Genomic DNA, 1,146,488 nt, shown 5'->3' with positions numbered 1-1,146,488 from the left:
AATTGTTAGCATTATATGGCCCAAAATATTATCATGAAGCGTTTTTATTTCGAAGACTAACCATTATCCTTGTGAAATAGCCTTCTCTGTTATAAACAGATATCAGGATCAACTAAGTGAAAACGAATCACATACTACCCAGAATGTCACCCCTACAGTTATAAGCAGTGCCAGTGTACAATGTCTTAGGACTAAACTTGATGTGCTGTCATTCTTTATAGAAGTGAAGCCAGATGTGCTTAGTCTATGTCAGCATTGGTTATCAGTGCAGGCAGCTAAGCACTACACCTGTATTGAATACTTAAACTTGCTAAGTGCATAGTATAAAACAAGTGCTTCTTTTACTGGTGTATCTATATATGGCATCAGAAAATTCAATCTTAAGGAAACTGATTTAAAACGCTACCATGTGGACCTAGGTTTAGCATTGGCCGCTTTGGAGTTTTAAGATCTTAATAAAATTGTTGTCTCAGTATGCCATTCTCCAAATGCAACTTCGAAAATTTTCTCAGTCAAATGGAATTTTGCCTGTGCTACTTAAGACACTTGAAATCTAAAATCGAATTGTGTGCTGATTTCAGTGTACACTTTGGTGAAGAGAGCACTAAGAAGAGATAATTCATGTATCTTGTAGCCAGCTATGGGCTATTTGTAGCAAACCATCTACCAACCAAAGGTGATGCCTGCCTTGACACTGTGATCACAAATGTAAAAACTTGGGACTATGAGATGAGTGTTGTTGACCCACTGATATCTCACCACTGTGCATTAAATATGAAATTATATACAAAAAGAGATAAAAATCAACCAACTGTTACCAGGAATTCTAATTATATATTCAAAAGGATCATAAATAAGGAAACGTTAAATGCCTTTCAGACAGCAGTATCTATCTAATTATGTACTAAAAGCGGTCATAAATACGGAAACTTTAAATGCCTTTCAGACAGCAGCATCTGCAGTAAAGTGGGAGCCTGGGCTGCAGTGAATGGCATCAAGAGATGCATTTAAACAGTCTTTCCGGATCATCAGAATCAAATTTGACTGTATCTATTCACAGAAGACCAAAAAATATCCTGCAAGCGTGTCACAACACAGTCGCAGTGTGAAAGAAAAATGTGGTATACTGAAAAAATTAAAATGCATCATGCTGCTATTAAATGATCACTACAAAACAGCAACACATCCCAGTGCAAAGGAAGTGTTCTACAGCAGATATTTACAAGCAAAAAGGCGTTATAGAAACGATTTAGAAGAAGCCAAAAAGAAAATCAGTTCATTGAAAGAGCTGACAACCCATGAAAGGCAGCCTGGGACCCAATCAATGAACACAAGAAGAAAACCACCTCTTTGTTCAGCTTGTGTAGTCCAGACGACTTTAATAGTTATTTTATTGACAGTGTGGAAAACACAACAAGAACAATCCCAGACCACAATATAAACGTTGCAGCTGCTGTAACAAATGGCAGAAGATGCACCATGATGAACGAGAGGGAATTACAAAAAATGAAATAATAAATATTGTAAAATCTTATAAACTTTCTGGTAGTTAGGGTATATAGGGGATGGCTAGTAATGTCCTCAAGAAGATTACCTATGAAATTGTTGAACCATTAACTATGGTAATTAATAACTGTTTTACAGCTGGTGAATTTCCAGACTTTCTGAAACTTGCATAGAGAATACCAGTTTATAAAAAGTCTGACACAGCCCTGACAGCAAGCTTCAGACCAATCTTAGTCACTTCAGTCTTCCCTAAAGTCATTGAAACTGCAATTAAAGACCAAATATTGTTGAAATCAATTAACTCTTCACAGATGCACGGCATGGTTCCCAGAAAGGCAAATCTGCAACAGTAGCAGCACCACATATGGTTACTGGGATAAAGCATAGTTTTGAGAAAAAAGAATCTGTAGCACTGACATTTTGCGACCTTAGTAAGGCGCTTGACTTCATTCCTTGTACGGTACTCCTAAATAAGCTCAGTAAATATGGAGTTGGAGGCACTGTTTTGGTAACCCTCAAATTTTATTTGGAAAACAGAAGACAGATCGTATCAGCCCAAAGAACTCCAACACTTGAACGGAAGTTGGTATACAGCATCCCACAGGGATTGATAATGGGCACCCTCGTGTTCTCAGTATTTGTAAATGATTTAAGCTCATATGGACAATACTTGCAGTTCATAAATGGTACACTCTCCACTCGAAAGGCATTGATGCCTGAAAGGCCCAAGAAAAAGTAGATGCTTTGTGTGATGCTACAAAGGAATGGTTTGTTATAAACAAGATGAAAATAAATGAAGGAAAAACATAAAAATTGGTATGTAGCTTCAGTGACAAAGAATGCCTAAAATGTGCAAGAACTGTGAAGCTTCTGGGTTCGTGGTGTATAGTATACTCATTTGGCAAGAACATACTGTAAATGTGTGTGACAAACTGTCATGAGTCAAATACCTCCTGAGGAAACTGAAGGATGTGATAACTTATCAGTATCTGCTGATGATATATTATTCGCTGTTATACAGCAATATCAGCTATGGCCTGTTACTATGGGGTCAGGCTACAGTCTGCAAGAGAATACTGCTACTACAAAAAAAGCAATACAGACCACAATGTCAAGCAGGAAACTGCACCACTGCAAACCCATCTTCACTCATATAGGAGTGATGACAATTTTCAGTCAAGATGTCTTCACCTGTCTCATGTATGTGAAAGAAAATTATGAAACATTCACCAAAAGGAGTGACATCCACAATTATAACATGTGCACCAAGAAAGACATTGGCATCCCAGGCTGTCAACTCTCCATGATACTGGACAGTTTTCCAATAGCAGCTATTTAAATGTTCAAGCAGCTACGTACTAAAATGCAGTCCCATGGCTTGGTGAAATTTAGAGGAAAGATGTCGCAAAATTTAAGCCAAAAACCACTGTACAGTTTAAATGAGCTCTTTGACAGTGAAACAGCAAACTGGATTCCCTAAACAATGGACTGCCATATGAAATGAAGTGAACATGTACCGATACTTGTTGAAAATTTCTTATTCTATAAGTCATACTTACACAATTTTTTCTATGTTATTATGCATACTTATGCTAATTTGTTTCTGTATTATAATGCTTGTGTAATCTTAACCTCGTAACGTTAACGCAACCAATACAGTCTTCAGTAGCAAATGATGTAGCTATGCTAATAAATGGTAATATATAAAGGTACACAAAAAACTGTCATGCATACTTACGTATTGTAGATCTCCAGTGGTACCTAGGTCTCTGTAGTGCTGCTGGGAGTGGTGGATGATGGACAGAATGCCACTATTGTTGAGACACAACATTATACATAATTATAAAAAAGATGACAAAAGCAGCTGACATCACATCACTCCAGTGTGCAGGCTTGTTTCCCAGAAAGAGACATTCACCATCGCACTAGCAAAACCTCAATACCTGCTGCTGAGTGCATGCTTTTGAGAGGTCGAGAAACATTCTCACAACGAGTGTGCAGCGTGCATATGGTATCAGGATAGCTGCTGCCGCGTTCACGCTACAGTTGGAGGAAGTCATGTCATTTGATATTCAGCACACACAGTACTCATGGCCGTATGAATACTATTCAGTAGTGCTTCACATACCAGTTCAACACCATGCTAGCACAGACTGAATAACACGTAACTACTGTTCATTATGCTCTCGAAATGTGCACGTTTTGTGCACATGGTATCAGGATAGTTGCTGCTGAGTTTTCGGTGTAGTTGAAGAAAGGCATATCATTTGAAGTACTCATGCTGGTGTGAATACTACTCAGCAGTGGTTCACATACCACACAGTGCATGTGCTGGCTTCACTACTGTGTGTAAATTGATGCAACTGGAGCAGCGGACCATATGTGGTCGAGAAGCTCCGCCATCGAAGCAGGATATGGAGCTGAGAAAGAAAACAGTTCATCAGTTCAAATATTGGATGATGTATTACTTTCCACTTGAGTTTATGCAATATATTACTTGTCTTTGAGCATACAAGAGAGAGGGAGAAAGGTCTGAAATCATACTTAAAGATTGTGCAATTCAATCAACCTCAACATATGACTCGAAACCCAATTGAGGCTAAATCATTCGATCATGCTAGTAGATTTTGTGAATGCTAATACATCCTGATTCTTTGAAGAAAACGAACTCCCATGTACACTACTGGCCAATAAAATTGCTACACCACGAAGATGAAGTGCTACAGACGCGAAGTTTAACTGACAGCAAGAAGATGCTGTGATATGCGAATGATTAGCTTTTCACACCATTCACACAAGGTTGGCGCCGGTGGCGATACCTACAACGGGCTAACATGAGGAAAATTTCCCACCGATTTCTCATACACAAACAGCAGTTGACCGGCGTTGCGTGGTGAAACGTTGTTGTGATGCCTCGTGTAAGGAGGAGAAATGCGTACCACCACGTTTCCGACTTTGATAAAGGTCGGATTGTAGCCTATCGCGATTGTGGTTTATTGTATCGCGACATTACTGCTCGCGTTGGTCGGGATCCAATGACTGTTAGCAGAATATGGAATCGGTGGGTTCAGGAGGGTAATACGGAATGCCGTGCTGGACCCCAATGGCCTCGTATCACTAGCAGTCGAGATGACAGGCATCTTATCTGCTTGGCTGTAGCGGATCGCGCAGCCACGTCTCGATCCCTGAGTCAACAGATGAGGACGTTTGCAAGGCAACAACCATCTACACGAACAGTTCGAAGACGTTTCCAGCAGCATGGACTATCAACTCGGAGACCATGGCTGCGGTTACCCTTGACGGTGCAACACAGACAGAAGCGCCTGCGATGGTGTACTCAACGACGAACCTGGGTGCACGAATGGCAAAACATCATTTTTTCGCATGAATCCAGGTTATGTTTACAGCATCATGATTGTCGCATCCGTGTTTGGCGACATCGCGATGAATGCACATTGGAAGCGTGTATTCGTCATCGCCATACTGGCATCTCACCCGACGTGATGGTATGGGGTGCCATTGGTTACATGTCTCGGTCACCTCTTGTTCGCATTGACGGTACTTTGAACATTGGACGTTACATTTCAGATGTGTTACAACTCGTGGCTCTACCCTTCATTTGATCCCTGCGAAAACCTACATTTCAGCAGGGTAATGCACGACAGCACGTTGCAGGTCCTGTACGGGCCATTCTGGATACAGAAAACGCTCGACTGCTGCCCTGGCCACCTCATTCTCCAGATCTCTCACCAATCGAAAACGTCTTGTCAATGGTGGCCGAGCAAATGGCTCGTCACAATACGCCAGTCACTACTCTTGGTGAACTATGGTATCGTTTTGAAGCTGCATGGGCAGCTGTACCTGTACACGCCACCCAAGCTCTGACTCAATGCCCAGGCATATCAAGGCCATTATTACAGCCAGAAGTGGTTGTTCTGGGTACTGATTTCTCAGGATCTATGGATCCAAATTACGTGAAAATGTAATCACATGTCAGTTCTATTATAATATATTTGCCCAATGAATACCCGTTTATCATCTACATTTCTTCTTGGTGTAGCAATTTTAATGGCCAGTAGTGTATAAACAAGTAGTAGCGTACTGTCTGTTCTATGCCACTTTGTTTATACTGGGCGCATACATTCAGGGGCAAACTTGACTGATTTATGATCCCCTGGCGATTAATTGATTTATGAACCCTGGGATTGACTTATGACCCCCTGGGGATGGTCTACCATTCTGAGAAACCCTCACACGCCTCCCTCTCAACCTTCCCCACCCCTCTGTGAAATACCCAACGCCACCCTCTTTGCCCTCACTGGTACAGGCACACTTTTGATATCAAATTAATTGGTAATTAATTAAGTCGATAAATTAACGAACCCCTCCCATTCTGGGAAATCTTCCAGCTCCCCTCCCCTGCCCCACCTGGAAATTGGTTGGAAAAACATTCCATTTGTGCTGGAGAGGAAGGATCTCACACCACGAAATTCAAATCATGTCTGGGAATGTAAGATGGACATGCTCTAGGTCACAGTCACTCAGTGGAAGAATCATGAAGTTTCAACAATAGCCGAGATCCCAATCTGTCTCTGCATTGCAGAAGAAGTGCAAAATTAAGTAATCACTACATGTCTATGATACTGTTATCTCACAAGCGGTTCTTCTTCTTCTTTGTCAAGTTCCCTTTCTTTGTTCAGCTCCATGTCATTGTATGTGGATGCTTATTGTTTCTTCTTCTTTGTTCAGGAGCTCCATCTTGCATGTCTTGACAGGTTGCGACATCCAGTGTGTCTGGACCAGCAGCAGCCACCATCAGCTTGTTGGGACTTGCGGTGAAATCGGGCACGTCGGGGCCAGCAGCAGTAGCAGCACCATGTTATCCTGTGGCACAGCTGACTGGCATGTCAGAGCAGGACAACGAGCTGCTATTATCCATCCCTCTCATTGATTTAGACACCCCACAAGTTCCCACCTCTCAGAAGAACTGTGTTGGGGGTTGGTCAGAACTGGTCACTGACATATGTACCATCTCAGAATATTCAGGTGTTACTGCAAGGACAGAGTGTTGATACAGTGGATGAGAATCTGCTGTTTCCTCTCAGTGCTCTACCACTTTACACGTGAACTATATTTAAAGCTAGCAGTTCAAACTGCTTAAATATTTGTATAAAGTGGACAGTGACTAGCGCGTTGTGTTAGAGACTGAAAATGCATCAGGAAGTGTTAAAGTGCGGTTTATGGAGTTGAAATGGGCTGAACTGTGTAATGTGGAACCCTATGTCAACCAACAGATGACCGCCGAGTATTCTCCATCTCCAAACATTTACTGTACTGGCCTGACGCTGTCTATAACATCATAACAGCATGACACTCATGGTGAGATTTGATCCATTTATCAGAAACACTCCACCATTAAAAAACTTGTTCATCCTATGGGTGGTGCTATCGCTTGTGCTGGAAAGACTGAACTGTGGGCTGCTGTGTGTTCAAACTGTGTATAAAGACATTGTGAACTATCTACGTACATATAGTGCACATGCAGACGTTTTAGAACACTGTATCAATACAGTGTCAAAAAAAGAAACTAAAGGAGCATCCATCAGCTTGAGAGAAATACACGCTGAATTCTGTGCATACAATGAGAGGCACCCACATGCCTTGCTCATACTGTGGCATCAAGCAATCAGGCCTGCAAGATGAGTGGTCTGCCAAGCGAGTCGATTCATTCTTATTTATCGAGTAACATGAGTTCTAGTACTCACAATTAATTTACAAATTATTCTCCTGTTTGAATATAATGCACTGGAAACGGATAACGCACATCTGACTATTAGTAATTTACACAACTCTGACTGTTCGCTACGCACTGGCAATACCACATTTTCTTCCTTACCCAGTGGCTTTCATCAACACATGGTCATCACACTGAACATGAATGGCGCACACATTATAAATTCTGGATACCATGACAACATACTATTCGAAGGAAAAGGCCACCAATCATTTTCTTTTCACTATCTTTTTTATTCCGATAAATTCTATAACCTAAACACACCATTACATTTTCTACAACAATTGCACATGAGAAACTCCGCCCAGTGGGCATGGCTTTACATTGGTGATTCTCTATCTTATGGTCTCGTAATTATCTAACACTACAGAGCACTTTCTGGATAGGATAGTGGTTCTTTTGCTATATCTCACACTTCGACTCTCACACCCATCATCACGAAAATTTCCTCCAGACCGAGTGGTACAAAAAGGAACATGCGTAACCGACTGCCTCTGAACCTGTCTTGCTACTCTCCCATCCAAACCACACATACTTAAATTACATGACATACACCATACTGGCAACATGGAATACAACACAAGGAATAGTCACAACGTTATAATTACATCACTTTCAGCTTTCCCACTTCAATTAGTATTCATCATAGTTTCACACGACGCTGCCCCACTTCGTAACTTTTCTTTCCTACTATGAACTCTGGAGGATATATGCACGTCTTCCTGTCCAATGCAAGCCAAGTGGCGTTGCTTGATAGACGGCTGACTCACCTTGCTTCACTCTCAGAGTATTATAGTTTGAATCAAGCGTCACACGGAAACATTACGCGCAAAGTAATATTAAGAACATATTCATCACACACACGAGTCCTCAACTGATACCAGGACGAGTACTTCTCCTTATCCTTTGTCTCATACACAGATTGAGACTCACACAGTACTCACCACGTGGAAGTACTCGTCTCTAATTTCCAGTCCTGCACACGCCATTTCTTAAATATTCCCAACTTATAGTACGCACGCCTGTAATTCAGCTTAACTTATGCACTCGGAAGTATTTCACCTTATTGCTACACGTGGTTTCATCGTGACCGTTGGTCACTTCCAAAGATTACTACGATCCCCTTAATATTACCTGCCTGACATTTAATTCTCCCCACAAAAGTTCCTGAAATAGAGAAATTATTATTCCAAACCACTCTAAAGTATTCCACATGCGTACCATTCTCTCCACTCTTCTGTCTTTATGGAGCACACATAAGAAAAGTCTTACCAACACAAGATCCAGCGACAGAGTGCTGAAACATGGCCGTTCTTCAGGTCATCTCGCATCTCCCGCAAGGTGGGGGACCACCATGCTACTGTATTGGCCAGACACATTTCAGGCACTCAAAGCTCAGGTAAATTTCATCTCTTTGGTTCCACCAAATGTGACCAAAGGACCGTCTCAAAGATGATCATATATTGCACATTCACTATCTGCAGTTAGTAGACGATCATACATTCATCCATTTCACAGATCTCACCAAATTGGATGTAGGGATTTATTTTGTGGGAGTGCACATGTGATCAATTAAATAAATAAATTGTCATTCTTTCCTGCACTGGTATCCGGCTTCGGTGTATTAAGTGAAATTGAGTTATTATTAGAAAAAATATGTTGTTCTGACAAGAATAACGAAGAATGTTGTACCTATTTTCAATGTTGGGCGGTACTCTACTCTTTCAACAAGACACATTTATTTGCAAAATATTGTACTGTTGTGAAGATTGAACCAGTAAATTCTTACTGGTGTATACCACAGCTGATGCATAAATAAAAAAATATTATCGCAAATCTTTGTTGTTTTTCTTCTTTAACTGCCCCATCATTATATAACATAAGGCGCACCCATCATAGCTCAGTCGGTAAGATGATTGTGCTATAGTGGATACAGAGACATTATAAAACCATTATTATTATTATTGTTATTATGATTATTATTATACAATCGATATAGCAGTGGTGATAGTATTGGCATTCAGGATAGAAGTGTCAGCAAGCAGTCCCCTCAGTATGTATACTATGATGACCCCAATGAGATAATAGATCAACTATGACTGCTCATGGCATCAGCTGCTGTGGGTAATACCACTCATCCAAATGAGGTTGTATCAGTAATTTCAGAGCTTAGAGACAGGGGTATAATCGAATAAGTATGGAGATGGTAGTCCAAGAGCTGCACAAACCAGCATGCAAAACGTACCCTCATAGGCATGTTATGATTAAAGGTTTGGACGACTTGTGGCAGGCTGATCTTGGAGATATGAGGGAGTACTCACATGAGAACAATGAATTCAAATATATTTTAATGGTTATTGACACATATTCCAAATTTGCCTGGGCATTACCTGTTAAAACAAAAATGGGGAGATGTGTTGCAAAGGTGTTTGAACATTTGGTGCAGACAAGGACGAATCGATGCCCTGACAACCTCCAAACCGATTACAGTGGAAAGTTTTACAAGACCATGATACAGTGGTATGGAATACATCACTACTCTCAACATTCACCCATTTGAAGGCAAGTTTTGTGGAACATCTGAATAGGAAATAAAAGGTCAAATGGAGATGCGTTTTAATCTTTGTAGCTCATACAAATGGACAGATATCATTCCATAAATAATTGCACGGTACAGAAAACCAAACATAGCACAATTAAAATGAGACCAACCCATGTTTGTGATAATGGACAAATGGATAAGGTGTACTATCATATTAAAATGCTGGATCCACATCAACAGAAATTTAAGGTGTGTGATTAGGTACATATCTCAAAAAACAATGTAGCATTTGAGATGTCATACCTCCCCAACTCATCAGATGAGATATTCATAGCCTCCAAGGTACAGAGAATAAATGCCAGAACTTACATCTTAAAAGATAGTAGTTGCACTGAGATTTCAGGGTGCTTTTACATCGAGGAAATGCAGAAGAGCTCAGAACAACATGTGTTTCTCATAGAGCATGTCATAACACATTGTGGGAATATAGCACTAGTTAAATGGCTTGGGTTCCCTGCAAAACAAAACAGCTAGATTGAAGCTGACGATTTACTATATAAATGGGGTGTACTGATCATAACCATCACAGTAGCATAGCATGCATGACAGGAGACACATTATAGGATATGGTGGTATTCTTGACAAACTTCTCACAGAATTGCATATTCTAGGGTATAATTACAGTAGACCTTAAACAAAGCTTCAAAAACGTTTGGCTCATGGTGATAAGGAGATTAACTTGCTTGACGAAGTGTGTTTGGAACACGAAATTGCATATGCACAATATGAAGAGCTCCGAGTACATCAAGCTGCAGACTGAATCTTAGCAGATAAAGCCTACTCAATATGTGCGAGAAAGGATACTGTTATAGGGCAGCGCACTGCAGCATTTATAGTTGATAAAACTATGCTTGGTAAAATTAAGTTGGGCTTGGGTGTGAATTTCTAGCAAGCTATGAACGCTGCCCATCGTGCACTCAAGAAGAAGAAGACAACGATGAAGAAGAAGCGGTTTTTAAATAACTGTATCCTGACAGCGACTTATGCAGTTAAAGGTGCCCTGAACCATAATGGACCGGTTAAAGCACCCAAGGTTCTACCCATACCCGAGGCATCAGGTGGAATTATTCTCTTCCTCATTCCTGCAGGTCTCTCAGCGACGGGTTCACTGGCTGGTGATGCTGCGGCTGTTGCAAGGACTGTAAGAATGGCCAGGACTCTCAGGGGCAGCTAGAGGAAGCAAGAAGACATAACTGCATGATGGAAGCAGCCGTCACTGGAAAAGGACTATACCTGAAACTATACAAGAAAGGACTAAGCCTCTTCATAATAAAAGCTTGGTAGCTACTCCACCGGATAGACTGCTTGCAAATACAGATTTGTTCAAGTTTGTTAGGAAAAAACTCAGCATTCCAAAATTCTGTGGTGTGTGTACGCTGTATATGTTACCAAAGACAATGTGGAAATCTGGAGAATGTGAAATTGTGAATTTAAATGTTGCTGGGGAAGAGGACACACTGGGTGGCGTATGTTAAGAAAAATACAGATAACGTCTACTATTTCGACTCATTTGGAGACCTGCAGCCTTCACTAACAGAAGACATGTGTTCTACAATTTTCATCGCTACCAAGGCTTCAAGACCCACTTATGTGGACGTCTGTGTATGAAGTTACTCCTAACATTTACAAAGAAGCATATATATAAGGAGGTGCATTAAGCATCCTCTCATCATTTGCGATTTACATGCAGTGCCATATACTCTGACTTTAAAAGAACGATCGTCAGTATTATTCACGAATTACTGCCCACCGATTGATTTAAACAATGGGGAGTGGAGTAATACGCTCACTGGAGTGGAGACATACAACAGCATTCTGAATATCACAGAGGCTAACAATAAGCTTCATCTGGAAATTAATGGTGGAAATATTATTGTGTAAATGGGACCTGGTACATACGATATTGGATTTAAACGAAGTTTTAAAACGGTCTAGTGCAAACACCAATATACTTAAATCTAAAATCAAGACAACAAGCGCACCAATTGACTTCAACCAGAAAGAATCAATAGGACGGCTACTGGATTTCACTATGGGAAGAAGAATGATTTTGAAGAAGGATCCTAATAAATTCTACATATCCCTGTCAGTACAATCCATGTCGACTGTAACACTGCAACAAACTCTCATCTCAACAATGTATTGATTAGTACCATTTATGGATTCTTCCCATCAGTGGGAACAGGGTATAAGATACTTGAGACTCCTACCAGTAACAGTTTAGGCAGTGGACTACCTGGAGCTGCGTATTGTGGACCAGGATAATCAACTTATCTACTTTCGCAAGGAGGAAATCATTGTACGGCCATATCTAAAGGGTAACCAGGACTGACCCTGAATGTGCACATACCGAGAAGCGCGGCGGCGGCCTTCAACCAGCCAGGAACTGTTGCAGGCAGAAGCGACGACTTTTAATTTGCCGAACCAGAAGCGTCGGTGGTGAGCTTCAATCAGTCAGGGTTCACAACAAGCCTGTATTGTCAATGAAGACAGCATGGGCGTAAGCTGTAAAACCAAAGTGTACAACACAGAGCGCGGCACTTAACAACAGAACAGCGAGGTGGTAACGTGTGCAAACTACGATTTTCTTAACTCAGTAGGTCTGAAGACACGCAGTGACGTCGTTCGGTATTCATTAGCCCATTTTTTAAATACTGTCGACCCCCTCCACGTCCACATCGGCATGATGGCTAACACAAAAGGTCTACAGCCATCTCTGCATGCTAGTTAGTTTTCACTAAGCGAAGTCTCACAGGATGTGGGTACTGCAATATCTACGTACTTCTGATTATGATTAACCATTAATATGAGCTCCTCTGGAGATAGATTGGGTCGAAAGCTGAACGAAGGGCAGAGGAAAAAAGAGCCAAGGGAAGAGCCAAGGTAAAATACCTCAGCGGTAGTTTTGGGTCAGGTTATAAGAGCAGCAGCCTGTGACAGATCATGCAAGGATAGGTTTGATTAGTAGTGGGCATCATGCAGGCGGATACCTTTGACGTTATGAAGTGGAGTTACTCATCAGTTGCAGCTGGGTACTGGCGTTGGATTTTCGACCAGCATCAGCATACCTGTAACAGTTTAGTTCGTTATCAATTAGCATCCGATACGTCATACATCAGAATCACGATGTAGGGTAGTGTTGGAGGTTTGTTTGTACGTTAGTGTATGAGCTTGGTGGGTTCCCTGCTGTAGCCTGTAGGTCGCCTGTGGTAGCAGCTAGCATATCCAGTTGATATTGCTCATGTGCAGGAGCTTGCCGAAGTTGGCGCTTGTGAGTGTGTATTAGCTCGCCATAGGTGGTTGTGCCCTAGCTAGCCATGTCTTTAGCTACTTATGCTTCCACCTATGGTTATGATGTATTATACACCAGGAATACTTCTCACATAAACCTTAAGCATCAACAACATTTAACAAGAAGAATGAAATTAGGACTGTCATACGACACCAAGACGCTATTTAACCTTCCCATGCAAGAGTTTCATGCATTTTGATGGATCATCTAAGAAAAGGGATGTTACTGCTACAGTGGCATCGAACCTCACACATAACGCTTTAGCGTTCCTGTCTCATGAGATACGATATGCACTCAATGGGGTGGAGATTGACCGTACACGGAATGTAGGACTAACATCAACTCTTAAAACGCATGTCTCTGCTTCTCCCTCGGATTTCAACGATTTAGACGAGCCAGGGGATAGAAAAGTAGAAGATTCGAAGAGATTTACTGCATGAACACCTTTAAAATGGATTATGGGATACTTTGAGGGCATGTGGCAAACTGTTCTGAATGCAATAAAGGAACTTATTCTGGTACAGAGTATGACAAATAACAACTCACAAATTCAAGGAGCTCAAGAGAAAAACGAGATCACCATCAATAAAATACTATGGAAAATGCAACACATTGTTGTATTGAATGAGCAGTGTTTGAAGATTTTAAAAGTTCTGACTGCCAGAGTATTTCTACTGTTACCATTCCATTCATGGGATGTTTGGGGGAATATAGCAAATGATTCCACCACATTTTATGATTATGGGTTGACTAATGTCAGAATCTGACTGAACCCCGAATTCTACCTGTATGATAATTTACGCCTGCAATGGGATGAAAATGTAGACAGTCTAGCATATGATATGTATGCAAGGTTCCGTACTTCATACTATGAAGAGGAGGGATGTCGACTCAGTCCATGGAAATTCAAGGAGCTGGCGCCAATCATTGTAATAGACTGCTCAAAGCAGAGCGAGATAGTTAAAGCTGGACCTATAGATGAACAAACTGAATTTGAGTCTTCTGAAAATTTCCCAGGATGCACTGCTGCATCTACTCTACTTCCACATGATTCTGTGATAAACTAGTACCCCCTCAGTGGTATTGCACAATGATTAAATGAAAATCATGTTATAGCCTACTACCAACCATGTTTAAGTTTATTAATTGAACAAGTGCTACATCATACCTAGAGCGTTCCACAATAGTATCTCAGGGTGTGAACATCATTAGAGACGCTCAGCCTTTCTATAATTATGAGTGGTAGACAGTTCATATTTAAAGCTATTGCATTCATACCATACACAGAAGATGCCAGAATAATGTGGACATTCTCAATAAACATTGCATCGCCGGGGTCTTTGAAGCATTCTCAGTATGTTAAAACATGGGGAAGTGATAAGTGGTTAACATATTTGTACCTTGGAATTCACTGTGATGATCCTGGCATACCCTATATAGATAGGATGACAACACTTCGATTGTTCGACCACACAATATACCATCATCTACATGAAGGGGAAGGAGAATATCACATTGATGTGTCTAATCTTGAAGTTTGCTGCTATTCCAGAACTGGAGTTCTGAAGGTGCCCTGCTCTCCATCAACTCACGAAGATGTTTGAATATTGTGTTGTGTCTGCTTACGAAAATGTAAAATTAAGTTGGATGAAAAATAATTTTTTTTTGCCTCACAATCTGTGTATGATTTCTCTTCACCCTGTTCCCACTTTAATAGTATACAGATTTACCTAGATACTGTATCTATGCTTTTCTTCAAGTACTGGTGATATAATTTTAGACATGTTCGCTACATGTCTTTGGAACTGGACATGGTCAAGCGCTTCTTCCTTCCATAAGCCAATTCGTGCTGCATGATAGGCGTAATCCCATGCAGTCTATGATAAACTTCACCTTCATGCCAGAAACTAATGTCATTTGTGTCCTCTTTATATATTCAGTTGGGATAGGTTTCTTGTAAGTAACAACAAAGACGTAAGGTAATGAATATTTTCATTTATTCAATGCTCACAGATAAAGTTCAGTTCTTGAGATTACAATTCAGTTCTTGAGATTACAATTTGAATTTTTTCACATAACACTTTCTTTAATGATAACAATCAAAAATTCACTGGTTGAAATATAAACAACTTTCAAATATGTATAAATCTTGTAAGTAGGCTGTTTAGGTTTTCTTATTGGTAACGCCACGTAGCGCTCTGTATGAAAAATCACTGGCTGTGCTGTGCGCAGTCTGTGGGTAGTTTGCATTGTTGTCTGCCATTGTAGTGTTGGGCGGCTGGATGTGAACAGCGCGTAGCATTGCGCAGTTGGAGGTGACCCGCCAGCAGTGGTGGATGTGGAGAGAGAAATGGCGGAGTTTTGATATTTGTACGAATGGATGTTACGAACTCCTATATATATTATGACTTTTGATGATATTAAGGTAAATACATTGTTTGTTCTCTGTTAATATCTTTCATTTGCTAACTATCCCTATCAGTAGTTAGTGCCTTCCGTAGTTTGAATCTTTTATTTAGCTGGCAGTAGTGGTGCTCGCTGTATTGCAGTAGTTCGAGTAACCAAGATTTTTGTGAGGTAAGTGATTTGTGAAACGTATAGGTTAATGTTAGTCAGGGCCATTCTTTTGTAGGGATTTTTGAAAGTCAGATTGCGTTGCGCTAAAAATATTGTATGTCAGTTTAAGCACAGTCATGTATAATTGTTCAAAAAGGGGACGTTTCAATCTATGCTAAAAACTAATGTGGTGGTACTTTTATTCTTACACTATAACAGTCCCAATAATACCAGTTACATGGATGAACAACAATAATTCTAATGGCTACATCTAATAGCTACAACACACTTAAAAACTAATCTGACTTGGACAGCTAATGGCAGGTGAAACTTAAAAATGGTTCAAATGGCTCAGAGCACTATGGGACTTAACTTCTGAGGTCATCAATCCATTAGAACTTAGAACTACTTAAACCTAACTAACCTAAGGACATCACACGCATCCATGCCCGAGGCAGGATTCGAACCTGAGACCGTAGCGCTCGCGCGGAAACTTAAAACCTATTCTATTTATATATGTACATCGCACACACACACACACACACACACACACACACACACACACACACACACACACACACACACACACACATGGTATGCAAGATACAAGATTTACATTCGTTATTCCTCATACATTTTTTAAATAATTGTATACAGTTTTTCCCTTCATCAGTACAAACATTGAGCAGTCCATACATACATTTTTAGTTGGCACACATGGTGTGCAAATATATTTAAATTGGTGTACATAGTACACACATAATGTGCATAAATAAGTATTCACATGACATGCACGCACCCACCCACCTAGCCACCCACCCACCTACCCCTCCCCACACACACACACACACACACACACACACACACACACACACACACACACACACACACACACGCACGCGCGCTGACACACAAACAGATACACTATCATAAAAGGGTCATTCTATTATCCAGCATTTACACTCAGTCTCATTCTCCCCCCCCCCCCCCACTCAATCAGAATCCCCCATCCCCTCTCTCTCAACAAATGAATCGTACAACAACAGGAGAGTTTCAATTCTGTCATCACAAATGAATTATTTTTCGTCATGAGACGACAGGTCAACTTTACACTGAAGCACAGTGTACACTTCGTGTCCTCTCGATTCAATACTACACACATCAAAGAAAGTTTTGCATCACCCCAGTTCCCAGAATTCCTGAAGATAGACGTTGACAGTGGATATTGTATCACAGATACAGTCCCTTTGACTGATCAGAGATGTCACTAATCCCGCCCAAAGATGTAAACAACCATGCATGAGCAGCACCTACTAGACCAGGCTGTTCCAGTTCGTCGGCTCCGTGGTGAGCCACAGAGCGCTCTCTGCTACAGGGAGCCGTTCGCTCGCTATGACCATTCAAGTGGCCCGGCACGCCGGCAAGTGGCACGGCTGGCTGAGACGTCCAATACGTTTCTGCGAGAAAGTCAAATACCTCAGTGTCTGGCTGGACCGGAAATTACTCTGGGGGGACCACATACAACACACGACCAACCGAGCTAGCGCGAGGCTCAAACAGCTCTATCCTATGCTCAACAGGCGTAGCACACTGAACAGAAGGGTGTCGAGGTCCATGCACATGACACTTATCAGACCCCTGATGACGTACGCAGCTTCTGTCTGGGGATACGCTGCGCCTACATGCCTGCGCCGTCTGCAGCTCATACAAAACAAAGTACTCAAAATCATAACAAATGCTCCACGATACACACGCATCGCGGACCTACACCGGGAATACCGACTTGAGACTCTCACGGAGGTAATCCACAAACTCACCACAAGACTATAGAGAAACTCCAGACATTCGCAGAACCCGTTTATTCTGAATCTGGGGAACTACGACCACAACCATAGATGGAAATATAAAAGACCAAAAGACATACTTGTAAGGACATAACATTTATGGCTAAGCATACGCAAACATAACGGCACAGGTGAGCCCCTGTTAATCAGACGCCATTACTGGATATCCAGCTGAAATACACTGCCGAATAACTGGCACCACACAGGGAAGCCGTACCGTACACTGCATGCAAACAAGCTCCACAAATCCCCCACATGGTGAGATGATCTATGGCCGATCTCCCACTACTGTATAACGATCTTGATTGTTCCAGGAATGTAGCAGCTGCAGCAACTGGGACACATCGCCATCGCTTGTCACGGTAATGATGCATGATACTTATACTAACAAATCCAACCTTGCATGAGCTATCGCGGCTAGTAAGCCACTACTGCTCTTACTACCCATCCCACTGTCGCAGAGGTTTTTTCCCCACGGCACGAGCCATGGCACTTTTTTCCCTCTGCTCTTCAAATCGCTACCCTCACTCGCGTTTCGTCCACTATCTATCACCTGATGAACCGTGTTAATGCGTAGTCTTACCCAGACTCACGGACAACATCACAGCCCAGCATCCTGTGATCCACTTACTAGATAACTAACATGTTTATGGAGGTGAGAGTACAACTTTTGGTTTGGTCACCACGTTGGTGCGGGCGTGGAGGGGCTCCATCTCTTTTTTTTTTTGTGCCAGCTGCGTCTTACAAGATCGACAACCTCATACTCTTAGCTGCTAAGACGTGGTGTCATGCTACACCAGGAAATACGATGTTCAGGAAATAAATAATAAACAACTGTTTTACAAGAAACGATAGTTCCTTACTTTTTTACTCTTTTCATTGCTGAGAAAAGCTGCTCACAACAATATGTAGATCCAAACGTGCACATGATTTGAGCGGCATTGTTGTGACACTTGGGAAATGTTTTTTTCTGGAATGAACGATACCATCGTGACAAATCCAACGTGTTGTAGTACCTCTCTTTCAACAAAGTTGAATGTTGCAAATGAATAATCTCCAATTGAAGTGACGACAAGTCATCGGGGGAAACTGAAAAATGAGTGCTGAACACCTTAAGTTCTGTTTCCAAACTAGTGGGGTCTCGGAATCGTGTTTCAAACGACGTGATGAGCTGCTTTAAGTTTGCTTGGTTATCGCCGAAAGTAGTACCTTCAGGTAGTTTTAAAGAAGCAAGACCATTGAAGAACGTTAAATGTCCATTACTCATCTGCCTCTCAAATAAACGTAACTTTTCCATGAACGCTTTGATCTAGTCGTGCATGTCAATGCCCTGCAATGACAGATTTAAATTATTCAGATGCATAGTTATGTCAGCTAGGAACGCCAGGTCTCATATCCATTTTATATCTTTCAGACAAAAAAGGGATATTTCCTCACGAATGGCAAAGAAAACATCAAGAGCTTTTCCCCGACTCAGCCCACGAACAGTAGTGTGGTAAGGTATATCCCCATACTCCGCTTCCATATCTTTCAGGAATCCTTTGAATTGGCGATGATTCATACCGTGACGCCGCTAAAATTCACACACTTCACGACATCTTTCATTACGACACCTAGCTCTACTGTTTCAGCACACAGTGCCTCTTGGTGAATAAAACAATGAAGGGTCAAAATGTCTTTCCCGAATTCGTCCCTGAGTTTATTGTCAAACGAGAAGCAAAACCTTTGTGACGCCCGATCATTTGTGGTGCACCGTCTGTCGCTACAGAATGGAGCTTATCCCACGGCAAAGTCATATTGTCCACTGATTCACAAACAGCTTCAAAAATGTCACGTCCTGTTGCGGTGTAATCGAGTGGTACCACATCCAACAGTTCTTCAGTTACTTGCAGCTCCATGTCGACACCACACGTAAAGACTGTAAGCTGAGCACAGTCCGATGTGTCGGTGCTTTCGTCAAGCGCTGGCGAAAATGCAACACAGCTCTCTGCCTTTAATCTGAGCTGTGTCTCTAAATCCGCTGCCATGTCCAGGATTCGACGAGACATTGTTTGCTTCGACAGGCAAACCCCTTCAATTGCCTGCACCTCACTTGCAAACAAACTGCTACCATGCACGATTTTACGAGTGGTCCCACCGAAAACGGCTTGCCACTCGTCGCAATGATGTGAGCGACCCTGTAGCTTGCTCGAATTGCAGATTCAGTAGTGTTTTTTCCGCTCTCATTCACCTGAATATTATAAACGCATTACAGAACACGAACTATGTTGTATGTTTTGATACCCTCCGTATTACGAAACCGTTTTTAATCTTACGTTTCCTGGTGTGTCGTTCTTAAGCCTGGCCACCAGTTCTCTGCGTGCAACGCCTTCTACCTGATCGTAGTACGCTGCGTGAAGACGTGTATAATGTTGTTGTATATTGTACCTCTTTGCAGAATTAAATACTTTATGACATACAAGACACTGAGGACGACCATCCCTCTCAATGAATAGAAAAGTATCCTCCAATAGAGGTACAGGGCTCCCGCGGCTGGTCATAGCTGTCATGAACACGGATTATTGCGTCAGTTGCGGCTGCATGCCTGTCGCAGTGAGCGCTCCGTCTCCCTGGAGCTCGGCTGGAACAGCCTGTACTAGACGGATGGGGTCTGACAGCCAATGAATTTGTCATTCTACCAGGAAGGAAGTACACGGCTTGTGTTGTCTGTAGTTCAACTATGCCTAGATGGTCAATATCGCGGTTCGATCGCGTCCACATTGTTACTTTGTGCCAGGAAGAGCTCTCAACAGGGGAAGTTCAAATGTTTCAAATGGCTCTGAGCACTATAGGACTTAACTTCCGAGGTCATCAGTCCTCTAGAACTTAGAACTACTTAAACCTAACTAACTTAAGGACATCACACGCATCCATGCCCGAGGTAGAATTCGAACCTGTGACCATAGAGGTCGCGCGGTTCCAGACTGTAGCGCCTAGAACCGCTCAGCCACTCCGGCTGGCCAACAAGGGAAGTGTCCAGGTGGCTCTGAGTGAACCAAAGCGATGTTGTTGAGACATGGAGGGGATACAGAGAGACAGGAGCTGTCGATGACATGCCTCGCTCAGGCCGCCCAGTGCCTACTACTGGAGTGGAAGACCACTACCTATGGATTATCACTCGAAGGAACCCTGACAGCAACGCCACTATGTTGAATAATGCTTTTCGTGCAGCCACAGGACATCGTGTTACGAGTCAAACTGTGTGCAACTTCACTCCCGACGTCAATGGCGAGGTCCATCTTTGCAACCATGGCACCATGCAGCGTGGTACAGATGGACCCAACAACATGCCGAATTGACCGCTCAGGATTGGCATCATGTTCTCTTCACCGCTGAGTGTCGCATATGCTTTCAACCAGACAATCGTTGGAGACGTGTTTGGAGGAAACCCGGTCAGGCTGAGCGCCTTAGACACACTGTGCAGCGAGTGCAGCAAGGTGGAGGTTCCCTGTTGTTTTGGGGTGGCATTATGTGGGCCGACGTACGCCACTGGTGGTCATGGAAGGCACCGTAACTGGTGTACCATACGTGAAAGCCATCCTCCGACCGACAGTGCAACTATATCGGCAGCATATTGGCAAGGCATTGGCCTTCATGGACGATAATTCGCGCCCCCATCGTGCACATCTTGTGAATGACTTCCTTCAGGATAACGACAGTGCTTGGCTAGAGTGGCCAGCACGTTCTCCAGATATGAACCCTATCGAACATGCCCAGGATAGATTGAAAAGGGCTGTTTGTGGACTATGTGACCCACCAACCACTCTGAGGAATCTACGCCGAATGGCCGTTGAGGAGTGGGTCAATGTGTACCAACAGTGCTTTAATGAACTTGTGGATAGTATGCCATGAGGAATACAGGCATGCATCAATGCAAGAGGACGTGCAACTGGGTGGCATGCCTATGGGCACATTGGCAAAGTCCGGCACAGATCCCTGGCTCAAAGCAAAGAAGCACATCAGGATCGATCAACAGTTCGATGCCCAATTAATTTCTTGAGCATAGCGTCTCAGAACAACCCAGAAGCTGTGTAATAAAAGGCAGAATCCAGAAAATATGTGGTCATGCATGGATTCCGGAATTTCTAGAAAACGTTGGCAGGCAAGCACACGTCTGTGTCCATTAAAGCTGTGCATACTGTCCTAAAGTGGAGATTTTGAATTCCCACCTGACATTCACAGCATGCTCATACTCTGCATCCATTATGGCATCCCTTGTAAGGTTGCTGGAGAATGCAGTTTTGTCGGGTAGTCTGGTTTGTTGAGTTATGCCATAGTATACAGGTACTTGTGTGGGAAGACCCCCTTCCTAGTCATACATTGAAACTTTTCCTTGTTAGGAAATGCAGCTCGACTTACATGCATATCCTCCCTGGGTATAGTTTCAACAAGTTTTTGTAGTGGTCTCTGCATAAAAAGTTACAAGTCAAGGAAGTGGAGCTAAATTCTGGGAATCGTTCCTTTGAAGAATTAGATATATTTCTCGACGCTCCCAGATAGGACACTGACCTGATTTTTCCCCTAGCCGAAATTGTTAGGACGATTTAAATTATTTGTTGTTTTCTCATTAACCCAAAATGGGTAAAACTAAGTACTTTCGTTTTGGTTCATGATTCATTAAGGAAATACTTCTTAATACATTTCTAAAACAACTGTTACCTAAGAACAATTAAAAAGAAAATCAAATTATCATTTTAGTTATTTCTAAATTTTGAATAGTATCAAAAATTTAAATATGTATGGGGTGTTTGGTTCACAACTTATTTGACCATCAAATTCAGAACTACATTTACAGGGAGGCAATAATAATAGTTACTCTATAGAAATGATCATTATGTTTAACAAATATTCCTTCAGCTAAATTAAAAGGCACATCAATTAATTCAAATGGAAATATTTTGATAATATATATAACAACAGATTTTTATTAGATTCAATAAGTTGATTATTAAATCATAAAGGTGACCTACATAATTTTCTTTATTGATAAAGAATTTTACATCACTATTGATAACAATTCTATTTAAAATTATATCTTCTTCAATATGAATATTTGGTTTTTAGAAATTTTTTAAATTTTCAAACTGTATTGATCAACAGGAATTTCTGTTCTTTCTCGATCACTGTTAGGTTATTATTTTGCGATGTAATATTAGGAGTTAAAAAATTGAATAAAACGGAACTAGTGAAACACTTTGATAAGTTTCTCTTATTGGATCTGCTAATCGTTTTTTAAGAACACAAAAATTATAACACAGTTGAAATAATCGACTCATGTATGTTAGTAGAAATTGTGTAAATAAATGATGGAAAGGGAACCAAAAATAAGAATTCCAGAAAAGAAATTAAGAAGCAAACACTAAAAAATTTTACCAAATTATATTCAGTGTGCAATTATAAGAACAAGTGGTTGTGGAAAAACAACACCAATGGTTCACAATTATATTTTGGGAGTGAGTTGGTTTTATTGGAAAAATTAGTCATGTGTATGTTTATTCAAAAAGTTTAGATCAAAATATCAGGAATAACAAAAGATCAAGAATATATAAAAAGATGTGAAAGAGGTTGTAGAGAACTTCATGGAGAGCATTAGGGAACGATTGGCAAGAATGGGGGAAAGAAATACAGTAGAAGAAGAATGGGTAGCTTTGAGAGATGAAATAGTGAAGGTAGCAGAGGATCAACTAGGTGAAAATACGAGGGCTAACAGATATCCTTGCGTAACTGAAGAGATATTAAAATTAATTGATGAAAGGAGAAAATATAAAAATGCAGTAAATGAAGCAGGCAAAAAGGAATACAAATGTCTCAAAAATGAGGTCGACAGGAAGTGCAAAATGGCTAAGCAGGGATGGCTTGAGGACAAATGTAAGGATGTAGATGCTTATCTCACCAGGGGTAAGATAGATACTGCCTACAGGAAAATTAAAGAGACCTTTGGAGAAAAGAGAACCACTTGTATGAATATCAAGAGCTCAGATGGAAACCCAGTCCTAAGCAAAGAAGGGAAAGCAGAAAGGTGGAAGGAGTGTATAGAGGATCTATACAAAGGCAATGTACTAGAGGACAATACTATGGAAATGGAAGAGGATGCAGATGAAGATTAAATGGGAGATGTGATACTGCATGAAGAGTTTGACAGAGCACTGAAAGAGCTTAGTCGAAACAAGGCCCCGGGAGTAGACAACATTCCATTAGAACTACTGACGGCCTTGGGAGAGCCAGCCATGACAGAACTCTACCATCTGGCGAGCAAGAAGTATGAGACAGGTAAAATACCCTCAGACTTCAAGAAGAATATAATAATTCCAATCCCAAAGAAAGCAGGTGTTTACAGATGTAAAAATTACCAAACTATCAGTTTAATAAGTCACAGCTGCGAGATACTTACGCGAATTCTTTATAGACGAATGGAAAAACTGGTAGAAGCCGACCTCGGGGAAGATCAGTTTGGATTCCATAGAAATGTTGGAACACGTGAGGCAATACTGACCCTACGACTTATCTTAGAAAAAAGATTAAGGAAAGGCAAACCTACATTTCTAGCATTTGTAAACTTAGAGAAAGATTTTGACAATGTTGGCTGGAATACTCTCTTTCAAGTTCTGAAGGTGGCAGGGGTAAAATACAGGGAGCGAAAGGCTATTTACAATTTGTACAGAAACCAGATGGCAGTTATAAGAGTCGAAGGGCATGAAAGGGAAGCAGTGGTTGTGAAGGGAGTGAGACAGTGTTGTAGCCCCTCCCCAATGTTATTCAATCTGTATATTGAGCAAGCAGTGAAGGAAACAAAAGAAAAATTTGGAGTAGGTATTAAAATCCATGGAGAAGAAATAAAAACTTTGAGGTTCGCTGATGACATTGTAATTCTGTGAGAGGCAGCATAGGACTTGGAAGAGCAGTTGAACAGAACGGACATTGTCTTGAAAGGAGGATATCAGATGGACATCAAACAAGAATAATGGAATGTAGTCAAATTGAGTTGGGTGATGTTGAGGGAATTGGAGGAGGAGGAGGAGGAGATTAGTGTTTAACATCCCGTCGATGACGAGGTCATTAGAGACGGAGAGCAGGCTCGGGTTAGAGAAGGATAGGGAAGGAAATCGGCCATGCCCTTTCAAAGGAACCGTCTCGGCTTTTGCCTGAAGCGTTTTAGGTAAATCACAGAACACCTAAATCAGGATCGCCGGAGACGGGATTGAACCGTCGTCCTCCCGAATGCAAGTCCAGTGTGCTAACCACTGCGCCACCTTGCTTGGTAGGGAATTGTATTAGGAAATGAGACACTTAAAGTAGTAAAGGGGTTTTGCTATTTGGGATGCAAAATAACTGATTATGGTCGAAGTAGAGAGGATATAAAATGTAGACTGGCAATGGCAAGGAACGCGTTCCTACAGAAGAGACATTTGTTAACATCGAGTATATATTTAAGTGTCAGGAAGTCGTTTCTGAAAGTATTCGTATGGAGTGTAGCCATGTATGGAAGTGAAATGTGGACGATAAATAGCTTAGACAAGAAGAGAATAGAAGCTTTCGAAATGTGGTGCTACAAAAGAATGCTGAAGATTAAATGGGTATATCACATAACTAATGAGGAAGTATTGAATAGAATTGGAGAGAAGAGAAATTTGTGGCACAACTTGACGAGAAGAAGGGATAGGTTTGTAGGGCATATTCTGAGGCATCAAGGGGTCACCAATTTGGTATTAGAGGGCAGCTTGGAGGGTAACAATCGTAGAGGGAGACCAAGAGATGATTACACTAAACAGATTCAGAAGGAGGTAGGATGCAGTAGGTACTGGGAGATGAAGAAGATTACACAGGATATAGTAGCATGGGGAGCTGCATCAAACCATTCTCTGGACTGAAGACCATAACATCAAGAATAGAAAAGTAAGTGTAACTGTTGGTTACAGTTCACTTCTTTAATTTTGTAATCATATTTACTTCTAAATTTACGACTTACAGCTTTTCTATAGTTCCAGTATTCCAAAATATCACAAATATTATAGCTTTAAACCAAGGATTAATTTTTTCATCAATGATTATTAAGACTTGTTTCTTTTTAAATATAAGTTTATTATTTTTTAGATCCACGATCGTTTCCATTTATGAATAAAATATGAAATGTATTTATTATTTTTCAATTTCAAGAAGCAGTTTTCCCTTATTAGTGAAACCAAAAATAAAATGATCGCTCAAGGGTGCAATAAAGCACAAGAAATTTATAAAAAAAATTGAAATATCATAACGGCATTTGTTTTTGAAATCAGGTTGTTATGATGGTAAAAGAAAGAAGTAAAAGGAACCTCTTCCACACTGCCATATTAAAATATTTATTTGTAAAAATGTGGCAAAGAAAAAAATTTTCTAATTCTATTCATAACTGGGATTATTCATCAGACAAGAAACTAGCTTTAAAATATGAAAATAATGATGTAAGAGATTATGAAGCAGTTGATTTTTTTTTTGTGGAGAATTTATTTGTAAGTTTTATTCGAAAAGACATCAAGCATTAGCATATCATGAAAGAAATTTAAAAACTAATAGTTTTGTTTGCTTTATTTAATCTGATATGCAACTGTTCAATTCTTGAAAAAATGATTTTTATCGTGTTTCATTTTATTCATATTTAATTTATATAGACCATATGTTAATGTATTAATTCCACTTTGTAATATCAAACGTTTATCATCATATGAAATTTATTCCATTCAACTGTTGATATTTCATGTTACAATGATCTGACAATATTCGTTTATCTTTATTGCTATATTTTGTTAGTTAAACATTTTTTATATTCGTCGAAAGTAATATCATTTTGCAGAACATATTTGTTATTTCATTTAGATTTTTCTTTTCTTTATCACCAACTTCATAAGGAGACATGTTTGCTCTTTAATTAACGTTTCAGATATGTTTTCCACAATTTTCATCTCTTATTTTACCTAAAAGTTTCAAATTTACTTGGAGAATTCTAAAAATATTATCTTTTGAATAATCACTTGTATCAAAACAATCAATCATTGATTCCATATCACTAGAGAAATCTTCAGTTCTTATATCAGAAATGGAAGAATTAGTTATCATATTACATAAATCAATTATTTCGGAATATTTTGATTTCATGACAGTATATTATAAATCCAATATTTTCATTTTTGAAACATCTAGAAAGCACATTCCAATATAAATTGGTTTATTCAACATTATTTTAATTTTGTTCATATGAAGTGCAAGTAAATTTATTGAAAATATGGCAACATGTTCATAATTTGGTATTGAAGCATGATTCATATATTTTCTTGGTTCTGTTATTATATATTATTTGGTTATTTCTATTACTTTCCATTGTTTTTCCGAAGACCTAATAATTCATTAAGTTGTAGAAATATCTTTCGAAATCGTTAGTTGTCTTTTTTTATTTGTGTATCAAAATCAATTCATTTCTCCAACCAATCTTATTGTTCAAGGAATAAGACCCATAAATTTTCTTTAATTTTATTCCATGATTAAATCATTCTTTAATGTTTCTCCAATGTAAAACATAATTTCTCTACTATTTAAATTTGCTGATAGTTTATATGCTCTTTCTGGTGCTAATGGTAAATCTGTATGTAAATAATGCAATTTCGTTTGTTCTAAGTCAACTTATAATATAAAACCAATTTATATTTATTTGTCATTTTAAGAATTTTTTTCAGAGGTAAAACCTTCTGGTTCTACCCAACTAAATATTTTAAATGGTACAAATTGATAATCCCCCAAATCATATTTATTGTTGGCATCTAAATATGCATGATTAGTTGTTGTTCTGTTGGTTTATATTTTTCGAATATTTGTTATTTGATTTTTCTTAACTTTTGATACTTTGACAAAGTCCACTTCTAAATCCTTTTTCTATAAATAAATCATATCATAATCATGTAATAAAATTTTTGAGTTTTGGTTATTTTTAACATAAAATCAAAATCAACACAAATGCAGTAAAATACCAAGATGGATAAAATTAATTAGATTTAATAGAATGTATCTCTTAAATTTCCAAAAAAATCTGTTAAAATAAAAACATCAAATTTATTAAATAATTTTGTATTTTCATTTAAATATTCAATATAGAATATTTTGCTGTTTTATACTCTTCGTTATATATTTTATCTTTATTAAATTTTGATAATAGCATTCTTATTTTGGTAATTCAGTTTCTAATAACTTTTCTTCGTAATAGATATGCTGATAAGGATAAACTCCGTTTCTAATTGTTAGATCAAATTTTTCAGCTTCAACATTTTTTTGCTGTTTCCCTATATTGTTCTTCTGTATGATTATCAGATACTTTATTATTACATGATGTCATAAATTGATATGAATCTAAAAATCTTAATGTTAATTCATCTTCAACATGCTTCTTAAGAGAAATGTATTATTGTCCATTATTTGGAACTGCATCAATATTTTTACTTTCTATTGCTAATTCTTTGACAAACAAATGAATATAGTAATTTGATAAATTATGAATTAAAACTGTAATAAATTTAGAATTTCAACAGTTAATTTGTACCCTTCAAGTGTAACTACACGATATTTTCATGTAAAATTGAGATCATCTTTTAATCTCATTTCACCAAAAGTAAATTCTTTTTCACAAATAAAGCATTTTTCTGAGTTTTTAATTGATTACTCCTTATTTAGCCACTGTCATTGGCATAGTAAGACTATATAATTTAGCAATTTCTCTTTATCCTTCTTTTAAAATTCCAATGGACTTTTTTCTGCATCTTTACCTGTATAAGTAACTTGATTTTTATAATTTCCATTAGAATATTGAACATAATGATTTAATGAAATTGGTAAATATTTTTGATATCTGTTAATATTTGATTGTTCATGATTTGTTTGACAAGTTTTAAAATCTTTCAATATCTAAATATTCAATATTCAATATCTAATAAATTTCGAAAGAAAATCTTAATGAATTATTATAATACTAAAATAAATTTTTTTACCTTTATCAGGCATATTTTTCAGTCCTTTATGGTCTTTCGAAAGTTTTCAAAAATGTCCTTTCCTGTGAATGAAAATATATTAGATTACGATCTCAAAGATACATGCTTCTATTGTGTTCACTTGTTTGTGAACTAATTGATCTAGATAAATTTTTTATCCAACATTCATGTGAATTATTTTTTCTCGAATAAAATCTAGGTTAACATGGGTTTCTTGTTTATTTTGTGTATAGTAAAGAGGATATACAACAATTTCTTTATTCATTCTTTCATACAGATAAACAATAATTGAAATATTTTATTTCATTTCAGATTTTTAAATACCTATTAACTGAACAGCAAATTTAATTTTCTGTTTTCATAATTTCATCTAGTTTTAATCTAGTATTTTACAGTTATTAATTCTTTTGGCATGATCAGTTGCTGGCAATTTAGGCGATTTCATTGAATAAAGAATACATTTTTGTTCTTTGTTGTTTATGATAACTACAACTTGAATGAGATTTTCACTCTACAGCGGAGTGTGCGTTGATATGAAAATTCCAGGCAGATTAAAACTGTGTGACACAGGAAGTTTCATAACTACAGCTTATTTATCTTGAAATACTTTTGGTAAATCGATATAACAAGAACAAAAATTAAGATTGTGTTCATTAAAATTTAATACCTAACTATCTATATGAAATAAAGACCAACCAATTTTTTCCTTTGCATTTCTTCACTTTTTGTAAATTGTGTATTTTTTGGTTTTTGATAATAATTATTCTAAATTCGTTGTTCTTAGTATAACTTGATCGACAATTTTAAAATTGGTTTCTTATATTCCTTCTTGTTTTAATTGGAATAAAATTTCGTATTAATCTTAATAAGTCTTCTTTGCATTAATATTTTTTTTAAATTTGACCAAAAATTTCTTGTATTTCAATAATGTTAACATTATTATTAATTCCACAAATTCTTATTCTTTATTTCAAAACTGAAACTTTTCTATAAATTTGGTTAGGAGATTTGAAAAAAAAGATTAATCATCTACAATACTGAAATCTGGTACAGTTTTCTGAAAATTTCTATATTTTTATCCACTATAAGTTTTTAAAAATTATTCTCATTATCGTTATGATTAATTTTTCTCAGATCTGTTAATAAGACTTTTTAGTTTTTGCTATTAAGCTTAGAATAGTATTTAAATTTTTTAGTTTTACAAATTTTACACATATCATTTAAAAAGGTTTTACTCTAATGGTTATGGTTATTGATTTTTTCTTTAGATTTCCTTATAAAATCGGGTAATTGACTTTTTCTAACTTAGAAAGAATTTTCTTCGTTTTACTGATTTGATGAAGTTCTTTTAAATGTGATTTATTGAATTCACTATCGAAATCATTGTTATTAATATTGACAACAGGATTGACAATAAGTTTGATTAATTTTTGATTATCAAGTTTGAAATTGATCAAGCTTCTTTCCAGATTTTAAATTTTAGTTCTTTTTTCTTCACTTCTTTCATCATTTTTTTTATTAAAATAATCAAGAAATTCCAATAGATTATTTCTAGTTACATTTGAAAACCGTTTTCTTTACAACAGTTTTCTAAATATCTATAACTCAATCTATAAATTCCTTTATGGTAATTTTCGAAGTTTTCAAATTATTTACCTTTTTTTACCATTTTATTTTGTTTATATTTATATAGAATGAAACTTGTTTATTGTTTTATTAAAATTGATTTTTTAAAATGTTCCTTTTGAGATTTTGAATTTAAATAGTAATCGATGATATAGATAGGCAAGGTTTAATGGTTCTTATTTATAATTAATAAAATTAAAATAAAATTTTTTAGACATGAAAATGTTTAAGTGAGAAAATGAGAATTTGGTTTTTTTAATATGGGCTAATAAGGTTGGATGGTTCTCATCTACATGGAATAAAATTTATTAGATTTGAAATATTTTTAAATGAAAATATGAGAATTTAGGCAAAGAGGTTTTTTGGTTGGGAAAAAAATCTGAAATTAGATTCTTGGTATTCAACCTGGAATTTTTACTCCAAAATGCTCTTTGATCTAAAACTCTCACCAATATACTACTAACAAGCTTTTTATCTTGCATAGTTTTCGTTTTGTAGTATACTTTTTGACCATCTAAGTTATTATGTAGTGGCGCATATGTATCTTTTGAACGTTTTGTACTTCCATTAATATAATAACATTAATGTATCCTAATGCTTTTAAGACCTGTGTAGCCTTTTATGATCAGATTACAAACCACACATTAACGTATATGTATTCAAGGTTCTAGAAGTGCATGCCATCAAAACGTCCATACAGAGCTTACAGTCTGTCACTATCGCACCTGCTATGGTGGTTGATGTGTCACTACATTGTGTCTCGTTAATGGTGCTGAAAGGTACTAAGTAATTTTCCTACAGCATTTATTTATGATTCGTTGGTACAAACGTTCTTGATGATGTCTTCCTGAATGTGTACATTGATTATAGTCAGTGTTACAGGCTTTCTTCTTCAGTTTCTAAACTGCCATGTCGGTCTTTACGTTACCATGACAACGGGGTCCTTTTCAGTACACAATTATATGATATCATGAATGCCACCTTGGACTTCACATTGCCTCGGCAACAGCATAGTTTTGAATTCTTACCAGATTTCACTGCTTTTACATATACAACAACGTGTGTATATTTTAATGGGTGTACCTTTTAATGTAATTTTACGTGCTATTATGTCTTTATGTAATGTCTGTATGTGGATATAATTATCACTCCATTCGTTTATCGATACAACATTAATAACAACGATGTGTTTTTGTTCCACACCAGTGTCTATAGATTACACTGCTTCTTCTGTTGCTTCGTATGTTTGCTTATTTTAACATAAATGACTTCTTGCCTGATGCTTTATAATGTTTTTACTTCTTATGTACTCACAAGTGTCTACAAGAACTTACTGGCAAATTTGATACAGCAACGCCTTTTTAGTTCGTGTGAAGCGTTTACGATTGGCTGGTGATAATGTAATCGAAAGTCGGCGCACAAACTGCACACTATTTAATCCATGGTTCCACAGCCTTCAGCCACAGTGTGTGATCGTGGTAACACAAGAAAACCAATGAGCCGCCAGCACCAGCCATAGGGATAAACACTACAACATTGTAACTTTGTAACTTTGCTGTTCCTACCCTTGCAGGACCAAACGTTCTGAAGATGGCTTTAACATAAGCCGATACCAGTAATAAACAAATATTATTGCGATATCGACTGTTGATTTTAATCTAAATAAGAGGGCATGTATAGTCAGAGCCACTGAAGATGTAGCTCAGTTAACACACATCACTGGATCCGTCTGGCCACCACACAACTGCTATAGGTGTCTATCAGAAAGAGCGGTTTTGTTGCCAACTGTGAGACGCCAGTGGGAGTGCTAACGATCAGTGAAACTACATAAAGGGTTGCAGCATGGTTATCTGAGGCAAGGCCACAGTCTGCCGCTGTCTTGCCCCCAATTTATCTGTCAAACAGCGCTGTCATATGCGCACCTGGACAGCAAGACCTTAACCGGCAGATAGCAAACACTCCATAACATCAGGACCTACTGAATTTTTTCATGAAATTATTTCATCGCCTCAAGCAAGGCAACAAGCTTGATTTGTAAATTGAGTGTTTATCAATGACTTAAAAAGTCTTATGCTCTGCTCTACGAGAAAACGTGCACAGTTCAGATATAAACATGACAAAATAGTAAAAACACAGCCTTCCGAATGCTGCATTTGCTGCTTTGTGTTCACTCCACTATATTATTAGGCACAGTGGTGTGTGTGGCCTTGACTTCCTCCCACCTCTGAAGCGACTTGTGCAGCCAGACAGAACGAAGCATACAGTTTAACATTTACTCCAAAACACGGTGCAATATGATTTTGTATTTTCCTTATTGTACAAAAAAAATCGTAGGAGCAATGGGTGACCGAGCATAAAACCCTGAGCATCGCGGTTTGCAACATTTAAATTATACATATTGGCTGATAGAAGTATTCTGCTGGCGCTTGTTTGAGGATCAACTTCCAGGAGCTACTGCTGCTGTTGTGGCTATGCTCCTGCATAGTAAAATAACAACATGCCTGACAGATCAGGAAGACATCCTGGCTGCTGTTACTACCACTACTGCTGTGGCTGTACAGGAAACGGCTGTGTGCCCTTGTCCATAATCGGATCAAGCACTGTAACAATAATAGAACAAAAGAAATAAGTATAATGCAGCATGCACATAATAATATTCATAATCATGTTTTTAATTATAGAGGAATGGACAAAGCACTTACTTACAGCCTTCTTCTTGTAACCAGTTGATCGCTGCTACTGACATTTCATCATTTTCTCAAATAGATATGCAGCATGTAAATGAGGATGTTCTTGTGGTTAAAGTATAGTTATTAATATTAGCCGATGGGTAGGGGGTTTATCTGATACGTGATGTCAGCACTACCCGACTCTGGAGTCACACCGACATGTCACATGTATCTCAAGTTATAAGTGTGTTAACGTCGACCTGTCACATGACCCATGCATCTTCACACCATTCTACTGTATGGCCATTATTTGTTGAATAATGTTCACCTTATGCCCTTCCATTGTCATATCTATCCATTCTTTGTGTAGAAGGCTATGAATGCAGTTCTCAGCTGTATGTTTACAGGTAATACAGTTATTAAAGCCATCTTTGCTTGACACAAGTGTCTCATCAATTTAGCACATTGTGTGTGTCCAACAAGATATAATTTTATTTACATGGCTTTAACAACACAGTCCATTCCACATACTGATGTCGCCTGGAAGTCACACAACTCATAATTACGTGACCTCTGTTCCAACATCCTTACATTTAACTCCACAGTCACAGGTTTGTTTTTACTGATACCCATTTCCACCCACAGTGCAGGAAGTGAGGACAACCCTTGTCCTCAAAATTATGCACGTCCTATTGGGGTAACAAATCTGTAATCCATGTGACTTTCTCCAACCCCTTCATGTAGACTCACGATTCAGGTGTGATAATTGAGCATGTACCATTCAGGGCCATATCCACATGCAGACCAGTTGGGCTGGTAGTAAGCCCGAGGTGAGTTTCCATTAACCACTTTGCCGAAAGTACATCCAGCTCATAGTAGGGCGTTGCCCACTGTAAAATGAAGTCAACAGGAGCAAGTACTATACTTTATGCACCACCAAACATCCGAAATGCTAATTCCTTCAGAATGAAAGAATTGTCTGTAGTGCAAAAGCCTTGGCAATCAACAAGCACATCGCACATGGTTCTTTCTGTAGATGACATGATGCACAGAGCTAGAAGTATGATTGCTGCCGACATGACTGCAGTGGACTCAGATGACGAAATTTGCATTATGCTAATGAAATAGAACTTGGATGCAATTGGCCCAAAGCCTTCAGCAGACCACTCAAAACGGTGTCCAGAGGGAGGGGGGAGGGATGCAGCGGTGCCAAGGGTGACAGTCGACCCTCCATGGCCACTGGACAATGACTGTGACATGATACTCACAGAAGATGCTGTCTCTCTGTTTCTCAGGCGCTACAGACGTTGTTTATAATACTGGCACAGAATTCTGCAAATAGACGTGACAATAAGGCGGCTGAAGTATCAGAATCCATCCGTATATCGATTCCAGCAGAGCGCTGGAGGACCGCCCTCTCCTCCCTCCTCCACATTATAATAATTCCGCGAATGTACATGCTGATAACAAGGCTGTAGTATCGTACATAATTCCGCGAATGGTCGTGATGATAACAAGGCCATGTTATCGCAATTCTGCAAATGTAAGTTCTCCATACGTTGCAGAAGTGCGTAATATGACACAGTATCAGGACACTGCAAATGGACGAGCTGATAAGGCGGCAGAAGTAACATAATCGCATAATTCCATGAACGAAAGTGTCGATAACAGCCATGTGTTGCACAGTTATGTAATATAATGCCTGACAATGATATCATAATTCCAAGAGCACACATGCCTTATCACTGTTACCTGTCTTATCAGTGCTGACATCAGCATTCTTTGGGTTTGTTGTCTCACTGCTGTCCTACTTATACCTGCTGGATGTGTGAGGGTTGTTATTGAATTTGGTGAGGTAATTATGTATACTGTCACAAGCCCTGGTGCATGTTGTATGGCACAGTGATTAGCAGTGCTGGTTGGCATGCTGTGGGCTGATACTCCAAATCCGACCACCATCAGTTTTTTTTTGTGTTATCATTTCTGGATTGTTCCCAAAATTTTTTATGTTTGTAATGCCTGTCTTTTCGAGAATAGTCTATGCTTGTATAAATAGCAGCACTCTCCATCCATGAGTTTTGTACTGTTCCGCCTGCACGTTGGTGTTCATAATAAACACTTTTTCAGTGCTAAATGCTGTACCTCATTGGCTAGCCTGTTTTCTGATTTTGATTCGAGTGTAGTTATGTTGAGACAATGACACAGCAGGCAGTTATCTTAGGAATCATATTTTTAAAGAACATTGGAATTAATTTAAGGTAAATTCCTTAAAGTGAAACAATACTGAAAGTTCTGAAGACACAGTTGTATGTGTAAATAATTTTACTTCCACTCATTAATCTAAAAATGTATTCCTATCTCTCGAAACTACTGAGGACAGCAGATGCAAAGCAATTAAATAAATACACTAATAAGGCTCCCACACAGAATACGAGGATGATAGTACCCTACACGGTATCACATTCCAAACTGCACATACAGTTTTGATTGATTACATAAACGAATGAAAAAGATATTTTACATGAAACACTTAATTGACGCTTACATACAAACAAATATTTATCATAACACTTCAGTTTAAAATATTCGTTCACATCACCTCATTGCAAATGCTATTGATATATATGTAGTACATGAATACAATTATTCATTATTATGTTATTGCAGGTATTTGTTTACCTTGTAATAGCAGTTGGTCATTAAAATTTTGAATGTTAATTCCTTAAATGAAGACTTTTTATCTGTTTTATCAGTGCCAGAAGTTGTTATGCAAAATAGTACCTTGAATGTTTGTTTGCTTTGTGCTAAAGCCTCCTTTACTCCCTTTATAGAGATGACAATGCATGTTCTTACGTTATAAGACTGCAGATCCAAGTTATTTTTGAAATTTTCACCATACATTTTATGCTAGTTACACTTGAGGCATGGTGCGGATAGAATATTTAACTGTTGGAAAATCTGCTTCAAGGGTGTTATCCTTGAACTGTTGGTAATTAATGTAACAGCTCATTTTTATAGTGTGAAGATGGTTTTTGGGTTTGTCTTATTGTTGTTAGAAACTAAATGACAGATGTCACATCATAGAGTGAGATCGCCAACTATAATACATGGCAAATACATAGTGCAACTTTGCGAATTTACAGTCCAGTTCCAGTAAAACAGAAATGTATTATAGCATTATGTTCGAATTTAAATCATTCCTATAATGTAGTACTGCAAATATTAAATTGCAGAATGTGGCACCATCCTATATTTTCGAAAATAACAAATATACCAGGGATATATTATGTATAATTTGTATAATTTTAAATGGATAAATTAAATTTTCATTTACAACTACCATAACAACTTTCCCAATTACTTCAAGAAAATAGTACTATCATCAATTAAAATCTTTTATTGAATAATAGCACCTCTGCACTAAGATGGAGATAATTTTTTCAGACTAATTCCTCTCTGTGGAAGTTTCTCTCTCTCAACTTGCTATAGATTTACACAGCCAGTTACTAGGGAGTCTAGGGAAGGGATACATGTAATTCTTTTTGTTCCTTGTATTGTATACATGTTGAAAATATTTGGGATTATTAAAGTACACAGTTCATAAACATATAGACAGGAAATATGTAAAAATCCTCAGATTTATATACAGCGATCGCAACAGATCACCAAGATTTGCATTCAACATGTTTCTATTAATTATCTTTGCACTTCAAAATAGTAACCTACTTACATATTCTCAGAAGGTAAATCTTATACATCACAGAAAAATCGATGTCAGTGTGGCTGCATACCTCTCTCGTGTCTATATCTGTATCACAGGACAATATTAGTGCTCCAAAAGCAAGCCTGTATAGATTTTAGTCATTTAATGTGAACATGAAGCCTGCAAAAGATTTATTTTCAAATCTACCCAAAAATATTTGTTGGAACTACAAGACCCTGTGATGATGAAGTGAAGTTCGTACCATTTCCTGATATAATGGACCTAGTGCTGCAGTGGGGCCCCATGAAGCTATCGTTTACAAAACTTCTGCACATGAAGAAGCGCTAATAACTTTCTGTTTTAGAAAAAAATCAGTAAGTAAAGAGGTTGCTGAACAACTAAATTATGTTGATAAGCTCACACAGTACAAAGATGTCAATACTTACTTTATTTAAAGAAAGCCATCATGGATTTATTCATGAAAAGACAAGAAAATAAGGAAAACTGAGTTGGCACAACATTTACCTGGAAAGTGTGGAGGAAAGTCTGAGGTGGTTATGGTTAAGGAAATAGGCGAAGTTATCTTTCTCTTGGGTCATCGACATAAGTTCCCACCACTTGAACTACTCAGATGAGTGATGACTCGACTCAAACAGTACAAAAAGAAAAGGCCAAAAGATCATTAACAGCACATGTATGCTCTGTGATCTATGCAAACTCATCTTACTGTTAATTTAACCGCCATGTTCTCTTAACCTGAGTTCTTACTGTCCAGCCACTCGTTAATGACTCTAAACGTCGTACTGCACGCTCTTTTTACCTCGACTGCCTTGATGATTACAGCTGCAGATGACGCAATGTTGCTGCAAGGCACGCTCTGTATGTTGCTAGGCTGCTACCCCAGTGTGGCGATATAAGTCATCGGCGCTGATATCAAAGTCCACCCACCATCCTCTACAGGATGGAAGAGTCAATCGCTAACCAAAACCCAATGATTCTGGACATGGAGGCCTGAATCAGCTAGCCACCTAATGATTCCTCTATGGAGACCCAAATCAACTCTCCACCTGAACTCAGAGCAGAGTGCTCTCTGTGCTCCCACAACTAGTCATGAGAGAGCATGATTTTCTTAGCAGGGTCTTCTGGCATCCCATGAGTCGGTGAAGTGTCACTGAAGGCTCAGTTATCTTACCCATAACATCACTGATCATTGTTGACCGTTCATTTCTAAAGACAAGGACTTCTCCAGCGAATCTGCAGCACACGTGCATTGCACCACAATCCCCTGCCGTTTCCAGACACAGGTAGATGTAAGTGCCATCAAACTCACCATGTGGCCTGGCTAGCTGACGCCAGCCACCTCATACCACATCCACCAAGTTGCCAAACCGGAAGACCGCCATAAGTTCCTATATCTCCACATCTCCACTGAAGTGGGGACACAGAACTTTTGGCGCAAGTCAGCCTGCCACTCACTGTATCCCATGCACCAATGTTACGCTTAGTGAAATCATAATGCAAGGAGATGAAGTGAAGTGAAGAATCTACTACACACGAACCCAGAAAACCCTCATTATCCATTTGCAAATTATTCTGACATCGAAATCAGAGCAAACTCAAGTAAAAGGTTTAGAGAATATTTGAGAGGATTTTCTTTCCTAGTTCAGAGAAGTTTTATTTTCACTACACAAAACTTTCTGCTGATCTGCTTCACTGCTTTCATTCTGCCTTGGGGAACAAATACATGTTTGAAGTGCTTCTTTACCTTTTCTGATATATCAAAATCTTTATCACATTGCATGTATGTATGACCAGGTCCAGAGACCTTAAGATGTATTTCATCAGTATGCTGTTTTTGCCTCACGACATACAAGCAGTATTTCAAAATAAGACATATTTAAATATGCCTTAAGTATTATGATAAGTACTCTTAAAAGCATATACATTAGGCGGTTACAGTGCCTTCAAAGAAATACATTCATGACCCTTCATTAAAGATAACAACAACTTTGCCTCTGCCTGCCATTTCACCTACACTAGTTATATTCTAAAAGCAGTTCAGGTATTGGCTTAGAGCTTAAACTTTATCATCACAGTATATGGCATTGTGAGAGAAATAGCTTCTAATTCTTTTAACTGAGAACAGATCCACACATTAGCTTTCCAAATGTGCATTTAAATCATTTTTGTGATATGTCATTACTTCTACTTATACTCTCAGCCTCTCCATTATTGGGGACTGGTTTTATAATATTACACTGCAACAGTTTTAATTGCTCTAGTGGACATCCAATCACACTCAGCTGCTTTTTTATTTTTGGTAAAAATATTTTGATTGAGTTTCACTTACATGAAATATGCTACACTTTGTTCACAGTGCCCACATCGTGATCCAAATCTAGATATTTATTTGTATTCACATCTCATTTTGATAATTTATTAATAATTTTTATAAATCTGATAATTTATTAATATTTGCAATGAACTGGCACCCAGACGAATTTTCGAAAATTCTTGACTGCCAGCTGTCGTGCCATGTAAAAGCTTTGCAACTGACAATATGATCTGTGGCGTATACTGATGATTCAGTATGAACTTTTTAAGTGTGATTTTTTACAACGACCTTTAGCAACTTTCTAAATATAATGTTACATCATACAACTTACCTTTATTTTAGTTCTTTGTGCGATTTGCAATTGAGTCTTCAATCTACATGTCATGTTACTAATGTAGATTTTATGTGGATATGTTTCACTGAAGCACACAATCGTTTTCTTGAAATGCATTATTATTTCCAAAGATTATTGGAATGCCTTACCGACCAGGTTACTTCTCTTAGAATAAGACAAAATAAGGTCATATTTTCGTTGATGAAGTTTCTTTTCATACAGATTTTTCTAAACTCTGGTTTACGAATTTCTGGCAATTCGATTGCAGGTAAATTTTCAATTGTAATCTTAACAATGTTTGCTATGCAGCTTCCTATCCTCCCATTTTCTTTAGTGAATTCAGAGAAGTTTAAGTCAGGGCAATAATCTGTTTCAACTCACTGTATTCAGTTTTCACAGACATATGAGAAACAGGTGGATATAGTAATTCTCATTTGTTTTTCTTCTCTTCATTTTCTGTGTGAGACCCACCAGCGTAACTACACTCCTGGAAATTGAAATAAGAACACCGTGAATTCATTGTCCCAGGAAGGGGAAACTTTATTGACACATTCCTGGGGTCAGATACATCACATGATCACACTGACAGAACCACAGGCACATAGACACAGGCAACAGAGCATGCACAATGTCGGCACTAGTACAGTGTATATCCACCTTTCGCAGCAATGCAGGCTGCTATTCTCCCATGGAGACGATCGTAGAGATGCTGGATGTAGTCCTGTGGAACGGCTTGCCATGCCATTTCCACCTGGCGCCTCAGTTGGACCAGCGTTCGTGCTGGACGTGCAGACCGCGTGAGACGACGCTTCATCCAGTCCCAAACATGCTCAATGGGGGACAGATCCGGAGATCTTGCTGGCCAGGGTAGTTGACTTACACCTTCTAGAGCACGTTGGGTGGCACGGGATACATGCGGACGTGCATTGTCCTGTTGGAACAGCAAGTTCCCTTGCCGGTCTAGGAATGGTAGAACGATGGGTTCGATGACGGTTTGGATGTACCGTGCACTATTCAGTGTCCCCTCGACGATCACCAGCGGTGTACGGCCAGTGTAGGAGATCACTCCCCACACCATGATGCCGGGTGTTGGCCCTGTGTGCCTCGGTCGTATGCAGTCCTGATTGTGGCGCTCACCTGCACGGCGCCAAACACGCATACGACCATCATTGGCACCAAGGCGGAAGCGACTCTCGTCGCTGAATACGACACATCTCCATTCGTCCCTCCATTCACGCCTGTCGCGACACCACTGGAGGCGGGCTGCACGATGTTGGGGCGTGAGCGGAAGACGGCCTAACGGTGTGCGGGACCGTAGCCTAGCTTCATGGAGACGGTTGCGAATGGTCCTCGCCGATACCCCAGGAGCAACAGTGTCCCTAATTTGCTGGGAAGTGGCGGTGCGGTCCCCTACGGTACTGCGTAGGATCCTACGGTCTTGGCGTTCATCCGTGCGTCGCTGCGGTCCGGTCCCAGGTCGACGGGCACATGCACCTTCCGCCGACCACTGGCGACAACATCGGTGTACTGTGGAGACCTCACGCCCCACGTGTTGAGCAATTCGGCGGTACGTCCACCCGGCCTCCCGCATGCCCACTATACGCCCTCGCTCAAAGTCCGTCAACTGCACATACGGTTCACGTCCACGCTGTCGTGGCATGCTACCAGTGTTAAAGACTGCGATGGAGCTCCGTATGCCACGGCAAACTGGCTGACACTGACGGCGGCGGTGCACAAATGCTGCGCAGCTAGCGCCATTCGACGGCCAACACCGCCGTTCCTGGTGTGTCCGCTGTGCCGTGCGTGTGATCATTGCTTGTACAGCCCTCTCGCAGTGTCCGGAGCAAGTATGGTGGGTCTGACACACCGGTGTCAATGTGTTCTTTTTTCCATTTCCAGGAGTGTAGTTCTGAGCCTGGATCCGTATGCTAAAATGAGTATGATATTTTCTTTCGTAAGTGCTACACAGGAACTATCGAACTAGACTCCCTCGTTTTAGGAAAGTGTGTTAACCTTTCACTTTCTCTGCTAATGAAGCATATAGCAACCTACACGAATTCTATTACTTTTACAAAACCTACTGCGTAAAATACTGTTATCTAATTTTTTTGAGTTTGTGATGCAACTTTTTCATTCTATGTGTGTTCAGTCAAGGGGAATTGATATATCGTATTTCTGATAAGAAACTTCTAGATAATTAAGCTTTTGCTTCCCTGCTTGCAGTTTATATTAGACTTAATGCATTTATGGTTAACTGCATTGTTATGAAGTGTGTTCCATCTTAGTATTTAAGTTATACTTTTGCAAGTAGGTTTTCATCCTCCTAACAATTATTCATTTGGAGTTTAATTTTTGAATGTGATCTATATTCAAAAACAGACATACTTTCACTATGTTGTCTGAATAACACAATCCAAGTCACAAGTACAGTGACAAGTTTTTAGATCTGAATCTGCAGTATACTGACTGAAACTGGACATTGTGATCTAGACTATTTTATCCACTTATTCACCCATACCAAAGTTGAATTTATCGCTTATTTGTGAAGGATGTTGTGCTTCGATTCTCTGTCTTTGTGCATGTTGTTGTCATTATGCTTGGCTTCTTCAAGTTCGTCTCTGAGGCAGATTGGTGTGCAGTTTGTAGTGTCTTATCATGGCTATCAGTATGTTTATCTTGTGCTAGAGACCCTCATTCTTTAATGTGATGCAGACTGTTTTATTATGAACAGCACTGCTGTTCCACTCTATAATACTTTCACCATTGTCACACTCTCAGATGATGTGGTATAGATCCCAATTTCTCTACATTCAAAGGTGCCTGTATTGTTCCTCTTATTGGCAAAATGTGTCACATTCTTTTTCTATCTGTCTTTTACATTGGGAGGAACTGGTATGTTCGTCTGCCTGTTGCAGATCTGCCTCAGGTTTTCTGCCATTCTCTATCACTGAATACTAATATCTCCTTCACTTTTTCTTATTCACTCTTTATAAGCCAATACTTTGCCCCTCTCTCGCATACTGCTATATATAGTGGTTGTATGGCGAGTATCAGCAGGAACACCTGGAGTGGACGGTGACAGCCTCGACGTGCCCGACTTCCCCAGTAGTGTTTCGATTTGATGAGAAGAAGATGAACGAAACACGAAGCCAATGTCACCCCCAAGCGATAGCCGGACGTACTCGTACCTTCTGGCCCTGCCAGATGCACTACTCGAAGGCTAGCAGAATGCAGCCCATCAAAAAACCAGGAACACCTCAGTCAAAGCGGTGATATATCTCCCTGCAAGGCATAAGAGTGTATAGGGCGTCCATAAGTTATCTTTACAAATTAAGACTTTAATAACTTTGAAACTATACTGAATGTTAACATATGGCTTTCAACAAGTGATAAGACAACTCATAGGCCAATCTGGAAAATGATTTCTGCATGTGCTGAAACCTCTTTCTTGTTGCCCTTGATTATTCCAGGAAATCAGTGCACTTATTTTCTCTTATCTGGATGGTTATTTATACTGATTGTGGAGTTTCTAGCTTTACATAATGCTCCATTTAGCAATAAATAAACTGATTTGTGTACTGTTGTAGTTACTTTGTTCTCTACACAACAATCCATTGGTGTTTTGATAAGCTGAATATATTTCCTTCTATTTTGCACTTATACTTGCAACAATTATTATTAGCAGACGGTCACATTTTCACATAAATCACCTGAGTACAAATAACAGTTCTGCCAATGCACTGCCATTTCATACCTTGTGTACCTGACGCTACCACCATTTGTATATGTGCATATCGATATATCATGACTTTTGTCACCTCATTTTATGTTTAAATACAGAAAAACAATGTGCCTGACATGCTGGATTTTTACATATTATATTTGTTCTCAGCACAGAAAAAACAAAGTACAAAAACTGTATATACAGGGTGGCCTAGATATGCTGTGGCAAATTTCTGGGGGAGGTGGGTCACATCATAAGGATTGAGAATTGCATAGAAACCCATGGCCACAACCATTGTCGTACACTGCTTGGTTGTGCTGTACACAAGAGTGCTGGAGGGGAGCGCCACTAGGTGTTGCTGCACATAAGAGTACTGGATTGGGATGTGAGGATTTCCTCATTTGAGCACTAGCCAGCATACAAGAAGCATGGAACATCATACAAATGGTGAGCTTGCAGACATTCACTTAAAGTCTGGAATAGCTGAGTGCAATGGATGAGCCACTGGGCACATTTATTGAGAACCCTTCTCTGACAGACATCTACTGCACCACTGAATGTTTACATGTCTGAATCGAAATTTGTGTGAGTAAGGATCATTAAGAAGTGGCAAGGCCAGTGAAGACAGTTCACAATTGGCGCATTTGGTCGTTACAGGAGAAAATGTGTTGGATATTGTGGAGAATAATCCAAGCACCAGCATATGTACCATGGCCTTTGACTTAAGAATGTGTCGCAGCAATGAGCGACGTGTTTTGAACTCCGAGTCCTTACACACCTTTCTTCTCCAAAGGGTGCAGTTAAGGCACCCCAATGACCAACCTGCACATATGTATTTTGTACTGTGGTTTCCGCAACGAAGTGGCCGAGATGTGCATTTCCTAACTTATGTGTTGTTCACTAATGAGGCCACATTCACTAGGGGTGGCCTGTTAGAACACCACAATGAGCATTTGTGGGCACCAAAACACCCTCACAGTGTGCGTCACCATGTAGTGCAACATTGCTTCATAGTTAATGAGTGAGCAGGTTTCGTAAATGACTGCATAGTCGACCCGAACGTTTTACCATCCTGCTTGACTACTGTGAAATATCAGACTTTTCTGGAACAGATTCTTCCCTGCTTGCTCAAAGATGTCACACAAATGTGAGGGGCAGCATGAGATTTTAACATGATTAGGCACCTGCTCATTTTGGATTGGCTGTTTGTAGACATTTAAACAGGTAATTCCCACATCGATGGATTGGTCGTTGTGGAGCGCTTCTGTGGCACTCACTTATCGAACCTTGATTTCTTTCAGTGGGGAGCCATGAAATCTCTCATGTATCGTGGTTCTGTGGAGATTGAAATGGATCTCGTCGCAAGAATAGGTTCCACAGCTGCTAAAATCAAAGAAACACCAGGTGTGTAAGAGCATGTCTGTCACTGAATGCTCTGTCAGTGTCAGGCAGGCGTGGCATCTCATGGTGAAAACTTCGACCATTTGTTGTTACATTAGAGGTGTATTTATGTCATACACTATATGTACTCATTATGTCCAATAAATGTTTCAGATTAATCATTCTTTTGTTTTCTTTCCGATTTTCGACCTCTGCTACCACTTACCCTTGACATTTCCAGACGTGGGTTGCTATGCAATTCTCAATCCTTATGATGTGGCCCATCTATCCTAGAAATTTAGTGCAACATTTATGGGGCACCCTGTATACAATTACAAAATATAATTCAGAAATAAATATATTCAGAGTATGCCCCAAAGGGTTTATTTTATATCTTTTGTTTCTACAGCTGATGCACTTTTCAACAGCTTGGAATACTCGCAGCACAGCTTACAAACAGTTGACACACTTTTATTCTTCCAGCAATTTGGAATATTCGTAACACAGTTGACGACTTATACATTTTAATTAGAGTTCATATGAAATTTTTATTTGCAGCTCCCTTGTGCAGCAGCTTGGAAAAGTCATAGCACAGTTGACAGACTTATCCATTTTAACTACACTTTCAATGGATATTTAGTTACAGTCCCTCCCTCCTCTCTGAGACATAACGCTAAACTAAAATGCGTTATCTTTTGGTATGGCCAGCAGCAGTGAAACTTAACCTACTGTACATAAAATAGACACATGGTGTACAAAAAACAATATAACTTGCACACATACACAGTACGCAATCACACACATCCATGCTTTCACACACACACACACACACACACACACACACACACACACATACACACACACACACACACACACACATATATATATATATATATATATATATAATGATAAGAGGGTCGTACTGTTCCACGTCCATGCACACATTTTTTCGCCATACATACAACGCACACACTCGCGTGCGTGTGCACATACACACACACAAACACACACACACACACACAAAAATGGTTCAAATGGCTCTGAGCACTATGGGACTTAACATCTATGGTCATCAGTCCCCTAGAACTTAGAACTACTTAAACCTAACTAATCTAAGGACATCACACACATCCATGCCCGAGGCAGGATTCGAACCTGCGACCGTAGCAGTCGCGCAGCTCCGGACTGAGCACCTAGAACCACACACACACACACACACACACACACACACACACACACACACACACATATGCACACTCTAGCTACCAAATGAAAAATGTATGTATCGTATGACTGAATACTGAACTGCTGCACCATATGCAGAGCGGGGGTGGAACACACCCAACAGCGCCGCTTGGGCACTTCAAGTAGTCTGCAACTGAAAGAACCATTAATGCACACCCTTTGCCCATCTAAGTGTGGCACCTCTTTTATTCTGTATGAGTACATTGTTGAGCAGAGACTTGCAAACTCTACAGTCACTGACCCACTCGCCTCGTCTTTCATCAGGGCGATAACCTTATTGTTCGTGGGAGTTATACCACAAGGATTATCAGACACATATCCAATTGTGTCGAATGAATCACGGTGACATCTTATTACTTCATATGGATCACAACACTTCACGCAATAGCTGACGGTGTCAGTATCAATATAAAGTGACTTTGGATTTGCGAAATGAGTTTTCGTCAAACCGTATTGAAACTAGTACATTTGGAGTTTGGATAGGTCTTATGTAAACATATCCACACAAATAGATTACGTGAACTCTACCGAAACCTTAGCCATTCCCAGAGCAACGAAATATTTGTTGAAGACTGTGGCCTATTTAAAGTTTGGTCAGGTGATATAGTCCACTGCTCCATAACGCTCCTTCTAACGGGTGACTACTTAAATTTCGCGATGCTCTGCGACATTTTGCATAGTTCTGCATAAAACTGCATTATTCGTAAGTTTATAAAAGTTTTTCTCAAATGTATATGTCACGAGCCCTCTTTTCAGTGTTTAAATCAATATATTCCTTAAATCAGGGACGCTGGATGACTCATTCCAGTTTCAACTTCAAAACCTCAACTTGAGACATTGCAGGAGATTATGATAATGTATTATATATCTTTTTCCCTTCTGCGTTGTAATCACCTTAGGATGGGAACCGTGTTCCAGATCTCAGTGCTCTGAAATAGTGACAAATCGGCTGTGCTCTTTATGCTGTCTAACAGGGTGCGTTAAATCTACCACTAGACAGCCACCTAAATCCTTCATCAAGTAAAGGTTGTTGCATGGGTTATCTGCATAAGTTGTTTACATCTAAGTGCATGATGTTACTTAAATCACCACATGCACTGAACTTTTCATGCATTGGCAGGTTGTTTGCCTTGGCATGCCTATGGACACATTGACAAAGCCTGCTGCGAATCCCACACTCATAAAACAACATGCAAACATAGGTCAAAGGTTCGGTGTAGGCAAGTGACTTTTTTAGCGTAGTGTCCCACGAAAGCCCTGGCGCAGTATTGTAGTATGTAGGATCCAATTCGTATGTGTCCAGGCATACACTCCGGAATCGTATGAAAATATCTGCAAGTAAGTGCACATCCGTGTCCACATAAAGTTTCACATATTCATTTAAATTAGGAATATCGAACTCCTACAATATACTCACCATATGCCCCTAGTTTGCATCCGATATGGCAGTGCCTGAAAATTTGCTAGAGAATGTGGTTGTGTCAGATAACGTGGATTCGTTGAGTTTCTCCCACAAATTCAGATATTTATTTGGGAAAACCCCATTCTTCGTTATGAACTGAAACTTAGCATCTTTTGTAAATGCAGCTCAAGTGAGATGTAAGTATTCCTGACACATCGTTTCAGCAAGTGATGCCTGCGTGAATCTCAGTGAGTTGAGGAATATCAGTGTTGCTTTCTTGACGATTCTCTAGGAAAACGAAGCGTAGCTCTCAGTGGTAGAACACTAACCTGTTCTCTTCTCTCTCCGTACTCAGCCAAGGGCTCGACTAGGAAATGAGCAACCCACACTTAAATTGTGGCTGAAAATGGGTATGTCTCCTGTGAATTGGTAATTCGAGTTTCATGCATTATGTTCAGTGTCGCCAAATTTGCCAGTTAGATGGCAGTGATCCTTGTGTGGTGTTTCCGTTTCTTTATCTAACAGCTACCCATAAACAAAACAATCAACTGCATTCTTGAGATCTTGGAGATTCGGGAATCCAGCCGAATGTTCGAGTCGTTCTCGCACGATATTTCAACAGCGTGCCTCTCTGTCTTCTTCAGGTGCTACCTGAGACTGGTCCTTGGGTCGATCGAGTCCAGTATTTATGACTGGAAGGAGCTGTGAGAACGACTCTAACATCCGGCTGGATTCCCGAACATCCAAGATGTCAACAGATCACCGGGAAAGCATGAAGAATTACATCAGAAGGCTCTACAGGGAGGAGATGTACCGCAACATCAAGAAGCTGGACAAAGGAAAGGGAGGATGCTGAGTTCTCTCAGTTTCCTGCTGAGATGCCGAGAGGGGGAGGTAGTTCCAGTTTTCGCCAGGATCAAGCATCACGTTAACTCCAGAGCGTCAAATAGGATCAAACACCGAGCTAGTCTCGGTCTGGTTAGAGAGAGAGTGTGCGACTTGAGCCACCGACCAGATGTGATGTCCAGGGATTTGCTGTATCTTCACCTAACTATAGCAGCTTCCGTGACCACTCAAGACTGGGACCAGGTTGACGGTGCCTCCTGGTCTCTAGCAGAATGCACCAGCAAGAAGTCAATGGTATGCCAACTAGCCAAGTTTGAGCGCCTCAACAACAGGGTGCAACAGACTGGGGACACTCTCATGGTGGTCAATGTAAGTGACAAGCAGCACGATGAGACCACCTTACAAGTACTTAATAAGGGCCTCAATTTCTCAGTGACCCCTAGAGAGCTCCGAAGAGTGGCCTGCAGGGCGCTCACCAAGACCAAGCCACCCAAATCCAACATTTCAGGTGATGAAAGGGTGGCACTGAGGCGACTATGGGAGGATTACAGCATTGTGGTGATGCCCGCAGACGAGGGGAACTCCACAGTCATCCTAATGAAAACAGAATATGACAGAAAGATGCAATAACTTCTCCTGCATACAGTTCAATAGGTAGCGACCCTTCAGAGAAAGTGGACAAAAAGACCAGGTCTCTGTTGAAGGAGACGGGCCTGCGTGAACAAGTCGTCAAGAATATGCGTCCCAAAGTGCCAGCACCACCTACACCGTATGGACTCCCCAAGGTTAACAATGATGGGGTTCGTCTGCGACCTATTGTCAGCAGTATTGGCGCAGCAACTTACCCTACTGCAAAATACCTGAAGAAGATATTGACACCACATGTGGGTAAATGTGCACATCACATCCGGTACTCAGAGGATTTCCTGCAACGGCTGAGCCAGCAACACATCACAGACACAGACATCATGGTTAGTTTCGATGTGGTGTCTCTCTTCACACGGGTACCACTGAAGGAGTCACTTGAGCTTATTGGAGAGAAGTTCAATGGGGCGCTCCATGTCCTATTCAGGCATGTACTGACCTTGATGTACTTCCTATATGGGGGTCAATTTTACGAACAAACAGAAGGGGTGGCGATGGGCAGCCCTCTATAACCAGTGGTGGCCAACCTATTTATGGAAAGGTTTGAAGAGGAGGCACTCTCTTCAGCCACATATCAACCCAAGTGCTTTTTTAGGTATGTGGATGATACCTTTGTCATCTGGCCCCATGGTAGGGAGAAGTTAGACGAATTCCGGCTACACCTGAACTCTTTCCATCCGAACATTCAGTTCACAATGACAGTGGAGAAGGATGGACTTCTTCCGTTCTTGGATGTTCTAGTGAAGAGAAAGGCACATGGCACATTTGGACACAGTGTGCACCGCAAACCTACGTACGCTGAGTTATACCTACAAGCCAGCAGTTGCCACCATCCAGCACAGAAGAACGGAGTGCTCAAAACACTGATCCACAGAGCACAAACTCTGTCAGATCCTGATAGTTTGGCCACTGCAATAGAACACTTACGATCAGTGTTCAGGGCTAATGGGTACTCCTCTAGAGATATCCAGAAGGCACTTCATCCTGCCAATCAGCCACAGGATCCAGAAGAAGAACCAGAAGAGGCAAAGAAGATGGCATACCTGCCATACACCGGACCTATCTCTGCCAAAATCAGCAGGATTCTCCAGAAATATGAGATCAAGAGCATATTTTGCCCACCCACCAAAATTGGGACTATGCTGGGGAATGTAAAAGATGACCTGGGGCTACGCAATCCAGGTATTTACAACATAGCATGCCAGTGTGGGATCTCATACATTGGCCGGACCACCAGACCTGTGGACATCAGGTGTAAAGAACACCAGAGACATACCAGACTCAGAGAGGCAACTAAATCAGCCATAGCAGAGCATTGACTGGAACTTGGTCATTCAATGGATTACAATGACACCAAGACTGTGACACAGACCTCAAGATTTTGGGAAAGTGTCATTAAAGAAGCCATTGAGATTAAGGTCACAGACAATCTAATCAACCGTGACTCGGGATACCAAATCAGCACCGCCTGGAATCCAGTGCTTGAGCTTGTGAAAACTCAACGCAGGACACTCCGGGATTCTACAAGAAATAGAAGAGGAGACCGAGAGAACAGTCGTGAGACAAGGTGTCGGACATTAGAGACCAGATTTGATACACTCCAGATGATGAACTCAGCTTCAGAAGACGGTCAGGCCGTGCGCGGACGGCGGTCGGAACGCCGGCGACCAGAGAGGGCCAATGTAGCCGCGTCTGGTGGACACGGACCGCAGACGGAACACACGACGCGGCGCGGACCGATTATGGAGCGCCCAGCACGAAACAGAAGTGGAAATCATAGTAACAGAGTACCCAACATCTCAGATGGGGTCTGACACACCTCAGATGACGACCACAACCATTGAGGACGGCAAAAATGGGCGCGGACGGCAGTCGGAACATCCGCGACTGGAGGTTCAAAACAATAGTTCAAATGGCTCTGAGCACTATGGGACTTAACATCTTAGGTCATCAGCCCCCTAGAACTTAGAACTACTTAAACCTAACTAACCTAAGGACATCACACACATCCATGCCCGAGGCAGGATTCGAATCTACGACGTAGCAGTCCCGCGATTCCGGACTGAAGCGCCTAGAACCGCACGGCCACCACGGCCGGCGCGACTGGAGGGGTCCATTGAAGCCGAGTCTGGCGGGCGCGGACCACAGACGGAACACTCGACTCAGCGCGGACCGATTAGGGAATGCCCAGCTCCTTCCAGGCATAAATACTGGACTCGATCGACCCAACGACCAGTCTCAGGTAGCACCTGAAGGAGACAGCGGGGCACGCTGTTGAAATATCGTGCGAGAACGACGCTAACATCTGGCTGGATTCCCGAATATCCAAGATGTCAACAGATCGCCAGGAAAGCATGAAGAATTATAACTGCATTCTTGTTTAAGACTTGAATCATATGTGCATACAACTTGATATGAAGTTAAAAATGTACATACTGTTCTGTGAGAATGGTACATGAAGCAGTAGGATCGCCCTCACTTCTCTGCTACAGGAGCGAGAAGACATTTAAAGTCGACATATACAGAAAGGGTACTTGCTCCTTGCAAAGAAAATTCTTAAACTTCAAAATCTTATTCTCCTCAGTAGGCACGACAACTAATACTGGATCCTTGTTAGAGCAATCCTCCAGATACTGTGTTAAGTGTTCACTCGTTATAAACGAGTTCACACACCTAGGGCAAAAATGCCGTTTTTTGACTGATTTTACTTGTTTGAAAGGATAGAAATTGGAACATGCGTTTGATCCAGCAGTAGTGTTTTTTCGCTCTTGGAGGTTGACAACGAACTGTGTGTGTCACAAATTGACCAGCGAATTTATAAAAGTAAAGATGGACCTACAACTATGTGTGTGACAACACCATCATCTATCTGACTTGTGTCCCAATAGTTCATATACATAAATAAATATATGGGGGTCCTGCCTCTGAAATTTACCAATATCCTGAGGGCTCCTGGGGAATTTAGCACCATTATATTTATAACATCCACTAATATTCGCAGGATACAATCTAAGACCAAAAAAAAAAAAAATCGCTACAAAGGAATTATCCAAATTGGACTGAAATCAGTGGATGTGATGTACATGTACAGACAAACAAGTGATTACAATTTCGGAAAAATTGAATGATTTATTCAAGAGAAAGAGCTTCACAAATTCAGCAAGTCAATAACATGTTTGGTCCATCTCTGACCCTTATGCAAGCAGTTATTCAGCTTGGCATAGATTGATAGAGTTGTTGGATGTCCTTCTGATGGATAACGTCCAAATGCTGTCCAACTGGCATGTCAGATCGTCGAAATCCCGAGACTGTTGGAGGGCCCAAACGATCTTAACTCTGGAGACATTCAGCAACCTTGCTGGCCGAGCTAGGGTTTGGCAAACATGAAGACAAGAAGTAGAAAGTCTCGTCATATGTGGGTGGGTATTATCTTACTCAAATGTAAACCTAGGTTGGCCTGCCATCAAAGGCAACAAAACCGATCACAGAATACCATGGATATACTACTGTGCTGTAAGGAGCCGTGGATGACGACCAAAGCGGTCATGATGTGAAAAGAAATGGCACCTCAGACCATCACTCCCATTTGTCAGGCTGTATGGCAGGCGACATTCAGTTTGTTATCCCACCACTGACTGGGGCATCTCCATACATATCTTCTCTGGACTTACGAAGCAGAACTGATCACTGAAGATAATTCTACGCCATTCACTGAGATTCCAAAATTAAGACGTGTCAGGAGCCAACAGCTGTGGGATAAAAACCAGACTGTCACCTGCCATACTGCCAAATAACCATTTCTTTTCATACAGGACTCGTGTGGTTGTCATCCATGACACCCTTACAGCACAGTGGTATGTTGCCGATATTCTACTCCATGTTTTGTTGTTTTTCATGGCAAGCACCTTTCCACACACCCTCAGGTGGCTTGCGGAGTATGGATGTAGATGTAGATGTAGAAGCCATGCTGGGCTACATTTCTGTCAAGATAATGCCCTCTCGCACATTATGAGGGTTTCTACTGCTTGTCTTCATGCTTTCCAAACCCTACCTTGACCAGCAAGGTTGCAAACTATCTCCCTAGCTGAAAACGTTTGTAGCACTACGAGCAATGTCCTCCAACTATGAAGTGTTTTTCAGGATCTAAAGCACAAATTGGACAGAATTTGACATGAAACCCCTCAGGAGGACATCCAACAACTCTTTCAGTTAATACCAAGCCGAATAACTGCTTGCATAAGGGACAGAGGTAGACCAATGCATTACTAACTTGCTCAATTTGTGAAGCTCTTTCTCTTGAGTAAATGATCAAATTTTTCTGAAATCATTTATTTGTCGTACATGTACATCACATCTAGCGATTTCCGTGCCATTCAGATAATTCCTCCATTGTGGTTTTTTTCTTAGAATAGTTTTTCGTGGAAGATATACGTTTTTCTTATAATTTTATTCACTAGCCGGAAATGAGCACAGAAAGCAGTACTGGTAGTTATTTTGGACATTAATAATGGCCTTTTTCAGCTATATCTTTGGAAGACGGATATGGGAGACTGGATCATACATATGTACATGAACTTCCAAATATAAAACTCTACAGAGAGCTTTACCCAAATCTCTTTGCTGGAACTAACTACTTAGCAATTGAGGTGTTCCTCAATATCTCGCCATTGTCTCCTCAGTTATGTGTGATGACATTCTTTGAGACATCCACTTGAAAAGTTCGCTTTCCAGAATAGACGTACTTCCATTCACGAAGAGAATTTGATTTTGGTACCTCACCGTATTACAGACGCGAATAAATAAGATCCTGTCCCTAAGTATGCCTGAAATCACTGAAAATGGTTACTCGTCCGCAGCTCGTGGTCGTGCGGTAGCGTTCTCGCTTCCCACGCCCGGGTTCCCGGGTTCGATTACCAGCGGGGTCAGGGATTTTCTCTGCCTCGTGATGACTGGGTGTTGTGTAATGTCCTTAGGTTAGTTAGGTTTAAGTAGTTGTAAGTTCTAGGGGACTGATGACCATAGATGTTAAGTCCCATAGTGCTCAGAGCCAATGGTTACTCAGCGTGTCATACCTGAACTTCCTCATCTTCACTGTCAGAATGGTTGGAGGGGCTGCTGCAGGCTGATAGTTGATCACCACTAATTTTATGGAGACCTCATCCCAATGGCCAAAGTGTCAGTGGCAGTGATACTGCTGCTGTTCGCAGGGATGGTGACACAGGCATTGATGGTGCTGATGCTGCTGCTCGTGACAATCCAGCTGTCAAAGTCCCATAATTGGCTTGCACAGAGTCACTGAAACTTAATTAAACACATGCCATGCTGTATCTGGCTCACTAGAACTATGACGTTTTGTTAACTGCACATAGAAGCAACAGCACTTGACACATCTGCACTGACATACATACAGAGGAAGGAGAGAAATATCGTTTACTATTAGTAAAGGTCTGGGATGACAGGGTCAACATCTGAATATGTTTACCCGCCAACCCTCAGATGTTTGCAGTGGTAAAAACCGCATATGTGTCAGAACATTACTTCATTCTGAAACAGCATGAAAGAAGTAGTAGGGCAACAGGGGTGCGAGGACAGTTTGTTAGTGCAGGTTGCATACATGCAGAGGCAAACCTATTGTTCTCTATTGATTAACAGGTTTTTAACCTGTTGTTCTGCTAAGAGGATTATGATCCTCTGAGGATAATCTGTCCTTTTGATTGATAGGTATTTAACCTATTCTTCAGTTAAGTGGTTTACTATGTCAACCCTATCCTTCCTCCTCGTCCTACCCCTCCCTCTCCTCCTTCAGCCCCCTCTGAGAACTCCCTTGCCTATATATGCATACTTTTGATATCAATTTAACTGACTAATTAATTAAATCGATCAATTAATTAACCTCTCCCCCTCTGGGAAACCCTCTTTCCTCTGCCTCCCCTCCCCCACTGGAAATTGGCGGGAAAAAGACTAAGTTGACTGGTCATTTGATGGGAAATCGATTGCAGTGTATGGAATACTGTTTATTTAAACAATTTGTGGGTGACAAGGCAGTATGGAATATTTAAACTATTGAGTGCTTTTTTATTTTGATTGTGAATGGAAATACTGAGTGGGCTTAGACACAGACACCCTCTTCCACCACAATGTGTCCATTACACATATTTGGTGAAAAAAAAACTAGCGATCATGAGGCATGCACCTGCAACACATGCACAGGCACAGACGTACAGGAAACAGAGCAAACGCACTGCAACTATAGAATATGTGCTTGGAGGTGATTGGTTGCCATCGAGTACAGTGTTACACTAGGCCATCCAACCAGAAGAAAGGTGCATTTGTGCTATGTGTTGACAGCTGCACTACATTTACAAGCAATTTTAGAATACATGGCAAGAAGTGATGTGATGATTTCATGGGCAGAACTGACATAAAATCGATAAAATAACGAAAAATACTTATAAATTGAGGGAAAATACGCTAAAATGTGGGGGAAATCGAGGCAGTACTGGTATGTCTTCTCCTTGGTTCTGGAAAATTCTCATACATTGGGACGAGTATGTGAAAGCAAGAGAAATACAAGAAAAAGTTAACATGGAAACACCAGGAACCAGGGAAGATTAACAAGAGAAGATTGGGATTGGGTAGACCCTGCCTCCTGGTCTTTAGCTGAGTGTGCTAGAAGGAATGCCTCATCTTGCCAATCTGCAAAGTTTGACCGCATGAGCAAGAAAGCACAGCAGATGGAAGAGACACGCACGGTGACGAATCTGAGTGGCATACAGTTTGATGATACAACCTTAAAGGTACTCAGCAAGGGTCTCAACTTTGCTACGACCCGTAGAAACGTACCCATTTCAGGTTTCGTCAGTGCAGTAGAGCAAGTTGCAGCCACACTTCCACCTAATGTGGCAGAGGAAGTCCGCCGAGAGACCTGCAGGGCCCTCACCAAGGCCAGGCCGCCGAAATCGAACATCACAACCGAGGAGAGGCTTGCACTCAAGAAACTACGGGAAGACAACAGCATTGTGGTACTGTCAGCAGACAAAGGGAACTCCACTGTCATCTTGCAGCGGGTGGATTATGATGAGAAAGTACGCCAACTTCTGGAGGACCCTGCATACAGAATTCTGGAGTGTGACCCCACGGACAAGGTGGCCAAGAAGACTAGTGCTCTCTTGAAGGAAACAGGGATGCCCGATAAGATCATCAGACAACTACGGGAAAAAGCGCCAGTGCCACCTAGACTGTATGGTCTGCCTAAAATACACAAGGAGGGCGTGCCCCTACGTCCTATTGTCAGTAATATTGGGGCACCTACGTACACAACAGCCAAGTACTTGAAAGGTCTCCTGGCTCCATATGCGGGGAAATGTATTCACCACATCCGCAACTCACAGGATTTCCTGCAACGCCTCAAGCAACTGCACATCACAGATTCGGACATCATGGTTAGTTTTGATGTGGTATCGCTGTTCACCAGGGTCCCACTGAAGGACTCACTAGAACTGATTGCAGAGAAATTTGATGGTGCTCTGTTGGACCTGTTCAGTCATACACTGACATCCACATATTTCCTGTACAGAAACCAATATTACGAGCAAACTGAAGGTGTAGCTATGGGCAGCCCACTGTCCCCTGTGGTTGCCAACATGTTTATGGAGAGTTTTGAGGAGAGGGCATTGGAGACAGCCACATTTAAACCCACATGCTTCTTTAGGTATGTGGATGACACCTTCGTGATCTGGCCACATGGGATGGACAGACTCAATGAGTTTCTTGAACATCTTAACTCATGCCACCCTAATATCAAGTTCACCATGGAACTGGAGAAGAATGGCCAGCTGTCATTTCTGGATGTACTAGTCCAGAGGAAAGCAGATGGATCAATTGGCCACAGTGTGTACCGAAAACCAACACACACTGATTTATATCTGCAGGCCAGCAGTTGTCACCACCCTGCACAGAAGAATGGGGTTCTGAAGACTTTGGTCCACAGAGCACGTGCCCTATCAGACCAAGAGAATCTACCCATAGAGATAGAACGTCTCAAAACAGTTTTCTCCAAGAATGGATACACGGACAGACAAATTGAGAGGGCACTCCGACCAGCCACTATACCACAGGTTCCTGAAGAAGACCAAGATGAAGCAAAGAAGGTGGCATATCTGCCCTATGCTGGCTCTATTTCTGCCAGAATCAGTAGGATCCTGCGTAAACACAATATCAAGTGTGTTTTCTGTCCCTCCAACAAGATCGGGGGACTGCTGGGGAGTGTCAAAGACGACCTGGGGTTACGAAAACCAGGGATTTACAATATACCTTGTCAATGTGGCATGTCCTACATTGGCCAGACGACAAGAACTGTGGAGATCAGGTGCAAAGAACATCAGAGGCACACTAGATTAAGACAGGTGACTAAGTCAGCCATTGCTGAACACTGTCTAGAACTAGATCATGCCATGAAGTATGAGGATACCAAGATTCTAGCACAAACACCCAGATTTTGGGACAGTGTTATAAGAGAATCGATTGAGAATAAAATGGCTGACGATCTTATGAATCGTGACACAGGGTACCAGCTAAGCAGAGCCTGGGATCCGGCTCTGGAATTGTTAAAGGAGCAACGGGGCCAGCTGCAACACTACACAAACAGAAGAACCAGAGACATGGAGATGGTAAACGAGCCCCTGACGGACTGCCAGGAGCACCAGACCGAAGATGGAACACCCAAAAGTGGGACTGGTGGGCGCGGACCGCAGAGGAAACATCCAGAGCCGCAGCAGACGAAAAACGGAGCGGCAACGCTCCAACAGGTCGTGGTGAGCGGGCGCGGACCGCAGGGGGAACGCCTGGTACTCCAGACCGTATATGAAACCCCCAGGAGCGGGTTTGGTGGGCGCGGACCGCAGAGGGAACACCTAGAACAGCAGCGGACGGAAAACGGAGCAGCAAAGCTCCAGCAGGTCACAGGGAATGGGCGTGGACCACAGAGGAAGCGCCTGCAGCCGTTGGTGGAGGGGGAAGGCCATAGGCATAAATACTGGACCAGGTCCACTCGAGGAGCAGTCTCAGGTCGCACCTGATGAAGGTCTCGAGCTACGTGACCGAAATATCGTACAAGTACGACGCTGATATCCGGCAGAACACCCGACAACCCAAGATGTCATTAGACCGCCGGGAAAGCCTGAAGAGTTACACTGTGCAGAACTGTTTAGGTGTTTTATAGTTTAACAGTCAGTATTTAAAATGTGCTTCTCTGTACTCTCCACCTATCACAACCATGCGATGTCAGCCAACAAATACCTTACAAACAGTAGTTGTATAGTTTTTTAACAGCAGTCTACTGTATGTCTATTTAGGTAATAGTGATATATGCAAGTTGACTGCTGTCTTTGACGCTTTCCTGGAAAAGAGACCCATCTGCCTCTAAACTGACATGGATCTGCGTTAAGGGATGATAGAAAGTAAATGGAGTAATCTTTTGCGATTGGTTGTAACGAGGTATGATTTAATGGTAGACAGATGATGCATTCTAGGGAGAGGGATATGTTGCTGCAGGTCTTTCATCACGTATTTAAAAAGTTTTTTCAGTTGTTCTTTTGGAGTGTATCAGTTGTGTGGTATACCCTACAATCGACTTGTACATGACTGCGTGTTCTGTGTGTGACTTAGAGCACTATCTACCTGCGATCATTACCAACAAACTTCCCCATACCACAGTCATCAGAGAACCTACAACTCAAGTGCAATAATGAAACATATCCATAGGTAGAAAACCTGTTTCAGTACCCTCTTCTAGACGAACGAACATGTGTGTGAGGCACTCCATTTCTCTGTCACATCTTGGACATAAATCGAGTCTTCAGTTTCATATAGATACAAAGTGGCTATTACTACATTTTCCGTGTTCGTCCTTTCCAAAATGCATGCCTGTGGTTCATCAGGGAGAAGGCAAGTCTTAGGATTTTTTAGTAGGTTGGTGCACAAGATGCGCGAATATTCTCCTAAATAATCAAACAGCACGTGGGTATGTCAGCAATATGACTGCGAAAAAATATTAAAAATGACATAAAATTTGAGGAAAACCTGGTATAATCACGAAAAATCGATGTGAGATACGTAAAAATTGAGGGAAATACGATGAAATATGTAAAATCGTGAAAATCTAGTAAACTTTAGTATGGAAATTGACTGAGAATACATAAAATTAGTGAAAAATACCATGAAATGAGTACTGAACAAAATCAATAAAATTGTGTGTTCTGCAGGAGGAGAGTAGATTGATGCTACATACACATACCATAATAGTGGAGAGAGGAGGCGTTCTAGAGACGCGGCGTCAAGGTGAAACAGCAATACTATCCTGCACATTAGGAGTACAACCTAACATCGGACCATGACTTCAGTGTGTTAGAGAAAGATTACTAGAGGCGATGCCAAACTGCGATAAGACTATTACATTTCCTCTGGCTACTGATTGTGGTGTTCATTTCCTCGTAATATGTCACTGTTTCTTCGTATGTGTTCTCGGCTGCTGACGATCATTTTATAGGACTGTTGTGAATATATCATAATTTCCAAATCGTAATCAGGCTTGAACTTCGTAAACAACAGTCGTCATACACCTTCAAAACCTATGTAGTGCTTGTGTTACAAAGAATTGATGTTTTCTTTGGCGTGCAAGGTAGTAGATTTATCACTTTTCAGTTTGTCACCATAGTTTATCTTAGTGAAACTTGCAGAGAGAATGTATTACATTACATTACATTGGAATATTAACAGTGTTGCATTCCACACGACTAATAAGTCAGAAATTGCACTGCTCTAGCATTATAGTGTGTTTTAAGTGAAGAACCGTGTAGCCTTAGGACTGCATGTGTTTCTGGTCCATGATCGTTTCTCTCTTACCAGTACCTTCTTGGTACTCACCCCAGACAGTAGAACAATACTTCAGAATTGATGCGACAGTTGATTCACGTAAAATGTTTCAAGCAACATCTGAGACAGAAATTGGGAAGCATGCCGTGGTGTCATTGGTAGGCGTTGAAATTACGGAAAAACTGGTAAAACTGTTAAAACTGAATGCACTATCAACCGTCATGCTTATTAGAGTACATTCTTCCAATATCAATGGTGTCTTCTCCATCCCACCCAGCAATTGGTACACTGTTGATTACCCCGTAATGATTGACTGACATCACTTGTTTGAGATGGAGAGAAAGTCTTGGTGGGAGCAGCACCTTCTGGGGATGACCTGCACTGAAACAATGATCGTAGACATGACTGCAATATGAGTAATAAAACGAAATGGGACACATAGACATCTGCTACCACCTCACTGAGGAGGAATCACCTTTGGGCAACTATTTAGGAACACCCCACAATGCCGCAAACTCTTCCAGTTTCCATATGTTGCGATGTCTTTCGCATTTATCTCAATAAGAAACACCGCCTCTGTCCTTTATTTCAGTCATCCTGTGTGTTGTGAGAGCAGCAGCATAGTTTACACTATGCAATGTCCACTTTTCTGTGAGATCCAATGGATCGACACATGTCAATGCTGGTTTACCACCTGAGATAGATCTCGAAGTTGGGGCGGAAAAACAAAATGTATGGGGGTGTACAAAATTGTAATCATACACTGTTATGACGTGTTACAGCAAAAAAGAAAAAAACACACACACAAATAAACAAACTGCTTATGAAAGAACAATGGAGGGACCCCCTCTTGCGACTGATAGTCTGTGGGATATGGTCCTCCTACAGTACGAGTGATGAAACTTTACGCTGGTCTGTGCAAGCGATTTCAGTCACTGGCCACCTGCTCCAGTAGACCAATACCTGTATATGTAATGGGACCACCACATATGCTCGATATCAGCACGCAGACAGTATTTCTTTCCCAGTATATGGGAAGATAGGGACACGGTAATACCTTATCGAGTTCTCTACAGGGTGACATTAGCAGGGTTTTTATAGTTCGTAGTTGCTCTGTTGGATAGAACAAAATAACGAGGATAGAGAGAGTGTTTGTGTGACGGTCATGAATGCACCCTTACATTTATGTAGTTTGGAGATGCATTGCAATGCAGTAGCGAAGTCCTAATCCTTCCTCCAGTTCTCGTATGATGTGGAGTCCTCCTAGTTTTCCCGATAAGAAACACCACCATAGCTGCTTGTACTGTCTTTTTCTACTACCTCATGTTGCAGAAGAAAGATTCATTTGGCGCTCGCCCTACACACTGTACAATGTTGTTGGTACTATTAGAAAATGTTCCCATTTCCACCGAGTCATCAAACATGATCCTGTCGCATTAATTCAGCTCACCCCATTTCTCAATGGATGCAGAAGGTGGTAGACATAGCGCTCTCCCACTTCTGCTTAGTTCAGAGTTTGAGGAACAATTACAAGGTGCAGAGGGACTGTCTAAATCCACATTGGAGTTTTTCTGTATGGGATCCTTAGCAGATAGGTTCGAAAAACAAAGGTGATTCGTTTCAATATATGAGAGTGTCACAAATATGAGTCACCAGTGGCTGTAATCATTAAAAGATACCTCCATAGGATCCAACACAAGTATGTGGTTGAATGGAGAGACTTGATTTCAAATCACAGACAACATTTCTACCAGAAAGCGTAACTCTATCAGCGACTTTTGTGTGTGCCTGTAGAACAAAGAGCGCTTTTTATGCAAGGTGACAATAACATAGGCATTGTGATCGTGTTTTTAATAGTGCAGTCCTTACGCAAAATATGTTTTGCCAGGGGTAGAATCCTTCTGTGGTCTGCTTCAAACGTCAATTCTCAATAGTGTTCTTCGAAAAGAACATCGTCTTCTCTCCAGGGGTTTCCATCTGAGCTAGCTGGTGAGTATAATCCGACTGCTGGAAAAAAAATTACTCGCCATACAGAGTGACTCTCATGATCAGTTTAATTAATTAGTCCATCAATTTGATATCAATGACGTGTCACATGGCGAGTGGAAGCGATGGCTAGGGTACAACAGATATCATTCTTGAGATGGAGAGGTAAGCAAAGGTTTTTTTCATTGTGACTATATCTTTTAACGAAATTTCAACCTCCCACCTATACAGGGAGAGATGACCGTCGTAATAAAATCAGATTTATTACCGAATTTATAAAGTACGTGCTATAAACCTGATATTTACAACTTCTCTGTGCCGTTTCCTTAAGAGACATTGTACGTGGAGAGGCATTTTGTTACTTTAAGGGCTTTCAAAACTGAGGAGGCGTCTTCTGATAGAGGTAGATCTTAGCACTCCATCAAGAGCCAAAAATGAGTTTAATATTCTAGCCCTGTAATGCATGACATAACAAATATTATGCTCATTATAATAGACTTTTTCTACCTAATGAGAAAATACTTAGAGGAAATGTAGCCTATTTTCACAACAACTAACAATACTTTACCGATGTGAAAAAGCATGTAAGCCTTGGTTTATTCTGTCTTCGAAAATAACTTGTATATAAGGGAGGAATCTACATTTCACAGGCGGTTAGGTACAAAGAATGCGCCTACCTGTCTGATATTTCCCATGGATACGGGGGGCCAGTGGAGTGATCAGTGTGTTGAGTGAGCAGGGGTGGAAGTGAAAGTGTATATTGCGTAAAAGAAGATTCAAAATGGCGGATGTTTGCACTGGATGTATGGATAACATCCGAATGTGGACATTGGCGCTGCATGTGGGTATCTGGAGATGAGCACAAGGGATGGGCGAGTGTTTCAGAATCTCCAATACCTAGCCATGGCAACTTTGCTATGGACTCGATCGTGGTTTAAGTGTGTCATGTTTGGTGTTTCTCAGTACCACAGTGGACTCTCTCTTGCAGTGGTATTTGCTGTTGTCTCTATCCTATCACGCAATAGCCTTTTCCTCCTTCCGAATGTAGGGGAGAGAATTTAGGAATTTTATAGCGCTTTAAAAAGCTTGTGATGGTGTCAAGTTCCCTATTGATAGTGACCTCTGACATCTAGCCATGACAACCTATTACTACAGACTGTCTCACAGTTTAAGTGTGTCGTGTTTAGTGCTTCTCAGTACATCACGATAGATTCTGCCTTGGAGAGGTATTTGTTGTTGTTACTATCCCATCACGTGGTAGACTCTTTCTCCTCCTGAATGTAGCAGAGAGGACCAGTTTAGGAATTCTATAATGCTTTAAAAACCCAGTCGCAACGTCAAATTCCCGATTTATCAATTTATTGTTTCCAATAATTGTACTGCAATCACGCATGTGTTCGGTACGGGCAGGCATGGCCTGCACGGGTGCTGGTCTCTCTCACGGCTGATGTGGACATTACTATTCTGTAGTCGGTGGACGGCGCACGCCTCTCGATCGCTAGATTGTGTGATCGATAGGATTTTTTTTCACCAGGTATGTTTAGTGGGAACGTTGTGGGAGAGGGTGTTTCTGCTCTCAAACGTCGATGCGTACAAGACCTCGGATATATTTAGTGTTACGATCTATTTGTTGTGGAAATTTCATTACTTGATTTGCACAATGTTTGTGTGTGATAGTCAAACGTTGTTATGAAGAAGGATCCTCGTAAGTTGGAAGTGATTGTTTTAAGCTATCTGTTCGACTCCTCTAAATTGTTAAACAGCTAATTTAATAAGTTAGTGCAAACGGATTATTTCACTCTACTGTTCGTATCGAAATTGCGTTAGCTCTCCATTTGTCTTCAGCATTAGCCAATAGGAACACTGTATCCTAAGGAGAGTTGAAAACATCTGTCTGCATGTTTCGAGACGTTGGTTCACACAGTCAAACAGGGGGTGGCCCAGGGGGGTGAAACTCATATAGGGATTTCCGCTAACACGACGTTGGTTTGGTCCCAGGCCACTTGGAGCGCTGCAAGTTTAGCAATTTATAATCTCGTGTTCCTATTGGATGACGTAATCTTCCATAATTGTTTTGGTATCGTAGCAACGTGATCGTGATTTTTCGTTTAAATTGCAGTGTAAGTATGTTGCTATTATTCTGCTTAATTTTTGGATGCATTCGTAGTATTTGATGGTGTGATGATTCAGTATTTACTTTTTTACTTTTGTTTCATATAAAACACGAGGTTGTATCATCACATTACGTTCTGTGGACTCTTGTATATTTGTTCCTGCAAAGAAATACAATTTCCGTTGCTCAGTTTACTTAAAGGGTAAGTATATTTCTTATTTCTGTTAATATTTCCTTTTATGTCATAGAGAATCCCATGCTAGCAGCTTTTGACATAGTTTGTATTCAACTTTCCGAACCCTGTAATGGAATATAATTCTGGCTTTGATTCATCTTCCTTTTTGCCACGAAGTACTCTTAGTGACATAATAAGTATCATTTATTGTGCCATTTACTACACACCAAATATTGGACATGTTACAATTGATTCGTAATGCCTTGAGTGTGTTCTATTTCCCGTTTTCGACAGTAAATATTCTGTACAGTACATAACACTCTATCCAGGTAAAAAGTGTTTGTTGCTGTTGTATCGACAAAGGTTGTGTTCTCACATAATAAGACATTTGTTTCGAAGTCACACAAAGCAGGTCCTTCAAGCAGTTGAACATTTACATGTATTATTGTGGCAATATCCAATGCAGTAGAAATCTTCTCGCACTTTACTGCTCAACACAATGTAATACAGATTTACAGCTGTAACTGTTACTGATAATGTACAGTTGAATTTGGTATCTACCATGGTATCTAGATGCTGAAATATACTGAAATGGTACAATAAGCAGTGTTTCTACCGCCTGATAGCACTGTTTAGCACTTTTTAACGAAGTAGTGTTGAATATAGAATATAGTGCAACTACGCTCACGCAGTTATATATAGAGTGATGTGCATATCCGTAGTAGAAATGAGAATTTGTTTCGTTTTTTCATTATTTTGTAGCAATAACACATCAGATTACAAGCCATGATAGCAGTTGTCAATACTTCAGTACAGGATAGCTGCATTTAGATAGAAGCTAATATGATTTTTGATAGTGAAATTAATTTCACATTGAGTTTTCTTTAACATTAATCAATGTAAACCATACCTGATCTTTTTTCTCGTTCCTAATTTTTGGTTTGAATAACATTTCAGACACATGAGGATGGATCATACAGGAAGAGAAGAATCCAGTTTGAGATTGAAATTGAAATACTCGTGCAAGTTTCCTGGATGCAGGAGTAGTTATTATGTAAAAATAAATTCCAAACACAAGAATAAACATTTCTATAAATTTCCAGCTGCATCGAAAAGCGAGACTTTAAAGAAGTGGAAATTGATCTGTAATATAGATGAAGGTGTCAACTTTAGTTATTATTTTGTGTGTGAGGATCATTTTTATGAAACAGATTTTGTGAACTTTACTAGACACAGGCTAAATCCTGGTGTTATACCAAAGCACATGGAATTGGTGTTGTATCATCCTCCCCCCACCCATCTGTGTTACACTGGTGGTAGTGGTGGTGGCGGTTTCACCACATCGGGTGCAAATATAAGCGTGCAAGAGACAGGTCACAATGCAAAATCTACAGTAATACAACGAAGCAGTCCCCCTTTACACAGCACAGATGATGGTGAGTACAGCTTTTTATCCTCACCTGTTTATGATGTTGAAAGTAGTGCAGGTGTAATGGGATCTGGCGTTTCTAAACGTGATTTAACTCCAAGAAAACACAAAATGTATAAATTGCATAGAATTACAGTTTCCAGAGTGTGTAAATTGAAAAAACAGCTACAGAATGAGAGGAATAAATTGAAAATTCTAAAAGAGTTGTATGATGACAGGAAATTTCAGTTAATTGAAGAAGCGTTGAATGATGTGACTAAAAGTTTTATTAATAGTCAGTTAAGAAATGCCAATATGCAGCCCACAGCAGTACGGTGGTCTATACAAGATAAGGCATTTGCTTTATCTATTTATAAGCGTAGTCCCCGGTTGTACAGATATTTGGCCACATACTTCTCCCTTCCATCTGTCAGGCTGATCAAGGGAGTGCTTTCCCACATACCATTTGATACAGGACTTAATCCAGCTTTATTAAACTTTTTAGCAAGGGAAGTAAGTAATATGCATGAAAATGACAAGTATTGTGCTCTACTTTTTGATGAAATGTCTCTGGATGATGCTATGTACTATGATGCACACAAACAGCTAATCTATGGGTATCAGGACTTGAGTCATTTAGGACGTTCACCTGTAGCTGCTAGTCAAGCATTGGTTTTTATGCTGAAAGGCATTCACAGAACTTGGAAACAAGTTCTGGCATATTACTTTACTGCAACCACTTTCCACTACACCCATTTGAAATCACTCATTGTTCACATCATAAGTGAACTACAGAATATTGGGTTAAAAGTGGTTTTTACTGTATGTGACCAGAATGCAACAAACCAAAAGGCCCTTAAGCAACTGTGTGAAGCAAATTTGTTGAAGCCCAGTATATTTCATTTTGTCGTCAATAATCAACCAATTGTTACCATTTATGATGTACCACATCTGCTCAAAAACACTAGAAATGCTTTGATAGATAATAAAATTCAATTTGAACCTCACAAAGCAGCAAAGTTTGAGTACATCAGTACAGTGTTCTTTTTGGATTAAAAAAAAACGGTTCAAAACTCTGCCCAAATTAAAAGCACAACACTTTAACTTTTCTGATTCCCATGTCAAAATGAAGGTAAAAGTTGCTGCTGCACAAATGAGCCATACTGTTGCAGCTGCAATTGAAACGTATGTTTCTACTCACACATTACCATCTGAAGCTATACACACAGCTGAGTTTGTGGAAAAGGTAGATAATCAATTTGATTCACTCAACAGTAATGAGCAATATCCCAGCGATGGAAAAGAATCTAGGTGTGCTTTATCAGAAAATTCGCCACATTTAGAAATGTGGTATAGCATATTGAGGGAAATAGGCAGCTGGCAAATAATAGATTTAAAAACGGGAAGAAACAAGACTAATATGTTTAGCTTCATAAAAGGTTGGCAGATTACATTACAGTCTATTATTTTCTTGTGGAAGACCTTGAAAGTGGTTGGCTTTAAGTACTTAAATTTAAAGGCGTTCAATCAAGATGCATTACAAAATTTATTTTGTTGTATAAAATAACATGGTATTGCTAATACAAACCCAACTTGTTTTCAGTTTGTACAAGCTCTGAAGACTTTTGTTGTCAATTATATGACTTGGCCTTTCAAGGCCATGAGTGTAAGTAACTGTGAAAATGATGATTACACTCCCTTGAGCAGTTTGTGTCACTTTTTGGCAGCTAGTGGTGGGAGTGAACATTTAAGTGAATGTGAGATGAAAGACACTGATACACCTGAGCAAATTTATTCTTACTCAGATGGTATCATCGAGTCTGTAGAAGATCAACAATCCTTAGCCTATGTAGCAGGCTATGTACTAAAAGCCATAGATGTACCAGATGATTGTGAAACATGTAATACCAGTCTATACTCCTCTGTTGTGACTGAAAATCATTTGTTTACCTCATTTAAAGAGAATAATGAGGAGCATTCTAATTTGAAATATGCAAGTGAAAGAGTCATGATTTTCCTAAGGATACTCCATGATCAGCTGTATGAGAATCTGAATAGTCATGGTCACACAACAAAACTACATGATAATTAAAAAAACATTTGTTCTGTCTCATACAACAATTTGTAATAAACATGATATTGAAGAGAGACTTCTGAAGACAAGTATTCCATTTATAATATACAAGTATGTGAAAGAAAAGAAATTTACAAACAAGAGGAAATTGTGTATGCAACAACTTAAAAAGAAGTTCAAATCATGTTAAAAGACTTTGTATTTTGTTTATTATGTGTACAATGAGAGTAAGCTCCCTATACATAAACAAATGTTCTTGTTTCAAAATCATGCCTTTGACTTGTTATGACAAAATCTGGTAATTCAGCAGGCACATAACTTAACACTTTCTAGATGTGATGATTGGATTCTAAAAGTATAATGAATAAAGTGCTGTCAAGGGGAATTTGTGTTAATTTTCAGTAGTGTACCAAACAGTGTTTTCAAAGAGGAAGTAAATAAATAAAAATGTTAAAATAAATGTTGTACCAGTGTCTTCTTTCATTATTTAAACATGATGGGTGTTGCCAAAATAACAGCCAAGTAGGGGAAAAAAGAAAAAAAAATGTTGTGTTGCAGTTCATTTTCTTTGTATGTCTCATTGGCAAAAACATTTTGGCTACATTCATGGAGTGTCTACCTGCTCTGCTCCCAATTTGTTTTTCAGTTTTGTAAAATAGTATTTTGTGTGTTTCATAAATTTATTTTAACTGTGCAGAAGTTCAATTTCAGATGACTGAATATCCATAAATAACAATCAACAGAAAAAGTAATAAATCGGGTTTTGTAGACTTTACAGTACATCCTTGGTTTGTAGCACAGATTTTTTTGTAAATGACCTCTTGGTTATCCATTTGCTGTGTAGTTATTTATTTGTGTAACCTACTATTCCACTTTCGATCATGCAAGTGGACATAATGTGCTTTAGGATATGTGGAAACGTAAAAATCATTTATATATGCATGCAATGTCAGATGATTTTTGTCTGCCATGTGCTAAAGCTCGTTTATTTCCACATGACAATGGCCACACGGCCAAAATCGCAATATTGAGTTTTACAAAAAAATTTCACAGTCAAAGGGTGACGTAATTTACGAAAATTTTCACAATGTAAACTGCAGCTACGAGTAGTTAATGCTTGTTTTTGATTGAGATTTCTTTTATATATTACTTTGCAAGATCTCAAAAACCTTTATTACTGCACTATGCGGCCCACATTCAAAGATTAAATGAAAAATACTGTCCCCTAATTCGCGTATTTAGAAATAAACATAAGAGATTTTCGCGCCATATTTTTTCGTATTGAAGTTCACAGCCAGGCCACAAGTAGCACTGGTATCATTCTGTGTTTCCGTATAATAATGTGGTCTTTGCACTTCTACTATATTGGTGTTCTGTGGGGAGGCCATTTGAGAGAGACAGGGACAGGAAGCGAGTATGGAATTTCCAGATCAACAGAATGCTGCCACTTGATGATTTGTTTGGGGGCCTCGAGGTTAAAGGCGGGCGATATGCGGTACGTGGTCGGTGGTATTTAGTAATGTGGTCTGTAATTAGAACTCTGGGAGGTTTTGACCTTCGTGGTGGTGCCCTGACGATAGACATAAGCGCGGGAGACCTCAAACTGTGGCTGCTATACCGCACTTCATTCTATTCATCATCTATAGACCACTTTTGCAGGGTTTAACTATATGACTGCTGTATGTTTCTCGACCTGCACAAGATAGTTTATCGCTGAGATTCTAGTCATTTGTCCATCTGCAGAAAGTGGCGTTGGTTTTCTAAATATGTCATTAACTTTTAGGTATATAATTGTTCTTATTTTCCCATCTGTGTTTCGATAAGTGAGGAAAATAAAAAATAAGAGCCTTAACATCCCTGATTCTGGAAGCAAATATAAATTAAGCCCACTCAGCATTTTCATGTGTGATGGGTATAAAAAAGCACTGCAGTTGTTTAAATATTCCATACTGCCATGTCACCCACAAATTGTTTAGATAAACAGTATTCCATACACTGAAATAGATTCCCCACCAAATGGCCAATCAACTGAGTCTTTTTCCCGCCAATTTCCGGGTGGGGAAGGGGAGGTTGAGGACTGGGGCTTTCCCAGAGGGGGAGGAGTGTAAACAATTTAATTAATTAGTCAATCAAATTGATATCAAAAGGATGCTTGTATTGGTGAGGGGAGTTTCCAGAGGTGAGTGGAGGAGGAGTGGGAAGGGGAGGGGTAGGGGTGACATGGGAAACCACTTAACCAAACTGTAGGTTAAGGAACTGTCAATCAAAAGGACAGATTATCCCCAGGGGGTCAAAATCCTCTTAGCAGAACAATGGGTTAAGGACCTTGAGAACAATTTATACTGGCCCCTGAATGTTTGAAACCCACATTAACAAATTGTCCTCGCACCTCTGTTGCCCTATTACACACACACACACACACACACACACACACACACACACACATGCACACACACACACTGTAAAAGTATATTATGTGAAAGCCCTACATTATCATCAACATTATCTTGCTGCTGTGACAGGATGGCTAGAATCTGAAAATACAGGGTGATGTTTATCTGCAAACCCTCAGATGCTGCTGATGCCAGAAACAGCATGGGAGCCATGCTGTTAAGTGATCCTGAAACAGCAAGAATGATACTAAGTATGTATGAAAAAAATTCAAACACTTGCACATGTACAGAGAGAGACATAACATCACCAGGATCCTGAGCTGCTACAGTCACATCAGGCTCCTGTGATGGCGCACCCACAGGGCTTGCCCTTAAAGTATTATCATTCAACAGCCCTAAAATAACAATGTAACTGTTAGTAAGTATCCAAAATACAGATACACATTCACATATAGAAATGATAACATAATGCAACTTCTATAGATTATTTGAATGCCGATTAGCAGTAGTATGATGAGGATGTCCTGTATGCTTTAAAGGAATTTTCATATTGTTATTGCTGTTTAATGCAGTTGAGTGACAAATTTATTTTTGGTGTATGTTTATTGCCTGTTTATCACATATATAAACAAAAATGTAAAAAAATTTGTGTAGGGATGAGAGAGTGTGAATTGTTTGTCATATTTCTGTTGTACTACAGTAATAACTCAGGAGGGAAACATTGCTTAGTTTGTGTCAGTTATTTGTTTTTGTGGGGATTTAGTCACTGGGTTAAAATATCTGTGGGATTTCTATTTTATTTTTCTTTAGGTTTTCAAAAAAATTATTTCTCATGTTTTGGAAAAACCATTCTACTGGGCTATCTTTGATGTCATAATGTGTCAAAATTGTACTCCTTACTTATTCCTGGCTTCTTGAAAAACTTGGAGCCATACATTGAAGTAGCATTGTCTTGCCACATAATGGCAGCAAGGACCCTGTGCTTGTGTTCATGTGCCATCATGGTGCGTGCAGCAGACTCAGTATTGGGCTGTTGCATGCAGTCACATCAAGAATAAGTTGCAATGAAATGTGGTAGAAAATGGAATTAACAGTTGAAAGTGATATCTCAGTTTGTAAAAGAAAAGTATTTCAGTAATTTAGTTATTTCACAGAAAGGAGATTGGTACTACTTAAGAGATTTAGGGCTGATATAGTATCGTGCCTCAAAATCAGTAACTTTTGTGAAGAAACATATTGACAGTAGGAATTAAATGAAAGGCTTCCTCGATCAGTGACTCTCTGTTTAATTAATAAGAATAAGCATAACTGTTAAACGAGGCTGGATGAGTGTTGGCATTGTTAGAGAAGTGTGTTATGTCCAAAATGAACAATAAACCAAAGTAATTTCACTTGTAATATCATTATTTCAGAGTGACATTTTTCATTCTTTAACTGAATGACTTCATTATTCGAAGTGTATAAGAGGCACGTATTCATATCAGGCATATTGTCAGGTTTATTTCACAACAAACCATGGTGTCTTTGTAAAGCTTACATACTTGAATGTGATAGTCCTATAGCCACAAGAATAAACAAGAAAAGACATTAAGAAGACAAACTAAGCGACATTTTATTCTGAGGACAGAGAGTTTGGCGACCAAACTCAACACTCTCTCTTAGAATCAGTGGACATATAATTACCACTTAAATCGATATCTACAGAATACTTAAACAATAACTTGTGAACATTAGATTCCAAACGTCTGTTCCAGCAGATGTATGTACTCTCTGCTATTAAATATTTTAATTGTTTCAGGGAAGTCCTCTGTCGTGACAACATGATCTCCATGCGTTACTGACAATGAGTGTACATTTCTGTGGAACAAAGCAGAAATATGGACTGACGCATCACATAGTCGATACCATTCATCGGCTGATAACATCATTTTAGCTTAACAAAGTTGTGGAGTTTCTAATACAACCACCTCATGGAACTCCTAGTCGGGTATCTTACTGACACTGATGAGTTTACAACCTGTGTTGCTTAAACTGTAGCTAACATTAAAAAATGTAATTACCACATCATGCTGCTTCTTCAGCTCATCTGCTGCTGCTGCTCTGCAACTCGACATCTTAGCCCTCTGCCGATTCTCTCACGACTGGATGAGATATTCACTGATTACTGTTTATCACATTATTTGCAGCAGTCTATGCAACTTAGAAAAGAAAGCTATAAAAGACGAAATGCTGGCCTCTACTACCAATTCATATATAGAATTAATGAGGAATTTATCGTTTGCAGACCGAATGTACTTGTCATTAACTCAAGTGAGGGCAGTGAGTGGATACTACAAGTCAGGTTTGCTGATGCGTCGACCATTACATCGCTGCTTCAGGACAACAGTGACTGCTCAGTTTTTATGTATTCAAGAAAACGACTTACCTTAGACGTTCTGAATATGTTATGATGGTTCAGCTGGAGGGTTATGGATTCCAAGATGACGACAAGTGAGTCATCACCGTCGTGTTCAAGTGACTGAAATCACGAAATATTTGTAAAATGCCTTTGCACATTCATAGGAAACTTACTGAAAGAAGTAAAAGTTTGAATGCTGCAAAACTTTTATCTCTTTCCACACAGCTTATTCTTCTGTATGTGATATTTAACATGTATTTAAGTTGCTGCCTCAAGTGTTTAAAAAAGATGTTTTTCTTTCTATGTTTGTGCCCCAATATAAACATTGTAATGTGAAAGCTGCATTGAAGGATCTCCTGCCGTTAAACTGCATTGTGTTGGTTGTAAAATGGAAAATAATAATATATGATTGTTTCCTATTCACTGTATTTTTAAATAGTAATAATATGTGTAGACTTTGTGGTTTATAAAATATTTAAGACAACACTGACTAAGCCATGGTGTCTACAACTTTTCACAAATTATTATTTCATAAGTGAATGAGACACACTTGAGGGATACGAACCAAATCATGGGTGGGCTCCGGTGGCCATTTATCAAGACCTGGTAAGCGCACCTTAAACACATGCTCCATGTCAGACAGTCACTCACACTTGTTTAAATAGTAAGAATGTGTGTGGATATCGCAGTTTAGCAAATATGTCAGATGCTACCAACTAAACCATGTCTCTACTGCTTTTCATGAATTATTATGTCATACTTGAATGAGACTCACTAGAGCATCACTCCACCTGCCCTTACTGAACAATGTGAACCACACCATGGGTGGGCACCAGCGCCCATTTATCGGCGACCTGATAAGCCACAGGTCTTTGACTGTCAGCACATGCTCCATGTCAGACAGTCACTCACGTCTGTTTGACTCAGCAGTGGCATCGGCAGCAGCAGCAGAGGTAGCACTGGTGGCGGCACCGGCAGTGCTGCGGGTGGCAATGGCTGTGGCATCAGCTGCAGTGGCTGTGGCAGCTGTGGTGTATGACTGCCCTGACTCCTGGTAAGAAGCTATATATTCTTTTAATAGGTAGTTGGATAGCACATAGGTGAGGCTATGTGTGAAAGGAAAAGACTCTGTAGGAGACACAAAGCGCTTTACTTATTATTTATCTATCTGTTTCATTGCACACTGGTAGTACAAAATTTTGAAAATATCTGCCATTTGTAGGCCTTAAACTTGGCCTGTGTGACATTCAAGTCAATAGGCGGCATTAACCACGTAGGAATTCCATTGGTGAACTCACCCTCTACAGTCTTGACTGGTTCTACAGTTACACACTTTGGTACAAGTGCTAACTCGAATTTATAAACTGTTCCCACCAGTTTGTTCATTGTAACACTATTTTTGCTCAAACATTCTACAAATTTGTAGTAAATTGCTCTTATATATCGCTGCAGCAACACAGTCTTTCTGTAATGATCGATATTTCACACTATGTACCATCTAATTTCACAGCACTTGATTGTTTTAGGTATATATTTGGGAGCCATGAAGTTAATGCTAACTTGGCTTTGCTGTATGTATCAACTGTGGCGACAATTTGTCCTTACACTTCAACATAAATTGGTGTATGGAATAGATCACATTCTTCTGTCAACTTATTCCCCATATAACCTATCACACTGCACATACAGGGTGTTACAAAAAGGTATGGCCAAACTTTCAGGAAACATTCCTCACACACAATAAAGAAAAGATGTTATGTGGACATGAGTCTGGAAACGCTTAATTTCCATGTTAGAGCTCACTTTAGTTTCGTCAGTATGTACTGTACTTCCTCGATTCACCGCCAGTTGGCCCAATTGAAGGAAGGTAATGTTGACTTCGGTGCTTGTGTTGAAATGTGACTCATTGCTCTACAGTACTAGCATCATAGTGTCCATCACGAACGTGGTTTTGCAGTCAGTGCAATGTTTACAAATGCGGAGTTGGCAGATGCCCATTTGATGTATGGATTAGCACGGGGCAGTAGCCGTGGCGCGGTACATTTGTATCGAGACAGATTTCCAGATCGAAGGTGTCCCGACAGGAAGACATTCGAAGCAAGTGATCGGCGTCTTAGGGAGCATGGAACATTCCAGCCTATGACTCGCGACTGGGGAAGACCTAGAACGACGAGGACACGTGCAATGGACGAGGCAATTCTTCGTGCAGTTGACGATAATCCTAATGTCAGCGTCAGAGAAGTTGCTGCTGTACAAGGTAGCGTTGACCTCGTCACTGTATGGAGAGTGCTACGGGAGAACCAGTTGTTTCCGTACCATGTACAGCGTGTGCAGGCATTATCAGCAGCTGATTGGCCTCCACGGGTACACTTCTGCGAATGGTTCATCCAACAATGTGTCAATCCTCATTTCAGTGCAAATGTTCTCTTTACGGATGAGGCTTCATTCCAACGTGATCAAATTGTAAATTTTCACAATCAAAATGTGTGGGCTGACGAGAATCCGCACGCAATTGTCCAATCACGTCATCAACACAGATTTTCTGTGAACGTTTGGGCAGGCATTGTTGGTGATGTCTTGATTGGGCCCCATGTTCTTCCATCTACGCTCAATGGAGGACGTTATCATGATTTCATACGGGATACTCTACCTGTGCCGCTAGAACATGTGCCTTACCAAATACGACACAACATGTGGTTCATGCAAAAAATGGTTCAAATGGCTCTGAGCACTATGGGACTCAACATCTGTGGTCATAAGTCCCCTAGAACTTAGAACTACTTAAACCTAACTAAACTAAGGACATCACACACATACATGCCTGAGGCAGGATTCGAATCTGCGACCGTAGCGGTCACGCGGTTCCAGACTGAAGCGCCTTTAACCGCACGGCCACACCGGCCGGCTTGGTTCATGCACGATGGAGCTCCTGCACATTTCAGTCGAAGTGTTCGTACGCTTCTCAACAACAGATTCGGTGACCGATGGATTGGTAGAGGCGGACCAATTCCATGGCCTCCACGCTCTCCTGACCTCAACGCTCTTGACTTTCATTTATGGGGGCACTTCAAAGCTCCTGTCTACACAACCCCGGTACCAAATGTAGAGACTCTTCGTGCTCGTATTGTGGACGGCTGTGATACAATACGCCATTCTCCAGGGCTGCATCAGCGCATCAGGGATTCCATGCGATGGAGTGTGGATGCATGTATCCTCGCTAACGGAGGACATTTTGAATATTTCCTGTAACAAAGTGTTTGAAGTCACGCTGGTACGTTTTGTTGCTGTGTGTTTCCATTCCATGATTAATGTGATTTGAAGAGAAGTAATAAAATGAGCTCTAACATGGAAAGTAAGCGTTTCCAGACACATGTCCACATAACATCTTTTCTTTCTTTGTGTGTGAGGAATGTTTCCTGAAAGTTTGGCCGTATCTTTTTGTAACACCCTGCATATTCTTTTAATAGGTAGTTGGATAGCACATGTGTGAGGCTATGTGTGAAAGGAAAAGACTCTGTAGGAGACACAAAGTGCTTTACTCATTATTTATCTATATATTTCATTGCATACTGGTAGCACAAAATTTTGAAAATATCTGCCATTTGTAGGTCTTACACTTGTCCTGTGTGGCATTCAAATCAATAGGCGGCATTACCCACGTAGGAATTCCATTGGTGAACTCACCCTCTACAGTCTTGACTGATTCTACAGTTACACAATTTGGTACAAGTGCTAACTCGTATTTATAAACAGTTCCCACAAGTTTGTTCATTGTAACACTATTTTTGCTCAAACAGTCTACAAATTCGTGATACGTTGCTCTTATATATCGCTGCAGCAACGCAGTCTTTCTGTAATGATCGATATTGCACACTATGTATCATTTAATTTCACAGCACTGAATGTTTTAGGTATATGTTTGGAAGCCATGAAGTTAATGCTAACTTAGCTTTGCTGTATGTATCAACTGTGGCGACAATTAGTCCTAACACTTGAACATAAATTGGTGTATGGAATAGATCACACTCTTCTGTCAACTTATTCTCCATATAACCTATCACACTGCACATATATTCCCACTAATACCATGAATACTGAACACATTTACTCGTTTAGATCCACATGCAATAACTATGCATTTGGAGGTGAACAGTAGTACCCTTCATCGGTGACTTGCCTGCAGTTCAGTGAGCTGTGGCAGCTCCAATGGTCATGGCTGATGCTCTCGTGGTAGTACAATATAGTGGAACGACAGTGGGTGCTGTGGCTGTGCCAGTAAAGGGTAGTTGATCTACACCAGGTCCAATAAATCAGGACGCCCATCTGTGGGCTGCTGTTGTGGCAGTGTGGCCAGTGATATGTTTGTGACCTTATCAGTCAGTTCTGTTACCACCGGTTCAGGGGTGCATTGCACTGCTGGAACAATAACATGACATAGGTATCTATTTGAGTATATATTTGTTAATAACAATATTAATAACAATCATATTATTATTAGATACTTAATTGCAAATCAACAGCCTTATTCCTCTTGTAACTGTGGGTGCTAGCTGTTTCCTGCTGCTGCTGCTAATGCTTCATCATTCTTTCACTGTGAATACTAAACCTCGAAAGATGGCAGCTTGGGCAACTGGATTCATAATATAAGAAACAGATGGTTGGAGAGACCTCATTTCATATTGGTTCAGCCTTACTATCGGTTCATAGGGAGAGGGAGGTGGAAGGTAGGAAAAGGGAATTACCCTTGGTGACCTTGAATATAACCCACACAATTGCCTAAGATGTGTGGGTTGTTCTCCTGTGTGACCTTGATCAATTCTTGGTGGTTCCCCAGGGACACAGGAGTTCTGATGGTCTTGAATATAAATCATCCAGGTTTGTAGCCTGAAACTAGATAAATAACTTGAAATAACCTTATCTTATGAGTGACCTTGAGATGAGATCATCATCTGTGCTTCAGCCAGCCTTGTAGCCCTGCTAATGCTTCCCTATAAATGTGTAAATGAGGATGTTGTAGTTTTAAGCAACGATGATGAGGAAAGACTGAGATTACAATCTGGTGTCGTTACAAAAAGCATCCAACACCACCAATCGACATCTATGAAAATTATTTAAAGTCTTGATTTTACGTAATTCGAAATGACAGCTTATTAACACAAAAAACTAAAAAACTACTTACTATGGCAATACATCCATGGACATAATGTGTCTTTAAACTCTCTTACCAAGTTTAATGTTCCCAACTTTAATTGTATATCGGATTTCAGTTTCATTTTAAACATTGATGAACTGCTAATAGCTCCCAAACCATTGCTTGTGAGGTTAAAAAAGCAAATATGAAATCCCTAGAGCAACAGGAATGCATGAAGATAGAAAAGGCCTAGCTGCCCAAGTACCATGTTGGACAATGGGTAATGTTGATCAACCCTCATGTTCCAAAAGGAAAGATAAAGAAATTAATTAATGAATACCAGGGGCCTTATTGGGTAATTAAAATGACCTCTCTTGTCAGTGTAAATCTACAACCTGCCACTCATACCACTGTTATGACTGTGGGATGAATCCACTCATTCCACAGCACCCCAGAAGCCCTGCTTTTATTACCAGTGCCTTCCTTTAAGGGGAGAATGGAAGAGGGAGAGAAGAAAGGTAAGACCCAGTGAAATGAACAAATTACCCGGTTACTCCCTACAGTTCCTCCAGCTTACCTCTACACCCTTAGGTCACGACGTTGCCTTGCAAGTTAACTGAGAAATTCTTCTTCCTCTAGAGCATGGTTTGGACCCAATCCAGGGTCAGTCATCAGTGGACAGCAGATGGCAGCACCTCTTCAGGCTGAGCAGGTCACAGTTTGTCCTGCGAAGCTGATATACGAGAACATGATCTCAAGCTCATGTGTGCTTAAAATGTTCCACACAGAGAAACCTATGAAAAGTGATTACGGGGAGAGGGGGAGGGGGTGAGCAAGAATGAATACTTCCAATGAAAGGCTCAAATTGTCGTTATTGTCTTTCTTTGGTGCCAGACCTGGTAATTGTCACGTGCACATGCTCTGGTTACAGCTACAAGGACGAGGGACAATAATCAGTGGCGTCCATTATAACAGTCTGCCCCTAGTTTTCAGCTACCTGCCTCCATTACTGTAACCATATTCTTGAGTACTCTACCTGCTCTACCTACCCACTTTTCCCTTCATAATTCTCCCTCTGGAAAGCCTGAGCTACCTGAGCACTACCATGGATTCGATTCTTCTTGCATCATTATACCAAATACTAGCCACCCCAGAATGGTCACATTTCGATGGAACAACTATTTCGACATATAAAGCAGAATCATAAAGATCATCAGATAGACTAATTATGTGATGAATCTCCATGTCAATCTCACTTCTAATTTTACTAACAATAGGCACCATCTATTGATATCTCTATCATATAGTTGCACAGATACCTCCCCTACCAACCTCCCACCTGCAGATTTTCCTAACAGTGTTGGCACCCACGAGGAAGAAGCTTACCTGCTGAAGAGTTGCAAAAGAACTCCTATAAAAGATGTGAGCCAAAGACCAAGTGAATATGTCTTACATAAACTGTGAAAAGTTAACTAGTTCAAGGTACAACAACAGAAAAAAAATCAAAAAGCCAAATTCTTTCAAGTGGGGAAGAATGTACTGGCAAGAGCCAAAGGCAAAAGAGTTCATTGGCTTACCCCTTAGAGTAGTACCAGGACATATGTGTCCTGCGATAGATTATCAGAGAAACATCTGGAATTTGTTGCATGTTATTGCTATTTATCGGTATCCCACTGATAAAGGGAAGCCTACAACGGTTAGCAGAATTCTCATAATTACAAACTGCACCTGTAGGTTGTGCTGCCCTCAAGCTTCATTGTTACACCTGCTCATTGTATTGTCACATCGAAGTAGTTCTCACTTACAAATAGCCAACCCAATTACCAGATTTGAAAAATGGGTTGTCTTCGTGCCTTCCTGGACAATGGCTTGCTCCCGCAAGTTGATGGTTGGCACATCTTAGATGAAGCAGATATTGAGCACTGATAGTATGAGTTACAAACTTGCGAGAGATACCCCGTTCACTGATGTGTGTCTGTTTTCAGTATGTTTTATAGGTTTTACACAGTTGTCTTCTGAAACCCTTGAGGTACTTATGAATAACCCTATTGTCCTAACCCCCCACCCAGTTTCCTTGGAAAACGAAATGGCGGGAAATATTCTTTTCATATTGTTACTTCTGACTAAAACGTTAATTAAAATAACCATACATTAACGTGTAATGAAATAACAAGTAACCAGTTGCATAAAGGAAATTTAATTACTGTACCGCTTTCAGGCACTTAGTGCCCTTCTTCAGAAGGTTATACCTATTGCATTGTTTACGAGTGTCAGCAATAAGGCGCATACAGCAAAATGCCATGGTCATGTGTTATATAGTGTCTGTACAAAATTACTATAAAGAAACGAAACAGTAAGTGCAGACATGATGCCATAAGAGGAGTTAATTAGCTAATTAGTTCCTGATCAGCTTTATACTAATTTTATACAGACACTACATACCACATGACATGGTATTTTGCTGTAAGCATCATATTGTTGACGCTCGCAAATAACAAGATAGGTATAACCGTCTGGAGAAGGACACTAAGTGCCCAAAACCGATAAAAAAATTAAATTTATTTTATGCAACTGGTTGCTTATTACACTACTGGCCATTAAAATTGCTACACCACGAAGATGACGTGCTACAGACGTGAAATTTAACAGACAGGAAGAAGATGCTGTGATATGCAAATGATTAGCTTTTCAGAGCATTCACACAAGGTTGGCACCAGTGGCGACACCTACAATGTGCTAACATGAGGAAAGTTTCCAACAGATTTCTCAGACACAAACAGCAGTTGACCGGCGTTGCCTGCTGAAACGTTGTTGTAGGCCCCTAGTGCCCCGTGCAAGGAGGAGAAATGCGTACCATCACGTTTCCGGCTTTGATAAAGGTCGGATTGTAGCCTACATCGATTGCGGTTTATCGTATCGCGACATTGCTGCTCGCATTGGTCGAGATCCAATGACTGTTAGCAGAATATGGAATCGGTGGGTTCAGGAGGATAATAGGAAACGCCGTGCTGGATCCCAACGGCTTCGTATCACTAGCAGTCGAGATGACAGGCATCTTATCACCATGGCTGTAACGGATCGTGCAGCCACGTCTCGATCCCTGAGTCAACATATGGGGGCCGGCCGCGGTGGACGAGCGGTTCTAGGCGCTTCAGTCCGGAACCGCGAGACTGCTACGGTCGCAGGTTCGAATCCTGCCTCGGGCATGGATGTGTGTGATGTCCTTAGGTTAGTTAGGTTTAAGTAGTTCTAAGTTCTAGTGGACTGGTGACCTCAGATGTTAAGTCCCATAGTGCTTAGAGCCATTCAACATATGGGGACGTTTGCAAGACAACAACCATCTGCACGAACAGCTCGACGACGTTTGCAGCAGGATGGACTATCAGCTCGGATACCATGGCTGCGGTTACCCTTGACGCTGCATCATAGACAGGAGCGCCAGCGATGGTGTACTCAACGACGAACCTGGGTGCACGAATGGCAAAACGTCATTTTTTCGGATGAATCCAGGTCCTGTTTACAGCATCAAGATGGTCGCATCCGTGTTTGGCGACATCACTGTGAACGCACATTGGAAGCGTGTATTCGTCATCGCCATACTGGCGTATCACCCGGCATGATGGTATGGGGTGCCATTGGTTACACGTCTCAGTCACCTCTTGTTCGCGTTGACGGTACTTTGAACAGTGGACGTTACATTTCAGATGTGTTACGACCCGTGGCTCTACCCTTCATTCGGTCCCTGCGAAACCCTACATTTCAGCAGGATAATGCACGACCGCATGTTGCAGGTCCTGTACGGGCCTTTCTGGATACCGAAAATGTTCGATTGCTGCCCTAGCCAGTACATTCTCCAGATCTCTCACCAAATAAAAACGTCTGGTCAATGGTGGCCGAGCAACTGGCTCGTCACAATACGCCAGTCACTACTCTTGATGAACTGTGGTATCGTGTTGAAGCTGCAGTGGCAGCTGTACCTGTACACGCCATCCAAGCTCTGTTTGACTCAATGCACAGACACATCAAGGCCTTTATTACGGCCAGAGGTGGTTGTTCTGGGTATTGATTTCTCAGGATCTATTCACCCAAATTGCGTGAAAATGTAATCACATGTCAGTTCTAGTATAATAGATTTGTCCAATGAATACCAGTTTATCATCTGCATTTCCTCTTAGTGTGGAAATTTTAATGGCCAGTAGTGTATTTCGTTATGTGGGACTACAGTTGCTGAGGATGGAGATAATATTATACATTAATGTTTATGAAATAAAAGGATTATTAGATACACTTGTTGTAATATACAGGTATAGCATTACATAATGGCTCCTGCCTTGGAGCTGCAGCCTGCCTGTCGGTCAGGACCAGCAAGTTACTGAAACCAGGGAAACCTCGGCATGTGCCATATATGATATTTTGTCGTTCTTAACACAGGATAGGGGGAAGACAGGAGCTCTGAGATCAGTCTGCAATTTCCGAGCGGTGAGGAGAAAATGCAGAAAGACAAATTCCCAGTGAAGACAGGTTGATGACTTGGATCAGCGCTAAACACAGTCACAGGGCACCTACGAGAGGGGCGGAAATTGGAACTCGACAGGCTGCTTGCAGCAGGAGACTCTTGGAATTCAAGGGTTTGATTAACACTATACAGGGTGGTCCATTGATTGTGACTGGGCCAAATATCTCACGAAATAAGCGTCAAACGAAAAAACTACAAAGAACGAAACTTGTCTAGCTTGAAGGGGGAAACCAGATGGCGCAATGGTTGGCCCGCTAGAAGGCGCTGCCATAGGTCCAACGGATATCAACTGCGTTTTTTTTAAAATAGGAATCCTCATTTTTATTACATATTCGTGTATTACGTAAAGAAATATGACTGTTTTAGTTGCAGCACTTCTTTCGCTTTGTGATAGATGGCGCTGTATTAGAGATAAACTATGCCTCGCAATTTTAGACGAACAGTTGGTAACAGGTAGTTTTTTTTAAAATTAAAATACAGAACGTAGGTATGGTTGAACATTTTACTTCGGTTGTTCCAATGTGATACATGTACCTCTGTGAACTTATCATTTCTGAGAACGCATGCTGTTACAGCGTGATTACCTGTAAATACCACATCAATGCAATAAATGCTCAAAATTATGTCCGTCAACCTCAATGCATTTGGCAATACGTGTAACGACATTCCTCTCAACAGCGAGTAGTTCGCCTTCTGTAATGTTCGCACATGCATTGACAATGCGCTGACGCATGTTGTCAGGCGTTGTCGGTGGATCACAGTAGCAAATATCCTTCAACTTTCCCCACAGAAAGAAATCCGGGGACGTCAGATCCGGTGAACGTGCTTCGACGACCACTCCACCTGTCATGAAATATGCTACTCAATACTGCTTCAACAGCACGTGAGCTATGTGCCGGACATCCATCATGTTGGAAGTACATCGCCATTCAGTCATACAGTGAAACATCTTGTAGTAACATCGGTAGAACATTACGTAGGAAATCAGCATACATTGCACCATATAGACTGCCATCGATAAAATGGGGGCCAATTATCCTTCCTGCCATAATGCCGCACCATACATTAACCCGCCAAGGTCGCTGATGTTCCACTTGTCGCAGCCATCGTGGATTTTCCGTTGCCCAATAGTGCATATTATGCCGGTTTACGTTACCGCTGTTGGTGAATGACGCTTCGTCGTTAAATAGAACACGTGCAAAAAATCTGTCATCGTCCCGTAATTTCTCTTGTGCCCAGTGGCAGAACTGTACACGACGTTCAAAGTCGTCGCCATGCAATTCCTGGTGCATAGAAATATGGCACAGGTGCAATCGATGTTGATGTAGCATTCTCAACACCGACGTTTTTGAGATTCCCGATTCTCGCGCAATTTGTCTGGTACTGATGTGCGGATTAGCCGCGACAGCAGCTAAAATACCTACTTGGGCATCATCATTTGTTGCAGGTCGTGGTTGACGTTTCACATTTGGCTGAACACTTCCTGTTTCATAAAATGGTTCAAATGGCTATGAGCACTATGGGACTTAACATCTGAGGTCATCAGTGCCCTAGAACTTAGAACTACTTAAACCTAACTAACCAAAGGACATCACAAACATCCGTGCCCGAGGCAGGATTCGAACATGCGACCATAGCGGTCGCTCGGTTCCAGACTGAAGCGCTTAGAACCACTCTGCCACAACGGTCGGCCTTCCTGTTTCCTTAAATAACGTAACCATCCGGCGAACGGTCCGGACACTTGGATGATGTCGTCCAGGATACCGAGCAGCATACATAGCACACGCCCGTTGGGCATTTTGATCACAATAGCCATACATCAACACGATATCAACCTTTTCCGCAATTGGTAAACGGTCCATTTTAACACGGGTAATGTAACACGAAGCAAATACCGTCTGCACTGGCGGAATGTTACGTGATACCACGTACTTATACGTTTTTGACTATTACAGCGCCATCCATCACAAAGCGAAAAAAGTGGTCCAACTAAAACATTCATCTTTCTTTACGTACTTCACGAATATGTAATAAAAATGAGGTTTCCTATTTAAAAAAACGCAATTGATATCCGTTTGACCTTTGGCAGCGCCATCTAGCGGGCCAACCATAGCGCCATCTGGTTTCCCCCTTCAAGCTAGACGAGTTTCGTTCTTTGTAGTTTTTTCGTTTCATGCTTATTTCGTGATGTATGTGGCCCGGTCACTATCAATGGACCACTCTGTATGTTAGAGATCAGACTAACTACTACACTGAAGGCTAATTCTAGACATTAGAAAAAGCCAAGCTGGCAATTGGTTGCACAACAGAAGTCATTGTCTGAATCCACGGAGGTGAGTGCTAACAGTAGTAGCGAACACTAGCAGTATGTAGTACAAACTTGAGAGCAGCACTCCAAGTGAGAAAAACAGACATGTCAGAACTTACCGAAACTGGCCATGAGCGACACGATCAGACTGAGAACTCTCTCTGAATACAAAAACAAGGGTTTTTAAAGACTAGAGGTGGCACACTATTTCTCCATTTCTACAGTTGACCCACAAATCTACCAACACTTAACAAGCTTCGGCCAATGTGATGAGTCACCCTCCTTAGCTTTAAACAGAAAACTGGACAAAATGAACATTATGTTATATGATAATGTTAATGCTATAAAAACTTAAATGCTTCGCACTCCAGATTTTACTTTTTGCTATACTTGAATGTTTATTATTCATGTAATAATAAAAATGTAAAAATATCTCCCAAAAAATTCAAAAAATTAAAATTACACAAGTACTTTTTAGATGTTTTATTTTCCTTCTCAGAGGTTTCCTTTGCACTTGCTGGAAATTTTTGTACAGATTTCAGGACAGATTAGCTTCTTATAACAATGGCAAAGATAAGATACCTTTTTCTTCTTTTTTGAATCATACATCGTTGAGCAAGTTTCGCGTTTTTCCAATCGTTCGACAACGTTTTGTACTCTTCGTTCCACTGCACCCAAAACACAGTGATGGATGCACGAAGTTCACATGGTATGTGATACTAGTTGTCTCGCTTTTTAAATGTGGTGTCACCAACGAGTTTACAAGCTTCTTCGACAGTTAACGCGGTTCACCTGAGTACCGTCTTTGTAGGAATTGTGAAGGACAAACATATTCATCCCACTTATGTCCAACATGCGGAAAAATAACAGCATTGGCCTTCCTTGGAAGAGTCTTTGACGGCCAAAGATATTTGTTTCCGCCTAATGTATTTCTAGCAGAAGCTTCAGCTAAACGTTCAGTCTCCACAATTCTGTGTTTATCTCTCTGATCATTTGCTTCATGCAAGGAATTCACAGGTGGCAAAACAAATTCGTCTTCACTTTCACCTTGTTCCTGCACTGTACTATGTTCACTTTCAACGTCGTTGTCGCTATCTGATCCAACATCACTTCCTAAACTGTCACCAAGCCATTTTTAAACAGCATTCTCAAAGTCAGGGTCGGTAACATGAACAATGGAAGTATACCTGGCTACTGAATCCGCAACATGAAGTCCCAAGTGCGGTCTCAGAGACTGTTAGCACAAAAGAAGCAGTAATAGTGTAGGTCTACGTCATATTCAAGTGGCTACTGTCAAAGGAAGCCACGATAGCTTCGGGAAAGAGCAACAACACAACACTGTAATCTCTTACCATACCATTACGCATTAGCTACAGAGTAACAATAACTATTAGCGGTGTGTGAGACCACACTTGGGAGATTAAGGGTTAGATTCCTCCCCTTCTCCTACTCGGTAGGTAGGTTTTCTTCTGGACTTTACATTTACAAACTCCAAGTTTGGTAGCAACAACGTTCAAATGAAAGCTAAAAGCCTCTGTCTCTTCAACTATGGCCAGAACCAACAGAGTTTTATGTCACTTGGATCCGCCCTCAGTCCTTTTGTGAGTGGGGACTAATGTAGAAGCACTCTAACCTGTGTAAACTCACTGACATTGCCGTTCTCTGGGGTAATCATCAAGCTTTCTGCCTTTGTTAAGATGTGTCTTCTCGTGGCCATCTTCTACTGTGACGCCTTACAACAGTGCCTAGACGTTGGATGGAGTTATCAGCTAATTCTCTGAAATGAAACTTCTCCTCTGGGACAGCTGCCCAGGGTGTCTGCAATTTGCAGGACTCTTAGTGTTACCATTTAGCTCTGGTAACCTAACTGCTACCACTTTTGCCTGCGCTCTACATTGCGTCTTTGCTTTCTTATCTTGGAGTGTCCTTGATGGCTCCCAACAGCCTTAAGCATAACAACATACAAGTCATTACGTTGTCAATATATGACAATTTGAGGGGAGTTGGAGCGCCCTATAATGACAATGTTTAATTTAGTGACTTAGGTTCCCTGTATTTCAGGAACCACTGTAGCCATTGACATGAAACTTTTACAGGACATTGAACTGCTTTCGGAAATACAATTTTTTTAAATGCATGGTTAAAATTTTGTGTACTTTCTTGTACGTTTATACTAAATAATTTTAATTATACATAACATAATGTTCTTCTTTTAGTTCAGTAGATTCAGGATATGTATGTTATTACTCCCTGAAAATTTGAATACTCTACTCGAAGTGGTTTCTGAAATTTAGAGAAAAATGCAACAGAAAGTGTAAATTTTCAGGAATGGCTTCTAAAGTTTCAGAAGACTGTAACTCAATATAAGCTTAATTTTTTTATTTTTAGTCACTCAGAAGCACCCTGCACCGTACTGTATCCTCTTGATCATTTTCCAAGTTTTTTCTCCTTTTCTTCTTTATGGTCTCCTTAGAGGCCAACTGTCCTCCATACTCTGCTTTATTAATGCTAACCTTGTCCATCCATTCAAGTTCTCTGATGCAGTTTGCTCCAGCATTAATTCCCATATACTGCAGCACTTTCACCCTACCAATGTTGCCATAATTGAAAGCAATAACAGCATCACTGACCACCCAGTTTACTGTCTTCATTCCAACAAAAACATTCTTTGGTAAGTGAGTACATATAAGATTATTGAACGACTCATTGGGATTTTGAGTTTTACCATACAGACACTTCTTCAGTAGAATGAGAATTTCACTCTGCAGCGGAGTGTGTGCTGACATGAAACTTCCTGCCAGATTAAAACTGTGTGCCGGATGGAGACTCGAACTCGGGACCTTTCTTTCAGGAGTGCTAGTTCTGCAATGTTCGCAGGAGAGCTTCTGTAAAGTTTGGAAGGTAGGAGACGAGGTACTGGCAGAATTAAAGCTGTGAGGACGGGGCGTGAGTCGTGCTTGGATAGCTCAGTTGGTAGAGCACTTGCCCATGAAAGGCAAAAGTCCCGAGCTCGAGTCTCGGTCTGGCACACAGTTTTAGTCTGCCAGGAAGTTTCACTTCTACAGTAATTCAGGATTTTCCAGGTCTCTGTAAATAGGTTTTATGATATCGATGACTGCTGCTGGGATGGAATGTTTATGGCTGTATGAACTGTTTGAGTACTGGGCATTGCGGGAACTGCACAATGAATCAGGTCCAGAAGGGCAAAGGTGGTGTACTGGTTTTTCACTAGTTGACAGTCTGTGGAAGAAGGTAGCCCATACTGCCTGCTTCATTTTCAACAAATCCTGAATATTATTTCTAATGGCCATCCCATGACACTGCTGTAGTTCATCAATGATTTGGTCTGCCTCTTTTGGGTTTACCATCAGAAAGTTTCTTGTCTCTCAAACTTTCTTTCAACTTCCTCAACCTGGTACAAATCCTCTTCTGGGCATGACCAATACATTCCAGTTTATAAGACAGCAATCCACAGCCTTCCATATAAAAAACTACAGATTTTATTAGGCCTTTAAGTAATGCATGTAAAAATTTTAACATTTTCAACTGGTGCAGATTATATTTAAAAAAATAAAATACAATACGTCCCATGTTAGTTTATAAGTGATACACACACACACACACACACACACACACACACACACACACACACACACACACATATATATATATATATATATATATATATATATATATATATATATATATATATAATTTTATTTGGAAAATTGCAACAAACCCACTAAGGTGGGTGTAAATACTTATTGTACGGCCAGACTGGTTGCTGAGTTGATGATTCGTCAAGTCGGTGTCTGCTGTAGTGTCGGCATTTGCTTAACTTTTGTACCGACAACACTTCCTATCAGGGAGTTCAACGGCAGCACTGACGGCCTGAGTGTCAAACTGAGGCCCTCCCAACCACTGAGCTACTGGGCATCCACTAGCACCAGACACCTCCAGCCAGGCGCAGGTCCAGTGTTCATACCTGCATGCCTGTGTAGACTTACACCACGCCAACTAGCGGCCAGCCAGCTGAGCCAGCACCATCGGCCGCCTGAGTGTGCTACATCTCCTCGCTGCCGTGCTGAGCTAGACGTAGCAATATTCAGCTGCGTCACCTCTATGCAACGTCCATTGCGATGGGTACAATGTCCACCACCCAGCGCCTTCCTGTTGGTAAAATCAAGGTTTCTGCTGTTAACGGGCTACTTTTGATTCCTCGCCAACTTCCACCAGAAGGATACCCGTTTAAAGGTGTTCAGAAATGTAAAATCTTGTGCTTCATAAAATGGGAAACATGGTATTCTATGACTACAGGATCAGTGAGTCACAACTGGAATCGGCCAACTAATGTCAGTACCTGGGTGTAGCAATTTTTATATGAAATGGGACTATCACATTAGCTCAGTCATAGGTAAATAAACTTTATTGGTAGAATAATAGGAAAATACAATTGGTGTGGAGAGGCGATTGCATGCAAGCACTCGTGCCGCCGGCCATAGAATATTATTCAAGTGTGTGTGACTTGTACGAGATGAGACTAACGGTGGATATTGAACGTATACAATGTTGGGCAGAACGATTAGTTACAGGTTTCTATGATCCATTGGAGAGTTTCAGGGAGATTCTGAAAGAATTGAACTATCAGACGCTTGAAGGCAGACGTTATACCTTGAAAGTCTTTAGACAGTTTCTAGTACCAACTATAAGTAAGTGATAAAGCTAGGAATATAGTACGATCCCCCACGCATTGCCTGCGTAGGGTTCGCGAAGACAAGATTTATTACAGCACGCACAGAGGCGTTTAAGCTATCATTTTTCCTGAGCTTCATAAGTGAATGGAAAGGGGAAAATCTGAAATAATTGGCGCCATGGAACGTATCCTCTATTATGCGCTTTACAATCGTTTGCAGAGTATAGCCGTAGAAGTAGATATGAAGATAAAATTGTACATCAAAAAATTATTGGATTGTGCTGTACATCTCGTCGGAAAAGGCATATGCATAGCGTCGATCGTAGCAGACAATCGATCGTAGTATCTGACAGAAGTCGACTGGCACGTAAACGCTAAACTTGTAGACATTTGTTTGAGTTTTGTTGCTTGTGTAGGTGAAACTTTGTAGTCGATGATTCTGCGTAAACTCCCTAGGTGTTTTGGACTTGGGTCAACATAAATCTAGTTTGTGCCTTTATTTATTGTATACACACAAATACCCATTGGGATTACTGTCATCTAAGTGCCAGGAGTAGTGAACAAGGTGGATATGTTTTGGAAATGTTCGACTGAATAACAGCGTCGCTTGCATATTGCCTCTGTTAATGTGTAAGTAATGCAAAAGTGTTGATATGATATATATGGAGCCAAAATAGTTATCAGTTGAAAATTCGGAAATGAAAACGCCGTCGTGCATTTTAAAGTTGCAATACTTTATTAGCCTATGTGTTTCACAACAAACGTTATTCACCCTCTGCAGTAGCCAATTACTGAAGGATTAAGGTGCATTTGCATCTCTTCTTAAACTATTTGGGACTCCATTAGATGGTAGTGCATGTGGCGAATGGTTTATGTTCAATGGGTAGTCAAAGCGTATAAAATATTACGGCCGTCAGCTCTTACACCATGAAGCTGCATTTGGGTTCAAGTTCATGTATGATTTAGGACAATGATAACCTACGCACTGACCCGTTAATAGCTTGAAAACTGTTGCACCAAAAACTCGAGACCTTTCTTTTGGTGTTATTTTACGTAAAATAACCGTAACTACGAAATGTTTGATGAATAATTTTGTTACAAAAAGGTTTTTATATTTTTCGAAGGTGACTATGCTATAGAAAAACCTTTAAAATCATTGGGAGAATAATCAGAAATTTCGTAGAATAATTTTCAATTTGAAAAGAAGTGACAACGGTAATTTCATTTCCTTGATTGTCAGTTTTTAGTGCAGGCCTTTATTTAATTTTTAAGTTATTAGAGTATATGAGTTATAGACAATGTTCTGGTTCTCTTATCACCATCCAAACCTGTCAGTAGACTAAATCATCTAGTACATGAAGTATTCTTCTCTTACCGTAAAACATTTTGCTGTGTAAAAGTGTGTGTTTAAATCTCGGGGACCCATTGAATCTGTTGATATCAACTTTCTTTGACTCATCAAAATCCAGAAGTGTAGGTAATTTCTTGACATTTTATTTGGTGGCTTTGCCAGCTCCCAAACAAATTGTCAATTTCCAACCTGACATTAAAGCGTTGAGCTTCACTGCAGGTCAGTCTGTTCCTTCGAACTACATTCCAAATCACAAAACAAGATAAATGAATATTCTTCATGTTCTATTCTATCCCTGTTAGTGAACATATGACAAAACAATATTGTTACCTTGAGAATTGAAGCAGTTGTCCGTTGTCTGTAGGGGTTCCACTGCTGAACACTGTTGTTAACTTGTTTGCTGCCCCTTTGTGAAGACTGTTTCAGTGACCCAAAGTTTAATTCATAGCATTGTCCTGCCATTGGAAGAGGTTCATTGAGAGATAAAGGTACGGTGATGAGATAAATGCCATTGGCCTCTTGTACCCCAGTAGTGTATAGTTGACCATATAGAGTTTAGTATTGTACAAGGATAAAATATTGTGCAAATACTGTACTGTAAATATGTTTAACCTCTCCAGTATTCACTTCAGATGCACAATACTATTAGGATGGTACATCCCACAACTGTCTCAGAGAAGGTAATTGTTCTTCATGACGTGATAAAATATTTCTTGGGAACTGTCAATATCATTGAGTTCATGCCACACAAATTTAAAGCAGAAGTCTATGTTGGTCACTGACTGTATTAGGGGACAGTAGTTATGATCACTTCACCTGTTTCTGAGCTATGCCACTGGTAGAAGTGTCTTTTCTCGTTATCAGTTGAAATGGCACAGTGGACAGCTACTATATTTGTATTAAGGAGGAAGGTGATTCAAATAACAGTATGGTCCAGATTTAGAATTCCAGTGATTTTCCCAAATTTCTTAAGTTGAATGCAAGGACAGTTCCTGTGAAAGAGCATGGCTCACTTTGTTCCCTTCCTTCCTCAATCTTAGCTTTTGCTATATTTCTAATGACCTCATCAAAGGGATGTTAAACCCTAATCATCTGTCCATCCTTGGATCAATTCAAAAATACTGATGTTTCAAATGAAGTTATACAGCAATATTAAATCTGTTGCCAACACACTAATTCTGCAGTTAAACTGCAAAATTTTTCAAGTTTACTCTCAAAATATGTATAAATGTGTGAGCACTTGCGAATACAGACGTTACTTGGGTGTCACTTGCTTCATTTCTTCCTTTGCAGGGCTGCTACAGAAGTCTGCTGCCTACTTTTAGGTAGCAAAAATGAAAAGGAAAACCAACCCCAGAAACACTCACATTAAAATATATACACTTTTTTCATGTGTATTTCATTTGAATATGTCTTGGTTTGTAATATGATTTCTAAATAGCCCACTGCACCATATAGTCAGGCTGAAATTAATCTCTTAATTTATTGCTTAAAAGAAAATGTGTTAATTTATTTCTGTTCATCTTTTTATGCCTTTTTTTCTGTGCGATGCTTCATAGTGCATATTGTATCCAGCACATATGGGATTCTTTTCAAGTAAATGAGGCCATTACCTTTTGAGGTAGTAATCACCCTGTTTTGAGTGTTGTTACTGTCTGGTGCAATAATTATAGTATTGAAAGTGATAGAGAAAAGAATTTCCTACTTCATGTGTGGAAGTATATTCTCATATTTATGCCAGAGTGATTTGATCATTATGTGTTTATAAAGTCACTTCATAATTGTTTTTCATTGGTGAATTTTATTTGGCTGCCATGTGCGAATTCTGTCACCCATCCCCATATGGGTATCATATGTAACAGCACAACTTTTGAAGTGGAGAGTATGCCAAAATTTTAAATAATTTGAAAATTTACTGGAATATGAGCATAAATTAAATGAGGCTTTTAAGTCTGTAGCAAACTTTAACAGTAAATTACTAAAATAATGTACCGAATATTTACAACTGGTATAGTTTTTGAATTAGGTGACTGTACTGGTCCAGATGTTGGAGAAAATGCAAACTGTGCTAGTGTGTTGTGTCTACACATCTTTCATCATTAGCACATGGTTGCTGTGCTACATAGTCTTTTATTTATTTTATTAATGATCCTCACTGATTATGAGGTTACTTGAGCTTAGAGCAGTGCAAGCATGTATTTTAAAAGTTAAACTGAGGGATTTGAGAACTAATTAATATTGAGCTCCCTGTTCTGCAAATGCTCAGACTAAATATCCTTAGAAATTCTGTACTTAGTTCTTTGTACTTATCTCCCTGTGATATCATAGCTGTTTAGTTACTGTTGAACATCAACTTATCAAAAGCTCGTCTCTCGTTAAGTCTTGATGGTGAGTGCATTGAAGTTTGTGATACTGTATTACCACTGTTTCCAGAGAAGTCACCATCGGCACAACCTTTTTTAAATAAAGGTTGTGGTGACAGGCTCATGGGTAATGTAGAACATTTAGGGCGCTAAGTGATAACTTTGTTCTGAATTTGTGGACACAGTGAATGTGTCATTACAAAAATTTACACATTGCAAACTTCGTACTTATGTTTTCGTCCCTCCTGAAAATTTCTATTTTCCAACTGGTTTGATATTTACAAGTTTTCAGTGTTTGAAGATATTAATAACAACAACAATGTATCTGCTCAAATTGCTTAAAATAAATGAGACTAATTGTCTGATGATGATATAGACTTAGTCCTGATCATATCCTTTATTTTAATCATTAGTGTAGTAATAGTCTGAACATCTTTGGCAGTTAAGGAAATTTAATCTAAAATGAGCATAAAGAAAGTTCCATAATTTCCTATTTTGGGTGCTGAGCTAAAGATATCAGCGGATTGCAGTAAATGTTGTTCCATGAACTTCATAAGAAGTTCCATTCCTGTACCGGTATGAAAGTCCTAGTTGACATATTAATCAGTAACTTCAATAACTACGCCATGCGGCTAATCACATGTTAAGTTTTCACAATTTGTGGGTGCTGGAGATTCTGTTGTACGAGGGCCACCCAGCAAGTAAAGAACATTTGCACATACAGTTTGCACACCTGTCTTGTGGCAGCCAGTCAGTGGTTTCTGGTGTTAATTGTGATGTGGAACAGCTACCTAATGTGGTTGTAACTGTTCACATGGTAAGTGCAGATACGACTGTGACAGTGACTGTGCTGGTTATGGGTCATGCAGACTGTGAGGAGGTGCAAGATCTTATAACGTTTCCTGCAGGCAGAAAGTGTTAGACCCTGTGACATTCACCACAGACTTTTTACTGTTTGTGGCGAAGGCGTAATGAATGCAACTAGTGTCCAAAAGTGGCACATAATGTTTACGAAAGGGGGAACATTTGTTAATGATGAAGGGGGGTCAGTGTGAAACTCCGTCATCACAGATGTGCGGAACCAAAAGGTGGATGACATCACTTGAGAGAATACATGATTATTGACATGCATGAACAATGTAAGGAAGTGTCTTGTTCAGGTATGCCTGACATTGTCTGTCAGCACATAGGGTAACAGAAAAACTGTGCACGGTGGGTGCCACACATGCTCACGGATAATCAGAAAGCTGGGAGAACAGGTGATGCATTAGTGTTCTTGGAATGTTACAAAAGGGATTTTTACTGACCATATGGTGACAAGATGAAACATTGGTGTATCATAATACCCCAACAATGAAGCAACAGTCTGTGGATTGGTGTCATCCTCAGTTGCCACAGAATGCATGCTTGTTCTAACAGAGTGCGTCAAGTCAAAAATTGATGGTGTCTGTAATCTGCGATGGGGAGGGGTCCTCCTTATGAATTTCATACCTCACAGCACAACAATCAGTTCTGATGCATACTGTGCTACCCCTGAACATCTTTGTTGTGCTATCCAGAACTGCCGAAGAGGCAAGCGCTTGTGTGGAATTGTTCTTCCACATGACAATGCACGTCCACTTTCTGACCAGCAGACAGAAGCGTTGCTGTGTGAGATTCCTGTGGGACATCTTTGAGTGTCCTCCCTACAATCCGGACCTGGTACCATTGGACTTTTCCTGTTTCCAAAACTGAAGGAATACACTATGTGATCAAAAGTATCCAGACACCTAGCTGAAAATGACTTAAAAGTTCATGGCACCCCCTCCATTGATAATGCTGGAATTAAATATGGTGTTAGCCCACCCTTAGCCTTGATGACAGCTTCCACTCTCACAGGCATATGTTCATTCAGGTGCTGGAAGGTTTCTTGGGAAATGGCAGCCCATTCTTCATGGAGTGCTGCACTGAGGAGAGGTATTGATGTCAGTCGGTGAGGTCTGGCATGAAGTCGATGTTCCAAAACATCCCAAAGGTGTTCTATAGGATTCAAGTCAGGACTCTGTGCAGGATAGTCCATTACAGGGATGTTATTGTCGTGTAACCACTCCACCACAGGCCGTGCATTGATGCTCGATTGTGTTGAAAGATGCACTCACCATCCCCAGATTGCTCTTCAATGGTGGGAAGCAAGAAGGTGCTTAAAACATCAATGTAGGCCTGTGTTGTGGTAGTGCCACACAAAACAACAAGGCGTCCAAGCCCTCTCCGTGAAAAACACGACCACACCGTAACACCACTGCCTCAGAATTTTACTGTTGTCACTACACTGGCAGATGACGTTCATCGGGCATTCGCCATACCCACACCCTGCCATCGGATTGCTACATTGTGTACTGTGCTTCGTCACTCCACACAACATTTTTCCATTGTTTAATCGTCCAATGTTTACGCTCCTTACACCAAGCAAGGCGTCATTTAGCATTTACTGGCATGATGTGTGGCTTATAAGCAGCCACATGAGATCAAAGTTTTCTCACCTCCTGCCTAACTGTCATAACGCTTGCAGTGGATCCTGATGCAGTTTGGAACTCCTGTGTGATGGTCTGGATAGATGTCTGCCTATTACACATTATGGCCCTCTTCAACTGTCCTCGGTCTCTGTCAGCCAACAGACAAGGTCGGCCTGTACGCTTTTGTGCTGTATGTGTCCCTTCACGTTTCCACTTCCGTATCACACCGGAAACAGTTGACCTAGGGATGTTTAAGGGTATGGAAATCTTGCGTACAGATGTATGACAAGTGACACCCAGTCACCTGACCAGTTTGAAGTCCATGAGTTCCACGGGGCACCCCATTCTGCTCTCTCACTATGTGTAATGACTACTGAGGTCGCTGATATCGGGTACCCGGTACCTGGCAGTAGGTGACAGCACAATGCACCTAACATGAAAAACGTATGTTATTGGGGGTGTCCCTTGCTGGTAAACATTTGGCAAATGAAGACACCTGAAGGACTCTGTAATGACCTTGTTGAATAGCCAGGAGGCCACATGGTATGAAGAGGGTATACACAAACTGGTGCCATGGTACGACAAATGCCTTAATGTCAAAGGCAGCTATTGGAAAAGTAGCCAAAGTACTTGCCAAAACAGGTATATTCAGTTTCGGTATTATTATTAAAGAGTGTCTCTCTGGATAGCCCATGTACATGGCACTATAATCCAAAATTGTCTCTCTGGAACTGTTTCATTCTGTGGTTTAATAAATGTTACTATTTCACCTGAGAGTTTAATCAGCATGGTCTTGTAGCTTTTTGTGTATTCTTTCCACTGCATATGTTTGTGTTACGGATAAGAGAAGGTATTCTCTTGGTATTTTTTTCTTCACTGATCTGAGATACTGTCAGTTTTGAATAAACTACGGCTGCAACTCGGGCTCTTTTGCACTGAGTCTGAAGTGATATACCACCACAAGTCTTACACTCACCACACCAGAGGTTGCTGGGGTACATTAACTGGATGCACATTGCTGAAAATAAAATGTAACACCCTCAAGAACAAAGCAATATTATTGACAAGTGAGGTGACGCTTAGTTCTTCATTGTAGAAGTACATGATCACAAATTCAGACCAAATGAAACACACATCAGTATAAAGGATGCCCATTACACAGTGTATCCATCTCCAGCAGCAACACAGATGGGTATTCTTGCTTGCAAATGATCATAAAGGTGCCAAATGGCATCCTGAAATAGACTGCCACAAGCATGTTGCACCTTTTTGTGTAATTTGACAATGATTCTTGCAAGCTCTGTAGAATAGGTTCCCACTTCATGTTCCACACATGTTCAATTAGTGAGAGATCTGGTGATCTTGTTGGCCAGGGCAGTTGTTGTACACTAAGAGTAGTATGTTGTGTCACAGCTGCTGTAAAACACCAAATGTGACCATGAACTGTAACTGATGGCTCACCATACCATGAACCCTATGGGTCATCATTGAATGCCCTCTGGAATATGCAGCTCAACAGGTCTATGCCATATACATGTACAGCATCACTCACATACAGACAGAACCTACTCTCATCACCAAAAACAACAAAGTGCCATTTCACTCTCCAATCAACTTTCACAACACCAGAGTAGCCATACTTGGTGGTGTCATGGTGTCAGTTGTAGCCACTAGCAAAAAAGGTACGTAGCTTCTGGAATACTTAACTTTAATCCATAAATGGTGAACATCGGTCTGACGGTACATGCATCACAAGATAAATAGCAAATGATAATGGCGCCTTGCTAGGTTGTAGCAAATGACATAGCTGAAGGCTATGCTAACTATCGTCTCGGCAAATGAGAGCGCAATTTGTCAGTGAACCATCGCTAGCAAAGTCGGCTGTACAACTGGGGCGAGTGCTAGGAAGACTCACCAGACCTGCCGTGTGGCGGCGCTCGGTCTGCAATCACCGACAGTGGCGACATGTGGGTCCGACGTATACTAGCGGACCGCGGCCGATTTAAAGGCTACCACCTAGCAAGTGTGGTGTCTGGCGGTGACACCACACATACTATACCCTGATGCCACTGGACACTCCTTAATGGTGTTACATTTTTCCAGCAGTGTATTCGTGATGGTATATCACATTACTAATAGTGTTAAACTGTTAGAAGATGAAGCTATAGTTGCTTTGAAATCAATAGTAAAAAAAAAAACACAGCTTTGTGGGAAATAATAGTAAGAGAATAGCCCTCTGCACAACCAATTTCCTGCACCATGAAAGCAACAACATTATGTACTTGGTATCAAATACTCATACAGAATGAGTGCCAATGGTTCATCTGATCTAATGAAGTTTGTAACTGTAACATGTTTTTCAATGCTGTGCACCACTTCCCATATATGCTAGAAACCTCAATGGAGTCGTTACCACATACATTAAATATTAAATAGTTGCAATTATGGTATGTGTGGCTCTAGAGTACCAGGACCCTGTGCTAGGCAAGGATAGACAGTTTTCTTTGCAGGGACTGCCTACAGAGTGACTTAGCCTGCTATTCATTGAGGGCTTGCTAATCTAACTGAATATCATTTCCATACTATTCACAATTTTATCACCAGAAGAAAAGAAGGGGTCTATATTTTACTAGCCTTTTTCAATTTTTAATCACATATGTTCCATAAAAATTGAAATTAACAAACAAAAATTTAATATTGGTTTGGGGAACTATTTTGATAGATGTAATCTGGTTGAATAAAATTCTCAAACTCTCAGGGGGCTCACAACGCTTTCATCACTAAGTGCTTGGAGAGCATGGGGCCCCCAAGCTATTGGAGCATCTTTTTCCTTTCCTTTCCTTTCCTATGCTGTAGTCTCTCGTCTCTGACTATCCTTCCTTTGTTTTCTCCCTTTCTCATGGTGGCAGCCTTTGATGTCTTTTCCAATATTCCATGGGCTCTGCTTTCCATTCTCGAAATATTCATTCATTCGTCACTTTTGGCTGAAGTAAATTTTGTTCTCCTTGTTTTGACCTTAATTTTCCAATTTTTTTCTGTAGTGTTGATTGATTTGGGAAGAACACACAAATTTGTATCTACTGCAAGCAGTGTTAAAGATCATCTGCACACAATACTTGTATAGGGTCTTCCATCCCCTTCAAACCAAACATGGTAGCCAATACGGTGTGCTGGGGTTATCGTTTACCCTTTCAGTTGCGCCCCATGACAAACAAGGATTACACTGTTGCTAGTTCCCCATGCACTCCAAGTAGTAGTTGCCCATCTTCTTGGGTCATTGAGACTCCCATCAGTGGCCGTTGTGCTAGATGGCTTTGGCTGTGTTGGGGTGGTTCCCGTGGGGGGGGACACCCAATGATCAGAGTAGATGGCATCAGGGTGGGTGTTTTGCACATGAAATGTATTAAATTACACTGAATCAATGACTGTTCTGATGCGGCAGTCTCGTCAGAAAGGTATAGAAATTCCATTGTGGACAGTTATAACCCTATTGCTTTCCCTAACCTGGTTCCCACATAGGAGGAGGGACAAGCAAGACATCTGGGAGCAAAACTATTTATCCAATACTTAGTATGTACTTGAACTGATGGAGATGTTTTTACTGTGACAAAGCAATTATTTTTTTGTGGAACCTACTGAAGATAAATTTGGAGAAATTGAGCCATTGGGAGAAATGCGCAATGGATCACTATTGATAAAAACCACTGACTGGTGCTGCACAACGTACAGCTCTTCACCCAAGTGAACAGCTGTGTGACCCTTGCCCCCCACACAAAACTTTGAATATGGTTGAAGGTATCATATTTCACAGAGACCTTACGCTTCAGTGGATGAGATATGGCCTAATCTTCAGTTGCAAGTTGTACATTTTGTCCAATGTGTCTGAAAAGATCCCAAGAAAAGCTGAACAGATACAGGCACCTGTATCTTAGCCTTCAAAGGAAATGTACTCCCAGAAAAAAATGGTCATTTTGTACAGGTGTGACGTGAAACCTTAAGTGTCACTGTCCATGAGGTACTTCTGATGCTCAAGCTTTCATTGAAAAAACTCCAGAAATTCAATTAGTAAATCAGTTTGGCTTGCTATCTGAAGTGGAGGAAGGGCCTCATCCAGATGTAATTGAAAGTAGGTTGAAGCAGAATATTAGCTTAAAGAAAAGAGACAGGTCGGAATCAAACCAGAATAGGAAAAGAGGAATTCTACTTTTAGGCAGCAGTCATGGGAGGGGTGTGGGCCAGCAGCTTCAGGAGAAATTAGGTGCAGGGTACCAGGTCACAAGTTTTGTGAAACCAAGTGCTAACCTTAGCCAGGTGACAGAAAGCTTAGGTCAGCTATGCAGGGATTTTGAGTAGGAAGATCAGGTAATTGTAGTTGGGGTAGTAGGAAACAGCCTGGCTACGAATCCAAGATACAGTATTAGGAGTGACCTGTATAAAATAGGAGCAGAAACTGAGCACACAGCTGTGGGGTTCGTGGAGGTCTTTCAGCGCCATGATCAGCCCTGGGTAAACACTGCTGTAAAGCATGTTAACACTGAGCTGAACAGGATGCTCCAGACACCAGCAAAATCTCACATAAGTGTTGTTCCAGTAAATGCTATTGGTAGGTGGGGATACGCTACACATGGCCTGCACCTGAATAGGATGGGGAAAAATAAGTTATCTTCTCTATTAGCAGAAACTGTAAGGGGGTCTACCGTCACACAAGGGGTGACCCCTGTGGTCAATGGGTCCAGGCAGACAGATTTTTTAGGTTAAAGCCAAAGGCCAGACATATGACAATCAAGATAAATAGAATGAAAGAAACTTCATGTACAGTAAATAGGGGTAGAGCTAAGGGCAGTATCAACTTACTTCATCAAAATATCAGGGGAATAAAAAAATAAAGTAGATGAGCTATTAGTGTGTTTAGATGATCTCAAAAATAAGAATGAGATTGATATACTCTGTCTGAACACCATGTAACTGTGGGCATGGATAGTGTCAGTATAAGTGGGTATAATTTAGCATCTTACACTTGTAGATCTAGGATGGATAAAGGAGGAGTTGCCATTTTCATAAAACAAGGGTATAAATGCAAAATTGTATAAGTAAGCAAATTTTGTGTTGATCAACACTTTGAGGTTTGTGCATGTGAACTTCAGCTAGATAATGTAGTTTTGATATTAGCAACAGTGTACAGGTCCCCATCAGGAGACTGGGAGCTATTCATAAAAAAAGTTTGACTCCCTATTATGCTGTCTGTCAGACAAAAAGTAGTAGTTGTTAATCTGTGGTGATTTCAATGTAAACTTTCTAAATAATTCTGAGAGGAAAGGTGGACTAGAAGTGTTATTAACAACATATAACTTAGAACAAGTGCTCAATTTCCCTACACGTATAGCTCAAGGCAGTAGCACGCTAATAGATAATGTATTTGTACAGCAAGAGGATGTAAAACAAACACATGCTTTCCCTGTGGTAAATGGATTGTCAGACCATGATGCACAACTGATTAACTTACAAAACCTAACAGGGTGTACAGTTCGGAAATGATTAAGTAAAAGTTTAAGGTCGCTCAACCCGGTATCTATAGAGCACTTCAAAGAAAGCTTAAGAAATGTTAATTGGGTGGATGTATATAATGAGCCAAATGCTAATGATAAATGCAACCTATTTCTTGATAAATTTATATCCCTTTTTGAACATTGTTTCCCAAAGAAAATTACTACATGTAACACCACACACTTTTCAAAGAAACCTTGGATTACTACAGGTATTAAAGTGTCTTCAGAAAGAAAAAGAAAACTTTATGAGACAGCAAGAATTAGTAAAGATCCAGAAGTAGTTTTACACTACAAAAATTATTGTAACATACTGAGAAAAGCTGGAAGGAAATCAAGAAATATGTATGTTAGAGAAGAAACTAACAACTCCAGCAATAAAATAAAATCACTGTGGGATGTTGTTAGAAGGGAGACAGGAAAAGTAACCACTGGGGTGGGTAGTATTACTATTAAGGAGAACGAGACCATCGTAACCAACAGTACATAAGTAGCTAATGTATTTAACAACCATTTCATAAGTGTAGGAGAAAAAATTGGTGGGAACAGTTCGAAAGAAAAAGCCAGGCAGTACATGAAAGAGTCAGTTTTGAAAAAATTTAGTCAGATTAAGTTTCACCTAACAACCTCTCGTGAAATAAGTAAAATTATTAAATCTTTGGAAAATAAATGTTCTGTTGGAGTAGATGACATCTCTAATAAGATATTAAAACAATGTTGAGCAATTACAGCTGATGTTTTGAGTCACATATGTAATGCATCATTAACTCAAGGTATTTTCCCAGACAGGTTAAAATATGCCATTTTCAGGCTGCTCTACAAAAAGGGGGACACCAAAGATGTCAATAATTACTGGCCAGTATCCTTGCTTACAGCATTTTCAAAAATCTTTGAGAAAGTAATGTACTCGAGCGGTTAGCCATCTCAACAGTAATGGGATACTTAGTAAATCACAGTTTGGATTTCAAAAATACTGTTCCACTGAGACAGCAATATTCAATTTCACTGTCCACATAATAGTCTTTAAATAATAAAATATCACCAATAGGAATTTTCTGTGACTTGTCCAAAGCATTTGATTGTGTAAACCATGACATTATGTTACAGAAGTCACAGTTCTATGGTATAAATGGAATAGCATGGTTTAAGTTGTACCTACAGAACAGGAAGCAAAAAGTTTCCTTATATGAATCAAGTGATTTAAATAAGTTTGCCACTTCATCTAACTGGGGTGAAATTACATTAGGTGTTCCACAGGGTTCAACCATGTGTCCCCTTCTGTTCTTGATATACAGAGTTATTACAAATGATTGAAGCTATTTCACAGCTCTACAATAACTTTATTATTTGAGATATTTTCACAATGCTTTGCACACACATACAAAAACTCAAAAAAATTTTTTTAGGCATTCACAAATGTTCGATATGTGCCCCTTTAGTGATTCGGCAGACATCAAGCCAATAATCAAGTTCCTCCCACACTCGGCGCAGCATGTCCCCATCAGTGAGTTCGAAAGCATCATTGATGCGAGCTTGCAGTTCTGGCACGTTTCTTGGTAGAGGAGGTTTAAACGCTGAATCTTTCACATAACCCCACAGAAAGAAATCGCATGGGGTTAAATCGGGAGAGCGTGGAGGCCATGACATGAATTGCTGATCATGATCTCCGCCACGACCGATCCATCGGTTTTCCAATCTCCTGTTTAAGAAATGCCAAACATCACGATGGAAGTGCGGTGGAGCACCATCCTATGGTACGTTTAGCTCCCTGCTTGCTTTATTCGTCGACTTCCGCGGGCTACGCGTGAAACTTGCCCGCACGCGTTCAACCGTTTCTTCGCTCACTGCAGGCCGACCCGTTGATTTCCCCTTACAGAGGCATCCAGAAGCTTTAAACTGCGCATACCATCGCCAAATGGAGTTAGCAGTTGGTGGATCTTTGTTGAACTTCGTCCTGTCGCCATTTTGTCTCACTGCGCTCTGGAGCGCTCTGGTGGCAGAAACCTGAAGTGCGGCTTCAGCTGAACAAAACTTTATGAGTTTTTCTAAGTATCTGTAGTGTGTCGTGACCATATGTCAATGAATGGAGCTACAGCGAATTTATGAAATCGCTTCAATCATTTGTAATAGCCCTGTATGTGAATGACCTCCCTTCCTATCTGAAACAGGAAGCTGAACTGACACTGTTTGGTGATGATACAAGCATCATTATTAATCCGGTAAAAGAAACTCCAATTGAAAATGATACAAATAAGGTCTTTGGAAAAGTCATTAATTGGTTTTCTGCAAATGGGCTTGCTCTAAACTTTGAAAAAACACAGTACATCCAATTTTCTGCTGCAAAAAAGTACAGTTCCTTCAATAAATATAACACACCAATAGAAGTTAGTAGACAGGGTAGAGCATAATAAGTTTTTGGGTGTACACATACATGAGAATCTTAATTGGAAAATTCATATTTTGGATCTTCGAAAGCGACTAGGCTCAGCAACTTTCGCAATCAGAATAATTGCCAATTTTGAGGATGTAGAAATTAGTAAGCTAACGTACTTTGCATACTTTCACTCTCTGATGTCATACAAAATAATATTTTGGGGTAACTCAACATTTAGGCAAAAAGTATTCACTGCTCAAAAGAAAGTGGTTAGAATAATATGTGGGGTTCATAGTCGCACATCTTGTAGGCATCTTTTTAAAAGATTGGAAATTCTTACAACAGCCTCACAGTACATTTACTCGCTAATGAAATTTGTTCTCAACAACATGGACCAGTTTAAAAACAACAGTGACATTCATGATTATAATACCAGAAAAAAGAAAGACTTACACTATCCTTTACTCAACCTAACTTTTGGCACAGAAAGGGGTAAAATATGCTGCTATAAAATTTTTTGACAAATTACCAGATGAAATAAAATGTCGGACAGACAGCAGTAATAGCTTCAAAAATAAGTTGAAATCATATCTCCTTGACAACTCCTTCTATATCGTAGGTTAATTCTTGAATAGGAATAAATAAATCTTTAAATATAGGATATGCATATTGTGCCATTTAAGGTAATGGGGTAAATAATATAAATATTTATCTTTAACTCTATTAAAAAAAAATCTTGTTTCATAAGTGCATTTATTGTGCACTTAACATGTTCCACATCATAACGGCTACCATACCTTGCGATTGATCAATGGAACACGCAACCAACTGACTAACTAATTGTATGTCATCCTGCTGCATGGGAGACCCAAAATGTAGTAACTGCAGAAGATCACTCCAAGAAGGTAGTTATTGTGAACAACCAGTTTTGTGTGTCAACTGCACAGGATGCCATCCTCCACAATCATCTGTTTGCCCAGTCTTCAAAAAGGAAAAGGATACACAGGAATAGAAATCTATTGACTTCATGTTGTACACTGAGGCAAGTGCTTGAATTTGGTTTGTGGTTTTGGACATTCGTTTTCTTCCCTTCCGTCATTACACAACTATTCATTCTTAGCTACATGGTCCTTATTGTTAGGTTTGACCTCTTATCTCTTTTCCAGATGCTACAGAAGTGTGGTTCATGAAGGGAGGTCACCCAACACAGCCTATATTCCAAATTTTGTTCCCTTCTCTCTGTGCGCCCTTCCATTCCTGCAAAATTATTATGCCAATAGACCTAGTGTGGTAGCCATTGTGTTGAAGTGAATTAAACTTTCTTCCTGTGGTGGCCACATGGCCCCATCAGTCTGTTCTGGAGGTAAAACTTATTGTAACACAGAGAGATATGACCCAACAATGTTTCCTTCTCTGGCTATGCAGTGGGAGGAACGTACAGCTCAGATACAAGGGGAGAAATACTTCTCCCAGTACTAAGTGTGTACTATGACCAATGGTGATTCCTTTTCAACTACAATACCACTAACCTTCATTCAACACCTTGAGGACAGATTTGAGGAAATAGCAGCACTTTCAAATATGAAAAGTGACTCGGTTTCGATTAATGTAGCCTTCCGTGCTCAGTCATGAGTGCTGCTCACCTGTAACACGCTGGGTGACATTCTTGTAACTATAACTCCCCCAGCCTCCACATGGTACAGGGCATCATTTTTCACCTTGATCTGCTTCTACATATGGATGACAAGTTTCATGCCAATTTGGAGTGATGTGGAGTGTATTTTGTCTGTCTTGTCCAACCAAGAGTAACAGGGGATTACTGGGGCTTTCATCTTGACCTTTGGAGGCAACTCGTTGCCTGAGATCAGGGTAAAGTATCGCTCTGATGTCAAGCCGTATGTTCCTCCTCCCATGCGGTGCTACAGGTGCGTGCAATTTAGACGTGTGCCTTCATGTTGCAACGCCAGGCCCGTCTTTAGGGATTGTGGATGTCCATTGCACACGAACACTCCTTGTGCCCCTCCCTCCAGTCTTTGTCAACTGTGGGCAGTACCATTCCTCCTGTTCACTGGACTTCACTGTTTTTCAATGAGAAAATAAAATCCAGGAATACAAAGTACTTGACTGACTCTTATATCAAGAGACCAAGAAGAAATGTGATTGCCTAGGGCACACTCGAATACACTCACTCCCCAGGTAGTTGGAGGGACCCTCCTCATACTGCTTCCCTCACATCCTCTTGGGAAGTGTTGACTCCCTACCCACCCGGGATGTCAGTTTCCAACCACTGGCCGGAAAAGCAATGCCTTTCTCTGGGGTCCCTTACTGGTAAGCTGTTCCTTGCAATGTCCCCTTCCCAGGACTATGCTGATATGCAGCTGGATACCAGCCAGTGGCTGAAGGAGCCACAAGTTGTGGGTCATATGACTTTACGTTCCGTCTCTATCCCAAAATAATTTTAAAACTGGGGCAACCTCAGCTAAAATAGCTATACATGATCGCTTGAAACTTCATATAGTGAACAGTTTTTTAAAGTACAGGTGTTAAAACTATTAAAATACAACTGAAATAAATGTCCAATTGTCTGCTGTAGCTGTATTTTTTTACGCCACTTGTAAGTGACGCACAACCGGGTTCTCACCTATTTGATTTGTATCTTCTGATGAAAATGTCTGTACAAAATAGTTTTCTTTAAATTAATGGAGTACAAAATAACAACACTCCATTCCTGATCTCCACAACAACTTGGAGGTACTACATAAGGAGACAAAGGGCACTGTTTTAAACATGCTTGAGGAAATATATATAACAAAGTCCAGAAGACAGTCTCCTGATAATACTCTCAGTAATCAAATGGAGTTAAGGCACCGAGCTTTATTGGCCAGTTTTGACTATTTAAATGTTTGAAGTTAGGCGTCTCAACATCTAATCAGTTGGTTAGCTTATTATAGCTTTTTTATGTTAACATTAGTGTTTACTCCCACTGCCAGTCCACATGGAGGTTATCTGCTCTGTTCAATGTCTACACTGTTGTAATAATTCAGAAGTAAGTTTTAATGATTTGAAATAAGTAGTTCACCTTAGCAACATTAGTATATTTAGTATTATTCAGGTTCAATTTTATGTAATACAAAGCTGAGTCTAATAGTTTGCATGGTGACCGTAAGTCCTCAACCGAGCACTAGTATCACTTTCTTTTTTTCCGTGTTACTTGTGTTAGTTCAATTTTTGTCACTGTCTCAGAATCAGGATGGCAGTCACAACACCCGGGATGCTCATAGCATATGTTGGCATGCTGAATTATATAATGAACCTTTCACTAATGGGGAATCGCTTCAGACTCTTGCCTCATCTCACAATACGGCCCCAGGCCGTGATTCCATTCACAATCTAACTGTTACACAATGGTTTGATCTCCTAAGGTTTTGAACCACATTTGGCTCGATGGTGTTTTCCCTTTGCAGTGGCGAAATAGTATCATTCCAATCTTTAAGCCAGGTAAAAATCATACAATTGTCGACAGTTACTGGCTGATAAGCCTCACCAGCATGCTCTGGAAGCAGCGTGAAAGAGTGGTTGCTTGCCGAATATGCTGGCAATCCAACTGGCCTTTTCTAAATGCCAGAACCTGATTGCAGTCTGTTTTGACCCACATAAGGCATCCACTAAGGTGACAATTCATGGGATATCGATATGTGCATATACATATGGTGGTAGTATTGCATACATTTGGTATAATAGGGCAGTGCATTGGTGGAACTGTCATTTGTATTCACGTGATTCGTGTAAAAAGGGTTATGACGCGATTCTGGCAGCACATTGGGTATTAACAGACTTTGAATGTGGAATGGTAGCTGGAGCTAGACAAGTAGGACATTCCATTTCAGAATTTGTTAGGGAATTCAGTATTCCGAGATCCTCTGAACCAAGAGTTTACCAAGCATACCAAATTACGGGCGTTACCTTTCACTACAGGCAACACAGTGGCTGATGACCATCGCTTCATGACCAAGAACAGCTGCATTCATGTAGTGTTGTCATTGGTAACAGACAAGCAACACTGTGTGAAATAACAGCAGAAATTAATGTTGCACATATGACAAACATATCTGTTATGATAGTGCTGCAAAATTTGATGTTAAAGGGTTATGGCAGCAGAACAACCAATGTGAGTGTCTTTGCTAACAGCGTGACATCACTTGCAGTGCCTCTCCTGGGCTCATGACCATATTGGTTGTGCCCTAGATGACTGGAAAATGGTGGCCTGTGTAGAAGAGCCCTGATTTCAGTTGGTAAGAGTCATGGGAGGGTCAGAGTGTGGCTCAGACCTCGCAGAGCCATGCCCTCAGGTTGCCAACAAGGCACTGTGCAAGGTGGTGACAGCTCCATAATGGTGCAGGCTATGTTTACATTGAATGGATTGGGTCCTTTGGTCCAACTGAACTGATCGTTAACTGGAAATTGTTATGTTTAACTACTTACAGATAATTTGCAGTCGTCTGTGGACTTCATGTTCCCAAACAACAAAGGAATTTTTATGGATGACAATGCGCCATGTCACTAGGCCAACTGTCCACAATTGGTTTGAAGAACATTCTGGACAATTTGAGTGAACGATTTGGCCACACAGATCGCCTGACACGATTCCCAACTAACATTTGTGGGACATGATTGAGACGTCAGTTCATGCACAAAATTCTGCACTGGCAACACTGTCATAGTTCTGGATGACTGTAGAGGCAGAACAAGCCCATTGTTTCTGCAGGGGACTTTCAACAACTTGTTGAGTCCATGCATGTTGAGCTGCTGCACTATGCCAGTCAAAAGAAGGTCCGACAAGATATTAGGAAGTATCCCATGATTTTTGTCACCTCAGTGTATTATACCACCTGATGGCATCAAATTTTACTTACCCTCCACGACTGGGGATTTTGAAGCTCACTATCAATTCTTATTTGTCAGTTTTATCCCACTGATTGCTTCGGGTGCAAGTTGACACTTCACTCAGCTCTCCCCAGGTCCAGGAGATCGATGTCCCACAGGACTGTGTCCTGAGTGTCACTGTCTTCCTCATCACTATCAATGGGCTAGTGATTTTGGACCACTAGTCACCCCTGCACTGTGTATATTGATGACTTTGCATTTGGTACAGCTCCTACTTAGGAGCCTTAACTCAATGCCAGTTTCAAGTTGCCATCTGATATGCCTCTGTGTGGAGCCTTTCCCATGGTTTCCAATTCTCTCTTGCAAAAATGTGGGTCATGAATGTCTGTCATCACGCCACAGTCCATCCTGACCCAGAGCTGTATTTGGGTACACAGCTCTCGAAATTTTTTGCACAGTCCCATTTCTTGGGCCTTCTTGTTGATAAAGGGCTGATTTTTCTGACCCATAGTCATCAACTAAAGACCAGTTGCATGCAGAAGCTTACTGCTATGCTTCCTTGACACATCTGTTACAAGTGTGGATTGTGCTACTCTTCTCTGTATTTACTGGGCCCTCGTCTCATCCTGACTGGACTGTGGTTGCCAAGTTTATGACCTGGCAGTACCTTTGTCTTTCAAATTGTTAGAACCAGTCCCACATCACAGAGTTCGTCTGGCCACTGGCGCCTTCCGGACTAGTCCTGTAGGCAGTCTCCCTGCTGAATCTGGAATCTTCCCTGTTAAGTTCCGATGGTACTAACATGTGATAGCCTTATGCAATCGTTTTTCAACAGTTGCCTGATCATCCAATTTATCCCATTCTTGTTGCATGAGCGACGTTGCCTTGATAACCATTCTTGAATGGGATTACCAGTTTGAATGTGTCTTGTAGCCCTCTGCCAGGACCTTTGCTCCTCCTTCCTGGAATCTACTCCCCATGTTTTCTCGCAGGCCCTCCTCCCCCCCCCCCTCCCCCCCCCCCCCCCACCACCACCACCTTTGGTTGGTGCACAAGGCAAGAATTAGCAGAAATTTATTTAGATGTCCTAAAGTCTGTTGCACCTGTGGTCTTTTGGCATTTGTTACGTTCAGTTCTTTAGAAGATTCGGAGTGCTGCTATTTTTTTTTACACATTTGGCTCTAAAACTGTGGATGAGATGGGATATGCTTTTACATCCCCTGTTGGTCTGGACCACCATTTGTTGACAGGAACATGTAGTGTTATTAAATGGGTCTTCTTTGAACACATTTTAATATGTAGTGATTCAGTGAGTAGTCTTCAGACCATTGACCAAATTTACTCTTGCACCCTGTATTCTGTTGTTCATAACCTTCTCACTGAGCTGAGACATACTGACAGCTCAGTTGTCTTTCTCTGGGTCCCAAGTCACGTGTGTATCTCAGGGATGAACTAGTTGATGATTCATCTAGAGGAGCATTTACTTGACCCCCCATTTGATTTTCCAGTCCCAGGTCCCCCCTGTGGGCCCGGGGGTTAGAATAGGCTCGAGGTATTCCTGCCTGTCGTAAGAGGTGACACCTTTTGGCCTTTATGTGATGGTCCCTTGTAGGGTTTGACCTCCATGTTTCCAAATTTTCCTGTAGAGCCAGCCAATTGGGGAAGGGCGCCTTGTATGGTGCATCGTGTCCGTCATGCATTGAAATCTTTAGCCCACTTTCTCATTGTGTCAGTGCAGTCATGCTCATCCTCCATCTCATGAGTGACGACACCTTCCTGGGTGTGTGTTCCTCCACCCACCATGCAGTGTCGTTTTATGCTTCCATGAGAACCATGGAATTCTCATGGATTCTCATATCCAGCACCATAGCCAGTCCATTGTGGTGGGGCAGCCATGTATCCCATGGGTTGTAGCCCTGACTACACAGGAATCGCTCTGCTGATGCCTGTGCCGTTAACTCACCCTGGGGCATCGGGACTCCCAAAATGGCCATCCTACCAGGTGGTCTTTGCTGTGGCTGGGTGGTACCCATGAGGAGGGCCCGTGGACGGAGTGGGTGGCATCAGGTGGATGACACGTGATGAAGCGTACCACCACATCACCAGCTGGTGATCAAACACCAGCAGTCTCTAAGCATTTCAAGTCTCAGTACAGTGCAAGGAAGTATGATCCTAAATCATTCCCCTCCCTGGCCACACCATGGGAGGAATGCCAGGCTAAGGATGGCAGCGAACCTTATTTGCCCTGGTACCTTGTATGTACGAGAGCTGATGGGGACTCCTTTGTCTCAATGAAGCTTCAGTTTTTTTGTGGAGCATTTAGAGGACAACTTTGGGGAGGTGGAGGGATTGTCCAAAATGCGGTCAGGGTCAGTCTTGATAAAAACGGCATCCTCTGCCCAGTCATGGGCATTACTTGCTTGTGACAAGCTGGGGGATATTTCCATTACCATCACGCCTCATAAGAGCTTAAATATGGTCCAGGGTATTATATTCCACAGGGACCTCCTTTTGCAGTCTGACAACGAGCTGCGCACCAACTTGAGCGATGAGGAGTTATTTCGTCCGGCGCGTCTATCAGGGTCTGAGGGATAATCAGGTTGCCACTGATGCCTTCATCTTGACCTTCAAGGGTGACACATTGCCTGAGAAGGTCAAGGTGATGATCTACCGCTGTGACATCAAGCCTATATCCCTCCCCCAATGTGGTGCTTTAAGTGCTGGAAGTTCGGCCATATGTCTTCCCGCTGTACTTCCAGCATCACATGTCGAGATTGTGGACATCCATCCTATCCCATTACTCCACATGCCCCACCTCCCATCTTTGTCAACTGCGGAGAGCATCATTCCCCTTGCTCACCAGACTGCAGGATTTTACATTGAGCAAGGAAAATCATGAAATGCAAGACCCTAGACCGACCGACCGACCTACACTGAGGCCAAGAGGAAATTTGAGCACCTACATCCTGTGACTGTGGCCACCTCTTACGCTGTCGCTACGAGCACAGTTGTAGCTCCATCAGTTCCGTGAGTTCCTGTTGACTCTCAGATCCAGGAGACTACACCTGCCCCTTTGACGGGTGGGGGGTGGGGGGGCACTTCTCTCCCTGTTGGTCCCCCACCACCTACCTGAGGAGCACTTTCCTCCCAACCATCGGGGACACCAGACCCCACTTCTCAGCCGGAGAAGTCTTCTTCCGTTCCTCTCGCAAGGAAGGAGTCCCTTGGGTCACTCTCTTCCCAGGTTCCTGCTAGTGGGAAAGATGACACCCGCCAGTGGCTGAAGTGTCCAAAGCAGCTGTACATAGGGGTTCATCCTCAGTCCTGGAGACTGAATCGGTGAAGCTCTCCTAGCCAGAGAAACCCAAGGATCAGCGAGAGAAATCCAGAAAGGAGACCCCCAAGACCAAGGGAATTGTGGTGGCACCCACACCACTGCTGCCTACAAGCTCTGCGTCTGAGGGTGAGGTGAAGATTCTGGGGCCTGCTGAGGACCTAGATCTCACCAGACCCTCAGACATAATGGATATAGCCTGTTCAGGAAATAAGTCGGTGGCAGCAAGTGACCCTGAGGTGTAGACTACCTCATTGAGTGTTTCATGCCTTCCCAGTCTCACGATCACGTCCTGAACTCGGTATGTAGTGAACCTGTGCCCCTTCAAACTCCTCTTAAAGCTGTGGCTGTCAGGATACGAGCATTACAGGAAATAACTATCTGCAAAGTATATCTCCCTCCAGATGGTGCGGTACCCCTGAATGTATTGGCTGCACTGACTGATCAACTGCCTAAACCTTTCCTACTTTTGGGAGATTTTAATGCCCATAACTGCTTGTGGGGTAGCACCATGCTTACTGGCCATGGCAGAGATGTTGAAAATTTACCATCCCAAGTTGACATCTGCCTCTTAAATACTGGGGCTGCCACACATTTCAGTGTGGCTCATTGTAGTTACTCAGCCATTGATTTATCCATTTGCAGCCCAGGACTCCTCCCATCTATCCACTGGAGAACAAATGATGACCTGTGTTGTAGTGACCACTTCCCCATCTTCCTGTCACTCTCTCGGCATCATGCCCACGGACATCTACCCAGATGGGCTTTAAAAAAGACAGACTGGGTAGTCTTCACATCTGCTGTCACCATTGAATCTCCCCCACGTGGTGCCACCGATGTTGTGATTGAGCAAATCACTACAACGATAATTTCTGTGGTGGAAAACGCGATCCCTTGTTTTCTAGGGTGCCACCAGCAAAAGACAGTCCCTTGGTGTTCACCGGAAGTCGCAGAGGCAGTTAAAGAGCATCAGTGAGCTCTACAGTTACAGAAGCGGCACCCTTCCCTAGAGCACCTAATAGCCTTTAAGCAGCTCCGTGCCCGCATTTGCCTGTTTACAAAATGACGGAAACAGGAGTGTTGGGAGAGGTACGTTTCGACCTTTGGGTACCATATGTCACCTTCCCAAGTCTGGACGAAGATCAGACGTCCTTTTGGGTACCAGACCCCAACAGGTGTCCCCGGCGTTAACATCAGTCGCGTGCTTTCTACTGATGCAAACACAATTGCCGAGCATTTTGCTGAGCACTATGCTCAAGCCTCTGCATCAGAGGACTACCCCCAAGCCTTTTGCATCCTCATACAGCCGATGGAAAGATAAAGTCCTCTTGTTCACGACATGCCACAGTGAAACCTATAATGCCCCATTTACAGAGTGGGAGCTCCTCAGCATCCTTGCACATTGCCCCGACACAGCTCCTGGACTGTATCCGATCCACAGTCTGATGATTAAACATCTCTTGTCTGACTACAAGCGATATCTCCTCGTCATCTTCAACAGGATCTGGTGCGATGGTGTCTTTCTATCGCAATGACAGGAGAGCACCATCATTCCAGTGCTAAAACCTGGTAAAAATCTGCTTGATGTGGACAGTTATCGGCCCATCAGCCTCACCAATGTTATCTGTAAGCTGTTGGAACATCTGGTGTGTCGGCAGTTGGGATGGATCCTGGAGTCATGTGGGCTACTGGCTCCATGTCAGGGTGGCTTCCACCAGGGTCGCTCTACCACTGATAATCTTGTGTCCCTCAAGTCTGCCATCCAAACAGCCTTTTCCAGATCTGGTTGCCATCTTTTTTGACTTGTGTAAATCATACAACACGACCTGGCAACATCATATCCTTGCCACATTGTATGAGTGGGGCCTCCAGGGCCCACTCCTGATTTTTATCCAAATCTTCCTGTTGCTCTGTACTTTCTGTGTCCAAGTTGGTTCCTCCCACAGTTCCCGCCATATCCATGAGAATGGGATCCTGCAGGGCTCTGTATTGAGTGTATCTCTTACTTTTAGTGGCCATTAATGGTCTAGCAGCAGCTGTCAGGCCGTTGGTCTCACCTTCTCTATATGCAGACGACTTCTGCATTTCCTACTGCTGCTCCAGTACTGGTGTTGCCTAGTGGCGCCTACAGGGAACCATCCCCAAGGGACAGTCATGGGCTCTAGTCCACGGCTTTCAGTATTCAGCCGCAAAGTCGTGTGTCGTGCACTTCTGTCGGCGTCGTACTGTTCATCCGGAACCTGAACTTTATTTTAATGACGATCCACTCACTGTAGTGGAGATGTATTGATTCTTAGGACTGGTTTTCAATGCCCAATTGACTTGTCTACTTCACCTTCATCAGCTTAAGTGGGAGTGCTGGCAGCACCTCAGTGCTCTCCGCTGCCTGAGCAACACAACTGGCATACAGATCACTGTACACTGCTGCAGTTCTACAGAGCCCTTGTTCAATCCCACCTTGACTATGGGAGTCTGGTTTACGGTTCGGTGGCGTCCTCAGTGTGTGTTTCCTTGACCCAGTGCATCACTGTGACAATCGCCAGTGTCCTGGTGAAGGCCGGAGTCCCTCCATTGCAGATCTGATGTGCATGACTGCTCACAAGTTATGTTGCACACGTTCGTAGTTCTCCTGAGCATCTGAATTGCCATCTCCTTTTACCACCCACGGCAGTTCATCTCTCGCCCAGGTCAGGGCTCATGATTGTGATCCCTTCTCTCCAAACCAGAGTCCTTCCCTTTACCATCTCTACTTCAGGTCCATTCATGTACACCTCCATGGTGTACACCTCGGCTGAAGCTTCATCTGGACCTCTTGCATGGCCCTAAGGACTCCGTTAACCCCGCCACTCTCCACTGTCTCTTTCTCTCGATTCTTGATGTGTTACAGGGCTCTGAAGTTGTTTACACTGATGACTTGATGGCTGATGGTAATGTTGGCTTTGCCTATGTCCACAGTGGCCATATTGAACAGCATTCCTTGCCCGCTGGCTGCAGTGTATTCACTGCAGACCATGTGGCCATATCTCGTGCACTTCAGTACATCTGTTCCTGTTCTGGTGAGTCATTTCTTCTCTTTTCTGACTCCCTGAGTGGCTTACAAGCGTGCTACTCTCGCCATCCTTTGGTAGTGAACATCCAGGAGTCTATCTCTGCCCTGGAATGGTCCATCCGTTCAGTGGTGTTTGTGTGGACACCAGGAGAAGTTGGAATCGCAGGCAACGAACTTGCCGACAGGCTGGCCAAACAGGCTACGCAGAAACCGCCTCTGGAGATGGGCATATGTGAAGTTGACCTATGTTCTGTCTTAGGCTGCAAGGATTTTCAGCTTTGGGAGACGGAGTGGCACAACAGTATGCACAACAAACTTTGTGTCATTAAGGAGACTGTGAATGTGTGGAAGTCTTCCCTGCGGGCTTCTTGCAGGGAATCAGTTGTCCTTTGTCGACTCCGCGTTGGCCGTATTTGGCTTACACATGGTACCTCCTCCGTCGTGAGGACCCACCTCAGTGCCACTGTGGCTCCCAAATAACAGTCGTCCACCTCTTGCTGGACTGCCCACTTTTAGTCGCTCTGCGGTGGACTTTTAACTTTCCCAGCACCCTACCTTCGGTGTTGGGCGACAATATCTCAACAGCAGCTTTAGTTTTACATTTTATTCATGAGGGTGGGTTTTATCATTTGATCTGAGTTTTAGCACATGTCCTTTGTCCCTTGTGTCCTCCACCCTAGGGCTTTTAGGATGGAGGTTTTAATGTGTTTTAATGTTTTAATGTGGCTTCTCCTTTTTTATTCTCATGGTCAGCTAGCCATGGTAATCTGCTTTCTTGTTTTTAATCTCCTCTCCCTGTTTCTTACGTCCCTCTGTGGTTTTCTTGTCCTGTTTTGTCCATTGTAGTGTTTGTTGTCCTTCTGTCGTTCTTCCTTTCTCGTGTTATTGTGTCATACGTCTTCTTTGTTTCCTTCTTTCCCTTGGGTAAGTGTTCTACTGGGAACAAGGGACCAATGACCTTGTTATTTGGTCCCATTCCCCCCTTTTTAAACCAACCAACAAACCAACCAACCAACTAACCAGTCCCAGGTCCATGTGCAAATAAGACCCCTGCTTACTTGGAGATGTAATGACAGCTGGTTGGCTATTGTCCCCTCGAACTCCACAGTGTCATGGAGACTACTTCTGTGTGGTTATCCTTTTGTTACTCCTGGAAGGAATTCTCTGCCCTATGTTGCCTCAGTATCGATTGTATCAAGCTAACCTATAGTTTTATTTAAATAACTAACCACCTCTACATTGTAGTTGTGGAACCTTACAGACAGTAGCTTATACCCTGATTGGATGCTTCCTTCTTTTGGCATCCTGAATTCTTTGCCTAAAATACTGACAAATGACTCTCAGTTGGTGGAACGGCTTCTCCATTTTCTCTGTGAAAGTGGTGTTTATTTTCAGATATAAGGTTTTAAGCTGTCTCCAGAGCAGTGGCAAGATGGTTGGTGTCATTGCATCTCCCAGTGTATGCAGGGTCTGGGGGACTCCAGACCCTACAACCTTGACCAGCTCTTGTAGCCCTATCTTGCTGTGTTTTAATTGCTTGTATTTGTGGTCATTTGTGGTTTGACTCCTTTTCTGCCACATCCTGTTTATGATTTTAGTGGTAGCACTGTGCTAAAAAGTGGGTACTCTTTAATGCCTTGACTACACTGGAGCAGCAGTGGGCCAGCTGTGGATGGAGCAACTCCTGTTACTTGCTGAGCTCTGGAGATGCCCAAATGCTGCCTTACCTTTTCCTCTCTTGTTTTTATCACTGACTGTCCAACTGATGTTCATTTCATCTTTAGTCTTTTCGGTTTTACTCTTTGGAATCTGCTAACTTGAAGACATTATTTTTCACACTCCATTGGGCTAGGGGGGCTTAGACATGGGGTAGGGCTGTTCTCGCTATTGGGTGAGCCATGTGGACCCCTCATCTGTTCTGACCTACATACTGGCCCAATCTATACAATCCTCCATAAATTCTTTCCGAGTTCTAGCATCAGTATTGCCTTCACTGCCTCAGCGTTACTGCTCCTACATACTTTCACGATCAGAACATGTACGTCGTGGATGTCACAGTCTAGATTGAGGAGCTGATGACCTTGCCGTTTACTCCTTTAGCCCTCCCATCAGCCAACCAGCCAATCTGCAGTGTGTTCCCATGATGTCCACTAGTTTGGTAAGGAGCTATTATGGTAGGCTGTTCAGTTCCTCCTCCAGCACAATTGACAGCCACTGTATGGTTGTTGGTGCATGTGGATGTGCTGCAGTTTGTCTCTCCGACACATCCCATATGTGCCTGATAGGATTTAAGTTGGGTGAATGGGCAGACCAGTTCATTTGCTGAATATCCTCTCATGGCTAGATCTGCTCCATCTGCGCAGTTCAATGTGGTCACATATTGTCATCCATAAAAATGCAGTCTGGGTCAAATATATCCCTGAAAAGGTGCACATGGGGAAGTAGTACAGTTTCACAATGACATTGATCAGTGCGTTCACAGTGTTCAAAGATTTTTAGGTCAGTATGTTCGTGCAACCTTATGCCTCATCACACCAAAACACCTTTACCACCAGTACGATAATTTTTTAGTGTTGGACCTGTTCCCACTTCTCGCCATATGAGGGTACATAATGTACGCAGGAACATTTTTGAACATAAATCGTTTTGGTGGGTGATGTGTTATGTTGTGGAGAGGCATAATGTTGTGTGGGTGTACTGACCTCCGAGCCTTTGAACATGGTACACACACTGGTCAGTGTTATTGTGACAACGTACTCCTTTGCCATGTGCATATTTTCAAGGATGCACTTAGGCCTGACTTCATTTTTATGGGTGATAATGTATGACTGAATCAAACTGCGCAGGTGGAGCAGCTCTTCAAGCAAAAACTATTCAGCAAATGGACTGACATGCCTATTCCCCTGACTCGTATCACATCGAGCATGTGGGGATATGCTTTGCAGCATGTTCACATGCACCAATGATCATCCTGCAGTGTCAGCCATGCTACTTTAGGACTGGTACGCCCTACCACAAGAACTATTTATCAGCCTTCTGGTGATAAAGGAGCATAGTGCAGAGCATGCACTGCCATCTGTGGCGATCAACCACCCTATTAAGAACAGGGTCCTGCCTTTTGTAATGTACAGGGTGGGAGATACACTAACCTAACTATTAGGATTAGGAGAATGGTGATTCAGTATTCCCATGACACATTGTAAGGAGTCATTGCAGCCCAATTGTTCAGTAACACTTAAAAAATTCACAAAGATTTTGTTAATGATCTTGTGGTTGCTTATGTGTACTGTCAGTATTTAAAATGATGTCTTCAGTTTTACAGGCACAGTTGGCAGCAGTCTCACTCCTGATTACCCCTATATCCCAGACTGTTTCAGTTTTATTTCAGGGCTGCTTGATTTTATTTCAGGATTGGTTGTTTCACTGCTAAAATAGGAACGTCATAGTTATTTGATTATTTTGCTTAATATTTTATAGTACTTTTTGTATTAATTTTTTGTGTAGATTTTGCCTGAATTTTTGGATGTAATGTTCATGTCTTGTTTTTGTTGGGAAGATATTTTTATCCCGTTTGTTTGCCATGACTTGTTCATGGATTTCTTGGGCTGATTTCTGCAATCTGTTCTGGGAAAGAAACCTTCAAATATTGTTGCAATTTCATTGCTGAACATATTGTATGTGGAATTGACATCTTTTTTGCAATAGATGTGCTTCTAATTTACATCTTGGAGGCATGATTTATAGGCTTTACTCATTTCTTCATTTATTAGTCTAACTACTTTTCAGTGGAGCTCAGTTTTATTCTGGCAAATATTTATAGCATTAATAGGGAGCCTCTGATCATCATGATCCAAGACACCATTCAATACATTACTGATAATGATTCTGCTCACTTTCCCTTGGTCTACAAAAATGTTTTCAATTATGGCGCTTGAATTTGGAGCTACTCTGGTGGGAGAATTGACTACTGGGACAAGGTTGTTAGGTGTGCATAAAATTTTCCAATCTGTCTGTCTTCCCACTATTCCACATTGAAATTCCTAGTACTACGATGTTCCTTTCACATTTAAACAAGTGCAGTCAAAGTGAGCAGCTGCTTCACAAAGATGCCAAGAGTCCGTGGTCAAAATAATTGACGAACAGTTCAGTGGCATATGCTTCAAAATGTTGCTCTAGACAAAAATTGTGTAAATAAATACCATTAAATTTGGCTCTATTCCTAACAAAAACAGCAACAATATCTCTTTCCCTTTGTTTTCTGCAGTGTGTCGGATGGTAAGTCTTTCAATACCACAGCAGATATGGTGCTCAGTGAAGAACAGTGTAAGCACATAGGCATGTCTGTACTTCCATGCATTACTGCTTTAGTGCTGCAATCACTAGAATTTTTAATTTTGTTAAATTGAGCTCTTCTTTTGTTCATTACAAATTGCTATAAAAACTAATTTTTCCTTATTGCTATACATCATTGCAACAAGGACAAAAATATATAGTGTGGGTCAAATGACTTATAGAAAAGTGTAGTTTATCTGTCATTTTTAGTGTTTTATGATTTTTCTGTTTTAGTGTTGACAAGTTTGAAATTGTAACCTTGACACCTCATCATAGTAAATTTACTCCCATATTAAATTTATATACAGCACCTACATAGCTGACACAATATCCATTTGGTGAGAATGTGACAAAGAAAAAATATTTAAAAAATATTGGTGTGTGTGTGTGTGTGTGTGTGTGTGTGTGTGTGTGTGTTTTATAATGTCTTAAATAAATGTTTTTACTCAATGTTGGGTCATGTTTAATCCAGCAGTTGTATTCTACCGATTACAGATGTCAGCAGATTATCAGCAGATATGTCATCAATGCTTGATGAGCTTCAACGAAATCTTACATTAGCTCGTGAAGAGGCTATGTTAGGGAAGTACGAGTCCTCAGATTTATATTATCAGTTTACACTTAGATTAATACCAAAAATTAAGGCAACTATAACAGATCAGTTCCAGAAGGACAGGTGGTCACAGGTATGTTCTTCAAAACCCGGAAACATATATTTAGATTTAATATTCGAAACACATTATTTATCTGAATTGGTGTCGAGTTCTTTTCATATGATTTTGTGTCTAGACTGCTACACAGAAATAATCAGAACACTACTCAATTTGTTATTCACATGTGTATATATTCTAAATGAGTTAAGTCTCTAGAACTTGTTCCAGTTATGAATCACACAGGTGTGAAAAATCTTGTTAAAACTACACTTAGTAATAGTTGGCATTCGGGATAAATTGAAAGCTATTTGCATTTTGAATTAATACAAGATGAGAAGGGTCCAAAAATAAAGTGCATACTGTTTGATAGTAAGCTATCTTCGAAACAAAATGAAATGCAGTTGTCATACATTGAAACAGACTCAGTTTCTACCATCAGCAAGTCAAGACTGGGAGACCATGGTGTACACTCAATACTAACTGTACAATGTATCCATCGAACGTGCTGAGCATGTGCCAAGACCTCGATTGTTATGAGGAAGAATGACCGTGTTGTAAGTAAATTCTCTAGTCTCCAAAAGCTCTTTAATTGCAGATACAACCATTATTTGAAACATATAGAAAGAAATATGTTGAGTTAAGATATTTTTAGAGAAAAACAGACTAATCAAACCACGTCATGCCAAATCGTGCATTAGAGTATGGTGGAGTCATTGCATTGTCTGTGTGAATGTGTGAAAGGGATACATTTTTTGTAAAGATGAGTTTGCACAAACTAACAAAGTCATACTTTGTGGTATTAGGCACTTTGAGATGTGTTACAGAACACTTTCAGGACAGTACAAGCTACCCTAGATTAATGAGTCTACTCCAGTCCAAGTCCAGTCCAAACACTATCAGAGTTCTGCCAGTAACAAACAGTCTGAACTACAATCGGTGTAAACAGAACCAACATGCTGATCGGCACACATTTCACTGATTGTGTTACAATTTACCCGAACTCTCTGTTGGCCAGCTTATGTGCAAGAGTCGTTTCTTGTCTCATCAGAGAGTGCACCTAATGCCAAGCAACATATGGATAGTGATGCCTCAGCAGTAAACAGTAATATTGCAAACCTTGCAGAACTAGCACTCCTGAAAGAAAGGATATTGCGGAGACATGGCTTAGCCACAGCCTGGGGGAGGCTTCTGTAAAGTTTGGAAGGTAGGAGACAAGGTACTGGCAGAAGTAAAGCTGTGAGGACGGGGTGTGAGTCGTGCTTGGGTAGCTCAGTTGGTAGAGCACTTGCCCGCGAAAGGCAAAGGTCCCGAGTTCGAGTCTCGGTCCGGCACACAGTTTTAATCTGCCAGGAAGTTTCATATCAGCGCACACTCCACTGCAGAGTGAAAATCTCATTCCCGTGTATTGATATGATGTGAAACAGTATGTACTCCCTCCCATGTGGTACTTCAAATGCATGAGATTACGGCACATGTCCTCACATTGTAATGCTAGCCCCATCTGTAGTGACTGTGGACGTCAGTTGTACATAAATGTACCTTGTGCCCCTCCCCCATTGGTGCCAGCTGTGGAGAGCACTGTGGCCCTGTTCACTGGGCTGCACCATCTTCCAACGAGAAAAGAAAATCCAAGAATACAAGACACTTGACCAACTGACATATCAAAAGGCCAAGGAGAAATATGATTCTTTGTATTGTGCATGTGTGGTAGTAATAATGATGATGATGTATGCTACAGTTACGATGACATCATCCTCTCTAGCAACTGTACCATAACCCCTTTTGCCTTCTACATGGGACTCTCAGAGCTGCTCAACTACAGCCCCTCCCATGGTTGTTTGGGTCCTTCTCTTACACCTTCCCCCACATCCATCTAGGGATCTTTGCTTCTCCATGCATCGGAGATGTCAACCCCCAGCTGGAGAAGGATCAACCTCCTCTGACATCTCTCACAAAGAAAGGGTCCCTCGGGACATTCCCCTCCCAGATTTCTGCTGATCTGCAACCAGATACCAGCCAGTGGCTGGACGACAACGACGACAAGTCGTAGTCCTCCCATAAGACAAGAGACTCAGGTGGCCCCATGCCACCAGACCCCACATGTTCTGCGGCTTTATCCAAGGTGGAGTTCTTGGTGGTCCCTGTGACACCAGACACCCCTCCTCCCCCCCCCCCCCACACACACACACACACACACACACACATACACACACCACATTTCAGAACCAATGTATATGGATGCCACATCCTTTCAACCGATGGCAGCAGGTAACTATATGGGCATGATATGTTGCCTTGGGTTCATCATGCTTGGACAGGTTACTGCTGATAGTGTGTGTCTCCAGTGGGACTGTAGCTGTCTCTTCTGCAACCTGGCTTGTGCTTTGACTTCTTGTATGTGTTTCCTCTGCTTTCTGCATTGTCCTTCAAGAACAATGGTTCCCATCAATGTGGGCCCCTACCCTCTTATTCAGCTGTTGATCTTTTCATTCACAGCCCTGATCATCTCCCTTCTATCTACTGGAAAATTCATGATGACCTGTGTGAGAACCATCACTCCTAGATTGACCTGTCCCTCCTTCAGCATGGCTCACCTGGGTGTCCATCCAGATGGGCTTTCAATAATGCTGACTGGGATACCTTCACTTCTGCCATCACCCTCAATACCATACCCCATGGAGATATCAGTGCGGCTATCCATAGTACAACCATAGCCATTCTCTCGACTGCAGAATTAATGATCCCCTATTCCTCAGGATGCCCCTGTCAGAAGGCAGGACCTTGGACCTCCGAAATCGCTATGTCCATTAAAGATTGCAGAAAGTCTCTCCAATGCTATAACAATATCCATTGATGGAGCACTTCTTTGCCTTCAAATGGCTCCGTGCCTGGGTAGGCCATGTCCTGAAATAACAAGAACAAGATTTCTGAGAATGGTATGCTACTACCACTGGACTTCACACCCCTCCTCCTCAGGTTTTAGTAAAGATTTGACAACCGTATGGTCACAAGTCACCCACAAGTGTACGCGATATTTCCCTGAATGGCGTTGTCCACTCTGAGCCAGACACTGTCACTGAACATTTTGCTCTGCGTTGTGCCTGAGTCTCTGCATCTTAGAATTATCAGCCTGCATTTCATGACCATTTGATCCCTTAGAAATTCACACACATTTGGACATTTCATGACCCTGGACAGCAGGTGCAGTGAATTCACTTGCCTTTCACTATACACCATTCAGTGAGTGGGAATTCCTCAGTGCCCTAGCCATTTGCCAGGACACAGCTCCAGGTCCAGACAACACCCATAGTCAACTGCTCAAACACCTATCAATGGATTTCCAATGTCACGTCCTAGATGTTTTTAACCATATCTGGAGAAAGGGTCAGTTCCCATTTCAATAGCAAGAAAGTGTTATTGTTCCAGTGCTGAAATGAGGTAAAAACACCCATGAAATGGACAGCTATAACCCAGTTAGTCTTACTATGTTCTTTGCAAGTTGCTCGAATGTATGGCCTGGCAGCTGTGTTGGTACCTCAAGTCTCAGGGCCTTTTGGCTCCGTCCCGGGACAGTTTTCACCAAGTCTGTTCTACTGCTGACTATTTGGTCGGCGTAAAGTGTGCTCTACATTCAGCTTTTGCCTGATGTCCACATCTTACCGCCGTCTTCTTTGACTTGCAAAAGGCTTACACACCACATGGTGTCATTATATTCTTGCTACCCTACGTGAATGGGGTCTCCGGAACCCACTCCTGATTTTTAAGTTGATACGTTCCACAGTAATTGCTATACAAAGTGAGTGGGGTCCCACAGAGATCCGTATTCAGTGTGCCACTTCTTTGTAGTGGCTATCAGTGGTCTAGCTGCAGCTGTTGGATCTAAAGTGTCACCCTCCTTGTATGATGAAGACTTTTGTTTTTACTATCACTCCTCAGCTATGAGTGTTCTTGAAATCCAACTGCAAGGAGCCATATGAAATGCTCAGCCCTTGCCTGTCACTCGTGGCTTTTGGTTTTCAGCTGCCAAGACATTTGTCATGCGCTTCTGTCACCACTGTACTGTTCATTTGCATCTACATCAACAATCAGTTGTTCAGTGTGGTGGAGTCTTAACACTTTTTGGGCTGGTTTTTGATGTACTGCTGTCGTGGCTTCCCCATCTTTGCCAACTTACGCGGAAGTGTTGGTCACACCTTAACACTCTTCACTGCCTCAGTAACACCAGCTTGGATGCAGGTTGCTCTTTGGCTCTGTAGCTTTACAAAGCTCTGATCCTCTCCCACCTTGATTATGAGAGCCTGTCATACCTTGTTATCACCTTTGCTGTTGTGTGTGCTGAACGTGATAGACCATTATGGGGTCTGACTTGTGACAAGTGCCTTTTGGATTAGCACTTTGATCAGCCCACTCATGGAGGGTGGGGCATCTCCACTACAGATCAGGTGCCTACAACTGCTGCTCAATTATGTGATATGCATTCTATGCTCCCCTAAGCATCTGAACTACCATGCCCTATTTCCTGGTAGGGAGACCCACCTTCCACAACAGAGGCCCAGGACTGGAGTCACGATCATAGTTTGCATGCAGTGTCTCTGCTCTGAACTCCAGTTTCACCCACCAGTTTTGCCTACATACATCCAAGGTGCTAAGCGGATGTAGTGTATTCTCTGCTCCCCCCAGGGGGCTCATGGTTCTTTTGTGAGTTCGTGCTTGGTGCCCATCCTTCCTTTCCAGGTTGCATTTCCTTCTCCGTGCCCCTCCCTTACCATCCTCGCTCCTTTCCCCCTTCTTCCTCCTTTCCCTCTCATGGTGTTCTTACTTATATTGATCTGGCTATCCACCTGGTTCCTGTATTCCTTGCAGTTTTGTTCCCCTTGCCATTTCTTTTTCATCCTTTCTTTTTTGCCCCCCTATGGGGTTTGATCTCCACTGCTAAATTTTTTCTCAGTAGTGTGAACCATTTGGGGAAGAACTCCTTCCCTAGTGCCTATGGTGTGGATTCCACTCCCCCTTCATTCCCCTCTTCCTTCCCCACCCTAGCCCTCCCCCCCTCCCTCTCTGCCCTACTAGGTCACCAGCATGAGTATCTGTGTTGTGGGGATGTTATGTACCCACCTGGCTGAGCCCCCTGACAACACTGGGATCACACTTCTGATACCTGTGCTGTTGCCTCCCCATGTATGCCTAGGAATGGTTTCTTGTCATTCTGGAGTGTCAGAACTTCTGGCAATGACCGCCATGCCAGACAGCCCATGCTGGGGCTGCATGGCACCCATGAGGAGAGGCCCTGATCAGAGTGGGTGGTATCAGGGCAGAAGCTTTGCGAATCAAGCTCCAAAAATCTGGCCATTCTTCTGTGGCCATTTGTTAGTATTTGGATCCCACTTTGTATGACATTGGAAGCAGTTGCCATCCAGGTCCACTTGGACTCTGTGGTCACAGTCTCCCTCCTGACAGGCCACCTACATCTTCTGCCATCCTTCAGCAACGAACCCAACTGTTCCTCCTCCTTGGGGATTTTAATGCCCCTCGCCCTTTGTGGAGCATTACTTTTATGTCTAGTCATTGACCAGTCTCTTGCAGACCACAACTGTGCCTTATTAATGATGCTTCCCCTACTCATTTTAGTGCACTCCCTCTCCCGTCCATGTGGTGGAGCTGCATTTGTCTAGCTGAGCACCCTGACATGACAGGGATCATACTGCTGGTACCTGCACTGTGAATGCCTCGTGATAGGCTCAGAGTGACTGCTTACCTATTTGGGGCATCGGAACTCCCAGCAACAACCATCATTCCAGGCAGCCATTGCTGTGGCTGGTTGGCATCCACGAGACAAGCCCCTAATCAGAGTGAGGGTTACCAGGGTGGACGTTTGACACATGAAATGTATTAAACTGTCTGGACTCTCTCCTGTGGCTGTGTCTCTTTCTAGGAATAGTTTTGTCTCAGTTTTTGTTTCTGCCTCCCCTGGCCTTTCCCCCCTTGGCTACCCCATGGCAGGAGGGCCAGGCCCACCAACTTGGGGTGAAACCCTTACTGCAGTTACTGATCTGCATCAGACTTTACTGCCACCAAAATCCCCTCTCCCCCCCCCCCCCCCCTCCATAGTACATGTTGAGGACAATTTCGGTGAAGTTGAGTCATTAAGCAAGATGAGATCTGGCTTCCTCCTAATAAAGACAACTTCTGCCAGTTGGTCGGCTCCTTCTGTCCCTGTGACCACTTAGGAGACATACAAGTGAATATCACTCCTCACAAGTCTTTCAGTATGACACAGGATGCAATTTTCCATAGGTATCTTCTCCTCCAGTCTGATGTTCAACTTAGGGCTGGTTGGAATAACATGGTGTTCATATCGTCGGATGTGTTCAGAGGCCCTAATGACAGTTGTGTAGACACTGGCATTTTCATGCTGGCCTTTGAGAGGGCCCCCGTCTGAGGAGGTCAAGGTGATGGCTGTGTCCTTCACATGTACTACAAAGAAATGCATGTCACATAAACACAAATTTATTTGCATGAGCATGAGAACGCCACTTAATGCTGTTCACAAAAGAAACATGCAGTGTCTCTATAAACATGAAATGTAACACAATTAACCTAATCACTGATGCTAACTTCACTCGGTCACTTATACTTTAACTATTGAAACTGACCGTCATTAGTTCAGAGCATCAACTATAGTGCTAATACTGGTGATGATGTATGCTGCTGCTTTTGTGAAACACTTAAATCTCATTTTTATATTCTGTTAGATGTGACACTGATTTATTTCTAAGTTGCTGAAGACCAAGGTATTTGAAACTTCTTAACAGATTTAACCCATGTGCAGGACCATAACACAAACCTGAGACCTTTGCCTTTCATGGCCAAGTGCTCCACTGAGTGAGTATCCAATCTCAACTTGCAACCCACACTCAGACCTACACTTCAGCAAGTACCTCTTCTCCTACCTTACAATATACATTCTTCCAAAACTGCTACTCCCTCAAGGTATGCAGCAGAACTTCTGTGAAATTTGAGAGGTAGGAGCAGTGGTATTTGTCTGAGATTGTCTTTTGATGGCACTATCTTCATAATCTTAAAGGGGCCAGTGTAGTATTTATGGAATTTTTTGATGTAGTAATTTTTCACCTACTTGAAATGGTATTTCTAGTATCCACACATTTTCAATGTAAACTGGATTTTACTCTCTTGTTGTGGCTTCTCTTTCTTTTTCGAATGCTGTTTGGAGCAGCTATTCATGTGATGTCTTGAAACACAGTGAGAGCTTTATACAATCATTGGAGGTGCTCTCTGCGTCCCACCCAAACAGTGCTGCACAAGGTGGTGCACTTACACTGTCATGTGCTAGAATGTTCGTGACTATTTTTGAAGTACAGCACTTTTCCTACCAACAAACATAGGAGCTTCTGCATGATTAAGTTTATTGGATTGGAAGGTTGTCTGCAACAGTGATCCAAATTTGTCTGATTCTATTATTTTGTTGGAGTCATTTCAGTAGTATCTGACATAATTGAGGCACAATGTGTGTCAAAATAAATTAATTTGATGGTTCTCACAAAATATGCCCATTCTAATTTCTCCAATGTAATTTTGCAAAAAGCTCCACAGCTTCCAAGACTGGGTGAAATTTCTCATCAGTCATAGAAATCTATTGGCACAGTTTCATCTAATTTTCCTGGGTGAAATTTCTCATCAGTCATAGAAATCTATTGGCACAGTTTCATCTAATTTTCCAGGTATATTGTGTTGTGTATCAGACTCCCAGCTACATCTGTAAAATGATTATCTACAACATTTACTAATTAAAGTACCTCATAAATATAACAACACCTCCTGTTATCAGACAGCTCTATTCTGAATTCAACAATTCGTATTTGCAGTGTAGGATTGAATATTTGAGGTGGGGGCACCTGTAGGCAACTTGTATAGGATACGCAGGCATAAAAAGAGAGCAATTAGAATAATTGCTAATACAAGCAAACAAGTGTTGTAGGTACTGTTTCATCAAGTAAAATTTACTGACTCTGTGCTCTTTATATATTCTTAAGACAGTTGTGCTTGTGAAAGAGAATATAAAAAAAGTATGATGAATATGCACAGCACACCAGCCGGCTATAGGAACCGGTATGGCACACTGCGTGCCTCATAGCTTGCACCAATATAATAGTATCTCTTGTGCTACTCTTCATATATATTCATTATATTTATGACATGATATTGTTTAGAATTTACAAAAATAATGATATGCTGAACTGTAAGTAATTATGGACAAATTATTGTTGTTGTAGTTGTTAATGCAAATAATTTTCAGTTGATTTTATTTCCCACATGTGTAAATTTAAAACTATTAATGAGAAACAAATATTTTTAATGACCAAACCATTGTTGCAGCATGAGCTTGAAATTATTGCTGAATATGACTATATCAAGAGCCTGGATAAAATACTGACACTCATCAAATATGGGACACAGGGTGACCACCCACTTTGTAAGTTACATAATCTATGCCAAAAGTCAGCAACTTAATTAATTTGTGTTATCATCTTTATGTAATTGTCTTACCAAGTAAATTGTGTTTGGTGTACTGTTATACATTTTAGTTTTTCATTTATGTTCAGCTATTCACCTTTTGCTGGAATAAGGATATGTTTGTTGAAAATGCTGCTAGCTTTACTGACTGTGATACTGTTTACATCTTACTTCTGATTAAGATGATAATGCTTGTACATTAAAATCTGAATTTGTTTTACCTGTGCAAGGAAAGAAGTAATCTTATATCTGTTATACAGGGGAATTGTAAGTAACAAAGAAAATTACATACTTTCTATACACAGAGCTGGAACTTAGCACTCTGAAGAGGGTGCAAAGCCTGCCCACTGACCCTTTGTTTGTATGAAATGACATGGGGATAAAGCAGTTATCTAGATCAGTTGAATTTTAATTAAGTGGGTGTGATATTTGTTTTAGATTAACAACGAAAAAAATTGTTTGGTGTTGGTGATTAGAAGGCTTTCAGAAATAGATGATACCAGTGTGCTTGTGGCTGTACCTTCTGTGTGTTCCCTTTGGTAGGCCAAACTGTTGGGTGTAAAATTAAGGCTAAGGACAGTTCATAACTCAGGCATTATCTATGGAAATGAAAATTATCGTAGTCATGGTGCAGAGAGACAGTGAAAGAGAGATCTCTCAAATGGATAACTTCTTTCACTTAATGCTTGAATGTATTTAGGTTGCACATGAAAATCTTAGAGTTCATAGGACAGGGAGTCCTGTATGTATAAAAGTACATAAAAGTACTTTTAACTGGACTGACATGCATCTGTATTAGAAGCCAACTCGCCCTGTAATGAGGATGATACTATACCTTATCACATTACTTGCATGTGCTTAGTTTGTAGACTATCAGCAATGTCTTGCTCCTCTCTACCCACCCACTCTCATTGCACTTAGTGAGGTGGTTTCCATGAACTTGTGGAAGTCCCTTGGTCACTTCTCCTTGTTGACAGGATTGATATTTTCATGAAGATTGTTTTTTTTTTTTGCCATTGCCCAGGAATTGGCATACTTGCAGTCCCATTCAGCAGTCATACACCATCCAGATATTGGTTGTTGTTGTTGTTGTTGTTGTTGTTGTTGTCATCTCTTTTAAAGAGTAGATCATATCTGTTGTGAGACACAGTGGAATCACAATTTGAAGGTTTAATTGCAGTTCATCTTGTTAGTACCAGTATTTCACATGGTGATAACAAATCCAGAAAATTATGGATAGAAAGATTGGGCCATACTAAGTATTACTGGATAACAAGGAATCATGCCATACAAAGCAAAAGAATGTAAAGACCCACCACAAACTTGTGTATGGGAAAGATACTATCATTGACAACTACAGCAGACAACAGTGTTCTTAAAACTTCAATAAACTTGACAATCACAGGTATATGTTCAAATTTGTCTGCAAACATGAAAAGTCATGATATAGTATCATTCTTGTCCTAAATGGATTGGGAGTCATGTGGGTGGCAGAATCTAGAACACAGAAAAGCAAAGACGCATACTTGTGTTTGGAAAGATGCCGGCTTTTACATAAAATTTTGATTACCAGTTTCAATTTCTCATTAGTCTCCTACAGCACTACAGCTGGATGTCAAGGAATTACTTTAAAAAATTGGAAATACAAGAATTAAAAATTTATTTTCCAAGCAGGCAGCTATAGTGTTGTATTATGCTAAATCTGGAAATACGGTACTTTCATTTACTACTATCATGTCTAGAAATCAACATAAGTTTGTTTATGTTCTAGCTATTAGACCACGCTATCTCCAGGATATGCTTTCTGCCAATGAATCAGAACCATATCTGTTGCGCTCTACTTCCGATGATGGACGAAACTGGCCACTTTCCTTGAGAAAGGATCCTGATGTGTGGCCACCACCACCACCAAGAGATCCTGATGTGTGGCCATCACCAACTCCTGTTGAGCATAAGTAAGGCATTATGGTTTTCATTAATTAAAGCATCTTATCTATCTGGTAGTTGATAAATGTGACTGTTTTGACATTACAGGTCTTACTTCAGAGAATGTTCATTTTTAATAGTGTTTGACGTTGGTAGATCCTTACTTTTTACATATTGTCTGTGAGTGTGTTTGTGTAGAGTTTCATATTAAACTAAAATTTCTATCTCTTATATGGCAGACTTTTTACCTTACTTGTAACGCATTTAGCATGGGAAACCTGTCTGACCAGAGTGATTTTTCATCTTTCATAGATTTGTATTTCCTAAAGTGTGCATTGGGGTGCCTCTTATTTTTCAAGTTTGATTTTTTACTTTGTAGAACCCATAGTTTGGGACTGCTGCATAGAAAAATTGTTTATGTGCAGTTCTGGCTCAAATATGAAAGGTGATGGTTGGGTGATAGGAAACGAAAAATCACATTAAACAATATTTAGTTTTATCTCAAAAGACTAGTGTGCAGAAGTAACTAATTAATCAACAACTTCATTTCTTTCAACTCGTTATTAATATTGCTGTATTAACTTTAATAATGAAATCTATAAGTCGAGTGTGTAAAATGTTTGAGGCTAATACAATAAAATCACACTTTTAAAAAAATCTTTGACGATATGTTTCTGTGTCATAGAAACTTCTAATGATACTCAGATACAATGTGAAGCACTTACTGTTTCTCATTTTTTTATTATTTATTTAAATTATTTATTGTATTTCTCCATTAGGTTGACAGCTTTCAACCCGATCATTTACAGCTCTCAGTTTAAGAATTATACATAGTGTGGAAGGTACCTCCCTGTGATTTCTTGTTTGCATTCAGCATCTCATTGTTGGAAGAACATTAAATTGCTGAAACTGGCTTTATGGTAATTTCTCCAGTAACATACACAACATAACCTTTGATTGATTTGACTTGTCCAACATTTATTGTCACATTTGATGATACTGTGACCATTTGCAGCCATAACATAAGATGTTATCACAGGCACACACTTCCAATATCCAAATTATCAGTATGACAATTCACTGTCCACATTTATAACATAGTTCTGGCAGAAAAATGCCACAACACTGGCTTCTGTGTACATACTTAACACAACAGATTTCCAAATATATGGCACCATTACACAGACATTCATAATGTTGACACAAAGATATGTGATCTGAATAAATGTTATCCACTGATTGACTCAAAGAAGTTAAAAGATAGTACAAGTAACCACAAACATGTTGATTGTAAGAATGTGAGTGTACATTGTCCCAGGGTGTTAGTCATGTCTGAACATGCCCAGGACTGAAAAGTTTTGGGTGGTGTAGGCTATTTAGACTTGCATATGAATATTTTTAAATTTTGGAAGCTACGTATTTATTTATAAAATCGTATGGTTGAAGTTCAATAAAGTGAATGAACTGTATGTTCATGAAATAAGTTGGTTTACGTAATGAATGGTCAGTTAAAGTACAAAAGAATGCAGTACTATTTTGTATGTGTACACAAGGAATTACCTATTTATGAGTACAGGTGACATATTTGAAATTATGATAAATGATGCAAATTCTTAATTAGTGACTTAATTGGTTAATGAAGAGAGTCATTTGGTTGAGAAAAGTTTGGGCAGTGAGAGTATAATGGTAAAGTTAGAAACTAATTAGGTATAATGACACAAAAGGCAACAGTAATTGTAAGTGAATGCAATCTTCAGTACTAATTGTTTTAAATTGATTAGTTTCAGAAAAATTACAACATGTTAAACGAAGTCTGGAGTCTTAACTTTCTAATAGTAGGTGTCAGTATTTCCAAAATTACTTATTAGCTCAGTCAAAGTATACAATTATCTGCTATGGTAATAATTTCAGTTATTAATTACTCTTACTCCAGAGAAAAACAAATGCATCATTGTAATCACTGTATTGAAAATTATCATATGAATATATGTGAAATAGGGCATGAACTATATCTAAACAGATTTTGACATGTATATGATGTGGATACCAAGAGTTAGATGAAAATTAAGAAAAAAATATAATTATTGTTATTAGGATTGCAGTAGGTGGAGATGGAAAGATTCCATCTTGATCTGTTGTAAGTGTTGATGAAATCTGTCTTAAAGAATGTGACACTCAAATCAAATCTGAAAAAAAATGTTATTTTAATTAGAAACAAACTCTTTTGTTCAGGTCTGCTTCAGTCATTTTAATATTTTCATCTGATGTTTATGCCTCATTATTTAATGAAGTACTCATTTTTTTTTGTTTTCAATTCAGAAGCCGTCAGGTGTTATTCAACCTTATATTTATAAAATGTTGAAATAATAATGAATTCTAAATACATTTTTTTGTATTCAGAAGGTGCATTGGGGCTTTAGGAGGAGTTAAATATAAAGAGAGAAGACAAAACACAAATTGCATTCTCTTCTTGTGAACATAATTCAGATTTATCACAAACATAAAAATGTTCAAGCAACAAATACTTTTCACCACCCACTCTGCATGATGAATATCTCCTAGAGTACAGAAAGGTACGGGACGAAATGGTCCTCTGACAAGAGATCTGAGTTAATTCTAAATCTTAACATTTCAGTGAGTGTTTCAGGTACAGTTTTTGCTTGGTCTTTCACACAGTAAGTTAAATGGCCAAAATGTGCATAAAATTACCTGCATTGAATGGTGGTAGATTTTCTTTTATTTTCGAATATTGTGTGATCCATATAAACCTAAACTATTTTAATGAGTCACAACACTTAAACCAATGATGGGGCACATTTGTAATTCAGGGAAATGATACTACATAAATGGGAGACTACATATAATACATACAAACATACATAGTCCTCACAGCAAATGTTGGAAGTGCCCTCCGCCAGCATCAATGCACAACTGTACTAGCTTCACCATATTCTATGACTTTCTGTCTTTACCAGTGTTGCTTATTTCATATGTAGTGGCCTCATGGAGTTGTCCAGTTGTCCATGGTCTATTCTTGTACACTCGGCTTTCAAGATACCCCCTCACAAGAAAAAATCTGAGAGGGAGGGGAGGGAGGAGGGGGTAGGTCATGGGGGCCACAATTTTATGAGACCATTCAGTCACCAAAGAAACTGGTAACAAGTTGCATGAAAGAATTAGAGTTGTGACACAGTGTTCCATCTCATTGGAAATAACCTACCAAAGATTGACGACATCCAGCTGGTCCACAAATGTATTGAAGATGCTCATATAAACTGTAGTGTCTACAGTTGTATCAGAGAAAATGGAGCCAACAACAATCCTGGAAGCTGCCACCATACACCACACTCCAACCTTTTCATCATGCAGTGGTGTTTTGTGGATGATATTGGGGGTTTACACCAGTGCAGAATGTGCTGTTTTGTGTGTTGATGTAACCGGACCTATAGAACCATACCTCAAATGGAAACTAGGTTATGGAGGAAATGTCTGGACAAGGATTTTTTTTTTTAACTCAGTGTCTGTTTATTGCAGTGCTTCCATCATGGACAATCTGTATGGTCACAGTGCCAATTTCCTCACAGCTCTCTGGCATGTGCCATACAAAATGCCAGTCTCCTGGCTTAGTCGATGCAATGATTTCCTTGAGAGTTCTCCAAGCATTGTCAAGCATTATCAATAACCTCTGCACTCAGTGATGGTATATGTTTTCCCCCGTCACTGTTTAGTACACCAGTTGTCTCCAATTTCCTTGCAACTGACAAAATTGTTGCCTTTGTTGGAACATCACACACACATTGAATTCATTCCAGAATGCCCATTGTGCTGTAACAAATGAGTCTGTCTTCCAGTATGTTTTCACAATAGAAACTTACTCTTAAAGTGTGTACTGCACGTTTGTGTCATCTAAAGATTGCGTACAAATCACTAATTTGCTTGTTATTGTCCCGTGGCCCAAAATACACCTTGAAGTAATTTTTTTATGTAGTCTTTTGCAGAACAATAAAATTTTAAAGTTTTTAATATTCAGCACATTTCCATCTAGGTAGAATGCTAAAACTAGAAGAACACAATCCCTAAATTTAGTAAGTTTCTCTAGTTTCTATCTAAGTGCCAACTGTTGACTGTTCATTTTTGGTTTCTTATTTCCATTACCAAAACAATCACATATTACTACTAGTTAAGATGTGGCAAACTTGTCCCTGAGAGAAAAGAAATTTGTACGAAACATACCATGCTATTCACCAATTACATTTATGTGTTAACAAAAACATAAATGTAATTGGTGAATAGCATGGTATGTTTCGTACAAATTTCTTTTCTCTCAGGGACAAGTTTGCTACATCTTAACTAATAGTAATATGTGATTGTTTTGGTAATGGAAATAAGAAACAAAAAATGAATAGTCAACAGTTGGCACTTAGATAGAAACTAGAGAAACTTACTAAATTTGGGGATTGTGTTCTTCTAGTTTTAGCATTCTACCTAGATGGAAATGTGCTCTTGTTGCGCACTTGTGTAAGCCCTAAAACTAGAAGAAGAGTAATGTTATTAAAATTGGTGTGATTTACTGTTCTTTAAGTGTGGTCATTTGCCACAATCATTTATCTGCTTGTGAGTGGCTGAACTTGGCAAATAGTCATGTGTTGATTAACTGTGTTCTGCACTGAGAATAGAATTAGCGTATCTGCTTTTGTCTGCAGGCCATGGCCAAACTATCAGGGTGTACTTCATGGATTAACTGAAAGCTTCATAAGGCTTTTTCCAATCTATTCCATACACCACAGAGACTTTCCTACTAACCTTGTAAGGCCCCAACCTTTGGCGAAAGGCTGTAGTGTAGAGAACAGTTCGTCTACAACTTTGAGTGGTATTCACGGCTGGTGCCAACAGGTGTGCCAGTAGGGATAGAGGTGTTGCATTAGGTCCATTAGTATTTCACTCTTTATGATTGTATATTATAGATAAATAGATTACAAAATGTGATAAAGAAAGTAATCAGAGTTTGGGTGTCAAAATAACTGATGATGTTTGAAGTAGGGTGCATATAAAATTCCGATGGTGACACCTAGAAAAGCATTTCTGAAAAATGGAAGTTTTTTGACATCACATATTAATATTATAAATGTGAAAATAACTATGCCTGTTATGTTATCACAAGCAAGCTGCTTAACTGATTTTTATGACATTTGAACCCTGAGGAAGAACATAGGGTACTAGAAAAATGGAAAGAAAAAAAATCAACCCCTAAGAGGGTGCAGTAATGATGCAGGCATGGAGGTCGGTGACTTGGGGAGTATGTAAAGGTGACCAGCTGTTACCCGTGGCTGTGATCACAAATCAGGGGAGTATGTATAGATTGCTAGCTGTTACCCATAGCTGTGCTCACAGATCAGTAGTTTTGTTATGATCATTGACAGGAGTAAGCTAGTCAAATGTAAATTGAAGTGTTAGGAGGGCCTCTCAGGAGGTATTTGTATGGAATATATCCTCATACAGAAGTGAAATGTTGATGATAAGCAGTTCAGATAAGGAGAAATTTTGAAATGAGGTGCTACAGAAGAATGTTGAAAATTAGGTAGGTAGATCAAATAACTAATGAGGAGCGGCTGACTGAAACTGAGAAAAAAAGAAACCCGTGGCACAGCTTGACTATAAGAAAGGTTCAGTTAATCCTGAGACATTAAGAAATTGTAAATTTGATAATGAAAGAAAGTATGGAGGTTAAAAATTGTTGAGGGAGACAAAGCCTTGAACACAGTCAGCAAGTCCAAATGGATGTTGAATGCAGAAGTTATTCAGAGATGAAGAGGCTTGCACAGGATAGACTGACAGGAAGAGCTGCATCAAACCAGGCTTCAGACTGAAGACCACAACAACAACCTGCTAGTAACATGTAAATGTATCAGGGATAAAATAGATGGGAAATTACAGTAGTATTGCTAAAGTTTTGGAAGTACTCAGGTCTATATGGGAAAAGGGTTGCAATTTCCCTCTTAGTAGGGAAAGTTTGATTATAGTTTACAGTGGTATGTCACCTACCAACACACAACATATGATGACAGCAGGTGATGGTCTCTATTCAGAAATATTGCTATGTTTACATATTTCCCAAAAGCTCTAAATATAACTGGGAAATGTTTCAAAGTAGTGTCCTCTTTTAGTTACTTGGGAGCCTTAATATCAAATAACAGCACTGGAAAGGCTATAAGGGAAAGAATACAAGTAGGGGACAGAGCTTACTTTGCAAATGTACAACTCTTCAGAAACAGCCTTGTTAAAAGAATAACAAAACTCCCAATATATGAGATTCATTCAAATTTAAACCTGGTTAGTGCATCTACCTTTGCCTTAGATGTAAGGTGGCACCACGTAACTGTGGATATGGTGGCGCCATCTATTGGCAGAGAGACTGATGCATGCGCACTGTTTGATGTTGCATAACACCCGTGTGGTTTCACGCTGAAGAGAAGATGGTCACACAAGTTATCGTCCACTACCGAACATGTAGGCGAGTAAGTGGGAACAGTAAGGATTGATTTGATTTTTGGCAGCAGAGGGAGTTGGAGGCCGTGAAATGTATCGACGGATGAGGGCTGTGTACGGTGAGTTGGAGGCCGTGAAATGTATCGACGGATGAAGGCTGTGTACGGTGAGTACAGTCTGAGTCATTCAAGTGTTGTGGAATGGCGCAAACTATTCCTTGAGGGGTGCAAGTCACTGGAAGATGATGCTCGTCCTGGACACGCTCATCGTGTCTTCACGCTAGAGATGATTGCAAAGGTGAATGCTTTAGTCTTGAACAATTGCAGAATCACTGTGGACGAGATCCATCGGTTACTGGGTATTATAATGGGCACCGCCTACACCATAATGCATCAACACTTGAACTTCTGAAAAATTTGTGCGCAGTGGGTTCCCCCCAACTGGCCACTGAACAGCGCAGTGCTCAAATGGTGCTGTCTTTGAGTCATCTGCAGTGTTACCATGAGGAGGAATACGGCTTTCTGTTGCGTATTGTCACAGTTGATGAAACATGGTGTCACCATTTTGAACTGGAAGGCAAGCATCAGAGCAAGCAGTGGAAATTCTTCACCACCGCCGTGCACACCAGTTCTGGTAAGGTCACGATGTCCTTCTATTTTGACCGAGCGAGGTGGCGCAGTGGCTAGCACACTGGACTCGCGTTCGGGAGGACAACGGTTCAATCCCGCGTCCGGCCATCCTGATTTAGGTTTTCCGTGATTTCCCTAAATCGCTCCAGGCAAATGCCGGGATGGTTCTTGTGAAAGGGCACGGCCGACTTCCTTCCCCAACCTTCCCTAATCCGATGAGACCGAAGACCTCGCTGTCTGGTCTCCTTCCCCATACAACCAACCAACCATCCTTCTATTTTGACCACAAGGGCCCACTGCTTGTCGAGTTCCTGGGACGGGGAACCACCATCAGTGCCCAGTGTTATCAAGCCACTTTACAGAACCTTAGATGAGCCATCAAGTCAAAACACCAAGGCATGTTTTCCAATGGCATTATCCTCCTGCATGATAATGCCCTCCCAAACACGGCCAATGCAGTGAAGACGACATTGCAGCAGTTTCGGTGGGAAATGCTGGAACATCCACCGTACAGTCCCGACCTTTCACTGTGTGACTTTGATATGTTTGGATCTCTAAAACAAATTATTCGCGGACATAGATTCGCAACGGACAACTAAGAGTGTGACTGGGTCAAGGCCTGGATCTGACAGCTTCTTCAGTAATGGAATCAACCGGCTAGTGTTGCTATGGGATAAATGTGCCAACAGTTTTGGTGACTATTTTTGAGTATGTGTACTGTGTATAACTACATTTTTGAGTTAATAAAATCGTTACCATTACTTTACACTAGTGACAGAGTTTCATTCGAATGCCCCTTATATAACTCCCTCGTTCAATCAGTCGTCACATATGGGTCAGAAATGCTGATGCTGGCAAGAGACTACACAAACATTCTAAGAACCTTTTAGTGAAAAGTACTAAATAAAATATATGGCGCAATAAAGGAGGAAGAAGGCTGAAGGATACGCTATACCCCATAGCTTTAGGCATTAATACAAGGAAGAGATATTGTCAAATTTGTTAAATCACAATTAATATGATGGCTAGAGAACATGTGGAGAGAATGGCAGAGCACAGGATACAAAAGAAAATAATAGAAGCTATGATACATGCTGCTAGACAGAAAGGGAGTCCTAGAAAAGGGTGGATTGATGATGTGTTAGATCATTTCACCAACATGGGTGTCCGGGAATGAAAAAAAAAAAGCTGAGACTCGTGGAGGAAAATATCTGATGGATCCAAGGCTCACCAACGGCTATAATGCTACAGAAGTAGTGACAGTAAGCAAGGTAGTCAAATATAAATTTAAGTGTTAGGAAGTCTTTTCTAAAGGTATTTATATGCCTTTTACAGAAATGAAATATGTATGATAAACAGTCTACATTTTCTAGAGAATAAATACAGCAAAATTCATCCTTACATAATATCCAAAATAATTTTCAGAATGCCACAGTCAACAAAAAATATCAGAAATGCAAAGAAAGACACTGGCCGACCTACAGCACGAAGTAGCAAAGCTAATATTAATACTGGCAGTAGTAGTACTTTGTCAAGAAAACCTGATACTAAAGGTGTGAAAAAAGATGAAAAAACGAAAGTGGGGAAGAAGGACGAAAAGAAAATCGAAAATAAGGTATGTGTTATGTGTAGATATGGTATTCATTGATTGTTTGTTTCACATATAATCAAAGAAATTTATTTTTGTTACAGGAAAAGGGTGATAATGAGAAGGAAGCACCAGTAGAAGAAGAAAGGAAGTTTGAAAGTAGTGGTTATGATAGAGATCTTGTGGAAATGCTTGGTATGATCTGTAAAAGAAATGTATAATTACTTATTCTTAGTTTCCACTGTGCAACTGGACTTTATCTGTAATTAACTGTTCTTTCAGAGCATGATATTTTGCAGAAAAATCCTAATATCCATTGGGATGATATCGCAGATCTTGCTGAAGCGAAAAGGTTATTAGAGGAAGCAGTAGTATTACCAATGTGGATGCCAGATTTTTTCAAGGTAGGTGTGTGTGCACTTGTGGGTACGTGTAAACGTTTGCTTGTATTTGGAGAAAGGTGTCGTGTTCCTGTGAGTACATGTAAGTAGACAGACTGAAGTGAAGTGTCAGCTGTAGGCAGCACGCAAGTAAATAGCCCGTGTATAAACAAATAAACACAGTGTTTTGAATTTAGAGAAATAGTTCAGCTTCATAGCATCAAATCTTGGGGATCATGAAACAATTTAAATTTGATTGATTAAGCACAATCTTTCAACCCCTGTAAGGAGAAAACAGTTTTAGAATTTTGAACTATTGTAGTAGGAGGAAAAACCCAAGTGATGTCTTCTGAATAGACCGTAAGAATAATGCAGCTGTCTGGTAATGAGGAAAGCAAAGTGCCATACTAAGCCTCGGCTCTAAATGATAGGAAAACAGCTCTGATCGTAAGTTCTTAACACACTTCAGATAAACACCGTCATAGTAAAGTTGTTGAATCACATGGAAAGATAACTAAGTTTGTTCAAAGTTCACAACACATGTAGGAAAATGGCAAAGTCAGATAGAAATTCTAAATCTAACGACACAATCCGGAGCAGTTAATCTACATTTCAAGCAAGCATGTTTTATGTCCCGCGAGACCGAACAGCAGGCAATCACAGAAATATTATGAAATCAAGAATCAGTCTTCCTGTAGGGGCCTAGTGGTGTAAAATGCCTTGGCATTTATGAATTTTAAATAGTAATTGATAAGCAGCACTTATAAAAAATTTTAAGATGATGTTTTGTATTCGAACAGGTGTTTTGCAACACCGCTTCTATAGTGGTTGGGCAACCAAATTGAAAAAGTTGCTTGGGAGTTGGCAAGAGTTATTAGGGGAAATAAATTGGACTGTAAACATAACTTTTTACATCTTTATGAGAGAAATTCTTGAGGTAGTGCATAATAAAAAAAGGAAAACAACACTCCAGTTTGAAAGTAATTTTTGAAATAAAATATAGTTTATACACTCATGCTCATAAACTAAGGATAATTGCAAAATGTGGTGCCACACAACGTGGCACTACACAAAACTGGCACTAATAGCATAGGCACATAGGGAACATACACGACACAGATCTGTAAGTCCACGGTATTAGTGATAAGCTGAGAAAACTGTTTTGAAACACATGTGCTACAAAACGCCACTGTCTCCAGGTTTCCTGTGACCAGGGGTCAGTGGAATGCACCTTGCAGGTCTCCAGGTGAATAAACCATGTCTGTTCAGTCGTCTGTAGACTGTGTGTCTGGAGACAGCTGTTCTAGTGCCTGCGGTAAGGTCCAGAGCAAGGCTACCTGCAGTACACTGTGGCCGTCTGCGGGCACTGATGGTGAGATATCGGTTTTCTTGTGGTGTTGTACACTATGGACGTCCTGTACTGTAGTGCCTGTACACGTTTCCTGTCTGCCGGAATTGTTGACATAATCTAGAGATCATACTTTGTGGCACACGGAGGGCCCGTGCTACGACCTGCTGTGTTTGACCAGCCTCCAGTTGCCCAAGTACTCTACCCCTCATAACGTCATCAATATGTGTTCTTTGAGCCATTTTCAACACACAGTCACTATTAGCACATCTAAAAATGTCTGCACACTTACTCGCTGAACCGTACTCTGACATGCACCAATACATCTCTGCGTATGTGGACTGCTGCCAGCGCCACCGTGCGACGACCACAGGTCAAATGAACAGCATGGTCGTACCCTGAGGTGATTTAAACCCACAAACTGCCCACCAGAGCATTGTTTCACCATGTATCAGCATTATCCGTAGTTTATGAGCATGAGTGTATTTAGTAACTAGTGTAGGTAGTATTTTTATTTATAGTATACTACTGCAAAAAATAAAAAATTGTTGTCAATCAGTTTCTTTATCTTCATAAGCTGAAGAAAAATCGTGATGTTCCCACTCTGCCTCCGATTCTCCTGAATCTGATTTTTCACCGACTACTGGGTACCTTTCCATTTTGTCTGCGTTTGGACAGTTAAGTATGGGTTTTTCCTTAGATAAACAGGCTTATGTCGTGTTACTGCTCCATTTATCAGCTTCCATTTATAGGAAAGGTAGATAAGTTTTGCATCTGTCTGATATGAGTTTTTTATACTGTGGATTCATCCAAAAGTGCTGAAGGAAAGCTCTGTATTAGCAGATGTAACTGATGTGCCCTGAATTTTAACAGCAACTTCTGCCGATTCATAAGTTCCTCTTAAACATCACCACCACAATAAAGGAATTTACATGATGATTTTTATCTTCCTGAGGGTTAGGACCTGCTCCTTCCCACAGAAATTATCTGGCCCAAATCCCATGTTCGTCCCTACTGTCAGCCAAGCTCTCTGTAACCTGAATAACATTTAATATGTGTTCTTTGCTGTGCCACAAACAAAGCTTATTGCATCAAGCATCTCCCTAGGCTTCAGGTTACTTACATGGTACTGCTGGATCAAGATGATTAGCTGCCAGGTGCGCATAGATTCCTTGTTAGTAATCCTTTTCATGTTAGTATTCTAATTTTATCCTTACAGCAGTGCCGTCATATGAAAGTAGATAAAGGAGCAGAACAGAAAACTGTAGTTTGCCTCAAACGTCACTACATCACACAATAAAGCTTACTTTTTAAGAATAAATTTATCATTAAGAAACACATGCCAGCTGTTCAATACATTCAGTTATAATTTTGTTATCAGTAATCATTCTTCAATAACATTCAGAGATTTTAGATGGATTCTAAAGCATGTTACATCACAAAGCAATGACCTAAGGACAGTGTGTGTGTGTGTGTGTGTGTGTGTGTGTGTGTAGTGCAACAGAGAGCGAAGAGTAGAACAGGTAGCATTATACTGAAGCACCAAAATAACTGATATAGGCATGCGTATTCAAATACAAAGATACGAAAACAGTCAGAATACGGCGCTGCAGTCGGCAGCACCTGTATAAGACAACAAGTGTCTGGCGCAGCTGTTAGATCAGTTACTGCTGCTACAATGGCAGGTTATCAAGATTTAAGTGAGTTTGAATGTGGTGTTGCTGTCAGTGCACGAGCGATGGGACGCAGTGTCTCCGAGATAGTGACGAAATGGGGATTTTCCCATACTACCATTTCATGAGTGTACCATGAATATTGGGAATCTGGTAAAACATCAAATCTCCGACATCACTGTGATCAGAAAATGGTCCTGCAAGAACAGGACCAATGAGAACTGAAGAGAATTGTTCAACATGACAGAAGTGCAACCCTTCCGCAAATTGCTGCACATTTCAATGTTGGGCCATCAAGTGCCAGCATGTGAACTATTCAATGAAACATCATCGATATGGGCTTTTGGAGTCGAAGGCCCACTCATGTACCCTTGATGACTGCACAACACAAAGCTTTATGCCTTGCCTGGGCCCGTCAACACCAACATTGGACTGTTGAGGACTGGAAACATGTTGCCTGGTTGGACAAGTCTCGTTTCAGATTGTATTGAGCAGGTGGACGTGTATGGATATGGAGACAACCTCATGACTCCATGGACACTGCATGTCAGCAGGGGACTGTTCAAGCTGGTGGAGGCTCTGTAATGGTGTGGGGCATGGCCAGTTGGAGTGATATGGGACCCTTGATACGACTAGATACCACTCTAAGAGATGACACACATGTAAGCATCCTGTCTGATCACCTGCATCCATTCATGTCCTTTGTTCATTTTGACAGACTTGGGCTCCATCTGGACAATGCGGCACCCCACACATCCAGAGTTACTGCAGAGTAGCTCCAGGAATATTCTTCTGAGTTTAAACACTGGTCACCAACCTCCCCAGACATGAAAATTATTGAGTATATCTGGGATGCCTTGCAGTGTGCTGTTCAGAAGACATCTCCATTCCCCTTTACTCTTACGGATTTCTGGACAGCCCTGCAGGATTCACGGTATCAGTTCCTTCCAGCACTACTTCAGACATTAGTAGAGTGCATGCCATTTCATGTTGTTTCACTTCTGTGTGCTCGCGGGGGCCCTACACGATATTAGGGAGGTGTACCAGTTCCTTTGGCTCTTCAGGGTAAATGGTAAGTAGCAGTCAGTGACACATGGCTTTCCTTGGTACAGCAAGTTGAAATGCTAGTAGAAAAAAAAAAAAAAAAAAAAAAAAAAAGAGATTCACTCTTCTTTCCTTGTATTCTTAGTAATAAAGGCAATGAATGACTACATGGGTTTAAGCATAAACATTTACTAACTTTTAGTACTGAGACTATCATTCCATCCTTTATTTTAATTGGTAAATTATACATTCTAGCAAAAAAACTTTAAAAAGTACTGTCCAGCTTTTGGGCATTTAAAACTGCTTTGGGCAAATTCCTGGGCAAATGCCCATTTATAAATGTTCTGCCCACTGGGCATTTGCCTGGTCCACATCACTATTCTGGCCACATCTTTTGTAGAGAGGCCACACTGCAGGATCCAGGGCAAGGATGTTGGCACAGACAGTGACTGCAGCATAGCAATGACTGGGGTGAGCTCCTGATTGTGAAAATGCAATAAGAATTTGGCACCTGGACAAGGTAGCTCGCTCGGTGGGTATTGCTACCCGGGGTCCCTGCACCACCATAAATACAGCCCTTGGCGCCAGGATACAGTCAGTTTTGCTTCGTCATGTGGCTGGCATAAGAAAGAGGTCTGTGGTGCTATCAACCTCTGTTAGCACTTTGGTCATGTCTTGATAGCGGAGGACTGAGCTGGGATCATATCCAAAACCTTTCAGTCTGTTGTCTGTACTACAGAGCCACCAAGCTACACTACAGAATCATAAGAATTAATTATGTATGTACCCAGTAAAGCTTATGTCAGCATTTACCACTCCATTTTATGGAAAACATTAAAGGAATTTGACATCCTACAGAAATACATCCAACTAATTGCAGATTGCTATTGTTGATCAACTTGTTAAGTAAGGTTTGGCAACCAACTATCACCACCATTGTGTTAAAAATGAATTGAGAAAAAAAAAAATCATTGGTGCCAATACCATTCAGCATGATCTTGGAAAAAGTAAGCCGTGACACTTGTAAAATCAAAGAAATGGTGATGCTGGGAGCACACACAATCCTGCCATTTGTTGATGATGTCATGGATATTGCCAACACCCTGGAGCAAGTATACAAAGATGCTCTCCGATTTCTCCACAGTGCAAAGAAAATTTGACTGATAGCGACTTACAATAAAACAGTATATCTCATTGTATTACACCATCAAGCTCTCCTTCCTTCCATATTTATTGATTGGCATATCTTTCAGCGAGTTCAAGAATTCAAGAACCTGGGATTCATACTGACTAATAAAAGTGAAGTAATGAAAGAAATGACTCAACGAATAATAAATGAAAATGAAGATCACACTTTGTTTGCCACGTTCACTGTATAGAAATTTTTATTGTTCCAAGATAACAACAATTGTAACAATAAAAGTCTCTATACTGCAGTCACGGAGTGCGAAGTGTACTCTTCATTTCTAACCATACAGATTGATCGACAGCACAACATGTGTACCTTACAGAATAATAAAAGCTAATAACATGTTCTTTAGTATGAACAGTTTATTGAAGTCTTGTCTGATGTCACAGAAGGATAAGATTCAGCTGAACATGACACTAGTACGACTGGTCCTTCTGTATATTTGTAAAACCTCAGTGTACTCTTCATTTCTAACCATACAGATTGATCGACAGCACAACATGTGTACCTTACAGAATAATAAAAGCTAATAACATGTTCTTTAGTATGAACAGTTTATTGAAGTCTTGTCTGATGTCACAGAAGGATAAGATTCAGCTGAACATGACACTAGTACGACTGGTCCTTCTGTATATTTGTAAAACCTCAGCAACAGCCAAAGAAGCGATCTGTGCCTTCGAGAGGGAGGTACTTGGGGATCTCTGTGTACCATACCATTGGAGGTAAATGGGAATAAAGAATGAAAGACCTATATCAGCAATTTTGAACATTCTCAACTTGCTGGAAAATGCTCAAGGGGATGTCCAAGGATAAAGTGGAAGGACTTAGTACTAACTATCCTAAAATTAGTCTGTTGCTTTTAGTTGTTCACAGTTGAGTTAAAACTTTGTTCACTCATTTTGTAGCACTAAAAACATGAGCAAATTGCTTAATTATATCAACAAGACACCTATATGTGGTAGTGAGAGCAGTCTTGGTACAGTGGAGAAAGGTGCTGCAGATTGAGTTTCTGTTGGCTGCATTCTCATGGCTGGCTGTTTACGTAGAGTACTTCTGCATGTTAGCAGGGGGAGGGGGAAGTACTGGCAAGTGCAGAGTCAGTTGAATTTTGTAACTGCTATGGCCTTCTGCCTATGAAGTACAGGATGTCCCACAAAAAATCAGTACACTTCACACCCGAGTTGAAGTAACAGTGAACTAACTAAAAAAGAATAGATAACAGTAATGTTAAAAACATATAGTTGCTTGTTTATAAGAGATGCTGGAGGTGGTGCCCATGGGCATTTGGAGATAGTGTTGCTATTTCACAAGCAATTCAACTAGAGATGATTAACTGGTTCGTGAGACATACCAGTTATATGTGGGATACCTCTATTTGTGTGTTGCATTTGTTCCACCGTAAAGCAAGTAAATCTGTGCACAATCCAAAGGTTGGTTTAAATACTGCACTGCTCTACAAGGCATGGAGGTGTGCCCTCTCTGAACTGATTTATACAGCCAGTTAGACAGGGACCTACATTTCAACATGAACTCCAAAACACAGAGCAACTGGACTTGGCTTTTTTCTTATTTTTAGAGATGAAAGAAACGATACATAACAGAAAAACTTATACAGTCAATGGGGTATCAGACCCAAAGCCTTTGGAGTTGTAGTCTGGAACTTAACCAACCGAGTCACCAACACTCACTTATGTACAGTCCATTAATAAGTTATTTGTCTGTTAGAAACAGCAGTGAGGCAGGGGAAGAAACACTAGTCATAGAATTTGGTACAAGAAGTAAACAAAGAAAATGCAGTGGCATTCTACGTTATTCATTAATTACAAATAATTTATGTATGAATAAAATTGTCTGAATGATCTACATTATTCATTAGTTACAAATAATTTATGTATGAATAAAATTGTTTGAATGATCTACTTGCTCGAATAATTGCCCAGATTGAAATTTATTCAAATAATGCCCATTTCTGCTTACCATTACACCTTGTGCTTCCTTCCTCTTCATGTTCATTGTAGTTAATATCTAAACCATAATGTGTCTTATTACTTCATTTCCTAGATTTATGCACGAGAGCCTATAGTATAGCTGCTTTGAAGTTTTTTGTTAATTATAGACGAAGTTGACAATTATAGTCTGTTGTCACACTCCTCAAAGTAATACTTTTCATTTGTTTGATCCTAAATGTGTGTCAGCGTTGGTGTGATTGTTGTAGCTGACTGAGTGTGAGCATTATTTCATCAGCCATTCTTTCAACTAAATTTACAGTTGTACAGCTAAATCAGTGCCCTTCAAAGCATGCAGTGTTCAATTACCTCTTTAATATTTGTTATACATAATCATACTCAATTGCTGTGGTAATGCCTAGTGAATTAAGGTATACAGCACACACTCTCCTTGTAGAAAACATATAAAATTTACAGTTATAAATAAATTCTAATTATAAAAGCATTTTAACACTTGGTGAGCCCATTAGTGCTGCTGTGTGATGATGAAGCTGCAAAGAGTCTGCTTCCTTAGCTGCGTAGCAGGGCCAGTCAATGAATACATGCGAGGTGATACAGTGTGTGGTACCTGCCGACCGCGTGCTTCTGCAACATGAGCAAAGCAAGTGACAGACAGTGAGAACTGCTCATGCAGTTCTGCCACGTGGTTTCAGTGCTCTGGAGTGAATCTCTTCATCTGTAGATCACTCCTACGTCCTACAGCCATTTGAACCTGCTGACTGTATTCAAGCCTTGGTCTCCTCTACAATCCTCCCTGCCCTCACACTTACTTCCATTATCAAACTGACAATTCATTAAAGTCTCAGGATATGTCCAATCAACTGAAGCTGTCTTATAGTCTTGATGTGTCACATTTCTTTTCCCTCATTTTGATTCAGTACCACCTCAGTTATTCAATCTACCTCTACATTCTCTTGTAGCACCACATTTCTAATGCTTCTATTCTGTTCTTGTCTTAACTGTTTATTGTCCACATTCATACAAGACAACACTAAATACTGATACTTTCTGAAAACACTTCCTAACACTTAAATTTGATATTTTGTTATAAATAACCACACAATGCTGCAAAGTTTTTGTTTGTTTCAACCTAGCGATCGTAATCTGACAGAACCTGAATACAGTATGCAAGAGCATACTTTTTTCTGATAGAAAAGACAGAACACAGTATGACAATCATGTAAACACAGAGCACTTATTTGTAAAATTTTTCATAGTGATGCCACTTTTTTATAATTTTGACTTGTAATCCATGATTACTTCTCACTGTGTGAATATGTTGTCCTATAAGTACGATAAGCATAAGACCATGGTGTTACATATAAAAACTACATTTCACGTTCAGTCATGATGTGCCTTGCACATGACACAACTGATTTAGGGGTCTATAATCTATTATGGGTCAAACAGGTCGTATTGCACTGTCAGTGTGTTTTAGATTGCAGTCAGTAAATACACTACATATTATATTACAATTTTATGGTAATTCTTTCTGAATGAGAAACAGGTTGTTATAACATTATCATTGCCATTTATATTTCTATTCAATGTTAACATTTTTTTCTTCCCCAGAAACTCTTTTATTGATGGTGCCAGTCTGTATTTTGTATCCTCTCTGCTTTGGGGATTGTCGTCCGCAGCTCGTGGTCTAGTGGCTAGCGTTGCTACCTCTGGATCACGGGGTCCCGGGATCAATTCCCGGCCGGGTTGGGGAGTTTCTCTGCGTGGGGACTGGGTGTTTGTGTTATCCTCATCATTCCATCATAATTCATGAAATTGGCTTGACTGGATTGTATACAGATTGGGAATGTGAGCAGGTGCCGATAACCACACAGTTGAGCACCGCGCAAACCAGTCACCCTAGTCTGACAACATTGCTTGATTTAACTTGACTACATTCCATTACCCTTGTTTTACTTTTCTCAGTATTCATCTTATTAACTTTCTTTCAAAACACTACCCATTCCATTCAACTGTTCTTACATGTCCTTTGTCATCTCGGACAGAATTACAGTGTTGTTGGCAAACCTCAAAGATTTAACTTCTTCTCCCTTAACTTTAATTACCTTTCCAAATTTCTCCTTTATTTCCTTTACTGCTTGTTCATTTTACAATTTGAATATTATCAGGGAGAGGCTACAATCCTATCATCTCAGTTCCTTCTCAATTACTGCTTCCCATTCGTGCCCCTTAATGCTTACAACTGATCTCTGCTTTCTGTAAACGTTGTAAATAATTTTTCACTGCCTGTATTTTACCCCTGCTATCCTCAGAATTTCTAACAATGTATTAAAGTCAACACTGGTGTAAGCGTTCTTTAAATCTATAATTGCTGTAAATGTTGGCTGCCATTTCTTTATTCTATCTTCTAAGATAAGTTGTATAGTCAGTATCGGCTTCTTTATTCCTACAGCTCTTGGGAAGCCAGATCATCCACATGGTCAGCTTCTACCAGTGACCTTTTTCTGTAAATAATAAATGTCAATATTTTGCAACCAGGACATCTTTTAACTAATGGTCTGGTAATATTCACACTTGTCAGCATCTACCATCTTTGCAATGGGAATTATTACTTTATTCTTGAAATCTGAGAGGATTTCACCTGTCTGAAATATTTTGCATAAAATTTGGAGTAGTATTGTCTTGTCTGACTCTCTCAATAATTCTGAGGGCATATCATCTACTCCAAGGGACTTGTTTCAACTTCAGTCTTTCAGAGCTCTGTCAAATTCTTCTTGCAGTATCATATCTCGTATTCATTTACTGCTTCTTCTCTTTCTGTAATATTGTATTCAAGTTTGTGTTCTATAGACTCTCAGTGTGTTTCTTCCACCTTTCAGCTTTCCTTTTCATAGTACGGGCTTGTCATCTGAGCTTTAATACTCATGCAGGTGCTTCTTTTTTCTCCAAAACTTCTTTAATTATGCTATAGGTGGCATATATCTTTCTCATAATCATGCAGGCTTCTACAGCCTTGCATTTCTTATCCAGCAAATCCAGCTTTGCCTGGTTGCACTTCTTGTCCATTTCATTTTTTAAGCATCTGTATGTTCTCCTTTGCCTGCTTCATATGCTGCACTTTATATTTCTCCATTCCTCAGTTAGATTCAAATTCTTCTATTAAGCCTTGTCTTTTTGTGTATTTGATCTTCTAGTGCCTTTACTGTCATCTATTGGGTTCCTTGCCTAATGTTCCCTTTTGAACTCTCCAGTTCTTTCAACTTATCTAGGTTCCATATCCTTAATTTCCTACCTCTCTGCTTTTTTCTGGTTTTATACTGCAGTTAATAATCAGTAAATTGGGGACCCCCCCCCCCCCACACACACACACCTACACCTACATAGTGCCAAGTAGACTGACAGTGCCAATGATATTTTGTTTTTGTAGCAGGTGGGCTGGTTGTGGTGGGGTAGTGTTGGGTGGTATGGGTAGAGGGAGATGGAGGTTGCAGGTAAGGAGAAGGACTGGGTATGGGTGGCTAGTGGGTCAAAGGGGGGCTGGTTTGACAGCCAGGAATGCAGGAGGGAGGGATGGCAGGTATAGTTGTGGTGGGCAGTGGGAAGCAGCACGCACTGAAGGGTATGTAGTGATGTGAATTGGGAGGGGGTGACAGGACAGAGGATGGGGAAACTGTTGGGTGGAGGGTGCAGGGACAGTGGGTTACCTAAGATTGAGACCACGACAGTTATGGAAGTGGAGAATGGGTTGCAAGGATAACTCCTATCTGCATTGTTTAGAGAAGCTGGTAACTGAGGGAAGGATCCAAATGGTTCATGTTGTGAAGCAGCCATTGAAATTGAGCATGCTGTGCTCAGCTGCATGTTGTGCCACCATGTGGTCAACTTTGTTCCTGACAACGGGTTGGTGGTGGCCATTCATTCTGGTGGACAGCTGGTTGGTAGTCATACCAACATAAAAGGCTGTGCAGTGTTTGCAGCAGAGTTGGTACATGAAATTGCTGCTTTCACAGGTGGCCCGGCTTCTGATGGCATAGGGTAATCCTGTGACAGGGCTGGAGTAGGAGGTACTGTGTGGGTGGATTGGGGAGGTCTTGCACCTTGGTGTGCCACAGTTTAGGAGGGGTGGGAAGGATCTTGGGTAAGATGTTACTCATCTTAAGGCAGGATGAGAGATAATCAAAGCCCTGGCAAGGAATATGGTTCAGTTGTTCCAGCCAAGGGTGATATAGGGTGACAAGGGTGGCACTTGTTTCTAACTGATTCTTAGTGGGTGGTGCGAGGATTGGGGGTATGTGAGGATATGGCACAGGACATCTGTTTGTGGACAAGGTGTAGGAGGGTATTGTCTGTCAGTGAAGCCCACTGGCCGCAAAATAGCATTGGCACTGACAGTCTGAGGATAACTTCAAAAACTGATAAGTTTTTCTTCTTTTGTGTGTGCTTGTCGACAACTCAATGCTTCTGCTTTTCAGTGAGCGGTCTCCTTTAATCCTAACGTATTCTAATATAAATCTGTACAGAGATCGGTTAAAATTGTTGTGTCGTGGGAGTGGTTCTAATTCTCATATTAACCATACTTTCTGCTGTATGTAAATAACCTTACAGATGGAAGTCATTTCAATGGAAATTGAGCCTTAATGTTGCAAAATGTTATATTTATTTAAACTTTCATTTCTTCCATTTCAGGGAATCAGACGGCCATGGAAAGGAGTTCTTATGGTTGGACCTCCTGGAACAGGCAAGACAATGCTAGCCAAAGCTGTTGCAACAGAATGTTGTACAACATTTTTCAATGTATCATCTTCAACTCTCACATCAAAATACAGAGGCGAATCAGAAAAACTAGTGCGACTCTTGTTTGAAATGGTATCTATTTTTTATTTGCTACTTGTGGCACAATGAATGTGTTTGAAAGCTTTCTAAAAGGTGGATTTTAAAAAATTTACAGGCTCGCTTTTATGCACCAAGCACAATATTTATAGATGAAATAGATTCATTGTGTTCAAGAAGGGGATCAGAATCAGAACATGAGGCATCACGCCGTGTGAAATCAGAACTTTTGGTGCAGATGGACGGCATAAGTTCAAACAGGCACGTGAACATGTTGTGTTATTAGATTTTTTAAATCTAGTTATTTGTTAAAGTGGATAATGGATTTTTTTTAACTGAGTATGTGTAAAAATGCTTTTGATTATTATGCTGTGTGTATTATCATTGGAGAATTGGTGAAAGTTCAGTAGATGTGTAAAGTGTACAACATGCTAGCAGTGTTCTGTCCCAGAAAAATGTCAGTCTGATTCCAATGATTTTTTTTTAAAGTGAATTTTGTGGAAATAGATCTTCCAAAAAGCTTCAAAAATTCAAACAATGCAAAATTCAGTGACAAACTGGTGTAGTCAAATATTAAAGTCAAAAAATTGTAGCCATTGCAATGCTGTGTCATTGGCCTGCTGTAGAGCATGAAGATCACTTGTGTTTTCTGTTGGGGCACCTCTCCATAAGACTGGTGAGTCAGATTTGTTACCTCGTAGGTTGTGAAGGTAGTTCTTTGAGGTTTGAGTTGTGTGGAAAATCTGCACTGGCTTTATGCTCTTTTTCATGTACTGTAAGTGCAGTCTTCCTATGCATATTGTACAAAACACATTTGTGGGTTCTTGCATGGCTACCACAGGCCTCCAGCCTTTGCAGCATCTTTTCCCTTACATGCTGCATATATATCCTGTTGCTATTCTTTTTCCCCCTCCTTTGGGGAATGTGTGGGATGTTTTTGGAAATATTTTCGGCATTTTCAGTAGCCGATATCAGAACAGTCTCTCCACTGTCTTTTTTTCCTTTCTTCTTTCTTCATTCCCCTTCTCCTGTCCTTCCTTCACTTTGGCATTTTAGGTCCTCTTTTTCTTCTTACTCCCTGTGCACTCCTGAAGGCCAGCACATGCACCTGATGCTGGGTAACGTGCAATTCCCAGCCCCAGGTCAACAACGAGGGTTCGCACGTACCTCCTATTACAGACCAGGCCCAGGGAGGGGTGATTGCCAGAACTGCTACCTTCCCAAATTGCTGATTGGTCCCTTTGTCGGGTGTTGGGAAGGTGTGAACAGTCGCCTCACGTGGGTTCAGTCCCCACTAAGGGAGGCTCCCAGTTGGAAGGAGCACGCCATCGGAGATGCTGGCAATCGTGAGGGATTTTGTTGCAATGAGCCAATCATCTTCTTCACAATCAATGTATACTAAACATAAATGAAATGAGGCTAATGATTCAAAGACCTTCCCAGCTGCACCACGGTTCCTCATGGTTGCATGTATTGAAGATGGTCAGTCCTTTGCTACAGTAAATCTGTTTATTATTTAGAAAGGTGTTGATGCAATTGCTAGTCCTGTGAAATTCTGCTCTCATTTACCCAACGGCACTTTGCTTTTGAGACTACTTCTGATTCTTAGACACAACTGCTTGCTGATTCGCTCCTCCATGGCTATCCTGTTTGTGTCGAGGCCCATTGAATGTTGAATTCTTCCCGTGACGTTATTCACACTTATGCTGCTCAATGGTCTGACTGAGGCAAAAATCCAAATGTACCTCTCTGGTCAGGGAGTCAATGCAGTCCATTTGGTAATGAAAAAGGTAGATGCATCCTTAGTGCCCACACACCTCTTTTCCTCACTTTTGATAGAGTGGAGCTTCCGTCAAAGATCAGAGCAGGCCATGAAGTTATCACAGTCTGACCATACATTTCAAACCAGTGTCATCGTTACAACAACAATCAAATGTCCTGTTGACACTTGGCCAAACGTTTAACCTGTGCTAAGGATGCTCCTCCTCCCCATTGTCTCCTCCAGCTGTGCAACAAGCCACCAAACTTTCGCCTCAAAGGGCGAAGTCACCTGCTACAAAACTGGCAGGCCAAAAAGGACAGAAGGAATACTCCCCTGAAGACTTCTTATGTCCCTCCAGCTGACAAACATCTGAGCCAACCAAAAAGGCTCCAAGAAGTCAAACAAAGGCAAACGGTCTTTTCCTTCACCAACTTGGAGATTCTCTTTGACGGTGTCGCCACGTGATACCCTCACCAGCCTGACCTCTGTGTTTCCAGTGTGCACCACCAACCTTTTTTTCCCTGCACTATGCAGACCGACAGAGCTAGAATTCTGACAACTCTGTCGATCACATGGACCAGAATCCCCCAGCCTCTGCGCCCTGTAGCAGTGAGTCTTTGAAGGCTGGGACTCGGCAACTGCCGAGGTGACATCCCTTCATTTTTTCTCTCCTCCCCTTTCCTTGTCATGACTCTCCTCCAAGGGTATGTTTGTGGCCTTACATCCCACAAAGAGGACTTACGGCTGCTCTTGGCATCACAGCGTTCGCTTGTTCTCTGCCTCCAGAAAACAAAATGTCCTCATGTCTGCTTTGTGCTCTCACATTTCTTTCTTGTCTGCTTTGACCTTCCCCCGAGGAGGGCAGCATTCCATCTCATGGGGGAGTCATGCTGCTCATCCAGGATGACGTTCATAGTCAAACCATCTCCCCGACTTCAAGCTGTTGCAGTCCGCATTTTCCTTCCTTACCTCACCTTTTCGCTTTGTACTGTTTACATCCCTCTGTCATTTGGTGTCAACAGGGCAGACTTTCTCCAACTTATTGGGCATCTCCCTCACCCATTTCTGCTGCTTGGTGATTTTAATGTGCACCATCCCCTTTGGGGCTCTCCCAGAACCTGTTGGGGAGGTGGCCTCTTAGCTGACCTCAGTCACCTTAACATCATCTGCCTTAACACGGAAGCACCCACGTTCCTTTCAGACTCCACGCACACCTATTCCCATTTGGACTTTTCCTTCTGCACTGCCCAACTTGCCCATCGTCTCAAGTGGTTCGTTCTCTCTGATGTGCACTTGAGTCACTATTTCCCCATGTGCTATCAGTTTGTTGACTCCTACCCCACATATGTGCACACCCAAATGGTAGCATTCTGAGGCCGACTGGAGGCTTTATCCTTCCCTGGTGACCTTTGACGAACAACATTTCCTGAGTTGTGATGACCAGGTAAAATGTCTTACAAACATTATACTTACCGCCGCAGAATGTTCCATTCCTCCCATTTCATCTTTACTGCCCCGTGTCCCAGTCTCTTGGTCGACTGAGGCATACCATCATGCAATTCACACAGGGAGACATGCGCATTTTTAACTGTCATTCTTATGATGGCAAACTGCATTTGCTATAAACAGTGGTGTTCACAGTATCGTCGTCGTGTTCTTTGGGATAGCAAAAAAGTTAGCTGGATTTCATTTACTAGCTCTTTTAACAGTTCCACTCCCTCTTCCGTTGTGTGGGCCAACCTCCGACAGCTCTCTGAGCTGAAGGTCCATCCCACAATTTCTGGCCTGACCATAGCAGATGATGTCATTGTGCACCCTATTTCTATCTCTAACACCTTGGGCCTCTTTTTTGTGGAGATTTCAAGCTCCATCCATTATCACCATCGGAAATGAGTGGAGGAGGCTCGGGTGATAACCTTCTTTTCACAAAAATGTGAATGCTACAATGTCGCCTTTACTGTGAAGGAGCTAGATCGTGCTCTCACTTCATACTGATCCTCCACCCCAGGGCTAGACAGTGTTCACAATCAGATGTTGCAGAACCTTTCTCTTGCAGGCAAGCCATTTCTCCTTCATATGTACAATTGCACCTAGGCAGAGGGCACATTTCCCAGACGTGGATTGAAACCACTGTCATACCCATACCTAAGCCCGGCAAGGACAGGCACCTTCCTCCTAGTTATCACTCCATTTCTCTCACCAACTGTGTTTGGAAGGTGATGGAACGTATGATTCATGACCAGCCCCCAGCTGGTATGGTGGCTAGAGTTTTGCAATTTACTAACCACTGCACAGTGTGGATATAAAGTGTGTCATTCTGCAGTTGACCATCTCGTCCCTATGCCAACCCATATCATGAATGGTTTTCTGGGGAAATAAGAGACTGTGGCCGTGTTTCTCGATTTGGAGAAAGCCTATGACACCTCCTGGAGGACTTCTATCCCCTGTACTTTCTACACCTGGGGCCTCTGTGACTGCATGCCCAGTTTCCTTCAGGAGTTTTTTTAAAAGACTTAATTTTCAAGGTATGTGTTGCTTCTGTCTTGTCAGACACCTTTATCCAGGAAAACAGTGTGTCTCAGGGTTCTGTCCTGAGCATCATCCTCTTTGCTAGCACCATTAACCCTATTATGGCCTGTCTCCCACCAGATTTCACCGGCTCCCTTTTCCGTGATGATTTTGCCATCTATTGCATTTCTCCACAGACTTATTTCTTCACCATTGTCTCGATGGTCGTTACTCATGGAGCATCGACAATGGCTTTTGTTTTTCCACTGACAAAACAGTTTGTGTGATTTTCTGGGGGCACAATTGGTTTCTTCGACCATCTTTACATCTTGGGCCTGTTGCTCTTACATTCATTAAAACTACGAAATTCCTGGGGGCTCATACTCAATAGGAAACTTTCTTGGTCCTCTCAGTGTCTTACCTGACCACCCACTGTATGTGATCCCTCAATGTCCTACGTGTCCTCTGCAGAACTTCCTGGGTAGTGGATGAAACGACCCTCCTCCGTTTGCCCTGGTCCCTTGTCCATTCAAAACTAGACTATGGGTGCTTCGTGTATGCATCTGCACGTCCGTCCCTCTTACGCCATCTCAATACTATCCACCTTCGTGGCATCCATTTGGCCACTGGTGCCTTTTACACTAGCCCGGTTGAGAGTCTCTATGCAGAAACTGTCAAACTACTGCTGTCATACTGCTGTGATTTTCTCCTCAGCAGGTATGCATGCTGCTTGTCTGCCATGCCTAGCCACCCATCTTGTGCCTGCTTCTTCGATGACTCCTTTGATTGCCAGTAAGAAGTGCGTCCCTCTTCTGTTACCTCCTGGAGTTGGCTTTTGGCTATTGCTCCTGCCGCTTGACTTCATGCTACATACCACTTTCCTAATGGGTGTGAACCCTTCACCACCTTGGCTTCGTGTGGTGGCCCATGTTCACCTTTGCCTTCATTCGCTTCCTAAGAAAACTGCTTCACCATTATTCTATCGCCATAAGTTTCTTGATCTTCGCACAGAACTTTGCTATTGTACCTTTGTGTACACTGATGACTCTCATACTGAGTGTGGTGTCTGGTGTGCCTTCGTCATTGGCTCGGACGTTTTTCGGTATCTACTTCCTGAACACTGTTCAGTGTTTACACCAGAGCTCTTTGCCCTGTATCAGGCCACGCAGTACATCCGATGACACAGGCTTTTCAATTGTGTCATCTGCTCCGACTCTCTGTGTGATTCAGAGCCTGTGTGTGCTGTACACCATCCATTCTTTAGTGTGACGGGTCCAGAAAAGCTGTCGTTTGCACACTCTTGGGAGCCACTGTGATGTTTATGTGAGTCGCTGGTCATGTCAGTGTAATGAGAAACAAGGCTGCTGATGCTGCTGCCAAGGCTGCAGTCCTCGTACTTCAGCCCCCTAGTTCTTCTATTCCCTCCAGTGATCTCTGTGTTGCCATATGTCAGCAGGTGGTGTCACTTTGGCATCACCACTGGTCCTCCAGGGAGTTAAACCTCTTCCAGCAGCTTACATGACCACCTCTCAGCCCTTTCGCCATGAGGAGATCATTTTAGCTAGGTTGCGTGTTGGGCACTGTCTTTTCAGCCATCACCATTTGTTAAGTGGTGCCCACCTGCTACTTTGTGCTCATTGCCTTCAACATTGGACGGTTCACCATTTCACGATGGAATGCCCTTTTTTTAACCACTAACATTCTCATTTATGTTTGCTGTCTGAGTTATCGGCCGTTTTAGAGAATGACACACAGGCTGTTGACTGTGCTCTACTTTTTATCCGTCGTAGCAGTATGGCGATGGACATTTAATCTTTAGTTCAGGACCTCTGTTTCTCTACGGTGTATTTTGTGGACTTTTCTTCAAGTCTCTGTTTTTAGCTGTCTTTCCTTCCGTTGATTGGGTTTAACATGTAGTCGTTTGAACTCCTTTTTTGTCATGTTCTACAGTTCTGACATGGGCGCATATAATGCTAGTTGTTTTTGCACTCTAAAACAAAATGAAACATTATAATATTCAACTCATGTTTAGTTTAGTTTTCCACCTTTAACAGTAGCGTATTTCATCTATATTTGTCATAATCTACATGAGCACTGGCTTCCAGACTGTTACAGGAGTCTGTTAGTGAGCATAACCTCAACCAGATGTCAAGACATAAAGTTATCTTCGAGGAATCTCTACATTTTATCTGAATTTTTTCTCTTTATTTGCAGAAACCACTTTCTTGAGTGTTATAGCTTAAAAAAGAACTTGAATTCTTTATAATGTGACAGGCCTGAAATTAAAACCGTATCAGTGAGGCTTATTTAAAGATTTTTTAAAAATGTAATGAACATTGCATCAGTCAGAATTCAGAACCACTATGAATGCTGTTTCTTATTTGGGATGAGTTAGTTGCCGTTCTTAAGCTGCTGGAATTTGCTCTACTTTCAAGCTATTAGAAGTTTGGTGTGGTTGGGCGAACTTCTGAGTGTCATGTTCCAGGGATACCAAAGGTACTTCAAGCACTATCATCTCCAGGGAATACTGTTTCCTCTGCTGGAAGTACAAGATGTATCACCACTCATCCACTTGATAGTGAGTGGCATGTCCGGGAGGTCTAGGGACCCTGCACAGGGGAGGCAGGAACCTGGTGGAACTAAAGTTATTGTACTCATTCACCAAAATCAAACAGTTTGATGTGCTTTCTTCCACTAAAACTATAACTGTCATAGTGAAACACACTTCAGCTGTTATGTGTCAGGGAGGATGGCTGCAGATGGGCCAGGGTCTATTAATGATTGCCAGTTCAAAGCTACAGCCATTACACAAATAGCAGATGGGGATGGGAAGGATCAACATGTGCATTCTGTGTGCCTGGAAGCCTTATTTTGCTTGTTGAAGAGGCTTTTCTGGCTGCCAGTGAGGGAGCAATGTGCAACCAACTGCAAATTGTGGTGCACCGTGGAATGAACAGAGCCTGTTATTATACATGGATCATTCCAGTGACTGGCAGACTAGGTTAAAAATACCATCCTTGCTCACAGTTTTTCAACGAAGCTCACAATTGGAAACATTGTCCCCAGTACTGATTGGGGCTCACTAGTTCCAAGCTGTGTAGAAGAAACTTAAACATATCTGTGACAAGTTAGGCTATGACTTTTTGGACTTGTGGCTTAGTGAATTGTAGAAACCCCTCCCCCCCTTCCAAATTGTTCAGGGGTACAGTATACTACCCATCAGAGATATAACTTGGGTGACCCCCTCAAATCCAGATAATAACTGTAGGAGACTCAAAGAGGAACTCAAAACAGTTAACTCTGGTCAGAAGCAAGTAGAGGAATTATGGTGAGCGTTTCGAAGAGTATTTGATGAAGCACTGGAATATATGTACCTAGTAGAAATTTTCATGATGGGAAGGATCCACACTGTAAAGAAACAGTGACTGCTGTATGGTATGTGTAAAACAAAGCATAGGGTTATAGACAAAGAGATAATGAATGAAATGCTTTTGGCTGTCAAGAGGGTAATGTGTCTAAAGCCTTCAGTGATTCTGTAGCAGCATTTTAGTGAATGATCTCCAAAGTGGAGGGAAACAAAGCAAAAGCAGGAACACTTACTTCCATTTTCAAATGTTCCTTTACTAAAGAAGATACAGAAGAGGGAATGATAACAATATTAGTGGCAGTGGTGTTGAGAAAAGGCTAAAATTAAATAAGGCTCCAGGGCCCAGTGGACTTCCAGTCAGATTCTATAAAGAATTTACACCTGATTTAGCTCCAATTGTAACCATTGTATATCACAGATCTGTGGGACGAAGAACTGTGCCCAGTGATAAAAAAAAAAAAAAAAAAGCACAGATCAAATCCGTCTACAGGAAAGACAGCAGATATGTTGCATAAAATTACCATCCAATTTCATTGACTTCCATCTGTTGGAGAACCCTAGAACATTTTCTGAGCTCAGACATAATGAAGTATTTGAACAGAAAGACCACCTCCAAGCCAATCAGCATCTATTCTGAAACCATCAATCGTGTGAAACCCAACTTGTGGTTTTCTCACATGACTTACTGAAAGCTATGGATCAAGGCAATTGTGTGGGTGTTACATTTCTTGCTTCTGAAAAGAATTTGGCTTGGTACCATAATAACATTTATTAATGAAAGTAAGCTTGTATGGAGTATCAAACAAAATTTGGGACTGGATTGAAGATTTCGTGGTAGGGGGAAGACAGCATGTTCCTTGGGATTAAGTCATCGAGAGAAGTAGAAATAATTGTTGTTCATGTTGTATATTAAAGGCCTGCATACAATATTAATAGTAACCTCAGACTTTTTGCAGATGATAGTTACCTTATAATGCAGTACTATGTGAAAAAAACTGAGCAAATGCAATTAGATTTTGATAAGATTTGAAAGTGGTGCAAAGATTGGAAACTTGTTTAACTGTTCACAGAAGTAAAATTGTGCACTTCAAAAAACTTGGAAAAATAGTATGCTGTGACTAAAATAAAAGCACTGGGTGCACCTGACTGCAAATTGTTGCTCATGTCGGCACCAATGACTCCTGCGGTCTGGGTTCAGAGGTCATCCTCAGTTCATACAGGTGGGTGGCGGAGTTGGTGAAGGCTATAGGCCTCGCTCGCGGGGTGGAATCTGAGCTAACTATTTGTAGTATCGTTCCCAGAACCGATCGCGGTCCTCTGGTTTGGAGCCAAGTGGAAGGCTTAAACCAGAGGCTCAGACTATTCTGCGGAGATCTGGAGTGCAAATTTCTTGACCTCCACTATCGGGTGGAGAAGTGTAGGGTCCCCCTGAATAGGTCAGGTGTGCACTACACGCAGGAAGCAGCTACAAGAGTAGTGGAGCACGTGTGGAGTGCACATGTGGGATTTTAGGTTCAAGAATTCCCTCCCTGGGCCCGACAAGTCACTTCCTGAGACGCGGCACGGCAGGAGTAGGCAAAATGCAACAGGGAATAACAATATTAATGTGGTAATAGTAAACTGCAGGTGCGTCTATAGAAAGGTCCCAGAACTGCTCTCATTAATAAACAGTCACAATGCCCACATAGTACCAGGGACAGAAAGTTGGCTGAAACCAGATGTAAACAGTAATGAAATTCTAAACTCAGATTGGAATGTATACCGCAGAGACAGGCTGGACAGTGAAGGGTGAGACGTGTTTGTAGCGATAAGAAGTGCAATAGTATCGAAGGAAATTGACGGAGATCCGAAATGTGAAATAATTTGGGTGAAGGTCATGGTTAAAGCAGGCTCAGACATGGTAGTTGGATGTCTCTGTAGGCCCCCTGGCTCAGCAGCTGTTGTGGCTGAACACCTGAAGGATAATTTGGAAAATATTTTGAGTCGATTTCCACACCATGTTATAGTTCTGGGTGGAGATTTTAATTCGCCAGATATAGACTGGGAGACTCAAACGTTCATAACGGGTGGCAGGGATAAAGAATCCAGTGAATTTTTGTAAGTGCTTTATCTGAAAACTACCTTGACCATTTAAACAGAGAACTGACTCGTGGTGATAACATATTAGACCTTCTGGTGACAAACAGACCCAAACTATTTGAAACAGTTAACGGAGAACATGGAATCAGCGATCATGAAGCGGTTACTGCATCGATGATTTCAGCCATAAATAGAAATATTAAAAAAGATAGCAAGATTTTTCTGTTTAGCAAAAGTGTCCAAAAGCAGATTTCAGAGTACCTAACGGCTCAACACAAAACTTTTGTTTTAAGTACAGATAGTGTTGAGGCTCAGTGGACAAAGTTCAAAACCATCGTACAATATGCGTTAAATGAGTATGTGCCAAACAAGATCATAAGAGATGGAAAAGAGCCACCGTGGTACAACAACTGAGTCAGAAAACTGCTGCGGGAGCAAAGGGAACTTCACAGCAAACATACACATAGCCAAAGCCTTGCAGACAAACAAAAATTACGCAACGCGAAATGTAGTGTGAGGAGGGCTATGCGAGAGGCGTTCAATGAATTCGAAAGTAAAGTTCTATGTACTGACTTGGCAGAAAATCCTGAGAAATTTTGGTCTTATGTCAAAGCGGTAGGTGGATCAAAACAAAATGTCCAGACACTCTGTGACCAAAATGGTACTGAAACAGAGGATGACAGACTAAAGGCCGAAATACTAAATGTATTTTTCCAAAGCTGTTTCACAGAGGAGGACAGCACTGTAGTTTGTTCTCTAGATTGTCGCACAGATGACGAAATGGTAGATATCGAACTAGACGACAGAGGGATAGAGAAACAATTAAAATCGCTCAAAAGAGGAAAGGCTGCTGGACCTGATGGGATACCAGTTCGATTTTACACAGAGTATGCGAAGGAACTTGCCCCCCTTCTTTCACTGGTGTACCATAGGTCTCTAGAAGAGCATAGCATTCCAAAGGATTGGAAAAGGGCACAGGTCATCCCCATTTTCAAGAAGGGACATCGAACAGATGCGCAGAACTATAGACCTATATCTCGAACGTCGATCAGTTGTAGAATTTTGGAACACGTATTATGTTTGGGTATAATGACTTTTCTGCAGACTAGAAATCTACTCTGTAGACGATCATGTGAAACGCAGCTCGCGCTATTCGTCCACAAGACTCAGAGGGCCATAGACACGGGTTCCCAGGTAGATGCCATGTTTCTTGACTTCCGCAAGGCATTCAATACAGTTCCCCACAGTCGTTTAATGAACAAAGTAAGAGCATATGGACTATCAGACCAATTGTGTGATTGGATTGAAGAGTTCCTAGATAACAGAACGCAGCATGTCATTCTCAATGGAGATAAGTCTTCCGAAGTAAGAGTGATTTCAGGTGCGCCACAGGGGAGTGTCATAGGACCGTTGCTATTCACAATATACATAAATGACCTTGTGGATGACATCGGAAGTTCACTGAGGCTTTTTGCGGAAGATGCTGTGGTATATCGAGAGGTTGTAACAATGGAAAATTGTATTGAAATGCAGGAGGATCTGCAGCGAATTGACGCATGGTGTAGGGAATGGCAATTGAATCTCAATGTATACAAGTGTAATGTGCTGTGAATACATAGAAAGAACGATCCCTTATCATTTAGCTACAATATAGCAGGTCAGCAACTGGAAGCACTTAATTCCATAAATTATTTGGGAGTACGCATTAGGAGTGACTTAAAATGGAATGATCATACAAAGTTGATTGTTGGTAAAGCAGATGCCAGACTGAGATTCATTGGAAGAATCCTAAGGAAATGCAATCCGAAAACAAAGGAAGTAGGTTACAGTGTGCTTGTTCGCCCACTGCTTGAATACTGCTCAGCAGTGTGGGATCCATACCAGATAGGGTTGATAGAAGAGATAGAGAAGATCCAACGGAGAGCAGCGCTCTTCGTTACAGGATCATTTAGTAATCGCGAAAGCGTTATGGAGATGATAGATAAACTCCAGTGGAAGACTCTGCAGGAGTGACGCTCAGTAGCTCGGTACGGGCTTTTGTTGAAGTTTTGAGAACAGACCTTCACCAAGGAGTCAAGCAGTATATTGCTCCCTCCTACGTATATCTCATTAAGAGACCATGAGGATAAACTCAGAGAGATTAGACCCCACACAGAGACATACCGACAATCCTTCTTTCCACGAACAATACGAGACTGGAATAGAAGGGAGAACCGATAGAGGTACTCACGGTACCCTCCGCCACGCACCTTCAGGTGGCTTGCAGAGTATGGGTGTAGATGTAGATGTAGATGACTCACAGTTGGAATCAGTCAACTCATCCAAACACCTGTGTGTAACGGTTTGTAGAGATGTGAAATGGAGTGGTCACATAGACTCAAAGATATGGTAGTGGCAGACTTCAGATCATTGGCAGGATACTGGGATAATGCAGTCAGTCTACAGTGGAGATTGGTTACAAATCACTTGTGCATTCCATCATAGAATATTGCCTAAACATGCTGAACCAATGCCAAATAAGCCAAATGGAGATATTTAACATATGAAAAGGAAAACCATACATATGGTCACAGGTTTGTTTGATTTGCAGCAGAGCATTGTGGAAATGCTGAAAAACCCTGAATTGGCAGATGCTTGTTGATAAACACCAGTTATTGTTCAGATGCCTTCTTACAAAATTTCAAGAACAAACATTAACTGAATAATCTGGACACGGTCTTCAGTCCTCTACGTATGGTATTGCTGTAAGGACCAAAAAGACAACATTAGACGGATTACTGTGCACACAAATGCATTTAATCAGCCATTCTTCTTACACTCCATACACAATTAGAATGCTAAAAGCCCCAACAAAAGTACTTAGGCTTTTTTTGCCAGTTTAATGGGAAAAATTGTGCTTTTGAATTCATTGAATACTTCTCACATTGCTATTATGAATTTTGTCAATATTCAACTTTTGTTTGTCAACAAGGTTTCATTTGTTTTAAAGCTTTGCTGAAACTCTTTGTCTTCACATCAACTGTCTTTCTAACATGCCTACTGAATTGTGGCAGGTGTTTTCAATCCCACTCACAACTTTGCTCATCACATACAAGAACAAAGGATGTTGTACAATATTTTTAAATTATATTTATTGATATTGTACATTTTGAGCCCCCAGGCGTAACTGGATGATGTTGACTGCTCTACATAATTTGCTGTCATTTTCCTGGCACACTTGCAAAGAAAAACCATTTTCCTACCTTTATTAAGATTCTTTTAAATGGGTATTCATTTATGCTATAACAGCTGTACTTTCATAGACTCCTTCCTCTACCTTTACTGAAGTGAAGGTTCTAGGTCTGTAACCAGTGATAAATGGAATTGTCGTAGACAGTTTCAAATCGTACAAATATCTCAGTCCATAGTTTGAATCTGAACATTCTTAGCACAAAAGTGAACAGAAGCTACAAAACTGGTTATAAAAATATAATTTGTGTAATTGCCAAGAAAATTTTAAGTTGTGCTCGTTTGAAAATAGTTGGAATTTCAAAAGTTTCACAAAATTCTTAATGACAGGTTTGAATGATTGCTTTATATTATGCAGATCTTAATTGACAGTATGTATTGTTACAACAGAAACTGTAATGATGTGGATGGTGTGATCTGATTAAACTACGGTTAGTAAATTATCAGACCACTTTAGCTACAAATGAACTTAGTATTTTGTGAAATATTATTTATATATACAACTTGTATGATTTAAGTGATTTTCAGTCTTGTTTTACTGATGCCCAGTGCTACAACTATACGTGATGCCAAGTCTTCTGAGACAAAGTTGCTTGCAGTTTGACATGGATACAAAAAGGATTTCTGAAATAAAAGAAACCTCAAGATTGAAACAATTATGAAGAAAAAAACATTTAAAAACTATTTAATTTTCAGTTATTGTTGTGCCTATAAACAACTAAAAGAAAATTACTTTCAGTCCTCGAGAGAGGGAAGTGTTTGAATAAATGAAGTACGAGAGTTATCAAGAACCCAGCATCATTTCTTAATTAATTTTTAAGCACTGTAGTTTCTTATAACTCATTCCTCTCACTTGCTTAATTCTATAGTTATCATCATTTATAGTGATTTCTCATTCCTCTCACTTGCTTAATTCTATAGTTATCATCATTTATAGTGATTTTAATCCTATCTACTGTGTTCTTTGTTTTGTAGTGATGAGCCAGGAAAAATAGTTATGGTACTTGCTGCCACAAATTTTCCGTGGGATATTGATGAAGCTCTAAGACGAAGACTTGAAAAACGTATTTACATTCCTTTACCTACACGTAAGTTAGACTTTTGTCTATAAGAATGAGATTAAATGTTTTCACTTTTTTGGGAAAAAGAAGATTGCTGTTTGGTAGTATGAACTTGTTTTTATACATCAGTTACCATTGTAGCCTTAACAAACACCATTTGCTTAAAGTGAAATCTTCCTCTGTAAAGAGAGAGAGGGAGAGAGATTGATTGATTGTGTGAGAATAGTGTATGGATATTATAAGCAAAAATTACATTTAATTTCAGAACTGCATCATTAAAGTGATAGAAAGATGACACACACAAGGGAAGGCCACAGCTCAGAAGTTCATGTGAGGTTTTAGGTGGGTGAATGATGTCACATTGGTACCAAATTGCATCACAATTCTGCCCATTGCCACTGTGGACATGTTACGCGACAGGAAGGTCATCACACCTTCCTCTTTGCAACATTTCACCTTTTCTCTCGACACCTCTGCAATGGAGGCTAGACTGCGATGCTGGGCATTGAATTCGTGATTTTCTTTTAGGTGGCCAAGGAAAACATTTCAGATACACCACCACTTGGCGTCAACACAAAAATGGATGCCTGTCATTCCAGTGCTTAGTGATCAGTGACTGTCCATCACTGTACAGTTACATTTTTAAAGTGCTCAACAAAGGTCTACAGGTGGTACTGAGGGTGTAGCCAATCTGGGGCGTCTTGGAGGCCCTCAGGGGCTCAGCATTGATTTGCTGAGTACTGGCTTGGCGACCCCGGGGTTCCTAAGATGGGGACTGGTAAGTGCCACCAGTTCCCCATCACCGTAAGCTCTGGGCATGCTTCAGCAACCGCGGCGTGGCAGCGGAATGTTGTGTGTCCCAGGGAATGGGGATCTTGCCTTGAGTTGCAAGGATGGTATAAACCTCTATAAAAAAACCTCAATCTCAAGGTGTGCTGCGCACTGATGGGATGCATACCTGTTGAGATGGAACAGTTGTTAGCGGGCAATCTCTGGGGAACCTTGTGTGCCTCAGTTGTATAAGGCTTACTCAGGCACGTGGGGCTCTGTCTGAGTGGACCCTTATTTCCCTAGCTACTCTTGGGACCAAGATGGAACCCTCAAAATCATCATCTTTTCCTCACAGTGGGAAGGGTGTACCACCTGGGAGCATTCACACCCATGCATCCAAAAGAATGAGAGAGACTAGTCCTGCTGATAATAAAACTACTTTGGACTGCAGTAACAGGGCTCATGGACTCATGAATAACAATGTGTTTCTTGTGAGGAAGAGGAAGGAGTGAACATCTGAAAAAGTGTCCCAGTTTTATATCCATAAGTTTTTCGAAGGCCTTGCTGGAACATTTAAAAACTATGAAACAATTGTGTAATGGCTCATTGTTGGTCAAAACTAACAGGTCAACACAGGTAGACCTTCTTAAGAAATCACAGGAACTACGTGACTATGATATCATTGTTGAGATGCACACCTCTCTCAACTCCAGTAAGGGAGTTGTCACATGCTGAGATATCATGGACATAAAATCCATTCATCATAAGAATAAACCTGATGTAAACATTGCACTATGTATTCTTCCGCATTTGCTGGAACCTCATTGGATTTCCGTTTCATGTGAGATTGCCGCCAAGCTGTCTCGAGTACTGTCAAGTATGATAATAGGGTATGTTTTGTGCTGTGCGTCATGCACACATTGACTTAGCGATAATACGGGACAACAGGTTTACTGGTGCATTTAACTTGGACAGCACTGGCCGGTCAGCTGTTAGAGCTAGCCTGCAGTGACGTGGTCAGCTGCAGTTCACACATAAAAAGAGATGACCAGAGAAGCAATACAGCTTCGAATGTCATTTAATTTTTAAGCAGAATGACATAATACACTGAAAATCTCCCACAACACGCTCCTTAGACGACTAGAAAAAAACTGCTACACGTTATCGCTTTTAGCTAATGTACTTTTGCAATTATAAACAAGGATGATGAAAATTCCTGACTTAACCACAGGGTAATTTTTTCTACATAAGCTGTGTGTAACATAAGAGAGCTCTGAAGGATTTCACCATATAGTTAAAAATACTGAAGCCACTGAAGGTATTACTTACAATCAGTCATCTGGTAGTCTCTTAGCTCCTTCCTTATCCGACTCCGAGAAATACATTTGAGTTCTGGAAGTGTCACCTGCTAAATTGATAATGAGCCTGTCAACAACAGAATCCATGAAGCCAACCAGGTGCAACATTTTCTCTTCTTCTTTTATGACGAGCCATTCTATATCCTGCCAGCGCTCGGCAGTGACGTGTGAAAAAGCTGTGCGCGTTAGTTCCAGTACATCTGGCAGCTTAACAGTCTTGTTACTTCTCAGGCCAAATACCACAGCTTGGCTCCATATCAATTCTCTTGGGTATATATTGTAATGGCACAGTAGCAAATGTAAAAATGCAGCAGTTTTATAATGTGCTCGATGCTGTGAAAATGATTGTTTTTCATGTTTCTATGATACTTATCTACCTCTGTAGTACAAAACGATGGACATAGGTCCAAATAAAGAGGATTTGGTTGTTCATTTTTGCCTTAAAAATTAAATTGTTATGTTTTCTTAATTTAAATAACTTTATGAACAGTCTTTCATAAGACATCGATAATTAAGAATTTGTATTTGAAATGGAAACAGGAATTTCGCATCCAGTATGTAATTAGAAACAAGAAGACGTGCATTATTCATTAAAAATGATGATGAGTTTTGTAATTAAGAGATGTAGGTATTTCATATTGAATGAGAAAAAAAAAGAAGATACTGGGATGATTAGAATCGACGCTCGAATAACCGCACATTACTCGGAGACCATTACGCTACCAACTGCGCTACACGTTCAACGTACATTTGTTTATCAACTGCAGTGTATACAATGCTGGGAAAACTTCAAAGCCGATTATCTACATAAATTTATGAGAAACATTAAGTGCAGCCTATTTCTCGACATTTTTTAACCATGTTCCACTATGGAACAGAAAGCAGCCTCAGCCATTTTTATACTTCGCATTAACAGCATGACAATCAGAGCACTGTGCTGCAGAGGCTGTGACTGTACACAATTTTTGAAATAAAAACTTCATAGCTGAAGCATGATTAAGAAAAATGTTGATGGCTGTTAATACATTTGAATATCTTAAAGTTTTATTTAACGTAACTTGGTAATAAAATACATAAGTAGGACCTACTTCCAAGAGCGTAACAACACCAGAATACATGTGTTATGGCTTCTGACCAATCATCGCACTTGTGTTTGTTTACATCAGGTTTATTCTTACGATGAATGGATTATAGCAGAACTGAAGCAAGACTGGTCATCCCAGGCAATAGTCAATGTGGAACAATGAACGTGCAGGAATAATGGAGCAACTGAAAACACTGCCACTTTCAATGTCACATTCAATTCTCTGACACTGCCTGAACATCTTATGGTGGAGTTCCTTCGACTTAATGTTCGGCCGTACATTCTAAACCCTATGTGGTGCTATAAATGTCAGTATTTCGCCCATACAACTATGAATTGTGGAGGTGAAGCGATCTGCGGGAACTACGGAAAAGCCGCTCATGACACTGGGATTGACTGCCTGTCTGTGGTGATCTTCATCAACTGCTCTGGGAATCACCCAGTCTGGAACCGAGATTGCCCTGTTTTTGCTGAAGATCGCAAAATACAGGAAATAAAAGTGACCAAGCGGATCTCCTATACTGAAGCCAAAAAAGAATATAAGGCGACAAAACCCCATCTTTACCACCTCATTCTTCACAGAGAAGTCCAGGTAGATGCACCAGGAAAGACCAACAACAGTTCCACAGCGAACATCCAGAAGGTACAAGAAAAGCAGAGTGTCTCTCAACGCCCCCTGCCCCCCTCCCCAATCCTCGAAGGGACAGTGTGCAGGGAAAGGCTTACGACGTTCAGGTCAAAAGCTGTCCAGAGTGCCATCAGACGTCATTCTTTCCCGTCTGACTGATGAGGAGGATATCATGGAGTTAGATGCCTTGGATCCAGGCAGCCCCTCCATTCCCCTCGCTCATCGAGTGCTTCACCTCCCCATTGCGAAGATGGCGGTAAATTTAAACCGCACCGATGACATGGCGTCCATACTATGATGGAAGATGAATGAATTCAGGACTCATGTGGAGAAACTGAAACTCATAGCACAGGCACAACCTTTGTGCTTTTGTTTACAAGAAATGCATTTTAAAGATACATATGTCCCTGTGCTATGGTGATATACGCTATACCAAAAGGATGACCTATTGGGGGAAAGGAGCAAGGGAGGTGTCGCAGTATTTGTCACTAACACGCATCACTCCTCTGTTCTCCCCTTGGATTCTGACCTGCAAGCAGTTGCTGTTCAAATTCATGTGTGTCGAAGGATCACTGTTTCCTCACTGTATTTACCTCCGCAAGATGAACTAGACTCTGAGGCTCTCATGGATCTTATCGCACAACTCCCACGATGATTTCTTCTCCTGGGAGACTTCAATACCCATCATGTCCTCTGGGGCTTGACCAATACTTGGCCCCGGGGGTCGGGTTTTGGAGGACCTCATCACGTCTCACGAGCTGTGCAACCTCACCACAGGTACTATTACACATTTCTCTTCTGCTACTGGGTCATTCTCAGCCATCGACCTCTCTGTTCTCCCGCCCTCACCGACTGTTCAGTGGGAGGTCATTGACAACCTTCACTCCAGTGACCACTTCCCAATCCGCCTTCACCTACTAAATGGCTCACCACCTGAAATTAAGCTCCCAAAATGGATGGTCAGCAGAGCTAACTGGATGTGTTTCAGCTAGCTGGCTGTGTTCGAACACTGCGACAGTGTCCAAGGAAGGGTGGATCACATCACATGAGTGATCCATCGTGCCGCTGGCTTCTCCATTCCGCAGTCCTTAGGTCGATGGATGAGTGCCACTCCACGATCCAGGAAAGGTGTGCAGCTCTTCGATATTTTAAATCCCGACCGACAGCAGACAACCTTAGGGCCTTTCGAGTCGCGAGGGCCAAAGCTCAACACGTCATTATGGAGAGTAAGAAATGGTCATGATGAGCGTTCCTGGACTCCATAAATCATTCCACGTCTTCTATAAAGGTATGGGAAGCCATCTGGAGGATTTTCGGTAAACGCAGTTGTTTACCGATAGCAGCAGTGCTGAAACAGGGATGCCTCCAAACAACACTGAGACATTGCTCAGATGGCATTTCATTGCTATCATATGACTGTAGAGAGAGAAAAGTTGGACTGCAAGTCCGACAGTTCTGAGGCCTACAACTCCCCTTTCTCCATGTGAGACATCGAACCAGCACTGACTGAGATTTTGACGGTGGCATAAAGGAAATCCTCCTCTAATGTTTTAATCTAATATGGCAGACGGGCAACTTCCCCAACTCATGGAGGGAGGAAATTCTGATCCCTCTCCTCAAACCAGGAAAGGACTGCACATGTCCCAGTAGTTATCAGAGTATTGCCGTAACAAGCTGTGGAGGAAAGACCCTGGAGCGAATGGTTAACTGTTGTCTGGTCTGGTTGTTAGAGACCATGCAACTCCTTAGCAGCTCTCAATGTGGATTCCGAAGATTTCGTTCCACTGTCAATGATCTGATCCTCCTAGAGGCGGCTATTCAGCAGACTTTTCTCAGTAAGCATCACTGTATCGGCATATTCTTCTATATAAGTAAGGCATATGATACTACTTGGAGACACTGTATTCTTGCACAACTGCATCAATGGGGCTTTCGTGGCCACCTCCCCATCCATCTTCATACAGTCTTTCCTGTCTCAGTGGTTTTTAGGACCCGAGTTGGTGACACACTGTCTGATCGATTTGAACAGGAGAATGGTGTTCCTCAGGACAGTGTTTTAAGTGTTACCCTCTTTGCCATAGCCATCAACACTACCACATCTATGGTAAGGAGTCCGGTACAGTGCTCCTTATTTGTAGACGATTTTGCTGTTTTCTGTTCCTCCTCCAGTGCTACAGTGGCGAGCCATCAGTTCCAACTTACAGTGCGGCAGTTAGAGGAGTGGGCTGGAAAGACAGGTTTTCAGTTTTCTGCAGATAAGCGTGTCTGTGTCACGGGAAAGTGCTAAACAGGAGGGCTGGAAAAGCATAAAGCACGAACACCCTTTGCTGCTTTGGATCACGTTCAGATTTCATCAAATGGTTTTGAACAGTCCTTAGTGGTTCCATCCTGTATACTAGTGCAAAAATTGCTGTCACGCTACAGTCTAAAGGAGTGCAATCACTTTGTCAGGTTGCAGGCTCACACTTTCCTTAGAGGAGGATTGAATCATTCAGGTATTGTCAGCAGTGTTAAAAGTTTTTAAGAGCATTGTCCTGTCGCTCATCACACTGCAGACTGTCATTTTTTATCATAAAATGTGTGAGAATCAGTGCCCAAGGGAAGAGCTGGTTTCATTGACACACTTTAAAGGCAACCCCCGAGTCCTTTTTGTGTCCATACTAAGCAACAGTGTGTCTGAAATGTTTTTTAGCTACCCATATGAAAACTGCGTGATGTCAGTGCTGGTCATTTCAGTGTGACCTCCATCTCGGAGGCATCAAAAGAAGGGGATGAAATGTGGGTAAGAGGGGGTATGACGACCTTCCCATCACGTGAGATGTCCACAGTGGCATTGGGCACAATTGTGGTGAAATTTGGTGCCAATGTGACACCATTAACACACCTTACACATCCCATAAACTCCAGGGCTGTGGCTTTTCTTACACACGTGTTGATAACTTGCCGAGCTCGAGGGTGCTATCATAGGGTTTTGTGCTTTTGCACCATTGCAGAGGAAGGTCAAAGGTGCCTTTGAGCCAAATTTCAAACTTCATCACAATGGGGGACAATTACAGGATTCTGAAAAAGTGAACTTTTAATTACGTTGCACAGTGTAGGTTAAGTTTTATGTGAATCCAACTAAATTATTTGTAGCAGAGATTGTGTTTTTTCTCCTTTATTGGTTGAAGACTAATAATTTCAGATTTATGGGAGATTTGCGCTATTATGCAAACAAAATCCATGTAAAAGTTTAATTTTAAGCCCCTGAGTATGTAATCGTTTGTAAATCAAAGGTAGGAGATAAGCGGTGACTGATGGGCACCAGTGCCCAGGAAAGCTTTCATTAAGATTGCCAGTGATCATAATGCAATGTGTGGGAACTACTACTTCTTGCAAGTATCTTCCAGCTCTTGTTGTTGAAGGGAAATGCTGGAAGTACTTGGCAATACGATTTGCAGCAACGGCAAATTCTGTGCTGTCTTAAGATGATTGTCGACAAGAGCTTTAACATTAAGCCCACCAGCGGCATCATAACTCTTTTGAACACAGAGCCTCCAGCTTTTGCTGTACTGTTTCCTCTCTCTAGAGTTCCTATGTACCTATAGCATCGACAACAGGACCGATTGGGGACCTTTGGTACTGTACTGAGTGGAGAGTCTGAATCAGAGCCTCAGACAGTTCTGCGACCATATAGTCTGTGCAGATTCCTCAGCTTGTGCTGTGGGGTGGTGGGGTATTAGGTCCTGCTTAATAGGCCAGGAGTCCACTACACAAAGAAAGTGGCTACACGGGTAGTGGGGACTGTGTGGAGTGGACTGAGCGATCTTTTAATTTAAAGGGTCTCGGGGAAATTACAGAAAGAGCATAAGACTAAAAGGGTGTAAGACAAGCAAAGGATGAGGGTAGACCTAGCAAAATAGGTATTGCAGTTGTAAACTGTCATAGCTGTGTTGAGAAAGAACCAGAGATCCAAGTGCTAATAGAAACCATTGAAGCTCAAATCGTTATAGGTACTGAAAACTGGATAAAGCCAGAGACAGATTCAGCCAAAACTTTTACAAAGGACCTAATGTGTTCAGAAAAGGTAGAGTAAGTACAATTGATGGTGGAGTGTTTATTGCTGTTAGTAATAGTAATTTACCTTGTAGCGAAATTAGTATTGATAGTTCTCGTGATTTATTATGGTAGAGGCCATACTTGACAACCACAATAAATTAATCATTGGTTCATTGTACTGACCCCCAATTGAGTCAATACAGATGCTGAACGGTTCAAAGTTAACTTATCTTATTTCAAATAGGTACCGCATTCATACAAATATAGTTGGTGGTGACTTTAGTCTACTCTCGATTTGTTGACACAAATGCACGTTCAAAGCTAGTGGTAGTGCTATAACCTTGTACATAATACTTGGATATGCACTGCAACACCAGCAACATTCTACCAACGGCGACTACGTGGGCTGGCCACTAGAGGTCGCATGTGGTGGGCCACATGACTTACGCACATGGCACAGCATATGCTGCCCCATCTACCAGAGCTGCCTGTTTATAAGCACAGTGCTGCAGGCATGTGCCTTCATATTGCGTTTATACTTATTGTTAGCAATTGCTTGTATCAGTACTGGGGTTTCTTCTATGTTTGTGACTGCATTCTCAACTCTTGTTCACTTGTATGTGGGAGAATAATTTGGTTGATTGTGGCCATGCTGTAGTTTGCCTCTTACAGTATGAAACAGTAGGCATAAAATATCATCCGAAATTGTACTGAATGCTTACTCCAAAAATTATGTTGAACATTTAGTTCATTAGCTCACTCAAAGTGTTAATGATTGTGAAAACATACTTAAATTCTAAGCAACACTATGACAGATACACTGATTAGTGGCTATAAGGTCAGTGCAGCAAGCCAGAATGCCATAACATCCAAATCCACCAGACATAAATGCAAAATATATCTTTTTAAAAAAGCAGATAAAAATTTGTTTGAGCCCTTCCTAAGAGAGAGTCTCCACTCCATCCAAACTGACTATGTAAGTGTTGTTTAGATGTGGCTTAATATCATAGAAATAGTATCACCAGCAATTGAGAGATATGTTCCAAATAATTTAATAAGAGTTGGTACTCACCCCCATGGTGCACAAAAGAGGTCAAAACGCTGTTGCAGGAGCAACAAAAAAAAGCAAGTAAAATTTAAAAGAAGGCAAAATTTCCACAGTTGGCGATGTTTTACTGAAGCTCAAAATTTAGCACGGACTTCAGTGGAAGATGCTTTTAATAGTTTCCACAATGAAACCGTCTTATAATCTGGTAGACGATTCAGAGATTGTGGTTGTTTGTGAAGTACACAAGCAGCAAGTCACGATTAATAAATTCGCTGCACTGTAACAATGATAATGTCGCCAATGAAAGTGTCTCTAAAGCAGAGTTACTAAACTTGGTTTCCAAAATTTCTTTACCAAAGAAGAGGAAGTAAATGTTCCAGAATTCAAATCGAGAACAGCTGCCAACATGAGTGACTCAGAAGTAGATGTTCTCGGTGTAGCGAAGTAGCTTAACTTTCTTAATGAGGACATGTCCTCTATTCCTGGCTGTTTACCAATTAGGCTCCTTTCAGAGTATGCTCATACAATAGTTCCATACTTAGCAATTATGTACAACCACTCACTCAATGAAAGATCTGCAGCTAAAGACTGGGAAAGTTGCACAGGTCACACCAGTACTCAAGAAAGGAAGTAGGAGTAATCTACTGAATTACAGGCCCATATCACTGACATCGATTTGCATTAGGATTATACTCTGTTTAAACATTATGACTTGCCTCAAAGAAAACAATTTATTGACAAATAGCCAGCATGAATTCAGAAAAAATTTTTCTTGTGAAGCACAACTAGCTCTTTATTGACATCAAGTAGTGAGTGCTATCGACAGAGAATCTCAAATTGTTCACAGATTTCCAGCAACTTCAAATCAAATTTCATGCCTACTAGAGGTCTGCAAATTGGTCATTTTGCCCACTCATACTTGCTTGAGTGCACTGTGCTCAGCCATGGCTCTCCCGAGCACAAAATGCTTGAAGAGGGCACTGTGGTCGAATTAGTCACGGTAGGGAGGTCATGGCAGAGGCCATCCAGGCTTGTGCACTTGTCACGATGCTCTTGTGACCGTTTTACTAGCAGCTTTGTGTGTCTGCAGGCTGGTGTCAGTTCTGACATATTCCCTCCAGCTGACGGAGCTATGCTCAGATTAATTTGGTTACGCTGTAGACCTATATTCCTGGGTGGTAGTGTCTAATCATGACATCATTGTGATCCACAAGAACAAATAGCTTGCTTTATGCAATAATGGAAATTTGGAAACAGAAAAATCACAGTGCTGTTTTTTATAACACCATCTGCTTTGATTCAAATGTATGTATGTGAACTTGATCACCTAAGAAATTGGAACTCTAAGAGGAACTAAATTGTCTCCAAATTGTTCCCCGTTGGTGTAAGAACAGTGAATCAACTTGTTTTGGATCAAGCTTGCTTAGTCCATTCGATATAAAGTTCCGTGCTGCTCTGAAATCTCTTTCGCTAGTCACGTTTGAGACTGGAACACTAGACACTTTTCTTGCTAAAATAGATAGCTCAGGAAAGAGACGGTGGTTACGCTTTCACTTCTCAACTCGATCATAGTCGTCATAACTATCCACTTGGGTTAAATACAATTGAATCTCATCAGTTGAGTATAACATGAACTGCAGTCTTGTTACTACAAAAACTGTGACTTCATATTTTTAGCTGCTGACATTCTCTCAACAGCCTGAAATAAATATTTACAGATATCAGAAAAACAGAGTGAGATATTATTGTCACGTTATAATTTTGTTATAGCTTATCAGGAACTGGCATTTCATCACACATTTGACACACAGTATTTAACATCTCATCTCTATCAGAAACAGACATTATTTTCAATAATTAAAGGAGAGACCACAAAAACGTTACTAGTCTGTGCAATGTCCAAATTTCGACTTTCTCATATGTGAGATGGAGACAGCGATCTTGCAGCACTTTTTAGTACCTACAGTCAATAGATGATAATATGATAGTTGTACTGTACTGCCAAAATACATGTGACACTGAAACCAGAGTTTTGCAATTGAGCACAATTTTCATTTACTGGACATGCAGTGTGTATGAAGAAAACTGGACTTGCAGTAATTTAAACATCCCTCTCTATCTTTGGGACGTGTATTACAGTGAGTATACCCATAACAAAATAAACTGAACTGTTGGAAAGTTTTTGCCTTCCAGCACTGCTATTGAATCAATAAATGACTCTAAAAATGTCAAGAGTTCTTTTGCAGTGTTGTTGTCATTACTGGTAAGTTTTACAGAGATGCCTCTCTCTCGAAGCATTTATATGACTTCATTGTTATGCCCAACTACAAACTGTAGCATTCTAAACAAGCTGTTCCACCTACTTTCTGTTTCTTGCTTCAAGCTCGTCTGCATCGAACTCACGTAATCAGTTTTCGTCATGAAAGGGATAGTATTTTTGGCAGCATAACTCTTGAAAAAAACCACTGCAACCCCATTTATCAAATAATCACCATTGAAAATTGTGTTACGGGACTGTGCCCAAAACCAGGTAATGCGTGCATAATGCTGAAAGGATTGCAATGCCTTGCCTATGTTAATGCTTCTTTCAGTGACAAAAAAATTAAAATTCTATGGATTTACTCCAAACAATTTGAATAAAGTTTCCAGAGTGTAGTTCTTAATAAATTCCTCATTTTTTTTTTTCTTCTCAGAAAAAATAAATTGTCACCAGTAACAAATTTTGCAGTCACTAATATTGATAAAGTGTGCAGTGATAGATAGGTAACGGATTTTCCGGTATGTATCAGTCCATATATCTGTTGTATATCCACCTGCATTCACGTCTATCTTGTGGATGATGCTGGGCATTACACTCACCTCTATTTCATTGGTTTGTTGTTCATCATTGCATGCTACTGTCATAGGATGAGGCAAAATGCTGGAGATGACAACATGCCCAATTCGGAACTAACATTTACATGCTCCTGACATAACAGGCAATATCCTACATTAATATTAATGTAAATGGATGAAGATCTCTGTCATGCATTTCTAGAGTTAAAAACTCTCTCTGCTGATAGTGCTGAAGTGGAGAGGATGGGAACTTACTTTTACGGTTCACTGAAAGATCAACAACTGGCAGAATGTGAAAATGCACAAGAAAATGTGACTCGATCATGACTGAATGCTGTTTGTTCACATTTGTCTATCATTTACACCTGAGAGAATTTTTGTTCACTGATGCTTGTTCATTGATATTCATTTGCTTATGTTCACTCCAGTGTAAACGAAGCTTCATAGGGATATATGAAGAAGCATATGATGCTATATGGAGGTGCAACATACTTGGCCAGAATCACAACTGAGGCCTTTGTGAGAGCTTACTAATTTTATTGAAATCTGGCCTCGCAGAGTGCAGCTCTTCATTACCAAATAGAAGACACACACTCAAGCAATTTTATAAAAGAAAATTGTGTTTTCAAGCGAGCATTTGAAGTGTCACCCTCTTTCCCATTGCTATAAATGACACAATTAACATAGTGAGTTGTCCAGTGAAGATCTTTCTGTTTGTAGGTGATTTTATTATTATTTACTACTACTCTTCCTGGATTGCATGCCTAATCTGTCCACCACAATTGACACTTCAGCGATTGGAAGATTTGGTACCAAAATAGGTTTATAATTTTCATCATGTACAACAGTGCACATTCATGTTAATCAGAACTCTTTAATGAACAAGAACAGTTTCAGGGGTATTTTTCTTAACTCTGTTTAGTCAGTTGGGGCCCTAATTCTCATACTTGGCTAAAAGATTGCATGGATACCACACTTGCAGAACTTTAATAAAAGTTTACTTGAAACTTTTGATATTTTGAAGTGTTTGAGTGGAAATGTTTGGGGTTCGGACAGGTCTCACGTATAACAATTCTGTAATAAATTCATTTAGACCCATAGACTTTTGTGTGTGTACCATTTATGGTTCAGCCTAACATAAAGAATTTGCAAGAAGGGTTTACAGAAAAAGTCTTATCCTTTAGCCTCTGTTCCAAAATAAATTACCCACCTTTTACTATGTGATGCTGACCATGACCCAGCTTTTAAAGCTAAATTACCTGGTTGTTTGTAGCAACCATCGTTGTTGCTCACCTTCCAGTAGAGCAGTTATTCTTGATTTTATTGTTAATGAACCACAAAGCCATTAGGGATCTGGATAAAATGACTTACAGCAGAGAACAACATAGTAGATACCATGAATTACGCGAAGCGAAATGTAGTGTGAGGAGGGCTATGCGAGAGGCATTCAATGAATTTGAAAGTAAAGTTCTGTGTACTGACTTGGCAGAAAATCCCAAGAAATTTTTGTCTTATGTCAAAGCAGTAGGTGGATCAAAACAAAATGTCCAGACACTCTGTGACCAAAATGGTACTGAAACAGAGGATGACAGACTAAAGGCCGAAATTCTAAATGTATTTTTCCAAAGCTGTTTCACAGAGGAAGACTGCACTGTAGTTCCTTCTCTAGATTGTTGCACAGATGACAAAATGGTAGATATCGAAATAGATGACAGAGTGATAGAGAAACAATTAAAATCGCTCAAAAGAGGAAAGGCCGCTGGGCCTGATGGGATACCAGTTAGATTTTACACAGAGTACGCGAAGGAACTTGCCCCCTTCTTGCAGCGGTGTACCATAGCTCTCTAGAAGAGCGTAGCATTCCAAAGGATTGGAAAAGGGCACAGGTCATCCCCGTTTTCAAGAAGGGACGTCGAACAGATGTGCAGAACTATAGACCTATATCTTGAACGTCGATCAGTTGTAGAATTTTGGAACACGTATTATGTTTGGGTATAATGACTTTTCTGCAGACTAGAAATCTACTCTGTAGACGATCGTGTGAAACCCAGCTCGCGCTATTCGTCCACAAGACTCAGAGGGCCATAGACACGGGTTCCCAGGTAGATGCCATGTTTCTTGACTTCCACAAGGCGTTCGATACAGTTCCCCACAGTCGTTTAATGAACAAAGTAAGAGCATATGGACTATCAGACCAATTGTGTGATTGGATTGAAGAGTTCCTAGATAACAGAACGCAGCATGTCATTCTCAATGGAGAGAAGTCTTCCGAAGTAAGAGCGATTTCAGGTGTGCCGCAGGGGAGTGTTATAGGACCGTTGCTATTCACAATATACATAAATGACCTTGTGGATGACATCGGAAGTTCACTGAGGCTTTTTGCAGATGATGCTGTGGTGTATTGAGAGGTTGTAACAATGGAAAATTGCACTGAAATGCAGGAGGATTTGCAGTGAATTGACGCATGGTGCAGGGAATGGCCATTGAATCTCAATGTATACAAGTGTAATGTGCTGTGAATACATAGAAAGATAGTTCCTTTATCATTTAGCTACAAAATAGCAGGTCAGCAACAGGAAGCAGTTAATTCCATAAATTATCTGGCAGTACGCATTAGGAGTGATTTAAAATGGAATGATCATATAAAGTTGATTGTTGGTAAAGCAGATGCCAGACTGAGATTCATTGCAAGAATCCTAAGGAAATGGAATCCGAAAACAAAGGAAGTAGGTTACAGTACGCTTGTTCACCCACTGCTGGAGTACTGCTCAACAATGTGGGATCCGTACCAGATAGGGTTGATAGATGAGATAGAGAAGATCCAACGGAGAGCAGCGCGCTTCGTTACAGGATCATTTAGTAATCGTGAGAGCATTATGGAGATGATAGATAAACTCCAGTGGAGGACTCTGCAGGAGAGACGCTCAGTAGCTCGGTACGGGCTTTTGTTAAAGTTTTGAAAACATACCTTCACCGAGGAGTCAAGCAGTATATTGCTCCCTCCTACGTATATCTCGCGAAGAGACCATGAGGATAAAATCAGAGAGATTAGAGCCTACACAAAGCATACCGACAATCCTCTTTCCACGAACAATACGAGACTGGAATAGAAGGGAGAACCGATAGAAGTACTCAGGGTACCCTCTGCCACACACCGTCAGGTGGCCCGCGGAGTATGGATGTAGATGTAGATGTAGATGATTCTCCCTCAGTGCCAGAGCAAGCAGCCACTTTGGCTCATAAAGAGAAGTGGGGTACATTTTTATTAATTGCCTCCTAGTTGAATATGACACATTTTATCTATTCAGTTACACCATAAATCACATGAATTTGAAGGTTGTTAATTAAACAACGGTTCCTTGTGGTCTCACACACTGAAGACGGTCAGTTCTTTACCACGGTAAATCTTTTTATTATTCAGAAAGGTATTGATGCAATTGCAGGCCCTGTGAAACCCTGCTCTCGTTTACAGAATGGCACTTTTGGAGACTACTTCTGATTCTCAAGCACAACAACTGCTTACTGCCTCACTTCTCCATGGCTACCCTGTTTGTGTGGAGGCCCATAGAACTTCGAATTCTTCCCATGGTGTAATTTACACCAGGCTGCTCAACGGTCTGACTGAGACCGAAATCCGGTCTTACCTCTCTGTGATCAGGGTGTCATTGCTGTCCATCATGTAACGAAAAAGGTAGATTCCTCCTTATTGCCCATCCACACTCTTTTTCTCACCTTTGATAGAGTGGTGTTCCCATCCAAGGTCAAAGCAGGCTATAAAATTATCACAGTCCAGTCGTACATTCTGAACCCAAAGCGCTGCTACCAGTGTCATCGTTTCAACCATACCAGAATATCTTGTTGACATCCAGCTAAATGTGTCACCTGTGGTAGGGGTACGCGCGAGGGCAATTGTCTGCCCCCTTCTCCCCGCTGTATTAACTGCAATGGTAGCCATGCTGCCGCCTCTCATGATTGCCCCATGTATCTGGATGAACAGGTAGTCCAAGAGATCAGGGTAAATGAAAAAGTGCCTTACCCAGTCGCTCACACATTACTGGCTAGTCGCAAACCTTGCATTCTCCCATGTGGCACCTATAATTCTCTCCTTGTTACCTCTCACTCCATAAAGGACATGGCCATGCAGACGTGCAACGTACAATTCGGGTCCGAGGTTGTGAAATTGCCCAGTGTCAAGGTAGCATCACCATCCCCCTGTTCAGCTTTGCAACAAATCATCAAACTCTCGCCTCAAGGGGTGAAGCCACCAGCTACACAACCGGTAGGACAGAAATAACAGAAGGAGTATTCCCGTGAAGACTTCCTCTGTCCCTCCAGCCAAACAACACTCGAGTCTTCCTGTGACTGGAAACGCTCAAAGAAGTCCACCAAAGGCAAACGGTCTTCTCCTTTGCCCACTCGAACCTCTTCAGTGGTTTCACCACATGATACCTTAGCCCGGCTTGCCTCCATGTTGCTGGTGTGCACCGCCAACTGTTTTTCAGCGTTGGGACTCCACAGACCTCCCGCACAAGCAAGCAGATGCTTCTGTGGACCCCATGGAGCAGGATTGCGCCCTCACAACCACTTTGAGCTCTACATTTCTTACCGATTCATTTTGACCTTCAACCTGAGGTCGACATTCCATCTCGTAGGGGCGTCATGCTACTCATACGGTATGACATTCATAGTCAACCCATCTCCCCGACTTCAAGCTTTTGTAGTCCGCATTTTCCTTCCTCACCTCACCTTTTCACTTTGTACTGTTTACGTCCCTCTGTCATCTGGTGTCACCAGGGCAGACTTCCTTCAGCTTATTGGACAGCTGCCTCCCCCATTTTTGCTACTCGGTGACTTTAATGCACATCATCCCCTTTGGGGTTCTCACAGGACCTGTCAGAGAGGTGCCCCCTTGGCTGACCTTCTTAACCTCCTTAACACTGAAGCACCCACTTTCCTTTCTGACTCCTCACATACCTATTCCCATTTGGACCCACCTTCTGCACTGCCCAGCTTACCCACTGTCTTGTGTGGTCCATTCTTTCTGACACCTACTCGAGCAACCCTTTCCTGTGTGCTATCTGTTTGCTGACTCCTACCTCATCTGCGTGCACGCCAAAATGGCAGTGTACTAAGGATGACTGGCAGCTTTACTCCTCCCTGGCGACCTTCGAAGAACAAGATTTCCCCATTTATGATGACCAGGTGGAATATCTCACAAACGTTACTGCTGCAGAACGTTCGATTCCTCACCACTTCCTCTTTACCACGTCATGTCCCAGTCCCTCGGTGGACTGAGGCATACCGCGATGCAATTCGCACACAGAGACGTGCTCTCCGCATTTTTAACCATCATCCTATGGGAACAAACTGCATTTATTATAAACAGATGCGTGCAAAGTGTCATCACATTCTTTGAGATAGCAAAAGAGCTAGCTGGATTTCATTCAGTATTTCTTTTAACAGTTCCACCCCTTCCTCTGTCATGTGGTCCAACCTCCGATGGCTCTCTGGGACCAAGATCCATTCCCCAATTTCCAGCCTGACAGTAGCAGACAATGTCATCGTGGACCCTCTTACTATCTCCAACACCTTGGGCCGCCATTTTGTGGAAGTTTCGAGTGCTTCGAACTATCACCCTGCCTTTCTCCATTAGAAATGAGCAGAGGAGGCTTGGGCAATACCCTTCTCTTCTGCGAATCGTGAGTGCTACAATGTCGCCTTTGCTATGAGGGAGTTAGATCATGCTGTCAGTTCATCCCGATCCTCCGTCCCAGGGCCAGACACCATCCACATTCAGATGTTACAGCACCTTTCTCTTGGGGGCAAGCACTTTCTGCTTAACACGTACAACTGCATCTGGGCAGAGGACACATTTCCCGGATGCTGGCGTGAAGCCACCGTCATACCCATATCTAAGCCCGGTAAGGACAAAAACCTTCCTTCTAGCTACCGCCCCATCTCTCTTACCATCTGCGTTCGCAAGGTGATGGAACGTATGATTCATGCCCGGCTGGTATGGTGGTTCGAGTCTCACAATTTACTGACGATTTCACAGTGTGGATTTCAAGCGTGGCGTTCTGCAGTTGACCATACGTTACTTTGTCCACCCATGTCATGAATGGTTTTCTGCGGAAATTCCAGACTGTGGCTGTGTTTTTTGATTTGGAGAAGGTCTACGACACCTGCTGGAGAACTGGTATCCTCCATACTCTGTACATGTGGGGCTTCCGTGGCCACCTGTCCTGTTTCCTTGAGGAGTTTTTAAAAGACCAAGTTTTCAAGTTGAGTGTGTGTACTGCCTTGTCGGACACCTTTATCCAGGAAAACGGTGTACTTCAGGGTTCTGCCCTGTGCGTCGTCCTCTTTGCTATCGCCATTAATGCTATAACGGCCTGTCTCCCGCTAGGCATCTCCGGCTCCCTTTTTGTTAATGATTTTGCCATCTATTGCAGTTCTCTGTGGACCTGTCTCACTGAGTCTTCATTGCTGTCTTGATCGTCTTTACTCCTGGAGTATCGAGAGTGGCTTTTGCTTTTCCACTGACAAAACCGTCTGTATGAATTTCTGACAACACAAATGGTTTCTCCCACCTTCTTTACATCTTGCACCTGCTGTCCTTCCATTCATTGAAACTGCAAAATTCCTGGGGCTCGTGCTCGATAGGAAACTCTCTTATTCCTCCCATGTGTCTCACCTGGCAGCCCACTGTATGCGGTTCCTCAATGTCCTACGTGTCCTCAATAGTACTTCCTCCATTTGTGCTGGTCCCTTGTCCATTCGAAACTTGACTGTGGGTGCTTTGTTTATGCATCTGCACGTCCATTGCTCTTATGCTGTCTCAACACTATCCACCATCGTGGCATCCAGTTGGCCACAGGCACCTTTTACACTAGCCCGGTTGAGTGTCTGTATGCGGAAGCTGCTGAACTACCACTCTCCTAGTGCCGTGACTTTCTCCTCAGGAGGTATGCATGCCATTTGTCTGCTACGTGTCGCCACCCATCCTATAACTCCTTCTTCGATGATTCCTTTGATCATCAGTGTGGGGTGCGTCCCTATTCTCTGTTACCGCGTGGAGTCCATTTTCGGCACTTGCTATGGCAGCTTAATTTCACGCTACCTGCAACTTTTCCAGTGGGTGTGAACCCTTCACCATCTAGGCTTCGTGAAGTGGCTAATGTTAACCTTGGCCTTCATTCGCTTCCTAAGGACACTACTCCAGCCTCGGTCTATCACCTTCAGTTTCACGACCTTCGCATGGAACTACGCTATAGTACCTTCATATACATTGATGGCTCACGGCCTGACCGTGAGGTCGGATGTACCTTCGTCATTGGCACCCTTGTCTTTTGGTATCGGCTTCCGGCACAATGCTCAGTATTTACAGCCGAGCTCTTCACACTGTATCATGCCATGGAGTACATCCAGCGACATAGCCTTTTCAATTGTCCTCTGCTCAGACTCACTCAGCACCCTTCAAAGTCTATGTGCACTGTACACCGCCCATCCCTTAGTGCAGCGGGTCCAGGAAAACTGTCACTTGCTCACTCTTGATGGAGCCAGTGTGGTGTTTCTGTGGGTTCCTGGTCATGTCGGTCTGCCAGGAAATGAGGCTGCTGATGCTGCTGCCAAGGCAGCAGCCCTCGTACCTCAGCCCGTGAGTTCCTATATTCCTTCCGATGATATCTGTGTTGCCGTCTGTCAGGAGGTGATGTCCCTTTGACATTTCCAACAATCCCACCTTCCCGGGAATAAGCTCCGGCTTATTAAGCCTCTCCCAGTGCCTTGGACTACCTCCTCTCGGCCTTCCCACATGGAGGAGGTCATTTTAACTAGGCTGCATATTGAGCAATGCCTTTTTAGCCATCATACAATAAGTGGTGCTATCCCACCACTTTGTACGCATTGTTCCCAAGTTTTAACTGTCCGCCACTTTCTGATGTACTGCCCATTTTTTAACTATTTATGTTCCTGTTTGGGTTTGCCATCTGAGTTATCGGCCGTTTTAGTGAATGACGCACAGGCTGTCGATTACAATTTACTTTTTATCCGCCAAAGCAGTATGGCGAAGCCCATTTAATTTTTTGTTTTGGACCTCCGTTTCTGTATGGTGTCTTTTTTTTAACCCTTTTTCCATGTGCCTGTCTTTAGCTGTCTTCTGTATGTCAGTTGGGACTGACGTATAGTCGGTTTTTAACTCCTCTCTGTCTTCGTGTTCTATAGATTTGACATGGGCTCATATGACCCCAGTTGTTTCTTGCACCCTAAAGTAAAACAAAACCAAAGTTAAAGCACAAACACTGATGAGCCCTAACCAAATAGTTGTATCGGGTGACAGAACTTTCAGACATAATTGCATATAGGCAAGCAAATGTAAGCATGAGAGAAGTGGAAATGTTGTACAGGACCAAATATCTGAGTAGAAGACATTTGGCTCACACTGTTTCTTGCAAAACTGTTCCAATTTTTAATTGTAACGGGGCGATTGGTATCACAGTAAAATGACCGAGGATGACGTCAAAGTATGTGGACTCTAAACTTATAAGATACAGTGCTTGCTGAAATGGATGAGGTGCCTGCAGTCAGCACTCGATCACTTGCACGCAAATTAATGTTTCGCAGATTACTGTGTGGCGAGTATTATGGGAAATGTAGCTACATCCCCTACCATCCACAAAAAATATGTTCTGACTTCAGACCTCATGTTGCGTTCAGTGCATGGTTCTTGCAGCATCTTACAATTAATCTTTACTTTCCTGCATATTGGCTTTTCATGAATGAAGCCTGTTTCAGAAGAGACTTAATGCTAAATAGTCTTAATAGTCATGTTTGGGCTGATGAGAAGAGCCATCAACACAGATATTCAGTCAACATTTGGGCTGACATAGTCAGTGATTACATACTAGGCCCTTTTCGTCTTCCTGCCCACTTAAATGCACCAGTTTACACAGTGTTAATCAGAAACATACTACGCAGCTTTCTACCCACTCGTTATTCATTGACTGATGTGGTTCCAACATGGAGCCCCACTTCACTTCGTACTGAGGGTTCATGAACACTTGGCTCAGATGGTCCCTGAAAAGTAGGTAGGCAGAGGAGGTCCTGTTTCATGGCCAGCACATTCACCTGATCTCACCCCACCTGATTTCTTCATGTGAGGCCTTGTGAAAAGTCTTGTGCAGAAGATGCCTGTCAAGGCTGAAGAGGATCTCCTGGCAAGAATTGTCTCTGCCCATGACAATGTTCAAATGACAGTGAGAAAATGAGAAAGGGTACAGATTATGACAGAACTTTGTGCAGTGATGCCATGCCTGCCATAACACTGGAGGATGCCACTTTGAACAACTGTTGTAAATGTTGTGGGTAAATTTAATTCATTATTACTGTACCATAGACATAGGACTTTTGGTTTCTATGACATTAAGTTATGTTTGGTGAGGGGATTGGGGAGTATTCAGCAGGAATTCTGTACGTCATGATCATATTTCAGAAGTTAGGCCCCTTGGTTTGAACGGTGTGCAAGCATGTTGTGGAACTTGAGTAGATTTTCACTTATATCTTACCACTCAGCCATTTTTGTACTACAGATTGACACATTAACTCTTCCCCATCATCTCTAAAAGCTGACTTCACCTCAAAAAGCTATCCCACCTTCTCCTAAACTACTTGAACAGTGGTATTTCCCTTCCTGTCTCTCTGCAGCTCCTAAACAGCCACACTATCAACCACCACTCCTCTCCTACAAACCAAGCTTGACCAACCTCCTTAACATCCCACAGCCTTTACTACACCTCCCAGACCAAGAATAACCCATAATCCCAAGAACCAGTCTCAACAGTACAGTGTCCTTAACCTCTCATGTAAAGCACTCTCCACCGAGCGAGGTGGCGCAGTGGTTAGCACACTGGACTCGCATTCGGGAGGACGACGGTTCAATCCCGCATCCGGCCATCCTGATTTAGGTTTTCTGTGATTTCCCTAAATCGCTCCAGGAAAATTCCGGGATGGTTCCTTTGAAAGGGCACGGCCGACTTCCTTCCCTGTCCTTCCATAATCCGATGAGACCGATGACCTCGCTGTTTGGTCTCTTCCCCCAAATAATCCAATCCAATCCTAAAGCACTCTCCCCTACTGAATTATCTGTACTATCTAAGGGTCTTGCTTTCAGCCCTAAACCTGCATTTGATGATGCTGATTTGGTGAAGGACCTCCTTTCCTTCACACATAATGTACATTGGAAATATGAATTTGCAACCCAAACCCAAAACCTTTCCAGCAGCAAACCTGACATTGAACCCTGTCTTGAACAATTCAGACCACAATCCCAACTTGATCCACCACCACTACCTCAAAATCATCCCTTACAAACCTTCCAATAATTCCTTACCTCCAGCATTGGCTTACAACCCTTCCTCAGATTCCTACAATGTGACCCTAACCTGTCCTCTGCAGAACTCCAGGCTCCATGTTCCCTAAAAGCTGATGACTCCATCATTATCCCCCCAGCAAACAAAGGATCTACCATTGTAGTATGTGACTGAAAGGCGTGCATTAATGAAGGTTTGTGCCAGCTGTCTGAAACCTCTACATACAGTGTCTGCCATCAGGATCCCATCCCTATGATTCAAACTGACCTGCTGTCCCTCCTTAAAAACCTCAGGCCCCTCACAAGGTTTAAGACCTCAATCCATAGAACTTCTCACCCCCACCCAAACCACGCACCCCCATCTTTTACCTTCTTCCTAAGCTCCACAAACCCAATCATCCTGGCCGTCCTACAGTTGCTGGCTTCAAAGCACCCACCGAATGTATATCTGCCTTAGTTGATCAAAACTTGGAACCCATAGTGCAAAAACTTCCCTCCCACATCAAAGATACCAATCATTACTCAGATCAACTGAAATCCATGCCCGTCCGACACCCACCACACACTTTGCTTGTCACCATTGATGCCACCACCCTCTATCCCAACATCGCTCATGTACATGGTCTGTCTGCTGCTGAACATTTCCTCAGTCAGTGCCCACCTGATCCCAAACCTATGACAACCTTCCTACTCACCTTAATGAAATTAATGCTCACCAACAACTACTTCACCTTTGAGGGACAGACATACAAACAGATCAGGGGTACGGCCACGGGAACCAGGATGGCTCCTTCGTATGCCAACCTTTTCATGGTTCGCTTGGAAGGGGCTTTCCTGGGATCCATAAGTCTTCAGCTTCTGGTTTGGTATAGATACATTGATGACATCTTTACCATATGGACTCATGGTGAGACTGACCTAAAATTCCTGGAATCTCTAAATACCTTCTCCCAATTAAATTTCACATGGTCCTATTCTGAATCCTGTGCCACTTTCCTTGATGTTGGTCTCGTCCTCACCGAAGGCCAGCTACACACTTCCATCCACATTAAACCTACCAACAAACAACAGTACGTACATTTTGACAGTTGCCATCCTTTCCATGTCAAACGTTCCCTCCCATACAGCCTTGGCATCTGAGGCAAACATATTTGTTTGAATGCACACTCTTTACTGTAATATACCACCATTCTCATCTCATCCTTCACTGCATGTAGTTACCCAACCACCCTAGTTGAAAAGCAGATTTCCCGGGCCATCACATCCAATCCTGGTGACTCAGTATTATCCTGGTCTGGAATGTGTTAATTGGCTACTTCGACAGGGCCAAGATTTCCTAAAATCGTGCCCTAAAATGAGATCCATTCTGTCTTAGATTTTGCCCACCACACCTAGGATAGCTTTCCTCCGCTCTCCCAATCTCCGCAGTATTCTTGTCAGACCCTATGCTCTTTCAGCAACCATCTTCCGACCCTATAGCTCCTACTTCTGTGACCGTCCCCGCTGCAAGACGTGCCCTATGCACCCTCCTACCACCACCTATAACAGCCCTGTAAGTGGCAAAACATATACCATCGAAGGGAGAGCCACCTGCAAAAAGACACATCATATACCAGCTATTATGTAAACACTGTTCAGCCTTCTGTATCACCAAATTATCAATTAGGATGAATAGGCATAGGCAGAGGGTATATACTTGCAACTCGCAATGTCCTGTTTCACCACATGCTCTATCTGGATTCTTCCCCAAGACACCAGTTTCTCAGAACTCCACAGGTGTGAACTAGCAATACTATATGTCCTTTGTTCTCGCCACCCACCTGGCCTTAATTTACATAACTACTCTTTGCTTCACTCCCTTTTAATTTCCTACATCTTTCATTGTCTTTTCCATCTATTTTTCACCGCCCCCTCCCACCTCTTTTACGTACAATACACTTAGCTTCTCACTCTTATTAACTCGTGCACAATGTTTTAGTAGTAATCTCTGTCTTGCGTATTACCCTGTCGTCCACCTTTAAGCTCTCAGGTTTCAAATCTCGTCTGATGCAATCCCCAACAATCAGTCTTTCCTTCTCATCCCATACGGTAAATCTCCCCTGACCTGCAGTTCTGGATTACTTTCCCAAAATCAACCCCTTTTCCTAGACCACTCCAGTCCTTTTCCTTCACCCTTCTTTCTTCCCTTTCAACCCTTCTGCCTGAAGGAGGAGCCACTAGCTCCAAAAGCTTGCCAATCACAACAGTCTTTTATATGTGTGTGTGTTCTGTCTCTGCTTGGTGAGTAAATTTTTTATCTATCCAGTTAAATAATCTCTGAATGTTTGTAACACAATTACGGAATGCTGTGTAGATTTAGATGTATTTTTGATGTTGATGTAAAAATTATCTGAATTTTGTGTTCTGTTTTCCTATTGTTTTAGACCAGCAGACATGGTAAAACGTCAAAGTTTTGTTATTGTATTAACAGTGGCCTCACAATCTCATTGGCAAGTTCTTTCAGCTAAGGTTGATGTGAACACATTTACATGTAATTGTCCTTATATAATGTCCATAATACTTGGGTAAGTGAATGATAACTGATCTTCGATGTGCACCAAAGTTCTCACTTTCTCATTGGGTTTCATCAGTTTCACTGTAATTCCCAAAAGAAATCCAACGAAATGGATGCTTTCAAGGCTGACTGGTCCCTGTATTGTCCAAAGGCTCTGTTGATATAGAGGAAGGTTTCAAGTGTTGATTGAGCTAGGAATATAATCCACCATGCTGTACTCAGTTGTCCAGCCAACTTAGAAGACAGCTTTTTACCGAGGTGGGACGAAGACTGTATCTCTACTATCATCATTGGGCATGTGATTCTGCAGAATTTAAAGTAAGAAATTACTGCAGAGAATCTTATAACATTTTGAGTAACAAGGGCAAAATTCCTTTGTACTAAGGAGGAAAAGTTGGAATTGTGACAGGAATTACTGAGTTCATGAATAACCCTGTGATTATATTGAAAATGTTGTAGGGTCCATGAAGATAATAGATAATAAAACGACATAGAAGATATTTCCTTTCTACAACAGTGAAGAACAAGAGTCCCCAGATCATTCCAAGAGACATAGCCTGGACAATAGAAGAGTATTTCAGTAGAACCACTCCTGCCACCAGTTTGAATCCAGTTTTCTGCTGTCAAAAGGTTGTGAGTGTGAGGGATATTTGAGGCTTCTGTGCCACCAGCTACTTTATCTAACTTTGATAGAAGTTCATAATATTTTTCTGTACATAGAAGAATGAAACATTTGTTGTGATGAAACAACATGAGAGTAAAGCAATAGTTTGAAAATTTCATGGTGTACATAGTAATAACTTAAACTGGAAACTGCATATAAAAATTCTTTACACAGAAGTTCAACAAATATTGCTCTATATATTGAGTGCTGATTTTGGTGAGCTATCAGAAAGTTATTACATGTACTTCGATATATTTAATAATGACGGGACAGTTTTACACCTAGATGCAAAGTACCTGTTGCACAGAAATGGGCAATATCCTTCTTAAGCAACTGGAAATGTTAACATATTCACAATAAATTTATTTCCTTGTGAAGTTAATCATTAGCAACCTAAAAAACTTAAAATCAGTTGAATTAATCAGTATATCACTAGGAATAAAAATTGCTTCCACTATTCGCTGCAGATTAAAGGGCTTGACTTCTCCTCCTATTTGATTGAGTAATTATTCAGTGGACAGTGTGCTTGCACACCTTCCCTCTCCCCCTTTTGGGGGGGGGGGGGGTGGCATTCCATTGTTATATTTTGCAATTTCATTTGGTTGCTGAATATAAACATAAAGGTCTGAAATGGTTCTGTTCTTCCAGTTGAAGGTCGTGAGGCATTATTGAGGATCAATTTGCGAGAAGTGAAACTTGACCCTGATGTGAATCTCAAGGAGATTGCTGATCAGCTTGATGGCTACTGTGGAGCAGATATTACAAATGTTTGCCGGTAAGTGTTACTGAAGGTTAAGTGCTTCTCTTGTCCTTAACTTGTGTAAGTATATGTTGTGCTGTACTTGATTTCTGTAATTTTTTTCCCCATAGCTTACTGTAGAAAATCCTGTGCATAGTAAGGATGAGCAGACATATTATACTGGATAACTAAATAATCATTTGGTTTCGCCAGTTGACAGTCAGGACTGCAGATATGACAGTGTACTGTGGAGAAATCTTTCAGACAGGAGGTCCTTCAACAGCGTATAAAAATTTGCTTGCTTCAAAAAACTTTTCCAATTTAAATTCACTATTGATAAATTTGTAAGATAATGAACTCATTACATAATAAACTGCTCACCTTGCATATCTAGGCTTATGATAGCATCTGTTGCCTGTGTGTATGGCATAGAATCCATGGCTGAGGAAGGGGGAGGGAGGAGTGTGGCAGGGCTAACTGCTGCTAGGGAGTATAGGCTAGAGTTTATTGCATCTAAGGAAGTGGTATAGTGTAGTGCCTGTATTTTACAGACTGTAGCATGGGGGACAGCTCAAAAGTTTCAGGATGGGAGAAGGGAGCGATTGCCTTTGAGATGCCAAAGATTGTACGATGAAGGACGAGCTGGATTTCATAGGTTTCTTACCATGTACTGAAAGAGTTTACTGGTACGCAGATAGGTGAAAACGATGAATCTATTTCATTTTAATTCTTGCCTGAGAATATCATTGTTCACAAAAGACTCAGTTAAGTTACAAAATATTCCCAGTGGTTAATAGTTTCTGATTTATTGATGGTACTTATTATTTTCGAGATAAATATTGCTTGGTCAGTTTAGTCATTTTTGAAATCCATTACTTTTGCTACAGAGAATGCTTTTTGTGGATTTCCAAAATTCTCTTTAAATGATTTTCTCACATTTTTGAAAAAATGCTGGCAATAATGAGAAGAGGCTGTAATTATTGACGATTGTTTCATCTTTGTGAAGTGGCTTGACAACAGCGTATTTAAGTCTGTCTGGGGAAATACCAATATGAAAATACGCATTACATAAGCAACTTAGATCATTAGGGAACTGCACTTACTCGTCTCCACAGGTTTCGGCAAAATTTATAGCATATGTAGGGCTTGGCAAGAAATGAAAAATGACTGAGGCACGAGTCATTTATGTTAATATAGTTTCCAGGCAGCGGTTAGGGCAGCAGAGAAGAATACACAATAGTAATCTGAGGATCATGGGTAGAGTCCCTGGATGAAAATGTATTTATTTCCAATTTTTTACATTACTCTGTAAGTAAACCAACATTACGCACAATATGTTGTGTTGGCTGAAGAGTCAACACCATGTTACTAGTGGAGGCCGAAATGCACGCGTTTTAGCTCACGCAGGCTGGCGTGTGGAGGGAAGGACTATACTGATGTGAGGTCTGGAATATGACAAGGAATTAGAATTCAGAAAGTGGACATAATTAGTTTGATACTTAACTTTAATCCATTAATGATTAATGTCGCTCTTGACGGTACATGATTCACAATATTATATGTTCAGAATACATTCATAGTAACTGAATATGGCGCCTTGCTAGGTCGTAGCAAATGACGTAGCTGAAGGCTATGCTAAACTGTCGTCTCTGCAAATGAGAGCATATGTAGACAGTGAACCATCCCTAGCAAAGTCAGCTGTCCAACTGGGGCGAGTGCTAGGGAGTCTCTCTAGACTAGACCTGCCGTGTGGCGGCGCTCGGTCTGCAATCCCTGATAGTGGCAACATGTGGGTCCGACATATACTAACGGACCACAGCCGATTTAAAGGCTACCACCTAGCAAGTGTGGTGTCTGGCGGTGACACCACACAATACATTGTGTCCATTAATATTTTCATAAAAGGTATGTAATGGAAAGACAAAGGAAAATTTGGGATTGCAAATAAATTCCCAGGAAGGTGTTGTAAGGTGTAAATCAGAATTTTGTATATATGGCATCAAAAGGAATGAAACCCATGATAGACCTTATAACTGTCTGAAGACGTTTCTCTAACTCCTTGTTGTACAACAATGTTCAACTTGGGCCATTCTTAATCCCTCAAAACAGGAACAAATTCATCTTTGGCAATAACCTGTAAAAATGTTATCTTTATTTGGTAATGCTCAATACTGTAGTCCTGATCCTTGTCAATACTGTTTGCTGCTCCATCCACTTGTCTAAGCAATGCACTAAGGCTCTGTTCTTACTTCCAGTGCTGTTGTATAAGGGACTTCCATTGTTGTTAGTTGCAATTATCATGATAACCCATTCTCTGGTGGCCAGGGTACTCTGATGATCCTGTTTTGATGTTGATATGATCAAGTCATTGAAATGCTGTTGCTTTTGAAAGAACAAATTCACAATGTGCTACTTTGAAGCTTTCGTGATAGATTTCTGTAGGTGGAAGAGAAAAAAATTCCAAACGTAACAGCAGTAGCTATTCCCACACAATGTCAAAATACTTAAAACAAATTATGTCTAATGCCAATCAGGATCTCACATTTCAATACAGATGAAATTAGCTGAGAGGATATGGTTAAACTTTGGCTCCAGTAACCCTGAAGAATATAACTGCCCTTTTTGGATGGAGGAGTCAGAGCATACGGTATTTGTGGCTCGCAATATAAAACCAGGACCAGACATAGTGCTCAGTGACATATTGCAGTATTTGAATACCAAGTTGGGAAACAACTTCCCCAGTTCTACACTGATTATTGGAGGGAAGCAATCATGATTCATGTCCTGAAACCCAGGAAAGATCGCATCTGCCCACGTAGTTATTACAGTCTTGCCCTTACTAACTGCAAAGGAAACACATTGGAATGAATGATCAACAGCCACTTGTTATGGGTTCTAGGATCCAGTAAACTCCTCAGTCACTTTCAGTGTGGTTTTCGTAGGTATTAATCTACAGTCTAATACTTCTTGAGGCAGCAGTAAAAGAGGCGTTTTTGTGTATACAGAACTTGATGGAAATATTTTTTGACATTGAAAAGGTATATGACATTACTTGGTGAGAGAAAATTGACCAACTACTATATGGATGGGGCTTCTGGGGTTGTCTTTCCATTTAGTGCAATCCTGCCATTTAGGATAAAATTTTAGGCTCAGAGTTGGCAGTGCACTCTCAGGAAAAATAGTCGGGAGAATGGTGCCCTTACCTCTACATCTACATGATTACAATTAATGCTTAGTGTTTCACAGAGGGTTCATAAAACCAGTTTGACTATTTCTTGACCATTACACTCTTCAAATAGATGTGAGGCTGGATGTTTGTGTTGTCATCATCATTTCATCATCATCATCATCATCATCATCATCATCATCATCACAGCTTCGTTTGTGACTGTGGCTAGATTGGACTGTGTAAAAAAATTGGACTGAGTAAAAATTGAGACTTTGTATGGGCATTGATGGCCATGCAGTTGAGTGCCCCACAAACCAAATATCACCACTACCACTCTCAAATAGCATGTGGGAAACGTGAACACTTAAATCTTCCTGTGAGATCAGATTTCCCTCATTTTATCATGATGGTCATTTCCCGCTATGTAGAAGGGAGTTAACCAAATGAATATTTTGGCATTTGGAAGTGGGAGTTACGAATTTCGAAGAAAGATCTTGCTGCAATGAAAAATGCCTTTGTTTTAATTATTGCCTTTCCAGCTCACCATGTCTGTGATATTCTATCCCCTGTTTTGTGATGATACTGCAAACTTTTTCTGTGTCTTCACCAATCCTATCAGGTTGCACCTGTTAAGTTTTCTGCCGATGAAATGCTGTCTTTTTCTCTGTCTTCCTTCTCCTGCACACAAAATGTTTTGTGATGGTTCCAATTTAAGTTGATCATAATTGTAATTCCTAAGCATTTAGTTGAATCAGTTACCTTAAAATCTGTTTGATATATTGTGCAACCAAAATTTAACAGAATTTTTATTCCTCACATGGAGGTTCCGACTATTTCAGAGTCATTTTATCACTTTTTATACTATGCTACCTCAGGGGAACATATTAAGTGTTGTCCTTTTTGCAATAATCATCAACAGCAATGTGTCAACTGGCAGAAGACCTGTATCGTGCTCTTTACATGAACAATTTTTCAATATGTTATTTGGCTTCCAGTCTCAAGAGAACTGGTCGACAACTTGCCTACTTACCACACTGTGAAGCATTTCAAAACAAGAGGTCTAAAGGCTCTAAACATTTTAAAAGTGCCTGAGTGGCAGAAGCTGGGTGGCATGCAGATCCTTCTTGTTCTATCAAGGCTGGACTGTGCCACAACCATCCTATTTAAAGACCTTTGACTCTAGTTCACTATGAGGGCATTAGATAGATGACAGTAATCTTCAGGACAAGTCCTATTCATTGCCTCTGTGTCAGGGATGGGCAACTGCCTCAAACCTTTTGGGCAGAAGTTCCTAATAGTGCAACATGTGTATAGTCTGTCCCCCCAGCTTTTAATCATCTTGTCATACCATCTTCAGAACAAATTTATGTATACCAAAGAAGAGCAACAAGACCATTTAGAATTAGAGCAAAGAAGCTGCTTTCAGAGCTCAGTTTAATGATGTGAATGTTTTTGCACAGGTTGGAGGTAGTATCCCCTCTGGCTAGTAATGAGGCCAAGGTTACATTTAAATTTGACATGGTGCAACAAATTTTGTTCAAAAAAAAGAAAAAAAAATCTGGTGTACAAGGCCTTTGTAAGATTTTAGAGGAGATCCAAAATTCATAGATATTTACATTGATGGGCCAAAGCAGTGACATACTGCTGAGTAGTTTCCCGTGGCAGTGCCCTTGGGATTAGAGTTCCAGAAAAATTTACTGTCTGGGTTAAATGAGGTGCAATCAACAGAATAATTTTATCTCTATGTCCACTACAAACGTGTCAGCAAGTGAGCAAGCTGACACAGCAGCAAGGAATGCTTGCAAGGAAAGTAATACTGTCCTGTTCTGTACCCTGGAGTGCTATTATCTTGTTGTTGGGATGGAGAGTTGTGTGTCAGTCAAATGGTTCAAATGGCTCTGAGCACTATGTGACTTAACTTCTGAGGTCATCAGTCACCTAGGACTTAGAACTAATTAAACCTAACTAACCTAAGGACATCACACACATCCATGCCCGAGGCAGGATTCGAACCTGCGACCGTAGCGGTCGCTCAGTTCCAGACTGCAGCGCCTAGAACCGCACGGCCACTCTGCCCGGCGTGTGTCAGTCAGAGAATGTGTTGCTGAAGGTACAAAATAATGAATTTAGGCTGGTGAAGTCTATAGTTTCCATGGCAAATGCCATTCATCACATAAATGGAAATGGCTTTAACACTACTGAGAACAAGCACTGTCCTCTGACACACAGGCACCTCATCAGGCTTGACCAGTGGTATGTGGTGATTGTGGTGTACCAGTGTCAGTGTGCCACATCTTCCTTGTTGCATTTTGTATTCTGACAAGAGGGTAATAATTTTTCTTGATAACTGTTTTTCCAATGTTTTAAGTAATAAGGAGAAAAGCGTAGTAAATATATTAAGATTTTGTGTGTTGTCAGGACTCCTGCTCAAATTGTTGGGTAGGTTAATTTAATGTATTTGACTTGCTGTTTCATACTTTAATCAGTAATCAAGCCATCCATGATTATCTGAAACATTTTTACAATTTGGACTGTATATCCATTTCTCATTCAATATAAATTAGTTTAGAAATAAAAATAACAACTCACCAAATAATAGAGGTGTTCAGTCATTGACAGCTCACAAACAAACAGACAGACAACTTTCAGACACACACTTCTTTTACAAAGGAGAAAGAAGAGAGAGAGCAAGAGCAAGCACACTCCCCCCCCCTCCCCCTCCCCCCCCTCCCCCCCACACACACACACTAAATTGTGCTGGGACTGCAGTGCTACAGGGGAAAGGGGTAAGGGGTACAACAAAAAAACCAGGCAAAATTGCAGATTTCACTTTTTTTATTCCCTCAGTGCCTAGTTTTGGGCTGGGACCCATTTTCAAATCATTGTAACAGATAGTCAAAAATGTATTTCTGAAAATGCAAAAACCATGTCAAAAATGTACATGTATTATGAAGTGCAAATGTACAGTCACAGTGCATATAGATAATCTGGTATTTCCAAAAATGCGAAAACCATATAAAAAATGTATATGTATTATGAAGTGCAAACGTACACAGTCACAGTGCATACAGGTTGTCTGTATGCACTGTGACTGTCCGTTTGCACTTAATAGTATGTATACATTTTTGACATGGTTTTTGCATTTTCAGAAATACCATTTTGACTATCTGTTTCAATGATTTGAAAATGGGTCTCAGCCCAAAACTAGTCATTGGGTGAATAAAAAAATGAAATTGGTGACTTTGACTTGTTTTTTGTTGTACTGATTAACAGAAGTTGCTGATCTAAAATAATTCCAGCATGCTGGAAGTTCATTAGGGGTGAGGGGTATTGTTGAATGGAGTGGACAGGGGCAGACAAGGGGGTTGGGGAAGTGTGTCTGATGGCTTTTAAGGAGGCAGAGCAGATGCATGGGATAGGAATTCAGGAGGGAGAAGCAACAGGTACACGGGATAGAATGTGACAGGGGCAGCAGCATTACCAAGTTTGTGCATCACGTGGTGGTGGTGGTGACATGGGCGAGTGGATTGCGAGGGGGTACATAATAGAGACTGGGGAGTCTGAGGAAGTGTGTCAGTGCAAAATGAGGGGAGGTTGGGCAGGGGGCTAGTGAAGATTGATGCAAGGAGGATTCTGGGGATGAAGGATGTCATTAAAGAACAGTTCCCATCTGCATAGTTCAGAGAAACTGGTGTTGGGAAGGGGGCCACAGGTTGTGAAGCAGTTACTGGAACTGAGCATATTATCTTCATCAGTATGTTCCGCCAATGGGTAGTCAACAGTCAACTCTATTCTTGGCCATAGTTTGGCTGTTGCCATTGATTTGGGTGAACATTTGTTTGGTGATTGCGCTCTTAACATGCTGTGCAGAAATTGCAGCAGAGCTGTTATGACATGACTGCATTCACAGGTGGCCCTGCATCCGAAGTATAGAATAAGCCTGTGATGAGGCTGGAGTAGGATGTCCTGGAGGGGGGAGGGGGGATTATTGATACGCCCTCCATCCCTGCAGTCATGCCCTCCATCCCTCCACTCACACCCTCTGTCCTCCAGTCTCACCTTGCTCTGTTCTGTCACCCAAATCCAATCTTCCACATTCATGGCATCATTATCGCCATGCCCTCAGGTGCCCAGCATTCGTTTGCTGGGTAGGGGCGTGACAGCCGTGGGGTTCTTGAGCAGGGAAATGGTAAGTGCTGCCAGTCCCCTGTCACCATAATCTCTAGGCATGCTTCAGCGACAACTGTACAGGGTGGCACTGGAACGTTGTGTGTCACATGGACCGGGGATCTTGGCTTAACCACCCGGATCATGAGGATGGTAAAAACATGTATTTAAAAAAAAAAAAAAAAAAACTCACTCTCAAGGTGTGCTGCATGCTGAAGAAATGCACGATTTTTGAGGAGGAACAGTCACTAGTGGGGCGACCTCTGGGGAACCTGGTGCACATCAAATGTATATGGTTTACCCGGGCTAGTGGGACTTCTTTCCCCAGCTGCTCATGGGAACTCCATGAAGCCTAACGTTTCTGCCTCAGCAGTTCAGATGGTCCTTTGTGCAGTATTAACATGCAAACTCCTAAGAGGCCTCATGTGGCTAGTCCAGCTGTGACATCTCTTAATTTCAGGGAAAGGATTAACAGTAATGGACCACATCTTGTGATGAAACATGAGCACGGTTCTTTTGAAAAATTGTTGCCTTTCTGTATCCATAAAGCTCTGGAGGGAGTTGCAGGGCAACTCAAATCTATTGAGGGGCTGTGCAATGATACTCCCTGTTGAGACTATGAAGGCTCCCCATGGACTCGCATTCTGGAGGATGACGGTTCAATCTCGCATCCGGCCATCCTGATTAGGTTTTCCGTGATTTCCCTAAATCGCTCCAGGCAAATGCCGGGATGGTTCCTTTGAAAGGTCATGGCCAACTTCCTTTCCTGTCCTTCCCTAATCCAATGAGACTGATGACCTCACAGTTTTGTCTCTTCCCCCAAACAACCCAACCCCAAGGCTCCCCATGTAAACAAGCTGTTGCATGCCAAGCTACTTGGAGAATATCCCATCAGTGGATATGGGTACAAAAGAACTGCAACAGTAACAGGAAAGTGCACGGGTGATTTAAGTCCAAAATGTTATGAAAAGGGTTGATGGTGATCTTCAGAATCAATGTCATTTATTCTACATTCAGGTTGCCAGGGTATATTGCAGCACACTTTTTTTGCCTCTGAGTTAGATCTTATGTCCCAATCCAATGCACTGCTTCAAGTATCAGTGCTCTGGACACACCACTGCAGGGTGTTCCAGTCAAGCTACATGTGGAAGATATGGTACCACGGCTCATGAATCGGGTTTTCAGTGCACTGCCCCACCCGTGTATGTTAATTGCTCCCAGGCCCATCCGGTTTGGGGTGGGGACTATCCTGTCTTCGCCGAAGGAAAGAAGATTCACTTGTGTCTCATACTCTGGCACAAATGAGGAACTGAAGGTCACTCAGCCACCAAGTTTTGTGAAGTCTTTTGCCTTGACATTGAAGCAGGCTGTCCAGATGATCAATGTTGGCACTCAGATTATGAAGGTTCATCAAGAAACATCTACCTGCAGCTGTAAATGCAGCTGCCAGCCTGTGCACAGTGACAGAATGTGCTTTGGGTATCTGCAACTACACTGAAGAGCCAAAGAAACTGGTACACCATCCTAATATAGTGTAGGGCACCCATGAGTACTCACAAGTGCCACAACACAATGTGGCATGGACTCAACTAATGTCTTAAGTAGTGCTGGAGGGAATTGACACCGTGAATCCTGCAGGGCTGTCCATAAATCCATGAGACTACGAGGGAGTTGAGATCTCTTCTGAAGAACACATTCCAAAGCATTCCAGATATGCTCAATAATGTTCATGTCTGGGGAGCTTGAAGCCATCTGAAGTGTTTAAACTTGGAAGAGTGTTCCCGGAGCCACTCTGTAGCAATTTTGGACATGTGAGTTATCGCATTGTCCTGCTTGAATTGCCCAAGTCCGTCAGAATGCACAATGGACATGAATGGATGCAGGTGATCAGGCAGGATGCTTACATAAATGTCACCTGTCAGAGTCATATCTAGACATATCATGGGTCCCATATCACTCCAGCTGCATACGTCCTACGCAATTACAGAGCCTCCACCAGCCTGAACAGTCCCATGCTGACATGCACGGTCCAAGGATTCATGAGGTTGTCTCCATCTGCTTGATGCAATTGACTTGGCTAACCAGGCAACATGTTTCCAGTCATCAGCAGTCCAATGTTGGTGTTGATGGGCCCAGGTGAGGCATAAAGCTTTGTGTCATGCGGTCATCATGGGTACACGAGTGGGCCTTCACCTCCGAAATCCCATATCAATGATGTTTTGTTGAATGGTCCCCACGTTGACACTTGCTGATGGCCCAGCATTGAAATCAGCAGCAATTTATGGAAGGGTTGCACTTCTGTCACCTTGAATGATTCTCTTCTGCCATCGTTGGTCACATTCTTGCAGGATCTTTTTCTGGCCACAGTGATGTCAGAGGTTTGATGTTTTACTAGATTACTGATATTCGTGGTAGACACGTGAAATTTTCATACAGGAAAATCCCCTCTTCATCACTACCTCAGAGATACTGTGTCCCGTCACTCGTGCCCTGATTATTACACCACGTTCAAACTCACTTAAATCTTGAAACCCTGGCATTGTAGCAGCAGCAGTATCCGTAACAACTGCGCCAGACACTTGTTGTCTTATGTAGGTGTTGCTGACTGCAGCGCCATATTCTGCCTGTTTACATATATCTGTAATTCAATATGCATGACTATACCAGTTTTTTGGTGCATCTTCCCCAGTGGTATTTCAATAGAGATGCTCCTCTTGTTGTTGTGTACAGATTTGATAAATATGGGGCTGAGTGCATGCTTCTGCACTGCAACAGTGTTGTACTCTCAGTACCTCACTTTGCTTTCTGGCCCTTGCGCACGATATTCAATGGGAAGTGGTCAAAGACTTGCAAGTCGGTGATCACTTTCTGATCTGGATCCACCAGGCAGATTGGTGCCCAACAGATAACAGCAATGGGCACTCAGTAGAGGATAATAGACACTTTACAGCAGCCTTGCAGAGTTTGAACTCTGAACAGTGTCCAGGAATGGGTGAACACCTATTAATGAAGTGACTGACCACACCGCTGAAGCATTGATTCAGCAGTTCCCTGGACAACTGTAAAGGCCACCTGTCCCTTGGTGGAGCAAGTACTGCCTCTCTGCAATCAGGCCCAGCTAGGCTGCTGTTCTGCTTAGGTTCAAGTGCCGCCAACTGCATAGAACCTCACTGCCTTTCGGGTGGCAAGGGCTGAATGCCACTGAATTACTTGAGAGAGCAAGAAGATATCATGACTATGGTTCCTGAACACCATTAGCCATTCCACAAAGAGTACCGTTTTATGGCAGACAATCAGGAGGATTTATGAGAGATCAGGGAAGTGCCCAGTGGCTGCCATACTTCGGAATGGCACTCTCCAAACCAGCCTGCGAGACATTTTCCAGACTGTGGCCGCCTATTTTGCCACTGTTATTGCCACTGCCAGTCATGATCCAACTTTCCAGTGCCACAGGCCACAGAGTGACTGCTGAGAGGGGCAGTTGGGACTTCTAGTCCACAACTGATGAAGAGTACAACTGTTCCTGGTCCATGTGGGAGCTGGAGTCTGTGTTGTCTGTGGCTCATGATACATCTGCTGATCATGATACAATCCATTATAGTATGCTACAGCACCTCACAGGGTGAAGCAAAGAAATTCTCCTTTTCCTTTTTAATGTCATTTGAGCATCAGGTTACCTTCCTGACTCGTGGAGAGAGGCAATTTTAATTCCTCTTTTAAGACCCGGGAAAGACAGCACATGCCTGAGTAGTTATTATAGTGTTGCCCTCACTAGCTGCATGGGGAAGACCTTGGAGTGGATGGTCAACCACCGCCTCATCTGAATCTTAGAATCCAGGCAGCTCCTTAGTCGCTTTCAGTGTGGGTCCAGGAGATACTGCTCCACCTATGATAACCTGTCCTTCTGGGAGGTGTCTGCACTACACACTTTCCTGCACCAGCATCACCTTCTGACTATATTTTTTGAAATTTAGAAGGCATATGATATTACTTGGAGGCATTGTATCTTTGGACAGCTCCACAAATGGGGTTTTTGTGAATGCCTTCCCATTTTTATTTGACCCTTCCTCTTGCCACACTATTTTTAATACCAAGTCTATCATGTCCTCTCTGCTTAATTTGAGCGGGAGAACGATGTCCCTCAAAGCTGTGTTTTAAATGTGACTGTCTTCGCCATAGCTATTAATAGTATTGTGTCAGTTAAATGTCCTGTCCAGTGTTCCTTGTTTGTGGGTGATTTCTGTCTTTTGTTCCTCTCCAAGCCTTTCAATGAAAATCTGTCATTTCCAAATAACTCTTTGTTGATTGGATGAATGGATGGAGGAGTGGGGTTTTAAGTTTTCAAATAAAAAATCTGTGTGCATTCTTTTTAACTATTTCCATTCTGTTTTAATCTTTCCTGAATTGAGGATGAGGGAAACTGTTCTTAATTTTAAAGACACAGTGATGTTTCTGGGCCTCATATTTGACTCGAAGCTTACATGTTAGCCACACCTTAAAGGCCTGAAAAGACAGTCCCTCAAAGTGCTGAGTATTTTAAAATGTCTGAGCCACAATTCATGGGGGGCAGACAGGACTTGTCTGCTCCAGTTTTACTGAGCCTTCATGTGATCTCAGCTTGATTTTGGGTGCACAGTGTATTGGTCTGCAAGACCTTCTTGTTAAAAGGTGTTGGACATGGTGCACCATGAAAGGATTCGGCTGGCCATTCAGGTGTTCCGAATAAGCCCCATCCCGAGCCTCTATGCTGATGCTACTGAACCACTGCTTAACATCTGGCGACGGGTGCTCATGGTGTGCCAGGCATATAAAATGGTGTCCATGCCATACATCTCTGCCATTGCTCGACCTCCAGTGGAAAGGTTTTTTCCTAATTGGCAGCCAGTGATGAGACCCTGTTCACATGAAGGATTGCTTTATAGAGATTTGTGGTTGGTTTTAATGTTTTACATTGGGGATGGAGCAGATTTCCATCTTGGCTCCTCCAGAGGCCCAGACTTGACGAATTGTATGAAAGATTGAACCCTAGATCTTACATTTCAATCTCTGTTTTCTACAGTTTTAGATAGGCAGTGTGATTTTACAATGGTGTACTCTGATGGATCCAAACAACAGGACCCCCTTGGCTGTTCCATAGTGTTCCTAAACTGTGTCATGAGGATTCACCTTCCTCACACCTATATCATTTTTTCAGCAGACTTGCATGTGATACTGAAATCGCTATAGCAGATGTGATGTGTTCAGGACACAAGGTTTCTCGTCTGCTCTCATTCCCTTAATGCACTGAATCATTGCAGAAATTTTATCCATCTGAGAAATTGTTGCACTGATATATGATCAACTGTATTTCCTTCAGTGGTGGGGGAAGCAGGAGTCATTTTTCTGGGCAGCAGGGCATGTGGGTATTCAATTTTGGAAGGAAGAATGAACAATAAGCTGTGGTCAATGAAGTCAAGTATTCCTCCAACCAGTGACTCGAGCAGGCTGAAGTGATCCTTAAATGCCTCTGGTCACTGTTGTCTTAAACATGGCTTCTTACAACAGCAAGAGCCCCCCGCGCCCCGCTGCCGCCCCAGTTTGTGATGCCTGTAGTGTGCAAATCACTGTACACCATATTTTAACTGAGTGCATTCTCTATCATAATGAGAGGGCAGAACTGAATCTTGGTGGGGATCTAACCTCTATTTTAGCTGATGACGAGGTGAGTGTGGTCAGAGTTTTAAGGTTTTGTGATGTTTCTGGACTCTGGCCTCAGCTTTTAGGCTGGAGGTTTTTGTGTGTTGCGGTGTGGCTGGCTCATCTTTTCTTCTTCCTGCAATCAGCCAGCCACGGCCAGCTGCTATGTTGCTTTAGCTCCTACCACTTCCTCCTGTTTTAGTGTTGATATGAGACCTTCTTTTCATACTTCAGTGTGGGTGCACATATGATTTGCCGCAGTTTTGTCACTTTCAATTTCCGTTGCTGTTTTTGATCTTGTTTGATGCATTTTGCTGCCACTGATCTTATTATTTTTGTCCAGGCATTAAAGACCTTGCAATCGTGCACACGAACCACTGTATCCATCATCATCCACCATGAACTGCACAAACTAAACGATGCCAGTTCCCATGTCACATTCTTATTCTGGGCACCTGCTGTCTTTCCCTCCCACGTTCCTATCCCGTGTACATGCTGCCTCACTTCCAGCCATCAGCCACCCTTCCACAACCCTGCCTTCTGCTGTCTGTTTCCTTTCTCCCCTCCCCCACTCTACCTGACAGAACTCTCACCCCCAATCGAGCTTGAGAATTGCAGTCATAGCACAGTGTTTCAACCAGCACAATGTAGCTATACATGTATACATATGTGGTGATTGTATGTGCGTATACTGTTACCCAACATTTACTTGTTCCCACAGTTGCTGACTATTTCTACGTTTTTATTAGTGTTTTAGCCAGCCACTTGTACCAGGGAATAACTTTAAAACTTTCTTCAGCTAATTTACCTTTTTATTTCATGACTATTTTGTAGTTTTATTTAAGCACAAGGAAAATGGATGAATTTACATGTGAATACACATGTTCCCATGTGTGACTATTAGCCATTTAAATATGTTGTTGTGCAACCACTGTCTCTACTGTCATTGCTAGACAGTCTTTAAATTGTCTAGTATGTGTCCATGGACTGTTGTCCCAAGAAGATTGTGTAAGAGGAAAGGCTTCTCAATAAGCATTTAGTTCATATTCTGCAAGGATCCTGATAAAACTATACCATTTAGCACCCTTAAACCACTGTCACAGTCATTAGCAAATAAAAATTTAAAAGCTGCATTCTTTTCATTTGGTATACAATTTATATTTTGCCAACCATATAGAAAAATGTTCTTCACACATTTCACCCTAATACATGCACTGCTTAAGACAAAAGAATTCATTTCACTAAGTGGATGTCCATGAAATTTTCAGCTCATTAACTGAATAGGGGCTTATTTATGGGCTGAATCGTTTCTGTACCAAATGTTCTCTCTTGTTACAGTGATGCATCAATGATGTCAATGAGACGCAAAATTGCAGGGTTACGGCCAGACCAAATTAAGCAATTGCCTAAAGAAGAACTAGACCTCCCTGTAACAATGCAAGATTTCCAGGAAGCATTAGCGAGATGTCATAAAAGTGTCTCCAAAGAAGATATTAAGAAGTTTGAGAAATGGATGGATGAGTTTGGTTCCACGTGATGGAAACTCATGTAACCTTGTTTGGCTACAGAATAATTGGTGATGTACATCTTCTGTAACATAACTATTCTGTCAATGGGTTTGAGTGCCAATTGCCAATATCTGAGAGGTGTTCTGCATTACTAGTTAAATGTAACCACATTAATAAAACAACTTAAGGATGCATCTGTTCCAACACATACAATAATGTTTCAGTAAATGTTAAATTTGTCAGCTGCAAAATTTGAAATAAATTTATTTTATGATTAATCAACTGTTTGTTTCTTGAAGTTTTCCCAGCAGATAGAATACTCCGTCAGCTTTCGGGCATGCATATTTGCATCAACTGATTGTAATTTAGTCTCCAACTCACTTTGAAGTGGCAGTCCAGTTATCATCTGAAATATCAGAAGAAATAATTTTGTCCTGGATGCATGCCCAAAAGATGAGGGAACAGCTATTTGTTAATTTAACACATTTGATACTAGAATAAATTATCAGTTAAACTTTCATGACTTGTGATAGGAAGAGCATTTTTTGTCTTGGAGTATTTACTTTTGTGTACCATGTACATAAATGGATATCATAGTAATACAACGTAGCCGATGTGATGAAGGTTGCCAAGTTCCCTATGTATGCAGAAAAGTTGCTTTTTTGTCATTAATTATAACAACACACATTAGTCTCTGGAATACTGCTTACCTCTCAAACATGTTTTTATTTCATCTTATCAGTGTATTTACATTGTGAATCATTAATTTTGACAATTCTTTTATATATTTGAAAACCCGAATAATGTTGACAGGTCTATACTCATCTAATTGTGCAGAAGGATTGTCCTGTTGTAAACAGAAATACTGGTTGATTATTACAGAAAACAGATTTCTTATTTTTCTGTATTTAAATTTTCATGTACTTCATGAAATCATATTTCTGTTAGCAAAAATACTGTTGTCTATTCACAGAACACTGATTTAAAAACACCACACTGAACTTGTGTTCTCTGTGGTTCATAAGTGGCATGCATTGCTATCTGTGACTTGGCTGAATATCTTGATGATGATGATGATGATGATGATGATGATGATGATTATAAATACTTAGAGAACCTTAAAGAACTGTATGCCCTTTCTTCAGAGAGGAAGGAGAGTTCAATTGGGGAAATTTAGAAGGGAGGGGAAGGTCACTCAGCTCCTATTTTGAGAGGAATCCAGCTGTTACAAGAAGGACCTTTCGACACCATCACACCAGGTAGGTTCCTTTTAGCTGAGGGCCTGAGTGCCCTGACAACAGATCATCACGCTACATTTCCTCAATAATTGCTCTTTCCTCACATAAGCCTATAATCTAGTTTGTTAATATTGGCACCTGCTGAAGGTAGGTACTATTTGGTCAGCCTTTCTCTCTCTCTTTGTAACAATTTTCCCACCTTAATTTTCCATGTGATACGTTAAATTCCTAAAGAATTTTTAAAAAGACATTTGATATCAGCTGTTATTCATTTTTTTATACTGATTATTAGTCCCAGAAGACACAATTGAACTGCTTAGTGCTGAAAGGCAACATGTCCAAGTTTCCTACTTTTACACAAGAGAGGGAAAAAAACAATTTAGTGCAGTTGATCTTTTGACATGTGTTTCTGTTTTTTGATGTAGGTATACTTGCTTATTATATTCATGTAAAAGTCACATATGACGTAAGGGGAAACGGGGTGGCTTTGTTGGTGTTGGACAGACCTGCTGAAGGCATATGATACCACCTGGTGACATCACATCCAATCTACACTGCATGAGTGGAGTTTCTGGGCAGTTTACCCATTTTCATCCAGAATTTCCTCTCTCTCTGACTTTTTCAGTTCCAGATAGGTTCGACTCTCAGCAACCAACATGAGCATGAAACTGGAGTGCCATAAGGATCGGTTCTAAGCATAACGCTGTTCGCTATCACCATCCATGGTATCTTAAATGCAGTGGGTCCCACAATCTCTCTGTCACTGTATGCGGATGAACTTTGCCTGATTATGCCTCTGCGTCACTTTGTACTGCTGAGGGCCAACTTTAGGGGGCTGTCTGGAGAGTTCATGACTGGGCCTTGAATCATGGCTATTAATTTTCTCCTGCAAAATCATGTTGTGCATTTTTCCTGACTTCAGACTGCACCCGCACTCAGAAATTTATCTTGGTGACCATGTACTTGAAGTCACCGACAGTCTTCAATTCTTAGGTATTTTATTTGATGACAAGCTAACTTGGCTGCCACATGTACACTTGCCTAAGGCAACTTGCTTGAAGAAGCTGAATGCTCTCAATTTTCTTATTACTACCTCCTGGGACACTGATTACATTGTCCTGAGGTTTTACAAGGTGCTGATGTTATCCGGCTTTGGACTATGGATGTGTTGCCTATAGGTCAGCAGCACCATCCATACTGAGCTTTGAGGGTGCTCTTCACCACACTGGCGTGCAGTTGGCAGCAGGGGTCTTCTGTATGAGCCCTGTTGACAGCCTACTAGTGAAAGTCAGTGGCCCACCACTGCGGTTTAGGTGACAGCAGCTTCTGGCAAATTATGCAGTTACAAGTCAGATGCATACTCACCCATGTTACTCAACTCTGTTCTCCAACCAACAGTTGAGACTGTGCATCACCCAAACTGAGTAGACCAGCTGGTGTCCAACTTGATACACTACTGAAGGACCTCCAACAGCCTCCTTTAGTCTGCATTTCTAGAGCTCCCTCTCAACACCCTTTGTGATCTGAGCCCTGTCCTGTGATATGGATGAACCTCTTTTGTGGCCCGAGGATGATGCTGATCCTACCCTTCTCCAGCACGTGTTTCATTCAGTCCTCCACGATTATTCAAATTTGGTATGCATCTACATGGATGGATCAAAGTCAACAACAGGGTTGGTTATGCTTTTTACTTATGCTGAGAATGTGCAGCTTATACACTGCTGAGGCTTCCACATCTTAGGCTTTGCGGTAAGTCAAATCCTTGGCCACAAAGAACTTTCTGATCTGTAGTGATTCCATAAGTTACTTAAAAAGCATATCCCTCTGCTATTCCAAAAATCTTCTGGTTGCCAATATCCAGGGTCTACTGGTTGACCTCTACAGCTCTGGAAAGTTGGTGACCTTCATCTGGACACCAAGCCACATAGGTATTCCAGGAAATGAACTTGCCAATCATCTAGCCAATGATTCAGCTTCAGAAGATCAACTTGACATCAGAATACCAGCACCAACTTATGATTACTACTTCAATCCAATATTTTAAGGCTCTGGGAATTGTAATGGCAGGATACTACAGCCTAAATTGAGAGGGATTAAAGGGTTCGCTGGGGTGTGGCTCACATCTTTCCAGGCCTCTCAGAAATATGCCATTGTGTTGCGCCACCTACACATTGGCCACAAGAGATTCCCCCATGAGTTCCTACTGCATCAGGGATATCTTCCTCAATGCAGCTGCGGTAGTCTACTGTTGATAGCACATGTTCTTGATGAGTGCGCCATGCTGGCTGATCTGTGGCATACTATCTTGCCTACCTCACTACCTCAGATGCTTGTGGATGATGAGACAACCACTACCAAAGTGTATTTTCTGAGGCAGAGCGGATTTCACAGTAAACTACAAGTATAATACTCCTCCACTTTCAGTCTTAGGGGTGTTTGTGGAGAGGGAGAGCCTCCCCATGCAACAGGTATGTCCCATGAGACCGCAGGTTACTTTCCTTCCCCCTCACCTTGTTGCGCTTTTAGGCCCTCTTGTGTTGGATGCTGCCTGGGTTCTCTCTATTTTCTTTTATCTATCACATTACAACTAGTTCACATTCTTTTTCAAATTCTTTGACTTGCTTATATAGTTGGAGCAGCCAATTCCCCACTTTTTTCACTTTTTACCTTTTTATTTGTTTCTCTAATTAAATGGAGGGATTGATGACCCAATAGTTCAGTCCCTTTAAACACACAATTATAATCATCTTCTTCTTCTTCATCATCACCATCATCATCATCATCCATATAAATGTCTCTTATTGTAATAAAAGTTATTTGTTATATATTTCTGAATAATAATTGACATTTTGCATGGTTGCGTTACTCTGTTATCTTCCTCTACATCTCAAGATTCAGCTGTTGTGAGCCATGATGTGACTGAATTCCAAAACTGCATCTTGTCTTGAGGGATATTGGCCAAATATTTCTTGATTTCATCAATTTTGTTGCTATTTATAGCCAGTACAGATATGTAGGCTTCCTTTAAAGGAAGTTCCAAAGATTGTACAACTTTTCTCAGCCTGAAAGTCTCCATCATCAAACCAGCAGTATTCATGTTGCACGTAACTCTATGCAGGTTTTCAGCTGAAAAGGGTGTCTCATGGTATTCTGAAATAGTGAGAATCCTTTTCAGGTGTCTAGGAACAATTTTACCATATGAATCATAGGTCGGCCAAATTCTTTTGTAGAATATAGGCTACCAGGAACTGTAGTTGATAAAAGAATCCACCTTCATTTGAACACTGAAAACATCATTTTTTTAGGAATGTTTTAAGAGTTAAATGTCATCATCCATTGTATAGTATATTTTGTCCTTCAGCTTCCTCCTAATTTCCCTGAAGTCCCTGTCATTTGGCATGAACAAGTGAATTCTGACGGGAAATATAACGTAAATATTATTGAATCTTTTAATCTCACCCAGCACCATCATCATCCCACCCAGAGTATTGTTTCTGTTCTGGCCCACATGTTTGTCCTGTAATAGATATAACATTTTTACATCTTTGTCAGTCTCATTTTCGATGTATCTCACACTGCATCTGAGACCTTTCCTCCCACACCTTCATTGAAGTTAGGCTATGTACACTGAAAACTTTCATGGTAAGTTGCCTCAGGTAGTAGGTGTACTATACAGGAATGCAAGATAGCATCCTTCACACGTTTGGCAGTGATTTGCTTAAAGGAGGCATAAAAGTTTTTGGCACTGCACTCGGGTACCAGAAGTTTGGCAATGGCCACTCATTTCACATTTTTCATTCAGGATTGAGCTTTTAATTTTTAAATTGAGCTCCTTCCATGTTACACAGGCATCCTTCACAGGTGGACCAAAATCTAGGATATAATTCTCATTGAAAAACTGCCAGAAATAATTGCAAGAAAATATATTCTCATGTCCTATGATTGTGACAAGAAAATCATGTTCTTTTTTTCATAAACATATCATACAAGATTTTTACATTAAGGTTAGCTGCAAAATACTTTCTTTCTTTACCAGTATAGTGATCACTTTTTATTGGAAAGCTTTCAATATGCACTCTCAAGTGAGTTAAGATGGATCTGGGTATTGCATTGCCAGATGTGTTCTTTCCTCTCATTTCCTTAGGTGTTTCATAGAGTTTTAAGAGGTGTGAAACGATATAACACTGATCCAAAGTTTACGCATACATTTTCATAAATGCTTTTTTACAGACATTTCTGTGTCCAACATTATACTGTGCTTAATACTTCACATTGACAGTTTGGCTTTGTTTTAGACGACTCTGATCTAGGCCTTTCTCTTTCTATTGGACAAACTTCCGTTGGAGTCTGGATATAAATGTCTTGTTTTGTGTTTTTTTTCCGTATTATTAAGTTTGAAAAACATGTCAGTCATGTCTTCTTCCGTGTAAATGTCCAAACAATTACAAACAACTTTCTGTGGAGGGCAACCACAGCTCAGAGACATTGTAAGTAACAATAACAACATTCAACAGTCAATAACTATTCAGATTATCATAAAAATTACGACAATTAAAAAGTCAATTGTGATGAGGTGTATGCAGGTTCTTTATTCACAACTCCTGGTTTCACATCAGTATAGATGCATCTTCAGCTTCATGTGTCAAAAATGTAAATCACTGCGTGAAAATTTTGAAATTGTAGAAATATAGAGCCATTGTGTTGACATTCAACAAGGAACAGTGATGAGTACTCACAGTGGTTATATTCCCATAACGTAGATGTATGATTACAGAGTCCCAGCTTTTGGGAAGTTATTCACGTTAAATGTCGAACATGGGTGTACACAATTTTTTTAATGAAATCCACCATTGTGGTTTGACCTTTAACTTGCATAACTTCCCGAAAGCTGGGACTCTGTAATTGTCCATGTACATTATGGAAATATAGCCATTGTGAGTACTTGTCACTGTTTCTTGTTGAATGTCAACACTACTGGTTTGTGTTTTCACTGTTTAAAAAATTTCACACACTGATTTGTATTTTTGATAGATATACCTAACTATATGGCTTTTGGAAACACCTCATCATTCTTGACTTTTTAATTGTTGTCATTTTTATGATAATTTGAATGGTTATTGAGTGTCATTATTGTTATTCATAATACACAAATAATTATTTTTGGAGCTGAACCAAAAAAAACAACAACAACATAAATTAGTCATAACTAAAAGTAAGTTACATAGGTTAAATTTTGTGAAAGGAAGTGGAAGTTGGGTTATGTTTGTGAAAATTAGTTTAGGTTAGATTAATTTGTGAAGGTGAGTAAGTTCATATAAGTTAGATTAGACTTGTATTTTATTGAAGGATTGTGACACTTCCAAGTATTACAGTGGGTAGCCTGATTTAGTAATTTGAATAAGTAAACTATTTCGGAATGAAACTAAAATATTTACCTGCAATCATCTGAGCCTGGTGTTTTAGTTGGTATCATTTTTCCTTCCTAGTTGACATGCTGATTTCCAGACACTATGGTTTCTTTAATTACATTCCTTCTGTAGAGTTCTTGGTTAATGGTTCATTTCCTTTTTTCTCTTCTGTCCTCTCATTCTCAGAGGTATTCATTGTATTAAATTATAGTACAATTAGAACATAACCTGTGACAAAAGTCAACACAAAGAGGTTGAGGCCAACTTTGTAAAACAACAAAGCATACTCCCACCACCAACAGGTACCAGACTAGTTCACTCTCTGCAGTAAGTAGAAAATTGCCAAACCTGTGTTATCATGCAAACTGGTTTCCTTTTTGTGGAAAAGAATGCATTTATCCACTCAGAACCACAATTTTTATATATATATATATATATATTATAAAAACAAAGATGAGGTGACTTACCGAACAAAAGCGCTGGCAGGTCGATAGACACACAAACAAACACAAACATACACACAAAATTCAAGCTTTCGCAACAAACTGTTGCCTCATCAGGAAAGAGGGAAGGAGAGGGGAAGACGAAAGGAAGTGGGTTTTAAAGGAGAGGGTAAGGAGTCATTCCAATCCCGGGAGCGGGAACATTCCCACGTGGAATGTTTCCTTCCATTATATATATATATATATATATAAACAAAGATGAGGTGACTTACCGAACGAAAGCGCTGGCAGGTCGATAGACACACAAACATACACACAAAATTCAAGCTTTCGCAACAAACTGTTGCCTCATCAGGAAAGAGGGAAGGAGAGGGAAAGACGAAAGGATGTGGGTTTTAAGGGAGAGGGTAAGGAGTCATTCCAATCCCGGGAGCGGAAAGACTTACCTTAGGGGGAAAAAAGGACAGGTATACACTCGCGCGCACACACACACACACATATCCATCCGCATATACACAGACACAAGCAGACATTTGTAAACAAATGTCTGCTTGTGTCTGTGTATATGCATGTGTTAATAATTGTGTAATTCTTATTTGCAAATTTCAGAGTTAAGGTTGTAAGTCTGGATGATCAATTTTTAAATTTTATAATCACACAATATTTTGAGATTTATTAAAAATCCATTTTCGAATTGTGGGCAATTTTTCATGATTCATTTTCATGGTATTCCTTTATAATGTCGATATCCACCTTTAATTTCCCAGTCTGACCCAGAGAGTGAACATTGTACGCCAAGAAAAAATGAAATTGGTGTAGGTTGAATTTTTTGGAGATTTTGCATGTGTGGTGGCTTACGGATTTTTAGACACTCCGGTCCATCATAATCTTCTGAGTCACACTCCACCAAGTCTGAATGCTTTCTTTTCTGCAGTCTATGGTTGCACTCTGTAAAATTCTTCAAAAGGCTTTCCATGGTCAACTATATAAGTTGTCACATTGAAATGAGAATAAATCCTCAGATTAAAATTCTTAAAGGTATTCAGAAATGGGGTGATAAAGAGATGAAGGGTGATGCTATGAAACTGTGAAGAAGACCAGAAACTGAACAACAGCCTCTGACCTCAAAACCTAATACCACTTTGGTCAAAGGAAATGAGAGTTGGCCAAGTGAGGCCGATAGGACAGCAGAAAGGAGTAGTCTGACACAGATAAGAGGAAGGAATTCTAGACTCAATGTGGGGCCCCATGGTTGCCATGTGTGTTCTCCAAAGATTGGAATCTCTGGAGTTGGAGGAGGGGAGAAGGGAAGTGGTGGTAGGGAGAGAAAAGCTTTAGTATACAGTCAAGGTATGGTTTGTGTTCCTTGAAGTTTTCACAGCAGATCGAATATTCCATCTTCTTTCGGGTGTTGTCCAGGGTATTGATAATTCTTGTTCCAATATTCTGACCGATAACCTGACAGCTGTTCTCAAGGTGAGCTGCTTGTAAGATTTTTAAATCACTTTACACAGTACTGTGGAGTAGACATGTGTGTCAGAGATAACAGTTTCGGTAATGAACATCACTCATAGATAAAAATTTATCCATCCAAGAGTAAAACAAAGCAAGTGCAGAGTCAACAAAGTGAGAGCACAGATATGAAGTGAGAAGTTTCAGAGTTGTTCAGCTGGAAATCCTATTTGCAGTTGAGCAAGTTGTGTGCTAATTGAATTTCCACAGCTTCCTTGACCACTGAATCCCAGTAAGATGAGGCCATGGCCAGCATCTTAACTATATCACAATCCATGGAATGGCCAATGGAAATACAGTGTTCAGCCATTGCAGATTTATTCGACTATAGAAGGTGAATGCATCACTGGTATTCCATTAAACATTCTTGTACAGCCCTCTTATTACCTGGGAATGGGCTGATAGCATAACTTGGGGAAAATATGACTAAACACATCCAAATTCTGTGGTAAGGCAAGTTGTGTAAAGCTTGACAGCTTGGCTACTTTGTCTCAGCAGTAAATGTCTTTTAAATGTTCTGTTTTTAATCTCATGATATGGACAACTCAATGATTGTTATTTTAGGAAAGGACTTGAGTTTTGTTCCTTTACCGAAGCCCCTGACATTAACATACTTTATCGGAGGAATTGAAGAATCCACTAAAATACTACCCCATGATGTCTCGGAAGAAATAAGACGTGAAGCGTACAAACCACAAACAAGAAACTGCCCTTTTTTTAAAAAAAAAAAAAAAAAAAAAAAAAAAAAAAAAAAAAAAAAAAAAAAAAAAAAAAAAAAAAAAAGATAACGCCCATCTGCACATGGTGAGAATTTCTATTGCTTGTCTTTGTGCTTCCCAAACCCTACCTTGGCCAGCAAGTTCACTACATCTCTCCCTAATTGAGGATGTTTGAAGCATTATGGGCAGGACACTCCAACCATCTCAGGATTTTGACAATGTAATGTACCAAGTGGATAGAATTTGGCGTGATACCCCTCAGGATGACGTCCGAGAACTCTACCAACCAGTGCTAAGTGAAATAACAGCTTGCATAAAGGCCAGAGGTGAACCAAAATGATAATGACTTGCTCAATTTGGAAAGCTCTTTCTCTTGAATAAATCATCCATTTTTTCTGAAATTGTGATCAGCTGTTTTTCTGTACATGTACATGACACCTACCAATTTATGTCCCATTAAAATAATTCCTTCATAGTGTGTTGCTTTTTTTTCTCTCGTAAAGAGTGTATCCGCGTATGTTACATGACTCATGAATGCAAACAGATACTCGTTATTCTTCCATGATAATTAAAAAAGGAAAACAAGAACACCAAAAACTACTACAAAGTAATGAGAACGACAATGCAATGCCCAAGACATGGTTGTCATGTCTCTCCCACAGTAGTAAGAGAATTAATGGAGTTTCCTATGTATGACTGAAAACCTCTTGTGACCTGACTGTCTCATCTCTATGAGTGTTGATATCAACCAATCAGAACCAACCAATCTCAATGCTGTAGTTCATGCAGATGGCACCTCACTTGCATTTTGTGTTAAAGGCACTAGGGAATGAGGATAAGTCAAATTTTGTTCAAAATTTCATTTGTTTAGAATTATAATCTAAATATCACATCTTGTTTGCTCTAGTGAGTTTTGAACTGCACAGAACTCAATATCAAATACAGTGATAAGGGCCAATTATACACTGAGCTGACAAAAGTTATGGGATACCTTCTGTAACTCGTGCTGGACCTCTTTTTGCCCAGCATAGTGCAGCAACTCGATGTGGCATTGACTCAACAAGTCGGTGGAAATCCCCTGCAAAGATACTGAGCCATGCTGTCCCTACAGCTTCCCATAATTGCAAAAGTGTTGCCGGTGCAGGTTTTTGTGCATGAACTGACCTCTCAATTATGTCCCATGAATATCTGATAGGATTCTTGTTAGGTGATCTAGATGGCCAAATCATTTGCTCGAATTGTCCAGTGTGTTCCTAAAACTGGTGACATGGGGCATTGTCATCTATAAAAAATTCCATCATTGTTTGGGAACGTGAAGTCCATTAATGGCTGCAAATGGTCGCCAAGTATCCGAATGTAACCATTTCCAATCAATGATCAGTTCATTTGGACCAGAGAACCCAGTCCATTCCATGTAAACACATCCCACACCATTATGGAGCCACCATCAGTTTGAACAGTGCCTTGTTGACAGCTTGGGTCTACAGCATCGTGGGGTATGCACCACACTCGAATCCTACCATCAGCTCATACCAACTGAAATTGTGACTCATCTGACTAGTTCACAGTTTTCCAGTCATCTAGGGTCCAACAGATATGTTCACAAACCTGGGAGAGGGGCTGCAAGTAATGTTGTGTTGTTAGCAAAGGCCCTCACATTGGTCATCTACTGCCACAGCCCATTAACACAAAGTTTTGCCACACTGTCCTCACGGATACATTTGTCATATGGTCCACATTGATGTCTGTGGTTATTTCATGCAGTGTTGCTTTTCTATTAGCGCAGACAACTCTATGCAAATGCCACTGCACTTGGTCATTAAGCAAAGGTCGTTGGCCACTGTGTTGTCCATGGTGAGAGGTAATGCCTGCAATTTGGTATTCTCAGCACACGCTTGATACTGTGGATCTCAGAATATTGAATCCCATAATGAATTTTGAAATGGAATGTCCCATGCATCTAGCACAACTACCATTCTGCATTCAAAGTCTGTCAATTCTTGTTGTGCAGCCATAATCATGTCAGAAATCTTTTCACATAAATTACGTGAGTACAGATCACAGCTCCACCAATGTACTACCCATTTATACCGTGTGTACATGGTAATAGGACAATCTGTATTTGGCACATTGTTATGCCATGACTTTGTCACCTGAGTGTGTAAGACCTCTAGAAACCCTTCCCACCTCTTATAAACTATTAAAGCACACAGCTATAATGTATTGCAGTTATAACAGTTTTCTCACCATTCTATCATTGTGACGCATTTATTTCTGTTGAAATCCTCCATCTCTCTCTCTGTATAAATTTGGTGTGTATATTCATACAGTTGCACATCAAAACAACAGTTGAAAAATGTTTTACGCAATTAAGTGTACGCAGCATACTCAGTTGAGATACTTTGTTTTCACCAATGATGCTGCATGGTGGGAACTGGAATCTCCACGAGAACAAGGAGTCAGTTCTTCAGTCTTTTCACTGGTTCTGAAGACTTAAATAGCTGCAAATATTGCAAGGATTGGGAGTCAAGTTATAATGGGCAAATAGCATACTTATTGTTACAAATAGTTTTAACATCCACTTTTTTTTAAAATGATGTAGACCAGGATGTTCAGTAAATATTAGCACCAAAGAGCAATAAGCATTAGAGTATGACAGGTGAAGGTCTAGTACTCATTTGGTGCAACAACAAAATAAGCAAGAAAATCAGGCATTATATAAAGGTTAGTGACATTAAATGATACATGCCAGAAATAAACTGACTGCGCACTTGCATGAGAGTAATGTGTAAAGAGTACAAATAGTGAAATACTATAACAGAACTACAATAATGTGACAGAATTTGTGGTATTAAGATAGTACAACTACAGTTAATTTAAGTTTCTAAAGATGCTTTCTGAGCAATGGCAAAATTGCCTTGTAATGTTTCATGTAATTTCAATTGCACTGGACTGCTTATCAACACCCAAACAATGTATAATATAATTACTTCAATGTATAAGAGGCCAAATGAATGACATTTATGATCTCCATGTAGTCCTGTATGGTATTGGCGCATACAAAGCAGCCACATGATAAGATTCATATTATACAGTTTGTCTTATAAATGCTGTGTGTGACATTTTCTTTTTTTATGCAGGGCTTTTTGATAACTATGTTGTAGAGTAGGGAGTGAGCACTGAGATACAATCAATCAGCCAATAACCACAGCAGAGTGTGTCAGGAGAACGATACTAGTGATTAACTGCAACTTTAAGTGTTGCACCCATTATCCCCACCACCACAAATCCAAAACATCTATACAGCAAAACAAAGGCCACTTGGCCATCAGACTCTGACAACAAGCTCCCCCACTATCACCATCAAATAGTAAGGGGAAGCCATTCCTGACAGCAGACCATTGCATATCAGCTGCCTCATTTGAAGGCGTTGCAACCAGGTGACATAGACAACATCAACTAACTGGGACCACCTAAACTATGACACACTCCAAAAAGATGCTAGACTAAACAGATTGAAAAATAGAGGCCTATTCCAAACTGCACAAAGCCTGGTATCATGATTAGTCCACTCACTGGGAAACATCTGCTGTTTGATAACACTACAGATGTATCAGATATTGCTTAGGTTCAAAAACTTACTAACTGATCCATGATCATTGTACAGCAAATAAACAATTTTTTTCAGCCTTCAGTTGCAAGGTAATTTTACTCGTTTACCTAGGTTTCGATTCCAGTAATGGAATCTTCTTCAGAACCTATAAATTAAACCACATATGGACATATATTACTCACTAAAATACATTATCTGTCTAATGATTGAATATTAAAGAAATTGTGATACTTACAAAAAATTAAATTATTTTGTGAGCCAAACACTGGCCATGTCACAGATTAAAAATTAAAACAATAAAGACACATAATCATAAGATTATGTCAGTCAAAATTAAAACCATTAAGGCGAACGTAGACGGAGCTACGCCGGCCAGAAATCAGGACCACACGTAAGCGGCTCGAAAACTAGGCGTTGTGAGCAGTTACGCGGCGAGGCTCGGCCGCGGCCAAGCGCATGCGCAAGCGCAGGGGCGAGAGACAAACTGTCTCAAAATTACTTAGAGCAAATATACATATAAACAAAATGTGACTAAAGCCGTCCTACAATTGGACAAACCTATCTATTGGTACAGCAACATTAAACAATTTACCTGAGAACAAGCTACAAAGCCAAGGTATATTTTTTTTTCCTTTAAATATTATAGTAAGAGGGCGTAGCCCCGCTACAGTAACTAAAAATTAGTGTCAAAACCATGCGTGGACATTATAGAAACCAATTTGCGATACTATAAAAAATTATCGGCCCCTGAGATCGATGAACTAATGGTTCTGTTACGCACCACCCTCAAGTACAATTATTTCTCTTTCAATAATAAATATATTCGCAACCCTGTGGTCTAGCTATGGGCAGCCCGTTAGCTGGTATCATGTCAGATATTTTTATAAACTCTATGGAGCAGATGTTTTTTCGGAATTATCCAGATTTGGCAAATAATATAATATTCTATGCGAGATATGTAGATGACTTGCTGTTTGTGTTTGAAGGTTCCCATGAAGAGCTAGAACTGTTATTTACCACTTTCAATAACCTACATGAAAAAATCAGTTTCACGCAAGAAAATCAGACAGCTGATAGGATCTTAAAGACTATCTCGATCTGACTCTATCCATTATTGGCAACAAAATAGATTTCAAAATTTTTCGGAAAGCAACCTATTCCGACATCATCATCCCAGCTGATTCCACCCATCCTCAGGCCCAAAAAATGGCCTTTTTTCACTCGAGTATCCATCGAGCTCTTTCCATTCCACTTTCGCCAGTCAACTTACAGAACGAATTAAAAGTCCTCGAAAACATCGCTCGGAATAATGGATATGATCCCAGTATAGTGAGACAGTTGTTCAATAAAAAAACACGAAAGAAGACTACCACCCTTTCCAGTTCAGATACTCACAATCAACACCAGGCAACGAAATACATATCAGTTCCCTTTATAGGTAACATATCCTATAAGGTAGGTCGTTTATTAAAAAACCTAGGGTGTAAAGTTTCATACTCTACCACCAACAACCTCAAAAAGAACTTAGTTCATTCCCTGGATAAAGGTAATGATAAATCATCGCTGTCAGGTGTGTATAAAATCACGTGTGCTGAATGTCCTTCTTATTACATTGGCCAGACAGGAAGGGCCCTGTCTGTTAGGTTTAAAGAGCATCTGCCGACAAAAAGCGGTGATGGAACTCGAGGATCTACATTTGCTGAACATCTGGTCCAAAAGGCGCATGCTCCCAAGCCTCTAAAAGACGCAGAGCTGTTGCATAATGAAGTAAAGGGATGTAGGCTAGACACCCTCGAAGAATTGCAAATTTTTAAACATCTTAGTATTGATAGAGACAACTTACTTAATGATCAGCTGCAATTAAAAAATGGAAGTTATTTCGAAGGATTTCAACCTTTACTCCAGTGGAGTTAACCAACAGTCCGCCTCGAATGGCCGATGCTGTTTCCATATCTGCTTTGTCCCTTTATTATAATGCGATTGTACATGTGTGTCTTTGTATTTTGTAATATGCTTGTTAATGACACATAGTTGCTAAGGCGTTTTTATGTTAAAGACATTTTATGCTTAGCACGCATGGTTTTGACACTAATTTTTAGTTACTGTAGCGGGGCTACGCCCTCTTACTATAATATTTAAAGGAAAAAAAATTATACCTTGGCTTTGTAGTTTGTTCTCAGGTAAATTGTTTAATGTTGCTGTACCAATAGATAGGTTTGTCCAATTGTAGGACGGCTTTAGTCACATTTTGTTTATATGTATATTTGCTCTAAGTAATTTTGAGACAGTTTGTCTCTCGCCCCTGCGCTTGCGCATGCGCTTGGCCGCGGCCGAGCCTCGCCGCGTAACTGCTCACAACGCCTAGTTTTCGAGCCGCTTACGTGTGGTCCTGATTTCTGGCCGGCGTAGCTCCGTCTACGTTCGCCTTAATGGTTTTAATTTTGACTGACATAATCTTATGATTATGTGTCTTTATTGTTTTAATTTTTAATCTGTGACATGGCCAGTGTTTGCCTCACAAAATAATTTAATTTTTTGTAAGTATCACAATTTCTTTAATATTCAATCATTAGACAGATAATGTATTTTAGTGAGTAATATATGTCCATATGTGGTTTAATTTATAGGTTCTGAAGAAGATTCCATTACTGGAATCGAAACCTAGGTAAACGAGTAAAATTACCTTGCAACTGAAGGCTGAAAAAAATTGTTTATTTGCTGTACATTTCACAGTTGCTGACATGCTGCAGTATGTTAAAGATTTGTAAATATGATCATTGTGACATTTTAGGCACAGTGTACACAAGGAAGTTGGTAAAGCTAAACTTTGGTCAAATATGTAAGGATTTGGTAAGAGCACATGGCAGGACACTTCAGTTATACCAAGTCAGCATCACAGTGTTATGTATTCACAATGTCCATAATTAACCTTTTGCAGCTGTGTGCAATAAGGGGCATCTTACCAAGCACTGAACTTGGCAGTGTTCAGAAGAAGTTGGTGTGGGTGTAATGTATCTTTAAGAGCCTTGGCACAAATGATGGGTAAGTAGTAGCCCCCCCCCCCCCCCCCCAACACACACACACACACACACACACACACACACACACACACACACACACACACACACACACACGTTACTAGAGGTCACCCAGCAATGAAGGAAAGTTCAGCTACCGTTTGCAAGAACATAGTGTGGACTACAGGTCCTCAGAATGCACCAACATCAACTTGATGATGAGAGGTATAGGTGTGCAGTACGATGTCAGCACTTAAGAAAGGATTTAATTTCGCACCCTCACCAAAGGACATTCCTCTCTGTGAAATAATATGTGGTTTCAAATAGGCAATCTGCAAGCTCCCAAATGAAACAGCAAATGAAATAGAGTGTGAAATGAATCATATTTTCATGAAAGAAAAGTTAGTGGCACATAACATGACCAGGGCTGAGCGCAATGTCCTGCGAGCAGTACGCAGTGATAAAAGGATTGTGGTCCTCCCTGCTGACAAGCAATGCAGCCATAATTATGGAATACATGGACTATGATATGAAGATCTGTGAGCTACTGGATGAAGATAGTTACCGGAAACTCCCATGTGACCCAACATCAAGAAAAATAACGAAGACATATGAACTTCTCAACCACTGTTGGGTGGAAGACAGTGTGGTCAAGAATCTTCGCCCACAGGTACCTGCTTATGGTTTAAAGTACTTGGCCAATCTCTTCGCTCTACATGTGGGATGCTGCGAACATCTTATTAAAAATTCAGCAGATTTTATCAGCCGTATTAACTGTCTTTGACTGAATGAGAGTGAAATTATGGTCAGTTCTTATGTGTTGGCCCTGTGTATGAATGTGCCTATCAAAAACTTGTTGGACCAAATATCACAGTTCTTTGTAACTGCTGTGGTCGAGCTATTTATATTATGTTCAGACAGAGGGCCTTGCTCCAGCTGTTGCAAACCTCTCCATGGATAATTTCGAGGATATTGCCTTAGATATGGTGCCATGGAAGCCTAGTTGTTTCTTTCAAATGTTGACAACATGTTAGTCATTTGACTCCATGGATGTGAGAAACTTGACAAGTTCTTGGAACATCTCGGCAACATTAACATTAAATCCAGCTCACCATGAAAGCAGAAAAAGACAATGCAGTGCCCTTCCTCGATGCCCTCATCTGCCACAAACAAAATGGATGCCTGGCCCACAGCATCTACAGAAAACCCACCAACACTAATCTGTACTTGAGCACCATCAGCCATTTTCACCCAGCACAAGCACACTGTTTTACGAATTTTGTTGCATCATGCAAGAATGATATTGGATGCTGATAACATGCTCTATGAGCTGTGCCTCCTTTGCAAGGTCTTCAGGAACAACTTCTATAACATTCATCAAATAAATGAAGTGATTTCAAGCCACAACCACAGTAAGACAACTGACGAGGACCAGAAAAAGAAACTTGCTCTCTTGCCGTTCTATGGCTCCATGTTGGGCAAGATAAGCTACGTGCTGAAAATACACAAGATCAAATCAATGTTCAAGCCTCCAACAAAAATCTATCAATGCCTGTGACTAGTTAAGGGTGGAGCAGGTCTCAGAACATCTGGCATCTTCAGGATACGTTGCGAGTGTGGCCAGTCTTATGTCGGACAAACAGTATGCAGTACCCAGCAATTGCATGGTTGACGTAGGTACATCAAACACTTAGTCAACATATGCTCATATATGGTGATGCCTTAGGCACCAGTGATGTCACAGATGGAAGCTAGTGTACATAACGGGCATACCAGCAGCCAGCTGGCAGTCATACCACTTGACAATGGCCAAGGCATTCTTAGCCGAAGCTCATGTAATTTGAGTCATTTAAAGTGGCTGGAAACCTGAGAACTTTTTATTCATTGTTATTGCTGTGAGACTCTGCATTCTTACAAGGTGGTGAATGCTAGACTGTACCAGATTGCAGGAGTGCAAAAATAAGTCTTAAAAGAGCAGATTGAGCAAATGCAGAAAGGTTATATAATTGTCAAAAATGTCAGATACCATCAAATATTGATGGACAAGAGGATAGAGAAAAAACTGTCTTCAGTTTGATTTAACAGCATTATGAGTAGAAGAGAATGCCAATGGGACTGAAAGGAGCACCAGGACACTTTCAATTGCTGATAAACACAATACTGGCAGATCTGCAAGTGGTAAAATGTTTTGTTTATCTAGACAACATAGTATGCTATGGAAGAAATAATGAGAAATTCCATGAAATCTTTGCTAGGCTGCAAGAACATAATTTAAAGCTGCAATTGGATAATTGTGAGTTCCTAACAAAAGAAGTGATCTTCTTGGACCCTTGTATTACAGACGAGGGAGTCTCACTGGACATGGTGAAGGTGCAAAATTCTTCCGTCAGCCAAGAACCACAAAATACCTAGAAGGGTTTGTTTGTGGCTTAAACAGTTACTATAGACAATTTATTGCAAAATTTAGCAAAATCACACAACCACTACACAAACTGCTAAAGAAAGAAGTGGAATAGGAATGGGACAAAAGACAAAACAATGCTTTTGGGGAGCTGAAGGAGAAACTGCTTAATCCACCACTACTTCAACATCCATACTTTGAGAAGACATTTTTATTGATGACAGATACAAGTAATGTAGCATTGGGGGCAGTTTTGTCACAAGGCAAGAAAACTGCTGAAGACTGACTTGTGGCATTTGCATCTAGGTCGCTGAACAAAGCAGGATTTGAGTTCAAAACTCCTGAAGTGGGGACTGAAGGTTGAAGAGTATGACTATGAGGTAATCCACAAACCAGGCAGGCTAAACTGTTATGTAGGTTCTCTGATCAGAATAGGGCCCAGAGTCCAGGAACAAATAGATGAGAAACACTTGGTTTGTGAAAATATTTATGTAGAGACAGAGGACAGCTCTGTAGTGGAAGCAAGTGGGAAAAGTAATCCCATGAGCATGTGAGAAGTGTGTGTAGCCCCAGAAGTGGAAATGGAAACAGATAGTGAAGAGGAGAATAAAATTGTATAAGCACTGGTGCAGAAAGAAGTGAGCTATTGTGGACTATGTACAATAGTCTCTGTCCTGTCAGAGAAATAGATACACAAGGTGAAAACATGAATGTGTTTAGAAATTCATGTTTCCATTTCAGGATGAATTTAATAAATTTACTTGATCAATGCCAATAGAAAGGCAAGATACAGACAAAGTAGCTGAAGCATTTGTCTAACATATAGTACTAATGTATCAGTTTCTGTCAGTTCTTTTAATGGACCAAAATTTGAATTTCATGAGTGAAGTTTTCAGAAGAGAGTGTAAATTTTTAAGGTTTAAGCAAATGCAGACTACAGCTTACCATCCAGAATCTTATGGCTTGCTGGAGAGAAGTCATTGTACTCTGGTTGAATGTCTAAGACATTTTGTAGCAGGCGATCAAAGTTGTTGGGACATATATACACCATACACAATTTTTGTGTTTAATACTACACCACACAGCAGTACAGGGTACACACTGTTCGAACTACTGTATGGAAGGAAAGAAAATATACCAGGAACACTGCAATAAGAGTCAACTCATGTAAGTTAGAATTATAATTCAAATGTGAATAGATTAAAGACAAGAATGTAAGAAGCATACAGAATGGCAAGAGAGTTAATAGTAAAGCATAAGAAAACTGTTAGGCAACAGTATGATAAGAAACAGAACCTGATGGGATTGGAAATAGGTGACAAGGTATTGCTATTCAATGAGTCAGTAAGATGTGGCGGATCTAGAAAGCTGGATTCACAGGGGTGAGGGCCATGAAAAAAAGAAAAGAGGTGGAGCCCCTCCACACCCACTCCAGCAAGATGGCCAGCTCAATAGGTCTACTGCCATCTCTGCATAAGGTTTAGTTTTCACTAATGTGATGTGTCACAGGATGTGGGTACTGCGATGTTTGCATATATCTGGCTAAGGTTAACCATTAATATGCGCTCATTTGGAGATAGATTGGATTGTAAGTCGAATGAAGGGTAGTGGTTTGAAAGGCAGTGGGAAAAAAGTGCTAAGGCAAGAGTCAAGGGGAAAAAAAACCTCTGTGATAGTTAGGTCAGGTAATAAGAGCATTAGCAGATGTCTTGCTGCCTGGGATAGATCATGCAAGGGTAGGCTTTGTTAGTAGTGGGTATCATGCATGTCAATACCTTTGACGTTGTGCAGTGCTGCGACTCAGCAGCTGCCGCTGGGTGCTGGTGTTGATCTCTCGGTCAGTGTCAGCATGCCTGTAGCAGTTAGGTTCATCATCGTTTTGTGTATGATAGGTCATATATCAGATACACAGTGTAGGGTGATGTTGGCAATTTGTTTATGCATTAGTGGGCGAGCTCATTGGTTTCCCTGCTGTAGCCTGTTTGTTGGCTTTAATGGCAGCTGGCATACCCAGTCAATGTTGCTGATATGCAGGGGCTTGCCAACGTTTGTCGCTTGTTGGTGTATGTTAGCTTGCCATAGGTGGTTATGCCTTAGCCAGTAGAGTCTTTGGCCGCTTATGCTTCCATCTATGGTTGTGATCACAGTTTCCCAGAGTAAGTATGAAAGGATTGTTCGAGTGTCTTGAGTTCCTGTATAGTCGTGTGGTGTGTTTTTTGAATACTTCTTTGAGGGATTCAAGGTGGTATTCATAGTGAAGATCCATGGTGCGTGTGTTGCGTGGAGTATTGCTAATGATGCATAGCACTTTGTTCTGTATGATCTGCAGGCGGCGCAGGCGTGTAGGAGCTGCATATCCCCAGATGGGGCTGCGTACATCATCAGAGGTCTATTCAGTGTCATGTATATGGACCTTGACACCCTCCTATTCAATATACTTTCCCTGTTGAGCATTGGGTAGGTTGTTTGAGCCTTGAGTGCGCTCTGTTGGCAACGTATTCGATGTGGTCCCCCCAAGTTAAGTTTCCAGTCCAGCCAGACACCAAGATATCTGACTTTCTCTTGGAAACGTATTGGGTGTGTATGTAGTGTTATCTGTCTGCAGTGTTGATGTTTGCACAGTAGTTTCGGTCTGCATGTGAACAGAACTGATTCGCATTTGTCGACATTTACATACTTCAATGAAGCTGTTGCTATGTATTATAAGGAACATGTAGAGACTATAGAAAGGAACTCAGAAGGACTCTTAAGGTTGACTAAGGAACAATTAATATTGTCTAGAGTCAACAGAACAGTAAGTGAAATAAAGGGAAATGAAAACACCTTCAAATCAGGAATGGAAGGATTGGAAAGATTCATGAAGTCATATGTTACGGATACAGATGTGCATTTAAAATGGTAGTAACAATATGTGAACAGAAATTGCAACTGTCAGATGTACTTGGGGCAATAGAAGCAGGATATGAACATTTGATAAATATACTTGTTAATACACAAAAGGGCATATTGCAGTATCACATAATAAATACCATTCAAATGGAAAATTTCTCAGTTTAATAAGAGTAGTGTTAAAAGATAAGACATTTCCTGTTGCTCTTGCTGAATCATCAGGATACCTCTTGTTAAATTTAACTAATACAACTATATTCATAGTTGGAAACACATTAGCTTATGTAATAACTGTTCACTTAGTTGATAATAATGTGTTTGGTTTGTATAAAATGTTTCCATTACCAAAAGAGATTCCTCAGACAGATGAAAGGCATATGTTTATTCAGCCTGAGAAAGAGTTTTTGCTAATTGATGAAGCAAAGAGATAGTATGCAAAGCTATCAGCTGAACAACTAAATTATTAGGAATTAGATGAGAACAGATCACTGTGCAGACAAATCTTTGCCTTGCTCTCATCTTTTGATCAGGAAGAGTGTGAAGCAAAACTACTTCAGCCAGTACATGAAATTCCAAATGACTATGTAAAAAGAAGAGTATCTTTAAATCATAGTATTTGGGCACAGCGGAAAGCAAGCTCCAAAGAATCTATCATTGAAAGTAGTTAAAGGTAAGTTTTCACAGTAAATGTAAATGGCATGGTACAAGTGTGTTCATACAGACAGATTGAATTATATACAGGGTGATCCAGCTGAAGTTTTGGATGAGATTATCTCGAAAACTATACGTTGGGTAAAAATAGTGGGTAAGACAAGTTTGTAAGCTCAAAGGGAGACATCAAATAATACTACACGTGACCTCCAGCCCCTGCCCCCTTGGGTGGGCTGGGGAGCAACTTTTAAATCTTAAATGGAAACACCCGTTTTTATTGCAGATTCGGATTCTCCATAAAAAAGTAATCAAGTTTTGTCTGAAACACTTTTTCACACCATTGACAGATGGCGCTGAAATCGAGAAAAATTAAAATTGGGGAAGAACTCTGATTTATTTAGAATTACCCAAGAAAGATGCATCAAATCAATAAAAAATGTGCACCAATTCTTTTGTTATGCCAAATTAAGCTATTTTTGTACAAAATGTACTGTATCCTACTTTTAGCGTTACCCAGGAACAACAACATGGACATAGTAAAATGATGTTCCCATGGGGTGCTTCATTGGTGAGAGTCCCCTTGCCCCTCACATGTTGGGATGCTTCATTAGTGTGAGTCCCCTTGCCTCTCACAATTTGGGGTGCTTAATTAATGAAATTAGCCATGAAGAAATTGTTCAAAATTATCCCCATTTGCTTCAATGCATAAAGTCAATCGCCTGCGAAAGTTGTGCACAGTTTTGAGCAGCACATCCCATGGTATGGCTGCACACGCTCTTTGAATGTGTTGCTCCATATCGTTTCGGGTTGTGGGCTGTCTTTCATAAACAATATTTTTTAAATAACCCCACAAGAAAAAATCAGGAGATGTTAGGTCTGGTGAACCTGGAGGCCACTGAATTGGTTCGCCGCATCCTATCCACTGACCAGGGTACCGTAAATATAAAACGTTCTCGGCATTTTTTAGCATAATGGGGAGCTGCTCCATCCTGTTGGAATCACATTCGGTGCCTAGTTTCTAAATCAACATCTTTCATTAGCTCCAAGAAATCACCGCGGAGAAGTTGTAAATAAGATTCCCCAGTAACATTTCGGTCAAAAAACTACGTTCCTTAAATTCCACACCAGACAATTAACGACCATTTGTGTTGATTGTCAATGGGTCTGTGCCAGTGTGGATTGACAGGGGACCAATAATGACAATCATGACAATTAAATTCGCCATTGTTTTTGAATGTGGCTTCATCGGGGAATATAACGTATCTAAAAAAAACTCATTGTCTCCTCTTATCATTTCCAAGGCCCACTGGCAGAAATGCACGTGTATTTGCATATATTTCAGCATTAATGTCTGTGTCAGTGTGATATGATATGCATGATTATTATGTGCCTTCAAAATCCTCAAAACAGTTGATTTTGGTATTCCAGTTTGTCTCTGAATTACACGACAACCAATTTTGTGATCCAGTTGACATAGGCAAGAATGGTAATGGTACGAGTGTCATTTTCATTGTATTCACGATGATGAGGTGGACGGTGCATGTATCCATTTCGAGCTCGTTGAGTACAATTTTGTATAATGTTTTCGCTTGGATGTCGTCTGTTTGGAAAACTATCATCATACAATTGTGCAGCTGCAGCATAATTGTTATGGCAGTCACCTAAAATTAACATCATATCAACAATCTCTGTGGGAGGATAGTGAGCCATGTTTCGCTAAAGAATAATTTACTTTTGTCAGTTGATGTTTATGGCTCACAATCTGAAAGTGAAGTGACATCTGATCTCATTGCACTGAACTTTATACTGAGCCATAGTTCACAGTTTGGCCATGGTAGCACCACAGTCGGGTGAGTAATGCAATTGTGTAATTTGGCATAATGAAAGAATTGGTGCACATTTTGTATCAATTTGATGTGTCCTTTGTGGATCATTTGAAATAAATCGGAGTTCTTCCCCAATTTTAATTTTTCTTGATTTCAGTGCCAAATGTCAATGGTTGAAAAATAGTTTCAGACAAAACTTGATTACTTTTTCATGGATAATCTGAATCTGCAATAAAAATTGGTGTTTCCATTTAAGATTTAAAAGTTGGCCCCCAACCCACCCAAGGAGGCGGGCGCCGGGGGTCACGTGTAGTATCATTTGATGTCCCCCTTTGAGCTTACGAATTTGTCTTACCCACTATTTTCACCAAATGTATTGTTTTTGAGATAATCTCATCTGAAACTTCAGATGGCCCACCCTGTATATTAATATGACTAAGAAAGATATGATACTGCAATCAAATTTGGAATTTGACTATTTTGTAATAAATAATGAAAAGACAAATATATCCTTGTTAAATATAGAATTACCTTTAGATGATGTTGTTATCCAGCTTGATGATTTGAAAGTTGTGAGCAAAAGGTTAGATGACCTGGAAACAGTTGTCCATGAACTGTAGGTGGAGATGACACTACAGACACTTAACACATTTTTCTGTCATGGTGTATGCAGGCATAACTCTTATTATATTGGTTATATTAACATTTTGATGCAGACAATGTAAACACTGCAGGGACTGTTTTAGAATTATATACAATTATTTTGATAATAATGATTGTTGTGAGAATTTTGTTGTTAGAAGTACTATAGAAAACCAAGGCACAAAAAAATGCAGTATCTCATCATTCGCTAAATAGAGGCACAAAAGAGATAGTAATCTATGAGAGAAATCCTAAAGACCATGATGTGACAGTAACTTTCAGAAATATCCATTAAAATTAAAGGAAAACGTATTGTAATCTATAAATTCTGAGATGCCAATGTGTTCTCTTTCAGAAAATAATGGCATGTGTGAATACAGTACAGCAATGTATTATTTTTAGAAAAATGATGTAATGTCTGAATATTGTAATACCGATGTATTCTTTTTTGTAAAAGATATTGTAATAACAGCAAGATTGGATAAAATCATGTATTATCTTTCAGAAAAGTACATTTGAGTGTCTTTATGGTACTGTTGTAATTATGCACAATATGAGAAAATAAAAACAAAAAACCAAAATAAGAATCCAAGAAATTGTTGCCACTCTGAAGAATGGAAGTTTTTGCACTAAACTGTTAGCTAGAAGACTTTCTTTTTGGCCAGGGGCTGATGACAAAATTTTCCATTTCATTACGACTTGTGAGCAGTGTGCCCGACAACAGGCAGCTCCCAGTGTGTCTCTGTCTCCCTGTCCCTATATCATTTCTACAACAACATCTGCGACACAACTATCAATAACTTCTTGTGCGTTCCTTGTAATACCTCTTTTAGTCAAGTTGTGCCACACATCACTTTTCTCCCTAAACGATGCAGTGCATCTTTATTAGCTACTTGATCGACCCATGTAATCTTCACTACTCTCCTGTAGCACCATATTACAAAAGCTTGAAATCTCTTGTCTGTCCTGTTTATCATCCCCATTTCACATCTGTCCAATGCATTGAACAATTATATTCAGAAAATACTTTCCTAATCTCATTTCCTCAGCAACTCCTGATTTAATTTGACTACACTCCATTACACTTCCATTGATGTTCATCTTAGACTCTCCTTTCAAGGCGCTATCCATTCCATTCAACAGATCTTGTAAGTACTTTGCAATCTCTGAAAGAATTAGAATTTCACTGGCAAACCTTTAATTTTTTATTTATTCTTGCTGAACTTCTGACTCTTTTTACAAATTTCTCCTTGGTTTTGTTTACTGCTCTTTTGCACATATGAAACCCTGTCTCAATTACTGCTTCCCATTCATGTCCTTTGACTCTGATAACTGCAGTCTGGTTCCTGCACAAGTTGTAGATTATCTTTTACTCCCTGTATAATACCCTTGATGTCTTCAGAACTCTGAAGAGTGTATTCAAATCAACATTTTTTTACATCATTTGAAATTATAGCTGCTGTTTGATGTACAAAATAACCCATTAGCTCCAACATTTCCTCCCTTGTATGAGCAAATTATGTTCTGTTTGATAACATCTTCAGAGGTTTTCTATTTCCTACACCTCAATGTTGGTACTGTGATGGGTAGTTGGAGGGTATTTAGAGCCACCTTCAGTCTGTGTGTGTTCCAGAGGTGGTGGCAAGGGGGAGGGGGGGGGCAGTGGGTGCATTTGGACCTGGAACCACAGGGCCCTGATTTTTATGATCTAAAATACCTGAGAAATTATCACTAAAATTGCCTGAAAATAGGGCTAAAATGATATAAAACATCATAAAGAAGTGAGTTATTTAATGAACTAGAATAACGCAAAACTTTCTAGGATGTTCAAATTGAAATTAAAAAGGATACTTAATTAAAATAACTATGTTTTTCTTTAAGAAAACTCATTCTTTGAAGACTTGCCAAAATTGTTGTGCATCCATCTTATACCTATTACAGTGTATGACAATCAGCATGCAGAGTTTTCTGAAAGTGAGTCTGTTGTCAGACAACACATGTTCATAGTTAAACAAAAACTTTCAACTTTTGCTGGAACAACTGGAGTGTGGACTCTGATATTTTCCTTTAGTCTCATACATTTTGCCTCAGGTACTGTAATGGACTAAAAATAAGAGATGGAAGAAAACAAAAAGTGTTGAGACAAGAAGGAAAGAAGGTTTCAAGGTCTACCTATTACAGTATGAGTGCGTAAAACATCTGTACCAAAATAGACTGAATCTTTGCATAATCCAGAATGATACAAATGATAGATTAGAAACTGAATGGCAAAATATAAAGCTATGTATTGAACATACTGCAAATGAGCCACTTGGAAAAATAAATAATAGAATAAATAAGAATGAACTATTAATATGGAATAAAGATAGAACTAAAACAGTTGAGTAAAATAAATGAACACACAAGATATATTTGCAGGTGAAAACAGAATAGGTGAAACAAGAATATAAAGAGAAAAGAAATAAAGTAAGGGAAACAAATGAACTTTTTTGAGCAGAATTGTACTCGATATCCCTAGAAGACAGTCCATAGCTTAAAAGTTGATAAAGTATTTAAATAAAACTGATAAAAGGACATTAAACCTAAATATAATACCAGAAGATTAATGGATAGCAAATCACACACATCTGTGGTGCAATGAAAACCAAGCATCAGAGGAGGATGCCCTGAAATGGATTAATGATATGATAGTTCTCTTATAATATTCCAAGAACTAAATGGGACCCTGGAAAAAAAAAAAAACTTCTTCATTTATACAATGTATGTTGGACAAGATGCCAAATCCCAGAACCACAGACAGTTGAAGACATCATATCAATCTTTAAAAAAGGTAAATGGAATGAACACAGTAATTATTGTGGTATAGCATTAGCAGACACACCATACAAGATTTAGACCAAATAACTAATCAATGTCTGCAGTTTGCTGAAAATCTGTTATCTGAAGAACAAAATGGTTTCAGAAAAGCAAGAGCCTGTATGGATAACATTTTCACACTATAAAAAACTTATAGGGAAACCAAGAGAGCTCAGAAGGAAAACATAAATTGAATTTATAGATTTAGAGAAAGCCTTTGCCCACATAGATAGGAAATTGTTATGAAACATATTAAAAAGGAAGGATAAGCTCAGACACTTGAAGACATATCAATCTTTAAAAAAGGTAAATGGAATGAACACAATAATTATTATGGTATAGCATTAGCAGACACACCATACAAGATTTAGACCAAATAACAAATCAACGTCTGCAGTTTGCCGAAAATCTGTTACCTGAAAAACAAAATGGTTTCAGAAAAGCAAGAGCCTGTATGGTGACAGAAAACCTAAATAGAGGTACAAAAATAAGAGTAAATACTAATTGCGGTATATCAGAAGACATACCTACAAACCAAGGGGTCCAACAAGGGTGTAGCTTATCACCCACACTTTTTAACATAAACATTGACGATATGATTGAGACATGGAAACAACAAATTGATCCAGTTTGAGATTATCACATGACCTTTTTTTTAATGCAGTGCATTTAGTTACCTGGGTTATATTGAACTCAGCATTGACAACAGACTTCAGAAATATCCAATGCTATCTAGAACAGTCAATAGAACATTGGGAAGTAAAGTTAGGGAAGATGCAAAGTCAAGTTTTGTAAGGAAATGGCTGCCTCCACATTGCTATTTGGAAATGAACCTTGGGCAAGTACTAAAAAGAAAGTAATTAGAATTCAAGCACCAGAAATGAAATTTCTAAGAGGAGTGAAGGGCTGCACAAGATTAGATTGTCTAAGAAATGAGGATATAAGATCAGAGCTTGGGAGATATGCTCTAAATGAGAAGCTCAACTCTAATCAACAAAGCTGTCTAGAACATCTACAATTAATGCCAGATTAGAGATTGCCACAAGAAGCCTTAACTTTCAGAGTTATAGGTACAAGATTTATAGGAACACCAAGATGAACATGGCTAGATTCTTAGACGATGGAATAATCCTATGGCTTGGACCATGTTGAATGAAGAAGAAGAAGAAGAAGAAGAAATCAGTGGCATAAAGAGGCAATTTTGATTAGCCTGGCACTCATTATATCCAAGGTTGATTTATTCTAAGGCAGTTAAAGATGCATTTTCTAAGTCGCGAGTGCTTTTCTGCCAATGTATAATGCATAGCAGACATCATGGTGCATTTATAAGCTGCCCATTCACGTATTTCAAAAAGTTTCACAAATCTGAAAAAATGCATATTAGTTTTGAATGTCATAAAGATGCAGGTGAAAAGCAAAGTAATTTTGGTAATGTTGTAACAAACAAAACTTAGAATATGGAAGAACTCATTGATGAGAATCTTGGAAAACTAATACAAATTAATCATGCTAAGTTGAAATCAGTTCTTTTCCTTGATTTTGCTACATACTGAAGACACTCACCACAGCAGTCCTCAAACACCCGACTATTTGTGCAGTTTCTGAAATGCTAATGCTGAGCCTCCATGCCATCACAATCTGCCCTCAGTCAAACTCAGACATATTTTGTGCCTTCCCCATTCTACAACACAGATAGCATGTTTACTGATACTATATGCACCATGTGTGTGTATGACTAGCAGTCATTCCTTGCCAGGTGACACTGCTGTCACCTGGATGCGCTTATATTGACAGTAGGTCAGTGCTCATAATGTTTTGGCTGATCAGTGTACGTCTTGCAAACTGGGTGGAAGAGTTTTGTCTGGCTCTTCCAAGACTGTCAGTAGTTCTGATGGAATATCGTCTGCTCCTGGGGCCTTGTTTTGACTTAGGTCTTTCAGTGCTCTGTCAGATTCTTCTTGCAGTCTTGTATCCCCCAACTTATCTACATCTACATCCTCTTCCATTTCTATAATATTGCTTTCAAGTACATCTCTCTTGTATACAACCTCCATATACTCCTTCCATTTTTCAGCTTTGCCTTTTTCGCATAAGACTGGTTTTCCATCTGAGTTCCTGATATTCATACAGCTGCTTCTATTTTCTCCAAAGGCCTCTTTAATTTTGCTGTAGGTAATATCCTCCTTTCCCCTAGCGATACATCCTTCTAAATCCTTACATTTGTCCTCTAGCCATTCCTGTTTAACTATTTTGCACTTCTTGTCAATCTCATTTTGTAGACATTTGTATTCCCTTTCACCTGCTTCATTTACTACATTTCTATCTTTTCTCCTTTCATAAGTTAAATTCAGTATCTCCTATGTTATCCAAGGATTTCTGATAGGTCTTATCTTTTTACCTAATTGATCATCTGCTGCCTTCACTATTTCATCTTTCAAAGCTACCCATTTGTCAATTACAGTATTCCTTTCCTCTGGTCCTGTCAATCACTGCCTAATGTTCCCTCTGAAACTCTCACTAACCTCTAATGTATCCAGGTCCTATCTCCTCAATTTCCTACCATTTTGCAATCTCCTCAATTTCCTACCATTTTGCAATTTCTTCACATTTAATCTACATTTCAGAACCAATAAATTATGGGTAATGTCAGCACCTGCCCTGGAAGTGTCTTACAATTTAAAATCTGGTTCCAAAATCTCAGTCTTACCATTATATAGTCAACCTGAAACCTACTGGTGTCTCCAGGTCATTTCCACATATACAACTTTCTTCCGCAATTCTGAAACCAATTGTTAGCAATGATTAAAATATGCTCCATGCAGAATTCTACCTGACGGCTCCCTCTTTCACGATTTTCCCTTAGTCTGTATTCTCCTACTATTTTTCCCTCTTTTTCTTTTCTTACAATTGAATTCCAGTTTCCCACCACTATGCAATTGTTGCCTCCCTTAGCTATAGGAATTATTTCTTTTATCTCATCATACATTCTTCAAAATCTTCATCATCTGCAGAGTAAGTTGGCTTATTAATTTGTACTACTATGGCGGGTCTGGGCTTCATGTCTATTGGTTATGATAATGCGTTCACTATGCTGTTCATTGTAGCTTACCTGCATTCCTATTTTCTTATTCATTATTAAACCTACTCCAGCATTACCCCTATTTGATTTTATATTTATAACCCTCTATTCACCTGACCTGAAGTCCTGTTCCTCCTGCCACTGAACTTCACCAATTCCCACTAAATGTAACTTGAAACTATCCATTTCCTTTTTTAAATTTTCCAGCCTGCTTGCCTGATTAAGGGATCTAACATAACATGTTCTGATCCATAGAACACCAGTTTTGTTTCTCCTGATGATGTCCTCCTGAGCAGACCACACCCAAAGATCCAAATGGTGAACTCTTTACATCCAGAACATTTTATCCAAGAGGATATCATCATCATTTAAACATACAGTAGAACTGAATGACCTTGTGAAAAATTATAGTTGTAGTTTCCCCTTGCCTTCAGCCATTTGCACTACCAGCGCAGCAGGGCCATTTTGGTTGATATTACAAGGACAGATCAGGCAATCATCCAGGTTGTTGCCCCTACAAATACTGAAAAGACTGCTGCCCCTCTTGTCTGGCCTCTCAACAGATACCCCAACATCACAGAACATTTGGGTAAGCAATTCTTTCTAATAAGACCACTGAATGACTTGATGTAGTAACTTATGAATAGCTGTCAGTCATTGAGTGTATAGAATGTGAAAATCAACTGGGTTTGACTGGTAAACTTCTGGCTGCTTACATGTGAAAACTTTATAGTAAAAGCAGTAACTAACTTGCAGCAACAACAGTTTAGGCAGTAAATACTGACTTGATACCCATTTACCACTTCTTTTGGAGGTAATAAATCCTAATTTAATTGGACTTTGAACCTTGTACGCAAGTTATTTAGAATCCCACATTTTGTGTCATCTCATAGTCTCTGTAGCCTTGTACCGTGGGAAGCAAGGAGAGGATGATGTTTGATGGCCAGTATCCTCCTGCTATAACACAAATGCACACATGTATTAACAGGGCTCCCTATTAACATAAACAGGAAGCTACTTAACTTAAGGTAGTCCAGGTGTTGTGGCACAAGCTCTCTGTAATAGCCCACATTAGCCTCACTGGTGGTGAATTAAAAAAAAAAAACATCCAAATGTGTGTGAAATCTTATGGCACTTAACTACTAAGGTCATCAGTCCCTAAGCTTACACACCACTTAATCTAAATTATCCTAAGGACAAACACACACACACCCATGCACGAGGGAGGACTCGAACCTCTGCCGGGATCTGCCGCACAGTCCATGACTGCAGCGCCTTAGACTGCTCGGCTAATCCCGCATGGCGGTGAATTAAAAGTCCACTACATACACTATTCTGGTCACTATCTGCTGCCTGAGACTGAGACTCTGATTGTGATTGCGGCTGTCTGCGAATGCAAGTGACTGGACTGTGAGTGATGACTCAACTTGTTGACTCACTGGATGACTGACTGACTGGGCCCTCCAGTCCATGACGGTGATTTAAATACTGACAGCCGAGAGGGCATTGACAGTGGATTTCTTGCGAGTCTCTATTTGGCCTTTCTCCTGATAGGCATGTTGCGTGCGCTTCTGTCGATCTTCCCGCAACCTCTTTGGCACCTTGTGTGCTGGCTGCAGCTTATTCCAGCACATCCCCTTCCCGCCAAAATGCTGCACGTTGTAGTGAGGTTGCAAACGACAACAGGGAGGGAGGCAGGACACTGGACATAGAGATGAGCTGGGAGCTATAGATGTGGAGGACAGCATACTCCTGACCGTACCCCACCATAAAACTGTTGCCAGGGCACACATCCAGGCCTGAGGGTGCATCATGGGGTGATGACAGTAATGGTGATGGCGACAGTGATGGTGGGTCGGCGAGCAGGGACGGTGGGGGTGAGGGTGCATCATCCATCCATGCCCTGGTAGCACCAGCAGGTGGCTGTGAAGGCCGCGTGGTCCCGTGAAGCCATGAATCTGGGGGAAGAAAAGCAGCAGAATCACGGGCCAAATGACATGCACAAATTTTGTTCTGGTTTTCAGCACACAAACCATCAGGTCCGTCAATCAAATATATAGAAGAGCCAATGCGTTCCTGGATCAAGACTCTTTCCCAACACCCACGGTTGCCACGAACCCCAAAAAGAACAAGATTGTGCAGCGCAAAGCGATACTTGTAGAACATTGGCGGTGCCAGGTGCTGCGATCGGTGTAGCAAGTGTAGCAGCATCTGATGGTGGCGGCCATGTAGAAGTTCAGGTGGTGATGGTCCGTCTCGTGGGTGGGAGCGATAGGAGGCGAGAAAGAGTTACAGCACCTGTTCCTGTGTGTGGGTGGTGCGAAGCTTGGCCATCTGTGAAATGGGGCACTTGTTAGATGATGAATGCCATTGCATTCACAATACTGTTCAAAATCACATGAAGTGAACTCTGGTCCATTGTCTGACACAAATACTTCTGGCAAACCTTCGATGCAAAATACTGAGGACAATTCTTGAAGCCGGCCGTTTTTGCTGTAACATATCGGTATAAACCGTGGCTACCCCGCCCCCTCCACCCACTGCCCCCACGCCTCAGCCACAGACGGCCAATATGATGGATCTGACACAAGTTTTTCAGTTTCAGAACCAACAAACTGCTGCCCTACTAACGACGGTACAACAACTACTGGCTGCACAAGCGGCGTCAGCCGCACAACAGACAGACCGACTAGCCCAACAAGTGCCGCCGACCAGCATACCAACGTTTCGGCGCCGGCCGCGGTGACCAAGTGGTTCTAGGCGCTTCAGTCCGGAAGCGTGCGACTGCTACGGTGGCAGGTTCGAATCCTGCCTCGGGCATGGATGTGTGTGATGTCCTTAGGTTAGTTAGGTTTAAGTAGTTCTAAGTTCTAGCGACTGATGACCTCAGATGTTAAGTCCCATAATGCTCAGAGCCATTTGAACCATTTGAAGCTAATTCTTGAATGGTGCTACGTGACATGGTAGAGTTCATAGGCACCACAAATGGAAACTTGCTAAAAGAGTCTACCAGTATGAGCAAACGAGTGTTCAAAAATGGTCCTATAAAGACTGTGTGCACTCATTGCCATGGAGATTGGCTCTTAGGCTAAGCTGAGAATGTCTGTGGTAGAGCGAACTGGTTCTCCGCACATGCCCAACACTGTGACGTCATCTGTTCAATATGAGTTTCCATGCCTTTCCAAGTACAGTGTACAGTGCTGTCACACTAATTGTTTAGGGCGAACAATTCCCCAATGTCCTTGGTGGAGTAATCACAACACATTCTTTGGAACACTTTGGATATATGCACATGCGATTATCCACAGTCATTTTGAACTACAAACACACCGTGTTGTACCGAAAGATTTTGCCAAAGAGCAAAGTATCAGCGCACAACTGTTCAATGAACGAGACCAAGACGCACAAATGTAATGCAACAAAATCTTGAGATCTGGGTTTGCTTCCGTGGGCTGTGAAATTTTTCTGTAGTTCAAGGGGAAAGATTCCAGCAATTGAGAGTCCTGCGCATCGATCTGGCAACAAGATGCAGTAGACGCATCAAAGTCAGAATCTGGGCCAATTGAAAGGCGAGATAAGGCGTCTGCATTGCCATGCTTTGCCGTAGGTCAGTACACAATTTCATACGATACTGAAAAAGCAACAAAGCCTAGCGTTGCAGTTTTTGAGCAGTGCATGTAGGAACCGGCTTTGGTGGATGAAATAAGGACTGCAAAGGCTTGTGATCTGTCTCTAAAAAAAAAAAGAATTTGCGACCATACAAATACTGACGGAATTTTGTCACACCATACACAATAGAGAAAGCCTCTTTTTCTATTGGAGAATAAATGCACTGAGTTTGAGTTGACAACTTTGAAGCAAAAGCAATAGGACTGTGTTGTGCACGAATTCTATGCGAAAGCACAACGCCGATTCCGTTGAAAGTGGCGTCGACTTGCAAAACTACCGGCACGGCAGGGTCAAGATGTACTAAACATCTGTCACTAAGCAAGGCATTTTTGAGTTTCTGAAATGCGTATTGACAGTGTTTAGTCCACACAAAAGGTACATTTTTGCGACGCAAGTGATGGAATGGAGCCGGAATCTGAGCAGTATTTGATACGTATAAACTGAATGTAATACGTCATCTTGCCTATTACTGACTGCAGTTCAAACACATTGCGAGGAGCAGGCAGGCCACGATTGCAAGCAAATGAGATTGGAGGAATTGTACACCCTGATTGTTTATCACATGACTTTAGCACTGTAGATCAGTTTGAAAAAAGTCACATTTTTCGAGACGACACTCGAGTCCTGCATCTGACAACACTCGAAAAAGGGATCCTCTGGTGCATGGCCTGAGACGACAATATCGACAAGGTAATTTGAACAAAATGGTACTTTTGCAGTCAGCTGTTCCAAGTAACGTTGAAAAATGGTGCGTGCAGAAGCACTGCTGAACTGCAAACGCAAATACCTGAGCAGTCCTAAGTGTGTATTTACAACAAACACTTTGTGTGATTTTTCATACAATTAAATTTGCAAGTAGGCATCACGAAAATCTATCTTAGGAAAGTAACGTCCTGCACCAAGTCTGTCCATGAGTCCCTCAGGGCGAGGTAATGGATAAGTGTCAACATCTGTCTGTGGGTTCACTGTAGACTTGAAGCCAACACAAATCCGAATTCGACCCACGAGCTTAGGCAAAAAACGAGAGGACTTGTCCATGGACTAGCTTGAGTGGGAGCAATTACACCATTATCTTGCAATTATTTCAAATCATTTGCTACTTTGTCTCTTAAAGCAATTGAAACAGTGTGCGCCTGAAGAGCTTGGCCTCCTCCGAGGGGGTGGCCACGGAGGGGAAGGCCGAAGGATCAGAAGAAGGAGTGGCACGTATGCTACCACTCTTAGAGACGGCCACAGAACCGTCAGGATGGTGAAGCTTTTGTCGCTTCATGCGTAAGGCGTCCACCCTAGTACCACCCACTCCAATCAGGGGTTCGGTCCGTGGGCGCTACCCAGCCACAGCATGGGCTGTCTGGCACGGCGGCCATTGCCGGGAGTTCTGGTGCCCCAAAGTGATGAGCATTAACTCCTGGGCATACACGAGGCATTAACAGCTCAGGTGCTAGCAGTGTGATCCCTGTGGTTTCAGGGGGTTCAGCCAAGTGGGGTACTTAACAGCCCCACCACACGGACTGGCTACCGTGCTGGTGACCTAGCTGGAGGGGGGCCAGGGTGCAAAGGGAAAGGGGAGGGGAGGGGGAGAGGAACCTGCACCATGGAAGCTAGGTAGGGAGTTCATCCCCAAATGGCTCATACTCAACGGAAAATTTTGGGAATGGAGGTCAAACCCCAAGGGGACCAAAAACACCGAAAAGGAAATGGAAACAGCAAACTAAACAATAGCACAGACCGAAACAAAGCCAGGAGGATAGCCAGGCCGACATAAAGAAGTCCATTAAGAGGGAAAAAGAGGGGGCAGGGACAAAGGAGTAAGGATAGGGAGGGAGAGGAACAGGGATGGTAATGCAGCCTGGAAAGAAAAGGAGACTGCAATAACTTGGGGCCCCATGTGCGCCACACACGTACCCACAAAAGGACTGTGGGCTCCCTGGGGGTGGTGAAAATGGAGAGACTGACTGTACATTGTTGTGAAAAATGTTCTCATTGTCTCTGGATTTCAACACAGTAAAATTCACTTACCTAGAGTGGGATTTGTAAGTGGCAGTCAAACTATGCTGTCCAAGCACTAGAATTTCCTGCCCATTGTAAGCAGTGAGGTGCTTGCTAGATTTACATACAAAGGTGTGGTAAGCCTAACTATTCGTACATGGCATGATTTAGCAAATTTACTGTGGCACCTGTTCTCACTAAAATTTCACACGACGGCCAGCATTTCGTAAGCAGACAAATAATTTGTTAGAACGTCGTTGCACATCACTGGGGCGCGAAGGAGTCACAAGCTTAATCGTACTTTTGTCAGACCCTGTTGTATATTTGGAAAATAGAACGTTCACTGCATGTGCACGAGCCTGTTTATTCTGGGATCAGGCAAAATTGGCGTTTTTGTGCCGTTGCAAACAAATTGCTTGGACATGGTCTTTTTTCCACATGTGTAACACGTTGCATTACGTGATGTGCAATTCTGTCTTTTATGGCGAACAAAACATTTAGGGCAAGACTTCGCTAAGTTCACAGGTCTGTTTACCTGTCTACGTGGCAGTCTGCACGGCTGTGTATTCACTCGTGCCTGCGATGGGACCCGACAAATCGTGGCCTGGTCAAACATATCGACTGCTGACACCTGATTCCTATCGCTCTAAGACTTGCTCTAAGACGTGCAACACTTGAGGAAGTGATGGATCAGAGTACTTTAGGATCTGTTCCCATACTCTACTATCGGGGGCACTGAACATTACTGCACCCCCAATAATTAAATCACCTTAAAAGTCACCACAACTAAACTTAAATTTACACGTTCTAGTCATGCCTGTTAGTTCTGTCTATCACTGACGGTACATCTGTTCTGGCTTTTTCTGCAAGCGAAAAAACTGATATCTGGCTGCTGTTACTTGGACTTGCTGGCCGTAGTACTTGGTTAATGCAGCAAGTACATCGTCGTAACTGAATTCGCCAGGAGACGCAGTTGGGAATGGTTTTTGTATTAACCTGAACACAGGGGACCCTGTAGTCGAAAAAAAAGTATTGTAGCTTTACAGTGCCTTCAACACGTTGAACTTCCTCTTCTGTGTCGTTAAATTGCCGAGACGTTGGTTCAAATGGCTCTGAGCACTATGGGACTTAACATCTGAGGTCATCAGTCCCCTAGAACTTAGAACTACTTAAACCTAACTTACCTAAGGACATCACACACATCCATGACCGAGGCAGGATTCGAACCTGCGACCGTAGCAGTCGCGCGCTTCCGTACTGAAGCGCCTAGAACCACTTGGTCACCGCGGCCGGCGCCGAAACGTTGGTATGCTGGTCGGCGGCACTTGTTGGGCTAGTCGGTCTGTCTGTTGTGCGGCTATTGTGCAGCCAGTAGTTGTTGTACCATCGTTAGTAGGGCAGCAGTTTGTTGGTTCTGAAACTGAAAAACTTGTGTCAGATCCATCATATTGGCCGTCTGTGGCTGAGGCGTGGGGGCAGTGGGTGGAGGGGGCGGGGTAGCCATGGTTTATACCGATATGTTACAGCAAAAAGCAACCAAAGCCTCTGAAAGAAATTTGATTAGTTCAGCGGCTCCCTTCCAGGAATACATGCAAGAACACAACAAAAAATTTAGCGATGAGAAATGAGCACCCCTGCAAGCTAGAACACAAGAGAAGCAAGCAAAATCGGCACTGAATTATCCTCGTCGCCAGTTATTGTGTCGTCTCGTTGTCACTGTAGGATTACACCATGGCAAGCAAGGAGAGGATGTTGTTTTGTGGCCGGTATCCTCTTTCTACAGGGTGTTACAAAAAGGTACGGCCAAACTTTCAGGAAACATTCCTCACACACAAATAAAGAAAAGATGTTATGTGGACCTGTGTCCGGAAACGCTTAATTTCCATGTTAGAGCTCATTTTACTTTCGTCAGTATGTACTGTACTTCCTCGATTCACCGCCAGTTGGCCCAATTGAAGGAAGGTATGTTGGCTTCGGTGCTTGTGTTGACATGCGACTCATTGCTCTACAGTACTAGCATCAAGCACATCAGTACGTAGCATCAACAGGTTAGTGTTCATCACGAACGAGGTTTTGCAGTCAGTGCAATGTTTACAAATGCGGAGTTGGCAGATGCCCATTTGATGTATGGATTAGCACGGGGCAATAGCCGTGGTGCGGTACGTTTGTATCGAGACAGATTTCCAGAACGAAGGTGTCCCGACAGGAAGACGTTCGAATCAATTGATCGGCGTCTTATTAGGGAGCACGGAACATTCCAGCCTATGACTCGCGACTGGGGAAGACCTAGAACGACGAGGACACCTGCAATGGACGAGACAATTCTTCGTGCAGTTGACGATAACCCTAATGTCAGCGTCAGAGAAGTTGCTGCTGTACAAGGTAACGTTGACCACGTCACTGTATGGAGAGTGCTACGGGAGAACCAGTTGTTTCCGTACCATGTACAGCGTATGCAGGCACTATCAGCAGCTGATTGGCCTCCACGGGTACACTTCTGCGAATGGTTCATCCAACAATGCGTCAATCCTCATTTCAGTGAAAATTTTCTCTTTACGGATGAGGCTTCATTCCAACGTGATCAAATTGTAAATTTTCACAATCAAAATGTGTGGGCTGACGAGAATCCGCACGCAATTGTGCAATCACGTCATCAACACAGATTTTCTGTGAACGTTTGGGCAGGCATTGTTGATGATGTCTTGATTGGGCCCCATGTTCTTCCACCTACGCTCAATGGAGCACGTTATCATGATTTCATACCGGATACTCTACCTGTGCTGCTAGAACATGTGCCTTTACAAGTACGACACAACATGTGGTTCATGCACGATGGAGCTCCTGCACATTTCAGTCGAAGTGTTCGTACGTTTCTCAACAACAGATTCGGTGACCGATGGATTGGTAGAGGTGGAGCAATGATGTGTGCGGTTGTGTTATACGGGGTGTTACAAAAAGGTACGGCCAAACTTTCAGGAAACATTCCTCACACACAAATAAAGAAAAGATGTTATGTGGACATGTGTCCGGAAACGCTTACTTTCCATGTCAGAGCTCATTTTATTACTTCTCTTCAAATCACATTAATCATTGAATGGAAACACACACAGCAACAGAACGTACCAGCGTGACTTCAAACACTTTGTTACAGGAAATGTTCAAAATGTCCTCCATTAGCGAGGATACATGCATCCACCCTCCGTCGCATGGAATCCGTGATGCGCTGATGCAGCCCTGGAGAATGGCGTATTGTATCACAGCCGTCCACAATACGAGCACGAAGAGTCTCTACATTTGGTACCGGGGTTGCGTAGACAAGAGCTTTCAAATGCCCCCAGTTTGATTTTGAGTTGCTTGATACATTAATTCTGAGTTTTTAATTCTCTGGGAAAGCACTTTCCACTTGGTTGCAGTACAGTTGATAGTTTGGAAGAATTTCTGACAAGCTTTGCCAGTCTCTTTAACCATTACTTGTGAGAGAGCCAGCACTCGCATTGAACAACTTGCATTAACAGTAACACAGAGCATCTTTTGTTCGACAATATGAAGACCATGTTTACTTAAATTTTCCGTTCTTTGAAAGACGGTGGAAGCAATGAAAACAGTAAAACACCTTCTTGTCTCGCTATCCACAGGAAATTTTTCGTTTATTTACTAATGTATTGCGGACCTTACCGAATTGCTCTTATCCTAAAATTATCATTTATACACTGAAGAGCCAAAGAAACTGGTACACCTGCATAATATCGTGTAGGGCCCACGAGCGAACGCCGAAGTGCAGCAACACGATGTGGCATAGTCTCTTCTAATCTCTGGATTAGTGCTGGAGTGAACTGACACCATGAATCCTGCAGGGATGTCCATAAGAACACGAGGGGGTGGAGACTCTTCTGAGCAGCACGTTGCAAGGCATCCCAGATATGCTCAATAATGTTCATGTCGGGGAAGCCTGGTGGATAGCGGAAGTGTTTAAACTCAGAGGAGTGTTTCTGGAGCCACTCTGTCCAAGTCCATCGGAATGAGTAATGGACATGGATACAGGTGATCAGACAGGATGCTTACGTACGTGTCACCTGTCAGAGTCGTATCTAGATGTATTAGGGGTCCCATATCACTCCAACACGCCCCACACCATTTACAGAGCCTCCACCAGCTTGAACAGTCCCCTGCCGACATGCAGGGTCCATGGATTGATTAGGTTGTCTCCATATCCGTACACGTCCATCCATTCAATACAACTTGAAACGAGACTCACCTGACCAGGCAACATGTTTCCAGTCATCAACAGTCCAACGTCGGTGTTGACGGGTCCAGGCGAGTCGCAAAGCTTTGTGTCGTGCAGTCATCAATGGAACACGAATGGGCTTTCGGCTCCTAAAGCCCATATCGATGATGTTTCGTTAAATGGTTCGCACGCGAACACTTGTTGATGACCCAGCACTGAAATCTGCAGCAATTTGTGGAAGGGTTGCACTTCTGTCACAGTGAACGATTTTCTTCAGTCGTCGTTAGTCCTATTCTTGCAGGATCTTTTACCGATCGCTGCGATGTCGGAGATTTGGTGTTTTACCGGCTTTCTGATATTCACAGTACACTTGTGAAATGGTCGTACGGAAAAATCCCCACTTCGTCGCTACCTCGGAGATGCTGTGTCCTATCGCACGTGTGCAGACTATATCACCACGTTCAAAGTCACTTAAATCTTGATAACCTGCCATTGTAGCAGTAGTAAGCGATCTAACAACTGCGCCAGACACTTGTTGTCTTATATAGGAGTTGCCAACCGCAGCACCGTATTCTTCCTCTTTACGTACAGGGTGTTTCAAAAATGACCGGTATATTTGAAACGGCAATAAAAACTAAACGAGCAGCGATAGAAATACACCGTTTGTTGCAATATGCTTGGGATTACAGTACATTTTCAGGCGGACAAACTTTCGAAATTACAGCAGTTACAATTTTCAACAACAGATGGCGCTGCAAGCGATGTGAAAGATATAGAAGACAACGCAGTCTGTGGGTGCGCCCTTCTGTACGTCGTCTTTCTGCTGTAAGCGTGTGCTGTTCACAACGTGCAAGTGTGCTGTAGACAACATGGTTTATTCCTTAGAACAGAGGATTTTTCTGGTGTTGGAATTCCACCGCCTAGAACACAGTGTTGTTGCAACAAGACGAAGTTTTCAATGGAGGTTTAATGTAACCAAAGGACCAAAAAGCGATACAATAAAGGATCTGTTTGAAAAATTTCAACGGACTGGGAACGTGACGGATGAACGTGCTGGAAAGGTAGGGCGACCGCATACGGCAACCACAGAGGGCAACGCGCAGCTAGTGCAGCAGGTGATCCAACAGCGGCCTCGGGTTTGCGTTCGCCGTGTTGCAGCTGCGGTCCAAATGACGCCAACGTCCACGTATCGTCTCATGCGCCAGAGTTTACACCTCTATCCATACAAAATTCAAACGTGGCAACCCGTCAGCGCCGCTACCATTGCTGCACGAGAGACATTCGCTAACGTTATAGTGCACAGAACTGATGATGGCAATATGCATGTGGGCAGCATTTGGTTTACTGACGAAGCTTATTTTTACCTGGACGGCTTCGTCAATAAACAGAACTGGCGCATATGGGGAACCGAAAAGCCCCATGTTGCAGTTCCATCGTCCCTGCATCCTCAAAAAGTACTGGTCTGGGCCGCCATTTCTTCCAAAGGAATCATTGGCCCATTTTTCAGATCCGAAACGATTACTACATCACGCTATCTGGACATTCTTCGTGAATTTGTGGCGGTACAAACTGCCTTAGACGACACTGCGAACACCTCGTGGTTTATGCAAGATGGTGCCCGGCCACATCGCACGGCCGACGTCTTTAATTTCCTGAATGAATATTTCGATGATCGTGTGATTGCTTTGGGCTATCCGAAACATACAGGAGGCGGCGTGGATTGGCCTCCCTATTCGCCAGACATGAACCCCTGTGACTTCTTTCTGTGGGGACACTTGAAAGACCAGGTGTACCGCCAGAATCCAGAAACAATTGAACAGCTGAAGCAGTACATCTCATCTGCATGTGAAGGCATTTCGCCAGACACGTTGTCAAAGGTTTCTGGTAATTTCATTCAGAGACTACGCCATATTATTGCTACGCATGGTGGATATGTGGAAAATATCGTACTATAGAGTTTCCCAGACCGCAGCGCCATCTGTTGTTGAAAATTGTAACTACTGTAATTTCGAAAGTTTGTCTGCCTGAAAATGTACTGTTGTCCCAAGCATATTGCAACAAACGGTGTATTTCTATCGCTGCTCGTTTAGTTTTTATTGCCGTTTCAAATATACCGGTCATTTTTGAAACACCCTGTATCTCTGTATGTGGATACGCATGCCTATACCCGTTTCTTCGGCGCTTCAGCGAAATATCCAGCCCAGTTGCCGGATCGCTAAGATCAGCAACTTGAAGGCCATTACCATCCGTAGACGGTTTTCTTTCATGTTTCTTCCACAGTCGTGCTTGGGTAGCTCAGATGGTAGAGCACTTGTCCGCGAAAGGCAAAGGTCCCGAGTTCGAGTCTCGGTCGGGCACACAGTTTTAATCTGCCATGAAGTTTCATATCAGCGCACACTCCGATGCAGAGCGAAAATCTCATTCTGGAAGCTTGATGCTATCAAACAAAAAGTAATCCTGTGGAAAAATCAGGTTCCAGTTCATGACCTGGAACATTTCTCGCAACTCCAGGCAATAATTTGTGGATCATACATAACTGACTACGTTTTGGAACATTTTATCATGAGTTCTCAAAGAGCCGAAATGACTCGGTTATGAAAGTCACGGACTATAAGTCCCAGGACAACCGGGATATACGCGAAAAACCCGGGAATTTTATAGAATTCCGGGAATTTTGCATTGTTTTAGTTCTCAGTCTAAATTTTTGTCCTTTTAACTGGTCAGAACTGACACTCGAAGGAAGAATGTTACATTAGCTCACTACTGAAGAATAGTATTGCAGTGGTAAAACATAAACGCGAGAATAAAACCAAAATAAAACATAAGTTGCGAGGAAAAAGTCCGCCTGTTACAGCAACAAAACACAGTGCACACACAAGCATCTGCCGACAGGAAAATGTGTCAAAGGCTTTAGGACTAAGATTACGCAATACTTCGTAACAAGAAACTGCATACGATGTGTGTGACGTGACAACTGTTTCACTACTCCGTTCATCGTAGGAGTAAACCTCATGTAAACATTACACTACGTAGTTTGCCGGGTTTGCTGGAACCTCGTTGGATATCGTTTCACGTGGAGCGAAAGCAAAGCTGTCTTGAGAACAGTCATGTACGATATTGAGGATACGGTTTATGCTGTGCTTTACGCGTACATTGACTCAGCGATAATACGGGGCAGCGGCTTAACCGGCGCGCTTAACTTTTACAGCACTAGCCAGGCAAGTGATCCAACTAACCTGCGGTGATGTGAACAGTTGCAGTAAAGAGGTAAACAGACACCAGCTGAGAAACAATATAGCTTTGAATGTCATTTAATTATTAAACAGAATGAAATAATATATGGAATAACTCAGCCGATACCCTTTTTCCATGACCTGACGGAAAACATAAAATGCTCTAGATGTTACAGTACTGTAATTAAAATCAGGAGTGATGAAAATTCCTGACTTTAACAAGAGTGATTTTTCTGCATGGCGTGGCTGTTGATTTCCCATGTAGTTAAGTACTGAAGCCGCTGAAGGAATTACAGTCCGTGATCTGGTAATATCTGAACTTCCATATCGGACTCCGAGGAATACATTTCACTATTGCTACGTTGATAACGAGGAGATCAGCAACAGAATCTTAGACCACCAAAAAATCCGCATTTCCTCCTCCACTTTTATGACGTGCTGTTCTGTATTTTGCCGTCTTTTGGCAATGACGTGCCGCAGAGCTTCGTGCATTAGTTCCACTACATTTGGCAGCTTAAATGTCTTGTTTCTCGCGGCAAATCCCTTAACTTGACTCCAGATCAATTCTGTTGGGTGTTAAGGTGACAGCTGTATAATTTCAGCCTTTGTACAGCGTGCTCGACGCCGTGAAAATTACTGTTTTCCAAGTTTCTACGACGCTTATCACTCTGGTTCGTGTGTGAGACCACACGGGCCCTACAAAACAATGGGCATATTCAAACAAAGAGTATTTGCTCAGTAAAATTTTTCTGGGTGAATGAATTCAGCAAGCAGTAAACAAAAACACAAAACACCCTGTAGGTCACTTGCAACACTGACCGGAACGTCGGTAGTTTTACATATTGACAATACGGTCACACACACACACACACACACACACATATATATATATATATATATATATATATATATATATATATATATATATATATATATAATATTGACTGTGACGTTGGCCGCAGGGAAGTCTACGTTTGTGTTTAAAGAGTATTTGATTTTTCATTTTTCTCTCAGAAATCTTTAACAATCTTTCATAAAATATCGATAGTTAAGAATGTGTATTTGCAATGAAAACTAGAAGTTTGTGTGGACTAAACACTGTTAAGACGCATTTCGGAAACTCAAAAATGTCTTGCTTAGTGACAGATGTTTAGTACGGTACATTTTGACACTGCCATGCCGGTAGTTTTGCAAGTCGACGCCACTTCCAAAAAAGTCTTAGTAATTAGTTCTCGGGTGCCAGCAAAGCTAAAACAACTCTGTGATATAAACGACGAAAATCTCAAGGAAAAAGGTACAAGTTTTTTCAAAAACACAAAGAGACGTATAAAGCCGCAGTGCCCAAATTGCATAAATTTGCAAAAACCGATCATGAAAACGCTACTGAAGCGACGTGGCTCCCATGTTACAGGATAGGCCGAACTGTAAAACCACATACAATTGCAAGGAACTTAGCTAAACCACACATGTTAGAAACAGCTGTATACCTGAAGAAGGCGCGGCAAATAAAGTTGCAGCAGTGCAATGTTCTAACAATGATGTGTTTGGTGGCAGTCAAAAAATATCCGAATACATTGAAGATGCACTCATCCGCAGATTGAATCCTGCCGATATGTTTGCAGCGCAGCTTTATGAAAGTACTGATGTAGCTAGTCTATCAATATCACTTGTATTCTTGAGATATACCTTCGGTACATCTATCGAAGAAAATTTACTGCTCCGCACACGTTTGGGAACCAACGCAGCTGAAGAAAAAATATTTGAGGTCATACATTGTTACATGAATAAACAGAGCATAAATTGGAAGGAATGTATTGACGTATGTAGAGACGGGGATCGCAGCAATGGTAAGAAAAATAAAAGTCACCTATCAAAAATTAAAAATATTACGTCGAGATGAATGTTGTATGTTAACTGGAGACCTAGAAACGACGGAGAGGCTCCGTCCCCGCCGCAGCCGCAGTGGTCCACAACCCCACGACGACTACCGCAGTTCACTTCACCCCTCCGGGGCCCCACACCGAACCCCGGGTTATTGTGCGGTTCGGCCCCCAGTAACTGTGAACTAACTGCAAAGCATGGAATTGTATCACTGGGAAAATGTTTTAGTTAAGGTTTTTGTATTAATTTTAAATTGCAGTGTCTTTCACTAGAGGTAGTACTAAATAAAACACGAAAAATTGTGGCTGAAGGCGTTTTTAATTCATACCTCCAGTGTACGTTTGAAGCTGCGAAATATGGATAAAATTAAGTTGCAATGTCTTTCATTTATAACAATTTGATGTGGCGTTCCATATGATAAAAGAGCATTGTTGAGTGCCATAACAGTTTAGGAACCGCTGCTTTGGTATATAGTCTTCACACACTGCTCGGAATAGCGTAGTAGTGGGGAGCTGGGGTACCCGCTGGGTAGACTGATTGCGCTCGCCGGTAGCGCAAATGTTGGCTGGACCTGCAATAGCTGGATGACGTAAGATAACCATTTCGAAAGCTACAATTTAATTATGTTTTATTCTGTGTGTGTTTTGGAGAGAGTGTATGGAGGACATACGTTAAGTGTAGATATTTTATTTTGTTAAAAATGTGGAAAATTTATGCGTGGGAAAGTTCTTGTGCAATCGTGAATCACGTGACGTGTATCCAGTATGTAAGCTTTTGTTTAAAAGCAGCCAGAAGAAGTGTTAGGTGTAAAATCAATTAGCAGTTCATTTCTGGAGATAATTCGGATTTTGTTTTATTTAAATTAAATATGATTTCGTAAATTCAGAGTTTCTTTTATAAACCGCTAGCAGAAATCTGTCGGATTACTTAGGAATTGCCGCGAGTATTAGAGTGCATTTTACACGTTTTGTGTAGTGTTTTATGCTACAGTTCTGTGTCTCGAACAGTCGCTCGAGATCCGTCTTGCCGTGAAGGTGAATGTGGAACTGCGCCACTGGTGAGATAAAGCAAGTCTTTTGTCAATTCCTTCATCGTAACTGTGAAGCGACAACAGTTTTAAATGTTTGAGTGAAAATTTTAAGTACCTGGAAGTTATTTGCGTGTGACCTTTCTTGTCATACTTCAAATCCGCGTGACGCATTTCGTGAACATCTCGAAACATTTGGACGAGCACTTCTTTCTTTTCTTACATGTGATAACATTGTAGTAAAAGCAGTAACTAACTTGCAACAATAGTAGTTTAGTCAGTATATACGGGCATGCTATTTACCATTTGTTTTGGAGGCTATAAAGCCTAATTAATTGAATTTTGAACTTTTTCACAAAAGTTATTTAGAATCCTGCACACCTGAAATTATTGCAAACTTACAGATGTTGCCCAAACTTGAGTTATGTGGCCTTTGCTTGGTAGGTACATAGTCGATTTTTCTTCAACGCTGCTTTTGTTGGCTGAACCACTACCTATCAACGCAGAGTAAAGGGGACACACTGCAAGAAGCCTCTCGGTGTAGGTGGAATAAGCTGTTGTAGCTATGAAAAACGAACCCGCCCTGCTGCAGTGGGGTTACTGAATCATCAACAAAGCTGCAACTCGGCCTTTACCTTGCTGGAGAAGAGAATGGGACGGGGGTGACAAAATGTAGGTACTGCCAACAACTTCATCAACTATCTCGAAGCTAAAAACAGATAAAGCATCAAATGCAAAAATATGTTGTGCCAAAGGTAAATTAACCACTAAGCTGCCGTTCCACAGTCTTATAATGCGCGGAGGCAGAGAATTGCCTCCTCAAAGGAACACACTGTTTACTATAAGATACAACTTGATATTGCAGTTGTTTCAATACCGGGCAACGCAAGACCTTGTATGTATGTAAGTTAATAAGGCTGATCACCACTCCCGTGTCTACTTTAAATTCGACCAGTTGTCTACCCACTACCAACATCAGCAAAATACATCGGGGTGACACGTGCGGGGTGTCCGACGACCGACCCATGACACACTAACTGCCATAAACAATTGTCATATGGCATACTAGGTGGCACACCCTACACGTGGCCTCCACATCTAAGCTGTCTGATTGAACATGCAACAAATAATGATTGGGGCAGCACAGCTGGCTTGTCCAATGAGCAGAAGGCGAGCAATGCTGAGGTTCCAAAAAACACATCAGGCAGGAGTTACGAAACTGCTGTTGACGCAAATCCATTGAGTGTGATGGAGGTGAACACTGGCAGCACCGCGACACCACTGTATCAAACTCATCAACGGTGGCGACACATGGCGAGAAACGGGTTGCCTGAGGAACCCAACAAGCCACTGGGGCTTGTTTATCATGCACACCTAATTGTGCCGTCTCGCACTTGTCAGAAATGATGTCTCTTGGCAACCCTGTAAGTTTGTGCAATTCCACAGTCTGGGCAGTATTGGCTAAAGACGGGTCAGACGAGGTAACACCCTAGTCTGAACCTCAGGATCAGGTGATAACTGGACAATCACACCCAGAATTAGCTAGTCAGCAGATGAGTTAGCATATTGGGGACAATCAAAATGACATTTGTGGGAGAGACACTGCAAATTGGCTATCCAGGTCACATATGACTGGCCAGGGTACTTGACGTGCTGATTAAACTGCAACCGAGCTACCGCTACCATGTGGGTTTGATGTCCAAAATACTGCATATGCAACAGGCATCGTTCACCAAATGGGCATATCTCAGGCTCAGTGGAGCTCTTCAAATTTTGGACAACTTTGTATAAACCCACATTGTTGGAGAACAACAAAGCAGCTTTATCAACTGGTTAACGATATGCCATACCTGGCTGTGCAGCAAAAATCAGTGCAGGCAATTTTCCCACCTTTCTTTTGACTCATTGAAACCGGCAAACGATGTTGGGGGTGAGGAAGAAAACTGGCCCACCATCTATATGGCATGGGAAAGAAGCAATCCTGCATTCTGGTTTATCAGTACCTGTATCTGCTCCCGCTGCTTTTGCTGCTGTTCCTTCTGCAGCCGCAACTGTTCATGCCACCATTGCACAGATGCTGGGTCCATGGGGGTCCAGAATTAACATTATGAAAAGGGAAGAAAAAAATAGAGACATCACATGAGGAAGAAATCCTTCATTGGCACTTTAGTATCTACACAGGTGTGACAATGTTGCTAAACAACACTGTAGCCACAAGGTACTGTACAGGCACATGGTGGCACAACAACAAGCTGGAGAACAGAACCCTGCAGGAGGAAATGAAAACTCACTATGAGAATCGATCTGCGTGTAAACAAAAATTCTGAAACCACTTAGAGGCATGAATGGGGATCAACACAACACATGGCCAGCACCGGTAGCTGATGACTGAGCACACTAAAATGGCACACAGCATGAAATACAAGGAGAGGTCAGCTGTGGCTGAACTCAGCATTAGAACTGTGTGACACCCAGCTTACTGCTTCCAGCCGGTAAACACTTCTGTCAGTGGGTTGCCCATATCATGCATTACCTGCACCCCCCCCCCCCCCCCCCCCCCCCCCCCCCCCCGTGGCAGCTGTCTGCATTATTCCGCCACAGTAACCACACCAGTTCATCCACCTTCATCACGATTCTCGTTGACGGGGATGCTAAAGAAAGCAGTTTGTTATTGGTATAAAAATATTCACTGGCAGGAAATTCTTTCAAGACTATTTCAAAAAAGTTCCCACTTGAATTTTATAAATTTCCTGGAAGTTTGTTATAAAATTTGGTCTGCATGTAAAAGGGGCTGTTATCAGCACTTTTTGTGTTACGTCTTTCCAGATGATAATCATAGTCCTTCCTAGTGATGTAAATGTGCACATATCTATTTTTAGACCATTGTACTGCTTGTATTTTAAAATTAGCTGAACAGTTTTGTAAACATATATTGATGGCAGTCTTAGTAGATTCTTACTTTTTCAATACCTTTGCTGGACTGATTATAACTAAACTTACACACAATCCCAACAGATGTTTTTTGAATGATGGATATCCTGTTTATATGTTTGGCAGTAGCACACCCCCATATTTCAATTCAATATATGAGCTGTGGATACACTACAGCATAGTAAATAGTACTCATTTGCTCATAATTAAGAACTTGTGACATTGTCCTCATTGGATAAATTGATTTTTTTTGTTTTGTTTTTGGCATAAAAGATCAACATTTTGCTCTCAAGAGAGATACCTGTCTACCTTTATGCCAATGAAAACAGTTTTATTATCCTGTTTTATTCTTGTGCCATCTTCAAATACAATATTTTATTGCACACCATCTGGTTGGTGGTGCATTTGAAAGTCCATTACTCTTGTTTTACTAATGTTTAAGCATAAGTGGTTGTTTTGGCAACAGTTCTTCACCCTTAGTAAGACACCAGAATAATTCTGGGCCAGGTCAATCTTGTTAGGTCCCCAGTTAAATTGTTGTGTCATCTGCATAGTTAAGCAGAGATGTGCAAAATAGTTTATTAAAAGTATTGAAGTGCAAAATGTAAATACTTGTTTTTTTATATATATTTAAAATGTAAATGCAAAATGGTTTTAAAAAATTATTTAAATACAAAATGCAAATACGTTTCCAAAATATCTTTCTTCAAATAAAATTCCTCTAGTTATTGAACATTTTACATCCCATTCATGTCACTGATTTTAACACCAATAATTGTTCAAATATTTCATCTTTCATGTTCCACCAGTATGGGCTCATTATCATTCCAGCAAAGGAAATTAGTCATTCAGCAGTAGCAGAACTTGGTGAACAAGTATTATATTGTAAAAAAAGTGTTTTTTACAGTTGAGTATCTGTTAAAGGAATGTAACCCGATTCTTTGTATATTGAGTTCTGAGTTTCTCATATTCTCCAAATAGATAGGCAGCCCTTTCCTCTGCAAAAATTAAAATTCATAGTTTATTATTTGAAGCATAGAATGGCGTAAATTATTATTAGTAATAATTAGAATCTGATTTTACCATTGAACGCTTAGTTTTGAGATAGAAATTACTTTGGTACCACAAAATAAAACAAATTAGGTATCCTTCTTACTGACCTTTAAATGATTCAAAAAGTTTAGTGTAGCATTAGAACGTCCTTTTAATATTTTCAACATTTTTTTGCAAAATCTAGATACATTTATGTCACTTCCAAGATCATTTTTGGTGGATTTGAAGAAGTGTTTTAATATTAATGCAACATTCTTGTTAGTCTTATTATTGTCACAGCAAAAAATATTATTTATTTTTATTCCTAAACTAGCTGGAGTATTCAGTGGTGCCCAGGTGTCTATAAATGAGATAATGAAGTACCTCAAGTGTATGATTTTTACAAAACAGTCTATGGATTAATTAAGACAATATTTGCCTTTTGTCTCGATTATTATGGATTCATAGTGAATATGTTTTGTGTTTCTCAGGAAAATGTGGAATTTGATTAAATATCATTACTGGCAATAAAGTAACTGTGAGAAAATTTAAATCAGGCAGTTGACCATCTTAAGACCATATCCCTGCTGGTCAGTGGATATCAGTGGCTTTAAACTTTCTGCGTAGAGCCTAGAATTCAGTTAAATAATGCTACTGCCCTTAAAGTAACAGGGAGTGAATTCAGATGAAGCAGCTGATAACATTAAGACTGTCTTTCTACTGGTTAGATCAAGCATTTAAAGTGCTTTAAGCCTTATCTGGAGAGAGCACAATTTAATTCGAAGTTGCTACTGGAAGGATAGTTACTAAGAGAATTTAGATGAGGCAGTTGGCAATCTTCAGGCAATATTTCTGTAGGTCAGATTGAGGTTTCTGGTGCCTTTATACCTTCTCTGGGCAATGTGGAAGTTTTTAATTAATATTTATGAATATTTATGGGTAAGATATCAACAAAAGCAGGCAAAAACCAATCCGAAGATACACCTCTGCCCACCTCTCTCACGATCAAATGTGCTGTTAAGCTTCTGACTTTCATATAGGCCTGTCCAGTGACCTTCCTCAGGTCAATACTGATTTCAGTGCAGCATTTTGTGGCAATCAGATGACTGGTACAGGCGTTAGCCATGGACAAACATACAAACTCAGATTGATTCTGCTTTATATGTAAAAAGATAAAAAACATAATAATTGTAAATTAAACAAAATACAATATACCAAATCTATTATATAAAGCAGAAACAATGTGGGTATGTATGTTTGTCCAGAAAACCATGTACACAAGTCATCCAATTGCAACAAAATTTGGCACTGAAATCAGTATGGACCTGCAGCAGGTCACAACATCTACAAAAGTCAGGAAGATTACTGGCCTTGCGACTTTAACTCAAAAAATTGCTAATTTGATGAGGAGGAGGTGGGTGGGGGTGTGTGTACCCTTGGACCAGTTTTTGCACTCTTGATAATATCTTTAGTTAGTGATAAATCACAACAATGTAGAATGAGCCATTTTATGTTCACATCACAAGTTAATTTGTAAATATGGTTATATGTTGAACATTTATAAGGCTTTTTGTAACATAGAGATGTTAATAATTCCTACCCCACCACATTTTATACATTACAGTAACAGAAATTTTTCTATGGAATACCAGGAGTTGTAAAGAGCAAAACTTTTTCAGTTTGGTTTCAAATTTTAATTTTCTGTATGTTAGACATTTTGTATCCAAGGGTAAGTGATCAAAAATTTTAGTTGCCTTGTGCACCCCTTTTTGTGATAAGACAACCATAATATGTAGTAATGAATGCCAATTTTCCTTCTGGTATTGTAATTGTGTTCATGATTATTCCTTTTGAACTGCGGTGGATTATTTACTACAAACTTCACAACGGAATAAAGATACTTTGAAGCAGTAGTCAGAATGCCCAACTCTTTAAACAGATGCCTACAAGATGATTGTGGATGAGCAGTACATATTATTCTTATAGCATATTTTTGAGTAATGAAGACTTTCTTCCTTAAAGATGAGTTACCCCAGAACATTATTCCATATAGGCCCTAACATTATTGAATAAAAATATGAAAAATATGTCAACTTACTGATTTCTCTCTATCTCCAAGATTTGTAATGATTCTAAGTGCAAATGTGGCTGAACTGAGTTATTTTAGGAGTTCTGAAATGTGCTTTTTCCAGTTTAAATTCTCATCAAAATGGACACCTAAAATTTTTGAAGTTTCCACCCCATTTATTATTTCCTCACCATGAACTGCACTTATCATCAGTGTAGTACCCATAGATGTACAAAAGTGAATGTGGTGTGTCATTTTAAAATTGAGAGTTACATGAGTCATAAAAAAACAGTAAATGAGACTTTTAAGAACATTGTTTACCATTTCTTCTGTTTCTGTATGTATTCTTGGATTGATTACATTATTAGTGTCATCTGCAAAATAAACTAATCCTGCTTGTTGTATATTAGACAGAAAAAGTTTTACTCAAATTTGCTAAATTTATAATTTTTGATCCATTTTATTAGGTCTGCCATTTTGAATTTTGTAATATTGACATTGGATTCCTAATCAGTGAGCCAAAGAATAGAACAAGAACAGAGTTTTGTAGGACATTATATCCATTAATCTATAATGTCTAGGTTCTGAAGTGAGTTGACCCCCTGCACAGCACTGTAATCTCTGAGTGCAGTCAGTCGGGACTTGTATAGGCTGCCAAAAAACTGGTCAGTTGGTCAGCCAATAAATTGGTGCATGCGTAGGGGGCCCTTATTTTTGTGAGAACACAAAATCTTGGATGTCTCACCTGGTGCAGGACTGCCAGCCATTTCTTGAAAATTATGCAGTGTCGGAAACACTCATGTACATTATGAAGTCTCTAAAAGTATTTATAAATCAATAAAATTAAAATTTGACAAGGCAAGTGACAGGTTTCACTAGCCTCAGAAATGATTCATTGTTTTACAAATGTGATTCCAAAATAGCACAATTTCACAGCCACCCCCAAAAGCCTTATGCTTTAAATCTACAGAAAAAAAGCTTAAAATCCACAGAAAAAACTTTAAATCTATAGAAAAATGTTTTGCACAGTCACCTGTATTATATTTTGTGTTCTGTGAAATTATTTTCAATACAGAATTTCGAAGAAAAGCATAATGAATTCAGGTGGGTTCTGTTTGCATTTGAGGAATTCACCTTAAATAATATATTTTAACTTGAATAAATTTCATTGCAGTGCTTTTGTTCTGGTTGTTCTTTGCTTCATATGCAACATAAAATGGTCATATCTCCCATGCACGAAAGACGTTACAGTGAGTCCAATCCGTAATGAACTTTTACTCAGTGGGACTTGCAGGGAGAGGGGAGACAGATGGTGTCTTCTGCAGAGGGACTTGCAGTGAGAGGAGTAGCAGCTTGTGCAACCTAGAAAACTTCGTTTTCAAGCCAATCATCTGCTATGATAGAAATATCACTTAGAACAAGTAGAAGGTTTTTCAAAAGTACATTTTGAAGTCACTCTTATTCAAATTGGGTTACAATATGGCAGCGGCAACAACAACACTCAGTTCACATGCAGTGCTTTGTACCATCACAAGAATTGGGTTGGTTGGTTGTTTGGGGGAAGAGACCAAACTGCGAGGTCATCGGTCTCATCGGATTGGGGAAGGATGGGGAAGGAAACCGGCCGTGCCCTGTCAAAGGAACCATCCCGGCATTTGCCTCGAGCAATTTAGGGAAATCACGGAAAACCTAAATCAGGATGGCCGGACGCAGGATTGAACTGTTGTCCTCCCGATCAACAAGAATTGGTTGCAGTGAGAGAGGACATGGTATACAGTGACTTCTGAATAGCAGAACTCAGCCCTGGAATCCACTTAAGGATTGGATAGACAGTACTTAATCTGCCACTGGAAAATTGTTTTCTCACATGCAGTCCAACGATTTCGTACATACAGAAGCTTTTAATTGTGTGTTCGAAATGGTGTTTGGCTTGTGTGTTGTGGGGGGGGGGGGGGGGGGAAGGAAGCAGGAAGAGTACCTTTTCACCAGGTGCCAGTGTATGGGGGACAGAGTGTCTATAGAGTGCAAGGATTGGCAGCAATACATGACATACAGTGGCAACTTTGAGTGAACTTCAGGATTTGAGCTCAATATGTATTACATTTTGTACATGAGAATAAGTCCACTCAGACTGATATGACACTACAGAGCGAAGGAATATGTTTACTTGTGTATTGCCATCTTAAGAGTATGCTTGCCTCCTACTGATCAACAGCTGTGGTAGACATTACACATGGAAGTAACATGTGTTCATGAAAGTGCATTATTCAACTGTTGTCTCCAAAAGCAGTTCTTATTTATAACACAGAGTGTAAAATTAAATTAAGGCTGTTGTAATATAACATGATGAGTAGAAGAAAAATTACTACTAAAGACTCACTACTGTCAGTTTGTTGACTTTACATCACTTGAAGACAGTTGACACAAAATGTTCTGAAGTGTGCCATCATGACACAACAAAAACCAGGGGCCCAGGCAATTTCTCGTCAGCCTCACAGAGATTACTGAATTTGGTAAGGCTGATAGTCAATCCACTGTCGATTGCTGCCACACACAATAATGGCAGTTTGCAGTCAGGAGGCTCCTAAAAGCTTTATAAACTGTGTTTTTCCTATAACATTGCTCACAATATACTAAAAATATATCAGCCTCCATAGCTATAGATGATAAAAAAGTGCCACAACATGTATTAAAGTAATGCTATTCTCTCTAATGTAGAGATATGTAGATGTGGAAGCTGTTGTGTTCTAAAATTTAGTGGATCACAACCAGACATAACGTTAGAGATTCTACCAATGAATGATGCTGGTTCAGCTGGAATATTTGCTTAGTATCAATCCCTTAACCACACTGTTCATGTTAGGACTTCCAATAAACAAAGCTTAAACAAAATGGATGTAAATATTATGAAGTATGGTACCTTAACATTGCAGTGGTACAACATGAGACTGCCAGTTTGCAAAGATGAAGATATCAGTGTCATAATGCATGGAAAATGGATAAAAAATAATGTGATTACATCAGCAATAGTGGTAGGGAATTACCAAAAATTCCCAAAGTGATGTAATTTTCTTCCATAACAGAGTAGATGAGAAGAAAGATACAACTCATTGTGTACATACCTAAACAACCTTGCACAGATATCAAACACACTTTCCACTATGTAATGGCCTCCAGCCTGGTAATACCATGTTCTTTAACCACAGAAGATATACAGATTTCCCATACTTACATGTCTGGACACTTTACAAAATCTGTAATGTGATTACAAATAACTTTGCTGACTGCTGGGCTTCTGATTTGACACACAAATATATAGTGTAGGTTTTATGCTAAAATTGGAAATTATCCTCATGTGTGTTACATACATAAAAGAAAGGAAAAATGGAAATGTAGGCTATCAAAGTAACATAGGGGGTTGCTACACTTTGAACTACCTAGTTTCAGCCACTTTTCAAAGACATACAACTACCCACATCTCACACACATAGATAATTGTAAATGGGAGACTATTAAGCATTTTGTCTGGGCACCAAATAAGAAAGCAAAATATATTCTGATTCTTACATGTACTTTCACACATAGAAAACAATGTGCACTTTATTTTTATTTGGTGTAGTTTTAATAACATCCAGCTTAATTTTTAATTTATAATTTAAATCTATATTTGACTCTTCTAATTCTTTCTCCTGCCAGTACTTTGACAGATACAAAGAAGGTGTATTCTCAAATTCCAGTACATATCTAAGTTTTTTCCTGTGAACTATCTCTGTTGTGGCTTTTACAATTGGTTCTGTTCCTTCCAGCATTTCTTCTATGTGAGAGCATTTGAGGATTTTAATTTTACCTCATATTTCCTTCATAACACTATTAACATTCCACATCTTCCAGGGTGTATGCTACAAGCTCTTTTGCAGCACATTCTTCTGGAAGTTCCATGTAGAACTGCATGATTACAACATTTGCAAATCAGTGCCCATTAAATGTTGTTATACTGTTGGTTTTAAGTCCTGCAAATAATTGTTCTGTTACTAGATGCACCATATCCAGTCCAGCATGTTTAGATGCAATGTAACCATCCTTTGTACGCAGACCCAGGTGGGAATGGAGCTTTATAAACAGATTTTTCATGTATACTTTAAAACTCCAGCATATGGCCATTTACCAGTGCTTTGCACCTTATCCTGTCCAGCACATTTAGATGCAATGTAACCATCTTTTGTATGCAGACCCAGGTGGGAATGGAGCTTCATAAACAGATTTTTCATGTGTCCTTTAAAACTCCAACATATGACCACTTGCCAGTGCTATTAATTGTAAATGCAGATTTTTATATTCCCAGTCATAGACGAATTTAACCATACACTTTGTTTAAAGCAGTATATAAGCCTTGCCTGTACATCTGCAGTAGATATTTGTTTTTCCAACTGTAGTTTGTATTCTTCCTTTATGGCAGTTGTCTTTGCCTTGTACTCCAGTTATCGTATTTTGGTATTGATCTCTTCCATTTTCAGTTTTCTTTTTTGTACCCACATCACAGTAATTGCACTTAAAGGTGTAATTTCTGTAATTGGGAATGGCTTAAGCCTGTGTGGTACATTGACTTTTTTTCTGGGGACTTGTGAGATAAAATTGTTTGTAGATACCAGTCCTAATTTAACAATATCTATATCTGATGGTATTGTGGAGAACGAGAGAAATATGTTACTATACCACTTCTGTGTAATACTTACATTGTCTTTGTTGGTGTCAGTGTTAAGAATCTCCACATTGTTTAAATGTAGATAATTAAAACTACATGCTGACAGAACATAATTTATAAGCTGTTCTCCTTCTTGGGTGTCAGGGAGGGTTATTTGTACACCTGTAAGTTTTCATGTTTTCTTATTACCCCAGTAGACGAACTGCAGAATTTTGTTAAACACCACACAACAGCTGTTTACAAGTTATTCATTAATTGACACCACATTGACTTGATTGCCACAAGAGTACAGTGGAGCACACAGTAAATATTTTTTGTTAGAGTTTAAACACTTGCATAGGTTCAAACAGATGACCCATTCTGTAGTAGTTGTATATGTAACCTACAACCTTATAATAGAATGTTCTTTAGGCAAAGTGGATGTAGAGTGGTTGCCAATAACTTTATTCACACCTGGGCTTGTAATTTGACATATAAATTTATTATATATCTTTGCTTTAGAATTTGAGGTAATCCTCTTGAAACAGTCAATCCCAACTGTCTTATCATTGTCCACAATCACACTGTCATTTCCTAGCAGTCTCCTTCCATGCATAAATCATGGTTTAATATTAGGTAGTCACTCACCTCTATTTTATAAGAAATTCTGCATTATGTACAAATCCAAAAGGGAATAGTCATCTACACAAAGCTGTTGCAATATTCCAGGCAACTCTGTCATTAGAATGTCCAGTTTAATGTTCGCTAATTCCACGTTATATGATATAACTATAGGATGTTTATATTTCCTTGAAATGATTTCCAGTGCTTCCTTGCCGTTTATTTCCAGTATTCCCCTTGCTGTCACAGTGACATTCCCATATAGGAGACACGATAGCTTCACCTTGACACAATGTCTCACAGTGACAAATTTGAAGAATTTACTGTGTAGATAATAGTCAAATAATTGACACATCTCTTTCTTAAACATTACAGACCACCCCTTCTCTAATTGCTCCTCACATTCCACATGATCACAGATTTAACAGCCATAATGTTATCAAAAGATGGTTCTGTAATGAGTGTAAGCAAACTTAAATTCTTCCAACTAATAAGTGTGTTATTTTTGGTGTTACTTGCACTGCCAATATCAGTAACAAAATTGTCCGGGTTCTCCAGTAATAACCACAAACCAGAGCATTCATAGGTTGGTCTTGTCTTCCACCCTAATTGCTAAGGGATGTTTAGCACATTGGAGGAATGTATGTTGCTACTTAACATTACCACAGAGGACTGCTCAATTGCGATTGTCAAGTCCACCTTTTTCACTCTGAAGATTAAAGATGGTAGCACTTCTGATCATGTGATCTTCCACTCATTGCTTCTGATTTACTTGTACTTCCAGTCTAATTGTAAACTCCTAGCTCAGTTGGACTATTGTGTGTGCATGTTTGTCAGTTTCTCGCAGGGTTGTCAGGTGTTGGGCACTGAGCATGAGGCATCAGGCATTGGGCGTCAGGTGTCAGGCATCGGCCATCAGCTGTTGGGTGTCAGGCGTCTGACATTAGGTATCAGGCAATCAACACACCCATTTGAATCTATGTCGTGTTAATGGTAGATAGTAAGCCAACATTTCATCCTGGTTTGCTGTACAACATCTTATAACCAGTGGTGCAGCAACATAGGCATAAAGTGGGCAGAGAAACCTACTCACAGGTAGGCAGAACCACAAAGTTAATGATCATGTGTTCATCATAGTAGTAGACACATTTCAGTTTGTAAGGCTCGAGATATAGATGCAGGCATCTATTTCTAACATATGTTTATATTACAATATCCATACAGTCTGTAGTTTTTTCAAGAAGTATAGAGGTGGGAGTGCTTTGACATTCCCTCCATCAGTGCTAGTGGCATTGTTGGGGGGGGGGGGCGGTGGAAGCGGGGGGGGGGGGGGGGGTGGCAGCCGCAGTGTAAGACCTAATGCAGGAAGATTCACCTTTCAGATGATACCCCACATCATACCTGGGTGGAACCACACTGAACATTGCATAGGGGTCCCATCCCGGGCATTATCCTGGGCTTTGCACAGGTGGTTCTGCCCCAAACGATATCCTCAGATGTGCTACATAGAGGATCCAGCCCAAACAATATTCTATGATATCCCTATTGATGGATATAGTATTAAAATTAGTGGATGCATACAGAGCATTATCCAAGAATTTTTTGTGTAGATAGATCCACCCAAGTATGATCCAAGGTACTGTCTGAAATGTGGATCCACCAGCACTATGTACGGGAATGTTGTTCAATCTGGATCCATCCTGTGGTTCATCTGGGGATATTTTTTGGGGGGTATCCACCTGCACAAAGTGTGGGGTACTGCTTGTGGGGGATCCATGTATGTATTATTTCTTGGATAGTGTTCATTATGGCTCTGCCCATGTATGATCCAGGGGAGAGTGCAAAAGGTAGATCTTCCTTTGTTACACTTGATTCTGCAGCCCCTGCTACTGTTACCACTGCCACTGACTCCAGTGATGCCTCTGGTTTGAGATAAGCCATTGCAAATGTGGAATGCTGGTACATTAATAAGTGGTGAAACTGTCAGAATGTTGAATGCAAGCATGCAAACGTGCATGCATTGTCTTGTACAGGTGCTGTATGTCAGTTTGTAGGACAGAGAACCATGCCTGTTGCACTTGGTCGGTCAATACAGGGACAGTTAATATTGTTAGTGGATGATGCTGAAGTTGTCATCTGATTATGTCCCATATGTGATCAATTGGAGACAGAGCTGGTGATTAAGTAGGCCAAAGCAACATGTTGATACTCTGGAGAGTATGTGGGATTACAACAGAAGTATGTGGATGAGCATTGTTATCCTACTGGAAAACACCCCCTGGAATGCTCTTCCTGAATGGCAGCACAGCTGGTTGAATCACCAGACTCGCATACGGGTTTGCAGTCAGGGTGTGTGGTACAATCATGAGAGAGCTCCTACTGTCATATGAATTCACATCCCAGACCATAATTCCAGGAGTATGTCCAGTGTGTCTAGCGTGCAGACAGGTTGGCTGGCTTCCTTCTAACCAACAGACAGCCATCACTGGCTCCAAAGCAGAACCAGCTTTCATCAGAAAACACAGCAGACATCCACACTGCCCTCCAATGATCTCTTGCATGACACTACTGAAGCTGTAAATAGTGGTGGTTAGGTGTCAGTGGAATGCATGCTACAGGGCGTCTGGCTTGGAGCTGTTCTTGAAGTAATCAATTTATAACAGTTCGTTGTGTCACTGTGGTACCAAATGCTGCACAAATTGCTGCTACAAAAGCATTACTGTGCTCCAGATACATACACTGAACACAACAGTCTTCCCTCTCGGTAGTGCCATGTGGCTGTCCGGAGCCCAATTTCTTGCGACCATACATTCTCGTGACCACTGCTGCCAGCAGTCATGTGCAGTGGCTGCATTCCTGCTAAGTCTTGCTGCAATATCACACAAGGAACAACGAGCTTCTCATAGCCCTATCACTTGACCTCATTGAAACTCGGTGAGTTGTTGATAATGGCATCTTTGTCACCTAAAAGGCATTCCTGACTAACATCATGTCCAATCTCAAAGGTAACTAATGCTCATGACCACTTCAGCATGTATTTAAAGTAAACTTGGCTTACATTCTCATACTGGTGCTACTAGTGCCACTCTAATGTGACTGACATGAAATTTATGTTGAAGCACACTTGCCAGCTTTCTTTTATGGTGCACAATTCTTTCTTGGCCCTGTGATTTCTTTCTGTCAGTGTATGTTACAGACAGATACTTGCATCTATATCTCAAGCCTTACAAACTGCAATGTATCTACTGTAGGTTGATCATGTGATTGTTGACTAATGTAATCTCGCAAAGCATTGGGTGGTTGGGTGACCCATACACATTAATATCTAGATGTGTAGCTGCTCTCCATGTCCTACTCATTGAGAAAACTGCAGACTGCATGGGTATTGTGGTCTAGACTTATGTTACAGATAGATGCCTGCATCTATATCTTGGGCCTTACAAAATGCAATGAATGTACTACTACAGTGATCACATGATAATCAACTTGAAATCCCCTAGGGGAATCTGCCTACGTGTGAGTGACACTGGATGCCTTGCTTCTCTGCCCACTTTACGCCTCTGTTGCTGCACCATTTGTTATAATGTGCTGTACCACAACACCAGGATGAGGTGTTGCCTTACTACCTACTATTAACAGAACATAGATTTGAATGGTTCTGCTGATTCCCTGATGCCTAATGTCTGATGCCTGACACCTGATGCCCAACACTCAATGCCCAACACTCAATGCCCAACACCTGATGCCTGTTCCTTGATACCCAGTGCCTAACATCTGACAGCTCTCTCTGAGAAACTGACACACACACACACACACACACACACACACACATACACACATATGTGTGTGACCTAGAAGTTTACAATTAGACTTCAAGAACAAGCAAATTTAGAAGGAATGAATGAAAGACCATGTGATCAAAAGTACTGCCATCTTTGATCTTGTTACTGATATTGGTAGTATAAGTCACACTAAAACTGGCATGCTTCTAAGCAGGGAGAATTTAAATGTGCTTACTCCATTACAGAACCATTTTGCGATAACATTATGGTTGTTAAAATCTGTTATCAAGTGGACCGTCAGGTCAATTAGATCAGGGGCAGTCTGTAATATTACAGAAGGTGACATATGGATCATTTAACTATTATCTATGTAGTAAATTCTCCAAGCTCATCACTGTGAGACATGGTGTCAAGATAAAGCTACATTTTCTCGTATATGGGAACGACAGTGTGGCAGCAAGAGGACGACTGGAAAAATATAAACATCCTATGGCTATACCATATAAAGTGGAATAAGCTGATGTCAAATTGGATGTTCTAATGACAGAGCTGCCTGGAATGTTGCAACAGCTTTGCATGGATGACATAATGCAAGATTTCACCAGAATTTTTAATAAAACAGAGATATGTGGGTACCTAATATCAGACCACAACATCTACATATAAGGAGACTGTCAGGGAAATGGCAATGTGATTATGGACAATGAGAAGATAATTGGGATTGATGTTTAATGTGGATAGCCTCCAGTTGTATGGTAAAATTACAGAATAAATTTATATGTCAAATGACAAGCCTAGGCCTAAAGAAAGTTATTGATAATCAACGTATACATTTTATAACACATTCAACAGGTGACTATGAGAAACTTTTACCTACACCTAGCTAAAGAACATTGTGTTATCAGACTGGAGACTACAATATACAACTACAGTTTGGATCATGTGTTTGACTCTGTGTAAGACTGTTTAAGTGTTTTAAACTCTGCTAAACAGTATTTACTGTGTGCTCCACTGTACTCTATCCCAATCAAGTCATCTGAATTAATGTGTCAATTAATGAAAACTCTGTTTATGCAACTCCATTCCCACCTGGGTCTGCATACAAAGGATGGTTACATTGCATCTAAATGTGCTGGACTGGATATGGTGCATCTAGTAACAGAAAAATCAATTGCACCACTAAAAACCAACAGTATAACAACATTTAGTGGGTACTGATTTGCAAATGTTGTAAACATGAAGTTCTACATGGAACTTCCAGAAGAATGTGCTGCAGAAGAAGTATGGTACCACAACATTGCAATGGGACAGCATGAGACTGCTGGATTGCAGATACAAATTTATCAGTGCCATAATGCATGGTAAACAGATGCAAAATAGAATGAGATTTTCACTCTGCAGCGGAGTGTGCGCTGATATGAAACTACCTGGCAGATTAAAACGGTGTGCCAGACCGAGACTCGAACTCGGGACCTTTGCCATTCGTGGGCAAGTGCTCTACCATCTGAGCTACCGAAGCACGACTCACGCTCGGTACCCACAGTTTTACTTCTACCAGTATCTCGTCTCCTACCTTCCAAACTTTACAGAAGCTCTCCTGCGAACCTTGCAGAACTAGCACTCCTGAAAGAAAGGATATTGCGGAGACATGGCTTAGCCACAGTCTGGGGGATGTTTCCAGAATGAGATTGTCACTCTGCAGCAGAGTGTGCGCTGATACGAAACTTCCTGGCAGATTAAAACTGTGTGCCCGACCGAGACTCGAACTCGGGACCTTTGCCTCTCGCGGGCAAGTGCTCTACCATCTGAGCTACCGAAGCATGACTCACGCCCCGGTACCCACAGCTTTACTTCTGCCAGTATCTCGTCTCCTACCTTCCAAACTTTACAGAAGCTCTCCTGTGAACCTGCAGAACCAGCACTCCTGAAAGAAAGGATATAGCGGAGACATGGCTTAGCCACAGCCTGGGGGATGTTTCCAGAATGAGATTTTCACTCTGCAGCGGAGTGTGCACTGATATGAAAAATGCAAAATAATGTAATTACATTATCAACAGTGGTGAGGAATTACCAAAAATTCCAAAGTGGTGAAATTATCTTCCATAACAGGGTAGATAAGAAGAAAGATACAACTCATCATGTACATACCTAAACAAACTTGCATAGGGATCACAGTATTCACTATGTAGTAGTCTCCAGCTGGTAATACAATGTTCTTTAACCACAGAAGACATACTAGTTTCCCATACTCACATGTCTGGACTCTTCACAAAATCTGTAATGTGGCTACCAATGTCTTTGCTCACTGCTGGGCTTATGATTTGACACACACACACACACACACACACACACACACACACACACATATATATATATATATATATATATATATATATATATATATATATATATATATATATATATATATATATATATATATATATATAGTACAGGTTTTATGCTACAATTGGAAATTATCCACTTGTATGTTACATACATAAAAGAAAGGAAATTTGGAAATGTAGGATATCAAAGTAACCTAGGGGGTTGTTACACTTTGAACTACCTAGTTTCAGCAACTTTTGACCCACATCCCACACACATAGGTCATTGTAAATGAGAGACTATTCAGGATTTTGTCTGGGCAGCAAATAAGAAAGCATAATATATTCTGAAATTTTATTAATTCTTGCATGTACTTTCAAATATAGAAAACAATGTGCACTTTATTTTTATTTGGTGTAGTTGTAAAAACATCCAGCTTAATTTTTAACTTATAATTTAAATCTATATTTGACCCTTTTAACTCTTTTCCCATCCAGTAATTTGACAGGTGCAAAGAAGGTATGTTCTCAAATTCCAGTACATATCTATGTTTTTTTTCCTGTGAACTATCTCGGTTGTGGCTTTTACAATTAGTTCTGTTCCTTCCAGCAGTTCTTCTATGTGAGAGCATTTGGGGATTTTAATTTTCCTCATATTTTCTTCAGAATACTATTAACATTCCACATATTCCAGGGTGTGAGCTACTCGGTCTTCTGCAGCACATTCTTCTGGAAGTTCCATGTAGAACTTCATGTTATATATATATATGTGTGTGTGTGTGTGTCTGTGTGTGTGTGTGTGTGTCTGTGTGTGTGTGTTTGTGTCAAATCATAAGCCCAGCAGTGAGCAAAGACATTGGTAGCCACATTACAGATTTTGTAAAGAGTCCAGACATGTGAGTATGGGAAACTAGTATGTCTTCTGTGGTTAAAGAACATTGTATTACCAGCTGGAGACTACTACATAGTGAATACTGTGATCCCTATGCAAGTTTGTTTAGGTATGTACATGATGAGTTGTATCTTTCTTCTTATCTACCCTGTTATGGAAGATAATTTCACCACTTTGGAATTTTTGGTAATTCCTCACCACTGTTGATAATGTAATTACATTATTTTGCATTTTTCATATCAGTGCACTCTCCGCTGCAGAGTGAAAATCTCATTCTGGAAACATCCCCCAGGCTGTGGCTAAGCCATGTCTCCGCTATATCCTTTCTTTCAGGAGTGCTGGTTCTGCAGGTTCACAGGAGAGCTTCTGTAAAGTTTGGAAGGTAGGAGACGAGATACTGGCAGAAGTAAAGCTGTGGGTACCGGGGCGTGAGTCATGCTTCAGTAGCTCAGATGGTAGAGCACTTGCCCGCGAGAGGCAAAGGTCCTGAGTTCGAGTCTCGGTCGGGCACACAGTTTTAATCTGCCAGGAAGTTTCGTATCAGCGCACACTCTGCTGCAGAGTGACAATCTCATTCTGGAAACATCCCTCAGACTGTGGCTAAGCCATGTCTCCACAATATCCTTTCTTTCAGGAGTGCTAGTTCTGCAAGGTTCGCAGGAGAGCTTCTGTAAAGTTTGGAAGGTAGGAGACGAGATACTGGTAGAAGTAAAACTGTGGGTACCGGGCGTGAGTCGTGCTTCGGTAGCTCAGATGGTAGAGCACTTGCCCACGAATGGCAAAGGTCCCGAGTTCGAGTCTCGGTCTGGCACACCGTTTTAATCTGCCAGGTAGTTTCATATCAGCGCACACTCCGCTGCAGAGTGAAAATCTCATTCTATTTTGCATCTGTTTACCATGCATTATGGCACTGATAAATTTGTATCTGCAATCCAGCAGTCTCATGCTGTCCCATTGCAATGTTGTGGTACCATACTTAGCAATATTTATAGCCAGTTTCTTTAAGTTTTGCTTATTGGAAGTCCTAATATGAACAAAGTGGATGAGGGCTTAACATTAAACATATACACTGAGGTAAAAAAAGTCATGTGATACTTCCTAATACAGTGTCGGACCTCTTTTTACGTGGCATAGTGTAGTAAGTCAATGCGGCTCGGACTCAACATTTCGTTGGAAGTCCACAGGAGAAATACGGAGCCATGCTGCCACTGTAGCCATCTGTAACTGTGAACGTGTTTCTGGTGCAGGAATTTATATACAAACTGTCCTCTTCATTATGTCCTGTAATTATTTATTGGTATTCAGGCTGGATGATAAGGGTGGCCAAATCATTCACTTGAATTGTGCAAAATATTCTTCAATTCAATAACAAACCATTGTGGCCTGGTGACATGGCACATTGTCATCCATAAAAATTCGGTTGTTGTCTGGGAACATGACATCTACAAGCAGCCGAACTTAACCATTTTCTGTCAGTAATCAGTTCAGTTGGACCAGAGGACCCAAGCCATTCTGTGTAGAGACAATCTGCATTATTATGTAGCTACCACCAGCTTGCACAGTCCCTTGTTGACAACTTGGGTGCATGACTTCGTTGGGTCTGCGCCATACTTGAACCCTACTACCACCGCTTATCATCTGAAATTGGGATTCATCTGACCATGCCACAGTTTTCCAGTCATGTAGGGTCCAACTGATATGGTCATGAGCGCAGGAGATGCACTGCAGGCAATGTGGTGCTGTTAGCAAAGACACTTGCGTTGGTCATCTGCTCCCATAGCTCATTAATGCCAAATTTCACCGCATTGTCCATTGGATATGTTCGTTGTATGTCCCACATTGATTTCTGTGGTAGTTTCACATGTTGTTGCTTGTCTGTTAGCATTGAAAACTCTATGCAAATGCCACTGCTCTTGGTCATTATGTGAAGACTGTGGGCCACTCCGTTGTCTGTGGTGAGAGGTATTGCCTGAAACTTGGTATTCTTGGCACACAGTTGACACTGTTGATCTCAGAAAATTAAATTCCCTAATGATTTCCAAAATGAAATGTCACATGCATGTAGCTCCAACTACCATTCCATGTTCAAAGTTTATTACTTCCCGTCATGCTGCTATAATCACATTGGAAATTTTTTCACATGAATCACCTGAGTAAAAATAACAGCTGTGCCAATGCACTGCCCTGTCAAACCTTGTGTATGTGATACTACTACGATCTGTATATGTGCATATTGCTATCCCATTACTTTTGCCACCTCATTGTATTTCAACTGAGATAGTATCATGAGTTGTTAGAATGTTTGACATCATGTGACCCACTAAATTTTAGAAGACAAAAACTTCCACATCTACTTCCACATCTACATCTACATTACAGAGAATAGCATTACTTTAATACATGCCATGGTATTTGTTTATAATTAATAGCACTGGAAGCTGGCATATTTTTAGAATATTGTGAGCGTATTATAAGAAACATACAATCTATAAAGATTTTAGCGAGCTTTCTGTTATGGCAGTAAAAAACATGATTTATTGGACATAGAACTTTGTAGAGCAAATGTAAGATAATAAAGTACAGGTTGTGTGTAGCACTGGACACACTGTATTGACAACAGTAACACAAGTTACAGAATATGCTGAGCACTCGTTTGTGATCACTTAAATAATACTGTTTCCTTGGCTGCTCACCAGAGTGTACCACAGGGCCAACCCGAGTGGCCTCTATAAGCAGGCCTGTATTCTATAAGCAGGCCAGTGAAGTGTATGGACATGTAATCTCTGATATCATGTGCCATGAGTGAAGATATATAACTCATCCCCTTTAGTGGGTGGGAAAATCACATACATACACAAAAACACTAAGCACAGAAAAACTGAAAAAGCACTGGAACGAAATAAGCACTTTTACTAAAAAAGCACTGGTACTGAAAAAGCACTGGTACCGTTAGAAAAAAATCACTGATCTCACAAGGCACTGAGACTACTATTCTCAGATAACACCAATGATGGTGCTGAAGTCCATTTCATCACCCGACTATAGTGGCTGCTGCAGCATGTGGTGGGCAGGCACTGACGAGTAGGGGTGGAGGTGATGAGGGGGGCAGTTTGGCAAGCCACCCCACCTCTCGTTAAGGGCCGTAGGGCTGGACCAGGGATGGCATCTCCATAGCAAAGTCCTCATTGAGGTCAGTGGTCAGCACCAGAGGTGTCAGCGGGCGCATCGGAGACAATGGCCACACAGAACCCAACAGTGGAGGCAATGACGGTGTCAGGTGCAGTAAGGGCTGCACCAGCAGTGACAGTCAAGGAGTGAGGGTGGAGGCATGGCCTCCAGAGAGCAATCTGCCAGGCAGTGACTCCGCCTGTGGCATAAACTTGACCATCTGTGACACAGGTATAAGCAGCAGGGACGGGGGAGGCAGTGGGCTCTACAGAACAGACCAATCTGTGCCAGCTGCAGCTGGTTGAAGTGTTGCAATGTCCACTCATCAGGAGTGCAGTCCATGCACAGGAGCTGGCCCCGGCAATGCTTGATGATGGCAGAAACCCAGTTCGGCCTGTGGCCAAAACCACGAGCCCAGATAGGTGCACTCAGTTGGAACCATTGTGAAGTTGGCAGATGTAGCGTTGGATGCAGCAGCCAAAGGAGACTCCATGGTTTGTGTCCATGTAGCAGCTCCACCGGACTCTTGTCCCCCACCAGAATGAAACACTACAAATTCAAAAAATGGTCTCAAGCAGCTTCAGGAAACCTGCTGAATGCATATCTCCGCATCTTGAGTTTTAAACGCCAAACCATGCATTCAGCTTCACCAGTAGACTGAGGATGAAATGGGGAGCTTTCAGATGGTGAACACCACTAGCCTGACAAAAAGATGTAAACTCTTGAGAGACAAATTGGAGGTTGTTATTGATAACCAAAATATGCGGAAGTCCCTCAGTTGCAAAAATCTTAGACGGGGCCAAAATAGTGGCCGTCATGACTGTGGATGGACAAAGCGCCATGTAAGGAAACTTCAGAACATGCGTCCACTACAGTGAGCCAATACTGATTTAGGAAGGGCCCAGTAAAATTGACGTGTAGATGCACCCTTGAGAACAGTGGCATTGCCCAGGGAGAGAAAGATGCTCACAGGGCCGCCTGTTGCTAAAGACAGTGAGTGCAAGTGGCAATATGCTGCGTAATGTCTCCATCTGTGCCCGGCCAATACAAATGCTAGTGGGCCAAAGCTTTGGTGCGAGAGGTCTCCGCCGGCCGCAGTGGTCGTGCGGTTCTAGGCGCTCCAGTCCGGAGCCGCGCTGCTGCTACGGTCGCAGGTTCGAATCCTGCCTCGGGCATGGATGTGTGTGATGTCCTTAGGTTAGTTAGTTTTAATAAGTTCTAGGGGACTGATGACCACAGCAGTTGAGTCCCATAGTGCTCAGAGCCATTTGAACCATTTTTGAGAGGTCTCCCAATGACCAGCATGCAGAAGCTGCAGTACAAATTCAGTGTAAGGAGGCAGGAATCACAACCTTTGGAGCAGCATCTTCCGTAGCTAACAAAATAACCCCATCAAACATGGAAGGGAGGTGCTGGAGGGAGAAGTAATCCTGCAAGGGATCCAAGGCATGGTGCGGGGATTTTTCTGGTCTCCTGTGTTGCACAAAAGAGAAGGCTCGACTTAAGTACAGTATCCATGGCAATGGCTGATGCTTTCATGACGTTAGTGACGGGAAAACCATCACCCGCATTCTGGTTATCAATATCTGAATAGAAGCAGAGCAAGTAGACCTGATCGAATACCAGGTCCACCCTGATCAGAAGGCGAGATAAGACATTGACGTTAGTGTGTTGCACTGTTGGCCGGTAATGGATCTGATAATGATAACGGGAGAGGAAGAGAGCCCACTGCTGCAAACAATGTGCTGCCTCATCCGTCACAGAAGCAAAAGGGTTAAAAGGAGCAACCAAGATTAAATGGAATTTAGAACCATATAATAAGACGTGAAATTTCTTGAGAGCGAACACAATCGCTAAAGCTTCCTTTTCAATCTGAGAATACTGTTGCTGAGCGGGAGTTAAAGCCTTAAAACTGTAAGCAATGTGTCGTTCAGACCAGTCTGTGTATTTGCGCGCCAACACCATGTCAGGACAATGGTGAAAGGCATCAGTAGCCAACACGAGATCCTAACCTGGCTGGAAAGTGGCCAGACACTGGCAGATTGATTTAAGTAAAGCAAATGCCCGGTCGGTCACGAGCTGGGGACCAGAAAGGCACATTTCTAAGCAAAAGCACGTGCAGGATGTGAACAACAGTAGACGTGTCTGGTAAAAACTTACGGATAGTACGCAACTTTACCTAGAAACATCTGCAGTTTCTCAACGGAGGTCGCCTGTGGCAAAACTGCGATTCTGACAACATGGAGATGCAATGGCTTGACTCCTGTACAAGAAACCTCGAAATCTAGGTACTCAATTGACGGCTGAAAAAATTGAGCTTTGGCAAGACTGCACTTGAGACCTACAGTCCGCAAAACAGAAAACAACGATCGGAGATTGCTAAGGTGGTCTTCGGTGGAAGAACCCAAAATAACAATGTCGTCGAGGTAACCGATGCAGCCTGGTACTGAAAACTTGCAGGCACGCTAGTGACGCCAAAAAGCAAGTATTGATATTGGTATAGGCCAAAAGGTGTATTGACAATGAGAATGCGCTTATTGGCCTTATCCACGGGGAGCTGGAGGTACACTTCTGACAAATCAATGTTGGAAAGTAGAGGCCGCCTGATAATTTTGTGAGCAACTCCTCAGGGCAGGCCAAAGTATATATGTCTATCACGGACTGAGCATCAATCATGGCAATGAAGTTACCGCAGAGGCATAGCTTAATGTTGGCTTCTTAAAGATAACCAGTGGTTTAGCCCATTCATTGGAGGAAATAGGCCGAATGACGTCAAGCGACGTCAAATGGTCTAATTTGGCCTCAGCAGAGTTGCACACTGCGACGGGCACCTGCCGCGCCAAAAAAAAAAAAAAAAAAAAAAAAAAAAACAGGCGGGGGACGGGGGCGGTGGTAATGTGGGCCTGAAAACCGATAGCACAACCAAGCCCTGGGGAAGACAGAGACGAAACCTCAGAGTGGAGGGGCTTCAGTTGCTGATACGGAATGTGATTTCACACGAAATTTACCTCATCGGCAATAGAGAAACCTAAAGCATTAAAAGCATTCTCCCGGCGGAGGTTCGAGTCCTCCCTCGGGCATGGGTGTGTTTGTCCTTAGGATAATTTAGGTTAAGTAGTGTGTAAGCTTAGGGACTGATGGCCTTAGCAGATAAGTCCCATAAGATTTCACACACATTTGAAAATTTTTTGATTAAAAGCATTCAACGCAAAAAGGTTGGCTGTATGGGAATGATCCACAACAAGAAAGGTGAGAGGAGGAACAAAAGATTTGTAAAATACAATAATGGAGAAGTGACCTACGATGAGAATCTGATGTTTATTGTAGCTAACCAACTACGGTGAAACCTGTGTGTGTGTGGGGGGGGGGGGGGGGGGGGGGGGGGGGAGGGCGGTGGGAGCCCAAGTCCACAGACGTTTATGTGTTTACTGAAGTCACTGCAGCTGCTGTGTCCACTTGCATTTTTAGCATTTATTAAACACATGCAAGTCAATAAACAATTTGTTCAGGTTCAAATGGCTCTAAGCACCATGGGACTTAACATCTGAGGTCATCAGTCCCCTAGACTTAGAACTACTTAAACCTAACTAACCTAAGGACATCACACACATCCATGCCCGAGGCAGGATTCGAACCTGCGACCGGAGCGGTCGCGCGGTTCCAGACTGTAGCGCCTAGAACCGCTCGGCCACACTGGCCGGCTAATTTGTTCAGGGCGACGGTCATTGCAGAGATACAGATTACGTCCTTCGGTACTACTGTATCTGCCACGTTTGAAGAGGAGCTACAGACTGATGCAATGTGGCCTTTCTTTCGATACTTGTTGCAAACAGCTCAACACTTAGAGCATGCAGACCCTTGTGTTGGACAAAGCAGTACGGGCAAGACTGGAAGAGGGGCACGTAGCTGCTGGTGTGACGCAGCTTGTTGCTACTGAGACTGTGACCGACACTGCCACATGCGACATTGAGTCGGAGGTTGCACTGCTGTAACAGCTTCCCTGTCGTCCCCAGTGTGCTTATTAGGGGTTGACTGAGCAACTTTCGATACTTTCCCCATGCAGCAATCCGATCGCCTGCAGCTCGTGAGACCTCAAAGGACTGACTGCGCTGTATTGAGCACATCTGTAAGCGTCGGGCCGGCCGGAGTGGCCGAGCGGTTCTAGGCGCTTCAGTCTGGAACCGCGCGACCGCTACGGTCGCAGGTTCGAATCCTGCCTCGGGCATGGATGTGTGTGATGTCCTAGGGTTAGTTAGGTTTAAGTAGTTCTAAGTTCTATGGGACTGATGACCTCTGCTGTTAAGTCCCATAGTGCTCAGAGCCATTTGAACCATTTTGTAAGCATCGGACTCTCACAATGAAGTGCTTTTACATGGACTTCCATATCCGGGGCCAGTGGAATAATAGCACACACGAATGTGATCTCAGCGTAGGACTCATGATGGGCACTAGTGACAAATTTACAACGATGGCTCAACCCGTGTGATTTTGCAGCCCAGGCTTTTTAAGATTGGTTTGGGCATTTCTGACAATGGTAAAATTCTACATGCACTGCAATGACTTGCTTTCTATCACAGTAATATGTTGAGAAAAACTTGCACATTTCATAAAATGATAAGCTGGGCGGTTCTTGCAAAGGCACGAGTTGGCACAACAAGTGGAACATGCGCGGTAAAAACCGGGAAAGAAAGAAAGTCCTACACAGGTTTGCATCGCCCAAGTGAAAAACCTGGAAATGTTGGTGTAACTGTGCCTCGCAGGAGTCCCAGTCTTCAACTGAGTCGTCATATGGCAAAACGGCCACGGTTGCACTGCCGGGAGAGTAACTTGCCTCGAACACACCGTGCCACTTAATTGAGAGTGGTGGTGGGAGTCTGTTGTTGTTCAGCGAAAGCTTGCTGCTGGCAATTATACGTTGGAGTGTTTCTTCCATCGAGATGTTTGTCGGGTGACTTAGCACTGACTCTAACACTCTCTGCCAGGATTGTTACAGCAAGAAACACATGATTTATGGAACTTTATAGAGCCAATGTAAGACAATGAAGCACAGGTTGCACGTAGTACTGAACACACTTACTGGACACAGGTTACAGAATCGGCTGAGCACTCGTTTGTGATTGCTTAAATAATACTATTTCTTTGGTGGCCACCAGAGTGTGCCAAGGGACCGACCCAGCAGGTGGCCTCTATAAGCGGGCATGTGAACTGTGTGGTCATGCGATCTCTGAAATCATGTACGTGAATGTACATCACTTTCTGATTGTAAATTGCTGTTATTGTGCATAGCCTTCAGTAGGCAGTTGTTATTTGTAGCCGGCCAGTGTGGCCGTGCGGTTCTAGGCGCTTCAGTCCGGAACCGCGTGACCGCTACGGTCGCAGGTTCGAATCCTGCCTCGGGCATGGATGTGTGTGATGTCAGTAGGTTAGTTAGGTTTACGTAGTTCTAAGTTCTAGGGGACTGATGACCACAGATGTTAAGTCCCATAGTGCTCAGAGCCATTTGTTGTTTGTAATAATAGCAATAACTGACAATGAATAGCATTGTTTATTTTCTGGTGAGTATTACAATGGATTATCTTTGTCCCTCCAAAAATGATGTTTGACAAAACAATTTAAATATGGGAATGTATAATTTGAATGTGTGTGGTGAGCCTCGTGATGACTGGGTGTTGTGTGATGTCCTTAGGTTAGTTAGGTTTAAGTAGTTCTAAGTGACTGATGACCATAGCTGTTAAGTCCCATAGTGCTCAGAGCCATTTTTTGTGTGTGGTGACTTATATGAATAGTAGGACTAATTAGTCGCATTCAGTCTGTCTGTTTGCCTGCTTAGCAACGCATATGTTTCTGGTGGTCAGGTTGGTTTCACAACATCGAATTATTAGGGCTGCATTCTCAAACGTCAATTGTTATTGGGCATTGAAATCGAGCATTCAGAGTACGTACTTTAGAATTTTGGGAACTAATCTGGCAAACATGAGTGACATTACAATGAAATGAACAACCTTAGCTGCTTACAGGCGTCGACATACGTCAACGAAGAGAGATGAAAACGTGTGCCCCGACCGGGACTCGAACCAGGGATCTCCTGCTTACATGGCAGACGCTCTATCCATCTGAGCCACCGAGGACACGGAGGATAGCGCGACTGCAGGGATTTATCTCTGGCACGCCTCCCGCAAACCCACATTCTCAACGTATTGTCCCGCACTACATTCGCAGTGCCCCCGCCCATTATACTCATTACTCGCGGCGCGTTGCCGGTTCCCGTAAGAGTTCGGGCACTGTTTGTGCATTCGCACAGAAGAAGAAGATGGTCAAGTGGCCGGTGAGCCTTAACTATATATATACTAAGATGGTATCTGTTCTCTCGGACAATACGTTGAGAATGTGGGTTTCGCGGGAGGCGTGCCAGAGATAAATCCCTGCAGTGGCGCTATCGTCTGTGTCCTCGGTGTCTCAGATGGACAGCCGGCACGGTAGCTCAGCGTGTTCGATCAGAGAGCCGGTTGACCTCTGTAATAACAAAACTGAGTGGAAGGATCAACCACCGAACTTAAACAGGACGTCTTGCGAAGTCCGCAACGACCAAACACAACGATCAATAACGAAAAAAAAAAGATGGATAGACCATCTGCCATGTAAGCAGGAGATCCCGGGTTCGAGTCGCGGTCGGGGCACACATTTTCATCTGTCCCCGTTGACGTATGTCAGCTCCTGTAAGCAGCATAAGTTGTTCATTTCATTGTAATGTCATTCTGAGTGAGTCTAAGTGGAAATTGACTCATACTTTCTTTTACATTGCAGACGTATTTCTGCAATATTGTGACATAACATTAATTGATTTGATTCTTGTAGCGTTTTTTTCAAGTATGAACCCCAACAAGCAGTGTAAACATCAGACTTCCGATGTATCTTGTAGACATTCTAGATTAATGTAGCATATTAGCAAGGGAAAATAGTTTACGACTCTGTTGTGTTTTTTTGCTGTAGTACTGTATGTTAGTAACAGTGAGAACTACATATTCATGGTACGACAAACGAACTAAGGACATCGTAGCAGTGGAGGCATCTATTGGTGTGATACAAAGATCGAACTACGCACCATTTTTCATTGCAGCCATCTGCGGGTGGCAGGAGGAACGAAGATGTGAAACAGCATTAAAACACATTATTCAACTCTTAATATGCATTCAATCTCGCGAGAGTTGCGAAAGTGTTATAAATATACGGAACGAAACTGAAGTTAAGATGAGCAAGTTAGGGATATTTACTAGCCTTCTGTTGAAGGTTACGTCCGTTACCGATCAGAGGGCAAATATGAAAAAGGCACTAGAAAACTATTGTCGCCTTCCATACAACAACGACTCCCTCAGCACTATTTTACATCACACGCTTGTGGATAAACGGTTGGAGGAATATTGTCCCAATGTTCGCTCGTCGTGAGAATCAACGAAAATTGCCGTAACTTACTTAAAAAGGAGTGACCATGTGAAAGACTCACAGTTGTAGTTAACCATAAAGCACCGCGATAAAATTTCAGTGGAATGTTTTGTGTGCCAATCTAAAATCCGTGTTTATACAGTATGAACAAATTGCTTAAGTTTTACATGAATTCGGAAAAACACAGCTTGCTTGGAAAGTGAAATTACCAGGTAGCTGACAAATTAATTCAGTTTCTCTATATATTTCAAGAGGCTACCAAGGTTATGGAAGCTGACAATGGTCCGACGCAGCAGTTGCTAGTGCTGTTGGCGTACGAGGTATAGGAGCACAGTGCAGAGAATGCAGCTGACAGTGAGCTAAGCACTCTCGTAAAACGACGCATCTACAAACTAACAAAGTTTATATTTTGGTTAAATATTTTAAACACCAATAACCAGATAAGATTTTGTATTTAAAGAAGACGGTGCGTCCCAATATTGTACGAGCTGTAAATAAATAGTTGCCACTATTAAAGTTCCAACCCTCGTATTTTATCTTCAATGTATGATTGTATAATAGTGAAAAGAGTCGACGCCTTCAAAACGTGAAAAGGGTGTCTTTGCACCCTGGGCAGAGGAAGAGGAAACTGGCAATGAAGTTTCCATGCACCTATTGATGAAAAACCAAATGAGAGAGTGATGGAAGCAGAACTCAAGAGCAACAACTTACCGCACATTGTCGCAAGTGGCACCAGAAGTTCTATGTACAGCTGCCTCTAGAGCTCTTGCATTTAGTGGAGTTGGGCTCGTCATTATGGATAAACGTAATGTAATATCGACGGAAAATATGAATGACGATGCTTATAGTACACTGAAGTACCACTGTAAGTTATCATAAATCTCTAACGTCTTAACAGCTTGTTTGAGGTATATATTCATCCAGAAGGTCGTTACAGCGTTATGATATTAAGAATATTTCTTGATTTACTTGTCTGTGGTTTCCTTTATTATTTTGCTTTTAGTTTTAACAAATACTTTGCACCAAATAGACAGATTAGTTGCTATATCGTACGAGCGTGATGTCATGTACATATTTTTGCTCGTACCAAAGAGCAGTGGTTCCTAAACTTTCTCGACTTGTGACCTCGTTTCACAAAAATCTTTATAAAAGAAAGAGGTACTTATTGTAACAGGGAAGTAATTGAATTCCAGGCAAATGGTTTAAGAACCCTGAGGCTTTTATATTACTTCACATTTCAGGTACACTATATTAAAAGTGCTGATGAAGACTTTTGCACAATGGGTTGGTGTAGCATGCAATATTAAAGTATTTTGCACTTTCCAGTTAAGCTACAAGTTTTCATTATAGAATTAACTAGCTCAGTCCTTGCTATTCGGAGATGAGCATCTACCTGCTTTGCATGTCGCATAACTTTAAAATAAGGAATCAGAGAGGTTTAACGCAGTCTCAGATACTTTAGTTGACAAGTTTATGTATTTATTTTTTATATAAATGTAAGAAGGAAAAGTTTTTCGCACAAATATGTGGACGAGACAGGTAAAAAATTTGTTACAGTTTTGTTTGCCAACATTGGAAATTCCTCCGTTAAGCTTAACTAGAAACTTATCAGTGACAAAGATTTATTATCTGTACCTTAGTATCTGGAAGTTTCGAGTAACCGTTCGTTTTAATGTTCACTTCATGTGTATTCCAAAATTATTGCCTCTTCCAAGCGATTGCGGATCCAATTGTTATTCCTAGTCAGAGCAGGGAAATAGTTTCTGAAAGCTTTTCCAAATTCCTTCAAGTGGTCCTTAATTATGTTCTCGACATTTCCGTGTGAAGGAAGATGAATTTCTACTAGGAAACAGTGAAAGGCATCGAAGCACACAGTCTGATTGGAATTTAAACACATTTCCCAAACTGTAAGGTTTTTAATGAACGATTCAATATGATCTTGCACACTACACAGTTTTGTGTGGTCCCTGAAATAATAAATTTAAACTGCTAATTTTTAATCAAATATCTGCTAAATAAGCCACAGTCTGAAGCCAGACTTTACTTTAGGAAAGGTGTACCTGGTGAGAAAGATATAAACTTCGTAGAAAATGAGAACAGTTCTGGCGTGATATAACCATCTAACTTCCGTGTGTCAATAAAAACTTTTAAATACTTTCCATTTCCTCAGACAGTATTTAAAAACTTCGATAATCAGAAGGGTGCCCTTTAATGAAATTAACTATTGTCACTGCGTCGTAAGGTACGGATTTTTTCCACACGCACATAACAATAAGTGGATTTAAAAATTATTGTAAACAACTGTGTAGATTTAAGTAACACTCGTGTTCCTCACCTTAAAGGCATAGGCTATTTTAATGTAACACAGTAAGTGAAGTACTGTGTCGGTAAATACTGGGCGAAGTAAAAAACGGGCCACAGAGATTTCGTACGACACACGCAACAGTGATGCCTGCTGCGGCGCGACTCGACGAGCGGCCGGGCTGACTATGACAGCGCAGCGCAAGAACTCACGACCCTCGACAAACACCATCAACAACCAGACAGCGACCTACCTGACAAAACTAGAAGACTGGATGCGACAATGGCGCATCAAACCCAACCCTACGAAAACCCAACTCATCCTATTCAAACACCGCAACATCCATAAAAAGACATACCAAAATCCCGACCACATCTCTCTCACGCTGTGGGGCACCCAGCTCCTCCCCTCCTCCAATGCAAAATACCTAGGCGTCCACCTAGAAAAGTACCTCAACCTGAGCAACCATATAAAGGAGACCCTGAGCAAAGTCCGTCAACGCCAACACCTCATACGACGTGTCCAAGGAAAATTTACAGGCTGCAATGATAAGACAGCTGTAAACACATACAAAACGTTCGTCCGCCCACTATTTGAATACCCGGCAGCGCCTCTCGCCTGCATCTCCAAAACCTGAGCAGAAAGAATCTTCCGCACCGAGAGACGAATACTACACAGCATCCTACGACTCCCACCCTCCACCCCCAGACAAGAGGTTTTTGAGGCAAAAGTCACCCCCGTTCAAACAAGACTAGCTATCCTGAGAGCCCACTATGGGAAAACCACCCTCACCTCCCGACCTGACCTACACACAATATACACCCACAGAACCAGACACAGAAACAAACCCAAACACAAATACACCTACCCACCAAGAACAATCATAAACAACACCCTCCACACCTTCCCTGACACAATACACCAACACGAACACGCAAGACAATTACACATACAGAACAACGACACTCCCCCCCCCCCCCCCCCCCCCCACCGCCAGGCGTTGAACCCCGACCACCCGCCACCATAAACCCGACCTAATCGATTGCAACAAAACGGCACATAAATCCGCCTCCACTGTCACCCCTATTTCCATTTCTAATTCTATTTCTACTTCTATTGCTTGAAAAATTGTAATTAGTCTTTAAGATAACAAAACAATTATATATTGCCAAACACTATTTTAGGAAAACTGTAATTAGTATGTAAGTTAGGAATAAGTACAAAATAAATAAAGAAAAGAAAAATGTAATACCCTCAACTCTGGCCCCAATAGAGCAACAAGCTCTCCAGCGGCCCATCCGCCTCCCTTTAGGAGCGGAAATGAATAGTTAAAAAAAAAAAAAAAAAATAAAAAAAGTCGAGGCTCGCCCAACAGCAACGGGAACGGTCCCGGGCGGGCAGCCCAGGCTCAATACACGCCTCTGACGAAGAATGCTTATGTAAATGATTCTGCAATAGAATGGTTACGACTTTGTAAGTTGCAAAAAATGTCGATGCACTATCTGATGTAATAGCTACAAGACTATTTTTTAGTACACCATATTTAATGTTATGCTTTTCAAAAGCTGCTAACAGTGTACTGAAAATACCGGGTGATCAAAAAGTCAGTATAAATTTCAAAACTGAATAAATCACGGAATAATGTAGATAGAGAGGTACAAATTGACACACATGCTTGGAATGACATGGGGTTTTATTAGAACCAAAAAAATGCAAACGTTCATAAAATGCCCGACAGATGGCGCTTCATCTGATCAGAATAGCAATAATTAGCATAATAAAGAAAGACAAAGCAAAGATGATGTTCTTTACAGGAAATGCTCAATATGTCCACCATCATTCCTCAACAATAGCTGTAGTCGAGGAATAATGTTGTGAACAGCATTGTCCATGTCCGGAGTTATGGTGAGGCATTGGCGTTGGATGTTGTCTTTCAGCATCCATAGAGATGTCGGTCGATCACGATACACTTGCGACTTCAGGTAACCCCAAAGCCAATAATCACACGGACTGAGGTCTGGGGACCTGGGAAGCCAAGCATGACGAAAGTGGCGGCTGAGCACACGATCATCACCAAACGACGCGCGCAAGAGATCTTTCACGCGTCTAGCAATACTTTGTTGTTGTTGTTTTTTTTTTTTTTTGGTTCTAATAAAACCCCACATCATTCCAGGCATGTGTGTCAATTTTTACATCTCTATCTACATTATTCCGTGGTTTATTAAGTTTTCAAATTTATACTGACTTTTTGATCACCCGGCTCCTGTCCCACTTACTAATTTGACAATATCGAAAAATAATTGCAAGTGGCTCCCTCAAAGGACAAATGTACATATACACTGGAGAGCCAAGAAACTGGTACACCTTCCTAATACTGTGTAGGGCCCCCGTGAGCACGCAGAGGTGCCGCAACACGACGTGGCATGGACTCGACTAATGTCTGAAGTAGTGCTGGAGGGAATTGACACCATGAATCCTGGAGGGTTCTCCATAAATCTGTAAGAGTATTAGGGATGGAGATCTCTTCTGAACAGCAGGTTGCAAGGCATCCCAGATATGCTCAATAATGTTCATGTCTGGGGAGTGCGGTGGCCAGAGGAAGTGTTTGAACTCAGAACAGTGTTCCTGGAGCCACTCTATAGCAATTCTGGTCGTTTGGGGTGTCGCATTGCCCTGCTGGAATTGCTCAAGTCCGTCGGAATGCACAATGGACATGAATGGATGCATGTGATCAGACATGATGCTTACGTACATGTCACCTGTCAGAGTCTTATCTAGAAGTATCAGGGGTCGCATATCAATCCAACTGCACACGCCCTGCACCATTACCATGCCTCCACCAACTTGAACAGTCCCCTGCTGACATGCAGGGTCCATTGATTCATGAGGGTTTCTCCATAACTGCACATGTCCATCCGCTCGATATGAAACGAGACTCGTCCGACCGGGCAACATGTTTCCAGTCACCAACAGTCCAATGTCTGTGTGGACGAGCCCAGGCGAGGTGTAAAGCTTTTTGTCGTACAGTCATCAAGGGTACACGAGTGGGTCTTCGGCTCCAAAAGCCCATATCGATGATGTTTCGTTGAATGGTTTGCATGCTGACACTTGTTCATGGCCCAGCATTGAAATCGGCAGCAATTTGTGGAAGGGTTGCACTTCTGTCACGTTGAAAGATTCTCTTCAGTCGTCGATGGTCCCGTTCTTGCAGGATCTTTTTCTGGCCGCGGTGATGTCAGAGATATGATTTCTTACCAGATTCCAGATATTCACGGTACACCCATGAAATAGTCGTATGGGAAAATTCCCACTTCATAACGACCTTGGAGATGCTGCATCCCATCGCTCGTGCGCGGACTATAACATCACATTCAAACTCACTTAAATCTTGATAAGCCACCTTTGTAGCAGCAGTAACCGATTTAACAACTGCGCCAGACAGTTGTCTTACATCGGCGTCGCCGACCGCAGCGCCATATTCTGCCTGTTTACATATCTCTGTAATTGAATACGCGTGCCTAAACCAGTTTCTTTGACGCTCCAGTGTATTATTGGCTCTGAGCACTATGGGACTTAACATCTATGGTCATCAGTCCCCTAGAACTTAGAACTACTTAAACCTAACTAACCTAAGGACATCACACAACACCCAGTCATCACGAGGCAGAGAAAATCCCTGACCCCGCCGGGAATCGAACCCGGGCGTGGGAAGCGAGAACGCTACCGCACGACCACGAGCTGCGGACCCAGTGTATTATTCAACAGGCTGTATTGCGAATCGTTGTTCTTACATCCATCATGATACCAAAGTTTGTAATCGATTTTATAAGGAAGTGAGCACGATTCTTTTTCATTTCTCTTCTTATAAACTTCATGATATTTCGGCATGCATGGTCAGAGTGAAGCACATTAGCAACTGATAAAAAATTGAAGTTTGGTAGTTTGATTAATGTGGGAAACGATCTGACTGACAATTTCTGTTTAGCTGTTAGACATGCAGATCCAACCAAGAAAGCAATTGTGAGTACTTTTTCTTACTGTTGCTTTTCCCACAACTTAAGACTTTCACTCGAGGATTTTTCTGTACTTCGCTTTTCTTTCCAACACATTTCATGTACGATTTCCATGTTGCATGGTCGCTGATCTCATCATTTAGTTTTTTGGCATTACCAAGTTTATGTCATTTACAGACAACCATAGCTCAGCCTTCTGCCGGTTTTGAAAATGTGATAAAGAATCATAATTTCCCACTATAATTTCGAGCCTAGTGTTACTCCCGTTCCTACCCCGAGAATTCTCCTTTTTCAGTCCCCAAAGATTTGTTATCTCGTTGTTAGCACCATCATTACCTTTTTCCCTTATAGATACACGGTCCATTTTAACTCTTTTTCACCACTGTGAGCATCCTGATTGTCAGTGTGGGCATACATTTCCGGTAATGCACTGTTATTAAGGAATGGCGAGATTTACTTTGTTTGAAAGACGTGCTGAAATTCCATAGTTCTCATATGCCTGCACGCACTCAGTTCACTAATAGTGCTACCTGCCTCGCAACTTCGCAAGTAACCAGTGCCGGAGCTTAGGTCAAAGCAACACTGACAGCACGAGAATGACGATTCAGTTTGAAATGTTTAAATGCATAACGGTTTTTCAAATTAATGCACAGACGAGTCAACGTTAAAATAGTAAAAGTGTATTAATACTTTGTGCATATAGCTCCACAAATTTAAATTAAATGTAGAGTTTGACATATGTAGTGAGTGAGAGATAAACATTCGTGATTGTTATGGGTAACTTAAAATCAAATGCGATAGTTTGATACAGAGCGGATGAAATTCCCCCAACCCCCAGCCCACACACACAGCCTGCAAACCGCACACTGCTGAGACGTGATTAGAACTGGTGCTCAGCTATAATTACGAGGGTCATTCAATAATTAGAGAGACAAAGTGGTATGTAGAAAAAAGCGTTTACTGTTACAAAACAATAATTTTTGTACTTTTCAACATAATCCGCTTGAACATTTATGCACTTGTTCCAACAGGCTACAAGCTTTTTTATTCATGCTGTAAAGAACTCTTTATCTTGATGTTTGAACCAATTTCCCACAAACCTTTTCACATCCTCGTTGTCCTGGAACATCTTCCTACGTAAAGCCTCCTTCAGTGCACCAAACAAATGGAAATCACTAGGTGCTAAATCAGTACTGTAAGGGGGATGAGGCAGTACTCTCCAGCTCATTTTGTCAATGGTTTCACAGGTTAGTTGCGCAATATGAGGACCTGCGTTGTCTTGCTAGAGAATCACATCTCTCCTCTGAGAACCACGACTCTCTCTCATGGCTGGCTTCATGTTGTTTAAAAGCTAATCCGAATAGTACTGGCTGTTAATTGTACGCTGCTCTTCGAGATAATCACAAAAACTGAACCTTCAGCATCCCAAAACACCGTCAACATGACTTTTCCAGCTGATGCTTGGGTTTTGAATTTTTTCTTGACAGGTGAGCTGGTGTGCTTCCACTCCATGCTTTGTCTTTTTGATTCTGACTCATAATAGTGAACTCAAGTTTCATCACAAGTTAAAATTTTGTTAAAGAAGTGCTCACCTTCTCTTTCGTAACGTTCCTTTAGCTCTGTGCACACTCTCAACCTTGTTTCCTTGTGTAGCTGCGTCAACTCCTTGGGACCCATCTTGCACATGTTTTGCGGTATTTCAGCTTGTTACAGATAATGTTATGAACTGTAGTAGTACTAACTTAAATCTTATCAACTATCATTTCCACAGTCACACGGCGGGTGGCACGAATAACGTCATCAGTTCGACTTTCAAGTGAGGAAGTTGAAACTGCAACTGGTCGGCCAGAAGGGTGTTCGTCAGTCACTGGGTGGGGGCCATTTTTGAACTGCTCTACCCGCTTGTAAAAATTTGGATGATTCTTAGATCCTTCACCATAAACTTTAGATATTCTACAGTATATATCCACTGGTTTCTCGCTTTCAGTAATTAAAAAACGAATAACAGAATGTTGTTCAACTAATATGGACATTTCAAGCGGATTCGCCATCTTGAAATGTATTTTTGAGGTTAAAACAAAACGATGTTGATACATGAGCTGATCAGGGCTCATCCCAGTGATGCCAACCCATAAAAGTACCAAACTTGCCCTACTAACATTTTTCTCCCCAGACCAATTTCGATCATTAATTATTGAATGACTCTCGTATTATAGAAGACAAACGGTCATCTCATAACCATAAACAATATTTTGCTATGTACCTTAAAGCAGCTGTTCTTGCCTGTTAGTACTAGCAGATGATGTTGCTTGCATTTTAAATCAGTTATTCTTGCCTGCTAGCACTAAGATATGACAGTGTGCATTCCTTAATGTGCAGCAATGAGTGATCACAGAGCAGTGCAGCAATCAGGATACAGGATGACCCAAACAATAGAAAAGTAGCATGAAGAGGTGTTAGCAGGCCACCAGTAGGATGCTGTAACACATTTCAATTTTTTATCTTATACTGAATAAATGTATACCTTTGAGCCTTTTACAGCTTAGAACTTGAAGTAGTAATCATTTCCGCAACTTCGGGAAGTCGTCGAAATTCGCGCCGATGTGGAGGAGAGAATTGCATTGGGACACATGGTGGGCCGAGCGGCAGGGAACGTGTTAAGTTTAGTCATTACCCAGCTAGAAACTTACACTGCGTGACAAGAACAGTAAAGCATCCAGAAGGGTAGGAGCAAATGGAATGAAACCTCGCAGGTTGAAAGGGAATGTGATGTTATTTCAGATTACACTCTCGAGTGAAATTTACAACGAACTTGGTAGAATAGGCTCACTACTAATCAGTGCGATGTTGCACCTTCTCTGTCCTGGACGCATGCACTGATCCGGTTGGGAAGAGTGTCATAAAGCCATTGTCTCCTCTCCTGAGGCAAGCTGGCCCACGAATGTTGTAATTGGTCTCTGATATCCTTGATACTGGCATTGTGACAGATTTGAAGTCCAAGCTGTTCCCACACATGTTCTATGAGGGACAGATTTAGGGATCGTGCTGGCCATGGGAGTACCTCAACATCATGCAGAGAAACTTCCTGGCAGATTAAAACTGTGTGCCGGACCGTGACTCGAACTCGGGACCTTTGCCTTTCGCGGGCAAGTGCTCTACCAACTGAGCTACCCAAGCACGACTCACGCCCCGTTTTCACAGCTTTACTTCTGCCAGTACCTCGTCTCCTACCTTCCAAACTTTGCAGAAGCTCTCCTGCGAACCTTGCAGAAATAGCACTTCTGAAAGAAAGGATATTGCGGAGACATGGCTTAGCCAAGCCTGGGGGATGTTTCCAGAATGAGATTTTCACTCTGCAGCGGATTGTGCGGTGATATGAAACTTCTTGGCAGATTAAAACTGTTTGGAAGGTAGAAGACGAGGTACTGGCAGAAGTAAAGCTGTGAGGACGGGGCGTGAGTCATGCTTGGGTAGCTCTGTTGGTAGAGCACTTGCCCGCGAAAGGCAAAGGTCCCGAGTTCGAGTCTCGGTCCGGCACACAGTTTTAATCTGCCAGGAAGTTTCATATCAGCGCACACTCCGCTGCAGAGTGAAAATCTCATCATGCAGAGAGTTCATAGAGACATGTGCCGTGCGTGTACGAGCGTTTTCCCACTGAAAATGGCGCACATGAGGATGCAGAATGGCAATGACATATCATTGTGCCATCATACGTCCTTCAATTACTATCAGTCATGACCTGAACTCATACCCAAATGCTCCACACATAAGCATAGAAACTGGAAAGGAGGGGACGAAGAGTCCAACGCCCCCTCACCCCTCCCCCCAAAAGCCATGAAGTCTTTTCCTTTTTTTTTTTTTTTTTTTAAAGTAGGTTTAAATGATTAAAGTCACTCACATTAAAGTACGGCAATTGTTAGTTTCAATGAATGTGAGATTAAATGTTGACTGGTGAACAGTTGCATTGACTGATAGATTGCAAAGTTTGACAGTAGCGAGAAGTGGGTCGATGTCTATGAGTTGTCGATGGTATGTTGAGCTTTGGCTCCCTACTTGTTATTGGTACATGTCGGTGCACTTCGTGTCGACTTCTTATGTTAAAACTGGAGAACAAATAATGTTCCAGTAACGACTGTGTTTGAACATGAAGAATTCTACGATATGTTGACATAACCTTGTACTTCCGGGTATAATTTACGAGTGTACCATAGTTGCTGATTATCTGCGTGCGCCCTTGCCTTAAGTTGCATCATTTTATAGGAGACAGACAACATTGCCCCTCGTACGTCGCCCGCATCTCGTGGTCGTGCGGTAGCGTTCTCGCTTCCCACGCCCGGGTTCCCGGGTTCGATTCCCGGCGGGGTCAGGGATTTTCTCTGCCTCATGATGGCTGGGTGTTGTGTGCTGTCCTTAGGTTAGTTAGGTTTAAGTAGTTCTAAGTTCTAGGGGACTGATGACCTCAGATGTTAAGTCCCATAGTGCTCAGAGCCATTTGAGCCATTTTGAGCCCTCGTACGTCCATCCTCAAAATGTCATCAAAGTTCTCCTTCCTGCTTTCTCCTTACCTCATGCTCCAATAAGGTCGAGTCATAACTTAGCACCAATAACTAATACTGGCCGTGCGGTCGTACGTAATACATAAGCTAGACCTAATTCCAATTGCGTAATGACACCCAATGGCTGTGTCCTAGGGTCACTGACCACTGAGTGTGTGTTTGTTTATATATATGGATGAGCGATGAATACATCTGTGGAAGTTTTAAAACGCTCCGTCACGCTGATAGCAAGAAAGAACTTCCAGTACTTAGCATGACTAAGATTGTGTCGTTTGACCAGTTCACCTGAAGTCATACTTCGTTAAGTTTCTTTATTTAGATTTTGGAAGACTGAAGTGTTATTAAATAACTGTGTTAATCACGCTAACCTCACACGTAAATAAATGTAACTTTTGTATCATCCATTTAATATTAAGGTTCAGTGGTTTGCATTTAAATAGATCATAAACATTGTGATTCGAGTGGCCTTCGATGCATTAAAAATATGGGTAATGCTCCATAAGACAGACCCGTTACAGAAAAAAAAACACTTGAAGAGTGGAAATGTGACTTCAGAAACCAGCAGTGCGTTTGAGGAAAGCTGTGGAAGCAGATGAAACACTACAAATGTACTGAAAAATCTGAGTTCTGATGCTACAAAAAATTTCAGGACCTTTTTTTAAGAGACCAATCCGAATTTTTAACAGCCGACATTTCCATCTTGGTTTCCTGGGAGGTTAACATGCAAAAGAACAGACTGAACTTGATGCAGGATCCTGGATAGTACTACCGAGGAGCGGATTTTATTTCATTTTTAGATTGTTTTAAGACAAATTTAAAGTTTACAGAACATAAGAAAGTGCTGTCTGGATTTTCTTCATTGTTCCCAGTTTCAGCCAGTACTGTGTTCTTAAATAGAGGAAAACGAAGGGACTTCAAGGCCTTAATTGAATTTTACATTGAAGGTATAGACCACAGTGTTCAAGATGTTCTTGCTGAATTACACTTATGGAGAACGAAATCTCTGAAAGGAGATTACAGATCTTCATAAGCAATGGAAGCACAGTAATTATACAACAAAGACACATATCCAAATATCAACAACCTGAAGACATTGGCCATACTTCCTGCAACTACAGCCACAGCATAGAACTCACCTCCACTCAAGACATAACTGCAAAAAACAAGAGGACAGGAAAGTTTTGAATTTTTTTCCTCACATTAAGTCGTATAACAATCATTAGATTAAAATTTGTTAGTATTTACAAATTTTCAAAATAAATAATGCATGCTTCTGTTTGAATTGAGTTGATAACTGTGTTTTATCCTTCCAGAGAAGTCTAAATGGATTAGCCCCCTTGCCCATTCATTATTCAATATCTAATACACCATTGGAGATGATATACAACCTCACGAAGAGAGAAAGAAAAATGGATATGTCGCTATAGGTAAGATGCTTATTATATCCAAGTACCTTTCTTTTAATTTTTTAAGCATGAATTTATTTATGTATTCATTTGTGTACTGAAGCGCAAAGAAACTGATATAGGCATGTGTATTCAAGTACAGATATGTAAACAGGTAGGATATGGCGCTGCAGTTGGCAAGAATCAGAATTTTTATTATCCCATAACATACAATGTCAAATCACAGATCTGATATACTGGGGACTCATCAACATTACATTTACATTTCAATTACAATTTATATATGCAATATTACAAAACCAATATATCAACACTCCAGTTTACATGTATTACAAAGTAATATACAACAGTGTGTACGTAGTGAACACATGTTTACAATCATTTATTTGACACAAAACTTAACACAAGCTTAATTTACAGGTGATGTTTCCTTACTCAGACTTCCACATCATCATTCATAAATTCTTCTACTGAGTAATAACATTTCTCCACTAATAACTTGTGCAGCTTTGGTTTCAGTTGCCCTAGCTTCATGCTGTTTATTTGTTTCTATTTTAGCATGTTGTAGATTTTCATGTCCATATATTCTGGGGTTTGTGCACATAACTTTAACCTGTGAGTAGGAAACATGAAGTTTGTATTATTCCTAGTGCTTAAAATTGTTGTCTGTGAATAACAAATGGTTGCTGTGTACAAAAACAATCAGGTCATAGATGTACAAACAGAGGGCACTTAATATTTTAAGATTTCTTAACAGTGGGTGACAAGATTCTTTTCGTCTTGCGTTACACATATTTCTAACAATTAATTTTTGTAATTTTAATATTCTAATGATTTTCCTTGTATTACCCCAAAAGATAATACCATACCCTATAACAGCTTCAAAATAGTTGTGATAAACTACTTTTCTTATCTCCATGCTAGTTGAATATGACAGAATCTTTATAGCAAAGGTCATGCTGTTTAACTTATTTGCTAAGTATTCTACACTCCTGGAAATTGAAATAAGAACACCGTGAATTCATTGTCCCAGGAAGGGGAAACCTTATTGACACATTCCTGGGGTCAGATACATCACATGATCACACTGACAGAACCACAGGCACATAGACACAGGCAACAGAGCATGCACAATGTCGGCACTAGTACAGTGTATATCCACCTTTCGCAGCAATGCAGGCTGCTATTCTCCCATGGAGACGATCGTAGAGATGCTGGATGTAGTCCTGTGGAACGGCTTGCCATGCCATTTCCACCTGGCGCCTCAGTTGGACCAGCGTTCGTGCTGGAGGTGCAGACCGCGTGAGACGACGCTTCATCCAGTCCCAAACATGCTCAATGGGGGACAGATCCGGAGATCTTGCTGGCCAGGGTAGTTGACTTACACCTTCTAGAGCACGTTGGGTGGCACGGGATACATGCGGACGTGCATTGTCCTGTTGGAACAGCAAGTTACCTTGCCGGTCTAGGAATGGTAGAACAATGGGTTCGATGACGGTTTGGATGTACCGTGCACTATTCAGTGTCCCCTCGACGATCACCAGTGGTGTACGGCCAGTGTAGGAGATCGCTCCCCACATCATGATGCCGGGTGTTGGCCCTGTGTGCCTCGGTCGTATGCAGTCCTGATTGTGGCGCTCTCCTGCACGGCGCCAAACACGCATACGACCATCATTGGCACCAAGGCAGAAGCGACTCTCATCGCTGAAGACGACACGTCTCCATTCGTCCCTCCATTCACGCCTGTCGCGACACCACTGGAGGCGGGCTGCACGATGTTGGGGCGTGAGCGGAAGACGGCCTAACGGTGTGCGGGACCGTAGCCCAGCTTCATGGAGACGGTTGCGAATGGTCCTCGCCGATACCCCAGGAGTAACAGTGTCCCTAATTTGCTGGGAAGTGGCGGTGCGGTCCCCTACGGCACTGCACCGAGCGAGGTGGCGTAGTGGTTAGACACTGGACTCGCATTCGGAAGGACGACGGTTCAATCCCGCGTCCGGCCATCCTGATTTAGGTTTTCCGTGATTTCCCTAAATCACTCCAGGCAAATGCCGGGATGGTTCCTCTGAAAGGGCACGGCCGACTTCCTTCCCCATCCTTCCCTAATCCGATGAGACCGATGACCACGCTGTCTGGTCTCCTTCCCCAAACCAACCAACCAACCAACCCTACGGCACTGCGTCGGATCCTACGGTCTTGGCGTGCATCCGTGCGTCGCTGCGGTCCGGTCCCAGATCGACGGGCACGTGCACCTTCCGCCGACCACTGGCGACAACATCGATGTACTGTGGAGACCTCACGCCCCACGTGTTGAGCAATTCGGCGGTACGTCCACCCGGCCTCCCGCATGCCCACTATACGCCCTCGCTCAAAGTCCGTCAACTGCACATACGGTTCACGTCCACGCTGTCGCGGCATGCTACCAGTGTTAAAGACTGCGATGGAGCTCCGTATGCCACGGCAAACTGGCTGACACTGACGGCGGCGGTGCACAAATGCAGCTAGCGCCATTCGACGGCCGACACCGCGGTTCCTGGTGTGTCCGCTGTGCCGTGCGTGTGATCATTGCTTGTACAGCCCTCTCGCAGTGTCCGGAGCAAGTATGGTGGGTCTGACACACCGGTGTCAATGTGTTCTTTTTTCCATTTCCAGGAGTGTATATGTGAAGTCTAGGATAAATTTTGGTCTAAATGCATTCCTAAAAATTTAACACAATCTGATTCTTTCAGTTTCTGGTTTCTGAAGGTAATATGAATTTCATTTATCTTAGAGTTTCTTAGATTTAAACTGTAGTTAATGTGTTTTCCCAATATTCAGTTTTAACCCATTTAGTTGGAAACAGTTTCCTAAACTGTCTAGTAAATTTGTGACAGTTGAGGGAATTTGTTCTGGGTGATTGCTTTCGATGAGGGCAGACGTATCATTAGCGAATAAAACCGAGTGTGAATTTATGTTTAGTGGCAAGTCACTTATGTGAAGTATGAATAAAATTGGATCCAGAATTGAGCTTTGTGGAACGCCTTGTGAAGTAATCATCCATTCAGAGAGGAAATTTCCCTTGCTTGATGATATAAATACTCTTTGTTTTCTCTTTGTGAGGTATGACCTGAACCACTCGAAAACACGACCTCCAATTCGGTATTTTTCCGTTTTATACGGGAGCAATTGTTGGTTTACACAATCAAATGCTTTTGTGAGATCACAGAACAATCCTGCAACTTTGCTAGACTTGCCTAAGGCAGAACAAATTTTTTCACAAATTCATATATGACATCTATTGTGTTTTTGCCTTTCTGAAAGCCGTAATGATTATCTGACAGTATGTTTGATTTTTCTATAAATTTTTTGATTCGCTTTACTACCACTTTTTCAAATATTTTTGAGAAAATTGGGAGAATAGAGATTGGGCGGTAGTTCCCCATATCTTCTCTTGAACCTTTTTTTGAACGAAGGTTTTACCTCTGCATGCTTTAGGGCGTCTGGAAACTGGCCTTCTCTGAGTGATTTATTGATTATTGAGCAAAGGGTGTGAGCTATTATCCTGGCAGCTGATTTAACTACTTTAGTAGGTATGGCATCCCACCCTGTGGAATTTATGTTTTTGAGCTGTAATATATTGTTCTCTACATCTTTGGCTGAAATTTTTTAAAACTTGTTAAATTTCCGCCTTCTGACCTAATTGTACTTTTTCGCTATAACCATTTACATCTGCAACTGAGTTTGATACATTTATAAAAATAGTTAAAAGATTCTGAAATCAGAGCAGGATTTGTTATAGTTTTATTTCCAACTTTAATTTTGTAGATAACTTTGTTGTTAGTTCTCATCCCCAGTTCTTATTTTACGACAGACCAGACTGCCTTTGATTTGTTTTCATGAGCCAAGATGTATTTATTATTTACCATTTCTTTTGCAGCTTTCACTACCCTTTTAAATAAGCCTTTATACCTTTGACATAATTTATGAAAACAGGGTATTTTTTGTATTTCAACTCCTTGTGCAGTTGTCTTTTCTTCCAACTGGATATTTTTATTCCAGCGGTGATCCAGTTTAGCTTATTTGACACTTTAGTGTGGAATACTCTAAGTGGAAATATTTCATTGAATACATGTAAAAAAATTTCTAGAAACCTGTTAAATTGTACAGAGATTGGAGTATCATCTTCAACTTGCCACGCCACCTCTTCTAATTTAGAGCAGAACTGTATTAAATTTTTAGCAGTAGAGTTTCTTGTGCTATAAGTATTTTTAGTGCTTGGTTCATTTGCATTTCCTATTTCAATGAATAGAGCAGAGTGGTCTGAGAGTCCTAATTCCACACATAACTTCTTTGCGTCATCAAATTTATAATTTGCTAAAATGTTATCAATACAGCTTCCTGTATTTTCGTTTTGTCTTGTGATTTCCACGAAGTTTACCTTGAAACCAAATTTTTGGGTTAAGTCCATAAATTTTATTCAGTCAGTTGCTTGATTTACAAATTTATATTGAAATCGGCTGCTATTAATACCTTTTTCTTTTTCTCATTGATGACTTTCTGTAAAAGATTTTTTAAGTTTGGCAAAAATAATTTTGTTATCTCTACACCTGGGATTCTATATATAGAAACAATAATAATATTTTGTGTTTCTAATTGAATTGAGCAGCTTTCAAATACTCCTTCTTCATTTAGAAAATTGAAATCGTCTTTTACTTTATACTTTACAGAGTTATTTACAAGTATGCACAAGCCCTCATCAGTACTATTTGTTCTACAAAAACTTGAGGCTACATTGAAATTTTTTAACTTATTTAAAATTATGGTACTGTCTTTTATAAGCCAATAATCGTTTAAACAACCAATTTTAATATTTTTACATTCTGAGAGTAAAATTTGTAGTTCATCAATTTTATTCATTCTTTGTTTCGTTGCCTAAGGTTTCACAAAGAGCTTTCTTTATAGTATTTTTACACTTCCTATTCTGTTTTTCGTTATTTACAGTTTTTGTTGGAAATGTTTGGGGACCAGTACAATCATGAGTAAAAACGTTTCTTACCTTTGTGTTTACCTTAGGCCCACTGGCACTAAAAAATCCTGTAAGTGGAAGGGTTGTTTGATTTTTCTATTTGGGAGCCGAGTGGTTGTTGCTGTCATACTGGCTGTTGGTGGTGGATTGATTTCTGTTGCTGGGCTGGCTGTTGATGGTGGGATGGTTTCTCCTGCTGCACCAGTATATAATATGTCTTCAAGTTGGTGAGAGTGATCCGCTTCTGCTAACAAGATTGTAGTTTTTGGTTTAAACCAATCCGTAATTCGTGTTTTTTTTTTGGCGATTTTTAAGCTTGGTGTATGTGTACTCATGACACAGGTATTAGTAATTAGTTTTTCTGCTAGAAGTTCTTTTCCTAATTTATTTAAATGGCGCCCATGAGATGCAAAAAACCTTCGACCTAAGCCATGTATGTCAATAACTTCTACATTCTGAAAGTCAGAACATATTTCAGAGATTTGCTTGTTAGCAGCACAAATTTCACGGTTTACACACGACCAGATAGGCAAGTCATAACGAGGTGGTATGTTTACAACGCGAATATTGGTGTGTATTAATTTTTTTTAACAGTTCTTCAGTTCTTTTATTAACTTGCACGTTTCGTTCCGATAAACATCGTTTGACACCTATATAAGACAAAAAGTGTCTGGCGCAGTTAGATCGGTTACTGCTGCTACAATAGCAGGATAGAAAAATGTAAGGGAAGTTAGAATGAGAATTTTTTTTTTTTCACATTCACATTTTTATCTCATTTTAGAATTTGCAGTTTTCCGAATAAAATTATATACAGGGTGAAAAGTATTTAAACTGACAAACTCTGGGAGGTTGTAGGGGACTTCAGAACAAATATTTTCCCCTAATGTCATTTTTTCCTATGAGGATTATTTAAACCGGAGGAGGCCGTATTATGCTCTTCAGTTGTTAGAGGGCATATTACGCTCCTCAGTTGTAGGCAGCTGCTGTCCACCAGTGTATTAGTGCATTGTCTCTGTTTACTAATAGAGCGATACACCTGGAGTGAGTACACTGATATGGTTTGTGCGTACTACGTAGCGCACCACAACGGACGAGCTGCACAGTGGGTTTATCAACAACAATATCCTAATCGCCGTTCCTGCATCATACGACCTGTGCTGCTGTGTACCAACGTCTGCATGAGACTGGGTCATTTAGCAGATTACCTGGACAGGGTCGCCGTCGCACGGTAAGAACGCTGCAATTTGAGGAAGCTATCTTGCAGCATGTGGAGCGGATCCTTCAATCAGCACTCGTGCAATTGCACGTTACATGGGGACGAATCAGACGAATGTACGAACAGTCCTTCGAGAGCAATTTTTAGGTCCATTTCACTTACAGCGTGTCCACAACTTGGAACCAGTTGGTTATCCACCCAGAGCACAGTTTTCGCAGTAATACCTGGAACAGTGTGAAATGCATCCTACATTTCCATCCTCTGAGTTGTTTACTGATGAAGCAACGTTCGGGCATGATGGAGTCTTCAACATGCACGATTCGCTTGTTTGGAGTGAGAATAACCCACATGCCACAGTTACAAGCGCTCGCTCATCAAGTGCTGTTCTTCATTAATGTGTGGGTCGGTGTTGTTGGGGACTGTTTAATTGGGCCGTATCTGCTACCTAGGCCATTAAATGGCAGGCACTATTACAATTTTCTCGCCAGAGCATTGCCAGAATTGCTGGAAGACGTACCGCTACCTACAAGACAACGCATGTGGTTTTAACATGACGGGGCGCTGGCGCATTTCAGTCGTCGTGTGCGTCGATTCCTGGACCGACGGTTCCCGGAAACGTGGATTGGCAGAGGTGGTCCTGTACCATGGCCTGCTCGATCCCCAGATATGTCCCCTCTGGACTTTTTTGTGTGGGGAGAGATGCGCAACCTTGTTTACGCAACTCCTGTCGCATCAGAAGAGGATCTGGTTGCCCGGATAGTAGCAGCAGCAGCAGGAACAATTCAAGATACTCCTGGGGTTTTTGCACGTGTCAGACGGAAATGATCCGACGGTGTGACCTATGTTTTCGTGTCAATGGAGGAATTTTTGAAAATCTACTGTAATTGTAATTGGGTTGTGTTAATGTGTTGTCTCTTGGCCATAAAAAAATGGTAAAGTGTTTGTTGGTTTAATTAATTTGCTGCCAGAGAAATCTTCCTCTACCGGTTTAAATACTCCTCATAGGAAAAAATGACATTAAGGAAAAATATTTGTTTTGATGTCCCCTACAACCTCCCAGAGTTTGTCGGTTTAAATACTTTTCACCATATATATATAATCACTTAAAAACTCATATGGGAAGTATTTTACTTTATTTTTTAAAATATAATCTACATCAGTTGAAAATATTAAAATTTTTACGTGCATTACTCCAAGATCTAATAAAATCGTTAATTTATTTATATAGAGGGCTGTAGATTGTTGTGTTATAAAGGTTAAATTACGTGTTTGTATTGGTAGCTCTATCAAAAACAGTATCGTATGATTGCATAGTATAAACACGCATTGTATGTCGAAGTGCTAACGTTTTTCCGAGGAAAAGTGACGAAGATATTGGTAAATCTCTGAAACAGTAAAGTATGACGCCAAGACGAAGTATTTTAAAGAAACGTGGGTTTCATGATAATAGGTTTTCGTATAAAGGAAAAGACTGTGTTCAACATGTGGCGTGTGAAGTTACAGGCAATGAAATACAGGCAAACTCGGCAGTACCTAGATAAAGACCCATTAGTGCTTCGAAGATTAAAATAAAAAATTGTGATACACAGTTTTCTCAAAACGAAAGTGATGTAAATGGAAGGTTAGGTTATATTCTGATACAGTTACACATCCTAACAAGGGTGTTAGGTGAATGTGTGTTGTAAAATATGTGGAGGGCCACTTAGTTTACACGAAGACATTGAGGTATCAAATGGACTAGTCAGGAAACTTTATCATTAATTGTGCCAGTTGTAAATGTACTCATCCGTTTTGGAATTCTGGTATGTGTAAAGATAATTATTTTGAAGTAAATGTTAGGTGGTTTTATGGACTGAGAGCTATTGCCAAAGGACACTCAGCAGCAGAAACAATGTGTGTCATGATGAATATGGCACGTGCACCTTGTAAAATCGACAAGCTTGCAAGATTTATTGGTGCTGCTGTGGAATCTGTTGCATGTGAGTCAATGAAGGGTGCTGCAACCGAAGCTCTTGAAATAAATGATGGTATGACTGACATGTTGTTGTTGTGGTCTTCAGTCCTGAGACTGGTTTGATGCAGCTCTCCATGCTACTCTATCCTGTGCAAGCTTTTTCATCTCCCAGTACCTACTGCAACCTACATCTTTCTGAATCTGCTTAGTGTATTCATCTCTTGGTCTCCCTCCACGATTTTTACCCTCCACGCTGCCCTCCAATACTAAATTGGTGATCCCTTGATGCCTCAGAACATGTCCTACCAACCGATCCCTTCTTCTGACCAAGTTGTGCCACAAACTTCTCTTCTCCCCAATCCTATTCAATACTTCCTCATTAGTTATGTGATCTACCCATCTAATCTTCAGCATTCTTCTGTAGCACCACATTTCGAAAGCTTCTATTCTCTTCTTGTCCAAACTATTTATCGTCCATGTTTCACTTCCATACATGGCTACACTCCATACGAATACTTTCAGAAATGACTTCCTGACACTTAAATCAATACTGGATGTTAACAAATTTCTCTTCTTCAGAAACGCTTTCCTTGCCATTGCCAGTCTACATTTTATATCCTCTCTACTTCGACCATCATCAGTTATTTTGCTCCCCAAATAGCAAAACTCCTTTACTACTTTAAGTGCCTCATTTCCTAATCTAATTCCCTCAGCATCACCCGACTTAATTAGACTACATTCCATTATCCTTGTTTTGCTTTTGTTGATGTTCATCTTATATCCTCCTTTCAAGACACTGTCCATTCCATTCAACTGCTCTTCCAAGTCCTTTGCTGTCTCTGACAGAATTACAATGTCATCGGCGAACCTCAAAGTTTTTATTTCTTCTCCATGAATTTTAATACCTACTCCGAATTTTTCTTTTGTTTCCTTTACTGCTTGCTCAATATACAGATTGAACAACATCGGGGAGAGGCTACAACCCTGTCTTACTCCCTTCCCAACCACTGCTTCCCTTTCATGTCCCTCGACTCTTATAACTGCCATCTGGTTTCTGTACAAATTGTAAATAGCCTTTCGCTCCCTGTATTTTACCCCTGCCACCTTTAGAATTTGAAAGAGAGTATTCCAGTCAACATACCATGACTGACATACCAGTAGCTTTTGATGGCATGCGGCAGAAGCGTGGCTACAGTTCTAAGAATTCTGTTGCTACAGTGACCAGCGCACATACTGGAAAGGTAATAGATTTCCAGATTTTAACCAAACATTATTATAAGTGTAAATCAGGGAATGAAGAAGGGCATATCTGTGGCAGAAATTATGAAGGAACAAGTGGTTGTATGGAGGCCTCTGCAGCTATTGAAATTTTTAGTCGATCTGTGGATGAAAGGGGAGTGTGTTACACTAAGTTCTCAGGTGGTGGAGACTTAAAAGCATATAACAGTGTCATAGCCACTCAGCCTTATCGTGAGAAGATTATCACAAAACTGGAATGTGTTGGTCATGTCCAGAAGAGGATGGGCACCAGGTTGAGGAAGTTGAAACAAAGTTTGAGAGACAAGAAACTTCCTGATGGTAAAACGATAAGAGGCAGAATGACAGACAAAATGACTGATGAACTACAGCAGTATTATTGGATGGCCACTAGAAATAGTACTGAGGATTTGTTGAAAATGAAGCAAGCAGTTTGTCTACTTCCTTCCACAGACTGTCAACGGATGAAAAACCAGTACACCACCTTTGCCCTCCTGGACCTGATTCATGGTGCAATTACTGCAATGCCCAGTACTCAAACAGTTCATACAGCCATAAACATTCCATCATAGCAGCAGTCATGGATATCATAAAACCTGTTTACAGAGACCTGGCAAATCCTGAATTACTGACGAAGTGCCTGCATGGTCAGACTCAAAATCCCAGCGAGTCATTCAGTAATCTTATATGGACTCGCTTACCAAAAAATGTTTTTGCTGGAATGAAGACACTAAATTCCGGGGGGGGGGGGGGTCATTGATGATGTTATTGCTTTTAATGATGGCAACATTAGTAGGGTGAAAGTGCTACAGCATATGGATATTAAACCTGGAGCAAACTGCATCAGAGGACTTGAACGGATGGACAAGGGGCGTATTGATAAAGCAGAGAATGCAGCACAGTTGGCCACTAAGGAGTCCAGAAAGAAGAAAAGAAGAAAAACCTCGGAAAATGATCAAGAGAATGATATACACTATGGTGCAGGGTGCTTCTGAGTGACTAAAAATAAAAAAAAATTAAGCATATATTAAGTGAGTTACATTCTTTTGAAACTTTAGAAGCCATTCCTGAAAATTTACGTTTTTTGTTGCATTTTCCCCTAAATCTCAGAAACCACTTTGAGTCGGTATAATCTTATATGGACTCGGTATAATCTTATATGGACTCGCTTACCAAAATATGTTTTTGCTGGTATGAAGACACTAAATTAGGGGGGTCATTGATGATGTTATTGCTTTTAATGATGGCAACATTAGTAGGGTAATAGTGCTACAGCATATGGGTGTTAAACCTGGAGAAAACTGCATCAGAGAACTTGGAACGGCTGGACAAGGTTTGCATTGATAAAGCAGAGTGTGCAGCACAGTTGGCCGCAAAGGAATCCAGAAAGAAGAAAAAACTTGAAAAAAGATCATGAGGATGATATACACTATGGTGCAGGGTGCTTCTGAGTGACTAAAAATAAAAAAAATTAAGCATATATTAAGTGAGTTACAGTCTTTTAAACTTTAGAAGCCGTTCCTGAAAATTTACATTTTCTGTTACATTTTCCCTAAATCTCAGAAAGTACTTCGAGTAGAGTATTCAAATTTTCAGGGAGTAATAACATACATATCCTGAATCTACTGAACTAAAAGAAGAACATAATGTTATGTATAATTAAAATTATTTAGTATAAACGTACAAAAAAGTACACAAAATTTTAACCATGTATTTAAAAAAATTGTATTTTCGAAAGCAGTGTCTGAAATGCAATTATTGTAGTTCAGTAGACTCAGAACATACAGTTTAATGTCCTGTAAAAGTTTAATGACTACATTGCTTCCTGAAATACATTGAAGCCAAGTCACTAAAATTAACATTGTCGGGATAGGGCGTTCTAACTCACCTTAAATGAGTTTGAATGTGGTGTTATAGTCGGCACATGAGTGATGGGACACAGTATCTCTGAGGTAGTGATGAAGTGAGAATTTTCCCGTACGACCATTACACGAGTGTACCTTGAATATCAAAAAGTCGGTAAAACATCAAATCTCCAACATCGCTGTGGCCATAAAAAGATCCTGCAAGAACGGGACCGATGACGACTGAAGAGAACTATTCAACGTGACAGAAGTGAAGCCTTTCTGCAAATTGCTGAAGATTTCAGTACTGGACCATCAAGTGTCAGCGTGCAAACCATTCAACGAAACATAATCAATAAGGGCTTTCGGAGCCGCAGGCCCACTTGTATACCCTCGATGACTGCACGACATGAAGCTTTATGCCTCACCTGGGCCTATCAACGACGACATTGGACTGTTGCTGACTGGAAACATGTTACCTGCTCAGACGAGCATCGTTTCGTCGAGTGGATGGACGGGTATGGGTATGGATGGAACATCATGAATCCATAGACTCTGCATGTCACCAGGGGACTGTTCAAGCTGATGGAGGCTCTGTAATTGTGTGAGGCATGTGCAGATGGAGTGATATTGGACCCAGATATGTCTAGATACGACTCTAACAGGTGACACGTATGTAAGCATTCTGTGTGATCAGCTGCTTTCATTCATGTCCATTGTGCGTTTTGACAGACTTGTGCAATTCCAGCAGGACAATGCGACACCCCACACTTCCATAATTGCTACACAGTGGTCCCAAGAGCACTCTTCTGAATTTAAACACTTCCTCTGGCCACCAAACTCCGCAGACATGAACATTGTTGAGCATATCTGCCATGCCTTCCAACTTGCTGTTCCGAAGAGACCTTTAACCTCTGGTAATCTCACGGATTTATGGACAGCCCTGCAGGATTTATGGTTTCAGTTCCCTCCAGCACTACTTCAGACATTAGTCGAGTCCATGCCATGCCGTGTTGCAGCACTTCTGCGTGCTTGCGGGGGCCCTATACGATATTAGGGAGTTGTACCAGTTTCTTCGCTCTCCAGTGTTTATGTACATTTGTCCTTTGGCGGAGTCGCTTGCAACAATTTCCGGATATTGCCAAATTAGTAAGTGGGACAGGAGACGATATTTTCAATACACTGTTAACAGCTTTTGAAAAGCGTAACATTAAATCGATGCACTAAAAAACAATCTTGTAGCTATTGCATCAAATGGTGCATCAACAATCCTTCCAACTTACAAAGTCTTAGCCGTTCTACTGCATAATCTTTTACATAAGCACTCTTCATCAGAGGCGTGAATTCTAGAGAGAGAGGGAGATGTCTCTGTTTTTCCAGGAAAGCATCAAAGACAGCAGCCAACTAATGTCTATCACTATTACCTCAATAGACATAAGATAGAATGCTGCCTTGATGAAAAAATGACTGTTTCGCTGATTTCCGATGCTTCAATGTCAACATTTTGTCATTTTCCTCTTGCTGTCGCATACTCGTTTCCAAGTACAAGAATTCTTCTGCATCAACCAGAAGACACGCAATTACATCCTCAATTTCCCCACATTTCGGTGTATTTACCGCCAATTTATATGTATTTTCCGTCATTTCTAGTAACTTTATCGATTTTATGTCACTTCTATCCATGCGATCATGACATGTTTCGTTCCGTGTCCTAAAATTGCTTGTAAATGTAGTACAGCTGCCAACACCTAGTGCAAATGCACTATTTTTCTGGTCGGGCGGCATAGTATAGCACTGTACCCGAATGCATCCAGTCACCCCCAACCACATAATCTACAGCTGCAGTGTGCTGGCTCTGTTTTCTGTATGTCTGTGTCTGTACATGTGTCGCGGGTGGCCCACAGGACCCACAGTAGACCTGTGTTAGCATTCGAGTGTGGGTCTGCCGTGCATTATGTATCCAGAGCGATGTTCAGAGGCGTATCCACCTTCAAACCCTGTCCCGGAAGTGGCATATTGTGGATCCACACGCGGGATGAAACGTGACTATCCTGTTTCAACACATTCCTCTACACGAACAAGGATTTATGTGATGTACTCCATTCCCCTGTCGCATCTTGGGTACAAAATCGAGACTTCAGTTTCATAACTAAGATGATTTGACTGGAATACTCTCTTTCAAATTTTAAAGGTGGCAGGGGTAAAATACAGGGAGCGAAAGACTATTTACAATTTGTACAGAAACCAGATAGCAGTTATAAGAGTAGAGGGAAATGAGAGGGAAGCAATGGTTGGGAAGGGAGTGAGACAGGATTGTAGCCTCTCCCCGATGTTATTCAATCTGTATATTGAGCAAGCAGTAAAGGAAACAAAAGAAAAATTCAGAGTAGGTATTAAAATCCAGGGAGAAGAAATAAAAACTTTGAGGTTCGCCGATGACATTGTAATTCTGTCAGAGACGGCAAAGGACTTGGAAGAGCAGTTGAACGGAATGGACAGTGTCTTGAAAGGAGGATATAAGATGAACATCAACAAAAGCAAAACGAGGATAATGGAATGTAGTAGAATTAAGTCGGGTGATGCTGAGGGAATTAGATTAGGAAATGAGACACTTAAAGTAGTAAAGGAGTTTTGCTATTTGGGGAGCAAAATAACTGATGATGGTCGAAGTAGAGAGGATATAAAATGTAGACTGGCAATGGCAAGGAAAGCGTTTCTGAAGAAGAGAAATTTGTTAACATCGAATATAGATTTAAGTGTGAGGAAGTCGTTTCTGAAAGTATTTGTATGGAGTGTAGCCATGTATGGAAGTAAAACATGGACGATAAATAGTTTGGACAAGAAGAGAATAGAAGCTTTCGAAATGTGGTGCTACAGAAGAATGTTGAAGATTAGATGGGTAGATCACGTAACTAATGAGGATGTATTGAATAGGATTGGGTAGAAGAGAAGTTTGTGGCACAACTTGACTAGAAGAAGGTATCGGTTGGTAGGACATGTTCTGAGGCATCAAGGGGTCACAAATTTAGCATTGGAGGGCAGCGTGGAGGGTAAAAATCGTAGAGGGAGACCAAGAGATGGATACACTAAGCAGATTCAGAAGGATGTAGGTTGCAGTAGGTACTGGGAGATGAAAAAGCTTGCACAGGACAGAGTAGCATGGAGAGCTGCATCAAACCAGTCTCAGGACTGAAGACCACAACAACAACAACTAAGATGATTCTAAGTTAGCAATAGGTGTTTGTGAGGCACTGCAATCCCCGTGTATTCATTTGCTTGACAGATGTCCTGTTTACAGAGTTAGTGGCGGCATGACGTGTAATTTCACACGTCAAACGCCGCTGCTATGCATTTATTTGTTTCCTTGTAAGAAATATTCTCCGTTATTAACCATTATTTTTATATAGGATTGATGCGGACGTAGTATAACTTCTGAACCATTATCAGATGTGAACAGTGGATGCTATACATATGTGGAAAGCAATATTGTGCATGTATCACGCAGAACCGATGTTTTACGGAAATAGTTTTTTCATTTTACGGTTTGTAACCAAAGTTTATCGTAGAGACACCTGCAAGAAGGATGTACGTCATGCGCTGGAAATGTATTTCTTACATTAGAATATTAACAGCATTGCGTTCCACACGACTAATTGGCCAGAAACTGAAGCGATCTAACATTATAGCCTGTTTTAAGTGCAGAACCATGTGTCCTTAGGAGTGCGTGTGTTTGTGTTCTCTCTAACCAGTACCCGCCTTGTTCTGATTCCAGACACTAGAACAATACTTTAGATTTGATAGAATTGATTAGCGGTCTGCTTCTGGTCAGGTGCAGATTAAATCAGTAACGGTGCTGCAGAGTGGGTTGGTGAAAGACAGTATGTGGTGATCTTTCAGTCTCTAACTTTATCCTAAGAATGCGAGAATGTCCTGTGACACCCATCCGCATTGAGACAGATCATAAATTACGCACTATGCTCAAGGCATTAGAAATATGTAAATATCTGTCTGTACACTTTGATGATGTGTACATTCGAGAATTAACAATGAATGGACATACTGCACAGACTTCTATCAACATTTGCAATGGTACTTGCAAAATGAAGGAGAGGCGATTTAGCGATGAGACTGAATTTCGGAAGCATGCCGTTGCATCATTGGTTGGTGTTGAAATTACTGTAAAATTGGTAAAATTGTTAAAATTGTTCGGACTATCGACTGTTATGCGTATTATTACAGTACATCGACAATGTCTTTTCCATCCCATCCATCCACTGGTACCCTGTTCATTACCACATTATGATTGACTGACGTAGCTTGTTTGAGATGGAGAAAGAGTCTTGGTGGAGGGACAACACTTCTGGGGCTGGCTACCACCGAAACAGTGATCGCATATATGACTGCAATATGAGGAATCAGTCAAAATGGAACACTGAGCCATCAGCTATTCTGTCACTGTGAAAGATAAATTTAAGTGTAGTGGCCGTCAGTCACCTTCAGACAGCAGTTTGGAAACGCTCCACAACACCACAAAACTCTTCCAGTGACTTTCTTTTATTTAAAATAATTTATTGCGCGCGCGCGTGTGTGTGTGTATGTATTTTGTGGTAGCAGAAGCGACGTCTACTTTTCTGTGAGAGGCAATGGATCAGAACATATTAATGTCAATTTACAACCTGACACAGACCTTGAAGTCATGTTGGAAAAACTAAATGTATGGCAGGCAGCGTACAAAGCGTGTTACAGGAGAAAAGAAAAACAATGTTTCAAACAATGACACAGGGTTACAGGGAGAGTCTCATGCAACGTACAGTATAGTCTATGGGATACGGTCATCCTCCTACAGCACAGGCAATGTAACTTTACACTGGTCTGTGCAATGGATCAATACCTGTATATTTAATAGGACCACCACATGTGCTTGATGTCGGCATGCAGACAGTCTTTGTTTTCAATATATGGGAAGAGAGAAATGCGGTAAAAATCATGTTGATTTCTCCATCGGATGCAGTTAGCAGAGCTTTTATACTTCGTAATTTTTCTCTGTTGAATGGTACGGAATAATGATGATAGAATGCTGCAGTGATAGACGTGATTGGACCCTGAGGGATACAGATCTGCTGCAGACTGCAGTACCTGTATGATGTTGTCTTCCTACTTTTCCTGATAAGAAATGGTTCAAATGGCTCTGAGCACTATGCGGCTTAACTTCTGAGGTCATCAGTCCCCTAGGACTTAGAACTAATTAAACCCAACTATCCTAAGGACATCACACACATCCATGCCTGAGGCAGGATTCGAACCTGCGATCGTAGTGGTCGCTCAGCTCCAGACTGTAGCGCCTAGAACCGCACGGCCACTCCGGCCGGCTCCTGATAAAAAACACCACCTAATTGTTCGTACTGTCTGTATACTACCTCGAGTTGCAGGAGCGGGTTACCATTCACGCTGATCTTACACATCATGTATTGTTATCGGAGCTACGACAACATGCTCCCATTTCTATCGAATGGTCAAAACATGGCCCTGTTGCGCTAACTCAGCTTAGCCTGTTTCTACATGGGCTGCATAATGTGGTAGACATAGCTCTCTCTGACTTCTGTGCTCAGTACCAACTTAAATTGGAATGATCACATGCACAAAGCTGCAGAGTGGCAGCACAGAGGCTGAGGGGTAGTTGCAAGATGCATAGGGACTATCTACAATTTTTCTGTAGCAGATAGGTTCGAAAAAGGTGACTCGTTTCGAGATATGAAAGAGCCAGAAATATGATTCACTTGTGGTTGTAATCATTAAAAGACTTCTCCACAGAATCCAATGCAGATATGTGGTTGAATGGAAAGACTTGATTCCAAGTTGCAGACAGCATTTGTACCGGAGGGTGTAACGGTAGAGATTTGAAAACCCTGTGTACATTTCTTTCGACCTCAATCAGCACAGCATCTACGGTATGTGATCTTTCTCAATTATCCATCACCTTTAACGCAGTGGATATATTGCGGAACCTCTGACATGGAATTGAGACAGAATGCGTTACAAATACTGGAGGAATAGCTAGCAGCAGCATGAGGGAGTTGCAAATACTGGCTTCATACCACGTTACTTAGCCAAATCACCTAAATTCGGTGGTTTTATTCAGAGGTTCCACCGTCAGTGACCTGTAACACCACTGTTAGTCTGATAATATGCATTCCGGCGATCACCATCTATATTCAGTGTCGCGGTATTTGTCTGGAAAAACTACTTCGTTCAGAGGTAATGCGATAACTCGATTTTTAAAGCCAGTATAGCTTTTAACATGGATACTTGCGTGCGCCGGTAGAACAAAGACTGATTGTGACAGTAACATGGTCGTTGCAGTCGTGTTTTTAACATCTAGCAGCTTGTAAGACGATTACGCCTCTCTTTTTAAGACACAGTGGTACCACTTGTAGGAAAAACTTACGAGATGTGTCCACCCATCGCTGACTTCAGTTCAGTATTGTTTCGTATGGCAAGCAATCAGTTATTGATGAAGTATTATATTTAGTAGTAGGGATGCATGATAGGTTCACTTTGATCATCAGGCTTATAAAGTGTGTGTGTGTGTGTGTGTGTGTGTGTGTGTGTGTGTGTGTGTGTGTGTGTGTGCTCTGACAATTGTAAAGAAAATAACTGTGTCCAGTCGTAAGGAAGGTAGGGATTTGATGTTGAATACGGCGATAGCATGCTTGGGAAAGTATGTCAAGTCATAAGAATGGTACAGATATCTCTATTTCCAGAGCCACTGCCATCAGCAGGGATTATTTCCGATATTTCGCTCATTGTCGTATGTCGTCCAATTGAGACCACTATCATAATATTTAATTGTAAGTACAGTGATCAAATATATATGTAGCCAGTTTCCTAGGACTATTCTGTCTAGGGGCGCATGACATGTGGGGGGCAGTGGCTTGTGGCGGCGGGAATGGTTCAAATGTCTCTGAGCACTATGGGACTTAACATCTATGGCCATCAGTCCCCTAGAACTTAGAACTACTTAAACCTAACTAACCTAAGGACAGCACACGACACCCAGTCATCACGAGGCAGAGAAAATCCCTGACCCCGCCGGGAATCGAACCCGAGAACCGGCGCGGGAAGCGAGAACGCTACCGCACGACCACGAGCTGCGGAGCGGCGGGAGTGATTCACGTTTCCGGCTAACAGCAGGAGCTGTCCGAATGGAAAGACCGGTTGGGGAACAGGAATGTAGTTGAGCTAACCATGTCGCCCTCTAGACGGCTGAATAGTGAACTTATACTCAGGACATGTTGAACAGCCTTTGTGATTGCGTGTGTTCTCAGTGAAAATTTGAGACGATTCAATATGGACGTGGGTTTGCACTGGACCATTATTCCCTCCCATGTAAATTGATCGATTGACTGCTTCTGCACATTTCCCACCTTTATTTGGGTGAGAGAACATCAGTTGTGGTATGCACATATAGCAGGTGAAAGATGGGTAGAAGCACTTTTGTTGGTTCTCTAAACTTGAGAAACACCTTAGTTGACTTTGAAAATAATATGGATGATTTGGAATCTGTTATATCACCGACATCGGTATTCACGAGTGGAAATATCAGATTCCTCTAATTTTTTTCGAGTTTTCACGTAAAGATTTTCGCAGACGGGATAAGTTTCTAGTTACTCAGTGGTTTACAGCACGCTGCACCTCGCAAAAAAATTGGGTTTCTAGAGAAATAATTTCCAGTCTATATCTTTGGAATTATACTGTGCAAGCGATACTGCTATGCAAACGATATTGCTATGTGCTTGATATCGAGAAGTATCGCGTAAATGGTATAATATTCTGGAAATCCATGTGAAAATACATGTGTTCTTATAATCCCAGAATTTAGAGATGGGTGTAGAAAGCAAGCAAGCACGCAGGGCAGGGCCAGTAACAGTGACGCGTTTGTGCCGAGGGGAACCATCCCAGCCTTTGTACAACAGTCTTCGTGGTATATGTATATGTGTCTGGTGGTCGCTACCTATATGCAGTATGCAGAAGTGATGATTTTTGTATGGTGCAGGATACAAATTGCGTGTTTACTATATCGATACTGTATGTGGTGATATATAGCCAGGTTGGAGATCGGTTTCACGCTGAAATATTCAACCTTCCATCGCCAGTGGCACAGCAGTGTAATTGAGGAAGTGTCTTCCCATATTTCACGATCTGTAGTCCACTTTTGCAAGGTTTAACTGTCAGTGCAATATGGCGATCTGTGCAAAATAGTTTTGCTGTTGAAAGTCTCATCTACAGAAAACAAAGACGGACAGTGCTCCCACACAGTCAGCAGCAGCAGTTTGGTGGCGGTATATTCAGTAAGAGCCAATCAGAATGCTCCATTCATTCACAAGACATCCCTTGTGCTGGTACATAGGAGCCACTACAGACCGTTTCGAACAAGATAGGGCAAGGTATCTACAGAAAGTTCTGAGAGTAACGTGCAAATCCTGTTTGCAATAATTGTTCTAATTTTACCGTCTGTGCTTAGACAGTGCTCTCTTTACAAACAACAAGACTGCTTTCATGATTAACGGTGTTTTAGCGAGCATGCACAAACATGATGAAGCCTTTTAGCGGTGAGAACAAGGGGGAATGATTACAGTTTCTGACACGTACATTGAAAGCAGGACGTTACGCGTGACAGATGGGCTGTCCCGTTAGGATCGCTAGGAAGAATGCATCCTGTGTTATTTGGGGAATCATTGCAACAGATTTCCGTAGCACGTCCAGAGGGAGACTTGGCTGTTTTTTACAAAAAAATGGTTCAAATGGCTCTGAGCACCATGGGACTTAGCATCTATGGTCATCAGTCCACTAGAACTTAGAACTACTTAAACCTAACTAACCTAAGGACATCACACAACACCCAGTCATCACGAGGCAGAGAAAATCACTGACCCCGCCGGGAATCGAACCCGGGAACCCGGGCGCGGGAAGCGAGAACGCTACCGCACGACCACGAGCTGCGGACGGCTGTTTTTTACATAGACATGTGACATCAGTATAGGACTTTTTAGCTCCTCCTGGGAGGGTGAGCCGCTAGGTAACCATCTCGCTTGAAGCGCAGGTACGAAAGCTATTCTAGGCGCTCAGACCGGAGCCGCGCGACTGCTACGGTCGCAGGTTCGAATCCTGCCTCGGGCATGGATGTGTGTGATGTCCTTAGGTTAGTTAGGTTTAAGTAGTTCTAAGTTCTAGGGGACTGATGACCATAGATGTTAAGTCCCATAGTGCTCAGAGCCATTTGAACCATTTTGAACGAAAGCTATGCATCATTGCTGCAGCAATGGTGCCTAGTTGAACACGTTTCGACAGGTATTGCTTGGGTGTCATGTATGAAAGGGATGTCACCGCCTCATCCTTGGTGAACCTTAACTGACACCTGCACGAGGTTCGGCAGCTGATAGCTACGTTGTCACTTCGCGGGGGCCGCCGGTGCCTCCCAACTCCCCGCAGCATGTGCGGTGGTGTTCTGATTGGTCCAGTGGACAGGGAATGGCGAGCGGTGTGTTCTTCAGGATCGAAAGGTTTTTAACTGTGTAATTACGTGTTCTGTGTGTTGCATGATGGTATTCCTTGCACAATTGGAATAAAAAGAAGGGCCATCGATTTAATTACTTCTTACAAGACCTGCATCTTTCCAAACAGCAGAGAATGATGAGCAAGAGAAATCCAACCCCTGCAAACTGATCCTTTTTGTAAATATACAATATACCCTTGAATTTCCGTTTGTAAGAGCCTTCCTCTTCACTGCAGAGCCACCAATTACCAGGTAGAGGAGGGGGGAGAGAGGGAGAGGGGGGGATGGGTGGTGGGGGGAACGGTTTCCTGAAAAATTCTTTAAATAAATAAATAAACTATATTCCATACACTGCCTCGAATCCCCTCAATTGCTCAAATAAACAATATTCCACACATTGTCAAAATTGTTTAAACAATATTTCATACTCTGCAATCGGTTTCCTGACAAATTCTTAAACTAAATAAATAGACAATATTCCATATACTGCCACAAATAATTAAACAATATTCCATACACTGCAATCGAATTCTATGCAAATGACCTCTGAGTCTTTTTCTCACCAATTTCCAGGAGGGGGTTCCCCAGAGGCGGAAGGGTTAATTAATTGGTCAATCAAACTGACAAGAGTGAGAGGGGTTATTCCAATAACTCAGACCTGAAAGTGTACCTGTAGCAGTGAGGGGGAGGGGGTGGGTTGGAGGTTTCCTGAGGGGTGGGGAGTGGGTGGGGGAACAATAGGTTAAGGACCTGTCAATCAAAAGGAAGAGTCCTGTTAGCAGAACAATAGGTTAAGGACCTGTCAATCAAAGGAGAACAATGGGTTAAATACTTGTCAATCAAAGAAGAACAATAGGTTTGCCCCTGAGTGCATACCTGCCCTGATTTAGGAAACCCGCACTAACAAAATGTGCCACAAAAATGTTTGCCCCACTACTGCCAATCACCAAAACACAAGTTTTCAAAGGGTCATGTCTTCGTTTCTATTGGTTACAGAAATAAGAGGTCAAGTGTTTTCGATAGCTCTTGGTCTAGCAATCATTTGTATACCCATCGGAAGAATGAGCATACTCTAGCTATACTACAGAACTGGGTCAAAATTTAAACATTACACACTTCTTCCAGCCCAGACAAATTGGGCAAACGGTTGGTCCTTTACCATTAGGTGTGGTCTAGGGTGGGTCTAAAGTGGCAGTTCCCAAGAAAATACGGGTAAACCATGACTTTTGGGTATGGAAAGTAGCAATTTTCGGAATTTCCACTTCTATAATTTCTGTACATGGCAGATGGTCGAAATTTTTGCCACATATTGTTAAGGTGATGTTTTCAGGGAACTTTGAAATGTTTTCGGTATCATTATTCGTTACTGAGATCCAGAAGTTCGAAGTTACTGAGCTTATGCAGAAAACCACAAAATTCGGCTTTTAGCCGTTTTAACACCGTGGGCTGCAATGATCTAAATAACTAACCATAACAAATGATTGAAACTGTAATTCTTTAAACATCATCTAGAAATGCCATTTTATGTTTTCGAAAATCTGTATCCGTCATCAAGATACACAAGAAAAACCATGATTTTTTACGTACCAAAAGTACCAGGCGCGGGGAAGGCCACTTCTATAATTTCCACTAACGATAAATCATCGAAATTTTTGCCATATCTTGTTAAGATGATGATCTGGGGAAACCCTTAAACTCTTTTCAGTATTATTATCCTTTACCGAGATCCAGAGGTTCAAAGTTACCATACTTATGCGCGTGACATATGCACGTAATATCCAGTCTGAGGCGTAAATGCAGTTTTAACTGACGTAATGAACACGTGGCAATGATTCTAGGGTCATCGCAAGCGACCTGAGATCGCCAAACTACGTTTTAATGAGCATTTTTCTCTAAAAAAACTTCATGATGTGCTGTCTCTGCATAAAGGTCATTTCACACTTATTCAAATATGCCCGAAGTGGTACTTTAGTGACAAAAAATGGGCTATAAAGGGTCTTAACACGCCTGAAAGGAATTTAAAATGACTGCAAAAATTATGTAAAACTGGAAATTCAGTAACATATTTCTAATAACATTTATACTCCTTTAAGATACAGAACGTAAGCTGGGCGTCTTCAGTGAATTGCAATCGACGTACAAAGTATTCAGAAAAAAATGTGAAACAAATGATTTTGTGTTGACCTTACATTATGCATAATTATTTGTTGTTTATATGTGTCAAAGTATATAAATAAACCATCAAAACTATATTGACCAGCAGAATTCCTTTTGTAGAAACTGCACACCCTGTTGCAGCAGGGAAAAGAAGAGAACCAGCAGAAAAATACTCCTATCGGAACACACAAAAGGCATATCTACATCTACATTTACATCCATACTCCGCAAGCCACCTGACGGTGTGTGGCGGAGGGTACCCTGAGTACCTCTATCGGTTCTCCCTTCTATTCCAGTCTCGTATTGTTCGTGGAAAGAAGGATTGTCGGTATGCTTCTGTGTGGGCTCTAATCTCTCTGATTTTATCCTCATGGTCTCTTCGCGAGATATACGTAGGAGGGAGCAACATATTGCTTGACTCTTCGGTGAAGGTATGTTCTCGAAACTTTAACAAAAGCCCGTACCGAGCTACTGAGCGTCTCTCCTGCAGACTCTTCCACTGGAGTTTATCTGTCACCTCCGTAACGCTTTCGCGATTACTAAATGATCATGTAACGAAGCGCGCTGCTCTCCGTTGGATCCTCTCTATCGCTTCTATCAACCCTATCTGGTACGGATCTCACACTGCTGAGCAGTATTCAAGCAGTGGGCGAACAAGCGTACTGTAACCTACTTCCTTTGTTTTCGGATTGCATTTCCTTAGGATTCTTGCAATGAATCTCAGTCTGGCATCTGCTTTACCGACGATCAACTTTATATGATCATTCCATTTTAAATCATTCCTAATGAGTACTCCCAGATAATTTATGGAATTAACTGCTTCCAGTTGCTAACCTGCTATTTTGTAGCTAAATGATAAGGGATCTATCTTTCTGTGTATTCGCAGCACATTACACTTGTCTACATTGAGATTCAACTGCCATTCCCTGCACCATGCGTCAATTCGCTGCAGATCCTCCTGCATTTCAGTACAATTTTCCATTGTTACAACCTTTCTATACACCACAGCATCATCTGCAAAAAGCCTCAGTGAACTTCCGATGCCATCCACAAGGTCATTTATGTATATTATGAATAGCAACGGTCCTATGACCCTGCGGCCCACCTGAAATCACTCTTACTTCGGAAGACTTCTCTCCATTGAGAATGACATGCTGCGTTCTGTTATCTAGGAACTCTTCAATCCAATCACACAATTGCTCTGATAGTCCATAGGTTCTTACTTTGTTCATTAAACGACTGTGGGGAATTGTATCGAACGCTTTACGGAAGTCAAGAAACACGGCATCTACCTATGAACCTGTGTCTGTGGCCCTCTGAGTCTCGTGGACGAATAGCGCTAGCTGTGTTTCACACGACCGTCTTTTTCGAAACCCATGCTGATTCCTACAGAGTAGATTTCTAGTCTCCAGAAAAGTCATTATACTCGACCATAATACGTGTTCCAAAATTCTACAACTGATCGACGTTAGAGATATAGGTCTATAGTTCTGCACATCTGTTCGACGTCCCTTCTTGCAAACGGGGATGATCTGTGCCCTTTTCCAATCCTTTGGAACGCTACGCTCTTCTAGAAACCTACGGTGCATGTATGTTCCTCTTTAAAAGACTCTGACAGAAAAGTGGGCATCCATCCTTATTCCACCTTCCTCACCAAAAATTTTGGCATCGGAACATACTGACACAGTCTTGTCCTGAAGGAGAATAGCACTACACATTTACGGTGGAAGAGAGGTGGATACCGCAACTGGAACGAAACAGAGAGGAGACAGTGATGGTGGGGGATAAAAATTTGTAGTGAAAGGGAAAGAGAGACGGATGAAGACAATAACTGTGGGGGCCCAAGAGAGAGGAGACATTGATGGTCAGTAAGAGACAGTGGCAGTGAAAGAGAGATGGATAGAGATAGAAGTAGTGGGAGCAAAAGAGAGAGGAGACAGTGGAAATGAAAAATATAGATGAGTGGTGACCATAGGGGGTCGGGGGGGGGGGGGGGGGGCGAGGTGAACCCTCCCAAACCAGTGAACTTTAACACATAGGTGTAGGGGAAGGTGCATTTTGAACCAAAACTTGTAACATGTGGTTATAGGGGAAAATATAAATTGGAGCCCCCTTCCCCCCAGAATTTCTGAGCTGCCGAGGTATGGTGGAGATGCCGAGGTATGGTGGAGATAGTGGCAGTGGGAAATAATTGAGAGAGGAGACAGTGGTAGTGGGATGTACTGTAAATCAATGGGAGAAAAAGGAGACAGTGGCAGTGAGAGGGAGATGCTGAGTTTGAGGGCTGGATTATAAAGAGAGACTGGGTGACAGGATATACAAAATAAAAATAATAGACAGCTGGTTCCACATTTTTCTGTCAGAGTTTTTTTTTAAAGAGGAACATATTCACCGTCCTTTCCTCCAACACGAGCATTTTTCCACTGGTTGTAACAGGTGACACAGAAAAACGGGAACATTTCCACAATCCAATAAAACTAGAAGTGATGAAGGAAAGAAATTGCATTCATAGTAATTGAAACCTTACAACTTTGCCATTTACGAAACATTGATGGCATTTATCACAAAATTACATCCTTTAGATGGCGCCCTCCTGTACGAACACATTCGTGAAATCTGCTGTTGGGATTCCTCATTGACCGCTGCAACATCTCAGCTGGGATACTGTGAATTGCATCCAGAATTCTCTGTTTTAACTCATCCAGGGTACTTTGTCGAGTCGTATAGGCTTTGCTCTTGAGGGGCTGGTAGCCCCACAAGAAAAAATTAAAAACGCATAAATCTGGCGATCTAGCGGGCCAGGGAATGTTACCGAATCCTGAGTTCACACGGTTGCCAAACAATTCTCGCACTAAATGCCACTGATTGCTGTGCAGTGTGTGATGTCGCTCCGTCCTGTTGAAACCAGGCTTCTTGAACGTTTGGGAAGTTGTTCAATGCAGGTGTAACGAAAGTTCGTGACATCTCCACGTAACAATCGGCGTTGCCAGTTATTGTGTCTCCCCGTTCATTTGCGAAAAAATACGGTCCGATAATACCATGTGATGAAACTCCACACCATACTGTCACTTTATTAGCGTGTAAAGGGCGCTCATGAACTTCACTAGGACTTGTGTTTGCCCAGTAACGGTAGTTCTGTTTATTCACGTAACCTGTGAGATAAATGTGCCTCATCTGACATCCACAACTTGTTCAGAAATTCATCCTCACTGTTTATTTTATCATCATTTGTTGACAGAATCCTAATCATAACCAGTTATCGTTGTCCTTCAGTTGTTGCACCATATGTAGTTTCTGCGGATGAAAGTTTAAATCAAGATGAAGAATTTTGCGAACAGTCTCCTGGAACATTGCAACTACTGCTGCTTGCTTACGAATTGAACGCCGTGGGCTCCGTTAAGACAGACTCACGTACAACATCAATGTTCGCTAAAGAATGCACACTTCTTGGTCGTCCTGTTGATTTCGTCTTGAGGGCATGTCCAGTCTCTGCAAAGTTATTAATCCGACATTTTATCACGTCTTTCGACGGAATGGCGTCATGACATCCTGAATTATAAAAACGTCGAAACTCCCTCTGCGGCATACCAAACTGTTATTGTTTTTATAAAACATTGTTATAGCTAACGTACGTAGTTGTCTATTCCACTGATCCATGATTACTGAAATGGCGGACTGTTTACTCGCAATGCTGCCACCTGCCCATGGCTGCCACTACTCATTTCGAACATACTCGTTACTCTGAGTCACCCTGTATTTTTGGCTCGCTAGGAACTTGTTGGATGTAAGGGGTACTCTGTTATGGCCATTCTATAAACTTCGCTATCGATTGTGTTCTTTAGCTGTACAAACTTTTTCTAATATTGACATCAGGACAGTTCCATGTCAACTTACGTTGCAATTTGAATGGCAGTATTTTTTTTAAGCCCACCTGTAATAACTGGTATCCATCGTTATTCCTGATGTTCTGAGTATCAAGTATCTTGGGCGGCCCTATACTGTGTTTCATAAAGGCTCTAGTGATTACTGTTCAGAGGTTTTTTTTTTTCTCGAAGGTTCTAATTGGATTTGAAATAATAATGCACATTATGTAATTGTTTTAAAAAGACAACTGTAAATGGCGCCATACATCTGAGATTTTCAAGGTATTTTAACTGTGGCATTCACAGTTGGCAACTGTGAGAATTCAGGTTGATACATTTCCGTATAAGTAATTCTGTTCTAAATTTTCTTTTAATAACCGTGTTTGAGGTCATTGTAAGTGTGCATTGAATTGTACGGTTAACAGCAAGGGGACCCTCTTGATTTTGATTTCTCATTTCAGATTTCATGTGATTAAAAAAACACTATATTGTTGCACACCTCTCAAGCTGCCATCACCACTGACCACCATAGTAACAGAATCTTCAGTAGACGTAACCTGTGTTCCAATTCTAAATGTTGAAACAGTTTATCACAGTTCAGCTACTTATATTTTGTGATACTAATCCGACTGAAGATCTTGTATTTGAACAGAGCTGCCACCTCCCCCAAAGAAAAAAACGATTTACACCCCTGGCTCCACGCACCAAAACACCAGAATTAACACTGCTGTGCACCTCCAGAACATTGAAAGGATGGTGGTCATCCTGGGTGGTGCAAAACTACAATTCATCGCAGCACACTATGCAACACCATCTGTCATCAATCCGTGCTCCCTCGTCATGGCACCACTCTACATGCAGCCTTTTGCGTTGTGGGTTTAACGACAGCCTACGCATGGAACAGTAATGCCTTGGTCTGACTGCTTCTGGTCTCTCACCAATGATGCAGTATGACACAGTCGTTTTCAGGGAATCTATTACTTTTTTTCATTGAGCAGCACACATGTGGAGGGGTTACGATGTGCTTGATGCACAATTCAGTCGTCCTCCCTTGTTATGGTCATATGTGGTTAACCATCCTCTTGACAACGAGTATGTTCACTAAACTGTGGAAAGACATATTATATGCAGTTCAGAACTTATGATAGGTTTTCCCCCAATATACAGGGGATAGGCAAAATAACGTGAACAGTGGTAGTAACAAGATGATTGTGTTTGACAGTCAATAATGCAGGTAAGGCACGTGTCGTGCTGGACTGTGAGTGTTCAGTAGGGACTAGGCATCGGTGCAGGTTGTTTAAAGGTAGTGCACAGTTTGTATTTGCAGTTAGAGGCCGAGGTCGACGTGCAATGAAACACCTGACAGAGTTCCAAGGAGCGAGGAGCATCAGTAACCAAGACAGCCAACTTATTCAATGTTTCAAGAGCAACTGTTTCAACAGTCATGACAGCCTACACAAAACATTGAAAGATATAATCGTGTAAACGTAATGATGGGTGCAAATCGAAACTAAATGACAGAGATAATCGTACGCTAACACGAATTGTGTCGAAACAACACAAAACTACAGCAGCTAAAGTGGCTGCAGAGCTCAATAGCCATCTTCGAGACCCCGTATCTATCAACACTGTCTGCCGAGAACTCCATGAAGCAAATATACGTGAATGAGCTGCTATACCTAAACCATTAGTGAGACAGCCAACGCAAACGAGCGTAAAGCATGGTACCAGGAGCATAAATCCTGGATGGCTGATCAGTGGAAACATGTCATATGGTCCGACGAGTCAACAGTTTCGTTATTTCCAACATAGGGCCGGGTTTACATCTGGAGAACGCTAAAAGAAGCCTACAATGATGATTGCTCGATTGCAGCGGTTAACAATGGAGGTGGAAGTGTGATGGTGTGTAGCCATATAGTGATATTCTGTCAGTCCCATCATTACTCTCAAGGCCGTGTTACAGGCAACGATTATGTGCGAATTTTAGGTGATCAGGTGCCCTCCATTATTCAAACATTGTTCCCCAACAATGATGCCATATTTCAGGACGATAATGCACCAATTAACACAGCCAGGATAGTAAAATCGTGGTTTGAGGAGTATGCAACTGAACTGCAGCGTCTTCCCAGGCCAGCACACTCCCTGGACTTCAACGTTATCGAACCCTTATGGGCGGTGCTGGAGCGCAGGAGGTTCTGATTGAAGAGTGGCATAACATTCCACTGGAGACTGTATAGTTATATCATTGTATGCCAGTATTCCAGGAAGGATCGCAGCTGCATTACAGGCAATGGGTCCAACCCTTTATCAAAAAACCATTCCCAAGTAAGTACAGGTGTTCACATTATTTTGCCTATCTCTTGTATGTCTAAAATAACAAGGAGATAGAAGAGGCTGACTGTTAAATTTCTGAGATTATAAATTCAGTTGGGAGAAGCATACTTCATCTACTTCCATTCCACGATCTCATATGGCATTGCTTTTTGGAGGTAATTCATCAATGAAATGTAAATTTTTGCGAGTCCAAAGGCGTGTAATATGAATTTTTTGAGTTGTGAACTCAAGAATGCCCTGAAGAGTCTGTTCAAAGAATTGGGATGCCAACTACTGCTCCCCAATATATTTATTTATTGAGAATGTGACGGCACTGCTGTATAAAACATTCTCGGATTGAGATTTTCACTCTGCAGCTGAGTGTGCGCTGATATGAAACTTCCTGGCAGATTAAAACTGTGTGCCGGACCGAGACTCGAACTCGGGACCTTTGCCTTTCGCAGGCAAGTGCTCTACCAACTGTGCTACCCAAGCAAGACTCACGCTCCGTCCTCACAGCTTTACTTCTGCCAGTACCCCGTCTCCTACCTTCCAAACTTTACAGAAGCTCTCCTGCGAACCTTGCAGAACTAGCACTCCTGAAAGAAACGATATTGCGGATACATGGCTTAGCCACAGCCTGGGGGGCGTTTCCAGAATGAGATTTTCACTCTGCAGCGGAGTGTGCGCTGATATGAAACTTCCTGGCAGATTAAAACTGTTTGGAAGGTAGAAGACGAGGTACTGGCAGAAGTAAATCTGTGAGGACAGGGCGTGAGTCGTGCTTGGGTAGCTCAGTTGGTAGAGCACTTGCGCGCGAAAGGTAAAGGTCCCGAGTTCGAGTCTCGGTCCGGCACACAGTTTTAATCTGCCAGGAAGTTTCATTCTCGGATTTCTTGCCACATCAGTTCAGCATTGTGCCTCAAACTTTCGATGATTACCTCCGTTGTCTTTGTCAGGAGCAATTGAATGTCAGAACTGCTGATAAGGGGACCATATATAGCCCATAGACGGTTTCTGATTTGTCGGTGATTACGTAATGCTGTCACAGATGGTGTCAACTTCTGCACTTTGTGGCGCCACCACTCCCATCGAGGTGTAAGTATTGTGATGAATATCGCTGCCTCTTCTCTCATGGAGAGCATGCTTCCATGTACCGTTAAGATTATATCTGCTGTCACAGTTGAAGTTCTTCTCGCACTTACTTATTTCTACAGCCCCTATAATTACAGACTCCCAGTATGTGGGATACAGGGAAAAAACTCGTTTCGTCAAGCATTATTTTGTGTTTGCTTGTGAGGTTGTGCTCAGCTACTGCAGACTTCCCCAATTCTTGTTTTTTAATATACCATTGCGTTGCACAGCGGTCGGAAACGGTGCAGATGGACTGACCGATGTAATTGATTCCGCACTCACATGGGATGTTATAAATCTCAGGGATCCTGAAGCCAAGACCGTCCGTAACATGGCGTAGCATCTCCTTTATCTTCACAGGAGGTCGGAAAATAGATCTTATACCTATTTTGCTAAATATAGCGCCACAGGAAGGACAAAATACAATCAGCGGCTCGTCACGTGAATGTTCAACATTTTCACGTTTGCTTTTCATGGAGAACTCTGACTTCATATCACGTGAACCATAGCTGTCCTTTCAGAACACATACGTCGGATAAATAATTTCAAAATCCACGTGGTCCTCATCAGAAACAGCTTTTGCTCTGTATGCCATAATATTTAAAACTGCTCTCTTCTGGACTGGATGATGACAACTCTGGGAGCTAAGATACAAATGAGTGTGCGTCGATTTGTGGAACACTGAATGGTCGAGACGTCCATCCGACTTTCGTTGCACCTAAACATCTAAAAATGGTAGCGTTCCTTCTCTCTCTGTCTTGACAGTGAACTGGATTTTTGGGAGCATACTGTTCATATGTTCAAGGAAGTGATCAAGAGCTTCTGTGCTATGTGGCCAGACCATAAACGTGTCATCAGCATAACGATAAAATGCCTAAAAGAGGACAAAAATCTGTCATACAACAACAACAACAAAAATGGTCGAGCCCCTGAAGAATTCTGATCTATGAGAGGATGTAATCAAAAATGTTAGACGACAAGCTCAACCACACCTCCAAGGCTGTATGGATTACGTAAAGTCCACGAGGAAGTAATTCTATTGAAGCTAATTGTTAGCGCTATCGATTCTCCTACCTACAGGCTGGCCAAATATTTAACTCATTTCGATAGTCGCCCGCTGCGAACATCACATCAAAAATCCTCAGACGTTCATTGAGAAAATTAAGCAGATTAGAGTTTGCCCAAACGATATTTTAGTCAGCCTGGATGCGGTCTCACTATTAACAAAAGTTTCTATGGAGGAAAAAATGAAACTGTTGGCAGAACATTTTCTTCCAGAAACGATAAAATTCTTCCGACATTTTATGATGACCACCTACATCTCGTATGGCGGTAAATTTTATGAAATGACAGGTTCAATGACTATGTGTTGCCCATTGTCTCCAGCAGTGGCCAACATTTTTGAGGAACAAGAATTAAATGTGGCATCCATTTGTCCATTTTACTGTTATGTTAATGATACATTTGTGGTCTGGCCACACAGTGTAGAAGCTCTTGAGCACTTCCTTGAACATATGAACAGTATGCACCCAAAAATCCAGTTTGCTGTCGAGATAGAGAAAGAAGGAAGGCTGCAATTTTTAGAGGTTTTCGTACAACAGAAGTCGGATGGACATCTTGGTCATTCTGTGTGCTGCAAGCCAATGTACTCTCATTTATATCTTGGCTCCCAGAGTTTTCATCATCCAGTCCAGAAGAGAGCAGTTTTAAATACAGTGTCACACAGAGCAAAAGCTGTTTCTGACGAGGACCACTTGGATTTCGAAATTAATCATCTGAACATGTGTTCCAAACGAATGGCTGTGGTTCATGTGATATGAAGTCAGCGGTCTCCATGAAAAGCAAATGTGAACATGTCGAACATTCACATGATGAGCCATCGACTGTATTCCTTCCTTTCTGCGACGCTACATCCAGCAAAATAGGCAGAGTCCTGGGAAGATGAGATATAAGACCTATTTCTCGACCTCCTAAGAAGATAAAGGAGATGCTGCGCCCTGTTAAGGACAATCTTGGCTTCTGGATCACTGGGATTTATAACATCCCTTGTGAGTGCAGAAACAATTGCACTGCTCAGTCTATCCATACCATTTACGACTGCTGTGCAGAATATCAACGGCGTATTAAAAATCGAGAACTGTAGAAAAGTGCAGTTGCTGAACACAGCCTAGGTGGTGGAGGGGGGAGGGCAATTTCAGAGGGCGCCAAATTAATATTATTGAAAAAAAAAAAGCAATCTTGTTTCACAAAGCGTCTAGCATCCAGTGCACGTTGGTCTATCGATTATTTATATGATTTTGAAACACATCACTGTTGGTTTTTGAACATTTTTGAACACATAGATTTCGGACGGATCTATAGTTGATTTTTGAATGTGTGGATAGTGTACGTCATGTTTCTGCAAAGGGAATCCCCATCGCACCTGGAAATAAAAGCTTTCCCACAGACAAAAGGGGACGGGGCTATTTGAGCTGAGCAGAATGAACCAGAATGAATGAATGCCAATCGTTGGTTGTTTATGTGGTTGATTGGGTGTGCGATTGGTAAGCGTTATTATAATTATTAGCGAAATCCATAGATTCAAACTACCAGAGCGAAAATTAACGACTGACAGGAATAATAGGCAAGAAAGATTACATATTATCTACCCGATGTATCCAAGAAAATGAAATTTGGACGAAAATTTTTTCCAGATCGCTATACTACTAAGGGCCAGTTGTACAGTCCCTGGTTAGCAGCCGCTTAAGTTCTTTTCTCGGAATAGCACGGAATATGTGTTGTGTAGGAGAAGAAACAGGGACATCTCACAAATTATATGGAAGAATATGACTATTCAAAATTTATGTGACCACTACTTCTCGGTCTCATGCTTGAGAAGCTGGAGCATATGAATGAAATGTGAAACTATTTCGTGGCTTAAATTTTTTTGCTTGTAGTAGGCCTAATAGACATTTGATATTGGTACTAGGGGAATACACACACATCAAAAAAAGTTTTGCATCACCCCGGTTCCCAGAACTCCTGAAGATAGACGTTGATTGTGGATGTTGTATCACAGACAGTGTCCCTTTGACTGTTCAAAGATGTCACTAAACCCTCCCAAAGATGTAAAAAAAACCATGCATGAGCAGCGCCTATTAGACGGAGAGGGTCCGACAACCGATCAGTTCCGGTCATCCCACCACGAAGGAGGTACACGGCTCTTGTTGTCTGTAGTTCAGCCATGCCTGTACGGTCAATACCGTGGTTCGATCGCGTCCGCATTGTTACTTTGCGCCAGGAAGGTCTCTCAACAAGGGAACTGTCCAGGCGTCTTGCATTAGATTAGTACTTGTTCCGTAGAACATGAATACGACACTTCGTAATGATGTTGAACGTGTCAGGTTAATAAAAGGTGTCTATACAAGATATTACATTAGACAAAATATTACATGACACTTAATATTTTTAATTTTTTTGTGGTCGTTGGGGAAATTACCCACTTACTATATCCAAAATTCATCTAATGAGTAGAAGGAGTTGCCATTAAGAAATTCTTTTAATTTCCTTTTAAATGCTATATGGCTATCTGTCAGACTTTTGATGCTATTAGGTAAGTGGCCAAAGACTCTTGTGGCAGCATAATTTACCCCCTTCTGAGCCAAAGTTAGATTTAACCTTGAGTAGTGAAGATCATCATTTCTCCTAGTGTTGTAGCCATGTACACTGCTATTACTTTTGAATTCGTTCGGATTGTTAATAACAAATTTCATAAGTGAATATATATATTGTGAGGCTACAGTGAAGATCTCTAGCTCTTTAAATAAGTGTCTGTAGGATGATCTTGGATGAGCTCCAGCAATTATTCTGATTACACGCTTTTGTGCAATGAACACTCTTTTACTCAATGATAAGTTACCCCAGAATATGATGCCATACAAAAGCAGAGAGTGAACCAAAGCGATGTTGTCAGGACATGGAGAAGATACAGGAAATGTGGATGACAGCCTCGCTAAGGCTTTTTTGATGTGTGTATTTTGTCATGTTTGTTATGTAAATAAGTATATAAAACTGATCATTTGTGTCAAAACAGTCTCACTTATTTGGCGTGCGTTACAATTGCTGCATTATTAGATATGCCTGTCCCGTTTTATCTAGCAGACAGTGACAAAATAAATGTAATCAAATCGAGAAACCAATCCAGCATTGGGAACTATTCATATTAACAGGTTTCTCAATATTAGACGATATTTTGATTTTTCGTGTAGCAAAAAGTTTGACAATTTTGATGAGGTAACAGATTCTTTCGCAGAAAGAAAAGCTCACTGTGTAAAGCTGCAGCAAAATTAGGGACAAAAAAATGCTGGGAACTAAGGACTGAAGAAGTGTGTACTCTTGCTTGTGTCTTGTCTTTACTGGTTTCATGTTTCCTGTATTTAAAATGGTTCAAATGGCTCTGAGCACTATGGGACTCAACTTCTGAGGTCATAAGTCCCCTAGAAAGAACTACTTAAACCTAACTAACCTAAGGACATCACACACATCGATGCCCGAGGCAGGATTTGAATCTGCTACCGTAGCGGTCGCGCAGTTCCAGACTGTAGCGCCTAGAACCGCTCGGCCACCTCAGCAGGCTCCTATATTTAATTTTATGTCACAGGAAAGATAAAGTTGTTAGCTAATAGGCAATACAGTGTGCAATTTTTCTGAAGAGTTTTTATTCTTCCGGTCACAAATAATCCTACCCAGTATTGATTGTGAGTGTTTCTTTTCTTATTCTTTTTTTAAGTGTAGGGTAGGCCGATTGGGATCAGAAGAGGCACCACAGGACATTTTGATTTCCACTCTTCTGAACATAGGTTTGATGGCTTCACAAAATATACATGTTTCAATTCCACAGAGCGAAATGCAGTGACGTGCGACAGAGGAATGCTGTGCGAAGAGTCGTGGCACTGCACTTTCGCATACACAAGACTAAATAACATGTCTTACATTTCCTCGAACATATATGTTTTATATATCAAACTCTTCAGAACAATGTGTGCTACAAAATTAACACATTTTTGAAAAATCAATTTATTTTTTAAAATTTTGGCGTTCTATTTCAAACGCTCGAGTGGTGAGGAGGGGGGTGGGGGGGTGGACACGCCACTATCAAGTGTTTGCTCCGGTTCGGAAATATCGTAGATCCTGGGCTGTCTCAGAAACACAAAATACTGTTTGACGAAACAGAAGTTTTATTCCTGGCTTCTACATACTGGGATTCTGTAATTAAGGATGCTGTTGAAATAAGAATGTGCAAAATCTTCAACTGCGGATATAATCTTACCTGTACACTGAAGTGAGCTCTCAGTACAGAGAAGAGCAGAGATCTTAATAGCAATGTTTACACTAAAATGGGGGTGGTGGTGCTACCAGTGCATCTGCAACAGCATTACGCAATTACTGACCAGCCAGAAGCCGTCTATTGTTTACATGCCACCATAGCAACCGTTTTGACAGTAGCGTGTACATGTTTCAGTGGCGTGCGTGAGTTGTTTGTAAGCAATTTTATCGTGTTTCAGCTACAGTACCGTAGTGTATTAACTGGAACTTGACGGTTGCGTTGCCCCGGCAGTTGATGTTTTATTTTCATCAAAGCTTTCACCTCAACATCTAGTTGATCCTGGCCTAGCCTGATCCAGGACGTTACCTATGGGACATGCACTCCAGAGTCCCATTCACGTTGGGGTTATCTGCGGGTGCACAGGCAAAAGTCAGTGGCTAGGATGCCCCCACTAGTGCATCCATTTTAACTTTAACTTTTCTTTTAGTTTTTCAGACATGAATCCAAATTCCATAACAGATTTTAACCTTTCTGACAATGACAAAAGTCCACAAGCTATGAATGCATCCAAACAACGGAATCAGGACTTACTTTTAAAATTATGACGACAAATGAATCTGAACTGACGACCAATCGACAGGCAAATGCCACTGCTGACGCCCTAGACCATGAGTTCGTTAAACCAACGGACTGCCCAGTGGCAGACAGCAGATTTCAATCCAAATCAAAGAAAAGACATAATGAAAAACAAAAAGCTGAATTAAAGAAGATTACCAACCGGAAAACTCAAGAAAATGCAGTGAAATCAGTGTGCGATTTGCAGGGGGGATGGGGTGGATTCCCCCCCCCCCTCTGCATCAGACCATCCCCTCCTCTGGTTTTAGTTTATGCATCCCAACCTGGGATAATTATTTCCCACGCACTGGAGTAAAAATTTACATACAATGTAAATTTGTGGAGCCGAACACTGAAAGTTTTTAATAAGTTTTACTATTAACACTATTAATATGTTTCAGTTTTCTATCATCAGAATAAGTACAACTTTTCACAAATATGCCTCTACGTTTTGAATTCCCCTCGTATATCTGTACTCGTATGTAGATGATTTTGTAAATAAGCTTTACCTATAATGTACTTTTAAAGATATAACAAGGGATGGCTTTTCTGATAATGCATTTGCGTCAATAGTGAGTTTCGGCATTAACATCTATTTATAAATAGCTGTTTAACCATGCGTAATGCCACGGTCGAAGCTAGTAACATATATAATTCTACTAACCCCCTAAGACATCCCCCCCACTGGTAGAAGCACAAATCACACCCTGAGTGAAATCAAAACAGACTTTGACAAAATCCAACGAAAAAGAAAATACTTTACTGTCAGTTGAAGAGCTGACAGACGAAGAGAATACTTCAACAACCAAAGCTGGAAAAAAGAGACTGTTTTCTACATAAGCAACCTGGAAAAAGAAAAAAAAAGAGAGAACTCTCGACCTGGAATTTAGGAAATTGGGAGTGTCAACTTTATTCATGCCTTTAACTTTCAGAGAGACAGATCCATGAAATTAATAAGTTATCATCCAGACATCTTAACTAGAATTAAAAAATTCTTACAAAACTGTCGGCCAGAAGCTAAAGTTACAAAAGTCACACTACCGAAAGTGCAACAGCCTCGCAGTCAAGATGAGGAAACCAAGAAATACTTGCCTGCTTTTAAAGAGCTCATTAAAACTGACCCTACAGAGATAGTGGAGGTTCTTAGAACTAACCCAAATTTGAACATATTAAATCTAGTTAACCAAGGAAGAGCAAAGAATGATATAGATCTTTACATGAGAACAAACTACAGCAGATTATCTACTCAAGAATCATTTCAAATTTGTGGGACAAATTCACAGAGGCAAACCTACAAACTGTCTCCTCCACAACACATGCAATGCACTAGATGGTCTGCATTTGATCACCAGACAGAAAAGTGCAAAAATAATGTCAAATGCAATAAATGTTCTGGTGACCATTTTTCTAGTAAATGTAGCTCCGAACTGAAACAATTTGTATGTGGAAATTGCCAGGGAAATCACCATTCAACAAATTTAAAATTTCCCAAGTATCACAAAGAGCCTGCAAACGCTGAAATTGCAGCTGTTATTAAATGTGTTCTCTCCAACGATCCCAGAGCCAGAAGCAAAACAGAAGACACATTCCCAAATACTGATTACTTACTATGTGCAATTACAACTTCTCTTATTAACATTTTCCCTTAGAAGAAGGAAAAGGTTGTTGCAGCCATGAACCAATTGCCATTAGCCCCTTCAACAGAAAAATTCATGGCATCCAGTCAGGTATATCAACGCACTATTACTAAAACAAAGTAAGTCTGAAACATCACCAAACTTTAGTATGCCAAAGACCAACATATAGTTCCACAGTATGGCCTGCACTCGCTTAAGAAAAAGCAACCTAACCATAAGTTTTGTTAATGCACATGACCATTGAAGCAAACAACTTATAAAGGAGTACATTGTTGGCAAAGAAAAAGCGAAAATTTTTGGTGTTACAGAAACAAGAGTAGATGACCTTCCTATTGCACTAAAAGACTTTGTATCTCATCAAAAAATAAATAAATAATAACTCTCAAAATCACACGAGGAATAGCAATCTTCCATAACAAAATTATACCAGCTAATAAGATTATGCCTTCTGAAGAATATATTGACAGCCAATCTCTTATCTTAAAGATAAGTAGGAAAAAAATCAACAATTTCTCTACTTGGCATTATTATATAATCCCCCAAGAGATCAAATAAATGCAGAACGTATAAAGTGTCAGGTAACAGTAAATCCATTGGTAATAATGAGAGAGTTTAATGCCAGATCTACACAATCTCAAATAGGAAGGGCCACTTGCTCAAAGAACTAATATGAGAAAATTACCTCTTCAGATTTGAAAATGATAAACCCACCTTGACTGGATTGATGAGTAGTTCCATACCTGACCATGTCATCTGCTCTGAAGACATCGGAAGCCAATGCAGTGAAATGTGGGTTGGTGATGGAACTGGAAGTGATCATCACCCAATCTTCTGTAACACCTCCTTGGTGACAGTTAGTACTCAACATGAAGAATTTAAGCATGTTCAAAGAACTATTCATGACTTCTGTAGGCTGGTCACATCAAAATTTAATCAAACATTAGCGGTGCTCCTTCAGGAGGTTGAAAAATCAATGAAAAAAGAATAAATGAATACAATGATAGAATTGTGAATGCCATGAGTAGTGCTATGGATGGCTGTTGTCCACAGATTAATATTATTCCAGGAAGACAGAGAATCCCCAGATATATCTTAAATAATGTAAAAATCAAACATTAAATGTATAAACTTTATAAACAGACAGCTAACCCAGCTTATAAGACAGAATGGTTCAAAATGGTTCAAATGGCTCCAAGCACTATGGGACTTAACATCTGAGATTGTCAGTCCCCTAGACTTAGAACTACTTAAACCTAACTAACCTAAGGACATCACACACATTCGAACCTGCGACTGGAGCAGCAGTGCGGTTCCAGACTGAAGCGCCTAGAACCGCTCGGCCACAGCAGCCGGTGAAGACAGAACAAAACAGACTAAATACATTGATCAGAAACTGGCTCAAAGAATTTTGATCACACAGATAGATAGAGGCAATACACAAACTGGATCACAAGAACTCATCCACCTTTTGGAAAACTGGTAAAAAATACCTGGCAACACCATGAAAGACAGCCTGCCCCATTACTACATGAGGCAGATATTGTGGATGATGACAGCGAAAAAGCTGAAATCTTTAGAAATGTATTAGAGAATATCCACCAATATCCAGAAGATGAATGTTTCAATTCATATTATGAGAAACAAGTCAATGAAGAACTGCAGATCCTGCTGTATGACGACTTCCAACTAGATGAAGTTCAGACATCACTATTAGCTGATGAAACAGAGCAAGAAATTATAAATGCCATCAATAATAGGAAAAGTAATTGCTCCAGGTACTGATGGAATAACCAGAAAAAACATTAAGACAAGCACCAACTGAACTAATACAATCCTAACCAAAGTTATTCAATTAGGTTATAAATCAACAGAAAACCACTCTATAATGGAAGACTGCAAAAGTCATAATGATTCTGAAGGCAGGAAAGCCATCAAATGATTCCAATTCATATCGCCCATTTAACTTTGCTGTCAGTTATAGCTAAAACATTCGATACAGTTCTAAGACCTGCAATTCAAAAGTTCATAGATAAAAAAGAACTACTAACATCGATACAAGCAGGCTTCCATAAAGGACACTCAACTATGGACCCAATATTCAGAATAGCCAGTAATGTCCCACAGGCCCTAAACTTTGGTGATTGTGCTCTAGCATTTATGTTGGACATAGAGCGAGCTTTTGATAAAGTGTGCCACATGGGGCTATATTATAAATTACTAAACATGGGATTTCCAAATAAATTAGTCAAATTGATATAAAACTGTCTGGATGATAGGCCAACAAGTGTCTATATAAATTATATTAACTGGCACCGTTTTTTCCAAAAGCGAGAGTAACACAAGGACCTATACTCTCACCAGTATTGTATTCTCTGTATACAGCAGATATACCAATGCCAGGCAAGTGGAATGAAGAACTCACTTTATATGCAGATGAAACTGTTTTAGTGTCATTCACCCAAGGCAGGAGAACTACACTGACTTACTTCTCATTACATTAATATCCTGGAACCTTGGCTAGCAAAATGGAGGATATGACCAAATGCAGAAAAAAGTCGGCTTATAGTCAAATGGTTCAAATGGCTCTCAGCACTATGGGACTTAACATCTGCGGTCATCAGTCCCCTAGTACTTAGAACTACTTAAACCTAACTAACCTAAGGACATCACACACATCCCTGCCTGAGGCAGGATTCGAACCTGCGACCGTAGAGGTTGCGCGGTTCCAGACTGAAGCACCTAGAACCACTCGACCACTCCGGCCGGCGGCTTATTGTCTTCCACCACAAAAATCTAACTCAATACAAATTACAAAAAAACAGAAGATCTACATATCAAATTGTGGAGAAAGCAAATAGCACCAAAAGATACGGCAAAGTACCTTGGATTAATTTTCGACTCCACCTTGACCTGCAGACTATCTATAAAGAAACTGTTATTGAAAGCAAGGAAACAATTAGGACTTCTCAACTTAATAAAACAGAAATTCAATGGAGCGACAACACTGCCATTAATATACACATTTTGTGGCTTCATAAGACCAACATTAGAGAATGAAGTATCAGTATAGCTAACATCAAAAGCACACACACCAAAAATGTTTAGTATGTAACAAAGAATACTACGGATAGCCTTAAGACATAATCCTCGCACTAGTAGTGAAGATCTTTACCAATTAGCCAATATTCATCCATTAGAGCAAAGACTGATACATTTAACAGTTAATTGTGGACTACCAAGAATTTCTACAGAAACTAAAACAACAGAACTTCTCAGACAGCCACCAATATATTTAAATTTTCCAAGAAACAAATACCCATATCCTCTAAGTGCTATCACTAGAGCCACATGAACAATATATCCAGGACTGCACAATTCTGAAGGAATTCAAAAAGAGGAAACATCTACAAGATCAAGATGAGCATGATGAACAATAAAGAATATAAAGTATACAGTATACATACTAAATTTACTGAGGCTTTTAGGGAGTTTTTCCCGCATTACGAAAGAAAATTTGAGGTCTTAATTATTTCATATCCCAGCCAAAATGGGATACTAACTTCAAATAAGCAGAATAAGCCCAACTCCAAAATTAAACAAATAAAGAGTGCTACCTCCGCAAAATGATTACCTTGGCTCAAACGAACCCAGTATGTTCAAAAATGAGTCCATTTCCATCAGGAATGGAATGAAATTTTTTTTTAAAAAAAGAAGTTGCTCCTGATATAGACGGTGGAGGTTATCGTCGAACGCTCAAGGTTTTACCATGAATTGATGCAGCAAGAAGTCCAAGAATGTTTTTGCAGCATATTTATTCCATAAAGAAACTTTTTCAAACCAACAGATTGGGACATGAAATCAATACTAGAAATAAGAGTAATTATCAAAAAGATTTAAAGTTCTTACTTTGGTCCAGAAAGATGTCTGTTATTCCTCAAAGGAGTTATTGGCAGCAACAATTTTTTTTTAAACAGGCTGATGTGTATATATTATTAATAATATCAAATAAATTATGTAGACTCTTATGTAGACCATCAGTGCAGTAATGGCTGGCATCTGAATGGGGTGGGGGGGGTGCATTTTTTCCCCTTCTGGAATCTGAAAAACACATTTTATTTATTACAGAGTTATCATTCAGTTCTAGAAATGATTGTCTATGATTCTACTAAACTGTAGATGTAGCATTGCCGTGGATCACTGAAAATATTGTAACTTTAGCAGTTGCTGTGTAATGTGTTTGTTTCTCTGACTTCCACAAAAATTATGCCATTTCCGAGGCACGAATTTGGTTTTGGTTCTGTCCTACGGTCAACTTGGATGCAGCCCTCTGTATAATGTTGCTAAAGTAGAGTCTACAATCTTTTCTCTGTCACTTCCTCATACAGTGATTAATGAGCTACCGAAAGGGGCTGTTCCAAACAACTGGCACACACATTCTGGTCCCAATTCATTGCACAAAATATCATAGCTACAGTACATTTCCCCAAATCCATCCCTAATTTTTTCATGTATTATCTAGAACAAAAAGTGTATCCTATCTAAATAGTTGTGTACTAATCAAATGATTCTGGTCTACATTGCGCTTCCACCTTTGACTCACTGACAGAACTGTATATGGATGTGGGGTTTCATGTTTTCAAATTCTTTACATTTAATTTCAGTTTCCCCACAACATGGCAACTAACAATCTCTTTCTTATGCTAAACTTTTCTGACAGAAAATAGTTACAAACACAAGTCATCTCAAATATGGTATCTGCCTCTACTGATTTGATGCTCTGACATCTATCATGCAGCGTTTCTTGTTAAGCCAGAGTACAAGACTGTATGAAACAATATTGCCTGAATACTCCAACTGAAATCACCTTTATATGTTATTGGCAGGCACAAAGTTGAAGGGGAAGTGCACAAGAAATATGCTGTGGGCTAAGAAGAGTGCTGTATTGCATTGGTATAATGATGTTGTGGCTGAAAGTATGCACATTCAATAAAACAGGTAACAGCCAACATTTAACTGTCCTGGGTTCTGATGGGCAGTAAATCTACATGTTTCTGCAGAACTGATCACCAAGTCAGTGACCGTGAAGAATCAGTGTTAAATGAAGACACATTGCAAGAAATGCAACAATTTTACTACACACAATGTATTACTTTACTTCAGCACTATATCTACACACAAAAAGAAAAAGACTGTTAGAGCTTAACATCTCACTGATGGCAAGGTCAGTGGAGATAATATATTATCTTAGACAGACAAAAATAGGGAAAGAAGTTCTCCGTGACCTTTTTTGAAGAACCCACCCTGGTATTGACCTATAATTATTGTAGCTAATGAAAACCTAGATCGGGATTGCTAGACAGCGGTTTTAACACCATTTCTTCGAAACATAAGGCCTATGTCTTAATTACTAGGTCATCTCAAATGTGTCTGTATAAGGTTATATGAGTATGTTGTTGATGTTTTTTGGTGACTTTAACAGTTTACTGAAACTGGGGAATCTGATAAGAAATAAGAAACACCTGCTATCAGATATATGCCATAATTTTCAGCAGAAATTCCTGATAAAATCTGTGCAGTTAGCAGCAACTCAGTTATGGATCACACATCAGTTTCACACATCTGTTTCAACTGGAATATATTGAAGTGTCACTTCAGTTTATTGCAATTGCAGCAATAAAGTTAATTTTATTATTATTATTATTTTTCTTTTTTGTCGCAGCACAATATGAGGTGCATTCAAGTTCTAAGGCCTCAGATTTTTTTTCTAATTAACTACTCACCCGAAATCGATGAAACTGGAGTTACTTCTCGACGTAATCGCCCTGCAGACGTACACATTTTTCTTAACGCTGACGCCATGATTCCATGGCAGTGGCGAAGGCTTCTTTAGGAGTCTGTTTTGACCACTGGAAAATCGCTGAGTCAATAGCAGCACGGCTAGTGAATGTGAGGCCACGGAGAATGTCTTTCATTGTTGGAAAAAGCCAGAAGTCACTAGGAGCCAGGTCAGGTGAGTAGGGAGCATGAGGAATCACTTCAAAAGTTGTTATCACGAAGAAACTGTTGCGTAACGTTAGCTCGATGTGCGGGTGCGTTGTCTTGGTGAAACAGCACACATGCAGCCCTTCCCGGATGTTTTTGTTGCAGTGCAGGAAGGAATTTGTTCTTCAAAACATTTTTGTAGGATGCACGTGTTACGATAGTGCCCTTTGGAATGCAATGGGTAAGGATTATGCCCTCGCTGTCCCAGAACACGGATACCATCATTTTTTCAGCACTGGCGGTTACCCGAAATTTTTTTGGTGGTGGTGAATCTGTGTGCTTCCATTGAGCTGACTTGCGCTTTGTTTCTGGATTGAAAAATGGCATCCACGTCTCATCCATTGTCACAACCGACGAAAAGAAAGTCCCATGCATGCTGTCATTGCGTGTCAACATTGCTTGGCAACATGCCACACGGGCAGCCATGTGGTCATCCATCAGCATTCGTGGCACCCACCTGGATGACACTTTTCGCATTTTCAGGTCGTCATGCAGGATTGTGTGCACAGAACCCACAGAAATGCCAACACTGGAGGCAATCTGTTCAACAGTCATTCGGCGATCCCTCAAAACAATTCTCTCCACTTTCTCGATCATGTCGTCAGACCGGCTTGTGCGAGCCCGAGGTTGTTTCGGTTTGTTGTCACACGATGTTCTGCCTTCATTAAACTGTCGCACCCACAAACGCACTTTCGACACATCCATAACTCCATCACCACATGTCTCCTTCAACTGTCGATGAATTTCAATTGGTTTCACACCATGCAAATTCAGAAAACGAATGATTGCACGCTGTTCATGTAAGGAAAACGTCGCCATTTTAAGTATTTAAAACAGTTCTCATTCTCGCCACTGGCAGTAAAATTCCATCTGCCGTACGGCGCTGCCATCTCTGGGACGTATTGACAATGAACGCGGCCTCATTTTAAAACAATGCGCATGTTTCTATCTCTTTCCAGTCCGGAGAAAAAAAATCGGAGGCCTTAGAACTTGAATGCACCTCGTACATTTCACGATTCAATCAAATTTTCAAGTGCTTTGAGAACTGTCAGTTCTTGAAAATGGTGGCTACATGCATGGTGGTCTGCATTTTAGTGTGTTTGCCTTTCATATTCATACTGCAGTTGATCTTGTGCCTCCTTACACAAAAATTTGCACAAATGCAACACATTATTCCCAAAGCTTTTTATAACAGTTGACAAAGGCAAGTTGTTAGAAACTCCTGAACAAAAGAACACACCTTAATTCAGACAAACCAATCAAAGATAAGACTATGTCTTTATGCTACAGCCACCACTTGAAAAATGTTCTTATTTGCTTATGTTACAACAGCTGAAGGTGAAAAAAATGATATGGTGTTTCTGAAATACAGTGATTAATATTCAAAATTCTGATAAAATTTAATCAGTTACCTTCAGTTTGCAGTAGAACCCTTGGTTACAAACACGTTACTCAGTTCTGATTTATAGGAAAGAAGACAATGCACCACAAACTGTCACACTTTCTAGGCAAGCACTAGAAAACATTGACCACTATGAACAATGTAATACTGTTAGTTTACCTCAGAATAAAAACCACTTTATAGTTGTCATTTTTATTTGTGCAGAAATAAGAGTGGGTCAGTAACACAATGAAGGAGGTTGCAAACTGTGATCCAGTTTTTTTTAATGTTTTAACAGCATCTGCGGTGCACCAGTAGAGTTTGTTTCCAGTACATTTTGGTCTGGTAATAGGTACCTGAGGTGAGTAATGTGTCAGAAGAAAGAAGGTAAGCAAATTTTACATTCTGAATGTTATCCTATCCGAGTGATGATGATTGTTAGTGTGTAGGATGATCTACATTAATGAATGTAGATCTACATTAATGAATGTAGATCATCCTACACAATAACAATCATCACCACTCACATTAATGAATGTAGATCATCCTACACACCAACAATCATCATCACTCGGATAGGATAACATTCAAAATGTAAAATTTGCTTACCTTCTTTCTTCTTTTGACAGTGTGTCAGTTAAAGATGAGAAAGGAAGTCTCAAGGTAAAAACTCTGATTCATAGTTGGTCATAGCATTCTGTATAGCACCTGAGCCAACTTCCTTACCTGATAATACACTGAGGTGACAAAAGTCATGGGATAGCAGCATGCACATATAGAGGGGGCAATAGTATTGTGTACACAAGGTAGAAAAGGGCAGTGCGTTGGCGGAGCTGTCATTTGTACTCGTGTGATTCCTGTGAAAAGGCTTTTGACATGATTATGGCCACACAAAGGGAATTAACAGACTTTGAATGCAGATTGGTAGTTGGAGCTAGACTTGTGGGACATTCCATTTTGGAAATCATTAGGGAATGCGGTATTCTGAAATGCACAGTGTCAAGAGTGTTCCGAGAATACGAAATTTCAGAAATTAACTCTCACCACAGAAATGCAGTTACTGACAGCTTTCACTTACTGACTGAGAGCAACGGCACTTGAGTAGAGTTGTCATTGCTAACAGACACACAACACTGCATGAAATAACCACAAAAATCAATGTGGGACATAAGATGAACATATCCCTCAGGAAAGTGCGCATTAATGTGCTATGGCAGCAGACGGCTGATCCAAATGCCTTTGCCAACACCACAATGTTACCTGCAGCTCCTCTGCTGGGCTCATGGCCAGAAAACTGTGGCTTGGTCAGATGAGTCCTGATTTCAGTTGGTAAGAGCTGATAGCAGGGTACAAGTTGGGTGCAGACCCCATGAAGCCATGGACCCAAGTTGTCAACAAGGCACTGTGCAAGCTGGTGATGGCTCCATAATGGTGTGAGTTGTCCTCTGGTCCAACTGAACCAATCATTGATTGGAAATAGTTATGTTTGGCTATTTGGAGACCATTTTCAGCAATTCATGAACTTCTTGTTCCCAAACAGCAACGGAATTTTTATGGAATGCAATGTGCCATGTCACCAAGCCAGAATTGTTCGGGATTGAAGAACATTCTGGACAATTCCAGCAAATGATTTTGCCACCCAGATCGCCTGACATGAATCCCATTGAACTGCCTGACATGAATCCCATTGAACATTTATGAGACATAATCAAGAGGTCAGTTCATGCATAAAAACCTGCAATTTTTCAACTATAGACAGCTATAGAGGCAGCATGGCTCAATATTTCTGCAGGAGACTTCCGACTTGTTTAGTCCACGCCACGAGTTGCTACACTACGCCAAGCAAGAGTAGGTCCAACATGATATTAAGAGGTATCCCATGACTTTTGTCACCTCATTGTATGCTCTGCATGTGAAAAACACTAGGTCACAGCATAGCATTGATACCATGATTCCACAAAATATATCTTCTTAATTAGTTGAATCAGATAGTTCTGAAACTGGAGAAGGGAAGGGTATTTCACCTCCCATACATTCATCTACAGGAAACTACTGCTGTGTTAAAAATCGTCCTCTGATTTGAGTACTGCTTTGATTTGTGCAAAGAGACAAAAGCTACAGCGGTCTTACCCCACTACTGCCCAGACTGAAATTGAGTTTACTGTGCAGTTTTGCTCCCTGTGATCCTAATAAAGCCAACCAGTGCCCTTGATTACTGCCTTAGTGTTTTCTTAAAATCCTCAAACAAGCAATTAAAGGGTGCTGTATATACACACATCAAAAAAAGTTTTATATCACACCGGTTCCCAGAACGCCTGAAGACAGATGTTGACTGTGAATATTGCATCACAGACACAGTCCCTTTGACTGTGGATATTGCATTACAGACACAGTCCCTTTGACTGTTCAAAGATGTCACTAAACCCACCCAAGGATGTAAACAACCATGCATGAGCGGTGCCCATTTTAGATGGAGGGGATCCGACAGCTGATCAGTTCCAGTCATTCCACCACGAAGAAGGTACACTGCTCGTGTTGTCTGTACTCCAACCATGCCTACACGGTCAATGCTTTGGTTCAATCGCATCCGCATTGTTACTTGGTGCCAGGAAGGGCTCTCAACATGGGAAGTGTCCAGGTGTCTCGGAGTGAACCAAAGCGATGTTGTTCGGAGATGGAGATACAGAGAGACAGGAACTGTTGATGACATGCCTCACTCAGGCTGCCCAAGAGCTACTACTGCAGTGGATGACTGCTACCTACGGATTATGGCTCGGAGGAACCGTGACAGCAACACCACCATGTTGAGTAATACATTTTGTGCAGCCACAGGACGTCATATTACAACTCAAACTGTGCGCAATAGGCTGCATGATACGCAACTTCAATCCTGACTTCCGTGAATGCTATCCTCTGACCAATAGTGAAACCATATCGGCAGCATATTGGCGAGGCATTCGTCTTCATGGATGACAATTCGCGCCTGCATCATGCACAACTTGTGAATGCCTTCCTTCAGGATAACGACAGTGCTCGACTAGAGTGGCCAGCATGTTCTCCAGACATGAACCCTATTGAACATGCCTGGGATAGATTGAAAAGGACTGTTTATGGACGATGTGATCCACCAACCACTCTGAGAGATCTACGCCAAATCGCTGTAGATCTGAACGAATAGTGTCTTGATGCAATGCAAGAGGACGTGCTACTCGGTATTAGAGGTACTGATGTGTACAGCAATCTGGACCACCACCTCTGAAGGTCTCGCTGTACGGTGGTACAACATGCAATGTGTGGTTTTCATGAGCAATAAAAAGGTCTCTATTCCAATTTTCTGTACAGGTTCCAGAACTCTTGGAACTGAGGTGATGAAAACCTTTCTCATGTGTGTAAAAAAATAATTGAAATAAAACATTACATTTTGATTTATCAATCAATACAGGGTGTATACATTGTCTTGCACATTTTAAGGATTTTATTCCGAATTTGTTACTCCTTAAAATGTTTAGTTTATTAATATTATTAATTCACGAAATGACTTTCCTAGCTAAGGTTTAAGAAAATAAAGCTTGTACATGGTTTATTAACCTGCATGCAATTTGTATCCTTTACTTATACCGAAACTTGGAATGAAGTCTTTAAGATGAGCGCCCGAAAGCTAAATTATTAAACTGATACATAATATTTAATTATGTTTCTTTGCTGCAACAGTGTTACTGCCATGCCATTCTTTTCACAGTGCTGACTTCCAAACATACACTTTTCATACTAGTTTGACATCGCATTCACTGAAACCGTTGTGTATATGCATAGAGGAAAATACTGACAATTTATCTTTAAACATTAAACGTACTTTTGATCCATGCAATATGTTGAACTATCAGCAAAAAACTCACATTTTTAATGTGACAGACGTGTACACAGTACCTCATAATTATATCCCCTCTTTTTTTCTGAGGATGTAAAGCATGATGTCCTGCCAACTTCAAGCTCTTTGGCATCAAGTGACTTCAGTGATAAAAGTATATAGTCTGGAAAAATAACATATTAGATGTTTCACTATAGGCTGTTAAGAGATGATTCTCTGGGACAAATGAACAGTGATTATAGTTTTACATATGGTCTGTAGTGAGTTTTGACCAAGATAGATAACCTCAAAGGAGATCACTTCAGATTTGTAACACAGTGATAAGTTGGAAACCACTTGTGATTAAGCTGCTATAAAATTGATATACAGACAAATAATCACATGATACAGCATCACAGAATTACTATTCTTAGTGCATTAATCAGAGGTTTGCACCAACAAACTACTTTGAACATTGTGACACAGACTGCATTCCAGTTTATAAGGCTTTTAGGAAGCAACACGCAAAAAGTAGTTAAAAAAGGTTGTGTCAGCAGTAATGTTCAAAGCAGTTTCTGGGTGCAATCTCTTGTTTAATGCAGCAATGTATCTTGTGATTGTCTGTATGCTGCTTTATGTTGCTTAATCACAAGCAGTTTCCAATTCATCATTGAATAATGCATTTCAAGTCACCACCATTAAACTCTGCCCACAGCTGCTGGTGGGCCCATTGGTATTGACTGACCATTGTGTCATCCCCCACCAATGGCATCATTGTATGTGGTAGGAGGGGTGTGGTGTCAGCACACTATGCTTCAGCTGTTGTCAGCTTTTGTGACCTGCAGCCACAACTAGTTTGGCAGGTAGTTCCTCAGTTGGCATCAGGAGGGTGAGTGCATCCCATTCCAGTCCTCCCACCACGGGAAAATCCCCAGCAGTACCAGGACTCAAACCCGGTCCACTGCAAGGCAGTCAGTCGTGATGACCAGTCGGACTCACTTGAGACCCTATTTATTTGTCACATGATTTCTGCTCATGGTAGGTTGGGTTATGATAATGAAACACCCTGTATGTATTTTTCACGACCTTGTCATTACAGATGGGGCTGTGCAAGAACATTTTAAATAGCCCTAATATCTATGTGACCAATTATATTTTCATTTGTTGCCTTCTTTCATATGTTGTAAACATGGGAAAGGATGTAGACCTGTAGTTTGCACAATACTTCTGAAAGAAAAGTTTTATTCTTGTTACATAGATTTTAAAGTGAGCAGAAATTACAGAGTTTACAACATTTCTCACATGAAGGAAAAAGGCTTAACAAAGTCAGATAACTATCAGTTACAGAAATTATACTAACCTAAACATACATTTTTAATACAACAGAAATGTTTTAGATGAGATGATACAGCAGCTCACATCTTGTGGTGGTGATTGGATATTAGAAAAAGAAAACCTTCATGACACACATTTTCCCTAAGAACATACAGATTTACTTGTGAATATTTCTTCATTTGCTGAGAAACATCAAATACATGCAAAACATATTATATTTAGCCAATATGGAAGTCACAACTAGAAGCTAAACATCAAGATACTTTTCTTTTAATAGTAAAACAGCATTTTTTAAACTACTGAGATATGATATCAGGGAGGAAAAATAAAAAAAATCTTACAAGGAGCAGTACTTGACAAAATAAACATGAGTATGTACAGGTAAAACTGTAAAACTTATCACAGCTAAGTACAATAGCACATCTAATGAATATCTTTAAAAACATACAATAGCATCAAAAAGGTGACAGAAGTAAATAACAATGAGCGAGGGGGTGTGGGGTGCGGGTGTTACATTATTACACACAAGATTCAGATTCAGTCATTGACTGTCACATTCTACACAGTGTGAACTGAGACAAGAAGACTATACTTATTCCTATTCACTAGTCTTGAATAAATAACCATTAAGTATGATTATATGAAGGGCCAGTTACATATAGGTACTGGAAAAAATTGTTATAGCTTATTAAAATGCAATGTTTTGTATTATAGCTGCAGCTTACTAAGTATCTACTGAGTTGAGATCTTTATATCACTTTCAGTGGAAAGTTTCTACAAATATTTATTAAGTCTATCCTATTGCATATTAACCCTTTCATTCCCAGTGTAGTTCCGAGACAACACCATAGTAAACGCTGTTATACATAGTATTGTGTGTGTTGATCCTTAAAATTGCCTTCTTGTTGATGGACAACATGCTTCTAATAAGAAATTTTGCCACTTGGTGGTCCATGTACCCATTTCAGGTGCATGAATTTTTTTGACTTGGAGTTCATGTTACACAACCGTTGGTAAGGTGTATTTATGTTCATTTTATTTTTATTTTACCAGTGAATTGTTATTTCTTTGGTACTATGGTGAAGATTATGCTTGTATTATTGCTCCAACAAAGTGACTATGAACAAAATGACATCTGAAGTAGTAATATATCTCGATACAGATGTATGAAGTCTAGGAAGAATGTTGGGAGTATAAGGTTAATAATTGTCAAGAAAAAGCAGTCGCCTATAGTTTGCTATTTGTATTAAGAAAGTGAGTGATAAATTGAGATATAATTATTGTAAATATTTCATTTGCTTTGTTTCAGGTTGTGCTGTGACTAGCATGCACGGTGGCCTTCGATTAGAGGCCAAAACTTAGAAAACTTGTATATATCGTAATTCCATTTTTCTGGTAGACTGAAATTAGACTATGACAGTGGAACATTCAGAAAAAATTATCACTGAGAAATCCATGAACTCGGTCCATGTATAAACAATGGCCATTTGTTAGAAATTTGTGATTTGTCTCATGATACTGATGATGATGATGATGACGATGATGATGACAATGATATTATATGATTATAATAATGCTGGTGATGAACTTTTCTGTTTATGTGACAAAATGTTTGTTACTGACAAAGCTCAGAATGTTGATTCCACCAGTGTAGTTCATTTAAAGCAGTCCCTTCCATCCATCCCTAAAGCAAATATTAGTAGCGTATCTGAAGTAAATTCATCTGTACCAGGGCCTAATATAACTTCACTTTTATCATGTAATTCACCTTTTTCCGAGACAAAACTATCTATCCAAAGAATCATAGTAATGAGTGTACATTCATGAAAATAAATTTTGAATCACCAAATATTATGTGGTGCAAGTACCTCCCATGCCCCGCAACAAATTTTAAAACTCCTCTCATGTATTTCAAAACGTTTATTACACGTGGTATTATAAAAGAAATCTGTATTCAAAGCAATTTGTTTGCTCATCAAAAAGATGGACAGGTACTCAGCTGTGTGGAAGTCGAAACTGAACAGTTTCTGGAAATTTTACTCCAAATAGGGCTTGTAAAAATGGTGGCTACCAAACTGTACTAATCTGTGATGTGTAGATACCCTCCTATTGCAGGTATAATGAGTTGAAATAGGTTCCGAAAAATTATGAAGTATTTTAGTACAGTGGATAACACCAATAAAAAACCAAGAACTGATCAAGACTATTTAAAATACAGACATTGCTCGACACACTTCTTTGCAGTATGAAAGTAATTCCAGTAGAATAATACAATTCTGTTGGCAAACAGGCTGCGCCATTCCAAGGCTGCAGTTACTTGAAACAGTACATTCAAAATAAACCCCACAAATGGGGTTTCAAACTTTTCATGTGGGTAGGTCCATTTGTAATTATGTACGAGTTTTGTCCTTATGTGGGTAAACGTACCTATGATGGTTTTGGACTTGGATTTTCTGGATGGTAGTGGCACTTTGTTAAGATTTACCTGAAGGACAAAAATTCTATGTATATTTTCATAATTGGTTCTCATCCTTGCAACTGGCAGTAGCACTAAAAGATAAAGGTACAATCTGTGTTGGCACCGTTAGACAGGATCTGTGTTGGCACTAGTAGGCAGGACAGAATGGGAAAAATCCTTTGCCAAATGAAAGAGATCTGAAGAAACTGGGGCATGTTAGCAAAAGCTCGAGAATTGAAACCAAGTCTAACCTGTCCCTTATATGTTGATTTGATAAGAAAACCATCAATCTCATATCATCATATGCTGCCAGAGCGCTGGAACTGAAATGGAAAATTTGGCGTGCTATAGAAAAAAGGACTGATAGACAGACCATTTGTTGCAAAAGAGTTCAGTACATTCATGGGAGGTGTTGATAAAGCTGACATGCCTCTGGAGCTGTATAGAATTGACATACTATCTAAGAAGTGGTGTATAAGACTGGTTTTCTGATCTCTGGGGTAGCAGTTGTAAACAGCTGGCTATTGCACAGGTGATGTCAAGGGCAACTGCAGAAAACCAATGAGTACTCACTGAAGCAATTTCAAGCTGATATATCAACAGGTTTGACAAAGAGTGGAAAAGCTGACACGAAAAGGGAAGGGAGACTGCACAGAAGTGAGAAACATTTAAAGAAAAGAAAGGTGCAGCTATCAACAGATCTAGGTACTGGTGTCAAATATGACAATATTGGACATTGCCCAGAGTATGATGTCAAGCAAGGACAGTGCAAACTATGCCCAAAAGGCTTTGCACATATCATGCGCAGAAAATATGGGGTACATTTCTGTTTGATGGCAAAAAAGAATTGTTTCAGAGACTATCACATGAAGTCGTGTGTATTTCGAGAAACTGCTGGTGTCTTTATTTCAGTTGTCAATTTCTATTTTTCATAAACTGTTACTTTTATTTCATTTTTGTACCTAGTAATGCTAACAGTTTCACCAAATAATGTGTTAATTGATTTCAGATTTATAATATTTTCCATCTGTTGGGTATATACTCAATTTTAGTTTCTCCAAAGCTGAATTCATAATGTGGGAATGAAAGGGTTAAAGATAAAGCAGTAGTAGTAAATTTCACATATAGACCATTTACTCTAACTACATCTACATTTTTCAGTAGTACTTTATTCTTCACTTGACCCACTTGGTGCGCTTAGTCTTTCCACCCGATATCGATTGTATGATCGATAGGGGGGACTGTTTGCATCATTAACTGTTACAACATGAGTTCTGTTTGGAACAAAACTCTCACCACGGCCCATTAACCAGTCTTCGCATGCCCTGTGCTGCATCTCTGAGACATTGGCTGCCACCCAACTGACATGCCAACGGCGGAATTTGAGCCCAAGTCTCAAAGATATGGAAGAATGTAACTGTAACAAACCAAACAGATAAAATACAAGCATAACTACACAAAAAATCTTAGTCATATATTTGTTAAAAGTAAATTCTAACTAACCAATTAGTCTCTCAATATAGTTCTCAGTTTAAGCACTTTCTTACAACAGCAGTCTGCAGGCAGGCATTAATCAGTATAATAAGATGTAGTCATATGAAAACAATACACTTTTGCAGGAAAGTATTATATGAAAAAGGTGTTATGAATTATTTCACATCAAATAACTAAAGTCATGCAATTATATGTTTTTTTAAGACATTATAAATAATGTGTGTAGTATTTTGGCTGCAAAAACTGGTACCGGTAACTGTAAATTATTGGGTGTGATCCTACATGAAAATATTTAGTGAGTACACCATATTAATTTTAAATCAGTATTGGCACATATCTCCTTAGCTAACTGTTAATGATAGCTAAAAATCTAACAACAGAAACTCCAGGTTGGAATATCAAACATATAAGGAAAAGATTGATTGCTACTCACAGTAAAGATGACACATTGAGTTGCAGATGGGCATAATGAAAATACACTTACACATTTGCTTTCAGCCAAAACCTTCAGAAAAGAAAATAAATATTCACACATTCATTCACACAAGCAAGCACATCTCATGCACACATAACTGAGAACTTCAGCAGTTTGAACTAGAATGCAGCTGTCAGATAGAATGGAAGCGGCAATCTGGAGGAAGCAAGCAAGGTAAGGTAATGGACAGCAGAATACAGGTGGTGGTGGGGAGGGGGGGGGGGGGGGGAGGGGGTGCAGGGACTAGACTGCCAACAGGTACATTGTTGGGTTGCTGTGGGCAGGGAGGTGGGAGGAGGAATGGGAGCAGAAAAAGATGAGAGTGAGGAAAGGGAAAGAAATGGCGGGTGCATTGGCAGAGGGTGGCACATAAAGACGGTGAGGGGGCGAGAATAGGGAGGAAGTGATAGGACGGGTGGGGGGGGGGGGGGGGGGAGGGGGAAGCTGTTGGGTGGAGGGTGTGGGGACAGTAGGTTAAGGCTGGGATAATTTTGGGAGTGTAGAATGTGTTGTAAAGATAACTCCCATCAGCATGGTTCAGAAAAGCTGGTGGTGGAGGGGAGGATCCAGATGGCTTGGGTAGTGAAGCAGCCATTGAAATCAAGCATATTATATTCCTCTACATGTTGTGTCACAAGGTAGCCTACTTTGTTTTGGCCACAGTTTTGCGATGGCCGTTCATCCTGGTGCACAGCTGGTTGTTAGTCATACCAGTACAAAACATGCCTGCTTTCCCAGGTGTCCCAGCTTCTGATGGAGTGGAGGAGATCAGTGGCCAGAAAATTGGCACACTGGGTTGAGGAGGGCAACATGAAGAAGATGGGAAGAAGGTGTTGAGGTTGTCAAGGAATAAGAGCATATCTGAGTCCAGGTTATGAAGATATCATCAATGAATCTGGACCAGACTAGGCTAGAGAGGTCTCCTCTAGATGCCCCGTAGACAGGTTGGCATTGTAGTGTGACATGCAGGTGTCCATGGCTGTGACATGGATTTGTTTGTATACCTTCCCTTTAAAGAGGAACTACCTTCCTGAACACTGACCTCTTCCTCTCTGATGGATCCATCAACACCTCTGTTGACATTAAATCCACCACCTACCAACAGTACCTGCATTTCGACAGCTGCCATACCTTCCACACCAAAAAATCCCTCCCGTACAGTCTGGCCACCCGGGGACAGTGTATCCGCAGTGACAACTCCCTTGCCCTGTATGCTGAGGGCCTCATGAAGGGGCTTCACAGGCAGGCACTAACCACAGATCTAGCCCGCAAATAGATCTCCCATGCCATTTCCCTACACACCACCAATCCTCCCACCACCACCCTCAAGAACCAGCTACAACGGAATGCCCCGTTGTCTCCCAGTACCACTCTGGACTGGAACAGCTGAACCACATCCTTTACCAGGGCTTTGATTACCTTTCATCATGCCCTGAAATGAGGGACAGCCTACTCAAGATCCTATCTATCCCTCCAAAAAGTGGTGTTCCATTCCCCTCCCAACTTTGACAACATCCTAGTCCTTCCCTATGCCACTCCCAATCCCAACCACTTGCCACAGGGGTCATATCCCTGTGGAAGACCCAGCTGCAAGACCTGCCCAATCCACCCACCCAGCACTTCCTATTCCAGTCCTGGCACATGATTAACCTACCCCATCAGAGGCCAGGCTACCTGTAAAGCATCTGTTGTCATACACCAGCTCTACTGCAATCATAGCACAGCTTTTTATACATGATTAGCAACTAGCTGTCCACCAGGATGAACAGCCACCGCAAAACTGTGGCCAAGAACACAGCAGACCGCCCAGTGGCACAACATGCAACTGAAAATAAGATACTTGATTTCAATGGCTGCTTCACTACCCAGACCATCTGGATCCTTCCCTCCACCACCAGCTTTTCTGAACTGCACAGAAGGGAGTTCTCTTTACAACACATTCTCCACTCCTGAAATCATCCCGGCCTCAACCTACATAGCCTACTGTCTCCATACCCTCCACCCAACAGTTTCCACTCCCCTCTCTTATCACCTACTATTCCCCCCCCCTCCCCAACTCCCTGCTCTACAGCCTCCTGACTCTGCACTCGTTGGCATTCTAGTCTCTGCATGCTCCGCCAGACAATGCTCTTTTCTCTCCCCCCCCCCCCCCCCCCCCCCCCAATACCCTGCTATCCCGTCCCCTTCCCGACACATTGCCTCCAGTTGCATTCCAATCTGAGTGGCTGGAGTTGGCAGTGATGTGTGCATGAAATGTGCTTTCTCGTGTGAATGAAAGTGTGTGTGTGTGTGTGTGTGTGTGTGTGTGTGTGTGTGTGTGTGTGTGTGTGTGTGACTTGCTGCAAAATTTCGGTGCAAGCAGAAATGCTTAACAATGTAATGTTCATTAACTACATTTTTGTGGGTCAACAAACTGAATAAAATCAGCGCAGTGATGTACAAGGTCACAATAATTGGATAAAATATAACTACCATTACATAAATCATTTTTGACAGAAAATTCTTCATTTCATTCAAAATAATTTTTAGTGAGAAATCTAACATTCACTGTTGTATTATGTAACACTTCTTGAGCTAAAAACCAATTTAAATAAGAATCAGTAGCATACGAACTATAATGCAAGAAATATAAATGAGATGCACACAGATTTCTTAATTGCAATAATATTAATTCTGACATTTAAAAAAAGCCTTCAGATCACTAACTGAATGAAAAACGTAAATAACCGAATTTCAATGGCTATATGTAATGCTAACCATTGTAGGATATGACAAAACAAACTCTTTGACATCGTTACACCTCAAGCCTCTCCCACACTAACAGTGTTTACTTGTTTAGTGGCCATGGCTCTGCTATAAATGAGACTAACTTGTTTACAAGATGAAGGAATCAGGAATGCTCTTGATTAAGAAGGTGGGAAGAATAGGTTTTAAAGACTCATCAGGGAAGAGGTCATTACAGACAGAGCAAAAGATTAGACTGGACAGTGATGAGGGGACAGAATCCCTCTGTCCTTTTCACAGATTTTCCAGTATTTACTTTATGTGAGTTACAGAAAACACACAAAAACACCAACCTTTATGGCCAGATAGGAACGTTCTTGGTTAAGATGCCATTATAGCCATTCACTTATGTGTTGAGTGGTTTCAGAAACTGCAAAACCTGATCAAGTATCAAGTTTGTGACTGGTGAAATATGGCCCAATGTGTTACATGATTGAAACTTTTTGTTCTGTTGGATCAATTCATACTTCATTCTGGTGAATATTCAGTCATATATTTTGTTTTGAGGAAAACAGCAGAATAAATATTACCAAATATTTTGTGTGTACATAATGCATCATAATGAAAGGCTTGATAAATTCCTGAAAAGAATAGGAGCAGTGTCACACAATCAAAGTTTCCAATCAAAATCAGCAGTCTGGTCACTCACTTTTCTGTACAGTAGATAAGTACACAAAGTCTGCGTGCAGTTTAGTTTTCTGCACTGTGTCTACTTAGTAAATGTTGTACACGTATTTCATGTAATGTAAAGCAAATGGCATCAGTGTTAAGTTCCTATACACTGGACAATGGGTTTACATGAAACTCACAAGCAACAGTACACACTGTTCTGTGTGAATTTTCTTGTTAAAATGTCCTATGTGAATGAGCATAGTTTATCTTAAGTATGATTTTTAAGAGCATAACAGAAATGGAAGTGTCTGCATCCACAGGGAAGTGTCTGCATCCACAGCTGAAGACTTAGTAAATCTAGACTGCCACACAGAAGACCCTTTCCTGACCCCTGCTACTGCCTAGGATTTTTCCTCTACCTGAAAGGACTGGAATGGAGTCCGCTCAGACCAAGGAGTTACCTGAGGGAGAAGTAGTGACTCATATTTCATGACATGACATAATTATTATAATATTGGTGTGTTAAATACGTGTTATTCCTACACTGACATCTGAGGCCTAATACAGGTGAGAAATAGCCATCAATTGGCACACCATCATGCATGAGATTTGTTTTACCCACTGCCACAGGTAAATTATCAGTAAGTCTAACTATTGCATAGAGGACCAGGATATTTAATCGATGTGACTGTGTCAAAAAACAAACCACTTATGTTGTATTTGAACATTACATGATTGTTTTCCCTACTCATCCACATTAACTTAAATTTTTCTACATTTAAAGCAAGCTGCCATTCATCACCCAAATTAGAAACTCTGTTCAAGTCATCCTGTATCCTCCAACAGTCACTCAATGATGACACGTTCCTGTACACCATAGTGTCATCAGCAAACACCCGTAAATTGCTGCTCACCCTGTGATGCTGACAAATGCACATGCAACTGTAGTGACTTCTACTTCTTTTAACACAAAAGTTCAGAAATTTTCTTCTTCTTGCAAGTGAGTAACACAAGCAGAAGCAAAGTACTTAGGTCCTAGAAAAGGGAAATGAGAGGGTTTAAGACTGTGGTCATCAAACGTTTTTGCTCAAGAGCCAAAACTGACAATGCCGAGTGACACCTTGGGCCACATATGCACCAAACTTACTATTAATTGGTAACCTATATAGATTTGTATATTATGAGTCCACAGTGGACTAGCTATAGCAAGGGTATGACAAGTTGGCTGCCTGCCCACAAATACTGGTCGTTAAAAGTTGGCACCATTCGGAACACTCAGTTTGACTGTTCTCTGATTCAGATTGCTGTCGTCCTCGGTGACCCCAAAGTTACGAAATTATAATTGCCTGATGAGGTGTTCTATTGTTGTCTGTGTGAGCGGATGATTAACTGATTAAGAACAGTAATTGTACTTATATTTCAATGCATCACAAATGTTTACTAAATGTTTTGGCTGTCAGTTTTCTTCTACTGAATGCATTGTATTATAACACAGTTAATGTAATGCCATATTTAATTTCTTATTTCCTGCTATGAATGTGTGCCGCATCTGAAGATGACAATCTCTATGATGGGCATTCATGAACCCATGTTACTTACGCTTGAAATTAAAAGCATAGCAGCTGATCGGTACGAGTTACACATGCTCATTTGTTGTCAGTACTGGAAGACTAACAATAAAACACACCCCTCTCTCATCGCCTAACCACGCAGAGGCAATGCTGCTTGCACTCTACCTCTGAGGTATGCGGCCAACTTTACTGGGCTCATGGCCGAATTCAGCAACGTTAATTAAAATTAAGCACATCTTAAAATTGTCTCTGTATGTATTTCTGTTTGTTACTGAGCAGGAAGACAACATTCTTCAGAAGCTCAGATCCATGGGTCACAATTATACTTGATGTGAGCCACTTGTGGCCTGTGGTGCATCAGTTGACGACCACAGGCTTAAGCTGTCCAACATATACAGAAGGGTTCAGCTTACTTATTGAGATGATGCCATTGGCAAGAGAAGTGTGCACAGATGGATAAAGTATTTTACAGAATGGGGAACTACCATCAAATGCACACTATGTTGAGTAACAACTTTTTATAGAGGAAGGGGCACTGACTACACATGCAATTTGAACAGTCTTTATTAATAAATAAAGAATTTATAACTAGTATTACACTTCTTTTAGTACAGTTTTCATATTCTATTAAATGAAGTTTTCCTGAAAGCTAAGACCAGTGAGTTTCCCTTTGTTATACATGCAAGAAATGTGCTCTAGTAAGGGTCACAGTAAGTGTTCAGTTTGTAACATCATCAATGAACAATTGCATACGCGTGCAGGCTAAATTTAAGGATGTAAGGAAAGTAGCGTACCTGATGTGCCCTGTGAAATGCTTTTCGTCTGTAAAGATAATTTTCTTGATTTACAACAAAAACCATGCGATACTGATTAATATTGAAGTTACAGAAAGTGCTATCAGCGGCTCTGACTTCTGTGGCATTCGTAAGCGTCTCCTCTTCTTGGTTGGTTGAAGAAACAATGTTTGTATCTTCTTCTTCTTCTTCTTCTTCTTCCTCTTCCTCTTCTTCTTCTTCTTCTTCTTCCTCATCTGAACTGCTGTAAATGAAGAGTGATCAAAAGTGAAATGAGTGCTCTAACATGACAAAAGTACTTAAGTCTGATATAATTTATGCCGTGTGTCTGTAAGCTGAACAGTGGAATGAGTAAAGGAAACCACTTATCACGCAGACATTGAGATCCTCAGCACATGCACACGTGCACCGCGCACACACGCACGCACACACACATGCACATTATTGTCTTGGAGTTGTGGCATGACTACCATTACTCATTGCTTGTTTGTATTCCACCCAGGATTATGTTTTGCCCAATGATTAAGATGGTGTGCAGATGTAGAATGTAGATTGGGCTAATCGCTCCTGCTTCAAATAACGTATGTGCACACACTATAGAAACTTGAATCAAAATGCAAACATACAAATTTAAGCTTTACTGTGATTTACCTGTAGACCAAACACAGATAACTGACAAAATAATGGAAATGCCTAAGTAAGGTTCATTAAAACGGAAAAAGAAAACAGTGTCATATCTCATGGCCAATTAGGTCATAAGATATGAAGAATGAGTATCACTGGAAAAGGATAGGAGAGGGAACCAACTACAGTTCTGTTTACAGACACATCTCGACATTCTCCTGCAACCGTTCTACAGGAAATCTAAATCTGAATGGCCAGACATGAACTTGAGCTCCTGTTACTTCCAAATAATATTCCTGCATCTTACCTATGGTGCCACCTTGTACAGACACAACTAAAATAACAATGGGCCAATACTAGTCTACCACACAGGGGCCAGTTGTTCAAAAATGGATGAATATAACTTGTGGACAGTTTCCAGAGGCCTTTTGTGCTATTGATCAAGCAGTGCAGTGTTGTACAGTGTCACTGATTATGAACACAGGAATTTGTACCATAACATTTGCCTGAAAACAGATTAAAGACTTTTGATAAATGCTAAATTTGACTTATTTTGTGGGCCCCAGGAGGTGTTGGAAATTCTCGTGTGCTCATTAAACCACAGATAAACAGAGGTATCAGTGTGAGGGCCTTTTTATATTGAAATACAATGCATTCATTGGGAAGCATCTGTAACTTATGATGCACTTTATTACATAAAACAGTGATGCAATTCTTGGCTACAGTTCATTCCTGCAGAGCATAAATGGGACTAATAAATTAAACTTCAGCCTACAACACCAAAGATTTAATAGCCAGAACAAGGTAGTTAAGCTGCTTTGAGAAATAATACATAAACTTCATCTGTTTTCCAAAACAATGTGAGGAATGATTATCATACCATTTTACTCTCACTGAATCATTTATGTTCCACATTACATTGTCATAACACAAATTATGTCATGGCACTGCGTTCTTAGAAATAACCACAGGATTAGAGATTACCACCCAGTTGCTGACATTCAGTTTGTTCACATCACATTGGATTGTGATGGCAGAAAGAGTGTGTTAAATGTTTGGACTGACTTCTGATGTGCCTCATGTCCAACTACTAGATCATTCTTAAAGCCAGCACATGAGCTGATTCCTGAGCGTAGTTGTTTCCATTAATTTTGAAATCATATATAATTTATACCTTGTTTGTGCATTATACTGCTAGTTTACAATTTTATTCTACTGAGCCAGAGCTCAAGAAGTAATATTTTATGCAAATGTATGCCAAAGTAATCTATGGTGAAACAAACAAATTCAATGGAAAAAGTTTAGACAGATCATAAGAACTGAATGTGGTGACCAGAGTGACTGAGTTGATGACGATGAAAGAGTTTTGAGTGCTTGACTCATTCAACACAGGAAATACATATATGCTTGACATACTCATGAGTAAGGAAACAGTGCAGTTGTTCATGCACATACAAAAATTCTGGAAAAGAATGTTATCTAATTTGAAAGCTTTTGAACTAACAGAAATGTTTTCAGAATGTTCTATTACTTTTGCTCTGTTTAAACCTATAAGATTGACCATCACTAATCCAACTGTAATTAATGAAGTTGTTTGTTACAACAGTCGGGTACATAGGTTAGTGCTCAAGCATAGCAATTCTGTTTGAGAATAAATAAATTAATGCAAAACTTAGCTTTTTCCCTATTACTTGAGATTTGTAAGATTCCAGGCATGAGATCAAGTTATCTTAATACTAATGGATTGATTTCCTTTAACCATGTTTCATATTATCTGGGTATACATTAAATGTAGAAACACACTTTTATTGGCCACAGTTTGATGCTACGCACTTTTTCCAATGAGGTGCCAATGTATTAATGTTGCTTTAGTACAAGCTTGCTTTCAGTTTAAAAAAAAAAAAACTCCTCAAAACTGGTTTTGACAGTTGTATCTGTGGTGAAGGTTATTTAGATAGCCTTGTCCTGTATAGATTATAAGTTGCTGGTTGCCGAAGAAACTGCCTCATCATATATTCCATATTCCTAGCACTTACTTCCTCCTTGGCAGGTACCTAGGGCACTTCTATTTCATTCACGTGAATGCTTCTACTGATACTAAAATTGTCAGTTCTGTGGTATAGCATGGCTTCTACACGACATCCTTTCAATTCACGCTGCTGCATATCACATGGGAGAATCTCTGGTTATAGTATTTGGAAATATCAGGACATCTACAAGCTTTGATGGGCTTATTTAAGACAACTGTTCCAGATATGCAGGAGGTCTGGATTTGTATTTATGCTTGACAATGATTTTCAGCAATATGAGTTCACCCCCCGCCTCGCCCCCCCCAACCCCGCCCGCCACACACACACACACACACACACACACACACACACACACACACACAGAGAGAGAGAGAGAGAGAGAGAGAGAGAGTTGGGGGAGGGAGCAATGGAAGGAGGAGGGTGGAATGTGGTTACCACACCATACATGTTTGCAATGATGAACACAACAATTGTTACAGAAATCACTTATTATATAATGGATTTACCTGCTGCAGTTTATTTTTCTACCCCCTGTGTAGATGGGTAAGAAACATACCCATACTGCATCAACTGTGTAGCACTGTTCTTGAGCCATCCATTAATTTAACACTATTGAAGCCTGCGGTATGCAGCAGATGACATACACAGTTGATGCCAGAAAGGAGTGGATATCATCATTAATTATGAATGGGAAATAGTTTGACACACACTGGAAGCTTTCTACTGGACACAATAACATTACAATGACAGTGGAAATGGTCAGAATAAAGGTAACATTTTGATGCTAGTAGAATAAGAATTTCATCAAGTTTGATCCAGTTATCCCTAAACTGCCTTTACTAATGACAGCATTGCCTATGTATGAGGATGTGCTAAAAAGTAATCCCTCTGATTTTCTTTATTTTTGTGAAAACTATTAAAGCTTTTTAAATAAAACAAATATTATTAACATTCTACATCTTTATTCTTCATGTCTATGTATTAGCAACCCTCTGCCAATACAGGGTTCCGAATTGTAGCATGTACTTTGATAATGTGTAACTTAATTATGACAGAGTGTGAGAAACAGTTTCTCATAATTGAGTTTCAAATTTGAAGAGTTTGTCCACACTTGAAGCACACTGCCAGACCACAAATGAGTGCTGCAACATCTGCAGTAACCAGATGCTTTTGGTTCACTGTCATCTATCAATCTCCATACAGTCCCAACTTGGCTCCAGCCGATTTTTGACTGTTTTTGAAACTTAATGAACACCTTTGAGGACTTCATTTTGATAGTGACGAAGCAGTGCAAGCAGAGGTGAGGTTGTGGCTCCTTCGACAAAGTCAATTGTTCCGCAGTGATGGTATCAACAAACTGGTCTCTCATTGGGAAAAATATGTTTGTCGCCAGGGTGACTATCTTGAAAGATAAATATGTAGACATGAAGAGTAAGGATTTAGAATGTTAGTAACCTTTGTTCTATTTAAAAATCTGGAAGAGTTTTCACATAAATTTTGAGGCATTACTTTCCAGCACGCCCTCATGGATGGATAATCTGCATATTCAATATTTTCTATTGCAGAGATACAGGCAATTGTTAAAGATTTGTTGTAAGGCCTGAAACAAGAAGTTATGTTAGTGCAGTATTGGAAAGATGCTTCAATGTGCAACATAACTGCCCAAGAGTAAACAGTGTACTTATCTATATGTGTAGACTTTTTATGTACACTGAATTAGATTACTAGAAAATGGGGAACTTTAACGTGCTTGAAAGGTTCCTATATTACTATTTTCTAATGCAAATAGTAAGTGCATTCCTCCTGTATTGGCTGTATATTATGGCGAATGCTGCTTTTTAATCCATTCCCAACATACTCTGACAATTTGAATTCACATGAATTGGTATTTGTGCAGGCTGTTCACAATCTAACACATTAATATCACAATATTAGTACTATTAGAAGCTCTATACCAAGTCAAGTTTAAGAAAAAATAAAATTTTGATGATTACTTACCTTTCACTGTTTTTTCTCTCAGAATCCTCCTGGTTTTCATCAATTTCCTGTTTGTCCTCCAATTCACATATATATTTTCTATCACCCATTCTATCTTCTGAATAATCTGTCAGCATACCCAAATGACCTGAACGTTGTCTCCACATACGAACATTTCTAGGTAAGAATACTGGCTTCCTTCTTTGTGCACTGCCAATTTCTGATTCCAGCTGGTACACAAAATTAAATCTGTGTTATGAACTCATTCTTATAGTGCTATATATGCAGTATGTCATACAGCAGAGGGAAAAAATAAAATCCAGTTTATTAATCTGTCTCCTATGATTTTTTTTCTATATCTGAGAAATATTAATAGTTTGGGGCTTGAACAATAACTGGAAGTAATGATAGATTAAACAACTTTATATAATATCTAATATACTGATGTGTTAGTACTGAAATGTATCCTAATGAATTACCAATTTGAAAAAAATAGGTCAAACAAGAGTAACACATACCAAACATGGAATATAAAACAGTAATCTACAAAAAAGTTACTTTTACATGGAGACATGTCATACAGATCACACAAAAGCATCTAAGCAACTAAGGATTTTACTAGTACCATTTTATGTTTTGTTGTGATTGAAACTTTTTGATTCAATTACCTTCCAGCTTATCAGTTAATAGATTCAGAGAAATTTTATTTAAAGATATGACACTAATCTATTTTTTTAAAGTGTACAACATCAAAATTTTGTAGGGATATTGCTGGCCATTGGCATGTGTGTCGAGAGTGAAGTTTGCAATTGTCATTCTATGTGGAACCCATGTCAGAAGATACTCATTCAAATGGTTGTTGTGCTTTACTGACTTCCAGAATGAATATACTCGAGTGTGAAGTTATAAATCGTGAAACTAAATACAAAAATGGTGCATTATGCTCCCTCTCTTAAGCAAAAGAAAGAAAAACTTTCTGCAATCTACAGGTTCCTGATGTATTTTATACAGGCTTTATTTCTGTATGAAATGCCACATGGAATCCTAATAATCACACTATATTTATCCTTAATATGCTGCAAAGATATTGTTGGTTGTTATGACTTCATATAGCAGAATGCTTGTGGACTAATTGATAAGAACCTCCACGTCAACATCAAATTAGAAAGGAAACTTGGAGGAAGGTCAATTAAATTTTCAGAACAGCCTCTGAAATGAGCCTACAATAAAAATTTTATAAATTGCTTTCTCTTAGTTTAAAGTTAACTGTAACTTCATCCACGTAAGCAATAAAAAATGGTTTTTACTGTATGTGTGGTGCACATGAATCCAGTTTGTATTATTGTAATATCAATGCCTATCCAGGTAAGAGAGAAGAAGAAATATTTAGTGAATTTCCTGTGACATCAAAATCTGCCTGAAGTAAGTTAAAGTCTTCATTTAAATACAGTAGGAAAGTTCCGGTAGAATGAAAATAATTTAGGAGTAAAGGAGACCATTCACCAAATAGCGCACACACACACACACACACACACACACACACACAGAGAGAGAGAGAGAGAGAGAGAGAGAGAGAGAGAGAGAGAGAACATAGTGCCGGCTAGATGTACAATGCAGGGATTACAGTTCGGCGGGCGGACTAGATAGGGGTGGGGTGGAATAGGTTATGTAGAGGGGACAGAGGTGGGAACCAGGAAGAGAGGTTGGGTGGGGGTGGTTAGCTGGTGGCTTGGAGGGGTGGCTGGTGCACTGGCTAGGCACATTATGTACAGATACCGGAGCCAGTGGAGAGTGGCGCATGATGACGGTGACGTAGAGACATGGACTGGGAAGAGGTGTGGGAACAATTGGTTAATGGAGGTTGAGGCCAGGGGTTATGGGAGCAAAAGATGTGTTGCAAGGGTTAATTCCCACCTGTGTAGTTCAGAAAAGCTGATGGTCATGGGAAGTATCCAGATGGTCCAGGTTGTGAAGCAGCCACTGAACTAGAGCATGTTGTGTTAAGCTGCATATTGTGCCATTGGATGGTCAGCTTCGTTCCTAGCCACAGTTTGGTGGAGATCATTCAATTTGGTGGACAGATGGTTGGCTGTCATACCGACCTGGAAAGCTGTGCAGTGACTGCAGCAGAGTTGGCTTACCACATGGCAGCTTTCACAGGTGGTTATGTCTCAGATGGGGTAGGATAAGCCTGTGACAGGACTGGAGTCAGAAGTGCTACTCCAGTCCTGTCACAGTCTTATCTTACCCTGTCAGAGACAGGGCCAGGTGTGGAATCTGTCATGTCATATATCAACTCTTCTGCAATTATTGCACAGATTTTTTGTCGGTCTGACAATCAACCAGCTGCCCAGTACAAAAAAACATGCAGCTGACTACAACATGCTTGATTACAATGGCTGCTTCACAACCAGGGCTATCTGGATCCTTCCGTCCACCACCAAGCCTTTCCAAACTACGCAGATTGGAATTATCCGTGCAACACATCCTTTGCTCCCATGACCATCCTGGCCTCAGTCTCCATTAACACACTGTCCTGATAACCTTGACACAACAGTTTCCTCTTCCTCTGTGTTGTCACTCCCCCTCCCCCCCCCCCCCTACCAATGCCCTGTCTTGACATCACCATCACCATGTGCCACTCTCCACTGGCTCTGGTACTTGTGCATCTGCCATACCTCTGTCCCATATTACTACCCAACAAACTAGCTGTCTTCTTCCAAGGCACTACCCACCCCCACCCCTCTTCCTGCTTCCCTCCTCTCCCCCCTTAGTCCACCTACTGATCTGCAATTGTGGCAGTATGAATCCACCCAGCAATGTACAAGGTTTCCCAGTGTGCGTGTGTGGAGTGGGGGAGGGGGGGGGGGGGTGCGGCGGCTTGCATGTTTTGTACTCTAGCTTGACAAAGGATTTATCCTGAAAGCTAGCAAGTTTTCTATTTGTTTTATGTGTTTCTGTTGATGATTCAACACTTCTGCCATTCAGTGAGTTGTGACTTTTAATCATAAATTATTTAATGACTTAGTTTCTAATTTACTTACTACATCCTTCAGCAAACACCGTGTCATAAAAAAGAATCATCATCTATTTTACTCTACATTTACTATGGCATTCATTGCTAGTAGGTAGACAGGAAGGTTATAACTTCACATCCTGTGTATATTAATGTCATTAGAAATGGAGAGTTGCTTAGCTGTGCCCCATCAAAGGAACAATCCAGTGTTCATGTGATGTGATTGTGTGATACAAAGAAAAACACAAATCAGAACAACCAGATGATAATTTTACTCCCCTCCACCAAAACAGGAGATAATGTAGTCACTTTCAATTACACTCATCCTCCTTATACTTGATGGTATCATTATTTGGTGTATGTGCAATTTATTAGCCACACTGCACTCTTATTACTGTGTTACATATTATGTATTCAAAATATATTTTACCTCACTTGGTAATTTCTTTATTTTGAATATGAAAATTAGTCAATATTCATCAATATCTATGTCAAAATGGTAATAAGCAATGAAATGTGTAAGTTGTTTTTTATTTTTTTTATTTTTTTTTTTTAAACAAAGAAGCTATCTATCAAGCATCAAGGAAAACGGAAAGCAAGTAAAGTATAAAATTACTTTCAAAGAGACTTGATGAAGTGAATGATAGATATGGTTCAAGTGATTTCTGACACATATTTCAGGCAAGAAATGAGTCCAGCAATTGCTCAATTTGCAACAAAAACATTGTTCAGCAATTTCTTACTGATATCACTAATTATCCAGAATTACGGACATCATAACAAATGGCAAACAGTGGGTGCAAGACTATGAAATCAAAACAAATAGCCAATCATAGCAATTAAGGCCATCTAAAGGAATAAGACTGAAACACATACTGAAGTTTATTTCTGATATTGAAGCCCCACTTATTGTTTTCTTTAATTACAAAATATCATAATGGATTCCTACAACTGGACAAAACATTTTTTGTGATTTTAGGCCTTTTGTGATACAATTTGGAGAAAATATCAGAATCATAAGTCACCAAATATATTATAATAATTATTCTGTTCAAACTTCACAGGTAATTCAATTTTAGCTCAAACAACATCACTTTGTGATGCTAGAGCCTAATATTTACTGAATATGACTTCTAGTGACAGTTTTTTCTTTGTGGCATGCATGAAGAAGACATTAAATATATATTTATATTATTACATAAGGGCTAAATTACAAACTGAGCTGAAGAGTACACATCAGTGTGCATGTCACAGATGTTTTTTGGAGTGCATTATAGTTACAAAAGTGTTAAAAACTCTCATCACTTCTTGATCACAAAATATAACCACAGAGGTTCTATTCAATGTATTCAGTGTGTGTGTGTGTGTGTGTGTGTGTGTGTGTGTGTGTGTGTGTGTGTGTGTGTGTGTGTGTGTGCGCGCGCACGTGTGTGTGTGGTACATATGAAAGGACAGTGCAGGTAAGCCTGAGAAATTGGAAGTTGTAGCCATGACAATCAACAAATCAGAGATAAGAGGAGAGAGCCTAAATAGGAGTAAAGAATCAAAGCAAAGAGGTTGACAGACATAAGTTGCGAAATAAATAATTCATGTGGAATCCAAAACAAAGTTTTCATCAGAGGTACATGACAGTACTTCTTATTTGATAGAAAAATATTTTTCACTTGTATCGGTCAAAACCAAAAGTTCTAGAATCAAACTCACCTCATGACCCAAAGTGAACCTGTATCAAAACAGTGGATGGTACTACTCAAATTCTATCTTCTAGTTAAATGTTATATTTCTCAAAAGGGAAATGAGCTTTTCATAAGTGCAAATTTGAAATACACCAGAATTACTCTGAAAGCAACTTGTATCTCCAATTAAAACATTTGAGAAAGACTGTTTATCTGTAACACATTTCCATCATCAAAAGTAAGAGAACTGAAAACAGATCAGTTACCAGAAAACTTTATAGTCATAATAGACTTAATAAAATGTTCAAATATATGCCAACTTATATTTTGCTATTAATAACTATGACATGCACTAACAAAAATGCGCACAACTATTGATGAAAAATGAAACTTGCAGGACCAAGTAAAATAGTTGGTTAAATTGGCACATGCGTCACTGATTCCCACAGCATATGACTGAAATGGTATTTTGAATTGTTTTGCCTAATAGAATAGAAGACATGGAGCAGCAGAATAGTTCAAGTTTTGCGAGAACCTTGCACCCCAAAGTATACAACAGAAAGAATTCATGTATTTGAGAGAGTTTAGAGTCATGTATACAGAATGATGACCTTTGTGGAAGTTTATTGGTTTGCATAAAGGACTAACTATTGGAAAATGCTATAAACTGAGAGAGAGAGAGAGAGAGAGAGAGAGAGAGAGAGAGAGAGAGAGAGAGAGAGAGAGACTGAATAGTTTCTAATGGCCAAGATGGTTCACTCTGGCTGTGGAGATTTGTTTCATAATGATAATTTGTAATTTGTATTGGTGAATAATTTATTAGATATCATGTCACTGCAAAAGGTAAAATAGTGCTGCAACAAAGGTGACAAATAACACAACTGATATCACCAGTGGGGACTGTCTTTACTAGAGAATTTAAAGCCAACAACGGGAGTGCGATAACTTACAGCAGTGGTGATAGGAGGACATGGTGATAGGCCATACATGAAAAGTTGTGCATATGGAAAGTTATGGGAAGAACTGTAGAGAAGTGTTGTGGAAATTGCTGCAGCCTTTTGTTAAGAAACTATCAAATCATTCATCCAAAGTGATTTGGGAGAAGAATATGAATCCTAAATCAGGCTACACTGATGAAGGTTTAACTCTTACTCTTCCTAAATATAAGATTAGTATTTTACAGACAATGCCCTCTTGCTTTATTCAATCAGACTAGGATATTGCCCATAGATGTCCAAATGAAACTGTGAGAAGGTTAGATAGAACTCAGAATAAAATCGTCTTCAGGACAACATAGAGCTGAAAAAGAGAGAGAGAGAGAGAGAGAGAGAGAGAGAGAGAGAGAGAGAGAGAGAGAGAGAATTTGTCAGTGTCCAAAAGCTTTGGGACTCTTGGAGTACAGCATAGACTACCTCAGTTTCTAAGATCAAATGACAGAGATCAATTGAGGTTTTGGAGAGACCTGTATAATACAAGAACAGAAAAGGACTGTAGGTACATGTGGAGTGTACATGGAAACCACAGCTGTATATAATACAGTCTCTTATGCACAGATGGTGGGAGCTGTCAATGTGTAGGCACTAGTGATGAATCATAATTTTGGTGTGTATTAAAGCAATAGTAGGAAAGTCCAGTACTGAAGGAAATGGATATAGAAGTCATGTTACCAAGAACCCTTCCTTAAAATGGTGACAAAAGACGAGAACCAATTCATAATATTTTCACTACAACAAATTAATACAACATTAGGACCTTGAGTCAAAAGCTATTTTTCAAGCAGCAGAATACATATCCTTTTAGAAGAAGTTAATGAAAAAATAAGCTCTCATGTTAAGAGATTGCTGCTTCTTTTCACTACCGATTTTGTGGCTGATTCGTGTGTCATATCAAAAGGCAAATGGAGCCACATAAAAGTGGCTTAAGCCCGTGACAAGTTCTGGTGGAATGGACTGTTCTAGTGAAGTGATTGTGACCATTTGCCAATTTTTATCATCATTTTATGTAGCAGGTCATGGAGTTTTACAAACACTGAAGGAAAGTGGGGACACAGTATTCAGTTTCCAAACTAAGAGAAAAGTGTATAATTTTAAGCACACAAGTGAACAATAATAACACCTTGTCTCTCTTGGCCTACCTAACTGGAAGATAAAACATGGGTACAGATATCATTCAGAGACACAGCACTATTTTCACAGTGTAAGAGGCCCCAAAAAATATTTTGCCTATACAACCAAATCAAATAGCTGATGAGATTTCCCCCTTCTGTTCTTCATCTTAACCATGTGACATTATTATTCATGAATATACAGCAAGACAAATAAATGCTAAGACACAAAATCAAAAGTTCTGAAGTTTTTTCGACTCATATTAGTAAAACTGGCTAAAGCTCTCGTCTGATCTAAAGCTTCTATACGAATCATGAAATTCTACATAGTTGACTGATTCCTTCACTTTTATATATGTCTGCATGAGATTTGTTTGGTACAAAGTAAAAATCTTAACAACAGGATCCCAATTTTTAATTCAAAATGAAATTGCATGAGCAGTTCAAATGTCACTCTAAATACAGTCTAGTAGCATTGCTTTGTGAAGTCATAACATACTGAGTGAAGATTGAGGACTTATAAAGGTTTTTATTATAAAGATGCTTATGACACTAATCACTATCAAGGATACAATGAGAAATTTTTTCAGTATACATTGCATGTGGCAGAAATGAAAGAAGTGACAATAATTAGATTAAAAAAAGAAACAATCAATAAAAGTACCTAACAATTTTCTGAAATGATAGGCTTGTTATTACACAGAAGTAAAGATTAATGAAACAGAAGAACAGACAAGTTAAGGGAGATGACGAATATCTAATATTTCATGACAAATTGAACTACTTACAATACAAAATCATAAAGTAATGGTATCGTAAGTAATATTTTGTGACAAATCTGTATATTCGAGGAATTGTACATTAGGACAAAAGCACTAGGCAATTTTTTATTGGAGGCAATTCCTCTCTCTCAAATCAGTGCATGAGAGTAAGCCTAACAATTTTCAACAATTCTGATATACTCCAAAATTTTGACATCTGTAAAGTCAATGTGAATACACTACAGCGTTTTCGGACCTAATAAACTGAACAAAAGCTCAAGGCCTAGAAACTTAGAAATCTCTTTATCAATCGCAATATTATTTCTCCTAAATACTTGAGTTAATAGTAGTGACAATATGGTCGTAACAAAGAGAAAAACTGACCATTGTTTGTAAAAAACAATTTAACACTGTTGCTGATACCTAAACACTAATTGCTCTTGGAGGGTTTATTTTTTTTACAAAATTGTATGGCTGATCAGTAACACAAGCAATAAGATCAGAAAAATCACTGCAATTAATCTGATTGGTTACAGTCCTTTTTATACAAATGCCTGGGAGACCTACACATGGAAAACAGAAAATGTGGCAGTACCTTATTTGGTAATACTCACAATGAAACCTTTAAAAAAAAAACTTTGAGCTCTGTCAAGTGCTGGACTGTAAACATGTGTGCAGTGTCAGATTCTTATTGTTGGTAAGAGACAATGCATTCATCTTGACCCTTCAGAGATTGGAAAGTTTTGCAACATACCACATGACAGATAAGCATGTTACAGTGAAAAACAATTATGCACTTCCACCACTGCTCTGTATTAGACAAATAGTCACACTGAAAATGCTTCCTACCACTTTGGCGACCACTGCCAAGGACAGAGATACAAAGGCAAAAGTAATACAAGTATGCACAATGAACACTGTATTATATGGATCATTTGTTTGAAACCTACTTCCTTGCTTATTGAGCATATGTGACATGTTCATCTGGTTCACATTTTCTCCAAGTTAACACTGAATAGCAACAACACATTTACTATTGACAGCATTTTGCAGGCTGGAAATTCTTTCAAATTGTCCCAATAAATTTCAGTCCCAGTGCAAATCCCAGTACTCTGTCTTTATAATGTTTCTATAGCCACTTCACAAACAATGGCAGACATTGTAAATCTTTAAAATGGTGTGCAAGTAAGAAGGCAGATGTATGATGTGTCCTGCACATAGGAGGTCAGAGCATACTTTGTGGCACCACCAGTGTCCTCTCTGCTTTGTCTCACACCACAGTCTCCAGCTGTTGCCTAACCTGGTATTTGGTGATCCTGAGGTAAGTGCCACTGTTCCTGCTTCTCCCTCTCCCCATATAAATTTATTAGCATGGCATGTTTTATACCTACAATGAACACTCAGTGGTTAAGTATTAACATCATACATAAACGAACATGAAAATTAATGGTAAACGTTCTGCAAATACCATAAAATGAATGCTAGAGTTATACACAACAGACTGATGCTATTGACTGGATCACCACATGGTACACTGTCCCTTGCTACCACACACTGTCACACCTCCCACCTCCTTAACATGCACACCACTACAACATGCAATGTTTTGATACTACCACATTAAGCTCAACAAAATATTAAACGTTCCACTAACATGACAAGGTATGTGCGTGAGTCTTCTCTCTCTCTCTCTCTCTCTCTCTCTCTCTCTCTCTCTCTCTCTCTCTCTCAGATGAAGAATAATTCAACTCTGATTCTTTAGACCTTTGTAAGTGGTTCTGACGAGTGAGAAAGTTGATGTAGATAGTTTAGCAATACTAAAATTATTGCATACCTCAGGACACACTCACATCCTTCTCATAAATATTGAGAATGCTTAGTCTAAGACCTACATGTGACTACATTTTTATGTAAATGCGCCAGGGTTGTAATTAGAGCTACTAAGCTTCCTCGTTCTCTATTATAAAAAATTTCCTAACACAAAGTGACGTAAATCAAATAATGAAAGTTTGTACTTTTCAGTTTCAATGTTTTTCTTCTATCAAATAAGTTGGATAAATGAATAATCCACCACCATGTACAGTAGTTGTGGAGTATTTATGTAGATGTAGAACAAGACTGTTTAATACAGATCTGCCCTGTAGATATGATTAAATTTTGGACTCTAAGGGGGTTTCGTGAAAAAGAAAGTATGAATTTACGTAGATATTGTTTACAATTTCTTTCCATTTAGTGCTTTCAGAAAGTAGTGAAATAAAGCCTTTGTGCTCCCAAGTGTGCAATATTCTTGGGATAGAAACTTTGCAGTAATTACCATAGTGATAATATTTTGCACCCTAGAAGAAACAGAGAAGTAACACAAGACACGAAGGACTTATTCCCCAAAACTAGAATTATTTAGTGATGAATTAAGTCACATGATGCGCAGGACTGAAGAACAGTAAGCATTACAAAAACTGGCTGTTTTGAGAAGAGGAAACAAATCAGCCAGAACAGCAGGGTTCATGGAGAAATACTATGAACAAACTGCACAGATTAAATATTATCTTTTGCAACTGTAATGAAAGTCTTATTAAGTCTTAATAAGACTTTCATTACAGTTGCAAAAGACAGTATTTAATCTCTACACCTTGTATATCTGAAACTGCAGAAAAAAAAGAGGCCAAAAAACAAAGAATACAACATGACTATATACACGAGCCGAGACAAACAGTGCCCCTGCCAACAAGTGTATATCTGAAGATAACAATGTCACTTGAAATGCAAAATAAATTAAATTAGGGTAAGTATGATTATTATTTTGCATCTGGTGCTGAATCAGTTATTTATGACTCCTTAATGTAATTTCCATCAAGCAGGCAAGATTATACATTTTATGTGACATGCAAAAGGGAAAAATGTATGCAACATTAACATAAAAGAGCAACATAATCTCGAGAAAACACTTTAAAACCTCTCTCTCTCTCTCTCTCTCTCTCTCTCTCATGTGCACGCACGCAGACACACAAATGCATGTACACCCCCCCCCCCCCCCCCACTGTATTAATCATGAGGCACTTCTTCAGGTGTTCATGTGACTGATTGCAAATGCTACACTTCATGATACATTAGACAGCATTAAGATACTTCAAAGATATTTTGCTTGCAAATCTGACAACTGGATCAATTTGTAACTACATAGTACATTTTTTTCAATAAATGAATACGAACATGTCATCGCATACAATATTTAGTTAATTAATTCTTCAACAACTTCTACAAAACATCAAAATCACATATGATTAACCTGCACCTGGATCAGGTGCAGCAGTGAAAAGATGTTTCCTTTCGCATGGTTAAACTGCAATACATGACCTAATATAAGCACCTTGTGTGTGTGTGTGTGTGTGTGTGTGTGTGTGTGTGAAGACAATTCTACTGGAGGCTAGGCAGTTAGTTGGTTTTGTGTGTGTGTGTGTGTGTGTGTGTGTGTGTGTGTGTGTGTGTGTGAAGACAATTCTACTGGAGGCTAGGCAGTTATGTGTTGCATACACAGAAACACACACATGCACATGTGAGCTCTGTGGCACACACATACATGCACACAAACAGCACACATATATGTACACAAAGAGTCAAACCACATTTGATGAACATAAAGTTTAAACAAATATAAATTAAGCCTGTAAAATTATATTAAAAGGACACTACAAAGAAATATTTTATGATAAATATGGTGTTTATTGTTACTTATGGAAGCACTGCATCTGACAAAATGCTCCTTTTCTACAGACAGACTTCATTCCTTTTACAATATAATCACTGTTGTTTAAATCTTGGCTGATGACAGGAATGACATACACATGTGACAGAATGCTCCGATTCTGTAGAAACTGGTATATAATGTATGCATAGGAATGGTAACAAAGAAAATGGATGCATTATGCAGAAATTAACAGTCTTTGTGACCAAACACATATATGAGAAAATAAAACAGAAGCTGGGCACTGCATGCAGATGGATAGTTATCATTTTAAAGCAGTGAAAATAACACTCATTGTGACATTAGCATTGGCTTTTGTCTGTATACACATTTCAACAATCACACATGCAAATGCAGGCTCTGTGTCATCATCAAGATCACCAAATTGATGAATTGGGAACATGTATTAACATAATGAAAGTAACAGCAGGATCAGTAGAATATGACATACAATGGAGCATCTAATGCAACATTCATCAAGAGATGACTACACAATGCTTTGCTATTCAAAGACAAGGAAAAATTACTAAACCAAGTTACAAAAAGACATTAAATATTAATTAAAATTACAGTCAATTTTGTGAACTGTACAACAATATTTTATTGATACTACTGTACAAAAATGAATTCCTATTACTGATCATTTTAGTTTGTTTGTTCTGCCTGCAGCATCAATGCAATAATCAGTAATATTACGGTGTGTAATAATGAAAACAAGGAATCTCTGCTTCACATCTACATTTTTACAGAACATCAACAATTCACAAATAAGTGTTCCTCAGCATCATATCTTTCAGCATCACAGTTATTAAAACAAGCCACCAGTCTACAGAGCCCCCTTACTATCTCTACGAAACAACTTTGCCAAAGTTGCAAGCAACATCAAAGCCTTTTAGGCACCCTCAGAAATTTAATTACAGATTTATTTTTAAACAGAAGCACAAATCAGAAGAAGAACCAATTTATTTTCAATTATCATTTACACAATTACATCAAAATTACAGTAACCCTGACAACTATGAGACAACCTCATCATTATCTTCTGCACTGAGGTCCATTCGGTCATCATCACGGTCACGAATTTCCGATGCTGTTACTGTTGCACTTGTCTGACTACCTCCAACTCCATCAGCAGCACTAGCACTATATCCCTCTCCAAATGCTGGCCACTTTTCATCTGGCTCTGCCTCAGATCGAGAATTTTCTTCGGTGTCCAACAGTTCTATTGTAAGTTGGCAATCGTGTTTGTACTGTAATAAAAGTTTATGGTCTATAGTTATTATTCAGAAAGCATTATAAAGATATTAGCATTTATACATACATTGCAAACAGGTGCCAATTATAAAAAAATATGTACTAAATCATTCACAATAATTTGCACACTATAACATTATCATTTAAGCACATTGCTACTTTCACGAAGTAACTATTACAGGAAAACATAAAATGAAATTTCAAATCTCTGTGGGTGGATAACATGAGTATATTTGTACACCCATTCATCATTACCTCTTTTTCAGAGGTGAAATGATGAAAATAGATAGTTCTCACAAATGTGTGTGTTATTGTAAGCAATCTGTGATAGGATTGAATGATAACAGGCATGTATTGAGGGTGAACACACTTTATATTTCACAGAAAGGTAGCACCAATAACTTGCAAAAAACATATCTCACAAAGTAGCTAATAATCTTGGGGTTCCAGACATCTTTGAACACAGAACATAGGGCATACACAACTTATCTAATTTAACTTCACCAGCAGATGAAAGGAGGCACAAACAGACAGACAGTGACATAAAATGTTTGCGAATGCATAATGGCATAAAACACTGGTTCTGTAATGGGTGGTAATGAAATGTGATATACTAAGCACTCAAATGTGACAAATACCAGTCTGGCGTTATATTTCAATGGCGAAGAACTGTGCCTCAGTTTGTGGGTATGCAACACATTGCACTTTATGTGTACCTGCAGGAAGACAGTGTTTCTGAATTTTACCAGGATGGTCTGAGGAAGATTTCACAGATGTGAGGATGCTCTTGGCAATGATGACAAAGAATTCATCAAAAGCTTGAGTTATCACTCAAACCTGATGTGGAAAGTATACTGAGATAATTTTATCCAGGATTAATCCGTTTCACTATACTTTTGTTTCAACACAAATTGTGAGAACAGCCTATTCACAGAAGCGAGATAATGTTCTACCTATGGACATTTCCCCCCATATAAACGTGAACTGCAATGAAGTCTCTGGCTCACAGCAGAAAAATCTGTGAGCTTGGTTGGGAACATAAGCCAGGCACTATTTGATGCAGCAGCCTTATGCCATCTTACTGGGTGGGCCTGTATGCCCATGAGGTAGCACTCTACTGGTCGACAGCAGAGACAATGTCTTGCAGCATTAATAACTTCTCCATCATCCAAATACAGCTTCCCACAGAGTGTATCCTTCATTACACTTTATATTCTTCTGTTAGACAGTGATGAACCCAGTGAGCACACAACTTTGAGTACCCCAACTGCTGTGCAGTGAGAAGTTTGACTGTAATCCGTCGGTCACTTTCAATGAGTGTGTCCACATGTTCCAACACTGCAGTAGTCACAGGCGCGTGCAGCTGCCCGGCACGCAGGAGATCACACATGTTTGCGTGACCTCACTGCGATGGTGACAGACACCTCGCCTGACAAGTCATCGTGCTTTTGTTCACTGCCAGGTCTCTGTACACATTCTGTAAGTACCTACAAATACCTGCAATGCTCTGGTCTTATGCTAAAAGAAACTCAATGACTGTTCTCTGCTTAGAATGCACTGCTGTTACAGACACCATTTTGAAGGCTACATATAGCACCGCCGCCAATCAGAACTTCGTGAAACTATAGGGGCTGAAACAGGAATATTCCATGATATACCACAGCAAATTCCACATTTTTTTCTGCTGAAATTCACTGATAAAAAAAAGTGTTGAATTATTTACTGAACGTCCTTCATAGAAAGATGAGATGAAATATTCTTGGCTTGGTAGTGTATGCTCAACTTCTTTTAGTTAGAAATGCAATTGTTTTTTGATGCAGTCCTCTTTCAGATCAAGATTTCCATTTCATCACTCAACACGAATGATTTCAGAATGCTGCACAGAGCACCGACACCAAATTAAATAATATTTATGTAATATTCGGTTGGAATTCAGAGGAACACAGACATATTAAAAACTTGAATATACGGTATTCATGTGCCACAATAATATTTATTTTATAGTTCATTATGCACTTGCTTATGGCTTTCTAGGCCATCATCAGATAACTTAATACTAAATAGATAATCCACACATCACCAGCGAGATTTCATAGCTATAAAAAGATTCTTTTTCAAAGATATGTGATATTTTACAACTATATCAGTATGAAAACACAAGCATAATGTAATTCACAAGTTATATTATTTTATACTCAAAGATTAAAGGTATAGGAATGTATAAGCCACAAATGTTGCGTGAGTAATGGCACAAACTGCTACATTTTATGTTCAAACAGGTGAATGTAATGAACGGGCCAAAAATGGGGTGGGGGAGGGCATAGGGGAGAACGGAGTCTATGGAATGTGGAACATCATTTACAACAAGTATGTTATCTATTGGACAGAAAAATATTAACTTGGTGCTGCTGCTTTAGTAAAGGTGAATAATGAAACTTTGTTTGGTGCTTAAAACTACACATAACACCAAAACAGGATTTTGAGTTCAAGAAGTAGCACAGAAGTGACCAAGAAATCTAGCAAAGTTGCCAAGAGAATTTAAGTGAATAAAGAAATGAAGAAGTGGTACATGGTATGTGATTACATTTATTTACGTCTGAGAGTTGTTCACATAGCAATTATGTCACCCCTCGCCCATATGAATTTGGCATATTTGATAACACAGCATGAGATACTTTGCTTGCCATAATAAACTTGATGTAACTCTGTCAGAAAGTTAAAATTGAACAGTATCTAAACAGAAACCAGCTCCAACATCCACTAAACATTAATACATCCCTGGAAATGGAAAAAAGAACACATTGACACCGGTGTGTCAGACCCACCATACTTGCTCCGGACACTGCGAGAGGGCTGTACAAGCAATGATCACACGCACGGCACAGCAGACACACCAGAAACCGCGGTGTTGGCCGTCGAATGGCGCTAGCTGCGCAGCATTTGTGCACCGCCGCCGTCAGTGTCAGCCAGTTTGCCGTGGCATACAGAGCTCCATCGCAGTCTTTAACACTGGTAGCATGCCGCGACAGCGTGGACGTGAACCGTATGTGCAGTTGACGGACTTTGAGCGAGGGCGTATAGTGGGCATGCGGGAGGCCGGGTGGACGTACCGCCGAATTGCTCAACACGTGGGGCATGAGGTCTCCACAATACATCGATGTTGTCGCCAGTGGTCGGCGGAAGGTGCACGTGCCCGTCGACCTGGGACCGGATCGCAGCGACGCACGGATGCACGCCAAGACCGTAGGATCCTACGCAGTGCCGTAGGGGACCGCACCGCCACTTCCCAGCAAATTAGGGACACTGTTGCTCCTGGGGTATCGGCGACGACCATTCGCAACCGTCTCCATGAAGCTGGGCTACGGTCCCGCACACCGTTAGGCCGTCTTCCGCTCACGCCCCAACATCGTGCAGCCCGCCTCCAGTGGTGTCGCGACAGGCGTGAATGGAGGGACGAATGGAGACGTGTCGTCTTCAGCGATGAGAGTCGCTTCTGCCTTGGTGCCAATGATGGTCGTTTGCGTGTTTGGCGCCGTGCAGGTGACCGCCACAATCAGGACTGCATACGACCGAGGCACACAGGGCCAACACCCGGCATCATGGTGTGGGGAGCGATCTCCTACACTGGCCGTACACCACTGGTGATCGTCGAGGGGACACTGAATAGTGCACGGTACATCCAAACCGTCATCGAACCCATCGTTCTACCATTCCTAGACCGGCAAGGGAACTTGCTGTTCCAACAGGACAATGCACGTCCGCATGTATCCCGTGCCACCCAACGTGCTCTAGAAGGCGTAAGTCAACTACCCTGGCCAGCAAGATCTCCGGATCTGTCCCCCATGGAGCATGTTTGGGACTGGGTGAAGCGTCATCTCACGCGGTCTGCACGTCCAGCACGAACGCTGGTCCAACTGAGGCGCCAGGTGGAAATGGCATGGCAAGCCGTTCCACAGGACTACATCCAGTATCTCTACGATCGTCTCCATGGGAGAATAGCAGCCTGCATTGCTGCAAAAAGTGGATATACACTGTACTAGTGCCGACATTGTGCATGCTCTGTTGCCTGTGTCTATGTGCCTGTGGTTCTGTCAGTGTGATCATGTGATGTATCTGACCCCAGGAATGTGTCAATAAAGTTTCCCCTTCCTGGGACAATGAATTCACGGTGTTCTTATTTCAACTTCCAGGAGTGTGTGTGTGTGTGTGTGTGTGTGTGTGTGTGTGTGTGTGTGTGTGTGTGTGTATATATATATATATATATATATATATATATAATTTTTTTTTTTTTTTTTTTTTTTTTTTTTTTTTTTTTTTTTTTGCGGATGATGTGACAATAAAACATTTGGTAGCACATGAATCAAAAGCTCTAAATAACAGATATGTTCAATGCTAGTTGTAGAGAGCAAAATGGAGCAAAAAGTGTGGATCACACTAAAGAAAAGACTGTCTTCTCAAGATATAATTGCTGTAAAGGCTGGCAAGGGAACAGTTAAATGTTACTTAATAAGTCAGAATATTGAAAAAGTGTTTACATTCCTCAGCCCTGCACATTTTTCTGTTACCTAATAATCTCACTATGAAATATGCTATGGAAAACCTTAAAACCTGCCAATTGATGCTCACTAATTGTGATCCCAAATACCTCACAAACGTACTACCAACAGCACCCATATCATATGGGTTACCTAGGCCTCACAAAGAAGACATTCCAGTGAGACCTGCAGTATTTTTAGTTTTCAGCACCTTGCCATAAATTAACCAAAAAGTTAAATTCACTAATTTTAATAGAAATGTTATATAAAACTAGAACAAATCCAGATGAGACAGAAGATATAAGATTGGCAACTGAGACATGTTTAAAGCAAAAGTACATATCTCCAATTTCAACAAACTCTGTACAGTCATTCAGATGGATTAGCAATGAAGTCCTCACCAAGCCCCTTATTAGCTGAAATGTTTATGGATAATTCTGAACAAACATTTTTAGATAAAGAACCCTAAAGTTCTAAAATACGATATTGGACAAGGTATGTGGATGAGGTCCTGTGCTTGTTGACAGGTACCACCAGATAATGAAATAAAGTTTTTAACATTTAAATTCACATTACAGTAAAATTAACTTTACAATGTGATTGGGAGGAGATACTACCAACATTTTAGACCTTACCTTTGACATCAGTAAGCAAAAGCATTTATTTAAAATATACATGAAAGTAACTTTTACAGACAAAGTAATACCTGCCTGTTCCCAGCATCCCATAAAACACAAATGCAGCCATCCACTCCATGATCTTGCAAATGAATTAAAAATAATAATTAGAAAAATAGCACACAGCACTGTTTATATCCTACCCTAACTGACAACATACTCACAAGGGGACCGCCAGAAGTGTAAATAACGGATTTTGATGGGTCTCGGATATGTTGTAGAGGGACATGCCCCGAGTATGAGGCTATCCACTTTTTAGCAACAGGCCTTGGGTTTCAAGAAAATTGATTTTGAAGTTCACTGCACACTGTAATATGTGCAACATTAGCCATGTTCCAACCAAGTGAGTGTATCGCAGCGGTTAAGGTCTACAGCTACCACAGTGTGTTCGGGTTCTTCCTGTGTTTTTGCTTCTTTTTAAATCAGAATTGTCCGACATTTTTCCATTTTATTTTACAGAATATCAACAAACAGTGTAAATTGTGTGAAATTATTAAGAAGTTTAAATTGTTTAGGCTTGGTCAAACAGAAAGCAGACTGTCCATGCGGACATCCTGTGCGAACTGTGTGTATTGTGACAGTGGATTCCCCTGGTCACTGCATTCTATTTGGCTACGAAGATATAATTTCATAATACACAGAGTTCCTCTGTGCATTATGAACATGTATCGCCATGGTCAAACGGTGGTGACTAAGCTCCTAAACAGCTAGTTTGCAACGTCCATTGCATGCAACTCGTTGTTAGTGCCACGCACGTTCAAAGAATACAGTGAAATGGATGGCCCAAGTGTGTCTACAGAAGTGCAGCCAGAAGAAAATACATCAGAGGTAGAGGAGTTGAATGAACAATCAAGAGGCGAAATCACAAACGCCATCAAATATGCTGAAAAGTTGTTTCGTGATTTAAATCTTCTAACAAGCATACCAGTCAGCACGATCTCTGCTAATTCAACTGCAATTGGCAATGAGATATGTATCACATAAAAGACCTGTTGGCTGAGAGACAGATCATCAATGGTGATGAATTAATGAACATCAATGAAGAAGATGAGATGCACAAATATGAGGCCATAAGTTTCACTTTGCCAACGGCCTTGCTGCAGTGGTAACACCAGTTCCCATCAGATCACCGAAGTTTAGTGCTGTCGGGCTGGGCTAGCACTTGGATGGGTGACCATCGGGTCTGCCGGGCGCTGTTGGCAAGCGGGGTGCACTCAGCCCTTGTGAGGCAAACTGAGGAGCTACTTGATTGAGAAGTAGCGGCTCCGGTCTTGGAAACCGACATATGGCCGGGAGAGTGGTGGGCTGACCACATGCCCCTCCATATCCGCATCCAGTGACGCCTATGGGCTGAGGATGACACGGCGGCCGCTCAGTACCGTTGGGCCTTCATGGCCTGTTCGGGAGGAGTTTAGTTTAGTTTAGTTTGGTTTTATAAGTTTGACTTTTGTGTGAATGTTCTCTTTCTTGCAGACGAATCAACATAATATAAAGCTATTTACTTTGCAGTATATGGGAGTAGAGGGCAATGGCGATTTCATTGCCAACAAATTCGCACATGAACCAGCAGATTATATGCCTCTATCCTACAAGGAACGAGCAGTCACTCTTGCAGTAGCCCACCCAAAATGGAGCCTAAACAGTTTGCCGTTCCACAGCATCTCTCGATTAAAACATAAAGCAATGCTATATCAATGGAAGGAGGATGTGAAACGAGGTGGAGCTCGTCGTGATAAATGAAACACTATCAATCATGAGATGTATGTATGGTTTGTCGGAGTGAGACAGAATTTGGAACAGGTAAATCATTTCAAAATACATATCAAACACATTGTAAGAAAGAGACTGGCTTGGTGAAAATAATATAATTTCTTCCCCAAGCAGGTGACAACCTGAAATTTACAGCAATGCGTGATGAACGCTGCTGTTCCACTTTTATTGGATACCTATAATTTCGCAGCCAGCTCGGCCTGGGTCGAACGATTTAATCAAAAGCATAAAATCAGGCAAAGGAAGGTTACAAAGTTCACCATTTCCAAAGAACGTGCAACGATGGAAGAAATATTAGTAGCCATGGAAGAATTCCACACATAAACAAAAATACTTATTGGTAATTTTAACCTCGACTATGTAATCAGCACTGATCAAACGGACTGTCAATATCAATCAACATACAATAGATGCCCTTGGAAAAAGGGGTGACAACCATTCTCATGCAGAGAAAAGATTTAAACAAGATGAGTCACTAGTACACAGCACAGTACACGCTAACTGCATCAAGAAAGGTGATCCCATACATTTTTTTATGTATACAGGAACTGTCGGGAAAATTTGGCCCTATTGTTAAAAAAAGAGTGGATGAATTAACCCTCAAATTTAAAAATGTAATTGTGTCCTGCACGAAATCAGAGGAGTTCACAAAAGTGATGCATGAAGACTTTTGAAAATCTGTAATTCTTCTGTACATGGGACAGGAAAATTTTTTATATATCATCGATACGCCGGGAAGGCAGACTGATCTGACCATATACGATCACATCTTCGTGGATGAAAGGAAAGTGTGCACCTGCACTGTAAAAGTCATCCCACCAAATTGTACTCCACTTTGCCAGGCTTGTGAAGTATATTTTTACTGACAGTTTAACATTTTCACAAAGCAAATTCAGAATGCTCCTGATTTGCTGAATACCAACAGAGCAATCACGTCCAGGAATGATTCCATAAAACTATACTCATTAATTTTGCATCAATTCAAGGGCTCCTGCATTTTTGAATGCAAACAAATACGCACGGTTCGCATCAAAGTTAACGGATGAAAGAGAAACCTTTTTGAATGTAGATGAACAATGTTTTCTGGTATCTCTCTGAAAAACTCCATGAGGCTGCAAGACAGTAGCTTTTATGACATATGCTTGGTGCTGTAAGACATTGTGTTTTGGTTGCTTTTACTATAAATATAATTTGGATTTCTGTTGTGGCATAGCTAGCGATGCAGGTGATACCGAGTAAATTTTGTAATAATAACGTGAAAATTAAATTACTATGGCAAAACTGAATATTTCTTATTAATTTCACACAATGTACACCATTTGTTGATATTCTGTAAAATAAAATGGAAAAATGTTGGACTATTCTGATTAAAAAATAAAATAAAATAAATAAAAAAAAGGCAAAAACATGGATAGGACCTGAACACAGTACCTCCAGCGTGGTAGCTGTAGACCTTAACCACTGCACCACGCTCACTTGGTTGGAATATGGCTAATGTTACGCGTATAATAGCACGCAGTGAACTTCAAAATCAATTTTCCCAAAAACCAAGGCCCATCACTAAAAAAGCGGATAGCCTCATACTCAGGGCATGTCCCTCTACAACATATCAGAGACCCATCAAAATACGTTATTTACACTTCTGATGGTCCCCTTGTCAGTAGAAAGAAGAGATAGAGGATAACAGCACTTCAGTATCCTCCTCAGAAAGCACTAAACCACACTGATAACAAATGGGCCCCCATGCCACATGTAGGTAGGACTTCACAGGTACTTACCAGAAAACTAAAATACAGGAACTATACTCTAGCGTTTTATTCTAGACCTACCATCATCCACATTTTGTTCAACAGTAAAGAGGAGAATCAACCTTTCGAACAGAGTGGAATTTATAGTAATTTCCTGTAATCTGTGTGGTAAATTATATGTATATCAATCAGATAGGGCTACAGGTACTAGACTGACTGAATATGAAAGGAGTTGGAGACTGAAAAAGAAAGATTCCGTCTTGGCTGAACATGCTCTGAATGAATAGCATTCTTATGATATTAAATGTGAGGTTCTCCACAGAGGAACTGACATTATTCGAAATTCTGGCTACTAATAAACACAAATCAAGGAATCCTGACCTGCTCCTTAATGACCAAACATAGTTTCAGGATCCACCGTTACTAAAGTAGCACCACTCAGGTGACATTTTTCTCACTATCAGATAAACGCTTGTTGTAACTATTCCTCATCCACTCCTTTCTCCCTTCTTCCTGCCCTTGTGTTTTTTCAGCCTGTTCATCACTTTCACCATCTTGCCCGTAACATATAGTAGTCTGAGCCATTAATCACTCATACAACATTTTTTGGCTTAAACATTCCTATACTTTTAATCTTTGATTATTAAGTAATATACGATCTAGTTGTTTATGGCTTCTTTATGAATTAAATTATGCATTCCAGCCTGAGATGCTGGAGCTGGTGATCATGTGCATGTGAGGTGCGCTTGGTTGTGTGTGTGAATGGTGTGGCTCTCTCTTGTACTGATAAAGGCTGTGGCTGAAAGCTTTATGTGTTTTTTAATTGTGACTATCCACAACTGGACATGTGTTCTTTACAGTAAGTAGCAATCTGTCTTTTCCTAAATTGCTGATATTCCTACCTGGATTTTCCTTTTTGATTACATTATGCGTGTGTTTTTGTATTGGTATAGAGTGGCAAAATGTCACATATGTTTGTACAGCTATGAATGCTCATTGATGTGTGGGAGAACTGTTTAGTATTAAGTTATCTGATGATGGTCTAGAGAGCTGATTCATAACGAATTATTAAATAAATACTATTGTGGAATATCAATGCTGTGCATTCAAGTTGTTAATAAGCCACACTAAATATCTTGATTTTGACAAATATACTCTCAGTTCTCAAACAGTCTGGGATGTCTCAGACAATGAAGTAGTTCAAGTGAGGTCATTACACCACACAGAAGTAAGGGTTTGTAGAGCACAGAGATTTCAGAAACAAGGGTGCCACCAAAGAGTTTTGTATAAAACTTTTGTATGGCAGTCAACCAGAATGTCCTAAAGTTCAGCACACATTCTTTTACTTGCAAGTGCAGACACAACATTAGAAAGACTGGCCTGCCGACCTCTAGTTTGCTATGTACTGATACCCCAACAGCATACATTTATATCAGTGGGAGTTATTGGGTTTGAACTGAATATCAATATACGGTCGTTCAAGCATCTAGATATGATAAAGTCCATTTTTGACAGATCTCTAGACGTCTGAATATATCAAATAAAGCTCAAATGCTCAACTTCATGAGGTTTTTTTCCCACAGAGTTACACATCTTCATCAACTACGTTCTTTGTAACATAAAATGTTTTATTATCCTGCCTAATGGTGGAGTTAATAATTTAAATCTGGATTTTTTTTTAACTTATCGTCCAGCACAGGACAGCAGAGCCACAACACTGCCAGCTTATATGTGATAACTTTACGTATGACTCACAATCAAATATTATAGTAATTACACAACACAATGTTGTACCCTTTCCTCACATACAAAATTTGCAAATGACTCAATGTTACTGTGTCTGATCAAAAAGCACAATGAAATAGATATTTAGAGCTAGTGTGTATTATTAACACCTCCCAAGAAAACACAGTAATTTTGATAATTGGTATGAATGACAACAGCAGAATTATAATCAATTAGAAAAATATTTACGCACGATGAGAGTTTAAACCTATGAATCAATGCAAATAATAATAATACTAATAATGAGATATTTTACAAATACAGACCTGCTGTGCTGAAATTACAAATATCTTCAAGGTGGGATGGGTAGATGGAGAGTGAGGTGGGATGCAGGAAGAGGAGTTGCAGTGAGTAGCTAGTGGCTCAGACAATGGTAGCCAGTTCACTGGCTAGGAATTCAGGGAGGGATGTGTGGCAGGTGTAAGGGTTAGGCATGTGATTCACAGGTGCTGGTGCTGACACTGGCAGGGATTGGCACATAATGAAGGTGATGTGGAGACTTCAACTGGAAAGGGGGTAATAGTACACAGGAAGAGGAAGAGTAAAATGTTGGGTGGAAAGATTGAGGCCAAAAGGGTTACTGGAGCAAAGAATGTTTTGCATGGATAACTTCCAGCTGCATACATACAAAGAACTGGCAGTAGAGGGAAGGATCCATGCAGCCTGTGTTGTGAAGCAGCCATTGAAATTAAGCCTGTTACGCTTTGGTGAGTGTTGTGCCATTGGGTGGTGAACTTTGTTTTTGGCCACAATTTTGTGATGGCCATTCATTCTGACGAGGAGCTGGTTGCTTGTCATAACAATATAAAACGCTATGCAGTGATTGCAACAGAGTTGGGATATGAAATGGCTGCTTTCACAGGTGGCCCTGCCTCTGAAGGGGTAAGGATAAGCCTGCAGCAGAACTGGAGCAGGTCTTACAACTGGGTCCTCCACATAGATATGATCCCTATGGCAATGGGGTGGGACTGGGAGTGGCATAGCACTGGACTAGAATGTCGCGTAGGTTGGGTGGGCAATGGAATACCACTTAAGCACAGGTGGGAAAGATCTTGGGTAGGTTGTACCTAATGCCATGGCATTATGGTAGATAAACAAAGCCCCGGCGAAGGATATGTTCAGTTGTTTCAGTCCAGGCTGGTATTGTTTGCGGACTAGGTTTGGCAGTTAGTGCCTGTCTGTTAATGTCCTCATGAGACCTTTGGCATACTGGGCAAGGAAGTTCTGATCACTACAAATGTGCCATCCACAGGTACCCAGGCTATGTTAGAGAGATTTTTTGATGTAGAAGTGATGACAGCTGTTGAAATGCAGGTACAGTTGGTGGTGGGTGGATTTAATATGGACAGTGGTGTGAAAGGAGCCATCAGAAAGGTGGAGGTCAACATCCAGGAAGTTGGCATGTGGATTAAGGAGGACCAAGTGAAGCAGATGGGAGAGTTATGGAGGTTATGGAGAAATGAAAATATGGGGTCTTGGCTCTGAGTCCAGATCATGAAGATATCAATGAACCTGATCAAGACAAGGGGTTTTATGAGGTATCACCATTTCCTGTAGAGGGCTCATTAAAAGGTTGGCATAGGATGCCTATGGTGCCCATGGGTGTGCTGTGGATCTGTTTATATACCTTCCCCCTCAAACAAGTTCATTTTTGGAACACAACCTATGACCAGCTTAGAGACAGAAATGATGACACTTTCTGCAGGACCTGACCATAATTTTGCAGGACAATGCTCAAGCACGTAAGAGTGCAAGCTGTTACTGATTTGTTTGACTGAGGAGGCTGCTAAATGCTATACCACCTGCTGCACTCCCCTGACTTAAGCCCTCGTGAGTCCAACTCGATTTCTAAACTGGAGGAAACACTTCACAGCATTCGCGTCAGAACTACTACAAATTCGTCAGGCAATAGACCGCACTGCTCAAACTGTCAACTGGCACCGGTAAGAGTACCCTACGGCTTCCACGTCGCTGGCAACGGGTTATACAGATTGTTGGTGACTGCTTTGAAGGTCAGTAAAACTTTGAAACACATATCTATTTTTTACGAGCTGTAAATAAATAGTTGCCACTATTAAAGTTCCAACCCTCGTAGGTAAGGCCTCTGTGTTATGTGGGGTTCATGAAGGGGTCACTGTGGGTAGGACAGGTGTTGCAGGGTGGTGATGCACCAAGGTTTAGAATGTCAAAAGATTTGAAAAATTAAAGAGGTGGTGTCTGGGATGCTCTTCCAGGTGGTGGAGGGCATGAGTTTCAATTTTGGAGTTGGGGTGTATGTAGTTAAGATGGAACAGTAACAGTATTTTGCAGAGGCGGTTCAGGGGTGCCTGTGCCAAGGATGTGTGTGTGTTTTCTCTAGTTGCAGGTAGGATTTATTTCTGAAACTAGCAAGCTTTCCTCCTCTTTTGTGTGCTTCTGTCAGTGACTAAATGCTTCCACTATTTGGGGAGAGGTGTCCTTTACTCTTAAATTATATAAAAATAAAATAAACATATGCATGTGGTAACCTGAATGATAACAAAATGGAAGAGCCAAATGCTACATGGAAGAGCCAAACGGTCAGTACCACACTAACATCTCCTTATCAGTTAAGCATGGTCTCCTGTAACTACATAGATTTTCAAAATTTGCACCATATTCACCATATCATCATTTAAAATAGAGGGCATAGATCCATGGAAATCTAGGGCACCCTCTCGCCAGTACGTAAAATGCATTCAGTTAATATGTGGTGAAATTAGTCTAGTATGTCACACACATTACAAACTGGCTGCTCCTGGTGCTGCAGAATGTAACAACGTGTTAAGATGCAGTGCACTATTCTCAGTCTTGTTAGGATTACTTCCTTGAACCTAATGTTTAGTAGTATGTACTCTCGAACACCGGATAGTCATTTGTATGATCCCTATCACTGACACCTGTAAGCATTACTTTGCATGCACATTTAAAGGTTCAGTTGACATTTAAAGCAGTATCACCCTGTGTCTGTGATGTGGTATGCACATTTTCAAGTCAAGTCAAATTACATATCATTCTCCAACCATCTGACAGAACAGACAACACTCAAATATAGAGTGTGACAGATCCATGTCATTTGCTTCTCTGTGGATGCAATAGTGTTGTCTGAACTCTAGGGGGTTAAGGGATGAGCAACGCTGTATTGCTGCATGCAATAAGCTGAGAATCGGGGTTGAATGAAAAGCATGTCCACGTGGCAGAGGTGGTTAAGGCAACCGTTCTAGAGTAGCTACTAGGCATCCTGATTTGAGGCCAGGTCTGGCACAAATTTTCGACTTGCATCACTGTATTACCACAATGCCCAGTGTGGCTGGAACTCATGAATTCCCATCCATCCTTTCCTTTGCATTCCCCATAATCTATTTCATATAAATAATTCTTTCTTTGTCTCACATCTTTATGTTGAAACACACTTCCTAAAATGAGGGCTATTGTGCAATTCTGCTACAACCAGATATTCTCTTATGTTCTTTTATGGCATAATTGCAATTCAGCTACAAGAGTTCTATTTTGATATCCCTCTAGTTAGTTTAGATATACAGAAAGAGCCTTTCTGGAAGTAAAATGATAACATTTCTTCAAGCGACTCCTCATCTCTCTTTATAACAGGGTACACGGTATACAAGCAGAGCCCAAAATATGTGAGCAAGTATAAAACAATTCAAGTGTGGCAGGTGGCTCAGAGGGGTTTCAATAGCCACCAACTCACTGACGTACAACATATCTTGAGGAGTAAGCTGTTCCCCCCCTCCCCACCCCTATTTTTTGTTTTTAGAACTTTCTACTACTTTTATGATTAAGCCACAAAAAGAAAAATTTTCACTCACAGCAACACATAGCACTGGACCATTACCACCAATAATGACCACTGATACTTGCTCAAAATTAACAGTGACAGAGGAATGACGACACTGGCTAACCTCTGGATTGAGAGTTTGCCATAAACTGGTCCCAGCTGCTGGTGGGAGACAGCTATAAGCTGCTTTCTATTAACTGTTATCTAGGGAACACACTTTTATGAAATCCCATGGATCCACCAAGCTTCTCATCCCCTTCCCCATGGACTGATTTGAAGTTTCACTTGGCACATGTTTCTCCATTTTTTCCCCCCAAATATGTATGATGCCGAGTTTTTGGAGTTGCCAAACTCTTCTATACTCTCTAGCTTGCTAGCCCCTGGGATAGCATTAGAACAATTGTAGCAAATTTAAGCTTTGAGTCAGTTCATATGGCATTTGGGTGCAGTACAACTCATACACGCTGCACAAAAATAGGTATCCAAATGTGAGACCTGATCCATCACACAGTTCTAATTTGCAATACACAACCATATTTGTGCCCAATGTTTTCAGTACTGGTACACATGATACTGCTCTGTCATAGAAAGAAACACAATTATCATGATTCTTATGCTCAACCACATCAACATGCCTACCAATACAAAACATACACCCAGCCATTATTTTCAAAATAATTCTAAAGAGAAACAAACAAATCAAAATAAATACTCACAATTACAACTTTAAAACAGTTTTCTTTTAATAGAAGTTTTTCAGCTTTCCGTTGGTAAGACTGCTCTGCTGGGATTCTTAAATAAGCAGTTTTACAGTCTCCGCCAGCCCCACCATGTTTCTTTTCTTGATGATACATATCAATACATTCTCGGCAAGTTTCATCAGTCACTAGGAACTGCAACTGAGATAAACCATTGCAATGTATAACTACTTACTTAGCTGTAATGCTGCATAAAATTCTTAAAATGGATAGGTGTTATCATAGCAAAGTTGTTGGGCCTTGATCAAACAACATTACAAAGTTATGATGCTCAATTTCATCTGAAACATGCTGTTTTAATGACAAGAACAGCCAGATTTCCTTTACAATATTACACACTGCAGGGAAGTCTAAGAGATGAAACATTTCCAAGTTTCTGGTAAGTGTAACTGCATTTGGAGAAGGTACATTAGGCTTTTGTATCAAAGGAAACAGTCACTCTGAACATCAAATCAATGACAGACACAAGGTAAGGAAAGTAAAACAAATTACACAATGAAGTGCCAACTACGAGAGTGATCAATACAATTCACCTTCAGTCACTTATTTTTTTAATTATTTTTTATTAATGCACAACAGCATATTATGACACTAATTTCTGGTTATTTGTGGAATGTTAACATTTGCAACTTCACTCTGGGTGTCTTTATTCAACCAGCACTTAAGGGAACATATTACTAATTAATGACTAACATTCCACTTTGTAGCATGCATATGATGGAAAAAGATTTATGTTTGATTAGTTAAACAAATACTTCTATGATATAAGTTGTTAATTACTTAACTAATTTTGGGTAAGGAAAACAGAAAAAATGGTAAGGAGAGAGAAGTAGGAATGATTTCTAACAAGTGAGATAAGAAAATACAGTAACCATCTCACTCAATGCCATGTAACAAGGACATGCCAGCAAGGCAGCACAACACAGAGCCACCCAGAAGGTAGCAGCAACCACTGGCTGCATTGAAAGTGTTGAGCCCTGACCACAGAGTCATTTGCCATCTGATGTTACATATGTTGTCATCCGGAAAGTGGATTATCATTTCTCATGTTCATATTTGTATTTAATGCCCTAAAAGCTAAATTTGATAGTACTTAAGACATGTTCTGTGAGAAAATTGCAAGAAAGACAGAAAAATACAAAACAAAAAAATCCTGGTACCCTCATAAAGCATTTAATATGAAATGAATGGTACATGTGGGTGTAAAACAGCTGCTTCAAATCTGCAACACAGCCCATTACAAAGAACATGTGTTACTGTTATAGTTAACAGAAAAGATGATTCTAACAGATCAGAAATTGAAGAGGTTACAAAGGTTTGTACCATCAGTTATACTGAAAAGGCCCATAATCCTACAAGACAGGCTATGATCTAATCAAAGAACATAAGACAAAGCCTGCTGCTTCTGTAAATTCTGGCATTTCTGATAAATTTAATGAGTACTTTGTGAGAATAGTTGAAAAAAACTGTAAAATGAGATTCCAGACATGGGTAAAGATCTCACAAGTATTATAATGTAAAACAGCTATTGTACACAGAGTGAGTTGAGGAACATGCATCCCAATGTTAGAAGCATTGTGGAAGTTTACGAGCATTCAGAATCCAAATGCCTGTGGTATGTCGTGTTGTCTGAAGAAAATTATTTTTGAAATTACAGAACCACTAGCCACAATAATAAATAAATACTTCTCCGCTGCCACTTTCACATGGTTTTTTAACACTCACTCTAACAGTACCAGTCAACATAAAGGTGACCCAACTGAAGTATCGAGCTAAAGATCAACATCTATAATTCCTGAAACTGTCTAATAATTTGGAATCTGAAATGAAAAATTAGCTTCTCAAAGACTTTTAAAATAGTAACATATGCAACACAGTGCACAACATTGATTTTGGAAATGGCAGTCCACCTCTATGGCATCATCTCCATTAGTAACAAAGATAATGAAGTAATGTGAAGAAGGAATTCATAACATTAACACTTCATGGTCATAGTAAGGCTTTTGACTGCATTGTTGAGTAGGCTGACATGCTATGGAGACAATCTTACAATCCTACCTAGAAACCAGGCTCCACTTGGTGAGCAATGTCATGGGCCTCAGATATCCACACTCGAGCCTCCCCATGTATAATATTTGTAAATTACTTGCACTGTGATGAACAGAGCTTATTGTTTACAGATAATATGACCTTATAGTCTAGCGGGAAATACCCTTTCACAACATTTATCTAGCAGACCTGTTATTCAGAATGACCAAAGAGTGGTTCATAGCAAATAAAATGAATACAAATGAAGATCAAATGCAGCAGATATTGTGTAATCTTGGTGGCACTGAGTTCTTGGATAATGTAGTTGCAAGTGAACCTTCTCAGTTTCATGAGGAAAATACTGACACCTGAGGAGAACTTTCACATGTAATATGCCTCTTAAGCTATATAACAAAACTACAGTATCAAAAATGCGTACCATGCACTCTTTCACAGGCACATCAAGGTGTGTGTGTGTGTGTGTGTGTGTGTGTGTGTGTGTGTGTGTGTGTGTGTGTGTGTGTGTGTAAAAATAAATAAATACATAAATAAATAGATAAATCAATGCACTCTTTCACAGGCAGATCAAGTACGGAAGTTGACCATTATAGACCTGTCCTCATTCAGCTAAGAGTTATGACAGTCTTCTGTCAATATGAATATCAATTGTGTAAAAGAAAAAAAAACTTTTAGTATTAGATATGAAATCTAAAGCTACAATATTTTTAAAATATATGACAGTTTTACAGTAAATTCAATATATCCAGTGTGGACGGCCAAATGCGACTGATTTAATTGGTAACTTACATGGGTATAATATGCAACCAGTCACTTTTTTGAATTTTGATTTGATTTTTTTTCTGTAGCATTAACTAGTTTTCAACCCACTGCAGGTTTTTCATTATATGGAAGTATTACAGGAATATTATCTGATCACGTGCAGCTAGACATTATGGTCATGCGGCTGGCAGAAATAACAGAAATGTTTAATGTAGTACTCCTCAAGTACAGCCCCTGCCATAGGAAAAGTTCAGAACAAAAATTCAGAATACTATAAGACTGTAACCAATGTATACAGCTAATGGACTTTGTTACACTGATGGTATGGGGTGGATGTGTGAAACGGGTTAGAGTGTGTAGGTAAACCTGATAGTCCAACCTCATTATGATTAATTTTATTATTCTTAATTTAACTTAGTAAACTGTTAAATATCTTTGTTCAATTTAAATTGTATATACAAACCTTACTTGTTTCATTACTGTTTATTCCAATTTGTTTCAAGCATATTACCAAATGTATATATTCCTGAATTGTAGGAGTGATGCAATCTGTCCAGTAATGACTGGTGAATGATAAAGACTTGGTATCAAAGGCAAAGATGCCTTTGGTCTTCTGAATGGTGGAGCAGCTTGTTACCTTTCTTACAGTTACTTTTTTATGGGATCTGACAATTAATTTCATGAGTTTATGTGAGAACAAAATATAACATATCTCCTCACTGGTTATCACTATTATCACCTTTCCAGTCCTCCATGGGACAAGTTATGAATCAATTCTTGCGCCTAGCCCAGATTTACAGCAATTTCAGAAAAAAATGAATCCTGGAATTCCATCACAGCTTATGTGCCATCCATGAAGTGCTAAATGTCATGTACACAACCTGACAAAAAAATGAAGTATTCAGAAGGAGAGGAGGAAACAAAATGAAACTTCGTGGCTGGAGAAGATATATGATGTTATTTCAGTTATTAAAATATCTGGTCAAACACACATAGAACTTAGCAGTGTCAACCCATTTATCAGTATGACTCTGTAAACCCTACAGCCTGGATGCATGCACTGATTCAGTTGGGAAGGATGTCATAAAGCCATTGTATCCTCTGCTGAGGCAAGCTGGCCCAGAGTGGATATCCAACCTGGTCCCACACTTTCTATAGAGGACAGATCTGGGGCTCTTGCCAGCCACAGGAATATCTCAAATCATTCATACAGTTCATAGAGACTTGTCAGGTGTAGATGTGCATTGTCCTGTTGACAAATAGTATCATGCATGAGAGGTAACACATGAGGATGCAGGATGTACATGACATACCGTTGTGCTGTCAGAGTTCCCTCAGTTACTGTCAGTTGCAACCTGAAGTCCTGCCCAGTAGCTCCCCACATGGTGACGCCGAGAGTAACATCACTGTGCTTTTCCTGATCACTGGAAGAATGGGAACTCTCCCCAGGTCACCGCTGTAATGATGGACAATGGCCATCTGGGCTAGGATAGAAATGCAATTCATTGCTGATCACAATGTGATGCCATTCATTAGCAGTCCCTGACCAATGGTGCAGGATGACACAGAATGGTGCTGGGAATCTATTGCTTGTTCTCCAATGGCAGAGACAGATATGAAAGGATTATGATGTGCTTGGTGCACAATATAGTGATCCTCCCTTGCAGTGGTCAGATGTGGTAGACCAGAACCTTGATGACGAATATGTCTGTCCTTGCTTACCTGTGCTGTCCAACATTGCGCCACTGTCATATCCAAATGCACCACAAATCTGAATATTGCTTAATTCAACTAACTGGCTAAATGAAGAGCCACAATGAGGTCCCTTTTGAAGTATGTAGGCTGCTGATAATGCTATTTCACCCCAGTATGCTGCATCCCTGACACTGTTCACCCCTTAAAAAACCTACCGGGCCTGGTTAATAAGACAAGACATGATCAACACTAATGCACTCTACTGTCTGTTCTACCTGTCACAGAGAATTGCAAATATAACCATTTATGTGCCCATCAATGGTGTGTATGTGTATGAAGTTACATTGACATCCAACAATTTGCTCTGCGTACTTGACTTCTTTGGTCAGGCTGTGTATATTGTTATCATTTCACAATATATGGATAAAGAGAAATATTGCAATGGATCTTCAACAACACACTTTAAAATATATGCATGACAATGGCAACACAACCAATCAGATTCTTCAAACAATATAGCTGGATGTACAATAGCTTTGCAGCTGCTAAAATCAAATTCTGAACCATAAGGCATAGTGACATTCTTTCTTTTACTAATAATCATTTCAATAGTGCCATTATTCAGGTAATCAAGTAGCATTTACAATATTTGTGGGCCAACTTGCCTCAGGAGAGGATACAGTGGCTTTATGACATCCTTCCCAACTGAATTGGTGCATGCATTCAGGCTGTAGGGCTACAGAAAACCCAAATCTAGATGGCCAGATGTGGGTTTGAACCACTGTCCACTCGAATGCGAGTTCAGTGCATTGACCACTGAGCTACCTCACTCAGTCATGAGGGAAGCAGTTCTATTGTGTTTATTTCTGCAGTGGCTAAATCTTTCTTATAGGCAGAAAGCGAAAACTGCAGGATGTAGAGGCAATACCGATAGAACTTCAGTGTCTCTGAATATTGCACTCTGCTAAAATTTCCATTTAACAAACATTAGAGTCATACTTTCACTACTGTAGGGATCATTATTTTCTTTTCTCTGTACTATCCCAATAATAAAACTCAATTTAAATAAAAATATCTGGACACAAATTATGACGTCCAAGTGCACAATGGGCTGTTTTTGTCATGTCTCAATATCAGAAAATATTTGTAAGAAGTGAGATGAAACTGCACACAGACTGGCACACACATATCAGACATGGGAAATGCATCCAAAAGTGAAACAAACAAATGGAAATTTCATAAGCTGTTAAATAAGTCTTATAATTTTAAATGCCAGTGATTCTCTCTGATGAATTTAAGACTGGATTTGTTTTTCACATCAATTGTGTTCCTATAAGTGAAATAATATCTAGTTTTCTCAAGAGATTTGAGCGATACATTTGAATTTACAGCATTGTACAATTTAATTTAAGTGCTGAGAATATGGAATAATCTGGGATGTCTGCTCGCTGATTTAATCACGGCTTAATTTTAAAACATTTTAGGCCACATGGCATAATTAAGCAGTCACTTGGTGAGTGGCAAACTCACTGAAGTGGATACTTCCTCATGAGGTTTTAAAAAAGTGCAAGGCATTGGATATCAGGACTTTGAGTACTTCAAACTTCACACAAACTCTCCTGAGTACCTTGCGGATCTACCACTGCTGGAAAAAAGGATACTGCAGAGACAAGGTCCCAGGTTCGAGTCCCAGTTCCGACACAGTTTTAATCTGCCAGGAAGTTTCAAATCAGTGCATACTCTGCTGCAGAGTGAAAGTTCATTCTGCAGATGAAGTGTATTTTTTTTAAAGTGCAACAAATTCGAGAACAAATACTAAACTTCCCAATTTTTAGAATAACTACAATACACACAGTCTTTTAACACATTTATGCAGATAAAATAATAATAAAAATAAGATAACAAACCTGTCTAACAGCAGATATAATAACTTTGTCAATTGTGAATGAGAGATAACCAAAGATTCCAAACATTTCACGTAAATGGTCCTCAAACGTGCTGTTATCCATATTTCCATCCAACACATTTTTTATCATGTCTAAGAAGGCTGGATAGTAGTCTTCCACCTCAATTTCACCTGAATAAAATAAACCAAACCAAATTTCAGTTTATCATATTCAACACAACTACATGTACAAAGTCACATACACATGAGCCCCTGCACATATTTCACAATCATCGAACAACATGGTTGTAGCAAAATCAATAAAGGAAATGCTTTGAGTGTTAAACAGATGTATTGAGATATATTACAAAATTTTTTCCTGTTACCTTCACTGTGATGCACAAACAGCAGTAGTTCAAAATGACTCATAAAGAAAATATTCATTGTACCGATTTCTGTTTACTTCAAACCCATTTTTGACTTATTAGGTCATCTTTAGGAAACAACTTACCAGCATCTAAAAAGTAAACTAGTTTTAGAACTAGTGTCCCTTTCAGACTCTAGTCAGTTCTTTCCTGAAGATGGACTAATAAGTAAAAAACTAGTGTGAAGTAAAAATCAGTATAACAAAATCAGTGTTCTTGTTATTCAACCTTATATATGGAGTTGTTCTACCAAGAAGTAACAGAATAATCGATAAATAATGATAAAGGAAGGTTTAATGGCATATCAGAACAAAGCTAATTAGAAACAGACCAATAGCTCAAATGGAGGAGGACAATTACAGGAATCTGGTAACGACATATTTGAAGGGAACATCCGAGCATTTGCTGGAAGTGGTTTTAGAGAAACCATTTAAACCCAAGTTATGTTGGCTGGATGGGGTTTAAATGCCCTTCCTCTGGTATGTGAATCCAGTGTTGTAGAAGAGTGCATAATAAGTTGCACTATGAATCTAAATCTACATCTACATCGGTACTCCACAAATCACACTTAAGCACCTGGCAGAGGGTTCATTGAACCATCTTCACAATAATTCTCTGTTATTCCACTCTCTAACAGTGCACGGAAAAAAATGAACACCTATATCTTTCCATGCGAGCTCTGATTTGTCTTATTTTATAATGATGATCATTTCTCCCAATGTAGGTCGGCATCAGTAAAGTATTTTTGCATTTGGAGGAGAAAGTTGGTGATTGAAATTTCCTGAGAAGACCCTGTCACAATGAGAAACGCCTTTGTTTTAACGATGTTCAACCCAAATCCTGTATCATGCCCATGACACTGTCTCTCCTATTTCTCAATAATATAAAACATGCTGTCCTCCTTTGAACTTTCTCAATGTATTCTGTTCACCCCATCTGGTAAGGATCACACATCGTGCAGCAGTACTCCAAAACAGGACAGACAAGTGTGGTGTAGGCACTCTCTTTAGTAGATCTATTGCATTTTCTAAGTGTTCTGCCAATAAATCGTAGTCTTTGGTTTGCCTTCCCCAAAACATTTTCTGTGTGTTCTTTCCAATTTAACTTGTTTATAATGATGGAACCTAGGATAACTATTACTGCCCAGTAATGAAATGGCAAAGAACAAGAGAGAAAATACAGACGCCACTATAATAAATGGAACTTTTCTGATTATGGTTCAACACAATGATGAAGCACTTATTTTTAAGTGACTGAAACACAACAGCACTAAAATGCTACACAATTTCCAGACAAAAACACTATAGGTGTAAGGATTTGTCCTTTAGGCCAAATTCAATTAGAAACATGAGGATGTATTTCTCAGTTGCAGGATCTGGGTATTGCAACAACTGTTGCCCTGCTTGGTTCTGGCAGTGTATCAATAGCCACAGATAAAGCATGCTGCAACTTTGCAATACTAATGGGATAGTTGTACTTGGAGTTGCTGGAGATAAAGTTAAACAAAGCCTTCTCCGCAGTTCTCACAAGGGGAGGGCGCAGGAGGAGCCTCATAAATTTAGCTCAAACTGTGCGCGTTAAGCAGATAGAATATCTCGCACGAGTGTGCCATGGGAAAGTATAAAATGTTCTCAAAAAATTTTCGAGTAGTGTATGAGAGATTTTTGAGCATTAATAGTTTAATCTGCAGTGTGGCACAATGGTCAACTGCCCGACTGATAAACCACTGGCTCGGTTCGATTCTCCCTGCTGTCTTTTTTTTCCCTTTTTATTTTATTCCTCACAATGATCAACTATTAATTATAAAATTTAAATATATTTAAACAGTTCAATTATACTATGAGAAGGACAGATTGCTACTTACTGTAAAGATGGCATGCTGTCTTGTAGACAGGTACAATGAAGAGACTGTTACACATTAAGCTTTCAGCCAAAGCCTTCTTCTGAAATGAAAGGAAACACGTGTGTGCACAACCCCCCCCCCCCCCCCCCCCCCCTACACACACACACACACACACACACACACACACACACACACACACACACACACACACACACACACACACACACACAGAGAGAGAGAGAGAGAGAGAGAGAGAGAGAGAGAGAGAGAGAGCGCTTCTGTACACATGACCACTATCTCTGCCTCAAATGGAAGTAGCAGTCCAGAGTGGGCAGTGGAGGGAGAGAGATAGCATGGCGCTAGTGGGGAGAGAGAAATGAGTGCAGCTTGGCATAGAGTGCAGGGACCAGACAGCGGCAAGACAAGGCTGCCAGGCACAACATTGGGAGATTGTAGCGGAGGGAAGATGGCGGGCGGGGGAAGTGGATAAGGAGATGAGCAGAGAAGCGGGAAAGATTGGTGCATGTGCTGGCAGAGAGTAGTTCACAATGAGGGTGAGGGGATGAGAATAAGGGGGAGGTGACAGGACAGAGAGAGAGTAGAAACTGTTGGGTGGTTACCACAGGTCGAGGCTGGAACAGTTTTGGGAGCAGAGAATGAATTGTAAGGGCACGCTATGTTCAGCTGCAGGTTGTGCCACAGGGTGGTCTACTTTGCTCTTGGCAACAGGTTGGAGGTGGCTGTTCATTCTGGTGGACAGCTGGTCGATAGATATACCAACATAAAAAACTGTGCAATGATTGCAGCAGAGCTGGAATATGGCATGACTGGTTTCACAGGTTGCCCAGTCTCTATTGGGGTAGGATTACCATTTGACAGGACTCAAATAGGAAGTGCTGATTGGGTGGATTGGACAGGTCTTTCACCTGGGTCTTCTACAGGCATACGATCCCTGTGCCAAGTGGTTAGGATTGGGAATGGCATAATGATGGACTAGCCTGGCCACTTGAGAACGGCATAATTACAGTGACAAGAACATCCTTGCCCAGTGTGCTAAAGGTCTCACAAAGTCCTTCACAGACAGGCACTATCTTCCAGACCTAGTCCGCAAACAGAATTACCATATAACCGCACACCTCCGATCCTCCACACCTAAGAATCTGCTAACAAAGGAGTGCCCCGTTTGTCACCAAATAGCACACCAGATGGGAAAAATTGACCACATACTTTGTCAGGGCTTTGATTATGCCCCGAAATGAGGGACATCTTATCAAAGATCCTTCCCACTACTGCTAAAATGGTGTTTCATTGTCCACCCAACCTCCACAACATCCTAGTCCATCCCTATCCCACTCCCAATTACCACCCCTTGTCACAATGATCATATCCTTGTGGAAGACCCAGGTGCAAGCTCTGCCCAACCTACCCATCCAGCACTTCCTATTCCAGTCCTGTCACAGGTTTATCCTACATCAGAGGCCAGGCCACCTGTGAAGGCAGCCATGTCACATATCAGCTCTGCTGCAATCATTGTACAGCTATTCATATTGGTTTTACTACCAACCAGCTGTCCACCAGGATGAGTGGCCACTGCCAAACTGTGACCAAGAGCAAACTGGACCACCGTGTGACACAACATATATGCAGGCTGAGCATAACAAGTTTGATTTCAATGGTTGCTTCACAATCCAGGCCATTTGGATCTTCCCCTCTACCACCAGCTTATCTAAAGAGGGTGGATGGGAGTTACTTTACAACACATTCTACACTCCCGAAATCGTCCCAGCGATAACCCACAGTAACCTACTGCCCCACACCCACCACCCAACAGTTTCTGCCCTCTATGTCCTATCAGCTCCTCATAATTCACGTTGCCTCACTCCCCATCGTTCACTGCTCTTTGTGAATGTGCCACCAGTCTTTTCCCGTTCTCTACTACTCTCCTTTTCTGCCCCCCCCCCCCCCCATTTTCCCTCCCTCACAGCCTCTCAACACTGTGCCTGGCAGTGTTGTCTTGCCAGCATCTAGTCATCTAGTCCCTGCATGCTCTACCAGGCAAGACGCACTTCTCTCCACCCACCTATATCCCGCTATCCCTCCTCTTCTCCTCCCCCCCTCCCCCTTCATGTGTGTTTTTCCTTTCCTTTCTGAAGAAGGCTTTGGCTGAGAGCTCAATGTGTAACAGTCTTTGCATTTTGCCTGTCCACAACTCAATGCATTGTCTTTATGGTGAGCAGCAATCTATTCTTTTCATAACATTGTCAATATTCCAACCTGGACTTTCCATTGTTTAAACAGTTCAATTCATATACATAAAATTAATATATTCAGTTTAGTTACAATTACTTTAATTTAATTAATTGATATATTTAAATAGGAATTGTTTTAAACAAGACATTTCTGTGATTCCAACAATTTTCTGACAATTTGTAATGGCCTCTACAGATGTGAACAATGTCTCACTATGCATCTGCGGTGATTTTCCATAAACACTTATTACTTTATGGGAAAATGAAAACCCAACAAGAATTTTCTACCAGTGAAGTGATTGGTGAAAAGATCAAAACTACAACTAATGATGAAGATTTTTTTTTCCTTTAATCGACCAGTTCTCTTCATTATGCTTCATCAATTTATAAAGAAAATCCTCTTGCCTCTGTGTGTGGGTCCTGTATCAAAAGCTATGTGTAAAGCAATTGCAGAGCATGTTATTGAAATTAGGAATAATAATTTCATAGTAACTGATAAAAATTTGATATTATACAACAAGCCTGACAACCAAAATCTTTATGAAGAGGTTTGTGGAGTCTCTCTCTCTCTCTCTCTCTCTCTCTCTCTCTCTCTCTCTCTCTCTGCTCATGCACGCTTTTACTATCTACAGTCCTATTTTATCTGTAAAAGGTTTGTTCTTCAAATACAGACATGTATGACGATGACTACGACCCTACTGAATATTCCTCTTGTACTTTAGTATCTTTGTCCGATAAAAATTAACTCATCAATTTTTGAGATGATTGTCCAAAATGAAAGTTTCCATAATTAAAATAACAATTTTCAATCTTCAGGGGGGGGGGACTTCAAACTTGGAAGAAAGAAATAGAACAAGGTAGCACTAGAAATCACAAAATTGCAATCATTAACTCCAAAACATTGGAAATATTTTAGGAGGCATTAGGCTGTTATGAACAAGTGACAAAGAGAATATTACGACAATCGGCAATGTTCGTCGCATTCCCATACTTGTCAGAAAAATTTCAGTTTACTACTAGTGATAACCAGATAAAAAGTTTCAAATGTAGACATTCAATAAGACAGTGTACCATCACCAAATTCATCAGCAAGAACAAGATTGCAACTTTGGAAGAAATAGTGGAAGCAGCACAGAAGTTCTGTCTACAGATGAGAGACATAATGTTAAGCTCCAACCTCATTTACATAATTAAGACTGACCAGACTGGATGCCAGTAGAATCAATGTATAACAAGACACTGGATTACAATGGTGCAAAGACTGGTGAAAAAATTCAATTTCTCCACAACAATTTACTCTGACACAATGTAATATAGTTTAACCACTCCAAGGAAACTGTTCCCCCTTGTGTGCAAGAGCCTGCATATAAACGTGGTCCTTGAATTGCTGGTACCATCAAGAAATTAGAAGATGAATATAAGACTGTTGCCATTCTTGATTATTACCCCACGTCATCAAGCTAACTAAAGAACCTTATGTAAAATTCTTGGAAAAAAAAAAAAACGTTAAAATCTTAAGTTGACTGCCATAAATTCCTTCTATTGGTGGATTCATGGGGAGGCCAAGTAGATTTGACACTTTATGGTAAGACATGAGGAAGGAAAAGTGACATGTACTTTGATGATCATTCCAACCAGATGTACTCCTTTTGCTCAACCCTGTAATGTATATTTTTATTGCCAAGTCAAAAATCTAATTAAAAGACTACAAAGTGCTCCACAATTGCTACAACAAAAGTGATAATTATCTTCATTAGAAGATGTAATTAAAATGCAGTCAATTGTGCAGCATCAATTCAGTGCTCTTGTTTTCACTCCAATGATTCGGAATACTTGGTAAGAATGAAAATTGACAGAGTAAAGGCCTTCATTTACAACATGAATGTAGCATGCTTTCCAGTGAAATGTATTTTGGAAAAATATTCTTGCTCAGAAAATGCTTTCATAAAATGTGCATGGTGTGACAAATGTCTATGTTTTAAATGTCTCTTTAATGATTATCACCCTAAAAAATGTAGTTTGACTAATAATAATAAATAAAAAGCAGTAATTAATTGCTAGAATTTTCAGAAATTTCACTTTCATTCAAAACTTCCCCCAATTATTTAAATTAATTGTTTGAATATTTCCATTAAAGTAATCATAACTAAACTGAATATATTAATTTTATGTATATAAGCTGAACTGTTTAAATATATTTAAATTTTATAATTAATAGTTTATCATTGTAAGAGAGGGAAAAAAAGGCAGCAGTGGATGATCAGATGACTGGATAAATCTGGTCACATCCTCCTTTTTATCTCTTTGTCCAGAGTCTGGGTGGATTTTTAAATTGCCCTCCTCTTTCACAAAGTTGAGTATAATAAAATTATATTTGCAATTATTCCCATTTTACTACTCTTTTCTTAAATAACTTATCCACAGACGGCAGCAGGATCATCAATTTTTCACTACTGATTGTGGATCGACACACAAGAGAGTGCACATAGAGATTATTTAAAATTTCTGTCCCATAATTTCAGTTCCGGACTCACATCATGTAAGCTTGGCATGAAAGGTTGCATGTTATGTACTCAGTACTCATGTGTGATTGTGATTTGCTGTTTATTGTCACCAAGTGAGTTTTATAAAATATCTGGCAAGGCCTAAACGCAAGTGTATATTCTCAGAAGTTCTTGCTTACAAATATCCTGCCTTCAAGAAAGGGACACCTGGATTTGAAGCAGAATGTAAAATATGTGGAGCTGGAACTTACATCTCAGTGGCCAATAAAGGTAAGAAATAGCTTGGCAGATTGTTTTATTGTCATGGCTTTATTTCAAAGTTTCTTAGTCATTCAATTTATTTATATTTGAAAAACTGAATGAGAAAAATTGGCAATAAAATTCTCCAGTTCTACATGGCATACATAAATATCATTTGATTTATATAAATATTATAAAAGGAAATGCATGTCACTGTGTCACTGAACTATTTTAAATTTCTTGCACTAGGTGACCAAGATCTGAAACATTATATTACCAGTCAGACGCATAAGAAGAATCTTCAGGTCTGCAGTTCAATGTCTAGGATACACACATTATTTCAGGAACAGCAATCTGCTTCTGCTTTAAGTCACACAGTTCTTGCTGGAGAAGGAAACTAGTATTGCATTATGTTAGACATCATTTTAGCTCTAGGTGAATGGTTTACATGCCTAAATTAAATAAAGCTATTTATTTTGATTCAGATGTCCCTAAAACAATTTTATCAGTCACAACAACAGCTCACAGCAATATAAACAATGCAATTGCTCATGCCTTGAATGTTTTATTTCAGTTTCTTGAGAATAGGTTAAGAGAAGCCATCATATAGCATTTGCATATGTTGATGTCTGCGTTCAATTCAAATATTCTGCAACTGCAAAAAGAAGACGATTCTGTGATTGAAATTTTATATTCTGTATGTAAGATGCTTGAGGACAGATTAAATGAAAAATTAATTTCCCTGAAGGTTACACAGAAGCTGGAAATTGCAACAGAGGGAGGCTTCAATAAAGAAGATTAACTTTTTTTGGAGAAAGTTACGTTGCTGTATCAATCGTGGCATGAATAGTTAAAATGATGACTCTATATGTCAGATGAGTTTTCCTGTTTCAAGTGGGTGTCTTTTACAAAATATGATACGTATAGTGATGTTGAAACACCCTTTTGTATTTACAACATAAATGTCGAGCTTTTCAAAACTGAAAATGTAAAATGTTTTGACCAATTCTGTAATTTTAGGCAACTTCTGAGACAGAACAGTAATGATCCTGAACTTAGTGGATTATCTTGTAGTTAAAAAAAGGCCAAGTATTTCTGTGAAAGTAAGTCTGTCGATTATCATTCAGAATTGTTAAAACTTGCCGAATACTTTTTCAGTATATCAGGGCACAATGCAAATGCAGAAAGAGTATTTTCGCACATTACAAACACAGTGGACTGATGGCAGGAATACGCTGTATCCTGAATCTGTTAAAGGTATTTTGCCTGAATCTGTTAAAGGTATGTTGATGGTCATGTATAATTTAAAAGAATTTTCCTGTGTATCTGCTAAGCAAGCCTGTACTTCTACATAAAACTGGGTCTTCAGAGAAGTACCAATAAAAGTTAAGGAATCTATGTTATGTCTATTAATTTATCCATTTATTAAATTTGAACACATGTTTCCAGGTGTCTTCTTTCTTCTATGTCCTCTTCTTTGAAGCTGTTTGTCCTCTGTTTTGTATGTTTTCACATGATCATCCTACGCAGCAGCAAGAATCACACCTGAGCCAGCAATTTATCAAACCGTGTGCTGCATAATCACTAAAAACTCAACTCTAAAATCTTTCAAGAGCATTTTGCTTTTTCTAGGGCCCACTCAGGTAAGATATTGTAAGAACTTGAAAGGGTCATCTGACTGCTTCTAGGAACACAGTTTGAGTCAAATGAGTGAGACCTGCCCCATGCTCTCCCCTTGTCAATCTGCTTTGGAATACGGGATTCAGAGTGCTGAATCAAATTTCTGGCACGCAGTCCCATAAATTACATTTTTTTCGTCTGATATTCTACCTGTGTACCATTTTGCCACCTTCAGAGTGAGCCAAAATACTGTCAATATAGCACTCACTCCGTTCTTTTAAAACCATGGACTGTACCACTGCGCATACAGTCACAGATGCACAAGTGCCAGAAACACTGATCACCAACAAAGAAGTGCACATGTGCATGAACTGAATCTGTGGTTATAGGGTTGATGCATGCTGGGAAGACAATGTATCATTGTGAGCTGCACTGTGGCCATGTCTTTGCAAGTTTATTTAAGAAAGTGCCAGATTCAATGACTTGACCAAGCTGAAATCCCAATATCTGTTAGTTAAATTCTTCAAGAAATGAATTTTAAATGCTTCTTTCACCTCAGAGTCCCAAAAACATGAAGCTGACACTAGAATTTTGGCATTTTCTGACAGCATAGAGTGATCAGTGTCAATGCAGTGCTCTGCCACAGCCAATTCGTTGGGCTGTAAGAGCTGAGTTTACCTACGATGTTCTGTGACCTTTCATGGACTGAAGAGTCATCTGTCCAATGTATGAAAGGCCATGCTTGTAGGGGATCTTGAAAACTCCAGCCTTCCGGAGCATCAAATCATATTTAACAGGACCCACGACTACTGCTGTGCCAGCCGCGGTGGTCTTGCGGTTCTAGGCGCGCAGTCCGGAACCGCGCGACTGCTACGGTCGCAGGTTCGAATCCTGACTCGGGCATGGATGTGTGTGATGTCCTTAGGTTAGTTAGGTTTAAGTAGTTCTCAGTTCTAGGGGACTGATGACCACAGCTGTTAAGTCCCATACTGCTCAGAGCCATTTGAACCATTTGAACTACTGCTGTTTTCAGTGGAGGGTGAAAAATCACTTTCACTTTGTGCTTGCTGAGAATCTGTCCAATTCTTGACAGTAAGCTTCCCACATAGGGTAGGAAAGCCATAACAGAAGACTCAGATTTAAATCTATGCTTGTAGATATAGATGATGTTTCAAAATTATGAGGTTAAAAATATGTTAATCATAAACAAAGTTGGAAATTTTTTTGCTCTTTGTCAAAAGTAATATTATTGACTACAAAACACAAAGTAAGTGAACTCCTTCCTACTGCATGAAGTTCTTCAGCATGTGAAATATGGGAAACTGGTCTATTGGAAAAGTCTCCATAGTGTGATGGCTTCCTGGGATCTTAACCCTTTCTGATTCACAGTTGGACTACATCAGACATTATGATGTTCCACTATTGCTTCGATGCTGGACAATGTCCAGCACATTCCCATTATTGTCATTTCCATTTGTTGGAATTCATGAAGCATATAGCAGCACTTAGTACAAAGATCTGACAACTAAAAGCATGTTGCATCTGCACATTTCTAGTGCGATAATGGCTGGTAGAAAATGTGTAAGTGCCAGATGGCTCACAGACAATTAGGACGAAGGAGAATTTAGTGATGAAAGTCACTGGGAAGAAACTTCCCGTCAGGTGCAGTGATACAATTTCTAGTGAATCAGAATCTACTTATGGAGTGGAAAGCGATGAAGTGACACTACCTGTAGAAAACACCTGGGAAGTTTATTGTGATGGCATGGTGATCTCAAGAAGTTCCCTTTTTTTGTCACGCAACAAGATTTTACCATTCCTCATGGAGTTCAATCAAAATCCGAACATGAATATTTGCAACTCTTTTTCATTGACAATCTTATTAGCAAAATGCTACAAATATGTATGCTAAGGAAAAGATACAGAAAGTCACTCCACTTACAAAATACTCAATATGACGCTCGTGAAGACAGTTTCATTAAAAGAACTGAAGGCTTTTCTTGGCGTAACACTTTTTTTTCAAATATTCTGAATGCTGCACTTAGTTCCACCAGTTACAGTTCAGGGGTGTCAATGTATGATAGGGAGAAAGCTGAAGAATGTTAATAAGTATATTGATAGTAAATGCAAAGAACTTTATGTACCAAAAAGAAATGTGGCCATAGATGAGAGCACAATAGTATTCAAAGGAAAAATTCAATTGAAACACTACAATCCAAAGGTGCCTATGAAGTGGGGTTAAAAGAGTTTTCAGTCTGTGTTATTCAGAAAACGGTTATGTTTTTTCTTACATTCCATATTATGGACAGACAACTACAGAAAGTCTAATTTGTCCTGACTTACCATTTGCAACCCAAATAGTGGTTCATTTGGCAGAGCAATTGCTAGCTTGTACAGGTATTTCAGGCTATCACACCTTTACTGACAGGTTATACACAAGCCCTCAACTTGTTCAGCAATTGTACAAAATGGAATTTCATTAACAGGCACAGTTATGCATTTTAGAACGGATTTTCCAATTGAGTTGCTGAATACGAGTTATGTGTGTTTCAGAGTGAGATAAAAATTATGTGCCTTTCATTCCGTGACAAGAGGTTAGCCGCTATGTTGAGTACATTCTTTGGTCCAATTGATCACTGGTTACAGGAAGAAAGAGTCTGTGCAGTTCCTGAAACCCACTGTTACTTTGGAACACAAGAAGTTTATGGGAGAAGTGGGCAGCACTGATCAATACTGTGGTTACTGTGGTTTTACAAGGCGGTCATACAAGTGGTGGTAAAAAATTATTATTCTGGCTGACTGAAGTTGCTTTAGTGAACAGCTATAGTCTTTACTCAATACACAAAACTAAATGTGGAGAACAACTGCAGACTCACCTTTCCTGCAGAAGAAATCTAATACAGCTAGTCAGCCAGGTGAGAAATACAGATTCAAAGAAAATAGGAAGACCACCACCATCTGACACCAAGGAGAGACTAAATGGGACCAGGCATCTTATAATGCAAAGTGAAAGACAAAAATCAATAATGCATTGCATGGTCTGCAACAAATTCAAGCAGAAAGGACAAAGAAGAAAAATAACTTTCTACTGTGAAACATGCAAGAGGAAGCCCGGGCTTCACAAGGATGAATTATAAACAAACCATAAAAAAACACCAATACAGTTTAAAAAACAAGTGTAAAAGAAAATAAAGTGGTCAAGTGACCTCACACAGCATTTTAGTTTTTTCAAAATGATAGTATTTATAACCTGTAATGCCTTACATCATTACAGGCATAAAACTAATAAAAGTTGGGGAGAATATGGTGAGTGGAAAAATTGGCCTTTAAATGCTGAATGAACTGTTTACATACGGTGAGTAAGAATCCTCTGCAATTCCTGGAGTTTATACTTCAATGATTCAAGTGTTCTACTAAATTCAGTGCCAAACAAGCATTTAATGCTAGTCACACAACATTCAACTGCTGATATGTGACAATGCCAAAGCAATACAAATTAGAGTCCATTGTGTTGCCAATGGCTCATGCTGACTTTGCCAAATCTAATATGTCAATTTTCGTATTATTACCCAATTAAAAAAAATTATTTAAAACACAATAAGTGAAAGTCTTTAGTGAGAGAATTGTCCCAAAAAGCAAATGGAAATGACAAACAAACAAAAAGACCCTCTTAAAAATTCCAAAACATGTTTACGTGTTTATCTTACCAGTGTAATCACTGGAATCTGGACTAAAAATAAATAATCTATCATCACAACACTGTACACAATACTGATTAATTTTTTACTTAGGAATCAGCTGCGAAAATTCAGCTTTGTATCTACGATGATAGAAAGTATGAGTGGCATACCAGTATTGGAAGGAATAAAGAAAATAGACCACCCTACAATTTAAACATTGGAATGGTCAATAAACACATCAACAAGACTCAAAACATTGTGAAGATTTCAGATAATGTCCTTCGGAGCTGACTGATACAGAAAAACACACACACACACACACACACACACACACAACAATGCTCGATCTGTGGCACTGGTACACTGTAGATGGTTGGGACAACGCAATTTTTGTGTGTGTGTGTGTGTGTGTGTGTGTGTGTGTGTGTGTGTGTGTGCGCGTGCTTGCACACATGTCATACATTTGTTACCTATGCTTCTCTGACATCAACTGTACACTACATTTGTCCACCACAATATACTGTGAATTACAGTTCTTCTAAGGAAAGGCAATAAATTTCCGTGCACGCAAAATGTTTTGAGCATCTCTGGCATCCAAAGTTACAAGAGGTTTAAGAGTATTTCATAACATTAGTTTCAAGTAGCACTCTAGCAGAAGCTGCAATGTTTAAGTATACTCCAAAGTTTATGTATTAAGTTTGTTAATACAAAACTGTAACCAACTTTCTATTTTATTTTTCACGTGTTATGCAACTTATTCCAAATTATGTTCTTATTCACCATCTGGGCAAAGATTGCTGTGCATGACACATTTTTCAGCATGAGTGAGTAGTTCATGCACATTTTCACTACTTATGAATTGTATTTATTTAATTGGAAAGATATATAATACTGAAAAACTTGTTCCACTGTGTGTATGTACTTCATGTCATTCTTAGGCAAGATACTTGAAAGGTGAACTAAGTTTATGCCGAAAGCTCAACACACAACCCGCCCAATGATCATCAGACACAATCAACGTTGATACAAGTATTTCTGAAATGATTTTGTACCTATTACACATTACAACACACAGTCATACACAATTTAGCTGAACTTTTAGATGTTGAATACTCACTCTTTGGTTTTAATCGCAATGCCACAGCAGTTGACTCCCTTCGATCTCTCCTGTACATGCATTCTTCTGCAGCAAGAAATCTTGCCCTTTCATACATCCTTGTAAGTCTTTCACAGAGAATTTGGTGAAGTCTCAGGAAAAGATACCAATAGTTATTAGCATAAAAGAGTGTATATGATTCCCCCTGTAATGTTTACAACAACAATTAGATGATATTAACCAAAATAAAGTTTCTATAATTTCAGGAATTGAGCTCAAAATATTAAAGAAACTAAATCAGTTTTAAACATTAGCCTTAGTTAAAAGAAACTACATGCAGGTACAGTTAATCAAAATAACAATAAAAAATAGAATTAATCACAGCTAATGAATGCAATATAAAAGACTTACAGGATGTGAAGATTTAGCATGGTGTGGTAGATTGACATCCGACTTTTTAATGTCAGGTACTTCTTGATCATTGAGATCTTCACTGCTGATATTTCTGCATGACTGGTCTGCATTACTGCTTGCATTTTCTTTACTGCCATCCGTCTTTTCGTCTGTAAATAAATGTTTAAGAACAAGTACGGGTAATGTATGCCAGAACAGAATAATAATTGTTAAAATGTCAATCATTTGGTAGATTGGATTGGATTAAATTACATGTACTTTTTTCCATAGATCCATAATGGGGAGATTCTCAAGTATGTAGGACACCACATAAAGCAAGACTGCATAATACACAATTTTTTATAAAAGCTATGCTAATGGTCCTTCTACAGAGCTTAAGTGGAGTTAGAACAGGAAAAAAAAATTAACACATTTTTGGATTTTTATCTCATAAAACTTGCAACTTTCTAAATACAAAATTGGTTATATATATATAACTTAGAAACTCACATGGGAAGTATTTTATTTTATTTTTTTTAAATATAATCTGCACCAGTTGAAAGTGTTAAAATTTTTATGTGCATTACTTCAAGATCTAATAAAATCAGTATTTTTTTATATATAGAAGCCTGTGGATTGCTGTGTTATAAAGGTTAAATGCTGGTCATGTCCAGAAAAGGATGGGCACCAGGTTGAGGAAGTTGAAACAAAGCTTGAGAGACAAGAAACTTTCTGATGGGAAAACCATAAGAGGCAGGCTGGCAGACAAAATGATTGATGAACTACAGCAGTATTATGGGATGGTCATTAAAAATAATACTGAGGATTTGTTGAAAATGAAGCAAGCAGTATGGACTACCTTCTTCCACAGACTATCAACTGATGAAAAACCAGTACACCACCTTTGCCCTCCTGGACCCGATTCATAGCGCAATTACTGCAGTGCCCAGTACTCAAACAGTTCATACAGCCATAAACATTCCATCCCAGCAGCAGTCATGGATATCATAAAATCTATTTACAGAGACGTGGCAAATCCTGAATTACTCAAGAAGTGTCTGCATGGTCAGACTCAAAATCCGAATGAGTTGTTCAATAATCTTATACGGACTTGCTTACCAAAAAATGTTTTTGTTGGAATGAAGACACTAGAGTGGGGGGAGGGAGGTCAGTGATGCTGTTATTGTGCGGAGAGGGGAGGGGGGGGGCGCAGTGATGCTGTTATTGCTTTTAACCCTTTAACTGCTGTGGACGTGTTAATGTGCGCCTTTGTGCCTGTCCCTGTGTTCTCTCAACGTATTTATGTGCACCACCAGTTCTTCTACCTGGTATTCTGACTGTGTTTATGCAAACAACCTTAGTGGCACCTGTGTGCTCGTGACGTGTTGAGATGTGCTACTACTTCTTCCCGTGGCCTCTGACCGTGTTAACGCGCCCAGCTTTATATTCGTGCCAAGCGCCTAGTAGCTGTTCAGCATTCCGCTGGCATGGTTGAAGTCTCGTGAGCGTTTGCTGCTGTGTTCTTGTGTTGCAGTTTTCGTCTGTGCATTTACTGACTGTTGATGCTGTAAACATTTTGAGAAGAAAATGATATGCCGTCGTGGTTGTACAGACGAATAAATCTTCAAAATTCTCGCTAGAAGCAGCAGTGAGAATGAAATTTTCAACTGAATCTCGAAGTAACAGTCCTGTGCCGTGTACTTCAGCTGGAACAACACATCTGTCAACAAGGGAGGGATATCATTCAGAATCTGATGGGTCTGAGAGTGATAGTGAAGTGCCATTGAAAAGAGCTCGCTTTAGCGACATGTTTGACTGGAAGGAAAGTGATTTTCGTCCATTTATGAACGAGTTCAATGCTTCAGCTTCTGGACACAACAGTGGTTTAGGGCCAGATTCAAATGTTTTATCATATTTCCCAGTATTTTTAACAGAAGAACTGATGAAATTTGTGGCAGATGAAACCAACAGATATTTTTGCATACGAAAGAAAATACACCAGAATCAGAGCATTCACGTTTGTCCAGATGGAAAGAAACAGGTTTCAAGGAACTGTATTCCTTCGCCGCTGTTTGTATGCTAATGGCTCGTGTGAAAAAGCTGAAAATCAGTGACTATTGGTCCACAGACATACTCTTGAACACTCCTGTTTTCGGTGAAATTATGGCCAGGGACCGTTTTCTGTTAATTTTAAGAATGCTTCACTTCAGTGACAACTCTGTCAGCAATGAAGGAGACAGGTTATTTACAATTAGGTATATTGTTGATAAAATTCACGCAACATTTTGCAGCGCATTTCATCCATATCAAAAGCTCTGCATTGACGGAAGCCTCTTGTTGTTCAAAGAGTGATTATTGTTCAAACAGTACATTTCCTCCAGAAGTAGGTTTGGAATAAAAACATTTGTGCTATGTGACTACCAGATGGGTTATATCCTGGATTTCATTGTCTACACAGGCACAAATACTGCAATTGACTTCCACATTCTGGGGAAAAGTGGCGACATAGTAGCAACATTGAATAAACCATTTTTAGGAAGGGGACATACGTTCTATGTCAATAATTGGTATTAAAGCCAAGACCTGTTCCTTTGGCTTCATAACCATGGAACAAACGTATGTGGTACTGTTCGCAAAAACAGACGCAATATGCCAAAATTAGAAAACAAACTAAAACGAGGAGAAATACAGTTTATGTCCACTGACACAATCCTTTCCATGAAATGGCGTGACAAAAGAGAAGTGTGGATGTTGACAACCGGTAATGCTGCAGAAATGGTTGAGATGGAAAAGACAAACAGAAAGACAGGTGAAAGATTAAGGAAACCACAATGTGTTGCTGCTGAGTTCAGTGCAATCAGTACGAAAGACTGTCAAGTGGTACAAAAAGTTCTTTTTCCACATACTGGATCTGTGCATTTTAAATGCCCATGCTTTCCACAGAGTAGTAACAGGACGATAAATGCAACTAGCAGAATTTCATTTGTGTCTGGTAAGAGAGCTTGTTGAAACTTATGCAAAAGAAAGGAGGAAAGCTGGCAGAGGAAGGTGCTCTGAAGACGAGAATCCTCTTAGATTTACTGGGAGGTATTTTAGACAGGTCATTGAAATGGAAAACTCGAAGAAACGTACGCCAATGCGTCGGTGTGCAGTATGCTCGAAGCAGAAAGTGCGCCGAGAAACGAGATACGAATGCAGAGCATGCAACATACCACTATGTGTAGTGCCATGTTTTGAGGTGAATCACACTAAACAAAACTATTAACCGTCTATAATACTCAGAAGAGAAGAAGTGACATTGATAGCTTTCTAAAAGTAAAGGACAACAAAAAGGAAATAAAAAATATAAAATAATACAAAAATTGTATAACACTTACGATTTCTGACTTTGAAGCCATTTTACAGAAGTGTTACTGCACTCTCAAAAACATGAACTGCATTTCTCAGATGCCATTAAATCTATTACATATGTTAAGCATAAAATTAAAACAAGCATAGTGCTCCATTGCTGATTTAAACAAACATCACGTTTGTTTGCATGGCCATCTTCCGCAGCAGCTCTAACAATTAATTATTGTTAGCTTTGCTGTCTTAATCTTACTGCAATTAATGAAGAAGAATTTCACACTAGACGCTTTTCGCTTTTATTTACAAAGCATCTTCTATGTTCACTGGTTTTCCTGTTTCATGTCAACCTCCGCTAATGAAGAGAGGGAAAGCAGTAGTGTGCAAAGGATGTAAACATGAAGCAGGAAAACCAGTGAACACTGAAGATGCTTTGTAAATAAAAGCGAAACGCGTCTGGCGTGAAATTATTTTTCATTAATTGCAGTAAACTTAAGATGACAAAGCTAATAATAATTAATTCTACATATCATTCATTATAGTGATTCTTAGCAGTTTCAATGCACATCATGTGTGTGCAGTAATTCGTCTGCAGATTCACAGCCATGGAAAAAGTATAGAGATACATCGTGTGTCAGTGATCAAACTCAGAAGGCAAGACAGCCACGGATGCCCTGGCTTGAGAAATATTCAGCACAGGCTGTGCTCAGCGAAGCGGCGAGCTGAGCCACAGGCAACGGTCCGTGGGGAAAGCCATTAGCACGGGTAACAGGATTACGCAGCCTCAACGGCGCGCTTGACCCTGCTAGATGGATGCACAGCTGCAGTAGCCACAGGGTTAATGATGGCAACATTGGTAGGGCGAAAGTGCTACAGCATATGGGAATTAATCCTGGAGCAAACTGCATTAGAGAACTTGATCGGACGGACAAGGTTTGCATTGATAAAGCACACACAGGAGCCACAAAGGAGTCCAGAAAGAAAAAAAAAAATCTTGGAAGAAGATCAAGAGGATGATATACAGTATGGTGCAGGGTGCTTCTGAGTGACTAAAAATAAAATAAAAAATTAAGCATATATTAAGTGAGTTACAGTCTTTTAAACTTTAGAAGCCATTCCTGAAAATTTACATTTTCTGTTGCATTTTTCCCTAAACCTCAGAAACCACTTTGAGTAGAGTATTCAAATTTTCATACATATCCTGAGTCTACTGAACTAAAAGAAGAACATTCTGTTATGTATTATTAAAATTATTTAGGATAACACACACAAAAAAAGTAAACACAATTTTAACCGTGTAATTAAAAAATTGTATTTACGAAAGCAGTCACTGAAATGCAATTATTGTACTTCAGCAGACTCAGAACATACAGTTTAATGTCCTGTAAAAGTTTCATGTAAATGGCTACAGTGGTTCCTGAAATACAGGGAAGCCAAGTCACTAAATTTAACATTGTCCGGATAGGACATTCCAACTCCCCTTAAGTGAAGTACTTCTCATGTAGAATAACTAAAAAAAATCTTAAAACATATTTTTATTTATGAATTGTTAACAAACTTTTCACAAAATATGTAAATGTACAATACACTGAGGTGCATATGATGATTTCCAGGCTAGCTATGCAGCATCAAAGAGAAAATCAGTTTAGAATAATTATTTGCATTGATCACATTACTGCACTGAAGACATACACGAGTCAGATTAAGTAGAACCTATCCCCAAACATGCTAAAGAATAACATAGAAACGCTGTAAGGTAAATGGAAAATCATGGAGATAGTTATCAAATGTAACTGTTACCAGAAATTTCTAGAAACAGTTTGTTACTAATCATTTTATCTATTAGTAATAAATTTAGTTTTTCAAACAATTACACTTGTAATGCCATATGTATGGTATGTTTGTTGCTTGTTACAATTTCTGCAACACACTTACACGGAACAAATTGTGATCTTTTATCTGAAGTGTCATCTAGCATTTAATAGACTGATAGTTTTACACGATTTTATAGATTGTCCATGAACCATGTTTCCACAGTAAAGTTATGAGAATTAAATTGAATGTCTCACAAACCAGAGTTTTATGATATATATGCTGGCCGCCTGCCATCAGGAGCTTAGTTCGTCAGCGCACCTGACAATGGTGACATGTCTGATCGCGAAAATATTGAGCCCGTTGGACACTATGGACCGGCAGTACACCCGTGGACTGTTCCAGCAAGAAATACACTGGGAGAAACTGAATAATCAACTCTGTCACTGTTGTAACATGTTGCCGGAACATTAATTACGAATTCCTTTCATTACTATCACTGTAGTAAAATTAACAATTAACTTTTCTTTTTCATCTCATTCAAGTATATGCGAACTCTGCTTCTTCTGTAAGGTTGAGAGATGCCTTTCAGTATTGTTGGCCAAAGCACTCTGCTCATAGCTCAGGTTAATGAAGAGGAGTGGTACGAATATGAAAAGTTTTACTTTCCAATGAGTCATATTCATCCACTACAGCAATGCGTGGGCAAGAGAGGGGACGCTGAAGAGGGTAAAAGTGGATGCAGTTGCAGACCATCCTGTTGCCAGGAGCAGAGAGCTTTTTGTATGGCACTTACAACTGCAGAGTAGTGGGAACAGAGAGTGCCAGTCGCCTACACAAAATGCCTCAATAACTTTTGCTTTGATCATGCACATGTCATTAAGGCCCGGATGTAAATGACCTAAAAAACAACAAAATATGCAAGTATTTATGACTGTAAAAATAAAGTATAACTTTATGTAAGTTCTTGTTGATTTTTTAATATACCATGTAATACAAGATTAACTTCTGAAGAAATTGTGAGTATAGTACTTACTTTTGCAGGGTTTGAAACTACTACCACTTATTTTTGAAATGTCTGCACGCGTCTGAAAAAACATTAAGTACAGTGAAAACAACAACAACAATTATCCAAAAAATAAAACCAGGCTTTTACTACTGCACATCACTTGTTCACAGCATTTCAAATTAGTTAACACGTCTTGTCAATCTTCAGTTTCTGCAAAGTGGCACAGGATCACGTGCATTTCCAGGTTTACGTCATAGATACAGTACTCACTGAGGATAGTTTTGTACTTGGAAAAGTACACATCTGAATGTGACAAAGTCATTGCATGCCAGTGTCAGTTCACTGTCTTGAAATGTTGCTACATTACCAAAACGACTGTCATTAATTTTGCACACTAGAACATCCAGAATTCTGCTGGAGAACACACTGCAGTTTACTGTTCACTTTGTCTGTCATATGACCATAAGCCTGACCCAGCAACTTTTCATATGTTGCACAATACCCAGGATGTCACACAGTTGAGTACCAGCAGCTTCCAGTGATGTGATGGCTTTTGATACCATGGAAAACTTGATGTTGATGTATGCCAAGTTTCCAGATGAGGTATTTGTAAAGACCTCTTTCACAGTTTTGGTAGCACTTGATTCAAGGTCACAAAAGACTGTCTTTATTTTGGTGTATTTGGTGCAGTAATTCTCAGCAGTATTAAGCCAAGAACCCCATTGTGTAAGAACAAGCTGAGGGTGGAGGCCTAGTGAACGTGTTTGTTCCTTGAATTTCTGCACCTGTAACAGAGCTTCCACACAGATTTGCTTGCCACAGGAAATCAATTTGTCCACATCAGGGTAATTTGATCACACCTCTTCTGCAACTCTGTGTAATGCATGTGCAAGGCCAGTGATGTACATCATACAAAAGTAGAGAATTTGAAGCCCCTTGGCTGCTGCAGCTGTGTATGGAAGCAACATCTGTTACTAGCAGCAAAATGTTCTCTCTGTTCACAACATCTGGCCACAGTAGCTCCACAGAGTTGTCAAACAAAATGGCAATTGTTGAGTTCCTTTTTCTCTTGAGAGCTCCACATGTTAGGAGGAATATTTCTACAGGCCCATCAACTTTTAGAACACCAACAACAGTTGCTACAAAACTCCCACCCACAGCAGTGGTTTCATCTATGGACACCCAGAACATTTGGTCAGCAATATTAAACTGTACTTTGTTGAACATCTGCTCATAGCACACAGATAAATAGTTCTTTTTCAAAGTAGAATCATCTGAAACTGCATGTGTTGTGTCCTCCAAGAACTGTCTAAAGTGTTTATTCTTCAGCTTCTCCAATGGTATACCATCATCTCACACAAGTCCTTGAAAAATGATTGCATGGTTGAAGTTGGACCTGTCTGCTCAAATAACAGTGTTTGCCTATTTTCACTTTTAGCACTTCTCTACACACAGCTGGCATATTTGGTGGTATTACAGTGATGTTGCACGTTAAATTAGTTTTATGCACTAGCTTTTACTTTGCATAGTTTACAAAACATTTCCCTGTTAGTACTGAAGAACTTCTCTTCAAAATCATGAAAAAATCTCACAACATCATGCTGTCGAAGCACTTTACCTTCGGCTCGGCTTGTTGAATCAGCATGAGCATTTACTCAAACCCGATGCCACTGATCCAGGTTCATTCACGTGTTCTCTTTCCTGCCTTATTTGCACAAAATAGTCCTGTTGAGAAGGGTCTGAACTGTTGTTGATAATGGGTAAGTTGGCAGATAAAATCATCTATTTCAATAAATAGACATTTCAACATTTAACCTAAAAGAAGAAGTAACAGATGACTTACAACTAGACTACTGCAGTTAATAATGAAGTCTAAAAGTTTTCAGGCTTTATAGCAGCAAGTTTAACAAGCACCCTCAAGCCCTCGCTAATAACTGCTGTTAGGTCACGCAAGTGAAGATCACAACTACACTAAAGCCAGAAATCCTCTTCCATGACACAGAGAGGACGGTGACTTACAGAACACAAATTCTACTCTTGTCTGAACATTCAAATTTACAAATAACACAAGAATCAGATCAGAGTGAGGTCTGTCCAATGACCACAACTTCACAGTGAACACTGCTCAACATCCTTTGTAAGGCATCCAACCTGCTTTTCAAAGTTGTTGTTACTGTGTTTTATCGGTAGTCGATAATGTTTCACCGAGCTCAACCACAGCAAAGAAGCCACATGTCCGAGCTGCATCACCAGCAGTGCCAATCCAGATGAGGCGAGAACCACACCTCCTGGAGCTGCCAGATGTCACCACAGTGCAACTGTTATGAAATAGGCTAGGAGAGATAGTTCTGTGTGACAGACAGTGGTGTTGTAACTGTATTCAGACTTCAAGATTTAGACTGGTCATTTTACACAGCTCTATACCTACAGCTGTTTCTTGCCTATCAAGAGTTGTATTTGTATATACTGTTCCATGTATGGAACAATATGTGACAGAGAATTTGTGGGGCAAAATGAAGACTTGGTGTAATGTGTGTCCCAGCTTAGAGGGCATTTCCAGTCTAGAACATAACAGGTAACCAATGCATTTTTCATTTTTGGTACATGGTAGGCATGAAAGTGTATTGTCTTCCTGTCAAGTTAATCCCATAGGTTCATCCTGATGAAGTGCCAGATGATGAGGTAGTTTCCAAACTGTCCAGTCACTTTGAATCAAAAGTGCATATTGCTGCTGCTAGGTACAAATTCTTTTGGCTGAAATAGCAGCCTAGGCAACCTTATAAACTGTGGGTAACAGTGCTCAGAGGACTCACACGATAGTGTCAAGTCAAATGTTCCAATGATTTAAGTCACAGAGCTGTGATGCTATAACTTAAAATGTTTCTAACACTCTCATTAGAGCCTCTATTCTAAAACTGCTGAACAAAGACTCGAAAACTGTGTTCTCTATCGATGAGTTTCATGACACAGTAGATATTACAGAAGTTGATATGTAAAGTATGTACAGGCATTTCTGTGGTGGGTGAAAAAGTGAGAAATTTCTGGAGTCAACCCCTCCCCTCTCCCTGCACAAACAGAACGTAGCCTAAGGTCTAAGTTCTACACTCATAAGTCCTGCTGTCACAGCAGCTTTGAAAACTGTGTTATTGATCATCGCGTTTCAAGGCATAGTAGACATTTCAGAAGTTGACATGCATAGTTCGGCCATTTCTGAATTGAAAAGTGAGAAACTTATGGGGTCATCCCCCCCCCCCCCCCCCAAACCACAAATTATAAGAATGTAGCCCGAGATCTCAATTCTGTGCTTATAAGTCCTGCCGTCAGCGCAAAGCACAGCCCGCACCAACCAGAAAGTCTTGCCTGTGTCGTTTCAATGTACATGACAGGGTACTGGGTCTGTGCCAGCAGACAAAATGTTTCGCCTGCGCCAAGGAAGGCCACATACAAACAATGTGCTGCCACGCCTGTGCACACAGACAATTTGGTAGTTCATAATTGTTGCCAAACCAAACAATAGTCAGTGATTAACAGGGAATCTAACAAACTTTTTGTACATTTGTGTACGGCAACTCAGTACGTGATTAGGCACTGAAACGATTGGTACACTGCTCCATCAAGTGACATAGGAATGCTTAGGCAGCCCCAGGTCCAGAAACTGCAAGCCACACTATCTGCCTTTTATCAACAAAACATTCCTGTTTTAGGTGTGGGTAGTTTACTTGCTACTTTTCGTGCTGCAACCAAATCAGTTCTTTTTCATATATTGTTGTCAAGAGACAGTCTGAACATTTTCGGTATGGATAGTATTGATTATCCATTCAAGGGAATGTTTGCAAGTCAATTCAGCTGTGCTGGAATGTTTGCAAGTCAATTCAGCTGTGCTGTTTGCTAGTGTCAATGCACTGTGTGATAAGTACAGTTCTTTGTTTGATGGTAGTCTAGGCAAGGCACTGGGATTTGAAGCCCATGTGACTTTAAAAGACAATGGAGAGTCAATTTTTTTTTTGAGCTTGGCCTCTCCCACATGCTCTTCAGGAAAAAGTCACAGCTGAATTGTGGCTTTGGTATGATTGTGATGTAATTAAACCCATGTTTGCAAGCCAGAGGGCATCTTCTTTGGTAGTTTTGTCAAAGCTGTCAGGTGGCCTATAACTTTGTGCAGACATCAGCCCACAGACTGTTGTTGATTCTTTTCCCTTACCCCACCCAGAGGATTTGATGAGACACCCTAGGTTTAGGTCCTTTTTACCTTCAAAAATTGACTTACACGAGGCATATCTAAACTGCCTTTGGACGAGGTATCCAAGAAGGTTTTTGTGGTGGATACCCATCAGGGTGTTTTTCAATTTCAGTGGTTCCCATTCTAGAGTGTGTCTGCTACAGCAATTTTTCAAATTACTTAGAACAGTTTGCTTCTCAGGTACCCTTCTGTGCTAATTATTTAGACAACATCATTGACTCTGACCATATGCCAGCAGAATATTTGCAGAATCTGAAAGCTTTGTTCAAAGTGTTACCAGAGTCGAGCTTGAAGCGTTCATCCAGCTTGTACCCATTTGAGCAGTGCCATTTATCACTTACCTGTTTCCACAAATGTGTTACAATTAGAAGTGGCAATGGGAAAATTCACACACTGCATTTGATTCATATATAACACCACACATGTCGCAGCTCCATTGAACTGCTTAAGCCGCACCAGCATCCCCTTCATTTGGTCCAAAGATAGTTTGTCCACTTTTCAGCACTTCAAGGATGCACTGTTAAGTGACCCATGTCTGGTACAGTTTGACCCCAACAAGCCTGTCATTCTTGTAGTGGACATCTCCTCCTAAAGTACTGGTGCAGCACTGTCACACCACATGGGCTCCACTGACAGGCTGACTGCTTTTGTGTCGAAGTCCTTGAATAAGGCTCAATACAATTACAGCCAATTTGAGAAAGAGGCTCTCGTAATCAATTATGGGGTTACTCACTACCACCAGTATTTGTTTGGATGGACCACAGGCCATCGACGGCCCTCTTGGGTTCCTCTCAGCCTGCCCCAGCCTGGACAACACAGTCACTGTAGCACTGGGTCTTAGTGTTGACCAGTTACCAGTATGAACTGATGTATCCGTCCTCCACCACCAATGTTGACTCAGGGATCGAGATGTGGCTGCACGATCCGTTACAGCCATGCGGATAAGATGCCTGTCATCTCGACTGCTAGTGATACGAGGCCGTTGGGATCCAGCACGGCGTTCCGTATTACCCTTCTGAACCCAACAAATCCATATTCTGCTAGCAATCATTGCATCTCAACCAACGCGAGCAGCAATGCCGTGATACGATAGACCGCAATCGCAATAGGCTACAATCCAACCTTTATCAAAGTCGGAAACGTGATGGTACGCATTTCTCCTCCTTACACGAGGCATCACAATAACGTTTCACCAGGCAATGCCTGTCAACTGCTGTTTGTGTATGAGAAATTGGTTGGAAACTTTCCTCATGTCAGCATGTTGTAGGTGTCGCCACCGGAGCCAACCTTGTGTGAATGCTCTGAAAAGCTAATCATTTGCATATCACAGCATCTTCTTCCTGTCGGTTAAATTTCGCGTCTGTAGCACATCATCCTCGTGGTGTAGCAATTTTAATGGCCAGTAGAGAGAGAGAGAGAGAGAGAGAGAGAGAGAGAGAGAGAGAGAGAGTGTGTGTGTGTGTGTGTGTGTGTGTGTGTGTGTGTGTGTGTGTATTTAAGGACTACCTAGAGTGATAGATAACAAGCCTCAGTTCACTTCACACGAGTTTGAACAATTCTGCAGTGACAAGGGTATCGATCATGTCCTCACAGTGCCTTTTAATACCAAGTGCAATGGAGAGACCGAACAGGTTTCTCTGATCCTTCAATGTACAGATAAACAAGTTACGGGCCACCCACTCCTTGGACCAGGCTCTCTAAGTGCTTTTGTCATCGTATCACTCCATGCCCCTGGGATGGCAAGTTGCCAATGGAACTATTGATGTCATCGTCACCGGACACTGCTCCACCCTCTGTGTCCACCTTGTAGAATCTACGTTCCACCGACAATGTTCAAGTTTCAACCCCAGCAATTAGTGTTGTGCAGAGTTTTCCGAAAAGGTCGCCAATGGAAATGCAGGGTAGTGTCTGAAATGTCGTCAAGATCCATCTACATCATTCCGAGTCTGACAGGGCTGCACTGGCAGCACCAAAACTATCTTTGGCCTGTTGTTTCTCATCATGTTGCCACCCCCTTTTTGTTTGCAGACCCAATTTGTCACCAGGGCCTGCAGCAGCCACCAGTGCAGGTGCCACCACCTCCTGCTGTGGGGTGGTTGTCCCCCCCCCCCCCCCCCCCATGCCCCATGGGGAATGGCAATGGAAGTCGGCCGGGAGCTGCCTGCAGCATCATAGTCATGCGTGCCATCCACGTCACGGCCTGAGGAGGGGTCGTGTCTGGTCACCCGACCACTTGCTCCTGAGGATCCCATGCTCTTTTTTGTCACCCCATCATCATCCACGTAAGTTTAACAGTTTTTGTACCCAGAACAGAGGTGTGCCCCCTGGGGTTGGTTTCCCAGTCTTCGATTGCAGCCCTGCTCAGGGCAAATGCAGGGATGTGGGTCAATGCTCAACACCAACTGTAGTCTCGACACCTGTCCCTGCATCTGCATCGGTGTCCCATTCTCCTCCTCTTCATCGTGTTCTGCAATCTTACCCGACACAGGCGAGGATGTCTTGTGGAGGGGGGTTGCTGTGTCATTGATAGTCAATAATATCGCACAAAGGTAGACCACCAGTGATGCTGCTTGGACATATGTTGCATGTCCAAGCAGCATCACTGGTGGTGCCAATCCGGACAAGGTGAGAGACATGCCTCCCAGAGTTTCAGGTGCCTCCACAGTGCACCAGTTATGAAATACAGCCACAAGGCCACGAGACACAGTTCTGTGTGAGCTCTGACTTGGGCTACATCTCTAGTGAGTGTTCTACTTCTGTCTCCAGAACACGGAGTCAATGTTTTCAGTCTGCCAAGCTATTCACAGACTTGTCTTTAGAGCAAATGTTAACTTCTGTCCCATGGACAAGTGGTGTTGTAATTGTATTCGGACGTTCAGCCTTCAAGATTTGGACAGGTCATTTTTTGGCAGCTCTGTGGCTATGGCTGTTTCTTGTCTATCAGGGATTATATTTGTATATACTTTTCCATGTGTGCCTACTCCAGTCACAGAAGTGGAGAGTGATAAAGGTAAGTTTCATTTTCTTCTAAATAAAGTGCCCGGTCTGAGCTGATGGACAGGGCAGTCATAGCATACTTGTGTGTGTGTGTGTGTGTGTGTGTGTGTGTGTGTGTGTGTGTGTGTGTGTGTGTTCCCTTTTCTGAAGAAGGCTTTGGCCAAAAGCTAAATGTGTAACAGTATTTTCATTGTGCAACTCAGCGTGTCTTCTATACTGTGATTGGCAATCGATCCTTTTCCTTCTATCATTGTAAATAAAGTGGTTTGTTATTTGACTGTTGATGTTACTAAATTGACTTTTCTCTGTGTTTACCTTCGTGTATAAATGCGGTATATAAAAGTTACCAGAAGAGAAACTGAGCTCTGTCAAATTCAGACATGAAATGTTAGAAGATTCAATATGAGATGGGGGAAACAAAAAAATTAGAAGAAGGGAGTGAAAAAGATAAAGTTAAACATGGCAGTGATTCGGAAAGTAAAACTGGAAAAGGGGGAAGACATCTGGTCATATATCAAGAATCAATATTGGACAGGAACTGGCAGGTAGCGTGAATAGAGAACATTTGTCTGGAAACTGTAAAACCCATAACATACATAAAGGGGGCGAAAATTTAACAGAAGTGTCAGACTAGACTACATATTACGGCAGAGAAAAGAAATGTGATTTTATGTGTAACATGAGCAAGGACAAATGATTGAAATGAGAGGAAAGAGTTTTGAACTATGCAGATGATATTGCCAAACCAAGATCTGAAATGAATAATAACATCTCTTTAAGTTCTAAGAGCAATGAAGCAGTATTCAGGCCACATCTGTCAGCTGCTGTAAGATGTCTAGTGTAGGCAAATACTGTTCACAGGTCTTGAGAAAAGAGGTTTTCTGATGACATTGCAATTCTGTAAGAGGCAGTAAAGGACTTGAAATATCAGTTGAATGAAGGGATCTAGTCTTGACAAGATTATAAGGTAAATATCAACAAAAGGAAAACACATATAATGTAATGTTGCCAAGTTAAATCAGGAAGTTTTCAGGGAATTAGATCCGGAAATGAGACACTAAAAGTATTTGATGAGTTTTGCTATTTGGGCAGGAAAAAAAAAAAAAAAAACTGATGATGGCCAAAGGGAGAGAGGACTGACTGGCAACAGCAAGAAAATTGTTACTGAAGAAATGAGTGTCTTGTACACTTCGGCTGCCAAAAGCCTGTCATGCTTGCAGTGGATGCCTCCTCTTATGATATTGGTGTTGTGTTGTCACACTGTATGGGCTCCACTGACATGCCAATTGCATTTGCATCAAAGACCTTTAACAAGGCTTAACACAATTACAGCCAATTCAAGAAAGAGGCTCTGACAATCATTTATGGTGTTACTCACTTCCACCACTATTTGTATGGATGCCGCTTTTACCAGTTACGGACCACATGCCACTGTTGGCCCTGTCTGGTTCCTCTCAGCCTGTCCCAGACAAACAACACAGAAGCTACATCAGTGGGCCTTAGTGTTGTCCAATTACCAGTACAAAAGGATGTATACATCCTCCACTACGCATTCCAATGCTTACCAGCTGCTGCAATTTCCAGTAGGATCAGTTGCACGGTTTGATTCATCAGAGGACTCCTGCTTCGTATTGATTCGCAGGATAAGCATGTGTTGGAAGACTTTCCTTTCACTTTTCGCCGTGTGATGAGTGTGACACAGCAGTGGACCCAGCACTGAGTGCGGTTGCAGGCATCCTCTTTTTTTTTTTTTTTTTTTTTTTTTTTTTTCACTGACACAGTTTCTCACCAGAGCCTGAAACAGCTGCCACTACAGGTGCCATCACCTCTTCCTGCAGGGCGGTCTCAGCCCCCCCCCCCCCCACCCCCCTCCCCACCCCTGCCCCACCCTCCGGGGACACCAGTGGAGGTCCAAGACAATTTGGAAATTGTTAAGTTTCACCAGAAAATTGCACATAAATTTTCTTGGAATAAAGTTATTCTTCACCAAACATCTTAGGACTTTCATTTGCCCAAATGTACAATTACTCCTTATTAACAATGTCTCAAAGTTGGAACTACACCTCATCTAGGAACAGTGTATCATTCAGAATAACTACATTTTCCTGATGACGGGCCTGATATCATCAACAACAGGCTCCTCTTTCTGTTATTTTAGTAGTTTTAATTCATGACACATGGGAAAACAGTATGTATGAAGCTCAGTATTCTTTCTTCTTTTACTTTCATTGACCCAGATAAGATCTATTTAGAAAGGACATCAGTCCAAGACTGTTAACGTTGCTCTGAACGATGTTATTCTTCAAGCTTCTCGCTGAAATATAACACATAGCTGAACTACAATAAAGAGTGTGCAGATGACAAAATATGTAATTTTTTTGTCAGTAATAAGTGTACACAAACATACCTCCAGCCAAAAATATTACACTGAGATCAGAGTGTGTCCTACACATTTAAGACCTCTGCTACCATCTGTCATGGATATTTCCTAACCAAATAATATCATCATCAGAGCAGGATGTATTGTCTAAAGTGGTGTTTAGTTCTCAAATTCACCCTAATTAATCCAAAAAGAGGCAAATACATCTTCTTGGTTCACCAGTAAGAGCACAAATCTCATGTCTTCAGCACCAAAATCCTGTATTGTGTATATCCTTATAACACAACTGTCAATTATCGAGTTAAACAACTTATTCATTTTTGTGTACTACGAGAAATTCACCAGAAAAAACTACAAAATTGCAAGGGGACACAGTGGTTCAAAAGAAGTAAAAGAGCACAAAAAACTACCCTACCTTTCGGAAATATTAGTTGGGGACAGTTGGAAAGATATATGAAAGTACAGAACTGCTTAGAAAGGTTTTCCCTTGAATGCACACAATTTTTGATAGTTTTATCTCAAAGCACGAAAGAACTCATGAAGTAATCAAATGACAATTATGAATTCTACCACAGGCACCTATTAATAATGAAACTTAAATACCAAAATTGCTACTAGTATAAAAGTTAATAGAACAGAAATATTAAAAAGTTATCAGATCAAAATAGATAATATCATGCATACCTTCTTCTCTCTCATCCTCACTCAGCTCTTGGCGTGGGTGGAAGAACATGTCAGGTACCAGCTGTCTGAGAAGTAATTTGATCTGATGTTTCTCTTCTTTGTGAATACCTGTTTGTCTCTTCACATGATGGATGAGCAAATTTGCAGTGTCATCCAATATACATTTGTTTTTATAGGGCAGAATCAAATGAGGTCCTGTCGAAACATCTACTGTTGTCTCTTCTGCTTGTTCATGCCGCTAGAAGAACAAATTATTATCATCAATAACGTACATAATCTAGGTTTAAAATATTGTCATCTGTAAAAGCTTGAAAATATTTTTGGAAGTACTGTGTGCCCAACTGCTTAGTAATGACATGACACATGAAAATTAAAATGTCTCTCCTGAAAAAAATCATCACATAGTATATATGATTCACCAACAACTTCAAAGAGATGAATGTATGAATTAGTGAGAAAAAGAAACCAATTTTAAATGATTTGTTTGCACTTCACACACAATCGTGTTACGTATAACACATGTAACTATTAGGAGCTATAATCTGTTATATCAAACACACCTTAGGACACACATCAATATTTCACCCTCTCTTCTGAAAATGTTCTACAGTCCAGTCCTATTTCCCTCGTTAAAAGCTTGGCAAGCCTAACTAGAAACTCACTCATATATTTAAAGCTCAATATCTAGATTGCACAGCCAATCCAAAGCAGAGGGTTTCACATATATAACCTCAGACACAGGTCTGGCGTATCTTCTTAAGGGGCATTCCTCAATAATATGGCGGACGTTCTGTTCTGGTGCTCCACAGTCACAGGCTGGTGAGTCACATAGACCCCACTTGTACTTATATGCATTGCATCTTGCATAGCCCATTCTGATACGGTTTAATTTAGTCCAGGTACATCTCTTCAGGTCAAAGCCCGGTAATTCCAGAGTAGGATCTTGGATACCTTGTTTATTAATTCCAGAATCATTCCAAAAGTGCCGCCATTGCTCCTTGACGTCAGGTTGATGTTCTTGTGTATTAACCCATATAGGCTTCCGTGACTTCAAGCGGGTCGATGGTATTTCATTCAAAACATCATGGTTTGGTAGATTCTGTGGGTAATCTGAGTCATGAATTTTCGACCACTCTCTTGCTGTTGCTTCTTGCCTTCTCAATTGTGGAGGTGGGATATTGCCTAGAGTATGCAGCCAAGGGACTGGGGTGGATTTAATAGTACCCGTTATTATCCTCATACACTCGTTCAACTGGACGTTGATTTTCATAGTATGAATGCTCGGATGCCAGACAGCAGTGCAATATTCGGCAACAGGGTATACCAGGGCTATTGGGGCAGTACATAAGGTGGATGCTTGAGCTCCCCAAGTCAAGCCAGCCAATTTTCTCAGGATGTTGTTGCGACTCTTTAGCTTTTGGCTTATATTTTCTAAATGTTTTTGTAAGTCAGGGAGCGGTCTAGTGTTATGCCAAGGTATTTGGGGTTGACGTTGTGTTTGACTCTTTTTTCACAGAAGTTCACATTCAGTTCCTGGTGGGCCATTTTATTGTTCAACTGGAAAGCAGACACCTCAGTCTTGGTTGGATCAGGGCAGAGTCGCCATTTTTTATAATAGGAATTCAAGGACTCCAGATCTTCTGTGAGTACGTTCACTCCTTTCCCAAATGTTTTAGTTTGTACAACTAGTGCCAAATCATCGGCGTAGCAAAATTTCCTGCTGACTGTATTTGGCAAGTCACTAATATACAAATTAAAAAGGGTTGGAGCCAACACAGATCCTTGAGGAAGCCCATTTTTTATTTTATACGATCTGCTGGTGTTGTGGCCTACGCTCACTTTGAAAGACCTGTTCGTCAGCTTGTTGTTCATTAAGGTTGCCAGTTTTAAACTAGGTATGTGTCTCTTAAACTTAAGCATAAGACCCTGGAGCCACACAGTGTCGCATGCCGACAACAGATCAACAAAAGCTACACTTGACTTCATCCTGTTCTGGAATCCGCTTTCTATATATGATGTTAGGGCTAAAACTTGTTCGCAACAGCTGCGCTTGTTTCTGAAACCTGCCTGATATGGAGGAGTTATTCCATCCACGATGTCCTGAATTCTATTAAGTATTAGGCGTTCCAACAACTTAAAGCATACACTCAAGAGGGCGACGGGGCGGTAGCTAGTTGGATCTTCTGGTAGCTTTCCAGGTTTAAGGATTGCTAGTGTGTGAGCTAGTTTAAATTGTAGTGGGGCTAGTCCAGTGTTTAAAATGTTGGTGTAAAAGTTTCTTAGCCACGCTTTTCCATTAGGTCCGAGGTATTTTATAAATTCTGGGAATATACCGTCCAATCCTGCCACTTTGCGTATTTTTAAGGTCTTTATCGCACCCTTGATTTCCTCTTCGCTAAATGGTGACGAAAGCAATGTATCGTCATTCAGAGTTTTATCAAGTTCTTGTAGTTCTTCTTTAGTTTCTGCTTCAGTTGTTGGATCACGAGGGGTTTTCTCAGCGCACACCTTTATGTGCAATGCCATCTCCGACGGTTTTATTTTAGGTTCCTGGTGGCGTGCTGAAGTGGAGTTACCAAGTTTCCTCAATAATGAGCAGGCTTTTCTGCTGGAATGTGTAAAATTCAGCTGGGACGTGACTTCCTGCCACTTGTGTTTTCTGTGTTTGTTTAGTCCCTCTAATATTTGTCCACCGATTTCAGGGTTTCCTGTTTCTTCGTATTTATCATAAAGTTTGTTAATATTATTGTCCCGGCAAGGAATATACTGTTATCTAACTCCGCGTGGTATATTCCTTTTGGCTGCAGCGATGACGACTCCAGTTAATCGTTTATAGTTTTCTTGCTTTGGGGTAATCCAGCGCAAATTTTTCGCTGTGGTGAGATCTTTTCATGAAATTTCAGTCTCCAACACTCTCCTCCGAATGCAAAAATGTTTGTTGACATCCACCTACATAGGGGGAAATGACCACTGTAATAAAATAAGAGATATCAGAGCTTGCACAGAAAGTGCACGTATAGTGTTTCACAGCTGTGGGATCTGCGCGGTGTCTGTTTTTAATTTGGAGGAACAGACACAATGCATTCAAATAATTTAAGTGTTCATTTTCACTACACACTGTTAGAGAGTGGAACGGTAGAGAAATAGTGTGAAAGTGGTTCAATGAAGTTTCTGCTTGGTACTTAAATGCGTAATGCAAAGTTGGTTGGTTGGTTCGTTTGTGAGACTGAAGCGACCAGACTGCGATGGTCATCGGTCCCGTAATGCAAAGTGGTCATATAGATGTAGATGTACACAGAGTATTATGTTATCATATAACTATGATTGTATTTATTCTTCCCGCATTTATTATTCATTATTTAATATTATTTGGAGTGACTGAATGTTGAGTATCAAAGTGGAACAGACTATTTCATCAACAAAACTACAATGCTGGTAAATTTAAATATTTATGCATCCCCAGGCACTGAAAAAAACTATAAGTTTCAAGAGAATAGTGATTCAGTGCTGTAGCACAGTTTTCGTACGAAGTTATTGTATAGATTGTTCAAGAAAGACAGTATGGAAAATCAGGACTGATTATTATTGAAATAGTAAATAATAAAGTAACTAGTTGTACCAAAAACATTAACAAATTTTAGTACTCAAAATAATTATGGTATTTAATAGAAATTTACATAATTTTAAAAGAATTGGATAAGGAAACAATGTCAAACATTTACTTATTTATTGTTAAACTTACTGACACATTCAAGTTTTTGTGGACATATAACTTCTAATTATAATTTTGAAAAAGTATGAATCCTAATAATGCATTTAATATACTGTATTATTATGTTTTTTATGCAAGGACCATTGCAAGTCCCAGCAAGCTGGACACAGTTATGGCAGTTGTTGTCACTATTTACATAAAGTAATTAGAATGTTTGTCATGGTGTTGCTGAGCAAATGTGCAGATGATTACTCATGTTGAAACAAATATATATATATTGTCTGATGTGGATATGACTCTGAATCTGGACCTCTCGAGGGGAAAAACAAAATAATACACTATACAATGATCATATTTCAGTAGATAAGTAATTTTTTTACCGCATTTGATATATTCCTCTTTTTGTAATAATAAATGCATAATATGTTCAGTTAAACTAAGGAGCTATTGTAGTCATATGTACAATTGTAGACAGGAATGAATTATAGTACTATCTCGGAGAGCAACACAGATTGCAGTACAGGAGGACATTAGTTGCTGTGGTTCTGGTAGGTGACGGTAATATCCACTGCAGTTCCATTAAATTATTTCATAATGGGAGTTCTGGTTAAGCACAAGGGGCCGAGAGATCACTGTCTGTCACTGGTGGAGTAGAACAACACTGACAAACATAGGCCCCAAGTCTGATAAGTGTGGGTGGATCTGCCTCCTCCACAGTTACCAGAGTAGTCTTCTCCAAAGATTTCTTCTTTTTCTCGTAAACTACTTTGGAGGATTAGGACTATTGAGATGGTTCATCTTCTGTGGGAGTAGGAACTGAAGAGGGGTGGGCAGCCCTGGGACCTGCAGTCTGTGGCTCCTTCAGCCAATGGTTGGCATCAGGCCACTGGTCTGTAAATTTCTAGGGAGAGGGCTCCCTAAAGGGAGTCCTGTCAGTGACGGACACCACAGGAGGATGCTGCTTCTCAACTGGGTGAGGGGATTTGAGGCCTATCTCCCCCATGGGCCTTTGCGTGACTATCTGAGGCTGATATCAAGGGAATGGAGGCATGGAGAGAGTAAGTATTCAAGGCACTGCCAATGTCTTGATGATAGTAGTGGCAAAATTTGATACTATTGGGATGAGATGTAAGCAATCATAATTTTTCCAGCCTTCAAAATATGAGAGGCAATTGGATTTTATATTTCTTAATTAAGGTATCACACTTTGGGGACTGGGAAAAATGATCGTCTCTACAACAGCCACAGAATGGTGCTTGCTCAATTGCTCACATGGTGAGTGTTCATGAAGCAGCTCACTAGAGTCTTCACAAATATGTCTCGTTTTGCAATAGGAAGACACCGCATTGGTGATGGGAAGTACAGCTTTATGTCACAATAGTAGACCAGGATTTTATCTTCCTCAGGAAGTAAACCACCCGCAAAAACAAAGATCAATGTTATGGTGTCAGCTTTATATAGTCTGGTGGGTCTGAATGTACAAGATATATAAAGGGGATTCCTCACTTCTAGCAGTTTTCATGACATTCCCTATCTGTCTTCAGCACTGAGTCTCACTGAAATATGAAACCTTGTACCCTGTTCAGGCTCTTAGGGCGAGTTATGATGAAAAGTACATATCTAAGTTTTTTGTAAAAGAGTAATGCACAGGGATAGGATTCACTACATTAATTAAGATGGAACCACTTAATAATTTGCTGAGGGAACAGAGAGCTCCAAATACACATTTAAATATTATCTACAAAGAACATAGGCTTAGTGGATAGAAAGAACTCTGCACTGAAGCATTCAGGTCTGCATGAAGAGACTGCTGGAGCCTCATAGCCATCAGATGACACCTTTACTCTTTTCACTGTGTATGATATCCAACGTGATGCGACTTTCTCTGAATGAGACTCTCCCCATGGGTGCTATCCAACCAGAGCAATGGCCACCTGTCATGTCTCTGGTGTCAATAGTGCATTCCCTGCATTGTCAAGGGCCTACAATTGTACAAGTATTTGACAGCCCCCGGACGGACTGGCTACCACATCGGTCGCTGAGTACTGTATGCCGCATGGCCTGCACTAATTTTGTAAAAAGTGAGGTCAGATAAGGACGAGGGAACCAAACACGAGTTAGCTGAAATAAGTGGTGCATAATAAACAAACAAGAAGGAAAAGCCATAATCAATGTCCTACAAACAAGTTATGTTATCAACAGGAAATCTGGTTGAGATTCCATGTCTGTGAAAAGATATAGTCAGAGAATAAGATTGCAGCACAGGAAAAGAAGAAGTAATGGAATTGTTCAGGGCCCCATGTTCACAGCACACACATTCACAACAGAGCTGTGATGACCCTGGAAAGATCTTGAAGTTTGGCGAGGGAAGAGGATGAAAGGAGAAAGACACATCAGTTGGGATACATTAAGATGAAATGACATGTCACTATAGCGATTTGTATTGCTGATGGAATACAAGCAGCAAACTGTGTATTTACTATTGCAGTCTACCAATACGACAGAGAGGTCGATGAAACAGATGTATGAGCAAGGAATATCACGACAAGGATCAAGGATGATTCAATAATAATGCCAACAGAAAAATTCAACACGGCTTAGAAACATCCCATCCGGAAAACACTCTAAATGTTCAGATAAGGTAGATCGTGAAATGATCACATGTCTGTACCACTAAGGTGTTTGGAAAGATTAATACTATCAGATCGTAGGCACATGCTGACTGAATAAAAGAAAGGAATTTAAGTTTGTGGATATACAGAGAAACCATTTCTTGGTTAAATAATATCAAAGAAAAACCGTTTATGCTTTATTTGTTGTTACAGAGGAAAAGTACGAAAGTGATATTTAAAAGGGACATCATTTATGTAATGTAAAGGCAGACTAGTTGATGATGAGGAGCAAAAGGTTATTCATAAATAAATGATGTAATTCTCAACTGTTTTCATGGAAAGATTAGATAGCACAATTTATTATTATGACAAATAGTGCAATAGTGCAGAGCTTACAATAGTATTATTACTTAATATGCCAGAAAAGTTTATGTAGTCTCATGCACTGAACTCCTTTCAGGTGCTACAAACAGTGTCTACATTCAGAAGATGATTAAATATTGACCCTTTGTACAGAGTATGATGACACCCCAGATTTATGTAACTAATTGAGTAATATATTTATACTGATAACATTAATATATGTTTGTGGCAATGAGCATGACAATCAATGTCACAGCATGCTACAATACGGCTTGCTTAAATAAAGGAAGGCTGGCAGAGCATCCTGTGGTGTGCACAAGTGCTTTTCTCAGTGGGACCACTCCTCCAAGTTACCTACCTGACACACTGACCAACAAGGTGCACAGCACTTAATGAAGGAAAATGAAAAAGATTACCTGATCAGGTTGTTCCAGCTCTCATACCCACCTACATGCAGCCGAGTGCTTGCTAACAGAGGTGGACAGGGTTGGGGAAAAAGCAGCCTGCGCAGGCAGTGAGACAGCCGGTTCATAACCTACACAACTTTACTGTCCAGGCTGATTGCCCATAAACACAGGTTGCCATACGTTTTGCCCAGGTGCAGAACAAGATGTGTACACAGTGCAAGAGAACTACCTGGCAGGTCACCTCTACTACTGCCTGCCTATGGGCGAGCTGATGGGTTCTCTCAGGCACCTGTGCCCTATAGGGCAGACTTGGAACAGGATGTGCTAGATTTATGACAAACTTACCATAACCTAGACTTTTAACAACAATGAATGTTTTTGGACTCTAACAAAAATAGGGAGACTTTAACTAAGAGCAATGATCATATGAGAGTAAAAATTTTGTTTTGTTTCAAGCTAGTCATATCACCAAAATACGTGACTCGAGTTGAAGATGGACACATGGTCAAACAGTACAGAACCAAACACAGAAATCCAGACTGCAGTAAACACAATGTATATAACAAATGCCACCTATTTGACAAAGTTATTACTGTCTGGACACATCACCCCTCCTGTCACCAAATCAATAGTACTGCATTTTTTCCTCAATAGAAAGTTCATTTCAAAAAATGGCATTGTGCTGCAACTGAGTCTTGAAATGTCTAGATCATTTCTTTTTTATTTTAAGGATGGTGATGAGAAACTAGTGTAGTGTTAGTGTGGATTGTCATAGTATTAGATATTTCCTTTTTTGTTAAGCTAAGGGACTGAATCAGTTCATGTCTCTCTCTCTCTCTCTCTCTCTCTCTCTCTCTCTCTCTCTCTCTCTCTCTCTCTTTTTTTTTTTTTATTTTTATTTTTAAAACCACTTCTGACCTTACTAATTATGATCGAATTTAAAGATGGGTGATTTCTAATTTCTGCAAACCAAGCCATGTCGCAGGTAATTAAATTTTCAAGTGATTCAAGTTAACCCTTTCAGACCCTCTGGCTACAATTGTGTACCTTAATTTTTAGAGACTATCAGCTGCAACAGAAATATTTTTCCTCAGTGGAAACTTCATGTGCACATCTGTGAATGTTCAATCTTTACATCATTGACAAGAGCTCCCACATGTTTGGCACCACTCTAAAACAATCAACAAGTGAATGTAGCAGTGCAGCAGCATCAGTAGGTTGTGACTGCCAGAATCCATAGAGTTTGTTGGTTAGTTATACTCCATTGTATAACTGAATATTATTATTTAACAATTAAAATAATCAATTATTGACAAAATTATTTAATACGATAGATAAAAAAATCCACTCACCAAGTGGTGGCAGAAAACACTCATAAAAGACAGTTGTAATTGGCAAGCTTTCGAAGCCACTGGATCCTTCTTCAGGCAGAAGGGTTGAAGGGTTCTGGGTGACTTTCCCGAAATCTACCCCTTTTCCTAGACCTCTCTAGTCCTTTTCCTTCACCCCTCTTCCTTCCCTTTCAATCCTCCTGCTGAAGAAGGAGCCACTGGCTCCAAAAGCTTGCCAATTACAACTGTCTTTTATGTGTGTGTTCTGCCGCTGCTTGGGGAGTAGATTATTACTATTATTATTATTATATTATTATTATTATTATTATTATTATTATTATTTATGGTAGTTATTGAATTATCAGTGTATTAATCACTACAGTGAATATTTTGAAACTAATTATTTTTGTCCATAAAATGAAGCCAAGTGTAGAAAGTTCATATTGGAAATGGGTACATATATTTGTATCAATCTTGAATCTAAAATCAATTAAAATTCACCTAAGAGCATCAGAGCATAAATAAAAATTTTTCTTCTGTCAAATCAGGTCTGAAAGGATTAAAAATATATTTAAGATTTTTCTCAACATTCTAAACAGTAATATCTAGTAACAGCTGAATGAGATACATAAATAATTGCTTGTCAGGTATTGAGTCTCTAATCATTTTTCCAAGTGTTTGATTGTATTTAATAACCTCCAGTTTTGAAAACATTCGATGGAAAGAATGCAAAACAAGGAAACATGCTGTTTCCTTATAAGGCAATACCATTTGTCTCAGCACACTGAAGGCATGCGAGTGCGAGAACAAGCCACTACCCATAATAATGCACCCTAAAGAAGCCTACCACTAAAATACAGTAGGTTAACTATTCTTGTTAATGTGTAGGGCTAATTAGCCATGAATGTTAAAATGTTCAAAAGAGGATTGGTTGTAATGCTCTTTCAGAACAGTGTAAAAGGTAAACTGCTACCAATCTGAGGACTGATTTCAACACTACTGTGTTTTCATAGGCACAATCCTATTGAAGGTAGTATGCCTTCATCCCACTCATAACTGACTTGTCCAAGCTGTTATAGGTTGACCTACAGCTTAATGTGGATACCAAACCACAGTGCGACTTCACATTTTTTCATGTAAGCAAATAAATATCCCAGGTAAAAGGAGCAAAATTCTATGACTGGCAGGGAGTCAATCCTTTGAAGTTAAGCATTACAGTCTGACACCCAGTAATCCATAGATCATCGTTATGTTAGCCTAAATATGTAGTGCTCTGACACATCTACAATCATACATACAATCAGAAAAATGCACTATGCCCTGTTCATGTAGAAAACTTTTGTTTTCACACTGAATTTTCAGCCAGTACCACAGCAGATTAGATTACAGGACACAAAAATAAAGCCTGGGCAAGTTTATGCTGTACATTCACTTGCACCAAATGTTGAACACTTTGACTAAGATGACTAATGTAAGAAATTTGAAGTTGACAAGACCAAAGTGTAAAATGTAACACAAATAAACTATTAAATGAAACTGAAAATGATAGTAATGTGAATCAAGATCACCTGACTGATAATCCTTCATCAAGCTTTGATTATCTATCATCAAGCCCTGAAATGAGAGATATCCTACCCAAGATTCTTCCCACACCTCCTAAAGTGGTGTTCCATTGCCGACCCAGCCTCAAAAACATCCTTGTCCATCCCTATACCATTCCGAATCCTAACCCCTTGCCATAGGGATCATATCCCTGTGGAAGACCCAGGAGCAATACCTGCCCAATCCAGCCACCCATCACTTCCTATTCCAGTCCTGTCACATACTTATCTTATCGCATCAAAGGCCAGGTTACCCATGAAAGCAGCCATGTTGTATACCAACTCTGCAGCAACCACTGTACAGTTTTTTATATTGGTATCATGACCAACCAGCTTTCCATCAGGATAAACTGCCACCACCAAACTATGGCCAAGAGCAACGTAGATTATCCTGGGGCACAACATGCAGCTGAACATAACACGCTTGATTTCAATGATTGCTTCACAACCCAGGCCATCTGGATTCTCCCCTCCACCAGCAGTTTTCTAAACTGTGCAGATGGGTGTAATCCTTACAACACATTCTCCACTCCCAAAAGTATCCCATCCACAAAGTACAGTAACCTACTGTCCCCACACCCTCCTCAAACAGTTTCCACCCCCTCTGTCCTATCTCCTCCTTCCGAACTCTGCAGTAGTATATCCTGGGATGCTTGTGGCCATTCCCTGCTTGAAATCACTAATTTCAGTTCAGTATACAAGTGTGATTTATGACTGCATTTGACTGACAAATTTAACTCTGCAAGTCATTATTCTTGTGTTGTTATTTTTAAACACAAGTTGTATGAGGTATTGTGACCATTTTAGACTATGAATTTAAAATTTATACATACTGGGTGGTTATAATTAAACTGATAGTGTTGTTCTGAGTGCTGCAGTCTGAGCTATATACATTGCAGGATGCTCAAACACTTCAGGTATGTTCACTGATCAGAGTACTTGTGGAGTATGCTCAAAAAAAAAAAAAAAAAAAAAGTTCCACTTTCTGTCACCAGGTGAAAATATAGCACTGTAAGCAGTCAGAATGTGGTGTGGATGCAGGAAAAGGAGAGGAACGATCAAACGCATGATAATGGTGGTTCTAGCACATTTATTAGGATACGGTCACAAGTTACAACAAGTGTTCAGTACGGTTTTCTTACTCAGCAACATGCTGGAAGCATAATGCGGCATGGCCGACGTTTGCCCACAGCATATCCAATGTAATCAGTGATAAGTCATCGTATGCAATCCTTCAGGTCAGACACAATCTTTCAGATATCCTCACAACCAGAAGTCATGCGGATTTTGGTCAGGGGACTTAGAAGGCTATACATCTTGAAATTGCTTACAAATGATGCAATAATCACCGAAGGTTTCTCGAAGTAAATCTTTCACGTCGCAAGCGACATGTGGTGTCCCCTCACCTTGCATGAATATAGTGGTGTGGTCGCAGTCGCATTCTTGGAAAGCTGGAATCACGTGCTGCACAAGGAGGTCCTTATAACGTGTACATGCCACTGTCCACCTAACAGACCCAGGAGGAGTCATCTCCTCAACGAAAAACAGACCAAAAATGATGGAACTTGTGAAACCACATTGCACAGTCACATTAGCTGGGTGCAGTGGTTATTCCTGCACAACACGTTACATACTAGAAGCCCATATGCTCAGTTCACGGCACCATGCAGATTAAAATGTGCCTCATCCATCCAAAGGATATTCCCCAGGCATATATCATCCATATCCATGTGTGCCAAAAAGTGAGGGGTAAGGTCATGGCATTGAAGCCTATCTTGGGGTCTCATTTAGTGCACATTCTGAATCTTGTAGGGACACCAGCATCAAATGTGCCACAAAATCTTTTTAACTGTTGACCATGGGAGAGACAATTCCTATGACACAACTCAAGCACTGGCTGCAAAATTTGAGGCATGTGCTGCATGGTCAGCTATAACACCAGCAACTTCTTCAACTGCCATGGGAATGGGCTGCTTCTCTCCCCCTGCTTCACCACCTAATTCACCTGTTTCTTCAAATTTCTTGGTCATATTCTTTAGCTCATATATCAACATGGAGCCTCTCCACAGCTGTATCTGTTGGCAATATTCCCACAATGCAGCACGGCCATTGCTGCCATTCTGATAGAACAACTTTATCTGTAGTGCAAAGTCTTTTTTTTCTCAATAGTCACTGGGTTTCTTACAGAAAACACTCATCCCTCTTAACCGTTTACAATAACAGTCACTTCACAAAAGAAATAAACATGCGTTGCCAAGTGACAAACAGCATACTAATATCAAAACAGGAAAACATTTCACATTATGAGTGCTTTCAATACCTTATTTACACCTGACGGCAGAAAGTGGAAATATTATCTTATTCAGCATACTCTGCCAGAGCACCAATTAATGAACCTACCTATGATGTTTCAGTGTCCCGCCATGTATACAACCCACATTGCAGCACTGGGAACACCATCAGTATAATTATAACCACCAGGTACAAATTAAAAATTGATTTTTTTTATAGTTTCTTCGTTCCTTTGTCTAAAGCAAAGCAAATCTTCCTCAGTTTTAGGATACTTCAAATTTTTAACACAAGGTAAAAGGCTTAAATTCACACACATAAAACATTAGCACTAAATAACTTGTGAAGTAAAATGCCAATAGACAGTATCTCACAAACTACTTCTTTATTGGGGTCAGAGCTTCATTTAGATAATACTTGTCATTAGCAATGTATGACATGTTGCAGCAATCTGCAAGAAAAGCTTTTATGACTAATATAATATTTTATGATTATTTTTTTTAATTTACTCTCAATCATTAAATGTGGTCCATTAAATTTCGAGCATGCAGCTGTGCAAATAAAATTTCCTCCACTGATATTTCAGCCGTGTATCATCTAGCCATGGCCGGACGATATGTGGCCGAAATATCAGTGGAGGAAATTTTATTTGCAGCGCTGCATGCCTGAAATTTAATGGACTACTCATTACGCCACGAGAAGTTGAAAATGCACATTAAAAGTGGTGCTAAATGCAAATATGTATTTTTGATACAGTACATTTTAAGATGTCACAATGCTAATTTTATATACTACGAGATGTAAATTTAGGCATCAGAAGGTGTGCACAGCTGCCTAAACTTGCTTGTGGTTGAAGGAAAAACAGGTTTTATTAACCGGTAATTGTTTGTGCTTTATTTCAGAGGACACAACAAATTTTGCAATTTTTTAAAAAAAAGGATTACTTGATGTGTTGCCAATTCCACAATTTATACTGTTTTATATGGTGGAGATAAAATAGGCAGTTAGGAGTTGTTATGCACATCTATTGAAAGAAAGAATGAAAAGGTGTGTGTGTGTGGGGGGGGGGGGGGGGGGTTGCTGTTGTTGTTGTTGTTGTTGTTGTTGTTAGCTCTGATGTAGGACATTGTCCAGAAATATTAATTACAAGTTCAATCTTTCTTATGTATCTGTCTGCTGCTTACTGCCTCAACTACATGGTAAGTACAGTAGTAGTTGTTATCCTTTCCACAGTTTGTGACTCACCCAGAATTTTTAAAAATCATGTTAATGGTGCCACTTAATCATCTACTATGTATGGTAAATTGTGGCTTACAGAATTTATTTATTGTCACATGACTGCACAGTCATAAACTGTCTTCAGATTGTCTTCGATACTGCATCAGGGTGTATACGTGGACAAGGCAAAAAAAAAAAATTCCTGGATTTTTCTTGGATTTCCCGTTTAAAAAATATACTTTCTCCCAGGTGAAAATGCACTTTTTCTGTGTTAAGTGGCAGTATACTTTCTCTCGGAATCAGCAAACTTATTAATCCTTTGAATGGTCAAGGTTTTATACACTCGTGTAGAACCTCCCGCCGCTTTAGGAAACGAACCCCAGAAAAAATGCTATTTCGAAACATATTCGATTTGCAGCAACACGTACGCTGCATATTTTCATATTACAAATGTATACAATCGAATTACAGAATGTTAGTTTCTGAAACATTGAAATCGAGATCGCGATGCACTTTTGTAATCCAATCATATCTCATGTCACATGATCTCACCAGCCGATGGTAGCAGATATTCATTGTGTTCATAAGGGGCAGACAAAACTGGATTTTGTAAACCGATATCCCAATGCCGCTTCTGGATGGTCATGTAAACACTTCAAAATCGATTCCGGAAAGCCACTCCTAGTTGCCAGTTTTCCAATTCTGCAATCGATTTTCACTCCCATATAAATGCAGCCGGTACTGAAACTTGCTTGGGCTGTCAGGTTTAGTCTTGTTTTTAAAAAATTCAGCTAATATTGACAGGGGGCTTTTTGTACAGTGAAGCATAAGCAGAAATATTTAGACTGAAGATGTTTATAATTCGTCTAATTTAAGAGAACTAGTGATTGTGCTGATTGAATCATAAACTACATCTGCTGTTTTCCAGGTGCTGCAGTTAACTGGGCTAGCAAATCTGCTCCAGACCTTAACGTACATGATAGCGAAAAACGGTTTTCGAAATTCAGTTTTTGTCTTTTAGAAGATGCGTTGCATGTAAATGTAGTGATTCAGAGCATAGAACACGTGATTTAGTCACCCTATAGCAATATCACTGTTAAGTACCGTGAACACACAAATAGGAAAAGTTTATGGTATAAATTTATGTACATAATGTAGCTACAAGAAAAGCTAAACTTTCTCATATAATATTTGTCTTTTTTGCATGTGTTACATGTTGATACATCACACAAATGTGCTAGTAAAATTTTAAGTAATGATGTAAATGTCTGGTCTCCTGGACACGAAATTCTTCTAAGTGGCTAGCCCTCAAAGTGTTAAGCTTTAAATGAGAATCAAACACTTTGTGATTTAAGAAATTCAAAGCACGTTCACACACACATAACATAACTCATATTGTGTAAAATTAAATGAACTTTGAAAGTAACGCTTTTCAAACCACCAATCGCAATATTTGCGCATGACCTATTAAAATTCGTTTCAGCAGTTGTCAGAAAGCACCAGGAAACGGCATTACTGTGCCTGCGCAGCTATGATGACATAGGTAGTCTGTATGTTCGTACGTATATAGCATTACGAGACCTTACATTACGTCATCAATGAAACAGAACATCAGAGGATAATCTAAGAGCATCGGAATTTTGTAAACCATAATTTAATTCATAATTCAACTTAAAGAGCACATTCGTATGTCCAGATTCACAAAGGCATAGGCCCCAAGCTGATACTAAACTTTTCAGTGTGGTTTTCGGGACGAAAATTTTCTTGGAGTACCAGTACTGTATTATCTCAAGTTTAGTTCTTTATTATGGCATAATGCTATACGTCCAAAAGGATAACAATGTGCACTTGAAATTCCACAAACATCTGACACTAGCCAATAGTGTTTCAAATAAATTGACTGCCTCTGTGGAAAAGATTAAGTAAAGCCAATTTTTTTTTTTTATCAAATCAACAAAAATAACTTCAGTGTTCTGCAAGGCAATTAGTAACAGACTGCCAAAAAACCTGGAAATAAAATAAAATCAGAAAACTGAAACTAATACCATATTTTAGCCCTCCATAATTATGTGAATGTATTTTAATTCACTTTATAGCTCCTGGTCACAGAAATCCGTATTGTATCCATTTGAGAGCTGTAAACCAAGAAGAAACAGCAAATTCACAAAATGTAAACACGGTTCACGTGGAGACTAGCCCTCATCCCACTACAACTCTTACTGCTCTGGGCATGTGAGAATCTGCAGCTTGGGCACGTAAGAAAAATGTTTCTGGGTTGTATCCGGCTCACTGTTGCTACTACTGACACAGCTCGTGTCTAGTTACCTTGGATACAGCTAGCAGCAGCACTTCAAGTAACCAGAAGCGGGAGAAGGTACTGCTCATACGCGACTCAACTGCGAATGTGCATAAGCCCGCTGGCAACTACTCAAATGAACCTAATGAAACTGTTGTGACATCACGCCCATCGGAAGCAGTTTGTTGTTATGAAGTATTGGATGTCTTCATCCTAAAGCCTTTGACACATTATGCTCTTGGCAGACGCTCATGTGAGGACTGTATTTTGTTGCTGTAAATGTCGCATTTCCTTTGCAACTTAGGTTTTATTTCCTTTCCTCATTTATGTTTTATTGCTGCAGCATTATGTTGCAGTGACGGGCTAAAGTAAAATTCTTTGTTAGAGTATCAGTTCTTACCAGTCAAAACTAAAACAACAAAAAGTTCCCAGAATTCTAAAAATTTCTCATGTTTCTCCCAGTTTCCTCCAGGATGAAAAAATTCCCAGGTTTTTCCCCGATTTCCTGGTTGTCCCGGAGCGTATACACCCTGTGCACAGAACTGTTGGAAACTCCAGAAAACTCTTTGCAAGCCATACGAACAACATTTGTAAGAATTAATAACAAAACATTAAATATTATAATTAAAAAAGGAACTGCTCTTACCTCATCAAAAATCACTTCTATATCATTGAAAAGACTTTTTGACCTTAGGGCCTTCAGATCATTCTGCTTGAAATTTATACCCTGGTGATCCAGTGACTTTAAGTAGTACTTTTCATTCTGTTCCCTCCACACTTTGTTGAAGCCCTGGATTTGAAACAAGAAGACACAAAAATTGACAAAAGGATACTTCAGACTCCAAATACATCAAAGGAAAATGTAAATTTATAACCTAATGAAATCATGCACTTAAAAGAATATTTGTAGTGAACTTTGAAATGTCATGACCATGCTTGTCACACACAAATTTGACACACATTTGTATAACAATATCTTATTTCCCTCCTACAGCAATTGTCAATTACCTGAATTATAAATCTGCCAAATTAATGGTTTTATCAATATACTCTCTCTCTCTAATTTGTCATGACATCCTTATTTTCTATGTTTACATATACAATTCATAGCCACAAATTTACGTTATTCTTCCATCTACAGCATTAATAATGTGTGAACTACATTGACACATGAATAATAGAAAAGAATGATAAAAAAGAGGTGAGCAAATTAAATTTAAACTTCAGTGACAAGTCAGGAAAAAGATAAATATAAGGCTGAGGGGGGTGAGGGGCGAAAGGGGGGGAGGAAGCTGGGAGGAAATGATTGGAATTGGGGAGAAGGAGTAGAGTGAGATAGTGAGAGTGAGAGACAGAGAAAAAGCTGCAAAGACATGCACAGTAAAAAAATGAATATAATCTCAGAGAACTTGCAGAGTAGTGTATCAGCAATAAGTGATTAATACTGTAAAGGGACAAGCCCATTCTTATATTATGGGAAAGTCAGTCAATGAAATTATACCAAACAAAGATGAAATGTGACAGCAAGTGCCAAAATTCCTTGATGATGTCAAAGGGTACATCAAAATGTGAGTCTGAACAGGGTATAATTCCTACAGTAGGTGTGGAGCTGTCTGCACTCTCCACCTCTACACATATATTTCATAAGCCTCCATACAGTGTGTGGCAGAACAACATATGTACCAATATATTAGTGATTTTCTGACCTACTTTATTCACATATTCAGTCAGGGAAAATTGACTGACCATTTACTGCATATGTACCATAATCTCTATTATCTTATTCTCACAGGCCGTATGTGAGATATACAATGATTGAAGCAGAATTATCACATGATCTTCCTCAAATACCAGTTCTCTAAATTTATCTAAAAGGATTACATGAGAACAACACTGCCTCTCTTCTAAGGATTCCTTTTCAGGATCTCTGAGCACCCCTGTTACACTTTGGCATGGGCTATGCTGATCTTTTACAATCCTAGTAGCTTTTCTCTGAATTCTTTTGATATCTGCTGTCATGCCTACTTGATAAGTATTTTTTATTTTGTGTATGTATTTATGCACTGTAAGACTTTGTGGTCTGCCATCTAGATACTATGACGGACCATACATTCCATTAATGGCTAAATGATAAGCACAGTTACAACAATAAAATCATATAAAATTAAGTACTCAGTCACAATTCATATACACAACGCAGTTTGAACGCACAACAGTATGAAGAATAACAATTCTAGTGGTGGTGAGGATGAATTTTCACAATGCTTATCTGCAACTTGCTGGCAGATCAAAACTTTGTGACAGGACTCAAACCTGGGATCTCTTCCTTTCACATGCAAGTGCTCTACTGACTAAGCCATCCAAGCACGACTTGCCCTCACAGCCTTACTTCCGTCAGTTTGGAAGGGAGGAGATGAGGTGCCAGCTCATTTAAGGCTGTTAGGTAGGTTATGAGTCTTGCTTGGATAGCTCAGTTGGTAAAGCACTTGCCCACAAAATGCAACAGTCCCAGGCTTCAGTCCAGGTTCAGCACACACTTTTAGTCTGCCAGTATCAGTTCTAGTAGTGGTCTGTGCAGCCTATCACTAATTAATGAAAAGAATATGAAATATGCAGCAAACTGAGAAAAATAACTACATCTAAATATATATTCCAAAAGCTACCATGGCAGAGAGTACCCTGTACTGCTGCTAGCCATTCTCTTTACTGCTCTACTCACAAATGAAATGAGGGAAAATCATTGTCTATATGCCTCCACATAAGCCCTAATTTCTCTTATCTTGTCTTTGCAATCTTTATGTGGGATTTATACAGTGGCAGTAGGATTTTTCTGTAGTAGGCCACAAATGGATGGAAAGTTTTCTGACAGACCGAGAGCAGTATGTCGCCCTGAATGGGGCGACTTCAACAGAAACACACATAACTTCAGGTGTGCCCAGGGCAGTGTAATAGGTCTGCTGCTTTTTACAATTTACATAAACGATATGGTTGATGGTATTGACAGCGGAATTAGACTGTTTGCCAATGACGCTGTAGTTTACAGGAAAGTAGTATCACACGAAAGTTGTGAACAAATCAATGAGGATCTGCAGAAAATAAATGCGTGGTGTAATGACTATCTCTCAGTAACCTACTGCGTATAACAAGGCAAAAATCCCCATTAATGTACAAGTACAAAATAAATGCCCAATTTTTGGAAGTGATAACTTCCGTCAAGTATCTGGGTGTGACTATTCGAAATGATCTCAAATTGAATGATCAGATTACACAAGTAACAGGCAAGGCAAACTCTATATTGCAGTTTATTGGTGGAATCCTGAAGCGATGCAGTCCTTCAACAAAGGAAATTGCTTACAATATGTTAGTTCACCCAGTCTTAGAGTATTGTTCGTCTGTTTGGGACCCTTACCAGTTGGGTCTGATTCAAGAGATTGAGAAGGTCCAAAGAAGAGCGGCAAGATTCTTGACTGGTACATTTAGCCATCGTGAAAGCGTTACAAATCTTGTAGAAAGTTTGAGATGGGATTTGCAGATAGATGATGCAGTACACGGAAGGGGCTGCTCACTAAATTCCGAAATCTGATCTTCGCCAAGGATGTAGAGCACATATTACCACCAACTTTCAAATCACACGATGATCACCATTGAAAGATAAGGGAAATTAGAGCTCGTACTGAGGCTTTCAGACAGTCGTTTTTCCCTCGAGCGATCTGCGAGTGGAATAGAGGGGGTGGAGGGGTGGTGGGGAATTATGACATTGGCGTGAATTGTGCCCTCTGCCACACACCGCTAGGTGGCTAGCGGAGTATATACGTAGATGTAGATGCTGGTTCTCTAAACTTTCTCATTAATGTTTTGTGAAAAGAATGTTGTCTTCCTTCCAGGTATTCCCATTTGAGTTTACAAAGCACTGTCATAATACTCACATGCTGACCGAACCTACTGGTAATAAATCTAGCAGCACACCTCCGAATTGCATTGATATCTTTATTTAATCTGACATGATGGGTTACCCAAACACTTGAGCACTGATCGAGAATGGGCCATGTTAAGTGCTCTACACACTATCTCCTTAACAAATGAGCAACACTTTCCAGTAATTTCCCCAAAACCCAAAGTCAACTATTTGCCTACCCTGATACCAACTTTATGTGTTTGTTCCATTTAACATCTCTTTGCAATGTTACACCTATATATTTAATTAAAAGACAGTAAGAGAAAAAAATTGATAGAAAACAGGAAGAAATATTGGTAAGTCTCCATTGTAGTCACTGGGAGTTGTGACCTCATTACATACAGGCTGGCACAAAATATGTGACAGGAAGTGTTAGGCTAATAGTATGTCGTAAATGATTCTCCTTGTGATACTGTTGTAATGTAGCTCACTCATCAAAGTCTCAATTCACTTTTCAGAATGTAAACATTAACACTGGAGCAGCATTTGTTTACTGTAGAAAAATTTTATGCAAATTCTGGATGTATAGCACTGCGGTGAGAGACGCATTCAACAGCACATTTGGTCCATGAATGGCACCATCTGGAATGACCATTTCTCAATCAGATTACAGTACAGAATGGAAGTACAATTCTGATGACTTTTTTCTTTTCAAATTGATGAAACATTTTTAAAAGACTAAATCCTTACATAATTCCAGGAAGAGCCACTCAGGATGATCAGCCTCAGTAGTAACCCTGGAGAATGTGATAGGAGTGAGAAACCTATTCACTGAGGAACCTGCTACCTCAACAAGACATGCAACACAGCAACTCAGGATGTCATGATGATCTTTTCAATGAATAATGAAAAGCAAACTTAACCTTTTCCCTTACAAAATTCAACTGTGCCAGCCTTTGAAGGACATGGATGTACAGTGGTGATATTCGTTTGCAAATGAGATTACTGAGGCCTTTGAAAATGGAACAGTTGAGAAGGATCAGATGCGGTTTAGTGATTAGGCACACTTTCATCTCCATTAGTACATCAACAAATAGAATTGGTGCCACTGGGGTGCTGTGAATCCATACACTCCAGGTGCTGCTCCACTTCATCCACAAAATATCACTGTTTGGTGAGCAAGCAGTCCACAATTCATTATTGGGCCCATTTTTATTGAGGAACTTGTCATGGGCGACAAGTACAGACAGGTACTGGAGCATGAATTCGTACTGGTTGCACACCACTACCGAAAACTAATGGTTCCTGCAGGATGGAGCACATACACACCATATTGCGGATTTCTTTGATTTCCTTCAGGGGATGTTCAGAGATTTGACAGTTGCCCTGCACACCTTAGTGTTCACTGGACACAGTGTGGAATTGCCCCCTTACAGATTCACTCTCAATCCGTGTGATTATTTACTATGTGGTTATGTGAAGAACAGTGCCTTTAAAGATGCACCGGCAACACTCCAGGATTTTCATACCACAATTTCCAGTGAGATTCGTTTAGTTGAAAATGTATTCTTCAGAAAATCATCACACAATTCAGTTCAATGCTCTACACACTCACTGCTGCAGCATGAAAGCACTTTGGAAAACTTCAGTATCAAATTTCAGATTGTCTGCTGCAGCACAAATACGGTAATCAGAATCTTTCACCCACATTACGTCATAGTAGATGAAGATTTTTGAACACCTATTTTATGCCATCTTGTACACAGAGTCTGCACCCCCACAGTTAGTAGTGGAGATGCTGAGTCACAGGTAGCCACAATGAAAAGACTGTCACAAGATAAGCTTTCGGCCAACAAGGCCTTTGTATAAAAAAACGCAAACTAAACACTCTCTCTCTCTCTCTCTCTCTCTCTCTCTCTCTCTCTCTCTCTCACACACACACACACACACACACACACACACACACACACACGAGCACAGTCTCTGGAAGCTGAAGCCAGAAGAGGGTAGGGCAGGGAGAGGGAGGGATCGCAGGGTAGGAGCGGAGGACAGTGAAGTGTTGCTGGGGAGCGTGCAGGGACGAGGTGGAGAGAAGGTAGGGCAGCTAGGTGCAGTCAGAGGTTATACGGAAGGCAGCGGAAAGAGGGTCTCAGCCTCCTCCTTACCCTTACCCATTTGCCTCCACCATGCACTGGTGCTGCTGTTCGTAGTCTGGCTTCAGCTACCAGAGACTGTGCTTGTGTGTGTGTGTGTGTGTGTGTGTGTGTGTGTGTGTGTGTGTGTATTTTCGACAAAGGCCTTGTCGGCTGAATGCTTACTTTGTGACAGACAGTCTCCTTGTTGTACCTATCTGGGACTCTGCATCTCCACTATATGGTGAGTAGCTACCATCCTTTTCATAATATTGTTACATTCCATCATGGATTTTCCATTGTTTAAATTATATCCTATGCAGTCCTGCAGATATGGCTCAGGTTTTGAAGACCTAGAATCTTTGTTGGTCTTACAAGGTTATTGTTAGTATTAACTAAGAAATTTTATGGTACATTTTAAGTTATAACACTATTTTGCATTGAGAATATCATATAGATATTGTTATTGTAGCTATAACATTAATTTAATGTTATAGTCCTATAATGTATAATGTATAGTCCTTCTACTTGTTTTTCACATGCAGCAGACTGGGAAAAACATGGTGATACCTATCCTTATATTCTTCTTAGGATTTTGTTGGCTATTTCATTATTTAGTCAACACATTTTGGGGTCTCTTACACCCATGTATAAAGTGGAGGTAAATGGTATATTCTGTCCAGAGGTGTTGAATAATGCACGGAAGAGGACAAAATGTTTTAGAGTTCCTATGCCTTCACACTTGCACATGTTGACCTGCCTGAGCTCGAGTAATTCAAGGCGAGTTGGATAAGGATGTCTCCTGTGAAACATGCATAATGTCCTGATTGGGAATGACCTGGAACTTTTGCACCCTGTTCAGGAAGAGAGAATAAAATCATTGTCCCTGATCAGAGTTGTCCCACTACCTCTGCCAGATATCGACTATCAAGTATTTTAATTGAAGTTTACTGGTAATAAGATAGTGAGCAGAAGAGAGGAAGTGTGCTGTCTTGCAGCACTTTAACAAAGGTAGCACAGGACAGGTGGTATTCCCATGAACTACAAGCAGCACTGTAGCTTAAGACTCAAGTTGGTAGAACTGATCTTTTATTGGATGGTGACTGCTGACATTGTCTGCACTTACTTGGTGATTTTACTTTTGGTGTTGTGTGTGAACATTGTGTCAGTGAAGGGTGTAGTGAGAAAGTAGTGTTATGACTTTCAGTTGCTTGTACTTAATAAGACAAAAAGAAGGAAAAAATGGAAAGAGAAAGTGAAGTTAAATATGTCTTTATACTTCCAAAAAATGAAATATTTTTTTATAAATGGGTGCAAAAAATTCCTTAAAAGGCAGAAATTAGAATCAAAATTATTTTGCATGTGTCACATGTCGCACAGGAACTTACAAATACAAGCACTTATCACAACGGTAAAAATTTGTAATTTTAAATGGAAGACAGTCTCTACAAGCAGGATCCATTCCTCATTTATTTACCAAGATATTGAAATATCTATCCAACATATGCAAAAAAGAAAATCATTGTAAAACATTGGCAAAACAAAAGCTTCTGACAGGGAAGATAGTAGCCCCTAAGAAGTTGTGATGTCAGCCAATGTTTCTTCTGTGCAAGAAAGTGTGCAGAATGAATTGGTAAAGAACCTAACAATAGTTTCTTTACAAAGATCACTGAAGTGTGAGAAACAAGAAGACGTCCATAAATGTAAATGTCCACTGACACCATACAAAAGACAAATGTGGACATTAGCAAGACATTTGGAGCACAATATCAATGTAGAGTACGCAGGGCTGGGTCCCTGCATACTCAGCCACTCCAGTTTCTGGCATGAAGTTTGCACCATGCAGGTTGCCAGCCTGAGGTCAGCACGTACTTCTCCTTTGGAGAATGTTTAGGTGCCTCGCTAGTACATTGCGTGTTTGGATTTAGGGCTGTTTACAAGATTAATGCTAGCAGGTGCCGCCAGGAACTACCATTATCACTCATAGACAGCCCATGCTGCAACTACGGTGGTGCTGCTATCAGGGGAGACTAGCCTGTGTCCGTGGATCACATGGTCAGCAACACTCCGTGGATAATCTCTGCCTGCGGCATACTTACGCCACCTCCACCAACTTCCAGCAGGCAGTTGCAGTTGTAGCTGCAGCTCTGCTCTAGGCCACTTTCGCTGGGTGCCTACGGCTTCCCATCCGTTGGAGCTTCAACTGAGTCTGCAGCACACATCACTCCGCTACGCCACGCCACCTAGCAGGTACCAGCAATCTTCCTGGAGACTCAATACTAATGTGTAGCCGTGTTACAGTGATTACTTGACCAATTTTTCTTTGGGCTTCGAGTTATACTTACCTCTGATCAATAACGATCATTTTGGTTATTACAGTCTTATGTGACACTTTTCTGTGGTAATGCTGCAATAAATTATATTGTCAGATTATCTGTAGTGTTGTTATCCTTCATCATACTGTTCACTGTCATCATACTGGGCCGTACCCAAAATCTGGATACACTACGGTGTTCGGACTTTACTCTTGGTTACGCTATGGATCTGCAATACTATGCTGAGATAGAATGTCGCTACTAACTTTGTACTGCCTTTGGCTGTCACTTCTTGTTACTGTATTCTGTGCCATCTTGGCTTTGGCTCAATAAACAAGTTAATTGTTCTTCATGCATTTGTATTGTGTGCTACAAGATTCACAACCCGAGTTTCGGAATCAGAATATACAATTAAGAAAACTCTGTATATTCCATATATTTCCACGGAAACTCAATCCAATTCACAACATATGCTGGAGATTCTTCTAACCAACTTAACAAAAGATTGTTTGATTTATCTTCTACCCTGTTACATGGTTTATCTACCACGAGGAATTATAAAATGCCCCAAGTGTCTGTCCCTTTCAAGTGGGAATTCATCTGTCATGTCATTTGCTTATGTTGACTAGGGACTACAACTCTACTACAGGAGAGTCATTGCCTGTATACCCATAATTCCATCAAAGAAAGAAATATTTGGAAGAAAGAGGCAGCTTCTGTTCAGATGCACCACAAGCAATTATTACTAAGTAACTACATAACCTCTACTCACTTTTTGAGCTTCTCTCCATTCTTCTTCTTTAGATTTGAGTCTTCTAAGTACTACTGGAACAGCTACAGTTGGATTCTTTTTCAAACCCTCAATAATATCAGGTGCCTTATCACCATATAACCTTTAAACAATAATAGAAAAGTACATGTAGTACAAGCATCTTACATGTAACTGATATGCAAGAAGTAAGGTAAAAGAAAACTGTCATGGCCTGTAAAAAAAATTAAATTAAATGATTAATTTATCCAACACAATCAACATGTTTTATACAAATCATTTCTGAAATGCACCTACCAACAGTACGTGTTCTCTGATACACCGTACTTAACGAGAAGTATATGGAAAGTTATGTTTCACTTTGCAGAAAAAAATAACTTATTTTTTAAAGATCTTATCAAATTTAAAATAGCAGAATCAACCTCATTTTGACTTTAGATAATTGTGAAAGCAGTAATAATTGTGAGGGCAGTAAATTGGCAACACTCATAAGAAAAATGGATTGTGACACCACTCTACAGACTTTGAAAAGTGCAGTATGGTACAGTTCATTCAATATACAGCAAAAAAGAATTTACTTGTTTTTGACAGGGATTTTTGCTTGTTGTGTAACGTGCCAATTCAAGTAGTTATTATGCTGCCTTTTCTCTGCATTATTGTTGTCTTATCTGAGACAAAGTACAATAAACGTCATTCATTTCAGTGAGCTACTTGCTGCTGTAAAGACTGCCTTTGTTCACAATTCACTGCTGCAAAATCTTTTTGCAAATGCTTCTTTGTTTACGATTCTATGATCCACACTAATTCTCTCTTTATTTATTTCTCATTAACTTTCTTTGGAATCTTTGGAATTGGTACAATACAACTAAACAAGATCAAAGATAAAATGCTCACATTGTTAAGAAATGAAGGAACATTATTTTAGATAAACAAAAGAAATAAAAAATACTGTATTTGAAGAGAAATAAATAAGAAGAAAATATGACAAACGTTTAGGAATTCAAAGCGAGATTAGATTACATGTACTGTTTCTTATGCGGACCCATTATTAGGAGATCCTCAAGCATATGGAACATGACAGAAAAATAAAAATATATAAAACATAAAGGAAAAGATCTTGAGTGAATGAGGGGACATCACATCGGACAAGCACAATATATAAACAATAGAAGAAGTTGCACAAGCATGTGCACATACAAATAGTAGCTGCTATAGCCTCTTGGTATGAGTTGATCAGTGCATCTGGTGATGACAACTTATTCTCTTGTTGAAATATTGTGCACGTCTGACACAATGATCAAGCCATTTGCCCAATAACTTTTCATTCATAATATAGGCAAGAAAACTGATGAAGTACATAAAATATACTTGCAAACAAACTAATTTTCGGAATCCCTTCTGCAGTTTCTAAATGATTTGGTTCTGAAGGAAGTGGCATAGGCCTAAGTGAAAAATTTTAAAACTTTTTTCAATTACAAATTATTGTAGAAAGTTGTCACAAACATGTAAATCCATTCATAAGATAAGAAAAACAGGAGCAGGGACGAGGTGCCAGTTAACAATAATTGCTTACACAGATTATATTACTGCACAGAAGGGTGTAGCAGTCAAATATTACTCAGAGCTCACATTATGTGATACTGTTAATAATATATACAATGACGAGCCAGAATATTATCACCACCTACCTAATAGCTGGTATGTCCACCTTTGGCATAGATAACTGCGGTGAGACCTTGTGGCTGGGAAGCAATGAGGCCCTGGCAGGTTGCTGGAAAGAGTTGGTACCTCATCTGCACACACAAGTCTCCTAATTCCTGTAAATTCTGGGGAGGGCGCCCACGATCTCTGATGCCACGTTCAGTCACATCCCAGATGTATTCAGTTAGGTTCAGATTTAGCGAGTGGGAGGGGGGGCACAGCACATCAACTTGCCCTGTGTTCCTCGAACCACTCCACCACCCTCTTGGCTTTGTGACAATGCGCATCATCTTGCTGAAAAATGCCACTGCCGTCGGGAAACACGATCGTCAAGAAGAGGTGCTTGTTATTTGCAACCAGTGTACGATGTTCCTTGGGTGTCACGGTGCCTTTCACAAGCTCCAGTGGACTCACGGATGCCCATGTAAATGTTCAGTAGAGCATAATGAAACTGCTGCCAGCTTGTCCCCATCCCGCAGTATGGATGTCAAGGAGCTGTTCCCCTGGAAGCTGGCAGATTTGCGTCCTTTTGGCATGATGAAGAAGGTATTGAGATTCATCAGACCATGCAATGCTCTGCCACTGTGCCAATGCAGAGTGCTGATACACACGTGCCCCTTTCAATCGTAGTTCCCAATGTCATGGTGTTAACATTGGCAAACGCACGGGTCGTCGGTTGCGAGGCACATCGTTAGGATTGTTCAGTGCACTGTGTGTTTAGGCACACTTGTACTCTGCCCAGCATTAAAGTCTGATGTTAGTTACCCCACAGTTCACCACTTGTCCTGTTTTACCAGTCTGCCCAGCCTACAACATCCGATACCTGTAATGAGAGGTGGCCACACAACCACATGACATATGGACATCATTTCACCTTGATAGTGCTGAAGACACTCACTACAGAACTCCTTGAACACCTAACAAGTCATAAAGTTTCCGAAATGCTTGTGCTGAGCCTCTGGGTCATCACAATGTACTCTCAGTCAAACTCAGATAGAACGTGCATCTTCTCCATTCTACACATGGACAGCACACTTACTGATACTACATGCATCGTGTGTGTGTCTGACTAGCAGTCATTCCTCGCCAGGTGACACTGCTATTGCCTGGATGGCTTTATATCGATAGTAGGTCAGTGGTCATAATGTTCCGGCTGATCAGTGTACATTAACTGGTTCTACTACGAATTACATAGCTGGAGTAGAAGGAATTGCCCATTGCAAAAAATTCATTAGCCTTCTCCTAAACTTAACATAATTAGCAACAAAACATTTCGTGGTTTTCAATGAGTTATTGAAAATGTGTCTTCCTGAGTAATGGGCACCTTTCTGGATCAAACAAGCAATTTTAGAATTTTACATAGATTGTTCTTATTCCTAGTATTCATTCTGTGAACTGATCTTTAGATGAAGAGATTATTTAACACAAATTTCTCTACGGAATAAATATACTGACGAACAGTAATTAGCACATCCTTTTCTCTTAACTGAGTTCTGATTGACACTTTAGCATTCACACTGCAAATGATTTCTATTACATACTTTTAGACATGGATGACATCGTGGAATGAATGCAAGGAAAGTTTGTAACCTTTTTTTTATTTTTACCTAGATCTGACAACATTTGCATGGGAGCTATTTTGCTTAGTTGTTTTGGAAGTTCTATGATATGCTCCTTCAAACTGAATTTATAATGAAGTCATAATTCCTTAGACACATTCATATTTACATGTCCTAATATATTATCCATATGTTGGGGAGAACTTGTTGCCATTTTTGAACTGCATATAATTAGCGTGTTGGAAGCTTAATCACAATAAATTAGAAATTCTTTATTAGTGTGCACAAACATTTCATTAAGAGCTCCTTCAAAAACTATACTTGAATTCCTATGTACTGCAATGTTAGTATCACCGACAAACAAAAGAAATTAAGCAGCTGGTAATGTTACTTGTGAAAGGTTATTAAGAAACAGAGGAAAAATTGAGGGCCCTACGATTGAACCTCGTGGGCACCATTTGTAACTAGTTCCCACACAGAAACCAAGTAACACAAACTCTGTGTTGGCGAGACGAATTAAATGCATCTTCGAATTCACTCATATGACTGATATTGAGAAATGTGGACTACATTTATGATTGCAGAAATTACATAAAAACACTGATAGCATTGCTGTGGACAAAAGTGTACAATTATGAAAAAGATCTAAATGGTGATTGGTAGGAGACAGTTGCAGTAGTGGCTGGTAGCAGTCACATATTTGTATCATGTCTAGTTTTGGCATGAAAGCCATTTTAACAAACATATATTTTAAGATTTGTAACACAAAAAAATCAAGAACCTGAATAATGTAATAGCATCTTATGTACAATAAAAAAAGAAATACCTGCGAACAGCCCTAAGGTGGATAGTAGGAGATGATCCTCCCAAGCAGTCATCCAATTTGAATCTTACTAATTCTTCATGTGACATCCGTGACATTTTTTTATTTACTCCTTCCAAGACTCTAATTGTTGCAGTGTTTGTTTCTATCACAAGATCCAGCTGAAATAAATAAGATAAAGTTGCAAATGAATTACTGTATTAAGATTAAGACCAATAGCATTTTTAATATTCCTATACATATGATGGAAAATAAATAAAGTTGAATCACAAAACAAATGACACTATTTAGAGCTTAAATGCAATAGACTCCAATGCAAGTGTTATATCTTATTAAAATATCAATGCATTATGCTTAAGGGTTCGATAATTCATGGTTAATAAAGGCATAAAAGTAAAATATACACATTGAAAATATAATATAATTGTAAACACTGGATAAATGACAATAGTCAAAACCCTAAATACAATAGTGACAGGGGTAACAAAGAAAAAATATTTAACACTTTAAATCTCAAACTTTTGAAACCAATGTTTCTTTTACTGGTAGCAGAGAAGAGTGACAGCAGGAGGCAGCTGTGTGTGAAAAAAAGTGAAAGTACATGACACGGCTTATAAATGATCATAGCGTACCCTACAATAAATTCAAACTTCAGATCGTAAAACATTAGATGACAGCAATGGACAGACCAAATACAAAAATGATGTAACCTACAACAACCAAATAAAAACTATGCAAATAACTGATTAGAAAAGAAAGATCTACAGAGAAAATGGAAGAAGAAAACAAAGAATAAATACAAATATCAAAATAGAAATAATGCAAGCACAGGAATCAAATGTTGGAAAGAAGCCAGTAATGTGTAGAGGAAAGTCAAAGAGAGTAAAGTAAAGCGGCACTCAAGTAGAACACTACTAAGACAGAAACTGCATATTTAATCATCAATAAGGAAATAAGCTTTTCGAAAACTTATGGTGTGATCTCTGTAGTTGATATCTAATTTTAAAGACTCTCTAAAATTCTGATTCAAACCAAGTTCACCAATAAATGACAGTTTTTGTATTTATGTAGCTTAGCTACTTTCGATATTAAATGCTCCCATCCATTCCACCCACAACTTTGTGGCAGGGATGTCTGTTTAGGTATAGGTACACCAACAGTTATGATACCACTCATGTAATTGCTTTCATTTCCAGTTATTATCTATTGCATCAAAAGATTACTCATATTACTTCAGCTCAATTGAGAACCATTAGAACTAAAGCACAACAAAACACAAGAGTTCATATTTAAATATTACACTATCCATGACTGGAATTCATTAACTAACTTCTACACAAAGACAGTGATTTTCTTATGTCAGTCTTGAAATGAGAGTCATACAGAGTAAAATTCTAGCAATCATTAACTTAACATCCACACTATATCTGTCAAGATATGTGACACCTCTACAATTAATTTTTTACCCAACTCATAAATGATGCATACCTCACTATAAAACTCACCCAATGCATCTACAATATGCATCTTTAACCCAGCTCCACCTCTGGTGCAACAAATGGAACAAAGGATAGACCCTATATGCATTTTATCAACTGATCAATAAATTCTGTTTAGTGTTACATGTTAGTACGAACACCTTTAAGGTCTCATTGTGCGTGAGCAGTCATAGTACGGACAGTCAGCAATGGGAATACCCAATACTGTGCTAGTGGATAAGGCAAGGACATTAGTACTTGTTTCACCAAATGAGTCAGTTGGAACATCAGTGCCTCTTCTCTGGCAATAGCAACTGGCATTCTGACAAAAATGTGACTTAGCTTCTGTTAATTTCTTATTCAACTTATTTCTTTTGAGCCTTTCCTTGTGCAGGGCAGGACAGTAAAAAAACATATTTCTCATACAGCTAGCATGTTAAAAGAGGACACGAGACAGCTGCTCTCAACCCTCCCCAGCAGCTATTAGTGCAAACATTGCCATTTTTGTACATACGGTACTACAGACTGTGCAGGACTATGTGAATAAAAAAACCTGTCAATGCACATGGAGAGTGTTTCTACCATTTGTCTTCATGTTTACAAAACCCTACCTTGGCCAGCAAGGTCGACAGGTCTCTTCCCAATTGAGAATGTTTAGAGCATTACGGGCAGGGCCACAAGCCATCTTGTGGTTTTGATGGTCCAACCCGCAAACTGGACGGAATTTCTCACTATATCCTTCAGGAAGACATTGAACAACTCTATCAATCAATGTCAAGCTCAATAACTGCTTTCTCAGAGTCTTTCACTAAATTCTTCTCAGTTTTCAAACCATGTCAATTCAAATCAAATACTGAGCTTTCGGCGGCTATCTCCACCATCACCTTGGGAGTAAAAACTACTGACTGCCGAGGCTGGCACTGTTTTCCACTTATAGAGGCACGATTGCAGCATCTGGCACCAGTAAGAGAGGGCCAAAAAAATGCATGCACAGAAGGTGAGTTGGGTAGTACATAGCAGCTCTGGCCCGCTACGTGACCGACTGGTGTCAAGTGGCGCAAGGGCCCGGCACCACATTTCAAACTGGTGTTCCTGCCTCCCTACAAGCACAAGCATCTGTCTTTACTTCCATTCAATATCCAAGGGCCACTCTGATGCCCTGACACCCTAACTAAGTGTGTACCTCTGGCCTCTGTTAAAATTATTGCTGTTTATTATAATCTCAGCCATCTCCTTTATTACAGAATCCAAAAATGTTGATAAATGAGCCAAGACTCTTGTCTTTTCAAACTGTATTTTGTGTCCATTTTCCTGTAAGTGCTCAGTTATGGCTGACCTGTCAAGCTCCCTTTGTTTAATATGTTGCTTGTGTTTGATACAGAGCTCCACAACTGTGCTTATTGTTTAACCTATATAGATGCTGCTGCATTTGCAAGGGACACCATACACACTGGTAATGTGAAGAGTCACGCTGTCTTTAACGGGGCACAGTGTAGCTCTTAACTTAGTAACCAGCCAGAACACTGGTCTCAATCCATGTCTCTGCAGCAAACATCCTAACTTGCTGTTCGTTGCTGCACAGTGTGGCAGGAAAGCAGCCGGCTTGGCCTCTTCTGCCAATTCGAAAGGCGTCCTTCTTTTGCTAGTACACAGACCAAATATTATATCTGATAAAAACCACCTACACTCTGAATTGAAGCATTTCAGAGACATGTTCACAGAGACTGGTAGAAGAGCTCAAGCCGATTGCTTTCCTGCCATACGGTGCGGCAATTAGCAGCAAGTTAGGATGTGTGCTGCAGTGACATGGACTGAGACCAGTGTTCGGGCCTGCCCCCAAAATACAAGATTCTGCACCCTGTTAAAACGCTATAGCTCTTCATGTGCCCAGTGTGTATGGTGTCTCTTGCAAATGCAGCAGCATCTATATAGAACAAATAATTCGCACAGTTGCAGAGCACTGCACCAAACTCAAGTGACAGAGTAGATAATAGGAGCTCGACAAGTCAGTCATAGCTGAGCATTGCCTGGAAAACAGACACAAAATATAGACTGAAAAGATGAGAGTCTTGGCTCATGAGCCAACATTTTGGGATTCTAGTTATAAAGGAGGTGGCTGAGATTAGAATGAACAGCAACAATTTTAATAGAGAAAAGGGGTGCACACTTAGTACGGCGTGGTGGCGGGCTTTGTATTTCGAAAGACAAGACAGACACTTGTAGGGAGATGGGAGCAGTAGTTCCAAACATTGCCCCAGCTCCTTGTGCCAACTGATATCACTTGGTCCCATGGCAGGCTGGAACTACTACGAGTTACCAAACTAATCTTCTACGCATGTGTCATTTTGCCCCCCTCTGATTGGTGCCAGATGCCGCAATAGTGCCTATAGAAGCAGAAAACACTGCCAGCCCCATGAGTCAGTGGCTTTTACTCTCAAGGACAATGGCGGAGATAGCCATCGAAAGCTAGAGAATTTTATTTGAATTGACAGCTAGAAAACTGGGAAGATTTTATTCAAATAACTGCCTTCACAAGGACCAGAGGTGGACCAAATAATTATCGACTTGCTCAATTAGTGAAGCTCTTTCTCTTGAATAAATAGTCCAGTTTCTTTTTTAAATGTAATTAATCATTTGTTTGTCTGTACAGGTATATCCTGTCCCCCAATTTCCGTACCATTCAGGTAACTGACCCCCCCCCCCCCTCCCTCCTCCTCCTTTGAGTATTTTTCTTACTGTATCACATGCCCACAATGCCACCAGGTGACATTTAGTCTTGTGGTGTGCGGTGGTAGTAATGCTGTGGTTCAAGATAGTATTGGAGGTTAAATATATGTGTTAAGTCATTACAATAATTCATGAGATAACAATTAGGAGAAGGCATCCATGACAAACCATCTAATAGCTCTTCATATTCCCATCTTATGCCATGTCTGTCCAGAACATTCTGAGACTGCTTTTATTCTTGAAGTATAAGTGATGTCAGCATAACAACTACAGTCACAGTTTGAACTAGCAACTGTAAACAACAGACGTGTATTCAACCAACCTGTTGTGAGCGGGCAGTGTTAAGCAGTGGCCATGTGGCCTCAGTGTATCAGTGTTCCCAAGTCACAAATCACAGTGGAGCAGCATCTCTCAAGTTGAATGTTCATAACTTTCTCCAGAATATTTTGAACAAGAGAAAAAGTGTGTGCAAACTTTTTCCTGCATTTCTTGCCTTCCAAACAAGAACAATGATGCACAGATGTCTGCCATGATTTGACTGAAATGCAAGATGTAGACAATACTTTTCTGGGAAAAAAAGTTATAGGTGATGAGACTTGGTATTATCAACTATTGCAGAACAATGAAATGCACAAATTCATATGAAGGGTCAATGTTTTGATGACATAACCAACATTCGAGCCAATGTGATGGCTTTTCTGACAGTGTCACATGGTCGTTTGAATGTTCTGTGTGTTGTAGACAAGTGAGGGGAGACTGTGTAGAACACACAGAGTATTAAAACCACAATCTTAACATTTTCTATTTCTTTATTAATTACAGTCTCAAAATTTTTTGGATTGACAGGGTATGCAAATACAAATTATACTGAGGACTAAACTGCAACACATTTCGTAACTCACACTCAATAAATGTTAGTGCTGAATGAATTATGCTTTTATTCTCTGCTGTGCAGTTTTGTCTGATATGCATGTGAATCTCTCCCAGTAGTTCTTTTCCTGTCCATATCCTGTTTACAATAGTTTTCTCATAATTCCTGCAAGTTTGATGGTTGTTTATACACACATCACACTAGACACCCAAAGGCCCATGATTGAAATACTTTTAAGTCTTCCATTTTTCCTGGCAGTCGAAGTGACTTGCACTTCAAGCAATGCATGTCTATCATATGTGACTGGGTTACAAATTTCTGAACAGAAAAAGAAGGAAAAAACGCAACTCCTTTGATAGGATCATTCCTGTTGAAGTACTGTTGTGTTAATACCAACTTCTGGCTTGACCACGGCATTTTTTTTAAACTAAGGTCACAGCATCTCCTTTCACATACCATTCTGTATGGAAAAAACGAGAGCTTTACAGCTATTTGTCATCCTATGTTTGCAACGTCTATTGCACCATTCCTAAAGCACTTTCCCTGAAATTCACATCTATGTATATATAATCTGCAAGCAGTTTACAGTGTGTGGCAAATAATTTAACCCCAAGCCAGTTTCTGGATATTTCACTCTTGATAAAAAAGCAACATTGGTGTTTAACATTCCATGGATGATTAGACAGAACAAAAGCTTATGCTGGTTAAGTATGGGGCAGGAATTTCAGCAAAAGTTGTTTTGAAGAAGCCATCCTGGCTTTAGGCTGAATAAATTTACAGTAGCTAGCAAGAACCTAAGGCAGGACAATTGGACAAGGATTTTAACATCACACCAAATTAACCTCGAGTGGGTGCGCCATTTTTTATAACACAAGTGGGCATGCAGTGTACTTTGTACACAGGTAAAGAATACCTGTCTATATGTTACCAAGGTAAGCATATATGGACAAAATTACAGCTTAATCTTAGTTAAATAAAACAAAGGTAAAATAAACTTACATTATATGAGCTAAATCACTGTTTAATTAAACAATAACAAAATAATCTTTCATTACATCACTCTTTTGTCACGTACAAGTTTTACCCCACATTAGAGTCGCACTCAAGGCATTAAACAGTGCAGTTGCATCAGATCCCAGCCAACCACTTATCTGATTGCTAATTACCTCCCAGTCAACTGCCTCACTGTGGGATTGTACTGCTAGCTTGGAATCTGTGTCATTTTCTTGCATGCATCATAAATTTCTTCTCACCTAGCTTACTGTTTATTTTATATTACTGCTGCTCACTTGGATGTATGAGAGCACAATGTAGCACTGTGCTAACTGAAGCAATAATGAAGGAACAGGTTTGGGCTTGCAACTATAAGACCACAATTGAACACTACAAAACAATGTTATTAGTGGTTTACGCCCTTTATACATCGGTGAACCCGCTCAAGGGTTAATAGATGTACAACATCTCCACCACTGTATAATCTTGCTTGGTACCTTTGACACAAATGAAAATGAATGTCACATACAGCCATGGCTACTAGATTGGTTTACTCCAACACCCTCTTCATGGGATGATTACATGAGTCATATCAGCTACTAGTGACAACAATCATTGCTGAGGGTTTGACTTCTTTGCTAACATTATAAATATATAAAACCCTTGACAACTTCTATTCCTATTTGTCCTTGTACTGTATTTCTGAAGCTGTCATTGTGAATCTAATTCACATGATGTACTCTCAAGCTGTGCACCTCCAACTCCACAAGTTTACAGCAAAGCATATGTGCAGACTGGAGATTCAAACAAATTAGCATATTTTCCTTTAGATGCTGTGCTTCCGCGATAATGTAATTTCCACTATGTTTTCTGTACTCAATCAGTAGAAACAGAACCCTTATAGGATCACTTTATTGTTCATCTGTTGAGACCCCTTTTTCTAACGGACACAAAAAGATATCAAGTTGGAATTCATGGCAAACACCAAAGTCTAAGGTGTCTTGTTATGTAAAGAATTTAATCTTCTATGTCAGTGCAATTAAAAAATACGGCCATTTTATGTCACATATTCTGATACACGAAAACTTACTCATTAATACCTATTGAGTGTGTCCCATTGACCTAGAATCCTGAAATTTGGCAAGAAGCAATGTTTTGCTGTACAAGTAAAGGAAAAAATCTGAAAATTGTTACTCTGCAATTATACCACATAAAAAAAAAATTTTTTTTAGCATTTGTTGACTGTCTGTCCATCTGTTAAGGCCCCTGTTTCTCAGGAAAGGGAAGAGGTCTCGCATTGAAATTTATGTTAAATACTAAGGTATAAGATCCATTGGTGGTGTAACATATTTAAGCTTCTAAGTCAATGCAATCAAAAGATACGGCCATTTATGCAAATATTTTCATTCTCGCAAACTCACTTATGAAAAACTACAAAGAACTGTCTACACAAATAATGATGTTTGTACAGAACCCTCAGAGTAGGAGTCCTACTTGTACTTGTCCAGCTTTTTATTTAGCCACAATTCTGATTATGAAAATTACGTCGTAAGAAATAGAGTGGCCAACACATGTAGTGTTGAGATGTCATTAATCCAACCATAACGTTGATATCACAGTCTCAACGTAAGAGTAAGAAAAATGAAGATACTAATAACAGTCATTTCTCAATGAAGGTACTACCATTTACTTTGAAGATTTGCCTATTCTGTACTAAGTGTTTTACAAAAATTTAAGTTCAGGGAACAACAGAAACTTTGCATTCAGCAACATTAGTGTACAATTAAGTTAGCATAGGTTTTATCAAACAATATGTTACCCATTGTTCAAAAGCTTAATTGTTCCTGAATGAAACATGAGCATACTAAAGCGAGAACCTTGAAAATTTAAATAACTTAACAGATCTGTACTGAAAACTGTATCACTTATATATCCAAGATAATCAACTCAACACAAATGATTAAAAATAAAATAAAAGTGACAAAGTATACACACCTCAAATCTCTCATCTTCACATCTGTAAATGAACTCCTCATATTGTGTCTTCCTTGATGTAACAAAAGTTGAATCTTCTGACCACGAGGGAAAAGAGACCCAAGTGTCATTCAGAACTTCTTTGCACAGAGGTGTCCTTCCAGAGCATTTTGGTTGCCTATAATTCTTTGGCAGAGCGCAATAACTAGCACCAAGTCTTTTGCATGTTGTATAATCTGAAAGAAGATACTGTAATGTATTCCACAGCCTGAAGTTATCAGTACTATGACAAACTCTGATTACAAGTGATAAACTGTACAAAAATAATTAAAATAAAATGCAAGCATCATAATATCTTACCTATCTCTTCCAATGACTCAATCATTCTGTCTGGGTGATGTCCATTGCTGTGTGAATTTTCTGATGCATTATTATGTGATGAACTAGGCAACTGGTACAAATTTCCACTACGGCCCATAAACCGCTTAAACCATTTGAACAGTTCTGGGAACTTTCCCAGAAATGGTGTGACGAGTTGAATTAACTCTGAACTGGACACAATTTCATTGTTGAATAGTGTAAGGCAACGCAAGAAATTTTCGTATGCCTCTGTGTTTTTCAAAGCTTTTCTCACCTACCAAAAAAAATGCAAGTGACTAATTTTAAACAGAGTATGATCATCATTTAAGAAACCTTTCCAATAATAAATACAAATTTTTAAAGTACTATGGCATTTAATGGTAGAGCAAAAGGCAATTTAGTATAATATATTCACAACTAACCTTATCAAAAAATGCGAAATCACTTAATGTTGAATATTTTCCTGCTTCAGTAATAGTTATATCCCTCAGTGTTGCCAATTTATGTTTTTTTGATTGTGTTCCGGAAACCCCGGACCCTGATACTGAGCTTGACAGTGATGAAGTGCGTTTTATTTGCCCACTGCTGTGGCCAAATTTACTGCTTCCCATTCCTGCTCGTTGATCCAGTGCTGAAAGTGAGGAATCTCTGCCACTGCAAGAGTTGCTGCTGTAGCCTGGCTTTGGTCCTGAAGACCTCTTAAGGACAGTTGAATGCTCACCGCTGCTCAGTCGTGCTCCCTGTTGGCAATAATTAGTATTAGCTGATATTCTTAAAATATGAAGTTTTTAGCAGCAAGACAAATCAATATGCCCGTATACAATGCCACATGACTGTGAAGTCCATATTTATGAATGTGAACACTCATCTGTATTGATGTAATCTGAACAGGAGAGAGAGAGAGAGAGAGAGAGAGAGAGAGAGAGAGAGAGAGAGAGAGAGAGAGAGATGGGGGGGGGGGGAGACAATATATGACAACTGAGTGGCAATGTGTATATGTGAATCAAATCACAAACTTGGTTGGGTGGTTGGAGGCTAAAGCACTAAACAGTGAGGTCATCAGACACTCAGTCAAGAAGTAGTCCATCTGGAGTTAGAAGTAATTTAAGGACAACTAGATGTACACGAGTTGGGCAGGTATGTAGGTCAGAGAAGATGAAGGGCCTCCCGAGGCTCATCTGAGGTGAGGGAAACCCCACCTGATTCCAACTCCCTGCAAACCAATGACAGGACAACCTGTTAACACCAGGATCATGGAACGTAAATGAAATTGCTGGCTGGTGCAAAAAGAAAAATAGGCCATCGCTTACTGCATATAAAGTGATGCGTACCACTGTAAAATATTCAGTATAACTCAAGTTCAACCCATGGAAAGGAATTACTGTATAAATTTGTTCTGAGAAGCCATCTAGATCTACAAACATGACAACAACTTCAACAAGGAAGAGCAAGTTCCATAAGCGTACAGTCAATACCGCTTATACTGACATCACTTTTAAGAATGTATTAACTATAACAGCATAATCTAATGGTCCTGTCTAAAACCTATATAAATGCTACATTTAAAAATCACTTAGCACAGCATTGCTTATTGTGATAAAATATGATGTAGTTTTATTACATTTTTGGAGACATATATCAGCCGTAATGTCCAATGTTCATTTTCCATTTGTTATGTTTTTGGTGATTACTAACAATAATGTAACAGTTATTTTCAAACCCTTGTTTTCTGTACAATGTTGGTTTCAAATCAGTATGTGTGCTAAACAGTCAAGGCAAGAATCACTTTAAAGATGCCACAAAACAGAGGAAAGTATTTAGTATTGAAGAAGAGTCAGACATAATATGACAATTAGAAAATACTGAAACACAAGTTACAATCGCAAAGGAATTGGCTGCCTCACACTCAAAGATTTCTGCAATCTGGAAGGACACAGAAGACAGACAGACTACTTTTGAACACAGTTCTTTAAAAATCAAGTATGTGAGATCATCTGAGCACAAAGGTATTGAAGAGGCTCCGCTTAAGTTGTTCAAGCAGCAAAGATAAAAAAATGTGCCAATCAATGGACCTAGTCTTGAAGCGAATGCCAACAAATTTGTGCGTCTGTTGTGAAATCAAAACTTCAATTGTGTTTTCATCTCGGATACACCATGATATTATCGCTGGGAAAATTTGTGAAGTTTCCAGTGTACCTGATGGCGTAACAGACAAGTGGTTATCTAAGAAGTGACCTACTTTGTGTGAAGGTTACAAGCTAAATGATATATTCAGTGCGGTTGAAAATGGCTTGTTTTACAACATTACCATGTATAAGACATGGAAATTTAAAGATGAAGAGTGTTTCGAAGGGCAAAAATGTATAAGACAAGAATTACAATTATGGTTGCTGCGGATAAAACAGGAGCATGTAAAGAAAAACTTTTGAGGTTTGGAAAATTAAGTAAACCTAGACGTTTTGAAAAAATTCACTCCCTATCAGTAGTGTATGGAAACAATGCAAAATATTGCATGACAGCTGACATTTTTGAAAAGTGATTACATAACTGGGACTCCCAGCTGAAATCAAAGAAATGGAAAATTATTCTTCTGGTCAACAACTGCCTTGCTCGACAAGTAGTCAACAATGTGCTGTGCATAAAGTTTGTGTTTTTATCTCCAAACGTCACTTCAGTTCCACAACCTATGAATTAGCAATTTATAAAATCTCTGAAAACGCAGTACAGGAAATTGTTACAAAAAATCAAAAAAGAAAAAGAAAACAGTTTTCACTGTTCTTGAGGCAATGGTAAAAGCGTTGGAAAGTGGCACTGAAAGGCAATTGCCAAGTGTTTAAACATGCAGAATTCAAAGATTTTTTTATCACCAATCGTTGGTGAAGGTGATTCTTTAACAGCAACAGCTGATGGTGCTGATGATGAAGGTGAGGATGACACACCTCTGGTGGAATTAGAGCAAGAATTATGTTCATTTTTACAACTTGTGAAATAGAGGATCTCATCCAGATAGACAGCAATCTTATCATGTATGCCTCAGCAAGTGAAGAGGAAAGTTTAACTGACATCCAAAGTATTGAGTATTGACAAACATAGTAATTAACAAGAAGAACAGTTTGTTGTGCCACCACTTAAAGAAACAGAGTTTAATACAAATAACAATAATAAGGCATTAAAATGAATGCATCATCAAATGAAAAATGTGTATGCACATCTTACTCGTAAATGCAAAAAGCAAACAAAGATAACTGATTACCTTAAGGAGGACAGTATACTGTAGTATGTGTCACTGTATTGCATTTTAAAATTAAAACAAGTAGTTAAAAAAAACTAAACAACATGTCTTTGCTGTGACTGTAGAAAACTCAAAAATTAAATTCCAATATGTGTTACTTATAGACCTAAGTATAGAAGTGGAATAATAGTGTATTTGTTACTGATGTTTTGTGGTTATGTGTGTTGGATATATTCAATGTGTTTGGTGCAGAACCTCACATTTGTAGCACATTTTAAAGAGAAACCTCATAAAAAGTGTAAGTATTCATGTGATTTAAGTGCAGAATACTGTCTTTTCATTTGGGTACTGCTGAATAATTTTTGCAATACGGTACCTGGAATGAAGTTGTGTCATTCAAGACATACTACACAGCAATTACAATAAGATTTAAATATGCTCAACTTTTTCTTTCTCTCATTATCCAAGACCGTGTTTGCCATTACTGAATGACTTACTCTGTTGCCACTCATCTCTTAACTTATTACAGATTTTTTTTTCATTTTGCTTGCATATCACTGCTGTATGTATTTCATAAACCTAAGAAAAATTTATCTTCAGTCCCTCTCCACAATTACTGTATTGTAAATACAGTAAGTGTACTGAATTTCTGTTACCTTTTGAAGTTTTAACTCTATGGTGGTCTAAAATTTACAGATACCAAATTTTTATTACAAAACAAAATAATAGACCGGTTTGTGTGACTATCAGGTATAAAGACCATAAACTGTTGGTCCCTTCAATGTTGTTATAAGAGGTTTCAATTGAATCATAGACAACTATCTCATGGAGAGCAACAATTGCAGGTAGCAAGTGGGAAGACATGCCAGTAATGAGCACAGAGAAGTCCTCGGGCAATTACACCATAAGTACACATAACCTTCACATGCAAATTCAACTTCAACACCCACTATGAGAAAAAGAGGATAGTTCTTTGAGAATGCCACAACCTGAAATAGACACCACCAGCCAATATCTCAAGAAATGGCTCTGAAAATCTCAAGTGATCACAAAACAAATTTCAGCAGTTTGTTTATGAGTCCAGGAAGTTTGTTCATTCTATCAAAGAGCTACGTTTAAGCACTGTTGCAAAGTTGTCTTGAGTCACAAAGATTTATACAAAATACGACGATGGCTGAATTAGTAGTAATGATAACAGGTTAGCACAGAGCACTAAGGTATTAAAAGAGTAGTACAAAATCTAGCCCTCTATTAGTGATTATTGTCGTATGCTACACTGTCCTCACATTATCTTTCCTGCCGCACAATTCTTACATATGTAAATGGCCCAGCTATACAACCTACCCCAGGGATCACTCGGTCATTAACATCACTAATGACTAATCAAATGGAGACCCATAGTGAAAGCAACAATATCTGAGTGCATCTACAAAAACTGAAAGGGTTTCAATTTTGGTAGAACAAACATATATTGTATGTAAGAACTGACACAGATAATCTGCCTGTATGAGTAGTCTGTAGTACCTTGTGATGCAGTATACGTTGCTCTGTGACTTACTGGTCTTACATGCTTGTTACATACCTGCATCTTTTATTCACTTTCACTAATTCTAGTGCAACTGAAATTTCCTCTCACTCCTAAACAGTCATCAATCAGTGTTAATGACAGCCCACTGGCCATCCTATTCCCCTCCAGTATCACTCAACAACCTTCCAACCCTTCTTGTGTTCACATATTTCCCAAACAAACATCCACTAATGATTCACTGGACAGAATTATAATATATGTTGCTGCAAGCAAGGATAGAGAATCAAGAGGAACCTTGAGGGCTTTCATGATTTTGAAATGCACAAGAAAAATATTAAGAAGCAAGAAGCCTACCAGTTTAATGTTCCATCAACATCAAGGTTACTAAAGATGAAGTACTTGTTCTGCTAAACAAGAGTGGGGAAAGAAATAAGCCACACCCTTGTTGTAGAAACCATTGTGTTAAGTCAAAATATGGGCAAATACTGTGAGGCAAGTTGAACACAGAACAAATAGAAACTAGAGAAGGGGCAAAACATGTCTCAGATGAGAGCATCTTTTTTATAGAATTTGCACCAAGTAAAACAATAATAAATACAGGGAGCATAGAAAAGTAAAGTTTAACATTGGTATAGTGACAAAAAGGCATAGGAAATGGAAACTGATTATGAAGTAAGCAATATAATTGGAGACAGGAATAAAAATCATTAAAATGGAAGATACTACATCATATCATAAGAGAAAGCAACTGGCATCTGTCCAGATAGCCACACGCATAAAGGCAACAACTCCCAGGACATGGGGAGCTGTGCCAATCCTGAATCGAATCCATCTCACAAATTAACGAAGGGACCACTGTGCTGGCCAGTCTGGATGTGGTTTTTATGCAGTTTTTCATATCTACCAAGGTAAATACAGACTGGTTGCAACATACTATCTCAGATTCAAGATGCACAAACATTTTGAAAAATGAAGTCACATTTGATCATGCTATTACACTAGATGTGAGACAGAGGGGTACATGCATTCTTCCTCAGATGAGAGTGGCAGTAGCTTTAAAGCCTTTAGGAGTGGTGACCCCATCATAATAATAGCCTACATATCAGTATGGTTGGTTCTCCACGAAACTGGACATTTACCATACTAGTGCTGACCTAGCACTGACTTAATTGAATCATATACTTTTCACAACCACATTCAATAGCTCTTGGAAAGACAACTGCAGCGACATCACACTTGTTAATACTGATGCTGAAACCTTTTGCAAAAGAATCTGAGAAATATACCAAAATCGGAAAGCAATCTGGCCAGAGCCGGTACTGCAGTGTAAACACCACCAAGCAGAACTCTCATGCAGCATACTGTCATATGCTCTAAGATACGTCCACACTACTAAGGTAAAACTTTAATTTCTATACAGCATATATACATGGTCAACTATAATTTTTGTATATGGAATCACAGCATACACTAGGTTCTAGTGTATCAGATGGGGTGTAGGAAAACTATTTCAAATGTGTGTACGTTTCCCAGGTTTTCGTGGCTACGACTACAATTTTTTCAAGCAGTATTACATTTAAATCTTCCCCATTGTCACTTCCTTGTTGAAGACGAACCAGAAACATTGGTCGTTCATACTTCATATTAATAAACAGCCCTATTTAAAAAAAAAGCCAACTGTATTAACCTTCTTAAAATGGGACCATGCCTACTTGTCATCACCGATTTTGGCCAGATTTATGGCATATCCAGGTCTCAGCCATAAATGAAAGTGATAGAAGTGGGAACACCAGATGGCCATGCATTTGGAAAAGACTGCATCAAAATACATCACAAGCTATCGACATAACTTTTGACGAAATGATGCATTATGCATGGTTTACTGTCACACTGTGCGACAAAGAAAACATTCTATGACTGTAAACCAAATTTTTTTGATTAGAATTAAAAAAAAAAAAAAAAATCACAAAATTGTAAAACTGCGGCATCATCATGTGTGCTAGATGACAAGAAAGTGACTACTTTCCCTATTTTTATGACGAATATTACCCTAGGATGAACTGTAAAATAATGAAAGTATCTAATTTTACATAAAAAGTTCTTGTGTATGTCTTAAAATCCCTTCCTCAAAATTTATTTGCAATTTCAAATTTCTCTTTTCATGCCTTTTATAAAAATATTAACAAATAAAATTTACTGAGCATTATCTAAATTTATTTGCAGTGTAAGTAATGTAAAAAATGAAGGAAAAAAAAGTTTCTGCATAGGGTCTTGATCCCACGAACTTCAGATTACCATTCTGTACTACCTCCACTTTGCCAATCACTGCCTGGAGACTGCGCTAACTTAAATGGCTTCTACCTCACCCAACCTATGCCAAAAATGCTATTTTCTCCAAATATTTGGCCATTTGGAGCTCCCACTTCTGTCACTTTCAGTTTTGGCGAAGACTAGCGTATACCATAACTTTGGACGAAATTGGTGATGACAAGTATGCACACTTGCCTTGTCAGATTTGAAATAAAATAACAATAAATAATAATACCTGGCCTGTCTTTTCCTGGAGACACGTGACTGCTTCTTAAAGGTAAAACACCAGCTGTCAGACAGTTTGTCTATAGGTTCTACTCAAAACTGTAATTAGATGGAATACAGTTTAAATAAACTCAACATTTCATTGAGAAAGACTGAAGACATGTTGCCCATAAAGTAAATACTTTTCTTAACAAAATGTAATTTTACCCTTTAGTTAAGCATGTGCTCAAACTGATTCACTATCTACTGCACAGCACATTTACAATTGCCATTAGAGAGAGAGAGAGAGAGAGAGAGAGAGAGAGAGAGAGAGAGAGAGAGAGAGAGATGAAAGTACAATGGATAATATGCAGTTACGAGTAGTTGCAAATCAACAGCGCTTATCATCTGGCACAGTTTGGGCTTCAAGGTACACTGCATCTTTCATAGCTCCCCAAAGAAAGAAATCAAGGGGAGTCAAAGCAGGGGACCTGGTCAGCCATTGTACTGCAGCATTCTGTCTTCCCCAATAGTCAGGAAACTATTCATTCAGTATTTGCATTGCAACATGACAAGAGTGAGCTGGGCAGCCATCATGTTGGAACCACATACATCCTTGCTTATCCAGTAGTACCTCTTCTAGAAGAACAGGTAGAATGTTCGTCAGAAAGTGTACATCTGTGTGGCCATTTAACACCCCTCATATAAAGTAAGATCTCACAATATAGTTTCCTATGATGCTGCATTGTTATAAACTCCACATTCATTAGTGTTATACCCGACAATGCCAGTATGGTTTTTCAGACACTTGGTAGTGCATGTTACGTAAACATACATTACCACTGTTCATAAACGCTGCTTCATCAGTAAAGAGCACACCTTGGAGAAAGACAGTGTAGTCAGCCAGGCAATGCAAAGCAAACCCATAACATTCTATAAAATGTCTAAAATCATGCCCTCTGAGTGCCTGATGTAGTGAAAGATAATTTATGTTGATGTAAGAAACACTTGTTTTGCTGATCCCACATTTCTTGGTAATATATCTTGCCTGAGGATTCTGGTTCCAAAATAAAACAATAGCCCACAAAGGAAAATGGTTTTCCTCATGCAGAGACTCTACAGCTTTTTCAGCAGTCTATGGTGGTGGTCTGAGTGAAGTGTACTATCAACCCCACACTCCAAAACTGTTGTGTGCTACTTTTTCAATTTCATTTTCATCAATTTTTATGAGTTCCTTGTGGAAAAGATGATTTTTGAATGGATAGGAGAGCATATGAGCTGACTTGTCCCTCTTTGGCAGCAGCTAGGACTAGGGCCTGTTTGTTGTGCCATTGATCTTTTACTTCAGTTCTAGAGCTGAGTTATATTGAAAGAGCAAATTTGCGTTAACTTCAAATAACACAGGAGAGGTATTTAGAAGTTTTAATGAAAGCTATTGTATTTGAAAGGAATACACACCTAAAGCATTCTGTAAACATTTGGCAGTATCAAAACATTTAATTCGTGCAGTAGCTAGCTGCTGTACTAGATCCATAGAAACTTTAAAAGAAGGCTTATTATTATCTCATACAAGCAGCAGCCAGTCAATGACTTAAGTTTTTAGCTCAGTATAGGTTAACCCATTTATCTATGAGGCCGCTGCTACTTGCAACGGCCAGATACTGCAGGAACCACTCTGTGCTACTGTTTTCATAAATTAATGTAACACCAACTTAAAACAGGCTCCTTTCTTTTGATGTATAGATATCTGTATGTCCAGCAGCTATGAACTTGCACAAGAGGGTGCTTTAAGTATGTGGGCAGCTGGAAGCTGATCTAGCAGTTATTTATGGGTTTTATGCATTTAATATGGGCTGTATCCACAAGGGAATGAAAATGGCTGTTTTATGATGTAAAAAACATATAATAGGTGTGATAATGCAGTTAACATTTCCATGACATACAGCTCAGACTTATCAGGAAACCAGTTGTCAGCTGAATGCAAGTGCAGCAAATGGTTGTGGAAATATATTTTTTTTTCGTATGACTTACAATGAATGGCCTAATATAACAACAAAAACAATCAATTTTTGACAAAATAAGGTAATTGGATAGATTAAAAAATCTACTCACCAAGCAGTCGCAGAACACACACACACATACCAGATGGGATGAGAAGGAAAGAAGAGTCTCTTAAGTCTTCCATGACCCACGATTCTAGGTGACTTCCTCGAAATTTACCCCTTTTCTTAGACCTCTCCAGCCCTTTCTTTCACTGCTCTTCCTTCCCCTTCAACCCTTCTGCCCGAAGAAGGAGCCACAGGCTTTGAAAGCCTGCCTTATTACAATCTTTTACATGTGTGTTGGTTGGTTGATTTATGGGAGGGGACCAAACAGCGAGGTCATCAGTCCCACCGGATTAAGAAAGGATAGAGAAAGAAGTTGGCCACGCCCTTTCACAGGAACCATCCCAGCATTTGCCTGAAGCGATTTAGGGAAATCATGGAAAACCTAAATCAGGATGGCCGGACACGGGTTTGAACCGTCGTCCTCCCGAATGCAAGTCCAGTGTGCTAACCACTGCGCTACCTCGCACAGTAATATGTGTGTCTTCTGCTGCTGCTTGGTGACTAGATTTTTTTAAAATCCATCCAATTACCTTATTTTACAATGAATGATGCAATTTGTTCAGAAGAAACTGAATATGGCAACAGACCAAAAGCCAACAACTGCTGGGCTGTCACACTGGTCTGAGTGACTGAAAATGAGCTAGGGAGACACCCCTTTCTAGTAAATGCAGTAACCTCTATCTCACCACATTCTTGGAAGCCATAAGGGCAAGTTGCAAGACAGTCCCTTGTAGGTATGTTATGTCCCTCTTAGAGAACAGCAACAAGGAAGGGAACAAAAGTCAGCTGGTGCCATATGTACATCCCATAAGAAACTGTCCAACAGTTGGAAGGTAATATCTTGAGAGGAACAAGGAGACCATGATGCAGCAAATTGCAAGACACCACCAACAACTTCTGCCATCTGGCATTTGAAATCAATATTTTATGGAGACTAACAGAAGTGTTAACGACAGTTAAGTTTCAAGTTCTGCCAGTACAGCTTCCTACTTGGAACTCTTCATTAACATAGGATCTTTGTTGTCTGTCTACAACCCAAGTGATGGGTCCTATCTGCTGGATATGTCAGTTTGATAACGTACGACATTGCAAATTTCTTGACTTGTACAATAGATGGTGGAGGGGACAAAAGGGCTGTTTTGGACAGGTTGGGTGTGAACTTCACAAGGGAAGTGGTGGTTATTCCATTGGAAAATATTTAAAGTGTTCATGAGTTCTTAAACATGTCACAAAGTCAAGGTGGAACTTTATTTGGTGTAGGGTATACAATTAAATCATCCTAAAAAGAGTAAAACTGTGTGTTGGGCTGGATCTTAAATACAGATCATATTTGAAACACTTTTTAAACCTGCCACAGGAAGACCCACAAATGGAAACTGTAGAACAAAGACAAGAAAGCAAAGTCAGTTGAGTAAAACAACAATACTGCTAGAATAGAACACAACCATAATGGAAATTAGGCATTCTTATAGCTGGTTTTAATTACAATTTGCTCAAACAGTGAATAGTGTCAAGCAACTGAAAGACAGCACAAATCAAGACAGAACCCAAAAAGTATGCACAATGTGCTCCAATAAGAGAAAAATTTTTACATTAATAATCATATATTTGAAGCAAAATTTTTAGATTCTGATTACACTCAAAAATATTATGGCTCCTCTTCCAGTTTTTTACCCTCTCTTGCAAACAGTTTTTATCTTACAGTATGTAATTTAGTTACTTTTTTTTTCATTGTTGGACTTAGAAAGAAATAACCATGACAGGCTAGTAGAAGGTGCAGGCAACCATTTAAATTAAAAGCCTACTTGAAACTCAACACTTTGCGTGACAAAATTCCTAGTAATAAAGAACAAATTATGTTGACAGTGTACAATTTCACAGAGTAAAATCCTCCTAATTTTGTCTTCACATTAAATCTCAACTGCCTTGTTTTCTTACTCTGACTTTTCGACAGTGGTCAATTAATTCAATTATTGCTTTTTTCTGGGTTGTACTGATAAAGTACAATTTATTGTTTGTGGTAATTTTTAGCAACAATTCACAATTACTTCAAGGTGGTCTTTCATTCCAAAGTGAACACTCAGGTAAAGCACAAGGAATTATCTTTACTGATGCACATTTAATCCACTAATATTAACTGAAGATCATTTATTGACTGTTCTGATATAAGGAAAAAATGTTCAGAAACAAATAGTCCAGGTGGTCAATGTCTTGAGTGAGCAATCAGTGTGAGGCATATGTTACTGACAGCTGATGATTCATGAAGTACTACTGCCTGCTACATCGATGTTCGTAGCACTCCTCTGAAAAACCATACAAAATTGCCTGTGATGAGTCTGCAGAAGCATTTAGCACTGTTTACAGTTCCCGACAGCTTGTCAAAAACAAAGCATTATTACTCATCTTGCTGGGGTTGGAAAGTACTGTTAACATTGACTTTTTTCTCTGTTTGTAAATTAAATCTGTGTTTTTTAACTAGGTCTTCTGCTCCCACCTGTGTGTCATCTTCCGCCAGTTTCAATTTATCTGAAATTACATTAACTATGTAAGTAGATTAATTAAGGTTGGCTTGCACTTACATCTTTTCATGATTTGACTGCACATATTCCATCCTTTTGAGCATCTTTGGGTTTGTGTTTTGCTTTCTGACTGTAATTATATACATTGTTTTTCACATCTTTTACACTTCTCCCTCATCTGGCATAACACATTTTCATAAACTGTTCTGTCACATCATCAGCAAACAGTCGTATACAACTAACCTTTCACTCCCATCCACACCCATCTCTAATGAGCACACTGTCAATAAGATGTTAAACTACAGTCTTCCTTCCTTCTTTCCCATTCACACCACCCTTTCCTCCAAACGGAGCTCCTACTGCCCATCCACTCCACACATTACAACACATCAGTTTAGCTGCAGTCCCAGTACAACATAATAGGTCAAGACAACCGGTAATCATGCAGGTTGTGTGTGTGTGTGTGTGTTCTGTTATCTCTGAAGGATTCAGCTGAAAACTTAGCAATATTATTAGTCTTGTTCATGTGCCTATCGATGAACCAATACCTCAGTTATAGAGTGAGGCAATTCACTTTTACTCATTCCATTAATTGTAGTAACAACATAATAACTGAAAAATCAGAGCTTAATTTAGTGCGCAGCTGGATGAATCTATATTTTACAACCCATATTAACAAATGAAGAATTAACTGATTTTCAACTTAGAGTAATTAATTATTATGAACAGCTTTTCTGTATTGGATATTTTATCACATAACTGGTAAAGTATTACACACATATGTACTGATATACAATTATGTGGCTCCTCAGGAATAAATCAACAATTAGTAATTCAGATTATTACAATGATGAATACTTACAAGAGCTGCCTGGTGACTAGTAGCATCTGGAAGGAACTGTCCAAACTCTGCAAGAAGATCATCTTGATGTTCAAACAATTTTGCAACTTGTGAATACACTTCTGCTTCTGTCAAATGTTTCCCAGGAGGCAGATGACCTTCTTTCATGTTACGTTGCTCTTTTTGATAGGTATGCAAAATCTCAAGAAATTTTTTGTATTTGTCTGGTTGACCTTGGAATCGATTCTGTGGATCACAAATTATACTTTAGATTTCAGACACATAGTAACAATGTAACTGGCATGTACCAATAGCCTAACTATTTTTTTTTTACAGTATCCTGTGCTCTCTCAGAGCATTTTAGCTCCAATTCAAAATAATGTTTTCTTGTTTTTCATTTCATGTGACATCTATGATGATATACTAACCAGTGGATTTGAAGTAATGAAATTAAATTAAATACTGAGACATTTTCATAATCAAGTACCGTTGTTCCCAATTAAATGTGCATGAATCCCTTGGTCTACAACTAATGAAAGTAGCATGACAGAAAACTTTACACAATGAATAAAATACTGATACACTGGTATTGTGTTGCACAAGAAACAACAAAAGATGTGGTGGAAACTGAAAACCCACATTACTTGCATAATTCTTCTTGAAATAATGTAATATACAAGGTGTATCAAAAAGAATCATTTGATTTTTAAAAAATCATAACCATTATGTTATTCCAAACAATGGAAAATCCAGGATGGAATGTAACAATATTATGAGAAGGAAAGTTGCTACTCGCCATATAGCGGAGCTGCTGAGTTGCAGATAGGCACAACGAAAGATTTTCATGCTTAAAGCTTTCAGCCAATGGCTTTAGTCAACAACACACACGAGCGCACTGAAACCAGTTGCCTAAGACTGCAGTCGTGTGTGTGTGTGTGTGTGTGTGTGTGTGTGTGTGTGTGTGTGTGTGTGTGTGTGTGCGCACGCGCACACACCTGTATGTGTGCCTTTGTTGCTTTAAGTGTGAAAATCTTTTTGTTGTGCCTATATGCGACTCAGTATCTTCGCTATATGGCGGGTAGCAACTTTCCTTCTCATAATACTATTATGTTATTTGTGATAAGTGTGTGAACAACATACTGTTGGAAAGAGTAAACTCTCAAGTTTTACACGATTCCCACAAGGTAGTAGCAGAGTGTGCCCACTTCAGTTCTAGTAAAAATGGTGTCGGGACAACAGAAAGCATTTTGTGTTCTACGTTTTGCGCAGTGAAGGTCAGTAATAACTGTTCAGTGTGACCTTCATACTAGGTATGGTGTGGATCCTGCTACAGCACAGAGCATTAGATGATGGCATGAGCAATTCTGAAAAGCAGATTGTTTGTGTAAATACAAGTCCCCGAGTGTCTGATACAGATAATGAACACATCTGCCATAGTTTCACAAGGAGTACACAAAAATCCATTCGCTGTACAGCTCAACATGCCCCCCTCGATGTCCGTCTGGTATGTATTGCATTGATGTTTACACATGAAACCATACAAAATTCAGCTACTGCAAGCTCTTCATGAAGGTGACAAAGAACAATGTGTGGAGTTCTGTAATTTTGTTCTTGGAAAGATGGAGAATGAGGTATTTCTTCCACATTTGGTGTTTAGCAATGAGGCAAAATTCCATTAAAACAGAAGGGTGAATAGTCTTAATATAAGAATATGGGGTATGGAACAATCACGTGAAGTTGTACAACATGAGAACATGAGAGGGACTCTCCAAAATTTAATGTGTTTTGTGCAGTTTCACGGGAAAAGGTGTATGGTCCATTTTTCTTTGCCGAGAACACTGTTACAGAAAGCACATATCTCAATATGCTTGAAATCTTTCTTTTCCCACAGTTGGAGACTGATTCAAATGACTTCATTTAACAACAGGATGAGGGGATTTTTAAATCAAAGGATTACTGAACGATGGATCGGTCGCACTGGACCTAATGATTCAGCCTTACATTACTGGCCTCCAAGGTCACTGACCTGACTGTATGTGATTATTTCTTGTGGGGGTTTATAAAAGTCTGTTTATGTGCCTCCATTATCAACAACAATGAATGAACTGAGACATCGCATAACATCAGTTGTGGAAGCTGTGTCTCAAGACATGCTACCTGCAGTATGGGAACAATTTGAATATCACACTGACATACGCTGTGCATCTCAAGGGAGACATATTTGTATTGAACACCTATGAAAATGTATAAAAAAGAAAAAACTTTTTGAGTTTACCATTCATCAAAAAACAAACTTCATTGTATATGTTTATTAGTTTCAGAAATATAGACGTGTCAAATCGTATGATTGTTTTTGATACACCATGTACAGTAAGGAAAAAATTACTTTTTACCATTACCATTCTTATGCCCGTTTCTATTAAAGTAATTACAATACTAAACAACGAACCTAAATATATGCCAGTACATAATATATGTACTATGAAATGCATAACACTAACTTCTTCTGCTCTGTCATATATGAACTCTTATAAAAGATTGTTCCAATCAAAGCCAGAATTTCTTTCAGTATGAGTGTAAAGCTTACAGTTTTCTTTTCATTCATTTTTCTCATTTTCTTTTCTAATCTATCCCCCCCCCCCCCCCCCCCCACACACACACACACGGCACATGGGAGCAGAAGATACATACAAAATAAAATTTACAAGATTCATTATCCCTCATGACTCGCAGTTTAAGTATCTTTACAACAGCTAACTGAAGGGAAGAAATACAGGTTAGGCTGGTTTACTGAAAAGTCTTGGGATTTATCCTGACCAATCTTTGGAAACCATAAAAAAACTGAAGCTAAATGGTCAGATGAGGTTTGAACATCACTTCTCTACATCAAGGCCTACACAGATACTCCACAAGCCACTGTACAGCTGTATATGAGTCATGACTTAACCATTGCTAGATCTTGCAAGACAGAATACCTGATGATGATGATGATGATGATGATGATGATGACGGTGACAATAAATCATGTTGATGAAAGTATATGAATATTTTGTAGATTTCAAACACAGACGAGTCACAGTTGAACCTTGCTTTCCTCTAATATGATCTGTGCCCTAACCATATTCCCATCTTGTTTGAGGCAATAGCTGTTGATGAAGGTATTTTGAGTTTCATCAGTGTCAAAGAAAGACAAAGCAAAGAAAACACATCAATAATATGCAAAAGGAAATATTTGATATGGTATATGGCTATGTGCAATCTTATCATCTTCAGTGTATTACTAAATGACATTGCACAGTCAAGCCAATATCAACATTAACAGCATTTTTATATGTCCAATTGCTGTACATTCTTTTAAAATGTTTCCATTATTAAAGTTTGAAAGACTGGGGCAGGGAGGAGGAAAAGTTAATTCATATTGTCCAAAACAGTTCACTTCAAATACGGTAATGCGATAAAATAACACAATAAAAAGAAGTTAGCCAACCAAAAAATGGTTCTAGCACAGACCAGAGGCATAAAACACTTTCTTTCAGGAAAGTATCACAACGGGAGTTCCCAAGCTGACTTTCCACTTGAACTGCAATGGTGAGTGAACACCAGCGTGATGTTTTCAGACTTTCTTCATACAGTAATTTACAAAATGAGATATGGTTTGCCGTCAGTACGTTTAAGGTGTTACGCTATCACCTATCACAGCAAAGCTTTGAAGGACTAGAAACATTTAGTAGAGATGTTCTTTCATAGCCTGTAAAAAGGTAAGATGGACATAAATTACTCGACTTGGATTGCTATCTTTAAGAGTTTATGTTGCATTCATTAATATACTGAGACTTCCTCTTTTAGTGAAGTCTTTAATTCAACATCAGACTGCGGAGTGAAGCAGAATTCTTTCCAGATGCAACAGTGCTGACTGGACTACGACTTAAATCCAGACTCATTCCTTTCACAAGCTACATTATTTCAAACTGTAGAAGAGAAATTGGTACAGACAGGATATTTCCACGAGTCTGGCAGATGTGCTGAGTACCTCAAGTAAAGAGCACTATGAGTATAAAGCTCAGATCTGGATCCAAATTGTGATGTCACAAAAGTACTAGTAATTTCTTCTGCTAGATTTCACATCATTCAGATTTGTGTGGAATAAATTATACTAATAAATAGAATTTTATAGCAAAAATATTCTACATTAAATTCTGGTTTTGATGTGAACAAGTTTTGTATTACTATTACTGATAAGTAATTTTAATTTGTGCAGTTTCTTTATGTTTTAATGATCCAAAGAACATCTCACCTTGATTTTATTAACGTAATTTATGGCATGATTGAATTCAACAGGCTGACCTTGCCCCTGAGGCATACAATGGTCAGCATGGCTTATAGAATGTGCTGGAGATGTATACCCTGCAGCAGCAGGTACTGGTGATGTTGAAGGCGCTATATGATGATGAGGAACCATAGGTGAAGGTGATGGAGTAGATGCAACAGCAGGTATTGATGTTGCAGCTGCCGTTACTGAAGCTACGTTGTGATAAACAGCAGAAGCAGATGCAACAGCAGCAGCTGAATGGTGGGTAGGGCTGTAAAGGAAGAGACAACAGGGATCTTTCAATAGTGATAGAACATTCCAAGTAGTAATAACATACAGAATCTTTAAAGCTATTTCACCAATTAATGCACATAAACTAGAATGTCTGATACAAAAAATTTTATAGTATGGGTCTAAATTTATGCTAGTACTTCCAAAATGTAACAAAAGTACCCAGTTCAAGTAAGCAGTGAAAAATATTCAATTCTAAACCTGTACACAACACAGCAGTGAAACAGAGCCACCATTAGAAAGCACAAAAAATAACAATATAGCAATGTTAGTGACTAAGCTACCATACACTTTGGGAACATTGCTCATAAGTTAAGACACAACGAATCACACAACTACAATGGAAAAATGTTGCAGCAAGATGCTGTAAGGGTGGATACATTTATTGCTTTGCTGGGAACTGTTTGTCTTTTGCTGATAAAATCTTGTAAAAAGATTCTCAATGTAAATAAAGGTATATAATCACATGCAACTAAATGTAGTTCCTTTTCAAAATTCTTTTCCTTAGTTTCAATAAATTTTTATGGGTATATGATCATATCGTTATACTGTGTTATTGGCTAAAATTTTGGTCACTGTTGAAATAAGATGTCATTAGAATAGTGTATTAGCTATTCAACTGGACAACATCTGTGGCAGCATGCCTCTCTTTCCTAAGTTTTAGGATCCAATTTTCCAATGCTCTCTGATTTTGAATGTCACCAGATTTCATTTACAGAGGTATGAATTAACAAGTCTTAAAAGTGATGTAGGTGCAGAAAAAAATTGTATTTTAGATACAGTACTGTGTTGAAATATCACATTGGAAACTTCTGAGTACTGCACAAAAATTTCTGAATCGATACAATGTATATGTATTCAAAATTATGCTGCAAGGTTTTCAGAGTCTGCCTACAAAATTTTTCTACCCAAAATTAAAAATATGACTGTCCCTACCAAAAGAAAGTATGATCTGTGTATTGTACACAGTCCTCTGCTATGTTCTTGACAGTTTCAGTAAGAGCAAAATGGTCAATGGATTGTCAAATAGTAGGGGAAAACATTTCAGATCTGTGAAGATACAAGGTGTGAGAATTTACTAGACACTACACACTACATGGACAAATTAGATGGCAAAACAGCATTATTAGTTATAACAATTCTTAGAATCACGAAACATTGTGGCAGTGGTGGGGTTGGGGAGGGGGGGAGGGGCACTGTGAGCACAACTTCAACATCTTCCTATTTTATTACAAGTTCTCATGAGTTTCTACATAAAGTGCTAACTATTATGTTACCAAATGGTTTTTTTTTTACTATAGATAAACTACTGAGAAATACAATCATTGGAATACTGATTTTAGGACTACTCATATCAGTCCATCAGCAGGCTTGATACTGTACTCCACTCTCTTCCTCTCTCCATGTCAACATGTGCAAAAACTTTAATTTGTATGCATAACCTTCAATAATCTGTGATACATATTTTTATATTAAGATTTATTAACTTGTCAATGTGAAGTTATTGGATGGGTATTTTAGCTTTGATATGAAGGAAAGAATTAAGTGGATATAGCCTTGCTATGGTTGTCATCCCAATGCTCTTGACAACAGACAAGAGACAGTCTGAAAGTAATGTCTCCTCTTTCTTTATCATATAAAGTATTAGAATAGCCTAGCAAATATGACTCTGGTGCCAATATCTTAACCTCCTATTCCATTATTTGGAAATACCATTATGTTTCCACAACAAGTGCATTATAGTGTTTGAGGAAATTACTGATAATGGCATGTGTATTACACAAAGTGCTACGAAAGAGTTTATGAATGCTGAAATCAAAAACCCAAACAACATTAATGGTAGTGTGAAAAATATTTTTAGGGTGCTATGGTGGATATTAGCACAATTAGATCCCGAGCTTGTCAGCTTATAAGAGATGCAGGACACAGGCCAGTGGCTAATCAGAAGCGTACTGGCCAACCCACCATTATAGAGGCCACTCACAACATCCAACGCATCATGTTGGTCATTTGCAGCCATCACCATCTAACAGCTAATAAAGTTTTACACAAACTATCCATTGTTAAAGAGTAGTTCATAAACATTATTGATAAACTAATTTACTCAATAGTTTGTGCAAAAAGGGTACAGTGAATCTTAGGTGACCAGAATGAAAAATCAGTGAAGATACAGATTCTTAGCAAGCATTCTTACAGTGGATGAGACACGGAATTATTTCTTTTGAGTTGAATCAAAAAAGTCGTTGATGGAATGGTGTCAGGAGGGGGAGGGGGCAACTGACCACTGGATAGTGATGGCAAGGGATTTCCCCTCCCCCAGGATGTTATGAATTCATGGCATTTTTGGAGAGTGGACAAATGTTAAATTCTATGCAATACATCAGTATCCAGGAGAATCTCAACAAACAACTCCACAAAAATTGCAGTACAATAAATTTGGTACCAGCACAAACACTGGGGCATAAAACCGGCCAAGATTGCTAAACTTGGATGTGAGAGCACAGAGCTAGTGAAAATAAGCTGCAGTTTTCTAATTGCCAAAGGAAGTTAATAAAAATGTTTAGATACAGGAGACTGCTACTGATGTCAGTTCATGAGTCAGTACAAGACACACAGATGATTAGCATCACTTAACAGTTCACAAAACTTTTATACTTTCCTATTTTCCTTTTTTAAAATCTTGCTTTGCCACAGTAATTTGGATTATGTCTTACTGAAAAACAAGAAATATCATACAAATTGCATGAGCATAGTCATTTTACAGAAGTCTATGCTCAGGCTGACTGTGAGAGGGAAAGAGGGATAATGGAGATCTGAATTTTGTTGAATTCTCCAAGAACTGATTTGACATAAGAATGTAAGCAGCTCTAACTCATGAATTTTGACCCAAGAACAATTGGAGAAACAATATGTTCTAATATTTTCCAATCATGATTAGTTTCAATATTGAGAGGAACAACAAAGAAATTTGTCATACAAATAAATATCAAACAACTTCTTTGATGTTGGTCAAGGCACTCTATTTGAATGCAGGATGTAGTATTATTATGAGCTGACCTACAAGTGAAATAGAATCATATCAGTAAAGTCTCTTTAAAGAAGCAAACTACCATGTATAAAACTGCTTCAAATGCTTGATTATTTTACAAATGAATTAATGTATTAAATACTTTACGTTATCATGTTAGTGAGAAAAAGTTTACAGGTGGTTTGAAATTATGCTTAAAGTTTGTTAGAAGTCGCTAAGTCCTCTCATTATGAAACTCTGGATGAATACAGTCTGGGTAATTTGCACTACATGTTACGTACAAGCAAGTTTTCACACATGTCAATGTTGTGATGTAATATCTCCTGAACTGTGTATCATACAATGACATAATTTGGGTGTACATTCAGTGATGTGACACCTACAGTGAAAATGTACTTAATTCATTAAATAACAAATTACAAGCAGCAGGTATTTTCTGTGATTTGTCAAAGGCATTTGATAGTGTGAACCACAACACCCTTCTAAATAAATTAGAATTCTATGGTGTCAAGGGCAGTGCTGCAAAATGGTTCAAGTCATACTTCACTAACAGGAAACAAAGGGTGTCAGTGCAAGGGACTAGTGAATTAAGTCATCAGTCATCATCAGAATAGGAAGAAATTACATGTGGTGTCCCACAAGGATCCATCTTAGGGCCACTGCTTTTTCTTGTGTACATTAATGATCTCTCATCAGTTGCACTGTCAGAAGCAGAGTTTGTTCTGTTTGCAGATGACACAAGTATTGCTATAAATAGTATGTCGAGTGTAGTTCTAGAAAGATCTGCTAATGATATTTTCATGGATATTAATAAATGGTTTAAAGCCAACTCACTAACATTAAACTTCGAAAAGACTCACTATATGCAATTCAGAACCTGTAAGAGGTTTCCACCCAGCATATGCATAAAGTATGAAGAAGAGCAGATAGAAGAGGTTGACAGTCTTAAATTCCTGGGATTACAACTTGATAATAAATTCAGTTGGGAGGAGCACACCACAGAACTGCAGAAACGCCTTAACAAATCTGTATTTGCAATTCGAGTGTTAGCAGACATAGGTGACATAAAAATGAAAAAGCTTGCATACTTTGCCTACTTTCATTCCATAATGTCATATGGTATAATATTTTGGGTTAACTCTTCAAGTCAAACAAAAGTTTTCAGAGTCCAAAAGCGTGTAATATGTATTATTTGTGGAGTAAATTCACAGACGTCCTGTAGAAACCTCTTCAAAGAACTGGGTATACTAACTACTGTCTCTCAGTATATTTACTCCTTAATGAAATGCGTCCTAAATAATATATCTCTTTTTCCAACAAACAGCTCAGTTCATACATACAATACCAGGAACAAAAATGATCTGCACAAGGACTTAAAAGCACTTACTTTAGTTCAAAAAGGGGCCCACTACTCAGGAATACTCATCTTCAATAATTTGCCAGCACACATAAAAAATTTAGTTACAAATAAAGATCAGTTTAAAAGGAGTCTGAAAGACTAGTGGCCAACTCCTTCTACTCCATTGACGAATTTTTTAATAGAAACAAATGATGTGTTGTATATACTCATATGACGTATTGTATATACCCATACAATTAGTACTGTTATTTCAACTTTAAAAAAAAAAAAAAAACATATGTTTCACATCAACGAGGATCTCCTCAGGACGGATCTATGGAACGAAAAACTAATCTAAATCTAGATACTGTCTGCAAATTGTGGGGTGAAAAGAGGTAGTAGTAATGAAATAATAAAGTAAAACTTCATGCCTGATGTTGAAATTTTACAACACGCCATTTTAAGCAGAAGCTAGTTTCCCACACATAGTAGTAAAGAAGAAATAAATTAATACACTCCTGGAAATGGAAAAAAGAACACATTGACACCGGTGTGTCAGACCCACCATACTTGCTCCGGACACTGCGAGAGGGCTGTACAAGCAATGATCACACGCACTGCACAGCGGACACACCAGGAACCGCGGTGTTGGCCGTCGAATGGCGCTAGCTGCGCAGCATTTGTGCACCGCCGCCGTCTGTGTCAGCCAGTTTGCCGTGGCATACGGAGCTCCATCGCAGACTTTAACACTGGTAGCATGCCGCGACAGCGTGGACGTGAACCGTATGTGCAGTTGACGGACTTTGAGCGAGGGCGTATAGTGGGCATGCGGGAGGCCGGGTGGACGTACCGCCGAATTGCTCAACACGTGGGGCGTGAGGTCTCCACAGTACATCGATGTTGTCGCCAGTGGTCGGCGGAAGGTGCACGTGCCCGTCGACCTGGGACCGGACCGCAGCGACGCACGGATGCACGCCAAGACCGTAGGATCCTACGCAGTGCCGTAGGGGACCGCACCGCCACTTCCCAGCAAATTAGGGACACTGTTGCTCCTGGGGTATCGGCGAGGACCATTCGCAACCGTCTCCATGAAGCTGGGCTACGGTCCCGCACACCGTTAGGCCGTCTTCCGCTCACGCCCCAACATCGTGCAGCCCGCCTCCAGTGGTGTCGCGACAGGCGTGAATGGAGGGACGAATGGAGACGTGTCGTCTTCAGCGATGAGAGTCGCTTCTGCCTTGGTGCCAATGATGGTCGTATGCGTGTTTGGCGCCGTGCAGGTGAGCGCCACAATCAGGACTGCATACGACCGAGGCACACAGGGCCAACACCCGGCATCATGGTGTGGGGAGCGATCTCCTACACTGGCGTACTCCACTGGTGATCGTCGAGGGGACACTGAATAGTGCACGGTACATCCAAACCGTCATCAAACCCATCGTTTTACCATTCCTAGACCGGCAAGGGAACTTGCTGTTCCAACAGGACAATGCACGTCCGCATGTATCTCGTGCCACCCAACGTGCTCTAGAAGGTGTAAGTCAACTACCCTGGCCAGCAAGATCTCCGGATCTGTCCCCCATTGAGCATGTTTGGGACTGGATGTAGCATCGTCTCACGCGGTCTGCACGTCCAGCACGAACGCTGGTCCAACTGAGGCGCCAGGTGGAAATGGCATGGCAAGCCGTTCCACAGGACTACATCCAGCATCTCTACGATCGTCTCCATGGGAGAATAGCAGCCTGCATTGCTGCGAAAGGTGGATATACACTGTACTAGTGCCGACATTGTGCATGCTCTGTTGCCTGTGTCTAGGTGCCTGTGGTTCTGTCAGTGTGATCATGTGATGTATCTGACCCCAGGAATGTGTCAATAAAGTTTCCCCTTCCTGGGACAATGAATTCACGGTGTTCTTATTTCAATTTCCAGGAGTGTATATCATGTCCAATGCTCAAGTTTTACTGCATGAACAGAAAAATGTAGTAAGCGATAACCTTTTTTTCCTTTCACCATTTTGTGGTGGGTGTCAATGAGAAAAAGTTTCATGGAGGTTTGAAATTATATGTAAAGTTTATTGGATGTTACTAAGCACTCTCATTCTCAAATACTGGATGAATAAAGTCCACATATTTGTATGCCATTAGTTACACTGCTAAGACATGAGGGAATGACTTCCATGGTACTAGAGGGAGCTGTAGAGGGCAAAAACTGTAGAGAAAGACAGAGATTGGAAGACGTCAAGCAAATAGTTGAGGACGTAGGTTGCAAGTGCTACTCTGAGATGAAGACGTTAGCACAGGATTGGAATTCAAGGCGGGCCACATCAAACCAGTCAGCAGACTGATGACAAAAAAAAAAAAAAAAAAAAAGTTACACTGATTTAAGATATATACATAGTTTCTACCTTACTTTCCTTATTGTGTTAAGATTGTAACATGTGATTATAACTCTTAATGAGTAGATAATGAAAGCATTTAAAATGTTTAAATTCAGTCAATAATTACCAAAAATATTGAAAATCAAATTTTTGCTGCCCCTGGAAGACATTAGATAAGCAACGTGCAACTGGTGCTGTGTACCAGGTTCTGGGATAGTTGCTTAGTAATACTAATTAGCTTTATTTTTCATAGATTCTGAGGGTCTTATCACTTTAGTGATGATAGCAGTGAGAAAATCAAGAATAGGTAAGTTGTGGAGCAGTACTGCCATGCTGGTGGGCTGTGCACCCCAACATAACATACCTCCCCTCCTCCCAATGCTGGCAGCCTGTACGTCATCCTGAAGGGTGTGATGACAGCAATGAGGATGCCAGTGTGGGGATGTATGAGTTGTGGGATGGATTATGGAGAACTATGAGCATTGTGGTTGACCATGTAATTTCTCTGCCAGGCTTGAGCCATCCTGCGGTATGGAGGGGTACGACACAAGTAACAAGGTAATTGCCTCTTCAAGACAGTGATGCTGGTGCAGCTTCGCCATCTGGATTTTAAATGCACGGACCTTTTGCGGAGCAAGCTAATGGAAGCCGGACAGAACAGTGCCATACAGACCAAAATGATACCGTTCCGTTCTATTCACAAAAGTGGTGAAATTCTGCAGATGTGAACTGAGGTGCCATATCTGCTACAACAGTTTCTGGACAGTGCCAATATGCATGGACCTCGTGATGCTTGATGCTTTTTGATCTGCCAGACTCCTCCAAAGCACAAACTGGATGATGTCATGGAGGACCAGATCCAATGGTGACTTGTGGGTGATGGTTGTGGCATCCACTCGCAAATCGGTGGCAGCGGCCTCGGCCTCTGTTTCTGTGTGGAAACAAATCTCCAGTGCAGCTCAAAGTCTGTGTCCTGTCCTACTGGGAGACGGAACAATGCATACAAGTTCACATAATGAACTGTGGAATGGTAATGGATGTCACAGTAATACCCTGAGAGGAACAGTGGCCACCAATGCACATACTGGGCAGTCCTGACAGGTATGTTATAGTGGACGTTAAACAATGTCAGTAGGGGTCTATGGTCTGTTAAAAGAATAAATCACCATCCATACACATAACCATGAAACTTTTTTAGCACAAAGATGATGACCAAGGCCTATTTTTCTATTTGACGGTAACTGCACTGTGCCAGGGTTGAAATTTTGGAAACAAATGCAGTCAGACCCTCAATGCCATTGATTTTGGGAGAAAGAATGGCTCCAAGGCCGTAGTCTTACGCAATTGCTGCAACAATCAGCAACTGAATAAGGTCATAAGCCAGGAGGCACGTCAGATGGAGCAATGCCTGTTCTAAGTCCTGAGAAGCCTTGTCGCAAAGCTGTTTAAATTTTTCTTAAGAAGCTGTTGGAGTAGTTCAGCAATGGCTACTGTGTGAGGAATGAATTTTTGGTAGTAGTTCAGCTGACCCAACACTGATTTTAGTTGTTTGGTGTCCCTTTGGACTGATAGTCTTTCTACGGCCTCTACATAATGTGGAGTGGGATGCATCCCTGTGGCATTTAAAACATGTCCTAAATGTTCAACTTATGGTGGGAAAAATAGACTTTGTCTTTGTTACACTTCAAGTTTACTTGTTGGAGCACATTGAATAAGGCATCCAAATTTGTTGCAAGATCTTTCATGTTTTTGACAGTGACAATGATTGGTAACTGGCCATGTCTCTAACTTCCTGTGTTGAGTGTTCCAAATGTCTTTAAAATATGGCTGGTATACTGGCTAAAAAATGCTGTTCATGTGTGTGATGTAGTTTGCCCATGATTCTATCTGCCTGTTAAATGCCAGGAATGGTGGTGTGAGCACCTGGATGCCTTTCACCATGCAGTCAGTGTAAGACAATCGATTGTAAACCTCAGATGATGTATTTATGGTTGGTTGGTTTAAAAGAGGGGGAAAGAGACCTAACTACGAGGTCATGGGTCCCTTGTTCCTAATAAAACAACGCCAAAAGTGTGAGAATAAAACAGATGAGACATATAACACAAAGAAAGGAAGACCACAAGAACAAAGGAAAGGCAACAAACACTAAAAGGAACAAAAGAGGACAAGAAAACAACAGAGTGATGCAAGAAACAGTTAGACAAGAGTACAACAAGGAAGCAGATTACAGTGGCTGACTGACTGCGGAAATAAAAAGGAAAAGCCAGCCATTCTGCAACACATTAAACCCTCCACCATAAAAGCACTATGGTGGAGGACACAGAGGGGCAAAGGACATGTGCTAAAACTCAGACTGAATGATAAAATCCATCCTCATGGATAAAATGTAAAACCAAGTCAGCTGATGAGGCATTGTCTGCTAAAATCAATGATAAAGAGTTCGGCAACTGAAGATGAAGTCACAGGGCAGCCAAAGAAGGACACAGCAGAGGATTACGGGCCACTGTCAACCGGACACCACATCGACACTGAGGTGGGTTTTCATGGTGCAGGAGGTAGCCGTGAGTTGCCCAGGCATGTCCAATGCGGAGCCGGCAGAGAACCATGGAGTCCCTGGGAGAGGCCCTCATCATGGACCCCTTAATGGTTCACAGTTTGTTGTGCATACTGAGATTTTGCCATTCCATCTACCAAAGCTGAAAAACCTTGCGGGGTAATAACGAGCGCAACTCAGTTGCAGGGATGCCCATCTCCAGAAGTGGTTTCCGCGTAGCCTGTTTGGCCAGCCTGTCAGCAAGTTCATTTCCTGGAATTCCGACATGACCAGGGGTCCACACGAACACCACTGAACAACTGGACCGTTCCAGGGCATACATGGACTCCTGGATGGATGCTACCAAAGGATGACGAGGGTAGCACTGGTCGATAGTTTTCAGGCTACTCAAGGAGTCAGTACATAAAAGAAAAGATTCCCCACGGCATGAACAGAGATACTGAAGTGCACGAGAAATGGCCACCAGCTCTGCAGTGAATACACTGCACCCATCGGGTAAGGAATGCTGTTCAACAGGGCCGCCGTGAACGTAGGCAAAACCAACACAACCATCAGCCAGCAAGCTGTCAGTGTAAAACACTTCAGGGCCCCAGAACATGTCAAGAATCGAGAGGAAGTGACAGCGGAGAGCTGCAGCGTTAACGGAGTCCTTAGGGTCACCTGAAAGGTCCAGACAAAGCTGTGGCCGAGGCGTACACCATGGAGGTGTACGTGAATGGACCACAAGGAGAGGTCATCAATTCAGAATTGGACAAGGGCTCTGTAGAGTCGCAGCAGCATAGAGCTATCTGCACCCCAATTGGTGTTGCTCAGGCAACGGAGGACACTGAGGTGCTGCCAGCACTTCTGCTTAAGCTGACAAAGATGAGCCCTGTCAGACTCCATTCTTCTGGATATGGATGGAACTATGGGACACGGAAAGTACGGACAGACAGGAAGTTTTGGATAAAAATCAGGAGCGGCCCTGGAGACCCCACTCATACAATGTGGCAAGGATATGATGTCGTCAGGTCATGTCATATGCTTTTCGTAAATCAAAAAAGACAGGAATCGGGTGTCGGTGTCTGGAAAAGGCTGTTCAGATGACAGATGGCAGACTCAAGGGACACAAGATTATCAGAGGTAGAGCGACCCTGGCGGAAGCCGCCCTGACATGGAGCCAGTAGGCCACATGACTCCAGGACCCAACCCAACTGCCGACATATCATATGTTCCAGCAGCTTACAAAGAATGTTGGTGAGGCTGATGGGCCGATAGCTATCCACATCAAGCAGGTTTTTACCGGGTTTGAGCACCAGAAAGATTGTGCTCTCCCGCCAGTGCGATGGAAAGACGCCATCACACCCGATCCGGTTGAAGATGATGATGAGATGTTGCTTGTAGTCAGATGAGAGATGTTTAATCATTTGGCTGTTTCTATGATCAGGCCCAGGAGCTGTGTCGGGGCAATGTGCAAGAGCACTGAGGAGCTCCCACTCTGTAAATGGGGCATTATAAGATTCACTGTGGCGTGTAGTGAATGAGAGGATGTTCCCTTCCAGGCCAGGGGGTAATTGCCCGTCGCAGAGGCTCGAGCATAGTGCTCAGCAAAGTGCTCGGCAATCGCGTTTGTGTCAGTAGATAACACGCCATTTATGGTAACACCGGGAACACCTGTTGGGGTCTGGTACCCGAAAACACGTTTGATCTTTGCCCAGACTTGGGAAGGTGATGTATGGCATCCAATGGTCGAGCCGTATCTCTCCCAACAATCCTACTTCTGTCATTTGATAAGTTGGCGAACGCAGGCATGGAGACGTTTAAAGGCTATGAGGCGCTCCAGGGAAGGGTGCCGCTTATGCCGCTGTAGGACTTGTCAACACACTTGAATTGCTTCAGTGACTTCCGGCGACCACCAAGGACAGCCTTACACCTCAGGCACCCTAAAGAGCGAGGGATCGCATTTTCTGCTGTAGAAACAATTGTGCTAGTCACCTGCACAACCATCACATCGATGTTACAGTGTGGGGGAAATTTTCCGCAGTGACAGCAGAGGTGACATATTCCCAGTCCGCTTTGTTCAAAGCCCATCTGGGCAGGTGTCCGTGGGCCTGACGCTGGGACAGTGACAGAAAATGGGGAAGTGGTCACTACCACACAGGTCATCATGTGCTCTCCAGTCGATAGATGGGAGAAGTCCTGGGCTGCAAAGTAATAAATCAATGGCCGAGTAACTACCATGAGCCACACTGAAATGTGTGGCGGCGCCAGTATTTAAAACGCAGAAGTCGAATTGAGATAGTAAAGTTTTGACATCTCTGTCTTCACCAGTAAGCATGGTGTCACCCTACAGGGGGTTATGGACGTTAAAATCTTCCAGAAGTAGGAAAGGTTTTGGGAGTTGATCAACCAGTGCAGCTAATACATTCAGGGGTACTGCACCATCTGGAGGAAGATATACATTGCAGACAGTTATTTCCTGCATCGTCCTTATTCTGACAGCCACAGCTTCAAGAGGGGTTTGAAGGGGCACAGGTTCACTACAGACTGAGTTTAGGATATAAATGCAAATTCCTCCTGACACTCAATTATAGTCACTACAGTTTCTGTAATATCCCTTATAGCCGTGGAGGGCAGGGGTCCACATTGGAGGGAACCAGATTTCCTGGAGGGCAATGCAGATCGCAGGTGTAAAGCTTAATAGTTGCCGTAGCTCAGCCAAGTGGTGGAAAACACTGCCGCAATTCCACTGGAGGATGGCGTCATCTTGAGACAAGGAAGGCATGGAACATTCAGTGAGGTAGTTTACGTTCAGAGTCACCTGCTGCCACCGACTTACTCCCGAGCAGTCTATAACCATTGTGTCTGAGGGTCTGGCGAGATCTAGGTCCTCAGCGGACGCCAAAATCTCCACCCCATCTTCAGCCACAGAGCTTGTACGTGGCAGTGGTGTGGGTGCCACGGTAATTTCATTGGTCTTAGGGGTTTTCTTTTTGGATTTCTCTCGCTGCTCCTTGGGTTTCCCTGGCTGGGAGGACTTCACTGGCTCAGTCTCTAGGACTGAGGATGAGCATGAAGCCCTACGGACCAGCTGCTTTTTGGCTCTTCAGCCGCTGGTGGGTGTCATCTTTCCCACTAGCAGAACCTGGGAAGGGAGTGACCCAAGGGACCCCTTCCTAGCAAGAGAAGCCGAAGAAGATTTACGCTTATCCAGCTAAGGAGTGGCGACAGACGTCCCCGATGGTTGGGAGGGGTGGGCGTGTTGTTGCTCCCTAAGTAGGTGGTGCAGGAGCAACAGGGAGGGAAATGGCCACCCCCCCCCCCCCACAAAAATCAAGAGGGGGCAGGTGTAGTCTTCTGGCTCTGAGAGATGACCTGGGTTGGCGGAGCTGATGGTGCCACAACTGTTGTAGCGGCAGCGTAAGACAATTTCATGCGCACAGGATGCAGGTGTTCAAATTTTCTCTTCATCTACATCTACACGATTACTCTGCAATTCACATTTAAGTGCTTGGCAGAGGGTTCATCGAACCATAATCATACTATCTCTCAACCATTCCACTCCCGAACAGCGCGTGGGAAAAACGAACACCTAAACCTTTCTGTTCGAGCTCTGATTTCTCTTATTTTATTTTGATGATCATTCCTACCTATGTAGGTTGGGCTCAACAAAATATTTTCGCATTCGGAAGAGAAAGTTGGTGACTGAAATTTCATAAATAGACCTCGCCGCGACAAAAAACATCTTTGCTTTAATGACTTCCATCCCAACTCGCGTATCATATCTGCCACACTCTCTCCCCTATTATGTGATAATACAAAACGAGTTGCCCCTTTTTGCACCCTTTCGATGTCCTCCGTCAATCCCACCTGGTAAGGATCCCACACCGCGCAGCAATATTCTAACAAAGGACGAACGAGTGTAGTGTAAGCTGTCTCTTTAGTGGACTTGTTGCATCTTCTAAGTGTCCTGCCAATGAAACGCAACCTTTGGCTCGCCTTCCCCACAATATTATCTATGTGGTCTTTCCAACTGAAGTTGTTCATAATTTTTATACCCAGGTACTTAGTTGAATTGACAGCCTTGAGAATTGTATTATTTATCGAGTAATCAAATTCCAACGGATTTCTTTTGAAACTCATGTGGATCACCTCACACTTTTCGTTATTTAGCATCAACTGCCACCTGCCACACCATACAGCAATCTTTTCTAAATCGCTTTGCAACTGATACTGGTCTTCGGATGACCTTACTAGACAGTAAATTACAGCATCATCTGCGAACAACCTAAGAGAACAGCTCAGCTTGTCACCCAGGTCATTTATATAGATCAGGAACAGCAGAGGTCCCAGGACGCATCCCTGGGGAACACCTGATATCACATCAGTTTTACTCGATGATTTGCTGTATATTTCAACAAACTGTGACCTTCCTTACAGGAAATCATGAATCCAGTCGCACAACTGAGATGATACCCCGTAGGCCCACAGCTTGATTAGAAGTCGCTTGTGAGGAATGGTGTCAAAAGCTTTCCGGAAATCTAGAAATACGGAATCAACTTGAGATCCCCTGTCGATAGCGGCCATTACTTCGTGTGAATAAAGAGCTAGCTGCGTTGCACAAGAACGATGTTTTCTGAAACCATGCTGATTACGTATCAATAGATCGTTCCCTTCGAGGTGATTCATAATGTTTGAATACAGTATATGCTCCAAAACCCTACTGCAAACCGATGTCAATGATATAGGTCTGTAGTTCAATGGATTACTCCTACTACCCTTCTTAAACACTGGTGCGACCTGCGCAATTTTCCAATAGGTAGGTACAGATCTATCGGTGAGCGAGCGGTTGTATATGATTGCTAAGTAGGGAGCTATTGTATCAGAGTAATCTGAAAGGAACCTAATCGGTATACAATCTGGACCTGAAGACTTTCCCGTATCAAGTGATTTGAGTTGCTTCGCAACCCCTAAGGTATCTACTTCTAAGAAACTCATGCTAGCAGCTGTTCGTGTTTTAAATTCTGGAATATTCCATTCGTCTTCCCTGGTGAAGGAATTTCGGAAAACTGCGTTCAATAACTCCGCTTTAGCGGCACAGTCGTCGGTAACAGTACCATCAGCACTGCGCAGCGAAGGTATTGACTGCGTCTTGCCGCTTGTGTACTTTACATACGACCAGAATTTCTTCAGATTTTCTACCAAATTTCGAGACAATGTTTCATTGTGGAACCTATTAAAGGCATCTCGCATTGAAGTCCATGCCAAATTTCGCGCATCTGTAAATTTTAGCCAATCTTCGGGATTTCGCGTTCTTCTGAACTTTGCATGCTTTTTCCGTTGCCTCTGCAACAGCGTTCGGACCTGTTTTGTGTACCATGAGGGATCAGTTCCACCTCTTACCAGTTTATGAGGTATGAATCTCTCAATTGCTGTTGCTACTATATCTTTGAATTTGAGCCACATCTCGTCTACATTTGTATAGTGAGTTCGGAAGGAATGGAGATTGTCTCTTAGGAAGGCTTCTAGTGACACTTTATCCGCTTTTTTAAATAAAATTATTTTGCGTTTGTTTCTGGTGGATTTGGAAGAAATGGTATTGAGCCTAGCTACAACGACCTTGTGAAAACTAATCCCTGTATCAGTCATGATGCTCTCTATCAGCTCTGGATTGTTTGTGGCTAAGAGGTCAAGTGTGTTTTCGCAACCATTTACAATTCGCGTGGGTTCGTGGACTAACTGCTCGAAATAATTTTCGGAGAAAGCATTTAGGACAACCTCGGAAGATGTTTTCTGCCTACCACCGGTTTTGAACAAGTATTTTTGCCAACATATCGAGGGAAGGTTGAAGTCCCCACCAACTATAACCGTATGAGTGGGGTATTTATTTGTTACGAGACTCAAATTTTCTCTGAACTGTTCAGCAACTATACCATCGGAGTCTGGGGGTCAGTAGAAGGAGCCAATTATTAACTTAGTTCGGCTGCTGTTAAGTATAACCTCCACCCATACCAATTTGCACGGAGTATCTACTTCGACTTCACTACAAGATAAACCACTACTGACAGACACACACTAACACTCCACCACCAATTCTATCTTTCCTGAACATCGTCTGAGACTTCGTAAAAATTTCTGCAGAACTTATTTCAGGCTTTAGCCAGCTTTATGTACCTATAACTATTTCAGCTTCTGTGCTTTCTATTAGCACTTGAAGCTCAGGGACTTTTCCAGCACAACTACAACAATTTACAACTACAACTCCGACTGTTCCTTGATCCAAGCACGTCCTGTATTTGCCATGCACCCTTTGAGATTGCAGCCCACCCTGTACTTTCCCGAGGCCTTCTAACCTAAAAAACCACCCAGTCCACGCCACACAGCCTCCGCTACCCGTGTAGCTGCCAGCTGAGTGTAGTGAACTCCTGACCTATTCAGCGGAAGACGAAACCTCACCACCCTATAGCGCAAGTCAAGGAATCTGCAGCCAACACGGTCGCAAAACTGTCTGAGCCTCTGATTCAGACCCTCCACCTGGCTCTGCACCAAAGGTCCGCAGTCGGTTCTGTCAACGATGCTGCAGATGGTGAGCTCTGCCTTCATCTCGTAAGCAAGACCGGCAGCCTTCACCAAATCAGATAGCCGCTGGAATCCAGAGAGAATTTCCTCAGATCCAAAGCGACACACGTCATTAGTGCCGACATGTGCCACCACCTGCAGCTGGCCGCACCCTGTGCTCTTCATGGCATCCGGAAGGACCCTTTCCACATCAGGAATGACTCCATCCGGAATGCACACTCGATTTCTTCCCCTCCTCAGCCGCCATATCCCTAAGGGGCCCCATTATGCGCCTAACATTGGAGCTCCCAACTACCAATAAACCCACCCTCTGCGATTGCCCGGACCTTGAAGGCTGAAAATCATCCTCTGAAACAGGGCAGGCAGCTGCATCTGGCTCAGCAAGAGACAGTACCTGAAACCTGTTTGTCAGACGCACCGGGGAGGCTTTCTGACCAGCCTCCGGGGACGTCTTTTGCTGCCTGCCACGCCTTGGAACGACCTCCCAATTAGCCTCAGTGTAGGTCAGTCAGTCCAAAATCTTTTACTCCATGATTTTCCTTTCTTTCTGGAGAATCCTGCAGTCTGGCAAGCAAGGCGAATGATACTCTCCACAGTTGACACAGATGGGAGATGAGGCACATGGAGTCTTGAGATGTGATTGGCACCCGCAATCTCGACATGTGATGCCGAAAGTACAGCGGGAAGACATATGGCCGAACTTCCAGCACTGAAAGCACCGCATTGGGGGAGGGATATAGGGCTTTACATCACAGCGGTAGCCCATCACCTTGACCTCCTCGGGCAATGTATCACCCTCAAAGGCCAAGGTGAAGGCACCGGTGGCAACCTGATTATCCCTCGGACCCCGGTGGACACGCCACACAAAATGTGCACCTCGTCGCACTAAATTGGTGTGCAGCTCATCATCACACTACAAAAGAAGGTCCCTGTGAAATATGATACCTTGGACCATTGTTAAGCTCTTTTGGGGCGAGATGCTTACAGAAACATCCCTCAGCTTGTCACAAGCGAGTAACACCCATGACTGGGCAGAGGATGCTGTTTTGATCAAGACTGACCCAGATCTCATTTTGGACAAGCCCTCCACCTCCCCAAACTTGTCCTCTAACAGCTCAACAAAAAACTGAGGCTTCATCGTCATGAAAGATTCCCCATCAGCTCTCGAACATACAAGGTACCATGCGAATAAGATCCGCTGCCATCCTTAGCCAGACGTTCCTGCCATTGTGTGGCCAGGGAGGGGAACCATTTGGGGTCATACTTCTGTGCGTTGAATTGAGCTCATGAACGCTTAGAGACTGCTGGTGTTTCACCACCAGCAAGAGATGATGGACTACGCTTCATAGCTTGTCATCTGCCCTAATGGCACCCACTCTGACCAGGGGCCCTCCCTACGGGCACCACCCAGCCGCAGCAAACGCCACCTGACAGGATGGCCTTTGCCAGGAGTCCCAATGCCCCAGGGGCATGGGCATCTACCCCTTGGCATATGAGGGGAGTTAACGGTGCAGGCATCAGCAGAGCGATCCCTGTGTGGTCAGGGGGCTACAACCAACAGGGTACATGGTGGCCACACCACAACGGACTGGCTACCGTGTTGGATATCAGGTGCAAAGAAGTCCATGTTCATCGTCGATGCAGAAAACAACACTGCATAGTGCATTGTGGAAAACGCACCCAGAAAGGTGACCTCGCCCAAGAGATGGAGAATGGGTGGGACTGCAATGCGACGATGAGAAAGTGGGCTAAAGATCTCATGCACCATGTAAGGCGCCCTTCCCCAACTGGCTCGCTCTTCAGGAAAATTTTGAAGAATCGAGGTCAAACCCTACAGGGGATCATCATATAAAGGCCGAAACGTGTGAAACTCCTTTTAGTTGCCTCTTACAACAGGCAGGAATACAACAGGCCTATTCTAATCCCCAGACTCACAGGGGGGGATGTAGTTATGGCTGCCATCTTCTCCAACACTAGTTCCTATGCCTGTAACATGTATTACAGAAGCAATAATGTGTGAGTAGTCATGTCCATATGGGCTGTGGACATACTGAAACAGAAATCTGACATTAGCACACCACATACGTGGAAAATGCACATAAAAGCACTGTCTAACTGGGGTGCAGCATGAGTTCAAACCAAATTGACAGAAAAACCTTGCCACCAATTGAAGTGACCAACACCAGGTTTGGTGTGTAAAACTAAAACCCATGTAAACAATGTACAAAAGGTGTGTTCCTAACAACATAAATTCACCCTCCTTCTCCTTGGAGCATAAATTCAGAAGAACATCAAAAATAGTTTATCAACGTCGGTCTTACTAAGCACCTCTGATAGTTTGACTTAAACTTTAAGTGTATTTAAGAATGGCTAAGCCACAAATGCTATTATCGAGTCAATGTCGACCAGTCAGTATGGGAACTGTCTCTCAACACTATCAGAATTACTAGCCGAGATACAAAAGTCCGAAAGGTCCCAGCGTTGCGAAGCCAAGTCTCTGCATAGGCAGGTGGAAGTCTGCTAGTACCTCCATATAGCTACAGAAGGTGATGATTCTTCGTTGGCTACAACTGCCAGATAAGAGTTGGGCAATGGCTCGAGTAGTGACATGTGGAAGAATTGCTCGTGAACTATTTGTGGGCACGTGTAGTGGTGGAAGCCAATAGGTCCGCACTAGCTGTGCCTGCTACGAGCGATGTCAATGCCACCTGTTGATGTGGCAAATGCCTAGAGTTGCAGTGATGGAATCCAGAGATGTATGGCCCCTGCACCCTCAGACATAGGGACTTCGTGGTGCAGTACTGTCTGCTTGTGGGCTATATGCCCTGACATAGCACATGCAATATCAAATTTGCCTTGCGGAGCTGAAGGAAGAGGATTTTATCTCAAATGAGTGGCTGGGAGGGAATACATCACAGCTGAGTACTTAACCAGTGACAGCTTATTGTTCATCACTCCCAGCCACCCTTCTTCCCATTGATATCAGATTCTACACATTGACACAAAAGTGACAGCATGTCATGCAGGCCTCATTCATGCTATATCTTCAACATCATTTCTCTAAATTACCATATGCCCTAACACCCAACAGAATTACACTACCTCCCACAGTCTTTGTAAGTGAAGAAAAGAGCCCTGGATGCTCTGAACTTTTTTTAAGCTGCTGGGCATGTCTGCTGCATAGAATGAGTTGTACTCTGAGCGTCAGAAGAGCCTAGGCATTTCACAACATGAATATATATCATTACTACATATAAAACTACATTAATTACTGCATAGCCATTTGGTAAATAGCTCTTGGAAATATACTGTTTGAAAATTGCAGAGTAGCTAAGAGTTCTGCTGCTTAGACCCATCCGTGAATATTGCCACACAGTTCTCATGTTCATCTAATATTTTGTAAAATGTACTGTTAAAAACTAACTCTCCTGTACCTCAATAAATCTCGGCTTGTTCAATAACAAAAACTGATACAACAGAAGGGCAAGCAAAGGTTTGGCATGATTCTGGAATACTGATGAATCTATGTAACACACACATCACAAGGTGCAGCCATTAGATGACAACTGACAGCTCCCCAGTCTCAGCTAGTAGCCCTGGTATAGGATTTGTCCTGTAGGCACCTACGGTCAACGTAGTTCTTTCACAGGAGACACCATAGATAAACTTGAGGTTCATTCATACACTGTGTACCCATAATCTAGCTAGGATCAAAGCCATTTAAACTGGAGCAAGCCTACTCCACAATATTTATGGCTAAGAAGTTTTAAAACTAGTGCTTTCAGGTCTCTTAGGTGTGGTAACCACAAGGATCTGGAATAAATGACACACACACACACACACACACACACACACACACACACACACGGATATCCTAATACCAGTTTATATTTCAACCACTTCATCCATGTTCTACATTCACAACCCATAAGTTGCTGTTGGAGGAGAAACAAAATATTGCAAAATCACCCATAAATAAGGATTGCTGCATTGGGCTTCTTACTGTGGATGTTATACTATTAACGAAAAGATTTTAACATTTAGAATAGTTCTTTTGAAGAAAACTGTTCTCCTGCTAGTACACACCGGACAGGATGCAACAAGCCAATAACTAAGAAACTATGGCAATGTGAAGGACCATATTATTATATGTAGATTATTTTGGAAGCTTCATCGATGAAGCTGAGCCACCATGTAGTGTTGTATGCCTTTTCAATACAGAAAAATATGCCAATTACATACTATCCTCATAAGAAAACCTATTGTGTACTTGTCTCCCGTGTAGATCCATTTGTTGACTGAGGATTAATACCTCTTCAACCCACACTGAGAGTAATGGAGTACCCCAGTCTGTAGTAATGAGGCTAGGTGATGGTTGGCCATTCGTTCCAAGAACTTACCAATAGTTTGTTAACGTAACATTTCTTTAACCACTATACTAAGTACAGTTCTTCCCTAGTTAGAGGATGAAAAATAAAGTTGCCTTACTCCATGAATTAGGAAGTTCTTCTGTCTACTTTATATTATTACACAGCCCAAAAGAATTTCCTTTGATTTCTCCACAGTGTTGCAGCATTATGTGGTTGATTCAGTTGTGACAGGACAAATAATCATGAGAGACTGTGCTTGCTGAATCTGGCTTCCACATGGAGATGTGGCAGTTACAGGACTCAGAATTACTGAATCTAAAGTCCAACCACCACCACACATAGCTTGTCTTTAAAATTTTGTGCTACCAAGACAAGACATCCAAACTACATACCCAAAAGGATATAATGCATTACCAGCACCAGCTAATGTTTTGTCTGGTTTACTTATATATGGTGAGATAGCTAAGACAGGTCAAGCAGAATATGTCCAGAACAATTAAATATATCAAGGTGCAGTTTTCAGTAAGGTTTGGTGTAGAATATGGTAAATTTTGTGACATACAGAAGAATTTTTGAAGTTACTGTTACTGAATTGTGGTACCAACTTTGATTTTTTTAAACTACATGCATTTTTCTGTGGAATTGGCAAGAGCTCTGAAGAGGACCTCAACAACATAACATATCTGGAACACAATAAAATAAGAAGGAGATAACAGCTCCACAAACCCCTGTCCTGCAGTAAGGAGAAGAGGTCCCACAAATGTCTGCTCTACTGTACCAAATGTAAGCAAACACATAACTCACGTATGGTTTGTGTGTCTATCATCAGACTGTCATATCAAATGTTCAAAATGTTGACCTGAACCATTGATACATTCTATAAAGTAATTCCACACAGACACTACTGCACATTGAATTTTATATGAACATACTGCAGCATTGGCCCATGGTATATGGCATTTCATGTCTTCAGGAGTTGTTAATGTTTCCTTGTGGACCTCTTGTTTTCATTTTACTCAAAGACAAAAGTCCAGAGGTGTAAGCATCCCTTGTTGCTTGTTTCCCTTCATATGAACTACTGATGGCACTGGGGTATGTAAACAGCGTTTTGCACTCTTTGCCACTTTATTTGACCATGGATATTGTGTCCACAGCGTTACAGGGTTATATATGTGGTATCTGCTCTTTTGAGAAAGTCCAAAAGAACAGACACCACACATATAATTAAGGAAATGATGGGGCCAACAATCCTTCATTGCAGATGCACACCAATCTCAAACTCCCACAGGAATCAGCAAGATGCCATGATGATAAGGATAATGAGTAGGGACAGTACAACAGTAGTGTGTGATACAAGCTGACAATTTGAGTCTGAAAGGAGGCATCCTAGGGTAGTCCATGTGGTTGTGGTGACCACTGTTTACAGGTGGTATAGTGGTCAGTGCATCTACCTAGTAAGCAGGCTACCCTGTCCAGCACAAATTTTAAACTTTCTCCATTGATATAAATCAATGCCCACTGGCAGCTAATGTCTTTTAATTCCTTTTTGTATTATCTATTTGTTCACTCAGTAAATTTTGCATAAATTTAGGAATCATTCAGAGACAGCAGGGTGGCATGACAGCATTGAGGAACACACGCAAGTGGAACTATTACAGAATTTAAATGGAAATGGACAAATAATGCGACAAGTACAAGCAATATGCAAATATTGTACCAAACTAAAAGAAATCATATACAATCTCAATGTAACTGTAATTCCACTGTATTTCTCAAGTGCTACTGATGGTAAAAACAGTCAGAGGCTTTAGAAAAGAATCACTGAAATACTAGATATATAAACAACAAGTACATGGTAAAAGTAGAGAGCAATACTATAGCATCTTCTGGGGACTGCAACAGAGGAGAGAAAAAGTTCTTGAAGTAAATGCTTCTCATTTAAAGTAGCAAATGGAACACCAACAAGCAAAACAAAAACACTACAAACTTATGCACCAACCTAATGTGTAACAGAACTGGAAGAAGGTAGAGTAGAGTAGAGTAGTCAGAAAACAACATTAGCAATTAAAACTCAACACTGCTAGTGCCTTACAAATACCTGAAGGAAAGGTAACTAACAATTTGCTTAAGAACAATAACCCGTCACAGAAATTCCTCTCTCAATCTTCTGTTTCAAAACGGGTTAATGATTGGAGGAAAAAAAGCACCTATAGTCTAAGTCTCTACAAGTCAATTTAAGGCTTGATATAACTGGCATAAAACTAGCAATCTTTTGTGACACAATAGAGGCATCATACAAATAGTAATGTACTGCTGGATAAATTCCATAAATTTAGAAGTAGATGCTTACCTCACAGGTCTGGTGAATGCAGCAGAACAACATGTAACAAACAGAAACACAACATGTTAGAAAGAAACAAAGACATAGTCATACTAACTAATTTTAACAAAAAGCTTCACAAAGAAGACTTGTTTAAAGATTTGTAACACATTTCTTAACTCACGATCCAAATAAACATATTAAATTATTGTTGGAAAAATTGGTAAATGTTATGCTTGTATGGACTAACCAGAACAGGACACTAGACGATACATTTTTGGCTGATGAGACAGTACATTTTGAGGGTAATGAAACCTTCAACCCAACTGGAAATACCAAAATGTATTTTCTACGGTCACTGACATTTAAATAACTGAACTATTCATTATAAATGGGAAAGACTGATGTTAATACTCTTCATTCGCAGCTGAAAAAAACTGCTAGGTTGTGGCTATTCCATTTCTCCACGACAGCCTTCCTTCCTGGACAACTAGTCAAAAAAGATATGCACGAAAACTTCTGTGAAGTTTGAAAAATAGAAGACAGGCACTGCCAGCATTGAAACTTGGAGGGCAGCTGCCTGGATAGCTCAGTCATTAAGAGGACTGAAATATTCCAGGTTTGAGTTCTGGACTTGAATACAGTTTTAATCTGTCAATAAGTTTAAAAGCAATGAACGATCTGCTACAGAGTTAAAGATTCATTGTGTAAAAGTGAAATATGTGTAGAATAACATTAACTGCCATTATTTCTCACAAATAAGACAATGGTTAAACATTATAAGTGATAATGGAATCAGTGTGTTACATATGACAAGAAATTCAGATGTCTTTGCATGATGCAAGGAAAAAAGCAAAGTCTCTGGCATCAACAAGTGAAGTGAAACAACAGACCACTATCTAAACAAAGCATCAAATCTTATCCACAGCAGTTTGAGAGAGTAAATTTTACACTATTTGCAGATACACATGTACAAAAGCACCAAAAGATAAAAAGTTGTATACACGTAACTGAACGAATTCTCACCAGGACACTAGATTTTTTGCTCGGAAAGAGATTACTGACGTAGAAACCGAGTTTATTTTTCAGAATGGAAGAAAGCACTCTAAAATACCACACCTGGGCCACAGATATGGTAGACACCAAGCATGGGAAACTTTTGGTAAACCACGGGCCAGATTTACGTACTATTTAAGCTCATGGGCCATGTCGTCACATGATGCAACAGCAGCACTTCTAACGCATAAAGTCAAAACCATAGCATCCGTAATGTTAAATATCTCTGAGGTAATACACTGATATGAAAGGCACCACTTTCCCAACATGTCACACCAACAAATTATGCCTCAAAACACACGTTTTTGAGAGTACTGTCATTTAATTTTCAATATTTTATATTCACTCAGAAATCAAGAGAGAAAGTATCTAAACAGCGGTAGACATTTCAAAGCAAAAGCACGATGAGAAATTCAGAATAAAAGTTTGTTCAATGTAGAAACTACTACCTCTAGAAGATAAAATGCAAACTTATTCCACAAAAGAATAAGAATGCTTACATTCAAAGAAATGCTTGAATTCAAAGAAATAGTATCAACAGCAATTGAGAGATTTATACCAAATAAACAAACAAACAACAGAGCTGATCCCCCCGGTACACAAAACTGGTCAGAACACTGTTGCAGAAACAACAAAAAAAAGCACGCCAAATTTAAAAGAATGCAAAATCTCCAAGACTGGTGATCTTCTACAGAAGCTTATAATTTAGCGATGACATCAATGCGAGATGCTTATAATAGTTTCCACAACAAAACCTTATCTCAAAGCCTGGTAGAAAATACAAACAGATTCTGGTCATATGGAAAGTATGCTAGCAGCAAGACACAGTCAATTCTTCTCTGCATGATAGTAGTGGAAATACTATCAACAACAGTGCTGTGAAAACAGAGTTACTAAACACAGCCTTTTGAAATTCCTTCACCAAAGAAGACACAGTAAATATCCCAGAATTCAAATCAATAACAGCTGCCAACATAAGTAACTTAGAAGTAGATATCCTCAGAGTAGTGGAGCAACTTAAATCAGTTAATAAAAGCAAGTCTTCTGGTCCAGACTGTGTACCAATTAGTTTCCTTTCAGAGTATGCTAATGCAATAACTTCATACTTAACAATCATATACTACTGCTCACTTGACGAAAGATCCGTACCCAAAGACTGGAAAGTTGCACAGGACACAACAATATTCATGAAAGGTAGCAGGAGTAATCCACTAAATTACAGACCCATATCATTAATGTCGATATGCAGCAGGATTTTGGAACATATATTGTGATCAAACACTACGAATCACCTCGAAGTGAACAGTCTATCGACATACAGTAAACACGGATGTAGAAAACATTGTTCTTGTTAAACACAACTAGCTCTTTATATAATCAAAGTGTTGACTGATACTGACAGGGGATTTCAAATTGATTCCATATTTCTAGATTTCCAAAAGGCTTTTGACACTCTACCACACAAGCGGCTTGTGGTGAAATTGTGTGTTTATAGAATATTGTCTCAGTAATGTGACTGGATTCATGATTTCATGTCATAAAGGTCACAGTTCATAGTAATTAACAGAAAGTCACTGAGTAAGACAGAAGTGATTCATGGAGTTCCCCATATAGTGTTAAAGGTCCTCTGCTGTTCCTTACCTATATAAACGATTTAGGAGACATTCTGAGCAGCTGTATTAAATTGTTTGTAGATGATTATGTTATTTATCGTCTAGTAAACTAATAAGAAGATCAAAACAAATCGCAAAATGATTTAGAAAAGATATCTGAATGGTGTGAAAATTTGCAATTCATCCTAATTAATGAAAAGTGTGAAGTCATCCACATGTGCGCTAAAAGGAAACTATTAAACTTCAGTTACACGATAAATCAGTCTAATCTAAAGGCCATAAATTCAACTAAATACCTAGGAATTACCACTGCGAACATAGAAAATGTTGTGTGGAAGGCAAACCAAAGTCTGCGTTTTATTGACAGGACACTTAGAAAACGTAACAGATCTACTAAAGAGACTGCCTACACTATGCCTGTTTGTCCTCTTTTGTAGTACTGCTGCACAGTCTGGTATCCTTACAAGATAGGATTGATGGAGTACATCGAAAAAGTACAACGAAGAGCAGCATGTTTTGTATTATCATGAAGTAGGAGAGAGAGTGTAATGGAGACGACACAGAATTTGAGATGGACACCATTAAAACAAAGGCATTTTTTGCTGTGGCGGAATCAATTTCAATCACCAACTTTCTCCTCTGAATACAAAAAATATTTTGTTCATGGCAATCTACATAGGGAGAAATGACCATTGTAATAAAATATGGGAAATCAGAGCTCACACGGAAAGATATAGGTGTTCATTTTTTCCGCGCGCTGTTCGACAGTGGAATAATGGAGAATTATTGTGAAGGTGGTTCCAAGAACCCTCTGCCAGGCACTTAAGTGTGATTTGCAGAATATCAATGTAAATGTAGATACATAAAAAATATAGCAAATTTATGATGCACACAAGAGTGTACTTACAAATTAGAAACAATTAATCTGAAGAACTAAATGGAATTGAGAGAGAATGCTCAGAACTTTTTTTAAAAAAAATTACAGAACTGAAACACAAGAAATATGAGTAGTAGATGCACGAAAGTGATGGAGTATAGTTTAAGTAGCTGGCAAATGATGAGCTTGAAACAGAAGAAAAATACAGGAAGGACAGCAGTATCTGCTGGAAATAAGTGTTTGAAAAGAATCAGCTTGTATGGTCCAAAAGGAAGGATGATTTTGGGTTCAAAATTCCACTGGAAGAACCAGAATTAAAAATCCCCTCTCTATTGTGAAAAAAATCTGATATTTTCAACAACTATGACACCTTGTACAATACTCATTAACAAGGGAGCTGTCCAATCTGACATGTTGAAATCTGTCCCAAAATGTTTTATATTGGAATAATATACTGAAAGGAACACAATGTCAAAACTTTAGCTGCTGAGGCACACTGTAAGTATATTATAAAAAAAAAAATTTGAAAATTGCCAAAATCATAGCATGTCAGGCAGCTGTAGCAGACAACACATGCACAACACAACAGCTGCATAGTGTTGGTTGACATCAATAATCAGATAACATGGCACAATGTGGTAGTAACTTGTAAAGTGAATTTCAGTTTTCACTGATAGTTCCTCTGACACAATACTTCACATGTTTCATTAGAAACTGTAGAAACATAATTCAGTCAGTTCCATCAATTGTGGTTCCAATCCTGAGTGTTGTGCTAATTGGTACTTTCCTATTCCACAGAAAATGTGCAGTACTAGCTTTCAGTGACAAAGAAAAGGCTGTAAAGTTTTTGTTTAAACAAAGGAGGCAGCACACGTATAAAGTTAAGCAGCATACAAAGGCAGTTTTGTTTCATAAAATGTGAACGTGAATTGTATGAATGGAAGAAAGATATACATGACGTACGAAATATATGCCAAAATGAAAGTGCAAAAGTGTTAATGACAAACTATTTGAAATATTTAGAACTGCTTGTGAGAGTCAATGCACCATTATCAAGGGCCCTTTGAATTGCAAGTCACATGAATGTTACAGATTTCCATGTTTCTTCGACTTGGTTAAACAGATTTGGGAAATTATATGGAAAGGAAGTAGCAAAATTACAAAGTTTATATCGAGTAAACGTGTACAGGATATGCCGTTAATAGGTTATGCTATAGAGAAATTTGTAGCTAACCTCAATACAAAGCTTCTTGTTATCCCCTAAAGTGCTGTGTGTACAGACAATCAATCAAATTCATGCAAGAACGGTGTGCAAACCGAACTTATCATTTCAAGTGAAAAAAGACAGAGTTGTTTGTGCAGTCGATGAATGTTATGACACATTCGTTTACCACAATGACAGTGATAAGCATCTGTGGATTAATGTTTCTGCAGCTTTATATCTATCTTCAGGAACCTCAAAGAAAATTAGGGCCAAAAATTAAAGAGAGGAATGGTTAGTTTCAATCTTTTAATTGGCACAAGAAAACCTGGAAAACTGCAGGAGAATAATTTTCAATATTACATCCGAAACATCATCTTACCAGCTGCAGAAAATAATTCAATGCTTTTGTTGCACTCTTGGTCTGGACATGAAAACACCTCTGTTTTTAGAATGGTGAAAAGACTGTTAATGTAATTCAGACTCCATCCAGAACTAGTAGTGTACTTCAACCTCTCAGTACAGAAATGTTTGCGACTGTGTAAAATATTTTTCAGAAAACTGTCGGAGAATATAATTTCCGGTAGCTTTTTGTCTTTCTAGTTTATTGGCGAAGCAGTACTGTTGAATTTCTGTCATTTGTGCATTGTCAGTTTGCATCACCACAGTCTCCAGATTTGATCAAGTACATTTGGTATGCAACACAAAATGTAGAACAATGACCATGACCATTTCTTATCTATGCCAACTCTGTTAAACAAAACTAGCAATTACCCTGAAATTCCTGAATGTTTTAATTTATCTTTTATCAGGTGTGCCTAGTGCAAGGAGAATGTTTATTTCATCATCCAATAGGCACTTCACATTTTTGTGATGGCTACAAAGAATGAATATGAAACTGTTTAATTGTTAGTAAAATATACATTATTCAACAATTATCATAAGACCTGTGCTACAGGAATTGGTATAAAATATTTCATGGCAACAAATTAAAAGTCTTACTAATGGTAGTCATCAGGAACGTAATGTCATAACTGCATTGATTTTCTTTCCTTTGCTACTCATATGCATAACAATTACTTCTGCAGTGGTTTAGCTGTCAATATTAACTACAAGTTATTCAAAAAATTAATGATTTGAGACATTTCTGGTACAGTTTAAAAGCTTAAAATTTTGGACTTCATGCTATGGGGTGCTATGTTCTTCTGTCGTGGCTGCGTCAGCTTATTTGCCAATTTGCACACTAGGCAGGAGTGTACAAACTGCTGCTATAAGCGGTTCTTCGTGCAGCAAGAATGAGTAACTTTAACAATCTTTTTAAATACTTGCAGTGCACCTTAGCAGCTAAACTTTTGACAGTGCATTCTGTTCAGTGTATTCTCCATGTGTGAAAAATTTCACAACAGGTTTAAACATGTCAGACTGAACCATTCCCTTTTACGATTAATTCTATTGTCTGTCCAGATTGCATATCTTTATAATTTTATGACCAGTTTCAGTGCCATCTTCTAATCTGTACAGATAAGAAAAATAAAATAACTAATCACTACACAAGATAGACAGCCCTCTGCTTTAACTATATCTCCAACAAACTGTACCAGAATGTACCCAAGTATGTTGCCTACAACAGTAACCCTTGAATTTCAACTAGCAATTTGCATGTTACGTTATAGAACAATACGATAGTGTGATAGCATTCACACTGTTAATACAAGTCCACTACGCAACTGCTATTTGGTGGCATCAGAGTTTAAAACCGAACTCCTGTATTTTGTCTGGTAGACATGTTACAAATAAATTATAAACACTTCCAAAACATTTCCTAAGAATACATTAAAATTTAAAATCTTGTGTTGAGGAAACCTATTATTATCAGAAAAAAACAGTTATTTAAAGAATCGAACATCCTCTGCATAAAATAGCTTCAAACATCTGATTACTTTACAAATGAGTTAGTGTATTAAGTATTTGACATTAAGTATGTAAGCAAGAAAAATTAATGAGAGGTTTGAAATTATGCTTAAAGTTTGTTGGAAGTCATTAAGTGCTCTCATTATGAAACACTGTTTAAATGTAGTCTAGGTAATTTGGCCACCATTTTATGCAAAAGCAAGTTCTTCCACTTATCTCAATGTTTATGCCATCATATTTCTTGAACAGTGTGTTGTACAATGACATAATTTCCCAAGTACATTCAATAGTATTTGTGGTACTGTCTGTAAGTTTAAAGAAGTTATATACTAAAAAAACATCTTGTCTGATGCTGAAGTTTTACTGCACAGGGTGTATACGTGGACAAGGGAAAAAAATTACCGGATTTCCCGGTTAAAAATACACTTTGTCCTGGATGAAAACACACTTTTTCCGTGTTATTAAGTGACAGTATATTTTCTTCTGAATTGTAAAACTTATCAATCCTTTGAATGGTTATATTTTTATACACGGGCGTAGAATTTCCCAGCACTTCAGAAAACGAAACTCATGGAAGAAAACTCCTTTTGAAAAGATTTTAAATGAGCAGCAACATGTACACTGCATATTTTCGCATTAAGAAAGTATAAATTCAAATTCAACCAAAACCCCGCATTTTACTTTCTGAACCACTGAAATCGAGATTGTGATGCGCTTTTGTAAGTCAGTCATAGCCCACGTCACGTGATCCACCAGCTGATGACAGCGGATATTCACAACATTGAACACGTGATGTGGTCAGCCAGTAGCAACATCACTGTTAAGTAGTGCGGATACACAAACAAGGAAAATTAATGTTTTAAATTAATATACAGTGTTGCTACAAGAAAAGCAAAGCTTTCACATATAATATTGGTCTCTAAGGTTAATAAGCTGCAACAGAAGTTAAGCTTTCATATATAATGTTGACATTTTTTGCGCGTGTTACACTTTAAGACATATCACACAAACGTGCCAGTAAAATTTTTAACAGAGTCCAGTGACTTGTCTTCAGAGTTTTCCACAAATAAATTAGCTACCACAGAGGAGAGAGAGCTTCCCATAGCACTACATCAATTTGCTCATAATAATGACATGAATGTCTGATCTTCTGGGCTCGAAATACTTCTAAATGGTTCATCATCAAATGCTCTGTGATTTAAGAAATTCATCGTACATTCTCGCATATAGTTCAACTTGCGTAAAAGGAAATTTACTTTGGAAGTAACGCTTCTCGAGCACGAGATCAAAAATGAGTAGTACGAGATTTTTATATAAATTTGGAATCGTCATATTCTTCACTAATTTGTGTGATGTCCCCGTTTCTTCTCCTTCCTCGTTCCAACAAACAGTCTTGTCATGACTAATTCTGGAACTATTCGTGCCTTTGTCAAAACTTATTCGCCGGTTAATTTCACTAACCCTGCCAGAATCACTGGTTTAGTTATTCCTGATTATTCTCCAGTTAGGCATTGTTATGTTCGTACAAACCATTTTCTGCGCTACTTCCAGAATAGAACTTAAGCGGCTGCTGGACGGGGACTGTACAACTGGCCCTTACTAGTGTAGCGGCCTGGCCAAAAAATTTCTAACAAAATTTCATTTTCCTGGTTACTCCGAGAAGATAATACATAATCTTTCTTAACCGTTATTCCTGTTAGTCATTTATTTCCACTCTGGTAGTCTGAATCTATGGGTTTCCCTAGTAATTATAACAACACTGATCATTCGCAAACCCAATCAACAACATAATCAGACAGCAATTGGCATTCACTCGTTCGGCTTTACTCCGCTCAGCTTGTATAGCCCGGTCCCCTTTTGCCTGCAGGAAAGTTTATTTCTAAATGTGACGACGATTCCCCTGACAGAGACATCACGAACGCTATGCACCCATTCAAAAATCAACATATCATTTTTTTTTATTTATTTAACTATGGGACCAAACTGCTGATGTCATCGGTCCCTAGGCTTACACACTACTTAAACTACCTTGAACCTGCGACAGAGGGAGCCGCGTGAACCGTGAAAAGTCGCCTCAGACCGCACAGCTACCCCACACGGTTTATGATTCATTCAGAAATCAACTTACCAGAGGGTGTTCAGAAACCGACAGGGATGCGCATCAAAATCATATGAGTAATCGATAGACCAATGTGCGCTGGATGCTAGGCGCTTTGGGAAAGAAGGTTTTTTTCTCCTCAAGAACATGAATTTGGCCCCCCCCCTCCCCCTCCCCTGCCTCCCCTCCCTCATACATCTGGCCTGTTGCGCATGCGTGAATCTGGCAGCTTGGGCGTGGCACTAAAACTTTTCCCGGATGCATCTAGCTGCTTGCTGCGACTGTTTACACAGCCAACAGCCCATTTCTGTAGCCAGAAACGGGAGAAGGTACTACTCATATGCCACTCAACTGCGCATGCGCATGAGCCCGCTCATAACTGCTAAAACGAATCTAAACAGTTGTGATGTAACGCTCATCGGAGGCAATTTGTTCTTGTGAAGCTTTGCATAGTCTTCCTAAAGCCTATGACACTTTTTGTTGTTGGCAACCGCTTGTATGAGCACTGTGTTTTGTTGTTGTATATGGCACATTTCCTTTGCGATTTATGTTTTATTTTCTTTTTTCTTCTCATTCACGTTTTATTGTTGCAGTATTACTCTGCAGTTGCAGCATACAGTAATATCCTTTGTTAGAGTATCCATTCATACCAGTAAAAACTACAAAAATTTAACTGAAAACTAAAACAATGAAAAATTCCGGAGTTTTTCCGGGTTTTCTCCCGGATGAAAAAATTCCCGTGTTTTTCCCGGATCTCCCGGTTGTCCCGGGCCGTATACACCCTGACTGCATGAACAACAAAAATGTAGTAAGTGATAAACTTCCTTCCTTTCATCATTTTACCAGGGGGGAGGGGGGTTAGTAAGCAAAAAGTTTGATAAAGGTTCAAAATTGTGCGTACACTTGTTTGGAAGTCATCAAGTGTTCTCATTCTCAAATATTGGATGATCTGATGAATAAAATCTGAGTATTTGTGTACCGTCAGTTACACCATCTCAAGACAAACACACAGATTCTAACAGTAATTCTTGTCTTATTGTGTTAAACTTTTAATGTAAGGTGATAACTCTTAATGTGTAGATTATGACAGCATTTTAAATTTTTAAATTTGGTCAATAATTAGGTGAAATATTGAAAATAAATTTTTGCTGCCCCAGAAGCTGTCAGATAGGCAGCTTGAATCTGGTACTGGGTTCCAGGGTAATTGCTCTGTAATATAGACGGCAAACATTATATATGTTTTTGTGCGCATTACATGCTTTAAGAATACTAAAAGGTGTATAACCATAAATAAAAATGTGGGTGATCAGAGGTTTAAGAAAGAGTCACAAAAGACAGAGTCACAAAAAGCTACAATAAGAACAGCATATGATGTCCAAACTGATGGTGTTGCTGTAAGCCATCACAGCTCACTCCCTCTGGGACCACTTCTTACATGCTGTGCTGTGAACAGTCACCATTAGCCACCGGCATGGGAGATGGCGTCACAGGAGACGGCCCCTCACAAATCCAAACACAGTAAATATGTTTCCTCTGTCACTTCATACCACCCCCCACCTCCCTCCCCCTCACAAATCAGTATGGAGATTCACAAGCAACCACCATTACCCTGATAAGTCTCTCACAACTATTGAAATAAGCTTTACAATATAATTCACTCTGTTAATTCAGTCTTAGTTCTGGATTTTGTTTTTAGTTACAGAAAATTTAGAGTTGTTCTAAGACATTCAGGAACTTTCCATTTTGCACTCTGTGTAAGATGTCCAAGTTATGACCAACGTTCAAGAAAGAGCACTTCTATGTTGCCACATGCATCACAAAAACGGTTTTATTTTAGGAGTACGTGTGCTCCCTGAATCAAGTTTTGAATATCAAAATCTATTTCTACTCTTACCAATTTTATGCAACAGCCTGAATTTTAGTACATTATTAGATCGGAAATCTATTTTACATTTGTTTTACAAAAGCATCTCTTAATTTTGCTGAAAGTTTTTCAACTATAGGTCACAGATACATATTTTTTATGTTTTTATTCTGCGTTGTGAGGTGATCTCTGCCTTTTGCTTTATTCCCTTTTTCTTTATCTTACTATACACTGAGGTGACAGAAGTCATAGGATACCTCCTAATACAGTACCAAACCTTCTTTTTCTGGGCATTGTGCAGCAACTCGATGTGGCATGGTCCCAACAAATTGTTGGAAGAAAATGCATAAATACTGAGCCATGCTGCCTCTATAGCTGTCCATAATTGCAAAAGCGTTGCCGGTGCAGGATTTTGCGCACGAACTGACCTCTCAAGTATGTCCCATAAATTTTCGATAGGACTCATGTCGGGAGCTCTGGGTGGCCAAAGCATTCGCTGAAAGTGACCAGAATGTTCTTCAAACCAATTGTGCCCTGGTGACACCATGCATTCTCACCCATAATAATTCCACCATAGTTTGGGAACGTGAAATACATGAATGGCTGCAAATGGACTCCAAAGAGCCAAACATAACCATTTTCAGTCAATGATCAGTCCATTCCATGTAAACACAGCCCATACCATTATGGAGACACCACCACCTTGCACAGTGCCTTGATGACAACTTGGGTCCATTGCTTCACGGGGTCTGCACCACACTCGAACCCTACCATCAGCTCTTCCCAATTGAAATTGGGACTCATATGACCAAGCTACGATTTTCCAGTCATCTAGGATCTAACCAATCAAGTCACAAGCCCAGAAGAGGTGCTGAATGTGATATCATGCTGTTAGCACAGGCACTCACATCAGTCGTCTGCTGCTACAGCCCATTAATGTCAATTTGTTCTTCGTACATCCCACATTGATTTCTGTGGTTATTTTACACAGTGCCGATTGTCTGTTTGCACTGACAACTCTACGTGAACACCGCTGCTCTCAGTCATTAAGTAAAGAGCATCTGCCAGTGTCCTCTGCGGTGAGAAGTAATGCCTGAAATTTGGTATTCTCAGCACACTCTTGACACTGTAGATCTCAAAATACTGAATTCCCTAATGATTTAAAAAAATTGAATGTCTCGTGCATCTAGCTCCAACTACCATTCTGCATTCAAAGCCTGCTAATTCCTGTTGCACGGCCACAATCACGCCATAAACATTTTCACATGAATCACTTCAGTACAAATGACAGCTCCGCCAATGCGTTGCCCTTTTATACCTTGTGTACATGATACTACTGCCATCTTTATATGTGCATTCCACTATCCCATGACTTTTGTCACCTCAGTGTAAAATTTTCATTATGTTATCATGGTTGTATTAATTCACTACGACCACTTGTTTTAAAATGTTCAGCAGAAACATGTGCTGTGCTTGGATAGGTGAGGGGGCTTCCCGCAAGGCACTCTGTCCATGAGGGTGACTTGCACATGTCTGTTTGCAGCACATCACAGAAGCGGCCAAGAGGGTGACTGCACACTGTCAGTGCCAGGACTAGGGCAATACCATTAGTTTACACATCGTTCCAACTATATGTTTCTGTGACAGTGTATTTCTTCCTTTCAGTCCTGATCAACCACATATTTTAATCATAGGCACACTTTTTAGAATCCTTAAAGCATGAAATGCATTAAAATGTGTATTATGTACAAGAACAGATTTGTCATGTTGAACAAGGAGGTTTCTGTTGGTTATTTGCATCTTTCTTGCATGACACTTCAACTGTGTGACTCGCAGCCTTCTTCAGGTGCTGTTCAGTACCGATTCCAGTGTGGAATGAGTCTGGCATTTATGCCTGTGTTGTACTAGACACACTGTCTGCGGTCCGCACCATGTCAGGTGCTCTGCCCGTGGTATGTGCTGACCATCAGCAACAACTATAGTGTTTTCTTCTATCAGTTGCTGTTCAAAATGCTGTGCACGTACTTTGTGGTTATTATCTGTTGTCAATCTTGTTGTATGAAATTGACATTAGGTCCAACAAACGCGACAACACACCAGACTGAGACTGGCAACCAAGCCAGTGTTTGCCAAGCATTGTTTAGAACTCAGTGATTCTATGGGCTCTAATGATGCCAAGATTCCAACACAAGCATCGAGATACTCGGGCAGTGACCTCAAAGAACCTATTGAGATTAAGGTCATGGAGAATCTAATTAACCATGACAATGGTTTCCAGCTGAGTTCTGCCTGGAACCCAGCACTTCATTTTCTGAAGACACAACAGAGGCAACATCCAGGCCCCACCGCACACAAGTATGAAGATGGAGCAAGAGAAAACAGCCCAGTGCATGTAACAAAGGATGCATGTGAAATGGTACCTCAGATGACAGACCAATACCTGAGGACATTGTACTGAGTTTCAAGCAGCAATCTGAACATCAGTGGCCTGAAAATAATACTGCAGCCACTCCTAGCAGGCACGGATCTCATAAAGAATGCCTGACATGGCACACCACAGTAACAAACAGTACGTCCTAGATCACAGGACGGCTTAAATGATGATAGTCAGATGATAAAATATCTAGTGCAACTTAGACATCACTCAGAACTTCATACAGCAAGATTGGCAATGGATAATAACCACAAAGTGTGTGCGCAGCATTTGGAACAGCTGCGGCTAGAAGGAAACATTACAGTCACTACTACTGGTCGGCGCATACCATGGACAGAGCACGACACGGTATGGACCACAGACAGAGCATCTAGCACAACACAGGCATAAATACCAGACTTATTCCACACTGGAATCAGTATCGAACAGCACCTGAAGAAGACTGCGAGTCACGCAGTTGAAATATTGTGCAAGAAAGATGCAAATAACCTGCAGAAACCTGATTGTTCAACATGACAACGCCTTACTGAAAAATCCAGAAGAATTATGTTAGGAGATTTTACAGGGAGGGAATGTGTCTGAATATAAGAAAGTTGGATAAGCTTTGACAAAGGAAGGTGAGAATGATCAGTCCTCTCTGTTTCCTGCTGAGATGCCAAGAAGAGGAGGTGGGTCCAGTATTTGCTAGAATTAAACATCACATCAATTCCAGAGCAGCCAAAAGAGTTAAACATTAAGTGAGCTTAACATTAGTCAGGGAGAGAGTACTTAACATGCACCGCCAAATTGCTGTGACATTCATTCAGAGAGTTGCTGTCTCTACACCTTTTCATAGTAAAATCTGTAACCAGACAATACTGGGACTGAATTGATGGCACAAGTTGATGGTACCTCCTGGTCCCTAGCAGAGTTCTTGAGGAATAAATAAGTGTCCTATCAACTAGTCAAGTTTGAACGTCTTAACAACAAGTCGCAGTATAACGAGAACGCTCACATGGTTGTCCACTTGAGCAAGAATATATTTGATGCAACCACCCTGAAAGTACTGGGCACAGGTCTTAATTCTGCAGTTAGCCAGAGCTATGTTCCTGTTGCAGCCTTCATCAGTGTAGTGGAGCAAATGTCTCTGAAACTTCCTGCCAGTGAGGCTGAACTAGTCAGATTAGAGACGTGTATGGTGCTCATCAAAACCAAGCTGCACAACTCAAATATCTCTGGTGAAGAGAGGTTGACCCTCAATCCACTCCAGGAAGATGACAGCATTGTGGTGTTACCAGCAGATAAGGGGAATGCTACCGTCGTCCTACAGAATGCAGATTATGATTGTAAGGTGTGACAGCTTCTGGATGATCCGGCATAAAGACCAGTAGAAAGGGACCCCACAGACAAGGTGGATAGGAAGATCAGGGCTCTTCTAAAGGATACCAGCCTTCCAGAAAAGACTGTTAAACAGCTAAGGGCAAAAGCACCGGTACCATCCACACTTTATTGCCTGCCTAAGGTGCACAAGGAATGGGTTCCTCTACATTAAATTGTCAGCAAAATTAGTGCATCTTACTGCTTACAAGATGCTCTCACCATATGTGGGGAAGTGTGCCCATCACATACGCAACTCACAGGATTTCCTACAACACCTAACCTCAGGCAGCTACAGATCACGGACTCTGACATCATGGTCAGTTTTGACATGGTCTCCCTGTTCACCAGCATACCACTGAACTATTCACTTAAGCTGATTCGGGAAAAGTTCGACGGTACTCTCCTGGATTTATTCAGACACATATCGACCTCAATTTACTTTCTATATGGGGGTCAATTCTACAAGCAAATGGGAGGCAAAGGGCAGCCCTCTCTCACTGGTGGTGACCAAACTCTTCATGGAGATATTTGAAGAAAAGGACTTACATTGGCCCCAGATCAACTGAACAGCTTTTTTAGGTATGTGGAAGACACCCACCAAGATTAACGCTCTACTAGAGAGTGAGAAGGATGACCTGGGTCTACAAAAACTGGGCATTTACCATATACCAAGTGAATGTGGTATGGCATACATCAGCCAGACGACTGGGACCGTTGACACCAACGGCATACTACAATGAGACAGGTAACAAAGTCAGTGATGGCCAAGCATTGTTTAGAACTCAGTCATTCTATGAACTATAATGATGCAAAGAGTCTAACACAAAGACTGAGATGCTGGGACAGCATCATCAAGGAATCTATTGAGATTAAGGTATAGAGAATTTCATAAACTGTGACACCAGCTTCCAGCTGAGCTCTGCCTGGAACCCGGCACTCAACCTTCTGAAGACGCAACAGAGGCAACATCAAGAGTCCAGTAAATAAACAAAGAACGAACTTGAAACGGTACCTCAGATGACAGACCCAATACCTGAGGACATCCTATCAAGTCTCGAGCAACGATTTGAACACCAGTGGCCTGAAAATAACACTACAGCTGCTGTTGGTGGGCACAGATCTTGTATGGAATGCCTAAAATGGCACACCACTGTAACAGGAGAGCTTAAATGACGACAATTGGAAGATAAAATTTCTAGCATGAATTGGGTGTCATTCAGAACTTTATACAGCAAGACTCACAGTGGATTATAACCACACAGTATGTGCACAGCATTCAGAACAGCCACAGCTAGAAGAAAACACTACAGTTACTGGTACTGGTTGGTGCATACCACAGACAGTGTGCCTATCGTGGTGTGGACCGCAGACGGAACATGTAGGACACCTTAGGCATAACTACCCGACTTGTTCCACACTGGAATCAGTATCAGACTGCAAGTTGCGCAGTTGAAATATCATGCAAAAAGACATGAATAACTGGCAGAATCTCGATTGCACAACATGATGTTGTCTCACTGGAAAAGCCTGAAGGAGGGCAGACTTGCTCAATGCAAGACCCTAAAATTTAATATACTCTCAAGAAATGTTAATTGATCAATTATGTATGGTAGTAATTATTATTTAAATGTAACAAACTTTAAATCTCATTTACTGTGCATCATGAAAAAAAGACATGAATAACTGGCAGAATCTCGATTGTACAACATGATGTTGTCTCACTGGAAAAGCCTGAAGGAGGGCAGACTTGCTCAATGCAAGACCCCAAAATTTAATATACTCTCAAGAAATGTTAATTGATCAATTATGTTGTAGTTGTTGTGATCTTCAGTCCTGAGACTGGTTTGATGCAGCTCTCGATGCTACTCTATCCTGCGCAAGCTTCTTCACCTCCCAGTATCTACTGCAACCTCCATCCTTCTGAATCTGCTTGGTGTATTCATCTCTTGGTCTCCCTCTACGATTTTTACCCTCCACGCTGCCCTCCAATACTAAATTGGTGATCCCTTGATGCCTCAGAACATGTCCTACCAACCGATCCCTTCTTCTAGTCAAGTTGTGCCACAAACTTCTCTTCTCCCCAATCCCATTCAACACCTCCTCATTAGTTATGTGATCTACCCATCTAATCTTCAGCAATCTTCTGTAGCACCACATTTCGAAAGCTTCTATTCTCTTCTTGTCCAAACTATTTATCGTCCATGTTTCACTTCCATACATGGCTACACTCCATACAAATACTTTCAGAAACGACTTCCTCACACTTAAATCTATACTCGATGTTAACAAATTTTTCTTCTTCAGAAACGCTTTCCTTCCCATTGCCAGTCTACATTTTATATCCTCTCTACTTCGACCATCATCAGTTATTTTGCTCCCCAAATAGCAAAACTCCTTTACTACTTTAAGTGTCTCATTTCCTAATCTAATACCCTCAACATCACCAGACTTAATTCGACTACATTCCATTATCCTCGTTTTGCTTTTGTTGAAGTTCATCTTACATCCTCCCTTCAAGACACTATCCATTCCGTTCAACTGCTCTTCCAAGTCCTTTGCTGTCTCTGACAGAATTACAATGTCATCGGCGAACCTCAAAGTTTTTATTTCTTCTCCATGGATTTTAATACCTACTCCAAATTTTTCTTTTGTTTCCTTCACTGCTTGCAAAATATACAGATTGAATAACATTGGGGAGAGGCTACAGCCCTGTCTCACTCCCTTCCCAACCACTGCTTCCCTTTCATGCCCCTCAACTCTTATAACTGCAATTTTGTTTCTATACAAATTGTAAATAGCCTTTCAGTCCCTGTATTTTACCCCTGTCACCTTTAGAATTTGAAAGAGAGTATTCCAGTCAACATTGTCAAAAGTTTTCTCTAAGTCTACAAATGCTAGAAACGTAGGTTTGCCTTTCCTTAATCTAGCTTCTAAGATAAGCCGTAGGGTCAGTATTGCCTCACGTGTTCCAACATTTCTACGGAATCCAAACTGATCTTCCCCAAGATCGGCTTCTACTAGTTTTTCCATTCATCTGTAAAGAATTCGCATTAGTATTTTGCAGCCATGACTTATTAAACTGATAGTTCGGTAATTTTCACATCTGTCAACACCTACTTTCTTTGGGATTGGAATTATTATATTCTTCTTGAAGTCTGAGGGTATTTCGCCTGTCTCATACATCTTGCTCATTTAAATAATAATTACTACCATCAATTATGTATGGTAGTAATTATTATTTAAATGTAACAAACTTTAAATCTCACTTACTGTGTATCATGAAAAGGAATCCATGGATACTGCCCTTTCCAGATGTGATCAAAATTATTTCCGCTCACCTTACTAGCTGGAAGGAGAAATACCATGGCCAGGTTATGGACTTCACTGACCACAGGTTGTTTTTCCTTACCACAGCCACTCTTTTCTCTAGCACATATTACTGTACCTCAACAGTGAAGCAGCTCAATGCATGGGGACAGCAGGTTTTACAAGAAGAAATCTTTGACTATTTCGCCTGTGGTCATATTCCCTGAATTCTTATTGACAATGTTTTATCTGAGTGTGTTACATATCTAATTTGGTCAAAATTTTCATCCACTCTTCACATTGTTTGTCATCATCTTCCTGTGTAATCATACAAATTTTTTTCTGGTCCTAAAATAATTACTTGTGTCACATAAAACATTTGATTTTTCCATATGACATTCACTATCCTTGCTTTAAAAGAAATACAGCTTCACTTACTTTTCTGTTCATTATTGTGTAAAATTTCATGTCAGTCTACTCACATAGATTTCAATAACTCATCTTCTATCAGGGGTTCAGAGCTGTGTTTGACTACTCTATTGGAAACAAGTTGACTGGCAAATGACATGCAGTTGAATACTTCAAAATAATGTACAAAGGCCAACAGGTGTTGCAAATCATATTCTATGACTTGAGTTTATGTCCATACTTTTTATCAGGGGTAAATATGACTATTTTCAAAGCCAAATCTGCCTAGTTCACTACACCCTATCCGAACTATTGTTTGCTGACAATGTTGTTATGCAGAGACTTGGATTATTAGGTCCATAATACAGGATGTGACAAGGTTGGAGTAAAAGAGAACTGAAGTAATCTGCATAGTGCACCAGCCCTCGGCAATGCACACTAATCATAGACTGTCACACTTAGCTTGTCCGGGGCTTGGTTTAGTTCCTTAATTACATGCCTTCATGTGGAATTAAACCGTAACTGTATTGGTGTCTGGTATGAAGATTTCTGGGCAGAGGCTGAATATGGAAATTGGCCATACAACTGTCCTTTTGTGCTTTAATAACAGAAATTAGTTACGGTTATCAATAAAACTACAACTGAGCAAGTACTAGCAATCTCACCTATAAGGACTGCTTTCAACTGTCTGCAACGTCCACACTTGCACAGTAAGAGGAATTATGCTTAAATGGGAGCTAGAATATCAGGTGAGTGATGGAATCCCCACATCAAATAGAAACTAGTTCTGGAAGAAAGCCCAATATGAGCTCAGTAAGTGTACTAGGGATTTTATCTGAGATGTGGTGGGGTTTTTGATAGCAGCTCACTGACTCACTGGGTGTAACAAGCTACAAGTTGTGGGTCATTTAGCATCAGTGATGCCACCATCTTGATCTAGCAAACCATCATCTGCTGCTTTTGGAAGCTAGTTGATGTAATGAAGACACCCACCATATCTCACTAGGTCTAAGAACAGCACATTTATGTCCCCACAACTGACTGTGACCTACTGACTTGGAGCATGGTAGAAAGCATAACACAGAGGCTCCATTGATTCTGTGACTATCTCAGGTCCACAGTTCTTGAGCTATGCTATCACATGGAGACTACATGTCCCCCTTCAGAGCAGACACGTGTTACACTCCAGACATACGACGGTAATCCCAAAAGTAAGGTCTCTCATTTTTTTTATAAGTACATAGACCTGTTTATTTTTACAATGGTTTACATCAGTTTACAGCTTGAGCGTTTAGCTATTTTTCGACATAATCACCATTTCTGTCAATGCATTTTTGTAGACACTGTGGCAGTTTTCGTATGCCCATGTCATACCAGCTCGCCGCCATGCTGTTCAGAAAGTTTTGAACCTCTTCTTTCACCTTGTTGTCGGAGCTGAATCGCTGGGACCACAATTAACGTTGACAGGTACTGTGAGACTCTGAAAAAACTCAAACAAGCAATTCAGAACCGAAGAAGAAGAATGTTGAGCAAGTGCATTCACATTCTCCATGACAACACTCGCCCACACATTGCTCGGCAAACCGTTGCTCTCCTGCAACAGTTTCAGTGGAACATAATCACCCACTCACCCACCCTATAGTCCTGACTTGGCACCCAGTGACTATCACCCGTTCCCTAGGTTAAAAGAACATTTGGCCGGAAAGCAATTCAGCTCCGACGAGGAGGTGAAAGAAGAGGTTCATAACTTTCTGAATAACATGGCGACGAGGTGGTATGACATGGACATATAAAAACTGCCACAGCGTCTACAAAAATGCATCGACAGAAATGGTGATTATGTTGAAAAATACCTAAATGTTCAAGCTGTAAACTGTTGTAAACCATTGTAGAAATAAACAGGTCTATGTAATTATAAAAAAATAGTAGACATTACTTTTGGGATTACCCTCGTAGCTACTTTGGTAACAGAGTATGTGTGGTGTGCACATGTGGTTTTTTTTTTTAAATATGAGAAAATTATCTGTAGTCCTGATGTGTTGTTATGAGTGGTGCACAGCAAACAGAAGAATCACCAGTAATGGCTATAATGGGGAATATGTATCACTGCAAGAAAATTTAAATCTATTATTAGTTAACTGCAGAAGTGTTCACTGTAAGACCCTATAACTACTCTTCACTCATTACCGGAACAATTTGCATGTAACATACCAATGTTGAAACCAGAAGTGAACACCACTGAAATATTAAGGTTTGCATTGTACATACCAAAATCATAAGTCGGACACCAATGGCAACACGATTTTAAATGTCATAAAAAACTCTGTAGTGCCTAATGAGATAAATTAAATACACTCACAATGTGACATAATCTAGTTGAAGAGGAGCATCCAAGCTGGGCACAAAATTATTACCTGGATCTTCCTACAGTACACCAAAATCGCCCATGAAAGTGGTGGAATGTTTCACAAAAATCTAAGAAAATAATACAAATAATACTAAAGTCAGACCACAGTGATAGAGGAACATTTAAATATGCCATCTATACTGATACGATTCATTCCCTTAAAATGAGACACAAGGATACTGAATACTGTGGTATCATACTAAACATGTTTCCCGAAAATTATCTTGAGCAGCTAGTGAGACAGTCCACCTGTGGCAGAAATGTACTGGATCTGTTGGCAACAAACACTCACAAAAAATTTTATTCAGCAAATGTATCCAGATATTCAGAGGACTGTACGTAGTGAAGTTCAAATTGATGCAATATTTGTTGACTTCTAGAAAACCTTCAATGTGGCTCTACACTTCTGTCAAGCAAATAAAATACATGTGTAGAGAACATACAGGGTTATCAACACAGGAGTATAATAGCACCAATATGCTGCTGCTGAAGACAGTGTTAAGAAGGTAGAAAGATATTTCTACTTAACAAGTTCAACTAGAAAATGATTAGAAACTAACAGGGCAGTCAACAGCAAACATTTTGCTCTCTGGAGGGAGACGTGGACGATACAGATTCCTACATACTACAGGCTATGTTCTAGATAAATCCGTGCCACAAAAGACAATATGGAAGGGAAGAAGTGATTGCAGTTCAATAACTATTTTGCAAAATTACTAAAAAGAAAAGCAGAAAGAAGAGCATTGCAGCTTCAGGTGAATCTTAATCCTTGCTGAAAAGAGAATCCTTTATGAAGTCAAATATGTGTCAGGACAACTAGGTGAGAAGTGTTCACTTGCTGATTTCATTGATACCAAAATGGAAGGTGATAAACAGGTGGCAGAAACTGCTTCACAATACAATTCCTACTTTTGGCTAACATGCTGTTGCAAAAGTGATGGCTGCACAAATAAGTGAGTGTGCACTTTACAGATCAGCTCAAGACACACAACTATGCAAAGGCCACTGGATCTAATGTGAAGCTCAATATATTCTGTACCAAATATGCAGAAGCTACTTAACTGTGGAAAGGTCACTGGATGTAACGTGAAACTAAATATATTCTTTATCAAATAAGCACTAACCCCTCCTACAGCAACAGTTTATTGTGTTTACTTTAACAACAACGCCAGGGAAGTAGATAACTTGTCTGAAAGTCAAGAAACTCCTCATTGGGCACATTCTTTCTGAGCACAAATTGTATGAAATAATGATTTCTCTGTTCATTCAAGATATCCAGAGGACAGCGAATGGTTAAGCTCGAACTGATGCAATGTTTTTTGATTGTTAGTGAATCTTCCAAGTTGTATGGTCATGGTCCATAAAACTGTAAAGTCTCTGACAATTCATTCAGAGCTGGGCTAAACACCTTCAGAGGTGCTTCCAGCTCCACTGAGACGCTCAACGCAGTTCTGGATGAAATGCCAGCAGTGAAACAGTTTAACAGACCATGACCATACAACCAGGAAGATCCACCATTAATTAATGTGTGTGAAAGCCTTCACTGCATGAAAGTTTTTTGTCTTCAAGAAAAACTTCAGTGTAGTTGTGCACTGTCATCAAGTAAACAAAATGCACATGCAAGGAACATTCAGGGTTATCAATATAAATCAAATAAAAGTAATGCAGGAGTAGGCCTAATAATGAATATAAAAATATGAGTGCTGATGAACTTCAATGAACAGCAATATGAATGTAGTCAAGATGGGCAAGACGTTAACACCCACCACTGCAATACACGTTTATATGCCTATTAACTCCACACATTATGTGGAGACAAACACTGTACAATGAAATGAGAGAAATTAATTCAGATTGTTTAGTGAGACAAAAATTTCAATGTGCTGTGGGACTGGAATTTGACAGTAGCAGAAAGAAAGAAAAAAAAAAAAAAAAGGAGAACATGGGCTGGAGAAAAGGAATGAAAGGGGAAGGTGCCTATTAAAATTTTGCACAGAGCACAATTTATTCATTGCTTAAGAAGCATGAAAGGAAGTTGTATATGTGGAAGAGAGCTGGAGACACTGCATGATTTCAGATGGATTATATAATGATATGACAGAGATACTGAAACATGATTTTAAACTGCAAAACCCCTTTCCAGTGTGAGATGTGGACTGACAACTATTTATTAGTTAGGAGTTGCAGATTAAAACTGAAGAAACTGGAGAAATCTATGATATGGAGATAGGACCTGGATAAATTAAAAGAAGCAGTGATTACTGAGAGACTCAAAGGGAGTGTTGGGCCATGATTCACTGAAAGGGGAGAGGAACACAAAGGAAGACAAATTGGTCATTTTGAAAGATTGTATAATGAAAGCAGCAGAGTAGTGAGGGCAGCAGAGAAACAACAAGGCAAAGAGACAAGGTTCTGTGAAAATCCTTGGATAACATGTAAGACACTGAATTTAACTGACAAAAGGTGAAAATATAAAATTGCAACACATGAAATAGGCAAAAGGGAATACAATGTTGAAAAATGATATTGCCAGAAAGTGAAAATTGCATGAATGGTTAAAAGAGAAATGTAAAGCTGTAGAAGGAAGCATGACTGTGAGGAAGATAGATGTTGCATATAAGAAACTGAAAGAAACCCTTGGAGGTAAACGAAGCAGCTATATGAAAATCATGAGCACAGATAGAAAGCCAGACTTATGCAAAGAATGAAAAGCTGTGAGATGGAAGGAATATACAGAAGGACTATACACAGGAAAAAACTGGAAGACAATACCATGGATAGGAAAGAGAAAGTACATGAATATGAGATGGAAAATATGATTGCACGAAAACAATTTACGCAGTACTGAAAAACCTAAGTCGAAACACAGTACATGGAGTAAATGACATTCCCTCAGAGTTACTGATATCCTTGAGAGAACATACCATGACAGAACTATTCCACCTGGTATACAAGATATATGAAACAGGCGAAATAGCCTCAGACTTCAATAAGAGTGTACTAATCCCAGTTCCATAGGAGGCTGGTGTCGATAGATGTGAAGACTGCAGAACCATCAGATTAATAGTCCATGGTTGCAAAATTATTTACAGAAGAATGGAAAGAAGCCTATCTCAGGGAACATCTGCCTGGGTTCTGAAGAAATGGAGGAACACAATAGGCAGTACTGACCCTATGACTTATCTTAAAGGAGCGAATGAAGAAATGCAATGTTACATATATGGCATTTGAAGATTTGCAGAAAGCCTTTGGCAATATTGACTGGAATACACTCTAATTATGAAGGTAGCAGGGATAAAATACAGAGAGCAAATGAGTTTTCACAATTTGCACAGAAACTAGACTGCAGTTATAAGAGACAAAGGGTGTGAAAGAGTATGAGTAGTTGAGAAATGAGTGAGACAATGTTGTAGCCTATCTTTAATGTCATTCTACTTTACATTGAGGAAGCAGTATAGGAAACAAAAGAGAAATTTGAACTCTTAAGATCTGTTAAATGGAAGGGATAATATCTTGGAAAGAGGTCATAAGATGGATATAAAAAAGTAACACAAGATAAATGCAATTTAGTTAAATTAAATCACACCGTGCAGAGGTAATTAGGTTAGCAAATGAGACACTCAAAGTAGTAGATGGGTTTTGCTGATTGGGCATCAAAATAACTGAAAACGAACAAAGTAGGAGAGATATAAAATGCAGACTGGCAGTTACAAAAAAGGTGTTTCTGACAAACAGAATGCTGAAGATTAGATTGGTACATTGGATAACCAATGAAGAGTTACTAAATGAAATTGTTGAGAAAAAAATTATATGTTTACATTTGGTGACAAACTTCAGTTTCAAATATTAACTGTAATAGTTATAAATGTACAACCTAAAGTAACAAATGAAAATTTGTGCCAGACAGGACTCAAACCCGTGTTTCCCACTTATCACGAGCGGAACACGAATCCGGATTTCCTGCTTATCGCGAGCCTTAAAACTTAGTTTCAATAACTGAAACTGTAGTTTGTTGCAAAATATAAACTGCTTGGCTGTTATTTCTAATCCAGGGAAGCTGTTGCATGCAAGGCGAAGATGGTCCTATGACAAAAATCACAAAAATAATCAGTGACTTCTCATTGCCATGATTCTAAAACCTGCATGGGAATCATAAGATGTGCGAGTGTGGTTAAATGAATTAATAATCTATGAGAAGAGATACACAGTGACATTTGGAAGTTTGGGTTTGTTCGGAGTGTGTGCTCAGATAGTCTAATTGGTAAGGTGACCACCCGTGGTAAGTAGGAAATCCAGGTTCAAGTCCTGGTGTGGCACAAATTTTGTATATCACTTAACGTAGTACATCTATACCTATTACAGTTCAGTTCACTATCAGCATAAATTAAAAAAAAAGACACAACTTGACTAAAAGAATCAATTAGACACATCTGAGGCAACAGGGAACTGCCAGTTTGGTGGAAAGGGCAGAGTGGCACAACAAAGGAGGGGGGGGGGGGGGGTGTCACAGCGGATACAAATTGAAGAGGAAGTCTACAGTTTGGGCAAAGTAAGCAGGTTCAGATAGATGTAGGCTGCAGTCATTATGCAGGGAAGAAAAGGTTTTCACAGTTTAGACTAGCATGGAGAGCAGCATCAAACCACTCTTTATACTGGAAGCTGCTGCTGCCACCACCGCTGCTGTCGCTGCCATCGCCACCGCCACCGCCACCGCCACCACCACCACCACAACGACATGTCCAGATATATATAGAATTGCATTGAAAACTTTTCAATGAACAGAGTAGTATGCCATTGTAAATTGGAAGGCATAACCAGAGGTGGAAGTTGCATCTGGACCGACTCATGATAGTGTGGTTGGACCACTAATGATTATTTTATGCACAATTACCTGCCATATAATGTTTATACCTCTACAAGGTGGTCTGAAAACTATACAGTTCTATGGAGGAAGGTGAGATCATTAGAAAATTGTTACAAAATACAGAGACTTGCTGGTGGCTAGTACATGGTGCCAATATATATCTACATGACTACTCAGCAATTCAAACTTAAATGCTTGACAGAGGGTTCACAAACCCACTTTTGGGCTATTTCTTGGTCATTTCACTCCCAAATAGCATGTGGTAAAAATTAACAATTTAAATCCTTCCATGCAAACTCTAATTTCTCTAATTTTATTACTATGGTAATTTCTCCCTATGTAGGCGGCAGTCAAAAAATACACTCCTGGAAATTGAAATAAGAACACCGTGAATTCATTGTCCCAGGAAGGGGAAACTTTATTGACACATTCCTGGGGTCAGATACATCACATGATCACACTGACAGAACCACAGGTACATAGACACAGGCAACAGAGCATGCACAATGTCGGCACTAGTACAGTGTATATCCACCTTTCGCAGCAATGCAGGCTGCTATTCTCCGATGGAGACGATCGTAGAGATGCTGGATGTAGTCCTGTGGAACGGCTTGCCATGCCATTTCCACCTGGCGCCTCAGTTGGACCAGCGTTCGTGCTGGACGTGCAGACCGCGTGAGACGACGCTTCATCCAGTCCCAAACATGCTCAATAGGGGACAGATCCGGAGATCTTGCTGGCCAGGGTAGTTGACTTACACCTTCTAGAGCACGTTGGGTGGCACGGGATACATGCGGACGTGCATTGTCCTGTTGGAACAGCAAGTTCCCTTGCCGGTCTAGGAATGGTAGAACGATGGGTTCGATGACGGTTTGGATGTACCGTGCACTATTCAGTGTACCCTCGACGATCACCAGTGGTGTACGGCCAGTGTAGGAGATCGCTCCCCACACCATGATGCCGGGTGTTGGCCCTGTGTGCCTCGGTCGTATGCAGTCCTGATTGTGGCGGTCACCTGCACGGCGCCAAACACGCATACGACCATCATTGGCACCAAGGTAGAAGCGACTCTCATCGCTGAAGACGACACGTCTCCATTCGTCCCTCCATTCACGCCTGTCGCGACACCACTGGAGGCGGGCTGCACGATGTTGGGGCGTGAGCGGAAGACGGCCTAACGGTGTGCGGGACCGTAGCCCAGCTTCATGGAGACAGTTGCGAATGGTCCTCGCCGATACCCCAGGAGCAAAAGTGTCCCTAATTTGCTGGGAAGTGGCGGTGCGGTCCCCTACGGCACTGCGTAGGATCCTACGGTCTTGGCGTGCATCCGTGCGTCGCTGCGGTCCGGTCCCAGGTCGACGGGCACGTGCACCTTCCGCCGACCACTGGTGACAACATCGATGTACTGTGGAGACCTCACGCCCCACGTGTTGAGCAATTCGGCGGTACATCCACCCGGCCTCCCGCATGCCCACTATACGCCCTCGCTCAAAGTCCGTCAACTGCACATACGGTTCACGTCCACGCTGTCACGGCATGCTACCAGTGTTAAAGACTGCGATGGAGCTCCGTATGCCACGGCAAACTGGCTGACACTGACGGCGGCGGTGCACAAATGCTGCGCAGCTAGCGCCATTCGACGGCCAACACCGCGGTTCCTGGTGTGTCCGCTGTGCCGTGCGTGTGATCATTGCTTGTACAGCCCTCTCGCAGTGTCCGGAGCAAGTATGGTGGGTCTGACACACCGGCGTCAATGTGTTCTTTTTTCCATTTCCAGGAGTGTAATTTGGCATTCGGAAGAGAAAGTTCGTGATTCAAATTTCATGAAAAGATCACACCACATGAAAAACACTTTTGTTTTAATTACCGCCATCCCAATGTGTGTACTATATTTGTGACACTCTCTGGACTATTTAATGATAAAACAACATGAGCTGCCCTTATATAGACTTTTTCAATGTCTTAAGCATTCAATACCATAAAGCAATAATCCAGAAGAGGGTGGACAAGTCTTGTGTTGGCAGTCTATTTAGTAGATCTGTTGCATCTTTTAAATGTTCTGGCAATACAACACAGTCTTTGGTTTGCCTTCCCCACATTTTCTATGTGATGATTCAAATTTAAGTTGTTCATAACTTTCACACCTATATATTTAATTGGATTGACAATCTTTAAATTCTTATGATTTATCATGTAACCAAAATTCAACAATTTTTTTTAGTACTGATATGAAAGACTTCACACTTTTTATTGTTTTGTGTCAAATGCCACGTTTGGACAAGATATTTGTGTCCTGCAAAATCATTTTGCTATTCATTTTGGTCTTCTGCTGACTAGTAGATCGTAAATTACAGCATCATCCGCAAACAATATACGAGGACTGCTCAGATTGTCTCCTACATTGTTCATATTGATTAGGAACAACAGAAAGCCTATAACACGCCCTTTAGGAATTCCAGATATCACTTCTGTTTCACTTGATGACATCCTGTCAATTACTATACACTGTGACCTTCTGACAAGAAATCACAAATCCAGTCATAACTTGTCAACAGTACTCGATACTTTGTGTGATTAAAGAGCCAGTTGCAATTCACAAGAGGAAATGGAACGGGAGGCAAGAGGAAATGGGGAGGGAGGGCAAGGCAAAGTGGGTTGGGTGTAGAAGGAAGAAGGGTGGGGGCAGAAGGAAGTGGGGGACAAGAGGAAGTTGGGGGGGGGGGGCGGCAGGAGCAAGAGGAAGTTGAGGGGGGGCGGCAGGAGGAAGCATGGGGGGGGGAGGAGGAAGTGGGGGGGGGGGGTGCAAGAGGAAACGCAGGGGGGGGGGCAAGAAGAAGTGGGGGGGGGGGGCAAGAGGAAGCGCGGGGGGGCGGAGCAAGAGGAAGTGCGGGAGGGTGGAGGAGGAGGATATTAGTGTTTAACGTCCCGTCGACAACGAGGTCATTAGAGACGGAGCACAAACTCGGGTGAGGGAAGGATGGGGAAGGAAATCGGCCATGCCCTTTCAAAGGAACCAACCCAGCATTTGCCTGAAGCGATTTAGGGAAATCACGGAAAACCTAAATCAGGATGGCCGGAGATGGGATTGAACCGTCATCCTCCCGAATGCGAGTCCAGTGTGCTAACCACTGCGCCACCTCGCTCGGTGCGGGAGGGTGGGGGGCCAGAGGAAGTGGGGGGGGGGGGGGGGAGGCAAGAGAAAGCGCGGGGGGGGGGGGGCAAGAGGAAGCGCAGGGGGGGGCAAGAGGAAGCGCAGGGGGGGGGGCAAGAGGAAGCGCAGGGGGGGGGGGGCAAGAGGAAGCGCAGGGGGGGGGGCAAGAGGAAGCGCAGGGGGGGGCAAGAGGAAGCGCGGGGGGGGGGGGCAAGAGGAAGCGCGGTGGGGGGGGCAAGAGGAAGCGCGGGGGGGGCAAGAGGAAGCGCGGGGGGGGGGCAAGAGGAAGCGCGGGGGGGGGGGGCAAGAGGAAGCGCGGGGGGGGGGGCAAGAGGAAGCGCGGGGGGGGGGGGGGCAAGAGGATGCGCAGGCCGAGTGGAAGTAGGGTGGGGGAGCAAGAGGAAGTGGCAAGAGAAAGTGTTGAAAAGGGGAGGTGGGGGGGGGAGCAAGGCGAGAAGGGGAAGGGGACAAGTGTGGTGTATAGGCTGCTTGCCCGGCAGCCCTGCAACCTCCCTCATACCTGTGGTATGCAAGCAGCCTAACCTGGAGGGGGTTACATCAACATATGACAGAGCTTCAATTACCCATGCTGACTAGGCCACCAGGTGCCAGTGCAAGGTCCACTAATAACTGCTGACCCGTCAGACCTGTTTGTTTCTGCATATCACATGATTGCAAATAGTCGCTCTAGTATCTCTAAAAGGCCTGGGTATTAAGGATGGCACAATGCCATTCCAAGTGAGTCTTACGTCAAGCTCCAGGCTGTGTGCTGACTGCACCTGTAGATCTTAAGTTTTGTTCAGAACACCGTTCTACTACCTAGTGATCTTTAGACTGTATCTTATTCTGTGACCAAGTGAATAGCAGACTCTGACTGTTCCATCATGAAGGCCTTCAGCCTAAGTTTGGACTTGTGCAAATTCAATGCTAATCACGTGCATACTTTCACAAACTATCATTAGTGGTTAACTTTTCTCCAAATAGGCATTTTTTGTTGATGCATTTATTAATGGGACTGTTCTACATCATTTACCTGCACTGTGTTTTCATTTCACCTAATTGGGGTAAGACATATCAGTTGATGAAGATTTTTTGGGTCCAAATGCCTGCATTGGCTCCAGTGCCACTGCCAAGTTTAGTCCCACATCAATCGGCAATATGGATTTTTCAAGCCCCTGTACGTCCATCAGCGCCAGTGCCAATTACCATCCAACAGCAAGTGATGACGAGATATTTTTCTGTGAACTTAAACTTTTATGCATGTTTTTCACCCTACGTAGACAATGTCTTTGTGAGAACGTGACTCCTATATCACAAAGACTTTGACAGTGACTTTTTGCACCAACATGTGTAGTTCCCAGTTGTCCATCCTCAACATGGAAGATATGACCCATGTTTTATCTTTGCTATCCAACATACAGCAGAAGCAGAGACACCTTATGAAACAGCTGGTCAGCATCTCCATGTCACTGGAGGTACCCAGCTTCTTCAAGGTCAACACCTCCGAACGTTAACTGCTACAGCTTCCTGTTTCTTACACGGCACCTAGAACCCTTGGCCAGCACCATTCAAACTCTGCCCGACCCTGGATAAGGCCCTTGACACTCCTCCAGCAGGGTAATTCAACACTGCAACAGTTTCCTCCCTATCAGACATCTGAACCTGCATCCACATCTGCCCTGACGCACAGTCCTTTCAACATCTCTTAGAACCACACCTCCTTCCCTCCCCCCTTAGCCCCTTCTTGTGCCTCATCCATGCAAAAAAATGTCTAATCCAGTCTTCCGTGTCTAATCTTAGCACACTTTTTGACTTTCCTTTTCAGGCATGATCACTGTACTCATTTTCCTATTTTACTGGTGCTTCCACAACGAACTATGCCTTCCAGCCCCAATCATTTTCCTTCCTCAGTGTTCCTGCACCTGTCTATGCTCTACAGGCACAATACCCTTCAATTTCAAGTGTTCCTGCATTCACCTCTGCCCTCGAGCCACACCCGTCTGCCTGTGGGCATAAAGATACATACCAAGTGCTACCAAATCCACAGCTAGCTTCCCAGTATCATCAGTTCCCATTTTCCAGGCTTCTGCACTCATTTATGTCCTCTGTCTGAACAGGTTAACTTTTCACTTGTCCCCACTCTCACTTCCACCCTCTGTACTCTGCAATTTTCCTTTCCAAGCACTCCTGCCTACACATCCACCTTCATATAGTTTTTCCATGTCCTTTTTAGAGTTGTTTTGCAGCAGTTTCAGCCATCTATGTCCCATATCCCTACTCCTATGTTTGGTCTCCTTACAGACACATTCCAGATGGCTCACTCCTCAACTGCCGCCAGCTGCTCAGGGTCTGCCCATGCCAGCCTTGCAATGTAGCCAGGCTCAGAGTCTAGGGACTAAGCTGCTGGAATTTCGGACACCTATGTTTCTTGTCACTGCCAGCACTGGGCGTCAGCTGTGGTTACCCTGTTCTTGGGTCTGGCCATGGGAGAAATGACACTGCATGCCAGATCCAGGTATCTCCAACTGTATGATCCATGGGGAATGTTGTGGCAAACACGGACACATCATTCCCAGAGGATTTCCATAATTATTTGTTCCAGACTTAGATTTTAGCCATCCCAGAGCCAGGTACAACACCAACCTGCCACAGCCTTAACAGGATTGCAGCCCACAGCTTCCAGGAACGCCAGCCCCACTTCTCTCCTGGTTCCCATGCTGATGGATGTAGCCCAGTGTCCTGAGTCACCAGTTCCAAGGAAGGCCACATCCTGGAGAGCGGGGGAGCCATGGAGAGTGAGGAGTTGAAGTTAAGTAGGGGTGGAGTGAGTGAGTGAGTGAGTGAGTGAGTGAGTGAGTGAGGGAGGGAGGGAGGGAGGGAGGGAGGGAGTGTTCAAATGTAGTAGAATAGTTTAGAAGAAAACACACTGTACAAACTGAAGATAAAACGCGTGCACGATGGGGCGCGTGATTGTGGCCCATTTCCCTTTTTTCTACTCTGGATGAAAAACCCCCTCCTCCCATTAAAGGCTTTTGTTTTTATCAGTAAATTGATGGATTTCTAACTGTGGAAACATGACAGTCAGAATTCAGTCCCTAGTACATCTAATAGTAACATTTATTTATCTTCTTTAAGTTTTGAATTTATTATTTTATGTTCACATTTGAGACTTTCAAATTTATCTTTGGTCTCTATATTTCATATATAAAAGCAATCTATATAGATTTACTGACCTATGAATTGGCTTCACAATCCCAGTAGCAACAGGACTTGATTGTGTAGCTGTAGCTGGTATTGCACCAGCTGCCACTGAGGTGTTGAGGTTTGCTGGGATTGACAAATGGTGTGTCACCATGCCAGCTGCCACATGTGTAGGTACTGCAGTCACTGAACTGGGACTAGGCATTGAAACTGATACTTGGAATGAATGCCCCTGAAATTCACCAAATTAGAATGTATGTGGCAAAAATGTGAAAAATGTTAAATTTACATATTCAGGCTTGGATATTTTCACTTCATAACCAAATTAAAAAAAAGAGTTTTTGATGTCACTGGCACAGCAGGGCAGATAGAATCACCTGCTACATAGTGTTGCGCAAGTAATTTTATGTAATTTATATCACAATATACTTGTTGCATTATTTACTTTATTATAATTCCAGTTGGATCACAATGTTTATCTGTAATCAGGTTATTAATTTTGGTCGGTAATTACCATCTTCAGACCTAGAAAATATAAGCACACAGAGGTAGCCTAATTTACAAAATACGTCAAACCATACAAAATTTAAAGCAAAAAACTATAAAACTATAAACAACTGGATGATATATCCATACCAGAGTAAAAATATGTTGCATTACACATCTCACACTATCACATGTGATGATGCAGTCAAAATCATAGCCTTTTGGCTTCGTCAAACAAATAAAATTATGGTATTTAAAGAGCATGACTGAAGCCTAAATATTGCACATGAAGTGACACTCAAGTTGTACCACACTGCAGTGTCAAGAACCCAAGCACACTAGATGGCGCTGCAGCATGTCAGTTTACATGACTTCAAATTAGTAAATTCCTCATACTGAAGTATATAAAAACTCAGTTCACATTTTATATAAGGAAATGTAGAAGATAAAATGGAAATGACTGTGCTTACATCTCATATAATACTTTTAGCGGGAAAGCCAGCTTTATTAAAATATGTCTGCTTGTGTCTGTATGTGTGGATGGATATGTGCGTGTGTGCGAGTGTATACCTGTCCTTTTTTCCCCCTAAGGTAAGTCTTTCCGCTCCCGGGATTGGAATGACTCCTTACCCTCTCCCTTAAAACCCACTTCCTTTCGTCTTCCCCTCTCCTTCCCTCTTTCCTGATGAGGCAACAGTTTGTTGGGAAAGCTTGAATTTTGTGTGTATGTTTGTGTTTGTTTGTGTGTCTATCGACCTGCCAGCGCTTTTGTTCGGTAAGTCACCTCATCTTTGTTTTTATATATAATTTTTCCCACGTGGAATGTTTCCTTCCATTATATATATATATATATATATATATATATATATATATATATATATATATATATATATATATATATATATATATATATCTTTTTAGACTGTATAATTTTATAACATCTATTTTACTGTATTGATACTTTATAATGATGGTTGTTGTATGGATGATGCATGGCAGAGATACTGTGGCATCCAATGACATTTTCATTCCCTTTTACTGTGGTTAAACTGTGAGCTCTTGTCTGGTGGGCATCTTGTGTGAGCACATTGTCCACATTTGATAATGTTTTCGCTGGTGAGCTGTAATTTTTTCTGTAATTAAATTGTTTCAGTTGTGTAAAGAGACTCCGTATTCTTCTAACAAAGATGTATGTTTTAATAAAGCATTCTTTCCCATTAAATTTATTCTATGACGTGACAGCACAATCATTTCATTTTATCTTCTGAATTTCCTTTCATAAAATGTGAACTAAGTTTTTATACACTTGATTATAAGGAATGTACTTCTGCAAAATCATGTAAACTGATGTGCAGCAGCATCTAGTGGGCTTGGATGGAGACATGTTACTTGTCGCAGCACAGCAGTATAACTGAGTCTATCTTCATGAGCAGTATTTATACTTCAATGATGCTCTTCAGATGCCATAATTTTATTTAACTAATCAAGCCAAATTGGCTAATGATTTTGACTACACCATCACATGGAACAGCATGATATGTGTAATGCAACACATTTTTACTCAGGCATCAATATGTTGTGTAGTTGCTTTATAGCTGTTCTCGGTTTTACATTTATGTGGTTAGGAGTTTGTTTTTTATTAGGCTACCTCTATGTGCTTATATCTTTTAGGTCTGAGTTTGATCATTATAGATCACAATTAATAACCTGACTGCAAACAAACATTGTCATCTGAAAGTGGAAGAAAAATAAAGCAAATACTTTCCTGGATCACTGGAAACTTTTTCATGACTATGCCACTACTTGCAGTAGTGCATTGTCATACTCTCTGTACACTCTAGTATTTTATGCGATAAAGCTAATACGTCATATTAAAATCTCCCAAGTGCATTTACATACCTGATCACTTGACTGAACTTCAATCTTGTATCCAGGTGGAAGGAATGTATTGAATCCTACAATAAGTTCAGGATGTCCTTTGAAGAGATTGGAAACACGCTGTATAACACCTGGGGTATCAATGCTGGAACAATAAGACCATTTCAAAATGCTGTGATGCAATACAATGCTATACAAGGAGCTCAAAGAACATCATAAGGTTCAAAATATCAGCTCTGAGCATTTTGTGCTTCTGGTTCAAAAGATTAATTCCTAAGTGTCTTACAAGTGGTATTTTTGGCACAAAAGGAATTTTATTGCTTGTTTGTGAATGCTGAGCAGTTCTCAGTTATCTTTATTACTCTACTGGATTGTTACTGTAAACAAACCTCAATACAGTTTTCATTAATTTTCATTCAGCCGAGTCACAGTATTAATGACACTGATCACCTACTATGTCGAAAAATAGTGAGAACTTGTTAAAGAAAAGCCTGAAATATCATTAATTATGATATTTTAAAAATGTCGAAGCAACAACAACAACAATAATAATCATAAACAACATGTCACATAACAATTACTTCAGTGCACAAATATTAATAATGGACAAAGTGTGGAGTTCAATTATCGTATCGATTAGTTATGGAATTTTTTTCTGTAATTTATCACTCCTTCCACCTCTGGCAATCATCTGTCTATATGAAAAATGCCAAGGTGCATCATGGTTTGGTTCCACATTAAATTATACAAACTCCTATAACAACCAGAGAAAAGCAAAGGATATACCACCTCCACTAAGGACCATGCATAATAAAACACTGCAGTATTAAAATCAATTTTTGGGTTAAGCCAAACTATAGTAACAACAGGCTAAGAAAATAGAATGTGTCAACAATGGCCTGCAAGTTGGGACAATCCCTACATTATCTTGAAATGATATGGACAATTCTGAAATACTCAGCTCGGGACAGACGGATTTGATTAACATGAATCATCTTCACAAGAACAGTTTTTATACTTTCCAAGATATTTTAGGGATTTTAAACAGTAATAATACACTGAAGTATACATGAATTACTCAAATCTGAATAATACAGTTGACTATTGAAATTCACTGCAGCCAATTACATTCATACAACTCGATTAAGTGGGCCTTAAGTATGTCTGCAGGGAAATGGAGTTTGTGAGGATAAAGTCAAATGGAGAGTTTGCCATTCCACTATTGTTGAAAAGTACATCAGAGAGCAGTGCATATTTTTTTGAATAGTAGTTGAAAATGTACTCAATACAGTACTTAACAATGTTCTCAAAACATAAAACTTGTTCCACTGTCTTGTGTTCACTGAACAGGTGTTGCTACTTCCTTTAAACAAATTCAAGTTGTAAACTTCATAAGTAAGTAGATAGATACTGCAATGATAGCGTAAGGATCCCTAGCGCATGAATTATCACTGTGTATGGTCAGGATTACTCAGTAAGGTACTAAATGTATTCTTTCTGCCTGTACTGAGTAGTTACAAAATAATATGCCACACACATCAAGGAATGAATGTAAATGAAGAACACAAGGTTTCCTTTAACATGATTGTAGACTGTGGACAATATTCTACACTAAATGTATCTTCATCTAGATTCAGCTGCAAATACTCCATGTGTTTCTTCCATGAGGGCATATTATATACCTCCAGTCCCCACAAATATGGTTCTTCTGCTTCACTACTTGCACCATCATCATAAGAGTGGTAATGTCAGTGCAAACAGAATTTTGTGCAAGGAACTGGATGTTCTATGGTTTTTGCCACTGAGAGTCAATCACAGTTATTTGTGCCTGTGGGTGCACACAGAGAATGCTGGTCAGCCCACCAGTCAAGACGCAGCAGTAACCATATGAAGAGAGGGCTGTGCACACGCTGGCTGCTCTGCACTCTTATCTCACACAATCTTAAAGAAACTACTAGACAAAAAAATTAGTCTTTCAAATTTTATAGGCTCATTTGTTAGCTCCATTATGAAGCAGCTATTTTTTTTTAATTAACGGTCATACTTATTGTAACATTTCAAAATTAAGTTTGAATAGCTTGTAATTAAAAATAGGAGTCACTATGAGTTTATGTTTTGTGCATTCTACATCATACATTGCTGGGTATGAAATGTGGCAAGTGTGAACTATTCATAACATCCATTGTATCTCATGAATAGTTCAAGATGTTGAGACGCGTTTTTGGCAAATCACAGCACTCCAAGAGGAGAGTATTTTGCCACATGGTTAACACGTAAAATTTTCTCATCTACCACAATATACAAGTAACTACAGATCTTACCATCATAATAATGTGAAATGAGAACTGGTGTGGGTTTGCAACAAATTATGTAAAGAAATTCCACTTCCCCCCCCCCCCCCCCCCCTCTAAAAAATACCGAGAAAGAGCTTCTTCCAAGTTATCGTTGTGTTGACCTGAGTTGCTTTTTTAATAACACAAATTTCATAATTCAGTTACAACTGCAATGTTCATATTCATCTAAAGTTTGGAACTTTCATTGCTTTCTTTATTGTGAAATTAACTATTCCTAACTGCATTACACTAAATCATAACGCCTAATCTTTTCTTGGTGATGTATCGTGTTCCCTTCAACTTTATTGCAAATCTCTGCACTTCAGTTTATGTCTTCAGTTCATTCAATTATAATTATCAACTGTATATGGTAACGCATTTCAAGTAATTTCCTCGTTCTCTGATTTTTACACTGTTCAAATTTCAGTTTCATGCAACATACTGTACATTATTTACATAATTTCATATATTTTTACTTAGTTTTAGAGTAAACATTTTACACCAACAGACTTCTCATGCAAACAGATGTATTTACATTACTACAATTTTTACCTACATCTACTACAATTCATAATTGTTATGTTTATTTTGAGAAAAAAGAGTAAGCTGTCCACCAACTGGAAGAAGAAGAAAGGGACAGCCCACTGACAACAATAGCAATAGAGGCGGAGATCTAGCTCACATTGAGGGAAGGATGTGGGACGATGTTGAATGTGTCTTTTTCAAAGTAGCCTTCCTGACATTCACCTCAAGTTATTTCAGCAAACCATTGAAATCCTAAATCTGGTTGGGCAGACAGGGATCTAAATTTCCATCTTCCTGAATATGAGTCCAATGTCTTACCACAGCACCACCTCACTTGGTCCCAATCTGAAAATTTGAACGCTCTGTGCTTTAATTGGCATGGTCCTATTCCCTTGCCTTCCTCTAACCTAGAAGCTAACTTACTCATCCAGTTATGGGGGACACACAGTTTAACCTGACCTCTGAACCATAGAGAAAAACTGACCAGGCACTGAAACACAGATATTTTGATATGTGGTCAGAAACTTATCCATCCGCATAAAACTACCATTTTTAAAATCATGTAAGTTCCATTCTTCAACAGCTATCAATCAAAAGTTAAAAACAGTTTATGTCAGCCCACACCACTAGCTCATAAACCTTTTGAAAAATTTAGAAAATAATTCCCAACACACAGTCCATATCAATTCAGGCTGGCAAAGAAAAAAAATCTTACCTTCATAATCTCAGATATCATTGAGTTTAACATACATTAAAACACAAGTCAATGTAAGAAACCCTTTTTTTTATTTTTAAGTGTCAAACCCATTTTTTTTTTCTTTTTATTTTGTTTTTGAACTGTTGATCAGTACTGTAAAGTACTATATTCCCTGAAAAAGAGAGTTTCCAATTTCCAATTTGACAGGTTTTATAAATGTCCAAAAATTGTGCCACACAACTAAACTATTTTTTATTACCACATTCTCACATATTGGTCTCATGAAAGAAATATCTAGTTTTATTTGGTAAGATATTTTAATTATTAAAAATAAGTCGCATACACAACTTTAAAATAAACTAGGAACAACCAAAATATATTTGGAAGTTGCAAAATATATAAGTTTCAAAGTATAGCACTTCCATGAAGACCGCTGAGAGCTGAAATTAGCAACTCAATAAACTAAATACATGATCAAATGCATAATTATTTTCATTTTATATTTCTGCAAAACACTGCAGACTGGAAGTGAGTGCTAGTGGTAGGGTCACTGCCTTGCAAATGGAAATCTACATCCAGCTGCTGGTCCATGTGGTATCATAAAGTTGAAAATGATTTCACTTAACTAACAACTCATATCTGTAACCTATGCAAATACACTAGTCACTCTCATACACATGACATAAATATCCTACTTAATGGATTGTGAATCTGAGTATAAAGTTGCTTTTTCTGAGATTTTCTGGGACAAAATGAAATTTCTTCTTCCTGCTGTTTGATGTTATGCAATGTAAGTTTGGTCATCATTTGAGTTCACACATGTGTCTTCTGAATTTCTTTCACACTGTTAATTTGTTTAGATCATTCTTCTGCCTTCTGATATTAGAATTCTACAACTTTGGGCAATCAGATGAAGCTTGTTGATGTGAACAATTTTACCATACTTCTAAAATCCTTAGCATTCTGAACTGCAACTGTACTGAAGCTGGACATATGTTTTGTACCACAGTGTTTCAATGGGGCCTCTTACACCATCCCGTGACCAATAACACTGTACACCCATTCCATTGGCACAAACAACTAAGTGAATTCAGATAGTTGGTAATGATTTTTGAAATGATTAGGGGCACCATCTGAAATAACACTGATTTACTCTGCTTGTGATTGTAGCAACTGAAGAATTTTACATACAACCAACAATGTATGTGCTGAGTCATGTCCTTTGTCATAACCTATAACTGCAACATTCGTGGTGGTTTTTAACTCTACATCACAGATCACTAATAACTTCATATGGCGTGTCATAAGTCGTGTCTTTAATGACGTTCTTCAAAGTTAGCATGAAAAGGTCAAAATTTGCACAATATACAGATAAGCACAAATCTCTATGTTCATTTGTGGGACTTTCCATTTATGAAGTAGTACATAAAATTTTGATCTTCCAATGTGGAATATCAAATGTTCCTTCTTTTACGCTGCAAAAAGTTCTTAAATGCGGATCATAAATTTTTTCACTTTCACCACTTCTGCTCCTGTTACTACTACACTGATAGTGCCTTTTCTGTTGGCACTCTGTCGAGAACAGCCTGGCTTATTTCCCAGATAAAACAACTGCACAATTTGAAGATAAGCTTTACTCATAGGAAAGCTTTATAAGGGTTCAGTTTTCCACACCTTTTGCAGCTCTCACATTTCTTACTTTGTCCACCATGTACTTTGATGCAGCTGGAATGCAGTATGAAATGTTCTTCTTTGAAAAGGATACTGGGACAATTGTTAGAACTTGCACATTTTCAATGAAGGATGCACACAATTCAAATGCAGGATTGATATTTTACAAAAGTTTTGACAAATTTCTCAAGCTACTTTTGATTTATTTTCCTCTGAAGAGGATTTTGTACTTTGAAGAAAGTGGTCAGTTTTGTTTTTGTGTAATTACACAGAGCTTCACTAAACTCACTGTGCATTCTTTATGGGTATACCTGATGACTTGCATAACTTAACCATGGTTTCTTAACAAGACTAACACCAACCACTACAGCTGCTTGATTAAGGGAATGGAACTCTTCCTCAGCAGATATAAAATCTACAAAAGTAACATTTTGGGAGCAATCATCTTGTTCACTTACTGTTATTGTTGATATGGTGTCTATCATTTCCAAAAAACTTCCTTTCAATATCTTGAACCATTTATGAAATGTAATGATTGTTATGACCGCACGGTTCCCCAAGTGCACAGATGGAACTGGTTGCACTGTGTGCTTCTATCTGCCAGATATAAAAACCACTATCTCAAGAATAAAATGAGGTACCACTGAGCTCTCACTTTTAAATGAAATTTTGATATCTTATTTGCATTTCATACACAGTAATTTATGGGCTAAAATCTACCATACACAAAATCTACATAATGCATTTTGCCTCTGCAAAGTCATAAAAAGTCATGCAATGTTTTATTCAATATAGCACAGTAACAACGACAAGTAATGAAATGAAGTTCTGTCCTATATTGAAGGAAGATATCAGACTGTAAGCTGTGCAAAAATCCAATTTTTTGACCAAATAGTTTTTTTTTAAATCTGAATGCTATCTCTCAGCACAGGCAGCAGCATTAAGGGAGCAATAACAGTGACAACAAAGCCACGCTCAGCACAGAATACAAATGGCACACCTGAAGCTGTTAAAGGGTTAATTTTTATCTTCAATTCCTTTTCTGCCTGCTATCCATACCAGTCTTCTGTGGCATCACTATTGTTGGTCATCATCAGCCCATCAATGGTATCACAGCACATCAAAATAAACGGGCATCCGGTCAGTTTTGCCCATATAGCCTACAACATCGTCTTTCAGTTTCCTTTGATGGATTATGTAAGGCTATTACACATGTAGTTTCTCATCAAATGCCTTGGGAAGTCACTGAGCTAGTCTTGTTCTTCATTGTAACATATGTCCCTCCCTCTTTATCAGCCTGATGCACCAGCCAGTACTTGATTTGAATTTCACGACGCATGCAGTTCAAAAATTCCTCTTTATCTCCAAAATCTTCATGAAGATAATTCCCTGAGTAATCGAAAAGCATTCACTGTGTTTCTCCTGCATGTACTGTACAACCTGATGTTGCAATTCATGAAATCTTCCCTGCTTCAGTCCCCAGAAAGTTTAGCGTGTAGAACTGGTATTCTTTAATTTATTCTTTATCTGGTGCAACCTACAAACATTTGCTTCTGTGACAGAAAATTTTCTTCCTCCTGTACAGTTTGTTGTATCGCCTGGAGGAACACACTGTAAAACACAGACTCGTAGATCCACATTTGTTAACAAAGTCACAGCTGCAATTTGCATCCATTGTCACTAGCTACGATTTACAGTTCTTAAAGTGCAACAATATAATCAAACTGAATGACAGCAAACAATTGTCCTCTCAGTTCCCTATGGCAGAAATTGCACCACTTCAGATTAACATTGTAGCTAACGTGGAAAATCAACAGTGCTGTACAGCAATAGCAGCCTTAGTACCGTTGTTGACACTCACGTTTCATTTGTTGTGCCACATTTCAGGTGTTGGGTGTGAACCTCTTTCGTTACCGGTAGTTTGCCTCCCATAGAAATGTATACTATTGTTGAGTATTTATTCAATTCTTTAAAAAATAGTTCTAATGGCTCTGAGCACTATGGGACTTAACATCTGAGGTCATCAGTCCCCTAGAACTTAGAACTACTTAAACCTAACTAACTTAAGGACATCACACACATCCATGCCCGAGGCAGGATTCGAACCTGCGACCGTAGCAGTCGTGCGGTTCCAGACTGAAGTGCCTAGAACCACTCGGCCAACGCGGCCGGCTCAGTTTTAAAAGTCAGTTCAATTCTAATAATATAGATTCGGCTGAAGTGCAGTTTAAACAAGGTAGATGGTCATAAAAAGACATGGAAAGTGGTATACATTTCCATGGTTGGCAGCACGATAAAATTTGCTGCCCACTTACCACTCCCCTCCCCACATTCAGTCTAGTTCTCAGCCAAGCTGATGTCTCTGTTCCCTCTCCAAACCTACCGAATTCTTCAAATTAAATCTGTGTGTCACCTCAATTGCCAAAGCTTCACCTGTAAATGTGATACAACTACTACATTAATCTATTACACAATGTAACAACATTGACCTCAGCAGCAATAGCTTAATTTGCGAATGTAAGAGGACTCTGTATTTTTCAAATATGGAATTTGTGAAGAAATCTCATCTCATAACAGGGTAAACACCCTATATGAACATTAAACAAAACCGATTACACTCATCTTCCCTGAATATCGGAAACAGTTTGGTGACAAATTTATATACCTTATTTTTCATTCATAAAACACTAGCAGTTTGGAGAAAGTGGAAGATGTTTAAAATACATTCTCTGGTGTAAAGTTCATACGAAGGACAACATCCATACATATTATAAAAATGTATGTATTTATGTGCCACACCTCCTCCTAAGCCCCACACGATTTCAACCAAATTTGGTACACATATTAGCTATGATCTGGAAAGAAATCCTGTGGGGGTAAGAACCATTAGTCTCATATTGGAATGAATGTGATAACATGGACAGAGAAGGGGGAGGAAGAGATGGCCATTCAGAAAGGGAGATGGAGGAGATAGACACGCAAAAAGAGGGATGAAGGAGATACACATGCAGAAAGAGGGATGGAGGAGATGCACATGCAGACAGATGGAAGCATAACATAGATAAAGGTAGCGGGAGGAAGAGATGGACAGAGAGAAGTGGAGGGGAAAATCGATAGAGAGACAGGACAGGTGGAGACAGGCAACAATAGGAGACAGGACGAGATGGTCAGGGAGAGGGAAGAGGAGAAGATGGACAGAGAGAGGGGTAGCAGGAGATGGACAGAGAGTGAGGTGGTGGTGGTGGTGGTGGTGGTGGTGGTAGTGGTGGTGGTGGGGTTGGCAGAGGGGGTCGAGGAGGGGGGGGGGGGGGAGGAGTTTGGAACAAATACCTACCTAGGTAACACTGGGCACTCGGCTAGTGTTTTTGCATATCAGACATTGAATACCATATAATATGAATCCATACATGTTATAAAAATGAATTTACACATACAGTATAACCCCACTTCTAAGTTCCCAGATTTAACATTTTCTCGCCATTTATGACATTTTTTATTGGTCTTGTCAAATTTCCTATGCCCGAAATGTTAATCTGTGCCTAGTTTTACATCACCATATTTATAATTTTCGCACAATTTATCCGTTAAGAAAAAATGTTTGTAGAGAAAAAAATGAACTGGTAAACATCTATAAGTCGGAAAAATTCGTGCCATATTTCCCATTGCTGCAAAGCTCTATTTGGCATAGTGGCTGATTTGAGTAACTAGGTTTGTTTGAATGAAGATATCGTGACCAATCACAACCATTTCCAAACTGTCTCTACTGTGCAAATGGAGTTTCGTGATTGTTGTGATCATTGTGACACCTTTGTCGAACCACATTTAGTGTGTTTCTGCGTATGGTCACTTGGGAGCACTAGTTGACACTGTCATTCATTTTTTGTTGCTCAAATGTTTTTAGTTTAAACACAGCACCGGTTATGTATTTTATTCACGATGAGAAAAACTTGTTTCGAGAATATATTCTCGTCGGCAAGTGCAGTATTAAAGTATGAATTTTTTGTGATGTTACACAATCAATCAATGTGAGTGGTAGTTCGTGTGCACTGTGCAATTTTCTACATAACTGATGAGCCACAGTACCTGATAACCTCAAACGGACGACTACAGTGCAAGAGACACAGAATAACACACATTAAACACCATACAAAATACTTATTTACATATTTGCACATGACAACAAGGGAAAAAAATCTTGAAACACCTTGTGCTAAGCATGAAAAAATACGTAACTAGTGCAGTATTTCATTGCTTAAACAATGAATGACAGCTGCAGGCTTTCAGAAACATTGATTATGACATGTAAAATTGAGTAAAATGTTCCTCCTTCCCAGACAGTTATCAGTTCGTTACTTGAAGTCCCTTGAAAAGTGTAAAAGAGCGGTTTCACTGTATATATGTATTTATGTTCCATCTCTCTTCGTAAACCACGGGAATGATTTCAACCAAACTTCGTGCACATATCACTTGCTGTCTGGAATGAATCACTGTTGGGGTAAGAACCATCTATCTGTGAAAGGGGTGGAGGGTAAAGTGCGATTTGTGGGGAGGGGGGGGTCGCAGTGTAGCCCGTGCCCTGCGAATACCCATAATTTGTTCATCCAGTATTTGAGAATAGGAACAAACTTTACACATAATTTCAAACATTTATGAAATTATTTCTTACTGCCAAACTGCACAAAATGAGGAATATAAAAATATTTTTTTTACTTACTACATTTTTGCTGTTCATGCAGTAAAACTGCAGCATGAAGCATGACATTTTAATGTATTACTTATGTACTAATAACTGTATTTGCAGCAAATTTTGCAGACAGTATTCACCACTGAATTTACCAGCAAAATTATATCATTGTATGACACACAGTTCAGAAAAAACTGCCACATTATACAAGATGTTTTCATTTATTATTTCTTTACTACTAATTCTATTCACAACACATTTTGTAGACAGTATCCACATATGCTGCTGAATGTACTTGGAAAAATATATCATTGCATGACACATAGTTCAGGAGATATGATGTCATGAACAGTGAGATGTGTATAAAACTGCTGCATTATGCATGACATTGTAATTTAATACTACTTTACTACTAATTCTATTCACAACACATTTCGCAGACACTAGCCACATATACCACTGGTGCACCTGCCAAATTATATCATCGTATGACACATACTTCAGGAGATACGACATCATAAACACTAAGCTGCGTGAAAGTGAAACTGCAGGGTGAGATTTGTTATAGATACAGGTGAAACATGTGTACAAGTACGTGTGAAATATGTTAAATATATTCGACATACGTGTATCCTGGAGAAGCTATAGGCAAAAAGTTCATCCTAAATCCATGGAATGCAAATTAGTTTCACATATTAGTTATGATTTAGAAGGAAATACTGTAGGGGGTAAGGACAGACAAAGAGTGGGAAAGGAGAGGTGAACAGAGTGAGGGGAGGGGGAATAGACAGAGTGGGAGGAGAGGAGGAGATGGACAGAGAGGGGGGGGGGGGGGAGAGGAGTAAATAGTCAGCGGGAGGGGGACAGAGGAGATGGACTAATAGAAGATTGGAATAAATACATGTCCAGACACCTAACTGTGTGTTGTACGATGATATAATTGCACAGGTACATTTAGTGTGTATGTGAATACTGTCTGCAAAATGTGTCACGCATATTGTTAGTAGTAAAGAAGTAATAAATTAAAATGTCATGCCTGATGCAGCAGTTTTACTGCATGAATAACTAAAATGTAGTAAGCAATAAATATTTTCCGTTTAATCATTTTGTGCGAGTGGTCAGAGAGAAAAAGTTTCATTAATGTTTGAAATTATGTGTGAAGTTTGTTGCAAGTCACTAAGTGCTTTCATTCTCAAATACTAAATATCGAAGGACTTGAAATTTTCCAGACCAATTTACTTCAGATATTTAAAAGATACCCCAATAAATGTTTGGAAGGACATAGGCTACATATTTTTTAAAATTTAACACACACACACACACACACACACACACACACACACACACACACACACACACACACACACACACACACAGAGAGAGAGAGAGAGAGAGAGAGAGAGAGAGAGAGAGAGAGAGGGGGGGGGGGGGGGGAGGGGGGGGGTTTAACAAAGGCCTGGGAAAGTTCTTAACCGATTTACTTAAAATTTTTACACAATACTCTAATAAATGTTTGGACACAATTAGGCTATATATTTTTTTAATACACACATCAAAAAAAGCTTTGCATCACCTCAGTTGCGAGAGTTCTGGAACCTGTACCAAAAATTGGAATAGAGATCAACAAAAACATCATTTCTGCCCTTTCTATTGCTCATGAGAACCACACGTTGCATGTTGTACCACCATACAGCGAGACCTTCAGATATGGTGGTCCAGATTGCTGTACATGAGAATTACCACCATTGAAGCTACTATCCTCAAAGATCCAGCAGCTGGAGAGGTATTCCCAACTGATTTACCCATTCATTTTAAGTTACTTCATTTTCGAATCAAGTTTTTGTTTACAATAACAATAAAAAGGCTCAAGGTCAGAGAGAGATGGGAAGAAGATATGAATGGAGTGGGGGAGGAAATTTCAAGAGAGAGGGGTGAGGAGGAGACGGAGAGAAGTTGAGAGGGAGGAAGGAGATCGACAGTGAGATAAGGGGGGAGGGGGGGAGGAGGCAGAGGAGGAGGGCAAAGAGAGATGTGACAGGGAAGGGGGAGGGGGAGGGGGAGGGGGAAGGGGAGGGGGAAGGGGAGAGGGAGGGGGAGGGGGGAGAGGGAGAGGGAGGGGGAGAGGGAGGGGGAGAGGGAGGGGAGAGGGAGGGGGAGGGGGAGAGGGAGGGGGAGATGGAGGGGGAGAGGGAGGGGAGGGGGAGGGAGGGGGAGAGGGAGGGGAGGGGGAGGGAGGGGGAGGGGAGGGAGGGGATAGGGAGGGGGAGGTGGGCAAAGAGAGAGGGGAAGATGGGTAGGGGAGGAGGTGGGCAAAGAGGGGTGGGGGAGGGGGAGGGGCAAGAGGAGGAGGGGGAGGGGGAGGAGGAGGATGAGTGGGGGAGGGTGAGGGGGGAGGAGGAGGGTGAGTGGGGGAGGGTGAGGGGGGGAGGGGGAGGGTGAGGGGGGGAGGAGGAGGGTGAGTGGGGGAGGGTGAGGGGGGAGGAGGAGGGTGAGTGGGGGAGGGTGTGGGGGAGGGTGAGGGGGGGGAGGGGGGGAGGAGGAGGAGGAGGAGGAGGAGGAGGAGGAGGAGGAGGAGGAGGAGGAGGAGGAGTAGGAAGTGGCCAAGAGAGGGGGGATGAAGGAGATTAGGATGTATATACAATTCCCATACATAATAGGCAATTGTGGAGTACTGCTGGGTTCACTAGTAGTTTTATAAAACACACATGTAGACCAAGAAATTGTCTATTAGTCTCCTCATAGAAAATATCAAATAAAATTTTTCGTCAAATAATCAACAAACATTATCACTTTTTACTGTACTATCTACAGAAACACATCAGTAATTTATTGATATTTCTGGTACAGTAATCTAAACCAAACCTCACATAAACAAATAAGAAATAAAGTTATTAGTATTACATGTATTCATAGTTGATACGTAACTAATAAAAAGGAATGTTCAAAATAGAAACTTTACCTCTGTGATTTGAATTCCTTCATAATGTCAAGAAAGTCATTGTAAACTTGTGGCTGATTACCAAACTTGAATTTGACTTGATCTAAGTACGATAATGCATCTTCAACTTTTAGTCGCTGAAACTGATGTGCTGTAGAGGTCACTGTGCTTGACACAACAGGTGATGCAGATGTGCTAAGGCAGCCATGTACCTAAATTCAAAATCTTTGTTGTAGAAAAGAATCACAAAGCGTGAATTCACATTCTACTCAACTAGTTTCACATAAAGAACATTCGTCTGAAAGATTATATTACAAGCACAGAGAAATATGATGATTATAATCAGCTGCAACTTCTGCACTAACAAAAGTAACATATTTAATGTTCTGCACAACAACTTGTATTACAATAAACTGATATAAACCACATACAAATTATAATAGTATCACTGATCCAAAAAGAAGGGTGAAAATGCAGGTAAAAAAAATCACCTCCATAGCATTCTTAGTTTGCCGCTGACTTGGCAAAATGCTATAATAACACAGGTATCAAAGAACTGTTTTGAAAACAATACAAATGGTTTAAAGACAAGCAGAAATTATTTTGAACATTAATGAAGTATCAACTAAAAACAAAATTTATTGTTTTATTGTTGTATTTCAATGATGATGAAATATTTTAGAGGCAATATATTAGGAGTTACAATTGACAGATTTATCAAAACTTGGTCACTGATATAACTGCATGGGGAATTCAAAACATAAGTTACACATTATCATGGTAGGTCAAGTAACTTTTATTGAATGCTGCACTACACTTCAAACTGAAAGAGTTACATGACACTACTTTTCAACACAGTCACAAACTCTCTGTTAACAATGGTCAGAACATTCTAGCAATCATTCACTTTTTCAATGCAAGAAATCCACTCCTCAGTCACGGACCATTCAAGAAATGATGTGTGAAAGTCTTCATCATTGTAAATCTCTCTGTCTCCTGGTCTAATAGAAAATTATTCATTAAGATATTTGATGAGAGGACAGCACACAGAGTACTAATGTATTTTTAAAATTGACATCAATAATTTGAGAGACTGATGATGACAGGGGAACATACTGATCTAACAATGATGACCTAAAATATTACCATTACAATGTCTCCAAAGACTCAATGGGATGGCTCCATGTGTTTGGCAACAGTGATTACTGATGGCCATATATACATACGTACATACACACCATATTTTATGGACTATAAGACACTGTTTTCTTTGAAAAATTACCTCCAAAATTGAGGTGTGTCTTACACTCAAAATTAATATAAAAATGTCCAGTGCTTGATTGGAAATTCCCGCCAGTCTTAAACACGGTCATATATTCGATGCTGTGGGAGACCTATCTCTATCTGGCAACACTGTATTCAACTGGCAGCAGCAGTGCACCGATGAGACGAACATGAATTGTGGGGATTCACAAGCTTGATAACACTGTCTCCCTCCCACCCCTCCACCACAAACCCAGAACACTGTCTAGCCTATGATGCATTATTGCAGTCTACAGTGAAAGTGAACTTGAATCCATAGTGATGTGTGTTACCAGTAACATAAAAATATTTCTGTTAATAGCTAGTTTTGTAATAGAAAAAAAATAAAAGATATTCATATGATGTGAGCTGTAAACTGAAAGTAATAGCACATGCAGAAGAACATGGAAACAGAAATGGATTCAAGGACACCATCAAACTGGCACACGAGTATCAAGAGAAAATATCATCTTTCCATTGCCTTATTATCCAATATTGAAAGTAAATCAAGTGTGGAACTAAGGAAAATAATGAATATGGATGAAACTCCTCTGACATTTGATGTGCTGAGCAACAGAGCTGTTGCCATGAAAGGTGCTAAAACTGTAACTATAAAAACACGTGGACATGAAAGAATGCACTATACTGTTGTCCTTTCATGTTGTGCTGACAGTACTAAACTTAATCCAATGATCATTTTCAAGTGCAAAACAATGCCAAAACCTTCTGAAATACTAACAGATGGTTTTGTTCATGCACACAGCAAGGGTTGGATGGACAAGGCTGGTATGAAATAATAAATTAACAGTGTGTGGGAGCATAGGAAAGGGGCTTTATTGAAGAAGAGTTATCTTTTTGTGGTAAATCCGTTTAGTAAATATTTGAAAAATTCTTGAAGTAGAAGCTGAGACAGGTAAATACAGAGCTTTCTGCTATTCCAGGAGGACTTACTTCACAATTGCAATGTCTCGGTGTCTCAATAAATAAACCATTTAAAGCGTATATGACAGAGGAATGGAACAAATGGACAATGGATGAAGGAAGTTTTAAAACAACCTACAATAAAATAAAATGTGTCAATAGATAAAGTAGTTGTGGTCTAGAGTGAGTAAAGATTTAACAATAATACCTTTCAATAAGTGCGGCATAAATAACACACTCAATGGCAGTGAAGCCTGTCTTCTATATGAAGAGGATAACAATGAGGATGAGGATGAGGAGGAGGAGGAGGAGGAGGAGGAAGAGGAAGAAGAAGAAGAATGTTCAGATGACAATTTTCTATGATTTTAAAGGTCAGTTTGGTATTATAAAGTAATTTTTTTTTTTAAATCTGGCTATGCAATCTAATGATAAAAACATTTTTTAAAAAGATTGCTGAAAAATTAAGGTGCGCCTCATAGTCCGTTAAAATACGGTAATGTTTGGCAGCTAAGTAATGCCTTAAAAACAATGGCATGAGCACAACCAAAGGTGACACTCCTCCTTCAATGTGGATTACAGAGTAAAGACAATAGTGATCTTTACATGTTTGTCTATGGAATAGCCTAACAGTCTGAGTTCATGGGTGCTTTTATCTCAACAACATTAGATAAACAACTTTAGAAGTATAACTTCAGTTTTGACACAGAAATAATCAAAGTAGAGTAATCTGCACATGCTATTAACTTCATTCCAAAATACCCATTCAGCTCTTCTTACTGAACTGGTGGATAGTAATAAGGAAGAAACATTCAGTTCCTTAGCATGTGCCAGACATTGTAAAAACCTTATCTCTGAAATCTGTTAGAACACTGTTAAACGTTCCAGTGACAATACGTTATCTTGGGTTACTTTGTTACACTAATAGATTTGCTATAAAATATTCATCCAATGACAAAGGCCTATCATTTTTTTCAGCTTATGTAAGTTAGGTCTTTTGTATGGAGTTATACTGAGTCTTTGTTTTGAAATCTGTGCAGTCTTTTCCAAATCTTCAATGTAATTCTGTCTTGTGTGTTATACCTGTATCATTCAAAATGATTTAGAGAAGCTCTGTGTTGTTGCCATTGTTAATGGCTGGTGGTGCCACAAGAAGGCAACACTCTGCAAACAGCATCACTTGAAAAGCAGATATTTTGAGTAGTTTTGTTGCCTTTAGACAACAATGGTGGTTGGTTAGTGAAAGATTTAGTTTGAATGGGTAGGTTTCTTTGCATCAACAGAACACAAAAATGTGATACTATTAGAGTCTTTCACAGTACTGACATGAAGGAAATAGGCACCAGTTTCCTGCAACACTAAAGAAACTCCAGTTGTTGACTTCCTTTCTTAAGGTGTGACAGCAACATTACTGGGCATCCGGAAGTGCAGGAAGGGAAACTGGGGCATGATAGCACTGCTTTTCAACACCACTCATTAATGCAGACACTTTTAACAGATCAACTCAGTAACCAAGTATTTTAGCAGCCTTGTGTAACCTGCTAAGACTTTTTTTTTTATTAAAGACAACAGGTATGTAATATCTTGCACAACACTACGTACGGGTGGTACTGTATTGCACAAAAAGTTGTTTCCAGGAAGCCATCTGGAACCTCTGAAGTTTATACATGATACTGGATGATGAGGGTGTGATTTTTTTTTTTTTTTTTTTTTTACAGTTGGCTCAATGGAGCAGTCGGAGTATTAGAGGATGTATGGGTATGGTACAGGAAATCCGTTTGCAGACCAGGATGGAAAAGGGGGCGGGTAATACCTGTTTTTGAATCCCTGAAGCCCATATTACACAAGGCACCTACTGTGTACAACTCTGCAGCAGTGCCCAAGTGTACTTGTTTGGAACTGTACACTGGTTCACATTTCCTGATTACACGATACATACAGGATACTTGTGGCGCGAATCCACACACGCACACTAGAAGGGAATAATGTATGAACTTAAAGGGGAATGTCTACTTGTACAACCATGAGGTTCCTATTTACTATGTAAATGTTTTTCTCTTTTGTAGAATTACAGTTCTGAGTTAAGAACTCAATTGTCTGTTTTATTTTATTACACTTGTTTGCACAACCACATATTTATCTAAAGTTACAGTTACACAGCATTTTGCAAACGGTTGGAGCTATTACCCTGACAGTGTCTGTAACTCCAAGTTTTAGTGCAGAACAACTATGATGATGATGACAAAGATGAATAGCCGGATGCCGACATGTTCGATACTGGCTGGGAAGTAGGGGCGGAGGCTGGGACATTTATTCCCTGTTAATGAAGGAACTAAGGCAGGATTTTCAGAACTTCACCAGTATGGACCTGTTTTGTTTCAACAAATTGCTGTCACCAATACAGGAAGGAATTCGCTCAAGTGAGAAAGTAACGTGGGAAGCAATTTCACTTAGTTGAGAGTAAAAATCAAATCATTTTTTAATACATTTTTGTGATTGGACTCTTTCACCAATTATGCCTGTTTCTGCTTCCTGACTTGCTGAAATAAAGCAAAATATGCACCCAAATTAAATGGGAATTTCTGTCGATTAAGGCACTATGTATACAAACTAAAAACCACACACATTTAGTTGCGTGCATATTTACTGATAAATAAATGACTGCAGTCATTAAGATCATACTAAAACCTTTCCTTGCCACACGCCTTGATTAGGAAGTTCACTGCTTGTCCGGTCAAAGAATGCTTTAAAAGTAACAGCCTGTATGCAAGAAAGTCTATGGACAAAAAATAATGCTTTTGTTTAATTACTGCAATTATGAAAATTTACTCACTGAAAAATGCGCAAAATCTCTAAAATGAAAACCTGAAGTTAGCTGCTGGCCACAAATGTCAATAACAACAAGAAACCATGAAGAATAAGTAACAGAAAGCATTTTTTTGAGTAACCCCCCCCCCCCTTTCCTGTGCAGGATTGCTCATCACTGCTGATGTGCCATCCATGAAGGATAGACTATACGAGACACTTTTTAGTGTGGAAGGGATGGCAGCTATAAAAATGAAGGTTTTGATATGGACAGAGTTTTTATGGAGCCATCAGAATGGTGGAGGTCACCATCTAGGAAGGTGGAATGCTGCACTGATGTGAGCCAGGTGAGGTAGACGGGAGAAGGAGTGGAGGAATGACTACAGAGAGTGTCTCAGCCCTGGGCCCACATCATGATGATATCATCAATGAACATGGACTGCACAAGGGGTTTGTGACTTTGGGTGCCTAGGAAAGTTTTCTCTAGATAGCCCATAAACAGGTTGGTATAGGGTAATGCCACATGGGTGCCTGTGTCTGTGTCACAGATTTGTTTGTATGTCTTCCCCTTAAAGGAAAAGTGGTTATGTGTAAGAATGCAGTTTGTCAGGTGTGTAAGGAATAATATGGTGGGTTTACAGTTGGCAGGATGTTGGAAGAGGAAGTGTTCAATAGTGGCTAGGCCGTTTGCATGGGGGATATGAGTGTATAGGGAACTGGCATCATCAGTGATGAGTGGAGAGCCAGGTGGTAATGAGATGGTGAAAGGTGAAAAATGGAGAAGGAAGTGGTGTGTGTGTTTGATATGGCAAGTTAGGCTGCATGCAACTGGGTGGAGGTATCAATCAACAAGAGCTAAGGTTCTTTCCTCAGGAGCACTGCAATTTGCTACAACTGGGCACCGAGGACAATCAGGTTTAGGGATTTTGGGAAGCATATAGAAGGTGACTTTGCAGAGGGTAGCTGGCGTGAGGAGAGACACAGATTTTTGGGAGAGCTTCCAAGATGGATCTAAGGATTTGAGTACAGATTAATGGTTATGCTGGACTACTGAGACAGGGCTTATAGATAATTGTCAGATATGTTCTGTCAGCTAATTGTTGCAGTACATAACAACAGTGGTACAGCCTTGGTCTGCTGGGGTGGTGATTACATTGGAATCTGTCTAATGACTGTGGGTGACTGTTCTTTCCTCCATCACAATGTTCACGTTATTTGGAAAGGACATACAAAAAAGAGGCTCAGTTGGATGTAGGAATTCCAGTAGTGGGTTAGGTGGGAGGGAGGAGGGGAGGGTCATTGTTGGACAGAGGCATGAACTGAGAGATGCAAGGTTTAATTTTGGATTTCAGTTGGCTGAGTGGAGGTGCTGATGGTTTAAAAAATGTTTACATTATAGGGATGTGGAGAAGGAGACTATGTTTCTGATGCGCCCAGCAGATTGAAGTTGGGTGTGGAGCTGGAGGTCTGGCCTTTGGATGTGACCAACATTTCGGTAAGACTGAGATTCTGACAACAGTGTGACAACTCAGAAATGTTCTGTCTTGTTTATGTACCTACGCTGACTTAACGCTTATATGGTAAACTGTTGCGTCAGATGAAATTCACATATTCAGGATGCTATGATCATTACGCAATTATTTGCAGGCACTGCACAGTCTCCATGTCTTTGTACCAAATGCACATCATAAGATAAAGTTTCTTGTATTTTATGATTTTACATATCTTACAGACACAATATCTTCTGTCTCCTCTAGAAACCTCAACATATTATTTGAGATGAGATAATGTTCTCAGCATGGCTGTAGTACATCAGTGTTAGGTAGGGACTGATGCCATTATCATCACCCTTGCCTTTCTTCCTCCAAATCTTGTTGGCAAGTCTTACTTCAGTTCTATATAACTTCCTCAACATCCCCCACCCCCCTCTTTCCAAAACCAAAACAAAAAACACAATTTTGCTGCTTTCAGTAACTTCTTTCCCTGTTTTTGTTCTGAAGAATTGGAGAACGGACATGTGATCAGGAAAGCAAGGCCTTCCTTAGGTACTATTTTATGAATTTCTATCATTTGTATTGTGTTTTGGTCTCCTGAAGGTATGTGCTTTCAAGACAATTTTTCTTTATGTGGAATAAAAAGAAAAAGAAATAAAACATTTCAGTATTTGATTTTCATTTAGTCAGCTGAAAAAAAATTTTCAGAGTGGTGGAATTTCTATCAGGTTCTACACAGAATATGTGGTTAAGTTACATAGCATCTCTTGTAATCATAATACACATTAAACAAAAAAACTGTGCCCAGTAGTTCGAAGGAAGTAAATATTGTACACATCTACAGAAAGAGTAGCAGAAGTGATGCACAAAACTAACATCCAATATCTTTGACATCCATATGTTACAGGATCTTAGAACATAGTCTGAGCTCAGACATAATGAAGTAGTTCGAGCAGTCTGATCTCCTCAATGCCAATCAGCATAGACTTGGTAAACACCATAATGCGAAACACAATTCCCACTTCTCTCACAAGACATCCTGAATGCCATAGCACAATGTAGTCAGATGGATGGTGTATTTACTGCCTTCCAAAAAGAATTTGATTCCACACCACAGCAACACTTATTAACATAAGTATCAAATTATATTTGTGACTAGATTGAAGATTTCTTGGTAGCAAGGAGGCAGCATGTTATCTTGAAAGTAGAGTCATAAACTGCCAAATAAACAACTGCATGCAGGGTCCAGAGACATGTCCTGCAAACCTTGTTTTTAATGTTGTATATTAATGGTGTGGTAGACAATATTTATAGAAACCTTAACCTTTACACAAATGATGCTGTTATGTACAATGAAGTACTGTCCGATAAAAGCTGCACAAATATTCAGTCACATCTTGATAAGATTGCAAAGTGGTGCTCAGAATTGTAAAATTTTGCATTTCAGAAAAAGCAAAACAATAGTAGTCTATTACTACAATAACAATAACTCTCAATGGGAATTGGTCACCTCATACAAATATCTGTGTATAACAAACTGTAGAGAAATGAAATTGAATGATCACACAGGCTTCGTTGTAGGTAAAGCAGGTAGCAGGCTTTGATTCATTTGTAGGATACTGGGAAAATGCTATCAGTCTACAAAGGAGATTGCTTAAAAAACACCCATGTGACTCCTTATAGAATACTCCTCAAGTGTGTGGGACTCATACGAAACAGGACTAAAATGGAATATTGAACAAATACGAGGAAGTGCAGCACAAATAGTCACAGGTTCCTTTGACCCCATGGGAGAGCATTATGGAGATGCTGAAAAACTTTAACTGGCAGACGTTTGATGGTAAGATGTCAACTATTCCACTAAAAGCCTACTTACAAAGTTTCAAGAACCAGCAGTAAGCAGCATTAAGTGAGGACTCTATGAATATACCATAAACCCCTATATATCATTCCCATATGGACCACAAATTCAACATTAGATTTATTACAGTGGGCACAGAAGCATTTAAGCAATCATTCTATCCACATTAGAATGCAAATGGGATCGAAAGAAGCATTAATGAGTGGTACAATGGGAAATATCCTCTGCTATGCACTTAACAGTGGTCTACATAGTATACAGTTAGATCTAGATCAGCGATTCCCAAAGTGGTCTATATTAAACCCCAGGGGTCAATTTCAACCTGGAAGAAGCCCATGACAGTGGAAAAAAAAATGGCAGGGTGCATTAGATGTAAATGGGGGCCTCGAGAGTGAGACCCATTTAGGCAGGTTGCAGCCGAAATGAGGGGATGGAACAACTTTTTTCTCTCTCCTGTTCACAACATTATTAATTCTTTTTTTAGTTCCCCTTGCCCCTCTCTGAGGAATGGAAAGAATATGTGGCACCACCCATGATGGATGAGGAACTGCTTCATTAGTTGTCACTCTTCAAGAGATTTATTAATGTGCGACACAGCGTAACAATCACTCTGCAATGGCTGCATATGCACAGTTCTATGTTACACTGCTGAAGTTGGCTGTGGCCAGACACAAAACATGAAGTCAACTGACCTCTGCTAATACAGAACTAGGGACCCCTCATTCATCTCAAGTTTTGTTTTTGTAGTTCCTTTGATTGCATAGAGATTTTCTGACCATGAACTGAGGTTGATAGGGTTAATTCTGATTCATATGTCTTATCATATTTGCCTAAATAGTTTAATTTTTGTCTACAGAAAAGTGATACTAAACATGGCCAAACCTAAAATGAAATGTAGGAAGTACATTGTCGATTATTTGAAGATGGGATTCATTATTCCACCATTGTCCAACAAACAATTATGTATGTGCCTTTTATGTAACAAAGTGTTAAGCAATGACACTATGAAACCATCCAAGCTGGAGGATCATTCGAGAAGGTGTCACCCTCATAAAACAGACAGAGATTCAAACTACTTTCAAATGCTTAAGGAAAAACTTGAAAAGCATGTTTGCTTCAAATTCAGAAAGAGATTACGATGGTTTGCGGGCATCTTCAAATATCCTGTTACTTCCAGCAAAAATCCGGAAAACCACATACAATTAATTTTGCCAGCCATTTAAGAGGTTTTAAAAACCTGTTCAACACAAATGTGCTTAAATGTACCCAAAAGAATTCCTTTGAGCAACAACACAGTTCAAAGACGTATTGATGAACTGAGTTGTGGTACTGAAAGCATGTTTTGTAGTTATCTGCAAGTGACGCATTTCTCCATACAAATGGACGAGTCAACTTTACCTGGTAATGAAGCGTTATTACTGGCATATGTTCGTTTTGTTATGAGCCAAGAAATCCACGAAGAACTGCTCTTCACGAGAACTGTGACAACAGACACTAAAGGTGAATCAATATTTAATGTTCGGAAAGATTATTTCAAGGGAAAAGTGATCCCTATATTAAACATAATATCAGCAGCAACAGCAGCAGCGAATGCAGCACCTGCCATGTTTGAGTGCTACCGTGGATTTATATGCCATTTAATATAATATATGCCTGAGGTGTTTGCAGTACATTGCATCATCCATCAGCAACATTTAGCTGTTAAAAAATCTGAGTGCTATGTTTCACCAATCTCTTCAATTTTTCATTAACAGAGTGAACAAAACTTGAAGCAACACACTGAACTCTACGTTATTTGCACAGTTACATGAAGAAAATGATGAGAACTGTGATCAATTACTCCTTCACACTGAAGTATGTCTATGTTTGACAAGTTTTTTCTCAATTTTTGAGACCATTTTAGAGTTATTTCATGTTAAAGATCTAAGTTCAAAAGAAAATTTAATCAAGCAGAAACCAGACACTGCTTATTTAACAGATTTGTTTGTTAAATTTAATTAATCTTGAAATTAAATGTGACACTCTAAATCTGATGAAAACATAGTCCATCATTTCAGCTTTTCTTGCCAGAATGAAACTAATAAAGGAAAACATGGGAAGGCGTAAATTTTCCCGGTTTCCCGATTTATCACCAACTGACAGGATGATGAAGTTTCAAACTAGTTCCAGCATTTAATGTCCTTTACACAGATTGTGAAACTAGGTTTGAGGATATTTTGATTATGCACATATCACAGTGGATTATTAATCTATATAGTGGTGTTAAAGAAACTTTACACTTCTCCAGTTAAACCTATCAAAGTGAGCATCACTGTAACAGCTGCCAAACACTCATTTGAAGTTGATCAATTTGTAAAAATGAAATGTATGAAAGGCAGAGTGTCAACACAAAAATATTGGCATGTGATCTATGGAACAAAAACGTTTGAGGACCTCTGATCAACATGAAGATTTTCATCAACATTTGTCATATATAACTTCATCTTTTTCAGATAATTTCCTCATGGTATGGTAGTTTTCCTATGTGGTAGCCTATGTATAGAAGAAAAACATCCAGAAATCAAACAGAAATTTATTCTTCCTCTCTTCACTTTTCTCCTCTCGTCCAGTTCAGATGACCACCAGACCTATTCACCAAGACCTTGGCAGCCATTGAAGAATGTGTGTTTTCTTTTACATATTTGACCATTTCACAAATATCAGGCTGAGTTATGAATGATTCAAGTCTTCCTTGTGTCAATTACCTTCATCAACATACCCACTCCTTTCTCCTTCAGATATCTAGAAAAACTAATTCTGCTTCTGAAACTTTGCATTTATGACCTCACATAAAAAATTATGTTTTTCAGAAGCTTATGTCAATCATAAATTTAAACTCCTCGTGTGTTACAAGTTAATACCTGGAATTTTACGGCACGAAAGATGTAGATATTGTCAGGCTTTTTGGAAAAAGATCACAAACATGTTTTCAGCAGAGTCATGTATCAATGCATAAGCATAACAAAAAATTTAACTGTCAGAACATGAAGATTCCAAAACTTTTGATCTTGTATAGAATTTGGCATACCATCATCCTGAGGAAGACCAAACATTAATAAAAGCAATTCTACGGCAGTTAATTCTCAGTATTTCATACAACATCATCATGTTCAAACTCATACCTTCACTGCTGTTGACACACAGCTTCCTGGAATGTTAGCACTATATGATGTGGAAGAATATTGAATGTTTCCCGTCAGATTTTCATTACGCTCAGTAGCCTTTGGTGGACCTGATGTATATGAAGAAACAGCACCATTTCCTGTGAAAACAATGCTGTGTGACACTATGTACCAAAACCATTAATGTTATATACAGTTACCTTCTCACAGAAAATAGAATGTATATTAGGAAAGTTTTTACTTTACATCACTAAAATTTGAGATAAAGTACCAATCTCTATTTGTTGTTTTTTGTACACAGTACTTTCTAATGCACATTATTGCAGTCAGCACACACTATTCAGAAAGATACAAAACTAAAGACAAATAAGCCATACATGTATTAAACTATGATGATTATTTCAAATGTGTCAATGCATGTACCGCAAAAAATCTTAACTTCCAGCAACATAACAGAGTATACCAAAATAAGAAATGTGGCAGATACAGAGACAAGTCTTGTATCTCACTATAAAGAAGAATTTATAACTGATCAGTAGGTGGTGACAGTTGTAGTGGTCTAATCTCTTCTAGCTTTCTTGCTTTTATTCATTCTCATTTTTGTCTAACTATGATACATTTCTAAATATCTTCTGAGGCAAAAGAGGTAATCTCTGAATTTTTTCCTTTCTTATGTGGAAGTTTTTAGTGATCAATCCATAGGGAGCTAATGAGAAGAACAACAGAAAGGCAGGGAGATAAGAATTTAACAGCTCATCAACAAAAAAAAAGGTCGTAAGAGAAACTGCTTTAGGACAGTGGAAGGAATCAACACCGTTACTATCACAAGTAACATTCAAGAATTTGACTTAAATGATTTAGGGACACACAGAAAATCTAAATCGAAATCTGGATTCCAACTATGCTTCTAGTATCCTGAAAAGTGTGACATTTGTCTCAGCTGAAAATAACAGGCACACACACAGCTACAGTGGAGAAACAGAACAGCAATAGCTCACTTTTTTCCTGAGACACATCATCATCATTATCATCATCATCAACTACCCAAATGAGGCAATGCAGTTCATAAGACTCTGGGCTCATACTCAAGAAGATGGAGATTGCTGTGTCTGGCCATCCTGATTTAGGTTTTCCTCAAACATTGCAGGCAAATGCCAGGATGGTTCCTTTGGCAAGGCCACAGCTGACCACCTGTCCTATCCTCATTAAAACATCATATATTCTGCGTGTCTCTATGTTTGAGCTATGTATTTTCTCATTAGTATGATGATAAACCCTATATCATTATCAAATGATACTTGGAGGAATAAATGAACAAATACAAATCAGCGAAGAATATCCCTCTGTCAAGTACGAGACTGTAATGAAATCAGGTTGACAATATCTGTAACAGGAACATTCCAAAATCAGAAGCCAAAAAAAGAGGAAAGTACAAAGGCTGTGCGAAAAACAGAAATGGTGAAACAACAAAAATATGTGCAACAGCACTACTATTCATATTCAGCAAGAAGGGAATGGTGACAAATCATTAATACTGGAAGAGGCAGCAATCATTAGCGGAAATACTGAGGGTGCAGGTAAGAGTAAACCATTAAAGAACAAAATTAGCAATGTTAGTCATTCACGTACGTCAATGGAAATTTTTGGTAGTGACTTTCATCTTTTAGTATGACGTCAATTAGATGGTCCAATACCATAGCATTAATGTTATGGTTAAATGTGGGCCACCAAAAATATACTGACTGAGATAACTAAACAATTATGTTGTTTTCCTGATAAGCTACACTGTAGAATAAAAGTGCAAGAAACATTCTAAGGTCAATTTTCAAGATACCTTTCACTGGCTCTAAGGCTGTTTTTCAGTTATAGAAGGTACCGAAACTGTGTACACCACTGTGCACATAGTGACACACTATCCAAAAACTAAGACGACACAGGTTTTACATTTATGTGATTTTTTGTCAATAACAACGGAATAAAATCATTTAATGATGATGATCAGCAACAAAAAAAAAAAAATAAATAAATAACTTTTTTACAGTTCCTTCATGTTTACAACAGATGCATATTTCAATATCTTTACTTTATGAGCTTTTTGCACAGTACCTACAGTTAACAGATCCTATTAGTAACAATTGTTACTGCAATAATGTAATACAGCCTTGTAATCATGACAGCATTACATTGTTACAATAACATCAGTGGCTAGTGGGAGGCGATATTATAGAGACTCTGAAAATAACTCTGAGATATTACTTGCACATGTCAGTTGTTTTCGATGGAAATCTGTACTGTTAGATATGGTACTCAAGCACTACGTGGAAATATAAGTTTAACTGTATCCATGTGCCACATGTCTTGAGGAATTTTCCACAGGAGTAAAACAGAACAATTATATTTCATTAAGAACAACAAAATTTAGCATTTAACAATAATCTTAGAATGCCAGACTGTGTGAAAACTATTGTTATTTTGGAGACACTACTTTGCATGTTGGAAATGTGGTGGAAGCAGCGCAAGTGTTGAGGGGCCCAGACACATGTCATCGGAGTCTTCTCCTTTGGGACAGAGCTGGAGTGTGAACTTGAACTCGAAATGGAATAAAGCAATGCTCGTCTATAAACTGTGATTTTTATTTGGCCCAACCAACTGCATATATTAAACAACTCATACTATAATGTTAAGACTGGCAAAGAATTGAGCAATAGTATCATCTCCTAGAGCGCTAGCAAGTAAACTACAACTCTGCCAAGATTTCCATAGTGACCAGGGCCAATTAGCCTTATAAAATGGGGTATCATCCTGGATGTCTGAATCACAGCAGATGACCCGAAGGCACTGTCGGCTGTGGCAAGAAGCAGGGAAAAGGGCTTTAATAATGATTTGGCACTTCAACAGAAGATCAGCAGCAGACAAAGCAGCAGGAACCGCGAGGGCTGCGGCAGTGCGTTTAAACAAATTTTACGCTCTCTTGTCAATAGCAGCAAAGTGTGCATGATGTTCAAAATAGTATGCAAGTTCAAGATGTGCAATTAAAAACCCAAGGGAACCAAAGGAATGAACAATTTTAAAAAGTTAAGAGTAGCAGGAGTGAAATAAAAAGGGAGATTGAGTCTGTGGAGGACTGATTAAATAAGGGGTTGTGAGAAATGGAAGGCAAACTAAGATTAGAAATAGAAATGAACAGGAATTTGTCAACTTAAATGCTGAAATAAGGGAGGAAATTGTTAAGCTGGATGAAGAATCTACAGCTGAAAATTCCAAAGTGAATGAAAGGATGAAAGGGGAATTGGAAAGGAGTCATGCTGGTATAATGAACAACGTTAGTGAATTAGATAGTAAAGTGAGTAAATTAAAAGTTTATGTCAGTACTGTGATATCAAAGAAAATTGAAAACATAGAGGCAAAGGTTGCTATGATGGAACATCGAAATTAAAGTATCCTATTGTGGGACAGTGCACACAGAAAAGAAGAAGGGGCTCAGGTAGCATTTAACAATGGAAGTTTATTTTTACAAGGAAGCAGGCAAGAAAACAAGAAAACAGATTCTCAATGAAAGGAATGTAAGAGATTGTTCTGATCTATGAGACGAATTGTCATTCTTTGAATATAGCTCCAGGAAGGTGCCAGAGAAAGCACACAGTCTGTCACCAAAGGTGACACTGATGTTGATGCTAATATAGAGGTTGAAATAAATGATACAGTGAAACTGAGTGTAATATAGATGTTAGTGGTGTAACGACAATATTGTAAAAAAGATGGATCACTATTCAACACATAGTGGAGATGCTGAGTCACACACATATACAAAAGGCTGGTAAATAAGTTAAGCTTTTGGCCAAAAGACCCAGTCTGTCCTCGGCAGCCAGACACAGTGGTTCTCTCTCTCTCTCTCTCTCTCTCTCTCTCTCTCTCTCTCTCTTTCTCTCTCCCTGTGTGTGTGTGTGTGTGTGTGTGTGTGTGTGTGTGTGTGTGTGTGTGTGTGTGTGTGTTTTGTCCAACTCAGAAGAAGGCATTTTGGCCGAGAGCTTAACTTGTTTAGCAGTCTTTGTTGTGCCTGTCTGTGACTCAGCATCTCCACTATGTGGTGAGTAGCAATCTGTTCTTTACACAATGTCATCATCATTCCATCCTGGATTCGTTTACTGTTATTGGTATAACTTTCTTCATGCACTGAAGATAAAGTTTATAGTGGAAAGGGGACACTAGCAGATGTATCTAATGCAAATGGTGCTTTAGAGGTAGCTGTCAGCAGGGATATGAGTGAAAATTGTAAAATTCCTTTTTCTGGGTACCAAAGTCAGGGCTAGATGAAATTAGTGTGGAATTTATAAATGTAGCCAGCAGTTTAGAACCACGAGAACAGAATTGACAGCCAGAGATACTAAAGCACAGCAGAGAAAATATTCATTGTGTGGAAAACAAAATATGGAACTATTGGCAACTACTGAGGAACCTCTTGATGAAACTGATCTGCTAGACAGCAATGTTTTTCAGTATGTCAGTACAGCAGTGGATACAAGCAGTAAAGATGTAATCATGGATGGGAAGTGCACTGAATTAAAATTTAATGTTGTTGCTGGAAGTAGCAATAGGGCAATGAAACATACAGAGGGAAATTTCAGTATTACAATTGTGGAAGGTGTTATACATGAATTTGAAAGCATTGAGAAAGATCTGCAGGATGTTTCTTTTGCAAGTAATAGCGTGGTAAAATTACAATTAAAAATTAAACTAAGTGTAGGGGAGGGGGTGGCTCAGACTGAAGCACTTCTGGATTCAAGAAGTGAGATTAGTGGAATCTCTGAAATGTTTTATGAAAATCAGAAATCTATCACACAAGTTGTGGAATTACCAGCCATTGGAATATGGATTAGAGGTGTAACTAACAGGTAAAAAATCATGTTAGGACACAGGCTGCATTTTAAGATACATGATACAGTGTTTTGTCACAACTGTATGATTATACCTGAGCTCTGTATGAATTTTATTATTAAAATGAATTGGATGAATGATGCAGGAGCTGTGCGAGATTGCAAAAGAAAGCAATCAAAAAGAGAAGAAATTGGGGCTAGTTTAGTCACATACTGTAACAAGGCATTGACTGGGAAAATGATGATAGCATCACTTTTAGTGACTAAAAAGATAACAAGAAAATAGTGAACAGTGGTGGAAAGCTATAGAGATTTCAAGAAGACAATGTCAGAAATTCAACACAAAATTGATACTACAGAAGGGTAAGTGAGAGACAAAGGGAGGAGCTACATGATCTGCTGTGTGAATATAATGATGTCTTTTCTTATGCGCCAGGAAGGGTGAAACACTTTGAATTTGTTATAAATAATAAGCCACTTGAACCATTCATAAGGAGCCAACACCATATAGCTACTGCAATAAGGAAGGCAGCTGAAACTGAACTGGAAAGAATGCTGCAAATAGGAATAATAGAGAGAAGCAGTAGTCAATACAACAATCCACTAGTTGTTGTTAAGAAGAGGGATAAATCGGTTATACTCTTGTTGGATTCAAGAAAGCTGAATACCACAATTTGTACGGAAACTGACCATCCAGAAAATATGGATGTTCTGCTCTATCAATTTCACCATGCTGAAATAACATCAAGTGCTGATCTGACATCCTGTTTCTGGAAAATTCTCCAAGCCAAGAAGAGATGGTAGTATACTCCTTTCTTGTATGGGAGCAGATGCTACCAATTTAAAGTAGTTTCATTTGGCCTGAACATTTCTGTTGCAATTTTTATAAAAGTGTTAGGTTATGTTTTATGTATGGAACTTACCAGCAAGCTAACAGTCTATGTTGATGATATATTGATGGCACCTGTTGACTGGGAAAGACACTGCCATTTACCAAGGAAGGGCAAGTGCTCTTAGAAAGGGTGACATGAAGTTAAAACTAGGCAAGCATAAGTTTGCGAGGAAAGAGATAGAATTCTTGGGACATATTATCACACACCCTGGAAGGATGCCAAAGAAAGACAGGATAGAGGCTATAGCTAAGTGCCCTATCCCTAATAACAAGAAGCAATTGAAGTCCTTTTTATGAATGTGTAACTTCTACCGAAAGAAACATGCAACTTGGATGTCGAAACAGTATTGTGTCAAACATTTTCAGGAAATAAAGGATAGTGTGAATAACAGTGGATTACTATATCACCCAGATCCAACCTTGCCTTACTGTTTGCACACCGACATCAGTGACTACGTTGGTGTGGTTTTTTTTTTTTTTAGGAGTATAGTTTTTGCATTGAGGAAATTTCACAAATACGAGCAGAGCTATGGCGTCACTGAAAGGGAATTTGCTAGGAGTTTTGGGGGCAGTCACCAAGTTCAAAAACTATCTACTGGGTCATGAAGTGATTGTTTTCATTGACCATAAAGCACTAAGCTATATACACAAATGTAAATTGGTGAACTGCAGACTAATGAGATGGGCTGTGTCCCTACAGGAATTTAACTACAGCACCCAACACACAAAGGGAATTTAGAATGTTGTGACTTAAGATTTCTCAAGATTACCAGTGAAAACAGACAGACACACATCAGGGAATTAGAGGAGAGGAAAATTTGAATAAATATTACAAAATGCATAAGGAATTTTGTTCAGAAGGGTAAACAAAAACAGTGATGAGTGGAAGTTATGTTTTCCAGAGGACTACGTCAATGATTTAATTCAGCATCTGCACTTGAGCTACCACTACTAAGCAGCTCAAAAATGCACTGAAATAATAAGGGAAAATGCTATGTTCAATCACATGGTCAGACGAGTATGGAAACTACTTGAGAGCTGTGAAATCTGTCAGTGAGTTAAGATCAGCCAGGCACACAGTCAGGGACACACACAATGTATAATACTGGGGGTCAAAGGTCAGAGATCTGCTAGCAACTGATCTTTTTGGGCCACTGTCAACTGGAAGATTTGTAATAGTGGATGTATTTAGTAAATATATCAAACTGTATGTGATCAACAAGCAACCACTAAGAGTCTCATCTCCAAGTTCACACAAGACCATTTTCCTATGAGTGGTGTGCAAAAAGCTATTTTAATTAACAGTATATCTCAATAGGATATTCGATTGTTTTTCTGAAAATCATCTTAAATGGTTAATTATGACACTGTATGCTCATAACATGATTTTTTCGCACTCTTGAATTTCAGTACCATATTTAAAAAGATGGAAATGAATTTCAAATAATTTGAAAGAGCACTGAAATGCTCCATTTGAGTTACGTGATGCCTGTGACATCACTGACCAGCTTGCTGTTCCTATTGTCATGAAGCTAATTCACAGTGATACATTGTTTCTGAAAATGAGTTACAAATGGTGTGTAGTACCACACTGCATAAATACACCTATAAAAGCTCCTGAAATACTGCTTTTGAATATTCCAAAGAATAAAAAGATGTGTGCCCGGTACCAGCAAAATGCCACAATGTCGATGCACAAATTTCCTTACTTAAGAATGTCTTGCACTCTGAAGTTCACATTAATTTACCTGTGACATACGCTTTCCCACTATTGCAAAAAGGGACAGCATCATTCAGTGAAATTAAACTAGCAGTGGTGATTGGGAGAATTGACTGGCATTATGTTCAATATTACACATATGCTTCAGTAGCTCATTTGGTAGATAGGTGGACAGTAATTGTTTATAAACTGTTATCTACTGGTCACTGGTTCAAAACCAGCCCAAAGAAAAACTTAACTTACTTGTAAACACCTCGACAGTCCTCTCCTAAGAAAACCAAATCACATTTACAGAACTTCACAAGATCAAACAGAGACATACAGAAGCAATGTTGAGTTTTCCCCATCATTCACATGCACTTACTTTTGCAATTGTTTTTCACCTAAATCGTTTTCAAGAAGATTTCTACTTAATGTGACCACACACTTTTTATTTTATTGGAAACAATCATTTTTTTATCTTTGTACTGTCCAACTAGGATCTTTATCATTTTAAGTCTGCTTCACTGCTTCAGACACTGATGTTAGTTTCCACTCACAAACATCCCACCCCTTACATTGGTGTTATCTGCATGTTGTACATGCTTTACATCTTTCCAAATACAAAACCTCTTTGCCTCACACCTTGTTGTACTGTGGGCATGTGGTGATACCTTCACCACTAGCAATGCTTTCCAAAAAAGTGAATTGTGTGTGCACACATTAAAATGCATTTATCCTCAGTTTTCCATTTATCAACTAAAATTAATAAAAAGCTATATATAATATATACCACCATCAAAACAGCTACCACACTGAGTGCCTGATAATGCTATTATCGTATTTCGTGTAACGCTTTTAAAATTTTACGACCATGCCAGGATTCAAACTTTTAAAAATTTATGGTGTCATCAGGATTTGAACCTGAGACCTTCTGATCAATTGTCAGACGTGTTACCCATTGTGCCAATGACACAGCCCATGCTGCATGACCTCTGCTGACTGTGTCGTATATGAATAAAACAACACTAAGATTTGCCAAGAATTTTATTGTGCTTTGGCTGGTAGTTCATAACTGCAGTGATAATGAACAATGGTACATTTTACAGGTTATGCTCATCTTAGTTTCTGAAAGTGTATTTCACATGACTCTGGTAATCGACAATTTAGATACAAAGATATGGATCCATTTTGTGCAAGTTTAATGATGTTGCAGAAATCAGGGAAAAGAATGCCCATCCTTGCACATATGGTCACTCTAGGAGGGTGGAGCGTAAATGCATTAACTTCCGGAAGGTTTCCACAACAATCAGCATTCACAAAATATCTTTCCACTGTTACTTAAAACGTGTTTTCTGTAACTAAATAGCTAAATTGTTTCCAGAAAAAGTATGGAAAAACTTAGTAACTTCGGCTAACACTCTTATAACACATGTATAGCTTTGTCTTACTCCTAGTCTTGCGTTGTCACCACAGCTTCGATCAATAATAGAGCATTTTCGATTATGTGACCAACTCTTGAAATTTAATTATTTTTAAGATTCAATTAAAAAATAACAATTTTTGTGACAATATTGACCAAAAATTCTATTTGAGTGTTATAATCACTCGGAATAACAACAATCCATACCACATTTTTATCACAGGAAAATAGACTATCCACTAGTAATGATTGGATTAAATTTAGAGACATTTCAGGGATAAAGCATATAAGAATCTCACGATATCATCCCTCAAGCAATCTGGCTGAATGATGCATGAGAGAATTGGAAAGGCTCTGCAGGACATACTGCAGCAATCAACATAGCTCTTTGGTGCAATATCTATAAGATTTTGAAACCATAAAAAACTGTGTACAGCAGCTCAATATGGTTTCACCATATGGGATGGAGTTTGGTACCAAATCTGATCTCAGAACATGTCGATTTCCTCCCAAATAAAGAGATGATAAGAGAAGAGTTGGAAACATCTGTAAGGTAGAACAGGGAAAGAAGAGCAACGAGAAGAAAGCAGGCGTCAAAGAAAGGTGAAGGTGACCGAAATAAGAGTTGGGGTTTCGGTGATGGTCAGAACAAAGGAGAAGTCAGGTGAGCACAACAAGGAGACAAAGAATTTTTTTAAAATTATATTATGGACCTTTTGAGGTAATGGCAATTCCGCATCCAAATGCGTACTGGTTGGTTTGTCCACAGACAAACAAAATACATGGGATGAGAAATATAAATTAGATAAAGTTGAATAAGGAATGAGGATCATGATAGAATATGGTGAAGTGAGTAACACTGTAGAGGGCAATGTGTGTGTGTGTGTGTGTGTGTGTGTGTGTGTGTGTGTGTGTGTGTGAGAGAGAGAGAGAGAGAGAGAGAGAGAGAGAGAGAGAGAGAGAGAGAGAGAATGTTATAGCATTTTGTGTGTGTCTGTCAAATGCATATTTCAAGATTTTGTTGTTGCTTAGATTTTAACTTTTCTCTAGTTGTTATACACACAGTGGGAGCATAAACTGAGTCATTTGATTTATATGAGGGATATAGGTGGTGAGATTAACAGACAGTTTCCTTGTGAGGAGTGTGGGTTGGAGTTTGTTTTATTGATACTGAGAGGACTGCAACAATACCACAGCTGGGAATTATTATGCATTTTTCATTTTACTTTGAGAACTGAATCCCAAACCAAAGGTCTGATTTGTGCATTCCATAAGCTTTGTTTTGTTTTCATTGATGCTTTATCATAGAAAGATTTCAGTGATTATTAGTTTTATTTGGATATCATAGCTTGTTTAATATTTGGAGGTCTAAGTAAGTGTATGAATAAGAATGCAGTAACATTTGCTCGTGGATGTAGAGGGAGATACTTTGAATGTCAGTGAAGTTGACATTGGTTTGGACATATTGACTCACCAATTGGAATAGTCCAGACTGATGAAACAGTGAGTGCTGAAAGTTTGTGCTTCGAATAGTGAAAGTGAAAGTAGGGTACACATAGGGGTGTAAATGTTTCATTCGTGTAATATTCATTTGTGTTTTACAGGGGCAAAGAAGAATTTATTTATGACATTGACACAAACATTTCTTGTTTTGAGAAATTGTCTGTGGCATACGAGTAAGTTCATTCTAAAGCCATTATTGTATTTAAAAAAAAAAACTTAAAACATTTTAAAAGGAAAATTTGCATTTTTCTGCATGTGGTTATTTAACATAGTACAGAAAGTAAGTTTAAGTATCTTCCACAACTTTGGCATATAGTTTACAATTATCTGTATATTTTGTAAATATTTTAGTTTCATTTACTTGTTACTTCATGTATTATGTATTATTTATAATTCATTTTTTTTATTGAAATGTCCACAGGGAAGACTTTTCATTCAATGGGGTTGTTTTATGTAAATGTTGTTTTAAGCCATTAACTCAAAGATATTATTTGCACATGTCAGTTGTTTCCATTTTACGTCTGTACTCTTAGATATGGTACTCATGCACCACATGGAAATATGCCACAAATATGTGCCACATGTATTGAAGAATTTTCCATAGGAGTGAAACAGAATAATTATACTTATATTTCATTACAAACAGAGGTTAGTTGGTTGTTTTGGGGAAGGGGAAGCAGCACAAGTAGTGAGCAGCCCAGACACATGTTGATCAGTGTCTTTTCCGTTGGGGCAGTGCTGGAGTGTGAACGCGAACTCAACACGAAAGAACCAGCTGTTTACATTAAACAAATCATAATGTAACACTAAGATTGGCAAAGAGCTGGGTAATTGTATCTCCTAGAGAGCCAATAAGTATACTGTAACTATGACAAGATTTTCGTATGACCTGGGCTGATCAGCATTCACTGTAACATACACAACTCTTTTCAAATTGTTATAAGGTCAGTATGATTCACACTTTCCACATTTTCTCCTCTTCGACTTACCCAAGCCAAATTAGCTTGCCAGCAAGGAGTTGTGTAATGTTCAGTGCAATTCCACGCACCATAGGCCTACAACATGGGTGCAAGTGAAGACATCACAGGGAAGACACCGAATCGGTAAAAGCTTTGAAATATTGTCGGGCACATTATGGGATATTGAATCTTACATGTAAAACATATTTGTGAGAAAGAAATTATTCCATAACCTGTGATGAAAATTGTCATGGAACAGAATCTTTCAGTGAGTGATTATATCAAACATTTTGGAAGTTCTTCCTTAGAATCATATAAAATTATGGTTTTACATAAACTTTTCATTATTCAAAAACTTCTGTGTGTGTCCACTGATCGTGTAGGAGACATGCAAGATAATAACTAAATAAAAGCTGAAATCTTTAATTCTGCATTCAAAAACTCGTTAAGGCAAGGACAACTTCCAACGCACAAACATTGAACTGCTTCAAATGCAGGAAAGTAGCACCTAAAGGTAAGCACTACTGGCTGAAGAATGACTAGTATTTGTGTAAGGGGATATCAGAACACACGTGATTAATTTAAATATTACATTGACTGAGTAATGGAGTCATATTCTGAGACACTTTGTACCATGATCTTTTGGAAAATCCAAAAGTTGAATGGAAGTAAGCACAAATTGTCCACATTCAAAAGAAGAATAACTACAAGTCACCATATGGACTATGGTAGATATGACATAGTGAATTACTATCAATTTTCCCTTTACTATCACATGTACATACGGCATGCAGGTAAAGAGGACTGTTGGTACACCTCTTAATTGGCATAAATTTTTCTCATTAGGCAAGACCCGAGTCAGAAGACATAATATGTTTTTTGACTTTTTTAGTGGCATGGACACATCAACTTTTGTGAACAAGGCTCTCTGTGATGCACACCATTTTTCTCGTAGCATGCCCAGCTGTATTTTGTTAAACATCTCTACGACACTCTCACAATGAACAAATCCTCTGGTGAATCATGCAAACACAAATGAAACAATTCCAGCAGCTTACAAAGAAAGTTGGTTAGGTTGATGGGCTGGTAGCTATCCACATCAAGTGGGTTTTGACCGGGTTTGGGCACCGGATTGATGGTGCTCTCCCGCAATTGTGGTGGAAAGATGCCATCGTACCAGATCCGGTTGGAGATGACATGGAAATGTCACTTTAGTCAGACAACAGATGTTGAATCATCTGACTGTGGATCCGATCCGAGCAAGGAGCTGTATCAGGGCAATGTGCAAGGGCACTGATGAGCTCCCACCCTGTAAATGGGGTGTTATAGGGTTCACTGTGGCGTGTAGTGAACAAGAGGACTTGCTTTTCCATCTGCCGTTTGAGGGTGCAAATGGCTGTGGGGTAGTTCTCTGACACAGAGGCTCGAGCATAGTGCTCAACAAAGTGCTCGGCAATCGCATTTGCGCCGGTAGATAACATGCCATTGATGTTCCTGCCAGGGACACCTGGCGTCTGATCTTCTTCCAGACTTTGGAAGGTGACACATGGTAACCAATGGTCGACATGTACCTCTCCCAACACTCCTGGTTCCGTTGTTTTATAAGCTGGCGAACACGAGCATGGAGTCGCTTAAAAGCTATTAGGTGCTCTAGGGAAGGATGTCGCTGTAGAGCTCGCTGATGCTCTTTTATTGCCTCAGTGACTTCCAGCGGCCACCAAAGGAACTGTCTTTCACTGGGGGCACGGTAAAGAACGAGGGATCATGTTTTCCACTGCAGAAATGACTGTTGTAATGACCTGCTCAATGACAACATTGATGGCACCATGTGTGGGAGATTCAGTGGTGACAGCAGAGGTGAAGGCTTACCAGTCTGCCTTGTTTGACACCGGGAGAGTGACAGGAAGATGGGGAAGTGGTCACTACCAAACAGGTTGTCATGTGCTCTCCAGTGGATAGATGGGAGAAGGCCAGGACTGCAAACAGAGAGATCAATGGCCGAATATGTGCCATATGCCACACTGAAATGTGTGGGGGCATCTGTATTTAAGAGGCAGAGGTCGAGTTGTGACAGTAAATTTTCGGCCTCCCTACCTCGGCCAGTAAGTATGGCACCACCCCACAAGGGGTTATGTGCGTTAAAATCTCCCAAAAGTAGGCAAGGTTTAGGGAATTGATCAATCAGTGTAGCCAATACGTTCAGGGCTGCTGCACCATCTGGAGGAAGATATACATTGTAGACAGTTGTTTCCTGTGTCGTCCTTATCCTGACAGCCACAGCTTCAAGATGGGTTTGAAGGGGTACAGGTTCACTACAACACTGAGTTCAGAACATAGACCCAAACTCCACCTGACACCCAATTATAGTCGCTATGGTTCCTTATAGCCGTGGAGCCGTATAGCCTTATAGCCGTGGAGGGCAGGGGGTCCGCATTACTGGGAACAAGGTTTCCTGGAGGGCAATGCAGAAAGCAGGTATAAAGCTTAACAGTTGCTGTAGCTCAGCCAGGTGGTGGAAAAAACCGCAGCAATTCCATGGGAGGACCTGGGAACGGAATGACCCAAGGGATCCCTTCCTGGCGAGAGGACCCGAAGAAGACTTAAACTTCTCCGGCTGAGAAGTGGAGACTGACATCCTCGACGGTTTGGGGGGGGGGGGGGGGGGAGGGGTTGCTCCTGAAGTAGGTTGTGCAGCAGTAGAAACAGGGAAGTAAGTGCCTGCCCCTCCCCATCAAGAGGGCAGAAGGAGTCTGGCGATTCTGAGAGCCAACTGTACACGGCGGAACGGAAGATGGCAGAACTGTTGTCATAGCGGCAGCATAGGTTGACGTCATATGCACAGGATGTAGCCTCTCATATTTTCTCTTAGCCTCAGTGTAGGTCAGTCGGTCTACGGTCTTGTATTCCATTATTTTTCTTTCTTTCTGGAGAATCCTACAGTCTGGCGAGCAAGGCGAATGGTGCTCTCCGCAGCTGACATGTGGGGCACGGGGAGCATTGGGATGTGAAGGACATCCACAATCCAAACAGGTGATGCTGGAAGTACAGTGGGAAGACATATGGCTGAACTTCCAGCACTTGCAGCACTGCATCAGGGGAGGGGAATATGGCGTTACGTCACAGTGGTAGACCATCATCTTGACCTTTTCGGGTAATGTGTCACCCTCGAAGGCCAAGATGAAGGCACCAGTGGCAACCTGATTATCCCTCAGATCCCGGTGGATGCAACAGACGAAATGGACACCTCGCCGCTCTAAATTGGTGCGCAGCTCATTGTCAGACTGCAAAAGAAGGTACCTGTGAAATATAATACCCTGGACCATATTTAAGCTCTTATGGGGTGTGATGGAAACAGAAACATCCCCCAGGTTGTCACAGGCAATTAGTGCCTGTGACTGGGCAGAGGACGCTGTTTTGATCAAGACCAACCCTGATCGCATTTTGGACAAGCACTCCATCTCCACAAACTTGTCCTCTAAATGCTCCAATAACGTAAGAAAGGTTCCCCATCAACTCTCGTAAATATGAGGTACTGGGGTGAATAAGTTTCATTGCCATCCTTTGCCTGGCGTTCCTCCTGTTGTGTGGCCGGGCGATGGGGGGGGGGGGGGGGGGGGGGATTTGGTGGTGTCGTATTCCTTAGCATTGAAGTTAGACCTTGACTGCTTAGAGACTGCTGGTGTTCGATAACCACCAAGAGATAACATACTACGCCTCATGGTGTGTCATCCGTCCTGATACCACCCACTCCGATCAGGGGATATGAAATCAAATGAGCATATGGCACAGTCATTGGTATGACAGGTGTCAGTTCAGTTCATTGACAGGGTATTGAGAAAATGTAACTGATGTACCTTTGCTAATGATGCACGTTATTCAGAGAGTCTGTGTCCATACAGTTCACTGGCCCGCTTATAGAGGCCGCCTGGGTCAGCCCCCTGATGTGCTCTGGTGAGCCACCACAGAAACAGCATTATTTAAGTGATTGCAAATGAGTGCTTGGCCTGTTCTTTGTGATGTATTGCTGTTGTCCAGTCAATGTGTTAGCTGATACACAAAACCTGTATCTTACGTGTTGCTCTATAAAGTACTATGTACCATACATCATGTTTGTTCTTGCTATAACAGACTTGGTGATGAGTGAGGGTTATGTTTCTCCATGTGTTAGTGTCAGTGTTAAGCCACCCGACAAATATCTCGATGGAAGAAATACTCCAACATCTCACTGCTCAGCAGCAAGCTTTGTGGAGCAACAGAAGGCTCACGCTATAACTCTCAATCAAGTGGCGTCTAAATGTTCGCAGCAGGTTACTCTCCCTTCACTGCAACTGTCACCCTTTGCAGTACATGATGAATGAGCTGAAGACTGGAACTTCAACAAGACACGATTGCGCCAACATTTCCATGTTTTTCAGGTGAGCAATGCAAACATGTGTACAGCTTTCTTTCTTTCCTGGCTTTCGCCATGCATGAATCATTTGTTGTGCCAGCTTGTGTCAGCCTGTACCTCTGCAAGAACCAGCCAGCTTATCATTTAATGAAATGTGCAAGCTTCTCTCAATCTGTTACTGTGACAGAATGTATGTCACTGCAAAACACGTAGAATTTTACCATTGTCAGAAATGCCCAAACCAATCTTACAAAGCCTGGGCTGCAGAATTACATGGGTTGAGTCGTCATTGTAAATTTGTCACTAGTACACATCGGGAATCTTACACTGATCACATGATGTGGGGTGATACTATTCATCTGGCCCTGGATAGTGAAGTCCGTAAGAAAGCAGTTCATTGTGAGAATCTGACACTTACAAACGTGCTCAATACAGCAGAGCCCTTTGAAGTCTCACAAGCTGCAGGCGATCAGATTGTTGGATGGGGAGAGGTATCAGAAGTTGCTCAATCAACCCTTGTTAGGCACACTGTAAGTGTTCAGGATGATGAGGAAACCATTGCAGCAGTAAAACTTTCGACTCAGCATCACATGGGGCAGCGTTGGTTACGGCCACAGCAGCAACAGGCTGTGTCACAGCAGCGGCTGGGTGTCCCCCCCCCCCCCCTTTCTGTCTTGCTCGTACTGCTTTGTCCAACACGAACATGCTGTGTGCCCTAAGCGTTGGGCAGTTTGCAACAATGTCAAAAGAAAGGCCACATTACATTAGTGTGTAACTCTTCTTCAAACACTGTGGACACAGCAGTACCAATGGATATAAACTATATCTCTACAATAGCTGTTTCCACAAACAAATTGTTTGACTTGCACATGTTTAATATACCACTAAAAATGCAAGTGGACACAGGAGCTGCAGTGACTTTAGTAAACCCACAAAACACATGGGCTTGGTCTCCCCTCCCCTCACACAGGTTTCATGGAAATTGGTTAGCTCCAATAAACAGTTCCCTGCTCTTGTATCTTACAAATCTGTTATTGGCCCTGTCATCTTCATTGTTGTAGACCATTCCCATCCAGCAGACCTGTTTGGGTTAGACGCATTTAATGCTTTCTGTTTCTCCATTGCTGTGGAGGTAAAGTTAGTGTCAGATCAAGTTCTGTCTCTGTATTCCCCTGGGCTAGATTGTGTTACCAGTTTTTGGGCCCACATTACCATGAAAGAGTAAGCCTGTCCTTGTTCTTTTTTTGGGCGCGACAGGTGCCTGTCACACTGCGCGGCTCTTTCACAGTCGAATTAGACCGTTTGATGTTGCTCAATGTCATTTGGCTTATTTCTTCCAGTGACTGGGCACACCACCAGTCATTAAGATGCTGATGGGTACACTTCATCTCTGCAATTAATGCACAGTCCGTGATAAATACATACTCTTTGCCCCACCTTGACAAGTTGCTCGCAAAATTGTCAGGTGGCCACTACTTACCCGACTGATTTGTTGGAAGCATAAATCCAGCTCCCCTTGGATGAGGTCACTAGGTGCCTTCTCGTTGTCAGCACACCCTTCCATCTATACCAATATCAATGGTTGCCTTTTGGCATTGCTAGCGCACCCACAAGTTTTCAGTTTTTTTTAGGACAGTTAACAGCTGCTGTACCCAGCTGCATCAATTACCTCAACAATATCTTTGTTTCGGTTTCTTTCACCAAAGACCACCTTAGCAATCTCTGATTGCCATTTTCTGGTTTACACTCTGTGGGTCTCAAGCACAATCTTGCCAAATCTCCATTTTTTCAGTCATCAGTTGAGTACCTAGGTTTTGAGGTTTCTCACACAGGGGTCAAGCCATTGCATCACCATGCTGATGCAACTGCAGCTTTGCCGCAGCCAACCTCCAATAAGGCACCTCAGGCATTTCTGGATAAAGTTGTGTACTACCGTAAGTTTTATCACACACATCTACTGCTGCTCTGCCACTGCACATGCTTTTGCACAAAAATGTGCCTTTTTTTCTGGTCCCCAAATTGTGACCGAGCATTTGCTTTGGTTAAATATAAGCTTCAATCTGCCCCAGGCATGGCCAATTTTCAGCCGGGTCAGCATCTCCTGTTGGCTACATATGTCTCTTGGTCGAGCCTTGCTGCAGTGCTGGCACACAAATAGATGCATGGATCTGAACAACCCACTTCTTAATCTTCTAAGACTAGCTCCCGCTCAGCAATGGTATTCTCAGATTGAAAAGGCGGCTTTAGCGATTCTGTTTGCCATCAAGAAATTTCACGTATTCTTGTATGGTTCTAAGTTCCATTTAATGATGGATCAGAAACCATTGGTTGCAATTTTTAACACTTTGTCTTTTGTGCTGGACAAGGCAGCGTATTGTTTGCAATGGTGGGCCCTCTTCCTCTCCCGTTATCTTTATCAGACCCATTACCAGCCAACAGCCCAACACGACAACGCTCACCTTCAAAACAGGTTGGACCCAGCATTCAATGAGGGTGAGTTGCTTTGTTGCTATTTAGATACTGAGAACCAGAATGTGATTGACAGTTTTCCCATCACTAGTGCCATGATAGCATCAGCCGTTGTCACAGATCCTGTACTTAGGCGGGTCCTCTGGTTTGTGCCGCAAAATTGGTCAGAAAAAAACCCGGGTTGTGCCTCGGATCCCTTGCTTAATTACTTCTTCATACAGCACTGCCTTTCTGTGTTTGACGGGGTTCTTTTGTTAGATAGGAGGACACTGCTCCCCAGGTTGCGATTGCTGCTTCCTTATGCTGTAATGTACTGCAGCTTCTGCATATTGGTCACTGGGGAACCTGTCGCACAAAAGCTTTGACCCTCTGGCATGTGTATTGGCCACGCATAGATGAGGACATTACATGACTTATCACCACTTGCACTCACTGTATTCAGCAACAGGTGGCTCTGTAGTCATCTTTTTCACCATGGCCAATGCCACAGTGCCCGTGGGAGCGTCTATATGTCCAATTTGCTGGGCCCTTCCTAAATCAGTATCAGCTCACTGTCCGTCCATGTCTGCAGCAGCCACTATTTCAGCCCTTTCTATGATTCTTTTTTTAAAAAAATAGGGGGGGGGGGGGGGGCAATGGCTCTAAGCACTACTACTTAAACCTAACTAACCTAAGGACATCACACACATCCGTGTCCAAGGCAGGATGCGAACCTGCTAACATGATTTTTGCAACTGAGGGACTCACGTATACCATGGTTACTGACAACAGCCCCCAGTTTGTTTCTCGAGAATTTGCATGTTTTTGTCAGGCTACTGGTGTTAACCATCTCACAGCTCCCCCGTTTCATCCCCAATGTAATGGTGAGGCTGAATGCATTGTGCAGACATTTAAAACTCAGATGTAGAAGTATGTATCTGGCAGGTCCCCTGAAGCTGCTTTAGACCAGTTTTTTAGTTCATACCATTTCACTAAGGTGGGGACAAGAGCCTGGCAGAACTGCTACATGGATGCCAACCATGGACACTCCTTCACCTCCTGCATGTGTCGCCGCGTCTGCAACTGTTCTGGCTGGGTGCGACTGTTTGGGTTTGTGGTTCTGGCCACCAGCCAAATTGGGTTCCTGTCATCATCGAGCATTGCCATGGCCAGTGTCTGTGCATCGTCCGCAGTCCTTATGGGTGGATGTTCCATCAATTCAATCAGCTGCAGCCTGTCTCTGTAAAAGTTTTGCTACATCTGCAGAAAAATTTCACAGGCACACTCACTGCTCTTTAAGCTGTTTTATTATCACTTTGCCATTAATTTGATGAACAGCTTGTGTACGTGCTCACTTCAGCAGCTGTAGCTTGACAACTGATGGTCACAGCAGAATGAAGCTAATGCAAGTTTTTTCTTTAAGCCTGCCAATAGGGGCACTCAGTAGCCGTAACAAGCTCCTTCTGCCGGTTGACATGCTATTTCAAAAGGTTGGTCTTTTTTAAAACAGTCCTCATATATCTCCTCTATTATTTTAATCTCTTGTCTTGTTATTACCAACAGCCTGTCATCATATGGTTCTCCGAATGGTGATTCACGGCATAATGAGGTTGTGCTGAGCTGTTCTTTCTCAATCAACACCATTCGTTATACAATATAATGTGTCTAATTAAAGCAAAAAACTGTGATTATTCATTTTGACAGATTTCAGTGGCAGTTAAAAACTCTTTGTACATTATTTACTTAATCACACTGTTAAAAACACATTGAATGTATTAGTATCGAACAGGCCTGGCCAATGTATGTGCTCCTGTAGCATGCTGACAATCCACGAGCACAGCAAGTCTGCTGAGCAATCTGGCTTCCCCCACCGCTGCGCTATTTCGAGCGGATGTGTGAGTGAGATGGATATATGTTGAAGGCTGCCTGCGCATGCGGGAGAGGAAGAATAGTTTGCAACATAATGGAACTACTTCTAAGAACAAAAACTGCAGCATATTTTTATAAGCAGGATTTTATCACATGTGTTTATTTTCAACTTTTTATTTTTCTGCCAAAGCAATAATTTTTATTACTTGATAAAAGAAGTGCATTAGATGGTGCTAATAGGATGAGCTGAACTTGAAAAGCTTTATGTATTTGCATTTAACATTAAGTTGTGATCTTTATAAACTTATACACATTTCAGTTTTATAATTTGTAGTATACCCAGAACTATAGTTCATGATACAGTCAAACCTATGGACTTACGCAGATTGAAATCGGTGAAACCTGAACATTGGTGCGGTGTTGTTGATTTCATAAAAGCAAGAAAATGTTCGCACACAAGTGGTGGATTGAACAGTGAAATAACTTTATTGCCTTGTCTCTGCAGTTGAGGATATTGCCCTTGGGGTGACATTTCATAAAGTCTTGTAAATACCTGGACTGGACAAACAGGTCATTGAACTGAGAGCTACACTAAACATCTATCAGCTCAAATAAATCAAAATTTGTCTTCAGTTGTGCAATGGCTTAGAATCTCCTAGAGAAATCATGATGAAATATTTCAGTTAATAAAATATAGACAGTCATGTGTGGTCCACAAATGACTGCCTTTACTTATGGCAAATGTTCCAGGTCATGAATCTGAAGCTGTGTTTTCTTCCCCCCCCCCCCCCCCCCCCCCCTCCTTGGACTACCTTCTGTATGATGGCATTAATCTTGTCTCCCATATGTTACCAAATGATTCTCCCCTTGCATTAAGACACTTAATGATTTCAAATAATATATGATGTTGACCACAAAAATTTTTTGTCACCACTCAACTCACCCTTAACTCAGTTTTTGGCCTAATGACTACCTTCAGTTCAGACAGCATTCACTGCCATTCGTAAGAAGCCAAGTGCATCATATGGTCTTTCTGGATGGTGTTGTAATGATGTCCCAGTATTTTTCCAGCCCATAATAGTGCGATGGCATATTTAGCACTTTACATGGCATTTCAATTATATGAAAATTAAGGAAATTCCCATTCGGCATTGAACAATGTGGCTTTTCCACTTTTTATTTTTTAGATAAGTGCCGTAATATTCCTTATGCAGAAAGTAAATGTGAGTTGCCAGCAAACTGCTTGGCGTCTGACAAGGCAAATGCTTTGCTCAAGTGGCATCCAGCTGCAGCCTTGCTTTTTCTCCTCCTCCTAAACCCTCAGTCCTACTCATCGCTGCGCTTGGAGTGCTAGGCAGGAGCACTCGCACTCGTGGAGCGCTGTTTAGCCAGGACCAGTATAGAAATACCTAACTTTTTCACTGCTGCTAACAAGAGCACTGTACAAATTACATAATCATTTTTCTTTCAATGTCTGTGAAGAATCCTACAGCCAAATTTCTCAGCTTTTACAATCAAACCTCATTTCAGTGTTTTGAGTAATGTAAGTAACATTTGTGGTATCCACAAACTTTAAAACTATTAATCATCAGTTTTTGCCAACAGTACACTTCAGTATGCAAGGAAACAAAATGCAGTATAACTAACACTAATATATAATAACATGTGAAAATATCTTTAGCAATTTTGTAAATTACTGCCAAGCAAAATATCAAAATCTCACTAATAAAGGGAATTACCAGAAAGTGAGGAAAGAATTCTTGCACTGGAGTGTGTTGCAAGTGCTGAAGGTGCAGAATCTCCCATAACAAAGCCACTGCCACTAGCACGAGAGCGGGGTTGTCCACAATAAACTCCCACCTGCACTTGTTCCTGTTTAACGGTGTCTTCTGCTCTCCGTTTCATTTCACATCACACTGATTTGAACTGAAAACAACACAAAATTTCATTAATTAGATAGCACAAATTTAGAAAGACATTTAAACATTTAACTGCCAAACTTAACAACTATTTTACTCGACTGCAATACATGTCGCCGGAATACGTGGTATATGAATGGCACAAAACAAAACTTTACTCTTTCAGTGTCTTGAAATTATGGCTCAAACAAAATGGATGAAAAATATCTCTCCCCTTCTTAATTCTGACGATTCATGTGGTTGACAGCACAGTACGCAGGATGGGGTACTACGGGGGTGACAGTTTGGAAACAAAGGAAAGACAAACAGCAAAAGTCTTTTGTGAATGAGAGTAACAGGAGAGCATTTTTGACTATGGCTGATTTTACACCTCTTTATGTGATAACAGATTTTATACAGACAGCAGGATTCTGTAGTGTTGTTCTTAAGGGAATTATAAATGAAAAGAGGCTGAATGGCCAGAGGAGAAAAAACTGACACAGCAACTTTATTCAAAATATATTGCTGTTCTTTTATGTATAAGGCCCACTGGTAACATTGGTTCACACCCAATCACCGAAGTTAAGCAACACTGGGTGCAGATAGTACTTTGATGGGTTACTGTTGAGGCAAAATTGGGTGCCATTGGTTTTAAGGACATGCAAGTTGGAGAAGTGGTGTCCAATTGAGAGACTTGCACCAGGTCATTGTGCCACACAAACTTTTTTTAATCTTAGAAAACTTGAATGTGTCAATTGGCAAGAAGAAAATATGACTGTCTCCAGTGAGCAGTGTGCAGTAGTATACACAGAACATCCAATACCATTAGTATAACTTCCTCACATTATAGTTGCTCTCTGTGGTGTACACATTCAGACTTGTACCAGTGAACTCCCGATTCTTTAAAGAGTCAGACTCTTATGTGGGAACAGCTTCAATCGTCTGATTACTTAGCGTTAAATATTTGCCATTAAGCATGTAATGGAAGTGAGAAAAAGTTTAGGAAAGGTTTGAAATTATGCTTAAAGTTCGTTGAAAGTCACTAAGAGCTCGCATTATGAGACATCAGATGAATATAAACTACATAATTTGTGCTTCATTTTAAGTAAAAGCTAGTTTTTCACACATGTAAATGTTTATGACTTCACATCTTCTGAAATGTGTGTTGTACAATGATATAATATTGTAGGTACATTCTGTAGTATACATGGATATTGTGTACAAACTATGATGCAAATAGAATTAGTAGTAAAGAGGTAATAAATTAAAACATCATGCCCGATGCTGCTGTTTTACTGCATGAACAGTGGAAAAGTGGTAAGCAATGAAATTTTTCCTTTCATTATTTTGTGGGAAGTGTCAGTGAGAAAAAAGTTTGAAAAGCTTTGAAATTGTGTGTAAACTTTCTTCGAAATCAGTAAGTTTCCTTATTCTCAAAGACTGAATGAATAGAGTTTGGGCATGTGCGCACCATCAGTTATGTTGCCTCGAGACAAACACACAGTTTCTAACTGTAATACTTGCTTCATTGTATTAAACTTTTAAAATAAGATTCTACCTCTTAATCAATAGATTATGACAGCAATTAATCTTTTTTAATTTGATCAAAAATTAATCAAATTTTATTGCCCCTGGCAGGCATTAGATAAGAATCCTGAAAATGGGTCTGGGTAGCACACCCAAGGTTGGTTGGTTGATTGGTTCAAAGGCGGGAGAAGGGACCACACTATGAGGTCATCGGTCCCTTGTTCCTAATAAAACAATCCCACAAATGTGAGAATAAAATGGACGAAACATATAACACAAAACGGAAAGAAAGGAAAAGCAAGAAGAACGAAGGGCCGGCAACGAACACTATAATGAACAAATGAGGGCAAGAAAACAACAGAGACGCTAGAAACAGAAGACAGTAAAACATGAAAGCAGGTTACAGTGGCTGGCCAACCACGAGGATAAAAAGGGAAAGACAGCCACTCTGCAATACATGAAAACCTCCATCCTAAAAGCACTAGGGTGGAGGACACAGAGAGACAAAGGTCATGCACTAAAACCTACATAGAAGTATAAATCCCACTCTCACAGATAAAACGTAAAACTAAATCTGCTGTGGATGCATTGTCGCCCAACACCGAAGGTAGGGTGCTAGGAAAACTAAAAGTTTGCCGCAGAGTGGATAAAAGTGGGCAGTCCAGCAAGAGGTGGACAACTGTCATTTGGGAGCCACGACGACACAGGTGGGTCCTCGCGACGGAGTAGGTATCCATGCATTAGTCACGTATGGCCAATGCGGAGCCGGCAGAGGACAACTGATTCCCTGCAAGAGGCCTGCATGGACGACTTCCACACATTCATAGTCTCCTTAATGACACGCAGTTTGTTGTGCATGCTGGTATGCCATTCCGTCTCCCAAAGCTGAAAAACCCTGCGGTGTAAGACAGCACACAGGTCAGCTTCGGAGATGCCTATCTCCGGAAGCAGTTCCTGTGGTGCCTGTTTGGCCACTCTGTCAGCAAGTTCGTTGTTGGGGATTCTGACATGTCCTGGGGTCCACACAAACACCAAGGAATGGCGGGACTGTTCCATGGCATAGATGGACTCCTGAATGGACGCTACCAGAGGGTGACAAGGGTAGCACTGGTCGACAGCTTGTAGGCTGCTCAATGAACCAGTACACAGGAGAAACGACTCGCCAGGGTATGAGCAGATGTACTCAAAAGCATGAGATATGGCCACCAGCTCTGCAGTGAAAACACTGCAGCCAACTTGCAAGGAGTGCTGCTCAATATGTACTCCATGAACATATGCAAAGCCTGCGTGACCATCAGCCATTGAGCCGTCGGTGTAAAACCACTTCAGAGCTACGGAACATGTCAAGAATCGAGAGGAAGTGACAGCGGAGAGAGGCGGGGTTAACAGAGTCCTTAGGGCCAAGCAAAAGGTCCAGAAGAAGCTGCAGCTGAGGCGTATACCATAGAGGCGTACATGACCGCAAGTAGAGGTGGTAAAGTGAAGGGCTCCAGTTTGGAAAGAAGGGACCACACACAAATGGCAATCGATAGCCCCGATCTGGGCCGCTGATGAGGGAGATGGACTGGCACGGGTGGGAAAACGAGACAGTAATTCGGATGCTCAATGGAACTATGAATGTGTGCGGTGTAACTGGTAAGCAGTTGAGCACGTCTGATCTACAGTGGAGGGACACCAGCCTTCACCAGTACGCCGGTCACTGGACTCGTCCTAAGAGCTCCTGTCGCTAATCGAACCCCACAATGGTGCACAGGGTTGAGTAAATGCAATTCTGAAGGCGCTGCCGAACCATAAACCACACACCCATAGTCAATTCGGGATTGGACAAGGGCTCTGTAGAGCTGCAGCAGCGTACAGCGATCTGCATTCCAATTGGTGTTGCTCAGGCAATGGAGGGGATTGAGGTGCTGCCAGCACTTCTGATTAAGTTGACAAAGGTGAGGGAGCCAACTCAGTTGAGCATTGAAAACCAGTCCTAGGAATTGATATGCCTCCACTACAGTGAGTAGATCGTCATTAAGGTAAAGTGTGGGTTCCGCATGAACGGTACGACGCCGACAGAAGTGCATGACATACGACTTTGCAGCTGAAAACTGGAAGCCGTGTGCTAGAGCCCATGATTGCGCCTTGTGGATGGCTCCCTGAAGGCGCCACTCAGCAACAACAGTACTGGAGCAGCAGTACGAAATGCAGAAGTTGTCTGCATACAGAGAAGGTGAAACAGAGGGCCCAACAACTGCTGCTAGAGTGTTAATGGCCACTAAAAATAGAGACACACTCAATACAGAGCCTTGCGGGACTCTATTCTCATGGATATTGATGAAACTATGGGAGTCACCAACATGGACACGGAAAGTACGGAGCAACAGGAAGTTTTGGATACAAATTGGGATTGGTCCCTGGAGACTCCACTCATACAATGTGGCAAGGATATGATGCTGCCAAGTCAAAAAAGATGGCAATCAGGTGTTGCCATCTGGAAAAGGCTGTTCGGATGGCAGACTCGATGGACACAAGATTATCAGCGGTAGAGCGACCCTGGCGGAAGCCGCCCTGACATGGAGAGAGCAAGCCACGTGACTCCAGGACCCGACCCAACCGTCGACATACCGTACATTCCAGCAGCTTACAAAGAACATTGGTGAGGGTGATGGGCCGATAGCTATCCACATCAAGCGGGTTTTTACCAGGTTTGAACACCGGAATGATGGTGCTCTCCCGCCAATGCGATGGAAAGATGCCATCGCACCAGATCCGGTTGAAGATGACGAGTCGATGTCGCTTGTAGTCAGATGAAGGATGTTTAATCATCTGACTGTGGATGCAATCAGGCCCAGGAGCTGTGTCGGGGCAATGTGCAAGGGCACTGAGGAGCTCCCAATCTGTAAATGGGGCGTTATAGGATTCACTGCTGCGTGTAGTGAATGAGAGAATGTTTCCTTCCAGCCTCTGTTTGAGTATGTGAAAGGCTGGGGGGGGAATTCTCCGACACAGAAGCTCAAGCAAAGTGCTTGGCAATTGCGTTTGTGTTGGTACATAACTCGCCATTTATGGTATCACCGGGGACAGCTGTTGGGGTCTGGTATCCAAAATGACATTTAATCTATGCCGGTACATAACTCGCCATTTATGGTATCACCGGGGACAGCTGTTGGGGTCTGGTATCCAAAATGACATTTAATCTATGCCCAGACTTGGGAAGGTGACGTATGGCACCCCATGGTCAAGATGTATCTCTACCAACACTCCTGCTTCCATTATTTGATAAGATAGTGAACACGGGTACGGAGCTGTTTAAAGGCTATGAAGTGCTCCAGGGAAGGGTGCCACTTATAGCACTGTAGAGCTCGCCAACCCTCCTTAATTGCTTCAGCGACTTCCGGTGACCATCAAGGGACTGCCTTACACCTCGGGCACCCTAAAGAACCAGGGATCACATTTTCTGCTGCTAGTCATCTGCACAACCATCACATTGATGTTGCCGTGTGGGAGAGATTCAATGGTGACAGCAGATGTGAAATATCCCCAGTCCGCCTTGTTCAAAGCCCATCTGGGCAGGCATCCATGAGCCTCATGCTGGGGCAGTGACAGGAAGATGGGGAAGTGGTCACTACCACACAGGTCGTCATGTGCTCTCCCGTGGATGGATGGGAAAAGTCCTGAGCTACAAATTGATAAATCAATGGCCAAGTAACTACAATGAGCCACACTGAAAAGTGTGGCGGCCCCAGTATTTAAGAGGCAGAGGTCGAACTGCGACAGTAAAGTTTTGACATCTCTGCATCGGCCAGTAAGCATGGTACCACCCCACAAGGGGTTATGAGCATTAAACTCTCCCAGAAGTAGGAAAGGTACATTCAGGGGTACTGCACCATCTGGAGGAAGATATACATTGCAGACAGTTATTTCTTGCATCATCCTTATTCTGAAAACCACAGCTTCAAGAGGGGTTTGAAGGGGCATGGGTTCACTACAGACTGAGTTTAGGACATAAATGCAAACTCCTCCTGACACTCTATTATAGTCACTAGAGTTCCTGTAATATCCCTTATAGGCGCGGAGGGCAGGGGTCCACATTGGGGGGAACCAGGTTTCCTGGAGGGAAATGCAGATCACAGGTGTAAAGCTCAACAGTTGCCGTGGCTCAGCCAACCAACGCAATTCCACTGGAGGATGACATCGTGAGACTGGGAAGGCATGGAACATTCAATGAGGCAGCTTACGCATCAGGAGTCACCTGCTGCCACCAATTTATTGGCTGAGCAGTCTATATCCATTGTGTCTGAGGGTCTGGCGAGATCCAGGTACTCAGCAGATGCCAAAATCTCCACCCCATCCTCAGCCGCAGAGCTTGTAGGTAGCGGTGGTGTGGGTGCCACTGCAATTTCCTTGGTCTTAGGGGTCTTCTTTTTGGGTTTCTATCGCTGCTTCTTGGGTTTCCTTGGCTGGGAGGGATTCACCTCCGGGGCTGAGGATGAGTGTGAAGCCCTACAACCAGCTACTTTTGGGCTCTTCAGCCACTGGCAGGTGTCGTCTACCCCACTAGAAGAAACCTGAGAAGGGAGTGACCCAAGGGACCCGTTCCTAGCGAGAGAAGCCAAAGAAGACTCGTGCTTCTCCGGCTTAGAAGTGGAGACGGACATCCCCGATGGTTGGGGGGTTGTTACTCCCAAAGTAGGTGGTGCAGAAGCAACAGAGAAGGACATGCCCCCCACCATCAAGGGGGCAGGTGTAGTCTTCCAGCTCTGAGAGGTGACCTGGGTTGGCGGAGCTGATGGTGTCAGAACTGTTGTAGCGGCATCGTAAGATGATGTCATACGCACAGGGTGCAGGTGTTCAAATTTTCTCTTAGCCTTAGTGTAGGTCAGTCAGTCCAGGGTCTTGTACTCCATGATTTTCCTTTCTTTCTGGAGAATCCTGCAGTCAGGTGAGCAAGGCAAATGGTGCTCTCCACAGTTGACACAGATGGGAGGCGGGGCACATGGAGTATTGGGATGTGATGGGCATCCGCAACCTCGGCATGTGATGCTGGAAGTACAGTGGGAAGACATATCGCCGAACTTCCAGCACTGAAAGCACCGCATCGGGGGAGGGATATAGGGGATTGGTAGTCCATATCCTTGACCTTTTCGGGTAATGTGTCACCCTCGAAGGCCAAGATGAAGGCACCGGTGGCAACCTGATTATCCTTTGGACCCTGTGGACACGTCGGATGAAATGTACACCTTGCCACTCTAAATTGGCGTGCAGCTCATCGTCGGACTACAAAAGAAGGTCTCTGTGAAATATGATACCCTGGACCATATTTAAGATCTTATGGGGCGTGATGGTTACAGAAACATCCCCCAGCTTGTCACAAACGAGTAACTCCTGTGACTGGGCAGAGGATGCTGTTTTGATCAAGACTGACCCAAATCTCATTTTGGACAAGCCCTCCAGCTCCCCAAAATTGTCCTCTAAATGCTCAACAAAAAGCTGAGGCTTCATCGTCATGAAAGATTCCCCATCAGCTCTCGAACATACAAGGTGCTGGGGCGAATAACATCTGCTGCCATCCTTAGCCTGACGTTCCTCCCATGGTGTGGCCAGGGAGGGGAACGATTTGAGGTCGTACTTTTGTGCATTGAATTGAGCTCGTGATCGCTTGGAGACTGCTGGTGTTTCACCACCAGCAAGAGATGATGGACTACGCTTCATTGTATGTTATCCGCCCTGATGCCACCCACTCCGACCAGGGGCCCTCCCCACGGGCGCCACCCAGCCACAGCAAAGGCCACCTGACAGGATGGCCATTGCTAGGAGTCCCGATGCCCCAGGGGGATGGGCATCTACCCCTTGGGATACGTGGGGAGTTAACGGCACAGGCATCAGCAGAGCGATCCCTGTGTGGTCAGGGGGCTACAATCAACAGGGTACATGGCGGCCCCACCACAACAGACTGGCTACTGTGCTGGATATCAGGTACAAAGAAGTCCATGGTCATCATCGACGCAGAAATACGCTAAAATATATTCCTTTGCTTAGAAATTTCGTTAATGCAAAACACAATTTAGAAATGAAATTATATACACTATGAAACAAATAATTAGTATCTTTGGCTGTTTAAGCACATCAACAATGACAAATTCATAATATTAAAAATGAGTATGCTGATTAAAACTGTCACTGTTATTGGAAAAAATGTCTTTGGCACAAGCTACTAAACCAGTAAATGAGGCAAATTAAATTATATGAAAAAGATAGCAGTCACATTAATTACTGTGAAACACTGTACATTAGAGAGAAATTTACTATGAAGGGTATGAAGGGTATTTGGTCTTCTGTAGTGCAATGCCGCTTATGATCAGCAGGACCTGATGTCAGTCCAGCAATAAATAAATAAAAGTAAGCTCTACTGGGCATCTTACATCATATAAATACACAGTGTCTCTCCTAAGGGTCATCAGGTACATTTTCTCTAATGTTCTGGCAGATATTCACAATTCTGTTTTTGCAAAGTGTAATTGCAGACAAATGCTGCTCATCACATATTTTGTTTGACACACTGCTACAAACAAAATTATTTTTGAAGTGCAATTTTACATGCCCATTCGACAGAGTGGTCCCAAATTAGTCTAGTATGATATTCGTCTTATTGATAGGTGTATTAACAGGGACAGTAAAACATTAAGAATAACCAGCACATCAGCAGTGACATCACAGCCCTGGCCCATGCTGACTGCTGCTGCTATGTTGCAGCACTGCTCAGTCACTGCTACAGTACTGGTTATTCTCCCTGTTAATACATGCTGGTAAAATGAATATCACACGAGACTAATTTGGGACTGCTGTATCGAATGAGCATATAAAATATTGAATTAAAACTAATTTTGTTTGTAACAAGAAACTAAGCAACACTTTCCATCGACACTGAGCATCGTATGAAAGATGTGATGAGCAGTATTTGTTTGGATTGATTCCTGTTATATACTGCAAAAACGAACTTGCAAATTTCTACCTGAACACCAGAAAAAATGCACCTCACACAGAGTATATACACAGGGTTTAACTAAATTCCCTTTACAGGTATTGAGGGCTTGTAGAGGGGACCAAGACAGTTAAGTTTAGCATAGGAACCCATGCCCAGAAACGTACCATTTTCACACAGATATTTGCAATTATATTTTTCCAAATGTGCAACACCACAACACACGTGCAAATCTCCAGCAATTTCAGCACCACTGACTAGGGTATTACATGTGTCATCCACAGATCACCTGATATCCCATGCCCACTACAAGTCTGTTTAAATGGCTCTGAGCACTACGGGACTCAACATCTGAGGTCATCAGTCCCCTAGAACTTAGAACTACTTAAACCTAACTAACCCAAGGACATCACACACATCCATGCCCGAGGCAGGATTCGAACCTGCGACCGTAGCAGTCGCGCGGTTCCAGACTGAAGCGCCTAGAATCGCTCGGCCACCACGGCCGGCCAACAAGTCTGTTTACATGCCACTGAGTTGAGTTTGTGACTTGCCCCCAGAGGCTTTTACCTGTTGCAGTGCTTGTGGTCTTTGTTCATACTGCACTACTGTACCCACCCAGAGCGGTTTGCATTTGCTGTTGTGCTTGTGGTTCTTGTTCATACTGCACTACTGTAGAGTAGTGATCATTCACAATAGTATAGAATCCAAGCTATAAGTACATTTCATTTTTAGTGTGTTGCTGGTGACCATGGTGGATCTAGACCAACAATTTAGCAAAAAGTTGACATGTTGTGGTGGTCTGATTGCTTCACCTGCATGTTCTCTCAACTTGGACCCACTGGACTACTACCTGTTGGATCACATGATTATGAGACCCCTTTGGCATCCAAGGAAGACCTGAATGTGTGGGTTATGGCTGCAGCAGATACTGGAGGACCAGGGGTTGGCGATCGTGTGTATCCAAACACAGTACGGAAGTGTCTTATCTGTGTTAACGTCGGTAGTTGTCACAATGAGACCTACATGTAAGTGGACCCAGATGACAAGCAGCAGGCGTCAGAGAGCAACATGTGTCGTGGGACTTTGCATGCAGCAGAAAAACGGTATATTTCCAGACATGAGTTCCTATGCTAAACTTAACTGTATTGGCCTCCACCGCAAGTCGTCCAATTCTGTAAAGGGAATTTGGTTACATCTTGCTTTACGTTATGAGGGAGGATCAGGAAGTAATGCACAATAATTTTTGCCTCCCCTGGTATTGCAGCTCAAATGTTGAAATTTTACAATGATCTACTTTGAAGTTTGAGCTATAGAGGGTATCTTGTTTCCATGTGCAGCTCTAGGGAGAGAAGCCCAAACTACGAAACACACATGGCGCACATGTTACTATCGCCAACATGTTAAGGCCAGTGTGAAGCTTAGCAATTCGCCACGCTACAGACAGCCAGTAATAGCTGCAACCCCGCAGAGTGTCGGAGCCACTGAAGCAGGCATTTTGAACGATCAGCATTTGCAATTGTGAATCTTATTGCAGCAGTTCATCATTTCCTATGGTGCAGTGTACGATGTTGTTCGTGACACGTTGAATTTTTGTGAAGTTAATGCTTCCTGGGTGTCTAAGAACCTGACAGACAGCCACAGGATGATGAGAAGCTTGAGTCACTTACTGCATTACACTGCAGAAGGGCATGACTTCCTGAAAGAGTGGAAATATGCTGGTTATCCAGTACAAAAAGAATTCAAAGTCACACAGTCTGCTAGTAAAGTGTTTGTGACACTCTTCTGGGGTATACATGGTGTGTTATTGGTGGAATTTGCTGAACATGGGACCACTGTGAATGCTGCAGCCAACATTGAAATTCTGGTTAAGATGTACTGTGTCCTTTGAGAAAAATGCCACAACACTCACAGTGTCAAACTAATTCATGACAACGCTCACTCCCATGTTGCAGCTCCTGTTCATGAGAAAATCACCAGGTTTGAGTAGGAGGTGCTAAAGCATCCACCTTACAGTCTGGACTATGCACTGTCGGACTTTCATCTGAATCATGGCTGGCCAACACTTACAAAAGATGTGGAAGCGAAATCAGCAGTCCACAGATGGTTATACTCCAGCCAATTGGACTTCTACAAACAAGGTATATTGAAAGTGGAGAAATGTGTTGAGCACATTGGTGAAAATGTAGAAAAGTAGATAAAAGTTATAAGTTCATTTGTGATTTTTTTTGTTACCTATTTAACTTTTTGGTAATAAAATTATTGTGAGTTACTTTCCAACCTTCCGTCATATCTGCCCAACGTTATTTAAGAAAACATAATGGCATCCGTATAAAGTTATTTAGGGAAATCACAGCTGAATGGTGGTTTGAAAACACCTTGGTGAGACCTTAACTCAGTTCAAAACAGTTCAATAAGAAATAGGGCCTTATCCAGGAATACACCAATTACACATCTGATTTAGTGCCACATGCTTCAGATGTAGTATTTCAACTGTAATGGTCATAAACAGCATTCAGATATTCTTGTCTATACCACTGATTAAGAGTATGAACTACACAAGTCTCTGACCATACCCACAAGATGTATTCTTTTTCCCATCAGACAAGATAATTAAATAAATTCAAACCTCATTACCGTTATGTTGTTCATGTGAGGATTGTGCAGCCAAACATAGTACGAAAGGATGATTAGTGTGTAATCTCCTGTTAAAGATGAGGTATGGAGGAAGATTATGGTTTAATGTCCCGTTGAGGAGGAGGTAATTAGAGATGGAGCACAAGCTTGGATTATAAAATAGTTTACCTACATTAAGCCATCTAAAGAAATCGTGGAGAACCTAAAGCTGAGTGACTAGACAAGGATTTGAACCCTAAACCTCCTTACTGCAAGATGAATTGAAATACCACAGAAAATCTTCTACAGCATTACCTGACATTGGCAAATATGAATGTTCAGAAAATAGAGATACCAATCATTTTTTTTAAAAAAATTCATTATAACTTAAACCGCCAAAAATTTTAGAACATGATGCTCTACATCTACATACATATACAGTGCATGGTGGGGAGTACCTTGTATGACTACTAGCCATCCCCTTTCCTGTTTCATCAGCAAATGAAGCGAGGGAAAAAAAAAAAGACTGCCTATTTGCCTCCATACAAGCCCAAATTTCTCTTATTTTGCCTATGCATTATATGATTATTTTCCCTACTTATCTGCTTAAGTTACATTTTATACATTTAAAGCAAGCTGCTATTCATCACATCAAAGATAAAACCTATCTGTGTCATCTCATGTATTCTTCCAATCACACAATGACAATACTTTCCCATACATTACAGCATTATCAACAACCACACACAGATTGCCACCCATCCTATAGAAACAACAGTGGTCTGTGCACACTTCCTTGGGGCACTCATGATGATACCCTTGTCTCTGATGAACAACTTGCTGTCCAGGGCAACGTACTCGGTTCTATTACTTAAGAAGTCTTTGAGACACTCACATATCTGAAAACTTATTCTATATGCTCGGACCTTGATTGACAGTCTGCTGTAGGCCACTATGCCAAATTATTTTCGGAAATCTAAAAATATGGACTCTGCCTGCTGCCCACCATCCATGGTTCATATGATATAATGTGAGAAAAGAACACGCTAAGTTTTGCATGAGGGATGCTTCCTGTATGCAAGCTGATTTGTGGATAGAAGCTGTTTTGTCTAATGGTGATTTGGTACATTCAAACTTAGAATATGCTCCAAGAATGCTTCTGGAAACTATTGTGAAGCATACCAATTTATCAAGGGTAACCTCACAATTCTTCACCACGGAACACAGATCCAGAAATCTGCAACCAAGACGGTAACAGAACTGATGGAGCATCTGGTTGTGATCTTCCTCTTGGCTGCATCTCAAAAAAGGATGACCGAGCAATTCAGAGTATAATACTGCAACTGCAAGTTCTGCTTACACTCCATGAGTGAGACCAGCACTCTTCACCACTTCTGTCACCACTCATACAAATTTAGAATGGCCTCAGAACCCATGTGACAGGCATCATTAGCTTTGTCATGAATCACAACTTGAAGATGGCTGCACTCTGCACCCCTGACAGCAGCAGGCATGGCCTCCTCCACATCTCAGCTGAAGCCCTCCGGCAGACATACTGTATGCACATTGGACTTCTTTCCCACCCTGGATACTGTTTCCCAAAGGAAGGAAGGAAAGAAAAAAGGAAGGAAGAAAGGAAGATTATGGTTGAACGTCTCATCGACAATGGGGCCATTTGCGATGGAGCACAAGTGAGGGTTTGGGAAGGATGGGGAAGGAAATCAGCCATGCCCTTTATAAAAGAACTATCCCAGAATTTGCTTTAAGCAATTTAGGGAAATTGTGGAAAAACTGAATCTGGATGGCCAGATGGGGATTTGAACCATTGCCCTTCTGAATGAGAGTCCAGCGTGCTAACCACTGCGCCACCTCACTTGGTATTGCCCTAAGGGGCTTCATAATATGCCTAACATCAGATCTCCTGATAACTAGAAATTTGAAACCAGTGTTCCTATAAAGAAATGCAAAGAGATTTGTAACAGTGTACTGGCTGCCATAACCAAATTATGATGTCTGTGTGTGAACACTTCACAAAACATGACCCAAACAGAAATAACTTTTGGTAAGAAAGAATTGCCTGTAAATATATTACATTCTGTGGTGTAGCAACTGACAGAAAGCATTCACACAGCTTATTTTCATCTTCACTGCCATCAAGAGAACATCTGAGATATTGGAGCACAAACATCTTAAAAAGACTCAGCTATGTTAAAAGGGCATAATTCGTATCACTTCAGGCAGGGGGGTTAACTTCATAGTCTCTGATGTTATTGAATTTAGCATATGTTAAAATTCAGGAGTAAGTAAGAAACACGTATTTTTTTGTTTTCTCCAAAAAAATTCCTGCCCCGAGACACAAGCCTCCAAAGATGACACTGTAAACACCATTTTGAACATATGAATTTCAGAAAAAAATTTTAAATTCTGTATCTCTGTAACAGTTCTAGATACTTTGTTAGGGTTTTTTATTTGAAAGATGATTGCTTTATGATTACAATGGTATCCTCCATTTGGACATATCTGTCAAAATTCTTTTACTGTCACTATTGAAATTTTTTTATAATTTACAAAAAACAATTTTTTTTTTTCAGAAATGCCAATCCAGAAAAGTTAGATTTTTTCCCTGTTGATTATTACCATGTAGTACTACATTCTCTGTAAAGGAGAGCATCCACTTTTACATTGGACAGGTTTTATTTTTTAAAAAAAAATTTTTTTTTTTTAACTTTCAAGGGTAACGTATGTCTTCACTGAAGTTGTTTGTTACTAATTTCTTTGTTACAATGTTTATTTCTATTGTCTTAGTTGCAGTTATTTCTTATCACTTTCTTCGTTGCAGTTCTTTCTTTTCACTTTTATTGTAGTAGATATTTCTTTTCACTTTGCTGCAGTTTCTTGGCCGTGGTTGTTCATTGCAGGTTTCTGTATTGTAGTTGTTCAGTGCTAATTTGTTTACTGAAGAGGCTGCTAAGAAATTTGAGACCATTCAGTGAGTTTTGTGCTTTCGTGAGGAATTTGCCAGTTGGCACAGTTGCATTGTGTTTTGTAAAAAGGACTGTTTGAATGTCATCTGACTGGGACCACAGGAGAGTGAAGTGTGCTGACTATTTGCATATCCGTAAAAGAGTGATATATAAGAAAAAAAAAAAAAAAACAGACTTTGTTCAGGTTGAGAATAAGTGTTCCCATTTGAAGTGTCTGTTTCACAGTGAAGATGTTTCCAGTGACGACTTTTTGTGTTCTAAATGTTTTGACAGAACAACAACAATGATAGTATCTGAACAAGTAGAAGCCTCTCATGGTGCAGATGATGCAGATTTAGCATCAATAGCGGAAGAATTAAATACCCTGAATCAGTCAACTACATAACTAGGTGTTAGTCCTGTTAAGAAACCGTGGTCAGTGAAGTCGAGTCATAAGCTCTATTCATCAAGAAAGCATGGATGAATACACTACAGCAAAACTGACCACACTCTTCAAAGTAAAAGCTAGGTGAATATCGGGCTGGTCCCCAGTTCCACCTCAGTTACACAGCTCACAGACATTTGAAAACGTTCACACTATTTCACGACTTACACTAGACACAGACAGCTGGGGTACACTACTTCCGTCCCGGGGGGGAGGGGGGGCGGGGCGGGGTCAGGAAGGGCATCTGGCCACCCTCTGCCATTAACACTGTCAAATCCGTACTAACAGAGCCGACCCCACATTGGAGCGGCACAAAGGTCCCGAGAAAGAAAGAAAGAGAAAGAAAGTGAAAGTTGTAACAATTCGTGCCGTATCTCCCACTGCTGCCCAACTCTACGTGGCGTGGTGGCTGATGGGAGTATATAACTAGGTTTGTTCGAATGAAGATATCATGGCCAACCACAACCATTTCCAAACGTCTCTACTGCGCAAATGCAGTTTCGTGATTGTTGTGATCATCGTGACAACTTTGTCAAACCAAATTTAGCATGTTTCGGCGTATGGCCACGAGGAGCGCTAGTTGACACTGTCATTCACTTTGTGTTGCTCAAATGTTTTTAGTGTAAACACAACACTGGTTTTGTATTGTATTCATGCTGAACAAAACGTGTTTCAAGAATTTATTCTCGTTGTCAAGTGGAGTATTTACGTATGTATTTTTTGTGATGTTAAAGAAACAATGTTCTTGTGAGTTTAGTACACTTCTAAGTTACTTGTGTAACAAGTCAATTATAACTGGGACATTTCCTGACTGGCTAAAATATGCAGATGTTAAGCCTCTATACAAGAAAGTGGATAAAGGGATACCATCAAACTATAGACCAATTTCACTTCTGCCAGCAGTCTCAAAAATTTTAGAAACAGTAATGTACAGGCAGCTTCTCAACCATCTGACCACAAATAAGATATTATCAAGAACACAGTTTGGATTTCTGAAGGGTTCTGATATCGAGAAGCCTATTTACACCTACAGTGAAAATGTACTTAATTCATTAAATAAAGAATTACAAGCAGCAGGCATTCTCAGTGATTTGTCAAAGGCATTTGACTGTGTGAACCACAACATCCTTTTAAATAAATTAGAATTCTATGGTGTCATGAGCAGTGCTGCAAAATGGTTCCAGTCATACCTCGCTAACAGGAAACAAAGGGTGTCAGTGCAAGGGACCAGTGAATTAAGTCATCAGTCATCATCAGAATGAGAAGAAATTACATGTGGTGTCCCACAAGGATCCATCTTAGGGCCATTGCTTTTTCTTGTGTACATTAATGATCTCTCATCAGTTGCACTGCTACAAGCAGAGTTCATTCTGTTTGCAGATGACACAAGTATTGCAATAAATAGTATGTCGGGTGTAGTTCTAGAAAGATCTGCTAATGGTATTTTCATGGATATTAATAAACGGTTTAAAGCCAACTCATTGACATTAAACTTCGAAAAGACTCACTGTATGCAATTCAGAACCTGTAAGAGGTTTCCACCCAGCATATGCATAAAGTATGAAGAAGAGCAGATAGAAGAGGTTGACAGTCTTAAATTCCTGGGTTCATACATACAATACCAGGAACAAAAATGATCTGCACAAGGACTTAAAAGCCCTTACTTTAGTTCAAAAAGGGGTCCACTACTCGGGAACACTCATCTTCAATAATCTGCCAGCAAACATAAAAAATTTTGTTACAAATAAAGATCAGTTTAAAAGGAGCCTGAAAGACTTAGTTGTGGCCAACTCCTTCTACCCCACTGATGAATTTTTTAATAGAAAGAAATGATGTATTGTATATATTCATACTATTAGTATTGTTATTTCAGCTAAAAAAAAAAAGAAAAAGAGAGATGTTCCACATCTATGAGGATCTCCTCAGCATGGATCTATGGAACAAAAAACTAATCTAACCTAATCGCAACAACTGCAATGCATTTCACATAAGTATCACTGTACCCAAATCCCCATCCACATGAATGGATATGGTTTGACTGTGTATACAAACAATTCCCAATACAGCTGCTCAATCTGCAAATACAAACAGGATATACAGAGTGAATTCTCTTCACCCATCCCTTCCACACAAATCCATCCCAGCAACATCAGTACCTTATCACTACTGGGACGGAAACTTCCTATTCAATGCAAAATTTCAGTATGAAACTAACCAAACGTCAATCTTCTTTAAGTCACTGTTAACCAGTAAATCCTCCAAGATTCTTGTTAAATAACTGTTCCATCTCCACATCCGGCGTTGCATCCTCTTCACCTCAGACCATAATATGGTCCATTAGTATTGTTCGTGATCATCACATTTTTCTACTCATTTGCTATGAGTCACACTATTTTAACCCCTTAACTTAAGACCATGAGAATACTTGGGATTTTAATTTTACAAAAACTTAAAAGCCCAAAAATACTCTCCTATCTTGTCAACATTGTTTCAGAAATTTAAATACTAGAGAAAATCGTTGCACAGTTACAAATGTGGCCACAACAGAGAACAAGAGAGGAAGACAATGCCACCTTGGTCAGTTTCAAAGCTACATGAAACCCTTTGTTGGTCAGCTGCAGTCACGGTTAGAGTGGAAAATATTCTAGACACTGCTTGCTCACAATCAGTAAGGATTACAATCTGGCTGGTTTTTCCCTTTAATGATATGGCGGTTGATGAAATGTTTGGTATGGAATTTAGTGGCTCCGAAAGAGACACTTCAGACACTGACAGTGTTAGTGAAGCAACAACAGATCAAAAAACTAATGTTAGTTTTTCTAGCATCAGAAAATTGTATAAAACAGACATGACTACAGAACTGTCTAGAACATTTCGCTCCACCAGAATGCATTAAGACTTCATGCAAAATGACTCTTCAAATGTGATGGAATATGTACGTAGAATAACTGATGATGAGTTGTAGTCACCGAGAAAAAAACATGATATAAGAACATTGCTGATTGGAAGAACACGAACAGTGATGAAATAAGAATCTTCTTTAGTCTAATACGGTTACAAAGTATTACAAAAAATAAAAAAAATAAAAACAGCACAACATAACGCACATTTCAATAATAAATTCAGAATTCTTTGTACCAAGAGAACAATGCCACCATAGATGAGAGTCATATGTTATATAATGGGAAATGAGGTTGGGTTCTGTATCTGTCACTGAAAAGTTTAAGATTTGGAATGGAGACATACATGTTGTGTGAGTCCAGGTCTGGCGACATATGGTCTATAATTATGTATACAGGTAAGCGCACAAAATTTGACAAGGAATACAAGGTATACCCAAGTCATCTCATATAGTACTGACCCTAATGAAACCCCTTGTTAACAAAGGCTACTACTGATTAATAGATGATAATTATTACACCTCTCTGAAACTAGCAGATCTACTTATTGCCAAAAAAACTGAAATATATGGCAATGAGCGACCTTCTAGAAAATGATTGGTACCAAACCTTCACAATAAGAAACTGATGATGGGAGATATTGCTGCTTTTCAAAGAGGTAAGGTTTCAGGAGTGTAAAGGGAAGACAAGCGTGCTGTGTCTATTTCAGGCATAAACCACAATGCAGAAATGAAAAATTTTAATAACACCAGAAGCAGTCAAATCACATAATCACACAATGGGAGGAGTAGACAAACTTGACCAGGTAGTTGCTAACAGCTCAGTAACACAGAAAAGAGTGTAAATATACTAAAAAACAATATTTTTCCATCCAACTGAACTGATTCTATGGTACTCATTCAACTTGTACAAGATATCTGGAGGATCAAAGAATGCTCTTAATTTTCATCTGGCAGTATTTGAGAAGATTACAGCCAAATATCACAAGAGATTCCTCTAACAAATCATCATTACCCATCCTTCATCCCTGTTACCGCAAAGAAGAAGAATCCTATCAGAATATTTAGGATGTACAGCCTACACCAGGATGCGAATGAAAAGAAAAATAGGAGAGAATTGCAATATATCTGTGAAGACTGTCATGAAGATCTATGTAATGTACCATGCTTCAGACCCTTTCACACAGCCACCAAAAAATTAAGGTGAATGTTGTGTGAAAGTGTATTACAGTAATTTTTATTATTTATCAAAAACACTACAAACAGTTTTCAAAAAGACTGAAATAAAATACTCTGTCCTAAGGTATTTTATTCTATGTGTAGTTATTTTTTAAAAGCAATGCGTATATGCAGGGTTTTAATGTAACCTTTTTCAACATTCTCTACTTTCTCTCTAAGTTAATAATTTTTCATGCTACTGTTTCAAATAGCCTATCATCATAGCAAAGTTTAAAATTCAGAAATAAAAAAGCTAAAATTTTTGTACACACTTTTACAGAAAAATTGATAATTTAACAGGTTAACAAAGGAATTCTTGTCAGGAGACTGTAACAAACTATGCAAAAGATGCAGGGTTCTTGCTCATATTTTAGTTACAAATTTTGTTACGTATTTACTAGTGATGATGGTGAGAACCAATGATTTCTGCAAATAATCCTAAAATTTTGGATTGTAAATTTCACAGTGGAACCATGCCAAATATGTGGTACCTTACATCCAATACTTTTCACACCAGTCATGGTTGTCTCCTGTTCTCTACTGCAACTCCGAAAGACTGCTGTTCAACCAATGAAATCTTCAATTTACATATTCTACTCCATGGTTTATACGTAAGCAAGCAAACCTGCTACACACCTTTCTGGATGCACACAGCAACCTATGTTAGTCACCCCAACCAGAGTACTCAGACCACAAAAAAGAGACCTGTTTAAATGAAGGCACATATTCATCAAGTCAACTGCAACAACTCCAGTGCCTTTCACATAAGTATCATTGCACCCAACTTCCCACTCATATGAATGAATATGGTCTGACTGTGTATACAAACAACTCCTGATAGAGCCACACCATAGGCACCTGTGAACAGGGCATATAGAGTGAACACTCCCTATCCGTCCATGCCATGCAAATCCTTCTTAGCAACATCAGTGCCTTGTAGCTCTTGGGGCGAAACTTCTTATTCGACATAAAATTTCTGCCTGAAACTAACTAGAATTCAATCTTCATTCATTCGCAGTTAACCACCAATCCTTCCAAGATTAACTTCTCATGGTCGGGGTTCACACGCATGTAGAATATTTTAAAGGATATCATATTCACCACTGACTGTAGAAATTATTTATTTCATATGTAAACAGTCTGCTACAACAGTTACTTGTAACAATTTAATTGAATAATGTTAACATTGTGAACATTTCACATAATTTACATCATTTCACAATGTACAGAGCTTTTCATACTTCTCATGTTACTGTAATTCTACAATGGAAATGAGTATTTTTGACTATAACATGAATAAATGTTGAAAGATTTTGAAGTTTGGCATGTGCTGAAGCAAAATCTTTTGCAATGCCACTTCAATACAACCCAAGGGCCGAAATTGCAATTGTGAAATAAATCATTTCTACAGTCAATTGGGAACATAATGACCCCCACCCCACCCTTTCCCCCTTAAAAAAAAAAAAAAAAAAAAAAAACACCCTTCCAAGATTCTTCTTATACAACTGTTCTACCTGTACACCCAGTGCTGCACCCTTTTCACCTCAGATCATAATATGGCTCTTTAGTATTATTGCTGATCATCACATTTTTCTACTCATTTGCTACCACTCACTCTATTTTAACTCTGTAACTGAAGACCCTGAGAATACACAGGATTTATATTTTTACAAAAACTTAATGGTCCAAGAATACTCTTCTGTCTTGACAATATTCTGCTTAGAAATTTATATGCTGGAAAAAACTTTTCCATCTTTAAGGCCACAACAGAGCACAAAAGAGCATGACAATGTTAGTTTGGTTGGTTTCACTCCTATTTGAGTCATCTCTTGGCCGGCTGCAGTCAAGGTGACAGGGCAACAGATTATAGATCCCACTTGCTCGTACTGTGTAAAGATACTATAATATGGCTGGTTTTTCCCTTTCTTTTTTCATTATGGAGTGTGGTGAAGAGTTTGATATGGAATTTAGTGGGTCAAAAAGTGACACTTCACACAATGACAGTATTAGCGAAGCAACAGCAGATCAAGAAACTTATGTTAATTTTCCCAACACCAGAAAATTGTATGAAATAGATTTGACTGGACTGCAGTATTGCCTCCTGCACCTCCAGCATTTGTCTTTACTGGAACATTTTCAGACTTCACATATATTTAGACAACAAATGTGGTGAAATATGGAAGTAAAATAACTGATGATCAGTTGTAGTCACTAAGATTAATAGATACGGTGGAGCTAAGGACATTGCTGATTGGAAGCACACAGGCAGAGATGAAACAAGAATCTTTTTCAGTACAATACTGTTCCAAAATAAAAAAAGCAAGCTACCATATGAATGGGTCTAAACATCCACTACCTGCAACTCCAATATTTTGCCAGTTAATTACCTACAAACCAGTTTTCATACTGAAGAAATGTCCTCCATTTTCACAAACCTCAAGATATGAGACTGCTAGCCATCCACAGACAAAACCAAACAAAATCTAACCCATTTTAAAACATCTCAATAACAAATTGGCCACACTTTGTACTCCAGAGAAGGATATCTCCACAGAGGAGAATCTTGAGTTATATAATGGGAGATTACATTGGGTTCAGCATCTACCACTAAAGAGGGAAAGCTTAGGAATACCGACCTACATGTTAAGGGCACAAAATTTGGTGAAGAATTGAAGGCCGATGTGAGTCATCTCATATAGTACTCACCGTAATGAAACCCTTTCTCAATGTAGGCTACTATTGGCTTACAACTTATAAGTTGTACACCTCTTCAAAACTAGAAGAGCTACTTATTGATACGAGAAATGAGATATAGGGCAATGAGCAACCATCTGGGAAAATATATGCCACCAAACTTTTACATTAAGAAATGGAAGAATGGAGATACTGTTGCTTTCCAGAGGGGTAAAGTTACAGTACTGAGGTGGGAAGACAAGCCTATCGTGTGTATTTTGAGCACAATCCATAATGCAGACATGAAAAATGTAAACAACACCAGTAGCATTCAAATCATATCACGACAAAATGGGAGGAGTGAATAAAGTTGACCGGCATCTAGCAAACAATCAAGTAACACAGAAAGAAGTGGGGGAAAAAAACATCTATTTTAACAGGCTCTCTGGAATTCATCCAGCTTGTACAAAAAATCTGGAAGATCAAATGATGCTCTTGATTTATGTCCGGCAGTGATTAAGAAGACAACAGAAAAATATCACAGGAAGGAATTGTCTTCAGAAGTACCTGGTCATCCAGCAATGAGTACTAATCCTATTCATCTAACCAACCATCACTTCCCCGTATTCATGCCAGCAAATGCAAAGAAGAAGAATCCTACCACAATATGTGGGATGTGCAGCCATGAGAATGGAAAGAAAAATAGGAGGGAATTGTGATATATGTGCAAAGACTGTGTTGCAGCTCTATGTACTGTATCAGAGCCTTTCACACAGCCACCAACATATAAAGATTAATGTTGTGCAACAGTGTATTATTGTAATTTTTAATGTTTATCATAAACAATACAGGCAGTTTTGATACAGATTAAACTAAAATATTCTATTATAAGATATATTACTGTACGTGGAGTTATTTTTTTAAAAGCACCGGTTATAAAAACAATTTTAATGTAACCTTTTTCAATAGTCTCTACTTTTCCTTTATGTTAATAATTTGTCATGCTATGACACAATGCAAAGAAGGAATGCAGTTGACTGGCATTTATCAACAATCCAGTAACACAGAAAAAGAGTGAAAAAAATACTAAAAAACAATATTTTTCCATCTACTTCAACTGGATCTATGGAATTCATTCTTCTTGTACAGGAAATTTGGAGGAACAAAGAATGCTCTTAATTTTTGCCTGGCAGTGATTGAGATGATGGCAGCCAAATATCAGAGGAAGGAATTTTCTTCAGAAGTAGCTCATCATTCAGCAATGAGTACTACTCCTATTCATCTAACCAACTGTCATTTCCCATTGTTTCTTCCCAGCTACTGCAAAGAAGAAGAATCTGAGAAGAATGTGTGGGATGTGCAGATGAGCTCAGGACGTGAATGGGAGAAAAATAGAAGGGAATTGAGGTATATGTGCGAAGACTGTGTTGTGGCTCTATGTAATGTGTCATGCTTCAGAGCCTTTCACACAGCAACCAACATTTGAAGATTAATGTTGTTCGAAAGTGTATTACTGAAATTTTTACAGCCAGTTTTGAAACAGATTAATCTAAAATATTCTGTCCTAAGATATTTTATCCTATGTGAGGTTATTTTTTAAAAGCAACGAGTATAAGCATGATTTTAATGTAACTTTTTTCAACAGTCTCTACTTTTCCTTCACGTTAATAATTTTTCCTGCTACTGTGTTGAATAAACTATAATCATAGTACAGTTTAAAATTCAGCATTAAAAAAGCTGAAATTTTTGTAAACACTTTTACAGAAAAAAGTTTTATGTTAATAGGTTAACACAGACAGTCTTGTCATGAGTCCGTAACACACTATGCAAGTGATACAATGTTTTTGCTCAAATTATACTTAAGATGCTTGTTACATGTTTACCAATGATGATGCCCAGGACTAAATATTTCTGCACATAATCCCATAATTTTGGAGTATATACTGCACAGTTCAAGTCTGTCCAATTTGTGGTACTTTATATCCAATACTTTTCACACCAGCCAGGGTTCTCTTTCGTTGTCTACAGGATCCTTGAAAGACCAATGTTCAACCAAGTAGATCTTTAATTTACTTTCTCTGCCCTATAGTTTATAAGTAGGTAAGCAAATCCACTACACATCTTTCAGGATGCATGCAGGAAACAGTGTTATGCACCCCATTTTAAATGCAGGCACATATTCATCAAGTCAGTTGCAACATCTGCATTGTCATTCACACAAGTATCATTGTAGCCAACTTCCCATCCATGTAAAGGGATGGTATGACTGTGTATGCAAACAACTCCAAATAGAGCCACACAACACGTACCTGCAAACAGGACACACAGAGTGAATGCTTCCTCTCCATTCTAAAGGCTGTTCCAGTAAACTTTGGAGGTGCAGGAAGCAAGTCTGTAGCCACATCGATTTGTTGCCATTTTCTGATGCTGGCAAAACTAAATCAGTTTCTTGATCTGGTGTTGCTTCACTAAGACTCTCAGTATCAGAAATGTCAGTTTCTGACCAAATAATTTCCATATCAAACTCTTCATCATTCTCCATAGCAAAAAAGGGAAGAGGGCAGCCAGTTTATAATATCATTACACAGCAGAAGGAAGTGGCATCTATAATCTCGTGCCCTCTCACCTACACTGCACCTGATCAATAAAGGGCTAAAATAGCTGTGAACTCAATGAAAGTATCATTGTCGTTCTCTCTTGTGCTCTGTTGTGGCCATATTAGTAACTAACTAGATGGAAAGAGTTTGTCCAGCATTTAAATTTCCAAACAGAATACTGTTAAGACAGCATAGTATTCTTGGACCATTAAGTTTTTGTAAAAATTAAAATCCCATGTATTCACAGGGTCTTAAGTTCAGGGGTTAATAGAGTGACCGGTAACAAATGAGTAGAAAAATGTAGTGATCAGCAATGATACAAAGGGCCATAATGTGATCTGAGGTGAAAAGGGTGCAACACTGGATGTACAGGAGGAACAGTTATATAAGAAGAAACTTGGAAGGACTTCTTAGAGGGCATTATATTCCCTGTTGAATATAGAAATTATTTATTTCACAATTGCAGTTTCGGCTTTTGGGCAATATTGAAGTGGTACTGCACAAGATTTTGCTTCATCATATGTCAGACTTCAAAATCCTTCAACACGTATTCATGTCACTTTCAAAAAATACTACTTTACACTGAAGAAATAAAATACTATCAGAAGTGTAAAAAGCTCTCTACATCGTGAAATTATGTAAATTACATGAAATGTTAACATCATCCAATTAAATTGTTACAAATAAATGTAGCAGACTGTTTCCGTGTGAAACAAACAATTTCTACAGTCAGTGGTGAACATGTATTAAGGCAGAAATTTTATGTCGAATAAGAAGTTTCCATCCCAAGAGTTACAATGCACAATGTTGCTAGGAAGGATTTGTGTGGCATGGATGGATAGGCAGTGTTCACTCTATATGTCCTGCTTGCAAGTGCATATTGTGTGGCTGTATTGGGAGTTGTTCGTACACACAGTCAGACCATATCCATCATATGAATAGGAAGTTGGGTGCAATGATACTTATGTGAAAGGCATTGGAGTTGTTGCAGGTGACTTGATGAATATGTGCCTGCATTTAAACAGGTCTCCTTTTGGTGGTCTGTGTCCTCTGGGTAGGGTGACTAACATAGGTTGCCGTGTACATCCAGAAAGGTGTGTCGTAGATTTGCATCCATACTTGTGAACCATAGGGTAGAGTCATTAAACTGATGCTTTCATTGGTTGAACAAGGGTATTTCACACCTCCTGCAGAGAACAGAAGATTACCATGGCTGGTGTGAAAAGTATTGGATGTAATGTACACACATTAGGTATGGTTCCACTGTAAAATTTACAATCCTAAATTTTAGAAGTATTTGCAGAAATCATTTGTTCTCACCATCATCACTGGTAAATACTAACAAAATTTTTTACTAAAATATGAGCAAGAACCCTGCATCAGTTGCACGTTACAGTCTCCTGATAAGAATTCCTTTGTTAACCTAACAATTTCTCTGTGAAAGTGGTACAAAAATTTCAGTTTTTTTATTTATCAATTTTAAACTTTGGTATGATAATACATTATTCAAAATGGTAGTGTGAAAAAGCAGTGCCATAAAGAGAAAGTAGAGAATGTTGAAAAAGATTACATTTGAACCCTGTATATTGTCATCACTTTCAAAAAATAACCCCACGTTGAATAAAATAATAAAATATCTTAGGACTAAGTATTTCAGTTCAGTCTCTTTCAAAACTGTTTGTAGTGTTTTTGATAAATAATAAAAATTACCATAATATGCTTTCACACAACATTCATCTTCATGTGCTGATGGTTGTCCGAAAGGCATTGGAAACATTGTACAGTACATAGAGCAACATCACAGTCTTTACAGATATATTGCAATATCCTCCTGTTTTTCTTTTCACTCACATCCTGATCTTGACTGTACATGATCATTATTCTCATAGGATTCTTCTTCTTTACAATAGCTGGGATAAAGGATTGGAAATGATGGTTTATTAGAGGAACAGGATTGTACACATTGCTGGATGACCAGCTGCTTCAAAGAGAATTTCTTCTTGTGATGTTTCGAAGTCATCTTCTCAAATACTGCCAGACAAAAATCAAGAGCTTTCTTTGTTCTTCCAGGTTGTTTATACGAGCTGAATGAATTCCATAGAGACACTTTAAGTAGATGGAAAAATATTCTTTTGCAGTAATTTCCCCCTTTTCTGTCTTACTGGATTTTTGCTAGATACTGGTCAACTTTATTCACTCCTCCCATTGTGTCATTATATGATTTGACTAATGCTGGTGTTATTTACATTTTTTACTTCTGCATTGTGGATTGTGCTCAAAATGGACACATCATACTTGCATTTCCATCTCATTGCTGTAACTTTACCCCTTTGAAAAGCAACAATATCTCCCTTCTTACATTTCTTAGAGTTAAACTTCAGTGGCATATCTATTCCAGAAGTTTGCACACTGTCATCCATGTCAGTTCTCGTAGCTATCAGTAGATCTGCTACTTTTAGAGAGATGTACAAATCATCATCTATCAAGTCAGTGGTAGCCTTTGAAATTTTCTGACCATGTAACACACACACACACACACACACACACACACACACACACACACACACACACACACACACACACACACACAGAACGTGTAGGTCTTTATTACAAACCTTACTCTCTGTAGTGGTAGATACTAAACCTGACTTAATCTCCCATTATACAACATCAGACTTATCTGTGGTGATATCCTTGTCCGAAGTACAAAGAATTCTCAATTTATTATTGAGATGTTCTAAAATGGCTTAGACTTTGTTTAGCTTTGGCTGTGAATGGCTAGCAGGGTCTTATCTTTAGTTGTCAGAAAAATAAGAGCATTTTTGTAGTATGAAAAATCATTTGTAGGTAACTAATCTACGAAATAGTGGAGTTGCCGGTAGTGAGTGTTTAGACCCGTACATATGGTAGCTTGTGGTTTTTTTTATTTTTTTTTAATGATATTGCCTTTACTGGTACACCTTCTGACTTCAAACAAATTGACTCTTCAAATGTGATGGAATATGTAAGTCAAATAACTGATGAGTTGTAGTCACTGAGACTAATAGATATGCTTGAAATAAGAATATTGCTGATTGGAAGAACTCAAACAGTGATGAAATAAGAAATTTCTGTAGTATAATAATGTTACAAAATATTATAATATTAATATAATATTATTATAATATTATAAAAAAATAAAAAATGGAAGCTACCAGATATGTGTGTCTAAACATCCATTACCTGCAAATCCAATAATTTGCCAGTTAATTCCTACAAACAGTTTTTCATACTAAAGGAATGTCCTCATTTTTCAAACAACTCCACATATGGCCCTGCTAGCCATCCACATCCAAAGCCAATTAAAATCTAACCCATTTTAAAATATCTCAATAATAAATTGAGCATTCTTTGTACTCCAGAGAATGATGTCACCATTGATGAGAGTCTTTCTTGAGTTATACAATGGTAGATTAGTTTGCGTTCCGTATCTATCAATAAAGATCGCAAGATTTGGAATAAGACCTACATGTTGTGAGAATCCCAAGTCTGGCTATATAGGGGTCATAATTATATATACTGTAAGGGCACAAAATTTGGTGAGGAATACAAGGTCTACACCAGTCATCTCACATAGTACTGACCCTAATAAAACCCCTTTTCAATTAAGGCTGCTACTGCCTTACAACTTATAAGTTGTACACCTCTCCAAAACTAGGAGATCTACTTATTGTTAAGAGAACGGAGATATATGGCAAATTGCGACCTTATGGAAAACGATATGCCACCAATCTTTCGCACTACAAAGTTGAAGAAGGGAGATACCGTTGCTTTCCAGAGGGGTAAATTTACAGTAATGAGCTGGAAAGACAAGCCTATTGTGTCTATTTTGAGCATAATCCATAATGCAGACATGAAAAATGTAAATAACACTACCAGCATTCAAATCATATGACGACACAATGGGAGGAGTGAATAAAGTTGACCAGCACCTAGCAAACATTCCAGTAACACAGAATGAAGTGGAAAATACTACAAAAAATATTGTACCCTATATTTAAACGGGCTCTCTGGAGTTCTATAAGCCAGTACACCAAAAATCCGGAAGAACAAACAATGCTCTTGATTTTTGTCTGTCAGTGTCTCAGAAGACAACAGCCATACATCACAGGAAGGAATTCTCTTTGAAAGTACCTGGTCATCCAGCAATGTGTACAAATCCAAATCCTTTAATCAACAATTATTTCTACTCCTTCATCCCAGCAACTGCAAAGAAGAAGAATCCTACCAGAATATTTAGGATGTGCTGCTTAGACCAGGATGCAAATGGAAAGAAAAATATATCTGTCAAGACTGTGATGTAACTCTATGTACTATACCACGCTTCAGAGTCTTTCACACAGCCGCCAATGTATGATGATGAATATTGTGTAAGAGGTGTCTTACTGTAATTTTTATTGTTTATCGAAAGCATTACAAACAGTTTTGAAAGAGATTAAACCAAAATATTCAGTCCTATGATATTTTATTTTATATGGAGTTATTTCGTTAAAGCAAGAAGTATAAGTGGAGTTTTAACAAAACCTTTTTTCAACATTCTCTATTCTCCCTTTATATGAATAATTTGTCATGCCACTGTCTCGTTAAACTATTATTGTAGCAAAGTTTTCAAATAGTTTTTATATACTTACCAATGATGATGGTATGGACTAATTATTTCTGCAAATATCCCTAAAATTTTGGATTGTATATTTCACAGTGCAACCATGCCCAATATGTGGTATTTTACACCCAATTCGTTTCACAACAACCATGGCTGTCTTCTGTCGTCTACTGGAAACCTGAAAGACCCCTGATCAACCAATGAAATCTTAAGTTTATTTCTGTACCGGTTTGTAAGTACAAAAGCAAATCTACTAGACACCTTTCAGGATGCACACAGCAATCTATGTTAATCACCCCACACAGACTACTCAGACCACAAAGAAAGAAACCATTTTAAACACAGGCACACATTCATCAAGACAAATGGAACAACTGCAAAGGCTTCCACGTAAATATCATTGCACCCAACTTCCCATCCATATGAATGGATATGGTGTGACTTTGTATACAAACAGCTCCCAATAAAGCTACATGCACACAGGACATACAGAGAGAATGCTCCCTATCCACCCATGCGGTGCACATCCTTCACAGCAACATCAGTGCCTTGTAACTCTTGGGATTGAAACTTCCTATTCCACATAAAATTTCTGCCTGAAACTAACTAGAGCTCAATCTCCATTAATTCCCACTTAACCACTAACCCTACAAAGATTTAGTTCTCATGGTCAAGATTAACACTCAGGTAGATTATTTTTGAAGGGCATGTACATCATTGACTAGAGAAATTATTTATTTCGCATGTAAACAGTCTGCTAGAATATTTATTTGTAAAATTTTTTTCTGGATGATGTTCACATTGGTAACGTTTCATGTAATTTACATCACTTCACAATGTACAAAGCTTCACACCCTTCTGATGTTACTGTATTTCTACAATGAAAAGGTCTATTTTTGACAATAACATGTATACATGTTGAAGGAATTTGAAGTCTTACAGCATGACAATGTTACTTTGTTTGGTTCACAGTTATTTGAGTCATCTCTTGGCTAGCTGCAGACAAGGTGAAAGGGCAAGAGGTTATAGATCCCACTTGCTCATACTCTATAAAGATACTATAATATGGCTGGTTTTTCCCTTTCTGTTTTCATTATGAAGTGTTAAGAAGAGTTTGATATGGAATTTAGTGCATCAAAAAGTGACACTTATGACAATCACAGTATTAATGAAGCAACAACAGATCAAGACACTTACGTTGGTTTTCCCCAACACCAGAAAATTTTATGAAATATACGTACCAGAATTGCCTCCTCCAACATTTCCCTTTACAGGAACATCTTAAGACTTAACACAAATTGACTCTTCAAATGTGATGGAATATGTAAGTAAAATAACCAATGAGGAGTTAGTGAATATTGTGGTCAATGAGGCTAATAGATATGCTCAAAATAAGAACATTGCTGAGTGGTAGGCTATAAACAGTGATTAAATAAGAATGTTCTTTGGTATAACATTGTTTCAAAATATTATAAAGAAAAACCAAGCAACTATATGCACGGGTCAAAACATCTACTACTTGCAACTACAATGTTTCACCTATTACTTAGCTACAAAGGATTTTTCAACTCAAGAAATGCCTTCATTTCTCAGGTAACTAAAGATATGAATCTGATAGCCATCCACAGCCAAAGCTAAACAAAATCTAGCTCATTTTAGAACATTCCAATAATCAATTGGTAGATGAAAGTCTTATGTTATATAATTGGAGATTAGGTTGGGTTTAGTATCTACCACTAAAGAGAGCAAGATCTGGAATAAAGACCTACATGTTGTGTGAGAGCAAGATATGTCTACATATGTTCAATGATTATATATACAGGTAAGGATACAAAATTTGACAAAGAATATAAAAATCTGCCCTAGACAATCCACATACTGCTGACCCTAACGAAACCCCTTGATAACAAAGGCACCTAATGACTTAATAGTTGCTCATTTGTACTACTCTCTGAAACTAGGTGATCTACTTATTGCTACGGGAACTGACATATATGACAATGTGCAACCTTCTGGAAAAGGCATGCCACTAAACTTTCACATGAAGATATGCACGAAGGGAGATATTGTTGCTTTTCAGAGGGTAAAGTTACAGCAATGAGCTGGAAAGACAATCATGATGTGTTTATTTTGAGCACAATCCACAATGCAGAAATGAAAAATGTAAATAACACCAGTAGCAGTCAAATTGTATAACAACACAATGGGAGGAGTGGATGAAGCTGACTGACACAGAGCAAATCTGGAAGAACGAAAAATGCTCTTGATTTCAGCCTGGTAGTATTTGATGCAATGATGGCCAAACAGGACAGGAAGGAATACTCTTCGAAAGTAGCTGGTCACACTGCAATGTCTACCAATCCAATTCCTCTAACCAAACAGTATTTTCCATCCCTCATCCTAGGTATCGCAAATACCAGAATTTGTGGGATGTGCAGAAAAGATTAGGACTCAAATGGAAAGAAAAATAGGAGGGAATCACAATATATATGTGAAGACTGTGATGTAGCTCTATGTACTGTACCATGCTTCAGTGCCTTTCACACAGTCACCAACAAATAAAGGTGAATGTTGCATGAATGTGTATTATTGTAATTTTTATTGTGTGTCAAAACTACTACAAAAAGTTTTGAAAGAGATTAAACTAAAATATTCTGTTCTGAGATATTTTATTCTATGTGGAGTTATTTTTTTAAATCAATGAGTATATGCAGCATATTAATGTAACCTTTTACAACATTCTCTACTTTCCCTTTATGTTAATAATTTTCCACACTACTGTTTCGAATAATCTATTATCACAGCAAAGTTTAATATTCAGAAATAAAAAAAATTAGAGAAATTTTTGTACAAACTTTTACAGAAAATTTGTAACAAAAGAAACCTTGCAGGAGTCTGTAACACACTATACAAGTATCCCAATATTCTTGCTCAAATTTTAATTAAAAATGTTGTTACACATTTAGCAATGATGCTTGTCAGGACTAATGATTTATACACATAATATTAAAATTTTGGAATGTAAATTGCACAGTTCAAGTGTGTTCAATGAATGAATGAATGAATGAAATTTTATTGTCGTTTAGCTATTACAGCAATTGACAAAGTCAAGTTACATATATACAAGTTATACGGCATATATACATGGGTTAAAGATCAATATGTGACATAGGTTTTACATAAAATACAATATTTAAAATGAAATAATATGAAAGCATTGCATCATAACTGATTCAGTTAAAGAAATTATGCTGCACTCTCCAAATCGGTATCACTATGATATTTTACAGTCGTAAAATTCCTGAAGTAAGTAGTATGGATTTGCAGCTAACCAACTGAACAATTTGTCTTTAAATAAATCAAATGGAGCTTCTACCCATTCTAGTGGCAAATTATTAAACATCTTCATACCCACCACTTCGTAGCAGTTCAATGACTTGGATAATCTGTAGTAAGGTATGTCAAGATTGCTACTATTTCTGGTTCCATGAGAGAGTACATCTCTTCTATGCTGGTATTCTGATAAGTTGCTCTTTATATGCAGTAGGGCAGTGTAAATATACATGTTTATCACAGTTAATATTTTTAAGTTGATAAACAGTGGTTTGCAGTGGGCCAGTTTATCACTGTTTGTGATAATTCGAATTACTTTCTTCTGAAGTACCAAAATGTCCTGAAGGTGTGAGCTACTGCCCCATATTAAAAGCCCATAAGATATAATACTTTGAAAAAAAGCAAAGTAGGCTGATCTTACATAGGCCGCAGGTACATGGTTTATTAAATTCTTTAACAAATACACCACTCTAGACAGCCTTGCACTAATGTATTTAATATGTGACTCCCAAGTCAGTTTAGTATCTATAACAATACCTAAGAACTTAACACTATTCTTGAAGTCTTCTGCTGGCGGATCTCTCAAACTAAATACAATCTTTTGAGTTTTACTCTCATTAAGCAGGGACCCATTAGCTCGGAACCAGACTGATGCCTGTGATATTGTGTCGTTTGCCACAGTTTGGAGCATATCAATGTCTGAGCTGATATTGAAAAAAGTGGTATCATCTGCATAGAGAATGGAGTGAGTATTTATGTAGAATGGTAGATCGTTTGTCATTAGGATAAATAGCAGAGGTCCTAATACTGAGCCTTGTGGCACACCGCACTTAACTTCAGCTAGCTGTGATCTCTGTTTACAAATACAAACAATTTGTCTACGGTTGCTGAGGAAAGATTCAAAAATGTTGTCAACTTCACTGTTTGTAATTCCGTAATAAACTAGTTTGTTGAGGAGTGAAATATGCTCCACAGAATCGAAGGCTTTGCTAAGATCACAAAAGGTAGCCTGAGCAAAATTTTTTCCTTCATAAGCATTAAGCACTTTTTTAATCAGGGAGTCAATGGCATGGACTGTGGATTTGCCCTTCCTAAAGCCAAATTGTACTGCAGTAATAATGTTATTACATGTCAGATAATCACACAACTGGGAGTTGATGATGGATTCCAAAACTTTAGATAAAATAAGTGTCAGGGATCTTGGGCGATAGCTAGATGGGCAATTTTTGTCTCCTTTCTTGTAAATGGGCACTACCCTAGATAATTTTAATACTTCTGGGAATACTCCTTCAATTAGACATCTATTTATACATTTAGTAAGACGATACACTATGTAGCCAATTATCTTTTTTAACATATTACAAGAAATACCATATATATCTTCACTATCAGAGGGTCTAAAGTTATTTACAAGAGTTAAAACAACATCTGGTGCGACCTCTGTTAAAAGGAATTTATCGTTCAGGGTGTAGTCTACATTATGGTATTTAATGTGATCAGCAACAGTCTCTTGTGGCCTCACAATGCTTTCCCTCATTTGGTTAACAGATTTTATACAGTAGTTATTAAATTTGTCTGCTGAAATTACTACCTCAACTTTCTGCTTCCTTTTGGCCACTGAATTTATTATAGTCCATGCTTTTCTGCATTTATTTTTTGATGACTCAATGCTGACTAGGTTATGTTGTTTTTTGGCTTCATTTAAAGCATACTTATATTCCTTTTGTGCTCTTCAGTACCTTTGTTTAGCCATATCAGTTTTCTGAAGTCTGTAAGAATCTCTATACAACAACTGCCTTCTTTTCATATTGGCTAGTTGAGTGGTATACCATGGACTCTTATCCCTATGTCTATTACTGTTACTTTTAGGGTTAACTTTACATTTGTATTGAGGGCAGTTGGTCTCGAATATATATACAGTACTTTACAAGTAATGCTTTTCACACAAGTCTCTGTTGTCTTCTGTTGTGTACTAGAACTTTCAAAGACCTGTTCAAATAATGAAAGCTTCATTTTATTTCTCTACTCTCTGGTTAATATGTGAGCAAGCAAATCTACTATACACCATTCTGGATGCACAGAGCAACCCATATTAGTAACACACCTAAAGTACTCAAACCACAACGACAAGAGACCTTTCCAATATTCAAGCAGGGGTGGCGATTTTCGTAACAGGTGTGGGTGCATGGCATACTTTGTACACAAGTAAAGACTAGCTGTCTTTATGTTACCAAGGTAAACATGTATGAGCAAAATCAGAATCAAATTAAACAATTATAAAATATACTTATATTATATGAGCTAAATCACTGTTAAATAAACATTAATAAAATAAATTTCCAGTGTACCACTCTGTTGCCACATACATGCTTTACCCCACAATAATGACCCACTCGGAGCATTAAACAGTCGAACACTTATATGATTACAAATTAGTCAACTGCCATAGTGTAGGATCATGCTGCTAGCTTGGAATCAGGGGGTATTTTCTTGCAATGATCGTAAATTGTTTTTCACCAAGCTTACTGTTTATTTTATATTAGCCTACTGCTGTTTACTTGAGCACACGAAAACACAACTTACCACTATGTTAGCTGAAACAATAATGAAGGAATACATATGGGTGTACAATTCAAAACAAGAAAAAACACTAGAATGGTACAAGACAATGTCATTTGTGGTGGGCACACTTTATACGTAGGTGTGCAAGCTCAAGGATTAAATACAGGCAGTTATTCATGAAGTCAATTGCAACAGCAGCACTACCTTTCACATAACTATCATTGCACCCAACCTCCCATCCATATGAGGATATGGTCTGACTGTGTATTAAAACACCACCCAACACAGCCACACAACATGGATATAGAGCGAATGTTCGAAATCCATCCATGATATGCAAACTCTTCCCAGCAGCATCACTGCCTTGTAACTCCAGGGATGGAAACTTCCTATTCAATGTAAAATTTTGGCATGAAACTGACTTGAGTTCACTATTCACAAAGTCCCTGTTACCCCTTGACCCTTCCAAGATTTTTGTTATGCAAGTGTTTCATGTCCACATCCAGTGTTGCACTCACTTTACCTCAGACCATAACATGGCCCTTTAGTATCGTTGCTGACTATCATATTTTTCCTACTCATTTGCTACCAGTCACAACGTTTTAACACCTCGCAAAAAATTGAAGTTCAAAAATACTCTTCTATCTTGACAATATTCTGATTAGAAATTTAAATGCTGTACAAAATTGTTCCATCTAGTTAGCTACTTGAAGACCTTCTTCACCAGGTCAGAAGGAAAAATATTCAATATGCCACTTGCTCACACTGTGTAAAGATATTATAATCTGACTTTTTTCCCCTGAAAGTGACACTTCATACACTGACAGTGTCAGTGGAGAGCCAACAGAGCAAGAAAGAGGTGTTAATTTCCTAGCATCAGAAAATGATATGATATAGATGGGACTGCAGAATTGCCCCACCCACCTCCAACATTTTCCTTCACTGGAAAACTTCAGACTTCACACAAAATGACTCTTCAAATGTGAAGAAATATCTAAGTAAAATAACTGAAAATGAGTTTTAGTCTCTGACACCAATAGACAGGCTCGAGATAAGAACATCGCTGATTGGAAGGACACAAAAGTGATGCAAATCTTGTTCACTATAACACTGTTACAAAATATTATTTTAAAAAATCAAAAATGAAGACACAAGCTACCCGATGTACAGTTCTGAACATCCACTACCTGCAAGTCCAATATTTTACCAGTTAATTACCTACAAACAATTTTTCATACTAAAGAAATGGCCTCATTTTTTCAAAAAAATCAAGATATGACCTTGATAGCTTTCCACAGACAAAGCTAAACAAAACCTAACCCATTTTAAAACATCTTGATAACACATTGAGAATTCTTTCTACTCTAGAGAAGGATGTCACCATAGATGAGGGACTCATGTTATACAAGGGGAGACTAGGTAGGGTTCAGTATCTACCACTAAAGAGATCAAGATATGGAATAAAGACGTACATGCTCTGAGAGTCCAAATCTGGCTACATATGGTCTCTAAGTATATATACAGATAGGGGCACAAAATCTGATGAGGAATATAAGAATAATGAAACCATTTCTCAACAAAGGCTACTAGTGCATTACAGATGATAATATACACACCTCTTTGAAGCTAGCAGATGACCTTAATGATAAGAAAACTGAAACATATTGCAATGTGAGACCTCCTAAAAATATATGCCACCAAACTTTTGCACTACTAACAATCTGAAGATGTGAGATATTGTTGCTTTTCAGAGGGGTAGAGTTACAGCTATGAAGTGAAAATGCAAGCATGACATGTCTATTTTGAGCACAATCCACGATGTAGAAATGAAAAATGTAAATAACACCAGCAGCAGTCAAATCATATGACGACACAATGGGAGGAGCGAATAAAGTTGATTGGCAACTAGCAAACAATACAGTAATACAGAAGAGAGTGAAAAAATACTCCAAACACTATTTTTCCATCTATCTGAACTTGTTCTCTAGAATTCATTCAGCTTGTACAAGAAATCTTGAGGAAGAAACAACACTCTTGATTTTTGTCTGGCAGTATTTGAGAAGATTACAGCCAAATATCACAGGAAATTCCTCTAATCAACCATCATTTCCTGTCTTTCACCCCAGCTACCACAAAGAAGAAGAATCCTACCAGATTATTTAGGATGTGCAGCCAAAATCAGGGTGTGAATGGAAAGAAAAATAGGAGTGAATCTGTGAAGACTGTGATGTACCTGTACCCCTATGTAATGTAACATGCTTCAGAGCCTTTCACACAGCCGCCACCAAATGAAGGTGAATGTTGTGTGAAAGTGTATTATGCTAATTTATATTATTTATCAAAAACACTACAAACAGTTTTCAAAGATATTAAACTAATACACTCTGTCCTAAGGTATTTTAATGTATGTGGGGTTATTTTTTTTAGAAGCAATGTGTATATGCAGGGTTTTAATGTAATCTTTTCAACATTCTCTACTTTCCTTTTACATTAATAATTTTCCACGCTACTGTTTTCAATAACCTGTATCATAGTAAAGATTAAAATTCAGAAATAAAAAAACTGAAATTTTTGTACACACTTATGCAGAAAAATGGCAAGTTAACAGGTCAACAAAGGAATTTTTGTCAGAAGACTGTAACACTTCTATGCAACTGATGCAGGATTCTTGCTCATATTTTAGTTGAAAATTTTGTTAGTATTTACCAGTGATGATGGTGAGAACAAATGATTTCTGCAAATACTCCTAAAATTTAGGATTGTAAATTTCACAGTGCAACCATGCCCAATATGTGTACTTTTCATCCAATACTTTTCACACCAACCATGGTTATCTTGTGTTGTCTGCTGGAGCTGTGAAACACCCTTGTTCAACCAATGAAAGCTTCAGTTTAATTAATCTACCCTATGGTTCACAAGTATGGATGCAAATCTACGACACACCTTTCTGGATGTACACGGCAACCTATGTTAGTCACCCTACCCAGAGGACACAGACCGCCAAAAGGAGACCTGTTTAAATGCAGGCACATATTCATCAAGTCACCTGCAACAACTCCAATGCCTTTCACATAAATATCATTGCACCCAACTTCCTATTCATATGATGGATATGGTCTGACTGTGTGTACGAACAACTCCGAATAGAGCCACACAATATGCACCTGCAAACAGGACATATAGAGTAAACTCTCCCTATCCATCTATGCCACGCAAATCCTTCCTAGCAACATCAGTGCTTTATAACTCCTGAGATGGAAACTTCCTATTCAACGGAAAATTTCTACCCGAAACTAAATTCCCCTGTTAACCACAAATCCTTCGAAGATTCTTGTTATGCAACTGTTTCACCCCCCCCCCCCCCACATCCAGTGATGCACCCTCTTCACCTCTGACTATAATATGGCCCTTTAGTTTTGTTGCATATCTTCACATTTTTCTACTTATTTTCAATGTTCCTTTTTACTTGTGTTTGTCTTTCTTTCCCATTTACTTCACTTTGTTTCCTTCTAGAGCATTCTCTTTTTTTCCCCTGTGGATCCACCCTTTACTGTTGTTAGCTACAGTTTGATTCTATTCAGAGTCCTTTTACATTCTTCATTTTACCTAAACAGTCTTCTTTCCTATATGCCATATATTTTCCTTTATTGACATTTTTGTCCCTTTGGGTACCACCTATAAATAAATACCATTGGCTACATTTTTTCTCTAATTTTTTTTTCCCTTTAATATTACTTATTTTAATTTGTTCCTTGATTTGCCACTTTCTTGTCCTATGCAGCTTCTGTATGGCCTACCTTTTCTCTTTCCTATATTCCAAAAGCAAACCCAACTTTTTTTCTATGGCAGTAAATAACACTCATTTCTTTTTTTCTGAACTTGAGATTCCACTCCTATTTAAAAAGTGTGCCTACCAGTACCAGAAGATTTCCAATAATAATTAATGTGTGTTAAGTTCCTTTCGAATGGATTTCTCAATTTTATTATCTTATCTTTAATTTTATATTCTTTGTGTATATGTTTGTTCAGTGACAAGAGCCAACATTATCATTTGATGAGCACCAATAATATCCCTTTACTTAATTTCTCTAATTTTTGCCAAGTTAGATGAAGCTTAAAAAATACATTAAAAATAAGGCCTAACAATCCGCAATCAGTTGTAAAAAAAGGAATTTTATTTCAGTAACTGGATTCAAGCACTTAGTGCCGTTCTTCAAACGTTATAACTATCACACGATCTGCGAGTGTCAGTAGTACGGTGCATGCATTATATTGCTGTGGTCATGTGGTTTATAGTGCCGGTACAAAAATAACGTTTTTGTCTAAAGTTTAAATTTCAAGAAGAAGGTAACAGTAAGGAAACCTCATTTTATTTTACAATTCAAGCACTGGTGTCAAATAATACAATGCACCAATTAGTAAATTAGATATTTGTCTGTTCTATGGATCATAATTGCAACCTTTCACTATTTTAGATCTTTTCAGTGGCAAATACAGCAACAAGCTGATGCTGTTCATTTTCTTCTTAAGTTTTCTTTAAATATTTTTACATCCATATGGCAATTTTTACTCTCTCTCTCTCTCTCTCTCTCTCTCTCTCTCTCTCACACACACACACACACACACACACACACACACACACACACACTTATACATTTGATTTAAGTTTGTGTTTAAAGTTAATTTTACTATTCCTTACATTTGTTGCATCAGCCTTGAATTTCATATCATTTGTTGAGGAAGGCACTCCAAAATTGTCTGTAAGCTGAAACTCGTTAGCTGAGTTCATAGGCATAATATGTAATAATGGGGGAGAGTCATCATCAGATGCAGAAGTAACTTCGTGTGTGCCCCAGATACATGTGTTGGGACCTTTCCTGTGGATGCCCTATTTTAATGACCCTATTGACAATGTTAATAGTAACCTCAGACTTTTTGCAAATGATACAGTTATCTATAATGAAGTACTATTTGAAAGAAGCTACATAAATATTCAGCCGGATCTTGATAAGATTTCAAAGTGGTGCAAAGTCTGGCAACTTGCTTTAAATGTTCAGATTTGTAAATTTATGCACTTCACAAAAGAAAAAAATTGTAGCATCCTATGACTGTCATATCAATGAGTCACAGCTGGAATTGGCCAACTCATACAAATACCTGGGTGTAACACTTTGGTAGGAGACTGAAAAAATGTTATCAGTCTGCAAAGGAGATTGCTTAAAAAACACCACTGTGACTCGTGGAATAGTGCTCAAGTTTGTAAGACTAATACTAAATAGAACTAACAGGGCATATTGAATGTATACACAGAAGGGCAGCATGAATGATCACAGTTTTATCTAGCCCATAGGAGAGTATTACAATGATGCTGAAGAAACTGAAGTGGCAGACTCTTAAAGATAGATGTCAACTATCAAAACAAAGGCTACTGACAAAATTTCAACAACTGGCTTTAAATAATGACTCTGGGGATATACTACAACCTCCTACCTATCACTCACATAGGGAACGTGAGGACAAGATTAGAGAGGCATTCAAACAATAATTCTTCACAAGCTCCATGTGTGAAAGGAACGGTAAGAAACCCTAATAACCAGTCCAGTCGAACGTACTCTCTACCATGCACTTCGTGGCAGTCTGTACAATATGGATTTAGATGTAATGAAGAAGAATCATACGACTTGAAGTGGTTTGCTTATGAGGATTTTCGGATTCTGAAAAACATGCTGAAAAAGAAGGAGGGCACAAGAAAATTCTCTCGTCACCCTATATGCAATGGGAATAGACAGTAGGTTGGAAACCCCTCCAGATATCATAAAAGTGAAGAGGAAGAAGAAAGTGTGTAGGGCATATGATAAAGCAGATACTGAATAAGATATTTTGCAACACCTTCAGAAGAAACAGAAGGGCACCTAATGTGAAGGAAAGTACATTTATTAAATGTTTTGGGTGATCAGGAGAAGCACTAGTTACATCTACGGTATTCATACCAAACATTTAAAAATGAGTATCAAATTATCTAATACTTCATCTGAAGTGTCCCTCTTAATTAAATTTGGATCCGATATCTTTAAAAACTTTGCTAAATGGAAAGTAAAATCTTCAGGAACTATAAAGAACAAAGAGGGCAAGGTACTATTTGGATATGACACGCTGAAGAGATGGCAAGAATACATTGAAGAGCTATATCAAGGAGACCCTCTAACAGATAATATGATAGAATTAAGCGAAGAAGTAGAGAAAGAAGAACTAGGGGACACAATTCTGAAAGATGAATTTGAAAAAGCACTAAAAGAACTACCAGATAAGAAAGCGGCAGGTGTTGATGATATACCTTCTGAACTAATTAAGAAATCAGGAGACAAAATGAAAGCTACATTACTGCAACTCATACAGAAAATATACAAAACAGGTGAAGTTCCTGAAGACTATCAGAAATGCATCATATTCCCCATACCTAAGAAAGCATCTACTATGGACTGTGAAAACCATCGAACACTCAGTCTCCTTTCACACGCATCAAAAATTCTAATAAGAATAATTTTGAAAAGAGTTGAAAACCAATTGAATAGCACTCTAAGTGAAGACCAATTCGGTTTTAGAAGCGGTGTAGGGACGAGGGAAGCAATCTTATCTTTAAGACTAATAATTGAGAAACAAATTTCCAAAAACAAACAAGTATTTATAGCCTTCGTAGACCTCGAAAAGGCATTTGACAATGTTGTATGGCCAGAAATGTTTAGAATTCTGAAGAAGGCTGGTCTGAAATACAATGATAGAAGGATAATCTTTAAAATATACCAAAATGAAACAGCCTTAGTTAAGAAGGAAAACAAAGAAGAAACAGCAAGAATAAGGAAAGGAGTGAGACAGGGATGCCCACTATCTCCAGTAATTTTCAACGCATATATCCAAGAAGCAATAGACAAAATAAGAGAGAATATTGAAGTAGGAATAAAACTTAACGGAATGAAAATAGATATGTTGCGATATGCAGATGATATCGCCATAATTACAGAAAGGAAAGAAGATTTAGAAGCCGCACTCAATGAAATGGAAAACACCTTAAAAGAACAGTATGGAATGAAAATAAATAAGAAAAAGACTAAAGTGATGGTGAGTGGCGCCCTGAACTACAATGAACCCATACGAATAACAATAAAGGGAGAGAAACTAGGGCAGGTTACAGAATTTAACTACTTAGGTAGCAAAATAACAGCAGATGGAAGGAGCAAAAGTGACATTAAAAACAGAATACAACTTGCCAAAATAGCATTCAATGGAAAAAGAAACTTACTGACGAGTAGAAATGTTAGTTTAGACGTAAGAAAGAGAGTCATGAAAACCTATGTGTGGAGTACAGCCCTTTACGGATGTGAAACTTGGACTAGTGGAAAAGAAGAAAAGAGAAGATTAGAGGCATTCGAAATGTGGTGCTACCGGAGAATGGAAAAAATCAGCTGGCGAGACAAGGCTACAAACGAAGATGTCCTCAGAAGAGTAAAAGAAAACAGATCTCTTTGGCGAAATATACAGAAAAGAAGAATAACCTTCATAGGTCACATTTTACGGCATAACAATTTCATTAAGAGAATATTAGAAGGAATCATTGAAGGAAGAACTCGCCGAGGACGACCTAGATTAAGCTACATTCAACAAGTAATAAATGACATCGGGTGCCAGACCTATGCAGATATGAAGAAGAAAGTTGACAAAAGAACGGAATGGCGTGCTGCTGCCAACCAACCTGTGGGTTGATAACCGAAGAAGAAGAAGATCTTTAAAAACGATAGGAACTACGGTATCTCCAGTTGTGCATCTATATATCAATGAAGAACGACTTATGATAAAAGTTTTGAACTCCATATGTGTGCTATGATGTGCCAAACAACTTCTGCCATTTACCTTAGCATATTTTCAGTTGCCACCAAAATCATCACTCTACCAGTATTTGATAACTAATCATCATACACCTCGCTTCAGAAAAGTGCTTAACACTGACCATGTAAATCTCACTCCTATGTTAAGGAAGAAAATTATTGAAAGACTTTTTACAGGTTCTTTACTACATGATTGCTAGCACACTAATATCTCTAAGCAGGTGACAATTTCCCTCCATTCTTCTGTATCAATGGCTCTGTATAATATCAGACACGTAAAGGTTCGACACAAAACACAAAAAAGTCTGCTAGAATATAAAATCTAGTTGATATCTTAGTTGCTTAGTAATCCTACAAGATGATTAACTTAAACTCGATGAGAAAACTAGCTAAAGCAGAAGTAAGGGAGATAAAAAAATTGGCGATGATATATTTTGTAACCTTCAAATAAGACGCAGCAACTTATCTTACACATGCAGCCAACATTAGTCATTTTTGTGTGGCAAAATTATTGAAACCGCCAATGAAAGAAAAAAATTGGTTAGACCTACTAAAGCAATTGGAACGTAATCTTATTCAAAACTAGAAATTTTAAAATTCAATTAAACCATAGTTAATAAGTAACGTAACTGAAAATATCAAAAAAGAAAAAAAACCCGGGTGATTAATTTTACGTGCTCCCGAAATTAATGGGCGAAAGTTGGGCGAATACCAGTACTTGTACTGAGTTCACAATAAAAACATAAAATTTGTATGGGGGGAAAAAATTACACTTACGGAAAAGTTCTGCGAGAAAAATCAGCTACAGAGACAAGCTGGTTACATTTCTGTGCTTAAAGTCGAGTTCTACATACGGCCACACCGCTCTTTGAGATTTTGAAACTATTATTTAATTTCTTTTACTCAACTATCAGCAAGTAATCTTTAACTCTAAAAGTACCTCACAAATCCAGTAAAAAGATGCCCCTTCTGGTGCTGCGACTGCAAAACAAAGTTCTAGTGTCCTCCTAGCAGACGACGCATATAATGATGGTTCTTTTCAGTCAATTCAGTAAATAGTTGTGTATATTGGGAAAAATGATAATCCTCGAATAAAAATTACGCTCCTACCACACCCGCTCTCTAGAATAACGCACACAAACAGCAAAACTCCCAATTGCAGCTATCCACAAACAAACTACTGTTTGATCATGGCCGATCAACACAACACTGCAGGTCGCAAAGGTTTTGTTGTTGTTTTTTTTTGGGCTATGGACTCTTCCTCAAGCTACTAATGAGTCATTGAATGTCTTAAATATGTAAACAACTTTTAAGTACAAATTAGAAAGAAATATGCTCCACTCAAATTTCATTCTAAGATTATTTAATTGCGAAATTTATATTCTTCTCCCAATAAAACATCGTATTTACAAGCGACGTTTGATATTTTGACAGACCCCGCCCACTTACATGCCATAGGCTCTTTTATATTTTAGTAAAAATAAAGGAAATAATTGAGTTTAAACTTTGTTTTCTTCTGTCAATTTGACTATACACACATCTTATCTTTAAATAGATGAATATATTGTCGTATCATTGGTATACAAAACTAAAATCAATACTTTTATGCTGCTTGTTTTCGTTTACTTTGACAGGAAACCGGAAGCTATATCTGTCAAACGACGAATAATGTTAAAACGAAAATAGAATAAATGCTCAACTTTTTTTACGTGCAACTGATAAATAATAAAATTACTGTGGTTGTACACAAGCAAGTATTGTAGTTAATGTGAAATAAATTAATGGGACGAAGCAGATTTGGTTTCTTTTCACTGAGGTTGTCGATCTGTATTATGAAAAGTTATCGATTGAACGTAGACGACGTTAGATTTTAATATTATTTACTTCTAAGGAGTTGAAAACTGTAAACTTTGACAATAATTTGCTTCTGACGAGATCATGATTACCGTAGACTATTAGTGTATAAGAAAGTATATTTCTTAGAGATGTGTTGGCTATGGTACAATGCCAGGTAACTTTTATCAGAACCAATCAGAGGTACGAAACGTGTATGTACGAATTTGAAGTCCACGCGGATCGCGTCAATTACGTGAATTGAGATATAAAGGGTCACCTAAACGCTTGACTCAGTATTTAGTAGTTCGTGTTCCTAAACGTGCATTATTGATTCCTACGCTGTATAACAGAAGTTTGGCAGGTATTTTTTATTCTGTGTAATTAATTGTGTTAACACATAATCCCGAAGGGAAAAAAAGAAACTGGAGCTATCAATAGGGTTTAGAATATTAAAAGATAGCATTATTTATTAAATATTCTGTCTTTGATAAAAACGAACTCGAGCACCTCGTGTATTCATGTTTTTTTCTGATTAAACATTACGGATAGTTCCGCATTGAGCTGTTGTTCCATACGGCAACAAATTATGATAGTGTCCGTCTCCGTAGCGCACCTGTAGCACTGCCGCCTACGACGCAAGGGGGCCCGGGTTCGATTCCCGCCAGGGAACTAGCTCTTGTGCGTTCAACATCATTGACACGCAAGTCGCCGAAGTGGCGCCAACAAAAAAGATTTTCAATACGGCGGCCGAACCCCGAAGGGGATATGCCAGACAATAAATGCCGTACGATCATTTCATTTATGATACAGAGTATGTATGTTTGAACTACAGAAATATTCCAATCATATTACACCTACCGCAGAACAACAACAACTACTACTACTACTACTACTGCTACTACAACATTAGATTTCCCATTCCACATTATTGACTGTCAAGTAAAAGTATTTGTAACAAGTTGTTGCTAATTACATTCACCATTAAGTTTTCACCAGGGAGTTTTAAATCCGAATTGATAAACATGAAAGGTATGTAACTGCTTAGACATTCCATGGACGAAGAACTAGTTACAAATTTCTAAAGCAGTTGCAAGTTATTTTTAAAAGATAAGAAAAGTAAATGGAGAAAGGCAAAATATATCTGTAGTATGCAACAATATTAAATTTAGTACTCCCTTTTCAGTGCCCACTTTGTTGCAAAGAAAAATTTCATTCTGGCATCAAGACAACAGGCACCATGAAATAACAAAATGTGGATCAAATTAGCATCAGTAAAAAATAAAATAAAAAAGGGGAGAGAGAAAAAAGAGAACTGCCTTCAAACAGGAGATTTAACCATTGAGAAGCTGCTGTATGACTTGATTTATTGAACAATTAGTCTTGTTGCTATTATAAACTCACACTGGCATGCTACGATGATCCAATGTTGTCATAAATCATGATATACCAGCTTGCTAAAAGTATCTGTATAGTTAGCATACTAGAGTAATCCATGTCTTCTTAATTATGTGATGCTTATAGATAATACTGTAGAGGATGAAAAAGAACAGTGAGGAAAGCTAAACAGTTATAAAATAAATGACCTTTTGGTTCAAACTATTTCATTTATTTCTTATGTTTTACATTTTAGAAAAGTAGAATGCAATAAAACAGCATGAAAACATTTTTATAGCTTTTAGGGGGTACATTGCAATGAAAGACAATATTCTTGGAAGTGGAAGGGTAAACACTTTTCAATTAGTGCTTCTTATGTTCAGTACATTGCCTAGTTATTATGAATGTACATTTTGTTTTGAACTGGAGGCCATGTGACATATTTCTCATTTTGGAAAGGCAACAATATTCCATGCAAGATGAAAGTGGATGCAAAAAAGGGAAAGTGATTTATTGATCATTGCCATCTAGCTTAATGTCGGCACAAAGAATTGACTGGGTGAGAGAGAACAACATGAGAGCCCTTTTCTCACTGAAGCAGAAATGTTTTACCTCACCAAAATAGGTAAATGTCCTCAAAAAATAGGTAATGCACACTAAGGTGCCCAATGATAAATTAAAAAAATTACAGTTGTTCTTATGGCAGAGAAATTCCAACCTCTTATTTATGGATTTTTCTGTCACTTCTTGGCAGAACAATTTCATATTTAAGGTTGAAATGCATACTGGGTTTTAGTTTTACAAATATTTGCTTACTTCAAACCAGTTTTTATATTATGTTGTGATATGGTATAACAAGCTGAAAACTGTTTTGTAATATACAGTACAAATATTAGTAGAACAAAAATTCAGTTTGTTTTTCAACCTCAACGTGAATTAAAAATTTAAATTACTCTGAAAAGACGCGTAATACGGCTAAATAGACTAGAAAAATGTTAGCTTTATATGCATCAAACTGATCTGGTCTCTTTGAAGGTCCAATAGACTAGGTCAAAATCATGATCAGCTGCTCTCATGTAGCAGCTAGCAACACTAGGACATACTCCACATGAAGACTCAATATATGCTTTCAGCCATCTCTTCAAACATTCACGCCCTATAAAAATTCAACACTGGGTGTTAACAAAACCTCTGTAACACACATGTTGGACATAATCATCAGAATGATTCTATTGGCTGATGTGTCACATTGTATGCTGCCTTTTCCTACTGTACATCAATTCACTATTCCATATTCAAACTACTATAAAACAAGAAGGAAAGCCAATACAGTGCGTAAACTGCATGAACAGTCAGTATTTTATGTTGAACTGCTAAAAATGTAAAGTATCTTGCAAGGTACATGTAGTGTGCTATATGAGCCTTGTAACTTGGCACTTCTTGCAGCCAGTGCTGGGAGCTGAGGAATCGGTAGATGTCAGCCAGTATTGACTTGCTTCTGGTTAGTATCAGCCTTGGTAATCGAACAATACAGTTCATAGTTGAAATGTATAGTAGTGTTTTGTTAATATGTAGTAATAAGAGTTCAGTTTTGACTATACAAAGTCACTGAGGGTATCATTTTTCTGTGTGTCCCCTCTGCTTTCATAAAAATGCAGAGCACATGTTTCATGTTAGTTTTATATGTTTCCTCCTCTTTGAGAGTGACCTATGTGCAAGTGCTAACACCTCTGCCAAGTGCCAAGTTACAGTTTTTATATGGGAGAACAAGTTTTTATGCATTAAATTTGATTTATGTCAATTACACATGAAGATACGACTACTTCATATCCAAAACTTTTACAAGGAAAAAAAAGAAGTATCAAAACATTGTAATATGAAATGGCAGTATGAAAATAATAATAATAATAGTCTTTCAGCATAAGAATTTAGTCGTTGTTGTAAAGCTTAATAACGGGCAAGATGTAGACGAAGTATAAGTCATGACGTGTTAGAAGAAACCATCCCATCATTTCCCTGAAATGATGTAAAAAAAACCCAAATTAAATTACTGTGTCAGGTAAATGAACTTGAATTCTACATTACTTACAGTTCACTAAACAAAAATTACTTAGAGGCAAATAAGTTGACCTAAAGCATCAGTGCAGAGTGTCTGAGTTTATCAAGGGAGAGTAATCTTTAACTGCATTTGAAAATGTACAACATGTCATTAACTGTGTTAAACTTTTGTGAAAACTGATTGGCTCACCACATACGTTGTTATTATAACCTTGTGGTCATGATGATATTTGTATCTAAATTGAGTTGCCCTTAAATATTATCCTGTATGACAACACACAATGAAAATTAAACAATTTTTAGTGCATTACTGGTGCTGAGTGAACATTGTTCTATTTAGAAAGGTGCCTGCATTCAGCTTCTGCAGGTATTCCTGAAAATGTGTCTGCCATAAGAGTTTCATCTATCATCATTCCTGTAAATCTCACGTCTTGTACTTTACTACTTACACTAGTATTGTTAGAGGGCTGCATGTCACCACAAGCAGAATTATGTACTCTTCTTTTCAGAGGGAGCTGTGAACCAAATGTTGCTTCTGGTATGTTGTTCAGATCCTGACCTGAAAATGTAACAATTATGCTTGTACCACCTGCAAACAAATCAGCTGTCAGGTATAGTTGTAGGCATGTCATTGATATTCACCGGGAAAAGAATTGTCCGTAGTAAGGGATCCCAAGTAACATACCTAATCACAGTAATCCACTTAGATTCTGGTTCATTTCTTGTTCACTCAAGAGTTTTACTGCTCAGATAATACTGAAACCATACAAAGCCTTGTCCATAATTCTGTAATGCTCTAATTTGTTTTGAGTTTTTAAATGTTATAAACCAGCTTCTAAACTGCACTGTGTCAGAACATTTCTTGCAGAATAGTCACATTGATAGTAATGACTTCAGTCTACATTCCCAAACTATTTCAAAAATCACTGCAATGTGGAAATGTCCAGAATTGAACTAAATAGAAGAGAAATGCCCTCACACACTTTACCACCAGAACTTAAATATTATATGAAGGTGTCAGTCTGACTGTACCAACATTTGAGTGTCTTGAGCATAATCATGTCATATCTGATATCTGCAATGCCTCGCAAACTATGAACATGCACCCTGCATGCACATATATGGCTGTAAGTTTCATAGAAAATATTTATAATGAATACTGAAATATTAATGCTTTGCAATGTACATTATATTACTGCTCCTGTGACGTGATTGTCTAAATTGTTTTATCACTTGTATAAAATGTACAAAATAGTTTTGAAAAATGTGGGTGTCAAGGCTACAACTTCAAAGGTCTGTCATTCAATCGTTGGTTGGTGGTAGGTTTTTTTGTATCACTTTTTACTTCTTTTACCTCTGGCAGTGATTTGTTAGTGTAAAATACGCAAAGTTGTTCCATGGTTCAGAGCCCACGATAAACTGTTGGTACCTGTACAGTTGGCTCGATAAGACTGTTCAAAAGTTGCAGGAAAGCAAAACCATACCACCTCTAATAAGACCATGCCTAGTAAAGCCTGTTGAAACTAGTATATTAATGGTTGTATCACAAACAGGACATGAAACTTTATATTTACAATCAATTATTAGTAGCTTTTGGCAGCAGGTTTGATAATTTGTATCTGTATTCAATTTTGTCTTGCAAATCCTCTCAACAAACAATGCATGTGGATATGTATGGAATTATCACATATTTTCAGTCATGGGTAAAGTGTGTGGAAGACAGTTGTTCATTGGCAAAATACTGATAAATGCAACTCGTTCAACAAAGAATTTGTTTACAAAACATTTGTGTATATGTTGGCTGTGTAGAAAAAAATCTGTTTTGGGTATAACGAACAGGACAGCAACCATATATAGAATTGGTTATGCCAATTGTCATTGATTTGTTTTTATTGTGCAAAGTCATTTGAAAGATAATATCTGCTTATTTAGTGAAAATTTCAAGGACTTGTTTTAAATGAGAAATATGGTATCATTTGAAGCAAAAAAACTCTAGAGAACATGAGTTCTATAATGCCTGCCTTAAGAGTTATAAGCATTTCTTCGGTAGAAGAGATGTGTTTCACAGTAGCAAAGATGAACAAGTGCTGATAGCTCTTAAGGTATGCATTTTAGATCCCATGTTTACTAGCCTTTTTTGCTTCAAGTGGTCATCCTTGTCATATCCCTGAATATTGACCATTTCTCCTGGGACACACTGTATGTGGTTCTGTGTCTGTGTCAAACAATAGTAGACTTGGAGTAAATTCTGTAGTTCCTCCATTTGACCAGCAAATGGTGCAGGATTTATTGCAAATCGTGGTTATGTCCATACAAGTAGACAATAATGATCAAGCAATGTACCATTAATTACAAATCAAGGAAGAGAGGGAAAAATTGGCTTTTCAAAAAAACATGGGACTTGAACTATTCTCAAGAGAAGTAGCAGGCCCCCAATAAATTCATCACCCAGCACTCTCTTGTCATTTCAGTGGAAAGTAGGGGAGGGGAGATAGAAGGAAGACTGTGGTTCATCATCCCATTGTACAGGGTGAAAAGTATTTAAACCGACAAACTCTGGGAGGTTGTAGGGGGCATCAAAACAAATGTTTTTCCCTAATGTCATTTTTTCCTATGAGGATTATTTAAACCGAGGCCGTATTACACTCTTCAGTTGTTAGAGGAAGTATTACGATCTTCAGTTGTGAGAGGGCGTATTACGCTCTTCAGTTGTAGGCAACTGTTGTCCACCAGTGTAGTAGTGCATTGTCTCTGTTTACTAATGGAGCAATACACCTGGGGTGAGTTCACTGATATGGTTCCTGCATACTATGTAGCGCACCACAACGGACGAGCTGCACAGCGGGTTTATCAACAACAATATCCTAATCGCCGTATCCTGCATCATACGACCTTTGCTGCTGTGTACCAATATCTGCACGAGACCAGGTCATTTAGCAGATTACCTGGACAGGGACGCCGTCACACAGTAAGAATGCTGCAATTTGAGGAATCTGTCTTGCAGCATATGGAGCGGGATCCTTTAGTCAGCACTTGTGCAATTGCACATAACATGGGGACGAATCAGACGAATGTACGAACAGTCCTTCGAGAGCAATTGTTACGTTCGTTTCACGTATTGCGTGTCCACAACCTGGAACCATTTGATTATCCACCCAGAGCACATTTTTGCTGTGGTACCAGGAGCAGCGTGAAATGAATCCTACATTTCCATCCTCTGTGTTGTTTACCGATGAAGCAACATTCGGGCGTGATGGAGTCTTCAACATGCACGATTCGCATGTTTGGAGTGAGGATAACCCATATGCCACAGTTACTAGCGCTTATCAAGTGCGGTTCATCACTAAAGTGTGGGTCGGTGTTGTTGGGACTGTTTAATTGTGCCGTATCTGCTATCTAGGCCATTAAATGGCAGGCACTATTGCAATTTTCTTGCCAGAATTTCTGGAAGACATCCTGCTCCCTACAAGACAATGCACGTGGTTCCAACACGACGGGGCACTGGCACGTTTCAGTTGTCATGTGCGTCGATTCCTGGACCGACGGTTCCCAGAAACTTGGATTGGCAGATGTGGTCTTGTACCATGGCCTGCTTGATCCCCCAATATGTCCCCTGTGGACTTTATTGTGTGGGGAGAGATGCACAACCTTGTTTATGCAACTTCTTTTGCATCAGAAGAGGATCTGATTGCCCGGATAGTAGCAGCAGGAACAATTCAGGATACTCCTGGGGTTTTTGCCCGTGTCAGACAGAACGTGATCCGATGGTATAACCTTTGTTTACATGTCAATGGAGGCATGTTTGAAAATCTACTGTAATTGAAATTGGGTTGTGTTAATGTGTTGTCTCTTGGTCATAAAAAGTGGAAAAGTGTTTGTTGGTTTAATTGATTTGCTGCCAGAGAAATCTTCCTCCACCTGTTTAAATACTCCTCATAGGAAAAAATTACATTAGGGGAAAATATTTGTTTAGATGTCCCCTACAACCTCCCAGAGTTTGTTGGTTTAAATACTTTTCACCCTGTATCATTAGAGGTGGAGCAAAAGCTCAAATTGGGAAAGGACTTCATTTTTTCAAAGGAACCATCTTGACATTTACCTTAAGTGATTCTGGAAAACCACAGAATCTGATGCTCTTGTGAAAGAACAACCCAAGTGGGAAGAGATCTAAGAATAGTAGTATCCATCTTTGTAAATGAGGCATTCTCCACCCCCCTCCCCACCTCACCTCTCACCCTCATAACTAACTTCAAAGCAGTTCGTGTATTGTTTCATAAGTACAATGCAGTAATGCTATCTGACCTTTATATAGTAAGGTTCTGAACTGTCCATTACACTGCTTTTATGTAGATCGCTTATTTGTAGCGATTTTAGAATACCATTTTCTTTGGGTCACTGCTTCATGGGGGACAAATTGTTGAGAGCCTAGTACTGTCAGAAGAATTAAGACTTGCATCATATGACAGAGAATGCCTGTCAACAGTGTTATATAGTCGTTACTCACAACTGGTCTTTTATTGTGCCCTCACAGACACTAATCAATGAGTAGGAGTTTAGTCACTTACTCTAAAGTCATGTCCCAGAATCTGGCTCCAATTGTTAAGCATCTCATTGCTTGAAAGTGAATTGCTTAAGTTGGTAGTGAGCAAGGTGAATTGAATGCTATACTGTCAACAGTCTGACCTAGCATTGCGGCAGCTCTCAAGATTGGGTGAATCCCACTTAAAAGGTGAATAAAAGTCAGCCGCAGGAGTCTTCCCACCCATTTGGACAGTGAGTGTGAAATGAAGGTGGTGAAGAGAATTGCAATTTTTTTACACACACACACACACACACACACACACACACACACACAGAGTGAGTGAGTGAGAGTGGGTGGGTGTGCGTGCGTGGGCGCTCGCGTGGGCGTGGGTGCGTGGGTGCTCACGTGCGTGTACTTATACTTGCACTTGTACTTGAGGTCATTAGATATTTCTTTTACTGTTGGATACAAGCTGTATAAGTATTAGTGTAATGATGTGTAAATATATCAGTAGGAATCTTCTTGGAGGAAATTTCTGCACAGTATTCAACTATTGGCACTGCATAATATTGTCACAGTCAATTTCTGTCAGATAAATACTTTGTATATTCTACTTATTGCCAATGTCAGAAGACAAAAGCAGGGAGAGAAGTGTCTTGCATCAATGAGACCAATGTTCATAGTTTTTTGGTTTCTCTGTCTTGCTCTCACAGTATGCTTGTGAGAAGGTATCACTTTACCCATAAAGTAATCAGGACTCACAGTAAATGTGTCGGAGACAGGTGATTTAACAGAGAAGTGTCAATGCAATTTAATGGTAATCTACTATTTTATGTACTCTGGAGTATCAAGTATGTGGCAGAAGAAGTCAGAATTGTGCAAAATACTTGCATCAGACTAGCTGCAATAAGCATTGGCTGTGTTGGACATTGTGGAACTCATGATATGTCTTTCCCTCTCTTGGTGTTTGCTGCTTCCTGCTGAGGAGTGCTCTGGGAAACTTGTACAGTGAAACCCCTATTTTATGTTTTCGTGCGGTCTGGATTGAAAAACAGCAAAACTGAGGAAAATGCAGAATTGAGGAAAACATTAAAACCCCCCAAAATATGAGTAAAAACACATGTAATCTGCATATATGATTAAAAATTTCAATCATCTCCAATACATTGTATAAAATATGTACAAGTGAAGGAAATTAAATGTACAATACCATGTTTGTACAATAATTTGTGGTAATGAATTTCATCAGTATGTAACAGCAAGTAGAAACTCATCAAAAATTGAAATTGATATCTGGTACAAGGTAATAGAACTATTTTCCAACATCCTGTGACCGTAAATTATACATAAAAAAATGAGTTTTTGTGAGATCTTTGCTTTGTGCTCACCTAGAAAAAAGCAAAAACTGATGAACGTGGTGAATTAAAATATAATGACAAAATTTGTCACAATTGCTGTTATTATTTAATGATTTTCTTACAAGCCACACTTTAGATGCTCACCACCATCAGAATGTTATTTTAGGCTTGATGAGAGAAACAGAGATGTGAAAAAATGAGTTTATTTCCCCAGCTGACATTATATCATTTAGAAGTCAGCACAGTGAATTTCTGTATATTGTGTGAAATGAAAATTTGAAAGAAAGCTCAGGTGCTACAGTTTTGCTTAATGTCCCCTATCACTGCTGCCAATCTTCAAGATCTGCAGTGTGTGGTGCAAAGTATACATGTGAATAGTGCAGTATACATGTGAATAGTCTATGTAGTTGTTGCAACTGTATTGCCAGATATGAAGACGAAAGACTTTAAAATGTGCTATTTCAAAACCCATGTTCTATTTCTGTGTGACGTATGTGCCATTACACATCATCTGCACGAAAAGTATATTTTCAGCACTTCATAAAATGCTTTCACCCCTTTCTGGACTCCCGTCATTAAAGGGTCACTCCCCTCTCCACACATACAGCAGGCGAGCTCATTTTGCATGTGTTAGTGTGGTGTCATGGGTACACTGGCTGTTGGGTTACTTAACAAGTCACTATCCAATAAAAGCTCACTAGCAGGAAATGGGCGACATTTCCTTGATTATGACCAAGCATATTCTGTGAGACAGCTGTTATTCTCACAGTGAAGAAAGATGCGACACTTTTGACCGTTGTCTATGATTTCCAGCTTGTACAGATGTATCAGAGTCTCAGCTCCTATTATGATGATGTATATATATTTTTCATTTCTTTGTTGTTTTTTTAGTAGTTCCTTACACTGACTGACCCAAGCCTGTTTTTGAGCTAGCTTTAAATTGAGCAGAATGTACCAGGAACAGATCTTTTTCACAGTTAAATTTTTGTTCAAAATCATAATTACATCAGTCTCCTACACTCCTAATGATGCTTATTTCTAGTGGTAAGCTACATTCCAGGCATAGTGAATTATGTTGCATACATCACCAATGTTTTTTGGAATGACACCCAAATACATTGCAGATGGAAGTGTCACCATGATTAAGTTCTGCAAACAGATTGCAAACACCCTTGTCTGAAGATGATTACCAAAAGTTGAACAAAGTGATTTGAGGCATTATTCTAGTGATAGACCTTCACAAAAAATCATGCAGTGAAAACTTTCACTTGAAGTTTTTATTTTTTCACGATACTGTTTCCTTAAACATTCACTGTAAAAAAAAAAAAAAAAAAAAAAAAAAAAAAAAAAAAAACCTACTGTGACAATATCTGAAGGTGACCCTCTTACAACTATAGCCAGGTGTGGAGGGTACAAACTTAAAAAAAAGAATTCAACACCAAGTTCTATTGTATGCTGATGGAGTGGGGCAGTTGTCATGATGGTGTGTGAATCACTCTTATATTGGATGTGCAGGACTTTGTCTAAGTATGTTTTGCAAACTGCTCATAGGGAAAAATAGATACTGTTAATTCAGACAGATGAACTCACAATGGTTTGAATGGACAGACAGGGAGCACTAAGGTCAGGGCATTGAGCCCTTATGATAACACTGTGACATAATCAAAGATATCTGTAGTAACAGAAAATGGCCTATTATACAAAATTGGTGTACGTAATAAAAAGGGTGGAAGTCATGTTTCATAAGCTACTCGCTTTTTATGACCATATAGTGCTTCAACAAAATATCTGTAGCACTGAAACTGCCAAAGGCTGTGAAATTGTACTTAATCACAAGAAAGAGCAATAGCTTTCCAAACATTGTGGTCAAGGAATGTTAGTAATCTAGCCAATATCCTGTTCTCTCTGAAAAGCAGAACACACAATTATTTTAAAGTTACAATCACATTTTGCAATATAATGACAGTAAATATCAATGAATTGAAAATAATTGACATGGTAAGGAGAAGTACAAATAAGTAACATATTGAAGCAAGTGAATCGAGATTAGAGAATAGACTGGCGTTCATACTAACATTTGATTTGCCAGGATTGCCAGATTATATTGAGATATATTTTTATAACAACTCTGTCCTAATCCAAGCATTGCTAAAAATTTCACACATATATTCACTTATGAAATTTTTTATTGACAACCCATCCCAGTTCAAAAATAATAGCAAAGTGCATAGCTACAACACTAGAAGAAAGGATGATCTACACTGTTCTGGGTTAAAACTGACTTCGGCACAGGAGGTGAATTATGCTGCCACAAAAATATTTGGTTATTTGCCAAATAGCATTAAAAGTCTGACAGACAGCCAACCAACATTTACAAACAAATTAAAAGAATTTCTGAATAACAACTTGTTCTACTCAATAGATGAATTTTGAGATATGAAGTAGTAACTCAAAAAAGCAAGTTATATTGTGTAAAGGAAACATATTAAATTGACACGTTCCACATAATTACAAAATGTCATATTCATGATCTATGGAACAAGTATTAATGCAATGTGAGCACATCATGCTCTGGAGTGAGATACTGGACTTGCATTTGGGAAGATAGTGATTCAAATCTGTGGTTTCCTTGATTCACTTAAGGCAAATGCCAGGATGCTTCTTTTGAAGTCAACAAAACCAATTTTTTTTCCCAGTCAGAGATTGTGTCTATCTCTAATTATCTTGTCATCAACAAGCCATTAACTTAAACTTTTCTGCTTAGGCATACCACTTTAGCATTAAGCATTAGATATCATGCAGAAAATGTGGCAACTCCACACATGAAAGTAGAATGGAATATACTTTGCCCATTTCCTTTCCATCAGACACCCAGAATATAATTACAAATGTCCCACTTACACTGCCGAATATGTATCATTCAAGGAATCAAAGTTACTACACGTGTTCCATTCACTGCAATACAAAAAGTATTTAAAACTTTGGAACTACCTTTCTTACCTACTTTCTTCACACCAATAGTTAAAAACTGGCACTAAATGTCAGTGTCTCAACACACACACACAGTCAAGTGACCAAGCTATCAACATCTGCAATTGCATATGGAAAAAAAAAACAGTTATGCTAAGTAATTAGTCACTTCCCAACAACCATCTGTGGTAGCTGAAGTGATGGTCGGATATGAACAGGTGAAAGTGATAGTGTCTGGCAATAAAATTAACTTGTAGATGTTGAACCTTTCTCAGGAGAACCCTCCTCCTGCCTCTCGTACAAGGCGACTAAAAGGACTTTCACACGTTTAGGCCTTTATGTGATGGTCCCCTGTAGGGTTTGACCTCCATCCTTCAAAATTTTCCCAAAGAGCGAGCCAATTGAGGAAGGGCGCCTTACAAGGTGCATCATGTCCATCGTGCATTGAGATCTTTAGCCCACTTTCTCATCGTCGCATTGCAGTCCTGCCTGTTCTAAATCTTTTGGATGAGGACACCTTCCTGGGTGCGTTTTTCACCATGCACTAGGCTGTGTCGATTTCTGTGTTGACGATGACCATGGACTTTTTTGCACCTGATATCTAGCGCAGTAGCCAGTCCATTGTGGTGGGGCCATCATGAACCCTGTTGGTTGTAGCCCCCTGACCACACAGGGATCGCTCTGCTGATGCCTACGCCATTAACTCCCCATGTATGCCATCGGGCCTATCCCCCTGGGGCATCGGGACTCCTAGCAATGGCCATCCTGCCAGGTGGCCTTTGCTGTGGCTGGGTGGCACACGTGGGGAGGGCCCCTGGTCGGTGTGTGTGTCATCAGGGTGGATGAGATGCGATGAGGCATAGTCCATCGTCTCTTGCTGGTGGTGAAACACCAGCTGTCTCTAAGCGATCACGAGCTCAATTCAACACACAGAAATACGACCCCAAACTCTGGTCGCACCATGGGAGGAACGTCAGGCTAAGGATGGCAGCGGAGCTTATTTGCCCTGGTACCTTGTATATTCAAGATCTGATGGGGAATCTTTCATGATGATGAAGCCTCAGTTTTTTGTTGATCATTTACAGGACAAGTTTGGGGAGGTGGAGGGCTTGTCCAAAATGAGATCTGGGTCAGTCTCGATCAAAACAGCATCCTTTGCCCAGTCACAGGAGTTACTCGCTTGTGACAAGCTGGGGGATGTCTCAGTAACCATCACACCCCATAAGAGCTTAAATATGGTCCAGGGTATCATATTTCACAGAGACCTGCTTTTGCAGTCCGACGATGAGCTGCAGGCCAATTTAGAGCGACAAGGTGTACATTTCGTCCAGCAGGTTCACCGGGGTCCAAAGGATAATCAGGTAGGCACCAGTGTCTTCATCTTGGCCTTTGAGAGTGATACATTGCCCGAGACGGTCAAGGTGATGGTCTACCGGTGTGATGTAAAGCCCTCTATCCCTCCCCCGATGCGGTGCTTTAAGTGCTGGAAGTTTGGCCATATGTCTTCCCGCTGTACTTCCAGCGTCACATGCCGAGATTGCGGGCACCCATCACATCCCAATACTCCATGTGCTCCGCCTCCCATCTCTGTCAACTGCGAAGAGCACCATTCGCCACCGGCCGTGGTGGCCTTTGCGGTTCGAGGCGCTACAGTCTGGAACCGCGTGACCGCTACGGTCGCAGGTTCGAATCCTGCCTCGGGCATGGATGTGTGTGATGTCCTTAGGTTAGTTAGGTTTAAGTAGTTCTAAGTTTTAGGGGACTGGTGACCTCAGAAGTTAAGTCCCATAGTGCTCAGACCCCCCTGCGGGTCCGGGGATTAGAATAGGCCCGAGGTATTCCTGCCTGTCGTAAGAGACGACTAAAAGGAGTCCCTCCCCCTCAAGGGGGTAGTTAGCGCCTGCGTCCAGAGACGGACGGTTTCACGACCTCTATTTGTGGTCATTTTGCTTTTTCACTTCTTCTCGTTTCTTCCTTCCTTTGGTTGGTTCCTTTCTTTGCTCTTCTCCATCTCACTGTCTTCCTTACTCTTTCCCTTGTCTTCTTCTCCTTGCCTTCTCATTGCCTTCTTCTCCTTGCCTTCTCTGGTCTCCGCCTCGGCGTTTGAGACAGTCTGTCCTCTCTCTCTCTTCTTTTTCCTCTTCTTCCTTCCTCCCTGTGCACGCCTGAAGGCCGACCCACGCGTTCGCACACGTAGCCGGTGACAGGGTAACGCGTAATTCCCCGCCCTGGGTAGACAAGTAAGGCACACACGTACCCCCTGGTAAAGGCCAGGCCCAGGGAGGGGTGATTGCCTGAGCTGATACCTTCTGACCATGCCGATTGGTCCCTCCGTCTGTTTCTCGGGAGGTGTGACCTGAGGTGTAAACATTCACCTAAGGCATGAGTGTCCTCTGAGAGGGTCCTCACAAGGAAGGAGTGCGCCATCGGAGACGCTGGCAGTCATGGGGGATTCCTCTGCAATGGATTTCTCTTCTTCTTCTCTCTCGACTTCTGCCCATAAACGGAAACTTGACCAGCCACCAGTGACAAAAGTACTACCGCCTGCCCCACAGTTCCTCGTAGTTTCTCGATCTGAGGACAGCAAGGATTTTTCCTCTGTCAACCTTTTTGTCATTTCAGAAGGGCGTAGATGCCATAGCCGGATCTGTCAAGTCATGTACCAGGTTGCGTAATGGTACCTTGTTACTAGAAACTGAGAGTGCCTTTCAGGCACAAAAACTGCTTCGGGCCACACTCCTGTACACGTTCCCTGTCCGGGTGGAGGCTCACCGCACTTTGAATTCGTCTCGTGGTGTGGTATATACTCGATCACTCGACGGATTGACTGACGAGGAGATTCAGTCTTTCCTCGCTGAGCAGGGCGTGACAGCTGTCCATAGGGTCATGAAAAAGGTCAACAATGACCTTGTACCGACCCGGACACTTTTCTTGACCTTTGACAGTGTTCAGCTGCCGTCTCGTATCAAAGCGGGCTACGAGGTTATTTCTGTTAGCCCCTAAGTCCCGACACCTACGCGCTGCTACCAGTGTCAGCGTTTTAATCACACTCGCAGTCTTGTTCCAATGCGGCTAAATGTGTCACTTGTGGCAGGGATGCTCATGAGGGTGACTGTCCACCTCCATCTCCTCATTGTGTGAACTGTCAGGGTGACCATGCAGCGTCCTCCCGCGACTGTCCCATCTACAAGGAAGAACGCTGTATCCAAGAAATTCGGGTCAAAGAGAAAGTGTCCACCTCGGCTGCTCGCAAGCTATTTGCTAGTAGGAAGCCCACACTGCTCCCAGCGGGAAAATACAGTACTGTCCTCGCCTCTCCTCTGACTACCAGGGAGGTGGCGACGCAGACATGCGATCTGACCTTCGGCACCACGGTCGTCCGTTCGGCCAGTGCTAAGATCGCGCGGTCGACGTCTCCTCTTCCTCCCGTCACCCCTCCAACACAAGCACCTTCATCAGCTTCTGCCAAGACAAAGACCCAGAAATCAGATGCACGGGCCTTCAAGAAGGAACCGTCCCATGCAGACTTCCTACGTACCTCGAACTCCCAGCTGTCGACCAGTACTTCCACTAAAAGACCTTCCAAGAAGACTCATAGGAAGCACAGTTCTCCTTCTCCGCCACAGCGCATTTCTTCTCCTGCGCCACCCAGCGGCTGCCGCCCCAGGCCGTCATCCGTTTCGCCTGGCCGCACTGCTGGTAGCCGAACATCTGGCTGTCCACCTGCGGAGGAAGCTCCTCCTCCCGGCCATCTTAACGAGATGGCCGATGAACCTATAGAACCAATGGACAATGACTGTCCGCCTACTGATTGCGGCGGCAGTACTCGCTCGAAGCCAGGCCCTCAGCGGCCTTCGAGGTGACCCCTTCTTTCATCTTCCTTTTCTTCTCACGATGGCACTTATTCACTGGAATATTCGCAGCATTCGCTCCAACCGAGAGGACTTGAAGTTGCTGCTCCGCTTGCACCGTCCGCTCGTCGTAGCCCTCCAGGAAACAAAGCTACACCCATGTGATCACATTGCCTTGGCACACTACACCTCTGTGCATTTTGACCTACCCCCTGTTGTAGGTATTCCGGCTCATGGAGGGATTATGTTGCTGGTCCGGGATGATATTTACTACGATCCCATCATATTGCACACCGGCCTGCAGGCAGTTGCCGTCCGAATTACTCTCCCCACTTTTACATTTTCTATTTGTATCGTTTACACTCCATCGTCGTCTGCTGTTACCAGGGCAGACATGATGCAACTTATTGCTCAGCTACCTGCACCATTTTTGTTAACTGGAGACATCAATGCCCACCATCCCCTTTGGGGCTCTCCAGCATCCTGCCCGAGGGGCTCCCTGTTAGCAGACCTTTTCAACCAGCTCAATCTTGTCTGCCTCAATACTGGCGCCCCTACTTTTCTTTCGGACACATCTCACACCTCTTCCCATTTAGACCTCTCTATATGTACTACCCAACTTGCACGCCGGTTTGAGTGGTATGCCCTTTCTGGTACATATTCGAGCGAACACTTCCCGTGTCATCCATCTCCTGCATCATACCCCCTCTCCGTGCTCAGCTAGTTGAAACATCTCCAAAGCAGACTGGCGGCTCTTCTCTTCCAGGACGACCTTTCAGGATCAAACCTTCACAAGCTGCAATAGTCAGGTCGCACACCTCACGGAAGTCATTCTCACTGCTGCTGAATATTCCATCCCTCACACTACTTCTTCTCCACGTCGCGTACCGGTTCCGTGGTGGACCACAGCATGTAGAGACGCTTTACGTGCTCGTCGACGTGCTTTACGCACCTTTAAACGCCACCCTACAGTGGTGAATTGTATCACTTACAAACGATTACGTGCGCAGTGCCGTCGTATTATTAAAGAAAGCAAGAAAGCCAGCTGGGCTGCTTTCACAAGCACCTTCAAAAGTTTTACTCCTTCTTCTGTTGTCTGGGGTAGCCTGCGCCGTCTATCTGGCACTAAGGTCCACTCACCAGTTTCTGGCTTGACGGTCGCGAATGACGTCCTTGTGGCCCCTGAGGATATCTCCAATGCCTTCGGCCGCTTTTTCGCAGAGGTTTCGAGCTCCGCTCATTACCACCCTGCCTTCCTCCCCCGAAAACAGGCAGAGGAGGCTAGGCCACCTAACTTCCGCTCCTCGAATCATGAAAGTTATAATGCCCCTTTCACCATGCGGGAACTCGAAAACGCACTTGCCCGGTCACGGTCCTCCGCTCCAGGGCCTGATTCTATTCATATTCAGATGCTGGAGAACCTTTCTCCTGCGGGTAAAGGTTTCCTTCTTCGTACTTATAATCGCATCTGGATTGAGGGACATGTTCCCGCATGCTGGCGCGAGTCTATTGTTGTACCGATTCCTAAGCCGGGGAAGGACAAGCACTTGCCTTCCAGTTATCGACCCATCTCGCTTACCAGCTGTGTCTGTAAGGTGATGGAGCGAATGGTTAACTCTCGTTTGGTTTGGCTGCTCGAATCTCGGCGCCTACTTACCAATGTACAATGTGGATTTCGTAGGCGCGGCTCTGCTGTTGACCATCTGGTTACCTTGTCGACCTTCATTATGAATAACTTCTTGCGGAAGCGCCCGACCGCGACTGTGTTCTTTGATTTGGAGAAGGCTTACGACACCTGTTGGAGGGCGGGCATTCTCCGCACCATGCATACATGGGGCCTTCGCGGTCTTTTTATTCGTTCCTTTTTAATGGATTGACAGTTCAGGGTACATGTGGGTTCTGTCCTGTCGGACACCTTTCGCCTGGAGAATAGGGTGCCACAGGGCTCAGTTTTGAGCGTCACTCTCTTCGCCATAGCGATCAATCCAATAATGCATTGCCTCCCAGCTGATGTATCAGGCTCCCTTTTCGTGGATGATTTTACCATCTATTGCAGCGTGCAGCGTACATGTTTCCTGGAGTGCTGTCTTCAGCGTTCTCTTGACCATCTTTACTCCTGGAGTGTCGCCAATGCCTTCCGTTTTTCTGCCGAGAAGACGGTCTGTATTAACTTTTGGCGCTACAAAGAGTTTCTCCCACTGTCCTTACGACTCGGTCCCGTTGCTCTCCCTTTCGTGGGGACAACAAAATTTTTAGGTCTTACATTTGACAGGAAACTTAGCTGGTCTCCACATGTGTCTTATTTGGCTGCTCGTTGTACCCGTTCTCTAAATGTCCTCCGTGTTCTCAGTGGTATGTCGTGGGGAGCGGATCGAACCGTCCTACTTCGCCTATATCGGTTGATCATCCGCTCAAAGCTGGATTATGGGAGCTTTGTATACTCCTCTGCACGGCCGTCCATCTTACGCCGCCTCAACTCCATACAACATCGGGGTTTACGTCTTGCGATCGGAGCATTTTATACTAGTCCCGTCGAGAGTCTTCATGCTGAAGCCGGTGAATTGGCACTGCCCTACCGGCGCGATATACTGCTTTGTAGGTATGCCTGTCGGCTACTGTCAATACCCGACCACCTGTCTTATTGTTCCTTTTTTGACGACTCTCTCGATCGTCAATACGGGTTGTATGTCTCTGCCCTGCTACCCCCTGGAGTTCGCTTTCGTCGCCTCCTTCAACACCTTGATTTTTCACTCCCTGCAACCTTTAGAGTGGGCGAGAGCCACACGCCACCTTGGCTCCAGGCTCAGGTTCGCGTTCACCTTGACCTCAGCTCGCTCCCAAAGGAGGTTACCCCCGGTTCGGTATACCGCTCCCGTTTTGTCGAACTTCATTCGAAGTTCATTAATATGACCGTCATTTATACAGATGGCTCTAAGACCAATGACGGGGTCAGTTGTTCTTTTATTGTCTGGGCACAAAGTTTCAAATACCGGCTCCATGGCCATTGTTCAGTCTTCACAGCTGAACTCTTTGCCCTCTACCAGGCTGTTCTTTACATCTGCCGCCACCGACATTCTGCTTATGTCATCTGCTCCGATTCCCTGAGAGCCATCCCGAGCCTCGGTGATCCGTATCCGGTTCACCCTTTCGTGCACCGGATCCAACGCTCTCTTCAGCAGCTGGTGGACGACGGTTCTCCGGTTAGCTTTATGTGGGTTCCTGGCCATGTCGGTATCCCTGGGAACGAAGCTGCAGATGCCGCGGCCAAGGCTGCAGTCCTCCAGCCTCGGACAGCTTCTTGTTGTGTCCCTTCATCAGATTGTAGCAGGGTCATTTGTCGACGCATTTTATTGCTGTGGCATGCTGATTGGGCTGCACTTACGGACAACTAGCTTCGGGCCTTGAAACCTCTTCCCGCGGCTTGGAGTCCTCCTCACGCCCCTCTCGGCGGGAGGAGGTAGTTTTGGCCCGGTTACGAATTGGACACTGCCGGTTCAGCCATCGCCATCTGCTGACGGCTGCGCCGGCGCCGTTCTGCCCATGTGGTCAATTGCTGACGGACCGCCACATTTTAACGTCCTATCCGGATTTTACTACACTGCGTCTTGATCTTGGCCTGCCATGTACTCTCGATGCCATTTTAGCGGATGACCCAGGAGCAGCTGCTCGCGTTCTTCGTTTTATCAAATTGACCAACCTGTCTAAGGACATATGATTATGCTGTTTTTTTAATCCTATGCCTGTCGATCTTTTATTGTGTTTTCCCTTTTAGTTGCTGTTTTAAACTTGTGCCTCGCGGTGCATTCCTAACGTAGTCTGGGCGCTAATGACCGTTGAAGTTGTGCGCCCTAAAACCACAAAAAAAAATAAAATAAAATAAAATAGTGCTCAGAGCCAGAGCCGAGCACCATTCGCCTTGCTCACTTGACTGCAGGATTCTCCAAAAAGAAAGGAAAATCATGGAGTACAAGACCCTGGACCAACCGACCTATACTGATGTTAAGTCAAAATTTGAATGCCTGCATTTTGTGCGTATGACATCACCACTACAACAGTTCTGGCACCATCAGCTCTTCCTAACAACGTCACCTCTCATAGCCCGAAGACTACACCTGCCACCTTGATGGTGACCCCCCTGCGGGTTTGGGGGTAAGAATAGGCCCGTGGTATTCCTGCCTGTCGTAAGAGGCGACTGAAAGGAGTCTCAAACTTTTTGGCCTTCTGTGATGGTCCCCTGTTGGGTTTGACCTCCATCTCTCAAAATTTTACCGAAGAGCGAGCTGATTGGGAAAGGGCGCCTTACTTGGTGCATTGTGTCCATCTTGTGATCAGACCTTTTGCCAGCTTATTCGCTGTTGACTTGCAGTCCTGCCCGCTCTCCATCTCTTGGGCATGACTACGTTCCTGCGTGCAGATTACACCTTGCACTGTGCAGTGCCTCTTTCTGCACTGACGGCGACCATGGAGCACATGTTACCTAACATCCAGCTTGGTAGCCAGTCCGTTGTGGTGGGGCCGCCATGTACCCTGTTGGTTGTAGCCCCCTGACAACACAGGGATCGCTCTACTGATGCCTGCGCCGTTAACTCCCCATGTATGCCAAGGAGTAGATGCCTATCATCCTGGGGTATCGGGACTCCCGGCAACGGCCATCCTGCCAGGTGGCCTTTGCTGTGGCTGGGTGGCGCCCGTGGGTAGGGCCCTTTGTCGGAGTAGGTGTCATGAGGGCGGATGACCCGCAATGAAGCGTGGTACATCGTCTCTCGCTGGTGACAAGCCGCCAGCAGTCTCTAAGCGTTCTCGGGCTCAATTTAACGCTCAGAAGTACGATCCGAAAACGTTCCCCTCCCTGGTCTCATCGTGGGAGGAACATAAATCTCAGGATGGCAGTAGCAGTTATTCGCCCCGATTCTTAGTTTGTACGAGAGCTGATGGGGAGTCTTTTCTATCCACAAAGCCTCAGTTCTTCGTCGAGCATTTAGAGGACAAGTTTGGGGAGGTGGAGGGTTTGTCCAAAATGCGCTCTGGGCCAGTACTGATACAAACGGCATCCTCCGCCCAGTCATGCAGGTTACTTGCTTGTGACAAGTTGGGGGATGTTAACGTTACCATTACACCACATAAGAGTTTAAATATGGTCCAGGGTGTTATTTTCCATAGGGACCTCCTTTTTCAGTCTGATGACGAGCTGCACGCCAACTTAGAGCGTAGAGTCCCCCCAGGGTGTCCACAACTCTTTTGTGGATACGTGCGTAGCAAGCACGGGACCCCGAGCTAATGTGGCCCTCCTTCCTTTCCGGGCTGCATGCTTTCCTTTTCCGCATCCTTCCCTCTCCCCCAACTTCGCCCCTCCTCCTCTCACCTCTGGTTCTTTCCTTCCCTTTCTCCCCCTCTGGGAGTATGGTTTATGCCTACGTCCGGAGACGGATGCTCGTAAATGTACCGCATTCTTCGCCTTCTCTGCTTGTATGTCTTCATCCTTCCTTTGTCCTTCTCTTTTCCTTACCTCTTCTCTTTACCCTTTTCTCCGCTGCGGCGTTTGAGACCTCTCCTCTTTCCTTTCCCTTTCTTTGTTTTTCCCTTTCTCTTTCTTCCTCCCTGTGCGTGTCTGAAGGCCGACCCACGCATTTTTGTGCGTAGCCGGTGATGGGGTAACGCGTAATTCCCCGCCCCGGGTAGACAGGTAGGACACGTACGTACCCCCTGGTAATGGCCAGGCCCAGGGAGGGGTGATTACCCGAGCTGATACCTTCCGAAAGTGCCGATTGGTCCCTCCATCCGTTTGTCGGGAGGTGTGACTTGAGGTGTGAACAACCACCTAAGGTGGGAGTGCCCTCAGAGAGGGCCCCCACAAGGGAGGAGCGCGCCATCGGAGACGCCGGTAATCATGGGGGATTCTTCCGCAATGGTTTCCTCATCTTCCACTATGTCTGCTCACAAGCGTAAGTTCACTGAGTCTCAGCCACAGACAGTTCTTCCATCGTTGCCACAGTTCCTTGTTGTTTCTCGGTCTGACGAAGGTCACGACTTCTCCACGGTCAACCCTTTCATTATTCAGAAAGGTGTCGACACAATTGCAGGTCCTGTAAAGTCTTGTTCCAGATTACGGAATGGCACCTTGTTGTTAGAAACAGTCAGTGCCCTCCAGGCACAAAAATTGCTGTGTACTTCACTGCTCCACACCTTCCCTGTCCGGGTTGAAGCGCACCGCACTTTAAATTCCTCGCGTGGAGTCGTTTATACACGCTCCCTCGATGGATTGTCTGACGAAGAAATTCAGCACTACCTGTCTGACCAGGGCGTAACGGCTGTTCATAGAGTTATGAAAAGGGTTGACACGAACATCATTCCAACCCGCACTGTCTTCTTGACATTTGACAAAGTTAAACTCCCATCGAAAATCAAAGCAGGCTATGAGATAATTTCCGTTCGCCCTTACATCCCAAACCCTACGCGTTGCTATCGGTGTCAGCGGTGCAATCACACCAGCCAGTCCTGTTCCAATCCGGCCAAATGTGTTATGTGTGGCAAGGATGCCCATGAGGGTGCTTGTCCACCTCCATCCCCTCGCTGCATCAACTGTATGGGTGACCACGCTGCTTCCTCTCGAGTTGGCCCCGTTTTTAAGGACGAAAAGCTCATCCAGGAAATCAGAGTGAAGAAAAAGGTGTCGACCTTTGCTGCTCGAAAATTATTCGCCAGTCGACAGCACACCGTGCCTCAGACAGGAAAATACAGAATTGTCCTTGCTTCTCCTCGGCCAACAAAGGAGGCGGCCACGCAGACTTGCGACCTCACCTTTAGTGCCACGGTCGTCAGATCAGCCAGCGCAAAGATCGCCCATTCAACCTCACCACTTTCGCCTGCCCACTCTATGGCTCACCCTTCATCGGGTTCTGCTAAATCTCGAGCCCAAAACTCAGACACCAAGACTTCGAAAAAAGACCATACTCGTGAAGATTTTTTACGTACCCCAACTTCACAACCATCGGTTCCTCCTCCATCTAAACATCATATTTCCAAGAAGGCTACAAAGAAACCCAGTTCATCTCCTTCTCCGCCAAGGCGTGTCCCATCTACAGCACCACCTGGTGGAAATCGCCCTCGGCCGTCTTCTGTGTCGCCGAGGTGCACTGCCGGTGGCCGATCAACCGGCCGATCGCTGGTGGCAGGAGCTGCTCCTGAACAACCTATGGATCAGGATCTTCTGCCTTCGGCTGAATGCCATTCCATGCTGTCGGTCGCAAGCTCTGAGCAGTCGTTGAGTTGATGGCAACCTTGGTCACATTCCTCCATTTTCTGTTCACCCTATGTCCATTATCCACTGGAATATCCACGGCATTCGAGCCAATCAGGATGAATTGTCGATTATCTTACGATCCTACTCGCCGGTCATCTTCTGTCTTCAGGAAACAAAGCTGCATCCCCATGACCGCTTTGTTCTCCCCTATTTTCAGTCCGGCCGATTTGATCTCCCCTCTGTTGAAGGCACTCCAGCCCAAGGAGGACTCATGATTCTTCTCCATGATACTCTCCATTATCACCCAATCCACTTAAACACTTCCTTCCAAGCCATCGCTGTCTGTCTTTCCCTTTCTGGATATACCTTTTCTCTTTGTATTGTATACATTCCATCGTCCACACTAATGGCACGAGCTGATCTTCTTCATCTTCTTGGTCAGCTTCCACCCCCCTATTTGCTGGTTGGGGACTTCAATGCCCACCACCCGCTTTGGGGATCTCCACATCCTTGTCCACGTGGCTCACTATTGCTAGACATCTTCCACCAAGCGGATCTAATTTGCCTCAACACTGGGGTCCCTACATTTTTGTCTGCCTCCACGACAAATTTCTCTCATTTGGACCTTGCGTTCGGCACTGTTCCGCTAGCTCGGCGCTTCGAATGGTTCGCCCTTGATGATACACACTCGAGTGATCACTTTCCATGTGTCCTTAGACTGCAGCCTCAACTGCCATATATGCGCCCGCACCACTGGAAGTTTGCCCAAGCCGATTGGACACTTTTTTCGTCTCTAGCGACATTCAATGACCGTCACTTTCCCAGCGTCGACGATGAGGTCACATATATTGCCGACGTTATTCTTACAGCTGCGGAACGTTCAATACCACGCACCTCCAAATTGCCCCGGCGCCCCCCAGTTCCTTGGTGGAACGAGGCATGCCGTGACGCAGTACGTGAGCGGCGACGTGCTCTTCGCGTTTTCCGCCACCATCCTACTTTGGCCAACTGTATCCGTTATAAGCAGTTCCGTGCGCGATGCCGTCGTGTCATTCGCGATAGCAAGAAGGCAAGCTGGAAATTCTTTATTAGCTCATTTAACACCTTCACTCCCTCCTCGGAAGTTTGGAGTCGGCTTCGACGGTTCTCAGGCGCGCCTAGTTTCTCCCCGGTCTCTGGGCTCACTGTCGCGCATGATACATTAGTGGACCCCATCGCAATTTCTAACTCATTGAGTCAGCACTTTGCTGAGATTTCAAGCTCTTCAAATTACCCGCCAGCGTTTCTCCCGAAGAAACGTGCAGCGGAAGTGTGACATCTTGCTTTCTCCTCTCAAAATCGCGAAAGCTACAATACTGTTTTCTCCATGCGGGAACTCCAACATGCACTCTTTTCTTCTCGCTCCTCTGCCCCAGGACCGGATGGTATCCACGTCCAAATGTTGCTGCATTTATCAACCCATAGTCTGCGTTACCTCCTTTGCCTTTATAATCGAATTTGGACCGACAGTACTTTTCCCAGACGATGGCGGGAAGCTATCGTCGTTCCTGTTCCGAAACCTGGAAAGGACAAACATCTCCCCTCTAGCTATCGCCCCATTTCTCTCATGGGTAGTGTCTGTAAGGTTTTGGAGCGTATGGTGAATTACCGTTTAGCTTGGTGGCTGGAATCCCGCAGTCTTTTAACACCTGCCCAATGCGGATTCTGAAAGCATCGTTCTGCAGTTGACCATCTTGTTGCTCTCCACTTATATCATGAACAATTTTCTCCGGAAACGCCAAACAGTAGCAATATTTTTTGATCTGGAGAGAGCATACGATACCTGTTGGAGGACAGGCATCCTCCGCACACTGTTCTCTTGGGGCTTTCGAGGTCGGCTGCCCCTTTTTCTTCGCGAATTTATGGCAGAGCCCACATTTAGGGTGCGGGTGAACACTACTCTCTCCCGTACTTTCTCCCAAGAAAACAGGGTACCCCAGGGCTCCGTGCTGCGTGTTGTACTGTTTGCCATTGCCATAAATCCAATTATGGATTGTCTCCTTCCTGATGTCTCGGGCTCCCTCTTTGTGGACGATTTTGTGATCTACTACAGCTCTCAACGGACCAGCCTTCTTGAACGATGTCTTCAAGGATGTCTCGATCGCCTCCACTCTTGGAGCATCGAAACCGGCTTCCGTTTTTCTCCCAGTAAGACCGTTTGTGTTAATTTTTGGCGACGTAAGGAGTTTCTTCCACCCTCCTTACATCTAGGACCTGTCAACCTTCCGTTTTCAGACGTCGCTAAATTCTTGGGTCTTATGTTTGACAGAAAACTGTGCTGGTCCTCCCACATTTCCTATCTTTCGGCTCACTGTCTGCGATCCCTCAACACTTTCCGTGTCCTGAATGGTACCTCCTGGGGAGCGGACCGAGTGGTCCTTCTCTGCCTCTATCGCGCCTTAGTGCGCTCGAAATTGGACTATGGAAGCATAGTCTACTCCTCTGCTCGGCCGTCTATTCTTCGGCGTCTCGACTCTATCCACCACCGTGGATTACGTTTAGTGTCTGGAGCTTTTTACACCAGCCCTGTGGACAGCCTTTATGCTGAGACTGCTGAACCTCCGCTGTCCAATCGGCGAGCAGTCCTTCTGAGTCGTTATGCTAGCCATCTGTCTTCCATGCCTGCTAATCCAGCCCATGACATTTTTTTCGACGCCTCCTTTGATGTAGGGTATGCAGGCCGCCCCTCCTCCCTACTACCACCGGGAGTCCGCTTCCGTCAACTGCTCCATTCTCTTTCCTTCCACTTTCCTAAAACCTTATTGAGAATTTGGGGTACAGCACCGCCTTGGCTCGGTCCCCGGATCTGCCTGCTCCGTGACCTTTGTCGATTTCCCAAGAAGGGTACCCCTTCACTTGTTTCTCGTCGGGCATTTGCTGCTCTATGTGCACAAATGACGGAAGCCATATTTATTTACACCGATGGCTCGAAAACATCGTTAGGTGTATGGAGTGCCTATATTGTTGGCGACACCCCAAATCACTTTCGGCTTCCCGACCAGTGTTCGGTTTATACTGCGGAGCTTTACGCTGTTCTCCAGGCTGTCCACTACATCCGCCGCCATCAGCGGATACAGTATGTTATCTGCTCAGATTCTCTCAGCTCTCTCCTCAGTCTCCAAGCTCTTTACCCTGTGCACCCTCTGGTCCACTGGATTCAGGACTGTCTGCGCTTGCTGCACCTGGGGGGCGTGTCGGTGGCGTTCCTCTGGCTCCCGGGACACGTTGGTATCTGTGGAAATGAGGCGGCCGATATAGCAGCCAAGGCTGCAGTCTCTCTTCTTCGGCCAGCTATTCAATCGATTCCCTTCGCCGATCTACGTAGCGTTTTATGTCGTCGTGTTGTTCTCTTATGGCACGCACATTGGTCGACACTTCCCCATAATAAATTGTGGGACGTGAAAGCTCCTCCTTGTGCTTGGACCTCTTCCTCCTGAACACGTCGTCGGGAGGAGGTAATTTTAACTAGACTCCAGATAGGGCACTGTCTTTTTAGCCATCGACATCTTTTAAGCGGCGATCCTCCCCCACTCTGTCCCCACTGCTCTCAGCTGTGGACGGTAAGACACCTTTTAATTGAGTGCCCCTATTTTACTCCGTTACGCGCCCGTCTACAGCTGTCGCCTGATATATCGTCAATTTTAGCAGATGACACGCGCTCGGCCGATTGCGTTCTCGAGTTTATTAGTGCCAGTGAAATGACGTCAGTCATTTGAAGTTTTTTTGGGGGACAACCAACCCCTTTCTGTAGCGGATTTTTAAGCCTTCCTTCTGCTTTTAGTTTCTCCAATTTTTTGAGTTTCGTTCCCATTGCTGCTGGTTTCCATTTTTGGTTTTTTTACTGTTTCCTAAGTCACGGACCGGGCGCTAATGACTATCGCAGTTTTGCGCCCTAAAACCAAAAAAAAAAAAAAAAAAAATTAGAGCGTAGAGGTGTTCATTTCGTCCGGCGCGTTCATCGGGGTCCGAGGGACAATCAGGTTGCTACCGGTGTCTTCATCTTGGCCTTCGAGGGTGATACATTACCAGAGAAGGTCAAGGTGATGGTCTACCATTGTGACGTCAAGCCCTATATCCCTCCCCCCGTGCGGTGCTTTAAGTGCTGGAAGTTCGGCTGCACTTCCAGCCTCACATGTCAAGATTGCGGACGCCCATCACATCCCAATACTCCATGTGCCCCGCCTCCCATCTGTGTCAACTGTGGAGAGCATCATTCACCTTGCTCGCCAGACTGCAAAGTCTTTCAGAAAAAGCGAAAAATCATGGAATATAAGACACTGGACCGACTGACCTATACTGAGGCCAAAAGAAAATATGACAGACTCCATCCTGTGAGAATGACATCTTCTTACGCAGCTGCTACAACAACTGTGCTAGCCCCATCAGTTTCGAGAATTCCAGCCAGCTCGATGAGCAGTACAACTCCTCCTGCCCCCTTGCCCATGGGGGTTCTACCCAACCGGTTGCTCCTGCACCACCTACCTCAGGAGCAACATCCTCCCACCCATCGGGGACGTCTGTCCTCGCTTCTCAGCTGGAGAAGCGTCTAACTTCTTCGGCTGCTCTCACCCGTAAGGGTTCCCTTGGGACCCTCCCTTCCCAGGCTTCCACCAGCGGGAAGGATGATGCCCGACAATGGCATAAGTCCCCACCAGCGGCTGGTCGTAGGGCTTCGCGATCCTCCTCCATCCCGGAGACTGATTCGGTGACGCCTTCCCAGCCGGTGAAACCCAAGGTTCAGCGAGAGAAGTCCAAGCGCAAGACCTCTAAGGCCAAAGAACTTGCGGTGGCACCGACCGCACCGCAGCCTTTGAGCTCTGCGTCTGAGTATGAGGTCGAGATTCTGGCGGCCGCTGAGGACCTTGATCTCGCTGGTCCCTCGGACGCCATGGATGTCACTCGCACGGGTACTGAATCGGTGGCAGCGAGTGAACAAGCGGCGTAAATTGCCTTCCCCGTCCCTTCACGCCTTTCTCAGCCATGGACAACACCATCCTCCAGTGGAACTGCAGCGGTTTCTTCCACCATCTAGCTGAGCTCTGCCAACTTATCAGCCTTCATCCTTTCCTCTGCATTGCTCTGCAGGAAACTTGGTTTCCAGCAATGCGAACCCCCGTCCTCCGTGGCTATCGGGGTTATTATAAGAACCGAGCAGCTTATGAAAGGGTGTCTGGTGGCGTCTGCATCTATGTCCTTCACTCTCTTCACAGCGAGTCTGTCCCTCTACAAACAGCTTTAGAGGCTGTCGCTGTTAGGGTGTGGACGCCACAGGCTATTACTGTCTGCAGTCTTTACCTTCCACCGCATGGTGATGTCGCGCAGCATGAGCTGGCTGCGCTGCTAGCCCAATTGCCGTCACCTTTCTTGTTACTGGACAACTTCAACGCCCATAACCCTCTGTGGGGTGGGTCAGTGGCAACAGGTCAAGGCGCCACCATTGAGCATTTATTGGCACAGCTCGATCTTTCACTTTTAAATGATGGTTCCTTCACACACTTCAGCGTGGCGCATGGCACGTACTCCGCCATCGACCTTTCGATCTGTAGCCCTCGCCTCTTCCTGTCTATCCAATGGAGTGTGCATGACGAGTTGTGTGGCAGTGACCACTTTCCGATCCTTCTGTCACTGCCACAACGTCACTCTTCTGGGCGCCCCAGCAGATGGGCTATTAATAAGGCTGACTGGGACTTGTTCTCCTCCATTGCTGCTATTGAGCCTCTCTCTAGTGACGACATTGACGCGTTGGTCCACTCAGTCACCACCGGCATCGTTACTGCTGCAGAATCTGCCTTTCCCAGTTCTTCTGGGTCCCCTCGGTGGCGGACTGTGCCTTGGTGGTCGCCTGAGATCGCTGAGGCGATTCAAGATTGCCGGTGGGCGCTACAGCGTCACAAGCGACATCCCTGCATTGAACACCTAATCACCTTCAAACGGCTGCGTGCACAGGCCTGCCGCCTTATCTGCCAAAGCAAGCAGGAGTGCTGGGAGCGGTATGTGTCCACCATTGGCCTCCATGTCTCTCCGTCGCAGATCTAGGCCAAGATCCGACACCTCTATGGCTATCGGACCCCTGTCAGCGTCCCTGCGCTCTCACTGAATGGAGCAGTTTGTTCATACTCCGACGAAATTGCCAACAGCTTGGCAGAGAATTTTGCTCTTAGTTCTACTTCTTCCAATTATCCACTGGCCTTCCGCTCTATTAAAAAGCGGATGGAACGTCGGAGCCTTTCTTTTCGCACCCACCATTCTGAATCCTACAATGCTCCATTCAGTGAGTGGGAATTTCACAGCGCCCTTGCCGCTTGCCTTGGTACCGCTCCTGGGCCAGATCGCATTCACTGTCAGATGCTGAAACACCTTTCAGTGGACTGCAAGCGACGCCTCCTCGACCTTTACAACCGTCTCTGGGTCAAGGGTGAGTTTCCGTCACAATGGCAGGAAAGCATTGTCATCCCCGTTTTGAAACCGGGCAAGAGCCCTTTGGAGGTGGACAGCTACCGCCCCATTAGACTCACCAACGTTCTTTGCAAGCTTCTCAAACGGATGGTGAGCTGGCGCTTGCATTGGGTACTGGAGTCTCGGGGCCTTCTGGCTCCATCTCAGGGTGCGTTTCGTAAAGGCCGCTCCACCACCGACAATCTGGTGAGCCTGGAGCCGGCCATCCGTACTGCCTTTGCCCGCCGTCAGCACCTGGTCGCTGTCTTTTTCGACATTCGGAAGGCGTACGATACGACATGGCGTCATCACATACTTTCTACCCTTCATGGATGGGGTCTTCGGGGCCCTCTGCCGATCTTTATCCAAAATTTTTTGTCGTATCGTACCTTCCGTGTGCAAGTCGCGGCCTCTCATAGTTCCTCCCGAGTCCAGGAGAACGGGGTACCACAGGGATCTGTCCTCAGTGTCTGCCTGTTTTTAATCGCAATAAACTGGCTCGCTGCAGCGGTGGGAAATTCTGTCTCCGCTTCCCTGTATGCTGACGACTTCTGCCTTTACTACAGCTCTACTGGCATTGCAGCTGTTGAACGTCAGCTACAGGGTGCTATCCACAAGACGCAGTCTTGGGCTGTAGCGCATGGTTTTCAGTTTTCAGCAGCCAAGATTCGAATTATGCATTTCTGCTGGCACCGAACAGTCCATCCTGAGCCGCAGCTTTATCTTGCCGATGAACTCCTTGCTGTGGTGGAGACCCACAGGTTTTTGGGTGTAGTTTTCGATGCCCGGCTGACTTGGCTGCCTCATATTCGGCAGCTTAAACAGGCGTGTTGGCAGCATCTAAATGCTCTGAGATGCTTGAGCCGCACCCGCTGGGGTGCTGACCGATCTACCCTATTACGGCTCTACCAGGCATTAATCCAGTCCCGTCTGGATTATGGGAGCCTGGCTTATGGCTCAGCATCCCCATCTGCGTTACGGGTGCTGGACCCAATCCTCCGCAGCGGGATACGCCTTGCCACTGGTGCTTTCCGTACCAGCCCTGTGGACAGCATACTAGTGGAGGCAGGTGTCCCTCCACTGCGGTTACGGCGCCAACGTTTGCTGGTCGCTTATGCTGCCCATGTTTTCAGCTTGCCCGGGCATCCTAACTATCGGCTCCTATTCCCACAGTCGCACGTCCATCTTCCAGAACGCAGGCCCAGAGCTGAATATACGATCGCGGTCCGCATCCGAGAGCTTCTCTCCGGGCTTGGGGCTTTACCTCTTCCGCCTCCTTGCCGGGCACCTCTGCATACACCCCCATGGTGTGTGCCTCGCCCTCGCCTTCAGCTGGCATTGGCACAGGGCCCGAAGGACTCAGTCCCTCCGGAGGCTTTCCGCCGCCGCTTTCTTTCCATCCTCGCAACATATCAGGGCTCTGGCATTGTTTACACTGACGGTCCGATGGTTGCTGGTCGTGTCGGTTATGCGCTAACTCTAGGGGACCATTCCAAACAACGTTCCTTGCCGGCTGGCTGCAGCGTTTACAGTGCTGAGCTGGTCGCCATCTTTCGTGCTCTAGAGTATATCCGCTCGTGCCCAGGTGAGTCCTTCATTATCTGTAGCGATTCCCTGAGCGGTTTACGAGCTCTCGACCAGTGTTTCCCACGTTCCCGTCTGGTGATGGTTATCCAGGAGTCCCTGCATACTCTTGCCTGTTGCGGCCGCTCTGTGGTCTTCGTGTGGACCCCGGGCCATGTTGGGATACCCGGCAATGAGAATGTTGACCGCCTGGCGAAAGAGGCCACCAGTACACCATCTCTAGACATTGGCCTCCCGGAGACAGGTTTGCGAGCATTCCTATGCAGCAAAATTCTAGACCTTTGGGACACTGAATGGCGCGCCCTGCCTTCACGAAACAAACTTCGGGCTATCAAGGAGGCTACCGGTGTGTGGCACTCCTCCTTGCGGGTCTCTCGCAAGGAGTCTGTTGTCCTCTGCCGGCTGCGCATTGCGCACACATGGATGACGCACGGCCACCTATTGCAACATGAGGACCCACCTTTATGTCACTGCGGCTCCGTTTTCACAGTGGTCCACATCAGTCGTTCGCACTGCCTGCCTTGCTCCCTGCCCTTTTAACGGATGACTCTGCTATGGCTGACTTAGTTTTACGTTTTATTCGGGCAGGGGTTTTTTATCATTTAATCTGAGTGTTTCTGTTTTATTTTATTGTTTTCTGTTGATTCTGGCCTTTGGCCTACGATTTTAAACTGATTTTTTAATGTGTTTCTAAGTGGTTGGCTTTTCCTTTTTTATTTCTATGGTCGGCCAACCACCGTCGCACGCTGTGTGATTTTAGTTCATTTTGTCTGGTCTTTGTCTAAGGTTCTCTTGTTCTGTGTCGTCTGTGTTCTATTCTGTTAATCGTTTTTATTCTCTGTGGGTGTTTTTAGTATTTGGAAAAAGGGACCGATGACCGTAGCAGTCTGGTCCCTTTACTCCCACAAACCAACCAACCCTTGATGGTGGGGTCATTTCCCTCCCTGTTTCTCCTGCACCACCTACTTCTGGAGTAACATCCCCGCCGCCCCCCCCCCCCCCCCCCAACCATCGAGGACATCCGTCCCCACTTCTGAGCCAGAGAAACTTAAGTCTTCTTCGGCTTCTCTTGCTAGAAGGGGTCCCTTGGGTCACTCCCTTCCCAGGTTTCTTCTAGTGGGAAAGGCGACACGTGCCAGTGGCTGAAGATCCCAAAAGCAGCTGGTCGTAGGGCTTCACGCTCATCCTCAGTCCCAGATACTGAGCCAGTGAAGTCCTCTCAGCCAGAGAAATCCAAGGAGCAGCGAGAGAAATCCAAAAAGAAAACCCCTAAGACCAAGGAAATTGCGGTGGCACCCACACCACCGCTACCTACAAGCTCTGCGGCTGAGGATGGGGTGGAGATTTTGGCATCTGCTGAGTACCTGGATCTCGCCAGACCCTCAGACACAATGGATATAGACTGTTCAGGCAATAAATCGGTGGCAGCAGGTGACTCTGAGGTGTAAACTGCCTCATTGAATGTTCCATGCCTTCCCAGTCTCACGATGTCATCCTCCTGAGGAATTGCGGTGGTTTTTTCCACCACCTGGCTGAGCTATGGCAACTGTTAAGCTTTACACCTGCCATCTGCATTACCCTCCAGAAAATCTGATTCCCAGCAATGCGAACCCCTGCCCTCCATGGCTATAAGGGATATTACAGGAACCCTAGCGACTATAATCTAGTGTCAGGTGAAGTTTGCGTTTATGTCCTAAACTGGGTCTGTAGTGAACATGTGCCCCTTCAAACCCCTCTTGATGCTGTGGCTGTCAGAATAAGGGCGACACAGGAAATAATTGTCTGCAATGTATATCTTCCTCCAGATTGTGCAATATCCCTGATTCTATTAGCTGCACTGTTTGATCAACTGCCTAAACCTTTCCTACTTCTGGGAGATTTTAATTCACATTACCCCTTGTGCGGTGGTACCATGCTTACTGGCCGAAGTAGAGATGTCGAAACTTTACTGTCGCAATTCGACATCTGCCTCTTAAATACTTGGGCTGCCACACATTTCAGTGTGGCTCATGGTAGTTACTCAGCCACTGATTTTTCAATTTGCAGCCCAGGACTTCTCCCATCTATCCACTGGAGAGCACATGACGACCTGTGTTGTAGTGACGACTTCCCTATCTTCCTGTCACTGCCCCAGCGTCAGGACCACGGACACCTGCCCAAATGGGCTTCAAACAAGGCTGACTGGGAAACTTTCACCTCTGCTGTCACTGTTGAGTTTCCCCCACAAGGTAAAATCAATCTGATAGTTGAGCAGGTGACTACAACAATTTTGTTTCTGCGGTAGAAAACACGGTCGCTCGCTCTTTAGGGTGCCCGATGTGTAAGGCAGTCCCTTGATGGTTGCCAGAAGTCGCTGAAGCAATTAAGGAGTCTCGATGAGTCATACAGCGTCATAAGTGGCATCCTTCCCTGGAGCACCTCAAAGCCTTTAAACGACTCCATGCCTGCATTCGTAAAATTATCAAACGACAGAAGTAGGAGTGTTGGGAGAGTTACAGCTTGAGCACTGGATGCCATACGTCACCTTCCCAAGTCTGGGCAAAGATCAAACGTGTTTTCGGGTACCAGACCCCAACAGGTGTTCCCGGTGTTACCATAAATGGCATGTTATCTACCGATGCACACACAATTGCCGAGCACTTTGCTTGAGCCTCTGCATCAGAGAATTAACAGCCTTTCGCACACTCAAATATCCTCTCATTCACTACACACTGCAGTGAATCCTATAATGCCACATTTACAGAGTGGGAGCCTCTCATTCACTACACACTGCAGTGAATCCTTTAATGCCACATTTACAGAGTGGGAGCCTCTCAGTGCCCCTGCACATTGCCCTGACACAGCTTCTGGGCCTGACCGCATGCACAGCCAGATGATAAACCTCTCACATCTGACTACAAGTGACATCATCTCGTCAACTTCAACCGGATCTGGTGAGGTGGCGTCTTTCCATCCCAATGGTGGGAGAGCACCATCATTCCGGTGCTCAATCCCGGTAAAAACCCGCTTGATGTATATAGCTATCAGCCCATCAGCCTCACCAATGTTCTTTCTAAGTTGCTGGAATGTATGGTATGTCGGCAGTTGGGTAGGGTCCTGGAGTCACATGGCTTGCTGGCTCCATGTCAGGGCGGCTTCCACCAGGGTCGCTCTACCGCTAATAATCTTGTGTCCATCAAGTCTGCCATCCAAACAGCCTTTTCCAGATGGCAACACCTGATTGCCGCCTTTTTTGACTTAACTAAAGCATACGACACGACTTGGCGACATCATATCCTTGCCACATTGTATGAGTGGAGTCTCCGGGGACCACTCCCGATTTGTATCCAAAACTTCCTGTTGCTCCGTACTTTCCACGTCCATGTTGGTAACTCCAATAGTTCTATCCATATCCAGGAGAATGGAGTCCCACAGGGCTCTGTATTGAGTGTGTGTCTATTTTTAGTGGTCATTAACGGTCTAGCAGCAGCTGTCGGGCCTTCCGTCTCACCTTCTCTGTATGCAGATGACTTCTGCTTTTCGTACTGCTGCTCCAGACTGTTGTTGCTGAGCGGTGCCTCCAGGGAGCCATCCATAAGGCACAGTCATGGGCTGAAGCCCATGGCTTCCAGTTTTCAGCCGCAAAGTCATGTGTCCTGCACTTCTGTTGGTGTCGTACCAATCATCAGGAACCTGCACTTTACCTTAATGATGATCCACTCACTGTAGTGGAGACATATATCAATTCCTAGGACTGGTTTTCGATGCTCAATTGACTTGGCTCCCTCATCTTTGGCAGCTTAAGCAGAAGTGGTGGCAGCACCTCAATTCCCTCCATTGCCTGAGCAACACCAATTGGGATGCAGATCACTGTACGCTGCTGCAGCTCTACAGAGCCCTTGTCCAATCCCGAATTGACTATGGAAGTGTGGTTTATGGTTCGGCATTGCCTTCAGCAGCACATTTACTCAACCCTGTGCACCACTATGGGGTTCAATTAGCGACAGGAGCTTTTAGGACGAGTCCGGTTGTCTGTAGAATCAGTGAGGAAAGATATACATGGAAAATACTGATAAGGAGAAGGATGGTAGGACATTTGTTAACACATCAGTGAATAACTGACATGGTACTAGAGGGAGCTGTAGAGGTTACAAACTCTAGAGGAACACAGAGATCAGATTGGCATACATCCAGAAAATAGTTGAAGACATAGGCTGCAAGTGCTATTCTGAGATGAAGAGTTTGGCACAGAGAGGAATTGGTGGTGGACCGCATCAAACAAGTCGTAGGACTGATAAAAAAAGTCTATCACAAATATTGTCACTGCAGCTCAATGTGAGAAATAAATTTAGCAAAAAATAAATAAATTTAGCAACTTGTAAAATCAGGGAGTATAGCAATGTTAATCCATCTTTTGAACTTCAAGTTTAAAAAGACCAGATATAATTTGATGTCTTATATACAGATGTGTTTGTGGGTCATTTCTGGTGATGGCCGAGATCATTATCTAGTTTTCAAGCATTACACGAAATCAAATAAATTCTGATTAGTGAGATGGCTGGAGAACAACAGGCGGATGCCATTTGGAGGGACTTTCAAAATGGAAATGATAAGTTTGACAATGTGACAGTCATCTAAGCATTAAAATTCTTGTCACTCAAGACAGAAATCATATATGCTTTGCAAATTCTGTGCAGCGTTCATATTTTGAGCATTCAGCCATGGAATTAGTCCAATACATTGCTATTTAATTAGCACAAGAATGTGATGCTTACATACAGGCTACTTTACATCCTAAATAAAACAAAAGCTAGTGATACAAAGTGTTGCAAAAACAGTTTTCCTGGATTTGCCATATCAGACCACCATAGTATTAATTTTCCAACCTCAGACAGCTCTCAAAAATACTGTGTGTTTCATAACTGTAGATTGGGAATCATTCCAGATCATACCAGAAGTGATTATGAAAACCTGTAAGACAAGTAAACAAGTCCAGTACCATTTGATTAGCAGCTCACTTTTCTAAAGGAATTGAGATTACAATAAATATAGCTGAAGAGAGTGAGAATATTATTGTGGAAAAAATTTATGTTGCCAAAAACTTTTCAGTCAGGAAATTTTTGACTAGGCATTTTTAAGTCTTGAAACCACACAGTTAAAATAAGTGGTGGGCACTAGTCAAAATTGTTCAGTCTGGAAAAGTATTGTTTCTGTGCCTTATGTTCATGGCATTGTTGCAATATATCTTTTTGAAAAGAGGAATCGATAGCAACAAAGTACGCACACACTGATAAATTCATTGACCATTTGTGTAATTGTCACTTGTCTCTTAACTGGAAATTTGTAACACTCATGAATTAATACCATAAATTGCTCTTGATGAATCTGTAGGGAATTAAAAATTCCTCTGTGTGTCTATTGCTTAGCTGCAGAGCTAGCTTACTATTTATTTATTTATCTTTATTCATCCAAGGATCATCTCACAATGATATAGGACTTGTCAAAGTAATACAGTGCAAGTCAGTAGTTTAAAATACACAACAGACAGCATATATAACATACTTTATGAGAATAGGACAGGTAGTCTATGAGGATAGGTCAGGTGATTGGCCGTGGCCTTCATTAAGGAACCATCCTAGTGTTTGCCTTACTGAGCTAGAAAATCCAAATCGGGATGGCTGGACAGAGCAACTCCATTCTCTGGAATATGAGGTCAGTCTCCTAACAGATGCACTCATTTGCCAAGCCTATCGGCAACTGAATGCTTCTGCTTTTCAGTGAGCAGTCACCTCTAATCCAAAAGTATTTATAGTTTACCAGAACTTTTCTACCACATTTCCTAGGCAAGTGTAATCCCAAATTTATTCTTGTTCCATTATTTTGTGTAGAACTATTAGTGAAGTATGTAATAATGTTTTCCCTGGTGTGCACCACGGGTTGCTAGATGTACTTGTAATCACTTGGTGCAGTAAGAATGCCTTTTTTAAGTAGCTCTTTACAATGCGCCTGACTACTATTTCCAGTTATTATTCTTATGACTCTTTTCTGCAGTTAAGACTGTGTCTCTGTTGTGTGCCTTCAATCACCAGAAAAGAATTCTGTCAAGAAAGTCATACGCATGTTATGCTCTTAGACTGTTAACACGTTTGTAACAGCCAATATCTTGTGAGGTACTATGCCTACATATACTCAATTTTTAGCTACAATATTGTGAAAAGGACTGATCACTGCTTACCATATAGAGGAGACATTGAATGACAAACAGGAACAATGAAAAGACTTCTGTACATATTAGCTTTCAGCCAAAACTGAAGGAGAAAACACACACCCATTCACACAAGCACAAATCACACACATGTGATGGCTGTCTCTGGTGACTGAGTGTCTGGCCATAGTGGGCAGAGGCATTGCTCATGTGTGTGTGATTTGTGAATGTGTGTTTCCATGTTTCCACTTTAGAAGAAGGCCTTTTGGCCCAAAGCTAAATCATATAGCAGCCTTTTCATTGTGCCCGCCTGTGACTAAACATCTCATCTACATAGTGCGTAGCAGCCTGCCCTTTTCACAACATTGTAGCTAAAAACTGAGTGTACATAGGCATAGTACATCACCACAAGACATTGGCTGTTGTGAACTGATGCTAACATCCTAAGAGCATAACATGCAGATGACATTCTTTTTGCCAGTATCTTTGTGTTCATTCCATGGCAGCTGACAATCAATATTCATCCTTAAAAACTTTGTGTTGATTACAAAATCTGTGGATTTATCACCTATGCTTCATTGACAGAGTTAATTCTCCTCTTTATGCTGAAATGCGCAATGTTTGTTTTCTTTATGTTCAACATTAACTTATTAGGTACTGCCTAATCATAGACATATGTGTTGATTTAATTTGGTTTTGCTTTCATCTCTGATAATGATTTTGCTGTCATTAGAAAAGCGAACTTTTTCTCCCTGTCTTACACTGTCTGGAAAGTCATTGATAAACCTACATTACGAACAGAATTTGACTCACTACACTACCCTGAGGAATACCTACATTTATATGTTTGTCTAACAGTTGTTTTAGTAAAAATTCATCATCAACACTGATTGATCAATCATATGAGAGTTAAATAATTTTCTGACAGAATGTGATGCTCAGTAGTTGCGTGTAGAAATTATACAATAAAATGAGTAACGTAAAAGCTCACCTTATAGCAGAAACTCTGGAGTGGCAGTCACAGGTTTGGAGCAATGTAATTGTTTGTTTTTTTGTGTGCTTTGAAAAAGAGTGCAAGACGATAAGCTGAGCTACTACATTCCAGTTCTTATTTCTCAATAAACATACACAGATTTTGCTGCTAGGGACATACTGAAATGTTCATTACTGACATCAGTTGGACCCTATCTCAGCATCTGCTATTCCCCTTTGTGAAATTTTTTTATTCTAGAGGGAAGGAGGGCATGAATAAGGACTAAGTTAATGTCCATTTGATGACAAAATTATTATAGACAAACATCTAATTCAGCTAGATAAGACCAGGAAAGGACATTAGTGCACTCTTGGCAAAACATTTACATGAAGTGATTTACCTAAATCACAAAGACAAGGACAATTTAATAACCAATCTTTGAATACAAGTGTTGTTGCTAACTAAAATTATTGTATTATCACATGCAGAATAATAATCAACACCGATTTATAAGCAGTCTAGATTTTGCAGCCATTTCAGTAAGTTGGGGTACTTGGTTTTAGGAGAGATGGGAAAAGTACAGTATCATTCAGTGATATGCATTTGCTTTGGAACGATGAAATGCGTGATGAGATAAAAGCCATATTGGATGCAGTTTATGGTGGCCTTTCCCCATCAGGGACAACAGTTACATAATGGTTCAATGATTTGTAACGTGCTGGAACATGTGAGTTTGCTAAGGAACACTCAGGATGCGAAATGTTGAGGCCATATGTTTATAGAGAAGAAAGACAATTAATGTTTTACATTACCTTTATAAGTTAGTAATGAAAAAATTGTTAGCCCAATACGTGCTGCAAATGCCGATGCTAAACAACACATGTTTGGCTTTCAACTTCAAAACTGTGTTTGGAAAAATTTAAGTATGGTCTGAAGGACTTTTTGCAACTTGTTGGCACTGGTGATGATATCTGCATATATTATTGTTCCCAGGATACCAAGCAACAATCAAAACAATGGGTTGCACCTAGTGAATCTGCCAAAGTGAGGACAATCCCATTGTCCAGAAAAAATTATTGTGATGATTTTTTCGAATATGAAGCAAAAGGAAAAATGACCAAAAGATACAAGACCCCATTTAATGAAGAAGAAAGTGCTATTTTATGAGGGTCGTCCACAAATTAAGTTCCATTTCTATTACTATCCACGGCAGTGCTACGATCACAGTTCTCAGCATGTGCTGCAGTTACTCTGACTGAAGCAGAAGACATGTAGGCTGCTGCCGATGTGTGCTTCGTAGTGCTTCTTTATAATGTCAGCTGTAATTGAAAATGCCACTGAGCGGCGCAATTTCTTAATGATCTCGTAGTAACCATGTGCATTGATTGTTTGGCCTCATGGTAAGAAATCAATCAGCAAAATGTCTTTTCTGTCCCAAAAAATGTTGCACATGACTTTTCAAGGTGTTGAGATTTGTTTAGGCTTAACTTTAGTTGGGGATGAAGTGTGCCTCCATTCCATTAATTGCCGTTGTGCTTCAGGGATGTCTTACAATACCCAAATTTCATCTCCCGTGACTGTCTGAGAAAGAAAACTGTCACCTTCTTCATTGTAGTGTGTCAAAAACTGAAGTGCACTGCCCATCTGTTGTTTTTTGTGTTGTTCAGTAAGAATTTTGGGTACCCAACGTGAGCAAAACGTCCCTGAAACAAATTCAAGGTAACCTTTCCTGTCCTTATCGTCTAAGGAGAAGAAGGACACTCCGGTGGCCACCACGCCACTGGACTCTTGGACTCTGCACGTACTCCTTCTGCGTCCAAGGTGGAGATCCTAGTGGCTCCTGAGGCACCATATTTCCGCAGGCAATGTGCCACAGAACCTATGTCAGTGACCGAGCGAGATGGTACAGTGGTTAGCACACTGGACTTGCAATTGGGAGGACGACGGTTCGAACCCGCATCCGGCCGTCCTGATTTAGGTTTTCCATTATTTCCCTAAATCACTTCAGGCAAATGCCAGGATGGTTCCGTTGAAAGGTCACAGCTGACTTCCTTCCCTACCCTTCCCTAACCCAATGAGACCGATGACCTCGCTGTTCGATCCCCTCCCCAAAATCAACCAACCAACCTACCTACCTATGTCAGTAGATCCCCTGATGTCTCAACTGGTGGCAGCACATGACCCTGGGTCATAACCTGCCTCCCTCCTCTACCCAAACCCATCCAGCCACTTCATGCCTCCACAGTATTCAGACAGTGTTATCTTCCAGTGGAATTGTACCGGATTTTTCCACTGCCTGGTTGAGCTACAGCAGCTTTTAAGCACTTTCCCTGCATTCTCTATTGCCTTCCAGGAAACGTGGTTTCCAGCAACTTTGATGACCCATTCCACGTGGGAAAAATATATCTAAAAACAAAGATGATGTGACTTACCAAACAAAAGCGCTGGCAGGTCGATAGACATACACACAAAACTCAAGCTTTCGCGACAAACTGTTGCCTCATCAGAAAAGAGGGAAGGAGAGGGAAAGACGAAAGGATGTGGGTTTTAAGGGAGAGGGTAAGGAGTCATTCCAATCCCGGGAGCGGAAAGACTTACCTTAGGGGGAAAAAAGGACGGGTATACACTCGCGCACACACACATATCCATCCACACATATACAGACACAAGCAGACATATTTGTGTCTGTATATGTGTGGATGGATATGTGTGTGTGTGCGAGTGTATACCCGTCCTTTTTTCCCCCTAAGGTAAGTCTTTCCGCTCCCGGGATTGGAATGACTCCTTACCCTCTCCCTTAAAACCCACATCCTTTTGTCTTTCCCTCTCCTTCCCTCTTTCCTGATGAGGCAACAGTTTGTTGCTATATATAGTGACCTTATGCCTCTTGATACACCTTCGTATGCTGTGGCTGTTTAGGTAAGGGTACATCAGGATTTTACCATCTGTAATGTTTATCTCTCTCCCAGTGATGTATCCCAGGATGTACTGTCTGCATTACTCTCTCAGCTCCCCCCGCATTTCTTAGTCTTGGGCAACTTCAACTCCCATAATCCTTTATGGTGTGGGACAGTGATCACTGGCCGTGGTAAAGACGTCAAAACTTTACTGGCACAGCTTGACCTTTGCCTCTTGAACTCTGGTGCACCCATACACTACAATGTGCCACAGAGAACTCATTCAGCCATAGATCTTTCCATTTGCAGCCCTGGTCTTCTATCATCTATCCACTGGAGAGTCCACGATGACCTGTGTTGTATCAACCACTTCCTGATTTTTCTCTCAGCATTGCTCCACTGGACACCCACCCAAATGGATTCTCCATAATGCTGACTGGAGTGGGTTCACCTTTGCTGTCATCCTTAGCTCCCCATTGTAAGGCATTATCAATGCAGCTGCTCTCCATCACAGGTATGGGCAAAGGTCACACACATGTACAGCTTACAATCCCTGCAGGAGTACAAAGTATTTCTTTAGTTGGTGCTGTTTATACTGGCCCAGATGCTGTCGCTGAATATTTTGCCGAGCATTATACTTGCGCATCTGCATCTGAGAACTACCACCCCATCTTTCATCTCATAAAGCAGCAGGTATATCAAATGCACTTATCTTTTACTACCCGCCACCTGGAGCAATATAATGCTCCATTCAATGAATAGGAATTCTCCAGCGCCCTAGCCCACTGCCCTGATGCGGTCCCTGCCACATTGCATCTACAGCCAAATGCTGAAACAAATGCTTTATTCAGATCTGGAACAAGGATGTGTTCCCATCTCAGTGGCAAGAAAGCATGATAGTTCTGGTACTGAAACCGTGTAAGAACCCCCTAGAGATGGACAGTTATTGCCCAATCAGCCTTACCAACACTCTCTTTAAGTTGATTGAACAGAGGATGAGCTAGTGGCTGCATTGGCTCCTTGAATCTCAGGGCCTTTTGGCTGCATCTCAGGGCATTTTTCACAAACGCCTCTCTGCTGCTGATAATTTGGTTCACATGGAGTCCACCATCCAGATGACCTTTGCACGTTGTCAGCACCTCATTGCTGTCTTCAACCTACAGGAGGTATACAGCACAACATGGCATTACCACATCCTTACTACATTACATGAGCGGGGTCTCCAGGGTCCACTCCCGATTTTTGTCAACAACTTCTTGTTGCACTGTAGGTTATGGGTTCAAGTGGATGCTTCACTCAGTATTCCCCATATTTAAGGGAATGGGGTCCCTCAGGACTCTGTACTGAGTGCCCCTCTCTTTCTGGTGGGCGTCCATGGTCTAGCGATGGCTGTGGATCCTTCAGTATTGCCTCCTTATATGCTGGTGATTTTTGCTTTTATTATTGCTCCTCTAATATGGGTGTTGCTGACTGTCACCTACAGAGCACTGTACGAAAGGCACAGTCATGGGCTCTCACCCATGGCTTTCGGTTTTCAGCTGCCAAGACTCATGTCGTGCAATTTTTCACTGTTGTACTGGCCACCCACACCCAGAGCTTTACCTAGATGATCAATATTACTTCTTGTAGTTCAGATGTACCAATTTTTGGAACTGGTCTTAGATTTCTGGCTGACGTGGCTTCCCCACCTTTGCCAACCTATGTGCAAGTGCTGGCAACATCTCAATACACTTAACTGCCTCAGTAACACTAGCTGGGATGTTGATTTACAAAGCCGGGTTTTGTCCCTTCTTACTTATGGGAGTCTTGCATATGGTTCAGCATCACCCTCAGCATTGTGGATACTGGACCCGATTCATCATTGTGGTGTCCAACTTGGGACAGGAACCTTCTGAACTAGCCCTGTGAACAGCCTACTAGTTGAGGCTGTGGTCCCTCCATTACCTATCAGATGCCAACAACAGCTGCTGAATTACACTATACACACTTGTAGCTACCCTGAACATCCCAACTTCCGTGTTCTTTTCCCTGGAAGGGAGCTCCACCTCGTACAACAACAACCCAGAACTGGGTTTGAAATTGCTGCACACCTCCAGTGTCTCTGTTTGGAACTACAACTTCTTCCACTGTCATGTCTGGTCAGGAAGAAATCACATCTGCTCCCAAGGCTTGTGCCCCGACCTCAGATTTGTCTCAAAGTTCCCTCTGGTCCAAAAGATTCCAGTGACCCCACGATTTTTCACCACCAATTCTTTGCTGTCCTTCAGACGTATACAGGTTTTGAAGTGGTATTGGTCGATTGCCCAACAGTCGATGGACGAACAGGCTTTCCATACACACATGCACAGTGCAGTTAGCTCCACTCTCTGCCAAACTGCTGCAGTATCTTCACTGCTGAATTGATGGCATTAAACTAGCCCTTATCCATGTTCATTCTTGCACTGGCAACAGTATCCTAATCTGTAGTGACTGCCTTAACAGCCTTCAGGCTATAGACGAGTGCTACCCTCCTCACCCACTGGTTACGGCTATCCAGGATCTTGTCTCTGACGTCCATCAATCTGGATGACCAGTTGATTTTGTTTGGACTTCCGGTCATATTGGGATTTTGGTAAATGAATGAGCTGACTGGTTGGCCAAGCTGATCACCAGGATACCGACTTTGGAAATGGGGTCCCGGAACCAGACCTTCAATCTTTTATACATCATCGATTGCTAAAAGTCTGGAGCCTACAATTGTCTGCACTGATCTCCCCAAACAAACCGAGAACAATTAAGGACACCATGACTATGTGGTAGTCTTACTTGCATGCTTCTCCCAAGGAATCCACTGTCCTTTATCAACTATGCATTGGCCACACTTGGCTGACCCATGGCCACATTCTCCAATGTGAGGATCCCCCTCACTGCCAATGTGGAGCCTGCCTGATGATAGCCTGTTTACTCGTCAACTGCCCTATTTTTTCTGCTGTGAGATGACATCTTAATCTTCCTGACACAGTATGTCTGGTACTAGCAGACAAAGCCAAAGCAGCAGACCTTATGTTATGTTTTGCCCGCGAAGGTGATTTATATACATCCCTGTAATGTCTGGCTGGGTTGGGGATTTTCTCTGCCTGGGGACTGGGTGTTTGTGTTGTCCTTATCATGTCATCATCATCTTCTTCTTCATCATCATTTGTGACAGTGTCTAGATTGGATTGTGAAAAAAATGGACTGTGTAAGAATTGGGACTTCATACGGGCACTGATGACTGTGCAGTTGAGCACCCCACAAACCAATAATCATCATCATCATCATCATCATCCCTGTAATGTAGGGCTTTTTGGCCTCATTGACTGCCTGAGGGGTTGGTGGGGCTCCCCTCTTCTGATCCTCTCCCATCGTTGCCCCTGCCATTGCCCCCCTGTCCCAGAGTCTCTTGGCGGCCCTTGCTCTGTGGTCCGGACTCTACCCTTTACACCTTTTTATTTCCTTTATTCTTTTTTATTTCTCAGTTTTAATGTCTTGTCATGAATGATCTTTTAGCCATTTGCCTATGCTGTCTTTTTCTGGGCTTTTATCTCTGTTTTTTTTATTGTGTTGGTTACATTTAGGCTTTCCAGGATTTGCCTTTCCCCTCCTCCCTTTGATGACCACTGCTGGTTCGCAACTTTATGGATGAATGGACTGATAACCTAGCAGTTTAGTCCTTTCACTCCGAACCAACCAATCAACCAACCAACTGAAATAAAGCATGGGCTATATCAAATTGCAAAGATAGCCTAAGATGTAGTCTATCAAATCAGTATAGAATTTTAATACTTTTCTGGAAGCACCAGGGAACCATAATACTTCCTTTTTTTATACCCACATCCAAACCTGAGATCACTAACTTGTGTTGATATAATGGTGCTATTTCAGTTGGCTCGTGAGCGAATGGATACAGCATCCCTGAGGTAGCTGTGAAGTGGGGATTTTCCCATGTGACCATTTCACAGGTGTACTGTGAATATCAGGAATCCAGTAAAACATCAAATCTCCAACATCGCTGGGACTGGAAAAGGATCCTGCAAGAACGGGACCAGCTATGACTGAAGAAAGTGTTCAGTGTGACAGAAGTGCAACCCTTCCACAAATTTCTCCATATTTCAATGCTGGGCCATCAGCAAGTGTCAGCATGCAAACCCTTCAATGAAACATCATCGATACGGGCTTTCAGAGCTGAAGGCCCACTCATGTACCCTTCATGGGCCCATCAATACAGACGCTGGACTGTTGATGACAAAATATGTTACGTGGTCAGACGAGTGTCATTTCAAATTCTATCAAGCATATGGATGTGTATGGGTATGGAGACAACCTCATGAATCCATGGACTCTGCATGTCAGCAGGGGACTGTTCAAGCTGGTGGAGGTTCTGTAACAGTGTAGGGTGTGTGTAGTTAGAGTGATACGGGACCACTGATACGTCTGATAGGTGACTTGTACATTAGCATCTTGTCTGATCACCTGCATTCATTCATGTCCATTGTGCATTCTGATGGATTTGGGCAATTCCAGCAGGACAGTGCAACACCCTATAAGTCCACAATTGTTACAGAGTGGCTCCAGGAACACTCTTCTGAGTTTAAACACTTCTGCTGGCCACCAACCTCCCCAGACGTGAACATTATTGAGCATATCTGGGAAACCTTGCAACATACTGTTCAGAAGAGATCTCCACTCCCTCGTACTCTTACGGATTTATGGACAGCCCTGCAGGATTCATGGTGTCGATTCCCTCCAACACTGCTTCAGACTTTAATCGAGTCCATGCTACATCATGTTGTGGCACTTCTGCATGCTCATGGGGGCTCTACACAATATTAGGGAGGTGTACCAGTTTCTTTGGCTCTTCAGTGTACTTTAGATTAAATGAACAATAACAGTACTGCTTGTAATGAAGTTTTAGTTCTCAATTGTAGTTAGTCATGAAAATTGAATTCTCTCATCCTGGGATACAAAACATTGATTCAAATTACTAACCACTTTTGTATTAGTTTATTCTTGCCAGTGTTAACAGGAACCTAGTATGTTGTATCTAGAAGGAATTAAATTTATCATCTTCAGTGACTACTTCATTGATGTCTTCTCACAGCTAGTCTTGTAAACTTTGTCCAAACATTTTGATAAAGTCATCATTCATGATTATCTTAGCACTACTTTTATTTTATTTATCTATGCCTCTTGTGGCTCAGTGGCCAAGTGTCACGCTACAGGTTCAAAGGTCCAGGGTTCAATCTCAGTCAGTGCCAAGGATTTTTTTATCACTTCATTCACCTCTAGCAATAATTTGTTTAAAGTCTGCATTAAAATGTAGGTCCCTTATGGCAGGGTTAGTTCAGAGGTTGAAGGAACACTATGCTTACACCCATTTTCTGCAAGCCACGTCATCCTGCTTCCTCCAATAGGACTGTGCTTAGTATAGCACAGTAGTGTTCAAACCAATCTTCTGGTTGATGATGACTTTATATTTTATCTAAATCTATTTGAACAGGACATTTTACCATAATGGTTATAACACACTGTTTCATTCGGTATCAAGTTCATTGAATATTAATGGATCTAAAAATAGTTAGACCGTGACTGTTTCATTATATTCTTTGTCATTGTTAGGAAGACAACCATGAAGAAGCAGATAGCATTAAACATTAAAAAGTTACAGTAATTACTCAGATACATTGCCAATGAAATTATTTCCATAAATTCTTACAAGTACCATCTAAAACTGTGTGATGAGATGTAAAACATTCTGAAGTAGTGGCCTGTACAATGTTGTTAATTTAACATTTTTCTTTGTGATCACTAATAAATACTTAATTTTAGTATTTTATCCATCCTCAGCAACTGTAGTCATATATAACGAAATAATAAACAACCAACTGTATAAAAGAAATTTAATTTCTTTATTGGTTTCGGGCTCTTAATGGCCTTCTTCAGAAGGTTATACCTATGGCATTATTTGCGAGTGTCAGCAATAAGAGGCATGCAGCAAAATGTCATGATCATATGGACTACAAGACAATGACGTTTTGTTATATGCCACTTATTGTTGATACTCACAAATAATGTGATAGATATAACCTTCTGAAGAAGGGCACTAAGTGCCCAAAACCAGTAAAGAATTTAAATTTGTTTTATGCAACTGTTTGCTTATCATTTTGTTATGTACATAATTTTTGGTTAAATAAACAATTACATGATTATTATAGGGCGAAAAACATTTCTGTTATAGTCAAAAGCTAGATTCAAAGAGTTCTCTCTTGAATTAGAGAGATGAGTATGGTTGATATGTTGAGGTTCTTTATTGGTGTCAGCTAGTAATTGTGTCCTTGTCAGGAAACTGCACTATAGCATTTCAGTATGACATTCTGTGGTGTCACCGCCAGACACCACACTTGTTAGGTGGTAGCCTTTAAATCAGCCACGGTCCGTTAGTATATGCCGGATCCGCGTGTCGCCACTATCAGTGATTGCAGACCGAGCGCCGCCACACGGCAGGTCTAGAGAGACTTCCTAGCACTCGCACCAGTTGTACAACCGACTTTGCTAGCAATGGTTCACTGACAAAATACGCTCTCATTTGCCGAGACGATAGTTTGCATAGCCTTCAGCTACGTCATTTGCTACAACCTAGCAAGGTGCCATGTTCAGTTACTATTGATATTGTGAATAATGTACAGTCAAGAGTGACGTTCACCATTTATGGATTAAAGTTAAGTATTCCACCAGCTACGTCTGTTTTTCTAAATTCTAATTTCCTTGTCCTGTTCCAGACCTCACGCCAGCCTGCGTGAGCTAAAACGCGTGCCTTTCGGCTTCCTCTAATAACACGGTGTTGGCTCTCCTGCCAACCCACAACACATTCATTTAAATATGAGAGCTCCTTAAGATAAATTCATATGAGTGTGGATAGAACTTTACACTCTCATAAAACTTTTAAATAATGCAATCTTCTTCCGAGTTTGTTCTATTTGTCTATTTTTATCTTATCACGACTTATCAGGATACAAGGGCAGATTGATAAGGCTGTGACTTTTACAAGAGATCATGCTCAAATTGCTGGTTTCTTTTTGGCACTGATGTCTCATATCTATTCTGTATCTAACTGGAGAAAGCCCATAACAATTTTTTTCCCATGTGGCCTTCCACATGAAACTGAGCAAATTGTACAGAACAAGAATCAGAGGGAAATTCTTCAACTGTTGTCTTATTTGTGCTCTTGCCTTACTTGACATGTTTGAGGAATCCAAAGATGATGATTTGATGCCTGACAATATAAAATACAAACACCATTACAGAGCCTCCACCAGATTTTTGGAAAATTATTCCTTTGTTATTCAAGATGAAGTACAAGGGCACCACTGGTTAAACAAACATACCACAGTTCATCCATTTGTATTCTATTATAAAGAAGAAGATAAACTAATGAGCCAAAGCTTTTCTGTCATAAGTGACTACCTTAAACACAACACTACAGTAGTGCACATTTTTTAACTAAAATTAACGAACTACATTTAACAGCACCACCCTTCCATAAAAAAACTGATTTACTTTTTGGATGGGGCAGCAAGTCAGTATAAAAACAAAAAAAAATTATTAACATTTACTTTCATAAAAAGATTTTGGGTTTGATGTAGACCTGCACTTCTTCACTTCATGCCATGGGAGGAATGCTTGTGATGGTGTCGGGGGTACAACACAGCGAGCTCTCACAAACGCAAGTCTGCAGCAGACCGATGACAATCGTATCATAACACCTCAAGAAATGATAGAATTCTGTAAAAAAAACATATCAGAGAAATTACCTATGTTTTTGTACAATGTGAGGAAATACAAGAAGTCTATGAAGTGTCTTGAAGGAAAGGTACAACACTTGTCAGAAGATTAAAGGCACTCTATCTTTTCATTGTTTTGCACCCCATTAACACAACTTACTGAAGTGTAAGATCACATCAACTTCACCTGGTAGTGAACTCCATCAGTGTGGAAAACTTGTACAACTGGTTCTTCAAAATAAAGACATAGTGGCTTGTGTTTATGATGAACAGTGGTGGATTGGCGAAGTTGATAATATTGACTGTCAAAACCAAGATGTACATGTTGTATTTTATCACCCTCCAGGACCAAGGACACCTTTCAAAAAAATTGAGAAGGATCAAGTTTGGATGCCACATAAAAATGTAATAAGGATACTGTCTCCCATGGAATTTACAACTGTGATTGGGCGAACTTATAATCTAACACCCAAACTGAGTGAACAAATTTCTCAAATGTTCAGTGAGTGATGTACTAAAAACAAATAACAATAGAACAATATAATGTAATTAGTAGCCTTATTTTCAATAAAAAAGGTAAGTAATCATAGATATGATTAAATTATATACGGTAACTGATATATTTTATTCCATAAGCCTAGATATCACAGATGTTAAAAAACATATTTTTGACTCGTGTTTGTAATTTTTTTCCATAACTTCCAATTGAACCTCAAAGTTGAAATTTATAGTGAAGTTTGATATCATAAAGGTCTATTAACTGTGAAATTTTCAGATTTTTATCTGGTCCAGCAACAAAGATATTGCAGGCCACAAAATGTAAAAATTAAAAAAAAATCCATTTTTTAAAAATAGTTTATTTTTTATGTTTATTCTGCTCACCATTGATACTCTATAAAAAGTAACTATACTATACAGTGTAATAGCAGAAAAAATATTAAAGCTGAGAAATTAATCTTTCTTTGGAAAACTACCGTTCAAAAATTGAGTTTTCCTAATTTCTAGCTGATAACTTTGAACTATTAAAAATATATTAAAGAATACATTCAGTTAAGTGATAATGATGTTAATTTGTAGCCCAGAGTGTGTTGAACTAAATGCATTTTCTATAAAAGGCTTAGAACAATCCACTACTGAATAATTGTAAAAAATGTAGATGCTTGCAAATACAAAAAAACGCATGCGGCACGGAACAATTACGGCCGCCATTTCAAAATAATAAACAATAAACTAAAAAAAAAATATTTATGTGACTACTAAACATTTGAGAATTCACCCAGCAAATATAAAATTTTTCTGAGTTTGTCAAGCAGCCAGTTATTTTTTCCTTGGACCACTTGGTATGGATTGACCCACACCTTTACAGAGGCTGCTGATGGAAGAGTAGATTGAGTTAACATATAGTGATGGAAAAAATGGGCATTCATTCAGTCGAAGAATATGGTGATTAGAGGAGGAGATTCAACTATGCATTATATAATCTATATAACAAACCAGACATTGAAACTTCCTGGTAGCTTAAAACTGTCTGCCAGACCGAGACTCGAACTCGGGGCACACTCCGCTGCAGAATGAAAATCTCATTCTGAAAACCAGACATTGTCAGCTACATTAAGACTACAAGGGCTGGAATGGGCAGGATGTCTACTGAGAGCTAGTGACAGAATGATTATGACAATATTCAGCCCAGTGCCTGAAGAAACCAGAAGAGTAGAAAGACAAAAGCTAAGATAAGACAAAGGTGTCAGAGAAGAATTCAGAACTGGAGGAGTTTGGGACTAAACAGGAAAGAATAATCATCTACAGAAGACCACAGCTTACAAAGGGCTGTCATGAGGGTGGTGGTCACAGAAATTTGCTGTCATCTATTTCTTAGAGCATTATTGAGAGTGTCTAAAAGTAGTAGCTATGTATTGCTTTTTGTTCTGATGAAACACTGTTTTTGCCTCGTAAGGTGATGGAAGTGGAAGAAAAGCTGAGAAAGTATTCTGGAGACTCAGCATCATCACATGGTATGATTCACAACAGTTCTTGTAATTTTGATGTGGCTGTACTAACATGAGAGATGCCAAGTTCACAGGATGATCGGTTGAGGTCGTAACAGAAGAAATAGTGAACAATGTTCAAGATATTATCATGTAAGACTACCAACTAAAAATCTACAACATGGGTTAAATCTTAAACATCTATCTCAAGTGAACAGGTAAATAATATTCTGCACTACTGGTTTGGTATGAGAAAGATGTCAGCAAGGTGGGTGTAGCAAGTGATAGCATCTGACAACAAGCAGAATCATATGACCATTTCACAAGAATGTTTGAACATTCTTAAATGCAATCCAAATTAATTTTTGCAATGCTACATTAAAGTTGATAAAACCTGGTTCTGTTATTTCCAGCCTGACGAAACAACAATCCAATCAGTAGATTTCCTCTGACAAATGTACGTCAAAGAAAGCAAAAGCAGTTTAATCAGTGCAAACAGTTATTGCAATGGTCTTTTGGAATTCTCTAAAGTGTCACATTTATATAGGAATTCTCAAGGTGTAACATCTATATACGACCTTGCTCATGGCAAAAAGATCAGAGGTTTATATTATGCCACATTACTGGATCAGTTTTGTGAAATAAATCACACCATTCCACAAAGAAAAAGATTCTCTTTCACTAGGACAGTGTGTTTGCTTACACATATGTCACTGACATCATAAAAGTTGTGGAGCTATGCAGTAAACTGCTACCTTACTCACCCTGTTCTCTACATTTGGCTCCAAGCATCTAGTTTGTCTTCACAAACCTGAAAAATTGTCTCTGTGAGAAGAAATTCATGTCATATGAAGACGTCATGGCAAGAACAAATTTGTATTTCGCAGACCTCGTAAAATTGCATTTTTTGGAAGAGTTAAAAAACTGGGGGAAAATTGAGTAAGGTGCATAAAGCTTAGAGGAGACTACGTTGAAGAACGAAGTTAATTTTTCGGAAAACAATGTTATTTTGTTTAAAGATTCATGGACTTATCAATACACCCTCATATCTAACACCTTAATAGCTGTGTAGAATTGTATAATAATTTCAGAAAATAGATTATTTGTATAATGTACAATAAAAAAGTTTCTGTTTAAAGGCCACATAGCCCAGAATTGGTTTGCCAGTCAGGCAAAATCACCACAAGCATTGAGGAAATCATTCTACTGACACACCAGGTTGAAGATATCCATTTGGTAAAACACTGTATCCTGCTGCATGAATAAGTCAGTAACTGCCTGCTCACATCCTTGTCCAGCAGAAATTGTCAACCCTTCAAGGCTTTTTTAAGAGACTGAAGGAATGATAACAACATGGGAAGAGATCAGGGCTATAGGATAGGTGTTTGAGTGTTGCCAAGTTGAGTTGGTGTAAGGTATGAGGCTGGATGCCCAGATCGACAGGCATCTTGAGTAGAATTGTGAGCAGCATAGAACTTGGTGCACCATTCCACATTGGTTGTTTTCAACAGACATGCTGCCTCGTACACATTTTTTATTCTCTGATGCACCTGTACCAGTGGTTGTCATTTTTCACATTTCTGCATTTATGGCATGCAGGTGAAAAATGTATGAATGCCTCACTAATCCCTTGTCTCCACCTTGGTGCTTGTTTACACACATCGGAGTCACGCTAAGTTGCATATACATTGCAGCAATTCCTTCACATGGAAACTTTTTGATCACCCCTTATTTATAGCCTTCCCTCTGACCAAATCTTGTTCAGTATATTGATAAAGCAACACAGTCCAGGCTGTTGCTGTTCTGTCATTAAATTTCTTACAATAAAAAAGAAAATAAATAAGTAATGCGTAGCTCCTACACTAGTTGAAGCTTTTCAGTTTGAGATTGCCTTGACAGTTTTCAGGTGACACAATAAAACAGTATCTCATTTGGCCTCATGAGGCTGGGTGGCCTTGTTTCAGACCTTCTCCTTTCAGAAAAACTGGATGTTTGTCACCAGGAACTGAACTCGAGAACACCATATCAGTAATGGGTGGTAACAATTACAGCAGAGAGGTGCTCATATTTCTTTCAGTTATTGTTTAGACATAGTTTTAGAAAGTACTATTAATACAATCATTTATGTATGTGTTTCTGTATCAGGATTATATGACTGATACTAATAACTGATATTTTTAAGTTATTTTACTTTCAGTGTTTTACTTTTAAACATTTTTCCAGGTCGGAGATGGCACAAATGAGATTTCTACTTATCGTGGTCTTTGCACTGGCTTGCTCAGCATCACATGATCCACATATTCTGCGATGTTTGGGTTTGTATTTTCTAACTTTTAATTTGAAAAACATCATTTTTGTTGTGACCAGACAAAACTGCAATTGTCCGGCCACAACTGCGGGTCCTTTGATTGCCTAATGAGGGGGCACATTAAACTAGAACACATGAACTATTACTTCACTTTATTACATAAACTAATAAAAGATTTACTTAACTGTGACACAGGTCTTTGCCACATGATTGCTTAATAAGTTACTATTGTTATTGACTATTAAATCGTCAGGTGATGCACAGATTAACAACTGTTCTGTTGCAGTGCAATGTTCCACATTTAAGTGAACAAGTCCATGAGAAACTTTAACTATCATGTTGGTCTTATACCATGGTGTTGACTGCTGTAGGTGATGTCTCATACACCCCCCCCCCCCCCCTCCCAACCTCTCCCCAAACCTCCACACCATTGTAATGTAGGGCAGGCGTGGATGACAATGTTGGGTGAAGGACTGAATGCGAATGCCTCCCTGCCCGCATCCCAGTATCCACCATGAGGGTGTTTGGGAACATCAGCTAAAAAATCACAGTGTGCATGCCTGCATCAAGAGATGCAGACACTGTGGTCGGCTGGGCAGTGATGGTACCCTATGGAGCAGCGTGATGGCCTTCCGGGGGTGGCTGACCCACAGACATTAGTACAAGCAGCTGGATGCCAGTGCTAGTGACATTAGTGGTGGCAAGATGTCGATCTCCATGAGCGCCACAGGGGAAGGTGCCTGCTGTGACTGGCAGAGAAATGGCTGCAACTGCAGAGAAGGACCCCAGAAATGTGCTGGGTCTGTGGACAAACAGTCTGCAGCAGAATCACTGGCACACTCTTGTGTGGCACAGCGGGTTTTTGTGGAGCTGCAGCAATCTATGAGGAGTATCTGATCATTATGGTAATGACCTTACAATCCCAACTCTGTTTATTGCCAAAGACTTTGTAAAAGTATTCAACCTGCAGCTTAAACTTTGTCCAACATCGTGGAATGAATGGTTGCCACAGCAGCTGCAGAAGATTGTTGTAATAATTCAGCCTGTGACTTCCTGTCACTTGGCAGGTAGGGGTTGGAGGGAAAAAAAATTTTCAGTGCTCGCTCCTGTGTTTGGGAGGAACAGAGTTTCTACACATGAGTTTTGAATGTTCTCATGAACCATTTGGTCTCATTGTTTTAATGTGGGTGAACAGATGCAGTGATCTCAGGGTGTGTGGCATTGTAAGCTCAAAGCAGTTGGAAATTGGCTGACATGAACTTTGGACCATTTCTGAGACACTGAGCTCTAGAAGACCTTCAAGACAGAAAATAGAAACAAAGCTGATACTGTACTCACAGTAGTAGTGGATGTTATGGGGATGACAAAAGGAAACTTACTGTAAGCATCTGCCACCAACAAACGTGTTCCAGAATGGGCCCGCGCAATCAATATGAATGTATTGCAATGGTTTGGTTGGATGTGGCCACTCAAAAAAGTGTTGGGGCGAAGCTGATTGATTCTCCCCACAAACTTTACAATGAGCAGTCATTTGCTCAATTTGAGCATCCATTCCCTGCCAAGTACAATGGCAGCAGGTGAGTTGCTTTGTGCAAACTACATCCTTATGACCTTGGTGCACTAAACACCTAACTTCCCACTGTAGGGATTGAAGAATCACGAGGAATCACAAACCGTGCATTGATGTTCTCTGTATGCAATGCCCCTGATCATGCAGAAAGCACATGGCTATGCATAGCTACCCATGGCACATATTTTGTAAAACAACCTGAATAGCTGCGTCAGAAGCAGTTGCTGCACTGACGCACTGAAAGTTGAGGGGAAATTCCTGAAGACATTCAATATTCTGAGAACTAATTTGAAAACATGACTATTCGTATAAATCAAATGATGGGTCAGTACGGACCAGTAACCAAGACAACACATCAATGTTCGCATGTTGGGCAGTGGGCCAGAACACCAACTCGTACTGATAATTAGACGATATCTGAGCCCAATACTACAATTTTTGTGCTGTCTAAGATTGGACTGGCTTAAGAAAGATTGAACATGGCTGTCAAAGGCCAATGATCTTCAGCAAATAAACTGTTAACCATACAAATACTGGTGGTATTTTGCAACACCATGTATAATTATGAGTGTCTCTTTTTCAAGCTGACTGTAGCTGCACTGCTCTGTGGTAAGAGTTTTCAAGGTGAAAGCAATAGGTCTGTCAGAAGAATCAATCTTGTGGGAGAGCACCGCTTTTATCCCATAAGAAGATGCATCCTCAGCTAACATGTGAGGCACAGCTGGGTCAAAGTGAATCAAACATCTACGACTTAATAATGACTCTTTGAATTGCTGAAATACATTCTGGAATTCTTTGAACCATGCAAAAGGAACATTTTTCTGGTGCAGCTGGTTAAGTGGAATAGTAATTTGTACAGTGTTAGGAATAAATTTTGCCAACGGCCTTGCCGCAGTGGTAACACCGGTTCCCGTCAGATCACCGAAGTTAAGCACTGTCTGGCTGGGCTAGCACTTGGATGGATGACTATCCAGTCTGCCGAGCGCTGTAGGCAAGCGGGGTGCACTCAGCCCTTGGGAGGCAAACTGAGGAGCTACTTGATTAAGAAGTAGCGGCTCCGGTCTCAGAAACTGACATAAGGCCGGGAGAGTGGTGTGCTGACCACATGCCCCTCCATATCCGCATCCAATGACGCCTGTAGGCTGAGGATGACACGGCGGGTGGTCGGTACCATTGGGCCTTCATGGCCTGTTCGGGAGGAGTTTATTTAAGTTGAGGAATAAATTTTATGTAATAGGTGAGCTTCCCCATGACTGGAGCTCCTTAATGTTAGAGGGCACCAGCAGATCTCTAGTTGCAGACAAGTGTGATATGATTTGATGTATACTCTGTGCATTTATTAAGTGGCCTATATAGCTCGGTTCTTTCTGGAAGAAGGAGCACTTGTCTTTATTGCACTTTAAGGCAGCTGCAGAAGGAGCTTGAAACAAGCAGTCTAAATTTACTAAATGTTCAGCATGTGTAAGACCTGCGATGACAATGTATCGAGATAGTTAGTTCAAGAAGGGACTTTCACTGTTAACTATTCCAGGAACCATCTTAAAAATTGCAGGTGCTGAAGCACTTCCAAATGGTTGGCTTTGAAACTGGAACAAACTTCAGTGTAGTGATTATCACAAAGTATTGCTTGAACTGTTCATCCAGTTGTATCTGTAGATATGCCTCTCGTAAATCTATCTTTGAGAAGTATCTGACCTGTCACAGTCTGTCCATCAATCCCTCTGGATGTGGAATAGGAAAAAAAATCCTCTACTGTTTGTGGATTTACTGTTACCTCAAAGTCTGCACACAAATGTAAACCAACTGAAGGCTTCTTCAGAATGACAAAGGGTGATGCCCATTGGCATAAAGAAACAGGTTTGATATCCCTTTGTCTTGCCATCTATGTAGTTCCTGAGCAACTTGCTCACGTATTGCATGGAGGACAGGTTGTGTGTGAAAAAATTGTGGCTGTGCACTGTCTTTCACAGTGATGTAATGCCACAGCTTAATGTAGTGTCCAGATAACTGACTGTGTTTGGAATGTTTTGATTTTAAAGTCACCGAAAACATGTAGGGAGCCGTTTGGTTTTTGTAACACCATTGCTGTTGTTCATTGACTGGGTGTGATGGGTGTGAGGCTCTCATGTTGCAGCAGATGATGTAATTGGTTCTTGAGAGCATCTTGCAATGTTGTTGCCACCAGCCTAGCTCTAAAGTGGTGAGGTACTGCAGAAGTTGAATATGGGCTACATAATTATTTTCACGCCCTATGCTTGGTGAAAATAGGTCTGAAAATTTGGTGCATAGTGAATCCAGATCATTAAATGGTACAACTACTGATACAATATTGATGTCATCTGCTATTTAAAAACCAATAGCTGAAAAATTGTCCATTACAAATATGTTTTGTGCCTGACATGACAACAAAGCTACAAAAGTAATCAGATGACTGTATAAAAGTGTACGGTGCTTTCTGCAGAGTTGTAACTTTTGGTATGATGGCTGAAGGTGTAAAGAACCAGTGTGAGCATAGGTGTCCTCATTTATAACAGAAACTCGTGAATTTTTACCAACAAGAAATTTTATAAATTGGTTGTACATCATTATAGAGAGAGAGAGGGAGAGAGAGAGAGAGAGAGAGAGAGAGAGAGAGAGAGAGAGAGAGAGAGAGAGAGAGAGCGCTTTTACTTTTTGATAGGATTTAACTACGGCTGTAACATGTTCATGCTGCTGCAGCATAGTTAGTGTAATGTGGTGCCACTTTTGAAAACTTTCACCACATATCCTTATTCACAGCATTGCACACAGTGCATTTCCCTGGGCACCAAATGCCTTTGTGTTTAGCAAAACAATCGAGGCATCCTGGATACTGCTTCCTGCTGTTGTTACAGTGTTTTTGGGTGGCAAAGGGACTATGCAAAAACTGTGAGTCAAATACATGCCACTGCTGATTTTTGTTTGGGCTTTGTCCATAAATATACATCAGGGTTTGAATCCAAGTAGGGTGATGAAGATGCACTTAATGAGATTTGAGTATGCTTGATATGGTGTGAATGGAAACGCCACTGTATGGAATTTACCTCAGTTTCACAAGAAAGTTGCTGTCTACAATTGATATTTTAGGCAGTTTTACAGAAGATAGTGCTTTCCTCGAAATGGTTATGTACTGCATCTGACATTTCAAAAGTTTTTTCTATTGTCAAAACTTCTTCAAGAGAAGGATTTGTTAATTTCAGTGCCTGTGCACAAACTTCTTCATTGGATGCATACGTAATTATTACATCAAGCACAAGGATTTATTACAGTTTTAACTTTCCACACAAAAATCAAAATTTATCGGTCAGCCCGTTGAGATCAACTGCGCATGTAGCACACAATTGATGTGACTTCTTCCACCAATGAAAAATTGTGAGCCTAGCTGCTACAACATGTGTTTGCTGCTCATAATATTTAGAGAGCAAATTGTGGATTTCAGATGAATCTAAGCACTCTGGCTTATTAAGAGGATACAATTTTTGTTGAAGAGACAGTATTTGAGCATTACTAGGTAGCAGGAAATCTCTGCTTAGCAGCATTTGTGATGTTCCTTCCTAGAAGTGGAAATGTAGCTGTCTGTACTATGAGTCCCAGCCTTCATCTTTTGTATGAAATAGTGTGATGGTGGTGGTAGTTGGTGTTCTGGCTTGATGAGCTGCTGTATTAGAAGCTGCTTCTGTTCCATAATTTGTGCTTGCTGTCTCTGTTGTTATTCCAGGATTGGAGTTTTTAGATGCTATTATATGCCTGCTGTTGCATTCAAATTTGCAGCTGTTGCTGCCAAAGTTTCATGAATTATGAATCCTTGATCATGGAACTTAGTCTGTTGTTCTCACACACATATTTAAGTCCTTGTAAACAATATTACACTTGCTGCAGTGCAACACCTCTTTCTTACATGGAACATATGGATACACTGTAATCACACCATAGTTCACAATTCCAGTCCACACTGGGTAGTCACAAATTGTAGAACACAGAAAGAATAATGCAGATAGTCCAAGGGTAGAGCCACTCGCTCAATAATATGTAGACCAGCAATCCAAAAAGAAGTCTAATTGAAATCTAGTAAACTGATACATCCTGAAAATACAGTGTAAGTGAGGTGGAGACTTTAGCACAGCATGATTCGAAATGTCTTCCAGCAGCACAGCAGCTAGGTGTTATCACCTGCTTGATGTCAGCAGCCAAACCCATGTGGTGACCCACTGGTGCTTCTTACTACCCATGAGAGAAATCACTGATAATTGCAGTGTATAAACCTTGCTGTTGGATACCAGAGATATGGCAGTGGTCTTTATGATTAAAATTCAAAGACAAATTATAACTACTTTGATGAAGAAATAATGAAAGGTAACAGGAAGTCCTTATATTATGGTATAAAGAGCTGCCAACCACTTTAAAAACATATGAGGGGAGTAGTTTCAAAACAAGAATAATACATTTCTGTGAAAAAAAAAAATGTTTTAATCTTACAAAGATTCTCAGTACAAGTCTAGTAGTTCATTATTATAACATAGAGTACACTGGTATTATGAACTGAAACATGTAAGGCAGAGTAGCCTCTGAACTGTAACACACTAGTTATGAAAACTAAATATATATTGAATGAGCTGTTCAATGACAGACTTCACTTTAAGTCTAATCATTTAAATGTTGTTGTTTAAAAGTAAGTTACCATGTTGACTGTTGTGATGGCTACAGTGCAGGATGGATGGCTGTGGGGAATTGAGGCAGGATTGCAGGCTGGTGGTGGCCTAGTGACAGTCAGCTATTGAAAACCATGCTTTATTTAACAAAACCCAGCCAGCAGCCTGCAACATGTTCACCCCTCTTTGCTGATGATAGTGGTTAGTTTGTGGCACATGAGATGGTTACCCGAGCTACACCCCAAGCACCCTGTGTCAGCAGCACTTGAAGACATTCATGATTCTTGCAGCGGTAGCCAGCTTTGTAGGGGATGACCACACTTCTGCAACCAATGGTTTGTGGTCTGGTGGTGCCCATACCATGATGGCAGAAAGTAGCTGCCATGCCTGGGATACCTGGGATACGAACCACAACCCATTACCCGCTGGACAGCAATCCTGTTCGCTGATGGAATGGGCATGGGATGGCCCTACTGTGCCATGGCACTGAGTCTGGACGGTGGTCTTGGTTCTGGAGGCAGATACTGTGATGAAGACCCAACCTCCTGAGTGCTCCTGACAGCTCCATGTCATTGCCTTGTCTGGTGTAGCCCTCATGTCCTGGTAGAACTGCTAGGCTGCAAATGACTCTGATATCAAAATGGCAACTATTTATACAAGATAGCAGGACACCTTTTATGCCAATGCAACATTTAGTCATGTTTTCAATAACACTACTGAAACCTGCCAGTAGAGAAATCCCTTTGCTTGCCTGCAAGAACCATGCCTTACCACTGTGCTAGCAAGTTTCACCAAGCCAAGCTAGGCCCACAATCCACGGCTCTGTCACACTCCAATTAAAATTACAGTGTGATTGACAGATAGCAGTGTTGGGGGCAGAGTTACTGGTTCACAAACAATATGCCACACGCTCATGAGAGCAATAGCTGCACATGCACCAAAAAAGAAACTTAGTCATCTGCTTACCAACCGTTGCCACCGTCCTTGTAGGTAGTGGTGAGGGGGCGAATGGCTGCTGCTGCTGCTATAGTGATGAGATGCTTTAAGGTGTCATACTCATATTTTATAGGCAAACAGCAGCAATAAGATGAGCATTCAGTCACAAACACATATTGCAAAGTAATAAATTATCCAAATATGGAGAGAAAATTGTAAGAGGTGGAAACAACTGAACTTTCGGCAACACTCTATACTACTGATGGAAGCACACCAGTTATATCTGACTCACTTTCACCATCATCTGTATAGTCACTACAATTAATTGTTTTTAGTATTTAATGATATAATTTTAAATATGTCTGCTTGTGTCTGTATGTGTGGATTGATATGTGTGTGTGTGCGAGTGTATACCTGTCCTTTTTTCCCCCTAAGGTAAGTCTTTCCGCTCCCGGGATTGGAATGACTCCTTACCCTCTCCCTTAAAACCCACATCCTTCCATCTTTCCCTCTCCTTCCCTCTTTCCTGATGAGGCAACCGTTGGTTGCGAAAGCTAGAATTTTGTGTGTATGTTTGTGTGGTTATCGACCTGCCAGTGCTTTCGTTCGGTAAGTCACCTCATCTTTGTTTTTATATATAATTTTTTCCCACGTGGAATGTTTCCCTCTATTACATTGACTATACATCTATATATGTACGTAACTTATTCTTCATCTTTTCAGGCACTCATCGCTGCTCAGTCTTTGTTCCACGCCACATCTATCTCGATCCAAAAACGTAACACTATTCTAGCGCTCAAGGCATCTCAGTCTAGCATTTACAAAAATGTCCAGCATGATCACTTCTTCATCCTAATGCTACTCTTCTGCTCAGTGTTGCTCAGTTTCTGTTTCCTTAGCTTACTGCATAATTTTTACAGATTATTTAGTTGTCTATGACGCAAAACACTCATCTCCTTAAAACAAACACCTCGTCATCATAACTATTCTGCACTTCATACTATTACCTCACTTTCTAGCTTCATTTCATTTATACTTAGGCCTCATTTAACCTTCTTAACCTAAACCACTCCATCATTATTCATACATCACTATCTCAGATTGTTGTTTCAAAGATTCTGGGTTAGCCAGAATTAGACCTAGTTTGTACTTCATCTCAGTTTCAGACATTTTCCTATATTTCAGACCTTTATCCTCCCTTAACTAACAGGGGTACTTTACTTTTCTAATGCTACGTTCCCAGCATTCTATATCCACATTTTTTTCACTTGGCATATTCTCTTGCCATGTCATTAACTTCATGGTAATATCTCACCTTTCTATGTCACACTAGAAAAAGAAAGAAAAAAGTATATTAAAGAAGAGAGGAAGTGAATAGAACAAGGAAATGAAGGATTGTTCTATACAGCTTAGGTGTGCACAGTTCCCCAAGCATGAAGCTTCCTAAACAGAGAAACCCCTCTGCTTTTTTTAACAAGACCCTTCTGCATATATCTTTTCTGGTCCATGACTTTCCTTAATCCAAAACCTGTTTGAGATATTGGTAGGAACAAGTGATGAGCTTAGGTATGTGGTGAACTCTTCACCAAGTGACATAATAGTAGAAACTTTTTGATTTCTTACGACACTTTCTTCAATTTCTCCAATACTAACTCACTTGGCTGAAAAGCAGTTTGCTTGAAGTTGTTAGCATACCATCTTTGCCTCTCCTTGGGCCTTTAAGACAGTCCTTCTTTGACAGACTTCTTGATCATGTCCCGTGTGAGACTCCGGCTCACAGTAAATTCCACATCTTCACCAATAACATTTATGGGTTTCTGCCAAACGTCAGTTTGCATAGTGTGAAACCCATATCTATGTGCCATAGATTGTTGATTACAACCGCAAATGATACAATAAAACTCATGCAGGTGATCTTATATCTGTGGCAGAAAGTACAGCACATCTTGGCACAGGCAGCAGCCTGAATAGATCCACAGTGATTAATTGCCTTTGTGTTTTCGCTTGAATGCTTTGATGAAAGCCCTGAATTGGTATAGAAATGGCTCAGACTTTTTGACACTGATTACATGTAGTGATTCACTTCTGCACCTATATCCACATGATCTCAAAAATCACTCTCTCTTGTAATTTACCTGTATGTTTGATGGCACAATTAGGTCAGTCAGGCCATCTACATGTTGAGTTGGAAAGTGCGATCTCCGGTCTTACTGATTTTTCTTTTTTCTGAGTCCAAAATATGTTTTACATATTTTAGTTGGTCGTCCATATTCTATTCCCTGCGGATTTCACAACAGATTCACTGAATTGTGGCTTCATTATGGGTTCCTTTCATAAACAAGACTTCTAGCCCCTCCAAACTTTTCCCCTGCTCCGCCTTCTCCTCATCTGCAGCTAAGGCAGGGTAATGCATCCGCCATGATATTATTGCTGCCTCTGATATACCTGATTTCCATGTCATCAAATTGCTGCAGGTACTTGCCCCACCTTGTTAATCGTAGGTGTCCAAGGCAGCACCTTTTCATAAAACTAAGCACCTTATTACCTGTCAGAACTATGGTATAGTTTCCCAGTAGGGAACTTTCAAGCTTCTGAAAACCACACTCTATAACCAGCACTACCTTTTTGGCCACACAGTAATTGTGCTCTGCCGCTGTCAACATGCTACTTCCAAATACCTCTTCAACTTTTCTGTGGTTGTCTGCATAATAGTTTGCAGCTGAAATCCACATTCCCCACCTCATTGAGACTGGTTCAGGTGGCAGAGGACAGTCGGGGTGAGCAGTCTTGAAAGCCTTGATGAAAACCTTCTTTGTTGAAGATATAAGTCTGTTGACCTCTGGCAATGTGGCTCTGACCTCTTCAGCGACTCGATGGCTACCATGAGCCAGACACGTGAGGTGAATAATTTTAGTGTAAAACACCTGGAGACACTCTGCGGCCTTCAGCATATATGCGGCACTATCCATAACAATGACCAAAACCTTGTTCTCCCCACGTTTCTGATCTTCACTTCTCCATAGCACACCTGAAAGAAAATCAAAAGATTTTATTATTGGCTCAGGACATGCTGTGAAAAACTAATTATTGGCTTGGTATAGCATGTGAAAAACTGCACTCTTATATTACCTATAATTTATTGTAAACTATTCAATATTGGTGAAACTTACACAATACTTCCTGCACTGCGTGTGCAATCAGGGCGTGTGTCATTCATCCCACTTCTTTGCACAGTATGAGGTGTCCTTGTCCAGCCTCGTCAACCGACGAGTGTTTTCCAACTATGACGTGCACTGTGTACCAACCGCAAGAATCAGTGGTTTCATCAATGGATAGCCAGACTGGAGAATCATCCATGTCTTTCCTAATATTCTCCAATGTCTGTAATAGAGAAACTAAATTAAAAAATACACTTAAACATGTGGACACTACGTAAGAGACATATGCACGAAAACAAACTATATCTGTTTTAGCACCTACCTATACTTTTTGCAGTGAATGTTTCAAGACAGACTGTCTCCTCCTCAAATTCTTTCTTCCTTTGTTGAAAAACTTCACTCACTTTAAATTTAGTTTTTTTTACATTCAAGTAACAATGTTCATTTTACAAAAATAAACATTCAAACATAATTTAAATTTATTTTTCGAGTATCTCTCTCTCTCTCTCTCTCTCTCTCTCTCTCTCTCTCTCTCTCTCTCTCACTCACTCACTCACTTTTTCCTAATTAAATGACTATTATTGTGGTTCATGTATATACCAAATTATATCCAATATCCATCGACTTTCGCATACCTAAATTCATAAAAATTACCAAAAAACCTTACCTTTTCATACAATGGGTTCACATAGTTCTTTCTGAGCATTGACTCATGATGAGTATCTTTTCTGTGTATTTTTTCAAGAAGGTCCTTAATCCTTCATTCTCCAGCTTATTAAAGGGGATGTTTGCTTTTATTAAAGCCTCGCAAAGATCTTCATTGAACACATTTTTGTTGTCCATATGCTTCGAAAATGAGATCAATGGTTGCTGTGAAATTTTTCACTGTGTCTTGGTTATGTTGTTCTGGTGCTGAGATGTCTTTTTATGCTGATCCAGTTGAAATTTTTTCTGAATCCTGACCTAAAGTGTAGGAGAGGTGAATAAATATCAACAAGTATGTACAATTGTACAAAAATGTAAGAGAACAACGTGTACCTGCAAGATGGTTACTAAAAGAAGTTAATTAAGGCTACAAATAAGTTTCTAAAAATTGGAAATTCGATCCCCTCACAACATTTAACTTTTTTTTTTTTTTAATTTGCAAGAATGCCGAAGGTAATTCCTAAAGGTTTTTCCCCCCCAATTGGTATAAAGAAAACATGCTCAAATTTACAAATTAACTTAATAATTGTTTTAATTTCTTGGAAAAATTATTGAAAAAGAAATAAACAAAATTAAACTTACCTCTTTTTCACATAGTTGGCAGAATATTATTTTTCCGTCCGTTGTGAAAGCACAATCACTCCCGATCCATTTCCGTAAATTATTGGATTTTGACCTGAGCATATTTGTAATTTGAAGAAGGTAGCAAAGAGTCGATGTGAACAGCACGGAAACACATGCAAGAATGATTCGTATTCCAAAATGCCAACAGTAACTAGTAGGGCATTGTTGGCACACTGCAGAGATCAGGTGAACGACCTGAACATGCATTAACTGCGGGCAACAAATACCGAAGCACATTTCTACTCCGATAATCCATCTTGCAACAATGAACCATCACAAGTCTTTAGCATCCTTATCCGAGAGACTACCTAAGTGGAAGAACAAGACTATGTCCATCCATAACAGAGGTGTGCGGTGACATATAATGGTAGGTATGCTGAAAAAAATATTTTGAACTTTGGGACAATTTACGGAAAGGATCAGAAATGAGATTCTATTACTCACACATAACACCATATTTATTGATACATGTACTTGACAAATTGCAATTAATGAACTAGATTTTATAATTATCTACATAACTGAATTAATGTTAATTTTTTTTTTATGTGAATTCCATTGTTCTTTCTTGCCTGGTGAACTTTGGTGTGATTGAATTCCTCTTAATGCAGAAAAATATCTTTCTATAGCTGCAGTTGTGCTTGGGTCAGTAACAACAAGTAAATCTAGTTTATACACTTCAGGTAGAGCTGTATCTAATTGTCTGGTCTTCAGTGATCTCACAAGTTCATATGGGTGATCATTACTAAAGTTTTCATATGCATATAACACAGATCGTTCATTTTTCAGTCGAACGGAATCAAACACATCCTTATGAGTTTGCCTCAGTTTTTCAAATGCAGATGTAGGGAAATTTGTTCTGTACATTTCATACATCTTTGGCTCCAACAAAGATATGAATTCAAGTTGATACAATAATTCAAACCTTTCTTCAATTTGCACAACTATATTGTCAACAATATCACAATAGGGGGACCTTCTTAAAATGGAGGGATGTACATCACAACGCTGCCATTTAGCAGGAGATTCATCTTCAGCATCAGCATTTTGTGCCCGAGTGTCACTCCACACCAAATCATCCTGGTTTCCAAGGTTCAGTATTTCCCTTTTCGTATCTTGGATCTTTTGTGATCAATACAGGATATCTAGGTGTTTAGACTGAAGAATATTTAAGAGTACATCTGTGAAACAAAAAATTCTGCTGAATGTCGGTAGCAAAAAGTTCTTTCAGTGCTAGTCAGAAATTTCAAAAATCCTTGAGCTGCAATTACTGTTTCATTGCCCCAGTTTGAGCTTTCATCCAGTATGTGTTCAAAGAATTCAACAAATGAGGTTCGCTGATCTTTCACAGTGTGAACCAAACGGGATGAAAAATTCCATCGTATTGGGATGTCTTGGCATTCTTTTCACTGTAAATTTGTGTACTTCATGCATTCTTTTTGAGGATTTGTGGAAAAATGACCCCAAACCTGTTAGCGTCTGAAAAAAATTCTGCATTCTTTTATGCAAGAAACTGACTGAGACTGAACTAGATTTAAGCTGTGGCTCAGACAATGAATAAATATGGCCTTTGGATATAGTTCTTGAACTTTAGCTCTTAGTCCACCCGAATGGCCGGTCATCACAGCAGCACTGTCAAATATTTGAGCAACCAACTGAGGACTTAAATCAAATTCTTCTACAATCTTGACCACATGCTGAAGCAACCCACTGGCTGTTCTATCTGCACTAGTATCAGGGCCATTCCGTGCCAAGTGGTCTAATATCGAGAAATGTTCCCACATGACCATCATGGATTTTGATGAAATTTTGTATGAACATTCACACATGTTCTCAATGAACACTGGTAAAGCTTCAGTTTCAGAAATTCAATACTTGCAGAGATATAGTCACTTGTTTGAAACCGTAGCACAGCTTCCGATAGTGCATCCTTGAATTTTCAGCAACTTTGAGACGAGATATCTCTGTAAGTATTTGCATGAAAGAAACAAAACTTGGCCATCTTATACAACTTTTAGATCTCTTTAAAGTAAAATATTAAGAAAAGGATTTCTGAGCAATTTTCATATAGATAATTTGAAGCAAAGTTGGGCGAAAAAATAGCTGTTTAAAAAAAATGCGAACTTTAGTTTCTTATATCTCCAAAAGTAATTGTGGGATGTACATGAAACTTTGCACACCATAACTCACCAACACAAGGTCTTAGAATATAAAATTCCATTCTCCTATTACTTTCCATTATTTCACAAATCTAGGATGAAGTTGACGATTTTTCAAAAAGTGCTAAAAATGGGTATTTTTAGTCAAATTTTTCAAAAAAGTGTTTTCTCCAAACTCTTCTAAACTATGGTCATTAGAAAGAGCATATTCTAAACTATCTAGAAAAGTGGATTTGGTTTTGCAATGCAAGCATATAAGGCCCTAAAAAGTAGCATCATCAAAGAGGCGCACTGGAAGTTCGAACACATTTTTCTGGCACTCAAATTATACCTGAAACCTTTTATTATGCCTAACAAATGCTTATTAGTGCCTTGAATAATTGAAATAAGATGATCTAGTAAATAGGCAATGAGACTGTCAGAAAAACTTCAAAACTATGAGAAGTAGCCCTTCTGCTTTTATCGTAAGTGTTCACCTGCATAAAACTCTTCTCATTTGTAAAAGAGAGAGAGAGAGAGAGAGAGAGAGAGAGAGAGAGAGAGAGAGAGAGAGATCATAAAGAATTCAATGAATAATAGCTTCATATTTTTTGTACTTCTCAAAATTGTAAATATTTACAAGTGGAAAATGAAGACCTAATTTTTGGATTCAATTATATAAAACATTTTTCCAAAAAAGAATCAGTTTGCTTGAATCATGCATCAAGTGATTTAAATTTTCCAATCAATATTGCAGAGATTTTAATACCTAGGTGTTGTAACCTGTGAATTTTTGTCTTAAAGTTATTAGGGAAACGTGTGAAATTGGTTGGTTAAACATCTAGGAGTTTTAATTTTGTATTTAATCACACTTAAATGTAGCCTGCTACCTTGGTAAATACGTAACCACTAGTTTCACAGAGAAAATTCACAAGATTCACTGTTTATAGAAAATATAATGGCAACAATTACTTTAACAATCAGATTGTTTCATTATTGTGAGCCTTGTTTGAACAATCAGTATTTCAGTGGTGTGTTTGCAGCATAGTGAGTGGGTTCTCTTGACTGAGTGTGGATTGTTCAGTGATTCGTAAGACCATCAAAGTTTGTAATCTCATTTACTAAAAACTGTTTTGATTGTGTCTTTTATAGCATATATCTCTTATTAGATTTTTTCATTGGTATTATACATTGTGTATAATTTCATTCAGTAGCAATTTGTCTGAAATTTAAGCAGATTATAATTTGCACGTAGAGGCCAAATACATTATTTAGTTACTGATTAAAGATGGATGCAGAAGGGAACAGCATACCTTCCTGCTCAATTGGGCAAGGAGATAGTGGAACAAAGTGTCATGTCTTTTTCTTTGCCAAAAAAGCTGCTTTAAATGGTTTGCGGATTTTAGTGATGAGGAAAAAGAGTTGTTGGTCCGACATTCTGAAGCAAAGCTGGACAATACCTCTCAAGTTTGCCTACACCATGAAGCCCTGTTATTGACACAATATGAGAGGTTACAAAAAAATGCTTCAATCCCTTTGGGAAGGTGAATCATAATGGTAAGGCAGGAATTCGCAATCTTGATACTGAAACAGCTAATAAGGCTTCTGATATGTTGAAGAAGCAGCTTGCTAATAACATAAAGCCAGGTCAGAAAATTTGTCCGGCTTGCAGGACTACCTTAAATAAACACTTGGACGAAGCTTTATCAGCCTCATCATCACATTCTGATGAGGACTTTACACCAAAAGAAGAATTAAATAGTAGCTTATTGTCTGTCACATCAAAAATTGAAATAGGTTTGAGGAAACAATCTAAGGAACCCAAGAGTGCCTTCTAATTTTACACAGAGCACTTAAATAATTTTACTATCAGGCTTGGGAACCTGTGTAAAGAAACCCTTATCAGGCTTGGGATCCTGTGGTAAAGAAACCCACCTGTGGCTGTTGCTGCTAAGCTATTGGGCGTGGCCCCTATGGCAATGGGAATGCTAGTTTTCTCAGGTGAAATGAAACTAGCAGTGGTTAAGCCACCATGGACCATAGCAACTCATTTATACACTTCTTTTCCATCAGTAAGCTGGTGTTGTTCATTAAACAGGCAACTAATAATTAGATGATTATGCAAATAAATTTTATGATTTACATTCATTCTTAATAATAATAGTGTGTGTGTGTGTGTGTGTGTGTGTGTGTGTGTGTGTGTGTGTGTGAGAGAGAGAGAGAGAGAGAGAGAGGAGAGAGAGAGAGAGAGAGAGAGATAGCTAGAGAGAGAGAGAGAGAGAGATAGCTAGAGAGAGAGAGAGAGAGATAGCTAGAGAGAGAGAGAGAGAGAGAGAGAGAGAGAGAGAGAGAGAGAGAGAGAGAGAGAGATAGCTAGAGAGAGAGGGGGGGGGGGGGGGGGTGACAATTAAGAAATAACATTGTTTCTATTTTTATTCTTTTGCTATTTGAACTTAAGCTGGGTCCTATTCATCAGGACTTCTTATTTCACTTATCCCAGACATTAATAAACATGTATAAGGCAAAATAAAAGACTTCAGGTATAATTTGAGTGCCAGAAAAATGTGTTCGAACTTCCAGTGCGCCTCTTTGATGATGCTACTTTTCACGGCCTTATATGTTTGCATTGCAAAACCAAATCCACTTTTCTAGATAGTTTAGAATATGCTCTTTCTAATGACCATAGTTTAGAAGAGTTTGGAGAAAACACTTTTTTGAAAAATTTGACTAAAAATACCCATTTTTAGCACTTTTTGAAAAATCGTCAAATTTACCCTAGATTTGTGAAATAATGGAAAGCAACAGGAGAATGAAATTTTATATTCTAAGACCTTGTGTTGGTGAGTTATGGTGTGCAAAGTTTCATGTACATCCCACAATTACTTTTGGAGATATAAAAAACTAAAGTTCACATTTTTTTTAAACAGCTATTTTTTTGCCCAACTTTGCTTCAAATTATCTATATGAAAATTACTCAGAAATCCTTTTCTTAATATTTTACTTTAAAGAGCTTTAGAAGTTGTATAAGATGGCCAAGTTTTGTTTCTTTCATGCAAATACTTACAGAGATATCTCATCTCAAAGTTGCTGAAAATTCAAGGACGGACTATAGAAAGCTGTACTATGGTCTTAAACGAGTGAATGTATCTCCGAAAGTATTGAATTTCTGTAACTGAAACTTTACCACTGTTCATTGAGAACATGTGTGAATGTTCATACAAAATTTCATCAAAATCCATGAGGGTCATGTGGGAGCCTCTAGACCACTTGGCATGGAATGACCCATCAGTAAATGAGATGAAGCTTTCATGAACTTCTCCAGTTTCAGAATTCACGTTTGCCTTAGTGTCATTAGGAGTTGAGAAGAATTCATCATATCTGATGTTTCATCTAATAACAAAGCAACAAATGTTGACTGTGTAATTTCTTCTTTAATTTTTTTTTTTTTTTTTAGAAGTACTTCACTGGCAGCAAGTATTATGTCATTTTGTATTCTGTTTGAAGTTCCATGAAATATTCTGGGCATCTGAAGATGATTACTTAATGTAGCATCATACTGAGATAGTAACTCAATGACACCCAAGTAAACACCGTTGTTCAGAGAATCTTCTCCCTATGATGTCCACGAAATGGAGGCTCGTGAACAGCAATAACACATACAGTGTCCATTAATCTTTTCAGCACTTCTCTAGTTTTCCTAACAGATTCATTATGATGTGCAATATCAGTCCGTAACTGTGTATCGAGCTAAATATCTATACTCGTAGTGCCAAAAGTTTTATGTTGCAGCACCGATAAAATGTGAGAGTGAGATTTCTCGTTGTTCTGTATGGCATTGTGCAAATTGTTGAGATTATTATATCCATTGTTTGACCATACAGTTTCTTCTTTTGCGAACAATAAAAATGGCCAGCAAAAAAGTTGGTTAAGCATCGAGCTCCCTGCGATCCCGTCTGTCCTGCTATATTGAGAAATTTGGAAATGTCGAACGTATTCTTCGCTTTTATCTTTACAAGCTGCCTTCAGATTAGGCAGTTCTGAGCAAGGTCTACCAGATTGCACAATTTCTTGTTTTTAGTTTAGACCCCTTAATGGAAATACAATGTCTTGTTTCCTCCTATTCTGCATTCTGTCTTGCACTTCAAGAAACACACTTCTGTGATGACCACTCTCCAACATTTTGTGGTTATTGGGCAGTCTCTCAGAACCATGCTGGCCCTGGGCTAGTGTCTGGCAGTGGTCTGCACTTTGGTTCACTTCAATGTCATTATTGACTGAATCCCCCTATGTACCAATTTGGAAGTGATAGTAGCTTGACTGCAAATGACTCAGACAATCGCCGTTTGCAATGTCTACCTCCCTGCAGGTAGGCCACTTCCTTATGTTGAACTGTCTACTTTAATTCAGCAACTCCCGCCCCCCTTTCTTCTCCTCAAGGACTTCAATGCCCACCGCCTACTGTAGGGAGGGGGGGGGGAGGGGAGGGGGTGACCTTTAAACGGGTAGGGGTACCCTAATTGTCTAGCTTATTACAGACTTTGGTTTGTGTCTCCTCAGTGACGGTTCCCCTACTCACTTCAGTGCCAGTCATTGGCACCTTTACTGCTATCAATCTCACGATCTCCTCCCCTGCTCTTGTGGCTTCCCTACATTGGTCATCCCATGATGATCTTTGTGACAGTGACCACTTTCTGGTGATACAATCATTCCCCTACTGCAGCCAGGCAGTCATGCCCCCACGTTGAGCATTCTGCAGGGCCAATTGGCCTCTATATATGTCTGCTGTGCTCTTAGATACTTCCCTCTCAAATTGCATTGATGCGATTGTGCAAGCCATCTCTGTCACTATTCTTCATGCTGCTGGCACTGCTGCTCCCTATCCACAGGTCCCCCTCATAGTTGACTGGTACTGTGGTGGACCAAGAATGTCACAGTCGTTGTCCAGTACCACCAATGTGCACTGCAGCAATTTAAATGAGACCCTTCACAGGCCAACCTCCTCACCTTTAAGCATCTCCATGCTAGGGCTCATTACCTTATTAAGCAGATTAAAAAAGAATGCTGGAAGCACTATGTTTCCTCCCTGGGGACGTATGCCTCTGCATCACAGGTTTGGTACTAGGTTCGTAGTCTTCTGGCCACCACTGACTGTCAACTGTCCAAGGTCTTAACTTGCAAGGTGTTCTGTACACTGATCCATTGGTCCTAGCAAAACACCTTGTGATACACTTTGTGATGGTATCGGTGTCCTGTTTCTATCCTGCTACTTTTCTCCAGCAGAAACGCCAAGTTGAACAAACCCCCTTCTGTTTCAGCCCGCACCATGCTGAACCCTATAATGACCCCTTCACTGAATGAGATTTCTTACAGGCTCTTACCTCTTCACGGGACACAGCCTCAGGCGCGGATTCCATCCACAACCAGATGATCCAACATTTAGATGTTACACAGAGGCAACATCTCTTCAGGGTATTCAACTGCATTAGGGTCACAGGTGCTTTCCCATCGCAATGGCAAGACGGTATAGTTATCCCTATTCTTAAGCCCAGGGAGAATCCAATGTCATTCGACAGCTACTGGCCTATTAGACTGATGAATGTACCTTTTATACTACTCGAGAGGATGTTTAGCTTCAGATTGTTGGGTCCTTGAATCTTGGGGTCTCTTGTCCCCATATCAGAGTGGCTTCTGGGATGGAATATCTCAAACTGACCATTTACTGAAATTAGAAACTGCAATCCAACAGGCTTTTACTAACTGCCAGCACTTTGTCATGGTCTTCTTTGACCTACAAAAGGCATACGACATGGCCTGGTGCCATCACATTTTAGTTACCCTCCATGACTGGGGCTTTTGCAGCCATCTTCCAATTTTTATTCACAAGTTTTTATCCCACCGACTCTTTCGGGTTCGAGTTGGCACTTCACTCAGCACCCCTTAGATTCAGGAGAATGGCATCTTACAGAGTTCCGTATTAAGTGTCGCACCCTTCCTCATAGCCATCAATGGGCTGGTAACTCTGTTAGGCCTCTGGTTACCCCAGCATTGTATGTCAATGATTATTGCATCTGGTGCAGCTCCCGCTTGGTAGTGCCTACTGAGCGCTGCCACCCATAGCTTTCAGATTTCTCTATCCAAAATGTGGGTTATGCATTTTTGTCAGCCCATAGCATACCCCAATCCAGAGCTTTATTTAGGTGACCAGCTCCTAGATGTTGTAGCACAGTCCCATTTCTTGGGCCTTATTTTTGATAAAAAGCTGGTGTGGCTGCCCCATATTCGCCACCTGAAGGCTACGTGCATGCAGAAGCTTAATGCTCTCTGCCTCCTGGCCCACACATCTTGGGGTGCAGACTACGCTGCCCTTCTCCATCTTTACCATGCTGTGGTCTTGTCCACTCTACGTTATGGAAGTCAAGTTTATGGCTCAGCGGCTCCTTCCACTTTGAAAATACTTGATCCTGTTCACCATTGTGGGGTGTGTCTGGTTGTTAGTGCCTCTTTCACTAGTCCCGTGGACAATCTCCTCACAGAAGCTGGTTTCTCAGGCCTCCCTCCACAGTCTTTTACGAGGTGCATTCAAGTTCTAAGGCCTCCGATTTTTTTTGTAATTAACTACTCACCCGAAATCAAAGCAACTGGCGTTACTTCTCGACGTAATCGCCCTGCAGACATACGCATTTTTCACAACGCTGACGCCATGATTCCATGGCAGCGGCGAAGGCTTCTTTAGGAGTCTGTTTTGACCACTGGAAAATCGCTGAGGCAATAGCAGCACGGCTGGTGAATGTGCGGCCACAGAGAGTGTCTTTCATTGTTGGAAAAAGCCTAAAGTCACTAGGAGCCAGGTCAGGTGAGTAGGGGCATGAGGAATCACTTCAAAGTTGTTATCACGAAGAAACTGTTGCGTAACGTTAGCTTGATGTACGGGTGCGTTGTCTTGGTGAAGCAGCACACGTGCAGCCCTTCCCGGACGTTTTTGTTGCAGTGCAGGAAGGAATTTGTTCTTCAAAACATTTTCGTAGGATGCACCTGTTACCGTAGTGCCCTTTGGAACGCAATGGGTAAGGATTACTCCCTCGCTGTCCCAGAACATGGACACCATCATTTTTTCAGCACTGGCGGTTACCCAAAATTTTTTTGGTGGCGGTGAATCTGTGTGCTTCCATTGAGCTGACTGGCGCTTTGTTTCTGGATTGAAAAATGGCATCCACGTCTCATCCATTGTCACAACCGACGAAAAGAAAGTCCAATTCATGCTGTCGTTGCACGTCAACATTGCTTGGCAACATGCCACACGGGCAGCCATGTGGTCATCCGTCAGCATTCGTGACACCCACCTGGATGACACTTTTCACATTTTCAGGTCGTCATGCAGGATTGTGTGCACAGAACCCACAGAAATGCCAACTCTGGAGGCGATCTGTTCAACAGTCATTCGGCGATCCCCCAAAACAATTCTCTCCACTTTCTCGATCATGTCGTCAGACCGGCTTGTGCGAGCCCGAGGTTGTTTCGGTTTGTTGTCACACGATGTTCTGCCTTCATTAAACTGTCGCACCCACGAACACACTTTCGACACATCCATAACTCCATCACCACGTGTCTTCTTCAACTGTCGATGAATTTCAATTGGTTTCACACCACGCAAATTCAGAAAACGAATGATTGCACGCTGTTAAAGTAAAGAAAACGTCGCCATTTTAAGTTTTTAAAACAGTTCTCATTCTCGCCGCTGGCGGTAAAATTCCATCTGCCATACGGTGCTGCCATCTCTGGGACGTATTGACAATGAACGCGGCCTCATTTTAAAACAATGCGCATGTTTCTATCTCTTTCCAGTCCGGAGAAAAAAAATCGGAGGCCTTAGAACTTGAATGCACCTCGTAATTTGTTCAGACTCCATGAGCAGCCTGCAGGCTATCAACTGATATTACTCTTGTCAACCTTTGGTCTCTTATGTCCGTGATCTTCTCTCCACCCTTGGCTGTGCCGCGTGCTCAGTTGTCTTTCTCTGGGTCCAAAGTCATGTGGGTACCCCAGGGAATGAACTGGCTAACAATCTGGCTAAAGAAGCTGATACTTACCCTCCATTCCCTTTCATCACTCCAGCTATGGACATGCATATCTGCGTCACTAGTCCCACGGACAATCTCCTCGCAGAAGCTGGTTTCTCTTTGCACAAAAGTGGAATGACATCTGGTATGATACTGCTCTCAGCAATAAATTCCTCACAATCAAGAAGACTACTGTGGTCTGGTGCTCTTCCTTCTGTGCCTCTCAGAAGGAGTCTTCTGTTTTATGCCGTCTATGCATTGGTCATACCAGGCTCACCCATTGTTTCCTCCTTTGTAATGAACCACCCCCACAATGTGGCTGTGGAGCCAGACTGACGGTATCCCACATATTGGTGGAATGTCCCTTTCTTTTGGCCCTTCATGCTAAGTATAGTCTTCCAGATTCCTTAAATTTAATACTAGCAGATGATTCACAGATGGTTGAATTGATCCCCAGTTTCCTTCATGAAAGTGGTTTTTATTTCCAGATATAAAGTTTTGCTTTACTCCTGTAATAAGGCTAGGTGGTTGTCGTAAGTGCCTCTCTTCATATTTTCTCAGTCTAGGACCCCATAACCACTCCCCCATGGAAAGCGTGCTCCTTTTTTTTCCAGTTTTTAGATTCAGTCTAACCTTTAATGCCTGTTACTGTGTGTATTTTAACTTCCTTGTTTTGTAGTTAGATGCCCCTGACTGGTTTTGTCCACTTTTAGCAGATCCTCTTTGTTTTGTGAGTAACTTTGGGATCGCGGGACTGATGACCTTGCTGATTGGTCCCATAAACCCTCTCAACCAATTAATCAAGAAATAACAAAAGTGTAAAAATGCTGAAAACAACAATAAAACTTGTCCAGAAATGAATCAGAAATATAGAAAAAATACAGAAAAATTGATGGAGGAAAAAGATATCTTGAGATAGGTACAAAATTGAAACAGGGTAACATAGGTGTTGCACACAAACACACTCATAAATAATCATTTTAGGGAACACAGAACAAGAAGCACAGTGATCAGTGATGGAGAAGGTGACTGAGTAATAGTAGCAGAAAAAAGGGAAGATGGAAACAATTTGGGCCACCTGAAAAGTAGACTATGATGCAAGAAGAAGATAGGATAGATTGAGTACATATATCTGAATTTCAATAAGCTTTATGTGAATTTGGAAGGAATAAATAAATTTTTAGACCCTTATGAAATACTAGGAGAACTTTTATGGACATCAGGCCAAAGCAATAGCTGAATAAGCCCGTAAATCAAATTTACGTAACTGGTGAAATGCTGTCATGTTTTGAGAAGAATGTAATTGTTAAACTTCAGATGAAAGCCATAATGGACATATATGTGAACTACTGTAGAAACATTTTAGTACCATGTGTATCAAAAATACTCACATGAGTGCATTCTTCAAAAAGTATGGAGATGGAAGAGTGGGAGTTGATTGAAAGAGGAGCAGTTTTGTTTTATGGGGAGCAGGGGCACTTGATAAGCAATTGTTGCTCTGCGGTTAATAATAGAGGGCAGATTAAGGAGAAGCACAGAAACATACAGTGCATTTTTAGATTTAAAGGAGGCAATTGATAATAGATGGCCCTGATAGAATGGTACTAAAGACCAAAAACAGGAAAGGCATACAGCAGGATTGCTCATATTCATGACTGATATTTAATTTGTTATTTGAAGAGGCAGTAAGAGAAGTAAAGGACTTTCTTGATGTGAGAGTTGTTTGTCATGGACAGAAAATGTGTATGATATTGTCTGCTGGTGAGATAAGAATAGCAGTGGTTGTTATAAGTGAACAGAAACTGAGTTGAGGCCTTAGTGAAGTGGAATTAATGTATTCTTATGGCTATAGTATGCACATAACCAAAAAGAAATTGAAGGTAATGGTGGGTGCAAAATATGGACATGCTGGATGGCTAAATAATTAACATGGACAAGTGATTTTGTCATCTTACAAGCGGAACATATAAAGAAGGAATACACAAAAAAAGACATAGTAGCAGGGTTTATAAAGGCAAAAGTATTTTCTATAAAAAGAAACAGCTTTTAACATCCAAAAACCTTAAGACCACAAAAAAGTGTCATGATAAGCTATGTTTGGAGCACAGCTCTGTATAGTTACAAAACATGGACAATGGGGACAACTGACATGAACACATTATAAGCTTTTTTGAAATGTAGTTTTACATGAGACTTTGGAAGATGGGATGGACTGATCAAATAAGGTCTGAAAATGGGTCTCACTGAGTCAATGAGGAGAAAAAGCTTAGTAAATAACATAACAAATCAAAGAGGGGGAATGGATGGGCACATAGTAAGATGTGAGTCATTGTTAGAAACTGTAGTTAAAAGGCTGATGGAAGGAAAGAATCACAGGGGCAGGCCTAGATATAAGACAGAGCAGTGATGATGTAGGATACAGCAGTTATGTTGAAATGAAGAGAATAGCTGGCATTCGAAAGGAACGGAGAACTGCACAGACCGTGCTTAAAGTAGATGACCGAAACAACGAAAAACAAACACTGTCCTAGCACTAGATACTGGTACATGCCATTAAAGCTTATGAACAATGGAGACTTATGGATATTAATGTAAGTAGTAACGGTAACACTGCGCTAAACAGCAGAGTCACTGAATCATCAAAAATCCCATAGAGAAGACGGAATTTGCTAACTATGAGAAGCATCATTTTCATTTCACATGTGACTCCTGTGCCCCCCCCCCATACACAGACAAAAACACCTATGTGGCTACATTCTGCTGCCACAGCAGCTCTGTAACTCAACTGAGGTGAGGAGCTGGGTTTGGGGGAAACAAGGAAGGAGGCATAGACAAGGAGGGAGGGTTGGAGTAGGATGGCTCAATTGCGTAGATGGATTTGCAGCCTCAGTCTCGCCCCTGCCCCCACACCCATCTCCACCACTGCCATAAGACCGCGCGCCCGCCCGCCCGCCCGCCCCCCCCCCCCCCCCCCCACACACACACACACACACACACACACACACACACACACACACACTCTCTCTCTCTCTCTCTCTCTCTCTTTTTTGCCCCCCCCCCCCCCCCCGCCCCCCCCCCCCTTGTCCCATACTCTTGGTTCCTATTTCTCATAGCTGTCAGCCACCCTTTCCCAACCTTCGCTCTTGCTCTTCACCTCTTTCCTCTCCTTGTCCAGTGTGTGTAAAGAATTTATCCAAAAGCCAGCAAGGTTTTTAGTCTTGTTTATGTGCATAGTAATAACTCAGTGTCTCTACTATTTGGTGAGTAGTTATCTTTGTCTTAAATTATTTACATAAAGATCCTTGTAAACCTATATCACAAATGCATTTTGTAGTACAGTTTTAACTTTACATTATGGCTGAAGTTGGAAAAGAGGAAAAGTAAGGAAGTAGGACAGTAATAAGAGAAAAACCATGAATATTGCTTTACTGTTGAATCTGGAGAGAGAGGACATTTTTGCTGTTATCACTGTGATGTTACAGAAATAATAATAGAAAGTGCTTCTCCTAGTGTTTAAGTTGGCATTGTGCTGAATTGCATGTAAGATATACTGGTGGAAGGTTCGTTCCCATATGTAGATTTTAGCTGTGGAAAAGTAAATTAAAAAAATGGTTACACGGAATGAGACATATCAGATCAATTATTATGAAATAACAGGTTTTTGATGCATAAGGTGAGTTACTGAGGTATGTCTAGCTTGAAAAACTAGTAAAGATGAGACAGTGTGTGGTAGATGACTTTGTTTATTGAATAGCTAGCATCCTTAGCAAGCATGAAATTGCATGTCATGATAGAACATAAACGTAAATTATTGATACATATGAGGAAACAGGAAAAAAACTAAGGACAGATCCTTAAGATACTTTGGGACTTTAAAGTCTACAATCAACTGTTACACATACAAAAATACCAATATGAAACCTCTTTTTGTCTACAAATTCCAAATAATCATTTGCGAGATGCAATGTACCTCAAATTGCTGAGTGACAGTTTTGAAATCTAAATTTTCTTTTCTTCATGACAAAGTTGCAGAGATGCTCTCCAATTCTGTGGAATATTACTTTCTTAACATCATTGGAGTATGCAGGTACAAGGTGGACAAGACAACAGTTTGTCCAGTCTGCTGTTTCCCTAGTTGTACTAGGGATATCAATTACAGTTATCATTTTTTCATTTATTTTATTAAAATAGCATGGTATTTGTGATATGTAAGTGTGCTTAATTGACTATCACAGCCTTGAAATAGTCTTCTGTTTTATCAAAGGAAAATTCATTGCAGAAAACTAGTCAATTATGAGACAGAATTGCTGGTCAGTGTTTCCCTTCAGGAGGCAAACTGTGTAATGCAGCTGAGAGACACATGTAAAAGTGAAAAATGACACACTGCCTAGAGTTTAGAACTAATAATTCCTAGTTTGGGGGTGAGAGGGGGATAGGTTGGGGAAGGTTAAAAAGAAAGGGTGGATTAATCGAACGCCAGGATGAGACAGGCCCACCAGTTGTGAGGATGGCTGTACGTCACTGCAGAGCGACTTGTCTGGTGTGTGAGTGACTGCCTTTCCTTTTTAATCTTCTCCAAACCACCCCTCTCTCTTCCTCAAGAAAAGAACTATAGTTCTGAAAGCAAAGTAATGTTACACTCTTACTTTCACATGTGCCTATCAGTGGCACTACACATTTCACCTCTTAAAGGGAATTACTAGCTTATAAATTGTTGCTTTTGAAAGAGTAACTGCTTTTATTTATTTTGTGAACTGTTTTGGCAGTCACATTTGTTTAGGTAAGGAACTGAAAGAAATGGTTTTGATTTCACCTGCTCCTTGACGAAAACAGTGGTACTCAAGTGACTAAAGCAGTGGAGCAATCGTAGTTTTTAGATATTTCCCGTACTCCTTCACAGACATTACAAAAATCAGAATAATTTGTATGGCTACATACTTACATTGCAAAAGCCTACCTCTCAGTTGTTTCTTGTCACTTAATAAGTGCAGAGGGAATTAATAAAATAATTAAATGTAGTCATATGTGATATTAATTTTGAATATTTTGATCTGCTTTTCAGTGTGTCAAAAGCTAGTTGAGGAAATCGAATTTGAAGTGCAAAAAGTAGACCCACGGAAGAAGGTCGATGTGGGCAGCTACAGAATTGATGCGAATGGAAATCAGGATCAGAGAGCAGTGTGTATATTAGATTTAGTGTAGTTTAGTTATTTGCATGTTCCATTGATCATAATTGTAACCTCTTGCTATGGTATCCGATGGGTCACTTATACAATTATAATACACATTCTCATGGAAAATTATTTACACAAATGTACGCACCCCCCCCCCCCCCACACACACACACACACACCATATTATTACATATTCAGAACTTTTTCTACAGTGTACAAGGAGTTGACATACAGATATGCTTCCAGTTTGTGTTTGAAGTTAATTTTATCCTCTATTAAGTTCTTTATATTTCTGGGTATGTGGTCAAAAATTTTTATGGCCAACTGCCTCACTTCTTTGTGGACCACCCTAAGGCTGAGTTATGGATAGTGTACGTCATTTCTGATCCCATTTATGAATGCTGCTGCTGTTTTCAAAGTATAGGTGATTGTCAACATCAAACTTCGTAAGGGAGTAAGTGTTCTATAAGGCTGTTGTCAGTATGTCCAACTGTTTAAATAGCTGTCTACAGTAGGCTCTATAGTGAACACAACATACTAGTCTTATATACACTTGCGTACAATACACACTTCTTCTCCAGTGATGAGTTATCTCAGAATATGATGCCATAAGATATATATTAATGAAAATAGGAAAAGTAAATCAATTTTTTGAAATTTTTTTCTCCAAAGTGTGGTATTGTCTTGCATTGTACAAAGATTGGAACTTTAATAGTGTCAACTATTTATTTACAGCTCGTACAAAATAGATACATGTTTCAAAGTTTTACTGACCTTCAAAGTAGTCACCATTATTGTGTATAAACCGTAGCCAGCAATGTGTAAGTCGTAGGATACTCTTAGCAGTGCCAGTTGTGTTGACAGTTCGAGCGGCGCGATCTATTGCCCGACGAATTTTTAGCAGTTCTGAAGCGAATGCCTTGAAGTGTTTCCTCCAGTTTAGAAATCGAGTTGAATTTGCGAGTGCAGTAGGTGGTATAGCACTCATCAGCCCCATCAGTCCAACAAATCAGTAACAACTTGCACTGTATGTGCTTGAGCATTGTCCTGCAAAATGGTGGTCAGGTCCTGCAGAAAGTATCATCACTTCTTTCTCTATGCTATTCATTTTTGGAATACACCCTACGATCAGCTTAGAGACAGAAGTGATGACATTTCCTGCAGGACCTGACCATCATTTTGCAGGACAATGCTCAATCATGTACAGTGCAAGCTGTTACTGATTTGTTTGACTGATGGGGCTGCTAAGTGCTATACCACCTACTGCACTCCCCCGACTTAAGCCCTCATGAGTTCATCTCGATTTCTAAACTGAAGGAAAGACTTCACGGCATTCGCTTCAGAACTGCTACAAATTCGTCGGGCAATAGACCGTGCCACTCAAACTGTCAACACAATTGGCACTGCTAAGAGTATCCTACAACTTCCACATCATTGGCAGCGGGTTATACACAATGTAGGTGACTACTTTGAAAATCAATAAAACTTTGAAACACATATCTATTTTGTATGAGCTGTAAATAAATAGTTGCCACTATTTAAGTTCCAACCCTCATATTTATTCGTCCATTGTCTACAAAAGCATCTTTTGCAAAGACATTGGACAAGTCAGGTTCTAAGTACGTGTCTGAAAGTGATTTGTAGACATACTTATTTATGTTTAGAATAATACACATTATACATTAAGTATTTATATAACACACTTCATAAATTTAAATATTCATAAGTGGAATAAAAGTTGATATTATCCATAACACAGAGTTGGACATTTGACATTTAACGAGACCTTTAACACGTGACTTCCAGTTATGGTTCTTTTTGATATGAGTGCCTGATAATTTAGAATATTCTGTTTCCTTTAATAATTTTACCCTTGTTGCATTATTTATAATGGTGTGATCAGGCCTACTGCAGTATAGAATTGCATATACTGTTTTTTAGCTAAGTTCAGTGAGTATCTATTTGCAGAAAATAAATTATTAACTTAATTGACATTTTGAAGTGTAGTACTTGCATCATCAGCAAAGAGAACTATTTCTGCTTTTTGGATATATGATAACAGATGATTTATAAACAATAAGAACAATAGTGGACTCAGTATTGATCTCTGGCACACCTGTAGTGATTATTCCTCATTCTGATGATCCTATTTCATTTTGTATACTTCCTGGAATTCTTAATGTTACCTTCTGCGTTGTTTTAGTTAGTTAGAAGTTGCCAGCAAGACCTCTGTTGCCATAATAGTTTAACTTCTCTGGTCACAGAATATTACCAATATTTAGTCATTTCAATTTTGTATAATATGATTTTTTAATTGAAGAATAACATTTTTGTGTGTGCATCCATATGAAATCCAAATTGAGACTGGCTCCTATGGTTCTTGCATACATAATCTTTTCCAGTACCTTTGAGGAGGAGGTAAGCAGTAAGACTAGTCAGTAGTTACTAATATTTGCCTTACTAACTTTTATTTTACAGACTCAGTCTGTTTAAACAGCCATTTTTGGTCAGAATGTCTGTGTTGTTACAAATAATACCAATAATGTCACCAAATCTCAACTACTGACATTTAAAACAGGCAGTTCTCATCACAACAATATGAATAGTGTACGTAATATCTCTTCAACAGAAAATGGTAACTGTAAATTCCTGGGTGTATATGTTGATGAAAATTTGCGGTGGACATACCACATTAATTTTGTATGCGGAAAAGTCAGTAGTGCCATATATCTCCTTAGCCAGCTCGCAAAGATAGTTCCTAGCCAAGCACTGAAATTAGTATATTATGGAACACTTCACCATTTTCTGAATTATGGAATTGAACTATGGGGTTGTGCAGCTGACGTACATTTAAAAAGAATACTACTGCTACAGAAAAGAGCAATAAGACTCCTCATGGTTTGTCAGGCATGTAAGTTATTTGCAGCTCCAACTTCACCTGCACGCCATACTGTTGCTCATCCACCTCTGGAACACCTTTTTTACAACCGTCCGTGAGCCACAGTGCCATTTAGGATCTGCATGGAGCATGTCCTGGAGTCACTCGGTGTGGACCCAGTACGACTCCAAACCCAGGGTTTTAACCAGCTGCCGCCCTGGTTACTGGAGAGGCCCAGAGTGATTTTAGATTTGGTGCAGTACAGGAGAGATAGCACTCCTGCTTCTGTTTTTAATGCGATATTCTCTAATATCTTATCTGAGTACCACAACCATGTAGCTGCTTTTTACAGTTAGGTGTAAGCAAAGGGACTCTGTTGGTTGCTCTATCATTTTCCAGGATTGTGTCCTCAAGGTCAGACTGCCTCAAGAATTTACTGTCTTTGACGTAGAATTATATGCGATCTTGCGAGCATTGGAGCAGATGAGATGTTCTCCTGGTGTTAGATTTCTCATCTGCTCAGATTCTCTGAGCCCCCTTTACTCTCTCCAACGTTTGTACCCAGCAGATACAGTAACCCAGAATATCTAGGATGCCTTCCTACAACTACAGCAACTGAGGAAGGAGGTGTCTTTCTGCTGGGTACCTGGGCACATTGGAATTACGGGGATTGAAAGGGCGGATAGAGTGGCCAAGGAGGCATGTCATGATCCTCTGCTATTTTGATGTGCTATCCCCCTGCATGCTATCACCTCGCTGTTGAGGTACAAAGTCACGTGTCAATGGGAAGACAAGTGGCTGGCAGTGACCGATAACAAGCTTCATGTCATCAAGCTCATCTCACGGCCGTGGAGTACTTCCTTCCAGCCATGTCGGCAGGACAAGGTCCTTCTTACTCATCTTTGCATAGACCAAAGCCCTATGACACGTGGATTCTTACTCCGGCGAGAGAACCCTCCAATGTGTGGTGCTTGTGGCATGCAGATCACAGTGCACCACATTTTATTGGGCTGCATTTTATTTGCCACCAAGCAGACTGCGGCAGGTTTGCCAGCAGATCAAACGAATGTGGTTAGGGTTTTAAAGTTTTGTGAATTGTCCAACATTTTTAATAAGATTTTAGGCAGGTGTTCTTAATGTTTCAAAGGGTGGCTGACACCCTAGATTTTTGTAAGTGGTCAGCCAGTCACATTCCCCTGTGCATTTCTTTTAGTTCTTCTGTGTTTTAATTTCTTGATTGGTTCTTTTCCCCCCTAATGGGTTTGAGTGCATGTGATACAGAGTGACTGTGTTGTCATTTCGGGTGCACTCGTGTACAACACTTTTAGTTCATCTACATACTTTTTTTTGTTTTTATAATTGTGAGGGTGCTGATGATGTTGCCATTGGGTGCCCATCAGATCCAAACACACACACACACACACACACACACACACACACACACAGAGAGGGGGAGAGAGAGAGAGAGAGAGAGAGAGAGAGAGAGAGAGCACATCTACAATTTCATATTACAGCTAAGGTGACAATAAAAGGTTGACACCTTCTGACATGAAGATTTGCATGCATGAATGAGAATTCATGGCATCTGACACTGTACAAAGCCAATAATAATATATTTAATTAATTAATTATTAGAAACACTGATTGCTATATTTATTCAGAAATCATTATATGTACTAAAGTTTTAAGAGTTCACAATCAATTTGTTACATCGATCAGACAGAGGCTCAGGGGGTGGATACATACACAGAAATCCAGGTCCAAAGCCAAATATCAAACATCAAGGTATCACAACCGGTTTATAAGATGATCAAAACGGAAACTGTGGTCTGGTAACCTAAAGTCATGGCATGAACAGAAGTCAAAAGAAAAAATCACAGCATTGGTGTGGCTTGGTGGTGCTTACCTGCCAGAGGTATTGCCAGCCACACCCTCCACTGGCTGTGGTGGCAGTAGTTGCTGGAGTTAGGCACTAGTGGCACTGAGACTTGGAGTGTTCATTCAATCTGCTCAATCTCCTAATTGTTATCAGCTAGGATTCAAGATCCCTCACCCATTTAACTGGTCCATAGGAATGGTAATGTCCAACTTAGAACTTGGACCAGCAGTGAGGGGGAGGTGCTGCAGAAGTCCCTGCCAGAAGGTTCTGTGGCACCCCTGTTGATGGAGTAGTCTCCAATTCTGGTCCTGGTCCCAGTGGTCAGAAGCTGCTACTGAAACCGTTGAGGCCTATGGAGGTGCCAGTTGAAGCTAGCATGGAATAACTGGCTCTGTTTCTGTTGGTGCCCAGGCCTATGCCCATGTGTCATCCAGCTTCTGTACAGCTGGCAGAATGGTATGTGGTTGTTGTGTGTCTTCTGGGCTCTCAGTGACAACCCTGTGCCTGAACTCTATTTCCAGTCTACTGAAAATTCTGTCAGATGGAATGAATGAGTCTCCAACAATGGGGAAACAATTTCAACAGGTTGAGATGAACTGCTATCTGTTCACAAGTACTAGCCAAAAAATTAAACAATACTATAACATCAAAATATGAAGAAGTCAGTTGTAATGACTTCAGAAGGTGTTTACTCAACATTCACTTTGTAAAAACTCACAAATAAAGCAATATATTATTTTGCACTGAAGAAAAAGTAGGAAAAACTTAAATTTATCATGTTAGCCAGTGTGACAGAGTCAAGTAAGCATGTAGTAAATTCTGGCTTATATGAAATCCACGTCGTCCTCTTCCATTATATCAAAATTGCTCTGATTGTCATTTAGTCCATCGTCATACATACAGTCTTCTGTCATAGCAACATCAGCAGCCAGGAGCAGTTTTGGAGAACTGCAGCTTTTTGTTTGCGTCCCAGTTTTTTCCAAAGTGGAGATAGAAAAGTCGCCTGATAGTATTCAGTTTTGGGTTCTTCAGTTGATACCCCTTTTCAGTATCTTCAGTGCAACTGTTCTGTCTGAAGTTTTTTCGCTTTTTGCACTGACTTTTTCGGTTCACCTATCTCACTGTTACAAAATGGATCACCATGAACTAAAGTCACCTTCTTGTTCGTGGTACACATTGTTATTACTGTTTTTTTCTGCTGGAGTTTGATAAGCCATTCTATTTGGGGATACCATCAGAAAGACAACAAATAACAGCAGGCATGAGTGGACAAGTTTATTCCACAACAAGAAAAAAAGCCAATAGAGAACAATACTATACACCAATGAATGATCTAGAGCAGCCACTGCGATGGCTGTCACCAGAGTCCATTTATAACACCAAGGTTGGAGTGCTGTGAAGCAGAATCCCTTGTGTAATCCACTTCCAGAGTGGGGTTGTAATCCTGATGATGGTGATCTGAATGGTGTGGCATCATGGCACCAGTGATAGCAAAGTCCAAGAAGAGACTACTGGAATGAAAGGCTGCATGTGCTTATAAAGCCCCAGGCAACATAGGAATATGACTGCTGTTGAGTCCACTGTTGCGTGGCTTAGTGTAATTGGCGCGGTACTGTCATGTAGCTATTTGATGTTGGCACACCAACTGGATGTTGCTATATTACCATGGATGTTGCTATGCGGATGGGCCATACTTGGGCTTTCCAGCTTGCCAGCACTGTGCCTGCGCTAATAACATCTGGCCGTGTGCTGTCTGAAGCGTGACCTGTGGTTACATGGCAGGCGGCACCATGGTGTAGGCATTGATGAGACCATACCTTCTCGAAATATGACCATGAATCATTTTTGCTACTTGAAGAAATTTAAATCTAGTTACCACTTTATGAGTTGGGTGGTGAAATTGTTTTTACCGTGTACGTGTGTTCTCATGTGACTCATGGCTCTACCAACTGGTTAAGTTTTTGAAGCAACTTATAAATTTGTGACTTAGGGGACAAAAAATAAGCACACTTCATCTCGGAATCTGAGATGCAACTTAACAAAAGTGAACCTGTAGACTTAATCTGATATGAGGTCCAGTTTTCCGTTGCAGCATCAAATGTTTGAAATTGTGGCACTGTCAGGGTTAGGTTCATTGCTGCAAGTAGCTATTTCATCATTTGCTGGTTTTGCTGCTGAAATTGCTAGTTTTATTGTTATTGTAGCCAACAAAATTCTTGAAACTACATTTGCTGATACAGTCGACTTTGCTGCCATAGTTTTACGAATTCTTGGTTCACACTCTTGTTTATGAACAAAACGCACATGTATCTGTTCGTAGATTGTCACCTTCATCGCCATTTTAGAGTTTGCACAAACTATACTTTATTATGGTGACATGGCACAAGCTCCAGGGAAGCAAATAGAAGTACAGATACACAAACCACCTCAGAAGTATGTGCCCATTGCCAAAGGTCAGGTAGCAGACACCAAAGTATCACAACCAATCAGAAGAACAGTCCAAACAAAAACCATTTTCCAATAAGGCAAGGCCACTGCTTATGTTGAAGTAGATGATGAGTGGGATTCGGAAGTACACACAGTATTGGTGTGGTTAGACAGTGCTGGCTCTCTTAATTCAGAGTTTTCGCCAGAGGTATCGTCCATCAAACCCATCACTGATGTTGCTGGTGTCAGCCATTGGTGGCACCGTCAACACTTAGTCTCAGAGTGTTGAGTCAATTTGCAGCATCCCATTATAGTTGTCTAATAATGATATAAAAACAGTGACGAAGTTTCATATAACATTCGTTATGAACATCATTTGGGTACACTGTTAATTATTTTTTTAATTATTTGAAATTTTTTTCCCCCTGGCTGCTGGTATTGGCCACTCTGTGCACCTTTGGCTTAAAATGCCAAAACATTCACAGCACAACACAGTTGTATGAATTAGTGTTGTGGCTTTCTGCTAATCCCAAAGTCCATCAATGCAAGTTCTCACAACTGCCTGGAACATATGAGGAATGGTTATCATAGCGGTGGCGGGTTGATGAACTGCGGCATGGTGTGGAGGAAGCACAATATGGTGCCACTGAGAGCCCCAGTGTACCTATTCACACTGCTGAGATAAATATGAAACTGGACGTGCGAGCAAAGATCAACGGCTGCAGAGCAAAACTTAGCCATAGTGCTCTGCTGTTCCCCTAGGATGCTGGACATCTTGTCAATAAAAATAATTTAGAGTTATCAATGTGTAGTGCTATTGTTATGATAACATTTACTTGATTAAATGATTCATGATCGTATCAATGTTTTTTTAGTGATATAAACCGTATGCAAATTGTGAATGGGAATGTGGTTAACAAGATTTACTGTATTGCTTTTAATGTTTTATTAGAGTGGTGACTCTTTTTAGTCTATGTTTTGTTATGAGATTTCATAAATATCACATTTTTTAAGAAGAAAAACAAAGAAACACTCTACACAGGTGGCACTCTTATCACTGGTGGCCACAATTTGCATCTATTTAGAGCTTGACATTGACCTTGTTGATTTAGTTTTTGACACACCTACTTGGGAAGCAAGCATCACAATTGTGTGTCAGGGAGAGAAAATATATTGTAAAAGTTTCTCACATTATTATTTTAAGTACATGCTGTGATTTTTTGATCGTAGGATTGCCCAAGGATGGTTATGTGTACCAAAACTGGTAGCCAGTAGACAAAATAAAAATTGTGACTATAGACTAAAGCAAATACTTTTTCTGTATGTGTTGGTTGCTGTTCCCACTGTCAGTATGTCAGGAATATGAAATCTAAATATTTGACTGACTTATTTTAGCTATTGACCTCACCCGTCTCTTGCTTTGACCCTTCACCCCCCCCCCCCCCCTTTTTTTCTCTCTGATTACATACAGACGTTTTACATTTTACAAATACACTAGGGTGTAGGAAGGCAGATATTGTTGTCTGTATTGGATGAAACTCAAAACGTGGGCATATGTGAATATTTAAATTTTGTGACTGTGACTCAAACCCAAAGCCTTGTCATTCATAGGAAATTCTGCCAACTGTGTAATACACACATCCCTTGCAACTCATCTTAAAGCTTTCTGTCTATGAAAACATTTCTCATACTTCCGAAATTCCACTGAAGGTCTCCTACATACCTTGTTTTTGCAGCACTCTTGGAAAAAATGTTTGCAGAAGTGTCTTTTTTAGTGTTTGGGAAATAGGTTGAAAGATACTAGCAGACTGAAGTTTTGAGCCAGACTATGAAGTGTGCCTGAATTCCTCAATTGTTAAAAGTTTGCTTGTCTGGGTTCGAATCCTCTTCCAGCATACTGTTTTAATCAGCCAGGAAATTTCTTTAAAGTTTACATGCCATTGCAGAGATATTTGCCAATAGGTTTTGGTCTTTTACTTCCATAAATATATTTTTATTTGAAGTGAATTAGTGTGTAAAGTAAAAGGATCAGCCAAACATCTCTCTCTTCTTGTCATTGTGAACTCTGCAGCTTTTCATGCACTTAAAGACTTCTGTCACGAAATAACATAGCACTTTAATGTTAAATCATTATAGGTACATTATGCAATAGTTTCAAGGGTATGTTACATATTAAAACTCTTAACTGTCTTGAGCATATGAGTGAACTCATTTGTGACTGTTCACAGATTTCAGTTTGTTTGTGTGTTCATGATACAATAGTATCCTAATGTGTACTTCTGTATTACCCCACAGTTATGACTTGCAGATACCCATACAATCAAGGATTGTACTATAGTTGAGAACTTAATTGATTTAAATTAGAAAATACCACATTGTTTTCCAATGTAAATAGAAGTCTTTTAATAAGATCTGAAAGTACATACAGTAGCTCATTCCCTTGTATGCAAGCTCTATATGCCTGTGCAATTCATTTGAAATTCTCCTTAAAGTAAATAACAGTTGCTAATATTATAGGTACCATATGCACGATCTGAACTCCATCTGACTGAAGTACTTGAAACAATATGTAACAAAATGGATGATTATGTTAGAGCCACCTACAAATCATCTGGAGAATTGACTGTACTTAAACTTATAACAAATGATGGCAAACTGAACGAAGACATGGGCAAAGTTGATGTTATTCAAGATTCTGATTTAAACAGAAGCCTTAAATTTTATGTAAGTATCTCTGTGGTTTCTCATTTCTCTTAAATCTGGTATGTCTTTGCATGAAATGTGGCTTGAGTCTACATTGTTCTAAATAATAAAGTTGATGTAGGAAGGGGTAAGTTAGAATTGTAAGATTCTTATACTTTCTGATTTACTGAACACCCACTGAACTGTCATGTAAAGTAATTATTGTCTGTACAACATGTCTTAATATGCAGATAAGATGTAAATTTATGTGATATAGGAACACGTTTTTTAAGACTTTACATGATGACGTTGGAGTACCAAGGCTTTACTTCTGGTTTGACTATTCTTTTGGTATACATAAATGTCTAGTTGTTATAATGATCAAATTATCTTCCAGGTTGCGCAAAATAGTAAACAAACTAGACAATCTCAGTGTTTGTATTATTATTATTATTATTATTATTATTATATTTGAGCTTATGTGTTGGATATAAGCTACTGAAAGGAAAATATAAAACTGGTCTTTTACAACTATAACAAAAGTCAGCAGAACTGCAGCTCCCATTTTCAGCTAGATGGAGCAACAGCAAACATCACTAGTGCAACCTTGTCATGTGTTCATGAGAAATATGGTATAATCTCCTGGTTTCTAAGTTCAATTGATTTTTTTCCCTATCATTTTTAACCAGGGTAAACTCTGTTCTGCTCAGATCCCCCCCTTCCATCTTTTTCATAAGCAAGAGGAGCAACAGATATTGGAAATGCTATTGCTGCCAGCCTCAGGCAGAGCTGCCATACAGAATACACAGTTAGACATAGAACACTATTATGAAAAGGAAAGTTGCTAATCACCATATAGTGACACACACACACACACACACACACACACGACAAAGGCCTTGTTGGCCAAAAGCTTGTATTGCGACAGTCTTTTTGTTGTGCCTATCAGCGACTCAGCATCTCCGCTATATCGTGAGCAGCAATTTCCCTTTTCGTAATATTGTTACATTCCATCCTGGATTTTCCACAGTTAAGATATATCACACACAGTGCAGCATTGATGTCAGTGGTGACCATTTCCGGCATATTCTCCAAAAAGCAACTCTCCTGCTATTAAATTGGATACCTTATTCCATGTGGTACTTTAAAACTGGCCTGGAAATATCTATATTAGGCCACACTTTCTGGTCCAATTTTAGTTTGACTACATTCCACAAGGACTTCAGGGTTTTGTATTGGAAACTATATGGCAGCTATATATCTTATAAGTGGAAGTGAGGTCTACATGTTTCATAGTGTCATTTGTGCATAGGTTAAAGAAGGGAAACATTATCTGGGACACAGATTATCAGAATACTGTGGCCTCCAATCAGTTGTTAATAGTATCCTTTCCTGCAGCCAAGATGCTAATAATTTCTTACATCACCTCTTCAAACATCCCCCATGTCCATGGATTATTACCTTCCACAGTGCTGTCCTGTATGAAACAGAATCTCTCCTTCTAAATGCTTCTGGACAACTGAGAAGCTAAGTCTAAAAACAAATCCATGAAACGGCCATGAGTGCCAGTGTGGCACCCACCATCCTTTGCTAACTTGTTTACTGGTCGTCTAAAGGGATCCTTCTTAGCCACTCAACACCTAAAACCCCAGGTCTGGTTTACATTCATTGATAGTCTCACATGAACTGAACCTGTGGCAAGGTCAGTTTGTTCTTTTCCGCAGGACCTCAACATCTACTCCTACATCAGATTTACCTGTTCCTTCTCAACTCAGTGAACTAACGCTATTTATATCCGAAATATTAACTACCTAAGGACCTCAATTTTGATAGATGTCACACATTCCAAATTAAAAAGTCCTTTCTCCAAGAGCCATAACACATATTGGTGATGCCAAATTATATACCACCTGTTCTATAATTACTGTGTAGCATTTTATGTGGGAATGACAATTAACCACCATGAATGACCACCAGAAAATTGTGGATAACAACAAGCTTGACCACTCAGTTATTAAATACATTGTACACACAACATTAATGATTTTAATAGCTACTTCAGTACCTATGATATTGGATCATCCTACAGCACTTGTTTGTCTGAACTATGTAAGTAGAATCTGCTGTCTCATATTTCCGTCAACCTTGCAATCTCTCTAGCCTAAAACCCACTGTTCCCCCTTTCACTACCGTACTCTTATAGTCATATATCCTCTCCTTATTTTCTACACCACTCCTCTGTTGTCCAGTCTAGTACTTACGATCGCTGTCTACATAAATATTACTAAATTTTATTAGATTTTCATATGTCCTCTTAGTGTGTATAAAACCAGTTTATTATCTGTTTTTATCACTAGAATAAGACACACATTCTCTTCTGTTATTTGTCTCTCATAAACCAAATCTTTCAGCAGTCCTTCTTTTTGGACCCTTTTATAATGCAGTATTGAACACTCCCATTAAGGTTGTTTTGTGTTTTTAGACACAATAGCTTTCTTAAAAATTTGTTTGGAGATAATATTTTGGACAAAAATCCAGAGCTCATGGCATGAAAAAATAACAAAAGACGTAACAAATGGTCTGAATTGTCAAGAAATGATAAGCACAATACAAAATAGGGAAGGGTGCTAGTGTGGTTGCGTTATAATGTATCAGCCTGAAAACAAATACTTCAACAAATTCTGTATAATGTGGCTAGTTAGTTGAGAAATCAGAGAGCAAGTTTTTGTTACAGCACTCACTAAATTTCACAGAGCACAATATCCCATACTTTGGTGTGCATTTGTGATACAGTGTGAATCTTCTTGCAGGAAATGGCATTCCAGTAGACATTACTGCTGCTGACATTCATTATACAAGTGGAAAGAACTGCCAAGGAATCAGTTTCTGGACAAATCATCCATTATTTATGTCCTTTCTCCCAAGAGTAATAGTTTACGTTATTAGCAGTGGAACATCTCTACTGTGTCACATACATTATGACAAACAATAATTAGATGACTGGAGGTTTGATTCATGCCATAAGAAATATTTCCTTATTTCAGTGAATGTGGTACAAATAACTATAGTCTGAGATACACTTATTAATATATCATCTAGTTTAACTCAATAAGCCATACATCAATTGTATTATGTTGCAATACTCTAGTATTCTTATGTCTGCCTGGAGAGTTATACCAGCAAGTCTCTGATATTTGGTTTTGTTTGCTTGATTTTAGTGTGAAGGCATCGTGGAGGAAAATGAAGAAGCTATTGTGCGCCTGTTCAGTCAAAAGGAAGATGATATAGACATAAAGTTGTGTACTGAATCTGCGAAACTTTGTTCAATAACTTTAGAAAAGGAACAAGAATTATCTGAAAATGATGAATTATGACGTGTGCCCTTAATGGGTTGACGTCCCTGTTTCTAAAGAAGAGAACTGGGAAAAGACTTGACATTTAGGCTCCTTTTGAGTTTTTATGAAGAACTATTCCATGTACAGTAATTATTTATGTAACTGACTGGTTGTTGTAGATATTGAGATAATACAGTAATTCTGGTTTTTGTTTTTGCTTGTCTTTTATTTTAATATGGATTTCGCTACACAACACATACTTTGTTTATATTATTAACTGTTGCTCACAGCGGACCTTTTTAATGAATTACTTTTTTGTTCTAGACTATTGAAGGCTAATTTTAGAAAATGAGTCTACTTTATGCAAATAACCAAAATTAATTACAAAATAATTATAATTACTAAATGAATTTCAGAATAAATAGTAGAAAAACTCGTTAACTATACTACAGCAGCGGGGAAGCAATATGGGTAAAGAAGAAGCAAAACTGTGTTTTGTACAAGGTAGATCTAATTTACAGAAATACTGATATGGAAATGATCGTATGGCGTCAGTGGCCGGGAGTGCCCAGGGGGAAGTTCAGCCACCAAGTGCAAGTCTTATTGAGTGCGATGTCACATTGGGCAACTTGTGCATTGACAATGGGGATGAGATGATGATGACAGCAAAACACCCAGCCCCTGAGGGGAGAAAATCTCCCACCCCAGCTGGGAATCGAACCCCGGCCCCCGTGCATGGCATTTCAACGCACTGGCCATTCAGCTATTGGGGTGGGCTACAATAACAGTTACTCAAGTAGACTGATTGTTATAATGTATCCATATTTGTACTGTTGTCTTTAAATGATTACAGTCCTGTTACTGCTGACATAAAATTGCTGCAGCATCCTCTGAGAAGTGTATAGGAGTAAAAGTTATGAGAAGGTGTCGGTCTTCATTATGGCATGAGTTTTATAACGTGAAGAACTGAAATATCGTACCACAAAACAACATCAAGTACATGTAATATATATTGTAAATGAAAATAACAATTGTGTGTCACCATCAAGAGAATGTACAGTTATGTGAAATTCTTGCGATGTGCACTATTTGTTAGATTGTTATCAGGAAGTTAAAGAAATTGCACAGAAGTGATGAGGGTATTATCGGGTAGCTGCTGATAATTCTGGGCTGGTGTAAATGAAAAATTTACTCACTCTGCACACTTTCATCACAGGCCTGAGGTCGATACAAAGTCTGCATTATATAATCTTTGGATGAAGTGTGATTAAAAGTAAATGTGTGAACCCAATGTTTCATAAACAAAATTTTAAGTGCACATTATGATGAAATTAATTACAAACCAACAGCCCAACATGTGAATGCAGAATTCTATTGAGACTTTCTATGGGCCCAGACACAGTGTTTGGTGCCATTTTAAAATGGGCGTGCAAATGCTGGAAAGTTTGGAGAACTTCCTGGTTATGGCACCCAAGCATGGTGACACTTTGGTAAGACTCTGGACTCACATTCAGGAGAATGGTGATTCAAAACTCTGTCTGGCCAGCCACTTTTAGGTTTTTCATGATATTCCTAAATCACTAAGGTACATGCTGGAGTGGTTCCATTGAAAGGACATGGCTAATTTCCTTCCCATCCTGTGTCTTTGACGCATCTCTAATCACCTCTCATTGTTGATGGGCCATTAAACTAATCTTCTTTCCAATTATGGTAGAATGTATAGCTGCCAGTCATCCAAGATGATGGCATTCTCAAACAAGTAGTTCACTGTGTGAAGAAGGTAGGCCCGAACATCAGCTGTCCAGAAAGGGGCATTTCCGTAGCTATTTCTTGATACACCACAGGCTCATAACAGTTAATAAAAGATTACGTGCCTAAGTATGAAAAGAGAGAAAACTGATAGAAAATCCAAAGAGATTCTGTTCGTATATGAAGTATACCAGTACCCAGACACAATCAATACCTTCCCTGCACAATACCAATTGTAATGTTACCAATGACAGTGCCACTAAAACAGAGCTGCTAATTTGGTTTTCTGAAATTCCTTCACCAAAGATGATGATGTAAATATTCCAGAATTTGAATCTAGAACAAATGCCAATGTGAGTAACTTAGGAGTAGATACTTCTGGTGTAGCGAAAGAACTTGTCTCTCAGTATAGGCAAGTCTACTAGTCCAGATTGTATTCAATTCCTTTCAGAGTATGCTGATGAAATTGCTCCATTTTTAGCAATCGTATAAAACCACTTGCTTGATGACAGATCTGCACCTAAGGACTGGAATGTTGCACAAGTCACCCCAATACACAAGAAAGGAAATAAAAGTAATGCACTGAATTACAGACTTGAATCATTGATATCAATTTGCTGTATGATTTTGGAACATACACTGTGTTTGAATATTAAGATATCTCAGAGAAAATGGTCTATTGACAAATAACCAGCATAGGTTCAGAAAATATAGTTCTTGTGAAACAACTAGCTCTTTATTCACAAGGAGTAATGAGCACTAATAACAGGATATCTAAGTTGAATCCATATTTCTAGATTTCCAGAATGCTTTTGACACCATTCCACATAAGCGGCTTACAATTAAATTGCACGCCCATAGAGTACAGGGTCAGCAGTGAGAATGGATCTCTCATTACCTCTCAGAAACAGCACAAGTCATAGTAATTGATGAGAAATAGAGTGAAACAGAAGTGATATCTGGAATTCCCCAAGGAAGTGTTTCTACTTTATAAGAATAATTTGGAAGACAATCTGAGCAGCGCTCTCGGGTTGTTTGCAGTCGATGCTGCTGTTTACTGTCTACGATTATCATCAGCTGATCAAAATGAACTGAAAAATGATTTAGACAGACCAAATATCTGTATGGTATGAAAAGGTGTTCTTCACATGAGTACTAAAGAAAAAAAATTCTATTATATTTTGGTTACATGATAAGTCTCACAGAGTTGAAGATTATACTGGATGGTTATAATTAAACTTTCCCTATTTAACAAGTTATAACAAGGAAACTAATTACCATACAAGTACCAAACTTGGTAGCATTAATGTCCAGAGTATTGGGTGCATGATTTTCATCCGTCACAGCACCACCGTCCAGTTCCAACTATGGCCACCAGGAGCCATAATCAGTGATTCAGTCTCAGACACCTGACCAGCTGCAGTGCATTTGTTAATATGTCAACACGAGCTTGGATAAAAGGAGCAGGGAATTATAAGTGAAGCTCTATTATCAAAACAACAATAATGCTGCAGTTCCACTTCAAGAATATTGCCGGCTGAAAGGATTAGGGAAGGGACACCTTTCTCCACGTGCTGTGCAGAGCATGATGAATTTCGAATCGACTGGATAACTGAGCATCGCTCCAGGAAGATGACGATGACCGATTGCACCACAGGTGGTTGATGAAACCGCTGTTGCTATGGCAGATAATGCTGCAAACAAATCCCGATTGTCAGGCAGTGTGCATGCTGTCACGACAGTTCAACATCCCGAAAGATGCTTCAAGCCATTCTCAAATGATATCCATACAAGATCCATATCATACAGCAGCTTGCACCACAGGACACACGACGTGTTGATTTCACTCTCCACTTTCTTGCAAGGATTGAAATTGACGACGGCTGGCCCTGGACCATCCTTTGGACAGACGAAGCTCATTTTTCTCTGACGGATGAGGTGAACACACAGAATTGCTGAATGTGGGGATCTTCACCTCCAGTTACTGTGCATGAAGTTCCTCTGTATGGTGAATGTGTCACCTTATGGTGTGGCTTCATGGATACATTCATCACTGGCCCATCCTTTTTGAACAGGTTGGCACTCAAGGACCAAAGATGAGCAGTGTGACACGCCAGTGTTACTGCGATATGCTTCACTAGCGTGTCATACCCAGCGTACAGGAGAGAGACGCATTAAACTCAACAGTTTTCATGCAAGATGGGTCCCCACCGCACATCTTTTGTGAAGTTCACCTGATTCTCCGAAATGCATTTGTAAATGATCGAATTATCCGCCGATCCTTTCCAACTACTTGGCCAGCACAATCACATGATCTCACTCCCTGTGATTTCTGGTTGTGGGGCTACCTAAAGGGTAGGGTTTACCAGAGGAACATTCACAAATGTGCTGATCTGAAGAACAGCATATCAATAGATCGCCAGCATACCTACAGACATACTTCATTCTGCCATGCAGAATACGATCCTGCACTTTCAGGCTCTTTTGGATACTGATTGGTGCCATATTGAGCCCCTTTTGTAGCAGTAATGGTACTAGTATGTAATTGTATGATGTACTATAGCAGCACATTAAAAGTGTTTCAGCTGAACCACTGGTAGTTAGGGATGACAATACGAATGACTTACATTGGGACCATAACACAGAAAATTTTGTGGAGAAGGTGAACTGAAGACTGCGTTTTACTGCCAGAGCACTTACAAGATGCAACATATCTACTAAAGGGTGTGCCTGCACTATGCCTGTCTGTCATCATCTGGGGTACTGTTGTGTGGTATTGTATCCCTACCACTTGGAACTAATGGAGGACATAAAAAAAGGTCTGTAGAAGGGCAGCTTATTTTGTGGTATTGTGAAATAGGGAAGTGTGTACCAGATATGATTTGTGAGTCTGTGTGATCATTGTGAGCAAGGCATTTTTCTTTGTGACAAGATCTTTCCACAAAATCACCACCTTTCTCCTCCTAACGCCAAAATATTTTGTTGACTCTTACCTACAGAGCAAGAAATGACCATCGTGGTAAAATAAGAAAGATTAGAGTTCACACGGAAAGAGTTAGGTGTTCATTTTTACCACACTCAACTAAAGAGCAGAACAGGTGAGATAGTATGAAAGTGGTTCTGTGAACCCACTGCAAAACATGTAAGTATAAATTGCAGAGTAGTCATGTAGGAGTACAGGAACAGCATGTCATAATCCCCCATTCCCTGTGAGCCAAAACAATGTTGCCCTTTACAGGGGGCACTGGAGAATAACAAAAATGAAATATCTTGGCCAATATTATGTGGATGTTGAATGAATGAATTGTTCATATGTGCAACGGGTGCCAAAGCAGCAGGCAGCTCCCCTGCAGGCATTTTCTCCATCACCTGCCCCCAAACAGATATTGTCAGCACCTTCTTTTAAATCCAATGTGGCTACTGGTGGTGGATGCTTCCTTGAAATACACATAGAATAAGAAACATGTGGTCGACCATTACAGAGTCTCCTTCGTGTGGCCACTAAAAAAAAAAATTAAAGGGCTGCCCCACACTATCTTCCTAAGTACCTACCAAACCCACTCAGAAGTTAGTCCAGCCAAGCTACTTCACATCCAGTAGACAAAGACTCACCTGCATCTGTTTCACATCACTCTGGAAGTAAAGCCAGCATCACAAAAGACCCAGTATAGCCCAGCCATTCCAGGACAGGCTCAAATGATCACCTGACAGCTGGAATAGATGCCAGCACAATTCTTGTGCCATGATGGCACTGTTTGTTCATTGTCGTATTGAAGGTACAGAGCTCTCAGAGCACCAATGCCCGCTGCAGGCACGATATAATGACAACCTCTAGCACAGCACCACATGCGGACCCTGCCTCCTTCAACAGAGCCGTTTGTTCATCGTTATACTGAAGGTACAGAATTCTCCCAGCATCAATGCTAGCTGCCAGTAATGACATAGTGACAACCACTAGCCTGAACCACAATGTCAGGTACAGACCCTGTCTCCTCTGACAGGGCAGATGTTGAAACCATCCCTGCACTTGATCCTGTCACCACTAATGCATTTGCCATTGTCTCACCAACCAACCAGATGACAACCACCGCACCTGCAGCCCTTATGACCCACACTACTCCTGCTCCTACTACTACTACTACTACTACTACTACTACTACTACTGCCACCACTACTACTACTGCCATCAGTATGTCTACAGTTGCCCCACCAACAATCTGTGCTGCCACTGGCACTCCTAAAGTTCCACAAATAACCTTATAGGTCGGGCAACCACAGCTAAAAAACCTTGTATATAATGTTAAGGGCAATTAAAAAATTTAAAACCAAAGATACTAAAATGGTCTACATTAAACTGAGTGAAATGTCCAAATCTGCAATAGCTTTGTATTGTTTTCACTGTCTGACAACTGGTTTCATACTCTGGAGGTGTGTCTTCTGGTCATATAAAGCTAATACTTCATGTGCCACAGCTTCCAAGGCCAAAATGTGCATGTTTTTGAGCATGCTTGTACCTTGGAAGATGTGGCACATGAAGTACTAGTTTTATATGACCTGAAGACATATCTCCAGGGTATGAAAATGGTTGTCACACAGTGAGAACACAAATAACAATTGCAGATTTGGACTTTCACTCCGTTTAATGTACACTATTTAACCATCTCCGATTTTAAACTATTTGATTGTCCTTAACATTATGTACTTTTAAAGTTGCCTCAATTGTGGCTGCCACTGCAGCCACTGTCACATATGCTGCTGGTACTAGATGATGTTTTGGGTCTGGTGGCACAGAGATACTCAGCAACACGTAGTTCTCTTCCTCACACTGCAGTCTTGACCTCACTGGATCATCTGTGCATACCAAATGAAAAGATGCAGATACTGTCAACTGACAGCTCCTAAGAGGTAGCTCCATCATTTGTCAGCACCACTGCTAGGTGCGTACTTCCACCCCTATGTACATGTGCCAGAAATCTGGCAGATCATTACCCAACTAGATGAAGAACTCAATGACAACAGCATGCAAGAAGGCTACATCCAGACATTACAACCCACACAGCATAGACATTTACATACGTGGGCCATTTAGAAACCTCAGTGCCGCAAACAACTGCTACAACAGTGCAGCCAATACAGCAGCGTTCAGGGGTCTCAACGGAGCCATTATCATCCAGTCACTGCCACCCCTCCCTTTGAGGGGGGGGGGGCGGGGGGGTGAGACAGCGTAAGATTGCTCTGCTACCATGATTGGATTTTCACAGCCACTCCATAGATAGAACTGACCAGCATCAACCATGGCTCTAGTATGTAAGCACCAGCATACCTTAGGGAAGATTTCTCTAGTATGTAAGCACCAGCATACCTTAGGGAAGATTTAAAAAGACTGAAACACTTGCAGATGGCCTTGTTGGCAATCTCTTCACATTGCATTAACATCTTTAATATATCTGGCCGTCTTACACTTATCCAAACACTGCCATTCCTTCTGGTTACAAATCTGGAGTGCACCTGTGTTCTGTTCACCATGTTGACAGGAGTTAAATTCCCATACAGATCTAACGGCTCTATAACTATTGGACAGACATATGAGCTATTCTTCTGGCTAATCCCAAAGTAATATAATTGACTATTTCAGGTCACATTCTGCAATTCCATGTTGTACAAAATAATTGTTGTAATAAAAATCTATACAACAGACCAATAAGATGAAGTCTACAAAATTGTTAAAGCTTTCTTGGCCACTTGTTGACAAACTGCCTATTGGCTTCTGTCTCGGGTTCTTCGGCCAACGTTCATCTAATGATTTTTCTGACGTTTCGCCAGCACGAGTGGCTGGCATTGTCAAAGCTTCACCCTCCATTGCCGGTGGTGAACTGGAGCCGAGCTCGTGGGCACAGACTATATGTACCTGGCGCGCCAACGTCCGAGGGCTTCTCCGCTGTCATTTCCGGTGCGGTTCTCCTCTTGCTACCTGCGACGGTCGTTAGCTGCAGTACGGGAAGCCAGGATCCGTTGACCTTAAGGCTTTCCTCTTTCTTGTTCAAACTGTTCGCGTGTTTTTGTATTTCTACAGCTTCTCTGAACAAGCGCGTGTGATAGTGCTTCTCTACAGCCAGAACTTCCGTGTCGGCGAATTTTATTACGTGGTTGGTCTCATTGAGTGCGTGCTCTGCCACGGCCGATTTCTCCACCTGCCCCAACCGACAATGTCGCTTATGCTCGTTGATCCTGGTGTTGATGGATTGTCCAGTCATTCCGACAAACTTTTCCGCATGTGCATGGTATACGGTATACTCCCAACATTGCAAGTGGGTCTCTTTTCTCCTTCGCCGATCTAAGACACTTTGATCTTCCTTGTCGGTTTGAAAATCGTCTTTACGCCATGTTTGCGCAATATACGGCCGATTCTGTCCGTCACTCTGGGAATGTATAGCAGAAAGGCCATACCCGACACTTCTTTTTCTGGTTCCTTACTTCGTCGAGTGTTTGGCTCTGTTACACTTCTAATATAATTTTTGGAGTACCCATTGCTCCTCAGGACAGTTTCCAGGTGTTGCATTTCTCGTTTGAGGTGTTGCGGCTCACATATTTGTCCTGCTCTCGTTACAAGCGTACGAATCATGCCTCTTTTCTGGCTCGGGTGGTGGTTTGACAGTTTGTGCAGGTATCGGTCCGTGTGTGTCGGTTTTCGATACACGCTGTGTCCCAGGTTTTCGCCGTCCCTTGTGACCAGCACATCTAGAAATGGCAGTTTCTTGTCCTTTTCTACTTCCATGGTAAATGTTATGTTGGCATGGAGGCTGTTCAAGTGTCTTAGGAAGTCACCGAGCTGTTCTTCACCATGGCTCCACACCACGAAAGTATCATCGACATACCTGTACCACACCTTAGGTTTGCAAGTCGCCGAGTCCAGTGCCTGTGCTTCGCATTGTTCCATGAAGAAGTTGGCCACCACTGAACTGAGAGGACTACCCATATTGCGCATATATTGCGCAAACATGGCGTAAAGACAATTTTCAAACCGGCAAGGAAGATCAAAGAGTGTCTTAGATCGGCGAAGGAGAAAAGAGACCCACTTGCAATGTTGGGAATATACCGTATACCATGCACATGCGAAAAAGTTTATGTCAGAATGACTGGATGATCCATCAACACCAGGATCAATGAGCATAAGCGACATTGTCGGTTGGGGCAGGTGGAGAAATCGGCCGTGGCAGAGCACGCACTCAATGAGACCAACCACGTAATAAAATTCGCCGACACGGAAGTTCTGGCTGTAGAGAAGCACTATCACACGCACTTGTTCAGAGAAGCTGTAGAAATACAAAAACACGCGAACAGTTTCAACAAGAAAGAGGAAAGCCTTAAGGTCAACGGATCCTGGCTTCCCGTACTGCAGCGAACGACCGTCGCAGGTAGCAAGAGGAGAACCGCACCGGAAATGACCGTGGAGAAGCCCTCGGACGTTGGCGCGCCAGGTACATATAGTCTGCGCCCGCGAGCTCAGCTCCAGTTCACAACCGGCAATGGAGGGTGAAGCTTTGACAATGCCAGCCACTCGTGCTGGCGAAACATCAGAAAAATCATTAGATGAACGTCGGCCGAAGAACCCGAGACAGAAGCCAATAGGCAGTTTGTCAACATGAAGTCTTCTCGGGTTATCATCCAAGTTGAGGCGTTGTTATGCGGCAACATTTTGACAAGTTTCCTACTTGTCATCTGCAGGGAAAATGTCAGGTTCACATCCACTTCATATCTTTATAGATGCTAGACTACAGGCTCATCTGCAATGGTTGGGCCCATTGCATGCTCCAGAAGGGGTGTTGCAGAGATGTTAAGGGTACCCACAGTGTATTGAAGGGTCCTGGTGTTGCTCGTCTATTCCATACGCTGCTTTGCCGCTTTCACATCAGAGCGCTCTCGACATATTCTTGCTAGTGCTACATCCCATGCAGAGCTCAGTTGGACATCACTATCCCAGTTGACAAGATCATCATGAACATATAGGCAGCATCACAACCCTCTAACACACTGGGAGTTCTATAATTTTTTTAGTTTGTTTACTTTTTTCAACTGATATGAAATGCTACATGACATTTATCATAATTAATTTTTAAGTATGTTTAAGTTTTATGATTAATGTACAAAATAGTTACTTCTTCATAATATGAAAGAAAATTCAAGGTGGTGTTATAATTATTAATCAAATAGATTATGACAGTTATTTTTTAAGTTTCACTCTGAGCAGACAACATTGCTAGTTCAATACAGTAACACTCAACAGTAGTTCTGTTCTTGGTGAGCAGAAGTCAATTGATTGCAACTAATATTGAAGTTTCATTGTTGATTATACACAGTGGACTGTCAAGTTACTAACAAAATAACCAGTTGAATTTGACCAGTCATATGTTCTGATCCACTAAGGTCGGTCAAAAATGGATGGACTGATGTCATTCATAGCATTTAATATCAATCTACCACCACTTTTGGTATATATAATTTTTGATAAATCAGCTTCTTATTAATTTAGTGCCACATTACCAGACACATAAGTGGAAATTCCCAACACTTTCTCATTTACATACTCAGCAAGGTCTATGGCCTGACAGTCCCTTGTACATCAAGCAAATGAATGACTTTTCCCAAATGTATACTGTCATTTACTTTACTGTCATTTATTGTTGAAAGCACACAGATCACAGTGAACTTCACATGCTTTATACCCTTAGCTTTCAGAAATCATCTTATTGACCATAACAGAAGTCCTCAGCTGTAAACAGTGCTAAGGAGCGTTCACCGAGAAACTGAGTTACTGCATGTAAAACATTTAATGGTACGTGCTTTATTCATATTGGTTCGGTGATCCATGACAAATGAGAAATGGCAACTCTGCCACAATGTGTGCATATAAACAGTGGTAAGCACCAAAAACATGATTGGTGGTGGTGGTGACAGTAACGTGCAGTTTTCATGCCAGGAAAATGCTTTTCAGGGATAATTTCAACAAATCTGGCAATGATAACAACTATGAGTCCGATAAAGATACTAAATATGGCCCTGAACGCAGATGTGCTTGCCAATCATGGAAATGTGAATAATTTTTTAAGCAGTTTAACAATGTTGTGTTCCTTACCATTGTTTACACGACAGTGTGATGACAGAAATGTTAAGGGACATTCTTAATATACAGGGTGTCCCAGCTATCTTGTCCACCCAAAATATCTCTGGAACAATAACAGCTATTGGAAAACGACTTTTACCGGTATCAATGTAGGGCTGGGGCCCATGAATGTACATATTTGGAAACATTCTAAAACGAAAGCATGTGTGTTTTTTAACGCAAACTTGTTTTTTTTAAATGGACCTCCTATATTTTTCTTCAGCAATCCATAGCATGACAAAGCAAATACACAATGGTGTTGATTGCATCGCAATATTCCCATTACATCCAGAGATATTAAGACGCGAAGTTGACGCTTTAAACACCCGACATGCGCTGCTAGCGCACATCCTGAGGCTCAGGCGTGAACCCCATGCTGCCCGTAATCGCAATGTGATCGACATGCATAATCACACTTCCATACTTATCAAGAGGTCCGAAACGAATAATACGGTCTGCTGCCATCCTGCATTAACATCGTACATTCCAGCAGGTATGGGGTTCACGCCTGAGCCTCAGGACGTGCGCTAGCAGCGCATGTCGGGTGTTTCAAGCGTCAATTTCGCATCTCAATATCTCGGGATGTAATGAGAATATTGCGATGCAATCAACGCCATTATGTATGTGCTTCGTCATGCTATGGATTGCTGAAGAAAAAATATAGGAGGTCCATTTAAAAAAACATAAGTTTGTGTTAAAAAACACACATGCTTTCGTTTTAGAATGTTTCCAAATATGTACATTCATGGGGCCCACCCCTACATTGATACCGGTGAAAGTCGTTTTCCAATAGCTGTTATTGTTCCATAGATATTTTGGGTGGACAAGATAGCTGGGACACCCTGTAGATTACTTTTTGAGGTGGTTGTTACACTTCATTATTTCAGAATGTGGTAATGCAAATATTAGTATTATAACCTGAAAAATTTGGACCTTGCAAATTTGTATTTTTGAGAGGTTTCACAATAATGTTTTTTTAACTCACCCAGCGTAAACAGTGGCTAGTCAGTGGTATATCATGTCAAATACACCCAGTTTGCAATTAAACAGTATTAAGTACCCAATGATGTATTTTTAAGAACATTTTGTATAGAATTTATGAAAGTTATTAGTGTAGAAATATTTGAGCACAACAACTTTTTTGAATAAAAAAATCACAGTGGATGTACTTGAAATTTCTATTTGTGAGACTTAATAATAACTTTACCATGTAATTTCTCAAAATAACCAAGTTATCCCTTAACATTGTTTACAGCCAAGGTCTTCAATTCACAAATGAGTTTCCTTTTCCCCCAGGCATTTTAAGTTGCTGTCGTGCAAAAAGAAAAACAAAAATAGTGTTGTGTGTCCTACTTATTTTTAACAAGTACCTCATTTTCATTCATTAAACAGCAACCGATAAACAGACCTTTTCAGTTACTCTTACATTAAGAGGACATTCCACTGGAAAGATCTAAAATGTTCGTACAATGTAAAAGAAGGGTGTTGCAGCAATTGGTAAGGAAAGTGAAAAACTTGTGTAGAAAACTTATCCACTGTTTATTCACACACACTTCAACAATGTTACAAAACCTCACAAATTAAACTATCATAAATACAACTTCAAATAAGTGAGTAAAGAATTTCAAACTGACAACAAATGCAGAACAGTTACTCAAATACAAACAATACAATAAACACACTTACACAAAGAAAATAACATAAAAATAATTTTTAAGAAACAACAGAAAAGCTAAGTTCACCAGCCACTTGGCATGACAAAAATAACAACAACATCAGGCAGCTACAAATAATGTAAATTGAGGTGAAACAAGAGTCAACTGCTTCCAGAGCGCAAAACAGCATTTGCCACAGGAATGTCTCTCTCATTTTACCATGTTTAACACAGGCCACAAAGTTGATGTGATATAGAGGAAAATTAATCTTCCTTGCACAAAACAACTACCCATAAAATATTTGCAAATCTAGTTATTATGGCGAGAGTCTTGGAAGTTGATGTCTCTCCATCAAGAACCTTGTGCAATTCAAGCCATGAATTTTAGCTGGCATTAAAGTGTCATTTGAAATTGTGTGTGTGTGTGTGTGTGTGTGTGTGTGTGTGTGTGTGTGTGTGTGTGTGTAGGGGGGGGGGGGGGGGGGAGAGGACCTAGCGTGGTGAACTTACATTCAACAAATGGTTCAAATGGCTCTGAGCACTATGGGACTCAACTGCTGTGGTCATAAGTCCCCTAGAACTTAGAACTACTTAAACCTAACTAACCTAAGGACATCACAAACATCCATGCCCGAGGCAGGATTCGAACCTGCGACCGTAGCGGTCGCGCGGTTCCAGACTGTAGCGCCTTTAACCGCTCGGCCACTCCGGCCGGCCATTCAACAAATAATGCAAACTGAATGAAAAGTAGAAAAAATTATCTTAGAGATATGTAATGCCCTACTTAACATAGTGCAAACCCTCATATCAATAAATGCTAATAAAGAAAGCAATGATTAAAGAGAAATACATAAGCTGAGAGGGCAGTTTCATTAAATTATGATTTTTGTTGAGCACACACAGAATGGATCAGACAATATGCTGCCACACATTTTTATACTCAAATCAATAGACATCTTAAAAATCAACTACTATCACTGACAGAGAACAACGAATTTTAAAACATGGGACTTCAGTAGCAGCTGCCATGAAATATTAAAATATTTTCGTTAAGTTTTGAAGACAGTCTTAATATCATGCTCATAAAGAGCAATTAAGAGCATGATTCCAACACCAACCAGCAGGCCGAGGAACTGCAGGAGGCACTGGCACAACGAGCCGCCCTCCTTCGAGTGGCCGCTAGTAAGCTCTGGAATCTGAAACATTAGTTAATACGTAAATAATTAAGTGTCTCAACAGGAAAGCTACAAGTAATCTGAAAGAATATTCTGGTTTAATCAGTCAACAGTGTAATCATTTTGACTATTTAAATACAATGACACTGCAAAAGCTTAAGTGTCAGAGTTGCGAAGGATGGTTAAATCACACATAAAACAGAAACTGTCATTAAGTAGCTGTTGAAAAACTTGACATCGGTGGTGTTCATCACTTATCCTTGCACGTCGCCACACACATCTGCAAATTCTAGGAACACTGTACACATATCTGCGAATTCTAGGAACACTGTATAAGTCTCTCATATATGCCAGAGTCAACTCTGTACCTTACCATAGACTCAGCACAGCACCAGCACGTGAGTGTGTGTGTGTGTGTGTGTGTGTGTGTGTGTGTGTGTGTGTGAGAGAGAGAGAGAGAGAGAGAGAGAGAGAGAGAGAGAGAGAGGAGAAAAAAGGCACGAAGAAGGAAGTATCCGAATGGGACAGAAAACGATAGATGTTGTGCACACATCAAATGATTATGATATCAGAAAAAAATGCATAATTTATTTAAGAGAAAGGGCTTCAGCAATTGAGCAAGTCAATAATGTGTTGGTCCACTTATGCAAGCAGTTATTCGGCTTGGCATTGATTGATAGAGCTGTTTGATGTCCTCCTGAGGTATATCGTGCCAAATTCTCTGTTCAATTGGCACATCAGATCATTAGAACTGTTAGTTGGTTGCAGCGCCCTGCCTATAATGCTCCAAATGTTCTCAATTGAGGGCAGTTCCAGTGACCTTGCTTGCCAAGGTAGGCAAACATCAAGAAAAGTATTAGAAACTCTCGCTGTGTGTGGGCGGGCATTATCTTGCTGAAATGTGAGCTCAGGATGGCCTGCTGTGAATGGCAATAATATTGGGTGTAGGGTATCATCTACGTACCACTGTGCTGTGCTGGTGCCACAGATAACAACTAAAGGGGTCCTGCTATGAAAAGAAATGGCACCCCAGAACATCAATCCTGGTTGTTGGACTTTACGGCACGCGACAGTCAGACTGGTGTCCTACCACTGTCTTCGGCCTAGAATCTCCGTGACTGGGGTAGAACTGTCTTCAGTAATGAGTTCCACTTTGAACTGGGCCCCAACAACCGGTAAAGATTTGTCTGGTGATGCACCGGACTGTAGTAAGATACCAACCTGACTATTGCCTACCAAATGACCCAACTAGGAGTGATGGTCTGGGGTGCCATTTCAATTCATTTCATAGCAGGATGCCTTTGATCATCATCTGCAGCATCCTCACAGTATCATGGTACGTCTACAATATTCTATGCCCCGTTTTGTTGCCCATATATTTCAACAATTTAATGCCTGCCCACATACGGCAAGAGTTTTTGCTCCTTGCATAATGGTGACAGGTGGACCAAGACATTACTGGCTTGCTCAATTTGTGAAGCTCTTTCTCTTGAATAAATCACCCAATTTTTCTGAAATTGTAATCACTTGTTTGTCTGTATATGTACATCACATCTGATTTCCATCACATTTTGATAATTCCTTTGTAGTGTGTCATTTTTCTTTTGTTTTAAAGTGTATTTCATAAAAGTGAGGTAGTTATCTTGCAACGCTAATACCAATAAAACATGCTAAATTCAAGATAATTATTCTCCTTAGCAGAGCTGGAAAGGACACCTAATATCTGCTTACATATAAAAATTTGAAACGCCATAATGATTAGAATGGAACACATAGCACTGTACAACATTTACGTGATTGCAGATGCAGAAAATACAAATTCCTACATTAGTACTGACATCTGGTAATACACTCCTGGAAATTGAAATAAGAACACCGTGAATTCATTGTCCCAGGAAGGGGAAACTTTATTGACACATTCCTGGGGTCAGATACATCACATGATCACACTGACAGAACCACAGGCACATAGACACAGGCAACAGAGCATGCACAATGTCGGCACTAGTACAGTGTATATCCACCTTTCGCAGCAATGCAGGCTGCTATTCTCCCATGGAGACGATCGTAGAGATGCTGTATGTAGTCCTGTGGAACGGCTTGCCATGCCATTTCCACCTGGCGCCTCAGTTGGACCAGCATTCGTGCTGGACGTGCAGACCGCGTGAGACGACGCTTCATCCAGTCCCAAACATGCTCAATGGGGGACAGATCCGGAGATCTTGCTGGCCAGGGTAGTTGACTTACACCTTCTAGAGCACGTTGGGTGGCACGGGATACATGCGGACGTGCATTGTCCTGTTGGAACAGCAAGTTCCCTTGCCGGTCTAGGAATGGTAGAACGATGGGTTCGATGACGGTTTGGATGTACCGTGCACTATTCAGTGTCCCCTCGACGATCACCAGTGGTGTACGGCCAGTGTAGGAGATCGCTCCCCACACCATGATGCCGGGTGTTGGCCCTGTGTGCCTCGGTCGTATGCAGTCCTGATTGTGGCGCTCACCTGCACGGCACCACACACGCATACGACCATCATTGGCACCAAGGCAGAAGCGACTCTCATCGCTGAAGACGACACGTCTCCATTCGTCCCTCCATTCACGCCTGTCGCGACACCACTGGAGGCGGGCTGCACGATGTTGGGGCGTGAGCGGAAGACGGCCTAACGGTGTGCGGGACCGTAGCCCAGCTTCAGCTTCATGGAGATGGTTGCGAATGGTCCTCGCTGATACCCCAGGAGCAACGGTGTCCCTAATTTGCTGGGAAGTGGCGGTGCGGTCCCCTACGGCACTGCGTAGGATCCTACGGTCTTGGCGTGCATCCGTGCGTCGCTGCGGTCCGGTCCCAGGTCGACGGGCACGTGCACCTTCCGCTGACCACTGGCGACAACATCGATGTACTGTGGAGACCTCACGCCCCACGTGTTGAGCAATTCGGCGGTACGTCCACCCGGCCTCCCACATGCCCACTATACGCCCTCGCTCAAAGTCTGTCAACTGCACATACGGTTCACGCCCACGCTGTCGCGGCATGCTACCTGTGTTAAAGACTGCGATGGAGCTCCGTATGCCACGGCAAACTGGCTGACACTGACGGCGGCGGTGCACAAATGCTGCGCAGCTAGCGCCATTCGACGGCCAACACCGCGGTTCCTGGTGTGTCCGCTGTGCCGTGCGTGTGATCATTGCTTGTACAGCCCTCTCGCAGTGTCCGGAGCAAGTATGGTGGGTCTGACACACTGGTGTCAATGTGTTCTTTTTTCCATTTCCAGGAGTGTATGTGGTATGCAGTGTTGCTATGGGGATAGAGAATTAATTTGTAATTGTTACAAGCTGAGAACTTCCCCCACAGGAATTGCAATGAGCTGCATGGTCAACAGGCACCCTCTTATGAGTTCAAAATAAAGATGAAGAACCATGAGAAGAAATTCTCCTGTTGCATGACTATTCATGAGAAACAGCACTCACAGAGCATGCACAGGGTACACTAAATATGCAACAGCTATATCAACGTTCAGTAGCTGGTATGAATTAAGTGTAAACTCTGACTGAAGCAGCCTCACAGGTAAAATGTCAAGTACGTCCTCAATTGACATTCCCATTCAGTATGGTGGTTTACAGAAGCTCCCACTGCAAGCAACCCACAGTTCTTGAACAAAACACACACTTTTGTTCCTGGAAAGTGATTGTATTCCTCTTAAAGAAAAAATATTTAATTTAATCACACAAAAACAGCATCATGTTCATGTAATTAGATTCGCGATTTTGAATGTTCATAGACATGAATGAATAAAGGTTTGAAAATACTGACACACAATAACTCTTTGAAAAGTGGCTGTCAGTACAAAATATCTGTGGTAATTTACCAGCTCAATGCCTCACTTTTCTTGAGGTTGCCTTTGACTGTGCTGAGGAGCAATTGTGTTTTTATTTGGGGGAGGGGAGGGGCAGGAAAAGTACTCATTGATATTGTCATTCTCTAAAATGTGGCCAGTTCTTCTTGATGTAGGAGCAAGGTGGCACATGGTTCTTCCTCTGGCTACTCAGCTGCTTGCCACTGCAGTCTTGGATCAAAACCACATCATATCTAGTAATGACTGTATCCATTCTTCCTGACTGTGTTCCTCTTCTCATGTTACACAGTTTCGTAGTAGGAAACACATGGACTATGTGAACAAAAATGTTGATTATACTGTTTTTTTTTCTGCAGCCTCACCCATTGTTGCACTATATTAAAAAGAATCCAACTGATTCTGGGTAGCAATTTGTTACTGAGGATGAGACACGGGTCCATGACTTCATTAAAATATAATCAAGCCCCAAATGATGCAAAACAGATTTCATCTGCTGGAAAGACTGAAACTGAAAAGGAGAAAGAAATAACTGGCAAATGGTATGAAAGTTCCTGAACTAACTTGAGAAAAAATAAGCAAATAGAGGATTACAAAAGATTAAATAGCATCTTTCTTCATGGCAATGTAGTTGCCCACAAACACAACTTCCACTTTTCGTGATGTAAATATCACACGAAGTGATGAATTTTGGAGCAATGAACGTTTTGACCACTTCCATACTGAATTAAATGGTTTGGTAGACAATAAGAGCGAGTGAGAGTACATGGACATGAAATTTCAGTCAATTAGTTTAAACACAAGTGATGTATGACGTGAATCACAAATGATCAGCATGTGGGCACATATACAATGAAAATTCTAAACATGTCAGCTTTGTAAACTTGTTGACACATTGTACATCATAGCAAGACATCACATACATGATTCATGGAACATGAACATAATTACAAAATCTTACTGAATAACAGATCATTTATAGAATAGAATCCAGTATTGGTAGTGCAATCAAGGTATAGCAGAAAAATCTCCTCCTCCATCCCTAAAATTCTACTAATCTTTTCAACCATGTCTACATGTATCTCTCATCCTTTGTCCCAGCCCACTCATCCACTTTCTAGCACATATTTACAATCATGAGGCATTCTTCATATTTATTTATGTAAATCAGTTATTTGTACACTAGATAAGTTGTCAGCTACAATGTTTTTTAATTGCAGTACAGTTAGGACTGATACTCTAATACGGCATATCCGGTGCAAACTGTTCTCTCCCTTTCTGACAACTCAGCTTACACACTACATTTCTTCTGTTGCCTTGGATCACTATAAAAAGTCAACTATCCCGTAAATCTAAACAACAGATTGTAATATCTGTTCCAAAGTTATTCACCAGCATGCTGTCATCTTTGATGACACTAGCCCATTACTTTCCAATGACAATCATTTAAGAGAAAACCTGTTAACAAGATAACTAAGTACTGTAGTTTCTATTTTTGTTAATATGATTCAAACAATTTACACTACCTCTGCTCCTCAGTTAAACCAGAATTTCACAGCACACTGACCATGGCATTATTTCTAATCTGCCATTCATTTTAGTTCACAAAAATGTATCTTCAAAAACCACAAACCTCAGGACATAGTCAGTAACAAAGAAGTGTCTTTTCAGGTAAGGAAAATCAAACAAACTGCAAATATTCTATAGTTGCTTCACTAAAATCATTGTAATAAATCTGTGTGTCACTTTAATATTTACTCGTTAGTACAATTTGTAGTTTGCTATAAAATCACAAAAATGTGTTTTACATGACACACAGTCTAGTATCAATGCAATCTATTTGACAACAGCGACCCTATAGGCAAATTTTACTCAAAAATCAAAATATAAAGTTCAAATTATTACCATGCAACATTAAGAAAGCGACAAGTTACTGAGCACATTGATTAATAGTGTACCTCACAACTTATGGTAGGTGATCTGATTCAGATACATATGTCTTCTGAAAACTGATAAAATTAGGAAGTGAGCACTTCACAAATTTATTTTATGATGCAACCTACCATGTCAACAAGGCCTATGTACAAAAAAAGTCCTCCTGCTAGTGCAAACACCCATGAGGTGGCTGACGAATTCTGGCCTAATACCAATCCAATCACCATCCCGAACAGACAGAGGATAGATGACAATAAATTGTAAAATACTGCTTGCTTTGGACTCATCCCTGCTTTCAGCAGCACAGCAAAATCACCTGCAAATATCAAACAGTGAACGAAACACCAAACAAAAATTGTTGCAATTATTAACATGAATGGAAATAAGTGTCCAATACAGAGATGTTCTGTAGCTATATGGTTTACACACTAACAGATATTCCAAAAATAAATGTTGAAACTCTAAGTGGTCAGTAACGCTCTAAACAGTCAGTAACTAGAAATGAACTTCCCAGATTACGATCTCTCGCGTGCGCGCGCACACACACACACACACACACACACACACACACACACACACACACACACACTAAAACTTATTTTTAAAAATAGGTTTGAGGAGAAAAATAATGGCATAAAATGAATGAAAGAAGTTTACAGATATATGTGGCTGACTGATAATGTAACATAAAATGGATTAACTATGTAGATTGTTCATTAGCATATTCCACTGAGACTTTCTTTTCTATGAGCTGTAATAAACCTGTACAAAAATGAATGGCAACTTATTGGTGAAATAGCATACAGACAGATTTTGGAGACTTTTTTTAATCTGTACCTAATTTTTCTTCACATAAAAACCATGTATCTTCAATAAATTACAATGTGTCAAGGAGCTGTTAATCAAGAACCGCTAGTTTACCTGATAACATTAGGAATTGCAATCTCTTCAATGTGCCTCGTGATTTCAACATACATAGCCACAGAATAACAAAATTATATGGAAATCTTTTTTATTATGGAAGTTAAATTAAAACCTATCCCGTCAAGTCCTGTCAAACAGTCTCTCTGCATGTGCAATATTAAGCTTTAAGCTTTCACTAATGTCACCAGACCTATAACTAGCTATCTCGCTCTATTCCTAGAATGGATATCTTACCAACCAAAATGCTACAGAATTCAATATTGCAGAGACATGGCTTAACCACAGCCATTTCTCAGCAATATCCTTCCTTCCAGGAGTGTTAGTCTTGCAAGTTTTGCAGGAGAACTTCTGTGAAGTTTAAAAGGTGTAAGAGGAGGTACTGGTGGGAGTAATGCTGTGAGGACAGATCGTGAGATGTGCTTGGGTAGCTCAGTCAGTAGAGCATTTGCCCGTGAAAGGGAAATGTCCTCAAGCTCGAGTCCTGGTCTGGCACACAGTTTTAATCTGCCATGAAGTTTCAAAGACAGTTATGTTATGACAGTGGGTGAGATTGGCAATAGTCTGGATAAAAATGGGGCAAAGATAACTTTTGAGAATCTTGGGGGCAACATGCATTTTGATGAGTTTTTTCAGTGTAATGCTACTGAATGGCAGAGCTTTCCAGAATTCAGTGACTGGAACTGGAGTTTAGCTTACTTCTGTGACAGATAGGACAGTTAGATATTAATGTTAGTTTGATCAACATGCATCTTTACTAGCATGATGTTTTTATGGTTCAAGTAGTTCACCCAGTGGTTACAAGAAAAGAAAACTTCACATCATAACAGGTATTCCATCACATCAGGGGGCAGCATGGGAAAGTCCACAGAGCATCGCCTTCAAAGTAGAGAGAGAGAGAGAGAGAGAGAGAGAGAGAGAGAGAGAGAGAGAGAGAGAGAGAGAGAGAGAGAGAGAGAGAGAGGGGGGGGGGGGGGGGGGAGATGTGTTGTTGCCAGTTGCCAGATGCATGTAGAGATCCTTCTGCGTACTCAAATCTTCTTCACAGGTTTCCTTTGTGCATGGGGAAATTGCTGTTTATGCCGCACGAAACATCTTTAACACAGATTGAGATCCCAAAAATTTTAGTAAAATTGTGTTAGAAAGCCTTACAGTAATGTTTTATTACCTGACAATGAAGATTTGAATATAATCAGTTTTTAAGTATTAGTTTTCCTCAACATACTTGACACTGTGTTACCTTCTACTTAGAAGAATAATACCACCTGGCCACCTCAATAACTTTTTAGGCAGTGCATGTAGAATAGTGACATACATTATTTTCTTTTTTTCATTTATTTTCAACAGCAACTTTCCCAACAAGAATGCAAGAAAGCAAGAGTACATTAATATATTAAACATTCAATTATGTCTCATTAGCTAGTATCTTCAGTGTAGTTCGATTGCTAATGGGTTATCGCACCATGAGGCACTACTCTTAATCTTGGGGAATATAAAGAAAGAAGTAAATGAGGATACAGAGTTCAAGACCTTTAGAGTCACTAACCACTTTTAATATATCCATTCATTCAACCCTTGCAGGATAATCAGTGGCAGACAGTGTCCAGCACAGCTCTACAATATATTCACAGAAGCAGATAAATGTTTACTATGTAATTGATGATGAGGTCATTACAAACAGAATATAAGGGTGGGAAACTAAATTTGTATTGACCTAATTAAAGGCACTACGATGCTGTTCACCTTACTCAATTTAAGAAAACCAAAATAAAATAGCTGAATGGGATTTTTGAATCAAGCTGCTTCGAAAAGCAATCATAAAAATTAACCACATTTCGTGAAAGCCGCTTTTCATTAAGGTACATAAAACACATTTCCAATAGTGTCAGACAGTCATTGTGGATAATGCAAGGCAAAAGAATGCAAGAGAATGGGATAATTGCACCAGAGATTAAGAGACAATCAAGAAACATCTGTAGTAGACAAAACTAAGGGTTATTATTATTATTATTATTATTATTGTTCTTTCTTTTCTCAGACGTTATGTCTGGTCAAAAATGGAAAGTGACACGGACCTTGATCAAGCGTCACTTCCTTTTAACTGTACGGTATATGTTACATTGCATTTAGGAACTTTCAGGTAATTGAACAAGTATCAATAATTGCAGATTTCTGTAGTTGTATATATAAGTTTGGATGTAGCTGTATTGCGTTGATGTACTGGTGGATGTTGTGTGGTATGACCCCTGTAGTTGACAGTATAATCGGTATAATGTCAACTTTATCCTAATGCCACATGTCCTTGACTTCCTCAGCCAGTTGAATGTATTTTTCAATTTTTTCTCCTGTTTTCTTCTGTATATTTGTTGTATTGGGTATGGATATTTTGATTAGTTGTGTTGGTGAGTATGATGTCATTATTATTATTATTATTATTATTATTATTATTATTATTATTATTATTAAATGCTTAGATCACAACTGGTTTCAGACTATTACACGTCTATCATCAGGTAAGAGTCTGGAAATAAACAAGACAAATGGTTCAAATGGGTCTGAGCACTATGGGACTTAACATCTGAGGTCATCAGTCACGTAGAACTTAGAACTACTTAAACCTAACTAACCTAAGGACATCACACACATCCATGCCTGAGGCAGGATTCGAACCTGTGTCCGTAGTGGTTGCGCGGTTCCAGACTGAAGCACCTAGAACTGCTCGACCACAGTGGCTAGCTAAACAAGACAGCAAAGCTACTAATACTACTAATTTTTACACACAGTAGTACACATGAGAAAACAAAAAAGAAGTACTATATAAGATTTTTAGAAAACAGTGGTTGAGCTAGGTGCAAGAACACCGGGATACTTACATTTTGTGCTGTGACCCCGTATGCCATGGTGGAGAGTATGGGATGCAGTGTACTACCACTGAGCACAAAGCACAGAGTAGCATACATGAAGGCAGAAGTAAACTTTGGTAAAGCAGATTGGCAAAAGTACTGCCATCTGTTGATGGGAAGAATAATGTGGGATCAACTAGCCCAGCAGTTCAAAGTTTGATTTACATGCAAAAGGAAATAATTACAAAAAAGCTGCATGACAAGTGTTAAGAGTACATAATGAGTGGTAAAGGAACATACTGAAACAGGGGCAGTACCATAGTCATGAGGTAAAAGAACATACACATATATCACTCCTGTTAAAAATCATCTTGCTACTTATCAAAACAGAAAGTAGTTAAACCGTGAAGTGCTCACTGTTAAAATACCATACAATTTAATAGCTAGTAGCAATAACAATAAAGGGACACTGAAAATAGGAGCAATACAGCAATGTAATAAAACAGCTAACTAAAAGCCGGTGACTCAACATAAGTTAAGATGTGACACAATTTAATTTTACATCATGAATGACAGGTAAATTTGAATTTAGTGAGGACTCAGATAATGATGCACAACAACGCACCATGGCCACTGGCTAAAAAACTAAAAATAAGCAAATTTCTATAGGAAATAGTCATATGCTGTTTAGTAGGTAACTCAAATTAAGGGCCATCAAAGCAATGACAAAAAGACTGGCCCTGTTAAGAAGAATACGTGTGTAACGTACAATAAACAGAAACCAGAAGGAGGAAGAAATGGGGTGGGATAGTGCTTCAAAAAAAAGAGACGTTTTTCAGAAGAGCCCATGAACAGATGGCAGTACTTTTGCCAATCTGGTTTACCAGTTTACTTCCTCCTTCATGTACGCTTCTCCACACTCTGCACTTGCTGGTGGTACACTGCGTCCTATACTCTCCGTTGTGGCACTCAAGGTCACAGCACAAAATGTAAATGTCCTAGTGTTCTTTCCATACTTCTTTACTCAGGCGTCATCTGTCATGTTGTCTGGAGTTGCTTTGGCACTGACTTATGACTTACTGCACCTAGCCCGACTGCTGTTTTCTAAAAATGTTACATGCTACTTCTTTTTTTGTTTTTTTTCTCATGTGTACTATTGTGTGTAAAAAATATTATTAGCTTTGGTCTCTTGTTTATTTTCAATATCACAACTGATGATGGGCATGTAATAGCCCGAAACGGGTCATGGTCTAAGCATTGAAAAATAAAAACATATCTTACATCTGAAGTGGTACTTTCAATATCTATTATAATGCTCAGTTGCGGATGTTCCTCATGAAGAATAATCTGCAGCAAGTTATTGCTTACATGGTGTGGACCATTTGAGTAGTTTCTTCTTCAGTTATTATCTCAGTGGACATGTCATTTATACACTAAAGCTTCCACATACCACCACATAAGTAAATCTTTCTCACCCAAATTTAACAATACCAATAACAACATTACCATTCTTACTTCTATAAAAAAGGCAATCATTGATCCTTAATGGCATAAAATGAAGGAATGAAAAGTAAGCTAAAAGTGATATAAGAATTAAATTATAATAGTGTCATGAAAGCAACAGAAGGTGCATATATATCAGTTCAATGAAATAGGACATTACATATATTAGACATTATCAGATTATATATCGTGTATTGTAGGTAGACTGAACACCAGCAATATATTTTTCTTGTAGAACATGTTTTTAAGAGAACACTGGAAATTAATAAAAAGAAAACTGTCTGACTAATTAAAATCTGTGATGCATAACGATCTGCATGGTTATGATCACTGTTGTATTATGTAACAAAATTGAAAACGTAATACATAAAAGGGTAGTTGCCCATTTCTTTGAACACAAGTTATTAACAAATTCACAGTTCTGTTATTGAAATTACTCTTCAGCTGACCAGGCAACAGATTCCTTTTGCAGAAGATAAAAGCTGTGGCCTTTGGGTGACTTTTACACTATTATCTCCCCTAGTGCTGTGTGGAGTCTACAGTTACATCCATTATCCAAATATAGAAAAGAAGAAAGAGTAGAATTTAATGTCCAGCTGACAGTGTGGTCATTAGAGATGGAGCACAAGCTCAGTTATGAAAGGATGGGGTAGGAAATCTGTTGTGCCCTTTTTAAATGAACCATCCCGGTATTAATGACACCCTGGCAGTGAAATTACTAATTTAATTTATTATTGAATGGTTGATGGTATGTTTTGTTTTGTGTGTAATTTCAGTGAAAGTTTTCTTATGTAATCACGCTTCTGATGCAGTGGTAATGTGTTTCACTAAGTAAAATGAAGTATTGTATTGGTCATTCAATACTACAGATTTAAAAATGGGACAATTTCATGGGGGAATTTTTAGTTCTTTCATCCTCAGAGATTACAATTTTTAAGTGATGTGTTTGGTAGCTACAAGTTCTCCAATTCTTGCAGTTTCTAATTCTTTTTCTGAACTGTTAGCCTTCTCTTTAATTTTCCATACACTACACATTTATCAGAAGTATTAGGAGATTTTTTTCTGAACCTTCTTGAGAAGTTAAGTTTGTTTTTATACTATTAATATTTATTGGAGAGTTGCATCAAACTAGTCTTCAGACTACTAGCAGCAGCAGCAGTAGGATTATGTGCCTTTAAAACTTAATACTTTTGTGTTATACTACTGGTGATGTTTGTATTCTGAAGATTCCTGATGTGTAACTAAAGTCTATAAAAGTGAAAACAGCTCTGGTATGAACTATAACCACTGAGGAGATACATAGGTATAAGTCTTGTGGTGTCAGTTAATCAAATGTATTACATTATGTATAAGGATGTTACATATTAAGTGTCCATAAAAGCAACTGTGGCAATGATGTCAATGTATACGAGGCTTAATAATGAGCCATTGGTGGCACAATGAGGGGCATTCATTTCTTGTATTGTGACACTGTGAAAAGCACCAATCTGACCATGGTCTTTGCTTGAACTGCATAAGAGAAAGTGTGTCCATTCAGATGCAAATTATGAATTGGAAGGAGCAATATGTTGTGTTTTTTGGTTTGCCCATAGAAGTTTAGAGAAACTTGAAATACACTGCTCTCAAGGTTGGACTTTACTACTTATGAACTGATATCTTATTGTAGAACAGCCACATGAAATTACATTGGACACTACAGCAATTTTTTTACCTGATCTTATTCTAAGAAATGTAAGCATATGTTACTGCTGTTCATGGTATGACATAACTAGATTAATGTTTATCATCTAGGTTTTATCCCTGTTTTTAAGGCATGCTCTAACATTTTTTAATTTTTATTTTTGTCCTTACCTCTGACGTAATTTATATTAATTATCAAATTTATTATGCCAAATGTCAGTCGCTAGATTACTTACTGCTTTATATCAGTTAAGGAAACACTAAAGGCAGAAGAGATCTATGCTTGGAAAAAAAGTTATTTTGTGTTTTATCTCGTATGAATTTCACGCACAAATATTATTCGAGGGTTGGAACTTTAATAGTGGCAACTATTTATTTACAGCTTGTACAAAATAGATACATGTTTCAAAGTTTTACTGACCTTCAAAGTAGTCATCAGCATTTTGTATAACCCGTTGCCAGTGGTATGTAAGTCGTAGGATACTCTTAGCAGTGCCAGTAGTGTTGACAGTTTGGGCGGCGCAGTCTATTGCCCGACGAATTTGTAGCAGTTTTGAAGTGAATGCCGTGAAGTGTTTCCTTCAGTTTAGAAATTAAGTTGAATTCAAGAGGGCTTAAGTCAGGGGAGTGCAGTAGGTGGTACAGCACATAGCAGCCCCATCAGTCAAACAAATCAGCAACAGCTTTCACTGTCAGTCTTTGAGCATTGTCCTGCAAAATGACGGTCAGGTCCTGCAGAAAATGACATCACTTCTGTCTCTAAGCTGGCCATAGGTTGTGTTCCAAAAATGAACAGCATAGAGACAGAAGTGATGACACTTTCTGCAGGACCTGACCATCATTTTGCAGGACAATGCTCAAGCACGTACAGTGCAAGTTGTTACTGATTTGTTTGACTGACGGGGCTGCTGAGTGCTATACCACCTCCTGCACTCCGCTGACTTAAGCCCTCAGAAACACTTCACAGCATTCGCTTCAGAACTGCTACAAATTCGTCGAGCAACAGACCGGGCCACTCGAACTGTCAACACAACTAGCACTGCTAAGAGTATCCTACGACTTACACATCACTGGCAACGGGTTCTACACAATGCTGCTGACTACTTTGAAGGTCAGTAAAACCTTGAAACACATATTTATTTTGTACGAGCTGTAAATAAATAGTTGCCACTATTAAAGTTCCAACCCCTGTACATTACTTCACATTGTGATCCAAATTGGAAACACTGCTTCCATTTAGAATTGTACTTCAATGTATTTTTCTTGTAGCATTTTAAATTAAGTCGTTAACAATGTGCCTTTCACTATGTGACTTTACAAATTATTTTACTGCAGACTGTAAACTTACTCCTAATTCTCTTAACATTTTCTTTCCTCATTTGTCCTTTTAAAGAAAAAGTCAAATTTTAGCATGACAGGTTGTTCCAGAGGTGCCTGTAGTTATTTTTTATTGCAGTTTAAAGCTTTGAAGTTTTCATTCACTGTAGTTCATTTCATGCTGCCTGCCTCCTCATGTTCCTCACTCGTGTGTCCTATGTATTTGTGTCTGAACTGACACCCACTTCAAGTTCCAGCCTTTGGCAGCGGTGATCCCATCACAATAATACCCTATACGTGGAGTTGGTTATCTTCAAAACAGGAGAAGTATCATACCATTGTGACCCTGGCACTGGCTGAATAAAGGGCAAGGGAAGGGAAGGGAAGAGAGTCCAGTCCATTTACATAAGTCCACTACAGACAATAGTGCAAAGTATTAAAGTTTGTCATTGGAGAGGTTAAAACAATGCATTACACAAGGTAACAGGAAACTCACAGAACAGAATTAAAACTATTTGCTCAGTTGTAAAGAATTTCAGAGTAGAATGTAAGTGCCTGATATAAAACATATCTTCTACGAGAGAATGATACTATTAATGATTCTTTGGAGTATTGCAGCTAACTAATAAATGGCAAGTTAAACCAAAATTTTATTGCTAAAAAGCAAGTACGCATAACTTTTTAAAACTGATGTTCTGAGACACTGTCACATACAGTTAATGAGAATAAGCAAGGAGGAAATTGAATCAATTAGTAAATCACTCACATGGGTTTGACTTCATGAAATATGAAGTAGATTTGTGTGTATCAGTAGGCCATACATCAGTTCTGTACTCAATCATCCGTTTCTCAGGTACAGTTAGTTTCCAGATAGATTAAAATAATAGTTAGCAAAACAACTTTTTAATGGAGGAGGAGATTATATACAATTACAGGCCAGTATCCTTCATCAGTATCCTTTTTGAGAAGGCAATGTGCAAGTATTGCAACACATCTTAGAATGCTTAATTTGTAGTAAGATTTGCAGTTAGGCTTCATGAAAGGAGCAGCAACAAGTAATGCAATTTAATCTTTCGTATGTGAGGCACTTGCAGAGCTAAATTATAAGTTCTGGGCAATAGTTATCATCATTTTCTTCTTCTTTTCTTTTTGTGTGGATCCAACTACACTTTTGCACAAGTTATAACGTTATAAAATTAGGAAAAAAAGTTGAACAATCGCTCATTTCATATCTAGGAAATACAAAAAAAGAACTCTGTTTTCCACTGTCAACAAACAGGCGACATATTTGTGGACTGGAATGTTGTAAAGTGAGGTAGTCTCAGATTCCCATTCTGGGTCCTTTAATATGGTAGGTGATTAAAAAAACTTCTATCCGCAAATGACACAAGTGCTACTGTAAGAAAAACTGAAATATAATGCAAGTGATTCAGTAATGGATAACATTACCTTATGACTTATAAGAAAGAGTGTGATGCTTAACTGCTACCAAACACAGTGCACACAGTATTTGACATGGAACTCTTGTAGAAATTAATGTTTACTGCCACTAGGTGATCAAATAATCGATGACTTTTAATACTTTAATTTCTTAAGACTGAATGTAGATGAATTCAAGATCTTGTGCAAATGTAGAATACTGCCATCTTTACTACAAAAATATGCTCCACTGTCCCCGATATTCAAATGCGAAAGATTATTTACTTTGCATACTTTCATTTTATTATATACTGTAGTATCATATTTTGGTGCTCTTACAATAGCCCAGAAAAAGGCAGTCAGAAAAATATTCAGTTTCAGTTAATGAACTCTGCATACTACACTGTTCAAGCATCTCAGAATTCTAGAGCTATGTCATCCTTGTAAATACAGTTCCTAACTGGATTGATGGACTCATTAAAAAGGAACCGTCACAGTCACTCGGTAAATATTTGACAAAGAAATAATTTGCACTTGGATAGCACATCTTCAACCACTGCAGAGCAAAATATGTACTATTCCACAGGTACCATTTTCATTAGGTTTGAAGCTGAATGGAAAAATTTCCATTATAAGTCACAGATTTTCGAAACTAGCTTGAAGGGCTTCCTTGTGGCGTACTCCATGTAGTCTGTACAGGATTTCTTCACTTTAATTTGAAGTCTTGCACTTTCACTACACCACCTTGGCATGTTTACAATTTTTTATAGCCTTCTTTATGGTTTCTAAAATTTTATTATCAACAGAATTATGTAATGATTTATGTCATGACCAAGCATCTTTGACCCATTTGGTCTCAAGGAACCTGATGCATTAAATTCTAAGCATGCAGTGCATTACTATGAAGCATGTTATGATACAGCCTATTTCAGTTATCTAAATAATAGGTTATAATTTTAAAAGACTATGTAAATAAATCAATACACAGAACCACGTGAGAATCAAACAACAGCACATTCAGGCTTCATTTTCAGAAGCAAAATGTAATGTATGTTCCTGCAAACAAGAATGTGAGTTTTTGTTTACCCACCCTCAAAATTAAACTTCATGATGGTGGCTAAATATAAAACAAAGCATGTTTAGATAACACCACACTATCATAATAGAAAACACATGTATAAATAAATCAATATTAACCAAATTATGAGTAATGTGTGGACTTTGACACTGAAAGTTAACACATGCCTGAACAAGGGACAGTGAGACAGGGTGATAATACATCTCACCTCAGTTTTTACATTACGACTCTAGAATACACCTGCTCTTTCTGGCAAACAAAACAATAGAAAATTTAAGCTGGTTTTCCTCAAATAAATTGAAAAATATAAGAATAAATGTTCATTTAAAAAGGTCTCATGTTTGTTGCCTTATCCAGTCATTATGACTTGGATTTTCCAAGGTTTCCTCAGCACAATCCAGGTGGATAGCAGGATGGTCCCTACTCAATGAACATGGTCTTCATTCTTTTTCGCCATAATTAAGCTTTGCAAATGAAGCAAATTCTTATAACAACAGTCTACTACAATAATCTTCATTCTGGCATTTTACAAATCAAAGTCTTGGTACTTTTAATTTTTTTGCTCTAAAGGATATGATATGCAAAGACACCTTCAATGATCATGTGCCATACATAAACATGTCCAATGGATTAAAAATAACTCAGTACTGCATATTTTTTCTAAAATACTGAAGATTGTAAGTAGCAATCTACCATTCTCTCAGTTTTTTCATTTTGTTTCAAGTTGTGGTAGTCATATTTCATTTTCATTAATCTTTTCTGTTAAGACTGAATAGGTATTACTATGTTTTAGATGGCTTGCTGATCAGAGTCTCATCCGCTGTTTGTTGTCGATTTCAGTACAATGACTGCGCTAATTTAAAATGTCCTTGCTCATTTTCAGATCATAAAAGCACATTTCTTAACATATTATCCAAACATTATCCTGTTGTACTCAATTTAGTGACCGCAAATCTCTTCTTGATGGAGTGAAAAGTAAAATCCCTTCAGACACCATTCTCAACTGTGCTTCTGATATGTAGCATCTGTGGTAGCAAGAAAGAACATTAGTTTGGGTACCAGCAAACCCATTTATTTCAGTTTGCTCCAGCAACCGAATTTCTTGAGCAGTTCAAAGCAAAGTGAGTTTCTCTCAGAGATTCCAGTATATAGACTCAATAACACGCCTTATACGAAAGTGTTTTACATTCATTAATAATAAATATTAGCATTAACTTAGCAACAGTTCATTTGTGTGTATGATTTTTGTTGTTCCCCTACTCCCCAACTCCCAGTAACAACTGTACAGCTTCAAAGCTGTTTAATGATTTGTACCACTCTTTTCCCTATGAAGAATAGTCAGATACCACTCTCTTTCAGAAACAGAAAACTCGTATCATCTATTTCATCCTGTAAAAGGTTACATGCAACAAAATTAACAACTTCACAATTTGTATGTTCCCTTTTGCCATCATTATACACTCATGCTCATAAATTAAGGATAATTGTAGAATGTGATGCCACACAACGTGGCACTACACAAAACTGACACTAATAGCGTAGGCACATAGGGAACACACACGACAGATCTGTAAGTCCACTGTATTGGTGATAAGTTGATAAAACCGTCCCAAAACACATGTGCTACAAAATGCCACTGTTTCCTGCGCATGTACCCCGACATCAGTATGGGATATGATCACCGTGCACACGTACACAGACCACACAACGGGTTGGCATACTCTGGATCAGGTGGTTGAGCAGCTGCTGGGGTATAGCTTCCCATTCTTGCACCAGTGCCTGTCGGAGCTCCTCAAATGTTGTAGGGGTTTGAATACGTGCAGCGATACATCGACGGAGAGCATCCCAGACGTGCTCAATGGGGTTTAGGTCTGGAGAACAAGCAGGCCACTCCATTTGCCTGATATCTTCTGCTTCAAGGTACTCCTCCATGATGGCAGCTCGGTGGGGCTGTGCGTTATCATCCATCAGGAGGAAGTTTCCTCTGTCAAAGACATGCAGGTGTGTACATGCACCAACCATAATCCCACCTCACACCATCAAACCACAACCTCCATACACGTCACTTTCAAGGACATTAAGGGATTGGTATCTGGTTCCTGGTTCACACCAGATGAAAACCTGGTGAAAAACACTGTTCAGACTATACCTGGACTCGTCCGTGAACATAACCTGGGACCACTGTTCCAATGACCATGTACTGTGTTCTTGACACTAGGCTTCACGGGCTCTCCTGTGACCAGGGGTCAGTAGAATGCACGTTTCAGGTCTCCAGGCAAATCAACCATGTCTGTTCAGTCATCTGTAGACTGTGAGTCTGGAGACAACTGTTCCAGTGGCTGTGGTAAGGTCCAGAGTACGGCTACCCACAGTACACTGTGGCCGTCTGTGGACGCTGATGGTGAGATATCGGTCTTGTACACTGTGGACGTACCGTACTGTAGCACCTGGACACGTTTCCTGTCTGCTGGAATTGTTGCCATAATCTTCAAATCACACTTTGTGGCACACGGAGGGCCCGTGCTATGACCTGCTGTGTTTGACCAGCCTCCGGTCGCCCTAGTATTCTACCCCTCATAACATCATCAATATGTGTTCTTTAAGCCATTTTCAACACACAGTCACCATTAGCACATTTGAAAACATCTGTACATTTACTCACTGCACCGCACTCTGACATGCACCCACACACCTCCACGTATGTGGACTGCTGCCAGTGCCACTGTGGTACGACCACAGGTCAAATGCACAGCATGGTCATACCCAGAGGTGATTTAAACCAGCAAACTGCCCACCAGAGCATTGTTTCACCATGCATCAGCATTATCCATAATTTATGAGCATGAGTGTATATTCAAAAGGAACAAAATTATGATCATTAAAACATAAGTGTACTAGTTTTAGAACAAAACCTGGTTAGTTCATAAAAGCGAGTCCATTGCCCTATGCCTGATATATTGTGGTCCCACAGAACAAAACCTCATAATGGACTTGTTAAAAATGGGGTTGGGAGAAGAAGAGAGAACTCTGTGCTTGTATTAATTAATATACTAATTAAAATTACTTATAGTATAGCTTTCTTGCTTCCTACTCTTAGATTTGTAAAGTCTAGGGAGTCACTAGTGAAGCATTTACTGTTTCATTACAATTTCACACAATATGAAGCACACTATGACGTACCTTTCTTAAGTAATCAAACTCTGTATTTCATGCATCATATGAATTCACTACGACACATACTATTTCATATACAGTACACAACATACACATATTCTATTTACTACTGCTCTCTATGTATCAATATAACTGTTCCTCCTACAGACAAAATTAGCACATCATTATTCTGAAGTAAGTATCTCATTCCTGGATTATGATGATGACTAAGCAGTGAAATCTTCACAAACTATTATAGTGCAATCTAACCAAGCCAATTATGCTTGAAAAATTGATACTTACTATCATCCATAAATAATCCCTTACCTAATTCATGAGGTAGCTCATGGCAGAAGACAGCGATGGCCGTTGAAAAGCCACCACCTATATTGGCAGCAAATGCAGCACCTATGGCTACACCATCTGTAAAATTGTGGAGGCCATCACCCATAACCACCATCCATACAACTGATGACATTGTCTTTGGTGGTGAATGTACATGTCCATGAGTATGTGAATGCCCATGGTGAGAATTCTGATGCTCTCTACAAATTCAATCAGTTAAAGAGAATGTCAGGAAGAATGTGCACAATAAGCAAATGTCAGGAAGAGTGCGAGCAACTGCAGTTGCTATCTACATAGAAAATCTTGTAATTAAGAATGAAAAAATTGCACAATTATTTTATTCATTAGGATGACTATTTTACTGCACCCTAAGTAAAGTTTAGTAACAAATTAAAACATTTCTCCAAAATCACAAAAGTTCAGCTGCTGTTACCCACAAGCATAAAAAAACAATTAACATATATCTGTCTGTTATGGCTTTTGTGTGTGTGGGGGGGGGGGGGGGGGGGGGAAGGGGGGGGGGCGCCTCCAGGTGGAGGGGGAGCTGATAATAGGATTTGGGAAAGAAACAGAATGCCTGACAAAAAAAAGTGAAGCACCAGAAATGGAAAAGGAAATGAAATTGACTTTTAGAAGTTGAAGCAGTATGTGATGTTAGTGCCGTGATTACAAATTTGAGTCATATTTATAAAGAACTTGGCAATGTGAGCCCATGTATGATGATGTACCCCTCCGACCTGGATGCATGCACTGATTAGTCTGGAAAGGCTGTCATAAAGCTGTTGTATCCTCTTCTGAGGCAAGCTGGCCTACAACCGTTTTAACTTGACCTTGATATCCAGAATACTAGCACTGGGATAGCATTACGTCTGAGATGATTCCACACATTCTCAACGGGGACAGATCTTGGGATTTTATTGAAGTATTTCTGTAATCAGTATCGGGCAGACATTTCACACAAGTGCCATGTATGAACAAGCATTGTCCTGTTGAGAAATTGTATCACGATACTGTCAAACAAGAAGTAACACATGAGGATGCAGGATGTCCATGACATACTTCTGGCCCATCAGAGTTCCCAGAATCACTATCACCTGTCACCTGAAGTCATACTTGATGGGTTCCAACACCATGACACCAGCAGTAACACTGATCTGGCTCTGCAAAAGATTGGGAGAAATAGACTTATCTCCATCTTAACATCACACTCGCCGACAATGCTCATTCTGTGTGGTACAGAAAAGCTCATTGCTGAACACAGTGAACCACCACTTATCAGCAGTCAACGCTTCTTGGTTGTGGCACCATTCCAAATGCAACCATTTGTGTTATGGTGTTAGCAGCAGCTTATGTATCAGGCAGTAATCCCTAGCCTGGGTGCTGCTGAACTCTGACAAAAGGTTCAGGACAACATTGAATTCAGTAGGAAATCCACTACTCGTTTTTGGATAGCAGGTGCAGATGTGAAGGTCTTACGATGTGCGATCCACCCTTGTGGTGGCCAGACTTCTTATTACTTTTCGGGATCAATGCCGTAGATTACTCTTTGCAAAACCGAATTGGAATTCCATCCGGACCTGGTGACTTATTTGCTTTGAAATCTGATGATGAAGGTTTGCGGGGCACTCAATGTCATGGTCATCAGCACCCATACAAGTTCCAAATCTTTCTAATTCCAATCTCGGCACTTCCCATATGATGATGAGATGATGAGGACAACACAAACACCCAGTTCCCAGGCAGAGAAAATCCCCAACAAGGCCAGGAATCAAACCCCGGACCCCGTGATCCAGAGGCAGAAACGCTAGCCATTAGACCACCAGCTGGACACTTTGAAATCTTTCAGTTGTTTCTCTATGCCAGGGATTAGACCACCAGCTAGACACTTTAAAATCTTTCAGTTGCTACTCTACACCAGGGATGCTTATGACTATGTTGATCACACGCAAGTCTGTTCCATGGTCAAATGAGGGTATGTTTTTACCATTCTCCTGTGTGAACGATTTCTTGAATGAGAAATTTACAACTTACACAGCACAATTGGGTGGCTGGTAAAAACATCTAACAATTAACCTGATTTCACCTACACCTGTTATATGCAGATAACAACTGTTGCACTCCACTTCGACCTCAATACAGACAACACTTTAGTCAACTACAATAATCACCGCCCCTCCTATCGCGTCCAATCTTTCTTTCCGATATATGTTCCATGACTCGCTAAATATCTCAGAGCTTTTCACTTTGGTTTTCAGCCAGCTCTTGATCCAAAGAATAATTTAAGCATGAGAGCTTCCCTGGAGGGCAGTAAATTAGGGAACTTTGTTACGGATACTTTGACACTTTTAAAAAAATTTAACAGTCACAGTGTCTTTACTCTGAAAACAGTTTTACCTCTCTTGCTGTATACTGACTGGCAAGTGTTCATCAGAGAATCTCAAACTACCATCCAGCCTAAAATACTGTCATGTGCACTCCACAAGTGCTCTGCTACCAGATTAGTTGCTTTCTTTGTGTAGTATAACCCTGACCTATCAAGAGGAGTTCTACAAATTCCCACCCGATAACACAGGTCTCGAAATCTGCACCCAAGACCATCGCCGAGCTTCCTGTGCTCCTTTGAGACAGATCCAAATACTCTGTTTTTACTTGCTAACTGTTGCACACCAGAAGACACATCCTGAAGCCTTCTGACCTAATTCCGCAACTCCCACACACATTAAACATCAGACTCAATGACCATTTATGACATGACAATACTATATCCTATTCCTGGAAAACAGGACTCATCTGTCCAAGTGATGATTCTCCAGTTCCCCTACTCTGCACGCAGAACTCTGCACTCACTCACAAACTTTCTATAATAATTTGCAAGTCCAGATTCTTTAGTTGTTTCAAGTACTGGAAAATCCTGCACTGCATGTACTAATCTCTGAACAGACCTTAAACCATCCTTACTGATGACAGGGCCTAAATAATTTACCTCTCCCAATGCAAAATGACATCTTTCGGAACTCAGTGTTAAATGGGCTGCCTGTAACCTTTTAAATGCTCCCCTTAATCACTGCCTATGTTCCTGCAAATCCACTGAAAAGATGATTATGTTATTGAGATACACCAAACACTGATGTGGTTTTAATCATTTCAGAAACCCATCTAATAACTGTTTGAATGTTGCCAGTGGCATCCTTCTATATTGATAGTGTCCCCATGGTGGCAAAAATCCAGTCTTTGGTCTACCTTCCTGAACAACTTCTAACTGGTGGTACTGAATTTGCAATTCCATCGTAGAGAAGTACCGGCATTTTCCGAGATTATACATTGTTTCAGCACTATTTGGAAACATACGCACCTGTTATGGTTTTGCTGTTGTAATATCGATAACGGCAACAAAAGCAATACTTTTCGAGCCATCTGTCGACTTCTTGGGCAGAATTGCAATTACTGTTTTCTTCTATTATTCCACCAGCCAATTCCTGATTTATAAATTCCTATGAGGCTGGATGCAGTGATCGAGGTATTCTGTAAAGTCTCTGATATAGTGGTGCTTCATACCGTATCAGAACCCTGTGCCGAGTTACTATCACTGCAGGCAACGGTCCATGTGGAAAAACACGTCTTTGAATTCCCATAATTAATCCTCATTTATGCTCTCTGTTCCTTTTAAATGCTTAAACTTCTCATGAAATGCAGTCATAGCAGCACCCTGTGACCTCTTATGGCCCACACCACCTGTATGGCAATGAGTGAGGTGGTGCAGTGGTTAGCACATTGACTTGCATTCAAGAGGACAACGGTTTAAACCTGCATCCAGCCATCTTGATGTAGGTTTTCCATGATTTTCCTAAATCGTTCAGGCAAATGGCAGGATGGCTCCTTTGAAAGAGTATGGCCAATCTGCTTCCCCATCCTTCCCTAGTATGAACTTGTGTTCCGTATCTAATGACCTCCTTTTTAACAGGACGTTATACACTAATCTCCTCCTCCTCCTCCTCCTCCCGTATGGCAAGCTTCTTCATCTGGAATTTGTAACGTGGTCAATGTTCCTTTCACTAACTTAACATTTTCGGCACTAAAATCATCTATGTTGACAGTTACTACTTTACTTCCTTCCATCTCTTGTATGTGTACAATACTTCATCACACTAAACAACATGCTGCATCCAAAACTTCACTATCTCTTAGTGGTCCCATTACACACAATACATTCACTGGTAAGTCTCGTTCCACAATCACCCATAACTACTTTCCAGTGCCATTAGATACACAATCGTGCCAATTAAGCCTTAATGGCATTATTCAATGTTCAGTTTGACTGCTCTATACAACAGATGCTCCTCGCAACAGATCAACACTGACAGCAGTCTCCTTCAGCCAGAATGTTTTCCCACTATGTTCCACTATGCATTATCGAAGATCAGTTATGGCATGATGTTGATGCAGAAAATCTAATTCTAAAATCATGCTGTAACCCTCACTTACATAAGACTTCCTCACACTGTTTAAACTTGGCTGTCCCCAATGAAAAATGCAGCCTCACTGACCCCAGTGGTTATACACTGAAGTGCCAAAAAATTTGGTACAGGCATGTGTATTCAAATACAGAGATACTTAAACAGGCAGAACACAGCACTGCATTCAGCAACACCTGTATAAGATAACAAGTGTCTGGCACAGTTGCTAGCCGTTACTGCCGCTACAAGGGTGGGTTATCAAGATTTAAGTGAACGTGGTGCTATAGTCTGCGCATGAGCAATGGGTCACAGCATCTCCAGGGTAGCGATGAAGTGGGAATTTTCCCCATAAGGCCCATTTCATGAGTGTGCTGTGAATATCAGGAATCCGATAAAACATCAAATCTCTGACATCACTGTGGCTGGAAAAAGATCCTGCAAGAATGGGACCAATGGTGACTGAAGGGAATCGTTCAACATGACAGAAGTGCAACCCTTCTGCAAATTGCTGCAGATATCAATGCTGGGCCATCAACAAGTGTCAGCATGTAAACCATTCAACTAAACACCATTGATATGGGATCCAGAGCTGAACACCCACTCTTTGATGACTGCACGACACAAAGCTTTACCCTCACCTGGGTCTCTCAACACCAACACTGGACTGTCGATAACTGGAAACATGTTGCCTGGTCAGATGAGTCTCATTATTTTTGTATCGAGCAGATGAACAGGTACAGGTATGGAGACAACTTCACAAATTCATGGACCCTGCATGTCAGCAGGGGACTGTTCAAGCTGGTGGAGGCTTTGTAATGGTGTGGGGCATGTACAGTTGGAGTGATATGCGACTCCTGATACGTCTAGATATGACTCTGACAGGTGACACATACGAGAAGCAAACTGTCTGATCACGTGCATCCAGTCATGTCCATTGTGCATTCCGACAGACTTGCGCAATTCCAGCAGAACAATGCAACACCCCACACATCCAAAATAGCTACACAGTGGCTCCAGGAACTCTATTCAAAGTTTAAACACTTCCACAACCCACAAAACTACCCGGACATGAACATTATTGAGCATATCTGGGATATCTTGCAAATGTGCTGTTCAAAAGAGATCTCCACCTCCTCATACTCTTATGGATTTGTGGACAGCACTAAAGGATTCATGGTGTCAATTCCCTCCAGCTCTACTTCAGACATTAGTCAAGTCCGTGCCACATCGTGTTGTGGCACTTCTGTGCACTCACGGGGGCCTTACACAATATTGGGCATATGTACCAGTTTCTTTGGCTCTGCAGTGTATATCAGTATCCCCTGTTCCACCCAACTTGTAACATGCCTCCTACCCAATAAGTCTCTTGAGGCCAGTGACGGAAGTTCCCCTGTGTCCAACAAAATCTTGTATTCCATGCTGTCGATCAAACCTATTATGGCACGTTCTGCCTTTGCATTCGATTGTACTGAATTCAACTTTGCATGAAATCCTGTTGGTGGCTCTGGGATTCCCTCTCAAGTTTAACAGACCTCTTTTAGCCCCCAGACCATGTCTACTATCACCCCTACATCCTCGTCCACAATCCATACCAGTCCCCCCCCCCTCCTCCTCCTCCTCCTCCTCCTCCTCCTCCTACCCCTACCACCACCACCACCACCACCACCACCACCACCACCACCACGTTCGCCTGTAGTCCAAATTATTCCCCTTATTCTTCCATGGTTGGTAACACTGCCTCTGCATATGCCCCGTACGACCACAATTACAATAGTTTACATTACAAGTGATCACATGCCTTTTATCCTTAATACCATAAATACACAACTGGCCATTAAAATTGCTACACCACAAAGATGACGTGCTACAGACATGAAATTTAACTGACAGGAAGATAATGATGTGATATGCAAATGATTAGCTTTTCAGAGCATTCACACAAGGTTGGCACCGGTAGCGACACCTACAACATGCTGACATGAGGAAAGTTTGCAACCGATTTCTCATACACAAACAGCAGTTTACCGGCGTTGCCCGGTGAAACATTGTTGTGATGCCTCCTGTAAGGAGGAGAAATGCGTACCATCACATTTCCGACTTTGATAGAGGTTGGATTGTAGCCTATCACGATTGCGGTTTATCGTATCGCGACACTGCTGCTCGCGTTGGCCGAGATCCAATGACTGTTGGCAGAATATGGAATCGGTGGGTTCAGGAGGGTAATACGGAACGCCGTGCTGGATCCCAACGGCCTCGTATCACTAGCAGTCGAGATGACAGGCATCTTATTCGCATGGCTGTAATGGATCGTGCAGCCACGTCTCGATTCCTGAGTCAACAGATGGGGACATTTGCAAGACAGCAACCATCTGCATGAACAGTTCGATGACGTTTGCAGCAACATGGACTATCAGCTCTGAGACCATGGCTGTGGTTACCCTTGATGCTGCATCACAGACAGAAGCACCTGCGATGGTGTTGGCCAGGCTCCAGCTTAAATATCCTGAGTTTGTGAGACTCATATCTAATGATAGGTAGTTCAGCTGATTGACGTGGTGATCCTCACTGAAGTGGCAATCCTCACTGAAATGGCAATCATCAGCATAAGCAGAAGCAGAATCATCATCATCATCATCATCATCATCATCATCATCATCATCGACTGCTAATAGCTGTACATAACTTAGAGAATGTTACAAAGCAGCAAGCATATAAACCCCTGTAAGTTAGGCACCCATGAGAAAATGATCTGTATAGTACACTCATGATCAGAAAAAAACAGAGCACTTCGAACGACTAGTTGGAAAATATCGGCCCGAGGGTTCAAGTCAACATTGATATTGTGATGCAACACCACCTACCAGTAAAATGTGCCTGTGGCTCTCGTCGTCACTATAAGCTGAAGGTAACAGATCAGTGTGACTTGAGGAGACATGCAAGATGCCTCGTAGTGAGTTTGAAATAGGGTGCATTATTGGCACGAGAGAATGCAGTTCATCCACATAGAAAATTGCTGTTTGTGTGGGATGAACTGTTTTGGCAATGAAATGGGTGTGTGCAGAATGGGTCACAGAAGGTTGTAGAACTCGACAAGACGGGCTAGGTCACACCACCCAGACACACCCTCCCTCCAAGATCAACACCTCATCCGAATGATTGCAGGACAGATCTGCATCCTCCTTGGCTCTGGTACAACAGTGTAACACATCATACACTATCAAGGGTGACAGTTCACTGCCCTTTATTACGGCATGGGTTATGTGTGCATCGATCAGTTCTCCGCCTGCATTTGACGGATGTAGAGAAATATGTTAGACGGCAATGGTGTACAGAACAATGTCACTGAGGCAGGAATGGCATCAGACAGAGTTTTTGGATGAATCTAGGTTCTGTCTGTCTGACAACGATGGCTGCATGTTGGTTCGCCGCAGACAGGGGGAGTGGCATCACAGTGACTGTTCACACAAGACATACAACACCAACTCAAGGCCTTATGGTGTTGGGTGCTATTTGGTGTGTGTCCAGGGCACTGTGACCTACACAAATGACATCCTGCGACCCATAGCCACACCCTTTCTGCACAACACCCCAGATGCTATTTTTCAGCACAACAATGCACGACCCTACATTGCTGCATGAACACATGCCTTCTTGGTGTCACAGGAAGTCAGCCTCTTTGCCTGGTATGTCAGATCACCAGACTTGTCACCAACTGAAATGTGTGGGATATAGTGAAACGATGGGAGCAGTGCTGTGAGCCGATGCCATCCACTGGAGATGAACTTTGGAACCAGTTGAATGCAGCATGGATGGCTATACCACAGGATACCATTCTACCTTATACGCATCAATGCCATCATGCATGGAACAAGTTATCAGGGCCCATGCCGGATCCTGTGCCTGCTAGGCAACAGGACACATGCTGAGCCAGGGTGACTGAAATGTTAATCATTTCTGCAGAAGATACTAATGTACATGTCCTGTTAATATTTCTGCAGAAGATACTAATGTACATGTCCTGTTAATATTTCTGCAGAAGATACTAATGTACATGTCCTGTTAATATCTCTAGTCATTCAAGGTGTTCGTTTTTTTCTTAAAGTGAATGTAAAATGAAAATATTCTAAGTTATCTGTATGAAGTTGACGCAAAGAGCAAACATTAGATGTTGCTAAGATGTCAATATGAAATACTACACTCACTGTGTAGGTGAATACAAAGTCTTAAATTGCACGGAAGAGAGGTACTTGCAACTGCTGATTTTCGAGTGGGACAAGTAGCACAATGGCCAGTGAGAATGGAGGAGACTGCAAGGCATGTGAGAAATAAAGACTACGTACAGTAACATAGTAACAATGAATAGTGGGTGGCAAGTGTACTGCAGCACATATGTTAAATGGACAAGCCCTATTCCCTATTCTAATCAATCCTATTCATTGCCCTGTATTCTTCCTTTCTGGCTCAAACTACTACTCTCTACATTTCAGGCGTTGAGACCCATATACTGGTTCCTTCATTTTCTTTTATGTATTTCACTTCTTATTTATCTACCTTTTCTTCCCACAGTCATCCCTTTTCTCTCACAGTCTTCAATTATGACATTATAAAACACTACTGTATGTAGCATGGGATTGAGTGCCATATCTGACACAAACACATTGATGTATGGTAAGATAATGAATGGGATAAGAAACCCACTAAATAGTGATGAACAATGCAAACAAAATATTTACATTCATCTCACCTTATTATTACAATATATTTCTCGTCTTCTTTGTTGTGAGAACTAAGTTGACCATCTCTGTTTACAGCTTCATTAGAAGCACTCGATGTGCTGGGACGGAGGGCCATCTCACCACTACAATTTACAGAACTCATTTGATGATCAAACTCCTCCTCTTCTTCTTCTTCCTCTTCATCTTCTCCATAAGTATGGCAGTGATTGTTCTGGTTCAGGTTTAAATCTCTATTTTTCTTCGAAATGTTATCAGGGTTGTTCATCTTTTTATGCGCTTCTGGAAATGACAAACAACTGTTCACAAACCACTTTTCATATTTGCTTAATTGTTTCAATATGTATTACAGAAGACAGGGTGCAAGGAAGAAAACGGATAGGGAGAAGGTAGTTTCCCCTCCCACATTTCCTGTCACTGAATTATCAATGTGTAGCAAGAAAGGTAACAATATAATTGCAGCAGGTATTCATTGGATGGAGGGCTGAAATTACACATATAACAAAGAAACCTTATTAAAAAGCAGTAATTACAATGATGTGCTATTACAGTGTTTCACAATGCCATCTGTGATAACCATATAGTAAAAGTATCCGTCTTCTCATCCATGTGCATGACCATCAAATAGTCTTATGTCTGTATGAAGTTTGTCAGCAATTTACAATGTACACTGTCTATTATACGTGTGATGTCACACAAGAAGCACATTTGCTGCTATAGATTTAATGTTTCTGTACTCACTGATTTTCCCAGTGTGTCATTAATGACTGTGATAATTAAGATGTTTTGACTGCAGTAGCACAAAAACATGGCAATGTCATTGCAATCATCTGTAGAACTCAGTACAACAAACCAATTTTATATATCATCTTCAGGTTGAATCTCTTCTATCCAAATTTGCTTACAAATATATCTGTTTATGGAGGGGGTTCGCCTTGAGCAAAACACAGTTTTACCTTTCTTCTATTTCCTAGACATGTTTTGCTGAAGTTTCAGCATCATCAGTGGACTTTTATTTTGTGTCTATTAAGCAGGAAAAATGCTCTTTACTGCTTTTACACATATTAGAGTTTTTAAGACAATATTCACAAATCAGAAAAAACAGACAAAGTTTTGTACATATGTCTTGTTATTACATGCTTTTTTTTCCTACAGTTTGTTATCTGCAACCATAAAGAACTTAATGTAGAATAGTTATTTACTTTGAAATTTTATGACTGGGAATGTTATAGTTAGACCTGACATTACCTATTTCATGTCAAAGATAGCGCTCTCTCTCTCTCTCTCTCTCTCTCTCTCTCTCTCTGTCTGTCTGTCTGTCTGTGTGTGTGTGTGTGTGTGTGTGTGTGTGTGTGTGTGTGTGTGTGTACACAGAGTTCCATTACAGAGAGCTGTGTAGTCATGTACTATTTATTTATCTTCAAACTATGGCTTTTTGAATTTGATAATTTCTTCAATTATTAGGTTTTGTGGGGGGCTGTTGCTGCACTTGAGAATTTCCCAATCAATGATGATGTCCGTTGGGCTGTGTTTAATGTCAATAAAGTGTCCAGCAGATGCAGAATAAAATGTTACTTTTTAATGATCTTCTGTGTTCTATGTATCTGGTATTAAAGTTTCTGCTTATCTGTCCTATATAATATGATTGCAGCCATGGCATGGCAGTTGGTAAATACCAGAAATGTTGTGTTTGTATTGGTTGCCTTTGTTTTCGGAACAGGGTACCAGGTCACAAGTATGGTGAAGCCAAGGTGACAAGAGGACATAGAAAATTTGTGCAAAGGTTTTGGTAAAGAAGATCAGGTTATTGTAGTGGGTAAACAGGGAACAGTCTGGCTAAGGACAGCATTACAGCATTAAGAGTGACCTCAATGAAATAAGAGTAGCAACTACATGCACAAACGTGAGTTCTGTGGAGGTCCTGCAGTGCCACGACCAGCCTTGGGTTAAAATGCTTTGAGCTGTGTGAACACTGAGTTGAACAGTCATTCTGACTGAAATGAAATCATATGAGTGCAGTGCCTGTTGCTACAACTGCGACATGGGGTTGTCGTAGACATGGCATACACCTGAATAGGGGATGGGAAGATAGGTTGGTTGATCTTATTGTAGATACCACACAGGGCAAAAGGGGGGGGGGGGGGGGGCACCATCACACATAGCAAGATCCGTGTGGTTATTGATGTTAGAGGCACATCTTTTTAGGTTAGAGTCAGCATTCAGGCACTCTGTTTTGAAAGAAATCAAAATAACAGAAGAGCCCCACAAAATTTCTAAGTATACACAGAAAAGTAAGGTTAGCTTATTTCATCAAAATATTAGAAGGCTGAATAATAAGACAGGAGGTTTCTTATGTGAATGTAGGCTTTCCCAGTGCATACTGCTGATGAAATCTTCTTGGGCTTCCATCCAGGTAGCTGCGTTGAAAATCCACGACGTTTCAATGAGTGTCATTCTCATCATCTTTTGGTGAAGTGTCGATGGACCACAGCCATCCTCTACATATAGCTGTTCAGCGGTGCGCGGCATCCGTCCCTCCCCATACCTCCTACCGGTGCTGGGCTGGTGGTGGTGGGGGGAAGATGCACGGGGCCGAGCGACGCCGGCCACCTGCCTTGTTAGTCTAGCTTAGCGTCGCGGAGACTTAGCAGCTGAGCATGGTCCTGGCATATAACTGATATTGCAGGTTTCCACGCTGAACTTAAATGGTAGCCCTCTTATTTCGAAAAAAGATTACATGACAATCTCGTCAACAGGGACAAGGGCTACCATTTAAGTTTGGCATGGAACCCTGCAATAGCAGCTATACGCCGGGACTGTGCTCAGCTGCTAATGCTCTGAGACTCTAAACTAGACTAACCGGCAGGCAACCGGCGTCACTCAGCCCCGCGCGGCCCAGGGCCGGTAGGAGGGGTGGGGAGGGACCGCCGCCACACACCGCTGACCAGCTATATATAGAGGATGGCCGTGGTCCATCGACACTTCGCCAGAAGATGATGAGAATGACTCATCGAAACATTGTGGATTTTTGACACAGCTACTCGGATGGAAGCCTGAGAAGATTTCATCAGAAGGTTTCTTGCCTGTTTGGAAAATTTTGAGAGCTGTGAACAGACAACATCATGTGCCTGTCTGAGCACCGCATAGCCACAGGGTTAGATAAGTTATATATAAAAGATTACACTACAGTAGCTTTCCCAAGCAGAACTAACATGGGAAAAAAGGAGTTGTTACATATATTAAGACAGAATCAAAACCACTGAGACAAGTAAAACTTGTAGTGATCAGTGCACAGGAGTGTGTGCTTGCGAATTAATACTGAAAAATAGTTTGCTTCCAATTGTAACTATACACAGATTCCCACTGGGGAGTTTTGAACTGTTTATAAATTATCTGGATTCCTTACTATGCTATGCTATCTGTCAAACAGCAGCAAGCGGTTCATAGTCTGTTGTGACTTCACTGTAGATTTTCTACTGCATACTGATAGGAAAAATGATCTGGAAGCCTTATTTGGATCCTACAATTTGATCTCACAAGAGGAGACCACGATGTTGAGATCACAGATGTACCGGGTGATCAAAAAGTCAGTATAAATTTGAAAACTGAATAAATCACAGAATAGTGTAGATAGAGAGGTACAAATTGACACACATGCTTGGAATGACATGGGGTTTTATTAGAACCAAAAAAATACAACAGTTCAAAAAATATCTGACAGATGACGCTTCATCTGATCAGAATAGCAATAATTAGCATAACAAAGTAAGAAAGCAGAGATGAAGTTCTTTACAGGAAATTCTCAATATGTCCACCATCATTCCTCAACAATAGCTGTAGTCGAGGAATAATGTTGCGAACAGCACTGTAAAGCATGTCCAGAGTTATGGTGAGGCATTGGCGTCGGATGTTGTCTTTCAGCATCCCTAGAGATGTCGGTCGATCACAATACACTTGCGACTTCAGGAAACCTCAAAGCCAATAATTGCACGGACTGAGGTCTGGGTACCTGGGAGGCCAAGCATGATGAAAGTGGCGGCTGAGCACACGATCACCACCAAACGACACGCGCAAGAGATCTGTCGGACATTTTGGGAACTTTTTCTTTTTTTTTTGGTTCTAATAAAACCCCATGTCATTCCAAGCACGTGTGTCAATTTTTACCTCTCTATCTACATTAATCCGTGGTTTATTAAGTTTTCAAATTTATACTGACTTTTTGATCACCCAGTACTTCAAACTTTGTACATCTTTAGTAGACCATTAAAACAATGCAATGTGCAAATAGTAAGGTGCACTACTCTGGCAATTCCAAGAAAATTGCAAGAGAAGTTTTACACGTCCATTATGTGGCTTATGTATGTGTGCGTAGATGCTGGATAAGTGGTGATCAAGTGATTAGCGTTCGAGCGTCATAAGACGTGTGTATGACCCAACAGTTCATCTACCACTTGAACTTAATTATTAATCTATTTTTTTCATCACTGGTCATATTATTGAATTTATATGCCATGTGAGAGGTAAAACAATGAAAAAAAAAAACCATGTGTGTTTGCATGAAATTTCAATTTCTGATTTCCATGTCTGTATGACAAATACTACACTGCAACGTGTGATGTCGAGATCACATCTGACGAGTAACTGTACATTACTTTTGTGGTCTGGCACATTGAGACTTAATATATTACTGATTGTGAATAACATCATTTGCATCATTATTTATCGAGGTTTGACTTGGGCTTTCCACGCCTTGCCCCCCTTCCTTGAAAAATTTAACTAGAAATAGTAAGTAGTCAAATATTAAATTCACTACAACTTAATGAAAATGCTTTTTTTCATTACATTAACTCTCAAATGTCATATAAATTAAACAATGTGACCAATTTAGCAAAAAATATAAATTAAAAAGTAAGTGGTAGTAGGTTTCGAACAGTTGCCTCACCCACAACGCTCTTGCAAAGCGCGGATGCTAAAAACTTGACCACAATGACTTCTTACAGCCAGCCCCTCCCCACAGATGCCCCAGTTACATAACAGATGCATGAAACTTCTTTTGCAATTTTCTAGGAATTGCCAGAGTAATGCACCTTACTACTTGCACATTGTGTTGTTGTAATGGTCTACTAAAGGTGTACAACGTTTGAAGAAATCCGTGAACCCAACGTTGTGGCCTCCCCTTGTCAGTAATTAACTTTCCAACACAGATGAATGAAACAGTAAGACTTTATTTTGATAATGTTTCCTTTGGGGAAGCTCAAAACAAGAATAGAACTGATTACTCAGTAACAAATGCTCTCTCTGATCGTGATGCACAGTTAGTTAGGATGAATAACATAGCACCTTACAGTACGGATACTCCTCAGTGGAAATCAGTTAGAATATTTGATACCACAAGCAAAAAAAAATTTTTAAGAATGTTTGCAAGATATCACCTGGGATGAAATTTACAATGAACAAAATGTTAACATAAAATTTAATCTGCTCCACTACAAATTCTTAACATCTGACAGTAGCTTTCCATATAAGGTAATCAGAAAGGACATTAAGCAGAAATGTAAAAAACCATGGATCACTTGAGGGATTAAAATACAAAAAAGGGAAATGCATATGCTGGCAAAAACAAATACAGATCTTGCAGAAGTAGAAAGCATAGGGACAAACAGCTCAAGAGAAAAATCACAGCAGTACGTGAAAAAAGTAACCCTCATAAAATTCTGTCATATGAATGTATCACTACCTTCTCCTTCTGAAATTAAGAACATTATACATTCTCACAAAAAATAAAAGTTTCTGTGGTTTTTATGGTGTTTTCAATAGAGTACTAAAGAACGTTCCCATACATTAACCCCAGACTTATCTGAAATACGTAAGGCATCACTAAATTAAGGTATTTTTCCAGAGAAACTGGAATATGCCATTGTTAACCCCTCTTTAAGAAAGGTGATAAGAGAGATGTCAACAAGTAATGATGTCTTCCACTGCTGACATCTTTTTCCAAAATCTTTGAGAATATGGTGTATTCTGGAGCAGCACTTCACCTTAGCAACCATAATATCCTCAGCAAATCACAATTTGGGTTTAAGAAGAGTTTCGCTACTGAGAATACCATTTACATGTTCACTCATGAAATTTTACAAGCATTAAATAATGAAACTGCACCAGTTGGTATTTTCTGCTACCTATCTAAGGCATTTGACTGTGTGAATCACAGTATTCTCCTAGATAAATTCAAGTTTTATGTGACCGACGGTAAAGCCAAACAATGGATAATGTCGCAGCTAACCAAAACAATGCAGAAAGTTGTACTTCGTAATTCCACCAATATAACACCGGGACTTAATTCTGACTGGGGAGAAATCATGTTCCCCAAGGCTCATTGTTAGGTCCACTATTGTTCCTCATAGATGTATCTTCTATCTAATACACAACAAGCAGAATTAGTTCTTTTTGCAGATGACACTAATATTCCAATCAATCCAAGTATATATACAGAAACAGAAGGAATGGTAAACAATGTTCTTGAAAGTATTATTGACTGATTTCCTGCAAATTGTCTCATCCTCAATTTTAAAAAGACACAACATATTCAGTTCTGCACATCTAGAGGTACTACACCAATGATAAGTGTAAAACATGATGAAGAAGTAAAAAAATGGGTGGAAGCTTCAAAATGCTTAGGTGTCTATCTTAATGAGAATTTAAACTGGAAAAAAATCACATTTTAGAACTCCTAAAATGTCTTGGTTCAGCCACATTTGCATTTAGAATCACTGCAAACTTCAGGAGAGAGAAATCAGTAAGTTGAGATATTCTGAATATTTGCATTCAATAATCTCTTATGGAATAATTTTCTGGGATAACTCATCTTTAAGAAAGAAAGACTTCATTGCTCAAAAACATGCTGTAAGAATAATATGTGGTGCTCACCACGATCATCTCGCAGACACCTGTTAAGGAGTTCGGCTTTCTGGCTACTGGTCCAGAGTGTATTTATCCCTTCGGTTTGTTGTAAATAATCCACTACAGTTAAAAAAAAACAATGATGTACATAATTCCAATACCAGAAGAAAAAATGACATTCATTTCTCCATGTTAAAGTTGTCTTTAGCACAAAAGGGGGTGCACAATGCTGCACCAAAACTTTTTATTACTTAGCTGGTGATATAAAATGTCCTACAGACAGCATGGTAAAATTTGAAAACAAACTGAAAAAAGTTTCTCTTTGAAAAATCCCTCTATTCCATTAACGAATTATTATTGAGCACATAGCCACATTTACAAATTAATTTGCAACGCAAATGTAAACTGACTCCTTCCACGTCATTATGATTTATCATGCAAAATGATCCAATGAACTTTAACTAATGAACTTCTCTGTATTGAGTTGTGTGTTCTGTAGACTGTTTTGAGCCCTGTTTTACTGAGTATGTCGCCTATTCTGTGGGCTGCCTTGTGTTGTAAGTGAGACTGTACCAGCTGCTTGTTGTACAGGTGTTTATTGTTCATATATATGAACAAACAAATGGCTCATCACCATTTCACAAAACAGAGACATGGAACACACACACACACACACACACACACACACACACACAGAGCCTGTCTGATATTTACCAACTGACTACCAGAACTGCAAATCAATTTACAATGGTCAGCTAGAACATTATGACCACCTACTTAATAGCTGGTATGTCCACCTTTGGCACAGATAACAGCAGCAACACATTGAAGTATGGAAGCAATTGGGCCTTGGTAGGTCGCTGGAGGGAGTTGGGACCACATCTGCACACACAAGTCATTAAATGTCATAAATTCTGGGGAGGGGGCAATGAGGTCTGGCGCCACGTTAAATCACATCCCAGATGTGTTCGACCAGATTCGGATTTGGCAAGTTTGGGGGCCAGCACATCAATTGGAACTTGCCACTGTGTTCCTCGAATCACTACATCACATTCCTGGCCTTGTGACATGGCACATTATCTTGTTGAAAAAATGCCACTGCCATAAGGAAACAAGATCTCATGAAGGGGTGCGCGTAATCTGCAAACAGTGTACGATACTCCTTGGTTGTCATGGTGCCTTATATGAGCTCCACTGGACCCATGGCTGCCCACATGAATCTTTCCCAGAGCATAATGGAGTCGCCGCCAGCTTGTCTCCGTCCTGCAGCACAGGTGTCCATGAGCTGTTCCCCTGGATGAAGAGGGATTTGCGCCCTCCCATCGGCATCATGAAGAAGGTATCAGAATTCATCAGACCATGCAGTGTTCTGCTACTGCACCAATGTCCAGTGCCAATGGTCACACATCCATTTCAGATATCATGGTGTTAACACTGGCACATGCACAGGTCGTTGGCTGCAGAGGCCCATCGTGTTTGGTGCACTGTGTGTTCAGACACATTTGTCCGCTTCCCAGCATTAAAGTGTGATGTTAGTTCCACCACAGTTGACAGCCTGTCCTGTTTTAATAGTCTGCCCAGCTTATGACATCTGACATCTGCAATGGACACGAGTTCACCTTTGTGTTGAATACACTCACCACAGCACACTTGTTGAACACCCGACAAGTCATGCAGTTTAAAAAATGCTCATGCTGAGCCTTCGGGTCATCACAATCTGCCCTTGGTCAAACTCACATCGATCACGTGCCTTCCTCATTCTACACATGGACAGCACACTGACTGATACTATATGCACCGTGCGTGTGTCTGGCTAGCAGTCATGCCCCACCAGGTTATGCTGCTAATCGCCTGGATGGGTTTATATCAATAGGAGGTCGGTGGTCATAATTCTCTGGCTGATCAGTGTATGTAGGACAGACACGCAGAAATTTTAATACCACATACACAAAGCACAGAAGAGCATTAAAAATTAACAGCTGTCATTATACGTGCTGAACACCATATGGCCCCATTAGACATCAACATTGACTTGAAAATTCTCAAATTCAGCAACAGCCGCCCCCCCTCCCCCCCCCCAACAAAAGCTAATAATAGAATAAAACTATCACATAAATAATGCCATAGTTGAAGGAAATAAAATAATAAATTAATACACAGCTGTCTGCAACAGAATTCTGTTCTCTGCCCTCTAAGAACTATCACACAACACCAACCCACAAAAATCCACCACGGTTTAATAAAAAAAATTCGGAAAACGAGGAAGCAAGGACTGTTGCACTCTTTCTTCATAAAGATTGCAGATATGTCGACAGGCAAAAGTTGCTAGAAATTCATGCATCTGTAAAAAGATTTATGTGCAAAATATACATCTTCCATTATCAACATTAGTGAAAGATGTTGCCGAGAATCCATGAACATTCTGGTCCGATGTAAATTAGCTAAGCAGATTCAAAGGCTTCTCTCCAGTCACTTGTTACCCAGTCTGCTGTGGCAATAGAAGAGAGCAAAAGGAAAGCTGAAGTTTTTAATTTTGTGTTTAAGAAATTATTCACACAGGAGGATCATAGAAACATACTGTTGTTTGAACACCACACAGACTCCCATATGGAGTACATAGTAATAGGCACCCCTGCTGTAGAGAAGCCCCTGCTGTAGAGAAGCCCCTGCCGTAGAGAAGCAACTGAAAGTGTTGGAAACAAATAAGTTGGCACACCTGAATGGAATCCCAATTCAGTTTTACAGACAGCACCCTACAGCATTGGCCCATTCCTTAGCATTCACTTATCACAAATCTCTCGCCATGCACAAACTCCTAAATGACTGGAAAAGAGTGCAGATGATTCTTTAACAATGGTGTCCTGCAGAGTTCTTTAACACATTCTCAGTTCAATTACAATAAATTTCCTTGAGATGGAAAAGCTTCTGTCCATTAGTCACGTGGCTTAAGAAAGCACCACTCATGTCCTTTACTTTCACGTTATCCTGCAAACCATGGATGAAGGGCAACAGGCAGGTTCAACAGCCCTACATTTACAGAAAGTCGTCAAGATGGTACCCTGCTGCGTGCTGTTGAAGATCCGTGTATACAGATTAGGTTCCCACATATGTGAGTGGCTCAAAGACTCCTTTAGTGACAGAAACCCAGTATGTTGCCCTCGACAGTGAGTGTTCGTTAGAGACTTGGATCTTGCCAGGATACTCCAGGGAAATGTGATACAACCACCCTGACGGACAGGGTGGGCAGCAATCTGGGCTGTTTGCTGATGACATTGGTTGCACAGGAAGGTGTTATCGTTGAACGACCGTGGGAGGATACAAGGTAACTGAAGACAAAATTTCTAGTAGTTGTGATGAATGGCAGCTTGGTCTAAATTCAGAAAAAAACGTAAGTTAAAGCAGATAAATAGGACAAACAATCCCATTACATTCAAATACAGCATTAGTAGTGTGCTGATTGACACAGTCACTTATATCAGATATCCAGGCATAATGTTGCAGAGTTATATGCAATGGAAAGAGCACATATGGACAGCAGTGGGGAAGGTGAATGGTTGCCTTAGGTTTATTGGGAGAATTTTAGGCAAGTGTAGCTCATCTATAAAGGAGAATATGTAATATAACAATAGTGCAACCCCCTCTTTGAATACTGCTCAAGTATTTGGGATCACCACCAGGTTATATTATTGGAAGACATCGAAGCATTTCTGAGGCATGGGGCTAGATTTGTTACCAGTGGATTCAATCAATATGCAAGTGAAACACTGTCGAAAAAATTTAGGGAACTGGCATCTGAAGTTGACTGCAGAACAACCGTACTGCAACCAATGTACATTTCACATAAGGACCACGAAGATAAGAGAAATTAGGGCTTGTACAGAGGCATATAGGTACTCATCTTTCCTCTTGTTCTATTTGCAAGTGGAATGGGCAAGGAAATTACTAGTAGTGGTACAAGGTATCCTCCACTATGCAGAGAGTGTGTGTGTGTGTGTGTGTGTGTGTGTGTGTGTGTGTGTGTGTGTGTATGTATGTATGTATGTAGATGTAATCAATGTAAACATAAGTCCCTCAAATACACATTAAATTAAAATTTTCACAGTGTGTTGTACCCTAATTTTCTGAATCACAGTATTCTTAAAAACTACTTGTACTACTTTCTCACCCTAGTTTTCTGAACCTATCATTTTACACTCTGTGCGAAAATCCCTGTCTTTAAAATGTAATATTAAAATCAGCAGCCAGGTGGTTAGGTAGGAGGCACTTTATCTGATTTAACAAAATTTATATAGAGACTGAACTGGCCATGGTCTTGTTGAAGTCATTTTGATTTTCTTTGTGCAATTCAAGTAAAATGAAGAAAATCTGCATGCCAATGACACAACCAGTTATTAAAACACTGATTTCATAATCAAGAGTAGTACAAAGTAAGATATTCTGACAGAGTTGTCATGGTTTCCCTAAATCAATTCAGTAAACTCTAAGAAATTAAGTAATGTTTCCTCAAAAAAGTAACACTTCATTTCTTTCCCCATCCTTGTCAGATTCAGTTACTGTGCTGTTTCTAATCATCTTGATGTCGACAACTGTGCCCTGCATGCGTGCCCATGTACACACACACACACACACACACACACACACACACACACACACACAAATGCAAGGTAGGAAGTTCTCAGTCAGGCACTGAGAGAAAGCAATTTTTTGGTTTTTGTTTTGATAGCCCACAACATGCAGTAACTTAAAGAGAAACGTCTACTTAATCTGCAGAATAGTTTTGTTCACATCAATTTGTAAATTAATTTTGCTGTCAGTGTGTTGAAAAAGTATGCAATTACAGCATGGCAAGATTGGTGGTAAAAAGCATTTGAAGAAATTATTGCCAAAGTGTTAGGAAGTGTTTTCTGAAGGTATTTGTCCGGAGTGTAGTCCTGCATAGAAGTGAAACATGGATAATAAGCAGTTCACATATGAAAAGAATAGAAGCTTTCAAAATGTGTTGCTACAGAAGAATGCTGAAGGCTTGGTGGGTAGATAGTTTAATTAATGAGGAGGTACTGAATAGAACTTGAGAGAAAAGAAATTTGTGGCTAACTTAAGTAAAAGAAGAGATTGGTTGATGGGACACATCAAGGAATCTTCTATTTAGTATTGGAGAGAGAGAGAGAGAGAGAGAGAGAGAGAGAGAGAGAGAGAGAGAGAGTGTGTGTGTGTGTGTGTGTGTGTGTGTGTGTTGTCTATTCCGTAGCCCAAGCTGTTTAGTGAGAATGAGAGAATGAGGAACATTATGTGATACTGGTGGGCAAGACTTGGGTGATTATCTGCATAGGTGAGCTATATCTTCTCAGAATTCTTCCAAAGAATCTGAGAGTGGCACTTCCACTACTTTATTTTTGTTGTCCTATCATGTACTTCACTCCTGATCATCATCGATAAATATTTCCACATTATAGCTTGTAAGAGTCATTTTCCCCACTATTATTTATACTGCACTGTCATTGCACCTGCTCTCAGGTCAGGCCATACCTACACCTATCTGTGTCGATAAACACACAAGAGCACTAGTATCATGAATTGCTATTTGATTAGAAATATAAATATATAACAAAACATTACCTGAACACTCATGCAAATAGAAATTTACCCCTTTAGTACTACCTATCTCAAAAATATTGCTCCTGCAGTGCTGAGTAAACTCCAAGCCCAACCAGTCTACTGCTACTGTATCTAAAGTACCATACACATAGTGTACCTGATAACAATAAAACTTTCAGAAATGATGTAGAAAGGAAAATGAATTAGTTTGAGGTAAGGAATGCTGGTCCAATGCTGACTGCACCAAAATTTATAACAAAAATTTAAAAAATTAAGTTTACCATTGGTCTGCTGACAGTGATGAATGTCCAAGCACAAAAAAAATTGTTTGTAATAATTTTAACAGTGAGCATAAATTTTTCAAGTTGCTAAAATCACAACAGTTACTCAAAGTGGCATACTCCAGCTACTATGCAGGCATGACATGGTGGCACAAAGTTCTGTTATACCAATTTGAACAATTCTGGAGTTGTTCAAACAATAGCATGGGCAGTTTGATGGTTGGTTGGTTGGTTAGTTTGGAGTGAAAGGGATTAAACTGCAGGGTCATCAGTCCCTTCATCCATTAAGTGGCAAACCAGAAGTCAGTCAGTCAGAATTCTTGCTGGAATATTTTCTTCAGCCCTGCCATGTCCCACAAGTATTCAATGAACGTTATTATTATTATTATTATTATTATTATTATTATTATTATTGAGTATTGTAACAATCTCAATATTTTTGATCCTTCTTCTGAGGCTGGGGCAGGGATGTGAGGGCCCTTGTGTTGTACCACTAGTGCTGCTGCTGTGGTGTCAGTACTGATGGTGTGGCATTTTCCAGGCGACTAATGAGATTTGCCCAATCAGATCAGGTGAGTTTTAGCCATAGCAGACCTGGGAGGAAGCTTGATCTCTGTTACTAGCCTTGGCACACATCTAATCAAATCCAGGACGGAATACAATGATATTACGAAAAGGAAAGTTACTACTCACCATATAGCAGAGATGCTGAGTCACAGATAGGCACAACAAGAAGACTGTCACAAATGAAGCTTTCAGCCAGTAAGGCCTTCGCCAAAAATAGATGACACACACACACACACACACACACACACACACACAGTTTCAGGCAACTGAAACCCCGCTGCAGTATGGTTTCAGTTGCCTGAGATTGCAGTTCTCTCTCTCTCTCTCTCTCTCTCTCTCTCTCTGTGTGTGTGTGTGTGTGTGTGTGTGTGTGTGTGTGTGTTCTATTTTAGACGAAGGCCTTACTGGCTGAAAGCTTCATTTGTGACAGTCTTTTTGTTGTGCCTATCTGCAACTCATCACCCCTGCTATATGGTGAGTAGCAACTTTCCTTTTCAAAATATTGTTACTTTCCACCCTGGAGACACTGAAGTTTTCTGCAATGCCTTCTGCTATGTAATACGTTTGTATCCCTTTTTTTCCAATAAATCACTTTGGTTTTCACTATGTGTTCTTCTCAGAACTCATAAATTCACAGCCTCTACACACTGGTGTCAGGAGTGGACTCTGACATGTAACCTTTGAGCCTAATTATGGCTATTAATAGACACCTAAAATAACACATTCATGTCGAACACACTATTTGCTTACAGGGCAAGGGTGTGCTGGACAGCCCCATTGTGCTATGCTTTCATTGTCTTCTGATCTCACCAAGTCATGAGTGCTGTGTGTGTGTGCTGAAGAAGTAGGTAGTTCTCATTTCTGCATGGCTGAGTGCTGTCTGACATGGTAACATGCTACTAACCATTTGAATTGTCCAGGTACGACACTATGTACAGGGGTGCATCAGGTGTAGGTATCTGACCACTTCTTCAGCAGCCTACCTGCCTGCTCGTTTGCCAGTGTGGAGGGTTGTTATGTCAGCTCCTGCTCCTGCTCTGCCACACACATTGTCAGCTGGCAGTTTTCCACCATGGCCGCCCCAACAGTGTCCTCCTCATGGCAGCCTGAAGATGCCAACTGTGATTGTTGAGCTGCTATTATTTTAGGCCACTATGGGGACTGCTGAGCCAGAAAATAGAAATCAGACCCAAGAATATCTATTTAAAAGGTATCTTTATTTACAGCTTAGCAGCAGCATGGAGTAAAGCCTGAATATCTCCGATTTCATAGAAACAGCATTTGCCTGATGAAATTAGCTAATTATAATAATAATAATAATTATTATTATTATTATTATTATTATTATTATTATTATTATTATTATTATTATTATTATTATTATTATTATTATTATTATTATTAATTTGTCACCTCACGTAATTGAAGTGTGGCCCTATGCTGTTTATTTTATTAATTTACTCAAAGAGTGAAAGTTTAAAATTTTTAGAATGTAGGTTGAGAAAAGTAATTGTTAGGACTGAAGACCAGGGAAATGATGCATGTAGCAGAAGTATTTCAACTGTAGAGGGAATTGTTAATAGTAACTGTGTTGGGAATGGAGTCAATATGGAGCAGTTTTCTGCAGCAAACAAACTATTATGTTGGAGAACTAACAACTACAGAAAGCTTCAATCAGGCAGTTGGAGCTGTAGCAGTAACTAGAGGGATTGAAAAAATGCAAACCAGTTCAAGTGTAGCAACTGTGTCAACCCCACAAGCCCCTGGAACTTCACTTCACCACCTGTAGCTGATCGTAGATATATCCTTCAATAATTTTACTCTGTCTTTATCTGGGAAGTTGAATGAAAATATGCACCCATTTCTACAGAACATTAAATATGTGGATTGTATGTGCACATTGCTGAGTGAGTTTCAACTGAATATTCTTCTTTTTCTTGTGCCTGTTTCCCACACCTGTGCAAGGTTGGCTGGGTTAGTAGCAGATTTGGCATGGTTAGTTTAAGGGGTGGCTGGATGCCCTTCCTGTTGCCATACCCCTACCCCTTCGGACACAATGTGTGGACCTCAAGTGTGTGTGTGTGTGTGTGTGTGTGTGTGTGTGTGTGTGTGGTGTTAGCTGTGTGAAAGTGTTTCTAAATGTTTCCGAATTGTGTAACTGAGGAGGGACTTCGGTAGCAGCCTGGTACTCACCTAGTCAGATGTGGGAAACTGTGTAAAACCATATCCAGGCAGGCTGGCACAACGGATTCGATCTGTGTCCTGTGCACCTTCCCATCATGGAAGTGTTACTTTAACGTGCACAGTTATCTGGGCAGGTGAGTTTCAGTAGAACATTATTCAACTTAAATTCTCTGGTGATGCAGGTAGTTATAATGAGTTATTAGATTCACTTAGAAAGGGTTCCTATTTTGAAACACTTGGGCGTGGGTTGGTGGTTTGTTTTGCAGTCAAAATGTGTGTTAGTATTTATCAGGATAAGTTAGCTATGATGAGAGGAAAAACCTGCTAAAGACTTATCATTTGCAGACAGAATCCAGGCTGTCTTTTTCCAGACATATGTGTTGAGAGAATGCCAAGAACATAACAATATCCTGCTTTGCGAGGCAGAGGGCAGCACAATACGTATCTACATTAAACAGATTGACCATAAAACGATGGGTGAGATCAACTTTGTGTCGCCTTCTACCTTCCAAGAAGCAGTTTGACTCACTTTATTAAGGGAAGAGACAAACTAATTTGTAGCAACTGCGAGCCACATGACTGATGTGCACCATGTCTTCATAACTAGTGTCCAGTGCAGCTGTTGCCAATGACCAGGACACCTTGTGGGTGAGTGCCAAAGGCCGTGTTGCGTGCATTGTAGAGAAATAGGTCATATGCAACAGGAATGCCCACGTGTATGGTACCAACAACAATAGGAATTTTCTGAGTGTTAGAGGTGGCCACAGAGGAAATAATAAGAGGCCAATATTCAAGAAGCACATGGGGAGCTGGAGTAGCCACTGTCCAGAGCTCCAATTGACTCAGATTAATCCACTGAGGAGCCAAGTATTTGAAAAGGTGGGAAATGTGACATTGATTGTAGAATTACAGTAAATAAAAAAAAAGTGAAGATACTTTTCGATACCAGATAGCGGATGGGTTTAATATTCACACTGCTTAGCATCACGCGCACCTTGCGGCAGCTTGTTGTCATCGTCCTAGTGTTTTAGGAAGTAAAATAATATGCCCTGTAGGCTCACAGGAGATTAATTTGAAGATTGGAATGGAAATATCTGTGCTGATGGTAGATGTACCATCATGGGGGAAATCTATAGATTTTGACATGCTTCTAGGAAGTAATTTCCTGCACTACATTCACAGTGCAGTTGATTTTGGGTTATAAACTGTCCGAATAGGTGAGAAGGGCAGGAAGGCATCCGTCCTCAGAAGATTGACACACTTCAGTGCTCAAGTCAACTGAATGTGAAACTAAATGTGGTGGAATAGGAAGGATTTCTGGGTTAAGGTCAATCTAAATTCCACCATGCACTCAGTTATTCTGGCGAATCCAATTCCCAAGAACGAGTTGCTAGATGAGATGTGATTGCACATGAAACAAGGTATATGTCAACCAGTTATACTGAATGAAGAAATATTTTTACCACTTAGTACCAATAACTTTAGCAAGACAGATGCCATGGCACCCACGAGAACTGTTTCAGCAAGTATACAAGAGTCGCCAGCAAATGAAATTGTGAAATGGGAAGACAAGGGAAAAAGAAGGAACAGGAGGAAACTAATATGTAAAAGAGAATATGTTATAATGTAAACATTACAATCCCCTTAAAACAGAAGTTTCAATAAACGTTGATGTATCTGCCCGAGAAGTTGTAATCACTACTTGAAAAATTTAGTACCTTTCTGAAGAATGACAGGATTTGCCTGCTGCAAATTTGGCACAGGAGATGCTTGGCCGATCAGTCACAAACCATACAGATTTTCATTTTATTTGCAACCTGTGGCTGACCGGAGCATCAGAGAACTGTTTGTAGTGGGGTTAATACAACTGTCATGCAGTTCCTGGTCTTTGTCTATTGTCATGCAGAGAAAAAGTATACAGAATATGCATCGACAAGAGAGTTTTGAATAAAGTAACAACTCTGGACTTGTATCCCCATCCAAGAACAGATTAAACATCGGACTATTTAGGCAACTGTCAATCTTTCAAAACACTAGACATGCATTTTGACTCTCAACAAGTATTGCTCACCCCAGCAGATCACGAGAAAACTGCATTTGTAGTTCCGTCAGTGCACGACGAGTATCTGAAGATGCCTTTTGGACTACAAAATGCACCTGCAAAGTTCCAACAGCCTGCAGATTTATTTATGAGGGAACTGTAACTTTCCATATGCCTAGTGTATTTACATGACAACACTGTGTTCTCCAGTCCCTGGAGGAACGTGCACAACAATTAAGATCTGTACTTTTTTGCATACGAAATGCAAATCTCAGTCTGAAATTGGAGAAAGTTAGTTATTAGGGGTACATAATTTCAGCCGAAGGGGTTCAACCCAATCCATAGTTAACTGAAGCAGTAAAACACTTTCCTTCCCCTCATAATGTGAAAGCATTAAAACCCTTTCTCAGTTTAGCCAACTATCATCGTTGTTTGGTTGTGGAAAACACCATTGTTCCTAAACCTCTTTCCAACTTGTTAAAGAAGGGATTAATATTTACATAGGACCCCCCTGAGTGTGAAACAGCATGACTCAAAAGAAATTTGAACAGTCAACTGTTTTGGTACACCCTGATTTTGAGACACCACTTAAGATGAGTGAATATGATAACTCAGGCACAAGCCAGGAAAGCTCCATCAAAATGTCGAACATTGAGTCAAAATGTTTGGTATATACATGCTGATGAAGTCCTGGTTGCTGAACTAGAGAAAAAACAGCAAGAGGACAAAGAATGCAAGCAATTTGCAGCATTCCCCGACATGATGGTTATTTATAAAATCCTTTATCATAAAGCACCCTAATGCAATTGGCTGCTTATCATGAAAATATTTTTTGCAGTCACATGATAGTATACAAGCATGCCACAATGGTAAGAATCCAACCAATGCACGAATAGCCTTGCAGTTCTGGTGGCCTACTTGTAAGGAAGACGCCAAAAGTTATGAATGGCCTTGCTTACCGTGTGCACAAACCGTACAATATGCAAAACCAACAATTCCTCTTCAAGCTCTTCCAGAAGCCACTAAACCATTTTGACTTGGCTGCCATTGGCACTGTGAGACTGTTCTTGGCTTCAGCTCAAAATAATAAATATCTCTGATCAATTACTGATTACTTAACCTGTTTTTAATTATGGTACCTCAAGCAGATATGACTGCACAAACAGTCATGCCCAAATCTTTTGTGACATATAATAGTTTACAGTATGGAAGCTCTGAAGCCATCATAACAGACCAATTTAGCAACTTTGTATCATACCTTTTTACAAAGGTCTGCAAGTTATTAAAAATCAAGAAGTAGCAAACTACCCTCTTCCATCTAAAATGTAATGACTGTGTAGGGCATGTCGATAAGTCTATTTTCAAACTGCCATTTTACTACTTGAATCACAGCCATACAGACTGGGATAGACTGCTCCCATTCATCGTGTTCTTGCATAATGTGAAAGTGCATCAATCGATTGACTGTACTCCATTCGAGGTGCTATATGCATGCAAGATGTGTTCACCATTTGAACTAGATAAGTTGACCTTTGATGTCAATGCAACAGCAGTGTAACAGCTCTTAAGATGCTTGAGAGCTGTCTGTAAACAAGTACAGAAAAACAATGCCGCTGCTATTGTTGTTAAATAAGTTGCAGGTAAAATGAATGTCCAAATCCCCAATTATTAGCCTCAACAACAGGTGTTGATCCGGAATTCAGCTATGAACATAGGCGAGACTAAAAAGTTCACACTTCTCTGAGAGGGCCCCTACCAAATAACACTCTTAACCTCACCATAAATGCAGATTTACAGCTACCACACCAAGGAGTCATAGGGCACTTTGATCAGCTGCAGTTTTACCAGGCATGACATTGACAGTGATTGGCAGTAATCAGCCTCACAGTACCCCAGGCATGTCAAGGCCAGCCACACATCCAGACACCACACCCTAGTTGGCAGTGTACTGTTACAAGCTAGTATAATCTATGACTAGCACCATGATATCAGCTTTGTTCTATGGACTGAGGAGCTATTATGTGTCATAGTAAACAGATTCATGGAAAACACGTACTATTTAAAAGATGCACCAAATCCACAATTTTGAAGATACAACGATGAAATTTTGTATCATGCTTTACATGAAATTAACATATTTACTGTTAAGTTGCTTGAATTATATATATTTAACTTTTATATGGCATTTAAAAATTTTATTTTCAAAAAATAATAATGTACCTTTTTCTCACAAACTATTCAAGAGATTTCTACAAAATTTTATCTGTTTAATCTCTTTGCATATAGTAAACCCCTCTCATGAGGTTTTCTGAATATATCAAATAGGAGAATCTTAATAATTTTTTAATTGTAATTCTGTAAGTATAATATTAAATTCACACAAAATTCCATGCAATTTGCCCCATAAATCAGCTTGCAGTCAGAATTTCAAAATTTATTCTTGAGACAACATTTATTAGGTTAATAGAAATAACTGTACAAAATTTCATAATTCTAGTCTTCATAGATTCTGAGAAAAAGGTACATAAACTGAGAAAAATATAATTTTCAGGATATGCTGTTCAAAGTTCAACCTAATGTTTTTTTTTTCTTAGTCACCTCTTTGGAAGGCCCCAGATTTGTACTCAGGGTCTTCTTTCCCTTCAAGGTTTCTCCTCTTGTTTTCTGCTTTTTTTTCTTTACCAGCTCCTCAAATGACTTTTCAGCAATGGACAGTTGTTGTATCAAGTGAAATTTCGTATCTTAAATACCATTCTCTCTTATACCTTCATCCTCCCTAAGTGATCATTAAATAAAAGAACTTCATCATTAGCTGCAAGTGTAGCAGATGAAAATATGGTTTTAGGGCATCATTTCCATATGAGTGAATTTAGAGATTCATTTCGATTCTGAGTTTTGCCAAGAACATACTTTTTTTTTTTTTACTAGAAGTTCAGGATCGACCAGAAACCAGTAAGTGGGCTTGAGAAGATCCAGGATACGATTTGGAAGCCTCTCTTTGTAAATGTAGGAATTGTTTTCCCTCTGAGCCCAGAAATATTTACACCAGCTAATGTGGCAGATGATGAATGGTATGTTAATCTGTTGATAATATGTGGAAACATGTAACCCATACTGCACTTTTCATGTCACTTACAGTGGATAGGTTCTGTCTAATAGCCTTGCCATCTCTGTCAGTAGCACAAGGCAAACAAGAAATGCTTTTTCATAAACAAAACTGCTGGTTTGTTACAGTTTCTAAGAAACACAACATTGTCACAGATGATCTACAAAACCAAAGAGCCTATAAAACAGCCTTCTGGATATATCCCATGCAAGTTTGCTTGAAAGTAATCCATGGAATCATTGTTGACTGAGCTAGTACTGAAGTGTTGCTTCAAAAAGTGGTCATGGCACGAATGTCATGTCACACAGGCACTTCAGATGCAATTTCATCATCAGGCACTTCAGATGCAATTCCATCACTGAAAATTTGGGAACTTATTGTCCACGAGATCTCCTACTAAATAAAAGATAAATTGAAAATTGACATTTTTGGTCAATTTCATAAATGAACATCCTCCCTTAAGACAGTTATATATATCCTTTGTTTTATGTGTTCTGAATGAAAAGTTACAAATGTGGTTGGTTCTACAGTACTTCCTGTAGGATTATAACACAGGGATTTGCAAATCACTACACTCACTTCTCCTAGACATACCTACCAGTACCAGGCTGGTGGCTACTCTGTCCTGGTGGCTACTCTTGTCCTGTCTGCTGCCTCCGTAATGCCTCCATGCAACAGCTACTGCTGATCACTATAGCAGTACATAAATGTTGTTGTTATTGTCATTTTCATGACTTTTGCAAATTGCATATTGTGAATGTAGCACCACTAAATTTTTCTTCCTCTTTAATCAACTCTCCATTAGTTATAAGCCCCCAATCAGAGCAAAATCACCATGTCACATGGTCCTTTGTGAAGGAAGGGTAATGTACAATGCATAATTACTCTTAAGTATTGTAACAGGCTTGATATTTTCAATCTTTCTTCCGAGACTGGAGCAGGGAGGCAAGGGCCCATGTTCTGTACTACCAGTACTGATGCTAGTGTGTCAGCACTGATGACACAGCAATTCCAGGTGGCCAATGAGCTTTCCCCAATCAGATCAGGTAAGTTTTAGCTATAGCAAACCTCAGAGCTTTCTTGCTCTCTATTACTGGCCTTGCAATGCACTGGATCAATCTTAGAGAGACTACAGTTTTCCGCAATGCCTTCCTCTATGTAGGATCTCTACAGCCCTTCTTTCCAATAAATCATTTAGGTGTCAATGGTGCCTTGATCTTCTTATCCCTGATTTCACAGCCTATCCTGTTGCCCACACTCCTAGCTTGATGTTTAGTACATAAAAACAACTCAACAGGTTATATTAGATAAATGAGCAGGCCATGAAGTAGTATCCCACATGATGTACTTTTATGTGTTGAGAGAGAATGCTTAAGACACAATATTAGAAACCACGTAAATAATAGAACTATTTATTACACCACACAAACAATTATCTGTAAGTTCTCATATTTCACTGACAGAGTTATACAACAACACATTTGTCATTATAATTTCGGACAGTCGTTTCTCGACCAGATTTCCTTACTTCACATTGTTACATTTGCCTTTCTCCATCATTTCTGGAACTTTCTGTCGCCATCATTGTAAACCCCTGTATTGACATTAACTAATACTAAAATATTGGTATATTATGTACTAATACTACCTCCTTCACACGATCAAACGTATCTGTATTGCGTGGACAATAAACTCAGACTACACATTTACAGTTATAGCTATTGTAAGATTGTTCTCATCAAGTATTATTATTATTATTATTATTATTATTATTATTATTATTATTATTATTTTGTGTAAGTTTAACACATTCAGGATACATAATGTTCTTGGAACTCCTTGATTCTTCCACTGTCACATCAACCCAAATCAGAATCTGCCTTAGTGTCTGAGGTACATAGTTGGAAAACAAATCATTTTTCATAGATTCTGTTATCTTTTATAGTTTTGGTGATTTCTATACTTCTTCGGAGTACTATTTGTTCCACATAAAAATCCATAATTTGAAGACCTTTGCTCAACATAATTATACTACAAAGTTTAAATGTCTCACCTTCCCTTTCTACCCCATCCCATAACATTTTAGTAACTAATAATAGCCTTTTAATTTACCCCATTTTTTTGGAACAACTGAGGACAATATCATATGCTTCAATCTCCATCTATTAATTACTATTTATGAACAGCATGCACACCTTTGGTATTGCATGCAGTAATACATGCTTTTGTTTAGAACTTGAAATAGAAATTTGTCCTGTATGCATTTGGTGAGTTTTGAAGAAAGCATGAGTGATACTCAAAACAGATTAGCCCAGTCAACGAAGATCAAATTAGATTGAGTTTGGGGAAAAAATTTGTGGATTCAGAAATTTTTGTACAGTGGTAGGAGGGAGTGCCATGAACAACATACTAAAAATCCTGACTTGTGGGGTGTGAGAATGGAGGTGGCTTTTAAAGGTCATTTTTTAAACGTTTTTCTCAAATAACTCAAAAACCATGGTTTCTAGTGAAAATGTTCCCAATAAAAAATTAAATTAAATTATATTTCCTACAAAAAAGAAAGGTCCGATTCATGTTTTTTTTTTTCTTTCACCCCCCCCCCCCCCCCAGGACTGATAGTTTCCACATTGCAGTAGATGGCAAAACCACAATCACAGATTTTAAGAAACAGTGTTTTAATGATATAAAATAATTATTTGTTTATTGTTAAATGAGGTGGGTTAAGAATAAATATTAAATGTATGCACCACATCCTAGTGTAGTGCATATGCATTAAGAGACAATTTTTATTCTGGGTTGTGTGATGGGCTAGTTGGGAAGGGGTGGGTGGGGCGGAAAGAGGTGCATTAAAGAAGATAGGTTGCCAAATTATGGTCATGCACTTCCCTCCTTCATAGATCTGTGATCTGAAGAGTGAGCATGCAAATCCCCACTCTCTCCATCCAATTATATCACAAAAAACTACGGGGTGTTTCATAAAGTTATATGGATGCTTCCATAAATTTACTGACCCTTATGCAGCTTACCTCGGAAATCATTAGATCGAAGCACCTGAGGGGTGTTTATTGATAGTGAAGTTAATGATGACACATTTAAAGTTTCCAGTAAATGCACACACACAACAACTGTGTGTTGCCAGTGTGCAGGCAACCATACTCGACAAGGCTTTGCATATAACCACAAACAGCCAACACAGTAAGCAAGTGGTTCTCGAGAAAGTTCACTTGGCTGGCTAATACCTCCTGACTCACTGAAATGAGTGCAAGTTTCATCAGTAAGTTGAGGGAGGGAGAGGGGGAGGGGGGGGGGCAATGAACAGTTTGACGGATCTTGTCACATGAGACATTTTATTTCACTACAATTTTCTTCAATATTTCATTTAACCACACACACATTCATGTAATGTTAATAGCTTTATATGACAAGCTGCTTAATCGGATCTCACACATACTGCATTAAATGGCAGGCACTATGCGCTCCATGCCATGTACCATGAAGAGCTATCACTTACATTAGTGGCAGGGAATTGTGGGAAGGGCAAGTCAAGACAGGTGCAGTATTTGCCAGTTACCGTGTTACCCTTCAGAAAGCAGCTAATAAGAACTATTTTTGCATTAAAAAAAATAATAATAATAATAATTCATAATTTTTCCAGCAGATGAGAGCTACTTCACCAGTTTTCATGCAGTTCCAGCGACTTACATTCACATTTTTGAATGTGGTTTTATTTTTGGTGTGAGGTGGTTTACCCATGTCTCATTAAAAGGAACAAACCAGTGGATAAAAGTGGTTAGACTACTTCTTTTTAAATGGCTTAATCAATCAGTTTTGCATTTGCTTTTGGTCAGCATTCAAAAACTGCAACATTCATCTTGTACAAAGCTTTCTCATAATTGTCTCTCTCTCCAGAATGTAATATTCTCCTACTCCTGATAAGACGATGATAGCTGTCTCATACACCTTTGATCACCAAAAATTTGCAGTATTACACAAACCGCTTATGTTTTCATTTGTGGTTGCAGTTCTGAGATGTCCTTCACACAGATTGTTGTTAGAAGAGAAATAACAGTAATATTGGAATTCAGCTCTCATTTATCAAATGTTGAAAATTCAGGACCAAATTGTGTTGGTTAATGATGAACTGAGGGGGGAAGGGGAAATATTCTAGTTGAATGATTTGAATGAAGCACATGTCTACATATTCACATGCCCATCCACATCTACAGTAACACCTACATAGGTGTAAGCACGTGAAGGTGTTCATGTGAGTATTCGTGCAGGTATGGGTGTGGGTGTTGGTGCCCACATGCTTCATTCATATGGGTGAAATAGAATATCTTCCTCCCCCCCCCCCCCTTCATCAATACTGGAAACTAATCCAATATAGCGAAAATTTATAAATATACACCACACACCGTTCTCTTAAAAAGAAGTATACACCAAACTGTTTCACATATAATGTTGGAACTTCGTACAATTACTGGAAAATGTGTAGCAGTGTGCGAGTGTGCATGCATTTGCAAAGTATAAGCTTTCTCAGCTAATATCACTTCTTTGTAAATCACGTAAAAGACATTATGTGTCAAGATTGACAATACACAAAAATGCAGTACACAATATAGAGAAGTTCACAATAATTCATCAACCATGACTGTCCTTTATGACTAACAAAGAACAAGACAGGAGGAAAAACAAAGATGTGGAGTAGTAACAGAAAGATTCGGAAATCAATTTAGGAGAACTGAGGGGCAAACAATTTGTAGAAGAATCACACGAATTTGCTAATAAAGTGTTAAAAACCTGACAAGCATTTTTATTTCATCATATTTTGGGTGTGCATCTGCGACGACAATACGAGGTGCATTCAAGTTCTAAGGCCTCCGATTTTTTTTCCAATTAACTACTCACCCGAAGTCGATGAAACTGGCGTTACTTCTCGACGTAATCGCCCTGCAGACGTACACATTTTTCACAACGCTGACGCCATGATTCCGTGGCAGCGGCGAAGGCTTCTTTAGGAGTCTGTTTTGACCACTGGAAAATCGCTGAGGCAATAGCAACACGGCTGGTGAATGTGCGGCCACGGAGAGTGTCTTTCATTGTTGGAAAAAGCCAAAAGTCACTAGGAGCCAGGTCAGATGTGTAGGGAGCATGAGGAATCACTTCAAAGTTGTTATCACGAAGAAACTGTTGCGTAACGTTATCTCGATGTGCGGGTGCGTTGTCTTGGTGAAACAGCACACGCGCAGCCCTTCCCGGACCTTTTTGTTGCAGTGCAGGAAGGAATTTGTTCTTCAAAACATTTTCGTAGGATGCACCTGTTACCGTAGTGCCCTTTGGAACGCAATGGGTAAGGATTACGCCCTCACTGTCCCAGAACATGGACACCGTCATTTTTTCACCACTGGCAGTTACTCGAAATTTTTTTGGTGGCGATGAATCTGTGTGCTTCAATTGAGCTGACTGGCGCTTTGTTTCTGAATTGAAAAATGGCATCCACGTCTCATCCATTGTCACAACCGACGAAAAGAAAGTCCCATTCATGCTGTCATTGCACGTCAACATTGCTTGGCAACATGCCACACGGGCAGCCATGTGGTCGTCCATCAGCATTCGTGGCACCCACCTGGATGACTCTTTTCACATTTTCAGGTCGTCATGCAGGATTGTGTGCACAGAACCCACAGAAATGCCAACTCTGGAGGCGATCTGTTCAACAGTCATTCAGCGATCCCCCAAAACAATTCTCTCCACTTTCTCGATCATGTCGATGAATTTCAATTGGTTTCACACCACGCAAATTCAGAAAAAGAATGATTGCACGCTGTTCAAGTAAGGAAAACGTCGCCATTTTAAGTATTTAAAACAGTTCTCATTCTCGCCGCTGGCGGAAAAATTCCATCTGCTGTACGGTGCTGCCATCTCTGGGACGTATTGACAATGAACGCGGCCTCATTTTAAAACAAATGCGCATGTTTCTATCTCTTTCCAGTCCGGAGAAAAAAAATCGGAGGCCTTAGAACTTGAATGCACCTCGTATTTTTGTTTCCGATATTTCAACTAAGAAACACACAGCTATTTTCAAAGTGAGTGAGTGACTGAATTAAAAGTAACTGACACATTAGCATTTTTGTTTGTCTAATGGAAAGAGTTCAGAGTTGATTATACTAGTTGTTACAGATAACAATACATTATAGTTTTGGGAACCTTGACAGAGATAACTTTATTTGCATTTGTGGTGATGATACTGTGTTACCAAAATCTACATAGGAGTAGAGAAAACTAGAAAAACATTTTCAGACTATGTGATCAGCAAACTTGAACTAGGGTGAGACATCAACACACTTTTCTTTTTTTATGTTAATGTTAAACTGCACTGTCAATATTAACATGAATTGCTAACATGTTTTTACACTGGAGGAAAAATCTCACCTCGCCTACCAAAATAAATATTACAAATTCAAATACAAATTGTTAACAACATACCTGACATTTCTGTAATTTCGTCATAGCAGTATGGTGATGAGCTATATTTATGTTTGCACAATTTCTCTCCAACAGAAGGTGTCCGTATTCCCTCACAATCTTGCACGACACGTACTGTTGGAGGTGCCTAAGAAGTGATATAATGAGGATGTAAGTCTACAAAATAAATAAATATTTATATGTACTTCATAACATAAAGGTGTGGAAACTTAGAAAAATGTTTGTTGCAGAGAGCATACAGATTCAATAAAGTTTATTGTCTGCAAGCACATAAAATAAACAGATTTATAATGACTGTGCAATAACTGAAAAATGGGTATCAAATCTCTAAAAAATAAAAGACTGATCCAGTGGTGAAAGTCAAAAAGATAGTGTCACAGCTTAATAATCAAATGTACATCAGAAAATACACAATAAATGGAAGCCAAATAAATATAAAAGTAGTAATTTTACTACCTGGCGAAGCAGAATGAAGACCTGATCAGGGTGGCGGCACCATCATCTTTACAGCAAAGAAGCAAGGAGGGAGGTAGTAATAGCATACATTCCAGTATTCTCACTAGCACAGCACTGTCGCTTACTACTTGTTTGTACACATAACTGAGCGAAGTGCCCATTTACAACAATGACAGAAACAGGACGTACAGTATATCCCAACTTTGCTGCTCACGACATGTCACTGGTAAAACCAACTTTCCTGGTGATACTGCTAACTCCCTTAGCTGTGCCTGTTGTATCATCATGTGCTATTTCAGTCACGGACTGTAATGTCAACTCTATGCTCAAATCCACACTGAGTGAGTGTACTTAATTCTCAATTTCCTCGTCTGTTACAATATTACTGCTCCAGTAGTCTTGACACTCTTCTTAGACTGACATACTACTTAGTTACAGCTTTCCAATGTTACCAAACGCTGTCACAGCAGCGTATGCAGTCTGCTGTTGTGGATGACAGGTCAGCCAAAGCTAGTGACGTGGAGGTCAGGTTCAACTCTCAATGAACATCTCAAATTTTTCTCCGAAAAGAGGTCAATTCAGCCTCGTGAAGCCCAATGTCAAGTTAATTGAAAACAAAAGCAGCAAAATTGATGTGTAAGTCACTGAAGAGGTGTCACATTAAAGGGCTTATACCAGGTTGGGCAACACACAATGTTGTTTATTACCAGTAAAAGCATCAAATGTTATTTTTGTCAGCTTTGAAAACAAGATGCTTGATGATTACTACTCCAGATATTATTCCTTGCAAGAGTTTAGACCAGTTCTATAGGATTTATGTACAGATGGTTTGGTGGCCATATGAGGGGACCCATTTTCTTCTAAAATATTGTCAATGGCATGAAATGGATAAGGTTTATTCTTCTGAATGCTGAAAGTTCAACTTTCTTTGTCTCTACCTATTTTTAAAACATTTTTTTTGTCCATTTATGTACAGTAATCTAAAATATAGGAGAGGTTTACAAGAAACTTACCTCCTATCACTGGCCTGCATCCCCAACAATGAGAAATTGATTGAGCCAGAATGAAATTTTCACTCTGCAGGGGAGTGTGTGCCGATATTAAACTTCCTGGCAGATTAAAACTGTGTGCCGGATCGAGACTAGAACTCGAGGCCTTTGCCTTTCGCAGGCAAGTGCTCTGCAAGGTAGGAGATGAGGTACTGGCAGACTTAATGCTGTGAGGATGGGTCCTGAGTCATGCTCGGGTAACTCAGATGGTAGAGCACTTAGCTGCAAAAGGCAAAGGTCCCAAGTTCCAGTCTCAGTTCGGCACACAGTTTTAATCTGCCAGGAAGTTTCAAATTGATTGATGTTTTTGTTTGACAATACTACATACAAAGGAAGGTTCTGCCAAAATGTAAATAATTTAGGAGTGAAGCAGTCCACTAACTATATAGCAAAAATGTTGAGTCATACACATTGTGCGGGCTGGATGCACTGCCAGGATTGTGTGTCCAGCCTGCACAGCGTAGATGACTCAACGCTTCTGCTACATGGTGAATGGTCTCCTTCGCTCCTAAATTATTTACATTTCACCACAACGTTCCTTACTACATAGTACTGCCAAAAAAAAAAAAAAAAACATCACTCCACTTCCCATTGTTGTGCATGCAGGCAAGTGATAGTTCCATGTACAAATATTTTGGACTGACATACAGAAAAGGGTAGAAAAGTGTTTTAAAAATATGTAGAGACAAAGGAAGCTGAATTTTAGGCAATAAGAAGCTTCAACCTTCTAGTCATATGAATCTATGTTTTCTCTACATAAATTACTGGCTCCTTCAATTCTGGTGATTAATTATTTTGTGAAATTTAACACAGCGTGGTCTTTTTGCAATATTGTCCTCTAGTTCATGCATGATGGCCAGCAACTTTGAGATCTAAATGTCATAGAAGGAACAGTTTTTACACAGTTTCTTTGGCAGTCGAAGTCCAGTTCTATGCGAAAAAAGCTGTGAAGTTTTTGCGAAGATGGTATTGCTGCCTAATAACACATTTACCCATATCATCACTGAAATATTTCCTGCATGCATTTTGATGCTTCTGCTTTGGGGCAGATAGGTTAATCCCGTTACACTCAGTATAACCTCCCTTTCATAATTTGCACATCACATCACTGACTTTCTTAGGTTTTTCTGCTGATCGACATTTATTTGCAAGTTCTGTTGCCTTCTCTGTCAGCACTATCACCTCCAACTCGTCAGTAAAATTAATGATGAACAGCAACCTCAAAGTTTTTATTTCTTCTCCATGGCTTTTAATACCTACTCAGAATTTTTCTTTTGTTTCCTTTACTGCTTGCTCAATATACAGATTGAATAACATCGGGGAGAGGCTACAACCCTGTCTCACTCCTTTCCCAACCACTGCTTCCCTTTCATGTCCCTCGACTCTTATAACTGCCATCTGGTTTCTGTACAAATTGTAAATAGCCTTTCGCTCCCTGTATTTTACCCCTGCCACCTTCAGAATTTGAAAGAGTATTCCAGTCAACATTGTCAAAAGCTTTCTCTAAGTCTACAAATGCTAGAAACGTAGGTTTGCCTTTCCTTAATCTAGCTTCTAAGATAAGTCGTAGGGTCAGTATTGCCTCACGTGTTCCAACATTTCTACGGAATTCAAACTGATCTTCCCCGAGGTCGGCTTCTACCAGTTTTTCTAGTCGTCTGTAAAGAATTAGTGTTAGTATTTTGCAGCCGTGACTTATTAAATGATAGTTCGGTAATTTTCATATCTGTCAGCACCTGCTTTCTTTGGGATTGGAATTATTATATTCTTCTTGAAGTCTGAGGGTATTTCGCCTGTCTCATACATCTTGCTCACCAGATGGTAGAGTTTTGTCAGGACTGGCTCTCCCAAGGCTGTCAGTAGTACCAATGGAATGTTGTCTACTCCCGGGGCCTTTTTTCGACTCAGGTCTTTCAGTGCTCTGTCAAACTCTTCACGCAGTATCATATCTCCCATTTCATCTTCATCTATATCCTCTTCCATTTCCATAATATTGTCCTCAAGTACATCGCCCTTGTATAGACCCTCTATATACTCCTTCCATCTTTCTGCTTTCCCTTCTTTGCTTATAACTGGGTTTCCATCCGAGCTCTTGATATTCATACAAGTGGTTCTCTTTTCTCCAAAGGTCCTCTTTAATTTTCCTGTAGGCAGTATCTATCTTACCCCTAGTGAGATAAGCCTCTACATCCTTACATTTGTCCTCTAGCCAACCCTGCTTAGCCATTTTGCACTTCCTGTCAATCTCATTTTTGAGACGTTTTTATTCCTTCTTGCCTGCATCATTTATGGCATTTTTATATTTTCTCCTTTCATCAAATAAATTCAATATTTCAAGCCCTCATCTTTTTACCTACTTGATCCTCTGCTGCCTTCACTACTTCATCCCTCAAAGCTACCCATTCTTCTTCTTCTGTATTTCTTTCCCCCATTCCTGTCAATCGTTCCCTAATGCTCTCCCTGAAGCTCTCTACAACCTCTGGTTCTTTCAGTTTATCCAGGTCCCATCTCCTTAAATTCCCACCTTTTTGCAGTTTCTTCAGTTTTAATCTACAGTTCATAACCAATAGATTGTGGTCATAGTCCACATCAGCCCATGGAAATGCCTTACAATTTAAAACCTGGTTCCTAAATCTCTGTCTGACCATTATATAATCTATCTGAAACCTGTCAGTATCTCCAGGCTTCTTCTATGTATACAACCTCCTTTTATGATTCTTGAATCAAGTGTTAGCTATGATTAAGTTGTGCTCTGTGCAAAATTCTACCAGGCAGCTTCCTCTTTCATTTCTTCCCCCCAATCCATATTCACCTACTACGTTTCCTTCTCTCCCTTTTCCTACTGCCGAATCCCAGCCACCCATGACTATTAAATTTTCGTCTCCCTTCACTATCTGGATAATATCTTTTATTTCATCATACATTTCTTCAATTTCTTCGTTATCTGCAGAGCTAGTTGGCATATAAACTTGTACTACTGTAGTAGGCGTGGGCTTCATGACTATCTTGGCCACAATAATGCGTTCACTATGCTGTTTGTTGTAGCTTACCCGGACTCCTATTTTTTTTATTCATTATTAAACCTATTCCTGCATTACCCCTATTTGATTTTGTATTTATATCCCTGTATTCACCTGACCAAAAGTCTTGTTTCTCCTGCCAGCGAACTTCACTAATTCCCACTATATCTAACTTTAACCTATCCATTTCCCTTTTTAAATTTTCTAACCTACCTCCCTGATTGAGGGATCTGACATTCCACGCTCCGATCCGTAGAACGTCAGTTTTCTTTCTCCTGATAACGACATCCTCTTCAGTAGTCCGCACCCGCAGATCCGAATGGGGGCTATTTTACCTCCGGAATATTTTACCCAAGAGGACGCCATCATCATTTAACCATACAGTAAAGCTGCATGCCCTCGGGAAAAATTATGGCTGTAGTTTCCCATTGCTTTCAGCCGTTCGCAGTACCAGCACAGCAAGGCCATTTTGGTTAGTGTGACAAGGCCAGATCAGTCACTATAAACAGTGAAATACAAAAGCAATGTTTGTGTAAAAATAACTATCCACAATATAAACAAATGATTATTTGCAAGATCTTTTCTAAAATGTATAAAATGCATATTTGAACATCAGCTGTTGTTATTTTAAACCCAAATATCAACCTGTTTCAGTCATGGACTATCTTCACTGATACTATCCAAAGATACAAATAATTATATGTAGTATATAAGAAATGTCAACAGTTCTTTTCAAAGAAGTACAAAGTATACATGAATACTTACAGGGTTAAAATGGTTTGAGCCACCACATTACATTTGCCATTGCTTAAATAATGTGTAGAGCATGTCATGAATACAATATACGACACAGGGCTTTTAGAAGCAGACATCCTAATACTAAGGGCAAAATATTGAGGAGTTGCTCAAAGATCTTTAAAAAAGTATTTTCATCATACAGTATAAAAATATCTCAATAACAAGTTACTTGTTAATGTAGAGGACTGGACTACCTTTAATAAACATCTTTGGTACAGTTTCATATGCAAACAGAAAACAAAGCTGCTATCTCCAAATGTCGATGTTACATTACAAGGTATAAAACACTATAAAACCCTAACGTTACACAGTATCATATTCATTACATACACTTGATGAAATGTATACAAACAAACATAAATTATATCATAAATGTAATGGAAATTGCTTCTGTACCATTGAAACTAGCTACAATAGTATTCTGATACGCGTTGAAATGTCACTTAGCATTCATATGCAACTAAGTTATAGTACTCAACAATTACTGTCAAAAATTGACTATATTTAAAGGAAAACATGTGTAAATAAAGTTTGATTACAGTGCATAATCAGAAGCCTAGTATGTCAGTAATGCTAGTTATCATACAGAAGAGAGGGGGATAAGTAATCACAGCATAACAAACCATGTGTGCAAATTTGACTTTCAGAAATATTGACAACACATGTATATAATAGTGGCAGTGATGAGTAGCATTCTTTAACCACTATAAAACGTTAGCAAATAATCATTTAAGGCTCAGCCATTAAGTATACAGGGTGGTCCATTGATGGTGACCGGGCCAAATATCTCACAAAATAAGCATCAAACAAAAAAACTACAAAGAATGAAACTCGTCTAGCTTGAAGGGGGAAACCAGATGGTGCTATGGTTGGCCCGCAAGATGGCGCTGCCATAGGTCAAACGGATATCAACTGCGTTTTTTTAAAAATAGGAACCACCATTTTTATTACATATTCGTGTAGTACGTACAGAAATATGAATGTTTTAGTGGGATCAGTTTTTTCACTTTGTGATAGATGGCGCTGTAATAGTCACAAACGTATAAGTACATGGTACCACGTAACATTCTGCCTGTGTGGACGGTATTTGCTTTGTGATACATTACCCGTGTTAAAATGGACCGTCTACCAATTGCGGAAAAGGTCGATATCGTGTTGGTGTATGGCTATTGTGATCAAAATGCCCAACGGCAGTGTGCTATGTATGCTGCTCGGTATCCTCGACGACATCATCCAAGTGTCCGGACCGTTCGCCGGATAGTTACATTATTTAAGGAAACAGGAAGTGTTCAGCCACATGTGAAATGTCAACAATGACCTGCAACAAATGACGATGCCCAAGTAGGTGTTTTAGCTGCTGTTGTGGCTAATCTGCACATCAGTAGCAGACAAATTGGGCGAGAATCAGGAATCTCAAAAACGTCAGTGTTGAGAATGCTACATCAACATCGACTGCACCCGTACCATATTTCTATGCACCAGGAATTGCATGGCGACAACTTTGAATGTCATGGACAGTTCTGCCACTGGGCAAAATAGAAATTTAGGGGTGAATGACAGATTTTTTGCACGCATTCTATTTTTTTAGCGACAAAGAGTCATTCACCAACAGCAGTAACGTAAACCGGCATAATATGCACTATTGGGCAACAGAAAATCCACGATGGCTACGACAAGTGGAACATCGGCGACCTTGGTGGGTTAATGTATGGTGTGGCAGTATGGGAAGAAGGATAATTGGCCTCCATTTTATCTATGGCAATCTAAATGGTGCAATTTATGCTGGTTTCCTAAGTAATGTTCTGCCGATGTTACTACTAGATGTTTCACTGCATGACAGAATGGCGATGTACTTCCGACATGATGGATATCCGGCACATAGCTCGCGCGCGGTTGAAGCAATACTGAATAGCATATTTGATGACAGGTGGATTGGTCATCGAAGCACCGTACCACGGGCCGCAGGTTCACTGGATCTGACGTCCCAGGATTTCTTTCTGAGGGGAAAGTTGAAGAATATGTGCTATCGAGATGCACCGACATCACCTGACAACATGCGTCAGCGCATTGTCAATGCATGTGCGAACATTACGGAAGGCGAACTACTCACTATTGAGAGGAATGTCGTTACACGTATTGCCAAATGCATTGAGGCTGAAAAACATCATTTTGGGCATTTATTGCATTAATGTGGTATTTACAGGTAATCGTGCTGTAACAGCATGTGTTCTCAGAAATGATAAGATCACAAAGGTATATGGATCACATTGGAACAAACGGAATAAAATGTTCGAACGTACCTACGTTCTGTATTTTAATTTAAAAAACCTACCTGATACCAATTGTTGATCTAAAATTGTGAGCCACATGTTTGCGACTACTACAGTGCCACCTATCACAAAGCGAAAAAAGTGGTCCAACTAAAACATTCAGATTTCTTTACGTACTACACGAATATGTAATAAAAATGGGGGTTCCTGTTTAAAAAAACACAGTTGATATCCGTTTGACATATGGCAGCGCCATCGAGCAGCCCAACCGTAACACCATCTGGTTTCCCCCTTCAAGATAGACAAGTTTTGTTCTTTGTAATTTTTTCGTTTGACACTTATTTTCATGAGATATTTGGCCTGGTTACGATCAATGGACCACCCTGTATATTTTGAGATGCATATAGAAAAAAATCTTCACATAATAAAGGCAAGTGATTGCTAAAGAAAATATGCACTTGCATATGTATACACTTAAAAACATTAAATGGAATGTAGACCTCAGGCTACAGGTGACTTATCTAATATATCAATACATGATGGTTATGTACATAACAGCATAGTACAATAAACAGTTTTAAATAAAAAAACAAATATATGACCTGTTGCTTATTAAAATGAGAACCTCATCTTGGGAATAAGAACATACGTCAGGAAGGCAACTTATTGACCAGAAGTCCATGTCAAATATAAAAAAAGTTAAACAGAATTGCAGAGTGTTTAATATGCTCAGTTTATAAGAACAGGAGAGAAGTTACAAACATTTTATAAATGTGTATGAATAACAACAGTAATACACAGGGTGTGGATAACAAACCATAACACAATCCACCTGTACGGCAGCTGCATAATGAAGAAACCTCACAGATGGTACAAGACAACTGTGTGCAATAAAAATGTCATTAGCATTACATGTTGACATTAAAACGCTAGAGAAAACTTTTAACACGTACATAAGGCAATGTCTTCATATCATAAAACTAAGCTATAAGGTTTATCATGAAGACAGCCCTAATGGGATGGGGACGGGGAAGGGGTGAGAGGAATAATGGTAGAATTCAATGAGACAAGTTATGGATTAGAATCAGGTAAGTGAAAGACATCAGAAAAATTCTCTAAGAAAGGTTTATTTTTCAAATCTTTTTGTTCACTGAGATCATCGCTGGGAGGTTTTTTTTTTATTTTTATTTTATTTTATTTTATTTATTTTTTCTTTCTCTTCAAAGTTACAAAAGATTTCAGTTTCCTCCAGATGGTTCACACTTAACACCTTTTTTTGCTTGATATACTATTTTCATATTCACATCAATGGTAACTATTGTGTGGTTACAAGCTTTAAGACGGAAGCCAAGAGCCGAAGTGTTATTTTATTGTGTGTGTTCAAGCTCCTTGTCTTTAGTCCCACTCCTCCAGTTTGGCCTATGTAAAACTTTTTGCATGGTTTACAGTTAATTTTGTAAACACCTGGTCTGTCATAGACTGACGTTTTTGCTCTGAGCACTATGGGACTTAACATCTGAGGTCATCAGCCCCCTAGAACTTAGAACTACTTAAACCTAACTAACCTAAGGACATCACACAAATCCATGCCTGAGACAGGATTCGAACCTGCGACCATAGCAGTCGCGTGGTTCCGGACTGAAGCGCCTAGAACCACTCGGCCACCGCGCCTGGTGACTTTTTTGCAGCTAAGTTTTTTTTGCAGTACTGTTGAAATACTGTTGTTGATTATGTTAAACACTCTGCAATTCTATTTTTAACTTTTATTATATTTGACATGGACTTCTGGTCAATACATTGCCTTCCTGACGTATGTTCTTAATCTCAAGATGAGGTTCTCATTTTAATGAGAAACAGATTATATATTTGTCTTTTACTTAAAACTGTTTATTGTCCTATGCTGTTATGTACATAACCATCACATATTGATATATTAGGTAAGTCACCTGTAGCCTGAGGTCTACATTCCATTCAACGTTTTTAAGTCTATACATATGCAAGTACATATTTTGTTTAGCAATCACTTGCCTTGGTTATGTGACGATTTTTTCTATATGCATCTCAAAATATATACTTAATGGCTGAGCCTTAAATAATTATTTGCTACAGTTTTACAGTAGTTAAAGAATATTACTCATCACTGCCACTATTATATACATGTGCTGTCAATATTTCTGAAACCCAAATTTGCGCACATGGTTTGTTATGCTATGATTACTTATCCCCCTCTCTTCTGTATGATAACTAGCATTACTGACATACTAGGCTTCTGATTATGCACTGTAATCAAACTTTATTTACACGTTTTCCTTTAAATATAGTCAATATTTGACAGTAATTGTTGAGTACTATAACTTAGTTGCATATGAATGCTAAGTGACATTTCAACGCGTATCAGAATACTATTGTAGCTAGTTTCAATGGTACAGAAGCAATTTCCATTACGTTTATGATATAATTTATGTTTGTTTATATACATTTCATCAAGTGTATGTAATGAATATGATACTGTGTAACGTTAGGGTTTTATAGTGTTTTATACCTTGTAATGTAACATCGACATTTGGAGATAGCAACTTTGTTTTCTGTTTACATATGAAACTGTACCAAAGATGTTTATTAAAGGTAGTCCAGTCCTCTACATTAACAAGTAACTTGTTATTGAGATATTTTTATACTGTATGATGAAAATACTTTGTAAAGGTCTTTGAGCAACTCCTCAATATTTTGCCCTAGTATTAGGATGTCTGCTTCGAAAAGCCCTGTGTCTTATATTGTATTCATGACATGCTTTACACATTATATAAGTAATGACAAATGCAATGTGGTGGCTTAAACCATTTTAACCCTGTAAGTATTCATGTATACTTTGTACTTCTTTGAAAAGAACAGTTGACATTTCCTATATACTACATATAATTATTTGTATGTTTGGATAGTATCAGTGAAGATGGTCAATGACTGAAACAGGTTGATATTTTGGTTTAAAGTAACAACAGCTGATGATCAAACATGTGTTTTATACATTACCTGACGGCTGTTGACAGTCACCTTCCAAAAATGTATAAATGTTAATTTCCATAGCTTCAGTATCAGAGCTAACTCTTAACATCAATTTTATGCACTGAATGATTCACTTCCTAACAAACCCAACTAAATATATCAAAATCTTTCACAGTCCATTTTACTGAAAGGTACCGTACTCACATTTAGTTTTATAGAAACAGCAGCCAAATGAAAATGAGACAGATGGAAACATAGTAATCAAACTGTTTGTTATTACAAAAGTAATTGCAATAACTTTTAGTACATTTATCCCGAGACAATACAGTCAATGCCTTCATGGAAAGATGTCTGAGGTTGCCTACAGAACCACGATTGTACCCACACATACATCTCTTTGTCCAAAGCTAATTGACGGCTACAAATGCCTTTCTTCAGGACTCCAAAAATATGGAATCACATGGATTCTAAACAACATTGGCAACATGTGGGCCTGCCCACATGTTGCCAAGGTTATTTAGAGTATGCTGCAGAAGTAAAGGCACTGATTGTCTTGTTTCACAGTGGGATAACTGTACTAACTGCTACTTTTGAAGTAATAAACAGTTTACTTACTTTATTTCCATCTGTCTCAATTTCATTTGACTGCACCTTTTATTTCCCTTCTGTCGCAGGTCATGTTCCAAAATACGTGGTCACACACAGAATATATTTTATAGTGACTGAAACTTCTTTCTACCACAAAGGGATTTAAATCTGTTTTTGTAGAACTTATTTATTCTAATGTTACAGACAAATCTTGGTAGCTCAGTATGTTCATCAGTTAAAACTTGTTGAATTATACATTTTTTTTGGATCATGGTTTTTTTGGAAATATGCTCTATACATTTTCCTACACTACTTCACACATAATTCCAAAGAAAGACTTCAGTTTAGGGATGATAACTTTGAACATGTTTAGTAACTCACAAGAATTAGAACAACAGAGAAATAGAGTAGCCTGCCTCCATGAAGCAATTAACAACCAGTTTCTGTTGTTGTTGTTGTTGTTGTTGTTGTTGTGGTCTTCAGTCTTGAGACTGGTTTGATGCAGCTCTCGATGCTACTCTATCCTGTGCAAGCTTCTTCATCTCCCAGTACCTACTGCAACCTACATCCTCCTGAATCTGCTTAGTGTATTCGTCTCTTGGTATCCCTCTACGATTTTTACCCTCCACACTGCCCTCCAATACTAAATTGGTGATCCCTTGATGCCTCAGAACATGTCCTACCAACCGATCCCTTCTTCTAGTCAAGTTGTGCCACAAACTTCTCTCCTCCCCAATCCTATTCAACACCTCCTCATTAGTTATGTGATCTACCCATCTAATCTTCAGCATTCTTCTGTAGCACCACATTTCGAAAGCTTCTATTCTCTTCTTGTCTAAACTATTTATCGTCCATGTTTCACTTCCATACATGGCTACACTCCATACAAATACTTTCAGAAACGACTTCCTCATACTTAAATCTCTACCCGATGTTAACAAATTTCTCTTCTTCAGAAACACTTTCCTTCCCATTGCCAGTCTACATTTTATATCCCCTCTACTTCGACCATCATCAGTTATTTTGCATCCCCAAATAGCAAAACTCCTTTACTACTTTAAGTGTCTCATTTCCTAATCTAATACCCTCAACATCACCCGACTTAATTCGACTACATTCCATTATCCTCGTTTTGTTTTTGTTGATGTTCATCTTATACCCTCCTTTCATGACACTATCCATTCCGTTCAACTGCTCTTCCAAGTCCTTTGCTGTCTCTGACAGAATTACAATGTCATCGGCAAACCTCAAAGTTTCAACCAGAAGATAAAAAAAATGAGCCAATATACGTTACTCATGCCATACAATGCTAAGACAATTATGCACAACAAGACTGGTGCATTGTCAGATCATGTGTGTTCTGCGTTTCTTGCAGGCACGGTTCTACTGTAGTATGAGTAACATGTGCATTACACTGAGCAAATGAAATGTCATGGCACCTGGGAACTTACTCCCACAGTTGAAGTACACTGGACAGTATGAGTCTTGTGGGCATAATGTTTTAATCGCACGCAGATTCAAAATGAAGTTCTGGCAATTGATGGACCAAGTGCACAGTGAAACAGTGCCAACAAGTTAACAAATATCAAACAGGAATAAGTGACATGGATAAGGAATTCCAGATCTTGCATCACGTGATTTTCATTATCTTGACAAGCTGACAGAATGACTGTGGGAAACTGGCATCCCAAAGATGAAGACATTCACACAGTGGTTCTCAAATGACTGACACCAAGGAGCAGATTTCTATTTGAGTGATTGAACAATTGGCAGAACGTTCAAATTGTTGGTAACAAAGACTTGGTGACTATGTAGAAAAACAGTGTGCTGTACTCTTGTCACTTTTGAAGTGCAGTGCAGCATTCAAGAAAAGTTAGTTCATCTGATATAACAATGTATAGTACTTTCTGAAGTCTCCTCAAATATATGAGATGTTTGCATATGTTTTCACATTTTTTCAGCATATAATGGTGAATGTTGACTGAGGCTGCACGTCAAGGATTAAATGTAATTACAACATTACTAATTCATTCTAGTGAAATAATATAAATGCTGGGAGTGTTTTGTCTCTCTCTCTCTCTCTCTCTCTCTCTCTCTCTCTCTCTCTCTCTCTCTCTCCCCCCCCCCCCCTTTCCCATCCCCACCCCCACCCACTGAAAAATGATTAAGAACATCCCTCAAGCTTTCTCTAGGGCCAAATATATAGTGTCTGGTATATTGTTGAGTACTATTCTAGAATACAACCAGAGTAAGGAAATGACATTCAGTTTATCTCCACATATCATGAGGCATGTGAGCTGAAGGAGTCACTATCAGTTCTGTGTCCATCACAGGTACAGTGATATTAGGACTAAAAAGTGTTATTGTTATAAACTGTGGCATGATGTACTGTGATACAATAGAAGTTAGTTAGTCACAGTGTGAGATAAGAAATGCGATTTGTGTTGCAAACTGCAACTTTTTGTGTGTATGGTCTTTTTCAAGAGATAATACATACTAAAAGATCGTGACAATGTTGCTCATTAACAAAACAAATCAGAGTGAAGCTATGAAAAAGCATGACATAACTATTTAAAGGCGAGACAAAGTGCAACTCATCAGTAATGAGTCTTGCAAACAGCAACGAAATAAATAATATTACCTTACCACATACATCAAAAATAACCAAGCATGCTACTAAGGAACAACTAATTGCCTGATGTCACAATGTATTACATTTTCTGGTAGAACCAGAGAACACATCCATAGCATACTGCTCCTCCAACATCACTGAGTTGGTAAATTTGCAGAATATGAAGATATGGTTCTTTTATAGATTATGTAATCACAATGGCTATTGGCTTTGCTTTCCAGCACACCAAATTCCAGAATGCAATGTTTATTCCAGTGATTTTAACACACAAGCTGTACAAGGAATACAACACATTATTAATGCTACTCAGTATAATTTTACATCTAGCATGTGCTACATTCCACGATTATGTTCACTGATACGCAAAAATTACATGCAGAAGCTTTTAGCCATTTCACCTACAGCATATCAACATATTCACAGCAGAAACAGGATTTCATTACTACCACAGATTAAATATTAATTCTGATGTAGTTCCTTTAATGCCATTTCCTGATGAATTCACATGCCATATACACCCACATTAGTATCCATAACATGAGTAATAATCAACAAGATTCATAGGGCAACCCACATGGTGCCATGAAAATAAATTCCCAAGTCAGTTTCTTTAATATGTCATGTATCCGGTGATGCATTCACAGACTCTGTATTTTGGAGAAATTAACAACAGCAGTCTGCAGTTGTATTGGTAGATACGATACCTATAGAAAGTGCCAGCATCCATGCACAGCACCAGTGGCACCACAACGAGTTCCAATCTATTGTCGCCTTGACGGTAATCATAATCTGGAACCATTTTATGCTTCCATCTTGAAACCTTCAGAGTCATATCCAGGCATAGCTAGCTCGGTCAGCCACAACAGGGAGTGTCAATACCGAGAACTACTTTCTACTTTCGCCACTGAGATCACAGATGCTAAAATATTCTGCTCCTTGTGGGTAAATGAAGATGTGTGGATGCACTCTGACAGTGCCAGTTGTGGTTCATCAGTTTGTCTGGTACCTGTACAGTTTGCATGCGATAGTTCCAGTTTCCCATTCCAACTGACACTACCTTCAAATGCAGCCTTAAGCTGCTATAAACAAGTGATCCATTGGGCAGTAAATGCCAAGTGTCAACTGATAGTCATAGACAGAGCCAGACTTATAAACAGTTACATACAGTAGTCAAAACTTTAACTTCTATGGATTAGCTAGTTCACTTTCTCTGTATTAGGTTAGACTGGTGTTAGGACATCAGCTACAGTGACACACATCAGTCAACACTCAAAGTTGAATATTTCATTCTCCATAAATGCTTTTAATAAATGTTTATTGACAGCTTCATGTTGTGTTCCACATATTACTTGTTTTAAACATAATGCCCTTGTTCACATCTGTGGCTAGCGCGCACGGCAGCTACCTTGTACAGTCACCATTATTTTGTAATTGCGGTGGGTGGCAGGGGGGGGGGTTGGGGGTTTGCTTCCTGCTAACTTGCTGGATGTTGAGCATAAGAGTTATTTTGATGAATATATCAATACAGTACACATGACATGTAAAATCAATGAATAAGTATGCTAAACTGCCTGGTTGAGCTATCCACTCAGAGTGCATTAACCTCTCTCCTCAACACTTCAGGGATGAGGCCTGACATTTCACAGAATTGTAAAATGTGTTATACTGGTGTCAGTGAGGGTGGAACACAGGCCTCCAGCCAAACAGAGTTGCCCCTATGACAGCATATAAAACGCATGTAGTTAAAACATACTGTACCAAAAGTGATACCCTACAAACTTCACATATTGGTGCACCTTTCCAATAAAGGAGAAAACTGTACATCAATGGACAGTGCCCTATTCTGAACATGGTGCGCATAAATTTCTTGCATTGGTGTGGTTGGCTGACACATGACTCTTCAGTCAAACAATGAGATGACAGCATGCTGAGAAACAGCACATTAAATTACAATATCATCTCTTTGGCTGCTTTGTCAGCTGTGTCATACCCCATATCCTGACCTTTTCGCATACCCAGCAAAAGACCATGTCCTTTCCTTGGTTTTTCATCCACTGTGAGGTACCGTGGATGGTCTGAATAATTTTTCTACAGGATACACTTTTTGTACTGCTTGTAGGACAAAGAGTATGAACAGATGAGAAACTTTTTGCTGTGATGCCTCTGTACCTGCTCCAGTGTCTTCAGGGCTCCATGTACCTTTGCATCATAATTTGTTAATTATTTGAGATAAACTGTTAGAGGACATACCATTAGCCCCATAGAATGCAACATTCTTGCAGCATAATCTGGCTATTCAGATCTGCAGGCATAACACAGATTTCTGTTAACGGGATTGGCTGAAGACAGGAACACAAACAGAAAAGGTGAATACCCAAGGTAAACTTCCTGGACCTATAACATGCAATGTCAGCCACACAAAGACATGTAGATGTGCACTAAATTGAACTGCGGAGTATAAAAATGCATTTAAGTTGACGGTGGACATCTGGAAGATTACTTGTGAACTGTTTAAAGCCAGCTCTGAATTGCTGAATACCTATTATGAACTGTGGTAAATTCAAACTTGGAGATGTATACAATAAAAAACTAGTGCAAAAATAAATCACAAATTAAAATCATCTTATGATTACAATAAAAATTTTAAAGCATTTACTCTGGATGTCATTTGAAATACAGCATGTGTCCATGTGGTCCCTCTTCCCCCTTTCCATGTACCAGAGTATTGACTTTTCCTTCTTGAACACCCTGTATACATCTAATTTTTCCCAAGAAATCCTTTATTTGCTTAAGTGTATAGAAGATAGGGAAAATTAAACAATCTAGAATTTTACACTCTCCTATCCTTTTTAAAAAATAGCTTACTGTACATGTGTTTATTCCAATGAAGAGTGTGTGGTTCACTAAAATGGATTACTTCGGGAATGCTGTGACAGTGCTTTCCTCCTTTGACTGCAGATGGACACTGATTATTCTTTCAAGAGGCAGGCCATCTCTGTCTATTTGAAGATGTATTCTACTGTGGCACAGTAGATTGCTGTAGTGATTTTTTAAATGAAATCATTGCCACCATTTGACTACAAGTTTTTATTGTTTGTTTATTTCACTATCCAGATTTTGGCTTTTGAGCTGCTATCAAGTACAAAGGTGAAAAAAACATCAAGTATCAGATATGTATGAACTACATGTCTTCAATCAGTTGTCTCATCATAAGCTCTGAATGTAAATTAAAAATAGAGATTGCAGCTAACATTAGGTATGGCAGACACACTTTTAATGTACTTGTTGTGGGTTGGCAGGAGAGCCAACACCGTGTTACTAGAGGAAGCCGAAAGGCACGCGTTTTAGCTCACGCAGGCTGGCGTGAGGTCTGGAACAGTTCAAGGAAATTAGAATTTAGAAAAACGGACGTAGCTGGTGGAATACTTAACTTTAATCCATTAATGATGAGCGTCGCTCTTGACTGTACATGATTCATAATACCAATATTAACTGGTAATGGCGCCTTGCTAGGTCGTAGCAAATGACGTAGCTGAAGGCTATGCTAACTATCGTCTCGGCAAATGAGAGCGTATTTTGTCAGTGAACCATTGCTAGCAAAGTCGGTTGTACAACTGGGGCGAGTGCTAGGAAGTCTCTCTAGACCTGCCGTGTGGCGGCGCTTGGTCTGCAATCACTGATAGTGGCGACACGCAGGTCCAACGTATACTAACAGACCGCGGCTGATTTAAAGGCTACCACCTAGCAAGTGTGGTGTCTTGCGGTGACACCACAGTACTGTGCTGCGATAATGCAGGTATGGTAAGCAAGAACCATGTCCAAACAAAAACTAATTGTTAGTTCATATTTAAACAGGATTTGTGTTTTCCGTAACACTGTGTCAGCAAGCAGTATCCCAGCAAAGTACGTTAAATGTGTGTTCTTTTTAATTGGCACTTGGCTCTTATGATGAGAGAACTAGTACACATATTCAGACATTTGGTAACATTTTGACAATTACATATAATTCAGACGTGTGATATTTACTGTCTTTTCAGCCTTGCACTTGAAAAAGTCTCTACAGCTGGAATTGTAATAGCAAAATAAATAATAAAACTTACAGTCAAATGGTCACAATGAATTCATTTAAAAAGTATATTATGACTGTGGTCCGCAACACAGGAAAAACCATCAACTGTCGTAATGTTTCCACCAAATCCTAAATGCTATTACAATGTGTAAATATAGTTAATGGACTATATCTCATTTAGTTCCCTTGCTGGACTCCAGTTTTAGTGTTCCTGTTTCTGGCACTGGGGAAACATCATGGGGTACGAAATGAAGTAAAATATGTATGTAATAAGAGTATGTATTTAGTATGAAGTAAAAATAATAAAGTAAAATATCAAGCAATGCACTGTTTTCCAGTTCTCTGCATCATGTCCTACTGTGACATAATATATGCTGAAGGCCACAAAATAAAGAAGATAAAAATCACTCACTCATGAGTATCTACAAATGCCAGAAAGTAGACTAAGATTAATGAGAGAGAATCTTTTTGCCAAAACTTGCCATTTTCTCCGTGTTCTTAGGCACATACCTCAGGTCATAATGCATAATGCATGCTTTGACATGGCACTGCAAAAAGAATGGGGAAGAGAGCTACTGGATTGATTCAAGAAGCTCATTGTGTATATATTTTTATGAAAACATAGGTGTCTGTGAGGTTTTCTATTCTCTCTCCACCTTAATGAGTTATAGGCCCTTAACACTATTCCAGGATTTTGCTACCTTCAACATAAATCTAATGTCATACTGCATGGAAGACACCTGGACTATGAACTGACATTTACAACCATGTTTAACATTGAAAAAAATGAGTGAATGTTCACCTAAATAGCATTAAACCTGGAGTGTAAACTGGGCCAATAGTTACACAATTTTAGAAGGGTGTATACATGCAGTGACCAGCTTACAAGCTAGGCAAACAACCTGAATACACTGTGTACATTTGTTAACTACGTAATGTGGTATTTAATTCTGTTGGTGAGTGCCTATTTCACACTGCCTGACTACCTTTCCCAAATGTAACATGACAATTATGGTGTAATCTATCACCAATTTTCAGCAGTTCAGCAATGAGTTCAGTGTATGCAGACATACCTTGTGTTGATAAGTGATCAGATAAAATGGGTGAATAAATGTTAAATTAAAATGAGTTTTTTTAGATTACCAGAGATCCCCATCAAGTTTCCAACCTTAGGAAACCATTCAGATTGTATTCTTTCTGTACCTGAATAGGATCTCAACATGGAGGGTAGGGCAAACAAAAGTGGCCCGGACTTTGCCAAGTTACACTGCCAACATTTTGAAACCGTGTGTGGCAGCATTAATGGAGGAGGAAAAGACATATAGTTACTTCCAACAGGATGGAGCAACTGTCCATACAGCTGGCTGAACCTTGGAGCACATTTACACAATATTCACACCCGACAAGAGTTATTAGCAGAGGTCGGCCTGGTCTTGGCCCTAGCTGGTCATCTGGTCTGTCAATGTGCTATTACTTTGTGTGGGAAGCCCTCAAGTCTAATGTGTATTTCAACAATCCTCATAGTCTTCAAGAACTGCGCCAAAACATTCTGGATGAGTCCCCAATTCCAGCAGTCCAGCTTCGATCCGCCTTCAGCAATTTGTTGACCAGGGTCCAAAAGCGTCAAGAGATTGAATGGTAGTCACTTTTAAAATCTGCTATATTCAGGTTAGTACCGTATTTCCTTTCCTCTGCTGTGTTTCTTTGTACCCTGGAACACTGTTCTCGAGGCCACTTTTATTTACCCCACCCTGTATTATGTTCTTGCATCAAAGCTCCATAGCTACAATTAAGAGTGTTACATAGCTCAGTTGGTTACTATGGAGCATTCAAAGATACAAGCACTGCCTCAATTCAACAACAATGAGGGAAGGAATTGTCAATGGACATGTTGAAAGAACCACAGGTTGAACTGATGATGTTTACAATGATCTTCACCACCTTCACAGAGCTGACAACCCCCAATAAGTCAAACTTTATTCTTTACCAATGAACACTGGGCAATGTTCACATTGTTGACATTTGTTCGCAATAATAAGGGCCCCTCCATCCCCTTTCAGTCTGATTCCAAGACAGGAAACTGTTCCAGATATGAGAGCTACTAATGTTGTGCTTTTATCTGCTTCTGGACAAAAAGGCACAAACATGAATCCCGTTGCTTTGCTCTTTTTACCCATAACAACTAAGAAACTGAAATGAAACTTTGTTGATATTCGCGTGTGCTTATGATTCATAAATGACACCATGAAAATGGCACAACAATTGAGTTTTCACTATAAAATTAAGTATAAAATCATTGACTTAAACTGCTTTAGCATGCGATTTACCTCCCTCTTTTTCTGTCGTCGTTTGTGATATTCTGCGACAACAGTAAGGAACTTTTCAGTGAAAAAAAATAAGATAATTCCCAAAACTGCAACCAGGCCCTTTAAGACCATATCTTCAGAATGATGGTCATGTTCAGAATGATGCTCACTTTCATCATCATCATGTTCTCCAGCAATAGCCTGGAATAAAAACAAGTGATATTTGTAATTCCTGTATCAAATCACCTAAATCAGCAACAGAAGAAGAAATGTGTCCACAAAGAGTAAAACCACAGCACACTAGAACAATACATTTGTTTTTCCATAAGTATGTTTGATTGCGCATGTAAACAGCAGCACCATGAAGAAAGCATGCTAATGACACTAAACTTACAGTATATTAAAAGCAAGATGAGACATTTTAAGTGATTAGAATTACTGTGCACAGCATATGAGTAGCAAGTTGAACAGCACATCTGAATAGTTATGTGTGTATATAAAGAGCTGTGGACTGGCGCTTAAAAATAATGTAGTGTTTCCTGTCAGCAGTAAATGTTGCACAAGTAATTTCTTTGTGTCACTTATGTTATATGGTAGAACAATTAAGTTACAGAATCTGAAATTAGTGAATGGACAGCTTTCTTGATCTTAATTTGTTCATCGTTAAAGTGTAGTCCTTAAGAGGCACAATGCTAATACTCTGATGGATATGTGGAATACACTAGACATAGTATGCCCCATCAATATGAACTTGAGTGATAGTTGGGCCAGCACACTATATAGATGAACACCATCTCTCAGAATACATTTTTCAGTTCACACAGTCTGGTACAACAAACAACTGTCACAGGTAATCCCAGGAACCGATCATCAATATATGCAAAAAAACTTTCAAGAATTAACTTATAAGCTATATAGGCAGTTACTGTTCTGGGCTGGCCTCTCTCTACACGTCAATACCCAGAACATGTTACAGATTTCATTGGTCAGCAAATTGCTCATAACAATAATTCAGTAACTTATAATAATGAATTTACACTCCTGTTATGTTATGACACATTCAAAGTCTTACTTTCATTCAGTCATACGAAGAGGCTGTTACTGCAGCGTAAGGCAACATCATATAATGATTTCAAGAAAGCATTTTTGACTATAGGAACTGTTGAATAAACAAAAACGATTTATCAATATTCTGACTGCAACTGAATGAGCCATGACACTGGAAGAAGAAGAAGAAGAAGAAGAAGAAGAAAACTAAAAAAAATGAAGTCGTGAGCATGCTATGAATGTTTCACAGGCATATAGCAGCCCTCAGCATTTGTTAGTGTGAACGGAATTATTGTGACAGTGTTTATCGTGGCTAAAGGAAAAAATTGGAATAGAGGAATACAGCATCTTCTGGATGGAATGAATTACTAAGCTTTTCCTTATTTCTTGCATCACTGTTAACTTCTCTCCACGAGAAAATTATTAAGAAGCAGAACAAAAAAAAAAAAAAAAAAAAAAAAAATTACTATCACACAATTATCGGTTTGAACAGCTTAAAAATCAAAGTTTGAACTTGTATTCACATCTTCCTTCTTCCACAAACCTCATTATGTGGAATACAGTGCATAATTTCTGACTGGATGTATATTTCCACTAGACGTATCAATGGAAAATCTGGGATGGAATACAATATGAAAGAATAGATTACTGCTCACCACATAATGGAGGCATCAAGTGGCAGACAAGCAAATTAAAAGAAGACTGGCTGATATTATCAGCTATTTGGTGCTAAGGCCTAGAAACAACACCAACTCACTCTGTGTGTGTGTGTGTGTGTGTGTGTGTGTGTGTGTGTGTGTGTGTGTGTGTGTGGGGGGGGGGGGGGGTCTTCATCAAATGACTTAGTTGAAGAGCTGTTATCATCAAGCTGGCTTCTTTCAATGTGCCTGTATCTCACTCATCACCACCTCTATATGGTAAGTAACGATCTATCCTACTTCATACTGTTGTATCTGTTAGAGTTTAGTCAGTAAGCGACATTACCTTTATCTATCTTGCCTTTATTTTTCTTCTGCTTCTCAGTTTTATCACCATTACTAACAGTACAATGCTTCTTAATTCAGATGTTAACACACAGATTCTAGTTGTCCATAAACATGTGACAGTCCACTTACTTTTGCCAAAGGCATGGATGATCTTTTTGTTCCCACAACACATCCATTAAGATGAATCAAACAGCCCATAAGAAGTTGTAGGCTTGTTTCTCATTCATCATCTCAAGTTTTAAGAATTTAGCACTTTGGACAATCCTATTATGTCCCTCACCATCCACAATGAAAGAAATCAAACAAATAATATACAACTTGAAGAACAATGAGGCACAGGGGGAATACAGAATAATTGATGAAATGTCAGAAATAGGTGGCAGCAAACTGGCTCATATTCTTCAAGAAACTTCACAAGACAGCAGATGTAGTGAGAAAATCCCTGAAGCATTGCAATGTGCATTAGTTCAATCATATACACACAATTACAGAAGAATTTGCTTACTTTCAGTTAGCTATAAAATCCTTTCTAAAGCCCTACTTAATAGATCAGAAAAACAAACAGACCTCTTATGTGGAGAATACCATGCAACAGAACAAATCCTAAACTTTAGAAGTATCTTTCAAATTTGGAAAACTTACAACAGTAATCATATCTGTTGATTTAAAGAAGCATATAATTCTATTAACAGATGGACACTGCTTAATGTAAGAAAATAATCCATAGTACCCGCCCAGCTAGCCGCGCGGTCTAACATGCTGTTTCCCGAGCAGGAAGATGTGCCAGTCCCCGGCACGAATCTGCCTGGTGGATTAGTGTTGAGGTCTGGTCTGCCAGCCTGCCTGTGGATGGTTTTCAAGGCAGTTTTCCATCTACCTTGGCGAATGCGGGCTGGTTCCCCTTATTCTGCCTCAGTTACACTGTGTCGGAGATTGCTGTGCAAACACTGTTTCCACATATGTGTACACCATCATCACTCTACCATGCAAAACATTTGGGGTTACACTCATCTGGTATGAAATGTTCCTGGGAGGAGGGTCCACTGGGAACCGCACGATAACCCTGGGTTCAGTGTGGGGCGGCAGTGGGGTGGGAGGACTGATGTGGCCTGTTGTGGGGTTGTAAACCACTGAGGGCCATGGCGGGACGAAGCCTGTCCATCGTTTCTATGTCCCCAGTTCAATGCAATATAATAATCCATAGTAACACCACGCTCATCTGATGTTAAAACTTCGATAGGAAGATTTACAAGAAATGGCAGATGAAGATAAATCTGCCACTATGACATTATACTTAGAAAACAGTACAATTGCCAAGAAGTGCACAAACTAAACAGAAATGTACCTTGGTGGAACACTAACCTGGACTTGCAAATGAAGCAGGTAAGAAGACTTGTTCAACTTCGCAACAAGCAAAGGACAATGGAGAAAATACTGGGAGGTCCTTGCCAAATACAGCCTTGCCATTACACAAGCGGAACTATCATCCTGGAATGTATTCTGTAAGGAGGTGAAGGGCACAACTAGCATACTAACAAATACAGGAAGCGCATTAAGGAAAACAGTGGTTATACAAAGGCAGTGCACAAGGCACTGGATGTGCTACTCAACTCTGACTCACCTCAACGCACTCTGGGAGGTAACCAAGGTTCAGTACCTGAGATGCACTAGTTTACAGGTAACCAATGGAAGAACTGGGAATCCATCACAGAATGTGGTGACTTCAGGAAAATCGAGTGGGTAGTGGGAAGGTTTCAACTGTTCAAGTGATTAGGCCCAGATGGAATCTTTCTGGATCTACTGCAACAGGCGTGAAAGGGAATAATCAAGATTCCTATGCAGACGATTTAGAGTCAGTCTAGCTGGAGGAATCATTCTTACACTTGGAGGAGAGTGGAAGTTGTTTTCGTTCTGAAGCCTGTGGGAAGTGATCATACAAATGCTAAGGACTTGATACCGATCAGTTTGGTCCCCTTTCGAATAAAAACATTAGAAAAACTGATTTACATGTACGACAGCAAAATGTGGGTAACTGAGGTTCCTCTATATGCAAACATACATACATATCAAACACGCAAATTATGCAAAACATCACTTCACAAACTTGTTGGGAAGGTAGAGGGGGCAAAAAACTATACTTTCAAGAAATTGCTCTCTGCATCTTCCTGGATACTGAAGAGGCTTTTAGTAAAATGACCTTCGAATCAATGGTTAGACCTGCACAAATGTGTGACATTAACGCCACCTTATGTAGGTAGGTTAAGAACACACTGCTAAAGATGAAAAGTAGAAATTGCCCTGATGGATGAGAAAATTGTATCAACACCACTCAGTAGTGTCCAGGAGGTGCGGGCTTGTACCCACTACTGTGGAAGCTAGTAGTCCTTGAATTCAAAGATTTAAATGCTGGAGGTTACTTTTGCCAATGATACCTAGACATTTAGTCACAGAAATGCTAAGTAAATTTGCAAGCACTATTATAAAAATTGCAAACTGCACTCTGACATTGCAAAAAACTGGTGTACAAAACATGATCTAAAGGTTAGTCCCAGGAAAACTGTCCTTGTACCGTTCACAAGGGAGCATATCCAGGGCATGTACTGGAATCTTAAGCTTTTCAATAAAATTCTATTAGTGGAGGAGGCAGTGAAGAACCTGGGGTAACACTGGATGTGAGACTAGCATGGACCCTTCACATAAAAAATATAAGTTTCAAGGCAAATGGTGTGCTCACCTGCATTAGAAGAGCCTGTGCTAAAAATTGTTCTACATTCCAGACACATGTAGTGAATATACTCCTCTGTAACAACACACATGATAATCCAGAGTGAAATTTTCACTCTGCAGCGGAGTGTGTGCTAATATGAAACTTCCTGGCAGATTACAACTGTGTGCCGGAACGTGACTCAAACTTTGGGACCTTGGCCTTTTGTGGGCAAGTGCTCTAACAACGAGCTACCCAAGCACGACTCATTACCCGTCCTCACAGCTCCAATTCTGCTAGTACCTTATCTCCCATCCTCCAAATTTCAAAAAAGGTCTCCTGAAAACCATGCAGAACTAGCACTGCTGGAAGAAAGGATATTGCGGAGACATGGCTTAGCCACAGCCTGGGGGATGTTTCCAGAATGAGATTTTCACTCTGCAGCAGAATGTGCGCTGATATGGAACTTCATGGCAGATTAAAACTGTGTGCAGGACTGAGACTCTAACTTGGGACTTAGTATCCTTTTTGGGTGGAAAAGAGTTGATATACTTGCCTATCCAATTAGTATAAATTTCATGAATTTAGTCTGGCCTGAATCCATTCTGTGTTATTCTGTAGAGTTTCCGGTTAGACTAATAAGTGGCATATGTTAAAGACCTGTTTTTATGAAACAGTATGGAAACTTTGGAAGGTGCTTTTACATACTCCAATTTGACGTTACAAAATATTCTGAACTTTGGAGATGTATTATTTGACAGTGATTCAAATTCCCCATGCAGGCCATGTATCAGTATGAAGAAAGGTCAGAGATACTCGGGTTTCATACCACTGCTGCAACTTGCTCCCACAGGGGGCACTGCTATCATGGCCATGTTATGTGACCCCATCCACTGACGTGTCAAGTGTCTGTAAATACATAACCCTGCAGTTCTTCCTATTCTTTGAAGCCTTCGACATAAGCTACTGATAGTAGAGTAACTGACCTTGCCTGTGTTTAGGTTTCTTGATTTAGATCACTTCCTGTACAGTTTGTGTACACTTACAATGACTTTTGCTAGGCTTTGAACTTTGCTTCTAGCTACATGTTGGCTCCATGAACTCTGCCACCACTGACCACAGGAACAACGCATTTGTTCCACTAATATCTATTTCACCATTAGTATGCGTTATCATAAACTGTGTTCTACCTATGCCAAGCAGAACAGAAAAGTGTCTACAAAGATTTTCTTGGAATATAGCTATTCACTGTAACGAATGGACCCCTTGTTTCTACAAGTTGAGGCAGCAGCAGCAGCAGCAGCAGCAGTTGCAGCTGCAACAGCAACAACAACTGCAGCATCAACAGCAAGAAAAGCTGTGGGAATTCTAACAACAACAGCAGGAATTGCTCTTAAAACTACTGCAAAACCAACAGGTCTGCAGATGTAGCAGCATCATCACACTTCCCTCATTAGTTCACTTGCTTTGATAAAGAAATGAGAGTTGGGGGAAGTTGGGAGGATTATTTATGTCATTTGTTCTTCACTGCAAGGCAAGTCACATAACTGACCCTGGACATCAGAGTGCACTCTTGTCGTCTTCTAGGAATAAATTGTATGAAGAGATGCAAAAAGTAAGCCCAATTCCGGATCCCAGTGGTTCGAACTTCTCTGATGTTTGTGGCTTGCTGATTGACTACCATGGTCACCAAAGTCACATAGGTGCAACTACGCTCAAATTAAATCACTGTGTTAAGTAATGTAAGCAAACATATGCAGCAAGGATTGCTGACTTACATTTCCGTATCTCTATCTGTTTCAGAGATACGGAGGTTCAAAGTTACCCTACTTTTACACATGAAATACACAAGTATAATCCACTGCGCCTCCCCCTGTGAACCATGGACCTTGCCGTTGGTGGGGAGGCTTGCGTGCCTCAGCGATACAGGTAGCTGTACCGTAGGTGCAACAACAACGGAGGGGGTATCTGTTGAGAGGGCAGACAAACACGTGGTTCCTGAAGAGGGGCAAGCAGCCTTTTCAGTAGTTGCAGGGGCAACAGTCTGGATGATTGACTGATCTGGCCTTGTAACACTAACCAAAACGGCCTTGCCGTTCTGGTACTGTGAACGGCTGAAAGCAAGGGGAAACTACAGCCGTAATTTTTCCCAAGGGCATGCAGCTTTACTGTATAGAGTAGCATGGAGAGCTGCATCAAACCAGTCTCAGGACTGAAGAGCACAACAACAACAACCCCCCACCCCCACCCCCTCCACGGTTCAGTTCAAATACCTATGTCATTTAAAACTATAAAAAAATCATCAAAATACGTCAAATATATGCTAATTAACAAATTTAACTGTCATTTTTATGAAAAAGGCATGCCTCCTTACTTCTAGCTATATACTGCATACAAAAATCCAGTTTTCATTCCAAACAAAAATTCTTAATGACTGATCTTATAAAAGATTGTTAATCAATACTGTACAATTAAAATATTTTTTTCTCTCTTTTGTATTCTTTGCTTCACATAAATGATCACAGAACATGCACCTTTCTTTAAAAATTTCCACCTGTACTCGAACCATGGTCTACCACACAGCTAGCAAGCCCACTACCACAGAGCCACACTGCTTGTCAGAAAAACTGTATCTAATTTTAGAATACTAAACATGGTCAGAAAACTTAGGAGTTGATTTTCTTGAGAATTTTTGAGAGTTGCATTGGACTGCTTTGGGAGAGGTATATTTGGGTTTTGGACTCCACGTACAGTAAACATAAAAATTCTTTTTGCCAGAGAAAAATCAGACAATGTTGTCACGTGTGGAGGCACAATTTAATTCTACATCTGGTCAGTTTCATTCATAAATTAATAAACGTTTTGGGTACATCTTACACAAATAGTATATGATGCTCAGAATCTCTCTCAGTATATCAAAACATGCTGGAATCTTATTATTATAAGCTCATAAAATCCACGTCATCTAGTGAAAACCGGACGTGAGCCATGATCAAATTTAATTGCGGTGAGCGCCCTTGTTTAAGTTTGATTGAGGTCGGTGCACCAGAATTTTGCGTTGAACAGGATTAAATGCCAACTTTACCACGGTTAATTTTTAATCGAGGTTGGTGCACTGTGCTGATACTGGCACATTGACTCCCCACTGCAGCAGTATCCTCAGCGCAGAATGGACAGTCAAGCCTGTTGCAGAATCGGGTTGAAGTCCAACCTATGTTTTAAAAAGTCACCCAGCAAGTAAACCTGTTGGTAGTCTCTTGGATGACATCACTTTTGACTTAAGACACTTTTGCATGCTTTGGTTTCCAAATTCAAGACACAGTGAATCTAGTTTCAATTGTGATGCCATTCAAAGAACATGATACATTATGTGTGCAATGTAAGCAAGTTATTTGAACCTAGATTAGGTTTTGACCAGGTTTCCAAGCCCATGTATCATCAAAGCAGTCGGCAGTGCCCAAGTTTTGTAGAGCATGTCAAGTGCCTTTTGCCATTGGATCAAGTTTAAGTGGAACTAGTCAGATTACAAAGTCTGGGAGTAATATCCCCAGTATTGTATAGCCAGTGGGCAACACTGATAGTAACAGTTAAGTGGCCAAATGGATCACTTAGAATTTTTGGCAATTTTAAGTTTACCATTCACACTCAAGCTAATGCAGATCTGTATCAAATTCTTGGGCCAAAGGAAATGTTGACAAAACTGGCTGTGGCTATAATTTTCCTAAAATACGTCTCGCTAACACTCATTTTCAGTTACCTGTAGATGATCATCCATAACAGGTTTTAGTGATTAATGAGCCATTTGGCATGTATCATTATAACACAGCACTCTTGGGGTCACACCCACTCCTGCAATATTTCGGATATCTTTAGCAACTCACCCAAGATACCCAAATACTGTTAATTATTTAGATGCCTTGTTAATTACATGGGTCATATGGTAGCATCACCTGCAAAATCTACAGATGACGACTGAGCGGATACAGGCTCACTCTCTGCATTGTTGCCTTGACAAATACAGTTTATTTGAGCCAAGTGTGAAGTACCTAGGACACACATTAAACAAAGAAGTGCTCACACACACACACACACACACACACACACACACACACACACACACACACAATCAGTAGCTTACCATCTCCTAAGAATCTCAAAGAACTACTGTCATTCCTGGATAAATTTAACTATTAGATGAAACTTATTCCCAACACAGGTTAGATTTCCTATCCACTCAATCAAGTGTGTAAAAAAGGAGTTAAATTCATTTGGTCAGAGGCATGCCAGAGAGCTTTCTTGCAACTTAAAAAATGCCTTATTGGTCTCTTGTTTAGAATCATTCAATCCAGGCAAATACTTAACAACAGCGAATGATGCCTCAGACTGTGGCATTGCTTAGCGCTGTCCCATAAGTATGCCATCTGCACAGAATAGCCCACTGATTTTTTTTATCTAAAACTTCAAATGTGGCACTGCAAAATTATTCACAAATAGAGAAAGGTGCATTGGCTATCATGTATAATGCCCAGAAGTTTTATGTATCTCTTTATGGTACTAAGGTTTACCTATTCACAGAGCACAAGCCCCTCATTTTGTTATTTGGTCCCCCACTTGAAACTTTTTGATGATACGGCATAGAGGCTGAAATGATGGGCATTGTTCCCTAATAGTTATAACTACAAGCTTTGTAGTAGTCCCAATTCGTAACATTTAAACACGGAAGCACTTTCCCACTTTCTGTGTGATCCAGATTCAAAGTTTCACAGGCGTGAAGTGCTGTGTTTTGCCATAGACACCAGTTAGCAACAAACACATCCTTGACAAATTCCCAATTACAAAATACAAAGTAGCAACAGAAACGTGACATGATCTGCTGCTTTGCAGGGTGTTGTCTGCTGTGCAGCAGGGTTAGCTGCAGCGCCTGCCAAGAGACGCTGATCCGGCATGGCGCACACAGTTTTCGTTACTCAGTCAGCTTAATGCAACTGACTGGTGGTGTCTTATTATTAACCTTGGACAAATCTCAATGTCAGGTGGAAATTCTCTACCAGCACATTGAAGCTTCTCCATATTGCACACTGGGGAATGTACAGAATGAAGGCAATAGCACGGCATCATGTGTACTGAGCCAGTGTTGACACAATCAGAGAACATAATGGCTGGAACTGCCAGGCTCTTCTTCACTATCAATCAGCTCTGGCATAGTGTTTCAACCCTCAGCTATGCCCTGACCAACCCCGGCAAAGAGAACCTAATGATTTCACTGGATCATTCTGAGAACCAATGTAGTTGCCAGTTGTAGATGCCCTCGCTAACTTTCCATATGTGGCATGGTTGGCTAATACCACCTCTATAGTTACCATCCGTGCCATCTCCATCATATATGCAACGGAGGGGGCACCTTACAACTTTGTTCCCAACAACAGCCCTCAACTCAAGCATCCGTGTTTCAGGATTTCTGTAAATGCAACACTATTGAGCACCCGATCACTGGCCCTATCCATCCAGCATTCTATTCGGAAGCTGAGTTGAGGTTCAGGACCTTCAAAATGCAGATGCACACGATAATGATGACAGACGACTCTGGGGAAGCATTCAGAAGCTTCCTTGCAATGTACTGGCCCATCCTTGTAAATGTACATAGGCCAGTCAAAATTATGAACTGGTGCAGAGCCCACACCCTCTTCGATCTGCAGCACCTGACTCAGTAACCCCCCCCCCCCCCCCCCACACACACACACACACACACACACACACACAAAGGATTGTGGCTGGCTACAAGTGCATAGTCAAGCATTGCAATCAGCTCCCCCTCATCCCCCTCAGCAGCTGACTGGGCATGACTCATGCAATCAAAGCTGTGACAATCCTGCACAACAGGCTGCTTGCCACCACTACAACTACTGTCCTCATTTTTGGCACCAATAGTGATCAGCACTGACCACCGATGAGAGCCAATGGGGCTGGAATCACTTCCAACTTCTATGCCACTTCAGTCTCCCACAACACTACAAACACCCTCCACGAGCATTCTTGGCCTGGGGTGCCCACAGAGGACGAACAGTTATCCCCATTTGAACCATGGCTAGCATCCACTCCCCAGCAGGAAAGACCCAGCGATGCTCTAGAAAGCGTCGATCAACTGGAAATACCACAGGCAGTGCCCACATACAAACCACCCAATCATGTCGAGGGCATCCTGTGGGAACCTCGGCATTGATTCCAGTACCTCTCTCCCCCATTCCTTGATGGGTTCTGGCCCTATGTGCCAGTTAAAGTAGGGAGGGGGTGGAAAAAGTTTAGTGTCAAACAGTGAATCAGATTCCCCACCAAGCCTTAGTATTGATATGGAGGAAAGATCAGAGATAATCAGGTAGGAGCACTCCAAGTGTGTGCCTGAAACATGAGGCATTCATGCGGCTACAGTGCAAGAGTGAGCAAGTGTGAATACACTTTGAATTCTTTGGTGGAAGTTGTTGAAGATCACTGATGTTGCCTCGGCAAACGACTGCAGAGCGAGTGATTTTCCACAGCCACATAGAGGGCACAGTCAATTAAGCCCTTGTTCATGGCCATGCACGTCACACATTTGCATTCACTTGCAGAGACTGTGATTTTGCAGTGCATGCATGCACAATGTGCTTTGCTTACCAATAGAGTTGGGAAAAATTTATTTGAATGACAAATGATGAATAATGAATACAGACAAAAATTATTATTCCCGAATAACAAATATTACTCAAAACGTTATTCACTTAAATGAATAAAAACATTTATTTGCCAACTGTGAATAAAAAAAAAAAGAGTTATTAATAACAGATAAATCTGAAATCCAATGACATTTATTGCTCCAATTTTTGTCATTTATTAAACAACAACTGAGAAATCATCAATTCTGGTGCAGTTTTTGGCAAATAATTCATTGCGATTCCATGTTAGCTTCACTTCCCAAATCACAATCAAAATAAAATTTTCTTTTTATATAATAACTTCATTCGAAACTCACAGCGTGATTTCTTCAACATTTCTGTGGCTATTATATGACTGTAGTTTGTTGTAGGCCACCCTTGGTAATGGACAGAACCACTGGTGAATTATTTATTTTTAAATTGTGGGTAAGACATTGCTGCCATAACTGCAACTGATGTAGAAAGGTGAAAAACATCTTCCTACCGTCTCTCAACACTTTCTCAATTAAAAAAGCTCCCAGTGTGCTGCAACATTATGAACTCTTATGTAATCAAACCCAGTGTCACTTCTGAAAGTTTTGAATCTCTACACTTTGTGTAACTTTACAGGCACATGTTGGATTGAAAAATTATTCCACATTCTAATGGAAAGTTTACACAGAGTTAACCCAAAAACACCTTCAGATGGCGCTGGACATCCAGCAGCTTTCCGCAAACATTTTACAAGTTCTTTAGATTTAAAGTCTGTTGATGTTAAGTTGCTAGCAATTGAGTTCTTACTTTGTTAATTCATTTTGTAGCACTACAAACATGAGTGAATTGCGTAATTGAGACCACCATATCCAATAGTGTTAGTAATGGAGCAAGGTGTTGCAGATTGGGAGTTTTTGTTGACTGCATTCTCAACTTTGGCTACTTACGTAGATTACATCTGCATGTTAGCAGGAGGATGGGAGAAGTATTGGCAAGTGCACAGTAACTTGAATTGGGCCACATTGGTAGCATAACTGCTGAGACCATTCACCTGTGAAGTACTTTTGTGTTGCATTTGTTACACTGTATAACAAGTAAAGCTGTGCTCAACTCAAAAGCTGGTTTCAACACTGCAGTGCTTTACTAAGCAGGGTGGTACACTCTCAACTTCCTCCCACATTTGAACTGACTTATACAGCAAGTTAAAGGGGGACCTAAAGATCAACATGTACCCTAAAACACAGTGCAGCTTGACTTGGCAATTTTCTCATTGTTAGAAATGAAAGAAGCAATAAGTAACAGAAAAAAGTATAGGCCAATGTGAGACCAAACAAAATTTTAGCTTTGTAGTTTGGAACTGAGCCATCGAGGCTCATTTATGTACAATCCATTAATAAGTTATTTATCAAACTGAAACTGCACTCAGCCAATAGAAGAAACACTAGGCAAAGAATTCGGTATAAGAAGTAAACAAGGAGAATAAAGTGGGTTCTAGGTTATTCATTATTTAAGTACAAATTATTCAGTTGCGAGTAAATCTGTTTGACTTATCTACTTATTCAAATAATTATCTGGATAGAAATTTGGATAATGCCAACCTCTGCTTACCACTACACCTCGTGCTTCCTTCCTCTTTCCATTCACTACAGTCTAATATTACAAATTTTAAGAAGTCCTATTAGTTCATTTGCTTGATTTACTTGTGAGAAGCTACAATGTAGCTGGATTGAAGTCTTTGTTAATTACAAACAAAGTTGATGATTATAATCTGTTGTCACACTCTTTAACACACACTATATATATATATATAATTTTCCCATTTGTTCTGTCCAAAAAAAAAAGTCTGGGTTAGTGCGATTTTAGCAGCAGAAGCAGACTGAATGTGAGCATTATTTCATCAACTATTCGATTTTACAGTTCCACATCTAGATGACATTCAGTAACATTCAATATTCAATTACAACTTAAATTTTTGTTTTACATGAGCACACTCAGTCACTGTGGAATAGATGGTGAATCTCAGGTGTACAGCATACATTTTCGCATAGAAAATATAGAAAACCGACAGCTAAAAAGGAATTCCAATTTTACATTCATTCCAACATTTGATGGACTCATTAGTGTTGCTACATTGTGACAGAGTCTATGTTTCCTTAGTTGCGTGGCAGGGTCACTCACCTGTTGCCCAGCACTCAGCGTGCACCATGTGATACAGAGTGAAGAAATTGACAGGCACTTGTTTCCACAATATGCGCAAAGCGAGTGATGGGTAGCGAGCACTGCTCACGCAGTTATACCATGCAGATGCAGGACTCTAACTCAGGCTTCATACCACGGTCGTAGCTCGCTCCTACGGAGTGCACCACTGTAGGCAAAACACATGGCCCATCTACTGACGCGACTGTGTCTGTAAATACTGCAGCCCCACTTGTCCAACAGTTCTCACTAGTTTCTGAAGCGTTCAACACATCACTGATAATAGTGTGATTGGCCTTGCCTGTGTTTACATTTTTTTATTTGGATGACTTCCTGGACTGTTTGTGCGTGCTTAGGATGACTTTCATTATGATTTGTACTTTACTTCTGGTTAGCTGTTCACTCTGTGAAATTTGTCATTACTGATCACAGGAATTGTCCATTTGTTCCACTGGTCTCTGCATCATCGCCAGTGAGAGAGATCAAACCTGTATTTACCTTGTCCGAGTAGTACAGAAAAGGAGACACTGTTCTGGATGTCTTTGTTTGACATCTGTGGTAATAATTAGTCTCTACAGATATACATAATGACTATTTTTTTCTCGATTTTCAAAAACTGTGATACAATTTTATGTTATGACTCCCAAATATGATGATAACATTCCTGTTCAGATCTGAAACCAACACATTAAAAAGAAATATCTAGTTCACTACTTGAACAGACAACATTTCTGAGTAAATACGCTAAAACCAGGGGCACACTTGTGTTGAAGCAAATGGTTCAGTGACTTGGGGACGTAAGTGGCAACACTGAGGCACTGCTGAAGGAAAAGCTTTTAAGTCAAAGGATAACAATGTATTTTTGATTATCACCCCTTCAAAGTTTTACAGTTCTGGAGCCATACAGAAAATCGATACCTACTTTGATCAAACCATTATTTTCTATTTCCTTCAGTAAATGTCATTACTGTAACTTCTTTCTGTTGTTCAACTACTCACATGTGACCACTTAAATATCTACAGATGACTTACATGAGGCAAGAGATGCAAGAGGGCATCACCACACAGTGTTCCAATGGCCAGTGCAACAAGGAACTGAAGCATCTGCTGGTAAAATGCACGTTCCATGAAGGGAATTACAGCAACACCAAGCAGGCCACACAGACTTACGACAATAACACTTGCAACAGCACAGAGCCATACTGAAAACAAAATATTTATAATCACACAACTTTATACTTACTACATTTACTTGTATTATATAAGAGAGGTCTCTTTCAAGTAATATATACTTACTCAAGTAAATTATACTTACAACACAATGTTCCATATCACAGAATAAACTACAGAACTGTGGAAGTTAAAAAATACGAAAATGAAACACAGTTTTCCCTCTTAAAAATTTAATTCAACTATTACTATCATTGACTAAACTTTCAGAGTAAAAAATTCCCTAGCAAATCCAACGAGTTAGAAATGTTAGAGTGCATACGTAAACAAGGCCAAAATCCTATCAATGTGGTTGAACTTCATACACAATTTCAGGAAAAAATTACAATTGGCAAACAGAATGGCCATAATGAACCAAACCTGTGACAATGCATTGAACAGTGTAGCAGCAACAAGCAAGTAAGACTGCAGAGAGATGAAGTACATATACAGCGCAAGCAGCGCACTCTCGTGTGAGAATGGGAAGAGCACCGAGATACCTATGTTATTCAGCAAAGAGCCACCAGACAAAGCAGAAACATAAAAGTAAGTGGCCATATCCTTCACTGAAACCCAAGTGTGCAGCATTGATATGTAAGTTAATCCTAACAAAGCAGAACAATGGTCCCCAGGAAATGAGCTTGTCATACCGAGGATGTTTCAGCTCTGTTGTTATCTGCCATCTGCACTGAGAGTTCAACATTGTCTCTTGTGGACTGAACTGATAATGTGCAGTTATATTACAACATACAGATTAAGGAATGCCTCATTCACTTTTTACTGGCCCCAGACTACATCTTTTGACACTGTAGATTACACAAAGTTCCAAAACTCTTCCATATCAGTCTTCAATACAATACAAAAAGTTCAAAATGTACCAATACCATGCCAGTGTCGCCGAATGCTGCAAGCACAGTCAAAAGTGTGTTACAATTTTATTTCACAAATATGACCTCCAAAATCCACTTTTCCAGGGTACATCACATTACTGCGGCACTGACTGTGCAGGCAGAGAGGTTTGTATGAAACTGACAGTAGCATAGCTGGACAGGTCTCGGCGAATGAACCTGATGAAGTATGTCCCACAACACCACATTTCCATAGTCCTTCCCAGCTCCTTAGGTACCCAATGCAATTCATGAGGCAATCCGTGCCAAGTAGTCCATGGCACCTGGGAAAGATATGTCGTGAACAGAGCCTCAGTGTACTGGATGACTTCCCTGAGTAATTAGCCTTACACCAGCATTGGCCCTTTAAGAATCCTAGGAGAACAGACTGTGACTCATACAGGAAAGGCCTAAATTCACATGCATCTGAAGTTGAAACTTCTATAAGAAACCCAATAGGTCATGAGGAAATGGCAGTTGTGACATTTGCCATTATGACCTCATATTTAAAAAAATTGTCCAATCACCAAGAAGTGCTCAAACAAACAGGAATGTACCTTGTTGGATCACTAATCTTGAATTGCAAAGGAAGCATGTAAGAAAACTGTTAAAACATCGCAAGAAGGAAAGGATAGTTGGCAAAATATTGGGAGACCCTTGCCAAATATTTCTGGCCATATTTCAAGAAGGAAAAGAGGGATCAGTCAGAGTCCTCTGCAAACAGCTTAGAGTCAGTCTAGCAGCAGGAGTCATTCCTGTGCTTGGAGGATGGTGAAGGTTGTTTTCCATCCAAAGCCTGGGAGAAGTGATCATATCAAAGTTAAGGACTTGAAACCAATCAGTCTCTCCTCCTTTCTCATAAAAACATTATAGAAACTGGTTATGTGCACATTAGTGAAAAGAGGTTAACTGAGGTTCCTCTACACAAAAATCAACATGTAATTAACTAGGAAAGCCATGCAAAAAAGCACTTCACCAATTTGTCAGGAGGGTGGAAAAAGCTCTATAATTTCAGAAAATTGCTCTTTGCATCTTCCTGGATATTGACGGCACTTTTGGCAATAGGACCTTTGATTCCAAGGTTTGAGCTGTAGAAGAGCATAGCATGAAGACCACTACATGTGGGTAGATTCTGAACATGGTGCTGAAGATGAAAAGTAGACACCATTACGATGGATGTGAAAATGGTGATCAATGCCACATGAGGATGTCTGGAAAGTGAGGTTTTGTTCCCACTAGTGTGGAACCTAGTGGTGAACAAATTCATCAAGGCGTTAATGCTACAGGTTACTTTTGCCAAGGATAAGTAAATGATTTAGTCATAGTAATACACGGCAAATTTGCAAGTACCATTAGAACAATGATATAATGCACTCTGAACACTGTGAAAAACTGGTTTAGGAAATAGGATCAAAAAGTTAGTCCCTGGAAAACTATTGTAGTACCATTCACGAGAGAGAATACCACTGAGCATGGGGAGCATATACTGGACATGTGCTGGAAACTTAAGGTCTTCCACGAAAGTCTACCAACTGAGGGTGCAGTGAAGCACCTACAGGTAACAATGGGTGTGAGGCTAAATGGACTTCCAAAGGCCTCTGGTAAAAATTGCAATCCACATCCCAGGAGAATGTACTTGTCTGTAATAACACATATGATAATTTATGGTGCTACAGTATAGTGGAATAAAGTACAGCAGAAAGCGGTTACTAAGGAGCTTGGTACAATGCAGAGATTGGTCTGCCTAGCTACAAGAGACAGGATTAGCAGTGGATCCACTGCTGTGATGGGGACCATGCTGGATGGACCTCATTACATCTTTGAGTACAAGGGAGGCAGCAGCATGGCTGGGGAAATACAAGCTTACTATACAATAACTTCCAGCTGCTTCAATAAAGCTTTCAACGTAACTGTTGGAAGTATGGAGCAGTGAGCTACAATACCATTCAGGAAACAGTCTTTTTTGTAGATAGGTTGAAAATAGATGAAGATGCTGGGATTGGAGTATATGGGGTGCAGTTTCTCTAGGGAAACCAGCTACAGTCCAGGTGGACATATTTGTAATCAGAATGTGTGTGGTGGAGAATCTATGTAGTGCTGAAAGGATTGTAGTTTCTTCATTCATTCAGACAGCCATGTGGCTCTGAAATTCCTATCAGCCCCTTCAATGAGATCAAAGATCATTGCTGAATACCACGAATCCCTTGGAGCTAGGGGAAAGCAACAGCATAAACCTGCTGTGGGTCCTTTGTCAATTAGGAATTAGTGGTAACGAAAAAGCTGATAGGCTGACCATTACAGAAATGAGGACTCCATTAGTTGCACTGTACCATGTTTCAACCATCCTTAAGGTGATGGTAAAATAAAAACTAGCTAGATGGATCAGGAGGCAGCACACAGAATTTTGCGCTAAGATCCTAAAATAAAAATATGGCAAGCCAATCGTAATGAAACCATGTTTTAAGAAGTTCTGCTGTCAAAGGCTTGAACAGTAGGTAGAATAAACACATGGTAGGTCTAATGTCTGGCCACAGGAACTTTAGAAACACTGACACACAATGGGTATAAGGAAGAAGCTCTTACGTACAAACTATGTGGTATGGGAAATGGAATTGCATCACATTTAACCTTCCAGTGCAAAGCACTAGAGGCCAAAAGACACAAAATATGTGGGTCATTAATTTTGAATAATCTGGACCCTAGAGCTGGACACCTTATGCTCATTCCTCCACAACCTCAATAGCTCCTCCACCCAGCATGACACCTTCCTATATGTCAATCTTCTCCTCTCAGCTGGCTCCACCCACACTTCGGTCCACATCAAACCAAATTTCACCGACTGTACCTACACTTTGACAGCGGCCACCCTTTCCAGACCAAAAAGTCCCTCCCATACAGCCTGGCGACCCGTGGTAGATGCATCTGCAGTCGTGACAAACCCCTCGCCCAGTATGCTGAAGGCCTCACAAAGGCCTCCAGACCTAATCCACTACCAGCTCTCCCATGCCATATTCTCACACACACCAATCCTCCCATCCATTCCAAGAACCAACCACAAAGAAGTTCCCCCCCCCCCCCCCCCTTGTCATCCAGTACCACCCCAGAATGGAACAACTGAGCCACGTCCTTCGTCAGGACTTTGATTACCTACCATAATGCCCTGAAATGAGGGACTTCTACCCAAGATACTTCCAACCCCTCCCAAAGTGATGTTCCGCCACCCATCCAACCTCCACAATATCCTACTCCATACCTATGGCACTCCCACCCCCAAACCCACTGCCACAGGAATCATATCCCTGAGGAAGACTCAGATGCAAGATCTTCCCAATCCACTCATCCAGCAACACCCACTCCAGACCCATTATAGGCTTATCCTACTCCATCAGAAGCCAGGCCACCTGTGAAAGCAGCCATGTTATATACTAGCTCTGCTGCAACCACTGCACAGCATTTTACATTGGTATAAGAACCAACCAACTGTCAATTAGAATGAATGGCCACTGCCAAAGCACAACATGCGAGATCCCAATGGTTGCTTCACAACCCATGTCATCTGGATCCTCCCCACCACCACCAGCTTTTCTGAGATGCACAGATTGAAGCCATCCTTACAGCGCATCCTTCGCACCCGCAACCTTCCTGTACTAAAGCTAAGGTAACTCGCTGACCCCCTCTCCCCCCTTCCATCCATCCAATAGTGCACGTGTGTGTATACACCATTCCCTGCCCTAGTACCCCCACCTAGTTTGTATCCCCAAATCAGCTAATTATGTGCTGTTATTTCAAGCCCTACTCTATGAAATTGGGTGCCCAGCCATCTGCCACCTGCCTCCTCTACCTGCACCCCTAGCTAGCCAACAGACAGCTCCCCACTCTCTCACGAGTCGCTTGATGCTCTCCCCCCCCCCCCTCCCCCTCCTCCTGTCCTCGCTTTTCTCTATCCCTCACCCCCACCCCATCCCACCTCACACCCCCACCTCACAACAGTACACTCCCTGTGGGCCAGAAAAGAGCTGGCAGTCGACTGAGCACAATGTAGCGAGACAGGTGTGTGTGTGTGTGTGTGTGTGTGTGTGTGTGTGTGTGTGTGTGTGTGTGTGTGTTTCCTATAAGCTTAAGCTCCAAAAGGAAATGAAAGCTAGCCAAGTTCTGTACCTTTTGTTTGTGAACCTACCAATGACACAGCACTTCTGCCTTTTCATGAGTCGTCTCCTTTATTCCTAAACAATTCATAATTCTCAACCAGAACTTTCCGTACATTTTTATAGATTGTGTCCAACAAGAGACTGTGTCTTCAAGAGTATTGACCGGCTTTACTAGAATGACAGGGAGAGAAAGTGCACAATAAACTTAGTATCAGTGCAGACGACAGGGGCTAAAGAGCAGTATTGTCTCTGTAATTAAATCAAATCAATCAATCCTAAATCCTGGGATTCCCCAGTCTATCGTGTGAGTAACCTCCCCTCTCCTTTCCAACCTTCCCCAATCAATCCCTCTTTCTTACCAGAGGAAAAAACAGACAAATTCTGAAAGCTTCCTATAAGCAAAATTTGTTATTTTACCTGATGAAGTTAAGTAATGGCCAGTCATTTTGCCACCTCCAATTTAACAACTTTCTAAATTGGATTTTCCTTTTGATACATTAAATATTGTCTGATTTCCAGCTTGGTGCAAACCTTTCAATCTGGTGTCACTTCAGCAGCCTGAAATTTCACTCCATTGCTCTTCTACCAAACAATTTAGTTATGGAACAAGTGGATCTGATTTGGAAGCAGGTAGCCGAGTGGATACTAGTGTGGATCTTTCCACTTGAGAAAATTCTAACATGGTCAATAAAACGTTAACTTGAAACCTTCCAGTCATTAACCAACAATGCCAACAATTAGACTGTTGAGGTGGTTGACTAGCAGATCTATACCAGTTCATTCCTACATGTAATAGTTTCTAAAAGATAAAGGCTGACACTGTCTTAACTTTTCAACAGTAGGATGGTCTCAACTTACTGAACTTCTGCTCACAAATATGGTTAATTGCCTTGCAAGCATTTACAAAACCCGAGCAGGTAAACTTGGCCCACAATTTTATCTGCTCTTTTGCAATGCCTTCAAGTTAACTTTTTCTTGTAGTTGTAAAATAGTGGTGAGTGATTGAATTCTGTTATTTCCTATGGAATCACATCCTCACTGTCACCTAAGTGGACCGCATCTCCTGCACTTTATCAGAAAGCTGTGCACAGTTGTATCACAGTCCAGTTCTGGAAAACTTTTCTCATTTTCAGATTTGTAACTACTCACGCAAAACAGTCCTGTTATTTAGGACTGATCTCATTGCTATTCATAAATAATTGATGTTTTTCCTCTTGAGGTTCTCGTGCCACGAATTTTTACTGATTAGAGAAAAGGCTATCCAAATGCTTCGTTCTGCGATTTTTCTGAAACTTTTCCTAATTTCAGCCAACAGATGGCAAAGTTCTCCTCAATTTTTTTTAAAATTCTCTGTCACTGATGAATAGCAGCAACAAAGAATCAACTTCTCCGACATACCAGCCTTTAGGTAATCTTGAAATCTGAAGTATTTTCCAATATACCTGAGAACTGTACACAATTGCACAATTTGTAATCCTCAATCGGTCATTCTGACAAGTGTTATTGTATGTTGAAACTTCCTAACTAATTACAACTTTTTGCTACATGAGGACTCATACTCAGAACCTTGCTTTTTGCTGGAAAGGCTCTTGTCGACAGCAAGACATTGCCTGTGGAAGGTATAGTTATGGTTTTGGATCTCAGTGCAGCAGACAGTTTCAATCTGCCAGGAAGTTTCAAAACAGTGCACACTCCAGTGCAAAGTAAGAGTGTCACTGCACCTAAGAAATTTCTCTGCAACATTATTGATTCAGAAGTGCTAGTCTCATCCTAGTGTGGAACACAGTTTTAATCAGCCAGGTGTACACACTGCTGCTGAGTGATAGACCCACTCACGATTTTAGTAACTTTTCATAACATTTCACAAACCACATTTACTTTTCAGGAACTTTACACATTAACATGCAATGCCTAATTTTAATGGAAAAGTGTTTCTAGACTGTACTACTGAATGAAGCCTATTCAATGAAGACATCATTCAGGCTAGATACAAAAACAATGAAGCTGCTGCAGTTACTAAAATTTCACTGATGAAAACTGCTCAAGTCATCAGCCGAGTAACAATGTTTTCTTGAAACAAGATTCCAACAATGTTCTTACTCATCATCTTTAGGAAGGATAATTAGTATGAAACTTGTTAAAATGTTACTGCAACATGGTACTGCTACTTGAATGAAAACCCAAGACTTCATTGGATTAAACACTGAACACCCTTAAAAACACATTAACAGGTTGTTACGTAAGTTCTGTTTATTTACTACTTAGGTCCTCTATGAGAGTGATAAACCTAGCCAAATTATAGCTTTTTCAATGACTAAAAATAAAATCAAGTTCTAAATAATTTAATAACATTATATTTAAACAATGATATATGCATATCACTTGATAAGTGAAATTATAAATGAAGCTTAAGTCTGTCATTACAATACTGAATTTATGGGAGCTGGTATGGAATACTAAGGCACACTAATATCTAATATACCTTTCAAACTAATTTCACGTCCTGTAGTGTTGGTGGAAAATTCTGTCAGTGTTGGTACATAAATGCAACCATTATCTTGTTCATACTGTGATTTTGCTACAAAACTGTATAGGAGGACAGGGCAATATTCATGAAATGTGTTCACAGTAACACTAGAATTTGTAGCACTGCTGGTAGAAAGTAGGTCCGCTTCTCTTATGCACTGTAACAAAAGAAGACAATGGTTGTTGTGTAAACACACAAATAAATAGAATAGTATGCTAAAACATGAAGTGACTTGTCCTTAAATTTCAACTTTACCTCTGTTTTCACACCATTTTGTACTTTTGTAGGTTGATCAGCAACTAATGCAGTTCCTAGAGAATAAGCAGAGACAACATCAATTAATAAATGATATTTAACACCTAACACAGGTTAAATCTTAAAAATATATATAAACATAGCAATATATTACATTAAAGGTTAAGGGGAGAGGAGAGGAGGAAGGAAGGAACTTTTTTATCTTTTACAACGATTTTAAGTGGCATGTTCACTAGAATATCGATATACATGTGAAAAATAATACTCAAAGTAGCATGATGTGCAAACCACAATGCAGACTTACATCTGTTTCAACAAAACAGTGCATGAAAAGTGTTGCTGATATTGGAGAATGTGATAAGCACTGATTAAAAATTAAAATGCTGAGACAGTAATTGAAATGTTTATCCAGTTTCAAATACTGCTACTAAGTACCTACAAAGCACACTCAGTGATATAGTAGGATTCACCTTGTTTTAGAGTCTGAAAAGTTGATTCCAAATTTCCCGATATTGTTTCATTGAGTCAGATAGCAAATTAATATTGTGATTATTCTTACACACGTATGAAATATTGAACAATTCAAAACACCTACCAGATGACTTGAGTCAAACACATATTTTAAAAGATGGCTATGTTCTATATAGGAGCAACAACAAAGAACTGAACTCACAATAAATAGCAATTTTTACAGTTAAAACTATTTTTACTTTTTATGTTTAAACCAAACAAAGCAAAGCGTTTATTTTATATTTCCAGAGTCACTGATAGTGAACAGAGAGAAACTTGATTCCGAATAGCATGAGAGTAAATAATTTCATGTACTTACCAGCCTTGTTTTTTGTGTTGGAACCGGTTTCAGTGTTGTTGGCAAGCTGTTGAAGCTTTCCTACATTCATCATGCGAAGAAAGCCTTCCAACGATATACTCTCTCCATCACCATACTCGGAAAAAATTTTTTTTATATGATACAAGTTATTATCATCCAAATCCATTCCATGTGCATCCGTGCCTTTTACAGAACTCACGTGAACAGCATGCGACACAGATGCAGCACACAAAAGGCAGACAGTAGCTATCACTTTGACCATCTTTCCTTTCAAAAGTTGAGACAACCTACAACATAATTAAGTAAATAATAATTATTTTCAGTAACACATATGAATAACTAAATATACTTAAATGCTCAAACATAATTAGGCCAACTTACATTTAGTAGAATTTACTTAAAATAATCTGATAAACAAATCTCAAAACACAATGTTTCTGGTACTGATGCGATACAAAAATACATTGTTCTAATAAATCAGCTGCTCAAGAATCTTTCCAATGCAAGATAATTTTCAATAATGCTACAGTAATTGCTAGGGAGTGTACTGCCCTTTCCTTGTTTTAGGAGTATTGGCATTTCTTCCTGCCACAATTCGAGGTAGTGTCCATAAGTCAAAATTCTACTGAAAACAGCAAGGAGGTGCTTCCGATTAAGAGATGAAACACTGCAGCAAATCTGACTGACCAGGGCACAATACCATGAGCCACTGACTGAGCTGGTCCAAGTTATCATACTTGGAATAGCTTGCAGTACACATATGTTTTATGCAAAATCAAATTCAATCTGTTAATCTATAGCTTCACGATGCAGTCAGAATATAGGACTTCTGTTGGCTTAGCTGGTAATTTCACAAAAGAGTTTTGCCACTGTTTTGGCTAATCTCTCTGGCTGGAAATTGGGGTGCCATTTTTCACTACAGAAGTGAATGGACATTCACTGTATCTCAGACATGATCTTTGTAGATTTCCGTACGCTGACTGATGAAACTAAACTATTTATTCATCACAGGAACTTGGTCCACATGCTCGTCTTCCTCTCCTTGAAAATATTAACTTCAGTCGTTGCTACCTGAAACACTACTAGGTTTCCAGCAGACAGATTAAATCCTAATCCTCACAAGGCTGCTTGGCTATCTCTAAATGCAGTTTGACAATGTGTGTTCCACCAAACAGTAGGCTGTCTCCTAAAATGGCCATCAGATCTTGTTATGTTGTACTAGTGTCTTTGTGTATAGCCTCAGCCATGTGGTCACCACATTTCAGTGTGCTGTAACAGTATTCAAACACAGTTACCTGGTTGTCAGCATTCATTTAGCATTACTGAGCATCCATTTTAGTGGCCTTCATTCAGACACCACTCTCTGGTAAACAGGTTAATATAAAAAGTGATTCCTATAATTTAACTCATTCATCACTTCTCTTAAAGCATCACCTTTAGTTATTGGAGAGCATATTGAGAGGTCAGTGGCAGAAATCTTATAGCACTACAATGTGTCATTTTACTTATATTTAGGAGATTCAAGTTTTCTGATAGAAACAAATGCTCAGTGACTTGACACTGGAGGAGCCCTATAGCACATACTCCCTATTGGCTTCATCGAAGGGAAAAATGTTGTAGGACTTCTTGAGCAAAATCTGTGAGGACTGGACAGTCAATATGTTTGTGAGGGGGTACAAAGACACAGCACACTGTTGTTGCAAGTGTTAGAATAAACACAATTCCAGCCCTCCATCCCTACACAGTGCTCTTAGTCTCTTAATGTGATCAAGTCTGAGGGCTTTAAAACATTCTCTTGCAGACATGTATAGACAGGTTTTTCTTGTAACACGATATTAAACTCATCCATAAGAGTCCTGTAACCATTCAGATTTTGTTTAAGCATGAGTGTCATCTTCCAGATACATTTATCCTTCCCTTTTTCTCATTCTCATGGCACAGACCCTGCAACAAGAGAGGAAGGAGTGAGCACAACCTACTGTTACTAATGCCTTTACATCAACATTTCCATAATCTACACTGAATATTGTCTGCATTTTCAGATCTTGTGTTTTTTGTTCTACTTCCTTGGTCTTTGATTTACTTTGGTTGCAGCATTAACCTTCTGTGGCGGGATATTTAGCGAAGTCCACAAATTGTAGTTCTCATTAACAATATGTCAGCATTTTGACCTTGCCTTGAAAGGCTGTGAATCTGCACAGTATAGCATGTCTCCCAAAAGTGGCACTACTCTTCCTGTAAGGGGTCAGGAAATGTCAGTGCCAAGGTGGGTCATATTCATAATGCCACCTTCACTTTGCTGTATGGTGTCATCAGGTAAGCTGATTGTGCTGCAATTTGTCCCACTCAGCTTCCCATTTCAATGGGGAAATTGTCACTGCAGTGCAAATCAATGGTGACTTGTCACTAAGCAATGTATGATAATGCAGAAGGGCATTACAAGAACTCAGAGGCAGAGAAGAGTGTACTCTGTCCTGTGTAAAGGACAAGTAAGTATCCCAACAATAAGAGCATCTGAACAACACTGAACCCTGGGACAGGTGACAGCAGACATGTCAGTCAATACAAAGAACTTTTTTTTTCGCCCAGGGATGGAGGAAGGGAGAGGGGGGGGGGGAGGGGGGGCAGTGCCAGCAGTATTTTAACCTCTGAGACAGCCTGGTCTAGGGCCAGTGAGGTGGGGTTGTAAGGACAAACTGAGTACCATGTTATGCCTGTGGGCTGAGAAAGCAGTTACATTAATAAGTTGGTGTTAACAGGGAGATTTGAGGAGTGAGATGTACAACTAACAGAACCTACCACTCCTTACAGAGCCTACCATTCCACCTTGAGCCCTTCTCTACTGAGGTAGTCATTTCTGTGTAGGCTATATCCACTTAGCACGGTATCATCAGTTTCATTCAATCAAATACTGATTTTTTTGTGCTTTATGGTGCAAAACTGCTAAAGTCATAAGTATCCATATCATAACGGAAGAAAAAACAAGTACTAAATAAAAAACCTGAGGTGAAAAAGGCAAAAATTCCAATCAAGCAACTTTAAAAGAGAAGCAGCTAAGGACAAGGACTTCCCCAGGGAAAATTTCTCAAATCATCTCTGAGATGGGGGTCTCCGAGGGGAGGATCCAATTTGCTTCACCATGTCTCTGCAGCAAACAAGAAGACGCGATAGACAGAACACGTGTAATCTATTCAAAAACATCTGACACAGTAGATGGCAAACATAGATGTAAACATAAACAGTTAAAAAATGGGCACAAGATCAGATAGTGTCGCATTGTCAAGGGTTCAGAGCAGTAGGCACAGAGTAGGGCACAGTCACCACTTAATAAATGGCGGTGACTAAAACGACAGTGTCCTATAAGCAACCAGGCTAAAATGACAATGACATCCTCACAACGTGAGGGCCTTGAGGAAATTGATCATGCTACTGGGAGATGTTTAATGTCTTCAAGTTTATTCCCCTGGAGGGAAGAGCATTGCTCACTCCAAAGTGATGCTACATGCCGACAGACAGCAACACGAAGATCATCTAAGGGGACAGTATGACTAATAGGCTGATGGATGAGAGTTGCAGCCTTTGCAGCAGCATCAGTAGCCCAGTTCCCTGGCACACTGACGTGACCAGGAACCCACAGGAACAACACACTGGCTCCCCCACAGTAAGCGAGTGGAGGGATTCTTGGAACTGTTGTACAAAAGAGTGGACTGAGTGCAGTGTGTGATGGCTCTGAAGCACTGAGAGAATCTAAGCAGATGGCAATTTTGAAGCCTGTATTGCCAGATGTACTGGGTGGCCTGATAAAGGGCATAGAGCTCCGCAATAAAAATCAAGCACTGGTCAAGAAGTCAATATTGAAAAGGATTATCACCAAGTACAAAGCCACACCCCATACCATCTTGGAACTGTGGCTGGTCTTGGAACTGTTGGTGTAGACAAAGACACTGGCCCCCCAAGGCTCCGTGTGAAGTGCGAGAAACTCAATGAGATACATCATGCCAGGAGCAGTGTTCTTAGGAAACAAATGGAGTCTGAAATGAACACATATCCCTGGCACGAAGCCAGCGCAGTAAAGAGCTCACATCCATGGGAACATGGCAGGGAGCGTGAAGCAAAGCTGTCGAAGCACTAAACAAAAGCAAACACCGGGAGGCCTCAGAGAAGATGGGCACGGCCCATACTGGCAGTCAAGGGGATCATTAAAACAGGGAGCATAGGATGGGAGACCGGGCATAGAAGACAGACGGCTTGTGTAACGACACCTATAATCCAGTTCTGAATGGACAAGGGACCTGTATAAACAGAGGAGGACGGTCCGATCTGGTCCCCATTAGGTACCGCATTGAGGGAGCAAGTGCAATGAGACGCCAGGTATGAGATGTGGGAAGACCAACATTTTCCTATCTAACGTAAGTCCCAAGAATTTTGTTGTGTCAACAAATGGGAGAAAGAATGGGCCGAGATGTACGGACGTGGGAAGAAACCCCATGTGCGACCAGAAGTTGATACAGACAGTCTTGTCAGCAGAAAAGCGGAAGCCATTGTTGATGCTCCACGAGTCAAGATGATCAAGACATCACTAAAGACGTAACTCAAGTAGACAGGTGCATTGAGGGCTGCAACAGACTGGAAAGTTATCAGCGAAAAGAGAGCCTGAGGTACCTGGCGGGACACAATCCGTAATAGGGTTAACGGCTATGGCAAATAAGATGATCCTGAGCACAGAATCCTGAGGCACTACGTCCTCTTCAATAAAAGTGTCCGACAGAGCTGGGCCCACACATACCTTAAAACAGTCATTTAAAAACTACCTGATAAAAAGGGGCAGATGACCTCAGAGGTTCCACTCATACTTAATATGGAGGATACTCATCCTCTAGAAGGTGTCATACACCTTTTCCAAATCAAAAACACAGCCAAAGTTTGGCGCTTTTACAAAAAATTGTTCATAATATAAGTTGACAAGGTGATGAGATGATCAACTGCAGAGTGGTGCCTCTAGAATCCAAGTTGGGCATTAGTGAGGAGATTCTGAGACTCGAGACAGCACACCACCCGACCATTAATCGTATGTTCCATTACCTTGCAGATCCTACTGGTGAGGGAAACTGGGCAGTAGCTGGAAGGAAGGTGTTTGTCCTTACCAGGCTTAGGTATGGGAATGACAATGGCCTCATGCCAGTGACTGTGAAATGTGCTATCGGTCCAGAGGAGAAAGTGTAGGCCATCAGGAAACCGGTGTTGCACCATCAGAGTGTGAACAGCCCTGCAGTCCTGGAGTGGATGACTGGGACAAAGAGAATGTATGTTTAAGCTCCCTCATAATAAACCCGTATTGTAACATTCATGATTCTGGGAGGACAAAGATATTGTCCTTGTCTCTACCACCTGTTTCAGAGGGAGGAAGCACGATGGTAGTGGGTAGAACTCGAAATGTCTGCAAAATATCAGCCCAAAGTGTTGGAAATATCAATGTCTACAATGATGTTCGCTATGGTCAGACCAAACCGGGGAATGAACTGTAGCTCCCAAAAGCCAACTGAGATTACTTCAAACAACAGAAGAGGGAGCAAAACTTAAAAGAGCTTTGGAAAGAAAGCCAACTAGCTTTCTTGATATACCTGAAAATATGGCGACACTGCCCACATAGCTGTTTATAATGGATACAGTTCACCATAGTGCGATGGCATTTAAAAACACAGATAGCTCATCTCCGCATGCAGATTGCGTCACAGCATGCTTCAGTCTGCCAGGGGATGGGGAAAAAATTGCAGCAAGGAAGAGGTGCACAGTACCAACATTTCGTGGCAGTAAACATATGCAGTAGAGTCCCGTTAATCTGAAGTAATTGGGACCGGACCGTGTTCGGATTACTGATTTGTTCACATTAGCTGGAATTATGGTGACAAGTTTCTAGAATGAAGTATACCAAGCAGATAAGTAGGTACACCATGGTAACAAATGGGAACAATGGCTCACCCTCACTCCCTGCCCTTGTTGTTGTGCATTGATGAGAGCTTTGTAGTGTCTGATGTCAGTGCACTGCCAGTTGGCTCCCAAAACGCTTGGTTATGTAACAGTTGTATAGTATTCGTTCAGATGTAGTGGTGTACGTATTTTCGTCATGAGTAAACAGAAACATACAACGTCACTCTCAAAGAAAAACTGAAAGCTTTGAAGTGGATAGACAATGGTGAGAATGTATCTAAACTGGCAACAGAACTGAGTGTTGGTAAAGCAACCATTTGTGATTGGAAGAAGAACCGGGTGAAACTTGAACAGTCCTGTGCAACGTCTTCAGGAAAAACACTCAAAATTCAGCAGACTTTGAAACAGACCCAGTACGATAAAGTGGATGAAGCTCTTTTTCTTTGTTTTACGCAGGAAAGAGAAAGGGGAACTCTTTAAGAGGAGCACTGGTTCACGAGATGGCTGTTTACCTGAACAAGTTAATGAATGGTGATGGGCCTTTTAGTGAGAGTACAAGTTGGTTGGACATAAATCAAAAAACGTCATGTAATCCGTCAGCTAACAATTACTGGACAGAAGCTTTCTTCTGACTGTGATGCAGTGAAGGAATACTTGGGTGAGTTTGAAAAAATGATAGGAGAGAAGTATTCTCCCCAACAAATTTATAATGCTGACGAGATTGGCCTTAATTTTAGGGCACTACCAACAAAAATCCTGGCATCAAAAGCAGAAGACCATGCTCCTGATTATAAAATGTTCAAAGATTGTGTGACTTTATTAGCATGCAGCAACACTGCTGGTAATCACAAGTTGCCTTTAATGCTGATTGGCAAATCTGCTAGGCCCAGAGCTTTTAAAAACTGCAACATTAAGTCCCTGCCCGTATATTATCGCAACCAGAGAAAAGCAAGGATGGATGGTAAGCTGTTCAAAGAATGGTTTCACAGCCAGTTTGTTCCCTCTGTTCAACGGTTAAGGAAAATCATTTGTCTCCCCATGCAATCCTTTTGATTGATAACACGCCAACTCACCCAAGCACTGAGGAATTATGTGATGGAGAAATTGTGGCGAGGTTTTTGCCACCGAATGTTACACCACTTCTACAGCCGATGGACGAGGGCATACTGTGAACATTAAAACTGATTTACAGAAAACAATTTTTAAGCATGCTGATCCAAGACGTTAGCATTCCTTTAGTGGACAAAATAAAAAAGACCAATGTGAAGGACGTTGTTTATTGGGCCGCTGAGGCATGGCAGAATATTTCAGAAAATACGCTGAGAAAATTGTGGAGAAAACTGTAGGTATCTCTTGAATTTCAGGACAACCTAGTTGAAAATGAAGAGGAAAGTCTACTACAAATGATACAGACAATCCCTGGATGTGAAGAAGCTAGATGTAGATGAGTGGATGGCAGTATATGGGGCATGTGTGGAGAACCTTACTGACGCTGATTTAGTTGCTGCTGTGACTCAAGACCAGGAAGTGGACTGCTGTGATGGAAGTGACAATGAGCCTGAAAGCGACAAAGGAGAGCTGGTGCCACACAGTGACGCAGCAGAAGTCCTTGACCTCGCGTTATGTTATTTGGAGCAACAGCCCACTGCTACACCTGCTGATTTGATGTTTATGAGACGATGGCGCAACTATGCGTCGTATAACAGGCTGTCTTCATTATGCCAAAAAACAATGACTGAGTTTTTGTTATCTAAAAAGTAGGGATAAAATGTCCGCTGTAAGTTTGACAGCTTTTCTTCCATTGTTATGCATTATTTAAACCTAATGTTTTCTTGCCAATTTTTCTAATACATGTTTACTGTACTGTGTAAATTAAAATAGTGTGTATGTACAGCAGCTTCCCGCAAAGTTTTCCACTTTTCATGTTCGGAATAGCCGAATGTTCAGATTACTGGGACTCTGCCTGGTCATCAATGCAGGGGAAATGGTGTTCAGCAAAAGTGGTCAGTGAGGTGTAGAGCTGCCAGTCAGCGTTACAAAGCTGCCAGTCAGCGTTGCAAAGCTGCCAGTTGAGTGAACGCACAGATGGGACAGGCGTTAGCAAACGAATGACACAGGGGAAATGCTCGCTTGAAAGTGCATGACATGTTGAGGTACTTAACTCTTTAAATGACAGTCTTGACCTCTCACAATATTGATTTCTAGTATCCATTGTACAATCACCAAAAGACTAATGCGTAAAAATGGTGGTGTTCCTCTTATCATTCATTCACTGGCTAGCCGGTTGAGTGTGCTTATCTTTGTAGCATGGTATTTTGTCATCAAATGGCACATATACAATGGATCCCTGAAGAATTGTGAACTGGTGGATTGCACATACTTTTCTTATATAACATATGAGGCAAAACTTTCCTTCAAGTTTTGCCAGCTCAATTTTATGAGAACAGGTGCTTTTACACTGATTTACATAAAAACGAAGTAATATTTTAGGCACTCAGTTGCTTATGAGTAACATCTTGTAATTTGTAAACTTAAAACAAATAAACTTATACAAATACTCCATTACATTACTTAACAAAAAAAGCTGAAACAATTATTTCTCAAAATAATGATGTGTGCCAAATAATGGGTTAAAGCTGGTGCATTAATTCAGGTTGAGCACAAACACACAAATACAGAAATACAGAAGGAAACTGGCCATGGCTTCATTGAGGGAACCATCCAGGTATGTTCCTCACACGATTTATGGAAACCATGGAAACTCTTAAATCACGATGGCTGGGTGGAGAATTGAACCTCTGACTTCCCAAATACAAAACCAGTACATTAAGCACTTTATCACTGCATTTGATGACTATCCTCATGTTCTCTTTGTAGACTGTACAGCAACCTTCACAGCAAATGTGCTCTGTGAGCAGATGACGGGTGCAGGCTTGCAAGCAGCGAATATTGTACCCCATCGACCATTACAGGTAATAGGGTCGGGAGCTGTGTGGAGATTTGTGTAAATGATGGAAGGATGGAGTGATTGATGGGGTTAACGGGGCAAACTACGAGGTCATCATTCTCTTAATCCTTTGTGTCAAGCTGGGAATAGTTCCCAAAGGGGAAGTACACAAAAGACAAATCCCAATGGACTCAACTGTGTCCAATAATTGAGAAAGCCAAGAGATAGAAGCAAGTAGAAGTGATAGAGGGGTAAAAGGGTGAAGGTGGGAAAGTTGCCCCACCCAGAGAGCAGCTTGAGACCACAAGGACATGTCATGTGACTGGAGATACTCCCTCTGAATCCAACTGGTGCTTCCACATCTTTCATTATGACAAGAAAACTATCTACACAGACAAGATAAAATCCCTGGAAAGAGAACAATGATAACAGGTCTGTCAACCAATGTGAGATGTAAAAGAAAAAGAAGAATTAAAAAGGGGAGAAGGGCAGAAGCCAAGCCGGACCACTAAGCAAGGGCAGCTCTGGTTGGAGCAAGTGATTTGCCCCCCCCCCCCCCAAATGCCACAAGCAGCTGACAACGCTAATGTGCTCTATGTCATGGAGACGAGTAAAAACTACTTTCTCCAGTAAAACATAAATACGAAATCAACTGCTTTGGCATTGTCTGCTAGCACCACAGGTAGCATGTCAGCAAGTTTAAGGTTTCACTGTAAGCTTGCCAAATTATGGCAGTCCAATATGGGCCTCTGTGAGAGGGCACCACACTGACATTGGAGTGGATCCTCATGTTGGAGAATGTGGCCATTAGTCAGCCAAGTGTGGCTAATGTGAAGCCAACAGCGGACAGTAGATTCCCTTTGAGAAGCATGAATGGAAGACTGCCACATGGTCATGGTCTTCTTTATGGTTCACAGTTTATTCGGCGAAAACATGGCACACCAATACACATTCCATGACGCAAACAATTGTCGGTGTAGAGTTGACCGAAAGTCTAGTTCTGGTACCCCCATCTCCAAAGTTGGAATCCTGGCAGCCAACTTGGCCAACCAGTCAGCTTGTTCATTCCCTGGGACCCCAATTTGACCAGGGATCCATACAAATATGACCAACTGTCCAGCATGATGGAGGTCATGCAGGAGATCCCGGATAGTCACAACCAATGGGTGTCGAGGGTAGCACTGATTGACTGCCTGAAGACTATTCAGAAGAGCCACTGCTGATTAAAGAACAACTCGCCAGTACAAGAACAAAGGTGGCCAAGGGCTGGCTAAGGGATCGAACGATGGTCACCAATTCTGCAATGAATACACTGCATCCATTCGGCAGGGAGTGTAGTTCACCGTATCTTGCACGTCTGTAGGCAAAACTGGTTCGTCCATCGATCGAAGAGCCATCAGTGTATACCACACCTGAGTCTGGAAATGCATCAAGGACATCCAGAAACAGGTGGCAAATAACCATAGGGTCTATTGAGTCTTTCAGTGCAAATGTGAGGTTGAGGCAGACCCAACGACAGGGTACACACCATGGAGGCATACATGATTACTCCTTGACAAGATGTGACAATGAGGGAAGTATGACACTGTATGCAAACTACAATCGTGACTCCAGTACTTGGCTTCTGTTGTGGGAGGTGGATCTCCCTACCACAAAAAATTGTATTTTGTTTGGATGCTTGAGCAGCAGTTCTTGGCACCTAATCTGTAGTGGAGGGACACCAGCCTCTGCGAGGAGACTGTTCACAGGGCCGGTCTGAAAGGCACCTGTCACAAGTCTGACCCCACAATGGTGTATTGGGTCCAGCATCTGCAATGCTGAAGGTGATGCTGAGCTATATGCCAGGCTCCCACAATCAAGACATAACAGCATCAGAGTTTTGTTGGGTCACAAAAGTGTAGAGTGGTCTGCACCCCAGCTGGTGTTACTGAGACAGCAAAAGATTATTAAGGTGTGACCAACACATTTGCTTAAGTTGGCAATGGTGGGGAAGCCATTTCAAATGAGCATCAAAGACCAATCCCAAAAAACTATAAGACTTAACCACATTGGACATTTGGTCCTTGACGTAGAGTTCTGGTAGGTAATTGATAGAATGACAGTGACAGAAGTGCTTGACACATGTCTCGATGTGGGGAGAAGCCATAGGTGAGGGTGCAGGACTGTGCCTTTCATGTAGCAGCTTGCAGTTGGCAGTTAGCAACAAGAACAGTTGAGGAGCAATAGTAGATGCAAAAGTTGTCAGGATAGAGGGAGAGTGACGCTGAAGATCCTACAATAGCAGCTAGACCACTGACAGCCACTAGCAAAAGAGGCATACTCAATACAGAGCCCTGTGGGACCCCTTTCTCTTGTATAAGGAGAGTACTGTGGGAAGCACTACATTTGACCTGGAACATATGGTGAGACAAGAAGTCCCACACAAAAATCGGGAGTTGGCCCTGGAGACCCCACTCATGGATGGTAGTGAGGATGTGGTGACACCATGTGGTGTAGCAAGCCCTATACAAGTGAAAAAAGATAGTGTTAAGATGTTGGTGCCGGGCAAAAGCTTACCAAATAGCGAACTCCACGCACATCAAATTGTCAACAGCAGAACGGCTTTGGCAAAAACTTCCCTAGGACAGAGCCATAAGATCCCAAGACTACAGGTATGAACCGTAGTCAGTTCACCGTATGATCGAGCAATTTGCAGAAAATATTAGTGAGGCTAACTGGGTGATAGCTGTCCATCTCAAGGTGGTGTCTACCTTGTTTCAGTGCCCGGATGATCACATTTTCTAGCCACTGAGATGGGAACTTGCCCTTGCCCCAGATAGAATGAAAATGGCACTGTTACATGTTAAAGAATTTGGCTGTGGATGTGGCATTGCCCTGGAGCCATGTCAGGGCAAAGGGTGAAGGGCTACAGCACTCAGGAATTCCCACTCTCTGAACAGAGCATTATAAGGTTCCAGATGACATGTAGCAAATTGGAAAGGAGTCTCTCTACCTGCTGTTTGAGGACACGAAATGCAGGCTGATAATTCTCAGGTGCGGAGGCTCGAGCATAATGAAAAGCAAACTGTTCGTCAACAGTGTCTGGATCAGTGTAGGCATTGGTATTCACAGAGATACCACGCACACCATTATATCCCATAATGGAATGGCCAAATCTTTGACATTTGAAGAATCATACTGGGTTAGGAACAAACGGGCAAACCTTAAGGAGGATATAGCCTGCAAGGACATATTCATATAATTCTGGAGTACTAAACGTTAGAATAAATGTTTCGGGTTTTTTTCCAATGTGCCACTGACTCTCTTCACATAGTTCTGCACTTCTGTGACACCCATATTTTTCCATTCTTCACATAACTCTGTGGGGTCCATTCCATTATACTGGAAAAGGTAACCACGCCTTTACTAAAGTTGAGGGTGTTATGCAACTCAGCCTCGACTGGGTAGTCACCTAAGGCCTTACATCCCAAATGCTGAAGATACTTGTTGGTAGCAGTTTCAACTAGTAGTATTCCATTATGAAGTCATTTTACAGTTTTGAGGGACCCAGCAATCTTCCAATGCCTTGTGAATATAGAAAGGAGACACCTTCTCAAAGTTTCCCCCATTCTCTTGATTACAATCAAAGTGTTATACAACACTAACACCCTGTTACCATAATTCTGAGACTTCTCCTTGGGAGGACTGATCAACCGATCTCTCTTTGATGAGTGGGTGTAGGTACTACCTGACGGTACACCCATTCCGTCACGAGTAGCAGTTTGGTGAGACTGTTCCACAAGGATCCCACGAGACGCTAAGGAAACATCCAACAGCCCAGGTTGGTTGGTTGGTTTGTTTGTTTGTTTGTTTGTTTGTTTGTTTGTTTGTTTAAAAGGGAGGAAAGGGACCAAACTGCTTGGTCATCGGTCCCTTGGTCCTATTGTAACAATTCCACAAGGGAGAGAATAAAACAAACTAGACATACAGCACAATACTGAGACGAAGAAAAAACCACAAGAATGACAGAAGAGCAATGAACACTACAAGGAACAAAAGAGGACAAGAAAAACACAGAGAGACCCAAGAAACAGGTAGAAGAGAGTAAAATAGGAGAGCAGGTTACCGTGGAAGGCTGGCCACGAAAATAAAAGGATAAACCAGTCACTCCGCAACACATTAAAACATTCATTCTAAGAGCACTAAGATGGAGGACACTAAGGGACAAAGGACATGCACTAAAACATAGATCATGATAAAACCCACCCTCATGTATAAAGTGTACAACCAAATCAACCAATGAGGTGTTGTCTGCTAAAATTAATCATAACGAGTCTAGTAACCGAAGATGATGTCTCAGGGCAGCCAAACTAGGACAGCGCAAAAGAATATGGACCACTGTCAACTGGGCTCCGCACCGACACTGAGGTGGGTCTTCCCGGTGCAGGAGGTAGCCGTGGGTCATCCAAGCATGGCTAATGCGGAGCCCGCAGAGAACCACAGAGTTCCTGCGAGAAGCCCACGGGGAGGACATCCACACATTCGTAGTCTCCTTAATGGCACGCAGTTTGTTGTGCATACTGAGACTATGCCATTGTGTCTCCCAAAGCCAAAAAACCTTGTGGCGAAATAATGAACGCAGTCAGTTATTGGAATGCCGGTCTCCAAAAGCAGTTTCCATGTAGCCTGTTTGGCCAGCCTGTCAGTGAGTTCCTTGCCTGGGATTCCGAAGTGACCTGGGGTCCACACAAATGCCACTGAAGTACTGGACCGTTCCAGGGCATAAATGGACTCCTGGATGGTCACTACCAAAGGATGACGAGGGTAGCACTGGTTGATAGCTTGTAGGCTGCTCAAGGAGTCAGTACACAGAATAAACGACTCCCCAGGGCACAAATGGATGTGCTCAAGAGCATGAGATATAGCCACCAGCCCTGCAGTGAAACACTGCAGCCATCAGGCAAGGAATGTTGTTCAATATGGCCTCTGTAAACATAGGCGAAGTCAATGTGACTATCAGCCATCGAAACGTTGATGTAAACCACTTCGAGCCCCGGAACACGTCAGAATCGAGAGGAAGTGGCAGCGGAGAGCTGCGGGAGAAACTGAGTCATTAGGGCCATGTGAAAGGTCCAGGTGAAGCTTCGGCCGAGGTTTACACCCTGGAGGTGTACATGAATGGACCTCTAGCAGAGGTGGTAAAGGGAAAGACTCCAGTTCAGACAGAAGCGATCGGACGCGAACCGCAAGCTCAAGCCCTGACCTGGGCTGCCAATGCGAGAGATGAACCACAGTGGTTGGGAAAACGAGACAGTAATTCAGATGTGCACGAGAACTACGAATGTGTGCAACATAACTGGCGAGCAGTTGTACACGCCTAACCTTCAATGGAGGGACTCCGACCTCCACCACGACACTGGTCACCAGACTCACCCTAAAAGCTCCTGTTGCTAGTCAAATGCCACAGTGGTGCAGTGCGTCGAGTAAACGCAACGCTGAGGGCACCGCTGAACCATAAACCAGACTCCCATAGTCAAGGTGGGATTGAACAAGGGCTCTGTAGAGCTGCAGCAATGTAGAGCAATCTGCATCCCAGTTGGTGTTGCTCAGGCAGCAGAGGGCACTGATGTGCTGGCAGCACTTCCTCTTACGCTGACAAAGGTGAGGAAGCCAAGTCAATCAGGCGTCGAAAACTAGTCCTAAGAATTTATGTCTCCACTACAGTGAGTGGATCATCATTAAGGTACAGTACGGGTTCCAGATGAACGGCACAACGCCGACAAAAGTGCATAACACACGACTTTGCGGCTGAAAACTGGAAGTCGTGGGCTACAGCCCATGACTGCGCCTTGTGGATGGCTCCCTGTAGGCACCACTCACCAACACCAGTACTGGAGCAGCAGCACAAAATGCAGTTGTCCTCTGCATACAGAGAAGGTGAGATGGACGGCCCTACAGCTGCTGCTAAGCCATTAGTGGCCACTAAAAATAGAGATACATTAAATATAGAGCCCTGCGGGACCCCATTCCCCTGGATATGGGGGAAACTATGGGAGACACCAACCTGGACATGGAAAGTAGGGAGTGACAGAAAATTTTTGGATAAAAATCGGGAGCAGGCCCTGGAGACCCCACTCATATGATGTGGCAAGGATATGACTTCTCCAGGTCATGTTGTAAGCTTTTCATAAATCAAAAAAGACGGCAACACAGTGTTGGCGTCTGGAAAAAGCTGTTCGGATGGCAGACTCGAGGGACACAAGATTATCAGTGGTAGCACAACCCTGACGGAAACCACCCTAGCATGGAGAAAGTAGGCCACATGACTCCAGGATCCAACACAACTGCCGACACACTATATGTTCTAGCAGCTTACAAAGAATGTTGGAGAGGAAGATGGTCTGATAGCTATCCACATCAAGTGGGTTTTTACGGGGTTTGAGCACTGGACTTGATTTTACTCTCCCACCATTTCGATGGAAAGACGCCATCACACCAGATCTGGTTGAAGATGATGAGGAGATGTCGCTTGCAGTCTGGATGAGAGATGTTTAATCACCTGACTGTAGATCTGATCTGGCCCAGGAGCTGTGTTGGGGCAATCTGCAAGGGGGCTGAGGAGCTCCCACTCTGTAAATGGGGCGTTATGGGGTTCACTTGGCGTGTAGTGAATGTGAGGACTTTCCCTTCCATCTGCCATTTGTGAGTGTGGAAGGCTGGGGGTAATTCTCCAACACAGAGGCTCGAGCATAGTGCTCAGCAAAGTGATTGGCAATCGTGTTTGCGTCAGTAACGCCGGGGACATCTGTTGGGGTCTGGTACCCAAAAACCAAGTTTGATCTTTGTCTAGACTTGGGAAGATGACATATGGCACCCAATGGTCAAGACTTAGCTCTCCCAAGACTCCTGTTTCCATCTTTTAATAAGCTCGCGAACGCAGACACAGAGCCGATTAAAACCTATTAGGTGCTCCAGATATGGGTGCCGCTTACGCCGCTGTAGATCCCGCCTATGCTCTTTAATGGCCTCAGCAATTTCCGGTGACCACAAAGGTACTGTCTTTCGCCGGGGGTGCCCTAAGGAACAAGGGATCACAAATTTAGCAGCAGAAACGATCGTTCTAGTGACTTGCTCAACCATCACATCAATGGTACCATGTGGGGGAGAGTCAACGGTGACAGCAGAGGTGAAAGCTTACCAGTCTGCCTTGTTTAGAGCCCATCTTGGTAGGCATCCATGGGCACAACGCCGGGGAAGTGACAGGAAGATCAGGAAGTGGTCACTACCACACTAGTCATCATGGACTCTCCAGTGGACAGATGGGAGAAGTCCTGGGCTACAAAGTGATAAATCAGTGGCCAAATAAGTGCCATGAACCACATTGAACCAGGTCGAGCTGAGACAGTAAATTTTCGACCTACCTCGGCCAGTAAGCATGGTGCCACCCTTCAAGGGGTTAAGGGCGTCAAAATTTCCCAAAAGGAAGAAAGGTTTAAGGAGTTGATGAATCAGTGCAGCCAAGACGTTCAAGAGTACCACACCATTTGGAGGAAGATACACATTGCAGATAGTTATTTCCTGTGTCGTCCTTATCCTGACAGCCACAGCTTCAAAAGGAGTGTGAAGGGACACAGGTTCACTACATACCGAGTTCACAACATAAACGCAAACTCCACCTGACACACTATTATATTCACTATGGTTCTTGTAATATCTCCTATAGCCACAGAGAGTAGGGGTCCGCATTGCTGGGAACCAGGTTTCCTGGAGGGCAATGCAGAAAACAGCTCCCGTAGCTCAGTCAGGTGGTGGAGAAAATTGCAGCAATTCCATTGGAGGATGACGTTATTGTGAGGCACGGAAGAAATGAAACGCTCAATGAGGTAGTTTACGCCTCATGGGTCAACTGCTCCCACCGACTTAGTTCCTGAGCAGTCTATATCCATTGTGTCTGAGGGTCCTGCGAGATCTGGGTCCTCAGCGGACACCAGAATCTCCACCTCATCCTCAGATGCAAAGAAAGCTTGTAGGTGTATCAGTGGTGTGTGTGCCACTGCAATTTGCTTGTTCTTAGGGGTTTTCTTTTTGGATTTCTCTCACTGCTCCTTGGGTTTCTCTGGCTGGTAGGGCTTCTTTGATTCAGTCTCCGGGACTGAGGAGGATCGTGACGCCCTACAACCAGCTGCTTTTGGGCACTTCAGTCATTGGCGGGTGTCATCTTTCCCACTGGTAGAAAGCTGGGAAGGGAGGGACCCAAGGGACCTCTTCCTAGCGACAGGAGCCGAAGAAGACTTACACTTCTCTGGGTGAGAAGTGAGGACTAAGGTCCCAGATGGATGGGGGGGGGGGGGGGGGGCAGTGCTCCCAAGGCAGGTGGTGCGGGAGCTACAGGGAGTGAAGTGCCCTCCACAATCAAGGGGGCAGGCGTAGTCTTATGGCTCTCAGAGCCAAATGAAATTGACTGAACGGATGGGACCAGAACTGTTCTCGTAGTGGCGGTGTAGGATGATGTCAGAGGTACTGGATGTAGCTGGTCAAATATCCTCTTAGTCTCAGTGTTGGTCAGTTGGTCCAGAGTCTTGTATTTCATGATTTTCCATTCCTTTTGGCAAATCCTGCAGTCTGGTGAACAAGGGGAATGGTGCTCTACCCAGCTGACACAGATGGGAGGCAGGACCACATTAAGTATTAGGATGTGAGGGGCATCCACAGTAGCGACATATGATGCTGGAATTAGAGTGAGAAGGCATATGCCTGAACTTCCAGCACTTTAAGCACCACATCGTAAGAGGGATATATGGCTGGACATCACACCGGTATACCATCACCTTGACCTTCTCGGGTAATGTGACACCCTAGAATACCAAGATGAAGGCACCGGTGGCTACCTGATTATCCTTTGGACCCCTATGTACGTGCTGGACTCCTCATCGCTCTAAGTTGGCACGCAGCTTGTCATCAGACTGCAAAAGAACATCCCTGTGAAATATAATACCCTGGACCATATTTAAGCTCTTATGTGGCATGATGGAAAAACAAACATCCCCCAGCTAGTCACAGGTGAGTAGTACCCATGACTGGGCAGAGGATGCTTTTTTTATCAAGACAGACCCCAATCGCATTTTGGACAATCCCTTCACCTCCCCAAACCTGTCCTCTAAATGCTCCACAAAAAACTGAGGCTTCGTCGACATGACGGATGCCCCATCAGCTGTCATACATACGAGGTACTGAGGTGGGTAAGATCTGCTGTCATACCTAGTGTAGTGTTGGCAGAAGAGCCAACACTGTGTTGCTAGAGGAGGCCGAAATGCACGCATTTAATTACACGCTGACTGGCGTGAGGTCTGGAACAGTTAAGGGAATTAATAGTAGCAAATAAAGTACGTAGTTGATATAATACTTAACTTTAATCCACAATTGTAGAACATCTCTCGTTATGGTACATGCTTCACAATATTAATTATCAAATGCTATGGCGCCTTGCTAGGTCGTAGCAAATGATGTAGCTGAAGGCTATGCTAACAATCGTCTCGGCAAATGAGAGTGTATTTGTCAGTGATCCATCTCTGGCTAAGTCGGCTGTACAACTGGGGCGAGTGCTAGTAAGTCTCTCTAGACCTGCCGTGTGGCGGCGCTCGGTCTGCAATCACTGACAGTGGCGACACGCGGGTCCGACGTATACTAAAGGACCGCGGCCGATTTAAAGGCTACCACCTAGCAAGTGTGGTGTCTGGCGGTGACACCACACCTAGCATGGCCTCCTCCCATGGTGTGGCCAGGGAAGGGAACGAATTGGGGTCCTACTTCTTCACATTGTAGTTAGACATCATCCACTTAGAGACTGCTGGTGTTGGGACACCAGCAAGAGATGACATAGTACACTTCATTGTGTATCATCCGCCCTAATGCCACTGACCAGGGGGCCTCCCCACGGGCGCCACCCAGCCGCAGCAAAGGCCACCTGGCAGGATAGCCACTGCCGGGAGCCTCGATGCCCCAGGGTGACAGGCATCTTCTCCTTGGAATGCGTGGGGGCTTAACGACACATGCGTCAGCAGAGCGATCCCTGTGTAGTCAGGGGGCTACAACCAACAGGGTACTGGGCAGCCCCACCACAACAGACTGGTTACCGTGCTGTGTATCAGGTGCAAACAAGTCCATTATCATCATCAGTGCAGACACCGATACTGCGCAGTGGATGGAGGAAAATGCACCCAGGGGGGTGACCTCGCCCAACAGCTGGAGAATGAGCGGACGTTTAGATCCATGTCGATGAAGGATGTGTGAGGTATCAGTGCATGAGGGACACAATGCACCATGTAAGGCGCCCTTCCCCAATTGGCTCGCTCTTTGGGAAAATTTGGAAAACTGGAGGTCAAACCCTACAGGGGACCATCACTTAAAGGCCAAAACGTGTGAGACTCCTTTTACTCACCTCTTATGACAGGCAGGAACACCTTGGGCCTATTCTAACCCCCAGACCTGCAGGGAGGCCATCAGGCCAGGCACAGCCCTGCATGCCTGAGCAAGCCTTACGCAATTGGAGGATGGCAGGTGCCCAAGAGGTTGTCCACTGGAGGTTGTTTTACCTCAACAGTCATTCACCTCATCAGCACATACCACACTTTGATGCAGATACAAGTGTTTACATATATTTAGTAAACAGCAGCACTATTATTGTCTAGTGCATGTTAAAAGTACCAAATATAACAACAGTCATGAGTAATTCAAAAGGAAAAGTCAGTCCTGCAGTATTATTTTGAGATAAACAATACCTTCAGCGAGTACTAACTTTTAATACTGCTGCAAGGTGTAAATGAAAGCATGTAAATTGTACCATTTAAAGTCACATCTATCAATAATTTGTTTATCAGACTACCATGTGCTTCAATTTAACTCATTAAGGTCTACCACTGAATCTTTGTACTTTATCAAAGTATCCCATTTTCGTGCATCTGCCTGGCTATGTTGTCACTACACACATAATCTGACATGAAAACTAACATGACTATCAATTCACTGGCATACACCACCAAAGGAAATAGAATTTTTTGGAACACTGTCCTTAGGAAAGCAGCGATCGATAAAACTGTATTAAAATTATTTCAACAAAATAGTTTGGATTGCATGTAAGTTGTATATATCACATTTGGTGATTGGTTTCAGACTGTTTTTTTTTTTTTTTTTTTTTCAATCATCAGACTATTTTTATACTCTGGATAAAAGATTATTACATATTGTAAGTGATCGAGGAATGAATACAATCATAGAAGTAAAAAAAAAAAAAAAAAAAAAAAAAAAAGGGGGGGGGGGGGCTGACATACCCTTGGCATGGAGCAGGCTGCTCTGGAGGCATGTAGAACACAGTCAAGTAGAGCTTAGTCACTTGTGGTTTTATAGCGAAAGCTCTGCCCACCACTTCCTGCATAATGTCAAAATAGTCAATCATAGACAACCATTACTGTTAGCTGTGAGAGCTCTTTGTAAACATATATTATTATAAGTTAAGTCATAGAAAAAACAGTTAGGGATATTATGAATGTATATAAAAGATATGCATTATAAACTGTTCTAAAATAGAGCATAATGTCTTGCCCAACAACACTGGCTCAAATCAATATATGCTGCTTTCTACAGGTGCTTCTATCAATGAGAGTGTGGCAGAGATGGTTGATAGAATGCCAACTGGTTACCAGGGCAATGAATGTGAGCTGTTAAGTTCCGCCATGAGCCAAAGATGTTGTGGCATCGAGTCAGGAGTGATGTGGGAGTCAATGAGTACTGCTTTCAGTGGAGTTATCTGCAGTTATCTTTTACATATATGTAAGTTTTTAGTTGCCTGTTGTACAATCGTCATAAAATAGTTGTAAAATTATCCTTTACAATGCCACACCATTTCTTTTTGTACAAATTCAATGACCACGACATATCTAAAATATGGATTACAAAATGCAGCACACATTTTGCACAGATGAGCAACAACATGTATATCGAGGTTGCTATCGTTATTAATTTAAAAGGAGCAACCATGGTGATAACAGTAGTATCACAGTGTTAATGAACAAACTGTGTGCATACATTAAGAACTATATTCATGCTAAATAAACGTATTAGCTGATAATTAGTTGGCATCCTATCAACTATCTCTGTCACATTCACATGGATACAAGCACCTGTGGGCGGGGGGGGGGGGGGGGGGGGGGGGGCGGGGGGGGGGGCGGCTACATTGAATAAGCCAGTGTCATTGGGCGAGATATGATACTCTATTTAAGAGAAGTTTGTAATGCATGTCTTGATGGGTTTCTCTATGACTTTAACATGTAATAATATATGTTTACAAACTGCTCACACAGATTACGGTAATGGCTCTCTACGATTAGCTATTGGTGGTGATATGCTGGAGGCAGTTGGCTGAGCTTTCGCTATAAAACCATGAGTGACTGAGTTCCTCAGCAGTGTTTCATATGCCTCAAGAGCAGCCTGTTCCACTCTGCTCCTGCTGTCAACAAGGGTATACCAGACATTTATTTTATGTTATTTTACTTCTATGATTATATTAATTCCTTGATCATTTATAATATGAAATACTCTCGTTTACAGAGTACAGAAATGGTCTGATAAAAGACAAAAACAGATCACCAAACAAAATATAAGCAATTTACATGTGATCATTGAATATTTAATATAAAGGAAATAGTGCGAAACCTTTAATACAGATTGTGTGTGGACAAACGACCCACACATGTATACTACACAATACTGAAAAATAAATACATAATTTACATCATTGCGAGGTTATAAAATTACCCCAGAGATTGTAAATTGTTACTGTTTCACATTAAACCACTGTTGAAGTTCTAAATAATCGAAAAAACTCATGTATGACATGAAAATTTTATCAGTTTTAAAGGCAACTAATTTAAGAAACAAGAATTTATAAGTAAGTGGAAAGGAGTGGTAACTATGGTACACATGTTAAGAAGTGTGAAACTTGTCAATTGTATCTTTCACCAAGCCCAGAACGTCTTTTATTTTGTCATTGGTATGAAAAATCGGCTGAATGCCTGCCCGACCTAGAATTTTGCCCAGAAGTTCTGTGACCCCTTGTATGTATGGTAGCAGATGGTGTTCCGTGCTTCGTTCTGCATTTCCCTGTGGCCCCCCTCCTTTGGCGCCATAGCTTTATGAATCATCCTCATGTCATAGCCATTAGCTCCAAAAATGGCCCTGATGTTCCGTAGGTTCAGCTTTGAGATTGTATTCAGCACTGATCTTGTAGGCTCTCTTAGTTAAAGTTTTCAGGACCAATTTCTTTTGCGTAGGATGGCGGTGGGCGGATGCATGCAGGTACCTGTGTGTAGGTGGGCTTCCTATAAACTCTGTGTCCAAGCCTGCCATCAGGCTTACGGTAAACTTCCACAACGAGCAAAGGCAGTACCCCATTCTTTACTATCTCCATAGTGAAGTGAATTTTGCTGTGCTGCTCACTGAGATGGTGGTGGAAGTTCTGAAGCCCTTTTTCTCCGTGTGGCCAGATGACAAAGGTGTCAACATAGCATCGTAGCCAGCAATCTGGGCGTAATGGTGAGGACTGAAGTGCTGTTTCTTTGAACGCTTGCATAAAACTGTCTGCTGCGACAGGCAATAGAGGGGAACCCATAGCTACACTGTCCGTCTGCTCACATAAATCCCCTTTCCACCTAAAAAGGTGGTCATCAAACAGTGATGCACTAGCTCACAGATATCCTTCCACCACCATCCTATGCAAAAGAAATCAGCCCTGCAAACTTTAACTAAGAGAGCCTACAGGATCAGTGAACAAAATCTCAAAGCTAAACTACAAAACCTCAGGTCCATTTTTGGAACTAAAGGCTATGACATGAGGATGATACATAAAATTATGGCACCAAAGGAGGAAGGCAACAGGGAAATGCAGAACAAAGCACAGAACACCATCCTGCTACCATACATACAAGGTGTCACAAAACGTCTGGGCAAAATTCTCCATTGGGCAAGTATTAAGCTGATTTTTCATAGCAACAACAAAATAAAGGACATTCTGGGCTCGACAAAAGATACAATTGACAAGTTTCATGCCACCGGAGTATATGAAATCAGGTACAAATGTGGACTGGTGTATGTAGGTGAGACAGGGCGTCCAATAAGCACAAGGTTTTCTGAACATGAGACATATATCCATCTCAAACAATACAACAAATCAGCAGTGGCAGAACACCAGGAACAGTGTAGGATGAAGATTGAATTTCGAGAGGCCCAGGTACTGGTGAAACAGCGGTTTAGTTTTAGGAGGAAGCTCAGAGAGGCTATAGAAATAGCCAAGCAACCCAACAACATGAATAGAGAAGACTAGTACCGAGTCCCCAGCGTCTTGGCTGCCAGCAGTGATAATTTTGCAGGACAGCTCTCGCAAAGCAACAGGCACACGGTTGGCCACAGTGGCAGAGGGAAACAGCGTGCTGATGCACCCTAGTCGATACTAGGCAGTTAGTAAACAGCGTCAAACTGCAGTCAACGCTCAATGTCCTATTCACCGATTTCCACCAACGGCAAGCAATAAAGGATACTCCGATAGAAAACACCTATTTCTGCCAATGACAACACGCAATGCAAAGCCCAAGAAAAGATCATCCTTCCTCCTCACCCTCATATCCAATGACAGCAATCCTCCATAGTATATAAGTAACTAAACTAATGCCCATTCAGCAGTTAGCAATACACCCTGAGGAAGGTGTCTTGCAACAGTAGCTGAAACCTCAGAATTTTATAGTTGACAATCTGGTCACAAACCCAGAGGAATTTTATTGACAGGATCACACAATTTTGCAGAGAGTATTGTGTGCAGACCATTGTATTGAGGTAAGAAGACTGCAAGAGGAAATTCTGAGATCACTGGCTGAGATCAACCCATGAGATGTTTTAAAATGTGTTGGGTTCCACCTTTGAGATACCACAGGTCAAAACCAGAAAGTAGTTGCTCTTCAGAAGACCCCTTCCAGACTGCTTGATACTCACCCATGACACTATGTGCACTGAAATTCCTAAGCAGGAGGAAGGATGGGGAAGTCGCTACATCAAGTGTGCCACTCTATGGGCTATGGCTCTTTGAAGATGACATCATACTCACTTCTCATCATTAAATGTAGTTTTGATTATATGTTTTCCTTTTGTTGGTCGCAGTGAAGCTTTATTTTAAGTCATAGTACTTTTTTGTTCTTCATTTGAGCATCAAAAGAAATATTCATGGCCTACTGTTATCTGGCCACTAGCCATTCAGCATTCCTCATTTCTACATATTTGTCCACTGGTGTGCATGGCAATTACGTTTTCAGTTTCAGGAGCTTGTGTCGACAGTACTTTTTACAGTCTGTGTCTTAGGAGTGGGATGCTTTGTTCTTGAGGTGAATGTTCTGACAAAGGTCAGAGAACACTGCTTTAAAGACCTTTGAGTATGGTATGTGTTGCATGACCCTGATCTCCTGAATTTTTCTGTCAACAATAAATAGGGTTGTTGTAGCAACTGAAACACTTATCCATTGTTGTACAATGGATACGTCATTCATGTGGATGTAAAAAAACAGTTGCAACATGAAGTTTGACCTGTATGCCCTACAGTGGTACGTCCAAACCCTTGGCACTTAAAACAGTGCATGTGGCAGGCAATATGCAGTCAGACTTTCAGGCAAATGTAACCTGCGTAAACATACTCTGGAAGTTTGGTAGCATTAAAAATAAGTATGGATGCTGCAGTTTTCTGTTACCCTTTTTCATAATACTACTAACTTCCACTATACCTTCTTTTTTTCCATTGCTGAAGCAGATCATTTCTATCTTGGTACATACTGTTCCTGCAGCTGACAATTAGTTTGTTATAATTCAGTACCTTTTGTAGATCACTGGCGAGCAGGTACTCATGAAGCATTTTAGAATTCAGTGGCCTGTTCACTACAGCAGTGTGCCATTTGTCAACCTCTTTACTGACTTGGCTAACAATGCTAGTCCTTCCAAAGCTTTATAAATGTAAAAATGGGCATTTTTTTTTTTAATTTTACCTCTTATTTCTCAACAACAATGAATATGTTAACAACCACAGGATAGGGTCTGTTACTGTAACTGTCATGAGTAGTTTTAGAAGATTTCTTAGGTGGGCTGGACACCTGAGGCCTCTTGGTTGGGCGTTATCATTGTAACCTACTCGTCCAACGATACTGTATGAAGTTTTATTATTATTATTATTATTATTATTATTATTATTATTATTATTATTATTATTATTATTATTATTATTATTGTTATTATTATTATTTAAGGCTATAGAGAAGCCCTACCAGCCATTAGGGAAACAAGTCGATCCAGACAGACCCGAAGAAGTCCGATACAGCTGGAGTGCAACAGGTATCCCAGAGGCTGCCCACTGATCACTGCTACACCTCACAGCCATTCATCTACACTCATGCTCATAAATTAAGGACAATGCTTATACACGATGAAACAACACTCTGGTGGGCAGTTTGCGGGTTTAAATCACCTCGGGGTATGACCATGCAGTGCATTTGACCTGCGGTTGTACCACAGTGGCACTGGCAGCAGTCCACATGCACAGAGGTGTGTTGGTGCACATCAGAGTACGGTGCAGCGGGTTGTTTTCAGAAGTGCTAATGGTGACTGTGTGTCAAAAATGGCTCAAAGAACACATATTGATGACATTATGAGGGGTAGAATACTAGGGCGACTGAAGGCTGGTCAAACACAGCAGGTCGTAGCACAGGCCCTCCGTGGGCCACAAAGTGTGATCTCAAGATTATGGCAACGATTCCAGCAGACAGGAAACGTGTCCAGGCGCTACAGTAGGTACATCCACAGTGTACAACACCAAATGAAGACCAATGTCTCACCATCAGTGCCCGCAGACGGCCACGGAGTACTGCAGGTAGCCTTGCTCGAGACCTTCTTGCAACCACTGGAACAGTTGTCTCCAGACACACAGTCAACAGACGACTGAACAGACATGGTTTATTCGCCCGGAGACCTGCGAGATGCATTTCACTGACCCCTGGTCACAGGAGTGCCCATAAAGTCTGGTGTCATGAACACAGTACATGGTCATTGGAACAATGGTCCCAGGTTATGTTCACGGACAAGTCCAGGTATAGTCTGAACAGTGTTTTTCACCAGGTTTTCATCTGGTGTGAACCAGGAACCAGATACCAACCCCTTAATGTCCTTGAAAGTGACCTGTATAGAGGTTGTGGTTTGATGGTGTGAGGTGGGATTATGGTTGGTGCATGTACACACCTGCATGTCTTTGACAGAGGAAACTTCCTCCTGATGGATGATAACGCACAGCCCCACCGAGCTGCCATTGTGGAGGAGTACCTTGAAACGGAAGATATCAGGCGAATGGAGTGGCCTGCCTGTACTACAGACCAAACCCCATCGAGCACATATGCGATGCTCTCAGTCGATGTATCACTGCAAATCTTCAAACCCTACGACACTTGAGGAGCTCCGACAGGCACTGGTGCAAGAATGGGAGGCTATACACCAGCAGCTGCTCGACCACCTGATCCACAGTATGCCAACCCATTGTGCGGCCTGTGTGCATGTGGATGGTGATCATATCCCATATTGATGTCAGGGTACATGCACAGGAAACAGTAGCGTTTTGCAGCACATATGTTTCGGGACGGTTTTCTCAACTTATCACCAATACGGTGGACTTACAGATCTGTACTGTGTGTGTTACCTATGTGCCTACGCTATTAGCGCCAGTTTTGTGTAGTGCCAAGTTGTGTGACACCACATCCTTCGATTATCCTTAATTTACGATTATGGATGTAATTGGTGTGCAGCATGCTTTAAGATTGAGGTTGGATTTTTTCCTTTCATTTTTTAAATAGAGGATTGTACTTCCTCATGATACAAGCAGTTAAGCCAAGACCTCTGTTCTCTGAGACACACAATGTTTCACTGCAACACCCAACAGTGGTCACTGAAGCATGTTCAAACTTTCTGGTTTACTGGTGATGTTTAGCAACCCCCAGCTCAGGAACTCCCAAGTTTCATGTCCCATACCCAATCATTATTGGCTGGGTATCTGGGAGGGAAAGGGTAGATTTGCACTACAGAAACCTGGAGTAGCACTGCAAAAGCTTGGATGCACATGTTTGCCAAACATATGCTCACAACAGATCTGTGAGGTCCTGGAGACGTATGGGGAGGAGGGGGGAGGGGGCGAGGCAGATACTGCACCACATGGAAAACAAGGAATGCCACAATGGATCAGGGCCCCATAGTTGCCACATATGAGCTCACAAAGAAGTCACAAATCCCCTAAAGGAGACAACATACTGTTGTTGACAGCAGAGACAATTTTGTCACTGGATCAACTGTAAGACTTGCACTCTCTTTGACTATGAAGAAATAATATTAATAATTTCACAGTGTAAAGCTATCTTCAGGCGATTTCCAACCAGTCAAAAGTTATTTGGACCGTAGAACATAAAGAACACTACATAGAAGAATCAAAGACAGATGGACCATGAAGTATATACCTTTTTATCACAAAACAGGTTCTTAATATCATGTAGAAAAATAAAATAAAGCTCAATGGTTGTGACTCGTTATAGCACAATTATTTGCTTCCAGTAACAGGTAGTATTCAGTTGTAGTAACACTCTACAGAACTCACATGGCTATATTCACAAGGAACATTTATGTATAAAACAGTGGGAAGTTCAATCTACAAACCATCGAACGTGTTCACTTCAAATAACAGCTTGAACCACAAGAAAATTACAAGCAAACAACATCAATGTCCAATTAATTTTGGTATGAAACATCCATTTATTATTTTTCTTTGTTGCTAGGTTGTAATTTTCTTGCATGTAAAAGGAAACTGAATATGACCACAAACTACTAACAATACAAGAAATCTTCACAAACTCCTTCAGCCTGTCATGTAAACAAGTTAATATCTACAGCAATATTTTATTTCTTAACTCTGTATTTCAATCCAAACACATGTTGCAATTATATTTCAGCCTCTCAATTAGAAGGAACATCTCATTCTGAATAAATGTTCAAATTGTTCTGTTTACTGGCACCAAGAACAAAACATACTATTCTGCAAGGGCATATCAAAGTATATTTTGTCCTCACTTACCCCACTGCTAACAATTTCCTTCAGTCTTGCTACATGTTTACAGTCATTGCTTTGTACTTCTGAACAAATTTATCACCAAAATCTGAAAAAATACAATACAGTTATCATTGGCTGGGAGGTAGAGCACTGCACATAATTTGTGAATACAAACAACTGTTATACATAACTTTTACAATCTAATCATGCAAAATTGATTTTAAAAAAATAAAAAAATTATTGTTCTTTATTCTGAGACACATACCACACAAAAACTACACACAAACAAAATTCATAGATACTTTCAACTGACTTTTTCAGTAGTAATGTAGGGAAGAAGTAGCATAGCAATCGTTAATTATTTTCATAAATGTCTCATGAGTGGGTAGGTTCAATATTGAATCTATCACTAATGTGTTACAGACTATGAAACACCAATATTGATGTTGGGGGATATTAAGAAAGATATGAAAACCACACACGTATGCAAGACATTTAGTCACTAACCAACTTGCAGTAGAAAGGAAGGAAGATTATGATTTAACATAGTCCTGAGGACAATGTCATGAGAGAGACAGCTCAAACTTAGATGAGATGAGAAAAGTGAAGGAAATTAACTGTGGCCTTTGTGCAAGATCCACTGTGGCTTCCACTTAAATTATTTAGGGAAACAACAGAAAACTTAAACCTGAATAACTGGATGGGGATACTTGCTGCAGATTTATTCATTCATATTTCACGGACTATCACTGACAGGAAGTGCACAGAGCTAGAACAATAAATACAGCACACATTAATAATTAAAAAATGAAAACTACTTTCCCCAAAGGTACATAAAACACAATCCCAGTACCAATAGGCAGCCAAAGTGGAAGACCGAAGTCATTAGAATATCAAGTGACAGAAAGAGTGGAAACTGCATCAAAAAGTTACAGGGAGAAAGAAATATGTACGTTAAAGTTTAACCCTTTCACTGCTATGCTCTGCCACTCCCCAGGTGCTGAGGACATGTTTACTTGTGTTTATGTGACCCATTCTGCTTACCCTCTCCCTCTCACTACTGAGGACATGTTATTTCCATATCTTGATGAACAAAAATGTTTCAATTATTTATCATACAACATACATGCCTCATTGCGTGCTATCATTTGCAAAAAAAAAAAAAAAATCATTTTAATATCTTAAACCGTTTAGTCATATTTCATAAAGTTATTAGTGGGATTCTGGATGCGCAGGTATGGAATTGGGCACACCAAGTGCAACCATCTACCAGATATAAAAACCAATAGCTTGAAAATGAAAGGACACTGTGTTGTGCTATCAATTTTAAATATAATTTTGATATCTTATCTACATTTCATACACAACACTGTATGAGCTAAAATCAACGAACCGCAAAGTCTATGCAATGCAATTTTACCTCTGCAAACTCTAAAATTTTGAGCAATGTTTTACTTAATTTTATGCAGTACAGTAACTATGTTGCATAGCAAAAAGGAAATTCAGCTGTTTATCAATCGAAGATCTCAGATAGTAATGTGAGCAAAACTAAATTTTTTTCACCAAATAGTTTCTTAAAATCAGATGACAAGTATTTCATAGCTGCCAGAATGCTGTCTCTGCACAGGTAGCAGCATTAGGCAAGCAGTACAACAACAAGAAAACAGCATTCAACATGAAAGGCAGAAGGCATGACGGTAGCAGTCACATGGCTAATGTCTTGATGGAAATGAAATAATTAGAGACTGTATGGCTATGACTGCACCAGAGTGGCATAGAAAGTCAGTAGCCCCTTTTTCAAAGCAACTGACACACATTTTACTTTAAACAGTTTGAGGAAATAATGAAAAAACTAAATCTGTATGACTGGATGGAGTTTAGGACCCACTTCCGAATATGAGGCAACTGTCTTACCTACAGTTCCCTCTGCCCAGTTGGATAAAGAAGACCAAACCATTGTAGATAAATACGAAAGATTCTATTAAGGTCTTGAGAAATGTTATTGGAAAGGCTTGCAACTAGAATGTAAGAACTTCAGAATAAAGCCAAACAAATTTGGTTATAGTAACGATAACATCAGATGAGAAACTAAAAAGTTCAATTATCAATTTACTGAAATGGGATAAAAATGTTACTGGCATTACTAAATCACTTAAATGTATTGTGACTAGACTGAGCAAAACTTCTTGCACAATATTAACTACATAGATTTCTTACAGAATGCTCTCTTGCAGGAACAACAGGATATGAAGATACTGGAGACTGATAGTAAGAAAACAGGCACAACAATTATCTCTAAGTATGAGGATGCATATGGTTATTGTGAAATAGGTGTGTGCATCACTTTTAACAGACAGGAACAGTTCCCCATAAATACTTTCCTCTGTGCACAGAATAGTGAAACGTGTATCAGAAACCGCAGCCATCGGGTATGTTTTGTGACAAACTTTTTGAGTATGCAGACCACAGTTTATCACTAAATAAATTAGAGCAATATGGGATTAGGGTTTAGGCAACTGTTCATTTTAATCTTATCATAGTATTAGGAAGCAAATTAGTGTTTCATAATGTCATGTAATCGTGGAACATCCAACCATGGTACTATAATACGGCATATTTCTTAGTATTCTGTTCCAAGGTTATTTATTTTCCTGAATTTCTCAGACTTATACAAAAATGGCAGTGACATCAAATTTAATCTTATGTCAAGTTTCACCTATGGTATAGTTTTTTTTTAACAGTTATTACGTAGTCTTATGTGTGTTTCAATCAAGTGTACTAACAGGCATAATATGTAGTCATAAAATTGTTTGTTTTGTACGGTTTGATATCCACAGAAACTCATACGAGGTTAGTGACCATTTAGGCAGATGCAGCTTGACTGAAATATGCTGAACACCCCTCTAAGATAATACATATGACAAATGTGCAAAAAGTCCAACCCCAGAATAAAACAAAGTGCACAACACTGTGTCAATCATACAACAGTTAAAAGTGTTTAAAATGGCTGTTTGCAGAAGCATATCAGGAGAAGGAATGTGGCACATTATATAGGAAGAATTATGATAATGCTTTGTGCATTGTGTGTGCCATATTTGTATAATATCAACATTCAATTTTTTGACCATTTATCACAAAATTCAACTTCTATTATGCACAGATTCCTTTCCTGAAAATGGTAGTGTTGATTTCACATGGCTAATGTTTCCTGGTATGCATAAGGGATTTTTTTCATTGGTTACCTAGAAAACTGTGTGCATAAGAACTGGCAAATGGTATACAAGTTTTCTGGTTTTTTTTTTTTTTTTAAAAAAAAAACAAAAAGGCATGGATAGCAAAAGAAGAAGAAAAATCTTTTTAGGGAAATTTATTTTTCCACAAAAGTGCTCTGAAAATGGGAAAACTGACAGAATGTAACTATGAATGTTGGAGTAGTTACCAGAACTGTGCAGCCTACAAGTTTCGTCTGTCACACATTTCAAAAAAAAGTTGATGGAAAGTGTTTTGAGCATGTGAAGAGGCTATTAGAGCTATAAATGTGTATTTTGCAGCCTTTCAGAGTCACACTTCAGAGACGAAATCATTTCACTAGAAAAATGTTTGAAGTAAATAATTGGGCCTCAAAGGGGACTACAACGAAAAATAGGTGCATTTTTACTTTAAAAAAAAATTTGTCTTTCATTGTCAGGCCGAGAAGACAATTTCTTTGCTTGCTTCTTTTTCTGAGACACATTAATGACAAGCCTTCCACTATGTGGTTGGTTGGTTTGGGGTATAAGAGGGCCAAACTACAAGGTCATCAGTCCGTTTTTCCTGACGCAAGCAAGGCTCAAGGTACAAAAACACACAACACCACATCTAAAAAATACACCACATGGAAAAGCAGAAGGTATTAAAATCATGAAGCATATGGTCTGGGCTGGCTGATCAAAATGATAAAATAGGATGAGTCAGCCATTCTGCAACACATTAAAATGTCCACCCCAAAAAGACAAGGCGAGATGAACACATGTAGGGAAAAGACGACCACCAAGACAAACAAACGCAAAGAAAGTGTGACAGAGTTTAAATGGAGGGAGGGTGGTGACCTAAGAAAGAAAGCTAAATGCCCACCTTTAGATGGTATGATAAAAAAACCCTCACAAATAAAATGTAAAACTAAATCTGCTGTTGAGGCATTGTCGCCCAACACCAAAGGTAGGATGTTGGGAAGGTTAAAAGTCCGCTGCACAGTGACTAAATCTGGGCAGTCCTGCAAGATGTGGACAATAGTCATATGTGAGCCACAGTGACACCACGATGGGTCCTCGCGACGGAGGAGGTAGCCATGTGTTAGTCACATATGGACAATGCAGAGCCAGCAGAGAACCACAGAGTCCCTGCGAGAGGCCCACATGGAGGTCTTCCACACATCTGTAGTCTCCTTAAGGGCACGCAGTTTGTTGTGCATACTGAGATTACAGCATTCTGTCTCCCAAAGCTGAAAAACCTTGTGGCGTAATAATGATCGCAGGTCAGTTACAGGGATGCTGATCTACAGAAGCAGTTTCCATGTCCTGTTTGGCCTGTCCTGTCGGCAAGTTCATTTCCTGGGATTCCGACATGGCCTGGGGTCCAAACAAACTCCACAGAATGACTGGACCGTTCCAGGGCATAGATGGACTCCTGGATGGTTGCTACCAAAGGATGGTGGGGGTAGCATTGGTTGATAGCTTGTAGGCTGCTCAAGGAGTCAGTACACAGAAGAAACGACTCATCAGGGGATGAGTGGATGCACTCAAGAGCACAAGAAATGGCTGCCAGCTTTGCAATGAAAACACTGCAGCCATTTGGCAAGAGTGCTGTTCAGTATGTCCTCCATGAACATATGGGAAGCCAACATGGCCATCAGCCATCGAGCCTTCAGTGCAAATCTCTTCATGGTCCCAGTACATGTCAAGAATCGAGAGGAAGTGACAGCAGAGAGCTGCAGGGTTAACTGAGTAGTCAGGACCATGTGAAAGGTCCAGGTGAAGCTTTGGCCTAGGTGTACACCATGGAGGTGTATCTGAATGGACCTCGAGTATAGGTGGTAAAGGCAAGGACTCCACTTGAGATCAGACGCAAACCGCAATCTTAAGCCCTGACCTGGGTATCCGATGCGGGAGACGAACCTCCGTGGATGGGAAAAGAATACAGTAATTTGGATGCTCAGGAGAACTATGAATGTGTGCAAGGTAACTGGCGAGCAGTTGTGCATGCCTAACCTTCAATGGAGGGACTCCTACCTCCATTAGGATGCTGGTCACTGGACTTGTCCTAAAAGCTCCTGTTGCCAGTTTAATGCCACAATGGTGCACTGGGTCAAGTAAATGAAACGCAGAGGGCACCACCAAACCATAAACTAGAATCCCATAGTCAAGGAAGGATTGAACAAGAGCTCTGCAGTGCTGCAGCAGTGTACAGTGATCTGCACCCCGGTTGGTGTTGCCCAAGCAGCAGAGGGCACTGAGGTGCTGCCAGCACTTCCACTTCAGCTAATGAAGATGAGGACACCACATCAATTGGGCATCGAAAACCAGTGCTAAGAATTGATATGTCTCCACTATACTGAGTGGATCACTGTTAAGGTAAAGTTCTGGTTCCGGATGAATGGTACGATGCCGACAGAAGTGCATGACACAGGACTTCGCGGATGAAAACTGGAAGCCATGGGCTAGAGCTCACGACTGAGTCTTATGGATAGCTCCCTGTAGGCACTGCTCAGCAACACCAGTACTACAGGAGTAGTATGAAATGTAGAATTCGTCTGCATGTAGACAAGACGAGACCGAGGGCCCGACAGCTGCTGCTAGACCATTAATGGCCACTAAAAATAGAGATACACTAAATACAAAGCACTGCGGGACCCCATTTTTCTGTAAATAGGGGGGGGGGGGGGGGGGGGAACTATGGAAGGCACCAACTTGGACACGGAAAGTATGGAGCGATAGGAAATTTTGGATAAAAATTGGGAGCGGGCCCCGGAAACCCCACTCATATAATTCGGCAAGGATATGATGTCGCCAGATCGTGTTGTAAGTTTTTTGTAAACCAAAAAAGATGGCAACAAGGTGTTGGCATCTGGAAAAGGCTGTTCAGATGGCAGACTCGAGGGAAACTAGATTATGAACAGTAGAGTGACCCTGGTGGAAACGGCCCTGGCATGGAGCCAGTACGCCACATGACTCCAGGACCCAACACAACCGCTGCCTTACCATACGTTCTAACAGCTAACAAAGAACATTGGTGAGGCTGATGGGCCAACAGCTATCCACATGAAGCGGGTTTTTACTGGGTTTGAGAACTGGAATGATTGTGATCTTCCGCCATTGCATTGGAAAGATGTCATCGCACCAGATCTGGTTGAACCCAACGAGGAGATGACGCTTTTAGTCGGACGAGAGATGTTTGATCATCTGGCTGTGGATCCGATCTGGCCTAGGAGCTGTGTTACGGCAATGTGCAAGGACGCCGAGGAGCTCCCACTCTGTAAATGGAGCATTATAGGGTTCACTGTGACATTCAGTGAACGAGAGGGCTTTCCTTTCCATCCCCTGTTTGAGGGTGCGAAATGCTGGGGGATAATTCTTGTAACACGGAGGGGTACCGCTTATGTTGCTGTAGAGCTCGCTGGTGCTCTTTAATGGCCTCCCCAATTTCCAGCGAGCACCAAGGTACTGACTTTCACCAGGGGCACCATAACAAACAAGGGATTGCGTTTTCCACTGCAGAAACGATCGTTGTAGTGACCTGCTCAACTACCGCATCGATGGTACCATGTGGGGGAGATTCAACAGTGACAGCAGAGGTGAAAGCTTCCCAGTCTGCCTTGTTTAAAGCCCATCTTGGTAGACGTCCAGGGGAATGTCACTGGGGGAGTGACAGGAAGATGGGAAAGTGGTCACTACCACACAAGTCATCGTGGGCTCTCCATTGGACAGATGGGAGAAGTCCTGGGCTGCAAAGGGATAAATCAATGGCCAAGTAAGTGCCATGAACCACACTGAAATGTGTGGGGGCTCCATTATTTAAGAGGCAGCAGTCGAGTTGAGACAGGAAAGTTTCGACAGCTCTACCTTGGCCAGTAAGCACAGTGCCACCTCTCAAGGGGGTATGGGCGTTATAATCTCCCAAAAAGGAGGAAAGGTTTAGGTAGTTGATGAATTAGTGCAGCCAATGCGTTCAGGGGTACTGCACCATCTGGAGGAAGATATACATTGCAGACAGTTATTTCCTGTGTCGTCCTTATCCTGACAGCCATAGCTTCAACAGTGGTTTGAAGGGGCACAGATTCACTGCAAACTGAGTTCAGGACATAGACACAAACTCCACCTGACACACTATTATAGCCGCTACGGTTCTTGTAATATCCCCTATAGCCATGAAGGGCAGGGATCCGCATTGCCGGGAACCAGGTTTCCTGGAGGGCAATGCAGATAGTAGGTGTACAGCTTAACAGTTGCCGAAGCTCAGTCAGGTCGTGGAAAAAACGGCAACAATTCCACTAGAGGATGACATCCTGTTCTGTTTAAACTTATATTTATGTTCTGTCTTTTTACATATCTATCTGCTAATGTTCTTCCATGGTGACATTTATGTTCTGAACATAGTTTTATTCATCATGCATTGGAAGTATTTACTAATCTATTTTTTTCTAAGAAATTGTTCATTTTTTGAGGATTTTATTGTGCCTTTCTAAGGGATTGTTCATTTTTTGATGAAACTGTTTTCTTTACTTGGAAAATATGCTGGTCATCTAGAGGATGGCAATGAAGCCTCTGGATTCCTGATAGAGAATGCTTTTATTTAGATGACGTGCTGCATTCAAAGTCAGCTTTGGAGGATATGAAGGCTAAAGTTCAGTGATTTTGTTACAGGAGCAGCTGCAAGCATGAATACTTGTACCTATTTCACTAGTTTAATCTTGCGTTTATGCACTAGTTTCAAAAATATGCCCCTTGACAGAGAAAACAAAAAGAGGTAGCAAACACTAAAAGACTTCTTTCTCAACCTCTGCAGAAGAAGTTTATCTTGCCTGCTGACAAATTTTTCATGCCACAGTACCACCATCTTTTTCCTGACCTTTATACCTACAAAGGATGGGCATGTTAATTTATGGATTTGACAGTGTTACTGGTAGAGTGCGGCCAGATGCCCTTCCTGTCACTGTCACTCCCCGCCGCCTCCAGGATGGAATTTACATACACCAACTGTCTGTGACTAGTGCTATCAATGTGAAAGTGTGCAAACATTTTCTATTTTCTAGATGTTTGTGAATCAAGTAATTGAGGCACAGCGTGGGTACCCAGCCTTGTATTCCCCTGGTGTGATGTAGGAAACTGCCTACAAATTACATCCACAACAGCACACTGGCCCTGATCATTAATCAGCTGAGTGGATTTGATCCAGGGCCAGAGCGCCTCCCTGAATCTAAGAACCTGCATGCTAATGTGTGTGGCTATCTGAGCGGTTCAAATGTTTCATGTTTCAGCATAACAGGAGCTATACCTGATCCACAAAGGATGACTACCTAAACAGCTCACACAGTGGTAGGGAGTTTGCACACATTCTGTCTTCATGGGCTGTGGACCTGCATTTCCCACTTATAGCTTCACACATACTTGTTGTACAGCCAACCTTTTTACATTTAATCGTGAAGTTACATGCTCACATAGCAGACAAGTTAAAGGCTAAATGAAATTCTGCACATCCCCCCCCCCCCCACCCACAGATAAATTTTACTTCCCTCATAATACTTTTACTCCCCTGAAATTCTGCGGGGTTCAGTCTCTAATATGTGTGCTAGATAATAGTCTTCCATCTACTTGCATAAAATTAAATGTGTTGTGCATTTTAACTACTATGGAGCAGCCAGTTACAAGGGTGGTTCGAAAAGTTTGTGGAATCACCACCAGATTCTAGCACTAGGGCACCAATCCTTCAAGAGTAAACACATGATGTGTCAGTGCTCTGGGCACAGATCTGTTGTGCAGACTTCTCTTGTTGTAGTACCTCTATAGCGATACACAATGACGAAAAAAAAATGATATAAAGCAGTGATTAAGTATGTTTTAAATAAAGGTATGAAGACAAAGGAAATTCATGCTGGTTTTCAGAACATACTGGGGACTCTGCCCCTTCATATTACTCTGTTGCCAGGTGGACAAATGAGTTTAAATTTGGCTGGGACAGCTTAGATGATGATCCATTTTGGGGTCGGTTTTGGTTTGTTTTGCTTTAGGGCACAAGAAACAACTGGGGCCACATGTGCCCAAGTCAAAACTATACAACATGAAGGCAAAGAAGAGTTAAAAAAAACGACTATATGTCAGTCCAAACTGACATAAGAGAAGACAGCTAAAGACAGGGATGTGGAGAAAGGGCTACAAAAGGCACCATACAGAAACAGATGACCAAAACTAAAAATTAAATGGCCTTCACCATATTGCTTTGACAGATAAAAAGTAAAACATGGTCAACGGCCTGTGCATCATTTGCTAAAACGGCCGGTACCTCAGACGGCAAACCCAAGAGGAAACGTAAATGGTTAAAAAATGGGCATTCCATCAGGAAGTGGCAGACAGTTAAAACTTGAGTGCAATGTGTACAAAGTGGTGGGGTAGTGCCACTTATCAAATGACAATGGCTAAAAACACAGTGCCCAGTACACAGCCTAGTTAAAATGACCTCCTCCTGGTGGGACAGCCGAGAGGCTGTCCAATCTGCTGGGACAGGCTTAATAAGCCGGAGATTATTCCCGTGAAGGGAGGACCATTGGCGACGACAAAGGGGCAACACAAAGATCATCGGAGGGAATATAGGAACTAGTGGGCTGAGGTACAAAGACTGCAGCCTTGGTAGCAGCCTCATTTCCTGGCACACCGACACGACAAGGAGCCCACAGAAACATCACACTGGCTCCACCAAGAGTGAGCAAGCTACGGTTTTCCTGGACCCACTGCACTAAAGGGATGGCTGGTGTACAGCTGTACAGCACACACAGACTTTGGAGGGTGCCAAGTCTGAGCAGAGGACACAATTGAAAAGGAAGTGTCGCCAGATGTATTCTGTGGCCTGATACAGGGTGAAGAGCTCAGGTGCAAATACTGAGCAGTGTACCAGAAGCCAATATCAAAAGACACGGGTGCCAATGAGGAAGACACACCCGACCCCACAGCCAGTCCAAGAGCCATCAGTGTATGTAAAGGTACTATCGAGAAGTTCCATGCGAAGGTCGTGAAACTGAAGGCGATAGAGCGAGGCTGGAGTAGTGTCCTTGAGAAGCGAATGAAGGCCAAGGTTATCATGGGCCGCTTCACGAAGCCAAGTTGCTGAAGCGTTCACATCCACCAGGAAAGTTGCAGGTAGTGTGAAGTTAAGCTGCGGTAACAAGTGCCGGTAGCGGACTCCAGGAGGTACCAGAGAAGAGGGACGCGCCCCATACTGATGATCAAATGAATCATCGAAGAAGGAGGCATAGGATGGGTGGCCACGCATGGCAGACAAACACCATGCATACCTGTTGAGGAGAAAGTCACGGCGGTAGGACAGTGGTAGTTCAGCAACTTCAGCATACAGACTCAACTGGGCTAGTGTAAAAGGAGCCAGTGGCCAAATGGATGCCACTATGGTGGATAGTGTTGAGACGGCATAAGAAGGATGGACATGCAAATGCATGAACAAAGCACCCATAGTCTAGTTTCGAACGGACAAGGGACCGATACATACGGAGGAGGGTGGTTCGATCGGTACCCCAGGAAGTACCACTGAGGACACGTAGGACATTGAGGAAACGCGTACAGCGGGCTGCCAGGTAAAACACATGCGAGGACCATCAGAGTTTACTACCAAGCATGAGCCCCAGGAATTTCGTAGTTTCAACGAACAGAAGGGCAACAGGCCGAAGATGTTAAGATGGTGGGAGAAATCAATTGTGTTGCCAGAAATTCATACAGATGGTTTTGTGAGTGGAAAAGTGAAAGCCATTGTCAATGCTCCAAGAGTAAAGACAATCAAGATGTTGCTGCAGACGCCGCTCAATGAGACAGTGCCGTGGAGAAATGCAACAGGTGGTGAAATTGTTAACAAAAAGGGAGCCAGAGATGCCCGGTGGGAGACAGGCCAGTAGTCTCCAAAAGCAAAGTGCCATTCCGTAAACGAGAGCAGGATTTCACAGGGCCAACAATTGCATCAACACCTCCCTGAATAATAAACGGATTAACTGTGGTGAAGGACTGACCATCTTCAGTACACGAGACCACGAGGAACCGTGGTGCAACGAGAAGGGTCTTTTGAATCATTAGTCTCATTATGTTTACGTTTCGTAGACGTTGATTCTGAAGTAAAATGACTCGCGGGAAAATCCCCCTTGATTGCCAGCGTCTCCGATGGCGTGCTCCTTCCAACTAGGGGCCTCCTTCACACGGGGGGGCACACCCACCTTAGGTGATTGTTCACACCTCAGGTCATGCCTCCTGAGCACCCAACAGAGGGACCAATCTGCAATTTGGGAAGGTTGCAGCTCAGGCAATCACCCCTCCCTGGGCCTAGCCTGTACCAGGGGATACGTGCGAACCCTACCTTTTGACCCGGGGCTGGGAATTACGCGTTACCCAGTCACCTGTTGTGTGTCAGACACATGGGCCTACTTTCATGAGCGCACAGGGAGGAAGAATAAAAAGAGGAACCTCAAACACTGAAGAGGAGGAACGAGAGGGGAAGGGAAACAAAGAAAGGAAAAGGGAGTGGAAAAAAATGGTGAGACTGATCTTATGTCAGCGACAGGCAATGCAGGGCATTCCTAATAATACCCCAGACATGTTCCCCAAGGGAGGGGAAAAAGAATGGCAGGAGGAGACATGCAGCACAGAAGGGAAAAGATGCTGCAAAGGCTGGGGCCCCGTGGTAGCCAAGCATGAACCCGTCAGAGTGGCGAACCCCCTGGGGGGTTGCAGTCTGCCAAGATGTGCCACTACCTTGGAAATTACTGCGAACGTTCATAATATGGTCATGGAGGATCACCAAATAAACTGCGAGAAACTGCTGAAACTGTATGACTTACCTGAATGACCATATCACATTTTAACAGTGGAACTAGATATGAGAAAATTTATCTGCTAGGTGGGTGCTGCGACCATTAATGCAAGATCAGAAATGGATCAGAATGGAGATGTCTGAACAATGTTTCACCCATTTTCTGAGCAACCAACAAAATTGTTTGCTCTCATTTGTGACCACAGATGGAACTGGGTCTCCTACTGTGCCCCACAGAAAAAACAACAGTCAAAGTAGTGGAAAAAAGGTTGTTTCACCACAATCAAAGAAACCAAAGGCAACACAGTCAGCCAGAAAGGTCATGGCATCAGTTTTCTGGGATATGAAAGGGATTCTGCTGATAGATTATCTTTCCACTAGCAAAACAATTACAGGATCAAACTACAGTAAATGACATGAAAAAGGGTTTGGCTTGGAAAATCGTCTTTCATCAAGACAATGTGTGCATGCTATGCATGCCATTGCTATGGCAAAAATACATCATCTAAGATAAAATTATAAGACTGTTGCTACATCTGCCTTATTCCCCTGATTTGGCTCCATGACTTGCATCTCCTCCCAAAACTCAAAATTTTGCCTCAATGGATGGAGATTTTCTTTAAATGAAGAACCAACAGCTGAAGTTTTCCGTGTACTTTACTGGCTTAAAGGAATCTAATTTTTGAGATGGGCTCAAGGCATGGACCAAGTGCATTAGTGCACAAGGGGTGTGTGGTTTTCCACCTCACAACATGTAGCCTGCCATGCACAAGAGGTAGGCTGTATTGGAGAAGTAACGGCCCTTCCTTATCAACCTGCTTTGCATGGTAGCCTGTATGTCGGGGGCAAATAAATGATTTTTTGATCCCCTGATGGAGAGCCTGCCCTGCATGGACAGGTGTATTGTGGGAGTAGTATTGGCCTGCTTCATTGAACTGTACTGCAGGGGCCACACATGACAATGAACCTGGCTGGGGACATGTAAAGATGGATAGAAGATGGGATGGACAGAACGAGGGGGAGGAGGAAATGGACGGAGAGAGGGGAGGAGGAGATGCATGAGATAGATGTAAGGTGTAGAGGGAAAGTGGACAGGTGGAAAAGAGGGTGAGGAGGAGATGGAAAGAGGGGGAGGATATGGGCAGAGGGAGGGGGAGGAAGAGATGGTCAGAGAGAGGGGTTGAAAGAAATGGATAAAGAGGGGAAGGAGGAGATGAGAGAGAGAGAGAGAGAGAGAGAGAGAGAGAGAGAGAGAGAGAGAGAGAGAGAGAGAGAGAGAGAGAGTAAGGAAAGGTGGTGGAGGATGAGATGGACAGACAGAATGTGAGGGCGGGTTAGATGGACTGAGAGGGCGGCGAGAAGGGGAGGAGCAGAGAGAGGGCAAGGGGGAGATGGATGGGGAGACAAGTTGATGGGCACTGAGAACAGCAGATGGACAGAGAGGGAGGGAGAATGGAGAGTGTGGGTCTATATATAGTGAGGAGAATGCGATGGAGGGACAGGGAGAGTGGGGAGGACAAGGGGAACAGAGAGAGATGGGGGTAGGAAGAGGTTGGACACAGAGTGGGGTGGAGGAAAAGTGTCCAATGTATGTATCACACGTGTTCATGAGCGAAACTGCAGGAAAGATGCTAATGTGATACACATATATAAAGCAGACTGCATGTATGTCTATCTAGGATCTCCTCACAAGCCCCTGGATCGATTTCAGCCAAATCTGGCACACAAACAGCTAGCTTCTTGAGTAGCAGCACTGTGGGGTTTATAACTTCCAAGCCAACAGGAGTGGAGATGCAAGCAAAAACACTGTTTTTAAGCCCATGCTGTATAGGATACCCTTATGACAGGCATGTTGTGTGGAAATAGTATTGGCCTGCCTTATTGACCTCCTTTGCAGGGTAGCCTAGACATAATGGGCAAGAAACAGTTTTACAGCCATCGATGTGTAGGCTGCCCTGCACAACAGTTGCATTGGCCTACTTTTTGGGAACATGTTTTGAAAGGGCTACATGAGCGAACGGGCACAGCTGGGAGAATGTTGAGATGCATAGAGGGGGGCATGGACAGAGAGCGGGAGACAGGAGAAGATTGGGGGGGGGGGGGGGCAGGAAGATACAGATGGAAGTGAGAGGGAAAGGAATGGTGAGACAGAGAGAGGGGAGCAAGGATATGGACAGAGAGAGAGAGAGAGAGAGAGAGAGAGAGAGAGAGAGAGAGAGAGAGAGTGGAGATGGCATGTTGTCTGGGTAGTATCATGGGCAGAGGGAGGAGAGAGGAAGATGTGGTTGGACAGGGGAGGAGGGGGCAGAGAAGATGGACAAAAAGTGGGGTAGAGGTAACGGAGAAACAGAGGTGTGAGGATGAGATGGACGGAGAGACGGCAGGAGGAAGAGGTGGACACAGACGGGGGAGGAAGAGGTGCGTGCAATATCTGTGTGTCAAACACATACGTGAGCGGAGCCACGGGTAAGAGCTAGTTGAAGATAAAGGCTTTACAGAGTTAAGTCATTTCTTTTTATTCCATTCTGATAACTTCTTAAACCACCCTCGCAATATGAACCCAAAAGCACAACAACTTATAATGATATAGTCATGTAAACCAGTAGAATGCCATTCCAGACTGCCTTCAATGTACAAGCCAAAACTTTTAGAATGCAGAAATATGAGGCTTTATAGCTGATTCCTACCTATTGTGATAACAATATAAGCATTAGAGCAAACTTCGACATTTCTTTGTTAACATGAACAACATTTTTTTATTTATTTATTTATTTGGGAGGACTGGTCTACAAAGCACTCTTTTCAGTCAGGACTGCAAAGACTTCAAGAAGTAAGTATCACTGTGTTCCAACAAGAAGCTAGATAAAAGACAGCTGAACTCAAGCAGAGCCCCACACTTTAGGCAAGTATATTACACCTGGGGTTTAACTGGCACCCCTGAGGTTGCTCACTTGCACAAAGGCTGAATATAGGTTGGGTCTGCATTCACTTGTGACCACCCTCATCCTCCATGATTGACACTACCAATGACATAAGTCAGTCTTGCTGTGAGTGGGCAGGGCATTACAAGTGTAAGAAGTTCCAAATTTAGCTCACACAGAGCTAGCGATTACAGACACATTTTCTGTGCTGAAGTACAGGCTACCCCTTATGTAAGGATGTAAGATAGCCTTGGACAAATGCTTCACCAATGTCAACAGTTATTTGGGAACATCCACACTTTAGTACAGTTGCTATATATGATAACCCATATTTTACAGACACCTCCAGATGGTTCACTATATTTTGGCAGAGCTAATGAAACAGTCAGTGAACTGACCACCACTTCTCGCTCTCCACTGTTCATGTGCCCCTGGCCCTTGAAACAAAGAAGGCTCAAAGTAGCTGGCAGTTGTAAGAATTTTCACAGACTCATATTGCTGATCAACATTCACAACTCCACGAGGGAAATGCAGCCCTCTAAAGGTGATCTGAGACATTCAGACTCCAAATGCAAGTCCATTGTCAAACCCATTGCAATGTGTTACATAGTTTTCTTTGTTTGGCTGTTGCAATACTATGGTGTGCTGGGAGACTATCCCATTGGAAGTCTCTTCCACTGAATTCAAGCAAGTTTAAGAATACTCGCTGGCATTGAGGCCTTTACAAGTGAAGCACTTCAAGAAGAGTGGGGAAGGAAGTCAACCCGCCTGTTTAATAAATCAACCTAGTGTTTACTCACAATGATATAGGAACTGTATGTTTGTGGGCCTTGACATCTTAGTCTGTAGTGTTTATTCTAAAATTCTTACAAACAACCCTGTTGGAGGAACATCCGCAACTGAGCATTATACCAGAGGTTGAAAATACTGCTACAGTTGTAAAGTTCTTTTATTATCACATGACCGGTTTCGGGCTATTATACGCCCATCTTCAGGTGTCGCACTAAGTTTACAACTACGCGGTATTTTCAACCTCTGGGCTAAAATTCTTACATGTGGTTCAAAAAAATAAACCTTTTAGGTTTAGTATAGACTACACACAATTCACAAACTATTAAAAGATGCACCACACTTATCAGCTAAAATGGAGAGCAGTTCCTCACTTTAAATTTACTGTTGCCCTCTAGTCAAGAGTATAAAACACACTCCATTGAAATGTGTCATACTGAAAAAGTGTCACAGGCACCACAAACTGGTGGGTTCTCTTGCTGGAGGGATCATTAACCAACTGGTACCATCATGACTGCATAAATGCAGTTAATATAACTTCATCTCATCCTATCTCTGTGAGCAAGAGTAGCACCACAACTGGTATTTGTTTCACTGATTTTCATCACTTCAGGCCACTCTTTCTCCCAACAGATCCACAACAAGTAAATTGCTTGGTGATAGATTACATATTTTTATGTAGAGTGGCAGGTTTTACATCTCCACCTATACTTTGCAAGCCACCTTGTGATGTGTGGTGGAGGGTACTTTGAGTACCACCTCACTTTCCCCCTTTCCTGTTTCGGTGTGTGTGTGTCTAGCAATGTATTTGTTGGCTCTTCTAGGAATGTACACAATCTGAATTTTAAAAGTGAACAGCAACATGATCCAAAGCACCTCCTTTATAGTGCCTACCACTGGAGTGTTGAACATCTGTCATTTTCGCATTTAGCGGCTTACCTGTGATGAAACGCACTGCTCCTCTTTGGATTTTTTCTATTTCCTTTACCTATAAAGGTGTGTGTGTGTGTGTGTGTGTGTGTGTGTGTGTGTGTGTGTGTGTGTGTGTGTGTCAGACTGATGAGCATTATTCAAATGCCAGTCAAATGATCATTTTGTAAGCTACCTCCTTCGTGGAGGATTACACTTCCTGATGATTCTTCCAATGAATCTCAGTCTGCCATCTGAGGTTTCCCGTGATTACGATTATCAGGCTGTTCAACTTTAAATCTCTAACATACTTAAGGAATGTGACTGTTTAAAGTGATGTAACTATGTAGTTATTCAATAATAGGTATTTGTGCCTAAAAATGCAATAAGATACATTTGTTTATGTTGAGGGTCAACTGATAATCACTGCACCAAATGTGTCTGCAGGTCCTGCATTTCATTAGTGTTTTCTAGCACTGTGACCTGTCTATATATACAATCTTAGGAATAGAGAATTTCTGTGATTCACTTCCAGAATTTTTTTTTTTTTTTTTTTTTTCAATTAATGCCTGACAGTAACAACTTCAAACAGCATAGGTACTTTCGAAGTCCATGGGAAACAGCATGGCTCAACAAGAGTTTCTATCCTCATCCTTGTCTGGGCTACATTTTACAAACATGGCTGATCCAACCCCTCGGTATTTGCTAGCCAACAATGCCATATGACTATTTTTTATTTCATGTCATGGTGGTGTGTTCATAGTGCCAACACTAAACAGTGGGTCCATTGGGTTGAAAATTGTGGGGTCTCACTTTCTGGCAAATGAGCCCAGCTGTTTTACCCTCACGTTGGAGGACTGAATGCCTACATCTTCTCATTCTTTCTTCAGTGTCTGTACATCTACATATATTACATTCTTGTATGACTCAACTCCAACCCCCCCTCCCAAACTAACAGAGTTGAATAATTCTGTCACAACTAGTTCTTGAGTAAGCACTTTTTTTTATCTGTAACAACATGGCTTTTTCCACCCAAAGTGTCCTGTATCTCAAGCACTTGTCAGATTTCAATGCCATGCAAGCATTTGTGTATTTAAAAAGGTGATGTCTCTCAACAGCTTCTCTCATGTATCTTAATAACCATGAACATAGTGCAACTCACATTAAGTGTCCCATTACCTATCAGTTTTTTTTAGGCGAAGCTGAAGGAAAGCTATGTGGTCTTTGTAGTGAGACAGTGTTATTGTTCCTAGATGATACAACCATCATATTGGGAGTGCTGTTGAGCAAAAACTTGAAAACTATTCTCATTCTGAAAGCAGCTAGTGAAACAGAGCATGACTCAGGCAGAGCACTACACACCCCAGCAAGCCTAATACCGTTGCAGCTCAGGAACCCAGTAGATTGACCATTAATGACTGTGTCATGTCAACAGCTACCCACACCAATATCATATATCCTGGCTGAGGGTTTTTCTTGGAGACTCTCAATCAAGGCACTTAAGCCAACATCTTCATTTCCTGTGATACACAAAATTCCACTGCTGAGCCACACAGTGGTTACCGAATTGTGCCCAGAGCTTATGGTTAGAGAGACCTATTATCGGCTCAATATGCAAAGTTTTTCCAAACCTTCTTGAAGACTGACCAATTATATGCACAGATGTCATGTAATGCAAGCAGAATTGCAGATACAGCACCACTGTAAACAATCAAGGTATCTAATCAGATATGGTGGCCAGACTGTGTGGCCTCAGGAGTAAATGCCCTTTCAAATGCAGTATTTGGCATGTTCTTATTCATTTTGTCTATGAAAGGGAATACAAAATGTTTGAGTGCATACAAAGAACATGATGTTGTAAGCCAAGACTTACTGTGATAGATCAACATAAAAATAACAAAACAAATTAACTGGAAGACAAACTGCCATAAGTGCAGTTACAGTGTACCTGTGCCTTCTGTTGTATGCTCCAGTTGGTAACTGCGCGATAAGTTATCCAAAATGAACATGATGAAACATTGTATTTTAGAGCTCAGATTCGTTGGTTTCACTAACTCACAATCAAAATTTCACATTCCTATCTAACCTCAACCTTCACTAAAGGTTGGTCTGTCACCACATCAAGTTTTATTTCCATCCTCCACACAGAATACAAATACAGTTGGCTACTTCCTCTTGTGCATCATGCAGCTACCAACTGCTGCATGCAACGAAAGACACAGGTACCCCATAACTGCATTTTATCCCAAACTACTTCATGAAAAAGCAATGATGAGAAAGTTTTGTAGGTAAATTTATGAATGATACAAATATTTAAATTTAAAATCAAATAATAGAAAATCCAGGATTGAATGCAACAAGGTTATGAAAAGGAAATCTGCTACTCATCATAAAGAGGAGAGGCTGAGTCACAGATAGGTATAACAAAAAGAGTCACAGAATAAGCTTTCAGCTTCAGCTGCTAGAGACTGCAGTCATGAGTGTGCAAGTTGTGTTTGCGCGCGCACGTGTGTGTGTGTGTGTGTGTGTGTGTGTGTGTGTGTGTGTGTGTCTATTTTTGACAAAGGCCTTGTTGGCCAAAAGCTTAATCTGTTATACTCTTTTTGCTGTGCCTATCTCTGACTCTGCATCTTCGCTATATGGTGGGTAGCAAATACTTAAATTTTTTCTTAACCATTAAAATCTTCTAAAAAACTTTTGGTTGCTGCATTACCTGTTAGTAGTTCCTTTATTACAGGATCATACACAAACAGTTTTGTGATGATTTAACTGCATGCTCTGGTGTATACATATAATTTAAAAGCAGTTCAGTATAAATACACAGTCTCCCAATGTTAAGACAGCGCTCAAATTGTCAGAACTCCCTAAACTGTGGATGGTTACAAGATGAAGTATCAAAAACTCCAATGGGTGGCAGTTGCGGGTAATGGAATTTTTGACATTTCATCTCATAGCTTTCCAATTTAGGCGGTTATGGCAATTCAAATGCCATCTGAATGTTGGGAGAGTGCATATTAAATTAACCATCTTAAATTACTTATATGTATATACCTGAGGATGCAATTAAATCATTGCAAAATTGATTGCATTATGATCCCGTAATAGAGGACCTACTAACATCTAATGTGGCTACCAAAAGTTTTTTTAGAAGATTTTAAAGATTTAAAAAAAATTAAAATATTTGTATCATGTATCTAAGCTGTGAAAGCCCACATCATAAAATCATAAATATATGAATATTCTCCTATCTCACATATCACTTCTACAGCTAATAAGAAAATAGAACTCGACTAAAAACAGTTTGAACAGTGGAATACAAGCTTTTCCCACATTCCTATGATACATTCTATGATGAAGTGGTTAACAACATACCCAGCAACCAGTCAATATTGGAAAAGCTGTCAAGTGACAAAGAAAACAGGGTACAATCATTCTGTAGTATTAGTAGTGATCCTTGAGTTCTACTTTGTATAGTTCAGTAGCAGAGATTAACTGCTTTAAATTCTAGTTTTTTGGATGAGGAGTTCAGCAGCACATGCTAAATGCATCTGCTTCAATAAAACTACAGACAATACAGCAATATGAAAAACAATCTGGTACCCTGGTCAAGCCTGAGTATTCATCCTGAATATACAAATGAACTAAACAAAAACCTATTATCTTTTTCTATACTTGCATGTCACATCTCACAACAATTCTATATTTACTTCTCTCGCCCTTACCCCTTGCTATATTCCTTTTTCTCATCCATAATCCTTTACACAGAAGATATTGTAATACATGGAAATACAGAAGCGTCCGATCCCGCCCGTCTGCTTTGACCCATGACGTCACAAATATGGCGGAAATGACCACAAACCACAATTCCAATATGGCGCATATAAAGTCGTTACGTACATCGAAAAACACACACACACACACACACACACACACACACACGTACGTTCCACAAAAAGCCTAATGACACTAACGGGACAAGTGCGGGAAATAGGGGGTTTTTGAGTGGGGACAAACTAAATATAAGCAAATTTAGACACCCACCCCCATACAAAACCACACAAAACTACAAAAAAACCGACACCACAAAACTCCCCAAATACCACTAAACACAATATCATCTGGAATCTGACACTTCCCTTGACCTATATAGCTCAACAGCAGCTCCCGATCCCATAAATTAGGACCTAACACTTCCCTTGACCTATATAGCTAAAAACATCTCCCGATACCAATACCAAGACATTGGGATCGAACGCCTTGACCTGTTATCCTTACGACATCTCCACATACAGCCGTCCCTGGTCCGAGATTCCGGAACTTTAAGTAAGCCTCATTTCTTCACGACATACTGAGCACTTCACGACTTCATCCAAAAATCCGAATAGTTCAAGAAATTTTAATAGACACAACGCACTGTCCCCCATCATAGCCGACAACCAAAAACTGTTGACCCTGTCAGTCATATCCATACCTACCAAAGACATAAAAAAAGCTATTTACCAAAATTCACACATGACGCCACACTCGCAAACTAAACCAAAAAAAAAAAAAATCACCTAAGACTCCACCAGAGAGCACCACCGATCGCACCAAAACGACACCTACAAACACGCCACACTCACAAACTAAATTCCGCGCCGTCACGACGTAACACACCGCAACAGCCTTGCATCACGCGTCAAAGCCGACAGGTGGGATTTGACACTTCGGTCGACCCATAATACATTTGTAAACTAATTTTTTTCTGCATACCGAAAAAATTCAGCATACAAAAGCATTTTTAATCACACACAAGTATTAAATTCATATTTTAAACTGATACTGAGGTTTCTGTTCCCTCCCTAGACTATTAATGCATTTGTCTTGAATATCAAAGGAGCAACTTTTCAGTGAGTGTTCAGTGTGTACCTGAACTTCTATCAACATCGAAACTTAATCCTGAATGTGCCTTAAGGCTGTGCATTTATTCTTAATACATCCTCCATTCATTCATTTTATTTCAAGTATAAATTTACAAACTTATGATGGGTAATCACAATTGCCAAGTAACCTGCTGAACAGGACAGCACAAGTGAACAGTGTACATTATTAATATAAATATTATTATAAAACAGTGATGCAAGTTTCACTAATTCAACAGAAAAGAAACTCTGCTATGCTTTAAATTAATATTCACTACTTTAAATGTAAATGGTTTTGGTTAGACTTTATTGTGACTGTTATTGATAAAGAGTGAAACAAGAAATTTACTGTTACCAGACACTATTTCCACAAGACGTTTCAAAGGTTCAAACCTCCATCATCAGGTGGATTTAGGTGGATTAATATGTCAAATACTTTGGTGTAATCTGTGGCATTGTGTGGTAAAGAAAATACATGGAAAGGAGCCTGTAATCAACGAAGGTATTTTCATTTCATTTATTTTATTTCCTCATTTATATTTTCATTCACACTTTCAGCCAAGGAGATCCACCAAAATGCGAGCCATGTACTGACAAGTGTCTTTTTCCCCCTACTGGACAGTGCCACAGGTTAGGCCCAGGCCTTAACGAAACACATATGTGCCACGTTAATCAACACAAATCCACTGATATTGGAGGTTTAAATATTCAAAATACATAATGAAAATAAATAAGCACTTATCGGTAATAGTAAACTTATTTCACTTGATATTCACTGCTTCCTAAATATGTGCCCAGAAAAATTATACCTGTAAATCCCAAGAATAATACCATAGTTTCCTTTTTTTCCTAATTTTTTGAGTGAAGGGTCACAATCCCCTTAAGGTCACCGTAAATGAAAATAAATGAACTTACTTAACTTCATACTCCCAAAGTTGCCTGACAACCTTCCTGTTAAAGTAAAGGAACCCAATCATTTCTACAGATACAAATGATGATGACAGCAAGCATGGATGAACTGCCGTTAATGCTCTGCTCTATGCCTCAATATAAAGAAAATTGTATGCCTGTCAACAGGTGCAAGTAATACAGACAATTTAAAGGTCACTGCGATATATCTTCAAGTATTTTGGCTCAAAAATCACTGCTGAAATCACAAACTGCACAAGCAATGGGTGGCTTCAATGGCAGAGTTTGAGTTGTGTGCTTTGTGATAAGTAGATCTCAGACTGAGTCAAGTCTAAAATATCCGCTCTGCAATCCACCCAGTTGCCTCAGAACAGAAAGTTGGCCTGGGGGTGGGGGGAAGGGGACAGAGCAAAAAATTGCTGCACTGGAATTCAAAGTGCTTCAATGGACATCTGACATGACACTTAATGATCACATGACTAATCGTGAAATAGCAGGCCATATGGAAGGGCACCTATTGTTGATAAAACAAGGGAAAGCCATCCATGTAGTAGTATGGACATGTACTTCGAGCAGATCAAGATACAACAGCAAAATGCAGGATTTCATTGAAAGTCAAAGGTAAACAACCTTCAGAACCGGGAAACTGGGGCAACGCTGATTAGATACCTCCCTACACAGACTTTAAGATAGCAGGTCTCTACCTCAACCAAGCACAAAATTGTGTCAAGCAGTGACAGGCAGCCAAAAGAACGAACCCCACTACATTACAGGACAAATGTTAAGGAAGAAGAAGATTAAAATGTACACCCGAAAACTCTGTTCAATATATATTTTGTTTATTGATGGTGTATTACATTTATAAATGAAGATGACTTCCCCAGTCACACCCCAAATCACTAATTTCATAACCTGCTTCACCACATGGCTCTCAAATACCTTAGTGACAAATGACCACTTAAAATTTTGACTATGCAGCCATTACATACAAACAACAGTGTAAGCAGAATACATTCACGGAAATTCAAACAATATTTGATACAGCTCATTTTTGACAAGATTGACAGAACCTTTAAATACACAATTTTCTCAAGTAATGCTTGCACTACAATACATGGAACCATCCTTCTTATAAACAGACCTCCCAATGCCATGATGACATTTCTATAGTTAATATAGGTTTTTGAAAACCCGAACTTTCACCAGTATGCTACAATACTCCCGCTTCATACCAGAAATGATAGGACACAGAGTAAGATATAGAAAATGCTTCTCCCAAAATCAGGAGAGAGAGAGAGAGAGAGAGGGGGAGAGGGAGAGAGAGAGAGAGAGAGAGAGAGAGAGAGAGAGAGAGAGAGAGAGAGAATGTGGCTTAACAGAAGCCTAACATATCACTTCACTAACTCTGGTATCTTTTAACCTAGGCCTCGAACTATGCACCACCTCAGTATTTAACCTCAACTAAGATTGCATATGTTATTTGGGGACTAGTGCAGCAGGGGATACAACCCGTCGGCTTTGGACAATGACGTCACAAGTGGCCAATCGAGAAGCGATTCTTCTTAGTGTTGTAGCTCCCTTCAGTGGCTGATAAGTGTTTTTTGACTTTTTAAAAAAAAATCTCACGAGATAGAATAAACAGATCCACTTTATTAAGCAATCAGTAAAAAAACTAAACTGAAACATAACAGCAAAAGCGAAAATGGTAAACTGCTCTCTGGCGGCTTGTGACGTTATTTGTTGGCTTTGTCAACTCTCAGTCAAATTGCCATCCTTCAAGGTACCCTGTATCTGAGGCTACACTACAGATCAGTCGGTCACAACAACTTACATTCCAAAAACATAATGCCCATTTTCTGTTCTCTTCATCTATACATGAATAACGTCATGTCACATCTTCATTGCATTACGAGATGAAGCTGACATCTGGTATTGGCAGTTGCAGCTGACTTGACAATGACCCTGATGTTAATTTTATCAATTCTTTTTAAAACTTAACATTCTTATTTGTTTTGTCACAGTCACACAGACTTTGCCGTTTAGAATAAAATACGACGGTATAAAATTCACAAGAATGCTAACATCCGAACAAGCAAGTTTATGTTTTTTCTGAAGATGTTCAAATCTAGAATAAGTAGATACAGACTATTATTCCAAAAAAATAGCAATAAGTGCAAAAAAAAAAAAAACATTAATTAAGTAATTTACTGACCAATGAAAATGGAGTTTGGAAATTTTTTTTATGAGTAATAATCTAAAATAATTTAAAAATAACAATCTCATATTGTTATTGATGCACCACGAAACAAACGTGAGCAAATAACATACCTAGTGTTTCACTTTTTGGTAGCTATTTGACGATAATAATGTGCAAAGTATGCATAACATTATGATAATTGAAAAAGAAAAAATCTTTCTATTTAATCATTTCTCTACGTCTTGCTGTCAATGAACTCAATAGTTGCTCCAAGACTAATACACTACACTACACATAAATGTCAAGTCATATGTACATTGTCACAGCATATACAATTACTGAATCTTTTACACTGAGCACTATGTGAATTTACAAGTCAATGTTGTAGATGTGGACACAAAAATTAATATCTTACCAATATGTCACATCTTACCATTAGAGAGGAAAGAGTATAAATGACAGCTAAAAGTAAAGTTGGACAAAGAAAAATTCAGACCCATCTTCTACTAATCAGAACCATCAGAATAGCAGATGAACATTGACTTACAGGTGGGCTATTAGCCAAACGAAGTAAACATTCTGTACTTGTTCATCAAAAATATTATGGACTATATGAAGTATTAATTTAATATCCAGGAAATTAACTTGTGTACATGGTACAAAATTAAAATAAGAGTTGGTAGGTACTTTGAGTTCATAGTGAAGTTCTAAACCAATCAAGTATTGTTATCCACATGTCAATTATAACTGCGGTCAGTCCATCAAGTGCACTAATAATGGGCACTGCTGTATGTAGTTTAGGAAACTTAAAATTTATAAAAAAAATCATTTTTATATTACCAATAAAACAAGTCAGTCATGAAATAATTGACTGACAGAACAATTCAAAGTCAGTTTACAAATGGAGAAAGTTATTATTGAGGTGTGTGCAAAATGGAATGTTAGTTTTACACACACAGTTTCAAGTGAACTTACATCAATCACGGAAACTCAATATACGTGCGAAATCTCGTGCAGACACAAAAATGAAATTTTCAGAAATAAGTATTGAATATGTACAAATGAGACTTTCATGGCACTTACACTATACACGGTCCGAAGATAGTGCGCAGTTCGTCAATAATGGATATAAATGTTACCAACCAAACTAAATTTGTACCAAACAAAAATCATGTAATTATCGTTTCATAATTCTGTTCTCTGAGAAAAACCACCGAACAGCTCAACAGAAACGTAGATACTATCGCTTATGAATGTTTTTGTGGAACAGGATGTTGTAAATAGAACGTAATACGTTACACAAGCTATACGAGACATATCGCGTTGGCCCCATGTGGACACAAGTTCCGAACTCCAGCTATCGTTAAGTTCCTTCAACACTCGGCAACAAGTACAAGTTATCCGATATAATAGGGGAAAAAAGGAAAAAAATAGGCCCCTTAGTAATTACTTGACATTTACATTTATTTCTAGTGTTCAAAAACACCGCGCTGGCTAAGCAGTGCCAAGCTATCAGATAACCGAACGAGTCTACTACAAGCTGTCACGCATCCCTAAACGAAATTACCACTAACAATAACACACCGACGCCGGTAACAAATATACACAATTCTACATCTCACCCACAATTTCCCTTAAATAACCCAGTCCACAACATTGTTAGGTCCCCAACTCCTAACTTCTACACATGTACACACTAGTCTAGTGTTACTGCTGCAAAGATAAAATACATGAGTAAGAGACCAATAACAATATCGATTATGTTCTGGACATACCAAGGACGTTAATTATATATGAACACAAATGCAGCAGGTAAACTGTATAGAATTCGACACAGGTCACAGCTTATTTTACATATTCATTAATTGTAAACCATGTCATTAACAAGTCTGTAATATTTGATACTATACGTGACATAGAGAGTTGACAGCCACTGACGCAATGCTGTTTTTTCGTCAAATTTAAGTCTATGAGTCAGAACGAAAGTCATAAAAATAACGTAATCTTTATGATTCAAAAGTGTGGCTGCGTTCATATAGTAAGGGGAGATGACGCTACAGATTTACACTGTACTTTACTTTGAAGCTAGTGCCGCCATGTTACATGCCACAAATGCAACTTATTTTACTTATTCATTAATTGTAAACCATGTCATTAATTAACAAGTCTGTAATATTTGATACTATACGTGACATAGAGAGTTGACAGCCACTGACGCAATGCTGTTTTTTCGTCAAATTTAAGTCTATGAGTCAGAACGAAAGTCATAAAAATAACGTAATCTTTATGATTCAAAAGTGTGGCTGCGTTCATATAGTACGGGGAGATGACGCTACAGATTTACACTGTACTTTACTTTGAAGCTAGCGCCGCCATGTTACATGCCACAAAACATAGGCAGACCAGTGTTTACGATTGCTCCATGTTCTTAACTTCTGTCGTGTGCAAGATCAAGTTGTTTTAAATAAAAACTGGACAGTGCATTCGTGAATAATAGATCGTCAGGAAAGCATTTTCAGACGTTTTCCCGATCTTAAATGCATATTTGATCCAGTAATACAACACATTTCTCCTCTTTAATGTAACTTTATTTCCAAGAATTGAAGCATGTAATATGAGAAGGCTGCTTTCGTAATCCAGCATTTTCTTTAATATGAAATGACGAAACTGATGTTCGGTTTATGTTCTCTTACCGAAAATGCTGAGCACATATCTTGTTATGTTTGGACGTTTTCAACCCTTCCTTCTCACAACGTTCACCCAGAGAGTTTTTCGAGTTGTGCTGATAGGAAATCTTAAGTGAAGTGGCAGAAATAAAATCACTATGGTAAAAGAAAACTGCACAAACAAAATTTATGTGTATAAAAGAAAGTATCGCTTCAACGAATCCACTTACGAATAAAATGTGATTTTTTTACACTTTAGCCTATAATCAGAATCAGAAAAACGATGCAAGCTGGGAATTTTGATCGAACTTCTTCAGCCAGAAGCTAATGTTTGCTGCAACTAACATGGTGGACGTCGGCTTCAAGTTGTTGACTTCATGACAACTTCTCTTATTATACTTCCACGGTTGTTAACCTTCGACCACAGATATCTCTGGTAGAATTTATTAACTATAGCCGCTAATTTGTTATCCAAGTAAAGTTATCATTACTTGCGTCCTGCGTATATGCCCTCTGGCTCCAGCAATGGTCGGAGTACCTGTCCCCATTTCGCGTCATTTTTCCATGCTGATATTAAGATATGATTCACTCGTCGGTCTATTTTTATGAGAGGTTTGAATATAGCTCACTGTACTTATACATAACACCTCAGTTTATAAATGATCCTTTTAGAAGATTAGCATTTTATATTCCCATAAAACATCTCAACATAAAATGGCTCCAACATAAACTTAACTAAATGCTCATACTTCGCTCTTCCGAAATGCGAGTCACGTGTGTTAACAGCTGCAGCAGCTCGCAGTTATCCTCCCTTTACACTGAAGCAAATGCGCAACAGCGAGCGACAGTTCTCTATGTCGTAAACGTTAACCACACGTGCGCAGACGGCATTTAGTCGTGCGAGGTTTGCATTCGCATTTGTTCACTCGTGTTCCGCTGCTTGTCGGCTTTTCAGCGAACCATCAAAGCAAGTTTGCATCTTCTCCGGTTTGGCGCTAGAAGCACAGAAAACTTTCATCTACTATGTTGACTACAGTACTTTTGTTACTGTTGACGTTAGATATCGTCCGTGCTTCTGGGATCCAGGAGATCACAAGAGAATATCGAAGGAAAATCAATAAACTACTGGCCATTAAAATTGCTACACCAAGAAGAAATGCAGATGATAAACGGGTATTCATTGGACAAATATGTTATACTAGAACTGACATGTGATTATATTTCCACGCAATTTGGGTGCATAGATTCTGAGAAATCAGTACCCAGAACAACCACCTCTGGACGTAATGACGACCTTGATACTCCTGGGCATTGAGTCAAACAGAGCTTGGATGGCGTGTACAGGTACAGTTGCCCATGCAGCTTCAACACGATACCACAGTTCATCAACAGTAGTCACTGGCTTATTGTGACGAGCTAGTTGCTCGGCCACCATTGACCAGACGTTTTCAATTGGTGAGAGATCTGGAGAATATGCTGGCCAGGGCAGCAGTCGAACATTTTCTGTATCCAGAAAGGCCCGTACAGGACCTGCAACATGCTGTCGTGCATTATCCTACTGAAATGTAGGGTTTTGCAGGGATCGAATGAAGGGTAGAGCCACGGGTCGTAACACATCTGAAATGTAACGTCCACTGTTCAAAGTGCCGTCAATGGGAACAAGAGGTGACCGAGACGTGTAACCAATGGCACCCCATACCATCACGCCGGGTGATACGCCAGTATGGCGATGACTAATACACGCTTCCAATGTGCGTTCACCGCGGTGTCGCCAAACACGGATGCGACCATCATGATGCTATAAACATAATCTGGATTCATCCGAGAAAATGACGTTTTGCCATTCGTCTACCCAGTTTCGTCGTCGAGTAAACCATCGCAGGCGCTCCTGTCTGTGATGCAGCGTCAAGGGTAACCGCAGCCGTAGTCTCCGAGCTGATAGTCCATGCTGCAACAAACGTCCTCGAACTGTTTGTGCAGATGGTTATTGTCTTGCAAACGTCCCCATCTGTTGACTCAGGGATCGAGACGTGGCTGCACGATCCGTTACAACCATGCGGGTTAGATGCCTGTTATCTCGACTGCTAGTGATACGAGGCCGTTGGGATCCAGCACGGCGTTCCGTATTACCCTCCTGAACCCACCGCTTCCATATTCTGCTAACAGTCATTGGATCTCAACCAACGCGAGCAGCAATGTCGCGATACGGTAAACCGCAATCGCGATAGGCTACAATCCGACCTTTATCAAAGTCGGAAACGTGATGGTACGCATTTCTCCTCCTTACACGAGGCATCACAACAACGTTTCACCAGGCAACGCCGGTAAACTGCTGTTTGTGTATGAGAAATCGGTTGGAAACTTTCCTCATGTCATCACGTTGTAGATGTCGCCACTGGCGCCAACCTTGTGTGCTCTGAAAAGCTAATCATTTGCATATCACAGCATCTTCTTCGTGTCGTTTAAATTTCGCGTCTGTAGCACGTCATCTTCGTGGTGTAGCAATTTTAATGGCCAGTAGTGTACAATGAGCTACCATCAAATTTCATTGATATTTAAGTTAATCTAAATAACCTGCATAAGTAAAGCATACAATTTTTTTGTAAAGAAAGTCGAACGTTTTGTGAAATGATTTGTCTAAAACTATGAAATAAGAAGTATTAGAGAAACATTTGACGCAACTCATTTTCTCTTCGTAATTTCGAGCATCATTCAAAGGCACGTCGAATGTTTCTCTGATCTATTTGTTTCTTTTACACAAACCATTTCACAAAATATTTGACCGATTTCTTTCATATTTTATTTTCAAGTTTTATTCAGAAACGTCGTTTGCCTTCCTAACGTCTTCTGTTCTCGAAAATCCTAACTTTGGTACTTGATGTCGAGGAAGCCTTTTTGACATTTAAATATCGCAGCAATGCAGCTTTTTATGCACAAAAAACAGATGAACCTCTTGACACTTCATTTACATAGCTTGTGGCAGCTTTTTGTGAAATGTTTCAGTTTTTCTTCAACTTAGTAATTACGTTTTCCTTAATTACCCTGATTACTTTCAAGCAATTAAATATGCTCATGCAAAACTAGACCTCACGCTGGTCACTTTGATACCCTGTTTGCCTGTTTCTCTCTCTCTGTTTGGCTATGAAAATTCGGACAAAACCTCATTGTATAATTTATAAGGAGTCTTGCTTTCGCTCTACTCATTTTATCGTTTGATTAACACTCGATTCGTTGTTGCCAACGAATCGAGTGTTAATCAAACGATAAAATAGTTCTTTCTGCGTGGTGTCATTTCCAAAAATCGTCGTTTCGATATCTTGAACCGTTTATGAGATACGACGATTTTTACGACCACTTGATTCCCAATGTGCAGGAAAGGATTCGGACGTACTGGGAGCAACCCGTCCCCGGGTATAACACCCTATATCTCAAGAATGAAAGGGGATATCACTCCGCTCTCAACTTTAAATGCAATTTAGATATAATGGGTACATTTAAGACGCAATAATTTCTGGCCTAAAATGAACTATACAGAAAGTGATTTTACCCCTGCAAACTCAAAAATTTCTTACAACCATGTGCTCAGTACCGTGCAGCACGGTAACTATGACGAATAACGAAAATAAATTTAGACCTTTATCAAGCAAAGATTTCAAGCTCTAAGATACGGAAAAATCAAATTTTTTCGCCAAACTTTTTTCTTAGAATCGGATGATAAGTATTTCATAGCTGCCGGCGCGTTTGCTCCACTGCTTTGCGGAGAAGAGTCGAAGCTGTCGCTCTCAGTGTCGCGCGTGTTGCAGCGACGAGATTCAAACACGTTTGAATTCAAATGTCGCTGGTTGTAGCAGAGGACAGGCAGCGCCAGGGACGTTTCCCACGTGGCACGTAGGACACTTCCGTAACCATAACTGCGGTCGGTCGCTTACGTAGGACGTGGCCTAAAAAAGAGGTTACTTAATTTCGGAAATTCATACACATTGTTATGGTAAAAACTAAGTCTGAAACAACAACCATGGAAAGTTTCGAGGAAGAGAACACTTTAGATATTAATACCCGAGACTAATGTCGAAAATGTTCTGGGTAACGGTAGCGGCGTTTTGGCGCCATTAAGTGACGCAGCGTCCCAGCCGGTAAGCAATACTAGCTCCGAAGCAGCAAATTCTACACCTCACCCATTTGTGCAACTATATCATAGAATAGGCGCTCTACTCTTTCAAAAACTTGATAAAAGGTTTGATGAAAACATTCAAAGACTTGACAACACTTCAGCGTGATTACAAGTGTTGACTAACGATGTTAGTAATCTTACTCAACTGCAGAATACTTTGAAAACACGCTACGAACCACGTCATTGAAATGATACTGTACCTCTTAAAAGGAATAACTAATGACATTTCAACACTGAAAACTACAGTAAAAGACATGCCAGAACAGATTACACACTGACGTATCATTTTTATACAATGCCGTTAGAACAATCACCACTACAGTCCACAGTTTAACAGATAACCAGACAAGTAGATGACTTGATGCTCTTTTACGAAAGAGACTTAAATTGATAACAGGCTAAAGACTGAACTACAGGAGACTGTTGAGCAAACGATTACCGATGTGTACACAGAGCAGTATACGTCACTATTAAAGATACGAACTGAGTTAGGTCAGATACACAGAACACTTACACAGGATCTACCTAATTGGCAGGATCATGAGCAAACACAGATAGAAACACAAAAAAATGGTTCAAATGGCTCTGAGCACTATGGGACTCAACTGCTGTGGTCATCAGTCCCCTAGAACTTAGAACTACTTAAACCTAACCAACCTAAGGACATCACACACACCCATGCCCGAGGCAGGATTCGAACCTGCGACCGTAGCAGCAGCGCGGCTCCGGACTGGAGAGCCTAGAACCGCACGACCACCGCGGCCGGCCGATAGAAACACAATCGGACAAATTAGAAAAAGAATGGAATAACATTAAGGAGCAAACAAGGAATGATAGTAGCTATACAGGTAAGAGTAATGATGAATGTCATAGTCCAGTTTCTCATGCAAATGTATGTACGCAAAGAACTGTAGCTAGCACAAACATAGTACTGCAAAACGCTGTTACACGAAATGTGGGGGAAGACGCCACACTTTCATCAATTACACGAGAAGGAAGTCTTCTAAAAAACCGACAATTCCAGGTGTTCATCCTAGAAAAGAAATCTGTTCATCCGGTTATTTTCTTAAAAGATTTTAGAATCGTGTTGCTTACAGCTTGGTCTGAAAGACAAAAGATCTAGTATGTATTAGGACTTATATAAGGCAAGGCAGCGCTTTTGGCTTCTGAGGTGGCAGAGAGATGTCACACATTAACACAATTTCAAAATGCATTTCTTTCGAAATATTGGTCGTGTTGTGTGCAGGAACGCTTAAGGAAACAAGCATATAAACCAGAGCCATACAACATCAGGCACGGATCGTTAAGACAATATTTAGAGAATTACATAAATAAGACTCGTTTCTGGGATGAACCCGTGGCTTTTAGTGATATTCTACATATCTGAAAAGGAAAACTTCCACTTCACATTAGAGAGACACTGGTACAGGTCCTAGGAACGATCTAGAATACTTTTTGTCGGTCCTCGATTCTACTGAGCTTATAAACGCAGATATGAAGGCTAATAGTAACAATAATAAACAGAATGAGTATCGTAATGGTGGGGGCGGAAGGACAGGGCTACGCCCACCCGGCCGCAGTATAACAGCGACAGTGACGTGATGCCCATCCTTCGTTTGTTGACACACAGCAGGCTGTGTCGATCTCAGTGGCTGGCTGGGCCGGCGGATTCTATCCGAATCATAAAAGGAGACGTAGTGATGACAGGTATCAACCTAGTTATTCGAACCAAGGTGAAGGCAACTAGCATGATGAATATAATAGAAGTCAGTGGGGACTACCGCCAAATAGTCATTCACAGTACATCTAAATCTACAGCTAACCTCCGCAAGCCACCTAACGGTGTGTGGCGGAGGGTACCTTGAGTACCTCTGCGGTTCTCCCTTCTATTCCAGTCTCGTATTGTTCGTGGAAAGAAGGATTGTCGGTATGCCTCTGTGTGGGCTCTAATCCCTCTGATTTTACCCTCATGGTCTCTTCGCGAGATATACGTAGGAGGGAGCAATATACTGCTTGATTCCTCGGTGAAGGTATGTTCTCGAAACTTCAACAAAAGCCCGTACCGAGCTACCGAGCGTCTCTACTGCAGTCTTCCACTGGAGTTTATCTATCATCTCCGTAACGCTTTCTTACTAAATGATCCTGTAACGAAGCGCGCTGCTCTCCGTTGGATCTTCCCTATCTCTTCTATCAACCCTATCTGCTGAGCAGTACTCAAGCAGTGGGCGAACAAGTGTACTGTAACCTACTTCCTTTGTTTTCGGATTGCATTTCCTTAGGATTCTTCCAATGAATCTCAGTCTGGCATCTGCTTTACCGACGATCAACTTTATATGATCATTCCATTTTAAATCACTCCTAATGCCTACTCCCAGATAATTCATGGAATTAACTGCTTCCAGTTGCTGACGTACTATATTGTAGATAAATGATAAAGGATCTTTCTATCTATGTATTCGCAGCACATTACACTTGTCTACATCGAGATTCAATTGCCATTCCCTGCACCATGCGTCAATTCGCTGCAGATCCTCCTGCATTTCAGTACAATTTTACATTGTTACAACCTCTCGATATACCACAGCATCTTCCGCAAAAAGCCTCAGTGAACTTCCGATGTCATCCACAAGTTCATTTATTTATATTGTGAATAGCAACGGTCCTACGACACTCCCCTGCGGCACATCTGAAATCACTCTTACTTCGGAAGACTTCTTTCCATTGAGAATGACATGCTGCGTTCTGTTATCTAGGAACTCTTCAAACCAATCACACAATTGGTCTGATAGTCCATATGCTCTTACTTTGTTCATTAAACGACTGTGGGGAACTGTATCGAACGCGTTGCGGAAGTCAAGAAACACGGCATCTACCTGGGTACCCGTGTCTATGGCCCTCTGAGTCTCGTGGACGAATAGCGCGAGCTGGGTTTCACACGATCGTCTTTTTCGAAACCCATGCTGATTCCTACAGAGTAGATTTCTTGTCTCCAGAAAAGTCATTATACTCGAACATAATACGTGTTCCAAAATTCTACAACTGGTCGACGTAAGAGATATAGGTCTAAGACTAGGAATTTTCGGACTCCACAGTGGCAATACCAGCAGGGAAACCAGCCGCAATTGAATGAGGGGAAAACATAAGGGGGGGGGGGGGGGGACGCAGTGGGGAAATACAAATCCAGCTGTGAATGTAATCGAGGTCACCGACAATACACATTCGGTGACTACCAATATGCAATATGTCAAACTAGAATTGGTCATTTGGTCACATTACGCTCTCCGATGCCCTCATTTGACATCCATATTTTCAAACCACTGTAGTACTTCCAGTAGGAAAACGTAAATAAAACTAACAGCAGAGAAAATGCTTGTGTATGTGATACTAAGACTAAAAAATAGTAAGAAGAAAGTAAAGCTGTAGATCGGAGCACAGGATTAAAGAACCAAATCAAAATGGTTCAAATGGCTCTGAGCACTATGGGACTAAACTGCTGTGGTCATAAGTCCCCTAGAACTTAGAACTACTTAAACCTAACTAACCTAAAGACATCACACACATTCATGCCCGAGGCAGGATTCGAACCTGCGACCGTAGCGGTCGCGCGGTTCCAGACTGTAGCGCCCAGAACCGCTCGGCCACTCCGGCCGGCGAACCAAATCACAACAACACAAACATACTGGTGCTATTCTATCTATTACACAGTAGTTAAGTAAAACGAAGTTAGTACACTTGCACTAATGAGCCAAAACATTATGAGTACCTGCTTAATAGCCTGTCTGCCCGTCTTTGGAACGGAATACATCACTGATTCTGCGTGTCAGGGATCCGACAGGTCGTTGGTAGTTTGTGGACGTATGTGACGTTAGATGTCTACCCACAGGTCATGTAACTCGCATAAATAACGGGTCCGTGATTTGCGTACGCGGTGATGCCGCTGGATAGCGACCCAAAAGGTTCCATAGGATGTGCATCAGGCGAACTCGGTCGCCGAGACATCGGCATGAGTCCACTATAACGCTCCTCAAACCACTGTAGCACGGTTCTGCCTCCGAGAGGCTGACAATAATACTGTTGAAAGATGACACCGCCGTCGGGAAAGACATCAAGCATGAAGGGATGCAGGAGGTTCGCAGCTGTCAGCGTGTCTTCGATTACTACCACAGGTCCCATGCAAGCGCAAGAGAATATTTCCCATAGCATAATACTGCTCCCACCAGCCTGCGTCCGTGACGCGCTTCACGTTTCGAGCCGCCGTTCACCTCGATGACGGCGTTTCTGGAGACGACCAGCAACCTTGTGTAACAAAAATGCCATTCTCCCGAAGAGCCGACACGTTTACATTGATTAACGGTCGAATCCCGATGGTCCTGTGTCCACTGAAACCTTAAATGACGATGTCGTTGGGTCAACATCTGAACACATAGGGGTGGTCTGCTACGGAGCTCCATGTTCAACAACGTACGATGAACGGTGTGTTCCGAAACACTTGCACGTGCACCAACATTGTGCTCTTTAGGCAGAGATGCCACAGATCACCATATATCCTACTTTACAGAGCAGACAGGCCTCCGAACCCCACGTTCTTTGAAGAGTCGTGGACATCCAACCATTCAGCGCCTGGTGGTAGTTTCACTGTACTTCTTCTAGCTCCTACCGTAGATGCTCACGACAGTAGCACGTGAATAATCGACCAGCTTCGTCGTTTTCGAGATACTCGTTCACAGGCTCTGCATAACAACAATCTGCCCTTTGTCAAAGTCGCTTACCTCACTGAATTTTCCCATTTGCAGCCCCCTGTCTTCGCTACAGTGATTCCCCGTTCATGTATATTCCACTTACATACTTTTGTTACCGCGTCACGTGCCCGCAACGACACCAGGCAGTATCCAACGTAGTGCTGGGCAGTGATCATAATATTTTGGCTTATCAGAGTATGTGACAAATGGCTCTGGATTATGAAAGAAAATTGCGCTAGGATACATTTGTGACTAGCAGATAAGAAACGAGGAAATGTACCTGTAATTATCAGGTAAGATAGCATATTGATCATTGTAGATTAGGTTAAGTAATAGTGGAATACGGAGTCTAATGGCACGGACCTCGCAAAATATTTTACTACGGGCTGATCAGGATGAGTGGACAAAGGATGGCACGAAAAATTGACCTCCTTAAAGGAATGCAATGAGGAATGGAAGCAGGTAGAATTTTCTTTGTCTCCGCATAAATATACATAATCCACGCGACTTTCAATGCTAATATTAGTCTTGATGCCCATAAGGGCTAACTGTTCGAAACTTACAGAAAAGTATGAATACTATTAAGCACAGTAGTTTTAATTTTACATTTATTTTTAAGAGAAATGTATGAGTGCTCAAGTCTAAATTTTGGAACTGAAAGGAAAAACGACTTCTAACCTACAAAAGAGTAGAAGTGCAAACCACTTGAGAAGAACCAGCAAGGAACTTTGTTTTGTAGCAGGGTGCAGGGTACTAACGTTTGTGCATGCTTACAAGGGAACCTCCCCATCACACCCCCTTCAGATTTAGTTATAAGTTGGCACAGTGGATAGGCCTTGAAAAACTGAACACAGATCAATCGAGAAAACAGGAAGAAGTTGTATGGAACTATGAAAAAAATTAATAAAATATACAAACTGAGTAGTCCATGCGCAACATAGGCAACATTCAGGAAAGTCTGCGCACAGCTGCGTCGTGGTCCCGTGGTTAGTGTGAGTAGCTGCGCAGTGAGAGGTCTTTGATTCAAGTCTGCCCCCGACTGAACGTTTTACTTTCTTTATTTTCGCAAAGTTATGATCTGTCCGTTCGTTCATTGACGTCTCTGTTCACTGTAATAAGTTTAGTGTCTGTGTTTTGCGACCGCACCGCAAAACCGTGCGATTAGTAGACGAAAAGACGTGCCTCTCCAATGGGAACCGAAAACAGTTGATCGCAAGGTCATAGGTCAACCGATTCCTCCACAGGAAAACACGTCTGATATATTCTATACGACACTGGTGACGGCATGTGCGTCACATGACAGGAATATGTTGTCGGCCCACCTAACTTGTACACTTAGCGAATGGGTAAAAAGATTCTTCTACGTTGCCCGATTTAGGTTTTCTTGTGAATGTGATAATCACTCCCAAAAAAGTGATGAAAACATAAGAGTTTGTCACATAAACTGACAATAAAAAATTCAACTTTTCACTCGAGGGAAGACTTGAACCTAGGACCTCTCGTTCCGTAGCTGCTCTCGCTAACCACGGACCACGGCGCTCCTTGACTCCCAGTCTCCTTGATGTTGCCTATCTTCGAATGGACTACTCAGTTTGTATATTTTACTAATTTTTTTCATAGTTCCACACAACTTCTTCCTGTTTTCTCGATTGATCTGTGTTCAGTTTTTCAAGGCCTATCCACTGTGCCAACTTATAACTAAATCTGAGGGGGGTGCGATGGGGAGGTTCCCTTGTTAGCATATACTGGTGCTCTGTCAGAAGCACAGAAACAAACGGAGAGACACAAATATATGTAGCAGCACGACAAGAGCTCAGCTTTAGCACACACTACTTTCATTTAATAGGTTCGAACTACGCAGCAAGCCCCGGAAGGCGAGTTATCATAGAGGTAAGTAAAAGACACGATGAAATGAACATGACCACAAGCATAACTGACACAACCAGATCAATGGATATGGTGAACTTAGTAGGGGAATAACGAGCAGCACACACTTAGATCTGAAGCTATACACGTGAAGATGTCACTAATTAAGAAGTAATAAGGAAATAAATGTTAAATAATCTCCTTTATTCTACATTAGTCTATTGTATATATTTTTATTATTACTCGTGTTTGTATTAAGATCTGAAACTATCAATTGGTAATTACCGCGAAGTTGCGTTCTGGGTCTCGTGGAAATGAAATTCCCGCCGCCCCAAGCCCCCCTCCCCCCCACCCCCTCCCCAAGCTACAGTAAACTTACGGTAAAAACAGTAATCCACATCTCAAATTTGAAACGGTTCCGAGCGCTTGACGGTGCTCCCAAATTTTAATGCGAAAGTACCAGACAATTAGGCAAAGGGCATTTACAATGAGGAAAATGAAAATTGTAACTCTAAAAGGCGTGCTTTCCGTACGACCTGCATGTACACAAGATTCGCGTTTCGATATGCTGGAAGCTCAAAGCAGTCCCATGTAATCCGTTTTTGCTTACGCCATGAATAATAGTGAGAGAGAGCAATACCTCAAATAATTGTATCGTAAATAAATGCATATGCGGCTGGTGATGTACTCAAACAAATAAGGATTGTACTCATGAACGAGGGCAGTATGAAGGAAGATTGTTATGAAGCTAAATTCCAAAATGGCTATAAACTGAGAAACTATATTCGAGTAGTGCAAATATAGTGAAGTGAAAACTGTGCTTTAGAGAAGTTTTGTTCCTGTTGTGGAGGAAAAGTTCTTCCGGACTTGCAACGGTGGACAGTAACGGTATCTAATGGCATCATAGCACATGCCAGTAAACATTAAGCTGTGTTACTTACCGGGATCTAGTAATAAGGAAAGGACTCTCGACTTCTTGAAGAACCTTGCTACTCTTCCCTGGGTGTGATGGAGCCCGGTGCACGTAAAATCACGATGAAAGAAAGCACTCGCCAACCCACGCTCATAACACACTTAGGGTTATAAAGTATGCCGCACCGGTCAATTGTGGTGGATAAGCAGACCAGGTGCCGCGCTATGGTACCGTACTGATTGTTGCACATACACTCGTGTATGCGGCAGCATTCTCGCCGCCCAACGGACACAGGGACAATGCGAATTTAAAAATAGGAAGCAAACTTTACAAAGGCACTTATACAAGTGCATATTGAGAGAATTTAAAGAACACTCGAGACACAGTAGAACGTAGTATTTTTATGAATATATATATATATATATACATATACATATATATATATATATATATATATATATATATATATATATATATATATATATATATATATATATATAGTATAAGACATTATTATCTAATTTCTGTTAAAATATTTGTTTCGTGTGAATTAACATTTGAGAAAGAGATACACATTCCTCAAAAGCATCGGGTACCATGGGAAGCCTCGGGAACCAATACACTACGCTTGGAAGACCTTTTCACGGATGGATGATTCATCCTACGACTGTAACGTCAAATAAGCCACCCAAAGAGAACATATAATTATGTAGAAATCTTGTACTTTTTCCTTGTTCCTTTTCAGGTATGAGGAACACTAACAGTTTTACTGAAAAACATTTGTTTTATTGTGCTATTGAAATACGAATGTTTAAAAATGTACAAAGAGAAAAATTACTTTGTCTGAAGCTAATGTCATAAGGGATAAGTTCTGCGGTGTGATTAGATAAGTCAGACAGATTTTTGTGTCTAAAGATAATATTTTGAGTGCTACTATAGTTGAAAGAACAGAACGGAAGACCATTTCATATTATTGTAAAAACTTGTATGTAAAAGAACCACATACAAGGTCACCGAATCTCAAAGCAACATGGACAACAACGAATACAAAGATTTTAAAATATCCTAGAACACTCTGGCACAAGTGAAAAACAGCATGTAACAAACATTTCTGGAAGTGGATCATTGAGCTCTGCCGTGTGTGCGTGAAGTACACAGACTGCCCAACGGGGCGGTGAAACGCTACAATAAATAATTTCGGTTCCAGATGGAAAAACAGTAGATATCTTAAGGTTCATCTTGTTTCGTCACGTTCTAATATCTTTACTTTTTTAGCGCTGAATAGAGCTCTAGCAGATGGGAGTATGGCCGTTCATTATTTAATAATAACTATTCAAGTGAAGAAATCGGCATACAAAATTATTATAGTCCTATGGCACCTTTTACTGTAGAGAAGGCGAAGGAGTTTAGCGATTCTTCGAGGCTGTAAAAGGAAATAAGTGAAAACGGATAATTTCTGGTTGGCTTGGACTGCGCCAAAATGGCCACTTGCGCTGCACATAAAAATTAAGAGAGTAATTCTCACCCTTTTCAAGAGCTTACAGTCTTTAACTTTCGATTTCACGGTCAAAACACAAAAGAAATAATAGTTTTCTTCAGGTCAGCTCATCAGAGAAGTCCTCAGCCTCCCGCATACCGATCTTAAGTGACATGGGTATTTTTTTTTTTTTTTTCTAGATCGTAAACTAACCATAATGATGAAATATGCATCTAGGAAATAACCCGTTCGTACCTCTTTCGAATGTATATGCCTTTTGTGTCCGGCGACTAACGATTCCATCGATAATCATCCTTAAATTGCGAACCTATCTGATTTTCATAAATATTACATTATTTTTCTCTTACTAAGGAGTCAACAGTTTTTCTATCCCCGTCAGTAAAAGCAACGAAGTTTTACAATGTATAGACTTTGAGTGGACCGTAGGATAGCGCTGTAATATTTTGAGCTGAATTTTAGTGTATCAGTATAATACCTCAGTGAAACAGAAGCTTCACCATTTAAATAGGTTAAGAGAAATCTGCTAGAACTTGTCGGCATATACACAAGATGTACTACAATTCTAATATTTCGTATTTTCAGGTAGCGCTCCACTCCATGGATGTGGGGAAGAATTTGAAAGAGCGCTTGGTTTAGGTGATCTATTATTCTTAAAAACCTCAAATCTCGTCATTTATTTGCCCAAATATCTAAAAATATGTGGTGAAACAGTATGGTTCAAATGGCTCTGAGCACTATGGGACTCAACTGCTGAGGTCATTAGTCCCCTAGAACTTAGAACTAGTTAAACCTAACTAACATAAGGACATCACAAACATCCATGCCCGAGGCAGGATTCGAACCTGCGAACCTGCGGTCTTGCGGTTCCAGACTGCAGCGCCTTTAACCGCACGGCCACTTCGGCCGGCGGAAACAGTACGTATGACTAATACTCATAGGATAAAAAGGCAAATGAAAAGTGGTAGCAGTAGGAGATGCAGAAAAATTATTAAACAGGTGTTATCTGGTAGCACAGGTAAAGGTATTGACATTTGGTAGAAAAGAAATGACCAACAACTATAGAAGATTATATATTGATAAAATTAGCGAAATAATGGAATGGTTACACACAGTTCACAGCATCAGCCACCACTGGGAATATGGTTCATATGAATTGCTGCACTACTGTCAGTCCTAGTCGAGGGAAAGGGAAATTTTATCAAAATTCAATGAAGGCGCAGTTAGGCAATGAAATCTGGGGCCACTCGCAGAGCGTGGTAACAGTCGACAACCAGCGGGTCAGGAAAGGTAAACGTGGCACTCGCGGGCGCGGAGCTGCGACGGCGGTATTGCACGCACAACGAGGCAGGAAGCTGCAGCACTGCTTTAAGTTATTGCGATGTATGAGGCGGGGCACTAGGCCATAGCAAGGGGTGGCGATTTGTAAGTGGCTGACGCATGGGAATTCATCCCTGCCATAGTTCATGTCTCTCTCTGACACTACGTCAGAAGCGAGGGAAAAACCAGTATAAATAGACGGGCAATTATAGCTTGTTACAGAGTGTGCCAGGTCAGTCGAGCACCGGAACGGACCTGTGCTGGTCTTCGCTTATACATGGTGTTACAAAAAGGTACGGCCAAACTTTCAGGAAACATTCCTCACACACAAATAAAGAAAAGATGTTGTGTGGACATGTGTCCGGAAACGCTTAATTTCCATGTTAGAGCTCATTTTAGTTTCGTCAGTATGTACTGTACTTCCTCGATTCACCGCCAGTTGGCCCAATTGAAGGAAGGTAATGTTGACTTCGGTGCTTGTGTTGACATGCGACTCATTGCTCTACAGTACTAGCATCAAGCACATCAGTACGTAGCATCAACAGGTTAGTGTTCATCACGAACGTGGTTTTGCAGTCAGTGCAATGTTTACAAATGCGGAGTTGGCAGATGCCCATTTGATGTATGGATTAGCACTGGGCAATAGCCGTGGCGCGGTACGTTTGTATCGAGACAGATTTCCAGAACGAAGGTGTCCCGACAGGAAGACGTTCGAAGCAATTGGTCGGCGTCTTAGGGAGCACGGAACATTCCAGCCTATGACTCGCGACTGGGGAAGACCTAGAACGACGAGGACACCTGCAATGGACGAGGCAATTCTTCGTGCAGTTGACGAAAACCCTAATGTCAGCGTCAGAGAAGTTGCTGCTGTACAAGGTAACGTTGACCACGTCACTGTATGGAGAGTGCTACAGGAGAACCAGTTGTTTCCGTACCATGTACAGCGTGTGCAGGCACTATCAGCAGCTGATTGGCCTCCACGGGTACACTTCTGCGAATGGTTCATCCAACAATGTGTCAATCCTCATTTCAGTGCAAATGTTCTCTTAACGGATGGGGCTTCATTCCAACGTGATCAAATTGTAAATTTTCACAATCAACATGTGTGGGCTGACGAGAATCCGCACGCAATTGTGCAATCACGTCATCAACACAGATTTTCTGTGAACGTTGGGGCAGGCATTGTTGGTGATGTCTTGATTGGGCCCCATGTTCTTCCACCTACGCTCAATGGAGCACGTTATCATGATTTCATACGGGATACTCTACCTGTGCTGCTAGAACACTTGCCTTTACAAGGACGACACAACATGTGGTTCATGCACGATTGATCTCCTGCACATTTCAGTCGAAGTGTTCGTACGCTTCTCAACAACAGATTCGGTGACCGATGGGTTGGTAGAGGCGGACCAATCCCATGGCCTCTACGCTCTCCTGACCTCAACCCTCTTGACTTTCATTTATGGGGGCATTTGAAAGCTCTTGTCTACGTAACCCCGGTACCAAATGTAGAGACTCTTCATGCTCGTATTGTGGACGGCTGTGATACAATACGCCATTCTCCAGGGCTGCATCAGCGCATCAGGGATTCCATGCGACGGAGGGTGGATGCATGTATCCTCGCTAACGGAGAACATTTTGAACATTTCCTGTAACAAAGTGTTTGAAGTCACGCTGGTACGTTCTGTTGCTGTGTGTTTCCATTCCATGATTAATGTGATTTGAAGAGAAGTAATAAAATGAGCTCTAACATGGAAAGTAAGCGTTTCCGGACACATGTCCACGTAACATATTTTCTTTCTTTGTGTGTGAGGAATGTTTCCTGAAAGTTTGGCCGTACCTTTTTGTAACACCCTGTAGGGGCCAGTCTGGCGGCAATGTTATAAGTATTCTGTATAAACTTGTATTCTGTGTTCTAAGAACTTGTTAAGGCTATATTCCGCCTCTGGAGATGCAACACCGGGGCAGGACGGAATGGCAGCCTGGAACTTGGAGATCGTATGGTCTGCCTGAAACAGGGCAGTGACAGTGGTCTGCAGCGGGTCCAGGAGGGGCTCGGTTCCACTCGAGTCTACGGGCCACATTCGCTTCCCACCTGACATACCGGAGTCCGGGCGAGGTGTACGCTGTGGGAGCTGCAGCAGCGCCAGAGACGGCGGCAGATGTCATCCGGCAAGCACCACTAGCGGCAAGTTGCGGCACGGCATCCAGGAGGGCGTGGGTTCGAGTTCGGTCCTGTCCTGGAAGCAGCGGTGGCCCGGGGGCCACAGGTGACCAGTACACCCACCTTCATCCCATTGTCGGACAGAGCAGGCCAAACGGGGCGGAGGGTGGCGAGGTCCAGGGACTGTAGCATTCTCCGGAATCGTGGACAGCAGCGCGGCACAAGTTGCAACGCATCGGCGGGCGACGACCAAGAGAGAGCGGCCGACTTCCACAGGGTGGCCTTGATGATGGCAGCAGTGGCGTCGGCATACCGGGAGTCTGTTGAACCAACTGGACTCACGGGACAGCGAGCAGACGGCACGCCGACACTACGCTTCACCCATCAAGTTCTGTAAATTATCTGAATAAATAAATGTTACCGAATACCGCTGTATCACTCTGCACTGCCCCTTCACACTCTTGAACTTGCTCGGCCTCCTGACAAAACACAGTGCGGTGGATCCCGGCATCAGATCTACCAACTGGAGTCTCGGGTTCGACCCCCCGACCCCGCAACACAATGATGACATATCAATCGTTTTAGAGCTTAGATAAAGAAGCATCATTGAATAATTATGATGACAGTCGTTCGAGAACTACACAAATCTTCAAACAAAACATTCCCTCATAAACTTATTATAGCTGATTTGGATGACTTATCTTGTAGATCTGATGCAATATTCAATAGCAAATAAAAGTTTCAAATATATTGCAATAGATATGCTAAATTCATCTGGGTATTAATACTGAAATAAAATACTAGGAGGGATGTTGCACAGGTGTTTCACAACTGACGCAGGCAGGGATGAAGAGTCGTCTCAGTAATCTTCAAATCGACCATGGAGGAGAATTTTACAATAGATATTTAAATACAGTGATTGGGCAGTATGGAATACACCACAACAGCGTTCTCCCACTTGAAAGTAATTATATGGAACGTTTGAACAGAACAATAAAAAATCAAATGTTGATGAATTTTAATCTTTGGAGATCATGCAAGTATCTATATATTCTCCCACAAATAACTGACCAGTATTACCAAATTATACATCATAAAATGATAATGAAACTAGTTATGTAACATAAGGGAAAAGCAACCTCTTACCTATAAAACATTGGTCTGTGGTACAAAGAAACATGTAATAGTGAAGATTTACCAAGAGTTTTCGAGCTCTTGCTCTTTTTCTCGTAGCAGTACACCCAGTCACATGGAGACAACAATCTGAACATCCATCATCCATGGTCGCAGTAGCTGTGAGACTGAAACCAAATGATGTTTATGATAATGAGCATTTAAATACCGTATACAATCGTACTAAAATGGTGGATCCATGCAAACAGAAATTTAATGTCGATAATATACTACATTTTTCAAAATATAAGACAGCATTGGAGAAGTCTTACCAATCGAACTGGTCAACAGATATATTTACAGTTTCCAAAGTGCAGAGGACAAATCCTAATACTTAGATCTTAAAGGACAGCAAAAGCAAAGAAATTGCTGAAATTTTTTTCACAGAAGAATTGCAGAAAAGCTCTGAACGGGGTGTATATCCAATGGAGTATGTCATAGGACTTTAAGGAAACAAAGCTTTAGTTAAATGGCTTGGCTTTTCATCTTCACACAGTGTCTGAGTGGATGCCCATGATCTGGTATATAGCATGGTAAGCAAACCTCAAACCTGACTGTAACATGCCATGAATAATAGGAGATATATCAGCGGTAGTATTCTCCCTAAACTATCTGTTTGTTTACCCATCCCCATATGCAACAACTGTGGATTTACAAAAAAGCCTTAAAAACAGTTGGCACATTGTGGCAAGGTTGTTAATCAGTTGCAGGAGGTGTGCAAGGAGCATATCACATATTGTAGAAATGAGAGTTTGGCAGAACATTATGCTGCAAATTGAAATTTAGCTGATAAAGCTAAGACAATATATGCAATAAAAGACATTGATATAGGTGAATGCATTGCAGATTTCCAGTTGATAAAACAATATGAACCATATGTAAGTTATTTTGGGAGTAAATTTCCTGCAAGTTGTGAACGCTGCTTGTGGTACACTATGGAAGAAGAAGACAACCCAAGGTGTTTCTCTCAAAAGTTGCATCCAGTCAGTGGCGTCAGTGGCTAAAAGTGCCCTGAAGCAGAAAGCAGTAAGAAAGAAAAAGTGGATTGATTAAAATGCCTAGAGTTCTACACAATACGTAAAAATAACTCGTGCAATTATTCCATTTCTAATTCCTGCACAGGTGGGTTATTCAGCAAATGACTCTTTAGCTGGAGGATTGACAGCCATTGCCAAAACATGTAATAATCTAAAAGTGCCCAGGCACAGCTCGATGATGCTAAAAGACACAATAGGATGATGGAATATGTGGCTATCAGAAAAGGACTATGTTTAAAACCATACAGAAATGACACTGTTCTAAATAATAACTCTTGCCTTTACTATCCAATAGATCACTTTCAAATAGCGATCTGCTTAAATTCACAAAAAAAAAAATCGGAATTCTAAGATTGCGGGCCATGTTTATGCAGAATACATTACCTAAGATATGTGGAAATCTGAAGAATGTGAACTGGTGAATTTAGATGTTGCAGCAGCACCTGGAACTCACTAGGTGGCGCATGTTAAAGAGAAAGAATAGCGCCTGTTTTTTATTCGTTTGGTGATTTACGGCCACCTGAAGAATTATGCCGATACTTAATCAACAACCACGTGTTCTACAATTTTCGTCGCTATCAAAACTTTGAAACATACTTGTGTACCCCTCCATGAGACATGTACCTCCTGTCATTATCAAAGAAGCTGTAAGGACCAACATTACGCATCTATTCCCCAGTTGACGTTTAGATGTCACGTCTAACACAGACTTAAAATGAACGATAGTCAGTATTATGTGTGAATTACTTCCCTCTAATCGACGTAAGCAGAAGACATTGGAATATAGCACTCATTGGATTGGAGACATACTACGGTATTCCCAATATCGCCAAGGTAAACAACAAACTATAGCTAGAAGATGGAGAAGCTTTGGAAATACAGAATGGTGCTTATGATACTGATGATTTAAATAAGGTTTAAACTGCTCTGGAAAAGGGACTGTTGAATTTTGTGGTAAGGAAACCATAGTACATCTACACTCAGGATGGACATAGGTATAAATCCAGTGCAAACAATAGTCCTTGCACCATTTTGGAGTCGAGACACAACGTGTTAACAAAGAAGAACTACAAGTTCCTTAAATCGCTGGTCTTGAAACTTTGCAATGATGTCCCTCAAGTAGCAGCCCCCACAGAATATGACGACAGGGCTATATGTCAGGAATAACTTTCGCAGAAGCCACGTGCTTCAACTGTGTTTAATAGAAATGATGAAATTAGGATTGTTTTCGAGAATCAGGATGCTTCAACCATTCGATGGAACATTTTCCTATACTAGTACTTGAAAATTCGAAAAAGCGATGGTGGCTCTTCGGTGGCATCGAACTTTACACGTAATGCTTTACCATTTCTCTTTCAGGAAACAAGATATGGACTGACCGAGGTAGGGATTGACCACACATGCAATTTAGATGTAACATCAATACTTAAAACATACTTTTCCACATTGGTTTCAGACTTGAATGGTTTAGAAAACGTAGGATCGTTTATAGAGAAGACGGAACAGCAGCAGAGTACAGCCCATTTAGGCTTTAATCGATCCTCTTCTTCTCCTTACTCCTCTCTACAACTTCAGACAACGACACCGCTGATTGGATGCAGTTTTATAAACATCCTTGGGTCTTTAACTTCTTCCTTAGCCCATTTTTGCCCGAGTTTTTTTCTCTGTTTTATTTTGGGTAAACATTTAAAATGAACTTAAAATAAGTTGTTTGAGACATCCTTACTGTAATTTTTGATTTTTCACTATTGATTTTCGCAAAAAACGTTGTTCTCTAATGGGAACACCAGGAATGAGAGGGGTCCCGCAAGTTAAGACAAAAAGAAACATAATTTTTTTCAATAATATTGATTCATTTTACATACATCCAACTAACAGCAAATTCTTACAATGCTAATCCTTGGTACAATGCTGATGGAGAGTTATTTTACATTTTTCACATGCCCTTCTGGCTTTTTTTTTTTTTTTTTTTTTTTTTTTTTGCAAAAAGCGCATCTTCCTTGCTTGGGTGCGTGTGAAATCCAGTGGTCAACGTTGTCAAAGCGTACTGTGTCGATAGTCCTCTTAAGTAATTCTTTTGATGTCTTCGGTCTTGCTCCTGACATTGGTGGTCTGCCATATTTTTTTTTTTCAAATATGTTTGTACGATGTTCCTTCTAAATGAAAGGCTGTCAAGATTATGATTATTTTGATTTGTCGTGTAAAGCTGCCATGCGTTTTGCATTGACATATCGATACGAAACATTTTCATCCATCCTATCTGCCGGCCGGGGGGCCGAGCAGTTCTAGGCGCTACAGTCTGGAGCCGAGCGACTGCTCCGGTCGCAGGTTCGAATCCTGCCTCGGACATGGATGTGTGTGATGTCCTTAGGTTAGGTTTAATTAGTTCTAAGTTCTAGGCGACTGATGACCTCAGAAGTTAAGTCGCATCGTGCTCAGAGCCATTTGAACCATCCTATCTACGCCGCCCATGAAACGGTTAGATGCTTGGACTATGTTCGGCTGTTGAAGTACATTTTTTTTTCCTTTTCAGCCTGGGACTATCTACCGGTCTCTCTGATGGGGTGAACAGGGTCACACATTGATATGACGTGAAGTGGTCGGCTGTCATTCCAAACAGCTATCACTGAAAAAAATGGTTCAAATGGCTCTGAGCACTACGGGACTTAACTGCTGTGGTCATCAGTCCCCTATAACTTAGAACTACTTAAATCTAACTAACCTAAGGACATCACACACATCCATGCCCGAGGCAGGATTCGAACCTGCGACCGTAGCGGTCACACGGTTCCAGACTGTAGCGCCTAGAACCGCACGGCCACTCCGGCCGGCAGCTATCACTGATCCAGATGTTTTTCTCTTCTATAGTCGAAGCTACCGTGAGGGGACTTCGCCATTTCTTTTGGATCATCTGTAGGGCACTTACGTATTCTATTGCTCATTATTATACCCGTGAACCCTATTCCTTTTTCTCTCAGTGTTTTGTCCAAATTAATTGAGGAAAGCCGCCGGTGTAGATTTTGTATGGAGCTGGTGGAAAGTCTTTGACTAGTTCAGAACCACATGGACTAACGTTTTTCATCCGTTCAATATCTTTTTCACTGTAAGGAAAAAATTGTACACGATACCCAAGTCGCTCACAGAGGAACCATGTCTTGAAACCAACTCTTATGGGTTTACCCTTCACGAACTGCTTTCCTCCGTGCCTGCCATTATATGGTACCACACTCTCGTCAACTGAAAGATGTTCCGCTAATTGAGCATGAGACAAAAAGTGATCATTGAAAAGCTTTATTAGGAGTGATATTTTACCAAATCTGTCATCGGAAGGTATTTTTGATTTATCAACACAGTGGACAAACCGTTTCATTGTTTCAAATCTGTTGCGCCTCATTGCTGAACTGACAAATGCATTGTATGTCTCTGTGTTGGCTACCCACAGCATTCTCCGTCTAGGTACGATTAGGTATCCGACAGAATCAAAATTGCTAAAAAACATCTCAGTTCTTCACACAAAATTACAAAACTTTGGTAACCTTTCTCGGATGCATGTAGGATAGTCATTTCCCAAAGGTGATTCAATACACCATCGTCAAAAAAGAGTTCAAAGGATTCAACAGGACTAGAGGGGATATCATTTCCTTGCAGTGGAGTAAACTGATCGAAATTGGGAGTAATGTCGGCTTTCTCCCAATCATAAGAAGATTGGCGATCCTCTGAGCTTCGCTGAGTACTGCTTCCATTATTACTATAATGAGGTTCTAATTCAGGTGAAGCACTTCTACCCATATAGTCTGTTCCGCCTGTCTGATGACTTTTGCTTCAGCTACAGATGAAAGTTGTCGACCAGACAAATTATCAACAGTAGCGCATGTTTCTTCATCTCCACTGTCTTCTTCAGCTTCCCATCTATCGTCCGGAGCATCAGTGTATATATCTGCCTCTGAAAACCCTTCATCTTCCTCCAAAATTGCTAAAATTTCAGCAGCAGTGAGAGATCTGAAAGAAATATATATGATCAAGTTTGCGAATGTATGACTAACAAAGACTATATGTGCCTGGTGTTTCCATTTGGGAACATGCAACTATTTACGATGTTTACTAATAAACAAAACAAATAAAGTTATTATAATTAATTTTGTGTGGGACACTTTCTTATAGTCCTAAGAGATTAAGAACAACGAAAAGAGATTAGGGAAAAACTACATTACTATACAATACTTACTTTTTGGGAGACATGTTGCGAACTAAAATGACTACTAACTTTGTAAACACACAACAATCATCAGAAACAATGAGGTTCAATCTAAAGCACTTAGAATGTATACTCCAAACCAGTGATCCAAAAAGAAACGCGCCTTTTAATAACCGTTACATGACTCGTAATAAATAAACGAAGACTATAAAAATATTGTTCCCACTTGGCAACACCGGGCAAAAATGGGTTAGTATACTACAAGCAGTGCTCATAGCTTGGTAGAAATATACTCCCTCCAGCAACCTAACTTTTGTGTGCATCCTTTTACCAACTGCAAATGCTGCAGTGAATTGTCCTATTTGCCGACCGTGGTGGCCACGCGGTTCTAGGCGCTGCAGTCCGGAACCGCGCGACTGCTGCGGTCGCAGGTTCGAGTCCTGCCTCGGGCATGGATGTGTGTGATGTCCTTAGGTTAGTTAGGTTTAAGTAGTTCTAAGTTCTAGGGGACTGATGACCATAGATGTTAAGTACCATAGTACTCAGAGCCATTTGAACCATTTTGAATTGTCCTATTTATCACAAGCATCGCCTAGCTATATCACCTAAATTTCGATCTGCAGGGAGACGTTCTGCCAAACCTGGATTTGTAGCATTTGCGACAGGGTGCCTCTTGTTTACATAGTTCAACAGATGAATATCCATGTCACTATGCGCTAACTGTTTTGAAGCTTTTTCCAGGTCCACAATGGCTTTATATAGGGCTGTGTAATTCGATTGGTAGTTTAAGGAGAATGCTACCACAACCTCTGATGTGCCTCCTACCACTCACGCTATGCTACTCGCACAGTCTGTTTTGAGGTTTGCATGTCCTGTTATACACTAAATCATGGGCATCTACTCGACTACCCCGTATTGTACGATGATGGGAAGCCAAGCCATTTAACGAAAGCCTTGTTCTCTCACTGTCTTATGACACGCTTTCTCAGAAATATGTCTCATTCAGAGATTTTCTGCAAATCTTCTGTCGAACAACTTCTAGCAATTTATTTACCTTCGCTATCCTTTAACGTGTAAGTACTATGACTTGTCTTCTACCCTTTGGAGACTGTAAATGTCTCAGCTGACTAGTTCTGTAGGCCAGATTTCTGAAATGTAGTCTTATACTTTGAAATATATAATAAATCACCCACATTAAATTGCAGTTTGCATGGATCCACCATTCTAGCACGATTGTATACAGTATTTAGAAGCTCATTATCTTGAACATTAATTGGTTTCGTTTTCATTGTATGATGTATAGCTCGGTTATCATATTCCATTATTTGTGGGAGAATATCTAGCCATTTATACGATCCCCAAAGATTAAAATGCATCAAACGTTGATTTTTCATTGTTCTGCCCAAATTTTCATGATACTTGCTTTCAAGTGGCAGAATGTCGAGTAGTGGTGTGGTCCATTCTTTCTCTTGGCAGAATATTACTGCTACCACTGAATGTTAGGTATGTTACACTCTCAACACCATTGCAATATTTCCCGTAACATCCGCTTTTGGGCTGAAATCATGTTTTTTGATAATATACACTATGTGATCAAAAGTATCCGAACACCCCCCAAAAAACATACGTTTTTCATATTAGGTACACGGTGCTGCCACCCACTGTCAGGTACTCCATATCAGCGACCTCAATAGTCATTAGACATCGTGAGATAGCAGAGTGGGGCGCTCCGCATAACTCACGGACTTCGAACGTGGTCAGGTGACAGGGTGTCACTTGTGTTATAAGTCTGTACGCGAGATTTCCACACTCCTAAACATCCCTAGCTCCACTGTTTCCGATATGATAGTAAAGTGGAAACGTGAAGGGACACGTACTGCACAAAAGCGTACAGACTGACCTCGTCTGTTTACTGACTGAGACCGCCGACAGTTGAAGAGGGTCGTAATGTTTAATAGGCAGTCATCTATCCAGACCGTCACACAGGAATTCCAAACTGCATCAGGATCCACTCCAAGTACTATGCCAATTAGGCGGGAGGTGAGAAAACTTGGATTTCATCATCGGGTGGCTGTTCATAAGCTGCACATCACGCCGGTAAATGCCAAACGACGCCTCTCTTGATGGAAGGAGCGTAAACACTGTACGATTGAACAGTAGAAAAACGTTGTGTGAAGTGACGAATCACGGTACACAATTTGGCGATCCGATGGCAAGGTGTGGGTATGACGAATTCCCGGTGAACGTCATTTGCCAGCGTGTGTAGTGCCAACAGTAAAATACGGAGGCAGTGGTGTTATGGTGTGGTCGCGTTTTTCATGGAGGGGGCTTGCACTCCTTGTTGTTTTGCGTGGCACTATCACAGCACAGGCTTACATTGATGTTTTAAGCACCTTACTTCTCACTGTTGAAGAGCAATTCAGGGACGGCGATTGCATCTTTCAACACGATCGAGCACTTGTTCATAATACACGGCCTGTGGCGGAGTGGTTACACGACAATAGTATCCCTGTAATGGACTGGCCTGCACAGAGTCCTGACCTGAATCCTCTAGAACACCTGTGGGATGTCTTGGAAGTTCGACTTCGTGCCAGTCCTCACCGACCGACATCGATACCTCTCCTCAGTGCAGCACTCGTTGAAGAATGGGTTGCCATTCCGCAAGAAACCTTCCAGCACATGACTGTACGTATGCCTGCGAGAGTAGAAGCTGTCATTAAGGCTAAGGGTGGGCCAACACCATACTGAAGTCCAGCATTGCCGATGGAGGGCGCCACGAACTTGTAAGACATTTTCAGCCAGGTGCCCGGATACTTTTGATTACATAGCGTATATACATGCTTGAAACAGATTCTATCTGTATATGTTTGCAGTGATGTGATAACATTCGTCTTTCAACAGTTGTATGGACCACCAGTCATTGCTCTTATATTATATGTTAAGGAATATTTCATTCTTGTTCTTTTAGCTTACGGTAGTATTGCGATACCGGTCGGTAACTACAATGTCTTTAGGGCGAGGGTTTTTCACCCATTCGCCACGTTGATGACTATATGAAATCGCTAGCATGCAGGAGATTTTACAGAGAAATAATAATCATGCATATCTAATTTTTTTAAATATTAAACTCTTAAAGATGTTTGGTATAAGAAGATTTTTATATGAGAACTTAGTTTTCTGCATACATCTGCTATGGCTGGTTAATACTATATTGGTACACTGCAAGCATCGTAAAGTTGAGCAAAGGTTTCTTCCAATGGATGACGAGCTTGGCATGGTAACTCCAGCAGATTGGTCCACATTCTCTTGTAGAATCTGTACACATACGGCTGCCAGCTTAGTCATATGTCTAGAGCATGGGTGGGCAACTAGTGGCCTACGGGACACATCCGGCCTGCAGTTGGTTCCAATCCAGAAAAGAAATTCATGGGAGGGAGAGCGAGGCACTTGCATTGTACTCTGCCCGTGACCTATTTTCGAATATTTCTGCTGATGCTCAGCTCTCCTCAGATTTGCAGCTCATGACACAGACTAGTGAAAGTTTTGGTTACGCCATGGATGTACAATGTAACTTTTCCGCCGCAAGGTGTGAACAACAAAGAAAGATATGTTTCCACTCTAAGTGCAAACTTATGGCCCATGTGCATATGCGCATGTAGAGAAGGGGGAAACAGCTCACTAGCTTAAATGAATGTGGGAAGAAGTATTTTCACATCTAGATCAGGGGTGACAACACACAATGTCAATTACTGCTTGCATCATATGTCTGTGCTACACATTGAAACGTCATAAACGTTGGTAGTGGAAGACATTGACATGAAAATCACTGACTACTCGCAAAATGTGCCAATTTCAACAATAGTAACAAGGTGCAATTCATATCAGTACAGTATCCCACAAGTATGAACGTTACAGACTCAATAGTTTTGACATCACGCACCAGGAGCCGTGCCATTACGTCAGATGACAAGACAGACCACAAGCATAAGTAAATATGTGAACCAGGCCCGTTGGTCACGAAAGGTTACCCACGCCAGACCTGGAGCTTGCTATATCGCGTAACTGAAGGACATTAAGTTATTAAACGGATGATCTTGCATGCGAGTGCACCCATTTTGGTTAAAAAGTTTAACTATTCATTGGAAGTCTCTTGCAGAGATTGTATGAACGGCTAATATCAGTTTGGGAGCATCAGCAATTCCGTTCAAAATGGCAACAATTTGCACAGAAGCACTACATAAGCGAATCAACTAATCCAGGGATAAGATGACTTTTGTATCACAACATTAAGGATTTTAAAAAGCCAGCGCTGGGCAGAACTCATGATCTGACATCATTCCAACACAGATGCATTTACTATCACTAATGTTAAAAGTATGTGTTGTATTAAACAACAGAACTTTCACGTCAGATGGACTTGCCCGATCTGCATCAAGAAACGGAAATGAGTTACATATGTATTTTTCATATATGTTGACAGCCACGTTCTACCACAGCCATTATCAACACTAATTCTTCCATGAAGGCTGCACTCCTGCTACATGCTTCGACATGTTCAAACTGTGGAAGCTTTGACTCGACTGGTAGAATGTTTTTTCGGCCTATGCTAATAAATATCATCCACCACAGTGTATGTAACTTTAAAATATATACAACCTAAAAACAGAAAAAAGTGTGTGTATAATTTTTGCTTATGGATATAAAAGAAAAAATGTGCTGGACTCTAAAGTCAGTTCATTGCTGTCCCTCATGTTATCACACATATTGTTGGAAATTAACAAAGTTATGATATTTGATGCAAAACCTAATAAATCAGAGTGACAACGTTAGTTGTTAATTTTAAGTGAGGGCTGTGAAAGTATACGACAAATTCTGAACACAGAAGCATCTGCCTATACTCTGAACATATCAACCAACTGCGTGACAGATTTTCTCTCAGGATTCTGGAACAAAATATTCTTGAATCTGTCTTGGTGTTACAGCTGGACAACTATGAATTCAACATGAATGAAGAGGAGAGCGTTGATACTTGCTGCTTGTTGAAGTGACTTTGATGGCAGTCATTGTCTGCTTGTATACCTATATTTACAAATGTTTGTCTGTTGATAGTCCACGTATATGTACTGGTGATTGGTAGTACACTGTGACCACTTAAATGCAGCTCGATGGATGGTTGTACAGAAAAATCTGTGCACTGCTGCTGCAGCTTGATGAACAGTTGTATGTCCTGATCAGATATATCTGATAGGCCAACAGTGCACTGCTGTGGCTGAACAAGTGGTTCAGACAATAGATGCTCAAACAGTTTTGTGTCCTGCTCCAACATATCAACTAGTGCTGCATCAGGAGGCTGTTGCACTGTTGGAAAAAGGAAAAGCGTGTAAATACTTATGAGAGTATACACACAATTAACAATGAGAGGGAATGTTTAAAAAGAATACTTACATTCGTATGCGACTGTCTTATTCTGCTGTGGGTGGTGGCTGATCTCTGTTGATATTCTATGGTGCTGAATCTTCTACTATGGCAGGGCTTCACAACATACGTGCTCGCGGAGCAAGCTGTGAGCAGCAAGGCGCGAGCACAGGAGCAGCGCGAGCACGCTACCCCCACTACCGGACCAGAGCGGAGAGTGGGGAAAGTCACGTGGGGCACACAACAGCTGCCGCCAGTCAATGTAAATCCGCGGCCACCTGCAGGGATATCACTCACGAATTAGTACTGCGACAAATGAAACAAATAAAGGAGAATGTACACGTGCCACATAATTTTATTAGCTTAGTGTATGCCTCTACATTTGCATTAATTTGTGAACTGTTACACAATGAAAGGTGTCACTGAAGTGTGGGATTCTCGGTTATCTTGTACTTTTTGCCCTTTACAATTCCGTCTATGTTCGGAGTAATTGTTCTTGTGCATTTTAGGCGCAGCGTGCAGTTTAAATTTCGATCAGACAATGCGTTTCTCAGGCGCGTCTTGTTACATTTCATTGCAGAGAACAGTTGTTCACAAACATACGTGGAACCGAACATTGATATTATTGTAGCCGCCAGTTTGTGCAAACGAGGAAATCTATCCTGAGGGAAGTGTCTGTAGAATTCCAAAATGTTTTTCTTGTTCTGAAATTTGTCTCTGTATTCTCTGCCACACTGCGGGTCAAAAATTTCTTGCTGCTGCTCAGGACGAATCTCTTACATATTCGCTGAATATGGAGAGAACAGATCAGAATCACTGTCTAGTGCTGTCAGATCTTGAAAGCGCTGATCAACTAAACTATGTGAATAACGTTCACAGTCTTTGTGAACATATTGCATGGATGATAATTTAGGAAAATGAACTAGGTTTCCTGTTTCCAGCTGACTCACCCAAAGTGTCAATTTCATTTTAAAAGCTCGTATTCGATCTATGAAATGAATAATTAGCAGATCTTTACCTTGTAGTAAAATGTTCAAAGCATTCAGATGGTTAGTTAAGTCTGTTAAGAACGCGAGATCACATTCAAACGTGCGCGCGCATTTCCCCTCCCTCCCCTCCCCACCCATCCCTCCCTCCCTACTCTGCGACCTTGCACCTGCTCGCGAGCACGTGCCTGAGCAGACGCGAGTACTCGCGCTCAAAACCGGCCAGTTGTTAAGCCCTGTACTATGCAAACAGAACATGAATTCTGGATGGCAGGTAGGTGTGGACACTAGCGGTGAGTAATGGGAGTAAGCGACTGCAGCGCCATCAAGTATCTGCCATAGTGATGTCACAATCTGGCATTTTCATGCTGCCATTTTTCCACCACCATGTTTGGTAGTGACATCGTAATCTGCCATCTAAGCCACCATCTTCTGTGGTCTCATAGCCCGTCATCTTGAGGGCGAGGTGACTGGCCTAGAGGTGGTGAAGGTGACCTTGTTCTTGACTTTGGTGGCGGAGGATGGGAGTTAGAGAAGGGTGTGACCTGGAAGTGACAGCTCACTAGTAAAACTATCTCATGAACAGCACCATCACGTGTACTGTCCCACTACTAGTGTAATCTTGTACAGAAGTGAAACGTGAATGATCAATAGTTCAGGCAGGAAAAGAATAAAAACTTTTGAAATGTGGTTCTGCAGAAGAATGGTGTAGATTAGATGAGCAGATTGAATAACCAATGAGAAGGTACTGAACTGAACTGGGAAATGAAAAGAAATTTTTGACACAACTTCACTGAAAGAAGAGATTGGGAGATAGGACATACTTGTATCACCAAGGAATCGTCAGCTTGATGATGGGGAAGTGTGTGGAGTAAAAATTGTAGAGGGCGACCACAGCTTGAATACATTAAGCAGTTTCAAACCGATGTAGGTCACGGAAGTTATGCTGAAATGAAGAAGTTTACATAGGAGAACATCAAATCGGTCTTCAGACTTGAAGTCCACCAAATCATAAATACCCTCAAGTACGAATGATGAACATGTTGCACCGAACTATGCTAAACATTGTGAAAAGTGTATAATTAAGAAACCACTGCTTGTTTTTACACGCTAAATTTGTACTGCCCCTAGCCATACTCTACCTTCGAAAACTGTACGTTTTGTGTGACGCATTTTGTTTGTCCTTGTTGTTCTTTCCCTTGTCTTGCTACATAATTTGGTTTGAGACAGTCTGTTTTCCTCTTTTCAGAACTTGTCTAAATAGGTGTATTCTTAGTCTATTTTAATATGCCAAATTTTCACTGTGTGGAGTATAACAAGGCTTCAAATTTTTTCTCAAATATACTTTAATATGTTGCCCTATCTCTATACTCTAATGTGATACCAACGCTTTTTATTTTGCTCTCTTTCTTTAGTAATTAGCTAATAAACTGAGTTGCTAAAAGACATGCCACATATGTGGGAGGAATTCAGTAGGTACAGTGGTCTGAGTAGAGTAGATAACAACGAGTGAGTGAGTGTTGTGAAGCAGTAATGTGGAACATGGTTTCACATGAGATGAGCTAAGTGACATGCACTTGGCCTATGGTGCTCTCCAGGACAATGAAAGGGGCAGCTCGCAGGATTTATCAGGAATGTTATCCACATCACAGGCTGCCTCAGAAAAATACCTTTGTGTCAATTGACAGACGTGTGAGGGAGACAGCATCTTTGCAGCTTGATAAGCATGATACAGGCCGGAGATGCACTGCTCATACAGCTGAGTTTGACAAAGATGCATTACATGTCATAGGGCAAGATCCAACAACAATTACCAGACGAATGGCTCTTGAACTTGGCGTGCATTGACGTCAAGTCTGGATTAACAGAACCTGGAGGTTCGCATTACAGCAGCAGCAAAGTGATGCAGACTACTACTGGTGTGTTTCAGAGAACACGCCAATCCCTGCATTGTCGCCATGTTCTATGGCAGCGTGAAAAGTGGTTGTCAGTCTGAACATTTTGTATGACATACTCTTGTTAATTAAGTGGCGGCAAGTATATGTACAAGAGCATATTCATTTTTCATTTACTTTGACCTACATGTTGTAACATGTAACATGGGCATGCAATTATTTTCATTTCTAAAGCAGTGCTATATGGTACAACAGCCTGGTATGGTACAGGTGTATGATTTGCTTTAAGTTTTTCTTGTTCTCGTTATAACGATTAGTTTTCCAAACATTTTTTTACGAATATACTTTCTGTGAATTACATTTTATTTTGAGTAAAGACATCATATGTCAAATTACAGATGTTCTCATGATGTCCAAAATATGCAGGTGCGTCCCCTATATACATTAGTCAAATTCCTTCGTCTAATGCTGTCATTCTGCTCTACTCCTTTTTTCAAATGGTTCAAATGGCTCTGAGCACTATGGGACTTAACATCTGAGGTCATCAGTCCCCTAGAACTTAGAACTACTTAAACCTAAATAACCTAAGGACATTACACACATCCATGCCAGCGGCAGGATTCAAACCTGCGACCGTAGTGGTTGCGTGGTTCCAGACTGAAGCGCCTAGAACCGCTCGGCCACTTCGGCCGGCTACTCTTTTGATCAGCTTATTATTCCCCAGCCCATACATGTACACAATGGCGGAAAAAAATCGCAACACGAAGGAGTTGTGCACGATAAATGAAAATTGGTAGTCATGTTTCTACATCTGAAAATTGGTATCTAATCCAATTTCGCCACAGTGACATACAGTTGAGTAAGCATGAGTTGATCCATGACAGTTGCAGTGGGCTGGGCACAACAGCTTCGCAGGCCTGCCTTAACCATAAACGTAACACTATTTTGTAAGCGATTTATGGTAAGGCCTCAGCATTGTCACAACTCTGTAGACGGCTACTGTTTTTGCCCACAGAGATTAGCACTTTGCAGTTGAAATCTGACAACAGTGCTGCGAGGTGTCAGTGATCATCTTACGCCATCTCAACTATTGCAAATCAGGGTTGCTCTAAATACATACTGTAACGATCATGAGCGTGAAGCCGGCCGGGGTGGCCGAGCGGTTCTAGTCATTACAATCTTGAACCGCGCGACCGCTACGGTCGCAGGTTCGAATCCTGCCTCGGGCATAGATGCGTGTAATGGGAGGGGCGACGGCTATTTTTCAGAAGGGTTTGAGCAACTGGAGAGGGGACTTGCTTCTTGATCATTGCGGAGTACAGTCTCTAGAGCTCTTTCGTTTCCACCGAGAGGAACTTTATATTTTGGCGGACGTGAGACCATCACCGGTGGACGTGGGGTCATTTCCCGCGGTACGGCGCTTCGGCAGCGCCCGCACGCAGACAGCATCTCGTCTTTCACCGGCTATATCGGTAACGTTGCGCAGCTTTGCCAAATTCAGAAGGCTCTCAATCGTTTTCACAACCATCTTTATTCATAGCAGCCTCGTGCTCACAGTTGTCACTCCCAGTGTCCAATGCATGCTTAATTATATTTTGACGCGAGAGACCAATCAGTGGAATGATACAGCAGAGTGTGCTTGCCTAGATTGGCATCCTTCCCTCACAGTAGCCAGTCTCATTTACATGTAAATTCCAGTTAGGTTTCCCATGTCTATTGCCTACCAACCTGAGTTCATCTTAATGAAATGTTATACAGCTGAAGTATCTGTTCATATGTTTGTTCTCTCTTTACCTTGATATTAGTTAATAAATCTCTTTGTGATACCGTAGGTCCATGTTATTAATTTTTCAATGAAACACATTCTCATTCCCTACGATGTCATTTATTTTGTTTTGAGTTTGAATGAATTTAATTAATTAATTAATTTTATTAAGTTAGCCAACTCAGGGGTGATCCACACTGGGGCCACTTGTCATATTTCATTGCACTATTGATAAACGTGGCACCTCTTGGGTGTGGTGGTTACGACTTTTTAGGCGTTTGGCAGACGGAGAACTGCCGCTACCCCAGGCTAGCTTGCAAACGTTAGTTGCCTATGAGACTGGACTCGCTGATTTGACGTTAATCAAGAATGCCTTTAGGGCGACTAAGACACCATTATCAACACCTCACTGAGTTTGAACAAGATCGTGTAATAGGACTACGAGAAGCTGGATGTTCTTCTGCGATATTGCAGAAACACTTGGCAGAAATTTAGCGACTGCACGTCATTGCTGGCATTGGTTGTTGCGAGAATGTACAGTCGCAAGAAGACAGGGCTCCGGGCGGTCACTTGGTACTACCGAGAGCGAAGGCCATTGTGTCTGGTGAATGGTTCTGGTGCATTGTACTGTATCTGCAGCAGCAATTGGAACAGAAGTTGGGACCACAGTGTCACACCGAACTTTACAAATCGGTTACTTCAATGACAGATCCAAGCTAGATCTGTAGCGTGAATTGCCGGCCGCGGTGGTCTCGCAGTTCTAGGCGCGCAGTCCGGAACCGCGCGACTGCTACGGTCGCAGGTTCGAAGCCTGCCTCGGGCATGGATGTGTGTGATGTCCTTAGGTTAGTTAGGTTTAAGTAGTTCTAAGTTATAGGGGACTGATGACCACAGCTGTTAAGTCCCATAGTGCTCAGAGCCATTTGAACCATTTTGTAGCGTGAATTACTCGTATATTGGCGCCAAACCACTGCCACTTGCGATTTCAGTGGTGTCAAGCGTGAGCTTATTGAAGGGCAGGGTGGAGGTCTGTTGTATTTTCCAACGAAAGCTGGTTCTGCTTCAGTCCCAGTGATGGCTGTGTATTGGTTACAAGGAGGCGAGGGGTCTGCAACCAACCTGACTGCGTATTAGACACACCGGACCTGCACCTGGAGTTATTGTCTGGCGCGCGATTTCGTATGACAGCAGAAGCACTCTGGCGGTTATCCCCTTTGCTCAAAAATGGTTCAAACGGCTCTGAGCACTATGGGACTTAACATCTGAGGTCATCAGTCCCCTAGAACTTAGAACTACTCAAACCTAACTAACCTAAGGACATCACACATATCCATGCCCGAGGCAGGATTCGAACCTGCGACCGTAGGAGCCGCGCGGTTCCGGACTGAAGTGCCTAGAACCGCTCGGCCGCCAACGGCCGGCTCCCCTTTGCTCGTCAATCTGGTGATTCGACCTGTTGTGCTATCATTCATGAACAGCATTCCAGGGGGTATTTTCCAATAGGATAACGATCACCCACTTATCCCTGTTGCAACCCAACATGCTCTTTCGAGTGTCGACATGTTATCTTGGCTTGCTTGATCACGAGATCTGTGTCCAATCGAGCACATATGGGTCACCATCGGACGACAACTCCAGTGTCATCCAAAAACAGCATTAGTTGTCCCTGTATTGACTGACCAAGTGCAACAGCAATGGATGCTCATCCCACGAACTGATACTCGGCACCTGTACAACGCCGGCTTGGGTGGCCGAGGGGTTCTAGGCGCTACATTCTGGAACCGATCGAACGCTACAGTAGCAGGTTCGAATCCTGCCTCGCGCATGGATGTGTGTGATGTCCTTAGGTTAGTTACGTTTAAGTAGTTCTAAGTTCTAGGGGACTGATGACCTCAGAAGTTAAGTCCCATAGTGCTCAGAGCCATTTGAACCTGTACAACACAATGCATGCGTGTTTCAATGCTTGCATTCAACGTTCTGGGGGTTACATCGCTTATTAATGTACCAGCATTTCACATTTGCAATGGCTTATCTGGAGATTACATTAACCTGTGATCTTCCAATGTTAATTGCCTAAATATGTTACCTAGACAAATGTATTCTGGAAATTTCATTGCTTTACATTAATTACTTTTTGGTATTGCTATTCTTCTCATATATATATATATATATATATATATATATATATATATATGATCAAAAGTATCCGGACACCTGGCTGAAAATGGCTTACAACTTCGTGGCGCCCTCCATCGATAATGCTGGAATTCAGTATGGTGTTGGCCCACCCTTAGCCTTGATGACAGATTCCACTCTCGCAGTCATACGTTCAATCAGGTGCTGGAAGGTTTCTTGGGGAATGGCACTCCATTCTTCACGGAGTGCTGCACTGAGAGGTATCGATATCGGTCCGTGAGGCGCGAAGTCGGCGTTCCAAAACATGCCAAAGGTGCTCTATAGGATTCAGGTCAGGTCAGGCCAGTCAATTACAGGTATGTTATTGTCGTGTAATCACTCCGCCACAGGACGTGCATTTATGAACAGGTGATCGATCGTGTTGAAAGATGCAATCGCCATCCCCGAATTGCTCTTCAACAGTGGGAAGCAAGAAGATGCTTAAAACATCAATGTAGGTCTGTGCTGTGATAGTACTACGCAAAACAACAAGGGGTTCAAGCCTCTTCCATGAAAAACACGACCACACCGTAACACCACAGCCATCGAATTTTACTTCTGGCACTACACACGCTGGCAGATGGCGTTCACCGGACATTCGCCATACCCACACCCTGCCATCGGATCGCCACATTGTGTACCGTGATTCGTCACTCCACACAACGTTTTTCCTCTGTTCAGTCGTCTAATGATTATGCTCCTTACAGCAAGCGAGGCGTCGTTTGGCATTTACCGGCGTGATATGTGGCTTATCAGCAGCCGCTCGATCAGGAAATCAAAATTTTCTGACCTCCTGCCTGTCATAGTACTTGCAGTGAATCCTGATGTAGTTTGGAATTCCTGTGCGATGGTCTGGATAGATGTCTGTCTATTACACATTGCGAGCTTCTTCAACTGTCGGCGGTCTCAGTCAGTCAACAGACGAGGTCGGCCTGTATGCTGTACGTGTCTCTTCACGTTTCCACTTCACTATCATATCGGAAACAGAGTACCTAGGGACGTTTAGGAATGTGGAAATATCGCGTACAGACGTATGACGCAAGTGACACGCAATCACCTGACCACCACGTTCGTAGTCCGTGAGTTGTTCGGAGTGTCCCATTCTACTCTCTCACGATGTCTAATGACTACTGAGGTCGCTGATATGGATGGTTCAAATGGCTCTGAGCACTATGCGACTTAACTTCTGAGGTCATCAGTCGCCTAGAACTAATTAAACCTAACTAACCTAAGAACATCACACACATCCATGCCCGAGGCAGGATTCGAACCTGCGACCGTAGCGGTCGCTCGGCTCCAGACTGTAGCGCCTAGAACCCACTCCGGCCGGCGCTGATATGGAGTGCCTGGCAGTTGGTAGCAGCACAATGCACCCAATGTGAAAAACATAGGTATCTGGCGGTGTCTGGATACTTTTGATTACATACGTGTGGTCCAAGCTTCAAATACCTATGTTTCTTGGCAGAGAGACATAATGCTGAAGTTTCTTTCTTCAGTTTTCCACGCCAGTGGACTATACATGACAAAATACAATAAAATTTCATGGCTACTCTCCATTGTAGAAGTTCGTAAAAGATAAGTTGCAACCTTTTTTATATAGTACGGATTATAAAGCTCAATCTATTATAGAAGATAAGTCGATGACATTATACTGCTTTATACAGGCTGATTCAGCTGCCCCTACTGATGTTGCTTTACGCAGTCCACAGTTCTATACCTGGTCTTCAAAAACCACTGTTTCATTTTCATATTCCCTCGCTCGCTACGCACAAACTATTATTCCTATCGAAAAAATGAACATGACCTATTCTGTAGGAGATTTAATGTAGTTCAGTTTGGTATTCGGATACGTTTTCACTTGTGGCAGTAGGTTTCGAGTTACTCAAGAAATACGTACAGAAGTGACCTTCAAACGCACCCCCCACGCCCATCCCCAGCCCCTAACGTTAAGGACTTTTAGTTGTTCATGGCTTTTCCTCCCGCCACAGTAAAAAAATTTGCGACTGCACTAATTATTTCTCACACTCGACCTTTTTTGGCCCACATTCACTGGCCTTATTACGCCACCGGCTTAGTAGAGCACTTACAAATTGTAAAATTGACGTATGTGTCGACTTTACCTAACAATTTTATGAATTTTAAGAGCATAAAACAATTAATTACATTGTTGCATTCGTCCGGCATTCTGCCTACGAAACTGCTGTGCTTGTAAGTGTTAAGTTGGGACTAAATTGTCAACGCAATTAGTTTCAGCTTAAAGTTTACGAAAGTCGTTTTCCTTTATTGCCCTCACGGGCACGTTGAAATTAGTAACGTTAACGAAATAGCCGGCTATGCTGATGGCATAGTAGCCCATCAATATCGACCAGAAAAGGTCTGATATCTGCAATAGGTCAAGTAGCAGGAAATTTTTATAAAGTGGTAGCAGTCCTGATTAGTGAGGGATGCGTGTGGGGGCGGAGGTGCGTTTCAAGGTCACTTTTGTACATTTTTCTTGAATAACTCGAAAAACGTGTCCCAGTACAAAATTTAACTAAATTAAATTTCCTATAAAAAGATCCTGTTCATTTTTTCTGTAGGTCTAATAGTTTGCGCGTAGCGAGCGAGAGAATATGAAAAACTCGCGCATGATTTTTGAAGACCAGACATGACATAGCTAGTTGCATGAAGCGACCTCTGTAGGAGCAACTGAATCACCTTGTGTAGGTGATAACGATGAGTTGTGCAATATATCTGAAAAGATGAGTACAATCCACCCAAAAGTTAAATTTAAAGTTGAACTGGAAAAAGAAGATAACATCCGTTTTCTTTACCTCAAGTTGAATAAAAATATGTTTAAAATTTACTTGTAGTGTTCAGAAAACCGATTAACACTGATACAATTGTAAATGTCTATTCTAGTCATCCAAAAATGACGGGATCCTAAGGCTACGGCCACACTTGCGTTTTTTGAAGCTGGATGCTCAGCGTCTAAAGAAGCAGCTTCAAAAGTCGCCTGGTGGCGGCCACATTCGACCGTGTATATAGCTTCTTTCAGCGCAAAGACGTGAATGTGGCCATATATGGCTCAGTTGCGTTTCAGACCTGCCTGGGTGATATCGCAGCATTGAGAAATGAATGTATTAGGCAAACAATCTGCAACAATAATACGTGTTGCATTGTTACTGATTCGACCGAGACGACGTAGACAAAAAAGACGTTTTTGGACTCATCCAATAATTGAGGACAGATCAGAGAGGGGAACATTCAGTCTGCTGCACAACAAACTTAAAGAAAACCTTGAAAAGTTTTTTGCGTACTACAGGAAGTCTATTAAGTCACCAGAAACTCTGCTGTCTAAAGTGTCGAATGCTATTATTGGAAGAAACACTCGACTACGTGATTGTATAAGGGCTGAAGAAAAACTATCAATTACTCTGAGGTAAGTGAAGTTTTATTGCTTATTGCATTATTTGTTTACAATGCATAAAAGGACAGGATTGAATCTTCTGATTTTTCCTCGAAGATCATTGTAGGTGTGCTGTTTGTGGTCTGAGATGATTGTTGGTCACTTTCAGATGTAATTCTGGACGGCTGTGCATGTGTGTAGGACTGAACCAATTGTAAATATTTCAATTGAAAATCCTTGAAAATCCATCTTGTCAGCTGGGCTAAAGTTCTTAATAATGGGCATTTGCGAAAGTAAGAACATTTCATCTGGATCATTAGTTCTAGGTTCCTTAATATGTGATTGTTACAGACTCGTTTCCAAAACGCCCAACAACTTTTCTTTTTCAAACTCGTCCTATTTTCGTTTCTTCAGAAATGGACTTTCTTTCTCCCTTTACGCTGTGCGAGCAGGGGGAGAGGCTTTGGATGTAGAATGCTACATTTCAGGTGTCGTGTTTGTTTCCTGTTGTGCAGTGCTGTTGTCAGCGTCTTGCGTTCTTTCTGTTAGATCGACAGTCATATTCCCAGATGTCCTTGTGGTAAAAAGAGAAAACTGTAATTGCCCATAGTAAAATTTTTTAATTTGTGGACATGCATGGCTCAGTCTGGAACATAAAAATGCACAAACATTATAAATATGGAATACTCACTCTCTTTCTATACATAAAGATTAGAGAAATGACAACTATTTTTCATAAATGTAGTGTTTCCTGGGTTTTCATGAATCTCCACTGTTGCCAACGTGCATTTTCACATTTTTGTAGTAGCATTCCTTAATACTCTTCCACTTTTTTTGCACATCTTTCCCTAAAAAAAACACTTAATACAAATATTGGTTTTATTTTTAACCCATTATCAATGTTTCATTGTAGGTATCTCGCAAATGGCAATTCCATCAGATCTCTACACTTCCAGTTTCTACTTGGACGTTCAACAATTTCAAAGATTATTCGAGAGACATGCTCATCAATCTGGGAAGCAATGCAAGGGCAATATATGAAACAATTAACTGCTGAAGATTGGTTGAATATTAGTTTACAGTTTGAAAAAAAAGCCAATTTTCCACATTGCGTGGGATGTATTGATGGTAAGCATATTAGAGTGATCAATCCATGGGGATCGAGTAGTGAAGACTTTAAGAACAAGAAGTATATTTCAGTAGTTTTAATGGCAGTAGCTGACGCAAATTACTGCTTCAGATATATAGATGTTGGGTCCTTTGGACATGAGGGAGATTCAAACATCCTGAAAAGTACTAATTTTGGCAAGAAACTCTATTCCAACAATTTACCATTACCACCACCAGCCTCCTTACCAAACGATACATCTGGTCGATTGTGACTTGTTGTACTTACTTAATTTAACAAATGTAATTCACCAGATATCTTTCATAAAATTTAAATATTTTATTGTATTTTTGATCTTTTATACAACCCAAATTAAATGTTTTTACCACACTTACCTAATGCTTCTTTTGTTTCTTTGTCTATGTTATCCCAACCTTCACCAACAACATTAGATGTCACAGCTAGCCAACCGTCTCTTCTTTGTTGTCTGTTTTTATAATCCGCATTTTTAATGTCGTATAAAAAAAGGTCGAACTTGAACTTCTAAAATAATAATATCGCTATCAAGTTCAGTTTTTTACATCTCACGCATCGAAAAATCTGTAATGAAACGCTTGACTACACACACTACTTTGTGTTAACACACTGCAAAGTTACTACTGAGTTCACGTGGGAATGCAATATGAGAAGCGTCTTTTGACGCAGGGAATGGGCCCCGGCCCATCTGACCTTGAGAATGCGCCTTCACATCGGACGTTGGCAGAAAAAGACGCTGTGTGTGGCCACTAACGGCCTTCTCCAGTCTGCCTATAACTGTGGCGTCTTTTGAAGCTGAGCGTCCAGATTCAAAAACCACAAGTATGGCCGTAGCCTAAGTCTAAGACTCAAAATGATGAAATGTACAAAGAGTGAGGTCCAACGAAAGCAAGGAGAGCAGATTCAGGAAAATGTTTAAGAAGATGAAGGAAAAAATGTGGCAGATTATGAGAATATTTTAATATAACAAACTGTTAGATTCATGAGACGTTCGTTAAGTTACAATTTTCGATTATAATTTGTGAAACTCATTTGTTGAAATGTTCTGAAGATCATTTCCTCAACGCTGGGACGTCAAATGAAGTAGTGCTACTATCTGACGGCACATCTTGCACACTGTTAAATATTTGTCATATTGTTCGTTTGCCAGGTGTATGTTACTTCAACAGAATTACTTCTCGATGTAATAAGCGTTGCATTGTGTACTTGTAAATATATTTAAGAGAAACGCTGATAGCATCGCTGATTTTGTCTCAATCGTTGTTTATGTTGCATGTGATACACGAAATGGAGTTACACCCCGAAGCGAAGATTCAAATAGATGAAGTGTCGTAGAACAGCCTTGAAACAGAAATGGCTCAGGCGTAAGGCAGTTGCTGGTACGACGGATGCAGTATGTACGTGAAATTGTGCAAAAATCAACAAGATCGCACTGTTGCCATCATTAGTCATTCCAGATGTTAACAACACATCTACCACCTCCAGGATACTGCTCATTCAAACGATGTAGCTGCAGTGTGTCCCGAATGCGTAATAATAATGTCTTAAACAATAATAATCATTTATGTGGTGTCTGCTCTTTCAGAGTATCTGATCTTTCGAAGATGTCCAAAAGAACAGACACATTTTAATCCCGCAGGCATTAAGATACAAAACACAAGGATTTAATGACATTAACTGTTAGTGGGCACTAATTTAAATCAGTGGGGAAAGTTGAAAATTTGTACCAGACCAGGATTGGAACATGGGTCTCGTGCTTACTTTTTTTTTTTATCGTATGCACGATTTACGTTTACAGAGCACGAAGCCGGCCGGGGTGGCCAAGCGGTTAAAGGCGCTACAGTCTGGAACCGCGCGACCGCTACGGTCGCAGGTTCGAATCCTGCCTCGGGCATGGATGTGTGTGATGTCCTTGGGTTAGTTAGGTTTAAGTAGTTCGAAGTTCTAGGGGACTGATGACCTCAGATGTTAAGTCCCATAGTGCTCAGAGCCATTTGAACAGAGCACGAAGCTTACCACTTTTTTTATTTTATTATTTTTTTATTGTACCTCCCAATTCGTCTTATAGCCCAGCCACGCTCTCTCCTTACGTGCTTTTTTATTTTTAGTTTTTGTCTTTGCTCTGGATATCATTGCTTACAATAGAGAAGTTTTGTCATTTTTATTTGTATTCGAGCTCAGCGACTGCTGCAGAGTTCGTCTTCTTGGAGGTCTGCTTGCGCAATTTGTCCATAGCCTTTTCACGACTGTCTTGTTTTCTGTTTACCCCTTTGTGTTTTAGAAGTGCGGCTGCTCATAACTCTGAAAGCAGCAGATGCCAGAAAAGGGCAGAGTCTTTCTTTTTATTTATTTATTTATTTAGTATTGCTGTGTCTCTTGTGTAATGACGTATCTATCGTTCGCGACAATTCTCAACAATTCTTTCTTCTCAGAAAAGAATCTACAAGAAAATTAAGCATACACTTCTCCTTCTTGTTTCGGAAGTCTCAGACGGGACTTCTAGCGAAGGAGGAAGTCAAATGCCCACTAAAACTTGAGATCATTCCATTTGTGCATGATTAAAATAAATCATGGCGTCGTCTTCTCCCCCTTAAAATGCAGTAATAAACATAATAAGTGAAATAAACTATATAATAAAAAACATTAGTAAGAAAAACTTTTTCTCTGGGAAAATGAAATGGAATATATTTTTTTCTAATTTATTTTCTTGCTTTAAAATCTTCGTAATTCCTGATTCAAAGATAATCTTTTTATCCTAAAGTTACTTCTAAGAATTTCGTATAGTTTTTCGCATAAGATCTTGTTTTTGAAAGTATATAGCGTTGGGATCCAAAATACATGCAGAATTCCTCCCTACTTTTGGTAGCTCTTGTGTTAAATAATAGATTGAATGTCCCTTCAGCCAATTCACGGAATTCCGTTTTGAGTTAGGGTGCACTATTGAGTCTGGGTACAAAAAGTCGTCAGGGGTAATGGAATTTGGGTAAGTACTTGTGATGGTTGCAATCTTTTGTCGAGAAAATTCCAGGCATTTTTAACACTGGTGCAACATACTAGGCAGATGAGTTGACCACAGCGCTATGCGGATACAGTGGTCATTGCAACTGTACGGACTACCCTAGTACATCTTCCGTCAGACCCAACTTCTCAACTTATCCACAAACTACTGATGTAGTGCTCCTTGCCAATTATCCTCATTACATCGATTTCTTGCAAAGCAACAATAAGATTTGGTTAGAAGAGAATCCGCAACTGAGTTTCATAGTAGAGTCAGATAACCAAATGCGTCAGCTGTAAACAGTTTCATTGACTCAAGATCATGACCAGTTTCGGGCGATTGTAAGCCCATCTTCAGGTGTACAAGAAACGGCGGGGAGCGTGGTCGCTGCACACTGCGGGCAATTGAACGCCACATGTGAAACCGAGATACAGGCCGCATGTGAAACAGAGATATGGGAAATCCATATCTCGGCTTGACACGGCGGTCACCTGCCCGCAGCGTAGTGCCACAGTATGCGTCGGCCACGCGCCCAACGGTTCTACATACATGTAAAAAAAAAAAAAAAAAAAAACTTTGAACGTCTAGAGATAGGGCGTTCATATTCACAGGACATACACATTAGTGTGTTCTGTAGAATGATTAGCATTTGAACGGCCTATCTATATTGCGGCGCAACACCACCTTCCGGTAATATGTGCCTGCGGCTCTCGTTGTCGCTATAAACCGAAGGTAAGAGATCAGACTGAATAGGGCAGATATGCAGGAAGCTCGCAGACGTATACGCAATTCGTACCGTCAAATTAGTCAGTTTTTGAAAGAGGGTGCATTATTGGCATGAGAGAATGTGATGCATCAATCCGGGAAATTGCTGCTCCTGTGTAACAAAGTGTTTCGGCTGTGCAACGAATGTGTGCAGAATGGTTCACGAAGGCCGTAGAACACGATGAGATGGGTCAGGTCGCACCACCCATATCATGCCCCGAGAAGATCAACACCTAATCCGAATGGCATTGCAGGACAGATCTGTGTCCTCTTCCGCTCTGGCGCAACAGTGGAACACATCGTACACTATCAGGGATGACAGTCCGTCGCCGTTTGTTACGGCATAGGTTACGTACGCTTCGACCATCTCTCCGCCTACCTTTGATGAATGTGTAGAAACATGCTAGGCGGCAATGGTGTATGGAACGGCGTCACTGGGACAGGAATGGCATCAGATAGTGTTTTCGGACGGATCCAGGCTCTGTTTGTTTGAAAATGATGGCCGCATTTTGATTCACCGCAGACAGTGGGAGCCGCATCAAAATGGTTCAAATGGCTCTGAGCATTATGGGACTTAACATCTGAGGTCATCAGTCCCTAGAACTTAGAATTACTTAAACCTAACTAACCTAAGGACATCACACACATCTATGCCCGAGGCAGGATTCGAACCTGCGGTCGCGCGGTTCCAGACTGAAGCGCCTAGAACCGCTCGGCCACATCGGCCGGCAGAGCGGCATCACAGTGACTGCATTCGCACAAGACATACAGCGCCAACACAAGGCCTTATGGTGTGGGGTGCTATTGGGTACAACCACAAATCACAGTTGGTGCGTGTCCAGTTCACTGTGACCTACGTGAATGACGTCCTGCGGCCTGTAGCCATACCCTTTCTGCGCAACACATCAGACGCCATTTTTCAGCATACAATGGACGACCACTTGCTCCTGCACGGACACGTGCTTTCTCGGTGTCGCAGGATCTCAGCCTTTTGTCCTGGCCTACCAGGTCACCAGACTTGTCGCCAATCGAAAAACGTATCCCAGTACAAAATTTAACTAAATCAAATTTCCTACAGAAAGATTCTGTTCATTTTTCTATAGGTCTAATAGTTTGCGCGTAGCGAGTGACAGAATATGAAAAACTCGCGCATGGTTTTTGAAGGCCAGATATAACATAGCCGGTTGCATGAAACAGCATCGGTAGGAACAACTGAATCACCTTGTATAGGTGATAACGATGAGTTGTGCAATATATCTGAAAAGATGAGTACAATCCACCCAAAAGTTAAATTTAAAGTTGAACTGGGAAAAGAAGATAACATCCGTTTTCTTTACCTCAAGGTGAATAAATGGTTCAAATGGCTCTGAGCACTATGGGACTTAACTTCTGAGGTCACCAGTCCCCTAGAACTTAGAACTACTTAAACCTAACTAACCTAAGAACAGCACACACATCCATGCCCGAAGCAGGATTCGAACCTGAGACTGTAGCGTTTGCGCGGTTCCAGACTGTAGCGCCTAGAACCGCTCGGCCACCCCGGCCGGACAAGGTGAATAATAATATGTTTAAAATTTACTTGTAGTGTCCAGAAAACCGACTAACACTGATACAACTGTAAATGTCTACTCTAGTCATCCACAAATGAATAAGTAGGCTCATTTTAGATCAACGATCCACAGTCTTCGACTCAGAATGATGAAATGTAGAAAGAGTGAGGTCCAACGAATCGATACCATCACGCGTCGAGCAAGTTGTCAGGGCCCATCGCGGATCCTGTGCCTACTAGGCAACAGGACACATGCTGAACTGAGGTGACTTAAATGCTAATCATTTCTGCAGACCATACTACCGTACAAGTCCTGTGAATATGAACGTCCTACCTCTAGCCGTTCAAGCTGTTCTATTTTTTTTATGAACTTGAGTGTAGTACACCTGCAGATTGTAGAGCAGAGACTTTTCTCTAGCCTACCACAAAGTGTGCAGCAGGAATGACTGCCGCTCTCCCCAGCCTTTGTGTCATAGAGAGAGTGTCATAACAAAACGCATTCTACTTTTCTCGCAGTGGATTCAAACTATACGTAAATTTATGAATCATTTGATGTATCACAGAGGTCGATTAATATTCAGAATGACGATGAAATTAGTCGTCATTTAAAGCATACCAACTAATTTTCCCTGGCAGTCAGATGTCACCTTCGGCTTGCCTATCAAAGAACTGTTGTTTCGTGGGAAAGGAGCAATTTTTCTAGCCTTGATTTAAATATTTCTAATAATCTGCATTATGACGAACAGCCACAAAAGCTGTCCGAGCCGTTATTGTGAACTCAAGGCCACGGCTTGGCGGTGGGACACCAGCTGTCGCTCCCGTTTCGACGAGTTGCCGCCACTCCAGGGAACCGAACTTCGGAACCGTGAGCCCAGGCCTCGCGGGCCGGAGCAAAACTTAACCGTCAATCTGGTCAGGTTGGGCTCGGTACGGGCCCTCTTTATGCTGGCGGACGCTTACAGGGTTGCGATACTCTCGGTAACAAAACTGACAGGAGTGGCCCTCTCGTTCTCCGTTGCTTGCGGTGGTTACTTGGAGCATGTCCGTGGAGTTCAGTAGCACAGAAATTGTCACCATTTTGCATGATACTTGCTTCCCACAAAGCATTAGCAGGCATCCTCAGCTTGAAAATGGCATCTGTATTTTTTGTGAAAGACGCCTACGACCGTTTGTATGAGCAAATATCACTACAAAATTTCTGATTATTGGTTAACTTTAAGTTTAAAGTTTGCATAACTTAACTGAATGTCAACGGAAATAAGACGTTGCTGTGAGACAAAGAATTTTATATAACAACAACATCTTATTTAATAAAATCATGAAAGTAACTCCTTGATCACTCGCTTTGCTTAATGGTACGGTTATATAGAATGTTGACCCGTCATCACTGATACCAAAAAAATAGCAATTTTATGCAACCTAAGTACCTGTCCTAAGACGAGTCTCAGCAGGGAATGCCTAACCGTCTCCCCTCGTCCGGGGTCCACACACGGTGGCCGAAAGGGCTCAGAGAGTCTGCCCAGCGGCTATTTGCCAACCTAACGGGGCCTGCTAACGCGCGGGAACTTATGTATCTCTGGTCCAATGCAGTCGCACTCTACTTGATACAATGGTTGGCTAAACTGCATCTCCACATTCAGAGAACCCACAGCAGACAGCCCACGCATACGTCAGCAGACGACCCGCATTCACATCTGCAGACTATACCAAGAGTGATGATACAACAATAATTCCGGATTAAAATTTCATGAGTGTCGGTGGGGCACCCAGGTGTGTTTTGAGCATGTGACTCTTGTAACAAGCCATGTAGCGGCTCACATGGAGCCTTCGACCATAGATACTAATAGACTGGGCAAGCAGTGCAGCGGCTATACATCTGGCGTGGCTGCAACATAGAATCACGTGACTGTTGGCAGAACGTCGGCGGGAGTTCAAGGCAGCATTCTGATTCCTGATTTCACTTCCAGTATTTCTCAGTGGATTTCCTGCTAACTTCACCACATTAAATGTAGCTTATGCAAACACAGCTAGAAGTGATAAATTATTGCGTAACCACTGTACAAATTTAGTTTTACAGCCATTACTTCACAATGAACTTTGTGAACTTCTGAAACACTTTCGATGTTCGGCAATATATTCGCCGCGAATATTTCAGTGTTACCAATTATGAGATGCATTCTCTACTAACAGTACGCGTTATGCACTGCATAAAATGTAAATATTGCGTGTGTGTGTTTTAGTGCCTTCGTTGTAGAAAGTGTTATAGACTTCATAAATAGGCATAAACAACGAAACCTGTAACGTAAACACACGTGTTCACATAGAATGTAACGAACTCAATTGTGTCGTTCACCCACAAAACGTAAAGCAGTTTCATTTGGAAGCTCTTTTTTGGTTTAAACAGTTTGTTTCGTAGATGTATCAAATAAGATATCTACAAAATCAGTACCTACTTACATGAATACTTGTTCCACAGATCATGAATACGATACTTCACAATGATGTGTCAGTTTAATGAAAGGTAGACCTATCATTACATGACAATTCTTCCAATCACTTATTTATACCTAAAAAATCGTCTACTGAGTAGGAGCTGTCATTCATAGATTCTTTTAGTTTGATTTTAAATGCTGGTTGGCTATCTGTCAGGCTTTTAATGCTTTTTGGTAAATGACCAAAGATTTTTGTAGCAGCATATTATTTATCCCATACATTACAGCTTATTATCTGGAAACTAACATAGGCCATACAACTACCTTTTTGCACATGGTATTCAGTATTTGTTTCTGATATTCGAATGTTTTCTAACTGGGAAGTACAAAATAAAACTAAACCCTGATGAGAAATCAAACCCCTAACTTGTTTTTGCAAATTATTCTTTAAAATAATACCAGCATAATTCACCCCTTTTTGTACCAAAGTCAGATTTAATCCAGGCTAGTAAAAATCATCCTTTCTTCTTATGTAGTAGCAATGCACATTGCCATTGCTTTTGGAGTGGGAAGGGTTATTGGTAATAAATATCTCTCTCTCTCTCACACACACACACACACACACTATATATATATATATATATATATATATATATATATATATATATATATATATATAATCTTCAAAGTGCTTCGAACAGATGCGTGTGTGCGCAGTAGGCTTGAAATCTTTTCGTTTCACTGCCTGTATCCACATCTGCCTGCGCCCTTCATCCTTTGGAAACCTATACGAAAGAGAAGAAGCAGCTTTGTAGCTTACCATTTCAAGAAATATATACGATTGCAATGTGCGCCTGGAAACACACACAGCACTTCAAACCGCCAATTTACGTAACTGTGGCGTTCTGGGTAAGGATATGATACACACAATAGTTTATCAGTATTAAAGAAATGCCGCTAAATTATACTAATAATACTTACACGTGAAATTTAATGTTACTTCCCTTCACAGAACGCTCGGTACAACCATAAGCACAACAGAACACCACCATTGTTTTGCCAATAGTCACGTGGTATAGCAGTAGAGATGTTGGTGCCACGAAATATACGTCATGACCAGTCTACCAATATCTATGGTCGAAGCATGGAGCCGTTACATAACCTTCCCCTTCTGAGAAAAAAATGAGCAGTATGTGTCCTTGCTTTGGAAGGGCATTTTCAACCATTTTTATTAACCGTAGTGGCAAGAGCTGCGTCATGTAAATATATGGTTGACCACTAATTTTAAGTACACAAAATCCTAATCATCTAATATATACAACATAATATATGGGAATTATTAACAAATTATTCTCCTTCAGTGAATATCGACACAACCCTAACGCAGTAACATATGAGCCCATGCCCTTCTGAAACATCATTCCGACATACATGATTTGACTTAGCCTTTAAGCTGAACGTAAGTCATTTCATCTATTCTTCAGTCCAAGCACTTCGTTTTAAATGCTATGTAAGTGAGTGTAATTTTGAAATTGTTACCAAAGGCATGATCATTTTCTACGTTTTAAACATTCGAAATCTCAAGAATCTCTCACATGCTCGTGTACAAATACATACTTCTCATAAAACATGTATACAAATCGGTAATCAACTTTTGGGTACTAAAGTTATTAGTATCTTTTCGTAAGTGTGTCCTCCTTTGAAATAATCTACAAAACAGAGGAAAACATATAAAATCTTTTAACTTGAAAAATCTAAGCAAATTCCATGAGAAACTTAACCAAGTTCAGTTCATACAACATTCCGCAGCTTATTTTGGCACTTCATAAATATTTTTCCTTTTTTTCAAATTGGCAAACAAATATGATTGAAATTTCTGATGTTATCATATAAAATCGTTAAAATACTTTTAAGTTTCATTACTAAACTTCGGATTAATGTGGTAAAACCCTTTCTTTAACATTGGTCCATATTTTATTTACTTTTAAAACAAAAGATCAGTTTGAGAGTAGAATTTCCTTTTCGCTACAACAATCACATATTTTAAGAAATCAGTCTCTATCATTAACATACGAACATTTTGAAAAATTACATAAAGATAATATGAGTATAAAATCAGGTCCGCTGTAAAAAAAAATTTAAAAAAATAAAACTACGTGGCACTTTCGAGCACTTTTATACACTTCAGTATTGGGCTTGGGGCATTTGGAGGACATCCGTGCTGGGCTACCTTTTGGGCGGAGGGAGGAAACTTGTTGTGGAGGTAAGGACTGTGAACTGTCCCTCTGTCGCGCAGGTCAACTCCTTGCCTCTGACCTGTGGTGCCCCGTGTTTACAGCCGCAGCAGGACACGGCTGCACGTGTTTCCGCGTCAGGTGAGCGTCGACCCCCAGGGCAGGATGTACTCACCCCAGCTGTCATCGCCTCTTGCCGCGTCGCGAGTGCCTGGACCCGCCTGGCTGACATCTTATAGTAGTGTGGCCTTATCAGCTAGTGTTGTGCGGACAGCCACTACTCATGATGTCACCCCCTCGGTAGCTTCATTCCCCTTTGTTGCTTCTGCAGTCCCGCCATGCCCGACTCTGGTGGTGAGTCTGACATGTCTCTTGATTCGGTACTGCAGACACTGTGGGTGTGGTGGTGATGCTAACACGTCACCACTGGCGCCACGCCACTTGCGTGCGCTGGTCCCTCTTCTTTCATCCATCCTGCCACATCGCAACGCCTGACCTACGGTAGCCAAGCTCGCGTCTTGCGGTCGCAGCAGTCTTCAATTTTGTATTTGGTAACGGCTTCCAAGCTGGGAGCGCGTTGCCTTACGGGTCGTCTGTAAGGACTGCCCTTGACCATTTGACGTTTCTGCGCGACTTCCCCAGCGTTGGGTGGCGTGTCACCTGTCAGTGTGGGCCCTCGGCAGGTGTGGGTCACTACCTCTCGCCACGCCCCTGTGCTGCTGCTCTACCGCCTGGAATGGTCGCCGCTTGCGTTGGGCGGCGGGTGGGACCAGGTTGTCGCCTCCGGCGGCCGCGAGCAGCGTCCGTCAATCAGGGAATTCCAGACGCGTCCCGCTCGCCCCATTGTCAACCGCTAACCGCCTTCACCTGTAGCCTCCACTTTTCCCAGTTGCAAGCTGTTTCTTGACGGGAATCTGTGCTCAGGGGAACACTGTTCTCAATACACCCTTCATAATAATTTTCTAACATTTATCTCTTCTCAATGATTCTTCATGTTATGCCTTACAGGCGTTAACTTTTTAATTATATTTACCATGGCTTGTGATTCAACCGACTATTACGTAAAAAAATACTCTATCACTAATTTACAATAGTCTCATCTTAATCAAATACTCTATCACTAATTTACAACAGTCTTATCTTAACCCTCTAACGGTAAGGTGAAGTTTCCTGAGATGTTTCTCATTTAGTTCCTATCTTTAGAATTTGGTTCAAATGGCTCTGAGCACTATGCGACTTAACATATTGTATGTGTTTAATTGACAATAAAACTTTTTCCCATTCTTCATTTTTTATTTTACCCCGAAAAATCGATATTTGGAGGGTGGGGTCTGATCCAACCCCATCTTACCGTTAGAGGGTTAATCATTCCCTCAATAACTTTACAACAGGCATTTTTTTTACAATACTTGAAGTATTTTTACTTAATGATAAATAAGAAATAAATTGAACTGTAATTCCATGAATCGTTTATCGATGATTTGTGTATCCTATCAACACTGCTTCGGAAGCTAGAATATCGAGTATGAGAAAAACCCACTCATTTCTTTACACTCTCGTGTCATTCACGCCTCAGATTTCACATTATTTTACCCATATACACAACGCACACGAGCCACCTTGCCTAACTACGCTGAAAGCATTCCTGGTGACGTCACGTTTTTCGCATGCATAACTATTCATTTCAAGCTACTTTCACACTTAATATATAGAACATACAGAATTTCTGCCATGCATATTAAATGGTTGGTTGGTTTGTGGGATTAAAGGGACCAGACTGCTACGGTCATCGGTCCCTGCATATTAAATTATTACAGACTTTGTCAATGCTACATTAATAAATACAAACACAGAACTACCATTACGCCAAAGTACCCTCTTCAATGTCTACCATGCATTCTACAATCTTAATTTATACGGTAATGCACTCCTCTGGCTTCCTTATTTTCGTTTTTCCTTTCCGTGCCCCTGGCACGCTTCATGTGGCGTCTTGCTTCCTTCCTCTGCGCGCCGTTGAAGACTTATTTGCTGCAACATAAATTGTCCCCACAAAATGTATTATCTTTTCTTCTACAGTTAAATCTTCCTGGTAAATCTTGTTATTGCCATTATGACTCTAGCATAGACGACTTACATTGCCTTGTTGACATTACACAAAATCAGCCGGCCATGTGGCAGAGCGGTTCTAGGCGCTTCAGTCTGGAACCGCCCGACCTCTACGGTCGCAGGCTCGAACCCTGCCTCAGGCATGGATGTGTGTGATATCCTTAGGTTAGTTAGATTTAAGTGGTTCTCAGTTCTAGGGGACTGATGACCTCAGATGTTAAGCCCCATAGTGCTCAGAGCCATTTGAACAATTTTTTGACACAAAATCTATGGTTCAAATGGCTCTGAGCACTATGGGACTCAACTGCTGTGGTCATCAGTCCCCTAGAACTTAGAACTACTTAAACCTAACTAACCTAAGGACATCACATACACCCATGCCCGAGGCAGGATTCGAACCTGCGACCGTAGCAACAGCGCGGCTCCGGACTGGAGCGCCTAGAACCGCAGGGCCACCGCGGCCGGCACAAAATCTATGAGTGATATTTAATATACAAAATAACGTTATTGACCTGTATTACACGAATTGCACATTGATACACTGTTTGCTATTCTACGAGGGGCTTCACGTTGGATATGTGATGCAGCCCTCTAGATTTCTTTGTCCGTAGGGTCTGGACATCCATAGCGTTGGGGTGGGGACATAGCACACTCGGTAAAGCCCACTGTAAAGGCTAAGGAATTGTTTGCAGATCCTTTTCTTCTTGTTTGATAGCTTGTGTGATCGAACCCACACCTTTTGTCCAATATAGAAATCGATTTTTCGTACTTTCTTTTGATATGTCTTCTGCCTTATTTCGGCAGCGCGTTTTATGTTCTTCAAAGCTATGTCTATGATCTCCCTGTGTCGGAGTTGTCTTTCCTTTGGCCATGCTACCAGTTCTTTGATTCGATTCGGAGGCTTCATATTTTTCAGTACTAATACTGGTGGCAACATCGTTGTCGCATTCGGCAACTCGTTCAGAATTTCTTGGAATGCTTTGATATGTACGTTCCACATATTGTGCTTGCGGTGACAGTATAGCCTACACAGCCGTCCTAACTCTTTCATGACGCGTCCTGCAGGGTTAGACGATGGGTGGAACAACGAGATAAAGTTCACCTTCATTTTTCTCCACTTTAACATCTGCAGGCAATGTTGAGACCGGAATTGCGGCCCGTTGTCCGAAATTGCCAGTTTGACTGGCCCGTCCTCTCGCACGAAATCGTTTACAAATGCCGCCGGCACCGTTTTCCCCATTGCTTTCCTCAGCGGAGTAAAGCAGATAAATTTTGATGTTAGTTCGACAGCTACGAGAACGTACGCGTAGCCAGACGTCGTCCAAGTTCGAACAAGTCCACAACAGCCACTTCTCGCAACCTGTTAGGAATTATCGGGTACACCGGAGCGGCGGGAGATGTGGGGGGTGGCTTGGTCCTTTGACACGGCTTACACACTCTGATCACTCGCTGTATTCTTCTTAGCATATTATTAAAATAGCACGCCTCGCGTAGCTTCTGAAAGCTCTTCCGTGCCCAGAAATGTCCATAGCTTAGGTGGGTGCACCACACTAGTTTATTGATCATTTGCTCAGGTATTACCACTAGCCATCGCGGGTCTTCTATGCTCCGTTTCCGAAAAAGAATCCCGTTTTCTACCGTATAATATTGCCGAATTGCAACTTTATTTCGTTCCCTCCACTGTTCCTTCACTTATTTGAGTATGGGATCCTTGTCTTGTTCGCGGCCGACATTCTTTTGTGACATTGTCACAAAGTTTTCGAAGGTGACATTTTTCAGGTAGAAAACGCTGAAACTGTTTTCGTCCGATTCACCGTCTACTCCGTTTCTCAGGCCTACCGGAGCCCGAGAGAGAGCGTCTGCAATCAGATTCTTTTCCCCTGGTATAAACTCGATTGTAAAGTTGTATTCTTGTAGGTAAAGCGCCCAGCGACATAACCTGCCGTGGATCAACTTTGCCGACATCAGGAATTGTAGTGCCCGATAGTCGGTAAATACCTTCGTGTTCCTTCCGTACAAAAAATGAAAGTGGTTCAAATGGCTCTGAGCACTATGGGACTTAACATCTGAGGTCATCTGTCGCCTAGAACTTAGAACTACTTAAACCTAACTAACCTAAGGACATCACATACATCCATGCCCGAGGCAAGATTCGAACCTGCGACCGTAGCGATCGCGCGGTTCCAGACTGAAGCGCCTAGAACCGCTCAGCCACACCGGCCGGCTTCCGTATAAGAAGAATCTAAATTTACTGAAAGCCCAGACAACTGCCAGCCCCTCGAGCTCAGTGACCGAGTAGTTTCTTTCTGCTCGCGACAGCACTCTGCTCGCGAAATAAACGGTCTTCCATGTCGACGAATCGTTAGCGTCTGCTCCTTGAAACAGAACCGCACCAGCGCCGTTCGCCGAACTGTCCGTCATGAGGCAGAAATCGCGACTCAAGTCTGGGTATGCGAGAATAGGTGCGTTCACTAATGCCTCCTTCAATCTTTCGATTTCGTCCTGTGCTTGAGCGTCCCAATGCCAAATCGTATTCTTTTCTGTTAACGCGCAGAGACGTGGCGTGGCCAGCACGCTTAAGTTCACAAATTTCTTGAAAACATTTGCGACTCCCAAGAATCCTCTTAGTTGCCTCTTCGTTGTTGGCCTTGGAAATTCAGCAATCGCTTCAATTCTTTCGGAGTCGGGTTGCATCCCATCCAGCGAAACTATGTGACCTAGAAACTTTATTCTTTTATGCCCAAATTGAGATTTATCTAGGTTCACTGCTATACCGGCTCGTTCAAAAGCGTCTAATAAACGGTTCAACACCTCACTGTGTTCTTCCCAGGATTTTTCTGCTGTCAGCACATCGTCAATGTATAATGTAATTCTCTCACGTAGGTCCTCAGGAAGTATGCTCTTCAGGCCTCGTATGAACGCTGCCGCGGAAACATCCAGTCCGAACGGAAGCCGTTTAAATTGGTAGCAGTTCCCATAACACAAAAATGCGGTACACTACCTACACACTGGATGCAATACGATTTGCCAGTAACTGGCTCTCATATCAACGGCGGTTAATACCTTCACTCCATGGAAACGTTGCAATGATTCTTCCATGCTCTCCGGTCTGTCTGTTTCTGCTTTGATAAACTTGTTGATTTGCCGAGAATCCAGCACCAATCTCACCGATTCATCCTTTTTCGGTACCACTAAAAGCGGTGAGCTGTACAAACTCATGGCGCGTTCGATTACGTCCTGTTCGCGACCTCTGCTTTCTCTTTTTCTTTACGTGCTAACGGAATGAGGCCTCACGAAAAACTTTTTGTGTTCACGTACTTGGAACTTGTATTCAAAGCCTTTTATCGCAGCCGGTGCGTCCGAAAATATTATCTCGTGATTCCTTAAAACCTCTAGCACTCTTAAACGGGCGTCCTCTGGCATATCTCCTATGCTGTGCATGCTTTGTTCGATTATTTTTCTGAAAACCCCATCCCTTCCGTGCGCGGATAGCGGTAGGCTCACTCCGCTAATACTGTTTACGAGGGTCTCCGGTTCCTGGTGCACTCCCGGGTGAGTGATAATTTGTAGGCACCTAGCTTCAGACTCATCCCTTATGACCCAATTATCGAACTTCAATTCTACGAAGTTCCCCTCTCTGTTTAGAGACATGATACCTCCACCCAAGTCTACAATAGCCTGGTGAGCGTTCATGAAGTCCACCCCGAAAATTACTTCAGTGTTCATTAAGAGCACAATGAAGAAGTTTTCCTCGAACTCCTCGCCCTGGCATTTGAACATGATCCTAGTCTGCCACTCGATTTCTACACTTTTACCGTATATTACCCATTTCACCTTAGTCCCTCGCAGCAGCAATGTCGGCCAAGCTACTGCCTCCCCACATTTTCGGAATGCAGCCTCACTAACAATCGAGATCGGACTCCACGTGGCGATTACACAGTCCAGTGATACCCCTTTCACTGAGATGGCAATCATCGGACTAACGGCTGAAATCCTGTTATCCGTTTGTTCCTGAAGTAGTGTTTCCCTAATATCTTCCTGACCTATGTAACGTACTTTGCAACTTTCCGTCATCGGGTGTGGGCTAATACCGTCTCCCTCGATCTGCATTGCTCATAACTGTTGTTTTCCCTCCATTTCCGGTGCGTCTTTCCTGGATCAACCGGTCTGATTTCCACATCACCGGGAATAGTGTCCCTTTTGTTATCCGCCTGGGCCTGCCCGTATTTTTCACCGCCATTTCGTAATGAGCTCGGCCGGTTACCGTGATCGTCCTTACATCATCCGGCTAGTACGATATGGCGCAGCTGAGTTGGAAGTTTCATTATACACAGCCTTATCAGTTCGCCCGGACTGTAAGGCTTGTACAGAAACTGGTTGTTCTGCAGCATGTGTTCTAACAGTCTCGCAGGACTCGCAAAACCAGATTGGTTTAAATTTGGTAACATCATTATCTTATGCTTTATCCGATCTTGCGCCGCCTCCGACCAATAGGCCGAGAGAAACTCGCGCTGAAACTCGCGTGCCGTCGTGCACTTGCGCGCCACAGCTCTCATTCGCACAGCAGGTTCGGCTTCGAGATGCCCACACATAAAATCTATTTCATATTCATCCGGCCAACTGGTGTTGGTCGAGCCAAGCACGTGGGTGTATCCCGTTCACCGAGTTGCGGAAGACTTCGAATTTTCGCTCAGAGAGAAAGTGTTTGTAGTCAAACCCTTCCGCTTCCCTCCTGTACGAACCTACGCATGGGTTTCTGTGTCCTTCCCTACATTTCCCTATATCCCTACGCTCGCTAATTTCTTCGTAGTCCTCCTCATGTTCGGAATCACATCCCTCGCTACTGTCTTGTGCGCACGTGGCTTCCCTTTTCGGTTCGGCACGCGAGAAGATTCTCCGCATGAGCCACGCGTTCGCGTACCTCGTTTGTAGCATCGCGTTGCCGTCTGTTGACCTCGCATTGGCCTTCCTGAAATCTCCTTAATAATTTGATTTCTTCATTATCTATTGCATTCAGCAACGAAGCGTTTTCGCTTCGATACTGTAATATCTGCAACCTTTTCCGCGAGTTTTTCTAACTCTTCTTTCGCCTTCTTTACTTCCTCCCTATTTTGCACTTTTACCGCTTCTACCTTTTCCTTAAGTTCCGCGATAGCCCTAGTGTTTGCATCTACCTTTTCTTGAGCTGCTTCGACGGCGTTTATCCGTTTTATCACCTTTTTCTTTTCGCTATTACATCTTTCTGTTAATGTTTGGAGTCCGTTTTCTAATTTTTTTCCACGTTTTCTCATTTCGACCTGAACTCTTTTCTGTTCTTTTCGACAGCGCTTAATCTACAACCTACCACTTCAAATTTTTCGTTGACCTCGTTTACAACCTCCTTTCGAACCTCTTCAAGTAGCGCCTTATTTTCTTCAAATCTCGCATTTACTCCGGTCATGTTGCCCTCGACTTTTGAGTTTAATTCCGTGTCTACTTCATGCATAAAGTCCTCGCGTTTTGAGTTTTATTTCGTATTATTTTCTTTCTGTTTCGCCATACTTTTTTCCTGTTCCGCCATAGTTTCTTTCATCATCCTGACCAATTCAGCCACCCACATGTCATTCGGGTTTGTGTTAGCGACGTCCTTTGTCTACTCGCTAGTGTCTCAGTTTCGTCCGCGCTCACGCTTGGGTCCGAAGTACCGCTACTAGGTTGGGGAAATAGCCTGCACTTTTTCTAAGTTCAGTATTGCCACAGCGCAACTGAAATTGGGGATAGTGGCGTTGCTTATCTCACTCGCGCCTGTCTCCTCTCTCTCCGCGGCTACCTGATTAGTGATAACTTCCTCTGTGCTTGATCTATATATCCTCGCACCGCTCCTCGAGCGCGAACACGTGTTGTCATTTTGAATACTGGGATCATATTTTCGCATGAAGTACGTAGTTAATTGAGCTTCACCCATAGAAAAATAAATTCCCTACCTTGACTATGCAAATCACAACACATTATTTTTCATAGTCTAGCGCAAGCTATAATTACACGTAAACTAGCACAGTCGTCACACACAGACTAACACATTTATTGTCACATGCAATGTAATTTAAAATTAACAAAATACATGAATATAACACAGAAAGAAAATTGCCTCCAAAAATCACACCAAAATAATCAGAGAGCAACACAGTATTTGCAATGCTGATTATTCACAAAATGGAATTGTGACACCTGTAGAAATTTAATCATTTCTTAGTACATCCTACCAATCTCACAGCATCACAAAAGGGTTCTTAATTTGAATGAGATCCTGGCAGGGTCGCCATTATGCATGATACGTGCTTTCCGCGGAGCATTGGAAGGCATCCTCAACTTGAAAATGGCACCTGTATCTTTTGTGAAAGATGCCTACGACCGTTTGCATGAGCAAATATCACTACAAAATTTCTGATTATTGATTAACTTTAAGTTTAAAGTTTGAATAACTTAACTGGAATGGTAACAGAAATAAGACGTTGCTGTGAGACAAAGAATTTTATATAACAATAACATTTTATTTTATAAAATCATGAAAGTAACTCCTTGATCACTCACCTTACTTCATGGTATGGTTATATGGAATGTTGGTCTGTCATCAGTGATATAAAAAAAAGCAATTTTATGCAACCTAACTATTTATCCTAACTAAGATGACTATAGGAGCCATCACGCATAGCGTCTATACTCTCCAGAGTCTGAGCAGGGAATGCCTAACCGTCTTCCCTCGTCCGGGGTCCACACAGTGGCCGGAAGTCTGCACAGCGGCTATTTGCCAACCTAACAGGGCCTTCTAATGCTCGGGGAACTTATGTCTCTCTGGTCCAGTGCAGTCACACTCTACTTGATACAATGGTTGGCTAAACTGCATCTCCACATTCAGAGAATCAACAGCAGACATCCCACGCATACGTCAGTAGATGACCTGCATTCACGTTTGCAGACTATACGACGAGTGCTGATATAACAATAATTCTGGATTAAAATTCCCTGAGTTTCAGAAGGGCACCCAGGTGAGTTTGGACCATGTGACTCTTGTAACAAGTCATGTAGCGGCTCACATGGAGCCGTTACAATTTGTATATCTCGCCTACTGTTCTAAGTAGCAGCCATGGACCTTACAAATCCGGTTCCAGCAGTTTCGCATTGAAGATAACGCAACCGCGATTATTTCGTCGTGAACCATCACAAATGCTACAGTCTGCATTTCGGTCGGTAGGCGCGCCTAAGCTAACCATGCTTGCTCGATAGTGCTATGTACTGCCCTTGCCTGGGCATCAGTTTATTCTTTCTTGTGAATTATAATAATCATTACAATTTACTTCCCAGTGCACACTCTCTGTCTCTGATCAAAGGCTGGACGAGTTACAAGGACACTCGTTTATGTTGCAAATTTTTTTCCCTTTGTCTTGCCCTGCAGCAAGACGTTTTCTATATCAAGTTTGTGCTAGTCTTGTGTGTGTAGTATATTTTAATTGTAACAGGCTATCTCGCATTTCCGCGTGTGTGTTTACGGAAAAATTTTTATTTGTTTATTTATTTATTTACAACATGCTCCATTAGATAATTTGTAATACTACATGTATGTACCGTGTGTGTGTGTGTGTGTGTGTGTGTGTGTGTGTGTGTGTGTGTGTGTGTGTGTGTGTGTGTGTGTCTGTGGAGTGGAGTGTAACGTGTGTGTTGTATGATGATGATGATACAAGGGAGAGAGTGAAACCCGGTGCCGGCACATAGCCTATCCCTCACGAATAGCACCAAGGGCTGCCAAGATTGTTGTTCCCATCCGACAGACGGATTACCACCAATATGTTGCATTCTCTCACTTCATGAGATCCCATTCGGATCTCCGGGCGGGGACTACTCAGGAGGACATTATTATCAGGAGAAAGAAAACTGGCGTTCTACGGATCGGAGCGTGGAATGTCAGATCCCTTAATCGAGCAGGTAGGTTAGAAAATTTAAAAAGAGAAATGGATAGGTTAAAGTTAGATATAGTAGGAATTAGTGAAGTTCGCTGGCAGGAGGAACAAGACTTTTGGTCAGGAGAATACAGGGTTAAAAATACAAAATCAAATAGGGGTAATGCAGGAGTAGGTTTAATAATGAATAACGAAATAGGAATGGGGGTAAGCTACTACAAACAGCGTAGTGAATGCATTATTGTGGCCAAGATAGACACGAAGCCCACGCCTACTACAGTAGTACAAGTTTATATGCCAATTAGCTCTGCAGATAACGAAGAAATTGAAGAAATGTATGATGAAATAAAAGAAATTATTCAGATAGTGAAGGGAGACGAAAATTTAATAGTCATGGGTGACTGGAATTCGGTAGTAGGAAAAGGGACAGAAGGAAACGTAGTAAGTGAATATGGATTGGGGCTAAGAAATGAAGGAGGAAGCCGCCTCGTAGAATTTTGCACAGAGCGCAACTTAATCATAGCTAACACTTGGTTCAAGAATCATAAAAGAAGGTTGTATACATGGAAGAAGCCTGGATATACTGACAGGTTTCAGATAGACTATATAATGGTAAGACAGAGATTTAGGAACCAGGTTTTAAATTTAAGACATTTCCAGGGGCAGATGTGGACTCTGACCACAATCTATTGGTTACGAATTGTAGACTAAAACTGAAGAAACTGCAAAAAGGTGGGAATTTAAGGAGATGGGACCTGGATAAACTGACTAAACCAGAGGTTGTATAGAGTTTCAGGGAGAGCATAAGGCAACAATAGACAGGAATGGGGGAAAGAAATACATTAGAAGAAGAATGGGTAGCTTTGAGAGATGAAGTAGTCAAGGCAGCAGAGGATCAGGTACGTAAAAAGACGAGGGCTAGTAGAAATCCTTGGATAACAGACGAAATATTGAATTCAATTGATTAAAGGAGAAAATACACTCCTGGAAATTGAAATAAGAACACCGTGAATTCATTGTCCCAGGAAGGGGAAACTTTATTGACACATTCCTGGGGTCAGATACATCACATGATCACACTGACAGAACCACAGGCACATAGACACAGGCAACAGAGCATGCACAATGTCGACACTAGTACAGTGTATATCCACCTTTCGCAGCAATGCAGGCTGCTATTCTCCCATGGAGACGATCGTAGAGATGCTGGATGTAGTCCTGTGGAACGGCTTGCCATGCCATTTCCACCTGGCGCCTCAGTTGGACCAGCGTTCGTGCTGGAGGTGCAGACCGCGTGAGACGACGCTTCATCCAGTCCCAAACATGCTCAATGGGGGACAGATCCGGAGATCTTGCTGGCCAGGGTAGTTGACTTACACCTTCTAGAGCACGTTGGGTGGCACGGGATACATGCGGACGTGCATTGTCCTGTTGGAACAGCAAGTTCCCTTGCCGGTCTAGGAATGGTAGAACGATGGGTTCGATGACGGTTTGGATGTACCGTGCACTATTCAGTGTCCCCTCGACGATCACCAGTGGTGTACGGCCAGTGTAGGAGATCGCTCCCCACACCATGATGCCGGGTGTTGGCCCTGTGTGCCTCGGTCGTATGCAGTCCTGATTGTGGCGCTCACCTGCACGGCGCCAAACACGCATACGACCATCATTGGCACAAAGGCAGAAGCGACTCTCATCGCTGAAGACGACACGTCTCCATTCGTCCCTCCATTCACGCCTGTCGCGACACCACTGGAGGCGGGCTGCACGATGTTGGGGCGTGAGCGGAAGACGGCCTAACGGTGTGCGGGACCGTAGCCCAGCTTCATGGAGACGGTTGCGAATGGTCCTCGCCGATACTCCAGGAGCAACAGTGTCCCTAATTTGCTGGGAAGTGGCGGTGCGGTCCCCTACGGCACTGCGTAGGATCCTACGGTCTTGGCGTGCATCCGTGCGTCGCTGCGGTCCGGTCCCAGGTCGACGGGCACGTACACCTTCCGCCGACCACTGGCGACAACATCGATGTACTGTGGAGACCTCACGCCCCACGTGTTGAGCAATTCGGCGGTACGTCTACCCGGCCTCCCGCATGCCCACTATACGCCCTCGCTCAAAGTCCGTCAACTGCACATACGGTTCACGTCCACGCTGTCGCGGCATGCTTTTTTCCATTTCCAGGAGTGTATAAAAATGCAGTAAATGAAGCAGGCAAAAAGCAATACAAACGTCTCAAAAATGAGATCGACAGGAAGTGCAAAATGGCTAAGCAGGGATGGCTAGAGGATAAATGTAAAAATGTAGAGGCTTATCTCACTAGGGGTAAGATAGATACTGCCTACAGGAAAATTAAAGAGACCTTTGGAGAAAAGAGAACCACTTGTATTAATATCAAGAGCTCAGATGGAAAGCCAGTTCTAAGCAAAGAAGGGAAAGCAGAAAGGTGGCAGGAGTATATAGAGGGTCTATACAAGGGCGATGTACTTGAGGACAATATTATGGAAATGGAAGAGGATGTAGATGAATATAAAATGGGAGATATGATACTGCGTGAAGAGTTTGACAGAGCACTGAAAGACCTAAGTCGAAAAAAGGCCCCGGGAGTAGACAACATTCCATTAGAACTACTGACGGCCTTGGGAGAGCCAGTCCTGACAAAACTCTACCATCTGGTGAGCAAGATGTGTGAGACAGGCGAAATACCCTCAGACTTCAAGAAGAATATAATAATTCCGATCCCAAAGAAAGCAGATGCTGACAGATGTGAAAATTACCGAACTATCAGTTTAATAAGTCACAGCTGCAAAATACTAATGGGAATTCTTTACAGACGAATGGAAAAACTGGTAGAAGCCGACCTCGGGGAACATCAGTTTGGATTCCGTAGAAATGTTGGAACACGTGAGGCAACACTGACCCTACGACTTATCTTAGAAGCTAGATTAAGGAAAGGCAAACCTACGTTTTTAGCATTTGTAGACTTAGAGAAAGCTTTTGACAATGTTGACTGGAATACTCTCTTTCAAATTCTGAAGGTGGCAGGGGTAAAATACAGACTATTTACAATTTGTACAGAAACCAGATGGCAGTTATAAGAGTCGAGGGGCATGAAAGGGAAGCAGTGGTTGGGAATGGAGTGAGACAGGGTTGTAGCCTCTCCCAGATGTTATTCAATCTGTATATTGAGCAAGCAGTGAAGGAAACAAAAGAAAAATTCAGAGTAGGTATAAAAATCCATGGAGAAGAAATAAAAACTTTGAGGTTCGCCGATGACATTCTAATTCTGTCAGAGACAGCAAAGGACTTGGAAGAGCAGTTGAACGGAATGGATAGTGTCTTGAGAGGAGGATATAAGATGAACATCAAAAAACGAGGATAATGGAATGTAGTCGAATTAAGTCGGGTGATGCTGAGGGAATTAGATTAGGAAATGAGACACTTAAAGTAGTAAAGGAGTTTTGCTACTTGGGGAGCAAAATAACTGATGATGGTCCAAGTAGAGAGGATATAAAATGCAGACTGGCAATGGCAAGGAAAGCGTTTCTGAAGAAGAGAAATTTGTTAACATCGAGTATAGATTTAAGTGTCAGGAAGTCGTTTCTGAAATTATGTGTATGGAGTGTAGCCATGTATGGAAGCGAAACATGGACGATAAATAGTTTGGCCAAGAAGAGAATAGAAGCTTTCGAAGAATGCTGCGGATTAGATGGGTAGATCATATAACTAATGAGAAGGTATTGAATAGAATTGGGGAGAAGAGGAGTTTGTGGCACAAGTTGACAAGAAGGGATCGGTTGGTAGGACATGTTCTGAGGTATCAAGGGATCACCAATTTAGTATTGGAGGGCAGCGTGGAGGGTAAAAATCGTAGAGGGACAACAAGAGATTAATATAGTAAGGAGATTCAGAAGGATGTAGGTTGCAGTAGTTACTCAGAGATGAAGAAGCTTGCACAGGAAAGAGTAGCATGGAGAGCTGCATCAAACCAGTCTCAGGACTGAAGACCACAACAACAACATGAGACACTGTGGAGAGGTTTGGTATTTAAAGCAGGACATTGGTGCAAGGTCCTGTGAACAGGAACTTTACACTAACACCTCACCTCCCGTTGCCGACCGAATATTGGCAGTGAATTTTTTTTCCACCACGAGGATTCCAACTGGCTTACCCCTAGGTCGGGCGCCCGGGTCGTAATGGAAGACCAAGATGGCGGGTAGGGCAGGAGTTGACATCCGCGGCATGGCCAACCCATTGCCATGCCAAGCATTTATTTATTAATAATTTTTTTCTTTTTAAAAAACAGAATCCTACGACTGCAGTAACGAGGGTCCGAGTTGTCTTCTCGTCTGTTCGTAAAGGTTCCCTTCCTGTTCCGTCCGTAAGGGATCTATAACTGCAGGAATCTTCGTCAGCAGCGGTGCCTCACACCCGGAACACCCCAATGAGCAGGAGGCTCCGGAAATAAAGAACTCATATAATTATCGAAGTGGATCCTTTACTTCGGGTGACGACAGAAAGCTGCATGTGTCGTCATCAGTAGGAACCAAAAGTCAAGTGTGCTTTTTTGTGCATCATAGTAAAGGGCCACGTCTTTTAGCCAGTTAACGGTATTTTTTCTGGTTGCTGGAAAACATACTCTGTCGGGGTGCAATATATCGTTAGGGGAGATAGAGGCGGGTTTATGGAACATATCCAATATTTTCATAGATCTGTCCGACTACTGATCTGTAGAATACTTCTGTCACCTCCTACAATCCTTTAATTAATAATCAGAACCCACTGCTAGAAGTGATGTGGATCGATGCTGGCCGTGGTCAAAACAGCAGAAGATTAGCAGGTAAGGTCAAACGTACGTACCTGTTAGTTGAGAATTGGAAGTCAGGGGATCATTTTGATTTCCACAACCTCTATCGCCACGTTCGTTCTATTAAAAGAGGACGGACAGAAGCCGCAACATCGACAGACTTGGCGACCGTGGCAGGATTTGGATAAATTATGTTTCTGTAACTGCAAAATTCGATATAGTTTTTCCATGCTCGCGATTTCCACCCAGTTTTTCAGTAGCCACTCCTGGCTGAACGATCGAGGTGACAGAAATCAACTCTGTTTCGAGCGAATTTGCACTGCAGGTGACAACCGGAATTTCATTTTAATTACTGTTAGCCCTGAGGGAAGGACTGAGAAGCCGGGCAGGCGACAACGCCGACGAGTATGAAAGGGCAGTTCACGCGGGAGGACGACCCTTCCCACCCCACCACGTCCGGTAAAGGACGGGCCTTTGTCGCGAAAGGTACCGTTACCGGAGCGAGAGAGGCAGGTTCTGCTGCCCCGGTCGTGTCGGCTGTCGCGAGAGCACCCAGAGCAGAACATGTGAACGACGCCAACTGGCAGACTTACGGCGAGATGACGATCCCCAACACCGCCACAGGCCACGGCGCCGCCTCCATTGACAACCCCGTTCCCACTGTCGCTTGCGCTGCCGCCGCCGCCGCCATCGGCGCCGTATCGAGCCTACGATATATTCCATTGGCTACGGCCGCACGCGACGTAGCCGCTTGCTCCTCCATCAGGTGCATTGTCCGTGGCGCGACAGCTGCATGCGGCAGCGACAGACCCCCCCCCCCCCCCTTTCCCACCCGAGGTCGAATAGGCTGTCTGCTCCGTGAGGTATATGTACGGCGACGCGCCCGAATTTCTTCCGCAACCGCCGCTGTTACCCAAGACGCAGTCCTGGCGCAGCCGCGGTACCAGCCAACAATTAGAAGTGGGATGGGGAGAATCCTGACCAAATTGGATACGACTTTGAACTACTTAGATATTTTACTACAAGAAGAAGAGGACCATACGGTAATATTATTGTGGCTCCTCAACAGGAGAAAGAAGAAGACGAAGAAGAGTGATAGAATTTTTGCCGAACATAACAGTGAAAGTTGCTGTAACATTTTGATTAACAGACACCCTTTAGATGACGACACCAAATTCAGACTATCGTTTAGGTTAGCTTGCGCATATTTTGCAATTTACGAAAAAAAAACGTGCAACCTGTCCACAAAAACTGTCGATGCAGCTAAAAAAACTTGCAGTGCCACTAATTTTCTTCTCTAATGCAGGAATTTTTGGCTAAAATTATTAAAACCATTTGTTTTTCTTCTACGTTTCTAGCATTTGTAGACATAGAGAAAGCTTTTGACAATGTTGACTGGAATACTCTCTTTCAAATTCTGAAGGTGGCAGGGGTAAAATCCAGGGAGCGAAAGGCTATTTACAATTTGTACAGAAATCAGATGGCAGTTATAAGAGTCGAGGGACATGAAAGGGAAGCAGTGGTTGGAAAGGGAGTGAGACAGGGTTGTAGCCTCTCCCCGATGCTATTCCATCTGTATATTGAGCAAGGTAATGGTTTAACGACTCATGGCGTATTTATATATTATGCACTCTTAAGTAATTCATCATTTCTTAGTAAGAGTGAATGTTTTCAAATGGTATTTGGACCTCTTCCTGTTTCTCCTTTTCGGTGAAAATTGTGAAACGTTTGGAAAATAGGTACTTATTATGACTCTTGTATATTATTTACGTAATAACTTCTCCATATCTTCTGGTAAACCTTCCGGGATGTAAGGTCGTGGTCCATGAAACTCTTCAGCTCCTAACGTTTCGTCCAGAGCTGCGCTGGACCTCTTCAGAGGGGGGTTTCTCCTCCGGTGAGTCTTGCTGGCTGACGGGTTGGACTTTTTTTTTTTTTTAATAGGGGTGGAGCCCCTCCACGCCCACACCGGCATGATGGCCAACACAAAAGGTCTACTGCCATCTCTGCATAAGGGTTAGTATTCACTAAAGTGAGGTGTCGCAGGATGTGGGTACTGCGATGTTTGCGTACGTCTGGTTAGGATTAACCATTAATACGCGCTCATCTGGAGATAGATTGGTCGAAATCTGACGAAGGGTAGCGGTTTGAAGGGCGGAGGAAAAAAAGTGCCAAGGCAAGGGCCAAGGGAAAAAAACCTCTGCGAAAGTTAGGTCGGGCGGCAAGAGCAGTAGCGGTTGTCTTGCTGCCTGCGATAGGTTGTGTAAGGATAGGCTTTGTTAGTAGTGGGTATCATGCATGTCGATACCTTGACGTTGTGCGTTTGTGCTGCTCGGCGGCTGGCGCTGGGTGCTGGTACAGGGTCCTCGTTCAGCGTCAGCAACCTGCAACAGTTAGGTTTGTTATCGATCTTGTGTCCGATAGGTCATATACCGGAGGCACAGTGTGAGGGAATGTTGGCAGATTGTTTGTGCGTCTGTGGGCGAGCTCGTCGGTGTCCCTGCTGTGGCCTGTTGGTCGGCACTAATAGCAGCTGGTATTTGCCAGTCAGTGTTGCTGATATGCAGGGGCTTGCCGACGTTTGTCGCTGTTTGCGTATGTTAGTTAACCATAGGTGGCTATGCCCTAGCTAGCAGTGTCTTTGGACGCTTGTGTTTCCACCTGTGGTTGTGATCGTAGTTTCCCAGAGTGAGAATGAAAGGATTGTTCGAGTGTCTCGAGTTCCTGTATAGTCGTGTGGCGTGTTTTTTGAATACTTCCTTGAGGGTATCAAGGCGGTATTCATGGTGAAGATCCACGGTGCGTGTGTAGCGTGGAGCATTGCTAATGATTCGTAGCACCTTGTTCTGTATGATCTGCAGGCGGCGCAGTCGTGTGGGAGCTGCATATCCCCAGACGGGAGCTGCGTACGTCATCAGAGGTCTAATCAGTGTCATGTATAAGGACCTCGACACCCTCCTATTCAGTGTGCTTTCCCTGTTGAGCATTGGGTAGAGCTGTTTGAGCCTCCCGTGCGCTCGGTTGGCAACGTATTCGATGTGGTCCCCCCATGTAAGTTTCCGGTCCAGCCAGACACCAAGGTACCTGACTTTCTCTCGGAAACGTATTGGACGTGTATGTAGTGTTATTGGTCCACAGTGTTGGTGTTTGCGCAGTAGTTTCGGTCTGCGTGTGAACAGAACTGCTTCGCACTTGTCGACGTTTACTTTAATACGCCATCGCTCCAACCAAGGCTCAGCTGTTCTGAGTGCTGTCTGTATTCGTGAATTGATGTTCGACGGTTTCCAGTCTTGCGCGAGGATGGCTGTGTCATCCGCGTAGACGGCTAACGTCGTGTTTTGTGTCGCTGGGAAGTCATTAATGTACAGGTTAAACAAGATGGGCCCTAGGATGCTCCCTTGGGGTACTCCAGCTTGGATACCGTGTTGTGTTAATTGTTTATCCCGCACGTTAGTGTTGAAACATCTGTTCGTGAGATATGAGTGTATGAGACGTACGAGTCCGTCTGGGAAACCAGCTTCGCTTAGTTTGCATATGAGTCCGTTGTGCCAGAGACGATCGAAAGCCTTTTCGATGTCTAGGAACACGGCCCCTGTGGCTTTGTTCATGTTGTAGCCGTGTGTTATATGTTCGACTACGCGGAGGAGTTGTTGTGTTGTCGAGTGGTGATTCCTAAAGCCGAATTGCTCCGGTCTTAGGGTGTCGTTGGCGATGCAATGCCTAGTGATACGTTTCAGTATTACCTTCTCAACAATCTTGCTGAGCGAACACAGCAGACTGATGGGTCGGTAATTTTGTGGGAGGGAGTGGTCTTTCCCTGGCTTCCTGAGCATCAGGACCTTGGCCGCCTTCCAAAAGTCAGGGAAGTGTTGGTGTGTCAGGATGGCATTCGTTTAGTGTGTGAGGTATTCTACGGCTTTATCCATGAACTTCTGGAGGACACGGTTTTGAATGCCATCAGGCCCAGGGGCTTTTCTAGCGTTGGTGTGCTTGATAGCTCATGTGATTTCATTTGTGCTAGTACGTCTTATTTCGTTGCGCGAGGGCTGGGCTACAAGTCGTGTAACCTCCTGGCCCGTTTCAAGTGTGAATGCTGGGTCTGAAGGAACCAGATTCGGCATGAAGGACGCTGCAAGTGTTGTAGCCATAAGCTCTGCCTTTTCCGTCGCGGAGTAGGCCGGGCCGTCTGGTCCTTGTAACGTGGGAATGTAATGTTTCTCCCTGGTGAAGTGTCTGGCCAGCTGCCACACGCCAAGACGTGTGGTATCCAGCCCAGCGAGTTTCTGTCCCCATTGCTCGTTTCTGAATGTTTGTATTTTATTCCGTATTATGCCCTGGAGTCTGTTGACGTGCAGTTTATAGAACGGGCGCCTGGTACGCTGCCAGTATCTCCTGAGGCGGTTCCTCATTGAGATAAGGCCCAGGATTTCCTGGGGCAGGGCCGTCGAGTGTTGTCTTGGTGTTGTAAATGGAATGGCGTCAGTCATTGCGTCTTGGACGGCAGTTGTGAGAGCCTCCACAGCCTCATCGATTTGCTGTGTGTTGTTAATTTCGTGAGTGTCAGGAATGCGACTATCAAGCGTTTCCTTGAACAGTGTCCAATTCGCACGCTTGTAGTTAAGCATCCTGCGTGGTTCGATGTCCTGCAGTGACTCTTCCATGTGCAGTATTACAGGCATGTGGTCCGAGTCCAGATCGTTTTCAACCGTTAGGTTGAGTGTGCATGTGATGCCCTTTATGAGGGCTATGTCTAACACGTCTGGCCTATGTCGAGCCTGTGTAGGCACGAACGTGGGAACGTCCGGCCCAAGTATAATGTAGTTTCGGCCTAGTGCGTGTTCATACAGTTTCTTGCCGTTGGAGGTTCGTATTCGTGAGTTCCAATCAGGGTGTTTTGCGTTGAGGTCTCCAGCAGCTATTACCCGCGGTGCTATGTTGAGTACTGTGCTGATATCACGTGTTACTATGTTTTTAGGAGGGTTGTATAGTGATACCAGTGTGGTGTTGGCCCCGTTGAACTTGACCCTGACGGCCGTAGCCTCTAGTCTTTCAAGTGCTGGGAGCTCGATGTTCGTGTGTTCTATGTCTCTGTGTTTGATGATTGCCGTGCCGCCCCCCCTCCTGCCATCCGCTCGGTAGGTACGATAGACGCAATACCCTGGGAAGTTTAGTTGTTTGCGAGGCGTAAGCAGTGTTTCGTTCACAAGAGCGATTCGGATACCCTTTCGCTCCATGAACGCGGCCATCTCGGCTTTTTTGCTTGCGATCCCGTTGGCATTCCAAAACAGGATCTGTGAGATTGTGTTTAAGTCTGCGTTTCGGGGCTGGTGTGGTGTATTATCCATGTAGTAGTGTAAAAAGCGGTGTGATAGTGGCTTGGAAGCTAGTCCAGTTGAGCGTACCCGACATGAACTGCATGAGGAGTTGTGAGACACACCCCATAATCTTCGTGACTATTTCGGTGGTCGTGCGTCCGGGGAATAATGTTTCCATTATTCTCTGGAATGTTGTCGTAATGTTGGTCATGTCGGCCTGCGAGTTATTGGTTGTGTTAGCGGCCGCTTGTTCCAGTGTTGGCGTTTGGTGAGGGCTGGCCTGAGAGTCGGCTGTTCGTGTGGCAGTTGTTGGCGCCTGTGTATTCTCTGTGGTGAGTGGGTGTGTTATGTGGGTTGGTGAGTTGGTGTCCGGGTTGTATTCGTGAGTGTTGGTGTCCTGTTGTCTGTGTATTTGTTGTGGTGTGGTTGTGTTTCTCGTGCTGTGGCTGTTTCTCCTTCTCCTCCTCCTCTGGCGCTGTGGTTGTCCCTGTGTAGGTGCGTTTTCTGTAGCCTGTGGTGGGCTGCAGTTCGCGATCTCAGGGGGTAGGGTGGAGTTGTTGCTGGTTTCGTGTTGTGTGCCCGGTGCGGGTTTGGTGTCAGGTGTTGTGTTTGTCTGTTGTTGACGGGTTGGACGTCTGAGAGCGACTTATATATCGCAGAAAGTGGGCGTGACCAGAGTTACACGTGATATGCAGAGATAATCTTTGTCAAAGATAAAACTTAACTATCGATCGTAATCTCGTCACGGATAAAACTGTCTAGCAATTCTGTAGTGCTACTGTCCAAATATCACTAAGTTTCATGGTCTCTTCATTTCCGATTAAAATTATCCCTATGTTTATATATTTCAATTGCTTCTCTACAAAGCCGTGGGTAATAGTTCGTCGTCGTAGATAAAATTTTTGTTTCGGAAAACTTCACCGGAGGAGAAACCCCCCTCTGAAGATGTCCAGCGCAGCTCTGGACGAAACGTTAGGAGCTGAAGAGTTTCATGGACCACGACCTTACATCCCGGAAGGTTTACCAGAAGATATGTCATCCGGTCGTGAAAGCTTTCATACTATGAATTTCTCCATAGTGCTGAATCAGTGTCATAAAAGTCTTTATATAGTCTTCCACCATCGACAGTTTTACAGCAACGGAGAGAGAAAACAGAATATAAATTTTAGACATTTAAATGGCCAGCTGCTTTTAAGAAAGTTACAAAATGTAGTAAAACATTAAACAACACTTTCATTTCATTTCAAAAGGAAATACATCACGGCCCTAAGATCGCAAGCCTCAAGTAATATCAATCTGTTCTGACATACTCTTAAACTTCTCAATTTTGAGATTTATACCAATCACTGACTGGAATTCGATAGTAGGAAAAGGAAGAGAAGGAAACGTAGTAGGTGAATATGGATTGGGGCTAAGAAATGAAAGAGGAAGCCGCCTGGTAGAATTTTGCACAGAGCATAACTTAGTCATAGCTAACACTTGGTTCAAGAATCATAAAAGAAGGTTGTATACATGGAAGAACCCTGGAGACACTAAAAGGTTTCAGATAAATTATATAATGGTAGGACAGAGATTTAGGAACCAGATTTTAAACTGTAAGACATTTCCAGAGGCAGATGTGGACGCCGACCACAATCTACTGATTATGAACTGTAGACTAAAACTGAAGAAACTGCAAAAAGGTGGGAATCTAAGGAGATGGGACATGGATAAACTGAAAGAACCAGAGGTTGTACAGAGTTTCAGGGAGAGCATAAGGGAACAATTGACAGGAATGGGGGAAAGAAATACAGTAGAAGAAGAATGGGTAGCTTTGAGGAATGAAATAGTGAAGGCAGCAGAGGTTCAAGTAGGTAAAAAGACGAGGGCTAGTAGAAATCCTTGGGTAACAGAAGAAATATTGAATTTGATTGATGAAAGGAGAAAATATAAAAATGCAATAAATGAAGCAGGCAAAAAGCAACACAAACGTCTCAAAAATGAGATCGACAGGAATTGCAAAATGGCTAAGCAGTGATGGCTAGAGGACAAATGTGAGGATGTAGAGGCTTATCGCACGAGGGGTAAGATAGATACTGCCTACAGGAAAATTAAAGAGGCCTTTGGAGAAAAGAGAACCACTTAAATGATTATCAAGAGCTCAGATGGAAACCCAGTTCTAAGCAAAGAAGGGAAAGCAGAAAGGTGGAAGGAATATATAGAGGGTCTACACAGGGGCGATGTTCTTGAGGACAATATTATGGAAATGGCAGAGGAGGTAGATGAAGATGAAATGGGAGATATGATACTGCGTGAAGAGTTTAACAGAGCACTGAAAGACCTAAGTCGAAAAAAGGCCCCGGGAGTAGACAACATTCCATTAGAACTACTGACGGCCTTGGGAGAGCCAGTCCTGACAAAACTCTACCATCTGGTGAGCAAGATGTGTGAGACAGGCGAAATACCCAGAGACTTCAAGAAGAATATAATAATTCCAATCCCAAAGAAAGCAGGTGTTGACAGATGTGAAAATTACCGAACAATATGTTTAATAAGTCACAGCTGCAAAATACTAACACGAATTCTTTACAGACGAATGGAAAAACTGGTAGAAGCCGACCTCGGGGAACATCAGTTTGGATTCCGTAGAAATGTTGGAACACGTGAGGCAATACTGACCCTACGACTTATCTTAGAAGCTAGATTAAGGAAAGGCAAACCTACGTTTCTAGCATTTGTAGACTTAGAGAAAGCTTTTGAAAATGTTGACTGGAATATTCTCTTTCAAATTCTGAAGGTGGCAGGGGTAAAATACAGGGAGCGAAAGGCTATTTACAATTTGTACAGAAGTCAGATGGCAGTTATAAGAGTCGAGGGACATGAAAGGGAAGCAGTGGTTGGAAAGGGAGTGAGACAGGGTTGTAGCCTCTCCCCGATGCTATTCAATCTGTGTATTGAGCAAGCAGTGAAGGAAACAAAAGAAACGTTCGGAGTAGGTATTAAAATCCATGGAGAAGAAATAAAAACTTTGAGGTTCGCCGATGACATTGTAATTCTGTCAGAGACAGCAACGGACTTGGAAGAGCAGTTGAACGGAATGGATAGTGTCTTGAAAGGAGGATATAAGATTAACATCAAAAAACGAGGATAATGGAATGTAGTCGAATTAAGTCGGGTGATGCTGAGGGAATTAGATTAGGAAATGAGACACTTAAAGTAGTAAAGGAGTTTTGCTACTTGGGGAGCAAAATAACTGATGATGGTCCAAGTAGAGAGGATATAAAATGCAGACTGGCAATGGCAAGGAAAGCGTTTCTGAAGTTTCTGTAGTGTTGGGCAGCGGCAGCTGGATGTGAACAGCGCGTAGCGTTGCGCAGTTGGAGGTGAGCCGCCAGCAGTGGTGGATGTGGAGAGAGAAATGGCGGAGTTTTGGTATTTGTAAGAATGGATGTTATGAACTCCTGTATATATTATGACTTTTGATGATATTAAGGTAAATACATTATTTGTTCTCTATTAATATCTTTCATTTGCTAACTATCCCTATCAGTAGTTAGTGCCTTCCATAGTTTGAATCTTTTATTTAGCTGGCAGTAGTGGCGCTTGCTGTATTGCAGTAGTTCGAGTAACCAAGATTTTTGTGAGGTAAGCGATTTGTGAAACGCATAGGTTAATGTTAGTCAGGGCCATTTTTTTTGTAGGGATTTTTGAAAGTGAGATTGCGTTGAGCTAAAAATATTGTGTCAGTTTAAGCACAGTCGTATATAAATTATTAAAAAGGGGACGTTTCATAAGCTAAAAAATCCTATTTTCAGACTAAAACGTTTTATTTCTCTAAAACTGATAGTTCTACTTCTATTAAATTTTTAATACCGCAATCACAAAAATAATAATGCAACATGGGAAAAAATTCCTACAGAATTGGTTACCTCTCAAGCAAACTCATTTTACCCCGGTAAATTCGGTGGCAGAATTCAGCGGGATAGTTTCGCGATGAGAACCAGTAGACAACACTTAGACGACTTTTGACTATACAGTTGTTTTCTCCATGTCGTGTTTGTGGTGGATCCGCAGTCAAAATCGGTCTAAATGTCGCCAATCGGGAGTGGTCGCGGAACGAAAGTGCCCAATTCTACCACCGAATTTAGCTTGGAAAAATTTTTTGCTTGAGAGGCGACGAAATGATTTCTATGTTGTAATAAAACAACAGATAATGTCATAGCTCTAGGAGTGACAGTTTCCGAGAAAGGAAACATTTTTAATCAGAAAAACAGAATTTTTTAACTCTGTTTACATAACCGTAAAACAGTCCATCCTCCAAGGTATTAGAGCTAGAAGAGTGAAGTTTTAACTGAAATCCCGTAATTAAGATATCTATTACATAATGTAAAACAATGACTAAAATGCGGTTACTTCTGGGACACATGCGGATTCAACGAAATTTAGGCCTGTCCTTCAATTTTCTGCAACCGCTGTAACAGCTCAGATTTATTATTCCCAAATGCAAAGAAGCGGAAACTATTGGCAGATGAAAGTATTATGGATAAAATCAACCAATTTGCTTATTACCTTTCGTGTTGAATTGTATCCAGGGAAACGTAGTGATCACACAGAACCCATTTCTTTGGTTTCGCTGAGACATTTCATCCTGTTCCAAGCATTCTTTCTCCTCTATTTCTCTGGCACGAGTGCATGAGTCCTTAATCTTTTTCCATATGTTCATGAAAATATCAGTTAAAATACCATGAAATATACACTGAGATGACAAAAGAAGTCATGGAATAACAATATGAAAATATACAGATGGCAGTAGTATCCCATACAAGAGGTATAAAAGGGCAGTGCATGGGCAGAGCTGTCATTTGTACTCAGGTGATTAACATGAAAAGGTTTCCGTCGTGATCATGGCAGCGCGACGGGAATTAAGGGACTTTGAACGCGGGATGATAGTTGGAGCTAGACGCATGAGACATTCAGGTTCGGAAATCATTAGGACATTCGATATTCCTAGATCCACAGTGTCAAGAGTGTGCGGAGAATACCAAATTTCAGGCGTTAGCTGTTACCATGAACAACGCAGTGGTTGACAGCCTCACTTAACTAACGAGAGCATCAGCGTTTGCATAGAGTTTTCAGTGCTAACAGACAAGTAACAATGCGTGAAATAACCGCGGAAATCAACTGTCCCACGAACGCATACGTTAGAACGGTACGGCGAAATTTGGCGTTAATGGGCAGTGGCAGCAGACGACCAAAGCCAGTGCCTTTGCTAACAGCACGACATCGCCTGCAGCGCTTCTTTTGGGCTCGTGGCCATATCGGTTGGACCCTAGACGACTGGAAATCCGTGGCGTGGTTAGATGAGTCCCGCTTTCAAATGGTTCAAATGGCTCTGAGCACTATGGGACTTAACATCTGAGGTCATCAGTCCCCTAGAACTTAGAACTACTTAAACCTATCTAACCTAAGGACGCGTGGTTCCAGACTGAAGCGCCTAGAACCGCTCGGCCACATCGGCCGGCAGTCTCGCTAACAATTGGTAAGAGCTGATGATAGGGTTCGAGTGCAGTGCAGACCCCACGAAGCCATGGAGCCAAGTTGTCAACAAGGCACTGTGCAAGCTGGTGGTGGTTCCATAATGATGTGGGCTGTGTTTACATGGAATGGACTGGGTCCCTTGCTCCAACTAAACCCATCATTCACTAGAAATGGTTATGTTCGGCTAGTTGGAGACCATCTGCAGTCATTCATGGACTTCATGTTCCCAAACAACGATGGAACTTTTATGGATAACAAGGCACCATGTCACCGAGCCACAATCGTTCACGACTAGTTTCAAGAACGTTCTGCACAATCCGAGCGAGTTCGCCACCCATAGCGCCTGACATGAATCTCATTGAACATTTACGAGACATAATGAACAGGTCAGTTCATGCACAAAATCCTTCGTCGGCAACACTTTCGCACTTATAGGGGCTGCAGTGGCAACATGGCTCAGTATTTCTGCAGGGGACTTCCAACGACTTGTTGAGTCCATGCCACGTCGAGCTGCTGCACTGTGCCGGAAGAAAGGAAGTTCGACACCATATTAAGCGGTATGATTTTCAGATGTGTGTGAATCTTATGGGGTGAAACTGTATGGGACTTAACTGCTAAGATCATCAGTCCCTAAGCTTACACACTACTTAACCTAAATTATCCTAAGGACAAACACATACAGCCATGCCCGAGGGAGGACTCGAACCTCCGCCGGGACCAGCCGCACAGTCCATGGCTGTAGCGCCTTAAACCGCTCGGCTAATCCCGCGCGGCTTTAAGCGGTAGCCTTTGATTTTTTTCGCGTCATCGTAGATTTGTTAAAAAAAGCATACCTAGCTTAATTATCTTTTTTTCTGGTTTTTACCAACAGGAGAATCTTATCCACTTCTAGTATTTTCCTTCCGAATCTCTACACAATGTGTCAGCAGAATAGTGGAAGAAGTGCTGTCCGCATTTATCTACAAACTGTCTCCAATTTATTTCCAAGTTCCTTGAACAGAAGCCGGCAGCTGTGGCCGAGCGGTTGTAGGCGCTTCAGTTTGGAACCGCGCTGCTGCTGCGGTTGCAGGTTCGAATCCTGCCTCGGGCATGGATGTATGTGATGTCCTTAGGTTAGTTAGGTTTCAGTAGTTCTAAGTCTAGGGGACTGATGACTTCAGATGTTAAGTCCCATAGTGCTTAGAGCCATTTGAACCATTTTGAACCTTGAACAGAAAATCTTTTGGAACAAGCAAAGAAATTTTCGACCAAACGGCAGTTTTCTAACTGCGACACTGCTGGGCATTCTTGTATTTATGATGCTTTACAGCTGAAGTCACAGATGCTGAGAGACTAGCTCACAGAATATTACTTTCTGTGAGTGTCTCATCGTAGATTCCTTTGGGTAGACATCACGCACCAACCACGCGTCGCAGCCCAATCTGGAACTGCTCATGCGCGAGCAGGCAGTCCCTTTCGCCGCGGAGGTCCAGTCCCTGTAGCTAGCCACTGTCGCAGCGTGGACAATGCACCTTCCGTCAGCAACGGATTGCCGTATGCTGTCGGCGCGACGGGGAGAAGGGGGAGGGGGAGGGGGGAGGGAGCGACGCATGGCCTTCGACGCTGCCAGACGCAGATTCACATACGCTCCGCAAGCAGTTGTTGTTGGGGATGAGACAATGTATACATGCTGGATCAGCTAATAAGAGCAGAATTAACTGAGGGATTCAAGGCACAAGATGCAAAATTAACGGCGAATTTAAAAGCCCTGAATACAGAGTCTGAAGAACAGTAGGATAAATTAAACTCAAGACTAGATCAGAATTCTAAAGATTTAGAGGTTGTTGCTAATGTTTTCACTGTAGCCCACCATGGTCTCCGTGACGAGGTTTCGATACAGCCAGAATATCACACCTAGGATTAAAGACACAGGGTGAACTAATTAACAACATTCTCACGGAGAAAGAGGGGTTGTTAGCTAATATCGTCACACCAGTGAGTGAGCTCGACAACAAGTGCGTGGGAGTAGAAGAGCAAGTAGTTTCTATTGTGCAACAAAAGTCGGTCAACAGGCTACTACTCTAGAGTCACCCCCTCAGGGGACTCAGCATTTATTTGCTGGGTACGGGCTTGGCGAACCCGGGGTCCCCGAGCTGTGGACTGGTGTGCGCCGCCAGTCCTCTGACACCGTAAGCTCTGGGCATGCTTCAGCGACCACCGTGTGGCGCAACGGTGGAACGTTGTGTGTCGCAGTGACCGGGGATCTTGGCTTGATTGCCTGGATCGCGAGGATGGTACATACCTCTATAAAAAACCCTTCAATCTTAAGGTGTGCTGCGCGCCGATAAGATGCATGGCTGTTGAGGTGGAACAGTCGCTAGCGGGCGACCTCTGAGGAACCTGCCGCACCTCAGTTGTATAAGGCTTACCCAGGCATGCGGGGCTCTGTCTGGGCTGACGTTTCGTTCCCTAGCTGCTCGTGGGACGCACATGGCAACCACGTATTTCCCTTCACCAACTTCGCAATCAGTCAAGCGCATGAGGGAGGCTAGTCCTCCAGATATGCAGATGGAAAAGAGTAACAGGGCTCATGGAGTCGTAAATGACAATGTTTTCATCGTGATTAAGAGGACGGAGGGCTCATTTGAAAAAGTGTCTCCTTTCTACATACATAAAGGTTTAGAAGGACTCGCAGGTACACTGAAATCTATCAAACGCCTAAGGAATGGTACCCTGTTAGTTGAGACTACTAGGGCAAAGCAAGTGGAGCTGCTTCGAAAGTCAACCAAGTTAGGCGAGTATTATATTACTGTCGAGTTGCACAATTCCCTCAACTCCAGTAAAGGCGTTGTCACCTGCCGTGATTTAATGGATATCGATGTCGACGAGCTGAAGCAAGAATGGGCAACACAGGGGATTGTAGACGTGGAACAAAGGACACGTAGGAATAATGGATTTATTGAGAAATCTGCCACCTTCATTGTGACTTTCAATTCGCCTGTCTTACCTGAATACGTTCTGGCTGGTTTCCTCCGACTTAGCGTTCGGCCTTATGTACCTAACCCTATGCGCTGTTTCAAATGTCAGCAATTTGGCCATACGACAATGGGTTGTGGGGGTGAACCAACCTGCGGTATATGTGGCAAGGCAGCTCATGAAGCTGGGACCAACTGCACATCTCCAGCGCTGTGTATCAACTGCTCTGGGAGCCATCCCGTCTGGAGCAGAGACTGCCCCGTCTTTGCGGAAGAACGAAAAATTCAGGAGATCAAGGTGACAAAGAGGCTACCTTATGTGGAAGCCAAAAAAGAGTATAGGGCTACAAAACCCCCTGTCTTTGCCACATCCTATGCCTCCTTGGTGCACAACCGTGCGTCGCAAGTAGACGCTTCGACGCAGACCATGTCCAGCGTAGCAGTATCCTCCACCAATACCTGTACCTGCGTTTGTACCTGCCGGAGCACTCCCAATAACGATCTAGCTATTCAGGCTGCTCCACCTGCACCAACCGCTATTGCAGAGAAAGCTACAGTGAAGCCTTCGAAGGCCCTCCAGAAACAGAGTGCCTCTCCACTTCCTCCATCCCCGACTTCCACAAAGAAAACGGGACCAGGGAAAGGGGCACGGTGTTTGACGTCAAACCTGCCAAAGGCACCATCGGATGTCGTCATGGCATCCCTGACTGATGAGGAGGAAATCGTCATGGATTTTGATACCTCTTCCCCAGGACATGGCAGCCCCTCTGCTGCCTCTCGCTCTACCAGTGCCTCACTAGCGCGGCGCAAAGACAGGGAGAAATCTAAACCGAAACGCTGATATGGCTCCCATACTTCAGTGGAATCTGAATGGAGTCAGACCTCGCTTTGCAGAATTGCGGCTGTTAGTACAGGAAAACCCCTTTTGCATCTCTTTGCAAGAGACACATTTTAAAGAGACTGACACGCCTGTACTTCCAGGATATCACATGTACAGGAAAGACGACCTGACTGGTAATAGGGCTCAGGATGGGGTGGCAGTGTTCATTAAGGACACGTTCCACTCCTCACCTGTGACCTTAACCACAACGCTACAAGCGGTTGCAGCTCGGATCCTGGCCCAGGTTAATGTCAGAGTGTGCTCCTTGTATTTACCACCCGCTGAGCTCATTGACAGTGAAGCCCTCGCACGGCTCATTGATCAGCTACCCCTTTCTCATTTTAGGAGACTTTAATGCTCGTCTTCTGCCATAGACCTCTCTATTTGTTCGCCTGTGCTTGCGGACATTGCTCAGTGGGTCGTAGACGACGACCTTCATGCCAGCGACCATTATCCTATCTGGCTCCATCTGCCAGTTGAAATGGGTCGTGTCGCACAGCCGCCGAAATGGTTGTTCCGGAAGGGAAACTGGACGCTCTACCGGCAGTTGTCTGTTTTTGAACGGTGTGAAGGCGTCCAGGATTGGGTGGATCACATTACGGCGGTGATGCACCATGCCGCTGATATATCCATACCAAAGTCAACGGGAACACCTGTGAGGCAGCCTGTCCCTTGGTGGAATGACGACTGTCGTACCGCCATCAGAGACAGACGGGCGGCTTTGAGAAGATTCCGTCGGTGCCCCACTGCTGCGCATCTGACAACTTTCCGAATAGCACGGGCGCGGGCGAGAAAAATCGTTAGGGAGAGTAAACGGAGGTCTTGGCGTGAGTTCCTGAACTCCATCAATAGGTGCACATCTTCAAGCAAAGTATGGGAAGCCATTAGGAGGATCTCAAGGCGATACTCTCGACCGCCAATAGCAGCTATACGTGAGCGGGGGTGTCTCCTAACATCTTCAAGAGACATCGCCCGGGCGTTGGCAGAATCTTTTCAAACTATTACGGCCGATTCTAGCCAGGACCCAGAATTTCTGCGCTATCGGGGTACACAGCAGAGGGCTGGTTTTGATTTCCGTTCAAAGAACGCTGAGGAATACAACCAGCCTTTCTCTTTGTGGGAGTTGGACTCTGCACTGTCCGTATTTCGGGATACCGCACCTGGTCCAGACCTGATATCGTATAGCATGCTGCAGCAGTTGGATCTGCGGTCAAAGGAAGTCCTCCTTCGACTTTTTAATGAAATTTGGAAGACAGGCGACTTTCCTAGTTCGTGGAAAGAATCGATTTTAATTCCCCTTTTAAAACCAGGGAAGGATCGGACCGAACCCAGTAGCTACCGTAGCATTAGTCTCACGAGCTGCGTCGGAAAGACATTTGAGCGTATGGTCAATAGGCGCCTGGTGTGGGTTCTCGAACCCAGATCCTTACTTGCCCGCTGCCAGTGTGGGTTCAGGAGGTATCATTCCACCCTAGATAACCTGATCCTACTCGAAACAGCGATACAAGATGCTTTCCTACGTAAGCAACACCTTATCGGGGTTTTCTTCGACCTGGAGAAGGCGTACGATACTACCTGGAGGCATACCATTTTGCGGCAGCTTTATGAGTGGGGTTTCCGTGGGCGTTTACCCACACTCATCAGATCCTTTCTGTCGGACAGGTATTTTAAGTATAAGGTTGGCAATGTCCTGTCTGACCGTTTTAAGCAGGAGAACGGTGTCCCTCAAGGAAGTGTCCTCAGTGTGACAGCTTTCGCAATTGCCATCAATAGTATTGCGTCCACAGTACGACGGCCCGTGCAGTGCTCCTTGTTTGTGGACGATTTCTCCATTTTCTGTGCGTCTTCCTCCCTCACAGCTGCTACACGCCAATTACAGCTGACACTCGTGCGATTGGAGGAATGGTCTAAGACCACGGGCTTTAAATTCTCTTTGGAGAAGACCGTTTGTGTAGATTTTAACCGTTCCCGTTCTCTTTTTAATCTCCCTGTTTTAAAACTAGGAGACACTGTTCTCCCCTTTATGGAAAAAGTGAAATATCTCGGGCTTATTTTTGATGAGAAGCTCACATGGTTGCCACACTTAAGGGATCTAAAGGTCCGCTGTTTCAAGGCTTTAAACGTCCTTAGATGCGTCAGTCATAGATCCTGGGGCGCTGACAGGGCACGTCTGCTCCAACTTTATAAGGCCTTTGTGCGACCTCGACTGGAATACGGATGTCAAGCTTATGGCTCTGCAAGACCTTCCTACCTCAAAATGTTGGATGTGATTCACCATGAGGGTATTAGGCTTTCAACGGTGGCTTATCGCACGAGTCCGGTTGCTAGTCTGTGTGTCGAGGCGGGAGAGTCTCCGCTGTCCATTCGGCGTCTTCTCCTCGTGGTACGGCACGCGTACAGGGCCAAGTCCACTCCTCTTTCATTGGCGTCCGACACTTTATCCCAGCCGGCACTAGCACGTCTCTTCCGCCACCGTCCGGCGGCGACAAAGCCGTTTGGCATCCGTGCAAAGGAGAGTCTCGAGTCGGTACACCTGGAGGGCATTAAGGTCCTCCACCAGGGATGGAGTAGGGGATCTCCCTGGCGACTACAAAGGCCAAGATTACTTCTTGATCTGGCTGCTTACAGGAAGTATTGTACCCCGGACCACCTTTTTAAAATTAAACTTACTGAGATTTTAGAGCGCCATTCCGATTTTACTCCTGTTTACACGGATGGTTCTAAACAGGGGGATTTTATGGGCTGCTCTGCTGTGTTTCCCGATACTGTCCATCGGATAGGGCTCCCGGAGCAGTTCTCAGTTTACTATGCAGAACTGTTTGCCATTCTGCAAGCATTAGAGCATATGCGCCGACATCGTGGCACGAAATTCATCATCTGCTCCGATTCCCAAAGTGCTCTACACGCTCTTGAACAGATGTACCCAGCAGATCGGATGGTGCAAGAGGTGCAGGACGCACTCCTGCTCTTGCAACAGCAGGGTAAGGATGTAATTTTCTGCTGGGTTCCAGGGCACATAGGGATTCCTGGAAATGAACTTGCAGATGCGGCTGACAAGGAGGCTTGCTCCATCCCACCTCCTGCTCGCTGTTCCGTTCCCCCTGCAGGCAATAACGTCTTTCGTGACTCGGAAGGTCATGCGTTGGTGGGAGGCTCAGTGGCTGGACGTGAGGGATAATAAGTTGCGAGCGGTGAAAGATTCTGTCCGACCGTGGCTCACCTCCTTCCGACAACGACGAGCTGAGGAAGTACCCCTTACACGGCTTAGAATAGGCCATTGTCCTTTGACACATGGTTTTCTGTTACGTCGTGAGGAGCCACCAACGTGTCAGACATGTGGGACACAGCTGTCGATACGACATATTTTAACTGAGTGTGTTTTATGTGCGGGTTTGAGGGAAGATTTCAGTTTCCCACCAGACCTGCCCTCTCTTTTAACTAATAATGAGGCGAGTGTCGCTAGAGTTTTACGTTTTTGTGTGATGTCTGGCCTTCTTCCCAAAATATTGGGATTGAAGTCTTAATGTGCTGTCCAGTGGTTTGGTCACCCATTATTTGTAAGTGGTCACTCAGCCACCGTTAATTATTTTTACCTGTTTGTACTGCTATTTTATTTTTAGTTTTATCTCCCTGTTTTGATGTGCTGTGTCCAATCTTGCGATTTGAACAATACCAATTCTCTCAAAATTCGGCTCTGAATTGAACTTTTGGGAACGGGCGCAGATAACCTCGTTGTTGTGCGCCCTAAAACACTAATAATCATCATCATCATCATCTAGAGTCACCAAATAAAGGGGTGACGGAGGCTGGCACAGTAATGTCGGCTCATACGTAACTTTTGTGTGAAACAGAGACAAGGGGTCTCACCGCTGAAGAGAAATTTACGGGACTCAGTAGTGGAATATTGCCGCACAATAGGAAGTGTTGGAGAAAGTATTAGAAAGTAAATTAGAAAATACACTAATAAGCCAGAAAATTACGACCACCTGTCCACATGATTGAAGCGTCACCTGGTGTGGAATGACAGTGAATCAGACACACACACGGTGCATGTAGAATCAGTGAGCATGCTGTCCGTGTTGAGATTGGGGAAGGCGCGTGATCTGTCTGAGTTTGACCGTGGGCAGATTGCGATGGCCCGGGCGGTCGGTCCGAGCATTTCGAGAACTGCACGAAATGTTAGGTGTTCGAGGAGTGCTGTGGTGAGGGTTTTCAACACGTGGTGAAACCAGGGTGAAACCACATAAAGACGTCGTGAGGTTGGGCAGTCACCCCTAATTACAGATTTTGGACCTCGTAGGCTGGGCAGACTGGTGAAACAGGACAGAAGACGAACTGTGGCGGAACTAACATCAGACTTTAATTCTGGGCAGAGTGCAAACGTGTGTGAATACACAATGCACCAAACACTCCTAATGATGGGCCTCCGCAACCGATAGCCCGTGCATGTGCCAATGTTAACACTACATCAGCAACTACGACAGAGGTGGTCACGTGACCATCGGCACTGGATGATGGCGCAGTGGCAGAGCGTTGCATGGTCTGATGAATCCCGATACCTTCTTCATCATGCGTGTGGGAGGGCGCGAATCCGTCGTCATCGAGGGTAACATATCCATGACACAATGCAGCGCGGAGACAAGCTGGCGGCGGCTCCATTATGCTCTGGGGAACATTCACGTGAGCATCCATTGGTTCCAGTGGAGCTCGTGCGAGGTACCATGACGGTCAATGAGTATCGAACACTGGTTGCAGACCGCGTACACCCTTTCGTGACGATCATGTTTCCCCGCAGAAGTGGCATTTTTCAACAACATAATGCGCCATGTCTCAAGGCCAGGAGTGTGATGGAGTGGTTCGAGGAATGCAGTGTCGAGTTCCAATTGATGTACTGGCCCCCCAACTCGCCAGATCTTAACCCGATCGAACACATCAGGGATGTAACTGACGTGGCGTCAGAGCTCATCGCCCCCTCCCCGGAATTTACGGCAATCAGGTGACTTGTGTGTGCAGATGTGGTACCAACTCCCTCCAGTGACCTACCAAGGCCTTATCGCTTTCTTACCACGACTCGTCACCGCTGCTATCCGTGGCATAAGTGGACGTGCCGGCTCTTAGATAGGTGGTCATAATGTTCTGGCTATCGGTGTAAGCGAGTGAGTAAAGTGTTAAGCGCTACGACGAGCGGACAAACTTTTGAGTTTGGTGCGGTTTCGTCCACGAAGGGATTTTCGCAGACATTCTGCCCTTGGGAGAGACCGCCGCTTGCGACCGAGAGGAAAGGCACGGCAGCGGATCAGCGTTAGCAGTCCCCCCCCCCCCCCCCCCCACACACACACACACATTCCCCGAAGGGCCTCTGCGTTGGCCGTTGGGCCGGCGCGGCCTATATCTTTGACATCGATCTATTGTAGAATTTTAGAACATGTTTTTTGCTCGCGGATCATGTCATTTCTGGAAACCCAGAAACTACTGGCTCTGAGCACTATGGGACTTAACATCTGTGGTCATCAGTCCCCTAGAACTTAGAACTACTTAAACCTAACTAACCTAAGGACATCACACACATCCATGCCCGAGGCAGGATTCGAACCCGCGACCGTAGCAGTCGCGCGGTTCCGGACTGAGCGCCTAGAACCGCGAGACCACCGCAGCCGGCCCAGAAACTACTCTGTAGGATTCCGGAAACAGCGATCGTGTGAGACCCAACTCGCATTATTTGTTCAAGAGACCCAGAAAATATTAGATACAGGCTCCCAGGTAGATGCCATTTTCTTTGACTTCCGGAAGGCGTTCGATACAGTTCCGCACTGTCGCCTGATAAACAAAGTAAGAGCCTACGGAATATCAGACCAGCTGTGTGGCTGGATTGAATATTTCTATCAAACAGAACACATCATGTTGTCCTCAATGTAGAGACGTCTACAGGCATTAAAGTAACTTCTGGCGTGCCACAGAGGAGTGTTATGGGTCCATTGCTTTTCACAGTATACAGGGTGTTACAAAAAGGTACGGTAAAACATTCAGGAAACATTCCTCACACACACAAATAAAGAAAAGATGTTATGTGGACATGTGTCCGGAAACGCTTAATTTCCATGTTAGAGCTCATTTTAGTTTCTTCCACCTACGCTCAATGGAGCACGTTATCATGATTTCATACGGGATACTCTACCTGTGCTGCTAGAACATGTGCCTTTACAAGTACGACACAACATGTGGTTCATGCGCGATGGAGCTCCTGCGCATTTCAGTCGAAGTGTTCGTACGCTTCTCAACAACAGATTCGGTGACCGATGGATTGGTAGAGGCGGACCAATTCCATGGCCTCCACGCTCTCCTGACCTCAACCCTCTTGACTTTCATTTATGGGGGCATTTGAAAGCTCTTGTCTACGCAACCCCGATCCCAAATGTAGAGACTCTTCGTGCTCGTAGTGTGTACGTCTGTGATACAATACGCCATTCTCCAGGGCTGCATCAGCGCAGCAGGGATTCCATGCGACGGAGGGTGGATGCATGTATCCTCGCTAACGGAGGACATTTTGAACATTTCCTGTAACAAAGTGTTTGAAGTCACGCTGGTACGTTCTGTTGCTGTGTGTTTCCATTCCATGATTAATGTGATTTGAAGAGAAGTAATAAAATGAGCTCTAACATGGAAAGTAAGCGTTTCCGGACACATGTCCACATAACATATTTTCTTTCTTTGTGTGTGAGGAATGTTTCCTGAAAGTTTGGCCGTACCTTTTTGTAACACCCTGTATATAAATGACCTAGTAGATAGTGTCGGAAGTTCCACGCGGCTTTTCGCGGATGATGCTGTAGTATACAGAGAAGTTGCAGCATTAGAAAATTGCAGCGAAATGCAGGAAGATCTGCAGCGGATTGGTACTTGGTGCAGGGAGTGGCAACATAGACAAATGTAATGTATTGCGAATAAATAGAAAGAAGGATCCTTAATTGTATGATTATATGATAGCGGAACAAACACTGGTAGCAGTTACTTCTGTAAAAATCTGGGAGTATGCGTACGGAACGATTTGAAGTGGAATTATCATATAAAATTAATTGTTGGCAAGGCGGGTGCCAGGTTGAGATTCATTCTACATCTACATCTACATCCATACTCCGCAAGCCACCTGACGGTATGTGGGAGACTCCTTAGAAAATGTAGTCCATCAGCAAATGAGGTGGCTTACAAAACACTCGTTCGACCTATACTTGAGTATTGCTCATCACTGTGGGATCCATACCAGGTCGTGTTGACAGAGGAGATAGAGAAGATCCAAAGAAGAGCGGCGCGTTTCGTCACAGGGTTATTTGGTAAGCGTGATAGCGTTACGGAGATGCTTAGCTAACTCAAGTGGCAGATTCTGCAAGAGAGGCGCTCTGCATCGCGGTGTAGCTTGCTGTCCAGGTTTCGAGAGAGTGCGTTTCTGGATGAGGTATCGAATATATTGCTTCCCCCTACTTATACCTCCCGAGGAGGTCACGAATGTAAAATTAGAGAGATTCGAGCGCGCACGGAGGCTTTCCGGCAGTCGTTCTTTCCGAGAAGCACAAGCGACTGGAACAGGAAAGGGAGGCAATGACAGTGGCGCGTAAAGTGCCCTGCGTCACACATCGTTGGGTGGCTTGCGGAGTATAAATGTAGATGTAGATGTAGATGTTGTTCTACCTGCTGGAGAGACCCTTCCACCGCTGGAAATAAGCCTTGCGAATGAAACACCTTTGTGGGCAGGCTCATTCACGCAGAAAGAAAGAGCATCTACACTCCCTTCAGAGTCGAACCCATAACTCCCGTAGCGCAGGGCCCTGCCACCCTCAAGAGTGGAAGAATACTTCGTCTGCGGTACGCAACCAACCAGATAATCCCTCCTAATTGGGAAAAATTTAACGAAATAACCTCCCGTATCCATCCAGTTGAGTTTTTTGCAAAATTTTCAGGATTGATATGATACAATAAGGGTTAGTGGGTTAGTCACAGGCAGCTAATGATCATTTTCGGTCAACATATGACTTCCGAAGCGAGCCTGTGGTGGTAAATCACCGGGGGGGGGGGGCTCTGTTCTGATTTCGCACAGTTCAGCCGCGAGTCCCTCGCGCAGTACTGGAACTGGGCCAGGCAGCAGAGAATTAGTCGCTCTCTGATGGTGGGGCCCGCATACAGTCCCTGCGGGGGAACTTTGAGCGAGTTTTTGTGCGAAATGTCAGCAGGACGTCACCTAAATCCACACATGGAAGCAGAGGATTGATACCACTGATCTATCACCACATGCCCGAGACGACAACTTCACGGTACCAGTCCTTAGTATAGAACAGTCGTTAGCAGTATTAGCCTCGTTAGACGAATACCAGAACGACAGGAACCGTCACAACGCCTTCAGCGGAGATGAAAATCAGGGTGGGAGTAGGCAATAACCAACTGGAAACGTCAGTGAGGGCAGTTTCGAACGACTGAGTAATTAAATAGGGAGCATTACTGGAGATCACTTCTGTCAGAATGCACCACACGAACACAACGGGCAAGAGAAAGTACTTCTCATATGGAGCCGATTACGGTAGCTGTAACCACCGAGGAAGACTAATCCCCGCAACCCTTTGCCGAGTAATTGTCTACTACGCGGTAACAACCCCGGTTGAGCAGTGTTTTCGCGAGGTAAGCATACTCGCTAGATTTGACAGCCCATAGAAACGCACGGGATTGGTTGAATATGTACCCCAGTTTGAGAATACAATAAAGAACTGATTTGCAGCACTACTGGCTAGACGCTGGCAGAACTGATGTTGTGTGAGCCAGTAGCATAAATGGCTCTGAGCACTACGGGACTTAACATCTGAGGTCATCTGTCCCCTAGAACTTAGAACTACTTAAACCTAACTAACCTAAGGACATCACACACATCTATGGCCGAGGCAGGATTCGAACCTGCGACCGTAGCGGTCACGCGGTTCCAGACTGAAGCGCCTAGAACCGCACGGCCACACGGGCCGGCCCAGTAGCATTAGTAGTGCCAATTTGGATAATAGCAAAACTAATCCCTTCACCCACCGGTCGTTGAATTAGAAGAAAAATTAGCAACTGCACACAGAAATATTAGGAGAAAGGAAGTTATGAGAAATGAAAGACACGGCTGCACTGCAAAAACGCCCTCAATAAAGAAAGGAGATTTAGTCTTAATTGGCAATCACCTAAGATCTCACCTGGTGGAGAAAAAGATATCAACGTTTTACATGATATATGACGCTCTCTTCAAAGTGAAAAAAGTCCTAGGAAATCACTCGTATGTAGTAGTGGATTACAAAACGAACGTGGAGAAAGGAGTACAGAACATATCAAATAGAAAGCTTTTTACCCATTAAGCCCTCCCCAAATTTACATCTACATGGATACTGTGCAAATCACATTTAACTGCCTGGCAGAGGGTTCATCGAACCACCTTCACAATTCTCTATTATTCCAATCTCGAATAGCGCGCGGAAAGAATGAACACCTATATCTTTCCGTACGAGCTCTGATTTCCCTTATTTTATCGTGGTGATCGTTCCTCCCTATGTAGGTTGGTGTCAACAAAATATTTTTGCATTCGGAGGAGAAAGATGGTGATTGGAATTTCGTGAGAAGATTCCGTCGCAACGAAAAACACCTTTCTTTTAATGATTTCCAGCCTAAATCCTGTATCATTTCTGTGACACTCTCTCCCATATTTCGCGATAATACAAAACGTGCTGCCTTTCTTTGAACTTTTTCGATGTACTCCGTCAGTCCTATCTGGTAAGGATCCCACACCGCGCAGCAGTATTCTAAAAGAGGATGGACAAGCGTAGTGTAGACAGTCTCCTTAGTAGGTCTGTTACGTTTTCTACGCGTCCTGCCAAAAGAACGCAGTCTTTGGTTAGCCTTCCCCACAACATTTTCTATGTGTTCACAATGGTTCAAATGGCTCTGAGCACTATGGGACTTAACTCCTGAGGTCATCAATCCCCTAGAACTCAGAACTACTTAAACCTAACTAACCTAAGGATATCACACACATCCATGCCCGAGGCAGGATTCGAACCTGCGACCGTAGTGTTCGCGGGGTTCCAGACTGTAGCGCCTAGAACCGCTCGGCCACCCTGGCCGGCTTCTATGTGTTCCTTCCAATTTAAATTGTTCGTAATCGTAATACCTAGGTATTTAGTTGAATTTACGGCTTTTAGATTAGACTGATTTATCGTGTAATCGAAGTTTAACGAGTTCCTTTTAGCACTCATGTGGATGACCTCACACTTTTCGTTATTTAGGCTCATCTGCCACTTTTCGCACCGTTCCGATATTTCTTCTAAATCGTTTTGTAGTTTGTTTTGATCTTCTGATGACTTTATTAGTCGATAAACGACAGCGTCATCTGCAAACAACCAAAGACGGCTGCTCAGATTGTCTCCCAAATCGTTTATATAGATAAGGAAGAGCAAAGGGCCTATAACACTACCTTGGGGAACGCCAGAAATCACTTCTGTTTTACTCGATGACTTTCCGTCAATTACTGCGAGCTGTGACCTCTCTGACAGGAAATCACAAATCCAGTCACATAATTGAGACGTTTTTCCATAAGCACGCAACTTCACTACGAGCCGCTTGTCTGGTACAGTGTCAAATTTCTACGTGTCTTTTGTTCTGGTGTTGTCAGTAAGAGTTTATGTGGTGTCGACTACCATGTGATTCGGTTTTTTTGCCATTGACAGCGAGAGAATTCTTTGTTTTGTTGTACAGTGCAGCAGTAAAATGTTTTTCTTTGTTATTTTGTCATGCGTCATTGTGTAGCTGTTTACCTTTGTTAGTTTCGGTCTGGGAAGCTAAGCAGAAATGAGAATAGTGAAGCAGTCCCAAACAATTGTCAGTTTCAGCGAAGGTCAAAGGCTGACAGTGAGGAAGGATGAGGTCGGTGGTGTGGGCATGTGTTCCCACAGGAAACATGATACAGACAAGAGCGGAGACAACGCAGGAAGTGTCATTCTTGTGGTAGGGTGCACTCTGGGAGTGGCTGCCGAGGTACGTGGGGTAAACTACACATCAGCAAACCCCTTCTCTTGCAAGTACTTACTCACAATATGATGAGAAACGATGTGCGTACATGTAAAATGGAAAACAGCCTGGAATATTATGTGATCTGGGGTGATGTTTAAAAAAGAAATGTAAAGAGAGATTTAAAATCAGTAACACAGCTCCAAAATTGATGACTGTCATTAGTGTCTGTGGCCATCTTCTCTTCATTCAGTGATTCTCAACGTTCAGTGCGGGAAAACGACAAAATACACTACTGGCCATTAAAATTGCAACACCAAGAAGAAATTCAGGTGATAAACGGGTATTCATTGTGTTGTGGATTGGCAAGAGAGCCAACCCACTATGAGAGGAAGCCGAAAGGCACGCGTTTTAGCTCATGCAGGCTGGCGTGAGGTCTGGAACAGGTCAAGGAAATGAGACTAACAAAAAACGTACGTAGCTGCTGGAATACTTAACTTTAATCCATAATTGGTGAACATCGCTCTTGACGGTACATGTTTCACAGCATCAATAGTAACTGGTAATGGCACCTTGCTATGTCGTAGAAAATGACGTAGCTGAAGGCTATGCTAACTATCGTCTCGGCAAATGAGAGCGTATTTTGTCAGTGAACCATCGCTAGCAAAGTCGGCTGTACAACTGGGGCGAGTGCTAGGAAGTGTCTCTAGACCTGCCGTGTGGCGGCGCTCGGTCTGCAATCACTGATAGTGGCGACACGCGGGTCCGACGTATACTAACGGACCGCGGCCGATTTAAAGGCTACCACCTAGCAAGTGTGGTGTCTGACGGTGACACCACACATTGGACAAATATATTATACTACAACTGACATGTGATTACATTTTCACGCAATTTGGGTGCATAGATCCTGAAAAATCAGTATTCGAACAACCACCTCTGGCCGTAATAACGGCCTTGATACGCTTGGGCATTGAGTCAAACAGAGCTTGAATGGCGTGTACAGGTACAGCTGCCCATACAGCTTCAACACGATACCACAGTTCATCAAGAGTAGTGACTGGCGTATTGTCACGAGCCAGTTGCTCGGCCACCATTGACCAGATGTTTTCAGTTGGTGAGACATCTGGAGAATGTGTTGGCCAGGGCAACAGTCGAACATTTTCTGTATCCAGAAAGACCCGTACAGGACCTGCAACATACGGTCGTGCACTATCCTCCTGAAACGTAGGGTTTCGCAGGGATCGAATGAAGGGTAGAGCCACGTGTCGTAACACATCGTCCGCAGCTCGTGGTCGTGCGGTAGCGTTCTCGCTTCCCGCGCCCGGGTTCGATTCCCGGAGGGGTCAGGGATTTTCTCTGCCTCGTGATGACTGGGTGTTGTGTGATGTCCTTAGGTTAGTTAGGTTTAAGTAGTTCTCAGTTCTAGGGGACTGATGACCATAGATGTTAAGTCCCATAGTGCTCAGAGCCATTTGAACCATTTCGTAACACATCTGAAATGTAACGTCCACTGTTCAAAGTGCCGTCAGTGCGAACAAGAGGTGACCTAGACGTGTAACCAATGGCATCCCATACCATCACGCTGGGTCATACGGCAGTATGGCGATGACGAATATGCGCTCCCAATGTGCGTTCACCGCGATGTCGCCAAACACTGATGCGACCATCATGATGCTGTAAACAGAACCTGGATTCATCCGAAAAAACTACGTTTTGCCATTCGTGCACCCAGGTTCGTCGTTGAGTACACCATCGAGGGCGCTCTTGTCTGTGATGCAGCGTCAAGGGTAACCGCAGCCATGGTTCATCTCGACTGCTAGTGATACGAGGCCGTTGGGATCCAGCACGGTGTTCCGTATTACCCTTCTGAACCCACCGATTCCATATTCTGCTAACAGTCACTGGATCTCGACCAACGCGAACAGCAATGTCGCGATACGATAAACCGCAATCGCGACAGGCTACAATCCGCTTTTATCAAAGTCGGAAACGTGATGGTACGCATTTCTCCTACTTACACGAGGCATCACAACAACGTTTCACCAGGCAACGCCGGTTTGCGTATCCGAAATCAGTTGGAAGCTTTCCTCATGTCAGCAGGTTGTAGGTGTCACCACCGGCGCCAACCTGTGTGAATGCTCCGAAAAGCTAATCATTTGCGTATCATAGCATCTTCTTCCTGTCGGTTAAATTTCGCGTCTGTAGCACATCATCTTCGTGGTGTAGCAATTTTAGTGGCCAGTAGTGTATGTCAAGAAAAGACTACTTGTTCACGCTGGGACTTAATGTTTTGCATAATTTCGACTTACCCAGAAGCTAAGGAAGTGAGATTCCCCAGTAAAAATAACGAAAAAAAGGAAAAGGAGAAACTAAAGAGATAATACGGTATGTAATTCATTTTTGGTGTTGTTTGAGCATGAAGTGGAATGGTGAAGGAGAAAAAGAGACGTTAGTTTCGTTAGAGTAAATCTATCGCAACCGAGTGAAACCGATTTCAAACTGTTTCTACTGCGCATGTGCAGCTTCGCGATAGCTTCGACCGTCAGAACTCCTTTAGTTTAACTCGAACGCATATCTCGAGTGTTTCGTTGTTTGACCACTAGTCGCGCTAGTTGAAACCCTCGCTTAGAGAGCCTCTATACAGGAGGCTCTCTACCTTCGTTAACATCGCGCGCCTCAAATGTCTCGGATTTAAATAACGGAACATTGCAGCCGGTACATATATTTTTCATGCTTACCATTACGCGTTTCGTGAATTTATTCTCATTGTCAAGAGCAAAAATTTACTTTGTGTGCTGTTTGTATGTGTGTTATTCCTCTATTGCACTGTACTGTGTCGTCTTTTTGAGGTTGTACGGTACCGTACTGTGCCTCGTACATTATGCAGAAAAACGCACACTTTTACAAACAGTATGAGTGATGGTTTGCATATGTGTAGTTTTCTGCATAATGGAGGAGGCACAGTATTTTATAACCTCAAAAAGACGACTACAGTGAGGGACAGGCAGCACATCACACACAAAATACTGATCTAAATATTTGATCATGACAATGAGAAATTCTCGAAACACGTCGTTCTAAGCGTGAAAAGATATGTAAGTGGTGCAGTGCTTAATTATTTAAAAAATGAATGGCAGTTGCGAGCTTTCTAAAAACATCAGTTATGACGAATGAAATTGACTCAAACGTTTCTGCTTCCCACTTTTGACCGGCACTTCTTGGAGAAGCAGTGATACAAAATGTTAACTGAAGAAGCTCTTAATTATTCCTGATACCACTTTTCTCATAAATATCCTGTTTTCTTTTACATATTGTGATTATATGCATATGATGAAAAAATGTGATAAGCTTGTCTCATTGATTTTGGTGCCACAATACTTTGTTGCTGATTGATAGAGCATTGCAACTAATTAGTACCAGCGTCAATAAACTACGATGTAGTAAACGCTCAAACATTACATATGTTGGAAATTATCTAAACTGAATAAAAATTATCTTTGGTTTAGTTGGTAGGGAGTGTCTGCAATGTGTCCATTGCTTCTGAATCTGATATGCACCTTAATTTCACTAATATATGTGTAACAGCTTAGCATGCTTATTTCTACCTATGCCGCCTTCCCTCTCAAGTGAGCCAAGTTAATATGTGCATGTCATTTATAGCAATGAGTGTAGTATATAACTCCTAATTATCGGCCCTTGTGATCCTTGTACTACCTATGTGTGAGAGAAAATTTATTCATTTTGAAAGTGAAGTTAACTGAGAATAGTGAAGTCCTTACGCTTTTAATACATCGAGCTTTATATATGCAACATATTTCTGCAGAAAACTCCTTCAGTTTTTACAAGGATGAGATGTAGTGTTCCTTTAAAAAGCTACAAGGAACGTAATACTCATTTTCATCAATGATAATGCTACGATGCCGAACAGAAAAAGCTATGTGCAAGTGCGCGCTGATCTGTTTGGTGTAGGGTTATTAAACGCTTTGGAACCGGTCAGAAGAATTTCCTCTGATCAGTCGGAACTAGTAGCAACCGTCCATCGGCTGCCACTCGAACAGCTTGCACTTAGTCACGAGAACTGGCAGAATGCCAGCGTGGAACGCATTCGCATGGTTAAAGCGGTTGCAACTTTATCTCGAACGAACCTCTTATATGTGCGGTTTAAACTGTAAAAAGAAGTCCCTGGAGCTACGTGCTTTCGACAGGATGAGTGGTGCCACTAGTGTAGGAAGGCTACCGTAGTAATGTAAATAGTGTTTTCAGAATGAGATTTTCGCCCTGCAGCGGAGTGTGTGCTGATATGAAACTTCCTGGCAGATTAAAACTGTACCGGACCGAGCCTATACTCTGTTCATCTTAGGAATGAACCTGATGTAAACATTACGCCATGTATTCTTCCGCGTTTGCTTGAATCTCATTGTATTTCGTTTCACGGGGATCGGAAACAAAGCAGTGCCCAGTATAGTGAGGTATGGTCGTAAGGATACGTTTTATGCGGTGTTAAGCGCGCAGGGACTGAGCGATAATGCGGGACAACAGCTTTACTGGGGCATTAAACTTGGACATCACTGTCCAGTCAGCTGGTCCAACTATTTGCAATGATGTGAACAGTTGCAGCTCAGACGTAAAAAGCGAGAAGCAGAGAAACAATATAGCTTCGAACGTCGTTTAATTTTTATAGGGAATGAAATAATATTCGGCAAAACTCCGGCACTACCGCACGCATCATAGATGACCAGACGGAAAGCATAAAATGCTCACGTTCTCATCTAACATAGTATTCTAATTACAAGCAAGAGTGATGAAAATTCCTAATTTAAACACAGAGTAATTTTTCTGAGCGAGCTATGTGTGATGCAAAAGCATACTGCAGGGATTTCACCGCTCTGTTGAATACTGACGCCACTGAAGGTAGTAATTACAGTCAATCGTCTGGTAATCTCTTAGCTCCTTCCTCATCCGAATCCGAGAAATACATTTCAGTTCTGGAACTGTCATCTGCTACGTTGATAACGAGTCGATTAACAACGGAAGCCCCACCCAGGCATCGCATTCTCTCCTTTTATGACGTGCTGTTATATATCCCACCAGCGTTCGGCAGTGGCATTTGAAAAAGCTGCATGCGTTAGTTCCAGTACGTCTGGCAGCTTAATAGCCTTGTTATTTCTCGGACTAAATCCCTTAACTTGGCTCCAGATCAGTTCTGTTGGGTTCATATTGTAATGGTACAGTGCCAAATGCAAAAAAAGAACAGCATTTGTGTTGTGGATTGGCAAGACAGCCAACCCACTACGAGAGGAAGCCGAAAGGCACGCGTTTTAGCTCACGCAGGCTGGCGTGAGGTCTGGAACAGGTCAAGGAAATTAGACTAGCAAAAAAGGACGTAGCTGTGGAATACTTAACTTTAATCCATAAATGGTGAACATCGCTCTTGACGGTACATGTTTTACAGCATCAATAGTAACTGGTAATGGCGCCTTGCTAGGTCGTAGCAAATGACGTAGCTGAAGGCTATGCTAACTATCGTCTCGGCAAATGAGAGCGTAATTTGTCAGTGAACCATCGCTAGCAAAGTAGGCTGTACAGCTGGGCGAGTGCTAGGAAATCTCTCTAGACCCGCCGTGTGGCGGCGCTCGGTCTGCAATCACTGACAGTGGCGACACGCGGGTCCGACGTATACTAACGGACCGCGGCCGATTTAAAGGCTACCACCTAGCAAGTGTGGTGTCTGGCGGTGACACCACAATTTGTATGCTGTGTTCGATGCTGTGAAATTGATTGATTTTCATGTTTCTGCGAGACTTATCACTCTGGTTCGTGTGAGACTACATCTGTGGTATAAAACAACGGACATAGCCTAAATAAAGAGTATTTGTTTCTCCATTTTTGCCCTAAAAATTAAATTGTCTTGTTTTCCTAATTTAAGCAACCTTTATTGACAATATTTTATAAAATATCGATAATTAAGAATTTATATTTGAAATGAAATCAGGAATTTCGTGTGCTATATATAATTAGAAAAAAGAAGACGTGCATTATTCACAAAAAAAATGACGAATTTTACAATTACAAGATGTAGGTATTTCAAATTGAACGAAAAATGAAGACTAAGGCGAGACGTGACCAGCGACATATGAACTGCACTAGGTTATTAATCCACTACGCTACCAGTTCCGCTATACATCCAACCCGCATTTCTATTTCAACTGCATCAAATACAGTCCCTCGGACAACGTCAAAGCTGATTTTTTTGTGTAAATTTATGAAAAACATTAGCAACAACCTATTTCTAGGCACTTTTTAATCGTTTTCCACACGCGTGTTTCACTACGGAACAGGACGCAACCTCAGCCATTTTCACATTGAGTATTAACAGCGCTATAATCAGAGCACAACATTAGAGAGACTGCGACTGTACACGATTTTTGAAATAAAAACTACATAGCTAACGCTTGATTAAGAAAAACGTTGACGGCTGTTAATACGAGGTCCATTCAAGTTCTAAGGCCTCCGATTTTTTTTCTCCGGACTGGAAAGAGATAGAAACATGCGCATTGTTTTAAAATGAGGCCGCGTTCATTGTCAATACGTCCCAGAGATGGCAGCACCGTACGGCAGATGGAATTTTACCGCCAGCGGCGAGAATGAGAACTGTTTTCAATACTTAAAATGGCGACGTTTTCCTTACTTGAACAGCTTGCAATCATTCGTTTTCTGAATTTGCGTGGTGTGAAACCAATTGAAATTCATCGACAGTTGAAGGAGACATGTGGTGATGGAGTTATGGATGTGTCGAAAGTGCGTTCGTGGGTGTGACAGTTTAATGAAGACAGAACATCGTGTGACAACAAACCGAAACAACCTCGGGCTCGCACAAGCTGGTTTGACGACATGATCGAGAAAGTGTAGAGAATTGTTTTGGGGGATTGCCGAATGACTGTTGAGCAGATCGCCTACAGAGTTGGCATTTCTGTGGGTTCTGTGCACACAATCCTGCATGACGACCTGAAAATGCGAAAAGTGTCATCCAGGTGGGTGCCACGAATGCTGACGGATGACCACATGGCTGCCCGTGTGGCATGTTGCCAAGCAATGTTGACGCGCAACGACAGCATGAATGGGACTTTCTTTTCGTCGGTTGTGACAATGCATGAGGCGTGGATGCAATTTTTAAATCCAGAAACAAAGCGCCAGTCAGCTCAATGGAAGCACACAGATTCACCGCCACCAAAAAAATTTCGGGTAACCGCCAGTGTTGAAAAAATGATGATGTCCACGTTCTTTGACAGCGAGGGCGTAATCCTTACCCATTGCATTCCAAAGGGCACTACGGTAACAGGTGCTTCCTACGAAAATGTTTTGAAGAACAAATTCCTTCCTGCACTGCAACAAAAACGTCTGGGAAGGGCTGCGCGTGTGCTGTTTCACCAAGACAATGCACCCGCACATCGAGCTAACGTTACGCAACAGTTTCTTCGTGATAACAACTTTGAAGTGATTCCTCATGCTCCCTAATCACTTGACCTGGCTCCTAGTGACTTTTGGCTTTTTCCAACAATGAAAGACACTCTCTGTGGCCGCATATTCACCAGCCGTGCTGCTATTGCCTCAGCGATTTTCCAGTGGTCAAAACAGACTCCTAAAGAAGCCTTCGCCGTTGCCATGGAATCATGGCGTCAGCGTTGTGAAAAATGTGTACGTCTGCAGGGCGATTACGTCGAGAAGTAACGCCAGTTTCATCGATTTTGGGTGAGTAGTTAATTAGAAAAAAAATCGGAGGCCTTAGAACTTGAATGCACCTCGTACATTAGAATATCTTAAAGTTTCATTTAACTTAACATAACAACAACATATCTCATACATAAGTAGAACCTACTTCCAAGAGCATAACAACACCAGTGTACGTGTGCTACGGCTTTTACATCAGGTTTATTCTTATAACGGACGGAGTATAGAACTCGGGTCCTTTGGCTTTCACGTCCAAGTTTTCTTCCGATTGAGCTACACAGAAGATACCCTCACAGTTTACTTCCTCCAGAATCCAATATCCTACCTTCAAAACTTCACAGAAGCTCTCCTGCGAAACTTTCAGGACTATAACTTCTGGAATAAAGGATACTGTGAAGACCTGGCTTAGCCACAGCCTGTAGGGATGTTTTCAGAATGAGATTTTCACTCTGCAGAGGATTTTGTCCTGATATGGAACTTCCTGGGAGATTAAAACTGTGTGCCGGCGGCAGCGAAGCTGCGAGGTGGGGTCGTGAGTCGTGCTTACAAGGGAAACTTTCCATCGCACCCCCCTCAGATTTATTGGTAAGTTATCCCAGTGGACAGCCCGCCAAAAACTGAACACAGATCAAGCATAAAGACAGGAAAAAGGTGTACGAAACAGTGAAAAAAAAGTATAATAGAAACAGTGAGCGTTCCAAACTTAACAAGCAAAACATTGAGCTTGGCGAAAGAGCAATGGCGTAGTAGTTACGTGGTCACGGTGATGACTACAAAACATGCGAACCGTTATTGAAACTCTCTCATGCCACTTATTTCAATTTTTCTTTTCACAACATTATGAACTGTACGTCCGGTCATTGAAATGTTTGTTCTCTTTGCTGTTGTCATACCTGTACATTGGTTATAGAATATGAGCCATGTGGTAAGAATACATTACCGTCGCAAGTAAATGCGATGAATAGTGAGAGTAGGCGAGATACCACATAGAAAACAAAACAACAAATAAACGGATGTGAACTACACCATAACAAAGGAATTCAAGAGTCAAAGCTTCCAAAACTGAAAGCAACGTCAAAGACGTTAAAAACGTTAGTTTAGAAAGAGCACAGAAAAACCGTGTGAGTGTGAAACTTCTGCGTTCATTTGTTGCAACTAGTGTGGCAAAGTACTATGTTTTCATCATTTCCTTGGGAGTGATCACATTCACATTCATACGAACACCTAAATCGGGCAAAGAGGCAATCTCACTCAAGCACCAGGCGTACGTACAAATTAGGTTCGGCTATAAGAGATTCCTATCATATGACACACGTATTGTCACTAATGCCGTACGCAGGATTCGGTTGACTTGTCGCCTTGTCATCAAACATCTGCGGTTCCCATTCGAAAGCCACTTTCTTTCGTCTACTGATAGAGTAGTTGTGCAGAGACAACTTTCATTATAGGTTCCTTCCTTACATGTCGTTGCTGCAAACGCACGTTACAGCACGACACAGACACTTTGAGAACAGTGAACAGCAGAAAAAAAATGTTTTGTGGTACGAGAGAGCTTCGAACACAGATCGCCGGCTTTGTTGTCCAACACCGAGACCACTTCAGCACGAGGCGTTGGTTGTTCTGCACTCCTCTATGTTGCACTTCTTGTTCTTGGACCGTTCACTGTTTCTATTTTGCTTTTTTTTTCACGGTTCAGTTCACCTTCTTCCTGTTTTCATGCTTGATCCGTGTTCAGTTGCCGCCCGGGGTGGCGGAGCGGTTCTAGGCGCTTCAGTCTGGAACCTCGCGACCGCTACGGTCGCAGGTTCGAATCCTGCTTCGGGCATGGATGTGTGTGATGTCCTTAGGTTAGTTAGGTTTAAGTAGTTCTAAGTTCTAGGGGACTGATGACCTCAAATGTTAAGTCCCATAGTGCTCAGAGCCATTTTTTTTGTGTTCAGTTTTTGACAGTCTGTCCACTGGGTCCTCTTACCACTAAATCTGAAAGGGGTGCGATGGAAAGTTTTGCTTGTTACGCAGCGCAGTCGATGGAGCATTTGCCCTCGAATGCCAAAGTTCCTGTGTTCGAGTCTAAGTCGGGCACACAGTTTTAATCTGCCAGGAAGTTTCATAGCAGTACCAACTCCGCTGCGGAGTGAAAATCTCATTCTGGAAACACCCCCCAGGCTGTAGCTAAGCCATATCTGACAAAATCCTCTCTCGCAGGAGTGATAGTGCCGTAAATTTTGGAGAAGAGCTTCTGTGAAGTTTGGAAGGTAGGAGATGAGGTACTGTCGGAAGTACAACAGTGACGTTCGGTCGTAGGCTGTGCTTGGGTATCTCAGTTGGGGAGCCCCTGTCCGCAAAAGGCAAAGGTGGGTCCGGCACACAGTTTTACTCTACCAGGAAGTTTCAAATAGTGTTTTATTGTGACTTATTAACTCTTAAGGTAACAACTTAAAGTTTATGTTTGTATGTTATATCTCAAGGAGTGTGCAGTTTAAATCCTGGGACTGGAGAGAGATGTTCACGCATAGTTGAGCCAACATAATTGCTTGTCACCAGCGTACCATGTCGAGAGGGCGACCGCACTGTGTAGCCTCGGGGTAATGCTTTGCTAATCCAATGCTCGAGCGACAGCAGCTGGTTGCTAAGTCCTCAAGGTCCCTGGCCAACACTGAACAGTGCGTTCAGAGTCTGCACAGGCGAGCAGTGCAGTGATGACAAAACCGCTCACAGCGGGGAATGCGGGGAGCATGTCTCTGTAGCAGCGAAGGGGTTAATGCGGCCGTGGTGGCTTTACTTGCTCGTGCAACTGGCAACGCAGCAATCTCCCGCGTCTGGGCAGGCATGCGCTAACCGCCAAGATAAAAGAATTGAACTAGTGCGCGTCATTTACGACGGCGGCCGGGTTTAGGTTCGTTCTGCGCATCTGACGTCCCAAAACACAGTCAGCCAATGAACAGAGAACGACGTTGCCAGAGCTCGACTGCAGTGCAGAGCACGGACGAGTGTCTTCAGTTTTAGAAACGTTCAGTCTTAAATAAAGTAATTGAGCAAAAGCAATGTCTTGATAGCAGACTTTCTTTTATAGAAAGTTTGGAAAAAGCAATCTTTTTACCAATTGCTTCATAGTCTATTAATTAATTAAACCAAACAAACAATAAGCCTCCTAATTCAGGCGTTAGCAAGGAAAGGTGTACCGAGCGAGGTGGCGCAGTGGTTAGCACACTGGACTCGCATTCGGGAGGACGACGGTTCAATCCCGTCTCCAGCCATCCTGATTTAGATTTTCCGTGATTTCCCTAAATCGTTTCAGGCAAATGCCGGGATGGTTCCTTTGAAAGGGCAAGGCCGATGTCCTTCCCCATCCTTCCCTAACCCGAGCTTGCGCTTCGTCTCTAATGACCTCGTTGTCGACGGGACGTTAAACAACACTAACCTAACCTAAGGAAAGGTGTTTGTATCATTCTCATTAACCGCCTTTTCGCAATAAAGAACAGCGGTAATTGTTTATTTCCTAATGTACTTCGGCGAAACGTGAGTAATTCATAGACATACCAACAGTGTGTGTCGGTATTTTGCGTGGCATTATGACGTCCTCCGGGAGGTCTCTTGGAGGGCGAGCTGCGTTAGTGTAATGGTTAAAGTTTTAGGTAGCTAAGAGAAAGGTTTTGAGATCAGACCTTGTTGGGTGCATAATATTTTCTTTATTTAAAAACAATATCGAAGTGTCTTACTTCATGAATTTTATTCTTTTGAATGTAATTTTTTGAAATTTCTAGTGACAACTAAAATCGACCATACGGAAAATATACACTATGGACTTTTACCTCTGCAAAGTCTCCAAAATTTCGTTCAATGGTTTACTACATCTAATGCTGCACAATAACTGCGTTGAACATCGAAACATTTATGGGTGGAAGGTATCAGTCAAGAAGATATGTAAAAATTAAATTTTTGGGCCAAATAGTTTTTGTGAAATCGAATGGTAAAGTGTGTCAAAGCAGTCGAAACACCATGTGTCTGGCCTCAGACGCTTGGAACCTGTTTCAGCGGACACAGCTGAGGGCGGGCGCCCCCCAAGCACAGGGATGCCAAGGACGCGGCTGGCGTCACGACGCTTACCCTTCCCTGCTGGAGAGCAACGCCCTCTGCTAGACACAACTCGCGGCCTCTCAGACCGGAAGTGGAAGTGCCAAGGCAAGGGAGATATGCCGGGTAGGACCAGTGTCGGAGCAGCGCATCGCTATCAGTGACAGCGATAGCGAATCAAAGGTTAGCAAAGTGAAGGGAGAAAAGTCTCCAACTCAAGTGCGAAGTGCTGCAAAACAAATTAATTGAATTAGATTTTTTTGTTTCAAAGAGATCTTTGAGATGGAACATCCGTCTCAAGAGTCGAAATTATGATAAAATGTCTACCCAAGAGAATCTCAGTTTCAATTCTATAAATAGGTTAATTAAATTAAAATTGATTTTGTCGTCGGATCGAGGTAGTCGCGGAGGACAGAATTTCTTTTAGGTGTTATTTGTTTTACTGTAAATAATTTCGGTGTTGCTATATTTTAGGAAAGGTGTTTGCAGATTCTTTGTGGTGTCACCGCCAGACACCACACTTGCTAGGTGGTAGCCTTTGAATCGGCCGCGGTCCGTTAGCATACGTCGGACCCGCGTGTCGCCACTATCAGTGATTGCAGACCGAGCGCCGCCACACGGCAGGTCTAGAGAGACTTCCTAGCACTCGCCCCAGTTGTACAACAGACTTTGCTAGCGATGGTTCACTGACAAATTACGCTCTCATTTGCCGAGACGATAGTTAGCATAGCCTTCAGCTACGTCATTTGCTACGACCTAGCAAGGCGCCATTACCAGTTACTATTGATGCTGTAAAACATGTACCTTCAAGAGCGATGTTCACCATTTATGGATTAAAGTTAAGTATTCCACAGCTACGTCCTTGTTTGCTAGTCTAATTTCCTTGACCTGTTCCAGGCCTCACACCTGCCTGCGTGAGCTAAAACGCGTGCCTTTCGGCTCTCTTGCCAATCCACAACATTCTTTAATGTTTGTCTATTTTGAATATTAGTGTTGCCAATAATGCGTGTACCTCAAAGGATACTGTACACCTAATGACATCTGTCTATCCAGTCAGATCGCTTCGCGGCACGTTGTAGAGCACATACTTTTCTTTAGCCTACCACAATTTGTGCGTCAGGAACTACTGCCAAAGAGAGACTGTCATAACAAAATACATTCTACTTTTCTCACAGTAGATTCAAACTATACGTAAAGTTACGAATCATTTGATGTATCACATAGGTCGACCCGATCAAAATTCAGAAAGCCGATGAAATTATTCGTCAATTAAACTATATCAAACTAATTTTCCCTGGCGGTAGGATATCAGTTTAAACTTGCCTAGTCAGAGGACTGTTGTCTCGTGGGGGCGGAGTAATTTTCTGAGCCTTGATTTCAATATTCCTTGTAATTTGCAATATTGTGAACTGCCACAATTCAAGACCACAGCTTCTCCATGGCGGAGGGTCACCAGTCTGTCCCACCCCTTTCGACAAGTTGCCTCTCCAGGGAATCCAACTTCGGGACCGTCAGACCAGGTCTTGTAGACAAAACAATACTTAACCGTCACTGTGGTTAAGTTGGTACGATTTCCTCTTTCTGCTGGCGGACGCCTGCTGTGTTGCGGTACTCCTGGTAACAAAACAGATGACAGAGGACCTCTCGTGCTGGACGAACGGTTCTAGGCGCTTCAGTCAGGAACCGCGCGACTGTTACGGTCGCAGGTTCGAATCCTGCCTCGGACATGGATGTATGTAATGTCCTTAGGTTAGTTAGGTTTAAGTAGTTCTAAGTTCTAGGGGACTGATGACCTCAGATGTTAAGTCCCATAGTGCTCAGAGCCATTTGAACCATTTTTGAACCTCTCGTCCTCAGTTGCATTCAGTGGTTATTTGTAGTAGGTTCGTGGAGTTCAGTAGCACAGAAGTTGCCGCGACTTGTGTATCTTTGGGCTCGCCTACTGTTCTCAGTAGCAGCCATGGACCTTACAGCTCCAGTTCCAATTGTTTCGCATTAAACGTAACGCAATCGCGATTATTTCAGTCATGAACCACCACAAGTGCAACGATTAGCTTGAAATGGTACAGTCCGCCCGACATTGAAAATAGGTACAACATTCTTCGTTATTCTTGTCAGAACAACGTATTTTTTGTGATAATAAATCAATTTCACTTAATACACCAAAGCCGGATACCAGTGTAGGAAAGAACGACAATTTATTTATTTAATTGATCACATGTGCACTCCCACAAAATAAATCCCTACATCCAATTTGGTGATATCTGTGAAATTAATGAATGTGTGGTCGTCTGCTAACCGCAGACAGTGATTGTGCAATATGTGATCATCTTCGAGGCGGTCCTTTAGTCACCTTTGGTGGAACCAGAGAGACGAAATTTACCTGAGCTTTGAGAGCCTGAAATGTGGCTGACCAATACGGTAGCATGGTGCTCCCCCACCTTGGTGGAGGTGTGAGATGACCTGAAGAACGGCCATGTTTCAGCACTCTGGCCCTGGATCTTGCGTTGGTAAGACCTGTCTTAGGTGTGCTCCGTAAAGACAAAAGAGTGGAGAGATGGTATGCATGTGAAATACTTAAGAGTAGTTTGGAATAATTATTTCTCTATTTCAGGAACTTTTGGGAGAGGGGGGGGGGGGGAGAATTAAATGACAGGCAGGTAATATTAAGGGGGTCGTAGTAATCTTCGGAAGTGACCAACGGTCACAATGAAACCACGTGTAACTATAAGTTGAAATACTTGCGAGTGATAGTACTAAGTTGAAATACTTCCGAGTGATAAAGTTAAGCTGAGTTACTGGCGTGTGTACTATAAGTTGGAAATATTTAAGAAATGGCGTGTGCAGGACTTGTAATTAGAGACGAGCACTTCCACGTGGTGAGTACTGTGTGAGTCTCAATCTGTGTATGAGACAAAGGATAAAGAGAAGTACTCGTCCAAGGTATCAGTTGAGGACTCGCGTGTGTGACGAATATGATCTTAATATTACTTTGCGTGTTATGTTTCCGTGTGACGCTGAATTCAAACTCTAATACTCTGAGAGAGAAGCAAGATGAGTTAGCTGTCTATCCAGCAACGCCACTTGGCTTGCATTGCACAGGAAAACGTGCATATATCCTCCAGGGTTCGTGGTAGAAAAGATGAATATGATCTTAATATTACTTTGCGTGTTATGTTTCCGTGTGACGCTAGATTCAAACTCTGATACTCTGAGAGAGAAGCAAGGTGAGTCAGCCGTCTATCAAGCAACGCCACTTGGCTTGCATTGCACAGGAAGACGTGCATATATCCTCCAGAGTTCGTAGTAGGAAAGAAAAGTTACGAAGTGGGGCAGTGTCGTGTGAAACTGGGATGAATACTAATTGAAGTGGGGAAGCTGAAAGTGAAGTGACATATTTCATGTAACTTAAGTATGTGTGGTTTGCATGGGAGAGTAGCCAGATAGGTTCAGAGGCAGTGGGTTATGCATGTTCCTTTTTGTACTGCTCGGTCTGGAGTAAATTTTCGTGATGATGGGTGTGAGAGTCGAAGTGTGAGATATAGCGAAAGATCCACCATCCTATCCAGAAAGTACACTGTAGCGTTAGATAATTACGAGACCGTAAGATAGAGAATCACCAATGTAAAGTCATGCCCACTGGGCGGAGTTTCTGTAATTGTTGTATAAAATGTAGTGGTGTGTTTAGGTTATCTTTGAATCATAATAGAATTTATCGGAATAAAAAAGATAGTGAAAAGAAAAAGATTGGTGGCCTTGTTCTTCGAATAGTGTGTAGTCATGATATCCTGAATTTATAATGTGTGCGCCATTCATATTTAGTGCGATGGCCACGTGTTGATCAAAGCCGTTGGGTAAGAAAGAAAATGTGGTATTGCCAGAGCGCAGTGAAGTTGTGTAAATTAGTAATAGTCATATGTGCGTTATCCGTTTCCGTTGCGTAATATTCAAACAGGAGAATAATTTGTAGGTTAATTGTGGGAACTAGAGTTCATAATCAGTCATTGATGTTACTCGATAAATAAGAATAAATCCACTCGCTTGGCAGACCACTCATCTTGCAGGCCTGACTGCTTGATGCCACAGTATGAGCAAGGCATGTGGGTGCCTCTCAAGCTTCAGCTTATCCTTTATTGATGTTTTCTCACATGATATACTGCGAACTACGGGGCAACAGGCAGATTCCGTATTTCAACAATTCCGGAAAGCACTTGACACGGTGCCCCATTGCAGGCTGTTAACGAAGATACGAGCATATCGAATAAGTTCACAGATACGTGAGGGCTCGGAGACTTCTTAAATAATAGAACCCAGAATGTTCATCACAGAAAAGGGTATCGTCAACTGTACCCCAAAGAAGTACGTATGATTGGACCGCTGTTCTTCTCTATATACATACGTGATTTGGCCGACAGAGTGGACAGAAATCTGCGGCTGTTTGCTGATGATGCCGTGATGTAAGGAAAAGTGTCGGAGTTGAGTGACTGTAGGCAGATACAAGACGACTTAGCCAAAACTTCTAGTTGGTGTAAATGAATGTCAACTAACTCTCAGTGTGGGAAAATGTAAGTTAATTCGGGTGAGTAGGAAAAACAAACCTGTAATATTCGCTTACTGTATTACTAGTGTCCTACTTGACAGAGTCAAGTCGTTTAAATGTCTGGGCGATATGAAATGGAACGAGCATGTGAAAAGGTTTATTGGGATAATTTCAGGAAAGACTGGTTCACCTGTGAAGGAGACCGCATATAGGACACTGGTGCGATCTACACTATGTGATCAAAAGTATCCGGACACCCCTAAAAACATACGTTTTTCATATTAGGTGCATTGTGCTGCTATCTACTGCCAGGTACTCCATATCAACGACCTCAGTAATCATTAGACATCGTGAGAGAGCAGAATGGGACGCTCCGCAGAACTCACGGACTTCGAACGTGGTCACGTGATTGGGTGTCAATTGTGTCCTACGTCTGTACGCGAGATGTCCACACTCCTAAACATCACTAGGTCCACTGTTTCCGATATGACAGTGAAGTGGAAACGACAAGGGATACGTACGGCACAAAATCGTACAGGCCGACCTCGTCTGTTGACTGACAAAGACCGCCGACAGTTGAAGAAGGTGGTAATGTGTAGTAGGCAGACATCTATCCACACCATCACACAGGAATTCCAAACTGCATCAAGATCCACTGCAAGTACTATAGTAGGTGAGAAAACTTGGATTTCACGGTCGAGCGGATGCTTATAAGCCACACATCACGCCAGTAAATGCCAAACGACGCATCGCTAGGTGCAAGGCGCGTAAACATTGGACGATTGAACAGTGGAAAAACGTTGTGTGTAGTGAGGAGTCACGGTACACTATGTGGCGATCCGATGGCAGGGTGAACGTCATCTGCCAGCGTGTGTAGTGCCAACAGTAAAATTCGGAGGCGGTTGTGTTATGGTATGGTCGTGTTTTTCATGGAGGGGGCTTGCACCACTTGTTGTTTTGCGTGGCACCATCACAGTACAGGCCTACATTGATGTTTTAAGCACCTCCTAGCTTCCCACTGTTGAAGAGCAATTCGGGGATGGCGACTGCATCTTTCAATACGACCGAGCAACTGTTCATAATGCACGGCCTGTGGCGGAATGGTTACACGACAATAACATCCCTGTAATTGACTAGCCTGCACAGAGTCCTGACGTGAATCCTATAGAACGCCATTGCGATGTTTTGGAACGCCGACTTCGTGCCAGGCCTCACCGACCGACATCGATACCTCTCTTCAGTGCAGCATGTAAAGTGCCTCTTACGCGAGGAAGACATTTTTAGCAGTTTTAATAAATTATTGTCTCTTATTGATGTATTCACGATAGTTAGGAAGTGCTGTAGTCCGTAGCCGGCCATGAGTCGGAGAGCATTTCCCACGCTGGCTGGCTAGGTGACGAAGCGACCATATGTCGCGCGTAGTGGGGTGGGGCTCGGCGCTGGACCGTAGCAACAAGCGTCAGCCTGGGAAATATACATGGTGGGAAGTACCGCCATCTTGGCGCCAAAGTCACCGATTTTGTTTGTTTATATTTAATAATTAAAGTTATTTATGACTACATGAATACTAGGAGGAGCCTCTGCATGTTTAAAACTAATTATAATAATTTTGCCTCGTTAAAATTCACACCCGTTCATTAACAAATGCATATCTTAGTAAGTACGAACTTGATCGGAAATCCACGAACTGTGACGAAACTAGTAAGAGATACGGATTGCACGCCAAAGTCGGCAGTCTGCGTTAAGAGCTCTTCCTGTTTTGTTCGATGGTAGCCATGCTCTCGGTTACAAATAGTTTGTAACATGAGTGTTTAATTATTGATCTAATAGGAATAAAAGTGATATTACGTCATTCTGAATGTTAATGCCGAGTAAATAGATACCCCAAAGTTGATCGGCAGCAATTTCAGATAATTAGCTTCCACCTACAGAGACATCCAATGCGCCAATGAAAAATCTGCACGGGACGACATTTACGAGAGCTGCACCGCGCACAGGTAGGAGGAAATCCGACGACACAACCCACCAAGGCGGATCAAGGAATGTCCGACTTACACTCGCAAATTCCGGGTGGAAATGCTGACCAGTTATACTGTATGTCACATGTACCACCATCTACAGACTCGCGGCTAAGCTGAGTAATAACAGTATCAGTTTAGAAGCGACGGGATCTTGCATTTGGCATCCCTTGCGACGGAATAAAACTGCTTGGGAGGAATAGCATTATGAAGACAGTTGTCAAATCTTGCAATTGGCATCCATTTCGGTGGAACAAAGCTGTGTGAGAGGAAGTGCATTAAGAAGACGGATGACAAGTTTGCACTTTGGCGTCCATGACGTCGGATAAAACTGCGTGGGCGGAAGAATACTATCAAGAAGATTATTATTGAAGATACCAAATTTTCATTCGAGAGTGCCGACTTGTAAAAAGTGTTACGAACAGCAAGTAATAGTGATTTCAAGTGACTGAAAGGGAAGCAGGAAGTGGATAGTGAACTTACTATGGGTAGAGGGTAGCAACATTAAAAGTGAACGGTACGCGTCGCGGATGGCGTAATTGGTGTCGCGAAACGCAATAAAATCGTGTTGTGGAAAAATCACGTCTAAGGTTTACGAACATTTCGCGGTCGCGAGTGGAACGATCGATCGTCGGCAAGACATCGAGGAAAAGGAGGCGGCAGCAACGGACGTGGCAAGGACCGCCACAGATACAGAGGAGGCAGCAGCGCGCGGCAGGCAAGTCGAAGGAGCAGCATGTGACAGCGGTGCGCCGGAGGCGCGCTCGCGGCAGTTGACGTTCGGGCGCAGCGGTGGAGCCAGCTTCAAATTAATGCCACGGCTGGAGAACAACGAAATTTACCTAACGTAAGTCGAACTTCAAACATTCTAGGGGTGATAGATTCGAGATTCGGGTACAGAAGGGTATGTTGTTGAGAAATGGGAAAACGTTAGAATGAGTGACGTAACGGAAAATATAGAGCAAAATATGGCCCAGTTCAACGCAAATTTAGTGGAGAGTAGTGATGAATTGTTAACACTTGCTAGGTCTAAAGAGCGACCGGAAAGTGAAATGGTTGATGTAGTAGGGAATGATGAGTAGGGAAAGATGGTAGAAACTTTAGAAACTGCAGAAACAGGGGGTTTGTCTCCCACTGGAAACGTTGTTAGAGAGGGTGCAAACACAGTACCGGAGGCTATACTGAGTAGAGGTGAAGAAATGGGCATCAGGGAAATGTTGATAGCTATAATGAATGGTAACAAAGCGTTGAGTAAAAAAAATAGAGGAAGTTAACCAGAAAACTAGGGAAGATATCACTGGGGAAATTAAGAAAAATACTAATGGGCTAGATGAGTATATCAAAAAAGCTGACAATAAATTCACCTAAATAGAGGGAAGGATATCAACAATAGTAAAAGAGCAGAAAACGGTAGCAAATGATTTGTCAAAGAGGATAACCACAAGTGAGGCTGCAATAGTGCATCACAGTAGAGATATCAGTGAACTTAAAGTATCACAACTTTCGATAAGCATGTTACTAAGGAGATTTAAAAAGCAAAAAGGGTAAATATCCAAAGTAAACGAGAGAGTGGAGGAAGTAAAGTCAGAATTGTCGGATTTGGTAGAGTATAATACTAAAGAGATATCTGACAGGGTAGCTAGTATTCAGCAAGAAGTCAGTAATTTTACAAACAGAGGCACTGATATCTTTGCTGAAAAGGTAGAAAAGAAATTACATGCTAAATTTAAAAATCTAATAGAAACAGGTAATAATAGTGGAAAAATTAATAATGAGGACCACTATCTCAGGGTGTGTACTTTCCATAATTTCGATGCGAGAGGGAAGTTACATCCCAAAGCATTTATAAAGCAATTTAAAGGGGTTTTGCCAGAAAATTGGGACGACAGAAGAAAAATAGGTTGTGTCATTAGCAGAATGGAAGGGGGCGCTCTGTCGTGGGGAATGAGAGCAGGAGAAGCATGCCAAACTTATGAAGAATTTATTAAGAAGTTTTTGGACAAGTATTGGTCTAACAGTACACAAGGTAATGTACGTAATAGTATCTTTCAAGGGAGAAATTTTCTTGGGAGGGGGTACGATAGTTACAAAGATTATGTTCAGAGTTTCTGTGAAAAAATTTGTATTTAGATAATCCACTGAATGAGGAGGATCTTATTGCAGTAGTGTTGCCGATATCTATGCAAGAAAAGCTGACAGGCATACCGAAAAAGAAAACTGAGGACATATTACAAGCACTTGAACAATTAGATGCTTGAAACTTCCTGGCAGATTAAAACTGTGCGCCGGAACGAGACTCGAACTCGGGACCTTTGCCTTTCGTGGGCAAGTGCTCTACAAACTGAGCTACCCAAGCAAGACTCACGCCCCGTCCTCACAGCTTTACTTCTGCCAGTATATCGTCTCCTACCTTCCAAACTTTACAGAAGCTCTCCTGCGAACCCTGCAAAACTAGCACTCCTGAAAGAAAGGATATTGCGGAGACATGGCTTAACCACAACCTGGGGGATGTTTTCAGAATGAGATTTTCACTCTGCAACGCAGTGTGCGCTGAAATGAAACTTCCTGGCAGATTAAAACTGTGTGCCGGACCGAGACTCGAACTCGGGACCTTTGACTTTCGCGGGCAAGTGCTCTACCAACGGAGCTACCCAAGCACGACTCACGCCCCGTCCTCACAGCTTTACTTCTGCCAGTATCTCGTCTCCTACCTTCCAAACTTTACAGAAGCTCTTCTGCGAACCCTGCAGAGCTAGCACTCCTGAAAGAAAGGATATTGCGGAGACATGCCTTAGCCACAGCCTGGGGGATGTTCTGCAGGGTTCACAGGGGAACTTCTGTAAAGTTTGGAAGGTAGGAGACGAGATACTGGCAGAAGTAAAGCTGTGAGGACGGGGCGTGAGTCGTGCTTGGGTAGCTTAGTTGATAGAGCACATGCCCGCGAAAGGCAAAGGTCCCGAGTTCGAGTCCTGGTCCGGCACACAAGTTTAATTTGCCAGGAAGTTTCATTTTAGCGCACACTCCGCTGCAGAGTGAAAATCTCATTCTGGAATTATATGCTTTATCAGGAAAGGAAACATCCAGTAACGGCTGGAGAGGTGTAAATTGGAGGTCAAGGGAAAATGAGAACTGGAGAGAGCGTAACAGGAATCACAATAACATGAGGGATAACGAGAGGCGTGATAATGGGCATAACAGACGTGGTAGAGGAGACTGGAACCGAGGTGGTTCGAGCGGCCATGGTAACAGACGGTACGAAGAACAGGGAGAGAGATATGAGGGTGGTAGGACCGAAAGAGGTCCCGAAAGAGAAATTACCGAGCAGGAAAGCTAGAGGGGATTTCGTGTGGGGTCCGAGCACGAACTCAAATGAACAGTGGACCAATACAAATCAAAAGGGTAACAAAAGAGGATTGGTGCGATATTTAAGAAACTCTTTTAGAGGAAGATGAAATGGTGGGTATGGAAGAGTATCAAGCGATTAATAGATGTGGATATTAATGGTATCGAAGCAGTAGCAGTCATTGATACAGGTAGTGAGTTGTGCGCCATAGCAGAGAGGCTTTATGACCAAATAAGAGACCAGGAAGATGTACCTATGTTACCGTTACAAGGAGTTAGAGTCGTGGGTGCAGTAGGAGGAATAAGTAAGGTAATAAAAAGCCAAGTGTTATTGGAAGTGAGATTTCAAGGAATTGTATTGGAAGTTAATGCAATAGTGGTACCTGACCTTTGTGTAGGTCTTATATTAGGGATGGATTTACTGGTAGACCATGTAGCTGTTGTAGATTTAGAAAGGGCTAATGTGATCCTGACGGTAAATGGTACTAGAAACGAGTTCAAGTTTGGCAGGACCATTCAAGCTAAAGAGAAGACGCAGGGAAAATTCTATATGAAAATAATGCGTGAGTGTTTCCAATGGGAAGCAGATTCGAAGGGGAGTGACTGTAGGAAAGATAGACGAGAGCCAGTTGAGGCAGAATGGTCAGTAGAAGATGTTAAAGCTAAATTAAATAATATCGATGGTATGGACCAAGCTGCAAAAAAAGAACTAGGAGAGTTGCTGGTAAAGTATCAGAAAGTATTTTCAAATAGACCTGGGTTAATGAAAGAAGAACCTTATAGGTTTAAAGTCAAACCGCACCAACCATTCAAACTGAGACCCCATGTGATACTTTTGGCAAGAAGGGAGGCAATAGAAAAAGAGTTACAAAGGATGATAAAATTGCAAATTATCGAGAGATCGACGAGTCAATATTGCAATCCGTTAGTATATGTGACAAAGAAAGATGGTTCAGTGAGAGTAACCTTGGATGCTAGGATATTGAATAAGGTAATAGAGCCTCAGAATGATAGGCCAGAATCTCTTGAAGAATTGTTGCAAAAGTTCAAAGGGGCCAGTAAATTATCTATCCTCGATATGACTGCCGGGTACTGGCAAATAAAATTGGCTGAGAAATGTAAACAGTACACAGCTTTTGTATATAGAGGCAGGTGTTATCATTTCAAAGTTCTCCCATTCGGATTGAATATATCGGTAGCAGCGTTCATAAGGGTGTTGGATATCAAACTGGGAGAAGAATTATTGTCTAGAATCACCGTTTATGTGGACGACATCCTGATTGCTGCGTGATTGGCAAGAGCACAATAGGATTCTGGAAGACGTGTTGAAATCGTTTCAAGGGGGCAATGTTACCGTGAATTTAACGAAGTCCGAATTCGGAAAGAGCGAAATACAACTTTTAGGGCATATTATATCAGCAGAGGGTATTAAGCCGAATCCTAAGAAATTGGAGTCTATCAAAGAATTCCCACAGCCAAGAAATAAGAAACAAATAAAGTAGTTTCTCGGTTTGTGTAAGTTTTACCGAAAATTCTTGGATAAACAGGTGTTTAATGCAAAGTCACTGCATAATTTAACCGGAAAGAATGTACCTTGGGTGTGGACAGAGCAGTGTCAGAAAGAGTTCGATGACATAAAAGAAGCTCTATGTAAAGGGGGAATACTCTACCACCCTAAACTGGACACAGAATTTTGTCTGTCAGCAGATAGTTCGGACCTTGGAATAGGTGCCCACCTATTCCAAATGATAGAGACGAAAGAGGAGGTAGAACATCGAACTATCGGATTCGTGAGTAGGTTGTTGACAAAATGCGAGTGTAACTATACCGTTACTGAATAGGAGGCATTGGCCATAGTACGGGCCTTCAAAAAGTTCAGATACTATTTAATGGGTTGAAAAGTAAAAGTATACACAGACCACAAGGCTTTATCTTTTATGACAAGCTGCAGATTAACACATGGCAGGCTCACTCGTTGGACTATAGCTCTTCAGGAATACCAGTATGAGATGCATTACAGACCTGGTAAAGAAACGTAGTAGCGGATGCGCTGTCCAGATTGCCAGTGGAGATGAACCAGGAGAATCAAGATGTGTCGGATTCTCGAGAAATCCATTTGTTATATATGAAAGGGATGGAATATGAGGATAAGATTAATGGGTATCACAGGAACAAGAGAAGGACGAAAGGTTGCGTAAGGCAAAAGAGAAATGGGAAGAAAATCAAGAACCACAAGTGAGGCAATATTACCTAGTAGAAAAGGGAATACTATATCACAGGACTAACCTGGTATGGGAGAACTGGAAGCTGTGTTTGCCTGACCATACTATAAATGAGTTTCTCTGGTATATTCACATGAGCTATGGACATTTCGGACCTAAAAAGCGCTCTGAAAAATTGGCTGAAACATCTGTCTTGAGTAATATGGTGAAGAGGGCAAGAAAGGTACTGGAAAGCTGCGAGAAGTGTCAGAAAACGAAGACACCTACAACTAGTAGCAAGGGTCAGATGTATTGTATTATACCGGAAGAAATAGGAGAGATGGCATCGGCGGATGTATTCGGGCCACTACCGACCTCAAGAGGGGGGGTTTAAATACGTTTTGGTGATAATGGATGTATTTTCGAAATTTTTGAGGCTGTATCCCTTAAGGAGATGTGTAGGGAAAGTAATGGTAAATAAGTTAGAGAAGGATTACGTTCGCACCGTGGGTAAACCAAAAAACATGCTCAGTGATAATGGGTCTCAATTCGTATCCAGAGTATGGAAGAAGATGTTGGAGAAGCTAGACATCAAAGCCATATATATAACAAGGTTTCACCCAGCTTCGAACCCGGTAGGGAGAGTGTTGAAAGAGCTGGGACAGCTTTGTAGGGCTTACTGCCACGACCATCACACTGCTTGGGGAATGTACATTAAAGAGTTTGAAGAGATATTGAACGAACTGCCACATTCGACAACTGAGGTATCTCCATATGAGTTGCTAACGGGCAAAAAGCCTAGAAATATGATTGTGAATGTAGTGAAATTCCCAAAGAGATCAGATATGACTTTAAAAGGAGAACGGGAATTGGTGTTAAGCAGGATGAAAGCAAAAGGGGCTTATCGGAAGGCAAGGCATGAGCTGAAATAAAGAAATTTTATGAGATTTTTGAAGGTCCTTATGTGGTAAGTAGGGTACTACACCCTAATGCCGTGGAAGTGGGTCACCCTGAGTCGAAAGTAGTCAGAGGAATTTACAATGTAGTGGATGTAAAGCGAAATCGTTTTAGTTACGGGGAAGCCTCGTAAGTTGACGAGCATGAATAGTAGCTGCCAGAGAGATTATCTCCAGCGTAAACAAAAAAAAATTGTAATGAAAAACACTAAACCGACGTAGCAACTAACTTATTTATCTATTAAATATAGAAAGACATGATAATATGGAAAGAATCTGTAATAAACATAAGTGGAATGAGGAAATCATAATATTTACTTTAAGAGTAGGTCAGTAGGTGAATGACCCAGTGTCTATGAATGAGAGGCGGGGTGTTACGCCACGCAAGGCACCAGTTGGTCTTAATGAGCTTTTCTCTGATCGCCCCAGCTGACGGGTCGGTGACCTAGCGTCTGAGAGTGACGTCATGAGGGTGGGTCTACGACTTTGTTTGCAAACGAAGGCTTACATACTGGCACTGGTGTTTAGCAGGATGAACTGTAATAAAATGTGGTACATAAATCTTAGTATTATTATTGTTTACAGCTTTGTTATTTGAGTCCCCAGGAACAGTTGTAAAATATTATTGTATTCTTCTGTCTAAAGTAGTCTTTTTCTGTTTCATGTACCATTGTAATGTAACTGATGAATGATGAGACATAATGTGGACGCCCTCGTAAGCTGACCAAGGAATCTGGGAAACCTATCCAAAGCAATACCAATTAAAAGGGAGGAACTGATAATGGCTTATGCTTCCGGGTCCCAGCGGAAGCAGCGAACCGAAGAACCCTAACTTCGGGATTACAGTGAATACTGGTTTGAAAGAAAGTGTTGTCAGTGGCGTACGAAAAAGAAATAAATAAAATTGTCTTGAGTCATTGGTGTTTAGTCGTGTAGTGGACGGCCTAGTGCTGTAAATTAGGGCAAATAAATTTGCTGTGTCTCTAAGTGTGCTGAAGATATGGTTTATCATCAATGTATATAGTAGTCTGTTTGAATGAAAGAAAGAACGCTCTTGCTAAATTTTTGAAAGACGGCGACAGAGCTGATACGAAAGTCGAACGTCTTGTTTAGTGTTGAGGTGACGTATTCTTCGACAGGCGTCACGAATTATTGAAAAAGTCTCTACATAAAATGTATATCTAATGTTCTGTAAACTGAATTGTATCACAAATTGTGCCGGCCGGTGTGGCTGAGTGGTTCTAGGCGCTCCAGCCTGGAACCGCGCGACCGCTACGGTCGCAGGTTCGAATCCTGCCTCGGGCATGGATGTGTAGGTTTAAGTAGTTCTAAGCTCTAGGGGACTGATGACCTCAGCTGTTAAGTCCCATAGTGCCATTTGAACCATTTTTTATAACAAATTGTCATGTATCTTGGTTATTCATTTTGTATTGGTGTTATTTGGGAAATGTTTATACTCTTTCACTATTTCAATTATTCATTTACATATTGTACTTTGTCTGTAAGTATAGGTGTTCATAATGAGAGCATGGGAATTAATATTCTAATAACATGGTGACATAGAAGAGCAATGATGCAGAACGATTAGTAATTTTGTAATGAAAGTTTAAGAAAAAGATTTTGTTTACGTCCAATTAAAAGAAAAAAGAAAAACTGAGTTAAAGGGAAAAAAATGGCTCTGAGCACTATGGGACTTAACATCTGTGGTCATCAGTCCACTAGAACTTAGAACTACTTAAACTAACCAACCTAAGGGCATCACACACATCCATGTCCGAGGCAGGATTCGAACCTGCGACCGTAGCGGTCACGCGGTTCCAGACTGAAGCGCCTAGAATCGCACGGCCACACCGGCCGGCTTGGACTTAACATCTGAGGTCATCAGTGCCCTAGAACTTAGAACTACTTAAACTAACCAACCTAAGGGCATCACACACATCCATGTCCGAGGCAGGATTCGAACCTGCGACCATAGCGGTCGCGCGGTTCCAGACTGTCGCGCCTAGAACCGCCCGGCCACACCGGCCGGCAGTTAAAGGAAAAGTTAAAAGTCTAAATAGGAAGCAAATGACCAAAATGTAAAGGCTACTCCTAGAATTTTTCAATACCGCGATATTATTTCCAAAATTGCGATTTTGTCTCACGAAAAAAGCGCAATTTGGAAAGAAACAACGGGGGGAATATGTTAGGTGCCTCTTACGTTAGGAAGACATTTTTACCAGTTTTAATAAATTATTGTCTCTATTGATGTATTCACGATAGTTAGGAAGTGCTGTAGTCCGTAGCCGGCCATGAGTCGGAGAGCATTTCCCACGCTGGCTGACTAGGTGACGTAGCGACCATATGTCGCGCGTAGTGGAGTGGGGCTCGGCGCTGGACCGTAGCAACAACCGGCGCTGGACCGTAGCAACAAGCGTCAGCCTGGGAAATATACATGATGGGAAGTACCGCCATCTTGGCGCCAAAGTCACCGATTTTGTTTATATTTAATAATTAAAGAAATTTATGACAACATGAATACTAGGAGGAGCCTCTGCATGTTTAAAACTAATTATAATAATTTTGCCTCGTTAGAATTCACACCCGTTCATTAACAAATGCATATATTATTAAGTACGAACTTTATCGGAAATCCACGAACTGTGACGAAACTAGTAAGAGATACAGACTGCGCGCCAAGTCGGCAGTCTGCGTTAAGAGCTCTTCCTGTTTTGTTCGATGGTAGCCATGCTCTCGGTTATGAGTAGTTTGTGACATGAGTGTATCATTATTGATCTAATAGGAGTAAAAGTGATATTACGGCATTCTGAATGTTAATTTCGAGTAAATAGATACCCCAAAGTTGATCGACAGCAATTTCAGATAATTAGCTTCCACCTACAGAGACATCCAATGCGCTAATGAAGAATCTGCACGGGACGACATTTACGAGAGCTGCACCGCGCACAGGTAGGAGGAAATCCGACGACACAACCCACCAAGGCGGATCAAGGAATGTCCGACTTACACTCGCAAATTCCGGGTGGAAATGCTGACCAGTTATACTGTACATCACATATACCACCCTCTACAGACTAGCGGCTAAGCCGAGTAATAACAGTATCAGTTTAGAAGCGAGCGAATCTTGCAAGCACTCGGTGAAGAATGGGCTGCCATTCCCCAAGAAACCCTCCAGCACCTTGATTGAACGTATACCTGCGAGAATGGAAGCTGTCATCGAGGCTATAGGTGGGCCAAAACCATATGGAATTCCAGGATTACTGATAGAGGACGCCACGAACCTGTAAGTCATTTTCAGCCAGGTGTCCGGATACTTTTGATCACATGGTGTATTCTTGAGCACAGCTAGAGTGTTTGAGATCCTTACCAGGTCGGACTGAAGGAAGACATCGAAGGAATTCAGAGACAGTCCGGTAGATTTGTTGCCGGTAGGTTCGAACAACACGTAAGTTTTACGGAGATGCTTCGGGAAGATTCGGGAAATTAGGGCTCATATAGAGGCATATAAACAGTCGTCTTCCGTCGCTCTATTTGCAAGAGGAACTGGAGAGGAAATGACCAGTAGTGGTGCAAGGTACCATCCGCCACGCACCGTACGGTGACTTGCAGAGTATCTACGTAGATGTAGAATACTAATAAACATTACAATTTATCTCCCAGGGTATACTTTCTCTGTGATCAAGGGCTGGACGAGCTAATAGAAAGCTCGTCTATGTTGCAAATTGTTTCCTTTGTCTTGTCCTACATCAAGTCTTTTCTGTGTCAGGTTCCTGCTATTCCTGTTTTTGTAGTATCCGATACTTTAATGTAACAGGCTCTTTCGCATTTCTACGTGCGTAATTATGGAGATATATGCAAGATTTTAACATATCTGTCCGACTTCCAGTCTGTAGAATTTCGTCGTTGCCTCCTACAGACCTTTAGTTAATGATCCGAAAACCCTGCTAGAAGAGATGAGGGGCGATGCTGGCCATGCTCAAGACAGCAGAAGATTAGGAGGTAAGGACAAATGTACCTGTTAATTAGAATAATTAGAAGTCAGTTTATTATTTAATTGGGAGTCAGTTTAGTTTCTACAATTGCTATCGCCACGTTAGCCCATTTAAAAGAGAACCGACAGAAGCCGCAACATCCACAAGACGATCTTACAATTTCCCGAAACCGGTCACGATTTTGAACCAATAAAAAAGTTAGAACTGAAGCGGTTTATTATCTGACTAGTATATCAAGAATAGACGAAAATTGTAATACTGGCACTGTCATTTACTTTCAACCACAAAGTGATTATTATTGCGGATATCCACGGGTACACCAGCGGATGTCCTCATCGGTGTAGGCTTTTATCTGCAAAAACAATTTAGCAGCGAATATCAGTCTCCGCGATAGCTCTAGCTGTTGGAATACAAGGAGTGTAGCAGAACTGTCGGAGTCCTCCCCTTGCCGTACTATTTAGTATTTTCACGATATCCGTGCCCAAGCGACTGGAGATGACGCATGCGAAGCGGATCAGCGTGATGGGTGAGACAGTCACAATACGAGCTGACATGCGGATACCTGTTATATAGCTATACATTGATTTTATTCACGCGATACTGCTCTTTTGGGTGTCAACGCTACTTTAATTCATGATCGTTTTATTTATATACGTATTAATGTAATATTTCAAAGACTACTTCAAAATATAAATATACAGTAGTTTGTTATAGACGAGCAGTACTTTAATATAAATTATAATCGTCTTGGGCATCTTCAGGTCTGACTCCATATTGTCAACAAAACATCTAATCACAAGAAGAAATGCTGCTTTTGAACGAATTTCTAACAGGAAGATACCTACAACCCTAAAACTTAGTAGACCAGCATGGCATGTTAGTTTCGAAAGCATTCCCACGTCAACAGTTTTGTTGCATAAAAGCCTGTAGCGTAGTGTAAATCAGCAAGTGTCATATTTATAACGAGTGTCCAGGATCGCTTCTGTCTGATCTATGGTTGCTGTATGTTTGTAGTAGTCTGTGTATATAACAATCGTAGGTGTTATTAATTTGTAGGTATTTGTTGGGTATGGGGTCTTTTGTTTGACGTGTATGTTTTTGTACCTTCTATTTTCAATGATTTTTCCTAAATTATGATATTCTCGTATGTATCGTATTGACGCTGTGACATGTTTTCAGAGTATGTGTATGAACAACAATGTTAAGGTTTTATTTTGAAGTGTGTAATTTTTTTGGCTGTGCACCATAGATGTATGCACAACCAAATAATGTATATATTATCTGTATAACACAAAGAGTAGAAATATTTCTGGAGCGAGTATACGCACGTGCGGAACAGATTTGCGTTGCCAACATACATTGCCAGCCTGGTCACATGATCTCGGGATGCCGTAGATTTGTCCGTAGAAGTGTTTACAAACTACGTGGGGCAAGTGCGGGTTATTGTTGGGCTACAAAATATGTATTGGCCTGGACAAAACTGATCAGAATAACAGTGCATCAGAAAATGTTGTCATGGACTTGTCTAAATCCACACTGAATGATGGATAGACTGTATCTTTACAAGTGGTACTCCTCCCTCAATCTATTTTTAAATCTACACCAGAAAAATACATATGTTATCGAGACTGTTCGCAGCAATAGGCAAAAGAGGTATATGCCAAAAAAATACTCAGAAATAAATGTTAAAGAAACGAGAATGTTTATGGAGGAGTTGTAGTAAGTTGTTGGTTCTTAGATGAAATGACAAGCGGGACGTGTATATGATGTCAATGTAACACGAAAATGTAGAGATGTTGAACACATAGACACAATGTTGAGAAAAACAGAGAAACCCGTATGAATCCTTGAATACAGTAAGGGAATTGTTAGAATTGACCGTCAAGATAAGACGTTGGCCTGTATCCCAATTATGAGAAAATTTTTCAAAGGATACCGAAACCTTTATATATATATATGTCGGATAGGGCTCTGTTCGGTAGTGGATTATACATAAAATAATACACAGTGAAAGAAAGGAAACATTTGTTGATTACAGAACAAATATAGCGGATGTAATTTAAAAAAATGTCCAGTTACCGGACGACGTAAATAGTGGAAAACCTTGAATAGGTGAAATACCTCTTTGACTCCAATCGCAATGTTGGACCCATTTCCCAAAGCAGATCAATCCAATGCCCAAACAAAAGTTTACATAAAGCACAAAACACGAAGCGAAACGACGTCGGAATGTTTATAAGGAGTGTCCAGACTCGTTGCTGTGTGATATTAATTTTTATTTCTTTCACTTTCAGTACAGATCTGTTTCGGCTAAACTGCCATTATCGAGTGTCCTGCGGTACAGTGTGGGTGACATTATTTTTATTATCATACATATTTATGTTACAGTAGATTACTACGTATGGATTTTTACTTATATATTGTCTAGATGGATTGACATGCATGTAATATCGTTGGCAAATCTGTTTTGACTGTCTTGATTATTTGTTGAATTAAGGTAGTAATTAATTTGTTATGATAGAAATCTCACAGTTTGCAGCTACGATGTCATATGTTTACAAAGTATAAGCATTTATACCACAGAGTAGTAATATCTCTGGAGTGAGCATTGTGTTCTGCGCTCGGACTATCACGTGATCTCGGGATACCGTCGTTTATTTATTCTTTCTGCAGCGTTCGAAATTTATATTACATTATTTGTTACGTTTTCTCCATTTGTTTATCCGTAATAGCAATGAGAATTACTGTTGTTGCTACAGGTGCAAAGAGAACTGCACAGAAGGAAAAAAATTCGCGTTGTTGGAATATTTTGACGCACGATGCTGTTCTGCTTGAATTTTGAATATATGTTTTAAATCTATTGCTGCTTGTGCAAAATGTGTGTCATTTCTTGTTATTGATACACATAAAAGGCTATTTAAACCCACAGCTCGAAAAATGGCCATTTTTTTGACAGTAGTGCACTTCAGAAAAGGCGTGGAAGTTTTGATATTTTTCGTCTTTATACATTTCCGTCAGTTTACATCTGCGTAATTTGTGGTCAGTTTGCTTGCTTTAAAATAAAATATCCTTCCCCAGTGTTACTATCCAACAAGAAGGAAAAGTTTCATGTTTTACTATCCAACAAGAAGGAAAAGTTTCATGTTTTAATCAAAATTAAAATGCTCGTGGAATATTCCACTCTTGGTCAGAATGGGAAGAAAAACCGATTTGTTTGTGTGTGTGTGTGTGTGTGTGTGTGTGTGTGTGTGTGTGTGTGTGTGTGAGAGAGAGAGAACACCGTCTATTTAGAGTACAGAATACTGTAAGTAGGTGGTTAAATATATGCTAATAGGAATGTGAAATGGAGATATGTGAAGTACACGAAAGCTGGGAAATATGACTTTGTGCATCGATTGTAATTGCTGCATTTGTCCTAAATACACTATCTGCGCAAGTCTGGTGCAGAAAGAAATAATTACTTTGTTTATGTTTATCACAACACTGGCATCCTCATACCTAGGTTGTATGTTTTGCTTTGGAAATAAGTCAATAAGAAATCAACATACCGAATGTGAATCATAATAATTGGGAACAAAAATCAAACAGAAAGATCACATACAGTGTAACCCAACTACAAAACCAGTTGGTTTGTTGAGTTTCACTCTCAATTTATTGTCCCCACCATTTGATAAAAAGCATAAAATATTGTTACGTGAGATGTCATCAAACTTCTCCATGTTCGTCGTCCAATCCCCTTGATGCTGTTAACTGATTCGACGCTCAAGAGCTAAAATAAATGTTACAGGAGCAACGTTATTGTTAGCTCATACAATATACAGCATGTTAAGAGAGGGGAGGGGGCGGTGAGAGGAGAGTGCGACGTGTTATATATATTTTTAATATGTGGGATACATCTGGCTTTGTAGTGATTTTAACCAGCGATCGCATTTTTTTATTGACTTCTTACTTAGTATGTAATGTAGAGATTGCAAATGCGCTAAATAAATACGTCAAAGTGTTACCAGTAAGCAAAGTGTGCGCTAGACTACAAGAAAGAGTAAAATAAATACACCAAAATTGGAACAGATGGGCGAAACAAATGATATACTCGCTAATAAGCGAATAATTCGGTGGTTTTTGGGCACTTACATAGGCAATGGCGTGCTACCAAGTCGTTTTGTAAGACCATCACAACAAAACTTTAGTATATCAGACTCGGCAATACGATTAAGTGCTGTGTAACAGCGAAAAAGTACGGTGGTTGACCCATAAACTAAAAAATGGGTGTGTCTGGGCTATGAAACTCATTGCAAAGAAGCTCTGCAAAATTTTAATTGCATTTCTCTTCAAAACGTCTATGTCAAGTCAACAGCACCTACGAAGAGAATCATTCTATATTAGTGATGTAATGGCATTCTAGATGTAGATGGATTAAATTGTTTACATGCTAAACGTCCTTTATATTTAGTTAAGGATTCATCTATGCTGACATTTTCATGCTGTGTATATATATGTTTTAATTTCTTATCCCAAAAGCTGATGATGGGTCTTATCTTTCGACGCCGGTCAGAAGTGTCAGCAGATTCATTATTGCAAAAAGTAACAATATCAAAATTTGTTGATATCTTTCAAAAGACATCACGTTCCCGAATATTGCTCTTTCTACTACTGGTCTTTCAGACCAATACATTTGAATGTTTAGTTTTCCGACATGAGCCATCAAAATGCACACTGCAAAGCAGGCATTCATTTCGTCGAAAGTAACAGGGTACCAAGAGTCGTCTATTTTGTTTTCTTCCTTCGTTGTCTACTATCTGGCATGCGAAAAGATTTGTTTCCGTAACAAATATTTCCCACAATTTGTCATCAAACATAATAGAAAATAGTTCTAATAACCATGAGTGTTCACTCAAATCACTTGAAACAGGTGTTTTTATGCCACAAGTCTAAGGATTCTATCAAATGCATGGTGTGTGTCGCTTCCTGCCAAATCCATGATACATATAATTTAGGTATTGCATTTTCCTCTTCACTATCATCATCTATAATTAGATGTTTTGCATGCTTTCTCTTTTGTACAATCGCGTCGCTGACACTGGATTCTTCATCGCTACTTCCATGTAAACACCCGTCTCTTGACATTACGTAAGGTTTTATTAAATTTTTCTTCAAAACGAATAACGAGCACGCTTGCTATGCAACATAGATTTAACGCACTGTGACCAATTATCGCTGCGTAATGGTAAGAACTAAACCACCATTGTAACTAACCACTCTTTGTCTCATGGGTTAGACTCGTGATGTTTACGTTTGGACTGACTTTCGTTCCCGCTCGTGTGACTCATGATGTTTATGTTTGGCCTGCATTTGTTTCCACGAGTGTGACTCGAGATATTCATGTTTGGTCCAGAATTGTTATCACGAGTCTGATACGTCAAAATACGGCAGGGGGTTAATGCATACCTGTCGTAACATGTATGGGCGTCAGCCATAAGTGCGGCATATACAGGGTGTTCCAGCTATCTTGTCCACCCAAAATATCTCTGGAACAATAACAGCTATTGGAAAACGACTTTCACCGGTATCAATGTAGGGCTGGGGCCCATGAATGTACATATTTGGAAACATTCTTAAACGAAAGCATATGTGTTTTTTAACACAAACTTATGTTTTTTTTAAATGGACCTCCTATATTTTTTCTTCGGCAATCCGTAACATGACAAAGCACATACACAATGGCGTTGATTGCATCGTAATATTCCCATTACATCCCGAGATATTAAGACGCGAAGTTGACGCTTGAAACACCCGACATGCGCTGCTAGCGCACGTCCTGAGGCTCAGGCGTGAACCCCATGCTGCCCGTAATCGCGATGTGATTGACATGTGTAATCACACTTCCATACTTATGAAGAGGTCCGAAACGAATAATACGGTCTGCTGCCATCCTGCATTAACGTCGTACATTCCAAAGTTTTACCGTTGTTTAGGTAAAAATATTTTGATTTGGGAAGTTCAGGTAGGACATAGAAGATGAATGTAAACATGTTTAACCAATTAGTTTTATTATCACATAATTATCAATGTTATGTTTATCTAATGTGTTAAATGACAAATTGTTGCAAACAAATGTTTCTTAACATCACTGGGTAAAATGGCCCTTTGTAGAAACTTCCACTGTGATACCAGCATTACATACTAAACATAGCGTTCACATCTCATGCTCAAAGTGATGCCCATTGGCTTGCATACATACGGTCACTCTGCGGATGAAGGATGCCCTACTTCGTGCTACTGTTTCCTCTTTGATGGCTGTACAAGCATCAATAATGCGTTGCTTCATGTCCTCTGGTGTTGTTGGTTCATGTTGGTAAACAGCATCGCACTGCTCCCCAAAGAAAATAATCCAGCGGTGTAAGGTCCGGAGATCGGGCAGGCCACCTAACTGGGCCACCTCGTCCAATGCACCTACCAGGGAACTTACGGTTCAGAAGTCGTCGTGCTCGTAAGGCGTTATGTGCAGGGCATCCGTCATGCCGATACCACATGACCATTCTCAGGTTCAGAGGTACGGTGTCCAAGAGAACAGGAAGATTGTGTCGTATAAATCTGGAGTATTGTCTGCCATTTTGGATGCCATTTATAAAGAAAGGTCCGATAATGGTATCTCCAATAATCCCACACCAAACATTAACTTTCCACAGACGTTGATGACGGAGCCATTTTGGATTGGCTGCGGACCAATAATGCATATTCCTCATATTGACAATTCCTTTGTTGGAGAATGATGCCTCGTCGGTAAAGAGAACATCTGCAAAAAAAATTGGATTAGTCAGAAGTTTTTGCTAAGCCCACCGACAAAATGTTACCCTATTGCGGAAGTCATTTCCATGAAGATCCTGGTGTAAATGAACATGGTAAGGATGAAATTTGTGACGTTTAAGAATACGCTGTGCACTTGATTTCGACACACCAACTTCACGTTCAATTTGACGTGTGCTGATTTGAGGATTCACAGCTATGGTAGCGAGCATAGCAACTTCAGCACCTTCATCTGTGCGTGTTCTAGGACGATGTCGAGGTCTTGGATTTAAGCTTCCCGTTTCACGTAGACGAGATGTGAGACGACCAAACATCCAGCGCGAAGGCGATGGCTTGTCAGGGAATCGTCTTCTGTACAGTCGTTCTGCCTGAACAGCATTTCGTCCACCTACAACAGGGTACAGTACAGGTATGTAGAGTAGGGTAGAAAACAGACATATTAGTTTAATAATCATAATGTTCGCTAACAGTACTATCAACAAACAAGCAATCTCATAACGTATTTCCCGTCAACGTACATTCTCCATAGATCAGCAACATTTCTACCATATCTTCATGTGTGTACATTATACTGTACAGTATAAGTTCCACAACACAACGGTTATTCACAATGTGTACTATCTCCGTGCCGTCACTAGATTACTCTGATGCACGACTACACTGGCAAGCGGTGTACTGCACGCCAAAGCAACAACAAATGGGATGCTCGGAGGGTGGTTGAGTACAGGAGTTTGCATGGGTCGCAAATCATAAACAAGGCGAAGTGGTAACTGTGGCAGTAGTGGGAACTACGTTGGACACTTGACTAGGTAGAGCCAGGCCCTGCGCGACAGGCACAATGGGTCATATAACGCATTAGATAAACCTTATTTTGGGTGTGCAGGATAAATAAGACAACCTGACGGGTGTACACCGATCGGTAGCAGACCGTACTATTCGTTTCGGACCTCTTCATAAGTATGGAGGTGTGATTACACATGTCAATCACATTGCGATTACGGGCAGCATGGGGTTCACGCCTGAGCCTCAGGACGTGCGCTAGCAGCGCATGTCGGGTGTTTCAAGCGTCAACTTTGCGTCTCAATATCTTGGGATGTAATGGGAATATTGCGATGCAATCAACGCCATTGTGTATGTGCTTTGTCATGCTATGGATTGCCAAAGAAAAAATATAGGAGGTCCATTTAAAAAAACATAAGTTTGAGTTAAAAAACACTTATGCTTTCGTTTTAGAATGTTTCCAAATATGTACATTCATGGGCCCCAGCCCTACATTGATACCGGTGAAAGTCGTTTTCCAATAGCTGTTATTGTTCCAGAGACATTTTGGGTGGACAAGATAGCTGGGACACCCTGTATATGAACGGCCCCAAAGACAACACTCCAAGTAGACACGAGACCGCGAAATGCCGATGATAATAATGTTCACCATTCTGCAAATTCAAGCACCCTGCCAGAGACGGTGTTGCCCAACGTGTCTTTCGTTTGGCTTACTAAACCAATCAGGAGAGCGATACAAAAATTGCTTATGGGACGGTAGTAAGGATCGAACCCAAGCCAACGGCTGAGCAGTCTCACCCGCTGTCATCTACGCTATGACAACAACTGGCACTAATTGTATTTGGCAGGCTGCTTGAGGAATTTACGGGCGCGCCGACCCGATTGGCTCACTTAAATGCTAATTTAATCGGAAACGGCACAACGCATTGAATTATCGGCTATTTTTCAGCATAGCCTCCCCTACAACACCCTTACAAGCTTTTCAGGCTATTACAGTAATTAGTAAAATAAGTAAGAGCTCACTGTATTGAAAAACACTCCACGGTCTTGAGGGTACTCGTGTGATCCCCAGACCACCTGACCCCTGTACGATTAAGCAACTCTGGGACGAGCACATACAGCCGTTAGGCCGCCTGTACCTTCAGTAAGACAATACATCACTCCATCCTTCCCGAGTCCAGACTGTTTTGAAATGCTCTATACAAATTGCTTCGTTTGTTACTTCCTTGTCTGACAGATAATGATGATGGCTTAAGCTGGAACACGTAAATTTGTATCGTTTATGAGATGAAAAAAACTATAAAGACGGTAATTTATGTTAATTAGTCCAATTATGATTATGGCCTCAGATAATGATTTCACATCAATTATTGACTAAATTAAAAAAAAACATACATAACTAATAAAATATGAGTTTAAAAAATTTGCCTAGCATTAAAATTTTAATCTTTCACATTGTTATTTGTAAATAAAAGTTCATTTCTCAAGATGGGGGCTCAGTACCAAACGACATTTTCGTTCCACGCTGTACAGGTCCTTGCTTCGTACAATTGTAGATTAATAGTCTCTTCTTGTCTTTCAGTTACAGTAATTAGTAAAAATAAGTAAGGATTCACTGTAATGAAAAGCAAAAAGTTTCTTAAAAAACCTATGATTCATCATAAAGTATTCATGGAAATTGATTATTAGGTGGGAGCAAGTAAAATTCGTTCCTTTTTATATCATTTGACTTGGAGCTTCCTAAGGCATCACGTGTCACCTGAGTTTACTGTAACAAAAACGTGTACTATCTCACTTCCTCGTAAAACACGACTTATTTCATAAAAAAAGAGAATCAATTGCTCCTGTGAGCACTGACATCTACACGTAATGAATAATTTGCAACACTTCTTTTCTCACAGATGATGGCAGTGGTACGCTATGCCACGGACTCCACGAGCAACAAAGGCATTGAAGAGCCATCCTGATTGATAATTGGTCAAACTAAATTGATCTAATCTCGATATAATGAGCTCACATCTCGATACTTGTCCTAGAATTACTCAATCGTACGGGGGTCAGGTGGACTGGGGATCACACTAGTATCCTGAAGACCGTGGAGTGTTTTTCAAAACATTCTGAACTCGGGAACTATGGAGTGATGTATTGTGTTGCTGATGGTACAGGCGACCTAACGGCTGTGCATGTTTGGACTTTGCGTATTTATATCGTTTATTGGTGCGGGAATTAGATTAGGAAATGAGACACTTAAAGTAGTAAATGAGTTTTGCTATTTGGGGAGCAAAATAACTCACGATGTTCGAAGTAGAGAGGATATAAAATGTAGACTGGCAATGGCAAGGAAAGCCTTTCTGAAGAAGAGAAATTTGTTAACATCGAGTATAGATTTAAGTGTCAGGAAGTCGTTTCTAAAAGTATTTGTATGGAGTATAACCATGTATGGAAGTGAAACGTGGACGATAAATAGTTTAGACAAGAAGAGAATAGAAGCTTTCGAAATGTGGTGCTACAGAAGAATGCTGAAGATTAGATGGGTAGATCACATAACTAACGAGTAGGTATCGAACAGAATTGGGGAGAAGAGAAATTTGTGGCACAACTTGACTAGAAGAAGGGATAGGTTGGTAGGACATATTCTGAGGCATCAAAGGATCACCAATTTAGTATTGGAGGGCAGCGTGGAGGGTAAAAATCGTAGAGGGAGACCAAGAGATGAATACACTAAACAGATTAAGAAGGATGTAGGTTGCAGTAGGTGCTGGGAGATGAAGAAGCTTGCACAGGATAGGGTAGCATGGAGAGTTGCATCAAACCAGTCTCTGGACTGAAGACCACAACAACAACAACATTGCTGAAAAACAATGTCAGTCATGCTATGGCCTGCATCTCATCCCATGCAACCATTATCTCCACGAAAATATCTCCAACGTCTTCCTGAACAGTGCCCTATTGGCAAACGGATCACACCATCATTTGTAGTTTTTGAGGTTCTCATACCTGCAATTGGCGTATACCAATGTTTAGCACGACATATCAATCCGGGAAATCATTTAACGTACTTCAAGCGCTGGATAGCGGCTTTCCTGCGTACACGACACTCTCTGTGCCCTGTGACGTGTGGTGAGTACAGGTAACATGCGAGGCCGTAGTTTCTGTATCCTATACTGAAGAGGTGCTTCTTGATCGGATGGTTGCTCATTGGTTTCATTGGTGAATGATTTACTAAAACTACGGCACGACTGTCAACTGTGATCCTGTCATTTATTGACTGAAGGTGAGGGGCGTCAAAGGGGCGAAATCGTGACAGCTAGACAAAAATTAAAACACAGCTCCTAATAGAATGGCAGCGTTCCTATAACATAGCGACAACCGGGACTGGTTTTTACAGTTTCCTCCCAAATGTGAAGGAACGGCTTAGTTTAAAACTCATGGGACTCTCTAGGGGAACGACTCACAATTTGACTGGATACGGTCCTTACCCGAGTAATTTGAAAAGAATACATTGAAGACCGAGCAGTTCGTGTGAGTGTGGCTGTGAACTAAATCTGGATCATGTGGTATGGGAGTGGAATAAACAGTAATTACGGGCAGATGATTTCAGGAACTTCTTCCAGCATCAAACAGTCCCTGTAATGCTAAGAGGAGAAATAATGTGCTCAAAGTGAAATACAACAACTGATATTCGTACCCAATAAAATTCATATTTGACAATACTCTCTCATTTTACAAATCTAAATTTTACCAAAATTTTGTTTAAAAGTTGACATGTAACGACAGTTTTGCAGAAGATGAATAAACAAACAAACACACCTAAGGTAGCACAAAAGGTGCTGAAACATACCTGGATGAAAACAAAACTACAAAAGTGTCTTGCATAAGGCGGAATTCCCCTCCAATTTTCTCAGCAAGCACAGAAATAAGAATTACAACATTCATGAGACGTTTATTTCTACGCAAAGCCAGGTATTTTCCTCGCAGCTCTTCAAGAATTAACATAAGATTCAACAAAGTACGTTTCACCTATAAAATAATACCCAGCTATGTAATCATAAGTCTAAAAGAACATGTCGTCTGCAGCACAACGGACAAAACGTAAAGCCGAAATCATGTGGATAAGGCACGAAATTCGTTCTTTGCGTTCCAAAAAAACAAGCATTGAAAACTGAACTACACAGATCGCGTATAGAACTAGCAAATCGCAAGGTATTCACCATTCTTTAGTGAATTAATGCACAGGGCTTGAACATACACAGATACTATAGTAGAAAGAAAACGGGCAATCAAACAAAAGAAAGTCATCAAAATGATAAATCACACCCATATTCATCAACCAATGACATCAATACAACAAACACACCTTTCACAAACGAGTGATCTATTTAAAAGACATAAATTTATCAGAACAAGAAAGGAGTCTGCTTGGAAATTATCCCAATCATAACTTAAACACAATGGTGTCACATAGGACAACAGAGAATATCGTAACAGAAGCTGAACACAACATAAAACAACAAGAAGGACTGAACACACCTGAATTCAGTGCAAACCTAACAAGAGAATTGGTCGCTGAGGAAATAAACACATAATATAGAAAGCAAAACATTGATAAAACATTAGAATTCATTCAAGGCAACAATATCACAGAATTAACAAATGATCCAACAAACCAATACCAAAGAAGCTCACAGGAAACGCTGAAAAACATAGAAACGGTTTCCACAGACACACATATTAAAAGAGTGATACAGAAAAGTCTCAAGGCCCCCAACCATAACATCACTGCCTAAAATTTACAAACCAGACATCCCTATACACCTCCTGATTAACTCAACCAAAGCACCAACACACTATTTAGCCCAACAGGAACACACACTGCTACAGACAATATACAGACAATCGGAAAACAGAAATCTGAAGAACTCTAGTGATTTAATAGAAAAAATAAGAAATGAAATCATAGCAAGCACAGCAAAATTAATATCATTTGACAATATTTTCCATGTACATACATTGCAACAGAAAATACCATCAACATCATAGAAAGCAACCTACAACTACAAGGAAACATACCCACAACAAACATTCAAGAAATATCAGTTGTAGTGAAGCTAATCACTGAGCAAAACTACTTCACATTTAACAACAAATTTTACTTCCCAATCAATGGCTACCTAGCTGACATTTTCATGAATCAAACAGAAACTCAAATCTTTGCAAAATAGTAAAACCAAAACAGTAGAGTATAAAATATGGTTCAGATATGTAGACGATATGATTAGCTCGATGAATGAATCACACTCTCGTATGAAAGAACTTCATGAGGACATAAACACCATCCACTCACAAATACAGTTCACTATTGAAATTGAACAAACACTATTACACAGAAGGGCTGAACAAAATAAAACAAATTTCATAGCAGAATGTAGACTGTGGATAAAAGAAATAACAAAATACAAAAACAAGCAACACATAATCACAAAACATATAAACACACAGACACAATACAACTCACAACAAATCGGCAAACAGGCAACAACAAATGGCATCTAAACAACAAATAGCACATAAAGACTTACAACAAGAAAATCACACACAAAGTAGGCAATATACCCAAGAGACAAGGACTCAACATAGGATACAGTTAACCAACAACACAAAACAGATGAGACTTGAAATGAATACAGTCAACAACGACAAATACAGCCAACCTGGTATATATCAACTAACTTGCAACTGCTGTCAACCTGTATATGTGTGTGAAACATGCAGGGATTTTAGAAACAGGTATACAGAACACTTCAGAGCACTGGAAAACAATAGCTCACACTCAACATTTGCGGATCACTAGTATCACAGAATCACCAGCCAACAAACATTGAAACCGAATTAAAAATCCTTAACACTAGTAACAGACTATACCAAAAATTAACAACAGAACTTGCAAAAATTAGTGGCCCAAGGAAAAAAATGGTACTAAACGAATACACCATCACTGTGCAATAAAATCGTCTGTGCCACAGTAGAAGAACTGTATGAATAACACCCATCCCAGAATTGCATATGGTCAGGACATGAAATTAAATTGCCTTCACAACACACTGCACGCCATTCACTCTATATGCCTATCCAACTCCATCCACCCCTCTACATCTATACTCTGCAAACTACGTCCCATTGTACCACTTATTATGGTTTCTTGCTGTTCCATTTATGTATGAAGCGCGGGAAGAATGATTGTTTGAGTGCCTCTGTGCGTACATTAATTATTCTAATCTTATCCTCACCATCTCTATGCGAGTGATAAGCAGGGGGCTGTAGTATATTCCTGGAGTAATCATTTAAGGCCAGTTTTTGAAACTTTGTCAATAGACTTTTTCTGGATACTTTACACCTATCTTCAAGAGTCTTCCAGTTCATTCCCTTCAGTATCTCTGTGACTCTCCCACGGATTAAACAAACCTGTGACCATTCGTGCTGCCCTTATCTGTATACGTTCAATATCCCCTCCCCTCCTCTCTCTCCCCGTGTCATGGAAACACGCACACACACACACGAACTAAATAGTAAATACCATAAACGTCAACAACACTTTAAATCCGTGCGCCACACCCCAAAGAAATATGACACGAAACAAATGAACACTACACGGCCACTGCAGTAAGTAATGGCGACGAAAACTTTGTGTTTGGCTAACAAATCATAGGAAATGCACGTATTTCGACAAAAGCGCAAGTATAAGCGTCTTACCTCCATACAATCAAAGAAAAAACATCGCAACATCAAAAACTGTAAGTACTTGCTGATTCAGTACTCGCTAATGAGCACGATAAATATTGATTCTCGGTCGGAAATGCATAATAAACAAAGAAATAAAATAACGTTGTGCTGTTTGCAGATGACAAGCTGTAGATTGCGTAGAAGACCTAGAGCTACTAGCATAAACATCCAATAGCTTCATGTGAGGTATGTAAACAAATGCATACATCCACTTCATTTCTAAATGTATTATGAAACTAGAACCCTCAGACATATGATAAATTAACAACATAGAATGCTTCGGCTCAGTGATATATCTCTCAACTCTATATTGTACGCAAACCAGTGTAAAATATTTGATAATGATCTCTCTTTTAACAAATGTAAATTTTACACATAGTGCCTTTAAATGTTAACGTGTAACAATAATTTTGCCGAAGAGAAATAAACAAATAAACTCACTGAAGAAAGCATGAAAGTGCTAAAATGTGTGGGTGAAAAAATTACAAGAGTGTCTTGCATAACGCGGAATTCTTCTCCAAAATTCATTTTGTCAATAATCTGTCGATGGTAATGTGTTTTTATGGAGGCATATTTATCTTTGACATATTTGCACCTTCGAGATTAAGCTGTCTTGACCGTTTCACGTTCGTAGTATCAGTGAGTTGCCTGATAAGTGTATGGTAGAACATTCGTTTTGTGAGCAGGTAGGTCTGATTTATATGTGTAGCCAAGTGAATGGCAATGGACGTGAGGTGGCACGTCTGCACCAAAAGGCAGAAGGCATCCGAGTCATCTAACTTTAGGTCCTGTTTCTCGTCGTGTTGTTGACACAGTAGGCCTATATATATTAGCATAAATTATGGATCAAGGTGGACGATAAATTGCTTGTACACATGAGCAGGAAGAATACATTTTCCCCACGTTATCGAAGAAATGTGATGTATATGAAAGCAACATATCGCTGCGGCACGTTTCTTTTTGTGTGAGTTCTCAGTCTGTCAAAATGATGTGCTCCTTGCCTCCAGCAGCAAACTATATGAGTTAGTAGACTAGTAGATCCTAGTGGATTGTCGTTTTCAGGTCTCTCGAGTTGCTGGCTGACAGCTACAGCCATAAAACTCTCATAGTAGCGTCAAGGTTAAAATTTGAGGAACGTGGCAAGCAATATGGCAAATCGTATGCAGCATGGGTCAGAGGTCTGTAACGCCTATCTCCACAATGTAATTTCCCATTTAGAAAATTCCAGGCATCCTATGTCGAACCGTTTATCTGGGACGTAATTGTTCGTTTCGCTCCCGATAGAAAAATACAATCAAAAGCACTTAGTTCATCTATTTCTTCCTTCAGGAAAGTAACCCAATGAACTAAAACGTTTGTAGTTGATCCACCCACACACCATACTTTCGAGGACAATGTTGATGTAACCACCGTGTGTAGTAGATAAGCTTGTGATGGGGGGTCAACAAGTGAGGAAAAACCTGCAATTTCATCGTGCCAAAGTTCGGGCGACATTTGAGAGGTTAAGGCTTACATTTGTTCCGGGTTTCACGCCCACAGCGGTGTAATTTCATGTGAAATCACCCAGTGGCCGTTGCCCTTATATCACAGATTTTTCTGAAAATTTGGTGTAAGAATGTACATAATGAGTTAGGGTTAAAATATTTTTTCTGGAATTTTTTGACCAAAATTGTAGTTAGGAGACCATTTTGAAATGTGGTCCCCTTCTACCAGCTGGCGTTGAGAAACCGAGAGCCTTGTAAGTTTGTAACCACTATAACTTTTTTATTTATGAATCACTTTTATTCAATTTGGTGTCATTGGAAAGTAAAAGAACAGAGCTATAATATAAAAATTATTAAAGTGCTGTGGCTAAGCAACAAATGTTTGAAAATTTGCAATTAATGTAATTTCTCACAAATTTTTTTTGCAAATTTCAGGAATTTTTTTCAGCAGAATTACAAGTTTCGCCTTCTGAATTATTGTTTCAAATAATTCCTACTGCCATACTTTTCAACATTAAAAAATCAGAAGGGTGTTTGCCCCCTATTGTTAGATCTTATACTTTTTCAATAATGCTGTAATAATTAATTGCTTCAAATAGCTAATCAACAATACGTGGAACAACAATGAAAAATTCAGTCTAGCAGCAACACTCACATGCAACACAGGCTGTGTGTGTTAGGTTTTAGTGTGTCTGTCCACTTTATTCATCTGAAGGACATTTTTTGTCTTGATTTTGTGCTTCTTACATAAGCAGCCATTCTGTCTGGTTCCATAATGTGAATATTAGAGATCACTTAACAAAGTGGGCATTAACTCTTTCTCATTTCCCCATTACAGATTCTTCATAGCACATTCTGGCTAATTAGAGAACAAGAAAAAGTTTCAAACCATCCAGTTCTTTTCTGCAACATACGTAGTTGATTAAAAATCACAATGTAAAACAAATGTTCTTTAGGTTTTGTGTCAGCAGTTGTGTGTCAGAAGAAAAGTAGTAGCAGTGAAGAGCTTGATTTAATACATATGTCAAGCCTTAATCAAGCTGATATTGAATTATTGAAGCTAAGAAGCACCTGTGAAAATATTGAGTGTGTTTGTTCTTCTCTATTTGGGAACATTTGAAGACAGACAAAGAATTTGCTGTGACCCTTTTAAGAAGCATGGTAAAAAGACTGCTAAGAAATCTTTGAAACCTATTTCTTTAACCATGGCAAGGAAATATAAAACCGTTGGACTTATCCCACGTACCAGGCTGTGCATAACATGCCTAAGGACAATTTATCTATGTGGGATAAACTTCCAGGGATGGATGAATGTGAAGTTGAAGATCAAAAATATACACCAGATCCATCTACAGCTCTTTAAAAACATAATGAAAGTTGTGAATTACTTGAAATTTCACCATTTAAGGAGAGCACGAGACAGGCATCCAGAATACATTCGATCCACGTCTCGTCGCTTAGCTTTAAAATTCCAGCAAACACCATCAGAAGTGCTACATGTTGCAGTGGAAAGTGTGTCTGAAGAAACTGGCAGTGGTGAATGTACAGACTTTTTAATGCAAAAACTTAAAGAGAAATGCAGCAGAAGTTATGTTAAAGAAAAACTACAAATACTTACCTTTACCAACTTCACGGAGTAAAGAAAAGATCCAAATGCTTTTTAACACTACCGAATACATGGTAAAGAAATCGAGGGTATTCCTAAAAGAAGATGGCATTTTGTCAAAAGGGAGTTATAAAGTGGGAAACAGAATAGGTAAGGATGTGGAAAAGGTGTCCAGAATTTTTACTGTGAAGATGATATAAGTCGCATTTTTGCTAATTAAAAAGACTGTCTGTCTGTCCCTTCAGAAAATGGCAAAAGAGTGTATAAGACAAAAAGACTAATTTTACATAATCTGAAAGATGTATACTTGGCTTTCAGAGACAAATACCCTGAAGATAAAATTGATTTTACTAAATTATGTGAACTTAGGCCAAAAGAATGTGTTACTGTAAACAGTCGTGGAATGCATAACGTATGTGTATGCACGTATCACCAAAACGTAAAACTATTAATGCATGCTGCACATGTGAAAGAACCATACACTGAACTTCTACAGAAACGTGTGTGCAATCTTGAAAACGAAGAGTGCATGCTGCATCGCTGTTCTCGGTGTCTTGACGAATATGAACTGCACAATTTTTTACTGGAGCTGGAGTCCTTACAAGATTGTGAAAATGTTGTATTCAAACAATGGATGCAAACTGATCGACCTACACTGGAGACATTAATGAAGACAACCAACGATTTTGTTGAGTATCTCACGCAGAAACTTCAAAACTTAAAACAACATCATTATGTATCAAAATCTCAGAGACACTAGTGAAAATCAAGCAAAGAAACCCTCCCTGATACTACATGCATCATCATAGTGGATTTTGCAGAGAACTATACCTGTTTGCTTCAGGATGCTGCACAAGGACTTCACTGGCAGAACATTCAAGTCACCCTTCATCCTTTTGTGATGTACTTTAGAACAGATGATTACATTAAGTGCATGTCATTGTGTTGTATAAGTGACTGTTTGCAGCATGATACAAACATATTCTATGTTTTCCATGAAACTACTCTCACTTATATATTGGGACAATTACCACACATCCAGCATGTTATATACTTCAGTGATTGCAGTTCTACACAATATAAAAACTTTAAGACTTTTTAAATTTGTGGCATCACAAGCAAGATCATGGAGTAACTGCAGAATGGAATTTTTTGTCACTAGCCATGGCAAAAATGCATGTGATGGAGTTGGTGGTACTATTAAACTTTAGCAGCAACAGCAAGGTTACAGTGTCCATATGACAGTCACATTTTAAGTCTAAAAGATCTGTTTACATTTGGCAAAACTAATGTTCCAGGAATAGAAACCTTTTATGTTACAGTGGAGGAGATAACAAAGTTCACTATAATGTTACAAAAACGATATGAGACTGGTTCTACCATTCCCTGGACAAGAGTGAATCATTTTTTCAAACCACTGAATGAAAACAAGTTGCAAATAAAGTGTGTTTCATCATCTACTAAATTCATTCAAGTTCCTCTTGGAATTCAAAACACAGCCTCTAACACAATTAAAGAAGAAACATTTATCGCAGCTATCTACGATAACCAGTGGTGGCTTGGAAAAATTCTAGAGATAAGTGAAGAACACAGAGATGTAAAAGTCAAGTTCATCAATCCAAGTGGCCCTTCCTCAAGTTATTCATGGCCACTTCACACTGGTGTTTGCTGGATACCTTATGAAAGTATTTTAATGACGTTGCCTGCTCCTAGTGCAAGCACAAGTACTGGTCGTTCATATACTTTTAAATCAGACATAATATTGTCCATTGAAAACTTGTTTGAAAGAATGAATGCTTTTTAGAATTTTATGAATATGTTTTATGAGAACTGATCATCATTTGTGACCACTAAGTAAGAGTCACAAAATGAAATGGGTATATCATTATTTATGGTCTTTCTGTTTTAAATTATTAAACTGAACAAACACCCTTCTGATTTTTTAAATGTTGAAATGTATGACAATAGGAATACTTTGAGACAAAATTTAAAATGGTGAAACTTGTGATTTTGACGAATAAAATTCTTGAAGTGTGTAAAAAAATTTAATTACGGATTGGCACATATTTATATGGCCAGTTGCAGAATTTTTATAGTTTAGTGATATGTTGGCCCTTTTATCTTTCTAATGACTTCAAATTGAATAAAATTGATTTATAAATAAGGGAGTTATAGTAGTTAAAAACTTTCAACCAGCCTTTCGTACTGATGCCAGATGGATAAAATGCTAGACATTTCAAAATGGCCCCCTGACTACAGTTTTGCACTAAAAAAAATCTGAAAAAATATTTTATCACTTTCTGTTTATGTACTTTCTTACACCAAATTTTCACAAATATCTGTGACATGATAACAACGATATTTCTTTATTTTGGGTGATTTTAAATGAAATGAGCCAGCGTCGAGTAATACTTCTAAATCTAAAATGAAACAACACTATTGGTCTCCAGCTAAGTGACAGCTTACAACGGTCGGGCTTCTGCCACTTCCTCAACAAGCTTAAATCCGCCACACATCTGTTAGTCATGCCCCTAGTTCTACGACAAGCACACCTGGTTTTGTTGAACTCAGTGAGAAGCCGAATTGTTATCCTTGTAAAAGTAATTTACAGATGGTTAAAAATATTAGTAGTATTACTACCTGATTAGTGTGTTCCTTGGGCGATAGGAGCCAGCATCACGGCTCACGATCTCTCTACACTTTACTACGTCAAAGCGTGCAACGGACGCGGCTCCGTCAAAAACGGATGATCTCGTTATTCATCAATAACCAGCAAGTAGTGTTCCAGGTTCTTAAAGAAACCGCTATGTCCTTATCGATTTGAAAACATATCACTGTATCCGATCCGTGACACTTCAGTGGCTACAGAGAAAAGTAGTCTCGTCCTGTGACCGTAGACTTTCACCTCGAGCTCAGCTCACTACTCAAGCAACATACCAAAACCAGAACGTAGACTAACATTTCTGGTAGTCACGAAGGCTAGGAGAGTGTTTCTAGTAGAAAGAGCAGATAATCATTGTTAGAATCTCAGTTAGACAATGAATTGCCGTTATTTAATTCCAGTAGGATAGACACAGAGAAATGATGGATATAGTTTAAACAGATCGCGCTCAACAACAGATTCGGTGACCGATGGATTGGTAGAGGCGGACCAATTCCATGGCCTCTGCGCTCTCCTGACCTCAACCCTCTTGACTTTCATTTATGGTGGCATTTGAAAGCTCTTGTCTACGCAACCCCGGTACCAAATGTAGAGACTCATCGTGCTCGTATTGTGGACGGCTGTGATACAATACGCCATTCTCCAGGGCTGCATCAGCGCATCAGGGATTCCATGCGACGGAGGGTGGATGCATGTATCCTCGCTAACGGAGGACATTTTGAACATTTCCTGTAACAAAGTGTTTGAAGTCACGCTGGTACGTTCTGTTGCTGTGTGTTTCCATTCCATGATTAATGTGATTTGAAGAGAAGAAATAAAATGAGCTCTAACATGGAAAGTAAGCGTTTCCGGACACATGTCCACATAACATATTTTCTTTCTTTGTGTGTTAGGAATGTTTCCTGAAAGTTTGGCCGTACCTTTTTGTAACACCCTGTATAAAAAGGGTAAAGGAAAGGAACCATACAATTAAATACCAATATCCTTAACATCGGGTTGCTGCAGAATTCTAGAATATATTCTGAGTTTGAATATAATAAATTTCCTAGAGGCCGAAAAGTTTACGTCGACGAATAGCACAGATTTAGAAAGCATCGCTCGTGCGAAACTCAGCTTGCCATTTTATCAGTGATATACTGCGAGCTATGGATCAAGGGCAACTGACAGATTCCTATTCCTAGATTTCCAAAAAGCATTTAACACTGTACCTCACTGCAGACTGTTAACCAAGGTACGAGCACACTGAATAGGTTCCCAGATATGTGAGTTGCTCGAAGATTTCCGAAGTAACAGCACACAGTACATGGTCCTCGACGGGGAGTGCTCATCAGAGTTTAGGATATCGACCGGAGTGCCGCAGAGAAGTTCAGTAGGACTGCCAATAGTTTCTATGTACTTAAATGATCTAGCGGACAGGGCGGGCAGCATTCTGCGGTTGTTTGCTGATGGTGTCATTGTGTATGGCAAGGTGTCGAAGACGAGTGGCCGTAGGAGGATAAAAGATGACTTAGACAAAATTTCTGGTCGGTGTGATGTTTTGCAGCTGGCTCTAAATATAGAAAAATGTGAACTAATTTGGATGAATAGGGATAAAAACCTCGTAATGTTACGATAAAGCATTAGTAGTGTCCTACATAGTCACGTCGTTCAAATGTCTGGGCGTAACGTTGCAAAGCGATATGAAATGGAACGAGAGTGTGAGAATTGTGGTAGGGAAGGGGAATGGGCGACTTCGGTTTATTTCGAGAATTTTAGGAAAATGTGGTCATCTGTAAAGGAGGCCACATGTAGGACGCTGCTGCGAGTCGTTCTTGAGTACTGCTCGAGTGGTTGGAATCCGCACCAAGTCGGATTAAAGAAAGATATCAAAGCGACTCAGAGACAGGCTGCTAGATTTGTTACCGGTAGGTTCGAACAACACGCAAGTGTTACGGAGATACTTGGAAAATTCAAATGAGAATCCCTGGGGGAAAGATGCCGTTCTTTTCGAGGAACAATAGTGAGAAAATATAGAAACCTGGTATTTTGAAGCTGGCTGTAGAACGATCCTACTGCCGCCAACATTCATTTCTCGTAAAGACCACGAAGATAAGGTACAAGGAATTGGGAAACTTACCGTGGCATATAGTCGTTTTCCCCTCTCTCTGTCTGCAAGTGGAATAGAAAAGGAAGCGACAAGTCGTGGTAGGCCTATAGGATACCCTCCGCCACGCACCGTATGGTGGCTTCCGATTTATGTATGTAGATGTAAATTCACCAGTAGCTGTTGACATATTTGAACCAGTCGCATTTAGGTTTTAAAGCAGATGACCAAATCAATGTTATAACCGCTCCTATTCCATTTATAAGTCGTGTACAGGATATGAACATTTATTCTAGTGAACACTGATTTGTGTTACGGATCTCCAGGCACGTATATCATTATAGCCTTCAGTTCAGTCTCAGTTCTATATGGCACGTCCAGTTTGGTTCACTTTGCGGGACGCGATGAAATCTGATCTGGATAGTTTCCCAGAATTAAGTTTCATTAAACCAGTATCATTTGTGGTTATTTTATATGCGAGTACTTGGGAAAGCCCTTCGATAATACTGGCAGACAAAAGTCTCATGTAGGACTCATACTATATTACGTTATACTACTCCTTCATTGTCATTGTTTTGACCTCTATTTGTAACAGACTGCCATACAGCAGGATGGACGTGACTGAAAATATCATTGCTACATTTGTTATAGACACTTCAAATAAAGGGGTACCAGGAGCACTGACACTCCATTGAAAACACGAAAACACACTAGCTGAATTAAATGTGTACTTTATTATTTACAATATAATTTATATGTTAAATCGTCATCACTTCAGTGCTGGACATGTATTCACAGCATTTTTACTTCTTTACCAATGATAATATCTTTGCTTGTGCGGTAAATGGTGAACCCAGCTATTCTCATAACTGAAACTTGAACACATCTCACGGCTACCACAGAAAAGGAAATGTTGTTGTTGTTGTGGTCTTCAGTCTTGAGACTGGTTTGATGCAGCTCTCCATGCTATTCTATCCTGTGCAAGCTTCTTCATCTCCCAGTACCTACTGCAACCTACATCCTTCTGAATCTGCTTAGTGTATTCATCTGTTGGTCTCCCTCTACGATTTTTACACTCCACGCTGCTCTCCAATACGAAATGGTGATCCCTTGATGCCTCAGAACACGTCCTACCAACCTATCCCGTCTTCTAGTCAAGTTGTGCCACAAACTCCTTTTCTCCCCAATTCTGTTCAATACCTCCTCATTAGTTATGTTATCTACGCATATAATCTTCATCATTCTTCTGTAGCACCACATTTCGAAAGCTTCTATTCTCTTCTTGTCCAAACTATTTATTGTCCATGTTTCACTTCCATACATGGCTAAACTCCATGCAAATACTTTCAGAAACGACTTCCTGACACTTAAATCTATACTCGATGGTAACAAATTTCTCTCCTTCAGAAACGCTTTCCTTGTCATTGCCAGTCTACATTTTATATCTTCTCTACTTCGACCATCATCAGTTATTTTGCTTTCCTAATAGCAAAACTCCTTTACTACTTTAAGTGTCTCATTTCCTAATCTAATTCCCTCAGAATCTCCCCACTTAATTCGACTGCATTCCATTATCCTCGTTTTTCTTTTGTTGATGTTCATCTTATATCCTCCTTTCAAGACACTGTCCATTCCGTTCAACTGCTCTTCCAAGTCCTTTGCTGTCTCTGACAGAATTTCAATGTCATCAGCGAACCTCAAAGTTTTTATTTCTTCTCCATGGTTTTTAATACCTACTCCGAATTTTTCTTTTGTTTCCTTTACTGCTTGTTCAATATACAGATTGAATAATATCGAGGAAAGGCTACCACCCTGTCTCACTCCCTTCCCAACCACTGCTTCCCTTTCATGCCCCTCGACTCTTATAACTGCTATCTGGTTTCTGTACAAATTGTAAATAGCCTTTCGCTCCCTGTATTTTACCCCTGCCACCTTCAGAATTTGAAAAAGAGTATTCCAGTGAACATTGTCAAAAGCTTTCTCTAAGTCTACAAATGCTAGAAGTAATTAAGGTTATTTGTTATGGTTAGAACCAACATTTATCTCACTACACAGTTGCCAAGACGGCCTAATAGTCCATATGTACCGTCTAGCTATAAACAGAAAAAAGCAAATGTTTCTGTCTCGAACTGTCTCATGGCTAGAAGACGTGTCGTACTACGACAGTGGTCCACTAAAAAGAGCCATGCCACTACAAGGTTGCTGTTCACCAACGTTACTTACGTCGGATGCTGTTTTCTCGTAGTTTTGAGCGTCATTTTCCTAATTTCGTATGTTAGTCAGCTTTTTGCCGATCTTAAATAGCTGTTATTACATTATTATTAATTGTAATTCGACCTCAGTTACGGTAATTCCTATCTGATTTACTGGGGTGGTATTGGCATGCAGATCTGGCCTCCCTCTGCTGTAGAGAACCGTTACTTCACAATGAGTCACCCCCAAAGTTGTTGTCGGTGCCTGTGTTCTGACACGTGCCCTAAGCGCTAGGATTTCACCCGGAACAAGTCCCGCCCATTCACCCCCCTCCGTGCTTATCCATAGTGTAAGGCCCTCCCCTAAACAGCCGCCAGTTCCGCAGACTGGAAGCTACATCAAAGTTGTTATTGTCACAGTCCAACAGATGTTACACTGTGATGAAATTCAGTAATGATAAGAAATTTAAATTTTTCTGTATAGTAATATAATATGAATCTATATTATTAAATAAATAAAAATATTTATGGAGAATTGAAACCATCGCCAGCAATAGAAAACAAAATATAACGTGTTGTTATTTAAGGGCAATAAGGACAAATTTTCATTAACTAATTCACTTATTATAATACGGTTATTTGAGGGAAACAGCAGAGCAAACATACAATGCGAAAACAATGGTCTTGAATCTGTCATGTCGGTAGTAAATCCATGGATGCAGTCGAGTAACTCTGTTGTCTAAAATCAACGTTATACAGAAATAAGTGAAAGTCGTTTTGTTTATGTAGGGCCTCATGTAGTAGCTCACGAAAATTAAAGAATATAAGAATGCCATAAAGTAGAAATGCCTAATGAAAGCAGTAAGATATTTGCTTATATGACAAATGGCTCTGAGCACTATGGGACTCAACTGCTGGGGTCATTAGTCCCCTAGAACTTAGAACTAGTTAAACCTAACTAACCGAAGGACATCACAAACATCCATGCCCGAGGCAGGATTCGAACCTGCGACCGTAGCGGTCTTGCGGTTCCAGACTGCAGCGCCTTTAACCGCACGGCCACTTTGGCCGGCGCTTATATGACATTTTTCGTTAATATTTGCATGGGTAATGGGTGAATTTTAACTTGTAAATTCTTCCAATGCCATACCTGCGCATTATAAACGAGGTTATAAAGAATTGTGGCTGTTTCTGTGTGATTAGTGTCCTACATGCTGTTGCAAACGTCTCAGGAAAATAATCTGTCGTTATTCTTTGTCCTGTCTGTTTTTAACCAAAAGATTTATTAATTTCGTAAATGTCATTCAAACCATTTTTTAAAAATTTTCACGGCTGTAAAACGTCCTTCATGCTGTGCTAGTTCTTCTTCCACCCCTAAAGCTTTCCAGCAAAACTATTCAGTGAATAACACACAAAAACAGCTTGGATCGATCTAGCAAGAACAAAGTAATTTTGATGCCATCTGGAAGTATAGTGAACATTGGTGCTTGTTTCACATATACTGTCTGAGTTCTGAAACTTAAGTGTCAAGTATACTGTGGTTCCTCTTTCTCCAAGCAAATTATTCTTTGAGGGTAAGTTTTTCCTGTTTTAGCTTTGGGTGCTTTTTTTCACATATAAGTATGTTTCTTCATAGGCGATTCATCTGGATACTGAGTTCTCGTATTTAAAGAATTAAGTGCTAAATTGTTTTCTCTTATGTTTGCTGTGGAAGTACCTGGCACAGCTGAGGCCAATTGTGTACGTTTTTTTGTAACGTCTCTTTTAACTATCTGGCAAAAGTTAAGACCTAGCAAGATATTAATTTAACATTCACACCAAGTGCACGTGGGTCAACTGAAGCGAGCGGGAAAACCGGGGTTGAGTGGGCGGGACTTTTCCGGGTGAAATCCTAGCGCTAAAGATTCCTTGGTCTGACCCCCGGAGTGAATTCCAAGAACACTGGTGAGGGTGACTGCCGCTTGCGAACCGTACTTATCCAACTCACTCCCAGACTACTGAAGAACAGCTTCTACAGAACTCACCTCCGATTCCGATATGAAATCTCTCATTCGTATAAACACACTGAAGGCTTGTACGATAAAATACCCCTACCCCCACTCTCTCTCATATCAGTAATTTTACAAGATAACGAATAAGTTTTAGCTGGTACTACTGTACTGGAAGAAATGTACTTCAGCTTTTCGTCTCCGAGCTATGACTTGAATTCCTTTATCTATTCCTGCTTCTCAAAACGAATGACTCAAGAATGTTTTCCTTTTAGCTTTGATTTATAGTTCTCATATTCCTTTACTTTTCTTGTATCGGATTTTTCATTTTACCATTTATTTGTGCTTTGGTTTTTGCTTGGTCTTTATTTTCTACCTTTTTCATTGCATTACGAAAGAAAGTATGGGATAACAACAATACATGCTCAAACCAAATAAAAACATCAATCCTGTTCTAAGAAAGCTTAGTTCCACTTGTTACCTACATTTACATACTCGGAGAGCCACTGTACAGTGCTTGGTGTTGGGTACGTCATATCAGTATCAGCGATTTGCGATCCTATTAAATCTGAGTATTTAGCGAGGGAAAATTAGGTATTTAGGTGCCACTGTAAGCACGCCAAACGCTCACGCCTTATTATCAGGATCTCAGCACATCAGTATACGGTAGTGGCATCAGAATGGTCGTACTGCCCTCTTCAAGTACTGGTTACCTGCATTTATCCCATAGGGGTTTGCTAGAACTGCGTCGCCCATCTTCCAAAAAAATGGTTCAAATGGCTCTGAGCACTATGGGACTTAACATCTTAGGTCATCAGTCCCCTAGAACTTAGAACTACTTAAACCTAACTAACCTAAGGACGTCACACACATCCATGCCCGAGGCAGGATTCGAACCTGCGACCGTAGCAGTCCCGCGGTTCCGGACTGCAGCGCGCCCATCTTCCAGGAATTTCCATAGTTCCCCGAGCTCTCTGTTACTCTCTCATGTGGGCTATGCCGTGTTACGATCCTACCAGTTCGTCATTAAATGCATCCAATTTCTATAGTCATGGCTACTTCACCGGGACTCCAAACGCTGGAACAACAATCTAGAAATTATCACAGTAGCGTATTGTATGCAACTGCTTTTACATATGCAATTGCGTTTCCAACAAATCAAAGTCTTCCATTTGGCTTACGTAGTACTGATTTTACGTGATCGTCCCATTTCATATTGCTACTTAACATTTACCCCTAAATAATTGTAGGTGTGACGTGCTCAATATATACGCCAATAGTTTTATAATCCGATGTTCAAAAATGGCTCTGAGCACTATGGGACTCAACTGTTGAGGTCATCAGTCCCCTAGAACTTAGAACTGCTTAAACCTAACTAACCTAAGGACATCACACACATCCATGCCCGAGGCAGGATTCGAACCTTAGACCGTAGCGGTCGCGCGGTTCCAGACTGTATCGCTTAGAACCGCTCGGCCACTCCGGCCGGCTTAATCCGATGTTATAGGCATTTATCATTCATTATACTAAGTGGAAATCTCGTCCAAATATTGGTGCCGTTACTTAAGATCGTCAATGACGATGTTTTTCTGTGGACAAAAGCACCGTCAGCTAGCAATCTTATAGAGCTATTGATCCTATCCGATACATCGTTTATGTCTATTGAGAACGTCAGACGCCCTATTATGCTTTCTTGGGGCACACCCGATGTTGCTTCGTTTCTGTGTCTATTGAAATTTCACCGTACAGTATAACGTACTGGACTCTATTAGTAAAAATTCATCGATCCAATCACGTGTTTGCGAAATTACTCCTATGTAGGGTGACCAGACGTCCGGATTAATCCGGATATGTCGTCCTTTTTAGCTCTTTGTCCGGGATCTGGGAGGATTTTTACAGTGTCCGGCTTTTTTCGCAAAGTTGAGCGTAATACCGTTATATTTACAATTCGTCCTGTTCTATTGCTCTTTTCTTAAATACTTTAACTATAGCACAGCCTTCGTGATAAACACGCACGAGGGCGGAGTTAGTAGATGGCAGCAGGATCGTTGATGTTATCGTTGATCAACCCATGAGCGAATGCAAATATCGATTATTTAAAATTTTCATTTCATATCTTCGCATTGTATTGGCTTGGCTTCGTGTAGTGCACGTGTGATTTGTGAGTGTAATTTTTGTTCAAATGTGGGTGAAATTGTATGGGACTTAACTGCTAAGGTCATCAGTCCCTAAGCTTACACACTACTTAACCTAAATTATCCTAAGGAAAAACACACACACCCATGCCCGAGGGCGGACTCGAACCTCCGCCGGGACCAGTGTAATTTTTAACCGAGTGAGTTACGTAAAATATTTGGCTATGCCTAAAGGAAAGTGCACATTTTCTGATGTCCATTCCTGCAAATATCCGGCTTTCAAGAAAGGGAGAAATGAATCTGAAGCGGAATGTACGTCTCAGTGGCCAATAAAGGTAAGAAATAACTCGACAGATTAACTGTCATGGTTTTATTTCATGGTTTCATAGTCATTCAATTTATTTGTACTCGGAAGGTTAAAGTGCAGTTTACATGTCGTCAGCTGCTGCTTGAATTGTAGTTGTTGGTAGCGGTGCGTCGAATGAAGGGAGGTGAATGGTCGTACGTATTTTGCTTTGTAAACAATTCCGTGTTGTTGACATAACTAAACAATTGACGCCACACTGTCACCACAATCAATGTTTATAATTTTTTTTATGTTTCTCAGTTAACCACCACCTGATCATCAGTAACAATTAACTACTAGTTTTACCGGTAATTCCCGGCAGTCACGTGACTTGTCCAAAGCTGGCGGGTGGTATCCTCATCTGCAGTTGACCCGTTTGATGTGTCCTCTTTTTTCTTCCTTTGTCCTCCTTTTCGAAGTTGTTTGTCCTCCTTTTTAAACAATTGCATCTGGTCGCCCTACTCCGTATGAACATATTTTGGTTAGTAGATGGTAATATGGGACAGTGTCGAACGCCTTTCGGAAATCTTTGGAAAGAGAATCCTTGTGTTCAGATGAATCTATTGTTTACAAGATGCTGTGTACGAATACAGCAGGCTGTGCTCCACACGAGTAGTTTTTCCTCAAGCCGTGCTGATACTTTGAAGAAAGATTGTTTCCTTGGAGGAATATCAGAATATATTCTGGGGTCGTGTGTGTTACTGAAATTTCATTCGATCCACCCGTCGAGAATTCACTGCGCTATGCATGCTACCCAGTTAAAACAGCTCACTGGCGGCTTCTACAAATAGCCTCCCGTTTCCACGTGGCAGCCACTAGGGCGGCAGACAGTCACGTGTGTTGTAGGAACGTGGCAACGACGCTTTCCGCAGCCGTGAAATTATGTGTGATTTCGCGCGGTAGGCTGTTCAGTCCTGTTTTAACAAAACTTTGTTTAGAATTATAATTCGTGAGTGTAGGTTATTAACTGACTATATTATGACTTGTGCAGAAGGAGCAGTTTATTTCGTAAATTAGATCACAAACCATTTTCAAGCTGGACTTTCGAAACTAAGTGGGCTTATAAAGATAAGCGATTCACACCGCACTTGACATTAAAATAGTTGATGGGAACGTATCAGAAAATTTCAGTTTTCGTGGTATAAAAATTATCCTTGGCTTACAGGTTATTCTGTAATAAATAAATTGTATTGCTCATCTACATCTACATCTATATTCTACGAACCGGTGTGAAGTGCATGGCAGAGGGTACGTCCCTCAGTACCAGTTATTAGGGCTCGTTTCCGTTCCATTTACGTGTGGAGCACGGGAAAAAGTGTTATAATTAATCTAATCATATTCTCACGATCTACATCAACATCTACATCTACATCCATACTCCGCAAGCCACCTGACGGTGTATGGCGGAGGTTACTTTGAGTACCTCAATCGGTTCTCCCTTCTATTCCAGTCTCGTATTGTTCGTGGAAAGGAAGATTGTCGGTATGCCTCTGTGTGGGCTCTAATCTCTCTGATTTTATCCCCATGGTCTCTTCGCGAGATATACGTAGGAGGGAGCAATATACTGCTTGACTCCTCGGTGAAGGTATGTTCTCGAAACTTCAACAAAACCCCGTACCGAGCTACTAAGCGTCTCTCCTGCAGAATCTTCCACTGGAGTTTATCTGTCATCTCCGTAACGCTTTCTCTACTACTAAATAATCCCGTAACAAAGCGCGCTGCTCTCCGTTGGATCTTCTCCATCTCTTCTATCAACCCTATCTGGTACGGATCCCACACTGGTGAGCAATATTCAAGCAGTGGGCGAACAAGTGTACTATAACCTACTTCCTTTGTTTTCGGATTCCATTTCCTTAGGATTCTTCCAATGAATCTGAGTCTGACATCTGCTTTACCGACGATCAACTTTATATGCTCATTCCATTTTAAATCACTCCTAATGCCTACTCCCAGATAATTTATGGAATTAACTGCTTCCAGTTGCTGATCTGCTATATTGTAGCTAAATGATAAAGGATCTTTCTTTCTATGTATTCACAGCACATTACACTTGTCTACATTGAGATTCAATTGCCATTCCCTGCACCATGCGTCAATTCGTTGCAGATCCTCCTGCATTTCAGTACAATTTTCCATTGTTACAATCTCTCGATATACTACAGCATCATCAGCAAAAAGCCTCAGTGAACTTCCGATGTTATCCACAACGTCATTTATATATATTGTGAATAGCAACGGTCCTACGACACTCCCCTGTGGCACACCTCAAATCACTCTTACTTCGGAAGACTTCTCTCCATTGAGAATGACATGCTAAGTTCTGTTATCTAGGAACTCTTCAATACAATCACACAAATGGTGTGATAGTCCATATGCTCTTACTTTGTTCATTAAACGACTGTGGGGAACTGTATCGAACGCCTTGCGGAGGTCAAGAAACACGGCATCTACCTTTGAACCCGTGTCTATGGCCCACTGAGTCTCGTGGACGAATAGCGCGAGCTGGGTTTCACACGATCGTCTTTTTCGAAACCCATGGTGATACCTACAGAGTAGATTTCTAGTCTCCAGAAAAGTCATTATACTCGAACATAATACGTGTTCCAAAATTCTACAACTGATCGACGTTAGAGATATAGGACTATAGTTCTGCACAGCTGTTCGACGTCCCTTCTTGAAAACGGGGATGACCTGTGCCCTTTTCCAATCCTTTGGAACGCTACGCTCTTCTAGAGACCTACGGTACACCGCTGCAAGAAGGGGGCAAGTTCCTTCGCGTACTCTGTGTAAAATCGAACTGGTATCCCATCAGGTCCAGCGGCCTTTCCTCTTTTGAGCGATTTTAATTGTTTCTCTATCCCTGTGTCGTCTATTTCGATATCTACCATTTTGTCATCTGTGCGTCAATCTAGAGAAGGAACTACAGTGCAGTCTTCCTCTGTGAAACAGCTTTGGAAAAAGACATTTAGTATTTCGGCCTTTAGTCTGTCATCCTCTGTTTCAGTACAATTTTGATCGCAGAGTGTCTGGACATTTTGTTTTGATCCACTTACCGCTTTGACATAAGACCAAAATTTCTTATGATTTTTTGCCAAGTCAGTACATAGAACTTTACTTTCGAATTTATTGAACGCCTCTCGCACAGCCCTCCTCACACCACATTTCGCTTCGCGTAATTTTTGTTTGTCTGCAAGGCTTTTGGCTATGTTTATGTTTGCTGTGAAGTTCCCTTTGCTTCCGCAGCAGTTTTCTAACTCGGCTGTTGTACCACGGTGGCTTTTTTCCATCTCTCACGATCTTGGTTGGCACATACTCGTCTAATGCATATTGTACGATGGTTTTGAACTTTGTCCACTGATCCCCAACACTATTTATACTTGAGACAAAACTTTTGTGTTGAGTCGTCAAGTACTCTGAAATCTGCCTTTTGTCACTTTTGCTAAACAGAAAAATCTTCCTACCTTTTCTAATATTTCTATTTACGGCTGAAATCATCGATGCAATAAGCGCTTTATGATCGCCGATTCCCTGTTCTGCGTTAACTGTTTCAAATAGTTCGGGTCTGTTTGACACCAGAAGGTCTAATATGTTATCGCCACGAGTCGGTTGTCCCTGCCACCCGTTATAAACGTTTGAGTCTCCCAGTCTGTACCTGGCAAATGAAAATCTCCACCCAGAACTATAACATGGTGGGGAAATCTATTCGAAATATTTTCCAAATTTTCCTTCAGGTGCTCTGCCACAACAGCTGCTGAACCAGGGGGCCTATAGAGACATCCAATTACCATGTTTGAGCCTGCTTTAACCGTGACCTTCACCCAAATTATTTCACGTTTCGGATCTCCGTCAATTTCCTTCGATGCTATTGCACTTTTTATCGCTATAAACACGCCTCCCCCTTCACTGCCCAGCCTGTCTCTGCGGTATACATTCCAATCTGAATTTAGAATTTCCTTACTGTTTACATCTGGTTTCAGCCAACTTTCTGTCCCTAGTACTATGTGGGCATAGTGACCGTTTATTAATGAGAGTAGTTATGGGACCTTTCTATAGATGCTCCTGCAGTTTACTATTACCACATTAATATTGATATTCCCTGTTGCGTTTTGCCTACTACTATCTTGTCGCGTCTCAGGAGGCGTCTTGTCGGGCCTAGGGAGGGAATTCTATAACCCAAAAAACCCACATGTTCACTCCACACGTACTGCGCTAACCTTGTAGCCGCTTCCTGCGTGTAGTGCACGCCTGACCTATTCACGGGGCCCTACATTTCTCCACCCGATAGCGGAGGTCGAGAAATTTGCACCCTAGATGTCCGCAGAATCGTCTGAGCTTCTGGTTTAAGCCTTCCACTCGTCTCCAAACCAGAGGACCGCGATCGGTTCTGGGAACGATACTACAAATAGTTAGCTCAGATTCCACCCCGCGAGCAAGGCTTTCCGCCTTCACCAACTCCGCCAACCGTCTGTATGTACTGAGGATGACCTCTGAACCCAGGTGACAACAGTCATTGGTGCCGACATGAGCAACAATTTGCAGTCGGGTGCACCCACTGCTCTCTATCGCCGCCGGCAGGGCCTCCTCCACATCTCGGATGAGACGGCAGGCAGACAGAGTGAACACTGGCCTTCTTCCCCGACCTTTCCGCTATATCCCTAAGGGGCTCCATCACCCGCCTAACGCTGGAGCTCCCAGTCACTAATAAACCCCTCCACCCGTTTGCCTGCTCGGACCTTGCTGAAGGAGCGGCCACATGCCCACTCGCAGGCAGAGCGGGTGATGCCAACACGGCCAGCGTCCACATTGACCCTCCGCCTCGTGCGCCGCAAACGTCGCTGAACCCGCCCCTCCCCTTGGGGAGAGGGTGGCCCAACCGCACCCGGTACCCGCGAAGATGTCTCGAAGGCATTGACTGTGGGTGAAGCATGTAACACCTGGGGTGTACCATGCGACGCACCAGACTCCCCACTGCCGCTACACTCCGAGGCAGCAGCCTGAAGACGGCTGACCGCGGCCATCAACACGTTCGGCTGTTCGCGAACAGTGGCCAGCTCCTCCTGCGTCCGTACACAGCAGTCACACATCCTATCCATCCTAAGAAATCAACAATTTACTGTAGAGAGTTAATAACCTTTTAAGTAGACTGCTAATTCACTAAAGGCGGCTGATAGCTGACTAAACTGTGCTTACTAGACACTTCTTGTTGAAAACAATGAAAATAAGCACTACCTCTCTCTGGACTGTATTCAAAACAAACACTAGCACTGCTGGCGCTACAGCTGACTAAAGGGACTCTCTCTGACTGTATTCAAAACAAACACTAGTACTCGAAAATTAAAGCTTCCTAAAAGCAAAAACACGTGGAAGAAGAAGTGACAAGTAAGAAAAATACAGTTAATACTTAAATTAACGTAGCTCGCTGCACAGCAGATGTGAAGCAGACGACAGTTACGACGACACTCCCTATAGGAGCGATATATAGGGGCTGTAGTATATTCCTAGACTTATCATTTAATTCCGGTTCTTGAAACTGTGTCAGTGACTTTCTTGGAATAGTTTTCGTCTCCCTTCAAGAGTATGGCAGTTCGGTTTTTTCAATAACTCAATGGCACTCTCCGCAGGTCCAACAAACTAGTGACCATCCGTGCTGCCTTTCTCTGTATAGTTCAGTATCCCCTGATAGTCCTATTTGGTACGGGTCCCCCACACTTGAAGATTATTCTAGGATGGATCGCTCGAGTGATTTGTTAGCAATCTCGTTTGTAGACTGATTCCATATCCTCAGTATTTTACCAATAAACCGACGTCTGCTACCTGCTTCACCCACGAAGGAGCTTAGGTGATCGTTTCACTTCATGTCCCTACTAAGTGTTACACCCAAGTATTTGTATGAGTTGGCCGATTCCAGCTATGATTCACTGATATTATAGTCCTAGTATACTATGTTTTTCGTTTTGTGGAGTGTACAATTATACATTTTTGAATATTTAAAGCAAACTTTCAATCGTTACACCAACTTGAAATCTTATCAAGGCCTAATCGAATATTTGTCTAGCTTCGTTCAGACTGTACTTCGTCGTTGGTGACTGTGTCATCTGCTGAAACTCTGAGGTTAGTATTAATATTGGCCGCAAGATCATTAATATACAATATGAACATTCAGGGACATAACACACTTCCCTGGGGGACACCCGAAGTTACTTCTACATTAGTCGGTGACTCTCCATCCAAGATAACATACAGCGTCCTCCTTACCAAGAAATCCGCAGTCCAGTCACATATTTCATCTGATTCTCGGTATGATCGTACTTTTGATAATAAGTGTAGGTGTGGTACTGAGTCAAACGCTTTTCGGATATCGAGTAATACCGCATCTACCTGACTGCCTTGAACCATGCTTTCAGGATGTCGTGTGAGAAAAGTGCTAGTTAAGTTTCACATGATCGGTGTTTTCGAAATCTATGCTGGTTGGCGTGCAGGAGTCGTTCAGTTCGAGATACCTCATTAGGCTTGAGCTCATAATATGTTCTAAGATTCTATGACAAATGGGTGTCAAGGATATTGGAAGATAGTTATGTGGCTCTGTTTTGATTTCGTTCTTGTAAATAGATGTGACCTGTGCTTCCTTTGAATTACATCTACATCTACATTTATACTCCGCAAGCCACCCAACGGTGTGTAGCGGAGGGCACTTTACGTGCCACTGTCATTACCTCCCTTTCCTGTTCCAGTCGCGTATGGTTCGCGGGAAGAACGACTGCCGGAAAGCCTCCGTGCGCGCTCGAATCTCTCTAATTTTACATTTGTGATCTCCTCGGGAGGTATAAGTAGGGGGAAGCAATATATTCGATACTTCATACAGAAACGCACCCTCACGAAACCTGGACAGCAAGCTACACCGCGATGCAGAGCGCCTCTCTTGCAGAGTCTGCCACTTGAGTTTGCTAAACATCTCCGTAACGCTATCACGGTTACCAAATAACCCTGTGACGAAACCCGCCGCTCTTCTTTGGATCTTCTCTATCTCCTCTGTCAACCCGACCTGGTACGAATCCCACACTGATGAGCAATACTCAAGTACTAATTACTGGTCAAAGTTTTTGGTTCGAGGGATCTACGAAAGGTTATTGTTAATAGAAGGGCTAACTCGCCGAGTATTGGATATAGAATCTGATAAGGATTTCATCGGGCCCTCGGGCTTTTTTCAGTTTTAACGATTTGAGATGTTTCTCAACGCCATTGGCACTAATATCTATTTCTCTCATCTTTTAGTGGAACGAGAATTAAGTTGGGGCAATAATGTTTGGGTTTCCTGTGTAAAGGAACATTTGAAAGCAGTTAAGTATTTCTGCTTTTGTTTTGCTTATCTCACTTTCAGTTTCAGCCTCGTCCGTGAGTGACTAGACACTAACTACGTTGCCTCTAACACCGTTTACACATGAGGAGAATTTCTTTGGGTTTTGTGAAAGATCATTTGACAGTATTCTATGACGGCTGTCGTCGATGGCTTCACGCATCGCGCTCTTGACTGCCAAACTTTCAGCATCTCTCTATCTTTATCCCTATGCCTCGTTTTATACCTACTCTGCAGTAGACTCTGTTTCTTTAGAAGTTTCTATACAATGACTGCCGGCCGAAGTGGCCGTGCGGTTAAAGGCGCTGCAGTCTGGAACCGCAAGACCGCTACGGTCGCAGGTTCGAATCCTGCCTCGGGCATGGATGTTTGTGATGTCCTTAGGTTAGTTAGGTTTAACTAGTTCTAAGTTCTAGGGGACTAATGACCTCAGCAGTTGAGTCCCATAGTGCTCAGAGCCATTTGAACCATTTTATATAATGACTATATTCCATGGAGGATCTCTCACATTATGAACTGTCCTGCTGGGTACATATCTATCCAGTAATTCGTTCTTTTAAACTAGAGCCGTAGTTCCTCTACGTGCTTGTAGTCCTGAGCTAAAAGTATCAAGTTCCTCATTGACGTATGATACTATTTTTTCTACATGTAGTTTTCTAAACATATAAATCTTTCTGCTCGTTTTAATTGCCCTTTGTGTTTTGGTATTCGTTGTTGCTATAAACGCCTCATTGTCAGTGATACCAGTTTCAATGTGGACTTCCTCAAAGAAGTCAAGTGTTTGTTGCCATTAGATCTAATATATCTCCATCACAAGTGGGGTTCTGAACTATCTGTTCTAGGTAGTTTTCAGAGACGGCATTTTGTAACGTTTCACAGGATATCTTGACACGCCCACCACTAACAAAACTGTAATTATCGCACTTGATCGTTGATGATCAAAGTCACCACCATGATCGTTGGATGATTAAAGTTTCCACCAGTCGTTACAGTATCATTAGTGAACTCATGTAAAAGCGAACTGAGGTTTTCCTACAGTTTTCAATTACATCTGGGGGAGCGGCATCTGGTGATCGATAGAAGGACCAGCCTAGATACTGAGTCTTGCCGAAACAATCTCACATGCATCTTCAGTTTTTATCTCGGTGGATCTGAGGTTCCTGTCTGCTGCGACAAATACACCCCCTCCATTCCCCATTTTCCTATTCTTCCGGTATACGCTTAAAAAGTCCCCAATGATCTCATTACTGTCAGCTTCAGTCTACAACCAGCTTTCTGTCCCTAATATTGTGCGAGATTCAGTACTTATTAGGGGCACTTCAAACTCTGGCATTTTGTTACGAATACTTCGATATTTAAGCAGTAGGATTTTGGTACTCTCATCTGCAGGAGGCATTTCTTAAGATCTTCTGGGTTTCCCACAGCTATCGTTTTCTGGATTGGATTAAGAGTCACCTTATCTAAAATACCCAAGTGAGTAGTAGGGAGATGGGGATGTGGTAGCAATTTTGATGTCAAATTGCTATGCGAATTAATTAAATTGATAAGTTAATCACCCCCACCCACCCCTACCCATTCCCAACCACCCCCACTCACCCCTGCCCCAGACCATGCCCACCTTTACCCCCAGATGATGTCACATGTTTCTCTCAGACTGCACATGGCCTCAGCCCCCTTCCCACTCCCCCTCCACCTACCTACCCTCTCCCTCCCTGCCCTATTGGCGGAAATTTTGAATTTTGGCGGGAATTTCGATTTTTGGTGGGAATTTCGAATTTTTGTGGCAATTTCGAACTTTGGTGGGAATTTCTTTGTCCCAGAACTGTGCTGACATCCCATCCCAACCCCCACCTGAGAATTCATGGGAAATTAAAATTGGTGGTGCCCTTTCTGGGACTCGAACCCTGGTCCTTCTGGGCAGAAAGCCCAAATGCTATACCCTAACACAATTAAACCACCAGAGGCACTTTGAATTGACAGGAAATTAATAATGGCGGTGCCTTTTCCAGTACTCGAACCCTGATTCTACTGGGTGGAAAGACCAAGTGCTCCCCCCCCCCCCCCAAAAAAAAAAAGAAATGGAAACTGTCCAGACACGGGAGAGGAAGGTTAGTCTAGCGTACTTTATTTATTTTGGTCGGGAAACTGACGCAAAGATCGATCCTAATTACGTAATTACTCATAAAGACTGGGCCTAACTACACATGTATATGCATAGCACTTCATAAGGGCGGCATCTCCTTTCTGTCCAACGCCAGTATCTCGATAGTTGAACATTGTTCCTGCCAAAAAGAATAAAGATAGTACCTTACATTCCTGCCTTTTTTCCGCCAGCTTGTAGTTCTAAGCAAAGAAGGGAAAGCAGAAAGGTGGAAGGAGTATATAGAGGGTCTATACAAGGGCAGTGTACTTGAGGACAATATTATGGAAATGGAAGAGGATGTAGATGAAGATGAAATGGGAGATACGATACTGCGTGAAGAGTTTAACAGAGCACTGAAAGACCTAAGTCGAAAAAAGGCCCCGGGAGTAGACAATATTCCATTAGAACTGCTGACGGCCTCGGGAGAGCCAGTCGTGACAAAACTCTACCATCTAGTGAGCAAGATGTATAAAACAGGCGAAATACCCTCAGACTTCAAGAAGAATATAATAATTCCAATCCCAAAGAAAGCAGGTGTTGACAGATGTGAAAATTACCGAACTATCAGTTTAATAAGTCACAGCTGCAAAATACTAATGCAAATTCTTTACAGACGAATGTAAAAACTAGTAGAAGCCGACCTCGGGGAAGATCAGTTTGGATTCCGTAGAAATGTTGGAACACGTGAGGCAATACTGACCCTACGACTTATCTTAGGAGATAGATTAAGGAAAGGCAAACCTACGTTTCTAGCATTTGTAGACTTAGAGAAAGCTTTTGACAATGTTGACTGGAATACTCTCTTTCAAATTCTAAAGGTGGCAGGGGTAAAATACAGGGACCGAAAGGCTATTTACAATTTGTACAGAATCCAGATGGCAGTTATAAGAGTCGAGGGCCACGAAAGGGAAGCAGTGGTTTGGAAGGGAGTGAGACAGGGTTGTAGCCTATCCCCGGTATTATTCAATCTGTATATTGAGCAAGCAGTAAAGGAAACAAAAGAAAAATTCAGAGTAGGTATTAAAATCCATGGAGAAAAAATAAAAACTTTAAGGTTCGCCGATGTCATTGTAATTCTGTCAGAGACAGCAAAGGACTTGGAAGAGCAGTTGAACGGAATGGACAATGTCTTGAAAGGAAAATATAAGATGAACATCAACAAAAGCAAAACGAGGATAATGGAATGTAGTCGAATTAAGTCGGGTGATGCTGAGGGAATTAGATTAGGAAATGAGACTCTTAAAGTAGTAAAGGAGTTTTGCTATTTGAGGAGCAAAATAACTGATGATGGTCCAAGTAGAGAGGATATAAAATGTAGACTGGCAATGGCAAGGAAAGCGTTTCTGAAGGAGAGAAATTTGTTACCATCGAGTATAGATTTAAGTGTCAGGAAGTCGTTTCTGAAAGTATTTGCATGGAGTTTAGCCATGTATGGAAGTGAAACATGGACAATAAATAGTTTGGACAAGAAGAGAATAGAAGCTTTCGAAATGTGGTGCTACAGAAGAATGATGAAGATTATATGGGTAGATAACATAACTAATGAGGAGGTATTGAACAGAATTGGGGAGAAAAGGAGTTTGTGGCACAACTTGACTAGAAGACGGGATAGGTTGTAGGACGTGTTCTGAGGCATCAAGCGATCACCAATTTAGCATTGGAGGGCAGCGTGGAGGGTAAAAATCGTAGAGGGATACCAAGAGATGAATACACTAAGCAGATTCAGGAGGATGTAGGTTGCAGTAGGTACTGGGAGATGAAGAAGCTTGCACAGGATAGAGTTGCATGGAGAGCTGCATCAAACCAGTCTCAGGACTGACGACCACAACAACAACAACAACTTAATTAGGATTGATCTTTGCTTCAGTTTCCCGGCCAAAATAAATATAGTACACTAACCTAACCTTCCTCTCCCATGCCTGGACAGTTCCCATGTGTTGGGGGTGGGGGTGGAGGGCGGAAACTTGAGCTTTCCATCCAGTAGAATCAGGGTTCGAGTCCCGGAAAAGACACCGCCTTTTTTAATTTTCCGTCAATTCCAAGAGCCTTTGGTGGTTAAATTGTGTTAAGGGGGTGCACTTGGGCTTTCTGCCCAGAAGGACCAGGGTTCGAGTCCATGAAAGGGCACTGCCAATTTTAATTTCCCATGAATTCCCAGGTAGGGGTTGGGATGGGATGTCAGCACAGTTCTGGGACAAAGAAATTCCCACCAAAATTCGAAATTCCCACCAAAATTAAAAATTTGCGCCAATAGGGTAGGTTGGTGGAGGGGGGGGGGAGGGGGGTGAGGGGGGAGGGGGCTGGGGCTCTTGTGCAGGCTGAGATCTACATGTGATTTCATCTGGAGGTAGGGGTGGGCGTGATCGGGTGCGGCAGTGGGCGTTGGTGGGTGGGTGTGGGAGATATTAATTGATCAATTTAATTAGTTTGCATATCAATTTTATATCAAAATTGCACCTGTATCCCCGTCTCCCTACTACTCATGTGTGCACTACACACACTGTCAAGTACTTGGGTAGTGGCTTCTAGTGAGTAGTGCACTCTTGACCTATTTAGGGGGGACCTACAAGCCTTAACTCTATGGCGCATGTCTATGAAGTCACAGTCTAGCTTATCACGGAACCCTCAGAGTGTCTGGTTCAGTTCTTCCACTGAAATAAGGACCATGGCGCCACAATCTGTTTTGAGGACACTTCTGTAGATTGTGAGCATCGTTCAAACTCTGTGAAGAAGGCTGGTATTCTCAATTCTATACAACGGGCATCGTTTGTTCCAATGTGCGTCACAGTCTGTATTTGGTTGTATCCTGTTTCCTCAATGGCTGCCAGAATATCCTCCTCAACATGCTGAATGAGGCCTTCAGGCATACACATTAAGTGTACCTGGTGTTCCTTCCTATCCGTTGCTGCCATTTCCCTAAGGTGTAACATTACTCGCCATACGTTTGAACTGCCTATGTTTAATAGACACCTACCGTTACATGTTTGCCTCCTCTTGAGATGGGACAAAGCAGGTGTCCCCAAAACATATGTAGTGAGTCCAGCTGGCTCAGTTTCAGTTTCAGTGAAAGAGAGCACATCGAATTTGTTTGTTAGAGGGATCAGTATAACACCATGAGACCTCCCTGATTACTGTCTATCTTGTACAGGACTCCTAGATCCAATATTGACGCACCATTCACAGTCAAGTGGGTAGGTAATTACGAAACTTGTATTTCCTGCAGGAGAGACAGTGTCCCAGGAGAAGATAGCACTCGAGGTATTTTTGGTACCTCTGGTGCCCGACTCTTGGTAGCCCTCCCAACACACCCATTCGCAGCAGCTTCCATTCGCTTGTCAGTAGTCAGGGCGAAAAAATGGTTCAAATGGCTCTAAGCACTATGGGACTTAACATCTGAGGTCATCAGTCTCCTAGACTTAGAATTACTTAAACCTCACTGACCTAAGGACATCACACACATCCAATGTCCAAGACAGGATTCGAACCTGCGACCGTAGCAGCAGCGCGGCTCCGGACTGAAGCTCCTAGAACCGCTTGACCACAACGGCCGGCAGTCAAGGCAATTTCCAGCGGCTTACGAATAGCAATCAACTTAGCCCGTGCCTGAGAACAGGGTCTACATTATGCCTAGTGCAGTACGAGGGTAATCCCAAAACTAAGGTCTCCTATTTTTTTATAAGTACATAGACTGTTTATTTCTACAATTGTTTACATCAGTTTACAGCTTGAACATTTAGCTATTTTTCGACATAATCACCATTTCTGTCGATGCATTTTTATAGACGCTGTGGCAGTTCTTGTATGCCCAAATCATACCAGCTCGCCGCCATGCTGTTTAGAAAGTATTTTTATTACTATTATTAAAAGTATTATTACTCTTCTTTCACATCGTCGTCGGAGCTGAATCGCTGGGACCACAATTAACGCTGACAGGTACTATGAGACTCTGAAAAAACTCAAACGGGCAATTCAGAACCGGAGAAGAGGAATGTTGAGCAAGAGCGTACACATTCTCCCTGACAACACTCGCTCACACATAGCTCGGTAAACCGTTGCTCTCCTGCAACAGTTTCAGTGGAACATAATCACCCACCCACCCAATAGTCCTGACTTGTCGCACAGTGACTATCACCTATTCCCTAGGTTAAAAGAACATTTGGCCATAAAGCGATTCAGCTCCGTCGACGAGGTGAAAGAAGAGGTTAATAACTTTCTGAATAGCATGGCGGCGAGCTGGTATGACGTGGGCATACAAAATCTGCCACAACGTCTACAAAAATGCGTCGACAGAGACCGTGATTATGTCGAAAAATAGCTAAATGTTCAAGCTGTAAACTGATGTAAACCATTGTAGAAATAAACAGGTCTAAGTTCTTGTAAAAAAGATAGGAGTCCTTAGTTTTGGGATTACCCTCGTATTTTACAGAACAGTAAACAGTTTATGTCTGCTGCAGTATTTTACGGAATAGTCAATTAAATAACTTTATACTAAAGTTTGCTCATTCTCTTTTAATTAATGAGTTTAATGTACTGCAAATATTATCGATAGTCGTTTATTGCCGAAAGCGAGATATCTGTTGTGGGAACAGAAAATTTGGTACAGGTTTTACTGCTTCTCTGAACCGTTTTTCATGTAATGGTTACTAGGATAGTTCGACAGTACCGTTATTTTACGATAAATGTCGACAATATACACTTCTGTTAAAAGAGAGAACTAATATTACACAATATTTTGCTTATTTACAATTACTGTAAATCACAAACGCCGATTAATTACGAGATACGTTACACAAAACAGTCGCAAATTTCGAAAATCTTTGGAAGAGATCGGAACTTCTCAAAGTATTTCATCTGCGTATTTACTGGGGAAAAATGACTGTGAACGCGCCGCTGCAAGTGCTTCAAACACTCTCGTCTTTTTCTCATGATCTCTACGCGACATTCAGTATACGGTGGTGGGCAGCACACTTTCATGTGGGCTATATCGTCCTGTTACGATCCTAGAAGCTCGTCTCTAAATTAATTCAATGTTTATTGTCACGGCTACTTTACTGGCACTCGAAACTTTGGGAGAACGCTCTAGAATTAGTCGCAGTAGCATTTCGTACGCGATTTCCTTTGCAGAATTGCACTTTACCAGAATATTTCCGGCAATAATAAGTCTTCCAATCGTCTTCCGTAACAATACTTTTACGTGATCGTCTCATTTCATATCGCTTCTTAGTACTACACCTAAACACTTATACTATGTAATGTGCTCAATATATTCACCAATAATCTTGTAATCCGATAATCTCTGTTATATGCATTTATCCACGTTTAAAAAGAGCTTCGATTCATTATACCAAGTTTCTGCGTTTCCTTACGATCATCCATCGACGATACTTTCCTATGGACAACAGCATTCTCAGCCAACAGGCTTATAGAGCTGTCGATTTTACCTGATACATCGTTTACATGTATTGAGAACATCAAACGTCCTATTACGCTTCCTTGGGGCACACCCGATGTTGCTTCGTTTTTATAGAGCATTCTCTGTCCAGTATAACGTATTGCGCTCTGTTAGTAAAATATTCATGGAAATAATCATGTGTTTGCGAAATTACTCTGTATGATCATACAGTTGTTAGTGACAAACACCTTTCGGAAATATTTGAAAAGGGAATCTTTGTGTTCAGATGCGTCTATTGTTTGCAAGATGCAGTATGTGAATAAAGCAAGCTGTGCTCCACCCGAGTAGTTCTTTCTGAATCGGTGCTGATACTTTGAGAGAAGGCTGTTTCCCTCCAGGGATATCAGAATATGTTCTGGGATCCTGCAACAGACGGACTTCAGCAATATTCGTCTGTAATTCTGTGCAGCCGATCCTTTACCTTTTTTGTACAAAGTTTTTACTCGCGCTCGTTTCCAGTCACTGTCATGTTACCAAATTTGTACGAATTGCGAGTGAATGTTTTATTTTTGTAGGACCTGAGAGGTACGATCGAGATATCGGCATGCTTAGGCCCAGCAGCAGTTTGGGTTCTGCCATGTGCAAAACCCCTGGTTTCTCGTGTGCTTTAAGCCAGGAGAGAGCACTCCAGATGGAGGAAAGACAGCAGTGACTTGCGCAATGATGGCCGCTGGGACGGAGCATCAAACGCGTAAGAAGTGCCGCAGGCGACGCTGGGCTTGCTGTCCACGTGCCGCTGGTAAATTAGGCAACAGCGGTCGATGGCGATTTGATTTCCGTTGCAATGCAAATACCTGGGCACTCCGGCATGTGTGCACTGCGATGACTCATGGGCCCCCGTGCATTTAGCACAATGACCACTTCGACAACATTGTGTGCTTAAATGGAAACACTGAAGACAATCACGGCTTTGCAAAACTAACTGGACATAGGGGAACCTGGCAGCGCTTGCCGCTCAAATAGACATATTGGGTGAGAAGCTACTTCACCTTTCCATCTTCAATAACTTTCTAGGGTAACCGTCTCACGTCGCTGACTGAAGATTCAGGCTTTAATTCTTCAATGATGTCTTCATTAGATAAAAAGACTTCATGCAAACGTAACTTCTTTGCTACATGACCAGATTTGGTTTCAATTTTATACATACACTACTGGCCATTAAAATTGCTACACCAAGAAGAAATGCAGGTGATAAACGGGTATTCATTGAACAAATATATTATACTAAAACTGACATGTGATTATATTTTCACGCAATTTGGGTGCATAGGTCCTGAGAAATCAGTACCCAGAACAACCACCTCTGGCCGTAATAACGGCCTTGATACGCCTGGGCATTGAGTCAAACAGAGCTTGGATGGCGTGTACAGGTACAGCTGCCCATTCAGCTTCACCACGATACCACAGTTCATCAAGAGTAGTGACTGACTTATTGTGACGAGCCAGTTGCACGGCCACCATTGATCAGACGTTTTCAATTGGTGAGAGATTTAGAGAATATGCTAGCCAGGGCAGCGGTCGAACATTTTCTGTATCCAGAAAGGCACGTAGAGTACCTGCAGTATGCGGTCGTGCATTATCCTGCTGAAATGTAGGGTTTCGCAGGCATCGAATGAAGGGTAGAGCCACGGGTCGTAACACATCTGAAATGTAACGTCCACTGTTCAAAGTGCCGTCAATGCGAACAAGAGGTGATCGAGACGTGTAACCAATTGCACCCCATACCATCACGCCGCGTTGTAGGGAAGCAGCCTACTCACGCCGTAGTAAATTCACAGCAGTCTTTCCATTGTGTGCCAGCCAGTCCGTTGTAACTAGCTCTGACGTCATAAATGTTGCGCAATACTTTAAAAATCAAATAAATAACCTGAAATGTTTCTAGCATGTCAGGAGTAATACTAAATTAATATGTGTTGAATATCAGTTCGATAACTTTAGCCATTTTCGAAATTTGGACGTTTTTCTGTAAAGATCATTGGCGCAACAGAAAAGAGCTAGAAAGTTAAAATTTTATATTTAGATTCATCTTTCATAATAATTTAATAAAAACAGTACTTTGGATTTCACAAACTAAAATTTTAGTGGAAATTCATGATTTTCTGGTTTTCGACTTAAAACTTAAGGAAGCAAGATAGATTAAGTAGGCTAATAAATAAGGCTAGGATGTTTATATTTAAGTAGAATGGAGATCCGCTATCATCATAAGGATGTGAAAAGTTTCATTTGAATACCTATAAAACTATAGCGATAGCGTATCTCCAAAGGGCCAGTTCAGAGCTCGTCTACTGCGTGCAGTGTAATTAAATTAATTCTCTCGCCCAAAATATCTAACTTAGCCACGTCAAACTTTTGTTATGATTACTTTCCTGTGTGCTGAATGCACATTTAAATTGAGAGCTTCTTCGGCCATTAGCAAAATAAGCTATGATTTATTAGGTAACTTAAAGTGGTGCATTACTAGCCCAGCGGCTAGTCGGGAGAGCCGATTTGATCAGGCGTTCCCTTAGCCATCCGCACCGCGACTTTATATATAAGAACGCTGCGCGAGGAAAGAAGGCCACAGTTTAGAGATGGGTCGAACTCGTTCATTCCCGTGAACTACTTCATTCATTTCACTCTTTGCCGTGAAGCGTTCAAATGAAGTAGTTCGTTCATGAAGTACGGAAGCCTGGCGAAGTTCCCCAGTTCGCCGCTCAGCTGCGGCTACGCTCGCTTCGCCTCGCTCATACAATAAAGCTTCGTAATACTTCATAATTTTACCAACAGATGGCCGAACTATGCAGTAACGCGCACGCAACGTTTTACGCCCTTACAGCGTCTGAGTTAAATAGAGCATGGTCGAAGGGGACAAAGGAAAGATAAACAGAGAAGCCTGTCACATATAAAGAAGGTATTATATTTAATCTTGCTCGACATTTTCTCATGAAGCGCCCAAATGAAACATTATTTGTTGTATTCGTGGACTGAAAACTAGGGCTACCAACGAAATGCAGTCCAATTTTATGCTCCTTTAAAAATTTAATCCAAAATGGTATGAGTATGTTTACCACTGTCACAAAGTCTATATACCTAGTTAAGTAATTATTGAGTTTTCCTGTAGATTTTATTTTTGTTGAGAATAATAACCTTCCAGATTCAAAACGTAAACTGTCACCTGTAGTCATTGGTACGATTTCAGGTAAAATCCCTCTTTCAGTGTTATTAACAAACCTTTTATTTTCATGTTGGCTGTGCGTGCTCACACAGCCAGCCTCTTCGTTTGTATCTTTAATATTCATTTGTCTGCAAGCGCTGCCAACGGTAGGCTACCCGTAGACGCGAAGAATAACTGAACTGCACAAATAGTCACGGGTAATGATGTCAGCACTGCAGGAAGCAGCTCCTCAACCCTTCCTAAACCTGTCGTTCCCCACAAACACCGCGCGATTCGCCGACAGGCAGTAGAGGGAGGACTAAAGGGAAGGGAGGATGAGTGACGAGCGTCGATGTAGTTGGAGAGGGAGAGGGAAGAGAGTGAGTGAACTAGAAAAAAAGTGTGGAGTGTGCTATCTGTGAAGAGTTTGAAGTACCAGTTCATTGTAATTGAGTGGTTAGTTCACACTTCAATGGAGTGAAGCGTTCATTTGAACGACTCATTCACGAGCTCCCCATCACTACCCCAGTTCTCTCCAGACGCTGAATAGCACGTCATCTGTGTCGGGAGTCGCGTCGCGTATCATTGCTACTAGAGATGGGCAAACTGAAACACGTAACTGTTTCGAAACAAATGAAACAGTACAATGTAATGTTTCGATACGCTGTTTCGAAACAGTGAAACAGTTTGTGTTTTGTAATCTAATAAACCTACACTTTTATCATCTTGAATGACACATTTTATCATCTTTAATGTCTACTGTATAGGTATGTCCACATAAACACAAATGAGTTGCGAGAGCGCTAATCATATCGCAGAAAGTATGAAATTATCACTTAAGCGTCTTGGCAGTTTCGTATTTCTGCAGAAAATGCGCTGCTTTCGTGTCGTGTGGCTTTCATACTTTTCAATTGGCTGAGGACAGCCATAGCTGAAGACAGAAAGGCCACCACGAACGGAACTGGAGGTGGGAGCAAACTGCAGAAACAACGGATATGCTACTGGAATTCCCACATTCCGTTAGTATGGGTAATATACCCATCCTGCTAATTGCCATGCACACAAAGGGAATCATTGAGGATAATAGGCACAGTGACTATAGACTCACAAATAGCGCCAAATAATTCGAATAAATAACAAAATATAACAGAAAAAAATTTTGTCTTTCAAGGTGTTTCGAACCGTTTCTATAAATTCACCATGCTTCCTAGTCCTTCCTGTTCACCATTACACTATCAGTGATATGTCAAACAGATTGCTTGCAATTATACCTACATCAGATTTGTGTATATGTCTAATAACTGTCACTCTACGCCTTTTTTATTCAAAATGTTGTAGGCTTACTTACGTTTCTTAATATGATTACTGTACATGAACAGAGAAGCGTATGTTATCAAAAAGTGTAATTTAACTGAATGATTTTCACATATTTATTATTTTGAATGTGAATAGTATGCGTTGTTTATTGCTTGGTTAGTGTTTATAAAGCAGATGTTACGCCATTTCGGAATATGACAGTCAGCTAGAAACGAAGCTTTATTTTCTGATATCTTAAGCTTCATGCTATTGCTTGTCAAAAAGATTTTGACACTCTTGAAAGTGTTTCATGAAGTGGTATGTTAAATGTGTTTCAGTACCTGTGCCGAGCCCGAATCTCGTCCGACACAGAGGGGAATGAAACATCACTGTTTCGATACAATTAGTCCGTTCCACGCACTGGTGGACTGAAACAGCCTTATTTTGAAACAACGATACAGTTTCTGTGTCTGGCTCGAGACCGAATCTGGCCCAGTTATCCGAGACAGGGGTGGAATGAAACACCACTGTTTCGAAACAGTGAACCGTAGCCGTTCCGAAACACTGAAACAGTTCCATGTATCGATACACTGTATCGAAACATAGAAACAGTGGCCAAGTCTAATTGCTACAAACAGCCTCGGATGCCGTATTAAATTACTCGAGATACGTGTAACCATGAAATCATTTGCGAGTGAAGTGTTAATTCTGGGTTGACTTTAATTATCGATCTTCAGTTTGCGTATTGTCGTATTTTCAAGTGCCGCCGCGGGACAGACATTCTACCAATTATTTAGCGTGGCGTTTGATGAACCTTATCATCAAATTATGGCGAGCATTCATTTAAATATTTAATTTGGACAGTTATAGTGGCATCAGCGCATTAGACTCTGGACTGCTCTGTTAGTTAGGTTGTGTGGATTCTTTTGTTTTTCATCAGTGACTTTCAGAATATACTCAACTATTTTAGAAAATCGTTTTTGATTATAAATCCCGGACAATCTCCTAATTCCTCAGAGCTATAAGCTGTAACTATAAGTGTATTCTCAGATGAAGTAGGCACTAGGAATTCTAATTACAGGCTTCACGTTTTGCTAATCACTTTCTGGTAGCCAATATTGTAGTTAGAGAGCCAGTGTTGAGAACGGCGAAAGACAGCATAAATAACATTCTAAATAATAGGAACATTTTTTAACAACAATAATTCCACCCGCCGCCGCACATATGGTTAATCGGCCGGGAATGCAGTGTTTCTCCATTCAAACAAACATTTATGCAACAGTTAAACAATTAATTCTATCCGCCGCTCCACAGCGTGGTACGCCAGTATGGCGATGACGAATACACGCTTCCAATGTGCGTTCACCGCGATGTCGCCAAACACGGATGCGACCATCATGATGCTGTAAACAGAACCTGGATTCACCCGAAAAAATGACGTTTTGCCATTCGTGCTCCCAGGTTCGTCGTTGAGTACACCATCGCAGGCGCTCCTGTCTGTGATGCAGTGTCAAGGGTAGCCTCAGCCATGGTCTCCGAGCTGATGGTCCATGCTGCTGCAATCGCCGTCGAACTGTTCGTGCAGATGGTAGTTGTCTTGCAAACGTCCCCATCTGTTGACTCAGGGATCGAGACACGGATGCACGATCCGTTACAGCCATGCGGATAAGATGCCTGTCATCTCGACTGCTAGTGATACGAGGCCGTTGGGATCCAGCACGGCGTTCCGTATTACCCTCCTGAACCCACCGATTCCATATTCTGCTAACAGTCATTGGATCTCGACCAACACGAGCAGCAATGTCGCGATACGATAAACCTCAATCACGATAGGCTACAATCCGACCTTTATCAAAGACGGAAACGTCATGATACACATTTCTCCTCCTTTGACGAGGCATCACAATAACGTTTCACCAGGCAACGCGGGTAAACTGCTGTTTGTGTATGAGAAATCGGATGGAAACTTTCCTCATGTCAGCACATTGTAGGTGTCGCCACCGGCGCCAACCTTGTGTGAATGCCCTGAAAAGCTAATCATTTGCATAATACAATATCTTCTTCCTGTTGGTTAAATTTCGCGTCTGTAGCACGTTATCTTCGTGGTGTAGCAATTTTAATGGCCAGCAGTGTATTTTATTTCTTGTTCAAAATTGTTACGTTTTTGAACAAAATTCTTCCCAATGTCATCGGCTGCAACGTAGTCAGAGGCCGTAGTCAGAGGGGCGATTTGCGGCTTCAAAGCTCTCCTGAAAGGTTCACAAAGCTAAAACAACAAGAGAGAGAGGAGGGAGAGAGAGAGAGACGTTATTTTAAAATCGATTGAAATATAATCTTTATTTTAAAATTACCTGGCTTTCAAACAGCGGCCATTACCAGCGTGAATCAGTGTGCGAAGGGAATGCAGCAGTGATGAGCCAGCCTTGACGACAATATTGGCATCAATGTGTGGACCGAGTCTCAATGGAATATGGTTCGTCTGGGTTCCTGGGAAGTTAAGTTAGCGATGTGCCTGTGTGAGAGCGCACAGTTGCTGAGGTTGGACTCAGTGCGAAAACATTCGTTCACATGGCAGCAGCTAACAACACCTGGAGCACCGAAATTATCATACTGGACGTACCCTCATAGGGCGAGAGATGAGAGAACGTAATGCGCCCAGGAACATTGTCGAATATGATCGTTTTGGTGGTCCATGTGTTGGCAAGAGGCACAATGTTTCATGAGCGTTCCGATCTCCAGATCTCTGAACACAATACACTCTTCAGTCAGCGTTATGTGACACTGTTCTCCGTCCCCATGTGAGTTTATTCAGGGGTGCATTTTTGTGGATGATAATGCGCGGGCGAGTGAAAATTTGGCGAATGGACTGGTCTGCCGGTACACTCTCCCCCCCCCCCCCCACCCCCCACCCTCACCAACGCCTTAAATCTCATGTGGGTTCCGTTGGAGAGATGTACTGCAACACATCCACATGCACCAAAGACCACCCAGCAGTTGCTGACAAGGCTGATCGAGGAATGGAACGCAATACCACGAGAACTCCTTACCAATCTCGTAGGCAGCATGGGAGCACGGTGCAGGGCATGCATTGCTGACCGTAATGGTCACTAGACTGTGGATTTTTAGGTTGTAAGAAGTGAATTTTAGGCGCCTAAAATAGGCTCAGTCAGTACCTCATTTAGGCTATATAAAACTTAAACAAGCCCTAAAAAGTATTCTTTAATAAAAAGGAAAATGTAAATATACACAATCGCGCAACCCAGCAAACATTATACTACGGTAATGTTCAAATTGATCCCAAACCTTTTTAGTTTTTCCAAGATAAAAACACAGTATAAAATACATATAGCCATATGCTGAATACGTGTCATGTGTAATTTAATACATCTACGTGATTACTCTGCTATTCACAATAAAGTGCCTGGCAGAGGGTTAAATGAACCACCTTCATGCTATCTCTTTACCGTTCCACTTTCGAACGACACGCGGGAAAAACGAGCACTTAAATCATTCCGTGCGAGCCCTGATTTTTCTTATTTTATCGTGATGATCATTTCTCCTTATGTAGGTGGGTGCCAACAGAATGTTTTCGCAATCGGAGGAGAAAACTGGTGATTGAAATTTCATGAGAAGATCCCGTCGCAACAAAAATCGCCTTTATTTTAATGATTGCCACTCCAATTCACGTATCATGTCTGTGACACCATCTACCCTATTTCGCGATAATACAAAACGAGCTGCCGTTCTTTGTACTTTTTCGATGTCATCCGTCAGTCCCACCTGATGCGGATCCCACACCGCACAGCATTACTCCAGAATAGGGCGGACAAGCGTAGTGTAAGGAGTCTCTTTGGTAGACCTGTTACACCTCCTAAGTGTTCTGCCAATGAATCGCAGACTTTGGTTTGCTCTACCCACGATATTATCTATGTGATCATTGCAATTTAGGTTATTTGTAATTCTAATCCCTAAGTATTTAGTTGAATTTACAGCCCTCAGATTAGTGTGACTTATCGCGTAATCGAAAATTAGCTGATTTCCTTTAATACGCCGGATTAACCAGTGGTTCAAACATTCAGACCGTCGTTGGCTTCACAGGAAATAACTAAAACCTTTTCTAGGTTTTCCAGAGAAAATTTATTGTGCTTATCAGTCAGTATTAAGTTATATGCCGAAGAAGAACGTTCTACCTCAACAGATATGACATGGGTGTACTTCACTTTCGATACATGTTGGTCAGGAATGCTGCATTCAGAGGAGGTCGATTTTTCGCTAAATGTGTATGCTGCTGTGCACAAGGTCTTCAGGCAAGTGTTCTTCTGCAAAAACCTTTTGCATTTTTGCCCCTATTTTTTCTTCCACTTCACCTCACGTTTTATTAATTTTTGTTTCATCTTCCTCCAACAAAGAAACGTTCTCGTAGATAGGTCTTCCTGAGCCTTCTAGTTTGGAAATGATTCTTGCCATAAACGTGTATTTGGCTCTAATACGAGGGCTATCGACAAATTACATTACGTTTTGGAATTAAAAATAAATAAAGTATTGGAAAATTTTTTCATTATATGCAGATGAAAGCCACACTTAAACACTACTTTTCTACATAGTTGCCATTTAAATTAAGGCACTTATCGTAGCTATGGACGAGCTTGGAAATTCCTTCGTCGTAAAATTCGGCCGCCTGCGCCTTCAACCACGTGGTTACCTCTTCTTGAAGCTGTGGGTCGTAATCAAAACGCTGCATAGCCAACCACTTCTTCATTGCTGGGAATAAGTGGAAGTCGCTCGGTGCCAGGTCGGGACTGTACGGCGGATGAGGAAACAACTCCCACTTAAAAGATTCGAGAACTTCACGAGTGGCATTTGCCGTGTGGGCCCGGGCGTTGTCGTGAATCAGCAAGATCTTTGAGCCCAACTTTGCCCTGCGCTTGTTTTGTATTGCTCTTCTGAGGTTGTGCAGAGTTTGGCAATACCTTTGAGAGTTTATTGTAGTGCCTCTTTCCAGGAAATCCACAAGAATCACACCTTTTCTGTCCCAAAAGAGATTTTTAATAACTGTTCTGAGATATTCCACAGCAGCATCTACTGAACCTGACAACCCCATCTTTTCAGTTCCAGTTATGAAATGCTTGTTAAAAAGTTTTGCAACACTGCACATATCTGTTACCAATGTATCCTTTACTCTTAATGCTACTGCTCCTCTTTGTGTCTGGTTCTACCAGTCTCCTCCTTCACGATATCCCGTATTGTCTTCATTTTGTAATCTGATGTGATTACCTTTTTCTCAAAATGTATTTGCTTTTATATCTGTACTATTGTCTTTAATATTTTGGAATATGTCTTGTAATGAGATATACCATGAACAAAAAAGCCGTTTCTGACTGACAGATATTGTTTCCTTTCTGGTGTACAAAATACTATTATTCCTTGAGTAAACGACGTCTTCTTTATAGACTTTTGTCTAATCTGGGTCGGTTTTCGGCAGAAACAATCTTCATTTGACGTAAAGACTTTATCACTAAAAGGGTTGTATTTTTTATTCATGCCATGAGCACTGTGTACATCACTCAGGTTCATGTTTTTGAGGAGTGACCTAAAAAATACATATTTGGCTTATTAGCTACCCTACTGAACTCAGAATTAGTAAATTTTACATCTTGTTCAATACTAACATTTAACAAAAGAAACTGTATGTCATGGTCTGAGAGGACATAATGTGTTAAGCTGATAAAGAAACACATTGCAGCAGAGTCTTTATGGGCATAGGAAATCTAAAACTGTGTGTCAATAGATGTACTCCCTAGCAGAATATGTGCTTCACAACAGGAGTGCATTAAAAGTAACCGGTATAATTCACTTACACAATATTAAAAAAATTGTCATGAAGAGTAGGAATTTCAATTTAGAGTTCAAATGGCGTTTTATATTCTGGTGCAGCAGTTTAGACAAGTTTCTCATAAACTTCAGACATGGTATAAAAATCCCGTATTTTCAGAAACGAAGTAAAAGATACCTCACTGGCGACTCCCATAATTTATTAAAATGTAAGGAGTTCAGTACACGTCTGTAACTTGTCACAATCGACATATTACATAGTGGAAATACTTTCCTTTTTTCCATGAACTACTTCTTCAGGACGATTATATCGCTTCTAACGTGTCAGGTATTGTTTTACTTTTTTGACACTGGTGTCGATCATTCTAAATCTTTGTAACTTCTCCCTGTTGCCAGGAATCGCACTGTCTCTAGCAGCCGTTAATGTTGTGAAATAACTCTCCTCATGCAAGTATTTTGCAGTGTTGTGTAAGGAGGCACGAGCGTCAATAGATTTTCGTATGTCTCCATGTCCATTCGCAAATTATTATTAATTTTTTTTTCTTTATTGTGATTTCATTACCCTGCCCCATATGGGCAGGGGAGGGCTGTCAGCAGCACAATCCGCCGCTCTTCAGCCGAGTGACATGACAACTAAAACAAGAATAAAATAATACATACATAAGGAAGTAAAAAAGGGGAACATAAAACAGAGTAAGAGGAGAAAACGGAGGTAAAAGTACACTGACATGTAGACGTTCATTGGGGACAGTTAAAAAAGTCACCAGAAAGTTAGAAAACGCAGTTGGCGATTCTTAAAACACAGAGAAGACACTGGATGCGCATGCACAGGTTAAAAGTTGGCCACAGTATTAAAAATACTCCGAAACAACACACTTAAAACCCACTTGGAGCACACACGACGAAGAATAAAACTACCAGGTGGGACCTGCCGAGGGAAAGGGCAGAGAGGATGGAAAAGGAGGGGAGAGCATGGGGAAGCGGCGGGATGAAGAGAGGAGGGGCAACCGTGGGTTCACGAAGAGGCAGGAGACACATGGGGCAGGAGAGGAAAAGGGAAGACAGGGCAGGAGGGAGCGCAGAGACACTGAAAGAAGGCACAAGAGATGGAGGGGGAGTAGGAGGGGAAATCCGCTCAGAAGGAGGGAGGGGGAGGAGAGGGAGTCCTGAGGAGGAGGCAGGAAGAGGGGGTTAGAGTTGGTAGGAAGGGTAGATGTCAGGGCGAAGCTCATCATCCGGGAGTGGTAGACGGTGGAAGTTGTGTTGGGAAAGGAGGTGGAGGGTGTGGAGATGGAGAGAGGGAGGGACACAACGGTAAAGGCACGGCAACTGGTTGGGAGTGGAGAGGAAGGGAGACACCAGGGGGTGAGGGGGATCAAGGCAGCGGACAATATATAGTGTGCGGATGTGTTCAAGGAAAAGGAGAAGGTGGGGGAAGGGGATGACGTCATAGAGGATGCGCGTGGGGGACAGAAGGCGGATGCGGAAGGCGAGGCGGAGTGCATGGCGTTCGAGGATTTGGAGGGCGTTATAGAACTGGGGAGGGGCGGAAATCCAAGCGATGCTGGCATAACAAAGGATGGGGCGGATCATGGATTTGTAGGTGTGGAGGATGGTGGAAGGATGCAGACCCCATGTCCGGCCGGACAAAAGTTTCAGGAGGCGGAGGCGGTTGTGAGCTTTGTTTTGGATGGTAAGGAGATGGGGAGTCCAGGTGAGGTGGCGGTCGAGGGTGAGGCCAAGGTATTTGAGGGTAGGAGTGAGGTGGATAGGACGGCCATAAATGGTGAGGTAGAAATCATGGAGGCGGAAGGAGCGGGTGGTGCGGCCTATGATGATCGCCTGGGTCTTGGAGGGATTAACTCGGAGGAACCACTGGTTGCACCAAGCGGTGAAGTGGTCAAGGTGGGTTTGGAGGGTACGTTGGGACCGTTGAAGGGTAGGATAAAGGGCTAGGAAGGCGGTGTCATCAGCGAACTGGAGAAGATGAACAGGAGGGGGACGTTTGGGCATATCAGCAGTGTACAGGAGATAGAGGAGAGGGGAAAGGACAGATCCTTGGGGCACGCTGGCAGAGGGGTAGAAAGTACGGGAGTTGGAATTGTGGATAGTCACATAGGAGGGGCGATGGGAGAGGAAGGAAGCAACGAGACGGACGAAGTTGATGGGGAGAGCATAGGTCTGGAGTTTGAAAAGGAGCCCGGGATGCCAGACACGGTCATAGGCGTTCTGGAGATCAAGGGAAACAAAGATAGCAGAGCGACGGGAGTAAAGTTGGAGGGAAAGAAGATGGGTAAGGTTAAGGAGCTGGTCGTCAGCAGAGAAGGAAGGCCGGAAGCCACATTGGGTAAGAGGAAGGAGGCGGTGCTGGTTAAGGTGGCGGTGGATACGGCGAGAGAGGATGGCCTCAAAGACCTTACTGAACACAGAGGTGAGGCAGATGGGACGATAGGAAGAGGTAGCAGAGGGGGGTTTGTTAGGCTTAGGGAACAGCAGGACACGGGAAGTCTTCCACAGGTCAGGGTAAAATCCAGTGGAGAGGAGGACATTGTACAGGTAGCAAGGACAGACAGGAAGGATGGAGGGGATTCCTTGAGGTGACGGTAGGTGACGCCATCATGACCAGGGGCGGTGTTGCGTTTGGAGCGGAGGACGAGTGTGATGTCTTGCATGGTGATGGGAGTGTTGCTGTCGGAGGGGGGTAGCCGATCCAAGTACTGGAAGCTAGGGGCGAGCGGGTGGACAGAGGTGTCAGTGCAGTCAAGGACAGTGGGGAAGAGGGAGTAATCAAAATGGGGATCGTCAGGAATGGAGAAGACCTCGGATAGGTGGGAAGCAAAATGGTTAGCCTTACTGAGGTTGTCAGGAAAGGGTCGATCGTCATGGAGGATGGGGTAATGCGGGGTGGGATGGCTACCAGTAAGGCGGTGGAAGGCTGACCAGTACTTGGAGGAGTTGACAGGGAGGGTGGAGTTGAGGCGTGTGCATGTCTGACGCCAGTCCCGGAGTTTCTTTGCTGTATGGAGGTTCCGGATATGTTGCTGTAATTGCCGGTGGCGGGTGAGAGTATCCCGGTCACGAGTGCAGAGGAAGGAGCGGTAGAGCCTGCGGGATTCACGCAGAAGAAGGACGGCCTGTGGAGGAAGCGTAGGGCGGTGAGGGTGGATGAGTTTGGTAGGGACATGAGCCTCCACAGTGTCAGTGATGGTCTTCTGAAGGAAGGAAGAGGCACGGGTGATGTCATCAGGGTGGTGGAAAGTGAGGGGGTGGCTTTCGACCTGTAAGGCAATGGATTCCCGGTAGGCATCCCAATTGGCACGGTGGTAGTCATGGACAGACTTTGGAGGGGCAGTTGGGCGGGTGGCTGCAGTGGCAGGACGGGTAGAGGAGATGGTGAGAAGGACAGGGAGATGGTCACTACCGACGGGATCGAGGACATCAACGGCAATGCGACCAAGGAGGTTGGGGGAAGCGAGATTAACATTGGGGGTGGAGTTACTTTCAGGACAGGTGTGCTGTGGGAGAGGAACAAGGTCACCATGGAGGGTGGCAAGGAACTGATGCCACCGCCGAAGGGTGGCAGGGTCACGGCTGTGGATGTTGAGGTCAGCGGCGATCACATAGGTGGAGAAGGTATGGTCAACATGGGAAATGAAGTCAAAGGGGAGAGAAGCTGCGGGGCGAATATAGATAGTGGCACAGGTGACGGTGAGGGAGGGAAAAAAGAGGCTGAGGAGAAGGTGTTCGGTTGGGTCATTGAGGAGGGGTTGTGGCCGGACAGGGAGATGCCTGAGGTGGCCGATAGCGACCCTGCCTCGAGCTAGGGGAAGGGGATTGTCAGTACGGTGAAGGAGATAAGGGGAGATGCGGACCACATGGTGGGGTTGGAGGAAGGTTTCATTAAGGATGAAGGAGTCAACCTGGTGCCGGGAGAGGGTATGCATGAAGAGCTATTTGTTTTGTTTGCAGGGAGGGAGCGAATGTTGAGGTAGAGGAGACGATACTGTTGACGAGCCATGGGGTTGGGTGTGGGAAGGGTGCGGGAAGGGGAGAGAGGGGCTTAAACGAGGGTGTCTAGGCGGGTGAAGGTAAAGTGGGCCTGGTTGTGGGAGTATGTGGCATAGGTGTTTAAGTGGAAAACAGAGCGGGCAGCGAGGGAAATCTGCTGGAGTGTGTGGGGGCGCTGGAAGGGGTGGATGTTCTGCAGGACGACGGTGAGGAACCGGATGATGTCTTCTGCTGTAGGGGGAGGGCGGAGGGAATTGTTAGGGTGGATAGGTGGGTCAATGGGGCGAACGGGGACTGAGTTCAGGGTTGGTGGGAGGGGGCTTGGCTTTGCATTTGGAGGAATAGGTGGGGTGAGGTTCATTGCAGGTGTTGCAGGATGGGGGTAGGCGAGGTTGGGACACTGTTTGAGGAAGTGGGAGGCTTTACAATGGGGGCAGGTGGGTGGGTTCTTGCAGTTTTGGGTGAGGTGGTCATTGTACAGAAGACAACGCTGGCAGTGGCAGTATTGAGGAGGGGAATGGGACGGGTCAACAGGGTGGCAGCGGTTGAAAATCAGGGCTCCCTGCGTGAGGAGGTGGTCGATGGAGGAGGCGGACTCTGTAAAGATACGCATGAGGAAAGTAGGGCCAGAGGAGTTGTAAATACGGCGGGCAGAGCGGACTTCCAGGGAGGGGTGGGCATTCAGTTCTGCCAACACCTCAGCCTCCGTGACCACAGGGCTGAGTTTTGTGATGACAGCAGTGAGGGTCGGCGGACGACGAGGCGGTTGGGGTTGACGAGGAGAGGAAGATGTAAGGAATGGGGTGAGGGATGCGTGGGTCCCAAAGGTGATGCGGGGAAGGCGCCGGAGGAGATCAGTATGGAAGGACGGAGAGGGAGACTTGATGGGGACAGACTCTCTGCGATGTATAAGTTGGGTGCTGGGTGCACTGGGGATGTACTTCCGGATTTCAAGGGTGAGGGTGCGGGCATCCAGGAATTTCGGATCAGGGTTGGCTAGGACAAAGGTATACAGGGAGGGGGCTGGAGAGGAGGGAGGTGGGGTGGTATCCATAGCGGGGTCAGTGGGAGGTGGGGTGGGCAGTGGCTTTTTGGAGGAAGGAGTAGAGGAGAGGTCGCCACTGGGCCGTTTGGAAGATTTTTTGGCGGGTGTTGCCTGAGAGGAGGGATGAGGGACTGGATGGATGGGGAGGTGGTGGGAGGCAGGGCCCTCCTGTGAGGCAGTAGCACCGGATGAGAGGGTAGGGCGCTCTGTGGCGGCGACTGTGGCGCGGCGGGCGGAGACTCTGGCAGGGGAAGCAGTGGTAGTCGCAGGGAGGAGAGGAGGAAAGTCGTCTCGGAGTGCGACAGGAGCGAGAGGGGGGTTGGGAGCAGGGACAGAGGCAGGAGCGGGAGAAGCAGCAGGGGCAGTAGCAGGGGTAGGAGCAGGAGTGGCGTACAGGTGGGGATACATCGATGGAGAGGAGATAGATGGGGAGGAGACTGTGAGTAGGGGAGGTGCATGAGACAGGTGAATCCCAGAGGAAGCACTCCATGACGTTACAGTGAGGGCAGGTGAACGAGAGGTGTAGATGATGGTGGTAGTTAGGGCGTCCATGATCGCAGGCGGCAGCGAACACCGAGAGACGGCGGCAGCGGCGAGCACCGAGAGACGGCGGCAGAAGAAGCGGCGAGCACCAAGAGACGGCGACAGCGGCGGCGGCGGCGGCGGCTGAAGAAGCGGCGACCAGGAGGCGGCGGCAGAAGAGGAAGCGGCGAGCACCGACAGACGGCGACCAAGCGGCGGCGGCGGCGGCGGCGGCGGCGGCAAGCACCGGGCGGCGGCGAACAGACGACGACGGCGGCGGCGGCGGCGGCGGGCAGCAGTGACGGCGTGCAGACGGGCAACAACGCGACAAGCACGGTTGGGGCTCTTCCACGTCGAAGATACACCCTGAGAGTAGCCCAGGCAGTGCGAGTCCTCGATGAGGAAGTGAGGGAATCCAACCCTCGAATGTTCGCAAATAATTTCGTCAGTTACTGGATTAGCCGTGTGAAGTAAATTAAGACGTGGAAACTTCCGTAGCTTCCGTAGCGCGCATTACTAACTTTTTAAGGCTAATTGGGAACACAGATCGCAGCATAATTTCCTATATTATCAATTACCTTCCTGTACTGAAAGCAACAAGTTTAAATTTAAAAATTCTCTAAAGTATCCTTCACATTAAGGTGCCACTTGGCGCTGACAGTTCTTTCCTAGACCGACAGATGGCGGGCCAGTGGTAGTGTCGTGAAAAGTTTAGACCGTAAACGTAAGAGATTTGCGGCGATTTATTGCATTCACAGACATGTGCGCAGACAGATCGTTGCGTGCGAACCGACCTTCAGACATAGCATATGCTTTATTTCATGAATAATTCAAATTCAAGAAATGAAAGGAGATCTTTGGGAAAAGATTTATGCACAGAAGGGCAAATATTTTACGTAGTTAAAACTAGTAACTCGTGTGTCAACAGAAGCACTGAGGAAGGTATGATTACTTAAAAATAGAATTATATACTTTCTGGAACACTCATAAACTCTTGGAAAGACGGATACAGTGATATAACGTTTGTTAATTTTGGTATGGAAACGTTTAACAGAATTATCTGGTAAATATGCTAAAATTGAGAGGCAAGGCGGCCTGAATACGCTACTGCAGTGTAAACACGTCTAATTTACTGCACATTTTTATATAGACTCACAGAAGTAATTTACAGCATGGACAAAAGACTCAATAAATGACGTGCTAGAACACTGAGCTGACTGGACATTGTAGCCCTAATCTACACATTTTGGAAGGCAGTTCTCATCCAAGAGTCATTGACAGCATAAGTACCAACTAACGAAGTAGGGGCTAGAGTCTGTGAAAGAAAAGCAAGTATCATAACAGTGTTCCTCTCTTTGAGTCTCTCCAAGAGATTGCGTCGGTAAAAAGTAAAAGAATAGTACTGTGAGAATGGTGAGACTGCTGTGATAGATCGTAAGTTATCACAGGTTTGAAGCATTTTGTGCAAGAAAATTATTGAACTTTATTATGTTCCAAGTAGGCCTACTCCTGATGTCGGTACTGTGCATACCAATAATTAAAACCTCAATACACAAGATAATTTTTATTACTTTTATTAATTTACATTCGTTAATAGTCATAGCGATTTCAGTTTTTCTTTTTTTCCTTGCTTATGTGTATATTCTTCAACTGTGGTGAAATAACCTTCACTTCCCACTCACAAATGAAATCGCAATTTTCAATACGTGATATTTAGCTTTGAAATTTTTATGAGTGATTTTATCAGGTCCAGAATTTACCTGCACTTTCCCTCCAGAACTATTATAAATCGATATAAACTCTGCTTGTCCTTTTGCCTTTTGAATATCTTCTTCGTTATTTAAAGAACAATTAGTATAAAAGTTGTGCCCTTTTTTTCTGCTTCTATATATTTACGCCCATGTTCCCTCTCATTCGAGATGTGTACATTGACTATTTCTGCAGTGCCCATTCTCTTGTTATTTCCATACTCAGGCCTAAGTTATCAGAATAATTTTCCTAAGTTGTTTCTTATGATATATCCGAGAAAAACATGTCTTCAGAATTTTGTATCTACCAGTAGTTAAGATTGTTATGGCTAGTATTTCTAAGAGGTCAGAAACTCTTGCTTTCATTGTGGTTCACAAGTTTCATCCGTTGGATGAAAGTAGTATTACAGTGTTGATTTATGCAGCATTTCAGCAGACATCTATGCTATGATTCACACCACATAAAAGTTCATCAAAAATACAAGTAATATGGTGCAAGGAGTAATCTGTTTGAATATCATTTGATCTGATGAATCACCGTTTTCATACCACTTTCTGAGTGGGCAAGTGTGAGTATGTTTTCATTGCAAAAACACGGAACTCTTGTGTCTTCAGCACTAGCGCACTCACATAACCAAAGATAATTGGATTCAGATGTTATTACAACAGGTAAGGTAACATTAACTCTGTCCCTCTATTTTTTGACAGGGAAGAGAGCAGGGTTGCATGCAGAATTTAAACAAAAATATCCATCTCTGTTCATAAGGTTACCTGCTAATTTAATTTCAACTGCTTCCTTAATAACACTATCTGAATAGCTGAAAGTATATGTCAGAAACTCCACGTTGTTATATTTCAAGGGCTAATAAGTGTCAAGACAATCTTCTGTAATAGCGGATTTGCTCGGCTGTTGTAAGCATGTGTTCCTCCACGATCTTGAGAGTCTGACCAATATATGAAATGCCACAACTGCAATGAAGATGGTAGCCACCTGCCTTATTAAAACCAAGATCAACGTTTATGGAACCTAAAAGGATCCTAATCTAGATAGTGGTCGAACAAATTTGCACCGACGCTCAAGCGTTTACCAGTGGTTGATTTTATTATTCTGTTGAACAGGCTGTTTTTAAAGTACCTCCTGGTGTTACAGAGGAGACTAGAAGGGAGACATGTCGTGCTGACTGGGGCACACCCACTCAAGATTAATATAACAGCAGCTGAGAGGGCTGCTTTACGTTCACTTTTCCAAATATTGTTATTTTGTCTAATCGAAAGGCAATGCTAAATTTATTTTGGCCAAGCAGGATTTCGTTCAAAATATGGAGTGTTTACTGCAGGATTCAGGATATCTCAGGAGCGTTGCTAACCTCACGAAAAGTGTTGAAAGAAATAGAAATAGCCTCCTGAGGATAAGGTTCTTGTCGCAAGAGACTATCAAGAGTCTTTAATTCTTCTTGTTGTCGCTAGGCAATGAAAACCTCGTAACTCAAATTGGTCAGATTTTACAGGAGAAACAAAAAACTAATCTTAGAAATCACATGGGGACCTGATGAGTCAAATGTAGTGGTTTCTGCTACACGATATGGATCCAGTCATTGGTACATAAGACTTTATTATGCACTTCAAATTGTCTGCCTGTTTTTGGAGTTACGAGGTTTTCACAGTTATTTTTTGGTAGTGATGGACATAAGAGGCACGTAACGAGTGCACGGTTAAGAACTGAAGTTAATGAAGGTTTAATTTGTTTTAAAAAATACTTACTTAGACGTTGCATTATTTGTGTATTATGAAACATCTGTAAAGATACATTGTTACAGATATAAAGTGAAATGAATAATTTCACATTGATCAAAATATTGGAATCTGGATGTTAATAAATTACAATGTTAAAAAACATAGAAACAATGTTCCCAGCTTTAATTAAACTTTTATTACTGTAAACATTTGTGCAGTTTATTAACATTTATTGTTGTTCCTATTACTGCTACTATCACAGTCATAGATGGCTGTAAACAAGTTCATTTTCGGCTGAATTTTTTTAGGCATGGGCATGTTCTCTCATTACAAATGTGAGGCAGTGTGTCATAAAATGAATGCACATCCTTAGGAAGGACCAGCTTTAGTTGTTGCAAATGCGTAAACTTTTCTGCACTGCTCTTTAGTGGTGAACTGTAGAGAGGGGGCACTGTAAAGGATCTGTGTATGTTTAACATCTTTCTTGGAAGTGGTTCCCATGTATCGGTAAATTTCAATTTACATTCCGTTTTTCTGGAGGGATCATACATGATACTCCGGATATCAGTCACTGTTGGATCCCGAATTTTGGATCCTGGCCGAATAGGCGAACACAACGAGAGTTTATCATAGGACCTGAAAAACGTGTGGTCCAAATAATTGGCAACATAAGGTCTAGGACTTTGTCTTGCGGTAGTACAAACTTCTAAATAGCTAGCAGGATTATAAATGTGTCTGTTTTCTAACTTCCATTCTATGGTGGAGTGCATAGAATCACACTCCATTTGAGTGTAACCTTTCTCCAGAAATGTTTGCACTATTTTAATGCCTTTCTGTGGCGAGACGAGCCAGTGCATTACTCATGACTGAGTTTCGATTCTGGTACGTGCATCCGTCGCTATAGAAAATAGCTTCTCAATCATTTTGGACGTATGTTTCCATAAAATGCACGAGTATACTGGCAAATTCCGAAGCTGTTAGTCCACCTTCACTCTCGTGCCAAAGGTAACAATAACCATCGTTACTTTTTAAATCATAGATGGTGAAGTTGTGGACCTTTAGTTTGCTTTTATAGTACAGTGCTGATCCTTTAGTCTGGGAGAAAGCAGAAGTGCTTGAAGGTCCATAGTAAACACACTAGCTGGTCCTAATTTATCACTATTTTTCGCTTCCCTTGCCTCAGTTTTTCGGGCCATATGCAAAGAGTATCCATTGTCTGAGAGATTGCCTGTCTGGTGAGAAGAACAAAGCTCGCACTGGTCCTTTTTAGGCGAAAATAAGTTAAGATTATTTTCATCGAATACCTCGCAGAACCATTTGTAAGCAGCTGGGATCTGTCCTCTTTTCTTGCAAAATTCTATATATTCCCTTTGTAGTTCGGATTCACTCTGCCAGTTAGGTTCGAAGTAGAGTTTTGTGGAAGAACTACGGCAGTAATGCATTCCAGTTTCGGCAACTCTGCAAAAAAATCTGATGCTGATAGTCGTCCACCTGAAACTTTCGTTGGACTCTCCTGCATTTGAGGCCGTTCTGCAAGCGTTCTTCCTGATGCACTAGATACCCATGTTCTGACAATCCATTCGCCTAAGCACAAAGTATTCAGAAACATAGTCTTACAGACAGTTTTTCTCCGTCCTTCTATTACAAAATTGTAATATAGTGTGTTAGAACGGTGAGATTTATTAGATTCTGAATTATTTCTACGTCTTTTAACTGGAACGTAGTAGACATAGCTTCTAACAAAAAATTTTCTTTCAACCCAAGACATATCCTGCCAGAAATGATTAAATATTAGCTGTCTTTGCTCATCTGTAATATCCTTGCAGTTCCTGTTCCGATTTAAGGAAGAATGTTTACAAGTACATCGTGGTTTCATTTCCCTCATACTTCTGCTCATTGTTGGTCTCTTTTTGTCAAACTCATCTTTTTGCTTTCCTAAATAATCCTATCCCCTCATACGTTTTTCTTTCTGCAAACTTTGAAGTGACTGATTGCTTTTCCTTTTACGGCGCTGCTTAGTACATTTTACTCCCACATCAACTTCGTCATCGTCGTCTTCCGTGGTGTTGTTACTGCTATGGTCATTTTTGTTTTTATCTGGATCATACACGTCACTACTGCCACTGGAGATATCATCCTCGCTGCTGTGTTCGAAAAGACTTCTTTTTCCGCATTATCTGTAGTGTAAACAATAATGTCATCAATAATATTTAAATAATTTAATCACCTCAACTTTCAAACAAGGATCTTACTTGCAGTTACAACAACATAAACTACGATTTACCTTCATTTTCTAGGTCTACTCTTTCTTTTGGCCCATGACAAGGACGAACCTGACTAGAATCTTCTTCCGGTGATTTTATACGATATGACGCGTTGTCGGCTTGTTTCACAAGATGAAGAGTGAATTTACTCTTTTTACCCATAGCTGAAAACAAAGTAGTTAATGTAGAATGTATAGGATTCTTTGAAGTTCTAAAATTAAAACCTTGTATGTGCCGAGTGCAGTCTGCTTTACGCGCGATGAAAAACTCGTAAATCAACATTGTATTTAACGAGGTCATTATTAATTCTGTATATTAAAATACAATACATAAATACCTAGAAATACTAACATGTACCTGTAGCAATTAAGCAGTGTTGGGTCTGTCAGTCAAAAAGGTTACTATCACACCAAAAAACGCTTTAATCTCGGAGCATGTGTTCGCCCTGCTCACTAACAATGGCGATTACCGGAGATGCGAGGTGTACAACACAAACTACATATCGCTGGAGATGTGAGTTTTTCATTATTGCCGCTAGATGGCGACACCGTACAACTCCAAGAAGGTGTAGGCAAAACCACCCCTTCCTTCCGTCTCCTCGACTTGTATCTCACCATTTATGGCCGTCCTATCGCCCTCACCCCCACCATTACGTACCTTGGCGTCACCATTGACCGTCGCCTCTCCTGGACTCCCCATCTCCGGACAATCCAAGCCAAGGCACGCTCCCGACTCAGTCTCCTCAAGCTCCTTTCTGGCCGCACATGTGGTGTGGACCGCTCCACCATCCTCCACACCTATAAATCCCTTATCCGCCCTATCCTCTGCTACGCTCATCCCGCCTGGATCTCCGCCCCTCCTACCTTTTACAAATCCCTTCAAATCCTCAAACCCCATGCATTCCGCCTCGCCTATCGCATCCATCTCCCCTCCCCCACATATATCCTTTATGACCTTATTCTGTTCCTGCACCTCCTTCTTTTCCTCGAATGTATACGGATCCTCTACACATCCCACAAACTTGATCCTCCTCACACGCTTGTCTCTCCCATCGTCTCCCACCCCCGTCCGTTGCCACGCCTGCATTCCCACATCCCACCTGCTCTCCATCTCTCCACTCTCCATACCCTCGCCCAAGGTGGCTTCCACCAACTCCCCCTCCCTGATGATGCCCTCATCCCCTCCATGTACCCCTCCTACCAACTTTGATCCTCATCTACTGCACCCTGTGTTTTCTCCCGAGGGCACCCTCTCCCCCTTCTCTCCCTCCTCCCTTCCTCCCTCCCTCCTCCCCCCAGGCTTCCCCTACCTGCCTACCTTCTTTCCTCCCTCCCATCTCCTCTGCCACTGGCATCTACACCCTCCCCTCTCCCTCCTCCACCCCTTTTGGCAGGTCCCCGGACTCGCACACGTATAGTGAACTTTCGCTACTCGTTTGTGCTCCAACGTTCGCGTGTGCCATCTGTCATCTCTGTGCATGTCCATGTGTCTGAACATTTTTACTTTGGACCCTGCACCCGTGAACGACTCCGTGTGTTTCAATTTTGTATGTGTACGTTTGTATATCCACCCTGTCTGTTCTGCGATTGTCTACACTTGTATCTATTGGGATAGTGTCATAAAGGAAGCAGTTGCTATTAAAATAGCAAGTAATCTTATGAACAGAGACTGAGGTTTTTGGTTAAATTATGCGTAGAATCCTGCTATCTTCCCTTAAAAAAAAAAAAAAAAAAAAAAAAAAAAAAAAAAAAAAAAAAAAAAAGAAAAAAAAAGCGGAGGGACAGAGTTAACGCTACCTTGGCCCTTCATTATTAATTTTCACTATCGGTAACTTCTAATGTCGGTCATCTTTGGTTGTATGATATCACTGGAGTTTACTGTATGTGTCTTTTATCTCTCTGGAATTGATCTGCAAACCGATGTTTTAAATTCCCTTGCACAGCGCATACTTGCTGCAGTTTTACCTTGAAAATGACAGGCTGTGTTCCCGTCGATATAATGGTGATTGTCGACATCACCTAGCTGCATCCTAAGTTATCTGAACATGGTATATGCCGGAAGAAACTCGAGTCTCTCCTTGTAGAATGATTACTCTCGACAACGTTGCCATTTTTCTCAGATAACTATGGAAGAGCCATCCCTGTGTTAATCACACTGCACGCTCTGTGCAGAAAAGGCTTGAAGAGAAAACTCATCCACTATATTTAAAGAACACACAAGAAATTGCGACAGCAATCAATGAAGCTTTTACATACTTCTAAAAAAACAAAATTACGAAGCAGGGCATATCGAAAATGCATAACAACTTCTACACAAAATACCAAAACGACATACTATCAACATTCTGGAAGAAATGGAAATATATACGCATACGAAACGTCATGCAAACGATATTCTCAATGAACAAATCGATCTGAAACATAAGAATTATCTAGAAAATTTTATTGACATTTTGGAAAACGAGAACGGAAAAAAACACATGGTAAACGAAAACAAAAGATACTCAGAGATACAAATTATAACAAGATTGTAATATCGATGAAACGCAACTACCATCGCTGACTAGCAAAGTTTACACTGTAAATATAAAGCGTCAATGAGATTAAACTATTAACCTAGCTGGCAAAAGTAGTTCACGATAAAAATCTACATAAAAATAAATTACGTGACTTATAACAGTCTAGCACAAATAGACTGTCGGCGGTTTACTGACTGATTCAGTCTGGATGTCTATTCCAACTAGATGTATGCATACGGGGAGAAAATTAATCAAACTGACAAACTGCAGGGACAGATTCCTGACTGGAAATGGAGCAAGAAAGGTCCTTTGAACATACGTCCGGAAATGCATCGTTGCCACGGTAGATGGCACTGACGAATAAAAGTTCTTCTGACCATGTGCTATGTGTTTCATGTGTGTTGCAGGCTGTGTGACTGACGCAGCGTACTGTAAGCAGCGAATGGTCATGTATTCATGTCGGGAACAACGCGACATGTAGTCTGTGTACGGCCACGTAGATGGAAACTGTCTGTGTATGGCCACGCAGATGGAAACTGATCTTTATGTACAATTTTTATAAATGTAAGTAGACTCACCAACTGTTTCCACAGGTTTACTTGAGAATGGCGCTATAGCCAAAAACATGCTTTTAGTAAGGAAGAAACACTACTAATTAAACTATTTACAGCTTGTGTGGAATAATTCATTATAAAATATTATCTATTGACGTTTTCTATGCTGCGGGTCGACCAAAAAGAAATTAGTCTATGGGTTTAATCAAACGCTTGTATGTCGCACATAATTCAGAAATTGTGTGATAATGTACATAGAAAATATTATTAAAAAACAAGAAATACTGCTGGATGTGAGGGAATACGCAATGTGATGATAGAATCAGTAAAAAATTACAGTAGATTCACTAGATGCATTAATAATCAATCTTTTGGGGTAGGTTGTTTGCCAGCATATGTTAAAATATGCAGAAAAAATAAAATCACCCATCAAGAACGGAACAAGGGAAGATACAACATATTGTCGCCCTACCTCTCTCCTAGCTGCCTTGTGTCTCAGAAAGTAGCTACTATCCAGAAACAATCATGTATTGTAACACATGAGATTTTTCATGTAATAAATTTGGCATTCAGCAAGGAAAAACTACTATATATGTTATGTATGAATGCATGGTTTCGCGGCGATATGAATTAATAAAATTTTCTCGGGCGTCCAGCTGCGTCAGATGGTTAAAATCCCACAAGCTTTCGACCGAGATCTCCCCAGTCATTGTCAAGTGGTAAGATTGACTGATGTGTCGCCGTGGCCGCGTCGTAATATAGCCGCACTGCTGGCTGTGACGTCACTAATGCTCTCTTCTTCGCCATATATTGTAATGTTTTCATCCCGCGTCCGTCGCGCCGGTTTTAACCTCGCGATGGCCGGGTCCCAGGCTGTGCTGAGCTGCAAACCGCCGTCCTTGTTGATGGTGTTTTCAGAGATTTTTATTTCAATAGCTTCTCCCCCCCCCCCCAACCCCCTCCCATTAACCATGGACCTTGCCGTTGGTGGGGAGTCTTGCGTGTCTCACCAATACAGATAGCTGTACTGTAGGTGCAACCACAATAGAGGGGTATCTGTTGAGAGACCAGACAAACGTATGGTTCCTGAAGAGGGGCAGCAGCCTTTTCAGTAGTTGCAGGGGCAACAGTCTGGATGATTGACCGATCTGGCCTTGTAACACTAACCGAAACGGCCTTGCTATGCTGGTACTGCGAACGGCTGAAAGCAGGGGAAACCACAGCCGTAATTTTTCCCGAGGGCATGCAGCTTTACTGTATGATTAAATGATGATGGCGTCCTCTTGGGTAAAATATTCTGGAAGTAAAATAGTCCCCCATTCGGATCTCCGGGCGGGGACTACTCAGGAGGACGTTGTTATCAGGAGAAAGAAAACTGGCGTTCTACGGGTCGGAGCATGGATTGTCACATCCCTTACTCGGGCAGGTAGGTTAGAAAATTTAAAAAGGGAAATGGATGGGTTAAAGTTAGATATAGTGGGAATTAGTGAAGTTCGGTGGCAGGAGGAACAAGACTTCTGGTTAGGTGAATACAGAGTTATAAACACAAAATCAAATATGGGTAATGCAGGAGTAGGTTTAATAATGAATAAAAAATAGGAATGTGGGGAGGCTACTACAAACAGCATAGTGAACGCATTGTTGTGGCCAAGATAGACACGAAGCCCTCGCCTACCACAGTAGTACAAGTTTATATGCCAACTAGCTCTGCAGATGATGAAGAAATTGATGAAATGTATGATGAGATAAAAGAAATTATCCAGATTGTGAAGGGAGACGAAAATTTAATAGTCATGGGTGACGAATTCGATAGTAGGAAAAGGAAGAGAAGGAAACGTAGTAGATGAATATGGAATAGGGGTAAGGAATGAAAGAGGAAGCCGCCTGGTAGAATTTTACACAGAGCATTACTTAATCATATCTAACACTTGGTTTAAGAATCATGAAAGAAGGTTGTATACTGTGGCAGTGATATTTTTCATGTCTGGTGCAAAGTGAGATCAAAAGTGCGCGAGAGTTTTTTTTGGTCATGTGTTGTTTTTTATCTTTGCCGTAAGACTATAGGATCTCCTAGTTTTTGTTACTTCTCTGTTGTTTTTAGTTTCCTTCTCATTGTGAGTTTTCACGAATAAATATTTTTTCGTTAACTCAATATACCGGACGGCTATGCAATTATTTGTTGTAGGCAAGTCGCCTACATAATTGGTGACCTCCGATTAAGGAACTTTAAATCTTTCGTTAGCTACGTCGAACATTAACTGCAAAAGCAATGAACGACGACGGCAAACGATACATGGGATTAATAAATTTTTATAGACGTCACCTACCAGCAACTGCTGCGGTGAAAGCACCACTCACTAATGCACTCGAGGGATACGACGCCAAAGGTCGACGAATAGTTAAGTGGACACAAGAAATGGACAAAGCATTTAATGATCTTCAAGCAAGCATCAACAAAGCAGTGTTGCTCGCTCACCCAGTTCACTATGCACAGCTAGCTATTGTTGTAGACGCGAGCCAGTCAGCAATAGGGGCGGCGCTGCACCAGCGTGTAGAAGGGCAATGGCAACCACTACGGTTTTTCTCTAAAAAGTTACAGACTGCACAACAGAAGTGGAGCGCGTATGACAGAGAATTGTTCGCGATCTACGAAGCAATTCGATACTTCCGCCCACAAATAGAGGCTAGACCAGTGACTGTGTTTACAGACCACCAACCCATAACATCGGCTTTTAAAAACACCAGTGATAAATGATCACTAAGACAGTTCCGTTATATTGAGTTCACAAGTCAGTTCACGACAGATATACGTCATTTAAGAGGTGCGTCCGCAGCTCGTGGTCGTGCGGTAGCGTTCTCGCTTCCCACGCCCGGGTTCCCGGGTTCGATTCCCGGCGGGGTCAGGGATTTTCTCTGCCTCGTGATGACTGGGTGTTGTGTGACGTCCTTAGGTTAGTTAGGTTTAAGTAGTTCTAAGTTCTAGGGGACTGATGACCATAAATGTTAAGTCCCATAGTGCTCAGAGCCATTTTTAAGAGGTGCAGAAAATTTAGTGGCTGACTATTTTTCACGTATTTGCGGGATTTCAGAAATTATTGACTATGATAAACTTGCAGTGGAACAGACCAAGGATGCAGAGTTACGACAGCTGTTAAACGACCCGTCTACAGGTCTGAAGTTCGAGCAAATTCTGGTGCCTAACTCCAAGCGGAAGCTGTGGTGCGACTTTTCTCAAGGCAGACCAAGACCATTCATTTCAGAAATATTGCGCAAGACGGCATTCGACAGTGTCCACACACTATCGCACCCAGGAGCCAACGCTACAATAAAGCTGCTGACAGACCGCTATGTGTGGCCTTCTATGAAAAGAGACGCGCGCCTTTGGGTACGTTCCTGCATTCCTTGTCAACAAAGTAGGACGACATGTGCGTGCTGATATTGGAGATTTTCAAGTTACCTCTGCTAGATTCGCACACGTTCACGTGGACCTGGTTGGACCTCTCCCACAGTCAGAGGGTTACAGATATTTGTTTACGGCCATAGATAGGGGCACAAAATGGGCAGAAGCAACTCCAATAGTCGATATTTCAGCCGAAACTACTGCTAAGACGTTTCTGTGTACGTGGGTTGCTCGTTTTGGATGCCCCCTTCATGTCACAACTGACCAAGGACGTCAGTTCGAATCTACGTTGTTCCTCGAGCTATCCAAAATGTGCGGTTTTCAACGCCACCACACGACTGCCTATCACCCTGCCAGTAATGGTATGGTCGAACGATGGCACAGAACACTCAAAGCAGCATTGATGTGTCATCAAGAGAGATGGACGGAAGCATTACCATTAGTGTTGTTAGGCCTGCGGACAGCTCACAAACCCGATATTGGTGCATCAGTTGGCGAGATGGTTTACGGCGAGATTCCTGCAGATTATTTAGTACCAACCTTACTACCTGGATCAGAGGGCCTCACACACTGGGTGCAGCAGCTAAAACGTCACTGCACAAATATACGTTGCCCGCCACCTTCTCGCCATGGTAACCGTAATGTGTTTGTACACAAAGACTTGTACAATTGCTCTCACGTAATGTTGCGAACAGACTCAGTCAAATCGCCTTTACAACCACCATATACGGGCCCATTTCAGGTGCTGAGTAGAAATAAGCATACCGTGGACATAATGTACAATGGTGTTCCGACAAAGGTATCAATTGAACGTGTCAAGCCAGCATGGGTTTTACCCTCTCCGACCTCTGACACAACGCCTGTGCATCAACACATGATGGACGCAGAGCATATCAAAACACCGCTCAGTACATCGTCCGAGACAGGTGAATCACCACCACAACAACAACGTCACCGCCCCCGAGACACCCGATGCACACCAGAGCTGGACGTCGAATAAAATTCAAGTATCAAGATATCCCTGGGACTCCGCACTTTAAGGGGGGGGGGGGGGGGGGGGGGGCTGTGTGGCAGTGATATTTTTCATGTCTGGTGCAAAGTGAGATCAAAAGTGCGCGAGAGTTTTTTTTGGTCATGTGTTGTTTTTTATCTTTGCCGTAAGACTATAGGATCTCCTAGTTTTTGTTACTTCTATGTTGTTTTAAGTTTCCTTCTCATTGTGAGTTTTCACGAATAAATATTTTTTCGTTAACTCATTATACCGGACGGCTATGCAATTATTTGTTGTAGGCAAGTCGCCTACAATACATCCAAGAAGCCTGGACCTACTGGAAGGTTTCACATAGATTATATAATGGTAACACAGAGATTTAGGAACCAGGTTTTAAATTGTAAGACATTTCCAGGAGCATATGTGGACTGGATAAACTGACATAACCAGAGGTTATAGAGAGTTTCAGGTAGAGCATTAGGGAACGATTAACAAGAATGGGGGAAAGAAATACAGTAAAAGAAGAAGGGGTAGCTTTGAGAGATGAAATAGTGACGGCAGCACAGGATCAAGTAGGTAAAAAGACGAGGGCTAATAGAAATCCTTGGGTAACAGAAGAGATATTGAATTTAATTGTTGAAAGGAGAAAATACAAAAATGCAGAAAATGAAGCAGACAAAAAGGAATACAAACGTCTCCAAAATGAGAATGACAGGAATTGCAAAATGGCTAAGCAGGGATGGCTAGAAGACAAATGTAAGGATGTAGAGCCTTATATCAATAAGGGTGAGATAGATACTGCCTAAGGGATATGAGACCTTTGGAGCAAAGAGAACAACTTGCATGAATATCAAGAGCTCAGATGGAAACCCAGTTCTAAGCAAAGAAGGGAAAGCAGAAAGGTGGAAGGAGTATATGGAGGGTCTATACAAGGGCGATGTTCTTCAGGACAATATTATGGAAGTGGATGAGGATGTAGATGAAGGTGAAATGGCAGATATGATACTGCGTGAAGAGATTGACATGACACTGAACGAACTAAGTCGAAACAAGGCCCTGGGAGTAGTAAACATTTCATTAGAACTACTGATAGCCTTGGGAGAGCCAGTCCTGTCAAGACTCTACTATCTGGTGAGCAAGATGCATGAGACAGGCAAAGTACCCTCAGACTTAAAGAAGAATATAATAATTCCAATCCCAAAGAAAGCAGGTGTTGACAGATGTGAAAATTACCGAACTATCAGTTTAATAAGCCACGAATTCTTTACAGACGAATGGAAAAACTGGTAGAAGCCGAACTCGGGGAAGATCAGTTTGGGTCCATAGAAATGTTGGAACACGTGAGGCAATACTGACCCTACGACTTATCTTAGAAGAAAGATTAAGGAAAGGCAAACCTACGTTTTTAGCATTTGTAGACTTAGAGAAAGCTTTTGACAATGTTGACTGGAATACTCTCTTTCAAATTCTGAAAGTGGCAGAGGTAAAATACAGGGAGCGAAAGGCTATTTACAATTTGTACAGAAACCAGATGGCAGTTATAAGAGTCGAGGGGCATGAAAGGGAAGCAGTGGTTGGGAAGGGAGTGAGACAGGCTAGTAGCCTATCCCAGATGTTATTCAATCTGTATACTGAGCAAGCAGTAAAGGAAACAAAAGAAAAATTCGGAGTAGGAATTAAAATCCATGGAGAAGAAATAAAAACTTTGAGGTTCCTCGATTACATTGTATTTCTTTCAGAGACAGCAAAGGACCTGGAAGAGCAGCTGAACGGAATGGACAGTGTCTTGAAAGGAGGATACAAGATGAACATCAACAAAAGCTCAACGAGGATAATGGAATGTAGTCGAATTAAATCGGGTGATGCTGAGGGAATTGCAGTAGGAAATGAGATGCTTAAAGTAGTAAATGAGTTTTGCTATTTGGGGAGCAAAATAACTGACGAATGGTCGAAGTAGAGAGGATACATTTGTTAACATCGAGTATAGATTTAAGTGCCAGGAAGTCGTTTCTAAAAGTATTTGTATGGAGTGTAGCCATGTATGGAAGTGAAACGTGGACGATAAATAGTTTAGACAAGAAGAGACTAGAAGCTTTCGATATGTGGTGCTACAGAAGAACGGTGAAGATTAGATGGGTAAATCACATAACTAATGCGGAGGTATTGAAGAGAATTGGGGAGAAGAGAAGTTTGTGGCACAACTTGACTAGAAGAAGGGATCGTTTGGTAGGACATATTCTGAGGCATCAAGGGATCACCAATTTAGTAGAGGGCAGCGTGGAGGGTAAAAATCGTAGAGGGAGACTAAGAGATGAAAACACTAAACAGATTAAGAAGGATGTAGGTTGCAGTAGGTACTGGGAGACGAAGAAGCTTGCACAGGATAGAGTAGCATGGAGAGCTGCATCAAACCAGTCTCTGGAATGAAGACCACAACAACAACAACAGCTTTATTTATGACGCTATCCCGAAATCCCTTCGTCCTCATAACAACAGATGTTTCGTTGAATAGAATTCGGTGTCCATTTTCTAAGGCGTGTTCCGCCACGGCTGATTTTTCTGTATAGCGTAGGCGTAAGCACCTCTCGTGTTCCGTCCGGCGTTGCTCCACAGTGCGTTCTGTTTGGCAGACGTAGTAACAACCACACTGACATTGTATCTTGTACACTTCCAGGCGTTCTAAGCCCTAGGGCCTCGATCGTCCTTCACAGGCCTCATGAGGTGCCGGATTTTTGCTGGGGGCCAGAACACCGATGAAATGTTATATCTCTTCAGGAGCCGGCTAATGTTTCCCGACGCTGTACCACAGAAAGGCAAAAACACGTTTTTTGCTTTCTTCTTCGGTGGTGTTCTCCTCTCTGTTGGTGTGTTTCTTGCGTGTCACACGAGATATAGCCTGTGACACCTGTCCGTGGCTGTACCCATTTTCCCGGAAGACGTTTCGGAGGTGGCTCAGTTCTAGTGACAGACTTTCAGCGTCTGTAACTACTTTAGCACGATGGACGAGGGTATTCATAGCGCCACGTTTTTGTGCCGGATGATGGTGGTTGAGAGCGTGCAGATACCGATCTGTGTGTGTCGGTTTCCTGTAGACACTGTGGCTGAGGTGCTCATTGGTTTTTCGTCGAACGAGGACGTCAAGGAAGGGCAATGCACCATCTGTCTCGACTTCCATCGTAAACTTGATGTGGCCGTGATACTGCTCAGGTGTTCTAAGAATTCTCCCACTTTTTCACGACCATAAAGCCATATGATAAAAGTGTCATCGACGTAACGATAAAAGCATCTTGGCTTAGCTGGAGCCGTGTCCAAGGCGATGTCTTCAAATTTTTCTATAAAAGGTTTGGCTATGGATGGAGCTAAAGGGCTTGCCATAGCCCCGCCGTCCAACTGGTCGAAATACTGGCCGCCATGTAGGAAATACGACGATGTCAACGTGTCCTTAAACAGGCATAACTGGGAGAGGAGATCTAAACAGTCTTTGACCGGAACACGTGTAAACAAGGAGACCACATCAAAACTAACCATTATATCTCCTTGACTAAGACGCAGTTGTTTAATTCTGTTGATAAAGTCGTCGGTCTTCTTGATGTGATGCACACACCGACCCACATGCGGTGCAAGGAGGCTGGCCAGGTGTTTTGACATTCTGTAAGCGGGTGGCGCAGTGGTGTTCACAATGGGACGAAGAGCAGAATCCGGTTTGTGGATTTTTGGTAGTCCATAAAGCGTAGGTCGTCTCGGCGCCTGAGAGATCAGATTCTTAATAGCGCCCTCTTCCAGTGTTGACTGTTTTAGAGGCTCTGATGCCTTCCTCATTATTCTTGACGTCGGGTCCCGTGGCAGTTTCCGGTATGTATCCTCTTCAAGAATCAACTGAATTTTGGCGTCGTAGGCAGCTTTATTCAGAATGACGGATGCATTGCCCTTGTCAGCTGGCAGAACCACGATGAGGGGGTCGTTGCGGAGTGCGCGAAGACCATTGCGTTCAGCCCTAGTCAAGATAGACCGCGGTGGTTTAGATTTTGAAATGATACGACACGTTTACCGTGTTGTTGTTGAGATAGCCGCGTGAACTTCCCTTTCTGTTTCTCTGTGGCCCTCTTTTGCGGTGACACCTGTTGTGCTGTGGTGACCGTGTCGATCCACTCCCAATCTGCTTGCGAGAGTACCTCTGTCAACTGCAGATGGATAGAAAGCAGATCGCGACCGTTTAAATCCGCCTGACGCGGCTGGAAGCCCGAGAAACTTTTATTAATTCACATCAGCGCAAAACCATGCGTTCATACATTACGTACCTCTACGAGGAAGAAACGTGGCACAGTATTAAGCGCCTAGGGCCAGCCGTTGTGGCCGAGCGGTTCTAGGTGCTTCAGTCCGGAACCGCGCTGCTGCTACGGTCGCAGGTTTGAATCCTGCCTCGGGCATGGATGTGTGTGATGTCCTTAGGTTAGCCAGGTTTAAGTAGTTCTAAGTTCTAGGGGACTGATGACCTCAGCTGTTAAGTCCCATAGTGCTCAGAGCCATTTGAACCATTTTTTGTTAAGCTCTCTAGTCTTCCTGCTATGCTGTCGAGGTGAGAACACGTTTCCACGATTTGCCATGGTGAGCCATCACATCAATACCTCGGCAGCCAGAAGATATATCGTCGTGCCACCTCTGCCCTGTTGCCCGAAAGGTTACATACACTCCACTAGGAGGCAGTTGGATTGAAACGGTCGCGAGCTGCTGGCTATCCATCTGCAATTGACAGAGGTACTCTCGCAAGTACACTACTGGCCCTTAAAATTGCTACACCACGAAGATGACGTGCCACAGACGAGAAATTTAACTAACAGGAAGAAGATGCTGTGATATGCAAATGATTAGCTTTTCAGAACATTCACACAAGGTTGGCGCCGGTGGCGACACCTACAAAGTGCTGACATGAGGAAAGTTTCCAATCGATTTCTCATACACAAACAGAAGTTGCCGGCGTTGCCTGGTGAAACGTTGTTGTTCAAAAAAACCTAACTAACCTAAGGACATCACACACATCCATGCCCGAGGCAGGATTCGAACTTGCGACCGTAGCAGTCACGCGGTTCCGGACTGAAGTGCCTAGAACCGCACGGCCACCGCGGCCGACAAAACGTTGTTGTGATGCCTCGTGTAAGGAGGAGAAATGCGTACCATCACGTTTCCGACTTTGATAAAGGTCGGATTCTAGCCTATCGCGATTGCGGTTTATCGTATCGCGACATTGCTTCTCGCGTTGGTCGAGATCCAATGACTGTTAGCAGAATATGGAATCGGTGGGTTCAGGAGGGTAATACGGAACGCCGTGCTGGATCCCAACGGTCTCGTATCACTAGCAGTCGAGATGACAGGCATTTTATCCGTACGGTTGTAACGGATCGTGGAGCCACGTCTCGATCCCTGAGTCAACAGATGGGGACGTTTGCAAGACAACAACCATGTGCACGAACAGTTCGACGACGTTTGCAGCAGCATGGACTATCAGCTCGGAGACTACGGCTGCGGTTAACCTTGACGCTGCATCACAAATAGGAGCGCCTGCGATGGTGTACTCAGCGACGAACCTGGGTGCACGAATGGCAAAACGTCATTTTTTCGGATGAATCCAGGTTCTGTTTACAGCATCATGTTGGTCGCATCCGTGTTTAGCGACATCGCGGTGAACGCACATTGGAAGCGTGTATTCGCCATCGCCATACTGGCGTATCACCCGGCGTGATGTATGGGGTGCCATTGGTTACACGTCTCGGTCACCTCTTGTCGCATTGACGGCACTTTGAACAGTGGACGTTACATTTCAGATGTGTTACGACCCGTGGCTCTACCCTTCATTCGATGCCTTCGAAACCCTACATTTCAGCAGGATAATGCACGACCGCATGTTGCAGGTCCTGTACGTGCCTTTCTGGATACAGAAAATGTGCGACTGCTGCCCTGGCCAGCACATTCTCCAGATCTCTCATCAATTGAAAACATCTGGTCAATGGTGGCCGAGTAACTGGCTCGTCACAATACGCCAGTCACTACTCTTGATGAACTGTGGTATCGTGTTGAAGCTGAATGGGCAGCTGTACCTGTACACACCATCCAAGCTCTGTTTGACTCAACGCCCAGGCGTATCAAGGCCGTTATTATGGCCAGAGGTGGTTGTTCTGGGTACTTATTTCTCAGGATCTATGCACCCAAATTGCGTGATAATGTAATCAGAGCCGGACGGAGTGACTCCAAAAACATGCAATAAGAATTGTTTATGGTGTGAACTCAAGATGGGTGAGCGGTCCCAGGCACTACAGTTTGGAACCGCACGTCCGCTACGGTCGCAGGTTCGAATCCTGCCTCGGGCATGGATTTGTGTGATGTCCTTAGGTTTGTTAGGTTTAAGTAGTTCTAAGTTGTAAGGGACTGATGACCAAAGAAGTTAAGTCCCATAGTGCTCAGAGCCATTTTTTGTAATCAGATGTCAGTTCTAGTATAATATATTTGTCCAGTGAATACCCGTTTATCATCTACATTTCTTCTTGGTGTAGCAATTTTAATGGCCAGTAGTGTAGATTGGGAGTGGATCGACGCGGCCACCACAGCACAACAGGTGTCATCGCAAAAGAAGACCACAGAGAAACAGAAAGGGAAGTTCATGCGGCTATCTCAACAACAACACGGTGCAGAAACAAAATCAACAGAACGAACTGTCATCAACATGACGGAGAAAGAGATCGACGCAGGTGCCATTTCGGCGCTTAAGAAAGGTCTTAAATTCGCACCAGCGCCAGGCTTGTGTTAGAGTGGTTGCAAGACTTGGTAGTAAACTCAACTCTACGACCTGACCACCAAATTTGCTTGATATGAATCCGATGGGACACATCTCCTACAGGCATTCTATCTAGTGCCAGATCCATGCCCACAATCCACTGGCATATAAGTTACAAAAACTGTGTGACCTCTGTGTAAACATCTGGCCCCACACAGCTCCAGAAGGCTACCAAGGACTTGTTCAGTTCATATCATGTAGAACTGTTGCTGCGCTGCATATCAACGGTTGATTAATACGTTGTTAAACAGGGGTTCATAATCTGTTTTTTTTTAAATCTAGATGCTATGACTGTGTTAGGTATCCCACAAAAGTGAAGATGAATAATACATATCATGCCCATGACACAAGAAGGCATTGTTGTATGTTAATTGCTTCAGCTCTTAAAAGGAGAAATTAGAAGAGAATTAGCAAACGTAGCTTAAAGTTATTTGTTGGCAGTTCTGTAAAACATTGCACCAGCAACAATGCAGCTCCATTATTGATGCTGTATTTGAGCACAGGATAAGTGAGTTGTTGTTAGAAATCACTCTAACTGCTTTGATATGATTGGTAGCTGTTTCAAAGGGTGGTTTCGGAGGGCTACCAACAAACATGTGACAAAGATCCCAAAGGGCTCGCAAGTACTATCCTGTCCTGCAGATATCGTCTCCTCTGCTGAAAGTGCAGGATCTATAATCGTTCGTCCATTTGACTGTGTGTAGCTTGTCAGCGGCAGGTGTGTGGGCGCTGTACAGAGGAAACAGGGAACAGGAAGAATTCCGGATTTTAAACCCATCCTCGTAACAAACAAGTCCAAGATGCTGTCTTCCGTTGAAATAGAATTTGAGCCAGTGATGCACATTTCACTTGTTTGGAAACTTCGTGTGCTCCACGCTGAAGAAAGACAAGTGCAAAAGGGTAGCTGTTTTTCAGTCATCAATAGTATTAATATATGGCATATGATGGTACTCCTTAGGGAAATTGCAGTAAGGGAAGGAAATTATTACCTCACACACTCAGTGTGTATGCTTAGAAGCCTAGTCCAGCATGTTAAAGAGGTTGTCCTGGCTGCCATTGAGAGCACAGGGTGCAACTATGTACAGACTGTGGTGTACATCGGACCAAATGCTATCTATTGTTCAGGCTCCAAGGTCATACTTGACTTATTCCAGCGATTGACAGAGAAGGTTGAGAAAAATCAGCATTGTTGACAGAATTTCAACAAAACTCACGATCTGCAACGTTGTCCCCAGAACTGATCATGGCCCCTAGTTCTGAGTTAAGTCGAGAGCATGAACCAGAGACTTTGAAGGTTCTCTCCCAAGTTCTTCAGAGTATTAACGGCCAGGAGCTAGATTTCAAGTAATTCACTGTTAAAATGACCAGCATGGAAGAAATAGAGGGATTTGTAAAGACAAATAATGGAATCTGGAAACTTCGTCACAGGGTGGGATTGTAAGTAATGTAACAAAACAGTACTCAGGGTCTTGCATCACAAACATAAAATTTACAGTTTACCTTTTTAGTGCCAGATGAAGACATCGTAAAGACCTTCAAAATATGATGATGATGATGATGAGGACCCATACTGCGAGGAGCGTAGGGGACGATGCAGGAGACCCGCCCTGCCAACTAGGCAAGGTCCTAGTGGAGGTGGTTTGCCATTGCCTTCCTCCGACCGTAATTGGGATGAATGATGATGAAGATGACACAACAACACCCAGTCATCTGGAGGCAGAGAAAATCCCTAATCCCGCTGGGAATCGAACCCCTGTGCGGCTGGTCCCGGCAAAGGTTCGAGTCCTCCCTCGGGCATGGGTGTGTGTGTTTGTCCTTAAGATAATTTAGGTTACGTAGTGTGTAAGCTTAGGGACTGATGACCGTAGCAGTTAAGTCGCATATGATTTCACACACATTTGAACATTTTTTTTTTTAAATTGAAAGTGGGACCCCGTGCGCCGGTAGCAAGAATGCTACCGCAAGACCCTTCAAAATATATGGAATCACATTATGTCTAACTAGGCAGAAATGGTCGAATGAGTACAGAATACAAGTAGATTCAGGAGTATACAATGACATGCAGAAGCACATCCCATCTTTCATTATGCTGTGTGGACACAGGTGTTTCGTTACACAGGGTGGACAGCCTCAGAATTACTCAGTATCCCATGCAATAAACCACATGTGGAATAACTTCCCACGCTGACAACCGACACAGCTGGCAGAGAAATAAATCGTATGCATGGGTAATGATGAATCTGAATACAGAATTCCCATCGCTTACTCTGGGAGAAACAGAAGACCTGCAACCCTCAAAAAAGACAATGGGCAATGCCATGACCGCAGTTAGCCAGCAGGCGGAGACGGCAACAGGAAGGCCCATCCATACAGCATCCGACTGGTTTTAGCTCACCCTCCCCCCACTGAGCGAGTTGCTGACTTGTCAGACAGTGTGTGAGCACACTGCGACTGCATGGTGAACCCTACCTACCTCAGATGGCAGGTAACGTTTGGGGCAAGCAGGTAGAGACCTGCCAGCAAACTGACGCACCTGCACCATGAACCCAATTGCTGTAAAATCACCCTCACATAAGTGAACGGGTTAGGTCAGCCTCTCTTGGCTGGGGTTTTGCTGGCTGGTCAGCCTGTGCACATGGACCTAAAGCCACTCATTCACATGTCGACCAGTCTGCCAACCCCCCCCTACCAAGCTGGATACTCTGACATGATCGCCTTTGTGAGATGCAACTTTATAGCTTTTGTGTCCAAGGTCCAGCTCCACCAGCACACCCCTACCTGGTAGCCTAGACCTGAGACGGGTCAGCGACCTGCTCAGTGGAGTGGGGTTGGCCGACTTGTCAGCCTGTGAATGGGTGGCATAATAGACAATGAGGCCACACCAGTATCTGTAGTGGAAACGACTCCTGACCTGGCACCACCATTGTCACTGGCACCAGCCAGTACCAGTGAAAGGCGGATTAGCGATGACAACTTGGAGGAGAGCGAAGGCTGGGGATAGCTGAGGTTGGTCCACATGCAAACACAACATGCGGTGCCAAAACAAACGATGGAGCCGATGCAGGTCGAGGCACCAGTGACATAAACGTCAAGAAAGCCGCAGCACTAGAGATGGCACTGGAGCAGCTCATTAAAGGGCAAACCAACTAACTGAAAACTTAACCAGGAAGATGATGAAATCACCAAACTCCTATGAGGAGAAGCAAAGAAAAGAGCAAACAGAAACAAGAGATGGCAGAAAAGAGCATGGTACAAAGCGATCAAGAAGAAATAATAACTCGATCTAGCGATTAGCACTCTCGTGCACTTTATGTATTCTGCACTTCGCTAAAATGCTCGTAGAGCATGCAACTTTTTTTACAAGTTTTATTCCACCAGGAATCGAAACCAGCCTCCCCCACCCTCCCCCACTCTCTCTCTCTCTCTCTCTCTCTCTCTCTCTCTCTCTCTCTCTGTCACACACACACACACACACACACACACACACACACACCACACACACACACACACACACACACACATATACACTCCTGGAAATGGAAAAAAGAACACATTGACACCGGTGTGTCAGACCCACCATACTTGCTCCGGACACTGCGAGAGGGCTGCTGTACAAGCAATGATCACACGCACGGCACAGCGGACACACCAGGAACCGCGGTGTTGGCCGTCGAATGGCGCTAGCTGCGCAGCATTTGTGCACCGCCGCCGTCAGTGTCAGCCAGTTTGCCGTGGCACACGGAGCTCCATCGCAGTCTTTAACACTGGTAGCATGCCGCGACAGCGTGGACGTGAACCATATGTGCAGTTGACGGACTTTGAGCGAGGGCGTACAGTGGGCATGCGGGAGGCCGGGTGGACGTACCGCCGAATTGCTCAACACGTGGGGCGTGAGGTCTCCACAGTACATCGATGTTGTCGCCAGTGGTCGGCGGAAGGTGCACGTGCCCGTCGACCTGGGACCGGACCGCAGCGACGCACGGATGCACGCCAAGACCGTAGGATCCTACGCAGTGCCGTAGGGGACCGCACCGCCACTTCCCAGCAAATTAGGGACACTGTTGCTCCTGGGGTATCGGCGAGGGCCATTCGCAACCGTCTCCATGAAGCTGGGCTACGGTCCCGCACACCGTTAGGCCGTCTTCCGCTCACGCCCCAACATCGTGCAGCCCGCCTCCAGTGGTGTCGCGACAGGCGTGAATGGAGGGACGAATGGAGACGTGTCGTCTTCAGCGATGAGAGTCGCTTCTGCCTTGGTGCCAATGATGGTCGTATGCGTGTTTGGCGCCGTGCAGGTGAGCGCCACAATCAGGACTGCATACGATCGAGGCACACAGGGCCAACACCCGGCATCATGGTGTGGGGAGCGATCTCCTACACTGGCCGTACACCACTGGTGATCGTCGAGGGGACACTGAATAGTGCACGGTACATCCAAACCGTCATCGTACCCATCGTTCTACCATTCCTAGACCGGCAAGGGAACTTGCTGTTCCAACAGGACAATGCACGTCCGCATGTATCCCGTGCCACCCAACGTGCTCTAGAAGGTGTAAGTCAACTACCCTGGCCAGCAAGATCTCCGGATCTGTCCCCCATTGAGCATGTTTGGGACTGGATGAAGCGTCGTCTCACGCGGTCTGCACGTCCAGCACGAACGCTGGTCCAACTGAGGCGCCAGGTGGAAATGGCATGGCAAGCCATTCCACAGGACTACATCCGGCATCTCTACGATCGTCTCCATGGGAGAATAGCAGCCTGCATTGCTGCGAAAGGTGGATATACACTGTACTAGTGTCGACATTGTGCATGCTCTGTTGCCTGTGTCTATGTGCCTGTGGTTCTGTCAGTGTGATCGTGTGATGTATCTGACCCCAGGAATGTGTCAATAAAGTTTCCCCTTCCTGGGACAATGAATTCACGGTGTTCTTATTTCAATTTCCAGGAGTGTATATATATATATATATATATATATATATATATATATATATATATATACACACTGAGCAAGTGCTCATGACAGAGCCACACAGATTGTCGATTAAACATGGTTGTAAAGTAAAGTCGATTTTCTGGAGAATTTTTTAGAGTTGCATCGAACTGCTTTGGGAGTGGTATACTTAAGTTCTGAACTTTATGTACGATAAATATAAAAAATTACAAAAACATAATTGCCGTGTGTAAGCTGCCAGTTATACAGTTTCTTGGCTTCACAGACAACCTCTTAAATTTCTTATACTGTTTGAAAAAGTCGTGAAAAAAGTATTGTCCTTAGTTCTGCCGTATACAAAGAATTGTTTTTTTAATTTTGGCAAGAAATTTGTATTTATTTTTACTAGCTTTTTGCAGTGCTTAGTGAATTGGAAATGCTACACAACAGTATTGCAGAGCACGAATAAAAAAATCTATGTTAAAGTCACCGCATGGCAAAATATTAGGTTACTCTGACCTGCAGAGTCTAGTTTTGAAATGAATATTATGCCAAGGACTGCTTTTTCATTTTGCACTCTTTATCAGGATATGACATGATATAACAATTGCCCTGAGTACAGTAACTCTGTATGTCCCAACGACATACATAAACAACATAGACTGGCCAAAGCGCCACCATAATTGAAGACAATTGAAGACTTAGCTGCCATGTTTTTCAATGTCAGGTTGCGAAATACTAGTATTCTAATAGCAAAGGATCGTATATTAGTTTTTGTTACACAATAGCATTTTGCTGCTGCCTATCACAGAAACAAAGCGTTTCGGGAAATGATTCACATAATGAAATGCATTTGACAAGTTCTACGTCATTGCGATGTGCGATCTTCTGCGTTATTATATAAACAAGCGTATTTTTGTAATTACAGATGTATCATTCCATATAGATACATGCAATTGGTTTATAATTTTTACACTTGATTAGTCTATTTCTGATACGAATTACATTTCACACTTTGAAATCCTGCATTGCATATGTGTAAGAGGTACAGTCAACAGATCGTTAGTTTTGTGTGCATTTGCTATATCTGTTTTCATCTGTCCTCAGTTTGTAGTAAATGCAAATGAAAAATAAACAACGTTTAAAAGCGTGCTTAGAATGCTTAATTATCGTTGTTGTCGAGGAGAATTACATTTTTATAGGCATGATTTTTGTTGTTGTAGCGTTATGCCGCTTTTGTGTGGCTTTGAGCAGTTGTAATGGAAGCCAGCGTTGTCATGTTTTACGTCATACTGCGTTAGGATATTTGTTTCTCGGAAAAGAACAACAATGAAATCCCCTATGTTCAATTTATTTAGGTTGAATTTTAATACAAGTATATAACCTGCTGCATGATTCAACACCCTACAATACACTACAAATCTGGTATCAATCTGCTGCTGCCACTGCATAAAAGCCAGTATTACTGTTCAACAAGCGAAACCAAAATGGCACTGAAACAGAGGATGACAGACTAAAGGCCGAAATACTAAATGTCTTTTTCCAAAGCTGTTTCACAGAGGAAGACTGCACTGTAGTTTCTTTTCTAACTTGACACACAGATGTCAAAATGGTAGATATCGAAATAGATGACAGAGGGATAGAAAAACAATTAATATCGCTCAAAAGAGGAAAGGCCGCTGGACCTGATGGGATACCAGTTCGATTTTACACTGAGTACGCGAAGGAAATTGCCCCCCTTCTTGCAGCGGTGTACCGTAGGTCTCTAGAAGAGTGTAGCGTTCCAGAAGATTGGAAAAGGGCACAAGTCGTCCCCGTTTTCAAGAAGGGACGTCGAACAGATGTCCAGAACTATAGTCCTATATCTCTAACGTCGATCAGTTGTAGAATTTTGGAACACGTATCATGTTCGAGTATAATGACTTTTCTGGAGTCTAGAAATCTACTCTGTAGGAATCAGCATGGGTTTCGAAAAAGACGATCGTGTGAAACTCAGCTCGCGCTATTCGTCCATGAGACTCAGAGGGCCGTAGACACGGGTTCCCAGGTAGATGCCGTGTTTCTTGACTTCCGCAAGGCGTTTGATACAGTTCCCCACAGTCGTTTAATGAACAAAATAAGAGCATATGGACTATCACACCATTTGTGTGATTGGATTGAAGAGTTCCTAGATAACAGAACTTAGCATGTCATTCTCAATGGAGAGGAGTCTTCCGAAGTAAGACTGATTTCAGGTGTGCCGCAGGGTAGTGTAGTAGGACAGTTGCTTGTGGATAACATCGGAAGTTCACTGAGGCTTTTTGCTGATGATGCTGTATTACACCGAGAGGTTGTAACAATGGAAAATTGTACTGAAATGCAGGAGGATCTGCAACGAATTGACGCATGGTGCAGGGAATGGCAATTGAATCTCAATGTACACAAGTGTAATGCTCTGCGAATACATAGAAAGAAAGACCCTTTATCATTTAGCTACAATATAGCAGGCCAGCAACTGGAAGCAGTTAATTCCATAAATTATCTGGAAATAGGAATTAGGAATGATGTAAAATGGAATGATCATATAAAATTAACCGTCGGTAAAGAGGGTGCCAGGCTGAGATTCATTGGAAGAATCCTAAGGAAATGCAGTCAGAAACAAAGGAAGTAGGTTAGAGTACACTTCTTCGACCACTGCTTCAATACTGCTCACTGGTGTGGGATCCGTACCAGATAGGCTTGATAGAAGAGATAGAGAAGATCCAACAGAGAGCAGCGCGCTTCGTTACATGATCATTTAGTAATCGCGAAAGCGTTACGGAATTGATAGATAATCTCCAGTGGAAGACACTGCAAGAGAGATGCTCAGTAGATCGGTACGGACTTTTGTTGAAGTTTCGAGAACATACCTTTACCGAGGAGTCAAGCAGTATATTGCTCCCTCTTACGTACATCTCGCGAAGAGATCATGAGGATAAAATCAGAGAGATTAGAGCCCACACAGAGGCATACCGACAATCTTCCTTTCCACGAACAATACGAGACTGGAATAGGAGGGAGACCCGATAGAGGTACTCAAGGTACCCTCCGCGACACGCCGTCAGGTGGCTTGCGGAGTATGGATGTAGATGTAGAAACTATTGGTTTTACACTCGTAGGCTTTCAAGGATAAGTTGAGAGTGGATAAAATAAAAGTGAAGCATATTGTTGTTTGTTGTGCATTCAGCTAAAAACAAATCTCTACTGAAAATCTAATATTTCCGTCATAAAGATAATAGGAATAAAGAGAAATAAAATGAAACACGTTTATGATATACAGTAATTGACAAGTTTAATAATAAATAGAGCTCTGTTACCTAGGCATGCAGTTAGTTCTTCGACAGTGTGGGAGCGATGACCTTGCTGCTTGGTCCCCTCCCATGCGTCATCCTACCAACCATCTTCGATAGTGAAATGTAGCTGAGACTGTGTTTCTACATTAAACAGGGCCATTAATGAGAAATGCTCATCATTAAGATTTCAACAATATTAATTTTGTGTAGATTTGCAATATCTGTTTTCCTGTGTCCTCAATTGATTTTGTTTTGCATATATGGTGTAACCTAGAAGGGAAGTACTGGTAATGTTTTAACAACAGCTTTTCAGAATAGACCAATAACATTCCTCTACAAATTAAGAGGAAACAATGAGGTGACCAAACTCAGTTAATAATTTGGCCACCGTTCAACATTCTGAATACATCAAGATATAAATTTAAGGGAAAATTATTCTCCCCTATTGACATTTAATAATTCCTTAACACCCTCTCTGCAACTTTCAACATACACAGGGCACGATTTATGATTAAGAAAAAATTCTTTTACCTGAGCTTTCTATCACAATACAAAGCTTCTGTTGTATCAGAGAAGTACATCATAGAGTAAATATCTCTGGAGTGAGCATTGCGTTCTGCGCATGTTGTCAACATTAAACCAGGATTGTCACGTGTTTTCGGGACTTCGCTGCGCGTGTGTGCTTTCTGCAGAGTTTGAAGTTTATAATATCAAGAGTTTTTGTTGTGTTTTCACCGTTTGTTGATAGTGTAATAGCGATAGTGAATTACTGTTGTTGCTACGAATGCAAAGAAAAATATGTGAAAGGAGGAATAGTAACTTTTTATGGGTACTACGTTTAAAAATTTCGAGACGCATTATAATTAAGGCTTGATTCTGTAAACCTATTTTTCTACGTTTTTATGACTATACAATAGATATTACGCCTCGTACAAAAGCTTACAAACAATCGCTTCCTCTCGTAAATTTGCTAGTGGAACAGGAAAGGGAATGGTTAGTTGTTTCAGCAAATACTATCCTCCATGCATTTATCAGTGACTTGTCGATTATGTATATAGATTTGAAAGATATATTTGTGTCCAAACCTTTTTGTTTACTATAAAGTTACAGTAGGAGACCATGTTAAGTGTGTCTACAACATGGAGAATAATTATGTGTATGTTATATTTTAGTTTCCCGAAGGATGAACAACGAGTAAAGATGTGGTTCCAGAAAATAAGGAGGAGTAATTTTGCCCCCACAAAATATTCCAAAGTATGTTCAAAACACTTTGAAGAGGAATGTTTAGACAGTAGATGCTATACCAACTATTTTTAATTTTCCACGGCACCTGCTACCAATTTCTGCATTCAGCTTAAATACACTCCAGGAAATGGAAAAAAGAACACATTGACACCGGTGTGTCAGACCCACCATACTTGCTCCGGACACTGCGAGAGGGCTGTACAAGCAATGATCACACGCACGGCACAGCGGACACACCAGGAACCGCGGTGTTGGCCGTCGAATGGCGCTAGCTGCGCAGCATTTGTGCACCGCCGCCGTCAGTGTCAGCCAGTTTGCCGTGGCATACGGAGCTCCATCGCAGTCTTTAACACTGGTAGCATGCCGCGACAGCGTGGACGTGAACCGTATGTGCAGTTGACGGACTTTGAGCGAGGGAGTATAGTGGGCATGCGGGAGGCCGGGTGGACGTACCGCCGAATTGCTCAACACGTGGGGCGTGAGGTCTCCACAGTACATCGATGTTGTCGCCAGTGGTCGGCGGAAGGTGCACGTGCCCGTCGACCTGGGACCGGACCGCAGCGACGCACGGATGCACGCCAAGACCGTAGGATCCTACGCAGTGCCGTAGGGGACCGCACCGCCACTTCCCAGCAAATTAGAGACACTGTTGCTCCTGGGGTATCGGCGAGGACCATTCGCAACCGTCTCCATGAAGCTGGGCTACGGTCCCGCACACCGTTAGGCCGTCTTCCGCTCACGCCCCAACATCGTGCAGACCGCCTCCAGTGGTGTCGCGACAGGCGTGAATGGAGGGACGAATGGAGACGTGTCGTCTTCAGCGATGAGAGTCGCTTCTGCCTTGGTGCCAATGATGGTCGTATGCGTGTCTGGCGCCGTGCAGGTGAGCGCCACAATCAGGACTGCATACGACCGAGGCACACAGGGCCGACACCCGGCATCATGGTGTGGGGAGCGATCTCCTACAGTGGCTGTACACCACTGGTGATCGTCGAGGGGACACTGAATAGTGCACGGTACATCCAAACCGTCATCGAACCCATCGTTCTACCATTCCAAGACCGGCAAGGGAACTTGCTGTTCCAACAGGACAATGCACGTCCGCATGTATCCCGTGCCACCCAACCTTCTCTAGAAGGTGTAAGTCAACTACCCTGGCCAGCAAGATCTCCGGATCTGTCCCCCATTGAGCATGTTTGGGACTGGATGAAGCGTCGTCTCACGCCGTCTGCACGTCCAGCACGAACGCTGGTCCAACTGAGGCGCCAGGTGGAAATGGCATGGCAAGCCGTTCCACAGGACTACATCCAGCATCTCTACGATCGTCTCCATGGGAGAATAGCAGCCTGCATTGCTGCGAAAGGTGGAAATACACTGTACTAGTGCCGACATTGTGCATGCTCTGTTGCCTGTGTCTATGTGCCTGTGGTTCTGTCAGTGTGATCATGTGATGTATCTGACCCCAGGAATGTGTCAATAAAGTTTCCCCTTCCTGGGACAATGAATTCACGGTGTTCTTATTTCAATTTCCAGGAGTGTACATTTTCTGCACAAATCAAATGAAAAGCACAATAGTGTAGCTAATCAAAGTACACATTCATCTTCTTTGGTGTCTTTTGCCTTCAATTTATTTTCTCCACCATGTGATTAAGACGCGTAAAATATTAGTAAACACGTCCCCAAACTCGTTCATTTGTGTCACTTTCCACTTCCCTTAATGCTGTTATATGAATTGACTGTTATATGACCAACTGTATTTGCTTTACAGTACATTTATTCTCCTATCGCCTTTTTTCCCCCTTCTTACTCAGTCTACTATTTATTTAATAAACTGGGAGCAAGTACGTAAAGTGCGTTATATAAACACTTCAGTGTGTCACCAGTAAGAAAGATTGTGCTTTGGGTCACAAAAAAAGAAAATAAATATGCAGAAATAGCAGAAAAAAGGACGAATTAGCAGGGATATAATCGCTAATGTGTGGCAAATTCGGTGATTTTCGGACACTTGCAAAAGTACTAGCGTACTGTCAAGTCGTTTTGCAAGACTATCACTGCAAAAATGTACGTCAGGCTCTGTAATACTATAAAGTTCCGTATAATATCGAAAACTACCAAAAATCGAGTGCATCTGAACTGTGACACCTATCGCAAAGAAGCAGAATGCAATATCACTTGCCCTTAAAAGTTACGTGGCTGGTTTATTCCCGGTATCAAATGGATACTGTTAAAATGTCTTAGCAACATATATAAATAATCCACGATACGTACGAAAAGAATCCGTCTGTACTAGGGATGTAGTGACATTCGAAATATACAGGGCGCTATACGGACAAACACTCGACGTCCCGAGAACACGTGACCAGGCCGGCAATGTATGTTGACAACTCAAGATCTGTTCTGCGCATGTGATTGTGAATGCTCACTCCAGAGATATTTACTCTATGAAGTACATAATGTTTATATTCGTTGGTGCGCCAAAGAAACTGGTACTGGCATGCGTATTCAAATGTAGAAATATGTAAACAGGGAGAATACAGCGCTGCGGTCAGCAACGCCTGTATAAGACAACAAGTGTCTGGCGCAGTTTTTAGATCTGTCACTGCTGCTACAATGGCAGATAATCAAAATTTAAGTAAGTTTCTACGTGGTGTTATAGTCGGCGCACGAGCGATGGGACACAGCATCTCCGAGGTAGCGATGAAGTGGGGATTTTCCGTACGACCATTTCACGAGGGTACTGTGAATATCATGAACTTGGTAAAACATCAAATCTCCGACATCGCTGCGGCCGGAAAAAGATCCTGCAAGAACAGGACCAACGACTGCTGAAGAGAATCATTTAATGTGACAGAAGTGCAACCCTTCCACAAATTGCTGCCGATTTCAATGCTGGGCCATCAACAACTGTCAGTGTGCTAAACATTCAATGAAACATGCTGGGATTTCGGAGCCAAAGGCCCACTCGTGTAGCCTTGATAACTGCACAACACAAAGCTTTACTCCTCGCCTGGGCTCAACAACACTGACATTAGACTGTTGATGACGGGAAACACGTTGCCTGGTCGGACGACTCTCGTCTCAGATTGTATCGAGCGGATGGATGTGTACGGGTATGGAGACAACCTCTTGAATCCAGAGACCCTACATATCAGCAGGGAACTGTTCAAGCTGGTGGAGGCTCTGTAATGGTGTGAGTTGTGTGCAGTTGGAGTGATATGGGACCCCTGAAACGTCTAGGTACGACTCTGAGAGGTGACACATGACACATACATAAGCATCCTGTCTGATCACCTGCACCCATTCATATCCGTTGTGCATTCCGACGGACTTCGGCGATTCCAGCAGGACCATGCGACGCCCCACACGTCCAGAATCGCTACACAGTGGCTCCAAGAACGCTCTTCTGAGTTTAAACATTTCCGCTGGTCACCAATCTCCCCAGACTTGAACATTATTGAGCATATCTGGGATGCCTTGCAACGTGCTACTCAGAAAAGATCTCCACCCGCTCGTACTATTGCGGGTTTATGGACAGCTCTGCAGGATTCGTGGTGTCAATTCCCTCCAGCACTACTTCAGATATTAAAATAGTCCAGTGCATGCCACGTCGTGTTACGGCACTTCTGCGTGCTCGCGGGGGCCCTACACGATATTAGGCACGTGTACCAGTTTCTTTGGCTCTTCAGTTTAGGTCGTTGTGTTCATCCATCTAGCTAAACTGCTGAGTGTGTTGGCGTTACAAAATATGGGATCTATTCCTGCTTGTTGCTGTCATCCAGAGAACTGTTAATGCATAGACAGCCTCTCTATGTTGATTATACACTTACATCTTTCATATGTCCCCTCCAAAAAAACATGTGGCAACACCGCAAATGGTCACGTGATACCCTACTACTCACGAATTTCCAAACAGAAATGTGACGAAAGGCGTATGAGCAAACACCAAATACGGGCATCCTACATTATCGTAGGTGCACGTGCGCAGTAACGCCCGTTGTCTGGCAGCTGATGATTTGTTGACATTGTTACTATATTTATGAATGAGTTGCTTTCCTAAAAATCTGAGAAACCCAAGTCATCCATTGGTGTAAGTGTATTAGAAAACGTAAATGTTTTTCATGTAGTTGCAATAGCGATGTGGACGCTAAGTGTTGGTATTCGTTGAATTATTAGGCGTATCTACTCTTCAATTCCACTGGAATTTCAGAAATGAGTCAACCTAACAGGCGTTTTCAACGGGATGATGAGGGCAGTATTAGTACAACTTAACTCAAGAAGCTGGAAATTCGAAAGAATCTGAAAAAGGTGAAGAATGTGAGTTTTCAGACGATGATTCAAACACAGACCCAACTTTCCATTATAACAGCGATCACGATAGCCGTTCGGAACAGTCTGATGACAAGGAAGAAATGTATAAAGACAGATGCGATTCAGAAAACGAAGATGAAGCAAGCTGGTATGTAATGAAGAATAGTATAAAATGGAAGAAAAATTTTCCTCCTTAGAATGTGTGAACTAGAAGTTCCAATATTATGAAGAAATTTCCTGAACTTGTATTGCAAAACACCCAAAAACTGCCAGTGAATGTTTTAACTTGTTCTTTGGTCCAGCTATGATATAAATAACTCAAAACACTAATACTTATTTTGATCATGTAAAAGAAGGCAACGTTGACAAATTTAGAGTCAGAATACGTCATAAAAAGATCATTTGTAGGTATAGTGTATTTGTTGGGTTTATATAAGGGAGGAAGGACAAACCTTGAAGAGTTATGGACTAGAGATAGTTCAGGAGTAGAATGTTTTCCTGCTCTTACGTCACTCCTTCGCTTTAGGTTCCTGATGAGAGCTATTCAGTTTGCTGATGTTACATCTAGATCAGGGAAAAAAGAAGTTGACAGATTAGCACTCATGATAGATATATGTCAAACTTTCGAAGAGCACTGTCAGATGCATTGTACTTGGGGGAATTTGCCACACTCGATGAAACGCTTTTAGCCTTCAGGTGCAGATGCGGATTCAGAGTTTACATCCCATCAAAGCATGCAAAATATGGTATGAAGGTGTTTTCGGTAGTTGATGCCAGATCGTGATACACGTATAATCTGGAAATATACTGTGGAAAACAGGACTACTTGAAAACACCAGTTTCAAACCTGATATTATCGTTGAAAGAATGTGTGAGGTCACATTTGTTCAAACAGGAATGTAACAGAAGACAGTTGGTTCATGTCGTATCATATGATAAGGAAAATGATTGAACGTAAGCTAAATATGGATGGAACTATAAGAAAAAACAGAAGAAATCTTCCACCAGAGTTCACATACTCAAAAAACCGAAATATGTATTCCAGTTTGTCTGGATTCCAAGAGGGCTTAACTTGTGTTTCCTATGTGCCAAAAAAAGGAAAGACAATTACATTATTATCTTGTATGTACTTCCATGTTACTATTGATGAAGAGAGTGGGGACCAAAAGAAACTCGAGATCATAACGTGCTGCAATGCAATTAATGCTGGAGTGTACTGTGTAGATGAGTTATTATTTTTCCATAACGTGGCCAGGAATACCAGGCGATGGCCTATAGTAATATTCTATTCATTATTAAATGTTGCTGCCGTTAATACTTTCGTCATTTATAAGTGTAATTTTTGCAGTGAGAGTAAAAAGTGACGTAATTTCATAAAAGAACTAGTGCTTGATCTCGCAAGAAAACTTGTTGAAGAAAGGGGGTGTAGGAAGTACTGTACTCGGGATATTAGTTATGTATAATAACAGTTAACAGGTAGCACGATTCCACAAAAACAGTTTATTGTCCTACAAGGTACAAACTACAAAGGATGCAACAAACATCGATCAGAGCGAACAAACTGCAGGTCCAGAGAGAATAGTTGAGCTATCAGGGCAGCAATATTGTTCCGGGCGACTCCACGGAGTCAAGACAAAGTAACAAAAGTATCGCCGTAGGTAGTGGCATGCTGCAGTTCCATGTGTGAACTCCCAGATTTTAGTGGCGCAACTTAAGTGAAGCAACTTTTATCATGCCACACAAAGTTCAGCTTGGTTGTCCTTTGTTGCACCACTTTCCTTCCGCCACTGCTCCGTGGTGGCAGTATTTCGAAACACGAGCATTCTTTTGCAGTTATGGTGGGGTAATTGCTGACGTACTTCATTTGATTTTAGTATGTTTTCATTTTATTACTGAAGAAAAGTGGAAACATTAGTCGGCAGGTACACTTTTGCAGTTGTATGAGTGTGTGTGTGTGTGTGTGTGTGTGTGTGTGTGTGTGTGTGTGTGTGTGGGCAATATTTGCAAACCAATGACGTTTCCCACAATCTTCAAAGATTTTTGGATGAATAAATAAATAAATAAGTATATGTAACTAAAAAGGCGAGTCCCTAAAAGCGCATTCTCAGCACCTCTGAACAGAGACAAGAGCTCGTATGAATAAAGCGGAAAAATACTCGACTTTTTGGAGAACATTCTCAAGTTGCCGTGAATAAATTAATTTCGAGAATATACTTCACACGAGAACGCTCTCAGCGTGAGTGAAAGGGAGGGGGAAGTTGCTCAAAACACAGAACATTCTTCGATTTTGTATGACTAAAACAAGAGGAGCTTCTCACAAGTGGAGAACATTCTACGTTTTTTGAAGTGAATTCTGTTACATACTCCGAACTGAGTAAGTTCTGTTGAAGTTAAGTTTTACCAATTTTTTTGGTTGTAATGGCAGAATTTATGATGCTGTGAAGGCAAAAAAAGATATACCTAGCCCAAAGAAATATTTATGAGAGAAATTGTAGACGTTTATACAGGTATAGCAATAAAAACATTATTTGCTTGGCGAGATTCCTTCCATAAAACCATGAAAGAAGAGGGGGCTGTCTTTCAAAAGAAGTGAAAATTAAAACATTTTTGCTGCTATTTAGCAAATCCAAGTTTCCAGACTGAGGAACGAAATGACTTAGATATACACCAAACAACTATGCCAATGACATTTCCAGGTGTTCATCATCATGCCTCCTCACAGCATAAATCTTATAATTTGTGGTGATGGAATTAAGTAGGCGACTCAAAAAAGTTAGTAACTGGTTTATTACAAAGTTAGCGATCTGTTTCCCATAACGAGCTGCACGGGCGACTGCTTACATACTTGATACTGAGTAGACCATTATGCATCGTATTTAAGGAATACTATCTCGTGTTAGAAAACTCTTACAGAGTACCAGCTTGTAATTAGTGAATATGCCATGTAATTTAAGATTTCACTAGCATTATTTGTTCACCTAACTTCAGTAACATAAAAGCTTCCCGCATGTCGAAAATTCGGTAACATCCCAAGAAAATGCATTCTTGTAAACTGTCCGTAATCGTCTTAATAAGTTGTTGCTGCACATAAAAGTAAAATCGAAACGTAGTGCAACTCTCCTAGACACGCTGATGCCAGTTCCATATTTGTACACTGAATAGTTTGCCTGTTTGAGCGAGTTGAATGAAATAAACATTACGCCTGCGTTGTGTGCCAGACATGGCAGAGGAGACGCACCGAGAACCTGCTCAAGAATAATGGGTTGTAGTGAGAAGGAACTCCCTTGTCAGAGAATATGCTTCGATTTTTTTGCTCATACGAAACTGAGAACTTTCTCAGGCAATGGTCTTTTGCTCTGAGAATCTTCTGAGGACGATGTTCTCTTTTTTTTAGCCATACAACCCAAAAACTCTGGCATTGAAGGTGCTAGGGAAGGGAAAAGAAGAAGATCCAAGAACTGTTGCAGTGGAAGCTAACGAAGGCAGATATTTCAAGTATTTAAGTATCATTCTCACGTATTAAGTGGATAAATATAGAATAGAGAATAGAATAGAAACTTAATTGTCACATAACATGTCATATACAGTGAAATGATTGGGACATTATTGGCTCATCAATTTAAAGCTGCTTTCTAATACACAATAATTTACAGCTGTTTACTAATTTGAAGTACCACAAAATGATTTAATATAATCATGTGGAAAAAATGAAGAAAAATTAAGAATAAATATTTACCCAAAGTACTTTTTTAGTATGAAATAGAATAAAATTAAACATAAGGCATAGTTATATGTGACAATCAGTCATAAATTCTTCTGCGCTGTAATAATATTACTTGCTTGGTACTTTTATAAATTAACCCCAAATTTTTCCAGTTCACAATTTTTAAAATTTTCACAGATTTTATTTCCTAGCCTCATATCCACATAAAAAGAGTCTTCTCCAGCAGTTTTAGCCTAAGAGTTGGTTATTTATAGTGAGATTTGTTTCCTGTTTCGTAACCATGCTTGAACAGGTTATTCTCAGAAAGTGGTAGGTTTTGTTTGGAAAATTTAATTGTCTCATAGATACAGATACCTGAAGCAGTCATAAGAGCAAGGGCTTTGAACAGATGTCTGCATGATTGTTTTTTTTCTACACCCGCCACGACACTAATGATTTTTTTCTGTAGCCTATAAGCTCTCTGTAAGTTGTACCATATCTAATCACAGACACAAAATATGTGTAATATACAACTTTTTTGACTGATGTTTCTATTATGCTGCTTATAATATTCATTGCAAGTATTAGACTATTTAACGACACATGACATCTACATGGTCTTATCATGATAAATTCTTGTTTAGCATTACACCCAGAAATTTGATACAGTTTGTGTTAGCAAGGTGATTGTCCTCATACAATATTTCAAGTATATCCTGTACAGCTTGTTTTGTGGTAAAGTGAATGATTTATGTCTTTGTTAGATTTAGTTTCAGACCATTATTTCTCACCCAGGTCTCGATTTCAGCAAGAGCCTGCTGAAGATGGCTATTTAAATCTCTCTTTTCTTGCAACAGACTATCGCTGTCGAGTCATCTGCGTATAGAATTGTATCTGAATGTATGTTAGTCGGCATTTCCTTTATATAAAACAAGAATAATGTAGGCCGAAGATAGATCCTTGTGGGACACCTTGTTTGTCCGTAACAACAAAATTTTCATTTTAAATTTTAATTAAATCCTAGAGTCTCAGACCAAACTCTTCCACTCTCGTTAAATTTCCTCACCCAACGTTGCGGGGCTAAAAGTGTGGTTTCTGTTATCTCGTATGCGTCAAAGTGTTCTTTCCATTCAAAGATCATCACAGGCAAAGAAAGGCTTCGCAATTGTCTAGTGTAGTAGTGTAGTGTGTAAGTGTGCGTGTGTTTTGGGCGCAAGGTAGCAATGTTGTATTAGTTGTTTGGTGCAAAACAGTATATCAGACATGAATTCAACTGTATCATGTATTGTGTTCAGCTTTTATGTGAAAGTGCCGTCATGCAGGACAAAAAATGATTTGCTTTGACGAAGAAGAATTTGCGTAAATGTTATGAAATCTGGTTAATAGTACCGCAATGGCGGACGAAAAGTGGTATTTTTCTAAAGAGCAACTAGGAAACACACCAAGCAGACGATGTGGATATGATATGGACAAAGAATTATCGTATAGACAACAAGCAGCGAACTTTATTCAGGATATGGGTCAAAGGCTGCTTGTGTATCCTTCAGTGCACCATGTTTCTGTCGGCATGTTTCTTTGTGTTTATGTTGTACTTTATTACTGTAGTGAGATGCAGTGAATGCCCAGCATGTACAAATCGTTTTAATATATCATCTAGAGATTATTAACGAGACGATCTTTAAGTTATGGTTTTAGTTCAGATTTCAGGTGCTGCTGACACTTGCTAATCCGAGAAGATAGAGACGACATATCTGTTTGAGTTTCACACTCCTAAGTGTTTTCATTCTTTGAGCTGACTCTTGGCACAGTGGCGGATGGAAGCGTCTGTAAATGCGTTTCCCATATACTGGCGCTCCCAACAGCCACCGCGTCAAATGTTAACTTAGATTGCGTGAATATCTTTATTTATACGCAAACTAAGTTGACATCTGGCGCGGTGGCTGTTGGGAGCAACTGTAAATGGGAAATGCATTTGCGATCGCTTCCCTCAGTCACTGCGCAAAGAGTCAACTTAGTAGCGCGATTAGTGGATCATAAATGACGCTAATAGTTTAGATTATTTACAGGACGCCTTTGACGATAAAGAATGTAAAATATACAGTTCACTGTCTGCCAAGATGATTTTTTTTTTCTAAAGGCTAGTTATTCGTAGTCCATTTTTCCTAAAATTATTTGTAACCATATAATTGAATACTAAACAATTTCAGGTTCTAGATACCAAAGTAGTGTCGTGTTTATACATCTAACTGTGCCTGTGCTATGTGATAATTGTCATTATTCCGTCATAGTTTTTCCATTGTTCGACATTAATATCAGATACACAAAGCTGTTTACTGATAAACTGTGTCGAGGATTTCACCCCTCATTATATACTGCAATATTAAGGTCGTCATTTATGCATACTCTGCTATTCAATCCGTGTTAAATGCAGAATTTCTTACAAATTTTGTGCAAGAAAACTGCACTATAATTGCAAAGCATTCGTGTTTAGGACGTTTCATTTCTGCGTTAGTGCTTTACTATTATTCTGTAGTCCACTGTGTGTGTGTGTGTGTGTGTGTGTGTGTGTGTGTGTGTTTTCTTATTCTTCTCGATATCAAAACATTGCGTGCCGTTGTGTCGTTAATGAGATGTCTTAATCCTAGATTTGAAGGCATATCATTACCATTTCGGAATTATTTCGTGGGACGCTTCTTAAATATTCGCGCCCAGATATACAATAAAATTGTGAATCATGTGACAGTTATCCATATTAACGTAGTGGAACAGATTTGGGTAACCGAAGAGTTAACAATATGTTATCCATTGTGGGAATATAACAAGGGTGTTTGAGTGCTGAACATGTTCCATTAATATCATTGTCACTCACATACTGGCGTTGTTCTGTGAAATTAGTGTTTCTTTAATCTACTTTATTCAAGAAAACTATTCAGTTCAATGTTATTCGCAGATATTGCTGTAGTGTATGTGCATGTATATGGACAACAGCTAGAGATTTCTTTAAAGTGACACATGGTGTTCAACTTTCTCTAGTGCTTCATCTGAGTACAGAGACTGTTTGTCCACAGTAGACAATGTAGGTCAGTATTTATGAATCACAATTATTTGCCTAAAATTGCACTGCATTTGCTATTTGACTGAAAATCTCCTTTGCCATATTTGTGAATGTTGGGATTAATGCTGTAATAACCAGAACTACCATACTGCCATTTTATGTCATTAAGATTGGAAGACTGCAAAATGTTGTGGTTAATTTCCATAAATAAATGATAATGTTTAATCTTTCAGGTGAAATACTTTTTTCCTGCTATGTAATTCATGTGGATATGAAACTCTATGTATGGCACTCTAATTCTTGTACTTAAGTTTTTCTTACCAGTTTATATCACTTAATGCTGTTCTGAGCACTGCAAAAATTGAAAACATTTGCACTGAGGAAAAAAGTGTTTGTGATATATTTAATCCTTGGGTATCCACACATTGTTTCAACTGTTAGGAATGATAAAAGCCTATAATTGAAAGTTAGTTTATCATTTCTACTTTTGTAGATTGGCGGGCCGTATTTATCAGTCTGTCATTCGGTAGTCGATTACATTTATAGCTCAAGTCATGGTTAATTGAAACTGTGCAAGATTTCAATATTTTGTTGGGTATACAACTAGTAACTCTGAGAATTCATACATTGTAGTCCCAAATTATTTTTGTAATGTAATTTGTTTTGTGGGTCTAATTTCTCCCCCCTCCCCTGCTGAGTGTTATAAAGCGGTATGATTTTATGACTTTATTATTATTATTCCCTACGATTTTTCCTGTAACTTTGTCTGGTCACCTAATGTTTATTTTTTGCTTGATTGGTTGTTGGGTTATTTATTGTCACATCTCAGTTTATTGTTGCCACCAGACATGTACATCAAATGTTCTTTATGGCCTGAAATATCCTTATGCAGCATTTAGGCATGTACATGTAATCTTTTTCTCTGTAAATGAGGGGGCATTTTATAATATTGCCGTTTTTAAGAAATTACTGACCGTGACATATGAAATGGAAGGATAATTATACATGGTTTCTAAATATAACAAAATTAATTGTGAGAAATTTGTGTGCCAAGACTAGTGTAACAGTAAACTTGAAAATTTGAAAATTCATGTTAGGCATGCGATATTATTTGTATGGTCATTCCAGAAGGAATGAGTGAAGCATATTTTTTTAACACAAAGAACACCTTGTTAACACAACATACATACTTGTTGGCTTATTGAACCCATAACATCCATTTTAATCCAAGAAACTTTACATGATAGAAAATATTCTATTCAACACAGAAAATATTCTATTCACCAAGTGTTGGCACACTTAACATATTTTGTAATTCACAGGGAAGAAAACATTGAAATTATTTGAGAATTCTGGATATATGTGATCTGGTCCAGGAAGTTGCCAATAAGCTATATGATGGGAGTTCTGTAAATATTTTATAGCTGAACTCCAGGCAATAGAAACCATATATTTAATTTACTTGTGGCTGTTGTAGGGTTTTCAGGACAGGAAACTTTGACCAAAGGCAGTTTGAATTTAATGTTTTGATATTTTTGTACTGACTTGGTTTCAATTACCCATTAAATCATTTGATGTGCTTGCCTGTATGTTGTGGTACTGAAAATGCTTTGATTTTTGCCATTAATGCTCAGAGAAGTTCTTTAAAGTAGAAGTCCTGATTGTGCTTTGAAATGTGTGGGCTTTGACAACAGTAATGTTGCTTTAAACAGCTAGTGGAATTTCTCATAGGATGCTACATTTATCTTTCATGGAATGTGGTTTCTTAAAGTCAACAATGGCTAACATGAAAGTATCACATTTTCACTGTTTACTATGAATTTACCTTAACAGCTTTCATAGTACTCAACTATGCATCAATACAGCAATTGTATACATGCACCGTTTCTATGTGTTTCACTCATTCACGCATTTTCACCGCAATGCAATGGCTGCTGCATCATTGTTTTTGGCAGCAAAGGTGGAAGAACAGCCAAGGAAGCTGGAACATGTTATTAAAGTGGCACACATGTGTTTGCACAGAGACCATCAGCAACCATTGGATACCAAATCTGAGGTAATTTTTTTCCTCTTTCAATAGAGAGTGGTATATTATCCTTGTATTCCTGTGTTGTATTGTTTTTTAAGCTCTCTTGAAAGACGCCTGTTGTTATTGATAAAGTAAGACAGAGGATATATTTACAGTTTTGAGGGATTAATGATATGAGAATTTTGATAGTGAAGTGAATTAAAGGTTAATTAAGAATCAAATATTTGTGCTAGTTAAGAAATTGAACATAATTTGAAAAAAAAAGGGGGGGGGGTTGGCTGGTAATTGTAGGAAATCTGCAATATACCCACTAACTTATCCAGGAGTCATCAGCCCTGTAGACAACGTGTTGCATCAGCAGTCAGTCTGCACTGCATTCTGTCTGTCGTTGTTTCCTCCCAAGTGACTACAGTCAGAACTTCCAAATCTTTCTTTATGTTGTTTTCCACTCTGTTTCTTGGCCTACCCATGGATATTTTTGTTGTAATATGGGCAATGAAAGCTTGATAAGGGAATCAGGTCTCTAGCATACAGATTGTGATACTTACTTATAGCAGTCATTTGCTCTTTTGACATTGTAAAATGTTCGGCTGGTTCATGATGTCACAACTTTTGTTATTATTTCTTGCTGTAGAAGTGTCTCTTTCTCTTACCAGTCTCCATATTCTTCTCATCACATTTCTTTCAAATATTGGAAGCTGTGTCCCTTTTAGCAAGTGTCCAGCTTTCTGAACCATAGGGGATAATGGGACATTTAACAGCATCTTTGTTTCACAAAATGTGATACGGCTTTAGACTTGAACATATCTCTGAGGGCATATAGACATCTGGAGCCAGCATAAATATTGAATCTGTGTGTGTTTTATTACAATAATTGTACCTGCTTCCCAGGTACTTGAACTTGGGTCTGTTAACTGTGAAGTGCTCTTGTGCATATTTGGTTGTGTCCACTTGCATATGTTCCATTTTTGGTTTGTTGATAGGTAGTCCTGCTTAATCTGCTGCTGAGGTGATCCTTTTATACATCTCCCCAAGGTCTTGTTCACTCCTGCTCACTAACAATATGTCATCTGTGTAAGCAAATATCTGAAACCTGCCATCTTCCATTTGTAGCCCATTACTCACTCTTAACTTTGCTCTCTCTCATAAGACTTTCTCCAGGATGAGATTAAATAGTACCCATGGCAGTGCACTTTCTTGTCTTAGCCCAGTTCTCATGGGGAAATATTGAGTGTGCTCATCCAGTTCCTACTATTGCTCTTGAATAACTGATACATACTTTAATTATTTCAGTGAACTTATTTGAGATTTGAAACTCCTTCATGATTTTATAAGGGGTGTTGTGATGAATACTGCAGTGTGAAACCTGTAAAATATACAGTGTATCCCAGGAGGAATGGTCAATATTAAGGGATGCGACAGGAGCTATCATTTGAAGTAACCAGGTCTAATAAACATGGGCTCAAAAATGCATATGTTAAGAGCTATGAGCACTAGTTCATCTTCACTGCTGTGAAACATATCTCTTTTACTCTATAAGTGCTCATAGCTCATAAAGTATTAATTTTAGAGCCATGTTTACTAGACAATTTCTTATCCCAAAATGTGGAAAGCAAAGATCTTTCAGTAGAAGAGATTTGATCTGCAATACCAAAGGTAAAGAAGTGCTCATAGATATTAAGGTATGCATTTTGGAGCCCATGTTTAGCAGACCCTTTTTTTTTGGTCAAGTGGTCATTCCTGTCGTATCCCTGAATATTGCCCATTCCTTTTGGGATACCCTGTATAGTTAATAAATGTGTATATCTTTGTGTAAAATGTGGAATATAGTCAAATTATATCAGGTGATGCTGAGGGAATTAGTTTAGAAATGAGACACTTAAAGTAGATGAATTTTGCTATTTGGGTAGCAAAATAACTGAGGGTGGTCGAAGTAGAGAGGATATAAAATGTAGACTGGCAATGGCAAGGAAAGCACTTCTGAAGAAGGTAAATCTGTTAACATCGACTATAGAGTGAAGTGGCAGGAAGTCTTTTCTGAAAGTATTTGTATGGAGTGTAGCCATGTATGGAGGTGAAACATGGACAATAAATAGTTTGGACAAGCAGAGAATAGAAACAGCTTTCAAAATGTGGTGCGATAGAAGAATGCTGAAGATTGAATGGGTAGATCATGTAACTAATGAGGTGGTACTGAATAGACTTTGTGAGAGAAAAAAAGGAATTTGTGACACAACTTGACTAGAAGAAGGGATCAGTTGGTAGGACATGTTCTGAGGCATCAAGGGATCACCACTTTAGTATGGGAGGGAAGCATCGAGGGTGAAAATCGTAGAGGGAGACCAAGGGATGAATACACTAAGTGGATTCAGAAGGATGTAAGTTGCAGCAGTTACTCGGAGATGAAGAAGCTTGCACAGGATAGAGTTGCACGGAGAGCTGCATCAAACCAGTCTCTGCACCAAAGATAACAACAACAACAACAAATTGAGGTGACAAACAGTTGCTACATGTTTGGTTGTATTGAAAGTATAGTGCAGGAAAACTCCATGTAAGATAATGACTATTGTAAAAGAGTTTGGGAAATGGAAGTTTCTGTTAATGTAACTGACATTAAAGGTATTTGATGAAGAGTATATATACATTTGTATAACAGATGGAACTATGTCACACAGTGAGACCAAATTGTAAGTTGCAGAGAGGCAAGATAACAGTTGACAGAAATATGATATTTTTGCATTATTGTTTGTGACGGAAGTGGTTGTATTGGATGGGCACAGTTCATGTGAGGTACACATGAAAAAGATTGAGGATAAGGAAAAGGTGAAAGTTGAGGGTGGAATGGGCAGCAGGGGAAGAGAGTACTATGCTATATAAAGATTGTCGACATACGACAATGATAGTTACATGTTAGGATTTTTGAAGAGGGCAGGTTAATATAAAATGAACAAGGTAGCGTAGAATGGAAGCAAGGAGTCAGCAAACTGTTGGGGTGGCCGGGGCCAGAGGTAAGTGTAGGGCAAGGACTATCTGAGGTTTATGCCCAGATGGTTGTAAGACTGAAGGAAATGTTAAAGGGAGCAAGAATTTCCACCTATGCAATTATGGTGGCATGAATTGTGAATCACTGTAGCAGACTATTGAGCATTGTGCTGTGTCACTCTTTGATCAAACTGGACTCTCTCTCTCTCTCTCTCTCTCTCTCTCTCTCTCTCTCTCTCTCTAAAACACACACACACACATTATTAGAATTGTACATTAAGAATTTCTTCCATGGAGTTGAAGGAGCTGTAAGATTTCAGTTTGTGTTTGAAATTATTATTATTATTATTATTATTAGTGAATATCCCCACTGGAGAACAATAAGCAGGTGATTTGTCTTTCTTGTGGTTCTTTTTCTTTTACCAAAATTTCTTCATTTTCTCCCCAAAGGCCTTCTTTCTTTCTCTGGTGCACTTTGGTTGGTATGGTTTTGGTTCCCTCTCTGGAATAAACTTCCACTTGTCAATTTTGCTTCTGTCTGATGTGTTTGTTATGTCAGTTTTTTGCTTTTCTCAAATCCTTGTTAATTTCAGTTACCCAAGATATTGATGCTTTAAGGGATGTCACATAGTCCAATAGCTGTTTAGTTAGTCTGTTTCCAGGTAATCTGTGTAGGTGTCCATAGAACTTCATTCGTCTCTTTCTGATGTCTTTCAATGTTTGAAATTAATTTTAGTATATAGTAAATTCTTTACATCACCTGTGTAACTTGTCAAAGGTTTTAATTTGAAGAAAATAAATACTGACATCTGTACTTCTATTAATTACTTCGAGTACTAGTTTTGTGTGTCACTGGCAGCATTTTCAGGCCCCTTATAAATTGACAAAAACAGTCTTACTGTAGACAGCAAATCTGATACGCAACACCAGTTGTAATTACTTAAAATAAATTAACCATGCATATGCTTTGAAGTAAAACAATAGTTTTCGTATTGTAGTAATTATAAAAGCCTTCATTGAAAAATATGCTGGGTCACATCGTACAAACAATGGTATCACATCTAGTGATTGTTCTGTAACTAAACGTCCTGAAGGCAGAGAATCTGTCCCAATACATGTGTATTAAATAATGAGGGGCTGAAATACCGAATGCGTAAAACCTAATAAAGGAATATGTTTTATGCACTCATTATTTCAGCTCCTTACTTTTCAATATTTATAAAGTGAGACAATTCGGTACAGTATGGTCACTGTATGTGATACCATTGTTTGTACGACATGATTCAGCCTATTTTTCAATGAAGGCTTTTCTAATTACTTCAATATGGGAACTTTTACTTTATTTCATAATATTGTGTTGACATTGTATTTTAAGCAGTTTTTATTAATACGTTTAATAGGTACAGGCTAGTCTGTGACCAGTGTTGTATGTCATGCATTTTACTTTGTCTTGTATTTTTTTACTGATGCATATGTATGGTTAATTTAGTTTAAATAATAACTATATGGTATCGATGAGGCTCCGAAACTGGTTGTCAAATAAAATAATTAATAAAAGTACTACTGTTGGTATTTATTTTCTTCAAGTCTTTGACCAGCTGCTGTCCAATTCCATTTACACAAGATGGAACTACAGAAAAATTTTAATGACTGAGTGACAAAAAGTGTAAGTCATTTCTCGTTCTAATATTACATTTATGAATATTGCTGCTGTTCGAAAATTCTGAATCGTTGTTGGCAACAAACTTTCTGAGGTAGTACATCTGGTGTGATACTGGAGAGTATGTCCAACTGTTAAGAGAGCTGTCTAAAAGGGTTTGTAGAGTGGGCAACATATATTATCTGAATTACACACCTTTATCCAGCAGAATAGTAGATGTTAAATGAGTGAGATATCTGGAAGTAAGTCTGTAATATCAGATGCTGGTAGGCAATCAAGGAAGCACCATTGCCTTTTGTTATTGATGTGATGACTTCCTTTGGCCCTTTGTTTGCTTGATCTCTACAAACTGGCATCTAAGATTGTGACGCTGTGTGAGCAAACCGTTTGATATGATGAAACTTGAAGTAATAATTGATTTACATCTCAGCTTACGTCTAACTTTCCTTACTGAAATGTTGGAGCAAGTACAAAAATGGAAGGTGTTATTTCAGCTTATTGCCCATCCAGGTTTTTTGGAGTGTGGGTTAAGGAAAGCAAATAGTTGACCCACAGTTCTCAAGTGCTTTGTAGGGGATGCCAAATTTTGGCCCAGGCACAAGCCAGTTTATTGAGATAATCAGATTGTGACACACTTTGTCAGGCTCCTCTGCTAAGGCTTGTCTGGCTTGAGTGGAACTACCAGAAGCTATGCTACTGCTGGGAAAGCCCAGAGCTTCATTGAGGCGTGCAAAGCCTTCTCCCCCTTGCCTTCCCTCCCCAGCACTGGGGATGCCTACTACAGTAAAATGATGTCCTCCAGGAGGGATATATATAATAACTCTTTCCATATATGGTAGCCGTATCTCTAATAGCATATACAAGGTGAAATAGAACTCCTCTTGGAACCTTCCAGAGATGGTAGTATGCACCAAAACGAGAGAAAGTCTAGTGAACATGGACTCTGAAATGCCTACCTTGAGAGATATGAGCACTTGTTCAGTAGGAGTGATGTGTGTTGCTGAGGTAAAGATGAACAAGTGCTCATAGCTCTTAAGGAATGCACTTTAGAACCCATATTTCCTAGACATTATTTTCTCATTTGATTACATGTATGTTACTTCACAGGATTGAAATCATAATACAGAACACTCTTCTCACTGTTATTGTTACTTCGGCAAATGCTGATAATTACAGTAATTTTATCAATGTTTTTAGAGAGTTTATGACTTACCAAACGAGAAAGCGCTGGTAGATAGACACAATAAAAATAAATACACACAAACACACACACAAAATTTCAAGCTTTCGCAACCAACGATTGCTTCGTCAGGAAAGAGGGAAGGAGAGGGAAAGACGAAAGGATGTGGGTTTTAAGGGAGAGGGTAAGGAGTCATTCCAATCCCGGGAGCGGGAAGACTTACCTTAGGGGGAAAGAAGGGGTATACACTCGCGCGCACACACACACATATCCATCCGCATATACACAGACACAAGCAGACATATTTAAAGGCAAAGAGTTTGGGCAGAGATGTACAACCCTTACAAGTGTCTTTAGCCACTCTATTTGTAAAAACATTACAGTTTTCACATCCTTCCAGTAATGTGTGGTCATAAAGCTTCATATTCCCTGCTACTCCCTGGTATTTGTTTGGCATGACTGATTCTAGTTATCATTAATCATGCAGAGAAAGAAATACTACATTATTACGTTTCATGAAAGAAACTTTTTAACTTTCTTGACATCGAGAACTAACATTCAGGAGATAGTGTTTCAAGATCTGACAAGATATAACTAAAATGTCAAAAAATGCCATCTCATAGGTAGTTAAATCATTTTCTAAAACTTTGAGATGTGGATGTCCCCATCACACTTTGATGCCACACACTTAAAATTATGCCTGTGGGTGATAATTGTAACACATTGCACCCTGCCCACCAGAAAGTCCTCAGTACGATCACAATCCCTCCCCCCCCCCCCCCTTTATGTAGTTCTAGTTCTAGAGAAATAGTTGTATGTGTGTAAGACACCTACCAATCTGCTGTGAGCTAATTGTAAATGATATGCAGTCAGGGAATTCCAAATACACTTTCCATTTCTGACATATTAGTATGTTTTAAATGTACATAGTGGCTACATTGTGAGTTGATTCTAACCTTTGATTAGGTTTAATTTATTTTAAATAATTCAGGAGTAAAGGAGCCCATTTACTGAGTAGCAGAAACGTTGGGTTGTTGATAGGCACAAGCAAAAGAGAAGAAACACTTGCTAACTTTTGGAATAAATTCCTCGTCGATGTAGTGGCTTGGGGAGAGGCAGCAGGTTTGCTGACTAGTAATATGGAAGGGAGGGGTACTGGAGCTTGTGAGGTGTGATGCATGATGAAGGTGACATGGATTGGGAGAGGGTCACTAGACAGAGGAAGGGGAAGCTATTGGGTGGGGGATGTGGGGAGTGGGTTAGTGGAGGTTGGGACCAGGAGGGCTACAGGAGGAGCTGGTGTGTGGGAATGATAACTTCTGCACAGTCCAGAAAAGCTGCTTGTGGAGGGTAGAATCCAATTGGCCCAGGTTGTGAAGCAGCCATTGAAATAGGGCATATTGTGCTGAGCCGCATGTTGTGCTATTGGGTGGTCAACTTCATGCCTGGCTACTGTCTGGTGGTGGCCATTAATACTGGTCAACAACTGTGTGGTTGTTATACCTACATAAGAAGCTGTGCAGTGATTGTAGCAGAGTTGATATATGAAATGGGTGCTTTCTCAGGTAGCCCTGCCTCTGATAGGGTAGGATAAGCTTGTGACAAGACTGGAGCAGAAAGTGCTGGGTGGATGGATTGAACAGGCTTTGCACCTTGTATTTCACAGGGATATGATAGCTCTGACAAGGTATTGTGAGTGGGACTAGCATAGGAATGACCAGGATGTCATATTTCTAGATTTCCAGAAGGCATTTGACACCACTCCTCACAAGCGACTACTAATCAAATTGCTTGCATATGGAGTATCATCTCAGTTGCGTGAATGGATTTGTGATTTCCTCTCAGGGAGGTCACAGTTCGTAGTGATAGACAGTAAATCATCGAGTAGAATAGAAGTGCTATCTGGCATTCTGCAAGGTAGTGTCAAAGGCCCTCTGCTGTTCCTGATATGCATAAATGATCTAGGTGATAATCTGAGCAGCCCCCTTAGATTGTTTGCAGATGACGCTGTAATTTACCATCTAGTAAAATCATCAGACGATCAATTCCAATTACAAAATGATCTATAGAGAATTTCTGTATGGTGCGAAAATTGACAATTGGCACTAAACAAAGAAAAGTGTGAGGTCATCCATATGGGTACTAAAAGAAATTTGATAAATCTTGGCTATATGATAAATTGCACAAATCTAAGGGCTGTCAATTTGACTAAATACCTAGGAATTACAATTACGAGCAACTTAAATTGGAAAGACCACATAGATAATATTGTGGAGAAGGCGAAACAAAGACTGTGCTTTGTTAGCAGAACACTTGGAAGATGCGACAAACCCACTAAAGAGACAGCCTACATTACAATTGTCTATTCTCTGCTGGAATGTTGCTGCACGGTGTGGGATCCTTACCAGATAGGATTGACAGAGGACATTGAGAAAGTGCAAAGAAGGGCAGCTCGTTTCGTGTTATCGCACAACAGGGGTGAGAGTGTCACTGATATGATGTGCGAGTTGGGGTGGCAGTCACTGAAACAAAGGCAGTTTTCTTTGCGGCAAGATCTATTTACGAAATTTCAATCACCAACTTTCTCTTCTGAATGTGAAAATATTTTGTTGACACCCACCTACGTAGGGAGAAATGATCATCATAATAAAATAATAGAAATCAGAGCTTGAACGGAAAGATTTGGGTGTTCCTTTTTCCCACACACCATTCGAGAGTGGAATGGTAGAGAAGTAGTATGAAAATGGTTCGATGAACCCTCTGCCAGGCACTTAAGTGTGAATTGCAGAGTAACCATGTAGATGTTGATGTTGTGTAGCTTTGGTGGCCAATGGAATACCACTTTAGGATGGGTGGGGATGGTCTTGGGTAGGGTGTCCCTCATTTCCAGGTATAATGGTAGTGAATCAAAGCCCTCGCAAGCAATATGCTCCAGTTGTTCCTGTCCAGGCTGATACTGTGTGACAAGGGGGTGCTCCTTTGTAGCTGATTGTTTGGGGTGATGGGAGGATTAGGAATGTGTGAGGATATGGTATTGGAACTCACAAAATAGAAAAGAGGCTGCACAGAAGGCAGTAGAGGCAGGAGGAGGGTAATAAGTTGCTTAGCTTTTGAATAAAGTCTATTTTAGTGTGTGCAACACACACAGAAACACACATTCCTTCTCTCTTACATGTACATAGTTGTCTCCTGAGACTGCAGACCAGCTCAGAAGAAGAAGAAAATGAATTTTTATCATCATTTGGTGATTTATCAGATAATGTACCAATTCATCTGGTTAGGAGTAGTGTGATAATATCTGTCCACCATCAGCATGTAGGCTTTCTGTAGGTTGACTGAAACTTCCACTTACCACTTGATGGTGGTGAAGTGGTAGCGAACAGATCTGTAGTCGAAATTAATTACAAGAGGAGGGATAAAAGTTCTTGCTAAGAAATCATGATTTGAAAATTGGTTTTCAACACGCGTTGAAGTTCAGGACTATTTTTAGGTATATTTTACTGCTAAGAATATTGTTCTAAAGATCCAGCAAACTGTTTTTTACCAGAGAAACCTGTTGGAAACAACCCACTTCCCTGATTCACAAGAGAGTTTCCACTCTTCATGATGGCCCATGTTACATGCAACATACAACTTTGTCCCACATATGTAGCTTTTTGTATTGTGCCTTGTTTGGAGTAATGTCACACTGAAAAAAACTAATAATTACATATTTCAATAGCTGTTTTTTCCCCTTGTAATTTGTAATGTTTGTGGTGGGTATTGGAAATAGCATTCTCAGATCCTCATAAACCAATCCTGAATACTCTCTTAAACAGACTGCAGAAGACCTTCTTTATTTTTTAAGTTTTGAATTTACACAAATTACTGCCTGCTCTTACTATACCTGTAAGTAGTTTTTGGAGTGAGGTTATATTTTCATTAATAAGAGCCAATATACACTAAAGTTGTAATAAATAGATAATGGTATTTCAATTTGCAATTTAATTTGCTCCATGTGTTATAAAACTTCTGTTGTACTTTCATCCCAGATGCTGCCTGCCTTCCCCACTGTATGTTTCCCATGTCAGTGTGTGTCAAATATGATTCGAGAAACTTCTTCCTCAATGTTGTGTCATTGACACAACATATTTTAGTTGTTGAGTGATGCTTTGTTTCATGTACTAACTTTTCTTTGAATTGTGTAATTTTTCTGCTATGTATTAAGAGTTTCTTACTTTGTTCTGCAGGATCATTGTTGTTCCTCACAGCATTTCTGTTTATTTGTTTCGTCTGTGGGCATGTATTTCAGAAAGCTGTTACGTCTTTTTAGTATTTTTTGTGGAGTTTTACCTGTTACCATTACAAATGAACTGTCATAAACTACTACTAAGCAGTCAGGTTAAACAGAGCATGTAATGTGCTATACACCTGTTTGTCTGCCTTCTTAAATAAGTATGTTTCCTTCCCTATTACAGATACAAGCACATCATTTGTTCATACACATTTGTTTGCAGTGAGGAGACAGTGACAGTAATTTACAACTACACAAGATAAGACAAAAGAATTAGCAATAGATGTCATTATTAAATTTTTGAATAGTGTTCACTGTGACTAGAAAGAATGTCATTTACATTTTAGTAGATTTTTTCTCCATTTTCATTTTATTTCTGCTACCTTCAAGTTTTCCAGTTAACTCTCAATTGTGGTAAAATGCAGTTGGTAATTTTATATTTTTAACTGTACTCATGCCAGTGCACCATTACAAATAGGAATGTGGCCAGATTTGAAGCTGTGAAGCTTCTAGTTCTGAAGGAAGCATACCATGTATCAGTTAATGTGAACAAGTTGGATATTTAATTTGCAGGTGAAATTTTTTGTAGAATGTGACAGATACATGCAGAAGGATGAACAATTTGTTCTGTATGTGGAATTCATGAAGTTTCTATTGTGAAAGGGTCTCATGACTTCTTCATGATAATAAGCTTAATTTTATTAAATGGTGATACTTATTGACTGGCAATGTCCTACACAGTGATGAACTAGAATGTGTGTAATATCTGTTGCTGGGTGTCTGCTTAGGTACTCACGCTCAGCTCATTTGTGACTAGTGTTTGTGCAGTTCAGCCACACAAGTTATGATACTGAAACCACTGTATTTCTAGCTGCAGAATCATCATCTTTATCATTTATTGCACACGAACAGGTCTTTTAGGCTCCTGACAGAAGACACATACAAAATACATAAATATAAAACATAACAAAATGATCAACACATCCAGTCCACAAATTGTGACTGAATAGAATTGTGACATTACAAAAATTGATTACATATGTTTGCCCATTTACTTCTGTCTTGGGCATCCTCAGTGCTGGCTGTTGGATCTGCTCTTTCCAGGTCACTAAAGTTCTGTCTTTTCACCTCATTCGTGGACAGCCTCTTGGATGTCTACCAGTTAGCTGATTTACTAATACTGTGTTAGGGAGAGTACCCTCTGCTTGGAGAGCATGCCCTTCCCACTGTAGTCAAATTTTCTTCACTGCCTCGCTTTTATTTGACAATATTGACCTCAAGTACTGGAATGTTTTGACTCTTTCAAAATTGTCAACATCTGTGCTGATGTTATCCATATTGTTTTGTTGACAAGAGTACCATATACTTCGCTTTATCATAGTGGACCAGTAACCTTAGGTTGGTTGTATAGATTCAGAGTTTTGCCCACAAAATTCACACAAATATGCGCCTACAGTTCTTCCAAGCAGTGGTTTTAGATGACTGAGAGTGGTGTAAACTTCATATCCTATCTCCAGCAGTGAGATCCTTCAGTAATTACACCATTTTGTGGCAGTGTCCATTTTAAAAATCAGGCATATAGTTGCCTTTTTCCATTCTGCAGGTGTTTCTTCTGCTGACCATATTTGTACTAAGCTATCTCATACCTTCTATCACAGCTTCCCCTTCCCTGTACTGAAAAAATGCTGCAGTGATGGCACTACTGCCTGGAACCTTATTGTTTTTAAGGGCCTTCAGCATATTTTTATCTCACCTCTTGCTGGCTGAGGGACTACTTCTTCCATCACCTGTAATCTCTGCAGTTCTTTGGCTTCTACCAGATTTTCAGGATTTATTACTTTGTCAAAACATCTTCCAAAGGTATCTGCTTGCTCCACTGAAGGAACCAGTGTTTACTCATCATCTCCTAGGATTAAAGTTTGTGGTCTGTAAATGCCTCCTACAAAACTTGTTAGGTGAAAGTAGTAGTGAGATAATTTCTTTGAATTTTCAATTTGCTTCAGTAGGTGTTTGCCATATCCTCATTTCTTCTGCCATAAGATTCTGTCTAACTGAAAAAAAAGGGCTCCTACACAAATATACTGTGACCAATTACTACTTGTGCCAGGCGAGGACCTGAACCAGGATTTCTTGCTTTTCATGAGTAACATCCTGTATGTATCTAGAGAGAGGGGCACAGGAAGTAGTTACAGAAATGGAAATGTGTGGCTCATTACTTAGCCATGCAAGTGTGTCATTTTTAGTGTGGTGGTACAGGTACTCCTCTAAATATGTAGCAACAATTCTGTGATCTGATAAATAATTAAGGAGTGTATCCTGTGAAAACTGCGGGGAAGTGTCTAGAGACTTCTATACCCATGGCACTCGTCAGTTCTGTATTGTACAGTTACTGAGTTACAGTAAAGAACTTTCTGAGTGGAGATTACAATCATACAACACTTTTTAACATATTGCAGGGCATATAAGATTATTTTGCCTAAATCATTAGGAAATTGCATGGAAGAAGTTGGGCAGCACAGGTTAGTTTTCCCTCCACTGATGTGGCAAGAATATTTAATATACTCCAAAAATGTGTTAACCTAGTAAAACTAATCTGTGGGATACTGAAATCCATAAAAGAACTTACAAGGGTGGTTTGAAAAGTTCTCGGAATTGAATAGAAAAAAGTACTTACATCAGTGAAACTTTTTTTATTTTTCAGTGTAGTCTCCTTGTAGATTAATGCACTTGATCCTATGTTGTCCCAGTGCCTCGATCCCATCTCGAAATTGAGTTTCCTCCAGGCCTGCAAAATAATTGTCAACTCTAGCTATCAATTCTTCATTTGAAGTGAATCTTCATCCACCAAGAAAAATTTTCAGTTTTGGGAAGAGATGGAAGTCTGACGGAACCATATCAGGTGAATAAGGCGGGTGTGGCAACAAGTCATACCTTAGTTTGTGTAATTTCACCAGGGCAATGGCACATGTGTGGGAGCCCCCATTGTCTTGTCGCAGCACCCATTTTGCAGTTAATTTCTTCATTTCTAATTCTTCAGTTAAAATGTGATATACCCTTTCAGATGACATCTTCCAAGCATGAGCAATTTCTTACACTTTCAATTGGCGATCCTCCATGACCATTTTGTACAGTTTTGCAATGATTTTTTGAGTAGTGACACATCTTGGCCGATCACTGTGTGGTTCATCATCTAAGCTCTCCTGACCAAATGTAAATTTATTTGTCCACTTGGCAACAGTTGAATATGAAGGAGCAGAGTCCCCCAGTGTATTCTGGAAATCAGCATGAATGGCCTTTGCTTTCGTATCTTTCTCTACGAAGTACTTAATCACTGCTCGAATCTTGATTTCCCCCCCCCCCCCCCCCATCTTCACAAATCACTATGCAGTAACAACAACAGAGCCACATCACTGCCACAGCTCTCTTCCAAGAGTACTGACATTGCATGTGTTTACAGGCAACAGTCCAATGAATATTACATGAACAACTCGTTGCGCCAGTGCTGACCTCTCGTGGTGATTCCGAGAACTTTTCAAACCACCCTCGTATAAACAGAACCCTTCTTGTAGAAAAAGCTTCAACAATTTACGTGTTGGAACACTGGTGTATTCATGTTTCATATGTTGAAAATGAGGGATGGAGAGGGATAGGGGTAAAGAACAGACAACTTGTGCGGTTTGTGGGCAGCCTGATCAAGAGTTAGGATTAATCCTATAATCTCCACTGACATGCATCAACTAGGAAATCATGCCTTTTGAGATAAGTATTGTCCAGTATTTGCTAACGATGATAAAATGTATACAAGCACTCTGAAGTGAAGATGATATGCACTGTTCTGCATTGAACAGTTTTTGCACTAGTTTCCACTGCCACTCCCCCCAAAAATAATTATTTCAATGGCAAGCACATTTTTGCAGATTCAGGCTGCTGAAACATCAATAAAACTTCATGACCTTTATATAAACAAACTGTTATCTCTGAACAAACACCAGTAAGCACAACACTGATAGTGTTTCAGAAGTTCCTATCACTTAATATCAAAAACAGTATTAACACCACCTCCAGAAGGAAGAGTTTCTCTGCCTCCCCATCAGAAGGCAAAATTGTTTGGATAAAAGTGAAAATTGTTGAGAAAAAATCACTCGGGAAATAGAAGCCTCCCTGTTGTTAGTTTAAACCCTAAGAAACTGCATTCCTTAGAGTTATTTTTAAAGAGTTGGTTTATTCATGAGAGCAGTTTGTAGCATTTTATCAACAGTAAGGAATTCACTGAAGTATTATATATGGCAGACTTTTCCATCTTGTACTAATTTTCTGTGACAGATGAATAGGACAGTTTAAACAGCAGTCAGATAAACTATTCATATAATTTATACACTGAAATTTAGTTTGTGACAACTTTTAATTAATACACTATGAAAGAACACTAGGCTCTCCACCCACGTCTATATAATGGACCTTGTAACCAACATGAGTGCTGAATCTGGTCAGGTGCCTTTTGTCAGGTCATGAACATGATTAAAAGATGTGGTTTGTTCCTCAGTCGACAGATATTTGTGCCAAAGCCCATCAGGCTGACAAGTACAGTTATATGCAGAAGCAAAAAAGCTAAGAGAGATCCTACAAAAGAAATAAGTCAAAGATGTATAGGTTTTACACGAGTTGGTACAAATTTTCAGTATGGCTCCTGAAGCAGCTTAGATGTATTTTAAAAAATAGTGCTATTAAATTGTTTTGTAATATTTCAGTTGAACAGTGAAACAAGGAGGGAAGTTCAATGGGCTGCTCGTTTTTTGCTGAACTTGGGCTCTAGGTTAACCATCCTAATGAATTCAGTGAATTTTTTTTTTTTTAAAATAGCTCCATGCGATAGACAGGCTTCTTGAGCTGATGACAAATTAGCATGTAATATTTCTCATAATATTTTATGCTTTTAGTACTCTACAGTTGATATAGCAAATGTAGCTGTCATTCCATGGCAAGTGGTCTAGAGGTTCCTACATGACCATCACGTATTTTGATCTAATTTTGTATGAGTATTTGCATATGTTCCCAGCATTTGGATATGTTCCCAGTAAACATGGTAAAGTCTCAGGATCGCCGATTCAATGCTTCTGGATATACAGGGTGATTCAAAAAGAATACTACAACTTTAGGAATTTAAAACTCTGCAACGACAAAAGGCAGAGCTAAGCACTATCTGTCGGCGAATTAAGGGAGCTATAAAGTTTCATTTAGTTGTACATTTGTTCGCTTGAGCGCTGTTGACTAGGCGTCAGCGTCAGTTGATGCTAAGATGGCGACCGCTCAACAGAAAGCTTTTTGTGTTATTGAGTACGGCAGAAGTGAATCGACGACAGTTGTTCAGCGTGCATTTCGAACGAAGTATGGTGTTAAACCTCCTGATAGGTGGTGTATTAAATGTTGGTATAAACAGTTTACAGAGAGTGGGTGTTTGTGCAAAGGGAAAAGTTCTGGACGGCCGAGAACGAGTGATGAAAATGTAGCACGCATCCAGCAAGCATTTGTTCGCAGCCCAGGGAAATCGACTCGCAGAGCTAGCAGAGAGCTGCAAATTCCACAATCAACTGTATGGAGAGTCCTACGAAAAAGGTTAGTTATGAAACCTGAACGTCAACTACCCGAGGCGATGGATCGGCGGCCAGGCAGCCCGTGACAGAGCACTTCATCACTGGCCTCCAAGAAGCCCTGATCTTACCCCCTGCGATTTTTTCTTATGGGGGTATGTTAAGGATATGGTGTTTCGGCCACCTCTCCCAGCCACCATTGATGATTTGAAACGAGAAATAACAGCAGCTATCCAAACTGTTACGCCTGATATGCTACAGAGAGTGTGGAACGAGTTGGAGTATCGGGTTGATATTGCTCGAGTGTCTGGAGGGGGCCATATTGAACATCTCTGAACTTGTTTTTGAGTGAAAAAAAACCTTTTTAAATACTCTTTGTAATGATGTATAACAGAAGGTTATATTATGTTTCTTTCATTAAATACACATTTTTAAAGTTGTGGTATTCTTTTTGAATCACCCTGTATAGTCATTTGTTTGACCCCATAGCACAGCTATGGGGTCATGGGAATTTTCTGCAAATTTGACACACACAATCTCCGGCAGTATTTTCTTGAAAGAAATGAAGTTAGGCCATTTTGTACAACTTTTTGCACAAGCCAAGTAATAAAGAGATTTCTTGATCAATTTTCATATGGAGAGTTTGAACTAAAGTTGGTCGAAAAAACATAAAAGACGTTTAGCTTTTAGTTCCTCCAGAAGGAATTGCGGGCTAAACTCGATTCGTTGCACATAACAGCATATCAATACAAGGACTTACAATATAAAATTTCATTCTCCTTCTGCTATCCTGTAGTTCGCAAGTTGAGGACAAAGTTGATGATTTTTCTTAAACACTGTGCGCACGGGTGTGGGCGTGGGCGTCTCACAGGTGGGTTTCTACATCTACATACATACTCTGCAATCCACCATTCGGTGTGTGGCGGAGGGTACCTAGTACCACAACTAGCATCTTCTCTACTTGTTCCACTCGCAAACAGAATGAGGGAAAAAATGACTGTCTATATGCCTCTGTACGAGCCCTACTCTCTTTTATCTTATCTTTGTGGTCTTTCTGCGAAATGTAAGTTGGCGGCAGTAAAATTGTACTGCAGTCAGCCTCAAATGCTGGTTCTCTAAATTTCCTCAGTAGTGATTCACGAAAAGAATGGCTCGTTTCCTCTAGAGACTCCCACCCGAGTCCCTGAAGCATTTCCGTAAACTCGCGTGATGATCAAACCTTGTTTGTTGTTGTGGTCTTCAGTCCTAAGACTGGTTTGATGCAGCTCTCCATGCTACTCTATCCTGTGCAAGCTTTTTCATCTCCCAGTACCTACTGCAACCTACATCCTTCTGAATCTGCTTAGTGTATTCATCTCTTGGTCTCCCTCTACGATTTTTACCCTCCACGCTGCCCTCCAATACTAAATTGGTGATCCCTTGATGCCTCAGAACATGTCCTACCAACCGATCCCTTCTTCTGGTCAAGTTGTGCCACAAACTTCTCTTCTCCCCAATCCTATTCAATACTTCCTCATTAGTTATGTGATTTACCCATCTAATCTTCAGCATTCTTCTGTAGCACCACATTTCAAAAGCTTCTATTCTCTTCTTGTCCAAACTATTTATCGTCCATGTTTCACTTCCATACATGGCTACACTCCATACGAATACTTTCAGAAATGACTTCCTGACACTTAAATCAATACTGGATGTTAACAAATTTCTCTTCTTCAGAAACGCTTTCCTTGCCATTGCCAGCCTACATTTTATATCCTCTCTACTTCGACCATTATCAGTTATTTTGCTCCCCAAATAGCAAAACTCCTTTACTACTTTAAGTGCCTCATTTCCTAATCTAATTCCCTCAGCATCACCCGACTTAATTAGGCTACATTCCATTATCCTTGTTTTGCTTTTGTTGATGTTCATCTTATATCCTCCTTTCAAGACACTGTCCATTCCATTCAACTGCTCTTCCAAGTCCTTTGCTGTCTCGGACAGAATTACAATGTCATCGGCGAACCTCAAAGTTTTTATTTCTTCTCCATGAATTTTAATACCTACAAGTAACAAATCTAACAGCCCACCTTCTTCTTCTTCTTCTTGGCTTCTATGTCCTCCCTCAATCCGATCTGATAGGGATCCCAAACGCTCGAGCAGTACTGAAGAATAGGTCATATTAGTGTTTTATAAGCGGTCTCCTTTACAGATGAACCGCACCTTCCCAAAATTCTACCAATGAACCAAAGACGACTATCTGCCTTCCCCACAACTGCCATTAAATGCTTGTCCCACTTCATATCGCTCTGCAATGTTAACGCCCAAATATTTAATCGACGTGACCGTGTCAAGTGCTACACTACTAATGGAGTATTCAAACATTACGGGATTCTTATTCCTATTCATCTGCATTAATTTACATTTATCTATATTTAGAGTTAGCTGTCATTCTTTACACCAATCACAAATCCTGTCCAAGTCCTCTTGTATCCTCCTACAGTCACTCAACGACGACACCTTCCTGTACACCACAGCATCATCAACAAACAGCCACACATTGCTATCCACCCTATCCAAAAGATCATTTATGTAGATAGAAAACAACAGCGGACCTACCACACTTTCCTGAGGCACTCCAGATGGTATCCTCACCTCCGATGAACGATCACCATCGAGGACAACGTACTGGGTTCTATTACTTAAGAAGTCTTCGAGCCACTCACATATTTGGGAACCAATCCCATATGCTCGTACCTTAGTTAGGAGTCTGCAGTGGGGCACCGAGTCAAATGCTTTCCGGAAGTCAAGGAATATGGCATCCGTCTGATACCCTTCATCCATGGTTCGCAAGATATCGTGAAAAAAGGGCGAGTTGCGTTTCTTAGGAGCGATGCTTTCTAAAGCCGTGCTGACGCATGGACAGCAACTTCTCTGTCTCGAGGAAATTCATTATATTCGAACTGAGAATATGTTAGAGAATCCTGCAACAAACCGATGTTAAGGATATTGGTCTGTAATTTTGAGGATCCGTCCTTCTACCCTTCTTATATGAAGGCGTCACCTGCCCTTTTTTCCAGTCGCTCGGGATTTTACGTTGGGCAAGAGATTCGCGAAAAATGCAAGCTAAGTAAGGAGCCAATGCAGCAGAGTACTTCTGTAAAACCGAATTAGAATCCCATCAGGACCTGGTGATTTATTTATTTTCAACCCATTCAGCTGCTTCACAACCCCAACTATGTCCTCCATACGGGAATCTGTACAAGACTCAAATGGCGGTGTTAGTATGATCCTCCTACGTGAAAGATTTCTCAAATGCTAAATTTAAAATTTCAGCTTTCGTTTTGTTGTCTTCCGTTGCCAGGCCACACTGATTAGTGAGTGACTGGATGGAAACCTTCGACCCGGTTACCGATTTTACGTAAGACCAGAATTTCCTTGGGTTTTCAGCAAGATCTTTTGCTAAGGTATGACGGTGGTAGTGGTTGAATGCTTCGCGCATCGCTCTTTTTACAGCAGCACGAATCTCTACTAACTTTTGCCTGTCCTCATTCTCTCGATCTTTCTTGTACCGCGAGTGCAACTGTCTTTGCTTCCTGAGCATTCTCCGAATTGCGCTGTTAAACCACGGTGGGTTTTTTCCGTCCTTATCCCACTTTTTTGGCACATACTTGTCCAATGCGTGATTTACAATGTGTTTAAAATTTGCCCATAATTCTTCCACGTCCATCATACCGGAAGTAAATGGTGTACTGACTGGTGGTAGGGTGGTGTGTTGTGGACACGGTACTTCCCTGTCGCTGGTTTCACACTTGCTGTTTGATCACAGTGATTATATACAAATTTGGGAAAATATTTATGCATATATTCAAATGTTTTTGATCTTAATTTTGAGTAAAAAGATTGTTTTGGATGTTTTAGACAATTCACATAATTTTTTTGTACGTTCTATCAGATCTGTGCTTTTAGACAGAGCACTGGTTGGGTGGGTGCTTCATTATTTAAAATGTATATTTAATGTTATTTTTGTGTCCACATATATAGTAATGTTTATTTACATTTGGTTACATTATATTTCAGTATATTACATTTCAGTGCATTACGTTACATCAATTTCACCAGACAGGAGCATTACATTTCAAAAATTCTTCTTTGTGCTATAAATCTTGAAGCAGGGAAAGGCACACAGTATTGTATTGTATGCCATACTACACATTTTCATCTGCTTGTACCTCTTCTGCTCATTACAGACAACACAGATTCTGTAGCTACTCCACTCTTCTGGCAGTTGAGGTCCTCCTGTCAGTCTTGAGGGGAGTTCAGATCTCTTTCCTCCACCAGGTCTTCTTCTCTCTACTTTATATTTTTCCAAGATTTCCTGGATGACTCCGATTTGAAAGTGGGCCTAGCTAGGTTTCCTTACAAATTTCTTGCACAAACAATAGGAGTTAAAAAGAGACACGTCCATAATGTGAATGAACAACTTGTGGTACCATTTAGTGGATTTTCTGATGCTGCCCACTGTCTTTATTACCTTCTCACTTGTATCCACAGATCCCATTGATTTGTTGTAGTCCAGCAGTGCTGTAGATTTTAATTTCTTCTGTCCTTTTTGACAATCCGCCTTTGATGTTTCCACCATTTCTGCAGAGTGGGCCGTCGTAAACAACCACACATCTTTTTTGTCACACCATTTTAGTGCCAACTGTAATAGATACAAAACAGAAAGTAAACTCACATTTCTTTAGTTTTTCCCACTATGTTAGGCATATATTTTCTTACGTGCCTGACTGTACCACAAGCATTGGTTGCCCAGTCATAAACCGACAAAACAAGGCAGGGCTTATCTACAAATTGTCACAGTACAAGGTGTCTCTCTTTCGTAAATATGGTTCTACAATTGTAGCTACGTCATCTCCCGAGATGCCGAGGTCATATTTGTGATGCGAGCTGCAATAGGCAATGAAATCTAAAATATAATTTGTGTGGACATTGCAAATAATCAAAATCTTTATTCCAAAATGGCTTCGTTTAGCAGGTATATACTGCGTGTTTTTTAATCTGCCTTTGAATAGTAGAAGGCTTTCATTTATGCATAATTTTTCATAAGGGTAGAAATTTTATGTATATTGTTTTCTAAAGTGGTCTATTACTGGCCATAGCTTGTATAAATAGTCATTATTGTGAGGCTTTTTTAATAACTGGCAAAATGTAAAAACTTCAAGATATACTGAAATTGGTCTCTAGGTAGCAGTTTAGAAAACATTAGTGTGTGAATAACTGGGTTCTCAGACGAATATTGAGATAGGCTCAATTTTCTTACTCTAGTCATGATAAAGATTGTGACAGTAAAGATGTAAATATCATTGATATTCACATCACTCTATATCCTTTGGACTCTCGTCGGAACATGACCAGCAGCCACCATGTGAGAAAGTTATCTATTAATTTCCTCACACAAAATATTGATATCCACACTAAAACCAGCTGAAATAAACTTAAAATGCTGTCATTGTGTACAATACCTTCCAGTCCAGAATTAAGTGTATCAGGCGTACATTTCTTCGGGTTCACGTTTTCACTTTTCCACATTATTTTTTGTTTTTCTTTGTTGTTCCGGTGCTTCTTCTTCTATGTCACTCTCTGTAGATTAATTTTCATCTTCAGTAGACAAGCCCAAGTTGAGAATTCTTTAGATATCGATGGAACAGCAGGAGTAGCACATATACCGTTCAGATGATAAATTGCTTTTGCCTTCAGAGTCACTACGTAGTATGAGGAAAAGAGCTTCCTCTGCAGTATATTGTTCCTCTGCCATATTTGTCTTGGTAGAAACAAAGTGAGGAGCTGAACACGTCAGTACAGAACGGAAACCAGGTGGGAAACCAGTAGTGCAACAAAAGCTGAAACTAGACTTTGAAACTGAATGCAACTGCCATCTGGTGACCCTGCAGCTAACTGCAGTCTTCCAAGACAGCCACTAGAGGCCACATAGTTAAAACTTCCACAGAAGTTGAGTGTAGTGAAGTGGAGAAATACCAAGAGAGGCCTAACTGCTAAAGCAGTCCACTGGCTGAGCGGCACAGGTGGAATCTTGTTTATATACCTGGTGGCCACTCAGTGCCTCAATGGTACAGTGAGTTTACTTACATTACTTACATTGTTTGACAACATGTATTTTGTTATAGATTACTTTTAGTTCTATGCAACTTCCACTTGCAAAACACAAACTGCTACACTTCTATTGCCTCTTACAACCAAATTTAGCCTCGTCAAACTTTTAATCTCCTCAACTCAAGAAACAGAAAACTGGTACTGACAAAAAAAGGATTCATTTCAAAAGCACAGAAGTGTTAATGTGGAAGCTCTAGTGACACCCATGATGGGAACTGTTATAAAAATATCTTTTCTGCTATCACTTTTGAGCTTCATCTTCTCTCCTCTTCTGTCTCAACAATTGAAATCATAACTCCCACCACCTTTCTGTTGTTGAATATAGATACACTGAAAAAGCACACAACTAAGTTAATTTAACAAAAGAATCAATTCCCCCACAGTAGTGGTGATTCTGAGTAAAATGCCTTGCTAGTGGCCGTATACAGTTTCACTTTTGTTCAACCAGTAGTGTCATTGTGGGATTTCAATGAAACAAAGTAGTGTGGAACTGAGCGGTATGCTCATCTAACTAAATGCTTTTTGCTGCTCTGTATCTCTCTTACATTAACACAGTCTAAGTTCAAAAACCACACTAATTACACTTTCAAATGACAATTGTGTTAGTACCCTAATCTGCTGCCTCAGGCAGACTCAATAAACCTGCAATTTGGTGCAGAAATCGTATTGTACATTGCAGAGTGAAATTGAAAAATTTAATAATCATCTAACTTGTGATTTTGTACACTAAAATCTTACTGAATCAGCAGTACTTTCATTTGCAGTTTATGTTGTCAAGATGAGTACGCATTAAGGTAAACAACTGTACTTTATCATAAGTAGCAATATCCTGAGCAAAACATAATTGTTCAGAAAACTTCCTGGTTAAAAATGTGACATTAATTGCCTAACCAACCATTGTAACATTTTGGTCAGACTCTACTGTGGCCTTATAGTGAGTGAGTGAGTGAGTGAGTGAGTGGCTGTCTTTTCAACTAGTGCACTGCATCTTAATAAAGCCACATCAATTTAGTAGCTGTATGTAGAGCTACACAAATTTAACAAACTGACTGTAAGTGACTGTTCTTTGTGGGAGCACTGTTGTCAAGGAAGTTATTACATAATTAAATTCATTGCCATCAAAAAATGCAACACTACACTTGTCTGCAGTCCGTCCTGTTAAGATATTCGTTCATTTTCTCATCAAAATGTAATGCCATGTGTGTTTCTGAGAATTTTACTAACAGAATTATGTAGTTTAAAAATTTATGATTTCTTTTACAGCAATATATGGAGCAAGCTCACGAGTTGGTGTTCAATGAAAATGTGTTACTGCAAACTCTTGGATTTGACGTAGCAATTGATCATCCTCATACACATGTTGTTCGTTGCTGTCATATGGTCAGAGGTGAGTGAGTTTTGTATGCAATGTCTTGGGTTGTTCAGTTGAAATCTTAAAAGCTATAAGTTTATGATAATTATTTATGTAAGGTTATGTTGCTGTCACATGTAACAATTCATTGCAGAGTGAAATATGATATAGCGTATAAAAATATAATACATTCTGAAAGCTTAAATTTATACAAAATCAAGTTCCATATATGAATAATTTAAAGTATTTTATAGCAGTAACTGGCTGAGTTTTGTTGTCATTCCATTTCTTCATAAACTCTTAATGCTCTTCCATCACTATGTTTTCCTCTGTAATTCAGGTTTTGAACACATGTAGGTTTTTAAATTGTCAGAAAATTGTGGTGAGCATTGAGGCAGTCATCCCCCTGATACGTCAGGTTGAAGATTCCCATTTGGCAAAACACTTTTTTAAAGGTATGCTGCCTCATAAACGTTCTTCATTCTTCGATGGCTTTCTAGCAGTTGTTTCTTAGCAGCCAAGAAAGGAACAACAGTACGTTGGGCCTGTTTGGATGCTTTGGGTAACAATGTCACCATAGTTCACGTTTCCACATTTATTGCACACATATCGGAAAGAAGCAAATGCCACACTTTAATCTCTTGCCTATATGTTGGTGTGTATATACTCACTCGGCGTTGCACTTCTTTGCATATAGCATATACACTGCAGCAACACTCTTAAATGGAAACTTTTTGGTTGTCACTTGTATTTCCAAACTTGTTACAGTCAAGGAAATATCCGTACACTGAACTGTTTAAGATGAATCAACAACACTTGCTTACATAGACTGTATCACGTACAGAAGTAAGACTTTACGTAACACTCACATTATGTGATAATATTAATGATGTCAAATAATGTGGATGTTACATACAAAACTTGTATACCTGACTGACTGCTTAATAGAAGCGTTATGGTTGTGAATACTTGTGTGCAATTATATGTACGTGTGGCATTGGAATTTGGTGTGCTGTCAAATCTGTATTGGAAGTATCATTTTAATAATATTCAGGGACAAACTATTAAAATTATCCTTCCCAGATTGAGCTTGAAATTTCTTAGTGATAAATATGGTGAGTTTCATGCAGAAATATGAAAGCATTGCTACCCAGATTTTTTAGAGGCACTGTGTTATCTCGGTATAACATGAATAAAGTGAGGACCATATGTATGTGGCAGGTTTGGCAAACAAGCAGAAAATGGTATTTATTTTATTGTGTATGAGGCTTGCACATTCTAGGCACCATTTGAAGATAAGGCATATTAGAGCTCGTACTGAGGCGTTCAGTCATTTTTCCCTAGTGTGATCTGCGAGTGGAGCAGGGGGGGGGGGGGGGGGGGATATGATTTTGGCACGAATTGTGCCCTCCGCCACACATCGCTTGGTGGCTAATTGAGTATATATGTAGATGTAGAAAACAGTGCACCTAAACTGATTTAGTTATAGAATTTATTCTGCAACTACACATTGGATGGTGTGAATATCCTACAGGGTCTTACAAATTCTGCTTTAATGGAAAAAAACCTAATATTTTTTCAGTATGAAAAGCAGTAAGATAACTTGCTTGTACTACTATTGCCTGTGTGCTGTCTTTTTCCTGAATGCAGGTTATAGTTTCGTGGTAGAAACTTTGATACAAACAAGGATGAACTTTTCTCCATGCACCTTTATATGATTGAAGATTGAAACTTGTATCGGATACAGTGCTCAATGATTCCAGCACCTTTGTTGTGTTCTTCTTGTTGAAAGTATTATAATACTATTGAACTTTAATCTGCCGGTAATTCTTCACTGGAGTGGAAGATTCATCAAAAGCATGAACGTATGCTCATATTGAACATTCTATTCTTGTACCTTCTCTTTCTTTTCATCTACACACATACTCTGCAAGCCCAGTATGGTGAATGATGGCGGATACCTTCTACCACCCCTATTCATTTCCTTTCCTGTTCTACTTGCACATAGTAAGGGAAAAACAACTGTATCTAAATACAAGCCCTAATGTCTCCATTTTATCGTCATGGTCCTTAGGCAAAATGTATGTTGGCAGCAGTAGAATCATTCTGCAGTCAGCCTCAAATGCCGATTCACTAAATTTCCATAATAATGCCTTGTGAAAAAAGCATTGTCTTTCATCCAGGGATACCCATTTGAGTTCATGAAGCATCTCCATAATACTTGGGTGTAGGTCAAACCTACTGCATACGTGCCAGCTCTCCCGATTTTTCTCCCACCTCACAGTTATTCCATTATTTCTCCCTATTTTTAGCATATGTAATATATATTTGATAGTATATATTTGATTTGAAAAAATGCCATTTCAGTTTTTTTTCTCCAATGGAGGGAAGTCCTTAACTCACTAGTCACTGTTAATCAATATATGTATTGAAATTTATAGTATTCTGGAAGTTACACATGACGTGTTTATCATGTGTTTGTGTGTTGTCATTGTACTTAAGTGAAGTCACTTATTATCCTACACTTTTACAATTGGTGCCTTGTATGTCATGTATTTGTAGCCATTTATAATTATGTGATGTCATAGGGAAAGGCTCATATCTGTTATCTCAAGATTATATTGGAAATGAGCTGCTGTTTTTGGTCATTTGTACCTCCCAAATTTTGAAACTGAATTTTGGCTTTTGAAAGATGGCGGGTATGCTACCGGTAACAAATCTAACAGCATGCTTCTGAATTGCATCGATGTCTTCCTTTAATTTGACATGGTGGGGATCCCAAACACTGTACCAGTACTCAAGAATGGGTTGCACTAGCATTGTATAAACCACCTCCTTTATAGATGAACTACTCTTTCCGAAAATTCTCCCAATAAAACAGAGTGGAGCACTCACCTTCCCTTCTACCAATCAACCTGACTGTCAAGCAGCACACCACTCATGATGTATTTGAACATTACAGGATAATTTTTCTTAGTCATCTGCATTAACTTACATTTTTCTGCATTTAGAGCAAGAAATCATTCATGACACTAACTACAGTCAGTCAATGACGACACCTTCCTGTAAACCACAGTGGCATCAGCAAACAGCTGTAAGTTGCTGCTTACCCTCTCCGTCAGATCATTTATGTATATAGAGAATAGGAGTGGTCCTATCACACTTCACTGGGGCAGTTCTGATGATACCATTGTCTCTGATGAACAGTTGCTGTTGAGGTCAATGTACTGGATTCTATTACTTGAAAAGTCTTTGAGCCACACACGTCTGGGAACCTAATCTATATGCTCTGACCTTTGTCAGTAGTCATCCATATTTAGAATTAGCTTACATTCATTTTACCATGTTAGTATTTTCTCTATTTGGAATTTACTAAAGTTACTCAATGAAAATACTTTACTATACAAAACCTGTGTTATTAGCCTACACACTGAATGTGCTATTCACTTTGACCATCTCACATATTCATTCAGGTTTTTCCATTGTTTCAACAAACATCTGTATCTCATACTAATCTTGTGTTGTCAAATTTAAGGGCCTCTCAAAATCTTTACAAGAGCAGCAAAATCAGGATGTCTTTTCAGTGAGAAACTGGAAAGTGTAATCTGTGAAAATAGAGAGTAGTGTCTGTTCATTTAAAGCCAAACAAGGCACATAAAGATTTATTCCATTATTTACGTGACAGTAAGTCTCACAATCAGTGCCTCTCTTTGGGTTGATTGCCAAAACAGATCTACTTATGATGTGTAGGTTGCTAACTAAAATAGACTGGAACTTAGTTTTGAGAAGCCTTATCAGGAGAAATGCATTTTTCCAACCTCTGTGTGTCCTGATTCGTGACTTGTTGGGGAAAGTGAAAATATTGGAGGAGTTGAGATGAGATTGCATAAGGGTGTTTGACTTGGCCGCTGAAGTCATGCACCTTTATGTCATCTTCTTTCGGGTGGAGAGGGAAACAAGTATGGGAGGGGGAATTGTAATGAGGTAACAGCCTGACAGCTACAGCGGAGTTGAATTTTTTTTGAAATATGAGACAGTTATTTGGGAGTGTGAAAACTTAATGTTGTTCAAAGGCACATCAGTCGCCTCCAATACCAAGTTCTTCTCTAGCCATCCTATTATTGTTATTGTAATAAATCATTTTGTGTATGTGTGTGGGTTGGTTGTGTCAAGTTGTTGACGACATAGTGTATTTAACTTGTGCTTCCAACTGATGGGAAATTCTAAGATGTGTTGTAATCTCTAGGAATTTATATTAATATATTATTTGTACATTGTTTGTTGTGAACAGAAATAACTGATGAAAATTGCATTTCTTTAATATATCTTAAATGTAACTATCCTAAAAAATACCATATTTCTCGACTCTAAGCTGTATCTGAGAAATGAGACTCGAAATCAAGGAGAAAAAAATTCCTGAATCTAAGCTGCACCTGAAGTTTGAGACTCGAAATTCAAGGGGAGAGAAAAGTCTTAGACCGCACCTCCAAATCGAAACAAAGTTGGTCAATTGTAACATGAGACACAATTTAGGTCGAATGGATGAAGATACAGCTACAGAAGTTTCGTTTGAGTCGTAAGCTTAACAGTTAAGCTTGACCAAGTACCCATTGCTATGTATCAGGCACTCCGTCCATATTTCTACGATGTTTATGTCACTCTAAGCTGAAAATGCGTTATTGTACTGTGTCATGCATTGTTTGTCGCATTCTGATGATGAGTGTTTACGACCTGTCGCCGCTCGTGTCATGGTTTCCTTTTGTGTGTGCTACCACCGCTTACAATAAAAAAAAAAAAAGAGAGGAATTGTCTCATTAGCGAAACAATGGCAAGAGACTGCTATTTGTTGTTACTTACACTATTGCTTTCTGTGATAATGATCAACAAGAACCAAATAATAGACTGCATATGATAAATGGTGTTCTGAACGACAGTTTAGTGAAAATTTTTCTCCGTTTGAAAATCTTTGCAGACGCCTCTTTAGTACATTATATTCTCCTCTTTAGTACATTACATTCTGCACAGAAATTAGAGCCATCTTAGATTTAAAAATCTAGTTAGTTGCCTTGCTTCATTTCTGACTATCACTATTCAGCATAAGAATAATACAAATATGAACATGATATGATATGTGTATTCTTCCGCATTTGCTGTTGTCTCACTCTAGTTTCGTAGTTTCTTAGGCAGACAGGATTTAAATGAGATAGCAGCAAACACAAAAGAATACATGGCATAATGTTTACATTATTCTACCTTTTCTTAGAATTTATTTACTGATACAGAGGTTTTGGCACCAGTATTTATCTTTGTGACTGCAAGCATGCCTGTATAGCGCTACATATATTCGACGGCAGAAGTTAGTTGTGGCGGCACCTACCAACATTTTTCAGAACTTCCGCTTGCTTTGCACTCTATTCTAAGCCGCAGGCAGTTTTTTGGATTACAAAAACCAGAAAAAAAAGTGTGGCTTAGATTAAATACGGTATGAGTTGTTCATGTACTTATAGATACACAGATGAGAAAAGTTTCAACAATAATGTTATTCCCCCTCTTTTGTTTCCGATCCTGCTTCTGTTGACCTCTGGATGTGTCCTCTGAAATTGACAGCCAGTAAAGATCTTGCACAAACATCATACTTCATGGCTTCTAACAGGTATGCAAACTCATTTCCAATTTTTTGCTGCATGTTATATTTAGATCTGGTAATCACTTTTGAATCCAATAGTTTTGAAAAGCTATAACAGTGCTTCAGTACTTTAGCTGCGTGTCTTAAAGCAAATAACAATGTTTTCACATTTTCATGCATGTTTAATGGAATTTTAATTTGAACCCTTGAGTAATAGGGAGAATTGGTATTGTGTGACTGAGGTATGTCCTGAACTACATAAAACTGGAACCCACCCCCCCCCCCCCCCCTACACACACACACACACACACACACACACACACACACACACACACACAGAGGGAGAGGGGGGGGGTATAGAGAGAGAGAGAGAGAGAGAGAGAGAGAGAGAGAGAGAGAGAGAGAGAGAGAGATATATATATAAGTGATAAAAGTGATAAAATAAACAGCACATTAATATCATAATATCAGTTGCAAATAAATATCTGTGTTCCATATTGAAGCCTTTGTGTTTTACATGCTGTGTTAAAGTAAGAAGGCATTAGTGTGCTCACAATAATTTTGTGCAATTTTACATTAGAAAAAATTAAGTAAGTCAGTCAAGAGTTTATAGGCGTGCTGTGTGGAAGATGAACAATACACAAAATATTGTAATTAAGCATTTCAGGCCAAGTTTAATGTAGCAATAAATGAGTTTTGTGTGTTGCATTTACTTAAGAAGATGTAGTAGTTAGTTTAACATTTTGATTTGCCAAGAAGAAAGAGCTGGTGTAGGTTGTTGATCATTTTCAGGACTATTGCACACTTAAAGTGAGCATCAGAGTTAAAGTGAGCATCAGAGTTAAAGTGAACATAACATCCCCAGTAGTTCAGGGGTTGTGATGTGTCAGGTGGAGGTAGGATTGACATTTAAACATACAAAAGGGAAGGAAGGATCTCTGATGAAAAATTGAGTTATTCAGTCACAGTTGTTAAAAATAATATTCAGTGTGACTGGCGTTGTTTCCTCTGTACTTGAGCACTTGGAATGTGTATGCTGTTAAAATTGAGGATGGTATGTCATTGTCGTCTGTTTAACATCAAACTGAACCATATTTCATCTTGGCATTTTTCACACAAAAGAAATCATTGTCAAAGGTGAAAAGAGTAGTGAGCGACAGAAATATTCTCAGGACTAAATCATGACTGATCTTTGTGCTCGTAGACTAACAGAGGCCTGGCCAACATTTGCACTCCCAGTGTACGCTCAGACTCTGCGAGCGCATTAGAGTCTGCTGAGTGCTCTGGCTTCCCCAGCAATGCGCTATTCTGAGGAAGTGTGTGTGAGACAGCTGAAGGCTACACATGCAGGAAACATGGGAAGACGTAATTGCAACACAGTGCAACTATTTCTAAGAGACGAATGATGCAGCATACTTTTATAAGCTGGCGTTTTACACGTGTGTCTATTTTCAAGTTTTAATTTTTGGCAAAGCAATTTCTTATGCAGATTATAATCTATTAAACTCAAATGTTATCAGAGCTTTGTCAATTTCAGAAGAGAAGAAAAAATGTTTACCCATGTTGTTGAACCAAATATTGAAATAACTTTAGCAGCTTGTCTGTGTAATTTAGGATACCTCTCTTGGGGGTAATATTTTATAAGTCTTGTAAATACCTGGACGGGACGAACAGGTCATTGAGCTGGATGTTCCATTGTACATCTATCACCTCAAGTCAGAAGTAATGAGGTATGTTAGCAGCGAAAATCGAAAACAATCTGACAAATAAATAAAAATCTACCTTCAGTCTTGCAATGTCTTGCAATTTCTTTGAGAACTTGTGATGAATTGTTTCAATTACTGAAATGTATCCAGTCATGTCTGGTCCACAAATGACTGCCATGAGTTGTGGAAAATGTTTCATGTCATGAACACAAAGCTGAATTTTCCACAGGGTTAATTTTTGTTTGATAGCATCATTCTTGTCCTCCACATTTATTACCAAATGATTCCCCTTTTGCATTGAGACTCACAGAAAATTCAAATCATTTGTGATGTCAACAATTAAATATTTTGTTACCACTCTACTTACATTTAACTCAGCTTTATTCCCTAATGGGCACCTTCAGTTCAGCTGGCATTCACTGTCATTTGTTAGGGGGGGGGGGGGGAAAAAAAAAGGAAAATGCTTCGTGTCATCTTTGTGGCTGGTGTTGTAATGTTGTTTTAGTAAACGTTTTTCCAGCTCATATCAGTTGCTATGGCATATTAAGCCCTTTGCTTGGCCATTAAATGATAAATAAAAGGAAGGCAGTTTCCATCTGTCATTGAACAATTGGCTTCTCCACTTTTTCTTTTTTGGAAAACACGTGAGTGCCTTAGTACTAATGCAGAACATAAATCTAATTTAATGCAAGTAATGTTGTCAGCAAACTGTTTGGCATCTGACAGTGCAACTGTCCAGCTCTAGCAGCATCCCGCTGCAGCCTTCATTGTCCTTTTCATCCTAACCCTTCAGTCGTGCTTGCCGCTATGTTTGGAGCACTAGGCAAGAATGCAACTGGAGCGCTTGTGCTCATGGAGCACTGTTTGGCCAGGCCTGGCCCAACACTTACCCTCTTGGTACCAAGTTACACTAGTCATATAACCAAGAATAAAGCAAAACAGAGCTTGTGGATTAGCCATTTGGGAACTTTCATATGCTTTGTAATGTCTACACAGAGGTAAGACATATGCTGATAAAAGAGTAAGTGGATGTACTAATCTTTGGTGAGTTATGAGCAGCACTACACCCACCTGTTTTATTTTTATAAAGGAAGTAACAGTCTGCTGGTATCCTACTGAAGGTAATAGCCAATGTGACTGAATGAAGTGCTGCAGGATTTATACTGGTCATGGCTTCAAGAGTAGGGCTCAAATACCTGTCTGACCACCCTGAGTTAATTTTTCACTGCTTTCTCAACATTGCCAGATGAATACCGTAATTGTTTATTCAGTAATGGCATTGTCAGTTCTTTCTGTAAACTATAGACAAATGAATAAGTGGTCTCTGATGATCATTATGTTCTGAGATATGAAACATTTTGAATTCTTTTAGCAGTCATTGCAAAATATAGAAATAATGCATTTTCAGTGCTCACAAGGGGAGGCCACGGCATTGGGATCACGGATTTACTTCAAACTTTGTACACCTTTAGTAGGCCATGAAAAGGACGTAATGTACAAGTAGCAAGGTGAAGTTTCATGCATCTGTTATGTATCACATGTATCGGTGCATAGGTGCTGGATCTTAGAGTTTACGATGGTCAAGTGGTTTGCTTTCGAGCTACTTAACACGAACATGTATGGGACAACGATTTGACTCCCATCCAAACTTTATTTTTAATATATATATTTCTTTACATCATCTGTCATATTATTTAATGTATATGACATTTGAGAGATAATATAACTTAAAAAAACAATAGTGAATTTCATGTTATTTGGCTACTTGCTATTTTTAAATAAATTTGACTGTTAGAACAAACATATTTGTAAGTATTGACAAGTAAATGATGAAATGGATAGTTGTTCCTGAAAATGTATGCCTGCCATGATTTCCAAAATCCCTTACACACAATCTGGTAAGGTACTCGGAACTACTTTGTATCTCAACACTTTGAGCTGCAGGCACAGAGGCAGGCTCCATTTGGCAGTTAACCCGCGTAGTGGTGAGATGTTGCTAATGTAGCAGGAACGAGTAGTGTAGGTGAAAATTTTTTTGAGTGTCACAGAATTTACTCTTGTACTATAAAAATGAAGGTTTGAGTGGGACTAGAACCACCGCCTCATCCACGTTCATCCTACAAAGCTCAAACACTAACCACCTGACCACCATGAACTCTTAACGCCTAGCACCTATGCACAAATAAATGTGTTACATAATAGACAAGTAAAACTTCTCTTCTGATTTTCTCAGTATTGCCACAGTAGTGCACCTTACCACTTGCACATTATGTTGTTTTAATGGCCTACTAAAGGTGTGAAAAGTTTGTAGTAAATCCATGATCCCAATGTTGTGGCTTCCCCTTGTCAGGTGGGGAGCAATAAATAAGTATAGAAAGTTCTGAAGCAGAAGGTTGCAAATACTGCCTGTCCATCCACATTGAGATTTTATGTAGTTTGTGTGTATTAATTCTGGGGAATATCTGAATGGTTTCTTCTAAACTGTTGCTAATTTCCTTCTCTATCCTTGTGCAGCTGATGTCTTGCTGTCTCTGTGTGGCATAATGCCTCAGCATTCATTATTAACATGACAGGAGATAAAAGCTTCATTTTTATGAATAATTAAGGCAGTGATCTGAGTGGTGGATAGACATTTAAAATAGTGATGAATACTTAGACTTTTAAACTCTTTGCTCTTCAGAGTAGGTGCTTTAAATAGGTGTACACACACATTTTGTACTATGGAGCTTTACTGGTATGTTTAATGATCCAGGACGAGGAAGGTGGGCTAGAAGAAGATTTCTGAGAGTTGCATAGAGTGAAGACTCACCTGAAAGAGTCATAAGGATGAAAGAATGCGGTCTAAGGTAGATAAAGAAACAAACAAATAAATAAATAAATAAATAAATAAAATTAAAAAGAAGGTTGGTAATAGAGTAAGGCCAGCAAAAATTAGTAAATTATGAAACCACAAGAGGGAGGCTTGGAATCAGAATGAAATAGAGTAATAAACAGAAGTAGGGCAGAGTAATGGAAAGGAGGTGTTGACATGGAAACATATACAAGCAGAGACTTAGTTCAGGAGAAATGACAGACTGTAGGATGTGCTGGAAGGGCAGCCGCAGATGCACACAATTCATAGTTGTTCATATTGTAGTGGGATTGATATGATAAAAGTTATGAGCTATTTAATCAACTATACTAGAATGGAATGTACTTTCCACTTGGTTGTGAAATTTGCCCATGGTCAAGGTTTGGAGTTGAACATGGACCAGAGAATGTGCATTTGTCAATCTCAAATGGAACACTACATGGTAGCTGCAACTAAAGGTCTTGCTAAAGCCTTTCCTGTTGGAATGATCAGTACCTACTTATTGACTGACTAATTATGTATCTGTGTGTTTTGAGGTTGTGGAACAAGGAGATTAATTTTTAATTGTTGAGACAAGTAATGACATGAGCATCTCAAGGCAATAGTCCTGTAGACCATTCCATGCTATAGTGCTCACACACAGGTTTTATCATGTCTGGAAGTGAAGGAGTGTATAGGGGAACTCGGCAAGCATTGCCTGAGATCAAGTTTGGCAAACCTAAGGTTCCAGAGGGGGGGGGGGGGGGGCTGGAGAGTGTGGCTATATCACTGTTTCTTATAAACTCCGCACATTACATCAGCACTGTGTTTTATTTTGTAACGTTCTTTTTTGACGTCTCATTCAGTGGCACATTATCATAGAATACACCGCTATTTATCAGAACAACACAATAACTTGCCATGTGGCATGGTGGCGGAATATAATGTTCAAAGAGACTGGAAAACTTAGCTTAACTTCCATGGTTGTAATGTTGGCAGAAAAGTGTTTTGGCATAAAACTTAAGTTGAACAGTTCATAGAGGAAGTAATAGATGTTTAGCAGAATACAAGGCATTTAGGCAGAACACATCTTAGATTGCAGTCTGTGGAGTGTTGGTTGCACTACAATTGTATTAAACTGCACAACTGCATGTTTGATGTGAATTAATTTCTGTTTCTGTAGTTTCTCATGGCCTGTAAATAGAGCCTATTAATTGTACTAAAAACCCTCCAGCAGCTTGAGCAAGCCTTTGCATAGTACTTTCACCCACCTACCCAAAAGACTTTAGGTGTTCAGTTTTCTTGAAAAGACTTCTACAAATATATCCGTAAAAAACAACAATAGACCTTGTTCTTTGATGTTGAACATATTTATCATTATTTAAAAAAAGGAGGTAATTAAAATTTTTCTTGATGATGGCTTGGTCCAAGTGAGGTTCAATTTTGAAACTATTGATGTTGAAGGGTGAAGTATTTTTCATGTATCTACAAGATGGTACACTGCACCATATAATCGACTGATAACCAATGTACAAGGTGCATTCAAGTTCTAAGGCCTCTGATTTTTTTTCTCCGGACTGGAAAGAGATAGAAACGTGTGCATTGTTTTAAAATGAGGCCGCGTTCATTGTCAATACGTCCCAGAGATGGCAGCACCGTACGGCAGATGGAATTTTACCGTTAGCGGCGAGAATGAGAACTGTTTTAAATACTTAAAATGGCGACGTTTTCCTTACTTGAACAGCGTGCAATCATTCGTTTTCTGAATTTGCGTGGTGTGAAACCAATTGAAATTCATCGACAGTTGAAGGAGACACGTGGTGATGGAGTTATGGATGTGTCGAAAGTGTGTTCGTGGGTGCGACAGTTTAATGAAGGCAGAACATCGTGTGACTACAAACCGAAACAACCTCGGGCTCACACAAGCTGGTCTGACGACATGATCGAGAAAGTGGAGAGAATTGTTTTGGGGGATCACCGAATGACTGTTGAACAGATCGCCTCCAGAGTTGGCATTTCTGTGGGTTCTGTGCACACAGTCCTGCATGACGACCTGAAAATGCGAAAAGTGTCATCCAGGTGGGTGCCACGAATGCTGACGAACGACCACATGGCTGCCCGTGTGGCATGTTGCCAAGCAATGTTGATGCGCAACAACAGCATGAATGGGACTTTCTTTTTGTCGGTTGTGACAATGGATGAGACGTGGATGCCATTTTTCAATCCAGAAACAAAGCGCCAGTCAGCTCAATGGAAGCACACAGATTCACCGCCACCAAAAAAATTTTGGGTAACCGCCAGTGCTGAAAAAATGATGGTGTCCATGTTCTGGGACAGCGAGGACGTAATCTTTACCCATTGCGTTCCAAAGGGCAGTATGGTAACAGGTGCATCCTATGAAAATGTTTTGAAGAACAAATTCCTTCCTGCACTGCAACAAAAAGGTCCGGGAAGGGCTGCGCGTGTGCTGTTTCACCAAGACAACGCACCCGCACATCGAGCTAACGTTATGCAACAGTTTCTTCGTGATAACAACTTTGAAGTGATTCCTCATGCTCCCTACTCATCTGACCTGGCTGCTAGTGACTTTTGGCTTTTTCCAACAATGAAAGACACTCTCCGTGGCCTCACATTCACTAGCCGTGCTGCTATTGACTCAGCGATTTTCCAGTGGTCAAAACAGACTCCTAAAGAAGCCTTCGCCGCTGCCATGGAGTCATGGCATCAGCGTTGTGAAAAAATGTGTACGTCTGCAGGGCGATTACGTTGAGAAGTAACACCAGTTTCATCGATTTCGGGTGAGTAGTTAATTAGAAAAAAAATCGGAGGCCTTAGAACTTGAATGCACCTCGTAAGATCGTGTGGTGTACCTTCACAAACATGACTGCCTCAAATAATTTTTGATTAATAGAATCCAGTATGTTATAGTGGATTTAGAATGTTCAGCAGCATCAAAAGTGACATAAAGTGTGTCACAAGAAAGTGTTATAAGATCACTAATGTTTTCAGAGTACATAAATGGTTTATGATATATCTAAACCATGAAGAAGATCAGAACTAGACTGATTTAGGATAGTAAGGTTTATCATATAGGGTCAACACTTCCGTTCCCTATAGGAAAGTATTGTTGCTGGATGATTTAAGGAAGTGCACACTTACTTGGTCTGTTTTCTACTTGCTGCACTGAATGCTGACATTAGTTAGATGTAGATAAATGTTAGAAAATGCCCATAAACAAGGGAAATAACCTGATTATATCTGATGTTGTTATTGGTGGTAATCTTTTGGGACCCTCATTTCTTAAATACTTGAAGATAAAATTATAAAATGATATGAAATGGACCAAACATGAAATCAATCATAGGGAAGGCAACTGGAGAACTTTGTTTAGTTAGGCACATTCTGTTAATGAAACTGCATACCATTCAATAGTGTGACTTAGACTAGAGTACTGGTGCACTTTTTTAATATTCCTTATCCATTAGGTGTGGCAGGGGTGTGGAAGGACTTTAGAGACATATTGCTAGGATTGTAACTGGTTGATATAAAATGAAACGGATACATGAGGAACTTAAAATGAGAATCCTTTGAAGGAAAGTAACATTATTCTTATGAAACTGTGCACTGTTACAGAACTTTATAGGTCAAGTATTTTGTGTGTACTATGCAACAGTCCTGCTGCCTTCATTGTACATCTTCAATTGGGACCATAAGAATAAGACTAAACAAATTGAAGTATGTATGGAAGGCAATAATGTTTCATTTTTTTCTCCTACATAGGGAATATGACTGACAGTGACTAATATTGGTACGAAGCAAATACACTACTGGCCATTAAAATTGCTACACCAAAGAAATGCAAATGATAAACGGGTATTCATTGGACAAATATATTATACTAGAACTGACATGCGATTATATTTTCATGCAATTTGGGTGCATAGATCCTGAGAAATCAGTAACCAGTACAACCACCTCTGGCCGTAATAACAGCCTTGATATGCCTGAGCATTGAGTCAAACAGAGATTGGATGGCGTGTACAGGTACAGCTGCCCGTGCAGCTTCAACACGATACCACAGTTCATCAAGAGTAGTGACGGGCGTATTGTGACAAGCCAGTTGCTCGGCCACCATTGACTAGACGTTTTCAATTGGTGAGAGATCTGGAGAATGTGCTGGCCAGGGCAGCAGTCGAACATTTTCTGTATCCAGAAAGGCCCGTACAGGACCTGCAACATGCGGTCATGCATTATCCTGCTGGGTCGTAATATAT

The 1,146,488-nt window shown here is 41.0% G+C and overlaps 5 protein-coding genes and 1 long non-coding RNA gene across 10 annotated transcripts in view; 4 read left to right on the top strand and 2 right to left on the bottom strand.

Annotated features, from left to right (window-relative positions):
- The first annotated feature begins 88,969 nt into the window (after positions 1-88,969).
- LOC124721646 (katanin p60 ATPase-containing subunit A-like 1) lies at positions 88,970-205,470 on the top strand. The gene is made up of 12 exons (XM_047246709.1): positions 88,970-89,245; positions 118,833-119,023; positions 127,385-127,481; positions 129,294-129,477; positions 137,989-138,178; positions 138,256-138,346; positions 138,434-138,555; positions 150,439-150,618; positions 150,701-150,843; positions 164,502-164,614; positions 190,582-190,708; positions 205,023-205,470. Exons 1-12 carry the CDS (start codon positions 89,242-89,244, stop codon positions 205,219-205,221), a joined length of 1,641 nt encoding a protein of 546 aa, XP_047102665.1. The 5' UTR covers positions 88,970-89,241; the 3' UTR covers positions 205,222-205,470.
- A 45,544-nt stretch (positions 205,471-251,014) lies between these two features.
- LOC124721172 lies at positions 251,015-344,992 on the top strand. The gene is made up of 3 exons (XR_007006285.1): positions 251,015-251,072; positions 292,634-292,747; positions 344,494-344,992. It is a non-coding gene; the product is annotated as an uncharacterized LOC124721172 (long non-coding RNA).
- LOC124721171 (paired amphipathic helix protein Sin3b-like) lies at positions 343,125-623,836 on the bottom strand. Its single transcript, XM_047246007.1, has 24 exons — positions 623,582-623,836; positions 580,161-580,347; positions 558,365-558,504; positions 546,846-547,036; positions 533,998-534,121; positions 531,645-531,844; positions 499,893-499,901; positions 477,011-477,296; positions 472,738-472,962; positions 460,397-460,714; positions 459,975-460,248; positions 459,636-459,850; positions 451,575-451,732; positions 447,492-447,612; positions 439,024-439,167; positions 422,549-422,786; positions 406,100-406,251; positions 405,710-405,893; positions 392,054-392,223; positions 385,602-385,784; positions 370,331-370,552; positions 358,025-358,233; positions 353,373-353,616; positions 343,125-347,059 (listed from the first exon to the last, which is right to left on the bottom strand). The coding sequence occupies exons 2-24, from the start codon at positions 580,324-580,326 to the stop codon at positions 346,811-346,813; spliced, it is 4,422 nt and encodes a 1,473-aa protein (XP_047101963.1). The 5' UTR covers positions 580,327-580,347; positions 623,582-623,836; the 3' UTR covers positions 343,125-346,810.
- Positions 623,837-624,644: 808 nt separating this feature from the next.
- On the top strand, positions 624,645-718,497 carry LOC124723111 (protein seele). Of its 3 annotated transcripts, none has more exons than XM_047248293.1 (5): positions 624,645-624,834; positions 677,970-678,061; positions 704,972-705,087; positions 714,785-714,991; positions 718,168-718,497. In XM_047248293.1, the coding sequence occupies exons 2-5, from the start codon at positions 677,977-677,979 to the stop codon at positions 718,321-718,323; spliced, it is 564 nt and encodes a 187-aa protein (XP_047104249.1). In that variant the 5' UTR covers positions 624,645-624,834; positions 677,970-677,976; the 3' UTR covers positions 718,324-718,497. The 3 variants fall into 3 exon arrangements, with proteins under 3 accessions (XP_047104249.1, XP_047104248.1, XP_047104250.1); XM_047248292.1 differs by having other exon boundaries at positions 624,648-624,838; XM_047248294.1 differs by lacking the exon at positions 624,645-624,834 and adding an exon at positions 674,134-674,263.
- A 12,216-nt stretch (positions 718,498-730,713) lies between these two features.
- LOC124721365 (zinc transporter foi) lies at positions 730,714-886,465 on the bottom strand. Its single transcript, XM_047246299.1, has 12 exons — positions 885,835-886,465; positions 860,096-860,177; positions 832,056-832,342; positions 831,227-831,282; positions 830,927-831,128; positions 823,233-823,402; positions 808,627-808,806; positions 788,415-788,541; positions 761,266-761,536; positions 752,050-752,267; positions 737,937-738,124; positions 730,714-732,043 (listed from the first exon to the last, which is right to left on the bottom strand). Exons 3-12 carry the CDS (start codon positions 832,315-832,317, stop codon positions 731,897-731,899), a joined length of 1,821 nt encoding a protein of 606 aa, XP_047102255.1. The 5' UTR covers positions 832,318-832,342; positions 860,096-860,177; positions 885,835-886,465; the 3' UTR covers positions 730,714-731,896.
- A 218,522-nt stretch (positions 886,466-1,104,987) lies between these two features.
- LOC124721986 (cyclin-T-like) overlaps positions 1,104,988-1,146,488 on the top strand; it is a 117,068-nt gene continuing 75,567 nt past the window's right edge. For all 3 annotated transcript variants that reach the window (XM_047247157.1, XM_047247156.1, XM_047247155.1), the window contains exons 1-4: positions 1,104,988-1,105,317; positions 1,108,679-1,108,892; positions 1,131,965-1,132,088; positions 1,137,660-1,137,705. In XM_047247157.1, the coding sequence (XP_047103113.1) occupies positions 1,105,175-1,105,317; positions 1,108,679-1,108,892; positions 1,131,965-1,132,088; positions 1,137,660-1,137,705 (527 nt within the window). In that variant the 5' untranslated portion in view covers positions 1,104,988-1,105,174. The remainder of the gene's footprint in view (positions 1,105,318-1,108,678; positions 1,108,893-1,131,964; positions 1,132,089-1,137,659; positions 1,137,706-1,146,488) is intronic.

This window comes from Schistocerca piceifrons, chromosome X, assembly GCF_021461385.2.
Source record: "Schistocerca piceifrons isolate TAMUIC-IGC-003096 chromosome X, iqSchPice1.1, whole genome shotgun sequence".
In the NCBI taxonomy this organism is placed as follows: Eukaryota; Metazoa; Arthropoda; class Insecta; order Orthoptera; family Acrididae; genus Schistocerca; species Schistocerca piceifrons.
The sequence above is the reverse complement of the archived record's forward strand: the minus strand, read 5'-3'. Positions and strand labels throughout refer to the sequence as shown.

Bases quoted from the DNA above. Each gene is read 5' to 3' on its own strand.
- LOC124721171 (XM_047246007.1), bottom strand. From the start codon at position 580,326: ATGAAACGGAGAGCAGAAGACACCGTTAAACAGGAACAAGTGCAGGTG. The intron at 406,252-422,548 runs GTATGCATGATA...ATTTATTTACAG, and splicing joins TGAGGATGAGAGAGAAGAAG to ACGAAAAGACGGATGGCAGT. The intron at 405,894-406,099 runs GTAAGTCTTTTA...TAAACATTACAG, and splicing joins ATGCTAAATCTTCACATCCT to GGGGAATCATATACACTCTT.
- LOC124721646 (XM_047246709.1), top strand. The intron at 138,347-138,433 runs GTATGATCTGTA...CTGTTCTTTCAG, and splicing joins AGATCTTGTGGAAATGCTTG to AGCATGATATTTTGCAGAAA. The intron at 164,615-190,581 runs GTAAGTTAGACT...CTGTTCTTCCAG, and splicing joins TTACATTCCTTTACCTACAC to TTGAAGGTCGTGAGGCATTA.
- LOC124721365 (XM_047246299.1), bottom strand. From the start codon at position 832,317: ATGGTCAAAGTGATAGCTACTGTCTGCCTTTTGTGTGCTGCATCTGTG. The intron at 831,129-831,226 runs GTAAAGTTGAAA...CTTTTGTTACAG, and splicing joins AAAATGGTGTGAAAACAGAG to TGCATAAGAGAAGCGGACCT. The intron at 823,403-830,926 runs GTATATTAGATA...TTTTGTTTTCAG, and splicing joins ACGTGAAATTAGTTTGAAAG to TATGGCTCTGTGCTGTTGCA.
- LOC124723111 (XM_047248293.1), top strand. From the start codon at position 677,977: ATGGCACAAATGAGATTTCTACTTATCGTGGTCTTTGCACTGGCTTGC. The intron at 705,088-714,784 runs GTGTGTATATTA...CTAATATTATAG, and splicing joins GAAATCAGGATCAGAGAGCA to GTACCATATGCACGATCTGA. The intron at 714,992-718,167 runs GTAAGTATCTCT...GCTTGATTTTAG, and splicing joins ACAGAAGCCTTAAATTTTAT to TGTGAAGGCATCGTGGAGGA.